The 1,141,087-nt window shown below is 32.3% G+C and overlaps 35 protein-coding genes, 3 long non-coding RNA genes and 2 pseudogenes across 107 annotated transcripts; 22 read left to right on the forward strand and 18 right to left on the reverse strand.

Moving 5' to 3' along the window:
* Positions 1 to 404: 404 nt before the first annotated feature.
* Positions 405 to 33,087, forward strand: LOC148614017 (uncharacterized). Its single transcript, XM_088587759.1, has 5 exons — positions 405 to 543; positions 27,735 to 27,835; positions 30,798 to 31,208; positions 31,705 to 32,309; positions 32,712 to 33,087. Exons 2-5 carry the CDS (start codon positions 27,751 to 27,753, stop codon positions 32,736 to 32,738), a joined length of 1,128 nt encoding a protein of 375 aa, XP_088443885.1. The 5' UTR covers positions 405 to 543; positions 27,735 to 27,750; the 3' UTR covers positions 32,739 to 33,087.
* A 17,261-nt stretch (positions 33,088 to 50,348) lies between these two features.
* On the reverse strand, positions 50,349 to 75,635 carry LOC148614018 (malonyl-CoA decarboxylase, mitochondrial-like). Of its 4 annotated transcripts, none has more exons than XM_088587761.1 (10): positions 75,249 to 75,333; positions 72,054 to 72,209; positions 60,882 to 61,025; positions 58,338 to 58,478; positions 56,438 to 56,590; positions 55,566 to 55,730; positions 54,048 to 54,186; positions 53,197 to 53,355; positions 52,503 to 52,736; positions 50,349 to 51,610 (listed from the first exon to the last, which is right to left on the reverse strand). In XM_088587761.1, exons 2-10 carry the CDS (start codon positions 72,189 to 72,191, stop codon positions 51,384 to 51,386), a joined length of 1,500 nt encoding a protein of 499 aa, XP_088443887.1. In that variant the 5' UTR covers positions 72,192 to 72,209; positions 75,249 to 75,333; the 3' UTR covers positions 50,349 to 51,383. The 4 variants fall into 4 exon arrangements, with proteins under 4 accessions (XP_088443887.1, XP_088443886.1, XP_088443889.1 ...); XM_088587760.1 differs by lacking the exon at positions 75,249 to 75,333 and adding an exon at positions 75,508 to 75,635 and having other exon boundaries at positions 50,903 to 51,610; XM_088587763.1 differs by lacking the exons at positions 60,882 to 61,025; positions 75,249 to 75,333 and adding an exon at positions 75,508 to 75,629 and having other exon boundaries at positions 50,903 to 51,610.
* A 5,977-nt stretch (positions 75,636 to 81,612) lies between these two features.
* On the forward strand, positions 81,613 to 89,253 carry LOC148614019 (all trans-polyprenyl-diphosphate synthase PDSS2-like). Its single transcript, XM_088587764.1, has 6 exons — positions 81,613 to 82,027; positions 82,906 to 83,016; positions 84,024 to 84,225; positions 85,468 to 85,698; positions 86,503 to 86,652; positions 87,933 to 89,253. The coding sequence occupies exons 1-6, from the start codon at positions 81,699 to 81,701 to the stop codon at positions 88,086 to 88,088; spliced, it is 1,179 nt and encodes a 392-aa protein (XP_088443890.1). The 5' UTR covers positions 81,613 to 81,698; the 3' UTR covers positions 88,089 to 89,253.
* A 22,541-nt stretch (positions 89,254 to 111,794) lies between these two features.
* LOC148614020 (uncharacterized) lies at positions 111,795 to 128,214 on the forward strand. Its single transcript, XR_015923544.1, has 3 exons — positions 111,795 to 112,021; positions 116,963 to 116,991; positions 127,610 to 128,214. It is a non-coding gene; the product is annotated as an uncharacterized LOC148614020 (long non-coding RNA).
* A 21,547-nt stretch (positions 128,215 to 149,761) lies between these two features.
* Positions 149,762 to 152,470, forward strand: LOC148614021 (uncharacterized). Its single transcript, XM_088587765.1, has one exon. It carries the CDS (start codon positions 150,583 to 150,585, stop codon positions 152,350 to 152,352), a length of 1,770 nt encoding a protein of 589 aa, XP_088443891.1. The 5' UTR covers positions 149,762 to 150,582; the 3' UTR covers positions 152,353 to 152,470.
* A 17,632-nt stretch (positions 152,471 to 170,102) lies between these two features.
* On the reverse strand, positions 170,103 to 172,328 carry LOC148614022 (uncharacterized). Its single transcript, XM_088586163.1, has 3 exons — positions 172,096 to 172,328; positions 171,324 to 171,485; positions 170,103 to 170,816 (listed from the first exon to the last, which is right to left on the reverse strand). Exons 1-3 carry the CDS (start codon positions 172,265 to 172,267, stop codon positions 170,590 to 170,592), a joined length of 561 nt encoding a protein of 186 aa, XP_088442289.1. The 5' UTR covers positions 172,268 to 172,328; the 3' UTR covers positions 170,103 to 170,589.
* A 12,160-nt stretch (positions 172,329 to 184,488) lies between these two features.
* Positions 184,489 to 211,203, reverse strand: LOC148614023 (ciliary microtubule associated protein 1A-like). Of its 2 annotated transcripts, none has more exons than XM_088587766.1 (4): positions 210,686 to 211,203; positions 189,828 to 189,932; positions 186,351 to 186,461; positions 184,489 to 185,888 (listed from the first exon to the last, which is right to left on the reverse strand). In XM_088587766.1, the coding sequence occupies exons 1-4, from the start codon at positions 210,747 to 210,749 to the stop codon at positions 185,404 to 185,406; spliced, it is 765 nt and encodes a 254-aa protein (XP_088443892.1). In that variant the 5' UTR covers positions 210,750 to 211,203; the 3' UTR covers positions 184,489 to 185,403. The 2 variants fall into 2 exon arrangements, with proteins under 2 accessions (XP_088443892.1, XP_088443893.1); XM_088587767.1 differs by lacking the exon at positions 210,686 to 211,203 and adding an exon at positions 195,695 to 195,873.
* A 10,352-nt stretch (positions 211,204 to 221,555) lies between these two features.
* On the reverse strand, positions 221,556 to 252,825 carry LOC148614024 (EF-hand calcium-binding domain-containing protein 6-like). 8 transcript variants are annotated; one of them, XM_088587771.1, is made up of 23 exons: positions 252,275 to 252,825; positions 248,117 to 248,179; positions 247,207 to 247,286; positions 243,052 to 243,149; positions 242,414 to 242,488; positions 240,488 to 240,554; positions 240,011 to 240,174; positions 239,163 to 239,297; positions 237,817 to 238,210; positions 237,380 to 237,528; positions 236,442 to 236,978; positions 233,750 to 233,863; positions 232,410 to 232,586; positions 230,280 to 230,460; positions 229,595 to 229,648; positions 229,116 to 229,186; positions 228,423 to 228,574; positions 227,808 to 228,013; positions 227,376 to 227,462; positions 226,943 to 227,028; positions 226,483 to 226,588; positions 224,420 to 224,476; positions 221,556 to 222,117 (listed from the first exon to the last, which is right to left on the reverse strand). In XM_088587771.1, the coding sequence occupies exons 1-23, from the start codon at positions 252,591 to 252,593 to the stop codon at positions 221,896 to 221,898; spliced, it is 3,594 nt and encodes a 1,197-aa protein (XP_088443897.1). In that variant the 5' UTR covers positions 252,594 to 252,825; the 3' UTR covers positions 221,556 to 221,895. The 8 variants fall into 8 exon arrangements, with proteins under 8 accessions (XP_088443897.1, XP_088443894.1, XP_088443895.1 ...); XM_088587768.1 differs by lacking the exon at positions 248,117 to 248,179 and adding an exon at positions 248,318 to 248,533; XM_088587769.1 differs by lacking the exons at positions 224,420 to 224,476; positions 248,117 to 248,179 and adding exons at positions 225,794 to 225,808; positions 248,318 to 248,533.
* Positions 252,826 to 264,001: 11,176 nt separating this feature from the next.
* LOC148614025 (single-strand DNA endonuclease ASTE1-like) lies at positions 264,002 to 267,741 on the forward strand (annotated as a pseudogene). The gene is made up of 2 exons (XR_015923547.1): positions 264,002 to 264,076; positions 265,217 to 267,741. The product of XR_015923547.1 is annotated as a single-strand DNA endonuclease ASTE1-like (transcript).
* A 2,643-nt stretch (positions 267,742 to 270,384) lies between these two features.
* LOC148614026 (chondroitin sulfate synthase 1-like) lies at positions 270,385 to 273,653 on the reverse strand. Its single transcript, XM_088590408.1, has 2 exons — positions 273,060 to 273,653; positions 270,385 to 271,896 (listed from the first exon to the last, which is right to left on the reverse strand). The coding sequence occupies exons 1-2, from the start codon at positions 273,651 to 273,653 to the stop codon at positions 270,385 to 270,387; spliced, it is 2,106 nt and encodes a 701-aa protein (XP_088446534.1).
* Positions 273,654 to 283,795: 10,142 nt separating this feature from the next.
* On the reverse strand, positions 283,796 to 376,774 carry LOC148614027 (uncharacterized). Of its 14 annotated transcripts, none has more exons than XM_088587778.1 (28): positions 368,307 to 368,446; positions 366,000 to 366,145; positions 364,622 to 364,724; positions 363,487 to 363,542; positions 363,013 to 363,114; positions 358,265 to 358,378; positions 357,212 to 357,294; positions 355,714 to 355,797; positions 353,746 to 353,860; positions 346,541 to 346,633; positions 328,354 to 328,585; positions 319,093 to 319,143; positions 314,630 to 314,719; positions 310,660 to 311,421; positions 310,329 to 310,421; positions 305,344 to 305,488; positions 303,161 to 303,236; positions 301,946 to 302,149; positions 301,294 to 301,384; positions 300,327 to 300,419; positions 298,560 to 298,757; positions 298,076 to 298,172; positions 295,617 to 297,170; positions 294,809 to 295,064; positions 294,158 to 294,170; positions 292,489 to 292,548; positions 290,754 to 290,783; positions 283,796 to 288,574 (listed from the first exon to the last, which is right to left on the reverse strand). In XM_088587778.1, exons 1-28 carry the CDS (start codon positions 368,317 to 368,319, stop codon positions 288,549 to 288,551), a joined length of 4,980 nt encoding a protein of 1,659 aa, XP_088443904.1. In that variant the 5' UTR covers positions 368,320 to 368,446; the 3' UTR covers positions 283,796 to 288,548. The 14 variants fall into 14 exon arrangements, 12 of the variants coding, with proteins under 12 accessions (XP_088443904.1, XP_088443905.1, XP_088443911.1 ...); XR_015923549.1 differs by having other exon boundaries at positions 288,530 to 288,574; positions 294,154 to 294,170; positions 368,307 to 368,445; XM_088587779.1 differs by lacking the exon at positions 290,754 to 290,783 and having other exon boundaries at positions 368,307 to 368,445.
* Positions 376,775 to 377,005: 231 nt separating this feature from the next.
* Positions 377,006 to 391,519, forward strand: LOC148614028 (BTB/POZ domain-containing protein 10-like). Of its 2 annotated transcripts, none has more exons than XM_088587790.1 (10): positions 377,006 to 377,076; positions 379,439 to 379,619; positions 382,266 to 382,625; positions 383,014 to 383,116; positions 384,710 to 384,830; positions 385,836 to 385,933; positions 386,491 to 386,590; positions 387,559 to 387,669; positions 388,074 to 388,127; positions 388,671 to 391,519. In XM_088587790.1, exons 2-10 carry the CDS (start codon positions 379,495 to 379,497, stop codon positions 388,925 to 388,927), a joined length of 1,329 nt encoding a protein of 442 aa, XP_088443916.1. In that variant the 5' UTR covers positions 377,006 to 377,076; positions 379,439 to 379,494; the 3' UTR covers positions 388,928 to 391,519. The 2 variants fall into 2 exon arrangements, with proteins under 2 accessions (XP_088443916.1, XP_088443917.1); XM_088587791.1 differs by having other exon boundaries at positions 377,028 to 377,115.
* A 4,496-nt stretch (positions 391,520 to 396,015) lies between these two features.
* On the forward strand, positions 396,016 to 528,883 carry LOC148614029 (dorsal-ventral patterning tolloid-like protein 1). Of its 14 annotated transcripts, XM_088587806.1 has the most exons (20): positions 396,016 to 396,261; positions 399,558 to 399,597; positions 402,642 to 402,860; positions 431,167 to 431,262; positions 468,848 to 468,932; positions 484,067 to 484,247; positions 501,901 to 502,115; positions 503,711 to 503,912; positions 508,465 to 508,715; positions 509,391 to 509,438; positions 510,074 to 510,260; positions 512,997 to 513,184; positions 515,623 to 515,827; positions 516,487 to 516,689; positions 517,165 to 517,329; positions 518,076 to 518,220; positions 520,500 to 520,570; positions 521,430 to 521,546; positions 522,325 to 522,395; positions 524,580 to 524,718. In XM_088587806.1, exons 4-19 carry the CDS (start codon positions 431,215 to 431,217, stop codon positions 522,390 to 522,392), a joined length of 2,379 nt encoding a protein of 792 aa, XP_088443932.1. In that variant the 5' UTR covers positions 396,016 to 396,261; positions 399,558 to 399,597; positions 402,642 to 402,860; positions 431,167 to 431,214; the 3' UTR covers positions 522,393 to 522,395; positions 524,580 to 524,718. The 14 variants fall into 14 exon arrangements, with proteins under 14 accessions (XP_088443932.1, XP_088443925.1, XP_088443919.1 ...); XM_088587799.1 differs by lacking the exon at positions 522,325 to 522,395 and having other exon boundaries at positions 524,580 to 528,883; XM_088587793.1 differs by lacking the exons at positions 396,016 to 396,261; positions 399,558 to 399,597; positions 402,642 to 402,860; positions 522,325 to 522,395 and adding exons at positions 409,984 to 410,020; positions 414,228 to 414,325; positions 523,507 to 523,548 and having other exon boundaries at positions 524,580 to 528,883.
* Positions 528,884 to 531,015: 2,132 nt separating this feature from the next.
* LOC148614030 (mitochondrial carrier homolog 2-like) lies at positions 531,016 to 553,895 on the reverse strand. Of its 2 annotated transcripts, XM_088587808.1 has the most exons (13): positions 553,773 to 553,895; positions 551,562 to 551,652; positions 550,595 to 550,701; positions 549,866 to 549,952; positions 549,495 to 549,552; positions 548,799 to 548,850; positions 547,388 to 547,447; positions 546,724 to 546,817; positions 545,928 to 545,960; positions 544,806 to 544,850; positions 535,883 to 535,950; positions 534,900 to 534,975; positions 531,016 to 533,345 (listed from the first exon to the last, which is right to left on the reverse strand). In XM_088587808.1, exons 1-13 carry the CDS (start codon positions 553,848 to 553,850, stop codon positions 533,247 to 533,249), a joined length of 948 nt encoding a protein of 315 aa, XP_088443934.1. In that variant the 5' UTR covers positions 553,851 to 553,895; the 3' UTR covers positions 531,016 to 533,246. The 2 variants fall into 2 exon arrangements, with proteins under 2 accessions (XP_088443934.1, XP_088443935.1); XM_088587809.1 differs by lacking the exon at positions 544,806 to 544,850.
* On the forward strand, positions 538,444 to 540,368 carry LOC148614031 (uncharacterized). The gene is made up of 2 exons (XM_088587810.1): positions 538,444 to 538,771; positions 539,193 to 540,368. The coding sequence occupies exon 2, from the start codon at positions 539,451 to 539,453 to the stop codon at positions 540,366 to 540,368; it is 918 nt and encodes a 305-aa protein (XP_088443936.1). The 5' UTR covers positions 538,444 to 538,771; positions 539,193 to 539,450.
* A 2,718-nt stretch (positions 553,896 to 556,613) lies between the features above and the next one.
* On the forward strand, positions 556,614 to 609,412 carry LOC148614032 (cation-independent mannose-6-phosphate receptor-like). Of its 2 annotated transcripts, none has more exons than XM_088587811.1 (43): positions 556,614 to 556,763; positions 559,425 to 559,734; positions 561,990 to 562,224; positions 562,848 to 563,053; positions 563,368 to 563,530; positions 564,170 to 564,350; positions 565,729 to 565,835; positions 566,161 to 566,325; positions 566,904 to 567,035; positions 567,495 to 567,656; positions 568,172 to 568,309; positions 569,590 to 569,755; positions 570,151 to 570,435; positions 570,786 to 570,957; positions 571,941 to 572,120; positions 572,750 to 572,974; positions 573,887 to 574,070; positions 575,411 to 575,710; positions 576,467 to 576,660; positions 578,929 to 579,009; positions 579,991 to 580,213; positions 580,458 to 580,829; positions 581,706 to 581,772; positions 582,248 to 582,395; positions 583,396 to 583,519; positions 584,375 to 584,500; positions 585,870 to 586,132; positions 586,499 to 586,711; positions 587,442 to 587,591; positions 588,577 to 588,750; positions 589,461 to 589,668; positions 590,238 to 590,314; positions 590,986 to 591,143; positions 591,665 to 591,807; positions 592,613 to 592,757; positions 593,543 to 593,608; positions 594,764 to 594,847; positions 595,492 to 595,655; positions 596,418 to 596,518; positions 599,027 to 599,112; positions 600,387 to 600,551; positions 602,184 to 602,253; positions 604,537 to 609,412. In XM_088587811.1, exons 1-43 carry the CDS (start codon positions 556,666 to 556,668, stop codon positions 604,741 to 604,743), a joined length of 7,218 nt encoding a protein of 2,405 aa, XP_088443937.1. In that variant the 5' UTR covers positions 556,614 to 556,665; the 3' UTR covers positions 604,744 to 609,412. The 2 variants fall into 2 exon arrangements, with proteins under 2 accessions (XP_088443937.1, XP_088443939.1); XM_088587813.1 differs by lacking the exon at positions 556,614 to 556,763 and adding an exon at positions 556,911 to 557,052.
* A 960-nt stretch (positions 609,413 to 610,372) lies between these two features.
* On the reverse strand, positions 610,373 to 622,416 carry LOC148614033 (protein LTO1 homolog). Of its 2 annotated transcripts, none has more exons than XM_088587818.1 (6): positions 622,273 to 622,416; positions 620,806 to 620,911; positions 619,490 to 619,557; positions 618,575 to 618,689; positions 611,928 to 612,063; positions 610,373 to 610,521 (listed from the first exon to the last, which is right to left on the reverse strand). In XM_088587818.1, the coding sequence occupies exons 1-5, from the start codon at positions 622,326 to 622,328 to the stop codon at positions 611,995 to 611,997; spliced, it is 414 nt and encodes a 137-aa protein (XP_088443944.1). In that variant the 5' UTR covers positions 622,329 to 622,416; the 3' UTR covers positions 610,373 to 610,521; positions 611,928 to 611,994. The 2 variants fall into 2 exon arrangements, with proteins under 2 accessions (XP_088443944.1, XP_088443945.1); XM_088587819.1 differs by lacking the exon at positions 610,373 to 610,521 and adding an exon at positions 611,426 to 611,531 and having other exon boundaries at positions 622,273 to 622,409.
* On the forward strand, positions 614,355 to 616,224 carry LOC148614034 (uncharacterized). The gene is made up of 2 exons (XM_088586245.1): positions 614,355 to 614,625; positions 615,076 to 616,224. The coding sequence occupies exons 1-2, from the start codon at positions 614,452 to 614,454 to the stop codon at positions 616,105 to 616,107; spliced, it is 1,206 nt and encodes a 401-aa protein (XP_088442371.1). The 5' UTR covers positions 614,355 to 614,451; the 3' UTR covers positions 616,108 to 616,224.
* Positions 622,417 to 622,552: 136 nt separating the features above from the next.
* Positions 622,553 to 627,116, forward strand: LOC148614035 (small acidic protein-like). Its single transcript, XM_088587817.1, has 4 exons — positions 622,553 to 622,698; positions 624,777 to 624,863; positions 625,326 to 625,386; positions 626,701 to 627,116. The coding sequence occupies exons 1-4, from the start codon at positions 622,618 to 622,620 to the stop codon at positions 627,015 to 627,017; spliced, it is 546 nt and encodes a 181-aa protein (XP_088443943.1). The 5' UTR covers positions 622,553 to 622,617; the 3' UTR covers positions 627,018 to 627,116.
* A 5,198-nt stretch (positions 627,117 to 632,314) lies between these two features.
* On the reverse strand, positions 632,315 to 665,231 carry LOC148614036 (serine/threonine-protein kinase 33-like). 3 transcript variants are annotated; one of them, XM_088587816.1, is made up of 12 exons: positions 665,009 to 665,231; positions 653,808 to 654,028; positions 649,691 to 649,795; positions 646,486 to 646,624; positions 644,977 to 645,059; positions 639,430 to 639,517; positions 639,030 to 639,105; positions 637,412 to 637,527; positions 636,427 to 636,512; positions 635,704 to 635,841; positions 634,645 to 634,707; positions 632,315 to 634,343 (listed from the first exon to the last, which is right to left on the reverse strand). In XM_088587816.1, the coding sequence occupies exons 2-12, from the start codon at positions 654,003 to 654,005 to the stop codon at positions 634,167 to 634,169; spliced, it is 1,269 nt and encodes a 422-aa protein (XP_088443942.1). In that variant the 5' UTR covers positions 654,006 to 654,028; positions 665,009 to 665,231; the 3' UTR covers positions 632,315 to 634,166. The 3 variants fall into 3 exon arrangements, with proteins under 3 accessions (XP_088443942.1, XP_088443941.1, XP_088443940.1); XM_088587815.1 differs by lacking the exon at positions 665,009 to 665,231 and adding an exon at positions 657,159 to 657,286 and having other exon boundaries at positions 634,034 to 634,343; XM_088587814.1 differs by lacking the exon at positions 665,009 to 665,231 and adding an exon at positions 655,083 to 655,235 and having other exon boundaries at positions 634,034 to 634,343.
* Positions 665,232 to 668,363: 3,132 nt separating this feature from the next.
* LOC148614037 (DNA mismatch repair protein Msh2-like) lies at positions 668,364 to 696,310 on the reverse strand. 2 transcript variants are annotated; one of them, XM_088587823.1, is made up of 26 exons: positions 696,208 to 696,307; positions 690,594 to 690,643; positions 689,836 to 689,871; positions 688,399 to 688,486; positions 687,191 to 687,336; positions 686,581 to 686,691; positions 685,726 to 685,812; positions 684,889 to 685,012; positions 684,397 to 684,483; positions 683,486 to 683,544; positions 682,442 to 682,562; positions 682,020 to 682,133; positions 681,336 to 681,472; positions 680,883 to 680,999; positions 679,280 to 679,394; positions 678,707 to 678,762; positions 677,674 to 677,763; positions 676,963 to 677,134; positions 675,852 to 675,977; positions 674,718 to 674,813; positions 674,264 to 674,328; positions 672,576 to 672,743; positions 671,733 to 671,824; positions 670,890 to 671,044; positions 670,319 to 670,500; positions 668,364 to 668,767 (listed from the first exon to the last, which is right to left on the reverse strand). In XM_088587823.1, exons 1-26 carry the CDS (start codon positions 696,242 to 696,244, stop codon positions 668,606 to 668,608), a joined length of 2,793 nt encoding a protein of 930 aa, XP_088443949.1. In that variant the 5' UTR covers positions 696,245 to 696,307; the 3' UTR covers positions 668,364 to 668,605. The 2 variants fall into 2 exon arrangements, with proteins under 2 accessions (XP_088443949.1, XP_088443950.1); XM_088587824.1 differs by lacking the exon at positions 668,364 to 668,767 and having other exon boundaries at positions 670,364 to 670,500; positions 670,843 to 671,044; positions 696,208 to 696,310.
* Positions 691,862 to 694,309, forward strand: LOC148614038 (uncharacterized). The gene is made up of 3 exons (XR_015923550.1): positions 691,862 to 692,615; positions 693,737 to 693,775; positions 693,987 to 694,309. It is a non-coding gene; the product is annotated as an uncharacterized LOC148614038 (long non-coding RNA).
* On the forward strand, positions 696,302 to 736,173 carry LOC148614039 (uncharacterized). 2 transcript variants are annotated; one of them, XM_088587821.1, is made up of 31 exons: positions 696,302 to 696,420; positions 704,418 to 704,570; positions 704,910 to 704,964; positions 705,569 to 705,696; positions 707,182 to 707,247; positions 707,677 to 707,744; positions 708,094 to 708,167; positions 710,242 to 710,300; positions 710,810 to 710,879; positions 715,211 to 715,284; positions 716,042 to 716,150; positions 717,190 to 717,284; positions 718,066 to 718,250; positions 718,709 to 718,776; positions 719,491 to 719,552; positions 720,513 to 720,629; positions 720,948 to 721,052; positions 721,360 to 721,463; positions 722,047 to 722,164; positions 722,963 to 723,033; positions 723,339 to 723,420; positions 723,972 to 724,097; positions 724,830 to 725,018; positions 727,131 to 727,334; positions 729,356 to 729,433; positions 730,356 to 730,427; positions 731,097 to 731,306; positions 733,534 to 733,761; positions 734,034 to 734,228; positions 734,431 to 734,496; positions 735,790 to 736,173. In XM_088587821.1, the coding sequence occupies exons 2-31, from the start codon at positions 704,484 to 704,486 to the stop codon at positions 735,946 to 735,948; spliced, it is 3,324 nt and encodes a 1,107-aa protein (XP_088443947.1). In that variant the 5' UTR covers positions 696,302 to 696,420; positions 704,418 to 704,483; the 3' UTR covers positions 735,949 to 736,173. The 2 variants fall into 2 exon arrangements, with proteins under 2 accessions (XP_088443947.1, XP_088443948.1); XM_088587822.1 differs by lacking the exon at positions 729,356 to 729,433.
* A 26,658-nt stretch (positions 736,174 to 762,831) lies between these two features.
* On the forward strand, positions 762,832 to 772,906 carry LOC148614040 (nuclear receptor subfamily 2 group E member 1-like). The gene is made up of 8 exons (XM_088587825.1): positions 762,832 to 763,024; positions 766,991 to 767,072; positions 767,540 to 767,558; positions 768,517 to 768,652; positions 768,855 to 769,084; positions 769,603 to 769,837; positions 770,034 to 770,183; positions 770,384 to 772,906. The coding sequence occupies exons 1-8, from the start codon at positions 763,000 to 763,002 to the stop codon at positions 770,653 to 770,655; spliced, it is 1,149 nt and encodes a 382-aa protein (XP_088443951.1). The 5' UTR covers positions 762,832 to 762,999; the 3' UTR covers positions 770,656 to 772,906.
* Positions 772,907 to 818,355: 45,449 nt separating this feature from the next.
* On the forward strand, positions 818,356 to 822,383 carry LOC148614041 (uncharacterized). The gene is made up of 6 exons (XM_088587841.1): positions 818,356 to 818,479; positions 819,250 to 819,352; positions 819,708 to 819,760; positions 820,131 to 820,212; positions 820,861 to 820,920; positions 822,300 to 822,383. The coding sequence occupies exons 1-6, from the start codon at positions 818,420 to 818,422 to the stop codon at positions 822,305 to 822,307; spliced, it is 366 nt and encodes a 121-aa protein (XP_088443967.1). The 5' UTR covers positions 818,356 to 818,419; the 3' UTR covers positions 822,308 to 822,383.
* A 2,935-nt stretch (positions 822,384 to 825,318) lies between these two features.
* On the reverse strand, positions 825,319 to 892,643 carry LOC148614042 (putative N-acetylated-alpha-linked acidic dipeptidase). 7 transcript variants are annotated; one of them, XM_088587831.1, is made up of 22 exons: positions 892,564 to 892,643; positions 892,041 to 892,116; positions 885,905 to 885,954; positions 849,530 to 849,736; positions 847,322 to 847,387; positions 845,953 to 846,109; positions 845,191 to 845,319; positions 836,233 to 836,358; positions 835,239 to 835,416; positions 834,740 to 834,830; positions 834,068 to 834,157; positions 833,732 to 833,817; positions 832,716 to 832,835; positions 831,942 to 832,024; positions 831,511 to 831,642; positions 831,229 to 831,314; positions 830,882 to 830,975; positions 829,853 to 829,983; positions 829,124 to 829,248; positions 828,173 to 828,254; positions 826,697 to 826,789; positions 825,319 to 826,091 (listed from the first exon to the last, which is right to left on the reverse strand). In XM_088587831.1, exons 3-22 carry the CDS (start codon positions 885,928 to 885,930, stop codon positions 825,905 to 825,907), a joined length of 2,289 nt encoding a protein of 762 aa, XP_088443957.1. In that variant the 5' UTR covers positions 885,931 to 885,954; positions 892,041 to 892,116; positions 892,564 to 892,643; the 3' UTR covers positions 825,319 to 825,904. The 7 variants fall into 7 exon arrangements, with proteins under 7 accessions (XP_088443957.1, XP_088443956.1, XP_088443958.1 ...); XM_088587830.1 differs by lacking the exon at positions 885,905 to 885,954; XM_088587832.1 differs by lacking the exons at positions 885,905 to 885,954; positions 892,041 to 892,116; positions 892,564 to 892,643 and adding an exon at positions 884,224 to 884,360.
* On the forward strand, positions 877,271 to 928,915 carry LOC148614043 (WD repeat-containing protein 3-like). 3 transcript variants are annotated; one of them, XM_088587827.1, is made up of 26 exons: positions 895,051 to 895,128; positions 896,122 to 896,168; positions 901,478 to 901,678; positions 902,679 to 902,888; positions 903,547 to 903,665; positions 904,283 to 904,361; positions 904,982 to 905,080; positions 906,622 to 906,696; positions 907,021 to 907,122; positions 907,490 to 907,587; positions 908,646 to 908,772; positions 910,387 to 910,577; positions 912,505 to 912,598; positions 914,139 to 914,240; positions 914,709 to 914,794; positions 915,421 to 915,489; positions 918,455 to 918,527; positions 919,925 to 920,082; positions 920,868 to 920,979; positions 923,318 to 923,452; positions 924,041 to 924,157; positions 924,477 to 924,569; positions 925,545 to 925,639; positions 926,669 to 926,797; positions 927,578 to 927,671; positions 928,740 to 928,915. In XM_088587827.1, the coding sequence occupies exons 3-26, from the start codon at positions 901,508 to 901,510 to the stop codon at positions 928,890 to 928,892; spliced, it is 2,781 nt and encodes a 926-aa protein (XP_088443953.1). In that variant the 5' UTR covers positions 895,051 to 895,128; positions 896,122 to 896,168; positions 901,478 to 901,507; the 3' UTR covers positions 928,893 to 928,915. The 3 variants fall into 3 exon arrangements, with proteins under 3 accessions (XP_088443954.1, XP_088443952.1, XP_088443953.1); XM_088587828.1 differs by lacking the exons at positions 895,051 to 895,128; positions 896,122 to 896,168 and adding an exon at positions 877,271 to 877,375; XM_088587826.1 differs by lacking the exon at positions 896,122 to 896,168 and having other exon boundaries at positions 895,014 to 895,128.
* Positions 928,916 to 930,774: 1,859 nt separating this feature from the next.
* LOC148614044 (uncharacterized) lies at positions 930,775 to 941,572 on the reverse strand. The gene is made up of 5 exons (XM_088587838.1): positions 941,493 to 941,572; positions 937,725 to 937,905; positions 936,079 to 936,258; positions 934,948 to 935,051; positions 930,775 to 933,388 (listed from the first exon to the last, which is right to left on the reverse strand). Exons 1-5 carry the CDS (start codon positions 941,510 to 941,512, stop codon positions 933,220 to 933,222), a joined length of 654 nt encoding a protein of 217 aa, XP_088443964.1. The 5' UTR covers positions 941,513 to 941,572; the 3' UTR covers positions 930,775 to 933,219.
* Positions 941,573 to 941,640: 68 nt separating this feature from the next.
* LOC148614045 (uncharacterized) lies at positions 941,641 to 955,742 on the forward strand. The gene is made up of 5 exons (XM_088587837.1): positions 941,641 to 941,799; positions 949,465 to 949,502; positions 950,618 to 950,811; positions 951,906 to 952,019; positions 954,449 to 955,742. The coding sequence occupies exons 1-5, from the start codon at positions 941,765 to 941,767 to the stop codon at positions 955,313 to 955,315; spliced, it is 1,248 nt and encodes a 415-aa protein (XP_088443963.1). The 5' UTR covers positions 941,641 to 941,764; the 3' UTR covers positions 955,316 to 955,742.
* LOC148614046 (uncharacterized) lies at positions 941,888 to 944,751 on the forward strand. The gene is made up of 2 exons (XM_088586247.1): positions 941,888 to 942,742; positions 943,884 to 944,751. Exons 1-2 carry the CDS (start codon positions 942,423 to 942,425, stop codon positions 944,749 to 944,751), a joined length of 1,188 nt encoding a protein of 395 aa, XP_088442373.1. The 5' UTR covers positions 941,888 to 942,422.
* Positions 955,743 to 959,412: 3,670 nt separating the features above from the next.
* On the reverse strand, positions 959,413 to 966,304 carry LOC148614047 (small ribosomal subunit protein bS6m-like). The gene is made up of 3 exons (XM_088587840.1): positions 966,151 to 966,304; positions 963,249 to 963,388; positions 959,413 to 959,675 (listed from the first exon to the last, which is right to left on the reverse strand). The coding sequence occupies exons 1-3, from the start codon at positions 966,196 to 966,198 to the stop codon at positions 959,426 to 959,428; spliced, it is 438 nt and encodes a 145-aa protein (XP_088443966.1). The 5' UTR covers positions 966,199 to 966,304; the 3' UTR covers positions 959,413 to 959,425.
* Positions 966,305 to 966,483: 179 nt separating this feature from the next.
* On the forward strand, positions 966,484 to 977,574 carry LOC148614048 (ATP synthase subunit O, mitochondrial-like). Its single transcript, XM_088587842.1, has 8 exons — positions 966,484 to 966,533; positions 969,015 to 969,059; positions 972,006 to 972,116; positions 973,955 to 974,027; positions 974,476 to 974,535; positions 974,932 to 975,044; positions 975,657 to 975,743; positions 977,358 to 977,574. The coding sequence occupies exons 1-8, from the start codon at positions 966,507 to 966,509 to the stop codon at positions 977,469 to 977,471; spliced, it is 630 nt and encodes a 209-aa protein (XP_088443968.1). The 5' UTR covers positions 966,484 to 966,506; the 3' UTR covers positions 977,472 to 977,574.
* Positions 977,575 to 984,369: 6,795 nt separating this feature from the next.
* Positions 984,370 to 1,015,152, forward strand: LOC148614049 (EF-hand calcium-binding domain-containing protein 6-like). Of its 5 annotated transcripts, XM_088587843.1 has the most exons (30): positions 984,370 to 984,470; positions 985,118 to 985,251; positions 985,527 to 985,630; positions 986,763 to 986,882; positions 988,760 to 988,860; positions 989,581 to 989,650; positions 990,255 to 990,391; positions 990,747 to 990,865; positions 993,433 to 993,554; positions 993,880 to 994,028; positions 994,337 to 994,447; positions 995,307 to 995,427; positions 996,494 to 996,667; positions 997,065 to 997,139; positions 998,403 to 998,563; positions 998,834 to 999,001; positions 1,000,103 to 1,000,274; positions 1,000,584 to 1,000,838; positions 1,001,630 to 1,001,865; positions 1,003,258 to 1,003,354; positions 1,003,966 to 1,004,084; positions 1,004,527 to 1,004,763; positions 1,005,106 to 1,005,261; positions 1,006,582 to 1,006,774; positions 1,007,337 to 1,007,525; positions 1,007,941 to 1,008,168; positions 1,008,933 to 1,009,109; positions 1,009,811 to 1,010,006; positions 1,010,663 to 1,010,850; positions 1,011,620 to 1,015,152. In XM_088587843.1, the coding sequence occupies exons 2-30, from the start codon at positions 985,119 to 985,121 to the stop codon at positions 1,011,896 to 1,011,898; spliced, it is 4,587 nt and encodes a 1,528-aa protein (XP_088443969.1). In that variant the 5' UTR covers positions 984,370 to 984,470; position 985,118; the 3' UTR covers positions 1,011,899 to 1,015,152. The 5 variants fall into 5 exon arrangements, with proteins under 5 accessions (XP_088443969.1, XP_088443970.1, XP_088443971.1 ...); XM_088587844.1 differs by lacking the exon at positions 986,763 to 986,882; XM_088587845.1 differs by lacking the exon at positions 986,763 to 986,882 and having other exon boundaries at positions 985,527 to 985,600.
* A 2,007-nt stretch (positions 1,015,153 to 1,017,159) lies between these two features.
* LOC148614050 (acetyl-CoA acetyltransferase, cytosolic-like) lies at positions 1,017,160 to 1,033,292 on the reverse strand. Of its 5 annotated transcripts, none has more exons than XM_088587855.1 (10): positions 1,030,715 to 1,030,954; positions 1,029,490 to 1,029,606; positions 1,027,196 to 1,027,330; positions 1,024,446 to 1,024,627; positions 1,023,554 to 1,023,671; positions 1,022,252 to 1,022,395; positions 1,021,214 to 1,021,330; positions 1,019,412 to 1,019,570; positions 1,018,297 to 1,018,403; positions 1,017,160 to 1,017,389 (listed from the first exon to the last, which is right to left on the reverse strand). In XM_088587855.1, exons 2-10 carry the CDS (start codon positions 1,029,548 to 1,029,550, stop codon positions 1,017,219 to 1,017,221), a joined length of 1,194 nt encoding a protein of 397 aa, XP_088443981.1. In that variant the 5' UTR covers positions 1,029,551 to 1,029,606; positions 1,030,715 to 1,030,954; the 3' UTR covers positions 1,017,160 to 1,017,218. The 5 variants fall into 5 exon arrangements, with proteins under 5 accessions (XP_088443981.1, XP_088443979.1, XP_088443980.1 ...); XM_088587853.1 differs by having other exon boundaries at positions 1,018,297 to 1,018,407; positions 1,019,416 to 1,019,570; positions 1,030,715 to 1,030,945; XM_088587854.1 differs by lacking the exon at positions 1,030,715 to 1,030,954 and adding an exon at positions 1,030,083 to 1,030,686 and having other exon boundaries at positions 1,018,297 to 1,018,407; positions 1,019,416 to 1,019,570.
* LOC148614051 (uncharacterized) lies at positions 1,031,373 to 1,038,038 on the forward strand. Of its 5 annotated transcripts, none has more exons than XM_088587859.1 (5): positions 1,031,373 to 1,031,456; positions 1,034,971 to 1,035,082; positions 1,035,822 to 1,035,889; positions 1,037,038 to 1,037,154; positions 1,037,977 to 1,038,038. In XM_088587859.1, exons 1-5 carry the CDS (start codon positions 1,031,388 to 1,031,390, stop codon positions 1,037,995 to 1,037,997), a joined length of 387 nt encoding a protein of 128 aa, XP_088443985.1. In that variant the 5' UTR covers positions 1,031,373 to 1,031,387; the 3' UTR covers positions 1,037,998 to 1,038,038. The 5 variants fall into 5 exon arrangements, with proteins under 5 accessions (XP_088443985.1, XP_088443989.1, XP_088443987.1 ...); XM_088587863.1 differs by lacking the exon at positions 1,031,373 to 1,031,456 and adding an exon at positions 1,033,344 to 1,033,376; XM_088587861.1 differs by lacking the exon at positions 1,031,373 to 1,031,456 and adding an exon at positions 1,033,361 to 1,033,418.
* A 4,745-nt stretch (positions 1,038,039 to 1,042,783) lies between these two features.
* LOC148614052 (uncharacterized) lies at positions 1,042,784 to 1,047,836 on the reverse strand. 2 transcript variants are annotated; one of them, XM_088587850.1, is made up of 2 exons: positions 1,047,323 to 1,047,836; positions 1,042,784 to 1,044,615 (listed from the first exon to the last, which is right to left on the reverse strand). In XM_088587850.1, the coding sequence occupies exon 2, from the start codon at positions 1,044,596 to 1,044,598 to the stop codon at positions 1,042,922 to 1,042,924; it is 1,677 nt and encodes a 558-aa protein (XP_088443976.1). In that variant the 5' UTR covers positions 1,044,599 to 1,044,615; positions 1,047,323 to 1,047,836; the 3' UTR covers positions 1,042,784 to 1,042,921. The 2 variants fall into 2 exon arrangements, with proteins under 2 accessions (XP_088443976.1, XP_088443977.1); XM_088587851.1 differs by lacking the exon at positions 1,047,323 to 1,047,836 and adding an exon at positions 1,046,766 to 1,047,077.
* A 13,896-nt stretch (positions 1,047,837 to 1,061,732) lies between these two features.
* LOC148614053 (uncharacterized) lies at positions 1,061,733 to 1,063,433 on the reverse strand. The gene is made up of 2 exons (XR_015923224.1): positions 1,063,170 to 1,063,433; positions 1,061,733 to 1,061,835 (listed from the first exon to the last, which is right to left on the reverse strand). It is a non-coding gene; the product is annotated as an uncharacterized LOC148614053 (long non-coding RNA).
* A 5,498-nt stretch (positions 1,063,434 to 1,068,931) lies between these two features.
* On the reverse strand, positions 1,068,932 to 1,076,405 carry LOC148614054 (uncharacterized). The gene is made up of 2 exons (XM_088587858.1): positions 1,076,270 to 1,076,405; positions 1,068,932 to 1,075,749 (listed from the first exon to the last, which is right to left on the reverse strand). The coding sequence occupies exon 2, from the start codon at positions 1,074,733 to 1,074,735 to the stop codon at positions 1,073,884 to 1,073,886; it is 852 nt and encodes a 283-aa protein (XP_088443984.1). The 5' UTR covers positions 1,074,736 to 1,075,749; positions 1,076,270 to 1,076,405; the 3' UTR covers positions 1,068,932 to 1,073,883.
* A 129-nt stretch (positions 1,076,406 to 1,076,534) lies between these two features.
* On the forward strand, positions 1,076,535 to 1,112,172 carry LOC148614055 (circularly permutated Ras protein 1-like). Of its 2 annotated transcripts, none has more exons than XM_088587848.1 (17): positions 1,076,535 to 1,076,669; positions 1,078,818 to 1,078,932; positions 1,080,243 to 1,080,271; positions 1,084,575 to 1,084,640; positions 1,086,067 to 1,086,251; positions 1,086,807 to 1,087,001; positions 1,088,335 to 1,088,535; positions 1,090,967 to 1,091,118; positions 1,093,491 to 1,093,685; positions 1,094,063 to 1,094,147; positions 1,095,559 to 1,095,665; positions 1,096,439 to 1,096,590; positions 1,098,886 to 1,099,077; positions 1,099,749 to 1,099,875; positions 1,101,293 to 1,101,395; positions 1,106,435 to 1,106,554; positions 1,110,385 to 1,112,172. In XM_088587848.1, the coding sequence occupies exons 2-17, from the start codon at positions 1,078,841 to 1,078,843 to the stop codon at positions 1,110,772 to 1,110,774; spliced, it is 2,391 nt and encodes a 796-aa protein (XP_088443974.1). In that variant the 5' UTR covers positions 1,076,535 to 1,076,669; positions 1,078,818 to 1,078,840; the 3' UTR covers positions 1,110,775 to 1,112,172. The 2 variants fall into 2 exon arrangements, with proteins under 2 accessions (XP_088443974.1, XP_088443975.1); XM_088587849.1 differs by lacking the exon at positions 1,076,535 to 1,076,669 and adding an exon at positions 1,082,956 to 1,083,092 and having other exon boundaries at positions 1,078,820 to 1,078,932.
* Positions 1,112,173 to 1,118,734: 6,562 nt separating this feature from the next.
* On the reverse strand, positions 1,118,735 to 1,129,185 carry LOC148614056 (sentrin-specific protease 1-like; annotated as a pseudogene). Its single transcript, XR_015923551.1, has 11 exons — positions 1,128,307 to 1,129,185; positions 1,127,866 to 1,128,024; positions 1,127,452 to 1,127,565; positions 1,126,364 to 1,126,436; positions 1,124,870 to 1,124,968; positions 1,124,402 to 1,124,446; positions 1,124,039 to 1,124,193; positions 1,123,219 to 1,123,350; positions 1,122,645 to 1,122,793; positions 1,120,949 to 1,121,069; positions 1,118,735 to 1,120,412 (listed from the first exon to the last, which is right to left on the reverse strand). The product of XR_015923551.1 is annotated as a sentrin-specific protease 1-like (transcript).
* Between the last annotated feature and the right edge of the window lie 11,902 nt (positions 1,129,186 to 1,141,087).

The raw sequence follows: 1,141,087 nt of genomic DNA on the forward strand, positions 1-1,141,087 counted from the left end.
AGTCGCTTTTATCATCAAATTTTAAAATGTTAAATTTTCCATAATTAACAAAACTACGACCATTTTAAGTCATTTAGAGTGGCATTGTTTGATATCGGTCGGCCATGTTAAATCAATTAATGGCCATTTCAACTAATATTATTCCGAGCAGTCAATATCTATGAAATTCTATATAACATTAGATTATCCGCGTTGCTATTGATTTACACTTTTTTCCGATAATAACAGAAAACTACAAATGCCGAGAATCATGTACTTTTTATGGAGGTGATAATGGTGATCATAACGCTATCAAACAAAATAATATCAGATTCTAGCTCTGGAACCTATACCAGAACAAGGACTGTTGTCTAATTGTTGTGTTTATTTCCAAAGACTGTCAGCTGTATGAAATGTCTTTTATTTGACCTACGTCATTAATGTCCTTAGTGTCATGCGCGGACGTAGGTGTTGAGCGATCGATAGTGTAAATCACAGCTCTTTACAGAATCCTTTTGAGAACTACAGACATTGACAGAACTAAGACAATAACATCTGGAACTGGTGAGTCTCTTTTTCCTTAGTTTCCTTAACCAAAATTGTTTTATTCTCGTTTTTAGTCGTGATATCATGTAATAGTACATAAAGCACAACGTTGTAATAGTAAAAGGTGTTTAAATACAATATTGTTTGTTTCAACACCAATTTTCACATATGGATGGATTTTAGCTGTTTGCTGTATTTACAACTTAACTGCAGAAATTAAATTTTAGGTAGGAATTACTAATCAGATGAAAATATCTTTGGTTGATGAATCACCATGAAAACTGAATTATTCAACGGTTCATAGTTTTCCTTTCCTCGTTTGTCTACCCCGGACTTGACTTTTTATGAGCAACTCGGCGGGTGTTTCTAGAAAAGCAGAGGACGCTAACCCTACCGGTGCACCTACTCTATGCTCCCAGTTTTTAGTGGAGTCCGAGTTGCTCATTTACTTTTGTTACTTTGTATGTATGATTTTAAATACCTTATGTTTTTTGTTGTGTATGTCTGTTTTCCATGTCTGGTCTTTGTCCCTGGATTACATTCTTTCGATTACCGCTATAACCTTGGTTCCCTTGATTACTCTTTGAAGACGATATGAGCAGTAACATAAAAGAAAAAAAAACATTACTTTCAAACAATTGCCGTTTTGTTAACTGGCCTTGTGATACATTTATTAAGATATAGTGTATATAGTCATTAAACTTCTGTATTTCGTAATATGTTTCTGGTATTTATAAAGATCCGACAACTCGGGTATAGAAACAAACACATTTGGAGGAATGTTGAGTTATATTTAAAAGAAAACAAATGCAATCGTCACAGTGTATCATAATATCTTATTGTGAAATATTTTATCCCTATCATTTTAGGGCGATTTCCAATTACATCGCTGCAAAAAGATGATACTAGATTTAGTTATATCTTTTATCTGTACTTATGTTTGGCATTGTATATCATGCGCATTTATGTCACAGTATAAGGAGATAGACCTAAGGTAGGATACATAACACGTTGAATCATTGGTATGTTTGCATCATATTCAATTTCATCAAAGACTATCAAGCTTTCATTTGAATAGACGTTACTTTGATGCTTAGATGAAATTGATGTAAAATCTTTATACAAACGCCCCAATGATTTGTAAGAGTGATGTCCCTTACCCTAGGTCTACCTCCTTAAATAGTACATCAAGTCGTTGAGTAATTCCATGCGATAAACAACTAAAGACTTTGACATCGGAAGCCACCATTCTCCACCCTACAATTGACATGTTGGCTTTTTTTTCAGAATGTTTTCGATTTATGTGACATACCTACATACAGGCAGGTTGCCCCAAATTCAAATTATCTGTTATAAATATGAGACTAGAACTAAACAGAATTTTTCGGTTGATCTGAGTGTAACAATTAATAAATCAATCCTTTTGTCAGAGGTATTCATGTCTGTAAATTCTAAAATATATTTCATATTACATTTCCTACATTCACTGTTTTGTCTTAAAACCTTAAAGTTATAATTATCGCCATTTTGTTTTAAACAACTGGAAGACGTTACAGTGAAATATACAAATTAACTGATAAATGAAGTCACTTTTGATTATATAAAAGTAACGTGAAGAAATATATTTGTACAAATTCAACAAAATTACAGCATACACTATAACTGAATTACGTATGGCATATGTATTGAACTATTCATTTTATGTTCAAGTGTTGGAAAAACAAATTAGATATTTGTGAATCTCTGGTAAATAAAAATATAATTCAAGACTTCATAATAATACTATTTCATTGAAACTTTGCAATAATTATTTCCTAAAAGAAGTGATGTTTTTCCAATTAAGCAAAATATAAAACACCTTTATTAATGATGATAACATCAAACTATATCATACAAATATGAGAAGATTAGTGAAAATCAGTTCAACTCAGCTTGTCATAAAAAAGCAATGCAATGTTCAAAAGTTTTTCTACTATGGTTCTCATAATTACAAATAGAGTTTCAGTGTTACAACATATTGTCCCGGTTTACTTTGGAGATGTCCGTGTTCTTTTTGTCAATCAATCACCGGGAACAAAACTAGTTAGTTGTGATTATTAAATATTTAATTGGTTGTAAAACTCAATTTGTCTACTGCGAAACAACACAAAAATATGATGATCATGCAAATTATAGTATTCATTATGATATATGAACAGTTGTATTTAAAAAAAAACAATTTATATCATCTAAAATGTAACGTTTAAAGACTCGTTTAAGCGTTAACACTACATTGTGCCGACCATTTAATGGGTGCATGTGTATTATGTCTTTTAGTATCTTTTACGTACGGGTTCTTCATGTCTTCAAAGAATTATTTGTGAATGCTACAGCTGTTAGGTCTATCATTACAAGCTATGATCACTACTCAGTACGTAATATTTACTAGAAGTATCTCTTGAGTCTCTTCCAATTTCAATACATAGTTCCTTAGCGGAAATTTCTTAGATAGAGACCACATCGATTCTATTAAATCTACTAATTAAGTTGTTTGAAAGAACGGATATTCTTGGTTATGAAGTATGTATCATGACATTATATGCTCAATGTAGCGCTTACATCTTATCAATAATGAAGATAGTAGAAAGGATATTACGCCTTTGCAACTTTTACAAGGCGTCTTTGGTAAATTAAATTTCGAGTTAAATCATATCCTATCATATATTTTGAATAATTTAATGCGTTCCTATTATATGTTGTTAACATACGTTATTAATTGGTCTATGTTATCGCAAAGCATAGCATATTTCTTCATATCACACCGTAATGTGATTTCAATACTGATATCCCACATCAACGCCTCATTTCATTGATATTTCATTAGTTTTGTCTGTAATAAGAAGTGATTTAATGATATGCCATTAAAGAATGTAGAATTATTTAATCAATGTTACACATGGGAAATTATAAATTTAAATAGTCAATATTTCGTCAATGCAAACGCTTTATATAAATTTATCTTCTTGGTATTCACCATTAATGTTACACAGAGCGATTTGAAAATACCGGAAACGTAATATGATACTGCCTGACAGTGCAAAATAAAAACACTGACGTCTGAAAGTTTTGGAAGGAAATACCATCCTATTTGACTTGCTGTGATATTATAGCTCAAAGCTGTATCTATATATGTACTTTTACAAAACGTATGATCAATGAAGTAAACTGTTATTTGATCACAGAATTCCAACAAATGTAATCTACATAAGATACTATTGCCACCATGAGGTAAAGATTAGTAGTAATAATAGTGCATTATCTGTCAGTCTTAAAGTGTCAAAGTATTTTCCAAAAAGTTGCTAACTCCGAAACAAGTCTGGTAGCAACATAATCTTGTTCCAAACTGTAAACAATCGATCATGGTACAAGTCCACGTAATTACTACAACCTCTGACTGAACGTATGAGTTGTTATTTGATGCACTATAAATCCTGGTTTTACCCCAATGCCTACACAGTGTCAGGACCATTGTTTCGGTGGTTTCCACACTGATATTGCTTTTTGTGTTACGGACTTTCCTTTTGGCTTTTCCTTTTTGACTGTTGCCTGGAGTTAATAAGTTTGCGTAATTTTTTATCCTTTTTCGAGGAATGAAGTGTCTTCGTTAAACTGGGCCACTTTTTGCAAATAAATGAAATGGCAACTATTGCACTCACAGAATAGATGGGATTTGTACAAGACATTTTAGATTAACACGTCTTTTATTTGTATCTTACCTATTACAATGGACATATTGTTGCATAAAGGTCACATAAATAATATTGATTTTGATACAATATAAATACTGTAGATATCTTAAACAAAAATGACTCCATTTCATTTTTTTTTTTTTTTTCATATCTAAAATTTGAGAGATGGCTGTAAACCGTTGTATTAGCATTGTACTATAAATCTTGATTACGCCTCTACAGACTGTATAAAATATTTAATCATTTACACAATTATTGTAAAGGCAAGCTGATAAAAAGGGTCTCTATCACGACACTTGTTACTCACGTAGTTGTATTAATTCAATGTGGATCCTGACAAATTCGAGAGATCTTCTGGAAACCTTCAATTCAAGAGTATTATTAGAATACAATAGCATTAAAACCTAAGTTTTTTCAACACTTTATATTTCTGATCCCCATACTCAGTTAAAATCCCGACTCAAAAACTTTATAAATGAAAAAAAAGACCATACACCTAGATACAAATATGAAGTTCCTGGTAGAGATTCCTCATACTTAATGAAAAACATTTTTCATCTTCCAAATAGACCGAAGAGGATGTTTTCGAAATGCTGGAATTTTTTATCGACAACATATTTGTCCAGTGTTGTGGATGCGTTTTTCAACAAACGGCAGGCATTCCAATGGGAACAAATTGTACTATTCTACTTGCTTACCTATTCCTTTACTCTTATGAGGCTGCTTTTAAAGCCGATATGACCCAAAAGGAGCCAACCCGTTTAGCTAGATCCTTGAACTACACTTAGAGATCGATGGTAAAGGAACATTATTGACCAAACTATACTACAAACGCGATGATTTTTCATTCCGGATTGTCAACTTTTTCTTTCATCTGTGGCAGCATCCCTTCAGCACCTGCGTATGGAGTCTTCATATCACTCATATGTTATGCCAGAGCTTGCCGTAACTACGCTGAATGTTTTACATGCAATATGGTCCATGCTCCAAGTTTTTGTGGAAGCAGAGTTGCTCATTTATTTTTATTTTTTATTTTTTGTTTGTTATTTTGTATTTGTTTTTGTTGTTTATGGAGTACATTCTTTTGATTTCCACTAGAATCTTGGTTCCTTTGTTTATTCTTCCTATGCAGGTACCTTTGCTGTTTTAATAAAGAATTTTTGTATGCGCGTCCTATTTGACCCTGAGATAACTACCAGCAAAATAACCAGGTATGATTTCCTTTAGTACTTGAATGCTTGGGCTTTTTTTCGTTGAGTATTTAAATTCTTCAACTATTGTGTTCAAATGTAGTTTTATCAAATATTGAAATTATCGTCAACTTTTCATGAACATTATGTACATACACATATTTCATACCAGGCCACAAAATTTGGCATTAAGTACTTAACCCAACTGACGCAGATCAGACCAAAAAGTAAATATGTCAAATGGGTTTTGGATATTTTTTTTTTGTTGTTGCTCCAGTATCTGTTGGTTTCTGTATTTGTTTAATGTGTTTTAAGTCTTTTAAGTTTATCAATGTCACGCTAACTTTGCCAAACATTGTACTCTTACGAATGATAAGATAAATAAAAAAAAACAAAAGGAAGTTTAAACCAAACCATACGTTTTTGTTTGCATCAGTTTTCTGGTTATCTGTTTATTTGGTTAAACAAATAAGGACATAATAGCCTCGTTGTCAATTAACATTTATAAACTTTTGTTCCTGCGAAAATTGAAAAAAAAATTCTTATCTGAGAATGAAAAAATAATGTCGATTGTGTCGATTTTTAAATTCAATTGCTCCCAAAATTGTTCAATTTTGTATGTCATACACAAAATACGATCTTTTCCGCACGTAATCCAACGGTTTCCAACTCCTAAAAATAATTGTTTATCCCCGGAAAAGATATTGGATAACCCTACTAGCTCATTGATTTACAATCTGTCCGAACACACACTTGTAGTGTTATAATATTAGTCTTGTCTATATAAACACTACAACACAATTCTAGGGACCAAGTGTGCTTTCTTTCGCCAATATGCTTTGAGCTATTCAAAATATTTGGGCAAAACTTTCACAATATTATAAAGGTGTTGTCAGAATAGAAAATAAAAACAGGGATTTTCAATTTGTTCTAAAAACAGATGTTTATTTAGGAGAATCCCTTCATTTCCTCCTCCGCTTACTAAAGACGCTCTTTTCCCATTAGTACATGACAATTAATATGGGTTTTATGTCTTTCCATCATTCAAGTATACCCAAGGGCAAGACTCCCTTCTTCCCTTTCGTGTTAATGGATTTTTACCGCCTAAATCTATATATGATTTATAATCATACACATCAATGGGAATAGCATGACATGTTAGTCATATATATTGAAATTCCAGAAAATGACAGCGTCATTTGACATTGACAGTTAATTAGTAACCTATGAGTAAATAGACGGATGTGTGGGTCGTTATGTGTGGAGCATAGGTCTATTTGTGTGTTCAATACAAATCTCTTTATATATCATCTACAAGAACACTGAAACCTGTCTAAACCGAACTCTTTTTGGATTTCAAAATGTTTTTAGTTTAGACAGGTGTTATTCACGAAGGTTCGGTTTAAACGTCAAATTAGGACGCTTACCCTACCGGTGCACCTGGTCCATGCTCCCAGTTTTTAGTGGAGTCCGAGTTGCTCATTTGCTTTTGTTACTTTGTATGTATGATTTTAGTTACTTTCTGTTCTTTGTTGTGTATGTCTGTTTTCCATGTCTGGTCTTTGTCCCTGGATTACATTCTTTTGATTATCGCTATAACCTTGGTTCCCTTGATTACTCTTAAGTTAAGCGACTTGCACGAGTGTCTTATATGGACTGTTTTTACTGTATTTATGTTCAAGAGATGAAAAATGCCATTAAAAACTGTAAATCTTGCTGTTTTGAAACATTGTAATATATGTAAAAAAGCAAGAAATTTATAAAAAAAAAAATGTTAGGATAAATATATGAAAAGTTATTTACAAAGGAAGCAAAACTTCCCATGAATGAGGATTATGCGTATTGCTATGTACATGCATGAATCACTATATACACGAATCACGTATATTGCTACGTACAAATATAATACAATTAACACACGAATCACGTGTATTGCTACGTACAGATATAATACAATTAACACACGAATCACGTGTTTTGCTACGTACAAATATAATACAATTAACACACGAATCACGTGTGTTGCTACGTACAAATATAATACAATTAACTCACGAATCACGTGTAATACGATTATCATCTGTTTTTGTTTAAAACGAACTTTGCATCACTTACAGATAATAATCATTTGTTGTTTTGTTTTGTTTTTGTTTTTTGTTTTTGTTTTTTGTTTTTTGTTTATGTTTTGTTTTTTTGTTTTGTTTTGTTTTATTTGTTTTGTTTTGTTTTTTTTTTTTTCGTAAAATCATGTCTATCAATCAATTTATATTTTTTCCATTTCCCTTCAATCATATGATTCAATTGTAGTCAACATCACGCTATTTAGATAAGCAGAGAATGCTTCACGTGCTGGTACATCTAGTCCATGCTCCGAGGATTTTGGTTGAGTCCTTGTTGCTTATTTATTTTTTGTTTCTTTGTACGTATTATTTTGGTTATTTTGTTTTCTTCGTTGTGTGTGTCTCTTTTCGCTGTCTGATCTTTTACTTTGGATTATGTTATTTTGATTTCTGCTCGAATATTGGTGCTCTTGATTAAACATATGAATCTATTGTATATTTATCGTCGTATGTGGTGCATTTGGTTTTTCAAGACAACATGGTTCATTTACCACTTAACCCTGGTTCACCTTTTTCAGTTTGCGACATTACTCATTCGATGTACACATGAAGAATTGAACTTAATATTTAATATTTGGTAACTAGTGTAAGTGGAGAAACAGAAATAAAATAACAAACAATGCCTCGAAACATTGGTTTTTCATATTTAGCATAAGAAAAATCACTTTCCTTTATTTATTGAGAAAATCCTATAAACGCAATGCTATTACAAAAAGACTAAAACCATTTGGTTGCTGCAAGCTATTTCATACCTCCACCATCAATATACGTTTAAAGCAACTTGTATCACATAATTGGATGCAGCACTTCATTTTGAACAGACATTACTGCAGGCTGCACTACCAATATCGATTGACCGCTGCGTATGTCCATTGTCTTGTCTTCATCATTCATGGTCGAACTGAGAAACAAATTTACGAGCTTAGACTGTACTGTGGAACATGCCTTAACCGAACCATTTCTTTGGTCTTGAAAATTGATTTGGTGAAGGATTTACCTAGGTTCTAAATTGAATATAAAGGAAATTAAAATGTCTGGGTCTGGTTTAGACAGGTATTCAGATTATTCCCTGCTCGTTTTCTACACGTTTCACTTAACTAACACATATGGTTTAACACATTAGATATCTATGACATTGTTATATTGATGTATTGTGCTTTGCTGCTACTAATTACTTTCAGATACGTCAACTGAACGTCACTGTGGACAGACGATATGGATATTTCTTATCAGTGAACTAGTTGTTCATATCTATGCTAACCTTCCAATGAGTTTTAAATCTGAAGTGTCTTGTCTATTTACCTAAACCTTTTAAAATTTGAGTCAAGTTTAATCTGTAAGAGGGCAATTTTTTAAGCTTTGATGGCCAGATCGATGACGACCAAAGTTGTTCTAATACTTAGACTTTGGACGACTTTCCATATGTTCAGATACGAAAATATCTTACTCTATATTTAGATATTTTACACATTTAACTATTCGGTCATTGTGCTGGACTAAATCCAAAATTCTGAAAGGTTCGAGTTGATTTAACTTCCTGTCAGATTGAAATCAGGTTCTCAGTGCTTCTTATGTAAAACCTTAAATTTGTCCTCTAATATATTTTTTTATACTTAAAAAAATTATTAAACAACTTTTTTTATTTGAAACTTTATTCCATAGAAATCAGACCATTTAAGAGGCTTATATGGAATAAATAAAAGTTATATGAAGTGCATGGAAAGAAATGTATGCATAAATCTCCAGACATTTTGGTTTTTGTCCACATGGGATATCTACTAACTTTTGCTGAAATATACGTTTTTAGTGTTCTGCGTTCGAGTAAATATGTTGAAGAGTAATCAAGGGAACCAAGGTTATAGCGATGATCGAAAGAATGTAATCCAGGGACGAAGACCAGACATGGAAAACAGACACGCACAACAAAGAACATATAGTAACTAAAATCATACATACAAAGTAACAAAAGTAAATGAGCAAATCGGACTCCACTAAAAACTGGGAGCATGGACCAGGTGCACCGGTAGGGTAAGCGTCCTCTGTTTTTCTAGAAACACCCGCCAAGTTGCTCATAAAAAGTCCAGTCCGGGGTAGACAAACGAGGAAAGGCAAACTATAACCCGTTGAATAAATCAGTTTTCATGGTGCTGATGGATACATCATAACGATCCACGAGTTCATGATGACGGCCATAAAACTTCTGTAGTGATGACTTCAATCTTGTAGCAACATAACCCTGTTCCAGAAGCCTATTTGTTAGAGTTCTAGCGCGATACAAAAAGTCTACGTAGTTTCGGCAAGCTCTGGCATAGCGTATGAGTTGTGATATGAACACTCCATACACAGGAGCCGACGGGATGTTGCCATAGATGAAAGGTAAGTTGACAATTCTGAATGAAAAGTCATCACGTTTGTCGTAAAGTTTGGTCAATAGTTTTCCTTTACCATCGATTTCTAAGTGTAGGTCAAGATATGAGACTGACTTCACAGTATCTGTAGTATCCTTTATCTCAAGTTCTTTTGGGTAGATGCGATGTATCAAATTCCCGAAATTAGGATTGTTTAAAGATAATACGTCATCTATATAGCGGAAACTGAGATTGAAGGATCTAGCCAAACGAAATTCTTTCTTTCTGATCAAATCAGCTATAAAGTCAGCCTCATAAGAGTGAAGAAATAGGTCAGTGAGTAAAGAAGCACAATTTGTTCCCATTGGAATGCCGACCGTTTGTTGAAAAACACGTCCACCACACGGGACAAATATGTTGTCGATTAAAATTCCAGCATTTTGTAAACATCTTCCTCTGTATATTTGGAAGATGATTTGGAATTATTTCTTACAAAGTATGAGGAATCTCTACCAAGAACTATATATTTGTATCTAGGTGTACCATCTTTTTTGGAAAAACAACGATGTATAATGTTTTTAAGTCGGGATTTTAATTGAGTATGGGGAATAGAAGTATACAATGTTGAAAAATCATAGGTTTTAATGCTATTATATTCAGAAAATAGTCTTGAACTGATTGTCTCCAAAAGATCTTTCGAATTTTTCAGGATCCACATTGAATCAATACCACTACGGGAGTGTTGTGGTAGGAAAATGAAGAAAATGCTTGACTTTATTTTAAATTTTAAATACAATATTATAATCAAGTAGTGATGTTGTTAGGATGTGATATTAACGTTTAATAGGAAAGCTAAGAATAATATTCTGCAAACAATCTTTTTTTTTGTTCTTTCATCGTTATGTTCAGACGGTTATATTGGTGATCAGCATCTGTTAAAGCCCTTGGTGCTTTTTTATTGATTTTTGTTAATGTATTTGCATATGGAGTTTGTATTGTGTGTGGAGAGAGATAGCGAAGAAGCTTATAAAGGTTCGTCAAATCATTATATTTACACTTGCCAGGAAAAAATACATTTAGTATAAGTTGAGACGTCATCAATAGACCCTGGTCTGATTGTATTGAGAGGTCATTTCATATCCTTGATATTTAAGGCCTATTAAGGAATGACTGTAATATTTTTTTCAGTCTATGAAGAAATAACCTCAATCACGTGGTGTACACAAAAATGTAACAGTTATTTCTTGTAATTTAATTTAAGTATCAAATTTCAACTAGCATATCATTAAAAATGTTTGGTGACAATTTGGTCTATGAGATTATAAACGAAATATTTCATCCAATCAGAATCAGTGTTACTTCTGAAATTAAATTATTATTTTCAAAAGTGTACCACGGGCATTGAGGCTATTTAAAGAACGAAAAAAATGTAACAGTTATTTCTTATAATTTAATCTAAGTATCAAATTTCAACTAGCATATCATTAAAAATGTTTGGTGACAATTTGGTCTATGAGATTATAAACGAAATGGTTTATCCAATCAGAATCAGTGTTACTTCTGAAATTAAATTATTACCTGATAAGCCAGTCATATCTATCGTAACCAGCTATGGCTTCATGTAAGTTCCATTTGAAGTCAAACGGGACATTTTACTTTCAGTATGAACTTTAATTCAGAATTCGCATTTTAGCTTTTAACGTCTAACTTTATTTATCATCTTGTCTTGAAATGACACAAACATAAAAACGGTAGAAACTTAGGAATGGTCGATCAATGTATAACAAATGGCTAGGAGGCCTTTCATCGATTATTACACTTGAATGAACTTATTCTTTGAAAACAGTTGTTTGGCTTAGACGTTTCTCGGGGTCATAGTATTTTAATATGGAGAAAAAAGATTACAGCCTACAAACAATGATAAACTGGTTCATTAACACGTATTCCATTATGTGGACGAAACAATGTGTTTTAAGTGTAGGTTTTTGTAAGAATCAGGCAAAATGTGAAACAAATCAGACACATGAATGTCAAAAACCCACCGATTTGACCTTATCTGTCCTTGAAATGTTCATTTTCATTTATTATGAAATTTCCCAAAATAATATGGAAAATCTGTTCATTTTACATTGACTCTTGATGGTGTGAATAGTTAAAGAGTAATCACGGGAACCAAGGTTATAGCAGTAATCAAAAGAATGTAATCCAGGGACAAAGACCAGACATGGAAAACAGACATACACAACAAAGAACATAAAGTAACTAAAATTATACATACAAAGTAACAAAAGTAAATGAGCAACTCGGACTCCACTAAAAACTGGGAGCAAGGACCAGGTGCACCGGTAGGGTAGGCGTCCTCTTGAATAAACTTTCCAGATGGAAAGATTATTATACTATGTTTCCCACTGCCTGATTCTTACAGATACTTATCGTCGTGGCGATGCCGGTACAGCAATCATGGACGATAAAACCCGCTCAGTCAGACACTGACACTAAGTGTTTGATAGATATCATTTTTCAATCAATGGTATGGTTTTGATCGGTGTTGCAGCTTGAAAATGTCATCTCCAAAACACCGAAACATGTCTGATCAGTTGCGTTAAGACCATCCTAAATGCTGAAAATTAAAACCGTGCCGAATGTAGTATATTTCACATTGAACAAAAAACCATTAACTTCATTGACTTATGTACACTTTATTCGAAAGAGATTTATTTACATAATGATCATGCACAGAAGTATACTTTTGATAAAAAGAAAGTATACGGTACTTGTATGTTGATATAGCCAATCAATCCCAAATCATATGTATTAAATTCTTTGAATGCGTATTTAAAATTGTGGACAAAAAAGCTAAGACACGATATATTTAAGCACTTCAAAAACGAATATATTAAAGTCTCTTATTGCATATTTTTTTAGTGTATAGCACTATTTTGTGCAGGTAACTAAACGATGATCAAGTTTTACATATTGTCAATAAGTAAGAAATCAAAGTAAAGACGTAATGAATGTATTGGCTGCTCACAAAATTATTGTTTTCACTAGATTATTTGATTTTGTGTTAATTAAGCCAAATATTTGCACTGGGCTTAAGCAGTTTGTGCACTGATGAGCATTTACCAAACAAAGACGCTCCAAAAATATTTTGTATACGCCTTTGTCTAAAATGTTAGATCCGATAAAATAATCTGCCTTACGATATACTTTGTCATCTTTGGTTATATCTGTATTCACAAGGAGTCAATTGACAAAATTAAAAAACAAAGTATATAATTTGTACTAAATGATGATGAGAAAAGAAAGAAAACCTATGAGTAGTATCACTGAAAATTAGAAGTAAAGACCATAAGTGTCGGCAGAGTAAGCGCTATCCGCTTTAAAAAGAAATTACTGCTGAGTTATTTACGATATGTGCGTTGATTTGTACGAGTTTTTATTGTAATTTTCAGAATAAAATTCCTCCTTGGTACAAAACTTGAACTGCTTTATTTAGGTTTAGAACCAACTTCCCTGAAAATGTTGGAACGCTTTAAAATGAAAAATCATTAAAGTTAAACCTTCATTCAATCATCTTTATCTATTTCTGAATGTCAGATCTAAAGGTATCTACAATTTCAAAAGAATTGCTGAAGTCTTACATCAATTCTAAGAACAAATAAGGCATTTAAAGTCAATCTTGTTATAACAAACGTTAATTTGAGATACATTTCGTTCTAAGAGTAATCAAGGGAACCAAGGTTATAGCGGTAATCAAAAGACTGTAATCCAGGGACAAAGACCAGACATGGAAAACAGACACACACAACAAAGTAACTAAAATCATACATACAAAGTAACAAAAGTAAATGCGCAACTCGGACTCCACTTAAAACTGGGAGCATGGACCAGGTGCACCGGTAGGGTAAGCGTCCTCTGCTTTTCTAGCAACACCCGCCGAGTTGTTCATAAAAAGTTCGGGGTAGACAAACGAGGGAAGGAAAACTATGACCCGTTGAATAAATCAGTTTTCATGGTACCGATGGATACACCATAACGATTCACGAGTTCATGATAACGATCATAAAACTTTTGTAGTGATGACTTCAATCTTGTAGCAACAATCTTGTTATAACAAACGTTAATTTGAGATACATCTCGTTCTAAATGTAACGAACATTTGTGGTTTGCTGATTCAGTAAGTTTATTTTATGTCGTGTGTATCATATTTAGCTGGGATTATTGAAATATTATAATGGAACGTGTTTTTAGTAATGTCGATCCTCATCTTAAATGAAAACAATCTCTGAACATGAATGAAAAATTTAATTGAAAGATGTAAGTAATGATTGCAATATTGCTGTTATTTTGTTTTACATGAGTGATCTTTTATACTTGAAATAATTTGACGTATGTCGACTCATCCGTTTTATACATGACCATTAAACCTGACTCCTTGCTTTAAAAATTACGCTTGTTACTGACCATCGGATGAAAAAGGAGGAGACAACATTAAAATTTCCTTTTGGTGAAAGAGTAATTAAGGAAACCCAGATTCTAGCGAAAACCAAAAGAATATAATCCAGGGATGAAGACCAGACATGGAAAACAGACACGCAAAAAAAAAGATCATAAACTAACCAGAATAATGCATATCAAGTAACAAAAGTAAATGAGTAACTCTGACTCCACTAAAAACCTGGGTTCTTGGGCCTGGTGCACCGGTAGGGTAAGCGTCCTCTGCTGTTTATTCTTGATTAAAAAACCTAAAATTGAGATAATATCACTTTATTTTCTGTATGATTGAGGTTTTCTTGTAAAAATTATTTAAGTACTTCCAATAAAAGGCAGCAGAAATGAAAACGTTTGTGAATTTCAACAATTTAAGGCACAGTTTACAACATTTGAAACAAAACTATGCAATCTTTCAATTTATAGAAAACCCATGTGCATATATATGATTTTCTGCTGGACTGCTGCGTAATTTCTGAATATCAGTACATTGCTTTCCAAGGATATATTTACCTTGTAAAAATTCGACATTTTTATTGATAACTTGAAGTTTGCCATTCAGAATTTTACAACAATCTTTTGTCAATATCAATTTTCAAAAACAAATGTACGATTTGGCTTTCATTTGTACATTTTTTTCTTGAGGTCTTTGCTCACTCAAATGATACAATATATAAAGGAGTGAAAGATGAAACAGTCAATTTCCCAGCTCTTTACAATTATAGACCTAGGAGTACAAAGTCGAGCAAATAATTACAAGATAAAATTCCATTACGGTTGCAAAGTTCATTATAAAAGTGATGTTTCAATATCGATTTCAAGTAATGGAAAAGTACGTTTCACCCACACCACTTTCCCCTGCAACAAATCATATCTGATTTTACATAAAATAGTTGCAATTTTCATCCGTGTTTCCGTTGGCATTTTGATTTTTGTAAATGATCATCTGTTGATACCCGTAACTACCAAGGATGCATTTACATATGAAGTTTCCCGATTTTTTTTAAGGTTTAAGGCTTAACAAACAAAGTCTTGTTTTAGATAATATCGTTTTATCATTAAACCCAAACTTACAATGTATTCCTCATAGCTGGCTAGTTCTAATTTTACCATACCTCATTAACTGAATTTCATTTGCTATCCTACACAAAAAAGTTGATATATAGATAGGATATATGATTTTCATATGTTTATGACCAACATGAAAATCATATGACATTTCATAAATTTAGGACCAACACGAAAATTATATGAAATTTCATAAGTTTAGGAATAACGAAAAAATGTAAGTGAATAAAATTATTTTGTAATTATTTAGTTTTCCATGGGACTTCAGGAATGCAAAGAGAACGGCTTATGTATGATTTTGCAATTTAGGTGTTCATGTGTTTTAACACGATAACATATGTTGTGATTTCCCTGTGTAATTCTGAACATACTGTTCAGCTCAATACAAAATATACAATACCTGCATGTATTCATTAAAATAACACGCACTTTATGAAATTTGAAAAAAGTAATTCAATGTTTTATTGTTCAGGTGCATTACCACTCAAAACTTAAATCTAACCACTATCAATTCGAAAATAATGACCATTCTTCAATCTTATTGACTACGGCACGAAAGTTTTTCTTTGTCGAATTGCATGAATTTTCACAATTGCAATATATGTAGTTACTAGCTATACACCCACTCATTTTATATTGTCTAATTAACACTTATTTCTTTGAAGTTTTTAACTTCATGAATCAAAGTTGCCAGAAATACTTCTTTGTTTACAAGACAAACGTTCAAATTAATTAAATGTAATCAGATAATGTATTCTAGTCACGTAACATGTCTTTGGAGACTTGCTGTTTCTAAGGATCAAAGCTATTAATCTTATAAATGAAAGTTGTTTTTTTTCTGAAATGTTAATTCCTGTAGTCTTAGCTGTTTCTTAGAGATCTTTAGAAGGGATGGGTAAACAGATAACAGCTTTGAAGGCTTAGCCGTTTTTGGTTTCTAGTTGTTTGAAACTAGATGAAATAAATTGATTTTTTTGGGTTTTTTTTTATTTTTCTTTATTTTTCTTTTTTTTTTTTTTGTTTCTTTGTTTTTTTTTCTGTTTGTTTGTTTGTTTGTTTTTAAGGGAGAATCTTATCAAAGTCATTATATATACTTTGCAAATAAACTATGGTCTAGATTCCGCTGTATAAGTTTATTGGTTTCCGTGACATTTTTTATGTTTTCTTTTGCAAATTGTTGTTTTCAAAATCATGTTGGAATTTAAAAGTAATTGTGGTGTCTGTTTTCAAAATTTACGTTTGAATTTGTTTTCTTTTGTATGATTTGTTGTTTCTAACAGTGAATCATCTTGTGTACTAAGTGATGAAAATATGTTTTGGTACGTTGTATATTTGCTTTGCTTGCATTGAATGCATGATGAAAGAAATGTTAACTCTAGTTTAGTAATCACAATAAATACCATAATAACCTTTTATATTTATTGCACCGTCAAATAATGACGTATGAATACATGAAGTGCTGTTTCGCACTCTTAATTATAAAATTCATCACCGAAGCTTGTCGTAAATGTTATTTAAGTGTATGACAGATCTCTTAAATGGTTTTTTTTTCTATTTTTATTGGTTTTAGGCTACCTCTGTGTGATTCTGGTTTGCATTGTTTAAACTGCGATTAATACTATTTTGTTTTGTCTTTAGGCCTTAACTGTAAATGCATTTGTCTTTCTGTATTTGCAGAATAGTAATTGAATATTTTCAGACCCCTTCGCGCCTATATGATAACACTGGTTTTGTTAATGTTTATGATATGAAAATGGATATTGTAAGTAATTTTTTACTAAAATAAAATATTGATAATATATCAAAAATGAAATACCAAAAACGTTTATAATACAAAAGACAAGTTTATTTTAAGATTATATTTAAGGTATACTTTGCTTTTCAGAAATAACCATTATAATTAACAACATCTTACACTATTTATAATACATACAAGATTATTATTCGACGTGAAATCTTCCAAAAATTACACAAAATAAATAATATAAAGGCTTATATGAACTTGACAAGAATTGTTTTAGGTTAAAGGATTGATTTGACTGGTAATTGCTTCGTATTTCTTTCAACATACAAAGAACTGATAATTATAAAACAAACTTTTAAGAATTACAAAAAAATCAATTATACAAAGGCTTATATGAACTTTACAAAAAAAATGCTCTAGGTTGAAGAATTGATTTTCGAATTTCTGGCAATATACACAGACCTGATTACTATAAAACATATATTTTCAATTATGTTCATGCATTAACTATGACAATTGAAATAGCCGATACTGACAGTAATTGTAGGTGTCTTTTAAGTTAATATAAATTTATTGAAGTGATAGATAATTGGATTAAGGAGTTATATATCTTAAACCCCCCCTCCCACTATGGAATATCTATTTAATATAATTCGTGAAATGGAGTGATACCTGTTTCTGTACATCTCTACAAAACATAAATACGTCAACTGTCTGACAAAAATATTCTTCCTCTTTTTCCACATTTAACATTCAATGAGTAGTACGACGGTTCTCATTCATTAATCTACCTCCTTAAGTTTTACCCTTCAAGCACTACACTTATCTCATCCCATCGCTACAGGTGCTCAATTGCTATGGCAACATGCCACTTACTTAAAAAGCCAATATTTAATTTTGTCATGTAACAAAAATATGTTAAGCCTCTGATAGACAATATCATGTCAATAGTCACATCCATGGGGATCAAGTTCTATTTTTGCTTACAAACCTTTACAATTTTCTGATGGTGTTAAGTTAATGATATTACTTACAACAGGATTTCATAGATTTATTTGGGTTTTTTTCATATATATGAATATAAAGTTTATTCGTTGATTGTCAATCTTGAATATAGATGCTTAAACGTAACACATGATGCAAAAGATTACCATTATACTCTACTGTAAAGTATAATACCGACTGAGTAATGACCAAAACAAATCCTTTAAGTAAATGGATCCAGGTTTCAAAATCAAGGAAACATGTGCTTGTTTTCAAAGAACCTCTTTAAAATTATTCTGACTACAGGAAGTCCTCAACGTTGATGTGCTCAAACCGTTTCTAATAGCGACCGGGTGAATGCAATATAGATTACAAGAAAGAAGTTGGCCTCTTGAACAAATTCCTTTATACTGTTCATCAATCAATTTTAAAGCAGTTTCAATAATTTATTGACTTGGATTAACCTAAAAGAGGACAGCGAAAACTGATCAATACCTGTGCCATTTTATGTAAAAAGTCATACTGGCGTATTTTAGCGTCGTAACGCCCCTCTTCCTTTCTTATTCTATCAAGATGGATTCGAATAACGTGGTTTTCTGGTTGACGGGACCTTGGTCCCTACTACTCTACATCACAGTGATGCACTATGTGAGTGATAATGATAATAAACATGTCATATTCCATATATATTGAAGGATTTACCTCTTAGCTATTAGACCTGTCTGTATCATTTCCCGCAAAGAACTCTTTTTCTTGTAGTTTTTTTTTTTTTTTTCCTTTTTCATTTATGTTGGGGTCGCGAGATGATTAAGTCATTTAGCTTTCTATAATATGAAAGAGTAATCAGAGGAATCAAGGTTATAGCGGTAATCAAAAGAATGTAATCCAGGGATAAAGACCAGACATGGAAAAAAAGACATACACAACAAAGAACATAAAGTAACTAAAATCATACATACACAGTAACAAAAGCAGATAAGCAACTTGGACTCCACTAAAAACTGGGAGCAAGGACCAGGTGCACCGGTAGGGTAAGCGTCCTTTGCTTATACCGTAAATATGACAAATGAAATATTACAATGTTGAGTTAACTATTGAATAATATTTAACATTGATTTTGGAAGTAACAAAAGTGGTAACATCAAATCTTCAAACGGGGTAAAACAGTGTTGTGTGCGATACGGAGAAAGTTAATCATTTTCAAATAAAGCTTATAGACAAAAGGATTAATACATTCAAATCCTTTTTGCTTTACTCTATTTAATTGATCTTTGAGATTTGGCGTTTTGGTATCGTTCTGAAATTCTAAAATCGAATATATTCCATATTGAATGAAACGGGAAATGGAAAGCCAACGCAATAACCTATGTCTGGAAGCATTTCATCGTTAATTTTGGTTTTGAATAATGCGTTTGTGTCCGTTCTCTATTGTCATTTTAACGTAGGCGGTCGATGTTCATTTGCAATTCAGAAAGATAGCGAGCCTCAGTTTAAATGAAACTATTAAATTATCATGTATTCAATAATAGTTGACTTTTACATGTATTATTTAGAAAGAAGTTTTAGACACGCAAATTCAATGTTTATATTTTCCGACATATAAAATGCATTAATGCGTTTGAAAGGCTAAAGGTTTATTGCACACAAATAATCTAATTATCTGGTTGGGAAATTAAATTTTGATAACTTTCATTACTCAATTTGAAGCTTATCAATTTTCATTAGAGTTTTAAATATAGCCCTTATTACTAGCTTAGAATATGTTTTCTGTCAAATGAACACAATTTGATGAACAATTAGTACAGTGTTTCTATCACTGAGCACCGTTGTTGTTCTCGTTGATTCAAGAAAATTTTCAGTTCACGAATAAATCTCTTTTTTTAAACTGATATTTGTGTGTGTGTTTTTTTTTTTGTTTTTTTTTAGTTTTTTTTTTTTATTCTCTTTTTTCATATTCATATGAAAATAAATCCTGTATTTTATCCACAGTGACTGCTGTTACCTTTGGTCCTATCTTTCAATTAACTTAAAAGCGATAAGGAAATTGCTTAATCAATATGTCCGGCTTTTATATCTAATCTGGCATTGGATTTTCAAAAGTGACATTTCTTTTTCTCCCAAGGATTCACAGCAACAATATTAATACAAATAATTAACATCATTTCGTATGATATAGAACGTTCATTAACTCTCTGGCCAAATAACTTGTAAAACTAATAAATGCGGAACTGTAAAACAATAGCTCATCTATGTATGTAGATATACCAACTTGTGCACAATCAATTTCCCTATTCTGATACTGAATTACGGTACATAATCGAAAATTTCGAGGAAACGCAATCCTTACCCTATTTTCAACACTTGATATTGTGCATAAATATATTATCCACATTATTAAAGAATCTTGAAGTACTTCATACAAACAATAGACGATGTTTTACTAAATACATTATTGACTGTATTGTTTTATGTATCATTTTATCAGATGCATAGCCATTAGCAGGAACAATATAAGTGCCTGAAATAGGCGTTGATGAACCAAGTATATAACATTTAAAATCTCAGTTCAATACATATTACGTAATGTTATTTTGCAAACATTGATATGGAATTTAATGAAAAGTAGATAACCTTTGCTGAAAATTTTCATCGCTAAGCCATAATTTCATTTCGCAAAGTAGTAGTGGAAAATGAAATCGTTTCAAGACTTTTTTTAATGATATTATGTTGTTTTCGAGATTCGTGGTTCTAATGGGTTTAAAATATAACAGGTTTATTTTATGTTTTATCGTTTATAGAAATTGTCTGTGAAATGGCAGTGACTTCTTCTGCAATTTCTTTTTCAATTTGATTTCGTAAATGGAAAACCTAAAGCCTATAAAAATCACAGAGATTTTATTTTCTATACTTTCAATGATTATTGTATTTGTCACTACGATGATCTTTTTGTATTTAAGGTTTAAAGGTTTTCGCATTTCTACAAAGATATGTGTAACTTAAAATAATTCTTAGTCAATACAAATGTTAGTTTTTTTTGGTTGTGCATTCATAGCAACTTTTATCCGTTGTCTTGGGTAGAAAAGTGTTGCTGGTCGACTAAAGAAATATATATCATGATTAATAAAAGTGCATTTTGTCATGACTGTAGGCATCGACGAAAATTAAAATGTTATCATAACCAATACTATTGTTTCTTTAATTCCATGTGCATTGTCAAATTTTCATTATTCTTTTTATTATTTCTATCTCCATTCGTTTAGAACTATAAAGCCTGTATTATAAAGATCGATTATGTCTCGTTTCTAATATTTGATCCGTAGGTAATTGCAACAAGTAATAAAATGTTCTGTTACGCAATGAAATAAACGACAGTATTGTACTCTTAGTTGAACTTCCATAACCAATGTTGAAATAGAAAAATACAAATTAAACGCTTCTCTAGGGAACATAAGTAGCTTTATCGTCAAACCGTTTTGCACCTTGGTTCAGGAGCTTATAAATATCATCATAATTACAGCATTTTCGTATTCTGTTGTTATTGTATATGCTGTTAAAAACAAACTAGTCTCGGAAAACATTCGTTAGTTTTGATGCTAATATACAAATAGAATCATAGCTTTTTCCAAGATAGGATTGCCAGAAAAAACAACATTATGATGGCGCCCGACGAAAATTACGTTATCATTCTGACCCATAATTCCTCCGAATGCCGGACTATTCGGCCCAAAACATTTTTAGATAACGACAATTTAGGGAGTGTATGAGGACATGCCTGCAACCGTATATCAGGGCGATTTAACCCGTATTGGAAGGTGATTGGAATAATATAATAAAGCTGACAAAATAAAAGTTAATATGAATTTATATTTTTCTGGAGCATTTAAAGTTTCAACTATCTCGTATTATTGTTATTACCAATTTTAATATGGTGTAGTCGTGCTTAATGAGTAGGGTTTTTTAGTAGCATTACAATCAAATACTTAAGACGTTTGATATTCAAACATAAACGACAAAGAATCTAAAAGTAAAGATTGATGTGATGGAACAAAATATATTCCAAGATTCTTGGTCGCGACATAAACTGTTTCAAACACATGAACTTTCCTGTTTTTATTTTAGACTAGTCATTAACCGATTAACATTCTGATTGTTGATGATGTTGCGGTCTAATTTTCGATGATGTCAAATATTATTTTATTTCACTAAAGACAAGGACCTAATTTTGAGTTTAATATGAGTTATATTTACTCACCTCTGAAAACTTTTTAGTCGATATAAACACGAGTTAATACTTCTCTTCTCAAACAGAAAAATCCATACTTGTTTCAAGGCGAAAACTTATAAATTCACTAATTTAGTTTTATAAATCATGCCTCTTGAAGCTGGTTTCCCACTAATTGTGAGTTCATTAAGAAGTATTATTCAACCAATTATTTGCTTGATTCAATTTCAAAGCTAAAGACGGTTAAGAACTAATTTCCGTTATTTCATCGAGTGCAATTATGGAACTCAGATTAGACATTTTAACACTGCGTAAAAAGGAAGACTTATAAGAGTCTTTAAAGTGCTGAAGTAAGTGCTATTATTCTACACATAGAAATCTCCTGCAGTAATACATAGCTATTTTATAACTTTAACTTTTCACTATTGCTGAGGACTAATGTAGATGGCACATACTCACAATATGTAAGTTTCATGAGAATGGGTCCTCGTCTACCATTCAAATGCATGGAGATTTGTCATTAACATAACATTGGGTTCAGTATTAAAAGAAAAAATAGAAGATTTTGAATTGTGATGCTGAGTTTCGATTTCCCGGAAGTAAACAATAAAATACAGATCGGTCTTTGGATTTCTGTACGTTCTACATCAGAAATAATTTAGTTAATTTGTAAGGGAAATTTGAAAATACATTCTGAGTCATCGTTTATTTTTCATACAGGAAAAAAACCTGCTCTCACTGACATTATAATGTTTTTCGCATAACATAGGTACAAAACAAAACACCTGGTATAAGACGTGATGCTTTTATCACATGATCTGCATGGTTTCTAGAAGGGAAGTCTTAAACTAACAACATTTTTATACTTTAATATTGTTCAATAGAAAAGAGTTTTGAATTATTAAATGAATTTTCTAATATTGAGTGCTTCAAAGCTCTTTAGACCATAATTATGATAAAAAGTTGATAAACACATGACCAATATTTCGCGCAAATCATAGGCTGTGTCTATAAAAACAAATATGAATAATCGAAATAAATTACGGAAATTCCATTGTATCATCGTTTTACCATGGGCTGGCCATTTATGTCGTTATTAATCCCCTCAGTACTGCTTGGGGTAAAACAATGCGACATAAATGGCCAGCCCGCAGTAAAACAATGATAAAATTGTGTTTCCGTGATTTATTTCTTAAATACTCATTACTTGAGAAAATCCCAATCATGCCAGTAGAGCTGGTGATAGGAGTGGAGTTTATACACGGCGTAATAAAAGAGAAAACGGTCAGTGAGTCTGTTTTTGAACATTGACCAACTGTTTATTAATTTTATTCACATTATGTGTACGTCAAAATGCCAATAGTAACATTTTGTGTTCAAAGTTCATAATGAAGGACGTTAAATGAAATAGATTTCATGATGTCCGTGAAATAAAAACTCTTTTTTTATTCCCTGCATTTCAACAAAGGTTACATGGTAACATCAATATATTTCAGGTGAAATCTTAAATAGAAAAGGTACAGTTGTCTACTTTATTACAAAGTTATCTTTTTATTCAGATAAGAAATAGATATTCTCGAAATATGTGTATATTGTACGAGTTGAAATGTGGTTTTTTATCTATTGTTTCATATAAAAAGCACGATTCAATTCGATAGATTACTTGAGTCTTTTGCGAAAAATCAATTTCGTTACATTTTGCTGTAGTGTAAATAAAATTTTATGTTTAAACAATTCTAGCTAACAATTCGTTTTTATTATTACATTTTATTCTAAAACCATGTATGCATCAAATAATTTGTTGGTAACTATTAACCAAGGTTGATTTGTTTTATTTTGTAAATTAAAGAGTATACAAGTTAAAGGTTAAATTGAAAAAAATAGATCCTTGCTTCAAATTTTAATGATTCACTCATGTTATAACAAAAAGACATTTCCTGGTGCAAGATCTTAAAACCACCCCTTCCACCTACAATATCGAGTACAGTGCCATGTGCAACGTATCTGTAATCACGTAACCTTGCCTAACAGATTTGTTATCGTCTGCCAGACAAAGTATCAAATTATGAATACCAAAATATGAATTCTAGTCACGCGAAAGAAACTATATCTTACAGTAAAAGCTTTTCTTTTTTCATGAAGGTAAGGCATTTGTCCTGATTAATGTAGTGTCTCCAATATGTGAGCGGAAACAAATCAATTATATGCTCTTAAACATGTTTAAAGTATGATAGCTTTATAAAATAAAGGTGCTTAAAGATATTCCATCTAAATATACCTTTAATTTTTTTCTATTTCCTATCTCAATCAGTAGTTGTAGGCATAGTCTGTTAAACTATACTGGTACATATCTTAAATAAAATGTTGATAAATTTCCATCTTATATTTATCTATCTTTTCAGCCATTGAAATAGATTTTTGTTATCACAAGATTATGCTTTATTCAAAAAAGTAAACCGATAATTCAGCAACTCCTCGTATCTATTCAATTATTTGAACTTTTACAATTGAACACATGTGTTGTTAAATATAGTAATAATTAAATTTTCTATCACAAATAATTAAGTCCAAAAGTTTTGACAAGATGTGTTTGTACTCAGAGTTCATAGTTGGCAATTTCGAATACCAACGGTTAATCGAAACAAAAAAATAAAACTCTTTGAATATTGACTGGCCACTCCTGGTAAACAATGATTGAAACTCATTGATAATTAATTGGTACTCTGCTGCCTCATAACGGTTAACAACAAGTCAACTAAAAGCCATTAATCTGTGCTAATCACAACGTTTTGTTTTCGTTTTCTAAAATGTTTCAAAATATTTTCATTGTAGGGAATTGTTGATATTCTTTATTCATCTCAAACAGCCCCATACCTATCTAAATCTATCTAAACTTATCTAAATCGACCGAAAACTATTCGAATAGATTTTCAATATCTGAAATAATTTCATTTCAACGATATAGTATACGTACGCAAAGTACTTGAAAAGTCATCATTGTATTCAATTTGAGGTTTTCTCAATTTCTTTTGACATCGTTAACCATTCCATTGGGAATATGCGTAACCAAAGTAAATAATGTCCAATGATCCTTCGTGTAAAGTTTAAATAATTTGGCTAATAGGTTAGTTACAAAATAGCAGCTAAGGTATTATGATATTTGGAACAGTAATCAATGGAACCAAGATTCTAGCGGGAATCAAAGGAATGTGATCGAGGGACAAAGACCAGACAAACACAACAAAGAAAACAAAATAACAGAAATAATACAGCAGTAACAAAAGAAAATGAGCAACTCTGACTCCACTAAAAACTGGAAGCATAGACCAGGTGCACCGGTAGAGTAAGCGCCATCTGCTTTTCTAGAAAAACCGACGAGTTAAAAAGTCAAGTCCAGGGTAGACGAAAAAGGAAGGGAAAACCATGACACATGAACAAATTAGTTTTCATGATGCAGATGGATGTACCGTAACGATCCACGAGTTGACGACTATAAAACTTATGTAGTCCTGTTTCAAAAGCCTAACTGTAAGTTGTCTAGCGTGATACAAAATGTGAGCATAGTTAAGGCAAGCTCTGGCATAACGTATATGTTGTGATATGACAACTCCGTGAAGTAATAATGCTTGAATATTTTGCTAATGCTTTAGTTCTATAAAGCAATATAAGAACGTAAAATGAAACCACATTTTTTCCATTTAAAAAACGATTATCATTATCAATTCTTAATTAGTATGAATTAAAAGGTGAAACTAAGTGCTTGTTTTACAAATACTATTCAATTTCATTATTTCTGGATGAGAATTTACATAGCCTGTTGAATGACTCAAATTAATTCTGTTAAAAGCATGTTTCTTGAGCAATGTTTCAAAATTGCTATTGATTTTAATTCTTAATGTGAGTTTAATGATCTTTTGTATAAACTTGCAAATAGTGGAAAAAATCGGTAAAATTCATTTGATTTCACAGCCAATTGTTTCTTTTAAAATGCGCTCAAAATGTGCTCCTCTTGGTTATGGTACTTCAGGTCAGAACACTACTGTATATGGTTAAAGAGTATCCACAGTGACTGGCGTTCAAAACACTCTCAAGACACCTCAGACAGCTGTAACTTTGAACCCGTGTCATAATTTAGCTCAACAAGATTATCTCGAATAAATCTCCTGGTCAACAGGGGCGTCTCCTGTTTTTAATTGGCTGAGCGTATATAATGTTATTTGCTTCAATAAGATATAAAGATTCAATCAATAAATACATTTAGTATTTATATTTTTTCGAAGTCCTTGTACTACCTTTCGACACAAAAATTCAAAAATTGAGTTAGTTAAGAAAATTCCAATTCTCTGCTTAATTCAAGTATTATCCATAGCCATCGCTTGTGTCCTGGCTCTATATGTTAGCGATCCTAGGGACGCTTATAATAGAGGACAGGGACCCATATATTAGATAGCCTTCTCAGAAAATGGAAGAATCATGAAAAATCGGGACGAATCATGAAAGGTCTGGAAAATTAGAAAATTTCAAACTTAACGCGACATTATTCGATTGAATTATATCGGGAAATTTCGAGTGGGATATCTGCATCATTTATTACGGGAGGCGAACGTCTGTCGTTTGTGTAAACCTTGATTTGAAAGATACAAAATAGCTAGGTGCAAAATAAACTAATGTTACTCTTTTTATTGAGTGGTTTATATAGCTTGTTGTTTAATATATTAGCACATTTTTCTGCTATGCCAAATCTATCATAATCGATAAACTAAATTTACATTTTTAAGGGTATATGATTCAAAAGGGACGACTATAATCGTTATGTTAAGTCAGTCATCGACTTAAACAGACCTTCACATTTTGTACGTATTGTTCCTTAATGTTTTTTCTTGGAAGGTCTTGTTTTCCCAAGGTTGAAAAAGTATAATTACTAATTCACCTGACTTCAAAACCCATGACGTAATCACGTATAATGGGGCTTGGGTTTTGTGGTCATTGCGAGACATGAAAATAAGCTTCATTGGTCAAGACCATATTATTGGTAAGAAATAAAATCATCTTGAGGTCAGAGGTGGACTTCGGTTGAAGAAAATAAAACATACAACTGAAGAACTGTTCAGTATTATCATTTACATTGCCTTGTAGTAAATGTGGTTTAATATTATGTTGTTGCTGATAGTTGTTCAGTATGCCTTATTTTTTGATTATTCATAGGGGATTCAAAACTTTTAAAAAGGTCTTTGTATGTTTTGTTTTGCTTCCTTATTTTTATTTTTGTTTTTTTTTTACTTTCTATAAATTCATATTCCTCTCTTTGTAGAACTGGTCAAGAAGCCATGAAGGTACTTTTGATCGTGCCCCTAATAGGGCTGGTCTATTCAGCGCCTCTGGCCGAGGACAATATTGAAAAGAGCCCAATAGGTAAGTCATTTCAAAAACTTAAACCAAACAATTAAATAACGTTCGTTTGAATACATTCTTATATGTTGTTAAAGAAAATTGTTTTAATCTCAGTTTACTCACAAAAAGAAGATTTTATAAATACTAGATATAAACTATTATGAATGCATTAGACATTTGATGAACTCAAAATTCAGACCTGGAATAACAACCATTTTTATACCTCATACCGCCAGTTGGAAATTACTATTGGTCCGCTAGCCCGTCTCTAGTAAAATCAGCCACGGTCCAGCAAAATGCTTTAATGCACCGGTCCGGTGGTCGTGGCGAACTTTCTTAAATGTTCCCGGGATTAGTTATTTCTTAATTCCAGTCATTTAACGCTTAAGGTATTTGAGAGGCGTTCTTCAAACATTCTTCAATATTGGTCAATGTCAAAGTAAACCAAATCGGAAACTTTTCAGCCATTCTCGTAACACAAACATTAGTATTTGGAGTGCGGTGAATAACCAAGTAGTTCCGAATGAAAGTACACCAAGGTAAACATGTGACGGCACTTTGAAAGGGGATCGAAACCTATCACTCAAAGACGATCCTCCAATAAACTAAGGAAACAAAATAAGGTGAATGACTGGACGAAGAGGCGCCGAACATGTCAGAGCCGCTAGGTCAATGTCTATACATGGCTTCAATAACAAGTTAATCAATGAAAGTTTGCAGCCTTTCAAGTTTTAAGATCATATTTTCTGTGGTCTTCAAAATTCCCATTAGCTGGTATTATTTCCATTTATTTATTTAAAAATTATCTTCTGAAAATATCCAGACTTCATAGCAATAAAAAAATACAAAATTGAATGAGTTGTAACTTTTATCAAATACAAACACCTTGTGTTATTCAGATCAAGGTTCTATCAAAACTGTCTATGAAATCAGATCTAGTGTCTTGCTTGCGGGTCTAGGTAATGTTTTTGTATACTATACCGGTGGTCTGGACAAATATCTAATTTCAATCCCTGTACCATGTTACATACAAAGCATAAACAAAAGAAATACCAATGTCGTAAGCAAGTATAACGCTGCAATAATAGATGCATTTAGATCTTATATATAAGCATTTAAAATGACCCAAATAACAGTTCGCAATATACAGTAACATCCCAATATTACGCAATACACTTCACAACCATTAAAAAACAACTTTCATTAAAATTAAGGATTAGGTAAATAGTTGATATCGATTAATTACATGATATGAATTACGATAAAAAAAAAAACATGGCAAGCTTGAGTGTTAGACAGTGATTAAACAAGTTTTTTCCATTCTATGAATGTAAACAACGATATTAATCTGCTTACATAAATAGTGTTCGGTGTTATACAATTTGTGTTAGCAATAAACATTAGTGAGAGTATGATTGGCGATATCAAAATTTCTTTCCTTATGTTAAACCATAATTTTTGTAATTATTTAAGGGAAGTCATTAATTAATGTAATAAGCACGACAGGAGGCACTTTTTATACTTGGCTTTAGTCCTCCTAAGTGCATAAGTGTTTGAAGCGTGAATTTGTTTGTAATCAGTTCAATATCCTCTGCAGACCGATAACCGCATCCTAATTCACTAGGTATTACTCCGCTTACCTATAGGCTGTGCTATACATTATGTGAAACATATCACAAGGCATGAGCACTACTCATTATTAATTCGCGAAACAAATACCTCAAGAATGGGAAATACCGATCATATATTTATGTACGCTAATTTTCTTATTCATTTAAATATAGAGACGTATAAAGTTATTGATTTTTAATATCAAAACTCGACATTTAATTAGTCCTAGGAAGGTGACAACACGACAACATACTCAGGAAACCCAATAATGGTTTACTTGTGATAAGGTATCATTTGGTCGCAACTATATAACAACATAAATAGTTATGAAAAACTTTTCATACTTAACATCATTTTATTACAGTATTTATAACAGTAAAAATAGTATATATTCACAGCTAGACAATGAGTGAAGCGCTCACTTTTCTTTGTCGCTTTTTTGTCAGAGTATTCTCGATACTCCTTTATTTCAACTCACTGTTGTTTTTGACGTTCATCTAAACACGATCAATAGATGTGTGACGTAAATTTACACTTCAGACAAATCGAGAATATGTCATATTGGTAAAAATACATTCCGAAACATCGATAAAAAATTAAAATTAAAAAAACATCAAAATCAAATCATATTGACGAAACTTTATTACAGACGAAAGAGGCGATCTACATACATATATCCTGCAACTGAGCTTTCTATTATGTAGATAAATAGTGTCGAATAGCGCAAAGCCTTATTCCTCCACTGCATAGTATCATCTCCTAGTTACTTTATCAATTATGAGCAACGTCAAAAACCGGAAACTGGTAACAAGTTTAAAGGTGCCCTTGTCAACCGCTGCGCTTAAAGATTGCTGACGAAAATAAACTATTTTGGAAAAATTTTGCATGTTTTATTTAGAAAATGTGGTTGCAGGATAATAACAATAACGAACATTGCCGAAAATATCACTACATTAATTTGTACTCGCATCGAAACAGTCAGATTAGCATTGGGAACCCTCGCAATCTGACTGTGATTAAAGCCCGTCAAATTTGATATTTTTCCGGCAATATACATGTATTGTATATGTACATGATGTAGGAAACAGAATGAAATACAATAATATATAAAACATGAAGATAAAGAGAAATAAATAGCGTGAAAAAAAGTTATAGCACTTGTAAAACAAACTCCCAACAAAAAACCCTAAAGTGATATCAGGTGCTTCAAATTGGGTAAAACTAGAATAATATAACATTCTTTTACAGTACATACGTAGGAAAGTTAATTAGTATTTAGTATGCGCAACATCTAGCTCAAAAAAAAGATTGTTTACTTATTTCATGTTAGCCATGTCATCAAAATATGAACAGTTGATTTTTTTCATTTTAGTGAAACGCGCCATGGAGACAATAATGTTTGGAAACCAACAAAACTCAAACAAACAGGTCAAGAAAAGTGATCCTAGCGTACCATTGAGGGATATTCCGGATGTCAAAGGTCCAGTTTTAGCAGACAACGGTGGATCAGTGCATGCAGAAGCTGCAGAGGATCTTCCTGAAACAAAACCGGACAACTCCTTTGAAATTGAAAACGACAAAGAGACTGAGAATAAAGAAAAAGAATCAACTGAGAACCTCTCAACTGAAAATGAAGAAAAACCTGCATCCAGCAGTGAGGAGATCTCTCCTGAAAACCAGGCAGCCATTGACGAGTTAACAAAGAGTGCCAACGACAACAGTAAGGAGAGTTCTGAAGATCAACAGTCCAGCGAAGACAATCTTTCTGGTGGCGATAGCTATGGTAGGTTTAAAATTCACATCTACTTATTTGCGAACAAAATGCTGATCAAATACTTTCTTATGATGGATAATTAATGTTCAGTATATTGCTATTTGTGTCTTTGATTTATTGCAGTAAAGCATATGATAGGTATAACTGATTATTTTTTTATGAAACTTGGATGGTCTTTTATTTTCATTTGCACATAAACTAGATTTTTTCGATTAAATTCGAATTTGATATCTCCTAAGGGTTATTTGTTGTTCAGAAGACACCTTTTGTTCCGTATTCAGAGCTAGACTAATGCCTTGAGACCAGTCAACCAAAGGCGAGTATTATAAAGTTCTCTATAATTCAATTCTTGATCAAATGATTCCAACAAATGAAATTAAGGACAAAAGACAAAAAATGAGTGCTTTAATGCTCGAAAAAGAAATTGTAAAATTAACCACAATTGAATCATTGAAAAATAACTAGTTTGAATTAATTTGATAAGCATAAAAATTATTCTTTGCAGATAACTACGACCTGTTCGAACTATATAAAGAATACCAAAATATGCTCTCACAGCGTCCAAGGTACAATTACTACTATGACACATATCGACGACGTCGACGAAATGCCAAGAGGAAGCGTACATTTATGGGTAATCTTAGAGAATCTGTCATAAAAAGAGGCCACAGAACAAAAAGGGATCTAACATACCCTGATGAAGCTGACTTGTACGCTCCATACTATTATCCTGAAGTACCATACGCAGATTCTGACATTTATGGAAGATATGGACTACCGTATGAAACGGAGGAGGAGCCAACATTGGAAGATATCTTAGCAGAAAGCAATATGCCTTACCAGTTTGATGAGCCATCGGTGTATGAATATCGCCCTTTACGATACGAGGAGAACGAAGAACCATATGTACCAGTAAAAAGACAAGGCATGCTTAGCTTTGTGCCAGGAAATAGAAAGAGGTCATCGTATTTTTATCCCGTAAACGAGGAGCCTGAGACTCACTTTGGTGCTTTCATTCCAAACAAACGGGAATATTTCGATACCTACGGGAGTCTTGTCAGAGCCGCTCGGCTTTTAGCAGCTCGTGACGAGGAGCGCAATGCACTGCAGGTAAAGCGCTGTATAAGGATTTCCTTCAACGTATTTTTGATCATAGTATTTCAATACGATTACTTTAGTGTATTTGTCATGATTTGCTAATTGATACAAACAAAAAATGGTAAAAAATCGTGTTTTGTTGTTGATGTAGTCACAAAACTTTGTAAACTTAAATTCGATCTCCATGATGTTGCTACTAAAACATGTCAAAAATTTATCTTTCATGTAAAAAAAGACACAAGACTTTTCGGAATTTCAAACGCGACAATTCCTTCGTAATTTTATTTTTTATGTAGTTAACATTCCACAACGGACACATCATTAGCGTAAACATCAAAACACATATCTGTGATATTTCACACTTATTCAACGTATCTTAGTTTTGATATTGTATTTCATAACTTTTTATTGCAGGGTTATGACGATTGGTACAAGCGTTGATTATAGACTGTCATGGTTGCATCTTATCACTTTGAAACAGTCAACAACTTGTGATATAATGGTTTAACCGTATCAGTAAGAAATATGATATATAATGTAAACGATTAAAAGACATGGGAACATTTATTATTATTGCTTATTGTCAATACTGTTATTTGTGTTCCATTAGTTTTGTTGAATCTATTACCTCAACATAAGGCATGTCAAGTTGTATACGAATATAAAAGTATAAGTTGGTTAAAGTTTTTATTATTCTATTTTTGTCCAAAACTGTGAAATAAAGTATTGTTTTGTATAATTTTGTTCTACCTTACACAAGCTTAATGAAATAAAAGCAGAGTGAATAACAGTATTTTTACCAGCATGTTCAATGCTATCATTCGTGTTTTGTTATCGCTAGACTTACTCGACTCTATTTGTTTTACCAGCATGTTCAATGCTATCATTAGTGGCTTGTTATCGTTCAACTTACTCGACTCAATTTGATTATGAAATTGTTTAAGTGTGCTTTTAAAACTACGCAAATTTGCAAAAAAATGATCGCTTGATTAAACAAATTATCGTTATCATTACTCTGTGTTCAGTTGAGTGTACTTAGCTTTCCACTTACAGTTATTAGTGTTATACCTAAAGATACCACGGATCCAGATAAAAGCACAGTATGGTAAAATATCACTTTACGACTTAAATTGCTCAAAAAGGCTTACCATAAAAAGTACAATAATAAATGTATAGTTATGAGTATCTTTGTGAAGAACAATATGTCATTACGATTTTGCTGAACTTTGAAAATGTAAAAGGTTCTATATACAAGGCTTCATATTTGTCATTTGAAAAAAAAACAATGTCAAAGTCCTTTTAAAATCTACAGATAGAATAAACTTCCGTTTAATTGAAAATTGTGCAATTGTGGACGGTAATGGAAAGAGTAGGCTATTTTCCCCTAGAAGCGCTTGTACACATCCATATGTTTCAGTTTAAATATAAACAACAAGTTACCAAATGTTGTTCGCCATCACGGACCTTTATGAACAGATTAAATTGAACAAAATAAACATGTCAAATGTAACGGTAGGAGTTGAGTGTATAATCGGCGTTGCGTTTAAAATTATTGACTACTCAAATATTCTAGACATGAATTTAATTCATAATTTAACATATTTTTTTTAATTTTCGCTTGAACTGTTTTAACGAAACTTGATATAGCGTTAATTAAAAGCAACTGAAGACAGTAAAGACAAACCTTCGTACATGAGAAGTCTCGACACTTATATGATTAAATACAAGTTGAGAATTGAAATACAACATTGGACAAATTAGATTGTCAAATTTACATTTCATTGTCAGAGGTTCTAGACAATTAAATCGTCTGTATTCAGTTTGTATTAACACTTTTGGGAAATAAAAACAGCGAAAGTGAAAAAATAAACACAAAATAAGCAAATAAGTTCTTTAAATATTTCCGATGCATAACACTTTAGTGACAAGGTGAGAATATAATACATAAAAGTCATCAATTATTGGAAACTATTGACACGATCTGCTAATTTAAGATCAGTAGGTCAGTCTTCCGGCAAAAGTCTAGTACGCCATATACTCGAAACAAAAATATTGCATCACATTACACACATAAAAAGCGTCCATAAAAAGGACATCAAGACAACAAAATAAGAGAAATACAGGACCTTTATTGCATTGTTTCATACCACTTTGGTGCTGGTGAGATAACTCCTGCTGGATGCAAATTTGTTCGTAATGACATTATCTTTAAGACATAATAACAGTCCATTTATGTCTATCGAGTAACATATCAAAAAACAATAAGTGAAAGAAAACAAATTGATTGCCGTTCTATTGCACGTGGTAGAACTACTCAGTGATGGTTTTGGCTTTTTCGATACTTTTTACTTTGAGTACTTCCTGTTCGCAATTATATTTTTGGATTGAGATCTTCCTATAGAATTTTTTGTATATTTAAGTCGCACTCCAGCTATGAATCATGCAAAATGTGATTCATGGGTAAAAAGCCTACATATTTTTATTTTTGATATTTTGTTTGAATTGCCATAGTAAACAGAAATTAACATTCAGTTTTTCATATAACCCATGCTCTTAGGAGATAAAAAATGTATAGAATGCACTGTAGATTTCAAAATTAAGGGAGATAACTCTGTAACTGACGCTCAAATACAATAGAATCAACTGGATTTTCAATGTTGATTATATCCTAAGAGCATGCAGATTTGAATGAATAATTACACATTTCATAGTATAGACCCATAAAACAACTTAATTACAAATATAAAAATATGTAGCCTTTTTTAGGGTGTATCACATTTTTCAGATTTTGCATGATTCTTACAAAGACAGCTACTTAATGCTTCTGGTGAGAGATTTCTCCATGAAACACGTGTACAGCATATCGAAATTTGCAATATATATGATTAGTATTTTAGTATTTATCCTTGACAAGGATTTTAATACAACCTTCCGCTCTGTCTAGGAATAGAAAAATCATGCAGTGTTACAGTAAAAATATTTTTAAATGTATATAACATAAGTTAACAATTCAAACAAATGCTATTTTTGCACGAGTAAGTGCAAAGGTCATTCGAAATACTTTGTACTTAAATATTAAAAGAAGTTATGCATTATTTAATCTAATTAGTATATTAATAAAAAAGTGACATATATGATATAAAAACATAACAAAACAAAAATTATTTACAATGAAAATATCTTATCTTACTTTTTCCTCTACACAGTTGAACGTGCCAGATATGATCGTTAACATATGATAGTCAAATGATTATATAATGATTCATTAATTAAATATTAACTTGGTAACAAATAATTATCAATTGCTTGTTGAAAAAATGATAACCATATGTTTGTATGATAATCATATGTAAATTGAAACATACAGTGAATGTTACAAATAATCATATGATGCTCGATTCATAAATTTATTTTAAAGTATTTTCAATTCTACACAGGCAATATGATACCAACAATATCAAATAATTTAATATCTTTTTTATTAGAATGTATATGTAATTGTAAATTGAAATTTGGAAAATCCAGCCCGATTAAGCTTTATTTAAATATACATTGGGGTTTTACGGTATCAATATTTTTTTGGTAAGTAAGAAGATGCTATATTACAATTACCGACTAGATAAACTCTGGAAGGAGACAAAAGAGTAATCAAGGGAACTAAGATTTCAGCGGAATTCAAAAGAATGTAATCCAGGGACAAAGACCAGACATGGAAAACAGACATACACAACAAAGAAGATAGAGTAACTAAAATCATACATACAAAGTAACAAAACTTAATGAGCAACTCGAACTCCACTAAAAACTGGGTGCATGGACCAGGTCCACCGTTAGGTAAGTGTACTCTATTTTTCCACCGAGTTGCTCATAAAATGTCAAGTCCTGGGTAGACGAAAGAGGAAAGGAAAACTTTGACACTTTGAACAAATCAGTTTCCAATGGTGTAGATGGATACACCGTAACGATGTACGAGTTCATAAAACGATCATAAAACTTGTAGTGATGACTTCAATCTTGTAACAACATTACCTGTGCCAGAAGCCTAATTGTAATTCTCTGTGTAGGTCAGGATATGATGCTAACCTCTCAGTGTCTGCAGTACCCTTAATTTCATGTTCTATGGAATCCCCAAAACTAGATTTATATAACGATAAAACGTCATCTATGTATCGGAACCTGAGACTAAAGGATCTTGCTGATAGCCAAAAGGAAATTCCGTTTAACAAATGTCAATATCAGGGTAAAAAAAAGAAAGTTGGAAATATATTATTATAAACTGTTTTGATTTATTAGTTGTACCTTTGTTACAATGGCACTGGGAATAATAAATTCTATAATTCTAACTGTCAGTCACTGTAGGAGTCAGGCATTAGATGGAACACGGTATAAAAAACACACACACTATTTCGAATGTTATTTTACTATTTGTACCATCAAAATCAAGGATAAATTTCAGATTTGACTCATCATTTGAGTAAATTTAGTTATAATTTCATTGAAATGTACTGAAAATTATCATTTCAAGGGCAGATAACTTTGTCAAAAAAAACTCATTTTTCTAACACTCTATCGAAAAATTTCTGAGCAAATCCAGTGATGCAGAGATAAAATAATGGTCTTTTAAAATAGAGAAAGCATCCTTGGGTGAAAGTATATGATCAGATCAGTGGAGTTATGACATGCACGTTTCTGATTTTCCCCCTATTTTGCCTGATTCTTACAAAACTTACACTTCATGACATATAACACTCACTGTCTTGTCTGAAGAAATTTGAATAACGTAAAACAGTTAACTGACTAAACAAGACATCAAGTGATTTTCCCACTAATATATATAATATATCAAATATAATATAATGTATAAGATTAATGGACATAATTAATCTACATTCAAATGTCTGCAACATTATCAAAAAAATCATCGCGGAAAACTAATCACTGAACAAAACCGGTAAAAAATACGTTTCATATTCATGGATAAGTACCATTGAAACTAGATTACGACGACGGAGTAACATGAGGATATAAAAAAACATTTATCTGTTTGACTACCGTTAAGTATTTTTACGGGTGCCAAATGTCGCAGGTTTTTCTTTCAATGAAGGAGGAAACTAATATTAGTGGTATTATCAGTGGTTATTTTTCAGGTCTTGAACTTTAGTGAGTTGAGTGATTGTAAGGAAATATATTTTATGCCTTCGCAAATAAAGGTAAATTTTAAACACAAACATCATCTGATAAACGATATTAACCTTCAGATTGCATTATATTCGAATCTCACTACGTGTCAACTCTTCAAGCAGTTCGATTGCTTCGCATATGCTTTTTATTTGACCCTCAGGCGCTTTCCCACAGTTATCCTTCAAGTTGCCAGTTAGACCAATAAGAAAAAGTCGTAAACATTCCTAAAGTCAGTTAAAAAGCAACCTTGATATATCTTGCAATCAGTCCAGTACAGACATATGATGCTGTTAAAATTAAATTAACATATATCGAATCGATATTCCCGTTTCATGACAGTTCACATGCTTCGATTCTAATTACAATGTTGCGTTGATCTGCAAAATTAACCATAAAAATGTGGCAGGAGTGGCTGTATCAATGTTTAAAATTTGTATTAGTACGCCCTCAAACCTAAATTACATGTTTAAAGGCGACATAGAGACAGAAGAAGTCTAACGAACAATGGTAATTCTTTCAGAATATTATATCATTCAACCACACTTTTGATAATTCTGACCTCGCATTCTCTTTAGTCTATTTATATTTGATTCGGTACATTTATAAATGCTTTAAATAATTTACAATACCGAGAATGCTGACAAACTATATACAGACTTGAGATTTTTAGGTATGATCTATATACCGAAAAACTATAATTCATAATGATAGAACATACTCATCGGTACATTTTATCTCACTTGACAGAACAATGCATGTTATTCTAGTCTTTGAAGTCTAATATTTAACATTATTTAACATTTGCTTTCCTTACAGAATAACACTTGATCTCCACAAACGATCTTGAAATTAAGAGGGTGAACGGGGAAGATCCATGCAGTGGGTGGCACTCGTTTCCAAAGAAATTTCATCTATCAAATATCACAAAACTTGATTTTGTAAAAATTAAATATGTTTTCTCTGTAAAACGAAAATGAAATAAATTATATAGAAAGCACTTGAAACTTTAAAACAAAGGGAAATATCTGTTCATAAAAAGGTTCTTATCAAGGAAATTTTCAAAAATATATTTTGAGACATCCCCTTTTAAAACAGACAATCCCTATTCTCTCTGAAATCAGGATGCATTTAACATTACATAGGGAAAAAATGAGTGGGATGAAATCCACTCTGTAACGCTAATATCGCCTACTTCATAGTTAGAGCTTATACTAAACATACATGACAAAGAATGTTTGAAATCTCAACAAGTGGGATGATCCTGACTTGCTAACTGTAAAATTTCTTTCTTAGTAGCAATATGCCAACATCCCCAGTCTATGAAGTATACATTTCACAGAATACCCATTACTGTGATTTTCACACTAAGTACAGCGAGAATATGCTGTTATATATGGTTATGATTTTTGGTTCTGGTATTTCTAAATTGTTCTTCTGTGTGTATACTTCAGTATTTCTGCAGATGTTCATGACTGGTTTAATACATTTGATTTCTCTTCCTCAATGTATTTTATTATTGCCTGTAAGCTTAACCTACCGGTGCACCTGGTCCATGCTCCAACTTTTTTAATGGAGTCTGTGTTGCTCATTTACTTTTGTCTCTTTGTACGTGTTATCATTTTGTTATTTCATGTTCTTTGTTGTGTGTATCTATCTCCCTATTTTGTCCATTTTCTTGGAATTTATTCGTTTGATTGGTCCCCTTAATTACTCTGTATAATAATAGAGGCGTAGAAAATGTCTTTGATGAAAGTAGCAAATCCATGACCATTCTTTCTATTCTTTAATCAATAAACATAGACAATTCATACTGTATAATAAACATTAAACATTGAGACTTTGATACTGAACAATAAAAGCTGAGACTTTGATAATGTATAATAAACATTAAACATTGAGACTTTAATACAGAACAATAAAAGCTGAGACTTTGATAATGTATAATAAACATTAAACATTGAGACTTTGATACTGAACAATAAAATTTGAGACTTTGATACTGAACAATAAAAGTTGAGACTTTGATACTGAACAATAAAAGTTGAGACTTTGATAATGTAAAATAAACATTAAACATTGAGACTTTGATACTGAACAATACAAATTGAGACTTTGATAATGTATAATAAACATTGAAACTTTGATACTGTATAATAAACATTGAGACTTTAATACAGTACAATAAACATTGAAATATTGTATAGTTCATATTTCTGTTTCCCCACTTCCTTTGCTACATTTTCCATCCCATTGTACGTTAGTCCCAAGTCCCATGTCCCTTTCCTAATTCCACGCCTCATACGTAACTATCACGAAGTATATAGGGCAATGTTGCCGAATGTGATAAAATCTTATTTCATATGTGTATGCCCAGAATATTTACTACCTAAAACATTCTTTACCGTGCATATAATGTAATTTTGTAAATTATTTATTCCATGAACTCAAGAAATGATTTATACTGAATTGAATCATTTTACCAAATAAAATCTAAAAAGGACACTGATCTAGAATGCCCTTCCATGTCACCGATTGTTTGGATCGCATATTCTATTATTGTATTTAAAGTATGATCGACCACAAGTGTATAAAACAAAAAAAATTTTTTTTTTTCTTTTCTTCATATAAAAATTAAATTGGAAAAAAATAAAACTTTAAATCGCATCCGTCCTTACAATTAAAATAATTACATTTGCCATACTCTTATTGTAAGGTTATCATTTTAATTATATTCCTGTTAAAAGTACTTCTTGCAGTCGGAGGTTTGTACATGTGTACATTTGGGGAGTAAGTAAGTGCATTCATCTTAAATTATTACAATATTCTCCTTCTATATAAAGACATAACCCGTATAAAAATAAGTTTCGAATTCAGAAAAATATTTTTACTCGAAATTGGACTCGGCTTGTACCCATTACGTTATCGGAATTGACCTGCATCGGCCATTATTGTTAAAGATAAGATTAAGTCTACTTTTACTTTTTGTATACAATGTTCACTAAATTCCGATCACTTGTCCCTATTAACCAATTACCATTTACCTGCTGAAATGGGAAAATCTTTGCATCATTACTTCATTTTTGAATGTGTGTCGCAGACAAAATAAAAATAAGGACAAAAATTTATTTAAAAGAAATGAGATAATTGATATTTTGTTTTAGCACTCGAATTGAACTTAATTTACAGCTCATCTTATGACAAACAAAGCAATTTCTTATGATTTAATATATTTTCGATATTCCTTCAGTATGAGAAAATTAGTCTCAATAATTTATCAACACCGTCAGATGACTCCTACAAAATGACAAACCCGGTGTTTTATTAGGCAATTTGTACTTGCCAAATGGATCAAGGATGATATAAGTCATGTTAGTCTAGTTTTTTTCTGACATTATCAAACTCTAGTTTGTGATGCAGTAGTTCTTAAAAAGGACAATAATAAAACGATATAAATAGATGAAGAGCAAATGTACACAATTTGAACAAATATTAAAAAGACAAATCGTCTCGGCGTAAGTGATACAATTTTGCTAGTACTTGACCTTCACAGGAAAGCCTGCGGCAAAGCGTTTCCGTGTGTTTTAAAATCGCTCGAGAAACGTAAGTAGCCCATATATCTTCATACGTTCCGAACCACAAGGAAAAACATATGATTAGGACTAACGAGTTCATTTATGAAAAAATAACAAGTACGTAAAGTCAATTGCTAATGATGCAGGTGGTTCTTGTATGTATAGTATGGTTTAATGTAATATTTGAAAATTATGTAATTATGTTTTATATGCACAAAATCATATATTTTCTTATCAATCTTAATAATGCTTTCATTGTTTTAAACATATGAAAGAGTAATCAAGGAAATCAAGATTATAGCGGATATCAAAAGAATGTTATCCAGGGACAAAGACCTGACCTAGAAAACAGACATACACAACAAAGAAAAGAAAGTTTGATTAAAATAATACATACAAAGTAACAAAAGTAAATGAACAACCAAAAAATGGGTGCATGAACCAGATGCACCGGTAGGGTAAGCGTTCTTTGCTTTTCTAGAAACACCCGCCGAGCTGCTCATAAAAAGTCCAGGGTAGACGAAAGAGGATAGGAAAATTATGACAAGTTGAATAAATCAGCGTTCATGGTACAGATGGATACACCATAACGATCCACGAGTTCATGATGACGACCATAAAACTTCTGTAGTAATGACTTCAATCTTGTAGCAACATTACCCTGTTCCAGAAGCCTATTTGTTAGAGTTCTAGCGCGATACAAAAAGTCTGCGTAGTTTCGGCAAGCTCTGGCATAACGTATGAGTTGTGATATGAACAGTCCGTACGCAGGAGCCGAAAGGATGTTGCCACAGATGAAAGGAAAGTTGACAATTCTGAATGAAAAATCATCACTTTTGTCGTAATGTTTGGTCAACAGTTTTCCTTTACCATCGATTTTTTAGTGTAGGTCAAGATATGAGGCTGACTTCACAGTGTCTGTAGTATCCTTTATCTCAAGTTCTTTTGGGTAGATGCGATGTATCAAATCCCCGAAATTAGGATTGTTTAAAGATAATACGTCATCTATATAGCGGAAACTGCGATTGAAGGATCTAGCCAAACGATGTTCTTTCTTTCTGATCAGATCAGCTATAAAATTAGCCTCATGAGAGTGAAGGGAAAGGTCAACAAGTAAAGGAGCACAATTTGTTCCCATTGGAATGCCAACCGTTTGTTGAAAAAAACGTCCACCACACTGGACAAATATTTTGTCGATTAAAGATTCCAACATTTTGTAAACATCTTCTTCTGTATATTTAAAGCATGATTTGGAATTATTTCTTACAAAGTATGAGGTATATACCAAGAACTATATATTTGTATCTAGGTGTACCATCTTTTTGGGGAAAAAAAAAACAACGATGTATAATGTTTTTTAGTCGGGATTTTAACTGAGTATGGGAAATAGAAGTATACAGTGTTGAAAAATCATAGGTTTTAATGCTATAATATTCAGATATTAGTCTTGAACTGATTGTCTCCAAAAGATCTTTCGAATTTTTCAGGATTCACATTGAATTAATACCACTACGGGAGTAACAAGTGTTGTGGTAGCACTGCAGACCTTCTTTGACAGTTGTGGGTATAGAAGTTAAATGTTTTGAAAGAGGTTTGGTGGTACATTTTGCAGAGATCCAGCTATGAAACGTTGTTTGTATGGATTCTTGCGGAATCCAGTACATAGACGGTAAATCACAATCATCGTCCTCGGTAGAGAGACCAAAAGAGGATAGCACAGATTTATGGTTTTCCACAATCTCTTCTTTGGAGAGAGTGGTAGCAGTATAGGTCTTATCACTGCTATTATTTTCTACGTCTACCTCTGATAATAAACATTTGATGTAAAACGTTTTGCAGACAAAAACAATGTTGTGTTGGGCTTTGTCTGCTGGTACGACAACATATTTTTCATGTATAGTAGACAATGTTTTTGCTACATCGGGGTCTTTGAAAACTGATGTAGCCTTGGCACTCATTGACCTACTTAAAACTTTCATTCGTTTCAAAATTAAAGACCTCACGGCCTTTAACCACTCTGACAGAGAATCAATGTCGTCTTGTTCTCGTTTTATCCATTTTCTTGCATCATCGTGACTTCTTGTATGGAAGGTTTTGTTTGTAAGGGAACTGGAGAAGTAAGGGTCGGTTATAAGAATGTTGCATGTTTTGCAATTTTTAATACCACATTTTAATATGGTACAAAGTGGTTCGTCATCGTTGTAGTCAAATATAGCGTTTAAAGTGATGGAACATGGTTTGATAATACAAATTCCTATCATGAATGTCGTTTGTTTATATAGCAACAAGTGTGAACAAAGGGAAGCTACAACAGTGCTTAACTGAAAAGATAAAATATTTCCTTAATTCCATATTTGTTGTAGATATTCAAAGAATGTAAAAAAATAATGTGAAATTAGGTAAAATAAATAAACATCGGGTGTGGATAAAAGGTATTATGCTTTTTCATCTGACAATTTATACCAGATACAAATATTTTTTTTCTTGCAAACTTATAGTCTGTAAACTCGACTGTAAAAGTTCACTTATCACGACAAATATAAATAAAAAGTAAGAAGATTAATTTGATATTTACTAGTGTGATGACGATTAAGTGTTCTATGCAGTACATGATAAAGACTTATAAAGATTGACAAGTCAATCATATACACATTTCTTATTTGGAAATGTTTGCACCGTATTAATGCATAACATAAGTTGATAGTAAATATCCCCTCGATTAAAACAGGTCAAGGAACTAACATTTGCCTGCCTTTAGGTCATTGTTACATAAATAATTATACTAAGATGAGAGTGAATTGTATGTTTTGGATAAAAAATAAAAAATGATGAATCGTACGTTTTTTTTTTTTTTTTTTTTTTGGTAGCTATATTGTATCTAAAGAGTATAATAATCAGTGTCTAAGTCTCAACTCGTGTTCATTAAAGTAACCACCAGTGTACACCGTGTAATAAATGGTACCTGGAACAAAAGAATATAATCCAAGGATAACAATTAGACAGATACAAAAAATCGCACACAATAAGAACATGGTATTCAAGCAAAATGAATGTATAAAGAAACAAATATAAATGAACGACTCTGACTCAACTAAACACTGGGAGCGCGGACTAGGTGCACTGGTGGAGTGACCGTTCCCTGCTTATCTAGCAAGACCCACCGAATTGTTTATAGAATGTCCATTCCAGGTTAGACGAAAGAGGATAGGAACACTATGACAAGGTGAAAATGTTGGTTTTCTTGGTGCAGATGTATACACCTTAACCGATTCACGAGTGTTAGAATCACCTCCACACAATCAAGCGACCCTGCGACACCTGACTTTATCCTGCTTTCGTAAATTTAAATTGTTTTTCATCATCACTAGAAAAAAGTTCGGAAAATTAACTTTAATTTATTCCACTAATTCATTAACAGAATGAAAATGTATATAAATGAAAACATACTTTAGCAAATATAGTTCGATCAGAAACAATTTTTTAAAATATTTGGTTTGTTAAATGGAGGTATTCCTTTAAATTAAAATTTGACATATATATTTACTTTTTAAAAAGAAATAAACATCTAATAAATAACAAAATACCAATATCTATAGTAATTTTGTAAGACAGTTTGTATTAGAATAAAATGCTTCAACGGCAAGTAAATGTTTTCAACAATATAAGGCCCCTGCAGCGCAAAGAGAGGTTAAACATGTTTTTCACTCGTCTTGTTTATTTCCGGAAAATGGCTACTAATTAAAACTGTCTTCTTCTTCCTGCATTTACTTAGTGAAATGGCAATAAAAATAAATCAAACCCATAATAAAACAGAGCAGTTTAATGAATTTTTAAGTTTTTACGACTTTTCAATGCTTAAGTCGTGGGAGAATTCGTTATAGCTTATAACCATAAATAAATATCAGGTAGACAACTCCCACATAATTAGAAAACACATTTTTTCACCCATTCTGAACAATGTCTTGTCAAAGAGAATAATTACTGAATGGCTTTAAAAAAGCAATAGCGTCAAACATTACTAACATAGAAACACAAAATTGATATGGTATATACATGTATTTGCATTTATATGAACCATTGCGGATATAAGACACTTTCTTATTTACCACAAAGAAGGCGTTCAAATAAATTTTCTTTTTAATGTGTCTTTAATGACACGAAATCACATTCCAAGAAATGCATCATTCATTCTTAAAAAAAACATTTCTTTATTTCGACATCCTTGAGGAGTAATTTCTTTCGACAATTGCCTTGAAGTTCTGATATGCGTTATTTAATACCATTTTAATAAACATAGGACCATATTAATCGTTTTATAATCCTTCTATATATGTCAACGGGGATTTCAAAGTAAAACTTGGGTGACTGAATCTGTATACAATGTAGAAACCAGGACTTATCTAAATTGAATACTTAGTTCTTTGTTGAGTTTTTAGACATCTTATTTTAAAGGTGCAAATACATGTACATCTTTTTTAATGCAGTATTTACAATTTGTGAGTTCGTGTAACCAGTTCCTAGCTTTAATGTCAGGATGTGAGTTACAAAACAATATTGAGCCTTTGAGTAAAATTGGTTTTTTATGTAAAGGGCACAGAATATCACTGTCATTGACTGCTGCTCTTTTTAGACTACAATTATAGGATATCAGAATTTAATAGGTCAAATTATTAGAACTTACACATTTTGTTGTTTAAGAGTAAGTATTTGCAAGAATCAGGCAAAATGGGAAAAATCAGACACAAGCATGTCAAAACCCCGCCGATCTGACAATGTAATATCACTCAAGGGTAATTTCTCTATTTGAAAAAAAAAACATTATTTGATCTCTGCATCACTGGCTTTGTGAAGAAATTTTTCAATGGAATCTTAGAAAAATTAGTTTTTTGACAGATTTATCTGCCTTTGAAATGTTTATTTTCAGTACATTTCAATGAAATTGTAACTCAATGGTCCAGCATGAGATAGCAAATCTTGTCCGTTTTCCTTGATTCGGATGGTGCAAATAGTCAAATTACACTACAATGTTGTTTTTTTTTTCATACCATGTTTCACCTACTGCCTGATTCTTACAGGGACTGACACTTAAAAGTTTGTTTTAACTAAGAACAATTCATATAAAAGGCAATGGTAATTATTAACACTAATTTTCACTTTTTTCAAAATCATAACATGTTCATCATTAACATTTTCTTATATTAAATGGGTCAAAAAACATACTACAATTATGTTGAATTAAATTAAGTTAAGTTAAGCCATAAAAGTTGTTTTGTTGATATACAGAGGCAGAACAAATTGTGACTTTTATGGAAAATGACAAAATTAGCAAAAGTAACCAACGTTTTTTAATACAAATCCCATAGGAAATTTGAAAGTCTAATTTTGAAACTGTTCATTTTTCATGGATTTTGTTCCCTTAGAACCTGTTCTATGTACTGCAAGACAGATCAATGTATGCACTAACATGTAAAAGTCTTAAGTTGGATTACCTCTCTTTGTAGGCACAGGAGAATAATTGTTTTCCTTGATGCACATTTATATATGATGCCTTGTGATCGTTAAATGTTTTAACAAAACCATTGAAAAGTTATAAAGTTGCACTTGCAATATAAAAAAAAATGCATAGATTTTAATTTTTAACGAATTCTACCTCTAAATTTTCTTTAAAAATAAATGTTGATAATGTCTGAGATTATCAGAATTTGTTTTTAAAGAAAATTTACAGGTAGAATTTGTGAAAAAAATCAAAATCTGCTCAATGGAATGTGTAAAAAACATTTAATGGTAGCAAGGCATCATATATATAGATATGTATTAAGGAAAATAATTATTGTCGAGTGCCTACAAAGAGAGGTAATCCAACTTAAGACTTTTACATATTAGTGCATGCACTGATCTGTCTTGTTGTACATAAAACAGGTCCTAAGGGAAAAAAATCCATAAAAATTGAACCGTTTCAAAATTTTGATTTTTCACAAATTCTACCTCTAAATTTTCTTAAAAAATAAATTTTGATAATGTCGCAGCCATCGAACTTTAAACCCTGCATCTGATTCTAGGGACTAACGGGAAGACGGAAATGTCCGAGTGATTCCTAAAGATATACCCCTACAAACTTTATTCCTAGGGGTATTAAGATGTTTTTGAAAGTTTGAGAGGTTAGTACCATGACAAGGTGTTTCACTGGTGCTTTTCAGGAAACTGCATGTACAATGTACGTGTATATAGAACTAATATTCCATCATTGTTTTCCAACACCTCAGGCAGTTTCACAGCCAATTGTGCCATACATGATTATCATGTCATGCTTGATTCATAAGATAATCATATGATGCAAACCATTTGATTTTCATGTGTGATACCTTTGGCTGTCTAGAGAAGTAATTATGTGGAAGAAAAACAGAAATTGCTAGATAGGAAAGGTACATTGAAATTAGTTTCACAAGCATTTTTTTCATTTGTGTCAAGACTTAATCATATTTTCTTTGTGAATCAAACAGAATAAACAGAATGTCCTTCGATTTTTGTGAGTCATTTTTTTTCTGTTACATGTACTAAAGCAGTTTGGTGAGAATTGTCAGACATACCCACAGCTAATTTTCAGAAGCTTCCAAAATAGTGCATACAATACTATTACATGACACAATATGATTTCTTAAATTTTATACAAATAAATAAGCTTTTTAACCACAAGCAGGGTCAGACTACCTTGTTAAGCATGAGAAACATAATCAAGAAAGACACTCATAGACAATGTACCCCCTGTCCCCCCAAAAAAACAATGAAAATCTTTACAATCGCAGCTGATTACATACATATAGGTATATATTCATATATACACAAGATATGTGACAAGTCCATCAATAAATGAAAAACTGTGTATTGATGCTGTGGTATGAAAAACAAATGTTGAAGTCACCAATGATTATATTTATTGCAATTATTTTACAAAAGCAACATAATTTCAGTAACAACAAAGTACAAAATGTACATTTTAAATTGTAACATGTATTTCATACACAATTTATGTCATAATAGTCAATCAAAAATATTCACTTTAAGTGTAACTTACTGACTATTTAAAAATAATTCTATTTTTGGTAGGGAAGCACTCATTTTTATGCAATAAAACAATGCTGTCATTAAAAAAGGGCATAACTATGGTAAGCATAGGACATCAATTTTACAAAAAGTTGTAAATTATGTAGAAAAAAATTCATTGTGATCACTGGTGTCATAACTCATCATCATTTTTATATTAATGACTTCTGTGAAATTTACAGTAGTAAGCCTTGCAATTCCCTCATACTGACTCAGTGAACAAAAAACAGGATTTTATTTACTTATTTTCCTTATTTATATTTTTTTTTTCTTTTCTTTCTTCCTTTTTTTTATTTAATTTTTTAATTTTTTTATTTATTTTTATTTTATTTTATTTAATTTTATTAAACTTATCAATACTTTTACACAGCTTGCTTCAATTTTCTCTTTATATTGCCCATTATCACAAGAAACAAAGTAGGAAATTACTTGGATGTTTCAGAATGTGTCTCCAAACAAAATAAATAAAACATTTTAAATGCAAAGATTTAGATTACATTAATTCTATTTTAAGATGATTTACATGTACTTTAAGGCTTCAAATTAGGCATTTTTAAGCAAATAGTCATTTATCAAAGTTATTTAAAACTTGTTTATAAACACATCAACACAGGGGTTTACATGTCAAATAATACCATTAATAAAAATGGACAGAAAATGAACACTGATGAGATCAAATATCACTCATTTTAAGGCCAAGATAAAATATCTTAGATTTTCATCTCCTCCCTACCCAATTATGCCCCCTCAAAAAATTTATTCAGATTTTTTGTTCAATTTATGTAATTTTCTTTAAAATTGATATCTTTTTTTACAAAAATTGATAAATATATTTTTTTAAATTAGCCCACCTACCCAAATTCAGAACAAAATTGGATGAGAACCTAGGATTTTTTTAAAGGCAGCCTAAGTGCCTGTGAGCAGAAATATATTGTCAGACCTATGGGTTTTTTCTACATGCATGAATAAATTTCACCTCTTTTAATTTATCAGATTTACTGAGACTTTCACACTTCAGCATTCATTCTATTCACCCAGTAATCTCAAATTACTATATATAGTGCCACACAGCTTGACCTTGCTGTTTTAAATGAATCAAGTTTGAAAAAAATGAAAAATACAATAAAAGCTGCAATAAGATACTAGATAAATAATTTTAGAGTAAATTCTTAAGTAGGTGTGGCATGATGAATACGATGCTTCTCGATACACTAAGCTTGGTTGATGTTGATGTAGAAAACAAACAACTTTCTAGGCCTGATGAAAAGGTCGTCTCATTTATACAAAACCTGATCAACTTGTTTTTCTCCATAATTGTGGTAGTATTAGAGCGAATTTAATTATTTTTATTATAATTATTATAATTATTATTGCATTTCCAAGTATTTTTACCTCACAACCCCCAGAAATAATGATAAAAGTGTGTGTAAAGCCTGCCATCTGAAGACATCAATTCGTCAAGTTTAGTTTAACATGTTGAAATGCACTATGAAAAATGACAGGAAACTTTTCCAATACCTTTTTCCATGTAAAAGCAGACAAACATATGCAGGATAAATTTAAATAGCTTTTATTTTGTTTTCTAGATATACTGAATATGTTAAAAGCAATAATGACTAAATTAAGAGAAATTATATGCCATCCATCGCCTGATTCTTACACAGAATAGTACTTCACTACACAAAGCACTAAAGTGCAGCTTTGCCTTAAAACCAGGCAAAAGCTAATGATCAGTTATTCATGCATTTCTTAATCCAAAATTTTGTTAATGGAAATACTTTGATAAACTGTTTTCAACAATTAGAGTACAAATAAAAGTTGATCACTGTAGATATTAACCCTTAAAATTTCATTGCATTCTACGACAGAAAAGTTTGATTATCTTGACAATATGAATCAACCCCTGCCTTGTTTTTAAACAGACCCATACTTAAGTATCAATCTATATAAAATTCAGACATCACAAGGGATAGAGCAGTGTTCTAGGAATCCACTTTCCCGTCAGCTTGGAAAAATTACATTTCCCTGTTGGAATATTATTTAATACCATCCACCTTCCCAACTGGAAAATTTTAATTTCTGAAGGGATTTGTTAGTATGGAAACCAAACTTTAATTGTTAACATAGTAATTTCATTTAGAGTTTTTCAGTGATACCTTAGACAAATTTTTAAAATCCTAGAACACTGTAGAGGTGATTTAATGTGCTGAAATTCACCAAACAAAAGTTAATTTGTTTTGTTGTTTTTTTTTTCAGTTTTCATATTCTATATCTTTATGTAACTAAAATCCTTTCTGTACATTGTGATGTATTTTTTATAAATCGATAGACTCATTTCCCTAAAATCAACCTAATCAAGAATGATAACTCTTACAAAGTGCCAATTTCATAACAAATCTGCATAGTTCAACAACAGATACAAACTAGTTACATGTATGTGGCCTGTAACTGTTTCTGAATAAACAGTGAATTTGGTTGTTTTTTGCATGCATCACCTCATGTCTAAATTTTATAAAGATATCCACTTAATTGTGCACAATCACGCTTAATATCTATGTTATAATGGAAGACAATATAATAGCTGCCTTTAAATTATTGCTTTAAAAACCTCAGTTTGGATTAAATTATGACGAACATTAAAGGTTTACTTATTTATATACACAAGGCCATTTTTTTTCAACATAACAAAAAAGACAAAAAAATCACAGTATTTCTTTTCAACAGTCTTTTTTTCATATTCCCAACTCTAACTTTTTTTTTTTTTTTTAATTTTAAGCAAAAACAAGTAACCCCCAACCCTAGACTGGTTTACTGTCCAACTGGAAAAATGAACAATGGTAGACTTCATATTCAAATATTTGATTTATTGGAGCCATGGTAGATACTTAGATACTTTTAAAAAACTTACTTTAAATCATTTAGGTACTTACCTAAGTAAAAATAGTTAAAGTATCTAAGAAATATGTTTACTGTTCTTTCATTCCCCAATTTGGTGGGTAACGTCCCTTGCTAAAATGGCTTACATTCCATAAATATGTAAAATGGTCTACTGTCTATTGTTTGTCATCATTCAATCAAAACAAGATATCAACTAATAATCAAAGAAAAGTTAATTACTAAATTCCTCGAACAACAAATGCTATTGTGTATTCCCAACCTCTAAAATCTGCCCTAAAAATGCTTTACACAACAGATTTTAGTTTAACCTTGTGCAAATAAAAATAAAATTAGCTTAATTTTCAGCTTTTCTTGGATTTCTAAGAGCAGCTTGTTCTACAATTTCAGGAGAAGCTGTGATAATATTTTCTTCTAGATATCTCTTGCTATTTTCTGTTGTATTATCCAGGAAATATCTATAGTTCACCATCATGCCACATGATTGGTTAATCCCTCTCATTGACATATCACTCAACCAATTCACTCTCCATAAAGTAGCACCATTACTCAGGTGGAAGTTGGCTACAATGGAGAAAAAACTGCAATTTGCATCTGCTGTGAATTTAAGACTACTGAATACATTTTATTGAGATTTTGTCATTTTTTTTTACTACAGTATTGTTCTAGTTTTTATATACTAAAATCCATGAAGCGTTCAAATAAATAAGAGTCTGCAACATGGATTGGTCAATAAAGCATTTTCATTTGTCAACAAACAAAACTGAATGAGGGCATGCCCACCTCATTGAGCTTGATAACTTAGCCCACTATTCACTTTTTTATTGTAAATTTACAACTGCATGTCAAATATTCATTTCAAATTTATTTTAAAGTAATGACCTTGATATAAAAAAAATCATTGGTGTTCAAACTAAATACTAACTTAATTTTCATTTTGTAAATTTAATATAATCTTTTTTAAATTTCCAGGGCCAAATTTCACTTGTGTGGAATGACAAAAATGAGTATTCTAGAACTCTGCAAATTTGTCAAAGTGATATTTTTCTTACCACATGCATGTTTAAGATGTGGTTTTATATGGAGCCAACAAAAAAGGGGGAATTGCTTAAGTCAGAAGTAAACATACAATAAAAAAAGGAAAGTAACAGTAAATTCCTGATTTGAAAAAAAGAGGAATAAAATCAGGACTGATGTTTCTCACACTGCCTGATTCTTATGGAGTTTTGTATTTAACCATTTAAAATGTAGCTTGAAAAATACTGTAAACATACTTTTTTCGCAGTTGCTAATTTCCGCAGATTCTGTCAAGCAAAATTATTAGCAGGTATCAATTTTCACAGTTTCAAATAAAGGTTTGGCATTGTATTGTGTTTAAAATTTATTTTGCAGGTACTTTTATTGCTATTTTCTGCCACCATGAAAATTAGTACATTTACAGTAGCTCTCCACTTACTGACTGGGTTTAATGCATATCCTCGTCGTTTCTCAGCATACAAATATCGACAACATAGTCTGATGAGTATACTCTGCAATGCTCTACAAATATGTTCCTTAGAAACCCACTCATGATTTGCTAAAATTTTCTTGAATGCATTATACACATTGTTTGAGTCACAGTTAGTTACTTCACGAATAATCTTTAATTCACTATCTAATAACAATGGATTGTCTGTTGATTCGCACAGGTCTGTAAAAAAACAGAGTAATCAAGGAAACTAAGATTCTATCAGAAATCAAAAGAATGCAATCCTTGGACAAAGACAGACACATTTGTGCCAACTTTTGGCAATAATAAATTATAGCCCTCTCCATAAATTTCTAAATCTGGCCCTACAGTACAAAATTAAGTTTATTCAAATTATAGTGAACAAAATTGCTGCTTCAAGAGAACCTACCAAGAAAAGGATCTGTAAAAATTGAAATAAACATTTAAATAGTTTTTACCCTGAACCAAGCAATGCTTGATACTAAAATGATAGCATCTTAATATCATTTCCTCATTCTGTTTAATAATAAGAAAAATAATTCATAGAAATAAGTGGAGAAATCCTTTTTTTTTAATTCAAATATTTTAAACATTATTGTTAACAAGCCACATCCTGCAATTATGAACCATTACTTCTTTCCTGATAATATCAATTACTCACCCTCTACATGTAAAGTTTGGTTTATCTCGGCAAGGAGCCAGTCTTTAAATCCAGGAATTGGCGATAAACTAGAAAACTGATAAATTCCAGGAAATTCTGACTGTAATTCCTTCACCACTTTTTTTATTAAATAATTTCCCAAATCAATTCCATGAAGACCTAGAAAAAATACATTTTCAATTATTCAAACAAAAATTGTTTTTTCTACAAAAAAATTAATATTTTCTTAGAATGAGTAAAAAGCAATAAGATTTTCATGAAATATATCATACCAAACCAACATACACTATTCTTTCATATTTCTTATAAAAAAGCATCATGCTTTATATCTGGAAAAATACTTTCAACATCCTGCATTGTCAGTGCCTTGCTAAAAGTAGGCACTCTTCATACTTCAGAAGCATTTAATTCATACCTATTTTATTGTGTTTGAGCTGTAATGTTAATATATTTTGTGTCATCATAGCTTGTTCTTTGTAATCTTTTTCATTTTCTCTACTGTGTTTTATGCTACATTAATTAAACAATTATAAGTCGACAAAACCCATTTATAGCTTTTTATATAAGCCACAACCACAATTACCAGACTACTTTTATTGATCACTGTGTATTACATTTCTAAATATATCCCCTGAATATGATAATGTAATATGAAACCAAAAATTGAAAAACAATGAAAAGAGGAAGGTATGTTTCATGCACGAAAAGTGATGCATAACATGTGAATTGGTGACAGATGGACAGCACCAAAAGCTAAAATTAACCTGGTAAAATGTTGAAATTTCTAAAATTAAGAGAGAAGTATTTGCAATAAGTATGATCAAATTTTAAAAGATAACGTTTATACAAACCTTTCTGTGTTGAGGTTATTGAGTAAAAAATTGCAGTAGTAATTTTTGTTGCATCTTCTGTATCTGAACTGGCAGCTAAATCTTCTTCAACAATATTATCCTCTCTAATTGGTTTAAATTGACCCGTTTGTAATATGGACTGTAATATACATATAAGTTAATCAACATTCATTTGTTCTAAGTGTTACCCAGCTATTCATCATTATTTACTTACATTAGACATCATTTGTTATGTTCAATACAATAAACTCTATGTCAGATAAAAGCTTAATCATTCTTTTTTTACTTCAATTGGCCTTGGCCAAAAGATAGGGGTATAGACCTGGCTTACGACCCCCCCCCCCCCCCCAAAAAAAAAAAAAAAACACCTTTAAATTGAGCAAACATCCGTTTCTTGTGGCAAGAAATTTTAATTTTTCAAAAATTTCTATCCTCCATATTTTTCTTGCCTGGGCCTTTAAATACCCCATTCCAATCTAAAATCCTGGATCAACCCCTGAAAAAGTATGTCAGCTATGAACTGTTAAGTCTTTTGACTTCGGATTTTTTACCAAAGTTTAACAGCTTTTAGTCCCTATTACCAGTTCTGTAGAATTTTTTAAACAAGCACTGACATCATGATTGTTTGTTTGCACCTGACAGTTGTACAAGTACTACCAATGTTCTGTACTTTAGTTTACCAGGAACATCTGTGGAATCTAATACAATGTTTCTGTATGTATTAAATTACCATATACTAGGAATTTTTATATGTGTCTTAATTTCTGTACTTGTTATGTTTCCAAGAATTTGTGTGTTCATTTAACTTTTTTATCAAGGTTTATAACAAAGCAAACATTTCCCTGCTTGTGTAAATGAAGTCATTGAAGACAAAGGAGACGGCATATAAATGAGAAATTCAGGAAGTTTCAGGATACTTCCCTTCTAAATGACCTTTGTTGAAAAATTTTATAAATAGTATGCAATAAATGGACAAAAATATGACAAACAATAGCCTAAACTCCCCTTTTTTCTGGATCCCTTTCAAAATTTAGATTGGCACCTCCACAAATTTATCAGCTATCCAACAATATAACAGGAAACAAAAAAAAACCTTATAATATAGAGGACAATGACCTCATAACAGTTATCTTTACACCTTTAATCTATGGCCTTTGAATCACTGTGGGTCTGATTAGGCTTGACAGGAAGTGATTTGCTTCAAACCAAATGGCCTGACATGGCCACAGACAATTTGTCCCAAGTCTACTAGGACCTATGATGTCATTTAACTTATGGTAAGTGACATTTCTATCCATAAGGCATCTCTAGTTTCCCGTTAATATTTATTGGGTGCTAATTTTCACACATTTTAGCAGTCTGTCTTTAATAAATTTTCTGAGTAATGCCAAAATTTTTTAACTTCTATTTGCATCTAAATCACCAGATTCTACTATGGCAAAAATAACCTCCTTTAAGTCATCTTAAAGGTTACACTAGCCCTTGACAATTATTATAATATCATAAATAAAATCTCACATGTATACTTTTAGTAATATCATTAGTTAAAGCTGTATGTAATACAACTACTGGTTCCCTGGGCATACTGCTATGTGTAAATACAAAACAGCGACGGTATGGACCAACTCTTCGCTTCAGGTCAGTCCAGTTTCTAATGGGATGAACTGCTTCGTAATCTGATACCTGTTTAGAACAATTAAAATTTGTGTAAATTATCATTTATATTTTTCATCAACAAAATAAGCAAGGTTAAATCAACAACTTCAATTTCAGGAAAAGAAAGAAAACAAATTAATAGTGAAATACAGCCTCTGGCAAAAAGTAGATTTAAACAGTCTAACACACAATTTGCCTGGTATTTGAATATTTGCCTGATTATAAGAAAGTTAAATCTCCTTCTCAATATTCCAATTCACTACCACAAAGACAGACAATTACATGTAGGTAATGGTTATTCAATCTAGACCAAATCTAAACCATTACATTTACTATCTAACTTGCTGTAATGTATTACTGTGTAAGTATTTTTGCTTGTGTGGGGTACTAATTTTCATGATCTTCGTGGGTTTAGATAACAACGAAATTTGGTTCCCAACAAAAGGGAAATTTCCCATTTGTTTGTATGGTAGAGTTGGAAAATCAAAACGAATTCAAGAATCTTCTAACTCACTTTTTTTCCCTAAACCACCGAAATTGGTACCCACTAACAGTACTTTCACAGTATGTACACACCATTAGATTGACAGATTAAGTTGATACATGTACATAGATTTCTTTCTGAAAATTCCAATTGTACTTCCAAGTTTGCCAATTATTTGGATGCAAAAATTATCAAATTTATTAAACAAACAATTTTAGCAACAAAAATGTGAAACCCTGGGTAAAATTACCTTCTGGACCATATCACAAGGAGATTGCCATGTGACTCTCTGTAGATTGAGGAAACCGACTGTAAACCACAGCGTTAGGAGATCTCTGATAGAGTTAGTTACTAATCTTAAGTAAGCTGACTCTGTCTCATTGGTGACTGAAGGCAAGCTTGTCTGGAAATAAAATGTTTGTAACAGTATATATTATACAGAAGTGTCTTCTTAACAAATGAAACAAGAAATGTGAGCGATGGCTCAATAGTGATACCCCCACTTTCAATTAGGACTGAAAATAAATAAAGTCCTCACTAAACTGATAGTTTTTGATTTTTTCCGAAAATGAATCCCACTGTATGACATACCAAGAGGAAATTTGAGTTAAAATTTCAAGCCGCTGTGAAGAGTAGTTACTGAGAAAAATATGACAGAAAAAATTGTTACAGACAGAAACCCAGACAAGGGTAAAACAGTATATCCCCCTGTTCTTCGGAATGGGGATAGAAAAACTATCTCATGTCACATGACCATATACCTAATCTTCTAGTACTGCACAACCACAAGTTTGAAATTGGACACAATCTTCCTGGAACAGATTATTGACCATCCTAAACAATGATATGGATTTTATAATAGACGCTTGAAAAGCCTGTCATATAAACTGGTATGCCAGCAAACAACTATAAGTGTATGCCAATTACTTACTTGTACATGTACTTTCTAATGTAGCAGTATATATAAATACCTGCTGGTACAAGTCCAGTCTCTAATAATAAAATGTTAGTACCCTAATGAATGATCATTAGTGTGTGTACATTCACCCACCCTTGGATGAATATAATGGGTTTTTTTCAGTCAATAGGTGTTTCAACTTGTTCGGGAAATGAACAGTCCTAAGTTTCAGTGTACAGTATCATTTCTAAACGGAACTTTAAATATGCCAGAAACCTATCACAACCAGACCTTTTCAAAAGTCTCTTCAAGTTAGTATGTTTTCTCCCTGCAAATGAACAATTGCCTACTTTGAATTAAACTTTCACTCTGACAGATTCCAATATCAGGGGATGGCCATTTGATTCAAAAAGGGGGCCTGACAATTTTTGTAAATAAATATCTTGGCCCGAAAAAAATCAGAAATAAACATTCTGGCTTCTACTACCAGGAAAATAAAAAAATAATAATTTCTGACAACTAATGAACTATATTCACTGTACTGTATAATGAAAGTAAATATTTTAACATTTGAAAATAAATATTCTGATTTGCATTTTTTTTTAGAAAAGAATGTTCTGCCCAAACAAAAATGCTAGACCCCTCTCAGAATCAAATGACCATCTTCATCCCTTAAATTTTTTGAGAAATTGCCTTCTACATAGGACCAATCCATCACCAAATATTTCAATTTTAATCTTTAATCTTCTTTTAATCTTTTAACACAAAATGAATTAGAAAGATTATTTCATATTAATTGTATGGTAGTGGATGAGCATGTACAACAAATGCTTCCATAATGATCGAAACATCACTTGGCATTGCAGTGAAAAAAAGAGGAAAGAGAGAGTTACAAATGTAGGGCTTGTAACTGAACAAAAGAATTTTCCTTGCAGAAGTGTTGTCTTCAGCATGCACAAAAACTACACTGCAGTTAATACAAAATGGCATATTCTATCGTGACAACAAGGGAGGTTACAGGCAAAATTAAAAACTTACATGTTTCCCCTCTTCCCATTGAAAAGTATCTTTACCCAAAGTTTTTAATTTTTTTTATCTTGTAGATTAGTTCTCCCCATGGATCATAGACCATGTACTTTTGAAAAAAAAAACTTTGGAGCCTACCTACCTACCCTATTCTGTGATGTTAGGTTAGGAGAGGAGAAACAAATGTATTCTTAATTATGGCCATACAAAAAAAATATTCATTTACCAGTATATCAGCCCTCATGTCCACAAGGAACTTCACTCCATCTTCCTGTCTACTAACATTCCTAAATAACTGTTGATATTGAGGTATCAAAGCATGTCTTAACCGTTCTTCAGCCCTCAGGATAATAGCTTCACCACGCTCCTGCAAATACAACATACATTTAGGACTGTTGGTTACAGTAACCTGCCTTAGCAACCATCTGTATTCAGAAATTACCTGCCATGGCAACCATCTGTATTCAGAAATTACCTGTCTTAAAAGACTATGATTAAAATTTCCCTACGTAGTGCATTCTATGTCAAATTTACTGGTACAGAAAAACCACATGTCTTATGTGACTATGATCATCCTCTTGGATCTCTCCCTTGGAAGGTACCTTAAGATAGGTTTAAATGTACACGTAGATCTGTGCTGTGATCATAGCAACATTACTGGGTATAATGCACATAGACAAGAATTACCCACAATATTTTTTTCTTATTGTTTTAAGACAGAAACTAGGATTTCTTGAAATTTAAAACAAGTGTACATGTATCTAGTTCATGTAAATCATAAAAGAATCTACTTGAAGGTGAATAGTGCATACTGATTGATTCTTACATATAAAAGTATGTCAAGAAATTTTCCAGACATTTTTAGTACAATTTAATTAAAACAGGACTTGTTCACACCTGTATCCTGTTTGTTCAAGGACCAAAATTGTCTGCACAAAAACATGTATTATGAGCACAGGCCAACAGGATATTCAATCTCAGTATGAAACACATTGTTATCAATTTAGATCAAAGATCAGAATTGATATAGCAGTCACCAGAGCCTTTAGATTTGTAAAGCCTGATAGCATCTGTAATTTTCTTACACTACTGCAAGAAAATAGTCCCAATGACATACCCCATTAAGGTTCACATGCAGATAGTTAGGTCCACTTTGTAGGTATTTCTAATATGTTCATTTCAATGCTATGTTATTGACAACAATAAACAAACCCAATAAACAACTTTTACTGTGAACTTAATATGCTGATTAATTTAGTTTGTAATTAAAAAAATAGATGACCTTTTATCAGTACCTGTTTATTTTTATGCATTTACCCGAATAAACAAGTCGTTCAGTGTTGATATATCCAAGTTGCCTATTTATTTTTAAATGCTTAATAAAACATTTGATGTTTAGCTAGAAATAAAAACTCTGCAAGTATATAAATACTACTCTTCGATCATAGAATTGAAATATGAAGAGGAATGCTGAGTACCAATTGGAAGAACTGTCTTCAGATATCTCATGCAGGCCTTGACAGAAAAAAGGGGCAGTTGTTCCAATCAAGAAACTTGTATAAAGGAAGGGATTTCAGGCTATTATTTGCCACTCATCTTTTGGCCATTTTTGTTACAAAAGGGTAGCACAAACCCCGAAACCATCCTGATGTATCATTCACTGTATCTGTATTTTATTAAGGTAACCACCTCGTGACATCGGAAGCCCAGAGATGGCAAACACAAATGAAACTTTGCATAGACAATGTCATAGGAACTTTGATAATGCAATTCTCGGGGATTGTCATTTTGTTTTGGTCTGGTGTTATTGGTTTTTGCAATAATCATTCTATTTAGCTATTGACCGTGTGTAAGCTATTAAAATAGAGCTGTAGGTGCTCCAGGGCTTTAAAACTGCATGTCTAATGTTTTCTGCACCTGGCATGATTGGTGAAGTTATATCACAGGGGCTTGCTCCCACTATCATATATGCAACCCGTCTGTATATAATAAGAAGTATTTGGTGGTGATACTTGTGTTTATTCATTAGATTGGTTGCAGAGCAGTAAATAGTATTATGTTCGATTTTATTAATTAGAAATGAGTTGAAGCGAGTTAATCCCAAATCTGGGATCCCCCTTTTCGTGTTATATACTAGTCTGGCTGTATATTTGATATTGGGAGCAAGCCCCTGTGATTATATAGTTTATGTTAATGTACGTGTCTCTGGATAGGGTGCCCAGAAACTCAGCGCTTCTACATGACACATAGGTGTCTATGACTAGTAGCATTTGAGCTCTTTTATTGAAATGTAAAATAAAAGTATAAACTGATGTTTAAATCTATTTCAAAATTAAATATCTGTAAAATTGACGAAGAAAACGATAAAAACCGTAAATTACAGTGACCACTCTGTGGTCATGTGATGCAATCAACAATTTAATGGATCGGTTTGACGGATAGATGACTGACCAGAAACTGATCGGTGACCGATGACCAATCACAATTTTTGTTGCACGGATCAGTTCAGGTACTGTACCATTTTCATTGTGCCTTCAGAATTAACGGATAAAGTCATTTTCCAGATCATTTTTGTTAAAATAACTTATTCCATGTGCACTGAAAATGAACATTTCAGGGATAGACACCTTCACGTCAAATACCTTAGATTTCTAACATTCTCATGAAAACTTTTCCAATATCTTTAAAGTGATGAAATTTCAATGATTACCTAATTACGTCAGATAAAATGATCAGTTGATTATCACAGATTCAGTGATTATTTAATTACCTCAGATTCTATCACACCCCTGGCAGTTTGTTGCACAAAATCTTGATGTAATCCATATTGCCTGGCTAATGTTATAATAAATAGCATTTTCTCCTTCGAATTTTCAAGTTCTCTATAGAAATGCATGAAATCCTTACTTTTCATCTGCAATAAAATAAATACATGTACTTACAATAGTTTTAAAAGATGACTTTAAGGAACGACTGTTACATTTTCTCCGTCTATGAAGAAATAACCTCAATCAAGTGGTGCACACTAAATAAACAGCATAGCAGGTTATCTTCAAGTGTGCACCATGGGCATTAAGGTTATTTCAAATAGGTTGAAAAAATATAACAGTCATTTCTTATAATTTGATTTTAGCATAAAAATTTAACAACTAAATCATCAAAACAGGATAACAATGTCACAGAAACAAAATTTGGACTAAAAGATGACGAACATTTTTTTATCCAATCAAAAAGTGATTTACATCTGAAATTAAATTATTAACAAATCAAGGCTGGTGTACTATTAAATCTTCATTAATAAATGTAACTTGATAATAGCCAAATCAGAGGTGCAGCAACCACATCTCAATCAGTATGGCAGGAGAAAAACCTTAATTGCTAAAGAGTCTAGACGCATGGAGTAAAATACAAATGTACAAAAAAAAGTCCCTGTTTCTTTTTTGTTTTTTTTTACAAAAATTTTAGGTACAACATGCAGTTAAACCCCTGAAAATATACAAATGAATAAAGTCAACAAATTATTTCTCCACACAGTCAATATTGTTCACTAGTTTTTTTCACAAATTTTCAGGATGCCAATCCAATTTGCTGCTACTTGATTTCATAATTTAACATTCTTTCTAATATGTATTCAATAAGAACTGAGACTTATTTTTACATTTTTTCTTGCCCATGGAAGCAGCAAATATCATTGCTTGTGAATTACAGTAAACCACAATCTAAATCATGGAGGTTTCGCTTCATCCATGGTTTCTATATTCATGATATTCTCCATAAAGTAAAATAGCTCTCATCAGTCTCGTACCTTGTAGCCTTAACAACAGAGCGGGTGCAAAATGGTATACAACTTAAGTGTAAGTTTTTGTAATAATCGGGCATTATGGGAAAAATCAGAAACATGCATGTCAAAAACCCACCAGTCTGACCAGATAATTTTACTCAAGGAGGATTTCTCTGTTTGAAAAGACCATAATTTGATCACTGCATCAATGGACTTGCTCAGAAATTTTTCAATAGAATGCTAGAAAAATGAAGTTTTTGACCAAGTTATCAGCCCTTGAAATGTTCATTTTCAGTGCATTTCAATGAAATTATAACTCAATTTACCACAATGATATGAAAAATCTTGTCTTTTTTCCACAATTCTGATGGTGCAATTACTCAAAACAAACTTTCAAAATGGTGGATTTTTTCATATCAATTTTCACCCACTGCCAGATTCTTATAAAGACTGACACTTAACAGTGAAACTTGTCAAAACTGTATTTCTCCAGACTGCCATAGAGCATTAAAAAAGAGTCAATCAATCAATTCATTTACAAAGGTTCAATGCACATAAAATTGACTTCATGAAATTTCTACTTAAGGAGTTAGACCTAGGGTAAGGGACATAACTCTTTAAATCAGTGATATGTTTGTATCATATTCAATTTCACCAAAGCCTTTTAAGCTTTCCTTTGAAACAGAATGAAATCAGTTCAAGTTACTTTGATGCTTACATGAGATTGTAGTAAAATGGTAAATGCAAATGTTCCAGTGATTTGTAAGAGTTGTGTCCCATACCCTAGGTCTACCTCCTTAAGACAGGATTGTCTGAGGATTGTGTTAAGTATATCACATTCCTCTGTACATGTATTTTACACATTGACATGAACACATCTCAGCAATTATATACAATTTTTAAATCAATCTTAATTAACAAAAGCAATGAACAATAACATAATCATTGCACACTTTTTTGTAAAAAAAATATAGTAAATTAAAACCGTCTCAATTATGCATAACCTACTCTTAAAACATGCAAACCTTGACTCACTAAAGAAAAAATGTTCTCATGAATAAATGATTATTTACATAATTGTTACTGCCTGAAGAAGCACTGCATTTAGCATTCCTAGGATATAAATGCAGCATATTTAAATGCAGCTAATTACGATCCCTTTAAATGCAGCTAATTACAATCCCTTTAAATGCACATGTATCACAAATAGTAAGGTAAATGTTATTTTCATCAAGAAGACTTTATTTATTTCCCTTTTAAATGGATTTTCCCTAGGGCTAATTAAAACGCAAAATCTCAAGAAATTTAAAAATAGACAGAAAATTGAGATTATATAACACTACACCTATTCAACTGAATTCTAAGTACTTCATAGTTTGTGGAAATGGCAAGTATCTAAGTGATACTAGTTCAATAATGAGAATTCCTGGAATTGATATCAAGATACACAATAAAGTACATTGTAAATTACTTTCTGAGAACCATATCAATTATGATATATGAGAATTTACCTATATATTTGGCTTCAGCAGTTGCTATTATAGGGAATACCATTTGATTTTTATGAGGATGTGGAGCTAGGATGAAATTTGAAACAAAAAGGCAAGATAAACAATTTGCTGAAAAACAAAGGCAGGACAGGCTATAATGAAAAATAAAAAGGCAGGATCTCTAATTGTTCTTAAAGTTTGTTGTGTATACTTCTAAAAATAAAAATTAGGATAGAAAATTTCATTTTTGCCCCACTCCCCAAAAGGGCAAATATAACGTGAATAAAAATATATTACTTCATTATTTTTTTATGTATTATATCAAATGAACTTATCAATTGTTACTGTTTTGAAAAATTATAAGAATTTAATAGTGTAAAAATCAATTTAGAGTATACTATTTTTTTCGCTAATTTGACCATTGCTAAAACAACAAAAATAGGTATGACGCAAAATTTAGTAAGTGTAACAGGTTCCGGTATTTCCTATAGTTTACAAAGAGCTGTAAATTCAATTATTTTTTTAAATTCTAGTACAATTATAAACAGTACAATATACAAGTTACAGGTATATGTAATATCAACCTTCAATATAAAATCTGTCAGCTGAGCTACACTCATCCTATGTATTTAGACTCTTGCACTTTCCATAATATTTTCTTTCTAGTAAACCCTAATTTTGATGGAAATGAAAATATTGCTCTGTTTAACTAAGTGTTACATTTACACAGGTTCACAGGGATTCTGATATATAATTTTAGGTAAGGGCATTTAGGCTATAGTTTACTTATTTTTTTCACAAATTTTACATAAATATACAAAATTTTCCAGTGAAAAAGGGAGAGTTTAAACTCTCTGAAAATTCTCACTGAGTCTGCCATAAAACCTTATTTTAAATTGCATGGCTTCATAAATTCATCTGATTCTTGTCCAAAGTATAACTGTCAATAGTACCAATGAACTCTTACATGATTCTAAAAATAGAAGATTTTGTTTCAATATTCATGATTCTAGAAAAGCAGAGGACGGTTACCCTACCGGTGCACCTGGTCCATGCTCCTAGTTTTTAATGGAGTCAGAGTTGCTCGTTTACTTTTGTTGCTTTGTATGTATGGTTTTGGTTACTTTATGTTTTTTGTTGTGTATGTCTGTTTTCCATGTCTGGTCTTTGTCCCTGGATTACATTCTTTTAATTACCGCTATAACCTTGGTTCCCTTGATTACTCTTTCATGTTAACATTGAAAGCCTAATCAACCAACACTTGTTTTCAACTTAAATATCAAGCTCAAATCAATGTAAAGTATTCTAAAACCTAAAGTATACAAGACTTCAACATGCATTCAAATTATATATCTATGGTGGAAATATCAAGTTCAAACAACTGTAAAGTATTTTAAGGCCTGAAATTTACAAGACTTTAAACATGCATTCAAATTATATATCTATGATTGAAACAGGAAAAAAACATACTACATTCAACTCAAAGCGTTTCTTTTTTATATGTGTATACTGTTAAATCATGCATTCATTTACTCACAGATTTCTCTTCTTAAGTGTAAGTGTTTGTAAGAATCAGGCAAATCAGAAAAATCAGAAACATGCATGTCAAAAGCCCACCAATCTGACAATGTAATATCACTCAAGAATACTTTCTCTATTTGAAAAGACCATTGTTTGATCTATGCATCATTTGATTTGCTCAGAAATTTTTCAATAGAATCCTAGAAAAATGAGGTTTTTGACAGAGTTGTCTGCCCTTGAAATGTTCATTTTCTGTGCATTTCAAAGAAATTGTAACTCAGTGGTGCAGCATGATATGGCAAATCTTGTTTGTTTTCCTTGATTCTGATGATGCAAATAGTCAAATTACACTATCATCTACTGCCTGATTCTTACAGGGACTGACACTTAAGAATAATTATGAAAATTACTGGTACATGTAGATCATGATGTTATGAACTATCAATGTCAAGAACTATATATTTTTATAATTTGTAACTTGTACAGTACACTTTTTAAAGTGTCATTATAAGTTGAATGTATTATGAACCATCAGTCTGAACCAAACCAATTCTAACTAGAGACACCAACAAAGATGTTCCCCCAAGCATTCCTATTGTCACAGAAGTTCCCAAAATCAGTTCCTGCTGCTCTTTTCTTTTTATTTTAACATTTTTTAATTTATTTCATTTTCAACTGGCACCCATCTTGGAATGTCAGTCATTTTTTATTTTTCAACAGAAGCCTTTGTGGTGACCTATTTTTAAACCAAGTATCAAGTTCCTATGTTTTTGCCATTTTTCATGATTTTTTCATCTTAAACAGGAGGCAATATCTGAAAGTTCAGATAGCAATTGGTGTCCTATTATTGTGCCAAGTTTGGTTCAAATCTGTTTAGTCATTCTTGAGAAAATACATGGACAAAAGTATACAGGAAAGAAGAATTATAAAAGAACAAAAAAATATGTATTCCACCACTATGTCTGGAAAATATAACAGTAAAAAAATGGTTCAGTTTAGACAGGTTTTACTTTACCAAATCTATATACAGCAACGGTCTCAATCTACAAACAAATTATATAAGTCAAGTCCTTTTAAAAATGTCCTGTAAGGTTACAAAAATGTTTGCTGCTATTTAATAGTATTTATCTTGACAAAAATCAAGACTGAAATTTTGTTTGAATTGTTATGTTTTTATGGACTTATTTAAAATGCTTTTTTTTTTTAAAGGTGAATATACGTATTAAAAAAAACAGTACAATGACTAACTTGTTAAAGATAAAAAAGAGAAGAGAAAAAAAGGATTTAAACCACAATGCTCATTGTTCTATTTGGGTATATTTAGCAACAGATTTATGTCATGTACCAGGTTTATCGTGAAACATGATACTGATTAGAGTACCACCTGCATGCAAGTAAAAAACACTTACCTTACTAAACAATTTAAAAAAACTATTCAAAAAGTCACATTAATAGTTAGAAAAACCATAGGAGTTTTTATCTCAGGTTAAGATAGTAAGAAAAAATTCAAAACAGCTAATTAAGTTGAAGTATATTAAAAAAAAAATTATTCACACCAATAGCTAGATAACCAGGCAATTTTTGTCCTTAATTTCTAATCTCCTTCATTACTTTTAGTGGTTCTCAAATGATCACTAAAGGAACATTACTGGTCATATTATATATGTACTTATGTTATTAGTAAAGTTGACAAAAAAGTTTGCACATATACTTATCATTGTCTGGCTGATTTAATCTATACTTAAGTAACAGTCTCTGTAAAAATCATTCAAACAATGAAATCAGAGACACATCCAAAAAAAAGCTACACATTTTTATTTTTTACAAATTGCTTTATGGTCAAATATGATGAAATGTGTATTTATTTCAATCTGTCTCGTCTTAGAAGAAAAATCCAACAGTTCCTATTGTATTTTAGTGTCATTTACACAGTTATCCCCCTCAATCTTGAATTTTACAATACATTCTAAATTGATTCATATCTCCTAAGACCAGATCATATGAAAAACGCTTTAAAACAAATATCAAAAATAAAAATATGTAGGCTTTCCAACCATGTATCACATTTTGCATGATTTTTGGCAGGAGTGCTAGTAAAAAAGCCAACAAGATTATGAGAAAACATAAAAAAAAATATTTTTTCTGGACACAAGTTTTTGATCATTTCCACTACAATAACATGGCTAACTATAATGATATGTTGATACAAAGTCATGAAAAGTCCCAAATTAATTAATTCTGTTAAAAGAGTTAATTTGACTTCCTCATCAAAAACCCTGCCACTTCCTTCATGTCATGTGGAAAAAATAAAATACCCTGTAAAAGAGCCTTCTAATTACCATATATTTTTTTTTCTTTGAACTGTTGGTATAGCATCATGATGATAAGCATCTTCAGTAACCATGGTAACAATCCTTGACAATAAGGTGAAAACCCTACATATTTTAAGGATAACTGATCTATTACTAATTGAAAGGAAATTTTAGGACAAATAAATATTTTGAAGGATACTGTTCCTGGTCATTCTATTTATAAATTCAATTATTGGGTTGTCTCTTCTTTTTTATACTTCTGTTCACATTGAATTTAATAATAACACATTCTGTTTGTCTTAAATTACATTATTGACTAACGTTCGAAAATTAGCCTAAATATGATAAAAACACAAAATATAAAAGTGTGCCAATACATGATTTAGCTGTCCAATACAACTTTTACTGCTCCAATGCGTCATATTGGCTGATTAAGATCAATATTGGCTTAGGCCAATATGATGTATTGGACTAGTTAGTCAATAAAGGTATAATTGCATCAGGTTTTCCATATTGGCTGAGTTATAGGTCCTTTACCAGTCATACTGAACTTCGGCTTTACCTCAGTCCAATATGGCTAGCCTTCGACCAATAACTAAGCCAATATGGAAAACCTTACGTAACAATACTATCAGGTGATAGTCACTCAAGGAGGTAGACCTAGGGTAAGGGACACAACTCTTACAAATCATTGGAACGTTTGTATTCACCATTTTTACATCTATCTCATGTAAGCATCATAGTAACTTGGACTGATTTCATTCCATTTCAAATGAAAGCTTGATAGGCTTTGGTGAAATAGAATATGATACAAACATTTCCCTGATTTAAGAGTTATGTCCCTTACACTAGGTCTACCTCCTTAATCAAGAGAAGACTGAATCTGTAAGGACTTATTATTCTCTTCCTTTGACTGTCAGAGGGGAGTCACCTGCCTCTTAATTAGAACATCAAAAAAGTATATGCTGACAAATTGACCAAATTCATGTACAAAATTTTCTAAGTAAAATCTTAAAACATTGATCATATGCTATTTTCTGCTATGTGTATTTTTTAAGCCAGTAATTAAAAATGCAAGTGACGTTTAACCACCAATGGAAGATTAATTTACTGCAAGATTTTACATTTTAAATGTTTCCTACAGATTTCACGGTAGAAAAATATTCTTTTTCAGTCTATTCTTGATTAAATTTCTATGGTCATATTAAGTTCATACAGTGAGTTGAACATAACCTTAGTCGTATATAATGACCTTGTTTAAGCTTCATTGTAGATAAACTGGTATTTATCTTGGGCCATTTCACTTCAACTGGGTCAAAGGTCGCAGTCACTGTAATATGGTCACCATAGCTCAAAATATAAATTTGACTACCTCAAATTGAGAAATTTCATTAAATACTTCTCCCTCTAAGAATCGGGCAAATTGTACATGAATGAAAAAAATGCAGAGATTTTATTCCATTCACCAAATATTTATATCCGATAACCTCCAGAAATAGCCATCAAAATATTTGTCAAATTTTATGAGTTTTGTCCCTTACCCTGCGTCTACCTCCTTAGACAGGGACAAAATTTATGATAAAGTTCAGCTTAAACAGGTTTCCAGTATATATTTAGGGTTCAGTTTAGACTGATATCACTTAATATATTCTTCTACTAGTTTTTAATAAAAGTAGATATACAAATATATACAAATGTATACATGAGCAGAAGATTGGTTGGAGACCGGGGATTCCTGTTAAAATGTACATATATATGGAACCTAAACGGTAAAACCTGGACTGTTAGTCGTTACAGACACATTATTAATGAACAAATTTATACCTGAAAAATTAATCTAGTGACCTAGATATAAAGCAGTAGTCTGACAAACCTGGAAAGACTTAAATGGCCTATATACATATATACAATGTATAATATATATTTAATTGTATACATGTATATTTTAAATAGTCTAGTAATGATTGATGTACCTTGTACAAGTTGTATGCTACTTTTTAACTAATTACACCAGTAGAGAATTACAGTTTTGTAATGCAAACATAATCTGAGTGTGAATGGTCAATTTCACAAATCAAACAAGGTAACACTGAAATAAAACAATTTCAAAAAGTCTGAAGTTCACACAACGGTGATTATGATTTCCTTGTTCTTAAGGAGAGTTTTTTTTTAAATTGACAGGAAAGTGTAATAGAAAGTATGGTAATATTTCAAAATCCTTTAAGTCAGCATTATGTCCTTAGTTTCAATTTTAATACATTTGAAGACCTCGGGATTGTTCTAAAGGTTAACTCCCCCTCCTATAGAGGCTATGGTCTGATGTTCTGGACCCTCAAATTCTGACCAAGGACCATTAATTTTTCAGTTATCTGGGTCCTTGGCCTTTAACCCTTTTGACACTTTATTGTATTAAGGGCTTTGTTTTTTTCATAAGTTGACCATTGATTTTAAACTTGGAAATGTCTAGGACCTTGCTCTCTTGAATGCAAATTTGAACCCCTGCTACTAATGTTGGAAACTAATGTAAATTTAATGCATTACTAGAGCAAAAATTGCAAAATAATTGACTGGAATCACCATCCTTTTCAAAATTTCTGGATCTGCACTTGTTGCAATTGATTACACATTTTTAATGATAAAACATACAAACATGTAACATAAAAAATCATGTAGTGGTCTAAAAAACAAAGGCAGGTTAATGGGTGCATATTTAAATCAAGAAACGAGCTGATACATAACAAACCCTTACTTAGAAACAACTACTGAATAACATACTGTAATCTTTAATATGATGTCATATATCTGTTAAATAAGTAGTCCTTGATACAAATACAATAAAACAAGGCTAATTTTGAAATGTATCTGAGGATCTACATGTATTTGACGTATATCAATTTTAGAACTTGCAGTTATTTTAAAAGAATCTTTTTTTTATTACTCACATGTAACATATTGGAATTGATTCTTAGAACTGATTCTATGCAAATTATCAGAACGTTAAAAATACTTCAGATTTAATAAGTGACAAAAAATATCATTCATTTATGTCATATGATTTTTTTGCAGTGTATTTTAAACAAATTACTGTTTTAAAGTTTTTCCTTTCAAAGCCAGTATGATACTTGACGGTCATAAATAATATTTTATAACATACATGTAACAGAACAATACAAAATTTATTGGCAATTAATGGTTGACAAAGAGCTACAAATGAATGTTAAGAAGATTTTATAACAAATTTTACTAAAAAATCTTGTGATTGATTGATTGATTACATGTATTGTTGTATGTCCTATGTCTATGTTATGCATTTCATGCTTTTTGGGACAAAAATTATGATCAATTGAGCAGACACTGTATTGTGATAGTCTGACACACACTGGGATGGAGAAGCAACCGCATAAAAGATAGCAAGTCACCTCTATTAGACACATGATTACTCTGACTCTGATCTAAACAGCTGTCACAATCTTTATCTCCTACAAGTCAAATGCTGAAGGTTCAGCAAAATACCAATGTATTCAACGGGTCATAGTTTTCCTTTCCTCCTTTGTCTACCCGGACTTGACTTTTTATGAGCAACTCGGCAGGTGTTTCTAGAAAAGCAGAGGACGCTTACCCTACCGGTGCACCTGGTCCATGCTCCCAGTTTTTAGTGGAGTCCGAGTTGCTCATTTACTTTTGTTACTTTGTATGTATGATTTTAGTTACTTTATGTTCTTTGTTGTGAATGTCTGTTTTCCATGTCTGGTCTTTGTCCCTGGATTACATTCTTTTGATTACCGCTATAACCTTGGTTCCCTTGATTACTCTTTAAAAATCATTTGTATGACTGAAAGAAAAATCTATCCCCCTCCTTATTTTGGTAAGAGAACATACAATACAGTAAGGTCATTAAGACCAATAACTTTCCCAATAATGTTATTACATGAAGTTTAGTAAATGATAAAGCACTTTTAAAAGGAATCATTTTAATTAATCTACTCAATAAAAACAGTGTAAGCCCCTTTGATTTATGATGCAGTCAATCTGTTGGTTTGGCACAGTGTAAATGATAACAATTTATGTAAAACAGTAATTCAAAGCAAATTCTGAAATTTCAACTACATTGTATATCCATGCAGGGAATTTTCATATGTATATAACTGTATGATAAAGTCTCTGGTCCATGTTTGGCTGCATAGAAAAAATAAGTCAAAATTGACTTACAGATCATAAACTACAAATAAAATGCTGATAAGAAAAAAATTTTGGCAGACATTTCACTTAAGAGGAATACTTAGAAGCTTCATACCTTTGTACATAATTAATACAGGATATCAGTTCAAAAACACACAATACTATTTCATTTTGTAACACCTATTCAATAAAAAGATTTATAAAAAAAAATATATATTTGGGTATATTTTTGTTTTGTTTTTTTATTTCATAGGTGTGGCCATAAAAATAATAATACACTCTCAAAAGAAACAAGAGAGGGCCTGAAAATCAAGCAAATTTATTTGGTCTCACTACCTAGTTGCTTCTACTTAACACCATTTTTAGATGTTAAGGCCTAAAAATAATTATCTGTGTTTCTGATAACCCGACTGTTCACATTCTTCATGCCTACTCTGGTCTTTTATACCATTTGAAAAGCAAAATTAAAGTCTGAATGTGTCTCAAATAAACAAACCTGTCAAAAAATTTTGAATAAAATGAAAAGATTTGCTAGCATATATGTACCTAGTAACTACCCTAGTTTCTTTAGAACATGTTAGCAGAAACACAGATATTGTTTTCTTTGCCTTAGAAGATTTGTTTGTAATGCTGCAGATGTATATACATGTCAAACCAACCTCTGAAGATAAAATGCTGATGTCACTAGATGAAAATAATGCAGCTAAAAACTGTGACGCCTGGTCCATTGATAGCGGTCTTTTTCTGACATGGCTATCACCACTCGTCATTCTGATTTGAGTTCTCTTTATGGTCATCAAAACCCTCTTCCTGACCTACAAAGCCAAGTATAATTAAACAATACTATAACAATATTTATCACAAGTTCAACTTAAAACAATTAAGACCACTTATTCAAAGTTAAATTGGCCCTATCAATTGTTAGCGACCAATACTGAATGCACATAAATTGTTTGTACTTATTTAAAAGGGAAGGAGGAGAAAAAATGTTACATGTTACTTTTGTTTATATTATAATTTGTAAAAATAATAAAGAAAAAATACTCTAATCCTTTTACAATATAACTGAATACTGCTTGTAATCAAATCAGGATAGATTTGAAAAAAATGTACAAAGTCCCAGCTACATGTTGCTAGAAGGTCCAAGTGTCCCTCCATTACTTTGATTTCCCCTTCAGTCCATTCAAAACAAGAAAAAATACTAATCTGTCTTTCTTTAATAATTAGATGATGAGCCCAATTCTGGTTACACACAATGCTTTTTTTGTTATATAATATGTTTATACATACACAGTATATACACTGTGTATGGGCACACATTTGGGGGTATATGGATGAGTGGATATACCGGGGTACAAAATCGAGGCAGTACCGATAAATAACTGTTTTTAAAAATCAAAATTATACCGGTATCAACAGGAAATCGACTTTGTTTCGAGATCATTTTATTACCCCACCCCAATGGAGTTGCTTGTGGATATTGGTACCCTAACGTTAGCTTAAATGGATTTCAACCAAAGTTAGTACACTGAATATGCATAGGAAGATCTTGAGTCCTATTTTCAGAGACATGCATCAAAGGTCATGGTCGATATGGGACTCTTGATTTATTGTCGATATCGTTATAATGAATGTCATAGAATAAACATCCATCAACGAATTTTAACCAAACTTATTATGATGAATGACAATTGCACAAGGTTAAGCAAAAAAGGTCAAGCTTGTTACGATACTTATACTTTTTTAGATATGATCATTGTTATACAGGATAACCTAGCCATTTTCCTAGTGGTTTTAAAGCATTTCCAGCATTTAACACGCACTAACCCAATTCAGTTTAAAGATTCTATGAGATTCTAACAAATACTGCAAGTTTTAGCAGATTGCCTTTACATAGTTAAAACATAAAGTATGCATAGTCAGTCCACCATTCTCTACATGTACCAGAAACTTAATAGAGTGTCTATATTGGTTTGCAAAATATTTAGTGGCGAGGGGAAGCAAAGCTCCACGTTGCTATTGTTATTTCAGATTTGTTCTACTGGGGAGATTCTTTAAATCCACAGCAAAGAGAAGCATAAAACATTTTCATGGTCTTGAGCCATTGGCCCGAGTCTTCTGTTTTCATGGAATTTTGCAATTTTCAACGATTAGCAAAAACTATTGATTGGTCTTGTTTTATCATTTTATCCTTTAAAAAAACATACGAACATGCAGATGAGGGTATAACCCCTTTGAATACTCGGTACTTTGCCTGTTTGTAGGGACTACTTGGTACTCCAGACACTGAGTACCGTACACTGAAATTCAAATAAAAAAATAGTACTCTCAACTCCGAATATTTTGTACTTGGTACTCAATGCTTACATTTCAGAGGTAAAAATGCAAAACTAAAGGTGATAATTCAATAGTTTTACTGTTAATGTCGTAAGTTATTAGCATGTCTATTGTTTCGTTAAATTCTGATTGAGTTTGAATTTTTTCAACGTTATTTTGACGTGTTGAAACAACAACCAACGATGATTAATGACAAAAATGTACACTGAGATACAAAATTAAGGAACGAAATAAACCATCAAGCTAGGACACTGTACGGGTACTTGCTGGTTAACAAAAGCAAGGATATGGAACCAATCGTGAAAAGTTCAGATGGTTCATGGAAATAAATACTAGTAATATGTGACAAAGTATTTCTAGGTAGTAAGAGACCTCCCTAAAGTGTATGTACACCCCACCAACTGATCAGATATGCCGATTTTATAGTATTGAATTTCTTATAAAAGGCCGTATTTAAGGTACATGTATATTCCTTCTCAACTACCTTCACTGAGAATTGTACTCCCAGTCAACACATGAAATATTTGGATTTTTTGGATTTCCATGTATCAATATCCCCAAATGTGTGCCTATAAACAATGATATAGGTTTCCCTTTCTTAATCACTTTCCGTGATGAAATAGGTGTCTAATTCACTGTTCCAATACTGAATGTCTTTTTTTTGCATTTCAATACCTACATGTAATACAATGCAGTTTCTTGGAAATTTGTTATGACATATAATCAAGTAAATATTTGAAACAAAATGAAAATACTTCTTTATTATCTTACTGTACATGTACATTTTGTTTTTATGTTCATAATGGGAACATTTACATAACACTTCAACCTGGCCAGTATAAAACAAAAAATATGGAGGCTCACAGATTTCAACAAAAAAGAACACCTCTATAAGTGATGCTAATCTCCTAGATTTTGGTAAAATATCTGCTTATAGAATTTTCAAAGTTATTTTTTATTTTTTTAAATACAGTACTTATTTCCAGAAGCTTTCAAATATTTAAATATTTAAAAATAGACTATAGTACAGCAGGCAAATCTCCTACAAAGAATATAGCTGTGCATTTTATAACATGTGCATACATGTGTGTATTATATACCTAGAGCATAAAAATGCTTACTTTAAGATTTTAATCAAATATACTTAAAACATTTTTTTTTAAATGTGCGCCTCATTAACATGTTCAATACACATGTAAAAAATTGAAGAAAAGCTATATTTTGCACTTTTCATGTTACAATTTGTATGTTTTAAAATACAAATAACAGACAATACCAACAGACTTAAATCCTTTATAATGCACTAATCTTAAAAACATAAAAAAAATTATTTGTTTACAAAAAAGTTCTCAAAATCATGTTTCCCCTACTTGCAAAGGAATAGCTGTGAAATCGTAGCTATTGATCTTTTTTTTTTTTGATTTCGCGATCTAGAGGTTAAAAAATACAAAAAATAGAGCTACGTTTCACAGCTAGCAAAGCAAAAGGAAAGGATTTAAGTAGAAAACTATCCTTACCAGGTCATGGGATTTTCTTAAATTTCACATTGAATTTATCAGCTATTTGAAAAAATCCGCCAACAAAGCAATCTATTTATGAAGTGAGCAAACTAAAAGGGTCTTTTTCATTTAATATCTTGCGAGTTCGAGGAATTCAAAATCTATATTTAGACACTTTTTCTTGGAATTTCGGAAGAAAAATATATCTACAAATTCCAAGAATGAACCGATGACCTTCGACACTTAAATAAAATGACAAGTTTAACTCCGCCCTTACTTTTAAGAAATTCTGAAAAAATCTAAATTGTCTTCCTGCAGACATGACTTGCGAAGAGATTAGCATCGCCGATTGTCGAATCATTTCGTCAGTTTGTTTACACGTTCCACTTCACCGCCCACAAAACTGTCACCTACAACAATGAAAACAATAATTGTCTTAAACTTTCAAATCAGATATATTGTTTTATGACTTAATTTTATCATTGACTTCATAAAAAACACAAAAATGTGTTCGTCTACAAATTGATTGTATTTTTCGATTTTACTTTTTTGTCTAGATTATAAGCATATTTTTTGTCAGTCCTACTAATTAGCAACAAGAGATGCAAAGAAGAGAAAAGAAGCGATAATTAGAAAATGTATAGCAACGGCGAAACGTATGCAAAATGTAGAGACAAATTGAATAAAGTGACATGAAGAAAATAGCTGAAGAAGGTGTTTAAGTTCAAAGTTGGGCATGAAAAAAAATCATGAAAATGGAAATAATATAAATTGTTTCATAGTTTGAAACATTTACCAACAAAACTGTTCAAATATGTTGTCAATGAAAATTCAATATATTAACATAGTTATAACGGCATTATTTGTTTTTTTGCTGAATTAATTAAACTCGGAATTATTTTTCATGAAGCTAGTGCAAGGGCTATGATAAAGTCTACTAGCGTTTCTGTATATGAACAAAAATGTTGAATACTTTCAGTCTGTCTTTACGTTGCAGATGTGGGATGTCGACTGAAAAAGTGGAGAATGAAAAGTTCTATATATTGAGAAAGAAATTTTGATCTAAGATTCTCTGAAAATTCTTTAGAATTTATTACTATTCCACATATCTAATTAATTGTTTATTCTTTTTTTTTTTTTTTTTTTTTTTTTTTTTTTTCCATAACGCACTCTTTAATAATTAAGGAGGCTATTTTTCACAGTTGATAAGAATGGAAGTAAACTGCCAAGAGAAGGATATAATGATGCACTTTGTACACACAGCACTGATTTCAAACCTCTTTATATGGACTTTTTAAAAAGTTTTGGTATCTAGAACGCCACAAAAATAACACTGACTTGATGATCATCTTTGTTGTCTTCCGAAAGTATATCACATAGCGGGAGATATCTGTTTGTGCCAATATTTGCGTCCTTCTTTGTTCCACTTCCTTAAAAACGTGAATTCTTTATCAGTGGGTCATTTTTAATATTTATTTATACGATTAAGTCAGTTTGATCGAAACTGATACGAACAAAACTTTGTGAACTTTAAATACAATATTGACAGTAAATTTATATGGTATCTTGGCTTGAGACCGGCAGTTTTTACAGGTGAAGTTTAACTCATTATAAATAGTGTAATTTCTCATTTCAAGAGGGAAAAAGCTAGCAATTGAAAGTATTTTTATGATATATCATTCCAAAAGCAATACAAAAATGTAAGTAAAAAATACATTTTTTTTTTGTTTTGAAGGATGAAAAGTGTCACTTAGAAGTCAGTTTCTTAGAAAAGTAATGTTGTTTAGTTCTAAGATCCAGCATAAAAGCGTACAATAAGCGGTCTCCTTTGACTTTAACAAGACTTAAATCATTTCTGTATTTGGACATAGATATGCCAGGCGCCGCTGGAGAATTTGGACAATCTACGTATACAAGAGGCTCAGTGTCGGGTGAAGCAAGAACTCCTTAGCAATGGAAAAAAATGAAATGGAAGTCAAGTAATCACATCCTGAAACTATATTACAGCTGGAATCCCCTAAACTATCTGTTTAATCTATAAAAAAAATACAAAGAAAATTGATACTGAGAGAATCATTGTGGGTGTTTTATACGCGCATTGCAACTACAGAAGAAGAACTTTTATTACCCATATGAATGGGCCCGATATATTACATATAGTGAAATTATAACACCACATTACATTGAACTTACAATATATACATAACAAAGAACTATAATGACTGATTCACCACATACTACAATGTACAATATCGTATGAAAATGTTGGGTGTCAGGTACAACAAAGATGAGGCACAACCACAGCTAGCTATTTATATTCAGTTATTAAAATAATACAAATGAACATTGCCATTTTTGAGTTGCGAAGGGCTTCAAAGGTAAAAGTGTTATATCCTTGTGTCCAGAGCAGGAGGAGAAGCTTTTTGGATGATCTAAACACCGAGGACGATGCTTTATATAACAAATAGGTACTTTGATTAAAATTATGAGTTCGTTGGATGACCACTTTTGTGAAGTTTCTAGTTAAGGGCTCCAAGACCAGGAATGCCATCCTTGTGTCCTTTGCAGATTACTTAGCTATCAGGTAACCAGCCTGAAAAGGGCACCAAGGGACGATGCTCTATGGCAACTCCCAGACACAAAAAAATATTTATATATACATATTTGTTTTACATATAACAACACAGGGTAATACACATGATATTGAGTTATTTTACTGTTCGATTATATCTTGTTTTGTCTTATGAGGTTGCTAATATGGGTAAAACATATCATTCTTTTTATTGTCTAGTAGCCAAATTACATTTTCATTAGGATTTAACTAGTTGAAATTTGGACAGATAAGATTAATATACACGTACATTTTTTTCTGGTATCCTCAAGTGATTTGCAAGACAATAAAAAGTGTTTTTCATCATCTACCTCATCGGAGTTGTGCCTGAGGCATGCCTTGCACTGCCGAGGAGTACCCTTATAACGACCTTGATCAATACCAGGCAGATGTGCAGATATATGTAATCATGTGAAATTGTCCCTGTGCTCGGGGGACTGAAAAAGCATTATAAATGTTTCTGTCCCGAAATTACTTTTGAAAGTTACACAGGTGCATAATTTTCCATCCGCACTTTTTCTCGATGATTCTGCCTGCTTTTTGAATAATACTGTTATAAATATTTTTTATACAAAAAAAACATCTGTAAGAACATTTATTTTTCAGGTCCTTAAGTCATTTTATATTTTTAATGAAATTGATCCATACCAAGATGGAGATTCTGATTCGTATAATGATTTTGATTATACGTATGCATCTTTCAGGAGTGGAAATGATGTATCTATAAATTTTCGAGTTTATCCCAGTATTTTAACATTGATTTCAATTTGTAAAATTGCAAAGGAAAATGTTCCAATTCTGAGAGTGTAGCAATATTTGTTGCACTTTTACTAGGTCCAAATAGTGTAGCTCCTTAGAAGGTAATTTAGGAAAAGCTTGCTCGATGGTTGTGCTATCTTGCATCGAAATCTTTTTTAACGGATTAAAATATCCTGTAACTTCAGAGCCAAATGACAAGGTTGGTTTGTTTGCCCCGTGCAGGTCCGGGTATCAAAAGAACAGGCCTGCAGCAGCGCTAAGCTTGTCGTAAAAGGCGACTAAATAGTGCTCAGAAACCTAGTCGGGGGCTAGGCGCTCTGCCCACAGAGCAACTGGGATGCGTGCTCCAGGTGGTGGAATGGGGTACCCCTGGCGTGTTACATGCTGGGGTTGTCAGGCTATAATACGGAAACCTGACCGCAAACCATAGTGGTGCACCGTGTTGGGAAAGATGTCACGTTCCTCGCACGTTAAAGAACCCTGCTGTGGGATTCGATAGGAGTAAGAACCTTTGCGTTCCGCCACAGGAGGCTAAATTGCCCGATCCCACCCATCCCTCCTTTTTTTCTAGTGGCAATCAAAATCTGTCGACCCTATTATCTTGTGTCCCATCCCTCTTTTCATTTCTTCATCATTTCATGTTCATTTTATCATCCATTTCATGTTCATCGCCTGAATATAACTGAAATATTGCTGCTCGGGCGTTAAACCCCAACAATCAATCATTGATTGTATGATCATAAACATGCATACAATTTTAAATACAAAGATTTAGAGAAATAAAATATTTGCAAAATTTATAATATGCTTTAAAAGCTTTTTTTGAACGTCTCCTTGAAAACCAAAAATGACCCGGACGCACTGAATGAGATACCTAGATATTTACATTGCTGGACACACTCGATAAAAGACTTATTAATCCTAAATTCATTTTTGATATGTCTGCCTGCTTTGTTGAATATTAAAACTTTGGTCTTTATAGTGTTGATTTAAAGGCGCCGTTCATTACAATATACTCCCAGCTGGTCAAGTTTTTTTTGTAGCCCAGTTGCAGATGTAGAAAAAGAAGAATGTCATCGTCATAAAGTAGGCAATGAATAAGACGTGCATTAATTTGAACAGGATGATGTTAATTGAAGTTGGGAGATCATAAAAAAAAAATTGAACAAACAAAGGTCTCAAGTTGTCTCCTTGCTTAACTCCAACCTTGTTTGGGAAAAAAAATCAGTTATCCTATATTATTGCCTACTCGGATATAGTATTTACTCTGGTTATACATACTTTTGATAATATTATAAAATTGTGCCCAATTCCTTAATTCAGTGATATATGTTTTAATTAATGCCTTGATGAATAACAGTATCAAAGGCCTTTTGAAAATCAACACAGCAGGCATACAATCTACTTTCTTTTGTATGACAGTACTTATCAATTAAGATTTTGAGAGTTATCATGTGATCTGATGTTCTTGTTTTCGTTGTGAATCCAATTTGCCCGTCATTTATAATTCTATATGCTTCAAGAAATTTTCTGCAGTCGATTATTTAAAATTTTATTTAAAAGTTTACCTAATGTAGCTGTAATAGTGATACTACGATAGTCATTGGGAACCGATGCGTCCTTAGCACAATATACCAAGACTTTGGATAGATACCAGCTGTTAGACGTATATTGAATAATTTGTGAAGGCATGGCCATAATGCCTGTTGCCCAAACTTTAACATAGAATAAGTTGTGTTATCAAGTCCTGCAGCTTTATTCACTTTAATGGATGCTACAGCAGTAGAGATCCCAGCTTCTGTAATTTTCATATCAAGTTCATTGCAGCATTTTTTTCTACCAATGTCTTTAGGCCTTCACTGGATTCTAATTTTGGTTCATTTAAATATTGGAAGAAGACTGTATCATGGAGCTATCATTAGTAGTAGTCTTTTCTTGTAATTCGTTTTTTTTTTAAATTAAAAAATGCCTAAAATACGGGTTTTATTTATTTATTCACAGCATACCAATACAGTATTGGTATGCTGTGAATGAGAATTCTGTTTGATACTGAGACCAGTTTTCTAGGCGTAGGAGTAACATTTTAAACATCTTTTGAAAATTCTTTCTTGAAAAATAGTTTGTTTTGTTTTTAGTTAACAATCCATCGAACGATATCAAACTTGAGACTTTTTGCAATTTTTGATAAATTCTGACTACGAAAATCGCCACAGTTAAGTCACCAAAAGAACACCGGAAGTATTAATTGTGATAATACTAAACAGAAAATACCAAATAAGTCTTTTTTTACTGAAGCATAAAAACTCTAGGGATACTGACATTGAAAGATATGTCAATTAACGCTATTTTTCAATAGGATAGGGATACATTTTTTTCTCATTTTACCCCAAAACCCTACAAGTAAAGTGTTACCGCAATTTTCTTGGTATCGATATTAAGCTGGGACATTTGGCTACATGATGATGTTTATATATATCAATTTACTTCATGTTGTATAAAGTGGGAGTTCGAAGAATTAAAACATAAAAAATGAATTTTTGCCTCAACGAGGTATTAAAAGTAGCCAAAAAATTCAAAAATACATCAGTTCATTTCTTGGCGACAAAATGATTCGTAAATGGGAGGTATAAGGGTAGCTGAAAATCATATTTTGGTTGATGAGTGGGATGCGCGGGGCCTCAGTCCACGTACTACTGCTGTTTTGTCTATATTTCGTTTCTTTTGGTCTCTGCTTGACTCTAAATATCAGTTCCCGACGCTAATTAGTGATAATTTTTAGTTCACTAATAACCACTGAAATATTAATGCAAGCACGTTAGAAGAAAAAACAACGTACCAAAAAACGTGGGAAATAGAGCTTAAAAATTAGATTTATTGTAACAAAAATTTTGTGAGAAATAATAACTGCGTAAAGATGACAATAAGGTATCAAACTATTTTTTTCTTATCAAAATGGAACAAGTATTTAACAGTCGAATGTTAAAATCGGTTCATAGATGTAGCAGAACACATATTTCAATGACGTATTTCACATACGGCCTTTCTCTTTCGACCTCAGTAGAGTTAAATAATATGCAACTATTTTGAAATCAATTGAAATGAAGATTCATGGGGTGCTCAATTATTGCAGAACATTTAACTGTGTACAAAACAAGAGTTTGAATTATGTGAGGAAAATAGGAAGGGTTCTGTTTACCGAAAAATACAAAAGCAATGCTGCAGTTTTCATTTTCAGTCGCCAGATTAGTCTTTGGAGTTCAAAGAAAACGACTGAGTGGAATAAAGCAGTTTCTGATGCTGAAAAACTTGTTGGCTACCCAACATCATTGATGGGACTAAGGTGCTTTCTTAGTGATGAAATTTCCAATGTTGCCAGACAAATGAGAAAGCTAGTTGGGTCAAAACACCCTTTGTTAGAAACTACAAGGTAAAAGCTAATCATATCATCAAACCGGGATGTTATACATTGTAGTGTGCATACATGTACTTGTCGCAACTGTTCAGAATATTATCTCCACAGTCATACAGGGGTTGAGAAGTCAAGAGTCATGTGTCATTTGCTCATTCCTACAGAAAGTGGCCCCTTCAGGACTCACACTAAAGAAATTTATGTTTTTTTTAACAAATACCCCTTCAAATTTTAGATATCTGAAAATTTTGCTTTATCCAAATTTCCTTCCCAACCACTGAGTTATCACAAGTACATTGTTGAATGCTAACAGTGCTAATGACTAGATTGATTATACTGTATACATGTACATTGTTCATATTTTATAGTCATGATAGTGGTGACTTGATTAGGGGTGAGTATGGCATCACTACCATTACATAAAGAAAATAGAGGATGTGTCAAAGAGAAGACACTACCAAACAACAATAGCCCAAGGAAGTCTTAATATATATACGTGTACATGTTTTTGCCTTCAATTATAACAAATTCTTCCTTCAAATATCACTGAAATGAAGGAAGTTTAAAAAATTGGTATTCTATCTAAATTCAAAATCAGACAACATTAAGAATGGCTCTTTGAGAGTATGAAGTCTGCATGCACAAGAAAATAAAATATTTATTACATGTACCTATTACATACAATATAAATCAAATGAAGTATACAAACACAGAATACATAATACACATCTTACAAATGTATGAAAACTACATGTACCTGGTACACATTCATGTACATTAGTATGTAGTAAATAATTTAAGTCTTACTGGTTTGTATGTTTGTTTGTTGTTTGTTATTGTTTTTTTTTAATTTTTTAGTTTTTTTTTCTTTGCCTTCAGATACATTTCTTTTGTAGAGGACTTGTTTACAATGATAATCAGACATTGCAGACAAGAGGCTTAATTGTATTACTGGTTTGCAAGTCAGCAGGACCACATACAGAAGCAGAAAAAGACATTGATAATCGGTGTGGTTCAACTAAAATATACATTTTTTTTATGTATTTATGTAACTTTGATTTCTCATATGAAGTACTGCTAACAATTTTAATAAATTATAGTAATGTTCTAGTTATTGTAGGGTCACATTACATGTAGGTCTACTGCTCACTACAGAATCCAAAGGAAATCCCCTTGGTTCCCACATATTTCACATTTTATATCCTATAGGTTAATAGTGAATTGTCTACTGCCATTTTTTACTTTATCATTTTCATTGAATTAACTACTTGAAATTTGTCACAAAATTTTCAGTATGATATATCAAATACACCATTCTAAAAAGTTCAACAAAATGGTTAACTACATAGTATATTCCTGTAATAATAATTAATAAAAAATTTCTTTTTTTCTTTTTGAATAAAAAAAAAATAGGTGCTTGACACCATGCATACTCCTACAACATAAGAGGTTGGAATTCCGTTCCTCCATAGCCCAACCAAGTCAGAAAGTAGCTTACCAGACAATCTCTAGCACTGCTGGAGTACACCATACAATGACAATTTAGAAAAGTAAACAGTTGAAATGTTTATAAGACTTTAAAACTGAAGCACACAGTAAAAAACTGTAAGCTACATCTAGATGTAATGTGTATTGTGTGATAAAAACATACAAATTCAATTTAAAAATGTAATTGTAATATAAAAATTGCAATCCTTTTTTAGGAAATAAACACAGTCGTGTACATGAAATAGGAATCCAATAAGTGTTCCTTTATGAACTGATGAAAATCAATCTGATAATCAAATACATGTACTTATGGAACAGTCTTGTACATTCTGATCTCAAACACATGTACTTGTGGAACAGTCTTGTACATTCTGATCATCAGACACAGGTACTTGTGGAACAGTCTTGTACATTCTGATCATCAAACACATGTACTTGTGGAACAGTCTTATACATTCTGATCATCAAACACATGTACTTGTGGAACAGTCTTGTACATTTTGTCATGTTTTGTTGCTATTTTTAGACAAAGGACGTTAGCTGAGATAACTGAAATGATTCACACAGCCTGTTTGATACATAAGGGAGTTGTTGATTTAGCGAATTACAACAACCAGTCAGATGACATTATTGAAGACATGCAGTCAGGAAATAAAATGGCGACACTGACAGGAGATTTTCTATTATCAAATGCTAGTACTGAACTTGCTAGCTTAGAAAATACACATGTAAGTTTAGTGTACCCCAAGCTTAGAAAATACACAGGTAAGTTTAGTATACCCCAAGCTTAGAAAATACACAGGTAAGTTTAGTATACCCCAAGCTTAGAAAACACACATGTAAGCTTAGAAAATACACATGTAAGTTTAGTATACCCCAAGCTTAGAAAATACACATGTAAGTTAAGTATACCCCAAGCTTAGAAAATACACATGTAAGTTTAGTATACCCCAAGCTTAGAAAATACACTTGTAAGTTTAGTATACCCCAAGCTTAGAAAATACACATGTAAGTTTAGTATACCCCAAGCTTAGAAAATACACAGGTAAGTTTAGTACACCCCAAGCTTAGAAAATACACAGGTAAGTTTAGTATACCCCAAGCTTGCAATTGGATGGAGTATGTAGTGATAGCTTTCATTGTACAAAAACATTATTAGTGATTAGCGATGGAAATTATTTTTTTTAGATAAAAGTTGTTCAATATACATGTGTAGAGTACTTATCAAAATTTTCAATCTAATCTATAAAACTGAATTTCCATTATCTTACCTTTCTGAAGAATAAATTTCTATATGCATTTACTGTAATGATAGTGTTCAAGTGCTTGTCATGAGGAGATGCACATTTTAGCATCTTGTTGTCAAAACAACTATATGTACATGTACAAGTTAATGATGCTTGATTGTAAGAGAACAATCTCTCATTTTAAGCACTATTGAATTGTTTTTTACAAAATGTTGAAATATACAACTCAGGATGACAAAGAATCATTTATTTTGCCTTGAAAACAGGAATTACATATATATTTTTGTCTGTTTTAAAAAGAAAGAGGTAGTGTCCTGTTCTATCAGTATAAGATTTCATTGTAAAGCATTCTTGACAATGTTGGAGTATTACCGGTAATAATGAATCATGCACAGAAAAAAACAAAAGTATTTGACAATGTGGGCACATTTTTTTATAGTCTATTGAAATTGTTTGTCATAGAAGTATCAGAGGGTGCAGATAGAAGACTTACATTAGAATGATAGGGAAAAGTAACTTATCTCCCTTTGACAATGATATTGCCATACATTTCATACAATTATGCCTCAAATTTAAAAAAGAAATGAATGCCATTTCTGCATTTCAGATACATCATGGAAAGACTTGTTTGTGTTTCTTTTTTTCAACCATGATTAATCCACTGCCTGATTCTTACAGAGAATAGCATTTAATATTTTCTAATAGGCCAAACATTTATTGTAGGTTGTTGAAAATATATCCCGTGCAATTGGAAACTGTATGGAGGCAGAATTTACAAAGTTAAGAAGTTCTCCTTTAAATGTAACTTTCAAAGACTGGTTGGACCAGACTTATTTATCATATGGCAGTTTACTTGCCCACAGTTGCCAGTCTGCTTTATTATTGGTTGGACACAAACAGTCATATCAAGATGCAGCATTTGAATTTGGTAAAAATCTAGCAGTAACGAGACAGGTAAAATGTTTAAACACCATTATAAAGTATGGGGACTTTGGAAATAAAAGTGTAATTAATAGGTGATTAAGGCCAAACACAGAAAGGAATATGGTCAAATTCAAATATTTTCACAAAAAGCGAAGATTTACTGAAAATATTAATTTCTATGTACAGTGTACTAATTATCACTATTTTTTGCAGTCTAATTATCACAGTGACTATTTTTTGCAGTGAACAAATAAGCTTAAATAATTGCAGCTCCCCAATAGAGTTTTAACACAATGATCAACTTGTCAATTTCAACACCCTGGAAGTAAATATTGGCAAATACATGTTTATTTAACAGAATCCGTGAAAATTCCAACCTCAAATTTCATTCAACATATACATGATGTATGTTTACAGTAGTGGTAGTTGATAAATCAAGACAGAAAATACCATTGATTAGTAGTACCTGTACCTTACATTAAAAACCCCTATGGACCGCCTTCTTTAAAAAAAAAAAATAGAAATACCCTTCAAATGAAATGAAAATTCTGCCTAAAAACTGAGAACATTAGAACATGCATTAATATGGTGAGTGGTGTCAGGTTTTACATGAACTCATACAAATTTATATACCTACCAAAATATTGATAGTGGAAAAAGGAAAGCTATGACAAGGATAGCAAATCTGCATTTTTTTTACTATGTGACTACGCTTTTGTTCTGTCTTGGAAGGTCACTCAGGGCAGTTTTAATTGCATTTTATTTAGTATGCTGTGCAAGGATCCACAATTACTTTTCTTGTAAAAATCTCTTTACTTACTTCTTTTTCTCCAGCTTTATGAAGATCTAAACAAGTTTTTGACTCCAGAATCAGAGGAAACAGAATCTTCTATATTTTCTACCGCCCCAGCTGTACTTTATTTAGGAAATAATTCATCATCATTATCTGAGGAATCATTACGGGATCCTGAAGAACAGAAAAAAGTAAGCTGCTCACCATGGATAAATGGTTTTAACTTGAAAATTTAAGCATGTTTACAGTGTTATTTTAAGTAAAAGTCTTTATGTATATCAGGCCAGGCAGGAGGTGATTCATGTTTGTCAAAAATCCACGAGTCATTTCAGTCTTCAAAATTTGGACCAGCCCACCAGCCAAAGGTGGTAAAAGTAGTGGCTGGCTTGCAGAAACTTTGCTTCCAAGCCAGTGTATCCTATATTAAATTCTTTTCAGATTAAAAATAGGGGCTTGCTGTGTTAAATTTAGACGGTAAAGACTGTCATTTTATTTGGTTGATTTATGGAGGTTGACCTAGGGAAAGGGATATTACTCTTACAAATCATTGGAATGTTTATTTAAAGCATTTTACACCAATCTCATCTAAGCATCAAAGTAACTTGGATTTATTTCATTCTATTTCAAATGAAAGCTTGATAGGCTTTGATGAGATTGAATATGATGCAAACGTATCACTGATTTCAAGATTGTCCCTCACCCCAGGTGTGTCTCTAAGTAGGAGAATAATGGTTGTTATTCTCAAAATTACAGATCTGTTTAGAAAAAGGGCTAGTGTTATGTAAAAATACAGATCTGTTTACAAAAAATAATAGTGTTATGTAAAAATACAGATCTGTTTACAAAAAGGGCTAGTGTTATGTGAAAAAGGCATATGCTAATTAAAAACTCATTGTTTGTTTGGTGGGTTCTTCTACTCCATGATTACCTCTACTATAGGCAGTGTCTGAATTGTATGTGGATTGGTACTTAATGTTTGGAAAATACTATCTAAAGTTTGCAATATGTCATTGCAAGTACATAGAGCAGGTTTTATATTATTTTTCTATATATTCCAACAGCTACATCTGTTTGAATGCAGTGACACATAGTTTTTTTTTACTTTGTTACCTTTTATAAGACCATATAAACTTTTTAGTCAAATAAATGATGGGATGTTGTCAGTGTAATTGTTCTCAGATTTCCAAACAATAATTTGAGTACAAATAAATAAGTAGGTTCCTTACCACAAACGCAGTTGACTATTGGGATTGATTTGTGGTCTTAACTGTTCAGAAATGTGGGGTCCTAAACAAGCATTTTCCAGTTTCCAGGCAAAAACTGGTTAAATACAAGGTTCTTCATTGTATAGAAAACCAATGAACTGGGCATTTTTTAAGCAAGTCAGCAGGTCCTCCTTTTTGAAATTTCTTAAACCTTCACCAGTTTCTCTTTCTGTTGTCATATATCTATTCAAACTTTTTTTCTTCAGATATTCAAGTCTATCCAAAATAGTGAAGAATTGCTTCAGTGTAAGGACTGCTGTAGACAATATGGAGATAAGGCAAAACAGTCACTACAAATATTTGAAAATTCAGCGTCTAGGGATGCTTTGTTTAGAATAATTAATGCTACCACAGTATTGTGACCAATAAAATATTTTAGTATAAATTCACAAGTTATTACATGTATTAATTGTGATTTGCACGTCAATTTAGAAAAAAAGTGCAACAAAGAATTATATAAATCACTATTGTATTCATATTTTGTGATGTACATTTACATGTATTTATGGAAGTGATAAAAGAGAAGTATCATTTCTCCCCTTTTCTCATAGTCTTATACAGAAATGATAATGTCAGTTGTACAGTTTCAAACTCAAACATTGCCTTCATACCTAAACTGTGATCGAACATCCTGGTACATGAAAGATTTCAGGCTATTTCTTGCACATTTTGACAAAATTTACCAGTAAGAAGGGGTTTTCCCACCCATTTACTGGCCTTTTCTTCCCAGGATCCCCTACTTGAAATCAGAGATTATCTACCTAATTTTAACACCTTTAAATCCAAACTTTTTTCTCAGTTTATGAACTGAATAAAGTGGTATAAAGAGACTTCAGCAGGTGCCTTGTCAAAATAAGTTAGTGGTTTATTCAATGGTTTGTTTTATTGGTTTCACAGTACTATTCTGAATAGAATTTTTTTAGGACTTACCATGCTTATGTGTACCTAACTTATTGAGAAATTGGGTAAAAAATTTTACATGGAAGGTTTCAGGCTATTGATACTGTTGATCCTGAACCCTTTCAAAACGAGTTTCGTAAATTTAGGTTTCATGCAATATGCAAAAAAGCTTAAAGTACTAACCTTCATTTATTTAGAGTTTTGCTCATACTTTATGGTGTCATTCCTTATTTTGTGATGTACATGTATGTATACAGGTCTGTTGTAGACGCTTGATTCTGTCCATCAGTCATGCTTAGGTTTACCTAACTTTGGTGTACTGAAATTATTGAGAAATTTGGTCAAATATATCTTGATACTGAAAAAGAATCCGAGAATATTCTTTGATTACAAACTGATTCGGTAATGGGAGGTATAAAGGTACCTAAAAATCACCATAAAGTTGATGAGGGGGGTGCACAGCCCATGGACTAATTCGGTTTATTTACAGTTTGGCTTAGGTAGGTGTGTAAGTTTCATTGTACTTTCAACTTTACAATATCCTTAAATTAATAGTGATTAGTTGATAGAGTTTTTACTGTATTTCCAATAGCAAAGCTTGTTGAATAAATTAAATTGAAGATTTTATTAGTCTGATAAAAACACTCATATTTGAATGAAACAAGTGCCTTTAAACACTATCAATTTGAATTAATAAAATAAATGCATTTGTGCATGAGACGGTGCATCAAAGTGTTTTATCTAGTAGTCATCTCCATCAACTTAATATCAAAATTGCTAGATAACAGTGTTATATCAAATTATTTCAGCATCGTCAGATGAGTCACATATCAATTCCGGTATTTAAATATGCGATAGTTGTTATAAATTCGAAATAAAACTTCAAATTGGCATTAAAAGTTGTTGGCATGCATAGATTTGGAAAAATATAAAAGACTGATGCTTGTTTTTTAATCAATACCTATTGCGTCATTTCTTCCTAACAATCAATCTTGACCATGTTTTACGACGACAGCATGCAAGGTCATAGATGGGGCGAATATTTTATTTATAAGACGGAACTCCGGAAGACAATATGGATAGAATGAACTGTTTTAGGTTGAAAAGCAGGAAAGAAAGATACTGCAAGTACGCTTGTTTTAAAATTATATACGAGGTTGGAGTTGCAAAAACAACAGCAGTGAAAAGCCTGATTTTTGATCAAGAAAAGCAAAAAAATATATCATTTGCTGACAGGCGCGTAGCAGCCGTTAGGCAAAAAAGCTTTTGCCTGCACTTAATTTTGCCTTTTTTTTTGGAGATAAAATACATCCAGGAGAGGCATTAATGATGTTCTAAAACGCCATCTCCGCGGAGCTTCGGCCCCCCCTACCAGGGCTCCACCCTGGACCTGCTGGGGGCCTTAAGCGGCCCCAGGCCCCTTGCCGTAATTTTGCCTATACTTCAATTTGGCCTCAGCTACGCGCCTGGCTGAAGACCTCCTTCCATTGCTTAACATTGGTTAAGTTATAGCTAAGGTTTATACCAAAATGTGTTTTCCATTCGAATTCAAAGACGATTTAAGACCAGTAAAAGTGGCTACACCAAATGGGTCGTTTGTAGATGGCAGTAAGGTCAACAATCCTTCATCTTTGCCAGACATTAGACTCCACGGTTTTAGAAGAATAATTTTTTTAAAAATCGGTCGGCCATTTAGCAGTACGAGAAGCATCTGGGTGCTCTTTTGTTTGATTAAGCGGAATCACAAGTGAATTTTTACATGTATGTCTCACTTTTTCAGCTTAAAGGAAATGTTAAGTTAAACAAATTTCAGTTTTTCTGATAAACACATTTACCACACCTTTCAAAGTATTCCAGATCTGAAATACAGCTAAACTGTCAATAATTCAAAAGAAAGATTGTTATGTATATCTGCATGTATAAAAAATGTAATTAAGTATAAATGAATATGCATTTTTCAAATTTGTTTAAATTATTCAAGAAGTCTACTTATTTTCAAGGTTGTTCTAATACTCAGCCTATAAAATGTCGCTTCTCACTCGTTATGATTCTTTCTACGCACGATTGTTTTCGATGCCCCATGACCTTCAATATATAAACCTTAGAGCTAGTTGTAAAATAATGCAAAGTGCGATATTGCGTTCTAGAAGATTGTTTTCCATAAATTTACTTAAGTATATAGTTCCAGTTTTTCAACCATCACTCTGTTAAAGTGGTCATGGGAGATATTAAACCAAATATTGATGCTGCCATGACGAATAAATCAATGAAAAAAGTAAACGAGTATTGATTTGTGTAGATATCCAATTAAATTCTTCAGCTATTTTTGTTTTACCGGTGGCAGACATAAACATAACTTTTTTCAGTTGTTCCGAAATTGCATTACAATTTTTTGGTCGAATTATCAATAGAATATTCTATTTGAAATACACTAATCATTAGTGCACGAAGACTTTTCGTTCTTCCAAATTTTATTCCATACACAGGTTTCCAAATCTACCAGCGTTCTCCCACAAGTGATTATAAATTTCATTATCATCAAGAGATTAAATATGTAAATATCACTGATTGATACTCCTATTTATTACATCAGATAATTTTTATCTTTACCTGCTTTATATTATTATCACACTTTTTTCATTATCTATCTTAATTAAACTGTTTTTGTCTTGTAAAGTGTATATTAATTTAGTTTTTACAGACAAAATGCGAAACTTTAGCACACTATGAAACTTTGATAAATCACATACAACAATTAAATAAATGTTTTCCACCACGCCTATCCTTTAACGATGTTATATCAGTCGCGTAGCTGCCGTTAGGCAAAAAAGCTTTTGCCTGCACCTAATTTGCCATTTTTTTTTAGATGAAATACAACCAGGAGAGGCATAAATGATGCTCTAAAACGCTATCTCCGCGGAGCTTCGGGGGGGGGGGGGGGAGGGCTTCGCCCCTTGGACCCCCTGCCGTAATTTTGCCTTCACTTCAATTTGGCCTCATATCTTCCATCAACTAAGAGTTCCGCTATTCATAAATCATGGATTACGTTTTAGCTATTATAAAGTCTGTCAATCTGAGTCCATGACACACTTGATCATAACCAGACAATATTTGGGTATTAAAGGAGACACAAAAATTACTTTTTAAAATATATATCACTAAAACGCCCCTTGTACTCACTTACGTCGTTTAATGCAGATAAATTGATTCAAAATTGACGATGATCCAAGCCATACGAATTTTAATTAGCCATGTGAGCACGTGACTGTGCTACGTCATTGGTTCTCAATTCATAGATCGAGTGGTTGAATGCTTGGGCTTTTGCACTTTTTATATGATTTCTACAACTGAGAGTGAAAATATTGAAATTTTTGGTTTGTAAGCGAATATATACTTACAGTTGTATCAATTTTAACAACAAGAGTAATCAAGGGAACCAAGGTTATAGCGGTAATCAAAAGAATGTTATCCAGGGACAAAGACCAGACATGGAAAACAGACATACACAACAAAGAACATACAGTAACTAAAATCATACATACAAATTAACAAAAGTAATGAGCAACTCTGACTCCACTAAAAACTGGGAGCATGGACCAGGTGCACCGGTAGGGTAAGCGTCCTCTGCTTTTCTAGAAACACCCGCCGAGTTACTCATAAAAAGTCCAGTCCGGGGTAGACAAACGAGGAAAGGAAAACTATGACCCGTTGAATAAACCAGTTTTCATGGTGCTGATGGATACACCATAACGATCCACGAGTTCATGATGACGACCATAAAACTTCTGTAGTGATGACTTCAATTTTGTAGCAACATAACCCTGTTCCAGAAGCTTATTTGTTAGAGTTCTAACGCAATAAAAAAAAGTCTGTGTAGTTTCGGCAAGCTCTGGCATAACGTATGAGTTGTGGTATGAACACTCCATACGCAGAAGCCGAAGGGATGTTGCCACAGATGAAAGGAAAGTTGACAATTCTGAATGAAAAGTCATCATGTTTGTCGTAAAGTTTGTCAATAGTTTTCCTCTACCATCGATTTCTAAGTGTAGGTCAATATATGAGGCTGACTTCACAGTGTCTGTAGTATCCTTTAACTCAAGTTCTTCTGGGTAGATGCGATGTATCAAATCCCCGAAATTGGGATTGTTTAAAGATAATACGTCATCTATATAGCGGAAACTGAGATTGAAGGATCTAGCCAAATGATATCCTTTCTTGCTGATCAGATCAGCTATAGGGTCAGCCTCATAAGAGTGAAGGAATAGGTCAGCAAGTAAAGGAGCACAATTTGTTCCCATTGGAATGCCGACCGTTTGTTGAAAAACACGTCCATCACACTGGACAAATATGTTGTCGATTAAAAATTCCAACATCTTCCTCTGTATATTTAGAAGATGATTTGGAATTATTTCTTACAAAGTATGAGGAATCTCTACCAAGAACTATATATTTGTATCTAGGTGTACCATCTTTTTTGGAAAAACAACGATGTATAATGCTTTTAAGTCGGGATTTTAACTGAGTATGGGGAATAGAAGTATACAGTGTTGAAAAAGCATAGGTTTTAATGCTATTATATTCAGATAATAGTCTTGAACTGATTGTCTCCAAAAGATCTTTCGAATTTTTCAGGATCCACATTGAATTAATACCACTACGGGAGTAACAAGTGTTGTGGTAGGACTGCAGACCCTCTTTGACAGTTGTGAGTATAGAAGTTAAAAGTTTTGAAAGAGGTTTGGTGGTACATTTTGCAGATCCAGCTATGAAACTTGTTTGTATGGATTCTTGTGAAGTTTAGGAATCCAGTACATAGACGGTAAATCACAATCATCGTCCTTGGTAGAGAGACCAAAAGAGGATAGCACATATTTATGGTTTTCCACATTCTCTTCTTTGGAGAGAGTGGTAGTAGTATAGGTCTTATCACTGCTATTATTTTCTACGTCTACCTCTGATAATAAACATTGGATATAAAACGTTTTGCAGACAAAAACAATGTTGTTTTGGGCTTTGTCTGCTGGTACGACAACATATTTGCCATGTATAGTAGACAATGTTTTTGCTACATCGGGGTCTTTGAAAACCGATGCAGCCTTGGCACTCATTTACCGACTTAAAACTTTCATTCGTTTTATAATTAAAGACCTCACGGCCTTTAACCATTCTGACAGAGCATCAATGTCTTTTTGTTCTCGTTTTATCCATTTTCTTGCATAGTCCTCGACAGCATCCATAAGACCTTTAAAGTTATAATTCCAATTTATGGAGCGTGGTTCACGGTACTTAGGACCTTTAGAAAGGATATTACGCAGAGAATCGTTTTCGATAATGGTTAAATCTCCCGTAACCACGTGACCAGAAGGACCATATTTGAATGGAGAGGTTTTGCAAGAACAGTCAGGTGGTTTAGCCTTGAAGTTCTCAATCTCGAGGTTCTGCAATAGCCTTTTACAATTGAAAATTTTGGATGTAATGGGTGAAGTATAGGAATATGAAATAATTGGTATGAGAAGAAAATGATAAATAATGACAGAAATAGTTAACTATTACATGTATGAAGACTAGAATCCGCGGAGAGACGACACTTCTTTTTTTCGAAAATTACATAGAAATATTTCATTATGTTCTGTCATGTTCGATTGTACTTTTTACATAAAGTAAATTAAATTCATATTTTAAGATTTAAACACTTCCGATTTCGATCTTCAATGAAAATATTAATTTCACCCCTTTTTATGGAACGTTACATGTACTCCTGATAAGTGTGCCAGTACCTTGCTAATACAGCTATAGGATAATACGAACATGGTTATTTTTTGTTGGTTTTTGATAATTTTATTTGAGAACCCATAAAGGTTTCGTGCTGAAGCTTCCTGGAGTTCCAAATCTTTTTTGCTAAAATTTAAGATTTTAACTGACCTAGAAAAAATATTGTTCGTAGCGGAAAAGCTACCTTAAACTCACCTAGGATCGCCTGCTACTATAAATTGTGTATTGAGTCAAATTCTCCATGTAAATTGTTTTATTTCAAAATTCGTAAAACAAAAGAAATGCAATTATATTTCAATTATCGAATTCATACACCTGCGTCGACACCTGTATCACTAGGCGCCGAACCATGTAAAGATAAAAGAAGCCGCACACGCTTCCTCTTGGCCATAATTAAATCTAACTGATATAACCCAGCGGCAAGGAGAGAATGATATACAGAGTGTCACTATTTATTTGCACCCTCCTATTCAAGTCCTAAAAATAGTGTGCGAAGTAGTTGTGCTTTCGCCACGCAGGGATGTATGCCAAACAAAAATGAAAAGCTGATAGAAAACGAGAAGTAGTTCAATCTTCTTACTTTCTAAACACGATTATCGCACTCATACACAGATCATTTGACCACTCTGCATTATATATACAAGCTATTTTTGAAGATCTATTATTTTTTTTCGGGCACGTGTATACATTTTCAATGCACCCAAATGGAGATTGAGAACCAATGACGCAGCACTTCCATATATGGTAAGTGGGTGTTACTTCCGGTTTTCATTTAGGTATATTAATCAGGTCGTCGTGATAACACAGATAAATCATTCTAACTTTATTTAGCGTTAACCTGATAAGAAAACGTTTGTTATACTCATATCTAAACATACTATATTTTTTATAAATATAAACGTTTAAAAAATGATATTTTTGCGTCATGTTTCATTTAAAAAGGAGTGAAGTGTTGTAACCCGTCATTGTGGCGGTAGCTTACCAGAAGGATAGGTCTTAATTTGTCTTAACTGCGGTTTAGTCTTGTGTACAATAAAATGGAAAAAAAATCAATCAAGCGAAACATTGCACTTCAATTAACATTCAGAACAAGCTATTAACAAAAAGACATTAACTTTTAATAATTCAAAGGAATATGTGTTTAGTATACCTAAGTTGATTAGTACAATTACATTTTTAATAAAAAGGTGTCAATTTTCAGTAATACGAAGCCTTTCAATATTATTTTCAAAATGTTTTTTGAGTTTAGCAATTAACCGTATTATAAAATAACATGTGTTTACAAACTGTGAACGGAAGAAAAGTCACTGGAAAAAAAGTCACAAGAAAAAGACTTACAAGAAAAAAAGTCACAAAAATTGGTGCAATGCATTTTTACTGAATATTAATGAGGAAATGTAACATAATTTTTTAATTTCACTATTACTATTCAGCAAGAGTGATATTGTTAATTAAATAATCTAAAAATATAATTTTTTTCTGACAATCTTATAAAAATATGTATTTAAAACTTTAATATTTTTACTTTCTAAAATGTATTTATGATTAAAAACAACACATAATATAATAAAATCAACTACAGTGTAGATTGCAATTACAAAAATTCTGTTTGTTTTACCGTAAAGAACATGTCAAGTAACTATTTAATTATTTCAAGTTATGCTTTAATCATTTTGTTAATAAAAACAAATTACTCTCGAAAGGAATTTTGTGCTTTTTGAACAGTTGATAATGAGCTAACTAGAAATTTGATTTAAAATATACTTTATGCCAAGATAAGAAATGGCATTAAATGAAACACACACTTTGAGTGAAAATATGTCTTCATTTCACTTTTTACATAAAAAGCGAACGTCTGATGTCTTTAATCATTATACCAAAGTAGGTCATCAGAAGCAACACAGGGCGTGTCAAAATCTGCTACCAGGGGAACATGTATATAAAGCATGCTTACAGAAAGACACTGCAGTTGTAGAAGTGAGTGAGGAGATCCAACACTGGCTCAAAAGATCCATCAGTGCATCCTTAGAGAATGACAACCCAAGTGAAGGCCAGCCCCATAACCATGATCTCATAATACCAGTATACAGTACGCAAAAGCCAGACTGATCATGACACAGCAGGCCGATAACACCAGAGACAAACCAAGCCATATCTTTGCCTAAGTTGTAACCAACTGTACAAATGATGTTCAAGTCATGCCGACCAAAGAGAAATATTTAAAAGATTCACGAGGCACTAGAGACCAACACCTTCAGTACCACAGTCTTTGCCTGATGTCACACTGACAGAAGAGTTTACAGAGATCACACCACCAGCCATTTCTACTGTATGATTATGAACCAGATGCTACCAGCAGAAGGTTGGTCTTCTGTACTGATGCCAGTTTGCAACACCTAGCTGATGTCAATACCTTCTACATGGACGGTACTTTTGCTGTTGCACCGCACCCATTCAAGCAGCTCTACAAGGTCAGAGTTCCGTTTCAAGACGTCACCATCAAATCTGTCTACACCGTACTACCAAGTAAGGACCAAGACACCTACACAGAGTTATTCCAGGCTCTCGTTGACCGTTGCAAAGCTAGAAAGCTCCAGATGGCAGTACAGACCGTAGTAACTGACTTTAGAGACAGTGTACTTAGAGCGGTAAGACCAGTGTTTGGCAGACACATTGACCACCAAGGATGCTTCTACCACTTGAATCAAGTCACATGACAGAAGATCCAGCACCTTGGTTTGGTTCCGTTGTACCGATAGAATTGCGACTTCAAGCTTTTCTGAGGTATGATTGAGGGTCTTGCATTCCTGCCTATAGACGCTCTACAGAATGGCATGCACTTGCTTAGAACTATTTGTCCAACTAACCCACCCGAAGTAGCTAAGCTATTAAACTACTTTGACAATACATATGTCAGTGGAAGCCACCGGCGCACCATTGTTCTATGACATGGTCTCCGCATGGTGATGCATGTCATTCCACCTAACTTTCCACCAGCAGTCGTCAGTGTTCATCGAGCAACTGTACGAGGTAACCCAAGAACAAACTACGTCTGTGAGGGGTGGAACAACAAGTTCTTCATTTTGGTTGGGTTCGCACATCCGTTAATTTGGAGAATGGTCGAATGATATCAGAAAGAAGAAGCAACAGTGCGCATCCTGATTTAGCAAGATACTACTGGAAACCCACCTGTAAAACGTACCCGACAACGCCATGTTAGGATGCAGGAAAGACTCAGCAACCTATATAGAGACTGGTCATCTAGTAATAAGAACATCGCACAGTTCCTCCGTGATGTTGGTTTGAATATTCGATATCGTACATTAACTTATTAAATTTACCATATTACTGTGTTTTTTTATGAACAGTCCTTAACTTGTAGTGTTCTGTATACTTTTATTGTAAAATGATGATTGTTATAGAATTTAATGTACAATATTATATGATTATATATTTTCATTTATTATACAATTGTTTTATTGTTTTTTTGCCATTATTAAACAACAAATTAACTTGGCATTGATTAGTTATATTATATACTTCATGGACACTTGTCTCATTAACATAAAACCCATACATTATAAAGATATAAGATAGACTAATCAAGGGAACCAAGATTATAGCAACATTAGAATCAAAGATACAGGGAGAAATAAACCAAAGAGGTTCCCATTAGAAGTAGAGGTTATCTCGCGGGGTTGATAAAAGATTTAATCAAGGGAACCAAGGTCATAGCGGTAATCAAAAGAATGTAATCCAGGGACAAAGACTAGACAAAAATAGAGATTGTTTCTCTTACAGTGGCTTAAAACATTGAAATTTGTTATCAACAACCTAATTATCAAACACTGCATTTTGATTTAATGCAACTAGCAGAGGGCAAAATAATTACTCAATTTGATATAAACATAAACAATGAATGAAATAAATATTTGCCTTGTTAAAAACTTCTCATTGTAAACATTGTGACTTTTTTCCTTTGAGTTTTTTCTTACAATCCTTTAACAGGATTGGTGTGATTGGTGAAGGAACGCTATCATGCCCCATTTAAACTATATATATAGTGTTTTGTTTGTTTGTTTGTTTGTTTTGTTGTGTTTTGTTTTGTTTTGTTTTGTGTTTTTTTTTTTTTTGGTTGTTTTGTTTTATTTTTTTCATTCTAGTCTTTTCATTCAGCAACATCATTCTTCGGTGAACCTGCATACTTAAACCTTAAATGAATTCGGTCATGTCATATTTAAATCATATTTGTTTTGTCTGTAATTTTAGTCTTTGAACTTTCATTTAAAATTTGCATTATAGCAATTTATTTGAATGCTGCAATTGCATGTAATCGGATACTACAGTAATGGATTACTTTGTTAGGGCCAATTTATCAATACAAGAGATGTTGAATTTGATACACTTGTTAAAAGTGACAGATCTATTAAAAGGGAGAGCTGCTAAGCTACATGAAATTATTTGACCCAATATGTTGTGACAACCTAAGAAAACAAGTAGATATCGATTAACGAATTTCCGTCTGCATTTTTATCATGTTTTATATTCTTCAAATTTGTCTTCAGTCAAAACTAGCTGTAAATCATATTTCGACCTTATCTTAATATTTTACGGAGTGCGGTGTTTTTATAACGTAATAGCTTTAATAACACTATAACAATTACCTGCTTTAAAGGTATCAACTCAACAAAACTATTAACTTTACTGATGACAAATTGCATAAAATGTTTTCTTATGATATGTTGGACTTTCCTACCGGTGCGCCTGGTCCATGCTTCCAGTTTTTAATGGAGTCCGAGTTGCTCGTTTACTTTTGTTACTTTGTATGTATTATTTTAGTTACTTATGTTCTTTTTTGTGTTTGTCTGTTGTCCATGTCTGGTCTTTGTCCCTGGATTATATTCTTTTGATTTCCGCTAGAATCTTGGTTCCTTTGATTACTCTGGTTCCAATATCATAACTACTTTATTTTCTAAAATCATCATAAATGACTTTTCATGTACTTGTTAAAGACAAAACAAACTTTTTCACGTTAAGGTCAAACAGAACAAATTCATTGATTTTATTGTTGTTAATATGCCAGTTTGTTAAGAAATGTAAATTATAATTAAAAATTGCTCTATATGTTTTAAGAAGAGAAACTTAGAAAACAATTAATCCAATATTTCTTATATGTTCCATCAAATTGCCCTACATTTCCTATTTTATTTACCCAGATAAAAAAAGATGCTTCACATCATAATTTTTTTAAAGTACATATAAATTTACATACATAAGTATTGTCCATTGGTACAAAGCAATTACTTGAAACATTATGACAATAAGTAATTTAATGAAAAAAACTCAAACTGAACCAATATTTACATAAAAATTGAAAATCCTAATGGCATAAAGATATGAGTGGATGTAATTTTCAAAATGAAATAAGGAAGAGTAACAGCTACAAATCTCAATCTGGAAACGATGGCATATTGAGGAAATCAGAGATAAAAAAAATAACAAAGCATCAAAATGACAAACATAGAAACAAACAATAAATCAATTTAGTAATCTGACCATAGGACATATGATTTGACGCTTACCCTTCCGGTGCACATGGTCCACGCTCCCAGTTTTTAGTGGAGTCCGAGTTTCTCATTTACTTTCATTACTTTATATGTATTATTTCGGTTATTGGAGGTTCTTTTTTGCGTATTTATATTTCCTAAGTCTGGTCTTTGTGTCTTTGTATTACATTCTTTTGATTTCCGCTAGAATATCGGTTCTCTTGATTACTCTTTTTAGTAACTCATTTCATCGCCGGCTGGCGCCAATTCATGTTACCTTAGAAATAGAGAGTTCTATTACTCCTATATAGTTTCATTTCCTATAAAGAAAATTTGGCACAATGGCTATTTATGTAATTATTTAACATCTTAATAGAATTTGTCTATTTCGGATAATTTTTTACCATTTCCGCATTATTTACCGTAATTATATCATGGTACTTTGTTGAAGTGTCCGATATCACCCTAGTCGTAGTGTGACTTTACGAGACCCATTTATGACTAGTGTTGAGGGGGGCTGGGCTGCATAATTTTTGCTAGACTATTACCGGATTATGCTTACTTGCAATAATGATGAGTGCCGACAGGGGAACAGGACATGCAATTCCCAATTAGATACCACTGCCAGACATGTGAATTCACCAAGTCAATGGAAAAGATTTTAACAGAGCCTAAATATATTTTAGACAGGATGTCCGTTTATCAATCATGTAATCCATATTTTTTAGTTGGGCACGACAGAAATGAATCACCGTTTGATTTCTTCATGATCAAATTACGCTTACAATGTAGGTACACATATACATGCATAACATTTAGTCCTGTCTATGTATACAAAGCAATCCTTGTGAAAATTTACTGATTGTACGAAAAAACCTAATAGAATATTTAGTATTTGAAGCATTCTTAATCAGACAACTATTCAATTTAAAAATGAAAAAAAACATATACATGTAGTGGGTAATATTCGTGGGTGCCAAATTTTGCTTTATAAATAGGGGTATTGAATTTTCGAGACTTCAGATTTAATGATATGGAAATCATATATAAAGCATCTGGAATTAATTTTTATGGGGTTTTGTTGTATATTTTCGCGACGGTTAATAACGCGCGAAATATATATATATATACAACGTCTCAGAATGTGACGACTCTATTCGCTACACTGCTCCATCGGATCAAATTGATACAGTGAAGATAACGTAAACTTATAGAAGGGTCTGAAAAATTCCCAACGATGTTAGAACTGTCAAATTTGCGATGCAAATTTTTGGTCGTTCCCTTCGCGAGACTCGAACTCGTACCGCTGTGACATCTATGGCAACACCGCCTGCACTAAATCCAGCGCCCTAGACCACTCGGCCAGCTAGGCTATATAAAAATATAGCTTTCGCTATATAACGAAATAGATTTTTACACTACGAAGCGATAACCAATGAATTTAAAAAAATAATACCTGCCAATATGTTCATTTGCAAGAACTAACCGAATTTGACCTATTTTACCGAATAAATATGACAAATATGTTTTCATGTTTAAAAAGACTTTGTTGGAACATTAGTGAGTTATGTCAAAGTGACGGGTTTCTATGTTGTTGGGTTTAAGCTGCGTTACTCACCGTTTGATTTTTGCGACAATGAATCAATTATCAACATCCGTTTTCTTTCAAAGCGAAATTGATATTTAAAATATATCTTGTGAACTGATGATAAATAAATAAGACAATAACTATATCACAGCATGTCTTAAATATCGATTCATTCACGATATGATACTTTTGAAAAGATTCCAAGCTTGTGACTTTATAACCACAGGTTTAGTGCGAAAATTATTTATTCAAGTTTTTTTACAGATTAAATGGGAGGAAACGATTCTTGCTATAGTTGATCAAAACCATTTCCAGGGTAAAATTCAGATTAATTTACATGTCCGCTAAAGTTCGTACGTTCTAAAGCTTACTTTTACTATCTTTGATGAGAGAAAAATCTAAACAAATCATTTCAGAAAGAGAATCTATACATAAATATGCAACGGAAAGAGCATCGGATTTTTTTTCAAGCCGGTCATTTAGATGGATAAGATACATATATATGCAGCCGGCTTGGTCGTTTGAATTTAGTTTCATATGATTTATGTATATTATTTTTTTTAATGATTCACGATTAATATTATTATCCTCGTTCTAATCGTGGGTTTCCTTTTCTTTCTTTCCATTGCTGCGAGCCTTTTACCGTAGTTATCCCAAAAATTTGGAAATTAGCAATTATAAATTCACCGTCATACTAGGGCAACTGCTGTTGAGTGTTAAATGTACAAATAGTGGAATATGTGCTACCTTTGAATCTCATGGTCTTTTTAAGCGTTGGTAAAAGTAAATACCGATATATAATTTTCAAATTTTTTTTTTTGCATTGTCCTTTCCAATTTTCGAATATTAATCAAACGTCCTGGCCGCTGTATCAGTATCTAACCTAGTTGTCGATCATAAAGTGTTAAAAATAAGAAAAAAATCGTAGCATTTCATTGTTAGTAGTTAGATAATATACAATACATGAATATATATTGCAATTTTTAAAACATTTTTGATACAAATCCTCAATTTGGAAGATTTTTTAATTTGATACGATTGTCGTGTATGACACATCCATTAATAGTAAAATATAATGTCAATAAAATTACAATAAACTTTATCTAATATGTTTGCATTTGATATTTTTTGCAAGTTTTAGTACATTATCACCCAATTTAAACGATATCATCAAAATCCTTAATTTGCGTTTGACACGGGTGTATCGATTTAAACAAGAAAACTAAAGTAATTATCTTTTCCGTATTGACATACTTTCAACACTGGATATTGCGTATGTCAAAAAAATTAGAACTACATTATAAACTAACATGTTTTAATGAAACGGATTTTAAGATCCCCACTCAACAATTGGTTGGTATTTTGAAATCACCTTGTCAGTCCATCTGCCATTCCGTCAATCATTTAATCCGTAACTCCGTCCCTCATTCTTTCCGTCAGAATTTTGTCGCAACTAATTTGGCTCCTTGTAGATGGACTGATTTTACTACAGAAGTTTTATGGTCGTCATCATGAACTCGTAGATCGTTATGGTGTATCCATCAGCACCATGAAAACTGGTTTATTCAACGGGTCATAGTTTTCCTTTCCTCGTTTGTCTACCCCGGACTTGACTTTTTATGAGCAACTCGGCGGGTGTTTCTAGAAAAGCAGAGGACGTTTACCCTACGGGTGCACCTGGTTCATGCTCCCAGATTTTAGTGGAGTTGCTTATTTACTTTTGTTACTTTGTATGTATGATTTTAGTTACTTTATGTTCTTTGTTGTGTATGTCTGTTTTCCATGTCTGGTCTTTGTCCCTGGATTACCGCTGTTACCTTGGTTTCCTTGATTACTCTTTCAGATTGGTATGTGGACTTATAAACATTGGTCATAAGTTGTTGTTAGCGATTGTTTGGGTGCTCTCTAAAATCCATTTCATGTATTTGTAAGGGCACACCAATTCATGTTTTTTAAATAGCAGTTTTATAAAAATCAGACAAGATGTGAGTAATACATGTCAAAAACCCATCAAAGTCACGAATATTACTAATTCAACAACAATTATTTACCACATAAACAGTCTTTGTTTGTCATTTGGTTGTTGCACTTTCGAGATATAGAGTGTGTATGAAGTTGGCACATTGCAAGGTTTATCGTTCTATATTTAATTTGATTCTGTTGATTTAAGTGTGAAATGAGCGAATTTTTTTCCAAAAGTACAGATGTATATATAGAAATAACTATAATAACGTAAAAATATTGCATATATAGACGGAAAAAGCATTGTTTGTTCAGATGCTCATCAATAACGATGGCAAAAAGTATGATGACTAAAAAGTTAATTATCTTTCTGATGCATTACAATGTCCTTATTACCCAAAATGTTTCTTAACCCACAAAATTCTTAAAATTTACTTGAAGCAATGGTAATTTAATATCAGTTTATTCATTTTACTCCAAAAGATGTTTTAACGACAGTTTTTTTTCAAATACAATCAGTTTAAAATAATATACATAAAATAGAAGATTCACGAAAATCAATCCGTCATAAGTAAGAGAAATTAAGAGAACCAAGAATCTAGCGGAAATCAAAAGGATGTTTTTTTCGAGGGACAAAGACCAGACATGGAAAACAGACACACATAACAAAGAACATAAAATTACCAAAATAATGCATACAAAGTAACAAAAGTAAATCAGCACCTCGGATTACACTAAAAACTGGAAGCATAGACCGGGTGCACGGTAGGGTAAGCGTCCTCTTAAGTAAATATCATGTGTATGATAGTACCAAAATAATAAGGATTCTAATTACAGTTAACCAGTCTTCGAAACAAATGGCTGATAATCGAAGTTCATATTTATGAAGGGTTAGGAAGAGAAAACGGATACGGAAAGAAGTTATTTCGAAACAAGGTTTAATGAAAAACACAAATATTTTGGTTAATGTGCATCTCAAACAATGACATCGTGTGGCAAAGATTATGGCTAGTATGAAATGGAGAAAAGTCACGATGCATTTTCTAGGAGATGGAACACCAAATTAGTCTACATTAGATGACTCTTAAAGCTGCTGACACTGCTTAAATTCACTCTTTAAATTTACTGAAAAAAAGTTCTATAACTAGTTGTATAAACGTTTTTGTTTCTATTCTTTTAATGATCTACCCTGGTGAATAATAAGTGTTTCAATGGACATCCAGTCCTTTTCGTGATATACAAATGACGTCAATATCTTATGACTCAATAATTTTTCACTGAACTATGAGGACAGTATTTGTTCAATGATGTTATATAGCACCCATTATGTAATAAAGAATATCTCACTACTGTTCCATTGTTCGGAGTCACAGTTTATGTGGTACGATGTACTATAATATGACAAAATCGATAAGTGGAAATGATGTACCGGTAGTATTTGTTTTCAAGTGTTTTTTCCTTTTTCCTCATCGTCAAGAGGAAGCGTAAAATTACGTTAGCTTCGTTTAACAGTTGTATGCCGTACGGAAAAAAAGTGTAGTTATCCGTCGGTCTTTCCTTTAAATATACTTTTATGGCAGAAACAACATCGTGTTATGATGACACTTGGTACCTATGTATAACTTTAATGAAAGTGTACAGTAGTCATAGAATAGCTTCATGTTTACATCAGTGTCACATTATATTTGTTCAAGTAATAATTTTTAACAGGAGTGATTGAAAAACGTTTAAGAAGTTGTGAATAAATTTTGTAATATCATGGTGGAATATATTAAAAATTGTCACTGTTTTCATTCCGGCAACGCTGAATTTTATAATAAAATACCTGACTATAGTTCACAATGTCGCAACAAAGGTATGTCCCCATTATGCTTATGAATGTAGACCTAGGTTAACGGGCAAAACACTTAAAAATAATTGATTCGTTTGTGTAACTTATTTTACAAGAACATGTAAGCATTTAAGCAACTTAGATTGATGAAACTTGGGCTTTGATGATATTGAATATGATACAAACAAATCAAGATTTCAAGAGTTAAGTTTCTAAGCCTAGCTCTATCTCGCGACGATATTCAGTGGCAGTCTTGTATTATCGTTTAAAATATTAGAAGGCCTTTGAATTTGTGTTTGTTTACAGCTACGAGTTTTTTTCTACTGATACCTTGGTATTAATTAGTTAAACGACAAATTTTTGCCATGGAAGAGTTTTGTTGATCTAAATTGCCTAAGTACTCCAAGATGCCTACAGAAATAGTCGCTAATAACTAATAATGACGGAGGGCAGTTTAAACAATTTTTATCAGATTATTTATTGGTCAAGTACTCATGGCGAATGCCATATTTAGTTTTCTACCATTTATTTTTGCATTGTTTTCGTTAATAACAACAATTCAATTGACTATACTGGCTGGGTTAATTACAGTAATGTATATATTGCTTCCTGCGGTACGAAAGGCCATTTTGTTCCTGTTTTTTATCGCCTGATTTCTCTTTGATCACAAAATTCTAAAGTACACCAATACGGGATTTAGCCTCCAGTACCTTCAAATGATTATATTCAAAATAGCAATGAAAAAAGATGGCGCACGCACTGCGGCGCTAAGGCAACGAAACCCCCACCTAATGCATGATATAGTACATGTCATCATGCAAAAGCAATATATCAAATATCTAAGTATATGAGCGAGGAACTTTAAAAGAGAAGACGAAGTTCAAGACATCATGCATGAGCAACACATCAAATATCTTATCATTCCCTATCACAGAAGCTGAGAAATCTGTTACGAAAATTTCTAATATTTTCAAACTAAAAAAATAATAGTCGATCGGAAAACAGGAAGTAGATGAGCGAGATATCCTGAGAAAGGGAGTCACAGTACAAGTCATCATGCAAAAGCAATTAACCAAATATCTGAATACCGCTTCTCATAGAAGCTGAGAATTCTGTTACAAAATGTGGAACAGATTAACCGGCTGACGGACGGACATGATGGAAAATATTGTCTTTTATCCTTGATTTTGATGGTGCAAATAGCCAAATTACACTAACAAAATGGTCAGGCTTTTCATACCATGTTTAACCCATGGCCTGATTCTTACAGAAACTGACACTTAAAAGTTGTCAAGTCTACAATTATGGAAAAAAATAATTCATAATTCATTTTACAGCAAATTATAGTGTGTTATATCATTGATTTAGGCAAATCATTGACAAGTTGAGGATGTGCATTGTGAATCATTATCTGAATCAATAATCCATGTTTTATCAAAAGTACTTTTGATTGTGAAGTATAAAAGGAGCGTGTACTTTTAAGCATTGGTTTATAACCACCCGTAGTGTAAATCGATTCAATTATTCCTATAGCATCTGAATCTCACAAGAACTTTACAAATATTATGTTGTTCGTTAAAACAAGACGCATTTTGTATTATAGAAAGTATTATACTCATGTTGAATTAATATTTTACCAAATTGCGACTCTCAGGTAGATTAACGGCTTGATATGCCTTAATGCAGTTATATATTATTTATAAAATTTCAAATGCAAACATCATCAAATACAACAAATACACAAATAAAATTTGTGTGTAATATATGTAGTCAGTGAAACCTTTCTAAACCAAACCTCGAAAAAAACCCGAAAGGCTGCCTAAATCACTCATTTTTATCTCAGTTTAAATATATTTTGAACCTTTGTATACCAAACCCTGTTCAAACCAAACCAAATTTTAAAGCTCAAAAGAAGTTGATAACCGACTAAAAACAAGAAATCATCATTCTACCGACCGAGAAACAGTTCATACCAGTAGTTCATGTAGAAAAATCAACGAAAAAACTTACTACCTACAAAAATACGCATAACACTCAAACATAATTGAGCAACCTGTTCATCTCTAAAAATTTGAGTACGCACATGAAATGAGATTCCTCTCCTTATTTAGAGAAACCAACCGAGTAGCTTAAATGATGACAAATCCTAGCTTAAATGATATAGGGAAACTGCGATATCGTAAACAAATCTAAAATTAAGTTTGAGATGGCTTCATCGTTACGGTCATATCTTAAATTTAAATGTCAGATTTAGGAAACCAAGATTGAGCAAAATCAAAACCAATAAATTTGATATAAATACTGTAATCTGATTGGTTAAAATAATATTGTTATATCTCAATGGATAAAAAAGTTGGCACTGCCCTATTCAGTTAAATTCATAGCTACTTTTCTCATGTTTAAAGATAAAAATATGTTTTAAAATTAATTTATAAGAATAGGCTATGATAAAAATTTTGTCTTTTGAAAAATAACATAAATTTTCCATGTGCATATTTTGTTTATTGCACTTCGCACAATAAACAAAATATGCACATGAAAAATTTGTTATTTTTCAATAGACAACATTTTTATTATAACAAATTCTTAAGAAGAAAACACATAACAGTATAAAAAAAAACAAGACTCTCAAAATCTAAGATAAACACCCAACAATGTTCGAGGACAAAACTATAAAAAAAAAATATGATAAATGACGAATCCGTAGAATTGTTAAAGTGATGAATCAATATTTCAGAAAAAAAATCTTCTGCCTTAAAAGCATTAAAACATGTTTTAACGAATCAAACATACAGAAGAGTGGATGGTATGTAACCTCGGATAAAATAAAATTAAAGTTGGAAAACTAATGTTCAATCAACAACTCTTACGGAAAGAATGAATGAGTACTTATCTCAGGGTACAGACAATACCTACATTTTATTAAATTTTTCATTAATATTTATCTATGACAAACAAATCAGCTTCATATGTACACCCTATAAAAAAGAAAAAAGCATCGAACTTTTTCCAAACAGTTTGTGGAACCTTAATGATAATTAAATATAACAAAATGTAGATGTGGAACAAATAATTCAAAATGAGAATTGATCACAAATTAAAATTTTAATTGTATTCAAACAATTCACCCTCGTATTATATGTTTTAGCAACTTTAAACATTGATCCTGCAAATCTTCTCAGTATATGAAATAGACAATTTTATTGTCAACCGTATACTTTATAATTGGAATGAAAAAAGAGTTCTTCTTTTGTCTTGTTTTTCACACAATGACCTGCATTTTCTCTATTATCTGTTAAGACTCATCACGTCTAGCACAAGCTTCCCTTTAGATATACACGAAATAAATCTGATTGTTTGTTTGTTTGTTTGTTTGTTGGGGTTTAACGTCCGAGCAGCAATATTTCAGCTATATTCAGACGATGAACATAAAATTGATGATAAAATGAACATGAAATGAAAAAGGGATGGAACACAAGGACAATGGGATCGACAAATTTTAATTGCCACTGGAAATAGGGAGAGGTGGGTAGGGTCGGGCAATTTAGCCTCCTGTGCCGGAGCCCTATGGTTCCTACTCCAGGAGAATACCACAGTAGGGTTCTTTAACGTGCGAGGAACGTGGCATCTTTCCCAACACGGTGCACCGCTACGGTATGCGGTCAGGTTTTCCGTATTATAGCCTGACAATCCCAGCATGTAACACGCCAGGGGTACCCCATTCAACCACCTGGGGCACACATCCCAGCGAAACAAATCTGAATAGACTAACACTAGGTAACAAGATCGCGTGTGTTTTTAACTGAAAAATTCTCGGATCTTTTTCTTATGGATCTCCATTTAATAAAATCGCATTCAATTAGCGGGATTTATTTCATATGGTCGAATAATTTCAATTATATTCAAATAGCATTCGCAGCTCACGACATGATATAAAACCCCTAAAAACTCTCTGAAACACACACGTTTAATCACTCCTCGATTTTCATTTTAAAAAATCTAGAAAGAAAACATATTTGTGAGTGTAACCTAAAAGGAGTCGCATGTCAAAAATTCCGGAGCGTAATTTAAAATTTCAAAAACGCAAAAACTACATTGCATTTTCTGCAAAATTGTAATAATTAATGAACACAAAACTTTTTTTAACTTATGCTGTTGCAATTCAATAACCCAACCTTACCTGATAAATTAAAACAACACTAGTAAATGTATTACAGTTGAAAGCTTTAACCTATGAAACAGTAGTACTTAATGAAATTACATATACTTTAATGCTGTCATTTTTATTAATGAAGTCTCCCAGGGCCTGCTTTATCTAAGAACACATTTACTTAGTACAATTATTGAATTTTCATTGATTCTCTTCTAATGCGCCCAATAGTACTACAAACTTTTCTTCTGGAATTAGCCTTTCTTTTCTTACATATAACAACTGGGTCAACTGAGTGAGACGTTGAGCTGTCGTTTATGCAGTCGCTTGCTCGGTGGAGACCGAGACCCATATATACATTGTACATTTCTACAAGTTCAATTATTGAATTGCCATTAATCTCTTCTAATGCGCCCAATAGTACTACATACTTTTCTTCTGGAATTAACCTTGCTTTTCTTACATATAACAACTGGGTCAACTGAGTGAGACATTGTGCTATCGTCAATGCAGTCGCTTGCTAGGTGGAATCTGAGACCAATATTTAAATCTAAATTATTAATCACTTCTGTAAGGTTGCTCTATGCTTTTTTACAGGTGTTTATATTTCCCGCTTTTTCTTTTTACTTTGTTACTTTGTATATATTATTTTAGTTACTTTATGTTTTTGTTTGTTTTCCATGTCTAGTCCTTATATTCTTTGATTTCCACTAGAATCTTGGTTCCCTTCATTTCTCTTTAATCATAGTTTTGATTTATTTACTTCATGTATCACGCCATATTCGCGATTGAGAATCATGTTATAATACAGTTACATTTAAACTTAGTAATTTCTTAAGGTATTGAGAGCTTAAGGTGAGTTCTTGTTTTCTTTTTTAGTGCTGAAAGTCATGCTGTAAATCTGATGTGTTGGAATTGCTACTATAAAAGAGTAATCAAGGGAACCAAGGTTATAGCGGTAATCAAAAGAGTGCAATCCAGGGACAAAGACCAGACATAAAAAAAACAACAGATATACACAACAAAGAACATAAAGTAACTAAAACCATACATACAAAGTAACAAATGTAAATGAGCAACACGGACTCCACTAAAAACTGGGAGCAAGGACCAGGTGCACCGGTAGGGTAAGCGTCCTCTGCTTTTCTAGAACCACCCTAAAAATTAGAATTTGAAGGTTGGATTAAATAGTTGATTTCAATATACACCATGCTACACATAAAATAGGCATAAGAGCATTGCAATCAATCACAATAAACGAAGGCATATCAAGAATACAAATACAACATATACAAAAACAAACACACCTATAGTGGTTGAATAGCCTTAAGTCGTATGAAAATAAGTTCGTAAACGTTACTTTGAAAGTAAATAAAGCATCATGGTTTTCACTTATGACTTTCGTAAATACGAAGGCGGACTTTTCATTAAGTAAATGTTTTTCTTGAATCTAGGAAAAAAAACCATGAAACAGAAACAGAGGTAGACAAAACGTATTCATTAAAATTATATGTATTCACATTATGCGATAATTATGTGGTAATTATATGACAATCATGTTGTAATTAAATGACAATTATATGGATATCATATAACAGTCATACGGTAATCATGTAAAAATCATATGATATTCATATGACAATCATAAGGTAATAATAAAACAATCATATGGTAATCATGTGACAATAATATGATAATTTACATATAATAGTCATATGATTATTATATAATTCTCATATGTTAATTTTGGAATAGAAGTATATGATGTTCATGCAATAATCATACAATCGTTTCATATAATTACTGTATGTTCCAAACCATATGATTCTCATGTATGACGATTAGGCTGAATATACAACACAATAGACATAACTATATTTTTTACAGGATATAAGATTATTTTTTGCGATATGGATTCTCCTAGAAAAAATGCATTTTCAAAAGTATTGAATTTTGTTCATTTTTACTTCATGAATTTTATCCCATCATATTCTAAACCAATTTCAGACTACTGGATACCTCAATAGCTATTACACGAGATTACTTTATAATTAGATTTATTTTATTAGAAGATTCACGATGTATCAAATAATACGATTTGTATATCGTTTATGAATTGCTATGATAACATGAATTACAAAAAAAATCATTGAAATTTGTAATTAGCTGTTTTAAAATTTTGTTAATAACTATTTGCCTCCAGCATTCAAAATAATGGTTTGCAAATACAGTTTTGTATTTCCGATGCTTATGTCATCAAAATAATGAACAGTAGAATATTTACATGTTAATAGTAGCAACAAGAATCAATACTCACCTTGAAATCAATAGCAGGTGGAATTAAGCAATCGTCTGTCAGGACAGCTAATAGCACGTGAGATCCGGAATAGAGAACTATCTTCTGCCCGGAGTGAGTCTTCGAAATAGACATGGATAAATGAATTTTCAATAGGATGAAGGAATATTATAAATCAAAAGAAAAATGAAGAAGTTTCGATATATTTTATTCTTATTTGTTTTTATACTAGAGTCATGTTTTAATTTAGGTAAGTTTTTTGTACTTTTGAAAAGTTAATTTATTGACATTTTGTAGATTTAGTCATTTTAAATGTATATATAATTAGTTGATTTTAATATGCTCTACTGTTTCCTGGCCGTTATTTTTAACCTCGAAATGATTTTTTGTAAATTTTCGGGTTTTTTTTATATTCAGAAGTAGAAAGTATACGATGTAATGAAAGTATGACCGTAACTTCTAAATTGGAGTCGACGGTGTTGTTTAATTATTGGCATATCCGAATAAAACCTACATTTGTTAATGTTATTCTTTTAAAAATCAAAATTATTAAAAAAAAAAAAAAAAAAAATACTAGTGTCGGATAAATATATTAATTTAAAGGTTTTGTATTATTTTTTATTATAATGTTCTTGGTTTGAGATATATATTATAATGATCTCTTTTAATTAATACGTTCAACTTAGAAAAATAAGGGCATAGTTTTCATAGACGTCGTAAGCGCATTAGACTGTCCTGGGAAGTTGTCATATAGACCTTTATGTTCGAAACATTACTCCCTCTGTCAATCTATAGCAGGCGTCAAAAGGTTAATTTAAAAACTATGTTCAACAACAATGTAAATTAGCTGATATTTGAAAAAAATGAAAATCTATACCTACGGGAAACTTTATCATTTGTTCATTCTACTCTACAAAGCAAGATTCCTATCGATTTTTTAGCTTTCCCAGTGTTGTAAAATTTCAATGTACTATTACATTAAGGCTTTTCCTGGGTTGTTGGAATGCACTTAGTTTAATTTAGGTAGATAACATGATCTATAGTAATTAAAGCATATAAAATTTATTTCGAAGGTTCTTGCATAATACTTAAAGTAAGTTCATATGATATTGAGGAAGGGCGCTACATGGAAGAGAATTAAATTTGGTAAAAGCTAAGTACATTACATAATGTAGGCCCCATAAATAATTTGTAATAGGACGGAAAGCGATTCCGGTTAGTAATTTCGTGACAAACCGGACCAACTCCTGATCTTATAATGGTTAGTCCATACTGTTTTGAAACTATAGTACCATTGGGAGCGTTCCATGTGTCTTTTATTGAGTACAGATGCGATTTTGTTTAAAATGAGAAGAGCAGTTGAAAACTTTTTATAAAATATTTGAATGTACATTAAGGTTTATAACAAAGTAAACGTCCTATAAAATGTCAGAACTGTATAGAAATAGACGAAAAGAAAAGTCTGTACAACAAATAGCAATATCAAGACAAAAACCGGAAAGTTGAAAACAACTGCATTGGTCCTTATTTTGTACAGGCATTTCCTGAGTATGTCATTTGTGTATTGAAAGAAATTGTTGAACTCTAAATAAAACTATCTAAGTATTGTCAAATCAAGTATGTCGTTTGCAGCACAGGAAGCGATGATACCTAATTTCAATTTCAATGTAAGTGGCATTATCTCGTTCTCGTCATTTATTTCTCGAAAACATTCCATCTATACATGTATGTTGTTGTCATAGTTTTGTTACCAGGACGTTATTTGCAGAAGTAAGGAGTTTCAGATAATGTTGTTCGGTGTAAACAAACCGTTGCATTCTTGAACTTTGGACCGAGAGATTTTTTGTATTCATTTTCAAATTTATTAAGGTACAACCTACTTGCAGGAGACGAAGATATTTTAATGGAATATGATGAATTGCTTCATTAGCATTGTAACGTTGAAATAAAAATATCTTTATTTGTTATATAATAAAAACTAACTTTTGTATGAGACAAATTGCCGATACATTTATACTTACACGTATACGGATTCTACCGACTATGACCGGTGGCAGTTTTATCCACCCCCACCCCCCCCCCACTTTATCGGAAATGCCTGTACCAAAATTAGGATCATTGTGGTGGTTTACAACTTCCGGTTTTATACTGCGATTTGTTATACGGACTATCCATTTGGTTATTTTTGTTGGCTATTGTCTAGAGTTTGTCAATACGGTAATTTTGTTATCCATCATGAAGGCTCAAAAGTAAAATTTAGATTGTTAATAAGATCAGTATTCCTGTAAAATCACTGAAAATTCATAAAATTAAAGGTTGAAATATAACCGACTTTATACGTAATGATACTTGAAAATAAATCCTACGCCAATAAAGCAAAATGACCATTAAACATATCGAAATATACGACAAGTATAATTATATAACTAGGGACTCTACCTTTTTTTTGACTGATTTTTAAGGTATGTTTATTTGGTTATTATTTTTCCACAGTGGTCAAGGGGGGTGACGCCAAAGTACTTTAACCCGCCCCATTTTTTAAGCCCGTCCCAAGAAAGACATTTCTTGCTCTTGTATGTTTTGTTTTGTTTTCACTTTAAGTTAACATTATTTTGATGGAGTAACTTTAATAACAGTCCGAAAAATAAATCTTTTTTATATTAAACTGAAAAAAAGGCATTATCATTTTTAGAAATATAAATATTTTCAGCTTCGTCCTCTTACAGGTTCAACCTACCTCTTATCATTAAATAATTTTAAACCTGACTTGAGCAAACCAGTTGCAATATATTTGATATATAATGTAACAAATACCGACATTCTTCATTTTCTTAGAAAATACAAATCTTTAAAGATTAAAGTTAAGTATACAATAAGAAAATGCCGTGTTACTTCGGTGAAAAGGCAAGAATGAAAGGATTTTAAAAAAAAAATAATTAAAACTTTAGAAATAAGAAACCTGTTTGAAAAGTTGTTGAACTTGTCGATCAGTGTAAAAAAAAGTACAAAGATACTTTTTATTACTGGTAAATACTGACTATGTTGAGTATTTTACGTTATTATCTCAACATCTTAAACTGTCGACGAATTTTAAAATTTAAATATTTTAATGTACATCGAAAGTCCTGTGAACACTTCACCTTGCTATCATTTCCACAAAAATTATATGTGCGTTGTGACGTCAGACAAGGAGTGGAACGTCTTTAATTTTACAAAATCTTTTTTTTTTCAAATATATACTTTTGAAACATTATTAACACAAGTGTATAAATGGCGAGGTGAAGAGGTAGTTTGGACTAGTGTTTTTAGGAAGAAAACATTTACGGGAAACAGAGGTATTTGCCAAGACCGAAGAAATTCTTACTAGTGAAAAATAATAATGAACCCAACAACAAATATGCAATTCGAAGTCTATAAACGAGCAGTATAGTTTTTTTCTTCTTATTTTACCCTACCGGTGCACCTGATCCATGCTCCCAGTTTTTAGTGGAGTCCGAGGTGCTCATTTGCTTTTGTTACTTTGTATGTATGATTTTAGTTACTGTATGTTCTTTGTTGAGTATGTCTGTTTTCCATGTCTGGTCTTTGTACCTGGATTACATTCTTTTGATTAACGCTATAACCTTGGTTCCCTTGATTACTCTTGGACTTTTTAACTGAAAACACATTTGTACAGTTTGGTAGATTAGTTTGTCTCAACACAACAAGTAGTGGGAATCTCGATGGGCACCGATTGTGCGCCTCCACTTGAGGATCTATACCTACACTCCTACTAGACAGACTTCATAAAAAATAACTCTAACAAAACAAAATTGGCAGAATCCTTTGACTTGCATCAATGTTGCTATCTCTCTAAATAAATCATTGATCTCAAATATTACTCTGCTAAGAAGCGCTGTTGAAAGAAATACTGACAACAAGAGATTTTAGAATATGTCTGAGAGTTTAACATTAATTCTAATATTCAATAAATTGAATACATGTTCGGACACCCCTCAGAGATAATTTTTTTTTATCACAATGCATGTTCCTTTTTTAACAATAAATAAGGTATTTGATTTAGAAAAATTAAAGCCAATGAATATAATGACATCGTCTGTCTCACATCAGTAGTTGGTCATCTGGTCCTCAGTCTGGTTTTTCGTCACCATTAGATTATTACCCCTGATTTTACCTATCAGGAAAAGTAAAGTGTATTCCTTATTTTTAAATTCATTAGATGATTTTTATTATTCTCATCATATTTCAAAACATCTTAGTATCAATTCAATTCAAATTCCAAACAAACAACGTTTTCAAAGTTTAATTAAGTACATACTGGTATTCCAAAGACAATAGATGAATAAGTGATTGGTATTGAACCATGACCCGTAAGAAAGTTCATAGCATTGCTTTCATGAATAATTGAATATACAATCTAGAAATGCCTAAATACTTAAGGATGATTGATATTTCAATTAACTCTGTTATTTATGTGCATTTCGAAGTATGGGTTGATAAAAGTCCAACAACGCTCCAATGACACCTGCATAAATGACCCTTAGTGTAAACGACCACTTGTGTAAACGACCACCTGGTAAACGACCAATGCAATCAGCAATAACCTAACTTAAAAGACTATGATATAAATATCATTGAAAAATGAATACTATGTACAAAAATGTAAAATTAAACTATTTAAAAAACTGGTTGTCCTATATTGCTCTCCATTGCAGGTCATTTAAGACAGGTTTGAAAGTATCAAACCTTTTTGGTTTTGCGGTGGTTTCCAACTTTTCGATCTTTACCCTGATATTGTCATTTCTTTTACAGACTTTTCTTCTGACTATTCCCCATGAACATTGCTTACATTTTCTAGTTCGATAATTTTGATATTATCCTTCATTTTAAAGACGACACCAACATTTTTCTATTATTTATTAGTATTTATTATTTTTGTCAAAACTGGAAAAAAGAAGATTCGTCTGTAATTGCTATTTTGGTCACTTAAATTGTGTATGGCGTGTGCAACACCATGGATTTTTGTTTTAGTTTATTTCAGAAAAGTACGAGTGTATTGATGTTACTACACATGTCCTTAAATAAAGGATGCAAGGATGATAACGATTGTGGAATTTTTACTAAGTAACTGCAAATTACACCCTGTCCCATAGCTTTACATATTGATTGAGAAGTTTCTGTTTTATTATAGGGCGATGTTCAAGTACAGATGCACCACAGGTGAGAGGATAAAATTGTTTCAAATGCATGTTTATCTGTATTTCTTCTTCTTTTTCAGTTTTTTATATGCTTTTTCTTGCTATTTGTTGTTGTTTTATTATTTGTTTGCTAAATGTTATTATTATTATTATTATTATTATTATTTATTTATTTTGTTTTTATTGATTGGTAAAATATAATATGAGTTTGCAAGCTCTTTTTAAAAGTATGGTCATCTGTTTGTTGAAGACGTTAGTTCACGTATTCAAATAATGATCATGCATTCCAAGTGTGATAATGAAAGTAAGAAATTAAACTGGGAAATTTAAAATCAATATTATTTTTCTTTGACGATTACATAATTATTTGCTGAGTGATACTACCAGAACATTTAAAAAGTTAAAAGTAAGAAGTGTAGTCGCTATTGTATTCAGTGTATTTTTATTTGTCTTCAATAATATCGTTTTATGTTTTTTTGAATTATGAAAAGCCAATATAATTAACAATAACTAAGGAATAATAGCACCTTTATAAAATATCGAATTCTCGAATACAAAGTCGCGTTGAAAAATGCATGAGACGATTGCAATAAAAAATAGATTATAAAACAACACTAATGATGTGTCGCATTTAAGACTGAAAACTACAGCATATTTGTCCAGAGGTAGTACCTTAAATCAAAAGTATGACAATAGGCTATAAGGAGTGTTTTTTTTTCAGAGTCTGCTTAAGCACTTCCAAAATCTGAAATACAGATTTAAAATACCACAAAAACTAGTGCTAATGTCCTTGTTTTGTATGAAAGATCTCATTACCTAAAGTAGTTTGTTAATTTCAACAATCGTTGATTTTAACTTGAACACACAAGTAGTCAATTCCATTTCCGATTAAGACGGCAATTCATGCTACTTCTTCAGTTACGTATTGATTATACCATCAATGTGACTTATTCTTTTGTAATTTATTTGATTGAGAGGGATTTTACAAGGTATGTTTGTGTAACGCTAAGGAAATGGCAAAAGCAACCAATGTTAGTTATCGCAATTCAGAATCTTGCACGAACAATAAAAAGCTCGAATCGATCACAAAGTATAGTATTAACAAAACCTGTAATTGAAGACAATTTATACGAACTACACTTGTATCTATTTTCATGAAACCTTTGGCAATTATAGGCAAAACTAAATAAGTGGAAGTCAATACGAACTCATTTATGCCAAATTATAGCCTTTGTTTAAGGATATTTTTAACCTATATATTTGTCAGTGTAGACAGGTCAAACCTGCACTGTCAACTATGTCACAAGTCAATTTTTTTCAACTGTATATCAAGACAATCATGTTTTCATGTGTGATACTGAAACATCAAATTGTTTAAAATGAATCACAATTTATCGGCAACTTTATCGTTTTTTTTTCTATTGTTTTTACCGCCTGATACTTTCTATCGCTTTACCAAAATGTATCGGCAAATTCCAATAACAACATTATGTCAAAGCAAGTGACGTCACCAATAAACATAATAAAGCCAGTTTTGAATGTATCTATAAAACGTCATATCTATCCCTATCGGCCTCACTGTGATATTTTCTGTCTTGACTTTCGTCTTTATTCTGTATCATGAATGAATCCAGTAAAATTGGTAAAATGTGTTCGACACTGTATTCTGTACAAGTAGCCAAGGTCCTAGAACTTGTAACTGGTCCTATTTATTTTTGTCATAGTTGATTTTCATTTCATGTTTTTCTTTTTTTCTTTCATTTTTCTTTTTTTTTTGGGGGGGGGTGTTTGGTTTTGTTTGTTTCTTTGTATAAGCCTTATGAAAATTAGGTTTTTACAGACTGTACCTAAAGACGATGCATTTCTTTCATTAATGTTTATTTGGTGCAATAATTCGCCTTAAAGTATTTTTGTTTAACTTGTTACTAGTCGTTATATTTTTCTTGTTACATTACCATTTTACAGTTAGGTTATTGTGGTCAATGAATTTACAATTTTTGTTCAAATTTTCCCTAACACCCTATACCTGTTTGGATTAATAAGTTTTCATTCAGGCTTCATTCCTATCGGACATAAATGATAAATTGGAAACTGACTGCTTTGTTTCGTCATGTTTCGAATCAGTGTTCATTTGTAAATAACGTTCTCCATGAACTCGTGGATCGTTATGGTCATTTACTTTTGTTACTTTGTATGTATGATTTTAGTTACTTTATGTTCTTTGTTGTGTATGTCTGTTTTTCATGTCTGGTCTTTGTCCCTGGATTACATTCTTTTAATTACCGCTATAACCTTGGTTCACTTGAGTACTCTCTCATCCTAAAACGCATGAAATATTTGTCAAAAGACACTTAATAAGAAATTATATGGCTTTTAAAGGAGAATGATCTCAAAGGCTAAATCACAAAAGTAACGTCCTTGAAGCAATCGACAAAGTATTGATGCCTCTAACATAGGGCATTTAAAAGTACCCTAGCAAATAATTTAACCCACCAGAAGCATAACAAATATATTGCTATACTCAAATATACACCTTGGGATTAGTTTATGGATTATCATATATATATATCGCTGACTCATAAAATGTTCTTAATCAAAACATCCTCAATTATTTATGAAAATTCGGACTTTTTAATAAATCTCTAATTGATTATGTGCCATGAACGGTTCAGTAGAAATCCTTAGAAGCGATCAGATGGCACATATTTTTACAAATGAATGAGCAAAGGCAGTAATGTGAACTGTGTTGCCGATTTCTGTATAATAACAGGCCATTCATAATTAACAATTGTTAGGTAACTAAGGTAAATAGACATTGTTAATCCACAAAATTTAGAATCGGCTTCAACTGAAAATTGCGTTTCTTTCATTTAAATATAATTAATCAGTTTATGTAATTACAAAAATATTACTCATATTGATATTGTCAATTTCGGTATGCTGCACACGTGTATCGAGGAATACACTATCATCAGCTGGATTAGATTCAAACAAAATTAGATTTAGATCTTTAGGAAGATCTAAATTCAAAAATAAATCGTACACAAGCAGTACTAAAAACAAAAACAATTGGAAGCCACGATACAGCACCTTGACGTTTTACCAATTGCAAAACAAGATTTTATAATAATGCGTTAAAATCTGTGTAATCTATTTCATATCCCATCTGAAAACGAATCAAAGCACCTAACAACGTCAAGAATAGATGTATATTTACAAAACTGAAATATAAGTCATCAAGTAATTAACACTTCATAAACGTTATTTGATCTAGATCTATCTTTTAAGTAGCAATCCAGCTAAGAATCATGCAAAAATGTGATTCATGGTTGGAAAGCCTACATCTTTTTATTTTTTACATTTTGTTTGAAATATTATGGTAAACAGAAACTAACATGTGGCTTTTCATCTAACCTTTGTTCACAGGAGACAAAAATTATATAGAATATACTACCGAATTCAAAATTAAGGGAGATAACTCTGTAAATGACACAAAGATACAATAGAAACTGTTGGATTTTTTTGTGTAGATTATCTACTAAGAGCAGACAGATAGGAATGAATAACAATACATTTCATTATATAGACTTTTAAAACAACTTAATACCAAAAATAAAAATATGTAGGCTTTTTTAGGTGTACTACATTTTACAGAATTTGCCTGATTCTTACAAAGACTGCTACTTAAGCTTTTCATCAATGGTGCCACAGAAATGAAATACACGGTCGAGATCTAACCCCTTGAACAGAGTGCTAGCGCATTTCAACTTATTCTGCTTTAAAAGTGGTCTATATTTTTCGTTCATTCCGTATTAAACCCGCCTTTGTCATTCCCAGATTCCCCCATATCGCTATTCCTTTTAATATCCCTATCGCATAATCAATTATTGGTTTATTCCATAATCAATTAAAACTAATATTTTGAATAATTTAACATGCAAACTTTTCTTTAAATTAAATCAAATATGATTTTGAAATAGATGAAAACCTGTAACTCCATTCTCCCGTTCAAAATCCCAATATCTATATACAAAATCTCCATCCCCGTCCCCCCAATGTTCGATTACCTATTTAATATCGAATAGATAGGATTAATCAAGTAAAGTTCCGTATTGAAGAATTCGTAGAATCCGTCTTCTATTTGTTTATTTAGCTATCCAAGTACTATCCAAATTACTAACTCACTTTTGTTTGTTGGCTTGTATTTTCGGGGGGGGGTGTTGTGTGTTTGTATTTGTTTGGTTTTCTTTTTGTTCTTTCTTCATTTTTTTTTGTTTTGGCTTTTTGGTTTTCTTATTGTTTTGTTTTGGGTTTTTTTTATACTGGTTGGTTTTTGTTTTGTTCTTTATAATATATAATAAAATAAACGAAGTTCCAAAGCAAAAAAAGCAGATCAGATTCACGGGCCATCTACCAACTTGAAATGTTTAAGAAAGCATATTTAGAAACAAAATATAAAATCAACATTATTACGAAGTAATCTGCAAGCAAATAGGTCATAAATGCCGATCACATACTTATTGTTAAATCTAATGTCAATAATAATCTTGTTGCTGTTTGTAAAGACCACAACTGTAAAACGTCGTTATGTCAGTTTAAGTGTGATCGTATTTGCCTTTATTCTCGAAATACTGTCAATCACCGAATAAGGCAAAGATAGTCCTTTAATATACAAATGATTCCGAAATAAACAAAACTGAAAGAGCTAGAAAATTTAGAAAATCTGTAGTAAATCAATAGTCGATTAGGGTTTCACTACATGAAAAAGAAAATATTAGAAATCATCTTGTAGTAAATGTGACGTTCTGTGTTGTTAGAGTCTTAATCCTTAAACATCATTGCTTAAATGTATGACAACAGATCACTTAAGAGTGATCAAGAGAACCAAGGTTTTAGCGGTAATCAAAATAATGTAATCCAGGGACAAAGACCAGACATGGAAAACAGACATACACAACAAAGAACATAAAGTAACTAAAATCATACATACAAAGTAACAAAAGCAAATGAGCAACTGACTCCACTAAAAACTGGGAGCATGGACCAGGTGCACCGGTAGGGTAAGCGTCCTCTGCTTTTCTAGAAACACCCGCCGAGTTGCTCATAAAAAGTCAAGTCCGGGAAGGCAAACGAGGATAGGAAAACTATAACCAGTTGAAAAAATCAGTTTTCATGGTGCAGATGGATACACTATAACGATCCACGAGTTCATGATGACGACCATAAAACTTCTGTAGTGATGACTTCAATCTTGTAGCAACATAACCCTGTTCCAGAAGCCTATTTGTTAGAGTTCTAGCGCGATACAAAAATTCTGCGTAGTTTCGGCAAGTTCTGGCATAACGTATGAGTTGTGATATGAACACTCCATACGCAGGTGCCGAAGGGATGTTGCCACAGATGAAAGGAAAGTTGACAATTCTGAATGAAAAGTCATCACGTTTGTCGTAAAATTTTGTCAATAGTTTTCCTCTACCATCGATTTCTAAGTGTAGGTCAAGATATGAGGCTGACTTCACATTGTCTGTAGTATCCTTTATCTCAGGTTCTTTTGGGTAGATGCGATGTATCAAATCCCCGAAATTAGGATTGTTTAAAGATAATATGTCATCTATATAGTGGAAACTGAGATTGAAGGATCTAGCCAAACGATATTCTTTCTTTCTGATCTCATCAGCTATAAAGTCAGCCTCATAAGAGTGAAGGAATAGGTCAGCAAGTAAAGGAGCACAATTTGTTCCCATTGGAATGCCGACTGTTTGTTGAAAAACACGTCCACCACACTGGACAAATATGTTGTCGATTAAAAATTCCAGCATTTTGTAAACATCTTCCTCTGTATGTTTGGAAGATGATTTGGAATTATTTGTTACAAAGTATGAGGAATCTCTACCAAGAACTATATATATGTATCTAGGTGTACCATCTGTTTTGGAAAACAACGAAGTATAATGTTTGTAAGTCTGGAGTTTAACTGAGTATGGGGAATAGAAGTATACAGTGTTGAAAAATCATAGGTTTTAATGTTATTATGTTCGGATAATAGTCTTGAACTGATTGTCTCCAAAAGATCTTTCGAATTTTTCAGGATCCACATTGAATTAATACCACTACGGGAATAACAAGTGTTGTGGTAGGACTGCCGACCCTCTTTGACAGTTGTGAATATAGAAGTTAAAAGTTTTGAAAGAGGTTTGGTGGTACATTTTGCAGATCCAGCTATGACACGTTGTTTGTATGGATTCTTGTGGAGTTTAGGAATCCAGTACATAGACGGTAAATCATTTAAACAATGCAATTATAATATACTTAAATTAACCTTTTTAGTAAATATTGTATCTGATGATCATATACAAAAAACTAGTGACTCAAACGGCTGCATATTCATTGCGTAATATTTTAATCGAAACACTTCTTCGACGTAAGTGTTAATAGTCAGTTTCTGTAAGAACCAGGCAGAGGATTAAACATGGTATGAACCAATCTGACAGTGTACTTTTACTATACGCACCATCGTTTTAGTAAATTGAATTATTGCATTACAGGGGCCCATAACTCTGTCAAAAATCTAAATTTCCTAACTTTTTATTGAAAAATTGCTGAAAAAATAGGGTGAGATATATCCATTCTTCAAATGGAGGTCATCCTTGAGTAAAGTTATATTGTCAGATCGGTGGGCCGTGACATGCATGTTCTTTTTCCCACTTTGCCTGATTCTTACAAAAACTTACACTTAAGTTTTAGGTAATACCTCCTGAATCATGTACGCTGTGTTATGGTTTTATCGAAAAACCACATCAGGGAGCTTCTTGTAAAACTTTAGTGACTTCCTCGTACAATTTTTCGAAAGATGCATCATACAATTCAGTGCTCTTTTATGAAGGTAAAAAACAAGAAATAATTATTAGCTTTTCGTGTTAACTCGTCATTGTAATTCACCGAACATTGAAAGGCGATTCAATAATGACTAAGAAATTCCTGTTGATAAACAAGCCACATCCAGCTCACGCTAGAAAGCACTAATCTCATAATTAACATGTTTTCAATAACGGAAGTTAAATTGATCTAGTCAGGTGATATGAGTATAAATTTTAGCACCTCTAATTTCCTATTTATGATATGTTCATAGAGTCATGACAGATATCCTGTTCGGAAGCAAAGTAGTAGTAATAGTGCTCTTTGGGGGCTGAAAGTTAATAGTATAGCACCAAGTATAGGAAAAATAAACTATTAATATCTGTATTTTTTAAATAAAACAAACACCAAATAGACCATAGTATAAATTTTAAAACGAACATAAGTTTATTTCATATGTAAAGTTATGTCTTTGATAACATTACTTTAATACAAGTATAAACATGCAATTTAACAATTATACGAGGTAAAACAGATTTGTTTTAACTTAGTAGGGACGGAGCGTCAGCGACGTCCTACATACATACATACATACATGCATATCCTTCTGTCGGAAATGACGTATTTCGGAAGTGACGTATGCAGTTAGGATCAAAATTGTGCAAACTTTTAACGTAGGCGCACACCACGTGTTTTAGGAAGTATAGCATATTCCAATACATCAGCGATATCACAACAAATCAGTACATTATTTCAGTACAAAAAGCTCCGTCCTTCATAGGCAAAGCCTAAAGTCATAAAAAATCATAATAGGTTACTATCACACAAAAACATGTTGTATTAATTAACACCATAATATTGAATACAGGAAACTTCTCGACTTCAGCTTGCAGCATTTTGATAATAGTACAGTAGGGTAAATTTAAATGCAAATGAAAGACGTCATTTACAAAAAAATTGAACCAAAATCTTGAATATTAGGCTTTGCTTTACACCATAAGGGTTATTGTAGGTATATTGGGGAATTTTCCCAGAATATCATTTCACAATGTATGAGCAGAACTTATTGTGTAAAAAATAAAAATGTTGTGGAATAGTCTTTTAAGAATAAATAAGCCTAGCATGATAATTATTCAAATATTAATTGCAAACATGTGGTCCTCCCGGTCACGTTGCTACGGGAGATTTTACTATCATCAAAAATAAATCTCTTCATAGGTCATTCCTAAAGGTCCCAAGTACCGTGAACCACGCCCCATAAATTGGAACTATAACTTTAAAGTTCCTATGGATGCCATGGAGGACTACGCAAAAATGAATAGAACAAGAAAATATTGATTCTCTGTCAGAGTGCGTAAAACCTGTGAGGTATTCAGTTTTGAAACGTATGAAAGTTTTAAGTAGGGCAATGAGTTTCAATACTACATCAGTTTTCAGAGTCCCCGATGTAGAAAAAACACTGTCTTTTGTACATGCCAAATATGTTACCGTTCCAGTAGACAAAGCCAAAGTCTGCAAAACGCATCACATCCAATGTTTATTATCAGAGGTAGACGCAGAACAAAATAGCAGTAATAAGACATATACTGCTATCACACTCTCTAAAGAAGTGATAGTGGGAAAACACCAATCTATGCTATCTTCTTTGGTTTCTTTATGATTGTGATCTACCGTCTATGTTCCGGATTCCTAAACTCCACAAGAATCCATACAAACAACTTCACTCTTATGAGGTTGATTTTAAAGCTGATCTGATCCAAAAGAAGGAACATCGTTAAGCTAAATCCTTTAATCTCAGTTTGACCAAACTACACGACAAACGCGATAATTTTTCATTCCGTATTGTCAACTTTCCTTTTATCTGTGGAAACATCCCTTCAGCACCTATATGCGAAGTTTTCATATCACAACTCATACGTTATGCCAGAGTTTGCTGTAAATACGCAGACTTTTTGTATCGGGCTAGATTTCTGATAATAAAGCTTCTGGGACAGGTTTATGTTGCTTCAAGACTGTAGTCATCACTGCAGAAGTTTTATGATCGTCATAGTGAACTCGTGGATTGTAACGGTGTATATATTTGCACCATGAAAACAGATTTGTTATAGTTTTTTTTTCTCTTTCGTCTACTCTAGACTTGACTTTTTGTGAGCAACTCGGCGGATGTTTCTAGAAAAGCTGAGGACGATTACCCAACCGGTGCACCTGGTCCATGCTCCCAGTCTTTTGTAGAGTCCGGTTGCCATTTTACGTGAGTTGCTGTGTATGTATTATTTTGGTCATTTTCTGTACTTTTTTGTGTGTGTCTGTTTCCATATCTGGTCTTTGTCTCTGAATTACATTTTCTTGATTTTCTTGAACCATAAGCCGAAGAAGGATTTTCGGGGACGAACCGCTGATAATTAAGTACCCACATCAGCAAGATTTCTAAAACTTGAGTCAGATGTTTGACTAAAAAGGGAATTTCTGGGGAATTGTTCACTTCAAATTAAAACAGGTCCTTTGGCTTTAATGGACATTGTAGGTAGTCAGTATTGAGTTCAGATACACTATTCACAACATAATACAAACGTTTCTAATTGTCATGCGAGCTTAGTGATATGGTGACAAGCGACGACGATTATTACAGTAATATGTTCCTTTTATTTCATCTATGAATGTTTGTTTATGCATTTGTAGCTTGTAATTCATTAATGTTAATCAAGCTCGGTAGTTTTGACATCTAACGTAAAACAGAAGTTTTTTAATGCTAACTATCAGTGTCAGCTCGTCACCTTCAGGAACATATAGAAATGTTCCTTAATTAAATTCACAATGGTTTAACCTTTTTATCTTTCTCTTCGTAATACCAATGAAACTCGCAGATATCCATCCATGATATCTACATATAATATTAACTGTTGTTCAAGGACATTTGGTCTGGGTATTTGGCATTGTCTTATTCAGAGAGTTACTAATACCAAGAACCGATCATGCTTTGTTATTGCCTCATGCGATGACTATTCACTATTAAAGGAAATACCTGAAAGAGATGACGCCTAGCATTTAATACTTTGTTGTCGATCAAGATTGTGATTTACCTTATTTTGATTACTACAACATTCATATAAAGAGTTTAACTTGAAAATTTTCAATAGTTTTTTTTTTCAATTCTTTTCTTCACCTGCTAGCAACTTACCTCTAGTTCAACCTTGATTGATTATCGTTCTTTATCTGATATCTTTCCCGCGGAAGAGATTTATGCAAACGAAGAAAATGAACGATTAACTTATTCGTCTAATACTATTCTTGTATAAAGCTTGTTAAAATGGAAGGGAAATCATACTGCCTTATTTTGATAAATTTTGCATTGTTAAGACATTTGCTAACATTTGCCCCAAGCAGCATTTGGCCAAACAAATAAAAGTCTTGTTTCCTAGCCCAAGCAAGTAAAATACGGGTAGGTAGGTAGAGAAATTATTATATTTTTTTTCAAAAACGTGTTTACATTGACTTAATGTGGAAACATTCGTGACATTAACTGTGGCTAATCAAAATGGTTATAAAATGTTTAGGGTATGCACACAAGATAGGGTAGGTAGGATAGCACGAAATAGACATACTTTTTTGCCATTGTGATTCTTGAAAATACAAGCATTTAAAGGAGTTATATTGTTATGGTATGTGAGTACTAGTATTATAATTTGGATGATATCGCCGTTAAAAATTCATTTCGCCAACATGGGAATAAATTGTAGACGTTGACGTGACGGTAAATATTGATACACAATACTTATTTATTGCAGGAAGAAGAGGATTTTGTGAAGTCTGAAAAATTCGTTGGATTGATGATAGGCCTGGGATCCTTTGCAGGATTGTTAGTCTTATGCTGCATCTTTTGGAAATGCTGCTGTGGAGGCAAACCAGAATAATACGAATGATATCAAATAGAACATAAATAAAACTCCAGTATTCAGTGCATCTTTGTGAAATGTGACATAATATTGCACGGCTTCCTAACCTATTTCATTTAACCCTTCGTTGTTACTGTCTACTGTCAATATTTTTATCTCTAGTTTTTCATCGATTCAACTATCATCTATGATGTCTGCTAGTTTTAGATGAAGTTTAACTTGAATACAATTTAGAAAGCCTTAACTTGTATGTGTCGCTTACGTGTTGAACGATATTTAATGCAAGAGAGGGTAAATGTTTGGATTCTTTTTGAATGGAAGAGATGGCTTATTTGTCTTCAATTTTGTTGCGTATCTTGACATTTCATTTAGTTTCAGACACTGAATGTTTAAGCTTTGTGGCTTTGTACATACTTGTAAAACCATTGAATTTTCCGTCCACAAACATGTTTTCTTTCCTCCTTGATGATGTCCTATAATATAGATTGTTTAATTCACTTTTTTCTTGTGTTTGATTTTTTTCAACCTTGACCAGATAGGCAAGCACTATACGCGGCAATATTTATATTTGTGAAATGAAAATAAATACTCAAAACCAATAAACAAATTGAAATGAAAAAAAAACATTCACAGCAAATATCAAATAAAAAAGCTCAAAACCACAGTAATCAGAGTAACAACTTACAGAAGAATGAACAAACTAACCCGGACTTGGTTTTTTTATGAGCAGCTCGGCGGGTGTTACTAGAAAAACAGAGGATGATCACCCTACCGGTGAACCTGGTCCATGCTCCCAGTTTTTAGTGGAGTCCGAGTTGCTTATTTACTTTTGTTACTTTGTGTGTATTTTTTAGTTACTTTATGTTCTTTATTGCGCTTGTTTGTTTTCCATGTCAGGTCTTTGTCCCTGGATTACAATCTTTTGATTATCGCGCTAGAATCTTGGTTTCCTTGATTACTCTTTCGTTATTGTGATGATCAGGAGGTTGTTCAATCAAAACAACTTGGAGACGAGGTATTTCTCAGCTATATTACGGAAATTTCAATGCTAACCGATCATTTTATCTTTACATGCAAACTTCCCGCTCTCATACTAGTAAAATTAGTACACGTAGAGCACATGTGCATGGTATTTAAGAGGTATATTTGTATCTCGAATGACTGTTCTATGGCACCTTTTTGCTACATTAGGTGGTTTAGTAGTATAATATGCAAATCATATACGAATGTACAGTACTGAAATCACGAGTGCAAGAAGTCACTTACACTATTAGCGACTCTAAAAATATACAAGTGCTGACAATATGAAAGGTGACATGAATTTATACTTTTTCGGAAGCGTTTCATGTACTGTAAACCTACTTTTGTTCGCGGTGTACTAATTTTCGCTATTTACGCGAAATTGATTTTTAACACTATATAACGCTTATCATTTTTTGAAACCGCGAAAATTGATACCGGCGAATATGTTCGCTTGACAGAATTCGCGAAAATTAGCAACTGCGAAAATAAATACGTTTACAGTATTTAAAAATAAATACATTTCATTCGATTATGCTACATGTAACATATAGCTTCATTGGCCAAATCCACGTGATTTGAAATACAAACGCTAATGATTATGTGATTATTTTTGTGGTTGCTTTTTAAGTGGTGTCTTTAAGGTGGTAGACCTAGGGTAATTGGTTTTTGTGAATGGCTAGGTATCTGAAAAGTATTTCAGTATTTCAGAATGTTAAATATCATTTTCTCGAGTACAATTGTGTGTATATTGTGAAAATAAATACGTATACAGTAGTATAAAATTTGTTTTAAATTTACATATGCGATTTCAAATAAGAAACAAAAGGTCAACGTAATTATCAATTCAGTTTTACGCCTCAAACTGATATATATGTGAATAAATATATTTCTGTATATTTTATTAAAACGGAGAAATATATTTCTGTCCAAAAGAGAACGGGTATTATTTTTTTAATCTAATACCATCATTTAATATCTACCGCTGGTATGATGCAACTGCTGATGGACCGAAGATGCAAGAGGTAATCCACCAGTCTTGAGGTCAGACCTGCATGATATGATAGATTGCTAACTGAACTTTGCAGTGTCACAAAATTCAAAACCCCTGAAATATTAAGGCTTATTCCTTGTATTGTACAAGGTAGAACTTGACAGTTTTGGATTTTGGCTTCCTATTTCGTTTTGGTTTTGAGAACCATCTGTATACAATTTATTGTTTTGATTAAGGACTTCCTATATATTTAGTTCGCTTTGGTCATTTAAAGACCAATCAAAAACCTCATTGTTCCTGTCGTTGTATTAACAGCCACTATTGTCTCAGGGTAGCCTGCTCGCCGACCGAGTCACACCAAAGTCTTTAAAATTAATTTTCAGTGCTTCTGTGCCAAGCATGCGGTATTTAAGGAAAAAGAGTGAAGTCTAGTAGGCTCAGAGTCAGAATAATGTGCCCGTGTGGGGTGACATACCTACTTGCATGCTTCAGCTTCTGTGAGCTAGCAAGCAGGTAGATTCGGTTCAGCGTGTCGGCCCAGTACAAAGCAGGGTCTGTTCGATTAGTTGGTCGTTCTCGTCCTGAAATGCATGAAATATCCGCCATAGATTTAAATCAATCAAACTGTCATTTATTCATTTGTTGGTTGATTATTATGTAAAAATAATTCGTGACATCAAGCGATTGGTATGAAATGTTGATAATGACCATATTTTCGTATAGATATTTTATAAGTGAGTACCTTTAAAAATCATGCAGACCATGTAAAAGTATAATACAAATAGTTTTTTAGGAAAAGAAATCCTATAATCAATTGTTTTCATACTTTTTGCATGCCAACGGAAAGGGAGAAATATCAAAATTTGTATCGATGATAAAAGCGTTACTGTTGTCAAACATGTAGCATATGACTCATTGAGAACTGATATCATAATGTTGACGCAATGCTTAGGTCGTATAGGTTCAAAATAGATAAAAAAAAATCTTTGCTTCAATAATTCAATCAGGCAAGATGTTATAATGCATTACACCTTTTCATTTCAAGGTCGACTGTACTAATTAATACTGAAATTGAAGGAAACGTGACGTACAGGTAAACACTTTCTAAACTTGATATCAAAATCAAGAATACGTAGCTTATATCTATTAACACCTCCCAGCAAAAGACAATAGTCGAAAAGCATACATATGCAAGTCAATTTCAGTGATCAGGTATCCACCAAAACGCCCCTTAAATTATTTTGTTTATGTTGCATCTGACCGTATAAGAAGGAGAAAATACACATAGTTATGCACTTTTTGACTTTTCGAGTGTATCATCCGAGACCGACTGACCGATATTGTTTTGACCATTGTCTTGGTCCATGCTCCCAGTTTTTAGTGGAGTTCGAGTTGCTGATATACTTTTCTCACTTTGAATGTATTATTTTAGTTGCTTAATGTTCTTTGTTGTGTTTGTCTGTTTTCCGTGTCTGATCTTTGCCCCTTGAGTTCATTCTTTGGATTACCGCTATAACCTTGGTTCCCTTGATTACTCTTTCTTAACAGTAGAGAATGAATTTTCTTACATAATCGAACTTAAAATAATGGTTTATAATGTTTTATCAGTTTACAAATCTGATGTGACATCTAGCAAACGATATATTCTTTCAAGCTCGGTGGATGGGTGATCTAAAATCTTTTGGGCCGATCAAATTATAATGGCGATCATCCCTTTTTATTGATAATTTTTCAAACGCAATTCATGCATGTTTGTACTCTAAAATGAAAATAGAAATAACCATACATTTTGATTGTTGACATAGACATAGATAAATGAAATTAGTGCAGAAGTAATACCAAGTGTCAATCTCCTTTCAACCTACATGCTTTTTTTTAATTAGTTTACAATTAAACATTAATATGGCATTGCTCTGCTGAATACACGTGATAAATACATGGCTAAACTTTTTTTCTAGTACAACTTATATACAATGTTAAGTTACTCTGTTTTTGTATCAAGATGAAACATGCATCGACAAACGATACGATTAATAATGAATATTTTGCACATGTATTTCTGTGTTACTTGCGCGGGTGGCTAATTACTTGATAAAGACTGTTTTGTTATTAACATGTTACACTTATTTTGCCTACCTGAAATAAACAGAAACAAAACCCATTAAGTGTAAAACTGCCAAAAAGCAGCAAAACGTTACAACAGAATCAGAGCTAGTTCGTAAATAACAAAATTAAAATATAACGCGCACAAACGAAGACCATAATATTTATACAGCAACAAAGATAAATCGTTCAAATCACTTGAAATTATTGAAAATGTCATGATGACAGTCATTTGCTGACAAAAATCAATTTAATGAGGTGTTGTCTTAAGGAGTCATCATACGCTTAAAGTGTTATATGAAACCTTACCATATGGCAAAACACTTGACAGTCTTATTGATAAACGGATAGTACTATTCTCTATCTTAAATGTGAGACTCTATTGACATTTTTGGTAAGCAAATTAAACATATATCATACAGAATTATCATGACTTACAATCCATTAGTAAACATTAAGGAACACATTCATAAGTGATTAGTCTCTGTCAGAATAATGCGGTCAGTGAAACATGGCATGAAATACCACTTTGTCAGTGTAATTTTACTATTCTTCCTTATATTAAGAAGAATAAAGACAGTACTTAACTTATCAATTTGGTACAATAACTTATAAATTAACGTTCCCATGATTTCTATCTCATTGGAATGCACTGCAAAGAACAGTTCAGTGATAGATACTCGGTCATAAACATCAATTCTTTGAAACTAATGGAAAATGTCTGTACATCTCCGGTGATTAAATAGCAGTCATTTCAAATAAAGTAGATTCATTTGAGTGAAAGTATACTGTCTTAACTGTTGGTTTTTGACATGCATGTTTCCCATTTTGCCATATACATTACTAGTTTCTTGTGATTTTAATTTTGTTTCTTTAAGGATTTGATTTTACTATATATATTTGTTTCTCTGGTTGAATATGTGTAATTGATATTTAAATTGTAGGTATCACTTGATCGAGAGAATGCCATAGTTATAAAAATTACTTTAACCGGAAATGACATTTTGATTTTGAATGTTTTTTTCAGTAGGTTTGATGGATAAATGTTGATGACTTTTTTCTGGAACAATTATATACATGAATCAATTAATAATGGTAAGTATAAAGTATAATGGAGCAGATACTACCCAAAATATAGCAAAATAGAGCATATTTGGGTACAATGATACAATTTGAGACCAAAGTTGCATTTGATCTAAAACTTTCCATTTCACAATTTTGAAGATCGTGATATTCCAACCCTTTCTACACTCCTTGAGACGTTTAAGTTTCCCGCACGCACGATACCTAAATGCACGGTAGACGAATGACAAAAAAATAATAATATTGACATATAATGAAGACACAAAAAAATTTAAAAAATAAAATTAATGAAATTACATAAATTAATAATAGCAAAAAAAATATAAAAATAACAGTTAAATCATTGAAATAATCAAAGTAAAAAATTAAACGAACGCGTTTATCGTGCGTTTAAACGAACGCTCCTGTCGTGCGTTTAAACGAATGCTTCTTTCGTGCATATATCGTGCGTTTAAACGAACGCTTCTATCGTGCGTTTATCGTGCGTTTAAACGAACGCAAAATGATGTGTAAACGCATGATGAACGATGCACGAATGCTAAAATGGGAAACGTGAACGTCTCAAGGAGTGTAACTAAGTATTAACAATTAATTAAAACGTTACTAGTAGCGGTCATGTGACAGTCGGCAAATTAATACCAAAAAAGACTAGGGTATACCAGTATTTATCGACATAAAATCAAAGCAGAAAATCAATTCAGATGCATTGGTCTCAAATCAATAGACGGTCCACATACACAAAGTTAAAATAGTTAAATTAGATTACACATAAAATTTTAAAATACGAAAATCAAGACAACACATCAAGATGTCATCAGGTGCACGTCCTTATTATTCAGTTACATGCATGTTATCACTGAACCTGAACACTTTATTCTGCTCATCGAGTTTTGTTGTCAAAAACATTTTAAAGTTACGAATATAATATGGCTGAAATAATTGTAAGGATAGGTCAATCTGTCCTTTCTTGCTGCACAACATCAAATTAAATCAACTTACATTAGTTGGTAACGTTAAAAAGTCGATTTTAAAACTGAAACCAAATGGTTTAATGAAACTGTGATTAATTACCATTTCCACAAAATCGTGATTCTAACTTGTTTTATATGTTTAAAGGACTCTAAACCGGAATCAGGAATTGCAAATAGGAACATAAAAACTAATTTCACAAACGTTGTCACGATTTTTGTTCTCAGTAACCAATTATATAATATTTTCTTAGAGATGACAAAATATGTGGTACTTTAATAATGAGTTTCGAAGACTTCTTGTCACGAATTTAATATGTGATACCAAATACTATAACTTTATATCACGAATTAAATTTATTTTTGGCTTTGGACAGTCCTAAAAAGGCTTACGCCCAAAATTATTTTACTATCGAAATTTGTTTACACCTACCCTAACGTCATTTAAGAATTCTATCCTGACAAGTGCTATTCTCTGTGTGAATCAAGCATTGGATGAATCATAGTGGAAAAACACACAAGTATTTCCATACCATCTTATTCAAAATGTTGTCTGAAAAGCAAAAATAACATACATTTTTTTTATATTAGTAACTCGAGGTGTGGTGTATGAAATGCATTGAAATCATGTCATCGAAGAGGGTTCCCTCCTTTTTCTTCCTTTAATCTATTGTTGATTTTAAAGTAAAGATTCAGTAAGTGAATGCCGCATAGCGGTATCTATGTAACGTCATTGAAGAAAAACGGCGCTAAATTGATGCAGCACTGTTTCCTACATTCGTACGTTGATTTGGCATTAGATGGATGAGTATTTCATTGGCAATTACACCACATTTCCTGTTTTATATGTTAAATTTTCACATTCCACATGCATACTGTAAGCAAATCGTGTCTAGTTCAATTTGGCACATTTGCACATATCTCATTATTTCGGGACATCATCGGACATTGACAGATTGTTTGATTAATTGCAGTAGTTTTTTATCAATTTAGATCGAAGATCAGAGTTGATTTTGCCTCGCCAGATTCTATAGTTTTGTAAAGCCTGAAAGCATATACAACTATCTCTTCCACTGCCGCAGGAAAATAGTTCCATTGGCATACACCGTTGAGATTTGATTTAAACACTAACCTATACCGTTACTTCTAAAATATCAGGATCAATTTCTTGTTATTTACGCAAATAAACAAAAGCAATACACAACTCTAACTCCGAACTAAATATGCTGATTAATTTTTTGAATTAACAACGCGATCCAATTAAAAACAGTTGACCTCTAACCTCTTATCAGTACCTATTGCTCATTGTCAAATTTGTGGGTTTTTTTTCTGAGTATGATTCACTATTTCAATTTTTATCTGATTCTAACAGATTCAAGCACTTAATTTCAGTTAGAATGCACATTAGTCAAAACTATGGCGTCTAAATTGTATCCGTTTATGTGGTTCACTACATTAGACAATGTTTTATATTTCAATTGCTTAATTATTTAGTAAATTCAAGATAGAGAAAACTATTGTGGTTGTAAAAAAGTTAAAATACCGAATCGTTAAAACTAGATATATACCTATCTGATAATATAAAGCGCTCAAACAATGATAAATACAGACATATCCCTGTTTGTTCTTGGTTATATTTTCTACTTTTTATTGGTTACTTAACAGTGATGCGTTGGAGATCGTCACAATCATTTTTTTAAAGCTTCAATAAAAACGTTTAGGTACTATTAGAGGCATAACATAGGTGAACATTGTTTTTTTCTTTGAAACTTCATTGTTTTGGGCGGGTGTTTCTAGGGAAGTAGGGGACGCTTACTCTACCGGTGCACCAGGTCCATACTCCTAGTTCTAATGGAGTCCGAGTTGCTCAACTGCTTTTATTATTTTTCATGTATGATTTTAGTTACTTTATGTTCTTTGTTGTATATGTCTGTTTTCCATGTCTGGTCATTGTCCCTGTATTACATTTTTTTGATTACTACTATAACCTTGGTTTCCTTGATTACTCTTTCAATAAACGACATTACCAATTTAAAAAAGGATTGATAAACTCATGTGCACGTACATCAAATGCTGTGAGAATAGGTGTTGCCCTTTAAAATTCAAGTGATACAAAGAATTTCAAATATTATTAAACGCTTTACTTAATATTCCAACTAATATATAACATCGATCGAGTAACCTTGCGAATTAGAAACTAAATACTTTGTAATAGGGTACGTAAGTCTCGTTCTAGTTTCATTTTCTTTACCGGAATTTCCGATGTAGAACGTATTGAAAACCGAAGACCGATTTGTATTTTATTGTTTACTTCCTGATACTCGAAACTCTGTATAACAATGCAAAATCTTTAAGTTTATTTTATTTTTTTTTTTTTTTTTTTTTTTTTTTTTTTTTTTTTTTTTGTTAATAGATTTATTATGTAAAAATATTTATTTGTCATTTTTATCGGGATTTTTACACAGAAAGATTTTTGCCCTTAACACTGAATTCAAAGCTCTCTAAATGACAAATCTCCATGCTTTTGAATGGTAGACTAGGACCCATTCTTGTGAAATCACGGGATCACATGATGAGACTTACATACCCTATGGCTCATTACTTTAAAAAAAAAAAACTTATATGCGATCTGACATAATTAAGCAAATTGTTATATACTGATATCATTTAAACTAAAATTTGGAATAAATTTATTTAGATTATAATAATAGTTTAAAACACGGCGAAGGGAGGTAAGTCTGTTTAACTCAATTGATTTATTTACAAAATACAAAGCAGTTATACTTCTTTCAATGAAAGCCTCTTTCTAATAGGATTAAAATTCTTTAATTGAGATCGTATCGTTTCTCCATCTACAGAAATATAACTTATTCGTATGTGAAAGGTACAATATTTAGAGCGAGTTAAATTATTTTGCCAAGTCCTAGAATTATCTCACCTTCAGCTATAATATGAATTACGCCTTTTTAATAATATAATTGGTAATTTTTGTATCTATTTCACCAATCACTTTCATTGCATCTATTAGATCTTGCAAATTTCGATGTACTGTATATGTATTTCAAAGAATAACATCTCATCAGAAGCAATCAAATCAAATATAAAGGAATATCCAAATCCCAAAATGACTAGTACACAAGAGGATCTCAAATCCAAAAGTATCAGAATAACAAGCCAAATCTACAAGAAGTTTTGCAATCAGTAATATAAGGAATGAAGCCTTGGTATTTTAAAAATTGTAAAAAGTTTGTTATTCTGCAAATTTCAATAAATAATACGTTTTTTTTGTTTTTTTTTTTTTGTTTTTTTTTTCTTTTTTGGTTTTTTTTTTTTTTTTTGCTATGATGTATTCAAGAACCGTATCAGCAGCCTTTTTTCACAAAAAATCGTAAGAGTAAAATTAGTCGTAAGTATGGCTATATAGGTAATCAGATATATCATTTACAACTTTACAACATTCAAACATTCAAACAAGAGTTGAAAAATATGAGTTGCAATTTTTTTCTTTTTGAGGCCATTTTTCGGCGGAGTGCTACGGGACGTCACTTATGTTGTCCAGCTATACGATCATTTTCACTCGACTGGTGTGAGGTTAAAAATTATCGTATAGCAAGATCCAAGGGATTTTAAACAAAATAGCGATAAGGAAAAATATAGATTCTTCTTCAGTCTCGAGGGGATTACAAATTTTTCAACTCAAAATAGTTAGATTTCAGATTTCAACCCACGCTTCAGAATTTGGTATTGAAAATGGAAAAAAATCTTGTAATCCTCGCGAGTATTGGAGGAGAATCTGTTTCACCTATGAAATCTGTAGAAAATTCGGAAATTAAATGGCAAGAAAACTCTTGCAGAAATTTTAAAAAGTCTCGTGCATTTTAATCGCCGGCCTAGAATGGGAGAAAAGAGAATGCACAATGAGCTAAGAAATATGTGCTTATTTGTTTTTTTTTTACAAAATTACATTCCACGTAATATAGACATGCAATTCGGATTAAGATAAACATAATAAAATATTCGAATTCAAAGAGACACAACCCCTCAAAACCTTATGAGTCGTTATATTTTAAATTGTACTTTGACACTCCTATTACACAAAATGATATTTCTATCATTTACGCAACAAATAAGTTGAAACATACACAGGAAAAATTATGTCACATGATTTTCACCTGAGTTAGCAAATAAATTAAGTGACATAGTTCACGTGAAATTCACACGACATGTTCACACGAAATTCGAATGTTTAGTGAATTTCACATGAAAATCATGTTAATTTCATGTGAATTTCACATGAATTTCACGTGAAAAATATTTGCCTGTGTAACTTCATTGATGACATTAGTAACCATCATGTTCTTTTTCTATTGATACCCAAAAGAAAATGACGGCCGGTGAATGATAATTTAAGAACAAAAATCGCCACATTGTATGGCTAAGTTATTCATTTAAAACATGATTCCTTAAAATAATTGCAATCATAAAAGTCATTATAACAGTCTACTCAGCACGATTGGTGTGAGGTATATTTAATTACCCGTGTTGTGGAATATTTCCAGCTTAATACTCTATGGATTGCCAAATGATGCATTGATTGTATTATTTCCAATATGATTCCAGACCTTTTGTCCATTTTATGACAAAGTAATCACTCCAATTATTCAATAATTGTGAGATATTAAAGTCAAGTCATCGGATCATTTATCATTATGATCATTTTTCAAGGTTTTACATTTCAATATGAATTGGTATATATCATTGTGTATAATTTGCCGAAAGAACCTAATCTATCTGCAAGTGGCATCCCTTCGTTTTCCTAAATGGAACGAATGTAACTTTCCAGTTGGGTGTCTAGTAAATATTTTGTTAACGACATATATATGACCGAACATGATATTAAAGACTTTTACCAGTTTTATCTTCATGTTTGTTTGTTTGTTTACTTTTTTTTTTTTTTTTTTTTTTTTTTTTTAAATCAATTTCAAGGCAAAAAGGATTGGGCCGAAATTAAAATCAAGAAAGGAAAGACCAGTGCATAATCAAGCCAAAATAATAGAAACTTCACCTTACATTAGGCAAATACTCAGAGTTGCATTTAAAATGGTTGTATCAATTTCACATCTGTTAGTAAATGTATTGAACCTAAAATACAACAATTTGTCGTCGGTCACCTGACCTGATAATCAAAATTTAATTAAAATGATCAAAGAAATGTCATGTAAGAAACTCAATCCAAACGGAAAGTAAGTAAATCATTCGTGAATGACATTTAAAAAAATATATTTCTATTATCATTTGATTTTAATCACTTTTAGTGTCATGGTGGTTTGATCATTTTGATATAAGATAATTAAAACGATATTACAATTTAATATCCTTTGTGTGTGTGTTGACATCCGGCTTGGCATCAATATGATTAATTTTATCTCTCAAGGTTCAACAAAACATGTTAAAGTTCTTGTGTTTTAAGTTTACGGTAATAACATTTTTTGTCTGAAAGAGTAATCAAGGAAACCATGATTCTAGCGGAAATCAAAATATAATCCATTGACAAAGATATGGAAAACAGAAAAATGCAACAAAGAACATAAAGTAACTAAAATAATACATACAAAGTAAAAAAAAGTAAACGAGCAACTCGGACTCGACTGATAAACTAGAAACATGGACCAGGTGCATCGGTAGGCTAAGCAAGATACAAGTAAATTTGCATTTTTGTAAGTGCAAATCGATATAACTGTTATACAAATCAAACAGTTATACAATTATCTCATTATTGAATTCATTTTTGGGGGATTTTGATACACCTCATTGCTTTCTTTCGAACATGTGAATAGCATAAAAAAATATGCATATTCTATGTTCCTTCCACATGAGAGTGCGTCGGTTTTCATGTAACTTGCATATTTCCTTGGTAAGCTTTAGTATATTTTTTTCAGATATGCTCGATTCAATCAAATTGTATTTTGGTTGCTACTGGTATAGGTAGCTTACTTCTACTTTAGAACTCGATATAAAAACCGCTTATAAGCTCTTGAAATTGAATCTTCTGGTTGAATGGAGTCACTAACTATGGATCCCTAAGCTTTGTAATATATGATCATTTTTTTTCCTAAATAAAGTGAGTCTTTCAATTAAGACACTAACTTATGCAAAATTATAAATGGATTAATGAAGTTAATGAGAACATCTTTTTGTAACACGCAGTTCTTTCAATTGAGTTGAACATCGATATTACAGTAGAATAGAAAGAAAGATTTTAGCAGAATGCTGCTTAGACTGATATGGAGCAAATGCTAATGAAACAATATACGATACACATAAAATTCGATTTTTAACCATAAACATGTACGACGAAATTTCAACCATAAATACAGATTTTCCCGCGCCATTATAAGGTTAAAATATCGGCAACAATATCGACTTATCAAAACAGCAGGACAGTTCAGAGGCATCAAAATTCAACTCTTTTGGGCAAAACGTGAAAATATCAAACAAAGTCTATCAACATTCACAAAGTAAGCTACATAATAAAATACATAATTACATATCAAACCTGAAAGAGAATAATACAAAAAGCTAAAACAGATGCAATATGAGCTCCAAATAAAACCGAAGTGATATCAGGTGCTCCGGAAGAGTAAACACATGCTGTTCCACCTATGACACTTGTCACATTAAAAATCAGTACTATCTTAATAACATGCACGACAGCAACGATCACTGTGAGGTGTTTGTAAATTTTCACTTAGTTTTATAGGAGGAAATAGTAAGTCTTTAATAAAAAGGTCAAAATCGTAAAAAGCGTACCTAGTTATTTTGTTAGGATTTCAAACGACCAGTATCATCCATGCGTAGGTTAATGACTCGGTGTATAGCAGGAGATATTGTACCAGTTCTTTATTACATTTCAATTCCATATGGATAGATCAAATATCTTAGTAAAATGTATACCTTGATATTAGGAACAGTCAGAAACATCCCCATAACAGAAACCGGAATTGAAGGACTTTGTTAGTCTCTTCTCTTAGCTATGTATAAACATTAAAACAGATCGGCGATTGGGGTACATAATTCGCTCTCCCCAGAATTGTCTGTTGAAAGACCTCTTTTTGATTTGTATGGTAGCCTATGCTTCCCTTTCTTTGATATATTGATACAGAGCTTATACTTCGAGTTACTAGCACTCAAATTTAAATTTAAGCTGCAGATTTACACATTCCATTCTATTAATCATTTTAATTATAAACACGCGGACAACAAAATGGGAAGAATCACTTTTGTTTTAGTAATGAGAAGGGTGTTACTCTAGTCATTAACAATCATTGAGTATAATACATTTGCCAGTGTGACGACAAACGAAGACAATTCTCATGCAAATTAGTAATTGTTAAAATAGGGTACGCGGATCGAGTTTTTATAAGGTTTTGTCTTTATTCATTGAAATATTTTTGTTGTATCTGATGGTATACGAGATAATAATTATACCTATAAACTTGAAAGAGTAAAATATGTAAAAATGTCTATTTCGATCTCCAGTTTCATAATAGTGGCAAAAATTGAATCTAAAGAAATCCATTTCAAGAGGTTATGATACTGTATTATTAGTGACGTGACGACAAGATGAATATCACAGAAACTTGTTTAAAATTAAAAAGAATTCAATCCTATTTTGAATGTAATATGCATGCAGATCAATATATTTTTAATGTTGATTTTGATCATGTTTGCTTTGTAAATGTAACGATGTAACTCAATAACGCAATATGTCTAGTGACGTGGAAACGAACTTTTTTTTTCGAAGTTCATAGAGTGTAATAACTTCCGATGCAGTTGATTAAATGCGAATTATGTCTGTCGAATGTTCATATAAAGAATTAATAATTCTAGAGATTCTTCGCAACAAGATCTTACATGTACTAAATCATTCTAACGATAAAAAATAGCTTTCGTATTATAACACAAAAAAATACACAATTATGCAAACTGAAAGAGTAATAAAGGGAACCAAGGTTATAGCGGTAACCAAAAGAATGTAATCCAGGGACAAAGACCAGACATGGAAAACAGACTTACACAACAAAGAACATATAGTAACTAAAATCATTCATACAAAGTAACAAAAGCAAATGAGCAACTCGGACTCCACTATAAACTGGGAGCATGGACCAGGTGCACCAGTAGGGTAAACACCCACCGAGTTGCTCATAAAGTAGGGTAGGGTAAGCGTCCTGAAGTTAACCAATTATGACAAGAGTGTTTTCTTTAAACATACCTCTCGAAACACAAAAAAATGAAGAACAGATCTAATTATTCTAGTCTTGCTATTTAAAACTCAGTCAATGAAGGGCTTGACTGTATATATTAAGATATAAGATATTATATAAAATAAAAATGACTGAATTTAAATGAATTTTAAAATAGATTTACACGGGTATGTTAGTAAAAACAAATTCGTCGCTGGATTACATTTCCTTTGAGCATCTATATTTATCGATTATTTCCTTGGCTGTCCTTTTAAAAATGACAAAACCCGAAAATGTTCCTACACTTAAGTTAATAAAACCCAGATTACAAACGCATTTTCAAATAAAAAAATGGCATTACAGGACTTCGAGAGTGAGAACTAAGGCTAAATCACCAGACTGTTCTTGAAAAAAACGATCCATTCAAATATGGTCCTTCTTGTCGCGTCATAACGGGCGATTCAAACATAGAAAACGAATCTCTCCGTAAGGTCCTTTCTAAAGGTCCCAAGTACCGTGAGCCACACTCCATTAATTGGAATAATAACTTTATTATTCTTATGAATAATGTGGAGTACTATGCAAGAAAATGGATTAAACGAACGCAAGAAGACATGGTTCACGGTCAGAGTGGATAAAGGCTGTGAGTTTTTTAGTTTTGAATCGTATGAAAGTTTTAAGTAGGTCAATGAGTGTCAATGCTACATCACTTTTCAAAGACCCAAATTTACCTAAAGCTTTGTCTACTATACACGATTAATATGTTTTCGTACCAGCATACAATGCCCGAATCAACAAAGTCTTCAAGACGCATTACATCCAATGTTTATCATCGGATATAGAGGTAGAAAATAATAGCAGTAATAAGACCTGTACTGCTACCACACTCTCCAAAGAAGAGACAGTGGAAAACAATAAATCTGTATTATCCTCTTTTTGCCTCTCTACTAAAGACGATGCTTGTGGACTACCATCTATGTACTGGATCCAAAGCTCCACATACAAACAACACTTCATACCTGGATCTGCAAAATGTACGACCAACCTTCTTTCAAAAATTTCAACTTCCATACTCTGCTCTCAAAGAGGATCTCCAGTCTTAATACGACACTTGTTACTACCGTGATGGTTTAATTCCATTCAATTCAATTACAAATCTTGAAATCATCAATTCAAGATTATCATCAGAATGCAACAGCACAAAAACCTATATTTTTTCAACTGTTTGTACTAATATTCCCCATACTGACTTAAAATCCCATCTCAAATTATCTTCCAAGTATACGGGAGATGTTTTCAACATACTGGAACTTTTTATCGACAACATATTTGTCCAGTGGTGGACGCGTTTTTTAACAAACGGTGGCATTCCAATGGGAACAAATTGTGCTCTTCTACTCGCTGACCTATTCCTTTACTCATATGAGGATGGCGTTTTAGTTTAATAGATGATATGATCCAAAGAATAAAGATCGTTTTGCCAGCTCCTTTCTTTTCAGTTTCCGTTATATAGATGACGTATTATCGTTAATCTTAGTTTCGAGGATTTTATACACAACCCGAAAGAACTTGAGATAAAGGATACTGCAGACACTGTGAAGTCAATCTCAAATCTTGATCTACACTAAGAGATCGGTGGAAAAAGATTACCATTGAACAAACCATACAACAAAAGCAATGACTTTTCATTCTGTATTGACAAAGTTCCTTTCATCCCTTCATTACCTTCGTATGGCGTTTTCATATCATTCGTCATGCCATAGATTGCCGTAACTTCGCAGACCTTTTGTATCGCGCTGAACTTCTTAAAATTAGGTTTCATGAACAGGGTTATGTTTCTACAAGATCATCTAAAGTCATCACAACAGATATTTTATGACGTGGTGGATCGTTACCGTGTATCCATCTGCATCATGGAATTTGTCCACTGTGTCATAGTTTTCCTTTCTTCATTCGTTTTCCCCGGACTTTTTATAAACAATGGTTCCTAGAAAAGCAGGGGACGCCTACCCTACCAGTGCACCTGGTCCATGCTCCAAGTTTTTGGAGGCGTCTGAGTTTATCATTTACTCTTTTTTTTTTACTTCTTTGTACGTGTTATCTTTGTTGTTTAATGTAATTGTGTGTGTGTGTCTGTTTTCCTTGTCCGGTCTTTATCCCTGGATTACGTTCTTTTGATTTCCGCTTGAATTTTGGTTCCCTTAGTTTTCACTATTTTTGTATTAGTAGTTTAAACCATCTACGGTCGCAATCAACTAAGTGGTATGATGACTCTTTCCCTGTCACGCAATTGTGTTATTGTCATATGGAAAAAAATTAAACCAAATGATGGTAATACATTTTTATAAGTTTCCGATATTCGTCTTTTAAAAAATGAATGACAGATTGAAAGCAAAATGATACTCTTTTTCTTTGTGGATATGTGTCACAAAAACTGCTGTAAAAATAATCTGACATTTCCTCTGTGATGTAGTTGAAACCTACAAAAAAAAATTATATGACAAAATAACTTGCATATTTTTCAAAAAAAACAACATCTGAGCAGTGTTCGACCCTAAGTTCCATGTTAAGTCATTTGGATGTCTGAAATTAAGATAAAAATTCTTCGTAATTAGTTGGATTTGTTGTTCTTCAGCGCGAAGTATAATACAACTAAAAGTGGTTCATGAAAAGTGTCAATGACCTTGTGATAGTCTTGATAAATAATTAAAATGAGATCTTCTATGTAAAGAGAAGACGTAGCAATGTTAAGTGTCCTCCGAGGTCAATGTCTTGGACAACAGCACGCCGGAAAAACCAGAAATGTACTCCGATGTCAATACCATGGACAACATCACACCGGGAACACCAGAAATGTACTCCGAGGTCAATACCTTGAATAAAACAACGTCGGGAACACCAAAACTATGGGATCCTTTTACAGCACCACGCTGAAGTGAATCCAGTGAACTCAGGCTTGATGCACGTTGAGATAACGAAATTTTGCAATTGCAGCGGCCATTGCCTAATAGATACGTGGAAGTTTTTGTTTCATTTTTTCAAAATAATAGTAGGATAGCAAAGATTCACGTTTGAGTCAGTAGTTAGTTATCGTCTATTAAAACAACTTTTTTACAAATTCCGGTTACAGGAATTAAAGGACAAGAGCGTTGAAAAAGAATTTTGCATGTGCAAATGAATAACAGTCAATCTAGAGTCTCTTTATCGTCATGTTGAAGATTCCGGAATGACTACTATTGTCAAGGCGAAGTCCACTTTCTGACGATAGCATATCAAAACAATTTATGATAATTTTACTCTTGAACGACTCTGCATAAAGACAAAGCTACTCGTGATGATTTCTGACAAAAATTGTTATAACCTCTTTCAGGGACTGTTCTAACACTGACTGACAATTATTGAATCATCGGCGCTGACGACATTGGAAATGATTGGTCAGATCCTATCTGTTTGGACCGTGAATCTATATTATTTTTTCATCGGGTGTATAGATTAATTGAGCTGCCTGACAGGCATTTCCTTGACCTCACGTTTATCTATATGTATTTGTGTGTATAATTTCAATCACCGGTCACAGAGTTAAAGATAGTCTAGCATATTATTTGTTGTATCGAGGTCGTATGTCTTGTACGCTTCCGGCATTTGTTTTTTTTTTTTTTCCAAATTTGGTTTAAAAGTTGTCCTGATTAAATTTCGTCTACTTTGTAAGTTCTTGTTTTTAACCTTTATTTTGTATACATATATCATTGTAATTTGTATTATCCTTTCTCATATATTCTTAACTCGTTTTGACCTTTCTCCTTGTGTTTTCTTCATTGCTCGCTTTCATTTTTTTATTTCTCGAATTGTTTGTAAGTTAAAGATCAATCCGAGTTATATTTCTATAGTAAACGCTGATCTAACAATGTGCTCTAAGCCTTCGCATCGGCTTCATTTCTGTGTTGTTTGGATTTTTTATTCTACTCGTACCATAATCTGATAGTACAAAGTATTTTGTTTTATTACATGGGAATATTTTATCATCTGTCCTACTTCTCCCTTTCCTATCACATCTGCATTTTCGAAATTTTTGTTATTTCTATGGTTGCACTATTCTAAACATGGAAATTTTCACGCCGTCTTAATGAAATGTCCCATAAACGTTTCCCTCATTTGTTTTTGGCTATTCAATCTTGTATTTACTGTGCTAATGAAAAAAAATATAAACTAATAATTCATAAAAAAGTTTCGAATCAAGAGATCTTAGTTTGTTGTCATCGTCACGTGGTCGGCGCTGTAATACACATGTAAACAGTTTGTGAATAATTAATTGAACAAATGTGTTCTTAAAGCATTATTTTGTACTTCTAATTTTGTGGCTATCCAATAAACACCATTTACAATAAGGAAAATTCTAACCTTTCTTGAGAACTGTCATACATCGTCAGGATTGTTAATCCGGAAATTCAAAACACTTTAGGCTAAAAACCACTAATTCCACTTCCCATAGGCTTCTATGCTAATTTCACAATATTCAATGGCTTCTCTGGACTTTACCTTAACTTTAACCTGCAGAGGACTATATATCAGCATGATTCTACATATGTCAGCTCACAATCCTCAGAATGGCATGTGGGGTTAGCAGACTTGCAGTGCAGTACTGGTCACCGGAAGTGAAGGGTCTATAAATAGCATGGGAAATCCCAGTGTTTTCACAAGATAGGGGTATATTTAAAAATCATTATGGAGATTAGACTTCACATCACAAGAAGCAAAATGCACCTATAAAATGTACAGAAATGTTTTTCCTTTCAGAAACTGTTTAAATTTTTTAAATAAGATGAGAACTTTTTTCACAGCACTATGAGGAACAAGGGTAATTTCTGCGTAGGACTATTTTTGCGTACGTTCCAAATGCTTATTGGTTGAATTGGTGGTCTGTAACCTTTATTTGGAATTTTGCGAGGTTTTATCACCAAAAGGAACAGAGTCTTATTTACAGTGTCTAAAATTCACATCATGAAGTATTTTTGATGCATGTCCCCAGTTGTACTTTATCTACTTGGCAAAAATTATTATTTCAAGACTAAATTGTATTTATTCTATAAATACTCGCAATGAGTTAAATTTCAAGTTATCAAAGCATCAAATGAAATCTAATGTTTGTCTTCAATGACACTGTGACCATCCTGACCTTAAAATTGAAAAAGATGTATAAAAACACTTTCAATTAGTTAAAATAGAAAATCATGGAAACGAGAGATAGTGATGAAGAGGTCGCCGAGTAAAATATCCTGTCGATGCACCTAATTTCGTTTGTATGAACTTAAAGACTCTTTCATGACTGACAAATTCTGTATAAATTAACTTGTTCATTCCCTAAGTTGTTGAACTTATGAATAAAAGTAAAATTGGACTTGAAAAGGTATCACAAATTAAAGACAGCTTTTGTGGGGATTAAGAATCTGATAAGAGCGTCGTTTTGTTGCAGAGCATCAGATCATAAAAGCAATTAACTGCATTTGTACTCAAATGTGACGTAGGTTGGAACACAGTTATATGTGCCAATGTCGGTCAATGGACTGATTTAGAAACTGTGTAGCATTCTCGGATAGCTAGTGTTCACAAAGTTCCTGATTGGCCGAGACGTATTTTACGAGTATGTTGCGACTACGCAACGTACGTTGTTAAAAAAGACGGAAGTTGAATTTCTGAATTGGTCCATTAATCAGATATAGATGAAGTTCGGTGACCTTTTATATTCCATATCAATAATGTTTTGATACGATTTCTTTCCTGGTACATGTGTTCTAGTTGATATATGACTTATCAGACAGAAGTCAATATTCGTGAATTTGATTCCAATTGGGAAGGGATGTGGTTTCCAAGTACTACAATATTCTTTTTTTTATTGAGTTCAAATTCAATCTTCGACTTTCTATATGAAAAAGCAGTATAAGAGCTGATTTTTGCTTGCATTCATATGATTTAGGCAAGTATGTGTACGTTATGAGAAAATAATCAAGGGAACCAAGGTTATAATAGCGGTATTCAAAATAATGTAATCCAGGGACAAAGACCAGACAAGGAAAACAGACATACACAGCAAAGAACATATAGTAACTAAAATCATACATACAAAGTAACACAAGCAAATGAGCAACTCTGACTCCACTAAAAACTGGGAGCATGGACCAGGTGCACCAGTAGGGTAAGCGTCCTCTGCTTTCCCAGAAACACCCACCGAGTTGCTCATAAAAAAAGTCCGGGGAAGACGAAAGAGGAAAGGAAAACTATGACACGAAAAGTTTAAACTGGTATGAAGGCCTTTAGGAACAAAGATGATTTAGACAGATGCCCGATTCATATTATTTCAGATTTTGACAGGAGTCTGGCTTCAAAGAAATCGTTAAGACCGACACTCGTTAGATGTGTTCAGTTAGTGAACTATTCAGTGAAGAAATGTGTGCAGCTCTTTTGATATTTTTTTATAAGAGGTGCCCATCTAATAAACTAGTCCATTATGTAATGTACCCGACTCCTTTGATATTTGTATTTGAGGTGTCTACCCCATGAACTATTCGGTGAAGAAATGTGTTAGTCTCCTTTAATACTCGTGTTTGAGGTGTCTACCCCATGAACTATACGGTGATGAAATGTGTCCGGCTCCTTGAATATTCTTATTAGAGGTGTCTACCCTTTGAAATATTCGAAGAAGAAATATGTCCATCTCCTTTAATATTCGTCCTATAGAGGTGTCAATGAATCATTCAGTAACAACAGGCGTCCAGCCTCTTTCTGATTCGGATAAGATTCAGATTTCTGACTCATAGACATTTCTAGTTGGACAGGTGATCGATTCATAAATTACTGGACTAGGACATGTGCTCGCTTAATGTTCGTACAGGGTTTGGTTTCGACTTGTATATTTGTCCTGTCCATAAACAATTTGGTCTAGACAAATGCCATGAATATACACGGCTTGTCCGATTTGTTGGGTATCGATCACGGATTTTCCGTAGTGGAATCATGCCGTTTAAGAAGAAGAAACTTGCTTGAAAAAAATATTTAATTTATTCTAACGATCGTCATTGTTTGACTTCTCAATACAGTTTACATACTTGTACATGTATTATACCGAACCTATGTTTTCATTTGCTTAAATTAAAACCACAAACTTCCTTACAAATAGTACGAAATACGTTTATTATTACAACCTATAGAAAAAGCGAAATAAAAGTATAATGTGCGTTATATACCTTCATTTAATACATTCCATGGATATATTATTTCATTCATGTATACACTGAAATAGATGACATCCTTTTGACTTTCTATGGGTCGTCCTCGATCTGTACATAGGATTAGCTCTCCCCTTGACTTTTAAAACAACAATAAATCGGAGTATTGAAAAATAGGTGCTTCAAAGTCTTATCGATCGAAAATTGTTTAAATTCATATATATCTTCAAACATAAATATGTGTCAGACTGCTAGTGTTTGAAGTTTACTTAAGTTTAAAACGCATCAATTTATCTATTTAATCTCAATTTTGATTTTGTGATCAGTTAAATACCCGTTCAATTATATTTCCCGTAATTATATACTCGTATGAATATTGAAATAGGGTTGCGGTATGTCTTAAGTGACCATAAATCGGTGAGATATACGCCTGAGATTGTGTTGATTCATTGGCTGAGTTTTAATACGTTTCAAAAACAATCTGCACATGACAACTGTAAAACGTAGGTTGAGGCGAAGCGCTGCGAAAATCAATTGGTATAAGATTGATTAGAACGAATTGTCTGTAAACTGGCAACGACAATACCTTTAAATCTATATCGCCTTTTGACAGAATATAAGGGTACAAAAAATATAATACAATTAATATTCACGCCAGTGAAGCGAGCAGTATTTTATATTTGTTAGAATCTTAAGGATATTCAATACTCTATATGTGACTAAATGGAAACGAAATAAAAGGAGAAATTTGAATGGTTACCAACATGGATTGACGATTGTGTACATGTAATCGCAGATAGTTCCGTGAAAAAAATTAAATGTACAATAATCTACTCAACAGTGTTCTTTACAACGTGTGAATTGTATGTGTTAGGATGTTAGTACTATTTACATATGAAATTGGATTTAGAAAAAGAATTATCAACATACAAACCTGATTTTTATGAAAACATTCTCCGTGAAATATCAACAATAAAGATTTAATATTGAAAAACACCAACGTAGTGGAAACGAGGTTGACAAAAGGATTTTTAAGCATAATTACTCTCAGTTTAGCAGTATTTACCGAGGAATTTATTCTCTGTAGTAAGTAAATGAATCTAAACGTCTTGTCTGGAATTATTTTATAATTTCATGGATAAATTGCAATTCAATACTTTGATAACCATCTGTTTTCGAAATGGAATAGTTAAATAGTTCTTGGTGTTTTAAAGTTTCATTTTTCTAAGTCATGTCGGCTAGTTCGTATTCGTCTATTTCGACGACCCATGGGGCCTGTAGAACAGAGTTCAAGCGACAGAAGACCTACTTATCAATGGAAAAACAGTATATATTTGACAATGAATCTGCAGACCCTATACCGATTGTTGAGTTAAAACCGTTTGTTAAAAAAGTATGGAGAAGGGAGAAGAGCCTTCCGGCATTTTACGACATGCTACCGCCGTCAAAGCCATTATCAAATAGGAGAAAACGGGAAAAGACTGAGGTTTACAATTCTCCTGAACCAGCTCCGGAAAAAATTGACTTAGTCGTAGGAAACAGTCCCAGTGAACCAAAGCAAGAGAGATCTAAACATAACAGTGGACACTTGTCACCGAGATGTAAATCTAAAAACCATATTCATCCTCAAGCTGAAACTATAACCGTTAAACAAATAGAACATTCTCAAAGTCTGGTTCCTGGATTTATAACTCGAGATGAGAGAAGTAAAACAACTCTTATGGAAATCCAGCATTCTGATAGTCCAACAAAGCAACACACTGCTTTGCAGTCCTGTCTGGAGCGGAAGGAGATAGAAGAACCGGGGATGTATATTAATCTTAGAGGAGATAGCTTCAAGCCGAACGGATCAGTACGACGTCCTCTCAGTTATTTTGTTCCTTACAGAAATTCAATGAAGAAGAATGGCATGTGGCAGCAGCTACAGAGCATGGAAAGCCTACCGAATTATATTTCTCGTCATGTAATGACACAAAGCCCCCAGTCAGATTTAACTACTCGCTCTTCATCGCCGTATTACGATTCCTTTGACAAAAAGGGAACTTTGCCTTCAATTAAAATTTCTTATTCCAACTTGGCTAAAAGAAATAACAAACAAAGAGTTGCCTTTGAGGATTTAGAGGGTATGAATGAATCGTATTCTCCATATCATCAAATCAGCAAAATCAACAATGCTCTTCATCATTTAAGTAAGTTCGGTGTAGCATCAAAAGTTGAACACCAGCTAACATACCAGCTAAAGATCGATTTACAAAAGTTCAAGAGGTCTAGAGACTACTTTCCGTTTGATATATCACCCAGTGAATTAGCCAAATATTATCCACCGCCGTCTATCAATCTAACGAATGGCGAACTGCAAATTAGGAAAGCTCAGCAAATGAATACACCGAAAAAGAGACGCAAAACAAGAGAAAAATCTCAGGTATCTTTTCAATCAACCCCAGAAAAGTTGGAGATGCAAGACTGGGGTCCGAGTAGGTCTGAGGACGACAGATTCATAGATACTAGAAATACAAGAAACTTAGAAAGTGCATTAGAAAATATTGCCGAGAGTGAATCCGAAGAGGAACTGAAAATCAAAAGTAACGATATCACAGTGCCAAGTCAGTTTGACAATGCTACTAATACGCAAGAAAGTGAAGGGGTAACCCCAGCAGTTAACGACTCAAGCACAGGATTTACGCAAAAGAAACCGACGACAACAATCGACATCGGTCTAGAGTCGACATTTCAATCAAATGTGGCCGAGCCGTCGTCACAGGAACCGGAAATGGATAGCGTTGAGGAAAAACGAAGTGCTAAATCTCCTAGAACCTCAGATATTATTTCGGGCGTTAGGGATGCTAACATTTCATACTTGAACGCAAGCGATATTCAAAAGGAGAGTGAAATTAGAGAATCTACGAAAGAAAATATTGATAAATTAGAACGGGATAGTACTTTTCTTACGTCTGATCTTAACACTGAGTATGGAAATCCGGATTTATCTGTCGGGAGTTGATATTGGATTAAACATTAACCATGAGGTTTAACCTTTAATCTCATTAATCCCAGTTCTAAACTATGCATTACCTTTGAAGTAATAAGCTCAACTGTGATAAAGAAAATGTGCAAACGTATTTTGTTTCTTTTGTTCATTAATAAGTAAGACGAAAAGCTTGTGTTCATTCCCCCAAAACAGCAGTTCAAGTCTAGTTCAATATTCGAGCTCACTTGTAACTTTCAAGGTTTCTGTAAATCTTTACGGTAACTTTGTGGTCTAAAGTAGTTAAATTGCTCATTTGAAAATCTATACTGATGCATGTACATTGTGGTAAAAATTCGTTTCGTAAAGCAGAGATTAATGTACCTGTCAACAGAAACAGTATTTTTATATCCATTTTAACCAATAGCAAATTCAACAATTAAATTATCAAATGTACATGTACACTAAGCTGTCTCAATAATCAATTGATAGACAGAGTTTTTTTTTAGCAAATACCAACCACATTGGGATTTCTTTAATAATCACATACCGTAAAATGAACTAAGAGATATTACTGAGGCGAACTGTCGTTTATAAAATTGATCAACTGTTTAGCAGAAGTACAATGTAGTCATGCTGGCAGTGAGTTCAAACGGGTTTCTTTAATTTAAGTTCCGCCTTTGAGTTTGAATGTTCCCTTAAACATTATTTTATCTTTGTATATAATATGTTCATGTACGTAAAATCACGTTGAGTCCTTGAATTAAGGTCACGCTTTGAATTTATTCAATTCTTAATTTATTTGTTTTATCTTAATGACAGTGATGGATCCAGGAGTTTTCGAAAAAATTTGAAAATTTTATTAATATCCTGCAAAATTTTGACCAAAAATGAGCAAATTATAGGCTGGAACCTTCTTTTCAGAATCTTTGGACCTATGCCTGTACATATATCTATGGCTGACACTTTAGGATAGGAAATAATTGTAAAATTTAAATTGCTTTTATCACTGCACGTATTTGTATTACTTTATTCGTTGTCGGGGCAGGAAGGAATGATTTTATCAAGCCAGTGTATATATCATAGTATCGTACAATAGCTACACTCAAAATTGCCAGGTTTTCAAAGAAAAAAATGTACTTGAAGACTTCATAGCGGTTGTTGGCTAAAGGTCATTTTCCGAAGTCATAAAACAAATGACAATATTGATCCTTCTGAACATTTTAAAGTTCGAATCAATACAAAACGTTATCATTTAAATATTTTGTTATTTATTTTATAGGATTATTTGGAAATGTTTAATGTTTAAAGTATCTGAAAGTCTATAAATATGCCAGTCTCACTTATCAAGAACAAAGCTTTTAATGTATGATCGAATAATCCACCTAAATTTACATAAAACGTAACAAATCGGTTGGCTCCTGTTTGAATACAGAATCAAACACATATTTAAATTATATAACGTCAGTTGCTTTTTTATTAAATGGCAGCTTGATATTTTCATTATATATATGTCCTGCATATTTTGGTGCCACGATTTAAAAACAAAATTAATCTCTGTCCACATTGCGGTTTCTGTTTAAGTCCAGCAAAATCTTTCCAGTAAACCAACTTGCATGCATTCTAATGCGATTTATTTATGAATTTTTCTATTTCGCGGCGACTTAGTTCTGCTAATTTCGCGAGAAGGGGAAATTGGAAAATAATTCGCCGCGAATAAGTCTCTTCATTAGTAAATATATGTTTCACAAGTTCATTTATTGCTGCAGAATTGAATTGAAATGCATTACAGCGAAAATAAGTCTATTTGCATTGGTCTTTATTGTCTCTTCTTTAAAATGATAACACCATTTGTTAATGGCAGTAATTATGATAATATGTAAACAAAAAAAAAAGGGATTCTTAATAACTTCTCTCATGGTTTCTATTCTTATTCGATGAGTGTATATTTTAAATAGTGGCTGCATTATCACCTCTGGGGGGACTCCGAAAAACAAACAAAGATGCTTAAATGTCAGTCCCTATAAGAATCAGGCAGTAAGTGAAACATGGTATGAAAAAAATCATTATTTTGATAATGTAATTTGATTATTTGTACCATCAGAATCAAGGAAATCATACAAGATTTTCCATATCATGCTGGACCACTGAGTTACAATTTCATTTAAATGCACTGAAAATGAACAATTCAATGGCAGAAAACTCTGTCAAAAACCTCATTTTTCTAACATTTTATTGAAAATTTCTGAGCAAAGCCAGTGATGCAGAGATCAAATAATGGTCTTTTCAAATAGGGAAAGTATCCTTAAGTGATATTACATTGTTAGATCGGTGGGTTTAGACATGCATGTTTCTGATTTTTCCCGTTTTGCCTGATTCTTACAAACACTTACGCTTAATTTGATAATCCTGTGCAAACGTATACTTCTGTAATCCTCGGTATATTACAGTTGCCTTATTATGCATATTACACATTTTTCTTAATAACTAGTCATCTTCTCGTGTGAAAAAAAACAATTATTTCTTGGATACACACAATTCGAAACTACTCGGCCTTTCTCATTACACAAAATACACGTCGAGTAGAGGAAATTGTCGAGTAGTTCTGATTGGGATGCACATGAGCTGTTCGGTTGGGCAGAGAGGATTACATTTTCGCCAAATCAAATCTGAAAAAAAACGTAACTGATTGATATATTTTAAATGAAAATGTCAGACAAGGTTGAAATTGTGTAATTTTTATAGCAATTTTTGTGAGCAAGCAAACCTAAGAGGTATGCTCAGCTAGTGATTCGTTTTAAGCTCAAACCTGTGTTACAATTTAGGCTCACCCAAACTACTGATTCGGACAACGGCTTAGTATTGAAAAGAACATTATTTCAGATGAGAAGCGATTTTTTGTCGTCTCTGAAAAAAAGCTGAAATTTATTTACTAATCCAGCATGACAAAATTGACACATGACAATACCACTGTTCATTTTATATTAGTGTATTCGACTAGGACGATTCACTCTGTAGATTAAACCTCTCCAACTAAAATGAGCCTCAAGTTTCCGAAGCTCCACGCAGCGGTAGACGTTCGTTTCCTCTCTTACTAGAGTGAATTCGAAACATCAGGCGCTGTTCGATGCATGCAAGTTTCTAGTTCTATCTTGATTGCTTTGAATTCCTGTTTCATTGGTGTCTATTCGGTGGTATAAGCTATTAACTATGTGTGCCCTTGCATCTACAAATCTAATATCGTTTTATGTATTTTTTTTTCTCAATATATTCAAAATAGATTTCGACCAAGGCTCTCCAAAATGTAATATCTGACAGAACTGGTTTCAGGTATGGAAAGTTCTATCTAAAATTACATTAATTGACAGATTGTAGACCTAAGATTTAATGCAAAGTGTTAACTTAAGTGTCAAGTAAACTTTTAGAATTTAAAAATCTTTTAATTGCAAAATAAAGAAATATTAACATACAGATAAATCTCTATTCATGACAGGACAAAAAAAATTGAATGCCAAAAACGATTTATACGTTTCCAAATCAAACAAAAGAAAATTTCGTTTAATGAGGAGATCATTTTTCAGCCATGCCAACAAATTAAACTTCGAATATCTTTAGGTTAAACGATCTTGTCTCAGATTTATCTACAGTCTGGCAAAGTGGTATTATTTCAGAGCCGGTAAGACCGTTGACAACAAAAGGTAGCTCAATTTACGTATGAAGTTTCGATGCGAGTTATATATATATATAACGATTTCTCCACTCGAGATAGTTTAATTTTTTATTTCAACCCACGAGCTTCAGCGACTGGATTACTATCGAGAATGGAGAAATTTTGTAATCGCCGAGAGCACTGGATAAGAATCTGTTTTTCCCATAAAATCTGTAGAAAATTCTGAAATGTAAAATGGCAGACAAACTCTCGCCCGGTAGTAAAAAAGGCACGTGCATTTTTTTTTTTTTTTAGGAGGGTGTCTCCTCTTATTTTGTTGTGTATTAATTTGTTTCCTTTATGTCTTTCCGTTGGGGAGGATTTTTTCCAAAACAGTTTTAAATCGACAAGCTCCACCTGGTGGTAACTAACACAGACGCTAGGCTATAGATTACCATTGATTGTGGATTATATAGTTCGGACTGCTATTCAGTGTCATACCACGGTCGATGGTATTGTAAACGCGCGGTCTGAGAAATGTAAATTTTCATTTAAAAAGCCATACCCGATAATGATATATCTGTAGTGTATAGTATGTTTATGTCAACAAGGCATATGAATTACTTTTTGAAATAGTTCGTTTGCATTAAAGTTAGCATTAACGTACGATAATGAGAAAATTATTATAACCAACTTTCTCAATAACAGTTTCCCAAAGGGTAAATACATTCTCTTTCCATGTGAGACAATTATGACGGAAGATGACATTGTGCTTTTGGTGTGTTGATTCTGTGTCAGAAGTCGTGATTTTATTGTCGTCTATGTTTTATTTAAATCCATTCTATAGAATCGATGCTAAATGATAAAGCAATTGCACAAACTTACGGATATGACAGTCTTTATTTCTCTTGACAGAAAATTAAGTTCATAAAATATGTAGAGATGTTTGCTTCGTGGCCTGTGTGAAATGCATAGCATGAAATAATGAAAAGATATATACGCGTCAAACCGTGTTGAAAAAAAATGTACATGTATTACAAGCTTCTCCGTAGTGTTAAAATACAAGTACAGTTTCATCTTTTATCACAACCCTTCTTGTTTTATTACAAATCTAACACCACCATACTGTAGTAAGAATCTGATTTCTTTTATGCGATTAAAGAGGTAGACCTAGGGTAAGGGACATAACTCATTAAATAAGTGATAAGTTTGTATTACATGTATATTCAATTTCACCAAAGCCTCTCAAGCTTTTGTTTGAAGCAGCATAAAATTAATCCATGTTAATTAGATGCTTACATAGGATTGATGTAAAATGTTGAATACAAACGTTTGAATGATTTTTAAGAGTTGTGTCTCTTACCCTAGGTCTACCTCCTTAAATTAGGTTGCCAGTGTTGTAGTGTCTGTTGATTTACCAGAATACCGGTATAATGTGTTAACCTAGCTTTATTCAAGACTTTGCAACCTACTTTCGCGGCCATTATAGTACTAGACATAATGAGGGTACTAGATCATTGTAAATTTTATTGGACTGAAGTTTCTGTCTTTATAAAGATATCAACACTTTCGGGTATCATCAAGGATTATGGAAAGATGTATTCTATCTCGTTCTTTGTTTAAACAGCTTAAAACTCACTTTACAAATTAATAAAGCAACTAATTTGAACACTGAAACTTGATAATGATAATAAAATGATTACTTTATCAATCTTAACATTCCTTTATATCTTAGTTTTCCATTTAAATTTATTGAATTAAAAATTACCTACATGCAGTTGCCAAACAACGGCCGTGTTTTACTAAGTAGTAATACTAGACTTATCCATATCAACGTAAAGATTATTATTCATTCTAAATATCTGCACATATGTTTTATTTCATTTTTACTTGCAACTCATATATTTTATGTAATTCGTGAGAAATGCAGTGTCATGGTTCGTTACATATCAATATTTGTTAATGCTACTTACATGTATGCATATCTGATAGCAGAATATTATTTGATAGGTTCAAGTGCATCAAAACTCTTGAGTGTGTTTTTTTTTAAATCGTATAATAGAAGTATAATCGTTTGTATGAAATTTACACAAAACACGCTATCAATAAAGGTCTAAAACTGGTATTTTGTTACTGGTAGGTCTCAAGTTTTCTTTTATTCAGCACAATATTTAGAGCAGATTGCATATGTTTTTTTGGGGTTTTTTTGTGCTTTAAACTTACTTTGTTGTTTCTCATTTACATTTGTCATAATTCGTGTAGTTTACATTCGGTGATCTTTTGGTGAATGTGTTGTCTGTTACGCGATGTCTGTGTCTAACATTGCTGTCCATCAGTTATACATGTTGTCCGTCTCTAACATTTCTGTCCCTCGGTCATACATGGTGTCCATCTATTACGTAATTGTTACATACGGCGTTTTTTTTTAGATGTGCTGTCCAATTGTTACACATGATATACAGTAATTATATGATAAGCGTTATCTACAAGTAACATGTGTTTGCAATATGTTACACATGATATTATATTGTATATGTACATGATGTACAGATAGTACATGTGCCGTCCGTTCGTAAGATGTGGTGGTCGTACGTTACATATGTTGTATACACACATGATGTACAGATAGTACATGTGCTGTCCGTTCGTTAGGTGTGGTGGTTGTAGTTACATATGTTGTATATGCAAATGATGTACAGTTACATGTAGTACTTCTGTTGTCCGTCCGTTAGACGTGGTGGTCTTACGTGCGCCTATAAGGAAGTCTGTAATTTATTCTACAATCATAATTGCCCGAAGCCGAATGTAGTGCCTTGACTGGTTTTGTTCAAGCGTGTTCATGTCTTTTAAAGAGGGATTGACATCAGTTCTATGCTACGGAATAGATCGCGAGGAATGCCTTATAAAACACAACTGAGATATAAACATTTAATGCACATCAAAGTATTCGAGGAGGTCCTTTAAAGAATATTAATTTATTGAAAAAAAAAAAGAAAAGTCGTCATTCTTTGAGCTATGCTTCAATAAATTGCATTAACTTCAATCAAATAAAATCGAACCTATTACAAATTAAATTTCATGCACGGTTTTAATCATACACTTTAATATATATAAGTACTTATATTCATGATAAGACAGGCAGAACTCGTTTTTTGACAAATTGTTTTGTTGAACTTTTTAATTAATGTAAGAAAAAAAGAAATTCTATTATCTTTCACAAAGAGGTTGCATAAGATCTCGGGTCCTTTTTGGTGTCTGTTATTAAATTGCTATCTTGGCGAGGGTGCAAGGCCGAGTATATCAACAAATATTTGTTGTGTTGACAGCCGATGAATACGATTTTAAATGAGGGGCTTATTTCTTATGAATAACTAATTGAGTTTAACAAGACGGTCTTTAAGCTTTGTTATGTTATGTGAAGTACTGCAGCATTATAATAACTTGAGCAGCTTGCTGCAAATTCAAATTAAGGAGTTAATCCGGAGCTTTTAAAAAGTATCGAATGTCTGTTTGACAGAAAGTTTTAATTCGGTAATCGTTAAAGGTAGAGATTGGGTTAAATGTGTGAAACTTGACCTTCAGGAGTTCTCACAGGGAGACATTTTCATGGTTTTAAGTTTACAAAGGAAAATATGGAACCGTATATGTGTCATGTCTTTGACTAGCGAGATCAAACAATTATGTGTCATTGCGTCTCATCCTTTACTCATGAAATTTCAAAATTTAAAATTTGATTCATGTATTTCCATTTCGTCTGACGAGTCTAACCTTGGCGAGGTATCACGGATATTTTTTCTGTGCTTAACTTAAACCTTGCAAATAAAATTTTTAAGATTGTAATATCACTGTAATAACTTTAGTAATTGCTATTATGAAGCCCTTTTCGACCGATATGACGTGTCTATTGCTCTCTTCATAGGGGACTTTGTTCCTGTATATAACTGCAGAATACATAGGCATTTAACCGATGGTGATTATAGTCATACAAAGAACACAAACCCTACCCCGGTGCATTAGGTCCATATGATTTTAAACTTTGGTGGGATCAGGGTACTCACTTTTATTCAGTTCTCTGTGTCCTCTACGGTAACAGTACAAAAGACAATGCAACTGAATGTACACGCGTAAAAATGAGCACGTCGAACCCCATTAAAACCCAGAGGTAAACTCAGACTCTTCGGAGGGATGATCAATACATGCTTCTTTCAAGACACATGTCCTGCTGCTCGTTGAAAGTTAGATCTTGTGAAAGCGGTGAAATTCTATGACAGATGGGGTTGTTTATCATACCCGTCCGGAAATTAATACTTCTTCTGGTAAATCAGGTCATGGTGACGACAGCAGACTTTTATATCGAAATTCTTCACACTTGATACAGCCAGTTTATATCTTTGGCGTTTTTTTAAACGGTTTTTCTTCAGAAGACTGGCCCAAGCGCCACAAAACTTTAAACAATTTTTAAAAGTCTAAGAAAATTCTTAACTTGCATGACAAATTTAATCAAACCCTTTGAACTTAACTTGATGACGTCTCAAACAGTAACGGATTTCTCTAGCTTAAGCAATATTTTTAAGTTTTGTATCAGTGGGGCCTTGTCACTCACTTTTGCATCTACAAAAATGTATATACATCTGGAAATTGGTACCAACATAACTGTTTTAGACATACCCGGGCTGCTTTTTTTTCTTGGTGGTTAAACAACCGTGTTTTCTTGGTTCGTTAATTGTGTTGTTTCATTGGTTCGTTGATTGCGTAGCGTTTTTAAGGGTCGTTGAATGCGTTGCGTTTCATTGGTTCGTTGATTGTGTAGCGTTTCTAAGGGCCATTGAATGCGTTGCTTTTCTTTTGTTAATTGAGAAGAAGTCAGATCCGAGTCAGCTCTTTTCATTACCCAATAGTCGATGTCGGTAAGTAGAATAGAGCCTTTGTTGTTTCACGTGAATGTTCGTATGTAAAACCACTGAAAATGGAATTCGAAAACAAAACAAAAGTTTGAAGCTCTAAACGTCAATTGAAAAAGGCTTGAAAGGTTCAAGTAAAGAAAACAGGTAAAAGAGCGATTTCGTGTTGTATTTCTCAAGAGTCTTGAAATCACAAATATTGTCTAAACACTTCAAGTTTACAAAAATTTAAGTTAAAATACTTAAAGGGCCAAAATCTATTTCCATTTTCTTAAAATATCGATACGCTTTTAAATTTAAACAACAATTAAGAAGAACTGCTTCCATTAAATATTTTTAATTCGGAGACATAATCGCGTGTCAGCCCATTGTATGAATCGTCCAAATTGGTCCAAAAGAGGGTTTTAATGACCAATTATGTCTTTATATCAGTTTTTCTGAAATCATGATGAAAGTTTGTGCCGACCGGGATCGGCGATCAATTAGCTTTCTAGTGAACATCAAAAAGTAATTAAAGAAAATGACAAAATCAATTTATATTTATAATCTGAACAGCATCCAAATTGTTATGTCATTATACTGTTTTTCTACATGGTTCTTACTTCATGGAAAGGCGTTATGTCACGTCGTGTTTTACACAAGGAAGAGCTGAGTTTTATGTGCATTTATGCGGAGATCAAAGATCTGCAAGACGGATACAAATTTGAAGTTTGTGGAGGCATGCAAGATTTCATTTTTTTGGGAGGGTAGTGTTTTACGGGTTACTCGTTTTTATTTAGTTTTCTGTCTCTATGTCTTATCCTTTGTGTATTATATGATGTATTTCAGTGTTTGTATTCATGATTCCTTTTTCTTTCGATATTTCGATATTTTACATTACTCTTATCATGGTTAACCATTTTTTTCGTCTGTGCACACAACGAACTAACGGATGCTGCACATACTGGGTACTTAGTGTGCAAATAAATGGCGTTTTAAAAACAAATGTTCGTTCGTATGAAGCTATACAGATCGTATAAGAATATCAATATAAAAATACTTGAAACAAGTCTAAAATAAACAGTGTATATGTTTTCATAGACCCTGAAATATACAAATGTACAAAGTTGATAGATCTATGCTAAAGTGTTTACTGTATAAAAAAATATCTCTATCTAGCAAACAATAATAAACCAATAATCAGCGGATAACGGGTCATTTTAATATGTTTTAGTTTCATAGCCACTAATGATTTTTAAATGTATTAAAAATTGAACTGCATCTTCTATATTAAACGGAAACTGTAGTAAAAGTTGTTCTATTCCATGTTTGGCTTTCCTACACGTTTAACTTATTTTATCAAATATCGTATTGTATTTGATGGTCTTTTATCACGACATTGGTTGGAAAAAATAATTGGAATAATGGATACACCTTAAAGAGAAGTAATGTTATGAAAAGTCCGTTATCAAACAGAATATAAATAAATATTGTAAACTCTCATTATTTTAGCAAAATTGGAAGCAAACCTTTAGAAGGTTCAAGATCTGGAAATTAATTGTATTCATTACCAAGAAGTATTAAAAACAAAAAATATCGAAAACTTAAGCTTTAAAGATGTCAAAATCCCAGCACCGACAAGTGTTTCCATATGTAATACAAGGCATGAAGCCTCGGTGTAAAAGTGAACGAGGGACATCGTCTTCCCTTCAAAACATAATAGGATGCGCTAAGTAGTAAGTTCCTCCAACGAAATCTACAAAACTTATTTAAAAAACACTGAATTATTTGGTTAACAATGCGCAAGTACTATCACCACAGAACAAGTCACGTGACACATAAACATGCAGGGCACGACAAAAGCAAAACATTTACATGTACAGGTTGATAAGTCTCATTACACCGAATTACCTATCAGCATTTCTTGCTTAAACGATTGAACAAATTAAAACCTATATTTTTCCTGTGGATGATAACTTGAACTAGTAATTTCGATAGAACTATTTTCCGCGGGGTGTTTACAGGTTTTACCAATCTCTCGGCTTGGGAGACAGCTCTTTCGATTCCGATTTTCGATCTTAAAAACATAAGCATGACTGTAATAACACTGTTCCTGGTGAGATAATGTTTGGAGATATACAGTTAATTCAGCGGGATAGTAAACAGGATCTACCCCCTTCTGTGTACAATCAGATATTAAAGAAACATTAAAGCAAAAACGTTATTTGAATGCGCGCGCATTCGATTTATATTAAAGAATAGTGAAAAACTAACAACGAGACAAGAGACCTATTTTTTATCAATCATGGTTAAATCACAACTTTGTCACTAAGCAAGACGCACACTATGTGTTGAATAAAACATAAATGACAAAAAATAAAAACTGTCCTGACCAATGCAAAATACATTTGTAAAGACAAAATGAGGACAAGACTAAGTGTACATGTACGTCTAAGCTGACTCCTGGCTTGAAGTAAGGAATGCGCAATGAATGCTTATCTATACTACTAAAGAAAGAGACTGATTTCTTTGAGCATTATCTCCTCTGAAACCATACAAGGTCGAATATATTTGTGATATGAAGTATAAATTTAGCGTTGTGTACTTCCTAAATTTGTCTTTGAAACAATCTTTTTTCTATGGAAAACGTGATTTGTTTGGGAAAATATCAAAATTCGAAGACCGTCATATGTCCGTGTGTTTTAATACACTTTCGCGTATGCTCAATTAAACTACATCCACCATTTTTCTGGGGTGCAAAACTGTCCAGGCATGGGAAGTCGTAGAAAGTGTCGAAACAAATCTTCTCCTTCTATGTGTAAACATGCATGTGCGCCCGAAGTCCGGACTCCTTTTTAAGTGTAAACTGGCATGACTGGTAATCCCCCCTACCCATTGTTTGAGTAATTTATGAATTTATTATCCACATTTTAACTGGGTGGAGCTGAACTTTCAGAAAATTAATAGATGTTCAACCCAGCCCCCTTTCCCTCCCACTCCACCCAGTGGTAGAGTCAAAAAGAAAACCAAGTCCCCCTGAAAGGTTAATGCTCAACTCCTCTTTAACCACTAAAGCAATTTGATCATTTGAACATCTTTAACGTATTGTAGATAATTGTAGATCTTTTACAACGATTACTCATTTGCTTCATCCTCTATTATTGTCTAAACTTTTGCAATGAAATCAGAATACTAAAATTAGGAAATGTTACATGGTACATATATCTCTGCTGTAACCAGAGTCAACTTTACGGATTTTGTGCAGTTCCGTTGTCTTTTATGTGACCAGAGTCAAATGGACTGGCCTTCCTTGTCTCTTTAAGACGATTGTTTAACTTTAAATGATCAACATAACTAGTAAGAATATATGTTCTTAATACTGATAACAACGAGTAATTCATTAAGACAATATACTGCCCTTTTGGTCACTGGGTTTAATTGTAAAATTACAATGAACGAGATTCTATCTTAATGACAAGTTGAAGTATTTTATCAGATTTTCGCCAATTGTAATTTTCGTGTTATTAAGAAAAGATTTAACCCTAGCGATCTTACAACATTGCAGTGGTTTTGTTTCGTAATTTAAATCGGTGCTCTAAACTTGTAGCAGGTTGTTGTAGGTTAATGGCAAATCAAACCTCATCTTTGAACGGTGACGATTTTTGATTATGCATAATTGCTTCTAAGCTATTTTTGGACACATTATGCATGTAAATGGATTTTTAAAACCAAACAGATTTTTTTTCTATCATTTATTGCCATTAGAGTACATTGTATTAAAATAGGTGATTTTTAATTTCAGACCTAATTTGAAATAGATGTTATCTAAACTATCGAATAATCAAATCCCATTATAAAGCAATAAATGATTTGTAAATGTATTCCGAAATAACAGACTGTTGTGATGCACAGCCTCTTACAACAACACTTCTCGCAAAATGAGCGATTTCTACACGTAAGCATAATTCCACGAAACATTTTTTTTTCTTTTTTTCAAAAATGGAACAATCGTGCAAAAATTAATTTAAATGGTGGGTCGTGAATTTGGAGTTACAGGTCATAGGTCGCTATTCATGCCACATAAACCTTTTTAATGCGGATGTTCATATTGTCATGTTTTGTTAACTACGTGTGTTACCCAAATCGATGTGCATTGATCCCCCCTTTCTTTACCAAAGTCATCCAACGCTTTGCCAATTTCTGTAAAGGCGCACGGCGATAAGACTCACATACATTTATTTGATACTCAAAACACAATATTCAGTGTTAGTTGTCCCGTATTTACCGTAAATATACGTAGGACAACACTGCGTTTTGGAAGAGCTAGTCATTTCCTTACATGACAGACTTACCTTTTTTTACCTTCAGGTTTTATGGAAGGCATATGGCAGTTCTCAAACCTAAACAACTCAAATCGCCTCACTGTGTTCGCTCGTGCGGTAGGCTTTTTATGAGGTGTTGTTCATGCGTGACTGTATCTACACATCAAGTCGTGAAATGCCTAAACGCATTTGAAAATTCGTTCATTAAGTCATTTTTGGTCATTCTGTTTAGTTGATATTTATAAAGGTGTTCACGCGAAAAAGAAATGCTTTTTGCAGGACCAATGTCAATTCATTTATGAATACAAGTCTTGCTTTTTGTCCATCGGTTTGAATTTTTAGAAATGAATTAAGAAGGATAACATTGACATTTTCAAGACGTACTCAAATTGAAGAATCTTTTTGGGTTAATTGATTGGCTCTTATAAGAGCCGTTGTGTAACAGAAATGGGTACAGCTGTGCATTAATCTATTCTTCGCCATCAGAGTAATCCGATTCCGATTCGGCGTCTGAGCTGTCCGTATCCGAATCTCCTCCATACAGCTTCTTTCTCAGGTCGTTGATATGAAGCTGCTTGGCTCGGGTATATTCATAATAAAGGTTGATAAATCCTTCAACCGTGACGATTCTCATACGGAGAGGGTACCTCATTGACCTCCGATTGGCTTTAATGGCACCATGGTACCTCTTCTTTAGCCCCTCAAGTCTATCGTAAAGGAGAATCATCTGATCACAGGCAAGGCGGATGGATTTTTCGGCGGCTTTCAAGTCGCCATACAATACATGTTCTTCTACCGTCTTCATGGTGACAAGGATTGAACATACAGTATCACGCGAGTATGAATTATGTACAGAAACAAGACAACACTTGATTTCGGTAAACTTTTGTTAATGGATATGGCTTTTGCTTGTCCGGTTTTCGGAGCAAACATTTGTGATTTGATTAATTCTATCAATGTCTATATATACTAATGTCAGATGATCAATGTTCATTGATTAAAATCAGAAATATTTAAAAAATAATTTTTCAATATGTTTTATTGTTTGCAGTTAACCTGCAGCAGAAGATGGCAACTTGATATCCGGTCATGCATTGTCCTCAGGGGGAAGTAATACTTAACTCGGGGATTTCATTCAATAATGATTTATAACATTTAAAAAATAATTGACATTATTCTCATTTTAGCCCCGAGTCTTGAGCAAACATACAAAAGAAATACAAAATTTTGGGGGATGTTTGATTTTATATGCTATAAATATTATATGTTCCATTTTGTACCATGTCAATTTCATTTGAAGTTAATATAATAGATTGAAAGTGTCAGTACATTAATTTTACGTTTTATATTGCTACTTGTACTTGTAAAATAAATGACAAAATTAGGACTTTTAAAATTAATACATGTTGAACACTAATTACAGTTAATGTACCTATACTTATTTATTTAATAATTACAGATTTTGATTTGATTTTATATCTAAATCTAAATCTTAGGTATAAGGTTTGAATTTTTGGTGGCATGGTACATTTTTATGTTAGTCTGGCCAAAGAAAGATAACTCTTAATTTATCAAAACATTTCATTTCCTTCACATGATTTTAAAAAGACTAATATTGTTCCTTTAATTGATTGCAATACTGAGTCAGATTTTAATTTTGATAATTAATTCTTAAAATTTTGATATTTTCAAATTTTATATTTCATTATGTATCGATTTCAAGGTTTTTTGCTCATATAATTCAATGAGACTAAGTGGTTTAATTCCGAATTAAATGTTAATTAATTGATAAAAACACATTTACAGAGTTACTGTTATTCAATCTAATTGGTCATGTTTTGTTTTTTTTTATCATTGATTTAATTAAATTTCGCGGATTAATTATCGCCCTTGTGTAAACAACCAAGTTTTGGCCGGCAGTGACATGTTTTATCTTGTTCATCAGAAACCATGTAAGTAAAATAAATTGACATTCAGTGTAATAAACAAGGTAAAGAATGATTGAGTAACACACTGACAGGTCGCAAAAAAAAAAGAACAAGAAGGAAAGGTATGGACGATACTTTAACTGAAGACACGACAGCCTTACAGAGACGACAGATAAGTCAAGAAATACAGAATGCACAAAAAAAATTCGAACGCGCCTCAAAACAGATTCACCACATCAAAAGGGTATTGAAAGAAACAAAGACACGATACAAGATGGCGGACAAACGAGATGACGAAAGACTGCGAAGCAACATCAGAATCCGGATCATGGTGATGAAGGGGATGCTGTATGTTTACCATCAGTACGCATGCATAAAGGGAGATGAGGTGTTAGAGAAACGTTTAAAACTTTGCAGTTTTAACAACGCTGACCAAGGGTCTTAAAGTAGGGAAACACTTTCATGAGTATGTGTTCCCAGGTTCTTTTAAGAACCACCCAAATTTATTCAAAAAGATTCTTAAATTGATATTTCCACCTATGTAGTATAAGGGTCTCCTCGTCATTCAATGACGACCCCACGGGTGACCTTGTGCTGGCATTTTTCATCCGGTGGGGTTGTCTCTCTCAGTTATCTCTGACATGTTTACCATGTCTCGTTATACAAATGTACCCATAAACATATCAATTAAAAATGATTGTTTTAGATATTGTAAGTTGAAAAGTTTTATCGACAGTCAGGAGGCTAAGTGGGTCTCCTGAGAACCCTGCCCCAACTTGTCCATTCAAATTTTGATTCTGTATTACAATTTACCTCTTATTGAGAAACCAAATGTGATGACACTTACAGTATATACCTTATATGTTAGTATGCCATTTGGTAAAAGAAAGTTTATTTGTATATATGTAAGTCGACTTGTCCACCGTCTAATTCCGGGGCTAGCGGAGATAACCCTGATCAGTAGCAATAACAAGAATTTGCTTACACAGCATTCAACAAAATGCTATTTTTATACTTAGTTTTTAAAAATGTTGGCATAGGTTCAATGGACCGATCAGTTTAGGCTTTGATCCAGATTTTCAGCTCTATGTAAACCAGCGGAGATGTGGTAAAATTGTGGTTTTGATGATAAATTTAGCAAAAATATTTTATTTCCATTCCCAACCAAACACAGCTATATTCCCATTATTTGGATTCATCTCAGTTTGGTAAAAAATCTTCTTTAATTACATGCAAGTTCTAACATGAAATTTAAATGTTGTTAATTGATATTTGTTACTCTTCATCTGTATCTAACCAAATGAACGCATGTAGCAGAAACTACCCGACTTTTTCCCGCGGTTTCCCGCGCGCACGCTATCAGAACACACGATACAGGAACGCTTGTGTCGTGCCTTTAAACGCACGAAAAACGATAACCAGGTGGCTCGGTAATACTTTCGTCCTTTTAGCGATCCTAGGGTACCTTATGATATTGACCATGGAACCAGATTAGATAAACGAACGCTCTTAGCGTGCATTGAAAGCACGATAGAGGAACGATGAAAAAAAAATAATATTAACAAATTATGAAGAAAGAAAAAAGGAACAAAAAAATCAATGAAAATACAAAAAAAAATAATAATTGCAAAAAATAGAAAAAAAATGAATAAAATAAAAATAATAAAAAAAAAAAAAAAACAGTTGAAAAAAGGAAATAATGAATGTACAAACCTTAACATACGCTTCTATCGAACTTTTAAAGGATCGGAAAACGATGTGTAAATGCACGCTTCTATCGTGCGTTTATTGTGCGTTTAAACAAGCAAAATGATGCGATTCTTTCAAGGAGTATTGCGTGCACTGCACTGTTTTGTAAAAAAAAATGATTGAAAGCGAGCGTCGTGTTTTGAGAAATTTTGAGGATAAAGCCCAAAACCAGCGAATATATCTGTCTTTTTTATGTCTCCATTAAAATATAGAACGACATGATACATCCAAATGTATACCGAATTACGCAGGGGCGGTTGTAGAGAGGATGTCCCTATCCGGTGCTTCCAATTTATTCTCGAGGTAAATGTGGAAAGAACATTCATCATTTTCATTCATTATTACATGATAAATAACTTGACTTTGCGTATGTTGTTGGTGTCACATTCGATCGAATCGGGGCTGGTTACGAAAACCGAAATATTGCTATTAGAATGTGGAGTTATCGAAGGCTATTTAGATATTAAAATGATCGAAAATGGTTGTTGTCTAGGATTACAATCATAAATCTTTGAAAGATGTCGTTAATTGTGGAGGGAAAACATATTCGCCATGACATTATACGACCGCAAGTTTTTTTCGTCGTATAATAAAAACGGGAGATTTTGCTCTCAAATTTTCTCAAAGAGGGAGATTTGCCAAGGTTTTGTTTTCTCGAAATGTTTAGCAATGTTTTATGTTTAGCAACAGACCTTATAAAATTCCGAAACGAGTACATTTATTCGGAAATATCAACATACATCTACATTTGAGATATAAAATAAATTAGGAAAGATTCACTTTATATTCTTTCACAATATGATTTCCGGGGGGGGGGAGTGCTACTGACTTTTTTGCTTGTAGGTTTGTTGACTTCCTGTTTTAGTGAGGGTGTTTTGCTTTTTATTAGCGCATCACGAAATTTGTTTTCATAATTCCTAACATTTTTCTCATTGGGTAAAATTTCCTTCAAATCATTTTTAAATGGTTGATGCCAAACTATTTACCGTATCAGGATGTACTCTGATCATTTCAATTGACCAAAACGTACGAAAAATTAATATCGAATCGGGAAATTAAATAATAAAACTTGTCGTGTGTGTTATTACATGTAAAAGTTAAATAAGCACAGTCCTTTTTACATGTAACAATTATAGAACGATGTATGTCGCAATACAAAAAAGACGTCAAATTTTGCCGATTTCGACGTTACCAAAAATGACACCAACACCGTATGCTACGTCCTTCAAATTTAACAAGCGATTTTTTTTTTTAAAATAAGAACTAAATCGCTTTCTGATTTTTTTATCGATTAAGCAAAAATATGAATACATAACTCACAGAAATTTAAATTTGATAAAAGAGCCGGGCAATCAATCATCCCCTGGACCCACCTATTGTACACTGAACGGGCAACCATTTTCATAGAAATATTAGAACAAATTTAAGACAAAAATAAGCGGGTTTAAAGTGATGACGAAAAGAGATTTGTCCAAAGCTGTTTACAATGTATATATATATATATATATATATATATATATATATATAGAGAGAGAGAGAGAGAGAGAGAGAGAGAGAGAGAGAGAGAGAGAGAGAGAGAGAGAGAGAGCTAACCCCAAACCATCCCAGGCGCGGATTTACAGATGGTAGACCCGGCGTAGGCTCCGCCCCAAAATCAGCAAATTATAAGTTTGCATAAAACTTGTCTATTTTACAAATCTGCCCCCCCCCCCCATTATATATCAAATGGTTCCTCATGATTATGATTACAACACTCCTCCTGATACCCCGCTCCCTACTGTGCCCAATCCTCCGCCTACACTTCCCGCTCCCGTCGATCCTCTGAACAGTCTCTTTAGGTGCTGAGTTATAAGCCACATTATGGCACATATAAGACACAGAATTGCCGCGGAAAGAGAAAACCAAAACCCGACTCCTATCTTGTCTGGGTCTTTTGAGCCATAAACAATTGTTCCCATCATGATCAAGCCAACTGAAAGAGAAAAAATACATGTTTAGAGTATGAGTAAATTGGAATGAGAAACGGCCTCTTCTTATGGTATTAAATTCTTTTGGATGATTTAGTGGATTATTGATTGATTATATTTGATTGATTGATATAGCGTTTTGTGGCAGACATTTTATGAATTTTAGGATGATAACGACTGGCCAATCGGAAAGAGTCTGCTTTTTAATATTGCGCTAGCTTACGGAAGCAACACCCCGGAGATAGGCCAGTCACTCACTCGGGTACAGTATTTAAACCCCATGCCATCGAGAACTCTGAACTGAGCAACTCTTTGAAACTGAGCGCTTTAACGTTATTACACCGCTCACTGGCAGATCTTGATGGAGGGTACCGGAGTTTGGAATACCCCTTTTTGTTGAACTGGTTTTTTTTTGTGCATTTGCACAAAATTTGGCAAAAACTGTATGAATAAAACATGAAACCCCTTTTTAAATAAATTTCTACATGTACAAGCTATATGAATTCACTCACATGCGGCAAACTGCAACGACACGTTCATGTGATAGCATTCACAATGACAGCATCCCTGGGTATAATACATCATACAGAGATTTACTCCATCCCATATTATTAAGAACAGGGCCATGCCAGTGGCTACCACAAATAAACCGTACGCAGCTTTCAGAGAACATACTATAATAGAAAACAGTAAACGGAATTCTACACAAGGTTAAGCATAAATATGTGATGGACAGTTTTGATCTTACGCAGCTTTATACTTAAGTCCACATCATTCACAGAACTGATGTTGTATGTTTTCAACTTTACACCTATGAAGGTAAACCTAGGGTAAGGGACACTACTCTTTAAAATCATAGGAACGTTTGTATTCAGCATTTTATATCAATCTTATGTAAGCATCAAAGTAACTTGGATTGATTTAATTCTGTTTCAGATCAAAGCTTGATAGGCTTTGGTGAATTGAATATGCTACAAACATATCACTGATTTCAAGAGTTGTGTCCCTTGCCCTAGGTCTACCTCCTTATTTCCACGTCGTAACAGACGTTACACTTAATTCCACTCCGTTTGTCAACATTGTACTTTAAATAAAACTGTTTTCCCACTTAATTTTCATGAATACTATTTGTTCATGTGAATTTTGATAAGTGGGATATTAAATTACTTTGAGAGCCAATGATTGATTTTATAAAGTTTCAGTTTATATGGTGTTTTTTTTTTTTAATTATTTTTCCACTTTCCAAAATTAAGTATGTCAAACATGCAGTTCTTGAAGTCTTACCTGCATCATTTGTCAGCAGATTCCCGTACTGTATACCGATGTTAATAATAGCTGTCAGCATCGCAATGAAAATAAAACTAGTTAAAATGAGACTAGTTATTCCTCGACACAGGATGAATTTTTTCATTGCAGGATCCATTTGTTTGCCTGCTGTTGCAGTTTGGCCTAACATTTTTGTATTAAAGACGGGATGATAAGGCAAGAAACGAGAATTTTAAACGAACGCGTACAATTAAAATTGTTATTAAATAGATACAACTTCTGGGGGTTTCCTTTCAGGAAATAAATGTTATTCATTTGTTTTTGTTTCCCTCCAAGTCGGAAGTTGTTGCCACCGATGTTTCTTGTTTGTCCCAATAACCACATTATCTTATATCTGTTTTTCTTGATCGTAACCGCATTGTGATGGTCGGAATTGTCGGAAATGTGACATGGGACATGTACACTCATACGGCCTTGAATACGAAAAAAATATATATTGATAATGATAATATTGTATATATATTAACAGAATAAACTAGAAATACCGTGAGCAAGCTCACAAAGAGAATACCCTCGCTTCAAATGAGCTTAAATGAAAAACGCTTGTTGGATAATCTCCTTTTATCACCCAACAGTAATTAATTTCCTTCATGTATATCTTCATAATAATGATACCAAATCATCCTATAGAACTTAAACAAAATCCCTTGAGAAGTTATGAGGAATTGATTTTCAATTTTACTCCTCTCAGCTATCTGTCCTCGTGGATAGAATGACGTATCATAATGATTGCAATTTACCATGGCGAGTAAGGTTTATTTCCCTTTGGAGTCACCCTACAGTAATTATATTCCTTTATGCACATCTACATACTCAACCTTCCTATAAAGTTTCATCAAAATCCCTTGTGTGGTTTAAGAGGAATTGTACTTACAAAAACGTGGACAGACAGACAGATAGACGAACGGTATAACGGACGGACGGACGGATGGAAAGGGTGATTCCTATATGCTCAGCAAACTTTGTGGGGGTATAAGAAATTGGAAAAGCGTGAATTATCAAAATATGAACATAAGTGCCCTCTTTTTCCCCAGGTTTATTGAGTGTGCAGAAATTGTTCCGCGCATGAGTAAAATCTTTGAGAGTTCTTGGGACGAGTAAGTATATTTTGGTTATTTGAGATGAGCAATTAATTGTCCTATTAATTATATACATTTTTCCTATTTTTTAATAGCTATTTTCAATATAACTTAAAAAAAATTGTCATAGGCGGATTAATATTTGTGTTTTGACGTTTTGGTGGGAGAAAGTCCTACAGTGAAATTACTGAATTTATTTATTGTGTGAATTATCGAAATTTGTTATTCAGGGAAAATTCTCTTAATCACTGCTATCTGTGTAATAAAAATAAAATAAAATAAAATGTTCGCCCTGGTTTTAGATAAATTTCTCTCAGCATGCATGTACACGGCCTTGCACTAATATAGTAATAAATGATAAACTAATTACATTGTATACAAGTTTAATTTCAATCTCGCTCACAAGGGCATCCGTCTAACGTCTGTTTGATCACGAAGATTTTCCATTTTATTTCTCTCTGCTGTCTGTCCTCATGAATAGAATGACGTATCGTAATGATTACAATTCACCATCGTGATATAAAAAATTCTTAACATTTCAAGAAGCCCGGTAAATTAATTATACTTACTGTTAAGATCCGTCGCCTCATAGTGGCACTCTGGTGTAGTCATTTGTAGTATCTATATGTTAAGGTGTAATTTTGACGTGATATATTGTAATATGTCTAGAGTTTGTCAACCAAATACCTGCAAAACTTTATGTTAGATTGATGATACAAGATTGTAAAAGTTATGGTATCCTCATCGGGACATCCTGTGCACCTTTTTTTCGAACACCTGTTTATAAAGTACGTATGACCTGATAGAACCACCAGTCTCTCAACCTTTGTCGTTAAGTAGCAGTTAAATAAATTGTCTGCACTTCCTGGTAACCAGTTGTTTTGATTGAGGTTAATGAGAAACATTCGGGTCAGAGTAATCATATCAAAGAAACCAATATTCTAGCGGAAGTCACCCGCTTTAAGAGCATATTACAATCGTGCCATTTTGGATGTTGAAATCAAGCCGTAATTAGTCGCATAGAATATTTGATGATTAGCGACTTTGAAGACTTCAGTCTTTGATTTCTTTTTGTTGGTTTGGTTTTGTAGGCCGTTTTCGCCGCTTCGACTCGACAAAGTTTATAGGGGTTATGGGACTTTTTCACTTCAACTTTTTTTTTGCGGCGGCGGCATGGGGAGGGATATTTGGGTACGAGTTGCTGTTATACTATAAAAACGACTTCTTAACACAAAATTGAATGTATTTTTGCAATAAGACCAAAATTCCTATCACATTGTGTAATTTGAAATGAACCCCTACCCCCAACCCCCTCATGTTCAAGATATACAATATACCACAGTAAATAATTTTTTTTTTGTAATTTACATACAACATGATAATAAAAGATATACCATGCACATTTTGATGGATGAAAAGTAATTAGACTTTGCATATCTGAATACGGTGTCATTCTTGTTTTGAAAATTCAGATAGTCTTGAGAAATTACACGTTCAGTTTTGTAAAAACATTTTAAAGGTTAGGAATAGCACCCCAAAATTACATGGTCTATGGTGAACTAGGCAGATTTCCTATGGAAATAATATTTAAAAAAGACGTATTTCATATTGGAACAGTTTACTGACTGCCAATACTAAATTAATATCTATCACGTATAAGGTAATGTTTGCTCTGCATCCCAGAAATCCGAATAATTTTAAGTGGATATCATTTGCTAAGTCCGTCCTAAATGAGGTAGGACTTACTTTTATTTGGAATGATCAAAAACTTATGAATAGAAATGTATTGAAAACCCTTGTTAAACGACAGTTAAGAGATCAATTCAGTCAATCATGGATCTGAAATGCTAATAACTCTTCAAGAGGCGAATTTTATTTTGAATTCAATAAAAGACTTTAAGTTGGAATCATACTTGTTTTTAAAACTCAAAGTAGGTGAAATGCACCAAATCGCCAAACTGAGATATTCCAATTTAAAATACCGTTTGAAACAGGTAGATGGTCTAAGATGCCAAAAGATCAATGAATATGTCATCTTCGTGGGCAGGGAATCGGAAATGAATTCCATTATTTCTTTTTGTGTCCACATGAAAGTATAAAAAAAAAATCGAAATAAATATTTACCAAAATATTGTACTACAAATCCACAAATGTATATATTAAAAAAGCTTCTTGAATTTTGTCATAGAATTGCACATTAATTTGGCATCATTTATTAGAAATCTTGTTGAATTGCTATGAAAACCAACCTTTCATCCGTTAGATACTTTATATCTTGATACTGTGTTGTGCATTATTTTTATGTTTTGAAAAAAATATTGTATGTATTGTTGTGTAATTTGTATGTTATGATTATGTCCTCTCGTTTAATCATTGTATCTGGGGTTATCCATAAAGTTGTCTTGTCTTGTCTTGTCAACTAAACATAGGGGGGTGGGTTTTAACAATTAAAGTCTGTTTCTGTAATGTGGGTATAATTTTGGTGTGTTCACGTTTCTCCAACATTTGATAATAAGACTAAGGTTAGGGATTATGAGGCTCTCAAAAGGGATGGATATTAAGAATATACATGTACTTTTAAAATTACCTTTACCTTTTCCAATACATAATGTCGGATGAATGTTTTAAAAAATATTTTAAATTAAGGAAACCAAAAATTTCTCTTTTTTAATTTTTTAATTACATATTTTTTTCTCTGTATATGCAATTAAAATTTTATAACAATATAAAAACAATAAAAATACAATAGTGTTTTAGAAATTGTAACTGATTACTGTTAATTGGAAGGTTTTTTTGTTTCATTATAAGGCCATGATAAAAAAAAATGTATCATAGATTCTCATCCGATTTGTTCACCCTCCCCGAAAATTCATTTTGATTTTTGACCCAATTGATGTAAATTTATTTTAAATTGACAGCTTTTCTTTTTACTTAAACTAATAAAAAAAAATATATAATTCGATGACCCGCCCTAATTTTGAAAGATATGTTTGTTAAGAAGTTAGGATTTTTATGATTGTTTCAAAGCTTTAAGGTTTATGTCATTATTTTCTTTATTGTCTTTCTAATACCAATAACAACCAAGAAATGTAGCCAATTGAAGCTAAATTGTAGCTTGCATTGTTCGTAGATCGCATGACAAATTAGGCTGATCTCACTGATGTCGTATAAAACAGTGTCTGTCAGCTAAGTGTCATTTAATGATTGAACAGCAATGGCAAATGTAATGCTTGCAGTGAATTTTGTAGCAAATAAGTTCAGCAGATTCAGACTTGGGTTTCATGAATATCAATATATGATTAAGACCAGAAAAGGCGACAGAAGATATTGTAAATATATTGTTCCATTTTGTTCGGCAACATCAAATATACTCATCTACACCCAGATACACCGAACATAGATAGAGTAAAGACCGAGGCAGTGATCAATTCAATAAAACATAGATGCACCAAGAAAGCCATACCAATATCTATTCAATACGAAAAAGAATTCAGAGCTTAACTACGTTCAACAGAGGACATTGACATCAACCCCTACCACGAACACATAACAGCCGAACTACCTCCATTCTACAAATCCTATACATGTATGTCAGATAAATAAATACGGCAAATGGACACAGACACTTGCAAATGTAGTTGGCATCCCACAGAAAATACTTTTACTTTTTACCACACAGCATCTCGCCAAATTTGTTTCTGCAGACATCATTTATGGAGACAGAACTTTCGTCACTTCACCAAACCAGTTTCCCCAATTAAACATGCTACAGTCCACGACGTGACGTACCCTTTTGTATTCTCCCTTCTTCCACGAAAGAGCGACTCTTCATCCTACTCGAGACTGCAATTCAGCAACGAGGAATACCGACATCTACAGATGACAGTCAAAAAAGCATCATTTTGTATTCTTATATGGAAATTAGGCAGTGATAATTTGTTCTAAATTGAACTGTCTTTGTCTTGTACTTATTTCTGAAAATGCTTCATATTTTTTTGTTAATATTGTATTGTTTTTATATGCAATAACTGCGATATTTTTGTAATGGAATGTAAAACATAAAGTAAGAAAATATTTCATAAAGTTAAAAAAACATACTACTAGTAATAAGAGGAACAGATATCATTTGTATATAGTTCCTCTTTAAAGATATATAAATAGAACATTTATACACTATTAACGTAAAAAGTACAAACAAAAAGAAGATGAAGGTATTCTTTAAAACAGCTTGGTAAAACTTTGTCATAAAATACCCTGAACCACCCCTTTAATGGGCCCCTTAGTCCCCTGTCTTGATTGATTGTTGTTTTTGTCAGGGATGTGAAAAAATTAAACGCGAGTAAACCGGAATTTTTACCCGTATTTGTCATAAATTCTATGATTAATTACTGAATTAAGTTGGATATACAATAGACAATTACAAAACTCGTTAATTCTTATATATAAAAGAAAAAAACGACAAAACCAAGGAGTTTTAATACTAAAAAAGTTTAGTCAAATAAAATTAATGTTTCCAACTAATTTTCCGGTATTTCGTTGAAACAAATTTTCGAAAAAATGAAATTCAGCTAAATGCACAAAACTTAAGAGATAAAATGGAATTAATTGTTTTATCTAGAAATTTCTTTATTTGTAAATGTATTTAACCAACTATCTAATTAGATTTTGTTCAAATTCATCTTATTTCAACATTTAACTAATTAACCACTTTAATATGCATAATTTATTCATGCTTCATAAAATTAATTATACTTTCCTGTTTGTTTGGTATTGGTAATGTTTATTCAATAAATACATGTAGTTTAACATTGTTATATGTATATTTTATTTATGCTATATTGTGCTAAGTAAGCTAAAAAATAATTTTGTATGCGCTATGTTTGTTTGGTATACTTGAAAGTTACATTTTACTTTCAGTGTTTATACATGTACATGTATAAATACTATTGTTCCAATAAATTGTAAAATTCCTACATGAAGTAAGAATAAAGAAATATTAAGATATCTGCGTTTTCCTTTCGAGGGTATCATCCCCCTTTTGGTCTTGGAATTTTTGTAATTTTTAGAGTGTACTTTAGACTTAGGCACACAAGTCCATGGACTTAATATTTCAAAACTCTATTTTGTACTTCAAATTTCATGGAATTTGGACTTTACCAAAAATTAAAATTGTACTTGGGACTTCACCCAAAACATGTAGTGTACTTTTGACTTGAAAGGGGGTGATACCCCCCTTTTTTCTACGTGTTAATATAGTAAAAGGAACAATCGAGTAAAAGCAAATATTCCATATACACTTACATGTACGACACCTATAAATCAGAAACAGACTATACAAATTTATGGCCAGTGACTGATTGATAATTCGGGCAATTAAAACCGGACAAACCAGGATTAAATCCTGAATACAAGTTGGCACATGAACATTTTAAGGAAAAAACTTATATGAAAGGCTATGGGGTTTTATGAGGGAAATTATATTCAAGTTGAACATTGAAAATTCGTCATGCTAGACAGAAATGCTGGTCTCGGAATAAAAGCAGATCTGACGAATTTATTCAACACAGTAGATGTTGTTGTTGCACAACCTGATACGTATAATCACAAAGTTTCCCTAATCTACACTAGACTAGATGAACTGAATAAACATTACGAAGAGGAAGAAGTTGATATGACTTCCGCCTTTTTCTCAAGGCAAAAATCGAAATGATAGAGAGATCTATCGATTTATACGATAACTAACGTAATTCGGCATGCCAGATACTGAACATTTGTTGATGTAGAGGATCATTTAAACTCGTTGAAAGGTAAACTTCATACGACAGTGGAGTTTGTTGATGATTGTTTCAAGAAAATTGCTGAATTGGAAGCCAAAATGGTGCAAATGGTAATAATACAGAACGCCACTAACGATAACCAATTATAATCTATCATGGCTTCCACCTGATCCCGAACAGCTTGGTATTCATAATAACGGCTCTTTTCAGAGCCACACATATTTCTCAAAAAGATTCTTAGGTTGATGCTGTAATATATATTTATAAAGCGGATCTCCTGTACTTGGCATTCGCAATACTGGTATACCAGTATTGTGCACAATACTGTAAAAAAATTTGTTCCAGTGTGGTCTTCGTGCAGGCGGTGTTGCCATAGATGACACACATGTGTGAGCTCCAGTCCTGCGGAGGGAACGACCAGAAATTTGCTTCACAGTTTCGACAGTTCTAACATCCTTTGGAATATTTCAAACCCCTCTATTCAGGTACTATAGGATCCAGATATTTCAAAAAGGGTTTCTAACTATAATTTTCTCATTTTTGTAATTAAGTAATAAAATTTTCCAACAAAGGGATGGACATCTAAGACTAAGAAAGCTATATAGAATAGAATGTTTCATTGAACGACTTTAAAGTGGTAACATTACACACAAAAAAAGGACACAAACAAACAAATAATTTAAAAATAGGAGATGTGGTATAATTGCCAATGAGACATCCACCAAATGCCAAATACATAACGAACAGATAAATTATTATTCAATTTCTACAGGTCACCACGTGGTATTCAATGATAGGCAAAATCCATACCATTAAGAAAGCGTTAGCCTTTTAACGTTTCCTGAGGAGTCATAAATATATAATTTGTCGAAAAGTTACAGTACCTTAGTTTTTTAGATTGACTTGCAATTGCCACTCCACCCCACAATTACGAAACAAACTATTATAACCAGTTGATTTATAGTCACGACAACACCAATAGATTGTAAATCGTATTAAGCTTAGTTTTGTACATGCAATAGATGATATATGTACATTGTAACGTATAGTACCCGTACATGTTCAATACTGAGACGGCGGATAGGGTAACGGGAGATTGGAAGAGAAGAGAAAGGAGAAAAGGGTGGGGAAGGAGAAAGGTACATCTTGTCCGCTCCTCAACATTGTCCCAAAAATTTTAAATTAAGATAAATTGGTGGCATTATTTCTGATCACTTTTACAACTTTCTGCTCTTACTGCCGTTGTTATGACTTGCTTAAATCTACTTCATTAAAGATTGTCATGAGGACAGTGTAGCTTGAGCACCCGGTGGCACAGGTAACTAACTGTAAACAAGATTTAATGAAAACTCTTGATGCTACTCCTTCTTATTTTACCTGAGTGATTTACCTTTCTGTCTATAAGCTTACCAGAAAACCCGTTCATATGGATAGAATAATCGCGTTTTGAATACTTTAATCACAGAGAAAGGGAAATAAAATTGATAATTATGATGCACAGCACAAAAAGGGCGATGGTATCAAGAGTCTACATAGGTCAAATAATCTTGTATTCTTGCAAGTACTTGTGCTGACAGTACCGGAATTAGCTTATCGCAGGCACATGACCTAAGGATTACCTCCCGTTTCACGATGGCACTAATGAAGTCGATTGGTAAGTCAGAGGTGGAGTAGTCAATACAAATAATCGTCGTGTTGTTGTTGTTGTTGTTTTGCTTTGTTTTATGTATTTAATTATCCTACATGATAGTATATTCGGAAGAATAACATGTGCGAAAGAACAATATGCAATGCTATACGTGTCTTGAATACAGAACAAACTGCAACGAGATATGAATTGAAAAAAAAAGCCTTTAAGTGGTTTGGTCTACCGGTACACCTATTTTTTTAGTCACAGTATTAGATTGAGTCTGAGTTACTCATTTATTTTAGTTTAATTTTTGTTTTCTTACTGTGTAAGTGTGTAATTTGTTGTTTCCGGCTTACTATTCAGTGCATTGTTTTCGAATTTTAAATATAACAGTGAAAAATACTGTATTTAGTTGTCATTGAATAAATACGAAAACAATCTATTTTCAAAATTATCTGTAATAGCATTTGCTTTTGAAAATAGATGTTCATTAGTTGCATCGTATGAACTAAAACATGCAAAAAACATTGACGGGAAGGTGTAACATAACCAAAAAGTGTCAATTAAAATGTACACAAAGAACTAATGATACCACATGTTTGGGGACTTAGTTACGAATGTACCATATATGGTCAGAGTTTTTGGACAATGGCAGAATTTTCAAGTATTAATTTTCATAATTCCTTATGTTCTGTGAGAACAGCAGTACCTATTTTTTCTAAGGACAGTAAGATATTTACATACTCTCAGTAGAGTTCCCTTGTTTCAATCCCGTGACTGACGTATACGCTGGCAGACAGGTTCTTTCTCAATCTAGGAACTCAAGCTGACTTGCTCTGGCAGGAATAAATTTTTATTTCATTGGCTGTCGTGAGTGCTTCCTAAGGACAAACAACCTACTTTCTATTTATTTTAATGAAAATGTCTCTATATATTTGACTGCTTTAGCCATGTTGCATTTTTTTTTGTCATTGGCGGATCTAGGTTGACCCGGAGGTATAAAAACACCTTGTCCGTGCATTTTCGGGTAAAAAATTATAAAAATATAACAACTGGAGACCAAACTTTTTTCTCGACGCCCTTTATTGATGTTCCTTTGTGTGGTCGATATAATATTGTCGGTCCTTAATTGATACATGTACGTGTATATCAATCCTATCACAAACAAATATCCGAGTATGGTCATACATGTACTATACAACTTTAAAGGTCATTTGAGTTGACACTTAAAACACAACTACAATGCATATCAGCATTGGGCTTGGACCCCTTCCTGTGATATACATCGGGCCTGGACCCCTTCTTGTGATAAACATTGGGCTTGGACCACTTCCGGTAATATAATACATTGTTCTGGCTTCCATTGTATGACGTAATCATACACTGAAATACATGTATACAAAATGTAGAGCCCTGTCAATGGTGATTTAGAGGGTTTGAGTCATGAACATGAGTTACTGTAGCAGATCAAGGGGTCTGGGGATCAAACCCCATTTTGCAAATCAGCAAAAAACAGCCACGAACCCCCTTTTTCTTGATGCCCCTAGGTAACCTCTTTTTCAAAATTTCTGGATCCATCCCTGATCATACACATAAAAGTACGTTAATAGAAAACCTCGAGTCTTCGAAAAAAGCTTTTGCATTTTTTAATCATTTATTTTCTTGCCAGAAGACACTTGGTATTAATTAACTGTCATAAAAAATGTCAAATTTTACTATTATGTTTGGATTACACCTGTAAGTTATTTTGTTCATTTTTTTTTTCGCTTTCCTTTCGTTATTTTTTTTAACTAGTTGTGATAACGAAAACGGATGTGAAAATATGCAACAATTTGTCAGGTAAACTGTCATACTTCATTTATTGTAAACAGAAAATAAAGAATTCCTTAATTACATTATAAATAGATTAATAGCACCGACACCTTACGAAAGAAAAACAGCAGGTGTCGCCAAAGCACAGGTAAAAACAATAATTATTTATTAATTATTTTATGAATGGCGATTATTAGACCAGACATGATGTGACGAAAAACATGTATGTTCATAGCACATCATTATACAAGCTGGCACATGAAAATTTCAGGAAAAATATTAATATAAATATTAGATATCCGCACGCTGAAAAATTAATTAGAGTTCGTATTTCACGAAAACGTCACAGAGAAATACCTATAAATCATTATGGAAATTTTGAATATGTACACCGAATTACAGAACACCGAAAGTCGACTAAGAAAAGCTTGTAGTCAGATAATACTACTGAATGCAAGACTAGAAGAAACCAAAGGGCGTTATGACAAGGCCATCAAAGACAATTTACGTTCTAACCGCTGCTTGCTTCGAACCAGAATCGTCACGCTTGAAGGGATGATCAACATGTATTATGAATATATTCTAAAGAAACAAGACGATGCTATTCAGCTGAGACAGAAACTGTTTGGTCCGGACACAGATACATTGGTGCTGACAGGAAATGACGTCACTGGCGATGATTTGCTACTGTCTCCATGATAGAGCAAGCTTATGCCCAGTATACACCGAAAGGCTCTTTACAGAGCCACACATATCATTCAAAAAGATTCTTAAGTTGATGGGGAAAAAAACCTTACACCATTCAACAACTTCTTAAAATATGTTTTTTTTTCTATTTTTTTCGCATGTTCAGGAATGTTGTAATTACTCTGTTTTTGGTTTTTTGTTTGTTTCTTTGTTTTTTACTTGAGTTTTTGAGTTTTTTGGGGGGGTGGGTGGGGAGGGGGGTTATTTCCAACACAAAAAATGCACTGATCAAAGTGTAGCTTTCTCCAAACAAATTGAAAAAAAATCTTTCTCGGATGTTTTTGCCGATTTTGAAGATGCTTTTATTAAAATGGCAAAGACACATATCATTATATAAAGATACAGCGTTGCTGTGTTGGATGACGAGAACTGCATTGTGAAAAGTACAAGCCGTTATACAAAACAATTTGTAGAAATTAAAGCTCTTTAGGGATAAACAATTTCGGTTATATTAACAATGATATGAATGGGACCCACCCAAAAAATCCAGTTACTAAGAATCCAGTTTGCGTTGTTTACCTTTGTTCGCTTTTTATAATGATTTGTAATCTCCCGTATTGAATGGATTGTTATACTGATATAATGTTTAGGTTTTAATTTAAAGAAACCAACTGTTACTACAGGATAATCTCTGGTGCCATCTGCACTCGGTTTTTTTCTAAATGATCCTTGCAAAGTAGATTTGCATATACATGTATAAGACACTTATTTTGCCAGAGAACTACAGTGAACTTTCAAAAACAAAATTACGGAGTGTTTACACCCTGAAAAATATATCCATTGACCAGGTTCTATTGGATATCACCTACAATGCACATGCAAATGTCTTAAGTACAATTGGTATCATTTCAACCAAATGTACACGTAAGATGTCCTTGTCCATCTTCAAATGGTCTTTTGGTGGGGGGATTTCCTTTACATATTTTCAATTAATGGCAGCTAAATAATGTAAGTGAATTTTTTCAAAGTGGGAGTTTTTATCCTCCAACGCAGGATACACACTCTTTGTGGGATACAGAGCTCAAACATGGGAGTTTCCCTCAAAATTTAGAAGGGTTAACAGGCATGCACGTCATCTTCGAGAGGTGTTCAGCAAAGTGCTACATGAATATCAACGGTCGTTGAAGGACAAAAAAAAGGTTATCAGTGGCATTTCTAAACTTTGTTTTGATGTTTCGTTGATGTTGAAGCGGTAACGTATTCTCTAGATGTTGATAGTAATTATATTCTATTGGTATTGTTGATATTGTTGTTGTATTGTTGTTTGTGTTTTGTTCCTACTTACTCTGATAAATTACAACACAAATAACCAAAAATAAACATTTATTGTGCTTAAGGTATGAATTTGAAATTTTCCTGCAAAAAATATATTAAACAGAAAGACGTTTGTAATTTGTAGTGAGATCGCAAATGATCACAAACATTTAAAACTGAAAGAATTTAAGTACTTCTCCGTCTAAGAATCAGGCACAATGTGTGTAAGGTGTGGCACGTGAAGAAAAATACACAGAGATTTTATTGCATTATCCAAGCATTTATACCTCATAACCCCAAGAAATTATTATCAAAGTGTTTGTAAAGTTTGCCTTTTAAAAATATTGATAGGTCAAATTAAGTTGAAATGCACTATGGAAAAATGGTGGGAAAATTTTTCCGCACTTTTTCCTTATATAAGCAGTCAAAAAATATCTATGTCACAGATGCTTCAGGATGAATTTAAATAGCTGTTCAGTTGTTTTCTAGATGTATTGAATATATTTAAGGCAAAAAAGACCGAACAGAAAATTATGATGTGCCGCCCATTGCCTGATTCTTACACAGAATGGTACTTAAGACACAAAACAAATAACGAAACATATTAATTTACAGCAACCTCATTTAAAATCACTAGAATAGAGTTGACCGTCTTCACGGGTTTCATAGGTACAGGTTTGTCCGTATCCTAAGCATGCATGTATTTCCAAACTAAACGATGTTATTAATTAAATGCCGAAAATCACGAATCGGTGATCCGAAAGTGGAGATGAGGTACCTGTAGGAAATGCTTTCAAAATTAGCGAATTGTAATCCGCAACAAACGAGTAAACAAATTTAATACTGTTCGAAATATCAATAATGAAAGAACAATGAACGAAGAAATGGACGGCATCATCTTAGTGATATATGTACAATAAATATCACATACATAAATACTGATCAGCGTCTATATTGCATCGTTCCATTAGTCAGAAACATTAGCCATGGGCATCACTGGCATCTGGAACTGTGAGTGACGAACACCAATAGGGTACCTAGGACTGCTCTTATTCGTAACTACAACGTTTTCAGGTGAGTAGGCCCCAGGGCCGGGTACATGGTTATCGTATTTCTCTGCCTTCGCTTTACCGGCTATAGAAAATGATGGTGCATTCTTTTTTGTGCCGTTGGGTTGTTGTGGGAAATATGATGCCGGTCCAGGAGATCTTGCCAAGTCTGAATTAAAACTGAGATATGTATTTTTGCCTTGTATAGAGGAGGCGTAACCGCCCTTTTGACCGGGAACATTTGGACCTATCGTTGACGGTAAGCTATAAGAATTTGGGCCAGGTGTTACATCGACCTTTCGTAATGTTGTTCTTGGGCTGAGAGAGTATGCTGGAGCGTTGATTTCTCTTATTGGTTTCTTGTCTGTATCGTAGGCTCCGGGCCCTGGACTTACCCATCGTTCTGAAAATAAATATACAAATGGTAATCAGGAGTAAATCAAAAGTCCTGGATGAGGTCGATGATGCAAAACTACGGTTATTGTTGTTGTTTCAATTTCGGTTTTCTGGTTGTTGTGTTTTGTTTTTGGTTGTTTGTTTGTTTGTTTGTTTTTGTTTTTTTTATCCACTTAATGATTGATCAGATTTGTTTTCCTATTTGTCATTTATTTCCATGTTTTCGCCAATTAAATCGTTTAAACGTTTTCTTTTTTATTAAAGTATACTACTTCTAATACTTCTAAGCCGACATTAATAATTACATAAATGCAAGTGGTTTTTTTTACGATATGTACTCTACATTTTCAGTTGGGTTGGTCACTTCTTTTTTTTAACCTGTGCAGTATAACCTAAATTAGTATTTTCACCCTTCTTGTACCGTGACAAATCTACATGTAAAAGCATCGCTAGAAAACATTTAACTTACTAGGTGTTCGAACACGGCCACCAAAACTATAACTGGGGGCACCTGCTCTGCCTCTCGATGTAAATGCGCTTTCAATACTATAGGCTGGTCCTGGACTAAAACTTTTATCCACTGTAAAATATGATCAAACAGTTAAAATGACAAATTATTGATCTATGATACTAACACATATTTCGTAGGTGTAATTACTGCTTTTTCAGTGGTTTGTTAGCAATTATGACTTCCATGCTTGCACTTCTGTTGTTTCTTTAGGAATAAATGTACTACACTATAAATTCTTTGCACGAAACCGCGACATTTTATTCTATTTTTAGTATATCCCGTATCATCATAGATATTGATATGCGTATTAATTGTGTCCACAGTTTCAAACCCTGTCTTTCAAAAGTGCCTATTCATATCCTTAAATTAAGAATTGAAATTCACACGCAGCTGTAAGATATAAAATGTAGCCCATGCATGGAGACATGCGAGAGAATATTTATCGGATTAAGAGGCATATTTAACATGGTGGCTGGTTACCTTATTTCACGGGGGTGATTTTTAACACTCATCGTGCTCTCTCATTCCCGAGACTGGGATCAACACAGTCAAAACTATTTTATTTTTCAATTTCTAATTTACGATTGTCTTTTCAATAATCCATTAAAATACGTACTAAGTGTTTAACAAAACCAAATTTTAGTGTACTAGCTTCTAAGCAAACATAATCACTCTATAGACCCTTTTGTCTTAACAGCAGGGTAGTCTTTGTGCATGCCAATTATATGTATTGTACTTCCGCAAGGAAATTTCTTTTGTTCTTCCATTAGCCCTACCTTGCGGAAGAACATGTCACACATGCTCATCAATTACACTACAGTTAGGGCGAGAGGGTCTATTCAAAAATACTACTTGTAATCAAACAAATGGTGAACACTCAAATCCGGGAGTTATGGAAGCGCGTTGCTTTATTTGTAAGTTGCATTTGTAGTGAATGGAAATAATTGTAATGAAGATTGAAGGGATATATTGAAGCTATTAAAAATCTTTCACTAATCAGGAACAACTGCGAATGTTATGATCAATTTACTTGTTTCGTTGACGAGAAATCATCTTGACTATCTTGTTGACTTGTTCATTTTCATTATGCCGTTATGACGACTTAAAAACAAGACAACAAATAGACACTAACGGGCTTCTATATATAGAAAACAATTTCACACCCTATATAAAATGGTATAAAAAAATAAAACACTACCTATTCCTAAAAATACTATTTTGACGTCATAGAATTCTTAGAACTAGTCTGGAACTGGCATTACTTCTGTTTTCAGGGAACCCAGATCTTTCTGAGTGGATTTTTAGGTGTGTGTAATTGTGTTTTATAATAATTATTCCACAGTGGCCAAAACTTAAAGGGGATGGCTGTGATCACGCCAAAGTACTTTAACCCCACCGCATTTGTAGCGACTGTCCAAAGTCAGCTGCAGCCTGCCTTCTGGTATGAGAGTTTCCTCTTCGTTCATTGAAGACCAATTGGTGATATTGAGGAGACAAATTTCATCCCGTTGGGATTGTTGACTTTTTGACGTATTCACTTGAATACTTGAAGGACACTGTAGGATGTTTGCAACCATTTAGAATTTGCTAAATACTGAAGCCGACTTCTTCGTATTAAATTATGTCATCATTTTGATATTGAACTCGGAACCACCCAGCCTTTCTGGTTACACAAAAAATAATTTTTAGTGTTACAGTATCGAAAATGGCCGAGTAGTTCCGATTGTTTGATATGGCGCCTGTGTATGTACTTTGAAACTGGATAAAAGAAAACGTATTCCGATAAATATACAGTGCCATCTTCAACATTTAGAAAAACGAGATATTCATCTAGCCTTAGATCATACATGTAACTGTTTAATATTCACTAAGTTTTGAGCAATTTGTTATACGTTCATACCCAAGAAAAACAACAAAACAAAACAAAACAAAAACGAAAATCAGGCGTCCTAGCACGAACTACAGTACTATACAATCGTTCATCTTACCCATATGTTTAAACTCTTTAGCTGAAATTATTGATGACCATAGTGCATTGAAAAAAAAGTGAGTTCATTATAAGTTTAATAGACAGTGACCAAGTAAAATGGGTCATAAACTTACCGATAACTTGTTATTAGGACTTTGTCAATTCAAGTGTTAGCTTTTTTACTTTAAAGCTTCAAGGCCTAATTTTATTACTTGACAGAAAGCTAAGTTTGTTTGTTTGTTTGTTGGGGTTTAACGTCCGAGCAGCAATATTTCAGCTATATTCAGACAACACAGACAAGACAGAAAGCTAAGAAGTCCACGCCCAGTTAAAAAGATAACCCAAATAAAATGATAAGTTTGAATAAGTTGGAAATACAGCTGAAAATGAAGATTAGAAAAGGGGTCAAAATAGCATTTTTATTGGACATTGTGTATACAAATCATGAAATCGTTTAGCTACATGTAAGTTGTTTATGTATAATACAAGTATTATTCTCGATCTACACGGATACATGTATGCTTTTTGCCAACACAAATCAATCGTTAAAGGAGAGGGTCTACCATAAATATGAATACATGTAATAGGTTGTGGTCATTAAGAACTTAGATACATAAGAGACCCATAACGCCGGCCCTCCCCATCCAATTTTTCTTTTTAAATAATTGTATAGCCTTAAGTAGTAGCAAAAAAAAACAAGACGTTACCAAATTCAGTACAATAGACACCCTATTTTTATCCCAAATTTTAAAATTACTGCATCCGCTCCTGCTAGTCGGGTATACTGTCTAACTAACATAGTAAACGATTAGTTTATATACATGCATCATGTATCTATTTTACATATAAGTTCAGAAAGTGGACCAGCGAAGTATAATTTGAATAGCTCTACATATAAGGATATATAAACAGAACTGAAAGTCCAGAAATTGAGAAAAAAGTAATTATTAGATTTCAAATGTAGAAAAGACAAATATATTTTGAAATATATAAAACGAAATTTCTAACTATACAAACCAAATGCTAAAATTAAAACAAACACAGTTATATTGAAATTGAAAGCCACATTTTAACCCAATATGTACTTCACTGAAACGGGATTTTATTCCTTAATGTTTTTAACAAATATCAAATCTTTTAATGCCATTTTAGACGCCGTTGCCATGCAAGTGAAGACACAAGTTAAAAGTTCATACGTAAATTGTATGATAAACAGTTAGCCCATTGTTCATATGATGTACGTTTTTATGCACTAAAACTTTCCATTCTGCAAATCTGAAATCTCCGCGTGTACTTAAACTTTCTCTGAATATTTAAAAAAAAAAAGAGTGGAATGGATATATACAGAAGCGTAAACTCATGCATTATGCAAACAATAGGATTCAAAAGCGCTCCAAGCGGCGAACGGAAAATTCACATTTTGATTTTTCAAACACAACCTGAGTTTCTAGCTGACCTGTACTTACAAAAATGTCTCGATCCGAATGAAAATGATGGCGAACCTCGTTTTGTTACGTCAACTTGTTTTGTTCCAACCGTGTTTGGTAATTTATACTTTGCTGGGCCTGGGCCTGAAGGTAAAAAAATATCAAATTATGCTCTCATACCTAAATTTTTAATATGGCTTACCCTGTCAACTACACTGAATAAAACATTTGTATTATGTACACAATACATGCACATGTAACTGGTATTTGAAGCTTCTTTATAAGTTTGACTTGGTGCCATTTTAAATTTGATGGAGTAATAGAACTGAATACATCTTCTAGAAAGAGTCATGTAGCAATTTTATACAGAAATATGCATCATATCTTTAAAGACAAGTTTGAAATAATAAAAAAAGCTCAAATACACAAATGATACAGGCAGATGTAGATATAAACACAATTTCAGTGAAATAATTTAGCTTGTAATTGGCTTCATGGATCTATCAGGAATAGCAGAATCCCAAAACTATAGGTACTTTTATCTTTTTCCATTTTTTTCCTTTTGCATGGTTCTTAAACGGACCGGTCCTTAATTGTCATTATAGAAACTATTTGCATTAAAAATTAGCCTGCATACGTCATTCATGCGTTATCAAAGTAAAAAAAACAATCTGAATTTGAAACAAAGAAGAGCAACTTATATTACTTATTCAAATCGAGGTTTTCATCTCAATCGATTTCATCATAAGTAACACTTTTTCAAATGAGAAAAATTCAATCTCAACATTAAACCGCTCCTTCATTGCTAATTCAGAAGCAACAAATTAAATAAACTTCAATAAATATCTAAAATACCAAAGGCTCTGAGAAAAAATTCATTAAAACAAAAGAAAAAATGCATTTAAGACACTATTTAAATAGTAAATGAAGTTAGCTAACGAAGTATGAACGTACTGTTAGGTGTATGTACATGTAGTACGAAGAAATAAAAATGCTTGAAAGTATCATTCAAGACCGAGAAGTTTAAATTCGACAAAACTGGTGTTTAAATTCGAAAAGAACACTCAGCCCGTATTAAATAATAAAAAAACTTTCAAAGTTATTTTATTTATTTTATCTATTACAATTCGCGACTTTACCATACATTTATGTACATTGTCGCGACTTTACTATATATATATATGTATGTACACTGTCGCGACTTTACCATACATGTATGTACACTGTATCATCTTTTTTTTCTTTTGTCGATATGTTGCAGTAGAGACTATGAACTCGACAAAAGTCAGAAGAGCACAAGCTGGGAGTCAGACTCAAGACCCCTGGCACTGCAAGCCGACGCTGTATTAACTGGTCTAAAGAATTACTCCACTGTGAGAGGAAGTAATCGATACAGAAGGCAGGATAAAAGGAAAGGTAAACGAAAAAAAAAGTCACTGGAAAAAAAGTTACTATTTTGATAGGAAAAAAGTTAATGGAAAAAAGTCTCATAATTTGCTAGGAAAAAGTCACAGGAAAAATATTGTTGCATGCATGTTAGAAAGCTTGAAATAGCACATAATCCTCAAAAATATCCTACATCCTAGTAGGTATGGTTTCATGCATATGTCAGTTGTAGCCATGTTTTCATTGCAGTGTGTATATATCATTCACTAGTAAAACGAACGAATTCGCTTTTCAGATCAGGCCCTGGGTATTGTCTCCTTTGCTCTGGTAGATGTGGCCTCCCCATAATTTTTTTAAATTGTTTTGTTTTCATATTACATGATTTTTCTTTAAAATAATTATTTTTTTTAATAAAAAAAGTAACTTTCACATTTTCAGACATCAATATGCCGAAATATAAAATTGTTTGATTTCAGTATTAAATGATATAAAATGAATGATAAAATATAACTTTTTATCATTTACAGTTGATATTTTCCGTAAAAAATCAACATAATTATGTCTAAACTGTGACATTATTTCCTATGACTCTTTTTCCCGAGACTGTTTTTTATCTTTTGACTCTTTTCGTACATTCGACAGAAAATGAGGGGGTCTGCAGATATATCCCCAAGTTGTGGGAACCAGGGCGAAATTCTTGAGAAGCTCAACTGATTTTTTTCTTTTGGTATTTTTTGTTGTTGTTGTTAATAATTTCATTAAAACATATATAATGAACATATTTAAGGTATATTTTTGCAGAAACAAAATCTTTTGATAAGAGTCACAGTTATAATACAGTACAGCAAGTAAGACAAAACCTTGAATATTTCTGTTGTAAAAATGTTTCGTTCCTCTTAAGGCCTAAACTGTCCAACTACACGATTTTATACGTTTCCGACCGCATGTTGTAGATAGCCGATTGGCATACTGTTTCAAGTGATTCAGTAACGAAACAGCAATATACCTGGCAGCTCTATTATATTTCCTTTACTTGCTGGTGAAAACAGAAAGCATTGCTTCAAATTACCATCTTTTTTTTTGCTTTTTTTTTGTTTTTTGTCTTCAGCCGATTGTGCAGACATTTTTTTCTTCTAAAACCGCAGGAACAGTTTCAAAATCTAATTGTGTTCGTAATAATTTGTAATTACGATAAAGTCACAGTTTTTGAATATGATCGATCAATCACCACACACGTGGTCATGGAATCTGTATTTTCGGTTTTTGAGTAACTGCTTGATTGAAACGCGTGGTCGGTTAATCTTATAAGTTACTTTTGCTTAATCGCCAAGAGCAGGCCTTGCCTCCATTGAGCTTTCACATGTTTCTTAAATCAGAAGTACTCGGACATTTCCTTTGCACCAATTGGAAAGGACATGCCGGGTAATATTAATCTACCGCTTTGTTTCTACTTATTTTTCTTTCTACATTTGATGGGCTGTATATGCAGGTAAGTGCATGCTCGTGACATGTGAAATAAGTTCCGAATCGGCGATTTTGTTATACCATTTTTGGCTTTTCTGTTTACATTTCTCTTTTTATGTGTATTTGTAAGAATGAGGCAAAATGGAAAAAAAATCAGAAACATGAATGTCAATACCCAACCGATCTGACAATAAAATATCACTCAAGGATGCTTTCTCTATTTGGAAAGACCATTATTTGATCTCTGCATAATTGGATTTGCTCGGTAATTTTTCAACAGAATCTTAGAAAAATGAGGGGTTTTTGACAGAGTTATCTGCCCTTGAAATTTTAATTTTTATGGTCCAGCGTGATGTGAAAAATTCTGTCTATTTTCCCTGAATCTTACGGTGCAACTACTCAAATTACACTGTCTAAAAGATGTTTTTTTTCATACCATGTTTCACCAACTGCCTGATTCTTACAGGGACTGATATTTAAACACTTTGACTGTGATCTCTCGACTTGCGCTCTTGAGATCGAGACAGATGTCAGACTTCTATTCATCATACTCGAACTGATGTAGTTACTATTCATTTTCCATAACAAAACTGTGATTAGAGGTCGCCCACCAAGTAAGTTTTAGTACTTCAAAAGACTTATAAATGTAGTAAGTAAATAGACTAATCCTTGAAAAAATATTTAAACTTCGGATGAAAAAAATAATGTCATCCAAACTTCTTTAAAAGAAAAGGGAAAGGGCAGTCCATATCACTATGTACAAGTAGTCAAGTAAACTAAGGTAAACCATAAATTTGTTCATGACCATATCAATCATGGTTAATTGCAAGTACATAATGTACCATCTAATTCTCATAGAAAAAAGCACTTTCCTGAATTAACTTATCGATTACTATTTTGACACTTCCGGAACAGGCAATTTAACTATGTCATCGCTCAAATAACTACCTTAAATCAATTTATATCTTTTAAAATCAATAAATAGAACAATACGGTATCTTGGTTCAACATTTTCAGTCCAATTACCGCCCAAAGTAATGAACTTAATATCAATGCTCTGTTAGTTGTGTAACAGCTGATCGAGGTCAGACTTCACGGCCCATGGAAGAAACGACACCTTTAAAGATAATGAGTTTAGTCTTTTATCATATATACCTGTTTGTAGAAGATTGGGGCCTTGCCATTCTACAACTTAACTTGAACATGAATATTTGGGCTCAGTCGGAACTGAAGTAGCTTGCAAAAAAATACTTGGTCGAGGTGGCTAAAAGTATGAATTAGTATTGAATGAGCAACTCTTATGTTACGTTCAATATTGAAACAGTTACCTTGTACAATAATATAGTGGTAGTTTTTGTGACCATGGACCATGAGCAAGCCCATTTTGAAGCCAAAAACATCATACATCAATTGACAATTAAACAATTGTCTTGGAATGTTTATTTAACTTATTCCGTTTCTGTGTTGTTGTTGTCGTTTGTTTGTTTGTTTGTTTGTTATTTATTTTGCTTTAACATAACTCATGATAAAAAGGAGATAGAAAAATAAACACCGTATGCATGATTCCTGCTTTGTCTAAATACCCACTATGCGATAGTAAATGGAATACAGGTCCGAAAATAAATTAAAAAAACTGTATAAATGAAAGTGTTAAAACGGTGTACAATTTGTTTCGAATAAAATTATCAAATCATGTACTTTATCTAAAATGCTTTATAAAACAAGGTGTTTAGTTAAGATATTTAATGGTCTTTTTAAAGGTACTAAATAAATACAATTCGATTTTAAATATCAAAATACCATCGGATTACCTTTATATTTAGTTCATTGTTTTGTTAAAAGGTGATCTGATCACAAAATGACCAATTAATCTTGTTCAGTGAAACATTTAACTAAAACTCTTTGTATATTTTTGAATGTGTCTAGATGAATGGGTTTTAAATTCATCAAAGAACGGAATTGGCTCTCTAACAGAGAAAGAAGAATTATAAGAGGTCAAAGATGGTCTCCAATTCAAATATATGTATAGAACGATACCCCCTATTTCGCTTTACTCCTAAAGGGGTTCTTTAATATGTGTATGACGGTCGCAGGTTCGGTCATCCTTTATTATCACAAAATAAAACAATATCACAGCAGTATTACATTTGTAGCTCCAGGAGGTTCCGGGGTTCGGAACCCCCTCAGTTTGGAAAATTTTGTTATATAATAATTTCGTGTAAAATCTAAAATAAAATGGCCTGGAACCATCTTTTTCTGGATTTTCCTTTTCGAAATTTGTTTATCAGGGTCTTCATTGTTAGGTTTAATTTCGAGCATGCATTTTTCACCAATAAGGACAAACCCATCTATCTATTCACTGTCATCAAGGAGTTGTGTGTACATTTCTACTGTCGACTGTTGCTCCTTTAAACTTTTCGCGGAGGATGCATTTTGCAAAGTTCAGTATTTCAATAGAAATTAAATATTGGCAAATCAGAAAGATAATATATTTTTTCTCCAAATAAATGATGAACAGAAAATGGCATAGTTACACTGAAGTGGTAGCTATATTTTTCAGTCAAAAATTTTAGTATGAAAAGTAGGATTTGACCATTCGACACTTTACAACAATGGAAGAAGATCCGTGCCTGACTTGTAATTCAGGTCTTTAGAGGAATACAGCATCGACTTGTTGGCTAAGAGTCAGAATAATGCGTCAGAGTGAGGTGACATGTCTACTTGCAGGTCATTGCTCATATAAATTAACACAATAAAGATCCGGCTCAATGTGTCTCACTAGTACAAAGCAGGGTCTGTTCGATTGAGCAGTAGCACAAAGCTGGGTCAACTCGATTGATCAATAGTTCTCGTCCTGAAATACGTGAAATACAAACTGTATCTCCCACAGGACGTTAAACCAGAATCAATCATTTAATCCATCAATTGCCAGTAAAAATTGAAATTTACGACATTACTCCGTGATGACAGTGGAAATATAGGATTTTTATTAGAAAAAAATTCCGGCTGAATACAACCAACCAAATAGGGAAATTAAAGGAAGTCATAGTACTCACGTCTTACGTCTCTCTCTGCCCTTTGAACCAGAGGTTCCATTCTATAGAACCTTTGACGAGGCATGATGAAACGAAAGTATGGTTTATATTCCAAACACCTAGTATTATAACTTCTGTCACAAATTCTCCATCTTTCAAGGTGTAAATTTTGAGGCGCTCCGAAACCATTATTCAATGAGCATTTATCTTCAGAATTTCTGGCAGGAGGTCAAAGTAGGGTCTTCATATATAATTTCAGACCAAACCAAGGTATGGTCTATTGTTCATAAATCCGAGGGTAAGATTTGGAAAGCAGAAAAATCAGAATTGTACAAAGGAAATGCAATATTTATCAATACTAGGTAGAAAATACTATCAAAAGTTTAATCCACCTTTATCGAACCCGTTGAAATATTAATTTTTGGGTCCTGTCCACAATTTTGTTAGTTACCCGATAAGTTGTTGAATAGTCTGATAGAATTGAACTGAGAGACAAACAATGAAAACTCCCGAACGGAATCAAATTGATAACCTAATCCGGGTACCTACGATTGTAATTGTCGCCCCTTTAAACCGACCACAAGCGTGATGACTTTATCAAGTGTATCTATTGATACATGATAATAATTGTATTATAATTTGTATGTAAGTACTTTAAACATCATTTGTACATGCTATACACAATGTTATCGCAGTTTGAAAATAACAAAAACTTGAGGATGAATTTACCAATGATAATTCTTGTGCATCTGATCTCTTTCTGTTTTTTTTTTTAAACAACGTGATGTACAGCAGTGATTGAAACTCATTCGCCTAATTATAGTTACTCCAAAGAAATACGATAATTTATTTGCTAAAATAAACATATGATCATTAAGTTTATTTTTTTCGATTATTTAACGAGTACACGTATCTTGTGTTCATACATGGATTAGTCTCTTTCCACTTTGCGGGTTAAGTCAGAATTAGAAATAGTAGTCTGCTCGCCAGTCCGAGACTGGCTTTTTTTTTTTTTTTTTTTTTTTTTTTTTTGGCAGGACTGGCTAATTATAGCAAAAATTTATATAGCCATATAGTAAATATATTGAGAAATTATACTCAGGACTGGCTAGAATTTGAGTGAGTTTCCTACCCTGGTTAAGTGCAGTCATTATTATATTTACATTGTATAAATACCCATCTTGAAGCATTATTGAGTTTGGCACGGCAAAATTTCTTTACTTTTCAAATTCCGGTTTCACCCATGTGTTGCTTATGTAAAATATTACTTTGAATTTGTCTCTTCATTTTTATGTGTTTTTATTATTTACTATTTTTTTTTGTAATTTCCTTGCGAGAACCACATATTCCTTAATACCCCTTACAATCAAGTTACATGTATTAACATAATTATTCCTATACAAATGAGTTCATACCACCTAGTCTAGACATACATGTTCCAGCGACAATACGTTAAGACATAAATCGTGGTCAAAATAAACGTCCACCTCCTCATCGCCTTGCCTTTATTGCGTTTGATATTATCATAAAAACTCGACATAACATGCATCAAAAGTACACGCTTTATACGGACAGACTATATGTATGGGTATGTCTTATTATATATTAACATGTATATCACTGTACGAGTTCTATATGTGCATTGGGTCATAAAAATTTCCAACGATTCCTTTCTCTTGGCTAAACCATTTAGTCGAGTCCTTTGAAATAGGTTGACTATGCGTTATAATGGGATGAATTATATAAATGGGGATAATATGTTAAACGCCGAGGTACGAATATAATGTCAAAATAAGTAACGAGCATGTTTTTAAGTTAGGATTTGGTGATTTAAATTTCACAGCTATTACAGCGCAGTTTCTCAAGGTGTTGGTCAATTGTAAAGACACCACGCGACCGGACTTTGATCAGATCTACAAGTAAAATAAAAAATGGACAGTCCGTTACATCAAATGTCTGTGTTCTCCGCTGGCATATAAGGATGTGACAATCTCCACACTAAAAAAAACCCTTGATAAACACGTTTTAATGTACGCATTTACACGAAAATTGAGAAGGGGGCCCGTCCCTATCCCCCTTGGATCCGCCTATCATGTTGCTTACATATTTTATTACTTTCAATATTTTGTAAAATATGTTGATAAAAGCTATAATGAAATATGATCATAAACATCCGCTTTGGAATATTTTATAGTAGAACCTCTGCACAAATGAAATACTTAGCAGGATCGACATCCATGTATAAATATTGGGCCCCATTAGTTCGATATGCTCAAATACGTTAAAGAATAATCAAATCAGACAATTGGATACGTTATGATACAACAAGAATTAAATTAGAACTTTATGCCATTGTGTTAAATGATATACATGTACTTCGCTGTGACCACCAATGCTTTGACCGGGCTCAACTGCAATATTTTAAACACTTTGTAGAGTTCGGACGACCTAATAATCATACAAATTGATCTGGAAGACGTTAGTATTCTTGAACTTGAAGAAAAAATAAGTTAAAGAGTGACTATACACGTGCTTTTTTGTGTTTTATTCCCCCCCCACTAGTGGACACATGAGCCATGACATTACACATACACTTGTACATGTACATGTTCCTAAAATCCAAACTTCCACACCGACCATAGACCTTTATCGCATACCCTATATCACGCTCATAGACCTATATCGCATACCCTATATCATACCCCTAGACCTGTATCACATACTGTATATCACTCCTAGACATATCTCATACTGTATATCACACCCTAGACCTATATTGCATTCTATATCACACTCCTAGAACTTTATTGTCTTCTGTATATCATACCCATAGACTTATATCGCACACCCCTAGACCTATATCGCATACCATACATCACACCCCTAAATCCATTTCAAGTACCCTATATATCACACTCACGGACATATATTGCATATCTTATATCATATGCCTAGACCTATATCGCATTCTCTAAATCACACCCATAGACCTATATGGCATACCCTATATCACACCCCTAAATCAATTTCAAGTACCCAAAGACATATATTGCATACTCTATATCACCCCTAAATCCATTTCAAGTACCCGAAGACATATATTGCATACCTTATATCACACACTTTGACTTATGTCGCATACTGTATATCACACCCATGGACCTATATTGCATTCTCTATATCACACCCCTAGACATATATTGCATATCATATATCACACCTTGCACAGAACACAATTGAAGTACATTTTGTATAGATAAAATAGAAGAAAGAATGAACATGACATGCAAAAATCTGTTTGATATGCAGTATCAACCCTCGACCTATATTACCCTGCGGGCCAGTGGCCCTTGAGTTGATATAGGAGTCTCCTGTTGATACTGCACGTGATACAGATTTTGGCATGTACTATTCAGTGTGGAATTTAAAGAAATAATAATACAATGTACATGTGTATTATATCCATGTAAGTCATAACTGATTATCAATATTGTTCTTTTTTAGTACATGTCAAGATATACCAGATACATTTATTTAGAATGCAGATCATTAAGTAAGAAACAAGATTTTCATGACACAAGAAAGACACAGTTATGTTAGAAATTCTGTGGACATGAAAGTGCATCGAAAATGTGTTGGATATCAAGGCTACCAAAAACTAGACCTTTTCTAAGAGCTGATTTTCATGGACATTCTTAAATGAACAATGTACTAGGTAAGCGTCGACGGTATACATTATTTATTCCTATACGTTGTACACAGTTATTTAAAATTTTCCAAACTGGTGATAGGTTATACTGTTTGCAATTTATATTTGTATGTCTGTGAACAAGAAATTTACACTGAAAACTACAAAAATACATGTGCATGTACTCTAACTATGGTTACTGACATATGCAGCACAGTATCAATTAAAGATTTCATACATGAAATTATGATATTTGTAATATAGTTATACATGTATCTAATTTGTTTTCTACTTTACAATGTGACATTAATTGCTCATCGATAAATCAACAATCAGACATTGATCCAGAAATTTTGAAATGGGGTCTATTCATCATTGTAAATCAGCAGGTAGCTAAAATCATACATGGAAGAAGCCTTAAAGCATTATCCATTTTCTGTATTTAGAAGTTTTTTTGTCTGATAAATGAAACGACTTTTCAACTCATCACTTTAAACTGCTTTTTATGATCTATCTGGTTATGAGGGGATGTTGTTTTAACAATGACAGATGAAAAGTAACCTGTTCTACTATTACTTACTTGTATGTTACCTGTCATTAATAGTTATTGAAACAAAGATGTGCTCATGAAATACGCTGTACATTTTTGTAAAGTTGGTTATGTTATTTCAGATAAATTTGAATTATTTTAGAGAAAGAAATGTTTTTTTTTCTTAATTAATACAGCTGATAGAGATATTAAAAGAATAAAACCTAAGAACACTGAAATATAATAGATATATACTATATTAACATTTTTAATGTAGGACAAAAAGTATGAATAATGACAGAAATATTGTTTGCATATTTTCAATCAACCAGTATTGATCACTGTGGGAATATTGACCTGGTGGTTTAAAAACCACTAAAAACGTGGTACTGTTATAACCACTCAACCTTTATTTTTGCCAGAATTTATGAACGATTTGCACGAAATTACATGTACATGTAACAATATTTCTGAATAAGAGGATGTATCTCCATATGATATGGTTAAAATGCATATCTATTTTCATGAATTTACATAGTAACATTTTGCATATACCAGACACTGTTATGATTTTTTTCCTTGATTTCTTTTTAGTGGTTATCACTTAGAAGTTTCACTGGATGAAGTGAGAAGAAAGCAAAAGTACGACAGTCCATTTCTGTGCTGAGACATTATTTAAAGATAAAACAAAGTTCATGATTCTCGAGTGCTGGTACATGTACGTGTAGCATGAAGCAGCTTTAAATGTATATGTCAACATCTCCATAAAAAAAACTATAAAAACATGAAGACTGATTTCTTAGCACTTATATATTTGCAAAACATAAGAGTTACTTGAATTGTAATCTTATACATATTTGTGAAACAATCCTGCAGAAAAAAAATGAAAGAAATGCACATACATTATTGAAGGCAGACAGGCATAAAACACTCAGCAAATAGTGACTCATCATCAAAAAGTGGTACTCATGGGGTATGGGTTCACTAGTAACTTTTTTTGTTTTGGAGAGAAAAAAAGATAGATTCATACTCAAAGTGCATGTGTGATTAAGACATCATATTCCCTGTATTCACCATACACCACTGCCCTTCCAACTTAATTGGAATCTTAAATTGCTCAAATCTATGAGCTACAAAGTTTTTTTTAGTTTAATGATCTTTAAACTGCACAGTAATTTTTACAACAAGAGTTTTTATCCTTGTTTGAAATGTTAAAAATCCTAGAGAAAGGTAATTATTTATTGTACATACCATAGCCTAATCTAGGCAACAATGACAAGGAAAAATTTTAGTTTTAATTTATTACAAAGAAAATTCTACATCAAAGTGAGCACAAGCAAGGAAGAGTTTTTGCTCATTTCTCCCTTGAGGTTGGGCCTTTGTTCAACTTCCTCCAGACTGCAGGATTCATTTCTACTTCATGCATCTCCAAACCGAAATTTCAAGGTGTGGGTCCATTCTTACTTTGAAAATTCATCGAATATTGATAGTCAGTGATTCTCAGTGGAATTCATATTTTGTAAGAAATGCTGATTTAAGTATTAGGAAATTTGAGGACATCAACGTACGTGTACAGCCAGGAATACCAAAAGCAATAATACAAAAGAAGATCCAAAAATATATATTGATAAACGGACTGTATAAATATACACTGCGTTAAAACAAATGGTTATTGTTTAAAAGGACTAAGTTTTGATCGGTTTATTTAGCTACAATTTGGTTACATGAATATTTTTGAATGCATTGAGGTCTTCCTTGAGTCGGTGCCTCAGCACTTTGATTTATTTACGTGTATTAAGTCTTAGTTGATTTTTTTTACAAATCATAAAAATAAATATGGACATACTGACAACTAACGTGGGAGTAGGGTGTTCTGGTATTTCCCATGTTATAAAAGACAATAAAAGTGACATCCATGCAAAATGAACCCAAAAATAGATACAATAAATGCTTAATCATTGAACTTTATTTTCATGTTCTCATATTAAAAAAAACGTTGATATTACAAAAATAAAACTAAAGCAGTAAACTGATGCGAATCAATCTACGTTGTGATTGAGCTATAAAATGTTTATGATCATATTTCTTTATAGTCTTTGTCATCATATTTTACAAAATATTGAGCGTAATAAAATATGTAAGCAACGTGATAATTACTATTTAATGACTTTTAATAGTTAAAACGTCTCCGATCAAAAATACCAATCGGACATGCCCTAATGATTGATATAGAAATAGGAGCTATTAAAACTAAAACTGTGTTTAGTCAGATATGTTTAAATAATTTATTATGATTTACTTTTTTCCTAGCGAGTTTAAAATTGTACAACAGTGTTTTATTTGACCTTAAGCTAAAACTTTCAACTCCAACAGGTATTAGTATAAATATACCAATTCCCTAACCCAACTCTCACTTTTGGCACTACGTAAACCCAAAGAACTATAGAAAGACTAAATGTGCAGGGTACTATAGTATTAATCCCCCCTACAGACATACATGTATAACCGCATGTTGATTTTTAGGTACATCGATCCGCTAAAGCATAGGCTCTGGTATACAGGATGTGGAAAAAATCAAGGCATAATGTGCTAAATGTTAAGTAGCAAAATTCTGTAAAATGTGATACACCTACTATTACTGTTTTTTTTTTTTTTTTTGTTATTAAGTTGCTTTATAGGTCTATATGATGTAATATTTATTCCAATCTGTCTGCTATTAGGAGATAATCAACATGGAAAATCCAATAGATTGTATTTTAGTGTCATTTGCACAGTTATCTCCCTTGAATTTTAATTCTACAGTACATTTTATATAATTTTATCTTCTATGAACACGGGTTATATGAAAAAGCCACAAGTTACTTTCTGCTGACATTTTCAACAAAATACCAAAAATAAAAAAAAAACGTAGGCTTTCCAACCATGAATCACATTTTGCATGATTCTTATGTTGAGTGCTACTTAATTGTAATAAAGAGGTGGAGTTTAGTATCTAGTATGGAATAGTTTAAGAGCTTTTATAAATCCAACAAAAGTTCCGATCCCATCCGAATACCTTTAACCACTTCCTGATAAACTATATGCACAATGTATGAGGATAACCAATATAACCAACCCCCCTTTCCGTACGCGGTATTCTATATGTTTTTAAACCGTACACAGTACTCCCACATGCGAGGACCGAGATTTCTTAAATTGAACTCAAACGCACAGTTGGAAAAAAATTGGAGGCCGTACACTGGACTCGCCGTCATTTCCAGAGCGTACGCTGGCATCAAGGGGGAGGAGTGACACCCCATTGCATAACTCCGCTAGCTCTACAGGACGTGAAAACCTTCACAAAATATGCACACTTCTCATTACAAATAATAAAAAAATACTTTTTACTTTGGTACTGTAATAATTTGCTAGAATTAAGTTCTGAATGTAACAGGCATGTAAAAATCCTTGAATTAACAAATGTATCCTCTGTGAAGAGGTCAAAAGGAAATTCGTGCTGTCTGCAAAGGAAGTTGCTATAGTACAGTTATCTTTTCTGAAGGCTCACAATTATGGTAGATGGCTGTACTAAGGAAAAACGTTTATAAAATTATGAAACCCGATCTACAAATAAAAAATGGTATTGTCATAGCCGTTGGATATAATTTTTAGCATTTCAAAGCTTACATGTAGCATTATTGTTTAGGAAAATCATATCACTTGACATGCATATACAAAAACGTAATAATCTCTCACTCCTTGGAGAAGAATGTCGTTTTAAAGGATTAAGGAAAAGTGGATTAATTTGTAAAAAAAATGCGTATAATAAGATAATCTGTTGCATTACGATTAATAGAATACGTGTAGGTAACTGAATGTAAATAAAATCAACTTCTAATTAGATATACAATGTAATTATGTGTTTTTGACGGGAGGTACATGTAAATGGTAGAAATATCCAAATAATTTATGGTAAAGTAAAAATTAGGTCTGGCATGTCAGGTCATAAATAATTGAAAGTGTAGGCACCAAGCGACAAAGGGTTTGGGGACCGTAGAGGTCCTTCAGCCCCCCTCCCCCACCCCCGAAAACGAATTTAGGCATTCTGAAATGCCGTAAGATGACTATTTTATCATCATACTGATTCAGACTTGAGGGAACGCTACTATTGGCCCCAAAATATTCTGCAAAAGGTTTACGAATGTGAATTTGTGACAAGTCGGACTACAGGCTAAACGTACCATGAACAATCCCAATCGAGTCAAAACTATTGTTAAAGGAATGACGTGTCTTATATTATTTTGTGTATTCCTACATTTGTGCATTTGTAATTTAGTGTGCAGTCAACACTTAAAGAATGGCAAAAGTAAAACGTTCCAGAGATAAAATCCCCGTGCACATATATGTAATATATTTTATCTAATACATGTACGACATGAAGATGTCTGGGGAACTTCGTGCTGGTACAAACGGATTAAGATTTATATCGAAGGACGTGCTTATATTCAAAACATATGTACACTCTACCTTCCACAATTTGTTAAAGATTGAAAAATCTTCAATTTATTGTATTTAATTAGCTTGACAAGTTAGAAGTTCACTTTTGGCCATGAGATTTAAAACCCTATAGTAGACACATGTATGGTTATCTATTGACGGATATTCTCTATTGAAAATCTGTTTGTCGTTGCATAATATAAATCCCTCTATGGATAAGTTTTCTCTGAGACTTAAATCTCAGTGATAATGCATACTCACATGTATATTTGAAAACATGCTAAAACGACACAAATAAAGCAAATATTTTCTTTTGTTCTTGTTCTCAATATTTTTTCTCATCAAGCTTGACAAGGCTCGCATGGTTGGCAAGGATTGCTTGATAAGAATAAGACCTCATGTGGGTGTAACAACTCCATCCTTTGTAACCTTGTCAGCTTAAACAATGGCGTTTCTCGAATTCCGGGGTCCTTGAAATATATTAATGAAATGCTTTATTTGATAATGATATCCTCAGTATTGGGTCTCAATCTGAAATTATTTGGCAAACAAACGCATTAAACTGTAAAATGATGTGTCATTGTCGGTAAATTACCCCATACACTGAAACCCTGGTACAAAATATCTAGATTTATTTTGTTAAATGTTCAAAAAAGTCATTTTATTTTGTTAATCATTTAAGTCACATGCTTCATGTTAGACATTAATTAAACAATCTAAACAATAGAAATTAACCCTGCGTTGACATCAAATGAAGGAGAATTATTCATTGTAGACATCAACATGTTGAGTGATAATTAAAGTGTCTACTAAACGAAATTGCTTTGTAGCATCTAATAATCTTCACACCTCTCAGTTATTCATTCAAGAGAAAGGACGAAGAATGCTGGTGGAAATGTAATTGATTGTCTATAATTCACATATCACAATTAGAGCGGTATGAACTTAATATTTAGATATGGGACATCTTTGAATTCGGTCAGCAAAGCAATGCGAAAAATCGTTGTCAGAATTCTTCACTTTGCAAAGTTTGGTTTCATTTAAACTTGAATCTTGAAACAAATATAGGCCGTAGGGGAAGGGTACATAATTAGAGACAGGCGGATACAGAATATTAACATTCTGAGACACCCGGACACAAAAAGTTAACGTTCTGTATCTGACCGGACACTGGATTATGACAGACACACAATTATGCGACGCCGGTTTAATTTGACCAGTTGGAAACTCGGTCATTTCCGCTACACTAAAAAAATAACTTCTGTGTTAGAAAAAAGCTAGAGTAGTTCCGATATTTGTGACGTAATAGATACATATTTCGTACCTCGGCCAGGTGTCGATAGAAGTTATATACATGTACTAGAAGTAGCCATTCAAAGTAATTGAAAAAATTATGGGAAAACATTTAATTAATGATATTTTAAATGTTTAAATTGTTGCTATTCAAATGGGTCCACCATGTTATATAGACTGACATGATTTAAAAGATATTTTCAAAAGAAATGTTCCATTAACTTCGGTCAACCACTAAAATCAGTACTCTTTATTATGTTTACGATACGACTTTTTGACTTTGAGCTTTGTACAAGAATTTAAGAAAAAGTTACCTTGAGAGAGAGCACACTTGATGGCATGTTAATTATGAAATTTATGAACCATACAACTTTGTATATACCAGTACTATGTATAAAGTGAAAAGTAACCAACTTTTTCAGACTTAGTACAGTCATGGACATGTAAAGTGCTGGGCGCAAAGATGGACATAAAGACATTAATATCTAGTGCAGTATGGCATAGAAATTTTTGAATTAAAAAAGTATAAAGACCAGACATGGAAAACAGACATACACAACAAAGAACATAAAGTAACTAAAATCATACATACAAAGTAACAAAAGCAAATGAGCAACTCCACTAAAAACTCGGAGCATGAACCAGGTGCACCGGTAGGGTAAGCGTCCTCTGCTGTTCTAGAAACACCCGCCGAGTTGCTCATAAAAAGTCAAGTCCGTGGTAGACGAAAGAGGAAAGGAAAACTATGACACGTTGAACAAATTAGTTTTCATGGCGCAGATGGATACACCAATCCACGAGTTCATGATGACGACCATAAAACTTCTGTAGTGATGACTTCAATCTTGTAGCAACAAAACCCTGTATTAGAAGCCCATTTGTTAGAATTCTGGCGCAATACAAAAAGTCTGCGTAGTTTCGGCAAGCTCTGGCATAACGTATGAGTTGTGGTATAAAACGTATGAGTTGTGATATGAACACTTCATACGCAGGTGCTGAAGGGATGTTGCCACAAATGAAAGGAAAGTTGACAATTCTGAAAGAAAAGTCATCATGTTTGTCGTAAAGTTTGGTCTATAGTTTTCCTATACCATAGATTTCTAAGTGTAGGTCAAGGATATAAGGCTGACATCACAGTGTCTGTAGTATCCTTCATCTCAAGTTCTTAAAAAATAAGATAGACGACGTCTTTTCTCGCTTTGTCAGTCTATTATAATCAATTTAGATCGAAGATCAGAATTTATATAACAGTCGCCAGAACCTTTAGATTTGTAAAGACTGTTAGCATCTGCAATTATTAAAATACCAAATACGATTTAGATTTTATTTGGTAAACTTTGTGTTTTGTATTTGAAATAAGTTTACAATAATGAAAACAATGTATGAAACGTAAAAAACTGTTTTTGAGTGAAAGTATTCCGGACACAAGGATAAAAAAACTACGAGTGGTTGTGAACAGACTGATCTAGCAGTTTGGTGTAGACCGCTTTGAAAGTGATTAAGTACGATTGAAGTCAGATACTTCAATCATTAACATTGAAAAGCTATATGTGTCCTTCTCTTAGTGAATTTGACTCTTCGCAAGTATGTACGAATTTGTTAAACAAACAAGCAGGAACTTTTATAAGCTAAAATAGGCATTGCACATACAACCATACTTGAGTTTAATTTAATACCTATTCCAAACTATACCTAAGAAACACGTTGTAGTACCTTAGTCCAGTGAAGAATAAAACAGAGATCGTGTCTCACAGTGAGTGTAAATTAAGGCTTTAAAGTTCATTTAATCTACCCATACCGCATTGTCATCATTATCTAAGGAGAGAATAAGTCATTACAATGAACTCAGTATGACTTGTCTGAATCAAGCTCTAATACGATAGCGGCCTCCGTAGGATTACATGCAAGTAATGTTTTATGCAGATAATTATTCCTGATAATTAACGATTCCAAGGCAATGAGAAAGTCGTAAAAACAAGTCTTGCGATACCATCACCTCCCAAACCGATTTGTGGGATTGTCTTAGAATCATCCAGTAATGACTCGTCCGACTTGAACGTTGACTTTCGTTGACCGAATCATTCAAGTTTTATTACGATGTTTTACAAAATAGAGACATTTGATGATTTTTTTTTGTGTGTGAGCCTTTAACCGTGATTTAAAAGATAATTAATTTGTTGTTGACTACTTTCTCCATTGTTTTACCCCGAGCTGTTCCAATATCCAATGGCAACAGAAGAAAGTAATGATTTTCGAAAAGTTAACCTGAACTCTGTCAGGTTGTATTAATCGATAGTAAGACGATCATGTTAATAGCTTATAAACCCGCAATGATTTTAAAACATCGAGTTATGACTTCCTTAGGGACCTCGTTTTGAATAATGGATGATTTTTAGGACATTGTTCATGTAAACATGCCAAGCAGTTAGTGCATTATATCTTTAAGGACCCAATGAACAATACTTATTTATCATAGCAATGAATGTAAAAAACATATCAGAAATGATATGATTGATGAAATAAGATCGCTTTATGAGATCCTTTTGTTAAATAGGATGAATGGAATATAATTGTATTCTGTGTTTTAATTTTAATATCAAAGGATGCGTATCTATCCGGACATAATACGATCAAAACTATAGAAAGTCTTTCGAGAAAAAATATCTCTATATTATCATTATCACTATGTGGGTCTTTCATACGTACGACACCGTTTATTTGAGAATCTTACTGTGTAAAGCATTGATTGCTAAAGGAAGAGTGATAAATGACTAGAATCTCGTGTAAATTGAATTCAAAATAAACAGGTTTAGTTTTAAGGGAAGAAGGCTCACACATGGCCCGGTAAAATGTTGTCATATATTTAGTGTACCGGGCTCACATATGGCCAGATGGAATATTGACATACATTTAGGGTACCAGACTCACACATGGCCAAATAGAATATTGCCATTCATTTAGGGTACCAGGCTCACACATTGTCAAATGGAATATTGCAATACATTTAGGGTACCAGGCTCACATATGGCCAGATCGAATATTGCCATGCATATAGGGAACCAGGCTCACACATGGTCAGGAATAGGGTAGATTCGAAAGAAAACCCAGCCAGATGTCTTAACCTGTGACTATTTGTCCTTCGACCTGACTTTTTATTAAGACCTATCAACTGTTAAAAACACCAATGGTTTATCTCAAACATTATCAAATGACATTTATATTGTTTGTGACGGTTTAAACATTTTCTAAGCATATTCCACAAACTTTGTTGTTTTTCAATAAGGAAGTCAATTCTTTTCGTACTCGGTTTCAATCAGATATTAAAACAAACCCGAGCACCATCGTAAAGTTCAAGTTCTGTAACTTCATTCAAAATATTTCCTTTGTAATAAACATTTGTGAGAGTAATTATGGCAAAGATAATTTGTTTAAACCAACAATTTACATTTTTACAAAGACAATAAAACAAGCTGTTAGTTAGCAATAAAAGTGCTTTAGTATATAATGTTTAAATGACATTCTATCTGAAATAAAAACTGAGCAATTAGAGAGATTGAGAAAAGGGAAGGTACATGTACATGTCATTGACCAGGGAAGAAAAAAAAGGGGGTAATACATATTTGTTGGTAAATTGAAAATTAAAGCGTTTTTTTGTTTGTTTGTTTGTTTTTTTTTTTGTTCTTTGTTTTTTGTTTTTTTGTCTTTTTTAGGGAGTAATGTTAATTTGCTTAAATATATGTGTAACCCAGTGTAACATACTTTAAGGAAGCACATCAAATTTGACGAGCATCATGTCTGTTGTACTCCCTAGGGTCAAACAAACAAATTAATTATAATATCAACAAAATGTTGTCAAGAGATGTTAAACATTGAAAATCGTTTTGATACGGGTATTTAAAGTGTTCAAATATTTTTCTTTTTAATTTATTTAATGTATTTGGAATCCTTAGTAAATTTTTGTACTGATAGCAAATTGAAAACTGAATACCTTCAATCTTATCAGATCATTACTGTGTTGGAACACAATAGATATTCAATTTCATGCTGGTGAAATGCGTCAAGGAAAAGTATATGCAAATAAAAGGAAAAACAAAGCGAGACTATAACTACAAATAGGTGGGATTGAAATTAAAAGAACGCTCATAATGTATCACAGCTAAAGTTTATTTTGTATAGCCCGTCATTTCCGAAAGAACAAATGATGCCAGTTTAATAATTAATATGTAAGAGCATACAACTAAAAATTCCAATAGGTTAAATTTCTGCATGAATGAAGTTTCTTTTTTTTTTTTTGAATAACTGCTTGACGACCTACGCATGTTGGACAGAGGCGTGAAACATATCTCCGTATTACTGATGTTTCTAATTCATTTCGTTCGTTAGATTTGTTGATGATTGAGTTGACAACACTTGTATAAGAAATACTAAAAATCATACAAATTACTTAGAAAAAAGAAAAAAAATAGCACGATAAGTTATAAGATTTTACGCTTCTAGGTTACCCTAATTCAATTCTAATCCTGATGAGTTATATGAACCCTGATGTCAAAGCTACATGCCAATTGTTAAACCATCATTGTTCAGGAATGCTGGGAACGTAGGGCCAAAATTATTATTAATGTCGAAAAAATCTTTAGGGTGAGTGAGGACTTACACGAAATATTAATAAGTGATACGATTTGGTGGTATTAAAGTCAACTCCTTGATAAAGTCGTTTTTTATATATATGTATATTTCGTAACATCTGACTCTCTTTCCGTACGTACACTTCTAAACATTCGTGTATAGTTTTAAATATTTTTATTTGAATCATATCGGGCTACAGTAACTTCGGTTCATACAAGCGCAGACCCAAAGATTTTGGAAAAAGGAGTTTATCAAAAAGATGGCTTCTTGGCAATTATTGGCCAGTTTGCGCCCAATAAACAAACTTAAAATAGTGACAATAGGTTCCAGTCGACAGAACCCACTTTATTTACTATTAAACTTTTCAACTATTAATCATTAAAATACAACATAGTATTACCTGTGTATTCTGCTCCTATCATTATCTTTTTCCGATGCCCATTTTCATCTGCTCCTGGTGCCATGGCGAAAACAATATAATATTCTTCTATATAATCCAGTAATCAGTTTCCTAGACTAAGTATGTAACTTTCTGTAATTTTGTGCAAAACACTGACTTACAAAAAAATAGTCTATCAAAAATTCATAACCAATATTAACTATGTAAGTTGCGATAAATTGAATTTGTAGCAGGGCGCGAATCTGTCTTCAGACTCCAACCTCTTGTATCTAAGGTCGCTACACAGAATACATCATTTATTTAAACCGGTGTCATAAAAACACAATTCGTAAACACGGCACTATCACTGTACCGTAATATACAAATGTAAGTATTGTCATGCCTCGAAAGTCTATCGAAAACTTTAAAGTTGTAGTTAATGCAACCGATATTTAAATAAGAATTTAGCAGTTAAAGTTGGCAAACGGCAAATATCGACACTTGTTTTAACGATCCAGGCTTAACCATTGATCGCATAAGAAAATCCAATTATTTCTATTTTGAATTTTAAAACTTAACCTCTTTAACTTTCAATACATATATGAAAAGTATTTTATTTTCTTTTGGTCTTTAGTTTAAAATGTCACATAAGAATTTATTTGAGGAATCAAATAGACTATTAGGTTATGTAGATGTGGTTATAATTCTTTCAATACTGTTTTCAATTTCTATTATTGATTTCCCCCCGCAGTTTCTCAATGTCATTACAGCCTTTTATTAACACAAATTAAGTAACAAATCTGATGAACTTTCAATCTCAATATTATTCAATTTTACTTTCGGATTAGTGTGTTGCTTTAAACATGTTGTTATCGAATTCGAGATCAACAACCCTTCTGTATGGTTCGTATTTACATGTATATAACCAATGTCAGATTGTAACTGTTACAGTTATTAAAAAGAAAATTAAATGTCGTGATTTCTTGGGCTCAATATGCCGCTCCTAAAACATTTTCTTGGAAAAGTTGTTAAAAAACTTAAAAAATAAAGTACAAGTAATTGAAAAAAAGGCTTGTCGTGGAAAATAATTTCGATAACATATTTCCCATACTACAGCGATTACATGTTGTTAATGGGTGTACACAACAGCCGGGTGATCTTTGCAATTTTCACCTATGACGGAGCGGCGAATTGTGCTCATCGGTTACACGCCTAGTGAGTGAACTTATTACTAGCAGCTATTTATTTCATGTACCAGCTTATTAACTAAATGATGCTTCTAAAATCCTAGTGAACATTAGAAGATCAAAAAGGGAGTTGCCCTTTTATGAAACAATTGTCAATAATTTACTCTAACTACTTACAGATAAGACAATATACGACCATACGTCTACATAGTATGTCATATTTTGAAAATATTTTATAGCAAAAATCTGTAAAGTTCATACCCTAATTGTGGCAAAATGTGTAAAGTTCATACCCTAATTGTGGCAAAATGTGTAAAGTTCATACTCTGATTCTGGCAAAATGCCATGTAATATGTTAGTTTATCAAATTTTTTTTCAACACATCATGTTTATATTCATCGGTAAAATACAAAAACAAAAAATAAGACCAAATTTTAAACAGTTCTACATTCTAAAACTACGGACTATATATGGAGACAAAATTATTAATGTCTTGAGTGATAGAAACTGTTTACCCTATTTTGTCGATAGATGATGAAAGAGAAGTTATGTTCAAAGGGAAACTAGGAAATGCACAGTGTGTCAATCTCAGGACTTTGGAGATGAATATCACTATTTACTTTGAGTCCTGATTAAAAATGCATGTGACTTTTAACCACTAAACGGTAATTAAATTTCTGCGAAAGTCTCCCGCCATTCATTTTTTTCAAAGTTTTCTACCGATTTCCGGTGAGAAACTGATTCCCCGGCTGCATGTTCTTCATTTGAAGTATTTCTCAAATCTTTATGGTCAAAATTAAGATTTTGGCATTCAGATTTGAAGAATAGTCGTAATCCACAAGATTTCATTTATCTTTTCAAATTTCTACGTGATATTAATAAAAAAATTATGTCTGCTGCAGAATATATCTATATAAAAGGGTCTGAAAAATTTCCAACAATTTTTAGAACTTTCCCTGTATCCATTTGATCGGATGGAGCAGTGTAGCGAATAGAGTCGTCACATTCTGAGACGTATATATATATATATATATATATACAACGTCTCAGAATGTGACGACTTTATTCACTACAATGCTCCATCGGATCAAATTGATACAGGGAAGATAACGTAAACTTATAGAAGGGTCTGAAAAATTCCCAACGATGTTAGAACTGTCAAATTTGCGAAGCGAATTTTTGTCGCTCCCTCCGCGGGACTCGAACTCGTACCGCTGTGACATCTATGGCAACACCGCCTGCACTAAGTCCAGCGCCCTAGACCACTCGGCCAACTAGACTATAAAATATAGCTTTCGCTGGCCGGGTGATTCCTCCTCGTAGGATTAATCTAGGGCTGTAACTTAGTACACGATGTATGGTAGTACAGGACAGTTCATCTTTGTGTTATTATGTGGGATAGAGGATCAAATTAATGATGCATGTCACAACAAATCAATATTATACAACGTGTCAGAATGTGACGACTCTATTCACTACAATGCTCCATCGGATCAAATTGATACAGGGAAGATAACGTAAACTTATAGAAGGGTCTGAAAAATTCCCAACGATGTTAGAACTGTCAAATTTGCGAAGCAAATTTTTGTCGTTCCCTCCGCGGGACTCGAAAAACTCGTACCGCTGTGACATCTATGGCAACACCGCCTGCACTAAGTCCAGCGCCCTAGACCACTCGGCCAGCTAGGCTATAAAATAAAGCTTTCGCTGGCCGGGTGATTCCTCCTCGACTAATCCTACGAGCAGGAATCACCCGGCCAGCAAAAGCTATATTTTATAGCCTTGCTGGCCGAGTGGTCTAGGGCGCTGGACTTAGTGCAGGCGGTGTTGCCATAGATGTTACAGCGGTAAGAGTTCGAGTCCCGCGGAGGGAACGACAAAAATTTGCTTCGCAAATTTGACAGTTCTAACATCGTTGGGAATTTTTCAGACCCTTCTATATATATATATATATATATATATATATGTATATGTATTATATTTTTTTGTACTTGCAATAAAAATGCAGTACCTGCCAATGAAAATGTCTGTTGACATTCACAAAGTGCAGACTTAAAATATTCGTCATTTCAACTGTTTCATAGACGACTCTAAAGCTTTTCGATGACAAATTTATGACAAATTATCTGAGAGATTATAAAAATCTTAATTTGTTTTCAGTAGAGGTCTGAAGGGAAACTAATTCTAATGATTACATTTAATGCAAATGCAGCAGAAGTCAATATATATTTTTCTCGTTAATCGACCAAATATTATCACCGACATTTTTTACATGTAGTCGTGTAAATTGTATTACATAATGAAAAAGACGAATGGGTACAGTTATAATCATCTCCTGCTATGCCACAATCACATCTCATGCTGTTCGAAACTATAATTGATAAAAGAAAACGAAAAAAGGAATTGAGAGAGTAGTCGATAGCGCAAAGGTCTAAGTATACGAGTACAAAAATGTATATTTACCTGTTTCTAAAATAGTTGTTTTACGGGATATGTATCATACGTCACAAATCTAAGTTTTTTTGTATTATTTTTGGATGATAAAAGATCCTAAACATATAGGAGAGTTCACCATTCTCAATAGAGATGTCACATTCACTAATTTGCATATAAATAAGGTGTGTTCCCATTTCGCCTTAGCTGTGAATTACAGGTGATAAAAGGTAAAAAAAGTATTAAGGCGAAATGGGAATTTATATATTTTTCTGTTGTAAAAACAAAGTGAGGTGTTGTTACAATGATTAAGACAAAACAATTCAATCAACTTTTATCTTTTTTTCTCATTCTTAAGCTATAAATTTAAAGTTTTTGAATACTTTTCAATATAAAAAAAAGACTTTTGAAATATATGCAATTTTATTTTTCGTGTATGAGTACATACAATTCAGGGACCAATAAAGAAAAAAAAACAAAACAAAAATTTAGTTCAAAAATGAAATATGATATTTTAAGAATAAATTTAATGAATGAATATGCACATAGGATTAAACTAATGAAGATATTATCAAAGTACTTATTACGAACATGTTATCTTCACATTATTTATTCGCAAATTCAATAACAATAAATTGACATTATTTATTGGGGAGCATAAATAATTGTTAATTAAACGAAATAAGCTAACCATCATTTAACTAAAGGTTAATTTGCTTATACTTAAAGCTTTGTAACTTGTTGCAATTTTGTCCTTAAAAATTCTATAACAATTCTAACCATTGAAGTACATGTATGCTAGTGTCGCAACCAGATATTGTCGCCATCTCGAGTCTTACATATGTACTACTGCAGAGAGAAGAACTGCATCTACTTTGGAGATGCAACCTCGCCATCTTGAAGCTTCATCGAATATTATATATGGTCTATGATCCTTCACAACTGTGCTGCTGTGCTCAGTCTGAAACTGTCTTCCGCTGTTGTTTTTAATTTTGTTCTGCTGGAATCATGATTTATAACGATTTTTCTCAATTTTGTTGTATGTTAATAAAGATTTTAATTTGCCTCTTTATTTCTGTGTATTAAAAAAATAGGACGTGTCAAGCTATTATGAAAGTGCTCATTCATATCATATTTTCATATTTAATTTGAATTTTGTTATTCACACTTATTATTGATAGAATCTACCAAATAAAAAAGAGGGGGTAAAGTCCATTCTTAAAAAAAAATGACAAAAAAACCCAACAAATTCCACTTAATAATTCACAGAATAAATAATAAATGAAATAACCAAAAAAAAAATACCATCAAACAATATAAAGATCTACATATCCGTTCTTGTAATATGTGTATATAAAGTTTAATTGCTACAAAAACACAAAGTAGCACTTAATTACATGTTTACATATGTTCCCATTTCGCCTTAGTTTACTCCAAATTTTACTAAGGCGAAATGCGAAAAAAAATATCTACCAAATTTGACAGCTAAGGCGAAATGGGAACAAACCATCAATAAAGCTCAAATCGGTTGGCAAATAAACAACTAAATAAACAATTGACAATTTCATGATTAGAATCCCAATTTTCAACGCTTTATATATCTATTTCTATATCCAATTCTGATTCTGTAAAATGTTTCATTTTGATAAAATATTTCATATTTAGTTTGTAAATTTATAACTATTTTACTTCAAAATTAAATGTGTAGTGATATTTACATATAAACCTTTATTTTCATTAAAAGTAAATTGTTATTAAAATGTTATGGTTATATATTTAATTACTGAACATCTATCATAAAAAAACATGGATAAAACGAGTTTTATTTGCAGTTTATGGAACGAAAACAATTTTTCAATTATCTTAAAAAAAATGAAAAGTTATGCTGATTTAAAGTTGATACCCGATGTCCTTAATGGAATTTTTGCCAACCAAGTAAGTGATGACTAATAGGATAATTAATTGGAAGGAGTGAATAACCAAAATATGATCACGAGTGACGATGAACGCATAGATTTAACGAGTTAAATCTTACTGCGCTCTTCGCGTGAGTGATCATATTTTGCTTATTTACGATAACCAATTGATTATCCTATTTATTTTATAGATTTTCTTGATTATTCGTTGCTAGTGAACAGCGGATTGATATCAAAGTTGTGACGTTTTGGCGGGAGAAAGTCAGAAAGTGATATTACCGACTCAGTGAGAATTATCGATTTTTTTCACACTGGGAACATTCGATAAAACACTGCTATCTATATGATAAATGACGAAAAACTCTACTATTTGACGATCGATTTCTTAATCACTAAAACATGTATCGGTAAAACTGATTCAATTGTGTTCAGTGATTTATAAATAACAATGGCTACCTCATCACTTCAAAATTCGATTCATTCATTGCCCGAATTGCAGTTGAAAACTTTCTAAAATCACGTGACTTGTGAAGTACGTCGTAGGTCCTGAATTAAAATGATATTCAAACCACGAAAGTCAAGAACGATAATGTTATAATCTAATCACATGTTTGAACTATTTATTCTTTTTTCGTTGTAGTAATGTTTCATTGTATCAAGTCACAAAGGTTAGTTAGAGTTATCTCTCTTTGAAGGAATGACTCTCAAAAACAAAATCAAGAATCAAAACAAATCAATATATTTACAAATTACGCATAGAGAAGGGCACACATGACTCACGTCAGGCGCGTAGCTGCCGTTAGGCAAAAAAGCTTTTGCCTGCACTTAATTTTGCCAATTTTTTTTCTTAAGCGGCCCCAGACCCCTGCCGTAATTTTGCCTACACTTCAAATTGGCCTCAGCTACGCGCCTGCACGTGTCTATCAAATTGTTTGTTTTATACAATAGATACATCTTTAATGCAATGCAAGACATCACCATAGACCAAACCAACGAAAGTTCTTGCATGATGTTATGATTTACGGTACTCAATATATAAAATAAAACTTCACTGCCATCAAGTTTAAAATGTCAACTGAAGTTTGGACTGGGAGAATATCAACGATTTCATAGAATTGTTCAGCCCCTACAGTCAGTAAAGCTTGATACGAAATTGCTAGGTGCAGTAGTATATTGTAAATACTTCATCGCAAAATAAATAACAGGTTGTTTTTTTCCGACTCAGTCGGTATAGTTTCGCTTTTTACCCTTTGACCTTAAGGACGCTCTTCTATGGAAACGCAAATCACCTGATTTGCAATTATGTTTCCCGATTGGCCAAATACTGCTAACTTAGTGGCGTTCGAAAAAACAATCGAAAATTTGAAATTGCGTGCCATGTGTTATTTTCTTGAAAGAAGTATAGAAACTTAAAAAAGAGCAAAATTTCACCACGTCGGATATCTTATTTTTAATAAAAGATAGTACTTGTTTGTCAAAGAGCTCAGTTTAACGAGTACGGATAGTCCACATTTAAGGTTGAGATAGACAAGCGCCTCTAGCGAATCAGTTTATGCTCACTAAGAGTACAGTGAATCTTTAAAAAAAAACCGCAAATTTACTTCTTTAAACATTTGTATGGCATCTACAAACATGTCAAAATGTCCTTGAATAGGAAAGAATCATTACAAGTGACACAAGGCAATGATAGGAAGAAGAAAGGCCATGGAGAAATGATACTGTCTGATTTTAACGACATGAATTAAAAGATATGTACATCAAGGGAGGCGAGGATGTAAAATAAAATAAAGGAAGACAAGAGACGATTCATTAAGTAACAGACACAAAGAACAGAACAAGAAGCAAACACCATATTGAACGATCGACCAACACTAAGATATCAGCCCGATCGTAAAATCAAAGGTCGGAACGCTGGAACCAAGGAAGGACGAACAAATAACATTTTAAGGATGTTTTAAACAGAGAGCCATTTTAGTTCTATATTTATCTGAAGATGACTCTATTTCACCCCAATCATTAATATTGATGAAATAATAGGTCTGCAAATAACAAATGCAATTAAAATGCTGAAAAACAACAAAGTTGTAGGTACTGATCAAAGTTATACCACTGAAACATCGAAACCCGGCATCGATCATAGTTTACATACACTTAAACATTGTTAATGTATAATCACAGAGGAAAGTAAAATAATAAAACAAAGGAGATAAAAGTCAGTATACCAAAAAGTGATCAGCATCAGCTTGTAATATATTAATATTTTATATGTTCCTGGCAAGATCTTAAATGAATAAGAGTAAAATATCACTGGACCTCTTGAAAGGCATGTAGAGAAATACATATTCATATTACGGACAATACTTGGAATAATGGATAGTTATTATTTTATGTCAACGTTTAAGAGGTTCAAAAGACATTCACCGATATACGTTATAATTGTAAATACGCCATCAGTATGAAATGCACCGAAAAATGTTGAAATCGTACAGAAAATGAACAATGAATTAAAATGCTGTTAAGGCTTGTGCAGAGCTAACTGAAAATGCGGACGAGCCAATGGTGTATTTTGTTCACTTTTACTATTTTTATTGCGATTAATTTCTTATTAAAGGGAGTTAAAGAATATTCAAGAGGTATGCAGCTGTTCATATAGATATAAAGAGACATGGATGTGCCTGTGACATTAGGCTATACTCTCATGGACGTGCCTATGACATTAGGCTATACTCTCATGGACATGGATGTGCCTATGACATTAGCCTATACTCTCATGGACATGGACGTGCCTATGACATTACGCTATACTCTCATGGACATGGACGTGCCTATGACATTAGGCTATACTCTCATGGACATGGATGTGCCTATGACATTAGGCTATACTCTCATGGACATGGACGTGCCTATGACATTAGGCTATACTCTCATGGACGTGCCTATGACATTAGGCTATACTCTCATGGACATGGATGTGCCTATGACATTAGGCTATACTCTCATGGACATGGACATGGACGTGCCTATGGCATTAGGCTATACTCTCATGGACATGGACATGGTCGTGGACGTGCCTATGACATTAAGCTATACTCTCATGGATGTGCCTATGACATTAGGCTATACTCTCATGGGCATGGATGTGCCTATGACATTAGACTATACTCTCATGGGCATGGATGTGCCTATGACATTAGGCTATACTCTCATGGACATGGACGTGCCTATGACATTAGGCTATACTCTCACATAAAGCTGAAGGCATAAACACCAGATTGTGTAATACTCAAAGGGTGGAGAAAATTGGCGCAAAAGTTTTGATAACTAGGCAGTACCATAAGCAATCATAAGTGTCAAAAGAAATTAATATTAGACTAGACAAACCTTCGTCAGCATTCAACAAATTCAAAACAAAATTGAAAGACCAATTAAATCTGAGGTAGAAATGTATAAGAGCAATGTGAGATCAGTATTATTTGTTTTTGACATAAACCTAGAAGAGGCCCGACAACAAAAGTAATAAAATACACGGTAACAGAACGACACGATGACACTCCTTCAACATAAAGTCAAATAACGACACGAAGACACATTAATGACATACATTGACATAAGGACGAAATCAGTCATTTCTAACCAAGAATCATATTACGAATGAAATATAGAAAAGATGAAGAGGTACTAAAAGACGAATGTTAAGACAGATAATGAAGATCATGTGAACAGATGGAGTACATAAAATTGCGGAGCAGGACACGAATTAGCAACATCAAGGAGGAAATAATACGAGGAGATGGAAGTAGATAGGACGCTTGGTTGGAGTAGAACAATCAATAAATATAAAAGAGCATGTAGATGGACACCAGCTTGCAAGTGAAAGCAACAGATACCAAAAACACACATTTGAGGCAATTTCTTTTTTAAATCACGATGCAGCAGTGCTAAAATTGAGAGAATGGTAAAACAGAACAGTATTCCCAATGTATGTCTTATGTGCAAGATAGCACGATGATACCATGACTTCGGTAAAAATATATACCAGATACGCGATTCTTACAATGTAAACGATTTGTATTTTTGTATTTGAACAAGTGCCTGAAAAATCTTAATCTACTTTTGCATCATTTAAATGGACATCTGAGGGAAAACTGATTAAAAATAATCATATTTAAGGCAAATGCAAATATAGACATTAATTTGCTTTTCATCTATCGACCAAATATCATGGACATTTTATATATAATTGCCATGACTGATATGGCATACTAGTAATATCATCTCTTGTTGTTCGAAACTGTAATTGATTTGCGTAAACGAAAAAAAAAATCAACAACTGTTTTCCCTGTTTAGTTTTTCAACCGTTAAAGATTAACAAAGCTCCTGTGCAAGTGTAGACAACTCGTTGAACAACTCCCCGTTACCAAAACGTAAATACAGGTAGTGTCTTAATGGGAGGGGGCAGTCCGGAAATTTTTTCGTAGATCTCTTGGCATGTTTCGACTTTTAGGCACTGCAGAATAGCCATATTGCATTGATATTTTTTGGTTAAAAATCCGATGCCAGGTACGACCTTTAAATTTTTAATACAACTTTGTATAGCTAGCTTTGTTTTAATGTCTTCAGTCATCTTGGTCAGATAAGAGTTATCTTTCTTTGAATGTATTCAGAATAGTATGCTTTGTACTGTTTTCTTATATTGATTGTATCACATAATAGGTTCATTTTGGGTCTTCTTGTCTATGAAAAGGTTTCTCTTATATCGAAATTCGTAATAATGATGTTTATATGCACTTTAAATAATGCACATGTGACAGTTACAGCCCATTTTAAGTACGACATGCCACTGTCTTATGTCAGGATGGAAAGTAACCTAATCAAAGATCTGTGAAATATTCAAGACTGCACACACTTTTCAATATAACTTTAATGAGGCTATGTCTACCGTTTATCAGGGTAAATCCACTCGTACCTTATTGCATTTCTTCTTGAACTACTAACAGATATATTGGCCAAACAATTGGGATTACAACCAACATTCAATTTATCACGCCCTTCTTACGATTTAAAATGGTTACTTTCTGGGTTACTTCGAAGTAAGAAATGATTACTCGTTATCCTTGGATTACGTTATTTTAAAGTTTATCACCCTGGTTCCCTTGATTTCCCTTACAAACTTCAGATCTGTTTTTTTTCCAGTTTTTACCAGTATCGTTAGTTTGTTCATTAGTTGAGTTTTATATTTTCTATTTATGTCGTCTAATCGTCAAAAATTGAGGGTTCTTTTTCAATCCTGTTTTATTTTGCTACAACATAAACATATTTAAGCAACAACTGAAATTAAATATGAACGACAGAGAAAAGAGTCACAGAATTTAATATTGCTAGACAATATTGAATGTAACAGAATGCAGAAATTGTTCATCTATAATAAATTGTATCCTAAATAAACTTTAACAATACTCATTGGTTAGTACAAATAAATACTCATCATCACTATATCACAGATAGAGTAAACTTAACTATACTTCGAAAATATACACAAAAAAATAACAATATACAAAGAAAAAAAAATAAATATCTGGCTCTACATGTATCTATATTGAGACTTCTGAAGATTCTAAGAATTTATTCAAAGAAGAAAATATGTATAAGCTCTGCTGTTGTGTGTGTAGGAAATGTCATTTACAAAATATCTACCTTAGTTACTAGCATTCATGAAAGTAGTTAAAAAATTCTGATATGAAATTTTTCCTGTCATATCACGATCAAATTCTGAAAGCAAATGGTAAAAGTCCTCATTACTGAAGTTGACCTTGCATGAGGTTAGAGCCTTCTTGAAGTCCAAGACACTCAGGAACCCTTTGTTTTGACGATCCAACTTTTTAAATGCTCTTCTTAAATTGCGATGCTCTGACATCAACTGAAAAAAAGACATCACCTTTTTTTTAAACATAAGTATATTGGTGCAGAGTTTGCATACAAAAATGTCATTGGAGATTCGCGCATCAAACAATACTGATTACATATACAAAATATGGTTTGATGAATTTCAACCTAAGTCAAAGTAACGCGTTATAGGTAAGAAAATATTTTATGTTTTAAATTTATTTTCTTAAATATACACAAATCTAAAACTTCCGTGTTCATGCAAAGAAGTATAAATATTTACATGCAGGAAAAAAAAACTGCATTTATGTCTTTGGTAGTGAAGATTTAACGTAACTGAAGTCCCCTTTGGATTGATGGTTTTATTCCAAATACTAACTGGTTAGATCAGATCGAAATATAAACTGTTCTGGTAAAAGCCATTCCGTGATTTAAACTAGAACAATTATCTTTATTATTTAACTTATTTTGAGATAGTATGAAATGCAGTAATTATTTATACAAACGAAGAAAATTCTAATTTGTATAAAATGCTATCTAAAGTAAAATATAAAACAAACCTCTCTTCCGTTTAAATAAATTTTGCGTTTGTTTCTTATTTCAATTTTGGTGACATAAAATATCATATATTATAACAGAAATGCATTTGTATCTTAAATGAAATGGAAGTACTCAAGGTTTTTTTTTTAAATATTGATTTTGCTTACCTCGAGGCTAGAGCCTTCGAGGCATTATCAAAGGCGTATACTGTTACTATTAAGGTTCAAGTGGCTTAAGTATTTCTCCGTCTAAAAACCGGACAATATCCAAATATGAGGTGACACATGAAGACAAAAAAACGCAAAGATTTAATCGCATTTCCAAAGTATTTATGCCTGATTATCTCCAGAAATAATCATCAAATTGTTTGTAAAATTTGCCTTTTTAAGATATGGAATGGTCAAATCTAATGAAATGCACTATGGAAAAACGGCTGGAAAATTTTCCCGCACTTTTTTCCTTAAATAAACAGTCAAAAAATATCCACGTAAAAAGTGCTTCTGGATAAATGTAAATAGCTTTTCGTTTGTTTTCTAGACGTATGGAATATATTTGCGGCAGAAAAAATTCAAATTGAGAATAATGATGTGTCACCCATTGCCTGATCCTTACACAGAATTATACTCAACTCATAGACAGAATGTTAGATTTATAGAATTGCATTCGATTTTAACACTACGTACATTTATGGTGTAACATACAAAATGTTTTGTTATCACTAGCTTGTTTCGTTTACTGAACCATACAGAGCTTAATTGATCCTCATCCAAAATAAATACTTTTGCATACAACAAACTAAAAGTGCTACATATCGTATGATAATCATAAGGGAACAATATAATCTAGTACTGGCTTAATAAAATATTAACATTAATACGCTAGTGAAAAACACGTTTACCATTTCAGCATTAACGTAATATGTAAAGTAACACTTAACAATCTCATATTAATATAAAAAATCTTAAGTTGGTACACCTGATAAAAACTCGGACACGGCAAATTCACGTTGGTCTCATGACTAGAATTGGACTTGGCTCATTTCGTTTGATACATACATACATGTAGTTCAAAAGTATGTTAACTAAAACAGCGCCTTTCATGTATTAAAAATTATGTTCCACTTCTTACGATTCTTATGCGTGGCACTCAGATTGTGCGTTTTCTGAATATTCTTTCTCAATGTGATAAAAAAGGACTAGTGTAAGGATTCATATGAATGAAAAAAAATGATGAGATGAAGTGCGACAAGTATCTACGAGTTTAATAAATCTTGTACTTTTTGGAGTGAGTAGCAGAAACAATGTGACAAAGCGTACAAAATTTTTCCATCTATATGTTTTACATATCAGAAAAAAAATGTTCTTACTAGTTTTGTCAAGTGCATGCATTTACTTATAACAATGAACATAACCTACGATTTGTTTCTCGTTAATAACTGAGTTTAGAAAAGCATTATTAGTATATCTCTTATTGCATCTTTTGTGAAAACTAACTCTGGATCATATATTACATATGTGTTTGTCTACTGTATCCTGTGAAAATAAGTTTACTCGTGGAGTTCGTGGGGTTCGTAAGTCAACAAAACCATTATTTCTTTTTTATCCGGGAAAAACCCATTTGCAGGAGAAAAAAAAATCACAAAAACGCGAAAATTAATTCCTACGAATAAGAATATTTTCACAGTTAATGATAGCAAATGCATTTGAAATCTATATGCGCAGTATTTGAGGGCATGCAGTACATGTAAATACAATATTGTGCAGCTATGCTATAAATAGAATACAACATGCAGTCACCTTTTTCCTCATGTTATTAATAACTTGTGCTACCGTAGCAGATCCTATATCCCGTTGCTGAAGATACGTTACAATATTAAATAATGAAACAACAAAATCATGGGAACACAATTGTCATTGGTTAAACAAAATAACAACAAAAACACGGGAGCACATTTGTCATTGGTTAAACGAAAAACGACAAAACAAGATAGCACGACTGTCATTGGTTAAACAAAAAACGACAAAACAAGAGAGCACGACTGTCACTGGTTAAACAAAAACAAAAAACAAAACAAGAAAGCACGACTGTCATCGGTTAAACAAACAAAAAAAAAACAAAAACAAAAAACAAAGCAAGAGAGCACGACTGTCATCGGCTAAACAAACAAAAAACAAAAAAAACAAAAAAAGAGAGTACGACTGTCATTCAATCTGGTTAATGAAATCAACAACAAATGATGGGATTGGTTAATTGAATCATAAACAAATCATGGAAGTACACTCGTCATGGGTTATTGAATAAACAAAAATAGGGAGAACAACTCTCATTGGCCAATTATATCATACGGGTTTTACGTTAACATGATTGCACAAAATTTCGAGATTTAGAAAGTTATGGGGACGTCATTGACGATAATTCCTCTAATAAAATACGGTTATCGGCACATTAAGCAACTTTCAAATAATTACTGAAAATAACTATTAAAAGTCTTTTAAATTAACTCGGCGCGTGCGTAAAAATCTCAGTCAATCGGGGAATAGACGCAATGAAATTTAAGTTGGCAACATTACAAGGATTGTTGAATAAGAAAAAATATTTTCAGCTTAAATTCCTATGTGTTCCCTTCCGTCTGCGAAATTTCCTCTTCAAGTTTTACGATTTAGTGTATCTTCTGTTTCAGTTTTTTAAGGGGCTTTATACAGTATCTTCCACACGTCAGATCAATATATACACCATTAATGAATTGATGCAACTTGCATTTTAATATTTAGAGTATATAAGTAGATCGAGATATGCTGACAAAAAAAGGTTTCGTTAAAAGTGTTTTAATATAAAATTAGCATATGAGAAATGACACCACAGTGTTTCCTGATTGAATGTTCAAAGTATGTACGTTTCAGTAAAATGGTGTTTTTAGCTGAGACCTAAAAGGGTTGACAACGGAATTAATACGCAAAAATACAAACACTTAAAAGGTCAGAATCCCCTTTCTCTTTTTAATCATAAACCGAACTGACAGGTACAAACATGTATGAATAAGGAAATTGTCATCGTTGATACTATGTCTGCTTTTGTACAAATATATATATAGATATATATATATATAAACGTGATATATATGCAATATGCAGAATAATACTTCACAATATTTATGACAGTGTATTTTCTACCTTTATCCCTGCAACCTATTGCATGGAAAACAAAGACCTTTTACAATGAAGCGATTTTCGTGCTTTAGGATAACGCCAGTGTTATATATGGGTTTCACACACGTGTTGAAATCACATCAAAGCTTGAATCTATCAGTGTTTTTCAAAGCCTCTGTTCAGACTTAGTACTTACAGTGTGTTCTAAATGTTATAACTTATGATGCTACCTAAAATGCCATGTTTTTTCTGTATTCTTTGTGCTCATTATCATATTCATTAATGGCAAAGCAAGCTTATTGATATCTTATGCATGACAAAAAAGCAAATTTCATAATTCTTTATTAAAAGGTTGTGCTGTTAATTTCTTCCATTCATGATAACAAATTGCTATTTGTTACACCTAATTCTTTGACAATATGGTACATTTTAGTAAAAATTTGATCGACAGCGTTGGGCTGAATTAAATCATATAGAGTATTACTACATATTATGTACCAAGCTTAAGATGACGTCAAATACATTATATCAATCCAAACGTTTACACAACGAGACTGTTTATTAAAAGTTACTACACAAGAAATAACTTAAGTTCACACTCTTTCATAAAATCAAACATTTAATTGTGTTTTGAAACAATGGGGACCTTGTAGCATTTGTGATCAAATAAAAGGGTCGATTTGCATATGATACGATTTTGATATAAAACTTACCCTTTGCTCGAGTTTGTGTGCATGCTTGCTATAGACAAGAGTCTTATAGCGTGGCGTAGGTGCTGGTCTGTGTGCAAAGCATTTCATGAACTCTAAGTAGTGAAATCTGAAGAAAAATAAACATATGCATGTATAAAATGTGTGTATCTCTTTTATAGCTAAATGTTATCAAAAGACCTATATAATTAAATAAACTATTTCAAATTTAGTAGCAACTGATATTTGGAGATTCGACAAATTCATAGCTTCTGGTTGCATTATCGTTGGCTTCTGAAAAGTGATTATTAAACACCTAAGAAAAGGCAAATTGCCTTGCCTTGAGTTAAAAATTAAAAGGAGTTTTAATCCAAAATCTAAAATATGTTCACTCCCAAATTATTTCAACTAAAAGTTTAACTTTGGGATTTATATTGAAATCTACAACTATTTTTATAGTTTAAAGTTTATAATGTATTATTACCTTCCATTTTTCTGTAAATCAAATTTTTGTATAAGTTCTTTCTGTTCATCAGCTGTGAGATTGAATTTCATAGAATTCATGACCTCCTACAAGGAAAAAAAGAATGTTCTAGTCAACAGTTTTAATTACCTAACAAGTAATATTCAATTTACTATATACAATACAGGCTTTTTTTGTGTTTTTTTTATGAAAATTGATGCAATAAATTAAAAGCTTTTTCACCCTAGCAAGAGGGTTACATTGAAATTAAAATATGATAATGGCCATAACTCCTTAACGATATAAACGATAATTTGGACTTCTTGAACTTGATTTGCCTTGATTCCTTTTGAATAAAATACCAGTATACGAAATACTCTTAACGTTAAATGTAATATGTTCTTTTATCAATTCAAGAAAACGTAGTAATCCATTTTCCCCTAAAATTACTTACAGTAATCTCGTTGTAGTTAATAGTAGCACAACCATCTTTGTCAATGTACTTCAGAACTGACTTCAATCCTTCCCAATTGCTAACCACCTACAAATATTTCAATATTAAATATATATTCCAAGGGCAAAATAAGATTACTTTCTTCCATTACCAGTTGCTGTCATGTTTTGTCCACCAAGTGTATTTCATAACAATAGGATCAACTTATATTTTCATTCTTAAATTAAGCGAAAAACACATGACAATGTAACAGCTGGAAAGAAACGATGCTTGAATATCAACCCAATTTTCAAACTTTCTTCTAAAATAAATATAATTTCCCTCTAAAAATCCTAAACGTATGCCTCATTCGAAATTTGTGTTTATTTTAGCCTTATTAAATGTCTCTTTTAATATCAACAATTATGGTCTCATAACTTCACGATTTCTTACATCTGGTTTCAATTTAATCAAAAGATCTTTTGTGCGTTGGCTCTTAACTGATGCAGCAGAAGGAGGGGGTGTCTTTGTTTGTCCTGCTTCGTCTTTCTTGTCCTGCTGTGCTGCTGTCTCTTGGATTGCTTGGGATTCCTGTAGTTTTGTTTCTCTGCGTTCTCTCTGAACTTTCTTTGCTCTCTCAACAGCTTCTGTTGTATCTTCTACAAATAAAATGATTTCTGTGATTTGCAATTACTTTCAACAATGCAGGTTCTCGATACCCATCTTGACCTTGAAGATCTCCACGAGATACAACTTACAACACAACAAATTTGAGTATATATTTTTTTAAACGGCATAGCTTGGTAGGATACAGTCTGTAAAAGTAAAACCAACTTAGTGCAGATTTTAATTTCTTACTGTGACTTGACATTTATGGTGATCATAATCCAGTGTGTGTAGGATTATATTCATTGTTCTATTCTGACAGTGTTGTATTACTATTTTAAGTCTTCAAAATTGGCAACCGTGTAAACTGTTTCGTTGGAGTGGTAAAAATGGAAGGATGTTGCTAATGATTGCTTATGTTTCAAAATTTATATAATCTTATGCATACTAGTATTTACATACCCATAACAGCGACAGTTCTTTCCTTTTGGTTTCTTGGCTTAAACTGTATAAAATGTCTGATCAAGGCACTGTAACTATACATTCCATCATTAGCAACACTGAGGGTGGCCCAGACTTTGTCAAGCTCTTGTTGGTTCATTGCTAACCCACATCTGTAATCATCAATACTAATAGTTAATACTGTACAAATTAGACCTTATATACTTCAGATTATTGTAAATTGGCATACTAAACCAACCACAATTTAATTCAACAAATTTTGAAGGATTTTTATTTATACTTTTAAATATTTCTCATTACTAAATAAACCTTCTAGACACATATCATATGAAACCGCTGGGCATACTGCTTCCATATTTGGTTGGATGTATTGTAATGAAGTGTCAATCTACATACTGCATTACTATTTTGGTTCAACAATTGTTGTAGAAGGAATGAGACTTAAACATACTACCGTCTCATAAGAAGCGGAAACATACAACGCGTGAGGTAATCTGGTCTTGTAAAATTGTCTTAATTGTTCGCAGGTTTAGCATGAATAAAAAATTAAATATCATCTAACTGTGAATATTTGAGCTAAATTATTAAATGAAGATTAGAAAGAAAAACAAGTACACTGTAAATACATTCACATAAACAACCAAACACAAAAATTATTTTACAAAAACGAAACTTGCAGCTAAAATTGCTTACAATTTAACCAAAGCCCCAAACTGCCATTTACTCATTCTGCCCATCATTTTTCGATCCATTTGCTTGAAATGCTGAAATACATTTTGAAAATAGCGCCTGTTAGATAACCAACAACAAACAAAACTAATGTTTTAAGTATCTTTATTAATGCTCTATAAAATATATTGAAATCTACTGAGAGTTATTCATTTGCGTAAATTAGTTTTAAAAAGCATCCTATGGGCTTTATGAAGTCATACAGGAAGCTAAAATCATTTCTTGATGATTCTTTCTTATCACGTATTTGCAAGAGCTCATTTCATTGATATTTGCTTGGTTTTATGTGTAATCTTGTTTATGAACATATTAGTTCCAACATTAAATATGTTATATATATTTTACTTGACTCTTATAATAGTATTCTAAAATATAATAGTCTGGAAAAAGAGTAAGCACATAAAATACACATAATACAGAACTGTTTAAGCTGAGATACGGACCTTGTCAAAAGTATGGAATTTATTCTTGAACAACTCCTCTAACAGTCGTTTCAACTGCAAAATAACAAAAATGGTTAAGGATATTACAACATGATCAAAACTCTTGAATTTGACTTGCTACAATCAATGTAAAACCACGCAAGGGATCTATGAATAATAGGAGGGATACCCAAACTATCGCAATAAGAACACTCAGCACAACATTCACCGGTTAACAGTTCAAGCTTGCAATTTCATAACATCATAACAGGTATCATACTCTACAATAATTATTATTCAAACAATACATCAGAAATCAATATGTCACACATACAACGACAAAGGACAGTAAACAAAATAACAGCAAGTCTGGGGACACTTTCAAAACACAAAAAGAAATGTTATTCAAGTCTACTCTCCACTCAAAAGTTTAAGTCAACAAAATTCAGCCTAAAAAAAAAAAACATCATTAAACAACCAAAGCCAAATCCCATAATATTTCAACAGATAAACTGTAAAAAAAAACTTCTTTATTTTAACTGTGGGTAGTCTTTGTGCATTTTCAATATTAACTTGCCTTCTGCGAACAAAATGCATTTGTTCCATACTTATCCCTACATCGCTAAAGTAATATCATGCATGCTCATTCAATATACTTAGTCAAGACAAATTGGTCGATTCTGATGTGAACTAGAAATTATATTACCTCTACGATGGTCCTGTTACCGGAACCGTCCAGTTTGTTGGTCTCCACTGTTCTCGGAGTAAGTGTCGTCTTAGCCCTCTCTTTCAACTGGAATACCTCTGCTGGAGGTGCAGGCATGTCGGCTTTAACAACCTTAACTACGTCCACTCCTCCTTCGTTTTGTTTATTCCATGACCCTGGCCTGTTAAAAGACCCATTTTGTTAAGTTGAACAAACTGATTCCAATCATATTTTCAATATAGGTACCCTTTGAATCGGTTGAGATAAAAGGTTCCCATTTAAATTTCAATTTTAATTAGATAAGTTTATTTAGATGCATATATTTCAAAATAGATTAGTGTTAAAGTTTATTTCGACATTTCATCATTTTCACATTGTTTTTGTTTGAGGCATCGTAACAGTTCTGTATATTAAATGCATTGACCATATGTAATCAAATGAATGCAATAACTGCCTGATACTTGGTTTATTTTTTTTCGTATCAGAATGATTGAGGTGTTAAATTATATAAGAAACCTAACATTACACAATTAGGAATCTCACAAAATTTTGAAATTGTAACCAAAATTTGAGATTTTGCCTAATATAAAACATTAATGAAACTATATGTAGAATTTTGAAGACCAGGTTCATTTCAATTCAATTTAACCAATCAGTTTTGACATTTAGAATGTATTCAAACTATATTTGAATTATTTCTGTCATCATTTTTTTCAACCTTAATTGCTACTTTCAATTTTTTCATTATGTATATAAATAACAAAGCAAAAGGTGGTTTTTCATATATATTCTTAACATTGCATAATAATTATGCTTTTTTAACATGTTATTTAGGATACCCTTTTACAAGAATAAGTTAGATGAGGCTATATCCCAATGCCATATCGTGTTAAAACTTTACACATTGTAATATCACCTAACCAACACGCAGTGAGCAACAGGAATATATTTGTTATATGTTACCGAAAAGTGTTATGGCATAAATCTGCAAACAAAAGTTTATACCATTCGAAAAATATACTACTAGAGGCCTTTCTCCTCTTTTACTCAATTTTTTATTATATATTTGTTAAGAATAGATTGCTTGTTTACTATCAAATTAAGTAAATCATGATGAAAGGACAGTAAAGCAAAATTGTCTGTAAGTTTGGAAAGAGAGAATAACTGCCTTTAAAAAATTAGTAAACACGTGATTTTATCCACTAGTAGATTTACACCACCGTGAAAATACCATAACCACTTAAGCTTTTTAAAATATTTAGCATGCAAAATTATACACAAACAAATGTATTGTGAATTCGCAAATAAAATGACTGCAGTTGAAACATTAACGTCAAATTTATGTTGAAAACGTTCATTCATGTAAGGGGTCCTCCTGTTTGCATAATAATAAATGCCACTTTTAAAACTGTTATCAAGAATTAATTTAGTATATATGTCCGCAATAATTTCTGAACATTCAACAGAAATCGTGTTTATTTGCATCACATTAGAACTCCTTATAACCACTTATATATATATACATTATATACCTTACTGCCTTTCTAAATTATATAATATGTTTTTGTTGATATTTATAGTTTTCAACAATAAAGAAAAAGACAATTTGTAACAATAAATGAGCATGTCCAATCACAAATTAAGTACAAAAGGTCATCGATCATTTTCGAACATATTTTGGGACGGATAAAGCTATGAGCTAATCAGTTTACGTAACAAAAAGTTTGCTTATTCATTCCTTTTTCTCATTTTTTTAGATCACGATGCATTTACCCATTTTCAATTACTAGATACATAAATATTTTATTCATGTCTATAGTTTCTCTTGCCGGAAACAATAAACTAAATGAATAACCTTTGGCCTCATAAGATTTAAGAATATTTGTAAAAAATAAGTTACTTTCAACTTTTGAAGTCTTTTCACTTTTTTACCATCCTTCATTAAAACTGGAAATTGACGAAAATGTACATGTATATCATACCATACTTATTTATATGTTTTTTTTTCCAATCCGTGTCAAACTAACACTAGCTTCCCTTCTGGGCTTGGGTATAAAAACTGAATTTGTCAAAACCTTAATTAAATATACATGTGCATAGCAATGTTATACGATTAACATCTATACATACATAACATCGAAAAGTTGGAGGAATTTGTTGTAAGGTATAAGGCCATCCTTGTCCTGTCCGACGTCTGTCTTCAGTTGTTCCCATTGTTTCTCGGACATAGTATAACCAAGTCTTTTTTCCAACGCACTTTTAAATTCGTGTGGAGTAATTACTCCAAGTCCATATTTATCACATGATCTGAAAATAGTTTGCTTAAAATACTCGTATTTTGTAAGAATACAATTGCAGGATTTCACTGTTAGTAATACGACGAATGCAATCAGGATTTCCAAGCTTGAAGGTTGCAATTTTTTTAATCTAAAAATACCAATTATATAAATATTGCATATTTTGGTATGCCGTACACGTGTTTCAATGAGTAACCCCTCCTTGGCTGCATTAAAACAAAGAGAGTAAATTCTTCCATTGCAGATATTTCCACGCATTGCAAAAATGGAGATTAAAGAAAAATACAGAATTGTGATTTTATCTTTCCATCTTTTTTATCTCTCTTCGCTATCGAAACAGCTCTGAAATGATATGTGTAATGTTTCCTTATGATTCAGTTCAGTTCAGTTTCCAAATTAAAAAGTACTTGTATGTTGTATCAAATTTATATATATATATGCAATGTATATAAAGCTTATATCGAAAACTATTTTGCTTCAAACTATAAATAAAGATAATTCAAAATAGATAGGTTCTGAGAACAAGTCATAAAAATTAAGTCTCTCTATTTTTCCATGAAATTTAAGACACATGAAGACAATATGCGTCTGTATCCGATGTAAATACAAGTTATTGTTAGAGTTGGGCATAGGAAAATAAAAAAAAAAAACATTTCACAATGACACCACACCATAAGTACATTTACCGTCATAATACATTGTAGTTCCCTGTAATTATAGTGTTATTGTCTTGATTTGAACTCAATCTGTCTGAAATTTTTTTTAAATAAAATTGTGGAGCATTTTGCATTTGGATTGACTTACCTTCCCTTCAATCGTTCACTTATAATGCATTACAAGGAATAATGTCTCATTTTACCAAAATGGAATTTTCAAAGAGAAATCAAGGGAACAAAGATTCTAGCAGAAATCAACAGAATGTAATCCACGGACAAAGACTAGACAGAGAAAGCAGACACACAAAACAAAGAATATAAAACAACCAAAATAATGCGTACAAACAATAAAAGTAAATGAGCAACTCGGACTCCACTAAAAACTGGGAGTATGTAGCAGGTGAACCGGTAGCGTAAGCGTCAAATTTAGACTCTATATAAACATTCGTTCTGATGATACACATGGCAACATTTTACACGTTTTTGTTTGTGTGAATCAAAGAATTGGAATACTTACTTAAGAAAGCTAATAAGTTTTAAGAAATCTCCATGGAAGTAATCCACCAACTTGGCTTCCATTTCGTCGACAGATAAGTTGCTATTGGGAAGTGGTTGAGAATCATGCTGAAATCTAAAGAACCCAATAACATTTGTTTATATCCTAATGTACATAAATATTTAATTTAGTACAATATGTGCAATTTGAAATGCCAATAAAATCTCACTTTGAAAAGCTTATCATCTAAAATTTCTACTTTCATTTTGTCTACTCGTAATATACATTATTTTAACGTAAGAAGATATCAAACATAACGCGCTTTGGTGAAAAAGAATTAAAGCCGATGGCAGAAAATGAACTCTTAGAAAATAAGATGATTGGAATCGAACAAAATATCTAAGCAACCACATGTGTAATGTTCATAGGCTTTAAATACATTTGATAGAATATTTCAATTTCAATTCCTGAAAAAAATATTTATACAATAAAACATGGTAAGGAGTCTACATGATCATACCTTATATTGACATTGATGTTAATTGTTGCAGTCTTACAAATTGTTATTTTCCTTTCACATTTTCTGATCGATTTTCCAATAACACAAAAATCTTTCGGGTTTAAAATTGATATTGCCATTTGTATATCTTTTTACATGGGTATAGAAAAATGAATACAAAATACAATATAACGTGGTTGGAATAAACACACAGGCAATGTGCACTACTAAGCTAATCCAACATGAACGAATCCTATTAAGACATAAGTTGCATCATTTGAACGTTCAATGCTTAAACAATCCTTATTTAGAATAATAAAACAATGCATTCCATGTCCGTTGATATTGAAAAATATGGTGTTATTCCGATTAGAACAGATATTAGCAAATTAGTCGAGATGATAAGCTCAAAATCTAGCTAAATGCTCAGAATTTTTATAAACTGATTCTTATTGCAATCAATCGATTGTGTGGTATCCATTACAACATTCAGAGTATTATGACAACATCAAAAGCTGGAAGGAAAATCTACCTGAATACAAGGTATTAATGAGCAAATCATGGTAAAAGGATAAACGCAAAAAAACAGCGTACTCAGAGTACAATGTAAATTCTAGCTTTGCTAAAGAATATGACCATTTATCATGATGCTACTCTGATGAAATTTTATTAATTCTGAATAGTAATTAAATGTATAGAAATTGCAAATGTTCATCTTTTAATCGAATAGATAAGTTTCATACACATTAATTAAAGCTTCAAGACTAAAAGATAGGTTTTGAAGAGAAAAAAAACTGACGACCATAAGCACGTTTAGAATTGCACTAATAACTACATGTAATTACTAGAAATTGAAAGATAACTATACATGTAATATGAAATCTAAGCTAGCTAATTTCTAAGAATTTGCAGCTCCTACAATACTTAAAAATGCTTAGTTTATAATAGAAAGAGGAAAATTCTTAAATTTTCGCCAATCGCTGTACAAAAAGTCTCAAAGCAATTCAGCCAGGAAAATGAAATTTCGATTCAAGCATTTATCTGGCGCAAAGCTCTAATTCTTCATAAATCAGTTTCACAAAGCCAATTAAAAGCAAGCTTTCCATTCACATCTAAAGGCAAAATAGTAAAACGATCGCTAAGTAAAAAAAAATCTTTAATGACAGCAACACTCAAATGAAAATTTGGATTAGTCGACTACATTGAAATATAGTAACTCAGAACAAAAGTTAAAACAAGGGAGAAAACTCGTGTTACTTACACGTGGGACTGGTTTGTGACAATTCTGTTTGTTATACTGTTATCTGACTTGCTCTGATACTTGTACAAGAAATCTTTATAGTTGAGCTGACCCCTTATAGATCTAATACTGGCCCTACAGAAGCACAGAAAGTCATAATTAACAGGGTTATTAGAAATTGTTATATAATGTGGGCATTTGCACTCTGAAGGTGTGGTAAAAATCTTAATAAATAAATTGGACCGAGCTAAAAAAAAAAGGGGGGGTCCCGTGTTCAGCAATGGTGCCAATTTTATAAGTAAAGCAAATAAATTCTTCAGTGCTATGGGTTTGGGTTTTGACAGTGCTCTGTGCACTTTGGTTGGAAAGAAAAAAACGTCAAGTACATAATATAAAAAATATCATTATACTTGTATAGTTTTAAGGAATCTCAAAAGTTGTATACCACACCAACATAATGCAGATTTTGAAGAAGTCAGAGATACTTTGTTTTGTTTAAATTGTAGTAGAAGCAATAATCATTGGTGTGCTGTACTGCATGCAGGCACAAAATAAAATATCTCTGAATGCTTCCAGTTTATACCTCTAGGTTGCCCAAAGAATGCATCAAGGTCGGATGTGAACAAGTTTGTATTAATTTTCACCTGATAACAAAGTGCACCAAGAAACATTCAATATCAGTACTGTTTTCGTAAATTTACTGAAGGCGTAATCTTACCAATCTGTTTATGAATTGTTTTGATGTTCTTGATCAGAGATACCATAAGCACCAAGAGCAAGACAGTTTTTTTTATAATTGCATATATGCATTTAAAGAATTAAAACCAAGAAATATTTGTTTTTGATTAATTCCCTTCTGTGTACAATCCTGAAAAGTCATGCCAATAAATGACAGTTTCTTGGAGAACTTTGCTTAAAGGAGAGAGACATTGATAATTATTCTAGAATACTACATTGGTCTGTGTTGCGTATACCTAATGTCCACCGAACTGACTGACTTTTGAGTAGTTTTTGTTTCAATAGTAATACTTGTGTTTCCTACACTCACACAACGCTTGTCATGATCGACTGTCTTTTCGACTACTTCTTCGGAAACACGACTAAAACACCTGTTCCCCACTATTGCACTTGTAGATTTCTGATTTTCTCTTTTCTCTCGTATTGTCTTTGCCATCTTATTGAAACTTGAATTTCCAAACTGTGCAGTTCTCCGCCTATCGGTGATTTTACTCTCGGAATGACTCGATGATTGTCTGTTCATAGTAGAATTATCCGTATTGACTGTTGATTGCTTTTCATTACTTTCTGCCCATGCAGTTTTTATGGTTCTGGCTCCAGCTCCGACTGATTTTCCGAACGTCACTATGTTTTCCTTGTCCGACATTGATTTCTCAGACACTCTGTCTCTGGTGTGGGTTGCAAATTTATTTGCTTGTAGTCGATTCCCAAATATACTTTTAAATGTTTTGGTGACGCTTTTGTCCCCGAGTTTCTTAGACAGTTTTTCAACACTACAGATTTTGAATAAAATGACAAACCAAGCTGATTACAAATCATAAAAAAATAATATTGATGTAAAATTAAGAGAAAAAAAACGTTATGATGTAATTGTCTCCCTTGTTACAATAGTTTGGACAACAAGCTAATTGAAAATACGGATAGAGGAGGCGTTAAAATGTGTTTCAAGTGAACAAATCCTATCAAATATCTAATTAAGTGGTCCTAATTATTAACAAAAATCAATATTTATAAGAAAATAAGTGGCAAGATTAAAAGGGTCATATTGTAGCACGTGACAATGCTACGGTATCTGGCAGTAACAACAAGCAACACCGTATACATGTATTGAAAAAAAAATAAAGAGCACTTAATCCTGGTAAACAAAAATCCTATTCCAATGCACTTCACTCACCTAGATAGGAAATGGTCTAAATCTGTAATAGATATATTGAAACCAAACTCTTGTAGTACACGGCGGAAGTCAACACGGGATATATACCCATCATTCATGTAGTCAAATAATTCAAATGCAGTCAGCATCGCATTATAAGCTTCTTCAAACTGAAAACAAAAAAAAAACTTTTTTTTTAATTTATGTACTATAATGTAACAGTATCTGATACATGTATAGACATTAACACACAATTATTATGAAGTTTCGGGTAACAGTTTAAAGCATTTGCAGATTAGATTTTAAATATTTTTGGCCCTTGAAAGTTATTAAAAACTTCATAAAAATCCCAAGACTCAATAAATCGTCTGCGAAAACATGTGTTCTTTTATTTATAATACCATGGTAAATTTGAAATATTGAGTATCAAATGGTCTCCATGAAAAAATGTTGTATACCCTATAATGCAGACAGTCGATAATATTGTCCAGTTTTGGTTTCCCCTTCTTCAGTGTTGGTTTGATGGGTTTAGTGTTTGTCGTTTCACTCTCTGTAACTGTTTTGTTCTCTTTCTCAACAGTTGTCTCATTTTTGTTTTTGGTATGAACTTCCGTGTTTCCTTGTACTTCTTTTGTCTTTTCTTCTACAACAGAGGTCTCCACGTCATGTTGTACTTTTTCAGTGATATCCTGAGATTTATAGACGACATTGTCAGACTTAGGTCTCTGAGGTTGCTGGACTGGTACCTGGGTATGTGATCGATGAAATGTTTTGGGTCGTGAATTAACATCACAGCCCAGTTTACGTAGAAAAGGGATAGTGCGTATACCACCGCATCCTTCTGTGTCATATCTGGTGAATAAAAAACATAAAGCTGTCAAGCTCAATCAAGCATACATAATATATACAATAGTACACATAATTACATGTAAATATCATTGATATTTTTAAGGCTAAATACTGGAATACCTGTATTGAGTCAATTAAAAAATAGCGATACAATGTACTTGAATATACATTTAATTTATCCAACATATACCATTAAGAAGCAGTCGTTATAAAATTCAGACAGTATGTGATTAATGCATGTCAAAAACCCACTGGATTCACTTTTATTTCCAATTCTGAAACAGTAATAGACCATATAATCAGTCTAAGTTGATCATTTGGTTGTTGCACCCTTGAGATAAAAATTATATAGATTGTGTATGAAATATGCACATCGGAAGAGTTATCGTTCTTGAATTGTTTAGATTTGCTAGATTTTACTGGAGATGAATGTATGGTTTTCTCAAAAATGCAGACCTAAATGCAGAAAGGACTATCGTTACAAAAAATATAGTACGTGCAGACCGGAAAAAAAACATCGTTTGTTTGGTGGGTATTTCTATACCACAAATCACCTCTACCATCGGCAGTGTCTAAATTTCATATAGACTGGTTCTTAAAACTATATCTTATACTGATTTATCTTTTGTTAATCAAGTAAGTGTATAAACTAGATGTGCACTTGTTTTAAATGTTGGATGTTAAAATTGTAAGCATATGATGTACATCAACATTTACATAATATCAATCATCTTTCATCAAATGTTTCATCAACACAAGACTTTTTACATTTAAAACAAGGATGTGTTTGAACATTATTCTACAAACAATACTGAAATCAACATCAGTTTATAATAGGAAGCAAGTCCTTTTTTTTCAACACAAAAATAGGTGAGCAGATGGTTCTTGAACCTGAAACCTTTTTAAATCTTGAAAACCTGCACGTTTGTAATCAAGGTAGCATTATGTGACAAACCTTTCCCAAAGAACTTGGAAATCTGTGTCATGTAAATAAATGCCGATCTGTGCATACGCTTCTCTGAGTTGGGGTGGTACAATCATACCGTCGGGTTCAAAACAAACTGCAGGTAATACTTTTTTGGCATCATCGCTAAAATGAACACAAAATAAAGGGTTGAAATTTATAGAAAGAAAAAAAGGTTTATATAACGTATGTTGTCCACAAATAATTCAGTATGGAACTTCCATTACAGCCCTGTAGTTGGAATCAAGTATCATTTGGGAAAGTAAGGCAATTTTAGACGGCGGTCTCCAAAATGCAGTACATGTTTATAATACTCGTCATTGTATATTATATTAAAAGCACATGTATACAGTAAAATAGTTTAATTTATACTGTTTGAGTTTTTACACGTGTAGTTGCAAAATATATATGATTGGTATTTTTTATTTTCAAACCACTGACTCGATGCCACTGTTTGTTGACCAAATCCACCAGTCAAGTAGTCAGTCTTGTCTGAGTCTAATTATTATATCCATATTTACCGAAATTTGCAGTTTTTCGAAATTGAATACCCCATTAAACACTGAGGCTTTAATCATGGTATGGTAGGAATTCTGGGTCATATTGTGCTGTGTTCCATTTTGAGTACATCTTGTATACAGTTTATTTAATTTCCATTGTATTTGGTTCTAATGCTTCTGATGATAGGTTACTCTTTATATACAGTATTTATATAATTAAAGAGTGGTATTTTTTGAATTTAAGAATTTAATGCCCATATCAAAATAAAGATTTTATTGGTCTGTAAAGGAAAGGGGAAAATATTGCACAGGATAACACTTTTCTTTACAAATACGTACAGAGTTTTCATTTTGCTCTTGAAAATGGTGTCTGAAAATGGTGCTGAAGTGTATGGGTCGTATTTCATGAGATTCAGTTTCAATTTTTCCTCGGGATGACGCCGTTTTAGAGCATCTTCTAATGCTGATCTTTGTACAGGGCTCACCCACTGCTTCTGGACGGTCTAAAATGACAAACATTAAGTAAAAATCCCATGCTTACTGTATATAATGAATTGGTATATTTAATTGATTTAGGTGGTAGAACAAAGGCCCATCACTGGTATATTTCATTTTCATCTATGTAACCTGTAAACAAATGTAGAAATTCAATCATAAAGTTAGAACCGATCAAATTGATTAATTAGCAGTCCAGTCAACCCTACATAATTTTTTTGTACATCGATTTATTTTAAAAGCACACATAAAATGATAAAAACGCTCGATTTATCAAGACATCCGGGTTATTTGTAATTTGCTTGAGTTATATCAATTTACCTCATTCTCTTTGAAACAGCTGACAAATTGATCAAAACCAATGGTTTCTTTGCCCTCCAAACCAAGACTGGAAAATAAACAGCAAATAAATCGATTCTACTTACTCTAAATAAAGGACATTGTTTTGTTGTATCAATTTGTTAATGTGTTTCATACTTTTTGAAGTTATTCAATTTAGGTTATAAGTACAAAGTCAATTGCTATAATAGCATCATCTTTACTTTTAGAATACAGTCTTCCTTTGTTTGATAGCAACCGTTTTCCTGAAAATTAAGAGCTAAACGAAAAACATGTTTGCTTTTAATGATTGGATCTAAAATTCAATAGGCATGCGTATCTTTTAGAAATAAGGAACAATTCTTTACATATAATAACCGTGCACCTCTCTTTATATATTTTAATTATATGTAAAAAAAATAGTTAAATTGTCGTTTCACTGAAATAGATGACAGTGATCCCAAAACAAAACAAGTTTGGCTAGTGACTACCAAACAAAGATAAACATACTCCTTTCTTGTTTATTCAAAGATATATTCAGTTTTCTATTGAGCAGAATTTGTATGAATTACAAGATAAATTTAAATAGACACTCGTTGAAATTGAATGTTAAATATTTCTACCTAACCTTGTATTATAGAAACTGCAGGGTAATTTCAAAAATGTAGTTAAAACAGCTTAGTCATTAATACATGTTTATTATATGAACTTCATATAGAGAGAATTTTGAAAGGAAGGATTAATATACTCAAACAGTTTCAATACTTTACAAAAAGGTTGTACACCCTTTTAACATTACATATCGTGCTTTACAAAAAATCTGACAATTGAGTATTGAAAATTAGATAATGAAGTCTTAACCTCGACTTTTAAACCACAACTCAAGCAAAGAATATCAATATACAAATAAATATTAATAAGACAAGGTTTCGGCAATCAGAATCATATGTAACAAACATACCAGGCAGACAAAACATGCTGGGTAATTATATATTTGAATGCATGAAACTACGCAGGCTTTTTGTATCGCGCTAGAACCCTAACAAATAGGCTTCTGGAACAGGGTTATGTTGCTACAAGATTGAAGTCATCACTACAGAAGTTATATGGTCGTCATCATGAACTCGTGGATCGTTATGGTGTATCATCTGCACCATGAAAACTGATTTATTTAACGGGTCATAGTTTTCTTTTCCTCGTTTGTCTATCCCGGACTTGACTTTTTATGAGCAACTCGGCGGGTGTTTCTAGAAAAGCAGAGGACGCTCACCCTACCGGTGCACCAGGTCCATGCTCCCAGTTTTTAATGGAGTCCGAGTTGCTCATTTACTCTTGTTACTTAGTATGTATGATTTTAGTTATTTTATGTTCTTTGTTGTGTATGTCTGTTTTCCATGTCTGGTCTTTGTCCCTGGATTACATTCTTTTGATTACCATTATAACCTTGGTTCCCTTGAGTACTCTTTCTACAAGTATCACACGAACGATACCAAAGTAACTAAAGCCGAACTGAAAGTTGTAATAATTCGGTGGTTGCCTTCTCCTCACCGACCTTGGCGACTGTAAAGCATGTATGATCAAGGTCCATAAACATATAGTTTCTGATCATTGCATCCGATAAATCTCGTACTCTTAGATGCTCTAAAGTGGGCTTATACATGTATCATCCGAAGCTTTGACTCCTAAAATAATGATGTTAGAACCGCAGACTTCTAAACGTTTGTAAAAGTACTACAGATTATAGAAAGTCAGACTTCTTGAAGTTTGTAAAAAAGTACTCACGATTTTAGAATCTCAGACTTGTAGAAGTTTGTTAAGTACGTGCGATTGTAGTAACGCAATCTTCTATACTTACGATTTTAGAATCTCAGACTTCTGGAAGTTAGTTACAGTAAGTACGATTGTAGTAACTCAATCTTCTATACTTACGATTTTAGAAACTTTGAGTAGTGATCTCTTGTTATGAAGCCACACAAGGAGTACAGTATTCTGAGTAAGGCTTCTCTGTAAAGGGTAAAGCGGTTTCATTGAAAAACTAAATATATATGTAGACAGTCAGCCCAATATATTTTAAGGGTCTATATTTTATGTGAACAAAGTTGCACAAATGTAACCTAGAAGTGTGCTTGCAACGTACACATACTGACGTACATTATGTTTTTACACCTGGCGTCTTATCTAGAGAGGTCGGCATTTTTCCTCTGTGCTTAAAGCTCTAAAACTTGATGTAACCTGTACTAATTACCCGTGATAGGTACTGTCGGGTATCGGGCGAATTTCAGGTTAGGGAGATGTAATTAGAATTAAATGCCCACCGAATCGAGGCAAGAACATTTTGAGCGGTAAAATTTGTAAAAATAATCAAGATTTCAAGCAAAAGAAATGGTTTCTCCAATCTTAGAATTGTAAGGAAAGCGCACGCCAGTTGCGCTCCCCCCTTGAATCCTAGCCTTGATACTAAATATTGTTTTCTACGAGCTTGCTTCAAATCAATTTTTAATCAGTTGGTTATAATGATTTTTGTTAAATCCGTCTAAGCAGAGCTTTTATCATAGGAATATTCATACCTGGAGACATTTCCATTGCCGTTTGGATCGTTGGCTCTGAACAGATGACGTAGGCCATAGTAACCAGTCGTCAGTTTCTCCCTGACAACGTCTGTCAGCTGTAAACGGAAAAATGCATGTGTTTGTATTTCGGATAAACTAAAATAATAATGATTTCCAGATTGTGCTTGATGTCTCATTTATATGTTCAAAACTAAAAAGCTTCTTGTCTTAACCAAGATTCTGTCATATGTTAGTAAACATAAAAAGCAGGTCCTTTGTTATGTTTTTTTTTTTTGCTGTTGGCAGTATCAAAATCTACCTCACACTTTTGTGTGGGCAATACAGTGTTAAAATTCATTTTGTCAGGAAAGGTTACATTTGAACTTTGAGACATGTTAAACTTTCGTCTGGATAGTAAGAAAGAAATAATTGAAAAACTAATTAAAACCTGTCCTCTACTATATTAATACGTAAGCGCTGTAGTAATTTATATACAAACCGAGCTACTTCATGACCTAAATCTTCATAATAACAAACCGCATAAATATACATATTTTTAAACATGCAAGTAATCCTTATAACGAGCCAAGTTATAGGATTTAACGTATATATTGTGGATTAAAGATAAGCCAGTAACTTGACCGAAACAATATAAAATAGACCAGCAATCAACAGCTTGTCAAATTAAGCATGATCAGAATGATTTAAATTGGCCTCCGGTTAACATATAGTACTTGTAACTCTTTATGCTATTATCAAGGTTGGCGTGACTCCTATGCTGAACCACATATAGTGCTGTGGATGGATAAGGACTTTAATGGGCCTACAGGTTATACGTCTATATCATATGTCAATAGAAAGATAAATCAATGTAGTTTTTGAATATCGTTCTTTTATACCTGAAAAGAGGTAAATTTTTCTTCTATTTTGCATTAATTAGAGCAGTGGTCAAAGATCAATCGACCCCAACACACTTTCATAAGTAATTTAAGTGAAATCGTTTATTGTAGATATCGGAAAACAAGTAACATGTAAAGATCATATGTATAGAATATCAAAAATGTAAAAAAGATTTTTTTCTGACAGAAGTTGACTATTTAATCACAGAACAAAAATGTCCCTAAAATTAATTGCATTTCAATGCATTTTCAATGATTAAGATATACTAAGACAACGTAGAATATTACAATGCATATCTAAGTATTCTTTACTGAATAACAAATAAAAAAACACAAAGTTCTCGATTCGATCTGCAACATGGGCTTTAAAAAATGAGTTTGAAGTTGCACATTTTCACATATTTAAACCACTAATCGTACTAAAATTGTATAACACGGAATCGTTTCCGGACAATTTGTCTATTTTTCGGACCGTTTTATGAACAGAGGCACATATAATATCGAGTCTACATGTACCTTACGTTTTGATGAAAAGACTTAAGGTTTTGAGATTTATTTTTATACATACAAAAATCTTACATATTTTTTTGCATTTGTCTTTATATGCTTGGACTTCAAATAAAACGTTAAAGATTTATCCATGAATCAGGGATTCTCAAACAAAACATGCGACTCGGGGGTTCATGATAAAGCTGGATTTCATAATATATTTGACAATACTTAAAGTGCGAATTTTGCATGTAAGCATGTGCAAACATGTTCATGCATATGTCACAATATTTATGTCTTATGATATTTAAATGTGCGCAAAGCTGATGCTTGTAATGCAATTTATTCTCTGCAGTGGCGAATCTACGATGTGAAAAGGAGGGGTACCAGCCCCATGCTCCCCCTCTGGATCTGCCGCTGCTCTGAACAAACAAACCAGACTCCTTGTAAAAATTCTGACGCAAAAAAAAGAAGAAAGAAGTTCAGACGCAATAAAAACTTCTAAGATGTTTTACCTCTCAAAAGAGTAATCAAGGGAACCAAAGTTATAGCGGTAATCAATTTAAAGAATGTGATCCAGGGAAAAGAGACCAGACATGGAAAACAGACATACACAACGAAGAACATAAAGTAACTAAAATCATACATACTAAGTAACAAAAGCAATTGAGCAACTCGGACTCCACTAAAAACTAAAAAAGACTCCTGTTTTAGTAGCCGTATGAATAGGACACAATGGTAACATTGTTGTTATAGAATATTAGTTCAAAGGAAACATCATTGTCCAGGCTAGGGGTGGATCAAGACTATTTAAAAAAGAGAGGGGCTCTGATCAAGACGTTTATAACCAGGGGATACAATCTATCGTTTGCTATATTTACTGTCTATAAGTTGTTATAAACTTATTTTTTTTGCGGCGTAAACATACATGCACAGATCAGTTGAAGTAAGTAGTTTGTGCATTGAATTGTGCGTTACTTCTGTTGTCATATTTTGACAAGGTAGAAGAGTTGTTTTGAACATTTCAATGTCATGATTTTAATTTTCGGGCAGCAAATCACGTCTGTCTGCTTCACGCAATGAATGAATAAGTAAGCCACTTTATGGTTCACTTCTCGAATTCTAAATTGTTACAATATAAATACCAAGAACAATTAAAGTGAATATGGGATCACTACTGTAAAAGTATCTTCGATAGCCAAGGGATATGGTTTTGCCCCCTCCCTTCATGCAATGGGAGGGGCAGGACCGTAATCCTTGCCTAGCGAAGATCCTGTAAAATCAAGGAATCGGAAATAAGCCACTCATAACTTGGAAACTTCTCATGAGTCTATATGAAAGTAAAGGCCGATTTTATTTGAAATAATCTATTTACAAACTAGATGACTTTAAAGCAATGCCAGAGTTTCCCTCCTTCGTTTAAATCCGGAATGACATCATTTATATTAGAACAGATCGACGGGCGCTTAAGGAAAAACAGAGAAAAGGCGTTAAAATTAGTATCCTGCCAATGAACCTGGTCCAAACCCCCAGTTTTTTTTTATCATGCCTGGCTTGCTAATTGATTCTTTAAATTTATACATGTTATTCTTATCACTATGTTTGTAATTTTTGTGCTTTGTCTTGACTATGGTGCCCTGTACTTCATTCCAATTTCCTCGAACATTGTTGGAATTACAAAAAAATATGTCAAACTTTTATCAATCTGCTTTACTAGTACTTAAACTATTGATCATGTCAAAAAATAATTTACTTTGAATAATATTCGTGTTTTTCTGTTGTACCAACAGTTCGGAAACAGAACAGTTTGTCCAGGAAATGATTTCGTATTTTACACTTTTGGTATAATTAGTAGTTAAATATGTGAAAATTTGCAACTTCAAACACATTGTATAAAGCTCATGCTGTATATCGCATCGAGAACGTTGTGTTTATTTTATTTGTTATTCAGCAAAGAATATTTAGATAAACATTGTAATATTCTCCCGTGTCTTATTATCTCTTAATCATTGAACATGCACTAAAATGCAACCATTTTTAGGGGCAACTTTGTTCTGTGATTAAATAGTCAACTTTTGTCGAAAAAAGTTCTTTTTCACATTTTTGAAATTCTATACATGTGATCTTTAAATGTTACTTGTTTCCCAATATCTACAATAACGATTTCACTTAAATTACTTATGAAAGTGTGTTGGAGTTGATTGATCTTTGACCCCTCTTCCAATTACTGCAAAATAACAGAAAACTTTACCATTTTTCAGTTATTAAAGAACGATATTCAAAAATTACATTGATGTATCTTTCCATATACATATACATAGTCGTATACGCTCTAGGCCCATTAAACTCGAAAACTAAAGCACTTTTTGATACCTGTCCGCAGCACTAATATTATTTAATTTTATTAATCCTATAACTGCAAAAAAAAAAACAATTTTGCTTTCATGTAGCCTGAATAACTCAGACTCAATATATTGCGCATACTACAGCAATGCAACGATGATATTTATGGGATAAAGCTGGTCTTCCTTTAGTTTCATTACAATTATGATGAACTTCCTCGGGTTAGTTGACACGATAATTGAGAGGGAGGCATTATCTTTCTATCAGACTTTATTTAACTTTGTTAAACAGGAATTAAAAATCCCCTCCTCTTTTACCCAGTGAACTACCTGATGCAATCCATCAGGTGATTGTCACCTAATCAAAGGAACATGAATATCATCATTATATGTGCTGTAATCGTATGGATGATCCAAACTTTATCAATTGTTCTTTTTAATACCTCTTGAACTTTCTCTTTGTAACCAGAGAACTGTATATCCTCATATTTTACTGCTGTAGCTTTTGGTCCCACCAAGTATTCTGAAATAAGATACAATTACATGTATGTGTAACTTGTGTCGGATAACGGGTTTATGTACGCGTTTAACTATCAATTTTCCTGGTTACATCATTTTAAATAGAAACAAAGTAAAAAAAACCTTTTAAATGACAGTAAGTTTAAAAATCTACAGGTAAATCCTATTGAAGTACATGTTGAAATGAAGATCATGCCACATGGCTAGTAAACAAAACAAAATCAAACCCGCCACCATGAAAACAATCGTCAAACAATCACTCAGCACTCACGTGTGTCATATATTCGACTCTTTGAAAACCTTTCGATGTGATAGTTTCAGCGCTTCCAATAATATCAAAACATTTTATAGGTATGCGTAGGTATGCATTTTGAAATAAAGGGGTCGATAACACATATATTTAGTTTTTATACTGAAGAGTACCTTAACGTTGTGTCTAGTTGCGTTATTTGATACAGTATTGGGGTGGCTGCCAAAAAAAAACGCCAAGCGTCGATTTTGCTATATTTTTGTAAAAGCAAAACAATGTATATATATATACATTGTTTTGCTTTTACAAAAATATATATATATATATATATATATATATATATATATATATATATATATATATATATATATATATATATATATATCATTGATTATAAAGGCTATGCAACAAGTTTTATGATTGAATCACATACCAAATTTTAAATATTTCCCCTCACTAGCCAAAACCAAAAAAAAACATAATGCCATTTCCACACACAGAAAGGTGCACATTGTGTCTGGAAAATTCCACTCTGCAAACCAAAAAAAAAACGAGAAATGCTGTTCTCCTTGTGTTCGACTTACTTAATCGTAATAATTTGAATCGCCACAAACATAAAGGCATGGTCAGGCTTCTCCTTAGCAAGTCTACGATAAAACGATTCGAAGCAGATTAAAACAAAAAGACATGTTAGAGTAAACATACTGGTTCCTAAAATCAAACAGGTGTATGGTTAGGTTTGCTCCAAAATAGCCAGTTAAGAAAACCAGACACACGTTTGTAACCTCTTTGCTCCTCTAATTTTTCCAAGACTTTTTCAATCGATGGTAATTTTAAAATTTCCTTTCTTTTTCCGCCAATCGTTTTTTCAATAACTTCTATGTCTAACTTCGTTGTTACCATCTGACGTGATTTCGATTCCTCTTTTTCGTCTATTTTTGGCAGGAATCCACGTGGCATGGTGGATTTCCGGTAAGAGTAGGGAGGTTCATAATTGCACACTTGAAAACAAATGGACAAAGTTTTCACAAGAAATTCATGACAAACAAATTTCTAGATATTCCATATTAGACGAACATGAACACGTACACGTAAACATTCCAATACAATACTACACTAAACAGCACACATATGACACTATCCTTGCCTCAGAAAACACAAAACATTTAAAAAACGCGGAAACTATAATGTATCTCTCTTTCACTCTGAATACTTTCTAGCGAAACAACAGTACATAAGAAGCGTAGCGCTTAGATTTTGCCTATAATAACTGTATAACAACAAAACCCAAAATTAGATATCATTTTCCTTAAAAATTAACAAAGGTGAACTTTAAAAAAAATGTAGCTTCAGAGTTGGCCAATTAACCATAACTTGCTTAACAGTGTGGTCGAGTCTGTCTACTAGTTTTTGTGGAAATCAAAATTTACTTTGCATGTAATTCTGGGGTCTCCTTAACAAGCCAACCGAAATGCAGGAATACGATCGCATCTAGCATTCATTACAGCATAAAAATTAAATTTTACCACTTTCAGAAACTAAAAGGAGACATAAGTTTAATAGAGAACATGTAACGCAAACACAATTTTTTTTCTTTTTGAGCAGAAACACTAACATTACGTAAAAACGAAAAATCTAATGCCACTCATATTACATAAGACAAGACACAAGATTTTGGCATATGGTTGAAGTTTTTTTGACTGAATCATGCAATACACATCGTTAAAAAAACGTATGGAGATATTGTAACGATTGATGTACATAATTACATGATAAGTTTGTGGAGGACAGAAAAAAGAAACTCAGTACACTTCCTTGTCACACACACTGTGTGTCTTTATATATGGATATTCTCTAAAAATTTTTATACAGTAGAACGAACTATTTAAATGATCCTATATGATCTAAAATCGATGTGATCATCAATATCATGTCATTGATTAAACTTGGTAAGTTTTGATTTAAATCCAGATTACGTGATCTTTCCCTTACATTCATATCAAGTTCGACAAAAATGTACCATGTAACGTCCGGTTACCTGTTGCCATGAGACTTACATTTCTTCACATAAAAAGTTTGTAATTTATGTAAATATGTTTGTAGATAGGTACCTTTACACATTTGTATAAACTTAATTGAATACGGTCGTTGAAATAATGAACACACTACTGCTCAAACTTGATATGTATTTACGTCAGGATTTTATGACTATATTATAGGTTATACTAACCAAGGATTTCATCTCGGGGCATTTCAGAGATCATACAACCCTTAAAGCATTTACTACTAAAACTCAATGTTCACCTTTTTTCGTGGAGACCACAAGTTTTTTTTATGGTGGACTCCCAAAGAAAATTACTATATATTTTTTTGCACGATTACCACCTTTCGCTTACCTAAATAAAAGACTCTTTAATTAAAAAGTCTGGTTGACCCATGCATAAACACACACACCCCTTTTTCCCTCTAAAAGAGATCAGAAGATTAGAATATATGTCTATAATACCACTAAAAGCGTTTCACGAATGTACATATATTACAGATATATGAAACCATTTACGCGTATTATACAATACAAAGCAAAGTAAAATCCTCTGAAAAATGTAATATAAGAATTTGATGTTCAATCTTTTAATAAAACGGTTCGTTACGTCAGAATATCAAAATCGATGAAATCCGAACAGAAACTGATCCGTTGAAATGAACCTAATCTGATAGTAAGATGTTCATGATAGTATTGTCAATCTACAGAACAGAAAATAGGGCGTGGGAGCTTTTAACCTGTGATTCAATTCGTCTGTCAACTGCTCATTCACTAAAAGACCTCGTCCAGAGGTTGAAACTTCAATGTGATTATAGACCTTAAATGATTACCGATTGAGAATATAAGCACTGATTTCGACTTGTGTTACATAGAATTCGTGTAAAGACAGATTTGGTGTAGTTGCCTAAATCAATATTTAATACAGAAGGAGCAGACCAAAAAAGGACATAAATTTATGATTTACAAATTGTAGAAAATGCATACAATTGCGATTGTGTATTTGATTTAGTACCTTAAACTTTTGTATTGTGTGGTCTAGAATCACATTTATCCGTTATTCATTGTCAATACCATAACTAAATCAATACAAGTGTAAACAAGATTGCTACGCACAGACACAAAAAGATGAAGTGCAAAAGTCCCATAACTCCTGTAAAATTTGTAGAATTAAAATCGCATTGCAATATGATCTACTATATATACAGAGACTAACACCCCTAAAATAATTGAACAAAATCCGTTCAGCGGTTTCCAATGTCCCCTTCTGCATTGCAGCGGAGGGACAGTAAAATAACAGCAGTTATGAAGTCTATAAGCAACTTCGTTGAGCGGTTTCCAATGTCCCCTTCTGCATTGCAGAGGAGGGACAGTAAAATAACAGCAGTTATGAAGTCTATAAGCAACTTCGTTGAGCGGTTTCCAATGTCCCCTTCTGCATTGCAGCGGAGGGACAGTAAAATAACAGCAGTTATGAAGTCTATAAGCGACTTCGTTGAGCGGTTTCCAATGTCCCCTTCTGCATTGCAGCGGAGGGACAGTAAAATAACAGCAGTTATGAAGTCTATAAGCAACTTCGTTGAGCAGTTTCCAATGTCCCCTTCTGCATTGCAGCGGAGGGACAGTAAAATAACAGCAGTTATGAATTCTATAAACAACTTCATATTTTTAACATGAAATTTCCTGCTGTGAATAAGCTATGCACAACACCTTTCTCAAAAATACAATGAAAACAGTATTATAACACCATTATTTCGACTGAAAATTTGATAAAGCGCATCGCTAATTAGCAGTCGAAAAATCCATGTATATGTATAACAAGTATCTTACAATACATGCATTCAATTTCCCATGCATTGTGTATAGTAAATTCACTTCTACAGATTATCATTTTTTTTTCGAGGGATGACCAGTGGCATAATGGTTTGCATACTGGACATCGAGTGGCGAGGTGGATGGTGCAATAGAGGAGGGAATGAATTCATATCTCAAAAAGTGATTTTATATTTAGAAGTAAACAGTTACGCAAATCAAAGCTTGCATTGACAATACCTGTATCTGTACGTTTTTCGTATGCTTAAAGTAAAATTTTGATTTCATTAACGTGGTTGCTCATCCAAATTTGACATACATAGAATCAGCAAGTTAAGAGTAACAACATGATTAAAGGCTCTATTAATAGCTAAAATGAACAAGTTAACTATAAGCCAGTTTTACCAAAGTGTTATAATCCTATTACAAGTGCGTTAGAATATGCTAAAATATGGCATCAGATCCGATGTTAATCCCTAGTCATATTTAACGAGTTCATAATTCTTTGATAATAGACATGACACTTAATGCATACATAAATAAAATGTTACTGTTATATTAATTTTGTTTACATACCAATAAATATGGAATAGAGTGACCATAACTGAAGGGCCTTTTCTTTTGTAGCTGTTTACTTTTAATTACCTCTATTTGTACGAAGTACAATGCCCATATACAGTGCAACGGACTACAAGTACTATGGGACGGGTAATTCACATTAAAACCTACCCCCCTTTGAAAAAAAAATCAATAATGAAATAGAAATTTTTGGAGAAGGGGGGGGGGCTGGGGAAGTAAAATTTCACCTGTCCCCTAGTAGATATGTATATATATCCGCGAAAACGAAGTTTATCTATTCCTGATATTTATGAAGCTATAGTCAATATACCTGGTGGCCACTGGATAATCCTGTCCGGACAACTTTTTCTTCCGATATTTGTCCCATCATTATCTTTAGTTCCACAAGATGAAGTTGAAGTGTTAGATCGTTTCAAATCTACACCAAAGTTCTTCCTTAAATGATCGGCCGAGAGATTTGACCTCTGTCGCATTCCGAGACTAGAAGTTCCACGTATAGTCAGGTCAGACTTGTCACCTAGATTTGCCATAGGATGGATCACTATAGGGATGTTCCTCCCCAAGCCAGATCCGCTCACTCCAGACCCAGCGGTTCGGGAGGAACGGGGTACTGCCATGCTGCTTGCCATATTGAGAAAGTTAATATAAACTTTCGTAGAGTTTAATGAACCAAAATCATTATCCTATAATACACACATTGCACTAAAACTTGAATAAAGTCACTTTAAGACTCCATTCTGTTTTATGATGATGTTTTAAATCATTGGTATTGTTAAACAATTCGGAAATGTTTATTGAACCCGGTGTAAATGACCCATGCAATACACATCCGCCATCTTAAGTGTACATAATTGCCAAGGGTAACAAGGTAGTTTTGGTTTAAATCACATGACATACGTCTTCCCACTTTTCAAACAAATTTTCATAAGTTATTGGGTGATTTAAAACGAAACGTCAATATTTGTTGAAAGAGAAGTGTACAGTCCTTACAATTTGCTTACCGTCAACTTAAATTTTCTCCAATTCTTTCTTTTAATTTTTTAAATACATGTCTAACTGACATTTTAAATTTAATTGGTCAGAAATAACTTCTTATTCGTTGGTTTTTTTTACGTTATTAAAACAAAATGAAGTCTTTTAATTAATAAGTGGAAATGCAAATATAATACATCAAGTGAAAATATCAAACTCAATCTATCAATGGGACGCATTAAAAAATATCCCGAAAACCGAGGATACAGCAAAATTTGGAAACACATACGGACAATTTTCCAACATTTTCTTTACAATCAATATCGCGTGTGTGTGTGGGTGTGTCTGTTAGGGTTTACCCCTGTGACTAAGACATAATAAAATGACATCGTATTCTTATTGCCGATACATTTTATCCATTCATTTCTCATTACAAACAACAAAATCCACTATATCGTTCCTTTAAGCGTAAATCAGACTTTGTTATCAAAGAAATTTTATTGATTTCCATTTATGCACAAAAAAGTTTTGTAAAATGAGATTTAAATTTGACCCAGCAATATTTTGAACAATTATGACAATTAAACTCTCTCTAATGTGTACAACTAATCAATTCTATCTACAAATAATTACTCTAGCTTAGATCGTTCGATTGTCATTTCGTATTAAACAACAAAAATGAGAGTTCTATAGATTTTTTTCAGCTCATGGCCACAATTTAATCACTGGACAATTTTTTATTCGCTGTGAATGGTATCGGTGGTTAAGAAGTGTCGTTTCTTTGGTGACCAAACTTATTAAAGAAGGAAAAAAGGCTCCATAAAGTCATTTCGATTCATTGGCAAGTTGAAGTGTGAAAAGAGCACATTAAAGGGTAACGACGCTCAAAAAGTAACCCTTATCCTTACGTTCGAAAATGGCAAAAATCCAACAAATTTTACTTTTACTCCCGCATTAAAGAAACAGACTATGAAGTTAAGTTCAAAATATATTTCATTGCAAAGTTAGCAGACAGATAAGAATAAAAGACTAGAGGCTCAAGAAAGCCTGAACTGTTCACCTGCCTCACCATTTGCTTATTTGAAAAACTTGAGGAATGAGACAGGCTAAGTTAAAATCAACTCAATTGTCAAATGCATGAAATGCTTTTAATAACATTTTTATGACCTGAACCAGAATTTTGCTAAAGGCAACAATTTTTGAACTATTTTCAAAAACCTGTCATCCGACTCCTAAGTTCATTTTTTAGTATAGGCAGTCATATATATTACTGATTAAAAATCACAACAGTCATTTTGAGCACAATACACTAAAGAACTAGTATGCTTATTTTCATTTAATGATCTTAAACGGTTTTAGAGAAGAAGATTTTCAAAGTTGTATATGTGAAAAAAAAACAAACAAAAAAATAACAAATCTGTTTCAGGGGCCGCAACCCCTACATCAGTCAATGAATGGTTTAGAGAATTTCGGCATAGGTTCATCTCATTATGCTTAACAATTTTATTCAAGCCACAAATTTGCTAAAGGCAACGGCTTTTGAGTTATTTGCAAAACAATGCTTTCTGACCCCTATGTTCTATTTTTAGTAACGACGGCAATGTTTTTTCGTCAATTAAAAATCCCAACGGTCATTTTGTGTGGGATACCCTAAGAAACATATATGCTAACTTTCATTGAATTCTGTGAAGAAAATTTTCAAAGTTGCACGTGCGAAAATGCAAAAAAAAACTGTTTCAGGGGCCGTAACTCCTACATCAGTTGACAAATTGTTTTGAAAATTTCGGTATAGGTCCGTCTAATGATGCTGAACAATTTGACCCTGCCGGGAATTTGCTAAAGGCAACCGTTATAATTGAGTTATTTACAAAAAACTGCCATCTGACCCCAATGTTCTATTTTTAGTAACGATGGCCATGTTTTTTCATGGATCAAAAATCCCAACGGTCATTTTGTGCAGAACACCCTAGGAAACAATCATTTCAAGTTTAAAACCTGGCAGTCTGGTAGTTTCAGAGGAGAAGATTTTTGAAAATTTGTCCACGACGACGACGACGGACGCCAAGTAATGGCATAAGCTCACTTGGCCTTTGGCCAGGTGAGCTAATATTTACAACCAAAGTAAACGTTACCTTCTCTAAAATGAACATAACAAGTATAACATACATACCAACAAACAAACAAACAAACGAACATGCATCAACGAAACATATGTACATCTATTGAGTTAAATATCCATACATTGTACTTGTAGTAGTGCAAGAATGCAAGAATATGCTTGAATGATAATTGTTTCTTCTCTACAAGTTTTGAGGAAGTCCTAGCCATTCTATAAAAACGTATATACTATTATAAGTTTAAGGGGAAAGTTCACAGTTAAGACTCTCTGCATCTTCTGGTTAATTCTTAGGTTTTTTTATTTATTGATACAACAAAAAGACATCGGTCATTACAAGCATGTTAATAATCTAACTAAAGAAAACAAAGTCTTAGGTATGTAACAATAGCTTGATTGAAATTGAAAAATTGAAGAAAACCAGCAGCTCACCATGTAAAGAGAGATAATGATGTTTAAACTTACATTTTCAGAAAATTGAAAAATCAACAATAAATGATATAACCGTAAACAGATAAAATGTGTTTTGTTTCGTTTTTTGTTTTACGTTTTTTTTTTGTATTTTTTGGGAGAGGGGGTTCAAGGTCAAAGAGCAAAGGTCACTTTCACCAATTTTCTCTTCCTTTGTATATAGCTTATCATATTTCATTTGAAACTGAAAACTAAATCAGAGTACTTATGTGCCGAGTCAATTAATATCGAATGAGAAACTAAAATTTACAACTAGCAGCATTCGTACAATGGATAGTTGAATATGTCATACTGTCGTCGTTTGCTCTCTAGACATTTAGTTTATTTTTTTACTTCTCTATCGCAGTGGGTATATTTAATAAATAAATCACGGAAACTCCATTTTATCATTGTTTTACCACGGGCTGGCTATTTATGTCGCATTGTTTTACCCCGAACGATAGCTAGGAGTAAAATAACGACATAAATGGCCTGCCCGCGATGTAAAACAATGATAAAATGGAATTTCTGCGATTTATTTGGATTTTAAAAGGACTAGTTTCTTCATATTTGTTTATAGCCACAGTATGGAACGCCGCAACTGTCTTTTGTTGATGGTTTTCTATATATGCAGTACATTTCTCGTTATACACAGTACATTTTATGGTATACATAGTGTATTTCACATTATACGTGGTCGTGGACTCATTATACGCGGTGCATATAACTTTATGTGCAGTATAACTGTCATTTTACGTGGTGCGCATTTCATTATATGCAGTACAAAACTGGGTAATATACGCAGTACTTTTTACATTATACGTGGTACATATATCGTTATATGCAGTGCATTTTTGCAATATACGCTGTACATTTCATGTTATACGCAGTACATTTTCTAATTTGAGCAGTAGATTTCACAGTATGAGGAAAGACCTTATGCGCGGTATTTTACGCCTTATTTGCAGTAGTTTCAAATTTATACATAGTACTTTGTTTTATATATGCAGTGGAAAATTCACTGGATATACGCAGTGCATTTGTCATTATACGTGGTTCTTTCGACATTATACGCGGTAGATATTTCGTTATGATGATGATCATTTATTCTCGTTACTTTCCGTAAATATACAACTACAAACGAAGTGAATCCAAAAAAGCGTTTTTTTTTTTACTTAGGCGAAATTCATACGCAATAACAATTCATAACAAATGGACTCCAACATGCAGACGAACGTCTCTGTAACTTCTATTTTAAACAAACTGTGTATAACGAGAAATGTACTGCGTATATAGAAAACCATGAATAAAAGACAGTTGCCGCGTTCCATACACAGCCTATGTGTTGCACGAAATGTTGGTCATGTGTTTATCACTTTTTATCAAAATACCTTTTTTCACCGGTTTATGCCTGGAACTTCCCTATTGTTTCTGAACACTACACAAAAATATAGTCCAAATGTAATTCCTTTTATATCATTCAATACATCTTTTATAACCTGTTAAATATGTTTCTTGCAATTATTCATCTCAATAATACTCTATTATTTCTGCAAATAAAATTAGTTTAAACATATTTATCTAATGAATGTATTCAATTTCTAATTAGGTTATAGCGTATAAACTAATCAGAAATTGAATACATTCGTTATATTTTAATTAAAAATAAATGATATTATCACTGAGTAGACAGCAACTTTAATTTTCCCGCCTTGTAGTAATTCTAGTAAACAAATTAGCCGCCATTTTAAAATCAGCGGCAAGACGCTGTCATTTCATCCCTGGGAAATGTTCAGTTATTTTCCGAAATTGAAGACACAGTTATTAAAGCAGGAATTTGACATAAAACCGGCGGACATAAAGTTAGCAGAAGTGAGTTCAAAATTACCATATCCAATCGGATCCCCAGTTACGTGTGTCTGATCACCATGGTTTACGTTTTGTGTAACACGTGTGTCATTCTTGAGAGGAAGAGGTACCAAACTTTTGATCATTTGATGATGATGTGGTTGGTGTAACAAGTTCAGCAATTGTATCGCTCATTGTTTTTTTCTGCATAGTTGAGCAATCGCGATTGTAACTACGGACGGATGCCTCGTTTTTGTGACAACTCATGTGCATTATATGGCGAATCTCAAAGCCAGCATCATTCATGCTCTGAATTGTTGTTGCACGTAAGCAGTGTGCAGTGTATGTGTTTGTACATTTTGCATTCTTTTCTCGTTTGTCTACCCCCGACTTGACCTTTTATGAGCAACTCGGCGGGTGTTTCTAGAAAAGCAGAGGACGCTTATCCTACCGGTGAACCTAGTCCATGCTCACAGTTTTTAGTGGAGTCCGAGTTGCTCATTTACTTTTGTTACTTTGTATGTATGATTTTAGTTACTTTATGTTCTTTGTTGTGTATGTCTGTTTTCCATGTCTGGTCTTTGTCCCTGGATTACATTCTTTTGATTACCGCTATAACCTTGGTTCCCTTGATTACTCTTTGAAATGTCAGCCATATACCTTGAGAACTGATACCTTTTTGTTGGAATATTAGTATACCGTATATCTTGTGACGACGGATTTGCAAGTGCAATTTTCGAACAGTGATTAAATAGACTTGTTGCATCAGGATTTGTTTTTGAAATAAACAACAATTTCACAGGAAACGAATCACCTGCACCTGGAACGGCGTACATCCTTTTTTCCTTAGGATCATCTTAAACATCAATTCCACATTGCCAGTTTTGTTTGTTTTGTTTCATGTGTGAGGCACATATATTCATTGCCATTTTCATCATTTTTGCTTATAAATGAATTGAATTTAAGTTGTTCGTGGAATTCTGATCCCTGGAACAAATATGAACAGCAATTAAAAACCAGACGCGAAATCTTAAAACTATTGGATTCATTTCTCCATACAGGTAAGTGGAAATTTGTTAAAAGTCATTTGGAGATATGATATCTTTGTGTTTTGTTGGACAGGCCAAACCTTCTTGCAAGTTTTTTTTAGTTTACCATCTAAGATATTACTGCTTGTTCTGAATTCCCTTCCTCGTACAATATCTAAATCTATCCTCCCTAAATCCTAGAGATGTCGGTTTATTGCTGAACGAATTGATTTGTATGTATTTTTGGTATATTCTGCAGCCTGCTCTGTTGTCATTTGTTTCTAATTTCTGTGTTTTTAGGTGTGGCTTCAGCATAAAATTTCCCTAATTTATCGTCGAGTTGTGTAGCTGTTATATTTGAGAAGTCTCTAAATTCTCCCAAAGACTCCAAACTCCACTCTGAAGAAAAAGGAGGAGAGCTTTGTGTTAAAAAATTATTTCATTTGTAAACATTTGATAGTTTTGACTTTAAGGCTTTGAATAATTTTCTTTTCATGTACTTATCAGCTTATCAATTTATTTTAACAAGACCTAGATAGCTCAATGAAGAGCAATAATTCCATGATAGGTCCAGGTTCAAATCCTGGTCTAGGTAAATATTTTGATGACTTGATAAGTTTGGAAAAAAGATACAAATTTATAAAAACCTAAATAAAAGTATAAACTCACACCTTAGAAAAGTCTGACACCCCATTTAGTGCTCTTTTTTGTTGATTTTGCTTGTTTTTTTTCTCTTTAAGTTCTTGAAGATCCGTCTCAGGATTTGGAACATTGAAATTTTGAAATCTGTCATCAGAAAAAGCCTTTTCTAAATCAGCATTTGTCTCACAAGAGGATGTGGAAGCGAAAATCTCTGTCTCTGTTGTTATTTCCTCAAATGAGTTTTTAGGGTTAAAAAGGAAACTCAAGACGTCTAAATTCCCCTTTTCAACATCAAAGGATGCAATTTTGTCAAAGGTAAACAAGCAGACGACGCACGAAAAAACATTACAGGAAAAAAAAAACAACACATATTTTTTATTTATTTGATATCACAACATAAATTCATTAATTTCAGGTTTAATGTGCATTTTATACATAAACAATAATTTATTGTTGCAAAAACGTTTCAATGTGAGTGAAAACGTTGTTTCGGATGTGGCCTAAATAGCAAGTTAGTTTATACAATTGAAACAATGTTGATTTTTGTCAACAAACCAATCAAATGGCAGGATTCTCATCAAATTAAAATATTCAAGTATATAAGCACAAGCAAATACGGTATACACATTTACATACAAACTCATGGTAGGATTCGGAAAGAAGCTAGATAGCTTATACAAAGTTCCGTGTCTTTAAGAGTAAACTTGCAAGAATATTCTTATAAATAAGATGCATGTGGAATAATTTTCATAATTTACTAGTAAATGAGACACGAATTGAAAAACGAAAATGGAATTACAACATAAGTGTAGAGATGCAGTATATGGAAGTCAAGTATTTATTAACCTTTTACTTTTGACAATAAACTTCTGAACTTGAAGAAAACTTTTAAATTTTGTTCATCATTTAGAATATTTGAGCCATACAATACATTTACAATAATAGGTACATCAAGTGCCATAGAAAATATGATTTCATTTCATAATAAAGTATATTTAGGACAAAAGAGCAAAAAATGGGAAGTTGATTCGACATGACCACAGGTGCAATTAGGGGAATTAAGAAGGTTACGACTGAACAGATGTTCGTTGAGTGAAGCACTGTTCATGTATGGCATGTAATACTTGCCCTAGTCGTATACCAATAAAGTAGAGATTCGGGCATTTTATTAAATGTTCCTGAGTCTTATTTCTGAAAATGTTAGTGGAACCAGAACTCCTGGTATTCTGAGGAAGTTTGTTCCACAGTTTAACTGTTGCTGGCAGAAAGTATTCTGAACAGAAGTTAGTTCTCGTGCGAATTTCTAAAATATTTTGTGATTGTCTAGTATAATGTCCATGCAAGGAATCAACCGAGTTTGGAATTAACGATTGCAAATACTCTGGAGTTTCTTTGTTGATAATCTTATATAATAATATGAGTCTATGTTTTTCCCTTCTGTCCGAAAGTTTTTCCCGTCCCGTTTCCTCATAAAGTTTATTGATAGATGTTAATTTGGTCCCTCCCGTCACAACTCGCATAGCTTCTATCTGAACATTTTCTAGCTCGTTAACTTGTTAACAAACAAAATTAAGATCTAATTTTCAAATAAACTGAAAATACATGTATGAAGGACTACTTTCTGGATGTTTAGTAATAAATTAGCATTTAGGGAATGAAGTTCTTGCAGTAATGTGCCAACAAGCATTAAATATGCTTAGCATTTTCTATTTAATATAATTATCAGTCAAAATCTCCATCCTATCATCAATATTTCATGATTAATACACAGAAAGTGAAAAGCAGTGATTTTAACTAAGTATAATTGGCGGGAAAATTAAAATTTATAAAAAGTGTCTAGTTTTGAAAATCCTAATATATTGATCAGGGAAATTAATTTCTCAAGCTGAAATCGGTTCCATTTGAGTATAATTACAGTGTAATATTCTATTGAAATACTTTTGAATGTGATTACAAATTAACTCTTGGACAGGTTTAAAAATTGGGAAAAGGATTAAACAGAAAAAAAATGTAAATGTGGATGTTGAATACTGTTTAAATATCAATTACAGTTTTCACTTCAGTATTGATGGGCATTCAGTTAATACATGGTAGGAAAGGCAGTTTAAAATAATATGGGAAATGCAAACGAATGATTATATTTTTATTTGTCATCATGTAATCTTTTAAATTTTGTTTAAGCTACAATTTTCGCAAGAATCAAAAACCCACAGTGCTCACAGCATTTCGATTTAGCATGAATGTGGTCTACAGAGCTTTGAAACATTAGTATATTAAAATCGCTATTTCAAAGCTTTACACCTGTCATACTCATTGCAAAACCACACCTTTTAATGCAAGCTTTGCAGATTTGTAACGAGTAGTGTTCATACCCTGTGTAGCAGAGTCTATAAACTGGTTTGGTTATCAATACGTAGGAAATCAGGAAGCGTTTATAGTTTTCTGCGAAGTAGATTGTTCCGTTTATGATGTCGTCATTATATAAATATTATCTGCAGTTGAGGATGATACGACGGAGTAATACACGAAATAGATATGTCATCCGAGACGTAGTGGAGAGTGATATTTTTTCTGAGTGCGTCACCCTCTGCTGCAGGAAATATGTGTTATATTATAATGAATATCCGTTTTAATACATCGCACTTTGATGCACATGTGCATTATTTTTTATAAACTCGTATAATTGTTGCAATACCTCCGATATAGTGAATGTTAAACTGAAATGAAATTAACAAGCATTTTGACATTAAAATAAATCAACAATAGCAAAATAACACAGAAACAAACATTTTCTGGTTAAAGCCATCTTAAGGAGGTAGACCTAGGGTAAGGGACATCTCTCTTAAAATTCATTGGAACGTTTGTATTCAGCATTTTACATCAATGTCATATAAACAAAAAAGTAACTTAGACTGATTTCATTCTGTGTCATATGAAAGCTAGATATGCTATGGTGAAATTGAATATGATACAAACATATCACTGACTTCATGAATTATGTCCCTTAACCTAGGCCTACCTCCTTAAATGAAAGTGAAAAAGATGCGCATATTGACAAGAAAAGGCATTTCCAGTCAAGACGGAGATATATTGTGATGAGGGTGATATACCGTTGTAATATATCGTAACTCATTTTAGGGGGCGGAGCTAGAAAGGGATAAACCAAAATAGTACATAATGCTTATCCAATAGAAATTCAAAAATAGTCTTTTAGTATTCATTCATAACTTTATTTCCTCTTACAAGAGATATAATGACAGTACAAACAATTATATAAACATATCATGCAGACAAACAGAAAATATAAGTAGAAGTAATTAAAACATATAAATACTTAAACAAGATCAATACACAAAAGAAGACGTCAGCGATATTATTCTTCTAGTCTAATTCTTGAAGTTATTCTTGCATTAGCGTATTTACATTCCGGCCCTCAAGAGTTTATTTTAGTGACGTAGGTATTGAACGATATGTAAGTGGAAAAGTGTCATAAAGTCACAAGGGTCAACGTAATCAAATACTACATTTTTTCCAAGTAGTGTTGGGAACAGATGATCTTTGTCACATTCATATAATTCGGTAAATACAAATAGTGGACATTTTTTAAGTAGTAGGTTCCAAAATATATCTTGAATTGGAAGCGTTGCTGAACAATTGCATATCGCATGAACATATACGTCATTGAGCATACAGTTACATAGTACACATAAGCCTGCTGTAATATTTGGTGGGTCTGTAAGAAGTTTAATCACAAAATAACAGTTCCTAATATCATACTTTGTTTTAGCTAAATTCCAAAAGGGGGCTAATTCATCATAGTCTATTACGCGTTTAAATCTTCGAAAGTCATTATCGGCATTTGTTCGGTGGTTCCATTTGTCATCTTGTACATTGGAGATCGAACTGTTCACATTTTTTTCCATTCAGTTTTGGCTTGGAATACACCAGTAAGTAGATAGTCCTTTAGGTAACAATGAAAATTGAATAATATATCACATTTATCCGTTACAAAATCATATTTTAATATTAGAAAATGCTAATTTTTGTCCACTTTGGCTTGCCATACAGAAGGCTAGTGGACGTCTTAAAACAGACAATTTTACATTTATATCGACACTACAAAAAGTATAGTAAAACATCTTACGTTTTCGCTATGAGAACTACAGCCTTACAACTATATCAAAAGCTTATTTCTGAAATAAATATGAGAAACCATGCCTAAAGCTATATAGTGAGTTGTTAAAATGAAGTCGTCTTAATTGATCTACATGTATCTACATTTATATCGGTCGCCGGTAAAGATATGGAAGTCTTTCCAAGAATTCATTACTCTGATTAAAACAAACTTCCAAAAGATGTTTACCGATATGGACAACTCGTTCAATCCCAGTGATAAAGCAAATGATTATCGTTTCTCCTCAATCATCTCTTTGTTTTGGTCGTTTTTTTTTCTTTTTTATCCCAGTTTCTTTACATTGTTTGCTGTTTCATTTTTCGTTGTTTTGTAAGTGTTCCTAGACATTTTTAGCTTTTTATATCATTTTAAAGGAATAACTATAGAGGATAAGGGTAAGTTTTAAATAAAAAAAAAAACAATAAGACCAGACCATTGGTGAACAAATCGGACACGAGCAATCAAAAATAAAAAGTATAATTTATCATCACCAGTTTCATCATCATGATCTTCTTTTTCTTCTTCTTCATTTACAACATCATGATTCTATTTGTTTTTACCTAAATGGATAAACTGGGGATCAGTAGAGAAAGGTGTCAATATTATTCTTTATCGTATAGAACCGACAACATTTTTCCCTACAGACCCTCACAGTCCACTGAAGTTACTTTTACCTTTCTCTAATAATTATAGATATTTTGATTTCGGTCCATGTCCTAAAATAATTGTCATAATTAAACAGCTAAGTGCTTTTTAGTTTCTGTTACTTGAAATTTTCAGAAATCAGCAACCTCTTTTTGGTTCTGAGTCATTAATGGTAATATAAATAGTCACATGCAGTGCATAGTGTTATTTACTATGCAGCTTACATAATTTCAAGAGGTAGGGAGTATTTTACTTGAACTTGCCCTAAAGTACTTGAAGGTAATCCTTTATTCTATTTATAATTTCAAAATACCCTCATCATTTTTTTAAATTGTAAGTACGTAAGACAAAGTATAATTAAACATGATTTTATCAGTATATTTTTAAAGATATTAATTTTCATAGTTAAACATAAATTTCATCCTTCAAATGCTACATGTATGTGTACTGTACTTTAAAAAAAGATAAAGATTATTAATCGACATTTTTTACATGAATTACATGCAAAGTGAATATAATATTTTGCGTAGCAATAAAATAATAACCTAGATCATTAAACATTATTTTCACATTTCATGTAATTCATGTAAAAAATACCCTAAATGTATGTTTGTGTGACTATTTACTCCCGAGAACACACCGCAAATGAAGTTATCCTATTTTTATTTTTTCTTTAATTTTATATAAGGAGCTAAGTGGCTTCTACAATTTTTTTTTCTATTTGAAATAAGAACATGGGTAAAATCGAATTTATGATTAAAAGAAGGGACTCGGAATCGCTGGGAAAAAAACATGTGCAGACATGAGCTTAAATTTTTTGCTAAAATAATCGCATAGCATTTAACTAAAAGAGTTTAAGATTTGAAAATTAAATAGCAATAAACGATATCTGTAGCGTTGATAAGGTACGTCGGTAAAATGTGCGTTCTCAATTCTACAGAATTCCTTGTCTTATTTTACTATTTCTCGACTTGATTTCATAAAAAAATTTCAAATTGAGTTTCCTCAAATCATTGAGTTTTTTTCTATAAAGAGGTCGTTTTGTGATGACCCAATAGATTTATCAGTTCTATAAATAGTCAACGGTAAAACCAAACATTTACCGAAAATCGCAAGCTGCTTTCACTTTCTATAAACCTGAAATTATCAATATTAAACAGATGTAGATATTTTAAGGAAACCCTACATTATTATGTTAATCTTAAAATTTATTTGTTTTTACATTTTGACTTTGTTCTAAAAATTTTCGTTCTCCTCATCGTTTTTTCGCTTATACTTAAGAATTATTTTCTTAAAGTCCAAAATTCATATTTAACTTTGGAATTCATTGAAAATTTCGAATGAAATTAATTATCTTGAAGTATTGTTTCTGTTTAGGTAATGGGTATAAAAGGTTTCCTCAAATTTGTCGAACGAAACAACATACTGAAGCCATACACTCTGAGCAATACAAAAGTCGTCATCGATGGGAACAACATTTGTCATCAACTGACTTATAGTGGAGATACCAGACAGTATGGAGGGATTATAATTTAATAAGGGCAAACGCCTCTCAGTTCTTCAGTGGTCTTTTAAGGTCCAACGTCCAACCATTTGTTGTTTTTGATGGAGCACACGATGACGATGATAAAAAATTGTCTGCTATTATAAAGAAATGCGAGTCACGGATGCATGAAAGTGAAGAAAAGCCACCCACCCACCTTGACTGTTTCCCTATACTAGCGTATGAGACATTTAATGATGTTTTAAACAGCCTCAACATTGCCCACGTGGTGTGTGACGGTGAAGCAGACAACCAGATAGCGGTATTAGCGAAGCAGTGGGGATGTCCCGTAATTTCTAACGATGGTGATATGTATATATTCGATTTGCCGGGCGGTTTCGTCAATTTCTCTGACATTGATTATAATGGCTGTAAACAAAATGGAATCGAGACTAAATTGTACTCGGCAGATAACTTTCAACAAGAAACAGGTTTTCCAAAGTGTCTCCTTCCCTTTGCAGCTACAATTCTTGGTAATATTTATGCAGATATTGATTTTTCTGTTGCAAATGAATTCTTCCGTAGATTGGGCTCAAAAACAAATTTTTCGAATATTTCTCGAAACCTGAAAAATGCATTTGACCTTCTGGCAAAATTGCAAACTGTGGATAATGCAGTGAGATTGTTGCAACAATGTGTGGACGACAAATTAAAGAATCCGGAAGCGAATGATTTGAAAGTGAAAATTAATTCAGCCTTGACTGTTTATTCTGATATCAATGAGTTTAGCTGCTATGACCTTGCTATGTACTTCGATGGTGAAATTACACCACGACATCGAAGACCACTTCCGGATTGTGTCATGGATAAAATTCGGACGGGAATCCTGTCAGGACTGGCCATTGATGTAACACTGCGTCGTGTGATACTTAAACCGACGCTGGAAGACCTTGATCTACCCCCAGTACAGGAGATAACTCGCCCCCTCCGACAGATTGTCTACGGTCTGGTGTGTAAATCGTGTCCTGATCTTCAGATCCATTCAGTGATAGAAATAATCCGAAACAAAAGAAACATGAGCAGAGTTTTAGTAAAACCAGTCTTCCACTTGGAAGGTTTTGGCTTTCTGCCAACGTTGGAAGAGATAGAAAATCAAGGAAGAGACTATAAAATAAAATTTCTTAGCGACATGTTCAGTTCACAGTCTGGAACATTGAGTAGAACAAGTGACGGTTCTACACTATTTGTGCTTTCATTGAGATATTTTATCAAGAATGCTATTTTTCCAGACAAACTTTCAAAGCTTAAGATCTTTGTGTTTTGTCACGTGGTTCTTGTAGGTCGGAAGTTCATGCCGAGGCTGCAGACCATTTATGAAGGGTTTGTCAATTCAACTTCAAGTCGTTACCTATCCACTTTCCATATATTTCTTCAGTGTTTTCATGAATGTCTCAATATGGCGTATACCATGAACGCCTTGGTAGGAATGCCTCTACAACAGCCTGACCCAGCTACGGTTTTCGATGGGAAATTCATGTATAATCTTTTCAAGTACATGGACGATGAAGGCGAAGTAGAAAGGCTGGTGAGCGATTCATTGATAGATGAAGAATCGCTTCAGTTTTACCAACATATTTTGCAAACAGTAGGGACATCTTTATAGACCTTTTTGCGTTTGAAGAAACATTTTAACCCATTTTGCATGGCAAACGTAAAAAAAAAACAATGTCCATGACTTAATTCAGAGTTGCTTGTTTTTTCTATTTTCTGTAAAAAATTATCTGTTCTACTAGAAGTTAATAGTGGGAGAATATCTCTGTGATCGCGATGTCAGATAATACATTCGTCTAAACTTGTTCCTCTGTATAAAGCGAACATAATTGAGGAAATCGGAGGGGATTTCTAGAAAAGGGCATCACAATCAGCCAATGCTCACATTTGTGTTAAATCAGTTGGTCTCTGTTTTGTTTTTGTTTATTTTGTTGCTGTCTTTACACTTCAGAATTTGTATCGAAGTATAATATTTTCTATCGGCAAATAGTAACGGATTGCCAATATGTCCCTGAAAGAGTTCAAATACGCATTTGCAAAGCTCTGATATTATTATAATTTACTGTACCATTTAAAGCTTCGTTCAACTATAACAGTATTTTGCGAATAGCGGATAAAATGAAGGAAAATCTAAAATTCTGAAACTTTCTCTTTTTACAATTATTATAATATCATGAATATAATAGAAAAAAATGTTAGATACGTCGTTAATTTCTAATTTCCATTTACAAGTTTTTCAGCGTTGGTGGGGTAGAGATAGTATTTTGAATTTTCCACGAAAACTGTTAAATGAAAATGTGTTTTATTTTCTGGATTTCATGATGTAGGAAATGAAATAATCTATTGATTAAAAAAAAAATTACTATTATTTCGATTTCTGTGATTTTCATGTGGGGTAGAGGTACAACATAAAAATAGGAGAAGTGGTATAATTTCTAATGAGATAGTAACCACCAAATGTCAAGAAACGAACAATTAAACGTCTACAGGTTACCACACTGTCTTAAATGATGGACAAAACCTATACAATCAATCAATCAATCAATCAATCAATCAATCTTTAATTCCTCTCTTACAGAGATGGGTTATCGTAGTAACTAACATATACAAATTTTTATAAAAGTACAATAATGAGATGATAAGTGTCAGCAACAAGTTTTTTTTCTGTTTGAAAAGCTTATTAGCCATTGACTTGCCAATGGAACACTTTCTTAAATAAGTACTATCTTTAAAAAAAGATACCCGACGCAGTAATTTTTTTCTTTTTATTTCTAAGTTTATACACTTCTTTTAAGGAAATAACACGTGGCACGCCATTACAAATTTTCGATACATTTTTTTTTGAACGCCACTAAGTTATCAGTATTAATCGGGAAACAGAATTGCTATCAAGTGACTTGCGTTTCCATAAAAGTGCGTCCTTAAGGTCAAAGGGTAAAAAGCGAAAATATAACGACTGCGTCGGAAAAACATAACTGTTACTAATAGTACCCATATGTCTAAAGAATAGGTTCTTAACAGAGTTAAGCTGTTGTAAATTAAAAGTGAGTGAAAGTATGAATATTCTGTCAGATAAACACCTATCCTTCACATAGACATGTTATGAATAAAAAAAAATTGTGACAAGATACTGGGATAACTTTTGATTTGAAGCCGGTCAGGTTATGAGAATATCTTGGCAGAAAAGTGGGGATATTTCATTTTCATTGCACCGGCCTCTTGGCGGTATAGCATTGACGGTAGTAGTAGTATTTTGTAACCTTGTGGGTTGTTTAAAGTTTTCCGTTTCAAATGAACTAAAACAATCTAGGAGACTTCATGGATGCTTGGGTGTTTGTGAAGACATCCAAAGCGGCGTAAGTAATATAGATATGAATACTTGTTGCGTGGGTTTGAGTTAACACAATAAAAATGAGTATTTAAATGTTGTAAATCGAACTCCTAGTTAGTTTGGCTCTACATATTCAGTTCAAGATGTTCCCTTAGAGTCTAATGGTAAAGCCAAATGCCGTTTGCTACACGTACCAATATTACGATTTCAGGTCTGAAAATCATTAGTATGGTTCTTGATTGCTTTGTAAAGCGTATATTCGCAGAATTATATCACGATCGATTACTGCGTGCACAAGTGGTAGAGAATTTTTGAATAGCCAAGACTCGTTGTTTCCTTGTTAATAGGTTTTATAATGAGATCAGATTCGGCATTATGGCATATTATGCAGTTAAAATTGCAAATAAAAATGTGCAGTACATGATATCACTTTAGCCCTAATTTAAATATATATGAAGTCATTGTTCTTCATGAGTTACAAACAAAACGTGTGTTAGCGACAGGAGGGTTCCCCGGAGAAACAATAAAAAGAGTATCACAACATCAATTTTCTTCTTATACCACCGACACAGCACCACAATGAATCAATGAGATATTCCGTCAATATTTTCTGCATGACAATTTTCCATTCAAAATTGCAGCTTCATGTAATCCTAAATGCTTGCTTTGAAAGACACTTAGATCTTTAACAATTTTTTTTCGTGTTTTCAAAATCAAAAGTGACTTTTTAACTGCCTGTATTTGTTGAGGAAAACAGGGTGCCCTAACAAAACGCATTTTTTTTACAAATTGTAACCACAACACGTTTGTACGTCAACTCTAATTTGAAAGTAGAATGATTTTCTTAAAAATTGACACCAAATATAGCCGTATTATAATTCGGAGCATTAAACTCCGTTATTTAAAGACTTTTTAAAAACTCTGTTATCCTACAATTAAGCTACTTCTAATTGAAAGCTCGAAAACCCTATTTCCGGTTTTCATAAATTATGACTGACAAGCGCTATATAAGAACCCAAAAAGCATTGAACTTAATAGAAAATATCAAATGAAGCGTAATTTTAGGACTTATATCTATAAATTTATCATTATTTCGATCTCTGTGATTTTTATGTAGGGTAGAGATACAATATAAAAAATAGGAGAAGTGGTATATGATTTCCAATAAGACAGTCATACACCAAATGTCAAGGAACGAACAATTAAACTTCTATTGGTTACCACACTGTCTTCAAAAGCCATACAATAAAGCAAGCTGTAAAAGGCCAGAAAATGAATTGTAACTATTAAAAGAAGAAGAAAATCTACTTTATCAACATAAAGGGACTCTACAGCGTTTCTTGTTTGAAGTTTTTCGGATTTTTCAGAGTTCGATTTAAACAAGTATCCTAGTACAATAGAAGATACCTTTGGTGACCTGGAAATAACCATGTTTGTTGTTTCACTTTGTTTTTTTTTAAAGTACAAGTTTGTAGATTCGAACAACAAATATTTTGGATTATTTGAGATATGAAAAGTGTAAAAAAATAAAATGCTTCAGTTTCTTCTCGTATGGGAGGTATAATTCAATGTTGATCAGTAGTGGAATGCACAGTCCAAAGTACATGGTACATGTAATATTATCGGATGATATTAGTGTTTCAACCTATAAGGTAATTCATTAAATAATCTAAATACATTTTAAGGGTTTAATATTACATCTGGAAAACGTCGCACAAGATTTGTTAAATGTTGTTGAGATGCAAGAGATCGTAATTTAGATGATCGGCACGCGGTGTACTTATGAAACTTTTTTAACAGTTCATCACAAGTCTTGGGCACATATGGATGAACTAAACCCGTATCTACTGAACGATGGATTTTCAATCCTCTCCGGAATACTTTGTCGGCAAGGTCCACATCTTCTTGTCCCCAGCCTTTGACCATTGTGTTAAATCCATGAGCTGAAATAAAGTCACTCTTATACAGACTAACCATTCCGTATCCAAAATCTTGCCAGAATCCAATATTTGAGGAATAGTTCGACCTCATTATCTGAAATTCATGTTTTTCTTTGTCAAGGTAGGCAAACATTGGGTGATATTGCCTGAAAACAATAGGGTAATATACCTGTTTGCCTTTTACAGTGTTCATACGAACTCTATACAGTAAACTGTCGTCAAAATGTAGATCAACATCTATGAAGAAAAGTAGAGCATCATTACTCATTCCCGACAGTCCAATACTTAAAGCCTCAGCTCTGGCAAACGGTTTGTCAGTATATGACATATTTACGTATTTCTGTCCATATTTGACTTGATACTGTTTAATAGTGTCTAGAAGTACAGATGACTTATTAAATACGTCGTTCATTATACTAACATGAAGTCTCGTGGCTTGACGAGACTGTAAACACACTTTCTCATAGATCTGCATAAACGATCTAAAATTATCTACCATTCCACTGAGTGGTAATACGAAATGAATAACAATATTTTTTAGATCTGTGTTGCTATGGGGGTGAACCATTTGCTTTTCCATTGACAATAAAGGTGACAGAGTAAAATCCATAGGAATTTCAAAAAATTCCACAGCTTCAAAGGTGTGTTTGATATATTCACGATGCCATTTAGCAACTGTAGTTGTATTCAGATCGATGCGTTTTCCTCCGGAAAGAGGAATATCAACGATGTATTCAACATGAAACCGTGGATTCAGTCTTTTATAAACATACAGCTGATTCGGACCTTTGCAGACGTTTGATAGTTTTCGGTAACAATATTTCCGAATGTGGTTTATGATTTCAGTGTTTCCGGTGTTGGTTATATCTTTCAAATGTTTACTATATTTCAAGTAGCGACAAATATATAGTAAATCTCTGATTTTCAACTCTGGTATGAAATTCCACTGTCCTATGTGTTCCTTTGGAGTTTGAAAATTGTTCATTAAGTGTAGTAACTGAATATTTGTAAGCTTTTTCCCATTACGGAACATACGATCTTCCAAAATTTCACCCATTTCTGTTATTCTTTTATGTAAATCTTGTTCTTTTTCTAGATTTTCTTTAATGTTGGATCGGTAGAAATTTTCTTGCAATTCGTATTGCAGCCTGAAATCTTTGACAGGGTGCAGTGTGATTGTCTTTCGGAAGACCTTTGTTCCAATCACCGACAATTTTATCGGATACTTGAAAAGGTGAAAATAACTTGCTACCTAAAAACAAAAACAAAAACCCTTACATGAGAATCGTGGATTCTAATAGTAAGTGTCCTTTAAGCATATTTTTGGTAAGGATTGCGGCCATTTTTACAGCCGATGGGATATGTGCATGCCTCAACCCCCTTAGCCGTGGTATTTGCCAAAATGTATAACGGGTTTATGCCTTTTTTCACACTTGCGTGAATTCATTCGGACGTTCTATTGTCTCATCGCTCAAAGTAATGTTAATTGATACTCGATTTAATGAGATATGTATGTCATGACCGGGGTGGGGGAGGGGGGTGGGGCAGCAAAAATACCAGTACCGAGAATCAAATATCCCTCGACTGGTATTTTTTTGGCAAAAAAATCCCTCCCTGTCATGACATAATGTACTATTTAATAGCGTTAATAAATTAGAATATTTACAATTTCATGGCCCCGTGTTAAAATATGCGTAGGTCATGCCTTCGGTATAAAATTCGAAGATAAATCAGATGATAATTAGAGACATTTAGCAAAGATGTCAATCACAAAGAAACAAACCTTGCACTTGTAGGTAGCGGGATCCAAGTCGGTATGTGTATTGAACAGTGGTATGGAAAACGATTTGAAACGACCGGAATTGCGTATTTTACAACAAAATTATTTCTTTTTAAAATACAATTAATTTTTCATTAAATGAAAATTAACAGTAGGATTAAAAGTTCCTATCATTTCAAATATTTTGATCAAATTGTAAATCTGATGGAAAAATATCCATTGTCAATTGTCCAGCATCAGGGTATAGTTAAAAATTATGTTTTTGTAAAGAACAGCGTCTAGGAATATGAATCCGGAATCGAACAAGGTAGGTCTGGCAAGCATGATTTTGACCTGATAGTCGTTAAAAGCGAAGTGCAGTACTCCGCGATACCGTTACATGTACAAATCCATTTTTTTCGTTCTGACCCCAACCCGACATATCAATATCCAAATGAAATAGATGAGGGATGCAGGGTCAGAGGAAATTAGAACTATACATATTCAGAAAGTGTCAGTTTGGTTAGCTTGTTAGTGTTTTTTATGCCAGTTTTCAGTTGGTGTGCTTTTTCTGTTGAAAATCTCTAAGAAAGGTAGAAAACTCAACCGTTTGTTCCATTCCCGTTGGACACAAAAATTTGAAATCTTAATCTTACCTCGTAAGATCGTGAGCACAGCAGGCCTGCAAATCTTCGAACGCACCTTGATACCTCAATATCTTCGTGAGTTGAGAATAAGTGACGCATACAATATTCAATGTGAGGAGCAAACATTCTTAAAGCTGCATTACTGAAAACCATCCCCGCTCCTCCGCAGCAATAAAAACCACCTTTACCAAGTTGAAGTTTGCTTCTTTCATATTTTCGTCCTTGACATGCATGACCAATGAAATGGGGTCGAGTGCTATCAAAGGAACTTAAAAATCGTTCCAATTTATCTGTTTGGAGGTAAATATCATCATCCACTCTCACGAACCATTCAAATTGATCGATGTAGTGGTCATACATATACTTCAACATTCGAAAAGACTTGTTTTGTGGAGGATAGTGATCGTCAATACCCGGAAGTCTGACAAGGGGAGTAACGTCCTGTGATACAGAGTAAATACTGGAGAAAAAAACGACTTGACATCCCCAGTTCTTGTCGCATGCCTTCTGCCATGTATCAAAAATCGCCCTTGCCCTGGTAGAAAGATATTTTTCAGCTGTCATTACTCCAATTAACAAAACCTGTTTTCTTTCTCCTTTCATGTTTAATGGTTCAGTAAGACTTGTAAAATTACATTCTGTTCTTATCAGTTTTTTGTTCAAAAAACAAAGAACTGTTCCAAGAAAAATACCAAACGCGAATTTAAGAAAGGACGGACTATTTGAATATCTGCTCGTGTGCATCGTACAGCCCAGAAATCAAGTATTTGAATCTTTCCTTTAAATAAACAATAAACCTAGAATAAAAACAAGTACTATCTTTTAAAAAATAGCCGACGAATTTTCTCGCTTAATTTATTGTCCATTTCTCATATTTTGTTCTGAAGAGGTAGAGTTGCTTCCCTTTACTTTGATTTTCATATCGCTTTAAAATTAAAGAACAATTGTAGTATTGTCACATGGAAGCTTATTGCAAGTCAAACAAATTTAAGATCGATATATTATATAACGCAAAGGCAAGTTCTGGAACATTTCAGTTAAAGTTCCGGTAAGAACTTCATGGGTCATCTGATTTGGTATGAGAATAAACTGTCTTTAAACTTTTTTGTAAGCACGTGCTTACAGTGTTACAACGTTGATACGCCATTGCAGAATCCATCGTTAAATTGGCAACTACAAAATTGTGTGTCGTGAATATTATGATATAAAAAGATAATAAAGATTAGATAAGGGCACTATGATATTGAGCATTACAAACCTGCAACGTCGTTGATTGAATAACGTTTTGAGGGGAGTTTGATTTGTAATCTTTTGGGTGTGCTCGAATTTTTCTTAATATAGTAGAAAAAAGAATATAGTTACATTTGTACACATACTACATAGATTCATCTTTACAACGAGATAACACCACGCCCGACGCTTGATTTTGGACATATTTACGCTGAAAAACACAAAATTGTTGCAAGATCGAAAATAGATTGCAAAATAACGTTTAAGTTAGGCAGATCCTATAGTAGCAATGATTCATGTACATACAACTAGTTGCGAAAAGTCCGCCGAGAACCACCCTAGAACCTATAATTGCTGAAATGATCCTTATTGTAAGTCCTTCCTAAGTCTTCTTGCGTCAAAATTGTTGGACGTCTCCTTGTTAAATTTATTACCCTTGAAAGACAAGTTTTAACCAGGTGAGAAATTCAGGCTCCTGGTAGCCTCTTGTTTTGAAGTTCTTTTCTTATTGTATTGTCTTATTGTTATTTTTTATGCTATATATCAACATTTAATATTACCGCATCAAGATAAAATGTTGTCTTGAAATGCCTAAAGTGTTCTGAAATTGACCTCTGCAAATCCTTTTTATGAGTCCGAAAAAAAAATGGTGGTCATATATGCTGTTATCATTGTTTATAGACACTTCATGTCCGGACAATAACTTGAGTATGAGGGTATATGTTTATGAAAGTATACTACAAGGTGACATACCTTTAAGGAAGTCTGGGATTGATGTTTGGAGTGTGCCTTGAACTGTTTAGGATAGATGTACCTGAAACGAGCATTTTCATGATTTTCGGACAAAAACTTGAGTAAATATGAATGAATTTCTTTGAAATTGTACCACAAGGTGTCATACCACAAAAGGAAGGCTAGGTTTGAATTGGGGTTGTGCTTATTGACGAATAAGGTTGCCACTGTGATTCTGGTCAAATTGGTTTCCTGTATCAAATATTGAATCGCAATCAAAATTCAGAACTGTATCTAGCTTGAATTGTGTGTTAATATTTAGCCCAATTTTCAGGGTTCGACCTCTGTTGTTGTATCAAGCTGCGCTCAGTAGAGCACATTTTTGCTACGAGTTCTGACAGGTTTTCAGTTTACTTCCATATGGGGACGGTTGTTACGTGTTCAGGGCACAGCTGTTTATATTTCCATGTATTAATGTATAATATTTCCCTTCTTTTATATATTATAGGAAAAAAAACTAAATGTATTGTAAGTTGTTGGTGTTTAATATATAGTAAATAAACGGTTAAACATGATATTGATTATTCATATTTATACGTTAAAAATTGATGCTTTTTGAAATAAAAAAAAATAAAAAAGTCGTTCATTTAAATGTGTCATTCCTGTACTGAATAAAAAATAATTATAGAAAACAATCAAGAATTTTTGCATAACACATTCTGCTTGTAGTTTTATATGTACATGTACCAAGTTTCATTATGATGTGTTCATATTCGAACAACTTACACAATTTAAAATGCATTTAACCAGAAATTACATGTAAAATCGATATAACAATGGAAGGAAACCAGAACAAAATATCTCCAAAATGAACCTTAAAAAGATGTTTGGAGTTTGGGCCGCATAAAATTGTAAATTGGTGTAGGACAAAAAACTTTAAAAGAAGAAGACAACAATACACATATTCAATGAAAGCATACTCATGAGAGGTGAAAAAAAATCAGTAAATATTGTTTCCTTTGAAATGAAAAATTACTAAGAAACGACAGAAAACCACAGTATTGAAAAATGACTGAAATTTACAGTACTGAAAAATGACTGACATTTTCAGTACTGAAAAATGGCTGGAATTTACAGTACTGCAAAATAAATAAAATTCAAAGTACTGTAAAATGACAAAAAAAGGTAAGTACTGAAATTACCGGAAGAAATTCCTTACTGAAATGTTATTCGAAAGAAAAGTACTGATTTTATAAAGTACATGAAATCTGTAGTTAAATTATTGGTAGTGTATAAATTAAAACAAGTTTCTTTTAAAATCGACAAGATCGACACAGTTACAAAGAACGCACTAACATCTAACCATTGATTTTTCACCGAAGATCGAGGGTTTGGTATAATAACAGGACGGGTATTTTCCGATATATTTTTGGCTATAACTTTTGTTTTATTTAAGGGCATTCAAAAGTTTGAAATGATTTCTAAAGAAGAATAAAAGTGCTTTTTGGTATTTTAAATTGATTTAGAGTTAAATCCAAAATCTTGACAGGACTAAATCTCCATTTATCGACATAATTAGGCTTAGAACTTAAATATATATAGTTTATGGAAATTAATGTAGATAAAATAGAAGTTGGAGGTTTTTTTCTACATAGAATTTTAATCAGTTTCACAACAGTAGTTTTATGATCAGAAATCTTGTCAGGCCGAACTATATATAAATGTTCTTCGTAATCTACCTAAATTGGATTAACGATCTCTTAGACTAATCATCATTAACTGGTTCGTAAAACTTTCACACCTTGTAACTCTAATTCATAATTAATCATGCAGGTAAATGGGTTTTGGACCAATTTGATGGACTCTATAATCCATACTATGGTATAACAAAAACATTATCAGAGAGCTATAATACTGTCTTGAAGCCGTTTGTTGGGGGTTTAACGTCCGAGCAGCAATATTTCAGCTATATTCAGACGATGGACATGAAATTGATGATAAAATGAATATGAAATGATGATGAAATGAAAAAGGGATGGGACGCAAGGACAATGGGATCGACAAATTTTGATTGCCACTGGAAATAGGGAGAGGTGGATAGGGTCGGGCAATTTAGCCTCCTGTGGCGGAGCCCTATGGTTCCTACTCCGGGAGAATACCACAGTAGTGTTCTTTAACGTACAGGAACGTGGCATCTTTCCCAACACGGTGCACCACTATGGTTTGCGGTCAGGTTTTCCGTATTATAGCCTGACAACCCCAGCATGTAACACGCCAGGGGTACCCCATTCAACCACCTGGGGCACACATCCCAGTTGTTCTGTGGGCAAAGCGCCCTAGCCCCGGCTAGGGTTCTGAACACTATTTAGTCGCCTTTTACGACAAGCTTAGCGCTGCTGCAGGCCTATTCTTTTAACACCTGGACCTGCACGGGGCTTGTCTTGAAGCAAGAGAATGAATGGCAGGAACTGCCTGTTAACATGCTTATTCTCGGTTACCACTTTTTACAAAACTTTGAAAACTATGAGATTCTTAAAGGCTTGTCTTGCACAGGTAACTACATGTATGACATAAAACGAGTTTTCTAGAGCAGCTATTTCGAGTGACGAATTAGTTATTCTTATAAGACTTATTGCACCTTCGACATAATAGAATACATAAAAAAAGAGCCTCGAATCTATGAATGGTCTTCCTTAAATCAAGCGGAGCATGAGTTGAGGGACGAAAAATGGTATGTAAAGCTGAGGAAAAATTAGCAGACACATCGCACGTACAGGAAAAGTTGTCTCCCCTACCAGAATCATCATTCCTTCCAGCAGTAAGTAGTCAACCTGAACATGCAAGGTATGTAATAGACAACCTAATCACTCAGGGCGCCTTAATTGTTCAAGGTAGAAGTGGTGAGCATTGTGTCACAACAGTTCCCATGCTCCCATATCCGAACCCCAAAACTCCGCAGAGGGTATGAACCTGTTGAAAAAATAACCGTTGTCAGTCTTCACCTACTAGCAAATACGGTAGAAAGAGAACAAGTAAATTTTCTCCGGTATCAAGAAAAAAAGTTACAATTTAATTTAGAGACAATCCAGGAAGATGACACTCTGAATGAAACACGTACATGTATAGATGTCTGTCCAGCATTACTACATGCTTAACTTAACCTACATATGAAAAAGAGGAAACTCGATTACAATGAAAAACATATCCAGGCAGACATTTTAACACAAAGCATACCTTGGGTAGGAACTTTAAGACATGCATTCAATTTTAAGAAAACAGTTTCCACAGAAATCGGGTTTTTAAGACACTTGCCAGGCACTAATATTTGCCTTGAAAAACAAGAGTGGTCATCGCACAAAAAATCTGAAAAAGGGTCAAGCAAATCAGCACAAATGCATCATACAGGTAAGCACCATTAGGTAACATCACTCCAAACAGATAACAAGCAAAACTGGTTTATGTTTTAGATAGGTTATTTGATAAATTGACAGTTTCTCAGGAAATCCAGGTAGAAAAAGAAATTGGCTTCTCGTCAAAATCTCAGTAATTCATAAACGATCTAATTCAGTTGACTGTGGTTTATTTGCGATTACAAACACGGTTGAATTCTGTATAGGTGGTTTTACTGGAGTCTTCATATTCAGCACGAAGGAGAATATATGAGAGACCATTTGATTTCATGTTTGGAAAAGGGAGCGTTCAGGATGTTTCCTAAATCACTAATGGGTCAAGTAGGTATGGTGAAATCAAAACCGCAACTGTAGAAATCAATTGTAATTGTGGTAAGGCCGATGATATTTAGCACATGGTAGGTTGTGTCTATAAAAATGGAGTTAAGGGCTGTAGTGTTTGGGGACATAAATCTCAAATACAATTTGCATAGATACATAATATGCATAAGAAGTTGGTTAGTGTACATGTATTGGAAGAAATAGTATTAAGTCACATTCATGATGAATTTCTATATACATAAATTTAGAGAACTACCCTTGAGACAACATCTTTGTAATTTGTCGCAAAGGTTTACATAAATTGCTGAGAACAGAAGGTGATGAGATATTCACCAAAGCTTTAAATTTAATAATATTTGGTCTTTTAACAATTTTTTTTCTGCGAGAAGGATTTTTTCTGTCACTATCAAACGATGTAAACAAATAATGGAACTCATCCCCAAATATCTCCGAATTACATAAATGACATTTTCTATTTTCTCTATTTACTAATATTTTGCCAACGCCCACTTTCAATGAGAAGGACCTTAATCTACAAGTAGTAATAATATTTTTTGTCATCTAAAATTCTGAAATATTTTTCAATTCCAAAATCTTCTTTGTACAATCTTTAATTCAGAGAGTTTTTTTACTTTTGTGCTCCTCGACTGTTGAAATTGGTCTTAAAGGCTTTGCTTAAATGCCGTCGGCAAATAATACAATAAAAAGATTTTTTAAAATGAGAGAGTTCAGTTTCAATTTCTTCTGTTAAAAGATTCAGTCCATGAATGTTACGATTCTTGAAAAAGTCTTCTAAATCATTGACATATTTTGAAAAGAGTATAGGTGACAAATATTCTGCTTGTCTGACACCTGTGTTACTAGGAAAGAAATCGGAGTATTCTTTCCTATTAATCAAATACTCTAGACTTTATATTATTGATGCTAAACCTGCAAAAAAAAACAAAAAAAAAAAAACGCGGTATAGCACTTAAGACAGCCTTAGTTAAGTAGCAGTTCGCCTAAAAATCATGCAGTGGGTGATTTATCAATGTCAGATATTTTATCCAAATTGACTTTAAGTCATTGGATATATTGGAAAAACAATAAATAAAATGAGAAATATTTTAACTGTTACCATAGCAACCACCAATTAAGGACCTAATTATCACAAAAACATCACAATTTGAATGTTATTTTATGTATCTAATGGAGGAAATTTGTCAAGCTACATAATTATATTAATGAAGTGTGTCTTAAAGAAAACAATTTACAATAAAGTACAATGCAATCTGATTGGTTTAGATCTGGTTACCATAGCAACCAAAATTCTTAATTTTTGACATTTTGAAATATACGAAAATAGGCTTTGTTCAGACCCATTTGCCAGCACTAGAAAGGATATATTATCCAAATGTATACATGGATGTGTAGCACGACCTCTCCACTGAAACATATCAAAAATAAAAATATATAACCTATCTTTGTTTTTTGCTCATCTGGACCCGAAATCACCACCCATAAAGACTTTTCTTCTTCTCAACGCTTTTCATACTAACATTGTCCAGACCATAACTTTTTTCTCTTTTGATCTAGACTTCCAATATTTGGTATGTTGGTATATCCTTTCAGGGCAGAGTGTTGCGTACCAGAGTAGGTGACCTTTGACCTGGACCTTTAACTTCAAGGTCAAACCACATACAAATTTTGGCATGATACGATACATAATTTTCTCTGTGCCAATACTTTTTTGTCGTTTTACTTTGATATCTGATCTTTGGCATTTAAGTATATCACACCAAGGCAGAGAGTAATGTTTTAGGTAGATAACATTTGACCTTGACATCTGACCCAAAGGTCAAATAACAAATAACATAAAAATTATGGCAAAATACCATACAAAAGTTTGTCTTGGCCATAACGTTTTTGTTTTTTTTTGTCTTATTACCCAGATATATGATATTTAATATTTAAGTAAATTACATTAAGGTAGAGTGTAATGTTCTAGATAGGAAGGCCTTTGACCTTGACCTCTGACTCCATGGTCAAATGACATACAAAAGTTTGGCCAAATACCATTAAATATTTTGTCTGTGCCATAATTATTTTGTGTTTTTACTTAGACATCTGATATTTGGTATGGGGCTATATTTCATTAAGGCGGGGCGTCACGTACTAGAGTGGTTGACATTTGAACTTGACCTTTGACCTCATGGACAAATAATATACCAAATTTTGACTAAGTGATACGATTTTTTTTTTATTAATTCCTGTATGTTGAGAGAATTCAATTACACCCCAGAATAATATTTCTTGTTTTTGTTGATACCTCTTTTGACATGATATCCCATTTCTATTTTTTGAGCAAATGTTTTACTGAAATGCACATCTTATCAAATTGTCCCAGGATTACGTTCTTTTGATGTCCGCTAGAATCTTGGTTCCCTTGATTCCTGTTAAAAAATTAACATGTAGATTCTCTTTTATAGAACATTTCAAAATGTTTTATATTTGTGTTGTTTAAACATATTGTCACAATACTTGGACTTACTCAACATGGCATTTGGTGGAGAAATTTAGATAAGAAAAATTGGAAAATCAATATTTATAAATATATTATAGAAATATTGTAAATGGATAACTAGAGGCCCAAGAGAGCCTGAATCGCTCACCTGGTATCCATTTGCTTATTAGAAAATATTGACAACGAGACAGACTAAGTTAAAATGAACTGAACAGTTAAATGCAGGAAATGCTTTTAGTAGCATTTTATGATCTGAATCAGAATTTTGGTGAAGGCAACAGTTGTTTAATTATTTTCAGAAAACTGTCTTCCGACCCCTATGTTCCGTTTCTTTTTAGTATAAGCAGCCATAAATATTAAGGAGGATTAATATTCACAAGTCATTTTGATCACAAATACACTAAAGAACTAATATGCTTCATTTCCATTAAATGATCTTAAATGGTTTTAGAGAAGAAGATTTTCAAAGGTGTATATGTACATGTGAAAAAACATGAATTGTTTCATGAACCATAATTCTTATATTAGTGTACGAATCATTTCGAAAATTTCGGTATTGGTCTGTCTTATGATGCTGAACAATATAACCCCTACAAATTTTAAGTTATTTGCAAAAACTGCCTTTCTGATTCCCATGTTCTATTTTTAGTAACGGCGGCCATTTTTTTTTCACGGATTAAAAGTACCAACGTAGCAAATCACTAAATTGCAATGTTGTCAATAACTCCCACTTTGTATACGTTATGGTGAAGTCTGAAAATCTCGTTAGGTAAAGGAACTTAATGAAGGGTCTTTTCCTGCTTTTTTTTCTCGTGACGCTCTATTTCTACGTCGTGTTTAGCGATTTCTACCTCTAAATCTTGCCTTTTTTGCAGATTTTTTTTTATATTTGACCGGTAAAAATCTATTTGCGGTTCGTACTGCAGTGTAAAATCTCTGACAGAGTGTACATGCTGTTTTTATTTTTTTACTTTTATGAAGTTTCTCATCTATACGTCAAGCTGAAATACAAAGATCCTCAGTCTTAAAACAACTTGTATTTTTTTAAGCATTTTATCAACTGTCGCACATTTAAGATGTGGTACCGGTAGAAGGAATGCTTGTTTAAAAATATACTAATATCTTCTCCTGATTCCAACATCTAAAACGGAACGCAAACCATAGATGTAATGAGAAGGTTGATAAAAACATCATAACACTTAGTACGAGTTTCTGACGCTTTCTGGAATTTTTTTTATCACAAACTTTATACTATTTTTTAAGCACGGATTTTTTTAGTCAAGTTTTCAAACTATTTGTCTAAATACGTTATAATTGTGTATGTATTATCATGAGCAGCGAAGATGTACTCAAAGCTTTTCGAGAATTTCGAACGCTTTTGCCCGTGTTATTATTAAAACAGTATCAGCTGCATTTTGATTTATACAGAATTTTGTATTATATTTGTACATTTTTATTCATATATTTATGTGTTTCTGGCGTTAATCAGGTTCGGAATAACATCTAAAATTATGGTTAACCCTAATCTTGGGGTACAACCACATATACGGTGTTTTTTTTTATCAATTTAGATCGAAGATAAAGATTGATATAGCAGTCGCCTTGTAAAGAGTGTTAGCACCCGCAACTATCTCTTACACCGCCGAAGGAAAATAGTCCCACTGGAGTACTTCTTTAATGTGAAAATACAAACACTTAGGCCCCCTTTAAGGTTATTTCTCAAATGTCAAGCTTAATTCTATGTTCTTTACGCCAATAAACTACTTTTACTCCGAACTATAAATGCTTAATTTGCTTAAAATTAACAACGATCAAATTGAAAATAGTTGACCTTTAGCATCTGATCATTAAATGTTGTTCAATTTTTTAACATTTACCCGGAGTAACCACCCGTTTACTTCGATATTCAAGTTGTTAGACTCGTAAGCCTTTTGATGTTTAGCTAATAAAGAAAACGCTATGAGATTATAAATTAGTCAGGCATCAATCCCCTTGATTACTCTTGGAAACTTTATAGGGATGTTGACCTCAATGCTCTTTACAGATGATCCATTTTTTGTGTTGCTCAAATGGCTCAGCGGGTAGCAGGAATGCTATGAGTTAAGTGCCTCTTTAATTGGTAAACTTTTTGTTTTAAATTATTTCAATTTTCCAGATAAAGTGATTCAGGCTGTGTAGAGTAATAAAGCCCATAACTCTAAAAGTAAAAATCAAACTTCCCCAAATAAGTATACTAACAATTAGACTACTATAACAATGTGTAAAGATCTTAGTACATGTATATTGAAGAAAGCTTCAGACAGACATTTATAGTATACAATGATATGTCCTGTCTTTGACCAATTGATGGGCATATAAAAACAAGAAAGCTTCCTGCCTTTATGGCAAACAATGCACCAAATAAGTTGTTAAAATCTATCAAAAAATTTTTCAGACAGATGGCATTTTACTTTACACCTGTCGTAAAATTGATCCCTAAAATAGTAGTGTGGTTTAAGAACCACTTACTGTCATTTTCCTAAGGTTTCTAGGCAAAAAACTACACATCATTATGATAATACCTTGGTTTTTATTTTTTCTTCCATCATAATATAATCATTATAAGAATAACTATAATGTTTCTTCATTCCTATCAACAGTTCATTACAAAACAAATTTTTGTAAAATATTTGTTTAAATAAAGTAACAAAAATTGTATGTAAAGACAGTTTTGCTGAACAAAAAGAAGTAGATTGTTGGTAGTACAGTATTTGAGTGCAAGCATCAGTATGAATCAAGCAGTGGGTGAAACATAGTCAGAAATACAATTTTTTGCAAGTGGCTCTTTAAAAATTCCCATTTTCTGTCATCAAAGTCCATTGAAATTTATTCCAAGAAATGTTTCATTTTCAAATTTTACTGGTTGATTTCTGCTATTAAAATGAGTACATGCCAAGCTAAACATTCCTATAGAAATAAATGTATAAAATGTTTAAGTACTGAGAGATCTAAAAATGTACAATTCTTTTGCAGATAACTTTTTTTTTTTAAAAAAGCACAGTTTCTAACATTTTATTACACATTTTTCAAACAAAAATGCTAGAGTTATCAAATCTTAAAAAAAATATTTTTTTAGTCCAGTTTGTTGGTGTTGGACTAGCATGTTTCAAATATTTAAAAAATTGCCTGATTCTTACAAATACTAGCATTTAAAAATGGTTTTGGATGTTATGCAGAATTTTCTTACTGGTAAATCATGTACTGGGCAGTGGATATTATGTCAATGGAAAGATATCTCTTACAAAAACGCTCCCATATTTTACAGCAAATAAAATGATTAACTTCAAGAAATATGATTGATCTTGCTTTGATTGAATAACGATAACCCAATAAATTGTCTTAGAAAGTTTAAATTTTCATGGCAATTTGCTAGCTAACTACCCAAGTTTACAGGTAATGGTCATTCTATCCAGGGAAGATCTCTCTCCTGAGACCTCTATCCCCTAAAGATAACTATTTTAATGGCTGTAAGATTTCAAAATAAATGCAATTTGGCCTACATATTATCAAGTGGTGTATGAAATTGTTAAACTCTGACTACTTAGTAACCTAAAATAAATACAATTAAAAAAAATAAAGTCAGACTTTTCATTAATAAACAACTTAACAACAATTAATTTATAAATGTACAAATAAAACTTGTACATTCTCAGTATAGTTTTGATCAAGATGGCTAAAATATGGATTATTGAACAATACACATGAATAACATGAATACATGTACCTGAACTCTGAAAGTAATAAATAATGAATTGAAAGTTTCAAGCTTTGAATTAACAGTAAAACCTGCCTATTCAGTCTGGCCTCACTGTATTTACCATGATTTGTTTTCACATATTGTAGTGACAGTTCATCCTGTGTAATCTGACACCTAATTATTAGAAACACTGTATGAAATAATATATAGCTTTTCAACTTGTATATTCTAAACAAAGTTCTATCTAAGGTATGCACTAGGAGAATCTGTACACTATGCTAGCCTCTTTCTAAAGGATGCACATATCAATGTTTAAATAAATAAACCAAATATATGTCGTTGCAACTTAGGCATAGTTCCCCTTTGAAGAAAATGAATTTTTTATGCAAATTTCTAACATATAATGCCCTAATTTACAAGGAAAAAGAAATGAAATTTCAAACTTGTTGGTTACCTTGCCACTTCATAAAATGGGAATGTAAGAACAAAATGATTTACAATATGTATCTTCTTTGAAAGTTCATGGACTGTTTCCATGAAAAGACAACTAAGTTCAAAGTACATGGACGGTTTTCAAGGAAAGACAACAACAAAGTCAATATCACAGAATCAAATTAAGGCCACATCATGTTAATTCTAAGATTCTCATCAACTTTCAATTTGGGAATTTACTGCTCTCATGCCTCTTCCCCATTCTCAAACTACAAGATTATCTGGCATGTGTCCGTTACAGTGAAATATACCCAAACCAATCCCCGAAATATTCAGAAACTTGCCACATCCAGACATACTTTAAAGTCCATTAACATCAATTGACATGTTTTTTTAAAATCTTAATAAACCAAACACCTTTCTAAACAAAACCATTTTAAAATCCAAAAGAAGTTTGGTTTAGACAGACTCAATAGTACTTGGAGCCATATGTTTTCATCCTCAGGCTATTTTGGAGGCTAAAAACTTCCAAATTTTATCTTATATAAAAAACTTAAAAAAAAAGAAGAAAGAAATGCAGTATGTTATCATCAAGAATTTATTATAGGGTTATAGATAAAGTTTCACTAAAATTTAATAACTATTTTCAGAGGAGTTGAATCCACAATATATGTGTGACAGAAAGACAGATTAACAAATAATTAATCCGTTCCTAAATATATCAAGACAGATAAGATGAGAATCTAGTTATAAAAACAATATGTGGCTTAATCACAAAGCTTGCTGATTAAACTATAAACAAAACTCTTTAACAAATAAAAAACAGAGCACTCATACAACAACAGATAACAGAACAATACCTGACATTCTGAAGAACTGAATTTAAGGAGGCAGACCTAGGGTAAGGAACACAATTCTCAGATATCACTGGAATCTTTGTATTCAGCATTTAACATTAACCTCTTATAAGCATCAAAATAACTTGGACTGATTTCATTCTCTTTCAAATGAAAGCTTGATAGGCTTTGGTGAAATTAAATATGATACAAACATATCACTGATTTCAAGAGTTATTTCCCTTACCCTAGGTCTACATTCTAAACACTGTAAACCAAGTAGGTTTTGGAACAGTAAAAAAAAACCCATTAAAACAAGCCTTTTACCAATCTACAATTGGTAACACCAAAAATAAGTTTACCTAGAACTTTTAAATAATAACATTGCAAAGAAATAACAAACAAAAAATAAGACCATAGTCTTTTGCTGATAAATGCATTTGGTCATTATGAGGTTTCTGTAAGACAGTATACATCAACTAAGGCATTTTTAAACAAACGATTCTTAATTTTCTGACTTCATTTCCTACAATTGGCTAATGATAATAAATGCAAGAGCAGAACTAGAAGCCAGACATGTTCAAGTGTGGTCAATCACAAAATGGCCAGGTATTATGCAATACCCTATGAAAAGCTGTGTGTCCGTCTGTCTGTCCATCCCCCAAGGTTTCTAAATAACTTGAAAACGGATCAATGATTTTTTGTTTGAAACATTGCACAATTCTTTAGAACCATAAAATACAGGTTTAATTAAACTTTTAGTAAAATCTAAAATGTAGTTCTTGATATAAGCCATTTTGAACATTTTGCTTTCCCCTTTTTTTATCACAACATGGTAGGGTATCACTTAATGTTCCACTAAAGCCCCTTTTTTTTTCTTTCAACCATAACTTATACTTTATAGCCTTTGAAATGAACTGAAAAAAAAACATGTTGTCAAAAATTCTATTTTGTCCAACAAGTTTATAAAGAAACTATATGGTTTAAAAGAATCATAAAAATCATTTTAAAGAAGAAACAAATAAATATTCACCAACTTTAGACTCTGACTTGAAGGAGATGTTATCAGTAACAGATTTTGTTTAAGCTCATTTTCCCACTTTTTTCTAAGAAAAAACTCAGTGATAAGCACACTTTTAACTACTTGCAGTAAATCAACTAAAAAGCCTTTATATCACAGTTTACAAATAAAAAAAAAAAATATGAGAGATAGCATTCAAGTTCTCATATATAAAATGATTTATACAAAATATGAGCATGAATTTACTTGCCTTAAAAACATAGAAAATTTACATGTTTTTTTATGAACATATAAAAAAATCAATTTTAGTGTACAGTGCAAGTTAACATGTGGAATTGAGGCTGTTCTGACTTGGGATATATTTATTTCTTGTAATTCAAGCTTTCAGTTTTTTCCAATTGCAAAAGCTATCTTTCATTGAAATTTTTATCTTTTAAACAGTTGGAGACCACTAGTTTTTGTTCTGGTTATCTCCCTTTATGAAATTAAAAGGCCTGTCACAGAACTTGAAACATTGAGCATGATGTTGCATTCAACATTTTATTCCCTTTTCTTACCATGCAAATTTTTCTGCCTTGGATTAAAGAAAATCTTGAACTGAGATTCTCCTCAAATTTTGAGTTGTGGAAGGATTAGAGGTAAATTCGAGATTTTCATGTACCCCACTCCTGACCTGATGAACGGAAGGGCCAATAATTACTATAGATGAAAAAAAATATAATAACAATCTAATGATCCAAGTAAAACTTTCAAAACACAGGTACATAGGATATGAAGCAAAGAAATTCTACCAGAACTGACACTTTTTTGCAGAAAAAAGGAAGCCTGTCAGAAATTTTTAAGACACCAGCATAAAAGAGAAGATAACTCAGTAAATGGGAAAAATCTTGTGTACCTGATAAAATGATTTAGACAAATTCAAAAGTAGAATTTAAGATTTGGGAAAAAGCATAAAAAAAATACAATGATCTTTTTTTCAATTTTCATCACAAAATTATCAATGATTATAACATTGGCACAGTTTTTTGTTACAATATGTCTTTATACAGGATATGATTTTCATGAATACATCTAATGAACTTGATGAAGCTATGAAAGACCTGTAAGCATTTTCTAATGGTATGTACAATGTTTACAACTAATCACATGGCATTAGCTAACAGAATGGCATATGCTAGGATGGTGGCTGTTTTTGTGACCTCTGTAACTGGGCACCAGATAAAATAGGAATATGATGAAGACTAGAATTTCCCGCCATTCCTTGACGCTGTTTCCTACTATACATCCCCATCATGTCCTGAAACTAGAACATAAAAATGCACATTAATTACAGTCAAACTCTACTTTTAAATTTGTCTATCAGCTATATTATTATATAGGTTTCTTGTATTACCATCAAATTTGACAAGTAAAATATCAATGTGTAAATTTACATTTCCTTTAAATACCTGAATGTTTTGCCATCATTTAATTTCAAAAACTTATTGTTTTCATCACAAAAACAAAAAATTTAAAAAATCATATGAATTACTATATAAATATCAATGAGTAACATTTGAGTAGGATAGAAAAGAAAGCATAAAATCTTTTAAGAAATTCTACAATAATTCAACATTCCTTACTCAGTTACAAATAAAAAAAAAAGTTTTTCTTTCTTGCCCCCATCTCACAATGACATCAGTCTTTAATAAGGCACCCCAAAAAGTTTTTCTTCTAAATTTTTTTCCTTTTGTACTAATCACTAAATCTAGTTATATATTGGACAGAGAAATCTGTCTATTCTGCAATTACTATCACACAGCTGAAAGTGTCCTCAATCACTACCTTTGTTGTGAATGAGAAGCATCTAGAGGAGAGCACTACTGGTACAGAAATTAATTCTTTATTCATCTCTGCATTTAAACAAAAGGATATCTGGCGATACAAAACTTTTCTAGATTCATATATCCCAATCTTTATAGAAAACAAATTAATCCTGAGGTAAGAAGGAAGAAATGGGTCCATGGGTTTCATAGTCAGTTTATCTACACTACCCACCCCCATCCCTAATCCCCAACAAAACCCAAAATGTTGAGACCTATATACCAATATAAAAATTCAGGTAAATTATAATAAGCTGATGACATATCAAAACTTTTCTACTGGATTATAAATATACTGAGATGTAAAAGAAAATGGGTAGATAACTCAGTACTTTCCTTAACATTTTCTTCCACAACAAGAGATATGATTGGGGACATTACCAGCAGTGTGCCTACATCTCATCAAAGCAGAGTCTAATTCATGATTATAGCTTACTAACTTCTTACAACTAAACTAAAGATTTTTTTATTGCTTTTTCATAATCTGACCAAAGACAACAAAGTTCGAAAATACTTCTAGGCAACAAACACATTACAGTAAATACAATGATTATGTTCAGGGGATAAAGTTAACTCAATCACCCAATGAACTGCCCCAGGTCATTAACTGGACAATTACTAAAATCAAAGTAAAGTTAGAAAAAATTATTCAAAATTGGCATAGAGTATAAACAGTTTAACATTTGTACATTTAAAAACCTTTTGAATGATAAAACAAGTTAATATCTCCTTGTCCACTTAAATACCTATAGCAGATCATTAGGTGCTTATCATTTAATCAAAGGAAACCCAATTCTACTCCATGAACATAACCATTGTCTGTGCTGTAAGATTAGGCTGATGGACCTTTGCCAAAATACTGGTTTTGTTTTGAAACACAAAATGATTTAACAATACATAAGAAACCTGAAAGAATAAAATCAAGTAAAATGTATCATTCATCGTTAGAAAATCCCAAAATAAGGTTGTTATCTTTTTAAGTGAAAAAAAAAACTCATGAATCATTTATTATTGTTTGTGACAACACTACAAAGATTCGTGTATAAGAGTCAAGTGAATATTGTAAACACACGATGTAAATCAACACATCATGCACTCTCTGTAAGCATAAAATATCAAATATAAGCATATTTCACTAAAAACAGAACACGATAGTGGCAAATCAGATGATCTTTAAAAAGGGGGACCGGCATGATGAAAATGGCTCACAAATTAATATTGCCAAGTAAGAAATTTGTTTCAAAGAAATGATATCAAAACTTTTACAGCAGCTCTCAAGCACATGATACACCCACCGCCTATTTTACATTTAAAGTCCATAACTCTGATAAGAAAAATTGGAAAAAATGAAAGGGAGCTCTCATTTATGAGCACTAACATTGTACAAAAAATTTATCAAAGTCCATCAAAGTAATTCAGAGCTACCCTAAAACATAGGGATGAAAAGGTGAAAAAATACCATAAATCTTTTGTCTTAAGAAAAAAAAGGGGGACTGATATTATATGTTTAATTTATTTAAAGAACTTGAAAAAGATTTGCCATCATCTTGTCAAACAACTAACAGTAAACTTGTGTAGTAGCTTAAAAGGAAAAAAAAAAGAGCTTCAATGTGATAATACCTTTGTGTGAACTGTGTGTCTGACTTATTCCTAAAGGAAATATATACCCTCGTGTAAACAAAATATTTCAATAATGAAATGTACACCTCTTGTAAAAATCTAATGATTTAATATTGATCTTGAAAACAAAATGATTTATATGTGCATCACATTAAAATTTTATCATGTAATTTAAAAAAAAATTGTATCAATCCTTTTTATTTGTTTCGAAACTGAGGGTTTAGTTCCAAAATATTGAGATAGGAATGGTGTTATTGAAGATATAACTTAGTCCACAGTGAAATTGACACAAAAATTGACTAATCTAAAAAGTCAACATAAGCATGCCCACTAGTTTTTTTGTATCTAGGGGTTCATGCACCCAATGACCATTGAACTTCTGGGTACAGAGGATTTTTAAGGATACAAATCATCCAAAACTCAGACTAACATTTCACTTATGATGTAATCAAGTATTATTCTCTAATACCGACACATTTTGATAATGAATTTTCTGTTCCAGAAAACCAAACTTACAGAAAATCAGGAATTCAAAGATTAAAATAAAAATAGAATACTGTACAAGCATGAATGTTTTGAATTGTGAAATTGTACATGATTTTTTGTATGTGAAAAACATACTGCAGTATGCGAATGGGCATCCTGGTCAACACTGTATCCAAAATATTACAGTAATTATTTATTCATAGAATTGTAATTATAAGTAATTCTGTAAGTAATTCAAATACAGTTCCTGAACCAATCCACGCAACTATTTGACGGATTGATGAAAATAATATAGAATGCACTGTAGATTTCCAAATTAAGGGAGATAACTCTGTAAATGGCGCTCAAATACAATATAATCTACTGTATTTTCAATGTCGATTATCTCCTAAGTGCAGGCAGATTTGAATGAATAATTACACATTTCATAGTATAGACCAATAAAACAACTTAATTACAAAAATAAAAGTAGCCTTTTTTTGGGGTGCATCACATTTTTTCAGATTTTGCATGATTCTTACAAAGACAGCTACTTAAGTCCACATATTGTATATTGTTCAAAATAAAACAAATGTAAAATAAAAGAAATTAATTGATGTTTAAATCTATTGCATTAAGTAGATATGTGTAAAAATTGACAAATGAAACAACAAAATCCGTAAAATATATTGACCGCTCTGTGGTCACATGATACGATCACAGGTTTAATGGATTAGTCTGATGGATCAATGACTGATTGGAAACTGATCGGTGATCAATAACAGATCACAATTTTAGTTGCACAGATCAGTTGAGATACTGCAAATATCATAAATAACTTTGATAAGTAGGAAAAAAGGCAGAAAATATTAATTTTTAAAAAAGACATATAAAAAAACTTTCCCTATGTATGTCATGTTTGTGGTTGTACAAAAATTTTTTTTTTACTTCGTTTGTGGGGGATACAATAAATCGTATCCTCCCCCCCCACCCCCCCCCCAAAAAAAAAAAAAAAAATTTCAATAGAAACTTAGATGTGAAAGCACTTAATTTAATGAAAAAACAAAAGGAAGTTCAATCACACTTTTGATGTGAAAGCATGTTATCTTAAGTAAAAATCTAAACCTGTTTTACAAGAATATGTATTGGTAACAAATATTATATACCATAAGTGAATGAACAGAAATACAAGATTACATCAGACAACATTGAAAGCATATTTAAATACATTGCATATATCATATTTAGCAATATATATATATATACTAACCGGTACTTGTTGGAAGTGGGGGTCGGCCTGCGCTACATTTGACTTGTCGTTTATGTTCTCCTGAAAAGAAAAAAAAGGTTACAATTTATTTCTTTTGCAGCTGTGCAAATAGAAATAAAGGAATGGCTGAATGACTCTTAATTTGTTTATTTTTCTATAGAAAATTGTATAAAGCTTAAGAAGAACAACAAAAAGCGTAATGCAAGGATATTACTTTTTGTGTGTTTTGTCAAATGGACATATATCCAGGTATTATTTTTTTTCAGATTAAGCATTTACTTACAAGTTTATAATTTTTACAAATCAATTTTATGGTGCTACTTTTTGAGCTTATTTTAGACAGGGATAAAGGTAAAAATTTGTTCATCATGAAAAAAGAATTATGTTTACAATAATAAAAACCAGTTTAAAATATTATGGACCAATGTTTCTTAAGGAGGTTGATCTAGGGTAAGAGACACAACTCTTACAAATCATTGGAATGTTTGTATTCAGCATATTACATCAACTAAATGTAAGCATCAAAGTAACTTGAACTGATTTCATTCTTTTTCAAATGAAAGCTTGATAGGCTATGGTGAATATGATACAAATATATTTGATAGGCTATGGTGAATATGATACAAATATATCACTGATTTTCAGAGTTATGTCCCTCACCCTAGGTCTACCTCCTTAAACTGAAATGAAATTGTAAAGTGTTTAAAATCTCAATTATATTTCATGAAAATTACAAAAATAAAGAACCCCATCACTTGATTGATGACCAAGGTTGCTTGGCAACATAAGGACGTACTTCAAATATACTTCCGTAGAGAATATTGAAAATAATGCTTTAAATGTCAGCATCACTACCTTTGATGATATATATGTAAAAGTTTTAAATTAGTAGAAAAAATACCAGCATGTTTATGAATGCAATTAGATTTTGAATGAAGCAAGTAAACTTCACACAAAAGAATATTGCCTACATTTATTTTCACACAAGAAAAATGATAAGAAAAGGTTGGATTATATGTGAAGCTGTAGATACCCCCAATAAACAGGACACTTAAGACTCCAGTAGATCTAAAATTGGGAAATCATAAAACTTGTCCCTTTGAAGTGTTGCTATTCTATAACAGAGTGCTTAATGGCATTGGACCATAATTTCACTCATTTTTATCAATTTTAGAACATCTTGATTTGTGTGTGTGAAAAAGAATTCTTGTCTCTAGATAGATTCAAGTTCTCAGGCCCTATTTGGCCAAAATAGAAAGAGGCAATTGGTTGTTGTCTTATTGTACATGTATCATTGTCTAAAAAAATCTCTTTGGTCGGAAGCGACTTGACACTTCTAATGTTATTCCCCCGTAGCAACTGTTGATGTCACGGACAGACATAGCTAGAATTTCTGTCATGACACACATGCTGAATGAGTCTTCCCTCACTTATACTGAATATAAAATTTCAAGTAGCAGTGTTAGTCATTGATGAAACCAATTTTATAGAAATATTTTTTTCAGATGGACAATGGTAGCAGGACTAGAATAATGAAATGAGATGTACAGGTACTTAAGGTTCAACAATGAAAAATTTGAGCAATGATGAAGGTGACTAACTAAAAAAGAGAAGTTTATGGAGTTAGAAATGTTCAACAGTCAGCATTTGTTATACAAAATTTACCTGCCTGTGTGCTTAATCTAAAACCATAGAAATAGGTAGATTTAAAGTGGTGCAACAGTTTCAATTATTTGATAAAAGGATAAATAAGGAGAGATTTGGAAAAAAAACTCATGTTTACTTTGATGTAAGAACATCTGTAGGAGTTTGCTATGTCTAAAAGCTCAAGTTGTTAAGCATGTGCAAAACACTAAAGTCAGTTTTCAAAAGGAGGTTCCTAGGAGTTGAATACAGTTGTAAGATCTTCCCAAAACCCACAATCCAAAAGTAGTTGCCAACATCCTGAGCTTACCGTCATAGTTTACCATACTTTAAAAAAGGGAACAGATATGGTGAAGCTCAACAAATGCACCATCATATAACCCCTATAAAAATAGTAAATACAGAGATCACCAGAAGGTCTTTAGTGTGAATAAGTGTAAACACACCTTCAAGTAAGTTCTGAAAGGCCCTGACAACAGAAGTAATAAGATACACTGTAACAGAACGATAACTCTCCTTCATGTACATTTGTATTATTGATATGTATTATGTACATGTCAAAACAGACTAGTTTCAACACAATAACAAATATTTTGAGATTCAGTTTCTACAGGATGCTAATGTCAAACTTATCGTAATAACCCAAGACAATAACTACATTGGTAAACAGTAATACCTCGGATCCACTTCTCCTTGGTGCCATATCTGGTTGTTTTGGCTGTACCACTCCATGAAATGATGCAGTTCTCTTTACAGCAGGCTGTGGCACAGAGACGCAGGAATCGGGCTGATACTGGATGGGTTGGGAGTACTGAACACATTGGTCAGACATCTGTTGACTAGACGAGTCCACTGCCCATTGGGGCTCTGTGTATTTCTGTAGAGTCTGTTTGGTAGGTGTTGTTGTAGTGACCCTCTGGTCAGATCGTGACCTAATAAAGAAAAAAATCAACCTGTATATCTATCGAGATAATGACATACTGGAAATATTTTATTAACCAGGACCAGCATGCTAGTCTGTGCAAGTTTCATTCAAAATTGTCTTCTTTCATACTTATTTGCCAAATATATTTTATTTTATAAATTCTAAGGTTTAACAAGGCTTTAATTAGATTATTATTCTTCCAGATCTTGATTCATTCAAAGTTATCCTTATTTAGATAATTTTGTGCAATTAACAAGTATAGTAAAAGATCTTCTCACTTTTATGATATTATCAAATATTTTGAAAACATAAGCTATTAACTCCAATCTGACCCCACAACCCTAAAAAAAAAAGAGAAAAAAAAAAAAAAAAAAAAAACAACCAACAAACAAACAAAAAACATCTTTTTCCAAACAAAATGTATTTTTAACCAAGATAAAAAGTTTCTTGAAGCATTCTGGAGTAGTCTTGTATGTCTTGTAGAACTGACAGACAGACAACAATATATGAAAATATCATATGTGTTTAAAAAGGATGTATAAAACCTTTTTTCTCCTACCTTCTATGGGTCTGGTAAGGTTTCTTGGCAGTCTGTGGGTCATCAGATTGGGTACCAGATGAACTATCACTTTGTGGTACACCTTTAGAATCTTGGCTAACATCTTGGTCACTACCACTTGTTCTTCTCGGTCGTCTCCCTTCTTCTGGGTTCAATCCATGAGATTCAGGTTTTTTCTTTATTTTGTGCCTTCTTTCTAAAGTCTCCTCCTGACTTTTTGAAAATGTTTGTAGTTTTTGTAACAGTTTTGAAACTATTCCACTATTTGTTTTATCACCACCATTTTTCTTTTCTAAATCTAGCTGCCTTGCAGCAGATGATGACTGAATTTCACTTAAGTCTGGGTCAGAGCTATTAGAATGTGCTCTGCGTCTGTCAGGGTAAGTGGGTGATGCATTCTTTGAAGGTGATCTCCTTACATCTCCTGATATATCCTCATTGGATCTTCTATGACGGGGAGGCAATGCAGCTGGATCTCCCCCTTCCATACTACCAGCAGATGGACTTCTTTCTGTGGTAGATTTCAAGCTTTTATGTTCTAAAAATTCTGCAACAGTTTTTCGCTTATCTGGTAGAGACTTTTCTGATGATACATCTGAAGGTGCTGGGCTACTTGGACGACTGCCAGAATTGTGTCTCTTTCGACTAGCATCAAGAACAGGGACACCATGACCTTCATTTTTCTTTGCATGGTTACTTGTATCAATGTCTTTCCTCCATTCATAATCCTTGCTACTTGTGCGTCTATGCCCCTTTTCACTTCTTGAACTATCGTCTGAAACTCTACCCCCAGAACTATCCCGTCTTTTAGGTTTGGGTGAAGAAGTAGATGTGTTCTCTACATTTTCTGAACTGCCATAATGGGATATGTCTTTGCTTCTTGTTCTTCTATGGGATTTAGAAGATCTCTCTTTTTCATGGGACTCATGTACTTGACTATAAGCAGCATTTATCGCTTGCATCAATGATGCTTGTGTCTCAACTGTAAAGGTTTCTGACATTTTGGACCCCAAAATTGATGAAGTATCTCTGTGCTGTTGACTACCAGCTGGTGGAGAATGCTTACTACTGGAAGGCTGCATTATTTTAGGCTGACCTTTCTTGAACACCTCTGATTGATCAGTGAACATGGACTCAGGTGACTGACCTTGGGAATCTCTACTTTTGTTACGCTTATGGGTATGTAACTTAGGCTGAACAAAGATGCCGTCTGCTGCTGACCCTGACCTTGAGCTAGGTCGTGATGACTTTGATGTCTGCTCAGTTTCCTTTACTGGATCCTGATCACTAGCACTAGACTCCTTTCTCTGATTTTGACGTCTGTCCTGTCGTGGGGACTTAATTCTTTTCTGACGTCTCTGTCTTTCCATTCTGTATCGTGTAACATCCGAACTTTCAGTTGAGTCTAAATCAGCCTCTTTTTCACTATCACTATTATTGTCACTATCACTACTGTAGATATGAATGTTATTATTGGTACTGGTGGACAGAGCAGCCATGATCACATTAGACATGTTGGATTCACCGAGAGCTGATACAGCTTTCACATACAATCTGAAAAAAAAAATAGACAAATGATATATTTTCTAATATACAGTACTGCTAGTGCTTAATCTTTAAGGTTGTATGACACCCTATTTTTTGTTGTATCAGTACTCTCAATTTTGGTTATTTGTATACCCATTTGCCTGAGAATTATACACAATATACTATGTAATGAAACAGAGAGTACTGATTTGTTGGGAAAATATTTCATGGGTATTTCCGATATAATTATTTTATAGTTTGTGTTTTACAGTAGACATGCATCTACAGCTCTATATTCACCATTAAAACATAGCTATTCTACATACAGAAACCCCTTTACACTGTATTCTTATGATTTGTTCATCAATATCAGAATTACAACTTTAATCATTTTAATTGATTATGCAGAGTTGAAAATGTACGATTTACGATTAAATAGAATTGCTCTAAATATTGTAAATTTGTTCAATGCTTATGAGAGGATTAGTAAATCCATTATCCAAAAGTACCAACTATTATCTGAGGCAACACCAAAAGTAACAGTTGGTATTGCAGGATTATAAATTAATTTTTTCCTGAATGAACAGTCAACAGACAAATAATATAAGTTCAAATTATTGCAAAAACCATTAACTTGCACTTTTTTTCAATCATAAAAACATAACAAAAATTTCAGAATTTCCAGTATTAACTAAAAAATCTGTATAGCTAACTAAAGGGAAAACCCCAACTCTTCATTCCAGTCACCATATGGTCAAAATACAGTGATCAAACAGAAAATCAATGTTGTTTCTGGCCGTAAAACAATTCCACAAAATGGCATACCAAAATAAAGTTTCTGTCAACAGTAAAGTCGTGGACGGATGAATGAAAGGACACACATCATGATCACCATATACTTCATACAAAGCAGTGGTATATAGATAACTCACTTGTAAGTGTGTGTAGGATCCATACCATGGAGTAATGCCTTCTGCATGTTGGCAGGTATCATTGAAACAGCTACTTCATCTACAAACACTCTATAACCTGCAATGATTAATACAGATATAAATCAGCTGACATGGTGGTCAGTTATTTATAAAGGAGGTTTTTTTTAAAGGCAAATAATTTTAACCTCATCTAAAAGGAGGTATCAAATGATTAAAATCGAACATTTTTTTTGCAAAATGATCAAAAGACATATTGCATGTGATAATTGACTGCTTGTAAAGAATAATTCTGTTTCTCAAATAGCTTTTGTTTTAAATTCTCAATTTTAGCAATAACTCTGCGCAGAATGTCATCAGTTTAGTGTGCTAATTTTACGTTAAATATTCTTTTGAAATTAGAATTGACTTGTTTTACAAATCCACTAAGATCAAATTTCTCTTTTACCTTTAAACAATTCCTAGAACATGATAACATTATACCAACCTAATATAGTTTTATTCATTTCCTTATTCTGACTGTCTAATATTTTAGAATGAGTCCATGATAGCACTACAGAGTTAGCTCCCTTGTGTTCCAATTTAACATTTCTAGGTGGAGTTGGAAATCCAGGTTGGGGAACACTCATGAAATAGATCTCTTCTTCCTCTGATGGGAAAGGGGACAAGGAATGTGGCACTGTTCCTGTAAAAAGTTTAAAAAGTAAAAAATATATATAATAGCTACTAAATAACAGTAAATATAGCAATTGGTATAAGATTAGATTTTAAACAGCACCATAATAGAGAGCAAAATTGCTAGATAGCACTAGTGCTCATTTACCCAAGTTTTATGGAAGTCTCGAATCAGATTGTTGTTCTTAATATCCAAACAGGTCATTAATTAAATGTTTTAAAAATCTTTTAGTCCTACATGCTATGACATGATATTGTTCATCTCATAAGAGGTATACAAGTGCATTATACTTGATTTTCTTCAGCTTTTTTAGTCTGGATTTTACCATACCCCTATAATGTAAGTGGTTGGAATTTTGTTCCTCCATACCCCAACCTCTTAAGTTACTGCCGAGCGCCAAACTGCTCATTCCAACAGTCTTTAAAATTGGAAGGGAATTTTAGTTTAATATTTACCATTTAAAACATTTGATACAGTTTCTTTACCCTAACATGGGGGAAGGTGACTAAACAAAGTAGAAAAACAAATAATCTACCTGATTACTAAAAAAACATTCTAATCAGAACATTAAGCTCTGTCATCAAGGGTCATTATGTAATAGCATCATTATTTGGAACACAGACAGACAGACAGACAGACAGACAATGAAGAATCAATTGTGTTGACCTATCATTTAACAGTAAGGGAAGCAAATAAAAAATTCAACTGTCTTCATTTAATTTAAAAAGTCATGTACCTACACTGTCATTCATGTAAAAAAAATTCTGATCAAAATACAGTTAATGAGATTTTTGCAAAGATTACATAACTTATTTATCACACAAACATAAAATGGTGCGGCTCTCAATGAAAAAGAAATCAGCTTATGACACTGCACCTCATTACTGAAAGAACTTGTGCATGACAGTTTTCTAACGGTATTAATATTGAATAATTCATCTTCCTATCAGCTTAGTGCATAAAACCATAAGAAAACATAACCAATCTAGATTGATGAGATATATTGTGCCTGATGTATGAATTGCATGACAATGGAATTGGTATTGAACAGAAATATAGGTTAATGCTATAGAAAAATATTGCTTCACTTGTGCATTTTCAAGTTAAATTATCACAATCTCCTTCCATCATTTCTTGATAAATTAATACCACAAAACTGTTTGTCATAGAATCTCCTTGTTTCTATGTCGTCTGTAAAGGTTCTTTCATTCCCTATAAACCGTAAGTACATTTGCACTCTTCCCAATTTAACTCCTGAATGAACAAATGATGAAATAATGCTACTCCCCCCTCCCAAAATTTTTTTTTAGCTAAAACAGTATTATTTTTCTTCAAATCTTCATCATTAGCCATTGAAGAGAAAGTATTATTTCTAAGGAGATTATTCATTTTGTTTGGTAATTAATTAGGGGTAAAAAGTACAACAAAAATCTCGAAACTTTGTATTCCACAAATAGTACTTCTAAAGTATAAGGTAGATTAAAATGTTTTAAATCTACATTGCTTCAGTACAAACATTTTCAAAGTGAAGTATTTTTTTTTTGCATTGAAACAAACACATTTTTAAAAATTACTTACCCCATCTAGCCTCAGTTTCTGTGTTTTCATCACAGCTAGATGTATCATCATCATCATCATAACCTGTTACCATGATAGTACCCTCCAAGGATGCTACAAATTTATAAACAACAAACAATAAGCAGGAAATAGAAAGACAAGACCTGAAAACATATCATCCCATTAGGGACTGATGTCTAGCGGCTGTGATATACACAGACCTGATTTCACAAAGTTGACAAAAAAGCAGATATTGGCAAATTCTGAATTTGCAAATTTCATTTGAAATTTGATTTTTTTGGGGAAAATTTGAATTCCTTGCTATCAAACAAACAATAGTTCTTTAATAAACTGTTAATAAAATTTAGAAGTATTTCATGGAAGAATGGTGTCATACTAAATTTTATGCATGGGATGGCTCTTTATATTCCATTATTTTACACAGAGCATCATATAAATATAAAGGCTAATCCATGTGTAAATGAATACAAAACCATACTGAACAGGAATCATTTCTATACACATATGACTTTTTATGCAATACCTTTTTTGTTACTCAATCTCACATCTATCATTTAACGTTTATATGACATGGTATTAGAATTGACAATTATTTGGTTAATTATAAAATACTCCTAAATAGTTAATGAGTAATTAAGGGAACCAAGGTTATAGCGGTAATCAAAAGAATATCATCCAGGGACAAAGACCAGACATGGAAAACAGACGTACACAACAAAGAACATAGAATAACTAAAATCTTACATACAAAATAACAAAAGGAAATGAGCAACTCGGACTCCACTAAAAATTGGGAGCATGGACCAGGTGCACCGGTAGGGTAAGCATCCTCTGCTTCTCTAGAAACACCTGCCGAGTTGCTCATAAAAAATCAAGTCCGGGATAGACGAACGAGGAAAGAAAAACTATGACCCATTGAATAAATCAGTTAATTAATACTGTACAACAATGTACCTGAAATACTTACATTGATTACAAGTATCTGTGGTAGAATTCAAGTACCCACTCTGGAAAACAACACTGGACACAGACTGTAAAGCCTGAGAAAGCTGCGCCACCTATAAGGTTATTAAGATACAATTGTACGACAAAACCAAAAAATTTGAAAGATGCCTTATTTCTAATGTTAAAGCCTCTTTACTCTGCCAAGAAATCTCAGAAATCCAAGGGTAAGATTACAAGGTTCTATAGCAATAAAAGACAATGTTCACTTCAGTTAAAGAATGCTGAAACTTTATCCAAAGCTGTATGATATTTCCAATTCTTTAGTTTTCTACCAGTGTTTGATTATTTTTCGTACTTTTCATTCAATTTTGTCATTAGTATGGTAATTCAGAATGTATGTTTGCAGTTATTTACAAGAAGTTGTAAATAATGGGGGAGATAAGGAACTGTTGCATGGCTAAAAGTTGGAATATCTTTGTTTGAAAAGTGAGAATTCACCTTCTTAAACTGTTTACAAATGCAAGTTTTCATAATAAAATATCATGAACTTTTTTTTTTGTATGTATGATCAGGATGAACCAATACACTGATTAAATTGAGATGAAATCTTTTAAATATCTGAAAGAAATGAAACTTAGAAGAGGGTGTAAAGGTCACAACAGACCAATAGATACCTGATTCTGAAGACTGGCACAAGCTTTCTCTAACTCTACATGACGGTCCATGTCTACTGTGTTAACATGACGACCTGACCTCCCAGTATCCATGGCCTGTAATGTGTTCTGTATCTCTTCGCTATAACTGTCGTCATGTCGGTTTGTCTGTTTGAATGATTGTGAATTTAGCACCTCATTTTTCCAACTCTGCAATGACTGAACCTATGAATAAAACATTTGAATTATATACAGCTGTTCTATGCTTTATATACATATACTACATATGGATGGAATCTCCTTCAGTAATAGGTGGTTTAAATTATTTCTCCACTTAAAGATAATAAAATTAAAATTTTCAACATGCGAGCTTTAGTGAGAATGTTAAGAATCTTAATTTAACCATAGAGAGTGGAGAAATAATAAAAATATAAAGTGGCGGGAAAACTCTCACAAAAATTTAATAACTGTCTGGTGGTTAAAAAGTCACGTGTAATTTTCATCACTGGCTTAGAATGAGAGAAAAGGTTTTTTTTATAAGGAAAAATGTGTTTGTTCAATTATGTTTTTTTTAATCTCCCTTAATTTAACTTCTCAGGAGTCTAGGATTACTAATTCAGTAACTGAAGTCCAGAACACACATTAGGCTTTGATGAATACATTTTTTTTGTGTTATACAACAATTTAACCTGCAGATATATATACAGTTAACTGTAAGCAGTTCTTTTCATTGACTTGTCAATAAATAGACATATAAGAATGGTGGCATAAGGAGGTATACAGTTAGAGTTACAGTACAACCAGTCTCAAATGTATAAACTTCAGAAATGAATGATTTGGTTGGTTTCAAAAGGTGTTTGATTTTCAAAGGTTCAAAACACATTGAAATTGATATAACCTGACCTCAAAAGATGTATGGTTTAAACACTTTTTTATATTTATTTAGGGTTCAGTTTAGACATGTTTCACTGTCTAACTAAGCAATAAATAGTATGGTTGGTTTTACAGGGGCATAGCCTGGTATGGCAGGTTCTGCTGCAGCAGTACCAATAATTTTTGTAGGTATGTCATTCAGTGCCTAAAATTCTTGTCAAAAAATTTATAAAACTGGGTATTTTACTCAGTAACTAATTAAAACAAGTTCAAACATATGTATTCATTAACCCTGCAGTGTCAATCATGATTTAGGTGCTACGCCTCTGTTTTAGAACATTTCTTATAGCACAAATTTAGTACCTCTTTCCAGAGATATCGTAATGCCTCAAGTTGCAACACTCTTTGGTGTTTTTCCTCTTCATATAATTTTCTTTGTCTGAAAAAGAAAGATTATGATCATTAATTTTTTCTCCAGAAAAATTTTGTCTGCAATTAATATTCAAAATGGCTGAAATACTGCCAATATAGAAATTAGGGCATATTCAAACACATAAATGGAAATATAACATGTTATGAATCCAAATTGTGATCAAGCATTAAGTGCACAGAATTAATATTGCCAGCATTTACAACTTAAATTTACACTTATAGATTTTTGATTCACAGATATTTGATAACATGCACTTTAATGCACATTCTGCGTCATTCCACAAGAAAGTCAAGTGCACTCGATCAAAGAACAACAATAGAGTAAACATACAAACATCTATTACCATAAAAAAACATTTATTGATGACATCATTGTCCTATTTCGCTTCTATTAAAATGTAGTTCAATATGCACAGATTTAATCCAGTTACATGGAGTATATAGTGCATTAATGGGGACCACATTTATAGATTTCTTTTGCACTTTAACACTTCGTTTATCAGCAAATCTTAACAGACATTAAAAAAAAATATATGTGTAAAATAAAAAGCATTCTATATTAATGCCTATACATGCACATTATCTATTGATCTCATATAACCCGCATACATTTTTTTTCTTAATAAAAAAGGGACACACTCCTGGAATAACAGATAGGACTGATTCTTTCAACAGGAACATAAAAATAAAGGGACACAACTCCTGGAAAAACAAATAGGACTGATTCCCCCAACACAAATATAAAAATAAAGGAACACAACTCCTGGAAAAACAAATAGGATTGATTCTTCCAACAGGAATATAAAAATAAAGGGACACAACTTCTGGAAAAACAAATAAGACTGATTCTTCCAACAGGAAAAAAAAATAAAGGGACACAATTTCTGGAAAAACAAATAGGACTGATTCTTCCAACAGGAATATAAAAATATTATTCATTTACAGGAACTTTGTGCAGAAACATGGATTGTTGTGGTGTTAAAATTTCATGTTTTTTTTATCATGGCATATCACAAGAAAATGCCCTAGTTTTCTGTTCATGTAGATGTGGGCAGATTAAGTACATCATATTGATAACTTTTGACCAATCTGGTTTAATGTATATATTTTGGCCTTGGGCACCTTAGAAATGTCATACTGATATAGAATCCAATTCTTATAATGTAAAGCATGGATATACTTTGAAATCTCATTTTGCCAATCATAAACTCTTTGTAAACTAATTGCATTTAATGAAGGCACAAATTACGGCTTTTATCAAATATTAGAATGGTTCTGGTTTAATATTACTTCATCATATATCACAAGATAGTTTTCACATGACATGTTCCAAAGCTCAATACTCAGATTTTTAATGCAGCACAAAGTCAAATGCTGTTATTATCTAGAATTTAATATCAATGTAATGTTATATCTCTAAGGAAAATATCAAATTAAAATGAATAAGGTAATATTCACCAAATTTCAAAAGGATAATTTAACCTTAATTAGTAAATACAGGAAGTTTATTATCAATGTATATATATTTTGTTAATCAATGGCCACTGATTAAATACTTGATTAGAATATTACAAACATTTGTTAGAAAAGTTAAAATACTGAAACTGAATACAGACAGAAAATTATGATAAACACATTACATGTGAATATTACCCTTACAACTGATTTAAATCTCTCGATACTTTTGATTCTGATTATCCATAAACTTGTTGACAGACAGACAGACAGACAGTAGTATACTGGAATATGTCAGCAAAAAATAATTGAATTTGTCATGAAGTCCACTCTGTAACATGAACACTATGTAAGTTTTGTACATGCAATTTTATTTTGGATTATGATATTGAGTTTCTACTTAATTACATAACTCCACAGCTAAAAATAAATAGGGCATGTTTTCAGGACTATGATACCTTGTTCCGCAAAACTGTCTGACTTTAACACTCCAAAAAGGGTTTGTTTTGAGGATTTTTGTACCCTGTCTCACCAACTTGTCTGACCAACACTCCAAAAAGGGCATATTTAGAGGATTATTTTGCAATATACCACCTGCCTGTCTATCCCCAACACTTCCCCAAAAAGGGCATGTTTTGATGGTACCCTGCACTACTTACTTATCTAATTCTGCCCTGAGAATAATGATATGATCCTCGGCTCTCTTCGCCCTCATTTCTTTTCTGACCGACACAGCCTCAGGATGGTGTTGTCGTGTCCAGTGTCCTCTCCACCTCTTCTGAATAACTATTGCTGCTTTGTGTTCTGAAATTACATGAACAGGATTAAATGAAAAGTTAATCAATGTACAAGTTCTGCCATATCAACAAAGAGGATGAGGTTTTGGATTGATTAATTGACTGTCCATTGGCAGATATTTGAAGGATATGACAATGAGAGCATTTGAGAATCAAAAAGAGCCTGCATTATACAAGACCAACAAGCTGATATTTGTTTGTTCACAAAAAGGAATGGCAAGTATGAAAGCATGTTATCCATTCAAACACACAATTCTGACTCTTGGCCTTCCAACTGAGTCAGGCAAGAGGGCAATGACGGAAACAACATGTTTCATGCGTTCTACAGCAACTGACTTTGCCTACAATGTATGACCAATTAACATTAAGCCATACACTAAATTTGAAATAAATCCACCCATGGTAGCTGAGATAATTGCAATGAAAAGTAGATGAATGGATGGAATGATAAACAGACAAAGTAATTCCAATATGCATGTACCACCCAATCCTTATGTAGGGGTTTACATAATATACATGTACATGTATTGCAACTGGAACCAAAAAAAAAACCAACCAAACAAACAAACAAAAAACAAAAAACCCCCCAAAAAAACAAAAAAACAATTAAAGCAAGTCACTTGGACTGCATAAAAAATGAAGCATTGAAAGCATGCACTGAATTGCAGATTTTCCTGTGTAGTAAAATATCAGGAAAAATCCGGCCAACCAGAACAAAGTTTTAAATATACATAATGTATAAGCTGCTGTATGGTCTGTGACAATGACTTCAGTTGAACACACATACATGTACATATACAAATGTATATACTTGTATTTGTACAACTACGTGCATCCAGTTCATTGAAAAATCAATACATGTATTTTGTAAGTTTTTTTTTTTTTTCAAAATGCTAAAGTCGACCCTTTATACACTTGCTACCATTCACTAAAACAATATTGATATAATGTCGGTCTTTTTACAACCTTAAAAAGGTTGTACCATAGCCCAAATATACTGTAAATATGTTCAATAACAATCTGTCGATGAATAATTTATCAAATTTTACAAGCAAAACATTCAACTTGATTTCAAAGCAGACAAGTTACCTTTGTGTCTCATGATTTTGAATCCAATTACGAGGTACAAGTTGAAATTTACATCTCAATGCGAAATAGATTTCCCATGCTTGAAATTTACATTTCAAAATGGTGTAGATTCCTAGTGCCTATCAACTCGAGGTTGTTAGTAAACAATCTTGTTACACCTATAGAGTGGGGATTTAGTGATTTAACCCTGTAGGATGGCTATATAAACTAGCTCATTAAATACCAAATAAGATTATGGCCATATGACCATAACCTACATGCATATTTTAATGGTTTAAATTTCCATTTTAATTGATTTTGGACAAGACTCAACTTTGAAGTGTGATAATATACATTTGTGCATGTACTTGTACAATGAACCTCTAAATTCTGACAGTTTGAATTGCACTGACATTGAATATTGAAGGTGTTTCAAATGCATAATCCCACCATTTTGGAACAGATCTATTTTCATCCCTTCAACAAAATTTCCTTTTTGTCACAAATAGCTGAAGAAGTTGTAAAAAATGTTGTTAAATTAAATTTTTTTTTTTGCAGTACATAGAATATATTTCTTTTCAGTTTTCGTCTTTTTTTTTTTTTTACAAAATAACATACAAAATTATGAGACTTGTTTTTCTATTGTAGATAAATACATGAAGTAGTTTTTAATTTAAAAAAAAATGTTCATATTTGAAACACTTTTTTCAGACTTCTTACTTTTCAATCAACATGGGCAAGTGAAATTTCCCCCAGGAAAGTTGGTTACTTAGTTACACTTTCCAATGAACAAGTAAAAACTTAATTAGCAGTAATTGCATTTTTATGCAGAGTTTCAATATTTTTTTAATCCTAGTGTAATTGTAACAGGTACAAGGTATTTTCAATTTTGACATTTTGGCATTGGAGTCAAAAATACAAAAACCCTACCCACAATTTGTACTAAATATACACAACATACATTTTGTATAAATTTGTATGATCAGGTGACTTTCAATTATCAAAAGTGAAAACACAACATGTATGAATTATTTACAACCATGACATGTGTCTTTGTCTTCCTTCAAAACCTGAACGATCATTTAGTGCGCAATCTTAAAATAGCCATTTAAATATTGACTGATATGATTTATAACATTCAGGAGTGCTTTTAATATGACAGGTTGTGGCCTTTGTCAGTTTATGGTCATTAAGAGAAAACAGTTAAACTAGTGGCAGATTTCTTGAAGAGGGGTAGCAAGCTTTGTTGCATAGCATTCTACAATCAGTTACAAAAATTACATACATGTTCTTGAGCTATCCTACATGTATATACATGTACATGTATAAGCTATATTAATGTACTTAGCGTTCCCTAAAGATGGTTTTGGGAGGACACCCTTCCCTTTTGGATGGATTTGATATTAGCCCCACCCTTTTCAATCAATGTACATGTGTGTGTAGGTGTACACGTACATTGTACCTCCAATAAAAGAGGCATTCACAAATCAAAACCCTATCAACTACATGTACATGTACCAAAGCCATACAAAATATCACTCTCATGTTTTTACAATTCTTATAACATGTACACAATATAGACAAACATTTTTTTAGTAAATTTATGCAAGGAAAATATATAAATAGATCAACTTCTTGTATCAAAAATACATGCACATGTAGTCTTTGTCATATAAATTTCTGACAACCAGCCAGAGCTACAAAATTTTAAATGAACTTATACAGTAATCATTGGCATATCTGCAAGCCTGACAGTATTTTTATAAGCCGAGATACTGTGACTCGACTCAAAATATCTCCACTGAGAAGAGTGGAGAAATTAAAATTTGTGTTGATAGTAGTGTACATGACATGGTAGTTCTAAGTTAATCTTAAACAAGTCTAAACCAGTTAATGAATTCAATACAGGGTGTACATGTAAGTTTACTGTGATAAACAAAACTTAATACTCCAAATAATTCTTATTGCTATAACTACATGTATCACCTGGTGTATTAAGTCGCCTTCTTGTATAAAACTACCCAAGGATCACCTTACAAACACAACACCCTATTTACTGAAACAACTTAATCAGATTTACAGGTCCAAATACATAAATGTATTAATTTTTGCAGATTCTGTCATTTGAACATATTTGGGGGTATCAATTTTTGCTGTTTTAAAAAAGTCAGCTGTTCAAAGAGTTGCAAATGAATTTCACAGATACTATTTTTCATGATTATCTTTCCACTGTGTAAATAGAGAAAATAAGGACATGGCAAAAATTACTACATTTACAGTACTTTGAAATAGGTAAATATTAAGTGTAACAGAAATACTGTAAATTGTGATATTTCCATATTAAGACACCTGGCATGGAAGGTAATCTGCCATGTATCTTTCCTGTGAACATTATAATACAATTTAGTATAGAATGCAAATTTAAAAATTACAAAATTAAATTGATCACAAAAACTGTGGAAAAAAAAGACAGCAAGAACATTTTTTTCAGTTTACATGATCAATATCTTTGAATAGTTTGATCTCCATCTTTTTAAAAATTGTATTCTGGTATTTCCAATAGCTAACACACTTATGACATCATGAATTAATTATGGCAATGTTTAAGCACTAAAACCTAAAACCTCAAAAACACATACAAAATTAAAATGCCCCCCCTACTTAGCTACATAATAAGTTTACATGCACTATAATGATTCAGAGTGGAACCATTATCACCTGATTAAAAGGCCCATATGATAATCATTTAAATGCTGTAGACTTGGTAAACAAACACATTCATTGTTAATGTAAACAACAAGGTCAAAAGCTAGAACAAACCCATGGCCTACATATGCAGTAAATTTAAGGAATAGCAGTCAAAAAGGTCATGATTATGTTCATGAAAGTCTTAAACTGAAAAAAAAGAGAAACTTGCAGGAAACTACCCTATAAGATTGTAGGTGAAGGAATAAATTGACAAAATTTTTCAACAATCAGATTAATATGCATATTAGAATGTTTTTGTCATACATACAATGTACATGTACATGCACAATGGAAAAAGTTCTAGACCATTAAGCATGACAAAGATTGTTAGGATAATAATTGCAAAAAATAAAAGATCTTGGGTTTTTACAATACAGAATGTCATGATATGCCGTAAGGGTGACTTATTTTACTACAACTATCTGGGTAGTAGGTCATATGTAGTACAAATTAACATTCTACAACATAGTAACAATAAGGTGAATATAATGCGGTCTTAAAAATATATATTTTTCATTTCAGTCTTCTATGTGTAATTTTTCATATACTACATATAGTTTTTAAAGGGCATTGATCGTCAGACAAGACTTAAATGTCTTGGACAGGGGAAAGTATACATGTATCATATTATCTCTTTTTTCAATGTTCCAACATAAACATTATTGATATTCCCTGTCTGATCAAATTTCATAATTGTAAGTAAACTATTCAAGATTTAGATTGAAACCAGGGGTATCCTGTGTTCAGAACAACTTAAAAACTCCAAAACAACATTATTAATTTCTTATTGAAATACCCCAAATCTCAAATTCAGATCCATGTATTTTATGATTTGTTATTTTGAACCCCTGGACCCCCCCCCCCCCCCTTGACTTGCCAATATTAGTACATACAGTAGTACATAACACCACTGAGGTAAAGTAAAAATAAAAACTAAATACAATGTACAATTTTACAACCAAGCCCCAAAACACCTTCTAAGAAAAATATGGAAAGTTTTTAAGTCCTAACCCCTGTAGAAGGTTTCTCACCCTTCTTCTTTTGCTTATATCTCTTCTTTTTTTGTGACTTGATGAACTCTTCATACTGAACAGCATTCAAATTTGTCCTTCCACCTTTAAGAACTGAACATAAAAATTCAAAACAAATCTAACTATTTGTAATTACCCACTTGGATTGATAAAAACTACAATTGTCTGACTTATTCATGACATTCATTTCATTCAATTGTGGTTAAAAAAAATAGAAGTCTAAGAACTAATAAGAGAAAATTCCTAATGTAAAAATCTTTTTTTTTTCTATTGGAATCAAGATATGTTCTTGGATGCAGTTAAAGCAATTATTCAGTACCATTTCTATTACCTTCTGGTGTGTATTCCTCTAGAGCATCACTAACTGGCCGAGACAAGAATCCAGAATCACGAACACTATTTCTTGTTTCTCTTGTTCTAGATTTTGACTTATCACTTTTGTCTACAGAATCACCACTTTTTCTAGAATTGTGTGCATATCTCCCTGGAATATAATCAGACTGTGTACGACATAAATTTGTACTCCGTGAAACAGGTATTGCACTATTTTTAGAACCAGATGAATCGGGGGTTTTAACAGACGAGGTTCTTTTCGAAGATGATTGTGGTCTTGATTTTTCTTTTGAGGAAGTTCGTTTCAATGACCCTGAACCTGTCCTATTTCTCCTTTGAACTTTGTCTTTTATATTAGCTAATTCCTCCTCAGGAACAACATCCTCTGGAAGAGGGGGTGCAATAATATCCTCTATTTGCGATACTTCCTGACTTGTATCATAATCTTGTGCTTGTGCGATTGGGGGAGTGGAACGTTTTGTCATTAACGCTGGCTCATTTCCTGATTGTAGTGGTGGTGACACTTGAAAATTTGGCTTTGTTTTGAAATCCTGATTTAATGGTTTGACCACTCTCCTATCATATGCCTCATAGCGATTGTCAGCACTAGTGGCTGGACGAGGGTCGCGTTTGAGAACTTGCTGAAAATTTGAGATGGGTGAAGAGTTTGATACGGCAGGTGCTGTCATTGGTCTGGTGTCGACAGGTAAGTATACAGACTCTGATTCCAATAAACTAGTCTGGCTTCTTGTTTCATACTCTACAAATACAAATAACAACATTGTGATGTAAAATTCATAACAGGAACAATTGTGACACCTAAGTCCCATACAAGGATGATATTCAGTGTTTGGGGGTTAAATGACAATCACCTGATGAACTGCCTTAGGTGTGAGAGGTTCCGTAGATTAAACTCTCTATCTCTCTTTATATAATATCTCCTTCTCAATTGTCCAGTAAAGTACATGAGGCAGTTAATCGGGTAATTGTAATTTAATTAACAGAAGACAATCTCTATTCTCCAAACACCATCATGCGCTATAAAGAATTCCAATGAAGTAGCGGTAAGAAACACTGTCAGTAAACAATGTATAACTATACAACTACAAACTTATATTTGAAAGAATGCACATTGTCTTTTTATTTTACTAAGACTGAAAAATCTTGAAAGTAGAAAAACATATTTTTTTTGACAAATTAACACCTATTTACACAAATATCACTGTCTCCTAATCTCAGCTAAGTTTGAATCATTAAGCCAAACCAAACGATGAGAATCAAGATGTACCTACTGATCTAAACACTTGAATATTTCTACCTCCTGGATTTTGAAAAAAAAAAATGTTACCAACCCACATACCTGCAGTTAATGTTCTAAAACATTTTACTGACACCTACATGTACAATTTCATGTATCTCTTCATATTTAATTTAAAATTCTCACTGATACTTGTAAGTGAAATAAACTTTTTCATGTTTCCCAAGGTCTTTTCAATTGAATAAAAAATTATCTAATTTACGACTATTGTGTAACACCAAAGAATAACTTTTCTAGTAAGAGACAGAAAAAATCTTGGTACAAATGATGTGATAGAAATTAATAATCGTGACTAAACACGACAAAACAAGAAGTGTTATATGTTACATGACATCAGTTTCACTTAAACAAGTGTGTAAAAGTCACCATAATTTTCTAGAAAACCATTACTTAGATATTACTTTTTTTTGAAATTGTCGAAATGAAGTTTATAACAGTATCTTGTTCCTTTTGCCCCCTGTAGATTTAAAGAGTAACAAATCAATGCAGAGATCCTAATTTATGACCTCAAAATATCAACAAACTTTACTACTTATGTGCATGAAATGCAAATACAAGTCCAGAAATATCAACAGAGTAATTTTGGTGACCTTTAAAGTAAATAGAACTTTAACTACTACATGTATATAAACCATGAGGAAGTGAAATAATTGGCCACAATAAGGAAGATGAACTTTACAATGTTTACATTCATCTTAGCCCTTCCCTCCCCCTCCCAATAAAAAAAAAAGTTATTCAAATTAAATTCCATTTCCAACAGTAAAGATGCAGTAATAAGCCACAATTAGGAAGACCAAACAGCAATTATAAGCCACAATAAGGAAGAACAAACAATTATGGGTGCGTTATCTGAAATTATTTCATGTAAGCTTGAACCTGTCATCACCTCCTTTTTTGTAACACTGTTTCAAACTAAATAAACCATCATTGTGTTCCAAGAAGAAGCCAAACAAATGGTATATTGGCCACAATAAAGGAAGGAAAACAAATACGGGGATATCATCCTAGTTTAAACATTTATCTATGTCTGATCCCATCTTACCCCTCTTATTAATAGTATTTTTCAATTCAAAAATGAACATATCTGCAATTGTTAAGAAGTGGCCAACAAAATGGAAACTTGCAAGAAATATTTACCCTTATGTTATACCTCTGCAGGCATGACATTGCCCTTTCCTAATATAGTGCACCCTTCTTAATGAAAATTGGTATTTTGTATTTATATTACAAGAAATAAATCTAGTCACATGTCTAAATTGCAAAAAAAAAAAAATTAACACATAGAATGGGGGAAAAAATCTCAATTCTCATCTCTCACTACTATGCAGACTTTTTGTATCGCGCTAGAACTCTAACAAATAGGCTTCTGGAACTAGGTTATGTCAATACAAGATTGAAGTCATCACTACCGAAATTTTATGGTCGTCATCATGAACTCGTGGATCGTTATGGTGTATCCATCTGCACCATGAAAACTGATTTATTCAACGGGTCATGGTTTTTCTTTCGTTTGTCTTCCCCGAACTTGACTTTTTATGAGCAGCTCAGCGGGTGTTTCTAGAAAAGCAGAGGACGATTACCCTACCAGTGCACCTGGTCCATGCTCCCAGTTTTTAGTGGAGTCCGAGTTGCTCATTTGCTTTTGTTACTTTGTATGTATGATTTTAGTTACTTTATGTTCTTTGTTGTGTATGTCTGTTTTCCATGTCTGGTCTTTGTCCCTGGATTGCATTCTTTTGATTACCGCTATAACCTTGGTTCCCTTAATTACTCTCTCAAGTAAAATTCTAAATGATTAAAGACTTGGTCAATTGCTTTTTACTGTATTCCTCTACATGTATATGAAACTACACTGTAGCTTGTGAGTACCGATTCTAAAAAAATGGATAAAGCCTTACTGAGGATCAAATGGTCACAGCCATTTGTCTTGTGCTACATTTTGAGACTGATTAGTGACTGTTGAAATATCTACTAGCATGATTTAAGGAGGTAGACCTAGGGTAAGGGACACTACTCTTATAAATCAATGGACCATTTGTATTCAGCAATTTACATCAAACTTATGTAGGCATCAGTGGACTGATTTCATTCTGTTTCAAATGAAAGCTTGAAAGGCTTTGGTGAAATTAAATATGATACAAACATATCACCGATTTCAAGAGTTATGTCCCTTACCTTAGGTCTACCTCCTTAAAGCTTTCCCAATGAGAGACAGGTGCTACTTGAACTGAAATAACAACCTAGTTGATGCCACCACATTGTTACATTTGTATGGACCAACAGAACTATGAATGACTTCCAAGACTCCTTAAACATTTAGGATGTCACAGACACTCCTTTCATATTATTTGCAAGAACAGTAAGACTTATTGTACTAGTAACAATCTGTGTGGCATTGACTAAGTGCAATTGATCAACATAAGTTCATTGTTCCATTATTACTCTTGTTTTTGAGTTAAGTGTCCTCTTCCCCATAACGGCTCCATCTGATCATGTCTCACATTTATTCTCTATATGGACAGGAAAATGTCATCTCCTCAACACTTACCCACATCCGTTCATTGAATGGTCCTACTTTGTGATAAAATTAAGACAATAACAAGTCTCCCCGTGGTATGTTGCACCCCATAATAAGCAATAAAGTCTTTACCTTCCTGAATCACATCCTGCACAGTTAGATCGTTGCATTGTGTCGCACGAATCTCGCTCCCAGTGCTATTAAACTCAGACGATCCACTTCCTGTAAAAAATGAAATTTTGAACACGAATTGTGCAGTATCAAAGTAAATAATAGGTCATAAAATTAATGGTTGATCATGTGAAATGGCTTTCACTAAAATTAGAACCAAATAAATCATTTAGTTTTATAGATAAATATTAGCAAATATTGCTATAATTTAAGGAAATGCATGCTTTGTTATTCCTATACATCTTGCTTTATAAAAATCAATGGTTAAAAGTCGGTCAAAATTTATCTTATTCAAGCCTTGGAGACAGTATATAAAATCACGTTAAATCCTTTCAAATGGACAAATTGAACTAAAGCATGAAGATAAAGTGCACTTCAGTTTTCCAATACATTTTAACTGCCACACCTAATGGCAAAAAGTCAAAAACTATTTTTTCACTACCTCAAAGACAGAACGGTCTACATAATAAAAAGTTCTTTTCAATGAACAGGTATTGAGCTAAAGCATGAAGCAAATGTGTATTTTAGTATTTCAATACATTTTAATTTCCACATCTAATGGCATTGAGTCAAAATCTCTTTTTCCCTACCTCATAATTAACAGTCTACAACATAAAAAGTTCAGTCCTCCCCAATGAACATATTGATCTATTCCAATACATTTTACATTCTATATCGAATAACTATGATTCAAAATCTATTTTTTTCCCTACCTCAAAGACATTACTGTCTACAAAAATAAAAAAATTAGAAAAAGCCATTGTACTAAAGTGGAAAACTATTGATTATTTACAAAAACAAATTATTCCTTTTTCCACCTGGAACATAAAATGTGTGATAATCCAATTAGCAATTTACAATAGATTCATGACCACATTACATGTATAACTATACATATTAATGACAAAATTAAATTACACTTACCTGACAATGTCATGAACTGTTATAGACACTTCAGATATAGATAACACAAGCTATTTTTTAACCCATTATTTTGTCCATATTTCTGTACATGTAGAATTTTAAACACCCATTGGTATATATTACCAAAAATCAAATATCAACCAGATTTTATCTTCTTAAAGGACAAACTCTCCTTTTAAAAAGACTTAGGAATTATTATGCAATAACACTTTGCAACATTTATCCCTGTGGACTGATTGATTGATTGTAATTTTACATCCTTTGGTAGATATTTCTCATGCTTTTTAGCGAAATAATGAACAGCATTAAATTTTACCTACAAATTACCATTGTCTGTTAATTCTGATGTAAAGCAAACTTCCTGTTTAAAATTCCTAGTTTCTGTTAGTTTTGAAAAATGGCAATACACAAATCTATTCCAAGAGAACTAATGATAAACACTACCAAATTTTACTTAAGAGATTACCAATATCCAATTCCTCAAATATTTCTTTTTTTTAACAAAAAAAGTCCATGGTCAAAATATCGCCTCCTGTTTACAAGTATTACACAATAGAAATATAAATTCAGTCCTCGGAAAATAATGAATACTTCTCTATTTTTGTCCAGAGAGCGCAATATCAAATTTCTCTGACATGAAATTATCTCTGTAGGTACAAAATCCTGTTTTTTAGCAGTATTATGAAAAAGCAATATTCCCGGAAGACTGATCATTTTACAAAAACAAAAACAAAACAAAAAATTAAAATATAAAATAAAAAAAAAAACAATACAAAAACACACACATACAAAAAAACAATAGACAACCAATGTGCTATCAAATCTTCAAGTAATGGTCCCCTTTTATTCAGTCATATTACCTATTAGAAATAAGTATTATGTTCTTGAGCACTGTTAAATATCCTATATATCTGGAGTAAAAATTTTCTGTTACTAGATCCTGGTTTTCTGTAGTATTATGAAATAGCAATGTACTTGTATAATACATCATAAAGTCTATGACATCAGAGACCAAATTAAAGCTCTTTAAAACATATGGCCATATTCCATGACGTGTGTCAATAAAAATTTCTAGCACTGAGATACTGGGACCAAAATATTATAATTCTTTATCATGAGTTTAAAAAACAACATTGGCATACTTCCAACTTCTACAGATAAAGACACTTAAATCGATATAATATCAATAAGTAAATAAACACAGTCTACCGAACAAAAAACTTTAAAAAAACAAAACATGGCTCAGCATTTAAGAACATCAGCAGCAGGTCTCCACAAGCTGGTGGAGTTTAGTCACATCAGACAATGGGTATTGATTACAACAATGACTTTATGTAAAAAGAGATCCTGATTTAGATGTAGATTTTAAGAGGTTTTTATAGCAGGGCTTGTTATCTAGAAGAAAAGATATATTACTGAAAGGATTTTTTATGCGGCATGAAACACTATCGACATGATTTAAATTGGGAATTCCAAGGTTCTTATGAATAGTGCTGAGATTCTGATGTATTATTCCATGTATGAAAATTATACTTAGTCTTAAAGGTCAAAAGTCAACCATCAAAATGACTATTTAATATTATATTTAGTTCAAAGGCAATCCTCAAACATGAAAATGACAATGCATTTAATTTTTGTTACATCATAACCTACAAGTTGTATCAGTTTTAAACTTTGCAACAAGGTGGTTGGTTTAGACAACTTTAAGTAACTGCTCATTACAGGGCCTAATCTAGACATTGATGACAAGGAGAAGATTTTGTAAATTCTGTTTGAAAAATAACAATACTGACATTATTGTTTATGTAATCTATTACAAACACTTCTCCCAATAAAAAAACAAATGGTGCAGTGAGCAGAAACAAAGAATTTTTTTACATGTCAATGCAAAAATCAGGCAGGTGGTGATACACTTCAATTTTTGGCTGAAATGTATCCAACACACCTAGAAATATTCAACACAAATACTTGTGACGACAGCCTGCTGAGTGAAACAATATTGGAAGTTAAAATGGTGGTAAATTTTGTAGTGCACATGGACCAATTTTTAAAAATTAGTCATTTATTTGCCATAAAAACATTGAGAATATTGAATACACTAAATTTCCACATTTTTCCCCTGGGAATAACTATCTCTATAGGACCTGCCTGTTTCTTAAATTGACCTGTATTTTACTAAAGCTTTGCTCATTTAACAAACTTAAAATTTGTTTAGCACTTTTGTCAGAAAATTTTGTTCACATAACCCTTCTCAAAACCCTGCCAAAAACAATTTTGGCTACAGCCTTGTCACAACATATATTCATCCTGTACAAGTATTACATGTCGCAAAATTTAATAAGACTACAATTTATACAGTGTTTTAGACAGCTAACACACTAATCTATTTACAAATTTTGAAAAATTGTTTGTGGGGGGGTACAAAAATTATTTTATATCTCCAAGCTATCCTAATTAATATTATATGAAATGCAGGTTGTCAAGAAAAATATTTTGAAATGCGTCATATTTAGTTTCTTTATGAACCATACCAAAAGTCAAAAGTATAAACCTCCTTATTTCAATTCAACTAATAGTTGATAAATGCTGTTGACAATGAGTTAATTTCAAAATTTCTTATTTGATAAATTAACATTTATCTTACTACACTTAACTTTATTAAAATCGGTCGTCAATTTCAGTTACGCAAGATTTGCAATTTCATTATTATTTGTACTGCTACTTCTTTGTGAAATTTAATATGATCCGTAAAATTTAATAATGCTCAGTCAGATATAAATATGAATTTAATTACAAGTACAATGTCTTTAAGGGCTCGTTGAAATGAGAAAATCACTTCAAAAGAACTGACATAAAATTCAATAGTAACAACAAAAAACTTTTTGTGAATATTCTTGAAATGAGGGCTTATGTTAGATATTGATAGCAAACAAATCGTAATTAAAAAAACATTTATTTTATAATGAGTCCAATCCTGATCACTATGTCCTACTTTAAGTATCAAACAAAGTAGAAGTTTTGTTGAAGTTTCAATTAGGAATCTTGAGATCTTGGTTAAATTTTATCTGGTCAAATATTGTATTATCTACTATTTATTGGCAAATTTTAAATTTCAATAAAAAGGACCTACAAAAGTCGGTCATTTTTTATAATCCCATTAAATGATCTTTTTGACAGCCAAAAAGAAAAAAACACAACAAAAATTTGACAGCTCCAGCATGAGTGCTATGATACTATTTAAAATTTCAAAAGTCAGAGAACATCATGTCATTACAGCAAATACAATGATGATGTTCATAGAATTAGATGTTCTTTAAAGATCGTATGGTAGTAAACTGGATATTGGCAAAAAATACTTTTAAAATAATTTACATATTTCAACATAAAAAAAAAATTGTGGCAATTAACTTGAACTTGAAAACAGGGAACAAAATTGAATTGTAAGTCCCATTATTTAGAGAAATATTCTAGTTCTCTGTGCCATGAAGATAATAACTTACTGTGAATCCATCCAGCTACTTGAGCTGAGGGCAGTGGAGCTCTTGACGATTCTGAAAAATAACCACATTAAATTTATTTTACTTATAAAAAGAACAGTTAAGGAAACTGCATTGCTTTCAACATTCTGGTCAAAATATCACAACACTTGACAATAGGGTATGTAAGTCTCGTTCTATTTTCATTTTCTTTACCGGAATTTACAACGTAGAACTATTGAAAACCGAAGACCGATCTGCATTTTATTGTTTACTTCCGGGTACTCGAAACGCTGTATAACAATGTAAAATCTTCTGTTTTATGTTTTTTCTTAATACCTTTATCATGTAGAAATAGATATTTGTTATTTTTTATCGGTATTTTTTAACACAAAAAGATATTTTGCCCTCAACACTGAACTCAACGTTCTCTAAATAAAAAGTCTCCATGATTTTGAATAGTAGACTAGGACCCAATCTCGTGAAATCACGGGGTCACACGACGAGACTTACATACCCTATATTTATGTTTGACAATATCTGTTTGACCCTATGCAAATTTACTCTCTAGTGTGTATTATTACCAGACAGGATTTTACGGAGCAAATAAAAAACTAGAAATTGGTAAATATATGGTAAAAAAGAAACATGAAACAGTAAAATCCAAATCTGAAAAAAAAGCCAAAAAAAACAAAACAACAAACAAAATTCCTGTAAAAAGTGGAAAAAATCAGGTCGGTATAACATTCTTGCTCTAAACAATTGAGAAGAAAGCATAGATTCAATTGCATATGGAATAACAGAAAGTGTAAATCTTCTTGTCAATTGTCCACTTAGCAGTTCATCAGGTAACTGTCATTCAATCCAAAGAAAACAAACTCTATTCTCTGAAGAATTAAAACCTGTTTTATTTGATGTAACTTACGGCTCAAATAAATTTGTATTTACAAGACATCACTAAACATTTCATTGTGATGTCACAAACAAAAGGTGTTATACCTCACCTTTGGTTAAGATAAGGAAATATCACATGGCTAAAAATATAAATATCCTTGTTTAAAAAGTGAGAAATTGGACCATTAACGTTCGGAGCTTGATATATGACTAGTGGGCGGCTTTTCCTTGCCGATTCTGTAATGGTAGGAATACCAAAGGGAAAACATTACTTGAAGTTGTATTTCTACATAATCCTAAAAGCAATTACAAAATAGTACATGATTTCCAGTATCCATCATTGTTTGTTGTCCCTATAACATCAGGACGGTAATGAAATAACTGATGTACAGGACGGTAATGATATAACTGATTTACGCAAGCATTAAGTTAAATGCATGAGAGTTCAATGGGAAGTTAATGAATTATTCACTGAATGGACTCATCAGAAACAATATAAAACAACCAGTGACCCTAACATATACATTATTAATAAACTATTCAACAATAATGGACCACGCTTTGCGAGAAATTTTCACTATATTTGCGAGATTTGGGGAATCACAAAAATAAAAGTTTACCAAATCAAAGTCCAGATATTTTACTCATAATTATCATTCCATTCAATTTAATGACACTTAAAAAAAATAAAGACAGTGAAAATTTAATACCCCTATCCTTTGAGCAAACTGAAATTTGGCATGTGTGATTATTACCTGCTATCCAGTATATTTCATATACTTCAATCTACAATTTAGTTATACAAGTAGTTCACATTATGGCTCCAAGGAAAGGAATGAAAGGTGCATACATTCCTACCTAAAATCCAAGGAAAGGCCTGTTAAATGAAACCCTTCCCATAAATTTGGAAAAAAATAATAAATTTCATTGCATGTAATTTCATAAATTTTACCCATAAATGTTTAAAACTCAATTTGTTGCTTTTAATGCTATCAACATCACTCATTGCATGATATCCAGAATAATCCTTGATAAGTTACTAAATATATACACTACAGGGGCTTCATTATTTTTTTACAATGCAGGTATCTTTGGTTTTGTAGGAGGTACTTTTCATTATTTTCTTCTATAAACATGAATAAAATTTTAAACTCAGGAGGTACCTCTCAGCAGCTTAGAAAGGTAAAAGTACCTGGTACCGCCTCTTAATGAAAGGCCTGTACATGTAGGACTAAACAGAACTTTGTTAACTTCACTTTGGCCAGATTAAAACAGCTCTAGGTCTTTTACAAGTAGTTCTCATTAAACAGAATTGTGTCAACCTCACTTTGGCTGGATTTACACAGAGGTCTTAAACAAGTGGTTTTATCTACATGGTTGTGGACATTTATTCTACTTCAAAATTATGCTACAGAAGTGACAAAAAACATGTTATTCCATTTAATTAACAACAGCTTCATGGCTTTTTTTCTATACCACAATTACAATAATATTGAGGATTTGCAAATAGGTTTAATCTTGCTGATTAGGTATACTTTTAATGTGTCTAGTATAAAGACCACAATATAATCATTGCCGAGTTTTAGACCAGTTAATAACCATTATCGAAATCAAGATTAAGCAGTAAGTATGTTTTTTTCCTGACTAGCCTGTATTTTGGACAGTGGTGATAATGATGATAAAACAATCTGTTTGAATGGACTTGAAGCCTGTTAAAAACATGGCTTTTAAATTTCTTTATTTCTAATAAAGATCAGGAGTCCAAATTTATTTTGATCAGTGGTTTTTCATGTTTCAAGTCAATGGTCTAATGAGAAAAGTCATCAATAAAGTATCAATGAACAGACCCTTTTGTGGTAAGTTTATGAGCATGCCCAATATACACTTCCGCAAGGTAGGGCTTGGGTTGGACAAAAGAATTTTCCTCACGGAAGTGTAAATTGAGCAGGCTTCATGCATGCCCATTGACACTCCAACAGTTAGCACAAAAGGGTCTGTAGAGAATAACTGAGATGAAGTTGAACTTAAGTAAATTAAATTGGAAAGGTCATAGGTCAAAAATTAAGTGTTCCCAGACCTGGGACTACCAAGAACTGATACTGATATAAAGGGATAAGGTTGCAATTCCAATTCTAGCACATTTCGAGCTTAGTTTCATTTAATAAACATGAAAATTTTATACAACAATATGTAAACCACATCTATGATAATGATATTTGGTTGAATGGTTAAATTGATGACAGTTTGTTGTTAGTTTTACTGTCTTTAGGAATAACATCAAGGTTTTATGGCACAGAGTCAAATATGTGGGTAAATAGATAAAATCTAAAAAATTGGAGTAGTCAGCATGTGGGCTTCTTAAAGGTTTAAGTCAGTCATGTGGGATCAAAATAAAATTGAATGATATAAATTTCTAACCCATTTACTTGCTATTTGTGATGAATTTTTAAATGATGTACAGATACATCTATAATCTTAGATTCAGCCATGCATCTTTACGTTTTTCAGGGGAAAAAACATGTTAGTTTCTTTGAAAAAGTAAAAGTTTTCACAAAATATGTCAAGAGGGAAAAAAAACCAAAAAAAACCAAGCTTTTATTTGAAAAAAAGATGGACAATGAAGTCGGGCACATTTTTATTAAATTCTATTAATAACCTTCAATTCTAATCAACCTAAAATCAGACACACAAAACCATCTCCATACAATTATCTAAAAGTACAAATAGGACCAGATGCAGAATACACTGAATACCAGTTTAGCAACAACAGGAAAGAAATTCAAGACAACCTAATAAATAAAAGTACATTGTATTTAATACAGGAATTCCATAGAGGTGATTATGACTAGATTCCTACTAAAAGAACACTGGATTAAAACAGACAATAGTCTCTAATAACAGAAAGAATCTCTGATCCAAAGTTATACAATAGATAATAATAAATCTATCTAGTTACTACTTATTTGTATCATAGGCCTACACATTCTGTTTACACTGACAATAATTAGCCTAAATCTGAGCCATATAAGATCAAAATTTTTTTATAAGAAAATATACATTGTATAATATAATTGACCAAAATACTATACTAATCTATAAACACACTAGGGATGGATGTCACATTATTGACTGATATTACTAATACTCAGTATATGAGAAAAATAAATTCTAAAAGAAAGATTTAGGGATTGTTACAATTTGATTGATCAAAATATTTAAAGATCTTTTCCTGGGAAAATAAGAATCTGTTAAAAAAACTCCAATTGGGATTTCTTTCATTTCCCTCCTCCTATCAAATTTTGAGCAGTTAAATTGCTTGAAAATGAAGATTTGAAGAGATCGATTTTTCTAGAAAAGCAGAGGACGCTTACCCAACCGGTGCACCTGGTCCATGCTCCAAGTTTTTAGTGGAGTTGCTCATTTGCTTTTGTTACTTTGTATATATGATTTTAGTTACTCTATGTTCTTTGTTGTGTATGTCTGTTTTCCATGTCTGGTCTTCGTCCCTGGATTATTCTTTTGATAACCACTATAACTTTGGTTTCCTTGATTACTCTTATGAAATTGGGTACTGAAGATTTATAGAAGTTCCTATTCAAAATGATAGGAGGTAAACAAAATTACTATCAGCTTTAGATTAAATGGAATAAAATTTGTAAAATGTAGAAAGTGTAATTTCATACAACTAATAAAACAAACCTTTCATCACTGTATGACATTAAAATGGTGGCAAAAATAACTTAATGAAATGTTATATTACAACTATACTATCTATACCATTTGTAGATTTAGAAGAAGGAAAATGAAGGTCAAGAAAACTGCACTAGGCTGTCAAAACAAAGGGAAAAGATATGAATTACATGTATAAAACAAGATACATGTACTAAGCTATAACTATAGACAATTTAAATCATAAAAAAATCCAAAATTGTTTTGTATATATACAAATACATGTATAATAAAATAATAAAAAAAAAAAAAAAAAAAAAAAAAAAATAGAGAATATTTGTTTTCTTCAATATAATAAAATCATTAATAAATTCCAAACAAAACAGAGAAATTTCTCTTATCTTTAATATAATAAAATTATAAAAAAAAAATTAAAAAACGTATAGAAAAAAATGGTTATTTTCAATGCATTCATTAGCTGACTTATGTGAGCACAAAAACATATCCAAGATAACGATGAAATAAAATGGAGGCAATGCCCTCGTTAAAACTTAGCACTTAAGTAATTAGCAGTCTACTATATGATACATGACATTAAAACTGTATGACTGTTTGGTACCAGGCTGGCTATGTATGGTTACATTAGGTGTGAAAAATACTGGAAACTATATAAACATAAGTAAATAAACTTCTTGGTGGTCAGTTTCTATGGTTTAGGCTTGACAAAAGGTTACGAGGACAATGTATAATGGCAAATGAGCAAACACAAAGATGAACGACGGGAAACAACAGAAGAAAACAGAACTGTTTCACATAACCATACATCCACAACTTTAATTAAACTTGAAGTTGTCTATGTCCCATCACTCCTGTTAAATTGTCAAATAAAAATAGTAGTGAGAGATCAATAAACTTACAAAATTTGAGTAAAATCTGATTTTTGGTTCCTGAGAAGTAAACACAACTAAAGGACAAATGGACAGACAAAGAACACAACTTAGTCCAAAAAATGCCTTATTGGACTTGACAGCAGAGTACAAAGACAATGTATTATTGGACATAAACAGACACAAAGATGGACAGACAGGAAACTATATAAACAGATGTAATCAGATACTTTGGTGTTCAGGAAAAGAAACATGGATGAGAGTAAAGTTCCCTTGGTAGAGTCAGTTGGATGAGAGTTCCCTTGGTAGAGTGAGTGCCATATGTGGTGTTTTTATGACAAATCCTGATTTTTTTTTTTTCAAAATGTAGAACCATTTCTTACAAGGTACATTTATCTCAATAATTCAAATAAAAATCTTTAAAAAACAATATGATTATTACAATTATTTCTAATGACAAATTATGACATCAAAATGCCTTAAAATAAGTTCTTGATACTTTAAAGGTATCGATTGACGATAGCAAGAAAGTTATAAATACGGGACATTTGAAAGAGCTATCATAACCAAATACACAATAGCACAGAACCTACATTTGCACTAGACCTTCAAGGGTACCTAATAATCATATGTAGGTCTAACCCTCTTTACTATCATTCCTTATTCTTGTCAAGATGAGCAGGAAGCAATTCTGGATTCCATTTACGAAATGTCAGATCGCCTACTCTTGAAGCACCAGTATTGCATAAGTTCTTTAAAAAACATGACATGTATACATGGTCCAAGTTCAAAAGGTTGACACAAACCATGGCAAGAATAATAAACAGCAAAGTTATCTTAAATTATCCGTGACCATCCACAATCATCCAATAAGGATGACTAACTCATAGATACAAAAACAATCAGATAAAATAGTAAGATCAAAATCACACGATTGTTGCTAATAACACCTTACCAAAACATGTTTAATGTAATCTAGACATTGAAAAATCTTTTATAAAAATACATTATAGAATTGCAGACTTATAACCTATTGATTATTAATCACAGTATATAGGGATATTTCTTGACTCTGATTAAATGTATAATTTATTGTAGTTATTTCTGTATATCATTATAACGATTATTTTAATTTTCCAATCACAGAGTCCTTCAAATGCGTTATGAAAACACCACAATGGTAGCTAGAAGGTTTATAAAAGGATGATGTCACAATCGCTTACTTCAGTAGAGAATATAGATTTGACGTCATCCACATGCTATAAAGGTTATATTGGTTAATGAGTTCAAGTTTTTCTACTTTTTAATTTTAAATATAAATTTTCTTAAAGAAGAAGTATTACGATAGGTACAAACACGAGTAAATCCTTAATAAAACATATTTTATTTCCAATACAAAACAAATAGCAAAATGGATTGGACACAAATAGATTAAAGTTTGTTTTTGCCTACACAAAAAGTATGTCTCTCCCCACCTTTTCAATAATTCAAAGGGGTACAACTCCCACTAAATTCAATGGACCATAAATTCCTTGTAATGTGCACAACTACATATCATGTCCTAACTACCTACAAAGTTTCATGACATTTGGTTCAGCGGTTTCCAAGGTGTTGCACCATCAAAAGTAACTGACAGACTGAGACGAGACAAACAGGACAAAATGATACAATGTATGTCTACCCACCAAAGTGGAGGGAGACATAAGTGTGACAGACAAGACAAACAGGACAAAAACAATACAACGTTTATCTACCAACCAAAGTGCAGGGAGACATAAGTGTGACAGACAGACAAACAGGACAAAACAATACAATGTATGTCTACCCATCAAAGTGGACGGAGACATAAGTGTGACAGACAAGACAAACAGGACAAAAAACAATACAATGTTTATCTACCAACCAAAGTGGAGGGAGACATAAATCTGACAGACAGACAGACAGACAGACAGGACAAAAACATAATGTTTTCTACCCTTCATAGTAGAGGGAGACATAATTTATATTTATTAAGTGTGACAGACATACAGACAGGACAAAATAAATATGTCTACTACCCATCAAAGTGAGGGGGGACAAATTTCCTGAAATTTTATGAGGTCTACCAAGCGGAAATGGGTGAAATTGGAAGTAAATATACAGTAAAAAAAGAATTGTAATGGTAAAATCCAGATTTAAAATAGTAGAATTCCACTAAAAAATGGAACAAAATCATCCCTGTAATTTATACTTACTAAGTCCCCTCTCCTCAATACAAATCCTCTTTGAACAAGATAAAAAAGAGAAAATTAACTTAACACACTAAGAACAAAAGAACAAAAAATACACACAAATAAACAAACCCCACTGAAAATTAGTAGTGAACTCAGGTGCTCCTGATGGGTGATTAAGTTGATAAAATCCACATTTAAAGCCAGGAATCACAAACCATTATCAACTTATACTGGTTTCCAACAAAACATAGTTTAAAGTAATATACTGATAAATGATATTGATTTTACTACAAATGCCAGTAAATGCAAATCAAAAAAAGAAAAACAACAGTAATATTTATTATAAAAACTTTATAGTCAAGAGAAAAAGGTCTATCAATACATCAAGTCTTGGAAAAGGACAAAAAGCAATGTGTATGAAAGAAATTAGTGATTATCCTGTAAATGTAACTCAATAACTGCCTTAATGAATATTGACTAATTGTATGGACCTGATTTGACATGACAAACCAATAAAAGCAGAAATTTGGAAAAGCAGAATATAACATACAGTGAAAGGAATTGCCAGGAAAACTGGATTTGAAAAAGCATAATTTCCCTTTTAAAGCAGACAAATTTTAATTCTATATTTACAAAAACTCTTGAAGACCTACAGGCCCATGTTATACTTAAAAAAGAGTAATTTCCCTTTAAAGGAGACTAAACTCAAGTCTGTATTTACAAGAACTCTAGAAGAACCATGGGCCTATAACATATTTGAAAAAAAGAGTAATTTCCCTTTAAGCACACTAAACTTTAGCCTGTTTTTATCAAAACTTTGATAGACCCATCTAATTATTTAAGTTAAATACTATTCCAATTTTTTCCTATTCCCATTAGGATTTAGGTCATCCCTATTAAATCACATAGAAACAATATAATCACAGCCATTCATGTACAGTTGCACAATTTAATCAGTTTAAGATATTATCAGTATCTGCAAATAGGATACCATTCTACCATAAATATTTCATGGGTCTGTAAATGGATTTCAAATAATGACTTGGCAAAAAATTAAATTGCTGATATTATAATTTTTTTTATGTTCCTGTGGTGATATTTAGAACAATGTTTGTTTGCTCATCTGGTACAATCAGACTGAGACAAATGAAGTTAACAGCTGATTTTTACAGAATCAACATTTTAGTATTAACATAAATCGTAATGAAAATGTCAAAAACAAGGTAAAACTTGGCCTTTTATGGGTTTTTATCATGTTGAATTTTTTCAGCATGTATACTTAAATAATAGTTACATAATTAATTACAAGTTATTGTATAATAATGTATATATTGGCATAATTATCTATCCAAGTCTAAGTCCTACCGACTGTGGATAGAAAGTCCAGTATCAACAAATAGGCCAAAATAAAATTTAAGCCCATCCATGTACAAGTCACCAAAAAGTTGGGCAACTATACGTAGAATTCATCTCTTTTTTAAATTTCTAGTTATTTTTAAACGTGGAAAATATGTTTTCAGCTTTGGATAACTCTTTTGGCATTTACCAGTATTCAGTCATTGTTTCATTCAATATCTTTTATTAAGTATAAATTCAATTATAGTTTTACTTCTGGTCCCTACCTGAAAGTTGCTCAGAACTAGCAAAGGAGTTGGCTGACAAGTTGTTAAGGCTATTTTCTGGTCTAGCTGATGACTGTAAGTGACTGTTCTGTTGTCTGCCTGACTGACTGGATTGTTGTCTTGATGACTGTTGTTGACTGTATTGCTGTTGTCTTGGTGACTGTAATTGTGACTGATGTAGTTTCTGTTTATATAGAATCTGACTTAGTTTGGCATCTTCCTGGCTTTCTAACTATAAAAAAAGAAATACCATCTTTAAAATAATCATATTCCAAAAAATAAGGTCAGTGCTGAAATCTGTGTTTTTAAACAATGCCAAAAACTCTATTTCTTAAAACTGAATAAAGAAAAGTAGACAATTTCATTTTTCTTGGAGTGGGCCCCAACAAAAAACACACATAAACTTTATTCTTAATAAGTGTACACAAGTTAATTTTATCAAGGTATATAATAATGATAGAAATATTAAGTATATAAAAATAATGTACCAACTTCATAAAAGACAGACAGAAATAAAAAAAAAGTTGTCCTCCCTGGAAAAAGGAGAAACTTGATGACAGACACTATGCACATACAAAATCTATGCCTGTTCGAACAGTTAATTTTTGAAAGTTCCATGATTTACTGAAATCTAATACCAAGGCAATCCAGTCTTAAACAAAAGGGTAAACCATTTAGATTTAGCCTAATTCCAAGGTCAATGGGCCATATATATGTATATTTATACTGATATCAAGATGTCAGATTTTAAAATGCTTTCACTCAAATATGGAAGAAAAATGTCCTTGAAGTTCCTTGGTATACCCTGAAAGGTACTTAAATGACCAAAACCACTTATAATGTCTATAAAAACAAACAACATTCATAAGTTCAATGCTTGATAACTTGAAAAGGTGAAGAATATACAGCATGTTAGTACATCTGACTTTTGTTATAATACAGTATTGTTTTGATATGGAATTATTTTCGGTTTGACCAGAATGTAAATAAGTACAAATTGGTATTTCTTTCCAATCAGAGGTGGATCCAGGAATGGAGTCTATTTTTTGTTGAAAAAAAATTTGTTTAATTCTGGGTATATTTTGCTATATGTCGACCAACTCTCTGAATCAACCATTCTCCATACTAAATGCAATCAATTTTTTGGGACACAAGGATAATGCGGGCCTATTTTTTTTACACCAGCACAAGGCGTTAAAATTTGAAAATAATTCCTCTTCATAACTAGAATTACTGTGTGCATAGCTGAAAAATGAATACCCCACACCACTATGACATATTATACCTAAATTTTAATTTAGTTATCCAAACCTTTTGGAAGTCAAAAGTTTAAAATGGGTACAAGTACATTAATATTCACCAGATACATACAGAATGGATACCTCCTCTGGACCTTATCAAAGGTCAAGAAAAACTAAAAAAAAATCCATATTTCATTCATATCAAAAATTAAAATGGCATTTCCTAATAACTATTCCCTAAAGTTTCATAAAAATCAATCAATTAGTTAGAATACATAAAGTGAAACAGACAATCAGAAGTATGGATGGATTTGAGTATGTTAATCTTATTTATGGTCATAATCGTGGTCAGTTCTAACAGAAAAATTTAGATTTCCAGTACTGGGTAAGTGAGACTTGGCTGAAAAAAAATTGAATTTTCCCATGGAGAGGAAGAAACTCACTTTGATTGGCAGGAATTTCACACCTACAAAAAAATCTTATCTGCCCAAAGCAAGATAAATTCTGCAAAGAAAAATCAATACTCTATCCATCTGTTTTAACAGTAAAATTTGCTACATAAGTACTCCTATGGTACGTAAGTGAAATTGTACCTGGAAAATCCCACAATGGAAATTCCCAACACAAACAAAGATTCAATAAATGAAAGATGCATAAAACAAAGCCATTCAATACTTTATTCACCTACTAACAGGATTTGTGTAGTGATAGCCTATTTCCCAATAAGATTAAAAACAAATGAATCTTTATCAACCATGCTTTTTTCTTATTAATAAATGAACTTTCTTTGAATTAGTCAATTTTTTTTAAAGGCATAATTATTTTAATCTGCTTTCTTTAATCAAGTATCTCATCAAGTCAGACATTGAAACACCATCAGTCTTCATTTCAAGCAATCTGATTGGTCCATACCTAGATTGAGTAAGGATATAGAAAAAAAAGAAACAGTACCAGTAGACAATTTTAAATGAAAAAAAAAAAACATCCACAGTCTCAATATGTTTTGAAAGCTGCTCATTTACAACAAGGGTCAGCTTCATTTATCATTCACACTAGAGGCCAGTTTCATTTATCATTCACACTAGAGACCAGCTTCATATATCCTTTACAACAAGGGCCAGCTTAATATATCATTTACTCATCTGAATATGCTGAAATATTGCTGCTTGGACGTTAAATCCCAACAAACAAACAAACAAACAATATATCATTTTGACTATTAATTATTTGAAGTGAGCAAGGATTCAAACATATTTGTGAACCAAGACTAAGATATAGTATCCATTACTATCTGAAAGAGTAAGTTGATTGCAAATGTTGCTTAATTAATGACCCTAAACTTGTTACACAAGTACCAAAAATATTGAAAAAGCAGACAAATTTCCAAACAGTATATGCCATGATGTATACATGTAAAAAGACATTTTAAGCTTTGAGAGTAAAAGATAAGATTAGGACTGAACTTAAGACCACAATTATAAACAAAATATCACTGACTATTCCTGGCAAGCAGAGACATTAAAAAGGATAATAAATGTGAAAGTAAACATAACACACAAAAAATGAAAGCAGACCATTTTCATTCAATAATTTAATTTTAGTTACAGTGACCTTGACCTTTGATCTTGAAAACTAAGTAATGATAGGGGTGTGATTGTCACATTTTTGTAAGTTTTTATTAAGAAATCTGTCCAAGGAAACTAAAGTATGGTAGAAAAAACCAATCTGGAATAAAAAAGGACCTAAAGCTAATTCCATAGCACACTCTTTTGCATACAGTTAGAGACAAAAAAACTTGGATTAAAAACAGTAATAAAGTAAACATTCACCATTAACTGATTGATTGATTGATTGTTGGAGTTTAACGTCCGAGCAGCAATATTTCAGCTATATTCAGACGAAACATTTATTGAAAGGGCACTATTTCAATGTATGTATAAAAAATATGGGACGTATCAATAAGTTTCACTTCAAATGCAGCCCGAGCCTCCTTTTCATCAATACCAAAGGCTATTGACCTACTTACTTTGCTTTCTAAATGGACCTCCTTTAATTTTAGAGTACATGCATACTAAGTGCACAAATCCCAACTTTAAAGGCTTATCAGGAAAATATAATCTGCTCAAGGATCAATAGCCATAAATATAATTTATCTATCAACAATCTAGCTATTCATCACATTTATTTACTAATATAACTTTTAATCATGGACCATGACTCCAGTTTTTTAACAGAAGGACTAAGAGATACATGTTATGTTTTCCCAGGCTTTATGAAGTTACATATTTAATCCCTAGAGTCTCACTTAATGTAACTATTTTATAACTTTCAGAATATAAAAGAGAATTAAATGACGTTATTAAACATATTTAGAAAACTGCAGTAAAAATGTATTATTGATTACTCAATATATTTATGCAGACAGAATGGAATATGAGCTATACTAAATGACCTCCAATACTGTACATGTACATGTATTTCTAGAAAAGCTATGAAAGTGTGACCAACAACTCAAGGCATGTGCCCTTAAGTGTCAGTATCTCTTAGAATCAGGCAGAGAGATATTTTCTGTTCTGTCTCTTCTTAATTAGGCAGTGAACCAATCTGTCTACTGGCAGTTGGTGAAACATGGTATGAAAAAAAAACACTATTTTGATAGTTTAATTGGACTATTTTCACCATCGGAATCAAGGAAAACAGACAAGATTTTCCATATCGTGCTGGACCATTGAGTTACAATTTCACTGAAATGCACTGAAAATCAATATTTCAAGGGTAGATAACTCTGTCAAAAACCTATTTTTTCTAAGGTTCCATTGAAACAGTTTCTGAGTAATCCAATGATGCAGAGATCAAATAATGGTCTTTCCAAATACAGAAAGCATCCTTGAGTGATGTTTTTCTCGTCCAACTGGTGGGGTTTTGACATGCATGTTTCTGATTTATTCCATTTGCCTGATTCTTACAAAAATTTACACTTCAGTATCATGGTTTCAGAGTTGATCTATATATTTTTCAATGATAGGAAAGTTGCTTTTCCAATTCCATTTGTTCCCTGACAATTGCCAAGGATAATAAGTTACAAAAGAAAGTAATAAAAAACAATAAATATTACAACATCTGATATCAATGTGAAACAAAAATTACTAGGAGTTTACTTTGATATTTTTTAAGTCATGAAAAATCTGTAAAAATATCCCCATATAAATCAGAATTTATTAGTTGTAAAAGATAAATAAAAATTGCATAGAAAAACCCATGAAGAGGTTAACCATTTAATACTGAGAAAAAATTCCCTTGCTTAACAAATCCCCTCAACCTAGCACATCAACAAGGCACAGTTGTTAAGTGGGTTAGAAGTATAAATAAAAAGTACCACTACTTCAGCACTCCCCACTATGAACTAAATCACTCTTATAAGGTCAGTTACTGAGCTAACATTTAATACAAAGGGAAATAACTCAAAAGACAGACTGGTTGACTGCCTATGCAGAAAAGGAAGAACAGGCAACTTAGAACCCCAAACCATGGTAAATACTGTAAGCAAAGCTCACTAAAGAATATTCCCACTCCCTGCATTTAAAGTAGGGCGTATAAAAACACTAAAGAAGTAATTACTAATTTTCAAGTTCTTTCAGTAAGAGAGATATTTTCTGTTCTGTCTCTTCTTAATTAGGCAGTGAACCAGTCTGTCTACTGAGTGGGTTATTTCTCTTTGCATAAAATCTACACAAACCACTAACTTGAATACAAAGTAATAAAACACTCATCAGCTACTAACTTTTACACACTCTACTCATATATCACTAAAATACTACCAACAAATATTTGTACAAATATAGATCTTATCTGATCACTGTCATAATAATTGACTAAGAAAAAACATTCATTCAAGATCAAAGATTTGTAAGTCTGTGAACCAGCATGCAATAATTGCAAGGATTAAAGACCCAAAGATTAAGGCCCAAATTATGAACTACTCTGAATTATTCATGTCATATTTTGACTTGAACAAAGGCGTTGTTTGAAAGACCATATGTAGCTATCTTAGAAGTTTAATATCATTCCTTGAAGACTGTCAGTTGCCCAGATGACAGCAGGACACATCATGACAGGGGCTTGACAAATGGTGACTGTCCTTTATCAAAGCTTATATTTGTACAAGAGCCTTCAGTTTTTCTCAACTTTTCAAACCATTCTAGTTGTTCTAATATAACAAACAGAATGACATAAGGTGAGCACAGCTAACAATTGAATGATTGGACAACAATGCCCTTATTCAGAACTTTTTTTCTTTTAAAAATACTGTTTCAACTACCAGGGCCATATCACAATAAGGAGATCAGGTTGAAGAAGTCATGAAGCAACTATGATTCCAGCTTAACAACTTCAATGTGGAGGAAAACAGTCTTTTTCCTACTTACAATTTATTTCCATATTTAGATTAATATAATGTCTGCTATATTTGGTCTCTAATGCTGTTCCACACTGAACAACAAAGCACACTATTGTCAATATTATTAAAATTTGTTTGCTAATTACCATAAATGGAGCAGGAAGTTCTAAATTTAGGAAGAATCAATTTAGAATCCATGCCAAATACCCCAATGGCAAGTCAGTCCTAAATAGACTGAACTAATTCTTTGGTATTAAAGTACCATACTAAAGTCATGATCCAGCCAATCTAAGCTATCTATATGATAAAAGAATTTAAAAAATAAAAAAAAAAACAAACATGCTGCTTAGATTGAATTTACATTTACAGTCAGACCTGTCTTCACAACCACCTGTATTCTTAAGAGACATGAAAGCATTCTATGTAAAATTAATCTATATACATTGTTTAAGCACCTGTATAATGTGACCATGATTTCTTTGGAAGGTCATTCAAGACAGGGTTGACTGTATTCTACTTCCCACTCAAAGCCTCTATACTCTTATCGACTTCAGAACATACTTCCAACTCAAAGCTTCTACACTCTTCTCCACCTCAGAACATACTTCCCACTCAAAGCCTCTATACTCCTCTTGACCTCTCACAGCCTCTATACTCTACTTGACCTCAGAACAAAGCACATATAACATGACCAGCAACACAAAATATCTACAAGAACAGCTCATCGAGATGATGGAAAGGTCCACACTTAAAAACTCCTATTCATTGACAAAATTTAAGCTACAAGGTTCTTTTCCAATGTTTACATTTTACAACAAAAAATTAAAACAATCAATTTGATACACTTCATTAGATAATGCACACAAGTAGCATATTTTTTTAAATGGCTTTGTAAGCATGAAGTATAGTAACCAAATCTTACCAGCATATCTCGGTGAAATACGAAGCAAATCGGTTGCATGTGCGTCTGATTTTAGTTCAAAGACGCTATATACATTATCTTTTACCTGCTTTATATACATATTGATTTTGTAAGCAATTGTAACTCTGTGAAGGACTTTTAATAACATTTATAGAAAACAGGTACAAGACTGTTTAAATTTTGGTTTACATAAAGTTTTAACAGACAACAAAGATATTTTCATGAGACTCATTGGATTTTGCAATTTTTAAAAAATTATTCCCAACAGCACAGTCAAAGGGTTATCATTATCATAAAATCACAGAAGTAAATTTACCTTTGCAATATTAAATCCATTTTTGCAACAACTTTTATCTCAGATCAATAGCCCATGGAAAGAATATGTATTAAATCCTTTATCTAAACTAAGACACAATCCAATACACATCCAAGGTTAACAAAGAAAGGGAATACACATTATGCATTTTTAATGTATTCTATGACCATTTTATCTAATTTGAAAACAATTAACAAGAGCTTATCCCTGATTGAGTCTATCTTACCTCTAATGTTATTTTATCCCCTGTGTTAAGAAGAATTAAAGGAACCGTCTAGGCTTTTAAAGGCCATGTTGTGTGTATATCTTTATGTATTATTGAATAAGCTTTAATCCTAGCCTCGATCACATGATTGTCATACCCCATAGGAAATCTAATTTTATGAAGAGTTCATTATAGTATGACATTTACCCTCCCTTAGCAACAAGATGTAAACAAAATCAAAACGCACAGGTGAATCAGAAATATTTATATATGAAATAATATCTGTGTCAATTTGTCAACATTATAAATACTAAAATATCATATAATTTCATTTTGCTAGTGGAGTTCTGGCACGTCAATTGTCATAAAATTATGAAGAGTTCCACTGATACAAATGGATTTATCACTTATCACTTATATCTATGTAAATATGTAAATAAAGGTACTTTGATTAAAAGTAAGTTATAAAAAATCAGTCACTTGATACATCTGTAGGGAAGAAATAATAAAATGGATTTCATGTTGATTCAAATTATATATAAAATTTAAAGGGGCATATTAATTCTTGTTTCACATGAAAATGGGTGACTTAAAACAAGGTCAAGGTTAATTTTACAACTGTGTAGGTTCATTGTGTTAAAAAAATTATTTGCATTGGCGTCTTTTTTTTTTAAAAAAAGATGAAATAGTAAATTTTACCAAGATCAATTAAAACACATAATTAAGTCCTACTACTAAAACTTCCATTGCTTTAAAAATATCAAAACACAAACAGCTGTATTAAGTTGATGCAAAGTACTTTTAAACACAAAGAAAATCATCTAATTCACAAGCACAAACATGTTTCATTATAATAGGAGTACTTTTTTCTCATCTTTAACTGACATTAACATTTTTATCATATTTTTAACATTCTTTACATTAGTACCATATATATATATATATACTGATATCATGTATTTTTATTACAATTTTAGTATGCTTTGTAAGTTATGGACAATGTTAGCACTTTCATGAACTTTTAAACTTTTTCTGTCACAATTTCTTACAAAAATCAGATTATTATTTTCTATTAAGATGAACTATAATGATTAAAAGCTTTTTTATAATAGAACCGTTCTCCAAGGAACAAGATGAAAGATGTTGATGCTGAGATGGCAAATTAATAAACAGTATATAATGGAATTTTGCATGCAAGTCCAACCATGACTTAATTAGCAATAAATTTAGTCGTCACTCTTCCTTCCATTGATAAAAAGTCAGATGTTTTAGGCCAGAAAAACTGAATTTCTATCTTCATATTTCCGCACTCCGTCATTATGCTGACTATTATGTACCGTTTAATTTTAGCAACATTGGGTTGACAAACTTAAAACATGTTCTTTGGGAGGTCCGCACACTGTTTAATGGAATTTTTTATAGTACTTGTAGTACAATGTTGAAAATTAGCAAATTTGGAAACTTGTTTCCTTATTAGTAGACCAGATTAGTTTATTTTCTCCTTTGCCATGAAACAGGCCTTAAACACTCAATCAAGTCTTTAGATGGGTGCCTTCAAAATATTTTTATTATGTAGATAACATTTCAAACAAACGGTTTGGACTTAATGCAAATAATTTGAGGGAAAATATCTCAATTTAAGACTATTTATTATGGTACTGAAACATAACTAAAATGTGAAGTGCAAATGTAAACTGTAGATGAAGCATGCATAAGCATGTAATGTTTTTTGTTATGCTTGAACAATAATTCAAAAAGGAAAAAAAATGAAAAAGAAGCTTAGTCAAAGGCATTGTAAAATAAAGTAAATTTACACAAAAATGATCAAAACCTTTTAAGTAGCACTCCACATAATAATCATGCAAAATGTGATTCATGGTTGGAAAGCCTACATATTTTTATTTTTGATATTTTTTTTAAATGTCATAGTAAACAGAAAGTAACATGCAGTTTTTCATACAGCCCATGTTCATAGGAGATAAAAATTATACAGAATGCACTGTAGATTTCAAAAGTATGGGATATAACTCTGTAAATGACCCTCAAATACAATAGAATCTATTGGATTTTCATTGTTGAATATCTCCTAAGAGCAGGCAGATATGAATGAATAATAACACAATTCACAATATAGACCCATAAGACAACTCAATTACAAAAATAAAAATATGTAGTCTTTTTTGGGGTGTATCACATTTTTCAGATTTTGCATGATTCTTACAAAGACTGCTACTTAAATACTTTACACCTCTAGTATAAACAAAATCAAACAATAAATAGGTGAAAGTAAAAATACCTTCTAATAACAATGGGCCAAGCCATCAATATTTAACAATCTCTGACCAATACAAGTAAAAAACCTTCAAAATAAAAAAAAAATTAAAAAGGCCTAACACAAAGCGTCATAAAATAAAGTCAAAAATTTTTAAATCATTTTTAAGGAATAAGCAACTTGTAGCCCTCTGCCATAAAAAAAAGTTAAAGTGCAAAATTCCTATTACTCCTGTTAAATTTGTTGAATCAAAATGGTGATGCAATATGACTATAAATGGCGACTAACAATCTTACAAAATCTGAACATTCGTCCTGCGATATCTGAGGAGTTGGGTCCACAAGTGTGACCGAACAGACGGATGAACTGACAGACACTGGTATTTCAGTGTGCCCTTCCACATAGTGGTGAAGGACATAAAATAAGATATGGGTCTTACACAAGGCACAGCAGAGTAAACACCAAAGAAAAAACTAATATACCTTTAAACAAATGTTTTACACTTCTGACTGGAAAAAAGAATAAAATATATATAACACTGTTTAACTGTTTATAAAACAATGACCCTGTCCACAATCAGAATACATCAATCTCTTTATTTGACCAGTACAAGTAGGGAACCATTTAATGGTAATCCCTATAGATATATAAACTGAGATTGATCTCCTCAGTAAAGTATCCATTATAACTAATAGCAAACCAATACCAGGTGTAAAACCATAAAACTGATCCATCCACAAACAAGATCAGACCGTTTCCTTTGTTATAGGAAGTATTTAACACTCAGGAAATAACCATGATACCAATTCTATTGATTTCTAGATATAGTTCCACAATTTTAAAACATTTTACAGTGATAGCCATCTTAAATTATTACTAAAACATTGCTGCAGCCTGTGTTTTGTAGAACGAAAAAATTTGCTTTGGTATCATTTTGATGAAAATTAAAAATTATAAGCTTGTGGAAACCTAAGTTTCTGACCATATCCATATCTCCATATAATAGTTACTGTAAATATAAACGTATAAAGTTTCATGTGAATCCAGCAAGTATCTTTTAGAAAAACAAACTGAGCAAAGCTCACTAGGTGATACTTCAAAAACTACTCTCCCAGAAACAATATAGGAAACCCTATGAGCAACTGAAATGGAAAAACAAAATATGAGGTGCACAATGGCATCATACAAAAGAAAATCGTGAAAGTTTCATTGAGTTCCACTCAGTGGATTCAGAGGAGTTGTAGATTGATATTAGAGATGGAAGGACAGACAAACAGGCAGAAAGACAGCATTATCATGATAAACCTCCCACTTCAAGAAAATGTGGACAGACGGACAGACTAAAACCTATGTACTCTTGGATGGCTAAAAAAACCTAGGGATGATAAGGATGTGATATGCTATTGAAGTTATACAAGTTATAAGTTTCAAACTTTGAAAACTGAGTTTATTCCTAAATTGTTGACACTACAGTACTGTCTAATCAAAGTGCTTGTTATTTAGAATTACCTTATATTAAACATTAATGTTTAAATTTTCTGAATTTCACAAGAACTGTGTTAATATATCTCAGTATGGTCAATTATGTTACTTTCTAAAAACACATGGCTCACAGTAAAAACAACAAAACAGATCTTATGTTCAGAGTGTCAACTCAATTACTGGTGTTTAAGATCAACAAAAAAAAATTGATGGTCAAATTTTGGTAATTCGTATAAATATTTGGCTGAAAGTTTTACATAAAGGGCTTAATATAACTGGTTTATTGTATACAATTATTGGGGGATGTTTTGTGCATTTCAATTTGGGACATTTTATCAGATGGGGAGACCATGCTTGTACTTAAACTCTCACATACAAAAAAATTTTTTAGTATTTTTGTTCACTTGGATTGAGCATGTAAATATTTAACACTTCCAAAATTTAGGTATTCTACTTGATAGTGAAATATATAGTAACCGTGCATGGGTGTTAAAAAAAAACAAAAAAAAAACATTATACCCGTCAACTTTATACTTGAAGAAGTCTTTCAGTAGGTTCGTCAAGTACAGACAGACAGACAGAATGACAAAGGGCATATTATATTCATTTTTTTTTTTAAATTAAAGTTTTAATAGTTTTAAATAATATCAGTTTCTATTCAACCAGCTATCATTTTTAGTCTTTAATTTTCTTATATTCTTCCTGTAATTCCCATAAATTGAGACAAAAAATTCCAACACTTTCAATAATAATAACTTATCTCATTACCTTATTTTAAATGCAACTAATAAAGATATATATTTTTGTCTATGAGCAAGAGTGCATACACACTACAAAAAATTAATACAGTACAAAGGAATGTATTTCAGCATTCAATATAAAGCAAACTAACATATTATCAGTAACTTCACAAGCAATAAAAAATCGTGAAAATTAATAGCCACCAATAAGTCGCTTCATCATAGAATAAATGTTGAGCAGAGAATTGGCAGAGCAAACAAAAATTGTAGTGAAATTAAGTTGATACCCTGAAGTGGGTAAAAATAATTATTCACAAAAATAAATAGGTTTAAAGTACCTTTTCTTCAATGTACTTTCATATTTTTACTTGTATATTTTTCTTACCTTGATATGCATAGTGTCAGCAACTTTCACCTTAGAATAATCCACCCATATACATAACACTACCTAACTTCAGTAATGAGTTTACTACAATGGTTTAAAACACTGTGTATTAACATCTAATTCTCCAATAACTGTATCAGATACTCAAGCCCAGCTGGGAAGTCTATTGTACCTATGATAATTATACCTACGTGGGGGAGCTTTTGCCAGGTATCACAGGTATATGTTCACCTGTAATCAACTAGTCTAATGACCAATCAATAGATGGAGAGTGATCAATACAAATGAAAATAAAATTGCCTTGATTTCATAAATTGGTTATCAGATGACCAAATCTACAGATTCAATCACTTTCTAAATTTGCTTCACAATTTAGCATGAGCATGCATAAACTATAATATTTTGAACAAAAATTGGTTGCTTTGGATAGTATTTGTTATATCAAGTGTCCATTGATTTCTGATAAAAGTCTAGATTCAGGTAATTCCAAAGAATTACCTTTCATTTTGGCATAAAGACGAGAGAAAAACCAATTGAGAGATGTTTATATTGATTTGCTTTCTTATTCAACAAGTAAAATTCCCAGATTAAAGAAAAAAAAACAATTCTTAATAGCATGTTATGAATCAATGATTCCAAATTACATGTATTTTCCATTTTGGAGCATGGTCATGAAAATAAACTACTGGGCAAAGCTGTAGAGCAATTGACAGATTGGTCTTTCACTAATATTTAGAGAAAAGAAATGCAACATTGATCTGGTCCAAGTGTAATGTATTGAAAAGAAACTCATGCTGTTATGACATGTATGGCATTCAAAAACTTCAAGTTTGAAATGTTATGGCTTAAAAGAGTTGGCCTTGCCTGCAATGGGGCATTTTTTTTTCTGTACAAATTACAGAAGATTTTACAACCCTTGTAGCTCTACAGTTAAATCAAGTTTAAAATCAAAAATCCAATAAAAAATAACCATTTGAAGTTAAAATGCATGTACTTACCCTGAATAATTATGGCAACATAGTTTGGTAGCTTGTTGCATGTTGACGTTTGTAGCCATAAAGTCAAGTGATTTCTTTTGTAAGCCATTCATAAAATCGTGACGATGCCATAAACTACCATGAATAGCCATGTTTATATTTTAATGCAGATACATAATGTTAAGTATCTAAATGTCATACACTGAGTATAGAAACAGTTTATCAACAAGACAAAGGAAGGAGAAAGGATTGTAAAATTTTTAACTCTATATGGGGTAAAATTTAATATAAGAGTAGTTTTAGAAAAAAATTGACAATGAAAACTATTAAATGCATTGTAAATAATCCTTATATCAATCAAGTTCAATTGAAAAAAAAGATATGACACCAAATAATTTATTGCATATTTTTTTTAGTTGGTTAAGGCCTTATAAAATTTAATCATACCCCACAACAAAATTCACGTGCCTGTCCACAGTCTGGAAATGGTGGTCATTATTTGTCATTATATTACTTTTTAATTTGATTTTGAAGAATTGTCATCATTCTGTTACCCTGGATTTCATTACTTCACTTAAAGGTGTGTTTACATATTTTGATGACCTTTTGCTGATCTTTTCTATTTTGTGTTTAGACTTTATGCTAGTGCATTTGTTACATTTCACCATATCCATTTTTTTCTAATGTTAAAGCTGTAAACTAGAAACTGTACAGAGAAATCTATTTCAACAGAATTTGGAATAATTTTGATACCTGTTCAAACAGAACTTCAAATGAACGAGATATCTGTCTAATCAGATCCCTGATTCAACTAGAGACCTGTCTCATCAGAACCCTGATTTAACTAGAGACCTGTCTTATCAGAACCCTGATTTAACTAAAGACCTGTCTAATCACAACTCTGATTTAACTAGAGACCTGTCTTATCAGAACCCTGATTTAACTAAAGACCTGTCTAATCACAACTCTGATTTATCTAGAGACCTGTCTAATCAGAAATATGATTTATCTGTAGACATGTCTAATCATAACCCTGATTTAACTAAAGACCTGTCTAATCACAACTCTGATTTAACTAGAGACCTGTCTAATCAGAACTATGATTTATCTGTAGACATGTCTAATCATAACCCTGATTTAACTAGAGACCTGTATATTGAGAACCCTGATTTTACAAGAGACCTGTCTAATCAGAACTATGATTTATCTTAAGACATGTCTAATCTGAACTATGATTTATCTTAAGACATGTCTAATCAGAACCCCAATTTAACTAGAGACCTGTCTCTTAAGAACTATGATTTAACTAGAGACCTTCCTAATCATAACTATGATTTAACTAGACACCTATCTAATCAGAACCCTGATATAACTAGAGACCTGTCTAAACTAAACATTGTATGTACACAACAGTTTGTTTCAATGCATTTAAAAAAAAATACCTGTCGTAACAGAATTTTAAATCCTTCAGTCAGTTTAGATTTTAGAAAGGTTTCATGGTTAAAGAGTGGAAATTTGTTTTTGTCTTCAACAATATATGTCTCCCCTTGTCAAAGTTCAAAGGAGTACAACACAAGATTCAGTGGATCAAAAATTTGTATAAATGACTACATAACTGGTCCTCGCTGTAACCTACAAAGTTTCATGAAATTTGGTGCAGTAGTAACTGAGGAGATGTGCTTACAAAAGTATGATGGACAGACAAACAGAAAAAAAACAAAATGTCTCCCTACCAAAGTGTGTGTGTGTGTGTGGGGGGGATAATTACGAATATGGTTTAGACAAGTGTCCAATAGATTAGAAACTACTTTACTATGAAGGTTCCAATAACACAAGAAAAACATCTATTTCTAGAAGTTATCAACTGCATGGGAACAGATCCAAATTCTTCCATCACTAAATATGTGAAGTTTTATGGGCTAAGATGTCTTACTCACATCCTTATTGCCCAATATAAATTATACTAAACAATAAACTAGTCTAGCCATTGTTACCACCTGAGAACATTTATTCCAATAATAACTTAATTTTCTTATATACGACATGTGTCAGGGCTATAAAATCACTTACTTCAAATTACTTCCACTATTTTTCCTGATGTAGAACCAATTTATCATTGAAAACAACTGACTTGATTAAAACTGGACTGACATAAAAAGTGCTTAAATATTTCTTGACAATAGCAGCCGAAAACTTGGCAATGAAAGGATGACAATACCTTAAGCACCTGTACCTCTCTCATTCGCATAGTTCGTCATAAATTCAGATTAACAAAGATATAAATCTATCTGTACCTTTCTCCTAAATCCTATAAGAAAAGTATTTGTAAGTAATATGGTACAAAAAGATAAACCTAATGTGGGAGCCCAGAACTCATTACTCTCTCCAACTAAATACATGGAATGATGGTCCAGTTCTTTACGTACCTGTTATTTTCTCTAAAATGTACCGTTATGTGTCTGGACTTTTTTCAAGGGCTCAGATCAGTGTCAAGTTTAAATGGTTTAAAATAAATTGTTGAAAGTCCTAATGTCACACTTCCTGCTACATTTCAAATTCTTAATGGATCAACTTTAACCATGATCTAAATCTGGTGTAAAAGTTGAAACATTTAAAATGACTAGAGTCAAAAACAACATAAGTCATGCATTTTCCCCTCTCAGAAGAATACCTTTAAATTTTTGAAACTAAAAACCTTCAGAGACATGAAGTACATCATAAATAAAAAAAACTTATTTAATAAAAAAAAATAAGACATTTCAGGTAACTGAGTTACCTTGGCTCTATGTTAGACAAACTTCACAAGGAACAGGAGAAGCTACTAATCTGTACTCTATATGACTATGCCTAATCCATAGCTGATTCAATTTTGATTGAATAGGTACTAGAACAATAGAACAATGTACCTCTATCTAAGGCAATCATGAGAGGATTTGCTCCTGTGTGGGAGGCAGGAATTAAATTGTTACCCCACTACCAATATGATAATCCCACTCTTTGCAGATGATAATTACATCTATAGACATGTAAGGTATTCATGTAGTAATACTCAATTTCTAAACAGTTCATAGGTCACATGTAAAAGTCACTTAAAAAAAGAAATAACTCTATTGTAAATTGACAATTATGTGCTAAGGAAATTAACCTAGATAACCCATTTTTTAAAAACCAATTTCCTCAGTAAAGTCCTAAAACTGTATGTAGAACTTGATTTTAAATAAAATTCAGGGACGAAAGGACATTTAAACATAGGACAATGGTATAAAGACCTATTGAAGATTTCTATTACGTCACTAAGCATAGCAATATCAATGTAGGAGAGTTTTTTACGTGTCTTTTTCGAGCAATAGATCACGTTTGAAGTTTAACTATTGTGACACACTTATCAGGAAGGAGACTTTGCATTACTTAGAGGGTTTAACCACCAAAGGACGGTAGTTAGAATCAAAATGAACCATTGTTATGTATAATGGGTGTTTGACCTCCTGTAAACCAATCAATAACATACTATAACTATGATTGTATTTAGATCCCTAAAGGAATGTGAATTTTATCAGTGTTTACTTTGTCTAGTCAAGGTTCTAATACATCTTCTCATTAATAAAATCAGTTTCTGTAAATAAATGAAAATGTATAAGCTGTGGATTAAAAAAAAAATTTAAAAATTGAGTACAAATTTATAATACATTGGTTCTTTCAAACATAGGAAAAGTACTTATTGGTCTGTGTCATGAGCGAATGACAAATACTATTTAAATTAAAAATGTTTCCAATTAAAAAATATCAAAAAATAGAAATACTCTGAGGAAGCTGACAAAAAAAAAATACCCCCTGCTTCAAATGGACTTCAATGTAAAAAAAACTTGTTGGGTTATCTCCCTTTGTTGTCATCCAACTGTAATTTTATTTCATCATGCAAATCTACGTATGATACAAAACATTCATATAAAATTTTATCAACATCCCATCAGCATTTATGGAGGAGTTGCACTTACAAGGTTTACCATGTAAAAACCCTTAATTGGGATTATCTCCCTTAGGAATCCTCTGTTAGTAGTCATATTCCTTCATGCACACATACAAGTTTCATCAAAATTCCTTGAGTAGTGTAGGAGGAGTTGCACTTACGAGGTCTTAACATATGAAACCCTAAATTTGGATTATCTCCCTTTGACATCCTCTGACAGTAATCAGATTCCTTCATGCATATGTACACTGTTAATATTTAATTAACTGTTAATTTTTCACATGGGAATGATTTTTGCCTGAATAAAATTATCATAGACAATGGTTTCAATAAAAAATAAGGGCGCTTGTAAGACGGAATGATGGAAAGAACATTCAACCTACCATGTGATTTCGTTTTTTTAAATTATAAACAAGATTTCATTCGATGGTCTTTTGAGATTGAAGGCATTTTCGTCCATTAACTAGTATTGTTAATAAAAAAGAATATCATTGCTATAAGTATGCATATAAGTATGCATAAGGTTGTATCAGAAAGATATATATGACACCTACCTTTTATCGAAACCAGGTCCAAAAAAATCTAAACTGGGCTCATTAAGGACAGTGATATACATATGATACCCAACCTTCCTGTTAAATTTCCTCAAAATCCCTTGAGTTGTATAGGTGGAGTTGTGCTTACAAGAAATGAGGACAGATGGACAGACAGAAAGACGGGGTGATTTCTATATACCCCCAAACTTTGTATGAAGTATAAAAAACAACTTTAAAATTCAAACTGTAAACAAACATCTTTACTTTATATTTAACAAAAATAAGTTTGTTAACTACAAGTTTAGTTTCTAGTTTAAAATAGATATAATTTTCAGTCAAGAATATATAAAACACATGAGTTCATTTCAGTCATCAGTGAGCACTGTGTGAGAAAAATGACTTGTTAGTATCAATTTTTGTAGTTCTGGTGGTTTATATAAACCATGAATTCAAATACCAGGCAAAATGTGAAAATTCTACCAGAAATCCATAAAAAAAACATCTGTTAAAATTTGACAAATCACAAAAACTGATACTCAGGATATTTCAGTTGTATACATTGTAGATGTACTGTTAGAAGAAGCTGAGTTTTGTCAAGAAGTATGAAGTAAGAAAAAAGGCTAACATTCCCAAAAACAAAAGATATGAAGAAGAAGAAAGTCATGCTAAACAGAGACTTTGAATAAGATCCCTTGGTTTTTAGGAACTATCCATATATATTATTTCCACACCATTAAGGTTGCCTTACTTGTGTTGTGCTCGATAAAGACCGTGAGCGAGACAACTGGGAAAACGATCGAGACTTAGTCAAAAATGACCTCCGTGGAATCATCTGCTTTAGCTAAAAATAGACAATATGTATTTTAAGTTTCATTGTTTACCAATACATTTAACCTTGTAGATAGTGTGTTAGTCTGGCAGTCAGAGATACTACAGACGATTTGGCAATTAGAATGGAGGCTTATCATGCCTGCTGTTCTTAAGAATGTGTCCTTTTTCGGAAACACCCATTAACTTCATACCCTGATTTGAAATACCCAGTGGCTCTATGCCATGTTTCTGAAGCATCTGGTGACTTCACGATATGTTTCTGAAATACCCAGTGGCTCCATTCCATTTTAAAAAAAATCTAGGAAATCTATACCATTTTTGTCATTGATTTAACAGACAAAGATCATTCGCATTACTGATAAATTCCAAGTATTGTATTTTTTTTACTGGTATATGTTATAAATTTCATGAAGATTTGTTCTTAGTCTCATGACAATGTTATCTACTAAAAAGAGTTTCTTATACAAATTTATAAGCAATAAGTATAATGACAGAGTCATACAAGCTGCACATAAATTGTTTCTGATTCCAGTCTTCTTGATGGTTATGCTTTGAGGTATATATATGAACCAATAAAAAGTTGCTAACTGCTCTCCATCACTTACATTAGATTAGACACTTATTTAATCAAGAAAGTTTGTCTGCCAAGAAGAGGACAGACAAATTTGTTTAAGTTTTCGCATGAGTCTCACGATTTTCAATGCTGCTTACAAGAAATAAGTACTGAGTTTTTAAAAATTTATTATTCAAGACACTCATTATGTAAACTTGAAGGGACACACTAAAGTACACAGGATAATTACCAGAACATATATTATGTATGAAAATCTCTCATAGTCTGTTTAACTTTGTACATAATAGAGAAGATCTGATGCTGTGCCAGAATTTCCAACAAACCACTTTTACGCACGACGTCATAAATATAAACATAGAAAAATCTTATGTTTCTTAAAATGTCATATCAGAGACAAAGAGGGACCCTTGTACCATGACACGACCGGACAAGGACCTAATTATGTAATTTAGTACCAGCACCATACTGGCCATCCCATCAAAGAAACCAATTATCTAGTTATGATATGACAATAATTCACAAATGAGATAATTATAAGATGTATCAATAATCTATTATGGCCGAGTCATATGGTAACAAAAACTTCAGATTGATTTTATTGTAATCAAACTAGAAACTCATACCAAAAGTAAAGTAATGCCATTTACACATCCTGAAATTCAAGATTTTTCTGTCAATAAATCCCACAACCATTCAGAAAAGATTGCTATCTGATAGAACACAATAGTTTTATAGCAATTCCAGAAAAAATCAGACTTGCAATTTACATGTTTGGTGATAAATATAAAAATTACATCTTCTAAAACGGTAATATAATTGGCTTGTAATTTCTTAACTGATATTATACCTTGCTTTAGAAAAAAGGACAATTTATTCCATTGATATAAATTATTCCAAGGACCAAACGATTTAATAAGTTCATTCAGATGTACAGAAAATATGGCTTTAATTTAGTTATTGAAAGTTTTAAAAGATTTTGCCTTACAAAGTCTAACTGTAATTTTGCATACAAAAATTGTGTTGTAACAAAACTTCTTATTTTCCCATCAAAAAATCAGTATGCATATCTTCATATGTTGATACATATATAAAACTTCAGAACAGCATGATCTGCACTATGTATTAGAACAGCATGGTCAGAAATATGTATCAGAACAGCATGATCAGCACTATGTATTAGAACAGCATGATCAGCACTATGTATCAGAACAGCATGATCAGCACTCTGTATCAGAACAGCATGATCAGCACTATGTATTAGAACAGCATGATCAGCACTCTGTATCAGAACAGCATGATCAGCACTATGTATCAGAACAGCATGATCAGCACTATGTATCATTTTTTTTAAATTTAGCACACACAATAATTGTAGATGGACAAAACATCAACTTCCATGCATAGTTGTGCTTGGCTTACCCCCACTCAGACAGGAATTTGAAATAGGACAGCACCAAAAACATTTACAATGTATGCCCAATCTATATAAAGCCACAAACCAAACTTGAAATCAACCCATCCATAAAGAACCAATATAACTGCGCAGAAATTCAGAGGTTCACTACAATGACAGCAATTCTTCAGAACAGAAAATAATTTTTGAACTTCTGAGAAATTTACCTTCGCTCTGCACATGAATGGAGTCAACGGGCATGCAGCACTTTCATGGGTTTTTTTACATGTCCATACACAAAAAATAAAACAGTAATATCAACAGATTCTGATTACAAACATGTCATTAGCAGACTAATTAGGGTATTTGAATGCATAGCATCAGCTACATAAATATTGGCCTTTCTTCACTAATTTCAAATTAACTAATTTTGTTTCCCCTATTAGGAGTCAAAGGTACTCTACCATTGTCCTTCAGATTCAGGTCAAGGATGTTCAATTAGTTTGTACTTTGATCAACCAGCTTCTGTTGTAATGAAGGTGTCAACATGGAAAAATATCAGAAATTGACAAGTACAATCAGGCAAATAAAGAAAAAGTGTTAGATTAAGTCATTGTTCACTTTTCAATAAACAAACAATCATAAAAATAGTCAATGATTTTTTTTTTGTGTGGGGATACCACAAGTTGAATCTTATGTACAGACATTTGTCAAAACACTTAAGTGAATTCTATAGAAAAATATTCCCCAAAATTTCATTTTTTTTCACTACAGAAAACAATGTAACCAATATATGCATTGGTACATGTATGCATATCAGTATTTTCTCCACTTTTAATCACTCTGAGTGGTTCTTAATTCACTAAAGAGACCTACTGGGTGTACTCACAAGTTGTTAAAAAAGTTGCCACAAAATATGGTTTATCACACTCTGCATGACTCTTATGAGAACCTGTACAAATGAGTAAATATACAGTGGAACCTAAATGTATCTGAGAACTTTGTTCTGTTCACCCAAGTTTTAAGTAAACACGTAGGATATGGCAGTTGGCAGTTTTTAAGGCAAGAAAACAAAGTAATGTAATGCTGTATATTGGTGAAGTGCTGTAACTGTGGTTTAATTATCTGTGACAATAAAAGATATCCAAGGATTTCATCAGAAGTCAGTTTCACAAATTCATTAGTGCAAAAATCTATCCAAGTTTTGATGTCACCATACATTCTCCAATTGTTCTATCAGCACTTACAATCAAATCAACACTTACGATTATTGAAATTGAAAATATTAACATAAGACTAAAATTACCAGCAGCAACTGAAGGAAAAATTTTCAATATGCAAATAAATAAGGGTTAAAAAAAAAGAATAATATATAACAGATAAATGTGATATGAGAGTATGCTTGGCTGATCTAAGATAAGCAAAACACAAATGTGGTTTTAGGCAAACAAACCTGAAGTTACTGGTATGTAAAAGACACTTACAATATAATTTGGTCATGTAAATGAAGTTGACAAAAATCTCCAGATATAATTCATATATTTGGAGTATATTTTGTAGTAGAATAAACAGATAAGAGATCAGTGTAGTCTGTACATTTATTGGTCTAAACATCAAGAATGACTTAAGGAGGTAGATCTAGGGTAAGGGACATAACTCATGAAATCAGTGATATGTTTGTATTATATTAAATTTCACCAAAGCCTCTCAAGCTTTTGTTTGAAACAGAATAAAATGAATCCAAGTTCATCAGATGCTTATATATGATTGATGTAAAATGCTGAATACAAACGTTTGAATGCTTTTTAAGAGTTGTGTCCCTTATCCTAGGTCTACCTCCTTAAGACAAATCATGCAAACTTTCTTGTGGTCCATCAGTATTATCTGGGATACTTTTATCAGTGGAAAAAAATAATAAAAACTCTTAAATAGGAAGGTTGATATAATTTTCTACCAGCTCATACAAAGAATCTTTAAAAATGTAATCAATGATCAATTACAAAAAAATCAACCTTGATCGAGAGAAAACCATGCTGAATAAAAGCTAAATATACTGACAGGGTGATATTTACCTCAGCATATATTGATTGATGGAGGAAAAATTGAAAAATTCTAACAATAACTTACAAGATTTCATTAAAAATTGACTAAATGAAGACTCAATGATTCATCAAATTACTCAGAAATTACAAAAAAAAAAAAAAAAAAAAGAAAAAAAAAATCCTAGCAAACATTACAAAGTACGGTACTTCAATATTTAAGTGATTAAGTAATAATATAGATTGATCATGAGTCAATACTCAAAGATGACTAAATGTAAAATAAATTGATTCCATAGCCAGTGCAAAAGCACTTTCATTATCCTCACAGAAGAAGAAAAAAATTCTATATTGTTATTATTTAGTCATAACTTTGAATTCAGCCCATCTTTAAAAAAAAAAGTAATAAAGAGTCTCTGTAAGAATCAGGCAGTGGGTGAAACATGATATGTAATAACCCACCACTCTGACACTGTTATCTGACTATATGTACCATCAGATACAAGGAATAAAGGCAAAATTTTCCATATCATTAAAAAATGAGGTATTATTTCATTAAAATGCACTGCAACTTAACATTTCAGGAGCAGAAAGCTCTATCAAAATTATAAATTTTCTAATGAAGCATTCTAATGAAAATTTTTAAACATATATACATTGATGCAGATATAAAATAATGGTAATTTAAAATAAAGGAGACTTCCTTAAGTGAAGGTATATATTCAGATCAGTGGGTTTTTGATATGCAAGTTTCAGATTATTTCCATTTTGCCTTATTATTACAAAGACTTGTATGTAATTGTTTTTTTTTACTGCATTATAATGATGAAATCTAACTACAGATACACAGCATGATCGCAATTTGTAGTGCCATGTCAATTACAAGTACCATAAATCTACCTCCCCGAACTTCCTATCAGAGAAATTTCTCTGAAACAATTTCCCCATCTAATTATATACCTCACATATAAATTTTTAAGAATCAAGGTTAAAGAAAAGCAAGCCATGTAAACATGAATGTTTTTCCTGTTTTTATTTTATGTTTATTTACCAAATATACCTGTACATATTTGTGATGTTATGAAATAGGATTTGAACATATAACAGTCCTTCCAAACAACCAAACAACTGAATAAAGAGCTGCACCAAAGCATATAAAATCCCATGCTTTTTTGTGTCACATAACTTGCATAACAAAAATTATATACCAAAGAGAAAAAAAAGATGCTCCCTTCCATGATTACACATATTGTACCAAAAATATTAAAAGAATATTTAATATAAAGTACTACCTGTGGAACAGAAAGATGGACAGTGGTATAGAATAATTTAGGCATCAAAAGAGGGTGTATAAAACTTGATACTGTAAATTGCCAGTGATTTTGTTAGCCTTAATTAACCTCCTAATTTTGGCTGTTACCCCAAGAGATAGTTCCCAATTTTGTGTATTTATTTAACAAAATTATAAAAATTCCCAATTCCCAATTAAGTACATAAAACAGGTAAAAATTTGATTTTTTAATTTTGAAAAACCTCCGCTTTGATGTCAGGCGTTGTGGATCGTGTTACATGCAAATACATTTTATTTGTATCTACATGCCTGTTATTTGTTTTGGCACTGTCGTCGGTGTCTGCATATTTTTCTCCCAATTTGGTGTAAATTTTCCCAATTAAAATGGAGGAGGATGCTTTGAAAAAAGTAACAAAATCACTGATTGCAAAATTTTTGCTGCAGAGACCAGCAATGCCATACTCACAATGTAGTTAATATTTTCTTCAAAGAACATAATAATACAATATGAGGAATGATTGCGAATTTAAAACTGCACAGAAGCAGACTGATTGCAGAAACTGCAAATAAAAGACGCTATGAAAATTTCCAAGTAGTAGCTAAATACATTTGTGGCCTTCAGCAATGATCTCCCATCAAAGACTTTCCACATTGCTACAACTGAACCATTGATGAAGACAGAATATAAGGCACTGACACAATGTTAATGTAAATGAGCTGAATTATGCTATCCAGTTCTAAATTAAATATGTGACAAAGGAGAAATGGACAACTACAAACTTTTTAACCTTTCAACTTTAACTAATGATACATCATACAGACATGATACTATAACAGTTACACCTCCGAGTCTTTTACAGTGAGTTGATCAATAATTTACCTGATTAAAGAGGTGTTTATAGTTACTGTTACCATAAATTAGTTCAAAAGGCATTGAACACAATAAGGGGAGACAATTAATTTTTTAACAATTGGGTTTTTTTTTTTACTAAATTTGCCAGACAATATTTAAAATTTATGCATTGCTGACTTTTCTGTTCATGTGGTAAAAGAGGATGTATTTATTTGAAGAAGTAAGACCTGAAAACACCTGACACTTTTTATGTCCCTTCATATCAGTGTTACTATATTTAGAAACTGGACAAACTGAACACATATCCTACAAAGGGGGTCATTTAAGGAGGTAGACCTAGGGTAAGGGACATAACTCATGAAATCAGTGATATGTTTGTATCACATTAAATTTCACTAATGTCTTTCAAGCTTTCATTTGAAACAGAAGGAAATCAGTTCAAGTTACTTTGATGCTTACATGAGATTGATGTAAAATGGTAAATGCAAATGTTCCAATAATTTGTAAGAGTTATGTGCCTTACCATAGATCTACCTCCTTAAGCACCAGTCCACATAAAATTCAGACACTGCCAATGGTAAAGTGATTTATGGTGTAGAAAAACCCACCGAACAAATAATGGTTATTCATTCTACGTATGCTATATTTTTAAATAACAATAATCATTCTATATTCAGATCTGCACTTTTGAGAAAGTCATACATTCATCCCCCATAAAATCAAGCAAATCAAACCAAATCAAGAACAATAACTCTTGCAAAGTGCAAATTTCATGTACAGTCTATATAATTTTTTCCTCAAAAGTGCAACACCTAAATGAAAAACCAAGACTGGTTATGTGACTTGTAACTGATTCTGAATAAGAAATAAAAGTGAGTTCCGTGTTTTTTTTTTACATGCATGAATAGCCTCCTGTCTGATTTTTATAAAGACTGATACTAAAGACAAGTTTCACTGTACATAAAAACTAACCTCAGCACTAGCTGTAAGAGGACACGTTGTAGATAGGTACTGACATAACTCAGCATGTTGTCCAGGCTTATAATGTCTCCCTTTACCTTGACTGTACAACCATTCAGACTTCAACCTGAAATGAATTTAATTCAAAAATTAGTCCTGTTTCTAATTTTTGAAGTTTTTTGTGTTCATCACTTTAATTTTTCAGATTAACAGTGACGTTTTAAAGCAAACAAACTCCAAATTTACAACATGTAGGCTCTTAAAGTATAATTTTGAATTAAATCATGAAAAAATTTGTTTTAATAAAAACGTATGATTTGAATCAGAACATGATTTTATTCAATACCTCCATCATAAAGACATGTAATTGCAGGTATTGTCATGCTAAGTATACCCTCACTCATATAGAAAGTTAATATTGGAAAGTAACATGACAGGGAACAATATATACCCCATCCATATAAAGCAACACACAAAATTAGAAATCAATCTATACATTGAAACCCCAGATAATTGATATGGATTTTGGACAGAATGATGGACAAGATGGTCTAATATATCATATATTTAGATTAAAATATAAATTACTTGAATATGCATTATAAGTGTTTGTTTAAACCCTGCATTGTTTACCCTATACCGCATACCCTATATCACACCTCTAGACCTATATCGCATACCCTATATCACACCCCTAGACCTATATCGCATACCCTATATCACACCCCTAGACCTATATCACATACCCTATATCAAACCCCTAGACCTATATTGCATACCCTATATCACACCTCTAGACCTATATCACATACCCTATATCACACCCCTAGACCTATATCACATCCCTAGACCTATATCACATACCCTATATCACACCCCTAGTCCTATATCGCATACCCTATATCACACCCCTAGACCTATATCACATACCCTATATCACACCCCTAGGCCTATATCGCATACCCTATATCAAGCCCCGTGCAGGTCCGGGTGTTAAAAGAATAGGCCTGCAGCAGCGCTAAGTTTGTCGAATAAGGCGACTAAATAGTGCTCAGAAACCTAGCCGGGGGCTAGGCGCTCTGCCCACAGAGCAACTGGGATGTGTGCCCCAGGTGGTGGAATGGGGTACCCCTGGCGTGTTACATGCTGGGGTTGTCAGGCTATAATACGGAAAACCTGACCGCAAACCATAGTGGTGCACTGTGTTGGGAAAGATGCCACGTTCCTCGCACGTTAAAGAACCCTGCTGTGGTATTCGATAGGAGTAGGAACCTTTGCGCTCCGCCACAGGAGGCTAAATTGCCCGACCTTACCCATCCCCCTTTTTCCAGTGGCAATCAAAAATTGTCGACCCTATTATCCTTGTGACCCATCCTTCTTTTTCATTTCACGTTCATTTTATCATCCATTTCATATTCATTGTCTGAATATAGCTGAAATATTGCTGCTCCGACGTTAAACCCCAACAAACAAACAAACAAATATACCCTATATCACACCCCTAGACCTATATCGCCTACCTTATATCTCATCCCTTCACAGACCAAATTTGAAGTTTGGTTAAAATATATGATATAATGAACATGACGTTAAAATTTGTATCACATGCTGTATCAACCCTTGACCTACATCACCCCGTAGGGCCAGTATAGGAGTCTCGGGTCAATACAGCATGTGATACAAATTTTGACATGTAATATTCAATATATCAGTACATACCATCCATTGAATGAGGGTACAAATAAGTAAAAAAATCAATTACAGTTATAAGTGCATGCTCTCTATCTAACAACCATAATCCTTTTCTAATGTTAATCACATCCATCTGTTTGTTCATCTTTCTTTCCATCTATGTCTATTTGATTTATCATTTATAATTTTCTAGTTTTTCTCATTCAAAGAGAATTTATCATGACCAATGGATTTATAGATGTTTTGCTCCAAGGTGAACATCTACCAGTAATTTGCTATATATTTTACCTTTCTTTCTCAGTCACTCTGTAACCATCCAATACTTGAAGTTTTAAACACCAATTCACAATATACGGTCTACTGTCAAATCCAGTAAAGTTCATTAAGGAAAGTTTATTACATTATGATATTTTTTAAAATCTAAATTCTTTAGTGATACATGTAAAGACTATACTGTGGCTTGCTTTAATAAAAAGAAAGAGGGGCAATGTTAGTTTTAAAATTACAGTGAAACCTACCTAAACCAAACCTCTTTTGGACTTCAAAATTGGTTTGGTATAGACAGGTGTTCGGTTTACCAAGATTTAAAATACATTTAAATACTACTCTACATACAATTCAGACACTGCCAATGGTTAAGTGATTCATGGTGAAGAAAAACCCACAAAACATATGATGCTTTTTCATTCTACATATGGTACACATTCACATAACAATTATCATTTCTGCATTCAGATCAACATTTTTCAGAAAATCATACATTTATCTCCCACTAAAGTCAACCAAATCAAGAACAATAACTCTTGCAAAGTGCAAATTTCATGTACAATCTATATAATTTTTTATCTCAAAAGTGCAACAACCAAATGAAAAACTAAGACTGGTTATGTGAACAGCAACTGTTTCTGAACAAGAAATAAGATAGAATTAGGTGGGTTTTTGATATACATGAATCACCTCCTGTCTAATTTTTATAAAGACTGATACTTAAATTGATATAAACTTTAAAAGGTGTCTGGTTAAGACAGGCTTTCATATTTTTCAGGGTACATTTTAGACAGGTTTAACATTTGACTGTATTATCATTTTTTCTATTTTACAAAATATGTAGTTGAAGTGTTATTGTTATTTTCAAACCTCAAATTTTATAATTTTTACTATTCTTAAAGTAGAGCTTTTCTCAATATTGCAAAAGTTAGAATTTCATAGCCATCAAATTCATAAAAATTTACTAATAGTAGTTTTATGTCCTAGAGATATATTTTAGAATCATTAAGTACTTCTCCATCTAAGAATCAGGCGCAACATGTATTAAGTGTGGCACATGAAGAAAAAATACACATTATCCAAGTATTTATACTTCATAACCACAAGAAATTACTTTCAAAATGTTTGTAAAGTTTGCCTTTTTAAGATATTGAGTGGTCAAATTTAGGTGAAATGCGCTGTAGAAAAATGGCGGGAAAATTTTTCCAGAACTGTTTCCCTCTATATGCAGTCAAAAAATATCTCCGTCACCAATTCTTCAGGAGAAATTTAAATAGCTTTATAGTTGTTTTCTAGATGTATTGAGTATACTTGTGGAAAAAGAGACCAAACTGAGAAAAATGATGTGTCGCTCATTGTCTGGTTCTTACACAGAATGGTACATAAATACATAAATTTACAGCAAAATTAAGAAACACTTCTTTTAAGAAGTGCTGTATGTGTTCAAGGCTAACAACTAACACATTTAGCCATACTTCAAAATTTTGTGAGACTCCAAAATTTATAAAGGCAAGGATATGGTGTTGAAGCTGTCATCAACACACATGGGTTATTCATCAAAGACAACTGTTCTAGGTTTGGTAAACAGGACAGGTATGCTACCTGAAATAACAAATAGGACACATATATAAATAGAATTACTGATTCCATCGACATACTATAGTGAAATTGGAATAGGACTATTATTTTCAGATTTATATTACTCCTATATTCATTTATTTTTTACCTAAAAACTTTTTGTACAAAAAATTAAAAAAATGAGCGAAGGCTCACTAGTGATACCCCTGCTTTCGACAATAATATAAGGAAAACAAACAGAAAGTTGTTGTCCATTTTTTTTAAATGAATCTCAACATATAGCATAACTACAGGAAAATTGTGTTAAAATTTCAAGCCACTGTGATGAGTAGTTGCTGAGAAAAGTGTGAGAGAAATTGTTATGGATGGATCACAAACAATGGTAAAACAGTATACCCCTCTCTTACAGAGACTGAGTATGGGTATAATAAAAAAACTGATTTTGTAAAATCGTATCTCGTTATAGGAACTCATCTCACATAGTTGTTTCTTTTTTATACAATTCTTTTGTTTCAACTATGAGGTGTTTACTCAACCAAGAACATCTAAGTTGTTCTTTAGTTGTATAAAGTTATGAAGCTTTCAAAATACAGACTCATTCTTTGTAAATATCACTGTTCTAAGATTCCTATTTCCCGTTACCCGGGGCAAGTGAAATTTGGGTCAGGGAAAGTTTGGTACTTAGTTATACTTTCCCGTGGCAAGTTGAAAACTTCATATGCTGTAAGGATTTGTTTTGTTAGGAAAGCAGTCATTGACTGTGGAAAGTTGATTTTATATGGATTTTCCCGAGGAAACCTCAATTTCTGAAAAATCCTAGAACATTGCATATAGTTAAAAACCATTCCAGACTCAAGATGCATAACCCTATTTTTTTTAGCATAATTTCACATAAAATTAATCTTCAGCTATGATGCCACAGTGCTATTTTCTATCGTGAAAATGTAATTTATGGTCAACATTTCAACCTTTTTTTGATACATATGGTACAAACCTCATTAAGATCTAAAACTTCATTCTCTGCTAAAGAAAATATGCATAAAGTTTTAGGTAGGTAAGATGGTATTAGCTTCAATGAGGTAAGAATGTTCCCATGGAGTAAAAATGTCTGAAAATAAAACAACATGTTAATGTATTTTTTCATACATTCAGACATGATTTTACTCAGAAGAAAAAAAAATGTAATCCACAATCAAAAGTATTGAATACAATATAAACAGAGTTGTAAAAACCCACACAGCTGAATTCCATTTTAAAATAATAAAAAAATCATGTCTGTACTTTATCAAAAACAGTTATAAAATTTTACAAAAAAAAAATCCCAAAAAACAAAACAAAAAAAACCAAAAAATTGTTTGAATAAAATTGAATTGAAATTGATAAGTCAGATACAGTTTTGTACAATGATGCTATTATTGTGATATATTGGTAATGGGCTATCTTAAAGTAAATTATAAACTTGAAACATTAAATGGAAGCCCAAAACTATCAAAATGCACCATGATAGTAGGCATTGTTATTTTTTATTGTATAAGCCCTGATGCTCATGATATGTACATATCTGAATGTTTTAGTGAAGACTACTGGAGTGGACAGGAATACTGTACAAGTCTGTATGTTTTAGTGAAGACTACTGGAGTGGACATGCTGTACAGATCTGTATGTTTTAGTGTAGGTCTGAAAGCTACTGGAATGAACATGGATACTGTACATATCTGTATGTTTTAGTGAAGACTACTGGAGTGGACACAGATACTGTACATATCTGTATGTTTAAGTGTAGGTCTGAAAGCTACTGGAGTGGACATGAATACTGTACATATCTGTATGTTTTAGTGTAGGTCTGAAAGCTACCGGAGTGGACATGAATACTGTACATATCTGTATGTTTTAGTGTAGGTCTGAAGACTACTAGAGTGGACATGGATACTGTACATATCTGTATGTTTTAGTGTAGGCTACTGGAGTGGACATGGATACTGTACATATCTGTATGTTTTAGTGAAGCCTACTGGAGTGGACATGGATACTGTACATATCTGTATGTTTTGGTCTCAGTATCGTATTAATTTTCCCATAGACTTCTATAGTGAAGTGCATATTTTTAGGATTTTTAAAAAAAAATATGTAAATTGATTCAATAAAACTTTCACTTATGTAGCATTTCTAAGGATATGTGAAAAAATAATTTCCCGCAAAGAAAATAGGGTGAGTCCACGAAGATTGGACAGAAAAGTAGTCTTGAACTATAAATAGCCATTTTCCCTACTTTCACTTTCGTTTTGCAATCTCCAAACCAACCTTTTCAGTGGAACATTTTTATGATATTATGTTAGATTTTCTTTTAAAAAAGTTCTTCATCTTACAGTGTGATGTTTGCTCTATTTTTTAAGTCATTGTTCATGTCTTTTGACAAAACATTAGTTTGTAGAGAGGCAAAAAGAAAATGCACTATATTTTTATGGCATCCATGTTTTGACGTACACCCGCTCAGGGATATGCAATACGATACTGGTACCTATTACTAATAAACATTTCAATATAATCCTAAAAGTTGTTGTTTTTCTGCTAGAGTATTCATTTCCATACTGAAAATTCAGAATATCATTGCCCTGCTACAAACATGAGTTTTCTATTAAAATTCTTATATAGGTACCCTATTCCAGGCATAAGACTAATATCTCAATGTTAGCCAGAAAATATTACTTTTGATAAAAAGCTGCTGCATTAATCAAACTAAGCAACTTTGTGGTTTATTCTGACATGGTAGATACATGAGCTGTACTATGAGTTCCAAATCATTATTTAATCCCCACTTGTGAGTTCCATATATGGAAATATTAATATCCGAACCTCCTTTTTTGTCTTTAACTCAAGGGAGCCTCTTGTTTAAAGTAAAGTATAATGACCGGTACAACCAACTGTTTTAAACTATAGATATGGTCATTTCAATTATAATAAATCCAGAAAAAATTATACCAATATCATAGTTTCAAAAAAATATAGCTTTTCATATGCAGAAAATACAGATTTTAAGCCATCTTGGTACCCCAGGCAGATACAAATAGACCTCAATGTGACAGGGAAAAGACTTTTTCTTTAAAACAGATAGCTATGATGCAAGAAATATAGTTTACTGGTATAAATATTATAATAACAATTGTCTGCTTTAGATACTTTTTGAAAAAATTCAGTTTTTATATGAAAAAACACCATTATTTTTCTTGCCGCACTAGAATCTGTCCATTTGAACCACTAAAAAAAGTCCACTAAAAAATTGGCTGATGACTTTTGTGACATTTCTGTGTTTAAATCAACCACACAGTTATATGGCAACTCATTTTAGCTATTTATTTGAAAGAAAAACAAAAAATAAAAAAAATATTCATTTTTTCATATATAAGAGGCAATGTATGGAAAATGACTATTTTCAAGTCCTAACCACATACTTAAAATGTGTTGTAACTTGAAAACTATCCTTTATGCAGGAGTATTACTTGCTTTAGGTTACCTGAATATAGATATGCTCATCATAAATAGTCAAGATAATAATTTTATTGAACTGATATCCTACAAATTCATGAAAACAAAATGCATTTCCAAATTTGGTAAAGATTAACCATAAATGCAAAAAACCTGAGCTACCATAAAAAATCAGGTTCAAAAGTTGGCTAATTCATCTTAAAAGTGTTACCTGCATTGGGGTACTACTTTTTCAGCTGGTAAAGACCACTTGCTGAATATCCAACTTTACTTGAAAAACTGGCTTACTAGGTCTCAGTATCGTATTAATTTTCCCATAGACTTCTATAGTGAAGTGCATATTTTTAGGATTTTTTTAAAAAATATGTAAATTGATTCAATAAAACTTTCACTTATGTAGCATTTCTAAGGACATGTGAAAAAATAATTTCCCGCAAAGAAAATAGGGTGAGTCCACGAAGATTGGACAGAAAAGTAGTCTTGAACTATAAATAGCCATTTTCCCTACTTTCACTTTCGTTTTGCACTCACCAAACCAACCTTTTCAGTGGAACATTTTTATGATATTATGTTAGATTTTCTTTTAAAAAAGTTCTTCATCTTACAGTGTGATGTTTGCTCTATTTTTTAAGTCATTGTTCATGTCTTTTGACAAAACATTAGTTTGTAGAGAGGCAAAAAGAAAATGCACTATATTTTTATAGCATCCATGTTTTGACGTACACCCGCTCAGGGATATGCAATACGATACTGATACCTTTTAGTGAAGGCTACTGGAGTGGACATGAATACTGTACATATCTGTATGTTTTAGTGAAGGCTACTGGAGTGGACATGGATACTGTACATATCTGTATGTTTTAGTGTAGGTCTGAAAGCTACTTGAATGAACATGGATACTGTACATATCTGTATGTTTTAGTGAAGACTACTGGAGTGGACATGGATACTGTACATATCTGTATGATTTAGTGTAGGTCTGAAAGCTACTTGAATGAACATGGATACTGTACATATTTGTATGTTTTAGTGAAAACTACTGGAGTGGACATGGATACTGTACATATCTGTATGTTTTAGTGTAGGTCTGAAAGCTACTTGAATGAACATGGATACTGTACATATCTGTATGTTTTAGTGAAGACTAAGGGGAGTGGACATGGATACTGTACATATCTGTATTTTTTAGTGTAGGTCTGAAAGCTACTTGAATGAACATGGATACTGTACATATCTGTATGTTTTAGTGAAGACTACTGGAGTGGACATGGATACTGTACATATCTGTATGTTTTAGTGTAGGTCTGAAGACTACTAGAGTGGACATGGATACTGTACATATCTGTATGTATTAATGAAGGCTACTGGAGTGGACATGAATACTGTACATATCTGTATGTTTTAGTGAAGGCTACTGGAGTGGACATGGATACTGTACATATCTGAATGTTTTAGTGAAGACTACTGGAGTGGACATGAATACTGTACATATCTGTATGTTTTAGTGAAGGCTACTGGAGTGGACATGAATACTGTACATATCTGTATGTTTTAGTGAAGGCTACTGGAGTGGACATGGATACTGTACATATCTGAATGTTTTAGTGAAGACTACTGGAGTGGACATGGATACTGTACATATCTGAATGTTTTAGTGAAGACTACTGGAGTGGACATGGATACTGTACATATCTGTATGATTTAGTGTAGGTCTGAAGACTACTGGAGTGGACATGGATACTGTACATATCTGTATGCTTTAGTGTAGGTCTGAAAGCTACTGAAGTGGACATGGATACTGTACATATCTGTATGTTTTAGTGAAGACTACTGGAGTGGACATGGATACTGTACATATATGTATGTTTTAGTGTACATCTGAAGACTACTGGAGTGGACATGGATACTGTACATATCTGTATGTTTTAGTGTAGGTCTGAAGACTACTGGAGTGGACATGGATACTGTAAATTAATAATTTGTTTGGAAAGTTTATATTAACGTGAAAATGTGACTGACATTAAATGTAATAATTACAACTCACATTTTAGAATTTTTGATGTGTGATTTTTCTAAAAATTGGAAAAATTCAAATAAAATTTCTGCCTTAATTGACAATAATTAATGCATACAATAATTTCTGAATCTACAGCACAATGTACATAAAAAACAAAAGGATAAAAAAGCAACAAAAAACTTCTGCTTTATACATAAAAAACTGAAAAATGAATGAACAACTAAGATTCCATACAAACATACCCTTAGATTCTGTAGGTAAGATATATTAGTTAGAGTAGATACACTGTTGTCAGACAGATCTAGATGTCTCAGGTTTACATTGGTTTCAAGGTTCTCTATTGCCTGAAATAACAAAACTTTTATCATATTTCATAGTTACAAATGTATTCAAATCTATCTAAGTATGATATCAAGTTTAAATCTCTTTCTCCGTTGTCCCGTCACTACCGAAGGCATGTCATCATGTGATTGTCATTCAATCAAGGGAAGACTTATTTTATCCCATAAACCACATCATTGAATGTGCTGTAATGCCATATTGTTTTGATAGCAACAGAATTTATCACAATATAAACTTTTTTTTTCAAAATTGCTTCATTTGTCCAATCAGAATATAAAAAAAAACCCAAAAAACAAAAAAAAAACCAATTATGTTAATGTGATTGGAATCATGTACATATTACCTATAAAAAAAGATACCAATGAACCAAATACCTTGATACTGTTTCCAGATAAATTCAACCAGGTCAAAGCTGTCAAGTCTTTCAATCCTGTAATAGAAAACCATCTTTTTAATCAAAGTTTGAGGAAAATTTAGTTTGACATTTAAATAGTGCAGGTCACTGGTTGGTTCAGAAAAGTTAGAGACTCAGTAAAAGATTGGAGTCTGGATTAAGGCTAATGATTTTGAGCTGGACTGGTCTCATGTAGACTACTTTTTTCTGATTTTTAGCATTTATACATGAAACATACAGTAAATCGTGTGCACTGCCAATTGCCATCTATCAAAACATGTATTACTATCATGAAACATCATATAGAAACATTTGTTTCAGAATAAATTGTATTTATAATTGTCCATCTTTCACTATGTCAGTGATCAGTCATAGTATGTCTCTTTCTATACAGCACATTAATCTGAGAATGTTTTAAAGGTTTTCATGCATGCACTGTATTAAAGAGGAGTCTTTGTGAAAGTTCCAATCTTTTGACAGACATTCGCATGACTAAACCAAGACTGGCTGGACAATAGAACAAAGCAAAAGCTAGATTCCTGAACTGCATGCCATACACCTAATACCAATGAATATCTACTGAAATGTTTGCGTTTGTGTGACGTCAAAGCTAGATTCCTGAACTGGACAATAGAACAAAGCAAAAGCTAGATTCCTGAACTGCATGCCATACACCTAATACCAATGAATATCTACTGAAATGTTTGCGTTTGTGTGACGTCAAAGCTAGATTCCTGAACTGCATGCCATACACCTAATACCAATGAATATCTACTGGATCAACCTAAAATTTTCTGTCATTGTTTTTGGTCTGGCATACTTCGGGAAATTTTACTTCAGTTAAATGTGATAATTTTTGTGTTTTCTTGCCTTTAATAAGAATTATGAAGGGACTCGGGAAGATTTGAAGTGAAAAAAAACTTTTTTGTTTGAAATGTTTGCGTTTGTGTGACGTCAAAGCTAGATTCCTGAACTGCATGCCATACACCTAATACCAATGAATATCTACTGGATCAACCTAAAATTTTCTGTCATTGTTTTTGGTCTGGCATACTTCGGGAAACTGTAAGGATTATACTGTCATGGTATTTTTATATACAATGTAACTATTTTACCTTCTATAGACACAATACTGTTACTAGGCAGATTGAGGACAGTTAAATTCCTCAATGTAGCAACACCATTCATCCGTACTAGTCTGTTCCCTGCTACTGAGAGCTGAAAATTATTCATAATTCAAACATTTTTAACTAATTTAAATTACATTAGAAATATTATTTCTCTAATTTTGCTTCAATTTTCTTACCGCTTGACCAGTGTGGAAAAAAATGTTCTTATCATTAGTGACTTTTTTGTTCTCAGAGTTTGATTGGCTTATAAATCGATCGTCTTGGACTCCATCTTGAATCGCCTTGATTGCCATTGTAGGTATATTTCAGTTAAATGTGATAATTTTTGTGTTTTCTTGCCTTTAATAAGAATTATGAAGGGACTCGGGAAGATTTGAAGTGAAAAAAAACTTTTTTGTTTGAAATGTTTGCGTTTGTGTGACGTCAACATGTTTCCTATGAATCGTAATCACAACGTTTTGCACGCTTTTCATTTTTGGGCATTTTTGACGTTTTTAGGGCATTAGAGAAACATAATCTACACTCAAAGCTTGTTGATTATGAATTTCTCACATCTCGTGAAATAAATTTTATAGTTTGAATAGCTCTGCAAGACTCGTGATCAAAACTATAAAATTTATTTCACTCAATGTGAGAAATTCCATAATCAACTCGTTATCGTTGTAGATTCTACATGTCTTGAACAGTCTCATGTCATCTTACAGTGTTTCAATATTAACTTTAGAAATGCATGTTCAATTGTAGTCCTCTGTGTAACAGTATCTATTTTGTTCAAACTACATGTACTTCGAATGTAATAATATTAATTTTCTGAATTGCTATTTTACCTGGATTTCACAGAACAGACATTCATGCACTTAGTATTTACAGCTTGCCGATAGAATTTTGGAAATATCAAGATGTTTAAGATATTTACAAATGTATTTTCCCCTACTATGTCTAAGAAAAATAAAAAATAAACAAGGCACAATTAAAAATACTTTTCAATACAGAAATATGAGTAAGTTCCTAAAATTAAGAGCATGAAGAAATTCCACAGGCAGTGTTTTCTCCACAAAAATTGATCCAAAGGAGTAATGAACAGCTTTGCTTTTTCATATGTATATGGGAATTACACATTATAAGAAAGGCATATGTATTATACTAGGATCCCCCTTTGAATAAAACACACGTTTCAAACTGAAAGGATGGACCAGAAAGAATATATTTTATTTTCACATGTCTGAATGAGTAGTGATGACAACATACCTCTTTTAGATGTTTACATTATTGTAGATTTTCTATCTTAGAGATATTATTTTTGTTTAATATGATGGTGGTAGGGCCGTCATTCAGAGACAACAGAGCAGTGATGACAATATACCTGTTTTAGATTTTGACATTTCTGTAGATTCTCTATCTTAGAGATATTATTTTTATCTAGTATGATGGTGGTAGGGTTGACATTCAATGAAACCTGTATTCTGTTCAGATTCTGACTAGATAGGTTCAACACATCGGTCTCCACTTCTGGAAAAGATGAAAGAACAAAATTAATGACTCTACTACACAAAATAGTAATTATATTTTCATTTGATCAGCTGTGAGAAATATCTATAGATTAAACATCTTCAAAGTTGCTAACGGTACAAATTCATCAGAATATGTTAAACTTCTTTGTCTATAATGAATTAAAGAACCTTAGTGAGCACGCTCACATACCCCATTCATCCCTATGTTGGATGCTCAAGTAAATTTTTTGTAAGAGAAATACATGTATAAGGACCCTGATCAAAAAGGAATAAGAGTGTTTTTTAGCCTTTAGACCTTTATCTTTAAACTAAATTCTGTTACTCAGAATGGTAGTTTCAAACTCCAGACTGTGATTCTTTGAGTTTTAGTTAATCAAAAGTAAATATCATCATAGCGGAAAAAAATGTACACTTGACCTGTAACTCATCATGGTGAACTTATATACCAAAAATCATGTTATAATCTGCAAGCGTTTAGAAAAAAAAAGTCCGAAAAAAACAGTTATTTCTGTGAATTTAACTAACTTCAAGGCCCGTAATTTTGGTAAAAATCATCCAGCGGAACCAACTACAAACTTTTCTTGTAACTTATCATGGTGAATTTCTGTACTAAAAATCATGTCAATGTCTGCAAACGTTAAGAAAAAAAGTCCGGAAAATTGTTATTTCTGTGAATTTCGCTAAGTTTAAGGCCTGGAACTTCGGTAAAAATCATCAGAGCGGAACAAAACATAAACCTGACCTGTAACTTATCATGGTGAATTTATAAACCAAAAATCATTTCAATATCTGCAAGCGTTTAGAAAAAAAGTCTAGAAAACTGTTATTTTTGTGAATTTTGCTAAGTTCAAGGCCTGTAATTTTGGGACAAATCATCGGAGTGGAATGAAAGTTAAACTAGACCTGTAACTTATCATGGTAAACTTATATTCCGAAAATCATGTCAATATCTGCAAGTGCTCAGAAAAAAAGTCTGGAAAACTGATGATGGACTGACGGACTGACAGATGGGTCAAAAAAATTATACCCTTAATGGCCTTATTAACTTTGTTGCATGGGGTATAACAAGGGAAATGTCCCTGGTTGTTAGTGCAAATGTCTGGCAAATTCAAAGTGTTACATGTACATGTACAATGTAGATTATACATGAATGACTCAGAGTGGACTACTCCAAACAATTTTTTGTGTTATACTACTGCTTATGTAGAAACATAATAATCATATGGTCAGTAAGATTTTTTGACAATTCTGTTCTCTATTTACTGTGAAAGTACTATTGTTCGTGGGGTACTACTTTTTGTGGTTTTCATGGGTAGGCCAGGCCACGAAATTTGGTTCCTAATGCACTTTCTCAATCAAAGGAGAAAAATAAAAGAACACCTGTTGGATTTTTCCCCTCAGCTTGATAAAGAACACCAAGTGCACTTAACTGAATAAAAGAGAAAAAAAACTTACAGTTTGAAGAATTCCTTTATTTATTGGGAAGTCCCATTGTAAAAGCTTTAAGTCATTATCATAGATAAAGGGATGATTTTACAAGGTCAACAAAATTAGCAGAAATTGACAAAATTAGAAATAAATAAACAGCACAAGAAGGAATCGTAACAGTAAAATCCAGATCTGAAACAGCGGAATTCTGCCAAAAAGATGAAAAAATCATCCCTGTTAAGATCAGATGATAGTTTACTTGTGGACTTAAATGCTTATGCAGTGTTCCCTCTACAAAAGTAGGTTGATTTAACACAGATTTGGAGAACTATAACTTCTAGCAGTGTGCTATCTCAAATTAATTTTAGTTAAAATGCACTATTAAAATTATGGTGAGAACTCATTGATACTCTAATCTCACATAAGTGAATTTGTGAAGGGGTACATGTACATTATATATTGGAATTTTCTGGTAGTTTAAAGACAGTTCTTAAACAGGCTGGCCTGTTACATAAATATTTTGCTAATAACTTACACAAGACCGGCATGATAATATAAAATGACAAACCTTTAGGACATAGAAGTGTTTTAAACACTATTTACTAATATTTAACATATACAAAAGTGTTAAAACAGATATATACATCATGGAATTTGTAATTTAATGGAACAAGAATGCATACCTTGTAAATAATAATAATTAATTCTATATAAAACAAAAATTCACTTACTTTTATGCTTCATTTTCACATACAAGGAATTTATCCCACTTACAGGTTCATTTATATCCAAATTTAAATGAAATTGAAAACTGTTCTTATTTCAGAACCATAATATAATCTTATAAACTTTTGTATCAATATATGATTCATATCTTAGTATTATTCTTCCATCATAAGTTTGTACAATTCATTAGAATCAATGCTACACAAAGACAATTTGGCAAGGGTCAACTTTACATGTATGTTTTGGAAAATTTGAAAAGAAAATGAGCCTATAATACAAATATTGTGACAAACAATTCCTCAATTACAGGTTTTAAGTATAAGTGTTTGTAAGAATAAGGCAAAATTGGAAAAAATCAGAAACATGCATGTCAAATCCCACCAATCTGACAGTTATAACCACTCAAGGATGATTTCTCTATTTGAAAAGACCGTTATCTGGTCTCTGCATCATTGAATTTGCTCACAAATTTTTCAATAGAATGTTAGAAAAATGAGGTTTTTGACAGAGATATTATAACTATTTACCAACATACCATGTTTCACCCACTGCCCAATTGTTACAATGACTGACACTTAAATCTTTGTATGAAACTTTATGAATAAAGATCATTGTCATAGATGAATAGCTATTTTACATTGTGGTTTCTTTGGACTAGCTTACAATTATGTTTCTCTGTCAAAATGTAAATTAAAAACAATATTTGTTTTAATTTTCCATAATACCCTTTGTGTAGAGTATAAACCCTACAGTAATTAGATGGACCACAAAGCAGTGGTCACGAAACCCACTGAACAATGGTCATTATCTACAAAAGTCTACTTTAAAGGTTTGATTTCTCATTTATTTAAATGTCAGAAACAATAAAATGTTCAAAGTTCTAAATAACAGACACTGTCAAGGTACATGTATAATAATGGTAGAATGAAAAAAAATCATAGCGGATATAATAGTAAACTTCAAGGGATAGAGTTCGTCTTCCTATAATTAAATGACCATTACAGAGATCACCCTGGAAAGGGCAAATATAAGGAGCCATAGGCCAAAGGTTTGGGGGCCACCTAGGCCAAAAATGAACTTGAGGATTTTGGAACCCCTTTGGAGCCCCAAGAAATGATACAAAATTTGACATTTCATCATTTTATCCCTTTTAAAATAAACATATATGAAAATATGCATGTACATGTACTTGCATTAGACTAGAGGTTTGGAGCCTGTCCAATAATTCACGGCATTTTCATACCTTTTACAACCATACTTTGAGTCTGTCAACCAAATCAGAGTAAATGAATATTTGTCTAATTCATTTTTTTATAACTATGAAACATTTTCATTAAATTAATGTCCCTTTTCATTGCCACATCAGTAAAATAAGAACAAAAATGTACCTCCCTTAATGACATTCTGGAATCAATAAAAATAAATAATAAATGCCCCTTCCTTTTTGGATTCCATGATAAATGGCCTGATAAACTATGACATTAAGTTTATTTGGCCTTAAATACTGGTAGTTTTATATAATCCTTAAAAGTAACACTCCCATGAGGAAAGACATTACTATTTGCTTTAGATAAGATTTTGCAGTACAACTGATTATTGATATGAAATGAATACTTTTGCTCGCATTTACATATTATCGAACTTGTTTACAGATAAGTTAAATGTAAACCTTGTGCATTTAGAAGAATTTTGGGCATTAATTCAATATACACACATATATGTACATACAAAATGTTCAGTTGAATATACAAGTAGATGTACATTTGTATGAGTCGGAATTGTAACATGAATATTTATTTTTCTTGTTAACAATGAAAACAAACTTAAAAATTTGGTATTTAAGTAGCACTCCAGGTAAGGATCATGCAAAATGTGATTCATGGGTTAAAAAGCCTACATATTTTTATTTTTGAAATTTTGTTTGAAATGCCATAGTAAACAGAAATTAACGTGGTTTTTCATATAACCCGTGCTCTTAGGAGACAAAAATTGTATAGAATGCACTGCTGATTTCAAAATTAAAGGAGATAACTCTGTAAATGACGCTCAAATACAATAGAATGTACTGGATTTTCAATGCTGATTATCTCCTAAGAGCAGGCAGATTTAAATGAACTTTATTACAAAAATAAAAATATGTAGCCTTTTTTAGGGTGTATCACATTTTTCAGATTTTGCATGATTCTTACAAAGACAGATACTTAATATTAGCAGTTGTACAATATTATACCCACCATGTCTTAAGTTCTTGAATGAAGTGCTAATAGACAGAAATATATTTAGTTAAAATATGCAAGTTTAATGTCACATGCGAAATGCATGTACATGTACATATACAATAAAAACAGGTGTGCATAAGTCCAAAGCACACCTATTTAGTGTTAAACGACAAATCTTTTACCAATATTTAAAATCCCACAACTTAATGAAAAACAAAGCAGAGTTTCATTCCAAGGTAAAAAAAATAAAAATTGAACAAAAATTTTTTAAATCAGGATTTTTGAGTTACATTTGTATTGTATTACATATAATAATCATTTTAATACTTCTCTTAAGGCCAAAGTACAAGTAGTAGAAAATGTACTTTGTATTTGATATTTTTTTATTCTAAATATTAAAATACATGTACATGTACATTGCAAGTTACAAAGGCAGTTGCACTACCGGAAAAGAGTTGCTGAAGAATGCATTTAATGAAATGAATATCATGTAATAAAAAAGCTCAAAAGGATTTGTAGAATATTGTGATCTGGAATGATTTCATTGTTGATGAACATTTCGTGGGTAAGATTTTCTTCCATGGTTGAATTGAGCCCTGATGACTTCTTCTAATCCTTGTAATAATAGAAATGTACATGTACATGTAACTGAACAAACATATTTTTATACTTTAATACATTAATATTTCTACCAATACTGGAAATCTGGTACTATTGAGTCCAGCATTTAACACCAGAACATAAATAGTAGAAATCATGCCTTTTTGTTTTCTGAATACTAATCCTAATAAGATTTTTTTCAATGGTTGAATTTTCATCTATGGAGAACCATGACGACCTCCTCTAATCCTTGTAATGATGTACATTTACATATAAAGTTCTATGAACAGACATATTTTTTAGTCTAGCACATTAGTTTTTCTACCATTACTGGAAATTTGGTAATCTTGTGTCCACCATATATATGTAGCACCAGAACATAAATGGTAAAAATCCTGCCTTTCTGTTTTCTGAATACATGTACATGTACATGTACATATCTTAATAAAATCATCAACATCCAGTTTTTATCAACCACTTTGCCCTCGCCCTTAAAAGGCACATACATCTAAGGAAACCAAAACTATATGAATGGTAAATGGATAACTATATTTCTACCTGAAGTCCCTGATCCCTAAGCAAAGCAATTTTTCATATACTGATTATAGATTAAAGAATAAAGAGAAAAAAAACTTATGATCAAAAGAATACATGTACATGTATGTCAGCAAATCAGCTTCAAAATGTGCGAGTCTCACACAAAATGAGTGACAGTTGGTACTAGTTATCAGATTGAATAGTTTAAAGCGTGTCAAACTAGTCTATATTGTTTATCTCCGCGTAAACAATGACCAAACACATCATGCTAAATTTGTCTATCCCGGACTTGTTTATGAGCAACTCGGCGGGTGTTTCTAGAAAAGCAGACGACGCTTACCCTACCAGTGCACCAGGTCCATGCTCCCAGTTTTTAGTGGAGTCCGAGTTGCTCATTTACTTTTGTTACTTTGTATTTATGATTTTAGTTACTTTATGTTCTTTGTTGTGTATGCCTGTTTTCCATGTCTGGTCTTTGTCCCTGGATTACATTCTTTTGATTACCGCTATAACCTTGTTTCCCTTCATTGCTCTTTAACCTATTTTGATTCAATGTGATGCTATATGAACTGTTTTTTCCATAAATAAAATGCTATAATTAATGCTCATACAGTCTGTTTACTGAATATTTATTTAAAAATTTTAATGGATAAAAAGAATTTTATTTGTAGTTTAGGGAACCAAAAGAATTATTAAATTATCTTAAAAATGAAAAAGTTATGATGATTTAAAGTTGATGTCTCATGCCACTCAATGTGTTTTTTGCCAACCGAAACTAAATCACAGGTGTGTGATGACATCACGAAGAACTCTCCTATAATATGAATTAGAATAAAACAACATAAAATAAAATATATGACATCTTTAGAAGTGTTTCATAGTTTATAGAAACAAAAATGTTCACCGATGCTAGAAAATTTGATCAAAAGACATTTCAAACCATAACAATTCGTAGCAAGTATTAGGACATCAGGATGACTTGTATTAGTAGTTATTAGAAGAGTAAACCAGCCAAGAATTACAAATTGAAAGGATGAATTAATGTTTCGTATGCAGTGTTTCAGGTTTCAACTGTCTCCTATTAAAACAAGACTTACAAAATGAAACGTGGCATAAAGTTATGTTTCTTTGGGAGTGCTTCTGGTTTTACTTGTCTAATACTTAATACACTACAGCTAACAACTATTTTGACGATGCCATTCGCCCATGGTGGACAAATCAAGTTGTCCATGCTTTGCCCACCCTTAATGCCCATGGTGGACAGACGTCCACGTGCCCACCGTGTCAGGTGGACAGTATAGTGTCCATGCCCATGGTAACTGGTGGATGCGTGATAACCTGTTGATTGGAATTAATCCATGATCTGCAATTTTATTACAATGTTCAAACGGTTGACAAATAAAAGAATAATGTGTCAATCATTACCTTGACCGTGAGAATCAATTTTCTTTCACGTATAATTGGCCTCCAGCCAAAATTGTGACACCACCATTGTAAATTAAAATGTTCAAGAAAATCAAGTACTTGCGAAGTACTCATTTTACTGATGGGTTTCTTATGTAATAATTACAAAGTATTTTAAACCAATAACTATAAAAATGCTTTGAGTGTGTCAATTTCTTATGCAAATTTGATAAACGCCTTCGTAATATCGTCGACGAATCAATGTGTTTCACGTTTTATCAAAAGGTGTGTCCATGTGTTTTGAGCATTGTATGAGGTAAATTGACATTTCGTTGACACGGCAACAATTATCGATTGACGAACAATGTGCCTTATTTGCATAGATAATAAGAAGAGTGATAATACATGAAAGAATTTAAAATTCGACACCTTCATTCAAAAACTATGCAACCTTACGAGACATATAGAAATATAAAATTATGTTTTCTTAAGTTTTTCATAACCGTTGACGTTAAATCATAACTTTTCATTTTACGAGTCAGACTTTTTACTTAAAATATATTTACATGTAATTCCCGAAAATCTTCACATATTAAGTTATTAATCAAAATGCACTTCGAAAATGGATTTCTTTTAAAGTGTTTTATTTTGAAATCTCGTCACTTTTTAGAATCTTCTGAAACTTTATTCCAGAAACATTATTACTTTCATTTTCAAAATATCCCTTGTTAGTTTATGAATATACAAATAGTTGAATGACACAAGGGCAATCAAATTTTTATTTCAATAATTAAATGTTCATTGTTCCTGTAAAATCATGCTCAATACAAGTATTTTTTTCTAGTTACTAAACATAATAATCTTATAAAGTATTTGTGATTCTCATATCATAGCCACCTAGAAATAAAATTAATCAATGTGTTTACAACGTTAATTTAATTAGTCAAATCAGTATAATCCGTGTAATGTCACTACTTAATACCCGAGTGTGTCACACTCAGCCAATATACAGGAAGTGGTCGATTAACTGCTAATTAACGAGAAGGAATTGTTTGGTAATATTTAGATTAAAGAATAAAAAGAAACCTAATTTAATGTTTTATGATTACAGAAGTGTATTAGGGACATCCAAAGTTTTATTTTCAAATCAAAATTTCCACATTTAAAATCCCTCATAAAATATAAAATAGATAGAATCTGATAAAAAAAAATTTCTTCTAGAATAAATTTTACGACTAACTATATACATGTATAGAAGTAATTAAACTCATTGGTATCTTTATTTACACTGGTGTACCGACTTAGTAGGCCTTTTTCTGAAAATCTCCAATATATTTCAATACTAAAACGGGACAAAAATAAGATTGAAAATTATGTATATTTGCGTTATTTTGCCTTTCACTTGTAGTTGTTGAAATGGATACATATTGAATTATTATAGTTGAGAGTATTATTCAAATTTTAGCATATTTAAAATTTGTAACACCAGCCCACAATGGTTTTGATTTTATTTTCGAATTTCATGAAGGTTGCACTTATCGTACATCTAGTTTATTTTTTTTATGGTTGTTGACAGAAAAAAGCAATTTATTACTCCTCAATCTTAGTACACAGGTGCATGAAGGTCTAATCATGATTAAATCACCTACATGAATACGTCTTCTAAGGTACATGTAAGTATCGTTTGCTAATACCTGCCGCTTAACTGTCCAGTTTTAGTTCACAATACTTGAAACCAAACCCTAAATATTCCTATAATTTACTACCTGTCAATCAACGTTACTGCATCTTTATTTAAAACCACATCCTTGACATTTTATTTAATTGATCACCTGTCAATCAAAGGTCGGAGATAGAACACCTGCATCTTTAGCCACCATGAGAAATTCATAGCAACATAATGCAGTGCCGTAAAAGGGGATGCAGTTGTAAATAGTTTCATCTTTCAAAGGGACTGCACATCCAATCTTAACTGATTTTCTCTAAGAATTTTAAATATTACATGTATAAGCAAAAGGAGGGTGCACTTTTTCCATCACATGGCCGTTAAAGAGATCAAATGGCACCTATCAAAGGTTACCATGATTTCCTGTATTTATTCCATTTGTTGGCAAATGCTCATGCTTCTCTGCTTTAATCCCGCCCACAGGTAATTGATGACTGTCAATAATAAAGAAGCTCTATTGACACCTGTGAAATATTGTTACTGATAGTTCATACAATTAGATACGCTTCTTATAATACAACAGGACCGTAAATGTAAGAATGAGTTTTAACTCTGAGTCCTGGTAAAACGAAACAAGATTTAAAAGTGACCACCAGAATGCGTGGGCAATGTGGACACAGACCAACCACGTGTCCACCGCGGGCCAGTGGGAATGTGTCCAAGGGTGGGCACAAATTGTCCACCATTGCCCATGCAAATGCGGGTCAAGTCGCCCAATCAAAATATAAATAAATTTTATGTAACAATAAGTAATTTAAACTTATTATTTTCACATGATTTGGATAAAATGAATTATTGTGTCCTTATTTTCCAAATGTTTCCTTGAATGAGAATGTTGATAAATAGTTAATTTTTGTTTTGTTTATGTATATCAATATGTTGATTAATAGTTAAATTGTTTGACAAAAATTGTATATTCTGACAGACTTTTTCACTTGACGTGAACATACCACGCCTGTTTGGCACTTTCGATTTTGCACTTTTGGTAGTTACCACTGATTAATTCATTAATTGAATTTAATAAATAAATTAAACCCACTATGTTAATGAGGTAATTAAGCTTGATTTACAGGTATTGGCTTGGCAAACATGTCATTTTTTAATTAGCTTGGATAATTTAAAATGATTAAGAAGGATACAAGGTGAGTTTTGTTTGGTAGATCAGCTTTGGATATTCACTGGAACAGTGTCACAGCCCAAAGTCCAAAGCCCATTAAATAATATATCTCCTGAATAAAATGTATTTAAACTTGAATACGAATTTCTTTTCATTTTGCCTTATCACGAACAGATTACAGATATGACATTATAACACGATACAATCTAGGACAATTTCATAAAATAACCACAAAATGATGTGAAAAATTAGAGATCTATAGACTTGTAAATTACGTTTTCAGATGCGTAAATATTCCTTCATTTCATATTTTGAGTAAACTTTTTAAACCAACAAGATAACATAACTTGAAGATAGTGGGTGAGTTGTCTTGAGAGTGGGCGACTTGTCTTGGGGGGCAACTTGACTTGTTACCGCTCACGCTCACCGTGGGAAGAGGGAATTAGCCGTTGTGTAACTTGACATCAAGTTTTGTTAAATGACAACATTCATGCATGCTTTTGGCTTAAAAAATTACAAGTCAACAAAACATGACTTAAGTTTCTCATATTCACAACAAATGGGGCCAAATGTATTTTATGTAAAATATATTGCACAAAGATTGTCAATATCAACTTCTCTTGGGTTTTTGTTTACATTGGTGACTAACCGATTGACTTATCATTTACTTAAAATCTGTAGAAAACAATTTAATACGTGATGCCATATCGAACGTTATAGACTGAACATGGACTTGAAGTAATTTTAGGATAAAAAGACAAAACATTCAGAAGAATTTGACAAAATGTTGCAGATCATGTTTACCTCCCTCCATCTTTAAATTCCCGCTGGTCGAGTGTTATTTGTTAGGTGGCTACTGATTGGGTTAGACCATACGAATGAAAAACATAAAAGCTGTCCTACAGTTTTCGTCTTTATATTTTTTTTCTGTTCTGACTTCCTTCAATTTACTTACTCCGTACTGCACTTTTATTAAATTTAGGCATTGCTATGTAAGTATTGGTTGAAACAAGAAATGTGACTTCTTTCCGAGGTCATCTTTTAAAATTTTCTATATGTCCGTTATTATCTTTTTTAACGATTTTGATCTTTTGGTTTTCGGTCGAATTTCCTTCACCAATCCCACAATTCATCATTTTCGCTTGGAAAAAGAATTGGTTGTGTTTTTAATGGTAATTATTAACTGCGAAGAAAGAAATCTGGTTTTCTGCGTAAGCCGAAATTATTTTCACAGGTTTAAAGAGCTGGTTTTTCTTTTGATTCATTTAAAAGCTGCAAAATTCCATGGCTAATTTCCGTAAGACCGAAATGTTTACCAGTCTGTTGTGCATGTCATGTCACATGTGTAAACATTTCCAAAATGCACGTTCTAAATCTTGTTCTTTATTTCTCCATTGGTTTTAGGAACATTTAAAGTTTATTCTTTCATTCTTTATTCTTATTTGACGCATAACAAAAAATTAGATTTCTGATTTACAGTATTCACACTAGTGAGTAGTGTCGGTCATTATAATAAAATAAAAGGGATGTTGCCATTGTGGGTGACAGTAGTGGATCTGATACATTAATAAAAGGTTCTGTCAGAAATTCATGATCAATGTAATTATTTGCCTTTAACCATCTCAGAATATTTTTTTTCATATAAGAGGGGTGAACAACAGAAAATAAGGATTTTTATGGTAGACTACATATGAAGATCTGAAAATACTGAAATATCATACATCAGATGCAAATGCCATCTTAAAAGATCACTTTTACACTTTGTAAATGTCCACACTTTCCCCATGCAAAAGTGACTAATGCTTTCATATTCCTTGGAAAAAATTGCTGACTGGCAATTAAAACTTATGAAAATAAATTGATTGTGGTCACTCTGTTTTTAGCTCTGACACATGTCCAAAGCTTTGTGAGATATTGGCATTACTATGTGTTCGTCTCAGTTGTCATCTGTAAACTTTTTCGACATCTTCTCTTCTGAAACTATTACAGATTGTAACGAAACTTCGTATGAATGTTCCTAAGGGTATTTTAACAATCCTTCGGTGGGGATTTTTGATCTTGTGAAAAGCGTGGCTGCTTTTACTAAAATAGACCATAGAGGTCAAATAGAGGTAATTTGGAAATAACTCAAAAACAGACTTTGGTTTAAGCTAAGTTCTTGCTAAGTTAAATTGTTCATTTCCAATTTTAAAAATCTTTTCCCCCAGAAACTACTGGATAGATTGAAACAAACTGTAGCAAAATGTTATCTAGAATATCTTTAAATAGTTTACTATGTATGTGTGGAGATTTTTTATCTGACAAAAAAAACATGACAGCCATTTCTAAACATAGACCATAGGGGTCAAATTGCAGCTTTTTGCACATAATTCAAAAACAGTTGGGTTTACCTAAATCTGACAAGAGGGAAGATGTTAAGCATAATGGGATGTACCTGTGCAAAATTTTTCAGAAAGATCATTTAATGAATGAATGAGTTATAGGGCCTGAAATTTTATTTTTCCAAAATTTTACACTTCCAACTTCAAAAATCTCCTCTTAAACTACTAAATGAATTGAAACCAAATTTAACATTAATGTTATTTAGAACATTTTTAACAATCTGTGCTTGGGGATTTTTTATCTTGCAAAAAAAAAAAATGGCAACTGTACTAAAAATTGACACATAACTCAGAAGGAGTTGGGTTTATCTAAAATCTGGTAGGGAAAAATTGTTCAGCTTGATTGGATTGACCCATACTGAAATTTTCAGAAAGAATCCTGGACAGATGAATGAGTTATCGGTACTGAAATGGATTTTTTTCCCAAATTGTATTTCCAACTTTGAAAATCTTCTCCTGAACTACTAGATGGATTGTAACCAAACTTGGCATGAATGTACCTTACAATATCTTTAACAATTGTTGTGTGGGGATTTGTGATCGGGCAAAAATCATAGCCTATGATTCTAAAAATAGACCATAGGGGGTCAAATTGAAGATTTTTAAAATCAACTTGTAAACAAATGGGTTGGGCTAAATTCTGAGAGTGTAAAATTGAACAGCATTGTGATACAGACCTATGCCAAAATTTTCATAATGATCTGTGGACCAAGCCAAATTTTATTGCTCTTGAAGAGTGAAAAAATGACTAAAAATTTGTTTTATATGAAAACCTGGTCTCTTTTGATTAAATGATTTTTGTGACAATAGTACAGTAAAGTCCAGAGTTTTAGAAAGTTAAAGACTATTTTTGACCAGGTGAGCGATTCGGGCTCCCCAGAGATATTAGTTAAGTACAACTTTCATCAAATTTGGATGGATGCACACTCAGACCTCCACATACTGGTAATCTGCATGAAAGAACTTTTTGTAATCACATTTTAAAAAAAAAAACAAATATAAAATATACCTGAATGATAAATTTATTTTAGTGTAAAGATACAAGTTCTTGAATGTCAAGTTAATCCTTGTGATATCAGATGATCAAATAGTGAAAATTGAAATCAAAACATTAGAACTAATATATTTTTTTTATTAAAATTTTGTTTTGTAGTAAAAATCATCATCATCACTGACCAAGTAAATCGATAGTCATCCCACTTTGTGGGGATGGCTTATCGCCGCCATAGAAACCACAATCCTAATCATAGATCCTACGACACTGATAGTGAATGTGACACAGATTACTATTCCGAGACGGAGGAGACTAAGAAAGCCTGTATAAAACATACCAGGTACAAGAAAATGTCTAAAAATACTTAATTTAAAACTGTTTAAATTGTCTAATTGAACAGGTTGAATAATTGAATAATTACAGTTGAACCTCAATGTGTCGAATTCAGATTAGTCGAAATCTGGGATTACTCGAACTAAATACATAGTCCCAGCAAAACTCCCTTACTCCAATACAATTTTACCTCGGATGACTCAAACTCGGACGAATTGAAACCTTGGATTACTCGAGGTACTCAATCAGTCCCTTCAATAGGACTTGGAGGTTAATTAACCCTGATGTCTCAAAGTCTACTATTTAGTCGGAAAACTGATTGCTTTATTACATACCATGATTGAAGTGTGTTTAAATTATGATTAGGGTGGCTTTTAAAATTAATTTGTTGACACTCTTTATGGATTGATTTGTGTATTTAATTAATTTAAAATTGTGTGTGTAGTTAAACGAATTTTATCATTTACACGTTGGTATTCACACTAACAGTGTAATTAGGTATTTTGATAATTCAAAAATACAGATGAATTGCAGTCACACAGTTGATAGTAAGTATTTCAACGACTACATTGGCTTCGCTAGTGAATTTGAAATTTTATTGTAATATGTTGAGCACATGGATTGACGATACTCCTGATTGCGAGTCAAACAAAGTAACTTGTTTTGAACTATGAAGTTTTCGATGTAGAAAAACAAGAAGAAATTTTCACTAAAACACTCAGTATTTCATGATATACAAAGCACAAAAAATATCTTCTGATATGAAACTCAAGACATTACAAAGTACCGTGTTAAGTGAAGTACATGCACATGTACAAGCTCAACAAATGATGTAAAAGCAGAAACAATCATTGACCAAATTACTAGTATTTCCGGTTTATCCTCGATCTCAGATTACTCGAACCTCAGATAACACGAACATTTTTGCATGGTCCCTTCGACTTCGACTTAACAAGGTTTGACTGTAATTGAAAAACTGCTTGGTGTAAAAATTGATGATACTCTAAGCTTAATGTCATGTTGATCATATATGCTCTAATGTTTTATCTAGCTCGTATCTCTTATCAAAGATTAAGAAATATCTGAATATGGAAACTAGATATAATGGTTACATTCTCCACTTATTGACTACTATTGTACTGTATGGAGTGGCTTTAGCTCTGAAGGATTTGACAAAATTCTTAAACTCCAAAAATGGGCTATCTGCCTCATTCTAGATGCTGAACCTTGTTCTCCATCAGAAACATTATTCAAATAATTAGGAATCATGAAAGTAGAAATAAGGATTAAATATCATAAATACCTATTAATCTATAAATCTCTCTATGTGGAAGCACCAAGTTGAATATCAGAAAACAAACCTTATTCACTAAGAAATGCTGAACAAGGAAACTTGTTAATCCCAAAAATTAAAACTGAAAATTGCAGAGATTCATTCATATATTCTGGGTTTGTCTTGTGGAATAAGTTACCCAAACATGTTCATAATCAAGCCACTGATAACTCATTTAAAATCAGTATAAAGAAGTACCTTAAGACTTCTGAATATAGTATCATAAAAGAGAAAGTATTGGCTGTTCACACTGTATTAATGTTCTATATTGTATTACCTTAAAGTGCTTTTTTTAGTAGTTTTGTTTGGGAGGGCCTCAGGGAAGATTTGCTTGTAAACTAACTGTGTAACCCTCTTGAAATAAATATTTTGTTATTATTATTAGGTTATGGAAATAAAAAAATAAAGTACTAATCTCATGTTAAATATGCTTATTCAAATAACAGTACAAACAATTTTTTTTTAAGTATAAATGAAGACATTTATCAGATGTTTACTATAAAATACTTCAATTTGTAGACAGCCAAATGTCACATCATCTCAGTTATGAAACACACTCTTACTTGTAATACTAGGAGTATGGGTTATAAAGGCATCAATTGAAATTAATGACTTGTATGTCATACAAAAAAAATTCCATGTTAATGTTCTGAAAATGATGTTTACTACTATAACTGTTATGTTTACAAATGAATTTTCATTTGTTTTGAATACAGTTGCAAAAAAAAAATTATGATTCTTTTTTTGTAACTACTCATGTACATGTTATTGATGATTGTTGCCTGTGTTTGAGCTCCCTTGGAGCCCCCTATATCAAAACCTTGCTTGGTGAATAAATTTATGTGTTGATGATTTGCCCTTTTGTTTTAGCTCCCCTAGACCCCCTAGATCAAATCCATGCCTGATGAATATATGATATTGATGATTTGCCCATATGTTCTAGCTCCCTTGGAGCCCTTAGAACAAAGCTTTGACTAGTGAATACATTATATTGATGATTTGCCCTTTTGTTCTAGCTCCCTTAGAGCCTTTAGAACAACGCTTTGCCTAGTGAATACATTTACATATTACTGAGGATTTGTCCTTTTGTTTTAGCTCCCTTGGAGCCCCTAGATCAAATCCTTGCCTAGTGAATACATTATAGTGATGATTTGCCCATATGTTCTAGTTCCCTTGGAGCCCTTAGAACAAAGCTTTGCCTAGTGAATACATTTACATATTATTGATGCTTTGTCCTTTTGTTTTAGCTCCTTTAGACCCCCTAGATCAAATCTTTGCCTCATGAATACATGATATTGATGATTTGCCCTTATGTTCTAGCTCCCTTGGAGCCCCTAGATCAAAGCCTTGCCTGGTTAATAGAAGCAGAACATTGAGTTTAGACAGTAGCAACGAAGACTGTGACAATGTAACCAGATCACAGGAAACGTTAACTGTTCAGCCAGCCATTCAGCCAGCCAGAAACATGCGTAGGATGCAATCTGCTGATGGCCAGAACAGAAATCTAGGGGCCGACTCAGTTTATTTCCCATTCAATGGGGAGTTACAGGGAGCATGTGGTGTTTCCAAGGGAAACAATAGCCCACGGCCAGCTGAAAGAATAACATTGGTTGTTGATGAAACCAGATTTGTTGTTGATGCTGATTTGTTCAGAGCTCATCCAAATACTATGTTAGGAAGGTAAATAATTAGTGACTCTCAAGGTCTATTGGTCCAAAGGCAGTGCACTGTCTTTTAAAATTTAATTTAATGCATACATAATTTTTAAAATTTTTTTAAAAATTTTGACATCTAGTTAAAAGTCCAGTAATAATATAATAAAAACTCAGAATCACTGAAATTTGACGAAATAAAAATTTCTTAAAAAGGTGTAAAAAAAGTTATTTACTGGATAAATATTTTTATGTGATTACTTGCAGCAGCATTTGATTTTTGTATTTTTTGGCAGTTTAGTAGTCTTTCTTTTATTATAAATGAAAATATAAATTCAGTTTCTCTTTTTTTTCCGTACAATGTTTGAATATTACAATATTACATTATAATTAATATAATAACATTACCTTTGTAGGATGTTTACTTCATCTCTAGAAAACAATTTTACTCGACCCAATGAAAGAGGGGAGTACGAAGTTGCTGAGGGGCTATCTTCAACTGTATTCAGATCCATATTGGTAAGTTTATCTTCATGAATATAATCAATTTTTGAACTTTCACCTTTCTTTTGTCTTGTATAATGCCCATAGAACTTACATATGAAGTCAGTGTTAGGTCATCCAACTAAGGCTTTCTATAACTATGTCTTAATTTTGACATTTAAAGAGGTAGACCTAGGGTAAGGAACACAGCTCTTACAAATCATTGGAATGTTTGTATTTACCATTTTACATCAATCTCATGCAAGCATCTAAGTGATTTGGATTGATTTCATTCTGTTTCAAAGGAAAGCTTGAAAGGCTATGGTGATATTGAATATGATACAAACATAACACTGGCTTCAAGGGTTATTTCCCTTACCCTAAGTCTACCTCCTTAAGTTACCGCTGAATTATTTTTGCTACCACTTGAATTTTGCCGTTTGTTAGGATTGAAAATGTGATAATGAATTGTTGTTTATGGTAAATTTGGACACTCAGACACCTGTTAAGTAGTAAATCGTTTCAATCAAGTCATTATTTCTTTATACTCTGACAACTACAGTAAAAGTATCCATAAAAATACTGTATAATGAGAATTTTTTGTGACATTCAAATGTATTCGCTAGATTGGGAATGATAAAAATTATAAGCACATGAAATTTATGACTAGATACTTTACAGTCATCTCACATGGATCATATCCATGGATGCCAAAAATATAGACCAGTAGAATTAAATAAGTTATACATAAAAATATAGACCAGTAGAATTAAATAAGTTATACATACCCGTGTTCATAGTTCAATTTGCGAAATTTAGCACCCGCTAATATTACCAACTACACGGAAGGATGATTTGCTATAATTCTATAAATTGTAGTAGAATTGAGGGTTGTATGATTTGTACAATTTGTCTTGAATATAGTTTTATTGCATATTGTCTTTTGAGTCATACTATATGTTAATAAATATGTAATTTCATATTGGCCTTGTTATAGGTTTTTGGTCTGTCATATTGGTCGAGGTGGTCATATTGATCCCAAGGCATCGCCGAGGGCGAATTTGGCTATTGAGGCCAGTATGATTGACCGAAACCTATGACTGACCGAAACCTATAACAGGGACAATATGAAATTACATTTTTATTGACAATTTTATTAACCAACTCAACTAGATGATTTGTAGAATGGTTGTCTTTGTGATTTACCAAGAACATGTAGGTTTATTTGCATTAACCAGTCTTAAATATCCTTTTTGTATAAAATGGAAGATTTTTTTGTGTTTTTGCAGCTTTTAGTCCTGGTGATCAAAGTTCATGTAATACAATTCTCACTCAAAATGGTGATGTCAAACGACCGGAAGTTATGATGCCGTATTGGCCCTGGTTTGATCCATATTGGCCCTCTGTTTTTCATATAGACCCCATATAGATGCCCGGTTTGAATTCATATCAATTTGTCAGTTTTTGACATATTTCAACATATTTTGGGTAGTTGATTAATAAAGAATAAGATAAAACACTAGAGAATAAAGTTCTATGGTATTAAAAAAGCCATACAAAACTTGCCAAAAATATAGATATGTCATTTTTAAGTTTGACCATGTTATCACTATGTGCTTTGTGTTTTAGGATTTCTACAGAACTGGAAGAGTCCGATGTCCACCTAGTGTCAGTGTTCATGAACTGAGGGAGGCTTGTGACTATCTCCTCATACCATTTGATGCTGAAACAATCAAATGTCAAAATTTGAGTATGTAATTTTACTTAGATAAAAATAACAAACAATTCTTTTTATGCCAACAATTATAACATTCATGTATCACAGTGTTTATCTAATCCTGTAATAAACAAGCCTTCACTAAATTTAAGCAGCTGTCTTTGTAAGAATCATGCAAAATCTGAAGAATGTGATACACCCCAAAAAAAGGCTACATATTTTTATTTTTGTAATTAAGTTGTTTTATGGGTCTATATTGTGAGATGTGTAATTATTCATTCATATCCGCCTGCTCTTAGGAGATAATCAACATTGAAAATCCAATAGATTCTATTGTATTTGAGTGTCGTTTACAGAGTTATCTCCCTTAATTTTGAAATCTACAGTGCATTCTATATAATTTTTATCTCCTATGAACATGGGTTATATGAAAAACCACATGTTACACTTTCTGTCAACTATGGCATTTTAAACAAAATATCAAAAATAAAAATATATAGGCTTTCCGGCCATGAATCACATTTTGCATGATTCTTATGTGGAGTGCTACTTAAAAAGCTTATGCTGTAGGATTGTGGCTGCCTTGGAGACTATTTACAATCTTAAATGCTGTTTGTTTCCTGATATTTTTATGCTGAAAATAATTACTTCTTTGTTGTGAAATGTTCTTTTAGATCTAACATGAATATATTTATTTATTTTTGTTCTTAGAATAACATATATAAATCATACATGGACTTTCTAAAATTTTATTTTAATAGAAAGATATCAGAATTATTGATGTGTAGCTAGTATTGATGTAAATGCTCTGAAACGTGAATGGCTCAAAATCATTCTGTTGGAAGTGATTGTTTGAACTTTTAATGCAGGCGCATGATGTACGATTATAGAAATTCTCCTATATTGTTGTCGTAAACAATTAACAACCCATCAATGCATTATTAATGTTATCGAAACCGTCGAATTTTATATGAGAACAAATAGTCCCTCATTGGCAAAGCGTAAACTCATATTTGTTAAATTTTATTTCAATTACAGGAGGGTTGTTACATGAACTATCCAATGAAGGTGCCAGACAACAGTTTGAATTGTTCCTTGAAGATATGATTTTGCCTCAGATGGTTCAGGCTGCCCAGGTAAGTAACAACTTCATGTTCCATTGGACTAGTGACCTTATTAAACTGATCATTCATCTATGTGACTTAACTTGGCAATGAAATTACTCAGTATGGAATTTGTTTTCTGTATTCAATAGCAATTGACATATTTACTGATGTAATTGCTATGGATACCAAACATAAATTTTACAACAAAACTGTCAATAGTTTGAGCTACTTCTATTCAATTAAGTCAGAAGTGCAATGCAGTAATAAGAATGTGATACTGAAAAAAAAATTGTATTCTGTTTCTGATTAAAAAAATTAAAAGAATTAGGATAGTATTTGCCATTTAGTGATACAGTGTTGCAGATGTTATGAAATGAAAGTATTTATTAATAAACAGACATTTAATTCTCAGATATGAAAAAAGAAATCTTGCTTTTTTAATGTTATAAATTCCAGAATACAAGTTATATTTTTTGCCATGAAAAACAGTCCTATTTTGCTTTGTGAATTAAAAGAAAACAGTAATTTCTATATTTATTAACAATAAATAACAAATTATAAGGATGGTGAAACTGTCTTTATTGCAGAGAGGTGATAGAGAGTGCCATATTGTTATACTAGCTGATGAGGACGTAGTTGACTGGGATGAGGAGTATCCTCCACAGACGGGAGAAGAGGAGGCACATAGTAAGATATAACCTCCTCATATCGGTTTGAAGGAGTTTTTGTCTGGTACACGTGAATTTTCACATTCATCCATCTATGTTCTTAGTTAGCTAAACTCCTCTAAAATCTTTTAAGGGATTTTAATGAAACTTCATGCAGTTGGGATGTTAATGAAAATACACTTGAAGGAAAATAAACTGAGCCAGTTGGAGAAAAATACACACTAGTTATGAATACCAACTAGACATAAATTATCACTGAGGAGCTATACTTGCAAATAAAATTCATGTATCAACACTTATTTAGGCTATTATTGTTTTTATCATATATGTTGGCCAAGAGAGATAATTTAGGTGCGATTTTCTGTTTATATTATAAATCTGTTTAAAGTCAGTTACTGTTTCTTGATTGAAATTTAATTAGTTTGGACTAATAAAACTTGTTAACAAAGACCTATCTTTAAAGTTGGGTGGTATGAATTGATCATTTTATTTGTTTTTAACGAAATTTTCTTGTACCATATTTACGGGACTATAAGTCAATATTTTTTTTCAGCTTCGACTTATCGTCCAAGTGGACTTATCTAAGGATTTTTCAAGAAATATGTTCATCAAAAATGCATTTCATTAGATTGGTTTAGTGTACTTTTTGTTTTATTATTTTAAAAGTTTTGGTAAACTGCAATTTAATGAAAGCCGTCACTCAAACAGTCAAACCGGCGATGGAATAATATGCTGTTGAAAACAAAACCGCTCAACTCGAATCTTCGCTGACATGTACGATATAAATGACCCTAGATTTATCTGCTGAATTTGACTTATCTATGTTTTTTCGTCGATTTTGGTCAAGGTTAGGCAATTCGACTTATACTCCACATCGACTTACAGTTCGGAAAATATGGTACCAGAAGTCATTGTCATGTATTGATTTTTTTCATTGCAATAAGTGCATGTGAATTTTATTTATTGTAATATTTAATTGTTTTCTAGTTATAAACAGTAGTCACATGTACAGATTTTTCAAGTATATTGAAAATAGAGATGTTGCTAAACAGGTGCTAAAAGAGAGAGGACTGAAGAAAATCAGACTTGGTATTGAAGGTATGATATCAGTATATGGAATATTAAAACATTTAAAAACAAGAGAAAATTCATGAAAGTGTGTAACCCCCATCACTAGAAGTGCTTCTTGATATTGTGGAAAATACAGCTACATTTTTTGGTCCAGCTTGACAGGAACAGCTGAAATGAAGCAATGATGCATATGAAATAACGTTTAATATGTTTTACATTCAAAATTGTAGTTCGGTGAAAAATGAAACTTAATTGTACTTTAAAGGATATTTTTGTAGTAATATTAAATTTCATGGGGAAATACATTACAACTAGATGTAAAAGTTAAATGTACCTTAAAACATTATTGGGCTTAGTAGATAATGAAAAATATCTTGCTACCACTCAAAGTTCCCATGTTCACATCATAGTGTCAAAGTCAATAATTTTAGGTTATCCCACATACAAGGAGAAGGTGCGGAAACGACCTGGTGGCAGACCTGAAGGTATAAAGCAATATTATATTGAGTGTCAGTCCCTGTAAGAATCAGGGAGTGGGTGAATCATGGTATTAAAAAAAACCCATCATTTTGATAGTGTAATTTGATATTACATTGTCAGATCAGTGGGTTTTGACATGCATGATTCTTATTATTCTCATTTTGCCTGATTCATAAAAAGACTTACACTTAAGAAGGATATTTTTGTTAGAAATTTGTAGCACACCAAGTCAAGATTGTTGAATAGATATTCATAAATAGAATTTTAACAATTTATAATGTAAAGCTTTGCCAGAACCCTAAAGTACACCAGACAGCCAGACCTGTTTGTCAAGACATTTTCTTGTGGAAAATCAAATTGTTATCACATTAAACCAAGAACTTTGGTTTTTTATAGTTAATAAATGAGACATTTTTCAACTGTTTTATTTTTACATTAAGAAATGTTGGTATACACAATATTGTGAAAGTACTTTTATTCATGGATAGCAATTTTTGTGGATAAGAGAAGAAACACAAGTTCTGTCATGCTATAAATTCTCTTTTCAGTAATCTATAACTATGTTCAGAGGCCATTCTTACGCATGTCGTGGGAGAAAGAAGAAGCTAGAAGTCGCCATGTTGATTTCCAGTGTGTAAAGAGTAAATCCATTACAAATTTAGCTGCAGCTGCTGCTGATACACCACAAGACCAAGGACTCGTTCAGCAGGAACAGGATGGGACCTTGAATGTTATACCCCCTCAGCCTTCACCCTCGGAGCCTTATCCAGGAGTACAGATACCACCTGAAGGAGATGCTGAGTGACCAGAAATTGAACAGATCAAAATAAAACAGTTTAATATCTGTTAAGCTACAACCAAATGTTACATCCTCATGTCTAAGCAATTTTTTCCAAATTTTAGAAGAAAAAAAAAATTCTTTTAGATATTTACTTATAATATTTATATGTTTACATTTTCTTTTGGATATAAAGGGTTTTTGGTAATTTCTTACTTTTCCAAAACAAAACAGTAGAGTATAATTAAATTATAGCTGGATGTTGACACAGATATTGCTGTGGCTGTGTGCTTTGTTCAAAAGTAGCCTTCATAAATAGTGCTTGCATTTTGATAGAAATCCTGTGTTTTTCTTTCATCTTTATATTTAAAGTTGAAATTACATTTTTAGTCGAGTCTTTTTAAAATCTTTTAGTTTTGTAAATTAAAAATTTTAATCAGTAATTGGTATTTACTAAGTTATATTATGTTTAAAATAAATCAATAAGTTCTGACTTACAGTACTATGTACCAGTATCAGTACCAGTACTCACGATCTGAAACTGCTTACAATATGAATATAAAAATATTGTGCTTAGTGCCTAGGTATGCAAACCCATGTGGTGATATTATTTATGTGGCGACATTACCCATATGGTGATATTATTCACATGGTGATATTACGCACATGGATACATTAACCATGTGGTAATATTATTCATGTGTTGACATTACTCATATCATGATTGTTGTTGTCTATTCTAAGAAGAGATGTATGTAATGAAGGTGTAAATAAGTTTACATGTTATTGTTGTCAGCAAGAAGCTGTAATTGTACAGTTGTATGTTTTAGATTATGTAGGTCATTGTAGAGGTTCTACATGTTTGAAATTTCTTTCATTGTTTAAGGAGGTAGAGTTAGGGTAAGGGACGTAACTCTTGAAATCAGTGATATGTGTGTATCGTATTCAGTATCACCAAAGTCTTTCAAGCTTTCCTTTGAAACAGAATGAAATCAGTTAAGTTACTTTGATGCTTACATGAGATTGATTTAAAATGGTGAAAACGAATGTTCTGAGGGTTTGTAAGAGTTGTGTCTTTTACCCTAGGTCTACCTCCTTAAGTTATGCATACAGAACGAACTTTTTATTTATTTTAAAAGGGTACTTTTCTCTTCCCCGATGGGGCTCATTGATATTTAATGACAAAAGTTTTTGCTTACAACTAGCTTATTGTTCCCTACCCTATAACTTACCATTTCCTTCAACTTTTGTCTCCATACAATTGATATTTTTAGAAATCTCTATTTGTGAAACCTGTTTAAATCAGGGATTTCTTTCAACTTCTAAACTGATTTCAGCCTGTTCAAATCTGGATTTTACAGTTACATTTTTTTTGTATATTAACTTCTAATATTGCAAATTTCTGCTAGTGTTTAAACCTTTTAAATCATCCCTGCTAAATGGAACCTCCTTGCCTGCAGGAGATATTTGTAGAGTTAAGACAGATGTGCAGTTAAAACAGATTCAAAATGCCTTGTAATTGCTATGATGGGTCATCAGGAGGCATTTTGGAAAAATTTACAGTTCATTCAAGGTTTGGTTTTAGACAGGTTTCACTAAATAGTAATCTTCATATATTTAATGCTTTGTCCTAGCAGCTGATAAGTTTTTTTATTATCCAATTCATCCTGCCGTGGATTAGATTGACACTCTATTTATCTTGCCATAAACTAGCTTATTTCAGTCCTGAATTATATACATATTGCTTATTGGTTTGACTATGTATTATCATGCTTAAAGTATTTGGGAAACTATTTACATACTTAAACAAGCATCTTATGTCTTTTCATTCCTGCTGTGACCTAAAGTCTGCCTCATCATTATATTATTTGTAAGCATTTGATGTATGTAGAACAGTAGCATATTGTGCAAGTATATTTACATGGCAGCACTTACTCACTTTATTTATTTATTCATTTACATTAACTTCATTTTTGTTTCGAACAAGTGTACTCTTGTGTTTGAATTGGTCATACAGACCAGTGGAGTAGTCTATTAATGTTCCAATATTGACATCTTTCCTTTGAGTGTAAATTTGGATTTCAGAATTGTGTATAAAAGTTGGTATTTCTATACATTTTCTTCCTTTAATCTCAAGATTGAGCCCAAATATTTTAAAAGATGAGTTTGATCTCAACTTAACTCAATTCTGTTAGTTTTATATCCTATTGGCCTTTGATATTGGAACATTACTAGGATCTGTTTAGCAGCAGTTCTTTGTTCTCATTTTTGAACTGATCTGTGAAGTGAAAATGCTGAAGATAAAAACTGGTATCTTATTCAAAATGTTCTTCCATTACTCTTCACTGGTACTCAAAGATGGAACTAGAATATGCCCATAACAGTATAGGTTATGCTCAGTAATAGAACAGTTTGGTCAATACCGGTTTTATTAGTTTGTATTACAGCGCGTACAATGGTGATGTTCAGGGATAAAGTAGGTTTTCACATTATTAATTTACAATCACCTGATGAACTTCTTCTAGTACTGGAATAATCCTTCTTCTTTATAACATTGGTACAAATGTATTTAAATCTCTGTCTGATTTAAAGTTGAAATCTCCTCAGTTGTCTTAAAAAGTTCACCAATTGATTTTCATTTAATCAAGGTAAGACAAGCTGTATTTCTTGAACATCACTATTGAATTCGCTATTATTTCTTAGTATGGTAACCTTCCGTCATCATGTCAACATATGTACTAACCAATTGCTGGTGCTATGTAGATTGTTTTTGGAAACAAATGTTACATGTACTAAATAACTGTTCAAAATGTTGTTTGAATTATTGTCTTTACCTCAATACTAAAAAAATGTATAAATTTTCTGTGCAGCTATTGGTAGAAATAAGGAAATGTCTATGTACATATTTTCTGTGGTTATACATGCATGTTCTGATGAGGAAACTGCTATATCTGTTGTCTACAAAATGTCTACACTTAAGGAGGTAGACTTAGGGTAAGGGGCACAACTCTTAAAAATCATTGGAACATTTGTATTCAGCATTTAACATCAGTCTTATGTAAGCATCTAATTAACTTGGATTCATTTTGTTCTGCTTCAAATGAAACTTGAGAGGCTTAAGTGAAATTGAATGTGGTACAAACGTATCACTGATGTCAAGAGTTGTTTCCCTTACCCTAGGTCTACCTCCTTAACATGAATCTTTTTGTATTATTTATTGTTAAAATATAGAAAAAAGTGGTTTGTCCTGTATACATATGTACAGTTATTACCATTTGGTGTACTTTAAAACGCAGTTTTTTTTTAAATTTCCATGTTCTGCAATGTTCATGGACTTAATATTTTTACAGCTATATTTATTCAACTCGTACAGTTATCAATTTAATTAAAACTAGCTCTTGTATTTTGATAACTGCCTTCTCACATTCAACATAGTGATAAAATACAAAAGCTAGTTTAAATTAGATTGACAGATATCCGTGTCTCGATAATAACTCTATCTAAGCAATGCAATGAGGGTTAGATTTACATATTCTAATATACAAGTAATACCTATACAATAAGCAAGGTTGTTATTAATTTATGGTACATGTATATCACAATATATATTTCCATCTAGGCTATCACTTTGTGACTGCTTTGGTGTAATAGTATTTACTGTTGCTTAATGTAGTAAACCTGTGGTAAGGGACATAACTCTGAGATATGTTTGTATCAAATTCAATTTCAACAAAACCTATCAAGCTTTCATTTGAAACAGAATAAAATCAGTCCAAGTTACCTTGATGCTTATATTAGATTGAAGTAAAATGCAGAATACAAATGTTAGAATGATTTTAAGAGTTGTGTCCCCTACCCTAGGTCTATCTCCTTAAATTATGCAAAGTGTGCAATTTGGCTGTAAGTAGTTACAAACCAATGTTGTATTGTTAATTCTTCACCAACAAATAGAAAAAATTGCGAAAATTCTAGGTTAGGATATTGCCAATTTTAAGAAAATGTGGAGAGGTATGACTTTGCAAGGCTGGAATTTTTTATTTTATAAAGGGTTTAATTTACAGTCATTTGTAAAGAAGAGAGAAAAAATGAAAGATTCAGTTATAATTCTTAAATGAAAAATGAATTTGTATTTTAGCACTACATTATTAAAAGTGTTCATATTTCTAATATTATTTTTCTTTCATTTGATCTTTGTAAACTTTATGATAGCAACTTTAGATTAACTTTTAAGTTCTTGATTTAAGGTACTACATTGTACAAATGTTAGATGTATCTTTTAAGATTTTCTGTTTATATCTCCTGGATACTAGGGGTTTGATATTGTTGATTTATAGTTATGTTATTTGAATGGTTATATGCCTGGGTAGCATATATTGACTAGCAAAAGAGATCTTTTGTGATTTTAATGCTGATAATCTGATTCAGTAAATGATTTATCAAAGCTTATTTTTGTTGTATTCATTATTTATTAACTTTGTTTGTCCATAGATTCTTGAGATTGTTGAAATTGTTTATAACAACATAATCTCCAGTGATTGGGATTAAAGTTTTAAGAGTATTTTTAATGATCTTCAGAATTTCTTTGTAAAAAAATTTGATTTTAATGGGTTGTTTTCTGCAGGAATGTGATAAAAGGTGCAGGACCCCATCAGTGGTCTTTGTTGGCTTAAATTTAGTATTGGAGAATATTTATTTTCAGAGGAGATAATTCACAGTTTCAAACACATTCAACAAGATAATAAAGCTGTCAAACACAAATACATGGAACACAAACATATCTGTGGATATTATCTATGCAGAGTAATGGAAAGCTGATGGTAAAATCATGACACACACCACAAGGAATAATAATTACTAGCGGTAGTCTGTGATCATACAATGTAATCCTACAATTCAATTCAGCTGAGTTGTTTTCAGTTCTTACTTGAAAAGTTAGTTTTTCATACTCTCGTATTATATAGATAGCAGTGATTTACTGAATGATAATAGTGAAATAAATTTGGTAATTTCACTCTTGGACTTTCTCCAGCCAAAATGTCACTACACAATTGTCGACACACCATTCACAAAATTTAAAATTTATGTTGAAAATAGCAACAAATAATGGATAAAATTTGTATAGCACATGCATAATTAGTTGGTTAATCGTAAATAACCAAAATATAATTACTTGTACCAAGAACGCTTTAAGATTGAACTTGTGCACAGAACACACATTAAATCTAGACGTTCTTTGGCACTCATGAGCATATTTTGGATATTCACTCTTTTCTGTTAATTTTCTTTGAAATTTTAACACTTACTTCCTGTAGGTATGACGTGTGGTGGGAATATTGTTGGGGAAATTCAACAACAGCTTCCTGTTTACCAAAAACTTTTGTTTATTTTCCTTGTACTGTTATTGAAAGCGGGGGTGTCACTAGTGAGCAATCACTAACAGCTTTCTTGTTGGACATTCAATCAATCATTAAATAAAGTAACTTATTAATATCATTGGTGAAAATGTGCAAGTAAGTGGGTCAATTGTTTGTTATTACTTGAAATAATTTATTCATATTGTAAAGAATACAAGGATACAACATCCAAGATCCAGACAAAGTTCTATCATTGTATCATTTATATAGGATCAAACACCAATACATGATTAATTAGTATTGGATTATATTTATATTACTTATTGATATGTGCATCTTCTTCTGTTTGTGAATAAAACACAGATAGTTTTTTAAACATGTCCTTAGAATGATGAGATGTCAGGACTTTGGAGGCAAAAGATTGATTTTTATGGGTAATGACTAGGATCAAAATATGTCATGAAGTTAAAGAAGTATATAGATAATTGTTTTTTTCCTGAAATTTTCTGACTAGTTCATTTACTTGCATAGAAGAGTGTAACAACAGCATGAAACAAATACAAGATAGTGCAGACCAGATGCCAGACTCAATTGTTTTTGTTTTCAAAATAAGTTGTATGGTAAACAAGAAGTAAATAATCAAGGAACTTGGAAAGGGGAAGTCACGGTAAAATTAGAATACAATGGCAATATACGAAATATCTAAACATTCCCTCCTATAGAAGCTGAGAAATCTGTTACGAAAATTCTCCAGTATGCATCACCTAAAATATCGCTGTCATATGGTAAACAGGAAGTAGATGTGCCAGGAACATGAAGGGGAAGGCATGGTATAAGCCATAATACAAAAATAGCATATCAATTATCTAAGCATTCCTTCCAATAGATGGTGAGAAAAATCATCATAATTGACAAGTAAAAATAATTTTAAAATCTTTTGTGTTGGAAATTTCAAACACTTGTACATGTAACCACAGATTTACTACTACTTATAAACACTGACTTATGGCAAGCCAAAGTGAACAAAATTCAATATTTTGTAATATTAGAAAATAGTTTTTTAATATTACAAAATCTTTTTTAAATATTACAAAATATTTTTTTTAATATTAGAAAATATTTTATTTTAATATTAGAAAATATTTTTTAATATTAGAAATCCATTTTGTAATATTAAAAATTCATTTTCTAATATTACAAATTCCTGATTTAGTAAGATTACAAATTATCACACATTTAGAAATATTATAAATTGAATTTGTAATATTATAAAATGGATTTGTAATATTAGAAAATAAATTTGTAATATTACAAAATGAATTTCTAATATTAAAAAATCACTTTGTAATATTGCAAAGTCAGTCACATTTTTTAATTTTACAAAATGATTTTCTAATATTAAAAACTTGTAATTGAATACAACAAATCCATTTTCTAATATTAGAAAATCAATTTCTAATATTAAAAAAAAAATAATTTTTTGATATTAGAAAACACTCTTTTTTATCCACTTTGCCTTTGGCTTGCCATACTGACTGGTGTAATTGGAATATTAAAGGCATGCACAAATTAAAAAAATGTTTTAGAAAAAGTGCACCTAAGTAGGTGCATCTCAAAAATTATTTTTATAATTTCCTTTCAAAATACATGTTGTCATTTATTTGTAAAACTTTAAAATAGGAATTATGAGGGGAAAAAAACGCTATGTCAAAGTGTCAAATTCTAGTCGTTTCTTTCCCCTGTCTGAATCCTTTCCCTAATAAATAATAAGCGATAGAGTCAGTTTCCGAACCTTCTGTGTTGCAGCAGATCCAGACATTTTGAAAAAGAGGGTGCCAGCCGGTTCCTCAGAAAAATGGGGGTGTTATGACATTATTTATCATATTTTGTCAATTTTACACATGAATTTGAAAATGACAAATTTTCCAATGAAAAGGAGGGGTGCTAACCCCTTATAACCTCCCACAGGATCTGCCACTGTACAGAGAGGTGAAAGCAACACAATAGGTAATGCTAGCATCAGTGCTAACTTATGCTATCAATGGGGATTTGATTTTTAGGGGGGGGCTGGAGCTAGGATCAAATTTGATTGAAATTTTCCATGAAATAAAAAGCCAGGACAGGCCATAAGAAAAAATTAAAAGGCAAGGATATATTGTTGCCCTAATATTTTTTCCCTGTATTAAAACAAAATTGGGCTTTTAGAAAAAAAAAAGGCAAGACTGTATGAGTCAATGGCATTATTCATTAAAAGAGACCATCGAATAATGCTAATTTGCATTATTTATATAGAGCATAATGTACTTCATTTGTATAATTCTGTCAAATTTACAACTGGTACCATTTGATAGTTATAGTCCCTATAGATAGCAAACAGTAAATCAGGTTTTAAAATATGTTGAAAAACAATTCATGTCTGAATTTAGATCATGTAGATAATCCATTGATAGCAACTTAAGATTTCATTAGGAGTCTTTTCAATTAGTTAAATCTTGTGGCCACTGAGGCATCTGCTCGATAGTAAACAGTTTGATGGTCCAACAGTTCGATAGTTTGACGAATCGATGGTCCTACAGGTCGATATTACAACATTTGCCAAATATCAGTGTCTCAGTATTACATGGAAAAAAACAAAAAACACCAAACATGAGATAACCTGACATAAAACCAAGAGTGAGCTATACATATTGTCATAATTTTGCATTGTCGTTCATCCTTCAAATCCAATTCTATTCATATTGCATAGTAGTATGTCCTTCAAATCCTTGTAAATTTGGTAAATAATTCATCTTTACCTTATTTATGGAAATTATCAGTGAATATGGTAGCTTGTCAAAAATACATGGACATGAATAAAGGATGTAGATGATTAGCAGGCCTTTCATTAAGAGGCGGTACCAGGTACTTTTACCCTTCTAAACTACTGAAAGGTACCTCCAGAAATTTAAAATTTCATACATTTTTATTAAACAAAATGATGAAAAGTACCTCCTACAAAACCAAAGGTTCCTACCTGCATTGCTAAAAAATAATGAAACCCCTGGATTAGAATAAAAAAATAAATCAAAATGCAGCCATTATAAATGGTGTCCTGACTATACAATAAGGGTAACAACGAAATTACGGAACACTAATCTGATCCATAATCAAGTCAAGTCCAAAATAAATCTGGCAAAATCAATATTACACCACTGAAGCAGCTGGTACTGCAATGGTCCTTACTTGATACAGGCACTTCAAACGAAATGATAGGGTGAAAACAGGACTTGGAATCCAATTAGGAGTGTATCTTTGAAAACTGTTCTTAGAACCTAGTACTTAAAATTAACCTTAAAGTCCTTTCAAGCACTTGGTTCTTTTCTCGTTATTTTTTTTTTTCTTTAAAGGTGAAAAATTGATTTTGACAGATAACAGCCTACAGAGAGTGCTGGGATCACCCAGTCCATATCTGTGACTGTTGACTGCTTTCTGGTATTATTAAATTGGGTTCAGTAGTTTTCATTGGATATTCTCTTTTAAGATGTGAACCAGACAACCAATTAGGACAAAATAAGTCTCACCACCGGGGAAACATACCCTTAACACAACAACGTTCATTACTATTGTTATATATCCGGTGGACAGAGATATACAGACTGTAGAACTGTTGGACCTATTGGACTATAGTACTGTTGGACCACCAACCTGTTGGACTATAGAACTGTTGGGCTATCAACCTGTTGGACTATAGGACTGTTGCACCTGTTGGACTATAATACTGTTGGACCATCAACCTGTTGGACTATAGTACTGTTGGACCATCAAACAGTTGGACTATAGAACTGTTGGGCCATCAACCTATTGGACTATAGAACTGTTGCACCTATTGGACTATAATACTGAGCAACACTTCAGAAGTCGTGGCTATATTGATGGTTCCTCAGTTTGATAGTCCAACAGGTTGATGGTCCAACAGTTCTATAGTCCAATAGTTCTAATAAATCACATCAAAATGGAAAAAGAAGCAATGCATGTATATCTCTGTCCACTGGATATATAACAATAGTAATGAATAGCCACAACTTTTGAAGTGTCAAACTGAATTTGTGTGAGACTTGTACATTTACAAGCTCATCTGGTGGCATTGTCCTTTGATCTTTTTTTTATCTTCCAAATATTCTAAATCACTTTACATTTGCCTTTTTTAAATACTTGACAGTCCACCTTTGAAATATTTTTAAAAATTATTTAGAGATATGTATTTCTATTTTATTTTTAAATATTTTTATGTGATAATAATGTGAACATAAACAAATTCTTGACACAATTTCATTTATTTGTCCATTTGATTTATTATATAATATGTTTTGTCATGTTCAAGATCAAATGTTCCAGCATTTTTACATTAATAGTTGACATTGCCTCATGTTTTATGGTGATTTCTGATTATCTTAAATTCATTTGTCTATTTTTGATAGTTTTTCACCATATCTGCATTATTTACTTTATTTACATGGGACCTCCATTTTTGTGCCTTGTGTCCGATAGCTACATTATTGTTATTAGACTATTACCCGATCGTACTGACTTTCAAAATGATGGGTGCTGTTGGCAGAGTAGGACATGCTTACCCTTCCAGAAAACCTGATGTCATTCCTGTTTTTTTTTGGTTTTTTTTGTGAGAGTTCATATTTCTTGTGGTTTAGTTTTTTGTCATATTTTCCTTATCTTCAGGTTTTATATGTAATTTTTGTTTTTATTCATTCGTATTTTATACATTCGTTTGTGTCTTCTGATTTCAAAATTTTTGAGATTTTAAGATTTATAATCAGTACACTGCTATTTATTTCATTGCAAGTGATTTTAGTTTTAACATTTAAATGATTTGGGGCAACCATTTGTGTTATAGTCATTGTGTTTCCAATACAAATGAAAATTTTCATGTTGTACGTGACATGAATTCTGAAATAAACAGATATCTTACATGCATTTATTTTCCCTGCTAAGTTACATTGATAGAAGAGTTGAATAATTTCTTTTGTCATTTCAAAATGGTTGCTCTTCACTTTAATTACATAATGGACACTTTAGAAGGCAATTAGGCAATTCTAGTGAAAATAATTGATCTAAATGGGTAATAGATTAAATGAAATTGAAATAGTATTTTACCAAATGCACTATTTAAAAAATGTATCAGTGAAAAAATATTGGATATGTTACAATTTTCCTCAGAAACAATTTGTAATGTATTTTAGCTGGTTATAATTGATTGGATAACATATTTAATGGTAATATTATATCATTAATTATTTAATTTTTCTTAGATTTGGAATTCCCTATGGTAGGCATAGAGGATGGAAGATGGTAAGTGTAGTGACAATTTTATGACGTCAAAACACGTAGGAATGTTTACAGAAAAATAATTACACAAGGAATGTTTAATGCTTAGAAAAAAATCCTCTTTTGATTCACCCACTTAAAGAGGTAGACGTAGGGTAAGAGAAATAACTCTTGAAATCAGTGATATGTTTGTATCATATTCAATTTCACTAAAGCCTTTCAATCTTTTCTTTGAAACAGAATTGAACAGTCCAAGTTACTTTGATGCTTACATGAGATTGATGTCAAATGCCGAATACAAACATTCCAATGATTTGTAAGAGTTGTGTCCTTTACTTTAGGTCTACCACCTTAACATAACATTTGTAGCCTTGCCGAACATCTAGGAAACAGCAACCAGTTTACTGGGTATCACTTTCCTCAGTATCTAACATGAAGGTGTGTTGGGCAAACTAGCTGAGCATGCCCACTAATGTTCTTCTATTGTTTTAACATAATTATGGATCCTCTTCATGGTAAAAATTACCACTTGGTCTGAACATTTACTCTTCAGGCATCAATTTCACAAAAAATCGTAAGTGTAAAGTTGATCGTAAATAATGACGTCACAACCAAAAATAGAACTATGGCATCATAATTTATTATCAATTTCATACTTACAACTTTTTGTGAAATTGACACCAGGTGTACATCTAAATAGACTTTTTTTATATAAAGCACCAACATATCAAACTGTTTAACCTGAATTTTTTTACCCCTTTTTGAAAATTGAGAGGTATATAGTAATAATGCTGTCCTTCTGTCATCAGTTTCCATCCAAAACTTCAAAACTGCTGAAGACAACTCCACAAAACTTTTGCAAAATATGGACTTAGTCATGTGTCAACCAAGAGGGGATCCCCCCAAATTTTGCAAATATTGTTTATCACATGATGCCAATGTGCACCTTCCCTTGGAACAGCTTTAAGGATTTTCTGATGCAAAACATGGACTTTGCCATTAAATGACAAAAAAATGAGGGGGGGGGGCATTTCCCCACCAGCAACTCCACTAAAACTGCTGTATAGATTTGGATGAAACTTGTACAAAGTTCTTCATCATATACCACTAGATATTTTGACAGGATTTTTTTATAGGGATGCATTGAATTCAGTATCAAAATAGAGCATCATCAAACTTCCTAGTGGATAACTTAGTTTAATTTTGACCAAGTGATCTCTGGTCATCAATGAATGCATTGCATTTTAAGAAAAGTAAAATTTGAAATGCTAAAAAAACAACAAAATTTAAAATGCTAAAAAAAACAACAAAATTTAAAATGCTAAAAAAATACAGGTTTATGTGATACACGTAAGTGAGTTTTTTAGTACCTGATTAATTGACTTTAACAGCTGTCTTTTAATTTAAACAAAGAAAAACACTTTAGAAATTATTGATCAACACTTTGTAGCATTAGATTCCTATTGTTTTTACTTCCTTCATTTTGTTTTTTCCTTGTAAGTCTTTTAAGGCTCGTCGTAGAGTTTCTTTGATGCTAATATCATAAATTGGAGTGATTATTATGGTTATTACAATGCAAATGGAAACTCATGAATACTTTGTGACCATCTCGATTGATATTGTAAACATGCTTTGTCATAAAATATAGAAATGCATGAGTTTGTCATAATTTCTCCGAACTTGACCATAAGATTGCAGAAACTTGAGATGATAAATGTCTGTAAAAGGAACCCTGGGTGTTTTAGTGCATTTTTATTGTTTTTGTCTTATTTCTATTCATAAAAACTCAGTTCCAATAAATGAGTGATCAATTTGTTTGCAGTGTGCCTTTATCACTATCGATTTACTTAGAACATTTCTGTTTTTTACGAGTTTCTTCATTCATCCAATTAAGATTAATTGCTACCAGGACACTTGTCCAATGTCATTCTCAGGACTTATCTCATTTGTGAGACAAAATTTATGTTGACAGATTCTATTCTGATTTAAGATATATAGAAATGAAACCGTATACCTCCATAGGCTAATGTGCCTATTGTACAGTCATTATATAGAGGACAATAAGAAGATTGGCAAGTGTTGAGAATCATGGAGACTTAAGTTCAGAGAGGTACAACAAATCAAATTTGAAGTGTCAGTCCCTGTAAGAATCAGGCAGTCGGTGAAACATGGTATGAAAATACCCATCATTTTGATAGTATAATTTGTCTATTTGCACCATCAGAATCAAGGAAAACAGACAAGATTTTGCATATCATGCTGGACCACTGAGTTACAATTTTATTAAAATGCACTGAAAATGAACATTTCAAGGGCATATAACTCTTCAAAAGCCTAATTTTTCTAACATTCTATTGAAAAATATCTGAGCAAATCCAGTGATGCAGAGATCGATTAATGGTCTTTTCAAATAGAGAAAGCATCTTTGAACAAAGTTATATTGTCAGATTGGTGGGGTTTTGACATGCATGTTTCTTATTTTTGCCATCTTGCCTGATTCTTGCAAATGTCACAAGACCAAATAAATTGTGAACATTTTGAATAAATGATTTAATAAAAGGAATAAATGTCAATTTACTGAGTGCAAGTACTGATTTTTTTCCTGTAGTGAAATTATTAAATAACTTTGTGAATACACAGAATCAGTAAAATCAAATCCAGTGGTGGATTCAGGGATAGTGTTGCAGGATCCTTTTTTTAATCTGGAAAACTTTGTCCATTTCGTATAAAATTAAGTCATAATTAGCAAATGGTAGCCTGGAAACCCTTTCTTTTATGAATTTCTGGATTGCCCCCACATTCACCTAACATTTTAAAAGTCACAATGAGCAAATGGTAGCCTGGAAACCTCCTCTTTCATAAATTTCTGGACTGCCCCCCCCCTCCCCCCAATTCATCCAACATTAAGTGCACATATACCTATCTTGAATAGGGAAGAATGTAATTTCTGTTTAAGATACAAAACCATGTTTGCAGTCATGTGCATACTATTGTCTGATTAAAAAAACTCCATCATATCTTAAAAATAGATTGGTGGCATTGATCATTTTGTGTTGTGTATTTTGCAGAAAAAATGTCAAGACTGCAGTATGGTAATTCTGTTTGTTTATGTGGCTGGGACAGTTGCTATGGTCATTTGCCAGATCCTGGGTTGCCATGCAGAAATAAAAAGCTGATCAATGACAAAAAATTACCATGTGACCAATCAACCAGAATATGGAAATGATAATCATTACACATGCAACACATGTATCATACTAGCGCAATTCTTCTTGGAAGCAATTATCGTATGTATTTCTGTATTATGCCCTACTCAATGTGTGGATGGTGTTCTGGAATCACCTTGTCTGTCTTTCATTCTGTCCATGATTTTGTCAGCCAAATTTTATTGCAATTATCTTGACTCCTGATGGATGGATTGATTTCAACTTTGGTATGTTGCTTTATATAGATTGGGCACATGTTGTAAACAATTTTGGTTGCTGTATGATATTAACTTCCTCAATGACTTGGTGTATACTTAGCATGGAAACGTGTACAATTTCGTGTGAATTCTGTTTATTGTTTATTTGGAATGGTATGATTTAAAGTCTGATAGCTGTTTTAAGTCTAAAACATGAATTAAAGTCTGTGACACTGAATAATGGTATCATCATAAGGCTTGCCTATAGAAGCATATAATTTGTAAGTTGTTCAAACTTTATCCTGTACTTACTAAAACAAGATCCTGTAGGACTTTAAAACAGTCATATTATTCATGGTTTTAATAGAAATTGGATTAAGTTCCAAAAATTAAGAAAGATAAATTACTGATTAACAGAAAATATCATGAAACAAAAATTAAACATGCATGTATGTATTATCTGCTTGATGGCAGTACCCTGAAATTGTTTTTTTTTTTTTTTTTTGTGGGTATATAGTGCTCTTTTAATTCTTCAAAATTTATCACACTAAAATGGTAGAATTTGGCCATAGTTGGAACCTCAATTTAGATCATCTGAATCATTAAGATAGATAAGTAAAAAATCCAGATTTCAAAAGAAATCTTCCCCCAATCACTCCACCATTCAAAAAATCTTATTTAAACCTAAACCTGTATCATTGACTTAGCATTAATCTTTCTTTCCATCAAAACTGGTCAATACTAGAAGTAGACAGGAATAGATAATTTCCGGAGTTAACAGAGATGATTTAGTTTCTAGCTAGTCAAGTTAACTGTATTACTGCCTGAAGAAGATATATCTGACTCTGTCTGGTAGATGTAAATGTGGAGATTTATCACCTCTTTGACAACACTTATCAATGGCAGACCCAGTAATTCTGAAAAGGTGGCTACTCCAGTAATTAGGAATGATTTTCTATATAATCTAGCTCCCCTTGAATCTAGCACATAGGGCCTGATCCCTCTAGCCCCTTGAATTTAGCACATAGGGCCTAGGCCCTCTAGCCCCTTTGAATCTAGCACATAGGGTCTGAGCCCTCTAGCCCCCTTGATTCCACTGATACTAATCTTTGATTTTATGTTTCACTGTAAAATTAGGTAAGCTTGACCAGTGGCCAGGGAAGGTTTGATTTTGGGTTGTTAATATATTTTTTTATCAACTAATATTGTTAATGATTGATATTTCAGATTTAATCTGTATTTGTATGAGAAAATTTGTATTAGATAGTGGCCATTTATTGTCTTGTAACCTGTAGAGGAAAATTTCATGTTATAATTACATATTAGATTTTAAGTGTCAGTATCTGTAAGACTCAGGCAGTGGGTGAAACATTGTACGGGAAAAAACCCACAAGTTTGATTTTACACAAACAGAATCAAAGAAAAAAGACAAGATTTTTGGGAAATTGAGATATAATTTTATTGAAATGCAATGTAAATGAATGTTTCAAGGGCAGATAACTCTGTAAAAAACCTATTTTTTCTAGAATTTGTGAGCAAATCCAGTGATGCAAAAATAAAATAATGGACTTTTCAAATAAAAAAAGCATCCTTTAGTGATATTACATTGTCAGATTGGTGGGGTTTTGACATGCATGTGTCTGATTTTTCCCTTTTTGCCTAATTCTTACAAATACTTACACTCAAATCAAAGAAACTAACCTGAAGCAAAGAAAAACCGAGTCAGGAACAACAAGTAATGTAGAGAAAACAAATACAATCACATAAAACTAAATGAGCAAAAAAAAAAAAAATACTCAAAACTGGCAGACATTTAGCAGGACAGGATGCTCCCACGAAATAATACTTTCATAGTAAGTAAATATTGACTGGCACACCTTTACAAAAATGTTTACTGGAGCTGTGGTCACTGATATACTTCCTTATGCTTCATGTGTTCCAACAGTCTGATTGTCTGTCTAGCACTTCATAATAATGATAAATTTAAATTCATTGTACCCTTTTTGCACTAGACTGGCACTATTAAACATATCTTAACATGGTTCTTTAATCTTAGAAAAGCTATGTTTAATTCTGTGTCAACGTGAAAGATATGAGTACATTTGATAGACAATGTGTCACATATACCAGGCAGATTATTTGCTCAGAGGTGATTGTCTAGATCACAAATATTAGTGCCATTCCTGTTTTTTTTTAATAATCACACTTAAAATGATCTTTATATCAATAGTCTGACACCAAATAAACAGGGAATGTAATATCATTATGATGTATTGTCACAAGTCCGTAGGAGCATCCTGTCCTAAGGCTAATTATTATGTGCCTCAGTTTTGGGTAAGTTCTGGTATTCACCAGTTCTATTCTTTTATAGATCAACCTACATGAAATAATTTTTGTCTAATATTATTCGCATTGAAAGCATTGAAACACAACTACAAATAAATATAGAAGTCACCATTTTATACCTCTTTACTTGCATAAGCTCTCTTCCGATCTTGGCTATTATTTCTTCATAAAAATCATTTATGTACTTTAGTAAGCAAAACATTTTTATATAATTATCACAGTAGCAACTTTGTATTAATATGGATGAAATGTACCCCCCACTACAACTTCAACGGTACCCACTCTCTCTATGTCATAGGAGTTCAAAGTATGTAGTATATAATCTAAGCACAAAAACAGCAATTACACCAAGTATATGAACAGCCAGCTGATTGTCAGCGTCACCCATATCATGGATTTGATTGGTTAACACTGTGTTACGAAAGATTTTTGGGGATTTTTGTGGTTTATATCCCAAAGACAGTCCAATTGTATCCTCAAATCTACGTTGTCTTAGCTTTATAATGAACGGAATGAAGGGTGTAACGGATATAGGAAAAGTGCTATCTTTTTCAACTTAATTGTTATAGTGTTATTTAATGAGACATGTTTTACCTTTAAGAGACAAGTATATAAGCTGAAGATTCCTTATTGATAAATATATTGATTTTTGGCCTTTAAGCTTAGATCAAAGTGTATGTTACTTATCATAGTATGGGTGGTGCAGAGTTCGCGAAAACTTTTTTTCTGCTGTCAGACATAGGACTGACAAAGGCAAATGTTTTGTCAGTCCCACTGAAAATTTGCTGGTCCCATGTAATCAGACTTCACAAAATCTTTTTAACTGCTGTCTGTCATGGGACCATCACAAGAGGTTGAAATGCTGGTCCTACCCAAATTTTGCCTGTCAGGACTGGCACGATTTTCACTGGCGATTTTCACAATTTCTGGTGGTATCCTAGTTAGTGAACTTGTGACTTGTCTTTTGGGCTTAATTATTTCTTATATAAATTCAAATAAACATAGAATATAATGAATGTTGTGATGAATGCGAGCATCCTGTCTTAAGGCTAATTATTCTGCATGTTGGTTTTGTTTTTTTTTTTTTATCTTATCCATATCATGAAGCTATTTGTGAGTCCACTTGTTATGCTTATCCACTTGTTATGCTTACGGCGGCAGTGGCAGGTCCAGAGATTTAGAGATTTCTTACCTCCCCCCTCAATACATTGCTTGATGAGTTTTATTCAATGTTTTAACATTAATGGTATTTAATTTTTTGTTTCTTAGAGAGTGCCCAGGCCACTTAGTCACCCCCTTAAATCCACTTATGAGGGGTACCTAATATTTGAATCTCTCTTATGATCTGGCATGTATAAAACTTGGTGCGGCGAAATCAATTATGTTAAAGATCTTTATTTCCATAAAAAGTTCCTTATCAGTTTTTATTTGACACTTTTTGGTTAATGTATACTTTGTTTGCATCATTTAACACTAAGCTAGGACAATGGCATTTCACCTTGTGACTGAACAGATATTTGAAATAATGTACAGTACATCTAGAGACTCAATTTGATTAGTTTTGAATATAATGTGGGATGTTAGCCAGAGAGATTTCCATTGCAGTTCTTTTAGAAACTACTTTATTTTGAACTTTATAAAGTGTACTGTATTGGTTTGCACCAACTTCATTTTCTTGATCAATAGTTCCCAATATGTTAGGAGTATTAGAACATGAATTTGCAGTAATTTTTACTTGTATACATGTATTTGCTTTGTTGTGAATTATGAAAATAGATATATTTATTATGGTTAGGACCATTATTTGGTGTACAATGTAAACATGTGATCTGTATCATTTCTAATATGAAAGGGTCTTCACTTGCAATTTAATTAAAAGTAGAAAGAATTTGACAAAGAAGAGTAAATTCAAGTATGATGTTCCACTCCAGCAGTGCTTTCCATTTGTTATGATATGCCATTACACTTAAGTTAAATATGCTTGAAATTTAATCATGATTCCATCAATTGCAATAAAAACACTTTCCAATGTTGAAACTTAAGAATTTTTTGTCTATAGGAGTCAAACTGATGTCAACAACATCTCAATATCCAATATAAAATAAAGAAATACAATACCACATGCATCAGGTCATATTATCAAAGTTTCTTTTTTTTCAAAGGTCTGCTTCTTTAGATAAAATGTCTGAATTACTTGTTTTCAGTAAGTTTACTCAGTTTAGTGCTTTAGTGCCTGAGTCAACCCATACAACTATAATTGCAATCCATCATCTTTGATCAGTTTCCGATCAGTCACTGATCTGTTAAACTGGTAATGGTTTTTTTTTTTAAAACACATGACCACTGATGGATTAATAAATTATTATGAATTGGTTTGTTTTGGTTTTCCATGCTATACTTGTTTACTAAATGATAGAAATTTAGACATGAATTTACTTAAAATTTTATTTTTACAAGTTTTTTTTAAAGGAAATAAAAAATGTGGAATTAATATTTTAGACTCTGAGAAAAATTTAATATGGTATTACCAAATTAAAATTCTAAAATCATCTGTCATTTTACAAAACAAAACCGCAATCAGATCAGCCACCAGTCACCAGTCACCAGTCATCAGTTCAAGGACTGTAGTACATTGAAAACCTTTGTTAACCAAACCCTAGATAAACATATAACCTGAGTTAATCAAACTCAGGATATACATGTGACATGAGTTAATCAAACCCTGGATATACATGTAACCTGAGTTAATCAAAACCTGGATATACATGTAACCTGAGTTAATCAAACCCAGAATGAATATGTAACCTAAGTTAACCAACCCCTGGATAAACATGTAACAAGAGTTAACCAGACCCTAAATAAACATTCAGCCTGTATTAACCAAACCCTGGATAAGCATGTAACCCGAGTTAATTAAACCCTAGATAAACATGTAACCAGAGTTAACCAAACCCTAGATAAACATGTGACCTGAGTTAACCAAACCCTAGATAAAAATGTAACCTGAATTAACCAAACCCTGGATAACCAGAGTTAACCAAACCCTGGATAACCAGAGTTAATCAAACCCAGGATAAACATGTAACCAGAGTTAACCAAACCCTAGATAAACATGTAACTAGAGTTAACCAAACCCTAGATAAACATGTAACCTGAGTTAACCAAAGCCTGGATAAACATTGAACCTGAGTTAACCAAACTCTGGATAAACATATAACCTGTGTTAACCAAACCCTAGATAAACATGTAATCAGAGTTAACCAAACTCTGGATACACATTCAACCTGTGTTAACCCAACCCTGGATAAACATGTGACCTGAGTTAAGTAAACCCTAGTTAAACATTCAACTTGAGTTAACCAAACCCTAGATAAACATCTAACCAGAGTTAACCAAACCATGGATAAACATGTAATCAGAGTTAACCAAACCCTTGTTAAACATGCAGCTTTAGTTAACCAAACCCTGGTTAAACATTCTACTTGAGTTAACCAAAGCCTGGATAAACAGGTAACCTGTGTTAACCAAACCCTGGATAAACATGTAACCAGTGTTAACCAAACTCTGGTTAAACATTCAACCTGAGTTAACCAAACCCTGGATAAACATGTAACCTTAGTTAACCAAGCCATGATTAAATATTCAATCTGAGTTAACCAAACTCCGGATAAACATGTAACCTGAATTAACCAAAACCTGGATAAACAAACAACCTCTGGAGTCCTTTTATTGCCATTTTCAAAACGTTTTGAACCTGTATTAACCAAACACCTGCTCTAACCAAACAAGTCTCTCAGTTTTAAATGGTGTTCAGTTTAGGAAGGTATCATTGTATGTTTCTTCTTTTTAAAAGAACATACACAGTTCCTGTTAAAAATAAAACTCCATTGTATGTTTTAATGTATAAGATTGTATGGGCTACTTCTATAAGGTCATTTTTTCTGAAAAAAATGTCTAATTGAAGAAAATGTCAAAACACCTTTCTAAAAGTGTATGTAGTCAGTAAGATTAAGCATGTACCATCAATTTTAAATTTGTATAAAGTTATATGCATCATTTGCTTAATTAAAGTTCAAGTTCTTTCACCACAAACTTGATTTTTTTTTAGAAAAAATAAATTGACAAAAATATGTTATTCTATTCTTAAATGCAGTACATGTTTTAGCTTGTGCCATCATGTAAAAATTATATCACATTTGTTAACTTGATTTTTAAGGGATAAAACAGGTCATTGACAAAACAATTTCCTTTCTAAAAGCACATTCTATGTTTTACCATATACCATTTATTTGTAATGTGTTACACAGGTCAACTACTAATTAGATTAAAATTCAATTTAAAAAATGACAAAAAACAATATAAATACCATTCTAAAGTACAGTCAAAGTTTTACCATATACCATCTATTTTGAATAAACAGCTATGTGCAACATGTGTTTCACAGAAGGTCAACTCCCTTCACCACAAATTAGCATATTCTTCAATCACATCAGATAAAGATGATCAACAGAGAAGAAAGGATGCCGATAGTAATTAACATACACTTCAACAAATACATTTAGTATCACCATGATAAAAAATATAGACACACAAACACGAGAGATATATTTAGAGTAGATTCTATCTTTAAGAATAAGGTTATTATCTGTTTTCTTAATTGATGATGCTCTTCTCTTGAGAACATCTCTAGACTCTGAAGTAGGAATCATACTAATATTCTTTTTGATTAATGTTATAATTTTTGTTTTCGTACCATTGTTTTTTGAATATCTGTTTGTCTTGTGGAATTTGCATGGCTTGGAGCTATATTGTGACATGATAATATTTTTTGTGCACCATTAGTCTAATTCAAATTTTTGGAATTGAGTTGCTTTGGGCAGAATAAGGCGATTACGATAAGAGAGTCAATTATTGGTATTGATCTTGGGATGCTGCATGTCTACAAGACGTTTCTCACTATTTATGCAGTTTCTTGTATTGGAGAATCTTTCGTGAGTGTCATCGTTTAATTTCGAGGTTACAGTAGTGTGTAGTCCCATCTGCCATCACTCTGATTTGAAGGACAGTTGACTAAACAACAGATATATTGACGGCATTAGTCTAAGATCGTTACTTTTTCAGTTAATAATTGTCAGTGATTGTAACAGGTTTTGATTACTTGGGACCTCAAAGATTTGGAAAATTGTTACTCAATTGATTCAATGAAATTTTGAAGGTAAGCAAATTGCACTTAGTCTGATCTGAAATATATAAATAGTATTTGTGTATTGAAAAAAACAAGCGAAGCAGTGTCATAGAGAATGTTTCAGTCAATTTTAGTGCAGAAAAATAGGATTATGTCCCTGAAAATGACTTAAGTAGCAGTCTTAGTAAGAATCATGCAAATTCTGTGATAAACCTTAAAAAAAAGGCTACATGTTTTTATTTTTGTTATTAAGTTGCTTTATAGGTCTATATGATGATAAAATATATAATTACTCATTCCAATCTGTCTGCTGTTAAGAGATAATCCTCATGAAAAATGAAATAGTTTCTATTATGTCATTAACAGATTTATCTCCCTTAATTTTGAATTCTACAGTACATTCTATATAATTTTTATCTTCTATGATCTAGGGTTATATGAATAGCAACATGTTTCTTTCTGTTTACTATAACATTTTAAACAAAATATCAAAAATAAAAATATGTAGGCTTTCCAACCATGTGATTCTTATCTGGAATGCTACTTAAGTATGTTTTCGAATATACATACCAGTATTTTGTATGAAAGGAAAGTGTTTGCAGGAACGAAAAGAAAGAGTTGACTATGATAGCATCTTCTGAGTAAATTTAGGTTTGTATTTTAGTGCAGAAATAGTTGAAGTACCCAATGTTTAGACTAAATCCTTATCAAATTACAAGATAATTTTGGATGTGCCTACTCGTTCTGCACTATTAGTGTGTTGGATTAGTTAATTGGTTTCATAAAAAAGCTAAATGTGCTAATTTTCATTGAAATAATCTATTTTAGATAGTGTTAAAAACAATTTGGATATCATTGGGTCTGAAATAGACCTTAATGAGACTTCCCCTTTTTTCATCTCTACGAAAGTCAGATTAACCACTTGAAAGGGAGATAACTCATTTTTAATCTATGGCTTTTTTCTTTTTGTACTTTTTAATCAGTATACATTATGAAGGGATCAACCATTTGATTGTTATGGAAAACTGTAAGGGTCATATTAATGATGAAATGTAGCACAAGACTAAGATTGGTGAGGGATCCTTCAAAAGACTAATTTATCTTGACAAACAATTTTATTATAGCACCCATGAAAATAAAAAAAATAATTGCAACATTACTGGGCATTGCTGCTTTGTTTTTAGTCCTCTAAGCTCTTCTTTGATGAGTGCTTAGAGTCGGATCTTTTTCCTGATATCTGAGTTTTGCATTTTACTTCCTTAATCTCATGATTTTTATCCAATACAGTACGTTATCATAAGCATTTCTTCATATTCACATGAAGATTTGTCCCTATTTATAAATTGGTAAACATGCATGATGAAAAGGATCCCAAACTAATACATATAGTAGAAAAAAAAAAAAAAAACTCCAAATTGTGCATTATTCATAATATCATTGGATTGAACTGAAGACATTAAATTCAAATTAAAACCTTCTTAGATCTTTAAATATTTGTTGATATAAGCCTAGCAATCAATACAGAGTTCATCCCTCTTGTCAAGTTTCATTGTAATGGATACTTATTAGAAGAAAGCTTAGACAGTTGTTTGAGAGGATTTAAAGACATCACAAACAACTATTAATTCGATTGGATTCTTGTTCAGTTTAAAGTGGAACAGAGTTTCAATGGATAGAATTTGAATTTTAATGGTTAGAATTTGCTATTGACTTCTAATAAAAAACACTTGTGGTTGCGTAATTCTGTTTTTTTTGTTTTTGTCAAATGAGGTGTATTAATGGTGAATTTTATTGAAGAAAAATTTAATTCTGTTATATAATACTTGGTAACATTATTTGATTCCTTTTATAGAAATGGACTTAAATGGGATGTTATAGATACTACAATATATTTTGAATTAGAAATATGTAGAGAGTGGTGGATCCAGAGGGGGTGCTTGGGGTTTGCACCCTCCTTTTCATTGGAAAGTTAGTCATTTTCATATGTAAAATTGATAAAAAAGTGAAATAATGCCCTAGCACCCCCCCTTTTCCTGAGGAACCTCAGCTGGCACCCCTCCTTTTCAAAGTGTCTGGATCTTCCCCTGTGTAGATGGGCTAAGTAGAAAGGTTCTTGAATAAGATGTTGAAGTGTATAGAAAGAATAGCAATGAATATCATTGCTTAAAAAAGCAGAAAATGAGTAGAAAATTCAAAATAAATTAAACAATGAAACAAGTTTTTGTGAATATTACAATTGATACTCAGATTTTCAACATGCTTGCTCCTAACATGGTTTTCTGGTCCAAAGGTGTGTTTGACTGGTAAGTTATACCTGTCTTGTCCAACATCAACATGGTTTTCTGGTCCAAAGATGTGTTTGATTGGCTAGTTCTATCTGTCTAATTCAACATAGTTTTTTGTTGCAAAAGTGTATATGACTGTTTGTTCAACCTGTCTTACCCAACATGGTTTCTGGTCCAAAGGTGTGTTTGATTGGCTAAATCTATCTATCTTATCCAACATAGTTTTTTTATCGAAAGGTGTGTTAGTGGCTAGTTAAACCTGTCTTACCAAACATGGTTTTCTGATTTAAAGGTGTATTTGATGGAATGTTCTATCTATATTATCCAACATTGTTTTTTTTAACCGAAGGTGTGTTAGTGGCTAGTTCAACCTGTCTTACCCAACATGGTTTTCTGGTCCCAAGGTGTGTTTTATTGGCTAGTTCAACCTGTCTTACCCACCATGGTTTTCTGGTCCAAAGGTGTGTTTCATTGGCTAATCCTACCTGTCTTATACAACATATTTTGCTGGTTCACAGCGTGTTTGACTGGTTAGCTAAATATTTCTTGTAAACCAAAGTTTTGTTTGACCAAAGGTGTGTTTATTTGGCAAAATCACCAATAAATTTTCCTTAATGAGTTATAAATAGAAAAAGTGAACAACTTTAATAATGGAGGAAATTTACTATCCACTCCTTGTTCATAAAACTGTCATAATTCTGTTTATTATTTTGGTTAAGTGAGATTAATATAACCTGACATACAATTGCTTCTTTAATTTACAGTAAAGACATTGATGTGCTGTACAGAGTTCATGGTTTTCATGTTGTCTATAATTCCTTTGGGATTATCTGTCATGTTTTCAGGTCTGTGATGCTTCACACTGAGGACACACAGGGTTTTTAAGGTCAACTTGATAGAAAATTCCATTATCTTCTGTACTTTACTTGACTTTTTTTTTGGTAGTGAATCTTTTATGGCATATGGCTGGATTGGCTCCTTGTGTCTGACCATGATTATTTTAAGGTTATGTTCTGATAAAGCTTAATTACTGATGCATTTCAGTTAAATTTTTGATAGAATTAAAAAAAATTGACAAAAAGGTGGATTACCGCTAGCTATTTTGATGCATTTAATATCTTCTATGTTACGTTAATGCAGTGTTTGGTTAATATTATTAGTCTGCAATGTGTACATATTGCCTAAAGTCAGTTACTTTTGTAGTTTTTAAATATATTTTTGCAACTAGGTATAAAGTGCAGATATTAGGCTATGCATTTTTTAATTAAAAAAACCTTCGGTGCCAAATACTAATTAGCAACCATGATAACCATAATCATTTGTGACCCTTGATGTATAATCCTTTTATTTTCCTTCAGGCTGAATCAATTTTGAGCCAACTGCAGCAAAAAATTTCACATTAAAAGTGAAACACTTCCTTGATTTATGTTTCTAGTGGCAAAGATTGATGGCAGATTGGTTGAATGGAGCATAATCTTTGACATACCATTTCCTACTACAATGCTGATGCTAGAAAAGTTCTTCTGAAAAAAGGTTAGAAATGCCATAACAAATTAATGCATATATCTATCAAAACAAGGTCTGTATTAGAATATTGAGGATGACTGCATGTATTCATTGCACATGTATAATAATTGAAATTGCTGCATTTGAAATTCATGGTCAGCTGTATGGGATATTGCCACTTGAATACAACCTGCTTGATTACAATTTGACCTTGCTGATGGAATTACTCCCCCTTATTTTTATTAAAATAAACACCAACATGTTGTGAATACATCTTATTTAAAGTCATTAATTCTTACATGCATAGTTTTAAGGATTGATTTTATTAAGTAGTGATGGATAGAGTATTCTAGAGAAATTATAGAATGTCACTGGATAACTGACTCCACAGTTGGACTGGTTTATGGCTATGAGTAGCTAGTTTAACCTGGTGCCATATATAGTTAGAAGTTTAATTAAAAACTGGAGAGTGCTGAAAGTTGAATATGATATTGGTCTGCTGGCCGAATGTCTCCTCATCTCCTTTTATGGAGACAGAAATTTGGATAGGTTTAGTGTCTTACCATGTGCTAATAGGGTTTCTCCCTTAACAAGTAGCTGTTAATGTATTTATAGTGACAAATTGGACGAGTGGAAACCAGATGAATTAATATTATTATTAATACCATAAAATTAGAATCATATAAAATTGAAGAATGGCAATAATAAGTGCACAACTTTTATGTAAAATTTACAGTATATAATTCTTTTTGTTTGACAGTGACAAAGAACACTAAATAGCATTACTATGAATAAACTTAAGATCACAAAATGTTGTTTCTGACCTATCAAGCCTCACAAAATTTGCATGAGACTCACTCACTTTGAAACTGATCTTGTGGCATTTTCCATTGATCTTTTATTTTTTCTCTTTGATCTGTCTAAATGTTGCCAAATCTCACACATTTGCCTCTTGAAAGCTTGACAGCCCAGTTATTTTATTTTCTCTTTTGTCCTCAATGACACACTTCCATTATTCATAGAACTCTACAAACCTCTTTGCACTTATTTTACTTTGAAAAACTTACCGATGAAGATATGAGAACAATGTCAATAGCATGATTCAAAAGATGCCTGCCAGAGCCTTAGACTAAATTTGCTTAGAAATGAGGACAGAAGATTATTCTGTTCTATGAACCAGGAATGTAATTATTGAAGGTTTAGATAGATAGGAAAAACATGAATGTCTTCTGGCACATTGGATCTGCTATTTCAATCAGTTGATGCACAATAATCTTACGGAATATTATTCTTCTATCTCGTACTTGAAGATATTGAAAGCAATTCTTCTTTAGATTCTTGACATTTTTCTTTGTGTTTCTATAAAAGCCATGGGTACACAAGATTACTGTTAACATGCATACACTACACATAGGGTGGACTTTATCCTTTCCACTTTTATGGTGGATGTGTGCATAATGAACCAACATTTTAATGGCCCTAGTGACCCGTCATTGTTAATTTAAAGTACTGTTTTACCTTTTTATCAGTTAAATGGCAATTGTACATCACAAAATTTTGAAATGTAAGTGTACTTTGAAAAGTGAAAAATACAATTGTACAACATCACAAAACTTTGAAATTGAAAAGTGACAAATGTAAAAATCAGATGAACTGTTGTGTAATTTTATTGTTACTTTATTCCTTTCTTTTTTTTCTGCATTCATTAGTTTCTGTGCTATATTTGTCTCTCATTTAATTCACAATATTGTTTGCATAGTTTCTCTGCCTTTCTTAGCAAAATTAATTGTGAAACAATAAGTTATTAATGATACTGAATTAAGATTATGGTCTATTTTTTTTTTTTTGGGGGGGGGGGAGATTTTGATGAATAAAATCACTTACTACATGAAAGTGCATTGTGATTTGCTGACTTTAATAATGGTACTAATGATTTAATGAAGTCATTGAACAATTAAATGATTTTGTGTGCTACATTTTTTTGTTGACTTGGAGTTCAGTATGATTGGAACTATTTTGCCATTTCCGCTACACTTAAAACAACCTTTGATGTAGAAAAAAGAAGTTCTTAAATTATTCAACAAGTTAATAGTGATCTGCAGATAAAAGTAGTTCCATTTATCTGGTTGTGCAAAATCTTTTAGTTGTTACTCATTGAAATAAAAAAAACAGTACTCTTCCAATATTATTGGCATGAAGCATGAAAATAGGAGATAAGAAAAAAGTAATAGAAAAAAAAATCCCCCAGTTCAACGATCATTTTAAAATCAGAGATAGATTGTTCTGCCTAGTGCTTATATGAATTTTTTTTCTTCTGAGTAAAGACTGAGTAAGATTAGATTTAAGTACTAGTGCAGGTCAGAGGTCAAGGTCATTTGAAAAGAAAAAGAGTAGAGCCATAAAGCCAGCTGATTTATGCCATTTTCATTTTTGTGGTTGAGCTTATATACTGGTTTTTTCTTCATTGATATTAATGTAAACTTAGATTGGTGTCACATATAGATCTTACATTAAATCTTCAGGCAAGCTGTTGCTTATATTACACTTCTACAAGAATGCACAACGACAAGTACATGTATTGCCTGATTAGTGTTCTTAACAATTTTTTTTTTTCAAAATAAGATGTTTGAATTTTTTATGAAGTAAGTTACATATACATAACTTAAATACACTATAAAATATAATGTTTGTAGTAGAAAATGGGTAATGTGAGATGGCCTGGCAGTTCATACATATATATAGGGACAACTGATATAAGAAATTTCTTGTCTGTCTGTCTGCTTATTGTTAAGCTGCTTTGAAATTATTGGTAACTGTATTTATTTTTTTACTGTATTTGTTGAGTTTAAGTGATCTCCTTTGACTATATTATGAAAATTTGAAAAAAGTGCAGATTTTTCTTTTTAAATGCAGATATTCCCTAAGATACTCTCCCTTTTTCATCAGAGTTGACCTTAGAGGGCAAAATGACAGATGTCTAGATAGAAGCTGGAACTGTCCACCTTTCTAAAGCACCTGACTTTTGCTCTTTAGGTTTTTGGTGGGATTTATGCTGCTATTTTTTTTCTCTGTGAACTTTTAGCACTTATTTGTTGTTCATTTCGTTCTTTGTTTGATGTCCTTTAGGTGTTTTCTGAGTTCTTTGTTTTTGCTATATCTTACAAAATAGTTCAGAGGTTGAGAGGTGAAAAGAGGAGAGGGTGGGGGGAGGGGGTACTCCTACAATGTAAGAGGTTGTAATTCTCTTTCTCCATACTCCAATGGCACCAAGACAGAAAATGACATGCAATTTCTAGTATTTCAGGAGTAGATAGAATAGAGGAAAGGTGTCATTGTTGTAAATTACACACATTGTTTTTGTTAAGATTTTAAACTTCTATTCAGTTCAATATGCCAATATATGTCCTTAACTTAATTTTTTTTTTTTACTTAATAGTGTTTATAGCAGCAATATCTTAAAAAAGAATGTGCCATTTTGAATGGTTTCATTTCATAACATAAACCATTAGTAAAGTAATTTGTAATTTAATTGTTCATTGCATCAATCCTGGGTTAAAAGTAAATTTGGAAGCAATACTGACTTTGAATGATTCTTTAATGCTGGAAACATTCATGAATTCAATATCTCTGATACCAGATTTTGAAATATGTCTAATTGCAGCCATAATTCTATTTATTACATAATGGTTCAAAATGAAGCATGAAAAATTTCCATGTATGGCCCAAAATAATTAATCTATTTCATTATCTCCGGTCCCATGACAGATCATGATATAAGTTTATTTTTGTCTAATGTAGATTTTATAGTCAATGGTCAAGCTTAATCAGGGATGGGAATGAATAAAGGAAAGCATACAATTCTAATTGTAGATTGGGATGAATAAAAGGAAGCATATTGGATAGTTTTACTCTAAGTCTGGATGATAAATGGATTGAAGACTGTGGCGCTATGTGTATTGGATATACAGATTGATATCATGAAATTCAATTTGTAGAATAAGTAATTTGTCCTGGTTGTTTAAAGTTCAAGTCGAAAGGTTGTCTGTTTTGTCCAGACGTACATTTGTATTCTAAATTAAAAAGGATTTCAAGTATTCTTCAGGTTAAAGGGGTTTTATTTCCAATTTGTAAGAATTCATTTATATATATTTTCTATAAAGGCTAGTTCATGTGTACTCCTGATGAATATTGATTTACAATTTTCACCAGGTACTTGCAGCATTCTTGCAATTTGCTTGTTATGTCCTCATACTAAAAATATGATTTTACATTAAGATCCTGTGGTCAGTTTCATTGAAAATTGTTAGTGTATAATTAGATGTAAGTTATGTCAAATTTAAGTACTATTCTGTGTAAGAATCAGGCAATTGGTGTCGCATCATATTTCTCAATTTGATCTATTTTACCTCAAATATATTCAATACATTTAGAAAACACCTGAAAAAACTGTGAAAAAGCTATTTAAATTTATCCTGAAGCATCTGTGACGTAGATATTTTTTTACTGCTTATATAAGGAAAAAGTGTGGAAAAAAATTCCCACCAATTTTCTATGGTGCATTTCAACTAAATTTGACCTATCAATATCTTAAAAAGACAAATTTTATGAACACTTTGATGGTTATTTCTGGAGGTTATAGCATATGAATACTTGGTTAATGCAATAAAACCTCTGTGTATTTTTCCTTAATGTGCCACACTTTATACATATTTTGCCTGATTCTTAGACGGAGAAGTACTTAAACAATTTCACACTTGCATCATTTTGTGAAATTGACCACAGTTAATAAAAAAGTGTAAACATCCATTGTTTAACAATAAATCAAATCATACAATGTAATAAGGGGTTTGAATAAGTGGTTGCCTGAGGTCTGGGACCCTTAATTTCCATCTTGAAATTTTATTGTCATTTGTCCTGAATCTTCAACATTCTGATATGTTTTAAGTTCCCCTTTAATTGAAACTTGTAGAAGTCTAGAACCATCCACTCTTGAGAGTAAATTTGACCCCTAGATATTCTTACGTTTATGAAAGTAAGGTAATAAATGTTCAAAATTAAATTTTTAGATTTTTAAAAGAGTAATCAAGGAAACCAAGATTCTAGCAGAAACCAAAAGAATGCAATCCAGGGACAAAGACCAGACATGGAAAATAGATGCACACAACAAAGAACTTAAAACAATACATACAAAGTAACAAAAATAAATGAGCAATTCCAACTCCACAAAAGTGATGCATTGCAATGGAAAGGCAATGCAGTTGACATTTTAATATAGCATTAGGAAAACAAAGATCAATATAAGAATCTTGATATGTGGGTGTTAAACCTTGGTGTCATGATTTAAAAAAAACTTACATCGAAATTCTATGATAATTGTCAGACAGACGCTATGCTGAACAAATCAGGCAAATGTAACAAGTAATTTAAAATATAGCTGTGATGTTTTAAGTCTTATCCTTCTCAAAAAAATAAAACGTTCATGTTTGAATGAATAAGAAAGTGGCATATTTCACCCATTGAAGTAGAACTGGAATCACTATCTGCTGGCTTAAATGGATATTCCTTGTTATAACATTCACCTCTTTCATGATTCATCACATTCTTATCTTAGCTGATGTACGTAATGTCAAAAAAAAGTCGTCCTTCCTGAAAATATCTATTTTTTTTCCTTACCGTATTTAACGGTCATTGAACAGTCGTGTCTGTGAACATGATGAATAGAAATGGTCCTGGACTATGAAATAGATCCTTTTTCTCGTTGTTTTATCTAAAAATAGATTTCCTCCAGACGTGGCTGATTAGCGGAAATCAAACAACTGATTTTTGTCCAATGAATTAATTTATAATCCTTCTTAATCACATGAAGCTTTCAGTACAGAAATGCTATCAATTATTTTTGTTGAGATCAGAAAGTTGTTTTTTTACCATGACAAAAAAGATGAAACATAGAGAATTTTTGTCTTTGTCACTATCGTTTCTTTTTATCACATTTTTATTATTCGAAGGTTTGATTTTGAGGTTCTTTGTATGAATGAGGTCACACAGGGTTCAAATATTTACTTTCAGGAGTGAACAGTCTTGAACCTTCCCTAGTTTCAAATTAATGGTCCATCTGAGGAAAATCACTAGTCCTCAATATTGTGTCATTGAAAAGGGTTGAAGGTCCAGGACCTACATGTAGGTAAATTAAATTTCAAAGGTCATAGGTCAGAAATTGAGGATTTAGGACCTTAGACCACCACTAAGTTGCATCCCTGGGTCACAAATGAGACCTGATTCTTAAAATGATTGATACATAATTCTGTTTCACTACTGTCCCTGTTTTTCCAAATTAAAATTCCACAGTTGTAAATTCAAAAAGTCATCTGAAAATATTTCCTCAAAAATTCAATGTATTCATTCAAAATATGTCGATATTTAAAAGTAATTCCCATGTTCAACAATAGAAATGTGTCTTCAAAAACTTAAAAGAGAAAAGATGGAAAAAAGCATTTGTTTATTTTTACTGGAAGGCTTTAAGTATTTCCTGTCTAAACCTGTAAGAAAATCATTGGTCTTCAGATTAATTCTTTTAGTGAAATTCTAAAGCTTCTTGCGGGAGTAGCACATCTTTTTGTTCACTGTTTTAATTAGTTTTAAAAATCATTATTGCCCTTCCTTTTAAGTAATCTTAAGTATGATTAGGTCTTGTTGGCTTTGTCTCAGTAGTTTTAGGGGACTTGAATTAGATTATATTTTGAATGTAATGATCGTGATGAGTTCTTTCATTCCTGTAATACTTGTTCAAACTTCAAGTCACTGACAGATATTTCAAGCATTTCAATAAAGAGTGATATAACTTGCTTTACATGTTGTATAACTACAAAAGAGCAATTATTCATACCACAGATGTAGAAATTACTACCATTTTCCAAAGGGAAAATTCTTCCAAAGGGAGATAATTCAATTTAAGGTTTTACCGTTTAAGTCCTTTTGAAGAACCCAATACACATAAAGTGTTGGAACCCAATACAAATTACCAAGTTGTATTGAAAATTTGTCTTCTGTTAGAATCCTTATTGATTCTTTCAGTAAATGATCTTTAATCTGTGGGTAATATTCTTTTGACGAATGTTTTCTTTGAAACAGATATATCTTACATTTCTGGTTTGCTGCAATAAGTTGTAATTAATACTGTTGAAACCAATTAATGGAGAGAAACAATTGAAATTGCATCTATACTTCCAATCTGCAGCTGTTTGCTTAAAGTATGATATGAAAGACACAATTTTTATAGTGTTATTTGGTTCATCTCGAATAAACAGATTGATGATGTCCTATTTTTGTGTTTCTTGGTCAAGATTTAATGGTCCTCGTCTCAATGGCATTTTCAAGAGTGGATATGTTGAATATCAGTGGTGGATCGGTGGGGGAGGGGGGGGGGAGCAGACCCCCTTTAGAAAATTGCAATTTTTTAAAAATTGTTAAGGATACCCTCAGAATGCTGGATTTTAGGTTTAATATTTCAAAACTTTCTTGGGGCCCACACCCCCCTTGCAAATTTGGACCAATTCATGATTCTCATCAGTGATCCTGTCAAGAAATTTTTTTTGGGGCCCCTTACCCAAAACTTTGGATCCACCACTGAATATGTCAAATTGACAACAAACCCACAATGTCAGTTCAAGGCCATTAATTGGTCTTTAATGCATGAATAGGGTACCCGCACACCACAGAGCAAACTGCTGCTGGCCTAAAAAAAAACATTATACACATGTACAGCAAAATAGTTGCCCTTATAGACTTCAGCAAGCTGAAAGTGAAAACGAAACAAGACATACAGAGACCAAAAATTCCTGACTTGGGACAGTGTGGCAGTGTGAAATTCCATTGGTGTGATCACAACTCTTCCCTCTTTTGCTACTCAGGCAGAAAATTTTAACACAATTAAACACACCTTAAAATAAGTTCAAAAGGATCTGAGTAGCTTGTTAAACAGAAAAACTGAACTGAACCCCTTAAGTATTGAGTGTTTGATTTCTTGAAGTGTTTAAGGAGGTAGACCTAGGGTAAGGGACATAACTCTTGAAATTTGTGGTATGTTTGCATCATATTCAATTTCATCAAAGCCTATCAAGCTTTCATTTGAAGCAGAATGAAATAAATCCAAGTTACTTTGATGCTTAGATTTTTTTGATGTAAAATCTTTACACAAACGTTCCAATGATTTGTAAGCTTTATGTTCCTTACTAGTACAAATTACATTCAGACAGATGTGAAACCAGGGAACTTAAAAAGTGTCTGGTTAAGACAGGTTTCCAATTAAATTCCACTCAGATTATGCAGGTTTAGCTGTACAATAGTATTTTCTGTCAACTCTCTAATTTTGATTTCATTCTTACTCCTTAGTAAATATAGTATTTTTTATGAAATTTTTTTCCCCATGCTTAACAAATACGGTCTTTAGATCAATTTAACCTTTACAATTTTGGAACCGTATATACCAGTATATGGTCCGTGGCTGTTTTCAGATTTTTGAGTTCCAGCAATGTTGTTTTTGATTAGGAAACCACAATTTAATCTTATTTGCAAGCAGAGTGAATGTGCTTTCAAATGAGACAATCTTGTATAGAGATTTATCAAAAATAGGGACTTATGACCAGAAGAAGTAATGAAATAGGGTGGCCTGAAAAAGTTTTTTTTAAGGGATCAGGCTAATTTCTCAGCCTCTAACCACAGCAGAATCAATCCATAGTACCATATTTCACCAGGATTCTATATAATAATGATGTCTCTCATCACTCCCATGATGTCAGCCCAATATACTCACCACTTTCGATTTTAGGCCAATCTGTAGCCAAAAATCGCAAAAAATCTCATTTTTTCCTGTGAGTAACCCTTCTGGGGACCCTTGACCTTCCACTTACCACTGTAATGAACTTTATTTGGGTTAAATGACCATCAAAGGGTACAAGCTTTGGGAAAATTGCACTTTGGACCCTGTCTTACCACTGGTGAGCCCCATATCTGGCGAAAATGACAAAAATCACCAAAAAATGACAATTTTCAGTTATCAGACCCATTTTCCTGCACATGCCCACCGAGTCTCCCACCACCTCCTCATGCCATCCACTCCAACCTGTGATCACCTACCTTTAACTTATGTATAGCAGTCAACATTATCACCATGATGTAACTAATTTGCACATAATTTGCATGAATTTGCTTAATATTGAAATGTAGACATTTTTTTTTTAAATTCAGCATGGCAAGAGTTAAATGTATTTTGAACCTTGGTTAACCTGTCTAAACCAATTTAAATTTGAAGTCCAAGAGGTTGTGTCACTGATATATTAACTGTGTTAAACTTCGTAAAACAGGAATTACAAAGACATATATGTAGCTCTCAACTCAAAAATGTAATGTATACTCGGCTAATACATGTAATATTTATGTGACGTTACAAAAAGTACATAATTACGGCGCTTTGGAACGTTACAAAAATGAGTATGATTTACTTTAGTTACTGCCAGGTTGAGACAGGTTTCATTGAATCTTGTAGTACTTGTAGCATCATTTTCATACAATGTAACATCCACAATATCTTCACAACTGCAAAAAAAATATTCTGATGAATTAATTTGTTTGACAGAATCTGCAAAAATTAATATGTCAACTGTATGCATTTGTGTTATTGCTGATTTTTACAAACTGCAGGAACAAAATCAACAGAATATTGTTTCATTTATCTTAATTTAGAACTGTAGTAATGGAAAAAAAGACAGGGTTATCAGATTTTCTTCTTGGTTGCTCCAAGCTCATTTTTCATATGCTATTGTAATGTGATTTTGAATGTTTTTAATCATAAAAGTTCCGAAATTCATTTTATCTAACATCCTTTTGGGCAATGTTCCATGAAAAATTCAATATTTTAGTATGGCCTTTATTTATTTTGTAATTTTTTCCATAATTCTTTTTGCCAAGGCTTTATAGAGGCTTTGAAGAGTATATAAAGAAATATGGCTGCAAGTCTCAGTGTAAATTATTTTTATTCATTTTCTTATTGTTTGCAGACTTTGCTATTTTTAAGATGTTATTTTTATTCCACCACACAAACTTAGGAACTAAAATTTCATTACTATTTTACAAGTAGCTTATTATAGTTTTTTTTTTTGTTTTGTGTTCTTAAACTTGTTTTTTAATAGATTTTCCCAATTTTACTTTTAAATGGAGCTTAATGTCACTCTCGTTTATCATCCCTTGTGTCAAATCCATTTGGCCCTAGTGTAATTAATCTTCTCCCATGATCTAACTGGCCATGATTCTTTAATTTAGAATGTCCAGTTAATTAAATAGAAACCAGTATCGAACCAAGCTTCCACTTCTTCAAGGCTTAAAATATTGGATTATTGAGGACTTCTTCTCTACTGTCAGATGTATTTTTTGTGGTCAATTTTATCCAAGTATTAATTGTAATAATGTCGTGTTTGTCTTTCAGATTTGACGTTTGTCAAGTATATAATTTCCTTGGACTTCATTATTTTATCAAGTATGCAGTTTCTTAGTCTAGGACGATAAAAATTGTCGATTTGTATTATGTTAGACATAGATTTGATAGTAAAAAGTAATTTGGTGTGGTCATTAGGTAAAGAACAAGTGGGCGATGTTAACCAATTAAATTTGTTCTTTCATCCTTGTAAAATAGTTTGGGCAATTGACCTTGGAGCACTGTGATATTGTCTGTGTTAGCTGAGTTTTTGTGATCTAGCTTTTATTATTATTGTGAATTTATGACAGAAATCATGTTTGTATTTTTTACGTTCATCAGGAGAATGAAATGTCTCATTTCAAATTAGTCTTATGTGCAACAAGAAAATGTCTCATTGGCAGTCATACTACATGTCCTATTTTTATATCAGTTGAAGGCTCCTTGGTGTCTCAAGCAGTAGGACAAAAGAAATAAGACTTAGAAAAGAACAATGAACAGATGTGGTAAAACGCCAAAAAAATGCACCAGCATATAATTGCAATACATACAAGTCAATTCTTTCAAAGATCACCAAAATGTCTTCCGCAATTGTAAACACATCTTTAAGGAGGTAGATCTAGGGTAAGGTACACAACTCTTACAAATCATTCGAACATTTGTATTCACCATTTTACATTAATTTCATGTAAGCATCAAAATAATTTTGATTTCATTTTGTTTCAAACAAAAGCTTGAAAGGCTTTGATGAAATTGAATATGATACAAACATATCACTGATTTCAAGAGTTATGTCCCTTACCCTAGGTCTACCCCCCTTAAGTAAGCACTGAAAAGCCCTCAGCCCTGACAACAAAAGTAATAAAATACACAGTAACAGAATGATCAGTTGTCCAGTTAACTACACAAAGCAGTTCATCATTCAATCAAGGGAAGACCATCTCTCTCCCCTGAAGTTAACTGTTTCACTTCCTATAATATTTAAGAAAGAGTTATACCTAATTTATGTATCAACCACTGCTTTATGAGCATTGGTTTTTTTTCAGAACTTTTTTTCCACTCAGTATATTTAAGTGCATGCTCCTATCAGTAATGTATAACAATAATTTTTGCACCAATATCAATTAAATATAATTACAAGGTATGTTTTCATTTAAAAAGCGTAATGCTTCACCAATACATTTTCATTATTAGTTATTAAGTAGTACTCCAGATAAGAATCATGCAGAATGTGATTCATGGTTGGAAAGCCTACATGTTTATATTTTTGATATTTTGTTTGAAATATCATAGTAAACAGAAAGTAACATATGGCTTTTCATATAACCCTTGTTCATAGGAGATAAAAAGTATATAGAATATATGTAGGATTCAAAATTAAGGGAGATAACTGGTTGCGGAAGGTTGTCAAAGCCAAGGGGTGGTATTGGGAATGGGCTCTCAATTTCTTTCTAAATGCTCCTTCCGGCGTGCGTCTCAAACAACCTCTGACAACTAAAGTCCAACTCCAACCATCACATTTACCAACTGGTGGACCTGGTCCGGCTGTTTCGACTGACTGGAGAAGGGGCGAAGGTGAATCACTGGTGCATTAAAACCAGATAGCCTCGGGTAGATGGGGCTCGTGAACCTTGGAGGGTAGCCCATCTAGGAGAAGGAAAACTCTGATCTAAAACCTCCGCTGCCTTGCAGCTACACCCTTCAAGAGGGAATAGCTTCAGGAGACAACTTCAAGGAAAATCCAGAACCAGGAATCTGTAACTTCCTTCCTGTACTTCCAGGATCAGAACTTTTGTTCAGAAGCTAAGGGTGAGGTAACCCTGACAGAAAACCTAGAGTGCTGAAGACGGAGGTGTTGGGTGATACAGCGCACTCGAACAGACCACAACACCACCCACAAACAACCAGCGAACGACAAGAAGAAGAAGGGAGATAACCAAAATACCATAAAAACTATTGGACTTGCCATGTTAATTATCTCCTTAGAGCAGACAGAATGGAATTATACATTCATCATATAGACCTTTTTTTTAGGTGTATCACATTTTACAGAATTTGCATGATTCTTACAAAGACTACTACTGAAATAGAAAAAACTACAAAAATAGCACGTTTTGATAATTATCTACTTACTAACATCAGGAGAATGAAATCTGTCATTTCAAATTAGTTTTATGTGCGACAAGAAAATGTCTTTCAATTTTCGATTCTCAATCAATTAATATATAATCTTTGAAAGATCTATTAAGAAAAAAAATTAATAACTACAAACGAAAACCATATATGAAGAGTAAGTGGTGCTATTCATTTCATGGATGGAGTTTTGGCTTGGAGTCATAGAGTGGATCCAGACCTATTAATAGATTTTTTTTCAGTGATGTCAATGAAGTCAATCTGGCATTCAAATGTTCTTCTGTAAAGTTTTACTCCAACACTACACAGGCAAATGTGTCACACATGACAATCATATGGTTTGCATCATATGATTATCATATAAATGGAGCACCATATGATAATCATATGTGGCATATTTGGCTGTGTACTCAATGACTCTAGTCTAATTCTCCATTGTAAGATTCCACTCTGTAAAGTACATGGTACCAGAATACTAATGTAACCATTTTTTTTTATTCTGAAGAGCCATAACTTCAAGTTCCCCAAACAGTTCCATTTTTCTGCTTGTGGATCCATTAATTATGAATGTTATTGAGTTATTGATATTGAAGTCTACCATTTATTGAAAACTTAGATTAGAAGGTGTTATGATGATTATATATTGTAAAAACAGCTGCAGGAATCACATGATTTAGTAAAATTCTTCTAGAGTGAGATGTTTGATTTCAGAATATTTGATTTTTTGAGTAGTCATAAGTGTCATTAATACATATGTAATCTTGATTACTATTGAATGGATAGAAACATATGCATCAGGCAGATGATATAATTTCTGTTCTGTGTAAGGCCACTTCAAGTTATTTTTTAGATTCTCATTCCTTCTGCACTTTAAGATATCTGTTTGTTTTTATTTATCTTTGAGACTGACTTTCATGTTGTTTTATTTTTGTTTTTATTTAAATGTGAGGCTGACTTTTATAAGTTGTTTTTTTTTGGTAAAGATGTAGAGAAATATCTTTCTGTGTACCTTATTATTTCTAAAAAAGATAACGAGAAAACAAATGATTTTCTTCCTTTCTGGTCCCTATGTGAGAGGTTAATGGGAAAATAAAAATTATTTGAAATAACTTTAGGCTAAATTAAAAAGATGTGTGTTTCCTATTACCCTAATCAATCTATTTTTTTTTAACTAAAAATAGTGTTTCCTAAGTTGCTTTTGGTCATTTTTCAACAACCACTGTTAAAGCCAGAACATAGACTCCATGTAAAAGTAAAAATAGTTAAATAAAGAAACCCTGCCTACCCTTTTTTCAAAGGTGTAATAGGAAACACACATATTCTGTTTTGGCCTTGTATTCAAACATTGTCCATTTGCAGGTTAGGAAAACAGCAACATTGGTAAATTGACATTTTAAGAAGTTTTTTTATGCAATTATGCCATTAAATTTTCACTATGTACAACCAAAATGCCATGATATGGGGTAAAATAACTTTAAAAGAAGTTTTAAATAACTAAAAATATGTGTTTTTCATAGCTTTATAGCTGATCTGATGAGAAAGAAAGAATATTGTTTGGCTAGATCCTTCAATCTCAGTTTCCGCTATATATATGACGTATTATCTTTGAACAATCCTTATTTTGGGGATTTGATATATCGTATCTACCCAAAAGAACTTGAGATAAAGGATACTACAGACACTGTGCAGTCAGCTTCATATCTTGACATATACTCAGAAATCGATGGTAGAGGAAAACTTTTGTCAAAACTTTATGACAAACGTGTTGACTTTTCATTCAGAATTGTCAACTTTCCTTTCATCTGTGGCAACATCCCTTCGGCTCCTGTGTATGGAGTGTTTATATCACAACTCATACGTTATGCCAGAGCTTGCCGAATCTACGCAGACTTTTTGTATCGCGCTAGAACTCTAACAAATAGACTTCTGGAACAGGGTTATGTGCAACAAGATTGAAGTCATCACTACAGAAATTTTATGGTCGTCATCATGAACTCATGGATCGTTATGGTGTATCCATCAGCACCATGAAAACTGATTTATTCAATGGGTGATAGTTTTCCTTTCCTCGTTTCTCTACCCCGGAGTTGACTTTTTATGAGCAACTCGGCAGGTGTTTCTAGAGAAGCAGAGGATGCTTACCCTACTGGTGCACCTGATCCATGCTCCCAGTTTTTAGTGGAGTCCGAGTTGCTCATTTACTTTTGTTACTTTGTATATATGATTTTAGTTACTTTATGTTCTTTGTTGTGTATGTCTGTTTTCCATGTCTGGTCTTTGTCCCTGGATTACATTCTATAACCTTGGTTCCCTTGATTACTCTTTCACTAATGTAATTTCATCTCAGATGCCAGATAGGTTTTCATATTGCACTGTAAGAGTTCATAATTTTTTTGACATGTTGCTTTCAACCATGTTGAATTTATTGTTGTTATTTCTGGCTGGTCAGTTCATTATTCCACCTCATTGGAATATAGTTATAATTATCTTGTTAGCTTTAACAATTGACATAGCCTAATGAATGATAATGAAAGCAATGATTCCGGAAAAACAACAGAAATTAATATGTTCTGGACAGAGTGTAGGAGATCATTCACTATACTATGTCACCTGATTACAATGATTTAGCTGTGTCTTGTCTTGTCTCAGTTTTATTTTGCCTTGCGTCTGGTCTTGTCTTGAGCTTTTTTAGCATCATGTCTTGTCTTGTCTTGTTTTAGCTTTATTTAGCTTTGTGTCTTGTCTTGTATTGTATTGTCTTATTTTTATTGGCCTTGTGTCTTATTTTATTCAGTCTTGTGCTGTATCTTAGGCTTTGTCATGATAACACTGGTAATATTTGAAGATTGGAACAGATTTTTTCAACCAAAATTTTGTTGATGAAAATGTTAGGAGCTAAGAAGTTATTCATCTTTGCTAGTCTTGGGTATTAAGGAGCAATTTAGATTTAAGCCATCAGAATTTCAAAAGACAAGGGTAAAAGATATGAAGAGTTATAATGAACAAACAATGAACAGGGAGTGAAAGAAAACTATGCACAAAAAAAAACTTCTGTAAATGAAAATTTACAACCTTGGCATGGCTAAAGATTGGTAGAATTTAAAGAATCACTTTATAGCAGGTGTTAAATTTGGCAGTGATGAGGCAAAAATTTTTGGGCAGGCTAAGTGGTGCACTAAGTGGTGTAGCTGAGAAAAAAAATGCAGAATTTAATTTGGTGTCTTTAGACTGCTTATATACACCAAAATTTTCAACCTGTAAAAAATTATCTGCTGAATAGTATAAGATTTATATGTAGCCTTAAAGTATATTATATCCTAAATATTTTTTTCATTTATGTTCATTTACTTAAGTTGTATATTTGTTGATAAAAATGAGATATTTCCAAATGATATTGCCATTAATTACAATAAATGGCTACTTTTTTCTGATGACTGAATGTTGGTCTTAGTTGAAAATATGATGTCTTACAATTATAACATAACATTTTCAATAACAAAAAATTCATCACTTTACAAATACATCCACCACATGAGGAAATGTAAATCTGTCTTGATAACCATTTTCATGTAAGAATAAATGAGGACTTCTTTGCCAGCATTTGAGACTTTTTCATTGCTGTACTTTTTTTACAAGACAAATAGTGACCCTGACCATCTTTGTCCCATGAGCTCTTGGTTCGTTAATTGGTTAGCAGAGGTGGAAAACTGTAATTTTTGTAAATCAATAATCCACAATTTCTTGTATGGTAGTACAAATTGAATGCTCTCTTGTTTGTCTGTGGCTTTGTAAATACGGAAATTTTCATTAATTACTAAACTTTCAACAAACGATCATTTTTACGCTCAATATTTAACTGGTATTGTCTGCTGTGTTTGTTAATTACAAATATTTGGATTGTACTTTTGTAAACAAACTTTACAAAGAGGAATCCTAATAAAAAAACATGATATAATATATGTCAAGTGATATTGCAATACACAACAGCTGCTTGCTGTTGAAATTTTACAGCTATGTGAAGAAAGTTTTCTATTTCTTTATGTATATTGATCCAGAATAAAATATATTTGTATCGCCTGGTGTGAGTCCCTCAATCAACTTGATATACAATACACATTTGTCTATATAGTTTACATTATTTTCCACAATGACTGATTTTTTACTATTTATCTTGAAATTCAGTGCTTTAATTTCACAGAGTAAAAGCGATAAGTTTTAATGAAGGAAGTGATAGAATTCGTAAAACATTTGATTACAATTTGTGTTTTAGAATCTGATCCAAGTGATATGTGACTGAGTCTTCTCCAGATAGTTACGGATGTTGGACAGACGATGGGAGATATTCAACCACTTTTCGATCATTCATGTAAGTGTCTCATTATGTTTTATTGTCATTCTGAAATTATATGATAGTCTTTATTGTCTTTAAGATTATTAAATAATGATGTAATCACAGAAAGAAAATCAGATACACAGCGAGGGGACAATAAAGATACAGTGTACATTAATCGTATGTCTGGTGATCTTTTCTACAAGATTGTATCTTATCCTATAGCGTTAATTTTGGCTTTCTATAGTGCTTGTACATAAAAAAAAAACCACTGACATAGATCTGCCATAAGATTTTTTCTCAAGCTTGAATAAAAATTGATAAAATAAATCAACCAAAATTTTTCACCAGGAGCTTTAAAAGAAAAAGTGTTAAACTAAAATTATCATAGCTTTCCAAATAAACTGAAATTTTACACTCGTATGGTACCATATGGTATTTTTAACTGCCCTTCTATCAGATGCATCGAGTAAAAGTATTGTATTGCAGTCATAATGGTCCGTCTGCAATGCAATATGGAAAAAGTGTACATGAGTGCAAATACAACCAACACTCTAAACAAGTAAATCAAGCATATGCTTGTTGGATTTAGTTCCTGATCTATTTCATGTCAGTTGGTATATGATCTTGAACTTTTTAAAGATAAACTATTCATTTTAATTTTTGTAAAAAGGCATGAAATTATGTCATAAAACTGTATAAATAGGTCTGGTATTGGATCAATCACATAACAAATTTAACATTGCACTGGTTGCCTATACTTTCTTCTGGAACTCTTCTGGATAATGAATATACTGCTTCCTGTGTCTGGCTCAAATATTTCACCACCTCTCGTTAACCTGCAATATAGGCTTATTTTGTGTGATGTAACCTGAAAACTTTAAAAACAATTTAATAAACTTTTATTGCCCTACAATTGATGCATTTATCTACATGGTTTCACTATGGGGACCAATTCAGTCTTAACTTAAAATGATTATGAACAATAAATGCAGGTTGGTTATAGGATTAGAACCAATAATTTATGCCTTTCTAGACAGATAATCTGTATTTTGATCTTAAACTCTGTCATAATTTGGATTGGGCATAAAATGCAGTCACCTTCAATTTTGCTTCAGGGAATGTTGATGCATGTGAAATCTTTGAACATTTATCAAGGTGATGTATTGATTCTTCTTTACATAAGGCAAAAAAAATTATCGACTTGTTTCCATCTACCAGCAAGAAAAAAATAGGTAGGTAGGTAGGTAGGTAGGTAGGTTTTTCAAACATTTTATATTAAGTAAATGGGGCAACATTCTAGACTCAAACAGTGCTTGAGCCAAAATGACTATAAAATGTTTAGGGCAGGTAGGGTAATATGAAACAGATATATTATTTTTTTTGGCCCAAGAAGTTATTATAGGAGTAAAAACAGTTTTTGAGTGTATTTGTGTATGGGCATGGCTTAATAACTTCTAGTAAATAAATCCTAAAAGGCTTTCATTTCCTCTCTTACTTACCGCTGCAGACAGGCCTTTCAAAGTTCTCTGACATTATTTAAATCAGATGTTGTTTGACAATTGGATAACATCTTGTAAAATCATTCACATTTTTCCAGCTTTGCTAGATTCTTGTATTTTCTGAGACGACTGGCTGCAGCATCTAGAGTGAATTTCGAATGTCAGACACTGCTTTGGAACTTGAAAAGGCTTGATATAAAGTTAATTGTTAGAGAGTTGGCAAGTTATTATGCCAACAAACTCTTCTAAAACAGGTTTTATTCCTTACAATTCCACACTGTAAATTATTTTCAGCTTTGAAGCACTTTATTTCATTTGAAAGGGACTATTTCATTGTCTCAAATTAATACACAACAACCTTTCATAAAAAATTAAAGTAACCAATCAAAATCAATCTACCAATCAATACTGGAATGTTATAATTTGATATAAGATTTTAAATTTTTGTTTTTTGTTCAAAGAAAGTTTACCATTTCATAGCTTATTTTGAGTTATCTCCACTTGTCAGAGCATAACATTGAAGTACATGTATCCACAAGCATTACTCTTACTCTTGCATAAATCCATGTACTTTTTTTCAAGTTTCAAAGAGTAAGTTGAGTTCCTGAGCTCAAAGACTTGGCCCCTGTTGTCTTTCACCATGTGGCAGTGACATTAATTGAATGACCCAATTTCAAGTTTTTAAGAGAATTTGTAAAAGTCTTTAGAAAATCATTAAATGCTGATTTGGACTGCTGTGTATTGTATCTTAAGGGTGAATTGTTTTAAAAAATGATAATTAAATTTACAATTTATTAGCCATCAATGAAATTACACTGTTTATGAACTGCTCAAGAAACATTATACAGATCATTTCAATTAACTGAGGGTAATTGATGAGTGTGCACAGCACTTATTTTAGGAGGTATGGTTTGGGGACCAAAATATTTTTTTTGCAATATATTTGACATACCCCCTAGCAGAATAAAATTAAGGAGGTAGACCTAGGGTAAGGGAAATAACTCTTGAAATCAGTGATATGTTTGTATGATATTCAGTTTCAGCAAAGCCTTTCAAGGTTTCCTTTGAAATAGAATGAAATAAGTCTGAGTTACTCTGATGCTTACATGAGATTGATGTAAAATGGTAAATACAAACGATCCAATGATTTGTAAGAGTTGTGTCCCTTACCATAGGTCTACCTCCTTAAAAGGTTCTTTTATGAGGATGATAGATATGAGATTAAGGAAGTTTTTAATTTAAAAGAAGATAGTATGATTTTAACAAATAAACATCATTGAAGGTTATATTAAACCCACATCTAAATGTATTAATCTTTCAAATACAATAAATCATTATTTTTTGATAATTATTATAAAATGTATATTATTTTTCAATACTTTATTTAAGTATTAGCTGATATCCTTGAAGTAAGAAATAGTCATTTTTAAATGATTTATATGCAATAATCTGTGTATCCTTTGAAATGACAGTTTATACATTGATTATCCTATATTGATATCTCTGTCTGCCTACAGTTTGCCCTGAGCCCAAATACAGCCGATGAAAAAAATATATGAACTCATCTTAATAATTTGAAGCATGAAAGATTCATATGTAAATGAGACGAATAGTTGTACTGGAGGCTAGATATAAAGTGAATCACTGGCTTGTCATTTATAATTACAAAAGGTATATAGAGACCAAGGCCACAGCAAAACATTTGTTCTTGTTGACCAAGGCTATTGGAGTACATTTATTCCTGCTGACTAAAGCTGTTGGAGTGCATTTGTCCCTGCTTACCAAGGCTATTTGAGTACATTTGTTTCTGCTGACCGAGGCTTTTTGAGTACATTTGTTTCTGCTTACCAACGCTATTTGAGTACATTTGTTTCTGCTGACCGAGGCTTTTTGAGTACATTTGTTTTTGCTGACCAAGGCTATTTGAGTAGATTTGTTCCTGCTGACCAAGACTATCGAAGTACATGTGTACTGTCTTACCAAGGCTTGGCAGCAACCATTTGATATTTTGGGGGAGGCTATGGATTTTTTTTTGAATAAAATGCTTGATCCAAAATTTTTTTGAAAAAAAATTAATTGGTCTTCAAAAATGTGAAAATTATATTGTTTGTTCAACTCTCAGCTTTTAAGCTTTATATTGGAGTACATATGTTGGCTATTTAAGTACATATGTTTCCAATGACTAAGGCTTTTGGAGTGTGTTAATATCTCCTTACCAACAATGTTTCCAGTGGTCATCAGTTGGATTACATGTGTATGTTTTTCCCTTTTTACCATCAATTAAAGAGTAATCAAGGGAACCAAGATTCTAGTGGAAATAAAAAGAATGTAATCCAGGGACAAAGACCAGACATGGAAAACACACACACACACAACAAAGAAACAACCAAAATATGAAATAACCAAAATAATACATACAGAATAACAAAAGGAAATGAGCAACTTGGACTCCACTTAAAACTGGAAGCATGGACTAGGTGCACCAAGCAAGTTTGTTCCTTCTGACCATCAGTTAAAATGAATTTGTTCCTTTTATCATCAGTTAAAGTGCATTTATTCTCTCTGACCATGAATTGGACTGCATTTATTCCCTCTGTAGTCTATTGAATTTTACCTTGACTGCTTTTACTTTAGAAATAAGAAAAGTATAATCAAGCTTTTTGTATAGTGTAATTATTTCTAAGCCGCTTACTTGTATATTTGAATGGATGTAAATTTTCTCTTTAAGAACCGAAGAGACACGCGACAAATTCATCTTCTTGACACAACCCATAGAAAAACGCAGAATGGAAGATGGAATCCTTATTCAATTCTCAACATGTCAAATTTAATTCCTTCAGACTTAGCACGGATTAATCTCACCAAGACGGGAATCGTTGACTATGTCAACAACCGGGAATGACAAATCCCCGATTTATAAACATATTTGATTGGTTCACATCATTGATTTCAATTGAAGTGACATTGCAGTAATTGGTGATTATATCTTGGAGGAGTCTCTGAGAGATAAGAAAATATTGCTGACATTAAAATCTCAGTCAACTAAAATATACAGTGGATTTAACTGAATTGAAAAATCTTGGAAATCAGATTTTATTGACAGAATATTTTTCTGATCTGTTATTGTTTGTTTGTTAGTATGTTTGTTTGTTTTGATTTTATTTTGTTAAGTTGTATCAGAAGATTGCTTGTAGGATAAATATATGACATGCCAACAGTGCTGTTAGAAAATTAAAACAGAATTTAATTGTTTTTTTTTTGTCTTATTTGCAAGATTAGTATTGAATGCTTAAGTTTGAAATCTTATAAACCATCTTTTTTTCGCATCTCATGATATCATGTCAAGTTTGCTGATTTTTGTTTTTGCAAGGAACACTCTGTCAAATATCTTATCAATTATTAAGGGCCCTATTTACAACAGTTTTTTTTGTGAATTTATCTTGCTTCTGAAATTAGCAAAATAAATCGCTTGCAAAAATTAAATGTTTAACAGTAACCAGAAAACTAAATTATATACACATGACTCCTAAACAAAGTATGAGTAATATATGAAGCTGTTGCTTCATTATAATATTAAAACACCAACTACATGTTTGTTACATGTATTCAGGTCTTGATTCAGATTATGGATGTTTTATTGTTATCAATATACAGTTTGGTTGATCTTTGAATAGATCTGCCTGTTTCATAAAAAAACTTTGTATTGAGTTTTCCTCAAATTTCACTAAATCAGCCAATCAGGGCTTTTTGATTTGAAGATTAGAGGTAAATTTTTTTATTTGAATGAATGGAAAGGATCAGGTACACTGTGACTGATTTTGGCCCAATTTTGTTAAATTACACTAATTACAAAAATGGTCATAGAAAAATGTCATTGTAGTGATCATTTCTTTTTTCCAGCAGGTACACTGCCAAAAGTGCCACATATGATTCTCATATGTAACTATTTGATTATCATATGTTTGTGAAACTATAATCATATGATACTCATATGTAAACTGAAACATATGTTAATCATGTCATGCTTGATTCAATATTATGCTATTGGTATGTTAAGTTCATTTGAATTTCAGGTGTGTCACTTTTGGCTGTGTAGAAGTTTGCGTGGAATTACATACCAATTTGCAAGAAAATTAGGGGCAGAATTGATTAATTGAAGTACCTCAGCCTATTGAAATAACAGTATTAAAGCTGAGTAAACAAACAGGTGATCAGTTCCAAAAGGAATAAAATTGATCCATGGTTCTCATTAAATGTTATGCTATAGTATAGAACTCAATCTGATGGAATGATTGGTATGGGGAAAGATAAGATGTTGAAATCATGAATTTTTTCCAGGCATGTTGAGTTTATTCGACTTTATTACATTTTTGTGCATGGAATGAATTAATTTGAAATCACTGCTCAGTTTATATGGACAAATAAGTGAATTATTCTGTATTTGTGGGTTATACTGAATTGTAACAAGAATGACTAAGGAAGAGGATTTGTCTTTGAGTTTTAATAGCACTGGGTGATGATTATAAATCTATTTCTCTGGAAGAGTTTAATAAGTTAAAGTAAACTTTCATGTAAAATTAATGATCAGTGTCTGTTTTTAGTCACAGATTTGTCTCAGAATGTTTGCCTGAGGTATGAGTACAGGTTGACTTTAGAATCGTGCATAATGTTATATGGCAATAAGTCATTTTCAAATAAACTAAAATCTTTCAGAAAGTCACATTTATGACTAGATAAAGTGATGCCCCTGCATTTATCCTTCATACAGCTATATCATAACTCATAATTGTAAAAGCACTTTGTCAGATGTGTTATTGTGTCTGTGAAACACAAATGATGCCCCTGCATGTGGTTTTGAGTAAAACTCAGCATAGCTGAACAACACTTAAACTCAATCTGTAACTAATCGTGACAGACTCACATACCAAAAATCAGTCAAATATCTTCAAGCATTTACAAAAAAAAAGCCAAAAACTATTATTTCAATACAATTTTTAAAGTGCAGGGCCCATTATTTTGGTAAAACTCAGCATGGAAGAATGAAACTTATACTCGATTTGTAACTAATCATTACAGACTCACATACCAAAAAGCAGTTCAATATCTTTAAGGGTTTACAAAAAAGTGCAGAAAACTGTTATTTCCATGAAATTTTTAAAGTCCAGGGCCCATATTTTTAGTAAAACTCAGCGTAGCGGCATGAAACTTTAACTTTTTCTGTAACTAATCATGACAGACTCACATACAAAAAATCAGTTCAATATCTTCAAGGATTTTCCAAAAAAGTGCGGAAAACTTATTGGACAGACAGAATTACAGACGGATGGAATTACGGACGGATGGACAGGGGTAAAACAATATGCCCCCAACTTATCGTTGCAGGGGCATAATAAAAAAAACAAATACAATATAAGTTGTTTCTAAGGTTGGGAAAGTATAAAAAGTACTCTTATAGTTTATTTGAATTCTATTGAAAAATATTTCCTGCCATTATTTTCACTACATATACAACATCTAGTCATTACTATGCATTCACACTTTTATCAAAGAAGGTTGATAGAATATATGGCTGTATCCATGATGCTCTGCATGATTCTTACGGTAACCTGTAGTTGAAATCATGAAAAATACATTCACACTGAGCAAGGATATGTATCATTAATTTATCATGTTCTTTATGTGAGTGCATGGTGCATGTATCGTGGTAATATCACTATATTATGTCTGTTATCAAAGTACAGACGTCTTTGTACTGTAATAAAAGCCATGCATTGTCTCCATTAAAAGAAATTAACACCAAATTAAGAAAAACTTGTGGTCCACATATAAGTGAACAACATGTAATGTGACCTATAAAGATGGTATAATATACCTGTTCTGCTGACAGGGAGTGAACAGCATGTAAAGTGACCTATAAATATGGTCTAATATACCTGTTCTGCTGACAGGGAGTGAACAACATGTAATGTGACCTGTAAAGATGGTATAATATACCTGTACTGCTGACAGGGAGTGAACAGCATGTAAAGTGACCTATAAAGATGGTCTAATATACCTGTACTGCTGACAGGGAGTGAAATAGTTCACTTGGTCTTCATTTGATTAAATGACCTTTGCCCGATAGACTGTTTTAAGCAGTTAACTGTTTATTGTGAACAGAGCAAGTTAAGGATCATAAACACAATTTCGTTCTTTTTTTTTTTCGATAATTTCAGCAAAACTCAACTTGTAAAAATAAATCAAATATAGAAAATGTGATGGAATGATTATCTCTCAATTGTCCAGTCACTCTGTCTGCTTAACAATAAAATAAGATAATCCCTAAAACCTTGATTGTATTGAGTAGCTGTCTTTGTAAGAATTATGCAAAATCTGAAAAATGTGATACACCCCAAAAAAGGCTACATATTTTTATTTTTGTAATTAAGTTGTTTTATGGGTCTATATTATGAAATGTGTAATTATTCATTCAAATCTGCCTGCTTGTAGGAGATAATCAACATTGAAAATCCAATAGATTCTATTGTATTTGAGTGTCATTTACAGAGTTATTTCCCTTACTTTCGAATTCTACAGTGCATTCTAAACAATTTTTATCTCCTAAGAGCATGGGTTATATGAAAAACTACATGTTAATTTCTGTTTACTATGACATTTCAAACAAAATATCAAAAAAAAAAATATGTACGCTTTTTACCCATGTATCACATTTTGCATGATTCTTAACTGGAGTGCTACTTAATGGGTATTTGGTGTAATGTTTGCCTTGTTTAAGATTATTGTCCTTTTATTTTCATCACATTCCTTGTTTTCTCTTTAAGAGGCTGTCCATTTAAAGATCAGGCAGATTCTATGATATGAGTGGCACATGGTAAATTTTATCCAACTGAATCTTTTGTTCTAATTTAATGTATATACCATATGTATATCAAAAAGTATCAAGTTTGTTTTGAATTGACAATGGATAGCTCAGTAAATGATTTTTAAAGGTTTCTAAAAAAGCAACAAGATTTTGCTCAATTTAAAATAGTTATCTCCCTTTTTTCAATGAATTTAAATGCCTGCTACATAATTTATTTCTCTTCAATCATTGCAGTTTATCAAAAACCAACATTCAACTTTGGAAAAGGGTGCATATGTATTATGAAGTAGGTGAAAATGTCTTGAAAACAAAATTTGTCATGTGCCACCCACTGCCTGTTTTTTTGTTTGGACACTCTTTCAAACACTGAAAAAATGAGTGTATCATATCCTTTTTGCACTGCCTTAAAATGTTCATAAGTCTTGTAATGTGAAAATTAACTGTCACAAATTTTGTCTGCAAAAAAATATTTTAGTAGATTTTTATGAATATTGTTAATTAATAACTACATAAAATAGGTTGATTGTAAAAACTGAACACACAAGGTAGCACATTCCTGGTTTCAGTTTTTTCAATCCCAAGAACCATTATTTCTAGAAACAAATAAACAAGACCTTCTTGCAAGGCTACTGTGATGGAAAATTGATATACTCCTGCATTATTTTGATACTAGCCGGAGGAAAGATCTTAATGAAATTATTACCAATAGTCACCTCTCAGACTACAATTAAGGATACGTCAAGGTGACATAATTTAGTAAGAAAGGGAACTTGGTTAATATGTTTATTGAAACAGTCGTTGTTGCTTAAAGAAACATACTTCTGTGCTGCTTCACAAAAAAATAATTTCCTTCAAATTGATAATGAGTTACTGGTTTTTTAGGAATTCAATATTTCCTGATTGATAATGCATTTTTTTGTGCTTGCTTAAGGGAAATCTTTTAATGAAATTATCACTGACATTCTCTGACTGACTTTGCCTATGATAAAGAACTTGACCGAAATAAATTTTATAAGACCATACTAAAAAAATTCCTAGATTTTTTACCACCGACATTCTTTAGCTGACTTTGTCTAGGATGCAGAATTTGACTGAAATGAATTCTGTAAGGCCATACTAAAAAGATTCATAAGTTTACTGATTTTATATATCAAACATTTAAATGGTCGGGACAAAGTTCTTTTTTTTTTTTAAATAGCCAGCCTAGTCGAGTTATTTCTAACTATAGATCACTTAATTACTGAAGTGGCTGTGTAGGAATACTAGTGTTCTTGGGGGATTATTTTAGGGTTAAATAAGTACATATATATTTATTCATTTTGATGAGTAAATTTTTGCAGATTAAATAGCTACGATATTGGAATGATATAAAATTTATAGTATAACTGAATTTGTATCAAGTGCTTTATTCTCACCAATGTTATTCATACCTATTAACACCGTTACATTAGGGGAGAGACTCCGGAAAAAATCAACGAGAAGTACAGATTCTCCCACATAAACAAGTAAGATTTGTGGGAGATTTTAGGTAAAATTACTGTATTTCTGTGAAAAATACTAAACAATTGTATTTTTACATAAAAAAAATTGCTTGTACATAAAAATCTCCTACATGAGATCGTGCCAATGGGGAAGAATCTCCCACATGAAAAGTTCAAAGGTCAACAAGTATGTTATTTATTATTTTCAAAAACATTTTCACCACAAATCAACACAGTTTGCTTTTTCTAGTGTCTAGAGAAAATCTTTAAGTTGGCAGGCATATGACACCTTCCATTTTTTTCATATTTCAAAACCACCCATGGGATAACTGTAGACTTTTGATTAAACTGTCTCCTGATTTGTTTCCTATTAAATGCATATTTTAGTGGTATCATTTATCAGAATAGTTAATGGCTTGACAAGAAATCTTGGTTGTATTGAAATATGTCTGAATCAATGAAGATTAAGACCTTTCTTTATTTTCATTTTTTTGTGGGGGGGGGGATATTGTTTTTGCTTTTGTTTATTTGTTTATTTTTTTCATCGCTTTTTAAAATTTTTTTCTGTCTTTTTTAAAAGAAATTTCAATTTTACCATTTCTTTCAATGTATTGTCTACATTTACTTTTGTTACTTTGTATGTATTATTTTAGTTACTTTATGTTCTTTGTTGTGTTTGTCTGTTTTTCATGTCTGGTCTTTGTCCATGAATTACATTCTTTTGATTTCTGCTAGAATCTTGCTTCCTTTGATTACTCTTTTAAATGCTGAATAGTTGTAGACTTTGGTTATTAAGTTGACATGATGAAGATCATAAAAATAAAGATTTCACAGTTTCCTTTAATTAATTTTTTTTGTATCTAGAGGCAAAGTTTTCTATTACATAACTTTATATTTGCCATATCCAGCAATGAATCTGTTATGATAGATACAAAATAATGGCAGTTTTTAAAGTCCAGACAGAAAAGTATTCCAGTGAGCCTGATAGGGCAAGAAATACAAAAATACCAATCTTACGCTAGAAGTGATGTTCTGGCAAGACATTTAAGGAGGTAGACCTAGGGTAAGGGACATATAACTCTTACAAATCAACAAAACGATTGTGTAATGTAGTTTACATCAATGTCATCTAAGCATCAAAAGAACATGGATTGATTTCATTCTATTTCAAATGAAAGCTTGATAGGATTGGGTGAAATTGAATATGATGCAAACATATCACTGATTTCAAGAATTATGTTCCTTACCCCAGGTCTACCTCCTTGAATGTGGTGTTATTGTGTTTATTATTGCCATCACTGTTTTTATCTTGACTTAACATTATCATTGGACTTTGGTGATACTATAGTATTATTGTGTAAGGTTTTCCATATTGGTCCGAGGCTACCGATAATGGTACGCCTAAGTCCAATATCTGAAGAGGGCATTGTCGTGTAGTAATGCGCTCCTGACATTATGAACTACACAAATCAAATACCACGTGACCATGTAAAAGCCAAAATAATAGCTTATTTTTCTTTGATATCAAATAATACAAATTACAATGATAAAAGACACTTCAAAGTATTAAAAATCAATAATGATTTCATATGATTTTTTTTTTCTTTAAATAAACACCATTATGTATGTGGTATATAGGAAATATAGCGAGAACAGGTTGGCTCAGAGTCAATTTAATATGGCTGAGTTACTAGAAGGGGTCATGTGCAATATAATTGTCCATTTGCTACCTTCGTTAAGAAATAAAAAATATGTGACCTTCATTTGAATAAATCATTTTACTCTAATTTTGCACAATTATTAAGTGGGCTGCTTCTTTGAAAAAAAAAAATTACAGTAATTTCCTATTTTCAGTTTCTGGTCTTCTTCAGTGTTGAAATACATGCCATGGAAACCTATCTTACTGGAAAAACCACTTTATAGAGATGTGAGTGTATGATTGTCATTCATAATGTGAACTTTTCTCCTCAAGACCAATTTATCATGGTGTGTAGGGTAATTTGTTCTGTTGGATAAAAAATGAGAAAACAGTTTGATTATTTCTGTAACATTCTAAATGTTTGGTCAGGAAGATTATACATACACTAACTTGACAGAAACCTAATAGAATCAACAGTGTTATGTGTTGAAAATATAGATATTTTTATTGGGTGTTATAGCACATACAATGATGATATTCGTGTGATAGAGTTGATCTACCTTTTACGGTTTAATCCTGGTTTGCCCACATTTAATTATACTAATTAGTTAAATAAACAAAACAGACAAAGGGTTTACTCACCATAAAATTTTATAGTCTGTTCTAAATAGAAAGGTGTTGTATATGTATGTTTCTTTGTACATGTATATTGAGGATTTCTTGTTTAACTGTATAGTTTATTTTTAATGTATAAATATCAAAAAAAAGATGAATAACATATCTTTATATACTTTAATATTTAATTCATTTGAAGTCAATTACAATTAATTTTAACGATTGATTTTGACTGCAACAACATTGAAAGTAATCTTTACTAGTATATTGCATATCAGACATATAATAGCACATATAATGCATATTTATATTATGGAAACAAAATTAAAGATACATATGTTAAAAACAAAATATATGAAGCACTACAATATGTATAGATCATAATAAAACAAGAATTTACAAACTATGCACATTATGTTTCAGAATATATTAAAAGCACTGTTAATATATACAAGTTACAAGACACACAATATTTACAATGTCAATTATAAATCACAGTCTTTTAATCCAAGTGGAGGAGATGGGATGCTGCGTCGGCGTAGTCTACCACGTTGATGAGTCCTTGTTGGTACCTCGCTTTGAGTTGCTGAAGTCTGGTGTCGATGACTCTGTATCTGCGTCTCTTTGGTGGACGAACTCCTCCTGCTGCATACTGGATGATGGTACATTCTGTTACTGCCTCTGTCTTCTGTAGTAACTCTATGATCTGGTAGATATTTGGGTGGGCATGCTGGACTTTCTTCTTGATCTTGTTGTGCCATCCTTCAAGGTGGTTGGTGGTACGGGGTCCTTCGGTCTGGTAGTGGTTCCATAGGAAGCGTTGTCCTACAACTGAAAACTCAGTCACATAGTCGGTGAATGATGTTGTGTCGGGTACGTTGTAAGCTTCTCCAATGTCTTCGAGTGCGTTGAGCCATACATCTTCAACTAGGTGCTGTGGAACCAGTGGTAGAACTGCTGCAGCTGTAGCTGGTGTTGTTGAGCAATGTGTCGGATCTGGCTGAAGAAGCGTGTGTAGATGACATCATCTTTTCCTGGAAGTAAGGCGAATACAAGTGGGAACATTGTATGCATTACTTTCATCACCTCGATCTTAGGTTGGTTGGCTGGGTGGTTGTGTGATGGACCAAATTTGACCGGTTACCCTTGTGTGTGTTGACTGTTGCTGGACAGACTGGAATAGTACATCTCCAGTAAACTCTGTGCGTCTATTCTTCACTCTGAAACGGTGACGTCATAAGACCAAACTATCTCTGCCAAACTTGTTCTGGACGTACTGAAGTGGTTGAAGTTGCGCGTTTGTCATACTTGCTTTGAATGATGCAAAACTAAAATTACTTCCTATTTATAATGCTGATAATTTGTAAGAAGAGTTCAAATTAAATACAGTTAACAGCTTGGATAAGTTGACAAGGCCTGCTTCAAAAGCATAGCTTTGGTGGTTCAGACATGAAACTCCTAGCTTGGATTCAGAATAGTATTCACATTATGTCAACTATTAAGCTTGGATACTGAACAGTTTCAATTTTCAAATTGATTAATAAATTGAATTTATTATATTATTTTATTTTAAAATGAAATGAAATAATATAATTACACAGTTAAACAATAAAGAAAGTGCAAAATATTAAAATAATTTCTAAATTGTATCATTAATTTTATTTTTTTTAACAAGTATCATGCATTTAACTGTATTATTTGTCATAATCAATTTTAAAAATGCATATTTTGTTGAACATATTCAAAAATATTTCATCAAAATCATACTTACTTTAGGATTTTTAAGGTATTTCATCAAATTTGTATAAAGTTTACAAATTAAAATTGAGCATATTTCTAAAGAGTCTGCAAAAGATTTATTATTAAAATGTTTATATTTCACTTCATTCAATAGTAAATTATAGGATTTTTTACAAGATTTTACAGGAAAAATGCAGGTAAATATATACTACAATTCAGAAACAGACTTTAATTGTTAAAACAACATAACCCCTTATGTTTATTTATCCAAGTAATTAAAAGTGGGCAAACCAGGATGACATCACCTTTTACTAAATGATGCTCACCTAATGAACTGCCTTAGGTAGCTTTTTCTATCAGACTCAGATTATAATAGAAAGTATAAATTTTCTTTTCAATTGTCCAGTTAACTACCTGAAGAAGTTCATCAAGTGATTGTTAGTTAATCAATGGAAGACCAACTCTATCACGTGGACATCATTATTTAATGTGCTGTAATTGTCATGTTTTTGTTGAGTATTGAATGTAGTGATGTAATTCATTGTTGAGTTGAAAAGTCTGCTGTTGATATAACATTTAAGTTGAATACTGTAAACTCAAAAACCATTGCATACAAATGTTTATTGCAATTTTGAAATTTTTGACATGAATGCAACTAAATTTTTTGCGATATCAAGAAAAAATATCAGCACTAATAGTTTTAATTATTACAAGTCGACAAGTTTGTACCTCTATTTATGAGTCTTATGTTAAAAAAAAATGATGAAATTTTTTTTGAACCAGAGGAAAAACACAGGATAGGAGCATTCGTTTAAATGCATGATAGAAGCTTTTGTTTATCGTGTGTTTGGGTATCGTGCATGCGGGAAACCTTAACATCTCAAGGAGTGTAACCCCATACAGGCTGTTTACAGAAGTTTGTAGTGCTTATAAAAAAAAAGATGCAAGTCTTCTAATGACAATAAATGGTCTATGTTATAGCAATATTTTATCCATGTGTCCCTTACAAATTCCCTGTAGTGTATTGTATGGCATTAAAAAGGGTACTGCAAGAACTTATTTAACAAAACATGATCTGCAAAAGGCTTGGCACTCAGAGATATGGGTAATTTTTTTTCTACAGTAATGGTTAGAAAAACATGTAAATGTCAACACTTTACAATTTTCATAGGGAGTACATCCTAGACCTTCTGAGTCCCATTTGTTTTATCCTACCAAGTGAAAGGAAATGAAGGAGAACTAGTCCAAGCAATTAAAAAAAACAATTTGTTCTTTAAACAACTGTATATCACATCAATTATAACATGGGCTTAATTTTGGTAATTGCAACAAATCTTGATTCGCCTATGCAACAATATAAAAAAACTGATATCAACTTGCATAATGAAAATTATCATATTGAAATTTAATAAAAATAAAATTTCATTTTGAATTATAACATCGGCATTGATATGGAGTATGAATTGATGGGAGAAAGTTGGTTAATTATTGCAAGTTAACATCAATCAGTATCAACAGTAATATGTTCTGGAATTCTCATAAAATCATTATTGCACACCATCTAATTTAAAAGTTGGAAGGTCAAACTTCTACAATTACTATCATGAAAGTAAAAATTAATTCTATTTGCCTATATCGTAATTAAAACAATCTGGCGAGTCCTTTAGTAATATTATGTGTTCTATTTACATGAGGGGCAAGACTTTCAGTCTGATAGGTCTGTTTATTCATTCAGTACAGCAAGGACAGTGGTTTTCACAGTAAAAACATATCTTTTGTAATTTAAGTGGCAATTTCATGGTTTTTGCTGATTTTCTTTTTGTGTTAAACAAATTACCTCCTTTTATCCCATCTTAAGCTCTCATTTGATATGAAACCAGCTGACTTTGTTAATGGAATAGTATCGAGAATAGTATCGAGATTCATCAAATTGAGTTTTTTGGCTCTTTCAAGCAATTTATCTGAAGAATTTGATCGTTTTGGATAAATGTGTGCGATTGGAAAATTGTGTTACTAATCAAACCATTTGAATTTTGACGTGGAAAGTGTGTGTGTTTTTCCTTGGTGTTTAATTTATGTCATTTGGATAATTTCTAGTGACAAGATAAACTAGCTGTTTAGAAGTAAGGCTCTTTCTGTTTTCTAGGCAATGTATTATCAAATTAGAGAAGTCACTGAGGAAAATGATAGTTGAAGCAGTTGGATTGAGGCTTTAGGTAACTACAGTTATTAGTAATTGATTTTAATTTGATGAATTTAATTTACATTAGAAGGAATATTTTTAGCGTATCTCTCTGAAGAGTTTGTCTTCTGGATTTAAGTACTTCTTTGTCTAAGAATTAGGCAAAATGTATATTAAGTGTGGCACATTAAGAAAAAAATGAGAGAGAGATTTTATTGCATTAACCAATTAATTATACTTGATAACCACCAGAAATAACCATCAAAGCATTTGCAAAATTTGCTTTTTTAAGATATTGAATGAAATGCACTATGGTAAAATGGCTGGAAAATTTTCTCGCACTTTTTCCTTATACATGTATAATCAGTCAAAAAAATATCTACGTCACATATGCTTCAGGATAAACTTTAAGAGAATTTTGGTTGTTTTCTAGATGTATTGAATGTATTTTAAGCAAAAATGACTACATTGGGAAAAATGACTTGCCACCCATTGCCTGATTCTTACACAGGATGGTACTTAAAAATTTAGAAATGCTATACTCTGAAAGTACTTTAACTGGTGGATACCAGTTTTTGTGGATTAGGGAAGAAACACAAGTTTGTGGATTCTTGAATTTGGGGTTTTGATGTTTTCAGTATACACATCAAAGGAATTCTCCTTTATGTTGGGAACAAAATTTTATGGTTTGGCCTTCCAACTAAAACCATGAAAATTGGTACCCCACGAACAATAGTACTATCACAGTAAATCACAAAGGCAAGAATAGCATGTTTATACTGCCTGTTATTACAGTAAAATCTGTGTAAACTGAACCTAATTGAAATTATTATAATTGTTTGATTTAGACAGGTGTTCAGTTTATACAGGTTCAAAATTGATTGATAATGTGAAAGTAATATTGTTCATGGGGGTACCAAAATTTTCATGGTTTCCATGGGTAGACCTAACCATTAAATTTGGTTCCAACAAATAAAAGATTCCTTTTGATGTGTATACTGAAAACATTAAAACCACAAATTCAAGAATCCATGAACTTTTGTTACTTCCCTGATCCACGAAAGTAATTTCACAGTAATCATTTATAGGAGTTTCTGATGTCTGGTTTAGTGTTTGGTTAATTTAGAGTTTGGTTTGAGCAGATTTCATTGTATATATATATTTGTTAGCAAATTAGTAAATATTGTTTCCCATGTTGACAAATGATTAAAAGGGGGAGGGTTGTGATCATGCAAAAGTTTTGGGCATCTTGTCAAATGATTTAAAAGAGGGAGAGTTGTAATCATTCCTAAGTATGTCTATTGTAAAGGAAAATTATCCACCAAACTATAGGACAAACGCAATGACTTTTCATTCTGTATTGTCAACTTTCCTTGCATCTGTGGCAACATCCCTTTAGCACCTTTTATGGAGTTTTCATATCACAACTCATACGTTATGCCAGAGCTTGCTGTAACTACGCAGACTTTTTGTACCGCTCTAGACTTCTAACAATTAGACTTCTGGAACAGGGTTATGTTGCTGCCGCATTTTTTGCATTGTCCCAAGTCAGGAATTTCTGGCCTTTGTATGTATTGATTCATTTTCATTTTCAATTTGCTTTTAAGTTGCTGGAGTATACTTGGCCATCTATTTCACTGTACCTTTGAATGTTGTTTTTGGGACCACCTGCAGTCTGTCCTGTGGTATGAGGGTTTCCTCATCTTTTATTAAATACTCATGGGTGGCTTTGAGCTGAAATTTTTCATCCCAGTAGTATCTCATCAATGGACATTCCTGCTAACTCTAACATTTTAAGATATTTTTTTTTCTTTATAATGAGGTTATGCTTGGTTTCGTATTAATATCATTTTATAGCAATATAAATATGAAAAACAACTTTGTTTTAGCATCCAAAATAACTTTTTCTTTAATATTTAACTTCATGGGATATTTTTTTTCATGCAAAAGATCTTATATTTATCTCCAAGCAATATTGTCTTTACTTTACTGTCTTTATAATACAGCTTGATAACTACAAAATCTTTACAATTCACAATTATTAGCCTACAATATATGCAGCAATTTTGGTTCATTAATTAGTATTCATTTGTCTTCATGTTAGCAACTAGATTTCTTTGTAACCCAGTAGGTATAAACCACATTAAAAACACATTATAGAATTTCTGGTATCTCATTTCCAAGTGCTGTAAGAATCTTCAGAGTGAAATCGGTAGGATTCAGCAAGGTTTTGCACTGGTTTTCATAGGAGCATTTATCAACATGGTGTTTAAAGGGATATATAACAAGTATTACTATTTCTGATGTAAATATTTTATCAATTCATGCAATCTTTCTCATTAGTCGATTATTAATTTACATTCTTAAAACAGCTGGTAAAAAGTAACTGGTTAGGCCAAGCAAAGTATATATTGATGAAGCTGTTTAGGCCAAGCTAACTATATATTTGTGTAATGTTTAATTAGTTTATTTACTCTTTTATGTGGAATAAAAACAATGTAAATAAGTAAATGTAGTCCTGTACAAATAGAAAAACAACAAATTTAAGTATCAGATTAATATTGGACCATATGCTCCAAACATTAGAGTTGGAGCTATATTGCAATTACCTTGTATGTCCATCCGTCTGTTCGTTACCCTGTTCTGAAACAAATTTCTCAGCTTCTATTAAAGAGAATGCTTAAATATTAGATTTATAACTTTAATGACTTGTACTGTGTCTCCCTTTTCCTTGTTACTCACTTTTCTACTTCCTGTTTACCATACAACTTATTAAAATATAAATCTGTGATTTCATAACAGATTTGTCTGCTTCTTTTGGAGGGAATACTAATATATATAGTGTGTTGCTGTACCATGATGACTTGTCTCCCCTGCACAGCTTTGACAGAAATGGTTGAGTGGGGTTATTAATCATATGCTTTCAATTTTCTCATTTAAAAATGCCAGTTTTCATCCTTAAACTTAAAGAAGGGACTGCTTTTGTAAAATGATTATCAAAACCATTGTAATCAACTTTGAATATTTTTGAGAAACCAAAAAATCTAATATTCATGGCCTTTAAGGCGTGCTGAAAGATATAAAAAAATAGTACAAAAAAGTTCTCTTTCCATTGAAACAGAAGTTGTATATTTCTGCCTTCACTGGTAGATTTTGGCATGTTGATATATCTTGTAATCTTCTCATTGAAGCAGATAGCGGAATATCTCTTGTCTTAGATGCATATGAATTTTGACAGGTCGATTTTGATGTAATGCAAACATAATCATTTTCATGGAAGCAAACAAGTGAAATGTCCTCATTGTATTTGTAATACCTTGGAATTGTGATGATAATGTGCTGCTATCATTAATATTTTGTTTTTGTTCATATTTTTACACCCTCCATGATTTGACAGATAATTTGCAATTAGCACTGATCTACATATGTACACATATAAGAAACTGAATTGCTGAAGTACAAGAAAGAAATATGTGTATACATTTACACAAAACTCACATATAAAAAAGGTCTTCTACTGGTGGAATATAAATATAGATTCTCCTTAAGTAATGAATCAATTAAAATATTTCTACACTTAATATGCTAAATTTAGACTTTAATATGCAATCTTTAGTGAGCATGTTAAAATCTAAATTTTACCATAGAGAGTGGAGAAATAATTTAAATCAAGAGTAAGCTGAAGGAAAATCTGTTTCTCCCTGAAGAAAACTTAGGATTGTAAATTTGAAAATTCATAGAAATTTTATTCAGTACCTTCCAAACTACTCATAAAAAAATATTTGGCTACAGGCCTGATTTACAAAAAGAGAAAGCCTTATCATAAGTATTAGCAATGGTTTGGCATTGAAATACAATCAGGTATAGATAGATGTTTACTGTGAAGAGATAAGACATTTCATTAATTACACTAGTTACTTCTAATATGTTGTTAGTAATATATATATATTGATATATTTCATAATGAGTGATTTATGAATAGTTATTAATGATTTTATTCATCCATGGAAGAGGTTATTGTCCTGAGTGTGAAGTTTGGAATAATGAAACATGCTTGAAATACCCCATAAGATAAGAAAGCTGGCTATATTTTGTGTATTTTTACATCTTAAACTTTACTGTGTGTCTGCAGTTGGTTGTCATTACACAATCAGTATACTGATTGTATTCAAAAGTTTTCAATACATGGTCAAGTGCAGAAAGTTTTATTTTGGGCAAGAAGACTAGGACCTTCTTGTTTCAAACTAAACCCAACTACTTTATGTTCTCTAGTAATTGATAGAATGCACACGCGTCCAGCGCACTCACATGTCCTTTGGCTGTTTGAATAAAAGTTTACAGGAGCCAAAATACTATGCACCATCCAAATTTATATTTCACTGATTTGTAGCATTTTGATTCCTCAACTTGAAAAAAGCTTCATCCTAGATAAAGCCGACTTTTCTTATAGCACATACAGTGACAATATTCAGGGGATAAGGTTGGTCTTTCCAAAATGACAACCACCTGATGAACTTCTATTTTGTAGCTGTTATAACTGAAGATTTAGATTTGTTATCATATTTTATTTAAACCAATGTCTAATACAAAGTTTAAATCTCTTTCTCAGTGGTCCTTTCATTTAATCAAGGTAAGACCTCTTTTTCTCCTGCACATAATTTTTGTATCAGCTATAAAACATTTTTCCTATTTCAAATCAAAATAAAGACACAGAGTAATTTAAATTAAAACAGGATCAAAGATATGTAGATGCTGTATATTTTATTAATTAAAGACGTCTATATAGGTTATTCTAGATTTTTTAAATACAATAATAACTTGACTTACGGGATTTCTTTGTTTATTTCATAATTTACAGGACTTCTTTCAAAGACCTGAAGCAAATTTAAAAGTAATTTTGTTATTTGTTTCAGTCTAGGTTTTTGATGTGAAATTTAATGATTTGTCCTTTATCTTGGTGTAATTATAAGGTTTTGTTATAACATTGTAAATTTTTAATAGGAAGTAGCTGTCTTTGTAAGAATCATGCAAATTGTGTAATATGTGATACACCTAAAAAAGGTTACACATTTTAATTTTTGTTATTAAGTTGTTTTCAGGGTCAATATAGTGAAATTTGTAATTATTCATTCCAATCTGTCTGATCTTAGGAGATAATTCACATTGAAAATTCAACAGTTTCTATTAGAGTTATCTTCTTTAATTTTGAAGTCTACAGTACATTCTTTATAATTAATATCTCCTATAAACAAGGGTTATTTGAAAAGCCACATGTTAATTTCTGTGTACTAGAACATTGTAAGCAAAATATCAGAAATAAAAATAAGTTAGCTTTCCAACCATGAATCACATTTTGCCTGATTCTTAGACCTAATACTATTTAAGTAGTTGTTAATATAACTCTGGTAAATTTTTCTTTTAAATTTGATTTTTTAAAGAAATGAGCAATTTTCAGTGAGTCGTTTTATCCAAGTTTTTATTTATTCATTACTACGAAGGTAAAAGTACCTTAAATATTCATATATACCAATGTTCTAGGTTCAGTAACTTATAAAAGTTCTTTGAATTCTTGACTAATAGAGTCTTTTTCTATTTTTATTTTGGAATAAAAAAAAATGAAAATAAATATTTTATGTACATTGCATGTAATGTGGTTACAACATTTTTTATTACTTAAAATGAAGGCTTTCTACAGGCCTATTTTTTATTATTTGTGGGATATAAATGGACCCAAGTCTTTTCACAGCTTTTCTTTAGAAGTGTTTTTAGTTGAAACTGACTGTAAAATGAAAAAAATAATATCTAGAGAGGACTTGTACCAAGACTGCTTAAATTTATTCTTAGTTTTTTCCATACTTGTTAACCTTTTGGAACTATTTACACTATCTCGTGTGGGAGATTTTTATGAAAAGCAAATTTTTTATGTGAAAATTAAATTACCAGTATTATGTATTTTTCACAGAAAATAAAGTATTTTTGACTAAAATAACCCACAAATCTTACATATTTATGTGACAGATTCTTAATTTTTTCATTGATTGTGGGAGTCTCTCCTGTTATGTGGGAGGGTTAACAGGTATATTTTTTCCCCATGCAAGAACCATGTCTCTACATTAGACAATAGTAACAAGATAACTTTCAATGAAATGTTATTTTAGTAATTCATTATAGAAAACTGTTAACTGCATGATTCGAATCAGATTTACCTCCAGAGCCTGTGTCAATTGTAACATTTGTTAGCATTTAAATTTTAGTGATATTTAAACACATTTTATGTGGAAGTCAATTGTCCAGTCGTACCATAGCAAAGCCTCCAGAGCCTGTGTGTCAAATGTTGACAGTGGCAAACTGCATTATCATTTAAATGCTTAGGATGATTTTTAAAGATCATTAACATTTAAATACTAAATGTACTGATTTTTTTAGGCTAAAACACATTTTCTCCACTTGTATTATAGCAAAACTCATAATAATGTTCTGTGACAAATGCTTGTAGGATTTCGAACCACTCTTCTATTATCAGCATATATGTGCTTAATTGGCAAGTTTTTGTAGTGCCATGACTTTCTTATTGTCATAGCCCATTGTCCATTTGTACCATAGCGAACTTTTTATGTTCAGGTTGTGCATCAAATGTTTGTAGTGTTATCAACATTCGCCTAACTATTAATCAACATTTATATGTTGAATGGGCAAATTTTGTAGTGCCCTGACCTGACATGACACTTTCACTGCTTAAGTCAATTGTCTATTTTGTACTGCTGCAAACCTCTTTATATAAAGCCTTACTATCATATGTTTGCAAGTCTGCATACATTTCCTGCTTCCATTTATCGGTATTTATATGCTGAATTGACCAATTAGGCAGAGCCATGACACTTTTACTGTCTTGGTCTATCGTGCGTTTTGCCGCTGTAGAACCATTGATAACATGGCCATTCATCCCCAGATTAGCCATAACAATATCATTTTGAATATTATTCTGTTGTTTAATACTTGGTAGGCAGTTAATTAACGAAATAAACTGTTGTAGGAATTCATAATTAGGTTTGGAGTTATAGGCATCGGTGACTCGGTCTGAATACTAAAGACGTACAACCCTGTTACTATGTTTGGTAAAAAGAGTTCACCGAAATTGATTCTTGGGAGACAGATTCTGTCTAATGATAAAAAAGCATTTTTTCATAGTTGGAAGACAAAAAGTACATTTTCATTCTCTTTCCAATTGTTTTATTATGATATGGGGAAAAGTAGCTGACTGAATCAATTTTAGAAGACAGAAAACAGACAATACAACTAGTGGTAAAGTTCTTTGTCGAAACATAGACTTTTATTTAAAGAGATCAGTAAAACATTGAAATCCCATTTTATCTCATGGACTGAGACAGGATCTTACTAAAAACAAGGTTTGTAATGAAGGGTGTTTAGATTTGAAGATAACTGTGAGGGGATTATTGGTGACATAGATACTGTATGGAGGAAGTAAAATTTGGGGATAATGAGGCTAAAAGGTTTACAAAAAATTTTTGCATTTCTAATTTCGACAGTTGCTTAGTGATGCACTAAGTTTTTTGGCCATGAGTAAATATTTTGCGAATTTATTTTGGCGTTTTTAGTCAGACCTCTACATTACATAAAAATTATTGTAGCACCCCACATAAATATCTGAACTTTGTTTAATCTATTTGTACACATGTTCAAAAGACTATCAAAAAGTTTAAAATGATGAAAATACTCAATGCAAGTATCAGGCAATCTTGGTACTTCCCAAACCATGTTACAGGATTTCAAAATCAATTGAATGGTTAACATTACTGTTGCTCATCACTTTTATCTTACGCGTCCACCATACAAATGTGTTGTCAAAAACTGTTTTGGGTTTTTTCTCCATTGCTCATTAAATTTCCAAAGTAGATAAGCGGATTGAAATTTAAATGATCCATTGTCAAATTGCTTAGTAAACTATTAAAAATTTCTTCCTTTTAATGTAAAAAGTATGTTGTTTTTCCAAGTTGTATTATTGGGCATGCCTTATTTGCAGTAAGAAGGGATTATTTATTTAATAAAAGTTTTCTATCATCCACAACTTGTGTGGTGACAAATACTGAAATTTTTGTTTCAGTCGAAATTTGAATCAATTTACCATTTTTAAATTCAAAAGACAAATCTGGTTGTCCTTTTTGTCATTTATATATATCAGTTAAGCTGTTGAGAATTTCAAATTAATTTACACTTACAAACTTTGATCCAACACATGATGTTTTGTAACTGATATAAGATATATTGTACTTTTAATTTCTTTAAAAAATTTGACCTTTTTTTCTCATCAAATTATTGAAAAATGATGTACAAACTGGCTATATTATCTCCCTTATAGGTCTCCCATGGAACACTTGATAGACATTTAATTGGTTTAAAAAGCATATTGTTTTATAAGTTAATATTGAATCTGACATGGTGCTGTTTATTACTTAAAGATTTTCTTTGATGTGAGTTTTTCTCCATCAAGCAGATGATAATGGCTAAAAAAACAACATTAGCTTGCCTGGTTTGATGCATTAAAGCTCATCTCGCTAGCTGATCAAATTGGTGATATTTATTGGGCATAAATTATGAGTTAGATACAGAACTAGGAAATATAATTTTCAGTCTTTGAAAGGATTATGGTTGTTAATGATATATATATATTTTATATTGTTGGTTAATTGAATTCCTTTTGTACTAATGTTATACATTAGGATGGAATCAAAAACAAGTCAGACAAATGATATTTATTGTATCCTTCAAGGTTATGGGTAAGAAAAAATTGTTCAGATAGCATTTTATACTCATCAGGGGTCTGTTATTCAACTTGTCATTAAAATTATTGTGTAATTAATTTTAATGAGTCATTTAAACTTATTTGAGTGATTAGTAAATCATATGATTAAATTTTGTTGTTCAACTTAATTTAATCATTGCATTTGTTAATCATTGTATTAAATTTTGATTGCATGATTAAAATGCAAGTGCATCCCTTAATTTCACTACAGATTCAACTAAGAATCGTGCAAGCAAAGAAAAATAGACGGTCAGTCATAAATTTTATTAACTTTATTAACAGTGGAAAAGCTTTAAGGAAGTAACATTTATAATAAAAAAATAACAGCTATGGTTAAAAAAGCAATGAAATTGATCAAAGAAGTTGAATTCCATTGAATGAATGATATAATATTTTAACCCCGAGGTCAATTTTTCACATCACTTTTTGCATATATAGGAGAACCTTATAACTTAAGTGTTTTAATATGCCCATATTATTTCATTGCTCACTTGAAATCAGTGGTAACCACAGTAGATATTGGCCTTCAAGGGTCAAAAGGGAGAAGGGCAAAGCATGAAGAAGAGACAGAAAAAGTAACAGAAACCATATGATACATGTAACACCATAGGCAGATACAGAGATTCAAGATAGAGGGGGCCTGAAAAAGTAATCCACATACAGAATGAGTTTTTTTTGGGGTTTTTTTTGGGGGGGGGAGGGGACCAGATTATGGTCTGAGCAGTCTTATCTGGTGTCAAACACTGCTAAAAATGTCAGTACAAGAATATGTACCTATCACATTTTGGTAGTCTGCAGGCTAACTTTTTATGTTAGTTATATTGTATTGTGAAGTATGTACTTTTACTTGTAATAGTTTTTAATACCTGAATTTAACAAGAAAAATTTTCCCAATAACTGCTTAAAATTTTCATTCCAAAATAATTTAAGTGTGGCCAAATTCATGTATTTTATCAAATATTAGGTTTACAAAAAAATAAATAAATAAATAAAAAACATCATATGAATTTTTAACAAAGAAATATTCCTAAATGTTTTTAGCTTGGTCTAAATTAAATGTATTCAATTTCATTTGCTCACCATTCAGTTCTTGAAATTCTCCATTCATTGCCAGGAAATGATATAAGGAAGTAAACCGAAGATGAACATCTCCTTCGTCACATATCTTTGCAGCCTAATACACGATGACAAACATCTTCCTCATAGACAGGATGCTTTTTATTGCCTGCAATTGTCTTCCCACCCACCTGCTTTGTAGGTCTATAGTTCATTTCTCCATACAGTTGTCATCCCACCCAACCACTTTGAGGTTCTATAGTACATTTCTCCATAAAGTTGTACAGCATACCTTTTTTTTTCCTTACCCACCCACTCTATATTTTATTTCTGAAAGAAGTTTGTGTGAGTTGGTCAATTCCAAGAAAGCTGTACCGTATTGTTTACAGACTTCTGGACAGTAAGGTTGTATATGCCCCACGTATGACACATTTCATGATACACTAATGAATATTCTCCATTTTTTTTTTATCACACATCGTAAGTCATGATTGATCTTAGGGATTTTGATATTTTTGTGTTAACTGTTTCTCATGACTGAAGAACACTACCTATTATTTTTATCCATTGTCTGAGTAGCTTCCTTGGACCAAACATACGAGTAAGCTGCTTCCATCACTTTGAGTGTGTGGTCTGTAAACTTTATACATTTTACTCAACTGCATGAAATCCATCTTACTAGCTTAAATTAAAACTTGCAGCAATGATTACCACAAGAGTTACCTTAAATGATCCACTTTGGCTTCCAAGATTAATTGCTCTTATGAAACCATATGTACCCATAGTTTACAAATTTTATGGAGATGTTAGATGTACCTTGATGATCTCTACAAACAATTTAATTTTGTGCAGCTCAGGGGTGCAGGGAGTGGGCACCCCTACTTTTTATTGCATAATTTGTCATTTTCATGTGTATAATTGACAAAAAAATGGTAAATAATGTTATAGCACCCCTTTTTTGAGGAACCCCTGCTGACACCCCTCCTTTTCAAAGTATACGGGTCTGCTCCTGCTACTGGTTGGTAAAAAAGTAATGTGAAGACTGTGGAAGAAAGACTTCAAATGTGGGGACAGATTATCATGTGTGATGGACAAACATGCAGTTAGGGCAAGCCATTAGGGATAATTACTCTTATTTTCAAAGTTTTGTTGTATTATACTATGCTAAGTCCTCTAGATCCTTGAATAACTGATCCATCATATCCATGTACTAGATGATGTGGGCAGACTCTGCCAGTAGACAATATTACATGTTGCATTATATATCTTTTCCCACTATAAAATATGGAAACAATTACATCCTCAATTGTTGTATATGACTTCCATTTCCAGAAATGCCCACTGATTCTGTTTTGATATTCTTGCTTAGACAACAAATCTCAACCCAGATATAAAATCCCTTTAAAGCCTCTTTTGCTATCTAGTGTAATGCATTTTTAAAACCAACAATAGATTTTCAATACCAATTGTGGAATTAGTTTTATTTCTTTGTTGATACAGTACGATTAAGGCCTTTTTCTAGCGCAGTCTAATTGATAGTGTACTTCCGATTTTCTTTAAGCCACTCTATATGTTCATAGAATTGATTTCTTGTCAATTTCTGCCGTTTTTCATGTAAATATTAGTATGACAGTTCTAAACAAGGATTGTATTACAATCATTGGTTCAAAAGCCGTCAAATAATCGCTGTGCTAATTGCCTCTTATGTTCATCCTCTGTAATAGGCTCCTTGCTGTACTTATGAATATTTTTACGGGGATATATTCTCTTTTGATAATTATGTCTATTGATTAACCTTAGGCAGATGTTGAATCACAAATCTGTACGACAAATGGAAATGGATCGCTTGTTTTATTGAAAGTTATCCTTGATTTGGTCTTTTGTATTATCTTGTCTTATACTCACAGTTTCATCTTGAGTTTTGCTTTTACTGATTGTGTTTTAAATTCCATGGAATAGCTATTTAAGGATTTAAAGGGATTTTAAGTATACAGTGTTTTTATTGTTGAAGGTATGTACTTGATTTCTTGTATAAATGTTTTCTGTGCAATATTTTTATTCATAAACCATTAATTGAGAAAATTGCAATTATTTAAGTTCTTAAGAGAAAACCAATTGTTGCCATGCATGATGTAGAAATTAAAGTTATTTGTTTTGTGGTATCGTAAATTGTATTTTCTTGATTTAATTATAAATCCACTATTTAATTTCAGGACATTTTTTTAAAAATAATTTTTGAAATTTTCTAAAACGTTGAACAACTATATAGAATTGCCTTTTAGGGAAAAAGTTAAAAAAAAATTAATTCAACATCATATCCCAGACAGCTGCAATTTATTGAGCAAATGACTTAAGCAGGTATCAAACAGTTAAGCTCAGCTGGATAAATAGAAAAAAATTCTAGTCATGATTTGTGTAAAGGTGACATATTGTTTCAATCAATGGTCAAAGTAAAATGACACATGGAAACAAACAAGAGTGGTTTATGTTGTAACATGTGGTCTACCTTATCCTTGACGGAAGATTCTAAATCCATTAATATGAATCGACAAGCTAAGTACAGTGGAAGCTGTCTTAACTTTACTCCTTTTGAACTTTAAAATTGGTTTGGTAAAGACAGGTGTTAGGTTTACCAAAGCTAAAAATATGTTCAAATTGATATGAAGAAACTGTAAAATGTGTCTAGTTTAGACAGGTTTTGGGATTATTCAGGGTTTGGTTTAGACAGGTTGCATTGTATTGGGTTTCCTAGGTAAACATGTTCTTAAAGTTATAGTTTTGTTTTGATTAAATTGGGATAATCTTTTTCATGAGTTTTTCTCTACTTCTCTGTTTCAACATGGATAAAATTAGGATATTTACTTGTAAGTCCTATGTTTGTGATTATTGGCGAAAGATTTTATAGTCTAGCCAGGACAAAATATTTTGAAATCATAATGTACACACCATGGTGAAAAGTTTCTTTTTGATGAATGTACCATTGAAGGTCAGTTAAATTTGTTAAATAAATTGTACCTATTTTTTTTTTATAAGTTTATTTTTATTTGTTTTGATTGTAAAAACATGTAGACCCTTCTTTTGCTTCATGCATTCATGTTTCCATTATAAAAGATGGCTTATAGACTTGTAAACAAGTCTATAAGATATTTTTTCTATTTCAGTTCAGTGCAAATCAAAGAGTTTGAAAAGAAAGGTTCAGAAAAAGGGGGTTTCAAATAATGCTAAAAATTCCAACATAAATTATAACAAACGGTTGTTCCAATACTCCCAAAGAATCACAAATACCACATTTATTTCAGACCTGAACATTTTCAGATCTAAACTGATTTAGTCTAGTACTTTAGAAATGTCACACTTCTTCAATTGGATATTTTGAAAGTTAATAGGATGACTTGGACAAGATATTTCAGTTTTTCAATTTAGTTTCTTTTTTTAAAATCATATCTTCATTAAAAAAATGTAAACTGGAAATGTGTAAAATTGCTTTTTTAGAATAATATCTTTGTTTATTGAAATGATTTTGTTTGATGTTTCAACAATCAAGGCATGAAATCAGCAGGTAAAAATTGATGCAGAACATGATGTTCTGTTGTATTTCTTTAAGATTACAATATCAAATAGCCGAAGTATTCTTTAAATAACAGTACAACAAAAAGTCTGTAACATCTGTGAATCAAGTAGCTTAGGATCAATTAAGATGTCATTTGAAATGCAAATTGAAAATGTTATTTTGAATAATCTTGTACTGTTACTGGTGTTTTGTCAATATTGTTATAACATTGAAAGCATATGGTTCATAATATTATTTTTAGTTTTGTCCATTTTGGAGACATTTTGGTTTCCCCTGCTTTTTTTCTTTTGAGTACCAGTATCTGAAAAAATAAGGACGTAATTGCAACATTATTACAACACATACATCAGGAAATTCATCAGATGATTGTCATCTAATCATGGGAAGATAAACAATATCCCCTGAACATCATCATTTTATATGCTATAAAATACTACCAATTGTGCAGGCTGATATGAATACTAGTATTATCCAAAATTAGGAGATGAGACAAAATTTACTCTATATATTGGACAAAATAATCATGACTTCATTTGTACTGATAATGAAGAATTAAGAGTGGAGTTACTGTCCAAAGGTATATTTTTCTTTTGCAAATTTTTTGGAAAATTTTCCCAAGTTCTGCAAAAACAGAAATCAAATACAACATCAGTTATCTTAAAAATTTGAATGATTGGAATTCTCAGTCACATTTTTCTCAATAATAAAATCATTACAATATATTCTGGATTTACAGAATTGACTGGAATAGATATTGTTAATTTTCCTGATTTTTTTTCCAGACTACGTAAGCATGCAAGGTTGATTACAATTATTGAATTGTCCTGTTTCTGACATGTGTCACATGCATACATTAACAGAACTAATAGTTGTATCATCTGTCAGCAGGAACTAACATTGTCATGTAGCATATACCAAAAGTTGTTGTCAAGAGGCAAATATAAATATATTCTGAACAGTGTCAGCTGAGACAAATCTAAAGAATTTTTGAAAGGTGCAAATTAGTAATGAAAAAACTGGTGAATTAAGCTTGAAAATATTAAGAAAGCATACTTAATAGCTTTTATGGGGTCCACTTGTTCTGCCTGTTGCCAGGTGCAAATCACTATGGTATGTCTATATATTAAGGGGATTATAATACTTAAATGTGCTAGCCATAACTTAAGTTCGAAGTCTAAAGTCATCATTTCAATAGTTTTATGGTTGTCACTATGACCTTTGTCCTTTCAAGTATGACCATTGACCTATATTTGTTTTAGATATTCTTCGTTTTAAAAGCAACTGACTTAACCTACAACAAGCAGCATGGCAGTTGTCTTGCAAGAAGCAGAAAATGGTCACCCTTCCAGAGCACTTGATTTCATTTCAGTTTTTAGTGGGCTTCATTCTGTTCATTTCTCTGTGTAAACTTTTTTCAGTTCTTTCATGTCATATGATTTTCATACCTTCCGCAAACAAAGTTTGGTGGATATATTGGTTTGACCTTGTGAGTCTGTCCATCTGTTTGTCTGTCTGTATGCAGCTACTTTCTAAGTAGCTTGCAGCTTTGTTATGAAACTTTGTTTGAGGAAATATAACCACATGAAGATGTGCATACTGTCATGATTTTTTTCTTTGTTGACCTTTTGGTGTTCCAGACATTGTTCTGTCCAAGGAGTCCCCTACTTGCTTTTGCTGTTCCAGACTTCGTTCTATCCAAGGAGTCCCCCTCTTTGCTTTTGGTGTTCCAGACATTGTCCTGTCCAAGGAGTCCCCTCTTGCTTTTGGTGTTCCAGTCTTTGTTCTGTCCAAGGAGTCCCCCTCTTTGCTTTTAGTGTTCCAGACATTGATCTGTCCAAGGAGCCCCCTCTTGCTTTTAGTAATCTAGACATTGTACTGTTCAAGGAGTCCCCCCTGCTTTTGGTGTTCCAGACAGTGTTCTGTCCAAGGAGCTCCCCCTTGCTTTTGGTGTTATAGACATTGTTCTGTCCAATGAGTCCCCCCTCTTGCTTTTGGTGTTGGCCAAGAAGTGCCCCCTAGTTCACACCCTCTGTATTTCTGCTTTCCTTTTAACAAAAATAAAATTGAGTTTCAAGCAGCATTAGCAATACATCAGAAATATACATTAGACATTTAAAAGTTTTAAAAAATCATATATCTTTATCAATCTTCTTAAAAATTCAAATCTTCCACAATCTCCTTAACTTAGTAATAAGCCACTCTATCCCTTGTTTAACAAACAATTATAGCATCATTTGATACCATTGTAAAACATTTAAATAAAGATATTCAGATAGATTTATCAATAAAAATCTGCTTTTATTTATCAAATACCTTTATATAGAATTATTTAAAGTTGAAGTTAACAATTAAATGTGAAGTATTGACAGAAACTTAGATTTTAAGAAGTTTATTCTTTTTTCATCTTTGATATAGACCTACAGAATATATTTGCTTTTCTTACTCAAATATAGACAGAGAATTTTTCCCACAGATTATTGCTAAATGACAAAAGATTTTGAGAGTTGTAACCATCTCTTGTCACAGATCAGCAGATCATGATGTTTACAGTGCCGGGTTCTGTACCTACCCCTTGATCAATGGATGTATTTTTGTGGTAGTAGGCTGTATTGTAGTGTATTGGTCTGTTTATTTAACGTAATTATACAATTACTCTGGAATTCTTTGATTTGCTGATAGAACTATGAGGTAATGGATACTGCCTGCATCATAATCGAGGTTAAATCTAGATAAAATTCAGGTAATTTATTTTTTTGTATTGTACCAATTTTTGTGGTTTGGTCAAACCATAAATTCTAAATTTTTGTAGGCCACCATTTGTTTTTTTTTTGTTGTTTTTTTTTTGTGGTTTGACCAAACAATTTTTTTTTTAATTTTGAAGTTTACCAATTTTACTGGTTTTTCATGGTTTGGTCAAACCGAAATATTCAATTTTTTTGTAGGGTACCAATTTTAAAGGTTCTTGTGCTTCATTCAAACCAAAAATTCAAATTCCCAATTAGACGTATAATTTCAATAGAATTTCCGTAAACATTTTTAATGCAATATGACCCATTAAGCAATAAAATTAATTTTGAAAAACTGTGAAATTTGCGAAACTTGATACCTCTGAATAAAAGTTCTATAAAAGTAAGTTTGATAATTTTTTAGACAAAGTTTTAAAAATATTTCTAGGGAGTCGCTGAAGCTTTTCCCCGTTGAAGATAATCAAATAGCGAAAAAAAAATCATACAATACAGATTTTCTTTTCTGAACAGGAAAGAGTTAGTCTGATAACATGATATAATTTCAAGCTAACACTTTGTCAGGCTACAAAATATTTTTGTTTGCTGTTCTCCTATAAACTTTATTGGCTTTATAAAACAAATTTTTATTCTATTTCCTTCCCTCGATCAGTAGTGTTTGTGATTAGCAAATTTTGGGTGTCTATCTATCAAAATTGATTTTAGTCTTACCTACCCACCTACCAACCAATGTCATTAGCTCTTAGTAGAGGAACATCAAAAAACATATTGTTATTTTGTTTGGCCTCAAGTTCTATCCAGTTGTACAAAAGGGAGATAATCAGCACAAAACTTGTGGAACAGCAACATTAATCTGTAAAAACTCGACTGTGTCTTGCTTTAAACTTATCATCAGATATACTTCCTTTACTTTTCTCCGAAACATTAAACCAAAATATAGAGATAAACAGTTCCTTTGGGCTAATAAGTTAATATTGTCTATACCGTTTACAACCATTTAAGAATAAAAAATTGTTGCAAATAATTGTCTTTGACTTAATTTGAATGTAGTTTCTCAATCTTTAGGCAATGATAATGATCATAACATTCATCACATGACTGGATATTTTAATTCTATCACTGTTCAAGCATCATTTTGAAGAAAATGAGGAGTGCAAGCTGATAATAGGGACTTGTGGGTGTTTTAAGTAACCACTTCAATTATTATGCTGTGATAATGTTGTCCAGATGTAGTTTTTAGCTTATTTGTTGTGGTATTTTATGAGATTATTTGTATTGATTTTCTTCAAAGCATCAGTGGTTAGATTTTGTCAAATGTCACTGTACTGACCACCAGTGTTATGTATTAGCCAAAAAAATGTTGAGTTCTGACTGATAATTTGTTCTGTGGTTGAGTGGCATGAAAGCTGTTAATCTTTAACAGTTCGACAGTCAGGACATAATCATATAGACTGGAACATCTTGTAATATATAACTTGTGTGGTCTGATGGCCAATTGTCATCAGAAGGCCTTATTACCAGTATTGGATTCTTTTATAATCTTGATTTAGGGGTCATGGTTTGGTACTTTGAGACATCTTGAATAAGATTACTATTGCATAATATTGCCTGTACAGCAAGTGTTTGGTCAGAAGCCAAAATTTCAAGCTAGAATTACATTGACTGAGTTCTCAATACCCATCTGTATTTTTATTTCCTAACCCATGTTACTTGATATCTAAAATTCTGATCAAACCAATATCTCCTACACTACCAAAGCTCATCATGTAATATTTCACAGAAATCTGATAAGCTAGTGAAAGTAGACTTACAAGAAAGTGTCGAAGCTTGAAAAGATTCTAGATTATTTTCATTGAAGTAGATTTAAGTACTTAAAAGTGATAGAATATGTGGGCAAATTTCATATGTAAATGTTGAAAGTAACCAAATTAATTGCAAAATATGGATATGTAATCTGTCAGGCTTTTCCAAAAACATTCTTATATCTAAATGATAATATGTTGAATTGACTGTTTCTAAGTAATACATGTACAAATCTACATTGTAAACAAGTCACTGCTGATCTGTTGAGACTATATTCCTATATTCATGCTGTATTGATGCTGTATTTCAGATGGAAAGTGATAGAGATTTTCATAGTAATGATCTAAAGTTGAAAAAAAAATATTACAGATGGAAAATTTTTTTTATAATATAAGCCACTTTTTTCCATCAATGTTAAGTTTATATCTTCCTCTCTGACTAAACTAATTGACTCACTTCAGAAAAAAATTACTCAACATTTTGATAAATTAGTTCAATATGTGTATCCACACCTGCTCCTTTAACAGGTTTAACTTTTAATATTGAATGTTAAATGGCAATACTACATACTGTCAACAATAATTTTAATTTCTCTACTCTCTACAGTGGAGATGATTAGATTGGGGTCACAGTGTCTCCACCTAACACAGTGGAGATGATTAGATTGGGGTCACAGTGTCTCCACCTAACACAGTGGAGATGATTAGATTGGGGTCACAGTGTCTCCACCTAACACAGTGGAGATGATTAGAGTGGGGTCACAGCGTCTCCACTTAACACAGTGGAGATGATTAGAGTGGGGTCACAGCGTCTCCACTTAACACATTGGAGATGATTAGAGTGGGGTCACAGTGTCTCCACCTAACACAGTGGAGATGATTAGAGTGGGGTCACAGTGTCTCCACCTAACACAGTGGAGATGATTAGAGTGGGGTCACAGTATCTCCACCTAACACAGTCAATGTTTCAACATGTGTATGTAGCTTACTTCTCATGTCTATGAACAATGATAAATTTAATGATTTTTACAGTTAAAAAAATAATTGGAAAGTATTGAAATGAAGCAATATTACCTCCCTTTTACTGTAGTGCAGACATTGTGGGGGTCACAGTGGAGACTCCACTGTGGAGAGTGGAGAATTTAAAATTCAGGTTGATGATAGTGTTTAAGTGCACAAAAAGATTTAAATAGCCTCTTACAATTATAGACATATGAAATAAGATACAAAATAATGTAAATTGATCAATTACACCTACAGCTACATTTCAGTCCATACCTGTCAAAGGTACAAAGTTTCAATGAAATCTGATAAACAAAAATCAAATGTGATGTCATTTTCTGTGACAAGTTAAGGAGAGTTTTAATCATTATTGATTGGATGGATTGTGTATACCCTTTCTAATTAGGAAACATGATACAACTAATCACCAGCTAAATAAGGGGAGATAATTGTTGTGTCAATAACATAACATGACATAATAGCCTTGGTGTTACAAATGCGATGGCCACTATGATAGTATTCGATTATGCTGAAATTATGTCCCATAATATAATTATTATTTCTCAATCTGTTGTGACATGAGCTTTTGGTGTTGTCTCTAACATCCTTTTACTAAATTTCTCTTTTAAGAGGCTGTCCATGTAAAAATCAGGCAGCTCATATGATATAGGTGGCATGGGATAATCTTCATCCCACTGAATTTTTGTTTTCAATGTAATATACAATAATGTATATATATATTTAAGCCTAAAGGATTGCACAATGATACCGTTAAAGATGTTAATACACTATAATAAAACATATAATGAGCAAAATTTTTTGTCGACTAATGACCTTCTTCAGTGCCTTAAATAAAGTGTATATATATTGTTTTAAATGGATAATGGATGGCTCAGAAATTGACATTATTATTCCCTAACAATGCAACCAAATTTTTCTCAAATTAATGAGTTATCTCCCCTTTTTCAATGAGTTTCAATGCTTTCTACGTAATTGATTTCTCTTCAAACATAAAGTCAAAAACCAACAAAATTTGTCATGTGCCACCCACTCTCTGGTTTTTGCATGGACTCCCTCTTGAAGATTTTGTTGACAAGTTTACATTACTTACTATTTAGTTGATAAGTAGTGTGACAATGTATTTTTCCAGTAGCAACAGAATTGTCTTTCCTTTACAATCAAATGTAATAATGATGATTTTATAAAGGTTTAAGAGTTGCAGCCCCTGAAGTGGATCTAAATGGTGTTATTGGTTACATATAGATAGTTTATTTGTTATAATTAGTCTTTCTTTCTATTTAATTTCTTTTATATTTAAAAATACATTTTCATGATTGAGTGAAGTAATTTTAATTTTTGACCTCATAATTATAAAGTGAATTATTCATTCTATTGAGATTTAATGCTTTCGTCTCTACTTAAATGCCTCTTAGTTGACAATATTACTGTTTAGTATGATATCATTAATTATATTGACCGATATATTACGATAAGCAATAACAAATACTTTTCATTATGATTGATAATAAAATAACACAATTATATTTTCAACCTCAATATTTATATTTCATTAATAAATCTCTTTTCCTTGTCATTATGGGAAATACAGCATACAAATTTTCAATGAAGTGAGACCAGTAATAATATAAGAAATATATTGGCACAATAGCTGAAATTAAAAACTTGCTATTGATAAAAGCCTACATTTTTTCGTCTATTGAAATAAAGTGCAAATTAGGATGCCGATTTATTTGTCAGATGGCATTTAAAATGAATTTAAATATTTTAGAAGGAACAAAGGAACCGCTTATGAAAATAACACAGGTTTTCACCTGAATATTTGTAGAACGACATTGCTTTTGTAAAGTAATTTTATAGTTTATGTACTTGAGTAAGAACTGTTTGGTGAGAAAATGTGATTTGAGATGTTTAACATTAGTTCAAGGTAGGAAATGCCTCTGTTTTTAATCAAGAGTATATAAAAAGTAAAAGGCATATTAACTAAGGGCAATAACTCTTATAAATCAAGACTTTATATCTAATTTATATCTTGTATGTTTTGATTTTCAATTTTGTTTATGGGTGAAAGGCAAGTCATGTAGATTATTTTAATAGCACTTATGTGAAATCTTTCCATTTAAATTTTTAAATTGCATGCAATGATTGAATCATATTCACTGCATGATATATTCTTGAGTTTTTTATTTCTTACATATCGTTTCACTTTCGTTTTGCAAAATTGCTGTCTTCATCTGCCAAAAACACTGATCTTCAGGACACCTTGTTTCCAGATGCTAAATATCATATAGAACTAATTTAAGACCCCCTGTCCCTGGTCGATTAATTTTGATATGCAACTAATGCCATTTTTAATGACTCGTCAAGTACATATCAATGAAATGGATTAAAAACCATAAGTGATAAATGGGCATTCCTGCTCAGAATGAGATGTTTGTTTTATATGTATAATCACCCTACACTGCATGATACATAAACATACCTTAATATTAAAGTTTTGTTACATTAGCAGTTAGTAAAATAAGACATTTCAGTGTTCAGTTGGTAGAATTCATTTGAAGAGTAAGTTTATTACCTCTTTTGCAGGAGAGGATGTTACCAAGGGAGACATGTTGGTTGCTATGGATGTTGTACCTGACAACAACCTACTTATCACACACTGGAGGTCAAGGTTAGTATAATATGGTATCAGTTTTCCTGTCTGTATGTCTGTTTTCTGTCACTAAAAAATGGAATCATTACCCTCCTACACAAAATAATTTTACAAAACATATAGCTTGATTCTCCCTCTATTTTCCAGGCGCGGATCCAAGGATGGGCGTGTTGGACGTACGCCCCACCTAGAATTGAACAAATTTTTTTTTGCATAAAATCTGGATTTTTCACAAATTTTACCCACAAAATTTTCTTTAATTCCCCCTCACCCCCCACCTAACCTTAGATCCTGTATCCGCCCCTGGTTTCATTACTTTTATTGTTATCAAATGGCTTGGGACAAACTAATGATAGACTTACATCATTGAGAAAATTTACAAAATTATAGGCCTATCATATTCTACATAATTCTTAGATTTACCTGTATTGAAACAATAGCTAAGTCATCTGCTATATTTTTTATACATCATTTTAATATGTGCATGCTTTTTTTATTGCAGTATTTTCTATTGTTGAAAATACTGCAATAATTTATTTTTGCAATATTGAGGAATTATTGCAACTCCTTCACATTTTTGTGTGTAATTTATCAAGTTTACAATGTCCATATCAGTCTCTATCAAACACAATGGATGTAGATGTACTTATATATTTTGCTACAGGAAACAGACAAATGCTATTTACATTCTTACACTTGTTTTCAGTTTGTTTCCACTGAGTAAAATCATAAATAGTGTTACATTCCAGTGATCATTAATCACGTTGTGTAAAAAGACAGGAAAAATCCTAATTCAATTGGAAGCGCTTCGTTAAGTTTTAAGAAATCCTATCGATTCAAAATCCAATTTAGGCGTTAATTTTAAAGGAAATTTTGAAAACTGATGCCATAAGCTTTAAAGCATATTTGTTCTTGACGAAATTATTCTTCAAAATTAGCACCCTTGCATCATGTTACATCATTTCTGAGTTGTAACACTAGCAGTTAATTCATCACAAATACTATTATAGTGTCACTGTTCTCAAGGAAATGGTTGTCATGATGTGAAAATTTTAAAATTTCTTTTAATTTTGACATAACTACTGTTAAGTTAAGCAGAAATTTCCGTGGCATATACACTTGATGTCCTTAGTTTCTTGGATAATGTTTTTTTTTTTCACAGGCACAGACAATATAAAATGAAAATAACCTGAACCCTTACAAATTGTCCTTCTCCGCCAGATAATCGGTGTAGTTTTGATGAGCTTATTTGCAGAGAAGCCGAAGATCAATTCTACTTTTCCCCTTTTGACTTGTTTTAACTGTACTTTTGGGGATTGAAAGCAATCTAACTTGGCATTTAATGTTTTAAATCAGAATTGGATGTGATTTTAGTGGCCTTTAATGGTAGATCTAAAATAACAGTAAGCAGTCTGTGAAATAAACTTTATACTACTGTGTACATTTTGTTTAAATTTACAGAAAGTAAAATAGTAATGTCCAGTTAACTTCCTAAGACAGTTTATTGGGTGATGGTCACTTAAAAAAGGGAAGACCAACTCTCTTTTCTGAACAAACCAGAAACCTGACTTAACCAGATATCTTCTTAGGTCCTTTGTAAACCTCACACATGTCTCAACTGGACAAAAGAGTAATCAAGGAGCCAAGATTGAAGCGGAAATTAAAAAGAATATAATCCATGTATAAAAACCAGACTGGGAAAACAGACACACTAATCAAAGAACATGAAATGACCCAAATACCACATAATAAAAAAACAAAAGCAAATGAGCAACATGGACTCCACCAAAAACTAGGAGCATGGACCAGCTGCACTGGTAAGGGAGTATCCTCTGCTTTTCTAGAAACACACCACAAGTTACTCATAAAATGTCAAGTCTCCTGTGTAGACAAAAGAGCAAAGGAAAACTATGAAACAGGGATTAAATTTGTTCTTATGGTGCACTACACTGTAACAATTAAGAAATAGTTCGTGGAGGGGTAGATTTGTACTCATTTTAACATGGGTACGACATTTATATTCTCATTTAACACCTTGCTATTGCTCAGTGTTAAATAATCGAATAGAAATGTTAAAATGACTACAAATCTACCTACTCCATGAGTTATTTCTTTTCTTATATGACAAATACAGTAATTTTTGTGACAAAAATTTCCTTAGGCATAGCTTACATAACAGGTATCCCGTTTAACCTCCCCCATATGGAAGTTGGATTTAATTTGTATATTTATTTCATCGTATGTGTTAAATGTGTGTATTTGTATAATTGATCTCAATTAGATAACCTCTCAGCCGTTAAATCATCGTGTAAACATTTATAAATGAGTGGTTTGTCTCGAAGCCAAAGCGAAAGAAAGAGTGACAGTGTGCAGGTGCTAAAGGTGGGGTTATACTGATTTATACTATTTGTTGATATGAAGACATCATAGTAGAATATACCGTAACGATTAGGTAAAATCTTTGTTCCTAATGATGTTCTGTTGAGACAGCTAGGGCTCACTGTAATGTGAAAGTACTTATATCCTAGGATACAGATTTTCATGGTTTTAAATAATTTCTTTGCTTCATTGGGTTTTAAATTGAAAGCACTTAGCTCTTTAAGTTAACAATTAAAGATACAAGTACCTTACATTTTGTTTGGAATTGGATTTGTTGTTTCACAGAATATCATCACTGTTTGCACTACAACTCTGCCCCCCCCCCCCCCCACACACACACACACACAAAAACACACCTCTAACATGATATGGTATAGAATAACAAATCATAGTTATTGAATGATATTTCCTGCACTGTTGTTCTGGTTAGTTTGCCAATGTTCATTTTATGATGTTTTAAAGTTCAGTTGATTTATCTAATATCCTTTTATTAATTATTTAATATAACTGTTTCACATTTTCATTGATATTTTCAGACCATTAAACGGAATCAAAACAATAATTATTTCATTTAATCTTACACAGTAGCAACTATAGCAATGAATAATTCAACTTGAACTGTGCTCATCTTGTGGGCAAAAAGCAACTTGAATCCCTGATGAATAGCATGCTAGTCTCCAATATTAGCAGAAGTCTTGAATTCCTAACACAGTTTCTGTGCCTTGTTAATTTCTAGTAACACCTTCGTGCAGGTGAAAGTAACATCACTGATGTGTTTGCAGGTTAATTACAGCATATACAATGATAATGTTCAGGGAACAGAGTAGGTCTTTGGTAGTTAATTAGACATTTATACCTTCTTTTAAAGGCATTTGAATGTATATCTGATAGACATTCAAATGTCAACTTGACTATCCAAGGTAGAACATTAGAAAACCAACCTTTTCCTCTGAACATTATCAATGCATGTGCTGTAAACTAGGATGGTCACATCTGATTTTATTTTTATGACACCATATCTTTATGAAATATGAATGTGTGAATGTTGTAAAAGGATCCTGTGAGAGATTTTCTACTATGATAGTAGCAAAAATCTATTAGTATTTATACTGAATGACATGTGTACATGAGAGTGTGAAAACAATTCTTCATGACATGAGGATGGAAAGCAGATCTGTGCATGTATTTTTAATGGTTAACCAGGTGTACATATCCCTAAAATCAGAAAGAAAGTGTTTGCCAACAAATCTTGATACTCTATAAACATACACATATGAATTAAGATATTTGTCATAGGTACTTATTATTTTTTTTCAAGATTATTTTATTGAGTTTCTTTGCCAGGGAGGAAGTAATAGAACTAAGCTTTAAATGGAAACACTGCTTTAAATGTCATCAGACAATTAATTAGTTGTTGACACAGTTTTACAGCTCAATTGTTAAATGTCTTGTTTTGATTTGGGAACATAGGGTATGCTGATAGGTACATTTAAAAAAAATTGTGTGAATGTTTGTCAATTTCAGAGTCACAATGTGCCACTCAGTAATATCACAATTCCAGTCCACTTGGCTAATCTATGTTTTACATGATGTAATACTGACAAAATTACACATGACCATCCACTAATTTACACAGTGCTTGATAGACCAATGTAAACGAGCCATTAGCATTTATACTATCACAAACATTTCTATCCATGACAACTATCATTTTACATTACCATTGAAGAAAGAGGAAATTGAAAAGGAATTGCTGTCGTAGCATCAGACGGCTTCATACCTTACTTAGAATGGTTTTTAAGTTAATACCGTTGTCAATTTACTCTCTTGCTTTAATCAATGTTTTGGGAATTGTAAAAAAAAAACAGTCTCTGCCAGTCTGGATAGGTCATAGTCTGATCTGACATTGTCAAAGATTTCTAGAAAGATTTTGTAATTGAGAAGTTTTGTATTTGGCCGTAGGGTCATGGCGTGGATTTTATACTTGGAATAGCGGAGTGTTATACTGACAACTTAACCACAGTCAAATGCAGATTCTGAGATTTTGGAAAGGGCATAGGTTCCAAGCTTATAATTGTTCAATTGATGCCCTGAAAATGTGTAAATGTAACAGATCTGTGAAAAATTATGGGTTTTAACTATTTGAACACTCTACTACCTCCCCCACCCTTGTTCTGAAATGCATAAAATATTTGCCATAGATGTTAAAACACAATTAATCAATTTAATTTGTAGCAGGATATCAGTATGTCTACCCTTTGTCTTAGCTTGCTTCAAGTTTGAATTTATCTGATGTGATTGAGATAACCCATAGACTCCAGGGTTTAGCCTGCTAGACTAGAATTAAATAATAGAAATTATATTATTTCTAAAAAAATAACTACAGAAAATTAAGAATGGTATTTGATAAGAAAACTACAATTTTAATTAATTTAAGCAAAGATAGTGGAGCCTCATATTCAATTTAATTACCATTTTGGACTTGCAAATAATAAAAAAAAAAAAGGGAAACAAAACCAGGGAATTTTTAGTTTTTGTTATCAGCTTGATTTTCCAGTATTTTCTTTAGTGCCTCTGGATACTTGAGCAATTCATGTGAAACTTTACTTTTAACTGTTTTATCATCATTAGGTCTACCAAATATTAAATACCATTCTGTGTAAGAATCAGGCAAAGAGTAATCAAAGGAACCAAGGTTATAGCAGTAATCAAAAGAAAGTAATCCAGAGACAAAGACCAGACATGGAAAACAGACATACACAACAAAGAACATAAAGTAACTAAAATCATACATACAAAGTAACAAAAGTAAATGAGCAACTTAGACTCTACTAAAAACTGGGAGCATGGACCAGGTGCACCGGTAGGGTAAGCGTCCTCTGCTTTTCTAGAAACACCCGCCGAGTTGCTCATAAAAAGTCCAGTCCGGGGTAGACAAACGAGGAAAGGAAAACTATGACCCGTTGAATAAATCAGTTTTCATGGTGCTGATGGATACACCATAATGATCCACAAGTTCATGATGACGACCATAAAACTTCTGTAGTGATGACTTCAATCTTGTAGCAACATAACCCTGTTCCAGAAGCCTATTTGTTAGAGTTCTAGCATGATACAAAAAGTCTGCAAAGGGTGGTACATAATTTTCCCTGTAATTTTTTGCCTCTAATATATTCAATACATCTAGAAAACAACCAAAAAGCTATTTAAATTTATCATGGAGTATATTTGAAGTAGATATATTTTGACTGCTTTTACAGGAAAAAAGTGGGAATATTTTCTGTCCATTTTTCCATAGTGCAAACTAAATTTGACCTAAAACAATATCTTAAAAAGGCAACCCTTACATTCTCTTTTATGGTTATTTGTGAGGGTTATGAGGTATAAATAATTGGATAATGCAATAAAATCTCTGCATGTTTTTCTTCATGTGTCATACCTTATACACATTTTGCCTGATTCTTAGTCAGAGAAGTAGTTAAGTCAACTGCCCTCTTTGTACCATTGATGTCCATTAAGCTTTCAGCTCATGTTCAATTCTACTGAAAACCTTTAAGTTTACCAGTAATATGATTTAAAGGCTCTTATGTAGTAATGAAGTTTATATGTGCCCATTGCAGTCAGTGCTGCTCTATAAGCAGAAGAAAAACTTCCTAACTTTAAATGCCGCTTGGTGAATGGATCTACTTTTATCCCCGTTTTATTACTATTCTGTCAAATATTTTCAAGAAGAAATTCTCCTTTCTACATTCGAGGTTATATTTTTGCATTACAGAAATGATCAAGTTTAGTTCAGATTGGTGCCCATTATTGACAGAGGTATTCTGTTGTATGTATTCTTATGCAAGACTAGATCTCAGAACCAGAAAACTGGAAAAATTCTTAAGTCTGTGAATATTCTTAACTTCCATGGTAACTTCATTCAAAGTCTTTGGATTGAATGACATCACAAAGAGTTAAGAGCATTCTTAAGTCAGGGGTCAGACCTCAACAATGTTTAAAGGGATTTTAAGCTCACCTGGCCAAAGGCCATGTCAGCCATTGTCATCACATGGCCTCCTAGGTCCGACATCGTTGTGGTCGTCCATCATCATTAACAATTTTTCAAAACTCTTCTCCTCTGACACTACTTGATCAATTTGTACCAAACTTGGTATGAATGTTCCTCAGGGAATTCTGAATAGAAATTATGTGGGGATTTTTTATCGGTGGAAAAACATGACTGTTGTTACTAAAAATAGAATATAAGGGGCTGACGGAAGTTTGTCAAATATATATCTCAAAAACTGTTAGGTTTAGCCACAGTCTGACATTGGGAAAAGTGTTAAGCATAATGAGATCTATCTGTGGTCAAGTTTTCGTGTTGATCTGTTATGCCTTTGAGTTATTGCCCTTTTTGGAATTTTTTTTCGCTATTTTCAATGTTATTTCTTTCAAAAGTTCTTCTCCTCTGACACTACTTGACCAAGTAGAACTAAACTTGGTATGAATGTTCCTTAGGGTATTATACATCGAATTGATGTGGGGATTTTTGATCCAATGAAAAATATAGCCCTATTACTAAAAATAGAGCATAGGGGTCATACAGTTTTTTTATAAGATATCTTCAAAACCTTTAGGTTTAGCAAAGTTCTGATGAGATCAATCCGTGGTGAAATTTTTGTGTTAATCTGTTCAGCCATGTTTGAGTTGTTGTCCTTTATTGATGTTTTTTTTTCTCTTTTAATTGTTATGTCCTTCAGTAATCTTCTCCTTAGACACTACTGGACAATGATATGATTGTTCCTTAGGTTTGAGCTTTAGAAATTTTTATTCAAGAAAAAATATAGCTACTTTTACAAAAATAGAATGTTGCTGATAAACCAGGTGAGCGATTCAGGCTCTTTAAGGCCTCTACTTACTGTTCTTTGCCATTTGTCAGAGGAGCTGCTGTTAAGTTGGTCTTCTGCTCAGTACATCTGTTGATCCATAATTTAAAAAAATCTCACAATCTCTAAGTGTATACAGAATCACATGCTCCCAGTTTACGGTGGAGTACAGGTTTCCCATTTACTTTCGTTTCTGTGTTTGCCTTATTTGGGTTATTTCTTGTACTTTGTTGTGTATGTCTGTTTTCATTGTCTGGTTTTTATCCTTGGAGTATATTCTTTTGATTTTCGCTTGCATCTTGGTTCCATTTGATTACTCTTTTATTGTTTTTAGGATTCAGCTAGATGTATACGCAGTCAGTTTTATCTCGTTGATTGTTAATTGTTTTCGAGTCACATTGTTTGGTCTTTAGAGATTTGTGCCATCACACTTGATATTGTATACATGAGCTGGTCTATTTTTTTTTTATCAGGATGTTTAAATATATCGCTGAGCTGATGTGTCTTTATGGTTCATAGTAGTGGTGTCCATCTAACAGTCATGTTTTTAGTCACTTAATTTGCCTATATCAGCAGATTTTTATTGTTTTTCTATTGGCCTTTTGCCCTGATATTTTTATTGCTGTGAGACTAAAAATATCAGCAATTTTCAAGGACAATGTTGTGGAGTCCAAGAATTACAGAATAACATCTCCACAGAATATTACATGTCTTCCTATCAGGTTTTTTGTCTTGACTGAAGGACTGCTGTTATTCAGTATTTGCAGATTAAGTACAGTCACACTAAAAAATTACATCCATGCTTGGTCTATTTTTTATCAGAAACTCTAGATTAATTGTCAACTTAATGTCCTCCTGATATGTTTTATTGGTATCCCTCTAACTCCTGCCGATTAAGCGTGCCAGAGATTTCCTAGGTAGATCTACATCTACTAATTAAGTTGCCTGTCTGTAGATGATAAGATTAATTTTCCCGTCATTTTCATTGCTAATTAGTATTAAATAAAGTGGGTTTAGCTAGGCAATGTTTGAAGAACACCATTAGTAAGGTTGACACAGTATCTATTAATTGTCTAGGAATTGCTTTCAATGGTTTTTATGTGGTACTTTGTATCTGCAAAGCGGGGGTTTCCTCTTAGTTCATACACAAATTTTTAATTGGTGGGAGCCAAAAAATGTTTCCATTTATTCGTTAATTTCTAATTCTTTACATTGTCATCTTATTCAGCGTAATGTTCCAAGGTCTGGACCTTCCGACCTAGTATGCCCTTTGAAGTTTCTTTTTCCTAGGTCCTTTTTATTGAAACTTTCAAGAAGACTTTTGGTTTTCTCAAGTGATCCATTAACCTTAAACTTAGGAAAGTCTAGGACTTTTCAACTCTTGAAAGTATTACAAACCCCTTGTTAGTTTTGTTATGATAATCTGTGAAACTATACATAATGTGTGAATCTCATATTTTTTAGCAAATAAAAACATGCCATTATCCTATCCATGATAAGCTAATGATAAAGGATTGCATGAAACCTAAGTTATCCAAGTGGGGATCCAGAAATTCTGAAGATTGGGGAACTGGTGACTAGCCTAAGAGGAGGCCCAATCCAGGGATTTCTAGAGATTTACCCCCAATTAACCAGCATTAAGGGCCCCTTTTGGGTCTATGTACCACATGTTGACTAGTTTATTTTTATTTTTTTCTGTGATTTACTTGAATATTTTCTGTCCAGGTGTTCCAGCTCACAGTCAAATAATTCACACTCAAAAAGCTTACATTCATTTTTTTTATATTGCTTTTAGTCACATACTTCTCAGTCAAGTACCTAATAGTCAAATAGCCCTTAAATAGTGTCAAAGAGCTCCCAATAATTCTAGTATTAGTTAAATCTATTATTTTTATGCCTGAAATTGCCATTTATATATAAAGCACCTGGTTTGACCTTCCCAAGTGTAAAAAAAAATTCCCCTTTCCATATCGACAACAATCTGCATCTTATACAGTGCATACAATGATGATGTTCATGGAAATGGTCTCAGTATCGTATTAATTTTCCCATAGACTTCTATAGTGAAGTGCAAAGAAAATAGGGTGAGTCCACGAAGATCGGACAGAAAAGTAGTCTCGAACTATAAATAGCCATTTTCCCTACTTTCACTTTCGTTTTGCACTCACCAAACCAACCTTTTCAGTGGAACATTTTTATGATATTATGTTAGATTTTCTTTTAAAAAAGTTCTTCATCTCACAGAGTGTTGTTTGCTATATTTTATAAGTCATTGTTCATATCTTTTGACAAAATATTAGTTTGTAGAGAGGCAAAAAGAAAATCCACTATATTTTTATAGCATCCATGTTTTGACATACACCTGCTCAGGGATATGCAATACGATACTGGTACCAAATAGTTGGTCTTTCCTTGACAAATGACAATCACTTGATGAATTTTTTTGAATTGAACATTTTATGAAGATTCTATCATAAATTGAGGTATTAAAATTTGTGTCTGATAGGTAGATTAAATTTTCTTTCCCAGTTGCCCAGTTTAACTAACTAAGACAGTTCATCAGGTGAATTTTAAATCTCTATATCCTGAACATAATCATTGTTTGTGCTTTGAATTAAAGGATATGAGATACTAGAGAATATTGAAAACATAGGTTCTATGTTAGGTTACCACTCTGTTTCCGACAAGTCATTTACGCAGTGGCATTTAGATTTGTAATTGTCATTGGATAAATGGACTGTTGACAGTCCTGTCAAAGCAATTCTTGTCGGTGAAATCAGTTACCATGAAAAAATTGTAAGATCTTAATTGCTGTAAAAGTAAATGAAAAACCTTCTCGGAGAATATGGGAAGACTTTCATTATATGAAAAAACAACATTGCAATCTTTTCCTATTTTGGAAAAGGGGGATTCTATATTTTGATCAATTTTACCCCTAAAAGAGTATTGCAAAATGTGTCTTGCTTCTGAATGACCCCTGCTGAAAAGGGGGTGGGGCCATTTTAAACTTTTTGGAGCTCAATTTGTTACTGCATTATTCTTTTGATAGGTCAAAAGGTCATGTAAAATATGTTATGCTTCTAATTTGCCTCTGCAGAAATAGGGCAATTGGCTGTATTGATTTTGTATGTCATTTGGTTTGTTATACCGTCTGCTACTATCTGTTAAATTTTTGAATACTTCAGCAATTAAATACATGGCCAAATTGTCTTTTATGTTTTATGACATTGATCGTAATAAAATGTAGAAAAGTCAAAATAAAACTTTTATTTATGGCCTTGATCTCTTTTGAGAATAATAATATTTTTGTTTTTCTTATCAAAATTCTGTAATTATTATGCTGACTATATTAGTCAAGCCGCCATCTTGGCATGAAACGACTTTTTATTTCAATAGAATTTTTTTCTGAAATTCAAAGCAGTAATGTATTTTTAATTGTTCAAGTTTTATGATAATATGATATTTAAACAAAACAAAACACTATTAGCAATATAAATGTGTTTTAAATTATATATTTTTTTCTTAATTCTATGTTAAAACCTATTTACCAAAATTAGTATTCACATATACCACTATCTCACCACAGATCTTTTCTTTCTTTCTGAAAATGGATGGAATATGATCTGAATCTGACAATATTGTGTTAAAAGTCATTTAACAGTAGGAAAAATTACCAACAAGCTGTTGAACAGTTCAGTAACCCTGTAAGCAATTAAACAGAAAAAAATGATTGTGATTTTAACATATATAGCTTTCAATACTTATATTTACCCACTACTTTGGTTGGAAGACACATTGTCTGTCATCCCGTGCAGGTACGGATGTCAAAAAAATAAACCTGCAGTAGTACTAAGCTTGTTATAAAAGGCCACTAAATAGTGATTAGAACCCTGCTTACAGAGCTACTGGGCTGTGTGCCCCAGGTGGTGGAATGGAATACTCCTGGCATGCTATATGCTGGGGTCATCAGGCCATAATATAGAAAGCCTTACCACAAACCGTAGTGGTGCAACATGTTTGAAAAGATTCTATGTTCTTCATACAAAAAAGAATCCTGCTGTGGAATTGGATAGGAGTAGGAACCTTTGCACTCTGCCACAGGAGGCTATATTGCCTGACCCTTCCCTTTCTCCCAATTTCCAGTGGCAATCAAAATTTGTTGACCTTATTATCCTTGTGTCCCATTCCATTTTTCATTTGATCATCATTTCATGTCCATTTTATCATCTTTTCATTTTCATCGCCTGGATATAGCTGAAATTATGCTGCTTTGGATGTTAAAAACCAACATATTGTCTGTTTGTCTGTCTGTCACATTTTTGTAAGCCCAACGCCTCCTTTACTGAAAAATTTCAGGAAACTTTGTAGGTAGTGAGAACATGATGTGTAGTTGTGCATGTAACCAGGAATTTGTATATGCTGATTTTTTTTGGGAGTTTGAACTTTAAAATAGGAAGGAAACATTCATTTTTGAAGGCAAAACAAACTTTAATTTATTAGTGCTATGCTTCTAAATAGAATGGCATTGGAGTGTACCAGATTGAGCACTTTGCATTTAATCACTTATAACCCAGACTTGTTAATTTGGTATATATAAAGTTAATATATTTTAAAAGGTCTTTTTTAATTACTGCCGCCAAGTTATAGGCAATTGCTGTCGCCCTTTCATCAATATATACTATTTTTATATTAAGTATTTCCTTAAGAAGCATAAATCCAATATTTTGTGATTAATCAAGCTTGAAAGAAAAATATCTTCTAGATAGATGGGTTTTAGAGCAATTTGGTCTAAAAATGAATTCATCAGTTTTAGTATTTTCTGCAAATATTACAAAATGTGTGGGTGTGGGTTACATGATTACCCTTTTTTCTGATTTATTGTAACAATGGGAGAACCACACACATATTTATGTCTCTAAAATGTTAAGAATTGTCATTAAAACTCTTATTTCATTGTTCTGGTTAAAGTTAGCAACTTAGGGAAAAGTTAGTGGTATTAATTTGTATAACAAGAGTCAGAGGCCACGCTTACTTTATGTCAAATATACTGGAACCTGTCATAAGTGACCTTCTAAAGGAATTCAAAATCTTGGTCACATTAGGCAGGTGGTCCATATATACAGATTAATTTTACATGGAATGCACAACATGTGGATATTTCAGATTAAAGTTGGTCACTAAGGCAAGTTTGACTGTATTGCAAAATGAAAACGAAAGATAAAATTGTGAGTCTGACTAAAGACTGAAGCATCAGTGCTCAAAATGGTATTTTAATATAGTTGTCTATTAAGAGGCTATCAATGAATGGGCACCGTCTTAAAGTCTTGATTTCACCTTGTGTGAATTTCCAAGATGCTGAAAATAATGTGAAACTTGTAACCCACATTGAAAGCCAGAGACAAAAGTTTATTTGAATAAAGATATCTTGACTAATGGTCTTAATTTGCCATCCATTGGTTGGTAACCATGTGGCCATGAATAAATTGACTGAATTTTTGTTTTTTTTTTCTTAGTAGTGTATATATCAATGCAGTCTTGGTTTAACTTGGCTAAAACTGAAGTCTAGATTTTGAAGGTATTGATTTCCACAGATAGTGGGTCATGAATGAATCTCCGGAGAAAATGTTGAACAGAGGTCAACTTCCTATTGTACCGTTATTAATAAATATTAATTGTGATGAAGTTAAATTTTTTTTTTCTGTTGGGTTTGTTTTCATCTTCCTGTTTTAATAGCCAGATTCTCTCAGATGTTTCCAATATATATATTTCAATTAACTCTTAGAACTTTTGTGGTAATATGCCAACTTGATCATAAACTATTGGAGCCTTACTGTCGCTTGAAGATATTTCCTGACTATTCATCAATACTAGAAAATCATATTGATGAAGATTTGATGAAAATTATCAATTTGTGCGTCTGCCGAGAATAAAAATAAAATGATTTTTGTCATATTTTGTTCACTTTGTCTGGTCTGAAGAGAGTTAAACTAGAATTGAATTTTCCGGTATTTGTTCATTCTGTTATAAAGTATTTGTCTCTGTCAACCAGCATTAAATGTCGTATTGTAATTCCATGTTTCAAGAAAGTGAATTAACGAGAAACCAAATCTATAACAGCTTTTCAAGTTTTAATGATCTGGACCAGTCTTAATGACCCAGTACTGCTCATCAAAAGTTTGAGATTTCATTGGTTGAATTTCTGGATTGGTTTGACCAATAACTTTTTATGGTTGCCTTATTTCTAACAGTGTTGTATTCTGTACTGGTAAATTTTTGCTTTTTTGATCCTTCAGGATCAAAATACCTTATGTCACCGGCCTATCACTTGAACTTCCTTACTATTTCTGAACACTTTCTTTTGTAACCAGTAAATATGTTTCTTGCAATTATTCAGCTCAATAATATTCTGTTATTTCTGCAAATGGAATTGAGACCTAGTCTCCATATCAACTGAAAATTTGAGGGACTCCTTTTTGGCCTTGACAAGATATTTTGTAATAAATTTGCATTTAGGAAATTTAAGTTCTTTCAGTAATGTATCAAGAAGTATCAAATGTGTTAAGCATGTTCCGTTTGACACACTTATGAGTCAAATTCTCTATCCTTTTAATAATAGTTTACCATTAAGAAACAGGAAGTGTCAAGTTTTGGGAAATCTTATGTTAATCAAGGAAATTATTTTCTGAGGCTGAAATTGGTTTTATTTGAGTATAATAAATAACCTGTTACTATAGTTTTTGAATTTTAAAGCAAATTAAGTTTTGGACAGTTTTGAAAATTTAGGTGAATTGGAACAAAATTATATTTTTGTGAGATAATGGATCAGAAGTATGGATTGACATTCAGTTTATACATATTAGGGAAAAATAGTTCTTGATATTAAATATGAAAAATGTAAATGTATAATTACAATTTTCTTTTACATCATGTAATCTCGAAAATTTTTTCATGTTACAATTTTCACAAGTATCAAAACCCCCCCAGTGCTGACAGCACTTTGATTTAGTAATGGGGCATAGTGAAGTCTATTACTATTCCATACTTTAATTGAGAAACATGTTGTTTTTGTTGTGTCTGTCTGTCAATCTGTCTGTTTGTCACAAAGTTTGGCAGCGTGATTCCTCTGTAACAGAATTTCATTAAACTTGATAGGTAGTAAGAACCTGATTTATGTTCCTTTGGACACAGATTTAGCTTATGCAGAAATAAAAAAGTGTTTTGCCCTGAAATACATGATGTTCAGTCAGTGGATTATCAACTTCAACTAACCAATCAATCAACCATTCTGATAGCTTTATATAGGTACAATATCATTAAAAGACTGAAACAAATAATAAGCAATAATGAAATAACACATCTCAGACTTCTGAATGTTTAGGGATATCACCCTTACAACCTCAGGCTTCTAAAGTGGTAGGGTTAGTATCCTTACACAATCTGGGCCTTGTTTCATAAAGAATTTTCCTCAATGCTTCCTCAACACAAATTTCAACCAATCAAATAACTTCAAATCCTGAGTTTTTCTGCAAATCTTTAATTTCAAGTGATCTGATTGGTCGAATTTTTAGTTGAGAAAGGATTTGAGAGAAGTCTTAATTTGAGATTTTAGATTTTTTTATGAAACCAGGCACTGTAATTGTAGCACAACTAAGGCTTCTGAAATGGTATAGCTATCTTCCATAGTTCATAATTACTGTCTTTTTTCTAGATGGTAAATATGCTAGTTGATTCCATTTATGAATGAATAGGTTGAGTTTTATTCAGGTTATTAAGAATTGTTGAAGGTGATTTAAAAAGAATTTCTCCAAAAAATTGTTTTGCTGTAATTGTTGTACATGTATTGAATTTTTAAATATTGAAATATAACATCATAAATTTCAAATGATTTTTTTTTAATCTTTTCAGATTGTAATTTTACCTACAACAACTCAAATCTACCACCAGCAAGTCACAGAATATTCATGACTCCAAACTATCCACACAAGTACCCAGTGGGCAAGCGCTGTCTCTATATCTTTATTGGCAAACCCGGCGAACGTGTTCAAATGACCTTCAAAACATTCAACGTGCAGGGAGTAGCGCCATTGTAAGTATTATTGTGAAATGATTAGATGTGGGACAACAGAGGATGTTCCTAAAAATGATTATATGATATTTTAGACACTCAAAGCAGCAAAAGATAAGAATGTATTACAGGATGTATGAAAGGTTGATTTTTTTTTACTTATTTTTGCTTTTTTTAGAATATTTTTATGGTAATATTACCTGCTAAATTTCCTGCACGAAATCACTTAGTTGTAATACTTTATTTGCCTGAAATAACTGAGTATTTGTATTGATTCGACATTATAATTTTATAAATTTTAATTATAGCTAGTAGGCCAAAAAAAAATAATTCCTTGGTTCTTAAGCCTTACCTTATCTCTGGAGGGTGCCTCATTACCCATTTTATCACAATACTAAAAATAATTAAATAGATAAAAATGCACCACCCTCATCAATTTGTCTGTCTATGATCAATGGAATAGCACTTTCATCATTTATTTTTGTGGGGGGTGGAAGGGGGGCAATAAAAGTCAAAATAAATGTTTCCATATCTCATTGGTTTCTTGAAAAATTGCCTGAGAACCACGAAATTAATATGATATGTCCTCATGTGGATGTAATTCTTGTTAAATTCTTGGTTGCAAAACAAATGTTCACTCTAGCCTAACTCTCTAGTTTCTGATCGGAACAACCATTTGATTTTGGTGAGAGAGTGCTAGGAAATTAAATGAAATAAAAAGGTATATAAAGATTTATAGTAAAAATATATCCAAGTTCAACATGTAGTTCTATACAAAAACTTTACAGGACATGTAATGATAATGTTCTAGGGATATATTTGGTCTTGCCTTGATTATATGATAATTACCTGATGAATTTCCTCTTTAGATGAGTTAACTAGATAATCAATTCATTCCATAGATATGTCTGTTAAAAAATTTAAATCTCCATAGCATTGTATGTGGTATCAATGAAAGTAAATAAAAAAAAAAAACAGATTGATTGATTGAATACTTGTATTTTCACATCCTATTGCAGACAATTTATATGTTTTAGGACCAAAATAGTTTACCAATCAAACAGACCCTCTTTGTATTAGTCCAGCACACTGTGGTAGATTTTTAATTGAAGGCATAAGTATAAAGAGTTACTAAGCCCACATTAAAATCTAGGCCCTTGTTAGAAGGTTTTATGTTATTAGGGCTGTATTTCTCAAAATTTTCTAAAGATGTTTAGATAATTCAGAGGTTGCCACACTGACAAAAAATAAAAACCATTACCAAAAAATCAAATTACTGGCCAATACATATTTTAATCTTGGCATATACATGTTTTTAATGAAATGCAAATAAGAATACCCCAAGAACTCATAAGTCACGTTACTGGAGTCTAATTGTACAAGAAGAAATCGTATAGAATGGTTTAATTACACTTGGCCATTACATTGGGGGGCTATTATGCATGTAAATTTGTCTAGCTTTTCATATCCCATAGGAGAGAATTCATTAGAAAATAACATATAAAGTTAACAATATTTCACCAACAAATATCCATTTCTATTTTGCTTTGTATCTGCAAGTTTCCCTGTGGAATTTCTCGGTAATGGGTGTTGAATCTTTGGTCCTGTGGCTGATGCAAAGCACATGTCCTCTTAAATAATTTGATTAAAATGAGAAAAGCTGAATCTTTTCTGGGGTAATTTATTGTTTAATCTATTATTTTTCTTGTCATTTTTCAAACATCAAAAGCTCCAAAGAACCCTATCTGATTGTGCCTTGTCAGTTTTATTACTCTTTAGTAGTTTTCAAAATTGTCAAGATTTTGCATTTTTTACATTGATTGTCAGCCAATTTGTTAGAGTAAATCGCCAAATATGAATCGTCAGTGGAGTTTGTGTTTGATAACACTAATGGAATCCCTGTGTTAGTGACTTTAACCCTTAATAAAGACAGAAAAATTAGCTTTCTAGATTAGAAACAAAGAGAAAATGAAAACAGTTATTGTATTATGATACAAAGAGATTGTACATAAAAGCTATTCAGTGTTTGAAGTAGCGTTATCAACAACAGGAAATAGCAGTTTTAGACATCGTTGTCAATTTTTGCACATTAATGTTGTGAATCGCTTCAGTAAATTATTGCCGTTAAAAGCAAGCTAATCTAATGTTACGGTGCATCAAAAACAATACAATGACAAATTACCCTCGGTATTACTTTAAATAAATCTACTAACATGTACTTGTTTGGTTCGAAATAGTGATGCTAAACAAAACATTTCTAACATTATTTTTGTACAATGGTGCCTGCATAATTATAATTATTTCTCACATAGGAACAACACTTTTACATTAAGGAAATGATAAATGGCATTGTACTACTCATTGTTCGGGCTGAGTTAATATTGCTAAATAGCAATGACTGGTTGGAAAAATATATGCCTAATTTGTTAATCTGATAAAGTCTTTTTTTTAACATATAAATATTTAAACTAATTAACTTGTGTAATCTGTTACCTATTTTACTTGAGTTATCATAAGGTACAAGTAACCTTTTGCCTGACTTTTAACATTGCCTGTCTATCAGGTTATTTTGCAATTACCCTTTATGGAGTACTTGCTGTCAATATCATCACTGAAAATATCAAATATATTGCTGTGTACACTTGTTGCCCATTTCATATATTATACCATAATGTACTCCTAAGCAGTCATAAATTACTTGTTAAATTTTCACCTGTGATATGAAGTACTATGAAGGTACTAATGTTCGTGAGGTACCAATTTTGGTGGTTTTCGTGATTAGGCCAAAACACTAAAGTTGGTTCCCAATGAAAAGGAGATTTCCATTGATGTGTATATTGAAAATCTCAAACACTATGAATTCAAGAATCCATGAACTTGTGTGTCCTCCCTAATCCACGAAAATTGGTATTCACAAATTAAGTAGCAGTCTTTCTAAAAATCAGACAGAAAGTGATTCATGTATGTCAAAAACCCACCAAATTCAATTTTATTTCTTGTTCATAAACATTAACTGATCACATAACCAGTCTTAGTTTTTCATTTGGTTGTTGCACTTTTGAAATAAAAATTATATAGATTGTACATGAAATTTGCACTTTGCAAGAGTTATTGTTCTTGATTTGGCTTCATTTGGTTGCTTTTAGTGGGAGATAAATGTATGATTTTCTCAAAAGTGCAAATCTGAATGCAGAACAGGTTGTTGTTATGTGAAAGTGTAGCATATATAGACTAAAAAAGCATTGTTTGTTTGGTGGGTTTTTCTTGACCATGAATCTATTTACCATTGGCAGTGTCTGAATGTTATTTGTCTTTAAAGTACTTTAACAGTACCTGTTTCCAGTTTTACCTGTGCTAACACGAAGCACTTGTTGCATCTCTTTGTATGTAGAAAAAAAATTACTTGCCTGATAAATGATGAGGTACTTGTCTATTTTTTGTGGGAAAATGAGGAACTTCTTGTTAGTTTCATTTGTGCAAAGATGAAGTACTTGTTTTCAATTGCTTTTTTGTGCAAAGATGAGGAACTTGCTGCCAATTTTATTTATGAAAAATGAGGAACTTGTGGTCAATTTCATTTGTGCAAAAATGAGATATATGTTGCCCATTCCATTTCTGCAAAAATGAGATACATATTGCCCATTTCACTTGTTGCCTGTATATTTTTACAATGAAATAATCCATTTTCTGATGGACTTTCACCAAGCTTGGTATAGATATTTGGCATTTGGAATTTTTTGTAGCCGTACACAATCCTGGTTTTCATTGAATTATAAAGTAATAAATATTGATTAATTTCAAAAATAAATCTGATAACATGTGTCTGATTTTAATGATTCAAAAATCTCATTTCTGTAAGAGAAGGAAGAATTTTTGTTTTTATTATTTTATTTTCAGTGGTAATTGATAAAAATATACCTTTCTAATATTTTAATGGAAAATGGATACAATATGCTTTAAAACTATATTTTTAGGAGATATCTTGGAATGAAGCAGACAGAACCATACCTCTAGTAGGCATCTTTTCAGTAAATGACATTTCTCACATATTTTTTTTTCAATTTTACTTTAATATAAATTGAATTTTTCCATTAATATAAATTGAATTTTTCCATTATTCCATATTCTTTTTATGGTTAAATTACTTATAGTAATAACAAGACCACTCATTTAATATACAAATGTGGCTCTGTCTGCAATATTCTTTTAATTAAAAATACATATATATTCTCATTCACTGATATTTCTCAGCTTGAGATTTAGTAAAATCAAGGCCATTAGGTTTTTGATCAGTGCATTTCACTGTGAATGTTACCTTAACTGCTTTGTAAGCTCTCTTATATACATCCACTGAGGAGTTATCTCCCTTTGAAGTTCATAATTTAATATAAGATATGTTTTTACCTCCACTCAACATGTTGGGTGGTATATTGGAATCACCCTGTAATGTCTTACCCCTGTCTATAATTTCTTGTGTCAAAACTTTCATCTCATGAATCTCAGTTGATTTGAAATCTGGAATGTGGCTGTATATAAATGGGGTATATGTTGCTGTCCAATATCAACTTCTTGTTTTGTATGTTGCTGTCCTATATCGACTTCCTGTTTTGTGGAACTCTACAAATTGATTTTGTATGTGGTATGAGACTTTATATAGTTGGAGCATATGTTGCAAAAAACTTTGGTTGCTGTAAGATTGCCTTACAAGTGGGGGTTTTCCACCCTTCACAACATGTGCATCTTCATGTTATTTTTGTACAATCCCTGCCAGTTTACTTGTACGTTTTTACCATATTTATTATAAATTATGACTGCAATGTATGCTCTATGGATTGTGAATCTCTCCATAGTATACATGTGTTAAAATCACACAAAGTTCTTGATCTACCGATCATTTTCATAAAATACAGCAAAAAATATGGATCGTCATCAATCAGGGGTTGAAATTAATGTTTACTTCTTAGAAGGGTAGAAATTAACTGATGAGGAGAGGCTGGAGAGAAATAAGATATCTGCAGGACCAGTAGATTTTCTGTAGGGCCAATAGATTTTTTAGCCTATTGGTCCTCCTGGCTAGTTGAAATCTTAGGTTAATTTCTACCCCTGCCATCAACTAACATAAACAGATCTGTCCATACAGAATGTGAATAGTTAATACTAATAGTTGACAGACTATATTTATGTACAAAGCTTATAAATGGTAGATATATAGAGAGACTTGTACAAAGCATATTAATGGTAGATATATAGAGAGACTTGTACAAAGCTTATTAATGGTAGATATATAGAGAGACTTGTACAAAGCATATGAATGGTAGATAGATAGACTTGTACAAAGCTTATTAATTGCAGATATATAAACTTGTACAAAGCTTATTAATTACAGATATATAAACTTGTACAAAGCTTATTAATTGTAGATATATAGAGAGACTTGTACAAAGCATATGAATGGTAGATAGATAGACTTGTACAAAGCTTATTAATTGCAGATATATAAACTTGTACAAAGCTTATTAATTGTAGATATATAGAGAGACTTGTACAAAGCATATGAATGGTAGATAGATAGACTTGTACAAAGCTTATTAATTGCAGATATATAAACTTGTACAAAGCTTATTAATTGCAGATATATAGAGAAACTTGTACAGAGCATATGAATGGTAGATATATAGACTTGTACAAAGCTTATTAATTGCAGATATATAGAGAGTCTTGTACAAAGCTTATTAATGGCAAATATATATAGAGACTTGTACAAAGCATATGAATGGTAGATATATAGACTTGTACAAAGCTTATAAATGGTAGATATATAGAGAGACTTGTACAAAGCTTATTAATGGCAGATATATAGAGAGACTTGTACAAAGCTTATTAATGGCAGATATATAGAGAGACTTGTACAAAGCATATGAATGGTAGATATATAGACTTGTACAAAGCTTATAAATGGTAGATATATAGAGAGACTTGTACAAAGCTTTTTAATGGCAGATATATAGAGAGACTTGTACAAAACTTATTAATTGTAGATAGATTTGTAGCAAGTTTAAATATCCATGAATATATCAAAGGTTACATTACTGTGAAAACCTGCTTTTACAATATCAAGTATCATGACCAAGAATCATTTCAGAAGCAATATTATTGAATTTCCAAGACAATAAAATTGTGTTGATGTATCTAATGGTGTCAAGGATACCAGTAATGTCTCACAAATGAGCAGTGACATAGTGGATTTTAAATCTCTTTAATTGTACCTTAGGGATGCAAAAAAACTTACAATTGTCTGATTTATAGTGTGAAACTTAAACACCATGTTTGGGTGAAATTGGTTTAAATGCATTTTCATTCTAAACCCCAAATAACCCAAAATTAAATGTCAAAAATCAATTTTTCTATTACTTTTTTTGCCCTGACAAACTTGTCTGGTAAAAGGATCTCAAACGCATCAGGTTTTTATTGCTTGATAGTATGAAAAGAGAGCTCACAAAGGCTCCCATTAAACTGTTGAAAATCTTGACTATGGAGGAATTGATATGATGAGAGTTATGGAATCCTTTGTAACTTCATATTTTTAATGAAGTTTTTATTGCATCCTGGAGATTAAGGAAATAGAACTTATAGAATAAAATATAAAGATTTATTGAAATTCTGTTCCTTCTGAATTTGCAGTGCATGAAGTTTTAGTATAATATTTATTTGAATGGCTTTTTATGGTAGGAATGATGCTTTTTCTGAATGAAGAATAGAATCACTTGTAATGTCAGTCTTTGGATCAGAAATGTAGTCTATATAGGAAGTTATTCATCATTCAACTTTTTAATAATAAGTTGCAGCTCAATCTAAAGTACCATTCTGTGTAAGAATCCAGCAATTGATATCACATCATTTTTCTCACTTTGGTCTTTTTTGCCTCAAATATATTCAAAACATCTAGAAAACAACCACAAACTTTTTTTAATTTATCCTTAAGATTCTGTGAGATAGATATTTTTTTACATCTATAAAGGATGAAAGGCAGGATATTTTTTCTACTATTTTTCAATAAAATTTGACCTATCAATATCTGAAAAAAAAACTTTACAAACACTTAAATGGTTATTTTTGGAGGTTATGAGGTAAATATACTTGGATAATGTAATAAAATTATTTTTATGCCCCTACAACGTTCAGTTGGGGGCATATTGTTTAAACCCCTGTCTGTCTGTCTGTCTGTCCATCCTGTTCAGGGTATATAGTTATTCTGCTTAACTCCTCCTACAGTATTTAAGGTACGAAGTTCATACCTTGTAGAATGATTATATATGGATTGTAAGATGTGCTTTTATCAGGGTTTTCATTTCTATCAATATTTGACATTTTTATGGATATGTAGACTTAGTCATTTTGTCACCATTTTAAGTGAATAGGGTGCATGTCTATTCCAGATAATTCCTCCTACAGTATTTAGATTAAGAATTTCATACTTTGCAGAATTACTATATATGGATTGAAGATGTGCATATTATCAGGGTTTTGGTTACTTTAAATATTTGACATTTTCATGGATAGTTGGACTTAGTCATTTTGTCACCATTTTGAGGAAATAGGGTACATGTCTATTCCAGGTATCTCCTTCTACAGTATTTAAGATAGGTAGTAAATATTTTGAATAATCGTGAAGGTTATAAACAATTAATGGAAGATCCTACAGCCAAGATTGGATCAACATTAGATTTAGTGTTTGTTCCTGTAGACCAATGTTATCAAATCAGGACATTTTCAACTTCTTTCTCTGATAATAAAATTGTCGCCATTCTAAAAAATTAAGGCTTGTAAGTATAAATTTACTTCTATATATGTCATAAAATTCATGCGGGGGGCATTAAATGTGTCTCGCAGACACATCAATCTTCTCTTAAATCTATTTTGACAACCACACATTATGGATAGCTGTGTTAAATTGGAGTGCAGGGGCATCCCTTTGTCTAGTTTTCTTCATGTACCACACTTAATAAAAATTACATTTTGATTCTTTAACATAGAGGGACTGGTGCTCATTGCTCTAATTAAGAATAACAAAGATTGTGAAATCTTTTAAGATCTTTCATGCTAGTACAAAATAAGAAGAAAAAATAGATGGGTCAGTGTGTATTTTCTATATATAAGGTGATAGGACGTGCCGCTGGAATAGGTACCATTTTCCAGCTTGCTAATATGTGAATGGGTGGGGAAAACAAACATGATTACATGTATATGATATGTCAATACATTTTACCATATGAATCATATGGATAGTCAAATTAGATGTACTAATTTTGGCATTTTTTGCCCTTTTACAGATACAGATAGTGTTGAAACTGGGCTAAAATATTTTTTCTCAAGGTCATTCTTGTATCTATTAAGCATATAAGAACAATTTACAAGTACTTTTTACAATACTTATTCCTACTTATACCATAAAATTTCACAACCATTAAAATAAAACATTCTCTGTAGGATGAAACAAAAACAAACTTCTGTTATTCACATGAATCATGGAATTCTTTAAAAATCTGGTTTCTGAATGATGGATAAGTATGGCTTTATACAATAACATTAAAATGCCATGCTAAAACCTGGGCTTATTGTTTTATTGAAAACCATTTGAACCAACAGACTGTATCTTGACTTGTTATACAATTCTAGAAATAGTCTTGCATGTTTTTTATTGTTTGACAGATTTAAGTATTCTGTTGTTTGTGATTCATGAGAAAAAGATGTATAATGGCATTGGACCATTTCTGAAAGTATCAGTACATCTCTTTGTGAATATCTGGCAAAAGCACAATCTTGTATGACATTTACTATATTATTGCAAATGGTTCACAACTTCTGGAAACAATTTTTTGTTCAGTTATTAAAAAATTCATTGTTCTATTGGTAAATTCACTGAGCAAAACTGACAAATACCTTAAATTACACTTTGTAATAAATGTCAGAATTTTTTGGTAATTCACAATAACTGCACATATTTTTTGAAGTTACACCCCACATTATCTTCAACATAATTATGTTAGATTTGTGGGAGAGTTTGGGTTAAAAATACTTTTATTTTCATTGAAAATATTAAATAAGTGAGTTTTTACATCAAATATTTGCTTTTAAGTAAGAATCTTCCACATGAAACTGTCCCAATTGGGAAGAACCAGTCCCACATGGACTGTTCCAATGGGGGAGAATCAGTCCCACATGGGCTGTTCCAAAGGTTAACAGGTATGGTGAAGTGCGACCTCTATTTTGTCCATGACCAGTTGTATTAGGTCATGGATAATCAATAAAAGACAGAGTGTGCACAATAAGGTTAAACTCAGGCCATGTACAACTTTCTCAGAAATACTGGTCTAGAATTGGAATGACATTTGTTCTGAACACTTGTTAATGTATGTATGTTGTGAATATCAGTCCCTTTGATCCTCATTTACCGTAATCAGATCATATGTTTAATATAAGGATATGAAGCAAGTAGAAACGTTGACACTTAGACGGACTGGTACTTTTAAAAATGTTAGAAACAGGAATGCATGTTCTTTTATTCCTAAGAATCAATTAAAGATACATTGTTTGCTTAAGATGTTTAAAGAGGAAGGAGATTTAGAAAAAAAAAAGGTAGACCATCTTAGCTAAGCATCTTGGAAATAATAATAGACTTAAAACATCAACTTAAAAATACAATCCATCAAATTGTCGGATTGCTAAAATGTTAAATGGCAATTTTCTGATGTACTTCTATAGACTGAAATGCTCCATCTATTGTGTGTCAGCTATCTTTGTAAAAAGAATGGAGAAAAAAATTTACATTTTAATGTACTGATTTATAGTAAGCCATCCATTATTTAAGTGGAACTCTTCAGTCTGGAGAGACACGATTTGTCTTCATCATTTGTATACAGTGTCATGGTGATTTCTTGGTGTTTTCATGAAAAAAATTATCATCATTGAATTTTTCCTGTGCTTTTCTTTAAGATTAATAATATTTCAGATATTTATAATGTTTGTTTTGACACATAAAATATCTGTAATTTGGAAGTTATGACAAAAAATGATATTGTTCTAGACTTTCCTTATGAGAGACAGAGCTATTCTTACTCAAATAAGGACCTTGTTGATGATGCACCACCATGTTGATATGGATGATCCCTCAACCAACAGAAATCAGTGCAAAATTACAATGTATTTCAAGAAGCAAGGCATGCTTGCAATAGTAACCAACTAAAATAAACCCTTCCCCTTTTTTTGTACTTTCAAGGTTTCCATATTGATTTAGCCCTGGCTATGTCACTGGGAATATGTGATTCTTCATAGATCACATGCTCAGTGCCTGTATTAAAAGTTTAAACAATCACTTCTGAACCTTGCTCATCATTTGCAAGAGACTGTTTTGAGCAGTTCATGTGTCAGATCCCCTACATATGTAGAACGTTCCTGATGTTTTGTTCTTATTACATCAGATTGAGTAGGTTGAGATGTCATGCGATGATATTTGTTGAGACATTCAAAACTACCAATACTCAGTATATTGGTTTTCGCATTCAAAGTTGTCATAAATTGCAGATATTTTTAATATCACATTTGACAGAAGCCCAAGATTCAAAATATCAGGTAGTCAGAATAATATAAAGTTGCAGATAAATACAGTTTTCATAGCATCATGGAGATCACAGTCAAACACTAGGGGTTCCAGGGGTCATGCCCACCCCACCCCTTTCGTTGGATTTTCTTTTAAAGGTTGTGAAAAATTTGGGCAAATACAAGCCAATAATAGCTTGGAACTCCCTTTTTCTGGAAACCCTCCTTTTAAAATTTTCTGGATCTACCCCTGCCCAGGTATTTATTTTGGAGTAAAATTTCCAGTTTGTACAATAAACTTCTGCTGTAGACTTGGTAATTTTCTTGTTAAAGGATCAAGTTTTTTCTGATGTATTGCAAATGTCAAATATTGATTGCTCTTTGTCCATTTGTCAGTCTGTCAGTCGGTAATTGCATTGAAGAGAGTGACAGAACTATTTTAGAAAACATCATTGAAGGAAATTTTGAAGAGAATTTAAGTTCATGCTATTTTAGCATTTTGTAATATTAAAGAAATAATGAGTTTTACCAAATGTTTGTTTGACATAGATATACAAATAGAACTCTGATGAAATTGTTAAATTTGATCAACTTGTTTAATTCTAATGCTACTTCAATAAATCACATTATTTATATTTGAAAAAAAAACTACCAGTATAGCTCAGTATGTCATAGCTATTTTATCAGTGAAAGAGAAAAGTCATAAGGTTGGAATATCCTTGGGGCATTCGGTCAGTTGAAACTTCTGCTTTTGGATGAAAATTTTATCTGTTTCAGGCGTTAGTTGGGTAAAAATGACCAATTATATCCCTTCTTCTTGCCCCACCCTTTTTCATAACCCTGTAGTGAATGTTATATTCATGAATACGGTGATTCTTACACATTTACAGAAACCAGAAATTACACTTGAGTTATTTGCACTCCATGTTATTTTGTCCCATGGAGTACTATTTTTCAAACAATGGTAATTTAAGACTTAAGGACATTATTTTTGCAGACAAAATTTATAGGCTTCATTTGAATGATAATAACACATGTATTTATCGGAGATTAAAATGGAACATCTTTGTTCCTATGATAAATTAGAAAATTTATGGCATCTGAGACTATAATTGTATGAACATTAATACCATCAATGTGTTCATTCTAGCATAAATCTCAGCAGTTAATTCCAAAACATTTCCAATTACTATCATGCGCTTAACTTTCTAATAATTTTTTATGCCTGCAACTAAATTTTTACAGAAATTCTCTGCCTTTTGCCATCAGCATAGAAGATTTTTAATATATGGTGTTTTTTATCATAGAAATGAGTCATTTATTGGTCTTTTGCTCCCAGGGCAATTTAGTCCTGAAATTGTCTGTATCATAACCTGTCTCTTGTAATTTACATTTTTTGTGACCTTGGTAGCTTAATACTGATTAGGAAACTGATAAATATCTTTCCTTCGGACTTTACCAGCTGAACAGGATCAATTACCATTTTGTGTAAGAATCGGACCATGGGTGGTACATAATTTTCTCAAATTGGTCTTTTTTGCCTCAAATATATTCAGTACATCTAGAAAACATTGGAAAAACTATTTCAATTTATCATGAAGCATCTGTGATATATTTTGACTACTTGTATAGGGAAAAAGTGCAGGAAAATTTTCAAGCCATTTTTCCATAGTGCATTTCAACTTAATTTCACCTTTCAATGTCTTAAAAAAGGCAAACCTTATGAACACATTAATGGTTATTTCTGGAGGTTATGAGGTGTAAATACTTGGATAATGCAATAAAATCTCCATATATTTTTCTTCATGTCCCACATTTTATAAACATTTTGCTTGATTTTTAGTCAGAGAAGTACTTAAATTCTTCTCATCCAAAATATGTACATGGGAATCAATTTCCTCCACAGACATATAACTACTTCCTGATTCACTAGGTATCACTATGCTAGCTTATAAGCTCTGCTACACAGGAAGTGAAAAGAAAATCAGTGGGCATGAGCACTACTCATTACAAATCTGTGAAGCTGTTTCAGATGTACTATACTAATTTGCATATATGAATGGGGTTTAACACTGAGTATGGCAGAGGTGTAAAGCTTTGAAAAAAAGCCACGGTAAAAAATTCAACCAGTTTAATATAATTTTTGAATTGGATTGGTCAAATTCAAGACAGATCCATCCGCCTAGTGCCTTCAAGGTTTTTCTGAGGCTGAGGTGTACTGATTGATCCTAAATGAAACCTGAAAGTAAATTTTTTTGTCCTCTCCCAGGGAGAAATTTACTGTTACTTTCATCAGATTTTCTTGATAATGATTTTTGTAGGATTATTGAGATACATTTTACATGTTTGTTTTACTCTTTATCATCATACTAAAATTTTATGCCCATGTTGTTTTTAATAGTATTCAATCTAATGCTGCTGGTGCTGTAACATTCAGTAAAAAATAACCATGGTAGAAATGATAAGTTCAAATATTAGGGTATATGATAGAAGGAGTTATTTCCCCTTAACACAAAAGACCTGTAAGGAATGATTGTTATGTCTTTTCTGTTTATCAGTTACATGGTATACACTAACTGGTGAAGCACATGTTAAGAAGTTGTTTCAAATAGAAAAAAAAATAACAGCCATTCCATATCATTTAATTTAAGTAACAAAATTTAACAAGTAAGTCATCAAAAGGTCACAGTCACATAAGAAAACTTAGTCTATGAGATGACACATTTTTATCCAATGAGAAAGTCTTACCTCTGAAAATATACTAAAAGGGATATACCAGTACCAGTAGTATTTGTGCTATCTATCCCCTACACTCTTTCGAAGGCTTATTTTAACAGGTTTTGATCAATTTTTGTACATATTTAGCCTTTTGAGTGTCTAAAGCTCTATTGATTCTCAAAGTAAAAGGAAGGAGACTTTGATTAGAACTAGAAATAGAATATCCATGACCCAAGCAAGAAAATACCATTAATGACATAAATTAATTGAAAGATTACACATTGAAACTAAAGAATGAATAAGAAACTTGGAGTATATGGACCAGGTGCACTGGTAGGGTTAACAGTCAAAGTTAAAGGTCACAAGGTCAAATTTTTATGTTGCCCTTGTTTCTTCCTTTTTTTTCAGTGAACACTGGCTTTAATTTGATAAATATGAGTATGAAATAGTAATTTTAGACACAGCAGGTCCTAGACATTGTTTACACAGTGTAATAATGGTCATTGGCCTGACTAAATATGATATCGTTAATGTACTTATAATTGCCAAACTGTAGACAGAACTTTGTAATTTAAGATTTCTTTTCTGCTGAAATGGATTGAAATTTAATCTTCATGGTATAGCCTTTAGAAGACCAAGGGAGACAATAATTTGATCAGTAATTGGACTTCTCCTTGAATACTTGGCATTCCTCTAGGTTTATAGTATCAACAGTCCCATAGCCAGATATATATATATATGAAGGGAGGGGTGGTTTAAAGGGAGGTTATTCCCAACAAAGTGTCTTGACATAAATACTTTAAGGTAATTAATTTGTGAGGAAGACATTTGGTGAATATATATCTGTACTTGTCTATTACATCTTGTTTATGTTTTTCTTGGTTGATTTTCAAACAATATACAACATTTATTCCCACATATCTAAATTTTACTGAAGTGCCAAAGTTTCATTGAAAAAAGTTGTAAGATGACTATAATTTTTTCATGAATTGGCAATAATTATACAGAAATACTCAGACATCAGATTTTGCTGAGTAATCAGAAAGGATAAAGTAGGTCATTTTTCACCACTATATCTTAAGTCAGATATTCTGTGCAAATCACCAATGGCTTTGATAAACCCTGAAATGACATCTAAGTTTGTTTTTTTATTGTATTTGTTCTGGACATAGGACAAATAACAGTAATATTGGAAATGATAGGATTTTATCATCATTTTTCTGAATGGTCTATCTATGTTATAATCTGACTGGAGCACAGCATTGGTTTTCTTTTCTAAACAATTTCATTTGATTAAGTTTTATTCTACTAGACACTCTGACTGCATCAACTGCATTTGTTTGGGGGGAAACTATTTCATGACAAACTAGCTAACAAATTAGATGTTTTATTTACTTTTGGTCATGTACCATACCAATTTATTCTCCCACTAGTTTCATCGTAATTTTATTTCATTAGTTTTATTTGGTAGAAATCTGAAGTGCAGTTTGGTAAACAATGATTACATCACTTCTGCCCATTTCAATACAAACACCAGTGCAAAGATATTCTGTAAGAATTGATCATATTTGTTTTCTCAAAGCTGAGGCAATTATGTTTTTACAGAATTTTAATTTCAGATAACATTCATCAAATGTCGATCCAAATTTTCCCAAGCTGTAATTTGAGGTTTGGGTCCCACTTATCCTTGATACTGCTGTAATTCAGCTATACTATTCAGAACTATTTTCTAAGGAAATTAGAAGCATTACATTTGAAGAGTCCTTGCAGGTTTTGATTAAGTTAAATTGCAATTAAGGAAGCCATTTTGTTTAAGTAGGAGACATCTTCTAAAGCATCTGAATAAGACACAGATTTAGTGCGACATAATTAAGTTAAAATTTCTGTTTTCATGTAATTCTGATAGTGGTATTTCACTAATAACATATTTTAACAAGTATTACCCTACTTAATGCAAACTTAATTTGATTTTCGTTTAAACATTATCCCCCCTAATTCTGCTTGAGACTTGCTTTGCTGTAGAGTTTAAGATATATATAATAGACATGGGATTAAAACACTTAAATTGCCAGGATAAAGTTAACGTTTATACCATGTCTTGTAACTCTCAGTGGTGCGTGGTCCCATTTTTTTTTATCTAAATCCATTTTCAGCTGTGTTACGCAAGTACTAGGTAAAGCTACATCTTTTTTTATTGCTTTATTCTAAAGTGCAACATTGTGCTAAAAGTCAAAATGAAAACTAATCTTATCTGTAAAGTAAAGGTTAACCTATTGGAAGACATTTTAACAAAAAACAAATTTTTTATTTAAAAACTCAATTATTTAGTAATTTTTACAGAAAATGAAGTAATTCTGATCAAAAACCTCCCACAAATCTTACATTTTAATGTGGGAGATTCTAATTTTTTATTGGTTTTGTGGGACTCTCCCACCCCCTTAATTTGAGAGGGTTAACAGGTATGGATAAATCTGTAACAATTTATTTTATAGTCTTTTTCAACACAAAGAAGTTATTTTTTATTTATGAAACTTTTGATATGAGGAAAAAGTTTTTATAGCACATACAAAAATAATGTTTACTGGATGGAGTTGTCCTTGAACTGCCTCAGGTTGTTAACTGGACAGTTGCTGTTAAAAATGCACTCTCTACTTGACACATGTTTAGATACCTACCCTATGGAATCAAAGGAAGATCAACTCTATCCCTTGAACATCATCATTTCATGTGCTGTAAAATACCTACCCTATGGAATCAAAGGAAGATCAACTCTAGCCCCTGAACATCATCATTTCATGTGCTGTAAAATACCTACCCTATGGAATCAAAGGAAGATCACTCTATCCCCTGAACATCATCATTTCATGTACTGTAAAATACCTACCCTATATTCAAAGGAAGATTAACTCTATCCCCTGAACATCACAATTTCATGTGCTGTAAAAGAAACTTAATCCATGTTAATTATACTTGTATTACTAGAAGTATAGAAGTTACGAGTAATGATTACTTGGATGAGAGAATGATAATTAAGCTTTTTTTTCAATATGTCTATTTTTCATGTATCTGATACATGACAACCATATATTAACATGTAAATGTTTAACAGAAAAACACCCATATTCAATGTGAGCTGCACTTTATGTCTTCTCATTTTTTGGCATGCCGGTGGGATCTCTTATTTATTTATATAGATAAAGTAACAAGCTGCATTGGTGCTAGGATTACGAGTAGAAAATTTTCCAGACTTTTTGTTATGTAGCTGACTGACTTTTTATCATTCTTCATATAAACAGTGCATACCAATGACCAGAATTTATACTTTCTATAAGGCAAGAATGAGAACCTTTTTAACCGAACCTCTCTTGTTCATGGGCAGATCCAGGATTTCAGGTTTGGGTGGGATCCATAGAATTAAAACCAGAGCAAAGCTTGTCAAAATAATTTTGTTTTTAGGGGATGTTCACTTGGCACACCTTTCCTTGGTTCCATGCCTGTTATTGGACACCACAAGATTTCATTTGGGAACAATTTACTTCTGTCTATAGATAACAAAAAAATTTCATCTCTTTGATTGATTTGACTGATATACTATTACTTTTAAGCATTTCAGAACAAGAACATTTGATCGACGAAGCTTGTGGTCTGTTCTGTGTCCACATTCTTTATCCAAAGTATATTGTTTTTTTGAAATATAGTATTGATTCACCTCCACAAGTTGAAGAGTAACTATTTTTAGTACCAGAGTTTCACTTTGAACGAGGGTTTAATTGATTTCTGTCAAAATTAGTGACTATTCTCTTAAAATATAAATTTTATGACTTCTATATTTCTGTTTGATATATAGACATTATAAGTACATAGAAGGCAACAGCTTCTTATTGACACCATCCTTTGAAAATATACAAATGTGTGTATATACATATATAAGTCTAAAGGATTGTACAACGATACCGATAAAGATGTTAACACACTATAATAAAGTATATGATGGGCAAAATTTTCAGTCAACAAATGACCTATATATACTACAAATGGTCAAACTAATTACCAAAAGTAAATGCATACACTATAGGACTGGTTTTTCCCCCTATGAAATTTGATTATCCTAAACAAATGAATGTTTGCTATTCCCATTTTAGCCTAAATCACAATTGCTTTTGAATGTCTTTTCATTTATTAGGTGTTTGAGTTATATGTTTTGTTTCCCCAAAGGGGTGATTTGAAGCATACAACCAGAACAGAAAGAATTCTTCAGGGAGATAGGACAATATAAACCTTAGTTCTAATTACCCTGTAAAAAGTCAGATGTTTTCTAAACATAATTGAATAATACTAAATTTAATCTTTTTTTTTTCAGATGCCGATTTGATTACTTGGACATCTATGCTGAAGTGAAAGATGTGTCGGAACCCCTAATTGACACGCCTCTCCTGGGACGATTTTGTGGCGATGGTATCAAGAGACTTCCCAACCTTATCGTGTCCATGTCTAACATTATTATTTTGGATTTTTACTCCGACCACGACAAACCTGACAAGGGTTTCCAGGGAGAATACCAATTCTTTGATAGCTGTAAGTTGTTGGAATAATTGGTTATAGTGAAACCTTCATTGCAGTGATCTTTTCGGAAATATAATACTTTATTTGTTTTTTTTATTTCATGTCATTTTTTTGTATTGGTTAACCATGTAAGGCTGTCCATCCCAGTAGGACAGATTTCAGTAGTATAGAATAGTCACTCTTCTAGAAATAGTTAGGAATGTGCAGTTGGATTTTTATTAATAGTTACAAATGTGGTTGGATTTTTATTTTGGGGTGGTTTGGATGAAATTTAAAAATTAAAGGCAGGTTTTTGTAAAAAAAAAAAAAAGCCAGGATATGCAGAAGGGCAAAAAAGGCAGGATGAGCAACAGGAAAGAAACGCAGTATTGATGACAGGGCAAAAATAAACAGGATGAGCAACAGGGCAATAAGTACAAAATAAGTAACAGGGCAAATCGTTTAGCAGAATGAGCAATAGACCAAACATGGCAGATGCAATGATTACATTTCATTTCCATTTTCAGCGTACATTTATTAAGCCAAAGAAGATATGATGTTGTGTATATTGATTTGAATACTGATTTGCTGTACATGAAGGAATACCAATATTATACAAAATGCCTTTACCCTCAATAAAACTTCAAATAGATGCAGATAACAATTGTATAGATATATACATCCAAATTATGATAGAGTGTTATATAAGATGGGTTACCAAGCTCATAAAACAAGATTCTACAAATGAATAAAATAACACTACAGTTGCAAAAATTATCCCTTCACATTATATAATTCATTGTAATAAAGCAACATACCAAATTTCAATTCATTCCCTCCAGAATCAAGCAGAGAATTTGAGAATGAATGTTTTATGGTTAGAGATCCAAAGAAACAAAACACTAACCTAAAAGCCCTCAAGTGCTGTCTATTAATCTGATAATTATTAGAAACAACTGGGAATTAAAAGCAGAAAGTTAAGTAGTTCTACATCAATGAATTATGTAATAGAGATCTCAATATAGACCAAAATTGAAGTCTTTGATTGCATCATCACTATAACTAGACACATCAACTATATGGCACATCTACCAAGTTGTGAGGTCTGTTTATTTATCTTGTGGAAAATTCTACTAATTTGTTGTCACAGAAGTATATCTTGTATCAATCAAAACTGTTACATTCCATTCTGCATCATCAAAGTGTTGGCTTCTTTCCACTAAGTAGGTTTATAATCTAAGCTTACTCCACATTGAATGAGCAATGTTATGTAATTCTTAAATTTCCAGATGACAAGGGGCCAGGTTCTCTAAGGAGTGTTGTGTAACTGACAAGTGTTGAGAAATGTTGTTTCTCATTAGTTACTGTGTTAGATTCTGTTTCTCAAATGAGATTATTGCAACTCTTTGAGTAGACAGTCTTCACTATTAGAGTATACACTTCTGCGAATTTGAAGTTTGGACTGACTAAATTAATTCATCTAAAATTATGGGGGAAATGAAATAACTCATCATTCAGAAATCATTGTTACTATAGCTGATTGGTCAATAGATAAATACACATATCACTTGTTTATTCAGGTTAAAGACCTTCAATTTATGTACAAATGTATCAAAATTTTATTTTAGCTGTGTATGATTTTGGACGTAGAAAATCAGTTTGTGACTACACCATCAACAGTATGGATCGTGTATCAGGTTACATTGTATCACCTACCTACCCTGGAATGTACCCTGACAATCTACACTGTACCTACATACTGGAGGGCAAAATAGGACAGAGAATTAAAATAACATTTTGGAGCTTCTCACTATTTCATGGTGGTGATTAGTAAGTATGAAGGCTATCATTGGCAATTTTTTTTACAGGGAGTAAAATAGTTAACTTCAGAGATAAGGTTGGTCCTACCTTGATTGCATAACTATTACTCATTGTAACATGACATCCCTAAAAGGCTTTGAGACCTAAACTATGGTTAATTTTCGTTTGTTATATGAGCAGTATGTGACTTATTGGTCGTGGCTTGTGTGAATATAAATTACTGCCCACCTTAAATTATGTAAACAAACACACATGTAACATTATGATTTGTATCAGCTGTTTTCATTCATTTCATTGGCGTGAATGAACATCAAATTAATATTTAATAAAAATATTAAACGTTAAATATTAAAAAAAATATGTTATATTCCATCAAAATCCTTTACACATGTACACAGTAGTACTCCCCATGTGGTCCATCAAAAAAAAACAAACAATAACAATTGTCAATGAATGAAATATTGTACCTGTTCATGTGTGAACACTTTAATGCAAACAACTATTGCCATATCTAACATCGTTCTACTTAATTCGCCCATTCCTTCATTATAAATAATACAAAGAACTAAGTTTCACTAGTGATCATTAAAACTGACATAGCATAAAGGGTACAGCCAAATATGGACAAATATGGCAGGTCTAAGGTTACCTTGATAGGTCAAGAAAATGTAAAAAAAAGTATCATAATTGTCCTGTTAGAATCAAAATAAACATGGAAACTCCAGTGTATCATTGTTTTACCACAAGCTGACCTTTTATGCCGATATTTTACCCCTTGCTATCACTTTTGAGTAAAATAATGCCACATAAATGGTCAGCCTGTGGTTAAACAATGTTAAACTGGAATTTCCAAGATTTATTTCTTAAATGAACATCCTTAGGTAGTGAAAGGAGATTTAAAATTTCTATTCTTCCTTTGGTATTTGAATCTTTGTCTATTAATGGAAAGTTTAAATCCTCCCTGTCAGTTGTCAAGTTCAGTACTACCATTAATTTAAGGAAAGACCAACTCTACCCACTGAAAATCATCATTGTATTGGCTGTAAATACAGACACTGGTCAGTTTCTACTCTTCAAAATTTTAATATTGGAAAAATGTTGTTTCTCTGGGATTTTTTAATGTTTTGTTTTTCTTATGAATGCTGTGTCGATGTAAAACATGTCTCAATGTTAAATGGCTTGTTTGAGTTGGTTATAGGTTCAAACTTTAGATGACTCCAAATAAGGATGTATGAATTTGTTTGGTTCATATAAGTCAAACTCAAATATTTAGGGGAAATACTGGTATTAATTCTGTCAAATGATTATGCTACTGGTCTTGTTGTTTAAGGAACCGTTTATTTTTAATGAGGACTAAAGGTAGCTAATTGCAATCTGTTAGGGTTTTAAGTATACAACACCTTTGTGCACTGATTTTATGAGACAAATCTCATAGACAATAGACAATAGAAAATTTTATTTGCACAAATACATATACAGTAAATGATTATGGCATGAATAAAAACAGTACAATGTAATGTATATGTTAAATTAAATTAAATTGACCTTCGATTCCAACATTCATTCATGAATTTGATAGTTATATTTAGTATTTCTATAGAGCTACTGTTTAATATGTATGCTATATCTCTTCGTGTGAAGTGCGGTTTTGATGAAGAAATTAAATTATGATTGTCCAGTTTCATTCTGTATTGATTTCTTTGTGGTGTGTAGTGGGTGCACACCAAAAAGAAATGATATTCATCCTCTATGTTCCCACTATCACATGATTTACAAATACGTTTTTTCTCTCTATATTTTTGTACAGACCCCTTTCTATTTCTATTGCATGTGCACTCAAACGAAATTTACTGATCATAGATCTTTCAATATTAGAATAACATAAATCAATATATGGGGGTCTTTTAGACAGAATAAATATTTTAAGAAAAAAATGACAGTTTTTCACTCATAGCTAGTGAGCCTACTAAATTTTGCTTAAACTGATCTTGTAGTCTTTGTTCAATTCTTTTGATATAAAATTGAAGGTTATTAAGTTGTAAGTTAAGATGACAGAACCCAAATTTATTTAGTATATTTTTTTTACATGGGACATCAACCAGTTGTTGTTTTTAACTTCTCTGAACATTTCGTAAACTAGTGTATCAGAGGGCCCCGTGCAGGTCCGGGTGTTAAAAGAATAGGCCTGCAGCAGTGCTAAGCTTGTCGTATAAGGCGATTAAATAGTGCTCAGAAACCTAGCCGGGGGCTAGGCGCTCTGCCCACAGAGCAACTGGGATGTGTGCCCCAGGTGGTGGAATGGGGTACCCCTGGCGTGTTACATGCTGGGGTTGTCAGGCTATAATACGGAAAACCTGACCGCAAACCATAGTGGTGCACCGTGTTGAGAAAGATGCCACGTTCCTCGCACGTTAAAGAACCCTGCTGTGGTATTCTCCCGGAGTAGGAACCTTTGCGCTCCGCCACAGGAGGCTAAATTGCCCGACCTTACCCATCCCCCCTTTTTCAAGTGGCAATCAAAATTTGTCGACCCTATTAACCTTGTGTCCCATCCTTTTTTTTTCATTTCATTTTCATTTTATTATCCATTTCATGTTCATCGGCTGAATATAGCTGAAATATTATAGCTGACGTTAAACCCCAACAAACAAGTGTATCATGGGAGTTAAGGATATGGTTTAAAAATTTAATTATATTCAATTGAACTTTTAGATGTAAAGATGTTCTGTTCAGTTCTGCTAAGCATGCAATGTTTGTAGTTTTACTATTTACTCCAAGGATTTCTTTTATGAACTTTAAATGTAAGTGTTCATATGGGTCAGAGTCATTGAAAGTTTTTCCAACTCCCCACACCTCACTTCCATAAAGAATGACAGGTATTACCAAAGTGTCAAAGAACTTTTCAAGTAAATTACAAGGAGCATCTATAGATATGACTTTCTTTATTTTAAACCAGGCCTTTCATCCCTTCTCCATTAGGTTATTTTTTTATAGATTCAAATTACCATTGTAGTTAAATGTAATACCCAGGTAGCAGTAAGAACAATGCTTGAAAACAGACATAATTATTTCGTATATCAATCAGTTTATTTCTACAAGTTATTTATGATTTGATATACAATCTATTAAATAGGAAAGTTATTGAACTTAAAAGAAATAAATTTATGTCTCATTTAAAGCAAACTATAGAAAATCAATAAGGCCAAAAAGGACAATTAAAAAATATATATCATTATAACTAGGCATGTTTAATGATTAAAATACTTTTAATCTGAAATTTTCTGAATTTTAATGCTTTTCTCATGCTAGAAAAGGATATTGCAGAAAATAGCTCCGTAAATGAAAAATGATGTTTTTTCTTCTAAATTGAACAATGGTATTTCTCTATGTGATGTTGCATGTGTTAAGCTAGTTAGATTGTCACTTAGGTTGTCACAAGTCTTTTAACTTTTACTTTAATTACCAGTTTATTGTTCTGTGCTCTACATGCAATACTGGATTTAGTCATTTAAAACTTTTCTTCAGTAACTGCCTGAAACAGATTTGTGGCATGCTGTAAAGTATGACATGGTGTTGTTGATTGGTAGATAAGAATTGCTTTGAAGTACTGGTATTTAGGCAGAAATGGATCTCTAACGGCTCTGAATAAGTTGTACTGATATCTTCATTCTTTTTATCCTAAGTTAAATTCAGCATTACAACAGAAGGAATTGCCTTTTGTCTATGAACTTGTTTATTTACTACAAGTAGGCAAGTCATTTCTCATAGGCAGTTACAGATAACTGATGTCAATGACAATAAAATAGTTTAGTTTGTTGAATCCATTCCATTGTTCTTGTCAGCATTTTTCAATATGCCATGGTTTCTTTCTTGAGTAATGTCTCTTGTAAAATGATATTATATTCTGTGTATGTATGATGTCATTAGCAAAAGATAATGAAGTTAGAGGAAAAAAACAGGTTTTAAGTCAGAACCTAATATGAGAATTATTGCATCATTAGTAGTGTCCATGCTTCAATGATTCCTTTTTGATGGTTCTGTTTTCTGATCTTGATATCTTTGAAGTTGTCAGGCATTTGTTGTAATCTCAACTTTATATAGGTGATTTGGCCCACTAACTCCCTGTATTATTCTATTATACCTGCTAATTCTCCTTTTGTTAATTCCATCAAATGTCATTGTATACATGTTTTAGCTTTAAAATAGTATCAGAAAATGGATTTAACACCTTCATCGTACATGGTCGAGAAAGATAAAATCTAATTCATCTTTTTCTTAAGTAGCTTTATTGTTAGAATTGATTTTCATACTTCTGCAGTTACAAGGTCTTAAAATTCTATTATGTCTGTCTGTCTGTCTGTCTGTCTGTCTGTCTGTCTGTCTGTGTCTTACAAGTGGTGTTGGACTCTCATTGGCCAATAGTGATAGCAATAAATGTAAAAAAAAAACAAAAAAAAAGCAACAAAGTTTTATCTTTTTCCTAATATAACATTCAAAGGCATAAAAGGAGAAGGAGAATATATTCATTTTTGCACATTGTAACTTTATTTTTCTGTTTCAGTTGTCCAGTTGACTATGTTTCTGTGTTGGATGGTATAGCCCCAAATGCTGCAGAAATTGGAAGGTTTTGTGGAAATTATAAGAATGTGGTGATATATTCAACAAAACAATATTTAAAAATTGTGTTCAAAACTTTGAGTGGAAGGATAGATGCCCTGCATGCCGATAATTTAGAAGGAGATGCAGATTTTCTTTACAACAGGAAAGGATTCAATATAACTTATGAGTTTAGTGATCAATATGTAAAGCCATGTAAGTATCCTTAATTTCTAGGTTTACTATTTTTTTTCAATTTAGATTTATCTCCCTTTAGGCTATCTTTTTTACATGTGTATTTAGTATACCTATCACATTTACATTGAATTACAGAATTATAGATGATTTTTCAAGGGTGTAATTTATTTCAAACTCTGAAATTTGGATGAAGTTGTTTACATGTTCAAATATTTTTTTTGCAGTTTCAATAAAAATCTTCTACTAAATGCAAATATAATCCTATCACATTAACTTAATAGTATGTGTTTTAAGTATGGTTCTGCCTAAAAACCAGGGAGGGGGTGATTTGTCCTATCTCAAGATAATCAATGAAACTATTCAAATACATTCGTAAGGTCCTAAAAACAACTCTTCCTCTGTTCATTTCCTTGGATCTACTATTTGACTGATTATAGTGTAAAAATTTTGGCAGGAAATTTTCATGTACTTTTCTGTAGTAGAATGTTACCAAAATGTAAATGGTAATATCACCAGTTGGCAACTTTCATTTGCAATTTTTTTTTCAAATACAGTTTCTATGAGACTTACTGAAGGATTTCCAATAAAAACATATTTGGGATTAAAAAAAGCATGAATCACTAATCACAAGGTTCTGCCTGGATTTAAGGTAAGCTGCATGTAAAGAATATAACAATTTGTTTTCATTTGCAGCTTTCTCAACAAGAAGTGATGTTCAGGCCCAACACATTAGAGGCACTGGTAAGTTATTTCCTACTTCTACTTATTGCATGTACAGTACAGAAAGAGACATACCATGACTGTTCACTGACATTGTAGTGTACCACTGTAAGAGTGGAAGTAAATAGCATCTTAGTCTTTGAAGATACTTTTATGATTTTTCTGCATTTAAAGTGGTAGAGATTTCCACTCACAATACAAAAAAAAATAACAAAAATTCTCTAGTAGTACACCATTATGTTGGTGTACTACCACAGCATTTTATATTTGCTTATTTTTCATCTGTTGATTACTTTTCAATGAAAGCTCTGCATTTTAATATCACAAATTAAAGTAAACAAAATTTGATGATATTGACCCCTACAGTTAATCAGTGTGAAGGAATTGAAAGTGAGTACTTGAAAATGATTTGGTTATCCAAAATTTTTAGTTTAAATTTAAGAGATATGATACACCCAAAGCATTGCAAAATTGTGTGACTACCGGTATTTTGTTTCTGTACAATTGCAATCACATGATTTTTCTTCTTTAATTTAAGCATTCATTACTGCTGCATAGAAAAATGTGGCAAAGCTAAACAGTGATTATCTCCTATGAAATAATTTTTACATTATGTTTAAATAGTCATGTACTCTCTCTCTCTCTTATTCTTTTAGCATGTGATGTTAGGATTAGCAGTGGGGTAAAAAAGACTGGTACTTTGTCATCACCTGGGTACCCAGACTATCCTTTACCTGCAAATGTTACCTGTAATTATTACCTGGATGGAATGAAAAACAATGAAGTTTTGGAGAAAGTAGAAATTTATTTTAAGGATTTTGATATACCTGGCAGAATGCCATAGTAAGTATTATTGGGTTGATATATATGTGTATTTCTTTGAGAGTTTAAACAAAAAAATGATGTCAATTTTTTTTACTTGCTTCTCAAAGCTTTTGATGCATTTTTTTTTACTATGATATGACCAAAAAATGTAAATTTGTCTAGAAAACCACTAATATTAATATTTATACCCCTGCTCTGAAGGAAAGAAGGTATACCGTTTTACCCTTGTCCATGTTTTCATCTGTAACAATTATTTCTGTTGCACTTTTCTCAGCATCTAAACTTCACAGAGGCATGTAATTTATAACACATTCTTCCTGTAGAAATGTCATTTGGTGGGATTCATTTTTTGAAAAATTCTACGAAAACTTCCTGTTTACTGAGGACTTTGTTTAATTTCCTTATATCATGATTGAAAGTGAGTGTATGTATCTATAGTGAGCTATCACTCACAGATTTCTTGTTAGTCTGTCAATAAAACAAGCAGTAAAAAAAATCAAAAACCTCAGTACTAGAAGTGCTGAAGCTGTTCTATTTGAAACAATTACATTATCATTTACATCAATGGCCTTACATTATGGAACTTTTTATTTTAACACAAATATTGAGTCAAAAGAGACATTTTCTCTGATATCCCATTAATGTTAATTAATGTCAAAGCATTTTAACTTTACAGTAATTGAAATTGGACACCATTCAAAGCAATATGATAAGTAGTTGCAAAGAATAACTGCAAATGCAACACCTACAGTCAAATTTCCACTTATGATAAAAAGCTCAGGGAATAAGCAACAACATTGTTTAAAGTTTGACAATATTAAAAGCCATTTTGATGGGACTAGTGTATGTTTTGACTAAATGCTAGATTCCTTAGGGTGTATAAACCATAAGATTGTAATCGGCTATGTCAATTTGAAAAATGTACATGTCTGAGCATAGTGTTTAAATCATCATTTCTTCACTGCAAAAATTCTACTAATCAAATAAACAAGTAAAACAATGTCTGTTATGCAAAAAACCTCAGACGTAATTTCTTTTCTTTTTTTTTTGTTTTTTTGACAAATTACAAGTAAGGATCTATCGAGGCAAAGACAGGATTTACACTAAAAAAGAAGCCCAGATCAGCAGCTATGCAAAAAGTACTTTGTCCTCATTAGCATCGATCGGTCCACCGTTCCCAATTCTAATAATTCCAAACGAATAAGGCTTTGATGAAAGGACAAATCTTAATGTTGACTTTAATTGTTTAGAAATTAAATTGTAAGAATTGTTTTTCATTTTTTACCAAGTTATGCCGGTACAACAAACTTTAGGCAGTTTACACTTGTTTGTTAAATGTTTGGCAGTACATTAAGCTTAAACGGCCCTAGAGTTGGTTATTTTGTATAACCTGATCAAAAATTATTAGTGATTAAGTGATTGTTAAGGCAGATAATCCACCATAGGAGTCTCAAGTACTTATCTGTCTAAGAATCAGGCAAAATGTTTATAAGATGTGGCACATGATGAAAAAAAAATGCAGAGATTTTATTGCAAAATATTTATACCTGATTACCTCCAGAAATAACCATCAAAGTGTTTGTGAAATTTACCTTTTTCAGATATTGATAGGTCATGAAATGCACTATGAAAAAATGGCTGGAAAATTTTCCCACATTATTTCCTTACATAAGCAGTCAAAAAACATCTATGTCACTGATGCTTCAGAATAAATTTAGATAGCTTTTAAGTTGTTCTCTAGATGTATTGAATTTATTTGAGGAAAAAAAGACTGAACTGGGAAGTGTGATATGCCATCCATTGCCTGATTCTTATACAGAATGGTACTTAAATGGATGTCATTGCATGCACGAAAGCTTTTGACTCCTCCTGAACTGTTCTATCAATGTTAACGGAATTTAAAATGGAAGATGGTGTATTTTTATCATTTAAACTGTTTGATAGAAATTTTGAATCTCCTTCATTATCCAGTTCACTACCTATGGAAGTTCATCTGGTAATTGTCATGCAATTAAGAGAAAACCTCACTCTATCCCCTAAAGATCATCATCGAATCCACTGTAATTTGAAATGGACCTATATATGTATTTATTTCATCGTCAGACCATATAGAAGTATATTTTATAATCTTATGAGCCATGGCCTTGTGGAAATATATTTTGAAACCTTTTATCTTGATAAAAATGATTGATTAGGAAATACTGAAATTATGAATTGATTGATAAGAGGAATTTGACAAAGTTGATCTGAAATGACAATAATATGATCAACTTCTATAAGAATTATTAGACCAGATAAATATGATGAAATATATCTTAACAAGATTGAATATGGCCAGACATAAGAATTGGTGATGGATGGGTAGAATATGATGGAAGATCATAATTCTGATCAGGAATTTGTCACTTTTAATTACACTGCTTGAACTTCCACAGAAGAGGGGGTGATATTGTAAGATGTTTTTTTTCTCCATGGAGTGGACATGGGTATTTTTAAACCATGGCTATGTTATAAGTATTGTCATGTTTTCATGTTGAAATGTATCCTTTATTGCTAAGTTATTCCATAGGTTATTTCAACTAAGATCCGCCCAACAGGAAGTAGAAATGTGAAATGACATTATATAACATTTACATAATAATTCATAATGAATGAAAAATCTGGGCATGACTAAGAACGAAAAAAAGTATAAGCATGATATCTTGGCTTCTTTCCAACTGTACTTATAGATCAATTTATTGTCCTCTTTTGGAGCTGTAATTCAGGTTTCCTAGGTGTGAATCTCATTGGCAGTGATGGGTTAGGAGCTTTCCATGAGAAGTATTGTGGAATTTTACTCCCGCCAAATCTAACCAGTGAAGATTTTAGGATGATAATGACGTTGGATACATATGGAGTGAAGAATAGTCGTGGTTTTTCTTCAGAGTACCAGTTTATTACAGGTAATCATTGAGTAATCATTGAGTTTTTGGATGTGTTGTGCATGTCTTCAGGATGGAGAATAGTCGGGGTTTCTTTTATGATAAACTGTTTATTGCAGGTAATCCTTGAGTTTGTATATGATTGCAAATAATTTGCAGTCATATAATGGTATGATGCTGTCGTTTTCATCTTCATCTGCATTATTTCATCCATGTGGATGTCAATTGGTTTTTGTGCAATAACTTCGATATAAATTTGTTGCTCATTATAAAGTTCTGTAACACTTAGGTTCAAAACCACTGAAGGGAAGCTGGTATTAGTTTTGGGGGTTATGGCCCAGCATGTTCTAGAATTAGGGACCAGAAACAGGCATTTATAGAATTTAGCATTTTTTATTTATTTTTGGTCTGCTGTGGGTGTATCATGCTGTGTTTTGTGAAGTACTTTATTCTAGAATGTATGTCTTACCAGTATTTAGGTCAAGTCAGGGTTATTGGTAATCAATGTATTGATACATTCGTCTCCTGTGTTAGATAATTGTCAGATTATGTCCCCTTCATTGTTTTGTTTTCCTCTTATTTTACCATAATATTATGGAGTATACAATTTATAGTACTTACTTTGACTCAAAGCATCAATTACAAGTTCATGCTTTGTGTACACAATACATTTCAGGAAATATGCAACATACTGCTAGCAAGACTGTCATTCAAAAAGGGAAGTTGTGTCCTATGTTGTCAAATTTGAATGTTTTTCAGAAATATTCAGTGAATTTTAAAAAATAATTATATTTTCAAGGAACTTTCTTATATTTAAATTTGAATAACTTATAAAAACCAGTTTTATGAAATATATATACAAAAAAAAAACACCTTGAAAAATATTGTATGTATTTTAAGACTTTCAAACAGACAAGGTTGTATTTATTTGTTCATATATTGAAGGCACTCTTGACTCACTGCATATTTCTTGAATGTATATTTTAAGTTAATGCTATATTCACTCATCTGCAATACAGGAATTTTCCTATTGAACATTTTTATAGTTGAAGCATGTAACTAGGATAGTTTATATGAGCATGACCATTTGTAACTGTAAGAATGGCTGAATATACATTTTGTTTGCTGCATTGTATTTAAGCTATGCAGCTTTCATATCTTCCAAGTTGAAAGGAACTGTTTAATGGCAACTTATACACAATGTAAAGCAAGAACTATCAGTTAAAAAATAGCTGACATGTTTTTTTTCACTTTGTCAATATCAAATCCCAATCCTATGTAGATTTTATATCTTTGGTGAACTGTGTGCTATGTTTCATATTATTGGTTCGACAAGTAAAATATAAATACATTCATTTAATATATCAAAGTCAAAGACTGTTTTTGATTTTTAATATTCCAGATACACAAAAGCACCCAGTGGTGCCTTGAATGTCATGGTTGCCATCACTTTTGTCCAATGAAATGCAAGGTTGTCAGCTCCATCAGTTACATTGCCATATTTGAGCATTGTGGGTGTCACATAATGTCAAAGCAAACACTATACCGATTGTGTTAGAAAAATCTTAACTCCCAATGCTACAAGTAGTCATTAATATGGAAGAAACAGATTCTTCCATTATAGGAGTAGATAAATTTATTGTTAGGTCCTTGTAAGATTTATGTCCTTGTTTTCTGCTTTTCTGTTGGCACCATTCATAAGGATGGTCTTGAGAAATTGCGGCAGTCTCACAGAAATGATTATTGATGTTAGTGTTAGGGGGACCACATTCACATTTATCATCTTCTTGTATAGTTTTCTAAAGAAAAGGTTTTTGATATTCTTCTAGTATCAGTGGTTGATTTGTCCAAAATTCGTAAATGTAAAATTGACCAACAACAGGACAAATTAATGTGACATAAAATCTTTTGATGGAATTTTACACTTTAAACATTTTTGGTAAACTGACTGTAATCTTGCAACCTTCAAAAAACAATGTGCTTGTGTTTCAACAAATGAGTTTGTTTTTGCCTCTTCAAGTAAATATGATTCTTGTCCATACAAATATTCACATCAGTCTTCTAGTTTTTGTAAACAAAACCTTGATATGCTTCGTTAGACCAAAATATTCTGTAAGACGATGGGGAAGGGTTTTCCTGCACATCAATTACTTCAAGTCTTGTGAATTCACGATGTCACAACAAAACAAGTGAAACGTCAGACAAAGATTTGATCTTACCAAGCAGCTCCGAGAATAATAAGGGATATAAGCATATATTTCATCAGGAGCATTTCATCTTACATCTGTCTCATATTTACCAATAATAAGGTTTGAAAATTATTGCAGATTTATTATGATAGGTTTTAAATCAGTCTTTTTTAAGTTCTGCAATTAATGAGGCATTCATGTCCTAAGGTCAAAGTTCTTAAAAAAATTCTTTGGCCCTGTTAAAAATAACATTTATGTTTTTAATTACAGATTTTGGTATACCAGGCGTCAGTCCAGTCAGTGGGAAGTGTATATTTCTGTATGACCATGTTAATACTAAAGACGGAGCATTTAATTCTCCGTACTATCCAGCTAACTATCCTGATGCCACAAGATGTGAATATATTTTCCGTCCAGGATCTTCTGACAGACTCCTCATATCATTCTATACCTTTAATTTGGGAGTTGCTCAGTCGTAAGTTGTGTTCTGATCAGTTTGGATAAAATGTGTTCACAAAATATGTTTCTGAAAAACAATTGTCCTTTATTTGATAGCTTGATGTCTGTAATAAGGTGTTTACTGTTGAAATTGTGACAAAAACATTTTGTACATGATATGATGAAACTTAATCTGTTGAAAAGGAAATTTGCTGGAGAGAACTACTTTTACTTTTGGCCACTGGATGTATTACTAAAGGGAAAAAAACTGACTTTCGCCAAATGAGAGATTAGGTTAGCACTCCATCCACCTGTCCATCAGTTTTGTAAATCAGTTTTCCACACTTTTTCGTCATGTTTAAAGTTATTCATTTGATATTTGGTTCATTGCTTTGCCATAATAAAATATAAATCAGCTTAGAATCTTGTTCCAATCTGTTTATGTTTTGTGGAGTAATTTCTCTTTGACTAATAAAATTCATGCTGTAACTCAGTTTTCCTCACTTTTTTGGTAACACTTGCAGATAATTGATATTTGGTACATTACTTAACCATGCATCAACAAATTTTTCTTCCTGTAATGGACTTTGTATTACCACACAGTAGAGAAATAGCCTATTAAAAATAAAAAAAAAAAATATTTTGATTCAATATTTTAGTCATTAAACAAGTTTTTATGATAATTTTTTTTCATAGGTGTGTAAGCGCTGACAACATAATTATAGACCAAAATTACAAAGGACAGTTATCTAGAATGAACACATACTGTGGTAATAACTATCCAGGACCCATAGTTGGAGCAATTGGACAGGAAATGAAGATAGTCTTCAATAGCAGGGTGAATAGCAGGAAAGAGGGCTTTCATGCTAGATTTGAATTTCTAAATGGAAGGTTAAGGAGTAAGTTACATGCTATTTTTGTCCTTCAAAGAAAATTTAAGATTTTTAAAAGGGACGGAAAACTGTGTATTCCAAAATTATTGTGATGTTGTTAATGACAGACTTAAAATATATTTGATGTCATGACTATTTAACATTACTGTTGCAGGGTATTTAAAATCACATTTTGGGCATGAATTACAAAATGGCAATTATAAATGTATGCAATATTTTCTTAATTTGCAGTATTAAGAAAATTAAATGATATATCATGCTAGACCACCATTTTCAGTACGAAGAAAGCAAACAATTGAGAATGTTCAGATTTTGTTTAAGTTGTAATGAAGCTTATTATTACATGTAATCTAGATAAGATGTTACATTATGAGGTCAAAGTTTAATTTTCCTTAAATTTTGCAGCCATACGTACAAATATAAAATTGGTATCTTTACTGGCCGTTGATTTTGAAGTTAAAATCTACTTTCCTGTTTGCAGAGTGTGGATCTAGTATAACATCATTTGGAGGAGGAGGGTTAATAAAAAGTCCTGATTATCCAGATAAATACAAGAGTTATTCTTACTGTCACTGGGTCATCAAAGCCAGTAAAAAACAAAACAAAATATTAGTTGTGTTTGACTATTTTCATATTGAGGGCAAAGGTAACTATACTTTATGTTTTTACCCTTTTCATGTGCCACATTCCAGGTCAGTGACCCTTGACATTGGCCATTGCCCTGAGGACAATTTTTTTCTTCTGGATATAACTTAATTGTAACGTGTCCAGACTTTAACTGATAGGATTTTGGAATTTTGCATTTGATCAAGTTACTACTAATTTTTTTTATAGGGGACCACAAAGGTGAATATCTAATTTTAAAAAAAATATCATTTAAAGTACACCATATTTGCAAACCTTCACCAGCTTTTGAACTTTGTTCTAAACTTTTTCTTACAAGCAGTACATATGTTTGTTGAAGCAGGCAATTCCTTGTGGCTAACCTTCCATAGATATTGCAGCAGGCAATTCCTTGTGGCTAACCTTCCATAGATTTTGAAGCAGGCAATTCCTTGTGGCTAACCTTCCATAGATTTTGAAGCAGGCAATTCCTTGTGGCTAACCTTCCATAGATTTTGAAGCAGGCAATTCCTTGTGGCTAACCTTCCATAGATTTTGCAGCAGGCAATTCCGTGTGGCTACCTTCCATAGATTTTATTACTATTGTTGTATGGGCCATTTAGAGCTTACTTAAAGGTGTGTCTACACTTGTTGAAGACCTTTTGTGATCTTGAAGTATTTAGTATTTTTAAAAAGATTATACCATGGTGTATTTTTGGGGTTTCTCCATATATACTGCTTTTTCTGTGTTTTAATGTACCATGAAATTTTCAATTTATTCCATTTCAGAGAGCAAAAATACTGATGAGGGAGGTGGTGGATGTAAGAATGCTGTGATGAGAGTATATGCTGATCTAAATCAACCAGGTAAAGAATTGTGTGGACAGCAGCATGGGCAAGTCTTCCTTTCTACTGGAGAGTATATGCAGTTAGAGTAAGTTAAATATTATTATTCCCTGTCTTTTTTTGAAGTGGTTGGTTTTTGAATTCAACTTCTGATTTGTCCTTTGTTCACAATTGGTTTTGGCCATATAACTTTAGTTTGGTTTGATAGATTCTAGTGAAACTTGCATAGATGGAAGCTTTTTTGAAAAGAAAGACATTTTTAAATTTTGGGATTAGTGTGTCATATCTTATATTTATGTTTTTAAAAAATTATCTGCTGTCTCAAAGTTATTTGATGTTTTTTTTTTATTCTATTTACTAGGATTTAGATTTTTATAATTTTTTTTCTCCAAAAGCCTAATGTGTTTGAAAACTTATAAGGGAGATAACTATAGCAAATGCCCAACTATGAGTATATTTCTTTGTTCAGAACTCAGAATACAATCATTCCTTAATTAATGTAATTGTAAAGTACTACTCCGTCTAAGAATCAGGAAAAAAGGTGTGGTATATGAAAAAAAAAAAAAACACAGACATTTTTTTGCATTATCCAAGTACTTATACCTAATAACCTTCAGAAAGTGTTTGTAAATGTTGCCTTTTAAGATATTGATAGGTCAGATTTAGTTGGTTTGCACTATGGAAAAATGGCAGGAAAATTTTCCTACACCTTTTCCCTATATAACCAGTAAAAATCTAACTTGTGAATGCTTCAGAATAAATTATAATTGCTTTTCTTTTGTTAACTAGATGTATTGAATATATTTGAGGCAAAAATGACCAAATTGAGAAAAATGAATGATGTGCCACCCATTGCCTGATTCTTACACAGAATGGTACTTAAACATTAAGGAATGTTGAATGCCCTATCATATATCAACAGATAGTTGATTTTTTAAAGATTTTTTTCAGTGAAAAGTTTTGGTGCATGTACTTGTATAATATTTAATGTCTCCCTTAACAAACCTTTATAAATTTGACCTTTTAACGCCTGACCAAATTTCTGAAAATGAGATGTGTAACCTAAATACTGTATAGCTAGTATTTTCGGAAGTTGCCAATTTTGGCATATTTTTGCAGTCTGTTTTAAAAAGCCAAAATAATTCCTCTAAATATTTACTCTGGGCATAAGTACTTTATGCACCACTATGCATCTGCCAAAATAAGAAAGAACAAATTTAACCATATACCTCAATGCCTAAAAATCACCAAATTTGTAATACCTGTCAAAATAACCTGCAATGCAGTATTTAAAATGAATTTAATAAAATGCAACATATCTACAAAAATAAATATCTTTAGACTTTGCCTCAAGTACTTGTTTCCCCTTTATTGTGCTAATGTGGATTTATATATATACCCCTGTAATAAGAATTAAACTGCTGTTTCCCCTATAATGTGTTAATGTGGATTTATATATACCCCTGTAATAAGAATGAAAATGTTCTTTTCCCTATAATATGTTAATGTGGATTTATATATACCCCTGTAATAAAAATTAAACTGCTCTTTCCCCTATAATGTGTTAATGTGGATTTATATATACCCTTGTAATAAGAATTAAACTGCTCTTTTCCATATAATGTGTTAATGTGGATTTATATATATCCCTGTAATAAGAATGAAAATGTTCTTTTCCCTATAATGTGTTAATGTGGATTTATATATACCCCTGTAATAAAAATTAAACTGCTCTTTCCCCTATAATGTGTTAATGTGGATTTATATATACCCCTGTAATAAGAATTAAACTGCTCTTTTCCCTATAATGTGTTAATGTGGATTTATATATACCTCTGTAATAAGAATTAAACTGTTCTTTTCCCTATAATGTGTTAATGTGGATTTATTTATATCCCTGTAATAAGAATTAAACTGCTCTTTTCCCTATAATGTGTTAATGTGGATTTATATATATCCCTGTAATAAGAATTAAACTGTTCTTTTCCCTATAATGTGTTAATGTGGATTTATATATATCCCTGTAATAAGAATTAAACTGTTCTTTTCCCTATAATGTGTTAATGTGGATTTATATGTATACCTCTGTAATAAGAATTAAACTGTTCTTTTCCCTATAATGTGTTAATGTGGATTTATTTATATCCCTGTAATAAGAATTAAACTGCTCTTTTCCCTATAATGTGTTAATGTGGATTTATATATATCCCTGTAATAAGAATTAAACTGTTCTTTTCCCTATAATGTGTTAATGTGGATTTATATATATCCCTGTAATAAGAATTAAACTGTTCTTTTCCCTATAATGTGTTAATGTGGATTTATATATATACCTGTAATAAGAATTAAACTGTTCTTTTATTTTAGATTCATTACTTCCAGTGGGGCTTTAGGTGCTAAAGGTTTTAAGATAACTTGGACAGAGATTCATGAAACAGGTACTGTCATAGTATAGGAGATACACCATAATTTAATGTAGTTAAAAAATCTTACAAATGATACTCATGAGGACAGACATACAAATTTTTTCCTGAAAGGCCAAAGAAGGTGTCATAATCTTTTTAACAAGAAGTAAATGAATGATTTATTAGATAATTCACAGTATTTCTTGGAAGATAAATGATATGTTCAAAAACTGCAAAAAATTAATACAGTTGACAAATGTACAAAATATATTGGATATTTTAAAAGGGACTTAATTATCATGATAACACTTTTCAGCAAGAATATTTTTCTGTCTTTATTTATAATATGAGACTGGTGCTACCAGAAACACTATTTAAGAAACAAAATTTTCAGAAACAGTTTGGACTTTTTGTGGTATAATTAGCCTTTGGTACAGCTTGTTACACACTTGCAGATGTTTGTTTATAACAAAAACTGTTATGGCAGTCTTCCCCCTTCTGCAGCACCTGCTCATTAGCAAAGTGAAGAAATTTAATGTGAAAAAAGGGTTTCTAGTCACAGGCACTGAAAAAAATCAACCCTTATACCTAGAGGTCTGTTTTTTCCTGAAACAAGTGCCTATAGTTTGAACCATCTTGCGGATTGTTTTTGACCATTGTGTATGAGATCCTTAACTTTCATTTTACCATTTTGGACTTTCCACCATTTGGCTCCCTTTTGAAGCATACAATTGATGAATCGCACCTACTCAGACTAGCATGTATACAGGACAAGATGGTTCCTTGAAATACTTGCAAACTGCAAACCACCCTCCTTGCACTACCTCCCTCTTCCTCAAAAAAACTTTCATAATTGTGATGTACTGGTAAACATTCTGCATTGCATTTTCAGTTGGACCATGTCCAGGGTTTGTATGTGAGACATCTAAGTACTGTATAGATAACTCACTGAAGTGTAATGGTTACCCTAACTGTGGCAGTACGGACCATTCTGATGAGGCTCAAGGATGTAAGTCTATAATCACAGAGAAGTTTACTTTCATGGATTCTCCATAATTTCTACAAATTTTCTACTGCAAATTATGCTTTACAGGTTGTGAATATCTCATGCATGTTAAAAATCTCAAAACTCAGTTTTTTTACAGATCATTTTAATGAAGTATTGTAAATTGATCTGTTAAAAGGTACTGTAAGTGGTTACAACAAAGGTTCTGTTGTTGAAGTTGTACTTGAGACTTACAGTGAAATGAAATTGAGAAATCATAGTATATTTTAACAGTGTTAAGTGCAAATTATCAGTTCAACAACAGATCTCATGTTGGATGTAACAAGTAGGTCTTATTTAAAGCTTCATATTGCTGTTTTATGAGCCATTATTTGATAAACAAGATTATATTCTGCTATGATGCTTTTTATGAGTTCGGTAATTTCGTTCTTACTTTTATATCCATTTTTTTCAGTTTTAATTTTATCAACTTAAAATGCATATTTCCTTGCAGTAAGGGGTTTGAACATGGCTTTGTTGGACACGAAATCTTGTTCCAGTATTTTTAAAGAATAATTTGCATGTGTTTTTCTATAGTGATAGGGGCTTTGTAATGTGATTTAAAATCCCTTTAGGAAGGTCATTGTTGTTAAAATGCATCTTGGACATAGAGAGTTTTTATAATAAGATATTTTAGAAGAATTCTTCAGAGTCTGAATTTGAGCATTTCTGTTAAGTTTTCTATACAAAGTTCCTTGCCACATTTATGCCTCCATACATATATTTATGTACATTTATTTAGGTGGTTCAGAGAGAGTTTTGGGCTCTTTCATCCTCACTTTAATTCTTCTGATAAGTACTTGGTTATGACAGGTAAGATGGAATGATCCAAGATGCATGGAAGTAATAAGTGTTATGCATCTTCATTATTATGGTAACTCTGCATACTTTCTTGACAAATCAATATTTTAAATATGCTGGCCAATTTTCACATCTCCTTACTGACTTGCAAAGAACTGTTCAATTCTCAAAATGTCTTTTTTTTTATTCTTGGCTAATGATTGGTATGAATTCCATTGCAATTTCATCAAAACAAATTGAAGTTATGCACAAAAGGCATTTAAAATGTTACCTAAGAAGATTAAAAGAAAGAATCTTTCATCGCATTTAGTGTCAAAAAACATTTCCACACACAAATTTAGTTTAATTTTACAATTTTAAAATGCTAGTCCTAACTGGCACTTTAAATTCGAAAATTTTAATGTTTTAAATGTAGTAACTCTTTTTGCACACTGCAGTGTAAGATTATGTATTTCTCTATACTTTGGAAGTTTTATCTACTTTTTGGACAGGTAGATATTTGTGATATCACACCATGGAAGATGTGACACAAACATTTGTTATGACAATTTTGTGGTTGGAGTTGGTTATTTGGTTGTGTCATATTATCTTTTAAACCTTGTTGGTTCAAAGTGATGTTGTGATGTGGCTTACATTGATTTCTCAAAACAACTGGTGACATCATGACAGCTAAATGCCAAGTGTGAAGTGGCCAAGTATTTCAAAGATTATAATAGAGAAAAGATTTTATAACTCATGAAAGTTGAATACATGTATTACTAAATATTAACTCTCTTTATTTAATGTCAACATTATAACATACTCACCAAGGCTCGTTTGTTATGATGTTGAAAGTAAATAACTGAGGTGATATTTTGTGATATTCAACTTTTACTCATTATGAAACCTATATATAAACTTCTGTTCTGTGAGAAAAAAAAATATAGTATTATTTTAAGCTATGCCCATGAGGGAAATTATCAAAATATTTTTGGGAAATCTGAAAGTGCTCTTTCTTCTAAAAGTTAAATAAATAGTTAAATATAATTCTTGGTATTCAGAAAGTTTGCAGATAACCATTTAAAAGCATGACCCTTAAACCAATTCATTTCCTTGATTTATGTTTGAATAACTTGCTATATAGGTCCAAATACCACCATAGCTCCTGTTGTAACAAGAAATTTAGGTATGTATTGGAAAACTAATCCACTAACATTGTATGATGCAGAACTCTACTAACCTTAGTGATACGACTAATTACCATTCATGGTCATTTTGTAGTAGCTGGGTAGTGTCTACAGTTATTTCAAGCACCTTTCTATTACAGCGAATAAAATAGTTAACTTCAGGGCATTGAGTTAATCTTCCCTTGATTGAATGGGTATTATCTAATGAACTTCCTTAGGTAGTTAACTGGACAATTGGCAAGGTATTTCTATCCATGTCTGATATCCTTGTTGACCAGTCAACTGCCAAAGGAATCCAGCAGTTGATTATCATTTAAACAAAGGAAGACCAACTTTATCCCATGAACTTTGTCATTGTATATGCTATAATTTTATGCACCATTCTATTAAAACTGAGGGAGGGAGCTTACAAGAAAAATAGCTAAAAGGACATAACTACTTCGCACACATATTCAAGCATCTAAAGAAGATTGAGCAATGGTAATAAATTTGTATGAATTTGTGAAGCTGCACAATAGCTATTTCAAGTTTATACCTGGTCGGTTAATTTTTACTAACATATTCACTCTTTAACTTTGTAGCTTTAGTATGAAATATACTGGTCACCAATGTAACATTCAACAGTTAATATTAATCATATTAGAAATATTTTTAAACAAACATTAAAATATTTTCAGTTTTTTTTTTCTATTGTACCTTGTTAATCATTTCAAAAGTAAAACTGCTAATCATTAATCATTAATATGCATCAGATTGGTCCATCCCTATTTTGACCACAACCGTAAGTAGTGAAACACGGATCCTAATGAGCACTATCATATGTTGTAGAAATCAATATGAAATTGGAACATAACTTCAATCCTATACAAAGGTTGTGATGATGTATGATGCATTTTTGTCAGCGTTAATTCTAGAAGTATCATAACTTATGACATGATTGAGTCATTGTGCCACCCACTGCCTGTTTATTTGCCTGAACTCTTAGATGCTAAAACCTTGTACAATAAAAAACTTCAATTTTCTATTGTAGGTCCACAGCCAGGGAAATTTGAAGTTTTACATATAGCAGTTGGAGCATCAATATCGTCATTTTTCTGTGTTATATTAGTGATCTGTGGTTTTTATCATCGAAAAAGATTCCGAAACAATCCAAAACCACCTGACGACCATGTGGAAGTGCGCTACGTAGCAGCCTCTTCATCAAATAATACAGCTGATAGACTGTTAGCCATTGATCATACAGATTTAAATGGCTCCCATAAGGGTTCACATATCTTATTACAAAATGCTACACCAAAGTTACCCAATCGGACACCAAATCAGGTGCATAAACAAGTGACAAATCCATCGATAGAAAAAATCAGCCAGTGTTCATCGCATTCATCATCATCATTACAGCCTTCATTGACATCTAACCAATCACCTAAGATAGCATCAATTCAGCGTAGTCATAGTCGGACGCCTAGAATACAGAAAGTTTCTATAGTATAGTTCACAGTTTATTTTATTGTAGATTTTAAGCCTCTTTATGTAGAGGGATGCATCAGTTGAACAATAAATAAGCAAACTTCTTCATTTTTGCCAAAAAAAAACAAATACCTACTACCGGTACTTTACTGTAAAGTTGCTCGCCTGAATATAGCTAAAATATTGTTGCTCGGGTGTTAAAACCCCAACAATCAATCATGCTGTAAAGTTGTAAAATACACCAAGGTTGGTAAACGGGAGGTAGAAGTGCTACAGAACAGATTATCACATCCCATGATAAGGCATTACATACTGAAGTTACATACCAAATATCTAGTAGCTTTAACTGAGGAAAATGTTATGAAAATATTTAAGGTGCCCTGTTGAAATTCACCATTCTATAAGTCAAATTGCATGAGTGCAACATGGCCAAAAATGGTTTTCTTTGGAAACACGTTATAATTATAGCTTACAGTGACATGAGTGATGAAACTGATGCAAAAATACAATTAATGTTTGTCTTTTTTAACACCCAGGCAAAAATATCTTTTTTTTTTTGTTTGGATAACAAAGGTCAGTTCTAGTAATGTTTCCCATTCAGCTACTAGTATTTACCGATCGAAGCAGTCCCTATACAAACAAAGTGTATGGCATGTTATATGAAAAAGTTATACATGATGGATGTCTTATGGTGTTCAATTGTCTGTCCTTCTTTCCACATCATGGAGGATAAGTCAAAAATACTGAGGAGGATCTTGTTAATAATTTTTTGAAGAATGTTTGTCTTGATGGAAGGAAGCTTCTTTTCATTGAAATTCCCCTCTTAACTATGGGGTAGTTGATAGCATGCATTTCCTTCAAGGAGGAAGAACTTAGCCTATATCAAAAGAATTTTCCTTGCATAAGTATATATTGGGCATGCAGCTATCCCCATAGCTAAGGCAGAAAGGTCTATATAATTGTTTTCTAATTTTTCATTTCAAGTTATGGGACTTTAAGCCACCAAAAAAGGGGGAACAGTCTATATCATGTGCTGTGGAATATTTGTTATCAAATGAATATTTTGAGCACAAGGCTGGCACATGGGGAATTGTTTTTGTTTGCCTCCTTTTCACTGATGATTTTTTAAAGATGCAATAGTCATTATTTTCACAGAAAGTTATGCCTTCTATGTTTAGTGGTCATGTGATCATGATGGAATTCTTATCATTATTTTGCATGCATCCCTGTACATAAATGACAGAATTAAATTATAAATTGTTAATTGTATGAATGTATTCATGAGTGCTAATAACATATCAAAATGTGCAAGCAATTTGAGAAAATTTGAGGGAAATCTGTGAAGTTGTCAAAAGCCTCTGTAAGAAACTGAGTTATTCATATTCCATGTATGAATAAAGATTATTGGTGCAATCATCATTATAATGGTGACAGGGTATATTTGTGCAGAATCTTATGGTTTATTGGGCCAAGTAAAAAAATCTTGGTTCTCAAACCCTCCTTTTGAGGTGTTGGGCTCATATAGTGACTATTTTAATTGTCATATCAATCAAATAAAAACAAAAAAGCAAGTTTCTCATCATTCTTTCTTGCTGTGAATAGAGTAAATACGACCTGGTCACTTGTTTAGGGCAATAAAAAGGTAAAAAGAAATGCTGTTTTCATTCAAATTACTCTGAGATTCAAGAAATTAACTTTGAATGGCCTTGGTTGTTATTGTATATAATGTACGTGCACTCACGGCTGTATGGATGTGTTTGTGTGACTGGAATAAAGTTAAATGTGTATGAAAGTGACATGCAACACACCACAGGGTGTATAAACTAGTGATGTAGACACAATGTGTGCTTAATGGGTTATTAAATATGAATGTAAGTTATTTAGTGTATGGTTTTTTTATATAGACACTGCTTGTTGCAAAAAAGTTTGGACTTTCTCCAGGACTATCAGCGCATTTTTTTTTTCATTTTTAAGGTTTTCATTTTTTTACTTTACGAAAAATATTATTAGTTTCATTGGTTGTTTTTATACATTTTAAGATTGTTTTATATGATGTACATAAATCATTCATCTTTGAAATTGTAAACAGCCCTTTACTCATAAGCAAATGCAAAATTCCTTTAAAGGAGGGCAAAAATAAAAGGGAGAGCACCATTTCTTTACCAAGGTCTCACTAACCACTTCCAGGTCAAATGGCCACCCCCCTATGTAGTACCAAAAACACACTGAACCTCGACATATGCATTGTAAGTGCATTATTTGTGTGTATTATGATTAAAAGTAGTCAAAATAAAGCCGAGAATGTGTACTTTAAAATCATATATGTAATTAACTACAAAATTGTATGAATATTGTTTACATGTGTGAGTAATTTGCCTCCATGCTGTCACTTAGCAGAACAGGTAAAAATGTGAATTTTCAGTATTATTTATTCAAGTAAATTTTGTGAAGAATTTCTACAATCATCGTACCATTAGAATAATGATTTTGGAAGCCTTATTTTCCAAGCTTTGCAACAGTATGCAACTTTAAGATGTCATTTGTCCTGGGAATTCACAGTGAAACTTTGAAAATTACTTTTTTAACATGTAAAGTAATGGAAACGTTAGAAGTGGTTAGTGAGACCCAATGTGAAATTTGGCATTTTTTTTTTTTTTGTCATTTTCAGGTACATAAACAAAATTCTTGGTTCTCACACCATCCCTGTTCTTTTCAAAGCTTCTCATAACCCATGTATGTTGTCATATCAAAATAAAAAAAAAGTACCTGCCACATCAATTTGTGGATGGGAGCAGTATAAAAAGCCCACCCACGTCACTCTGTTGGACAATAAAAGTGTGCCTCCCTTCCTGAATGTTTTTCATTACAAATGGTCTGAGAACCAAGAAATTGTTTGAATGGCCTTTTTATGACTTCAGGTAAAGGGTCATTATTTTATGTATCACATTAATGTTTTAGCAATGTTCAGTATAATTTAAGTGTGAATATTATAGTATGAACGTGCAATATTTTCATATATTTTATACAATAGATTTTCTATACTTGTTTACAATGTAAATGAGATGATATTTTAATTCAGGGTTTCACACCTTCACATTTCACACATTGTGAGTTATAGCACATACAATGATGATGTTCACAGGACAGAGTTGGTCTTCCTTTGATCAAACAATAATTGCCTAATGAAGTACAGGTAGTTAAATGGGCAGTTGAAGAGGAGATATCAATATTCTTTCAGACATAGATTCAAGAAAAAAAAAGATATCTCCACCTCATTCATCCTGTTAACTATGTAACCAGGTGATTGGCATTCAATCAAGGGAAGCCTAACACTATTCCCTGAACATCATCATTGTATAAGCTACAAAATACATGTAGTGCTATAAACTTTTATTCAAAATTTCCCCAGTGGACATGTTCCAAGTGTTTGACTTAAAGAGAGCTTAAGTTGCCATTTAAATTTTGGCTAGCAATTATTTTAAGTATTGAACACCTATCTTAATATTGCCATACTTAAGCCTTATACATGAGTGAGATATACTATATACAATGTCCAAGTCTGGGTTTGAAGTAAAGCTCAACGTCCATTTACTTGGCAACATTTGGTGTCATTCACTGTAGTACCGTATCATTGTAAAAACTTGACATTATATGCAATACTAAAAACAACTTTGATTGATCATAATCTACAACAGTAATTTTCCATTTAAAAAATCATTTTACTTTAAAAAAAGAAAAAAACAATGGCATTTACATTTCTTAAGTCTATATGTTATGCTGTTGATTGTGAGTGCATGATTTAATCAATTTTACAAATGCCGTGCATAGATTGTTAAAAACAATGAGATTAAAAATTGTTTTTTAGAATTTTGCTTTGTCTTTTGTCAGTGTTTGTCCTTTCTGTTCAACAACTTACTCTTTGTAAAATAGAACTGTGAAATAACTCAAAACAGATACTCCCCCTTGCTATATAAAAAGGTCTAAGTTTGATTATCTCCCTTTGCCTATTTGCATGTTTACACTAAGTCATACTTTAAGTTATTGATTGTTTGTTGTATTACATCCAGTTGCAGATACTTCATTTATTTTATGGCAAGTGTATTTGATCATTTATACAGTCCAACACACTTGGCCAGATTACGCAACAGCCCACATGCACTCAAGCACATTACTCTGCCTCTGAGTCAACCATTCAACACTCTATCTCTTACATGCTGTGTTCTTGGCAAGAACCAGTGACTGCTAATTTTTAAGTCATTGATATGACTTAGTTGTGGATCAAACTCGCAACCTCCAACAGTTGAAGTGAGCATGCTACCACAAAACCACCAAGGTGGTTCTTGAGGAGGTAGACCTAGGGTAAGGGACATAACACATGAAATCAGTGATATGTTTGTATCATACTCAATTTCACCAAAGCCTCTCAAGCTTTTGTTTGAAGCAGAATAAAATGAATCCAAGTTAATTAGATGCTTACATAAGATTGATGTAAAATGCCGAATACAAATGTTCCAATGATTCTTAAGGGTTGTGTCCCTTACCCTAGGTATACCTCAATTAAATATTGCATAGAATCCATTGAACAATATACCATATAGCCGGAATTTTCTAGATTGCCAAATTTTGCTCTTTGCTCTATGATTAGGAATATCAATTTTTTCTGTCTTTACATTTTGCTTCTTCAGGCTTAATGAAGTGAAAATTATATGCAAATGTCTGGACTTAACTTTGGTGAGTTTTTATTTTCACATTTTCCTGAACCTCACCAAAATTTTCTTCTATACAGCATGAGGAATTAGGACTTACAAGGAATATAGGCTGATAACATTATTGAAAATTAAGTATTATAAAGGTTTACGGCAATACAATAGATATATAGTTAGACAATCCTGTCTCACTTAAATTATTTCACACAATTCGAAACCCAGATAACTATGTGTTAAGTATGAAACATACTAGAAAGTTGTTTTAACCATTAAATCAGTGATGGAAACATGAACTTTCCTATAGTTAATATTGTAACTGGACTTTGAAGTTGGTTAGTTTGGTCTAGACAGGTGTTGGTTTACCAAGGGTCAAATACATTTAAAATAGTATAAAGGAACTAAAGCATGTCTGGTTTGGACAGGCTTTCTATCATTCAGGGTTCAGTTTAGACAAGTCTTATTGTACATGTATCCTACTTATTTCCAAGGAATCTAAAATAGTTGAACCTGTATGAAGATACAAGACATGATTGATTGTTAGGGTTTAACGTCCGAGCAGCAATATTTCAGCTATATTCAAGTGATGAACATGAATGGATGATAAAATGAACATGAAATGATGATAAAATGACAAAATGGGATGGTACAAAAAGATAATGGGGTCGACAAATTTGGATTGCCACTGAAAATAGGGAAAGGTGATTAAGGTCGGGCAATTTAGCCTCCTGTGGCGGAGCCCAATGGTTCCTTCTCCAATAGAATACCACAGAAGGGTTCTTTAACATGTAAGGAATGTGGCATCTTTCCCAACACTTTGCACTATGGTTTGCGATAAGGTTTCCCGTATTATGGCATGACAACTCCAGCATGTAACATGCCTGGGGTTACCCCATTCCACCACCTGAGGCACATAACCCAGTTGCTCTGTGGGCAGACCTACTTAGCCCCGGCCAGGGTTTTGGGCACTATTTAGTCGCCTTTTACAACACGCTTAGCACTGCTGCAGGTCTATTCTTTTGACATCCGGACTTGCACAGGATGACAGACCCCCACTCATACAGGAAGTTGATATCTTACAACCACCAAGAATGTCCCATCTATAAAAACCAACATACTAATTATGAAATAAATCCATTCAGATAACTGTGGAAGGAAAGACAGACAGAAAAGATGTTTCAAATATATACCACCAACTGAGTTGGAGTATAAAGTTTTGTTTATTAAATTCAATATCAAAATATGGTTGAGCAGCACGCAACAATCAATTAAATGACAGTTATTTAAAAACACACAAATATTTAATGTTTTTATTTTTCTATAAAACACCAATTACACTCCATATCTGTTATATCATATTTAATAATTACAGCAATTTAAACAGTTACTTTCAGGAATAGAGTTGGCCTTCCCTTGATTCAATGACCATTCCCTGATGAGGTAGTTAACAGAACATTTGGCAAGATTTTTGAAGTAGCAGTCTTCATAAAAATCAGACAGGAGGTGTTTCATGCATGTCATAAACCCACCAAATTAACTTTTATTTCTTATTCAGAATAAGTAACAGGCCACATAACCAGTCAGTTTTTTTCATTTGGGTGTTGCCCTTTTGAAATAAAATTCATACAGGATGTACATGAAAGTAGCACTTTGCAAGAGTTATTGTTCTTGATTTTGGCCGATTTTGTTGATTTTAGTGGAAGATAAATGTATGATTTTTTCAAAAGTACAATCTGAATATGGAAAGGACAACTGTTACGTAAAAATATATCATATGTAGATTCAAAAAACATTGTTTGTTCAGTGTGTTTTTCTTCATCATGAATCACTTTACTGTGGACAGTGTCCGAATTTTATATGGATTGGTACTTAAACTTTGTATTATTAACCAACTACCCAAAATATGTTAAAATGTGTCAAAAACTGACCGATTGATATGAATTCAAACCAGGCATCTATATGGGCCCTACATGAAAAACAGGGCCAATACGGTATAACTTCCGGTCGTTTGACTCTGCCATTTTGATTTAGAATTGGATTTTATGAACTTTGATCATTAGAACTAAAAGCTGCAGAAACACAAAAAAATCTTCCATTTTATACAAAAAGGATATTTAAGACTGGTTAATGCAAATAAACCTAATGTTCTTGGTAAAACACAAAGACAACCATTCTACAAATCATCTAGTTGAGTTGGTTAATAAAATTGTCAATAAATATGTAATTTCATATTGGCACTGTTATAGGTTTTGGTCAATCACCTCAACAGCCGTATTGGCCCTCGGCAATGCCTCAGAATCAATACGACCGCTTTGACCAATAAGACAGACCTCAAACCTAGAGCAGGGCCAATATGAAATTACATATTTATTAACATATATTATTGCATAGGTACATTTGTGTTTATGTAAAATCACGTTTTGATTTGTCTACTTAACTACAGTTCATCAGGTAATAGGGCATTCAATCAAGGAAAGTTTAACTCTATTTCCTGAAGTTAACTGTTATACACAATGTAAATTTTTTCACATACATACATTCCTAAAATGATTCAGCAGGTTATAAAATCCTTCCCAATATGGTTTACATAGTTTCATAAAAAAACAAACAGCTGTTGATAATTCATAAAACAAAAAAGGAAAAAGGAAACTTCTTACTATTAAGTAATGTTAATTTATCATTAGTAAGCCTATCTTACAAATCTGACTACTATCTATTGAATAAACAAAAGTCACATCAAAAATGTACTGCCTATATAAATAATTTTTAAACTTTAATTAAATAAAATCAGAAGAATATGAAACAGAAGCCATGCAGTTTGCCCCCTGCCCAATATGATGATGTATTATCCTAATGCTTACAATTTTAAATGGTAAACATTCACAACATGTAGTACACGTATCTAATCTATCAAAACAACTCTTAAACATAAACTGTTCATGGCCACATATTTGAGAATACCTCAAGTTTGTCTTTTTGTGAGTGGTTGTCTTAATTTTTTTTTACTCACTATATTTAAAAGAGTGAAATAACTCAAGACTGATACTATTGTGTTCCAATTTGCAATATATATACCAGTAGTCAGGAGTTGGATTATCTCCCTTTGCAAAAAAAATACGCAAGTTCTTGTTTCAGAACTTGGAAGAGAAATGGTCAAATATATTTTACAGTTACATTACTACCTTGCAAAAGTTTGCAATTACAGAATATTTGCAGTTTCATGAAGCGTAAATTTTGGAGAGTTGTAAGAGGAGGATCGTGAATTGACATCCTTCACCAAAAATAAAATTTACTTAAAAATGAGCATAAATAAATGTGCTATATTGAGATGAAGGTATAACACTGTTAATGGGTTAAGGTTCTCTATGTACTGATCTTGGCATTCTCCCTGCCGTTAGTGTTGAAATGCTTCAAACTAAAGTGATATAAACAGCAAACTTGTGAATCAGAAGAGATTCTAATTGTTATGTAATGAATATGATAAATCCAGATGCACCAAGAGGTTTGTTTTTATGTCTTTAATGGCTTCAGTACCTCCTGCTTCCAGCCATGTATACTGTAGGAGATATACCAACATTTCCTTTAACGTATCGGAAGAATATTGAGCTGCCTCTAGATAATTGATCCTGAAAATATATAAAATATGCTAATTAAACTTAAAAACTGCATACAAAGAGAATGGATTTAAAGTGTAATTATTAATTTATCGATTGAATCAATTTAACACAGAAGTCAACAGACCATTTAAATCAATATACAAAATTTTTTTTTCACTCGGAAGTTTTAGGCTGTTTGCCTATGCGATGAAAAAGTCCGAGAGATACGATGTTTTGTTTACATATTAGAAGGTTTCAGTATTGTCTTAATTTTCCCATAGACTTCTATAGTGAATTGCATATTTTAATGATTTTAAAAAAAAATATTGATTCAATAAAACTTTCACTTATGTAGCATTTCTAAGGACATGTGAAAAAGTAATTTCCCGCAAAGAAAATAGGGTGAGTCCACGAAGATCCAACAGAGTAGTAATTGAACTATAAAAGCCATTTTCTCTACTTTCACTTTCGTTTTGTACTCATCAAACCAATCTTTTCAGTGGAACATTTTCATGTTATTATGTTAAGATTTTCTTTTAAAAAACTTTGTCATCTTATAGTGTGATGTTAGCTCTATTTTGTAAGTCATTGCTCATATCTTTTGACAAAACATTAGTTTGTACAGAGGCAAAAAGAAAATGCACTATATTTATATAGCATCCATGTTCTGACATACACCTACTCAGGGATATGCAATGCGATACTGGTACCAGAATGTCCACAAGTGGTCAAAACCAAACTCATTCACTCGCTCGGATATTTTGTAAAAGACAAGACAAAGTATGTGCAATATTTATCTTAAAATAACTAGATTAAAAGGTTTTTTTTTCAAGTTTATTAACTATCTGAGCATGTAAAAGCCTGACACAAACACCTGCTGAAGTTTGATGAAATGTCCAGGATGGGCTGTCAAAATTTCTGGACCCTTGGTTTTATCAATGTGTAAAAGCATTGACTGTTGTACGTTTTCTATTCATCTATTTCATCTTAAAATCTGATTTCATACGTTTCTCTTATTTCATATTAAGATGTACATAGAAAATAAGCAGTACACAATGATCAATAAAAGTAATCTACATAATTGCAGTGTTAACCTATATAAGAGGACATGTTTCATCAACTCTAAAGCCGATTATCCAATGAAATTTGTGTGTTTTAATGATATGCGAAGTCAATGTGATAACAGGTATTACTTGAATGAAATAATGATTTCACATCATTTAATTAGTCAGTTTTCTTGCATGTTATACTTATATTACCACAATCATTGTTATTTGCAACACATTCAATAGCTATGAGGGGGAAAGATTTTCTTAAACACATAATGATTATTTCAACTTTAAAACACAATGAGATTGAAAATAAGGAAGTATACATTAAACAAGCATCACTCTTGTAATTCATGAAATTGATGCATAGTTTGCTATCTGGTACTTTCACAACTTACTACATACATGTACTTGTATAATTTTACTCCAGTGATGTAAACCATTTTAAAGCATGCATTGAAGTGTCCCACTACCTCTATATAAAAAGTTGAACAGGCTTGTGACACTTAATCAAATAAAAGATAAGTTTTCTTACTTTTGATTTAAGGCCACCCCAGCAAGCCCACCATGAAGAGTAAGTATCCATGTAGGGATATCTACTCACAACCAATCTGTAAGGTAAAAACACATCATAAACATAACAATAAACTGAACATGTGAAAGGGAGGGGCACAAAAAAACATTTTTTTTCCCTGCTGATACATCTACAGAAAATATTTGCCAATGAAGTAAGTCATGATTGTAAAGATTTGTACACAAGTTAATAGGTCTCATTTCAGTGCCATCTGAAGGTGTCTTATGATATATGTGTACAAATGTTTATATAAAGTCTGTGTATGGGGGTTAATTTCACATTCTATGGTATATGTGTACAAATGGGAATTTTGCCACATACATGGACTGTATGTACGCATTTGTACACATATATCATAGAATATACATGAAAGTTTAACCAAATCAAGGACTGTAAATATGCAATCTATAGTATATGTGTACAAATGCATACATACTTTAACCATTCATCTTCCAATTATCACAACCAAGTCACTTTAAGGGTGCAATGATTAATTATTAAGTTCGATTTTTGTTAATTTTTAAATTCTATTTGTAAAAAGCCTTCTGATCAATAGTTTCTCTGTAGACAAACACGTCGTCTCATGGTGATACACACATAAGCTGAATATGGAATGCTATGGAATGCTTATGTCAAATAACATAGAAGTTATAGCTTGAACATGAATCTGCACACACAGACAAACAAAGTTTTTTCCTAAATACATGTACCTCCCTGAACTTTGTTCACAGGAAGTATAACGTTTTGATTTTTTTTTTATACAGGTGTTACAAAATAACCTGGATAGGGACAGTTTACAATTTTTATAAACTGCTTCCTTTTTAAGAGTATAAATCAGTTACTTTTCTAGGGAACAAAGTTGTTTTCTTGAGGAGGGGGGAACATTTCCACACAGTGGATATGGGCCTGTCCATGGAAGCCTGACTATGACAAACCTGACTTACCCAGAATTATTTACAGCCATCACGTTACTAACCAGTTGGAAGGGATACGTGAATTGTCCTATTAACAACTGAAATGGAAAACACTATGGTTAAATATCAATTTAATCAGTTTTGCTTCCAAAAATATTGTTCCTTACTGAATACTGGTAAATCACTTAATTATTTAATTTTTCATCAAGACCACAAAAACATACACTAAAAGCTGTCAGAACCAGACATTACACTGATTCTCTTTATATCAGTTTCAATCTGATTAAGTAGCACTCCACATAAGAATCATGCAAAATGTAATTCATGATAAGAAAGCCTGGATATTTTTTTTTATATTTTGTTTAAAATGTCATAGTAAACAGAAAATTACATGTGGCTTTTAAAATAACCCTTGTTGATAGGAGATAAAACTATATATTCCCTACTTGCGAAGCTCAGGATACAGCCATATTTTATCCTGTTTTTGCAGAGTTACCTCCCGTAAGAGCAGGTACAATTTCAAAGTCTCTCTAATCGATGTTCGGATTCGGGTGCAGAAAAACGAGGTAACTCGAATGAAAATGGAATCCCCAGCAGACAAACACAACGGTGTTTCTAAAATTTACAGTGTGTTTCATTTTGTTGGTAGGTTACATAAGGATGATTTCCATTTGTATACCGGGTAAAGAAAATTTATGGCAGGGTCAGTAGAACGAGAAATTCCCTTTGACTTTCGAGATTTTCTAAAGTATCGTCGATATCAGATGGACAACCTTATGTGTTTCAAATAGATATCTGCTCCAAAGGGAGATAAATGCTGAAAAAATGTTGGTCCGCAAGTCGGGAATAGAATGTTCTGTAGAATTCAAAATTAAGGGAGATAACTCTGTAAATGACATAAAAATACAATAGAAACAATTGGATTTTCAATATGAATTATCTCCTAAAAGCAGACAGATCGGAATGAATAATTATACATTTCATCATATAGACCTGTAAAGCAACTTTTAAAAATAACAAAAATAAAAATATGTAGCCTTTTTTCAGGTGTATCATATTTTACAGAATTTGCATGATACTTAACAAACAGATCATAGGCCAAACAGGTTCAGTTAATACTTATTTCACTGCATAGAAAAGTTGCATCTGATACCAGTATAAAACTTGAAGAAAACAGACAAACAAACGGATGTACAAAATGCTTTCTGTAAATCCCAGAATTGGTTTCTGGGAGTATGATAAATAAAAAAAAATCAAAAGCCTAGCTGTAGATCAGAAGAAATAAATCACAGTGACATGGCATTTGGTAGAAGTGTCTTTTAGTTAAAAGTCCAAAAGCAGGAAATTGTTCCATATATGTATGAAATCAATCTCATAACTAAAAAATGTAAAATCCAAAATATAAAAATAATCAAAAGGGAGCTTACACAGATAGAAATAAACCTATAAAAATAATCAAAAGGGAGCTTACACTGATAGAAATAAACCTATAAAAATAATCAAAAGAGAGCTTACACTGATAAAAATAAACTTTAAAAAATCAAAAGGGAGCTTACACTGATTGAAATAAACCTATAAAAAAAATCAAAAAGGAGCTTACACTAATAGAAATAAACTATAAAAAAAATCAAAAGAGAGCTTACGCTGATAGAAATAAACTTTAAAAAAATCAAAAGGGAGCTCACACTGACAGAATTAAACTATTTAACAAAGTTTCATGAATGTTCAGGTCATTGTGCGAATTCATGTATCCCTGCTTTTTTCGTAAAAAAATTTCCTTTAACTCAAACATGAAAAATCAGAAATTTATAAAAATCAAAAGGAGCTGACATCATTGAAAAGAAACAGTTCACCAAAATTCTGTGAAAATAGGTAAAACTACTATTGAGTTGTGAAATTCCTCCCTTTTGTATGAATAAAGTTCTGTAACTCTAACTCATGAAATCAAAAATTTTCTAAAATTGAAAGGGAGCTTTCTATAGCACAAATAAACAAATTCCTGCAGGTTTTTTTTTTAACTATAGTCTAAAAACACCAAAAATGAAAAATTGAAAGAGCTCACATCAATCGAAAGGAACAATTCAACAGCTCCACAAATATAGGTGGAAGTATTTTTTAGTTATTGTGTGAAGTTTGATGGACAGACGAATGTACAGACACTAATATACCAAAATATGTCCTGTCTAAAAAGACAAGTATATAAAAACAAATATCTTCAAATTATCACCACTTTGAAGCTGATATGAATATAACTGTACATAATTCAAGTTTAAGTATGAATGCTTAACATACTTCTGTACAAAGATATCAATGAAAACTGACATGCGTTTATAACATTGTATATACATTGTATTAGAGCATATATAATGATGATGTTCAGGAAATAGAGTTGGTCATTCTTTGATTGAATGACAATCACATGATACCCTCCTTTAGGTAGTTAACTGGACAACTGAAATGGATATTTAAACCTTCTATCATTCCAAAGGTACTAAAATGTATGTCTGATAGGATGCTAAAATCCCTTTCTTCCAGTCTACTTAATTACAAAAGCAGAATATTAGGTGATTGTCACTTAATCAAGGTGTGGACAAGCTGATTTTTACTTATCAAAATAATTATTGTTTTCCATTTATTGACTTATATTTCTTTCGAAATTTTGATCTGTTCTCTACAGTGGTCTGAGTTACTCTACGCTTCGTTGCATTTTGCATTTTCTTCGCATTGTGCTGAAAATCTGCTCACTGGTTGTTATTGGATTTAATATATTTAGAGGTTGGATGTTCTAGTTTTTCCACTTGTGAGTAGTACTATATTTTGGTATAAATACTCAGAACTTTTTATAGTATTTCAATGTGGAACTGGGAGGCCAAGATGAATGTCCGCTTTTAATTGTTAGAAGTATAGCCAGCAGATAAGGTATTTATGATGTTACTTTTTCATGTTCTTACTTTTCATTTTTCGTACTGGCACTTTGCATTTAAAGCATTTTTGTATTTCAATGTTTTATTTCAATTTGTTTTATTGATTTTGCAGATCATTGAATCAGTTTAATTGATTTAATGTTATACCTTGTTATAGTGAGTACTTATAAAGGACTTTAAATGGTCAGTTGTGTACAGTTATAGTTAACTGTGGGTATTACATTTAAATATTCAATTGATGATTTGTGTTCTTTTCGTGTGTTCGTTAAGTTGAATTGTTTTGAACATGCAAATGAATTTGATTTATGCAAGTTGTTTGAATATTTGCAATGATTTTCTATGCTTTGCATGTATTTGACAATAATTGGTCTATTTTGTATATTTATTCATTATTCCTTTTGTTCTCTATTTTGTAGATCTTTCAATGCCTTCTATGTGTTAATAAAAGTAGTTCCACATTCGTGTTATATTTGGGCCAGCATTTACCATCACGCCCCACTTGGTCACAGAATGGCGTCGTCGACAATTCAATTATGTAGAAGGCATTGACTGCTGGCAAGGCGGGAAAGCAAGGTTAAAGGCATTAAGCAGACGATATTTTGATAGGATTCCGGAAGATGTCGAACATTACCAAGTGAACTACACGGAGTTTGCCGAGTAACATAACTGTAAGGATGTCTCGCCCTACATGTAAGTCGCTTCAAAGACAAGTTCTTGAACTACAGCATCAACTTAACCAGATGAAAACAACTGATGATAATGAAGACGTGGAGAATGATGAACAACTATACGACCAGAAACGTTCTGTTATATATGTTCAGCGTGACAGAAGGGTACCAAAGTTTTCCGGATATAACATGAACGTAGAGGATTGGCTTGAAGATGTTGAGTCTTGCACACGTGAAATGTCTCGTCAGGAGCGTGCTGATTTCATTTATTCGTTTTTGGAAGGTGCAGCCAAGGAAGAAATTAAATATAGATCGAACGGTATTAGACAGAATCCTAGTCGAATTGTGAAAGTTCTGCAGGATGCATTTGGTGGGAAGGACAACATCACAAAGCTGCAGAAAAATTTTCTCGACAGAGTGCAACGACAGGGCGAATCCTTACGTGAGTATTCTTATGCTCTAATGGATTTAATCCGGAAAGTAATTAGAAAAGATGATTCATTGATTCCGAACAAGGACAAATCACTATGTGATCAGTTTTCCCAAAATGTACAGGATGTCATGCTTAGGAAGCACCTGAAGCGTTTAGTTAGATCTGATCCAGACATTACGTTTCTCGGTCTCCGCGAAGAAGCGATTATGTGGTCAGAAGAGGAGGAGATAAATGATCCCGTACCTAAAGTGAAAGTTCAGGTAGATTCAAATGTACTGAAAGATCAGCATTCTAATGATGATAAAATGAATCAGCTTTTCGCGATAGTAAGGAAACAAAGTGAACAGATCGATGCTTTAACAAAAACAGTCAATTCCAAGCCATCTGGTCAGAATAGATCCTACAATGAACAACGTTCTTCTAATTTATGCTTTGGGTGTAAAAGGCCGGGTCATAAAGTTGCTGATTGTCCGAATAAGCAGGGAAACTAGCGCCATCTTTCGTGTCGAGTCCCATGTTAGATGGAGGATATATGGACTCTGTTGATTGTGATTATTTGATAGGAAAGTGTCCGGTGGTTACCGTTGCCATAGCAGGCACAGAGGCTAAATGTTTAGTGGATACGGGATCTACTATTTCTTCGGTTACAGAGTCGTTCTATGATAAATTTCTGCGGGATTGTACTCTATTACGTACTGACGTAGCTTTGCAGCTTCGGGCTGCAAATGGACTTTCTATTCCATATATTGGTTATGTGGAAGTTGATATGGTAGTGATGGGACAAACGTTGAAAAGCTGTGGTGTATTGATTGTGAAAGATTCCACTGATCCAGTCACAAGAAGAAGGAAGGCATTGGTTCCAGGGCTATTAGGTATGAATATCATTAGGAGCTGTAAAAACATTTTAGAATTTGATTTTGGCAGGAACTTTTGCGAAGAAGTATCCACTATTGCGGAAAATTCAAAACTTAAAGAGCAATTTAAAGCTTGCATTAAAGATGAACATTTGAACACTATTGGTTATGCTAAAGTTTGCGCTAGTTCTCCTGTACGCATACCTGCTTCGTCTGTTGTTACTTTAAATGGCACAGGACCAAATCTTCCTAGAATATATGATGCCGTAATAGAACCATTAAAATCAAGCGGACATTTGCCAAGTTCACTAGTCGTAGTACACACTTTTGTAACCGTCAAACGTGGTCATTTTTCATTTCGAGTCGCAAACCTAGGCAGTGATGACATTTATATTGCACCAAAAACAAGAGTTGGCATTCTTATGAAAGGAGAAGTCGAGCAAAACAATCGGTCACGTATTGAGTTCATTCGAACTGATTCTGTTGAAGAAATAATTTTCCACAGTAATTTACCATTTTCTGATGTTCCGAATTCTAAAGTTGATGATGATTATAAACAATTTGAAATGCCGGTTGATATAAGCCATCTATCTGTTAACAAAATTGAGTTAAACGCTGTTCAAAAGTTGTTTTATAGATACAAAGATGTTTTCTCAAAAGATGATAATGATGTTGGTTTCACTTCTACCGTTAAGCATACCATTCGGCTGCAAGATGATAAACCGATCGTACAACCATACAGGCGTATACCGCCAACACAATATGAGGAAGTTAAGAATCAGATCAAAAAGTTGCTAGAAAATAAGATCATTCGTGAAAGCACCAGCCCTTATGCTTCGCCGATCGTTTTGGTCAGAAAGAAAGATAACTCTCTGAGGCTCTGTGTTGACTTCCGTTTACTTAACTCGAAAACCAACAAAGACGCATTTCCGCTTCCGCGAGTTGAAGAATCTTTTGATGCTCTCAGTGGCGCTAAACTATTTTCTACGATGGACTTGACTTCTGGTTACAACCAAATTGCAATGAATGATGATGATATTGAGAAAACTGCATTTACTACTCCTATGGGTTTGTACGAGTATTTACGCATGCCTTTCGGACTCTGCAATGCGCCGGCTACATTTCAACGGTTAATGCAGCATTGTTTTCGAAATGAACTGTTTCAAATTTTGCTTGTATTTCTTGATGACATTATCACATTTTCTAGTACATTTGATGATCATTTAAAACGTCTTGAAGTAGTTTTTCAGCGTTTAAGACAGCATGGACTGAAACTGAAGCCTTCAAAATGCCATTTTTTCAAGCGTGAAGTAAGATATCTTGGTCACGTGGTGTCTGCTGATGGTATACACACAGATCCTGACAAGGTTAGTGCTATAGAAAATTTTGAAGTTCCGTCAAATGTAAAGAAATTGAAATCATTTTTGGGATTAGCTGGTTACTATCGACGTTATATTAGAGACTTTAGCAAAATTGCTTCTCCTTTGAATCAATTGGCTCAGCAGTATACACCACATCCACGTAAACTTTTTGGAAAAGATTGGAACACCGATTGTCAAAAAGCGTTCGATACGTTGAAAGAACACTTAGTTTCTGCACCGATATTGACATATGCAAACTTTAATAAACCATTCGTTTTGGAAACCGATGCAAGTATGCAAGGCTTAGGTGCTGTGTTATCTCAATATGTGGAAGGAAAATTACGAGTTGTTGCTTATGCGAGTAGAGCATTAAGACCGAACGAGCGAAATATGAACAATTATAGTTCTAGAAAGTTAGAACTATTGGCAGTAGCTTGGGCGATAACTGAGAAATTTAGAGACTATTTATTATGTTCTAAGTTTACTGTTTATACCGATAATAATCCATTATGTTATTTGCAGACGTCAAAACTTTCAGCACAGGAACAGAGGTGGCTGTCCCGATTAGCAGTGTTTGATTTTGATGTCAGGTATAGACAACAAAAGCATAATTTAAATGCTGACGCTTTGTCTAGAACACATAATAAGGTAGAACTTGCAAAGTCCGAAGATATAAAAACATTGCTACAGAAGTTTGCTACCGGTACAGCAGTTCCAGGTGATGTAGTTCAGAATGTTAGGTCTGAAGACTGTCAAACTGTTTTTGTTGAAGAAGCTCATACAACTTTACCAACTTTTGACAAAGGTGAAATTCGAAATTTACAAAATTCTGATTCAGTAATAAGTAAATTTATTGCAATTTGGAACACTAAGGTTAAACCTTCACGGTCAGAAATACACAAGTTAGATAGAAATTTAGTTACTCTTTTACGTCAATGGGACAGAATGATTGTTGTAAATGGTATATTTTATAGAAGGATACGTGATCCGATAAATGGTGAGATAAACCAGTTGATTTTGCCAGTTGTTCTGAGGGACAAAGTATTGAGAAAGTGCCATGACGATTTAGGACATCAAGGGATTGAACGTACGTTTACCACCATACGGACCAGATGCTATTGGCCAGGTATGTTTAACACAATTAAAGATTATTGTAAGAATTGTAGACGTTGTGTGATTTCAAAAATGCCGCAACCTAGTATTCGACCAGCTATGGGGCACCTCATTGCCAACAAACCGTTACAAATTTTAGCAATTGACTTTACCATACTTGAACCAGCACATGGCAAAGAGAATGTTTTGGTAATGACTGATATTTTTACAAAATTTACTAGGGCAATTCCCACGAAGGATCAAAAAGCAGACACCATTGCAAACGTTTTATTGACCGAGTGGTTTTGCATTTATGGGGTACCTGAGCGCTTACACTCCGATCAAGGTCGGAATTTCGAATCTGACGTTATTCGCCAGCTTTGTAAACTGTACAACATTAATCGCACTCGTACAACACCGTATCACCCGGAAGGAAATGCTCAATGTGAACGATTTAACAGAACTCTACACAATCTTTTAAAATCGTTACCTGTTGACAAAAAGAAAAATTGGCCGAAATATTTACCAGAACTTGTATTTTCGTACAATGTACCAATGAATTCATCAACTGGTTACAGTCCGTATTATCTATTGTTCGGACGGCATCCAAAATTAGCTGTTGATTTTTTGTTGTGCAATAATGAATCTAATGACTCTGAAGTTCTTTTAGATGAATGGATTGTTGAACATCAGAATCGTCTACGATATGCTCACGAAAAAGCTGGGGAGCAGATGAAAGACCGTGCATCGTACAGGAAGGAACAGCACGACAAGAGACATTTTAATCCTGAAATCCGTGAGGGAGATTCGGTTTACATCAGGAATCGTGGCGTACATGGGCGTAACAAGATTCAAGACACTTGGGACTCCGCCGTTTACCGAGTGGTAAGATCATCCGAAAATACCGTTGTCGTTGAACCTAGTGATGGAGCTGGTATATCCAGGACGCTGAATCGTCAACATGTGTTGAAGTGTCGGCCGGATTGTGATGAACTTACTCCGTACGATTCGAGCGACGGTGATGATGATGATACTCTGATGGTACCGAGACGAAGTACGAGGATAAATGCTGGTAAACATTCTAATCCGAATAGACTACCATGTGCTGTTTATTGTAGTTAGTATTTATTAGCAAAGTAAACTGCTTACAAAAGTTAGTAATTTTAATACAATGTGATTTGTAGTGCTGTTGACTCTTCAATTTATCATTTTGATTATGGTAAATGTATGTTGTCATTTTACTATTGTTCCTATTATTTGGGAGTATGTGGAGTTAATTTTTGGTATTGTTTATCGAGACGATAACATTTCAGCTGGGGAGTATGTGGACAAGCTGATTTTTACTTATCAAAATAATTATTGTTTTCCATTTATTGACTTATATTTCTTTCGAAATTTTGATCTGTTCTCTACAGTGGTCTGAGTTACTCTACGCTTCGTTGCATTTTGCATTTTCTTCGCATTGTGCTGAAAATCTGCTTACTGGTTGTTATTGGATTTAAGATACTTTATTCCCTGAACATAATCATTGTATATGCTATAACCTCTACAAACAGAACTAAAGAATCCAGTTCATTGACAAAAACATAACCTTCAAAGAAACAAAAACATTTTTCTATACCTGAGTACTAACAGTTGTGAACTCCAATAGGTTCTGTTTTGCACGCTTTTAAATTGTAAGTTTTAGAATGTTTTAGAAAATTGATTACTTCAGTATTTTCCATTACTATGTAATATGATTTTAGTCTTTGCCTATGAGGGACAGGTATATATGTACTCAAATTATGACTTAGTTGATAATGTATCGTCAATGTGGTAATGACGATGTGTAAACCAAGAGGAATATGTAAGACTTCCTAGGAAGTAATATGATTTCAGTAATAAGTTTTGCCTGCATTAAAAGTTCAATCACTTCCAAAATTTAGTTTTTTTCACTTCTGACAGAATGATTTTGATCCATTCACATTTCAGAGCCCCTACAGATATGAGACCTTGCTGATACTCCATCCCTAAGAGTTACAGTATCATTAATTAATAGAGAGATTAATCCAAAAATATGATCAAAGAGCCAAACAAAGCAAGCATTTAATGAGTGTGCCAAACTTGTCCTATGTACAAATTACAATATTCTCACTGTCTTGGCACAAGTGATCTGATCATATTTTTATCACTCCAGATTACAATTGATTATCCATTTTATTATCCAAGTATCATCAACAATATGTTATATTATGCAATTATCTCCTTACCTACAACATACAATTGAATTTCCCAAACCATCAGCTATGTCTTATAATATATGTCGCAATATAAAGTATTGAAACATTTTGGCATTATAAAGTTCCAAAGTGAAACCAAAAATTTTATTCAGCATGTGAAATATTAGACAGGGAAGGTTGTATCAATTCTAGAAATTTGTATATAATAATTAATTATAATAGCTTGTAGGGAACCAATTTGTCTGACAACAAACTTAAGACATAAATTGTGAAATTTCCATTGGAAATCTTATACATTATCCTCTCTATATACAATTCTGTATGTTATTCTAAGTTATACATTGTATTTGAGATACATTGTCGGTATTCCTATGGATTTGCTTTATTTTGTTTTTGCCATAAAATAGACACTTGCATTTTAGATATTTAAGTACAATTTGAACCTTCTTAAAGTTTGTAAATAGATATTTGCTTTCACCCTATGTTAACCTATGTGTTAACAACTTCAAAAATCAATTACTAACCCCAAAACCAGCTATACAGTAAGTCTGTAATTCCTGTAACAGAATAAAAAGATAAGAATAAAAAAACAATTCAAAAGGATTATGTACATTTGAAATAAATGATACAAAACCATAACTAGATTTTGCAATAAAGAGATAGGCAAAACTAGGAACTATGTACTATGTACAGAGTGTATCAGTAAGTCGTAAGACAGATGAATATTGCAGGACATGATAAAACTCTGAGTGTTACATGACAACAAAGCAAACCTACCCTAATACATATTAGAAATTCTTGACAGTCTACAATAAAATTCAGACCATGCCAAATAGTAAACAAAACACACACAAAAACTCTGTCAGACTATTAAGAGTACAGGAGTGATATTTAGTAACACAAGTGTGAAGGTTCCCTTCTACGCAAAAATATATTCTTACATGTATTAACAGGGAAAGTCCAAAATTGTGTGTGTATTATGTTTTTACAGACTTTTTCGGAATATGTAACATCACTGTAACTTGACGTCTTCCTATGCATTTTGGAATATACGCATTGAAATGAAATGCTCTTTTCTACTAACTTTAACCCAAAAATGCCATTATATGGTAGGAACATTAATCTTCCACTTACTGACCAAAACTCATTATACAGATTACATCAATTCAAATCCATCTTGGTGAACTAAAGTCATGTCGTAATATCAAATAAATACATATGCTAAGACAGTAAGCTGAAATGTAAAGCCCTTGTACATACAAATCATTCTCTATTATAATAGAAAATAGGTTCCAAAGGAAAATTTTCATAGATACTAACCTTATCTGCTACAAAGTATTTGTTAAATAGTTGAGCTACAAAGTTGGACACAAAAATCAATACTGCCTCTCCAATCACTCTAGGGATCATTCCACTGAAAAAAATACAGCAAAATATTCAAAATATTTCATATCACAACTAAAAAAAATAAAGTAAAATATTCAAAATATTCATTGACTCTATCTTTAAATTAACTATTCTCCATCGGCTATGCAGAAACGTCTTTGCAAACATTAATCTGTCTGACATATTTCTTCTCTTTGCTTGAAAGTTTTAATACATGTACCTTAAATTATTTATTATTCAATCATCAAAGAATAGAAGTTTTAAAAATAGACTTGCTTTTTTGATATTATAGATTTTTGTATAATAAAACTGGGATCAAACACTTTTCTCTCGCTGAAATCAAACAAGAAAACAATGCCCTTAACTGATAGCCTTTGGGGTGACAGGGACTGGTTTCATGAAAAATCACAATTTTCATTTTCCCTCAAACCTTTGATTTCAAACAATTTGATTGGAAGAAAGTTGAGACAAGGAATGATTTTCAGAGTTTCCACAATGGCCAAGAGTTATTAAATGATCAATATTTTTTTCTCAAAAGTTCACATCACAATAATTGAAGCATTGTCAATCAAGTTCTTCAATGGAAATCTATACTCACGCAAAAAAACCTAAAATACCATCATTTCTGTATATTTCTCCTATTGATGAAAACACAGAACTGAAATAAAATAAAAATAATATCTAAAAAAATTGTCCCACTTCAATAAAATTCTCATTTACTTCGTGTAAACAAGTCTTGATATTAAAGTATTAAGGTTAGCATGTAAAATGATTGACAGTAATGGACATTAGTGAACATCATATGAAATTTTTTTTATTACATTTAAAGAGGTACTTTGAATTGTAGTTTTATTTAGTGCTCTGCTTGAAACAACTATAATTAACTAGAAATACTGTGAGCAATATCACAATACCAAAAAAAGGGATAACTCCACAAGAACCCTGAACAAAAAGCCTTTAATGTAATTATCCCCCTTTGCAAAAAAAACTTCCACTACACTACATGTCTAAGCTTTTTTTAAAAAGCTATTGTGTCAACAAGCTTTAAATTAACAAAATCTTTAAACAAGATCAAGATCTTCCCTTTCAAGCATCTAAGAATATTCTTCTTGCTACATGCATACACACTTTTACATACAATGTATAATGCCCTGGTGTAATGTCTCACTTTTGAAGAAGGGTTGCATGTAGAATGCAGAGGCCAGACAAATAAATAATGTTATTTCTATACACCCTATCCTGAAAACCATATTAAGGAGGTAGACCTAGGGTAAGGGGCATAACTCTTGAAATCAGTGATATGTTAGTATCATATTCAATTTCACAAAAGCCTCTCAAGCTTTTGTTTGACGCAGAATAAAATCAATCCAAGTTAATTTGATGTTTGCATAAGATGGATGTAAAATGCTGCATACAAACATTCCAATGATTTTTAAGAGTTGTGTCCCTTATCCTAGGTCTACCTCCTTAAATCACACTAAGGAATAATAATATCTATGGTAACGAATAATAATATCTATGGTCTAAGCCCCTCATTTGTCATTGTAGGTGTCTCATTACCATTCAACTATTGTTATTAATTCTGCTTATTATCAAAGTTTTAAGCACCCTCATTATTGTTTTTGGGGAAACCAAAAAGGTAAAAAGAAATACAACCTTCTGACATTAGTTTTCATACAAGAAAAACTGTGAGCAATGCTCACTAACTTGATACCCCCACTCCCTAATTTTATAACATGCACATTTTGACCCAAATATTAATTTGGATCAAATTCTAAAATAGGAGGTGCACAATGGGACCAAGTAATATAGATTATGTGAAAGTTTAATTAAATTCCATTCTGTGGTTTAGGAGGAGTAACAAATAAGAGATGGGTCCCTCCAACATGTGAAACGGACAGACAGACACTCCTATCATTATAAACCCTAAAAAAAAGCTTGATAACGAAGAAACTGACTTTGAATGGCCTTGTAAACTAACAATTAAAATAGATAACACTATACATTACTTATACTCTGTTTCCCCACCAACAAACTGTGCCATCTGTCTAATCATAATTACTGAAAAAGAACGGGAAAAAAACATAACTCAATATACATAAACAATGGACAAATAAATTCTATTTAGAAGGTATAAATTAGGGGGATAACAATCCACCCATGCTTCTGTGAATCCCTATCTTTTTAGTTGAGATCCTGAAAATGATATACCACTTTTGTGGTTCTTATTCAATTCTTCAAAATGACCTATCACCTATCTGTAAAGATTGCAATTGGAATCAGATCATCAACCAAGAAAATTGTGTATTGGATTGTGATGGAAAGGAATCATTTCATCCTTAGCATAAATTGTTTCACTATTAGGTCAATTTGTTGAGAAAAAAGAAATGTGATAAAGATGATGATGGTATCGGCATTTTAGGTTAAACTATCAAAGTTAAAAAAAAAGAAGACAACTGCATAAAAGGTAAGTAAATATAAGCATATAGACAGTCACACTTTAATATTTAACATGTAAATAAACATTAAAACCATTGCATGAGCCCTGAAAAATATCAAATACAAAAATTGTGACCATTTATATTAGCAGAGCATACTGCTACTAAAATAATATTTTCTATAAAAAAAAGGTAGAAAATAAAGGCATTTTCAATGTGGATTGTGTGCCAGAAAAGCAATACAACTTCATAAAACTTTGGTCTTACCATGGAAAGGCTGGCTTGCTAAAATTCCACAACACTTAGCTAATGATTCTTTTGAAGACTGAAAAAAAAAGAGAAATTTATTCATGCCAAGACTATATTACTAAACTTACGATCTTAATATGTGTTTACAGAAATAGTTATCTCTAATTTCTAGAAAATTCAATCATCTATGGATCCACTGTGTAAATATTGATAATTTCACAGGTGAGTTTTTTTTAAACTTGTTCTAAACAAGTGATTGGAATGAATTCTATTTTAACATTGTAACATCATCAAAACAGTTGTTTTGCTTTCTTTTTCTGTCAAATTCAGAAAAGTCAAGAAATTCTAGAGCACTGCCATAGTGTAAAATTACAAGATTAATATCAAACCTGTTTAACGTAAGCCTTGAACCATTCTAAAAGTTCATCTGAATCTTCCTTAGGTTCTGAAGCCTGAATAGGTTCTACATTTATTGCCTATAAGATACAAATACAGCTGAAATATGGTAGAATAAAATGCTTTATAAGTGCAGCTTGATACAACTGTGAACTCCTATATGGTTTAAGTCACAATTCATTTATTAATCTCAAACTTAGTTTGGTTGTATGGAACCTCTTGGTTCAGTTCCAAAATGGTCAATATACTAATACTCAAGTGAATGTCTAGAAATCAATTGTTTACATAGACAACGAGGACAGAGCAACACCATGTATATATGATCTAAATTTTTATGTGGTTGTATTAAAACTCAAAGGGGCTGTTTCAATGTTTTAGAAAAACTAGAGTTCTGAGATTTTCAGACTTTTAAAGTTCAACTGTTCAAGAAATTAAAGGGCATTTCCATTGACAATGAGTATTCAAGACAATAATGAAACTTCAAATTTGCTGGAGAAATGCTGAATATTCAAATTCTTTTGTTCAAGAGGGCAATTTAAGGGAAATCAGTAAAAAGATAATAATATGATGTTTTTTTCTAAGAATCTTTGTATAATTTATAATTGTTAAGAAAAAAATGCAATGAATAAATGTGTTATACATTATACAGACAAATGCAAATGCAGCAGTCTTTAATTTAGAATTTTATAAATCACTATACAAAATCAATTTAAGACCAGTACCTTTTGAACAAACTTGTCAACATAGCTACCAGCTAATCCTCCAGCTATCCTTGATCCAAGTCCTCGGTACAGGCCAAAAAATCCATCAGTTCGGTATATGTGACCAACTAAAAATTTTTTAAAAATGTTAAAATTATTACAGTTCTATTTTTCATTTCACAAAGACGTGGGTACTGTCAAGGTAAAATTGCACTGTGTCCAAAATGATTTCTAATTTTCTTCCATGAAAATTTTCTGAAATGCCATAATTTCAGAAATTATTACACACATTTATTATTGTGGTACTGCAAAATGGGACAAAAATGATATTCTAAACTTCTGATAAATTTTCATCAAAATCAACTGTTCTATCTTGGAAGGAGTTGAACTTTTAAGATGTGAACATGTAAAAGCTTAAGTTTGATTATCTTCCTTCCATGAATCTGACAACATGTACAGCTATATATTATGCCTGGCCTTCAATTAATTTTTAACAAAATCCATCCATCACTTTAGGAATAGTTATGTTTACAAGATGTGTGGACAAATAGTCTAATGAACGAACAAAAAGGTTAATTCCCACATACCTTGCAGGGGATATAAACATGGATTTCCTTCGTAGAATTAAGTTTGTTCGAGGCTCTTAAGAGCAGTCAAGGACGTTAAAAAAGCGCTTAACACATGTAGTAGGTTTAAGTCTCTATCAGAATGCATTGTAATCTGGCCCTGTGCAACACATAATTTGCATTTGGTAAAAGAAATAACCATACTTAATGTAACTGTATCAGCTTAAATCAATTTTAATCAAATTGCAGCATACAGAATACTGTGGTCTTATAGAGAAGAAAGAGGAAATGAGGAAAGTATCAAAAAGACTACCACTCTACCCGACTGCAAAAAAATAAAAAAAAAAACAGAAGGCATTCTAGTCTTACCATACTTTACTAAGTCTGCAAAAAAAAAAAATCAGAAGGCATTCTAGTCTCACCATATTTTAGTAAGTTCGGATAACAAAACTTTTCCCTTCCAAATCCAAACCATGTTTTTGTTACTATGGGGTCAAGTGGTTCATGTCCAAGCTAAAATGGAAGAAAATATATTGTAAAATTGAAAGTATCTGATTGATATATAATTTAAAGTAACTGACTCTTTTAGTTACTGTAGCCATAAAGCCCATACTGAATATGGACAGTTTTTTTATGGAAGTGGAAATTACAGGAAGACCTCTTCATGTTTTTACACAAGTGCTCTGTTTCCATTATGTTTTCTCATATTATTTTAAGCATTTTCACTTCCACTATAAAAATTCGCAGCCTTTCCAATATTAACCTTAATACTCCTGCCAACCTTAATCTAATGGGAACAGAAACTGTTCTAATTCAAATATATAGCAAAAAGTAAAAATAAATCTGACTTGCAGCATCCTAAAAAAAAGCAGTTAAAAAATTATTTAAAAAATTTACATTGAAAAGGGGAGACACTGGAAAAAGATATTAAAACAATTTGTTTCTTCCGTTTTTTAGCTATTTGTTCCATATTGAATATCCCACATATACGTATTCTGCTGCCCATGGTATGTACCACATTTGAAGTAAAATGGATATATTTACTTTTTTGAGTCATCATAACAACCATGTAAAGGTCTTTTCAGAGTAAAGGAGATTTTTCAACACATTATATTAAACCAAAGTAGTTCTCCTACCACTTATGATTTACTACTTTTCATACTACAACTGTTCTTTTTGAGCAATATTAATACAAAGTCTGTATTTGTATACACACATACATGATTGATTGATTGTTGGGGTTTAACGCCCGAGCAGCAATATTTCTGTTATATTCAGGCAAAACATATACATGCGATATGCTGTTATTTACTTTAGATCAATTATTAAATCAACAGCTGGATTCTTTCTCTTAGTACTTTTACTCCGTACAAAGCAGTAGAACAGAAAATTTGGGCCTCATTTTCGGTATTTTATTTTGCTTTATTTGTAGGAAGTTCCTATTTACCTTTTAAATGTGGCTTTGTCACTTTTTTATTATTCCTAGATTGACAATTAATTTGCAACAGTTGAAAGATTCATTTTTTTTTCAAATGTCAATGTATATTTAACTACAGCACAATTGAAATAACACATGCACTGAAAAAGCATGACAACCCATTTCGATGTTGAGCATTTACAAACACATATATTTTGTATAAATGCAAGCAGCTGTCAAAAAATAGTTGAATTTTGTCAATTTCTGGAATGACCTACAGTATTCATACTGGCTATAGTCCAAGATTACTCTGACGTCCAATGGCTGATTTGCCACAAAAGCTGGGGCAGTGGGACGAAAGAGCTTGTCCCATAGAAAAACCAAAGAACTTTGCTCAAGTTATTAGTAAAAATTTGGTTAAATAAAAAAAAATTAGGTATTTGTTGTTGCATAAACATAAATGAATACTATAGACATGTTTTTTTCCCTCTATATGAACTTTGCACAAAGGTATGTTTTACAAAATTTAACTCTGTGATCTTAATCTTCATGCAGTGTTCTAGAATTTTTCAGAAATTGAGGTTTCCTCAAGAAAAATCCATATAAAATCAACTTTCCCACAGGAATAGGAATCCTTAAACATAGTTCAAGATCATGATATCTTGCAATTCTTTTTAAAATTCCTTTCTCAAGAAACTAATTATTGCTGAAGCATATACAAAATATTGTTATTAATATAATATAAACTTTCATAACAACCTAGTTTTAACTTTTCAAGAGCAAAAAAGTAGTAATTTTAGTCTCAAAGAGCGTACCAAAATTGGTGAGTAAAATCCTGTGTTTTTGATATGGGACAAGCTCTGATGTCCCACCGTCCCAGCTTGTCTGGCAATTAGCTATTTGAGGTCAGAGTAATCTGGACTAACTGGCTATTTTGTGCATTGATATGATAACAAAATAACTGCGTCTAAGAAATGAATATCACTAAGTTATGTTGTGATTTGCCAGGAAAACATACATGTGTATTCATATACTCTTTTGGAGATATAATGAACAAAGTGAAAGTAGCTAGCAACTGCACGTTTCCCTTCTCTGACTGTTACCCCTTTGCTTTAAAAACTGGCCGGTGACGGATCAAAATGAGTATATGCAGTGGGGAACAACAGTGCCTGGGAACTTATACCAATGTTTCAAATCAAAAAGCTTATAAGGCTACCTGAATCAATACTTTGGCGTAACCAATAGGGTGAAAAGCAGTTGTGACCCCGGCAGACGCAAAGTACTGAACAGCCATTTTCTCTCTATATATTTTTAGTTATGGATAAGTCCGAGGTCTTCCGAACATTGAATGACCGATTATCTCCCGCAAAAAAAACGACCATTTCTCAAAACAGTTTTTAAACGTTATTCTATTGAAAATACAGAATCTCATCGCGTCTTTTTCTTGAACACACGAGTAATTCAAAACAGATTAGCCAAATTTCAGTTTCCCTTATATCTCTGAATAATCCTGAAATCAATTAAAATAATGATTACTTGCGAAATGAACTTGAAATCAATTAGTCTGCCACAAAGCTAGATTAACATGCACTACAGGGCGCTTGAAAATGAAATTTTATGACAAACGTCATGTTTTTTTGTTTTTCTTTATTTACTTTCGTAAATTTCACCTTTATTTACAATATATGCTTGCTTGACTTTTTATGAGCAACTCAGCTGGTGTGTTTCTAGAAAATCAGAGGACACTTACTCTACCAGTGCATTTGGTCCATGCTCCCAGTTTTTAGCGGAGTCCGAGGTGCCTCATTTACTTTCGTTATTTTGTATGTATTGTTAAGGTTATTTTGTGTTCTTTGTTGAGTTTTTTCTGTTTTCCATGTTTGATCTTTGTCCTTGGATAACATTCTTTTGATTTCCGCTGGAGTCTTGGTTCCCTTGATTACTCTTTTGTATCTCCAGCCTTTTATGTTCATACATTTTACAGTTGTTCTTGTACACGAGCTTTCTTAGAAGAGAGAGGATTATTGTTAAATAATTATAATATATAAGCTTGCAAGACAGGGAAGTATAGTCAGCCTTTAATACCTGCGTGACTGTCATGTAGCCGATCGAGTCCGCCCATCTGTCATGCTTAGTGGTTACCTTCTTTGTGTAATCTATAACTCAGAAAGTATCAATATTGTTCAGACTTTTCATAATATTTGTTTACATATTGAAGATATGCATCTCGCGATCCTATTAAGAAAATTTTCATTCATTTTTTCCTAAATTTTTAGCATGTTGAACTTGATATGTCGTTTTTACATTGAAATTTAGCTTTATATCACAACTTAAGATATGTACTAAACTTCAACAGAAGATCCATCATTTAAGAACATAAATATTTTTTCATATTTATCGGTTTTCATCCTTGCTTTACATTCATGCATTGTGCACAGAAAATACTATAAATATGCATCAATCATAGAAATGAAAAAAAGGAATGCTGAAGTTGTCATCAGATATTTCAATCAGGCCCTGGCGGATCCAAATAATTACAAAAAGGGAATGTGGATCCGATCAAGAAACTTATATAGATAAAGAGGTTTAATGCTATCGTTTGCCACTCATTTTTTGGGCAAATTTTATACAAAAGGGTAGCATAAATCTCGATATATCACTCACTGACACTGTATCTAGTATTTCTATTACGAGTACCGCCAAGTGACATCGAAGGCCCGGAGAAAACAAATAAAAACGAAACTTTGCATAGACGATAGCATAGGAATTTTGATAATGAATTTCTCGGGATGGCGTCATTCGGAGGTCTGCTGATATTGCTTTTTTGTAATCATCATTCTATTTGGGTTATTTTGGGCATGTGTGAAGATATTAGAGCTGCGGGTTGCTCCAGGTGCTCCAAGGCCTTAAAAGTGCATGGCTAGTATCTTCACCAGACATAATTGTTAAAATCATATTCTAAGACTTTGACGTTTATATAAAAAAAAACGTGTGTCTGGAACAAGGTGCCTAAGAAATTAAGCACTTTAAAGGATGCATAGGTGTCTATGCGACAACTTAAAGCACTTGAGCTATAAAGCTTATAAACTATGAGGAATGTAGCTAGTTGAGAGGGACATGCATCTAAGGAGATGATAAATTTCAACGATTGTTGCGGATGAAGTTTGAATTATTTGACAGACATTTTCGACCCGATGGTCGATAAATTGAATTTTTATTTGGAAATTTAGAAACCGGGAAAGGCTAACTAGTAGTTTCTTTTTCAATTACCCAGTATGTCGGATAGTTTTGTGTTCATTCATCTACGCGTTCCATGTAAACCGACGTCGGACCTGAATATTACGCAAAGAGTGGCACACTGCTACAATGCATCATGAATTTGGTGTGTGTTTTTGGTAATGACTTTCGTAAACAACAATAAACTTATGTTTAGATATGTTTGAATTTGGTCCTGGTATTTTCCTTTTATCCGGTCAAATTTTTGCCATTTGACGAATATTTGCGGCGTAAAAACTCAAACGATTGATATAAATTGACTCAGTACATGATTACTTTGATTTTTATTATTTAGTGGTATTAGGAGATATTGTTTCTCGAGAAAAAAGGGGCTGGTCGAAACCATCCGTGCGTAAGTGCCTGTATGATAAAGCTGACAAATTTTAAAATGTGCAATAGCAGATGCCATTCATACTTAAAAAATAACAAAGAACAAGAATTAAAAAATTCCGTAATCATATATAATTTCTTATCATGCTACTGATACAACGTAAGAGGTTGGAATTCCATTCCTCCATACCCCAACCTCTTACTTCCGAGCGCCATATTGCATAACGCTCGTTCCGACGTTCTTTGAATTCGGCAGAATTATAGTTAAATATTTTCCATTTAAAACGTTTTACACAGTTTCTTTACCATTTACATTCATTTAGTCATTGTTTTATATCATCATTCATAACCCCTTCATTTGATCATCATAAAAAACTTTTATTGGATTTGAAGGTCCATAATAAAATTACTTTGAGATGTGCCACTAAAGTCAGATGACCTGTCATGTGACTTTAACAGTGACATGAAAGTAGTTCCGAATGTAACAGAAGGATAACACAGCAATGTTTTCATTTTTATTAACAATATTCATTTTCCACGTTCTACTTACATTCTCTTCTGCATGCATTGTGAACAACGACAACTTCACTAATATAGAACAGTAAGTCATGCATTATTTAACAGTTGGGTCGCTAGGTTCATGGGTTATGCCACTATTTTTTCAACTCCAGGTATACACATCGTCACATGTGTATCTGTATGCTGTCATTTCTTTGGTTCGTTTTGTTATTTTCAAAATGAACGTTTATGTCATAAATGTAGTACTAAAGTCCAACTGAGGGATTTGTTCAGACACATTGAAGATGTTGGAATGTCAAATTCATCTTATTCATCAAAAGACATCTTATACCAAACTTCCTTGTCAATTCCATTGCAGATACATGTAGCAGGTACATAAGTAGTTTTAAATGCCTGTAGCTAGCAATGTTGATGGCTTACCCTTGTCAAAACAAACAAAAATATGTCACCAATGCATTAAAGTTTTGAAATCTACATGTACCATGTCTGTTTTAGAAGTTTAAGAATTTTGTACATTTCTTACGTAAATGTCCTAGGAGGGTAAAATCTTCTGTTTGCAGAGTTTTTTCCCATCCAGGTGTTCACATTTGATATTACATGGACCTACATTTTGTAGGTAAATTAGCTTACTTTCAGGCTAGTTAAGGAGTTTTTATGACCTAAACACTACATGGATAACCAACTATATGTACAAGTATTACAGACACACTCAAAATAGAATATTTTTATCAGATTGTTAATAGTGTGACTAAAATATAAACCAATTTTAAATTCTGCTGTCCTAAGGTCTATACTCTAGAGTAAAGTTTCAAAATCTGCTGTTCTGAATTTCAAGGTTTATCACATGTATGTGATCTTTCCACTTTGAGTTTTCAATGCTTTGTTTCTTTGGATTTTTATTAGTTTGATACTACATGAACACATGTATATTTAGTTGGGTGTAAAGCTGAATGCTCGTGTATTGAATGATTTACCTTCTTAGAGTTTTTATTAATTTTTACTCTAGCAATGAATTCTCTAAACATGTACAATGTACAAATGTATGACTGTATTTTAAATAAGGATGAAACTAATAATCGTAATATTGATGTATCACGTTACTTTTGGTCACAATACGATGCAAAACATTTGACTGAGTTTCGATACGATATGATACAGGTCAAAATACAACTTTTTTTCAACAATTGATGAAGTTACTATGCAAATAGTAAAGTAGGACCTGTCTTGTGTGTAAAAAAATCATTAATCTTTGTTAGATCAAAGTTTTACTCTAAGAATGAAACCGGGCTTCAACAAAATTCATCATTTTTAAATCTGTTGAATATTTTTTATTCCAAACTGAGGAAATATATATATTGTAGAACAATTGCTGTTGTGTAATGTATCATATTGTTACAGCCCTAATTTTTAATGTTTTATTTTTTTTTTACATCTTGTACACTGTACAAACAGTTTCAATGTCTCCCTGTCTTATTGTCCTTCAGAAGGACATAAAAAAGGTGTAACATCATAACTGTTGTAATTGTTATAAACCTGTTGTATGTACTGGTAATTCTTTTTACATTAGAATGATTTCTTCAACTCAGGAAAAGTGAAAAATACAAGAAAACCTGTATTAACCAAACCCTGAATAAACTGACACCTGTTGATACTGAACTACTTCTGAAATTGTTTTATATCAGTTCCAATGTACTAGTACAAATGTACTTAAAATTTTTGTGTAACAAACACCTGCCTAATTAAATAAGATGTGTGTTTTTATTACCCTGCCCACCCTATTTTTTCAAGCTAAATATAGTGTACCCTAAAGCTTTTTTATCACTTTTCAATAAGCCTTGTTAAAGTCGGAACATTTCTCATAAAGATGCAATGTAAAAAAGTATATAAAATATTCCTACCTACTTACCCAATTTAATAGGAAACACTTATTTTTTTTGGCCTAAACAAAACAAAAGGAGTTAAATTGCAGTTTCAATTTTTGATAAAAATGACAAAATTGCTATAATCAATGTCAATCCCAACCCTGACAATGTAAGTGATATTTGCTACATAGTTGTGCATGTATATATATGTCATCTATAGTGTTGAAAGAGCATACTTTTGGTCTAGGAGAAAAAAAGTGAGAAAATATAACAAGAATAGGTATGGTGAATATATCAAAGAGACAACAACCCCCTGGATGAAAATGTCAGCCTAAGGTGACCCATGGGTCTTCAGTGAATGATAAGGAAACTGTCACACCTCAAGGCAGACAGCAACTGGTCTGAAAACATCATTATACACAGGTACACCCTCACACCTCAAGGCAGGCTGCAGCTGGCCTGAAAACATCATTATACACAGGTACACCCTCACACCTCAAGGCAGGCTGCAGCTGGCCTGAAAACATCATTATACACAGGTGCAGCAAAAGAGTTGCCCCTATATACTCAAGTAACATAAAAATAACTTATAGGCAAAAACGAAACGAGACATACATGTACATGTACAGAGGAAAGAAATTCTTGACTTGGAACAGGCCCAAAAAATGTGGTGGGGTTAAAGTACTTTGGCGTGATCACAACTGAAGACCTTTGTGACAACGGAAATAAAGAAAATGAATATAAATTATTATATGTAAATGTAAGTATGAATTTGTGGTTTCCTCATTGTCAGAGTGATAAATAGCATTTATGCAAATTGAAAAGAAAAAAATAAATAAGTTTTTTCAATCTCTTGTTTGGGTGCATACTTTTCTTTTTAGATTCAGTCCATGGAAAGCTGTATCAGATGACAGAAACACAACTTATATGATAAGACTATGTGATAGTTTATCTACAAATGATGGCACCCATAGTTGCCATAGCAACACAAGAATTTGTATGACTAGGAAAAATGATCCGAAATTTGCAAAACCACTATCGACGGGCAATAAAACTGATAATGGGAAGCCAGCTAATGCAAAGCACAATGTGACTGGAGAAGTATGGTTCGTAGCTGCCGGAGATCCGTGCCCAGAAGATCCATCTGAAAACCTTACATCTATTATAAACTTTAAATGTGGAAAGACGATGGTATGCACTGATGTGAATGTTTTAAAATATCCTTTTAGTCAGATCGCTATCAATAATTCATAAAACTGCAGTATGGAAATTGTAGTGTCAAACAATTGATTAGTTTACGTTTTATATCCTGTTACAGTAAATTTTAAAATATGTAAAAAAAATAGCTTTAAATAGAAAATTTCCTGTTTTACTAAAAACATCCTATCTTATAAAAAAAGATATATTGTAAATCAACGATTTAAAACTGTACTGTACTAATGGTAAAAAAACCCCCCTAAAATGAGACATTAAAAACAATGTTTATGTACTCAGTATTGAATTTCTCTACTAATGTAACAGATTATTGATCTATTGTAGTTATTTTCTGCAGATTAATTCTCAGTGTTAAAGTGTGGTGTTCGAAGAAGGTGACATTTGTCAAATCCTATAACATGATTATTTCTTTCTAGTTTTTTAACTTATGCATTTACTCTATGTATCAAGTTATTGTTTACTAGTAGTAGTTCTTGTACATGTAGTTACAGTGTAAATGTAAGAGATTTAGGAAAAAAACTTCTGCAGATAATTGGTGAAGTCAATTTAATTGATTATAGATATTCAATGTTACTTACTTAGTTCTTTGTTCTTGTAGGGTGCATAGGTCATTGACAAACTATCTCAGTATAACTGTTTTGGTGGCAAGTTATTGTGTCGAGCTCTTGTTGTGTCGCTGCTCTTTGTGTTTTGCTTCCGTATCTCTTTGACATGTGTTTCTTAGTTGTTCTGTTTTTTTTTTTGTATTGGGGGTTTGTCTTGTGATGTTGCTTGCCCATAGTTGCCCTAAGAAAATCTAACAATGTTCTATATAGGATTGTGTCAGGGTTTCACAGGGAATACATATGAACATCCTCAAACTAAAGTAAAAGCTAGGGGACCATGGTAAGAATGCGGATCAGCTTAGCCATTATCTGGGGACAAAATTTTAATTAATTAATTACTGAAAGAATACACGCAGACCAAATAATGAATGAGCAACATGCAATGCTAGACTCCTATAAAAATTTGGGAGTATGTACGAGGTGCTCTGTTTGGGTAAGTGTCCTTTGCTTTTTTTAGAACCTCCCACCGACAGTGTACAACAGTCTGCAGTGTGAATTGATTGATTGATTGTTGGGGTTTAATGCCCAAGCAGCAATATTTCAGCTATATTCAGGTGATGAACATGAAGTGGATGATAAAATTAACATGAAATGATGGTGAAATGAAAAATGGAATGGGACACATGGATAATGGGGTCGACAAATTTTGATTGCCACTGGAAATAGGGAGAGGTGGGTAGGGTGGGGCAATTTAGCCTCCTGTGGCAGAGTCCTATGGTTCCCACTCTAGGAGAATACCACAGTAGGGGAATGTGGCATCTTTCTCAACAAGGTGCGCCACTATGGTTTGCGGTCAGGTTTTCTGTATTATGGCCTGACAACCCCAGCATGTAACACACCAGGGGTACCCCATTTGCACCTGGGGCACACAACCCAGTTGCTCTGTGGGCAGAGTGCTTTGCCCGACCAGGGTTCTGAGCACTATTTAGTTGCCTTTTACGACTAGCTTAGTGCTGCTACAGGCCTATTCTTTTGACACCTGGACCTGCAAAGGGCGTCTGGAGTGTGAAAAAAAAAATCAGCTACAAGCCTGAATTATTATTTATATTTGAACAACTTTCTTTTATCAGCTATCAAATTTCCATTGAATTTCCACTTGACAGAATAATTTTTTACCAGACTCAAGGAGAGCTAGCTTGTGGTTGTAGGCATAGGCTGGCTTATAATATGTAAATTTTGGCAGTCATGCACAGACTTCTTTGGACATTTATGTCATTTAAATGTATTCCTTCAACATGTAGATTAATTTGCTGTTTTCACTGTTTTATCAACTGGATCACCAACAGTGAAAGCAGGTATAGTAGCTGTTTGACTTGGTTGATCTGTCTCTCCATCTGTTTGTCTGACCGTCTCTTTGTCACGCTCCGGGGTACCTCATGTACTTTGTGTAATCTGTAACTCAAAAATATTGAACTAATATTATTCAAACATTGCACAGTGTTTATATACATATTGAAGATGTGGACCTCCTATTATGGTTTTCGTACATTTTTTTAGCATGTTGAACTTAACCACTTTTTGTCACTTTATGTTATTGTTGGTACCCTCTGTCTGTAACTGAAAAAGTATCGAATCTGTATTATTTTAATTTTGTGAAGTGTTCATATACACATTGTTATTTTATAGGGATCACCAGAGTTTATTGAATATTCAGGATGTACCAGTTTCTTTGAATGGCAGACTATATCTCTATGTAAACCAGTATTACAGACCGCTGTTAAAGAAGTACCATGTTATGTTTATGATGACAAAAATGAGAAATTTGATTTGTCACAGTTGATAAAATCAACAGGAGGATACCTAGTAGATTCTACAGAAGGATGGGATTTCTATATCAATGTTTGCAGAGATATTACTGCTGGTATTTAGACATTTCAAAGATTACCCCTCTTTTTCTTATTTTTGTGATTATTTAATTTTCGCTTTTCTCATGGTACACATGAGGATGTAAAATATTAAACATGTGTATAATAACTCCCAAAAATTTAGAGTTACACTACTGTCAACCAAAATTTTAATTTCTCCACTCTGCAGTGGAGTCACTCATGCCCTCCACTGTGACTCCTCTACATGTGACTCCACCAAAGTAAAAACCAGGAAAAAATTGCTCAATTTCAATAGTTTTTAATATTTTTTCTGTCCTTTACTGAAATGTTATTAAGCTGCTGGAACCATTAAATATACCTTTGCATTAAGACTGGAGAAGTTAATTACAGACAATTTTTGAAATGGTGACTCCAATGTGGAGAGTGGAGACACTGACTCCACTCAAAATATCTCCACTGTGAAGAGTGGAGAAATTAAAATTTGTGTTGATAATAGTGTATTCCTCCTTTTGTAATGTTAGGTTTATTCCTAGATCACCAAAACTACAATAGTGAAAAATAAAATCAAGTTTTACCACAAAAATGTGAAATTTTGACACCTCCTAAAATACCACTTATTACATGTATGTACTTATGTACTTACTTTCTTCCATTGTAGGCGATAAGACATCAAAATGTCCAAATGGAGCAGCAGCCTGTCGTATCCATGGTGATAATGTTTATGATGTAGGTCAACCTGAGGACAAGCTAAAAAGAAATGTAAATGGTAATCTGGAATTGCGGTATACCAGTAAGAAGAATGTAACAGGTTGTACAGTTACACCAGCTACTACTATTGAGTTCAGATGTCCTAAGCAGGGAGGGGTAAGTTTTTCACTGGTTGATGTAAAGATTTTATTCAAGAAAATTATAAGCAGTGTATTACTTTCCTAGCAGGAACTGGTCTTGAAATTTGAAATAGATCTAGTGCATGAAATTCTTGATGGTGCTTAAACACATGACTCTCAAAATTTGTATCAATCTTAATATTAGTACATTTTTGTACATACATGTAGTCCAGAACTTCAGCTTTTACCATTAATATATTTAAGGATATCATAAGTTCATTTTTCTATTAAATACACTAGGTTTGATGGCTAATTAATCAGTTCAATTGGTTTTAATTAATACATTTTAAGAGCAAGGATCCAGTACTGACCCATGATTTCAACTGTCAATACAATATTCTATGGTACACAGAACATGCCTGTGGAGAGTCAGTCATTACCAGTAATACCTGTAGGATCACTCAAGAGGACAGAAATATTGATATCAACCTTTCACCTTTGACCCAAGACCCAGGTAGGTAGACTTATGTTTATATTGTAATCCATCTGACTTTTGACATATGACCAAATTGACCAACATATGTTTATGATGATATCATCATCCAAATGACCCATGACCAAGGTAGGTATAGTTATTTTGATATTGTGTTATCAATCTTTCACCTTTGACCCATCATAAAATTAGACCAACAAGTTTATATTGATATTTTCCTCTTACCTTAAACCCATGACCCCGACTGGTGTTAATATTCAAAGTGTTTTTGTACAACTGTCAGACAGAAATGACTACCAATACAATGTATTCATTTTCACACAACTGCATTGGTGGTCTCAGGGTAGCATGCTGGCCTCCAGTGCATAAAGTCGTAGGTTAAGGAGGTAGACCTTGGGTAAGGGACATAACTCTTGCAATCAGTGATATGTTTGTATCATATTCAATTTCACCAAAGCCTTTCAAACTTTCATTTGAAACTGAATAAAATCAGTCCAAGTTACTTGGATGCTTACATGAGATTGAGGTAAAATACTGAATACAAATGTTGCAATGATTTGTATGAGTTTTGTCCCTTATCCTAGGTCTACCTCCTTAAATACCAATGAAATAATTAGGAAATTCGGTTACTGGTGAAAGAGCTTTAATTTCTTTAAACAGCCAATAATCATCCATATGAGGCAACGGCTCTTCCTAAAAACCAGTATTGGATCAATGTATGTGGTGACGTAGGGATCCAGTGTCCTGACGAGGACCATGTAAAGGATGTAGCAGGATGTCAGACTGTTTTTGGATCTACTGAGGCTCATGTCATTGGTAAAACTGATAAACAGCTGTTGAGGTTTGTTATCAATTTACATGTACGATAAACCAACTTATTTTCGCATTTCAGAATATCATTTCAAATTTGCTACTATATTTCTTCTGTGAATATAACTCAGATTTGGTTTGTCAAAATTTTAGTACAATGTAAGTTGTTTTGTTTCAGATTTATGGGTTTCGCAAGCTCAATTAACTGAGTATTTTTTTCTTTTTTATAGACCACAAAAAAATTTGTGTTGGTATGGTGCTGTCGTTGTCATCGTCAGTGTTGCCGTCGTAGTCTATGTTGTCGTTGTCCATAGACACTTGGTTTTCATGTGACATAAGTATTAGTCTATTGATCTTTATAAAATTTTATATCAAGGTTACAAACCACAAAGTGAAGGTTGGTATTGATTTTTGGGGTTACAGTTCCATTTGATTTATAATAAAGGGCCCAAAAGTTGCATAATAAGCATTTCATAGAATTCAACTATTTTAGTACAGTAGAAACATAGGGACATCAATGATATTGTTCCACAATATTCCATATCACAATGTTCAGACTTGGATTGATTTTTGGGGTAAAGACTTGAACTTAAGAAATTAGGGGCCAAAAATGGGGGGCCAGAAACATGCATTTTCATGATGTCCAGACAATAAATTAATTTTTGTTATTGTCTGTTTTTGATTTTTTTTATTGGATACCTTATGAAAATCTGTGCCTGCATTTTCCAATCAGATTTTCAGATACCTCTTATGTTTTTTTAGGTATATGTTTAAGTGGTCAAAAGGGCTATACCCAAAAAAACTAACTTTTTTATTTTTGGTTCAATTCCAAATATAAAAAATTTTTTCTACCTTATGAATTTCCTTGCCTGCATTGTATGATAAGATTTTAGATATATCTTACAGTTTTTGAATTATATTGGTTTATAGGGGTCATTCTTAAAAAAATCAACATTTAATATTCAGTCTGATTTTGAAAATTTTTAATCGAATTTGAAGTTTTGTGCTATATTGTGTCCATACCAGTTGTTGTGTCCTTAATGAAATGTAAGTCCCCCGCTAAGTGTGTCAAAAACTAATATTGTGTTCACACCTGCCCCAACTGTTCATGGTTTGACATTATATTGGGTTATAGGGGTCATACTTCAAAAAATCAACTTTTTTTATCGAATTTTGAGTTTTGTGCTATGTTGTGTCCATACCAGTTGTCGTGTCCATAATGGAATTATATTAATATTGTGTTCACACCTGCCCCAACTGTTCATGGTTTGACACTGTGGTTGTATCATGCTGCACTCAGTGAAGCTTATTATTTAGGAATTCATTAGACCAAATCACATTACCTATTTATAATTTACATTTATATACCCTCTAATCATACTAACTGTTTAATTTTTGTCCTTCCTCAGGTATGCTGATGGAGAATTAACCTTGACCTATAGAGGTGGTGAAGTGTGTCATCATTCTAAATTTCACAGAACCACGGTTATCAACTTTGTCTGTAATGAGACAGCAGGTATATTTTCTACAGAGTTAAACAGAGTTAATTCAACTAGTTCACTACTTTCTTAAAGTAAAAAAAAAACTGCTGTGGAAATTTCCTGGTTTACAATAGATAATGTGTGCAATAAGTTATATTTTTGATAGAAATAAATTATAGAAAAAGATTACAATACTTTAATTGACAAACAATTACTTATTTAAGACTAAGGGAATTTTAGAAGATTTACAAGAATGATTAGGGGATGAGATGGCACATGACATTTTTTTTTAATTCCATTTTACTGACATATAAACACACCATACCTATTCTCTTTATACTGTTTTTTTTTACACTTCAGACCACAATGGTAAAGGATGGCCACTGTTTGATTATGAGAATGAATGTACTTATTACTTTAAATGGCAGACCAAGTATGCTTGTCTGAATCATCCAGTTGACTCTGAATGTCGTGTCAATTTCAATGGTAAAAGATTTGATCTTTCACCCTTAGTTAAACATAAAGGTTTGTATACCTGTTTTTTCTGTCTCGTATTACCAGTAGATGTGGTTTTTTTTTGTGGGGGCAATATTTTGAAGGAGGTTAATGCATGTAGATTTAATTGGTATTTAAGTCAGTTTTTGCAAATCCTGTTGAGTTTTATAAAAAGAAAGATCAGTAAAATGAGACAGTTGTTTAGTGACTTGGCTAAAATCTTTACAAAAGAGCTCATGCTTTAACAGAAACTATCAAAAATTTTACCTTCTTCTTTTTCCTAAATTGAATTTTTCAGTGTAGTTCTAGCTAAATGTATTTGGTATGTTTCTCCTATAGAACCGTCTAAAATTTTTAGCTCCACCCTTTTTCTAAAGTGTTGTTTTGTGCATCAATTTGGTCCTAGCTACAACACTGAATATATTTGACATGCATTTCTAAAAAAACTTCTAACTGAAGTTGAACCCGACCCCTTTTTTCCATGATGGTATGATTCCATATCAGATTGTTTGTAATCATGCCATTGTATATATTTGGCATGTGAATATTTTCATGAACATCATTTATGAGTGTAAAATCCATTCAGTAAGAATGTATCTACATTTCAGGCAAGAACTGGGAGGTGTTAGATGTTGACCAACACAACAAAAAGAGCCGGTATTTCGTCAACATGTGTAATGACCTACTCTTAGCTGGTGATGCTGCCAAATGTCACCCTGATGCTTCTGTTTGTCTGATTGGTTAGTGCATTGTCATGGTTACTGATGACAATAGAGGATCTTTGCAGGCTTCTTTTTGAAATTTTTAATTTTCTTTAAATTCTTCCAGTACACATAAAAATGAAATCATAAAGTTTACAAAGTTTTGTACCCCACAATAATTTCTATCAAAATTTGAATTGATATGCCTGTTTGAAGGCACAGGATGACACATGCTAATGGAAAAATCTATAAATGCAAAAAGCTGCCTTTCTTGTTGTTTGTATATTTTTGAATTCCGAACATTAACTTGAGTATAACTGAATGGATCTCTATGAATTTGTACTACAATTTTCTATACCACTAAAGATCTAATGAAATGTTTAAGGTTGGGTGGGAAACATTTAAATATCAATTTATCCTCATTTATTTTGACATTGACACAAATTGCAGCATAAATACTTTTTTATCCATGACCTTTGACTATTGACCGTTTTGCAGATGACCAAGGCAACACCCATAACTTAGGAACATATACATCTAACCCAGTGTATAATAATGCTTCCGGTATTGACCTACTCCAGATTACATATTCTCATGGTGATTCTTGTAAAGATGGAACAGACAAGAAAAAATCTATTGTTACTTTCATTTGTAAACCTGGTTAGTATGGATATGTTTTTGTGAGAAAAAGAATATTTCAAATAAATTGGTTTTACCAGATTTAAAATTTAAAGAATAAAATAGCATGCTTAAATCATACTTAAAGAAGTAATTATGTAAATAAAAACATTGATTAGATCTTGTTTCTCTCTTACCAGAAAGGATATGCTCATAAAGGGAGATAATTGGTAGGGAAATAAAGGGAGATAAATGGTAGTGAAATAAAAAATGTATTATGAAAACCAAGGACCTGATATAGGATAGACCGCATAATTTTCTGCAAGATGGCAAAATAGGTCTTTTCTGCACATGAATTTTCTTAGCTTAAGTTCAATTTTTTCTCAATATTACAAAACATTACTTCACAGTTTTGCTTAAATAACAATCACAATACATATAATTAATGCACATTATTTCAGTACATCATATTATGAATTTTCATGGTAACCTAAAGTTTTTAATGTAAACAAACTGTTACAATAGACAGTCAGTAACAGTGCTTGATGTATTTGTAGGTGACTTAGAAAGTGGACCAGTATTTGTACGGAACACCCTAGATGGATGTACCTATGAGTTTGAGTGGTATACGGCAGCAGCCTGTATACTGGGCCATACTACAGGAGACAACTGTAGAGTTTATGATGAACAAGCAGGTGGGTCATGGATTATAATGATAGAGGACGAAGTCATCATAACGGTATTTAATGCAAAATAAAGTCAAAGCTTGGAAACACTACGAGCCTTATTTCAGTCTGACAGGAAGTCACACCACTGTAGAGTTAATGATGAACAAGCAAGTGGGTCATATATCATAATTATACATGTACTTTTTATAGCATAATTGTGCCATCTGCAAAAAAAACCTTGCAAGTGGAACTGCTCCTAAACCTCTCGATGGATTTTGATGAAACTTGTATAAATGTTAATTTGCATTAAGAAAGATTTCTTTGAAAGAGATTATTCCAATTTTTGGGTTTTACATGTTGAAAACTTGTAAGCTTGACTCTTCTAAAAACACTCAATGAGTTTTAATGAAATTTTATAGGAATATTAAGTATCATATGTAGATGTGCACAAATAACTAATGTCACTAATAGCATTTATTTCTCTGAATATGAAAAAAAAGTAATATAATTGCTTAATTTTGAAGTTATTTAGCTATTTTAGGTAATGTGATGCAATTTTATATGTTTAATACAGCAAAATATTGAATTTTTTATATGAAAAATGTCCGTCACAGTGTTTTTTGTAATTTGCAAAAACATTTTCATTGGCATGTGTATACTTTACGTTAAGAAATGTAAAAACATTATTTTAAACTGAAAATTACACTTTGAGTTCTGCCTTATTTATTTGGAAATATTAAATTTAATCTGAGAAAAATGATTTTGAATAGATATGGGAGTATAAATTTTCATAGGACAAACAAACAACGTATAGTTCATGAAACTAATGTCCCATACCATTTCAGAGGGCCATATAAAAGTTTTGCAGTATTCCATTACATTAACAATAGACAAATGTCTGAAACCTATTATTTTCATTATATATTAATTCCTAATAACCTATTTTCATTTCAATATGAAAGTAACACTGATTTTTGCATTGAAAATGAAATTACAGTGGTATTCTGTAAAATTGATTTAACCATAGGAATTATTTTGATCATCCAATCAGATGACAGAAGTGTTACGAGTGTTCCAGGCTGCAAGTTACACAATTCCACAAAACACACACACGAAGCACACGGCACATGCACATGAAGCACACAAAACTTGCTAAACTGGGAATGTTACACGTTTCAGGAGGTGTATAAGTTGTATACATTTTGCTAAATCAGCAGTTTGTTTTTGTGAGGATATTTTGATTAAATCATATTGCCTTTCATATTATAGTACACTGTTTGCAAATTTTAAATTTTGTACACTTTTAGGCATCAACTTTGACCTGAGTAAACTGACCAAGCCTGAGGGACAGTTCTACAATATATCATTTGGTGAATACTTCTATCTGATGAATGTGTGTGATAAAGTCAAACACACACCATGTGGAACACACTCTAACCCTGGTGTGTGCCAAATCAGTACTAAACTGAATGGGTAAGTACTGATGGTTATAAAGAATTAAAACGGAAATGTTCATATTGTGGTAATTGGGTAAAACATCCATGATAAAACTTTATCATTTTATGTGGTATATTGTCACAAAAATTAACCCAGTGAGAAATGTTTGACCTAGCAAATTTTGAAAATAACACCCAGTGAAAATGTGTATGTTTACAGTATAAAAATACTTTAAAGGTATTGATTTCATAGCATATCATGGTTGATAATTTTGATGGAATCTTCTTAACAAATTATTAGCAACTAGCTTTTGAAATATACCTCAAGTAGACGTTGAAAAACTTAATATGGTATTAGCTTTTATTTAATGTATGTTTTGTATACATGTGTATGTACGGAAATGTACAGATTGAAAAGTTGCTTATTTCCAGGCAATCCTACAATACAGGACAAGCCTCATCCAAACTCCACTATTATGATGGTATGATAAATCTAACTTACGCCGGTGGTGATCCTTATAATTCCATTCCACCACAAAATCGTACCTCACAGATAGCATTCCTTTGTGACCGTGATGCTGGTGCTGGCCACCCAGAGTTTGTAAAGGAGGATCATGGGTATAATTTTAATTGGATGACATCCTACGCTTGTCCTAATCCTCCTGTAGAATGCACTGTGACAGATCCAAAGACAAACCAGCAGTATGACTTGTCTAGGTATTAATCAAATTCAAAGTACTGTAAATTCTGGAATTATTGCATGCATTAACTATAGTGATTTAATCAACAATACAATTTTAATTTTTTGCGATTTTGAAAAAAAATCCACATTGATGTTGAAAATTCCACAATGCAAATTTTGTTTGTTGCAATTTGAAGTCATTTCAAAATACTTTCAAATAGAACGATTATCTTGATTAATAGTATACAGCAAGAAAATTAAGTTTGAATATTTTTGTTTTACTTATTGCATATGATTGAGTGTCTTTCTCTTGAAAATTAAGTCGAATAGTTTTGCTATTTATTGCATCAGTTTAATGTTCTTTGGTCTTCCTCTTTGAATTTAGCCTTTCTAAAACTGCTGAACAAGGAAACTGGGTGGTATTAGATGATCATAATCCTGACCATAAAACCAGATATTACATCAATGTCTGTCGGCCTGTAAACCAAGTGGGTATTGGCAAAGGTTGTGCCACATTTGCTGCTGTTTGTCAATCCAAATTTGACAAGAATGGTCAAGTAAGTATTTAGTTGTTATTCATGCATTTGTACATGCAATTTTAACATATGAATAAGTATAAGAAATTTCTATTAAAGAACTTATTTACTGAGAGTTGAAGGGCTGGATTGATAATTTGATTATGATAACTATCAGTTTTAGTATTTTACATTTTAAGTTGATCATTTCAATCTTTGACAATTCCAAACTAACTAAGCATCTCTGAAAAGAGTAATTTACACCTGAAGTAAGTTTTACAGTAGAAAAAGCTATTTCTTCTTTATTTATGCTGTTCTACCAGGTTTTTGTCAATAACAGAACAATTTGTTCTGCTTGAAAGAGAAAGTATGCTTAAGAGCATATACTTAATCATTACTCCACAATTTTATACAGTGAAACCTCCATAAACTGAACCCCTTTTTGACTGAAGGACTTATTCAGTTTAGGCAGGTGTTTGGTTTACACAGGTTGAAAATGAAATAATATTAAGGATTGGTTTACACATGTTTACAGTTTATCCAGGTTTTGTTTAAGGAGGTAGACCTAGGGTAAGGGACACAACTCTTATTAATCATTGGAACATTTGTATTCAGCATTTTACATCAATCTCATGTAGGCATCAAAGTAACTTGGACTGATTTCATACTGTTACAAATTAAAGCTTGATAGGCTGTGGTGAAATTGAATTTGATGCAAACATATCACTAATTTCAAGAGTTATGTCCCCTAACATAGGTTGGTGTCATAGTATTCCTATCTTTTGAAGTACTAGTATTGTGGTATACTCCTCTCCATTCTTTTAAAAGTAGTACAATAATTTGATAAAAAATATTCAGAGTGATTTTAGAATTTTTTGGACACAACATATATCTCCATGGAAGCAAGTCATCTTTTGGTTTTTTTTTCAGCATTTTACAATTTTCATTGACAAGTTTTTACGCAAAAAAAGGGGAAACAGGCATTATATTTGCTGAAGCACTATATTTTATTTATCTCTTTCCAGGAGACCATAGAAAATGCCTATGCTAACCGTGGAGAAGTTCAATCAGGACCACAGATTGATGTTGGAAATCATAGACTGTATCTACAGTACAGAACTACGTCTAAGCTGTGTACAGATGACACTGGGAAAAAAGTGCCATTCCAGACCAATGTTTACTTTGTCTGCACTAAAGGTGCCCTGGTATGTACACTCTTTAAGGTTTATTCATACAATAAAAGAGAGAAATTTATTTAGATATTTATACCCCCTGTTTGAAAAGCAGGAGGTATTAAGTGATCATGGTGTCCATTTACTCATTCATTTTTTTGTTCATATGTCCTCAGTTCTAATCTGCAACTCCTCATAAAATGCTGAATGGGATTTGATGAAACTATCACAGATTATTACATAATACCATTGGGCACCTTCTATTTTGTTTTTCCATCTGAATGCCTTAAATCACTTATGGGATTTCCTATATGGGTTTTTGGGGAGATGAGCAGGGGTATTACCAAGTGAGCTTTTGCACTTGGTAATACCCCCACTCACCTCCCCAAAGCTCACATTTTTTCAAGTTTTGTTTTTTTCTTTTATCTAGAGAAAATATGATGGATATAGTTTTATTATGAATACAACAAATAACAATATTGCCATTTTTCTCAAATTTTTTGAGGCTGTCAATGCACTTTGCACATCCATAAAATGCAAACAGTAAATTTTGCTAAGATTGCTATTCCAAGATCAAAATTATGACCTTGACCAGAAACTGAAACTAAAATAACGTAAAAAATTGATAGATTACCTTTAATTATTTTTTGTTATATCTCCAGAACAAAGGTCCTGGGAGACCCAACCCTGTTAGTAACTGTGAGACCACTATTATATGGGAGACAGAAGCTGCTTGTCCACTGGCCATTGCTGAGAGCAGTTCCTGTAGTGTGCAGGATCCGAACTCCAACTTCACCTTTGACCTCAGTCTCCTGAAGAAGAAAGGTGACATAGATTACTACAGTGTGGCAGCTGTTATTGGTGGAACTACTACTAAAAAGTTTAGGGTATGTCAATCAAGGCTTTAAAGTATGGTCAGATCTTCCATGGGCTCTGAGCAAATATACTGCCTGTACATGTATGACAATGGTTTTATGCACAAGTTCATAATACTCTACATAGAGATTTCTGAATAGTAGTCTTTCAGTGATTTTATTACCCTTTTATTGCAGCTGAATATCGGCTGTTTCCCCTAGAGGCTTTTCCTAAAATGTTTTTTCCAAAGGGAGGAAAATTCCAAATTGTTGGGCATAATTTTTTATAACCAGGTAAAGAAGCCAGTGAAATGTTCCTCGAGACATGATTTCTCGGCCCGGTACTTTGTTCACTTCTGGGGAATGTTTTTTTTTCGGCAAGTCATAACCTAATGAATATTGGAAGTACATGTTTGTCAGTTCAGCATTGGTTTTCAGTTAAGGATTGGCACATGACGCATTTCTGTCCCCCATAAATTTATTTCCCAATATGTTGAAAACATGGCAAAAATTTCCCACAAATAAAGAGTTGGGCTGCTTTTAAAACAAGGAACAAAATCACTGTCTTTGTGAGAAATAGTTGTTATGTTCACATGATGGCTAAGGCAGGTTAGACTTGATCATGTAAATTGGGATACATGTAGATTGTGGTATAGTAGATTAGGGTACATGTAGATAATCACAGAAATAAGCAACTCTGGAAATTATATATTAGGGTTTTATTTTTGATAACTGATTACCTACCAGTTTTTATTTTAGCGTATTTTTTTCTATCATTGAAGACTTTGAATGACAATTGCTTGAATTAAAACAAATCTTACTATATTTAATTAATACAACTCCATTAGTTATTGATTCCTATAGCGAAAATTTAAGCTTGTCAATAGCTATCAGACTTATCTTTAGAAATGACAGATTTAAAATGAAGACTCGATTGTTTTTCAGCTTAATGTTTGTGGTCCAATATCTACTAAGAACTGTGACAAGACTTCTAATTTCCCATCCACAATGTGTGAAGAGATGGGAGGAAGCAAGCCAGGTCTGGCGAGTGTCAAAAACTATAAACTGTACTTCTCCGATGATGGTCAGCTGACTTTGAATTATTATGGAGATAGAAACAATATAACAGGTACAAGATTTGAGCAAATTTGCATATTGAAAAGAATGATGAACATCACATAATATGAATGTAACAATACATATAAATAATGTCGATAGGTGCATTTCCAAGGACCATAGGCCCCTCTTTAAATTGGGATTTTTTTGAATTTCCTGAAAAACCTGAAATCCTTGATCTACCACGAGTTGATGTCCTCCTGTATCACTTGATTTTTTACAAATTCTAGTCGGTAAATTTTCTTGCCTCAGCATTTAACTCTTTTGTCTCCTCTTAACCTGAAATCCTTGATCTGCCCTTAGTTCATGTCTTTCTGTATCACTATATATTCTCAACAAGATGTATATTCCTAAGGTCAAGTTCAATAGTTGTTTCACAGTCAATTATGTACAATTAGTTGAAAGTTATGATGCATGATACAAGAAAATCTTTGGATGTCATTACTTCAATGAAAATTACACTTTCCCCATTTTTTTTAAATAATCGACAACACAAAACATGAAAAAAAAAAGTATTGATACAAATAGTTTTGACCAAAGCTCCGTAAATGGTAAAAAATGCCTGTCAATTTTAGCCGATGTGCAGCCACCTGTGACTGTGATTTACCTGTAAATGATTAGTTGATTGCATAATTAAATTAACAGTACATGTGCTGCATCATTCCGTATACAGATGACTTGAAGTGTCTCAGCAAATTTTTATTCATTTATCACTTGATTTATAAAATTCATAAAAAAATTTACAAAAATTTTATGCACTCCATCATTTTTCTGTCAATCTTTCAGTGGTAATGAAAGCATGTGGTGCTGAAACTACAAATCAGAGTTTGTATTTATAAATTTATCAATTGAATCTTTTTAACACAGAAGTCAACAACTCATTTAATTAATGTACAAAATGTATTCATGATTTTCTTTTATTTTTCATCACTCTGAACTTCTCTGCTGTTTGCCAATGTGATGAAAAAGTCTGAGAGATACGATGTTTTGTTTACTTGTTAGAACATCCACATGTGGTTGAAACTGACCCCTTTCATTCATTTTAATATTTTGTAACAGACATACTATGTGATGAAATAACACAAATTCCAATATTTATCTTTAAATAACTACAAAAAAGGTTTTTTTTGTCTCGATCTGAGCACGTAAAGGACAGACACAAAATTTCGTTGGCTGAAGTTTGATAAAATGACCAACATGTGCTGTCAAAATTTCCGGAGCATTGGCATATACTCTGACTTATGTAATTTTTCAAAAGAGTCTTGGTGATACCATCTTTACTGTTGCTACTTTTTTTTCCATTATAAAATTCCAAGAAAGTCTCCCTGTATATTATTATACTTCATTCTCTAGGCAAAGTTACAGAGGTCATTATTTTGTTTCAATGTAATGAGAAAATTGAATATGGTGTTCCAATATTTGAGAGAAAAGATGAGGAAAAATATTACTTCAAGTTTGAAACAGCCTTAGCATGCCGTCCTAAGATGGTTGACTGTGTAGCAGAAGATAGCTCAGGGAACCAGTATGACTTGACTAATTTAGCTAGAATCCATGGTGTGAAGGTACCAGATCCTAGACCTGAACATTCTGATCTGACATACTACATCAATGTGTGTAGACCTGTGAATGCTATCCCGGGAACAACCTGTCCAGGTAAGGGAAATATGGTTGTTGTCCTAGGTGGGAGCATGTTTTAGAGAGGGACTGCTAGAAAATACATTATGATTAATCCATACTTGGGCAATTTAAAATGAGTTTTATATTTAGGTTCTATCAGTCTGGGCATTGTTTCCCAAAGCACTCATAAGACTTTAATTCACATAAATATTTAACATACCAATGGGACTTACATGCACTTGAATCTTACATAAGCTTTGTGAAGCGTTGGCCTGGTCATCTATTATTCTGCAGTATTCAAAAGTCCCGATCTTTTTACATGAGTGGTAAGAGATAATGAAGTGTCATTTCATATCTAGATGAGTTCATAGTAAATTTCAAATTGCAGTTCAAGCAGATACGTTTATATTTTTGTTTCTAATCATACAAAATAAAAATAATACAAACATGTGCTGTTTATAATTATTTATACTCATATATATATATGTTGTTTTATATATGGATGGAAAATTATATATGATGGATTTGTACTCCGACAAAAAGTATTTTATTTTTGAGACTTGAATATACAAAGTTACTGTATAACTGGTCATTTTAGTATTTAGTAAAATAAAATGTAACATGAGTTTAGTTAAAATTATCCCTCTCAATGCAATCCCCATTTCACTAAGATTTAGCAAAGTTATGTGCTTTAGTGAAGTCAGTCAAATTCTTTTGACTAAGGGATCTTTTTTTAGTCTATGTAATAGTCATTATATTATTTCTGGTTGTTAAATGCACATTGAATTTCAGGAGGCCCAGTTGGTGGTTGCCAAGCAACTAAGAATGGGAAAGCTTTTAACATGGGATACATCCAGTCCAAACCTGCTGTAATTGGTGATGGAACAATTGTGTTACGATATAGAAATGGAGACATCTGTTCCAAAGGAAAACCACAACAGTCTCATATGAGTACCAAAATAACGTTTATGTGCTCTGAAGTAGAGGTGGGTAATGTTCTTTGTAGTTTCACAAGTGATTTGTGATTAAGTAGGTAGACCTAGGGTAAGGAACACAACTCTTAAAAATCATCGGAATCTTTGTATTCAACATTTTACATCAATCTTATGTAAGCATCAAATTAACTTGGATTAATTTTATTCTGCTTCAAACAAAAGCTTGGGGGCTTAGGTGAAATTGAATATACATTTTAATACAAACATATCACTGATTTCATGAGTTATGTTCCTTACCCTAGGTCTACCTCCTTAAAAAGCAGTCTTTATAAAAATCAGATAAGAAGTATTTCATGCAGGTCAAAAACCCATGGAATTTAATTTCGCGATAAAAATTATGAAGATTTAGTATGATTTGGCACTTTGCAAGAGTTATCTTTCTTGATTTAGTTTCATTTGGTTGATTTTAGTTGGAGATGAATGTATGGTTTTCTCAAATACAGAAAGAACTAATGTTATTAAGTAAAAATTTAGTATATTTAGATCAAACAAGCATTGTTTGTTTTTTTTTCTACACCATGAATTTCCTCTACAAAAGTAGAAGGGGCGATAAAGGGTCTTATTGTCCTAAAATTTAACTCAAAATTAATCATGAAGTGCTGAATGATTCCGTTGTGAATTTGGAGACTTGAATCCATTGCAAATGAGAAAACATTAAGACTTTTGATAGTTCTTGCATTGAAAGGACAGACAAATACCTTGAAGTTTACCAATATTCAGGTATTCTGTCAAATTTTGTACTTTCTGGTCACATTTTGGTCATATTTTTGGAAAGGAAATGGTATCCACACCCAAGAGACAACTTCATATTCAGTGAATACATTCATTATTACATAGTTCCATCATATGTAAAGATATAAAGTTGTTTCTTGGGTGTAGACATGGTTTTCTTGATGTAAATATGTACGAAAAAACAACAAATTTTACAATTCTCACCAGTTTTTATATGTGCAACTAAGACAGGATGTATTATGGTATACCATTGTCCGTCTGTCATCAACACTTAGGACAATAACTCAAAAACTCTTTCACCAACTTTTATGAAACTTTGTTGAATTGTTGATATCTATTGACGTAAGCTCCCTTTTGGTTTTTATAAATTTCAGGTTTATCGTTTCCGTGTTAAGTTTTACCCTTTGAAAAAAGGCGGAAATGGCCAAGGACATTATTTGTTGAAAAATTGTTGAAAACATACCATTTGTTATGATAATTGACTAATAAATATATAAGGTACTTGGTTACCCTGTCAGAAAAGTGTGTTTTGAACAAGATAAAAATGTATGGGTGAAAAATCAAGACAACAAACTTAGTTAAACTTGAGGTAGCCTTGATAGTGCCAAATTTGTTGTGCATTTTTTATTTATTTAATTTTTTTTTTTTTGGGAGGGGGGAGGTATTTGACAGGTCTCACAGTATTTCTAGTTGATCATATGAATTCATTAAAAGCATAAGGACAAGTTAAAAGGGCAGTGGGCGTATCATGCGCTTGAAGCACTTTATTGCTAAATGAAGTAAAATTTTGGCACCATTATGATGCCATTACAATGAACTAATGCCACAAAATATTATTTTTCTTATATTTATATATTCTACTATGTTATGAACAGCTTTCATGTTATTGAAACAAAGTTGATATTTTTAGGCAATATTTATAGTTTAATGTCCCTATCCCTATGTGTACTGGGCACTCAAGTAATTAATAGACTTTGTAATGTTTCAGACTTATGGTTTTTTTTCACTTTGACAATGTTTGAATGTGGGTGTATATGTGATCACCTGATTAACTTACTCTTAACTTTTTAAAAATTTAATTGATGAATTAATTATTGTGGTTAAACTTCTGGTGTCGATTTCACAAAAATTTTCAGTTGTGAAATTGATCATAAGTTATGATGTCACAATACTATTTTAGGTTGTGACGTCATTACTTACGATCAACTTTACACTTACGACTTTTTGTGAAATTGATGCCTGAGGAATACAAAAGATACAGTACTAAATAGAACAAATGAACTGTGAAATTCTTGTTATACCCCCAATCGTATTTTGGAACCACCTTTTCTGTCTGTCCATCAGTGTGTGCAACTTCATAATTAATTCTTGTCTACATTATCAAAGTAGAAAACCAAAGATACAAATTAACTTTTAATAAAAGACTATGTACAATGGTCTGGATTGTTTTAGCAGTAAAAGTGTTTGCAGATTTACAAGTAGATGTGTATACAGTGTAATTGTATCATGTTCATTATATTTTTTCAGCACGATCCAGTTTTTGAAGGTGAAACAGAATTCTGTGAATATATCTTTTACTGGAGAACTCCTAGGGCATGTGCTCAACAGGTAGGGAAGCTGTACTGCTAGTTCTTTGATTTGAAATTATTATTGCCTCAGCTTGTATATAGGAATTGCCACATCCATCTATCCATAAAAATTGTAATGCCATTTAATGAATCTTAATGATATTTTGTATCAAATTAAGATTGGGTATCATCTGTAGATATGCAAGAAAGTAGGTAATTGTTGTCAGATATTGGGAAATGGAAGCTTTTTAAACGTTCTTTGAGCCCAAGTGGAAGACTTGGTATGCGTTTGTGAGTCTTCTCACTGTTCAAGTTTTTTTTTGTAATTGTGGGAATAAAACAATTAACTTAAACATATATATATAATCTGTCTATAATCTGTCTATAATCTGTTTATCCTTTGAATAAACCTGGCCTGTGTTTCATAAAAAAAATCTCAAGTTGAGAATTTCCTCAAGTCCTGTGTTTTTCCTAAAATCTTCAATTTCTACTGATCAGATTGGTCGAAATTTGAGTTGAGGAAGGATTTGAGGCAAATCTCAGTTTGAGATGTTTTATGAAACCAGACCCTGTTAGCACCAAACATACTCTATAGTCTAAAAACTGCAACATTTAAGTTTCCACGGTCCTTTAGAATGAACTTGAACACCTCCCTGAACTGAACAGATCATAGACATAGTTTCATTTCATCATCTGGCTCTAAAGGGTATAGTTATATAAAGGTAATTATATCCCTGTTTCAGGTAGATGATACAGAGAAACCTGTCAAAAACAGACCACTTTTAACCTTTAACCTTGGTTCTGTTGGGACAGGTTTTCTGTTTACACAGGTTCAAAAGACACTTACACTTTGTTCTGAGATTTTATATAATGTCTGGTACAGACAGGTTTTGGTTTATTTAGGGTTTGGTTCAGACGCGTTTTACTTTATATAGGTTTAACCCTGTGGTAAGGTATCTGTCTATTTCTGTAACAAACTTCATATAATCTATATTCATAAACACTCTCCTACTGATTTTAGCCATTATTAGTTGGAAAAGATTGCAAGGTAGCTGACAAACTGTATGGTTATGAGTTTGACCTTAATGTACTGAAGAAGAATACAGACTACACAGTGACTACTACAAACTACACTTATTACCTGAATCTCTGTCAGGGTTTGAAATCTACAACAACAGGATGTGGCTCAGGTGTGGCTGTCTGTCAGACCAAACCTACAGTTAAAAACTTCCATAAAGATGCTGGTATGTTTAGTTTCATGTTGAAACATAACCAAATTAGTAATGTCATTGTATTAAATTCCCTTCATTCACCCAATTTAAACCTGAATTCCCTCGTTATCAAAATGTTTTAGCATATGAAGGTAAACAAATGATTTTTTCAGAATACAAATGAGATCTTAATGAAAAAATGACAATAAATCTAGAATAAAGCACTTTTTGTACTTATAAAAACAGCAAAGAACATATCATAATTACTTATTTTTAGGCCATGTGAATGCCAGTTTAGTTTATGATGAAGGGGAGATCACTCTTACATACAGTGGTGGTGAACCTTGCCACAATGCGAAGTATAAACGTAAGACAATCATTACCTTCTCCTGTGACCAGTCTGTTAGTGGTACCTCTGGACCGAGGTTTATTGAAGAGACAGCAGAATGTATTTATCAGTTTGTTTGGCCAACTAAATATGTGTGTCCACCATTTATGACTGGTGACTGCAGAGCCAAAGATTCAGCAACGGGGAAACAGTTTGACCTGTCTTCACTGGCGATGACTGACAATAATTACGAATACACTGACCATGTCAGTAAGAAAAAGTACATCTTTAATGTATGCAGATCATTGGTTCACAAGAAAGGTAAATTTCATCTCTCCTTTCCATGGACATTTTGCTTTTGTCCTGTCTGTCTGTCTGTCCGTCTCCCTGTTTGTTTGTGAAGACTAATTAAGATTTTAGCTAAAAGTTTTTACAAACAAAGTTTTTAAAAGTTTTTACAAACTTGAAATATGATTAGAGATATACTTTTTTTATATTCTATATCTGTGCCTTAAGTTAAAAGTACATAAAAAAAAATAGTCAAACATACAAAACCAAAAAAAATTTGATATGAGCTAAAAAAATACATCTACATATTAGTTCTGTATGTATAACCATGATGAAAGAACATTGTGAAATCACATCATCAAAATAGTAAAAGATGCAAAAAAAGGAAGAAAAATTGTTATATATATTCAAAAGAAGCAGAAATATACTGAGTAAAAAGCTGCCAAAGGAATTGAGCACCTACCTGGTGCACAAGCCTTAACAATTATATTTATGAATCAATTATTTGACTAAAACAGAAAAAGCATTCAGACTGGTATATGTACAAAAATGCCATTCTTGCATTAACCTGGCTCAGTCAGAACAAAGTCTTTTATATTTGCTGTCACTACTTCTCCACCAAGCACAAGATGAGTGATGACAGGTTGACAGTTGGAATATTTTTCCAAGTGTGGTGACTTGCCTATCTGCAGACTGTTGCTTCTATTAGCTAGCACATTAAAATCAGGCATAGCCTGCCAGACTATTACAACACAGGATGTGTTTGATTGATCCTGAAATGCATGAAAAATCTGTCCTAGGATGTAAAACCTCCTATCAATCAATCAATCAATTTTAGTGGCAGTAGACATTGATCTAAGGGCCTTGTTTTATTCTGTCTTGAAAAGGACAAGTCATTTTGTTTTACAGGTCAGATTTGTCCATTTAACTCAGCAGCTTGTCAGATTAGTCTGGAAACAGCCAATCACACTAACAAGTAAGTCTTAACTGTTGATAGAAACACTTTTACATGCGTAGGAAAAAATACTATGAATGAACTACCATATTTGTTGATTTCGACACAAACGGGTATATATAAAAATTTTAGCTGTTCATATTTTGGCTGATGCTAAGTGGTGCACTAAATTCTTAAGCCATGAGAGAATATTTTGTGTAACTTATTTTGGCATATGCCAAAATCAGCACCCTGCATTTCTAACCTGTTATAAGATATCATTTCTAAGATACCAGTTTTTGTGGTTTTTCCACAATTTTTTTTTTTAAAGTCTGAAAAGAATTTAAAATTTACATTAAAAACTTAAATTAAAAATTTCCTTGAATTAGTATGATTGTGAAAAACTAAAAAACTGATATCTATGAATTAAAAAACCACACAGTACAACAGATTTTAAAACGAACTTTCACACCTGGTTTGACAGTTAACTGTTTAAAATATTTTTATTTTTCTACAGATACCACAATCTTGGGGAGGTAAATGCTGCACAAGTCCAGGTTGACAGCGGTAAGGTAGAACTCTACTACACCAATGGAGAGATGTGTGAGGATGGGAAATCTAAAGTGTCTACTAGAATTATATTGTATTGTAGTCAGTCTGTCAAGGTAACCTGTCTGTGATATATCACCAGGGGGTGAATCTATTGGCTTTTTTAGGTGGGCTGCCAAAGGGAAGTAGGGAAGATCTGAACTACAACAATGGGGAAATGTGTGAGGATGGAAAATCTAAATTAGCTTCTAGAATTTATTCAACTGTAGTCAGTTTGTAAAGTTAAGCTGTGAGTCGATACATCACTGCGGGGCAAAATCATGGGTTGTTCTTATTTGAGGAGAATGGTAATAGATGCCCAATTTAATGCATCAACTAAAATTATAACCAACTGTAGATCATTTAAAAATTTTAGAATTAGGCAAAATTTTATGTTGCAGTGTACATTAAAAAGAAAAAAGTTATAATTGGGCCAAATTAAGTTAATTGGCTGGTAGATTCTCATCCCCTCCCACCTCTAAAAAATTGACAAAAGTAAGAAAAATTGGGGCAGGAAGTTCAAAATAGAGATTTTGTTTTGTGTCAGTTTCTAGGATTGAGATACTATAACATATAAATCTTTCATTTCTTGAAGACTAAATAGACGTTTCTTCTGTGAAACTGATGTTGCTATGGATTGTAGCATATCTATACTTCAAAAAGCTAAAATTAGGCTAGAAAATATCTGGGAAGAAATCAAAAATAAAAAACAAAATCCTCCCACCTGCCCCTTATTTTTTGTGAAGGTTTGACGATAATTTAATATTTAAGTTTACTTGGCCTTATTTCATGTACCCAAATTAAGATGTATGTATGCTGGTATTATGTTACCTATTCATTCATGCTTTCACATGTTTGATGACAACAAAAATCAAATTTTGAGCTTTTAATAAGTTTTTATAGAACTTGATTTTTTCTTGATAGCAGGAAATTCCTTTTTGGGAAATTCCTTTTTGTTTTTCAGTGTTTTTCTGTTTTTGTCTCAGAATTAACAAAAATTTCAAATACCCCAAAAATCTATTTATCAAATGGAATCAATCAATCTGTTATGTGAAATGATATCGTAATTAATTTTAGGATTCCCACCCTGCAGGCCATTTCCGTGTTGGTTGTGAGCATCATTTTGTTTGGTCAACTGAAGCAGGTTGTGCCATTACAGAGACTGTTGGGAATAACTGTAGTGTAACCAACCCTGTTACAGGTACATCAAGAATGTTTCAACCTACATTTTTTTATGTTCTTTGAATCTTATCTATTCCCCCAGCCCCTTCCACTTGCGAAGGGTTGTATGTCCTTCCATCTGTACTTCCTTCATTCCATTGCACTAAAGGTTACCCATTTGTTGTCCTTTACTTCTCCTTATCCACTGAATGAAATTCAATGAAACTTTTTGGAATCTTTATTTTATTTACATATTCCTATTGTACACCTCTTATTTTAGGTTTTGTTCCAAATTAAAACATGGCCCTGGTAATTTTTTTTAAAATGGGGACATGAGTTTACCCATCTCTTATCCTCTAAAACCACTGAATAGAATTTAATGAAATTTTGTGAAAAATTCTTCATTAAATTTTTCGTTTGTTCTCTTCTTATATTACATTTTGATGCAAATCAATTTTGATTTTTCACATAGCAATACATGGACTTTGTCATTATGGAAATGGGGACACAAGGGTACCAATTTCTTACTTAGCTTGAAAAGCAGGAGGTATACAATGGTCATGTTGTTTGTCCATCTTTACCCAGTGTTAATCTGCAACTCCTCTCAAACTGCAGAAAGGAGTTCAATGAATCTTTCACACATTCTATAAGACGTCAATCTGAATGCCTTTGGAGGCCCCCAAGTGGCAAAATCGGTCAACTTATTAATTAAATGTGTAGTCAAATTTTAAAATAATGTTATTTTCCTTCCCATTTGTAGATCTAGGTCAATACATTTAATTGTGAATTGTAACTTAAATGTAATTCTACAACATACATTTTATTGTACCACCGGTAATATGAAAATTTTAAAACAGTATTCATAAAAAAAAATATTTGTTCTTTTTTTACACAGGTCATGTTTTTGATTTCAAGGGTTTGTCGAAAAAGACGTTTTCTGTAGATGACAAGAGAGGTCACTCATTCAGTGTCTCCATCTGTAAACCTTTAGCCCCCAATGTTTGTAGTCTTAGTACGTCAGGTTAGTATATTCTGTTATAGCGCATGTAATAATGATATTCAGGGAAAAAAGTTAAAAGTACCTTAAATAAATGACAATCACTTGGTGAAATGCCTAGGTAGTTACTGGACTTCAAACTTTCTCTCATCAGGTAATGGTCAGTTAATTAAGGCATACCAGCTCTATCGCATGAACATCATCATTGTATGTGCTGTAAAGTTCTTTTGACTGTGTGGATTACTTCAGATATTGTAAACATATTAATTTTCACAGTGTTCTTAATTTTGCTGTTTTTGCACCAGATGGAAAAGCATGAAAAACGGTTTCTGCCTAAACCATATAAAGCATATCCTTATTTGAAACCACAAAATTTGATACTGTCGAATATGTTCACAATCCACATATTTAATACATTTTCAGTAGTTAAACAAAATTTTCTTGGGTTGTTAAATTTGTGCATTTAAATTGAGCATTTTCAGTTTTATATAGACTTTATTTTTCATTAATAATTTGAATTTTGATTCATATGGATCTTGAAATCCCTGACAATTGATGCATGCACAAACAATATGGAGAGTTTGTTTATTTTACCTGTATCTGTTTCAAAATTGTGCAAAGACAACTTACACATACATGTTCCCTAGGTAAAGTTAGAAAGGCCCTATCATAAATGCATGCTAAGGAATTTTTAATCTAAAATGAACTGCTATTGATGACAGCATCCTGTTGCTGAGCTATGCAGGGGAATCAAATGTCATCATAACAGGTTTCAGAGAAATGCAGTCATTGAATTTATATAAACATTGGCACACAATCTTTCTGAATTTACTTATTAAGAACAAAACTTTGTTTACACCAAGCTCATACCTGTTAACCTTTTGAATGCTTGAAGAAAGAGATCTCCCTCTTTTCACCTTCTCTAAGAGGGAGATTTAGTGTGTCAACTTCTTTCACAGCAAAAAAGGATAATTTTGCTATATATCTAAGTACCATGATCAGACTAAGATTTAACATCTAGGATAATCTCGTTAATCTACTTAGGGTTTCTAATCAAAGTTTTAGTATTTTTTAAATACAACAAAAGGATTAATTATTTGTAGATTGTTTCTCAATGATTATTATGTTACATAGATATTGTATTTATATCTATTTGATAAGCCATTTGGACCATAATTTGTGCAATATTTCTGCTAAGAGGGAGATTTTGGGGGATGAAATTTGTGAAAGAGGGAGATTTGTGTCTCCCATGTGGCAGACTTTCTCAAAGAGGGAGATTGACCCAAAAAGAGGGTGTCTCTTTCCTGTAGAAGGAGGGTTAACAGGTATGTAAGCTTTTAATTGCTGCACATTTGATGTCAGAACAGGTAAAATATAAATATATTGTTTGCAGGTGCTTGCCAGATAGAAACTGGAGGACAAAAAAGAAGTTGGAATGCAGGTAATGCTAATAGTATGTTGAACTTTGACGAAGGTGTCCTAATGTTGAACTATACAGGTGGAACCAAATGTCATCATAACAAGTTCCAGAGAAATACAGTCATTAATTTCATCTGTTCTAAGAATGCAGGGGAGGGAACTCCTGAGTTTATTGATGAGTCAGATGATTGTACATACATCATGTACTGGAAGACAGAATTAGCTTGTGAAGAACAGGTTAGTATTAACAATTTGTATGGTAGCAACGATGAGAAACATTTGGGATTAGTCAGCTACAAATGCACTTGTGTATAACCTAAATCTGAAATAGTAAATACTTCCATAGATCACCAAAAGGTCTTCAGCAAGTGTAAACACATCCTTTAATAAACAATGGAAGGCTATGACAACAAAAGATAAATATGAATGATAATACTATCTAAACTACAGGCATTGGAAATAATTGGTCACTACAATTTGATTTGTTTAGGGATTATGTATTGTTAATCAGTTTCTAAAAATTTTTATAACTTTCAAACAAGTAATACTACACCAAAAAAAGTATAGATAATGAGCCTTAAAGTGAATTGTTTTATTTTCAAGGTTTTATGTACAGCTGATGTTGGAAATGGCAAGGAGATGGATTTGTCTCCCTTGATTAAATCCTCAGGACATCACCTTGTTCTTCCCTCCTCATCAGAGGCATTGGGAGAGACTTTTTACATAAATGTTTGTGAACCTCTCAACCCTATCTATGGTGTATTATGTCCACCTGGTGCCAGTGCTTGCTCAGTTAAGCAGGGTAGACAGCCTGTGGTATGTAAAATGAAGTATACATTTTGTTTGTTTTTTGTTTTTTTTTAGATATTTTTACATGCTATAAATATGCTGTTTAAAAAAGTATATACATACCAGTGAAACTATTTTTTAGTCTTAATTTCATGATCATTTGTCAATTATTGATAGCATATCCATCCTGTGTGTGTATCAAATGATTGTCAGTTTACAGGTATAGTTCTAATGTGTAAAATTATAGAAGAAGCTGTGTCTGCACTTGCTTTTATTTTGAACAGTAGCCCACCAGTGTAAGAGACCCCTTTCAACCTTGACTCTGGTTATTTTTTAGCATCTATCATCTGATTTATTGTGATGCATTTCAGATTTAGTTGTAGATGAATCAGTTGCTTGAAACATGTTAGAAATAATTTTCAGATCTTGTTAATATTTTACCAAAACAGACCTTGGGTATAGGTTTGTTTTTATTGTCTGCCTTTTTTCTGTCTTGTGAGTGAGTAGTCTCCCTTTTCACTATCTTATCATGGTTATATTTTTAGACTTTTCTTGCTTTGATAGATCCAGGGATGCATTCAGGGGATTGGACCCTCCTTTTTATAAATTTGTGGATCTGCCCCTGCCTTTCATGACAGGTCTTATCATGAAAATTGAAAAGATAAAACCTCTAGAGCAAGTTCTCAGTTTACGATGAGTTTCTTTTGTAATGTTAGGAGATAATACACGTCTTATTAGAAAATTTATATTGTTGTAGAGCTTGGGAAAGTTGAAATCCAGACCATATAAGGATAAAACAACGGGTAAAATTACCCTGGCGTACGAACATGGCAGTGTGTGTCCCTCCAATAGTCAGAGAAATACCTCTAGTAAGATTGTGTTCAACTGTAAACCTGGTCCTGAACAGGTAAATATTATACTGTAAATTCAAAAATTATTTTGATGTTTTCATTACTGTGAATAGTGAGACTGTGACTTAAAATTACAATAATTAAAACTTGCATTATATGGATTTTTAACATATCATTTTTTTTTTTTTTTCAAAATCGCAAAAATTAAAATCATATTTTTTACTCAAATGACATTGCAATAATTTGTGTGCACTGTAATTAATGAATTTACAGTAAACAATAAATTTTACCTTCAAGTTCCACTCCATCCAAGTCACTCTAAGTTTTTTACATCTTTTATATACTTGCATTCATTGAATGAGTGGTATACTGCTAATACATAAAAAATTATTAAAAATTGGAATTAAATTATTAAATTTTGAGTGGACAATGCTTGTTATAAGCCAACATGATAGTTTGTTATCATACTATTTACCAACTTATTTTTTTAGCAAACTATCTTTTGCTATATTTTACAAATTGTGCTAATTTCGCAAGCTGAAAAAAATCATGAACATAAATCACAGTGTTAGCATCTCTTTGTTATGGAATTGATGTTTGTTGTAGTGTAAGTTACAAAATGAAAAGCAGCAAAATTGATTTGATATCCTGAAACTGGATAAAAGGTATCTACAAAAATAAGTGGTTCGAAAGTAATCTTGCAGTAATATTGTAAAATGTCATATCAGTCCCTTTTTTTTATTTTTAGGGAAAGCCAGTACAAGAATCTGTGTCAGCTGATTGTGTATACATATCAGTCACTCTGATTTTTTTATTTTTAGGGAGAGCCTGTACTGGAATCTGTGTCAGCTGATTGTGTATACGTATCAGTCACTTTGATTTTTTTTATTTTTAAGGAGAGCCTGTACTAGAATCTGTGTCAGCTGATTGTGTATGCATATCAGTCACTTTGATTTTTTTTATTTTTAAGGAGAGCCTGTACTAGAATCTGTATCAGCTGATTGTGCATACATATTAGACACTTTGATTTTTTATTTTTAGGGAGAGCCAGTACTAGAATCTGTATCAGCTGATTGTGTATACAACTTTGTATGGGACACCAATGTTGTATGTGAGGAGAGTGACTTTGAGGTGTCATTGAAGGACTGTTTGTATACAGATAAATCTGGTGTAAATATTGATCTTAGCCCTCTCAAAAGTAATGAACCAACTTCGGTATGTATCAAAGTACTTTTATTTTTTTATATGTTACTTATAGAAAATATGTAATTAACTTTCATCTGTGGTGAAGCAAATGAATTTCTGATCCAGGAAAATACATTTATGAGCATATGAGGCAGAAAATTGAGTTTTTGAAGTTAAGAGTTGCATTTTAAAGAAGAAGGGATCACATCATATAAAACTTGTGTGATGGTTGAACTGACAATAGGATTGACTTACAGATGAACAGAAATAACAATCCCTTAATGCCTCTGTCACTGACTATTTGAGCAGGGTTTTGAAGGATAGGTGCTTAAATACATACATGTATATACATATGTAGACTTGCTAGATGTTAGAACTGTCATATTTGCGAAGCAAATTTTTGTCGTTCCCTCCGTGGGACTCGAACTCGTACCGCTGTGACATCTATGGCAACACCACCTGCACTAAGTCCATCGCCCTAGACCACTCGGCCAGCTAGGCTATATAAAAATATAGCTTTTGCTGGCCGGGTGATTCCTCCTCGTAGGATTAATCTAGGGCTGTAACTTGGTACATGATGTATGGTACTGTCCCGTACTACCATATATATATATATATGTAATAAAGAGGGACTTGTAGCAAGTCTGATAAATATGTTGTTAAATGATTTTCATATAAATGTGCCCATAGGGGCATTTTAATATCCTATTCACAAATTTCTTCCATATTTTTTTTTTCAGATTGAAAACACTGTGAATGGGAAGTCAGTAAAGTATCTGATAAGTATCTGTGATAAGGTTAAAACAACAACGCCTGGATGTGAGGGTACCAGTATATGTAAGGTGGATGGTAATAAAGGCTTCCGTTATGGTAGTGTGGCCAAAGGAATGCTGACAAAGACAGATGGTAACCTTGAAATGTCCTTCCCTGAAGGTGATTCATGTAAAGGTAGGTAACTCCTAAAACAGAATGATAATGTGACTGTCATTGGCTGTTGATGTTTTTGATATGAGGAAAAAACCTTCTCAATATATGTTTATAGTGTTTGGCTAATATAGTAGATAAACATTTACATAGTTTAGATTTCAAAAATATCAGCGGCTTGAGTAAAAAACTTTAACTTAATACAGACTCTATAACTTGTGGTATTGCTTAACTAACAATTTGCATATTCGTGTGTAAAAAATAGTTTTACAAAAATATGTGAAAGAGTAGACAAAAAAGGGAATAATTATTTCTAAGACTGTGACTAACCTAAAAAAAAAACCATTGCAGCTCAAACACAGAATGATTTTGTCAAAATTATCATTATTGATCTTATTGAGTTGTCTCCCTTAGATACTTGATTTTCGTGTGACAACTTATGTTCTACTTAGCTGATTTGTATAAATGTTGAAGGCATCTGTTCACAGAGGTAATTGTATTTATTGATGAGGTTGTTTTCCCTACATTTGAGGAATAAGGGGTAGAATATGATGGTGAATGAGTATTTATAAACTAATTGATCTTTGCTGTAGGTTCAACCAAGAGTACAGGATTAATACTGTTTACATGTGATCCTGATGTTCCTATTGGAGAGCCAGTAATATCATTTGTAAGTTAATGCAGCAGCTATTGTTTTTGTTTTTTGTTTTTTTGTTTTTTTTTGTTGTTGAATTTTTGTTGTTTTTTTTTTTTTGTTGTTTTTTTTTTGGGGGGGAGGGGTGTTGGTGTACTAATTTGACATAAAAATGCAGGATCAGACCAGAGGTAAAAAATGTTCTCAATGTTAGGGATTAAAATCTAGAAATCAGGTCTGAAATTACAATGAAAATAAACCCTGGACAAGAAATGGGATCCCAACCAACATCCAAAAATCTGTTAGTTGCTTCTTATAGTCAAGAATAGCAGCATAAACATGAAAAGATACTCTGTTTTTAACAGATGAGAAGTTAGTTATGTAAAATTACAGTTCTCAAACCTTTCAAAATCATACCCTACCTGTTATTTAGATTTTCTTAAAATTCCACATTTCCTTGGATATTTTTGGTATCAGAAATCTACCAAATACTTTCCCTAGGGAAAATGGAAATGAGAATCCTAGAGCTCCATTACTGAATGGACACTGTATTGATAAAAGAATTAGTCATGATGAAGTATCCATAAGTACTGAATTTACAACAGGTTTTAGTGAACTTGATATATTTTACTTTGAATGTGGCTATATAGGGGCTACATAGTATAGACCTATACCATCTCTTACAGTGACTGTTTTTTTTATTGTAGACTGATCCATGTGCAGTATCATTTGTCTGGAGAACTAGGCTAGTATGTCCTAAGGTTGCTGACACATGTTCCCTGACATATGGTGGCCATATATATGACCTGAGTATCCTGTCTAGTAAGACCAGTTCTTGGCAGATGAAAGACTCAAGTGGTAACAGGTAACCTAATTTGTAGTGACTTCCAGGATATCAGAATTGAGGAAGAATGATTAAAATTATATTTTTTCTATATTCTTTAATGTATAAAAGTTACCATGTAAATCGCAACTTATTTTCTGCTTTTTATTAGGTTGTCAAATCCCCCCAAAAAATGTTTATTTTATTTTGATGATAGATTTGACAACAAATATAATACATGTATACTCGATTTCAGCTCAGCCTGTTTGCAGTTGTTTTAGATTAATTTTTTTATTACTAAAAAGTTCCTTTAAAAAACTTGCCATTTTATTTATGTCGTTCTGTACTACAATACTCATACAATTATTTCTTGTTCTTACCTCCGAGGTTTTTTATACATTAATTATTAAAAGTATTACAAGCATACATGTAAATTAAAAAGTCAGGGACCCTACTGGTAGTTACTACACACATCTATTATATCACATCTGTGTCACATATATATCTATGCCATATATCACAAACATGCTTTGCCATTCTACAGTGTTGCCATTTTATCTTAGGTATTGGTTGAATATATGTGAGGGTGTACACAGTGACTTACAGCCAGAGATGTGTCCTGACACTGCAGCAGCTTGTAGGAAGACATCATCAGGCACCATTGATACGCTAGGACTTATATCTACTCAGAATCTTAGGATGGACAGTAAGAATTTCTATCAACATAGACCCGTAGCAAGAAAATTTTTAGAGGGGGGTTCTGCTTGGAGAGAGAGGGTATATGGACCAAATTTTCCTTACTTTAATTTTAAATCTTGTATTGAATAGTATTGAACATTTTTTAATCTAATGGTGTGTTATAACAACCCCTTAGGTAATAGTTGGTACCTTACGGTAATAAATTCGCTGTTTCCCTCATGACCATTCAACAAATAGATCTATATATTGTTTAATCAGAAGTATCCTATTTAAACAAGGCTTTAAAGTAAAAGTTAAAAATTTCAAAGGTAATTTCTTGGTTTTGAAATTATTTTTTGTGAAAAAAAAACAATGTAGGAAAGAGGCGTTTCTTTTTTGTTACTTTTTATTTGCAGAAAAAGTGATGAAGATACTTTTTACAATGTTCATATCTTATATAAAAAATATACCTAAATGAGAATGGTGCTTTTCAAAATATTTTAATGATATGGCAACACAAATGGGTAATGAGGGCACACTGTAAAGAGATAAGAGAGGATCTGAGAACAAAACTTAAAATTTTTGTTTTTCTTATTTTAGCATATGCTTAGTGCTGCACAAAGTACTTAAGGCCAGTGTGAATATTATGCGAAATTTATCACTAAAATAGGCCAAAATCTGCACCCTATGAAAATTACCTGCTACATGTATATTGTATCCGTAATCAGTTCATGCGAGACTCTAAAGGATATTAAAAAACGTTACAAACCCCATCAGTATTTATCTATAGTTGGCAATGCATGTAAACTGACTAAGTTTCAATCCTATTGTAGGTGATGGTAAAACAATTATATTGGAGTATTCCCATGGAAACTCTGCATGTTCTCACACAAAGAGGAGAAGTAATAACCAGAATGCTAAAATTGTGATCAAATTTGAATGTGGACAGACTGTAGGAGGACCAGTTTTTGTACAAGGGTAAATTTTTAGCGCATATATAATGATGATGTTCAGGTGACAGAATTGGTCAACCCTTATTAAATGACAGTGAACTTATTTAGTTAACTGGTCAATTGAGGTGGAGATTTAAACTTTTTATTCTTACATAGATCTGATAGAGTTTAAACATACTGCAACAATGTACAATATAAGGAAATACACTTTGAATTTTTTATAACTATTTTTATACCTTGAAAAATTAAGTTTATGAGATGAATAGTCCTTTTTTCATGTTTACGGAATGCAAACCATTTAAGCAAGTTTTTCAAAGAAATGAAACACACCAACACATGACAACCTGGTTGGCAGACTTATTGGGGAAAGCCAGAACAGTAAACCTTGTCCTTTAAAAGCTCTCTAAAATGAGATATTTAAAAGTATCCAAGTACTTACTGGTGCTCCAATAAATTGAAATATTTTAATTTGAAGTCTACTTCTGTCCATTGCTCCAATCGAACTGTAAACCAGTCTGTTGGGTTAGAGATTTACTCCCCTTAGTTTAAAATCTTAATTTTGGATTATGAAAAAGTGCTGTTATTGCTGTCTGTCTGCCAGTGTATCTTGTAACTGCAACTCCTTGTAAATTGTTCAATGCATTGATTTTGACAAATCTTAGCATGATATAATATATTGTAACAATAGATGTGCATGGAGAAAGAGTTTTTTATTGTTCAATGATGGCAAGAGGAATCAATCCAACTGTTTGACTTTGATTGTAATTGAAGAGTATCTTAATTCAGCTATTAATTCTATATTTTTTTCAGAAGTCAAAGTGATAGCTGTGTATTTGAATTCAAATGGACATCAAGTATTGCCTGCAAGTTGGAAAGGTGAGTTAATAAACAATTTTAATATTAGTTGGTTGTGTAAAATTTTTTTTCATGGGTTGAAAATTACATATTTTTTATGTAAAGTTGATGATTTTATTTATACCAAAGATAGAAGCAAAAGTTGAAATAACTTTTAATTTGTTTGGTGTAATATTCATGGGTTTTAGTTATACCATCCCAAGGTCTGTAGGAGAGATGAGCTGTACAAGCTTCACCAAGCTTGTTGCCAACTCCTATTGATCTTTTCATATGTTGTATATTGTATTTTCAAAACGTGTGTTTTTTTTTAAATATGTTTATACTAAGCTCTGTCGCAATTAAAGTGAAAATTTAATCATCATAAAAAAAAACTAAAAAAAAACACAAAAAAAACAAAACAGTTAAGTTACTGTAACGCTCTAGACTTAAAGTACCTCTCCTTCTAAGAATCAGGCAAAATGTGTATAAAGTGTGGTACATGAAGGAAAAAAAAACACAGAGATTTTATTGCATTAACCAAGAATATATCAGACAACCTCGAGAAATAACCACCAAAGTGTTTGAAAAATTTGCATTTTAAGATATTGTTAGGTCATATTAAGTTAATATGCACTATGGAAAATGGCTGGAAAATTTTCCCACACTTTTTCTTCATATAAGCAATCAAAAAATATCTATGTTGCAGATGCTTCAGGATAAATTTAAATAGATTTTCAGTTGTTGTCTAGCTGCATTGAATATATTTAAGGCAAAATAAGACCTAATTGAAAATTATGATGTGCCACCCATTGCCTGATTCTACATAGAATGGTGCTTAAAATTGGTTCTATTTAGACAAGTGTTTGGTAAACAGAGGTTCAAAATATATTTAAACTGATACAAGAGTGTCTGGTTTAGACAGAGGCCTTTGGTTGATCAGGGTACAGTCTAGACAGATTTCATTGTAACAATAAAAATTTTCATAGATGTTCATAGAGACAACCTTTCTCTTAGGATGCACACTTATACTTTTGAAAATTAATACATAGTTTCTCCCCATGAAGAGAAATATTGTTTTAATTGAGCTTTAAACTGCATTTCATCTTGTTGTGTCAAATTTTTCTTAAAAGTGGTAAGATATTTCTAATGCACATTTTGCTTCTGTTGCGAGAGTTGAATATTTACGTTATTTTATAGACAAGAAGTCAAAGTGAGAAATAATAACACCATAACGGATCCCAGATCTGGAGCACTGATTAACCTGAATAAATTGGACATTAAGTAAGTTATAAATGCTTTAATTATGTTGATTTTATAGTTTAGACAAAGTTCCTAGGAAAGTTCATGCTAAATTCATGATGGAAGTTAAGTACTATAATATTGGTTCAAATAGTGGCATGTTCACAACCAAACATCCCATGTGTATGTATTGTTGGTTCCACGTCAGAAGAGGCTTGTGTATTTCATATGGTAGTAGGCACCTCCTGCCATGGAACTCTCAATATATAATCATATTTTACCAGTGGTAATCACATGATAATTTATGTATGATAGCCATATGATCATTATCATATATTAATATGGCTTAGTAAAAATATCTGATTATCACATGATAACCATGTGGTAATAAGTGAGAATCATATATTGAATGAAACTTGTTAATCATATCATGCTTGATTCATATGATAATTGTATGTCAACTGAAACATATGTTAATCATACCATGCTTGATTCATATGATAATTGTATGTCAACTGAAACATGTTAATTATTTCATGCTTGATGCATATGATTTTCATATGTAAACTGAAACATATGTTAATCATATCATGCTTTGTTCATACGATTATAATGTTGCACACCATATGATTCTCATGTGTAGCACTTTTGGCTGTGTATATTCACTGTATTAAATTTCCTTCTAGGTCATATACATTGCAAACCAAGAAATTCTCATTCTATATTGACACCAGAGGGCGTGCTACCGGTCATAACTGTATGAATGCAGTGGTGTGTAAATATCGACCAGTAGGAAGTGATCCAGGTCAGAATGTAGGGCATGTCAGCAAAAGGAAATTCTATATTGAAGGTAAAGAAATAATACCAATTAAATACTGGTACTATATTTAGGGTGAAAGAATCTGTATGTTCAATTTTTTTTTTAGAAAAAACAATCCTCTTTACAAAAGTAAATTTTTAATTACAAAGCTTTTACATCTGCCATATTCAGAACTAATTCCTACCACTTAACATAAATCAGCAGTGGTGGGTTACGAAATTTTTATTTTGTTATAAAAATTTTATTAAATTTTGACATAAATGATCAAATGAAAGCCTGGACCCCTTATCAATTTTTTTGCATCAATCCCTGAACAGTAGAGTACTTTAGAAGGAACAGATATTTCATGAGTGGTTTCATGCCTTTTTAAAATTTCCACATCATGTATTGCACAGCTTATAAGCTAGCGATTTGATATATAATAAATAATTAAGGCATTAGTGGAATGGGTGGTGGGGGATAAGAACCTCCCCTCTTTTTTTAGAAATTTTTTTATTAAATACATGCAAAATTTTGACAGAAGTAAGGCTACATACAGCCTGAAACAAATTCTTAGTGATTCAAATGTTAAAGGTTAGAGGTTAAAGTTCAATTTTTATTTTATTCATTAATCATATGAGGACTTCATCTTTTACTTATTTTACTGTCCAGCATTCCCAGAAAAATGGATCACAATCCACTGAATATTAATGAAATCAAAACAACAAATAAACAATGGAAATCTATTTCATCTTTAAAACTTTTATTTACTGGATAGGGAAACTTTTTTTTTCATGTTCTTTATTGTTATAGATGATGTTCTACAAGTAGAGTATGGATCTGATACAGAGTGTAAATATGATGGAACTAAGACAGCAAAGAGTGTCATACAGTTCCATTGTAATACTAAAGAGGTAAGGTCTGCTGAATCATTCATCAACTGAAGAGGTAGGTGGCAGGTGTTGTTACACTGTCAAGGTCTGCTGAATCATTCATCAACTGAAGAGATAGATGGCAGGTGTTGTTACACTGTCAAGGTCTGCTGAATCATTCATCAACTGAAGAGATAGGTGGCAGGTGTTGTTACACTGTCAAGGTCTGCTGAATCATTCATCAACTGAAGAGGTAGGTGCAGGTGTTGTTACACTGTCAAGGTCTGCTGAATCATTCATCAACTGAAGAGATAGGTGGCAGGTGTTGTTACACTGTCAAGGTCTGCTGAATCATTCGTCAACTGAAGAGATAGGTGGCAGGCGTTGTTACACTGTCAAGGTCTGCTGAATCATTCGTCAACTGAAGAGGTAGGTGGCAGGTGTTGTTACACTGCCATGGTCTGCTGAATCATTCGTCAACTGAAGAGGTAGGTGGCAGGTGTTGTTACACTGTCAAGGTCTGCTGAATCATTCGTCAACTGAAGAGATAGGTGGCAGGTGTTGTTACACTGTCAAGGTCTGCTGAATCATTCGTCAACTGAAGAGATAGGTGGCAGGTGTTGTTACACTGTCAAGGTCTGCTGAATCATTCATCAACTGAAGAGGTAGGTGGCAGGCGTTGTTACACTGTCAAGGTCTGCTGAATCATTCATCAACTGAAGAGATAGGTGGCAGGCGTTGTTACACTGTCAAGGTCTGATGAATCATTCATCAACTGAAGAGGTAGGTGGCAGGTGTTGTTACACTGTCAAGGTCTGATGAATCATTCATCAACTGAAGAGGTAGGTGGCAGGTGTTGTTACACTGTCAAGGTCTGCTGAATCATTCATCAACTGAAGAGATAGGTGGCAGGCGTTGTTACACTGTCAAGATCTGCTGAATCATTCATCAACTGAAGAGATAGGTGGCAGGTGTTGTTACACTGCCAAGGTCTGCTGAATCATTCATCAACTGAAGAGATAGGTGGCAGGTGTTGTTACACTGCCAAGGTCTGCTGAATCATTCATCAACTGAAGAGATAGGTGGCAGGTGTTGTTACACTGTCAAGGTCTGCTGAATCATTCATCAACTGAAGAGATAGGTGGCAGGTGTTGTTACACTGTCAAGGTCTGCTGAATCATTCATCAACTGAAGAGATAGGTGGCAGGTGTTGTTACACTGTCAAGGTCTGCTGAATCATTCATCAACTGAAGAGATAGGTGGCAGGTGTTGTTACACTGCCATGGTCTGCTGAATCATTCATCAACTGAAGAGATAGGTGGCAGGTGTTGTTACACTGCCATGGTCTGCTGAATCATTCATCAACTGAAGAGATAGGTGACAGGTGTTGTTACACTGTCAAGGTCTGGTGAATTATTCATCAACTAAAGAGGTAGGATGGCTTTGACTAAATATAGGTAATGTTATACTGTTAAGGTCTGGTGAATCATTCATCAACTAAAGAGGTAGGATGGCTTTGACTAAATGTAAGTATTGTTACACTACTAAGGTCTGGTGAATCATTCAACAACTAAAGAGGTAGGATGGCTTTGACTAAATATAGGTAATGTTATACTGTTAAGGTCTGGTGAATCATTCATCAACTAAAGAGGTAGGATGGCTTTGACTAAATATATGTATTGTTACACTGCTAAGGTCTGGTGAATCATTCATCAACTGAAGAGGTAGGATGGCTTTGACTAGATATAGGTATTGTTACACCACTAAGGTCTGGTGAATCATTCATCTACTGAAGAGGTAGGATGGCTTTGACTAAATGTAAGTATTGTTACACTACTAAGGTCTGGTGAATCATTCATCAACCGAAGAGGTAGGATGGCTTTGACTAAATATATGTATTGTTACAGTGCTAAGGTCTGGTGAATCATTCATCAACTGAAGAGATAGGTGGCAGGTGTTGTTACACTGTCATGGTCTGGTGAATCATTCATCAACTGAAGAGATAGGTGACAGGTGTTGTTACACTGTCAAGGTCTGGTGAATCATTCATCAACTGAAGAGATAGGTGGCAGGTGTTGTTACACTGTCAAGGTCTGCTGAATCATTCATCAACTGAAGAGGTAGGATGGCTTTGACTGAGTATAGATGTTTTTACACATATAATGTCTGGTGAATCATTCAACAGGTATAGGCCAATGGTCAATTATACATTATATTAAAATGTTAAATTAATTGAATGTTTTGAAGTCATCAGATAACTTTTATTGTGATATCTTATTTTAATTATAAACTTATTAAAGTAACTATGGGATTTCAAAAGGGTTTAGTCTTTTAGATAACAGATATTTAAAAAAAAATTCTGGCCACTCATACTCTCATGCACAGGATTTCACAACCATTTTATCATTTTTCTTATGGAAATTGTACTTTTTATTTGGAATTTCATTTCATGGCTGGGCCTAACTACAAAAACCATGAAATTTGTAAGAATCAGTATCCCAATAAATAGTTTTTCCACTGTCTTACATTAACTTTCTTTTAATCTTTCAGTCACAACCCATGTTTTTGTCAGAATCCAGAGACTGTACCTATCTGTTTATATGGGAGAATCCATATACATGTCTGTCGCCTAAAGTGTAAGTTGTATTTTATGATACAGGAATATCATTTCAGATTCATAGGGTCTACTTAGCAGTTTAAGCAGCTGCAATACCAAAAATTTACATTTAAGTGAAAAAAAAAAAAAAAAAAAGGTTTCAGCACAACATGCAAACTGAAGACCCTTCTGCCTTTTAGCAAATTGTCTGGCTCATCACATTGGATGCTACATCTCTGTGTTCCAGTCTGATAATGCTATGCTTGTGCTGAAACTTTTTTCAATATTAGACATATCTAATACGGATGGAGTTAACAATGTCCTACATATGTAGATCCTCTGTCAAAACATGAGCAGCTCAAATTCTTTTTGTAAGGAGTGATGTATTCCGTTAGGATGTGATTGTTTGAACTTTTGAGTACCATTCTGTGTAAGAATCAGGCAATGGGTAGCACATCATTTTCCCCAATTTAGTCATTTTTGCTTAAAATATATTCAGTACATCTAGAAAACAACCAAAAAGCTATTTAAGTTTATTCTGAAGCATCTATGATGTAGATATTTTTTGACTGCTTATATAGGGAAAGAGTGCGGGAAAATTTTCCACCAATTTTTCATAGTGCATTTTAACTGAATTTCACCTATCAGTATCTTAAAAAGGCAAATTTTACAAACACTTTCATGGTTATTTCTGGTGGTTATCAGGTATAATTAATTGGTTAAGTCAATAAAATCTCTGCATTTTTTCCTTCATGTGGTACACCTTATCTATATATTTTGCCCGATTCTTTGATGGAGAAGTACTTAACACAGATGCATATCATACATTATAGGAAGTATTGCATATTTCTAATGGTCGAGACATCAGTGATATAACAACATAACAGTGCATTTACAATAAAGTTAAATTTAATTTGAATACAAATAGCTCCGTCCCTCAAAGACAAAGCCTAAAATCATGTTACTGTCATGTTGCATGTTACTTATTGGGGTGGGTGTGCTAGTTATTGAAATTTCCATTAATTTCTAAGTAGATGAACATTTGTAGGTGCTTTCTTCCTGAATGCAATATAATTCTTTTGATATTTGAATGAAGGTTAATGTATATTTAATTGTATGTAATTTTTCATGTTTCTAATTTGCCCGTCAGAACATTGTGTCCTGAAAAAAGGTTATGCAATGTGCATTTTATACCAATCATTATATACATGCTAAATGGTTGTATGCTTTAGTAAAACTTATATAATTATGTAGCCATAAACTTGATTCTCATTATTTAACCAAAATATAAAATCGACTAATAATATTTTGCAGTGTAATACCACAGCCATCGCCTAGTCCTTCAGAAACCGATAACAATGCTGCCCAGGCAGGCAATAAATCAAAAGGTTCCAGTAAAGTGGGCATCATTGTGGCAGTTTTCTCTGTTGCCATAATTGCCTGTATTCTTCTGATCATATTCCACAAAGCTGAAAGAAGGTGAGTGTATGATGAATATGCTAGTTCAGAGAACTGGTCTTAATCAAACTCTGTTTATATCTAATTAAATTTGTCTTGTTTAGACAGGTTTGAAATGCTGATGTAGAGAAATGTTCGATACTGTTTTGTTTATTTAGGTTTCAGTTTGTTCTGGGTTTTGTTTGGACAGGCTTCCCTTTAAAAAAAAAAACAAAAAAAACGAAGCAGTTCTGACCAAAAAATCATAGTAATTTGCCATAGGTTAGATGACTTGGATTAACTGAGTAACTTATATAATAGTATTGTTCAAATAAAGTTTGGAAGTTGTCCACTGTATCATCTTTAAATACTTGTTTCTCACTGTCTGATTCTTGTTCAGTCCTCTAGCCTAAAATTGTCAGAATTGTTCCAGTAGTGTCATTTTTATTAAGTACCGCTCAATATAAAATTCAGACACTGCCAATGGTAGAGGCCATTCATGGTGTAGATAAACCCAATGAACAAATGATGCTTTTGGTTTACATATGCTATATTTTTATGTAATGATTGTTGAGCAGCAACTCTTGCTAAGTGCCAATTTCATATAGAATCTTGCTAATTTTTATCTCGAAAATGTGCAAAACTCAAATGAAAAATTATGATTGTTTATGTGGTCTATATCTGTTTCTCAGTAAGATATAAATATAAATTCTGTAGATTTTTGACATGCATTAATCACTTCCTGTCTGATTTTTAGCTCACCTGGCCAAAGGCCATGTAAGCTATAGCCATCACTTGGCGTCCGTCGTCATTGTCATGCTTCGTCGTCGTTAACAATTATACAAAACTCTTCTTCTCTGAAACTACTTGACTAATTAGAACCAAACTTGGTATGAATGTTCCTTGGGGTATCCTGCATAGAACTGACATGGGGATTTTTGATTTGTCAAATAACATGGCCACCGTTACTAAAAATAGAATATAGGGGTCAGACAGTAGTTTTTTGCATATATCTCCTAAACTGTTAGGTTTAGCTGAATTTTGACGTGGTTAAAAGTGTTCAGCATGATGAGATCTATCTGTGGTCAAATTTTGATTGTAATCCGTTAAGCCATGTTGGACTTATTGCCCTTTTTGAACGATTTTTGCTATTTTTAATGTTATTTCTTTCCAAAATCTTCTCCTCTGACACTACTTGACCAATTGAAACCAAACTGCTTAGAACTGATGTGAGGATTTTTGATTCGTCAAAAAACATGGCCGCCATTAGTAAAAATAGAACATAAAGGTCAGACAGTAGTTTTTCACATATATCTCCTAAACCATTAGGTTTATCCATATTCTTTCAATAGCTGAAATGTTCCATATTATTAGGACTACAAAAGTCTTCAGACTCCTTGTAAGAGTTATTGCCCTTGAAGGGGGAAAATGACTTTTTTTTTTATAGTTTTCAGTCAATATCTTGAAAACTATAATAGATTTAAAGAAACTTTCAATTGTTGAAAAGATCTTGTGATAGTCCTACCAAAGACTACCTAGTCAAAATTGTTGGACAACTTCTTGTTAAATTTATTGCCTTTGAAAGGCAAAATTCAAGAAGGTGAGCGATTCAGGCTCCTGGGAGCCTCTTGTTATAAAGACTGCTACTTAATCAAATTACTTTCCCTTTTTCAGGTCAGCATTCCGAGCCAGAATTTTTGAAATTTTTAACAGAGATGGAAGGGAAAGGTCTATATATACTGCTGTAAGTCATTAAGTTCAAGATTGTATTTTTTACTGGACCTTTTACAATTCGAGTATAAGTTGATCCGCCTTTATATAGGGAAATTACACGATTTTTAAAATTTTTTGTACTTTTGCTAAGCTTTCAGATGAAAAAAAGAAATAAAAACCTTGCAGAATGTACTTGTATTAATTGCTCTTGTATTTTTTTTTCGTTTTAATTGGTATAGTTTATTGTTATGGCTTTCCTTATATATTGTATATAGAATTGTGAAAAATCATCGGATGGAATTTAGAATATTTATATTATTCCATTCCTAGATGGTTATAAAAAGGGTATGTTATTGTCCCATAGGTGTTCTAGAGGTCTCATTCCATTCCCCTTTCACGGCACTTAATAAGTGACACACTTTAATTACAATTAGACGTATCAATTCATCCATTCAGTCACTGCATGTAGGATATAACAACACTTCATTCTACTTTCCTGTTCTGATGACCTTTCCGATCAGCCAATCAGATTTCATCTTTTATGATATTGAAAGCATTATTAAAAGGAAAAAAAACTGAGCATTCTGAAAAGGTCATCTGAACAGAAAGTAGAATGGCATGTTGTTAGATCCTACATGCAATGACTGAATGGAACAATTGATAGTTCTAATTTTAATTAGATTGCAAATGTCAAACTCTCTTTTTAGTAGGGCTGTTTTTTTTAAGCATACATTGAGTTTAAAGTAAAAACTTAATAATTATGGAATTCATTTGAAAGATTATAAAATTATGTATGATTTATAAGAATGGACAAAATACATTATCACAACTTTTATAAAAGCCACAAATGTTACCATGATTTTTAAAGATATCCTAAAGAAATTGCATTGTTTGTACCATAGACTGTTGCATTGAAAACTCAGATGCAAATATACTGTTGAAATACTATTTTCCATGGTATACCAATTTCAAGGTCTTCAAGGTTCAGTCAAACTGAAGATTCGAAATCCTTATGTAATGTGAAATATAAATTGAAAACTCAGATGTTCTATGAAAACAATGAACTCTTGAGATTCAGTGAAGAATTATGGTATTTATGCCCAGAAATATTAGTACCTTCACAGTATATCAATTAGTTCTCATCATTTATGTTTAAATAGAATAGCCCTATTGTATTTCCCTGATCACCCATCCCATGTCAGCAGCATTAAAGATAAATTGCACTTAAATGAGATTGCTTAAAGTGGTTATCACAGTAATTAAAAGATATTTATCACTACTTCTTCCCTTTGATCTTGTTGACAGACATTTTTCTATCTCTTGTATATGACAAAGTATTCAAAAATATCTGTCAAAAAATTGGTAGTGATTGTGATGTCATTGGGTCTTCTACAGATTTATGATTGAAAATGATGTAATGCACCAACAGTGTGTAGTCACACTATTGCATTTTCAGTCTAAAAACTAAACGTAGTTTTCAGTGACTAAAAATGCAGTAATAGGATTACCAATAAACAGAATAATTTTTACTTTCGAATTTGATACTGAAAATATCATGTAAAATATCTTGACTCTTGTTTCACGTGATATTGTCAGTACCAAAATTGAAACTTACTATTATTCTATATCTATCTACAGAATGAATTACGTTAAAAAATAAAGGTGGACATTTTTTTAATTCAATTACAGCAAATTGCATAGTTAACTGTAGGAAATTCAATTAGTTTTCATTTGATTGAATGCCCATTACCTGGTGAACTGCTTTAGGTAGATAACTGGACAATAAAAAAGGACATTTAAACTTTTTATCATGCACAGATTTAAATACCTGTGGATTGATAGAAAATTAGAATCTCCTTGGTAATGACCAGGTAATGGTCATTTAAATAAGGGATGACCATCTGTATTCTTTGAAGTTAGCTATGCTACTCAGTATAATGTTTTGAAAGACCAGGAATTCAACAATTTACTTCAGCTATTTACCTATTCTGTCTTTATACAGTACATGTAAATAAGAATTCGATTGTCAAAATTGATGAGAAAGACAACCAGAAATCCTGCTGAGTACCAGTACAAACAAAAGCTAACGAAATAAAAATCCAAAAAATTGATAAACATGAATGTTGTCCTTATATACTGTATCTAAGTGTAGTTTTAATGTAGAAATTTATTGTGTGCATTCATAGTTGCCATTTCTAAAATTTCAGGCTAACATGAAATTACTCCTTATATAATTGAGTAAGTTACTATTGCACTTACAACCCAATGACTTATACTGTTGAAAGTATTTGATATCAAATTTTCATTTTTCTAGTTGCCTAGTTCAGAAAATGCTGATGAAAATGAAGATGATGATGAGGTAGTGTTGTTAGCCAATGAGGAACAATTAACTTTTACATCAGATTCAGCAATGGGGCAAAGTAACATAGAATCTGCTGATACAGATGTGAAAATTTTAAATCCTTTTGAAGATGCAGAGGGAGGTTACCATGACGATAGTGATGAAGATCTGTTGGCGTGATCTCAGAATGTTTGTTTTTTATGAATTGTTTTTGGTGTTTTTCATAAGGTTTTATCATTTCAATTATTGATCTGGGGCCAGTTACCACCGTGATCTGATAATCACATATACTGCTGATATACATTGTACACACACACACAAAAATGAAACATGTTTTCATATGTTTTAAAACAAATGGATACATATGCTTAGGACAAGTATAGTAAAAATATGTTTTTTTGTGCTTTAAAAAATACATAAAATCAAATGAAAACCATACTCTTTTCATACATGAAATCCTATTGAAAACATATAAATACCATATGATTTCTATGCCATACCTTTTTTTTCATTAGTTATTTCCTAAGTCAGAAACATGTGTTTTTCATATGTTATTATGGTGGTCCTTAACATATGAAAAACATGTTTTAATTTTTGCTGTGTACCTGTACCTATTAACTTTTTGAAAGCTTTTAACTGGGAGACTTCATACTTTCAACTTTTCTAAGAGTGAGTTGTAGCATAGTCTTAACTTCTTAAGGCAACCATTTCACAATTATTTTAAGTAGCACTCCAGCTAAGAATCATGCAAAATGTGATACATGGTTGGAAAGCCTACATATTTTTATTTTTGATATCTTGTTTAAAATGCTTTAGTAAACAGAAATTAACATTTGGTTTTTCATATAACCCGTGCTTATAGGAGATAAAAATTATATAGAATGCACTGTAGAATTCAAAAGTAAGGGAGATAACTCTGTAAATGTCACTCAAAGACTGCTACTTAATGATATAAGTTAAACATTCATAACATATTTAACAAATAGTTTGTTAAGTATATGAGGCTACCTTCAATGTCTAATTAATCCAAATAAGACAGATATTACTCCAAAATGAGGAAGTCACCCTGCAAACACAGCGGAGTAAACATATAATTATAGAAGGTGGCATATCATTTGGTTTACATTTGCCAAAGTCTTGAAGTCCTATTAGTTAAGTTCAGACGAAATTTTGTGTTTAATTGAATCCAACATTTGCATATTTCTAGGGTCATGAAAATTAATTGATGGTCTTTTATTCTCAATAATTATTCAGATGCAACATTTGCTGTTATTTCAATCTTGCTTTGATACCAGTAATACATGTATCATCTCAAAAGTTGAAATTGCATTTTTGACTAAAATAGCAAGATTGCAGTAATCAGTACATATTATGATTTTTTTTACAGTAATTGACCAATATTAAAGAAAATGTATGTACTCGTACTGGTGTCCATTAAAGCTGCCCCTCCTATATTGTTATGATATTTTTGTTATTTATTATGAGGAACACATTCATAATGATACTACTGTGATATGAAGAATATAATGATGACATAATCTTATTTTTGTGGTGACATAACTGCCTGTGAGCTTACATGGAACAATTTGGATTTTTCTGTCTCTGTTTGACTGACCTGTTGATATCTCTGTGTTCTGTGTTGACTGTTTATTTGGGACTACCTGCCATGTTATTGAAATTGATGCCCAGACATAGGAGTTAATTAACCTTCAAAAAATCTTAAGTGGGAGAAATTCCTTTTAAAATTTTCTCTAAGGGGAAGATTTGCCGAGTTTTGTTCTTGCGACATGTTTTGGCCAGAATTGAAGTAAATTATTACAATTTAAGCTGAAAATTCAAATAAGGCAGGATACATTTCTGAATGTGGCTAAATCTCTTTGACATGGACAAGTATGTTTGTTGAATTTTTCGTTAAATATTTGGAGGCTCCCACTGAAAGCGGAACCATATTATGGTACATTTGATGGTGAAAGTTCTTACTTTTTGTAGATCTGAAACCATAAGAGACACAGAAATCCATGTTGATTTGTTTTGTGTGATTATTATAGCAATTTTAAAAGAACTGATACCACTTTCAATATAAGTCTATGAATTTGAAATGCTCTTTAGGAAGAAGTCTGCTCACTATTGTGACAGTATGTTCTACTTAATTACCACTAAACACCTGTGTGATCTTCTGAACACAAGACTTCAAATTAAAGAAAAAAAAAACTGTAAATTTAATCTTGAAAGTAGTACCAATTCAAATTCAATTCAAATTGTCGTGAAAATAATGTTTCCTATATTTTGAGTACTGGTAGAGGCTTTAAATATATCTTAGACTGTAAGTTTGATAAACATTTCGCCTGTGTAAGCTTAACGAAGGGGTGAGGTAAAAAAATAAATGCTTGTAAGGATGCATTGGAGTAATGTTTAAAAACATTAACCTGTTTTATCTGATACACTGGACCTGAAAATCAAGTTTGATAATACAGGATTCTGGTACACTTAGATGTCAATAAATGCAGGATTTTTAGAAAACTGAGTCATATGTCAGATAAGGCAAGTTCCACTGTATATAGGCAGGTATTTCTTATGCATATTGGTGATAATCTATCGCAACACAGACTTGGGCTGCTTTCCATCATTCCATTTGATACTCAAATTCATGCTCACAGTCTGCAATGATAAACAAGATTAACAGGATGTAGAATAGTGGAAGAAGGTTCTCTCTGGGTAATGGAAAGTAATCTAGCTTTAGGTATATTTACTTCGATCGTCATTTCATTATTTATCTGTTATATGCCTTGATAGTTCAGAAGGCTATTTTATACTTCATAAATTACATTTGTCATACCCCCTGCAAACAAACTGTGGGGGTATATAGGAGTATCCTGTCTACCTGTCTGTTCATTCATCTATCCACATTTCTTTTAAGTCCCTTAAAAGTTCTTTTAACAGCTACAATGATTTTGATGAAATTTCAAAGGAGGGTTGGACATCATATGTAGATTTGCATGAATGAAATAAAGATAAGGATTCCAAAGGGAGATAATTGAAGTAAAGGGTTTTACATTTAACTCCATTTGCCCAGGGGATATTCTTTTTGTGAGCTACTTTACAATATTTTTACTTATATTTTGGTTTTTGCATGTTAGTATTGGTGATAGATAAATGAGATTTAATTTGGAAAGTCTGTATTTGTTGTGAGCTGAAATATGAGTTAAACAGTGATTCTATGTGTTTGAAAGATGTTTGTGTGTAACAATTTATTATAAGTAAAATAGTTGATGTATTTTATCATTATAGTTATCTATTTGATTAAGGAAGTAGACCTAGGATAAGGGAAATAACTCTTTAAATCATTGATATGTTTGTATCATATACAATTTCTCCAAAGGCTTTCAAGCTTTCCTTTGAAACAGAATGAAATCAGTCAGAGTTACTTTGATGCTTACAAGAGATTGATTAAAATGCTAAATACAAACGTTTCAATGAGAAAGATAAAGAGTTGTGTCCCTTACCCTAGATCTATCTCCTTAAATGCTAAATATGGTCATGACTGTTTATATAAACAGAAAATTCTGTAGAAATTAAAAGATTTGTGCAATAGAAACGAATGTTAAAAGAGTTCAAGTTGAATTAAGGTGGTATTATTGATTTGTTAGCATTTGCTAGTATAGCAGGGTGAACAAAATTATCCATGCTAGTGTTCTTAGTCTTTCCAGAATGTTCACATTTTTGTTGTAATATTTATGTCAAATGCGATGATGATGTTCTCCTTCTCAATTTATCTATCAACTTCCCAAGAATGTTCTCATCAATTTGATTGTCACTTAATCAGGAGAAGTTTTATATCTAACCCCTGAACATAATCATTGTATGGGCTGTAAACAGTTTATTATTTATATCATTAATCTTATAGGATGTTGATAAGATGTAACTATTTTTATACTGTAAACATAATTATTTTTGTGATTTCTAATTTTCTCAGATTTTATCAAGTGAACATATTTGCAGATATGAATTTTCACTGTTTCAAAAAAAACCAAAAAAAAAACGATTATGTTATCTTTTGTTTTGAAACAATGCAATTGAATACCTGCAAAGGGGAATTATAATTCTATCATCTGTATTAAATTTCCATGCTTTGAAACCTTGGTCTTCAGTAGGTATCGATGAAATGTTTGAACTTTAATTAAGTGAGCATTTAGTATCACTCTTCCCATTAACTCTGGACATTTTATTACTTCTTGGTGTATTTAGTACCAAAAGGATATAATTTTAAGTTTTTACTTCATTGAGACAACTATGCATCCATGACATTGAAAATATTGCTAATGTAGCATGGATAATTTATTCAGATCTTCTCATCCTCATTACAGAATTAAAGTATTTGTCTTTCCAAGAATCATGCAGTCTAAAATTAACAATTTATTATTTTGAAATATACTTAGTATTTCTAAATATTTTGTATGTAAGGAATGATATGAAAATAAGTTTTCAGAAAAGTCTCATTTGTGTTTAATTGATAAATAACAATTCCTTTTGATAGTTTAACTGTACATTTTTGTACAATCATTATGTATCTCTCACAAGCAACACACCGGAAGGTTGCTGCTTTCTTTTGTTTTCCTTTCTTTTGTAAAGCGTGGCATTCTGAACAGATATTTTCAGTTATGTGTTATCAATTACTGCATGACTCCTAGAAAGAGTTGTATCTTGTGTCCATAATAAATGTATGTAATGTGAATGTTCATGTTAAAATGGTATACTGTTATCAATGCTACTAAATAGACTCATCCAATCATTGTACATTATTGATCAGGTGGCATACTGTTTTCATTTAAATAAATATTTTTTCCACATACGTTTTATGGTATATTTTTTTTGTTGTTTCACAAATAATGCTAGTTTTTAGTCTCTGGCAATAGGTAAGTATCTATGTGTAACATGTAGAAGATTTTCATGTGTAACATGTAGTAGATTTTCATGTGTAATATATAGAAAGATTTTCTTGTGCAACACATAGAAATTCCCATGTGCTCTAATTTCTGAAATCAAGTGAAAACACCAGTTGAACCAAAAAGCCAGTGGTATTAAATTGAGCATTCAAGCAAGCAGCAAGAAGAAGAAACATGTCCACGCATGCTTGCATTGAATGTGAAAAGCTAGTTGTACCTAAGGCTTTTAAATTAATAGTCTCTACTTCTCAGCTTGGCATATGGCATATACCAGTATATGGCTGGTTATCTTTAAGTCAAAATTATGAGTTGTGTGGCATGCCATCCAACCAGTGACAAGCTTCCCTGAGCCAGCATATTAAACATCTACCTCAGGGTCTAGTACAAATTAGCAAGAAGTTCTTTTGTGACCAAAAATTCTGAATGAAGAAATGAGTTGTGTGCCAAAGTCAAATACCTGTCAACCCTCCCACTACTAAACTGATGAAAATTTAGAATCTTTCACATAAAAATGTAATATTTTGTGGAAGTTTTTTTGGTTAAAATTACTTTATTTTCTGTGAAAAATACCAAAAAAATTGAAATTTTACATAAAAAATTTGCTTTTAAGTGAAAATTTTCCACAATAGACAGTGTCAATGGGAGAAAATCTCCCACTTGAAATGTTTTAAAGATTAACAGGTATGCTTCAATCTGTCAATTATAAATGTCTCAGCTTACCAAGAAATGATGGAACAATATCTCTGTTCTTTTTCGTGTAAATTGACCTTCTGACCATCAAATTAGAAGAAGATAATTGCCTAAAATATGTGAACTCCCTTGTTACTTTAACAGATATGTCTCCCTTAAACAAAAAATAGCTAAAATGCAACAGCACAATCTTTACATTAATCAAAATGTATTTAGAATGTTCTTTGTTCTTTCAAGTTTGGTTAAAGATGTTGAAGTGTCCCTGGTTGGTGTAGATAAAGCTTGACTGTTGAATTCTAACTTATCTCAGATCCTTTTATCATACCTGAAAGAGAAAAAAGATATAAATCTTATGTTGTTATTTTACATATAGATTCTCCTTCAGTAATGAGCAGTTTGAATTATTTCTCCACTGAAGATGGTAAAATTCAGATTTTTGACATGCGAGCATGTTAAAATCTTAGTTTTACCATAGAGAGTGGAATAGTTTAAATCAAGAATGCACCAAATCGGTTTTTCCCATCTGTAGAAAACTTGAACAATGTAAAATGGTGGGAAATCTCTGGCAGAAAATTAATCACCGCCTGGTGGTTTTAAAGTCAAGTGTGTCTTTCACCACTTGCTTGGAATGTGAGAATATCTAATTAGTGTTAGAATAATTTATCAAGCTTCAGGTCATATAAGATCCTACTTGTTCTGATCTGACTTTAAAGGACTGCTCACCAACACAATGTGGTGAAATTGTATGATCGATAAATGATAGAAATACACAGTACAACTGCTTGTGGTTAAAAATCTTATTTTAACACCACTAAATTTCTAAGAAACTACAAACCCAACGAATGGCACACTAGGAAAAATCTGATTACCATACAATTTTATCAAGCAGAACAAAAGTATATAATCTTACAGGCAAACTATACATCATTCCTGCAGTTTGATAAACCTTTAATTAAGTAATAGCAAAGCAGTATTACAAAATGTGTTTCCTCATAGCTTACCTTTGGTCCAGGAGATTTAAATAGCCTTCATTCCAAAACTGAAACTTATGCTTTTAACTATAGATTTTATCATGAACAGCAATGCCAAAGCATTATGCATTAAATCTTAAGTACAGTTTTATTCACAGACATTTAATCAGGAGGATTTCCACCATAGTAAGCTTTGCATATCTATCCTTGTTTTTACATCAATGAAAGTAATACTAGTACTTATGGTAATATTTTTTTCAGCAGAAACTAGAAGAACTGTGAGCAATGTTCACTAACTTGATACCCCCACTCCTGCATTTGATAACATGCATCTTTTAATCTCCATATTGATATGGATCAAAATCTAAAATAGAAGGTGCACAATATTACAACATGTAATAAAGATTCTGTGAAAGTTTCATTCAATTCTGTTCAGTGGTGTAAGATGAGTAAGTAAGGGATAAGAGACAGGTCCTACCATGTCCCATATTAACAAATGACGAAGTCCACGTTTTGTTATGTGAAACCCCAAAATTGATACAGACCAAAATCTTAAATAGGAGGTGCACAATAGGAGCATGTAATAAATATTGTGTGAAAGTTACATTGAATTCCATTCAGTATAGGTGGCATAATGGATGAGTTCCCCCTTTGTAACAGAAAGACGGATGGAACGACGGACACCACTTTCACAATATAGCCCCACTTGCAAAACTTACAAAAATAAAGCATAAACTTTTTGAGAGGTCATTCTATATACCTTGATCTGAAGCAGATTTTCTTCGAAACATTATTAGTTTTTCTTTAGGTCTGTCAACATCAGCACATCAGAACGACACCCCTTTTGTCTCCTGACCTGTATTAAAGTCTGCCTTCAAACCAAGCAAAGACATCACCTGAAAATAAAATGTTGGGAAGTCAGAAAAAATGAAAAAGTCATGTTTGCTTGTCTTTTTGCTCCTTGCTATTAATTTATTACAACTAGTAGAAAAAACATATTTGTACCTCAATTGTGAGTGCTTCTTCCTACACATACATTAGTGAATGATTAGTCATGAATATTGTGAAAAAGCATATTGTTAATTCCTAAGTATTATGGATTATTTGTAAATTAAAGCTTATGTTTGTATCAGTATATCAATATCTATATTAATAAGAGATAACAATTTGCTAATAAGAATAAAAGTTATCATTCACATTCAATTAATGAATGTCTATTTTTTTTTAATACAATACTATTATTAGCTCACTTGCCCAGAAGGGCTATTGCCATCACTCTGACACTACTGGACCAATTAAAACCATATCTGTGTCAAAAAACTTGGCAGCTATTTCAAAAATAGAACATAGGGGTACGATAGCAGTTTTTGGCATATATCTTCCAAACAATTAGGTTTAGTCTAATTCTGACATGGGGTACAGTGCTCAACATGATGAGATCAATCTGCAGTCATTTTTTTGTGAAAATCTGTTGACCTATGTTGGAATTTTTAAATGTTAATAATTCTTTCAAAACTCTTCTGCTCTGACACTACTGGACCAATTAGAACAAAACTTGGTATGAATGTTTCCAAGAGTATTTTGCCTAGAACTGATCTGGTGATTTTTTTATCTGTCAACAAACAAGGCCACGGTTACTAAAAATAAAACCTTTAGGGTGAGACAGCATTTTGTTCATATATCTCAAAAAACCTTAAGATTTAGCCAAATTCTGACAATGGGACAAAAGTGTTCTGAATGAAGAGATCTATTTAAGGTAAAATTTTTGTGAAAATATGTGAACTCATGTTAGATTTAATGCCTTTTTCAGGCTTTTTTTTTGTTATTTTGGATGTTAGTTGTGAGTACATGAATAACTTGGAATCCCTTAGAAATAAAGTAAATATATTTCTCTACTACAAACAGATTCGTTTTTTGCAATTTTGATGTGCACTTGTTCCAAAGTGCCATTACACAAGTGCACTGAAGATTTCAGTAAGACTATTTTTGTGTATGCTTGAGTTAGTGGCGTATAACGTAAATAGCTTGAATAAATAAAAAAAAAACAATCTTAAGCTGGTTAAAAGTTTGAGAAGGTAATAACAAATTTATTACTTTATACCCAATTCGATTTAATTTAATTTGTTCTAAAGGACAATATTTCATATTTATCTATTAGTAAATAGAATGTCTTTATATTCCTTGTAAGGGATGGCTTCCAAAGCGCTTTTTATGGCCCAAGAATACCTTAATGGGAGTTTCAATGATTAAATCAAATTAGCCAACTTTCATTTTTAACATCTGAAAGATTTAACACTGATTTTATTTTATTTATAACGAGCCTTCCGATTGGATAGTTCTCTTTGAGCAATCCAGGTTATTTTGAATAACCAAGTTTGGTATGTGAAATCCATGTTGTTGATTGGTCTGCAGTCCACAATTCAAATAATCCCAAACATAACTAGAAAAACAGTGAGCAATGCTCACTAACTAGATACCCCTCACTTGACCTTGTGACCTCCAAACTGATTCTGATCTAATTCTAAAACAGGATGTGGGAATATGTAATACAGATTTGGTGAAAGTTTCATTCAAATCCATTCAGTGGTATAGGAGGAATAATGGATAAGAGATAGGTCCGCCATGTCCCAAAATTCCATGTTTCACTATGTGAAACCCCTATATTACTTAGAGTTATAGATTAGAGATGGGCATTCCTCTCCCAAAATTGAAGGAAAGAAGAAAGTATGGATTGAAGGAGAAACACCCACGTAAGAACACTTATATAACAAATCAATTTGTAATACATGCACTAGTCGAGCTAGAAACCAGTATAAATTGAATTAAATTAAACTACACAAGTAATATTTCTAATTTCTAAATGAGTTATACCAAATGAACAGTTCAAAATTGAAAAGCATTCCTATTATATCGACGTAACTTTAAGATATTTCAGACAGCAATTTGGAAAGATTTCCTTAACATGTTTCCTTATACCAGTACCTCAAGAAATTATTGGCACCAAGCTTTAGATTTTTTTGTTGGTAAAAACAAAGAGGCATAAAGGGATCCTTAACCCACCTTTTCATTATATCAGATGATTGTTGTAGGTAAATACAGTCAGATATATGACTTTTAAAGTTTCAAAATTACACTGAACATATATAGTGTAATATAAAACTTTAAAAGTTAAACAGGTGAAACAGAATAAAATTATAATACATATAGTTGGAAGAGAAACTACAACCAACCATGAAACACATTATGAAAATAGTTGGGGAACATATATAATTAGCAGAATCTGAATGGCACAAAAGATAACTTCATGCGAAATATGTACTCAGTCAACAGAGGACAAATGGAAGTGCATTAATTGCAACAAATTTATGTGTAGTTTGTGTATACAGAATATTCACTTTAAATTTCATCCACCAGGGGAACACAATGTCATTAACATAACAGCATGCGGAAGTCTTAAATAAGCAGATGAGCATAGGAAAGTGAAGATAAAAAATCTGCAATGTGAAAAACACCTAGATATTAAATGTATTACAATGTACATGCTGTCTAGATTGTGATCAACCAGTTTGTGATGAATGCTTAGCAATGCCAAGTCAAAGAGGTCACACACTCAACACCTTAATGAATATCTATGAAACAAAGTTAAATACAATAAACAATCTGGACATTAAATTACAAAGAAGCAATGAACATTTAGACAATAATGAGAAACAACTGAAATCTGTCTTCAAAATGAAAGAAATGGAATATCAAAACAATAGACAACAAATTCTCAATAGGCAAAAAGGAATAATTACATCTATAATAACATACAGTGACAGGCTACTGGCTGAATTAGATAAAAAAATGGGAAGATGAAAGACCCATCTTGAGACAAGCTGCTGAAACTACCAAATTGAAAAAAAAAGGAAGCAGCTGGTTGGCAGACACTTATTGGTGCAGCCCTTACATCAAATAAGGTTCATGACCTTTTCAATGCTGCAAAATCCATCGAAAGTTGTCAAACCATACCCAATATACTTAAAGTTGCAAATCTGCCACAAACTTTAAAATATAACTTTGTTCCGGGAGTTACACCAGAGGCAGTTTTTGAAATCTTCTTTGGAGTCATACACATAATGCCAGAAATTGACCTACTTAAGAGCTATGAAACAAATTTGAAAGTTATCACTAGTCTCAAATGTTCAGGCACAAATCAATGTATCTATATCAGCAATGTTGGAATTGATTCCTTGCAAATCATAACACTAGAAAATAGTGAAATAATAGATATTGAAAACATTTCAGTAGGAATTTATGCTCCAAATGGTGGTCTAATAATATCCACAGGTGAGCAGGAAATCCTGTCATGTTGTGGCCAATCAATTAAACCCTTCCAATTTTTTGATTCCGTATACACATTAGGCATTCATGTAAATGAGAAGGAAGAAATATTTGTAGGACTATCAGATTCACCACTGAATAATTTTGATTGGACTGTCAAAAGTGAAATTAGGAGTTTGGACAAAAATGGCAAATATTTGCTGAAATATGAAGGTACAAAAGATGGCAAAAATCTGTTTAACATGCCAGCTGGAATTAAGACTCAAAATGACATGATACTTTTAGTGGACATCTTTGATAAAAGCCAAAAAGGGCAAATTTCTATGCTGTCTCCAAGCAGAGAAATCAAGTGGAGATATATTGGAAGAGACAATTTCAAACCTAAAGACATTGAAATAAGTCCAAACCAACAAATTGTGGTGTCTGACTTTCTGGGTCATTCTATTGACATACTAAATGTAAAGGGAGAATTTATAGGAAGTATACAACTTGACCTATTGAAAATGAAGTTCCCTTATAGCCTGAGCTTTGGTCCTGATTCAACTCTATGGATTGGATGCAGTTCTAGTGATGATGAGGTCGATGAAGCTAAATTCCATGCTGTGAAATTCATTTAACTTTGTATACAGATATTTATAAGGCCAGCAAAAATTGATATTTGTTCCTCTGAAATTTACAATTTTTGGTGTAGGCAAGCCAAATTGTGTAATTTATGTGTGATAACAGAAACAATTCCATTCTCATGGTTTTTTTTTTATTCAAAATTTTAAAATTTTCAAACTGTTATAATAGAATTTTTGTATTATTAAAACTAAGTTATTAGATATCATCATTATTGGAAGTTTAATCCTGATGATCAAATATTAGGAGGTAAAAACAAAAATAATTCACAGTGACCCTATAGTAATTGGGCATCGTCCTTTTGCACCTATTGAATAAACAGATGTAGTTATAGGATGTTCACTGCTCTGTTAAAGGACTTCAAAGATCAGGTCTTTCATGATAGAACAATATAAGAAGAAAAAATTGATGGCACATTGTGCTCAATTTTTCGATATAAGCATTTGAAATTTTGGCAGGGAAAGGATTTCTCTTGATTTTTCATAGGTTTTGTCATTGTAGGTTTGATCTATTAAAAACACTGAAGAAATAACAAGGATTTCATAAAAAAAACCTTTTCAAAAAACATTTAAAGAAGTGCTTACTAAAGTTATTAAAAGAAAAGTGGGGTCATTGAGCAAAACATTATTATGCTATGACGTTAAGACTAGAAGAGTCTGAAAATCCGACAAAAATGGCTGTACATAAGTAGCAAACATCCTTAATTGATTTATATAAAAATTTCAGCATATGTCCATCTCACCAAGCAGATCAATTCTATCCAGTGAAAATTTGGCTAAATCCATTGGTTTTCCAATTATTTCTACAAATCCTCAGTTTTGAGTAATGGTGGTCATGTTTTTTAACAGATCAAAACTCTCCACTGCAGATTGTTAAGGATATCCTAAAAATCAATCATGCAATGTTTTGTTTCAATCCATCCTACTATTTGTCTCAGAGGAGAAGATTTTCGAAGTTGGAAATGTAATATTCAGGAAAAAATCCCTTTCCGGACCCATGACTCATTCATTCCTCAACAGACCTTTCTAAAAACTTTGGCTTTGGACTATTCCATTCTGCTGAACAATTTTATTCAGCCAGATTTTAGTTAAACTCAACTGATTTTGAGTTATTTGGATAATTCTGCAATTTAACCCCTATCATCTAATTTCAGTAACCGAAGCCATATTTTTGACAGATGAAAATCACCACACAAGTAATGTTAAAAATGCCCTAATGAACATTCATGCAAAGTTTAGTTACAATCTGTCAAATAGATTTTTGAGAAAGTTAGCGAACAATGATGAACAGATAGTGATGGCAATAGCTCACATGGCCCTTTAATTTGAAAACGGTCCAAAACGCATGAAATCTCCTGATACTTTTGAATTTAATAAAGAACACAATAAAAAAGGAATAATAAAAATCAGAAGACAAACAAACATTCTACATGGGTTTTAATAAAACACCTAATTTTACACTTTTTGGCCCTTATTCTAAAACAGTAGGGGTCACAATCTCCAAATTGTATAAGAATCTTCCTTTAGAGGTTCATAGAATCATGCCAAAAGTTCATAACAATTGGTCTACCACAACTAAAATTATTGCATGGAAACGAGGTATCCACAGAAGACAACAATGACGCTGACACATACAGTGACTGCACCATAACATTATACAAAAGCAAAATATTTTGTTCAAATCCAGCAAGATACAAGTTCTACTCAGTGGTTTAGTCTTATGTTCACATTTTATTAATTCACACTTACTTAATCAATTATCATATATATGTGCAAATAAAAATAGTACAATAAAAATAAAACACAAAGAAGCAAACACTGCTGTGCTTGGTATCATTCACAAATATCTTATGACACGTCCTCATCCCTGTGAAACTACACACTAAATTTGAAATTGATATGAAGAGTCGTAGCTGAGATAGTTAAGAAGGAAGCAAGGAATAATTTTTAAGGATGGAAGACTACTTAATTCTCACTTTTGGAGAGGGGGTTTAAATAAACTATAAGCCCAGAGTAATCATAAAAAAGTAGGAAAAGATAGCACTTTCAGTTAAATTTAAGTGCTGGAATCTGTATAAATTAGGACAAATTGAAAAATAATGAGGATGCTCATAAAAAAACCACACAAACTTGACAATGTGGGTACATAGTTATAGTTTAGAACTATTGAAGAAAGATTTACACTTCATTCTTCTTAGAAGTGTCAGAGGATGCAGAAAAGTGAGCTCAAAGTTACAATAGAATAATGGGGGAAAAGAGTTTTCTCCCTTTGATGATGAAATTGCAATGCATTTCAAATAATTTATACCTCATATTACTCAAACATAAAAAAGAAATGAATGCCATTCCTGCATTTCAGAAAACATTTTGAATAGGATTTCATGGAAAGACTTGTGTATTTTTTTTTTTCACAATGATTCACCCACTGCCTGATTCTTAAAGAGAATAGCACTTAAAACAATACCTGCTTAAATTTTGCCCTGATACTCTCTATTTTGTCAAATAGCTCTGGCTTTGTAGGATCATCAAAGGAGACTTCATTTATCAACTTTAAAATTGACTCAGTGACCTTGAATGCCCTACAACAAATAACAAGGTTATTTAAAAAAAGAAAAAGACAAGTTTACATAACTCAGATAAAATAAACAGTTTTATAGCAAAATGCACTTGATGCCTCCATCCCCTTTTATGGCTGCTTTCAATGTTCTTTAACTTAAAGATTGGTAACAATAAACAAAACAAAGAGCTTTTTTTCACCATAATAATTCCTTCATTTACATAATTTGACAGGAGCATGAAAAGCAAAAAAAAACATATCATTAAACTTTAAGAATAAAATTCTTTGCCAGCTCATACGACCACAAATGTCAAACCCTGAACAGTTCAGGCCAGTATGGACACACAATTCCAGTTTGATACAGTTTTAAATGGGACACAGGATACAATTTGAACTAGAATCAAAGTGGCCCCTCTTTGGCTCACTTATCTGTTTATGGTTCATGTTACAACAACCAAAATCAATCCAAGCCTTCCTTAGGGGATACATCACTTTGTGGCACAGATTCTGAGAGATCCATTTTTTGCAGTCATATAAAAATGCTACATATGAAAACATTTGTTTCAACCTATTCTAAGATAAAGAATTTAATGAATTACCAAAATTTGTATAGATTTAAAATTTTCATAAATCTCCATGGTCTATATTGAATTAATTTGTATCTTTAATGAAATAGAATACTCTCCACTGATAAAAATTAGTTTTCAAACTCAATTTTCTAAAGACCACATTGACAAATCCATAATTAATCTGCTCCATTTCAACTTAAATAATTAAACCTAACAATTGGAAAAATTTCAATAAACAGATTATTATCCCTACCTCTTTTTACTTTCATCACTTTGAATTCTACTGTTCAACTCATAGATGAAACCATTATAAAAACCAATCTATAAAAAAGAAAATACATGTAAAATACTAATAAATACTACACAAAACTAGAAAGAAAAACTGTGAAGACAGCTCATTAAAATATACTTTTATCTCAGTAACCATATGTTAGAATATGAACAAAGTTATAAAACAGGAAGTTGATCTCACTCAAGTCTAAAATCTAACAACTGATAGATCATTTTTGTATGTCGCCTCTGTAAAAATATATAGTGGCTGTGATAAATAGGTGCAGAGAAAACTGACGAAAAGGTGTGGACAGACGTACAGACAAATGGAAAAACTGATGAAACTATGATCACTATGTACCTCCTGTATTCAAAGTACATGAAATATGAGTATACCGGTAAAATATATAATAATAATAAATTAATACTAACTTAGTCAAATAAATGCTTAATGTAAAGTACCAGCTGGTAATTAAGTAAATACATAATAAATAAATAAAAAGTAGCCATATCTAAAAGGTAAAAAATGGAACTAAATCAGATAAAATACAAATAAAATACAAATAAAATACAAATGAAACATAGTATTATATAGATAGCAATGTTTTATCAAATGTTCCCAATGTAATAAATTTCACACTGTGAAATAAATTCAGTAATTTTACTCTCGCTTTTTCTCCTGCCAAAACGTCACAACTTTGATATCAATCCACCAATCCCAGAATTTAAAAATTGGGGTTGGGATTTCCTTGCATTACATCCTTAACTGCTTGTCAAGCATGCAATTGGAACGATGGCTGAATGGTAAGAAAACTGCATGCTGTCAATTTCTCAAAAAAAGTTATCAAATTATGTTTTGTTGTCACAATGCATTCTCCCCTAGTTCTGTCTGAACGTATATTATATGCTTACAACTCCTTGTAAAAGCAATCATTGTTTTTTAAACCAAATAGTAAACACAATTCAAGAACTGTTAATTCAGAAATCATTGTAAAATGTGACAGGGCTGTAAAATGCAGTCTTTAAAACTTGTGTGTACACTTACGTGGTATCAATACAAGTACAGTGGATTTTTTCAATACATATATCACAAAAATTCAATTCACAATTTGGTCTTGAAATGAAAAAAAAATACCAAACTGATTAAATACAACAATTTCTTAATTTTGGAAAACATGCTTGTATATTTTAGTTGTCTTAATGGAATCTTCCTGTTGTCTTTTTTGTATTTGTTGTTTTTATTCACATTGTTTACCCCTACAATAAAATTATGTCATTGTGATAGTTTTACCAGCTGACCTCAGAAGCAAGAGAAGCTCCTTTCTCCCATCCTAACCTGTATCCTTCTTCATATCCACTCTGAGTACCAGCTTGGAATCCAGCCTCATATCCTACTGACTGACACCTTGATTTGAAAAATTGAAAAATATATGTATGATAACCATTATAGAATGGTACTTTACAAAAAAAAATTATTTGAATTTGGTTTTTACTTTTATCATTAATTAATTTTAGACAGTGCCTCAATACACGCAATAGAAAAATTAAATCTTTAACACATTTAGGCCATACTAGCTACTATAAAAGAGTTCCCTTGATATATTTTGTTCTGCTGGAGCTACAAATGGTTTCATTACTAGCAATTGAACATTCTTGGTTGTGACTCACTCCCAGGCAATTCTACAGATTTAAAAGATTTTCAGGATGCTTAAAAAAGTTTGGAAATGATAGGATTACATTTGAAATAAACAAAATAAAAATCTAAGATCAAAAATCTCATTGAAAGCTAATTTTTTTGGCAATTCAACCTCTGATTACTTAACTTGTTCCTATAACTTGATAAATATATACTAATAAAAAATGTAAACACCATACATGTACCCTTACTGTTGATAGTTCTATATTAAATTTTTGTCCTGCTTAAAAAACCCTTATCTAACACAGTAATTATAGTACAATGGACCAATTCAGAAATTCAACTTCCATCCTCATACACAACATTGCACCATCACATCATACTCATAAAATATGTCATGACCAATCAGGATCATCATGAACAATAGCAATCCCAGAATTCCATACAGTTTATGAACCAGTCTGCAATGGGAAAGTATGATTTGCCTAACAAAATTACACCTCCTCCATCGAGGATCGAACCCTAGACCACTCTTTGACAAGCCAGCAGCAAATTGATTTGGCTAAGAATTAATCCTTTGGCCAAGTCAGTTAACTGGCTATTTAAATCTACTGCCTCCTACAATACAGGTAGGCCACCCTGCCACACTTTCCCTACCTCAAGAGTTGAACGATTAAACTAGCTCACTATAGCTATCTTTTTCCCATGGAATTTTTTTGTTGGGCTCCAAATGTAATGGGAGGATGATTTATACTCCGCCACCGAAGACCAACCCTAGACCTCTTGATGACAAGCCAGTGACAACCTGATTAAGCTTAAGAATTAATCCCTTAGCCAAGTCAATTTAAACTGGCTATTTAACACTCACTACCTACTACAACACATGTATATAGGCCATCCTGTCAGTGTCACAGGCAACAGGTCCATTAAAAAAAAAAAAAAATAGCCACAGAGAAAAATGGTATGATTTATCCTGAGTCATTGGATCTCTTTGTCGCTCTACCAGGACAAAATATGTCACAGTTATAATGCAGAAGCTACTGCCACAAAATGACACATACACATACTGTGACATAGCTAAATTAATATAAAAACTAACCATTAACATAGTAAACAAGAAAATTAAGTACCTTTGTTCACCCATAACTACATCATGAAAAATATCATCATCGTTAATTTGTATCATTTTAGCAGTTGTAACAGGGGTTTTAATGCTGAGATTTAAATAGAAAAAGGCACTATAAGTATAAGTGAAAGTAGGATTAAATCCCTTGATGCTTATATCAACGAAAATAATATGAATTCTAGATGAAAACTCATTCAAATGTAGTTTTAAAAGCAAATCAAAGCGACGTTTATTCGAATTAGATTAAGAGATTTCGGTTAAGTGAAACAAATAGACAACGAGAAAAGTTAAAGATCTGAAGTAATTATATTTTCGTTGACAGAAGGGATCGTCAACTCTGAAATGCAAAATGAGTTCTGAGGAATCTAGGACAGAAAAATCTGATCCAAAGGAGGAATGCGGAAAGGAAGACGATATTGAACCCGACAAGGTTTAAGAATTATTGCCCTATACTTTGATAAAATATTTGTGTCATCTTACAACTTCTCAGGTAAAGAGTGGTCCATGTTTTGGGCTGTTGAGAAGTCCCATGTAATTTACATTGTAAATTGTCATGGACAGGCATGTGGGAGGTTGTCAGAATTTTAAAAGAATTTGTGGCAGTACAGCTTACCTGCATTGAAACTCTCCTGTTACATGTTTGGTTAGCTAGTGAGCTAATGTTAAGAGTTCTTTATTGAATATGAAGAGTTGAGGTAGAAGAAGTGTGGCAGGACAGTCGTAACTTGTGTTGTACTAGGGTGCTAGGTCAGGACTCATGCTATTGAATGATTTGGGTGAAAGAGCCACCCTAGTGTTGCTCACTTTGCCCTCAGACCACACCGAAAGTGAAAAAGAAGAGGGGTCACCCACTAGAGGTATAGTAACCCAATCAGATGTATATATAATACAGTCAATCATTCAGACAGCATGCTGATTGGATTTTTTCCAAAACATTTAGCAACTTACAATATTTATCTCAATAAAAGAACTTAAATATCGTGTATACACGTTGTATGCAACATCATATATAAAATAATTAATGAGTAAAAATGGTTGTCAATGATGCATTATAAACTTCTGATCACTCCTCCATGTTTTTCTCAAGTACATGTAGCTTGAGCTCTGAGTAGGTAGTGAGATTTTGAAAATAGCCATTTAATTGACTTGGCTTAAGGATTAATCAGTTTGTTGCTGGCTTGATGCTGAGAGGCCTAGGGCTTGGTCCTTGGCGGGGGTATAATTTTGTAAATCAAATCATGCCTCCTTGTTCCACATGTAAGAGGACGGAGTTATAAGCTAGAGGTACTGGTACAGTATTGAAATTTATCTTTAGTTTGATGTTCTAGCACACCTGGGATGACTTGTCTGCGGGCTGAAGTATTTTGGCAGTATTGGAACTACTAGGTTATTTTCTATAAACTTTTGAGTAACAGAAAGGCTGAGTAGTTTTGAAGAGTACTGGATAGGCAGATCAACTCCTGTCAGATCAAAATCAGACCCTCAGTGGTTTTAAGGTCAAAGGTTAAAATCTTACAGATTTACAAATTTGAGGATGAAAAATCAACCCAAGCTGCAAAAGAAAGTTTATCATTCTTGGATCAGGTGTATGTACCAAATTCTGTCATTCAGATAGAGATGAAGAAAAGGTTATGGCAATGGCCACAATAAATGTAGCAAACAAATCTTCTTTCACCTACCTGTACATTTTTGTATTTGTTTACTTTTACCTTTAAAAATAAAAGTACCATAGGATTCTAATTCAAATGTTTGAGTTCTACGTAAAACCTTTGTTAAACTGAACTAACACCAAAACATACATTTAGTCATATATTGGTTAAGATAAATTTGTACAAGTTGAGAAAAACATGGAGAAGTAATATGGAGACAGTGCTGGTGAGTGGGGAGTTTTCTACATGTATTTGCATCATTTAATGGTTTTTATAAGGTATGTGAAAAAATGAGACAAGTACATGTAAAAACAAACTTCATTTTGTGAATCTTCATTTTCTTATTTTCTACATGTTTTTATTTTAGCTGACTAGCATTGGTATTTTTGACAAATGTAACAAGAGAAGATACATGTAGATACTAACTGATTGACAGTATATAGTCACAAAATAGGTTTTGATGTTTTTGATGAAAGATTTTGTAGAGTTACTGGCAATGCTTGTCTTAATTTGGAAGGTTATGAATTTAATCTCAGTTTTCAAATTCCAAAAACTTGTCACAGCTTTTCCATCAAAACTGGAGCATTTACAATGATCATGTGTATACAACTTGGTTTGGAGTCAAAATGGGCTTTTGCGTGTTGTTTTCTAAAGTTGCATTTGATAGTTTCAGACCAGTTCAAAGCAGATGTTCACATATACATGTAATATAATGAAAAAATGGTTTGATTTCAAAGTAATATCATTGTATGAACTTAGATTTTGTTAAGAAAACATATACAATGTAGCTCATATTGAAAACATATTGTTATAAAAAGTTATTGAACTGAAGTTGTCTAATTTATCTTGTTCATTTTAGGTTCATTCTGCAAACAAATGGGAGAAAGTAGACCTAGGTGATGATGATAGAAAAAAGAAGTTTTTACGTCTCATGGGTGCAGCAAAGGTACAGATGACTTAAGAGAGTAGTCTTAGGGTTCAAAAATGATTATGTTAGTAAAAAATGAAAGCTTTGCTACTTGTAGGTTCGTTCTCTAAGATGACTTTAGAGAGCAGTTTTGGTTCAAAAATGATTATCTGGTATGTTAGTAAAATGAAAGCTTTGCTATATGCAGGTTTGCTCTCTCATGTACTACATGTCATGTACATTTTGTACTTGGCTATCAGACATAAATTTGAGTACATGTACTTTTAGAAAGTTAAAATCTGCTCCTCGATTGACCAATTAACTTGATCAGTTTATTGTCATTTAATCTAGCAAAGACCAACTCTACATCCTGGACATAATAATTGTATTTGCTGTTAAAAGATAGTCACAATTTTAACATGATGAATGAATAGAATGTAATTTTGTGCACTAACAGAGGTCATGTTCTTTTGATTTCCAGTATTATGCTTTTTTTTTCAGAAGGAGCACCATGGAAGATTCGTAATAGGAGAAGAACATATGCAGCCTCATGATAGGGACAGTAAGTAAAAGTACAAATTACCTTATATTTTTTTTTTTTTTTTTTATACAAAGAAAGGTCCAAAATAAAGTCATGTTAATCATGTACATAAAAGGGGCTCTGTAGTATGAATTCTTTAACCTGTTAAGCAATTTCAATGAAACGTTGGTGAATTGTTTCTTTATGTTGATGAAAGCTTCCATTTAATTTTAAAAGATTTGTGATTTTTACAATTTAGAGTTATGGGACTTAATTCACAAAAAGGAGGAATTTCTCAGTTTTAAGTATATAACTCGATAGTGGTAACTGTACACCTATTTTCTTGAAATTTTAGTGAATTGTTTCCTTTGATTAATGAGAGTCCCTTTTTGATTATGATAAACTTCTGATTTTTCATTTTTGAGTTAAGGGACTTTTTCCATAAAAGAAAGGCAGGAGATTTACTGTACTTGTACAATAACCTGAAAATGCTTCAAGCAGTTTTCTTGAAACTTATCAGTTAATGGACTTAATTCATATTGATTTGGGGCAATTTCCAGTTTACTTAAACTCAATTTTTTTTGCCAATTTCCTTCAAACATTGGTGAATGGTTATTAGCAATAAAAAAAAGGAAATCGATTGATGTTTACAGTAATGGGTCAAGAGGGACCACCTTTTTGGGTGGGGGAATAGGGGAAAAATTAATAATAGGCTTTTCGTCTGGATAGTGCCTCCATTAATGACAGATTTCCTCCACTCTTTCATAAATGATCAGTAGTATAAGCTCTTTGATGTGATTGATTTTCACAGAAATCAGACAGGAGGGACCACTTTTTTCTGTATTAGAGCTGAACTTTTTTTCTAAAGGTGCAACTTTGGGCATGTGGGTAATTGTGAGTACAATCACTAAGATTCTTTCATTTTACAAAGCAACCAAAATCACATTCAAATTGGTCTTTGGCCATTGATCCATCAGTAATCAGCCAGTAATGAATCTTCCACTCTTTAAATAGTTCTGTGGATAAATTAAGGAGGTAGACCTAGGGTAAGGGACACAACTCTTACCAATCATAAGAACGTTTGTATTCAGCATTTAACATCAGTCTCATGTAAGCATCAAAGTAACTTGGAATGGTTCCATTCTGTTTCAAATGAAAGCTTGATAGGCTTTGGTGAAATTGAATATGATACAAACATATCACAGATTGCATTAGTTATGTCCCTTACCATAGGTCTACCTTCTTAAGGTACAACAAATTCTTGAGAGTAAGGTAGATGATTTTGTGTTAAATTATGAAATTTAATGATATACATGTATGTAAAACTGCATTGCATTACATTATATATTTTTGTAGGTCCTGAAAAGGAAATAGAGGCCAAATTAGAAGACCAATTCAAACAAGGATTAGAACATAAACTAATTGCAGGTCCTAAGGCACATATAGGTCTAGGTTTCCATGACGACCCAAAGAAAAATGATGGTGATGCAGAAGGTGACAAGGCAACGAAAAAAGATTCTGATGGAAACGAAAATGGTGAGCAAAACAGCAAAGAGAAAAACAAAACTGAAGAGAAAACAGGAGAAAAACACAAACTGGAAGATAAACTTGAATCTGAAATGCCATTGAAGAAGAAATTTATGTCAAATTTTGTGAAAGCAAGTGATTCATGATTTTACCATAAAGTGTTCATTTCATCTTTTAGTACATGAATGAGAGAGAGGAGCTGAATGTTGTAGATTGTTTTAATAATAAATGTAGATCATATATTATTTTTTATGTTGAAGTATTTTATGTTCATTTAAAATTGTTGTTTATCAAGTTGATATAGATTTACCTGCACTGAAGTACCGGTACAAAGAAAATTTGCATAAGGGATTTTTAAAATTCTATTTGTTTTTGCAGTAGTTCAGTTGTGAATTATATTTTGAATGTTAAAACTTTTTAAAATGCAAGAATTCATGCAGTGTAATAACTTGGTATGCTTCCACTCTTGTCAGCTCTGAGAAGAATTTGCAGGAAAAATTCCTCAATTTCATTGCTCACTTTTTTTTTAATTATTTTTTCACAAAATATTTGCAGTCTATAAGTATAATGTTATGGTGCTGTCCTCTGTAGACACTTGGTTTTGTGCAAGAACTTGAACATTAGTTGGTTGTTTTATAAAATTTTATAACAAGGTTCCAAACTGCATAAGGATGGTTGGTATAGATTTTGGGGGTTATGACTCCAACCATTTTAGAATTAGGGACCAAAAATAAGCATTTCATAGAATTTTATTATGTAACTCCAGTAAAAGCATAGGAATGTATATGACTTTTATACCACGATTGTCAAGCTGGTATTGACTTTTGGGGTTAAGACTTGAGCATTTTAGAAATAAAAGACCAGAAACAAGCATTTCCTTTATGTCCATACAATAACTTTGACTATTAGTGAATGTATCTCTTTGAAATTGTACTACAAGGTGCTATACCACCAAAGGAGGGTTGGGAGGGGTTAAAACTTGGAATCTTGTAGGGATTAGGGACAAAAAACTTTTTAAAGGTGTCAGAAACAATCATTTTTTTTCATGTCTGGACTATAATTGAGTAAAAATGATTGTTCTCTTTGAAATTATATTACAAGGGGCCATATCACAAAAGGAAGATTGGGATTGATTTGGGGGTTTTTGATTAGAGTCAAGTAATAATAAGTGGCCACAAAGGGGTCAGAAACAAGTATTTTTTGCTGATTTCTTGAGTTAAAGGGAATGGATTGATTTGAAATTGTATCACAAGGTATCATACCTCCAAAGGAAGGTTTGGATTAATTTTGGAGGTTTTGACTGGAACCATTTAGGAACAAGGAACCAAAAGTGACCACCTAGATTCTGGTCAAATTCTTATCCTGTGTCAAATATCTAATTGTAATCAAAATTCAATTTGTTTGAATGGTGTACATACTAGCCCCAGTTGTTTAGGGAACATCTGCAGTCATATCAAACTGTACCCTGTGCAGTAATTTGTTGGTTTTTTTAATCCTGACTGATCATGAAAGAAAGTAATTTAGTACTAAATTCCTAAATGCATGTTGTGTGAACAAGGCTATGACAATGACATCAGTACCATCTTCTGTATATTAACACACATGTAGTTTCTGGACAAGAAGTTTGAGTATTAGAGAATGGATTTCTATGAAATTTCACTGCCCCACAAAGAACATTTTAATGTATGGCCATTTGAAGGAGGCAAGTGAGTGACCAAAATCAAATATATGTATATATTGGGGAACATACAGATTACTCAGTAAAGGGTGTTGAATATGATATTAATGTAACTACGGAGTTCAAAATCAAAATATTTATTAGATAACTTGGAATGCATCTCATTCTAGCTGCAACAAGATGAAGTATTTCCATTTTCACATGAATAATAACAATCACACTCAAAAAAGAGAACAAAATGAAAAATTATCCTGAGATAATCTGCCAGTGAAAAGTAGTACACTTTGTACATGTATTTATAACTCCTAGCAAAACTTTAGACCAGGAAAGAAAATTATCCTTTGCTACTCTTTGGGACAACCATTTCATTTTTAGGGGTGTAGGATTAAATTTAAGAAAATATATCATTGTGACTGAGCGATTGCTCTCATTACAAATGGTTTTTAATGGAAAATAATGAGTCTAGACTGAAATTACTACCCCACCCCCAAAAAAATCTGTAAAAATATTTCTTCAAGCTCCCCCTCTAAAAGTCAAATGATTGCTCCCTTATGATAATAAAAATACAGACTGGAGACATTACAAAGCCAATTTTCTATAATAAGCAGTACTTGTAACTAATTGCATACATGATTTTATTCCATAAAAAGGTCATGAAAAATATCAGAGTTGTGCTTTGGAGAACTCTTTAAAAAAAAAAAAACTAGACTTCAGAATACTCCTGAGGTCTCATGAGAGAAGTTATTTGTTAGGTATATGTACAGCTCATAATAACTATCAAAAGAAAATTTTCAAGATGTTGATGGTGTCAAAACATGTAGTTGCTAAAATAACCAATATACATGTATTCAGCATATACAATAAATTAATAAAGTAACAAGTAATAACATTTATCAACTGTGAATGTATAGTTAATTGAAATTAATCATTTCCAGACAAAACTGGGTAAGAAATTTCAGAACATGAGATGGTAGCTCTTGTTACTATCAGCACTTATTCTTATTCTCCATACAATGTTCCAATACAAATCTGTTTTTTATAGCCAAACAAAAAAGACGTCCCAAATCCAACTAGAAGTAAGAAGATTTTACAGTAACTGATTACAGAAAGCAAAATTCTGCCTTAAAATAGAAGAAATGAAGTCTGTCTGACACTTCACAACAATACCATTAGTATAATACAGTGAAACCTGTCTAATTAGACAGGTGTAAGGTTTACAAAGGTTCAGTATACAATTAATATAAAGGGATGTTCAAAAGTGTCTGGTTTTAGACAGATTTCACTTAACATCTTCTCACTGGCTTAACAGATTTTAAAATAAAAATAAACTATTCATAAATAAAACCTCAACTTTCATGGTCTGTCTACATGGTAACAATATTATATGTACAAGGGCATTATATGCACACAGGGACATGACACTATCACAAGGTTTACTATATTGGCACCTAAATATATATATATATATACATATACATATAATTACGCATGAACTGAACACCCTGGTGAATCGGTAATGTTATTTTACCACAAATGTACTATTGTTATATGGTAGTGGTAGTTTTTATAGTTTTGAAGGGTCAATGGAAAAGGATTCTTGTCATATTTTTACGAAGTCATTTGTTATGATTTTCTCCGGTTTTCCTAAGAAAAAGAAAAGATTTGGCCTTCAGATGGTCCCATTTTAAACCTAAAGATCCACATATAAGGTTAATAAAAACCTTGAAACTTTTTAACAAATTATTAATTTAGACTATGAAAATTTCATTGTTTATTAAACCCCATGACTTTTTGAAAATTGAAAAGCAATGAAGTAAGATTTTTTTTCTTCTTTAGTCTAAATGGCAAAGGACTGTCAGTCTTAACATACAGTTATTAAGGCAATACACAGTCCGGGTAACAGATTAATAGATTTATATCAATAACTAATAGCATTCAAAACATCAAAGATGGAATGAAAAAATGACAATAGTTTCCAAAGCACAAGTAGAAATTACAAAAATATTTTCGTAATTGATGAAGTAGTGAGCAATTTCACAATCCTCAGCTTAGGAACTTAGTGTACCACTTTCATCCGCCAAAATTAGAAACTACAAAATTTTTGTACACTTTTTTGCTTCAAAATTGCTAAATTTTTCACCCACCATACCGTATACAAATAATGAAACCTTAAGGTGAAGATGTTTCAATATATGAAACAAAATTATTCAAAGATACCATTCTTAATATGTCCAGAACAACTGTTTTTATTTCATGAATTTTTAAACAAAATATTTAGCTTCATGCATCTACATGATGACAAAATACAATAAATTAATTCGAGATAAATACTGTAATCTGATTGGTTAAAATAATTTTGTTATACCTCAATGGATAAAAAAATATTGACACACCTTTATTCAGTTAAATTCAGAGCTACTTTTCTCATGTTTAAAGATAAAAATATGTTTTCAAATTAATTTATATGAATTCCTGCAATAAACAACATGCACATGGAAAATTTATGTTATTTTTCAAGACAAAATTTTTATCATAGCCAATTCTTAAATAATTTGATATATCATATGTTCTAAGTTTAATGAAACATGATAAAATTTAATATGGACAAAAACTAAATACACACAAAGGAATAATTGGGAACTAAATTGCAAATGCATAGATGAAGTTTCCTGATTTTCCTGTGTTTATACTGGCTTTTTTAAACAACTGTGTACATTCAAGAATTACACAGTAAGTTCTATATAACTTCTGTCCTTAATTCATTAAAGTTTAATTGGAAATGGGGTTGACAAGAAAAAAGAGCTTGAGTACATGATGTGCCTGACTCTTTAAATGTTAATAGTAAAAGAAAAATTAGAAAACAATGTATAAATGAATGGTTGGTCCCTTTGGTGAGGATAAAAATTTTACAAAATAAATTATGTATATCAATCACAGCATTTTACTGTAATCACATCACAAGTGGACGGACAGACAGACAACAGTATGCCAGAAGGCTGTATAAAAAAGGAAACAATATTCTTAAATTTTACTATCACCTTTTACTTGGGATAATGACTGGTAAATGATTAACTTAAGGCTCAGAGGATTAAGATAATAAATCACAAAAAAAAATTTACTGAGCAACTGCAATATACTGTATAGTGGGTAATTGTTGCAGGGTGCTAATTTTGGCGTATTACAGCGGTCTTTCTAAAAATGCCAAAATAAAATCTGCCAAATATGGACTCTGGTCTTAAGTACCAAGTGCATCACATATCATCCACCAAAATCATAAATGCCAAAATTTTTTCTATACTTTTTTGCTTCAAAATTGACAAATTTTACACCCACCAAAATAACATGCTATACAGTATTTAATCTGAAACAAGTCACTGGTGTAAGTTTTAAACAAACGACTTCTTTTCTATATTGGCAAAATTATCAATACATATTTAGAGGCAAGACAGAATTTTATCTACTGACAAGAAATAAAAATAATAAAATGCCACTAACTTATTGCATGAAAAAACTTAAGTAAAACTGTACTATGCTTTTTTTTTACTGTAAACAGCAAAAAGGAAAGTTTAGTTGTAATCAAGTATTGCAGGCAAAAATTATAGAATTATTTTTTTGGACGGATTATATATATATTCGTATACATGTGTGTATTACTAAGAGGACAGACATAAAATCACCAAAATTCCATAATTATCATGAATATAATTAATTGGTAAATCTTGCATGTGTTTATGTTGAGATAAGATCTGTATTTTTACAATGGAATAGATTTTTTTTTTTATTTTCAGCTGTCCATGATAAAAAGCTTTACAAAAATAAAATAAGCTAAAAAAGTTGCAATTGAATTAGTTTTTTTCACTTGCCCTGGGTAGCAGAAAATTGGAATTCTAAAGCACTGTTATACTACTTGTAAATGTAAATGAAAAGTTTTACACAGATAAGAACATACAACTTCATAGCACTAATACTTTTCGAAAAAAGTATTTTTTATACTTCATTTACTGAAAATACATGTAGTACAGGTATAAAATTGTACAAATATTTGAAAACCATGTAGCACTAAAATAAAACCAAGGTTGCAGGCACAAAAAAAGACAATTTAACACTTAAAATACAGTACATTATTATCAAAATTTATAAATTGTCAGCAGTACTCTGCAATAATTGGAAAATCAACCACACTTTAAGAAAAAAAATATCAGCAGTCAAAATTTAATACATAATTATCTTAGGCTAAACCTTAATTTATTGAAACACTGACTTAAACTTTCAAGTATTATGCCTTTGTGACAATCCAGTAAATAATATGATGAATGTAGTCAACAGATTTCAGTAGATTTTTGCCCAAAATCTGATAAAATTTGACAGCATATAGCAGAAAATTTTTGTGTTGTTAATGAAAATGCAATTATACTTGCAATTTTTTGTAAAATGTCTACCATAAAATACATTGTTATTACAAAGTCACCGCCAAAAATTAAAAATAATCATTTTTGGGAGTTCTCATGAAAATTATCCACTTGAGAGTAAATCACTGTTAAACAGAAGGCCATAAAAAGAAAGTAAATGGGAAATCTTGTCAAATGAATAATTGTACATGTAAATCAAGAATATCACTACCATTGAGGAAACAGACAAAAGGCACAACACCTTTGAAAGAGAGACAACCAAACAATAAGACACTAACAACTCAAAAAAACAAACATCTTTAGAATGGCAAACACAAATATCACAACCATTTTCAGCAGTAGAACAAGATAAATCAACAGTATTTCATTATATAATACACTGAGTAATAGGATTATAGAAAGACAGAATGCCTCCTCTGACAAATCAAGATCAGTAAATTGTAGTTTGGCATCAACTTATTTTGGAAGAGTCTGTCAAAAGAACTATAAGTTGTGGGCAGGAATTATTTTGGTCCTTAGAGTTCAATTGATAAGTTTCATGGTATGTTCAATCATGTATATAGTTAAATAGTAAGTGTTCGCAAAGAAAAGTATAAAGAAGACATTGCAGCCAAAACTTCAATTCTTAGTTACGAGAAAATGATGAAACAGAAGACCTGCAAACACACAAAAAAAATGTTGAAAATTAAGCTGTCAAAAGTTGTCCATCTCAATAGAAAAACAGGTATTAACCAGTGGTAATATACAATTACTTGATTCAAACAAAATTATTTAATACAGGAATAAAACGAGATAGGACAGATCTTCTATAAGAACAATGAAAAAAAATTCCAAAGGCTTGCATAATTAGGAAATACAGTTCATTAAATCCACCATCTAATGGTGCAAAATAACAAATTGGTGGGAATTCAAGTATGATGCAATAGTAACTAACTGACTTTCTACAAGCAGGGGTGTGTCAACTCAGAACAATATGAAACTGAATCCATTTCACAAATAATTTACGCATACATAATTGATTAATCCTACAAGTGAAGCTTCCTTTCTTTTAATGATTTTACCCATCTATCCTTGGAATATAGATTCATTTGATTTTCATAATGAAGAATACGGGCACAGAACAAAGGAACTCCCTTGTATACAGAATGAAGCCATATTTTGCACTAGGCCATCTCTTAGTTGTCCCTTGTACTATCCCAGCATACTTGTCATGTCTTTTTGGCACCGGTTTTTATTTTGCTACTTGATGATATTGATGTCTGTCGCGTCGTTGAAGTAGCAGATATGTGTGAAGTTTTAGAATTGCTTGTTTTTTGAGGGGCAGGTGATTTACTGACAGTTCGTGGAGCTGTACTCAGCATCTTTGAATTTGTACTGGTTCTATTCTGCAAAGATGAAAAAATTAAAAGTTAGATTTGTTAGGAATACTGAGGTATCTACACAAAAAAACCAAATAAAATATATAGTATAATTGTGCTCTTATGAACCTTACTTAAAAAAAACCAATTTCACAGGGTTGAACTATTACAGCATTTAAAATAAATGAGGCTACTTCTTTACAATACAATGCCAGAATTTTTTATAAAATATTTTTTGATGGCAATAATATTTGGTAGAGACACTATAAAATGAAACGAGTTAGGATCTGAAAAACAAGAAATTATTTCTATTAGGCCTAATACTTACACTAGGCTTGCCTCCTGAGCCTGGTTTCTTTGTTTCTGCTGACCCTTTTCTTGGTGATCCAGTCTACAATTATAGCCATTAACTAAGCATAAAAAATATGTTTACTGTAAATAGGGAACAATCATGGTGTTATTAAATTTTCCAAAATGTGATCAACATTGACTTGCAATTTTCAAAATTTGCATTACAGATTTACCTGTGTAATGTGTTTCTTGATATTGCAAAAAAGTAAAATTATGTAAGCTTTATATTTAAATACCTCCATACAGAAAAAGATTTTTTAATTTTGAACAATAGCTTCTGGTTTTCGTCAAAACAGCCACCTAGACACAAATTCACACTTTGGGGGAAAAAAAACCTTAATTCATCATATATAAAACTAAGAACAATCAATACCCAAAGTGAAAGAATTCCTATTTAAAGTATTTTCATTATTTTGTTTTGTGTATTTACTGCTTAAGAAGTATAGTTTTGTACTTATCCTTCAGAAATGCTATGGGAAGTACAGTGTTTGAACATTTAGTTCAATATAAAACAAAGACTTTGTTCGATACAAAGATAAAATTTTTTTTAGTTCAGTTAAGAAATTAATTGCAAGAAATAAGGTATGGTTCTCAGATTTTCAGAGATTTAATATCAAATTTGTAAATTTTCAGTTTTTTTTTTTTTTTTACAAATTACCTTCTTTGTCAAAAGTATGATTAAAACACAACAAAGTCCTGTTAATCACACAGCCTATTTGTCAGAAAAAAATATGCAATTAACAGAAATTATCATTTCAAGGGAAAGTACTAAACCAATGGCAAGATTTATAGTGATAGCTCAGATAATTAACAGACCACTGGTAGGCATTCCATCCCGTCCTGACACATTTTTTTTAACTCGAAGCCATCAAGTCGCCTCTCAATCTCCTTGGTGTCCAATGCTGGGGGAGAAGCAGTAAATACCAGTCTTCGAAATGACTCAACTGGGGATAAAACCAATGAACTATAGCTCTTAAGGCAAGCATGAACATGAGTCGACTGAGGTGGTTCAACATAAATTATAGGGATTATGTACCTTAGTGTTTTCTTCTGACTGGCATTTATTATCTTCACCATTTTCTACAGGACCATTATTTATTGCACTTTTTTGTCCCTCTTCAAGTCTAAATAGTTTCATTAAATCTAAAACATTTACACTTTCTCTGTCTATTCCCTAAAAAGAAAAAAATCATAACATTCTAAAAGGTTAAACGAAAAAAAAAAAAATCTCTTTTTTCTCGAACTGGAACAATATACAATACTATAGATTAGGTAATTATTACATGCATTTCTTGTTTTTAACCAAAATCTAATTTCCATATAAATACCACCTCGATTCATGTAAAAAGAATTAAAATGTGAGTTAATTATGATATATACTTTGATACTACTCCAACACATTATTGGCAATAATATGTGAATTATAGTATTAAGCCATTTAATTATACAGTTAGGCTAAGCATATAATATATGTCAACCTGTGTAAGTAAAGTCTGACAACTCCAATACAAAATTCCATAAAGCATTCTTTTACCTAGATAAAGAAAATGAATGAGTGGTTTTCCATTAAGATGGATGTATTAAGTTTGATCTTCAGCAAAGGAAAAAAATTCTGTCTGAAATTAGTAAAATATTTTGACACTTTGAGCCACCATGCAGTTGAATATCAGTGACTAAGAGTCACCATGGCTACTTACATCAGTCATGACTGCTGGTATATGCCTAACAATAAAATTTTATACTCATTAGATGAACTTACTGTTAACCAGGCATGATGACAGACTTCACTGGCAGAAGCTCTGTGAGCAGGATCTGTCTTCAACATTAGTTCTATACATTTCTTTGCTGAAAAATAGTAAACAGTCCATTTTTTACAAACATTTGTAATACAGTATATATTATATTACCTATCATTTTATATCTAAAATAAAAACTATAAGCTAGGAAATTTTCCCTGCAGTCTTTTTTCTCTCTTAATTTGATTATTCAATCTTCTTTCCCACAGTCCACTCAAAATGGTCAATACAACTACAAAAGACAGTCAAGCAACTAACAATTAAACTTCTACAGGTCAGCACAGTTTTCAATGATGGGCATAAAGCAAGCTGTAAAAGATCCTAAAATAAATGAAGTCAAACTAATCATAAAAGATGAAAATAAAACAATGTTTCTTGATGAACATATAGAGCTTTTAAGTCTTGTCATCTGACCCTGTGAATTCAGAAGAATGGGTCCAAAATCCCATTCAAAGCCTATAAAGTGTTTGTTTATATAAACAAAACCCTATTATATGTAAATAATATGAAACAAATATGACATTAAACTATTTCTTCACTATAAGAAGTATGTTAATATCACAAAATGAAACATTCAGGTACAAAAAGTTTTAAACTACATGTAATTGCTCTTAGGTATTTGGTTTTTAATGCTGTCAATAGTAAAAATTTATGAAAAAAAATAAATCAAGAACAACACTTATAAGGAGGGATATTACAATATCAATTATCTTCCTTCCACTTCAACATTATCTTGTATTTGTTTTTGATATAAGAAAAATTCTTTTCATTGAGATGCAATCAAACATCCATTTCTCCATCACTTCAGGAAAGTGAGATTTTCAAGAAAGAAATTGGAAATGGAAATGGATAAAGCAAGATCATCCATCATTAGTAAGTTTCTAAATATTAGTTTTCAAAATCATGTCAACCATGGACAAGACCAAAAAAAATGGAGCATCAACTTACCAGGTTCTGTGACATCATTCCATACTGGATTTGAAGTAAAATCTATTTCACCTTTTTTGATAATTTCATAAAGTTCCTCTTCATTATTAGCTTTAAATGGAGGTAAGCCACATATTCTGTAAAATATCAAAATACTACATTTTTTAGTAGGACCACCAAAAGGCCTTTTAAAGATTTGATTTTACAAACACTACACAGACAATTAGATTCTACGATATAAAAAAAATTGCCAGCTCCTTGTCATTTTTTTCTTTTAAGGTAAAAGTGTGAGTATAATTACGGTTTCTGAATCGATCCAACTATAATTGTGATAGTTCATCGATTACCGATCAGTTTCCAATCATATATACATTCCAACAATAATTAATTTACTTGTCAATTAAATTTACTATTTTTAATGAAATACAAAATGTTGATTTATTATTTTTAGCTCTTAGTAAATTTAATATGGCACTTTATTTGATTCATTCCAATCAAAATTCTGAAATTTACATGAACCGATCATCCTTAATTTTACATAGGAAAACTGAGACAACATCAATTTTCAGCTTGCCAAAACTACGCAGACTTTTTGTATCGCACTAGAACTATAACAAATAGGTTTCTGGAACAGGGTTATGTTGCTACAAGATTGAAGTCATCACTACAAAAGTTTTATGGTCGTCACCGTGAATTCGTGGATCGTTATGGTGTATCCATCAGCACCATGAAAACTGATTTATTCAACGGGTCATAGTTTTCCTTTCCTCGTTTGTCTACCCCGGACTTGACTTTTTATGAGCAACTCGGCGGGTGTTTCTAGAAATATAGAGGACGCTTACCCTACCGGTGCACCTGGTCCATGCTCCCAGTTTTTAGTGGAGTCCGAGTTCCTCATTTACTTTTGTTACTTTGTATGTATGATTTTAGTTACTTTAATGTTCTTTGTTGTGTATGTCTGTTTTCCATGTCTGGTCTTTGTCCCTGGATTACATTTTTTTGATTACCGCTATAACCTTGGTTCTCTTGATTACTCTTTCAATCTGTCGGCAATCAATCAAATCATGGGTCATTGAACAGCCAATTGCTGCTCAGATCATTTACAGACTGTGTAACCATAACAACATATCTTTTTTTTTATTTTTGCATGGAAAAATGTTTCTATTTATACTTCATACTTCATTAATATTTTTACAAATAAATAACAGTCTTATTCAAATGAAATAGGACATTAATGGAACATATAATACTCCATCACTTTGTGTGGCAGGGTGTAAAAAGTATGTATATTTGGCAATACTATAATTTTTCTTGTATGTGCTACTGCAGCATGTTTGCCCTATTTATAACAAAACTAAATTTTTGGTAGAGACCTATTTTTTTTTACAAAGACACATCTTCATTTAGTGATCTAAAAGTGCATGAAGTTTCATGAGCAGTAATTGAAGACAATACAAAGCATACAAAGAAAGATAAAAGCATACAACATAGTGTCAGACACACAGATGGACTGACTGATTGAAACACAAAAACTATGTCAGAATAATAGTGGCTTTTTGAATATTAAATAATTCTCAGAAACCAAAAGATGTTACATTTTGTAATTTCACATGTACATGGTATAAGATATCAAACTTACAATGAATACATAATAACACCCATTGCCCATACATCACACTGCTGGCTGTAGGCTTTATTGTCTATAATTTCAGGAGCTGAAAATGTCAATGCAAATAAAGAAAACAAATATCATCATATAGGCAACAGATTTTAATCAAATTTATATCATATCTACAAGAAGAAATTTATTTGTAACCTTTGCTAGCAATTTACTGAAAATATCTCAATATTGGTAATTTTTCCGATATTAGTTATTTCAAAGATTCTTTAGTTTAAATATGTTTCACCCCATTATGAATTATTTTTCTAAAAAACTATAAAAATTAACTGTTTTTCTAGGTCTGCAATTTAGAATTTTAGTACTTGCATTGATCATTTTTAAAATGCAATAGAAAGAGTTTTGTCTCGATATAACTTACACATATAAATAGGTGTTCCACAGAAATCCTGCATCATATTATCATGACCAACTCCACCTTTGACTACTGACAAACCAAAATCTGTTACCTGTAAAAGTTATAAATACATGTACTCATTAAAGGATGATTCAAAGGCAGCCTATGATTCTTTTTATTTCTATGAATGTGAAATATCTTTTGGAAAGATTGGATGTAAATTTATGCAATGTCCACAACAATCAAGGATGGAAAAATGTACCCACAAGTTAAAATTGGAACTGTGAGTGGGGTCACTGAGTGTTGATCCCCTTGTCAACATAGATAATCTCCCTTTCAAAGCAACTGGCAACAATAAACTATGTTTAAATCTATATATCATGCCTGACTTTCATATCAAGTTTCAGGAAATCTTTCTGAATCGTGTAGATGGTATCATGCTAACAAGGTACATGGACAGACAAGACTAACAGATAGACAGACAAGGTTATTCATATAGTCACCATACTTTTGTAAACAACAAGATTTACCTACAGGCTCTGTATACAAGCCATTAAAGGATGTTAATTCCAATGAGAGTACTATGATTTTATTGAAAAATGGACAATATGATTTAAAAATATACCACTTGTAACTTGTTGCCACGGGAAGGGGATTGCAACCTAATTTTGAATGGATTTGAAAACACAAGCCTCCACCATCATATGCCAGTTTTAAAGAAAACATTTGCAGTCCTTTTTAACATGAGTTTATTTTTACTCCTAATCTGTTTCCAGGTGTTAAGATTTTTGCAAAGCAAACACCTGGTTAAACCATAAAACTGAACTAAAATTTTCACTCCAAATGAAGTTGAGTTTATAATACACTCACTGGTTGGACTGTATCAAAATATCACAATATCTTAAACAACACACACCTTCCCAGTAAGAAGATTCACCTTAAAACATTCCATGGACTATTTACTGGATTGGAAATCAATATTTTGTCAGGAAAAGTTTAATGATAGGTAAAATGTGAAATACAAATACAGAAGAATTGTGTAGAATTAAAGGGATTATCTCAAGGACTCCTAATAAACCACTTTTTTTCTTATTCTTAAAGTACACAATGCCACCAATGAGCTTAACTACTTAATATCATTATGCAAATTCATTTATGCATTTTTAAATTCCCTAGATTTAAAACCTATGTACAATATGGCTTTATAAAATTTAAATTTATCAAATGTCATTTTAAAAATTTTCAATGTAGAGACATCTTATACAACCACTTAAAGAAGTCTATATTGCAAGGTATAAACAACAACTATATACTGATTGCACCCAAGAATGTAAGGCCAAAAAAGAAATAAGGTGGATAAGGTGGATAGATAGGGAAATTATCTTATTTTTGCATTGAGTTAATGAGGAAACAATCTAGGCTTTATCAGTACCAAAATGGCTGTAAAATGTTTAGGGTAGGCACAAAAAAATAAGATAGATAGGGTAGCAGGAAACAGACAAACTATTAGTTTGGCCTAACAGATAGATATACAACTTTGATGTATTAATGTAATGGTATCATTTCAAATAGGAATTGTTACCCTTCTTTTCTTTTAATGTCAACTCCAAGTAAATGGAAAACATTTAAAAGAAATATTTTAATGCATAAATGTGTCATCATTGATTTTAAATTGAAGTGAATTCCATCCTATCATGCCCAATGAAAGTACTTTTACATCAGACATGAAAAACAGTCAAATGGAAAAAAGGGAACACAATGGAAAAGTTTCATCAATTTCCTAAGAAATTATAAGAACTGCCAGGAAAATTTAAGCTATTTACATCACATTCCCATAAGAAATACTTGGGTACATTTTTCCAGTCTATGTGAAGGAGACTTGTTTACAGTTCTCAAGTAAACAAATCAATGTCATCAACCTATTATACCTGGGAATTGGTTTCAGACTAGTTTTCATTCATAAAATCCATTAGAGCTCTCCCAGGGAAGCAAATAAAATAGTTTTTTTTAATTAATATCTTCCTTCCATAATTCAATGTCCATGGATTGGTTACAGGTCTATAATTCAGTTGCATTTATAACTATATTCGGTAAACTAATCAACTTTTGTCTAAAAGTTCTTTTCAATGAATGATACAAAGAATACAAAGGAAATTACACTATATATGTATTAATTATCAAATCAAACAAGAGGCTCCATAGGTTAACACTGCTCAACGCTACCCTAAAATCGACATGGTACTATTCAAGGTTGCTTGAATCTGTTGTATCATGGCAAAAATATACTGAAGCATCAAAACTGAAGGACAATTCAGAGACATCAGAACCCAAAGATACGGCCAAAAAGGTAAAAAAAAATAAATAAACAGAGACAATACATATCCACAGAGTAGACCACAGAATGAAATACAATTACATTTAAAAACTAAGATAAGAAAAACAAGACAGTACACAAAAAACTAAAGCATTTGCATTGCAAACTCCAACAAACACCAGGAGTGATATCAGGTGCTTCTAAAGGGTAAGCGTAGCATATCCTGCTCTGCCAGGGAAACATTGTCATTTATTCCCCAAATATAAAAGATATTTGAAGAATGTTTCTAATTTTTTAACGGGTTATACAAAGTAACTTGGCTTGCGGCAGTTTACACTTATAAAACCCTGAAGCGCTTTATAAAAAGTGTACACTGGCCCAACCAGATTACTGAGTATAACAAAAAATAGAAGCATTTCTTATAATTTAATTTCTAATGGGTGACAGTCCAAGTACTAATCAGAATGTTATTTTGCTTGGGATTACTTGAATCACAGCCTGCAAACCAACAGATATTAATAACATCATAGTACCAAGCCAGGTTTTACAACATAACTTTTGTTTGTTCAAAGAGAACTAACCAATTAGAAAGCCTGTTACATATCAAATTAAATTATATATGTATATTAATAAGAAGAATCAATCTTTGTTAGGTTTAAGTGATGTTTTATTTTTTCTACTGAACTTGTACATGCTGTTGTATGGCCCATCAATTGATCAAACTCAGAACAAATGTCCTCATGTCTAGTCCTAAGAATTTAAAATCTTACGTTAAAAGCATTGATGTTTCAAAAGTTCAAGTGGGTATTTGGTGCAGGTGAGCAGAGCCACAATTGTAACAAACATAAGACTTAGTTGAAAGAGATATCAATATGGCAGTGATGCAAGAAATAAAATGATATTTACTTTCAATGAAGACAATTAGTTGCTAACGTCACTGTATTCAAACTATTGATGTTTACAAACATTTATTCAAAACACTGTTTTTCAATTCATTATCAAGTAAAAAAAAATTTGTAACAGTTCAATAACTAGTCTGTTTCCCATGAACTATGGAGTCAGCAATATCAGCTGTAGTCTCTACCATGTCTACAAGGCCAGAAAAAAAATAATTTGTTTCCTATTACATTTGTACTCACAAGAAAAAAAATAGGGTTGGAAGACAAGGAAATTATTTTATTTTTCAAAACATTTAACACTGAGTTAAAGGGGACACAATCTAGACTTAATGGTGCTGGAGCAAAAATGGCTACAATTATTTAGTCTAAGCACAAAAAATAGAGTTAGGTAAGGAAGCACGGGCCCAATATGTTATTTTTTCTGGCCTTAGGAAATCTTTTAACATTTATATTCAATTTAGAGTTTGAAATGTTTTACAATAAACAGGAGGTTACATTGTCAAACAAGATTTTACTCAGCTGAAAGAAAAAAAAAACACACACACCAGAAATCCACTATCAGTAGTTTTGCACTCACTATGAATAACAGTTGTAGCAGTAAAATCTTCAATGTACAGAATTCTAGAAAATTAAGTCTAATTTCCCCAGTCACACTTAGTTACAGGTTATAGGGGCAGATACAAGAATTGAAGAATGGGATGGATTGCTGGCTGACCACAGAGGGCGTGTGCACCATCACACTTCTGTGGTTTATTTTCATTTCAACCATTTTTCTCAGGATTTGGCTTTAGGTTTCTCAGCTTCTACAGAACTATATACTAGTAGGTTTTTAATACTTTGTATCCAGCTCCAGTACACTGACTTGTACTGTGAGGACACTGTCCAAGTGTCCAGCAAATCTACTTGCTGTTTATTTCACCACTTACAACATGTTCATGTTTGTCATAGTAAAAGTTTTTGACACAGTTTCTCAGCCTGTACAGAACCAAATAAATTTATTTATGCATAGCAAGTTAAACAAAATCTACCCTTTTCAAATTTCTAGACATTACTTCATGTTTATTTCATCACTAACATTCCGTTCTTATGTTTGCCATGATAAAAACTTTTGACCAATTTCTCAGCTTCTATAGAATCAAATTGGTTTTTATTTTGGTATCTGAATTTTGCATGGAGCTTTGTTTGGTGTCTCCCTTTTTATAGGGTCTTAGAATTTTCAGGGTGACATATGCTAAGCACCTGAGAAACCTGTTACAGTGGATGAACAGATAGACAGATAATGGAATACCAAAAAGATAATTGTAGTACAGCCTACTGTACATATGATACACAGTAGAGATTTTTATAGAAAGAATAATAATAATTCATAAGTAATTGACTAAACAGTTTCCAGCAACTTCAGAGTAGATATATTCTATCAAAATTTCCCTCCAAACTAAAACCTATTTTTGGTAAATACTTAAAAAAAAACTTGAGACATCCAAACCTAGCCCTTTCACTTTCCCAACAGATAAGACAACAATGAAGCTAAACTTAAATCTAATTTCATTGCATGACAAGCCTGCTTTATCGCACATAATGACCTTTAAAGAGCCACAATTAGTAGTTTGGTCTAATTAATATGGAAGTCATACAAATTGCTTCACATGAATATGGAAGTTTTTATTATCCAGTAACTGGATCATTGAGCAATAAACGTCGACCAGGATAAAACAATCAATACCCATTTGTATCTATTTCCTATCAATTATTCATTATTTCTTAAATGTTCTACATTAACAAAGTGTAATAGCTATATATTTCTTAACACATTTTTGAATTATAATAGCAAGTCAATATTTTTTAACTCATTTTGTGTAGTTAATTTCCGAGATTTCAGTATTAAGATCCTCCTATATAGTGATTTTTGAGGGATGCTTGCCTTTTTTTTTTGCCTCAGACATTAATGCATGAAAATTAGTTTTCTCATTTAGTTATGCACTTGCCCCTAAAAACAGCAAAGAAAGTAGCCATGCATATCAGTATTAGTGAGAATCTCTGAAAAATATCTACTAAAACTGTGGTCTAGAATTTAATTTTCTGCTTTTTGTTAAATATTTGAATTAAAATTAATTTTGCAGCACAAAGAATTAACACTGCTAAATTGGGATGAATTTCATTTTTTTTTTCACAGCACTTACATGAAATTTTATTTTAAGCATACTTCTACTAGCTAATTTCCAAGGAGTCCATGAATTTTGTACATGTAGTATCAACTAAATGCAGCTTATAGTGCTCTGAGACAGATTCGAAGATTTACTTACTTCCTTGTGTAACTCAGATGTTCTGCAGAAAATCAAAATAAATAATTATTTTTACCTTAATGTGAAGATGATCATCAGGATTATCAGGATTTTGGCTAAGCAAGATGTTCTCTAACTTTAAATCTCGATGTACTATATCTGAAATTAGAAAAATACATCAATGTATCTCATGAAAACACTGTACATCAGATATCTGCAAATAATCTGAAACATTAAGTTGCATGCCCTTTCTTGTTGGATATACCCCTACTAATACAGGAAGTTGATGTGGGACAGCAACCACCATTGCTTATGATGTATGCCCTATCTATATAAAGCCCAACACAAATTTTGAAATCAATCCATCCATTGAAGCAGAGATAATTGTGGCTGAACGTGGATGGAAAAAAGGACAAGATGATTCCAATACGCCACCCACTCGCTGTGTTGGGATATAATTAATTCTGTTAGTTTCTTTTTTTTAAATTTCATTAATGCTAATTAATCTGTGAAAAATTCAAACAATGACAGTCTCTTGTATCAGTAATAGATAAGAATGCAAAAACTCTTGGGAAACCAAATATGTTCCAAAGTAATTTTATTATCATGATAGCAGCTATAGGTACATATTAAATAGAATCATATTTACAAACAATCCCTCACTCATATTTAATTCATATTCAGTTTACACTGTTAGTCTGGCCTAGTCATGTGATGATTTTTGTATCATTGAATACTTGGCTACCTTTTTCATGTACTTCTGATCAGACAAAAAACTTTTAAATGTAACATGCCTAAAAGTTACAACTGCCAACCCAAAGCCTAAAACACATATAATTGGTCATCCGAATGTGGATGGATCATACAGTACTCAGTATCATGATTAAGCTTCATACCAAATTTCAATTCATTTTAATGAACGATTCTTAAGATTTGGTAGACAGAAATTTATTTATTGTGTTAAAATTCCTCAGTGAATGTGAACTGCATATACAGAAAGTTACTGTGTAAGTACTTAAATTTGTAGACACCAATTTTCGTTGATCAAGGAATAAGCACAAGTTCGTGTATTCTTGACTATGTGGTTTTGGAGTTTTCAGTATACACATCAACAGGAATCTACTATTCGTTGGTATCCAAATTTTGTCGTTAGGCTTACCCATGAAAATTGGAACCCCACAAACACTAGTACTTTCACAGTATTTGATAGATGTACAAGGAGCAGGTGAACCATTTAATACTTAATGTCCACGCTGAGTTATGGTTGAGACATAAAAAAGTACAAAACAATGTATAACATGACGAGCACAAGAAATTTTATATGGTAGAGGCAACCATACATTCAATATACTCTGTAGACTAAAAACCACTTCCTGATTTAGTGTGTATCACTCTCTTAGTTTATAGTTTGCTACAGAGGAAAATTTCAAAAGGCATGAACAATACCCACTAACAATCAGTGAAGCTATTTCTAATGTTTGTACTAATTGGTATAAAAAGTGTAGTTAAGTACTGAGTATGGCAGCGGTGTTAAGCACTGAAATAGTGATTATACCCTCTGTTCATGAGATTGCACTAAACCCACCTCTTTTGTGTAAATATGATATAGCATCAGCTAACTTGGTCATGATAACTTTGGTATCATGTTCTGAGAATGCCTGTTTCTCCTTTAATGCATCTGCAAGTTCTCCACCTTCACACAGTTCCATTACTAAATACATTTTCTGAAAATACACAGAATAAAGATTCTATTATTATAAATGTAACTCAATGCTGCAATAACAATAGTGTGAAATGATGACTATGTTAATTCATTGTCCATACAGGCTGCAAGTAAAATACAGCAATATTCAATGGAAAACAAGTACCTACAGTCATCCCTAATGAAACTCTGTAAAATTGATCATAAGTTATGACATCTAAATGCTTTATTTTCTATTGTGATGTCATTATCAATGATTAGTTTTATGCCTATAACTTTTGTGAAATCAACGACTGGACTTTTTCAAATTTCAAATAAATGGGATCCATTTGAAGAAAATTGATAGTCCACAATAGAGTGTCAATTAAAAGGGTTGATGTCAAGGACAAAAGGTCGTATGTCAGAAATTAAATGTACTTGACCTAAGACCGCCACTAATTTGAAACCCTGAAGACAGCATTTCTCACATTCAATGGGTCCTCTGTAAGAACCTATTGGTCTTCGTCAAGAGAAAGAAAATAGTGAACTATATGTACCTAGTGTATACAAATGATGAAGTAATAGTTAAGCCTTACTGACAATATGTTTCAAAACTTGTATATACATGTGTTAATTAAATCTACAGCTAATTCATTAAATCAACCACTGCACTGTACTTTAATTTTAAGTGCAAACAATAGTAGAAAAGATTTACTGCTGGTTTTGTCATTGTACTGAATGGTTCCTGAAGTATAAAATTATCAAATGAGTCTCGTTCTTTGTGTCAATGAAGTTTAAAATCTGAACAAACAGCATGCTCTTTAAATTTAAATAAAATACGTTACATAAAAATCATTTTTGCAAAGAAATGAAATTATATCTGTCAAAATGTGAAATAAAATTTAAAACCACCTGTAGAGATTAGATTGACATAGGACATGGATCTAAAATTATCTTACAAGCTAAATCAAATGTTCAATCTGTTTCAAATTTCAAAAACATTTTACGAAAATGAATCAATTTTAATGCACAGCACTGTACTCAAAATCAGTTGTAATGGTATTGGTTTAATAAGAATAATATAGTGTAACCGTCAAGAATGTGAAACACATATTTTGACATCTTTAAAATAATTCTGAGGAATTTTAAACAGATTAAATTTACTAACGATAGGTGAATGCATTTTTTTAATTATTGTGCTAAAAGAAACAAGAAAATATGTGAAGACAATGCTGATACACTTACTGTTCCAATTAAAAAAAAACACGTAAGGTTCAAAACCATTAGACCTCACTGAAAAGATAGTTCAAATTCTATCTTTCAGCCCATACAAGTGAGGACACAAATGTATATATTGTCAGAGGGCTGCAATGGGACACAAATTAAATCTGCAAGTGAAGGAAAATGAATCCTTAAAAACCTGGATTTTTGTAGATGTCAGGAAATTACTTTATCCTCATACAAATCTCTTTACGATGCCGAACCTCCCTATAAAATTTCATTGAATTTCAGTTTAAGAGGAGTTGTGCTTACAAGATATGTGAACAATATGGACAGACAGACAGGATCATTCTTATTTGCCCTCAGACTTTTTTAAGGGTGGGAGTGGGTGGGTGTTAAATACATCACAAGCAATTTGGAAATGATGACGATATTGTCCTTGGCTATAGGTAGACAGCCAGAAAAACCAATGTCTTTAAGTGGGAGAAATCCCAGACCTTCAAGGTAGACTTGTGAAAGAATTTAACAATCTGTTGCTCTTACTGTGATATTTCCTTTTGCTGCATTCAAGTTGAAATGTCATTGAAAAACTTAACCTATATTATTTTGGATGAAATATTGAATGACCCCCTTCAATAAGTTTATACAACCAGGGTTTTGCAGTGCATGTCAATATATTAAACTGTTCACTTGAGCAATATAATCCATAAAACTCAAGATCAGAATGTTGATTGCTTTCAAGTCACAGAGAAAATCCCAAAATACTCCTGGAAAAAAACAAAACGCATGTTTTGCAGAGGTAAATTTTAACTTCTAACCATACAAACTGCAGAATAATTAAACAGTATTGCTGGCATCTAATTGAAATCAATTTCAATTCTTAAACTATACAAAAATATGTACATGTATAAACAGTACATATTTGCTAGAGATCTTTATTTAGACTGAAACCATATACTATAGTATTAACTGCAACGTTCAATTATACTAACAATTGTAAATCTTTAATACTGTAGCATATTTATTTAGAAACCTGTTGGACTTAACAATGAAAATGTTGAAAACAATTTCTAGATAAGTATCAACTTAATTTGCAAGGTGACAGACCATATAAATTCTTTGTTAAATTTCAATTGGACAAGACAATGAAATTTAAACTCATTGTCATAAATAAGTAATCAACTTTTGAGAGATTTATTGTTGGTTTTCACATGTTAATCCAAGCACAGTTATCTATACATATTAAATACAAACCTAAAAATTAAAAATCATTGCCTACAGCTTACTATGGGTAAATTTATGCAGAGGTAACATGGCATTTCTGTACTGATCAGTCTTTTAGCATGGGTAATTTAAAGAGGGGTAAACAATTTAAAACAGAGGTTCCATAGATAGAAAAGAGGGAAATGATATTTCCTCTCCCCTTTCTATCTTTCCAGAGAGAGGGAAGGTGAAGAGAAAGAAGTAGGGTGGGAAGAGAAATGGTGATGAAGTGAGAAGAGATCACATAAGATCTGTATGGTAACTGATAGTTGATATGTGATACCATATTATAGGGCTTGCTGTGTCCCATGTTATCACAAAATTCAAGTAACTTCAGCTAGGAGATTACTGAATTTAATCTTCAAATTATTCATTCAGACTCAATTCTGTATCTGTTTTATTACAATCAAATATATGAAAGTAAATTAAAGGGCAAACACAGTCAAGCCATATTCCAAATAGACTTCAGAGCAAAGGAAGCAAGAGACTGAAAATGAAAGCGAAGGATCTTCCTAAGATATAAATAATGGCCAAGAAACAAAAAATTATTTGAAGATGGCCTAACTGAAAAAAAAGCTTTATCAGAAAATTTTAAGTTCCCTCATTTCTTTGACTATTAACTAACCTTTGCAGTCTCAAACACTTCATTCAATTTGATAATGTTTTCATGGTCTACCATTTTCAGGATGGCAACTTCTCTTTCAAGTAATTTGATTGCAGAACCACCAGCCTGAAAAAAAAACATACATGAATGTTTAAATACTGGTACATACAAGTAAGTAAAATATTTTTGACAAAATGAAAACATCACTCACATCAAGTGCACTTGGACTATTCTATATACAAGTAACTAATTTATTCACAGACTTTAACAATTCAATATTTAAATTTCCAACATTTGCAAGTATGACCCTGAAATTCCTTTTTGCTACAGTATACCCTAAACTGTCTAAAATAAACAAACTTAATTGCATCATTCATATATTTGTAACAATGAGGTCTCATTCTAACCTAATAAATAAAGATTGGAGACATGGGGAGCACAAACTTTATGATGGACACACATGACAAAAACAAAAGGGCTCCTCTGGATAGGAAAGAAGGTGTAATTGTAAAGCAAATAACAGTGTTGGGGAACTTGAAAAAAAATGCAGTCAATCTGAGCTTTAGGCCCTGTCATATTTTGATAGTCTGTAGAAGTCTATCCATATCATATTGAAATAGTAAGAGAGCATGTAATGTTCTTAGTGAAGGTCATTTCACAAAATGTTTGTACCTACCAGAGATTGTTGAAAATTGGATAAAAATTGAAGTCACCTTCAACAATATTAACAAGATAAAACTTATAGCCATATGTACCCCACTGCACGTTAAATTTGAAGCACAAAAAACATTGAAGCCAAATAACTCCTGTGAAATTTGTCAATTCAAAATAGTGATGTGACATGACCAAGTAAACACGATGTTGAACAACTGCACAAAATTCCAATTCTAATAAAATTCAATGGTTGGTTTCAGAGAAGTTTCATCTACCTCAGACAGACAGACAGACAGACAGACAGACTGAAAACAAAGATATAGACCATTCACTTAGTCCTTTTGCTTTTGTCACATTGTGGCTGAAGACAAGAACCATACTTTTTAAGGTCAAATGTGATGATTTCTTTTAACATAAATAAGCTCAATTTTCAAACTTTATTTGTAATAAATCCATATCAGGATAAAATCTGCAGAACTGTCAACATCAGATATAAATATAATATATGAACAAGACATTGATCTCAGAAGCAAAATCCCTTTTCCCACAATTAAACATATCAATACCAAGATAAGATTATTATAATTTATTTATGACAAAAAACTCTTTTCCTTCACAGAATAGAAAGATGAAATAAATTTCTTGTTTAATCATAATCTGAGGTTCTTTCATCATGTTTCCAAAGTGACCCCACTGATGAACTATACAACTGGATGATTAAACAAAATGGAAAAGAATTGTTGTGTAAAAAATCTTAACTTTTAAGTAGATTAAAAAAGAAACAAATTTTGACATTTATTACCATTTAAAACATAACAACATCCCTGTTGAACTAGTCAAAGGGATGGCAGTACAAAGAGCTAGAAGGGTAATGGTAACTGTCAATGTCCCTATCCCTACAAATTTTATATCATTTTTATTAGCAGCTATTCAATTCTGAAGGATTAAGATCTGTACAATAACATTGTGGATCATTTAACAATCTTGAAATATCATATAAAAATCAATTTTGGGTGAAAGAAATGTTCACTATACCAAGGCACAACAAATCAACAGATATTCCTTACAATACCATTAAAGAAACAGAGTTGAGATCAAACACTCTTCTACCTTATATGTACCCAACACAAATATTTCAGTCAGTAACGTGACAATGTACACAGTGCTCTTGATCGTCTTTATATCGTAACCCTTGAAAGTGAACAATTGACATTAGTCGATACAATGCAGATTTATGTAGAGGGTTTTTCAAAGAAAAAAATTGTGGGCCTACTTAATACCAGCGAAACCCTGCACTGTTGTCTTAATACTATAAAACCTTAAAAGTAAACAATTTGTATTGACAGATTGGGTACAAATTAGGGCAATGAAGATAGGGTTTTTGAAAGAAAAATATGTTAGCCTACTCATATATTTCCCCATATTTAAATACTTGAATGACAGTTAAGGTATGAGTTACTTTGTCATACTCTTAAATCATATCTGTTTAACTTCAGGATATGACCTACTGTTTGGTGCACGACTTATAATGAACCCAGAGGTTGTTGGTCCCTGGTTAAACTCAACTCTAGGGATCATAAATTAATTTCAGGTATTATCAACAGTTTTTCAATCTTGGGGTAACATTTATGCAGTTAATACATGTACAAGGTTGTCACTGTGGCTGCATGTATGTCTGATTGTTACATGTAAATGTACATATGAAACAAGAAAAAATGAGGGCACAAATCCCCTTGCCTATCTGAATAAAATAGAAGTTCATGTGGGACAGACATACAATATACCAAAGCTGCAAACAATATTCTAGGGGTTTTTTTTTTTCAGGCTGTAACTGAACAAAAAATCTTGAAACATACAAACTGACAACAAAAAAACTAATATATTCTACACCTAAACAAGAAAGACTATAAAAACTAATTGCATTTTGGATTAATTGATAAAAGAAGTCCAATATTTCAGTGTAACTTTCAGATTTCCATTTCATTCTTCAAATCTGCAAAACTTTAACATCTACCTGGTAGCAAGAAATGCATATTGCATGTACAAGATTAATTTCCCAAAACTTTACATGAACTAATATTTAACATAAGCCTACATTACAAGTCTTTAAAAGACTCAGGTAAAAAAAAAAATTAAGATATGCATCATCATGTCAAAAAACCTACCAACATTTATATAGTACGATTGTCTCCCCTGACTTTCTCTTACTTTCTAAAGAAATTGGGAACTATTTAATTGGAATATTAAAAAATTCAGACAATCTTGACAATGCTATCTGTCCTGGTTCAATTGTAGCACATTTCAATAAAATTTCTTCTAAAATAATCAAAACAATATGGCAAAAAAAAAAGAATGCTTTTTTTTAATTCTGAAACGTAATAAATTTACATTGCGAAGAATTGTTATTTCTCAACCAAGTTTCATCCCAGTCAGACTCTTACACAGACAGGTACTTAATCCTTTAAAGATTATCTTTATATCTCACTTCAGAATATATTGGCCTGTACAAGGTAATATATCTGAAGATTTTGCACATGTCTCCATTTAAAAATAGTTTGTCATAATCAAATAAGTGGTTTGCAAATTTTATAAGGGTACTAGTAACTGTGATAACATATCCCTGATGAAATCTAGTTCCATATGTATTTTTTTGAAAAATGCACATAAGTGTCACCCCTTTTGATAGGAGCGCATTAATTAAAATTAATAAATGATCTTCTGAATTACTCATAATGAATAATAAGGGACCAAGATGGAATCAAATCTAATCCCACATGAAGACAAGCTTACTGCATTCTTAAACAATGAAAAGTTGCCTGGAAATGCTCAAGAAGTACTTCAGTTAAGTTAGTTTAACATTATGAAGATACCTCCCCTTACATTCACGGAATGTTGCTGGAGACAAACAAGTTGAGACTATACCCTCAGGTATGCCAAGAAATTGCTTAGTCTATTCAACTTTGACCTGACCTAGTCCAAGTCGACTTGAAATCATATTTCCCATGACAAATTGCTATTGAAATACAATAATTCAGGTAAGTTTGTACTTGACCTGTACAATTCATAGCCACGAAAAAGGTGCAGATTCAATTTTAACTTAATTTCTTTAATTTCCTATAAGCATATTTTGAAGTAAAAAATATTATTCAAATCAGAGCATACACAATTTTTTTGGGGTTCTTGTAGTCATAATGACATGACAAAACACTGCTTGTAGGTCGTTTTCAAAATATTGTATGAACATGAGAGGTTATGGGGTAGTTTTCAATCCAAAAATATAAAGGGCAAGCTTTGAACAACAACAAATCTAGCAGGAAGTTGTAACCATACAGAAGACAAAATTTTCAATTTTTTTTAAAGAACACTTTGGTTTTCAGACTAATTTTGATATTTACTTAACATACCCCTTTCAAGTTCAGCTTTCCAGATAATCAACTTTATCTAGTTTATGCTAGTAAGAATGTTAAAAAAAACTTAATATTACCTTTTCTTTGTTGATGACTTTCATGGCCCAATATGCCTCAGTTTCGATATGTTTCACTTTAAAAACTTTCCCAAACATCCCCTGTCCAATTTTTTCACCAATTTCATAATATTTTTCAATCCATGATTCATCATCAATCCTTGTATGTGGGATGGTAGTGTTTTCTGCACTACCCTTCCGCGGCACCCGGTTTGCCATGTTCAAGGTCTTGACTTGATAGTCTGAAAGACAAAGGAGAAAATTAAGAAATAAAATCAGTGACAGACAGAAGTCCAAAATAAAAAAACAACCCTGAATTCAAGACAGTGCAAGATAACTAAAATTTGAAAAAAAGTTGTAAAGATCCATGAATTTTCTGCTTCTGCCTCATTGTTGTGATATTAAGATTCCTTTACATATTCTGTGTGCATATACTTTAAAATAAACAGATTTTGAAAATACTGGAAATGCTTGAGTAACTAAAAAATAACCCTTCTAATGTAGATTTGTATTCAAATGACATCACATCTATTTTAGCAGAACCAAGCACAATAAAATGTTATTAAAGAACTGAATAAAAATACACATTTATGAGCATGTTGCATGTCACCAGAACTTTAACAAAAATATATTTTTATGGCTTCTTTGAAACCCCACACAGAATTTCCTGTACTTTTTAGTGACATCTTTAAATAACTAAAATTGGAAATCAACTGAAGCTTATAAATTACTGATCAATTTCTTAACACTTTTTTTTCAGCTTGAACTCCTAAAGGACATAATCTACCATTACTTTCCAAATTACTTCAAAATTAATTCATCAACTAAAATGTTTGGACTGCTCACTTGCTCACATGCAAGTCTAAATTGTTTGTCATTAATGAAATTAAGGAATAAATCATGAATGTACGTTTCAGATCTGTTTTAATCCCTGTTTAAAAAATGAATAGACAGCCAGAGAAATTCATAACTAGATCAAGATTAGCCTATGTGTAGATAATTTCCCTTTTTGAAGATAAAAGTGAATATGAAAAAAAAACACAAAAAAAAACACAAACTAATAACAACAGATCCATACTATTTTGATATAATTCTAATGTAAAACAGGTATAGTTACACAAGTTTAAGAGAATTGCTTATCTCAGTTAGTATAAATCAGCTAATTCTAACTTGTTGGAGTCAAGCATTAACATAAAAATGTAGTTCTGACAGTCCAAGGAAAAAAGAAAAAGAAATTTCACATTGCCATTAAGACACTTTATTGCTAATAAATTTAACATTAGACATTGATCTTACCATATGGCGATAGCAAATCAGTCTCCATCGATTCCAGAAAAAACAAATTTACATTCAAATAATAAATTCCAACAGAAAACTTCTTAATCACAGTTGTCACATTCAGAAAGCATTGTAAAGTTTGCCTTCTCTATCTTATTGAACGACTGATAATTCAGGGACATATCAGGTAAAAATATTAAGTCCATACAACTTTAAAGGGCAATAATAAATCCAATGAAGACATAAAACTACTTTCAGGACACGACTGCCACATAAAAACCTGTCAATCTTCTAGATGAAATGCAGACAATAAACTTCAAAAAGTACATGTAATGTATGAAAGCTTTGACTGTTCTGAAAAACTTCTCTGGACAATAATTCCAGGTGCCTATAGATCTGCACAAAACCTAAGTATTTAAATTGCAATAAAGTAAATGACCATTGTGTTTGCTATCGGGAGTTATGTAAAACTAAATAGTAATTTGTGGATTAAAACGCTAACACGATATAGTCCTAAGAACAAACCCATTGTGTATACCTTTAAATATTATGACCAAGCTAGGTAGTTACTCTGTTTGTGGAAATGTTTCAATGATTTCTTAATGCTAATTGCCTTCAAGAGGCCGTGAACTAAAGTTTTAATCTTCATGTTAATTTCAATGTTTTTTATTCAAAGTGTGTTGACACATGTAAGCCCACCATTGTATAAATTGGGTAGAGAAAACTCTAAACTGCTTTATTTGCTCTCCGTCAAATTACTGATAATTAATTCACCGTCATTTATTCATTGAATAGACTTTAAAACCGACCCAATTACAATAATCACACATTTAAACAGAACCGTTACTAATATTAAGTTTGATGAACACTATGATCACTACAACACAACTGTTTGAAATTATTTAATAACCTTCAGCTGTCTGTATATTCAGCAGCTTAGAGTGTAAACAATATTTAGTTTTTAACTGTAACAGAATTCATAAGTTCATGGTTCTTCAAGAAGGATCTTACTGCTAAAATATCCATTTCAAGAAGTGGGAATCTTAACTTAAACAAGATATAAAAGTATTTTCGATCACCACTGGCTAAATTGAAGCACAAAAGGACCATCAATTGTAAGTCCTTTACTCCAATAAAATCTGTACAATCAAGACGTTGATGTGGTATGATGGATTGCATATGGTGTTGAACCAACTTATAAGATCAGGCAATTCTGGCAGCCAGTCATGGAAGACTTGTGACCAACAGTACCTTCTGCAGACAGTGGCCATTTGTAGTAACATCCTATGGCAGGTATTCCATGCCTTTTGACCAACTGAACAGACCCTGCTTTTTTTCTAGTCAGACATGCTGAGCAGGATTCAAACAGAAGCAACTGCCTTTAGGAAGGTGAATTACCATTCACAGACACATTTATGCTTGGAGCAATCAAGTTGTCACTCCATATCATACATGAAAATGTCTTGTGCTTAGTGTAGAAGCAGTGACTACAAAAATTATATCTTAAGAACAACCCAGCTGGAGATCAAAACCATGACATCCCCACCCCTTGTGGGAAGCATGCTAATAAAGACCACAGAGATGTTACCTAGCAAAAGGAAGCATTATTTACCATAATCAACATAGCATAGAACCAATAGCAGTACTCCTTAGCCCAAAGAAGTCCTGGTGATTCTGAGACATTTCTTAAACTTCAATAATAAAGTAAATGGGTGATTCTTCCTTTTCTGAATCATCTATCAATACCGAGGTAACTTTAACACTGTACTTTCTATGCAAGCAAAGTTTCAAATACATTTAACAGTACAATTGTTTCATGTTTCTAAAGTTAAAAATGTTTAATCAAGCATTTTTTTTTCTTATCAAGCAAATTTCTATAAAGCAATACTGACAATGAAATGCTTTGAAAGTCTTTCATCTTTTCAAGACACCCTGGCCACTATAGTCCTCCTCTAAATCATTTCACTTTTCCACACATAGAACTCAAAATATTCCATGTAAAAGGAAAAACGTGAAATATCATATTTCATGCTTTTTAAAAAAAAAAAAAAAAAAAACGTAAAAAATTACATAATTACTTCAATGAAAACTCACCTGAATGTAACTTAGGTGACAACATTAGAACAAAACTGAAATTCCAAGTTATAGAGGTAAAAACAGTGCATTTAATCCTGCAAAAATTACATCACAGACAAAAACTACATATATACTGACTTAATGACATTTGTTCTTTACAATTCATTTAACATCCATACAAAAGAACAGAAGACTAACATACTTTAGGTAATACCGAAAAACATACATGTCCACCATGGAAATATACTATTTACACATTGTTCCGATACAAAAGTACCGCGGACTATCTGATGAAGGAATATAATGGCTTTTTGGGACACCATTTACACACTTGAGTAAAGTTGAATGTCCAATTGAAAGATCTGATAGGGCCAGTGGAGTATTAAATTGTCTTTTTTGATGATATGTTTTGGAAGAATATCAGGTAATTTGATGCAAGTTTTAATTAAAACTGAAAACTGCATTTCCGATGTTGGTTTTTTTAATTACCAGAAGATTTGAATGTCCCAGTTGAACTTGAATTAAACAACACATTTTGTAATTGTTCTGCAATAAATGTGATTTATTTGATTAAACAGGAGATAACAGACACTTGATGCACAACTGTGAGAACATTATTTCTCTCTTTTATCTGCAGTATGACGCAAGAATTATTTAACTCCCACTTGCTTGAATGTAAAAAGTTTCACGGTGAAATTTTTTTTGGCTGTCTTCAAAAATTGCTACGGTGAAAATCCATGCAGAAAAGAGCACCGCTCCAGATCTCATGTCTCACAGTAAAAATAGTATTTCTTAAAGTGCATGAGATCTTGTTCTAGTGACCCAAAAATCAATTAGTGTCTTCCTTGTCCCTACATGGTAATCTGGTATAAATCTCATAAAAAAAAATTTTAAAAACTTTCAGAAGTAATGTTTCGAAAACTAAATTACTATGAAAATTTTAATTTTCGAAATTGTATAATATTGCCTTGAACTCTGAACCACTGGCCTCAACATTGAAGGTGTCTTTTTTACTCTGAAGCAGATGGCTGATATAAGTTTGATGAAACAAAAAATTAAAAAGTGTTTAGAAGTTATGTTCAGGAAACCGTTTTTCGGATTAATGAATGGAAAGCCAGAATCTTAAAAGCCAAACGTTTTTACAAAAGCCAGAGGACAAAAAATAATTCTGAAGAAAATGGCTGAATAAAATAAATGTACTGGTACCTTTTTTTATTACAACCCAAGGGTAATAATACATGGAAAGTCCCAAAACTGTAAAAGTGAAATCATAAGATAATTTGAACACTTCCAACAAAAAGACATACAATATACACAAAAATAGTTGGACATATGTTTTCCATATGGTTAAGACCAACATGATAAGGACTGAAAGAAAATAATCAGGAGAAATGTGTATAAATATCATTTTGTAAAATATGTTTAGATTTTCACATTGAAGGCATTCACATTTGATATGAATAAGGAAAAATAAATTACAATTTGGTGATATATGCTAAAGATCACATCTCAAAATTTATCCTTAGTATAAGCTTTGATTTTTCTTGTGTACACATGTAATCTTAAAATTCTTTTTGCATTTAACCATTTTTTGAATGATTAACAAGTAGTACATGACCCTAGACCTTACTTACTCTTTATCATTTTTCTACAAATTCTATTATAATTGTAAATATTTACCATAAATTTGGATACAAAGAAAAAAGAGACCATAAACTTCAAAAGACAAGTGTTAAATTTGTATGGATTAATCCCTACTCTTTATATTTAAAGAAGACTGCTTCTGTTCATTATAAAAGGCCATTTCTAGGTAATATTTAGATAGGACAACAATGTGACCAGTAGGTTTTAAGGATAATTATTGCCAAATATTGACATATTTAATACGAAAATTCTTAGGTTGTATACATTAGAAAAGACCCCAAAGTTTAGATGAAATAGTTATGGCAAATAAAGATCTGAACTTAAGTGTCCAAGCTTATCTTTATAAATGATATAATCTTATTTTTGTAATGGAACCAAAATGTATTTATTTTCTATGCTTCACAAACTTAAGGCAAGGAAGACAAAGAAGATGCAGAAATTTAAAAAAAACTAGAGGCTCAAGAGAGCCTGAATCACTCACCTGGTTAACCATTTGCTATTTGAAAAACTTGAGGAATGAGACGGGTTAAGTTAAAATCAACTAAATTGTCAAATGCACGAAATGCTTTTAATAGCATTTTCATTACCTGAACCAGAATTTTGCTAAAGCAACATTTTTTTAATTATGTTTAAAAACCCGTCTTCCGACCCCTAAGTTCCATTTTTAGTATAGGCAGCCAAATCTATTCACAGATTAAAAATCGCTATAGTCATTTTGAGCACAATACACTAAAGAACTATTATGCTTATTTTCATTCAATAATCTTAAATGGTTTTAGAGAAGAAGATTTTCAAAGTTGTACATGTTTTTTCATGAATCAAAATTCCCAACGGTCATTTTGTGTGGGATACCCTAAGGAACATATATATGCCAACTTCCATTGAATTCTGTGCAATGGATTTTGAGAAGATTTTTAAAGTTGCACATGCAAAAAAAACTGTTTCGGGGCCCCTATGTACTGGTTTTGGTAACCGCGGCCATGTTTTTTCATGGTACATAAAGCCTAACGGTCATTTTGTGTGGGATACCCTAAGGAACATATATGCCAACTTCCAATGAATGCTGTGCAATGGATTTTTAAAGTTGCACATGCAAAAAAAAACTGTTTCAGGGGCCATAACTCCTAGATCAGTTGACGAATCGTTTTGAAAATTTCGGCATAGGTCCATCTCATGATGCTGAACAATATTACTCTGCCAGAAATTTGCTAAATGCAAGGGTTTTTGAGTTATTTGCAAAAAAAGCCATCTGACTCCTATGTTCTATTTTTAGAAACATCGGCCATGTTTTTTCATGGATCAAAAATCCCAGTGGTCATTTTGTGCACCCTAAGGAACAATCAGGCCAAGTTTAAAACCTGTCAGTCTAGTAGTTTCAGAGGAGAAGATTTTTTAAAATTTTTCCACGATGACACCATGTGATGGCATAAGCTCATCTGGAAGAAGGAAGGAGCCTCCTTTTTCCTACACTACACAAAACCACTATTTCTAGAGGGATGAGAGTCAAACCAAAAGTTAATGTTCCACCATAGAAACTGGATGGACCTCCTTATATTGATACAAGTGTAGCTAAAAATGGTAATAATGGAAATGGAACAAACTCAATACCAGGGATCAAATTGCAGAATTTTTTCCACTAGCTTAATTTAGCCAACATAGTAAAAATTTGCTTTTTTTACTTCTAAGTTTCTACATTTCTTTCAAGAAAATAACACATGGCACATATTTTTTAAGGTTCCGATCAAGTTTTTTTTTAACGCAATTCCAAATTTTCAATACAGATAATTCTAATGCCACCAAGTTATCAGTATTTGGCCAATCAGGAAAAAGAACTGTGGTTAGGTGACTTGTGTTTCCATAGAAGAGTGTCCTTAAGGTCAAAGGATAAAAAAGCTATACTGACTGCGTCGGAAAAATCAAGATGTTACACACTATATCATGCTAACATTTCCCCACTAGACAACTTCTGGCATTATAGTAGCATATTATTAAGTCATATGGTAAACATAAAGAAGATAGGTAAAGAAACTAGAAAGGGGAAACACTGAAAGAGATCTCATGGAAAAGAAACATAAAAAATATCTAATGCATTCCTTCTAAAAATATTAGAATCTGAGGAATCAGTAACAGAAAAATCTAACGCATAAATGGCTGGACAAGATGATTGCAATATATATCCCTACTCTTATGAAAATAAGGACATTATGCAAATTCTAAACTGTAGTGGAATTGCCCAGTTTTGCCATGAAATGAAAATAAAAGGTAAACAAATTCTGACATTATTGTGGACATTGGAACACCACTATATTCATACCAATACAAATGATTTATTTTGAAAGTTTTTGTAGTAAGTTTGATGTATTGAATTACCACCCTATTTTTACACATGATTAGTGCTAAAAGAGAAAGGCAAAGCTTGCCAAATGATCACCCAAAATTGATAAAACATTTAATGTCAAATGAAATGAATCAATCAACCAAAAAATAAAAATTACTTTAAATAATCCATAAAAAATATTTTTATTTCTCGTATTACAGTAACTAGTTACAACAGGGTCATGCTACTCACATAGTATTATTGTATTAAACCATTACTTCAAGACTTGACATTTTCCATGTATATAAATACATAACTCTAATTGTCGAGGTGGTCATAAACCACCAACAGCAGTTTGAAACTGCCGCAAAATTTGACCAGTCATGTATTCAACTTCACAAAAATTTTCTATGTACAAGTATAACAATTAAAAACTTCAAGTTTAATTAAGCCAAATTAATAAACAGTCTGGTTTGAACTTTTACCCGTAACTCTATAAGCATTGCCCTTTTCTGTGTTTACTGAAATAAGTACAAACCTTTATGCAACAATTTTTTTCAACTCACAAGCTATATAAATACATTTACCTTCTCTCTCACAATTCCCTGTTCACAAGCATAGTTACAACTAACCATGCAGCCATAGAACTCCTATCTTAATACACCGACAGTATGTTCACATGTACAAAAGATTAAAACACACAAAATAAAATGATTTCACAAATAGATTTCTTGAAACAACCTTAAATTCCTCATTACATGCATGACATATAACATTTTTGATGATTAATTTGTCCAGCTCAACAGAAGATAATTGATTTTCTAAATTAACTTTCTTTTTCAAACTTAAAATGAAGCATAATCATGAGCTAGTTTTCACTTTTAACATAAATTACCTTGCAAAATTCTGAAATAATATTTTCTACTTTTTTTTCACAAATTAATGTCTTACAACGCCACATTTTGGACAATATCACAAGCCTGGCCCTGATCTTAGCCTAGGCCATTTAGATTGTTGCTAAATTTAAGGACCATATTAACTTTAAATTGACCTTAAAATGTAAGTTTTATGTTCAAGTCAATAGTAGGTATTCAGACAACACCATTTTCAATACTTCACATTTTCTGATAAGAATCTTACTCTCTTATTCTTTGTCGAGAAATGTCATATCAATACAACTTAACGGCTATTGATTTTAGTCAAAATCAAAATAAATCCTTGAAACTAATTTGCAACTGGGTCAATTCACTATAAATGTGGTACATGAATGCCTGTAAGTGTTTAAATATTTTAACAGGTTATGATATTATGGAATGAAAATATTGATATAGGGAATATATGGACTGCCTATGAACAAATGTTCTGGTATTACAATGTCTTGTACTACACAAGCACTTAAAGTGTGCAAAACTGTGGAACAGTAACTAATACCCACAAAATACAAAACAGAAGCTTATAGATTATTAAAGATTAAAGGATATAAATAAACATGAGGTTTTTACTATAATTATGGATATAACTACGTGTATTTACATTAGATCAATCTTATAAAACATTTTCTCTCTTGTGACTCTACCTAGAAGTCTTTGGAAAGGCAGGTGAAAAAATATTTTCCTCTCAAAAACATTTGTATACAACTTTTAACAAATACACTAAAAACATGTTAATAGTCATTTAAAAAAATTGCTTTTATAGTAAATCAATTAAATGTTACATGTACAGTGTAAAATTATTAACAATTAAATTTTTTTCCTTGCAAGTACTTGTACCTTAAAATATCCCCAACTAGTATTTTCGGCTTATCCTAGTCTAAATTAGGTTGTTCATATTACATTTTATACATACATGTATCTACATTCAGTGGATTTTCTTTTTACTTTTTATTCAGTTTGTCTTCCTTCCACTTACCCAGACAGGGATTAAATAAGCTGAATTATTTCAACATTTCATCATATATAAACGATGCTGTAGCTTGTACAAGAGACAAACATGTATAATTTTCTTCTGTGAGGAGAGAGTGAGTTTTATAAGCACCTTGCCCTTTTCTGTCAATGTTCTTAGATAGTTGTTAATGCTTGCATGGTGTACCTTTCAAATTTGTCTCTAATGTGCCCTTTTCAAAAGATGCACATGGAACACCAGTATTACATATACGTGTATACTGTGGATATGGTTACAGCAAGCATGAAGACTCTTATGAAGTCTGACAAAATTGGTATTATTCACAGGGGTAAATATAATGTGCTAATGTTGGGACACCATAATAACTTTATGTTAAGCTGTATACATCCTACATGTACATGTATGTTGAAATCTGCTATGGAGCATTTTAAATATAAAATTGGGGTAGCCCCAATTTGAAATACTACCCTTAAAATTGTTGGTTTTACCAATTTTAAAATTATAAAGTTTAGAGAATTTTATTTTTCAATTGAAAGTGTACTTGCAGTGATTTTACTACTCTTTTTTTAAAAATACATCCTCCTGCTGGATTTGGAATAGAAAAGGCTGGGATAAACTGATATTTAGCATGAATTTTAAAGAATTTTGCTAAGGAAACACCCTATATTCAGGGGTATATACAGAGTAAAATCACCGATTTGAAACATGTTTCTGAAGAATTACTTTCGTACATGTATGTATAAAACAGTTGCTGACCTCAAACTAATGTGTGTTTCATGTTCATTATCAAATTAATTCATCGACTTTATAACAGTACATTTGTAGTTCACATTCTAAACATTTTTTATATGAATGAGGTGTTATAAAATCACAATATGAGGGGTATTGTCACAACCTGGTAATGGGAGTTCCTCTGATATATTAATCAATAGAGCTTGCAAGTCATGTCACTTAACTATGTAAATTTAGGAGAACAAGTCCCCCTATTTTCATTAAAAGGCACAAGATGCAGTTATCAACTGGGTCAACCATACTTATGTCTATAAAAAGTATCAATAATATGCAATTAGCATATTGCACCTTCATACAGGCGCCTAATAATACCAGAAGCATCATAGCAACTCAATCTTTTTTCATATACTTTTCAAAGCTATTGAGAACCAAGTGAGTTTCAAAAAACATCTGCTAGTTTCGACAACACAAATCCAATTGTAACTTTTTCCTTGATAGATATGCCCGAAAAGTCTATAGAGTGTTTATGAAAATGACATTATCAGTATTGCCCATGATTTGTTATGATTGCCAACATCTTTACCTAATATTACCAAGCAGCTGCAAAAACTAATAAGTGGGAAAAATTTGCAGTTCAGGTTTTATCTGCCTCATATTAGAGTAAGGACTACAAATTTATCAACAAAACCTTTTACATGTATATATGATGAAAAAATATGGTGGTTCTTCTGTTACACTATAAAAGTCATTTCTTAAATGTATAAAAACTTGCCTATAACTTCATTCCATACTGACATTTCAGTAACTTTTGTGACAACAAAACACTACATTGAATTCTATATTGAAGCTGAACCTGAAACTGTTTAACTGATAATTTTACAAATATTCGGAGTGTCCTTACTAAGCCAACTACCACTGTCACTGATGAAAATATCTTACACAAACTCAGCAAAAATGATAAATGACATGGTCTATTTCAGTTAAAAGAAAAACTTTATGCTTCCCATGCACAAAAGTCTAGATCGATCTAGGCCCTTCCTCATATTACCTTTAAGGATGCTCGTTGCCTACTTCATTTAGTTCATAACAACAAAAATGACTGAGCAAGTTATGAAGGAGCATGAACTCTGGCCAGTCTGATCTCTTTATAAAGCCACTCTTAAAGCTGAGGAACAATAACAAAAAAAACAAATCATTTTCAACATACTTAAATAAACTGTGTATCAAAATTACAATACAAAACAAGTAGGGCCCTGATAGAAAGTTGTCTCACCTTTTCACATGAAATTTATTTTTGACCTTCAATCGCTTTCACCGCTCAAGCGTCTAAAATAATTGAATCCCTGTCCTTCACAATATTTTAAGTCACCAACCATACTGTGTCTCAGCCAAATTATTGAGACTTCATGGTTTTCATTGAGCGTTCTGCCTTGAGTTGGGTCGTCATAGGCGCTGTTTTGCTTCCAAGATTTATGCGCAATCCTTCTACGCACACCGGAAACACATACTTTCTTTCGGAAGTTTTTGGATTTTACAAACAATGAAATTTTCGAATTTTCTATGCAGTTTTTTGGCGGGAAAATTAAAAGGTCAACGTTATTGACACGAAAAATCAAGGAAATACATTACAAATGATACTTGATGGCTAAAAAAATCTATGTTGATGATATTTTATAATCAATAGTATAATGAAACCTATGATTTCGAAATTTTATAGTGTTTATTCATTCATTTTGAAAATCCTTCGTGAGTGTATAATAATATATTAAACTGGGGTGGGGTGGTGGGGCATTTAGGAGAGTTCTAACCTGTGATTCGGTTTTGGTTGACGAAAAATCCATTGACTAGCATGGGGCAGCAATTTTAAATCATCATAACTTTTTCATTTTTAAGATAATTTGATAATTGTTTTGGTTCCCTAAACTGCAAATAAAATTCATTTTAACAACATGTAATGGAATTTTTAAATACATTCAGTAATTATATGTGCACAAGATTTTATTTATGATTTTAGACGAAAATTGACGTTTACATGAAAATATCACTACATTTTTTTTCAAGTAAAATGATTATAAATTCACAGAACCAACATTGGATATAAAATAATGAAGTTATAAAGTTATGAAAATTGGGATTCTAATCATGAAATTGTCCATTGTTTATTTAGTTGTTTATTTGCCAACCAATTTGACACTTTACGATATGCAAATTAGTGAATATGACATCCCTAATGAGAATGGTGAACTCTCCTATAAACAATAAATGAACAGTTCTGATGAAAACATGAAAGATAAACATAAAATGTGTGGTTTTATGTTATAGAACTATGTACTAACCATATTAAAAATATGTGTATAATTTATTTTATTCACTTCTAAAAAAGATGAATCTTTCTTTCAAGACTCATTTTGACACAGAAATAGCATGGGCAGCTTCTTATATATCTTTACAGGGTTTGGCGATCTCGGGTGTCAACTTGCAATTAAAGTGCAGTGCTGGGTCCTCAACTTTGATAGTAATTAAAATACACATTTCTTTTGTCTAATGAAATTAAACATGACACAATACACAAATGTGTTAAATTGAGTTCATATAGAAGCTTTCTGGAAACGACAATTTTTTTTTTGGTCAGTAAAAATTATAAGATTTTTAACATGAAGAACCTTCAGTGCATGACCTTTAGGAGTAGTCAAATAATATGAACAAAAACCAATGAAAAAACGAACAGGTTACGGATCAAACTCATGTACAAATCTAATATAACTGTATTTGTACCATAGACCTGTATTTCAATATAGGTCTAGCATTTTACTTTTACACTTGCAAGGAGTTAGGTTGGGTAAAAAAGGTTGTTCATATATTTTTTATTGAAGATTGAAATCTAAAGAGTTTAAAATCCTAGGATGTGAATACATGTTAGGAAAACAGTTCCATCTTACATGGCAGAATGCAACAAAATTTTTTTTATGGGTTAATCTTTCAGCAGAAGTTGGATCATCTAGTCTGAAGTTAATATTTCTGATGAAGTTTATCATTTTCCTCTTAAGGTGGTTTAAATTGAAAGGACTGAATTGTAAAAATTGGCAAACCAAAACTTTCAATATTTTCACTCTCAGGTGTATAATCATGCAACAAAAGCGAAAGCCCCATACATTTCAACCACCTGATCCATGAATTGAGAACCAACAATGTATCACAGTCGTGTGGCCTCGTGGCTAATTAAAATTTGTACACTGATTTTAAATCAATTTATTTATCTTAAATCAAACAACATAAGAAATTAAATGAGGGTGAATATAGCTGAAATACTGCTGCCCAGGCGTTAAACCCAAACAATAAATCAAACAAGGGGCGTTTTTAATATAAATTTTAGGTACAAGAAAGCAATTACGGTTAAAAAAAAACCATAATTTTTGTGTCATGCCTCCTTTTAATTCACTGACTGTTCCATTTACATGATATTTTTACAGTATATAGATTGTATGTCCATTACAACAATTTGTTTGGACACCACAAATGTTCCCTAAAATAAATTTGATGTGATGTGCTATTCACCTGATTTCAAATGAGTAAAATCATATTAAAAGGTTAATTTTATCAAAAAGTACGCAAACTATAGAGTAATGTTTTGAAGTAAAAATATATTTGCATGTAACATGTGAAAAACTACCTTTTTTATTTCTAAGTACAAATGTATAACTCTGCCTTGAAAACAAATTTAAGAAAAAGGTTTCACATGGCAAGTTTTGCATGCCCTTTTTTTAAATCGGCAAACGTGAAGTACACAAAGTCATGGGAACACACTAGTAAGATAGAAGGAAGGAAACAGTACAAGATGTCAAGCCATAGCCAAACAATATATATTACTATAAATAATAAACTGTTAACACAGAGATATATCTCTCCTGTCGCACATGGATGCTGTTATTCAAAACTTGATTGATGGAGACAGTTACTAATTTTTTTTTTATTATGGACATTATACAAAGTCAACAGACCATGACTGTGGAGGCAAATGCACGAAATGGATCTATTTGTGGTAGAGAGATGCTTATGCAACTGCATAGCAAATATAATTGACCTAGCATAAGTGGTTCCAATCAAACTGACCTAATCAGAAAACTTTACATGAAAATCTTACGCTTAAACATGGATGGCGGAAACACTGAATACCACCGACTTGCCTTTTGCGACATTCATTGCAGATGAGACAAATACAAAAACATGTGACAAGGTAAATGCAACATATCTCCATTCTACAGAGACAATATAATACCACACAACTTAGGCCACAAGATTGATTGACTGTTGCAGATCATGTCAAGATGAGAATGTTAGACCAAAAGATCAAACCCTGCTTCATAGTCCAGCAGAACTAGTACTGAGCCCGATTTTTTATGCACTACCTCACAGAAGTAACAGCCTGAAGGTAGGCATGTCAACCCACTCAGCTGCATTATTCTGACTACAAGCCAACCATATGAGTGATCACTCTATCTCCAATATTCAATATGCAATATATTGGAGATGCAGTGAGTGCCAATTTTAAGTGGGGGGATAGAACCAGGGTGGTTCAGACCACAAGACTACCTTTAGAAAAGTATGAATTGAATAATGCATTCTTGAAGTACAGTATAATGATGTATTTGAAAGACTAACAGATATTTGTGAAATACATGTATGTAATTCTGCATGTTTTCCAAACAATGTACAATAGTAGTTATTCTCTGAAAGTTTGTGAGAAAGAAACCAGATTTCTTTTTCTGACAATTTGGCAGTGCAAATCATTACACCCTAAGAGAATTCAAATACAACACTAATTTTTTTTTTACATGTAAATAAAATATCATTTTTTTTCCAATTTTATTTGTCACTGCCCTCTAGCTAATACATCATTCACATAAGCATTGTTCTTAGATTTAACACTGTCTTTCAGTTTATTTATTTCTTTTTGCATGTTCTCCTCTGACATTGAATCTATTGGTAAAGCTTTCACTTTTTGCAGAAAATCTTCTATGATTTCTTCTCCTTCCTGAAAAATAGATATTGTTACACAATAATGATCAACTTTGCAAGATATCATATAAAATAATAAACACTAATAAAGCACACCCTCTCAAGGCTTTGACTATTCCAGTTGACAAAGTGGTTAAGCATGCTTAGGCCCTTTGCAGATAATTTCTCACTAAAGGGACCAGAAAATTCCTATTTTTAGCTGTCCTTATCTCACCCACAGGTTAAAACAGAATGAATGCACTTTCCCTAAAAAATGACAGAGTTAATGAACGATCATATATTACCATTACCATATATACTGGAGTATAAGTCAGATTGCCCTCTTCAGCCCAAAATTTCTGGAACCTAGCCTTGACCCGCTTATAAGTTGTAATTTCTGACAACTGCAACGCTAACATTCCTTAATTACAATGAGTATACCTATTTGTTTTGATAACTTCAATAAATATTGAAATAAATAATTCCAAGCCAGAGTTGTTTTTATAGTAACAAGAAATTAAATTCTTGACAAGCCATGTGGATTGTTTTGAAACATTCATTCTAATTTTAGTACAACCAAAAACCCAAATTAAAATTATAAATATTGTGAACAACAAGGAATAAAACAGAAAGTTTATGAAACTCTATCAACTCATAATAAGATATTTCAGTAAGTTAAGAGGTTTTATCTTAAAGAAAAAGAAACTCGTGAAAGATTTGTCATCACCAACTAAAATATTTATTACTTTTGTCAAAAATTATGATATGTTATTGGGTCATGTTTCGATTACACCTTTGGGTTTTTGGCTATATAAGTGTACACAGGTAAAATTTAATACACAAAATAGATGAGTGGGAAATGTGAATAAAATCAGTATTGTGGCAAAATAAAGACTAAACAGTAAAAATTCTTTTACTGCATCATATTTTAGCTGTAAAAGGTAGAAGATGAAGCCAGTCTTCCTAAAACTGACATTTACAATTTAATACATTGGGATAAACAGCACCAATCTGGCTATTCAATGTTGGTGTCACGCTCATGTCAAAAAAAATTGTCAAGCTTTTGACATTTTAAAGCTGAAAATTTTAGTTCATGGTCGAGATCTCGTCTATAAGTTGAAACCATTCGCAGCAGTTAAAAAATTAGTTCCAAAAATCTGACTTAAAGGCAAGTATTAATTCTTTTAAAATAATAACCTGTGATTATAGTTTATTCAGCAACTGTTTTTAAGTAACCTATATTTTACACCTGACCGTCACTTGCCATACTGATACATCATGATCAGCTTACAATCTATGTCATTTAAACTCAAGCTTTTCTCATGCAAGAAATCTCAGACATACTTATACAATCCTGTACACTATTTTTACTTTTCTGTATAATTTCAGGATTACAGGAAGTAGATTGGCTTCAACCATTTTCACAACAATAATAAAATTTGTGAACAACTTCATGGTGTATAGTGAAAGTAAACATGAAGGACCTGGATCAAATATGAAATATTGTAAAGATTGAAAGATTCAGGAAATATTAAGGATATTGTGACATAATGCTCAAAGTATCAAACTATGATGTAGCTTCATATACCTGTTTGACCAATTTCCTTTTCTTGACAGCTGGTTCATCATCCCCTTCCAGACCAGTTCCAGACAAACTTATACTCTGAAAATCTTCCAATTCACTAGCTTTCCTCTTGGCAAAGTCTATTACCTTCTTGGGGAAATGTGCTAATTCTGCAACATGTATGCCAAAACTTTGATCACACACACCTGTAAAGTTAAATAAAAGTTATCATATTTTTTTAAACACATCTATATATGATGCACTATCTTCCTACAAAATTTCATCAACATCCCTTGAGTGGTTAAGGAGATGTTCTTATGAGATTTAAATGTAAAACCATTGTGTTGGATTATCTCCCTTTGGAATCCTCTAACAATAATTATTTTCCTTTATGCATATCTACATATGATGCCCAGCATTCCTATCAAAGTTCATCAAAATCCATTTGGCAGTTTAGGAGGTATTGGAATTATCACTAATATGAACAGACAAACATACAGGATGATTTGTATATCTCACTAAACTTTGTATGCAGGGGGAATAATAACCTTTGTTTTTTGCAGAACAACACAGACAGTTGATTTTGTTCACACACCTGGTTTAACTCTGTAAAGTAGTGTCAGTGTGTCATTAGTTGTCAAGGCTGTCACATGGAGATTGTTAACTGTTTGTACTTCATCAGATAAAGCTGTCAGCTCGTGGAAGTGGGTTGCAAATAAACAGAAGGCCTTAATCTTGGTAGCAATAAATCTGAATGTATAGATATAGTTAAATATGATAATATATTTTTACTTTACAACTTAATGCAAAAGTTTGTACTAACTCATAAATGATAAACCACTTATCAATGACATAAGTGAATAACAATTTGCTTTGAAGGTATTTTTATATAAGTATCAGTTTTTGTGGTTTGTCAAATTTGGTTAGTTCTGAGAACTAAAACTTCACCAATTTCATTGGAAAATTTATTAAAGTATTAAATGAAAATTAAACCATCATTAGCCACTTACATTCATGGTTTGACAGTGCCATTCAAGCAAGGAAAATCAATACCATACAAGCAATAGTTCTTCCACAGGATTTTAAAGTTGTGATTGTCAACAATTGTAACATAAAATGTCTTAACACAAAGTGCATGATGACATTTTCCTGATGTTGAAAAACAGTATATGAGAAAAAGGAACTATAGCAAAGTGACTTCACTAAGTAATTCCCACTTTTATTAGGACTCTTAAACATAGAAACTTTTAAGTGAACTACCACAAAAAAACATTCATTAATTATTGGCTTTCTTCATGCATATCGACATGTGATTTCTTACCGTCACATAAAGTTTTATCCAAATCAAGTTAGTGGTTACATCAAAGTACATGTCATGACAAATATATAGACAGAAAGATGGACATGGTGATTCTTACAGTTTGCAAAGGTAACTTACTCTGATATGGCCCAAGCTAAACCAAAACCATCATATGTAGAAGTACCTCGCCCTAACTCATCAATAATGATTAAAGAGCTTTCTGTCGCAGACTGAAAAACAATGAATGGCATGATAACTCTGAATCAGCGGTCAACTACTTCAAAGTAACTTAATACCAACGAAACTTTACGTGAAACAATAGATAAAAAAGGAAATTTCCTGATATGAATTTATTACCTTTCTTTTCTCCATTTTTTTTCTAATTTCCAAGAAATAAGTCCTCATAGTGGTACAAAATATAAGTTTTACCTTGGAATCACTGATTTCAGTCTGATTGGCAGTAAATAATACATCTATGGCTAATATGCAAAATAGGACCCATGTCACATAAGCAGATCACCTGATGCATAGTTATTAGTTAGAAAAATAAAAAGCTACTTACTAATGTTTGTACCATTGACAAGGGTACCACATGATTCAACCCTTACCAAAATTCTTGAGTTTTATTAGGTATTTTATCCACATCTAATCTATCACATCTAAATATATTTATTTAACCACCAGATAACTGACTTTCATGCAACATGAGATAACCTAAAGTTTAAATTTGTTTTTGCCCAAGACTCCCCCCTCCCCCATTGCAAAATTCAAAGAGGTACAACTCCTAAAAAATTCAATGAATAAGAAATTCATGAAAATATGCACACCAAATATCATGTCCTAATTACCTACTAAGTTTCATGAAATTTGGTGTAGTAGTTTCAGTGGAGTTGTGTTAACAAAGGTGTGACAGACAGACAGACAGGCAAAAAACAGTATGTATCCCTGCCAAAGTGGGGAAGACATTATCAATTTGTTTACCTTTAGTATTGAAGCAGTTTCCAACATTTCTGCCATGAATGTAGACACACCCTTCAGTTGACTGTCTCCAGCACCAACTCTAGCCAATATACTATCAACTATAGAGATTTCAGCCTCTGAACAAGGTACAAAACATCCTAACTGTGCCATCAATATAACCACTCCAATCTGTAGGAAAAATAATTGTCAACAAGAATGCTACGCGTAGCCATATGTCCCCCGCCAATGTAGAAAGAGTTGAATTACAAATGTTTGACACTTGTATAAATAGCAGATTCAAAACTTATGTGCTTTCATAAGTCCATGTGGCGATTGAAGGTTAATGTATCTTCATGAATCAAATTAAGTTAGGTTAAGAATTGAAGGAGGGACTGGGTGATGCAATGGAGACGAAATTCTGAAAATGTAATATTCACAGGCATAAATAAATTTATAATACAATTTGTTTTTTATTCATAAAAAATGATGAATCAAAACGGCAGTTGAGTATAATGAACTACGTATGGTGATAAACAATCCTACAAAATTTGGTCAAATTCTGTTCAGTGGTTTCTGAGGAGTTGCGTCCACAAGGTGTTCCTATTGCGAATAATGTGAAAATTGAACAAAGTCCCATAACTCCCATAAAAATTGTCTAATCAAAATAGCAGTTAAGTATGATCAACTACATATGGTGACAAACAATCGTACAAAATTTGGTCAAATTCCGTTCAGTGGATTCTGAGGAGTTGCGTCCACAAGGTGTTCCTATTGCGAATAATGTGAAAATTGAACAAAGTCCCATAACTCCCATAAAAATTATATAATCAAGATAGCATTTAAGTATGGTACACTACTTATGGTGACAAACAATCCTACAAAATTCAGTCAAATTCCGTTCAATGGTTTCTGAGGAGTTGCGTCCACAAGGTGTTCCTATTGCGAATAATGTGAAAAATGAACAAATTCCCATAACTCCCATAAAAATTGTCAAATCAAAATAGCGGTTAAGTGTGGTGAACTACATATGGTGACAAACAATCCTACAAAATGAGGTCAAATTCTGTTCAGCTGTTTCTGAGGAGTTGCGTCCACAAGCTTTGGACGCACGGACGGACGGACACCAGCATTTCTATGTCCCCGATCCACATTGTGGCAGGAGACAAAAATTAAGATAATACCATACTACTTAAAGTGGTGTAGTAAACCCTCCACTTTACAGCTTACTTTCCAACGGTCTCCAAATCACTTACCTGTTTTATAAGTTGTATATACTACTTGTGATTTTTATCTGACAATCATAAGAAAGCAAACATATAACTGTTTAAACTATTATTTTAGTTTACTGCTGTAAACACTTGATCTTGACATCAGTTCACAATGAAACATTGTACTGTGACTGCATTCACACAGTCTTCAATGTAAATTCAGTGCTAAACATGACTGCAGAAATAATATTTTGACCCCTTACTTGCATTGAACTTAACATTTATGACTTCCTGTGAATAGGACAACTAGACTTCAAAATGATTGGTTTGAGGATGTTGTTGTATTTGCGGTATGCTACTACAAGCATCCTTAACATCCTTAAAATAGTTTCTGCCTGATAATCTTAATCATATATGTATCCAAAGCGACATGAAGATCTAATGAATTGATGACAGATTATAAATTATATAAACCACTAGAATTGGGATTAATATACTCACTGATCTGATGTATGTTGATTTACCTCCCATATTAGGCCCTGTGATTATGTGAAACATTTCTTTGTCTACCAAACATAAGTGGTATTAAAACTAAGAGATACAAATTTTAACTACATTTTTTTGTATTTGAAACAACATTATAATTAGTGACTTTTGCATGATTTTAACTCGCATAAAAAATTTTAACACATGTCCAAAACTGTACAATGAGGTGTCAGGATATTTTTGAAGTTTTGTATTAGAATATCAGTTTTTTTTTTTATTTTGGTGTGTTGAATTTTTTGCCCTAGTATTAAATTAGGATGCTTTTGGTGGTGCTTTAAGTTGTATTGTCATAAACTGTATTTACATTTATCTCTGCAAATTAAAATATTCAACTAGACTAAGTTATCACATTAAGTTTTGTTTCATATTGCTTTGTATAGATAATAAATCTGGCCATGTAATAAGATACCTTTTTCAAATACAGCATCGTTAGGAATGTAAGCCACATCATCTTGCATTTCCAGACAAGGATGTCGAGCTTCCCGCAATTCAATTTTACCACTACCTAAAAATTGATGCATTGGTGAGAAAAACAAAATCTTTGTTGAGATACACTTCAAAATTTCCAGTCAGATAATGGTTTAATCAGTGTTCTAGGATTCCTCTTTCCCATTATCCGGGGCAAGTGAAATTTAGGTACTTAGTTACACTTTCCCGTGGCAAGTTGAAAACTTCATATGCTGTAAGGATTTGTTTTGTTAGGAAAGCAGTCATTGACAGTGGGAAAGTTGATTTTATATGGATTTTTCCAGAGGAAACCTCAATTTCTGAAAAATCCTGAAACACTGTTAATGGATAGGGCTTATCATATTATTATATTCCATGGTGATCATAGTAAGAAATTACAGTGAATGGTGTAAACAAAACCAAAATAACAGCCAAGATTATTATCCAGATGAAACATATGATTTGTTTATACATGTTCAATATGCACTGAAAATAGTATGGCAGGACTTACGATAATATAAGATTTAGACAAGTTTACTAGTAGAATGTTACCAATATTGACATTGATCTACAATATTACACTTTCTATTAACAATAATATTCACATTTAGCTACAATATTACATTTCCTATTAACAGTAATATTCACATTAATCTACAATATTATATTTTTCATTAACAGTTATGCTAATAACATTTTCTGGAAATGTAAAACTACTGTAAAAGAAGAAACCAATTCTCACATTCATTATAACTGATTACGGTAATGCAATAACCTAATAACCTTCCCTACAAAATGATCTATAGTTTGCACAATTATATTTTTTTTTTATTTCTTTACAGCTGCTTGAAATAGAATGATTCCAATTTCAATACAAATCTAGGTACACTACTGAGTAATTTAAATAGATAGACAGTGTCCAAAAGATCACACAGGTGTTCAGTGGTAATTAAGTAAGACACATTGCTATAATGAATGGCAGATTTCTACTGAGAGAACTATTTAAATTACACAGTAGCCTACCAAGATTTGGAAGCTGCTGTAAAATGGACACTATCAAATTATTTTTTTCACAGTGCAGTAAAGACTTACATACCTTTGGCCAAGAGACGTGGCCTTATATATGGTATAGGTGCTCCAGCAGAGACATGAGCAAAGCTGACCAATACATCTAACTGTGCTATAATATCATTGATCAGTAACATGGGCTCAACATAGCCAGCTAGAATAGATACATGTAGATATTGCTAAAGGTGAAAAACAACACATATGCCATATACAAGTCAGGGTTTGTCCATAAACTACAAGATACCCATATTCCAACACCCCTTCAGAGAAGAATATGGAGTCGCATATCTGAAATGTTTTTATTTTTCTATTTTAAAATGTTCTGATAGCCACTGGTATTAACTAAATTCTTTCTGGGATTTCAATACAAATGAGTTCAGTAAAATATATTGAAACCATAACTGAAAATTTTTTTTAAGCAAACTAATAGGAAGCAATAAAACCTAAATCTGTCCTTGGAGGGACCAATGACCCCTCCCAAACCCTGCTGCAGCATGTGTGCCAAACCTAAATCTGTCCTTGGAGGGACCAATGACCCCTCCCAAACCCTGCTGCAGCATGTGTGCCAAACCTAAATCTGTCCTTGGAGGGACCAATGACCCCTCCCAAACCCTGCTGCAGCATGTGTGCCAAACCTAAATCTGTCCTTGGAGGGACCAATGACCCCTCCCAAACCCTGCTGCAGCATGTGTGCCAAACCTAAATCTGTCCTTGGAGGGACCAATGACCCCTCCCAAACCCTGCTGCAGCATGTATGCCAAACTTCTCACTTAAGAATATAGACCTAGGGTAAGTGACATGACTTTTGCAATCAGTGGTATGTTTGTATTATATTTAATTTCCACAAAGCCTTTCAAGCTTTCCTTTGATGCAGAATGAAATCAGTCCAAGTTACTTTGATGCTTACATGAGATTGATGTAAAATGGTGAAGACCACATTCAAATGATTTCTAAGAATTGTGTCCCTTACCCTAAGCCTACCTCCTTAACCTACAATAAGCATATATCCATATGGTAATTTTACACTGCATAAAGTTTCATGATAACCCAGCGAGTAATAAAACTGGACAACCTTATGTCAGACAAACAGACAGATTGTGATAATTGTACTTTAAGATATCCCTGTATTAAAAACTCACATGCTATGGTAATAATTTCTGAAACGACACTTTTCTGCTGCTCATTGTAGTCCTCTTTACATTGAAGGTACTCTTCGTTCAGATTACGGAGTGCATTGTTATGGAATCTCACACCATTATTCTTTGTATCTATAACCATGTAGTTTTTATTATTCCTCAATGATTTCTCATCCTGAAAAAGTACAGACATAACTTTAATAGCAACAACTAACATTACTACAGTTAAAAAAGAACTGAACTTCATAGTCACAAGGTTTATATTCTACTTAAACAACATATTGAAAAAATGAATTAACAAGAAATCTGAAAGCAATAGCTCACTAGCGATACCCCTGCTTTCAATCACAATATGAAGAAAATAAATTAAGTCCTCAGTAAACAGGAAGTTGTTGTGGAATATTTCCAAAAATGAATTCCACCATATGGCATACCTACAGGAATAATGTGTTTAAATTTCAAGCCGCTGAGAAGAGTATTTGCTGAGAAAACTGTAACGGGTAAAAAGGTTACAAAGGGAAACTAGGACAAGGGTAAAACAGTATACCTGCTCTGTTAAATTTTGTGGTTCAGAAGTTTCAATAGCATACCAGTAACTGTTCCACCAATCAGAATTGTACTGAGCAAATATAGCCTATAATAGAATCATTCTAACAGGAAATACTTTTTCACTGGAAGTTATGGTACAGCCTTACCATTAGCTGATTTACTGACCTTTCTTGTTACTCTAAAGAAATAGCCTAGCTGTGCATTGCTTTCCAATTTCAATACTTTGTTTGGTTCAATTCCTAAATCTCTAGCAACCTGCAAGGAAAAGTAAGAAACTGTTTTAATCATGCTGTAATTTTAAATTCGTTATAGAAGAAATATTCATAACTTTACATAACTGAATCTAACAAATCCTTTTAGTTTGATATTAAAGCTCAGTAGAAAATAATATGGACAGCAATACCAACATCTTTTATTCTCCATAACATGAATGTTTCAAAGCTGTTCTGTTGTTAGTGACATATGTACTTAGGAAATTATTGTTTGAACTTTTAATGCAGATGCACTGCATGTGTTATAGGAGGGTTGCATATTCCAATTTGTCATGACATCAGTGATATAATGACATAGTTGTGCATTATCAACTTATTCAAATGTCAAATTTTGGAGTACAAATAGCTCATCCCTCAAAAGTAAAGCCTAAAATTATATTATTTACAAAGCACTTCACATTTCCATCATCCCCAAGAATTTGCAGAAGAAATGAAGAAAAATCCCGGGTAGATAATCATATATCAACACTGTTCAATTGAAATCAATTTTGTTTGATATTTAGCTAGTAGTACAATATGTCTTTAACAAAATGGGAAACTGGATAAAAAGATTATCTCTTACCTTGTGCTTTACATGCACATTTGTATATAGAATATCATGTTGATTTTTTTTCAGATCACATTAATAAGAGAGAGCTGGTTTGAAGGTTCATTTTAGTTTAGATAGTATTATGGTAAGCAAATACGGAAAATTTAAACATCAATCTGCATATTTCAAAACCTAGATGCATTTCCATGTGAATCATCTGACATACATGCGATTTATTTCAGGTATGTTACAGATTTTCCCAGGCTGCTGTAAACATAAGCCCATTGGGCAGTTACAGATGCATGGAGTTCAGCATAGAGCACATACACAGAATTAAAAAAAATTACTGAACACATAAAAAATACAGAAATGTCCAATTTTATCAAAATACATGTACCTTGTTCATTTGAGATTTGATGTCATCTTCAAGGCCATCTATCTTCTCTCTTAAAGCTGTAATGATTTTTAAGTGTAAATATTTGTAAGAATCAGGCATTTTTGAAAATGGGAAAAAAATCAGAAACATGCATGTCAAAAACCAACTGATCTGACAATATTGTTTCACTCAAGGATGCATTCTTGATTTGCAAAGACCAATATTTGATCTCTGCATCACTGGATTTGCTCAGAAAATATTCAATAGTGTTAGAAAAATGAGATTTTTGAAAGAGTTATCTGACCTTGAAATATTCATTTTCAGTGCATTTCAATTGAATTATAACTCAATGCACCAACATGATATGGAAAATATTGCATTTTTCTTCTTGTTTCTTATGATGCAAATAGTCAAATTGAACTTTCAAAATGGACTCATCAGCAGCTGTATCTTTTTGCAATTTTTCCTACCTTATAGACTTGTGACTCACAGTACTGTACATGAATTCCATAATTGATAGACTCATCAGCAGCTATTTCTTTTTGCAATTTTTCATACCTTATAGACTTATGACTCACAGCATTGAACTCTTACCTGCTAGCCCTTCATCAAAGTCTGCTTTAATCACAAAGTCATGGTTCTCTACTTGTGCTAAATCCATGGTGGTTTCTATCATTTCTTGAAACTTTGCAAAGTCCATTAACAATTCCTGAAAGAATAAAGGCACGTGAAGGAGAAGTAACTATAATACTATAGGGACACATGTAGTATAAAAATTGATCAATGCCTGTTTTACTGGTTATATTTTCCCTCTTATAACAAACCCACTTGGAAATACTAGTCTTTCCCTGTCGCACTATGCTAAAAAGAGAGAACAGGTATATTTTGTATTCCTTCTTTTTCTTATTGTTACCTAACCCAAATTTCGTTACACATGTCAGTAATGTTTCAATGTTTCTTTTCATCTCCAAGTTTGCATCATAAAGTCTATTACCATATTTTGGTGTGTATAGTGCCCATTTATGTATTGTGTGCAATGCAATTTTGAAGGTCTGAATGTGTGAAAAAAAGTTTTTTAGACTTAAGTTGCAGTAAAATTTTGTAATTTTGTTTTAATTTTGTAAAAAATCAATATTTTGCACATGATCGGTCAATTTATTTACCTTGGTGCAGTATTCCCTATGAAAATGTAAAGGAAAGAAACTTCTATGCAGACTAAAACATCATGTAAACATCAGTAGCTACATAAATTGGATAATTTTAATTTCAAAGCATGATAAAATTGACACAGGATGTATGAAATGGCTTATAAAAAAAAAATCGAAAGTCGGGAAAATCGGATATTTCCGGTTTGGTTGTAACTCAAATTTCACAATTATATCATTTAAAAACATACTTTCAAGAAAGAAAATTGTAAGAAACAATCAAAATAAGTATCAGAATAATCATTTTCAGCTGTAAAAAGCATTTGATAAGGAGGGTTTGACAAAAAGCGAATTAGTTACTTTTTGGTTTTTAGTTGTTTCATATTAATTTATAACCATGCTTTACAAGAAGGAAATATGTACAACTTTTGTTTGAAACATGTTATTAAGTCATTTGAACATGATTTGACGAAAATTCTCTAAAAATTTAATACTTCAAGATGTATTTGATAAGATAAAATTTCTTTCAGTAACATTTCACTTACGGTTTGTTAGTTTACATTACACAATTTCTTTTCACATACCAAATCTTTAATTTCATGGCCAATCCTTATGTATTGATGTATTATATACAACCCCATGTTCTGGAAATAATTTATGTAAAAATGTGTGCATAATACACACCAAAATATGGTATTTTTGTCAATGTAAATTTTGTATCAATTTATACATTCTGTTCCTTTAGCCATATCCCTGAATTGTACAGAACTTTAAAAAGTTAATGGAAATTCAGTGGAGTTATGCTTGATAATAAAGGAAATGTCTTGTTATGCTAGCTACACCTCACTCCTACAGAAAGTCAAGAAGTTGATATTATCAGTCAGCAACCAAAGTTACTTACAACAGAAGCTGCTTACAACCAATGTTTCGTCTATAAGAAACCACATACCAAATTTGAAATCTACCAATCATTTGAAATCAAAGATAATTTTGACAAAATTTAAACAAAGGGAAGGACATACAGACAGACAAACAGACAGACAAATACAAACCTTGGTAGGATTAGTGAACAGCTCCATTAGTAAAGATTTATGAGGACCATCATGGTTTTCTAATGTCTCCAGTAAGTATGGCATCTTCTCAATAGCTTGATAAATTCTATAACAATCCTGACATAAACAATTAAAAAAGAAATGTTAAAAACTTTAGAGGTAAATGTTTTTGAAAAGGACTCTGGTTGATTCTAGGTTTTCATCAAAAGGTAAACTCTTGCCATATGAAATTACTACGTACCAATCTTCTTGAAATTCTATTCAGCAGTTTGACAGGAGTTGTGATGACAAAAATACTAATGGAAATGTCAATAACATTATAACATAGCAACTTCTTTGCACGGCATATAATTACAGTCAAGGTATTTTTTCTTTGATATTAATACTGAATTATTGCATAAATTACTAAAGCAACAAATTTAAATCTAACAAGATATAGTTTACATACAATACCTGCAGTGAAGCTCTCTTTCTTTGAAATTTTTTGGCCAGTCTCTGAAAATCAGGAATTTTTCTCAACTGATCTTCTTGTAATGTTTGTCTTAATTCTGTATCCTCAACCATGGCTTCTACTACATTCAGCCTCTCCTCTACAGTCAAAAGTAAAGTTTGTCATTTATCGTTGCTTTAATTCATGAGTTTAAATAATGTTTCAACCTGTGTTTATATTTCCTTTGCTGCCAGCATATATTTTGCACTCTATTGAAATTTAAATGGTTTCCTTCAAGTTGTATCCCCCCATCCCACCATCAACAGCTTATCAACATGGGGAAATGGTAACACTTCATAAACAAATCTTCTCCGAAACTCCTCGACGAATTGCTTCCTTCTATGAGGAAGACGTATGGTCATAAAGTTTAGAGGTGCAAACCACAACACATTTTGGTTCAAAATTTTAATAAATTTAGGAGATGTGGGCTCTGGACTACTTTCAAAATTTCTTATCATATAAGATTTCACTAGTAGTAGAGTACAAAATAAAATCAAATGTTTTGTGAGTAAATTCTTCACATCTCTGAACAAATTTAAAGAAAACATTTTGGGTATTTTCATATATAACTATCAAATAAATCAGCTTTAATGTTTGCAACTGTCTTATAAATCTGGAGGGAAAAAATTTTGAAACGTAGGACATACCTATCTTGTTGAGGTCAACCAATGGTTGCTTGACCCACTGACCCAGTAACCTCTGACCCTGAGCTGTCCTACATCTGTTCAATAATCCAAGTATACATTGATTTCTGTTTCCACCTTAATACAGCAAATCATAAAATTTATTTTAACAGCATGACAGAGATGTATTGTTTAAATAATTATAAAATGCTACTTTTTCGAAGGCCTGGCTAAAGAATTTTTTTAAGAACATTATCTGTAGCAGCCACAAAATCATCAGTCATACATTTGTATCAATAAAATAATGACTACTTAAAATCTAAAATTACAGTTATGATCTGCAAATATATGCTTATTTGTAGAATTATATTTTTCTATAGTAGCAAAAATGGAGAACAACTTGACATTTAAGCATACAGATACTACTCTTTCATGAAAATCCATACCTTCCACTGTACTAGGAAGTAAATTCAGAGCTCGTACAGCTGCAGCATCAAGTCTCATGTACTGTCCCAGTTCAAATGATGATATCGAATATTGACCAAAGTTCCCTTCATCTGAGAGAAGCTGAAATTATGTAAAATATATGTAGGAAACTGAAAATGTAGTTGCTGAGATATTTTTTTCATTCAAAATCAAAATGAAAGTTGAAGTTCACAGAATTTAAGGAGGTAGACCTAAGGTAGGGACGTAACTCTTGAAATCAGTGATATGTTTGTATTATATTCAATTTCATCTAAGCCAATCAAGCTTTTATTTGAAACAGAATGAAATCAGTCCAAGTTACTTTGATGCTTACATGAGATTGATGTAAAATGCTGGAATACCAACGTTCAAATGACTTGTAAGAGTTGTGTCCCTTACCTTAGGTCTACCTCCTTAAATGTACAAATAAGCATCACATTAAGAGGGTTAATGAATCAGTTAACAAACAACAGTTTCCACTGACTTCATTATCATATTTACTATCTCAGACTACTGCCATAATACTAAAAATTAGCAACAATCAATGACAACATAATCTTTCCCAATTAACAGAATAACAACTATTAAGCTGATCTTTATATCTCATTATGATACTTGCTTTCTCAACTTCAAAACTGTATATTTTAACACTAACTATATTTTATGATGTCAATAGACAACCAGCATTGGCAAATATCAGAAGTAAACATGAAGTTTAGGCATACCCCACACACACAGGAAGTTGATATCTACCAGCTCCAAAAAATGCTTACAACATATGCATATCTATATAAAGCCACAAAGCATTTCTTAAATCAATCCATCTATGGGGAAATACCTGTTAACCCTTCCACATAAGGAGGAAACTCCCATATGATCAATAAAAAAATCTGAACCACCCACAGGAAAATCTAAGATTTGTGGGAGGCTTTCCGTTAAAATTACTAAATTTTCTATAAATAATACTAAATAATTGAATTTTTACAAAAAAAAATTGCTGTTTTTTTAACAGTGACTCAAATTACCTCTAAATATTTGATAACTGCTGCTAACGCTCCAATAGCATTTGTTTTCTCAGTTTCCGCTACAAAGAGATAAAATGGTTGATGGTTTCAAGAAATTCTAATAAAAGCAGCTTGAACAATGTACTAAAATACACTTTCGTATTTTCAACTTGAAGCTGATATTGGACAGCAACCAAAAATTGCTTACAACATTTCCACATAAAGCAACATACCAAATTTTAAAATCAATTCTTCCATTAGGAGCCAAGACTTTCGAAATGAAATTTTTCTCTATCATTCCATAAAGTGCAAATGGCAGAGTCCAATGATACAGGAAGTTGATATTAGATATCATCCAAAATTCATTATAACATATGCTTCATCTATATGATGCCTCACACTAAATTTGAAATCAATTCATTTATTGGGAGCTGAGATGATTGTGACAAAATTCTTGAGATGGAAAAACGAACACTTGTTGAGTAATATACAGTAAAGGTACTTAAGTGTATCAATTTTTTTTAGTTTGCCAAAGTTATGCTCATTCAAGGAATCATAAATTCTGTAAGTTTTTAAAACTTGTTGAAAGTATGAATTCATGGTTTAACAAAAACCTACAAAAACAACGAAAATTGGTATCTAACGAACAATAGTTCTGCAACAGCAAATAAATCTTATAGAACTATAACATGCTTAACTTGGCTTAATTTCAATTAACCAGCTCTCACTAGTTCCACTACTACTTCCTATGGTACATCATTTTCATGGACATATAATCAAACATGATGGTTCACTGGAATGAACAAAATAATGAAAAGCATCCTAGTTAGTATCTACGTGTGTATAACAAAACTGATTGTTGACAGTTAAACATTGTACATATTTGTGCACTGAGACCTGATACATGTCAAATAATTATAACTTAGTCTTACAAAGTGCTGCACTATTTTCTTGTTCCCCCTTCTTGAATTTCAAGAGTCTGTTCAAATCCTGAACTGTATCCTTAGTAGAGAAATCACCTTCAATTAAAACAAGTACCAGATTAATGTTACACAGCTTCAATATTATTAAAATTTGCATTTTAAAAGCACCATCTTTTATTGTTGAAAGATAGTGGGAAGGCATGTCTTTCACTGATTCTATCTTTTATAGAATCACAAAAATTTGGACATGGCTGTGAAAATCATGTGGAAGATAATAAGAAAGCACTGTTTTTCTGGTCATATAACACTTCAATGTACTGTCTTGAGTACATAAGAGAATAAACCTCAAACATGGTATCTGAAAAAAGTTAAAATGTGATGATATTATTAGTTTAGATGCGAGTTTAATACTTTGCTTACAAGACTTTACTTTCTTTTCACCATTATGCATTGTTACTTATTTAAAACAATTTCTTCTACATATACAGCTGTAATACAAACTTTTCTTCCTTTCAGTTACTAGTAATCCACTTCTGTCTAGAACCTGTTTCAGTTTGCCATTCTCTACAGCTGAATCCCCAGTGCCTAGTAGACATTCCTTGGGCCCAAGTTGAACTATCAAAGCCTACAACACACAGATACTTCTATGTTTTAAATTGTTGTGTTTTACTGTTCGATACGAACATATTTCATTCAATAATGAATAGGATTGGGCAGCAGCTAGCCTATTCCAACCCTCTCAATATTGTTTATTTATTAATAAGTCCCAGGTTTTGCTATTGTATGTTTGATATTTTAACGCAGCTTTTCTGTCTTTTCTTGAAATATTTTAAGCGTTATACAGTGTTGAAATAGATTATACACAGTTTTTCTTTTACAAGTTTATTCCATTTCTTACTGTATTTGCAAATGCTAATTAAGGGCTTCTTAAAAAATCTCAAACTGAGACATTCCTCAAATCTTCACCTTCAAGCAATAAAATTGGTCAAAAACTGTGATTCAGGTAGGATATAAGGAAAACACCAATTTGCCATTTCTATCAATTACTGTAATAGTATCATTGTTTGTGGGGTTTCAATTTTTATGTTGTTAAGTGGATTTTGTAAACCACGAAATTTGGTTCCCTACAAAAAGGAAATTTTCAATACATTTGTAAGATAGATTTGCCAATCTACGAATTCAAGAATCAACAGACTAGTATATTTTACCTAAACCATGAAAATTGGAACCCGGAAATAAAAGTAATTTCACAGTAGGGCCTTTATTACTTTTCCTTAATTGCTTAATACTTAAACAAATAATACAGACTATGTGAGAATATTAACTACAATATCCTACCTCTAGATTAGAGAACTGATCGTTGTCTGTGAATTCACTGACCAGGAACTTTCTAAGTGTAGCATCAGCATATCCCACTCCTACGACCTGTTGGGAAGTAACAACATTATGATCAATTTGATATTAAAATAAATAAAAAACAAAAAATCAGCAATGAGTTCCCTTTGGAGAATATTTGTTCACATTTATACGGAACATTATTAATACGACTAGAAGAAGAGACCATGTTAACTACAGAGATATTAAGAAACTAGTGCTCCTGAGAGTGAAAATGAATTCTTAGACACCCAAGGGTAGGATTTCAAGTTCTCTAATAAAGCCCTGCCAGGTCATAGAACATTAATATCTTACCCTAGGGTGTCTTAGATTTCCCAGTCTTGCAACTTCTAGCAGTGTATGATTTTTTTCTCACTTTAAAAATCCATTTTGTGATTAGTATGCTATTTAGAACACTCTGCTTATGGAAACTTTGTATTTATAAGATGTCATAAATGTTTTATTATGTAAGAAATTAAAAGTTTATTGTTTCAAGCTTATAGTTTCTATTCAATTATTTTTCCAGTATCAGATCCCAGTATAACTTCCCCTTTGTTCAATATCAGATCCCAGTAAACTTCCCCTTTGTCCAGTATCAGATCCAAGAATAAGTTACTCTTGTCCAGTATCAGATCCCAGTATTACTTGCCCTTTGCCCAGCTTCAGATCCAAGAATAACTTCCCCTTTGTCCAGTATCAGACCCCAGTATTACTTACCCTCTGTTTAGCATCAGATCCCAGTATTACTTACCCTATGTTCAGCATCAGATCCCAGTCTAACTCAGAATTTGTCCAGCATCAGATCCCAATATAACTTACCCTTTGTCCAGCATCAGATCCCAGTTTAACAGCAATAACACCAACAGATACAGACATATCATTGTTACCAAATAATATGTCTTCAAACTGTGTAAGGTTTCCAGGGGAGGCCTGAAATATCAACAAAAAATAAACATTTTAATAACTTTTATCTGATTCAAATTAAACAGTCACTCAATGAAAGGTCACTTAAATGACTCCTTGGGAACTTATTCCTCCCCAGTCAACCATTATCCAAGTTGCTCACTTAAATTTGTCTTCCTTTAATTTTGCTTTCAAAAGTTCTATGTCATCATTTTTCCTCTCTCTTGATCTTTCGAACTGACTACTTCATAGAGGCCAGATTGAGTTAATTCAAGTTTAAAGAATGAGGTTAAGGTTATACATTGGTGCTGGTGAAGAAAGTAAGCTTGTATAAGCTCACTTGTTGATACCCTTCACTCCTCTCCACAAAAAACACAAAGGAAGCACCAAAAGTCATTCAGATAGAAAACAAAATATAAGTGCGCTACGCTACACTACACTACCAAGTGATATATTGTGTGTAAATTCAGTATTGTTGCACAAAAAATTCTATAAAATAAAAGACCAAATAATGAAATTTATTTACCTTAAACCAAAGACTCCAATCATTATTCTTAGCTCCACCTTTATTCTTGAAGACTTCTACTCGGTACTGTCTAATGAGCAACAAATCTCTCACAAGTGACTCAAAATTAAGTTTACTCAACACCACTGACTCAACTTTCCGTTCTCCTATAATATAATTACCCAAAAAAATAACAACTTTAAACATAGAAAAGTTACTTTAAGCATGAAGATTTCGTTTAACATCCCTCATTTTTGCAATCTTTGGGCCTTAAAATAAACTTGAAAGTTTCATTTTTGTTGTTTAGTTGGCATTGTAAATGCATTGACTCAGCACATTTTCACAGACATGGATTTATAGGGCCAACCAAAAAGCAAAAATTGACGAAATTAGAGGAAAACATACACTAAAAAAGTATTTCAACAGTAAATTCCAAATTTGAAAAAGTGGAAGAGGATGAAAATCAGGCCTGTTTCCAATGAAGCGTTGTTAGCAATTCACGACGGAAATGTGGGACCTATCAGTGTTTTTACATGCCGATGAAACATTAAAAATGAAACATTAAACTCTTATAATTACATGTTCACTTCAACTGTTATTTCATTTTTATTTAATTTTAGATATACATAGAAAATAGGCAATGCACAATGACCAATAAAAGTAGTCCACTTAATTGTGGGTGTGGCCTATATAAATGGCTGGAAGATGTGTTTCATCAATTCATGAAACATCACAAGTAGAGTCTATTTTCTAATGAGATTAGCACATTTTACTGATTTACACAGTAAATATAATTATTACACTTTGAAACAGTGTAAAAAATATATAATGACTGAAACATATTAATGATCACAAGAAATCGAAATAGAAAATCTGTACAAGAACATTTTATACAGAGTTTGAAATTAGCAGGGGTTAACTCACCAATGGCCCCTATACAAAAAATATTACTCATTTCCAATGACATGATTATATCAAAATGACTGTGACATGGCCAATAAACATAATAACCCTAGATTTGAACTTCTCAACAGAACATCGCATCTTATCCAATGGGCTCACAGTGATATTCCAATCCCAACTTCAAAACTGTGGTTATTCTGTACATATTTCACACAGTTTTCCTTCCTATTTCCTATTGCTATGATTATTGTCAAGGTAAACAAAAGTTGTTGAATTTATATTGAAATCAGGAAACAGTACCAATTTATAATATCACGGTCTACTACCTGAACCAAGGTACTTGATAACACCAGTTGTTTTGAAAACTTCTTTTGCTACAAATACTGCATCTTCTCCATGAACTGTGTAGTAATCCTACAATTTAACATTACTGGATCATTTAAGTCTTGGAGTTAAAACTAACTACCTATATGTATTGAAAAAACAGCACATTTACAAGTACCCTGCATTTGCCACAGTGCAAATTTGTCTTCACACAAATGAGGTTGAAAAAGTTTTGCCATTCAAAAACAATCTCAATTAGCAATATCATAACACTTGCAAATATACTGATCACTACCAAAAAGATGACCAATTCTAACACTTCTTGGCTTGCTACTCTCCCATAAGAGACAACAAAAATATTATCTGACCAGGCCTTAAACAGGTCTACATCATTTGCTTGTCAGTCTGCTTCTTCTAGAAACAAAAATTTTACTTCCTGGTAGATGTATGTACAAGTACCATGCAAATAGGTTTTATTTTTTTATTGGAAGTTTTTTGGACTACTTGCCAAATATATTTAATGTTAACTTTTGACACTAATCACTGCTAAACGAGTTAGCCATGCTGTCACATCTAGTGAGTTTTTTTTTACTCTTTCTTTTGTTATCTAGTGTAACTACAATGTATTAGCCATGGCAGCTAATTTTTGTCTGGTAATAATAGTAGAAGTGATTTTTTTAATCATTTTTACACTCACTATCTGAAAATCCAAAAATAATTCAAATTCTAATAATTCTTATCATGAGATTCTTCATGCTTATAGCCATTTTTGATTGGCCGAGAACGTTGTTGCCAGGAAGTTCATACATGCATGAACGCCAGTGAACTTGAATCCAATATGGTGGTCGTGTAGTTCGAAAGAGTGTGGCAATGAACTGAACAGCATAATATAGCCATAAGAATAGTTTATTACATGCACATTGATTTTACTGGTCAAGTTTGTTTACAGAGTAATTTTAAGCTCGGGGAAAGAAACTTATAACACCTTGTTGTAATTAACCTTCTTTCTTGTTGTATTTCCTTTATAATTATATTCCTGTTGAATTGTTTACATCTCATATTTTTCAATGCTAACTAGCCGCCTTCACTGTCGTTGTGCAGCCAATTATGTGTAAATATTCGTCCGCGCTCCCATATGTGTGCAAAAGAATGTGTGTGTATTGAAGTGTAAACATAAACACAGTGTATCAATATAACCGACTGAGGCTCTCAGAAGGTAACTTTAATTGTCGGATAGAATTAAATAGCTATTTTCAGTCGTTCATGCATGTATGAACGAATCTCTTCACGCCCAAACATTACATGAATGGCCTTTGGCCGTTCATTGAGTGTGGGAGCTCCAAGATCAGTTCATACATGCACAAACGACCAAAAATAGCTGTTTAATCCTATAATAATAATAATATGCACAGAACAAACTAAATACTAAAATGACTTACTGTTCTATCAAACACTCTTAGTGTTGTACTGGATTTCTGAAATCAAAATCAAAAGTAACTTTTGTACAAAATTATTAAAACCTTTAATTGATGTATTTAAGAACTTCATTGGTTCAAATTCATACCAAAGAAATGAAGGTTTGAGATCATTTTGAAACTTACACAACCAAAATGTGCCACATATGATAATCATACAGTTATCATATGAGTCTCGTATGCTAATTTTGGCTTTGAAACTTATGATAAACATGTGGTAATCATACGTAAACTGAAATATTATGATGATCATATCATGCTTGATTCAAATGATAATCATTATTGCAAACCATAGGATTCTGATGTAAGGCTCTTTTAGCAATGTATCCAATAAATTGAAAGAAGTGTGTACAATGAACCAAAGACCTTTGTAGTAGACATATATCTCTAAACAAAATCTCAATTCCAATATCTGACAAAAATTAGAACTTAGTTGTAGAGACTGTTACTATAAATTCAAAGAAAATTTGAAATGCCCTTTTGTCAATTAGCTGGCAACTATATTGCAACTTATTGTCATTGAAAGACATAATTGTGCAGCTATTCAATAAATACATTTCTACGTAGAAATATTTTTTCTGTGGTAAGAAAGCAACAGAGATCTGTATCGAGATGATCTTTTTAAAGACATTTACATGTATGCCAAATGTTCATAGATTATGGATTAGGTCTCCTGTTGGTGTTTTAGTATAAAAAAATACATTTTAATAGTAATTGCAAACCTCAGGAAGACTTCTAAAGTAACTGAGGAATCCTTGTTCTTGGAAAGTATCTGAAAGAAAATAAAAAAACATGTACTCAGAACTCTATGAAATTACCCATGCAGCAAAACTGTCATATGAACATTGCACATTTACTAATACTGACACACGTGGACACAATGTACATTGTACAAAAAATTACAGAACTGCTCACTTCAAGCATTTCTTATGTCTTCTTGTTATGGATTCAAGCCTCCTAATTCACAATTAAATTTTTTAACATTTTTTTTTATTTGTATCTTAGGCCAATGAGAGCCTTCATCGCCCCCTCTCCTTTGATCATACCCCGCACCTGACCCCATAAAATCAGATGGTAGTTCCCTTAAGTGGAAATTCACTTAAAATTGGATGCAGTTGTTGGTTGACAAATGGCAGAGAAAGATAAATTAGACCTCAGAAGCGAAAAGAAAGACTTCCAAAGAGTGAGTGGAATTGATGCAGCTAATTCATGCAGCTGAAACATGTACAAGACTGCAATGTCATTCCCTAGTCAAGAATTTCCCCTTTTTCATTTGGATATTGAAATGATGAGTTGGGGTCAGAACAATGTGCCATACAAATAGTTGGAGCTTCAGTAGTACTGCAGAGTTCCACCCTTCAACCAATTGTTACGAATTTCAAGTTGAAATTGTGCGTGCCACATATACCTAGTTCAATTCAGGAATCATTTTTCTGTACGTGGAACCATATTTGCTACAAAAATTTCATTTTTCATTAAAGTTTACATCATTTTCCATGAGAGACCCTGTTTTGTTGACATTTTAAATTGTAATAGAGAATAGGCAGAGCTTGTTACTTCAGGCACGGAACGGAACAGAAACGATTTTAAAAACTGAATCTAACAGAATATTTCAAAATTCCACTGAAAGTCCACACCCTTCTGTTCCAAAAGTAACAAGCTACATGTACGCCTACTCTCTATTACGTTTCAAAATGTCAACAAAACAGGGTCTCTCATGGAAAATGATCAAACCTTCAATAGGTAAGTGTGGCATGCACAATTTCAACTTGAAATTAGTTACAAGCGGTTGAAGGGCAGTACTCCATGGTACCACTGAAAATAAAAAAAAGGGAGGGTTGCAGGGTCAGAGGAAATTCAGACTGTCACTCCCTTGCATAGGCACAGCAAGGACTTGACAAACTTGAACTGATGAACCACAGAACATGAATGCAAATTTGAGCACATACAACATCTAAGTCAAACAGTATTTGATCATACCATACACTAGGGAGGTCGGTAGTGCGTTTATCGATATTCTTGCGAGAGCAAAATTCTCAATTTTGAGTCAACTTTAACACGTTAGAAAATGGTTAAAAATCCATTGCATGACAATAAAAAATATATGTAATTGAAGATGAGACATTTCTCTTTCTAAATATACAACTTTCATTGTTATTGGAGTTGATGGTCATTTGGTACAAACGTTTGAAGTGACGATACTTTGAGAAAAATGGCCGCCTGAAAAACTATGTGTCAAAGATCATACCTATTTCAAAATTCATTCCGCAAGCTATTACTGGACCGATTTTCTTCATTTATGGCTTAAATTTTTGGAAATATCTTCAATTTTGAAAATCCGGTTGTCAGGCTAATTTTTTGGTTACAAAACATATTTTTTCCGTAATTTTAAGGAAAAACATGTTGAAAAAAAATAGTTTTTGCGTACCCGGAATGCACTGACAGTCGGATTCCGAAAATTTAATCCTTTCTGCGTCCATCCGTAACCCTGGTTTCAGAAGAAAAACAATAATAGCTTGCGGAATCGATTGGATATTAGGGTGGTCAGGGCGTGGTTTTCACAAAAATTAAAGCGGGACCGGTTATCGTTCTTGCTAACCGGATGTTACTGATCCGCCATAGCTTCTGTTAAGATTTTCGAACACTCGTGGATAAATGCCCTTTTACCGACTGTTTTCTGGACGGATTTTTGACTGGTGGTGCAGACAACGATGGACCTAGGCCATGGAGGCCAATCACTTACGGTAAGTACCTAAATTATGTCTAATATAAGCCTAATCGCCCTGTTTCCGTAAGGTCAAATTCTAGAATGACCTTTTATCATCTGCAAGCTTAAAAACTATATTCACCTTCTTGGAAGGTCTGATTTTCGTTTGATTCTGCATGAGCTGATTTAAAAAAGATTACTCTCATTTAGCATTAGTTGGAATATGTTTCCATAACATTTTTATTAAACGATGAATATGTAATGAGGTAAATTCTCCCAACGTTTGATTGCAATCCATTCAAAATCTTTCGGACTTTATCGACTTTCCTATATTATCGGAAGTCTCTGTATTTTACCTAGCTTTTTTTCTATTGGTTGGGAGAATTTGCACATATTGCATTTAATTTCCTTGATAATTCAATTTTAATTTATATGTAGTGCCCAATTTATATGAAACTCACATGTTTAAGCATAAACCTTCTTTATATTTATTTTAACTGTTTTATTTATTCAAAATTATCATATGTAGAAAAAAAAATCAACCTTAAATTGCTTCTTCAAATGATACACAACTTTTTTTTCTGGTTTTCATTTTATCAGTTAATATATATTAATTATGACTTTTATTAGAACAATTATCATGTAGCCCTGCTTGTACTTTACTTGATAAATAGAACTTATTTGATGAGATTTATATATGTGGCAATTGCATATTTTACATATGACCTGCATCTTCTTAAGTTTACTTTATATATTCATACTGTACAATTTTTAACAGCTAACTTACATATTCATTTTTTAGAGGATTGTAGATGCTCTACTTATTTAATATTCATATACATGTACAATTGCTTGGAAAAGGTTTAAAATCCTAGTAATATACATTATTTATCATTAAATTTTAATTAATTATTGTTTAATATTTTTTTGGCCTTTTTAGGATCACATTGATTGACTCATAATACCAATCTTTTGTTGTATGTATATGAAACATACTTGTACTATGTTTTCTCTTCTAATTATTGATTTATTTCAGAAGAAAGTATTAGTAAACAGGCTGCCTAAATATTTATTTTATTTTGTCATATAAAAAGTAAACACTGATGTAAATTTTATTATGATTTAGTTTTATTTTCTGTTTGTTTTTCATCATTTTAGTTTCATTTTGTTGAGTTCTGGAGATGTTTCGAATTCATGGTAAGTTAGTTTTTATACTTTGATTTAGTTTAGTAGCTTTATTTATTTTAATAATAAAACTTTTGAGTCTTTTAATTATGGTAACAAATAAGCATTTACATTTGAATCATATATTACTTACAAGAACTGTCGATTAGTTTTGTGTTTAGACTCTGCTTTAAAACTGCCTCACAGTACATATTCATTGAATTCCACTACTTGTTTATTTCAGATGGCCTGAGCAGCATAGTGGGCTATGCTATGAGACGAATATGGACCGAGTCTGAGGTAGGACCATGTGGGGTACAGTAAGTAGGGTAGTTCCAGACACACCTGAACCCGATAACCTGATTGGTAAGAGAGTTCAACACTTGATAGAAGAACCAGACGGATCACGCAGCGAAATTATTCATATTAAGTTATTTAACATAACATTAATATAACCTTATAAAACAATCTTCTTGTTTTGAAATGAAGATAATTATTCTGGAAAAGGAAGTTTGGTGTTTTTAACTCCTCGCCACATCTTTTGTCAACCGCTTTGTGAGCAACCAACATCAAGTAAAGTTTTACATTTTTTCAGATTGTTAGCAAACCAGATTATGATTTAATAGAAAGTAAACTAACTGTAAGTAAATTGATAAGGTAAATGATGTGAATAGGTGTAATGTCCTTATGTACATAATCTCTTTTGTAGATTTGGCAGACATAGTAGATCCTGGTGAAGAAACCCTTCTGGCCTGAAATGGAAACTTCGAAAAGTTCATTAAACTTAATCAAATGATGATATTTTGTTTATTATCATTTAATGTACATAATAGTACACATGAGGAAACAGCTAGGGCTTCAAAGTTCCATAGTGAAAGGATGCGCATTGGTTCAAGTCAATGTATTCATAAAAATTTTCTCAATTTCTTGGGAAAACAGCATTTGTTTTTGAAATTTTATTCAATTTTAACATAATAATGAGATTATTATTATGTTAAAAGACCCTATTTAAACAAGAAAACATTACAAGACTACATTAGGAATCTTAGAATTGACCAGACTTTGATATAATATTATTTTGCCACTTTTTGCGGCAAAAATGTATGTTTATTTTGATTATCGTCTGGCTTCATTTAAGGTATAGGCCTAACAAATTTTCATCCACATTAAACATTTTATAGCAAAATAAGATGAAAGTATCTTAATGTGATAGCTTAGATTCTAAGCTTTAAAATGGTACCACATAAGTATATGGTAGGTTGATATTTTGATAAATAAAAGCATAAATATGCGGTTTTTTTTTTAAATCTGAAATTTTCAAAAATGTTCGATTTACCCTCATTTTTCAACATTTGCTTGTTGGTTTTTAAATATAATTCAATTATTTCTTGATAAAAATGTGTTTTTACATATTTAATCACAATAACAATAACTGTCATGTGCTAAAAACTGCTTTTAAATTCAAAATGTCTTTTTTTGTCTGACCTTTCGCCATTTTTTCCACTGAAAATAGCTCTAAAATTTACCCTAAAATGTAAATTTTCGACCTCAAAAAATTTTTTTGAGCTGAAAAACATGATTTTTCAAGTCAAGCAACTTTATTGCCAGACAAAACAAGTGACAGAAAAAATTAAATATTTTTTTTGAATTCTTAGTAAGTAAAAATGTATTTTTTTGTTGAAAAAATGCATTTAAAAAAAAGGGGGTCTGCCGCAGTGTTTCTGATTCCAATGAAAAACAAATCAGAGGTTTTGACATAATATTTGTTTATTTATTTCTGTTTAATGGATTACTCTTGAAAGAACAGCAAAGTATCAGATTTCTACTACCTTCCAATTTCCAAATATGAATATCCAAAAATGGCACTTTAATTCACGATGCTGTTGACACATAGCAAAAAAAAACTAAGTCCAAAGTGTTTTTTTTGCCAATTTTAAAAAAGTTTAATTTTCTTTGTATCTAAGATACATGTTTCCTGAATGGCTTAAATCAAAGTATGAAATGGCTTTATTTAAATGATTAAGACACAATGTATGAATTTCTTTACCTGTTTGACTTATGTGGGCCACAGAAGTGCCCAAAATGTGACATTTTTGCCTTCGCAAGAAAAATGACCAAAATTTTGAACTTTAAATTGTAATAACTTTTGAACCCCTTGACCGATTTTAAAAATTTTTGCACCAGTAAGTTACATTTCTTGGGCTCTTTCAAACTAATATAAACTTGTACATTTTCTATATACTTCATATTTTGACTGACCTCCCTACATACACGTGCATGTAAAATGATTTGTTTACGTTTAGTGATTTATCATTTACATAAAATTTTGTGGAAGTGTAAATATAGACATTTTTTTCCCACAGTGTGTCATGTTTAAGTTTTGAAACACTTAATGTCAATTTCAAAATTTCAAGTGTTCTAAAGGAGGTTCTAAAGTATACAAAGTATACGAAGTTATCTTTTACCTAACTGCAAATCTTGTTTTGGTTGCACCTCGGCCATTTTCGCGGGAAATATAACATTACTTCCTGTTTACATTTGACACGCGCACTTGTTCCACAGTTGCAGACGACAACAGCTGTGAGGGGCAAGAATGACGAGAAACATTTTAAAGTTATCGTAATGTTCAAAAGAAAAATCTCACACAGAATAAGTAATGAAAATAAATACTGTAAGAGGTAACCGATGAAATTTTCATTTGATGTTCTTCCAATATTTCCTAAAATAAGCATTAGCGTTATATTTTATGAAATCATTGAATTTGAATACTCAGTTCCCACTCTATCGCGGTATAGCTAGAACTAATCCGTTTTGGGATTCGACGCTGGATATGTTTTTTTTTGTTTTGTTTTGACCACCATCGAAGTGGTGGTCAACACAAAAAATATCTTCAGCGCCGAATTCTAAAACTCAAAAGGGATTGAGCTAGAACATGAATATGGAACGATACATTTATTTACTAATTTAGTGTAGGAGAGTTCGCCAATCTCATTAGTGATGTCATATTCACTAATTTGGATATTATAAAGTGTCAAAGTGGTTGGCAAATAAACAACTAAATAAACAATTAACAATTTCGTGATTAGAAATAGAATCCGAATTTTCAAAACTTTATAGCTTTGTTAATTTACATCCAACTTTGGTTCTGTAAAATGTTTCATTTACATACAAGAATTCATATTTTATATGTGAATTTATAACTGTTTTACTTGAAGAATAAATTTGACACGATATTTATATGTAAACCTCTATTTTCATATAAAATTGTCTTTAAAATTTTATGCTCATTTAGTCTAATTACTGAATATTTCTTCAAAATTTCCATGGATAAAAAGAGTTTTAATGGCAGTTTAGGGAACCAAAAGAATTTTTCAATTATCTTAAAAAAGGAAAAAGTTATGATGATTTAAAGTTGATGCCCCATGCCACTCAATGGATTTTTTGCCAAACAAAACCAAATCACAGGTGGGTGATGACATCACAAAGAACTCTCCTATATGTTGTGTTTGAACTACACACTCAGTCTAGGGACCAAGTGTAAACCCTGGAACTACATACTTATCAAGTTTTCCTAAAGACAGGACAATTAAAGACAAACTTAAAATTTTGGCATGATTTTCGGCCATCTTCAAGTTTTTCTATGGTCATTTGGAAAATTGCTGTCAATTTAAATGTAGATGAAATTGGGATTAAATAGATATCATGATCCGATTCCATCGATAAGTTATTGAAGTATGTCCCTACTGCTATAAATTGTCATTAATGTCAATGCAAGATATAGAAGTGATTTTAGAGAATTTTCTTTTCGATACAGTGATACAATGGGAACATCTTTTAAAGCAGATAAATTTACCTTGCTTTTTTGCAAGCAATAACCAAGATTTAAATACCAGTCCATATAAAATTCAGAAACTGTCCATATTAAAGTGATTTAGATTTTTTTTTAGACAAATCAGTGTGGGAAACCACCGCTCGCCAAATACGAGTAGATGTGTAATTTGGTGAGTTCTCATTAGCTTACACTCGTCAATTTGGCAACCGTCATTTGAATGGCGAGTTCCAAGGAAAGATAACCAGCCAACCGGTTATTTAGTAAAACATCCGTTAACATTATTACATTAAAAATATGTTCCCTACATTTTAAGAAGTTTAGCTTGAATATGTTAAGTGAATTTTTGCATGATATGCACAATTTTATTGACTTGTAAAGCATTGTTTACGATCTGCCATTTTAATTTCCGGTAAACGGGATGTGCCAAAACCTACGCGACAGTTCTGATCTCAAATTTCAGTCAAACCTCGGTAGCTCAAACTCCAAGGGACCATTGAAAAGTGTTCGAGTTATCGGAAGTTCGAGAAATTGAAGTTCGTATATTTCTGGATTTCTTTCGTTGCTGGTCAGAGTTCAACTTTATCGTTAGAAATTGCTTACTTCCTCCGAAGTTGTGTTAGATCGCAGATCTTTTTCATTCGCTTTCGGAATATTATGTTGATTTGTAGACATTAAAAATGCTGTGTTTTCTTTTAAAAACGTCCAGAGTGTGGGTTCATTGGTCAATAATTTGTTTTCATCCAATTTTCTGTCATAGTTTCATCATACCAACTTAAGAACGTTCTCAAACTTCAATCAGTTTTGTGTTAAGATCAAAACAACCTAATTAGTGATGACGTAAATATTACCTGTAATTAACTAAAATGACACTGATTAATGATAGGGTTTCATTTTTTCACAGCCTTTATTACCCAAGCTGACAAAATGGCTGACGAGTTCAAGTTAGTGAGGGTTATTCTCTTAAGATTTATTAATGAACAGACTGACTTATCAGTTCGAGTTTTCGAGAAATCGAAGTTCAAGAAATCCAAAGTTATTAATATTGATTATATAGGAGAAAATTTGGGTACTTTGAATTGTGTTCGAGCCGTCCGAGTTCGAGCGAGTGAAGTTCGACTGTAGTATTCAAATGAAATTATCTTGGTAATTTAAGATAAGTTACCTTGCAAATTAGTTGTTTATTGTCAAAATGAAAATGAAAAAGAAGCATAAGATAAAACATTTTCTTGTTTCATAATGATGAATCTGTTGAAATATAATTTTATTTTTAAAAATATAAGTTCAGAAATAAGTACTTATTCTGTTACTGTAAAGTACATGAAAAACTTCAATGGGAGGGAATATTCAAAAGTGGGAAAGTTTTTGATGAATTTAAAAACAAATGAAAAGATAGTTGAAGAAAGAAAGGAAAGGCAGAATATTGTCAAATCCAAGAGAAAACAGATGGTACTACAGTCTACAGAAAAAAAAACCCAAAAATGTGAAGAGCATAGACATTTTTTGAATGAATGGAAATAATTTGGCTAGTAGAATTTATATTGTGCTAGCAAGGTTAATATTCCACTAGCCAGAATGGTAAGTTTGGAAAATAAATGGTTTCCCACACTGCAAATGACATTTTTTTTTTTTAATGGTTCATAAAGGTTGATTTGTCATTGAATGTTTGTGAAAACTATTGAAATGAAATTAATATCAAATGAAAGAGAAAAATCTGCTGAATGGTAATGGGTATTTTTATCAATTTAGATCGAAGATCAGAATTGATATAGCAGTCGCCAGAGCCTTTAGATTTGTAAAGCCTGATAGCATCTGCAATTATCTTACACTACTGCAGGAAAATAGTCCCATGGCATACTCCATTTAGGTTCAAATGCAGATAGTTAGGTTGACTTTATAAGTATTCCTGATATAGCAAATTGAATTCCATGTTATTTACGCCAATAAACAAACCCAATAAACAACTTGGTTAATTAGGATTGTAACAATAATCCAATCAAAAATATTTGACCTCTAATCTCCTAAATTACCTAATCTCTTATCAGTGCCTGTTTATTTCTAAGTAATCAGCTGTTCAGTGTCGATATATTCAAGTTGTCTATTCATTTTTAGCTGCATAATAGATAGAAATGAAAACCCTGCAAGGCTATAAATAGTCGGAATGCTGAAGCTGTCTTCTGATATTTCATGCAGACCCTGGCAGATCCAAATATTTACAAAAAGGGGGCAGTGGATCCGATCAAGAAACTTATATAAAGAAAGGGGTCCCATGCTGTCATTTGCCACTCATTTTTTTGCCAAATGTTTTATAAAAGAGTAGCATGACCATGTGGCCCCAAAACCATCCCGATGTATCACTCACTGTATCGTGTATTTTTCTAGCAGTTACCGCCTCATGACATCGGAAGCCCGGAGATGACAAATTGAAATAAAATTTTGCTTAGACAATGGTATAGGAATTTCGATAATGCATTTCTCAGGAATGGTGTCAGTCAGTGGTCTACTGATATTGCTTTTTTGCAATAATCATTCTATTGGGCTATTTTGGCCATATGTAAAGATAATAGAGCTGCATGTGCTCAAGGTGCTCCAGCGTTTTAAAGTGCATGGCTAGTGTTGTCTGCACCATACATAATTGTTGCAATTGTATTCAAAGACTGTGGCGTTTATGTAAATATACGTGTGTCTGGAAATAGATGCCAAAGATACCAAACACCTTAAATAACACATACGTGTCTATGCGATAACTGTGTACCACTGGAGCTATAAACTTATCAACTGAGGAATGTAGCTGGTTGAGAGGGACATGTATCTAAGGACATGATTTTTTTCAATAGTTGTGATGGCTCAAGTTTGAATGACTTGACAGTTTTGACCTGGAGATCGATAAATCGAATTTCGACTTGAAAATATTTCGAAATTGGGAAAGGCCAACCAGTTGTTTGTAGTTCAATTACGCAGTTTGTCAGAGAGTTGTGTGTTCATTCATCCAGGTGATCCATGTAAACTGACATTGAACCTAATTATTATGCAAACTTGTACACTGCTACGATGCATTATGATATTGGTGTGTGGTTTTGTAATGTCCTTCGTAATCAGAATGCAATTTGACGATTGTTTGAGGCGTAAAAGTTCAAACGATCGTTATGAATTGAAATTGATTCAGTACATGAGTACTTTGATTAATAAATGTACTTTGAATAACAATAAAATAATGATTAAATGAATGTACCTACGTCTTGAGAAAGAAATATAAAAATTTTCAATTGCAAAAACTATACTCCAGTAAGCTGTTAATCATTGTGTCTTTCTGCTTGTTTAACCCTATGAATTTACTACCAGTTAAAAGATTAAAGAAACCTCCTTAAAATGATATAACATTTATTGCATAATGATGAGTTTGAAATACTTAATTAACTGTTAAAAGTCAACCAATTTCATTAATTTTCTCTGGAGCAATTACTGATAACTAATAAGTAAATATTGATGTTTACAGGTAAATTTTGACATTTTTATTATATTTTAGTGTTTTCAGAACACACCCTTCCTCAGTATTTTCATCATAACTGTGTCATAATCAATTTGTTAATTCTATTACTTATATAACTAAAATCCTGAATAATTTCTCTTTCCCACAGTATGCATAAGACAAATATAAAACCATATAGGCTTTAAGTTTACTTAGTATAAAGACTGGGGATGCATGGTTATTTTTATACATTATATAGACTTTGTTGGGAGTGACCAATCCCTGTTATATGAAGTCCCTGGATCTATATAGTTTTTATCTGGCAAGTGCAACAACCAAATGACCAAGACTGAATATGTGGTTTGTATAACTTTTTGTTATTATCTCACCTGGACCAAACCAAAGGTCCTAGTGAGCTTATGCCATCACCAGGGATGAAGGTTTTCCACGGATCTGCGGATTTCCACTTTTTTGGGGCGATTTTGGTCGTTTTTGAAATCAGTGTAAATTTGTTGAGAAAATTTTAGGAGGGGAGTGAGGTCTGATTTTGACGATTTTTTGCCCAGTTAGCCCATTCAAAACACTTGGTTCACAGTGTCTCTGATTAAATAAAAATCATCCAGAAAATTTTGTCAGTAAAATCGACCCACTTTCTGGATGATTCTTGGCATATTTTATTCAAACGTTTCAGCTTTTGTAAACAGTGTAAACTGGTTCTGTAGCCAATACCCTTATCAGATTCTGTAATGACTGAACTGTGAACCAGTCCAGACTGGTTTAAAAATGGAAGTTGTTATCTCAATGGCGATAGGGTTATTCATAAAAATTGACATTGCTCCTCGTGGGTCAACAACCTTTCTGAAAGAAAAGTTACAAAGGAGCGAATATTCAAAATGAAAATATTAGAGAAAAAGGACAAACCTCAAGTGAAGGAGATTGATTTTTGTCTTGTTTCTTCAGTTTTCTTGATTTGACAATTATAAATTGTGTAGATGTTAAAAAAAATCAGTAGTTTGCATTTTTTCAAATAAATGCAAAAATTTTATACTGTAACTGTAAACCATACTCAGGTCATGCTAAAAATGGGTTAAAAAACCTGAAATCTCAGGATTTTCCGGGTCTTTACCCCCTTGGCCCTGTATTCAAGGGTATCCACTTTTGCTTTGCTTGATTAAACAAAATGGCCCCAGAGGCTATTAAGGCTTCTGGTTAACCAATTTTCATAGATCATCTCCTCTGAAACCACAGGTGCCAGTGGGGTTTAATGAACTTGATAGGTTTAATGATTTAGGTATATGGCACTCTCTAATTCTTTTGTTTGAATGACCAAATGATATGACCACAATTTCAAATTCTCCACTAGACCAGATGAGTGATTCAGGCTCTTTAGAGCCTTAAGTTTTATTATAGTATTGATATCACACTGTCAAGCAAGTGATCATGAGCAGGTTAATATTGCAGCTTGACCATGAACAGAGGATGTTAAGGATCATGTACAACAATTTTTGCTAATCTGCATCATTTCCAAACAAAGAAAGGATGTTTGTCAACATGATTACCATTTAAAAAGGAAATGGAGAAGTGCATCATTGATTTAATAAACCATTTTTCAAAACAAAAAAATAGCTAGGCATTAATGGAACATAACTGATAACCTGCCATGTAATGGTGAAAAAAGGGGGATGGCAAAATTTTCAAAAAAGCCCTACTCAAAAATTGCATTTTGGATTTTGATGAAAATTAAAACCAACCTGTATTTTACTGTTATTTATAACTGCTAAGTTTAAAAAAAAATCATTGATCCATTCTCAATAGATCTGGAAACCTTTAGGCACAGACAAACAGATGGACATGCAACAGTTTTTGAAATTGACCACTAGTCTGACAGCCTGGCTGGTAAAAATGCTGGTTGGCTTCCAGAATTTGGCTTAAATGCCAATGATTGCTATATAAGTTCGTTGAATTCTTTCAGCTCGGGCTGTTTGTCAGAAATTTATATGGCAAAGACTGACAATACCTTTCTCCTTTGTGTGGTAGGGTATAAAATTGCAAATTAGACAACATCTCCCCTTTATAATACAGCATGTTTTGTATAATAGACAGGATTTTCTCAATTTTTAGCTTATTAAAGATTCAGGATGTATTTTTGTTGACGTATGACTGAATATGTATTTTTCATTATTGATATAATATGTGTACTAAAATTTAAAAATGTATAGGGCGAAGTGTTGCCTTTTGCAGGTTAATTTTGCAATTATAAAAATAGCTGGTATTCTGAAATTTTACGAACCAATGAATTACCCATTAAGTGTCTGCACCAATGTAGATCCATGTGACGTTTTGATTTTCTTAAGTCCTTGAAAGACTAAAAATGTTGAATTTTGTGGTATTTAGGTTATAACTTGCAGGACTTTCATTATCTTTTCAGTGAATAGGCTTATTAGAGAAAATGGACAGTCTACAACTTCAAAATGTATCAAAGGGGGAATGGGGCTCATTGTGATTTTGAACCGTCCGTTTCCACTTTTTGGAATGTCTACATTTTGACAGTAGCGGGTTCTTAATGAAACCTCTGGTAACTTGAAAATTGAAATTGATAAAAAGAAACTTCAATTAGTAGAATGATTCTTACAAAAAGGCCTTCAAAAGTTATCTTATGGTAGAAGTTGAGTGACAACTCCTTAATATAGTAAGTACCATTGGAAGGTGAGGTTTTTTTTGTGGTTTTAAGAATATAACTTGAACACCATAATAGATATAAGAGACTTTCAATTGTTGAAATTATCCTTATTACAAGGTCAACGAGAGTCTTCAAACAGTGAGGCATTCTGTGGTGTTAAGCTTAAAATTTGAATACTAGTAGATAGCTTGTGACAAATCCTGGTTGATTGATCACTCTTTTTTTTTAGTTCTTTCCCTTGAAAGTACATGTACTATAATGATAAATTTTTGGAATTTAGCTTATAACTTGAAAACCATTAAAAAAAACCTCCAATTTGATAAAATAGTCCTTATAGCAAGGCCTACTAAAATCTCCGAGAGTATGTTCAGATTTCTGAATGACTTATGACCCCTTTAATCTCAACCACTGGTTTAACTTGAAAAGCATAAAAGAAACTTTCAGTTGATGAAAATATCCTTATACCAAGGCCAACTAAAGCCTCCAAGAGTTCAATTTTTAAGATGGTTCCTTATTAGAGTTACTACCCTGAAAAGTAGAAAAAGAAATTTTTACCAACTGTCAGAATACCAGGCTCTTTAGGGCTGTAATTAATATGGAGTGAAAGTGCTGTAGAGTAGTAGTTGAATAAAATTCTAGATACTCATCATAGTTGATATTTTGTTACATATAAATAATTGTCTTTTTTCAAATGCAGGTCTTGTTATTAAAAAATATTGTCATGTAAGAGAAAGAAAACTTGGATAGTCACAACACAACAAAAATGCAGACCAGAGAAAAACAGCCTTTCTTTAAACCACTTTCTAACATATCCACAGAGGAGATGACTAAACCTAGTAGTTTATATGAGGTTTGTTAAGAAAAAATGTCATTGATATTATTAAAGTTTATGTTAAAAATATCTTCATTAAAATTATTTCTAAGAGATAAATTATCTGTTCTGTCAACATTTTCTTGGTTTTATTGTGATTTGTTCTTTTACTGCTTAGGCTTTACTTCCTTGTAAGTGGCCACCATTTCTAGTATTACTTCAAAATTTGTTTTGTATGTGCAATCATGCCTACATTTTCCCAATTGATTTGGATAAAATTCATACCAAAGGTTATTGCAAACCAGTTGAAAGATATTATGTACATGCAGCCATCAATCACATGATTTAAATAAAAATTCAATTGATCTTCTTTTGCAGTCAACTATGAGGCAAAGAACAAACCAGACTACTTTCCACATCAACAGACAGAAGGGTACTTTTCAAATGTTGCTTGCATATATGTTTTTCTTATTAGTGTTCATAAACAAATGATAGAGGATTTTTTTCCTTTAATCATAAGCAAGCACATTCTATAGTAGTTCATTGGCATATTCATTACTACAATACATTCTATGGTTATAAATGGCTATTCTAATAACAGAAAATTAAGACTTACTTCAAGGATTAGAGTAAATCACTTCTGTATGAACTAGATCCATTGTGAAATTCAAAGTCATTTCTGTTGGTTGGTACAGTGTTGCAGGATTCTACTTTCCCTTTGGCTAGTAGAAAACTTTAATTTCTGAAAGGATTTGTTATGTATGGAAAGCAGACTTTAATTGTGGGCAAGTTAATTTTCATTTGAAGTCTTCCTATGGAAACCTTAAATTTTCAAAAATTCTAGAACACTGTGGTAGTTTAAGAAATGCATGCCTTCCTTGGATATACGATAACTTTAAATGGAACAGCCCTTATTCAGAGAGAACAAGTAGAGAGAAAAAATTGGGATGTGACAGTAACATATTTTCACAAAATATTTAACTAGCTTTTTGATAGGTTGGATTATTTCAAACCATTGTCCAACAATTTTGTTTCAGATAATGAGTCTGTGCAAGAACAACCAGCTGGATCTGAAAAATTATCATCATTGCATGCAAAGCTACATCAGGAAGCTGATCGAATTCGTAAATGGAAAGTTCAAACAGAAATTGAAATTAAACAGAAGGTAAATGAAAGTGGAAAAAGGATTAAAAGGGAAAAAGTACATAACAACTATATAAATATTGCAAAGTTTGGTATGCTGAACACATGTTTCAAGGTGTAACCATTAGAACCAAATTCTTAGGAATTTCAAGATTCATAAAGAAATTATATACAAGAAGTAACCAAAACCAATAATATCACTATAGGAAGCCAAAAAATCTTTTCAGTAGGTGAAAGTTATTCTGATCTCCTCTTTTTTAAATGCCCCTCAAAGGTCTGTTATGGTATACTAATGTCCATATGTCTGTCTAATAGATTGATTGAATTCAAATTCGGTGTGTTGCTTCATATAGATAGGGAAGTTGTTGTCATTTTGATTGCTGTCTGATTTCAACCTCCTGTATCAGTGGGGTATGTCTAGCACAACGACATGTGCAACTTTTTGTTTGATAAAGACTTATCAATAAGATTACATCAAATACAAGGGTGGAGTATATTTCAACCTTGAAATTTTTCTTATATATGGTAAGGATAATCTTTTTGAAATATATTGCATGTGATATTCCAGTGTTGTAGAGCAAACCTGATTTTACTTCCACTTTTACAATTTAAAATCCTGATTTTACCACTTTGAATTTTTAGCTCACCTGGCCAAGGGCTATGTGAGCTACTGCCATCACTTGGCTTTTGTCGTCCGTCATCGTCGTTATTAACAATTTTTCAAAACTCTTATCCTCTGACACTACTGGACTGATTGGAACCAAACTTGGTATGAGTGTTTCTGGGGGTATCTGCATAGAACTGATGTGGGAATTTTTTATCTGTCGAAAAACATGGTCACTGTTACTAAAATAAAACATAGGGGTCAGACAGTAGTTTTTTGTATATTGTATCTCCAAAGCCGTTAGGTTTAGCCAAATTCTTTCAATTGCTGAAATGATCCTTATTATAAGGCCTACAAAAGTCTTGAGGGATCAAAGTTGTTAGACAACACCTTGTAAGAATTATTGCCCTTGAAAGGTGAAAAACATTTTTTTTTTTGGGGGGGGGGTTACAGTTGGCAGGCAATATTTTGAAAACTATGATAGATAGAAAGAAACTTTCAATTGCTGAAACGATCCTTATGATAAATCCTACCAAAGTCTTCTTGAGTCCAAATTGTTGGACTGTTGGACTACTTATTGAATTTATTGCCCTTGAAAGGCAAAATTATACAAGGTGAGCGATTCAGGCTCCTGGGAGCCTCTTGTTTTTCCTGCATATTTACTTTTGATTTTTCCAAGTTTTGCTCTGTTCACCTCATAAAGTTAAGTCTGTTTAGAAAATAGAAAGCTTTTCTTCTTGAATTCAATTATTTAACTCAAAAATTTAAAAACACTTTAATATTTACCCCTTTCTAATATGAAAGAAAATATGACAATGAAACTTTGCTCTTGTATGTGATTTTGTTCTATAATGAATAATTTAATGAATTTGATTCAGCACATCCCATTGTTATTAATTTTAGGACTTGAAAATCCAAGAAGCTACACACACAGTGGAATCATTGAGAAAATCAGTTCTTGAACTCCAGGTAGTATTATTCCTGTTTATTTTTATTCATGCTTGCAGCTGTAAAGTTGATATTTTGTACATTGCTTTACCATGACAAGTTACAGTTCAAGTTCAAATTTTGTTCGGTTTGTTGTTCGCTGAGTTACAGCCCTTGGAGTTAGAAAATTCATATAATAACACTGGTTTTTATTTCATCATGACTGCCGATATACAATTGATATTTGGTACATTGCTTTAAACATGACAAGTTACAGTTGAATTCCTGCAGAGTTATGGCCCTTGGACTTGGAAAGTGGGTGCTAAAACTCAGTTTTTTGCAGATGTACTTTTGATATTTGGTACATTGACAAGTTTCCAATGTACTTTTGGATATATCTTCTTAGGAGGAATTATACAAATTTGTTCAAAGTATTATCAAGAGCTACCTTAATCAAGATGTATCTTTCAGCTTCAAAATGAAAGTTTAAGTTTAAAATTACAAGAAGAAATGGGTAGTAGAGAAGACATTCTTCAAAGGTGAGTGGCTTGTATATTTAGATGTAATGTCAACGAAATCTTACATTTTACTAGAGCTAATGAAAAATTAAAACCTGATACCTGACATGCCTATTTTGGTCAGGAATTAAATCCTGAATTTCCCTTGCACATTATACTAGTGTACAAAATGTTCAGTATGTATAGCACCAGTAAGGGCCTTGACCTGAAGTTTTCAAAATGACTTAAGTGTGATCATCCACTATGGAATTTCACATATGCTCATTTAAATGATAAAGTAAATAGAACAAAAATAAGTTTTGTCTTTTTGTATTATATGTACATGCAACAAGTTAACTATATTGTAGTTTACTATTGATTTTTTTATCAGAATAAATGCTACTAGAGATATGTGCAATCTTCTCAAAGAACACACAGCAAGAACTGAAGAAAGGCTGACAAGATGTAAGTATTGAAGTTACAGTCATCTTTTATTTGTACTTTCCTAATCATCTATTCACAATTTTTAGGTGTATTTTCATACTTCATAAATTTAGCAAGAGTATTTATAATATCATGTAGGATTGAATTATTTCTTACATATTCTTTTTAATTAGTTGTTTGTGATGTGAGTCGCATTTAGACTGATAGCTAATTTCTATGAGAAGTCTGTCTGGTATTAAAGTTTGTTGATGTTTATGAATTTAAATTTAAAGGGAAAGACCGCGTTTGCATTAAGTTAGGTTCTTATGATAAATCATACCCATGTAAACAAAAATAAATAACCTTTAATGCAAAATGTGCTTTTATAAAATGCTCAAGGCTATGCAAAGTTTGAAATCCTTAAAATATAAGTGGATAACCATCTTGCAGAACTCTCCTATCGAAAGGAAGATCATAGCCAGACTTTATTGATTTTTACTGATAGCTTCCGATTGGCTCGTGATGTCATTAAGTCGGTTTGGTACTGATACAAGTACTGCAAATAATATGTAAACAAAGAATATTCCATATTTCTACGATCCTTTTTATCTAATCACCAAAACATGATGACTTGTCAAGCTTACCATTGCACGAATGATAAAAGAGAAATGTTCTAAAAAAAATTTTTTACCAGCAACACGAACATTCTTCAGAAGTAGCCATAAGATTTTCCTTACAAATACTAGTCATCTGGCTGCAAATCACGTTGTTCGTCAATGATGTCTGACATTTGCTTACATGTTGTGCCTCAATATCCTCTTCTATTTATTTTGGGTTGAAATTATAGGTGAAAAGTCCCAAATTTGCGATTTCTTCAGACATCATAATCTATTACAGTCGACTCCACTTAATCGCATATCGCTTTATTGCATATTTCAGTTATTAGCATAATTTTCTCCTGCACAAAACCATTTCCCATTATTCTATTAGGGAAAAAATCGCTTATTTGCATAGGCCTTGCAGGTGCAAATTCTATTTTAAGCCTTCGGGTCATAAATATGTCAATCATATTTATTGTTGTAAAAACCAGATTATCATCAATCCGGAGATGTTAATAATGGATTAAAAACATAATGGACATAAAAGACAATTTAAATGATTTCTAATTACATTAAAATAAACAAGCACCTAGGTGAACAATGACTTCTGAGGACATGCCAAACATCACCTTATGATGCAGCTTGGGGTTTGGCTTGGGGTATTTTTTGTCCCTATTTAAATTCTTCCAACTACAAATGATTATCAATGTAAAATTAATTTTCTTTAATGAGCTGAACAGTTTTTAATGAGCTTGGGTTACTAGGCATAAATATCAACCGAAAATTAAGTCATCATTCATTCAGTACAATGTCTACTGAAATTCAACTACCCTAAGGTGCCCCATACTATCCACACTTAATAGGAATATATTGAGGTCAATCACACGTATAATACACAACTTTCAGTTAAAAGAACAATACAATGAGAATGTCTATAACAATTAAATACCAGATCAGAAATGTTGAACAGTGATATCCCTGGTTGATCCACAGTATGGTCGTCTTACCTGAACTCACACATCCGGTAAAATCGTAATTTCGGTCATAAGAATAGCCGGTTATTTGCATATTTTTTACTGGAAAATAGGCTATGCAATTAAGCGGAATACACTGTACCTATTTACTTTCACTTTACAAACCGACTTTGTAATGTCACAGTTCAACCGATCATGGTGGTGCCCATAGGCGCAGGAAATTCAAATTTCCTTATTGTAAATCTCGATTAATTAATTAAGAAAAGGAAATTATTTTGTTTCAATTTAATTTTCATGAATATTTAACAAATTAGTTTTGATATTCATGACTTGCACAATAACATGGTCTTCTCCTTTAAAATTTTCTTGGTTCTATTGAAGCTTAAATTATTTCACTTACACAATTGGACTAAAACTTATAATTCACAATATGAAGTTTTGTTTATTTTAAATATGACAATTCCTGCAGTTTATATATTATTTGCTTACCTTAGGAATTTCTGTTATTAAGGTCAAAATTGTGAAAATTTTATTTTTTTACAGGTGAAACAGAACGAACTGAACTGAAATATAAAGAAAAGGAACATTTTAAGCAATTTGAGGTAAAATGAGGTGTTATATTTGATTTTACACCCAGTGCTTTTGAATTTCCTTTTCTATTTACTCTCTCAAGATAAAATTTAGGTCCAGAAAAGTTTTTTTGGGGTGGAGTTCTGTTGGTTGTAAAGGTGATTTTTATTAAAAAAAACTTTCTATATATGTAGAGCACAGCACCTAGATAGAATAACTTTGTACATCGATGTATCCTTCCTAAAGAAAGGAAAACATATGGTACTCAACTTATTATTTGAATTGAAGATTTCCCTTGTATGACTTAATGATTAATGGAAAATATGAAAGTATGGTGAAACATGTCAGAATTGCACTTTATGTTTTGTTCAGTTTAAACAGGTTCAAAATATATTGAAATTTGCAGATAGAGAATTTAAAATGTCTGCTTTAGACAGGTTTTTGGTTTAAACAGGTTTGACTCAACTGACTATTTGATTTCTAGATCAAAGATTTAGTTCTTGTTCTGACAGTTGCCATTTTAGAAAACATTGTATTTTAGGAGCTCTCAAAAAAGTTTTCTGAATTGGAGATAACAGCAAGAGCAGATCATGATAAACTACAAAATATGTGTAGGTATATGATAAGGATTAAATTTTGGAATTGAGATACTGTAACACCGTGTACAATCACATTGCATCATTTCATTCCTTTAGTTTGATAGGGACCTCACTGGCTCACTTATCTGCTACTCTTGTGACAATTAAACTATTGTTTCAATTGGCCGTTTAATGAAATGATACACTGAGGTTGATATGTTATATTTAGAAATGTGTGTAAATTGTGGAAATCCCCTGTCTATGTGATTGATATAGTATGGATAAAATCTTTTATTATTCAGTGTCAGTTATCATGTAAGGATTGCTTTTGTTTCTGTCCAAATAGCATGCAATATGTCAAATTTTTCAAATGTATCACCATATTTATTTTTAGATACTTCAGATTTTTTTAAGTTGATCTGATAAATGTATTAATTTTCAATCAGAAAACGCAGCATAAATATTTCATATTTAGATGTGTAGTTCCCTGTGTTACTCACTCCTTGATAGGGTGTTTTATTTATCTGACAAGCATCTGTGCCACATGCACTGTACAGTAAGCTCAAAACGAGGCAAGATAAAAATACACTTGGATGTAAACAAACAAATAGGACAACCAACATGTTTTTCTTCAAGTTTTTGTACCATATTTTCTGGACTATAAGTAGATTTTTTTTTCCAGAAATGGCCAGCCTCAACTTATTGTCCACTTCAACTTATAGAGAAAAAATGTTCATCTACAATATATTTCATGAGATTTGTTTAGTTCATTTTTGATTGCTTTCATTCAAAATTTTTGGTAAACTGCAATCAACGAAAACTGTTACTCAAATAGTCAAACGAAGATTATTGATCAGTGCCGTTATCCTTTATGAATGAATATGAAGATGTTAATAAAAACATTAAACAAACTCCAGAATATACGTTAACAAAACACTTTTTTACTGGTAAAACATTATTGAGTGTTCCGGAGTTAGCGGTCCTTTAAAGTGCAAATTTATACCCATTTATGGTATGTCATTACACATTCGCACATAGCTCAAATTATAATCAGTAAAAGTGTCATCTAAATGGCTAATTGCAACCAAATTTAAGGGTAGCAATTTTTTTTTTTATTGTATTTCAAAATGCCGGGTAATATTGTTTATTAATTACCTCTCATAATTATGACCTATTCATCAAACTAATTTCCCGCTAATTTCATACCCTTGACATGTTTATGATTTTGTACACCTGATGATCTTAAAGGCTTCTAAGCAATTGTCATGCAATTCAATAAAAATAATTGCTGACAAAGTACACTTTAACAAAAATACAAATATTTATTTAAATTCAGAAATGCTATATAAAGTAACATTGCTGGAATAATATGCTGTGAAAAACAGACCACTCAGCTTGGATCTTCACTGACACCTATGATAATGCACACGTCTGATCCTCAACTTATCTGGCAAATTCAACTTACCTCTGTTTTTTGTCGTCAATTTTGGTCAGAATTTGAGAATTCGACTAATACTCCACATCAACTTGTAGGAAAATTTGGTATTTGAAATTTTTCAAAAATAAAAACCATGAATAGTATATTTTTGTTCAAATTTCTGCTTTGTTTGTACCAAGAATTTAAAAGCGTGATGTAAAAGTATTTAGTTCAATAAATCTGCATTATTTTTAGACTGTCGTCTGTAAAGTAGTTGATTGATTGATTGATTGTTGGGGTTAAACGCCCGAGCAGCAATATTTCAGCTATATTCAGGCAATGAACATGAAATGGATGATACAATGAACATGAATGATGATGAAATGAAACAAGGGATGGGACACAAGGATAATAGGGCTGACAAACTTTGATTGCCACTAGAAAAAGGGGAATGGGTAGGGTCGGGCAATTTAGCCTCCTGTGGCAGAGCGCAATGGTTCCTACTCCTATCGAGTACTGCAGCAGGGTTCTTTAATATGCGAGGAACGTGGCATCTTTCCCAACACGGTGCACCACTATGGTTTGCAGTTAGGTTTACTGTATTATAGCCTGAGAACCCCAGCATGTAACACGCCAGAGGTACCCCATTCCACAACCTGGGGCACACATCCCAGATGCTCTGTGGGCAGAGCACCTACCCCCCGGCTATGTTCCTGAACACTATTTAGTCGCATTTTACGACAAGCTTAGTGCTGCTGCAGGCCTATTCTTTTGACACCTGAACCTGCACTGTAAAGTAGTGTGTATAAAGTATTTAGAAAAGACTGCAAAAGAACAACTCAATGAAATTTAAGAATTGCTCTTAAAAGAGTAACAAAAGTTATACTTGATCATTATTAAGGAATTCAAAAAAATCTATTTTAATCTGTTATTGCTGATTGTCCATCGTAACATGATCATGTGACTAGATTATTTACATTAGAAACCAACAAGCAGAAAATCATATTTTTGGGGACATTTTAGTCATTTTTGCAGAAGAAAGCAATTTTGAGTTGGAGGGTTTCGATTTTGATGATATAAATGATAATGTTGAACCTGAGCAACATGAAATTATTTCAAGTAAACATCAGGCTGCTGGTGGGCAAGACCCACAAATTTTGAACTTTACTGGAACTCCTGGCTTGTCAAGAAATCTAATTGATGTCACATCTCCTCTTGATTGTTTCGATTTATTTATAAATGATGATGACTTGAGGGACATTGTCCATGAAACAGACTTGTGTGCTGCCCAACAAATTGAGGCAAAAAACTTAAAACAGAATTCCAGATTCACTAAATGGGTTGATACCATAGTAAATGAAAGGCATTTCATAGCTTTACTTTTTGCAATGACTCTTGTTGCACAGCTTGAAATCAGTGAGTACTGGACAACAGACCCTGTTACATCAACCTCATTCTTTGGTGACACTATTCCTGGTGACAGGTTTTATTGTCTCTCATTCTTCTGCTGGAACAACAATGAAAACCACATTCCATACGGACAAGAAGGTCATAACCCATTACATAAATTTGGTAGACTTTACTTTAACATATTCTTTTGATTTCAGAATTGCTGCTACCCTAACAAAAGTCTTAGTATTGATGAGTGCATGATTCTTTGGTGAGGAAATTTGTCCTTCAGGATTTACAATCCAGACAAACCAAATAAATATGGACTCAAGGCTTATATGCTCTGTTATTCAAATAATGGTTACTGTTTAAGTTTAAACTATATACAGGGAAATCAGTCATTCCAACATGTATACAACGTCATGATTGTTGTGTTGCTCTATGCATCACACAATGCTTTAAAACTATATCATAAGTGCCAGGAATATATTTTGGCATATAAGAGACTTAAAACAATCCAATGAAGCACAAGTGTTGAAGAAAATGCAAACATTGAGGAGTAAATTATGTGTTCACATATTGACTGTAGTTAATATAATTGTTGTTGATCTGATTGTTCCGTTTCCTTGTATTCACTTGGTTTTTCCTACATAAAGGAGCCATTCTGTATTTTCAAACTCGGCTTGCATTCCTTTGGCCTCGCTTTCATATGTAAAAAGAACCATTCTGTATTGGGCAACTCTGCTTGCTATCAGTTTTCTTTATGGATGACATTGATAATTCTAACTTTTATCATATAATATCTTGAGTAGCATACACAAGAGTATTTATATTGTTCCTCCTAAATATTTGGAGAGTCTCCTTACTACAAAAAAGGGATGGCATTAAAAATGGCCAAAGCCAACAAAGATACTGAATCAAAGTTGGCTCCACCATACCTGGAGTAGAGTGAGAAAAAAGGGAATAACTTGACCTTTTAATAAGAGGCACACTATATTTTGGTATATTTCTTAAAACAATTCAGAGAAATACATATGTTGAAACAATGCAGCATAACAAGGATAAAAGATGCCTGTTACATTCAGTTTTGAAGAAGAGGAATAACAAATCTGTGACATGAACCCTAATCAAGTTGCATAAGAAACAAATTCTAAAAATATTACATGAATGAGGTACGGTACCTAGTCTAGAGGGAAAATGAGCAAAAACTTCTCCTTGTTTGTGCTCACTTCTCCCATTTGTCTTTGACAGGGAGATTTTTTTGTAATAAATTACATAAACAAAAACGTTAATATTGTTATTTTTGGTCCGTTATTTTTCAAACAGAATTTACTATAAAAATACTTTGCCTTGTCATCATTGCCTAGATTTGGCACGGAGTAGAAAAAAAATGATATTTCAGAGATTTCATTCACATCAAGATAGACCAGAATAGTGTAATGAAACAATTTTATCGTCTGATAGTGCCATAATTGGGGAAAAGTCTGAAATAAAATTCCAAAATTATTGCTCACTTGATTGAATGTTAAAAAATGTTTTTGTTTTTCTGTTGTAATAGTGAATTCAGAACGGCTTGAGAAAGAGAAGGTGGAATTGGAATTCAAAGAATGTATAGAGGATGCAGAGCAAAAAGTATTTGCAACCTAAAAAAAAAAGCTGTAGAAGAGTATTATTAACATTGATAAAACACACAATTTTGCTTAAAATAACAGTCTTTACTAAGTCAATCTGCCTTATTGGAAAAACCCAACAATATTGCAATCGGAGAGGAAGAAACTTGTTTTCTGGTGGTCTGAAAGTCAGATATTGTCCTGGACCTTAATCAGTGAAAGAACTATCTCTTGTTAAAATCTACTGCCATGTTTGGACTGAAATGAGACAAAATAAATTTCTTGCGGTCCATCTTTTTTTTAATAAGTTTTTTTATTTTTAATTTTTTTTTATTTACTTTTTTTTTTTTTTGTAGATTAGGGTACATTGTAATTATGAAATTTTAATTACATCTGCATCATATGATCTTTTAGAAAGGACCAGAAAGTTCAAAAACGGAGCAGGCCATCGTGTTCAGATAAATCATATTCTGATTAGCTTGTTAGATAAAAAAATTCTGCTCCTATGATTTTAATGTTGATCTAAGTGAATTTCATCGCTGAATTTTCCAGAGATTGTGTCATTTCATTTTCTTTCATCTTGTTTTTTTTATATAATATTACAATGTAATAATAAGTCATGGAGAACTTGTTTTTGAACGTGTTTGACATATTTTGAAATTTTGTATCTTACATTAGTCAAAATATCTGGAAATTTTGGTGGACCAAAAGGGGTTTGTCTGAAATGTCACACAGTCCTACAAGTTACCCTATGACTAATAAAGTGAAAAATTTTTCAGTTAAAGAATCTTGAAAATCAATGTGAGGAGAAAGATTTGGAAATAAGAGATGTCAGAGCTGATTTGAGGAAAAATGAAGACAAGATGCATGAAGTTACATGTCATTTAGGTAAATACACTGAAACCTGTCTATAACAAACTCCTTATCAACAGTTTTCTGGTTTATTCAGGGTTTGATTTAGACAGGTATCACTGTAACTGTTTTCATTTCCATAGCTAAACTGTCTGATATCTTCAGAGCTATTCTAACCATTGCAGTGGTTTCCAACTTTCTGCTTTTAACCATGCTATTGCCATCTGTTATAGGGACTTTTCTTTTGACTTTTGCCTATATTTTATCAGTTCAGTAACTTATATCCCTTCATTAAAACATGCACAGTACCAAAGACTGCACTATCTTAATCACAGCATAACTGATAGAAGTGATTTTGCAGTTTACTTAAATTGTTTTGAGTGCATAATTTATGGAGTCAATAGACCATGAGATAGGAGTGACTTATTTTGCTTTCTTTGGGGCAGAGCTATGTTGTTTTCTATTTACTTTTTGCCAAGACATTACTTACCATGATCTCTATCATGTAGCTCCTTAGTTAGTCGTTATTGCAATACTTTTATATTTGGTTTCAATGTTACAGTCAGCCCTCCTAATTAGAATCAAGATCTGATTCATATTAGGATTCTTTGCTGATGATTGGATCTGATTCATATTGCAATCTTGACAGGTAATTTTGTTGTTAATCCTATTATTAAATTTTGATGAATTTAATTTTAACTCATTGTTCCATTTATAAGCAATAAAAAGCTTTTATCCCATACGGTTTCTGCTAATCTAAAGTGTTTTCACACTGCACTGATGGATGATGTCACCCCTAATCAAAATTCTATAATTTTTTTGCTAATATCTTGTTTACTTGTTACTTATTGCTATTGTTTCTTATCTTTCAAATTGTATTGATTACATTTACATTCCTGTGATAAGATTGGGGTTAAATTGAAGTGCATATCTTGTTTATTAAAACTATTCAATATTGTTTATGAATCAATCAATTACATACATGTACATCTGTATTCAGGTACTATTTTCAGTCTATGGTTGTCATTCATTTTACACTTTGATCACAATAACTTTAGTTTTACATTTGTAACAGATGACTGTAAAAAGCAGCTGCTGACATTGGAAAATGACTTCCATCAGAAAGAAACCTTACTCAGTGATTCAGATAGTGAACTTTTGAAAACAAAGGTCTGCTGTTTATAGTTATTTATTTATTTCATTATTATTCTTTTTCTTTTTTGGCTTCTATATCTGATGTATAATCATAGTTAGTCATAAGGGTCAGTTTACCTGTACGAGAACAAAGTTATTAGCTAAGAACTGCAACTTATCATAAGTTTGGTGATGTCCTAGTTCTTTGTAGACTTGGAACAAACTATTTAAATCATGTATTACTGTTCTTTTTTTTTGGTTTATTAGGAACTATTAAGCCATTTGGGCTACACTAAATTTAGAAATCTCGAAGAATTTAACATGATGTAACTTCCTGTCAGACTGAAATGCTTCTACAGCTATACCTTAAACTGGTATTAAATACCATTATGAGGACATCGTCCTCTATAAACAACTGAGGATTACTCATCACATTTATGACAAATGCAAGCATTATAAAACTTACTTTATATGATATACATTACAGTTTTACTTCATCAAACATTAGAAAACAGATGTTTAAATTTTTTATTAAATCCTTTAATATGATTTTTTTTTTTCATATACCAGTTATAAGATAGATGGATTGTGTATTAATGTACCACCATCAATATAAACTTGAAATACACATAGATTATAATACATTAAAAACATATATTAATGTCATTCTTAAAAGAATAATAAGAACTGAAAGGAATTTTTTTTTTTTTTTGAATAATTATCAAGTAACCAAAAGCCCTTTTAATTGATGCAATACTAGAATTTGAAAAGAGGATATGATCTTTTACTCACATTCAACTGTGCATTTTTCTTCTAGATTCAGTGTATCACTTTAGAAGACCAGATTGCTGCTCTATCCCAAAATATTGAAACTTTGAAAAAAGAAAAGGAAAGTTTAGAAATCCATTTTAAAGACTCAGAAAATGATCTCAATACACAAATAAATTGTTTAACTACAGAACTTGAAACTTGTGATCAACATCTTCAAGAAGAGAAAAAAAAGTATGTTTGATTTATTTACATAAGAATGCAATAGTCTGTTGTTCCCAGCTTCCAAATTTTAATCTGTTTCTATGATTAACATATCATGGTTTTCCTATCAATGAAACATTTGACTTTTTTCACTAAATGCTAGTTTAAGTACATGTCTGTAAAATGTGATTTTTTCTGTTGTAGAAAAAATGTAGACATAATATGACTACAATTTGGAGTTTTTGATTGTGAGAAACTAATGTATCAATGGTCTGGGATATTGGCACAAAGCAAAACACTTCTTTCACAATGTTGAATTACGGAGAAAAATAACTATCTATGACATTGTAAATTGGGCTAGTTGTCTTTGAAATTGGTTATGGTTAATTGTTCTACTAGTGGCAGTGGTCACAAAACCTTTGCACAATACCATATTTACTCAGATTAGTTGGTGCTAAATTTCCTCTAAAATAGGTTTTTTGTTGCAGAGTAGAAATGTTGTCTAGCCAACTGGACAAATCACTTACATCAATAGAAGACATCAAGAGTGCTAAAGGTATCTTGTTATATTGACGAATATTTTTTTTTTTTTTTTTTTTAATACAAAAGAGTGTTTCAACTTAAAAATGAAATTTTGTATTTAATAAGATATCAGGCTGCTTTCAAATGACCTAGAGGGCTCAGGTGACATTTAATTTTTTCGGGTGGTTATATTGTTATATTGTTTCAAAATATATTTTGTTCTGACAGGTTAAAAACTGATGTTGATTAGAAGTTTCAGTTAGCTTTTTTACTACACCCCAGCAAACAAGTTTGGCGGATATTTAGAAATCAGTCTGTTCCTCTGTCCCAATATCTTGTTAGGGCAACTCCTCCAGAACTGCAGAAATCTTATGGGAAGGCCTTGCATCATATGTAGATGCCTATTAAAGAATATGATTACTGTTGGATGCTTGCTAAAAAAAGTTTTACATGTTAAAACTTTATAAGTGCAACTCCCCTTATGTTTTTAATTTTTTTGTATGGCTAAAATGCATTCCAGCTCACCACCCCAACTTGCAGCATTTTGTATTTATAAAGCTGCCTTTAGAGTAAATTTCTCGAGCCCATTTGCACACCTATCCATGCTATAACAGAAGTACTTGCAGCCCTGGGTACAATATTTAATAATTTGTTTTATTAGATCATTTCTGTTAGTTTAGAACACTCATTAAATATGTTTTTCTTTTCTCATTGGGGAGTTAAAATTTAATGTTTTCTTTCTTTCTAGATATTGTGATCATGGAAAAAAGTGAAATAGAGTGTCAGTTAAATTCAGTTCTTGAGATGAAGGTACTGTAGAGATATTTGAACTAAAATTTATTATACCCCCACACAACAAGTGGGTCATATATTGGAATCCCCTTGTACATCTGTCTGTCATTTCGAATTTGGTCCCAATCATCTTGGGACTCCAATGGATGGACTGCTTTCAAATTTGGTGTGTGGCTTTATATAGATGGGACATATGTTAAATTGATTTTGGGTGCTCTCTGATATCAAATTCCTATTTCATGGGACATTGCTATGTGTCCCTATATGGAAAATAAAGATAACAACGATATAGTGAACACTAATCCATAATCAAGTCAAGTCCAAAATGAATCTTACAAAATAGATATTACATCACCGTAGTAGCTGGTACCACATTGGTCCTGACTTTGTACAAACATTTCAAGCAAAATTGTGGGTTAAACCTATGTTCAACCAATTTGCCAAACCTCCCTTTTCCATTGCAGAGTGAATATGTATTGATAGTGATTAAATAACATTTGTATGCTTTAGTGAATGATGGAGAAAACTTTCGTCACAAAAATCTCAGCTCCCAACGGATGGTTTCAATTTTGGTGCATGGTTTCTTATAGATAAGGCATATGTTGTAAATGATCCTACATCAACTTCCTGTTTGACTGGGGGGATGCCTAGCACAATAACTTGTACAACTTCATGTTTTATTAGAATTTGTTTTCAATTCAATTTGAACCAGTACTTCATTGAAAAAAGAATGATAAATATCTTTAGTCAATGTCTTTCAAAAAGTTGGTTAATAAGGAATAGAAGATGAGATTGGTAACAAGCCACTTTTTTATGTATTGCAAGGTTCTTTAAACCTCTTTTTTTTCTGGTGTTTTTTGTTGCAGTTGTTCTGTGTTCTTTTCATTTTCCTTTGTGTTTTTTTTTGGTTTTGTATTATAAGTATGTAAAAAATAAATGAAATAAAATTCCTATAGTTTACTAAATGATTTACAAAAGGATCAATTAGAGAATGAAAGAGAAGAAAATTTGAGGACTATCAGTGAAGTTAATTCTACACTTGAGGTATGCAGGAAGAACTTTAACCATCACAAAGAACTTCTTGAATCAGAAATGGTAAGTGCATCTAAACTGTTAGTTATCTTATTTATATGGGTAAATCATGTAGAAGAACTTTATTTTTGATATCAAATGCATTTTTATGCTTAAATATGTAAATTGTCGAAGGCCTAGACAAATATTATGAGTGCTTGCTCGGAAAAGCTTTCTTGATTGTTTGTGCAAAATATTTCAAAACAAAACAAACATTTTTGTACATTTCTTATTTTGTCCTATGGGGTAAATATTCTCTGGGTGTTAACATATGTAAAATGTGTTTATTTTTCCAAAATGTTCGGTATAAATATTTATTAATGTTTTACTAATTTGATATAGGGTACTTCAGATGATCTCAAAAACCAAGTTGAAGCTTTGAAAATGGAGAAGCAAAAGATGCAGGATGAAATAAACATTCTTTCTCAAGAAATTAGATTGAAGGATGTTAGTATCATGTGTACCAGTAATCAAAAACTGTTTCTAAAGTTTTTTGGTTTTTTTTTTAATATTCAAATGAAATTGTTATTATTGGTTTTATTAGTGAAAAAAGATTGAATTTCATATTAAATTGAGGTTCAAATTTTATCCATGTTAGTGTATGTTCCATTTGATGATAAAGTAACAAATGCATAAAAATATATATTGTACTCATCACTGAGTACTCAAATTCACATTTACCTAGCATGACACTAAAATTTAAGAAGAAATTGTACTCCTTGAATTTAAGGTATTTTTTGTTTCTTTGTTGCAGGAACAACTACAAAATCTTCAAGTAGATATCTCCCAACACAAATCTGGAGCCACATGTTTGAATGATGAAGTGACGAAACTTTCTCAGTTGTTGCAGCAAGAAAAGTAAGTTTTATTGCTTACTTTAAATTTGCCACTCAGCAATACCTTGGAAGTTTTAGGCACCTATAGTAATGTGCTATCTAGTCTTGAAAAAAATTATCAGAATCTATTTACAATAGTGTTTGGATTGTTTACATTGATAAGTTGTTGAAATATGAATAAATTTGGTGTTTGCTACCGGAAAACAACAGAAATACTTTTTTTAAAATTAAATATTTGTCCTTTTTTTTTTCTTAAAAAATTGTTACTTTCAACTCAAAATATTACTATGGTTGCTCTCTGACGATCAGGTCTTTTTGTCCTTTGCTACCAGGCAGTGGAGGGGAATTAAATCTATTTGTCAGCCCACAATCCTTAGTTGATGCATGTCTTCTGAAGCTGCATTGCAGATTGCTCCCATATTATTAGAATGCATTATTATGAAGTGGGATGTGTATACTGAGCAACCATTTTTGATTCTTCAGACATTATGTGAGACTGAGACTATCTTCAACAATTAAACAGTAGCAGGGGACATGTGACTGCTGGTTGCAATCCTTTACACCTAATTGAATTATTGATTAATGGCAATTGCCTTCTTTTAAAGGGAGAAACTAGATGAACTTTTACTACAGAAGAGAAACTTAAAAGATGAACTTCAATGTTATCAGCAAGAACTGTCAGAAAAAAACAAAGAACTTAGTACTAGACAAAAAGAGCTTGAGGTATCCATTGGTTGTTGAGCAGGCATATAAGTTCAATTCTCTCCTTTCAAAAATGTCTGTCCTATGTATACAGTCAAATAATCATAAAATGGTTGGTTAAATTGTTTGACTTTTGTGTATAGACTTTTTTGGTAACCAGGGTGGTAGCTGAGACTTTCTGATGTAAAACATTTTATAAAAACATTTGTTTTAGTTTTAAGGAGCATAAACCAACTTATTGTCGCGTTTCAGGATATCAGTTCAGTTTCACTACTGTTTATTTTCCTGTCTGACATCTGTTCCATAATGAAAGGACTTGTTCACTTAGATTATTTTTTATATAAAATGCTCCTGCTCAAGAAATTAATTGAAATTATTTTTTTTACAGGAAGTTAAAATTATTCATCAGTAAACATCATTCGAATCTATCAATTGTCACTCTAATGATTTTTGTAGGTTACTTACCTTATTTTATATTTTTTAGCTGCTAGATATGCAGATTTTTTCTTGACATAACACAAAAAAGAATGGTTTTAGATTAAATTATGAACAGTTCAAGGAAGCTAGGAGCTGGAAATTTAAAAACTCAGCCAAATTATTACCTTTAATGCTATTATACTTACTGTACTTGAAAACAGCATAAACAAATCATATAAAATCTGAAGCACATGTTACATTTAGACAATTTTATTATCTTTTAGTAATCACACCACCACTATGGTATTCCCTGTTATGGAAAGGGTTATCTGATATATGTGTAATGGTATGATAAGAAGTGATATATTGTCTAGGTTTGAAATATATTCTTTTTCATGGCAGAAATCAACCAAAGCTGTTAAGAAATTAGAAACAAAGGTAGAAGAGAGTAACAATATGGAAGATGGAATGAGGTATTTAAGTTCTTCTGTATTTAAAGTGATCATTTCTGTGTTAAAAGTGCTTACCAGGTACTCACTAGTATTAATCACATAACTTCATAACATAGTTAAGGTTTTTTTTTTTTACTTTGGTCTATTAATCAATTTTATAAAAATCTTGTCAGATATCAATTTGCTGTTTGTATTTTTGTTTTTTTCGTATATGAACTTAAACTTCATTTTTTCTTTTTTTTTCACTTTTTTGTGTATAAATTGAATACAGTATTCAAACAGTTTAAGGGCTGACATGATCTCAATTTCATTTCCTTTTATTTCAGAACCGAAATTCAAGAACTCAAGGCTGAATTGGAAACAAAGATATCAGAAATCGAAAGTTTGAAAGAAAACCGAGAAGAGCAGGTGCATTTTTTGCTTTCTTTTAAAGATTCATGTATTAATTTTAACTTGTAAACAGTTATTAATAATAGAGCATGTCATACATTCTTAAGTAGTCATTACAAACTGAAACTTAGAAGCTGTATTGATTTTGTCAACTTTTATTACAGTAAATTCTGTCTACAGGATCCTTTTTGTTTTGGCAGGTGTTAGGTTTACAAATGTTCAAAATGAACTGAAACTTAAATGAAGATTCTTCAATAGATATCTAGTTCAGACAGGAATTCACTATATTCAGAGTTCCCTATAGCAGCTTTCTTTGTATTTTTATTTCCTTTTATTCTTTGGTTAATTTTTTTTTCTAAAACTTTGTTTGCTTCTTTAACATTTTGTTTCTCTAAATTACCCTTATTCTTTACAAGCACAACATATTTATTATACAAAAAGTACAAAATCTTGCTTTGTGGTTCAAGTATAATTTGAAAACTTGAAATGTTTGCATAATGCACTAGAACATTTTAGATGCTGACTTGATTGTTGTATTTGTAATCAATGTACAATTTGCTTGTCTGTAGGATAAAATGCTAAATGGAGAGTTAGAAGAGAAGTCAAAAGAGGCCAGTGCCCTGGATAGTAAGGTCAAGAATTTGAAAGAGAATGTATCTTCTAAGACCAAACAAATTAAAGAGCTCGAAAAAGAGGTGATTTATATATTAAAAAAAGGTGTATGTGAAGAAAAATATCCTGAAAATAGCACAGTCAAGTTTACGTTCTTTCTAAATATGAATATTCTGGTATAAAAGCTTGATCTGCTCTGACTGACTGAAGCTATCACCCTTGTGTAATTTAGATCTTTCTATTGGTGATTTGAAAAGATGATTATGATGTATTACTTCAAACACCAAATAAGCCCATTTTGCTATGGGCTGCAAAGAGATAAATGTACCTTAAAAACACCAAAAAGTTTTGACTAAAAAAAATCAGTCAGTAAAATTTTACAATTTTGTTTATTTGATAGTATTTTCATTTTTCACAAGTTTGAATAAAGACTTCATTAGATTATGGATAGTTTTTAAGTAAAGAGCTAAAATTCCACAAAAATAGTGGTTTTTACTCAATTACTTCCTCATATTATATTAAAATGCAAAGATTGAAGAAATGAAATCAGATGATTTTGCACCAATAGTCTACTTAAAAACATTGATAAATCAATTCTATGAAGATAAGTATATTTTATGCTTTTTCCCAATTTGTTCTAGTCATTGGAGGTCACATGACTACTACCATGTTCCCCCCCTTAATGACTACCTACAAATTTCCAAATGTGCAACTTATTGTTTTTATAATCTTAGGGCAAGTACTATAGGTCACAAAACATGTTACTGATCTTGCAATTAAAATTATGTTAACATTCAAACTTATAATTCCTTTAGATACGAACAATTAAATCAAAGTTAACTTCACAAACAAAAGAAACAGACTCTAAGGATAAACAAATTGAAGAGCTCAATGAGGATTTTCAAAATTTGGCACAAGAAAAACAAGAACTTGAAAATCAGAACAGTGAGTTGAGAAACTTAGTAGATGAAGGAAAGAAGGCTGCAGATCTAGCTCGTAAAGAGGTTTGTAATATACAAGTACTGAATTTCAGCCATAATAGTTCAGTTTTTTAGCCCATATTTATATCATAAATGTAATTCCACAAAACTTGAAAAATGACTGAAAAATTCTGTTTACTTACTTATTTTCAGACTTAGGTATTTTTTTTTTCTACTTTTGTGGGACCAGGGTCAGATGAATGGATTCACAAGTTTTTTTTCACAACTACAGTGCAACCTCTGTAAACCGGCCATGACTGGGACTAACGAAATCGGCCGGTTTCCAGAGGTACCGGAAATTGACGTTGTTGCTCCGGAAACTGGTTCCGGAAGTATACAACTATGATTAATCTATGTCTGCAAAATACCCTCATTTCATTTTTAAAGCATGTTGACAGTTTGTGCAGTGCATTGTATCTTTTCAAATGTTTTTTTTTTGTAATACATGTATGTTTCATTAAATAAATATTTATATCCATGTTTTTATTTTACAAGTTTATTTATAGAATACCATAAATGCATTGATATCGGGGGTCACAGACTTTTATGATTTTAATTTATTAACGCTCAAAATTTATAGCCAAATGAAATGAAACCATAAATTTAATTTAATTTACTCATAAGACAAAAGAATCACCGCGGTCGGAAAAATTGTTTAAATCAAATGAAGTTTGCTTTTACAAAACCGTTTGATATTCATAGGTTTAAAAACAAATTAAAAATATACATGTGGTAAACCACGCCGATCATTGTGTGTGCAAGCTAAATTGCCTTTTAATCATTATCTTTACAAGCCGATTTGTTTTAATTAAGAGTGATAGGTAACACGGTTCACCGATTTCTTGTAAACAGATTTTGTGGGCCGGTTTTAAGAGGTCAATATTGTATGAAAGCATGTTTCGTACCAGAATGTACGGCCGGAATTCGGAATTTAGAGGGGCCGGTATTCAGAGGACTTTTTTACTTGAATATATAGGCGTTAATTCCGGCCCAAAAATAAATGTACGGTTTTCAGAGGAATCTGGTTCTCAAAGGGGCGGGTTTATGGGGGTTCCACTGTACTTTTATGCCACTGAAACATTTTATACCATTTTATATCAGTGCCTACATTTGTTGATTGAGTCAATGTCTATTGAATATTCTAAGGAAAACATCATCAGACATCACTATGGCCGTAAAACATTTTTTACAGAACATTACATGTGCAATGTATTTTATCTTGCATGCACATGTGTGTACAATATCATAATAAAATGAGCTCAGACAACCGCCATCAAAACAAAAAATGTCTCTAGTGCTGAATCCCATAAGAGATTTGCCCGTGGACTAAGTTTAAAATTATTACAATGTAGTTGTTTAGTCTTTGCATATTTGGTCTTCATTGTAGTCTGAGTTTGGTGTCATTATAATGACTTATTTCATTTCAAAAATTTGAAATAAATGTAAATCCCTACCTATCAACCCTACATAATTTCAGAATGGTGATCGGAAACATTACTTCTCATCAATTGACTGGCATGCACCAATAAGTTGACTTACCTATCTGTCTTACATGCACTTGAAACTGTTAATAATATCTAGAAAAGTATTTTGCTGGGTCAACAATTCAGCAAATGCTGTAGGCTGTACAATATAAGCGTGCAGGTCACAAATTGGATCACTAGGGGACTGTGTAAACGCTTCGATGCTTTACACCGGCCATGATAGACCCCAAATGATAGGCAAGGGCGTTAAAAACCCCCCAGTCCATCATGAAGTAAAAATACCACATATGACTGCAAACCGGGTCTAGCAGTATTGAGTATATATATTAGCATGAAAACAAAAATTTAAACCAAGTATACGAATAGTCAGCTGATGGTCAATGATCAGAGTCTCTCATATCGTGCAAATGATTGGCTAAAACTGTGTTACGAAAGATCTTTGTGAATTTTAGTGGTTTATATCTGCAAAGACAGTCGCATTATCATCTCAATTATCTGCTAGACACAACAATATCCTAGCTTTATAATGCACAAAATGAAGGGTGTAACGGATATAAGGAAAGTGCTATCATTTTCAACTTTATTGTTGTAGTGTTATTTAATAAGGCTGTTTATGAATGTGTACTTCCATGTTAAATTTTGTATAATTCAGGAAAAACAGATGAAAAAGCAATCTGAAAAGGCATTAAAGGAAAAAGAACAAGCTGTAAAGAAATGTGAGCACCAAATAGCAGAAATGATGGCAACATTGGAAAAATATCAACAAGAAAATGCTAAAATAGTTTCACAAAAAGACAAAGAACTGGATGAGATGAGGAGTTTTGTAGAACAAAATGAGAATAAAATAAAGATGGAGGTAAGGTTTACAATGTGTTAATGAAAATATGATTTTAAATGTCTATCAATTAATGTAAGGGTAAAGCTTGGCTTATAAACATATTTTAGTGCAAGCTATAATGGTCTTTATTGTAGAGTTGATTATGTATTTTAACGAAGACCAAGAAAAAATCATCACATAAATTTATGATCTTTTGTCCAATTATCCAACAATTTTTTACCCTTTTGTCTATCCATCTTCATCAGACCTCAGGTTTAGGTTTGTGTTGAACCTCTTATTTTATCTGATATATCTCCTCACACATTCAAACTTAAAGAAATTGAATTAAATCAACAAAGTTTACATTAATTGTTGTTTTATTTACTTTAAAAAATATATTGAATTATTCATTTCAATGCTTGGTAAATACTTAAATACCAGTCCACATAAAAACAGACACTGCCAATGATAAAGTGATTCATGGTGAAGAAAAACCCACCAAACAAACGAAACTTTTTCAGTCTACATATACTATACTTTCACATGACAATCTTTTCTGCATTCAGATCTGCATTTTTTAGAAAATCGTACATTCATCTCCCACTTAAATGGACCAAATGAAACAAAATCAAGAACAATAACTCTTGCAAAGTACAAATTTCATGTACAATCTCTCTAAAAAGCAAAACAACCAAATGAAACAATAAAACTGGTTATATGATCAGCAACTGTTTCTGAACAAGAAATAAAATTGAAATCAGTGGATTTTTGACAAGCAATAATCACTTTCTTTCTGATTTTTAGAAAGACTGCTACTTGAGAACTTGAATAAAAGAACTATTGCTCATTAATGTTTTCTTCCCTATTTAGCTCAACTGGCCAAAGGCTAAAGACTGCTACTTGAGAACTTCAATGAAAGAACTATTTCTTATTAATGTTTTCTTCCCTATTTAGCTCACCTGGCCAAAGGCTATGTGAGCTATTGCCATCACTTGGCGTCAGTCGTTGTCGTTAACAATTTTTCAAAACTCTTCTCCTCTGAAACTACTTGACCAATTGGAACCAAACGTAGTATGATTGTTCCTTGTAGTATCCTGCATAGAACTGATGTGGGGATTTTTAATCCTTCGAAAAACATGGCCGCCATTATTAAAAATAGAACATAGGGGTCAGACAGTAGTTTTTTCGCATTTATCTCCAAAAACCGTTAGGTTTAGCCAAATTCTGACATGGGGGTAAAAGTGTTCAGCATGATGAGATCTATCTGTGGTAAATATTTGGTGAAAATCTTGACCCATGTTGGAGTTATTGCCTTCTTGGATGTTTTTTGCTGTTTTTAATGTTATTATTTTGAAAAATCTTCTCCTCAGAAACTGCTCTACAGAGTTCAATGAAAGTTGGTATTTTTGTTTTAAAGGGTATCCTTAACTGACCGTTTGGATTTTTGATCTGTTATAAAGCATGGCCACTGTTACTAAAAATTGAACATGGGGGTCAGACAGCAGATTTTTGCATATATCTCCAAAACGGTTAGGTTTAATCTAAATCTGACATGGGTAAAAAAATTATTCAGCATGAAGAGATCTATCTGTGGTTAAATTTTGGTGATAATCTGTTGACCCATGTTGGAATTACTGCCCTTTTTGGACGTTTTTTGCTGTTTTTGATGTTATTACTTCAAAAAATCTGCTCCTCAGAAACTATTAAGCAAAATTCAATGAAAGTTGACATTTTTGTTTTATAGGGTATCCTTAATGAAATGAGTGATTTTTGATCGCTGAAAAAACATGGCTGCCATTTCTAAAAATAGAACAATGGGGTCAAACAGCAGATTTTTGCATACATCTCCAATTCTGTTAGGTTTAGCCAATAGCTTTCAATTGCTGATATGATCCTTATTATAAGGCTTACAAATGTGTCCAATGAATCAAATGGAGTCAAAATTGTCTGACTACTTCTTGTTAGAGTTAATGCCCTTAAAAGGCAAAAATTTAACCAAGGGAGCGATTCAGGCTCCTGGGAGCCTCTTGTTGTGAATTGTTATCTCTTATTTTTTTTAGACAAATGATGTAATAAATGAGTTAAATAAAAAATTAGAAGACATGACAAAACAGATGAATGATGCTGCAGGTGAAAAGGTTTGTGGAAATGCAACTCTCTTGTTCATAATGCTTTCCAACAAAACTTAGATTATATTGATTTGTACAATGTTAGTTTTATTGTTGAAATTTTAGAGTATTAGATGTACCAAGAATTAAATGAAGAACATATTTATTACCCCGCTCATTGGAATCACCTTGTCAACAACATGCAACAAAAATGCATGCAACTTTATGTTCATTCTAGGATTTTTACTATTCCTATTTTTTTTTATCTCACCTGGCCAAAGGCCATGTGAGCTATTGCCATCACTTGGCGTCCGTCGTTGTCAATTTTTCAAAACTCTTCTCCTCTGACACTACCTGACCAATATGAACCAAACTTAGTACGAATAATCCTGCATAGAACTGATGTGGGGATGTTTGATCCGTCGAAAAACATGGCTGTCGTTACTATAAATAGAACATAGGGGTCAGGCAGTAGTTTATCACATATATCTCCAAAACCGTTTAGCTGAATTCTGATTGGATAAAAGTGTTCAGCATGATGAGATCTATCTGCTGTCAAATTTTCGTTTTAATCTGTTAAGCCATGTTGGAGTTATTGCCCTTTTTTTTTTTTTTTTTTTACATTTTTTTGCTATTTTTTATGTTGTTACTTTCAAAAATCTTCTTCTCTGACACTACTGGACCAATTGAAACCAAATTTGGTACGAATGTTCCTAGTAGTATTGTGCATAGAACTGATGTGGGGATTATCGATCTGTCGGAAAACATGGCTGCCATTACTAAAAAAATATAACATAGGGGTTAGACAATAGTTTTTGTTGGACAACTTCTTGTAAAATTTATTGCCCGTGAAAGGCAAAACTCAAAGGTGAGTGATTCAGGCTCCATGGATCCTCTTGTTGATAAGTTAAGTTTCAGTTTATATGAAACATGTATTGCATCATTTCAATAGAGATCTGCTGACAGAACAGTAATTAAGTTAGAAAAGAAGATCAAGAAGTATGAAAATGATGTTGCTAAGATGGTAAGTTGTTTTTCTTTGTGTTTTGTTTTTTTTTTTCATTTTTTTAATTAATGGCAACTGTGGAACTGTCGAGGTAGTTACTCACATTTTTTAATCTCTTTGGAAATTTAGTAGTATTAACATCATTAATCTCACCCAGGGAGCAGTTAATAATATTTCTGAACTTTCAACAGTTAAACTGGCTGTGACAAGAAAAACATTTTTAAGATATAAAAATGTGATAATCAATTGCTTACTAATGATATTCTGTTTCTCTTATTTTGACTTCTTCATAGCTGAAACATGTTTTACCCTATATTGGCCTTGCATGATATTGTAGACTTAGTAAATGTTTTTTCTTTACTGACAAATATTCTTTTGTAGTCATAAAATTTAAATATCAATCCATAAATAGAACATGCAAATAAAACAGTTTGCCTACTTGACAATCAAATCAACCAATCAGCAATCTACACCAAGTGCACACTAATGAGTTGACATATTTTTCTGCCAATTTGTGTTAAAAATCAAAATAATGGAGCACAAACCAAAGCATTAAACTAGAAAAACAGTGAAAAGCTGCTGTCTATTTGACTCATTTCATAACATCATTTTGAGCACTCAGGAATCTTCAACAAGTTTTGACCTCACTTAGTCCAAATACAATTCGATCAGCTTCATTCTTTTAAGGAAACCAAGATTACAAGTCTGCAGGATATTGTGGATGTTATAAATGCAAAGAAAATGGAAACTGTTGGTATACAAGTAGACCTCCAGCCGCAGGAACATAGAAACATCAAAGGAACATCCCCATCCAGGAAAGTCAGTGATTACTCCAAGAAACAACCGGAAGTGAATAAATCCACGCCAAATATTAGGGTTGCCCCCAGAACACCCCAGGTATGTATTAGAAGATAATTTTCCTCTGCTGCAGAAATTGGAATGTTTTTGGTCTTTTTGCCCCCGTCTGAAAGCCCTGTATAAGGATATGGTAATGGCAGGCATCTGTCTGTCCATCCATTAGATTTTGTGAATGGAATTCCCGTGTAATGGTATGGTAGATTCCTTTGATATTTGGTGCAGTGTATTGTTATGATGTGTAGGTGTGCATTCTACATTGCCATTTTGATTCAGTAAATGTTTTAGAGACCTCCTCTAAATGCTTGAGAGATTCTTTTTATATTTGGTTTGGTATATTGTTATGAAGTGTAGATATACATACTACACTGTCATTTTAATTTTTTAGAATTATGGAACTTAGACTACTTTCAGCATGTTTCAACAATAGAATACCTTGGTAATGCAACTTCTCTGAAGCTGCTTAAGGTAGTAGACCTTGGGTATCCCCAAAATTTTCCCATAATTCAATTTTCTTTAATTTTGCAAATGATATTACACTAACTGTGGTGTATCATCTGTCAAATTTTTAAGAAAATTCACCATGCGGATTTTAAACAATAAGGACTAAAATATTGCTATTTTTAGAAATCTGAATCATTGGCCAAACTGAACCATATCTGGTATTTTAGGGTCATTTTGATAATATATTTAAATAAATAACTGAATATTATATCAAATATCAATTTAAAAGGATTAATATATCAGATTTAACATAAAATTTTATTCTGTCTATTTTGTTGAAGAGATACAAGGTTTTTAATTTACCAAAATAACAAAAAGGGGGGTAATTTTCAGCTATTTGCATATATAAAAACCTCTATTTGCAAAAAATCCATTATTTGATTTCTGTACAAAATTGATATTATATGGACTATTCGTATGCAAGTCAATATATAAATTTTTGGTTAAGTTCACTGTGTATCTTTTTTAAAAAGTGTTTTAATGATTGTAGGGTAAGGCATTGAAAAAATTTTTATAATTAACCATTATGATTAAAATCATGTTAATATTCAATAAGGTTACCAAATATCAAATTATGATGACTTGTATTGATGAAATAGCATTGCCAAACACAGCTTGAGTCAACTACTGTGCAAATTTTAATGAAACACAAATATTCATACTTCTGCATGAAGGGACAAACTTATATGCTAGACATAGTTCAATGCTGTATAGAGTTGTACAATTTATGCTAAAAAAAAGCAACAAAATGAAAACAGAAACCTTGAAGTCTTATAAGGAATTATGATAAAGAATATATTTTTAACTCTCAAAAGTTAAGGAGTTGTAAAACTGGCAAGGATATTGGTTTGCCATACTGTCTCATGTCATGACAGATTATTTTCATATTTCAGTTTGAATATTCTTGGTTTGCAATAGAAGGTAACATTTACCCATCTTATAAAAATAAAATCCTCAATATACCCATTTGAAACATTTAATGAATACTTCAAAAAAGCAGAGTTACTGGGGGCTGCTTTGACTTTGTTCTAGAAGTTGAACCCTTTCTTGGAGTTATTTTCCTTTAAAATCAGTATGAAGCTTGCATAATCAGGAGTCATTCAAATCCTCTAGTGACTAAAATCATTTCAATCTGAATTACCTCCCTTACCCCAGGTCTACTACTTAAATGGATTCTTTTCTTTTTTTTGTATGATTTCTTTTTCAAGTATAGATAGGCATATTTCACCACCTTTTTATTTCTTAAACTTTGTGGAAGTTATGCGACTTAGATTTTTTTCAGCATGTTTCAACAATTCAAGACGCTGTGGTTTCAACTCCTCTGAAAACCACCTCATGGATGTTTTTAGTATTTTGTTTGATTTAGCTTATGAAGTGAAAATGTGCATATTGACCTGCCATTTTGTTTTTGGCAATTTTTATGGAGTTATGGAACAAAGATATTGTGACAACACTTTGCAGAAATTTAGCTTATAATGTCTTTATCTAAACCATAGATCATTTATCCATTACTTCTGAATTTGAGTATTTTACACTTTCTTCTTTAGCAAGTGTCTCCAGTTATATTTCATTAACTCAATCTGCAGAGGCAAACTAGTTTAGGTAAATGTAGTTATATATAGATTTGCAATAAATCTGAAAGTCGTGAATTGCTACTAAATGTAAGGTTTTTTTTCCCTTTTAATAAAACTAAGAATGTAATTAATTTTTAAAAAAAATTCCTGATTACATGTTAATTTTACTTTTCCTACATTCTGCTCTACAGTTAAACCATAAAAAAATGGATGTGCAAACACCATCCGAAGTGGAATGTACTCCTGTATTGTTCAAGTCACCTACATCAAAAACACCCACATCAGCATTAAAGACACCACAGAGAAGTATTCTAAAGAGTTCTGTGAGAAATTCCGTAGTTAAAAAGAGAAGAGTAGCTTTTGAATCTGATGGTTCTGATTCTGATAATTCGTCATCCTCAGAATTGATGGAAGTCGAAGTAAATATTATTTTATGATAAGCTTTTTTCTACATACTTATTTCTATGATTGTAAACATTCCTATTCTTTATTGCAAGCGGCATAAGACAATTATGAAACAAAAAATACCTGTTTCAAATAGTAGTAATACTTGCTCAGATTAAAGTTTTTCCAATTTATAGATAGACAACTATATTGCCTAAACTGAGATATAAAGATACAATGGGGAAAACAAACTTTTCTGTGCAGTCATATGTGATTAAAACAGTAGTGATGTTACTTTCTTTTAAAGATAGGAGAAATAGATTGTCGATACAAAGGTGGGCAGACAAATCTTCCTTTACATGTCAGACCTTCACCTAAGATTAGGACACCAGATGCCAGAATTTGTAGTGATGATGAAGAGGAAGATCAGGTTAAAAAGAGTAAATTAAGCTTGCAGAGAAAACCTAGAGGACCTCCAGTTTTAAAAACACCAAAACAAGAGGTATTTAAGTTCAATAGATTTTGTCAAATGCAAGTTATGAACATTTTGTTTGTAGCGTAATAGGTTTTATTCACGAAGGAAAGGGTATTGAATGATGACAAGTTACGTGTTTTTTTAATTTTTTATATTTTAAATCTTCCGTATGTATAAAGCACTCTTAACATGAGCACCGGCAATTTGTCTTTTTCTCTTGTACTTGCAGTCCAGATTTCATGTTAGTCCTGGAAATAAAGAAAATATTAACATGAGGACAGATACATTTGACAAGGTAAGTATTTTCATCACTAATAAGTTTAAAAGTTATATTAACTCAATAGGTTGCAGACCATCTGTAAAACTGAGAAACTATTAACAACATTTTATCACATTAGTTAATCTTATTTTGGTATATCTTAAAATAAATTTAAATGTGTAAGGACGATTTTTTTCCTATTGTTTTGAATTTCTTGGAATTATACTTGTATTACAAAAATATCAGCTTTTATAAATGAGTATCTCTATTGTCAGAAGAGATTTCTAAATATCTTTATTTGGCTTTTTGTTAATTTTCATAAACATTCTTCACTTTTTTTTTTTACTTAAGAATTGGCAATAATAAAAATTTTGTTTATTGAAAAATAACATAAATTTTTGATGTGCATATTGTTTATTGCGTGAAGTGCAATAAACAAAATATGCACATGGAAAATTTATGTTATTTTTCAATAGACAAAATTTTTATCATGGCCAATTCTTATAAATTAATTTTAAAACATATTTTTATCTTTAAACATGAAAAGTAGCTCTGAATTCAATTGAATAGGGGCGTGTTAGTATTTTTTTTATCCATTGAGATATAACAAAATTATTTTAACTAATCAGATTACAATATTTATCTGAAATTGATTTATATAACTATAAGTGAAATAAATAAGGAACTTCAAAATTGGGTACATTTTATCTCTTAATAACTGTTATTATAGGATTAATTTTGTTACTTTCTTAGTTTTCTTGGGATTATGTTGCTACAAGATTGAAGTCATCACTACAGAAGTTTTATGCCGTCATTATGAACCCGTGGATCGTTATGGTGTATCCATCTGCACTATGAAAACTGATTTATTCAATGGGTCATGGTTTTCCTTTCCTCGTTTGTCTACCCAGGACTTGACTCTTTATGAGCAAGTCAGCGGGTGTTTCTAGAAAAGCAGAGGTCGCTTACCCTACCAGTGCACCTGGTCCATGCTCCCAGTTTTTAGTGGAGTCTGAGTTGCTCATTTGCTTTTGTTACTTTGTATGTATGATTTTAGTCACTTTGTGTTCTTTGTTGTGTATGTCTGTTTTCCATGTCTGGTCTTTGTCCCTGGATTACATTCTTTTGATTACCGCCATAGCCTTGGTTCCCTTGATTACTCATTGAAAAGACATGAATACTGTGTGTGAAACCTCCACTGGCCAACTTGCCAAAGGCAAGTAAAAATTGCATTTGGCTAGTGTACTAAATTATTACCTGTCCAGTACATAAATGACACTGGACAATACAGTTTTCATTTTTTTTTTTTACTTTCTCTTTGTTCAATAGAAGACTACTGTTCCAAGGACACCCAACATTCGCAAAACTCCTAGTAAACCTCCAGGAAAGTTCTTCAAATCCTCTCCAAAGGACAGATCATCTCACAAAGCTAAACAGAAAGAGGAAACATGGTTTGATATTGACTCAGTGTTTGGATTTGAAGACTAAAATCACTTTACATTATGTTGTTGATATATTTTATTGTAATTTTTTTACTTGATGAAATGATGTTACTATGCTCATCCAAGCTAACATGTGATATGTTTTCCTGTTAACTGCAGGCGGACCAATTTTGTTGTTGTTTGTTACTGATCATTTAAGAAGTCAAAATTTATGCTGTTAATTCTTTATACCATGCCATGCAGAAGGCTTCAAATACACATTTTATAGTAATTTGTTTGATTTTTTGGGAGATTGTTACCTTGACCTTGAAAATCAGAGAGTAAATTTTCCTATGTATTTACTCACTTCGGTCATGATCTATTGAATGTTCCAGGAAAATGTTTTTCCCAAGGATTCGTGGATTTCAGTTTGTGCAAATCCAGTTATGATTCTTTATGTTACTTTTAACTTTACCTTGTTAAAAGGTTTATGGAATGTACAAAGGAATCACCCTACTGTCTTCTGTTTGTCTGTTTTGCAAGTAGGAGTATAGTCATGGTGTATAATTGCTACCCTAGCATAACTTGAGAAGACATTTAAGTATAGGGTTATCATGCAATGCTAGGCTAGGTAAGATACTTCATTTTTTTTCTTTCTAAAATTAATGAATGAAGCATATACTGTATGATGTAGGAATGGAAAATGAAAAGGAAGGAGGGAGTGAAAAAGTATGTTAGGACATAACAATCAAGAGGTGCTCTAAATTGAAACTGTTAAAATTAGGGTAAACTACAGTTACTCTTCTTTGGCTAACACAGCATTAAATTCTAATGTATCATTAAATGCTTAGTAAAAGGCTTGAACTCTATATAATTTGGCATTTTGTTTTAATAATTTAAACAGTGGTTTGATCTTTCCACCCATTTGTGATTTCTGCTTCTACAAAGCCAGATTTCATGGTTACAACTGTTTGTTTTACTGTATATAAACTTCTGATTTGGCCTGCATCAGTAAATGCAATACAGATTCAAAGTACTAATGGGTACCTACAAGAACCATTATGCTGATTGGTGTGCTATTAAAACAACTTCAGTATACTTTAAAATAGTTAGATTTTAAATCCCACTGGAAACCTAATTATTATAAACATACAAGCACAAAAATTAAATTATCACTTTTGAGGTGTATTCTTCACCATCTTTGTAATAAGCACAGCTATTTTTTTATTAACAGCTTGTGGTTTGGTTTAACCTGAACATGAACCACAATATTGCTAAAAGTATTACTTTAAGTGGCAAAAATAATAATTAAGAGGTCAGTGATTTAGTTGAAATCATATGGTTTTTATTGACATCTCCTCCCATTATATATAAATCCCAAAACCCTGGGGCAAAGATTATAGTGAGATTTAGAGTTACCAAAGAAATGAACTTTTCTACATATAATTTATATAATGAAGCTGTTTATGTAAGGCAACTAAATTTCGTTTCATTTGTAGGCCAGTTTAGTTTCTTGCAGTGATTTTATGTTTTTGACAAGGGAATAAAATTCAGCACAAGTGAACAATTTACTTTTCTGATCCACAGAGAATTATTCATCCATTTAAAATAGATTGTTTGGGATATGAATAACATTTTTCTAGGTTTTTATTTTTGTAATTAAATGGCAACGTAAATTGTGTAATCCATTCACAATTTCAGCCTTTTACATTATGTATTGATTCATCACAAAAAAAATAAATCTGAACATTACGAAAAAGGCATTGAATTTAATGAATACCTATATTCCAATTACAAAGGGAATCTTTTCTCAATGACAAATTAGCTTTGACAACAATAGACAGAACAGAGTTTATATTTAAAAGTTTGGCTTTTCGATTTTTCTAATGCATAGTTTTCAATTAATAATCTGACTCCTCTATCAAAATTGAATTTTATAAATATTGCCAATTAACTAATGTCCCATAATACCCCTATTTCTTCATTGAAAAGAGGATATTAAATACATAGACATTGCTCTTTCTAGTGCTTTGTAACTTTAAAGCCTGGGTCCACTTAGTGGCGTCGATATGTTGTGCCTTTTCAATTCAGCCTGGGTGATAGAATATATCACATGTAATTGATCCCAGATATCATTTTGATTGTAGTTACACGTATAACAATGTCACTCATTGTAACTTCACCTACATTGACTAAAATTGTTAATTGTTGGCCTTGATGAAAAGGGACTTCGCTTTCTCTGACCAAATGACACAATTTGATATACAACCATGATTAAAAATCTATTGCACAAAATGAAAATTTGCTGATCTGTAAGAGGATACAAATTTGAAGAAAGATTTAATTTCTTGTTGGAGCACATTTTACCATTCGCGGTTGAGCTCATTCATGATATAAAAAGTTCACACGAACCTAAATACTGGAGTGAAGATTTTCTTAAAAGCCATATACACTTAATTCCGTTAAAACAAAACCATGTAAGAATTAGCAAGCAAACAACCTTGTCATTCGCATTTCACTGCCATGTTAGAACACAAAATAGGTATTTGGCTTCTCCTGATAGTAACTCGTAAATGAAGATCTCGTGAAACTTTGTAAATACCGCGTCACAAGTCAGAATAAAATGTTAGTAATTTGTTGCTATTGTCTGAGAATGAAAGAAAACAAACAAAAATATTTATTCAACAAATGAGCCCCATGAATCTATTGTTGCCAAAGACTGCAAACAGCTATAATACTAATCTTTTCAGGGAGGTTGTACGAGCATCCGTCTGATGTGTGGATGTCAGCGGGTTGATTTACATGATAAATTTCTTTAGTCATTCATTCATTCATATTGACGAATTCGACAGGACAGTATGAAGAAACGGACTTGCATTTATGGACGGAGTGTATTTAACGGGTATATGCTTTAGCGCTCTAAACTGACTACCTGAGCACCCGCATTGCACTGGTATTTAAATGAAATCGGGCAATATTCGTTGTCACCGTCCGTGCGAGATCCGACAGGATAGTCGAGGACTTTAAAACACCCCTTAGTAGTATTCGTTGTCAAGTAGTTAGTCACATGTAGGGCAGAGGAGTAACATCGTCTTTCAGAATAAAATTATAAATCCTTGGAGTTTTTAGCAGTTGCCATTCATATATATATATTGCTAGAACCAAAACCATAATTTTTCCACTGCGACACGGATATAGACGGCATTTTGTTAACCAATATAATAAAATATTAACATAAACTCCCCGTTGCGGTACATGCAGCACCCACTTTTCTTTATACATGTACTTATGTTTTCAATTTAATCATAAATTATATTGTTCAAACTGTAACATGACTACTAATGCTTAGTACTAAACAATTGTTGTAAGCGACTTTTGTTGCTGTCGGATATGAGCTCCCGGTTTTCTCGGACTGTCATTTTTTCAGTAGATCGAAAATTGGAGAAAATTTTCGTCACAATTATATCGGGCTGATGTCAAACTTTAGATGGGAAATATGATTTAAGCAATTTTGGTTGCTATCCGATATTAACTTTCTGTTTTGGGGTTAGTGCTGTATGAGTAGGGGTATATACCTAGCACGAAAATGAGCAACGTCATGCATTCAATGGGTAGCGGGATTTAAATAGATTTATGTTTTTAATTTAATGTGCCAATAATTTGAAAGTCTATTTGGGTTTCCAACTTTAAGACTTGTTGATAGTTGGAAATTTGTTAAGTTCTGATATAGATTTTTAATATCTAGAATTGTTCTTGTTCGTGCCCTTCTCTTGATTTTTATTAGTACGCTATGTGATCCGGCTTTCTGGCATCTTCTACTTTACCAAGTATTTATACAGCTACAGTTCCAAAGAAGGCAAACGATGTTTAGATTAACAGTTGATAACATAGATGATCTAATTTCCAATACAATATTTTCAGAATTACACACTTGCTATAGTGAGTAGGGTCTTTTATTGCATTCTGAAAGTTCCAACCACACAAAATGATAAAACATTTATATTTGCATGTAAATGAAAAAAATTTACCCTTTTAATTTCGTATCTCTTGTTTTGATTCATTTTGTGGTGTTTGCCATGTAAATATCTGCCACCAAACCATTGTGCCATTTTTACTTTTGGTTTTTCAAAATAAAATTAGATCAATTTAAAATTATTGACCAAAGTCTATCTATTTTTCAATATAAAAGAACTAAATTCTTATTTAATTCGTGTAGGAGAAAATTTAGCTTCGATCAACGTTGAGAAGCCTTATAAAGGGGCAGCTTTGAAATCAATTTTAGAAACGCGTACTCGTAATAATCTATACTGCACTGAAGGATTTGGTAGGTTCGTGTTTACACTGGGTGAAAGTCACGGTGTTAATGGGTTTAATTTCAAACACTGAGATGTTTACATGCACCAAACTTCTTTCAATCAAATTTCCTGTATACATTTCCAAAACATTTGCAAAATGTTCCCTTTTCAAAAGTCAATTTTACTCAAAAAGTTAATACCGATAAATCTTTTGGAACTAATTTCTCAAAGGTATGAGCTCTATAAATTCTATCTACTTAATGTTGTTTAAAATCAAGAGTTAGAAATATAAATCGGGTTTGTAAGTGAAATATTGTATTCTTACAAATCTAGCACTTGCTGACTTCAGATAGGGTTATTCAACCGATCTCACTGAAATTTGAGATCAATGTTTTTAATAGGTAATATTTGTGGGGGAGATTCGATTTCCTTGGACGTATTATAAGCATGACAAAGGCTTATGAATTTCTTAATGACTGAAGAAGGTACATAGTCATTGCAAAAGGGGGAAAACTTAGATACCGTCATTTAAAACACTTATCCCGACTTGTCACCGAAAAAAAGATTTAATTTGACATTAAATTAACATAGAATGTTTTAATATTATTTTGAATAAAAAATGAGTTGCTTTAAACCTTTTTTCTTCGAGTAAAAGTACATGGCATCATTGTTAATGTGTTGAGATAGAGCACATCTGTATTTTTGACGCACGAAGTCGGTATTTTGTAATATGTATCTCGAAGCTGCTTGCAAAAGTTGAGATTATGCACGAGTTTTTTTTTATTATAAACTTTTTAAATAGAGTTAACATTACTTCATATCTGGTTAGGTAGTTAGTACTGTATACAAGGTAATTATATACAATTTCTTGATAATGATTGATTTAAGTATCCTTTTTAAGCAGTAGAGTTACACAAGACATTTCACTGTACATGGCAATGTATATATAAAATATCGTCGGTTTAACAGAATAAGATGGTCCTGTAACTTATTGATATTTTTGTATTTTAACAATTTAATCTTGTCCTGTTTCAGGCAGCTGAAGTAACTGTCGTTGTACAAATTAGAGAGGTGATTCATGCATGTCAAGAATCCACCAAACTCACTCTTATTTCTCATTGAGTTTTTCCTAAAATCTTCAATTTCAAGCAGTTTTAAGTTTAAGGACCTGAGGAAAATATCTTTATGAAACAGGACCAAAACAACATTACCAGCCTTTTTCATTCGTTTGTTACACTCTTGAGAAAAAAATATAAATAGACCGTGTATGAAATTGACACTTTGCAGACTTATTGTTTTTCATCCGCTTGAAATGTTGGAGATGAATATATGGTTTTCTCAAAATGCAGAAAATACTTGTTTTTTTTTTTTCGATGTGCTTTTCTGCATCATGAAGGCAGTTAAATTTTATATGGATTGATACTTTACACCATAAGAATAATTCATGAAAATAAGCGTAAACTTAGGTATCTCAATGTATGTATTAAATTTTACAAATTACGGTTGTTATTAACTGTGCTATTTCACTATGTTTTTATTTATATATGATTTTCATAATTATACTCGACTTATTTCAGAAGTTTGAGCTTAACTTGTCATGATTTGTCATAATGTTTAGAAAACCACTTTAGTTCCTCTAAATTTTGCGTCTAATGGGCGTTAGTTAAACTATATGAAACACGAAAATGTCACTATTTTCAAGAGAGTTAGTACGGGTGTTGTACTTTATCTCGACTCATTTCTTCTGAATTAGAGATTACTAGAACACCCTACAATTACTTCAGAATCATACGTTAATTAACCCAATCGCCATTGTCAACAGAATTCCGAAGTATCTAATTTCAAAATCGTGCTCATATCTGCAGGGCAGAATATTATCTCGAGGCGTGGAATTGAAAATATCAAAAATTAAATCACAAGGTGTTTTACTAGTGTTTGCATGAAAAAGAATGACTTTACGGATAATTATTATCCATTTCAAGCGCGACGCTTTTCGGCATTGCAATTTGAAAGCGGTGTCCCATTAGTGGTCTCCACCATCACCGTTCCTTTAGGGTAGAGCGACGCCTTCTTATATGTTCATTTACATGAAACTGCTTTTTCATTGCAAAAAATCACTATAAACTTTTGACATTCTGACTTCAAGATAAAAATGAAAACATTCCAATTTTTTTCAGCGTACAATCAGAAAAAAATCACAGTACATTAACAGGAATACGAAAAAGGTTACGGACAAATCTCATTTCTCATTCAGAAATTTTATATCACATGATAACAGTATATCGCAGTCTTGCCAGGCCCAATTATACCTTTTCACTACCACGTCAGAATTTTGGACGGACAGTTAACTGAAGTTCAAAAATCAAACAAAGAGCAATTACTGAATAAACTGATATTTTATTCTTTGCTTTTGACACGAGGTGAAAGTTGGTAAAGTGTTCATCTAGTTAAGACAAACTCTTTACCGCTATTTTAGGGTAGGGGCGTACGCCCGGTAGGTCCGTCCTTAGATCCACGCCTGGGGAATATGTACAACATAATGACGACCCAAACCTTTCTTTAATTATTTAATTATTTTTTTTAAGAATCTTTAAAGCGTTATTTTTCAACTTGAAGAACAAATAAATGACTTTTAAGCGGTTTCTCTTTATTTATATATTGTTTCTTTTTACTTGTTATAATCTTTATAGGACATTGCAGTTAACAACGGTTGTATTTCAAAATCAATTTTATCATTTTGTTTTGAAAGTTAGCATATTTCTTCTCTTATTTGATATCCGTACATCAAAGTAACATAATGTGACTAATAGGCACCGCATATTCTCTTAAATAGCAATTACAAAATGAAATCAAGATTAGAAAATGTCACATGATAATACCCATAATTCCTAAGAAATCACATCAGTAGTCATGTAACTGTCATGTTCGACCCTTAAACAAACTGACCAATGTGGTTTAAAAGGAATAACTTTCTTTTGTAACGACGAACCACGCTCATCCTTTTGTAAACATATTATACATAAATTTATCAATTACAATGGTATCGTGGTGGGACAAAGCTGGAAAAAAATATGTCGCCTGTCAATCTCTACAGCTTTTTGTTGTTGGAGATGATCAAATCAAGTTTTCATTTGCGAATGTTTGCCTAAGTAGAAAATCATTTGTAATCAAAGTATGCGTCGTATATGTAATATGGACATAAAGGAATGTTTAAGGACTTAACTATTATTGTAGTATTCTTCTGAATCATTTCCCACCTGTCAGCACATGAAAATGTTGGAATAAACAGCCATAGACGCAAGAGCGGAGCGAAAAAACGAGGTCGTTCTCGAGCAGACTTGGAAAATCAAAAGAAAAATAATAAGGATAAATAACAGGAAAAAACAAAAATAACAAAGGAAAAAAACAACAACAAAAAAGAGGAACAATAAAATGGTATTATTTTCGTCGTTACATGTATCTATAAACTTATGCACAGCTGAAGCTCGAGCCATATTGTTAGCACTTAAATTGATTACTCAATCTAATCTGTCACAGTTTATTATTTGTTCTGACTCTTTGAGCTGTCTTTTGGCAATTAAGAATCACAGACTGAAAAACACTCTTATCTTACAAATTTTATATTTTATTCATCGACTTCGGGAATTCGATATAGAGATTGTTTTTCTCTGGGTACCCAGTCATGTTGGTATTCAGGGGAATTCAGTTGTAGACAGGGTTGCCAAGAAGGCATTAAATGAAATAATAAAGGACGTTAGTTTGCCATACATCGATTTTAAACCTTTAATAAAGAAATATATTTTAAAGATGTGGCAGGACCGATGGGACGGTCTTGAACACAACAAACTCAATTCCATAAAACCCGATCTAGGCGTTCATCAATCCGGGTCGGGCAATCGCAAAGAGCAAGTGGTCATGACTAGATGCCGCATTGGACATTCTAGATTTACACATGGCCATTTGCTTGTTGGTGATCCTCCACATGAGTGTATCCCATGTGATTGCCCTTTCTCTATCAAACATGTTCTTCTAGATTGTGTGGATTTTGCCAACATCAGGCAAAATTATTTTGACTGCGCCAATATGTTTGATTTGTTCAAGACCGTTTCATCTAAAAACATTATCGATTTCTTGCGGGACATCGGTTTATTTAATAAAATCTAAATTGGATACCTTCCTTGATTTTTCAATATTTTAAATGTTTTATCGAAGTTATGTTTCTATATGTATTTTATGTCTTAGGTTCACCTTTTATGTACCTTTTTATATGTAAATAGCTGTTTGTTTTAATTTCATTATTTTATGAAGATACTTTAATCTTGCTTTTAATGTTTTGCTTGCATTAAATGTTCTTGCCGTGATATAGCCCTGGTCGCCGAAACGGCAATAAACAACAACAATCAATCATATAAACTTATGATAGATACAACTTTTTTCGCCTTATATAATAATATGCATTTTTTGTATATGCATTATAAGCGTTAAAACCCTATATCGCATGCCTTATATCACACCTCTAGACCTATATCACACCCTTAGACCTAGATCGCATACCCTATACTCTTCACAGACCATACATGATGTATAGTTAAAATATATGATATAATGAACATGACATGTCAAAATCTGTATCACAATGGGTTTCAAACCTAAATATAAATCACTCCGCATGCCTGTAGCCCTTGGGGTGATATGGGAGTTTTGGGTTGATACCGCATGTGATACAGATTGTGACATGTAATATTCAGTATGTATTTTTTTCCTTGGAAACCCTTAATAAACGTCTCTTAAAGTTTTTTTCGGCCAATGAAATTATAAAGCAGAGTTCAGGTCGACCGCTATTTAAGATATTCCACCATTTCTTCAGATTATTACAATTTTATTTCATTTTGCATTGTTAATAGGGCTATCACATTTTAACTCAAACTTATAAAGAGTAATTGAAATTACTACAAGCTTGGTACAAGCATTCCTGGTAGAAATGATGGATATAACCAGATTTTGTAACATGCAAAACCTCCTGCTTCCAAACAGTATATTGAAAATATGAGCAGACAGCACAAAATGCCACCGGTCAAAGTTGCATGGTATAATCAGTAGCAAAAACAGTGCAGAAGATACACTGGTGATTTTATGAAAATCCATTTCTATAATATTTCTGTCAGAAGCAGAATATTTCTCAAGAACATCTGGATATAAAAAATAAACTATTTAACTATTGTAGAAGTTAAATCGTTTTTGATATGGCTACATAATTATGTCATGTTAACATTGATGGTTCATACACTTCTGTATGACATTCTATGACAACTTGTTCTTTTTAAAACAAGAGTATTATTTTAAAGACTTTTTGATGTCTTTTTAGCTACAAAAGTTCCTTAAACTTCTAACGAATATTTGAACTTTCATCAACAGAAAATCGATCCTCTTAAACCCTTCTGATATGTAAACTAAAATCAAATACTGGGAGTCAAGCTTTATAAACATACTTCAAAAATATTTTCTTTCGGGTTAATATTATTTGTGTAATGTTTAATGAATATTCATATAAAAGAATTTTCTTTGATGGATGCCAGATATTATGGAATGTTTCTTTACTACAAATGACAGCAATGCAGGTTAAGGTTGTTTAGAGTATTAGTCACTATCCTGATATGTTTTAAAATCTTTACAATAATTCTTAGGCATAGTATGCTATCAGATTTATAGCACTAGATTTAATTCATGCAAAATTAAAGTACAATTAGTCCTTTAGCGTGTAATTCTAAGTTTGATAGTAGTATAATACACGTTAGATCATACATAAACAATTCATCACACCAAGGGAAATCTTTGCACCGTTCTGTACCCTTAGAAGCTCATCAATCTCTTTATAAAGCATCATAGAGGATCTTAATTTCTTAAAACAAAAAAAACAAAATAAAAAAAACAAAACAAAACAAAACAAAAAACAAACAAAAAAAACTAAACTAAACTAAACAAAACTAACCAACTGACTAATTAATTAACAAAACAAAAATACATCTACAAATGACTTTAATAAGTAATAAAAACTAGAGGAAATGTGCTATGCTGACATTTTCATCCCGGTGGGGTAGATGTCTCATTTATACACCATTTATGAGCCACATCGGCTGGTATTTCTAGTAAAATAGAGGACGCTTACCTTACCGGTGCACCTGGTCCATGGTCCCAGTTTTTAGTGGAGTCTGAGTTGCTCATTTTCTTTCGGTACTTTGTAAGTATTATTTTGGTTATTTAATGTTCTTTGTTGTGTGTGTCTGTTTTCCATGTCTGGTCTTGGTCCCTGGACTACATTCTTTTGATTTCCGCTAGAATCTTGGTTCCCTTGATTACTCTTTTGTTATTCTGGAACACTAATGACCACCATTCCTAATATCTAAAGTGGATGTGGCACAGAGCTCTTACTGAATACGTTCGATTATACTGAAGTTCTTATTCGACGAACGCCAAAAAATAGCAACCGAAAAATTTAAAGATGGTGCAACAAGATAAAGCTGCATATGCACAATTTTAAATCATTGCAATAAAAAGATGGGAAGTCTTGTTTGAAAAATCAGGACTGACGTACAAAAGTAAGTTCGGTAAACACTGAACGTAATGCCTTAATCGAAAACTCAGAAGTTTTATTGAATTTTCTACTTCAAAATAAAAATAAAAAACAAAAACAAATGAAAATCTGATCGTGTCATTTCGTTTAGAAAATTTGAATACAATTTTAAGGCAGACAGGGGCGGATCCAGGATTTTAGATTAGGGGGGCGCACAGTTAAAATTTTGAGGCTAAATTTTTAAAATATTCTTATGTAGATGTGCAATGTAGATATCTATGTGGTAAAATTAGCGAGAAATTAAAGTTCCAACCTAAAACCGCCTATATCTACCCCCTGACAATCCATGCTTTGCAAATTTTAGGGGGCGTACGCCCGCAACGCCCCGCCTGAATCCGCCCCTGGCAGCTATATGACAATTTTTTTTTTTTTTTTGAGTTTTGTTTGATTTATTTTGGTTCTTTATAAATATTTAATAAATTATTTTGTGTATTGGAATCAATGATGACTATTTCGAGCTCTAAACTGTCATACTCCATTTCGCCTACCTTTTCTCCATTTAAATAACAAAATACCAATTAAATATAAACATCATGAATGTCGGTATGCTGTAAGCTTGTTTCAAGGAGTAACATTACCCATCATCAGCAGCATTATCAGTAAATGATCTAGATCTAATAATAACTTCTCTACAAGAAGTACTCATAACCAATCAAAGTCAAATCCAGAACCCTAAGAACTACTGCCAAGTGCGTACAAGGAATGAAAGTTTAAAATTTATAATACTGCAAATTTTGATAAAGAATTTATGTTCAGTCTTACAACTGGGTAGTATATACAATTGGGAACCTCTGGTTCACCAAGGTCAATTTTATCATTACAGCGTACCATTTTGTTATGTGCTAAAATGCCCCTTTTTACATTTAAAAATGATCTTGATTGATATTTTTTTGTAGATGAGAACAATTTTTAATGTAATGTGTAAATGTCTTATAACATATGATATAAAGATTACATTACATAGAAGTCTTCTATACATGTTATATATTGAAATAAAAACTGATATGAGAAGTATTCTTTTTGGCTTTATGACTGTGTAACATGATAAGACTAAATTAATTTTCAACTTGAAAAAAAAGTTTTTTTTATCAAATATGTTTAATTTTACTATTTAACAATTTCATACATAATGTTTCAATTACAATAAAAAAATATATAATGCACAACCGCAACCATCCACTTTATATTTCCAATGCATTAAGCCTGTGTTTGAAAGGCGTCGGGATATTTAACGTAATTAACAGGAAGTCGCCTATTTCAAACGACCCGAACCAGACGTCTTTGCAAATGGCGACAATATAAATCAAACATGTGCAAAATTTTGATCCCAAATTAACAACTTCATAAATACTTTAATACGAATTTTACACATTTGAGTTGACTTGAAGCATAATGAACGGTTTATGTTACAGAACTTTCAATAATGTCGGTCTACAGCCAAAGGGTTCAATATTGGCTCTTTAATTCGAGACTTTTTGTCCTCTAATCATTGCAAATTAAGTAATTCAATTAGTCGCATCATTGGATTTACAAATTGTAAGAACGATACTTTACCGCTTTTTTTTTGGGTATTTTTGTCTTTGTTTTGCGACCAATTGAACAATTGAAAAGTTTGTATATATAGCCGTATAACTAGGGTGTCATCCAACAAAAAACAAGCAAAACAGTGATCATTAAATAATCTTTGTTTTTTATTCTACCATCAAAATTAAAAATCAGTATAGAATTACTTTTTACGTCCAAAGTCATTTTTTAAAAATCTTTTATCGACTAATAATTGAATATAAACAAAATTATTCATTGCTAATTTATAGATACAGTATATTTCAGTTTTTATATTGCTCTTGTTTTTTATCTATTTGAACCTATACATCTCCTATCTATAGTTTATGGTTAAGATGAAACAATTTCAATATTGGCTAAAACCTTCAAAAATATTACAACTGCGTTTGACCATAAATGATCATCTCCTTTTCTTTTTAAGTTTTGAAATCCAACCTCATGATTTAGATGAAACAAATACACAATTGGCTGAAATGTATGAAATGTTACAATTCTGCTTTTTTGTTTAATTACCTGTACAAATGGCTTCAGGTTTGTATTGCTTTAGTCTAGACAAAATGTCCGTTTTCATAAATGAAACGTCCTTTTGCTTTTTTAAAATAGTCATAAAATTGCTTTGTAATGACATCTATTATCATACATGTAATTATGCCAGTACATTTCAAGTATTACCGAAAGTTAGTTTAATCATAAAACAACTAATTTAATTAGTCACAACACTGGCTGTACATATATATTAGGACAAAATTGGAGATGAGCGATGTTTAGGGAGAAAGAGCGGATGCAGGCCATATCAGTTCAACAGGTCCATTTTTCTAGTATTCGGGTGGAATCAGATTTCCTTATTCACTTTTAGTTTTTCTTTGTGTTTTCTTCTTTGTTTCTGCATGTTGTCTCTTCTCTTTCCTATTTCTTTGTTATGTGGTTCACGATGATTGACAAAAAATCAGTGCTTATTTCAATCTATTATAAAAAAGCATCTTTGTTCGAAAGGTAATATACATTTTTTTCCACATTTTTTGTTTCTTTTTTGGGGAGATAATACGCATACTTTTATTCAGTTACCCGATTCATCATATTTACTGAAACGTTATAAGTATTGTTGTTACATCTATTTCATTATTTCTAGTTCATTACTTAACTAACTTAAAAAACAATGTACTTCGTCTAGACAGGAGGTTCTTTTAAATTGTCCACTTTCAACAGTGCAAGTTCCGTTAACTAATATTTAAAAATCTTAAATGAAGCTGTACAAACGGTCAAGTTGTAGAATGAATATTACAAAGGCTTTGTTTTCACAACTACAATATCTGAACATTTGACAAAAACGCAACTGTTTCAAAGATATTGAATTTCACAATTGTTAAAAGGACGATTGCAGCTACATAAGTATATGACCGTACAATGTAGTTATTGTTCAATAAAAGACAAAATAATGTTACGTCTTATGCACAATAGGAAATATTAAAACCCAAGAGCCCTTTATTCCAACGATTTGACGTGAAACCGTGTTGTACCTAGCTATTAAACCTGCCACTTTCTTTACTTTCTCTTTTTGTTAAAATTGATAAATTTAAGTAAATATTTAAGCATAGATTTTGAAATAATCGCCCGATATATAATACAATACCTCAGACCTATTAAGACATTCATTTCCCATTGATATCCGATTCTGTTCTAAGAAATGAACAACAAATTGCTGGGAAATTTACATCTTTCTACCTTCTGTTTTAGCTTTTATCCACAATTTCATCAACTTTGTGTCAACCAATTCCACATTCCAATTAAAGGGCTAACAAGGCAGAAAACAAACTTGATTAATATTGCCTTTTTGTTCTTCTACAGCGTGATTGAGATCGGGTTCAGAATAGGTGTTTATTTTCATGGGCTTATTCTCAACTTTAATGAATGTTTACAGAAGAGAATTTTGTTCGATATCGTATGAATAATATAGATTAAATGTGATTATATTTACTTCTATTTTTGTCCTTTAAAATCATGATATCCAGAAAATTCACATATGACCTGCAGATATTTTAATCTGTTCTTAAATGATACGTACTTATATAACTTGCCATATTTCGTATATAGTGCTAGCTTATGCTTAAGAAACCTTTATATATGACAATTACGGAATCTTACGCAATATTTATAAACACCAATTGGCTGTACTCGATTTGTTGACTTACTAAAGACACCGATTCTAACGAATCAATTAATGAATCATTTATTTCCTAAGCATTAAAAGACGGATATAAGTTAACAAAGAATCTAGAACCTATGTAACCAGAATGGTTATATACTTAAAAAGTTGATAATGCTTAAACAACTATGGCGGTGAAATTAATCACAAATATATCGCTTCCTCGTCGGGACAAACCCATTATTAAATAGCAGAGGAATAGAAAATTAAAGAAAAACAAAAGTCAGCTGGACCTAATCCGAACAGAAAAATGCCTATGGCAAAAAGTGCCAAGTTAAAGCGAACAATTGAATATAAACCACTTAATTACGACAATTTTTCGATTGAACGACCACTTACCTTTTAACTGTTTCAGCACTTCCTTTTAGATTTATGAGGTGGGTTATATTACTTTTGTTGGCATAAGACAAGTGATGGTTACTGTTAACATGTAATTGACCTTATTTTTATTCTTGGAAGTACAGAAATGTATTTACAATTATAATTTTGATCAGTCTTTATTTAGGATAAACGTGTCAAATGTCACCACGGTTTTTGTTCAACACGTGTGATAACAATAAGAGAACTATGTACAGTGAAATCTGTCAAAATCAAACTTCAATGTAAATTTTTGTTCGGTAACGACAGGTTTTCGTTGTAGACAAGATACCATACAGTTTAAATTTATTAAAACGACTTTGAAAAGTTTCTGAATTAGACAGGTTTTCGATATTCACAACGATCAGTTTAAATATTTACTACATATCACAAAGATTTCAGGAATTATTTTTCAATCTAACTCTTAAATAAGAAGTACTTCAAAATTAAATAAGCTAAGAATTATTTTCTTGAAATAAACATCAAAACAAAAAAGTCCCATTATATTTTGATGAATTGAATGCTAAGCATTGTTTTAATGTCGATTTATCCCATTGTCCTTATAAGCACATTGTTCTGCCATTATAAATTTATGTTTCCATAACATTTATTTTTATGTAAAAAAAAAATGTTAGAATTTCAACTGATTTAAAAACTGGTCTATTTCATTGCTTATGTTGTTAGTTATAGGAATTGGTAGAATGGATGTCATACCAGAGCACCAATGTTACTTCTAACTTTATAGAGTCCGCACAAAAAATGCAGTCAATATAAACACAAAAACATTTTGTTCATCAGAATGCAGAAAATTACCTCCTACAACGCGAACATTACAACATTTCTTTTTTAAATTTATTTCTATTCACAAATGGTTTCATGACAACATATAGGTATATATAACACTAACGTTTTATTTTGAAGAAGTTCGTGCCGTTACTGCTCGTGGATCACGCAAAAGAGGATTGGTGATATAGTTAGGATTGTTTTTTATTGAATTCATGCTAAATTTCCCTTTTCAGGAATAGGAAATGCTAGTTTTTTTTGTATTTTTTTAAATTGTATATAAATTTCAGACTTTTATTAATCGTTAGTGCTTGTATTTGCCTACAACGTTATGTACATTTTTGTACCTTGCTTGATATAATGATTTCTGATTTCTTTAATTTTGGTAAACACAAACACATCTTGTCCAGTAACTGTTCAGAGATTGCATAAAAAATCAAATCATATTATTATATGCTAATAATGATATTCGTAAATGCAATAGATATGGTAACAAATGAGTCTAATACATTGTATATAAAGAGAGTATGTATGGTTTGTGGTGTATACCTTCTTCGCTAAAATGACCGTTGTTTTTATATCGAATGATAATCAATGTTCTACTGAGATTTCCTTTCTGCATTCAATGAGCGTGTTATGTATTTTATTGTAGATGTTGCACTAACAATTGACATCTTTTAGATTGTTTGTTACGTCACATGTATCGTACTTTGTTGTACTAGACGCTACGGATGCACTGAGTGATTTTTTGAACGCATTGACTTCTAGGCTGTATAAAAGTTAAGCGAGCTCTTTTCTTTTAACGCAATTCATATTTAGAAACCATAAACAATTTTATACGGTATTAAATGATAATTTGTTTGCTTAAACTTGCTTAACTCAAGAAGCTTTTTGTTGTCATTTCAAAAAATCCTTATTCTAAACAAAGGATCAAAAAGTCAGTTTATATCCAATTTAGTTAAAATGCATTTCTCAAACAGGAATCTCAATGAATTTTCAGAACTATACTGCTCAGGGCTCCGTCTATAACGAAATTGTCGATTGAATTTTTAAAAATATGAGAACATTTTAATCAATCTAAAGAGATTAAATACAGCATGATATAGAATTTATACCCTTTCTACAGTCAAAACATTGGCCTTTGATACGAAACAATCTCAATTTGCTCATTCATCTGCTGAGAGTGCTATATTAAAGATGTCGTATGGTAAATATAATGGTATTTGTTTTTCATAAGAGTTGGAAAGCATTTAACCAGTTTGGATCGTCCACATGTTTAAGTGCACCTCTTAACTGTTGCCCAATAAACTATACCGCAATAATTGTAAAAATTGTGGCTCTATATAGGTAGGACAAAGAAGTCGGTCAGTATATCCATTATCAGTGCCCTGTTTTGTGGGACTTTTTTCATTTGTCAATTTGCAAAATGATAGGATGAATTTTCGTCACCAAAATCACGGTTGCAACTGTACGGACTGATTTCAAGTATGGAATATGTCTTTATATAGATTACAGACGGTGTAAGCGATTTTTGTTTGCTGTATGTCGTACAATTTGGGATATACCTAACACGACAACGGGTGCAACTTTTTTTTGTTTTTTGTTTTGGTTTTTTTTGGGGTTTTTTGTTGTTTTTTTTTCTGTGTTGTGTTTTTTTGTTTTTTTTTGTTTTTTGTTTTTTTGTCTTTTAATGTGATTGTTTACACGAAATTCCATTTTCTTCTGAAAATAAATTAAAATAAAAACAAAAACAAAAACATGGATTATGGAACAGGTGCATTTATTATTTTGTATTTAGGTTATATGTTCGTGCATAATAATAACATTAAGCTGCATCCGTTGTCGTGTTTGGTATTTCCCAAATTGTACGGCATACAGCTACCAACAATCGCTTACACCGTCTGCCAATATATATAAAGACATACTTTACCCTACCAATATAAAGTCACATACCAAATTTGAAACAAATCCATCTATCGGAAATCTGAGTATTTTCGATGAAATTCGGAGGTTTGGATTATGTGCGATACACGACTCACTCGTTGAACGGAGTTATATTAAAACCTCTGGTGCGCTTTTACATTTTACAATAAAGTTTGCACCGAGGGATATAGATGAATAAAAAGAAATGTAACCCTACATTATATGAAAGGAACACCTCATTATAAAATATGAATTTTGCTTGTTTTGTAATAGATACACCAGAAGACAGCGGGAAAGCCATACGACTAATTTAAAGAGTTTTACCAAGTGTTTATATAGCAGAAATAAACTGCCAAATGTCAACTCTAATCGTGAGGTACTTTGGAAAAGTCAAACAAAATTTAACTTTACATGGCCAAATCTGGAGTGAATTTTATACAAAGCTGTGTCAAGATAAATATTGATCTTGAACATCTATTCATGATATTAGCTTTTACATATAGTATCAATCTATTTACTTTTCATTACTGGTGTAGAAGCGAAATACTTTTCAACTTTGTGTGGGGCAAAAAAAAAAGGAAATTGCATTATTGTTAAAAAGGCAAGCATTGTACTCTTTTTTCCTTTCATAATGTGTGATATTGCAATATCATAATGATGAAATGAGTGTTTGCTTTGTAGGTTTTTTTCTCTTAAATGTTTAATCACATAAGAGCAGCAGTTACCAAACATGCACATACGTATGATAAAGTTATCTTAAACATATTTAACACATAACATAAACATACGAGACATTTTAACTGAACATAAAATTAATATGACTTCATTCATAGAAACAATTAAGAGTGCATAACTATACGTTTTTAAATGCATTACAGAAATGTATAGTAACATTGAATGGAAATAAAGTGTTTTAAATAATACGAAAATACTACTCTAGTTTAAGTATTGTTAATGTCTGTTTAGTTTACAAGTAATTCTATACCATACCGGTCCACCTGGTATATGTTCCAAATTTTTAGTCGAGTCATTGTTCCTCATTCCCTTTAGTTTCGTAGTACTTGTTGTTTTGTCTTTGCATGTTGCGCGTGTATTTTCACTGTCTAGTCTTTATCGATGGAATATATTACTTGATTACCCCTGATAACTCTTTTCCACATAATTGCAAAAGTTGCTTCTCATTAGCTGCACATCAGAACCATATAGATATGGAAATTGAGATTAAGTAGTATGCAGTTGAAGAAGTAAAACCAAACCCGAACAAAAATCGAAATTAATACATTATAAAGTTTTACCATGTGTAATACAATGATTAAAACCCCTATGTTTTAAGGGTTTATGGGGGGTTTAATTTTGCGATACTGGAAATTTTGGTCAACAACCCATGCTTTAATTTTAAGTCGGACCACTACACTGGACTAATAAAAACCTTCGAGAATCTGTGCTGCACCAGCAGTAGCATCAATCCATTGGTTCAAAAATACGAAAATACTAACCTAATGGAAATGTTAATTTTGGTATACTATATTAGTTTTCGTCAGAAAAAGGCCTTAAAAGGGGGAAACAAAGCAAACAGCAAATGAAGCATTGTTTCTATCATAACCCTTTCTGTCTTTTTGGGTGAATAGTAAGAACGCTTTCCGTTCAATCACAGAAAAATTCTAACCTAACATTAACGTCTTTAATATCTTTAAACCAATTCATAGAATATCATAGTAAACAAACTATAAATGATCTAGAAAAAGGTAACAATAACCTAGATTAAAAGTACCAAATAGGTCGCGATAGTTAAATATTTTCTTATTATATACTAAAAGAATATCACAAAACAACTAGCGCCATTTTAAGATACCATGACATTCATTGTTTATCTCGCATTCCATTTGGGTTTTCGTTCCGGTGACATTAATCTCCGCTTGAAGACCTCTTTTAAGAATTGACTCTTGGTAACTTGCAAAGAATTATGATGAATTTAATAACATTTATATGAAGTTTAAATTTTCAAAGCAATTAATTACTGGATATTGCTGTACTATTCCAGTCATGTATTTAAAACGTCAGTGACCAATGTCTGGCATCTGATAAGAAGAAAAATCGGCTTAGAATCCCTAATAACCACCACGTAATACCCACTTACACAGGTGTTCATAATTATTAAATACATATTGAAACTTTTTATTGCCTTCGGATTGGATTTAACGAATGAACTCGACGTTGATATCTAGAAAATTGAAGAAAAAAATAAAAGAAAAATATGAGTAAAAGTATGAAATAAAGAATCTGTACTTTTTTTTAAAATTTCTTGTGCATTATTCAATGTAGGGGTTTTTAATGAATAAGCAAAACATATGGAATAGATTTTCTGTATAATCTAACAGTTCTAAAATACGGTATTATATACGCAGAGAATCAATGGTAAACACTACTTAATATACTATAGTCAGTTTTCTTTGTCGTACTTTCGGTCTTGCATTTTTTTCAAATTAGATGAACAGGTTGTAAAAAATATGAAATACTCCTTGGTTTTGTTGTCACAATTCTGATGCTGTAATTGTAATGAATATTCTTATAATTATCATATTGTTGTTACTTCCGCTGTAAATTTTACTTTAAAAGATATTTTGTTTACTTGAACATCTAGCAAAATCTATTACTGTAATCTTATGATATGATATATTATACTGTAACTTCTTTAGCATTTTAATCCCGCATGATGTGATAACATGATTAAACATTTAGAATGTAGCTGAGTTACGAGTTACGAAGTTTATTTCATTTAGTAATTACAGTTAGTTGTTCTCTTCGGCATTTGAATACAAAGCATTTAATATTGAAATATCAATTGTGCATACCTCATGAACACCTGTATAGAATCGAAAGTATTTCAATGTAAAGCCATTTGGTGTGGTGAATGTAAAAGACGGCATGTCAATTCAGAAAAAGAACATTCAAATCGAGTTAATGTTTTCTTGTGGATTAATACATCTTGGTCTTTTGTGAAGTCTATAAAAATGCTCCCCTGTACAGGAGAACAAAGAAGCTAAAATAAACATAACATTTTCTTCAAACTTTGCTTTTGTACTGCCAGTTAAGACAATCAGAAAGTGAATGCTTATGTATTTTAGAGATTTTAAATCTAAAAAAGAATGGGCTAAATACTTCTGTCCTTTTTACTCGTCAAAAAGCAATTACACAACGATTTGAACACAATATCCGCAAAAACATCAAGAAGCGTCAATAATGGATATTATACCAAGTATGTGGCCTAAACGTAAAAAAAACAACAAAAACAAAGACGATCTTTCTCCTCGAAAATGGATTAAATGATCGATTTCCACCGTACAAACATGTTTAGATTTCCCCAAATATCTGAAAAAACATCATTTGTCAAAACAAGCGCAAAAAAATAATTTTGACTACGGATGAAGATATTTTCTTCGGTTTAAAACCTCAAATTTGATGTATGGATGCCCTTTCGGGGCATAATTTGAAATTTAGTGATTATGACCTAAAAAAAAAATGCTTTTTTACACAAAGCGGTGAAATCAAAATAGAATTACATATAAAACATGAAGGAAGAGAATATTTTGAATAAAAAACTTAAGCACAAAGTCCCACAAACCTGGAATGACAATAGTCTATTCGGAAAGGTAAGCATTTCATGCATGCTCTGCCAGCGGCACATATCACTTTGCAAGTGAGTAAATACCGGTAAGAATTAAGCTACAGTAATGAAACTATTCCTTTATTTTGAAAAGTATGGTTTCTTAAATCAAATTATCAATTTTCAGCTGTAATCGTTGAAATACACAGAATTCAATGTAATCTAGTCTTACAATTGACTTAAATAATAATTAGACTTGACCGAAAACTGCAAAGAGAGGTCCAGAAAATACGTTTTAAGCACAAAGTTGATAAACTGATTAACTTATAATTTTTACTGATATAAAACAAAATAGTATATTAAATAATACAAGAAAAAAATATAATAAATTTTTATTTGGTATGCTTATTGCCGAGACAACTTCATGCACTATTCAAATTTCATCAGTTATGTATAAATTTATTTTTTAATTGCAAAGAATAAACAAATATTTATCACAAATAGGTATAAAATTCATATTTTGTACTCACCTGCAACGAGAAAAATAAAGTTAGTTTGGGCTTTACTTAATATCAACATTGACCTTTTTAATCGAGTAAGAAGCTAGATAAATTAGATCTTTAAATGGAGACAATAAAAAGATCAGATCATTTATTATCAAGACCAGTTACAATCATACTGAGAAACATTTTCCCAAGTGTATGACACTGTAGATCAAATATAGATAAATGGATTTTAAATATTGAAGCTAACGAGAAATTAATTGTATATCAAAGAGCTGGATACGAACCAAAGATAATTTAGAATACAAAACAATTTGAATAAAGCGACCTATTGATATAGGAAATTGACAAGCTCATGGTCGTGTCAATTTGATGTGATTATTATCACTAGAATTAGGATTAAATTGGAATTAGCTAATCATAACATGGTAATAGCCCCTGGCTCGATCCTAACCTAATAAGGCAGGTGACTTTTGTTTTTCTTATATCTGTCTCTGATATGCTGTTATTTTGACAAGGTCTGACCAGGGTTGATGTCCAAATAATTCGTGTGAAAATAAATTATTGACATCAGTTACAAAAACATCTGCAAGAAAACTAAAGATTTTTGCACAAACTTTTATGAGAGATACTTTATTGACTAACAAATGAAATGAGCAACGGAAAAAAACACATTCCTATTGAAACTTTATTAAAATATATATAGTAGTTTATACATAAATTATAAAAACCGGGGTATATATCTGTAAAGTAACCTTTTATACGAAGTGTACTTAATAATCAATACATAGATAACACTATCCCACCTAGAGTGTTAGTTTAAAAATAATGAAAAACTTAATATAATTGAACCATTGGTATGTTTATGGAATTGTTCATACAAGTTAAGTTTGATAGAACACATATGAGTAAAAGGGTTTTCGGCGGGTGTTTCTTGAAAAACAGAGGACGCTTACCCTACCGGTGCACCAGGTCCATGCTCCCAGTTTTTAGTGGAGTCCGAGTTGCTCATTTGCTTTTGTTACTTTGTATGTATGATTTTAGTTACTTTATGTACTTTGTTGTGTATGTCTGTTTTCCATGTTTGGTCTTTGTCCCTGGATTACATTCTTCTGATTACCGCTATAACCTTGGTTCCCTTGATTACTCTTTCAACAAGAAAAAATATGTTGAAAAACACAACCAGCAACAGCAAAAGAACAAACCACACATTAGGCATAAAATAATGAATTAATTTGATATAAATACTATAATCTGATTGGTTAAAATAATTTTGTTATATCTCAATGGATAAAAAAATATTGACACGCCCCTATTCAGTAAAATTTAGAGGTACTTTTCTTTTGTTTAAAGATAAAAATATGTTTTAAAATTAATTTATAAGAATTGGCAATTATAAAAATTTTGTCTATTGAAAAATACATAAATTCGCGCAATAAACAATATGCAGATGGAAAATTTATGTTATTTTTCAATAGACAACATTTTTATTATTGCCAATTCTTAAATGAAAACAATATATTAGATATGGCTTAAATTTTATTCAATTCCCCAATGGCATTCATTTGGTAAAATAACAAACAATAAAAAAAACATTCAAAAATGGAAAGAAATTGAAAAATACCCCCCCAATATATATATATATATATATATATATATATATATATAATAATAATAATAATAATAATAATGATAATAATAATAATAATAATTACCCACTTGCCTGATCAATGACCATACTGTTAAGTAAGTAAATTGGATCAAAACTAAGAACGTTAATCTTAACTATGGTTTTGAATTATTTAATAACATTAGAATTAGGATAAGAAACGACGTCTATAAACAATAACTTCTGGCTTAATGCATAACTTCTTATTCTACTCAGATATCATTCCTTCTACAAGTACGATAGAAACTGATACTTTATTAAATGGGGTAAAATTACTGTTAGAACGATCGATTATTACTTATTCCGGGTAATACTTCTTTTTTTACCAACCATATCTTAACCAGATGCATTTGCTGGTGTTATAGTGCTTAAATAAGATAAAAGAATAGCCTTGTTGCTCTGTAATGCTACATTATATCATAAATATTAACAATTGCTTGTGCAGTGCGGTTATTTAAGTGGATAAAATATTTTCTTGTTTTAAAAATATATTGTTATTTGCTGCTTATTGATTGGATTATGATATGTTCACTTCTGGTCAAAAACTGCCTGAAATTTATTTTGTTCACCACTCAAAAGGGTTTGGCTTTAGTTTTAATAGCTCTGGGTTATGTAGCGGTTAAGCTGGATCAAGACAGTAAGAATAAATCAGCAGTTAATTTATTTTTTTTATTAATATTCGATATTAATTATGGATACATTTTCAATACATATCGGACTTTGGCATAATAACTTTGTTTAAAAATACTGGTAGTAAAATCTTTTTTAAATAATCAAAATGGCGATGGGTTTTCAGAAGCTTGTTTTCACTGTAATTTATCTGCAATACTTTTAACTTAAATGACTATCGGTTGACTTATAACAGGGTTCGTCAAGCAATAATTGGAAATAGGATTTTTTGAAAATTGTAAATTATGAAGAAACAGGTTTTTTGGAAAAGTAACAGTATTCAAAGTTTCTTGACAATGAGATCATAACAACAATTATATAATTAATTATGGACATTCTCATAACTTGCATTATTATCCTTCATTACGTCGAGAAATATTGTCAATGGATGAATAGATCTTCTTATGTACACTGTTGGTATTTAATTTCTTAATCTCAAAATTATAAGTGAAAAAGCACTATACAATAATTCAAATTTCCGTAGTTACACTGTTTGCAATGAAAAGATGTTTTACCATGTTAGGTCGATATGTACTGTTTCTTCATTTTGGTTCTACAAATGAGAGCTATGAATTTCTTGCCAAGCGCTGACGGTTAGACAATGCCAATCTGTATTGTTTACTCAGTGTTCTGTTTTGTTCGTTTTGTGTTTTGTGTTTTACCAAACAATATATAAAACTAATTATAAATTTACCAAACAATAACATATATATTTTAAAATTAATATTTAAAACGATGAAAATTTCGTTAAAACAGGAAAATGTATGCATAAAACTGTTAAATTTCCACAGTAGCTGTATTTTTACTATTTTTTGTAGCATGACCTGTAAAGGTGCGAAATTAAACTGTCGCAATTTTTTTTTTTTTTTTGAAAGTCAAAATACGATTGGAGGCACGATCACGAACTACGCAAATGTATATTGGTGAAAAAAAAACGTGAAAAAAAAGAGACGCAAAATGTCTGTGTTTATCATAACGGTAATGGAAATGCATAAATATGCCAAAGTCTATCAACAATGGTAATAATTATGCATATATGATTTACAATTTTACCTAAAGCATTTTAACAAGTAACTAAACTACAAACAGACCAATTACAAAAAAAAGATATAGTCCTAGTTATTTGAAGATCTTAGATCAGGCACAGAGTAATACACTTCAGTTTACAGTGAAGTTTTGTCTGAGCCATCCTTTGAATTCGTCTTATCTTTTTTTTTCTCACACCTGTTGAAGGGGTACGTCAGAGCTACAAAAAGACAACATAACAAAAGAATTTAGGTTATAATAACTAATTTAAAGTTGAAACAACATAACTCATAAGAACATTTGCCAATTAGTTGCTAGTAGTCTTTGGGTTAAGTCGACTGAGTGGTATTAAATGATGTTATTATTGAGTCTAGCCAGAGTGATGTTCTTCTTGCTGTTATGTTCATTGTATATAAGCCGAGAGCTTATCTTATTACAGTGCAAATATATTTATCAAGGTATAATTGATATACTTCAGCGATGTAAAATTACAATAAGACGCTACCGTGTAGTCTTTTTTATCCCATCTCTAACATATTTTTAAGAAAAGAAAGTATCCAAGTTGTTGTATCTTCACAACTCTTAAATAGGTATCTGTGAACGCTCAATAAATCCTATATCTTCCATTAGCTAACTATTTGTTTCTAACATATGAAACAAAATACAATGAATCATTGTATCAAATGATGATTAAAGAATTTTACTTTTTTAAAGTTTTCACGAAGTTTTTTAAAAAAAAAGTTAGGTCCATGATTATGTAATATAATTTTTAAGAACAAATCACGGAAAACGAAAATTGCTTTCAATTAAAATTTAATTCATTATGATCACTGTATCAAACAACAATGCTAAAAAATTAATCTTTTTTTTTAATTTTGCCAATCTTACATATTTGTTTTTAATTCAAACGGTTAGGTCCGTAATCCTGTAATATAAATCCAAAGAAATCTCCTTTACCAAAAGTACAAATCACGAGAAAGCATAATAAGAAATAAAAAAATCATACAGCCAACAAAAGAAAAAAAAATCACCGATTTCATTTTATCAGAACTAATCTATTTCACTTTTTGTCTCTTTTATGCCTCACTTATTTATCATTAAAAAGGCAATGTTTTAATTTTTTATTTTTATTTTGTATAGATAAATGGACCGCTGGTTCATTTTTACAATATCTAAATTTTTTAAATGTCGATATACTGTTGGCAACATTCATTTGTGGGAAGTGCATCCATTGAAATTACCAAAATGTTTAAATCATTAATGTAGAAAGGCACAAAAAACGTGAATTAAAGATTCGGTAGTTTTATTATTTATCAGAGCACAAAAAATTATAAATTATTTGGCTAAAAATCGAATTCGTTTCTTTGATGTATTTTCATTATACAGTATATCGTAACTTTTTTGTATTTTTTATATGAAAAAATCGCTTTAATCATTATAAAACCTAACTAATACCTAAACGAAATGATGAAACTGAAAAGACTATTTTACCACAAATGTCTACAATTGATCTTCGCCTTATCAATATTTAGTTAAGGTAACAGGCGGGTAGATCAGCTACTATAATGTAAACTATTGACAAATCAAATACAAATAAAATTTCACCTGTCCTTAAAACGACTCGTTACAAAGCTTCTAACACGTAACACCTTTGTTGGAAAACGACCAATCGCTCGTCAATTTGACTCGGGTATTTAGAAGAGAATAATAAGACGGGTAGTCAATCAAATAATATTTTTAAAAAGTGTCAATAACAATACATTGGTCATTTTTATAAGGTTAGTCTGAGGACTCTGGACATTTAAATTTACTTTCTATGGGATTCTACTGAGTGGCCAAACCAGTGTTTTTGGTTGGACTGTTTTAAGTTAGACGACTATCTGGAAGCAAGAATGAATAAGCCAGCTGGAACTTCTAGTAAGTAAAGTAGAAATTTAAACATAATTTGAAGAGTTAAAAGATAGTTATTTGATGGGGTTCATTGTAAGATTTTTAAGTTTAGAATACACTTAGTGAGTGTTAGATTATGTTATCATAGTTCCATTTTGACGGTGCATATTTAAATCAATAAAAATATATCAAAATAAATATATTCACTTTTTCCATCATAAAGAGTAAGATGGATTGTTATCCTTGGTGATAAAACAATGTTCCAGTTGAGTATCTAATGATAATCTGCAATTATGGAATCATGATTACAATTAAAAAAAAATGATGTAACAGTACAGCAATTTAATTAGAATTTAATGTTAGATTTCTCTTAAATGTGTATTACACTTTACATTAAAGAAATGTATTAGTCCCATAAAAAAAATCTTCATTTTTTTAATACATGAATTATCATTTCTGTCTATACAAATATGTGGAATTGAAACAATGATATAGTGTGTATATTATGGTATATTTTACTTAAGTTGTATTTCCCCCATATTAACCGGTGTCTTAAATGTTTTAGATTCCAAAAGGTGTTTTATTAGTCTAACTTTTCACTCGTATGGCAAAAATAATGATACCTTCAACTGACTGAAAGGGTATGATATAATCTGTGAATTATAAAATGAACATTAATTTTAACTTTTACTTTCTTGAATTTCACATTATGCTAAATGATATGCATGACACATGCTTTTACTGGTGACATGCAATATAATATTCGTTTATTTTTATTTCATTCCATTATTATTATTTACTATATTTTCCTTTTTCAATCTTGTGTGATTAATAATTTATTGTAAAATTGTAATTATTTAGAGGAGAAACCGACAGTAAAAATATCTAAAATAATGATGATGTCGTATTCAAAACATCAATTAAACAGCAAACAATGCTCAAAGCATGGAAACGTAATATAGTGATTAATTTGTATCAGGGAGAAACGACACTAAAATATGTTATAAAGTTTCATAAAAGTCTTTAAAAAACATTACGGTATTAATCATTTAAAATCTCCTTCATCATAATACCGTATGCAATGTTGCAAAAATATGAATAAAGTATTAAAAAGTACATAAATAATTTTAAAAGAAAGGCAAGGAAATAATATAATACTAAATTAGCAATAAGCTTAATTGAAAATGTTACGAGACAACTGTTTGTTTGTTTGTTTGTTTGTTGGGGTTTAACGTCCGAGCAGCAATATTTCAGCTATATTCAGACGAACGAGACAACTGTGTAAGGTTTATTTTTGCATTATTAATACCTGCTTTCCTTGTTAGTGAGTTGTATAATTAAAACATCTTCCTAAGCAAATATATGACCAATACTTGTCAATAGATCTTTATTTAAAGAAGAAATCCTTATCTAATTATTAACCACTTAACATCTTTTTCTATCTAGAGGCACGTCCATCTAGTACGAAAAAGCAAAGTTTGCCAGAACCATTTAACAAAACATGCAAACTTAACTTTTTAACATAAAGGGATTCCTTTCATCTGGAAAGTGTTTATCTCGTCATAAAATTGGATAATAGAATTCGGAGACATATACGGAGACATCGACTCCGGAAAGTCACTCGAACTACAAAAGAAATTGGAGGAAGTCGAAAGGAAATTAACAAGATAATTGAAATAACAAATTGTTCTTAATTATCTTTGCACGCGAGCTAGTTATTTGCTGACGTGAAAAGGGCTGCTTCTTCTCAGCCATGCAGTCAAAACAAGAGGATTTACCAAGCACTTTCTCAAAATTCTGTTTTTGTGAAAACAAGGTGTTTAAAATCGAATAATGGTGCAAAATTTACATATTTTGCAACATCAAAGCTGAGACTCTATGACCTTTTGAAATCTGTGAATTTTTATTAGATGTAGGTACTCAACAAGTGCACAGAAATAAAGATTGTCACTTAGCAGTTTTAATGGTGACTCTTTTTGACTTTGGATATTACATAAAGAAATTTAAATTTCTAAAACTGCGATTCTTGTATTTGAGAGTACCAGTATCATATTAATTAGTTTTACTAGACGTGACCTGCTTTGATATTATGAAACCAAAAATGTCTAATCATGCTGAATATTTGCAAAACTCTGAACTCTGATGTTATCTTTTAGACTGTCTGAAAGCACAGAATTATTGCACTTTTTAGAATAGTTCAAAACATTCGTTATTAGGGGAAAAACTAATATTTATTCATTTTGTAATTTTTTCTTTCTATTGTCAAGTTTTAAAATAAATATTTTTGTAGACATGCAAAGAGGATCAGCGGCTTTTAACTAATTTTGCCTTTTTGACTAGGGATTGAAATAAATCCATTATTCAGAAAACGGTTTTAATATATTTCAGTGCAATCGTGCGCTCACTAAGCGGCTTTGAATCTACTGAACATTGAGGAGTCAACCTTAAGATCCCTTATGAAAGCACTATCTTAATACACTAAAAATTTATGCCAATATAAATGACCAATTTGCGGATTTGACACGTTCTCCCTTAATCAAATTGTCGACTTTTAACAAATTGTTTTACTTTACGTGACAATTGTGAATACATTGGATAACACACAAAAAACATGTGTCTAATTCAGGAATTTGAAATGAAATAAATTCCTTAAAAGATAAAATAATACTCGCACCTGCTCGCAAGAGTTGTAATTGACTCTTTACCATCATTGGTGATTCTATAAAAATATTGAAAGTGATTGTTTAATATATAACAATTACATTGTTATAGTTTCATCGCCATTTGTCATAAATGACACTGAATAAATGACTTTGTTTTAATGAAGAGCTTCATTCCTCAGTTAGTTACTACCGAATTATTTTACTCCTGTGGGTTTCTCATTTATAAAAATTATGTAAATATTGTATAAATCAATGTGGTTTTTTTTCTGAAAAGTGGCAGCACTTTGCTTACTCTGGTCAAGAATTGATTTTTTTTTAAATTTTAAGCCACATTAGAATTTTAGTGATTTAAAAGTTAATGCCTTACTACGCTTTATTTGTTTTTATTAGTATAAGGATTATTTTTATTTCTCTTAACATAATTATTTTATGATAAACCTCGCGTTAAACTAGTCTATAGAAGAAAATTTTAATGTCTTCTGAATTTATTGTCAAAGCTGAATTTAAAGGCTGAGGTTGTACCGATATCTTTTATACACACGGTGAAGTGTCACCGGTAGTTTCCTCAAGTACCGATCATTTTAAAATGTATCTTCTTCTCTTTGAAAACACACGTCAAAGGAAACAAAACATTGTTAAACACTGCAATAACTTACAAATTCACTTCGAATTTCTAACTTTCTAAGGTACTTTCTTTAAACTCCGGATTCGTCTTCTAAAACAGAAAAGATAATGTATGTACAGTCACTGTGTGTGTTTGACGAGGATTAACTTATGACCTGAAAAGAGATATATTAGTGGAGTTATCACACCATTAAGGGATGTTTACATAATTTATAGGAATACGCGCATAATTATATTGACGAAGATTAAATGCTTGAAATTTAAATTAAATAATAAATCTATTGGATATACATTAATATTCGCTTGGGTTTAGACCTCTTCTAGAAAACAGCTGCGTAATATTAGAACCATATTTTAGGATAAGAGCTCCCGCGCTCAAACATCGATGACTAGTAAAAAATCTGACACCGTGATCCCGTTTAGAAATTAATTGATATCCAATTTTCCACTTGGTGTTTTCTTCTTTAGTGACAAACAGTGCTAGCAAAACCGAGTTCAAATAGCAACAAATCAAGAAAAAAGTTCTGTTTGTCATATTGACAATAAAGCTGTGAAATATTTATAAATTGCTTTGATTTGAGCAATGATTAAATGCTAACTAAAGTGTATTGCCAGGAAGAATAGTTTAAATTATCAACACTTTATATGTAATGTTTAGCGTGTCAAGAACTGTATCAATTTGTTAAAATTTTCGTTACCTTTTTAGGTCGCATTCTGACAGACGTGCCTTGTAAAGTGTGCCAAGATCACTCCTCGGGCAAACATTACGGCATATATGCTTGTGATGGGTAAGTTTAGTAATAAATATAGGATTCAGTGTAAAGAAAGGTTTTCTTAATCTATACGATATGAAAAAAACAATGTTTAGATATATACATGTAAATTATTTCTATAAAGAGATTAGTGGGGTAAACTTTATATACGAATCGTTCTTTAAACTCTAGAAGAGTTGTATATTTAGGCATAAGATGTTTAAACATATTTCTGTTTACTGTGTTTATTGCTCGTTTTTTATATTTCTTTATAAACCATTCCCTTTACAGTTTCTACCGCCTTTATATTACATTAACTTTACATTTTCTGCTGCTGAAGTTTACACCAGATAATTCTATACTTCTGTAGATAGTGTACACGACAAACTTTTCTTTAAAGCTGACTTTGTTATCATATGGTCGCGTGTTTGTCACATTCATTGGTTGTTGGATATATCATATTAGTTGACTTGCTGATTTAACGTGACTTTAATCTTTTACAGGTGCGCTGGATTCTTTAAGGTGAGTTCTGTTACCTTGTTACTATTCCCCACTAGAATCAAAGTAGATGTCTATGTTTGTCAAGAGTTTAAAGTAACAAATTCAAATATTTGGTTGACCTAAGATACATACAGTCTTGTGCGTTGTTGACTTCTGTTTTAAAGGGAATTTTAGTGAAAAGATGTTGTTATTTCCTGCTAAATTTGCATATGAAGCCAGTGTAATTTGTTACGTTATGTATCATATATTGATTCTTTCTGGGCAATATGTCTTTTAGTCATTAAAAGAGGTGACTAAAAGGTAAATCGTTTCTAAATCTAACGCAGAAAAGCATTATACTTTCATTTCTCATGGTATCAAAGGTCCAGACCAATTTATAAGGATTATTCGAAAATTTATCTCACACATTTATTAATTTTCCGTCGTGAATATTAATCTCAGGGTATACAAAAGTGTCATTTATCATTCCTTTTGAGATGCACCCTTTACAAGGCGTCAAAATAAAAGTCAACCTAGGGATCATCATTCCGAGGGTTTAAAGGAGATTTCAAACTCTTCATTTATTATCTAATAAAATGCCTTTACTTATTTATTATATCCAAATCATAACTTGGGGTCCCATCAAAGGCTTAATTTTTATATCTCAGTCAACATTGGACCAATTTGTTACTCATTAAAGCTAAATAACCTCAAAACAGTTTCAAATACAATCGATATTGCAAAATATCGCGTCAGCAATAATCTTATAGTATTGAAACACTAATCCTACGTCCTTTTAAGTTAAAAGAGAATATTTGGTTATCTTAGTTTTTAGATAGCGTACTGCACCGTTACGGTTATTCTTGGTCATTCATAACATAGTTGCTATGGCAACGAATTTTCAGTAGAAAGTAAATTATTTTAAAATCGTACTTTCAACGTATGAGAAACTGTATAAATTTTGAAATACACATTAAGTATTTTTTTTTTATTTTTGCAGAGGTCTATTAGAAGAAATAGACAATATGTGTGTAAATCAAGGGGCCAAGGAGCATGTCCGGTTGATAAAACACACAGAAATCAATGTCGTGCATGTCGTTTAAAGAAATGTCTTGATGCTGGAATGAACAAAGATGGTAGGTTTTTGGATATGTAAATAAATGACTAAATGGAAAGAAGATTGAATCGAATAACGCACTTTAAATCAAATATATATTTGTATGATTGTGTAAAGCCTCCACAAAAATTTAAGAATTTCGGTTAATGAATTAAAATTTTGTTCTTAAAAAGCGTGGAAGAAAAATGTTCATATTAAAAATGTCATGTCATTTATTTCAGCTGTTCAACATGAGCGAGGACCTCGTAACTCTACAATCAGAAGACAAGTCGCAATGTATCTAAAAGAGTCAAGCGAATACAATGCAATGATGATGCATTCGGCGTACAGACCTCCCTATTTACCCGGATGTCTCGGTATAGAACCTATCCCAGAACACATTGTCGCTTATTCCCCCTCTGAACCCCCATCACCTGTTACTCCCGGATCCATCTGTCAACCAACACCAAAGGTGAATATGATTAAAACGTACTATTTTGTAATGAAAAGTTTATTTCGATAAATTGCAATATAGCTTTACATATATAGAAGTTAAATCGAAGTACTAGTAATTGCTAAAACTGATTTCTTCTCTATAATCATGGCCTATCTGTGGTTCTTCACACTATATACTCTGTAGAAAGAAAAATAGCTATAAAGGGATGGTATACGTTGAAACATTAATTAATTAAATTTTATTTAGACCAATGATTTGAGATGAAAATAACAACCATGCATATCTTTCTAACTTGGCAACTTTCACTTGTTTCTTCTTTCCTTAATACTCTTAATCAAATTTAATGCACGTATCGTTATGGACGGTAACTATACCCAACGTAATCTAGTCTTTGTCACCCGGATTGCGTATATTGTTTTTGCCATACCAGTATCATTCGGAAATTCAATGTCATGAAGACTACAATGTGACAATCAAACACTTTTTGTAACATCATTCATTTATTTTAATTCTATCATTTATTGTGTTTCCAGTACCCCCATGAGTTAATGCCAATGTATCCAATGACTAGTCCTGATGCAATATGTGAGGTTGCTGCCAGGTTACTTTTCATGAGTGTTAAATGGACGAAGAGTGTACCGGCCTTTGTTGGATTACCATACCGTGATCAAGTCTTATTACTAGAAGAAGGTTGGCGGGAACTGTTTGTTTTAGGAGCTGCACAATTTCAACTGCCTCTGGAACCTGCAACCATTCTTGCTAGCGCTGGTACGTTATGCTAGTATCTGTTTTACAATAAAATGATTAAAGAAATGGAAATAAAAACAAGTGATGCATAACTTAAATTTTATCTGTTAGAAAATCATTCGTGATGATTAAAATATTGTGTATTGTTCTTTTAGGTAAAAAAATACATGTTAAAAGACACGTATAATAATGTTGATATTTTTGTGTTTAAATGTAGGTATCACTGCGGAGGACAGTACATCAGAAAAAGTCGTCGCCATTATGACAGAGATTCGAGCTTTCCAGGAAATACTTGGCAAACTCAAAAGTCTTCAGGTCGACCCAACAGAATACGCATGTCTAAAAGGAATTGTTCTGTTTAAAACAGGTAGGCTTTAGGAGCGCGATCGTGAAAGTTATATGAATGCAAAGAGTCTTGAAATATTTAAGCAATTAATGAGTAAAAATAATGCAAAAAATCCTTCATCAAATATCATTTTTTTTAATAATATTTCCCGAAATAATAACTTTTAAACAATACGTATTTTCCTTTAGTATAGTAATTTACATAACTCGTTTTACTTGCAGCATTTCCAGAAACGAGTTCATCAGAACCAAAAGTAATAAGGGATTTCCACACAGTGGCAGGATTACAGGACCAAGCCCAATTAACACTTAGCAAATACATACAGACAACATACCCGTCACAACCATTCAGGTTTGGGAAGTTACTGTTGTCTATTCCAACACTAAAGACAGTATCCTCTGCCACTATAGCCGATCTCTTTTTCCGGAAAACAATCGGACGGATTCCAATTGAGAGACTACTTACAGATATGTTTAAATCTAGCGATTTCTGATTGAGATTGTCATGCTATTTATTATGTTGCTGGAAGAGATTCCCGAGCCGACCAAATATTGGTCGTAGCTGTTGAGGGAAATGAGCCGCATCAGGGTAATACGAAGTCGAAAGGTTCCTTATAGGTCTATAACGGCTATCAAGATCAGCCAACTCCAGAAGACTTTTAAGAGCATATTAATCAGGTTGTTTTTTGTCAGTAGATCTACAATGAAACCTGTCTAAACCGAACCTCGTTTGGTTTAGATAATTGTTCGGTTTCTCAAGATCAAGATACATTGAAACTCCAAAAAGTGGCTGGTTTAGAGAAGTTTTCAGTGTATTTTAATATGTTTCATTATATTTGGACAGTTTGGTGTGAATTATATACGGAGAAGAGATATTTTGTAGATTTGAGATTTCGAGAATCATTGTTCTAATGTAAGTGCTAAAGCACAATATATTTGTTTTCTTCTGACACAACTTAGTGCTTATGTTGTTTTTGATTTACGAATTATGGTGCAAGAGAGTAGGGCTAATCTTTGTTTGTGTTCATTTTAGCAGTGCTGTAGTTGCGTTTTGTATATTTATCAAAGGAGTAATACATTATAGCATAATCATATTTTATAATTTTATATTCTTTCTATCTTCATTTATCCAACAAATCATATAATCACGCGTATTTATGTATTTTGTATATATATGTATATACATATATTTCACAAACAGTTGCTATTTTTAATACGTGTATGGAAGTTAACGACGAAATTTAAAAAAAGTTCATACTAATTTCTTGGAGCCACAATGATTGATGCAAACATTTATCTGTTTTAATTACATGTATATGCATTTTAATAACTTCCCAAATTAGTGCTTAAAATGTTTTACAAAATAACTTTCATCAAACTTGAACTATTTTACAATTCATATACTAGTAGTGGAGTTTACTCGCAGTTTTGTGTAACAAGTTTGAAAAAAAAAAGAAAATATTTTTGTAAACGTATATATTTTATACTAGAATATCAGCGATAAGCCCGAGTTAATGTCTTTAACTTACGTACTCTAATATATCTGAATCATTGGTGCAAATTAAATAAAAAATAACAAGAAACCTGTCTAAACCAAACCACTTTTGAATATTATAATTGTTCTGTTTAGACAGGTGTTCAGTTTACCAAGGCTCAAAAGCATACAAAGATACTTTTAACAAGAAACCTGTCTCAACCAAACCACTTTTGAATATTATAATTGTTCTGTTTAGTCAGGTGTTCAGTTTATCAAGGCTCAAAAGTATACAAAAATACTTTTATATTCACAAAAAATCGAACGTGTAAAATTATTCGTAAATTATGATATCATAATATATCAAAGTGTTGTTACGTCATTACTCACGACTAATTCTACCCTTACGATGACTGCTGGTTTAGACAGATGTTCATGCTATTCGGGGTTCGGTTTAGACAGGTTTCACTGTAAAACGAATTCGCATAACAAAGGAAACGGCTACTTGGTGGTTCTAATTACATACGCATATATTTCTTACTTTGTTTTCACACTGTCTATGCAATATATTATCGAATTAGCTGTTACTGTCACATTTTTATATATATTTTATTCAGGTTCAATTCTTATACGATCTCAGTGTTCTAATTTCAATCAAATATCTTATATGAGTTGCTTGCCTATGGCCACATACTGTACTACCATAATGCAGCTTTTTGTTTTGATCATGCTTGAATTCTCTGAACTATTTTAGATACGTTTTTGGTGCATAAAACACTTAGAATAATAGTCCTACATGTATTAATGCTGTACTTGAACAAAATATATTTTTCTTGTTTTTTTAGCCTTGTTCATCTTTTCGGATCTTCATCGAAACAAAATTACGCTTTAAAAGATATGACTTGTTAACTTGTTAATATAGCATTTTGATCACCTAGAATTATACAAACACACTCACACACACTTACAAATCATCGTTAAAACGACTCAAGAAAAGGCTTGTTTTTAGTGAAACAATTGACCGATTCAGTACTCTGTGATGGCGCTACGTTGTTTACGAGGAGTTTTAATTTCTGAATTGTTCCCTTACAACCTAATTAAAGGCTAAAAAATCGAGAAATATTTATCCATGTCTGTTAGAAGTGAAGCACAATCATAATGGTGTTTTCGTGCAATAATGTTCTTCTCATTCAAATTTTATCGTCTCATTGATATGTGCTCAATTTTGTTACATGCATAATTAATTGTTGTTAATAAAAACTTAAATTTAATTGCTTTGATTATTATTTTATGACATTCTCTTTTGTAATGTGCTTCCTGTCACACATTCTTCCTACTGTCTTGCTTTCTTAGTATGACTCTGATATATGCATGTATTCATCAACAGGAAAAGACAAATTTCTGGTAATAACTCTTGTCTGTGAAGTCTGAGATGTTTTGTGTTGTTTTGGGATAGTTGTTTTCCCTGTAATTTAACTTTTTATGCTGTTATGTAAACACATTTTTCGTTCCAATTCACTCACGGGTGAAGATCGGCTTTCACCTTTTATTCGAATTTCTATTTCGAAATGGCTGTTTATTTACACCTCCAAAAAATTCCCCGCACAAGATTTTAACGAAACACCGAGGATTGTATCGTGTTTCCTATAAATACCCTTTGAAACAAGCAAACAGTTTGAACGATCGCAAAAATGAGGAGTGAACAAACGGATGGTTTTGAAGGAATAGAGTAATAGCAAAGATATTAACTTATCATTTGATTTAGCACATTATCTGAAATGCAGTAGATAAAAGTTCGTGCGAGACTAGCTTACATAACCCGGAAGTGAATAAAATCAATGCTTGTTTCTTATTATGCATTGATAATTGGTTTTCATTTTCACATTTTAAAAACACGTGAATCATTGAATTGAATCTCTACTACACCAATACTTACAATTATTTTTTCAATCATGAAAAAAAATATTCTTGAAAAAAAAACATAGTAATTCCGCTTTCTTTTTCTTAACGTTACACATCTTTAACTAGTAACGATATTTCTTTCTTAACAAAAAGGTAGTTTCCTCCGAATTAAAAAAAAACAACAACAAACAATTGGTAGCAACAAAAACCTTTTGAAAGATTTAAAATTCGAAAAAAAAAGCGGAAGAAGAGAGTCTTAGTCAAATCATAAATAATCGAATATCTCTTTGATGAGAGATTCACGTCTGATTTGAAAATGTTATACTACGATATCACCGAAGGAGTTTTACTCGGTTATTCAGAAGAAAGTGGTCGTAAACTTAAGAGGGTAGACCTAGGGTGAGAGACAAATCATTAGAACGCTTGAATTAAGCATTTTATATCAATCTCAAGTAAACTTCAAAGTAACTTGGATTGATTTCATTTTGTTTCAAATGAAAGCTTGATAGGCTTTGATAAAATTGAATATGACACAAGCATATCACTGATTTTAAGAGTTATGTCCCTTACCCTAGGCCTGCCTCCTTAAGTTAATATACTTTAAGATATTTTAGGAAGTTTCTACGCATGTAACGTCAACCAAAAAAACACAAAATGCACAAGACGGTCTGTGGCACACACTTCCATACATGAATATATACACTATACATTTCAAGAATTGTGGTAATAATAGGATGTTTGTGAATAACCAAAATGTGATCATGAGTGCCGAAGGACGCCTAGATTTAATGAGTGTGCGGTATTTGTTCCGCGCACGCATGCGTTAAATCTTAACGCCTTCTTATATTTTGGTTACTCACGATAACCAATTGATTATCTTATTCATTATATAGATTTCCCTAATAATTTATTCTAAATTCAACATTGATTTCAAATTTTGTGATTGGCGGATTGATATTCGTGTTATGACGCTTTAGTGGGAAAAAATACCGAATTTATTTCACAGTGTGAATTATCATTTTTTTTTTACTCGGGGGACATTCAATCAATCACTGCTGTCTATATAATTATATGGTCTTTATATGGCTCTGAGTTTAAGGTGTATAATGATGTTTTGGTACTAACTGGTATGAGGGTTTCTCCGGAGACGAATGACGTATTCATCACGATGGGGTTGTTGTCTCTATGACATACCGTACCTATTGGCTTTATATTACCAAACTCAGCAACATGCCTTTTACGTGCTTTTTAAGTCGCCAATATTGTTAGAGACTTCTTGCACTCGTAATTTCTGATTTATATTCCCATATAATTTGTATAATTATATATTTATACTCCACGTTATGCTGCAGATCTGTGCCACGTTTACCGCCGTAGCGTCATAGTTCTAGCATCATACGAGACAAAAATGTACCTCTTAAAGCTGCATTAGCTGCCAAATTTGTTCAGTTTTGATTCTACTGAATTTTGCTGATAAAATGAAACATGTTTGTAGTAATGCAGTTGAAGCAATAAATGTGAATTCATGCAAAATATTCTTAAAACTATATATATATGTATAAATTGTGAATGAATTTGATTTCTAAAATTATTCTTAAAAATGTTAAAATTGTCCAGATGAGGTTTTTGTTGATTGTTGTTATACATATATTTCAAACCAAATTCTTGAAAAGAAGATATTTTTTTGCAAATTAAATGAGTGCGAACACTTAAAATTACCTTAATGGTGTTATATGATTGTTTTAAAATGTTAAAATTGTCAAAATAAGCATCATATGTACGGCAGTGATACATTTATTTCAATCAAATTTCTCAAAAATGATATATTTCTGCAGATTGTAAGGGTACGAACAATTTTAATTTCAATAGTGGTCCAAAATTATTGTTAAAAATATTAAAAATGGTAATATTAGTATGTGGTTGGTAGTTGCGACACTCATATTTCGGTCAAAAATCTTCAAAATGACATATTTTTGCAAAGTGTATGTGATAACACTTTAAATATACCTATTTGTCTAAAATTATTGTAAAAAATGTTAAAATTGTCTATATCATTATTATGTTGATGACTGTGATACATATATTTCAGACCAAATTCTTGAAAATGAGATATTTTTGGCAAACTGAATGAGTGCGAACACTTTATGGTCTTATATTATTGTTTAAAACGTTAAAATTGTCAAAATAAGCATCATATGTTTGTCTGTGACATATTGATTTCAGTTCAATTACTCAAAAACGACATATTTCTGCAGATTGTAAGGATGAGAACAGTTTTAATTTCAATAATAGTCTAAAATTCTTGTATAAAATATTAAAAATGGCAATACATGTATTATTATCCTTTTCGAGGTTGCGACGAATGACACATTTCGGCCAATTGAAAGGGAATCAACATTTCATATATTTTTAAATGGTCTTGTTACTGTTGCTCAATTTGTCAATATTAAAATCATACGAGTGTCTCCCACACAAAATTATTTCAGTACAAATTTTCAAAAATGATTTATGTTTAGAAATCGTGTGAGTGCGAACATGTTCAAAATATTATGACCAGAAATTAAATATTGCACAAATGTACTTCCGGTTAATATTTAAAAGAAATGTTAATGATTAATGAACTGCGACACCTGTAATAATTAAAAATTACTCTAAAACAAGGTTGTTTAAATTTTTTTTAATTGCTGTCATAGAATTATGATAGGTACGTTGCTTGCGAAAAAGGCAGCACAATTTTGTATGATTGACCAATCATAATTATTCCCTCGCCCCATTTCCATTGCCCTAATTATTTACCCCATTTCCCATAAAATGGGAAGTTATACAGATACTGTGTCAGGACTATGAGCTTATGATAGATTCATACCTATTTATCATAAACTAACAGAGTACAAAGAACATTTTACAAATATTGTACATCAATGCTATTAAAAAAATTAAACAGGATTAATACAAAGATTTGACATGATGCTCGTCTGTTGAGATGCATGAGGGATGACGCGAAAGTATTGTACTAACGGGTTGACTGGCAGAAAAAAGATTCACTTTCCCTTCAATATTAAAATATACAAAACTTTGTCTCTTAAATACTATTTTCAGCTATTTTAAGTCTACATCAAAAAATTGTCAGGCAAATTAAAGAATATATTTAGATTTGTCATTATGCTCAACTGGAGAAATCCAAGATGGCGGGATGACGCGAGGGTACTAGCGGGGGCTACAGATATAGAAAAAAATATCCATTCTATCCCTCAAGATAATCAAAACTTGTTCGCAGATAGTATCTGTACTGAAAGAACTGTGTCTACATTAGGGCGTGCTTTCGTGCAGCAACCAACCTTATTTAATTAAACTATTTCCCGTTTGGCGTCCCCTTCAGTTTCAGAAACTTTTCTTTTAAGGTCACGTGAGATATTCATACGCATGAGATGGCCGACGACTGTGACAATTTTTAACCACGTGATCAACAGTCCGAAGAAACAAGTCATTTCTAAATAAAATGGAAGATGCGAAATTCCCTTGCATGCTATTTGATTAACTATCAATTTCATGGTTATTTTTTCTCCTTTCCATTTCCCGTTTCACTCTTTTCCATTCACAATGGTATTGATCGCGGATGCATGTGAGTGCTACCGCAAATTATGATATTTAGCAAGATTTTCATGTGATGTATAGGTCAATTTCAGCCACTGTTGTGCCTTCATTGACAAAAATGTGACTGAACAAATGGATATATTTTAGGAAAAAACGCACTGTTTTATTATCCTGCATAGAAAAATTAGAATTTTGTTTTAAATAATTGTATTTGAACCCAAAACATACAGTAAAGTTTATCAATTTCACTTTATTATTAATTTAATTTGATTGAAAGAAGCGACATTTTTTTATTCACCTTTATGCTGTATTTTTTTTTCAGATCAGATAGATATATTCATGGGAAAAATATTTTGTCTTCAGGCTTTTCTGTTATACTCCATTACTTTAATGCCGCTACATTTTCATTATTTCAAAGTTAATCGGGGCAGATAAGAGGTCGCTTGACATATAAACAAGGTCTCACACTGTTATTCCATTCTAAAGAAGTAAATTTTGAACTATACTTATGAGCCCAACGAGTCAAAAATTAATTAGAGCTAAGAAAATATTTAAATTGAAGGATTCTTAATTAAAGGCAAGCCGAAGTTTAAAAAGCAGTTGAAAAGTAACACACACTCTCAAGATACAATTCATTAAAATGTAGCGATTTATCTCTGACTCTTGAAATTTTCTGTGACTTTGATTTATAATTAATATTTTCAAATCTTAAGTTAATTGGGTGGTCGTTCAATGACGTTGAACCTATGGTAGCTTCACCCATGAAAAATAATGATAAGCTCTAAAGACATAGAAAGAAAAAGAATACTAAAACAAGGGAAGTCCATATGTGTTAGGTTTACCTAAAATTTTCAGTTTACTTAGGTTAAGCTAGACAAGTTTTACTGTATTCAAATTGCGAAAAAAATCTTATGGTGATTATTTTAATAGAGATTGGTGCATATGCCTTCGCATGTAATTCCCCTGAGGTGTTATATAAAGCACGTGTTGTACATAACAGTCTATTGCTCGAAACAACTTTCGTATAATAAACGACACATTCTCCCACATCAGGTTTTAGAATTTTAGTGAACTTGATTAAACCAGTGTCACAGACTTGAGAAAGATACCCGACGGATGAACTTTAAATATACTTTTGGATAACTTTAGCAAACACAAGCCATTTCTATCTACTTTCCGTTTAATTAAGAGTTTTATGTTTCACTGATTTAAATTGCAGTGTTTATTTTTAATCTGACTTGCAGGTGTTCGATGTAAAGTTAAGTAAAGAAAAGCCACACAACATCCATTCTCGATTATACATGTATTTAAATACCTTGCCAAATAAGAAACGTGCAGTAATAGCGGTGACCATGAAAAAAAATACCAACTGGTTTTTCGTTGGCATTGCTTCGCTTTCGTTCGTATTGCATTCGAATACGTAGCAACGAGCTATTCAAAAATAAAGATAAATGTTTGCATTATGCATGCGCAACGCAGTTTTGATTTGTACCAACCAAAAGAGGAGCATATTTCACTAGGTTGAAACCAGATTTTCTGTTCGAAGTCCGTTATCTCCATCATATTCATACATACTAACGTACTATCTCCTCCGCAGATCTGATTACCGTTTCCTGATTCCCTACGTATCACTGTGTCAAGCTATTTAACAAGGCACGAAAAATATTCATTAATATCCGAAAGCCTCTTTTCGGTGTGCTCTTTTTGATTACCACAGAGGTCGATTTTACTCCTTGCAATGTTAAAGCTTTGAAATGGATACATGTGATATAAATCTGTGCAAGAGGTTGGTAATTGGGACATTATGTTGAAGATGGCATGGTTCTCTCTTGCATTATTTTTGTATGGAAATAAGATTGCATGGTTCTCTCTTGCATTATTTTTGTATAGGAATAGGATTGCATGGTTCTCTCTGCATTATTTTTGTATGGAAATGAGGAATTTTATCACATTTCCATTTCACATTTGTAACTTTTTCTAATCTCCGCTTTGTGGGAGGTACATAGTGATCATGTTGTCAATTCGTCCCTTCTACCGTTCGTCCGTAACCTTTTCGATACATTTTTCTCTTCACCTACTTAGCACAGCCACTTAAAATTTTGTATATAGGAATGCAATATTTTGGGATTCGATTTCAGACTGACAAGACTTTAACTTCCAGTTACACAATTTTTGAACATTTAGTCGCTGGGATAGGGAGCAGGGTTTCATTTAGTGATTTTTCTAGCTGAACCTGCAATTGGAACATACTGTTGTAATTTGCACGAATTTTCATACGACCAATATTAAATTCGTTTCAATTAATCTTTAATTGATTAAAAACTACAGAGAAATGGATTACTCTCACAGTAACCTTACAGCGCTATCAATAATCCGATGGTCCTCTCAAATATCATATGAAATGATTTGATAGCAGATAAGTTAAAATTAAAGTGAAAATCTTTTCAATTAAAGCCAAAATTATTAATATGTTGCCAAAATATGTCATTAGATAAATCGTTTCATTAAGTACTTCTGACGTTTTAAATTTCAAATAAATTGGTGATTATTAAATATCATATTGGGTGGTAAAAAAAATGAACAAGACAGACGATGAATAAAGTCCATTGTGTAATTAGGTCAGCAAATGTGACACCCTTAAACGAATAACTTTTATTAGATATGTAATGATTTGTGGTTAATCTTTAAAATCTAATATGAAATATGTGCATGTAATATTATAACAATGGGAACATCCGTGAAAGGTACACAACAATGCACGAAATACTAGAAATTGCACTTATGATGCACAATTAAAAACTTGAAAGGACATATTCAACGATTTTTATCGTTTTTCAGTATTCAATTAATTTCTATGATCATTTTATTTAAAAAAAATCAACTGCAACATCAGATAACATAATGCCAATTGTAAATAGATCTATAGATAATCATTTATAACATTACATTCTTAGTACTGTTCCTATTTTTGGTAATGTTTTTTTACATCTTATTGGCCCAGGTCTTCTAAGCAATTATATGTACATTGGAATATGTAATAAATGGACTTTCCGTATTGGCACTGGTATAAGTGCACTACCAGTATCAGCCTCGTGTATAGTTCTCATGTTGATACCAGGGCCGATATTGAAAATGTCATGTACCAATCTTCAAGTATGTACTTTCTAACACATGGAGCTATGTACATTTGATAATAGCAGGAAGTGAAGAGCGCTTATCAGCCCACACTCAAAAGAATATCTTTCTATCTATCGATCTATCTATCGACAGAAAGACGATGATATTTATTTCAGCATGCAAGATGCCTAGACTTTAGAAAACTAGATTACAGAAATAGTGGCATTCCAAGCTTTTATTTGCATATTTTTGCCCAAATTTTGAATGAAATCAACAAATTTTTCAACAAAAAAGGAGATAGGATGTACACCTTGATTTGCCACTGATAGCCCAAAGACTTGATATTGAAATGTTGAAGTAGTTAAGGAGCATGCGCTTAAAACCGAATAGCTTTTAGGGAAAATTTCAATGTATAAGTATAAAAAATAAGAGATGTGGCATACATTGTAATTGCCAATGAAATAATCGTCCACCAAATGTCAAGCAACGAAAAATTAAACTCCTCCAGGTCACCACACAATGTTCAATGATAGACAAAACCTCTACCATTGCACATCTGTAAAAGGTCACAAAAGAGATGATGTGAAATTATTCATAAAAAACAAAAACCGATCTGATCCATAGAAAAAAAGCGTAAAACGAATAACAATGAACATAAAAAATCAACGATAACCACTGGACTACATGTTCCTGGCTTGGAAAAGGCTCGTATAGTATGTGACGGGGTTAAACACGATTGTGAGCGCCAAACCCTCCCCCTTATTTTGGATACAACAATACAACGAACTATAAGCTTTTATATTTGATAAAAGGATGTTATCAATAGTTTCGTAGTGTCTGAACTTAGCGATATCAGTTTATCTAATTTTTAGTGGTTTTAACCATGTGTTAGATTGACTAAGTGTAGGTTTTCATCAAGTGACAATGTAAAGCATTTCCCGAGTTAATAACTTTATGTTTATATAAGTAATGAAGTTAAAGATACAATTGAATTTGTCATGAGATGCCCAACAAATGTCACTCTTCACCAGGTGTTACACATTGACTAAGGGCCACCCACTACTCACAGCTTGTTAAGGCGAGTGCCAATATAAACATGTGACTTTCCAAATATCACTTTATTCTGCTTCTTGGTGAAACCTCAACTTTATATGCAATCGTTTTTTGTTTGTTTTTATAAAAGAAGATTTTGGTTTTCAATTTAATATTCAACCTCCATATTCTCTGTAAAAAGGGAGAATAAGAAAAGAAGATGGATTGCTCTGTACAAGAACTTTACCAATAGTATTTTGTTTGTCTAGACTATCAAATAATCTTGTCTTTCGTATTTTTTCAAATTAAATATCCAAAAATAAAGTCAAAACGTCTTCAGCAAACACTTTTACGAAACAGAGCATGATTGAGTGTCATCTTAAGCCCCATACATTGTCAAAATCATGCAATTTGATACTACCATTTTTGAGCCTCGCTGTGGGGTTTTGTTACTATTTACAGAAGTCGTTTTCCGTCATATGCTGAACAAATAGAACGGTGTTAGATTTATCAAGAGTCAAATATTTATACCTCAGAATCATATTTATAGTAATTGCCTTTTTAACAAATATCTTTTACATCTTATTTGACAAATATTTACCGAGGGACAGTGTTAATATTGATAACTGCTTTGCTGGAAAGGAAGTAATGTTTATTTTTCATTACTTTGTCCGTGAAGGGATTATTTAATACTTGTAACCATGGTGTGGGGCAAGTTTTCTTTAAAATGCCAAACTTTTCGAGTATTTGTTCGTATTCTCAGAGACAAAAAATATCTTAATTTACTTCGCGGTATATCCTACAAATATACTTAAGTAGTCCATGTGAGAAGATTCGACGTGTGCGACTTTGCAGGTATCTGCTTCTAATATCCTACATTATACCAAAGATAGCTTTTCACCGATATCCTAGAGAGACAAATTCGCTTTTACTATATAACATAAGGAATCCACTTAGTCTTACAACAAATATAAATCCAATTCCATTTAAAAAAAACAAAATCAAAACTTAACCAAAAGTAGCTCGCTGGTTGAACCATCTTTCTACGAGTTTAATATTTTGGCGCATCTCTCAAGTAACCTGCTTATAATTACAAGTTTGGTTTTTTTTTTTTTAGAAAACTCGGGCAATTATTGTATATATCCCGTTTTATCGGGACTGATATTTAAATAATTAATAGTCAGATGAATTGTTATTAAATTCAACCCATGTTTTATTTTATCAATTTCCGGTCAGGTACGATTCCACTACATCTTTGTCAGAAAGTTAATTTCTGAAATTGATTCGGAAATTAGAACGGATACGAAAATTCGATGTCGATCAAAAGTAGTGAAAACATGTATCAATATGAAAACTTACGGCGAAATACCACGCAAGATACATGTTAAACGGTAATTTGGCTAGAACAAATGCTTAAGATATTTCTTCAATAGGTGTTACGTTTAAAGTATCTTCATAATCCATAGATACAGTTGCATAATTGCTGTTGAGAAAAGTTGACGAGTTTTTTTGACAAATGAATACTGCAAAAGTCACGAGCATAGAATCGGGATGCACAATTTATAATTAAAATACTCCGATAATGCACGCCTTAGATGCATACATCAGCTTGATGACTTGAAGGAAACAAAAGCCAACAATTAATGACGATGAAGATGTACGATATAGGACTCATCTACCTTGGATATATTGGTATGACAGGGCCGAGACTGTTAAGTTTATGATGATGCAACTATCTACTTCTGGGTTATTTACTGTCCTAAATCTTTTGTTGCTTTTCCGTTAATCCCGTGGAGTAATTTCGTTACACCAATTGACTCTTCACAGGAAGTCGATTATCTGCAAGAGATTTCAGGTCACGTCATGCCGAGAGTTACACCACAGCCGTTTTCAGCTTTCTGACATGAAACGCCCATCTAAAAGATGATTTCGTAATTTTTTCTCTTCATAAATGTGTCAGTGGATAGATCTTCTTTAATTGGCGGGGTTTAAAGCTTCTACTCGATAATTATTTCCTTCCAACATTGCACAACAGTTTAAGATCGTAGGCTGATTTCGGAGTATGCGTTGTAAATATTGGAATGTGAATTAACAAATCTTTTGTTAGAATGTATAAAATATCTACGTTCGTGAAAATACGGTTGATATTGTGATGCAGAAGAGCAAGTAAGAGAGACAAATGTTTCCCGCCAATTTCGTTAATAGAACCATCCACGGTGTAAAAGTATTACACTTGCGCAATGAACCCTACTTATCCAGTATGTCTTAAAAAGGATAATTACTAGGGTCACATCATTGACCTTAATGTAATTGGTTTGGGGTTTTAATCAGCTTTGTGGTACTGGAGGGATTGACTAATTTATGGATTTTTGACGTAAGGCTTGTCGCTTAGTGGGTGTTATCCGAAGTATCTCGGGGTATCCAGCCGATTTTGTTTTTCAGCTTTTACAAGAATATTAAACTACCCACTTGCCAGACCTTCAAATTGTTCGAGTTTTTTTTTAAACATAGTTTAGTAAAAACAGGAAATGTTATATTTTTTGGGAAGTACAATAGGGATTATCCTATACGTGTGTCCTTCTCATGTAATCGGCCAAATTAAGCATTTTTATAAACCGGAAATCTGTTTAACTCAGTCATATTCAATTTTATTTTGCGCAATAAGGACCAACAAAAATAGTTGACCTATAAGGCAAATAATTAATGACGATACTCGCAAAACAAGTGGTTCAAAGTATAATTTTCTAAGCCGACATAGAAAGTAGCACAAGGATCTATAGAGATCAGTTTTACGAAGTCATCTCAAATAAGAATTTATGATCCGAAAGCTGACAATGCTGATAAAATACTACGGCTTAGGGAACAAATCTAACACAAAAGACTCATAAATGTGTGTTATAGATTTATGGCGTTTTGGCTAAAAAATAAGGCAATGGGAAATGACAGTATTACACATAAAAGCCATGTCTAAAAGCCAGAAAAGGGTCGAGAAAAAACCATGAGAACGGGAAAAGAACAAAACTAGTTTACATTTGTCCGTAATGTAAAAATAGGCACACCATATCATATATAGGAGTATAGTAAGCGACTTGTTGTTTAATGAGTAAACGGTAACCTACATGTACCAAATTTCTTACTTGAATTATCATTTTTGTGGTTCTATTTTCGGACGACATGTTTATTTAATTATTTTGACTCCCACGTTAAATATTAAAAAATCGAACTAATGAAGTTCACCTGCGGGTTACCTATCTTCGCTATGACAATTAGTTTTTTGTATACATGGAAAAGTCAAATTTAAATTCGAACTTCTTTAAACACTCAACAAACACCTGAACAAACGAGGTATAATAGTTAGAAATGATGACTAACTTATATAAAGGTATTTTCAAGATAGTCCTTATAATTTAGACTGTCTAAAAACCACAAATATTTGCCTCAAATATGCATCCTGAAAAGTTAATTAAAAATGAAATAAGTGAAATTAAGTAATATATAAACCATGTTTTAATCAAACCAAAGAATTGAACGTCAAGGGATCTTATTCCCGTATAATAGAAGGATTTCTTATTTTGAATAAAAAAAATATGTCGGAAAAAACTCATGAAAATGATTATTTCTGTCATTGAATTTCTCGAAACGCACCAGATATCAACAGAATTATCATTTCCGTATACTAAACGATTATGTCAAGAATCTTTATATTCACAAGTGCCTGTAGCACAAATGAGCGTACTTTAATTCATTAGAGCTATAGGTCAAACTTCCTTATTTTTTATCAGTTTTTAAATGATGTTTTGTGTTTGAATTTTATCCTTTTACCAAATATACCTTTATCAACCTGAAGTCAACATAAACAGAACATCTGCCTATGAACCGTTGACAGTATTGTAACAAATTAAAGTTTCTATTCTTGTGTGGCCTTTATATATAACAAACATGTGTGGCCCAAAAATTGGTAACAATTTGTGTAAATTGTCATCTACAAATGGCTGTCTTTACTAATTACAGCATTTTATCGACTTCTGTCGCCAATATGTTGACAAACTAGAGGCACTGTTGACTTTTGGTTGAAAAATAAATTGTTGCAACAATGTAAGAGTCAGACATACTGTTTACACAACGTGTCCGAGCCATTCGACCAATCGGAAACAGTGTTACAAATCGATTAATCGGCGTATAATTAGATACCGTTCTAGTTAATTGGAGGTATCTGTTCGTTTGATCAGTTTAATTGAAGTCTCGAGTCTACTCTTTCAGTAATAGCCGATATTGACACTTTTTTGTCGAATTGACGTTTTCATCTTTTGTATCCATCATGTCCGTGGGTATTGTAGACTTTAGTTGGTTTTGACTCTTTCGATTGAGTTGAGTAAAGAGCAACGCAATGAATATGAACTATATACATATTAAAAATTCGTCAATATGGCTTGAACAAAACAGTTTAAGATATCAAAAATTCGATATACTTCACGATTGTATAATTGTATTTCTATAACTTAATAAAGTGCAGTCGATTTTGTTTTATTTTATTATCACGTTTCTGTTTTCTGTGTTCGCGTTTTAGATTCGGATGTTTTTGAATTGTGCTTTTGTCTTTGCAAATACTATTTTTAGGGGCATGTGCTCCATTTTTTAAAATCATTTTTGCATAAGAGGAACAAAACCCGTGGCCATACACCAGGTGAACCGGTTGAGTAAGAACGGTGTAGAAAGTGCCAACAAAATTTTCGTTATAGAGTTTTTTTTAAGCGGACTACCCAGATGTTAAACCAGGGAATAACGCTTCGCAAGATTTCGTTTCAGAATGAGGCGATGAGAAAGAAATGTTTTCTAACGTAAATCACATATCCATAACAAGCTTTTAAAAGTTTCGGTTGTCCTCGAAGTTGCTGCATTAGTAGTTGCATCGCCAAGGGCCACTACGGCTGTCGAGGCCAATATGATCGACCGAAACCTATAACAGGGCCAATATGAAATTACATATTTATTGACAATTTTATTAACCAACTCAGTTATATGATTTGTAGAACAATTGTTTTCATGTTTTAGCAAGAAAATGTAGGTTAATTTGCATTAATCAGTCTTAAGTACCCTTTTGTATAAAATGGAAGATTTTTGCGCGTTTCTGCTGCTTTTTGGCCTGATCAAAGTTCCTGAAATAACACAATTCTGAAAGCACATTTTAAATATACAAATGTGCAATTGAAGATATATTATGCTCTTTTGTTTTAGACATTACAATAGGCTTGCCAGGTGTAATAAATTATTGGTTTGCATAATTATGTTGGATTCCTTTTTTTTAGTTTTCTATGTGCACATCCTTTGATTCTAGTTTGTCTCGTTTATGTTACTTAATTAATGCTTTCATATTTGGTCTGCAGCTCCTTAGAGCGTGTGATTGTATTTGAATGACATGCCAAATCTAAATAAAGGTTTCTTTACCTTATTCTAAGTTTCTTATTTATTTGGTAAATTATATATATGTTAAGGTACATATGCATTAATAATCCAGCAGGATGATGAAGTGAGAATATCTAATTCGAAATGGCGGTTTCAAACGACCGGAAGTTCTGATGCCGTATTGGCCCCGTATAGATGCTCGGTTTGAATTCATATCAATCGGTCAGTTTTTGACATATTTTAACGTATTTTTGGCAGTTGGTTAATAAGTAATGATATCAGAGTATAAGTCCGACTGTACAAATCGGTAGGTAAACCTGGTCAATTTTCGACTCAATTTTATTTTTTTTTCTCTCTGATATATACTCCACTTACTGGACAAAAATAAGTCAGACAAACTGACGAGACAAACATCAAAGGGCTAACCAAAGTCCGGACACAATTAAAATCCATTTACACAACAAATTAGTCGCTATATACTGTATTTATTTGACTTATTACCCCGTTCCGTGAAAGTTATTAGCACGTTTTAAACTTTAAAAGAGGAAAATTTCTATAATGTTTATCTAATTGTTTTCATAAGCCTTGTGAAGTCAAAATTATTACGAAAACAAGTTTAAAGAAGGGAAAAGTCATCGACAGGAAAACTTCATTTATTTCGCCTTTACTTTTGGACTTAATATAAATATGACCCTATGGAAAGTTCAAATTATTTTAATAAATTTATTTGCCTTTTATGTCTGAAATTACAAGTTCAATATTTATTACTTTGTTCAGTAGGCGCTACGTATGTATTAACTCCATGAGAGAAAACAAGACATTGAATTCTGGTGAATCATGGTATTTTTTTTTGTAATTTTACACAGTTATATTATTATTCTGAAGTTCCTGTTCCCAATATAATATTATAAACATATAAAGTACATACAAAGTTGGAAATAATCAGGTATTAAAGTATGCTTGAAAATTCTTACATTTGCTATACAGTAGCAAATTCTATGGGGTTCTACATTTCACTATTTTTAGAAATATAATGATACGCAAAAAAGACTTAAAGCTAACGGATGTAAATCGAATTTCTAAACAACTGTAAGACGCAATTCAAAACACCGCTTTATAACTGTTAGGGTTTGAGGATTTTTGATAATTTTTTAGGGTGGGGCACTGTTTGCGTTTTTATATAATATGACAAGAAATTGTTCTTTGCGTACGGGTTATTATCCCCATACATCGGTGACTGAAAACTCGATGCACATATTAGTAACCACAAAATGAAAAGTACACTGTACAAAGATTATTGATTGTTAAACATGCAGACCCCATAAAAACAAACAAACAAACAAACAAAAAACATAAACATAAAAATACATAAACAAAAATATTCATGTCTCGACCCTAAGATAACGTGGATGCAATATGGTCACTTTCGTATACAAGTATGGAGTATATTTGGAGTAGGGGTATCAAAGTTACCACAGTTATGTGTAATGAAGTATGCGATATCACCTATTAATAAAATTGCAATGATGCGAAAACGTTATTTCATACGATAATATATAAAATACATACTAGGATAAACTTTAATCTCTTTTAAGTTTTAGTCCTTGTTAGAATCGTGCAAATTCTGTTAAATTTGATACACCTCAAAAAGACTACACATTTTATTTTTTGTCATAAGGCTTCTTTATATGTCTATACGATGTATTGTATAATTATTCATTCTAATCCATCTGCTCTGACGAGATAATCCACATTGAAAATTCAACAGAGTTTCTATTGTATTTTAGTGTCATTTACAGAGTTATCTCCCTTAATTTTGATTTCTACAATGCATTCTATATTTTTTTTTATCTCATAAGAACAAAGGTTATATGAAAAGTCATATAAAAAAAAACCCTGTAAAATATAATGTAAAAAGGCACTAGAATACTAATAATTTAACTAAAAATGACGAATTATCACAATGTGATGTAACGTTCCCCAATAAACTATATGATTGGAAAGTGAAAGATAAAAAAAAACAAAACAAAAAACAAAAAACCAAAAAAAACCAAAAAAAAAAAACCAAAAAAAAAAAAACCAGTCACCTAGTATGATAAAACAATTTACTATGCAAATATAAGCAATAAGAAAATAACTTTGTACTACCAATAAGAAAAAATAAATACAATCACAGAATCAGATATCAAATGCCATAAATTTACAAACTAATACTAAAAAAATAACCGCTATAAAATTACACACATATATATATATATATATATAAAGCAAGTCTGAAAATATAGGTCTTAAGTTATTTTTTGAAAATATCTTTTGATTTAACCTGAAGGATACTCGATGGTAAACTTTTAGTACTAAAATCGAAGTATAACGCTAATAACGGATTATTTAAACCTTTTAATCAAAACTAAAATAATGAAGTTTCTCCTGATTCGCTTCCTATATTTTCCCCGTCGCTACATTTTTGTTGAATTTTTATTACTTACATGATTTTTTTTCTTACGATTCAAACGCATAACATAACTTTCATTACAATACGTGGAATATGGGCTGCCATGTCCGTTTTAAAAGTATTAAGCTTTAGAGTGATTACTCTTCCTTTCGTCTCTAATCTTAAGTAAAGTTTTATGCATTAATCTCATCATATAATCTGTTTTTATTAATGCATAACAAGTCAAATTACCGCCTATTTGATTTTGCATGCCTCAGGAGCGTATTGCGCAGGTGTCTCGTCTAAAATTATAATCTTAAGTAGAAAACAATGCTTGGAACGAAAACCACAACAACAAGAAAAATGTACTCTTTTCAGCACTTAATCACGATTTACAAACCCATACATATTTCTGCATGTCACCAATATCAGAAGTTAAGTCAGAAACACTACTTTATGTGGAATTGAATAGATTTCAAGAACTTCAATTTATTTTTTAAGGTAGTTTGTATGTAAACCAACCCCAAAACATTAGCAAAAAATTGATACAGAAAAAAATAATTTATTTAAATATTTGATACAAAACAATAGAAATTAAAGAAATACCTTTAAAACAATTTCTGCATTTGTTTAAACAACATAACCACAATTTTAAGAATTATTCAGTTTTATCGTTTTTGTCTTTTTTCCTGTTTCAAAGTTAATTATTTTTTTTATCATTTAATCAACTTTTGATTATAAAGTATAATAAAAAGAACATCCTGCACTTTCATTGCATATCGATAGGTTATATACTCTTTATTTGCAAACTTGCATTAGTTAATGCGATTTATCAACTCTGAGAAAGTCATGCATCAGTAATTAGTTGTAATTGTGTGTAAAAATCAGGCAAAATAGGAAAAATTAGAAACATGCATGTCAAAATCCTACCGATCTGATAATGTAATATCACTCACGGATACTTTCTCTGTCTGAAAATAACATTATTTAATCTCTACATCACTGGCTTTGCTCAGAAATTTTTCAATAGAATGTTAGAAAAATGGGGTTTTCGATAAAATTATCTGCCCTTGAGATGTTCATTTTCAGTGCATTTCAATGAAATTGTAATTCAATGGGCCATCATGATGTGGAAAATCTTTTCTGTTTTCTTTGATTCTGATGATGCAAATAGTCAGATTACACTATCGAAATGATGGTTTTTTTACATAACATGTTTTACCTACTGCCTGATTCTTAGAGAGACTGACACTTAAAACTTGAAAAAAAAATCAACAATGCGATTTTTTATTATTGTGATAGTAAGTCAAGTTCATTTGTCGCTATAACTTCTACATGTAGAGCAATGGAATTCTATTTACTACTTTCACCTTGTAAGTGAGGGCTTAACTGCAACCTGACAAAACATTGTCACTACTTAAGCCGTTTTTTTACAGGACTGTTTTAATATTCAATAAAAGAAAATAACACAATGTTGATCTATTGGTTTCCATTCTGTAGACTTCAAATGGCACGAAAATCATTCTTATCGATATAGAAATAAGTAATTTTATCACTGATTAAATCAGAAAATCAGTTCTTTAAACTTTTGACGTTTATCTTTTTAGCTTTTAAGCCACAAAGTTATGTTAACTCCTTATTTGCATTCAATCTGCAGACGCAAAATAACTTCAGGGTATTATGTTCGTATAAACCCTCTTAATTTTTAATTAAAATATTAACAAATTATTTTCTATTCGTGCCAATTGTGTAATGACCAGTCTTGACTGCTTTTAAATGTATCAAAGTCTTTTGAAGTACAAGTAAAAGTGCTTTGACTTGAAATGGATTAGTATTAATATATGTCGGAGAAAGCGGTTGTGAAAACAAAATTTTGGCATAGCAAGACTACTTTCTAAATTCATTTAGATTTCTTTTAGGGTGAAATGTAATAAGGACGTTCATATAAAAAAAACTAAAGTCCTAAAAATGAAAGACTTACACTGTTAACGAGTTCTACTGTATTTATGTTACCTGTGAATCATCTATTTTCCCGTTTTGTTTTTTGTTTTTGTTTTATTTTGGCGGGAGTTCATATTGCTAGAGCATTATAGTTTTGTTTTATGTGCGTCTTGTTTTCCTTATCTTCAGTTCTTATTTATAAAAATAGATGTATTTTAATTGTCCCATGCTGATGCTTCGGTATTTTTCGCCTACATTTAACAATATCAATTTTTTATGGTTTAAAATTATCAATTTTTCTCGCGTTAGTGTTAAATCGAGTATTTTACAGACAACGTAATAAGTATAACAATCATGATAATGATTCATCTGAAACAATATCATATGCATGTATTGTTTGGTTTTTATTTACAGTTTACTTTATACTGCTGGAGTATGTAGGGTCAACTATGTCTCTATTCCTGCGTTTAATATTGTTTTGGGGCCAGCTACAGTCTGCCCTGTGATGTGAGGGTTTCCTCTTCATTGAAGATGGGTGGCCCTTAGCTGATATTTTATATCCTGACGAGGTAGTTGTCTCTTTGACATATTCACCATTTTCATTCTCGTTATATTCTTATATAATTCACTTAATTCATTTAATGAAATGAATATTAAATATTTTATGGTAGCTATAATAATAATAATAATAATAATAACAATTAACTGTCATTTTGAATGAGCTAGTGCAAAAAAAGTGGATGATTGTAATCACATATATTTTATAAACATAATTGTTGGATTGCTTTCTTAAATGTACTGACAGATATGCACACAGATAATAGCTCGAACTGTTCATGTAAATTATTATTTCACTTTGATATACTATGGAGTAATAATACCATTTCTGATTATTCCTGTTTCAATTGTTCATTTTTTAGAGTTTTATCCATTTATACTCCTCTTGTGATAAAGCCTTGCGAGTGAGACTGCCTGACATTTAAACATTTTCCCAGTTCACAAATTTTTACGACACAGTCGTCCCAATTACGAAGCCAATCTCAAAACAGGACAAAAAAGATCATATTAAGAACTAACTGTTAGTTCAATATCACTTGAGAAAATTTGATTTTAGTGACTCTAAATTGGTAAATTGTTCCGCCTGTCAACACCTCTAACTAGTTAATGGGGCGCTAAATAACAGTAAGAAAAGTCTCCTTAAAAACTTAAAGAATCTCCGCAGGACTTTCTGTCACTAATATCTAACTCTAATTGACTTTTAAAAAGCGTCCATATCGGTTTTGATTGATTTTGTGAAGACTCCATGCCGATTTAAATTGAGTTAAGTGATATAATTTGGACAGATGGTTTAAAGGGTCTTGGGAAAGTTAAAAAGATGATAGTTGCCGCCTTGACTCCTCTTAACTTAATGCATAAATGATGTCATTGACACATCTAGTTATAAATATGAAATGATTCAAGGATTGTCATTTCCAAAAAAGAAAATATAGAAAAATATCATAGCATCATTTATTGTTCAAAAGAATCACAAGAAAAATATGCATTATTTCATATTTTGCCTGATAAATAGATAATAAATATGACAATATTGCATATAATGAATAAATGAGTCATACGAAAGTATTATTATCTTTTACCATAGATTGTTTACCGTAGTTTTCCGTAGAACATAATTTGAAATCTAAAACACTGAGGCTTCGTAGCTCATTAACTATTAAACATGGTAGTTACAACGGTGTAGATCTTTTGAATATTTTCAGTGGTTGAGCCATCAGTGCCGGATTTAGCTTCCTATTTTAAAACTTTTGGTTTTTTGAGTACTTTATTTTACGATCTTGATCATTCATAAAATTTGCTACAAATACTGATTTATATTTAGCAAAGACGTTCTTATTCAGTTCTTAGTCTTGTTAAATCATTCAAAGTAATTTCAGAAGATTTCATTAATATAGATAATAAATACACATTTTCTCATATCATATTACAGAACTACATTTTCTCTTTTTTTTTATTTCAGTTTTTAGATTTTACTTACTCATGTTACTAGAACTATTTTAATCTTTTAAAAAATCGTACACATGACGTAAACATTTTGATTAGTTGTATCTATTTTTCCGAATTAACATTTTTCAAGTGATAAATCACGAGATATTCAGTCTTTTGATCAAGTTTCATTAAACTACCGTAAGCACTCAATAGCCCCTTAAGTTAAGTCATACGGTTGCGACATCGAAGCAAAGACATTTCTATGGCGCAACTTTATGATAAAATGTATGCTCATGTTCATCCGACTTAGTCAGATTTTCATACTCCTCTGGTTTTATCCATTTCATTTCATTTTTTTACCCCAATTTCTCTTCTCATAATTTTATTAAATACATCTCAAATTTCATTTGACAAGTTTTTTATGGCATATTTGTTAATTCTAAGACCAAACCTATTGAAAATCAAAAGAAATTCTTTTCCCGCCAAAATATCGGACGCTTTTATTTCAAAAACGAGACTGACTCATCAATTTTTTTCGTACTTATATAGTTTTAGCATGACAAAATCTTTAAAAAAATCACAAATTTTACAACCCTTTGAAATCCCTATTAATCTAAAACAGAGCCGCGAACATCCTTGAGATGATCTTTAAACGTTTCCTGAAATAGGAAACTGCTGATCAGATCATCCCTGTTAAGCACCCAGTGTGTATAGTCTGTTAATTCATGTTAATTTATATACAAGCTGAGATTACCGATAATTTAGTAACACTCTAACTAAGAATCATGCAAAATGTGATACATTACTGGAAAGCCTACATAGTTTACATAAATTAACAGTGGCTTTTTAAAAAATTATGTAGAATGCACTATAGAATTCAAAATTAAGGGAAATAACTCTGTAAATGAAACTAAAATTCAATAGAAACTGTTGGTTTTTTCATGTGGATTATCTCCTAAATTGGAATATATGATTATACATGTCACCATTTAGATGTATAAAGCAACTTAATAACAAAAATAAAAATGTGCAGCCTTTTTTTTGTGGTGTATCACATATTGCAGAATTTGCATGATTCTTACTAAGACTGATACTTAAAAGTTTATTTTTATTTTCTCTTATACTATGCAATGTAGAAATCGAATGTTTTGCTGATATTTCGATTCATTGAAATAAAAAAAGTGCAAACCATTGCAAGTAAAACCTTCGTCCAACTGAAACGATAAAATAAAGTAAAATTGAACAAAACAAACAAATCAAAATAACAATTTAGTATTGACAGTGTCATTTAAGGTATATAATTTCAACTGTTTGATATTCAAGTCGTTAAGAGAAAGAATGACAAAATGCAATTCTATATTAACGTAAAACTGTAATTGCATTGTACAAAAATTTAATTTTAGAATTGTACATTTAGATCATATTTGTTTAAACTAATGTATATTGGTTTTACGTCATAATTAAAAAGATTTGTAAATAGTCAAATAGTCAAACAAATTTCATAAAGTTTTATTGTAAAAAATAATTCTTTAAAAAATGGTTTTAATAAATTGGATACATGTTGTCATGTTTCCGGTCGAGTCATCGAAATTAAATGCACTTCCGGTTGACAAATAAAAAAAATGCTTGCAACATCGTATCGACTTCATTTAGTTTTTATGGCTTTAAGTATAATTTTGCATGTCCTTGAAAATAGAATGACACAAAAATAAAAGTTCATAAGCACCAAATACATTAAATCGATGTAAAACCATCTAATGTAAATAAAGGACGGGTTACGTATTCTATTCTATTCGAGAAGATATAAGGTAACCTGAGATGCTTTTTACCGGAAAGGAAATTAAGGGAACAATAATTCGAATGTAATTTAAAAGAACATAAGCAAAGCAAGGGATAACAACTAGACAACGAAAATCGACATACAGAACAAAGAACATGAAATAACCAAAACAGTAAATAGAAACATGGGAGCATATAGACAAGGTGCACTGGTGTGGTAAATTTCCTCTACTTTTCTTAAAACACACAATGACCAGTAACAAAGGAATACAGTACCTAACTGTCCTTGAAACTTTCTTCAATCATTCTTTATCACCTTTCTGAATATTCAATCGTATTGTTATGGCTTTCGAATAAACATAGTAAAAATGTAATGCTTAGAAATGGTTTAAAGATAATTAATAATGATCAAATCAAGAAGTTCAATTATTTTTAGCCTGAAAGTGATGAAATGTAAGGTGTTAACATTAAGAAAACTATAAAGCAATTGTTCTCAATGGAATGAAATCACATTAAGCATGCATTACTTCAACGAAAAGTCTAAAAATATTGACGTATTTTTTTTGTAACTTTGAGTATCAAATAATTAGGAAAAAAATAACGAACTTTATGGGGCAAGGTTTGGTATAATACATTTTGTATTTTGTATCTTTTTGTGGTGATAAACGAGACATTTTAATAATGAAGTTTCAAATATTTTGTTTTCTCAAATTTGGCTGAAATTCGATCATGAAAAAGTCTCGTGCAGTTATTTTTCACATTTTGACAACATATAATTCCCAATTAACATGGAAGATGAGTAATAGGGGTATAGTGCAACATGCCTTTATACATATGACAAAAAGTCTGACAACCAAAAAGACAGCCTGTGGCTGTGAACCACACACGTAGAAAGCAGTAGGTGTTTCTGAAGTTTTCTGGCTTAACAAGTAACTTGACTGACGTTTAATTAATTCCATAAAACAACATTTAATCGACGTATGCGAAACTTTAATTAACTCTTCACGAGGCAAGGACACGACTATTCAATAACGTTGATAAAAAGCTGGTTCCGACTGATGTTTTGACAAAATGTCACAAACTGATAATATGATATTTAATTGATAAAAAAGTAGAAAACTGATGATTAAAGGTAGATTGAAATATTAGAAATGCTGTCATCTTGAATTTGTCACTTTTTCATTTATAAAGCTTTGAACTTCAGGTGTTTTTCAATTTTCATTGACTTCTCTTATTTAGGACCCATTTTACATAGTTAAGTTTTGTTGGTAATCCGAATTAAAAGCAATTAATCAATTTATTTGGTATTAATTCCGAATTAACCACACCTTTGACAACAAATGCTCTCTTATTCTTTGTTAAACAACCAGTTCAAAGAGGCATAAAAGCTATATTTCAAGCCACATGCTCACTATTGAGCTTTGTTGATTTTTAGCTCACAAAGCTAACTAAATATGATATTCCTATTACTTTCAATTTGGAGGATGAATTTAGTATGATAATGATCTTCGACTTTATAAGGACTTACCTTGAGCAGTTTTTGTGTTACAGAACTTTTCTTTTAGACAATTTGAAAAAAAACATCAATGGTGCAATTATAAAGAGATAGCAATTGAAAGACACATCGACGCCAGCTTCTAAACTTTGTTATTCATTCAGATTATTTTACTGACGTGCAAAAGCTTGAGTCTTACAGGCCGATGCAGTTTGACAAAATATTGTTTATCAGTTTGTTCATTGTGTATGTCTCTCTGTTCGCTAAGATAATTCTATATTATTACTATGACTTCTAGTCATTCGATCAATCAAATGTTCGTATGTGTGTTTCATGATGAATAGTTAAAAAAATGTCGATAATGAACAAATCGGTTATCATCGAAAAGTCTGCTTAGTTTCGTATGAGTTGTGATATGAAAACTCCATACGAAGGTGCTGAAAGGATGTTCGTACATATGGAAGGAAAGTTGACGTCATCTATACAGCGAAAATTGAAATAAAAGAATCGATGTTCCTTAATTCTTTTGGAGCAGATCAGCTATAAATTCAGCCTCATAGGAGTCAAGGAATAGATCAATGAGTAACGGAGCATATTGGAATACCGGTCGTCTGTTGAAAGAAATGTCCACTACACTGTACAAATATGTTGTCGATAAAAAAAATTCCAACATTTTGACAACATCTTTTTGGTTTATTTAGAAGAAGGTTTGGAATCGTTATTTACAAAATATGGAGTACAACATATTTGTATCTAGGCGTTCCGTTTTTCAAAGTAACAACGATGTATGATGCTTTTTTGTAATTTGTTTATTTTAAAAGCATGGGAAGTGCAGACACATATTTACTGAAAGTCACAATGTATATTTCAAACTACAAAACAAAAACAGAAAAAGAAACAGAAAAAAAAAAAAAACAAAACAAAACAAAAAACAGAAACACCTAAATGTAATTGTTTCACAAAGTAACTTTTCATCAATAACAAACCTTTTATTTGGATTTTCAAGATTCTCATTTGTATCATATTCGAACTCTGTTATAACCTCCAAAACAGTTTGTTTAACCATATCAACAAAAACTGGGTCACTCAATAGACTATTATCGAACTTGCAAGTACCCTGTCCACGCACTTGATCACTAAAATTGTGGGTAATATTTACAGGTGAATGGTCAGGCCGGTAGCTTATTCCTATGTTTAATGAAACAACCAATGACTCCAAGTCAGATAAAACAAAAAAATAAGTCTATCCTGCTTTTTGTTAGCACCCCCTCCATGTAAAACGCTTTCAGATCTACTAGAGTTAGTCTTTTCTCTTGAATAGTTACATCTAAAATAATGAAGCATAATGCTTTTGATTCGGGATAAAGTATGGGGAAAACTAGTGTAAAAGATTGAAAAATCATAGGTCTTGATGCTTTATTCTTAAATCCTAATCAGGGTGTGAGGTTTCCTGAATATCTTCCGAATTTTTCAGGATCCACAATGAATTGTGTAACAAGTGTCGTGGAAAGACTGAAGACCCTCTTTGACAGCTGCAAGTATGTAAGTTAATAGTTTCGAAAGAGGCTTAGTGGTACATTTTGCAGATTCAGCCAGAAATCAACATACAAACAGCAAGTACTACTCATAATTCAAAGAAGATGAATTTCATTTTATCTTCAAGTGCACAAAGGAAATGGCACATTGTGAAATATAACTGAACAAGGTCATATACTTTTAAATTGGTACAATCAATATCTTAAGTGGAGTCCGAGTTGCTTACCCTACCGGTGCACATGGTCCATGCTCCCAGTTTTTAGTGGACTCCGAGTTGCTCATTTGCTTTTGTTACTTTGTATGTATGATTTTAGTTACTTTAAGTTCTTTGTTGTGTATGTCTGTTTTCCATGTGTGGTCTTTGTCCCTGGATTACATTCTTTTGATTACCGCTATAACGTTGGTTCCCTTGATTACTCTTTAAAGAGAAGAAGACTCATCGGGAGGATGAGTAGATCCTGATTCTTTCAATGGCTCTGCTATGCTATTTCTTGGAGACCAATACCTTATCTATTTTTGTTCACCTTGTTAAAAGATCATAGGAGAGTCCGAAAATGCAAAAGTATAACAGATTGAATAAAGTTCAGTAGAAAATGATACATGCAATAACTGTACTTCAAGAACTTAGGAAATCTTACGCTATGTTTTGAAACTAACAATTAGTTTTTGGTATCAACCCTGTGATTATTTGATTCTGGTTGAAATTTAAAATTGGATGATTAAAATCTGCAAGATGCTATAGGTAAAAAAGTAAGTAGACGGGAACATTGTATCAAAATACCACCATGGTGGGGAACTAACAATTACTAACTCTCAAAATGTATTCTTAAAATAGATATGATTATAATTTATTTCATATCACGCATTAAAATTGACATTCATAGCAATAATCAAACACCTCATAAATGATAAGTCCCCTCGAGGCGGGACGAACACTGCACCCATTGTTAGGTGCTCCACTCAAGAAAATGTAACTTAATACACTGATTATGTATTCTGTATTAATAAGCTGAAAATTAACTTAGAAGCAACCATTTTTGTCAATTTTGATGGCTACGGGTAGAAAAAAAATCATTGATACTTTGACTATGAGCAACCATAATTGTTACGATCAAAGAAATTAGAGAATGGATACAAAAAAAGGAGATCGTACTTCAAAGTTAAATTCTCGAAATTTAAATATTTTATTGCAAGTAAAAAGATTTAAAATATATGAACTGGATGGTCCTGTCATATTATAAACTTACTATTTTTTTTACTAAGGGTCGTACTTACATTAGTAAGTCCATATGCTTATTGGTACAATTTGTTTCATTTGCCTTTTTTTCATCTGTAAGAAGGGGATATCCTTCGAAAGCATCTTTTTTCATTCTGCCGACTTTTGGCTGATTTCGGATTGCTCATTTTTTTAGTTTGAAGAATTTTTTAACTTTGTCTCTTCGTATATTGTTAGTAGTTTCGAACTCTTTCGTGTTCTTTATCCCTTGTTCATTGAGTTAAAACATATTATTTTACTTCGCTGTGCCTTCAGTCTCACGTTTTTTTTTGTCAAATTGATAGTTTTCGCTTTTTCTTTTTTTTTCTATTATTTTTTGTTTTTTGTTTTGTTTTGTTTTGTAATTTTTATAAAGTCTAACCATTTTGTTATTTAAGTTTAATTTGCACTTCCGTTTTAGATATTTGTTTATTAAGATGAAACGACCAAAATAATCTTGTTGTATCTCCTGAAAGAAATATGAACACGCTGTTTGAATAACTGGTATAAGTTGAATATATTTTAGAAATGAAGAGGACGCTTACCCTACCGGTATACCTGGTTCATGTTCCCAGTTTTTAGTGGAGTATGAGTTGCTCATTTGTTTTTGTTGCTTTGTATGTATTATTTTTGTTACTTAATGTTCTTTGTTGTGTGTGTCTGTTTTCCCTGGCTGGCGTTTGTCCCTTGATTACATTCTTTTAATTGCCACTAGAACCTTGGTTCCCTTGATTACTCTTTCATTATACAGAAAACAATTAATGTAATTAAACATTATTGACGTTGTGCAAAATATTTAATATTTAAAGTTTGTGACATTTAAAGGAAAATTCACTTCCTTCATCTGCATAATCTTATTTTCTACCTAAAAAATTAACAAATGTTTTGCTTAATGAAGCACAGAAAAAAAATTCAAATTATTTTTTTTCGTGGTTACCTTTAATTTCTCTATGAAAACATGAGGGGTCAGCCACCTTCTGACTAAATTTGGTTAACTCCACTCCTTTCTCCTTTGGTCTATGTTTTAAGACCACTTACATTGTGTTTTAATGTCCGAGTTATGTTATTAAAAAATTCAAATATTTGTGAAAGCATTTATAAAATTGAAGTGGTAATGAATAGTAAAAGCGTTACTTATTTACCCGATCACAATTTTTAAAAGACCGATCTAATGTGTCAAAAAGGCAAATGGACTTTTTGCAAATTGTGTTTTACTAAATCGCTATCTCAATATTTATTCTATATATCGAATAAATATTGACTCCCTTTGGCTTTTTGCTCAGAGTGTCTGACCACAGACTCATACGTTAAATTTGAATCATATTAAAACGTTAATTGTAATTCTTGATTATGGCGTTAGATTTGTTTGCATATCTAAATTAGTCTGAGAATATTGACCGGTCGTGTCAAAACAGTGAAGTTAATCCCGGTTCTGATCTGTCTAAAATTCCCAGCTTTCATTGCATTAAATATAGGTCGAAGTCAAGGAAGTGTCATTTTAGACAACGTGAAGGAAAAGACCGAGAGGTGTAATAAAAAAGAAAAAAAATGAAAAAATTAATGATATAATATTTTTTTTAAGACTAGACGTAACAAACATTGGTTGAAATGGAGAAACAACAAGGCTAAAATATCAGAATAGATAACAGTATTTCTACTTAAACGCACAAAAGAACGTCTGCGGGAAGATAACGACGTGAGTTATTAAATGAATTTATCTTAGTTATAGGCACCAAAGACTAGCTATGCATTTATCATTCGTCATGACAAATTTAGTACACCCCATCATAGTTTTGGTTAAGTAACTGTTAAAAGTAGAAATCGTAATGGAATGGAAACACTTTGTCACATTGAATTTAAACGGCAAGAAACAAAAATAGAAAAAAAACTTTAAAAAAAGAGCAATACTCTATATACCATGAAAAATAAACAATACTACTTGTGTTACTAACATTTAATAGTAAAAATGTATTTTCTTTCAAGTACTGCCAAATTTGACCTGAAATAAATATATATACTACATATTACAAAATAAGGCGATAATTTGTGACACTAACCGTCAAAATACGTATTAAACCATACTTAAGTCAAAAATATAACCACATTATAAGGTTTAATTTTTGCCTTTTTCTGACGAGCCGATACTTTATCAATATTTGTACATTTACTTATCTAAATATTTAACAAAACTTTTAAAAGCTGAGTACAATATTTGCAAAACTATTAATATTTGGTGAGAAAAAATACTATCAAAGTACTGCTAAATGTTAAAAAGTTCATTTTGTAACTGTAAGGTTTCGTCTGATTGTCTGGGAAAATAAAATTTTAATAGGAAACCTTTTGACAGACAAAATATGACCTTATTTTGACTTCATTATGACGTCGTACGCTCTATACGTATTATTGGTTCATGAATATGAAATTACATTACTTTTGTAAATAACATGACTTTGTTATTTTTTTTCTTTCCAGACCAGTTGATACAGGTTTAGGTTTTACTAATGAGTGCATATAAAGTGCTCTTGTATGTTTACAGCATACAATTATATATATATTTTGAACAAACATTCAAAATATTGAAGATCTTTTTAATGTAATTATAATAAAGTTTCTTATTTTATCTCTAAACTCTGAAACACTTAAATACCAATCATATCATTATTATCAATTATGACATGTGATACACGTGTTTCAATGAATAATATATCATCAGCAACATTAGAATCAAATATATAGGAAGATCTAAATCCGGAAGTTATTGCATACATGAACTCAAAACCAAAACTATCGAAATAGGAAGCCCAATTCTGATTTGCCGTACAGGTGTTTCAATGAATAATCTCTCATCAGCAGCATTAGAAGCAAATACATAGTAAGAATTAAATCAAAAAGTAATTGCATAAATGAAAAACTCAAAACTAACACTATCCAAATAAAAGGCCAAATTCATCAACAAGAGGTTCTACTATGTGCAATATAAGGAATAAAGAATCAATGTTTTAGGGATTTTGAAATTCCAACTGATTACTTCGCCCATATACAGAAACGTTTAACTTTACTTTTTAGCTACCCATTTTATCTTTGAGAACAGTTCGCGTTCGTAAAAATTCAATTCGCCTTTTGAAATTCTTAATTTACTGTGATAGATGGTAGGAGTGTTTTGTTTGGTATCCAAGGGTTCACCTTGAATAGAATGATGAATAAGAATAACATTCTTTTGGAACTATATATGCAGCTTAATAATGAAATCTTTATTCCCACTTCATTGGATATCGAATATGTTTTACTTTGTTCGTCAAGTTGACTATTATCAACATCAGTACCTCCGTGGTATGTGTCAAAACACTGTCTGAAATTTTCATTATTTATTCACCCGCGCAACAAAATAGAAGCTATTACAAAGTTAATGTTTCTTGAGAAATTGTTGTTTATTTTCGTGGTGAAAGGTAAATTGTCGATGAAATCATGGACAAGAATTATCTCGACCTATTTTTATGGTATCGTTGGTCATCAATAGACCACCCTAACGTATAGGATTTCCCTGGTTCGAAATGATTGTCTACCCATCCACAGGTGCTAGATTTCTGACACTTACATAAAGTCATATGTAAACAACATTGTTGTGGACAACTCTAGGACTTTTCAAAAGAAGACTTAGATGTTATATACATCCAATTAATAATCCGTAGAAAACGTTTCTTCTGTAATTCAAACATCTTAAGGTTCATTTTGAATTAGTTTCAAGTCACTTTAACTTTTAATTGAAATCCAACGAAATGTCAAAGGACATGTTACGACATTGTATATTTTTGATTTTCAGGCGACCTTGACATGACCACAAAAATTTGAAGATTCTATTGCACCTGTGAGTTCATTTTCATAATGACATTTATTATGAAAGTCAATATAAAGCCCCAAAAAATGTAAAATAGATTTTGTCTCAAATTGCAATCAGTAAAATAGATCATTTATGATTAAAAAAAAAACATAATTTATAAATCACATACAACATTGCATTTTTCATATTCGTGCATTAAAGGTTATACAAGAACCAAGATTCTAACGGAAATCAAAAGAATATACTCCAAGGACAATTCCTAGACTGGAAATATAGACACAAACAACAAGGAACATGAAACAACCAAAAATAACAAAGCACAAAGCACAAAGAAACAAAAGCAAATGGAAGTCCACTTAAAACTTTGAGCATGGACAAAGTGCACCGGTGGGGTAAACATCCTTTGCTTTACTTTAAAAAGTCGTTCATAAAATGTCGCGTACGAGGTAGACGAAAGAAAAAAAAGAAAACTATAGCACTGGAAACAAATCGGTTCTCATGGTGCAGATAGTTACATCGTAACGATCCACGAGTTCATGATGATAAACATTACACTTTTTTTGTAGTGATGACTTTACTGTTGTGGTAACTAACCCTGTCCTAGTAGCCTTATTGTAAGAAGTCTAGCAAGATACAGAAAGTCCGCGTAGTTTAGGTTATCTCTGGTATAGCGTATGAGTTATGATTCGTGAGTATGAATTGATATATATGAAACTTATATACATAAATGAGTTTATGGATAGAACTGCTTTGGTCTAATAAAATAGAAAAATGACGATATGTTTAATTTTTCTGGTTTAACAATTGATACAACTGTGCTCATCCGCGTGCTCATAAAAAAAAACTTTACAGTATGTTTTGCATGCTGATATTTTCCTTTGTTAAGCATATTAACACCTAGGTGACATGTTTATTATCCTTTAGATACTACTAAAGTAGGCAATTGGTGTATAAAGGCGGGCAATATTGTAATGCATACATCTTTGCTCCAAGCATAATGTATGTGCGTCATATAACATTTCCTTTCACTTGCTGTGTAACCTCACAAAACACCAAACTCATCACATTATAGTCCCAGAAAGCTAAGAAAGCTAAACCAGGAAGCGCTTTGCAACTGCCAATTTTATTTTAAAATCATTTTTGTGGGGATGAAACAAATTAACTTCTTCCATATCAAAAAGTAACATGTGTCATATTTATGTTTGCAAAATTGAAAGAATTCAATAAATTTACCTGACGACAACGAAAATGCGCTGACAAGGACTCGTGCGATTTGATACCAGTTTTATGTCACTAGAATGATATACACCGGGGAAAGCATGATAAAGGTTGATTTCTCCTTCAGACCTATAAGAACCTTATTGAATAGCAAGATAGAACATATGATATGTGTCAATTTTACCTGTTTGATATTAGATTTATAGTATTCGACAAACATGCTTTAGATAAGAAAAAAAACATATTATTAAAAGTTACAGAATCTTATAACGAATTATACTTAATATGTGGAATACGAATTTTATCAAGAGCAAGACTGCTTCTCTCTGTACCATATCTTCATGACTCAGAAATAATGCCACCTTATCCCATTTATCGCGAAAAAGCTTATAGTACAAACAATGAAACAAGAAATTAATCGGAATGCACATCCAAATAGATATAAAGATATCTTTTTCTTATGTGCCCATATCTCTTCGTTGAATTTACTTTGTACGGAATATGCCAAATTGAGGCGTAGGAATGATTGAATGAAAAACTGGGGTACCAATGATATAACGAGAAAAATCAGTCGATTTTATATCTGAAACAAGAGTTTTGTTGAGCATAGCATATACCAAATTGGCATGTCAAGTAAACTCTTGGGGATGAGACAGTTAAACTATTAACTGGTATGACATGCCCATACATTAACAATGCTGAAAGTTTTATTTCGTATCTTAAGATTACGATATCATTAAAATCAACAAATTAAGCCCATATTTTCTCTTTATTCACAGCATGAATGCAGACATCTTGAATCAAATTATCCGTAAACGAGAGACGTCAATTCACGAAATATAATTTCATAATACGAATGTCAGACTCTGAAAATACCATCTCATATATCAATAAAAACACAGACTTTGTTGACAAAAGATGGTTGACTGGGACTAGCTTTAGATTGGCGATATGATATCTCTATTTTCTTTCAGAAATGTTTCAACAAGGAAAAGATGCCCGGAGCAATTTGTCAAGCCGATAACCCGATAAACGTATATCAAGTTTTCAGAAAAGGAGGCGTTGTGAAATTAACATTTTTGATGATAGGGTTAAGAAATTATTTTTAACAGTCAACCTACATTTATTGGGAAAGTTGAGGTTTATAAGCATGAAAGAAAAATAACTATAAAATTTGAGAAGTACGAAATTAAAAAAAATGACATGACCATTTACTATTTTGATTCTTTTAATTTTATTTCTTAAATACTCCCTTGTGGTTTTATACACGTTTGATAAGGCTTCACTTCAACAAAGTTTGGTTGCTGAAGTGATTCCGGCATTGTAACAATATTCAGTAGCAAATGTTAATTTCAGAATGTCTTTTCTAAAAACAATTACGTACAATATTCTTTGTTAATGAAACAAACATTGCAACTCAATTGTTATCATCATAAAAAGAAAAAACAAAAAAAACAAAAAACAAAACAAAAAACGCATTGCTTTCCGAGTTGTGCCAATGGCACAAAAGAATTGCTGGTACTTCTGGATCACAGGTGTTCACCCCATTTTACAGGCTTTCGTGTTGTTCGATTTACTTCAGTATACTTTTAGGTTTGACACGATAATAAGATAAACCATAGAAAAACTCGAAAGTCAAAGGAAGAAAAAAAATAAATACAAAAGATGAGTAAAATACAATAAACAACATACATAAAAATATGGATACATAAAATACTAGAAGAATAGATTAATAAAACGAAATCTCTAAAAACATTGGGACATCAACAGTGTATCATTTAATAATATTTGAAGTTGCAACACCACTGTGGTAACTCGTAAAGAATGTTGAGAGACCGAGGCTTTATTCTGAAAAAATCATTTAAGATATACTGTGATTGTTTTTCATCGTTCGTTGCGGGTCCAAGACCTTCCTCCTGGGTAAGTAGTTCATAATTCAGACCGATAATTAAAAATATAATCCATACAAACATGCATTACATTTCAATGACCGATTATTAAAGTTATCAATATCCTCAAAGTAAGCTGATTTGAAGTTTAAAATCAGCAACAAAGACAGATAGTCATCTTGAACGTTACAACATAAAACTGTTACAATCTTCTTACTACTTTGTCTTTTGATCATCTCTGGTGACAAGATACCCGATTACTTAATCTGGAAACAAGTGTCTAGGCAGATGTTCAAGTACCTGTAAACCTTCCTAATTTGAGGTTATAATGTCTCGATGACAAGTATGGAAGATTCCTTCTGAATGGACAATTAAGCTGACCTATCAATATATATAGTAGAATTCTTTAGGAGATAAAGCAATAACAAATGAGAAGCATATATTGACAATAAAGCTACTTGTATTTGTAAACATAAGTTTGCTTTAAGGGAAACATCTGGTCTGAACCTGATACATAGTGTGAAGATTAAATGAAAACAAGATTTTTTGTTATTCGTGGAGTTAAGACATATTTTAAGGCATAGTGTATAGTAAAAAATAAAGTTTGCTTTATCGGCGGTTGCTCTTTTGCTATATTCAAATCCTTTCTCTTCTTTGTATAACGAATGTTATAATTGTTTGATTTCCTCTTCAACATACGTGTAAATCGTGACGTTTTACAAACTCTTGGTTGGGATGCTGGATGAATTAAACAGACTTCAACTTAAAAATATTAACAATAAATATAAAATGCAACAATAAAATTGGGAAATCTGAAAAATGACGACAATATGTCAAGACCGAGTTATCTCTTTATAGCTAGGACGCGACATATTTTTCTCAAGTTATACCCACTTTCCATTTGTTAAGTGTTAAGATCTGATAAATCGACGAAAACGGACAGATTATGGAGAACTTTTTATCATCAAAGCTTTTAACACGAAATTACGATTTCACAAGATGGTGCATGGGAAACCTTTAGGTGCAAAAAGTGTTAGAATTGATTTAGACGAAAGTAAAATTGCTTTGTCAGTATGGGGTATCAGTTCATGTTAATATGATACTTAGTTCATAACACTTGTAAGTTTCATAGACAATAAGCCCTAAGATTTCTATGTACTTATTGCAAAGTAATTTAATTTTTAAGTTACCAAGTATATTAAAAATGTATATCTTCCCTTTTTGATGTCTAAATCCACCAAATTGCAAAATTATAGCTATAATTTTTTTATTTCACTTTGGAGTCCATCACAAATATTATCCAACTGTTGATTTTTTCCTGAAATTACAACACAGACAACGATAAATAACTTTTCAACTTGGGGATCTAGTTTTTAGTATTTAATTTTCATACTATAATACTTGATATTTATCATAAATTTCCCTCCTTTTATCATAGAAGTTATGTTTTACGAGTTTCGGTAGGCATTTTTAACGTTTGTTTATCACTTTTATTAACAACCCATATTACTTTTTTCGCCCCGTTAGGTGGGATATTAATTCTTACAATTGTATATTTGACAGTGTCAACAAAATGAAATAAGTTAAATTTGACATTAAAAAGTAGTAGATATTATATTGAGTGGCATATTGATAATCGTTTCGCACAGAGAAAATTACTTAGTAGACAAGACATCTATGTGTCTTGTTAAATGTAAGATTGTTCTTGATAAATATATCAAGGGCACAAGCTTGGTTTCATTTTATGTATTTTGGGTTGAAAACTTGATAAACTCTCATTCCTTTTTTCAATGAGGCAGTGTTTTTAAGCTTAGATTTGTCCATTTAGCCATTTTCCTTATATATATATATGTGTGTGTGTGTGTGTGTGTGTGTGTGTGTGTGTGTGTGTGTGGATAAAGTCAAACCTTTGCAACCACCTGTATTCAGAGATAATCTATCTTTAAAAACTTTTAAACTTTCCATGTGAAGTGCCTTCGATGTAAAGTTAACCTATATATAAAGATCTCCCGTCTTATATGACCATGATTTTGCTCTCCAAAAAATCGTTTTAGACAGGTTTTACTGTATACATCATTTGTATATAAATTATCAATTGTTATTTCACCGTTTGAAGATTTATGTATGAGTTCATTAAAAAAATCAAACATCTTCCTCTAAGAATGAAAAAAATGATTGATAAAAAGTAGGTGCGTTTTCGATATATACTTCAAACTTATTTAACACTAGATTAAAATTGTTGATAAATGAATACTGTATGCGGATGAACGGTAATTTATGTTATTTAAATGATTGGGATTTTTTTCTCTACATAAAAACAGTGTGCTGTATCTTTATTGATGTATCATGTTTTTGATTACATTATATTTACCTCCTTATTCTTAGATTTAAGCAATATTTCAAAATTGATACAGGATCCTTAAAAAGCAACAATTTTAAAACTCGTCATTCTTTTCAAATATCACAAGAAAGCTTCTGACTCGAGAGCCATTTTACATGTTGAAGCGTTTTAAGTAAGTCTGCTATTTTCAAAAAGACTATAAGTCTCTTCTATCATACTGCGTATAATTATAATGAATACTGTGTAAAATTACATGAAATATCCCCATCCTTTTTCAGATGGTCAGTTAACCAGTGTCTGCAAGGCATTTTGGTAGAGGGCTTGACATCTGGTTCATTAGGCCTTCTTTACTACAAAACCATACAATTTTATATACAAAAATATGAATTGGTAAAATAATATGGGTGGGAAGATGACCAGATAATTATGACTTTACAAAAACTTATGAATTTATAGTCTAGATTTATAGTTCATCTAAGGGTTAGGTTTGGTCACTAAAATTGGGATGATGAGATTGTCTGCAAATGCTACCATTTTGTTTTGTTTGTACACTTTATCATATATTTATTCAATTTTTATTTGCAAGGTATAACATATGACATTCTGAAAGGATAACGTAACCACAGGCGGTTTATTTACGCTAATGTAGTGAAAACGAAATACCGCGTAGAAGTCCATTTATCATTGAATACATGTTAGAAAGAGTATAAATCTTGAAAAAATTGAAGTTGTATCACGAAATGAGTATTTGCGAAAATAATTGAGTTCTCATTGTTTTTTTTTTCTTTTTGTTGTTGCTAATGAGATGGAAGTTTTTTTTTATGTAATCCTTGTTTTAGAATGCCATTTGAGTGAAATTTTGAATAAATGACAAAAGTTTCAGTACTATTTATCTTTTGAAGAAGGGACTCTACCCTGGGTTATCCTAGTTCAAGATAAGTTCATTTCTACATTTTTCAATATGAAACTGCAAACAGTACCAATAAGCTCCACCATAGTATGTCAAAGGAGCTACAATATTGTAAACCCAGGAATGAAACCACAGTATTTAAGGGGTTTCGAATTTTTTAAACTATTATGTTATTATAATTCCTAGTCAGACTAGTCTTCCTAGTGGGTTTGTGAATATCCCAGGGTGCCTATGGTCTACCAGCGGTGGTTTCTAAATCCAGAAGTACCAATTATATCAATACTACAAATTTTGGTATGCTTTACAAGTGCTTCAGGGAGTATACTCTTATCAGCAGCATTAAAACGAAATTCTTAGGAAGTCGCATTTTTAATACCAAGAATGAATCATCAGTGTTAAAGGGTTTTATAATACTCTGCTTAGGCAAATTTTGGTAAATAATATATGAAATTTAGTTTGTAGTGAATGTCCAACAACAGGGTTTTTGAATAACTTCGTGCCATCGTCACACTAGTTTCTTAATTCAAATACCTATAATATTGAAAATTCACCATAAGATCATTCATGTCCTTAAAGGCTAGTTAACTTACTCTATATTCTATTTTGCAGTATAATGACACCACTATGGATGTTTATTACAATACAAAAAAAAGATCTACCTGCATAAATTTAATCATAAAATGTCACTCTAGCGGCCTGTTTAAGTCTAAAAATCAAAATTTGAAATGATCAAAGTCAATAGGCAAACACGACTACTTTTTCTCTAAAATTTGTTTCAACATTACTGATAATGATAAAAAAAATAGCTGTAGAAAACAACATTTTGTCGCACTACCTAAACAGTTTTCTAAACCGAACCGATTTTATATATCAAATTTTTATTTCTTAAAATAAATTTTAAGTGCAAGGCTAGATAACTCTAGTGAAACAAATGTATAGACATATTGCAACTGGGAATAACGTTTATTTAGTCATAATTCAAATAAAGAAATTACTAATATAACAACTATACACAGTAAAAGGCAGTTACATTAAGCACTTGATTGTTAATTGTCAGCTAGGTACAGATTCGTCTAAAAATCATGCAAATGAAGAGAAGGTCAAAACTTTTGCAAAATTGAAAAAAAGACCTACAATCTTTCCATTCAGAAACACATATGAACTGCACAAAAAAAACCAAACAACAACAACAACAAAATAAATAAAAATAAAAACAACAAAAAAATGAATTAAAATATACCGAATAGATAACTTTAAAAGCAGTCAATATTTGAATTTCTCAAGTTTCTTTATAACTTTATCGATTCCTAATTCACTTAAGGATGAAATATATGTATTTATGCAATGAGGACAATTATTTAAATATTACATGCCATACTGTGCATAATTATTTAATGCAACTGTGACTAAGAACATTGTCAATAGGATTTATGAGAGAACCAGTGTCGACATTTTCAAAGACTTCTTGTCTATATTTCCTTAAATTCATCACGTAACCTATATATTTAAAAGCTACTGATAATGATAATGGGTATTACTACTATACAACCAAAGAATAAGGCAATGCTATTAACTGGCTTTTGATATATCATTTCTTTGTCATTCATATGGTCCCGAAAACTTTTTTGCGAACCAAATATTAAGGTTCGGTATATTGATAGTTTACAGTTATAACAATAAATTCGAATATTTTTATACAAATTTTGGTGACAGGCCGAATGAAAAGATTGAAATCAATATCGAAAACAATTTTTTGTTGATATACAAGATTTATGTCTGATGATCACCGAATTTGTGTAAGTTTCTAAATCTTCTAATAATTAACTGAATTTTAATATTTGGTACTTTTTTGTATAAAGAAACCACTGACTCAATGCCACTTGCTGTACCGTAGTTCCCCGAGGGTATTCCCTTGACTATAGCTATTAATAAGACTCTCTTGATACGAACTATATCATGGATTGATTACCGAAATTTAAAATTTGAACATAATTCGCCCTCTTATAACACTGAAAGCTCGTTTCTTGTATTACCCATAATAGAACCTCTCGGTGCTGGCTTCCTATGTCGATGAATTTGGTTGAGAGTACTAGTTGTATACAATTAGCATTTGTATCAAGAACTTCTTAAATATTTGATTGTAATGCAGCTGATGAGAAATAACATGTACTCCTTGAAACACATGTACAGCATACCAAAATTTGTAATATTTAAATGAATAGTATTTCTTTTTTAATTTGGATTATTACAGTCCAGAAGACCTATATATCTCATGCGTACACACATACATGTAGTAAAAATTTGATCGATAATTAGTGTTGATTTTATGTTAATTATATAAATTATACATGTTTTTCCTTTATCTTAGGATAAGAAAATCATTAAAAAAAGTTTTCACCTACGTAAAATACTTGGAAAAGTATATTAATATATTCAGACAAGCTAGGGAAAATACATCTTGTTTGTCAGTAAAAAAATATCAAAACGTCTATGGAAAAGATTTTGTAAAAATCAGTCAATAAGCCTTTGGAAAACAAAGTCACTGATAATAAGTATATGAACAGCTGTTACATTTTGAAAAAAGCCGGATGAATATGTTGGAAAATCTGAACGTTAAATTTTCATTTCACAGTAACAAGATTGAGGCCCTTTCTCTACACAGCACTGTACTACATGTGGAGTTAAACTCAAAACATGCTCACAATAGATATTTCAATACGGAGAAACATCGCACACTTATCGACATCCAATTTTTAACACTTTAAAGTCACGGTATTATCTTTTAATAATTTTAACGACTTAACTGATAAAACAATGGTTTGTCTGATGTGTTCTAATTTAATCAAGCAGATTTTATCTATAACATTGGCAATTGTATTTTCATATTTTTGATGCTTTACTTTCAATTTTATTTTTACAGAGTAAGACCACACAAAAGTAAAAAGATGTTATGTTTCAAATATTTTGTTCCAATGAAACGCACATTGAAATAAACACTGTACACTGAATAAAGCAGAATGAAAATTTGTCTTCAATTCAAAATGTTAATTTAATACAGGTTCATCTACAAATTGTGCTAATAAAAAGAATTAAACGTTTTAAGCTATCTCGGATCTTAAAAAAAAGATTCATTCATGATTAAAAAAATAATAACAAAAATTCTTTTTTAGGTTGGGAAAAACATTCAGCAAAAATAAGTTGAATCAGTATTAACCGCATTTATTAGCATCATAACGCTGTAAGTATTAAGGAGGTAGACCTAGGGTAAGGGACATAACTTGAAATCAGTGATATGTATGTGTCATATTCAATTTCACCAAAGTCTTTCAAACTTTCATTTAAAAATGAATGCAATCAATCCAAGTTACTTTGCTGCTTACTGGCGATTGATATAAAGAGCCCAAATACAAACTTTCCAATGATTTGTAAGAGCTGTGTCTCTTACCTAAGATCTACCTCCTTAAGTATGGTTCTGCCTAAACACCAGGCAGAGGGTAATTCATCATATCTTAAGATTATCATTGAAGCTGTAAAATACATTTGTTAGGTCCTAAAACAACACTTCCTATGTTCATTTCTTTGGATCTGTCATTTATCTTGACTCAGTGGAACAATTGATAGGTCTATTTTAAAAAAAGATTGGATAGATAAAAACAAATATCTGATTACTTAGTAAACAACTTTATTTCAATGTGTGGGGACCTTGTGTTAGCTAACATTTAGAAAATAAATTCAAAACATAAAGTCAATAAACAACTGTCACTTTTTTAAATGTTTTACCTAGATTCCGATGGATGTGGTGGAAAATGTGAACGCCAAATTGTTTTTTTGCGACTGTCAAGCAGTGAAAACAATTTCATTTCGAGATCGTACGCTATATTACATTTTACAATATGTACAAGTAAAGTTCCAAGTTTAAACAAATGATTGGTATTTTTTTTTGTTTTTTGCCTTATTCCAGTTCTCGCTGATTTCGGTTTCTTTATTACTTTGATATACTTTTCCATGTAGTTTTAAGTTAAAAGGAAATAAGTTTTTGACTTTCTAATAGTTGATTGACTAGATATTTTATGTAAAAAATAAGGTGTTTGATACTGCACCACTGGTCAGCATAAATATAAAATAAAATTGTATCAAAGTTTGTATCTATAATTGAGTTGATTAGTATTTGTCTATGCCCTTTAGTTATTTTATCTTCTAACGTAACAATGGGGATGTCGAACAAAAAGAAAGAACGTAACTTACAAACATGAATCAGATTTTAAGGAAATCAACTGGTGTAATTTGATCAATATATTTATTCTATTTTTGTTGTTTGATGTATTTTGTATCGTTAAAAATCGAACTACAGAAAAAGCTTTGTGTAAATTATAAATAAACTGAAAAAAAAAAATACATTTTATACTGGAAACACGTGAACAGATTACCAAAAATAATTCATATAAAAAATCTAGGTCTAGAGCTACCATGTAAGCATCACCATAATAAACTTGGATTGTTTTTCTTTAACCGGTATGAGCCACTTTTTTCTTATTCTCTTTTCAGTTCGTGTGGTTCGTCGTCTGGTCTGAAACTCAACTATATGGTTAAAGTGGAACGTACCGCACCATGGAAAGCGCCCTCGGTGTTAATTGCAGTCCTTCATTGTACGTTGGTGCAGTTTGGAAAGTTAGGCACTTTATAGTGCTCAGTCATATCTACACCCACTATCTTTTTACTTCATTGAGTATAGAGTTTTAATAAATGAATGTTGTGTGTTTTTAAAACCTAAATCTTAGTTTCAAGTAATATATAAATCGTATGTAACAACGTGTGGTCGGTTACTTACTGTTTTCTTCTGTGTTTCATAATAATGGAAAAAAATAAAAATTGAATATGGCGGATTAAAAAGGCACGTGCATCAATTTTAATCACCGATATGGTGAATTTTTTAAAAATTTCCATCAGATTTTATCATGACTTCATTTGGACAAAAGACCAATGTATGATATGATGGCCAACATGAGGTGATGCCAAAAACTGTGTATAACCAGTTTATATTTTTTTATTATAAAATATTCAAGAACATAACAAATGTATGCCTTTTGATGTTTTCGCTCCAACAGGAACAAATCGATTTACAAATAAGTAGTTTGCTTTATTTGAAACTTAATGGATGAAAATTTGCATGCATTGCATATGTTTTTTTTATACCAGTATGACATTCCTTATGATATATAATAATTTTACACCTTCGTACATTGACAACATTTTGCTAAAAAGTCAGATTTGACATTTAATAATTTATCAACCACGAACCTTATTATATCAGTATAATTAAACGTATTACATACAACGAATAATAATTATTGTCGCAGCCGAAAAAATGGCAATATTTTCGAGGCAAAGTAAAATGATGGAAAGTATTCATACCGTTGTACCGTAACATTAATTTCACATGCACTTTTTTATGCCATTGAGTTAAAAAAACAATTGAATTAATATAAGTATAATGCAGCTAGAGTAGAAATGAAATTAAATGAATTATTTTATTAGTCTATGTTTGTTTAACAAAATGTCCAAAACAAATGTACTTCTATTGTTATCGTTACAAGGATCAATGCAAATATATTAGAGATTGTAAATACACAAATAACAATCATATTAATCTTGCAAATTTCGACATTGTGTACACGTGTGTCAAAGGGGTAAACTCTCGTCAGCAGCATTAGAATCAAATATATAGGAATATATAAATCCATAAAATGTATACAAGAAGTACTCCAACCCAAAAGTAACGAAAAAGGAATCCAATTCAATCACCGAGAGGTTTTACCATGTGCAATACACATGTACAAGGAGTGAATCCTCGGTGTTTCAGTTGTTTTGAAATTTGCAACACTGCAATTTTTTCATATATTTCGATGAAATCGAAGACCTCCAAGAAATGTTTCTACGAAGAATGTGGCTGAAATGGAAACAATATCAAGCCTCTAAAGAAAAGCCTTTTTTGATTCATACGATTGGTAATTATAAATAAATGTAGCAATGATAGTGTTTAACATGAAATGCAAATGCCACAATAGTCAATGCCATGATATTGTAATGTCAGAACAAATTACTCAATGACTGTATGTTACTGGAATTTTTATATGCATGATGGCATGTTGTCCCAGTAATTGTCTGCGTGCAATATGCCTTTCAAACTTATCTTACGGATGCAACAGCTCTGAAACCGGTGAAAAATCCATGTATTTTACAGTCCACCATTTTAAATCTTCAAAATTTACAGGAGTGAAGGGACTGTTTAGTGTTTTTACTTTAAGGAACAATTTGTGGACACAATGTCTTTTTATCAATTTCATGAAAATGCCTATTTACTTTAAAGTGATTGTAATCATAAATAATTCGTTCATTGATTTGCCCTCTCCTGTCTTTTTGGAGACATGCAAAACATTGTCGTACCAGCAGACAAAGCCCAAAAAACATTGTTTTTGTCTGCAAAATGTATAACATTCCATGTTTATTTCCAGAGGTTGACGTGGAAAATAGTAACAAGACCTGTACTGCTACCACACTCTCCAAAGAACAGATGGCCGAAACCAAAAACCTGTGCTTACCTCCTTTGGTCTCTCTATCAGTGACGATGATTGTGATCTATCGTATATGTACCAAACCAATTAAGTCCAGAATAATCCATACAAACAACCCTAAATAGCTGGATCTGCAAAATTTACTATCAAATTTCTTTCCAAAATTTTAACTTTTATAATCACAGCTATCAAAGAGGGACTCCAGTTCTACTACGACATTTGTTACTCCCGTAGAAGTATTAATTATATGTTGATCCTGAAAATTTAGAAAATTCTTCTGGAAACCCTCAATTCAAGATTATTATCAGAATACAAGTGTTAAAACTTATGATTTTTCAACTCTGTATACTTCTATTCCCCATACTCAGTACAAATCCCGACTCAAAAACAATATACAATTCCTCATACTTTGGAAAAACGATTCCAAATCATCTTCAAAATATATTGAAGAAGATTTTTTCAAAATTTTTTTTATGGACAACATATTTGTCTAGAGACAAACGGTCGACATCTCTCCAAACTTTTGACTTCTCAACTGTTTACACTACATTACCACATGATAAATTGAAATCTCGTTTGAAAGGACTTATTCGTAAATCTTTTGCCATGTATTTTTTATGCTAACAACGTATGGGAAATCCCCATGAACAAGTTCATACAAATCACGTGATTACATGAAAGAGTAATGATTACATGGAAAACAGACATACACAACAAAGAACATAAAGTAACTAAAATCATACATACAAAGTAACAAAAGCAAATGAGCAACTTGGACTCCACTAAAAAGTGGGAGCAGGTGCACCGGTAGTGTAAGCGTCCTCTGCTTTTCTTGAAACACCCGCCGAGTTGCTCATAAAAAGTCAAGTCCGGGGTAGACAAACGAGGAAAGAAAAACTATGACCCGTTGAATAAATCAGTTTTTATGGTGCAGATGGATACACCATAACTATCCACGAGTTCATGATGACGACCATAAAACTTCTGTAGTGATGACTTCAATCTTGTAGCAACATAACCCTGTTCCAGATCAATTTTTTACAGTTCTAGCGCGGTACAAAAAGTCTGCGTAGTTTCAATAATAAATTTGATCAAAAGTTTCTTAATTTCTTTATTTATTTTAGCCATAAATTGTGAATCGTTAACAATACAGAAACAGGTCCGTAAACAATTGGCACACAATTGCAATTCCAATAACTTAAAACAGTAAAAAGTATCGCCAAAACGAACGATTATGCTGTCTAACAGGAATTAGAGTGTCGTAAGTATATCAAAAGAGGTCCAATTAACTTTTTTATGATCTAAAAGATTTAGGTTATATATTCGAGAGGTAAGGCTTGTGGGTAAAACAAAAGAATTTACATTCCGGAAGTAAATATTGAGCATTCGCATCAACTATCTCGCAGTTAACATGAAAACGTCTATATTCTATCCATCGGCATTTAAGCAGAGGACGCTGACCCTACCGGTACACTTGGTCCATGCTCCCAGTTTTTAGTGGAGTCCGAGTTGCTCATTTGTTTTTGTTACTTTGTATGTATTATTTTAGTTACTTTATGTTCTTTGGTGTGTATGTCTCTTTTCCATGTCTGGTCTTGTCCCTGGATTGCATTCTTTTGATTACTGCAATAACCTAGGTTCCCTTGATTACTCCTTTAATTGGTTCAAAAATTACGTATGTTGAGCAAAAATTACATTATTCATAAATTATTTAAATCAGATGGGTATCAAAACAGAATTCAACAACATAAATTTGTTCACAACTAATAAATATTCGTTCTATATCTGAACGTTTACTAATGTGTGAAATTATGTATGCAAAAGTTTTTTCCAAACGGAAATTACCTACAAAAATTCAAAATATATGTCTTAAAATATCTTTCCAGTGACCATTAAAAAATATAACTCGAAATCGGAACAGCTGTTAAAGACATTTATTAGCTGAACATTTATTGATATGTGAAATAATGCATGCACAAGTTTTTTTTCCAAATGGAAATTATCTACAAAAATTATTATTTCGGATTTCTAAATATTGAGAGTTTTTTTTTATTCTTTCGCTCAGTTTAATTGTAAATTTGTTTTGAACGACATCAAAAAAATATTAATGTGTGTCCCCTTCTCGTCATTCTATACAAAAAAATGATAGACCGGTATTTGACATTTTTTGTACACAATATGCCAAAATATAATTAATATTTTTAACGAAATATTTCATGAGCAGATATATATTGAAATTTATTTTAGCTGCAATAGGAATTCAAACACTGCTAAACGATAAAGAATTACGTATAAAAAAAATCCCCCGGAATTTATATGCAACAAACTTAAAAAGCTTGTGTGATATAATCAATAAATATCTTTCAATTGGTGTTTATTCATATCGTTTAAAAATAAAACAGTAGGAAAAGGCAATATTAAATCTATAGAAAAATGAAAAGAATTATCAAAAACAACATTTTTACACAGAAAACACATGTACAGTTTTTCAAAGATAATTCGTATAAAAGACTCCTAGATTTAGATATACCATCATACAATCACTATGGTGGTTAAGTTGTTGATACTAACAGTCGTCTTTTGCACACTGGTGCATTATGGGAAGGTAGGCATTGCATTTGTTTTTGTTATCTTATTCTTTCGATTGGAGGGTTTGGCTTTATAAATGTTTGATTTAGAAACTGCTGCTGAGAAGTTACTCTTTGAACCACGTGTACAGCATATCGAAATTTGCAATATATATGATTGGTATTTTTGGGTTTCTTTTGTATATAAAAACTAATATTTTAAACCTAGTTAAATCGTATGTTCTTCCACATTTGAGATTTTCAATTTGAAAAACACGTATGGAATAAAGTTTAGCCACCGACCACGATATGTCGTCGGTCACATTTTTCATACGGATGTAGTTTTATTCCTCTGCCCCTGTTTACTAAGTATGATTTATTAAGAAAAGAATAAATAACTGAAATACGAGTATTTTGCAGTTGTCGACGAACGCCAAGATTTAATTAGTGCACGGAACTTGTTTCGTATACACGTTAAATCACAAATCGTTCTCGGAACGAGAAAATATTAATTTAGGTTATTCCATATAAATAGTTGATTATCTATCTATTATATTTTCTAAATAGTTTATTACTATTTCCAAATGAATTTTAAATTTTCTTGGGGTCGAATTCATATTCCAAATCAACAGTGACGTCAAATAAATTGTATTTTAACGCCATCAGAAGATAGTGTTGTGAAGTTTTGGCGTTATGAAATCCGAGAGTAAAAATACAAAACTCATTTCACGTGTGATTTATCAAAATAAAATACATAGGAATTTATTGATTATTCACTACTGTCTATATAATAAAATGTATTTCTCAGAGTACCGGGGTTTGCCCAAAGCCACCACCGTTTGATCCTGTATTATGTGCCAGAATTTTAATCAGTCCTGGATGTAAAACTGATAGGGACTGCAGGAGGAAAGGTAGGATTTGAATAAATTAAAGACGTGAAGTTACTTCCAAGCTGTATAGAATTATTAATAAAATAGGCAAAAATAAAGTTGACGAATTGCATGTGTAAGATGAGGCATAGCCATGAGTCTAACGGCAATATTTTTTGTACTTTGAAGAAATAAACAAAGCTTGGCACTCAAGGGTACAATACACCAAATCCTCGTGGCGCTGAAAGGGTTAATAAAAATTGTGATTTCGATATTTTACATGAACGGCAAAAAGTGACACCTGAAAAAGGTTCTAGAAATATTCAGGTTTTACATTTTTGATAATGGCGTGTATGAAAAGAAAAATGACCAATGTAAGATGTTTATCTATACACAGGAATGAAATGCTGCCCGGCAGGTAGATGTCATGTCAAAAAGTGCGTGAAACCGGTAAGTAGTTTATACTTTATTTATCGAAGATTTAAGTAGCACTCCAGCTAAGAGTCATGCAAAATGTGATTCATGGTTGAAAGGCCTCATATTTTTATTTTTGATATTTTGTTTGAATAGTCATAGTAAACAGAAATTAATTAATTTTTGCCCAAAATCACGTGAATTTTAACAAAATTTTGTAACAAAAATGTGTGTCCAACCCTCGGAACCATGCCGTTGGATTCACCACTGGCCAACTTTGGAAATATTTGCGGGATCAAAATACAATAGTTAAAAGTAGTCGTTGCACTATCTTTTCATCTCATTAATTTCAATGCATCTAAAGGGTTCATATGAAACTAATTATAAAAAACTTCATTATTCCTAGGTTCCGATGTGTCCAAAACAAATGTATTACTATTGTAAACGCTACAAAGATGAGTGCAAATTGGATAGAGATTGTAAAAGAGGTAACTATAGAACTGTAAACAAACTGTATCATCTACACCACGTGATCTACACACGTTTGATTTTCGCAAACGAGTATTACAGAAGGCAAATACGAGAAAAGCAATCGAGTGGATATGGCGTTTGACATTCTGTATACCAACTATTTGATTGTGACCACATTGGTCTTTACATCGCGTCGCTTGGTTCAAATGATAACCTACTGCGTTGGGAAAATCACTAGAGATAACCGTAATATTTTTTTTCTGAAAAGTCCAATAGCAAACACTATGTATAAGGCTTTGAGTGTGTATTTGTTTTGTACTAGTATCTATCTTGTAGGTTAACATGCCTAGTACTTGTTTAAACGAAGTAGATGAAATGGTTAACTTTGATTAACCACAACCATGTTTAAATAATATTGTTTAAAATTTATTTGTTCCTTGTACGAGGATGGGAGAAAATTCGTGGAAATACAATATCGGCCTGGTACCCTGAGAGGTATATAATACAGCCTAGTTGGTCGATTTGTTTAAAGGTCTGGACTAAGTGCAGGCAGTGTTGTCATATATATCACCATATCCATTCTCCTTGTATATACCTTAAAAATACGTTTTGCAGACAATATTTTTTATTTGTTTATTTGTTTTTGTTATTATTACATATCACAGGTGAAATGTGCTGCTACAGTCGAAAATGTGGAAGAATTTGTGTGAGAAGACCAAGAATAGGTGAATAGAAGTGATTTTAGTATACAACACCTTAACCTATGTCATTTGATGTTTAATTAGGGACACCTGGCTTCGGAATATTTGACCGCTTGAAAAATTGAACCTGTCATGGCAAATGTTCTATCGACCATCCGTCTGTAACTTCTCCAGTTGCTACGGCCAATTAGATTTCACACAGTAATCAACCACAATTTCTGTTGTTTTTTATAATTATTTTTTATATTACTTGCCCTTATCACATCGTTCTAATCTAGTTATGGCGATGTTGATCTCGTTATAGGTAATTTGAATTTCTCACGTTTTATTATAACTGGTGACCTCGTCTCGTTATGACAAGTTCGAATCTTGCATCTGTTTGTTGTCATAGTGATCTCTTTTGAAGGGATTTGAATCTTTCATCTTTAGTTAAATGGCTCACTTTTGACTTTGAGGAATGCAATTCAGATTTGGTCTTGTTTTCAAAACATTAAACAAGAATCCGAGAATAAATCATTTGATGTAGGCTAACTTTGAATATAGTTTTGACTTATAAAATATCGTAAGTGGTAGGAGTTTTATATCTGTAGAGTAGGCATAAGTATTATTTGTTCATAACAAATGAACCATGCTTTTCGGGTTCACTATAGATTTACAAATCTCAGTACAAAATGATGCAAAAAAAAATCAAACATCTTAAATGTATAATAATATATGTTCGTTATCACAAACATGTTTATTTCAACAATCATATGACCCTTTCGTTATTGGTTCTTTATAATATAGGTTAAACCTTTTCATAAGACTTGTAAAAAGGCGAAAGTTAAAAGGAAACAAATACAAATACAATACAAATACATGCATAAAATAAAAAGACCCAAATTTTCGGTGTTACGGTTGGTCAGGGGCAAAAAGTAATAAAGATGGAGACTGTCGATCCAGGATGTAGCGACAAGGTGACCTACAAAATTAATCTAATTAAACTTATTCATATTTGAAAATCTTGTCAGTGTTCTCAGTGTTCATGCGAAGTTCTTTGAATATAAGTATGTGGTTTATGGTCTTTGTATAATTTAGCCCCGTTCCAAAAAAAAAATCCAAAGCCCACTGAGATATGAAGGAAGTTTGATTATTATATGTACGTTGAAAAACCGTAATATAATTTGGTTACATTTTGTCAAGCCAATGATTATCATAAGTGATTACAAGTCGCTCAAGATAAATAAAATCAAAGAAAGCGTTTTCAAAAGAGTAATGCATTTAGCATTAAACAAAAAAAATCATGCATTTTTTTCTTGGTGTAAAATTAATTAATTCAGAATAAGAACCGAATAATAGGTTTGTATTTTTTACAGTGTAGGTTTAGTAGTTACCGTACTAATTTTTTTTGTATCCTATTTTAGGTCGCTGACTAAGAAAAGACTGACGTCACCAAAAGAATGGAAATCCTTCACGAATTAATTATGAATAAATTTGAATATTGTTGATTTGCATGTTTATTTCCATTACTTCATTTTTTAAGAAAAGGATATTTCGTCGTCATTTCTTGCGAATGTTTTTGGCGAAACACAATCTTGTAAAACACAAAAGTAATTTCAAAGGAAAATCTGATAAATATTTCGAAAATAATCAAGTAATTTTGCCCTTATTTTGGAAGTCCTATAACTCCGATAACGCAATGTATAGATAATACAAGCTAAATATGGTGGTTTTACATTCCCTTTGTTCGCTTTAGGCCAAGTTCCTTTTCAATTATGTATGCCACGGATCCAACTGAAAAGAGTACTCATCAACTTAACAAGTACTTTAAACTTACAAGATTTTCATCCATGTAATTCAAATACAAATAGCAATAACGCAAATTAAAAACAAGCTACATGTGAACGTGCTTGATATTTTGATGACAATAAGATGAAAGAGTTGTTGGCTTAGCAATTATACTCATTAAAAAGTACTTGTTAATATTTTTACAAATGATAAAGTAGCTTATAGTTATTAAGTCTATATATTAAGGATTAAGACAAGATAACAAAGCGGAAGTATACAACAAGATCAGCATGTGTAATTGTCCAGCCTAAACACAAGTAATTTTACTGCAATAATTTTACAACGTAATAGGTGTGTCTGGCGGAAAAAATCATAATGACCATACCCTTTCTGTCAAACAAAAAGGTGAAAGAAACGACGAATTAATCTCGTAATGAGTACTTACACACAAACCGTGATCCATACGGTCATTTGAAATTATATTGTTACGATGTTAACTACACACCTACATTTTTGTCGTCATAGTTCACATCAAATTTACACGATTGTTTTATTTAATATTTGTGGTGGTGTGTTCTGTTTGACACTACTCTACACAGCTGCTGTCTGTAAAATATAATTTGGTTAATATTGAAAAAAAACAAACACACAAGCAAACAAACAAAGGAAGATGATACCTGCAAACCTTTTATTTATGACATTTAAGATTTTTTTTAATTCATGGATTTGGTCGTCAGTTATTTAATAAGGAAGACATATGAAACGACTTCTTGGTTCATTTAGAGAAAATTCTAATGCAACAGCCGTTGGAAGCGTCGTATAATTCAAAGTATAAGCTTTTTACCGAAGTGTTAACATTTTTTTTATAATTTGTTAGCTTTTAACACAAATTTGGAACTGTCAAATATACGAATTATGTCTCCAAATTGTCAAATCAGGAAATATTAGCACACACAAAAAAAAAAAAAAAACACAAAAGAATGTTTCTCATTGCCATATGCCCCCTGCTGATTATAAGATGCTGCCTTAGTGCCATAACTTCTACAAAACTTAGTTCATCAAAGTGAATACACATAATTCCTTGTGTAAAACACAAAAGAATGTTTCTCATTGCCATATGTCCTCTGCTGATTATAAGATGCTGCCTTAGTGCCATAACTTCTACAAAACTTAGTTCATCAAAGTGAATACACATAATTCCTTGTGTAAAATATTGTAGAAAATTATCCAGAATGTGCTTATGTAATGACCTTCATACTTACTAACAATATGGCGGCAGCCGCCGGTAGAACAAGACATGCTTATCCTTCCGGAACACCTAATGTCACTCCCGTTTTTATGGGATTTTATATAGCTAGTGCTTTAGATGTTTTGTGTGACGTCTTGTTTCCCTTTTCTTTTGCTTTTCATGTGTATTTTTTTATTCGGTTTGTTACTTTGTGTATGTAGTGTACATGTTTCATGTGTTTACGTTTAGGTCATGTTTTTTGTTTATTTAGACGTATTTGAATGATCTGTCGCTTCGAAATCAATTTTGAAAACGGTTTAAGCGGAAAGATTCTGAACTCTTACAAAATTTGAAGAACCAGAGTTGCAGTATGGTATGTACTCACTACAGTGCACTACCAAATATGGAAGAAATAAAACCAAAGGTTTCAGATGACATGCAACCAGATGTATTGTTGACAAATGTTGAAAGCATCAAGTCCAATAACTCAATCAAAATTTGAAAAATGTAATTGGCGTGATAATAAACACATTTAATAATAATAAACCCTACAAGAAATAAAAGGAATACGGGTCTCATTAACCACTTCTAACGTCTCCATTACTTTACAAATTTTACATTAATTTTCAAAGTTTCACTGTGAATTCCCAGGACAAATGACATCTTAAAGTTGCATACCATTGCCAAGCTGGGGAAATAAGGCTTTCAAAATCATTATGCTAATGGTACGAGGATTGTACAAATTCTTCACAAAATTTACTTGAATAAATAATACTGAAACTCCACATTTTTACCTTTTCTGCTAACTGACAGCATGGAGGCAAATTACTCACAGATATAAACAATATTCATACACTTTTGTAGTAAATTACATGGTTTTAAAGTACACATTCTCAGCAGCTTTATTTTGACTACTTTTAATCAGAATACACACAAATAATGCACTTACAATGCATAGGTCTAGGTTCAGTGTGTTTTTGGTACTACATAGGGGGTGGCCATTTGACCCGTAAGTGGTTAGTGAGACAATGGGAGATGCTTCTTTATGACTTAACGTATGGACTGGCGGATTTGAAGATACCACTTTCATGCCCGTAGACTGCTTTGCGGTGGTAGATAAAAATATGGGCGAGTAAAGATTGATTGATCCAAACTTTTGGAACATAGAAATGACACAGGTTTAAGGTGAATGCCTTCTGTTGCAGATCTTCACAACAATAAAAATAATTTTTAAAAATATTTCATTTTACCTAATATTTAACTCTAATTGTATACATTAGTAAATAGGCACACCAATCTCCTCTGTCATTTCAGAATAAATTGCTTAATTGCCCTTATTAGGTATGAAGCATTCTTTATAAAGACGTATTTTCAGCCTTACTAAAATATCCTATACTCAATAACAATTCGCATAGATAAATACTAAACAATGTCTAAAAAATCTTTAATACATCAATAATTGAATTCTACATCTTACAGAATGCACACCACTTTTTAACCTCACTCATTCATTCCCTTACTTTTATCACTGTCTAATTCTATGTTTACATCGGTGGTGATTATTATGCGCATACATGAATAAATATGAAAACATAGTATGAGTAGTCAACTGCTAAATTAGAGACGAGATCAACACTTAAACAAACACATAAACATGAAAGGACAATTATATAAGGAACGATGGAAAAAGAATAAATATTTGGCCATTCATGTATTGTTTTAAGAACAATTATTTCAATTCGGTGTTAAAACATATCACAACTAAATCGGAACAAAATTGTGAACGTCTAATTAATAATTGAGTATTCAACAATTATTTTTTTACAGAAAAATTAACTTACATGAACTCAATTGCCCTTATATCACATTATGGTACTTACTTTATATCATATCTCCTTTCATGCAAAAAAAAACAAAAACACACATTTCATTTGTGACTAGACAACAAAACAGCCAATAACGCATTTTTACATAAATCCTGAGATTCATATCAACACGATTCTATTAGACTCATCATAGCCCTACATCTTCCAGCGTGTTAGCAGCTGACTGTATAAAGTATGTGGCAATAGACAATTGTTGTTTTAATTGTTCCCATTTATCTACACCATCTTTTTCTATTTCTGCCATAGTGTCTACAACACCTGGGAAGTCATTGTCGGAGTAAGCATCATATGCACTTGGAGCGAATATTACATGTCTAAAATTAAAGAAATAGCTCAAAAGTTTGTATATCATGTGTACTCTTCTGAACTGTATCTCTATCAGGTAGTTAAAACAGCATGCATTGCAGTGGTAGATTCATATTTACGAAAAAGGTCTATTCATTTGTTTTAATATAATGAATATGCTTGATTATTTACTGAACTTTGTTTCTTTCTGAGCGTTTTTTTTTTTCTTTTTTATACATAAACATTATCACATTTGAATAAGATCTATTTTATAAAGGGGACTATGCATTGCATATATAAACATAATACATATCATTATTTATCTTTTTTAAGTCCACTTTAAATCATCTGTTTTTATCTTATAGTTTTCCTGCGAATACGTTTTCATCACTTCATTTGCATTCTTTTTATTGAGTGTGAATTAAACAAAAACATTCCAGACAAAAACCATGAAACACACTTTTTTGTTGGGCTCCTCAATTAAATATAATACAATCACTATACGTTTTTCCTCATTAAAAATTATTTCAAAAAAATAATTGATAATGTTTTTTTTCGATATTAAAGTTCATTATTATCTTCAATTCTACAACACATTTTAAAGACATTTTATTTTAAATGTAACACAACTTACTTATATATCCTTCTATCTGGTAAACCTTCTGGGTCTATGAAAGCTCTTTCAAACTGTATCATCTTATCATTTATAATTCGGTAATCTAAGAGACTAGATCATAAAATAATATATTATTAGTCACGTTTGTTGTTCATATGATTTACTTGAAGAACAATGTTTCCTGTCGTGTAAGTTCGTAGTATAACAAACACCAACACAATTAGTCACCAATAAGTAGCTATTTGCTAAATAAAAAGCAAAAAAAAACAAAAACAAAAAAAGAAATAAAATGCTTCGAAGGGCGCAGCTAGATGCGCCCACAGAGGTTGAACCCTGAACACATGGGGCAAAATGGGCTCAAAATTCAATATTGATACAGCTCTGAATTTGAATTTGATTACATATTTGACAAAAATATTTATTTTAAAAAAACGTACATTAATAAAACAGTTCAACAAAGTCATGTAAATAAATTTGAAGGTTATTGTGCAATCACATAAAAATACCCCTCTTTATATGAATAAATTCCCAAAACTTGAAAACGAAAAATAAAAAATTCATGAAAAGTGAAGAGGGAGCTTACATCAATAGTAATATAATGACCTGTTTTCAAAAGTTTCATGAATATGGATGCAACCACTATTTATAGTCCGAAAACTGTGAACTCCTCCCTTTTATTAACAAAGTCTCATAACTCTGAATCGTAAAATAGGAAATTAAGAGGGTGCGTACATCAATTTAAATTCACAATAGTTTCACTGTCATTTCTGCATGGGTTTTTGAGGTATAGTCAAAAAACTTAAAATCACCCTATTTTGGCGATTTAAGTCCCTTATCTCAAAAACAAAATAGGCGAAATTGATGAAAATCAATAGGGAGCTCACATCAATAGAAAGAAACAATTCACTTCAGTTTCATAAAAATGGATGGCAGCATATGTGTGAGCGACGGACAGACACCAGTATTCGATAATACGCCTCGTCTAGACAGAAGGGCGTATCAAGTTAAAACGTGGAGGTATACTTTCACTCATATGGAAAGCTGATATCGGACAGAGGCAAAAACCGCTTACAACGTATGTACTTCAAGCCAAATAATTCACTCCTGTAAAGCTGAGAACTGTGTGACGAAAATCTTCTCCAAAGATCATTTCACATATTAGAAATATTGGATACTCTCCAGAAAACAGGATGTTGACAGCAAACAAAATTAATCAGATCACGTATACTCCATCTATTTAACGCTTCATACCGAATTTATGCAAGTCCGACACGATGAGCAAAATCTTTATTGTGCTAGCTCACAGACGCAAAAAAAACGTCATGTAGACATGTCATCCCACTCGGATACATTATTCTGACTCGGGAAACAAATAGTCGTCACTACATATCGTAAATGCCGCCTGATAAGCAGAGAAGCAGTGACTAACTATTTCATAACTTGGTCGGGGATCCCGTAATCCGAGGCAATCATGACTCATTCATATAAAAGTACCTTTTAAAGACTGTTGAGTGAACATGAGTATGAAACCTATTTGCACTGTCCGTTAGGTTCTTTGCGGCTGATTTCAAAGCATCTATAAAAAACAAACAAAAAATGATTTGCTTTAAGGAGACTTCAATGTATTGATTAACAAATACTAGCATCCATAAAATCCTACACATCAAGCTTACTCAAACTGTTATACTTATAAAACAATATAAACAAATTTGTGCACTATGTGTAATGTGCATAAACTACTATTACATCAACAAGAAACAGCAATATCAAAGGTATAAACGAAGGAAAATGCCAAGAAACATCGAAGGATAACATACGCAGAGCAACAGGAACGAATACACACATAAAACCCACTGAAAACGGGGGTGCTACAGGATGGAATGGTACAGTCTTAAAGTAGGTCCAGGGGGTACTACAGGATGGAATGGTACAGTTTAAATATTTGGTCCAGGGAGCTACAGGATGGAATGGTACAGCCTTAAAGTAGGTCCTGGTTGATACAAGGTGGAATGGTACACTTTTAAGTAGGTTCAGGTTGATACAGGATGAGGATGGAACGGTATAGAGTCTTAAATAGGTCCAGATTCTAACAAGACACCCATCGTGGTGTTTGTTGAGTGTCAAGTCCTGTGAAAGAGAACGAATATCTACAACAGGTGGACTTCGTTGTTCGTACATTTAAGTACTTTTTGTCGTATTGACGAACTTGGAACTTTTAATTAACGACGAACTTTCATCTAGGAGCAATATGTTCTTGACCTACTTTATGACTGATGGAGGTCATCGGAAACAGGCACAAAGCTTTAAGAGAATTAAAGATAAGAGTACAGAATATAATCGAGATTCGCTGACTCATTTAGGTTCACATCTGTAAATGAATCTTTACACCTAAAATATTCACATTCGACTAGATTTATATTTTTGCGTAAACTAATTCAAACCTACCAATTCTGACATTATGGGTCAACCATATCTTTGCAAACTTTTTCTCAAGTATTGACACAAAGTTTGAAATAGCAGTTGCGTATCTTCTGGTGTCAAAATTAAGTAAATCATCATTTGAAAGTTTCCTGTAAAAAAATACATCATACAGATAACTAAAACAGTGGAATATAATTGAAGATCTCTTATTTTCAAACTACTAGGAATTTTTTTTCCAAGAGATCACATTCGTATAGAAAAATGTAAGACATAGATGTCCACTTTCATTGGAAATAACTTTGAGTTCTTACCAGTGCACCTGGTCCATGCTCCCAGTTTTTAGTGGAATCCGAGTTGCTCATTTGCTTTTGTTACTTTGTATGTATGATTTTAGTTAATTTATGTTCTTTATTGTGTGGGTCTGTTTTCCGTGTCTGGTCTTTGTCCCTGGATTACATTCTTTTGATTACCGCTATAACCTTGGTTCCCTTGATTACTCTTTGATTACCGCTATAACCTTAGTTCCCTTGATTACTCTTTGATAGTCGCTATAACCTTAGTTCCCTTGATTACTCTTTGATTACCGCTATAACCTTGATTACTTTCTTACAAAGAATGTGTTGGACAGCCTAATAAACGTTTTTAAGTTAAAAAGTTAAAACAGGTTTAAAAATTGATACCATCTCTACTAATAAAGAACATTTCAAAAACTAATGACATAAAAAGTTGTTTCATTGCTTTTTAGTGACTTACCAAGCCATAGTTGACCACAACTGTGCCATGGCCAGGTTATATGCAAAATTAGGATCTATGTATTTCTCATACAAGAAGAATGACTCGTAGGCAGAATGGTAGACAGGATACGATAGAATTGGCCAGAGTTTCTAATAAATATAAAAATGTATGTAAATGTACTAGTTAAGATTCTTTTCGTGTTTAACATTAGCCAAAAACTTTATAAATGTTAATTCAGATAGATCATCTGTATTTGAATATAAACGATAAAATTAATTTTAAAACCAATTACGAATGTATCTATTTCTCCTTAATAAAACATTTCGAGATTTGTGATGTTCGCCTTTTGTTTCTGTTTGATTCTCCTCGGTGACCGAACGTTTTAAGTGTTCTTTACAAAATTCAGAAGTGCAAATATATGAATTACCATAGCACAGAAGTTTTTAAATCCCTAAAAGACCTCAAAAGGAGTTTAACGAGTAAAGTATGTAGTATTTCGACATCATAATGCTCGGGTAATTTTCTTGAGGCTCTTGGAGTTCGTGATTTACAATAGTTAATATTGTGTCGATATTTTAAGTGTCAGTCTCTGTAAGAATCAGGCAGTGGCAAAACATGGTATGTAAAAATTTTGAAAGTTCTAATTTGTCTATTTGCACCATCAGAATCAAAGAAAAAAAGACAAGATTTTCCATATCAATTTGGTAAATTGAGTTATATTAATTGAAAGCACTGAAAATAAACATTTCAAGGGCAAGTAACTCTGTCAAAAACCTCATTTTTCAAATTCTTTTGAAAATTTTCTGCCCAAATCCAGTGGTGTAGAGATCAAATAATGGTCTTTTCCAACAGAGAAAGTATCCTTGAGTGATATAATATTGTCAGATTGATGGGGTTAACATAAATGATACTGATTATTCCCATTTTGCCTGATATTTACAAAAACGTACAATTAATTTTACCTATATAATTATACTATGTAAACATTTTGTACCAAAAACAACAATTTTATAGCAATCAAGATAACAATATTTTTATCATACTAACATCATTATATGTGAACCACATATCTACACTTGGTACACCAGCTCGTTGATAAAATATGGCCATGTCACTACCTGATCCCAGCGAATAATACACACTGTAGAAAAGAAATAATACTTTTTAAACATGACTTTAAGAAAACCCACACCACAAGTATCCATGGTTAAACCAATCAAGATATAGCAAAGGAAATTAATACAGAAGCATGAGAAAAAACATACAGAAAACGAAACCTTATATGTTTAAAACAAAAAAATGCACATGAAAGACTGAAATTTAAAAACTGCTTTTATATAAACTTCGGTAAAATGGTTTTTTTTTTTTATAAAGAATTAAACCAATTACAATACCTTGGTTCTCCATTGTCACCAGGGGATCTGGCATTCCATACATCATACAGAGTCTTGTGTGGACTACTCGTATCTGGGTTTGCAACCTGAAGTAAAAATTTTAGGCTTAGTACATTGAAGTGCCATAGTCAGTTCTTATTTCATTTAACTGATATCTGAAAGTAAATTTAGCTAAACCATGATTGCAATTAAGTACTAAAAATGTAACATTGACTTCATTTATAATTGAAAAGCTAGGACAAAAACAATATATTAAATGTACATTTATTCATGTTTACTAACCAATTTTGTTGACTCGTATAGGGTATCTTGTAATAAGGGACTAGTTCCTGCTGTTAACACATAGGAGTAGTCACAACTGTAGTCCACATTCAGGTAAGCTATTGCTCTCTGGTACAAAACTTTCATATATTCCTAGAAACGAAAACAAAATAATCTAAATTTGAACGAAAATATCAATTTCATTGATTAGGCAAGCAATGGGTATTCAGTATGATGAAACAAAAACAAAAAATAAAGACTTTATCGTAACTGACAATGATCTTGTATGAGTTTACAGATAATTTTGACTTTGTCAAGAAAATGTTATTTTTTTTAAATTCTTGAGCTTCAATCATTTGTAAAACAGCCTACTGTCGCAGTAAAAATCATTACCACAAAACATTTAAAAGTGAAGAGAAATTAATCATTTATTTCAGAGTGATGTCTCTTACCTCAACCCATTCTGTTGATCCAAATAAACCATGTTCTTCAGCACCCCACGAACAAAACACTATGGTACGTTTTGGTCGTACACCTAAAGATGGATAAGAATAAAAGGTATCTTTATATATAGAATATAAAATATTCTATTCTTACATCTACCTAATAAAATGGTAGTAGTTTCTGATGAATGAAGTCTTATATCATCTTCATACGTAAAATTAAAAAAAAACGTTCTAGTATTATGAAACTTAAAATAAAAACATACACAGGATTTCTTCTTTAAATAGAAAAAAATGAATAATTTTTTTTCGACTACACTGATAACTCGCATGAATAAATGCTTACAAAAATATAATTTTTAAATTTACAGAACTTTGATGTGTATTTTGCTGTGTGTGGTCTTATGCTCTGTTTGTGATCAACAATGCACAAGGACGCTTACCCTACCGGTGCACCTGGTCCATGCTCCAAGTTTTTAGTGGAGTCCGAGTTGCTCATTTGCTTTTGTTACTTTGTATGTATTATGTTAGTTACTTTATGTTCTTTGGTGTGTATGTCTGTTTTCCATGTCAGGTCCCTGGATTACATTCTTTTGATTACCGCTATAACCTTGGTTCCCTTGATTACTCCTTGAAACATGTAGAAAAGAAAGCACCGTTATCTTGTGATATTGATGACATTTTTACTTATTAACAGGATAGTAAGCACAATCGGTATGTAGTTTAGGGACGAAATTCTCTTCATAAACTAATGTGCATTGAAATGTTTATGGCAGAGGATACCTTGTTTGAGGAGATCACCAAGTGAATGTATAATTTCTGTCAGAGCAGCAGCACCAGAGAGTGGATCAATAGATCCAAACACCCAGGCATCATGATGGTTACCAAGGAGGACATAACGATCTGTGGCATAAAGAAATGATTTGTAAATATAGTTTATAAAAAGTATGAAAATATCCAAAGAAATTTCAGTAAAAGATGGATAAAGACACGATTTAATTATCTCAAGTATAAATAGAAAATTGAAGTTTTCAACGTTATTAATTCAAGGATTTAAATACAAAAAGAAAGTTGAGTTCTTTGCAATTAACCAAGAACCAAAACTAACTACTTGCATCTTATTACTCTGAGGTAAAATGTAAAATTTATAGATCTTTTTCATTCGATAGTTTCAGTGGTTGGCTTAGTAGTTGATCATATCTTTTCCAATTAAAAGATATATCTTTCTTTTTGTACTGTATATGTGTCCTATTGCTGTCAGCATTGACAAATATTGGCTCCATCATAACACAGGCAGAGCGGGAAATTTTATCGTTGAACAATGTAGTGAACAGGATACAGTGATGTTGACACAATTAAACATTACTTGTTATTATAAAAGTTATGTTTTTAAGTATCAGTCCATACAAAATTCAGACACCGCCTATAGGTGTGGTTGTGATTCATGGTGTAGAAAAACCTACTGAAGAAACAATGTTTTTCCTTTTGTATTTATATGTGTTTTTTTTTAGAAAAACTATGCATTTGTCTCCACTAAAATCAACAAAAATCAAACCATTTCAAGAACGATAACTCTTGGAAATTTTGCCTATTTCATATACAATCTATATATTTTTTTTATCTCGAAAGTGCAATAACTGAATGACAAACTAAGACTGGTCAAGTGTTCTGTAACTATTTCTGAATTAGAAATAAAAATTGGATCGGCGGGTTTTTGACATGGATGGAATCACCTACTGTCTGATTTTTATAAAGACTGATACTTAAGTTGATAGGTTACATGAAAAACATCCTCCTACCTGGTTCTACAGACCCTTTGATGTATCCTATGACATTATAAATAGTTCTAACTTCCTCGTAATTGTTGACTATAAGTTTTGCTCGCCTGCAAGATAAGATATATGATAATGAATACCCATGCACCCCGTTTAATGCATAAGAAGAAAATAATTTAAATTTTGAGCAAGCATTTGATTATTTAAAAATTATACTCTCACCATGTAAATGCTCATCTACAATATGGGTTAGCTGGTATTTTGTAATAATGGTGGATTAAGTTGATTAAGATAACAAAGACAAATAATTAGCAATATTTTGTTTATATGTAAATAATCATGATTGAAGATAAAACTCACAAAGAACTGTTTGTGAATCCAGGGCCTACTCTGTAAGTGATATTAAGTTTCCCTCTCCAATCTGCTGGTACCTCATCTCCTTTCATTTCCCTAAATAAAAATTATTTTAATTCCAACAGTCTTTTAATAGAAAACTGGAAGTTGATACTTGTAAGACAGTACGTAACTTTCATGGTTGAAATAAACTAGATTCGTTCTTTGTTGATTAAATAAGACCCATTTTTGATGTCCCTTTTTAATTGTTTTGCTTACATACCGAAGTACGTCCAAACTCCGAATTTGTTTACTGTGTACACTATAAAACAAGTATACATTACACAATCATATGTGAATTTTAAACTTTATTTATTTATATTTTCATTTAACATATTCACGATCTTTCCATCATTCTTTACTTAAGAAATCTATTATCTTTGTCGATTTACATGGCTATAAATTAAAAAATAGAAATTTTCGAATTGACAATCACTAAAAAATCAGAGTGTTGCACATTTTGTCGGGACTAAATCATCCTATCAGGAAGAACTGTCCACTACAAGCGCGGGCTCCAGAAAGTGCCTTGTGGTGAGATATACATGTATACAAAATAAATCTCAATAAAACAAGTGGAGGTGTGTCTCACATAAATATCAAAATGTGTATTCAATGAAACATAACTATATGAATTCCTACCGTAGTATTTTTTCGGCATCTCCGTAGCTGATAGGTTGTGCAGGAATTCTGAAAGCTTTCACATCTTTCTGCTTTTGTCTGTACGCGTATTCTACAAGTACGTAACTAATACTTAAAGACGGTGTTTAACACAAATTTTATACTTTCTCCATTAATCTAAGCGTACCAGCATAAAAAATAATATATGTAATCGGAATTGATGTTTAAATAATACTCAACCTGAACTTGATATGAACCTTTTATAGGCTGAGAGCCTATTTTCAAATATTGAGAACTTAATTCGAACTAAGGGAAAGACAGAAAAAATATAGCAAGGGAGAAAAAGGGTCATATTTTCAAAAATCCATTTGGAATACACAAAATAAACAAAAAAAAAGACTGGAAACATTATATGTGTACTACAAATGTTTCACTTTTCTAGAAACACCCTAAGATATGTTTTATCACTTTTTTCTTATTTTATTTCTAGGTGACTAGGGTTTATAGTTATGGTGTATACCTTTAGCAGGATAGAATGGTGTGAGGAAATCGCCATCAGCACCCACAGTACCACGTTGTACGCCCGTGTCAGGAAGCCACCAGGAGTTTGGGTAGGTAGCGGATCCATCCATGTTAAAATCGGATGGATCTGTATACATAACTATACCTGATGCATTGTGCTTTTGTGCGTTTTCTACCTTAAATCATAATCGAGAACCAGTACATTATAATAATTTAAAGCATTAATTGGAAATGAATATGATTGATTTGATTGGTTGATTAAGGTTTAACATTCTATGAACGATATTAACGACGAGAATGTTTGATCAATCGAACAAAAAGTGCTTTGTAAATGTACTAGCCCAACACACTCGCAAAACCTTATATGAATATCATAGCCCACAGAAGCAATTGTCCGAAAGTAGGTAGGCACGTCATCCAACTTCATGGAAATGAATGTCTTATAACTACCTACACAGTGTCACAAAAAATAAATCATGGACATCTTCTCTGAAAGCATCTCAATCGTTACACAAATTACTTCACAACACTGTATTATTACAACCCATTATCTTTTTGCAAACTAGAAAATGGTAATTTAATAATAATTTACAATTTTGTAATTTTTTACATGTAGTTTGATTTGTTTTTGTTTCATTTCATTTTCATGAAAACACAATTCTTCTCAGAAACGATTGTAATGAACAGCTAAAACATGCTTCATGTTATGATAAAAATTGCATCTGTAAAGTTAAATTGACAGTAATTATTGCTTTTGTTTTTTTTTTAAATCAACGGCTAATAAATATATGACCTAAAACTTAAACTTAAAAGTTACTATCACAAATAAAGATCCACTTATGGTCAGAATATATGTACATTGTTTATTCAGTTGTTATCTAAAAAGCAACACATCCTGTGATACCAACTGCATGACACAAGATACTAGAATATAAATTTTACATCGTCATCTTAAGGATTTTTTTAATTGATAACCTGAGAAAAAAACTTACTTTTGAGCCTCTGAAGATCTTTCCATATCTAGCAATGAGTATTTTTCCCGTTAGATCCATACTAAGATTTCTTGTCAAGTACAAGAAATCTTCGATCCTGCCATAATTCACGTAAACGACTTCCCCCTGTAAAAGATGAAATAAAAGATATGTATAATTGAGTTAAATCTTTTTTTTTTCATTTGTCGTTTCTAATTAATTTGAAATTGCTTTGAACTGGAAGACTTGTAATTACGGGGAAACCTCCCATCACGATTTACAGCGCATGCAATGATGATGTTCACGAGATAGAGTTGGTCATCCCTTGATTTATTGATTTATTTACAGATCAACGGTCAACTTGACAATTGAAGAGGAGATTCAAATTTTCATCTGTTGATTGATTCCATAAGTATTCAAATCTACATCTGATGAAGTTTAAATTTCCTTCTCCATTTTTTGGTTTACATGAGGTTTATCGTCTCATCTAGGAAAAAAACCAATTCCATTGCCTAAATGTCATCAATGTATGAACTGTGAGACAGAAAACATGCTCTTCGCCGGAGTAGTCTTAACATCGAGTGACCATATACAGAATCATAAAAGGGTTTCAATGTGTGACTTACGGAGACAACACTGAAATGGTGTTCAAAAGTAGATTTATTTCGTCATAGACCTACAGCAAGTTTTCATTTCTGTTGAATGTATATAATATTACTGGAATTTAGTATATACCTGCATAATGTTTCATAGACAATGTCTATCAGCCTACCACTAATTTCAAACACTGGTGAATGTAACTGTTCCCGTCAGTCACTAATATTACTAGCTCAAAAAATAAGGTGGTCATTAAGAAGAAAAATTGTATTTTATATTTTAACGCTTTCATTTCCCGATCGCTATTTTATGTCAATGTATACAGATTTTACGAAATCTCGTTTAAACTTAAATTTCGCAAAGCTGCCCTGTAGGTCTTTTTAATTTATGATGGTGGCTTTTTAAAACTACAAATGCATTAATTTGTAATAAGATAAATAACACGGCACAACTAGATCAGTATTGTTTGTTTTGGGCACCAACAAAATACTCCCCTAGCAAGCCATTGCCAAGGGCCATTGTGTGTGTGTGTGTGTGTGTGTGTGTGTGCTTTTTATTTCTTTGTGTTAAAACACTTGTTCTTCATCCAGTGCATTTGATGTCCTCGGTATTGTTTTGTCCATATGCACCCCCACATAAGTTGTATTTCGATACTGCAACTTAATCCTTATAAAAACTGTCTGATTGACATTTAAAAAGATTTTGAGATTATATTCATACTATCACATTACCGTTATAAAATAATAATGTTACAACAATTTAAGTTGAAAAGTTCAAATAATTGTCCTTGTTCCGTGAATGTCCACCTCAATCAAATGTTGATACATCTAAATGGTTGTATTATGATGTATAATATTTGGGTTACTTTGAGACTTTAGGGCGTTGAAGTCAATAGGCGGACAGGCTGAAGAAATAGCGAAGGGTATATATTACGTCGAAAGATCATGACACTATACGAAAGCCTTGCATTATAGAAATGTAATTAACCATCGATAAAAACAAAACGTTTTACATAAGAATAGTTTACTCATATGTATGTGTATATGTATATATAACGGTATATATATACAACGTCTCAGAATGTGACGACTCTATTCGCTACACTGCTCCATCGGATCAAATTGATACAGGGAAGATAACGTAAACTTATAGAAGGGTCTGAAAAATCCCCAACGATGTTAGAACTGTCAAATTTGCGAAGCAAATTTTTGGTCGTTCCCTCCGCGGGACTCGAACTCATACCGCTGTGACATCTATGGCAACACCGCCTGCACTAAGTCCAGCGCCCTAGACCACTCGGCCAGCTAGGCTATATAAAAATATAGCTTTCGCTGGCCGGGTCATTCCTCCTCGTAGGATTAATCTAGGGCTGTAACTTAGTACACGATGTATGGTAGTACGGGACAGTTCATCTAGGTGTTAATATGTAGGATAGAGGATCAAATTAATGATGCATGTCACAACAAATCAATATTATACAAGGTCTCAGAATGTGACGACTCTATTCGCTACACTGCTCCATCGGATCAAATTGATACAGGGAAGATAACGTAAACTTATAGAAGGGTCTGAAAAATTCCAAACGATGTTAGAACTGTCAAATTTGCGAGAGTAAGAAGATTCTATTTCGCCACATTGGTATAATGGGGATGGATTAATGTTTTTGTCGAATAGGTCTTTATTTAGCTCGCTACACTGAAGACGAAGTCTGGCATGTAGGATTTGACCTTTGCGTGATCCGCAATAGTAATATATTGGGTTTTTTTTACTACCACATTTTCGAGATGAGTTTTGAAAATTTTTACTGATGGCGATGTCTTAATATCATTTGGTAATGTGTTCCATAATCGAATAGAGGACGGTAGAAAATAATTAGAATATTGGTATGTTCTACAATAAACTGATTGGATTAGGTCAGAATTACGAGTTGGGTAGTTATGGGTTTGGTTTACTCTGCTAGGAATCAAGAGTTTGAAGATAAGGCGGTGTCATATCGTTCAAAATCTTGTACATTAGTGTTAATTTGTGATTTTCTTGCCGAACACATAATTTCTGTCATCCAGTTTCTATATATAAATTGTAAATTGATGTTAATCTAGTACCCCCTGTAACTATTCTTGCTGCATCAATTTGAATCTTTTCAACTTTGAGTTTTAGAATAGCAGTGTTTGTATCCCATATTACATCCGCATATTCAAGAATCGGTCTAATAAAAGTTATGTAAAGTTTTTTAAAGGTCTGTCTATCCAAAATTACTTTAAATTTTCGTAATATATTTAAACGATTGTATGTTTTGGTTGTAATCATATCAATATGACTATTCCACCCACCATCATCAAATATTGTAACACCTGTGTGTTTATGGTGCTTAACGGGGCCTATTATGTCATTATTAAGGTATAATTCTGAGTGATAATGTTTGTTGGTCTTTCTAGCAACTGTCATGCTTTCTGTTTTTCGGGAATTGAATGTGACAAACCATCACTCAGACCACAAATGGATTTTGTTTAAGTCATCGTGAAGAGTAAGAGCAGCTGATTCAGGGTTGTCAACAATAAGATATAGACTAGTATCATCCGCAAATAATTTAATGGTAAGACTTGATTTCGGTAACGATATCATTTATCATATTACATTTGCCAGTTTCCAACTTGAAGGGAATCTACGAAGACGCAAGGACATGTTAAATAATTTGCTAAGGGGGTATTTCAAAACAGAAGATGATTCTTTTAGAATTCTTGGACTTATATTGTCAGGACCAACAGTTTTAGTTGTGTCTAAGCATTTAAGTATATCTTCAACTTCTCCGTCAGTGTTACTAATAGAGGGCAGGGAATATATAGTTTCTTGTTCTATTTGTTCTGGTAGGGTCTTATTCGAGTCGTCTACCCTACATTAATAATTGAAATATTCATTAAAAATTAACGTCTTTACTTTGGCATCGTCGATTAGATCGTCACCAATCTTTAAAGGGGGTATTTTACGTTTATTAGAATTTTCCAAGAGCGATTTTACTAATTTTTACCAGTTTTTTTTTTTTTTTTTGCGTCATTCTTATCATTTGTTACTTAGTTTGATATGTTGCTATAATAGTCAGATTTAGCATTTTTATTCCCCATACTCAATTAAAATCCCCACTTAAAAACATTATACATCGTTGTTTTTCCAAAAAAAGATGGTACACCTAGATACAAATATATAGTTCTTGGTAGAGATTACTCATACTTCGTAAGAAATAATTCCAAATCATCTTCCAAATTTACAAAGGAAGATGTTTACAAAATGCTGGAATTTTTAATCGACAACATATTTGTCCAGTGTAGTGGACGTGTTTTTCAACAAACGGTGGCATTCCAATGGGAACAAATTGTGCTCCTTTACTTGCTGACCTATTCCTTCACTCTTATGCGGCTGACTTTATATCTGATTTGATCAGAAAGAAAGAATACCGTTTGCCTAGATCCTTCAATCTCAGTTTTCGCTATATAGATGACGTATTATCTAACAGTCCTAATTTCGGGGATTTGATACATCGCATCTACCCAAAAGAACTTGAAATAAAGGATACTACAGACACTGTAGTCAGTCTCATATCTTAACCTACACTTAGAAATCGATGGTAAAGGAGAACTATTGACCAAACTTTACGACAAAGTGATGACTTTTCATTCAGAATTGTCAACTTTCCTTTCATCTGTGGCAACATCCCTTCGGCACCTGCGTATGGAGTGTTCATATCAAAACTCGTACATGTACGTTATGCCAGAGCTTGACGAAACTATGCAGACTTATTGTATCGCGCTAGAACTCTAACAAATAGGCTTCTGGAACAGGGTTGTGTTGCTACAAGATTGAAGTCATCACTACAGAAGTTTTATGGTCGTCATCATGAACTCGTGGATCGTTATGGTGTATCCATCTGCACCATGAAAACTGATTTATTCAACGGGTCATAGTTTTCCTTTCCTCGTTTGTCTACCCCGGACTTGACTTTTTATGAGCAACTCGGCGGGTGTTCCTAGAACAGCAGAGGACGCTTACCCTACCGGTGCACCTGGCCCATGCTCTCAGTTTTTAGTGGAGTCCGAGTTTTTCATTTGCTTTCGTTACTTTGTATGTATGATTTTAGTTACTTTATGTTCTTTGTTGTGTATGTCTGTTTTCCATGTCTGGTCTTTGTCCCTGGATTACATGCTTTTGATTACCGCTATAACCTTGGTTCCCTTGATTACTCTCTTTAATGGCTAGATTACACTTGTTTCTTATTTTTCTAAATTTTTCCCAACTATATGGACTATCATGCCTAGTTTTTTTGCCTAGTTATGACAGCGGTGTTTCTTCCTAATTATTTTTTTAGGCGAGAGTTAATCCAAGATGGGTCTTTCTTGTTTATACTAATGATGCGGTTTTGTATAACCTCGTCACAGACAGAAATAATTTTATCCGTAATATTTGAAGTAGACGAATCTTATTTGTTCATTTACAAATAAAGAGTCCCAGTCTACTTTAGCGAAACGATCTCTCAGTAGGTTATAATCTGCTTGTTCATATAGATAGATTTTTCTTTTAAAGGGTTTTTAGTGGGTTAGATTTTGGGAGATTTAATATTCCAAGAATGGGTAAATGGAAGAGAACTTGATCTAAGAGAGGCGGACCTACATCAGTGATCAGCAGGTTGATTGGATATTTACTATGATAAGGTCAATAAGGGATGATGAGTGTTCAGTAAAATGAGTAGGTTCACTGATTAACTGCTGATGGCCTAACATTTGAAGATCTTTAATTTTATTGTTTGGAGAATGAGATAATTGATTAATATTAAAATCACCTGTTACAATAATGTCTTTATCCGTATTCAGGGCTAATTCTAAAGACTCGAAGACTTCTTCCCATATATTATCGTTACTATTTGGTGGAACATAAAATGTACCGTATAACACGATTTTCTTTTTCAATCTTATTTCTAACTATAAGCATTCTAATTGACCAACGCAAAGGTCGGGACGCCAGATACAGTCGATGTTAGATCTTACATACACAACAACACCCCCACCAAAACGAACTAGTCTATCTTTGCGGAATAGTTGGTATCCTGTTATCCATATTTCATTATCAGGTACAGTCTGTTTTAACCAGCTTTCCGTAAAGGAGAGGATATCGGAGTCTTATATTCAAATGATATTTGCTCAAGTTTTGGTTTAATGCTTTGCACGTTCAAGTGAAGAAAAGATACAGAATTCTTCAGGATTTGCGAATAACTTAGGTTTAAGCTGGAGGAAGCGGTGGAGCTTGTATTTAATGGTTCTCTGCTAGAACTGGATGTAGACGAGGGCCCAGGATGAGGTTCAACGCCAGCAATTATCAATATCAATTGCTGCTGTTGAGTTACTTCTGGAAACAGTACTGTGTAAAAATTTGAAATATTTACATGAATGGTATTTTCGTATTCAATTCATTCAGATATATTCAACTTTTCGGTAGATGAGAAAAAGCTATACCAGTCAGTCAGAAGAAAAAAAATAACATTAGGTTCTGCCTAGTTCGCGAAAAAGTTCATACTGTTAAAACTGATTGACATGGGAAATGTTCACAGCATTTAGTTTTTGTTCCATACTAGCGTGAAATTTAAGCGCGTGACTCATTACTGCGTAGATGTTCAAATCACATATCTATCAACAAAAGAAGAACTTGTTTAGATGAGCAAACGACTTTCCCACGAACACAATTTATCTTTTAAGTACAAGAGCTTTAAATAACATTATTTAAGTATTAATAAATGTTACGCCTTTTTGTCTTGTGTTCATTTTCGCGATATTTAACATACATCTGAATCATACTTTCATTAAAAAAAATGATGAAAGATAATTTTGTGTGGGACTAAACAGTTTTGTCATAAGATAATGAACACCAATGACGTCATAAAACACCGTTTCAAAGAACGAATTGTTAAACGGACGATCCTTGAATAAATATATTTTGAATAAATTTCAACATGAAAGTGGGATCTTGGGGGAAAAACATCTCAATTTTTTTTATATAGAGAGCAAAATACATGAGGCGGAACACATACCATGAGGTTTAGTGTGCGGAAAAAAATATTAAATTGTGTTGGTAATAATTTTGCAAAAGAGGTAGTCCGAATAACGATGCGGTCTTGCAAAGCCAATTTTTGTTTTTGATAGGGCTCCTTCCTATATTAGTGAGGCATAAACGTCGTAATAAAAACATGCCTCAGCGAATGACTACAAAAAAGAGCAAAATACTAGCACAAATCCAATGACCGTGTGCGAGGGAAAAACACCTTGAAACAAGATCTGTCTGTGTACTAATATAGTTAGTTCATATTTCGAACTTTTTATGACATTTAATATCACACAATTGCATGTCAGTTTAACGCCTCTAGTTCAATCACGTACCATTAGAAATAGTTGACATTGAACAGCTTTATATAACAAGCAAACAAATAAAGCCCCGCATCATTTGAAATGGTTTTATGTAGGCATACCAGTTTTCATAATAAATGCTTAAGTAGCCCTCTTTAAAAATCAGACAGGAGGTGATTCGTGCATGAAAAAGAAACCACCAAAGTCACTTTTGTTTCTTGTTCAGGAACAGTTATAGACCACATAACCAGTCTTGTGTTTTTCATTTGGGTGTTGCGCTTTTCGAGATAAAATTTATATAGACTGTACACGAAATTAGAACTTTGCAAGAGTTATCGTTCTTGATTTGTTAGATTTGGTTGATTTAAGGAGGCAGACCTAGGGTAAGGAAAACAACTGTTACAAATCATTGTAACGTTTGTATCCACAACTTTACATCAATCTTATGAAAGCATCAAAGTAACTTGATTTCATTCAGTTTCAAAGGAAAGCTTGAAAGTCTTTGGTGAAATTGAATATGATACAAACATATCACTGGTTGAAAGAGTTATTTCCCTTACCCTAGGTCTACCTCCTTAAGCGCAATTTTCTGGACAGTACAGCTATAAATACAGAAAGGACTATTGTCACATAAAAATACAGTATATATAGACCAAAAAGCATCGTTTGTTTTCTACAACATGAATCACCATACCATAAGCAGTTTCTGAATTTTATATGGACTGGTACTTAAACTTTAGACCATTGTATAGTGATATCAACCCCTGTGTGGCTGTATAGTATAATGAATCACAGTGTGTAGTAGACAAGACCAAGAGTCTAATTTACGAAGTATTCAGGGTAACGCCTCGTCCTATAATTCAAGCTGAATTATGTAAAAATTATACAGTTATTAACATCTTAACAAAATTGTTTGATTTGTGTTTTAAATCTGGTAAAATTCCCAAAATTAGGAATAAAGGTACTATTACTCCTATTCCTAAATGTTCTAGCTCAGATCCAAGAGATCCATTGTCATATAGAGGTATTACTTTAGCACCACGTGCATACAAACGCCATTGCAGTGTATTGAATAATAGATTGGTAAGATGGTTAGAAGAAAGGGAAATAACCAATGATGAACAACATGGTTTTGTTAAAGGAAGGAGTACAATTGATCATGTGTCCACTTTATCATCAATTATAGAAACTAGAAAGAAATGTAGATTGTCCACTTTTGTTTCATAAATCATAAAACTATGATACTTTTTAAAAATCGTACCTTTTTGAACTGTATTTTAGATGTATATAATACTATGTTCTCAACAGTCTCTCATGTTTTATATGAATGTATGTGGTGAGACTTGAATAAACTATTGAACTACTTACACTTTAGACCATTGTATCGTGTTATCAACCCCTGTGTGGCTGTATAGTAATGAATATATAATGAATCAGAGTGTGTAGTAGACAAGACCGAGAGTCTAATTTATGAAGTATTCAGGGTAACGCCTGTTCTACAACTTCATTTACAAACTATGATACAGTAAACCATTATGTTAATTTCTTTCTAAAATGTATTTAATTTATATTACAAGAAAAGAAGATGCTGTGAGGGCGTTAGTTTCATTAGCAAGTAATAGAAATGACATTCAGGTACTATAAACCTTGACAGTAGGTGAATGGTAAAAAGACACAAGAATAATACAATGAGAATTGCAATATAGTTTAAATAGTTTCCCTTTTGAAAGAATAACTCAGTGGTTTTTACACACTTTCCAAAATATATAACAGCTGTGTTGAATTTCGTGGAAATCTGTTAAATAATACAATGTTATATATTACACTTGGACAAATTAAGGTCATCAGACAAACTGGCATACAAAAACATTTTTGTAGGCCCAAATACATTGTTTGGTGGTACTAATTAGTAATATTTTGTGCACAAGTTCAGACTATTACACTGGAAACTAATTTGGTAGTACACGGAGTATTCGATACCTATTTTACATATTCATACCTCTGCAATGCCAGCTGATGCAAAGGCATTAAAAGGTGGCACTATGTCTTTTTTGCTGCTTTCAGCGTCAAGAGGTTTTTCCGCTTCAGCTGACTGGAAGACTACGTTATTTCCATGTAAAAGCTGTATCTGTTAAAAAAATGAATCTTTTTTTATTGTTTGAAAAATCGAATTCAGTCTAGGCAGACATTTCTTTTTTAAGCACTGTCAGTAGGGTTACTAAAAACTTGTTGTGCGCATTACGCCGAGTAAACCTATTTCATAGAGTATGATAATAATATACTTAGGACATTGTGAGTCATATTAATAGTTTGTAATATTTATTGTTTTCAACTTTGCATCCGCAAAACTGATAACTAGCAACACTCGCTTGGTCATACCCCAATTTTCCCCTTACCCCCGCAAAACCACACTGAAAACCCCAAAAGTCATTCAGATGGAAAAACAAGGACGTTTCATTTAAATTCCATTCATTGGTTTAGAGCAGTTATGATTAGAAGATGGTTCCCACTAGCAAACCAATGAAAATGACAATACGTATCTTGCATAAAACAAAATCCAAAAGTCACTCAGACGGAAATACATAATAGGAGATGCACAATGGCACAATGTGATTAATGTGATAAAAAAAAACTGAAATTCATCAAATTCCATTCAGAGGACTCACGAATCATAACGAAACGGGCGAACGGACGGACAGCAGCACCACTATATACTTCCGGTTTTACAGAGGATATAAAAAGTAATAAGCGAATGTTTTACCTTGTTCGGGTTGGTTTCATTCGGATATGACATTAGAACATCATACGGAGTCAGTCTAACGTTGTCTATACCAGATTGATTCCAGCTGTTATACAACATTTGGACCAGTTCATCACCACCCGGTGTACCAGACATACGGGTATTACTTGTGTACGCTCTTAAATATAAAGTACACTTAAACAATTGAGAAATGTTAATTTTGTTTACGTCGTCCTGCTTGATGTTAAAGTAAAGTTCCAGCTTTAAAGTATTTATTTTCGCGCTGGTATTCCTAGGTATTGTTTTCTGTAGATATAATTTCGATAAAATGTGTATAGATGGTCAATTTGAAAATGTTTTGTCAACCATCAGCAAATACACTAGCACTTTTTTATTTTATTTTAAGCCATGGCTTGTTATCAATTAGAAGAGAAAATTATCACCCAAAGTTAGGTCAGATTTTGCAGTAGCAACTATTTCGTGCATGTTGGTTTTTTTTTCATGGTAATGTAAATTTATGGGCGGTCAAAGTCAGTACGCGAGAAAAGCGAAATACAAAACTCTAAATTCACATTCAGATAACTTAATCAAAATCACAAAAAAAAAATGACAGACAGATTCACTAAACTTGTAACTCCATCTGGCTCTACTATTTGTAGTACTTGGAGGCATAATGAGTCATAAATTATTGAGGCATTGCAACATCACTGTAAGTTATAAAATATTGCAATTTACATGAATATAATACTTCTCAGTCTAATAAAATATACAGGTGACACCCTGAGATGAATTAAATGTTAAAGGTATGCATTTAAATACGTGAATATGTGGAGTATTTTGAAAACTCATTACTTTAATGTTTGTTAAAATCTAGAAGTTGATATTGATACTAAAAGATCACACACCACAAGTCATGCAGAAATGTAAAAAAAAACAAAGATGGGGGGGGGGGGGGTTAATAAGATTTTTACATTATAAATGAAGAGAATTTTCACTTTGAATGTAGTTGTTAATAACATGGTGCTGTGTTTACCACAAGGAAGATTTTGTACTTTTTGCCATAGATTTAGTCTTTCATGGAAAACCATAGATAACATAACATGACTTCTTTCCCACTTACATAACCTATCCATGCATTCTATTACATGTATTTCAAGTTAAGAATTTACTGAGTATAATTGCGCTTTCTTGTTATTTCCTTGTTTCTTGTTACGCATATCTTTGCATGAGTGGATCCAGAGAGTTTGAAAGGGGAAGGGGTCTAGAGGGGTTCCATTATATGATTTTTTGTTTTTTTATCTTAAGACATGAAATTAAGCAGCGTGGTTTTTAGACGGATCTGTACTTAAAGCATGTCAGAATTAATTTCATCAATGCTGTAAGGTATTACCTTAAATTATCTTTGATCTTAGTTTTATCTAGTCTGTTTATGATCTTTTTTATTTCGTCTGTAATGCTGTAGGTTAAAGGAAAAAATAAAATAAATGTTAAAATTATCTAACATGTCTAACATAGATGAACTCATACACACCTTTTCTTAAAAGCTGCAGTACTTAAGCAACCGAATAGAAAAAAATAAGAAAAGGGAGATAATCAAAAACACTGTAAACAAATGAATATATTTTGCAGGTATCAATATTCGCGTTTTCAAAAAAATTGATACGTTATAAACTGTTAAAAAACTAATTTCACCGGTACTATTTTACGCTTTTCTGTCCACTGCAAAAAAAAGTAGTACAGCTCAAAAATTGATATGTTTACAGTATAAACAAAAGAAAAGAAAAAAAACTATTACATCACTTTAAGGAGAAATTAAATTACAAACAAAATATTTCATAACCTTGGTGAGATTTCTTCCACATTGACATTGCGATTCACAAAGACAATAGAGTAACATGTAATAACCCCTAAAAATTCAATAACAGATACCAATGGCCTCCTATTGAAAAGGGGGTAAAATTTATTAAAATGGTAAAGTAGAACACCAGCTAAGAATCATGCAAAATGTGATTCATGGGTGAAAAGTCTACATATTTTTATGTTTGATATTTTGTGTGAAATGCCAGTTTAAACAGAAATTATCAGTAGGTTTTTCATATAACCCGTGCTCTTAGGAAATAAAAATTATATAAATTCACTGTAGATTTCAAAATTAAGGGAGATAACTCTGTATGTAAATGACACTCAAATACAATATAATCCATTCGATTTTCAATGTTGATTATCTCCTAAGGGCAGGCAGATTTTTTGAATAAATAATTAAACATTTCATAATATAGACCCATAAATCAACTTAATATCAAAAATAAAAATATGTAGCCCTTTTTTTTAGGTATATCACATTTTACAGAATTTGCGTGATTCTTACAAAGACTACTACTTAAATGCATCAATTATTCTGATAAAGTAACAGTGGACCTATTGACTCTGTCGTTATTCTATGTCACAATATATTTGTAGAGCATTCAGGCAATAAAAATAACACTACTAATGAATAGTCTAACAAAATTTCATATCAGTTCAAAAATCACCACAATCACACTGTCATTGATCGTGAACAGATCGATAGTATCAACCCAGTATTACAGCTTGATCGCGAATACAGCAAGTTATGAATCATGGACAAAAAAATGCTACTTTTTTGACAATTTTAGCAATTGTAACTTTTATACAAACGAAAAGATGTCTGTCAAAATGCAATACTTTACTTATATTATCGATCTTTTCACGATCATGTCATTAAACCTATCAAAAATGGCTTCGTAAACGCAAATAAAACATGAAATAGGTAATTTCGCTACGAGCACCGAAAGCAGTGTAATAGGGTTCCTTTGCTTGGTGACTATCGTATAAGGTGCAAACAGCTAAAAAAAATATTCTGTAAAACTACTTTGTTCTATTGCTAACATCATTTTCAACAAAAGTAAAATTACGTGCAAAAAATGAACTAAGTAACAGTTTTCCTATACTCGGAAATCATATACACCCTTGTGTTTTTGAAATTCGAATGAAATTTATAAAATCTAAATGTTGCTTACAAATCAAAGCATCTCACTGAGTACATTGTCATTCAATTTTACTAAATACGGAGGTAAAAATAACATTTTGGGAGAAGACCACACAACTTGGAAAAATTCGGGCCCAATTTTTTTTATCATGCAAATAAAACATGTTTGAGCAACTCGGCGGGTGTTTCTAGTAAAGCAGAGGACGCTTACCCTACCGGTGCACCTGGTTCATGCTCCCAGTTTTTAGTTGGAGTCCGAGTTGCTCATTTGCTTATGTTACTTTGTATGTATTATTTTAGTTTCTTTATGTTCTTTGTTGTGTATGTCTGTTTTCCATGTCTGGTCTTCGTCCCTGTATTACATGCTTTTGATTACCACTATAACCTTGGTTCCTTGATTACTCTTTAACCTAAAGAACATAAAGGTTGTGACGAACTAACGAACAAACAAAATACGGTACAAGTTATATAAGCTCCCAGGTGACCGCCAATGATTATTTAGACAAGTCAGTAGAGGAAGGTGAGGCATTAGACCTGTTGACAGGTCTGTGGAAGGGATTCAATTTGACTTGTACAGTATTGTTTCTTTACCTGTTAGGTCCTCCAGTTTCCTTTTCTGTGTGCGGTAGCTTGTTTTCATCCTGTGGTTTTGAATTGTGTGACACAAAGTATCCAGCGACGAATCCTATCACCAGAAACGCCAGACATGCCACTACTAATGCGATCAGGTAACCACGGTTACAGCGAGATTTCTTTATTACCATACTTGGCGAGTCAGACATAGACAGATTAGAAAACCTAGAAAAGAAAACACAAGATTGTTTAATCTGGAAATATATCGAAGGAACATGAAAGGACAGTGAACGAGTAAATGGCCACAGACCCATAATTATTGATACCATAGGATACCATACATTTTAAATGACATATTTGGTTGTAGCTTGGACCATATCTGTCATCTGGATATAAAGAACCACTCAAATCGACCGGGATACACTAGGGACATTCCACTTGAAATATTCGGAGGGAAGGTGATCCAGTCCCAATTCCGAGGTAATGCTTTAAATGACTTCCGGAACACCAAAATAATCTTTGAAACTGGCACTTGGTTGGCTTCTATATAATAATTATTTTGAGTATATATTTTATTTTTGAAAGCATTCCAAAGATTTTAAAGTCTTCACTCTGAGTAATAAATGTATCTGATATTCTTGTATGACATCCAAGTTACCGGTTGGAATCCCGTATACTAATTTTTTGGTCTGACCTACAATTCATTACAAATACTGGGTCAAACCTAAAATCGTATCTTTCGAAATAGTTCGAACAAGCATATCGGGGACAATGAAGAAAAGGTCGGTGAATGCATGATAAAGTATAAATCTCAAGGAATGCCAAACTCCTGAAGCACACGAAGATTCAGGAGATGACTGCCAAAATGCAGAGCACACAGCATTCAGCAGATAATCAGTACTGCATGAAGGACGGACATTCTTCTATCTAAATGAAGATAAATTTAAGCTCTGGAACGTAACTTAAAAGTTGTTTAATTCCATTACATATACGATTGACTAAGTACGTGTGCTCATTTGAGAAAAAAAAACAACAGAAGAACGTGATGAACTACATGTGGACATTTAAGATGTGATTACCTCAGAAACGATTTTTGGCAAAAAATAACACAGCTATTGTTTTTAAACATTGTACGTCTTCAAAAAGATGCTCACAAGAAAAAGCATAAATAGAATGACTTGTCTATCGATTCAAACATTAAAAAACATTTTTTAAGTCCACATTCACTTTCTCTATCACACTATTTGTGATAGGTTAACTTCAATGAGAAAATGCTACCTTTAAGGAAAACATAACAACTATCAATACTCTGTCAAAAGCTCTAACACCCACGAAACTTTACACCATTGTTGAATGTTTAATTAATGCTTTTTAACCTTGTATTTCATTTATAGAGTATCTAAGAGGTTTCAAAAGAATCAATTAAAACACATTTAAGTGTCTTTACACTGGCAAAATTTGTAAATTCCTGAGATAAAACAAATATGCCGGTTTCATCGAAGTTCAATAATAATGCATATAAAATAAAATCAAAAGGATGATTTGACACAGATAAATCAAGACGATTTCCACGAACTGCTTCTGATAATATCGTAAAAAAATTGTCATTCAAATTCAAAGGAATTCTTTGACAAGTTATGTGCCCTATTCTTTGCTGTTTAATTATATTGTTTGTTTGTTTGTTGGGGTTTAAACGCCCGAGCAGCAATATTTCAGCTATATTCAGGCGAGCTGGTTAATTATAAAGCTAAGAATTCATTATATAACTCGACGCTCACAATGTGAACGCATTTCTACGAGATATGTCCTATTTATAAAAACCTATTGTTTAACGTGATTGCCAAAACGAACCAATTTTCAATGACCTTAGGTCAAAGGTTAGAAAATGTTCTAAATGCATCAACTATTATAAATTATATATGATCAGAAATTAAAACAAATTATCTTAATATAGCCATGAGAAACACATCGGAAAGTAACGATGACAAGGAAACGATTTGAACAAGTTATACAACATCATTACCTACCGATTATAAAATACAGTTACTGCTATATCCTTCTAACATTGATACATCATTAAAAAGTTTCATAATCCATTATGACAACAGTAATAAGTAAAATAATAATTGTAACACAAATTATGTCAGAATGAACAAAATGACTTACTTTCCTCGAGACGGCATTTTGGCAAACTATATTCTACATGTATCTAAATATACAATAATATTACACCTTGTACGCTTGAATCATGTGTTCATTCAACCTTGTTTTAATATCTTTTAGTTATCTTCGTATAATTGAAATGCATTAATGCGAGTCAATGGAGCATTTAATGATAGTGTAGCGGGACTTATGGAATTCTTGTTATTCAAGGGGCGTGGTCAAAATTCCATACGCATATTGCATGAAATCATAAGGAAGTGTTTATAATTTGAACCCTGGTGTAAGTTTTTAAATGATTAGATAATATACCTATTATAACAGTGATCTACAATCTATTGGACGAAATTTTGAAATATTTTAAATGGATAAAGGTAAATAATTATTAAATGTTTCGACTTAAATCTTCGGTGAGTTGGAAAACCTAATGACGTCTAACATCACATTAATCCTTTACATTGCATGTATTATACGATGTACACAGTTTCCGTAAATATGCGTTTAATATTTTATAAACAATATAAAACGATCGAGCTTATTCCTATATCTTTCATAATCCGGGTCGTCAGGCGCGTAGCTGAGGCCAAATTGAGGTGTAGGCAAAATTACGGCAGGGAGTCTGGGGGCCGCTTAAGACCCCCAGTAGGTCCAAGGGTGCGAAGCCCCCCCCCCCCCCCGAAGCTCCGCGGAGACAGCGAGCGTTTTAGGGCACCATTTATGCCTCTCCTGGATGTATTTTATCTCAAAAAAAAAAATTGGCAAAATTAAGTGCAGGCAAAAGTTTTTTTGCCTAACGGCAGCTACGCGCTTGGTCGTAACCTGCCATAAAAATATGTGCTAACATACAACGAAAAGAAATATGTCCCTCATAGAATAGGCTCTCATTTAAGTGTCAGTCTTTGTAATAATCAGGTAGAGGGGGAAACATGGTATGAAAAACAACCATTCAACTATTTGCACCATCGAAATAAAGGAAATTGGAGACGTTTTTCCAAATCATATTGGTAAATTGAGTTACAAATGTATAATTTCATTGAAATGCACTGAATATGAACATTTCAAGGACAGATGAGTCTGTCAAAAATTTCATTTTTTTAACATTCAATTTACAAGCAAATCCAATGATGCAGAGATCAAACTATGGCCTTTTCAAATAGAGAAAGCATCATTGAGTGAAATATTATCATATTAGTGGGTTTTTGATAGGCATGTTTCTGATTTTTCCAAATTTGCCTGATTCTTTCAAAAATGTATATTTAAAACCTTAGGTCAAAAACAAGCAACTGTTTTCGGCTGTGCAGTTGTTTAAAGATTCGGAGTGAAAAAATAAGTCCAATCAGATCAAATATACTCTTATTTTGAATGAGTATATAGAAAGCAAAACTTTGTAGTGTTTCCATTTCTTGTAAAAAACGATAAAAGTTCTTCAAAAGCCAGGTGACTCATCAGATGTCTTTAACATAATTCTAAATTATAACCTCCATTAATTTTAATTACGATCATCTTTCACATACTGGTTATACTGATGAAGTAAATTTGTATTGTATCATTGAAAAAATATTCATATTTATTCAAGTCTTATTATACTGCTCGAAGCAGGAAATGAAATGTGCATTTTAAATTAAATGCATGTTCAGCACATCAATGAAAATGCAAGCATGCGGCTAAATTGACGTAAATTATGTAACAACATCCGACAATTACACAATTATTCTATTTGTATCCAAGGGCATGTGTGGTGCAGACGGATAGGGCTATAAAACTATTAGATACATGACAGAATTCATCACCATCTCCATAAATACAAGTATATATATAATGTTTGATTTAGGTACTAACTAGTATTCTATTCATTGTAATGAATTGACAAGTGACGTAAAAACACAATACCCCCTTTTTCCAAAACTATCACCGTCCGTAGAAAGATAACAAACACGATTTAAGGGGGGGAACAAATTTCAGGACATGAGAGACTTGTTAGAGCTGTCAACTGAAGGACATAGAATGAGAGACTGACGGACAGTACCTAAAGCTGTTGTCTAAAATTGCTAGAATCCGACGGGAAATGTACATGTAGGTGATAGATCGGACTTATGGACGGACGCCCAGCATATTCAATTAAGTCCCAACTTTGGGTTGTGGAGGGATTAAACACAGCTTCATATTACTGGCAGCAGAATAATTAATTACATATGACAGGGACCTTCTCATGAATATTTAAGGAACTAACAAATCATCCTGGGTCAATGTTTACACGTTTAAAACTATATCTCTTCTCGTAATACAACTTAAAGTATAAACCTAAGTACAAATTGGGAGGAAAAAAAGATCATGATGTCAGGGGCGGATCCAGGATTGCAAAAAAAATTTTAGGTTAAATTTTTTAAATATTCTTCTAGAGTGGGTGCAATGTAGATATCTTTAGTGGTAAAATTAGCGAGATATTAAAGTATCAACCTAAAACCGTCTAAATCTACCCCTTACAACCCATGCTTTGCAGATTTTAGGGGGAGGGGCGCACGTCCGCCACGCCACCACCTGAATGCGCCCCTGGATGTACACACTGACATAAAACTGGACGTTTTAAATTTGTATAAGAATGTAAAGAAAATAAAAAGTTAAAAACAGAAAAGTTTTTACTCTTACTTTTTTGCACTTACTATGGATATGAAGAAATTCTTTAAATTCGTCACATGATATTTATCAACAAGAGAAATAGTACAAGGGCAGTGATAACTTCATGCACCCCACTCTCTCAAAAACTCCAAATATGATATTTGAGTGTCCTTATACCTTCCATTTACAATTCAAACTGTTACAAAAAAAGAATAAACAGAAACATTTTTTTTTTTTATTTTTGGCCACTTTTTAAACCTCGTTGACACAAATGTTTGTGCTTTTTCTTCTACATTCTACCGAACGAAGTATTTTAACATGTTTAGGTATGGTCTTAGCTTTCTAACGGTATCAAGAGTTTCGCAGCCACACTTACGGTGTTTGAGTTAAATGCAGAATATATACCCCCACCCATCCCAATGGTCGCTTAAATTGACATATTTGTCAGTGTCAAATTCTTAAGAGAATACTAATCCTAGGCGACAACTTAAATGATGTTACAACAAAATTCCATTACGGAAATTAATACATAGTATGTAAATCATGATTTATACAATGTAATCCACAAGCTTTATACTTTATTTGAGTGTAAGTAAATACAAAAGGTCAGTTGAAGCCTTTAAGTCAACATTTAATGTAAAAGTCAAAAGAAGTCTTATTTATAATGCGCTATAAAAACTATTTCAACTTTTTTGTTATACATTTATTTAACCCACGATCCTGTTGGTTTGTTATTTATCCAATGACCCTGTTATCTACACAGCCCCGCTGGCTTGTTATTCAACCAAACGACCTTGTTATATACACAGCCCTGTTGGTATATTTAAAAAACGACCCTGTTATCTGCATAGCCCAGGTGGCTTGTTATTTAACCAAACGACCCTGTTATTTACACATCCCGGTTGGCTTGTTATCTAACCAAACGACGTTTTTATCTTAACAGTCCGGTTGGTTTATTTACTTCGTAATTTCTGTGTTATTATGGTACCCAACTTTTAATTTCTTTGTTTTCATTTTTATCACAGGCACTTTGACTTATGGATATCGCTAAAAACGCAGTAAGCCTTAATCCATTTCGTAGACAAAGCAATACATAAAAATGAGGAATTTGTAGGTGGATTTGAGAATGATATGAAAAAGAACATGATAGCTTATAAGTCAGTAATACTTTAAGAACTAATTCTTACATGATTAATAAGAGTTAATTCAGACATTTCTTATCAAATTATTACATTTCTTTCAGAAGACGCGCATCGTCATAATATGACAGTCCCCTTCTTCCGTTTCCGGTTAATTTCTAAAGAATCCCGGTTTTTATCCTACCAAACGCAATGAATCAATGAAACATGAAACATTGGTTTCTGAGCTAAATTTGAAACATCATTTTAAATATGTACGTTAAGATGTGCATGGAAACCTATTTAAGTAGCAGTCTTTATAAATATTAGCCAGAGAGTGATTTATGTACATGTCAAAAACCAACAAAATTAAGTTTTATTCCTAATTCAGGAATAGTTACTGACCATTTCACCAGTCTTAATTTTTTATTCGGTAGTTGCACTTTTAAGATACAAATTACATAGATTGTACATGATATTGTCACTTTGCAAGAGTTGTCGTTCCTGAATTGGTTGATTTAAACGGGAGATGAATGTACGGTATTCTCAAAAATTTAGATCTGTATGCAGAAAGGACTGTAATAACGATGAGTATGCCTGACATATACTTCCGGGATGTAGGGTTTAAACTTTACTCCCGGAAGTGTATACTAAACATGCTCTAAATGCGAAAGCACCTAGCAATAACGTTTGGAAAGTTTTGTACATTTAATCACTCAAATAAACAATCTCAATATGATATGGAGGTCAACAAAAGAGCGATCAAGATAAACTGTAATTGTGTTTTTTATCCGCCGTTTGCATTTTCACTGCCCACATAATGTCTGAACAGCCTTCGATCCCCTGTTCTGATGAAAGACACAATTATGTCTTAACCGATATATTTTTACTAGATAAATGAATAAAACAAAAATTCCAGTAAGAGCTAGTGTAATGTGTAGAATGGGATGCCTTCCTCAACTGCAAGTATTCCATTCGTCATAATATAATAAATTCTTCAACCTTTTTAAGATACTGATTCCAAAACATTCGAAAATATAAAAAGAGGGGGCACATATTTTATGTTTGCATAAACATTTATCACCTGTTGAAAAATGGATAAAAGTGGAGTTTAACACTGATCATTTAAATAAATATACAAGCTAGACCAATCGATGTCTGGACCTTTGTTGCACTGCAGCTGTGATTTTAAGTTGCTAAGGAAAATGCCATGAAAGAAGTGTTAAGGGCGGATATACTGAACTACGGAACGTAATTTCCATAAAAATTAGAGCATCAAAATTTCCTGATAATATGCATATGCACAGCAACATATGGTGTTCATGCTACATACCAAGTTTTATGAAATTCAGTTAAGTATTTTACGAGAGGAGGTAATGACAAGCTAAGTTCAAGGGGGCATAACTCAAATAAAAATTAGATAATCAAAACTTCCTGATTATATGCATAACTACACATGATGTTCTTGCTACATAATAAGTTTAATGAAATTCTGTGGGGAAGTTACAGAGGAGTTGTGATGATAAGCTGATACATGATGATTTATGGTAAATTCCTATGTTCAGAGGGGCATAACTGTAATAAAAAATCGAGAATCAAAATTTCCTGATCAATAAACAACTACATATGGTGTTCTTGCTACATACCAAGTTTCGGGAACTTCTGTAGAGTAGTATCAGAGTAGTTTCGATGATAAGCTGAAATTTATGGACGGACGGAGTGACCCAATTCCTAGACCTGCTTCCGTCTTTGGCGACGCAGGTAATATCAGACCCTCTAGTGTATGTGCAATAATCTTCTGCGAAAGCGATATATTCGATCCTGCTTCTTAATGCAAATTAGTACAACGGACACATAATGAGTAGTGTTTGTCTTGTGAAATTTAAGCTGCATGCCATGGCGGAGTAATACGTGATAAATCAGAAAGAGGTTAAGGTTTTGCGGGAGGAACATGCGACAATATCCCGTAAACATTAGTTATCTACCGGAACACTGTACATTTTACGGGAAACTGGTGCACCATTCAGATGTACTGACTAGGTTTGCTAAACATAGACCATAACGGTCTATGAAAGAAGTACGCTTCATAACGATCCCCTTGTGCACATCCGCATGCAAAATGTCACAGGAAGACATGTCACCTCAAGGGTAACATTCGATTAAACAAAGCCACAATTAGTCGCCGCTGTTCGACCATTATGCATTAATTTGTGTTAGTCGAGTAGGAAAAGCAGTCATTGAAATTACACATTCGCGCCTAAAGCCGGCAAAACCCCACAAACTCGAGGCGATTGCTCTAAAATAAATAATAAAAGTCTGTTTTTCTGACAAAAAATACCCAAACCTAGCTTCACCTTGACAAAAGTGTTAAGAATTTGAAGTAAAGTAATTACAACTTAAAGTGAACTATATAGATTCTTCCCATTCAAAAACAGGAAAATGGTAAAAAATACACTACTTAACCTCTTCAAAAAAAGGAGGCATAATGTCAATATGGTTCCGCTTTTCTTCCTCTTAAGTTGCGTATAACCAAACTTATTTCCCTTTTTAAAAAATATAAGACCATTAAAAGCTCTTGATTAAATGTCAAAGCAGATAAAAAAAATTAAAAACCTATCCACTTAATCAGATTTTCAAGACTGATATATCTAAAGGTAAGTCAATCAAAGGTTTTACATGGTTTGGTTCATAATCATAAAGAAAACATGGTATTAAATTGATACAGCCACGACTGTCCAGTCTAGAGATTCAGTTATGAGGTTTATCGGCAAGCACCGCACAGCGGCAATTTTACCATACTTTGGAAAATCTATAAATTTCATTCACCCCATTAGTTCGTAATTTCGGCTGCAATGCCACATTTGTTGCACATGCGTTGTAAGTAGATGCATGGTAGTGTGACATTTTGACCCTATTATCATGATACCATTCAAAATTAAGACTGGGGGTCCAAATACGGTGCGTACTTCCGGGTTAACAATCAGAATGAGTAGGTCGTCCATGACATCAACGATAAGATTTAAAAATAAATGTACAATGTATTTTTGAAGCGGAAATATCTTTATGGGTTCTACTTAATGTCGTTTGCTTAATTAGTATTAATTTTCAATTAACTGATATAAATAGAATTGTCAAAATGTACAATACAACCTGTCAAAACGGTTAACTTCTTTGTTAAAAAATTATTCTTTTAATTTTTTGACACAGAATTTGTCATTGTCATTTTGGGGTAATCACTTTTTTTAATTTACACAATTGATAATTATTCCCGAATGATTCTTTTAAAGAATCGAAAAATGAGAAAAAAATATGAAATTTGCATTTTAAAAATCCATCCATTTGATATTTGAAAATTTTTCAAAATTGGTTTTGACAGTTATCTGCCCCCAAAAAAGTTCATTTGCATTTCATTAAAATTATAACTCAGTACTGAAAATCATGTCATCCTTCCTTGATTCTGATGGTACAAATATTAAAATAACAGTCAAATAAGTGAGTTATTCCATACCCATGATTCAACTGTCCGATTCTAAGAAACTGACACAAAACACTACTGCTATCTGATAAAGCCGGATCAACGAACCGGGTTACATTCCCATCTACTTCGAATTACATGTTGTTCACGTGTTCAATGTGTATTTTGTGTCGTTATGAATCGTGCAATTACAAGAAACAAAAAATGATCCTGTCGTGTTTTTCAAAGGAGAGTCATCCAATTCCGTGTCATTATACATGATGATTTCCTTCGTGAAATATTGAAACCGATACATTGTAACAGTCATCACAAAACTACATTACATATAACATGCTAGATATCAAAATATCCAGTTCCTTTCCTCCTCCTAAATACATTCTCTCGTAAAAACAGGAAAACGGCCAGTCTAATACTAGAACAACAATTATTCTACGTATTACATATCATTGTCCCCTAACAGCTGAATAAAAGAATGGATATTTCACTCTTCATACATCAAAAATTGAGCATTACAAAAAGGCCATAATTCAGCAAAAAAAAATCAATGGATGGATCGGATACTGATGACATTGTATTTGCGTTGATTTTAAGACCGATAGAATAAAAGAACGGATATTATGAAACGTAACAAATTCACCAGCGTATAACCTAAATACAAAATAGTAATACTTTTGGAGATTACCGAAAGTGTTAACACATTTGTGCTTTAAGTAAGCAATAGACAAATGAACCACCAGCGAACATACGCCTAGCCCTTTTCTCTTAAAAAAAGTATATCGCTTATTGGTGATTGAAAGCACTGCCAAATATTGCCAAGTCTCATCCGTATATCGGTTTTATGTAAAGTTAGTGCTGTACTTACCAATATAAAACAACAAACAACAAAAATCTGTCGCCACCAAATAAAACGATAATAGGTATGGTGTATATGTCAAAGAGACAATAACCTCACCGAGATGAAAATATCAACAACCCAAGGCCACTCAGTGGTCTTCAATGAAAGACGAGGTAACTCTCATACCACAGGGCAGCTGCAGCCGGCCCCAAATCATAATTAAACACATGTACATGTACAGCGAAAGAATTGCCCTTATATACTCAAGAAACAAAAAAATAAACTAAAGGTAAAAACGAAATAAGACACACGAAGGCCAGAAATACATGACTTGGGACGGGCGGGATTAAAATGCTTCACAACCCTCCCCCTATAAAATCTGGTCATTGTGGAATAAATATTACATAATTAAACGCACCTAAAAATCAGTTAAAAAAGGTCTGAGTCAATTGTTACAACAGAAATAAAGAAACTGTTGTGTGATTTTAAGGAGGTAGACCTAAGGTATGGGACACAACTCTTGAAAAAATCATTGGAACGTTTGTACTCAGCATTTTACATCAACCTTATGTAAGCATCTAATTAACTTGGATTCATTTTATTCTGCTTCAAACGAAAGCTTGAGAGGCTTTGGTAAAATTGAATATAATACAAACATATCACTGATTTCATGAGTTATGCCCCTTACCCTAAGTCTACCTCCTTAAAATTGAATAATAAATAACAACAATTTACAGTAACTCCTTATGAACATTTCCTTAAAATATAAAATAGCTTCATTTCACCGTGGCCTCCTCAATTACCAGTATGTTTAAAAAAGTCTTATCATAGCCTCTGGTTAATATAAATTAATAACGTTAATATGACTGCACTAAAGACAGGTGCTCCCGTTTACTGCCATGATTTCTTTTAATCTTATTTCTCACAGGAGTAACCTGGAGTAATCTAACGACCTCTGTCGTCTATATCAATCATGGGTTAGATCAAACTAGTAATTAATGTTTCCTGCAAGTCCTGACGTGCTGAATTAATTGATCATGATGCAAATAGGTTTTAATTGGAATAACGTGATAATTCTGATGTACTTTACAGCGAGTAAAATGGTTACTTTGAACTGCATTTGATTAAACTACCATTACCTGATGGACTTTCTTATGTTGTATTGGACAATTGAGAATAAAGCTTTCTATCATTCCATCTATAGGTATTTGAATCTGTCTGATTAAAAGTCGATCTCTTACTTATTAGTCCAGTTAACAAACCTGAGCATTTCATCTGGCCATGGTCATTGAATCAAGGAAAGATCAACTCTATCCCTGAAGTTAGGTGTCTACACGTTATAGATTATTATTTTCAGAAACACATTGAACTTGCATGTAATCGCCCTCATCTAAAACACTTTCAAGTGGCTAAAAAAAATTTAGTTTCATACCATAAGGATGATAATGAAGAGGATATTCTTCACCAAATGTTTTATTCTAGGAATTACAGTGTAAGTATTTTATCTGCCCATGAAGCCAAGCAGATTATTTTTCAATTGCACGCCACCGGCACTGAGGTTACATATTACAAATTGACAAAAATATTACCGTCATGCCTTTTAATGGAACTGTAGAATCATACTTTAATGAGTAAATTAAAAATAATCAGTTCTTAAATAAGTAGTACAAATATGTCCTCTTAAAACTATCGTGAATCAAGAACTAAAATACAACTATAAATAGAAAACTGAGAGCAAAGCTCACTTGTTGATACCCCCACCCCTCGCTAGAAAAAGCTCACTTGTTGATACCCCTGTACCCCTCTCTAGAAAAAGCTCACTTGTTGATACCCCTGTACCCCTCTCTAGAAAAAGCTCACTTGTTGATACCTCTGTACCCCTCTCTAGAAAAAGCTCACTTGTTGATACCTCTGTACCCCTCTCTAGAAACCATACAGGAAACCTAAAAAGTCATTCAAATGAAAAAAATACAAGGTGTACGCTATTACCGTTACTAAAGAATGCATGAGGCTGTCGTCAACTTCCGTTCAGCGTTTATAGAGCAGTTGCTGCTTAAAAGATTATTACCCCTTCATCGATGAGTAAGTTCATCTTTCACGATCCGTTAACCACAAAAGTCATTAAGATAAAGAAAAAACAAAATAAGAGGTACATAATGGCATCATGAGATTAATTTTGTTCAGCAGTTATAAAGGATTTCCAGATTAGAAGATTCCCTGGTCGATCAATGACCAATGTTTTGCCTCTGGAAAGCCCCAAACATCGTTCAGGTGGAGAAAAGTAAGATGACATCATGTGATAAAGAATTTGTGAAGTTTCATCAAATTCTGCTCAGCAGTTTTAAAGAGTAGCGGATGAGAACTGGGGAAAGATGAATGAACGTACGGACGAACGGTCAGACAGCATGATCACTTTGTACGTCCCGCTTTACAAGTGGGATGCCATAAATCATTGCTTGGATAACATGAAAATGCTTTCAATATGCATAGCAGTCTATTTTATAACATAAATTAATATCACATTAAAAAACAACTTGTATCCCAAAATTAACTGTGACCTACAACTGTTTCCTTAACGGATTAGATAAGTAGTTCCGACCCTATTAATTGTTTGAACATCCATTTCCTTCCTGAAATATGACTCTTTGTCCTTGATTTCTAACAATAAATAGAATTTAAATTCGTTTTTGTTTTCCTTTTAAAAATTCATAGAAAAGCGTTCGCAGTATGAGAAATAAAAGACTCAATCTGTTGTCCATCAATTTCCATAGACCGACCTTTCGAAATCCTCAGACTTAAGAATATTGAAAATGCTTTCAATTTCTGAGCGGTGGTCTGCAGCGTCTCGAATGTGTTTCGAACGTCAAACGCCGTTAGAAGCATGAATAACGGCATGCAGAAAGTAACTCGCACGAAACTTAAGTGTCAATATCTGTAAGAATCAGGCAGTGGGAGAAACATGGTATAAAAAAACCACCATTTTGATAGTTTAATTTGACTATTTTCACCATCACAATCAAGGAAAACAGACAAGATTTTCCATATCAAGCTGGCCCATTAAGTTACAATTTCACTGAACTGCACTAAAAATGAACATTTCAAGGGCAGATATCTCGGCCAAAAACCTCATTTTTCTAACATTCTATTGAAATTTTTTTTGACAAAGCCAGTGATGCAGAAATTAAATATTGGTCTTTTCAAATAGAGAAGGTAGCCCTGAGTGATATTTCATTGACAGACCGGTGGGCTTTTGAGATGCATGTTTCTGAATTTTCCCATTTAGCCTGATTCTTACGAACACTAACACTTAAGTAATTTACCTAAGCTCTACAAACAGACAATGTATAGGTCATCCCGCTTTGAATCTCAATATCGCCTCCATCTACTCTTTTAGATAGATAGATCATTAACAAAAACCATAGGATGTTCATTGAGGCTGGGATTGAATATTTTGTCCCGGAAATTTTGATTTGTAATTATTACTCCATTTTTCAATTTATCTGGTTCTGTATTTTTCATTATGGTTGTCCAATACCAAAATACGACTGACACCTTTTTCCTTTTGTCAATGTGCTCATTCCAGATGACCATTTGCTGAGGTCATTTTTTTGTTGACATTTCATTTTATCCCACGGTCATATAAATAAAATTGTTGTTTACTTATACAGTGAACTATCCGTTTAAGAAAGTGCCAGTGCAGTTGTCTTTTTACAAGACAGTGACGCAATATATCAAATTAATGCAGCATTAATGCAACATACACATTTTTTTTTAAATAGTATAAAGAAGTAAAGTCGACACAAAACACCAAACATAGCAATACAAAACAACAAAACAGCAGTAAACATACACTAACACTATTTACGTTTACCTATACAAGGTCCAAGCCCTACATTTGTTTTGAGCTATATAAAAGGGTCATTGGCTGTCAATTGGTCTCGATTTATTTACAAACAAGATCATTTTTTCTTCCGTTTTAGTTACTATCATACCACTTAACGAGGTTAAAATATTTTAGTGTTTTATAATTATTAATTTATATGTTTGTCCAGTCTGCTAATACCTAACAGCGAAATCTGACGTTTAAACACGTACAAAAAAAAGAAATTAGAAATAAAAAAAGTGCACACAAGTGCAATGGAGAAAAAAATCCGCAGACAAAAAATGCCTGGAACACTTGAAAGACAAAAATTTAAAATGAAGACCATTCACACAGGAACTGAAAAGTAAAGTCACACAGAAACAAACTGTCAACGCTAAAAATAAGCTAAATTGACATTATCATGTCATGAAATTTAATTTTAAATACTTCCTTATAAAGAAGAGTATAAACGGTTAGATGAATTAAACACAAATGTGCTTACCTTTAAAGTAGCAGGTTAAAACTGGCTATTGCCAAGAATAACAGAAATAATTTGAATGCGAGTTGATCGGAAGTTCGAATCATGTTTCGGGCTTAATTTTATGACCATTATATTGTACGCACAAGGCCAACATCTTAATTAACAGAAAAGGCCGGTGATATAAAACAGTTATCTCTAATTAAGAAATTTATGCTGTGCTGAGAGGTTTCATTACAACTTACCCCACCCAGTATCAGTGACTTCGTTAAGTAGAAGACAAAAACATGCCCACCGCCAAAACTCCTTGCAACCAGATCAAAATGTATTGCACATAGTAATTATGGTTCTAAAATCAATCTAGAGTTTATCAAGAAATATCCAACACTTTTCCGTTAAAATGTAGACGTACGAAAAGGTCATCTCACGACGCCAATCAATAGCATCATTGAAAGGGTTAGTATAAATGTTTCTTCCACAACGATTTTTCATTTTTAGTTTTTGTTAGTAGTGATGAAAGTAAAAGTTTTATCTACGCTGTATTATCCCATGCGCTGGAAGGGTCTCATTTATTTTCATCAGTTCATAAAATGTTCGTGTCTTTTTACGAATCAATCAGTCTCGGTCAACGGGAATACACGAGACATCCTATAATAAACGCTGTGCGTTTGCGTGAACATTTCAAACAATAATTACTCACATTTCTATAATTTCACCCCCAACAGAACGACTTTGAGCTATTCACGTTGTAGTGCATGTAACTATATAGGATGTTGGAAACGCTCCGTCTCTTTATTTAAATAGGATTTTCGAGTTTTCATTTACATGTTGAAAAGTTCAACTCTACAAGTAAAGCCTTGAGACATCACCATTGTAGCCTTCAAATGCTACTAATATTTCGTATCAAAGGTCACCCTACTATATCTTCCCTACAACGCAATAACACGTCATTGATAAATCGCCATCATAATACTGGTTGCAGTTTCACCTAATATGTATAAACTCAATGACATTGGGGAAACATCTATTTTTAACCTTCAATAAAACCTACAGTTATTCTTTTAAATATAAACATTAAGATGTTACGCTAGAAAACATAAATTTCAAGGCAATAAACCTTTTTTTTCAATAAAATGCTTGTTTTGTTCAAAATGCGTGAAGGGTCTTAGGATAAACAAAAAAGGGGGAGAAAAGAAAAAGGGAAGAACAGCCACAACAGTAGAAATGAAATCCACGATAACATTTTTGGTGACATCAATATACAGAAAATCGACTAGACATATGTTCATGAGACACTATATACTTATTCACTACATTCATAAATTTTGAAAGATCACATTCAGTAAGCGCCGATGTATAGCTGATATAAGGTCGAGACGAAAGTTCCACACATAGCACAACACGTCATGCCGAATCTCTATACCAAATTTCAGAAGTTCCGTAAGTTTAATTTTATAAGAGAAAAATTTATTCGACAGATGTACGTACATGGACAGCAGTAAATTTAAAGCTGACAAAAAAAAAATTTGAAAATAGATATTTACATTGAGTTGTTTTTATGGTCATGACCTCATTTCAAAATAGATCTAGAAAGATAAGAGAATTGAGACGTTGCTTAACAATGACAAGACATACAATAAATTTATACTCTTGGCTTTGTGTAAAAAACATTTTAAGTGGACCATATACTTTGATTCACATATTTGTTCGATATTAAGGCACGTAAAATGGCATTGATTGATTTTAAATGACTTTACAAATCGTAAAGTACACATGTATAGTCTCCCTTTGTTACTATTAACTCTCTCGTCTAATGGAATATGTTCTTAAATAATGTAGTAAAAAGTTCTTTAAAATTTCTTGACAAATAGTTGTTTTAATCAGTGAAGTTTAAAACAAATGAAGTATAACATCTTCACTGTAAAATCTGAGAGAGAGAGAGAGAGAGAGAGAGAGAGAGAGAGAGATAGGATGGGTTGCTAAGGCTTACACAATATCCAGAAAGTGAAGCTCCGCCTCTAATATAGAGAAACTAATGCAAGTTTTATTTGACGTCCAAAGATGATTTAGACGCTCGAACAATGGAATCTTGACTTTAAAATTCAGTGGACTAAAAAAAAGGCATATACTGTTAAAGAATCCGAAAACATTCTTTGGCGACAAATTGATTCCTATCTGGGAAGTTAAAAATGTACCTAAAAATTATCATGAAAATATTGAGTGGGTTATGGGTGCACGGTGGACCCTCCCACCCATAGACTATCTTCCTTACGACACGTACATTTGTATAAATAAAAAATTGGGTAGGTCTCATGATTCAATCACCTCGTGTTGGTTGGACACGAAATAAACAATAAACATCCGCGGTAGGTGACAGAGGTATTTACAAACAAAACATGTTCCTTCCGTTCTGAATGTTCACGCTCATCGTCAAAGCATCCGTTTTCAATAACAAAAGGTCAAAGTGAAGTAGTCATTGAACTGTAAGTATGTATTCAAAATCATTATCAAAACGGTCAGATCAAAGGCAGTCGTGACACAAACCGGCGACGTCAAGAAAAGGGATATAGATTCTTCCAATAACTTGTTTTTGACTGAAGGGAGTAAAATCACATGATCTAATCATCCCGATAGCAAACAAGTGGATTATTGATAGACTCCAACTACATGTTGTTTGATCTCTGTAATAATGCTAGCAGTATGAACTTCTTTCTTCATTTGTTGCCATTTCATGTTTCTAAACAAATAAGACAATTAAGGTAGTAGACCTGGGGCAAGGGACACAACTCTTTAAAATCATTGGAACGTTTGTATTCACCATTTTATATCCATCTCATGTAAGCATCAAAGTAACTTGGTCTGATTTCATTCTGTTTCAAAGAGAAGCTTGAAAGGCTGTCGTGAAATTGTATATGATACAAACATACATGTATCACTGATTAGAAGAGTTATGTCCCTTATACCAGGTCTACCTCCTTATGTACCAGTTCATATAAAATTCAGTTCAGACACTGCCTATGGTACAGGTGATTAAGGTGGTGTAGAAAAAAACACTGAAAAAATATAACGAGCATAGGTATGGTGTATATGTAAAAAAGACCAACAACCCCACCAGGATGATAATGTCAGCCCTAGGCCACCCACTGGTCTTCAATGAACGACGAGGTAACTCTCATATATGTCTCACGGACAGGCTGCAGCTGCCCAAAACGACATTATATACATGTACAACGAAAGAATTGCTCCTATATACATTTTTGTACTTAAGTTACATAAAAATTAACCATAGTAAAAGGTGAAAACAAAACAAGGCTTCCAGAGGCCAGAAATTCCTGACTTGGTACAGGCACAAAAAAAATGTGATCACAACTCTAATTCTTTAAAATCTGGCCACCGTGGAAAAAATATTACACAATTAAACACACCTAAAATTCAGCTCAAAAAGGTTTGAGTCCCTTGTTACAAAGGAAATAAAGAAACTGAATATAAATTACACAAACGTACAAATTAAAGACTACTTGCAATTAACTGACATGCCAGCCTCCAGACCAGTTTAAAAATACAAAAAGTTTTGTCCCCATCGTATGTAAAATCAACCCCAATTCTTCGCATGCAGGGTTGAGAATCACGGTACATCAGAAGTCATACAATAAGGACACAACCCATGTCTTGCCAAAAACTGCTTTTAAATATATTGTTTTATTTTCTATGAAAAGAAACAATATTTTCTCGGTCTTCATATGTTACATTTTTAGGTAACATTAGTCTTTTCTGTATTCAGTTCTGCACTAAAATCAACCAAATCATAGCAATTCAAGAACAATAACTCTTGTAAAGTGCTAATTTCATGTACAATATATATAAATTTTATCTCAAAAGCGTAGCACCCCAATGGAAAACCAAGACTAAGTATGTGGTATGGAACTTATTCTTAATATGAAATAAAAGTAAATTAGGGTTTATTTTAACCTCATGTCTTATTTTTATAGACTAAAATACCAATACTACTAACTTTTCGTTGATGTTTTACAATAGAGAGCATTCCCAAGCAGTTCTAAATCCTGGTGGATGCTCAGAATCAAACAGACATGTAAACAGACTTAAACTTATTTTTCAAAAGAAATTGTTTCTGTTTTTTTTCAGCTTGCAATTTGGTTATATGAATATTTATGAGGCCTTCCTTGACTCAGTGCCTCAGTACTTTGATTTTTTCTTTATACTAAACATTGTTTTATAACCTTGAGTTATAATCCATTTTAAAGAGAACCATCTGTTTTAATGAAATGCACATCAATACTGCTTGTTTATTAATGCATTTATGGATCTTCTTTTCCTTTATTGTTTTTGGTATTTCTGGCTGTGTACGTTTATGTCCTCAAATTTCTTGACACTTTACACCTAAACCAGCATTTTTTCAAAAATATTTTCTCCACTGTGATTCACTGACTATCAATATCATAAGGATTTTCAAAGTAAGAAAAAATCCCCACTTTGAAATTTCGCGTTGGAGATGCATGAAGTAGAAATGAATCCTGTGGACTACGAGAGCTAGGTTGACCAAGGGCCTAATCTAAAGGGAGAAATGAGCAAAAAACTTCTCCTTGTTTGTGCTCTCTTTGACAGTGATTTGTAATAGATTAAATGAACAAATATTTCAATATTGTTAGTTTTCAAACAGAATTTACTAAAGCTTGTCCTTATCATTGTTGTCTAGAGTAGGCCAGGAGTTGAAAATGTCAAAACAATACAATTTTTATTACAATAAATAATTACCTTTCTCTAGGATTTGTTCAATTCAAACAAGGATACAAACTCATGTTATCAAAACTACTGTGCAGTTTAAAAATCTTTAAACTAAAAAATCTTTGGTTGTACCTCATATATTTTAGCAATTCAAGATTCCTATCAAGATGGAAAGTCAAGGATAAAGAGATGTAGTGAATACAGGAAATATTGTGTCTTTATAACAAATGCACTATTAATATAAATCCATCTTTTCTACTTTCCAAAACAAAAAGGTTACTAGTGAACCCCATGAGTACCACTTTTTATGATGAATCATTACTGCGCTCAAGCAGAGTGTTTTATACCTGTCTGTCTTCAATAATGTATGTGCATTTCTTTCATTTTTTTCTGCATGATTGTTTCACCGATATGTATTATATTATAATACAAGAAACTCTTATGTTTTGCCAACAAGTAAGTGCTACGAAATCAGACTTCATATTTGTAGTTTTTATTAAGAGATGTTGACATGTACCAGCACTTGAGAATCATGAACTGTGTTTCATGCTTAAATAGTGATCCAGCACAAGAATAGTGCATTTTGCTTTTGCTTTCTTCTCGCTACATCTATTGAAACTTTAAAAGGGATTACCACTGAAAAGAAATCAAGGAAAAGATGATAACTGCCGTTGATAATTGAAAAATGTTACAATATGTAAATGCATGAAAATATATATGTATTTTAGCCACATCATATGGAAGTACAGACACCTTCTCTTGATAAGAAATATTCTTATATGTACAATAATAAAAAGTCATATAATTGTGTGCAAAATCAGGCAAAAATAGAGGCTGAGTGGTTATCATTGTCCCAGGTTTTTACTGGTTTTTAAGCCACCTAGTCAGTACTGCTTGACTGAAATTTTGCAAACAGTATTCCTGTAGCATTATAATTTCTGTCCTACATTATAAAAATTTAATATGATAAATATATATTATATTTTAGTGTTCTGAAATGTTATTCTTAAAACATCTCTATCATCTGTCTTAATTAAGAAAAAATAAACATTTCTTTCTCTAAAATAATTCAAATTTATCTTAAATAAAACATAACAAACTTTACAAAAATGTAGTACAGAATACTTCATGAGTACATCTTTGTTTCATTAACTGTTAATAACAGGTAACATAAGTAAGAGTAGAATAGGTTACTTTTCACCTGACTGACAGGTGGTCATTGTTATAACAACATACCCTCATAACCAGGAAGATCATTAAAGTGGTTTGAAGTGGTGAGTTTAAAACAATAAATTAAAGCCATTTCATGTACTAGACAAAACTTCTAAATACAGTAACTGGAAAGTTTACTAATGATATTGCTTTAGAGCTTCTCCCATGTATGGTTTCTAGTTACCTGATGATTTATAATGGTGTCTGGAACCCCCATTTCAAAATATCTGAATCCATCCCTGTATGTTGATTTATTTATGAGCAATTAATGTCACACTGTAAAGTAAATAACAAATTTGATACATGTATTATTAAATTACAAATATCATAATATCATGTATGAAATCTTTAATTAATACTGTACTGCATATGCCAGTAACCACAGAGTACATGCAGATGTATTTTTGATGTTTTCAGTATAAATTTCCTGTTCACAGACATACAAATGTAAACTGCTAAGACATATGACAACTGTTCTACACTAGCAATGTTTACAGTAGATCTATCACCAGTTCTGAAAATTTTAAAATCATTGTGTACATTGGAAGTATATGAACAAACTTATATATACCTTTGCTTACCTAATACATTGTACATGTATGAATGTTCCTAAAAATCAGCTCTTAGGAAAGGTCTACTTTTGGGTGCCTTGATATCCATCATATTTTCAATTCACTTTCATGGACATAGAATTTCTAACCTAACTGACTGTGTCCTTCATGTGCCATGAAAATCCTGTATCTAACTTTAAGATCTGCATTTTAAATGTATATCTTGACATTGCACTAAAAAGAACCATATTGATAATCAATTATGACTTACTTGTATATGGATAAAATACACATGTACATTCCATACTGAATATTACATGCCAAAATCTGTATCACATGCGGTATCAACACAAGACTCCTATGTCAACCCACTTAGGGCTATTGGTTGCTGGGTGATATAGGTCGAGGATTGATACCCCATCAAATACAGATTTTGGCATGTCATGTTCATCAAAATATATATTTTAATTATACTTCAAGTGTGTTCTGTGTAGGGTGTGATATAAGGAATGCAATGTAGGTCTAGGGGTGTGATATAGGGTATGCAATGTAGGTCTAGGGGTGTGATATAAGGTATGCAACATATATCTAGGGGTGTGATATAGGGTATGCAATGTAGGGCTAGAGGTGTGATATAGGGTATGCAATATAGGTCTAGGGGTGTGATATAGGGTATGCAATGTAGGTCTAAGGGTGTGATATAAGGTATGCAACATAGGTCTAGGGGTGTGATATAGGGTATGCAATGTAGGTTTAGGGGTGTAATATAAGGTATGCAATATAGGTCTAGGGGTGTGATATAGGGTATGCAATGTAGGGCTAGAGGTGTGATATAGGGTATGCAATATAGGTCTAGGGGTGTGATATAGGGTTTGCAATATAGTCTAGGGGTGTGATATATGGTATGCCATATACCCGGTAAGTCTAAGGGTGTGGTATATGGCATGCCATATAGGTCTAGGGGTGTGATATATGGTATGCCATATACCCGGTAGGTCTAAGGGTGTGGTATATTGTATGCCATATAGGTCTAGGGGTGTGATATAGGGTATGCAATGTAGGGCTAGACATGTGATATAGGGTTTGCAATATAGTCTAGGGGTGTGATATATGGTATGCCATATACCCGGTAGGTCTAAGGGTGTGGTATATGGTATGCCATATAGGTCTAGGGATGTGATATGGGGTATGCCATATATATGTAGGTCTAGGGGGGTGATATGTAGTATATGATGTGCATATTATGTATGACTAAAGGTGTGATATAGTCCAGCAGTGTGATATAGGGCATGCGATAAACATGTAGGTCTAAGGGTGTGACACACAGTTTGCCATTTAGGTGTAGGGGTGTGATATACATTTGTACAGTATGCAATATAGGTCTAGGGGTACACGAAATAGGTCTAGGCTTGTGATTTAGGGTATGCATATAAGTCTAGGGGTGTGAGATAGGGTATTTAAATCACAGGTCAGCCACAATGATAATGACTGAAAATTTGAGAATGGGGCAATTTCTAATGTAATAAAAATGTAATCAAATCGTTTTTAAGGTATTTAGGAAAATTTTCAGCAGTAATATCATAAACGGGGACTCTTTATGCTCTAAAAGTTTGTTTGGCTACATATAAATACCTAATTTTTACTAGATATCCCTCTTTTTGATAGATCAACAACTGAATGTAATAAATGTGCCACATGACTTCATTTCATACAAATCTAATTCAGATTAGACTTTAATTGCTCCCCCTTCTTCCTTTGTCGCATGACTTCATGTGACATAGAAAAAAGGGGGAGAAATTAAGATCTAATTTTAATTACATGTACATTGCCTTTCATTCTTACCTTTGAAACAGACATTGTTTATGTTTCTGCCTTGATATCATATTAATTTAACATTTCCATGATTCAAATGTTCATTTTCTAGTTTAAATACTTCATATTGTTTGCTAAATGTACATTTGTATGTTTATTCATGTACATGTACACATTGCTTGCATTTTAAATTCCTGTGATCAAATCAAACACACATGATACACATTTGTATATAGGATTTACATGTATTTAACAGTACAATGTGTATGAAATATAGAACAACTTGAAAACTCTTATGTAAAAATATTTTTTATCAAAATTATTCAAAAAATACCTGTAATTTACAAACACTACAACACTTTCTCAAACCTTCAGGACCCATCTGGCAGAGGCGGATCCACACTGAAAATGAGGGGTGGCAGCTTGGGTTCCTCAGAAAAAGGGGGTGCTAGGACATTATTTGCCATTTTTGTCAATTTTACACATGCAAATTATAATTCTCCCATAAAAAGGAGGGATGCACACACACCCTCACTGTAATCATAAACATTAAAACTATACTTACGTTTTTTGTACATCACAGCTCCAAAAATCCGTTATTAGAAGCTCCCGACATTCGCAATAGATTTTTTACAGTAATGATAGTAGTTAGCTGCGAAACGTAGCTCTAACTATGTTTTGTATTTTTTTAACGTTAGATCGCAAAATAAAAAAAAAAAAAAAGATCAAGTGCTACGATTTCGCAGCTAGATAGCAGTCTATGTTTAACTCCTTGGTAAGATTGACAAACAATTAACACTTTCAAACCTACAGGAGCAATCTTGTAATGGCAGGTAAAAAAACATCAGTCATAACTTTTTCATTTTCAATTATAAAGATAATTGGAAAATTCTTTTGGTTCCTAACATTGCAAATAAAATTCGTTTTATCCATGGAATTTTTAAATAAATATTCAGTAATTAGACTATATGCACATATGATTTTAATAATCATTTTATACAAAAATAGAGGTTTACATATAAATATCACTACAAATTTATTTTTTTCAAGTAAAACAGTTATAAATTCACATACATAATATGAATTGTTTTATCTAAATGAAACATTTTACAGAACCAAAATTGGATATAAAATAACAAAGTTATAAAGTTTTGAAAATTGGGATTCTAATCATGAAATTGTCAATTGTTTATATAGTTGTTTATTTGCCAACCATTTTGACACTTAATGATATGCAAATTAGTGAATATGACATCACTAATGAGATTGGCGAACTCTCCTATAACCAAAAACCTCGGTGTTAACCGAAAACCAGATTGAAAATCAGAAAACCTCAATAAAACACGTTTTTGGGTGGTATAATTACTCAATGTGTTATTTAAACACACTTGCAAACAAGTTTTTATATTAGTATTCCAGCACTTTCTAGATACCTAACGAAAGTCTGTAATAATCAATATGGCGTCAGTACTTGTCCTTCCGACGCCATATTGTTTTCGGTTATTGGGGTTACCGTGTTTGACCTGCCTCAGGTCAATTAGAAAAAAAATAATCCTGCTCGCCAAGACAAAATTCAAATAGTTTAAGAAAAGCACATAATCATAGAAATATTGCAATTCAACAAATATTACAAAAGCTTTGATGTCATAATACTTCTATCTCTTACGAAAAATACAGCATCACATATTGATCGGCGGCGGAGCAATATACTAACGTAAATTTGCAAAGTGGAAAAGGGGGAGGGTAAGGAGAACAGATCGCGGAATATTTAGGGAGTTCTATGTGGCAATATCCACTTTCGGTTGAATCCCACTTGCCGACGATCTCTAATTCAAGTTCAGGCTATAAATAGCCTTCCTTGACAAAAATGAACCTCGGTATTCTAAATCAAAAGTGTAATAATGAGGTTTTTAAAGGTTTCTAACCATAACTACAAATACGCGTACCTCTAATAAACATAACCACAGATACATGTACTTCTAATAAACAAAACTACAGTTTTATGAACCTCTAATAAACGTAACTACAGATACATGTACTTCTAACGAAAGTAAATTTTCAGTACTCACCTTCTCGCTATGAACAAAGATAGGGCACTGATAATAAAAACAACTGTAGTCAAACTTTATACAAAGATTGGAAGTAACGATTGCACCGCAAAGGTAATTATAATGAATGGCGAAGGTTGGTATTTTCAATTAGCAGTATCAACCATGCTAATCAAGGAATTTATGGAAACCCAAATGTAAAGGAAAATGGTAAGTGTGCAAACCCAAAACAACACAAACCAAACTAAATACAGATAAAAAATAACATACAACAAATTAGAAGAGTCCTACTAAAATAAAACAGACAAAATCAGTCAAAATTCAAACAAACCTATTTTATTGAATGATTAATTGTACGCCCTCTGACATATATTCATGCATTTTAGGATGCATCAATAGAACACACCCTGTTTTTACTAGTACAACGCGATGAGGCGTAATACTAGCATAAAGAAGCAACAACCTACAGGGAAGTATAACACCCCACTCAGGCATATTGCTTTGACTCCGAGCCAATCAAACATCAATCCATCTTCCACATGCGTTCATATGCTTAGTGAAGAAACAGTGACTTTTTGTATGACCCGTTCGTTGATCGAACCAACGACCTCCGCATGCATCTACCGGACCACCGAAGTTGTTCAAAACAATTACCATGGCTCTGTATACTCTGATTCTCTATATAGATACATCGAGTATAGCATATAAACCTTAGCAATAAAAAAACGGTGAAATCATTTACTCACTGTATTGACAATCTTGTTTCAATATGATTTCAAACTTTGCCTATGACGGACGTAGCTACTTGCACTCAAATAACGTATCTGACTTTGTTGATAATGCACCCTTATGTTGTTACATCACCAATGCATCGACCAACGGCAATATGCGAGATCTGTTTTAAAACATGATGCGTGTCTGCGTTAAAAGATTAAACAATCACATCCTGACCGCACATGTCAGTTCCGACAGAAAGATTTTGAGCCAATCATATTTCAGAGTAACAGTTACTACATATTTTGCTCCGTCCCTACAATAATTTTAGGATTTGACAATGAGTGAAGGAGCTATTTGCACTCAAACTACATTAAACTTTATTGATATAGTGCATCATTATGTTGTTAAATCGCTGATGTCTCTACCAAAATCAATATGTCAGACTTCCTATAACTTATGTTCGAACAATCACATCCTAACAGCATACGTCACTTCTGGCAGGAACATTTGAGCCATTCATTTTACGAAAAAAAAATATATATATATAGAAACGTTGCTGAGCTACGTTCCTGGTAGGATTTTATGCCTTGCCCATGATGGACGGAGATATTCTTTGACTTTGTTCATAATGCACAGCTATGTTGTTAAAACCCTGTCATGACCAGTGGGAATATACTAGACTTCATATCTGCGTTAAAAGTTAAAACAATCACGACCTAACTGCTTATGAGATTTCGGAAATTTGTCACTTCCGACAGAAAGATGACGTCAGTGACACTCCGTCCAAACGGGGCTTGCTCCCAATATATTAAATATGCATCCCGACTAGTAAATAAACAGGAAAAGGGTGATCCCAAATTAGTGGCTGCTCGCTTCAACTCATTTTTTTGGGGGATTAAATCGAATCTTTTACTATTTACTGCTCTGCAATCACTTGACAGATAATGAATTTAATATATAAACACAGGTATCACCATCAGATACTTCTAATAAATAAACCAAAACAAGGATTATACATTAATTCTACATATTTCGAAAATGGCTTGGACCGAAGGAAACTACCGCGTTCTTTGACATCGCTAGACAAACCGGATTTGCTCATCACTTATCGAGTTGTTAGCGATAACACTAGGAACACAAATTTTCCCACGCTTTCTAGTGTCCAAATATGAAAGGTTTGTCTGATCTTTTTTTATCTTAATTGGTACTTCGAAGATTCATAGTTTCGAGCTCCTCAAGGTTAAGTTTATTTAAAATTGATATTTAACAATTTCAGTTCTAGCGGTTTCTCGGTAATCACGAAATAACACAAAAATTAGATGGTTGCAAAAAATCCAATCACAAGTGGGTACACATCGGCCCAGGTAAAAATGAAACTGGTGAATTAAATAAACTTAATAGATAAACATTATCGTGCAAATAATCAATCGAACACGATAGTTCTTTAGGGTCAGGGGCGATTTCGGATACAACAAAAAACGTCACAATCGAAAGAAAATTAGGAAACTGAGCATCCAATTATTACAGCTGTCAGAAGATCAACAGAAAGTTTTTTTTTTTTTTCTGAAAACTCTTGATTGGATAATTTATACTTTTCTAGAAAAGCGCTAATTTTCTGAACTTAATCAAATAATGGGATTTCCAAAAACTTGGGTGCAAATGTGTAATTCAATATATTTATATAATTGTTAAAAGGTAGATGTTAATTTAAGATCAAGTTCAGTACGTAGTTATTATCAAAGTACATATACAACGAATAAGAAACGAAAAAAAATCGTTGGTTAACTCATTAAACACTTCGAAACGTCGTAGACAAGTTTGTGCTTTCTTAAGTAATTTCTGACGACTATAGCAGATATAGATTGATTGATTGATTAATTGATTATCTTTTGTGCTACCTTTTACGGTCTCTATGACATTTCTCGTCTTGTCTAAATACTTCCACAATAGACTACGAAACTAACGATCTATGACTTTCATTGAATAGATCAATGGCATATAAATATTTCAACATCTGGTTGCTACTGATTTTGTCAATCTATTTTAAGGGACTGACACGAAATTATAGGACATATTATGTTATACAGGCACGCAACGACGAGAAAAAAAAACAAATTACACGTTGCCAGTATTATATTTTACATAGTAATCATATCGTGAAGGATGTTAGAGAGCCAAAAATGTTTCAAGGCTTTAAAATTTTGCTTTCATGGATAAATAAAAACTTGAATCCATCGGTAAGTGACATGTACTTTCGATTCCACAAATAACCTTTTAAAGCAATCAAATAGCAAAGTTTATATAAAATGATTCGCAGGCACAGCTTTATGCATTCGCATATGTCGAACCCTGAATATTTGGGATAGATATAATATGAAAATACAATATTTCATACCCATTTTTGGCCTTAATGCATATATATATACTGTGACAGTCATGGTCATTTTAATCCACCTAATATTCCTCCTATGGTATGGAATTTATTTCATTTTATTAGTAGCGCTGCTCTTTTTATTATCCAAGTCATCACAAAAAATCAGAAATGTGTCGGTTTTTCGTTCATACTAGCTTCAAATTCCATTTTGGATACGGAAAACCAATTCCAGAGTTACTTAATTTGTAAGGAATCTACTGGTATAGAGATCCATATACTTATCTTCAATTTTATAGTTAAGTTTTAAAAATCCATGCGTTTGACTCCTTTTTAACCCCTACTCCTAATCAGTAGGGGCTATAACCTAAAAATCAACAAAAACTTCCTGTTGTGGCATTGAACTTAATGCTACGATATTGGGATATAATATTATTAAAGTCGATACACTTTTCCTCATGCTGTTGTATGTAATGAAATAGATTTCTTGTTTTTTAGCCTTTTGTCAGCTCCTACTTCCTAAATTGTATTGGTTGTAACCCTCCAAAATCAATCTATGTTTGACCTTTGTGATAAAGAACAATTTGCTACAATATTACTGAGATCCCTTTGACTATACAAATTAATTCATATCTTACTTTTCTCAATTCAGTTTTAAGCTATTATATCGAAAGTTATTTCTGATGACGGTCTATGTCCTGCCTTTGACCGCAAAAATGTTATATGGGCAGTGTATGCTCTTCTGGAGATTCAGCTTTGATTAATTATATTAATTGATTGAATAAATAACAACATTAACAATAACTCGTAAGAATTACCGAAGAGTGAACGATTGTTTTTGTTAAGGACGTCTATTTATAGACTGAACTTGATTTAGAGATCGTCGGCAACCAAATTATGTAACCAGGGTAGACATTTCAACATATAACTACAAAAATAACACTCCGCGGGTTATTCTCATTGCAAAGTTTGCATTAAGATATCGCTCCGCCGCCGATCATACTTCATGTCAAATATGTGATGTTTACTTTGCGTACGACATGGGCGTGTAACGATATTCAGGCTATATAATATGTGTAGAACTGCAAGATTTCAATGATTATTGGATATTAACTATTTAAATTTTGACGCAGAGAGCTAGACTATTTGGTCAAATTGACCCGAACATTCGCAGGAAGGAAAGCTCAATCGAGATTTGCCAATTTATTTCTCCCAGTCTGGCCCTTTTAATAAAGATGTCGGGAGCTTCTAAAGATGGATTTTCGAAGCTGCAATGTACACTTTTTGTGTAGTAAGTATAAATTACAGTGCCGGATCCAGGGGAGGGTGCATGGGGTTGGCACCCCTCCTTTTTATTGGAAAATTTCATGTGTGATTAATTTGATCCCAGGAATTTAACTTCTGTACATAAAATGCAAGCACTGTGTACATATATGTTAATTACTACATGTACATAAATAATATAAAATGGTAAACACACATGTACATACATAAATAATATAAAATGGTAAGCACACATGTACATACATGTAGCAAACAAAGAAGTATTTAAAATAGAAAATAAACAGAATTGTTAAATCATTATGATTTTGAAGCAGAGATAAACGATGTCTCTGTTTCCACGGTAAGGATGAAAGGAGGTCATGCGGCATATTCTTCACATTCAGTAGGTAATCTTGAACTATCAAAAGGAGGGGTATCCAGCAAAATAATGTAATGTCCTTGAGACGAAAGTGGACATATGCGCCATGACATTACACATAAACTAATACATGTACATGTTCCTAATATCCAAATTTCCACACCGACCATAGACCTTTATCGCATACCCTATACTACGCCCATAGACTTATATCGTATACCCTATATCATACCTCTAGACCTATAATGCATACCGTATATCACACCCCTAGACCTATATTGCATTCTATATTACACCCCTTGACCTATATTGCATTCCATATCACACCCCTAGACCTTTATTGCCTTCTGTATATCACACCCTAGCCTTATATCGGACATCCCTAGACCTATATCACATAGCGTACATATTACACTCCCTAAACCCATTTCAAGTACCCTATATATATATCACACCCACAGACATATATTGCATATCTTATATCATATGCCTAAACCTATATCGCATTCTCTAAATCATACCCATAGACCTATATGGAATACCCTACATCACACCCTAAACCCATTTCAAGTACCCACAGACATATTGCATACCTTATATCACACACCTATGTCGCATACTGTACATCACACCCATGGGCCTATATTGCATTCTATAAATCACACCCCTAGAGCTATATGGCATACCCTATATCACACCACTAGACATACATTGCATGCATATCATATATCACACCTTGCACAGAACACAATTGAAGTACATTTTGTATAGATAAAATATAAGAAAGAATGAACATTACATGCAAAAATCTGTTTGATATGCAGTATCAACCCTCGACCTATATCACCCTGCGGGCCAGTGGCCCTTAAGTTGATATAGGAGTCTCCTGTTGATACTGCATGTGATACAAATTTTGGCATGTACTACTCAGTATGGAATTTAAAGAAATAGTAATACAATGTACATGTGTATTATATCCATGTAAGTCATAACTGATTGTCAATATGGTTCTTTTTTAGTACATTGTCAGGATATACCAGATACATTTATTTAGAATGCAGATCATAAAGTAAGAAACAGGATTTTCATGACACAAGAAAGACATAGTTATATTAGAAATTCTGTGGACATGAAAGTGCATTGAAAATGTGTTGGATATCAAGGCTACCAAAACTAGACCTTTTCTAAGAGCTGATTTTCATGGACATTCTTACATGTACAATGTACAAGGTAAGCGTGGACGGTATACATTATTTATTCCTATACTTTGTATGTACACAGTTATTTAAAATTTTCAAAACTGGTGATAGGTATACTGTTTTTATTGCTAGTCCAGAACAGCGTAGTCATATTTCTTAGCAAAATTTGCAGTTTACATTGGTATGTCTGTGAACAAGAAAACTTTATAATGAAAACTACAAAAATACATGTGCATGTAACTATGGTTACTGGCATATGCAGTACAGTATCAATTAAGATTTCATACATGAAATTATGATATTTGTAATATAGTAATACATGTATCTAATGTATTTTCTACTTTACAATGTCACATTAATTGCTCATAGATAAATCAACATTCAGGTATTGATCCAGAAATTTTGAAGTGGACCTGGTTGTTGGGGATGTTGTTTTAACAATGACAGGTGAAAAGTAATCTGTTCTACTCTTACTTACATGTATGTTACCTGTTATTAATAGTTTTTGGAACAAAGATGTGCTAATGAAATACGCTGTACATATTTTTAAAGTTTGTTATGTTATTTCAGATAAATTTGAATTATTTTAGAGAAAGAAATGTTTATTTTTTTCTTAATTAATACAGCTGATAGAGATATTAAAAGAATAAAAACTAAGAACACTGAAATATAGTAGATATATACTATATTAACATTTTTAATGTAGGACAAAAACTATGAATAATGACAGAAATATTGTTTGCATATTTTCAATCAACCAGTATTGATCACTGTGGAAATATTGACCTGGTGGTTTAAAAACCACTAAAAACCTGGTACTGTTATAACCACCCAACCTTTATTTTTGCCAGAATTTATGAATGATTTGCACGAAATTATATGTACATGTAACAATATTTCCCAATAAGAGGATGTTCCTCCATATTATATGGTTAAAATGCATATCTATTTTCATGAATTTACATTGTAACATTTTGCATATACCAGACACTGTTATGATTTTTTTCCCTTGATTTCTTTTCAGTGGTTATTACTTAGAAGTTTCACTAAATGAAGTGAGAAGAAAGCAGAAGTACCACAGACCATTTCTGTGCTGGGACATTATTTAAGCATGAAACAAAGTTTATGATTCTCAAGTCTGGTACATGTATGTGTAGCATGAAGCAGCTGTAAATGTATATGTCAACATCTCTTAACAAAAAAAATACTATAAAAACATGAAGCCTGATTTCTTAGCACTTATATATTTGCAAAACATAAGAGTTACTTGAATTGTAATCTTATACATATTTGTGAAACAATCATGCAGAAAAAAATGGAAGAAATGCACATATATTATTGAAGGCAGACAGGTATAAAACACTCAGCAAATAGTGATTTATCATTAAAAAAAAAGTGGTACTCAGGAGGTATGGGTTCACTAGTAACTTTTTTTGTTTTGGAGAGAAAAAGAAAGATGGATTTATACTCAAAGTGCATGTATGATTAAGACATCATATTCCCTGTATTCACCACAAACCATTGACTTTCCAACTTAATTGGAATCTTGAATTGCTCAAATCTATGAGCTACAAAGTTGTTTTTAGTTTAATGATCTCTAAACTACATAGTAATTTTACAACAAGAGTTTTTATCCTTGTTTGAACTGAAAAATTCCTAGAGATAGATACATGTAATTATTTATTGTACATACCATAGCCTAATCTAGGCAACAATGACAAAGACAAATTTTAGTTTTAATTTATTACAAAAAAATCTACATCAAAGTGAGCAAGAAAGGACGTTTTTTGCTCACTTCTCCCTTGAGATTGGGCCTATGTTCAACTTCCTCCAGTCTGCAGGATTTATTTCTACTTCATGCATTTCCAAACAGAAATTTCAAGGTGTGGGTCCATTCTTACTTTGAAAATTCATTGAATATTGATAGTCAGTGATTCTCAGTGGAATTCATATTTTGTAAGAACTGCTGATTTAAGTATTAGGAAATTTGAGGACATCAACGTACGTGTACAACCAAGAATACCAAAAGCAATAATACAAAAGAAGATCCAAAAATATATATTGATAAACGGACTGCATAAGTATACACTGCGTTAAAACAAATGATTATTGTTTAAAAGGACTAAGTTTTGATTGGTTTATTTAGCTTACAATTTGGTTACATGAATATTTTTTAATGCATTGAGGTCTTCATAGACTCAGTGCCTCAGCACTTTGATTTATTATAGGAGTCGAACAGTAAACCCTTTAGTGCTAACTGTGGGATAGTCGATGAGCATGCATGGACATGCCCAAGATACACTTCCGCCAGGAAAATTCTTTTGTTCTACCCAAGCTCTATCTCCGGGAAGTGTAAATTGAGCATGCTCATCATCTTACAACAAAAGGGTCTATTCACTTACATTAGAACACAGCGAAGTGTGCGTTAGAAAATATCAATACATGAAACTATGATGCTTTATTTTGAACATTGCTAGTGTGTTTTAATCTAATTTATGCTATCGAGCGGATATTTTTCATTAAAGCTGGATTGAATTTAAGTACTAATCCATACAAATTTCAGACACTGCCTATGGTAGATGTGATTCATGGTGTAGAAAAACCTACCAAACCAAAAATGTTTTTTCAATCTGCATGTGCTCTATTTTTTGTCATGACAGCTCTTTTTGTATTAAGATCAACTGTATTTTTATCTCCCACTAAAATCAACCAAATAATACCAAATCAAGAAAGATTTTTTTCTTTCAAAGTGGCAATATCATACACAATCTCTTTCAAAGTGGCAATTTCATACACAATCTCTAAGTGGCAATTTCATACACAATCTCTTTCAAGGTGGCAATTTCATACACAATCTCTAAGTGGCAATTTCATACACAATCTCTTTCAAAGTGGCAATTTCATACACAATCTTTATAATTTTTTATCTCGAAAGTTCAACAACCGAATGACAAACTGAGGCTGGTAATGTGGTCTATAACTGTTTCTGATTTAGAAATATAAGGTAAATTTGGTGGATTTTTGACATGCATGAATCACATCCTGTCTGATTTTTATAAAAACTGATTTTTTTTAATAGTTTTGTATGGAGTTCTAAACGTAAATAAAGGATATGTAACTTCTTTCGGTAACAGAAAAAAAAAAAAATTTAAAAAAATGGCGCATTTATTTTCCCTCTAACGAATGCTCCACGATTACTACTAGTATATGCAATTAACAATCAGCGTGGTGTAATTCTATTCGTAATATTTAACAAATCATCCCAAAGATTGAAAAGTAAAATAATTGAAACCATCGACTTTTATATCTATATTGTAAATATTATGTAAAAATCACAGAAAATAGCAACAGAAAACAAAGCGTAAATAGAAAAGTCCTGGAATCGCTTTGATTTCATAGATATATCACCGTTATTGCACTAACACCTTTGAAGTAGGCATAGATAGCTAACGCCATCTTGATGAATTTCAGACTTAAACGTTACAGCGAGTAACACAGTTAACTTCTCCCTTTATTGAATTACTATTTCTTGATGAAATGTCTTAGGAAGTTCACTAGAGAGATTTGAACTTTCTATCATTTCATATGTGTTTTAACCTAAGTTTGATAGAAATCTGAAATCTCCTTGCCAATCAAGTGATTATTATTTAATCAAGGGAAGACCAAATCTATTCCCTGAAATCAACGATTTTACTCGTTGTAATAGTCTTGAGAAAAACGAATTTCCTGAGATGATATGGAATAATACAGGCTGTAGTCGAAAAAGTTACAATTCCGTCCCCGTCGCACTCAAAAGGAAAGATATGTCATAACAAAAATGGACGACAAAAACAGGATTTGTTTTATATCTTGAAGTGCGCGTCTGTCTCTTACCTGTCGTAATCCAAAGTGTTCGCCATTTACGTAGCGTCTACTACTGATAAAGGAACTATATGGGATGTCTACAAAACACTCTATACACTGTGTAACAGATATCTCAAATATGATAAATTGAAAATGACGTTTGATTTACAAATCAAATGAAAATTTCCACATGGTACTGATATCAAGTATTGAACTATGGAAGGATTAATGAATGATAGCTTTATTTCGAAAGCAATGGACTTCACAGCTGTTCAAGCTCTTGAATGATTGAAAAATATTGCCATTAATTACGATTTTGTAAAATAAATGCTAATTTTCACTAAAATACTAATCAGTTGAAAATATGGTCAAGTTTCTTTCTTAATGTAGTTTTGTTTGTATTTGCTTATGTCTCCGGACATATTAGAACTTCTGTTTCAAACTTCGATGATACCATTGAGAGAAAGACGTAATGCGTACTCAGTCTATTGTTTCATCAGATATAACGTAATAGCACTTCTCGTGGTAGTCAACTTTGGCACCGATATCCTACATCACATATAATGGCTGTTTTAAGGGATTGAAATCTAAAGTTCGACAATCTAACCAACATGCAATGGAATAAAATCTCCACAGGAGACTCAAGTTTTACGATGAAGAATTCAAACAGACCACATGTCAGACTGGAATAACTCAATGCAAAAAACTTTGCTCTCAACACTTGAAACCGCAATTAAAGCAAACTCGTAAAGTAGGCGATGAACTGATTAAAATGGTCAATGCTAATGAAACTTAATTTTACTAGCAAATTTAAATTATTGAAATTACTCTATAACCAAGTTATTTTACCATCAAACTTACTATACTTTATATACACAAGGCGAATGTGTTTCTAATAGGCTATAAAGAGAGTAGAGTGTCACGCTCAAGAGAAGAGTGTAATAGTATAATTTGCGAAAGCGGATGGTGAGTTTTAAGTACCACATACATCCCAAACCACTTCTCCTACCAATCAGCAGTTAGGATTATTGACGTTACACATCAGTCAGATTTCACATGAAATGACTTCTTGTTGATCTAAATAAGCTACGTTTTCACTCCGATGTGAATTAATGGAAGGGTTGACAGGAGGGAGAGGAATACAGGGGTTAAAGAGCGGGAATCGGTGGTTGACGGGGTTGGGAACGGTGGAGGTGGCGCGTAAAGAAAAGTACGGAAAGCGGGGATTGTTTGGGAACAATAACCGTAGGTAAAATTAAAGGGACAGGAAAGGGGTCAGAAAGCAGTGGTTAAAAGGGTGGGAGGCAGTGATCTAATGGGAAGCGGAAATAAAATACCCCCTATCTACCTCCTCATTAATTAGTTAAGAGATCGCAGCATTCGTTGCCTCCAATACCACAGGAGTCAAGAATCACATTGAATAACCAATGCAAACATGAGTACTTACTGCCACTGAATGTACAAAAATGTACTAAACGAACAACAATTTACAATTGAAACATTGCATTAAAATAAGAACACGGAAAAAAGACATTTTGTTCTTCTTTCTGATAAGCCCCAACATATTTTGATACATTTTACAGCATGTACAACAAGGTAAGTGTGACGGACGGGTGGACGGACAGACGTATGCACATCAATACAAGGTCGCTCCATAGCGTTGGTGCGGAAGGAGGGGAGGGGGCGGACAAAAAAGTAAAAAAAAACTTACCTTTTAAAATCGGCTGTTTGTTCCATGATCACTTCAGAGCTATAACCTCGCTTTTATCAAGAGTAAACACCGGATTACCATAAAATATATACTTAGTATAATAAATTCAAATTATCAGCAAGTACCTTTAACAACCAAAGTAAATTTGAACAGATACATCCAAATTGATACTTTATATCATACGACTAAAACAGCCTTGAGAAAGATTTCCATAGATCAATTTTATTACATAATAATTAGTAGACTATTCGCACAAAATTGGTACGAAATTCCATATCCATCATCAATTACCCCCGGAAAACGGAACGTGACAAAACATAATCTTGTTCTCAAAGCAAAACAGAAACGATGGGTTGGTAATTGGGTACACCAAATGACAAAGTATCTTCCACTCTACCAGTACAGGTTACGTGTTAAAACAAGCTTTATCCTCTGTAAACACACAGCATGGATAATAAAGAATGAAACTTCTATTGGTACTTCGAAACTGAACTTTATAACATAAAAATAAAATTTACGCTGATTAAATTTTCAGTGTCAACCGGAGCAATTCCAAATTCAATTGTCATTGGATGAGTATAAATGACGAGCTTAGAAACGTTGCGTGTGTTTCGTAATTCAATTGGCAGGATAAATCAAATGAAGGCAAGAACAAATTTCGTATCAAAGTTTATTTCGAAATCGTGCTGCAAGTTATCAGCAAACGTATATATAAGAGTTCCTTAATCAATAATACTCGGTATGTATTGCACTGGAACTGTCTTGTCGGGTAAGCGATTTAAAAAAAAAAACATTCGGTTCGCATAAATCAAAAACAATCCATGTGCAAGGGATAGTACTATAACAAAACAAACAAACAAAAAAGACCATAACAAACTATTATTTCAGAGATACGTCTCGCCTGTCGCAATAAATCGCTGCTATTGGAAATTTGATACTGACTGCGGGGCCTATATATGAATGTTATGGAATTGTGATGTAGTGGTGCCAATTACTACACCTGGATACCAAAATTGGTTGACTAGGGACAGAAAATTTAACATGAAAATCAACACAGAAATCGACGTCAATGCCAAGGAGGCAATCTTCCCGGATTTTGTCGCAGGCGAGACAAAAATGAGAAGAGAATACCAAAATGACCCTAAAAATCTATATTGCTGTGTTATTATGCGTCTTAAAACCATAATAAAAAACAGGGTTTACAAAAAAATTAATCAGCTGCGCTTAAGAACTTGATTTGCAAGTTTATCATTTTTTTTTTTTGTGGTTAAAGACCCATAATCGGAAAACATCGATTAACGAAAAGGGAGATTCCTTCAATTAGAACAAACATTGATCTTTAAAATGAACCAAAGCGGTTTTACAGGTCGGGCTTGATTTGCCAAATTAAAAAAAGCACACACACACGCAAATTTTATCTCAAGGTAAAGGCCACCCACCCTAAAATTTTACCAACATAACTAACGGAAAGATTATCTCTAAAGACAAAAAAAAAACGTTACAGCCTGAACACGATTAGTCATGGATGTATTTGCCACTAGTATGACGAGATCCTCAATAAGTTATAAAGTGAAAGGAGATGTGATCATAGAATTTTTAAAAATAAATCCTTAGCAAAGAGGAAATATTTGCAATTATTAGATAATTTAGTACTTTAAAAGTTTGTGTCAAGTTATATGAAGGATGGAACATGAATGGTAATTTCTATGAAATGAAAAACAAAAACAAAACTATAATTTCTTGTGTTTTGGTCATATAGCTAGTTGTCTGAATACAAATAACAATTAAAATTCACATAGTTTACTTTTGAGATTAAATTAGATTTCGTATTTTCCATAAAAGAATAATTAAAATAAGTTAAACCAAAGCAAAATTTTAGTTATATTCTAAATAACTATATATTCGTAGTTCCAAATAGCTATTCCAGAAAATTGGCAACTTCGTGGTCACAGAAAAAACATACAGACCTGTCTAAATCTTCTCTTTTAGAATAAAAAATTGTGATTCTGCAACAGATATCATTTTCAAACTTGGAACCAAATTAAAAAAAAAAACAATTTAATACAGAAATTAATCGTTTAGTGTTTTAGAAATACACCGGAAGTCTGTCCAATTAGCATGCGCAAAGTATATTATGCTAGGCTTAAACAGTTTACAAAGAAAACAAATGAATTATTCTGAGCTACAATGTAAAATTGGCTATCAAAGTCACGAACAAAAATGAGACGAATATATTCACACTGATCTTAATAAAGCTGAAAACCTGAACATAAAATGTAAATATCAATAAAATTAAATAACATTTACAAGAATAATCATAGTTTTGTGATAATTTTTTGAAAATTTTTACTGATAACAATGAAGTTGCCCTTCAAGAAAAGTCCCTAATAAATTCGTATTGTCAACATCGAATGCAAGTCACGAATTCAATTAGTTTCATTTGTTTAAAAAGACTTATTTGCTCAAGTGATTCTGATATCTTCAACAACAATGGAATGTAAATCGTTTGACGCCTTTTATCAGAGGCCATTATACATAGTAATGCTAGTTGATCCCAGTGTAAATGATATCAAGGCACTTTGAGAACAAGTCCCAAAATGTAGCATTATGAGTTTTTGTATTAGCCAATTAATGAAGCAATTGTAAAATCGAGAGTAAATTAAGTATGTCAAAGTATAATGACTTGAGTGTGCGTGTCAAGTGATTCTAAATGAGTTCAAACATCTGTTAATATGAAACAATTATGAGAAAGTTCCGCATCCTTGTGGATTTGTGTTTGGTTTGGATAGGGAACAAAGGTTGCCTGGTAAATTTTAGTCCGTTTCAAAGTCCAGTTTTTGTTATGAATGATTGTATAATTGTTTTTGTTTAGTCTTTTTTCTGTTTTTTGTATTATTTTTTTTCTGTTTAGCATGAAAATACAATTTTATCTTTTAACACGTACTCCCGTAAATGTAACAACCATACTCTGTGCCACTTGAATGTTCATATCAAGTCGTACATGTATAAAATTCCAATCAACGAAAAAACGCCGAATAGCACACGGAGTCTTAATGTGACTTTCACAGTTTTCTATTAACACAAACTTGGTCGTGACCAGATTTTCTGTCTCAAAAGCGTTTATTGTAAACAAGTTTCATTTATTTCCGACGCAGTCGGTTTAGTTTGTTTTTTACCCTTTGACCTTAAGGACGCTCTTCTATGGAAACGCAAGTCACCTGATCGCAATTCTGTTTCCCCGATTGGCCAAATAGTGATAACTTGATGGCGTTCGAAAAAACTATCGAAAATTGTAATTGCGTGCCATGTGAAATGTAGAAACTTATAAGTAAAAAGGGCAAACTTTTGCTGCGTCGGTTATCTTTTTTTAAAGATAGTACTTGTTTAAAACAAGTAAACTTCTTGGATACTGATTACTGAACTATTATCAGTGTACTTTGTATTTTAAAACAATCTTGAAGAGACAGATACGTTAAATAGTGACTAAAAGATGCTGGCTATTTTCAAGAATTTACATTTTACATTTCTGCGACTACCCAATTGAAAAGATCTCATTTGCGTCATTTTGTTTTAAGAATACATTTGTACGATATTTTTTCTTCGAGGAAACTAAAATTACAACTGCTATTTCCATGCCTTCATACCTCTGTCGCACTAACTCGACTCCGCCACGATTATGTCAATTAATATAGTACTACATATCGAACAGCTTCACAGATTTGTAATAGATGTGGTCACTATGGATTATACAGTATACAAGAAAACGGTTACAGGTTAGATTGCATCAAATTAAGTCAGTTTTATCCATGCACCACTTGTAAGGAAAGGCGCATTAAGTATGGAAAGTTACATATTAATTTATGCGCGTACGAGACCCCAGTACATCTATAAAGTCGTCAAGGTAAGATAACGGCCAGTGTATCTTCATCTCCGATTTGTTTCATTTCCAGAATTTTTATTTCATGCAGACATACATGTATGCATTGACGGGATCAATAAAACAGGAGCTCTAATATGACATGCTTCAGAGCTCTTTAGACTACAACCATGGTAAAAAGTGATAAACACATGACCAACATTTCCTGCAACACTTAGGCTGCGTCTATTAAAAAATATGTTAATTCTTTTGAGTTCGAACTCGCAAAAAATAATAATACTGAATGAAGTAACTTTTTGAAAAAGACATATTGAAATGTAAAACTGATATCTATTATTAAATTCATTTAATCGCTTTCGAAAAATGAAATATCAATACTACGACACACAAAAAATCTCCAACTCTGAAGATTGAATGTGGGTTGATTTTGGATAAGTCTCTGTACATTAATATTTACTTGGCAAAATGTATAAATCGACGGTGTACAGCTTTGAGACTATCTGCTCTATCACATATGGAATGTATATTTTAAAAATTATTTCATTGCATTATTTTTTAACTTGCATGGGGAGATCTCCCACTAAGTGGTTTAAAGTGGGTAACATATATGTTGCCATTCATATATACTTATAACTAATCATGTTATTTTCCCTTTTTAACAACAGTACATGCGCCATAAAGTATTAGTACCCTTGTATACATTAAATGTATCAGTACATGCACCATCAAGTATGACAACCCTTGTAATGTATCAGAATGGTGAAATAAATATTACACACAGGAGATAATCATTTATTGGGCGGCGTTGTCGAGTTGTTGGAGCATTTGATGGTACACTAAAAATTGTTATACGTAGGCATGGGCTATATTGGTTAAGTTATTTTCCTAACATTTTTTGGGTATATCCCAAAAGTATAGCACAAATTTGTGCTATACTTTTGGGATATACCAGTATACAATTGTGGTACCAGATAGCCGATTTTTTTCTTATTTATTACTTTGTGAATATTTTTAGAAGTCGTATCGAGAGAAGTTCCTGCATGTTTTGGTGGGGATTAAATATTTTTGCCAGGAACTAGTCACGATAATTGATGGTTTGGAGCACAGGGATGTATACCGGGTCGTATATACCACGAGACCCGACACCTGACACCCGTGTGTTAACTGTCAACATTTCATAAGATATATAGTAGCCCCGAGGATTTCGGTGAGACGCGAGTCCCCCCTCCTTAAATAATCTCCATCATGTGAGGTAAGTATACATTCAGAAATAAATCTTTTAAAAAATGACGTTGCAAATTAAGGTGTATTGGGATATTAGGCTATGAGAATGGCCCAAAAATATCAACTTTGTTATGATAATAGAAAAATGGTTCAAGACAGAGTAGTTCTGTGACTTTAATTAATGGCAATATGTGCCACAATAATACATCTTTTAACAAAAACTGCTAAAAGCTGTAAATTTTGTTGCTTTTTCGGACAAATTAACAGCCAGACTACGTCCACACTTTAGAGACAACATTGCATTATCATATATGACGAAGTACATGTTGACAGTATTCATTAGCGGACACCAAATATGATCGGAAAGTGACAAAAAAGTACAATATGAACAGCATATCGAAATTTCGGTAAGTTCAAGCAATTCTTCTGTGAATTTGAAGCAAGAACTTTCATTTTTTGTAATGATTTCAAGTCTCCAAATTCACAATAAACACAATTAACACCTGCTTAATTTTCAGTTGTATTTAAAGCCAAAAAAGAGCCCTCAAAGCATCTTCTCCTTTGTTTTCCCAGGCTGTACAAACACACGGTTCATGACTTCCCAGAGACATTGATACTTATTACTTGACAATGAATAATCCCATTGAAAATTTATTACAAAAAAAAACGTTTATTTATACCGAGAAAACAAAAGGACGCTTTATATAGGTGTTCTCACGGCATATGCTTTATCAATGGATGCTCGGAATCAATGAGATTGGCCGAGAAGTTGTGATTGATGCTTTACTATTCGAATATCATTTGCTGCTAATGTGGTACTTTAAAAAGACCGCTCAATAATTATACCTTACAACACCCCGCTATCCCATTCACATGCAGACATAACAATATTTCAAAAACTTCGGCTTTTTGTATTAATACGAAATTCTACGCGAATGCAAATCATATATTTAGTATGTTGTAAAACAAAACATAATGAACATGAACAAGGCTGAGACACTGAATTTACGCCACATTAAATGTCGTTTAACTTACAAGCTGTTCCAACTCCAATCTTCGTCTCTGTTACAACTGAGTAGGTTTTCGTATTCGTAATCGCCAACATCCTCTCCTAAATATATGCAAAATGGATAAATAAGTCGCAGTTTAAAAAAAATTAAACCGCTGTTTGTGTATTTGATTTAAATGTATAGTGATTCACTTAAAATTATTCTGAAGATGAAAGACTCCAAATACATCAGTGGGGTTTGTGTAATTTTTATAGATGGTAACTGTGTAACTGTCTTAATATCAGACTTCCGGGTAGCTGCGAAATCGTAGCTCTTGTAGTCTTGATCTTTTTTTTTTTTGATTTTGCGATCTAACGTTATGAAAATACAAATTACAGATAACAAAAATGATCATGTTATTAAAAAAATTCTATTATTGCATCTCTCGATATGAAATAACGGCATGACTTCTAGACGTCTCAAAGAAATAACAGAAATTTCTGAATATATGAAAAGCAAAAATGAATATGAGTTGTTTCCCTTGAGCCGATGCTTTAAAAAAGACTTACCAGGATTGCCATTAGTCCTTTTCCTTATATTTCGCGTGAACATTTTGAAGAGAACACACCAGAACTGTCGTCTTGAGACTGGAATAACATTTTTGTAGTAAAAACAGGTTTCTTTATTGATTACACAGAACAGGTTTCAACCAACAAAATCCAGATTAAACGTTTCATTGCAAATCTTGCTTAGAGAAACAGAGTTATCTCCTCGTACTAGAATTAGAGCGGTTTTTTCAAAATTATTAAGTAATTATCTTGACAGGCACTAAGGGCATGAATATTTCCTACTGAACATTTTTTTATTAGATTAACAAAAAACAAAAAGAAATATCGGTTGTCGAGTGAAAATGTGGGAAGGGGGAGTTGAAGGAGCCATTGCCTAGCCCTGTGCGATTTCATGATCATCTTATTATCCATTTTCCCTGTGAAAAAGTCGAATTATATTTTAGCTTCATACTTTTATCAAATTATTTTTTTGGGGCAATATTTGCCAAAAAATAATTCAACTATTTTATTTCTTTTTTCATATTTCAATTGCAAATTAAATTGTGACCTAAACCTAAGCTCCATGTCGTAAAAATGACAGATTTTTCTCAAGCATATGGTGAAAATCGGAGGAACAATTGTTCAAACACAAGTAAAATCCTGTGTCAATGACAATAAAACGTGTCAAATGGTGAGGTGACTGGTCAAATCCTGAACAACTGGGACAAGTATGGTCTCATCTTATAAACATCAAATCTTTCTTTTTTGTATGAAACCTTGTAGTACAATTTCATAGAGATCAATACACTATAACTTAAGTTAAATATATATTACCCGTAAATCAAGAAATGTAGGTTTATTTCTGTCCCATTTAGTCCCGAATTCCTTCATATGGCCATAACTAGCAAAAACAATTTCAGACTGATTTCGGTGGTATGAAACCTTGTGGTGCAATTTATAAAAGGTACGTACACTTATACACTGAGGTTATATAGATTATCTAATTTTATTGAATACTTGTTTTTTTCCCTTTATGGTCTCGAATATTATTTATATTATATGTGTGTCATTGTAACATAAATTAACACTATGATAATCGAAATCAGTAGAAAAAAAAACGTGTTTAAAAAAATATGGGGAGGACCGCGAGAAACTCGGTCCTGTCCCTCGTGTATAGTATGATTATTTGTATATATATGAATCCCCTCACCCTTCCTCCATCCCATACCATACCACATCACACCCACAACCCTCCCCCTTCTTTTTAAGTCGCTGATATTGTTAGCGACTTCTTGCACTCGTAATTTCAGTACTGTAGTTCCGATTGGCAAGCTGGATTTGGGTTTCAACTTTGAAAATACTGAACCTAACTTTCAAGTCATAAAGCCAGCAATGAACTGATATCTGTCGACCGAGGACCAGCAGGGGACTTTATTGTACAAAGCACTGATACAATTTCCGGCGATATTTTTTCTAGAAGAATTTCTCCTTTCTGCATCCGAGGTTATTTTTTAGTGTAGTGGAAATGGCCGAGTAGTTCCGATTGCATTAAAAGATGAAGTGATCTGTTACATTGAACTTTCTGTAATATAGCTGAGAAACACCAGGATTCCAATTCAACTAAGGTCATCACGATTACGAAGTCGCCCGATTTTAGAGCATGTTGCAACCTCGCTTAAGTTCGTACCATTTCGGACTAACTCGGAGTTTGACGGTCTTCGTTGTGTTACACTAAATTGTCAAGTATATTTTCGAAAAAGGAATATAATTATTTTGCTTGTAATGTGCAAATGTACGATGCCAAAAGATGTGAAATGGAAAAGAACATGAATATATATTATCAATCATCATTCTTGCATAATCTTCCATAAATCAGGGATTATATAATTGTAATATAAAGTCCCTGCTTAAATCGACCTAAAATCAGTGCCTATAAAATCCTCAAGTGTCAGCTCACTAAAAATTGTGATTTTTCAAATTCTGAACAAAGTCCAAACATAGAGCTAAGCCAGTGTTCATGGTGAAAATGAGAAAATCACTGATTGATTAGGTGTTAAGTTTAGTAGAGCTTTGAATTCGTCGGATGTTGTAAGAAAACCAAAATTAGTGGAATAGAATATATGTCGATTAGCGACTTCCAAGACTCCAGTCTTTGATTTTGAATATTTATATGTGCAAGCTTTGTTGATAAAAAATCCTCCATAATAGATTTCAAAGGATTAATAATTATGTGATGTTGAAGTTGAAAACGAATTTCATTTTACTATCAATTGCAAACCTTTAACTGCCTCTAGAAATGACTTTTTTAGTAGATTAGCTAAATCCTTTTCGGGCATAAGTTTATATATATATTTTTTTTTTCCCGCAAATGATTACTTGGATTTTATACCAATGAATATTTTAATTTAATAAAACGTTCTTCTTCATTCAGCACTGTCCAGTGAATGGTTTTTGGCTATAGTTCAAACTTTTTTTTAAACTGGGTTCAAGTCATTCGGGTACCAGACACCGGAAGTTTTCATTTTTCAAAACACGTGCCTTCGAAAGTGTGTGGCTTATGACATATGAAGAAAATCCCATTCAGTGGTATACATGAAATCACGAATTTAAAGATTATTTAAATACTTTAAGATAGCATTTCCCCATATACTTTAATTTGTTGATGTCATCCTCGAGGAAGAATTTGAATGCACTCAAGTCAAGTACCTGTAGACAGTGTACTGTAGTGTAATCCGAATTTCCTCTGACCCTGCAACTCTCCTCTTTTTTATTTGGATATTGATATGTAGGGTTCGGGTCAGAACGATGTGCCATACAAAAAGTTGGAGATTGAGTGGTACCGCGGAGTATCGCCCTTCAACCGCTTGTAGCGACTTACCAATACTATTACAAGTTGAAATTGTGCATGTCACATCTACCTGCATGTAGTTCGATTCTGAAATCATTTTCCTGTATGCTGATACCAAATTTGCTACAAAAATTACATTTATTATTGAAGTTTCGATAATCTTCCACAAGAGACCCTGTTTAGTTGAAATTTTGAACCATGATAAGAGTAGGCGGAGCTTATTACCTTTGGAATGGACCGGAGCAGAAACAAATTTTAAAACTGAAATCTAACAGAATATTTCAAAATTCCGCTGAAAAATTACGTGTCCACTACCCTTCCGTTCCAAAAGCAACAAGCTCTGCCCGAAAGTATCTACAACTATGTAATACTAGTTACTTCACTGACCCTGCTCCCAGCATCAATATAGTGCTTACTATGACTATGTACAAATGTACTTTTTGTTGTGTACACTGGACTGTACCTGGCATTGAGAAATCTGATGCTGTATATGTGTCTGCCTCTTTCCAGATATCTAGAATTGTTTCAAAATTAGGACTAGTTCTGTTTTTGTTTTTGAAAAATGGAATTATCGCTTAAGACATAACAATATTGATGCATTTTTTTCTTGTAGTAAATTTTATAATTGTTTTGTAATGAGTATTTGTTTTAAATGATAAATAAAAAGAAAAATATTTTTTGTTACTGTTGTATTTGTTTTTGTAAACTCAGATACATTTTTCTTTTATCAGTGTATTGGTTTGTCCTTATCTGACTGGTGGAATTGCTGTCCGAGCAGGTACCCCTGTAAAAGTACCACTTTGATAAACCTTTACATGGTATCAAGATCAGTTGCCTTTCTCTTCATACTGGCAATTTCAAAATTATGAAGAATGATAATTTCCAAACCATTTAGAGTTTGAAGTAATTAATACAGTATATTCGATCGCTTGTAGTGGGAAAAACTATTGTTTTGATGGCATTACCAACAAACATATTCATTGAATCAAAAGTGATAAAAGTTCACAAGCTGGATGGTTCTTAGGCTAATTATCCGAATGGCTTGGATGACTTAATTAGTAAAGGTTGTTTGATTGATATTTTACTGAGTAATAAAACAAAAATACAGGTAAGAATATTAGTCCATGGGTTAGGATGGTCTACAGTGCACCCCCACTCATCTACTTCATGGTGGTTTTCAGGTACCTCTCTATCCTATTACTGAATCAATTTGTCACCAAGGAATATTTTCGGATTCTTTTTCAATATAAGCATATATTTTTATCCCACTCAATTGTTTGAGGGTATAAGTCTCCCTGGGACAGCATGTGTGAAGAAACTAGGATACATATAGAAATCATCATGTAGCCCAATGTCTCAGCTTTATAATGGTACCAAGAAAGTTACAGTAACACTTAAACTTTTCGGAGTAAATTGAAAAAAATGTACCCCTACCCTACGTAGAAATAGCTTAAATTATCATATTTTTCAATGTCAAAACCCTAGAATATTAATGCTTCAGTAAAGAATGTCTTATTTGGTATTTTCTGTTTAGTATTATCACAATTAATACTTCTGGGGTTCTTTTGATGACTTGTGGAGATTTTCATAGTCAGAATTTGTCAAAAAATGCAAAAAATGAATTTTCGATTTTCTTGTTAAAAAAGTCTCATAAATTCGACTCTACAAATTCTTGCTCAACTAAAATGTATCAAATTTGGTATCATTCTATAGATTATCTTATTTGCTACATGAATAAACCATGAAAGACTACATGTAATTTTCAGAAAAAATTTTCAAAAAATGTTTAAATTATTACCCTTATCTGTAGAAAACTGAATTCTCATTCACAGCATACTGACACTGCAGAACTCAAATTTTAGTCATTCATGATTAAGATAATGATATACTCAACTCAGGATCTTAGAATTTTTTGGGGGTTACAATTACTATAAAATCATAAAAAGGAGAATTTTCAGAATATCTTCTACATCACCCTTTATTGTCATTTTTTAGCTCACCTGGCAAGAGGCCATCTGTGTTATTGCCATCACTTGGCATCCTTCGTCTTCAATTTTTCAAAACTCTTCTCCTCTGACACTACTTGACCAATTGGAACCAAACTTGTTGTGAATGTTTCTGGGGGCATCCTGCGTTGAACTGATGTGGGGATTTTTGATCAGTCGAAAAACATGGCCATTGTTACTAAAAATAGAACATAGAGGTCAGACAGTAGTTTTTCGCACATATATCCAAAACCATTAGGCTTAGCCAAATTCTGATGCGAATAAAAGTGTTTAGCATGATGAGAACTGTCGGTGGTGAAATTTTCATTTCAATCAGTGAAGCCATGTTGGAGTTATTGCCCTTTTTCAATGTGTTTTTGCTATTTTTAATGTGATTTCTTAAAAATCTTCTCTGACACTACTTGCCCAATTGGTACCAAACTTGGTATGAATGTTCCTTGTGGTATCCTGCATAGAACTGGTGTGGGTTTTTTTTTTTGATCTGTTGAAAAATATGGCTGCCTTTACTACAAATAGAACATAGGGGTCATTAAGTTGTTTTTTTACGCCCGTCTAAGACGGGACATATTATGGTATACTGTTGTCCATCCGTCCATAGTCTTTGGACAATAACTCAAAAACACTTTCGCTGACTTTTATAAAATTTGTCGACCCCATTGTCCTTGTGTCCCATCCCTTTTTCATTTCATCATCATGTCATGTTCATTTTATCATCAATTTCATGTTCATTGTCTGAATATAGCTGAAATATTGCTGCTCGGACGTTAAACCCCAACAAACAAACATATCTATTGACCTATGCTCCCTTCCGATTTTTATAAATTTCAGATTTTTCATTTCCATGTTGATGTTTTTATACTTGAAAAAAGAGGGATTTTCAGGTTTGCAAACAAGAACTCAAAAACACTTTCACCTTCTTTTATGAAACTTTGATTAATTGTCTATATCTGTTTACATAAGCTCACTTTTGATTTTTTATAAATTTCAGATTTTTCATTTCCGAGTAATGAATTTCAGATTGATTGTTTCCATGTTATGAATTTTTATACTTAAAAAAAGGTGATTTTCAAGTTTTCGCCCAATAAATCAAAAACACTTTCACTATTTTTTATGAAACTGTGGTGAATTGTTCATATCTATGGAAGATCCCTTCTGATTTGTATAATTGATCATATAAATTCATTAAAAGCACAAGGATAAGTTAGGGCAACGGCATATCATGCGCTTAAAGCACAGCATGTATCTTCAAAACCGTTAGGTTTAGCCAGATTATTTCAGTTGTTGAACTGATCTTTATTATAGGGCTTACAAAAGGCTTCTAGGATCAAAGTTGTCAGACGACTCTTTGTTGGAGTTATTGCCCTTGCAAGATAAAAAATGACGTTTTTTCTTCAGTTTTCAGCCAATATCTTGAAAACTATAATAGATAGAAAGTAACTTTCAGTTGCTGAAATGATCCTTATAAGCCCTTCCAGAGTTTTCTTGAGTCAAAATTGTTAGACAACTCCTTACTAAGTTTATTGCCGTTGAAAGACAAAATTTAACCAGGAGAGTGGTTCAGTGTACTTTAAAAAATCTTCACCTCAGAAACTACTTTTTGTACTATACAGAATTCATTGAAATTTAGTATGGTTGTTTCTTAGGGTATCCTGCATAAAATGACAATCTTTTTTTTTTATCTTTGAAAAAACATGGTGACTGTCACTAAAAGTAGAAAATAGGGGTAAAATTCAGTTTTTTTGCAAAAACTGTTGAAAGCCATGACTGGCAGTTTTGAATTTTATTTGGCGGCCATTTTCAAAATGACTGCCATTTTGCCACCATTTTTAACAGTAGCTCGGATTCCAGTGATTTTTGGTTTATTCGGGAAACTTTGTGTTCTAAGTTTAATGGTGATGATGAAAGTTTGTTCTGGGTGGCCATTTTCCTGCTAATTTTTATACTGGCTTTGATTTCAAGGAGACTTAGTTTATTTTGTAAACACAGTCTCCTGGGTTGAATTGTTATATGAAAATGTTGTATAGTCATGGTTTGACTTCATTTTTTGTTCATTTGTAGCAAAGGCCCGGTCGAATAACAGGGCATAGGGAGACACCTGCCCAAATTTTTATCCAGAGGTTCTAGATCACTTAGTAGGCATTTCCAACATTTTACAGTGCCTTAGGTACACTACATGTATACAAAGTATATGCCCTTTTTTCAGCAGTTTTTTGTCAAACATGGTAACAAAGCATTATACCATTACTTACTTAATAAATAGGGCATGGTTCTCCAGGTGAGCAATTCAGGCTCTTTAAAAGCCCCTTGTTATTTTTATGCTAGACAATATGATTGATATATGAAGATTTTCATAATGAATGCCAGATAAACCTTGTGTACAGTTCATGTATGCTAAAAACAATCATTTTCTTCATATTAGGGCATATTTTAATGGGTAGGGGTTACTATTTTTTTTGCCAAAATGGCCTGGAATATGTTTAATTATGCATTCCCATGGCTCATTAGAGAGCTAAGATGCTACATAAAGGTGTTTGAATATGCAAAACTTGTTTGAAGTATGGTACTTAAGAAAATTAAACATTGCAGGTTACATTGAAGAAAATATGAAATTCCGAAAATTGCCTATTCTTGTCACTATATGTCCATCATTGTCATCAATTAGCTTATTCCCCTCTGAAACTATTGAATACAATCTAAAAAAACTTTGCATGAATATTCCTTAGGGTATTTTTAACAATCCTTGTTAGGAGATTTTTGATCTAGCAAAAAACATGGCTGCAGTTACTAAAAATAGACCATAGGGGTCAAATTGCTGAATTTTGAAATAAGGCAATAAGAGTTGTGTTTAGCTAAAATCTGGCAGAGGGTAAAATTGTTCAATATGTTGGGATGGGCCTACACCAAAATTTTCAGAAGGATCCTTTGATGGATGTATGAGGTATGGGTCCTGAAATGGATTTTTTTCCCAAATTTTACATTTCCAATCTTCTCCTATGAAACTTCTGGATGGATGGGGGATTTTTGATCTTGCGAAAACATGACCAATGTTACTAAAAATATACCATAGGGATCAAATTGCAGAATTTTGGAAATAACTCAAAAGGAGTTAGGTTTATATAAAATCTTGAAGGGATAAAACTGTTCAGCATGATGGGATGAACCCATGCCGAAATTTTCAGAAATTGATGGATGAATGAGTTACAGATCCTGAAATGGATTTTTCCCCCAAATTATATATTTCCAACTTTGAAAATCTTCTACTCTGAAACAACTGGATGTATTGAAATAAAACTTAATATAAATGTTTAAAAGAAGATCTTTAACAATCTATGTGTGGCGTCATGGCGTTTTTTCTATCTTGCAAAAAAACATGGCTGCTGCTACTAAAAATAGACCATAGGAATCAAATTGCAGAATATCGCACATAACTCAAAAACAGTTGGGTTTATCTAAAATCTGGCAGGGAGTGAAATTGTTCAACTTGATGAGTTGCACCTATGCCAAAATTTTCATAAAGATCCATTGAGGGATGAATGAGTTATGGGTCTAGAAATGGATTTTTTCCAGAATTTTGTATTTCCAACTTTGAAAATCTACTGAACTACTGGATGGATTGTAACCAAACTTGGCATGAATGTACCTTACAATATCCTCAATAATCTGTAAGTGAGGATTTTTGATGTGGCAAAACCTTGGCCAGTGTTACTTAAAGTAGACCATAGGGGTCAAATTGATGACTTTTTTAAATAACTTGTAAACAAATTCTTTCAAAATGAAATTGATCAGCATTGTGAGACCCACCTTTGCCGAAATTTTCATAAAGTCCTGTTAACCAATGTCAGATTTATTGCCCTTGAAGAATTAAAAAATGACAATGAGAGATTTATTTTATGATATGAAAACCGAGTAGATGACTAAGATGCTCTCTTTTGATTTAATGATTCTTGTGACAATAATACAATAAGGTCAAGAGTCCTGCTTTAGATAGCTAAAAAGACTATTTTTGACCAGGTGAGTGATTCAGGCTCTCTAGAGCCTCTAGTTATTTCTTTATACACTGAAATACTTGTAATCTTTTCAGTTGAGGAAGACAAAAAAACAATGAAATAAAATGGGAGTGACAAAACAGTATTTACGTTATGTTCCTGGACAGTTATTTGGTGTGGTAGGCAGCCCAAAGGCTAACATTATATTTTTAGATGTGAGAGGCATCAAAGGCAAATATTGTGCTGTCAGTGCTTGTGAAGATGTGATAGTGTGGGATTTGCGTACAGGTGAAAAGGTATAGTGACACTTTTACTATGATCATTGAACTTTAGTCCTCTTATCCTTCATTTTTTATGAATAAAGCATAATGTTCAACTGGCTCCTTTTTTTGTTAATTCGGTTATGTTAAGTGTGTTTACCTAATGGAACAGGAGGAGGTGGTGAATTTCTAGAGTTATTTTACTGTCTTATTAGAATCAAATTAAATCATTGAAACTCTGCTTCATCATTGTTTTACCAGTGGCTTGCCATTTATGTTGATATATGCCCATTCACTATTGCTGGGGATCACATAAACCGGTGTAACGACCAGCCCATGGTAAAAGAATGATAAAAAGGGAATTTCTGTGATTTATTTCTTAAAAGAGTAATCAAGGGAACCAGGGTTATAGCGGTAATGAAAAGAATGTAATCCAGGGACAAAGACCAGACATGGAAAACAGACATACACAACAAAGAACATAAAGTAACTAAAATCATACATACAAAGTAACAAAACCAACTGAGCAACTCTGACTCCACTAAAAACTGGGAGCATTGACCAGGTGCACTGGTAGGGTAAGCATCCTCTGCTTATTTAGAAACACCCGCCGAGTTGCTCATAAAAAGTCAAGTCCATAATGGGAACACTAGCATTTGCATAAACAAGAGCTTTACCATTACAATTTTTTTGTACAATTTTTTTTTTAATTTCCTGCTCTAAATTTTGAAAAAAAACTTTGCCTTGATCTTTTTTAAATTTCTAGAGTGCTTAATGTGTATTCAAAGAGTAATCAAGGGAACCAAGGTTATAGCGTAATCAAAAGAATGCAATCCAGGGACGAAGACCAGACATGGAAAACAGACATACACAACAAAGTACATAAAGTAACTAAAATCATACATACAAAGTAACAAAAGCAAATGAGCGAAGGTAGTAACAGTGGAAAAAGTCCTGTAGGTAGAACTACCTTTTGTGATTCTAGAATATAAAGTGATTTTGTAAACAACACATGGATTTCTCTGTATATTTTCAGTTCATTACATTGAAGGGAGATAAACATGAAGTAACAGCATTAGCTAAGTCACCAGATAGGAAGCATGTTGCTGTTGGTTACAACGATGGTATGATCAAAGTATTTGACATTGCTAGCGGTGATTTGGAAGTTAACTTCAGTGGTCACAAGTCCACTGTTACTACTCTAACCTATGACCAACAGGGAATGCGGCTGGTTTCTGGAGGAAAAGTAAGTTGGTTTTCGTTCATGTTACAGCAGATGAAAAAACATATACAATAGAGAAGAAATTGAAGACAGGAATGTGTCACAGACAACAATCCTACCAAATAGCAATGGCAATTGACATAAATCACAGTAAAAACAGCCTGAGGAAGTTTATTGAGCTTTAGTGAAAGGTGAAAAAAAGTATTCTTTTACCTTGCGCCTAAAACAATTATACCTATAATTTTCCAGGTTTAGCTTATGTTTGCTGTCAACATTGACCAGTTTTGAACAAACACCTTAACTGATTTCTCTCTTCAAAGCATTACTGTAAATGTATTAATTTTCGTGTTGAACAAATATGCAAGCTTTTTTTTGGGGTGGACAGAAAATCACTAAAAATAGTTCCAGCAAAATGGATTTTTTAATACTGTTCAAAACTTACATTTTTTGGTATCATTTTTGTGGCTGCTAATATTGATACCTGTTCAGATTCCTAGAAAATTAGCAGCTGTGAAAATTAATACATTTAAATATCTGATTATTTTATTGAGTTCACAATTGCTATGAAATATTTAGAATACTTAAAATTTCAATCATACTTTGACTGACTTTTAGCTGTACAGGTTTTTAATTTTTAATCACTTTAAGAAATAATGGTCTAAAATTTACCTTCAATTCAAAGGATACAGATGTTATTGTATGGGACATTGTTAATGAAGCTGGTCTCTACAGACTTAAAGGTCACAAGGGTCAAATTACACAGGCTTCTTTCCTTAAAGAGAAAGATGTTCTCATTACAAGGTAGGATTATTAATGTGAATTTATCGGAATAATATTCAATTCAAACCAACACTGCTTACGTCTAAAAGAAGTATTGATCCTATGAATTGGATAGCTGATGGTATGCAGGGTTGTTTATTTATAAATACAATAGAATTTCAAGTTGACTTGTTTCAGCAGAAACATGCCGTCATCAGGACAAATACAACAGATTTCTAGGCATATGTTAAGCCTAATTATAGGTTCATATTAAAAATGTCATTATATACATTGGATACAAGGAACAACAAAGTAGTAATAAATCATTAGAAATAAAACATGTAAATTCTATTCCAATTATCAGAAATGTAAAAGAAATAGAAGTATGCATTTTGGGGGATTGTTATCAGAAATGACAGTTCTTGCAGTGTATTTACATGTATGTAGTAGTTCTTAACATGTGACTTTTTATGAAGTTGTACAACTTAAATTTTTTTTAAATGTAAGTTGAGTTGAAACATAAATTCACAAAATTGGGAATAAAATCTTTTTTTCATTTTATCACAACGATAGATTTTACTATGTATGACAGTTAATTATTGGTACTTTTATTTTACACAATGAAAATTTGTGTTGTTTGTTTTTTTTTTTTTGTTCAGCTCCAAGGATACATTTGTCAAATTTTGGGACTTAGAAACACAGCATTGTTTTAAGACATTAGTTGGACACAGAAGTGAGGTAATCCATTGTTATTGTACTTTATTCTATAATTGTATTTATTTTCATGGTTGTTTATTTTTGTAGACTTTGAACATTTTCACATGTGTGGATTACTTCATGGTTTTGAAAATTACTTAAGTTTAACAGTTTTTGCCATATTAATTTCTGACAACCCGCCCTAGCTCATGAAAATAATGATTTTATGTAGCAATCATTGGCATTTAAAATAAATTCTGCAAGCCCACCAGCATTTTTACCAGCTATGGCTGTCGGGCTGGTAAGCAATTTCGCAGACAGGGTTAAGAAAGTGTTAAAAATCGATTTCACAGCTACTGTTATTGCACTTTTTTGTTCACCATAGAAGTAGCTAATCTGTTAACAATATATTCAAACTGTGGTAAGCCTTGAGCTTGTGCCAATCCAGAGAGAAGGAAAAATGGAATTGTACATAATCATACAGTGGAATATGGTAATACTGAACTGTAAGGCCATTCAAAGTTGATATCTGAATTCTTAGGACATTTTTTCATGGAAATCAATGAAGCAGGGAGACATATTTTTTTATATCATTTTATTGCCTCAAAAAGTGATGAAGATGGGTTTTGAAGGTATTATTAATGTGGATGCCTTTTTTGCAGGTGTATGACTTTGTAGTAGTACGGAATGGTCAGAGACTTATCACAGGATCAGCTGACAGTGAACTCAGGGTCTGGGATATTAACTATCTTGATACAGAGGTATATACATGGGACGAAAATATACATTTGTTGAATGGTCATAAGTGGAAAAGTAAATTTTTTACCCCTAAGTACCAACTATTACCCAAGGCAACGCTTATGGTATTTGTTGGTATCAAGAGATAATAAATTTACTGTTTCCTTAAAATAACGCTTGACAGAAAATGTTTTTTGATATTGAATAAGGGGAAAACCATACACCTTATGTACCAAAATTGTGATGTTTTTTTTTTAGATTTGGTTCATGGTACATCATGGCCAATTACGATATTTATGAAACAATGCTATTTTTAAACAAATTTATTAGTGTTACTATTATGGCTAAAATTATTTTAATTATATACTAGTATCAAACCTCGGTAGCTCCAAGGGACCATTGAAATGTGTTTGAGTTATCGGCAGTTTGAGAAATTGAAGTTCGTATATATCCGGAATGTGTTCGTTGCCAGTTTGAGTTAAACTTTATCGTTAGAAATTGCTTACTTCCTATTAAGTTTTGTTAGTTCATGGATCTTTTTTATTCACTTTTGGAAGATAATGTTGACTTGTGGACATTAAAAATGCTGTGTTTGCCTTTAAAACGTTCAGAGTTCGAGTTCCTTGGTCAATAATTTGTTTTCATCTTATTTTCTTTGATGCCATATCATGCCAACTTTGTAACATTCACGAACTCTTAATCAGTACTATGTTAAGATAAAAACTATGTTATTAGTGATGACTTAAATATTACCTTTCATGAACTAAAATGACACTGATTAATGATAGGGTTTCAGTTTTTCACACCTTTTATTACCCAAGCTGACAAATTGGCTGACGTGTTCAAGTTAGTGATGGTTATTCTCTAAGATTTATTACCGAACGGATCGACTAGTCAGTTCGAGTGTTTGAGAAATCCAAAGTTATTTATATTGATTATATCAGAGAAAATTTTGGTACTTTGAATTTTGTTCGAGAAATCCTAGGTGTTCAAGCTATGTGAGTTCGAACAAGTGAAGTTCGACTGTATATTGGTTAAATGTTTTATTTCCTCTTGTCCATACGTGGCTTTGTCATACAACAAGCAAAAAGTATGAATATTTTGTTTTATTTGGCAATGGATGGCTCAGTAAATGACTTCGAAGTATTCTGACAAAGCAACCATATTTGCACTAAATAAGGAGTTATTTCCATTCAATGAATTTCAGTACATTCTATGAAATTAATTTCTCTTTAATCATTTCAGTTGATCAGAAACCAACATTCAATTTTGAGAAAGAATGCATTTATGATATGAAATGGATGAAAAAAATTTGAAAACAAAATTTGTCATGTGCTACCCACTGCTTCATTTTTGCATGGTCACCCTATTGTATACACTGGCTTACCTGTGAGAAGTCAAAGTTCAGTCCAAAGGTTGTAGTCATTTAGCTTTACTTTTTATACAAAACACAGCATGCAAGGGGTTCAAATATATCAAATTTAAGTTTGAAAAGAGACAAATTGAAATTAGATTTAATCAAGGTCTACAGTTTGTAGTTGAATTATGTATATCTATTTTTCAGGATGATGAACCAGAATCAAAGAGAGCAAAGGTGGAGACTCTGTCAGGAGAAGGAGAAGATATCCAAGAAGAAATGGTAATACTTTGTTATTTAGGAAAATCCACAAATATTTCAAAATTTCATGCAAATGGATATTACCTGCTTTGGTGAAGTAAGTTGAATTAATATTTACTCAATAATGTATAATTCATCATTTTCATTTAAAAACTATTCATATACCGATATAGGGAAGTTCTTTGTATTTTTTTATCATACATAGTAATAGCAAGATTTGAAATAGTCAAATTGTCAAGGCCTTGTTTCTTTTCGATTAAACAATCACTTGAATTGATAATGAAAGGATTTTTTTTTTATGTTGTCATTTTCATTATAGAAATCTTTTCTTTAATTTTTTTGTAGAATATTTTGAAATGCACTAAAGTTGGATCAGTCATGAGGAAAGGAAGGCAGAGAGTTGTTACCATGGCAACTGATGACACAGGAAGTGTTCTTGCATGTCATGTAAGTTTTTCAGAATCTTACAGTGTTTCAAGCTTTTTTGAAAAGGACAAAACAAGTTTTAGATTTTCAAACAAAGTCAGATTTTTATTTTGATTAAAGTGAAAGATCTAAGATTTTGAAAATTATTTATGTATTTAACTTGAATTTATGAATAACCAGATTTATGATTTAATAATTTATGAACCAGAATAAAAAAAATGGAGTTAGAGAAATTCTCCTCTTAACATACATGTAACAGTTTGTACATGCATTTGTTGATTGGAGCTGCTGGAGGTTGGATAAGAATTGATAACCTGCAATATACACTTTAAGTGGATATTCTTTAACATGCACATATATGTACATGTACAAATGAATTTCTTTATAGGGAACAGATAGTTCATTAGAAGTATTTAATTTACCCAGCAATGAAGAACTAAGAAAGCATTTGAATAAAAGGCAGAAGAAATTGAAGAAAAGACAAAAGTATGTATAAAAAAATGTTGACATTAAAACAGTTTTCAGAAAATCATTCACACAAATTACACGAAATAACTGAGATACACGTATTGTACAAATCATTTATTATACCCTCACTCAATGTGGTTGGTATACATTTAGTTGAAGCACTTGTTTGTTTTCTGTCATTTAGTCCTTCTGTGTGATACCAAACATATGTGGTACATGTGGGGATATAGCATGACAACAGGAGCAACTTCATGTCATGTATTAATGAAACTCATATTTGGAATTGTTTCAATAATTAAAAGGAATTAATTTTGACGTTATTTAAATCTAAAAGTTATATCAGTAATACATGTAAATGCACACAGTGAATATATGCAGAATAACGGAAATTTTGAAATCAAGACAGGAAATATCACAGTGAGACTGTAAGCGAGATGTGATGTTTCAATCAAGACATTCAAAACTGACATTACTCTGATTATCAGCAACGTCACAGTCAATTTGTCATAACATTGTCATTAGAAATTTCCAATATTTTTCAGTATCAGGCAGTAAAAACATTAGAAAAGCAATAAAGTTGACAACAATTATTGATAATTTCTTTGCATTTTCTTGATAGGCCCATCTATCAACACAAGACTTCCATATCAAGCCTGAGAGTTCTGCTCGAATGCTGATATTGGTTGAGGTTTGATGGAAGGGATGATATGGAACAATGCACTGTCATAATCTTTTTATCATATAATTGAATCATTACAAAAAAAAAATCTTTTTTCAAGCCATATTTGAATGTAATTTCTTCATTTATTTTACATTTTATTTGACTTGTAATTAGAACAATACTTTCTTGACTGATGATGTTACCATTGACAAAGGGCTGATATTGATGATGTTGTCTTTGACGATTGTCCAATAATCATTTATCAGCCTGGAGCTGATACGGGCTTGCAGCTTCCTGTATTATTAATGGGGCAAAAATGTCCAAGTATATGATAATTGAATTAAGTTAATTTTACTGTCTTACAGTCTGAAGTTTTTCTTTATCAATGTAATGTTCATTCCTGTTCATTTTGTAGAGGAGATGAATTAGACCCTGTAGCAGAATTAAAACTTGAAGATGAAATAAGTTATGTAAATAGTCTCAAGTTATCATCCAAGATTTCATCATTTGATTTGTTACTGGAAGGACCTACTCAGTCTAAGGTTTGAGTTTAAAAGGATGTTGATTCTTATTTAAAGCCATTTGTAATATTTTTTCATTCCAATTTTCAGTAGGTATGAAAACTTGCAATGTAAGGCCATTATAAAATGAGTTCTTGGTTCTAAGGCCATTCCATTAAAATATGAGGTTCTGGGACAAATTGAATGTAATATAATGACAGATTTAAATTGTTTCATTGGATTAGTCCCCTGGCAAAAAATGCCATCCCTCAGTACCTTCATAGATGCCAGCCTTTACAATTTGTCTGTGATTTTTACTAATTTTGGGTAGAATATATTGTCTGAATGTCAACAGTCTATTGATTAACAATTTCCAATCGTTTCCAGTCCAAGCTGTTCCTGGTTTAGAAAACATATTCTGATCATTTAAACCTTTTGCAGAGACTAAATATTAAAATGAGCACAATGGGGATTCATATTATGCAGTGAGTTCAGGCTTCACAAATGTTACTGATTTCTGTTAACATAAATTTATTGTCTTTAAATAGTGACAGAAACATGTTTTCATCCAAAGGGAATTTGAGATATCATATTCAATTTTTATGGTGATTACCGACTAAAGTGCCAAATTACATACAACTCAATTCATTTTAAATGATTGTATCAAAAAAGGGTTGGCATCAATTTACCATATAAGTTTTAATGGAACACCAATGAAGAGAGATTCATGTTTTGACTTTTCTACTGCCTAAAGTGATGAGTGCACTTAGTCGAGGGAGGTGCCTTTTGTTTTAATTTTATTGATATGGCAGTAAAAATGTGTAATAAAAAGTCACAATTGAGGGCCTCAGGAGCAAGAAATGACTATAGAAACTATGATTTTCATATTTGGTGTTAAAAATTTTGTGTTTTTGTGCTTTTTCTTTTTTTTATCTTAAACTGGTTAATTTATTGGAGTCAATTTTAATGGTTTTAAACATTAAGATATTATTATTAAATTGATGGTTGAATTTACGTTTGGGATCAAATTTCATTGATTATTGATATCACAATTTATTTGTATTGATATTCATACATTCATATTGATTACGCATTGAACCAAATTCAATCCCATTTTAAAAGTTCTGGCTTGAAAGTACAGTGAAACTTGATAAATTGAATTTACCTGTGTAAAGTAGATACCTGGCGTCGGCTTCACAAAAAGTCGTAAGAGTAAAGTTGATCGTAAGTAATGATGTCATAAACTAAAATAGCATTGTGACGTCATGATTTTCGATCAATTTCACCCTTACAACTTTTTGTGAAACCGACGCCTGAATCAAAGCTAAATGCCTGCCTAATTCGAATCAATTTTTAAGTCCAAAAGGGATTCATTTCAGACAGGTTTTAATGTATTCGATTTTGTCTGGTAACAGCCCCAGTCTTCTAACCAGTTATTATGCAAAAAAGTTGAAAATAGTAATTTAATGAAAGTACATATGTTATATTAATAAGTTCAGAATTGGTGATAACTTTCTTGTAGACATCCATTTTTATGGAAAGGACAATATTCAGATAGATTATGCCATTGACTGACTTCTTTTTTATGACTAACGCTGGTAAACATGATATAAAAACCTATTTGAAAAATTATTAGTTACATTTTTTTTTTTGTAGATGGTGGCCCTTCTTAACAATAACACTATAGAATGCTGTAGTGTAAACCCTAAGGAGAAGCAAGGGGAGGTAACTACAGGTAACACGTTAATGATGGCTGGTCACCGTACTGATGTTAGGACTATTTGTTGCAGTTCTGATAACACTGCTATCCTGTCTGGTAGTGCTGATACAGTTAAGATTTGGAACAGGTTAGTTTATTTATTTTTTTCTATACTCCTCCTTTGAAAGTCTTCTAGACAAGTATTTTTCACGGCCACTTTTTGCCTTATTTTGACATATATATATATAGGTGTGCCATATTGTGAGATAACGTGTTTTAGTAGATTCTGATTTATTGTAAATTAATTTGGGAGGAGGCTTTACAAGAAAAAATTTAGCAGATTTTTTAAGCCATTTTACTGTTTCAAATCTTAGAATTCCTTAATTTGTATAAGATTAATTAAAGTATGCTTCCGGTTCTCAGGCCCTCCATCTTTTCTTACAAGGTTGCCTTCTTACTCATTTTCATCACAATATCATTAGAATCAAATTAATAATAAAAATACCTCCCTTATCTTTTTTTTCTTATAAGATAAAAGAAGTGCATCCTTTTTTTCATTGGTTTTCATAAGAAATGGCCTACGAACCAAGAAATTAACTTTGAATGGCCGTATTTTGTTGTTATCTTTCTAGGGAAATAGGTAAATAAAGTTGAATGGTATTTAACTGTTCAATACTACAGTGTATCAAAACACTGAAATGTGATTACTTATTTTCCCGTCAATGCTACAGAGCATCAGAACAATGATGTGTGGTTACTTATTTCAGGTCAACACTACAGTGTATCAGAACGATGAAGTGTGAATACTTCAGACCCATCGAAACCTGCCGGACTGTCGGACCTGTCCGGTAAAATTGTCCCGGGTCCAGTAAATACACGTTGCATGTCGGCCCGGGTGTCCGATGTTTTTTTCTTACGTTAAAGAAGATTTTCTCAAAACTGAAGTGGTTTTTGTGAATAATAAAACTGGAACGTTTTAATAATTACGTGAATTAGTCTACAGTCTAGCGAGATAGTCAATCAATTTGATTGTAAACAATAATATGTAACTTCCAGTTCATTCGCTACACGTCATTTCGTCCTTTGATATATCGTCCCTTTCGTTGTCTCGCTACTCGTTTACATGTGAAACATGCGGTCATTATATTGTCAAAATAATAATGAAAAAAATAATAAAGTATATTTCTTTTACATCGAAATTGATAAAGTTTAATAATTGAACATCTGATAAAACAAATTTTCATTTGAAAGGGCCTGTGAATAATACCAATTTGGAAACTGTCAATTTTGAAACTGTCAATTTGGAAACTGTAAATGAAACCCAAAATCAATCCAAAGAGCCTGTTACTAATACCAATTTGGAAACTGAAAATGAAACACAAAATACTGTTGATGTTATAATGACTAATGATGCAGATGTTGAAATACTTGATGAGGAAAAGAATGATATTGATAATGTACAAGTTGAAGTTAACTCAACACTTAACATTGTGGAGAGCCTTTGTGACAAAGACAATGATGATGATTATGAAGACAGTGAATGTTTTGACTATCAAGATGAAATGTTGAATTTTGAAATGATTATGTTTTATGCCAGAGATTGAGAATAGATTTTATAATTTAATAACAATACTTTATTTCAAATTTAAAAAATCAACAATATATAATACAAAGAACTCAAAACAAAGTACACATGTTTCGTTTATGAAGACTCATCAGATACACTCTAGCCAAAATGAATAATGGTGACAAATTAACAAATTCAAGAGCCCATACCCAGTAGTTTTAAAATCAGCTTGATAATAAAATGTACTTGGAGATTCCCACCCCCCATCAAAAATGTTAGCGTGTCGATAAATTGTTCAGAGTTTTTTCGGTCAGACAAATTGTCGTTCGGTCAGACAAGTCATCACCTTGTGTCTGACCGAATGTCAGATGTGCTTAAAAAAATTTCGATGGGTCTGATACTTATTTCAGGTCAACACCACAGAGCATCAGAACAATGAAGTGTGAATACTTATTTCTGGTCAACATTACAGTGTGTCAGAGTAATTAAGTGTGATTATTTATTTCAGGTCAACACTACAGTGTATCAGAACGATGAAGTGTGATTATGCTTTATGTTCATTGTTTGCACCTGGTGATAGAATTGTTATTGTTGGTACAAAGGTTGGTAATTTACTTCTTACAGTCATGAATTTTTTTCTGTATTAAAATGGAGTTCTACTTTTTATTCCTCCACCAAAGTTTGTGGTGTAAATAGGAATCATCCTGTCTGTTTGTCTGTATGTGTACCCACATTTCTTGTTTTCATTCTGGATTTACTGCTGTGACTCTTGTTTTTATAGTGGTTTTTGTCGGCTTAGTAAAATCATGTCTGTTCTTTTAGGAGAGAACAACGAATGATAAATGATTGATTTATAAGTGTAATAATGAAATTTTATTTAAAATCATATTAATGAGAAGCTCTTACTTGTTTAATTCAAACCATCTGGGATATTTGGAGTGTTTCGACAACCAAATACTTTTTAAAAAAATGGAATTTTTGCACAGACGTTTTACAGATCAGAAGAATAGGTGTATCTCTTAAAGAATTAGTTTTTTTTTTATGAAGCTTTATGAAGAGATGAAATTTAATATGCTCTTTTGTTTTTATACACCATGTAAGACAGGACATATTATGGTATACTGTTGTCCGTCCATCCGTCCGTCATCCACACTTCGGACAATAACTCAAAAATGCTTTCACCCACTTTTATGAAACTTTGGGGCATTGTTCATATCTATTGATGGAAGTTCCGTTTCGATTTTTATAAATTTCAGATTTTTCGTTTCTGTGTTATGAATTTTTATACCTAAAAAAGGGGGATTTCAAGTTTTTAGACAATAACTCAAAAATACTTCCTCAACTTTTATGAAACTTTGGTGAATTGTTCATATCTATTGACGTAAGCTCCCTTTCGATTTTTATAAATTTCAGATTTTTCGTTTATGTGTTATGAATTTTTATGCTAAAAAAAGGGAGATTTTCAAGTTTCCGCACAGTTATTTAAAAACACTTTCACTAACTTTCATGAAACTTTTGTGAATTGTTCATATCAATTAAGGTAAGCTCCCCTCTGATTTGTATAAATGTCAAATTTTACGTTTCATTGTTATGAAGTTTTACTCTTTTAAAAAAAGCCAGAAACAGCCAAGGAATTTTTATTCATTGAAAAATTGTTTAAAACAGACCATTTGTTATGATGATCGACTAATAATTATAAAAAGATACTGGGTAATCTTGTCAGAAAAGTGTGTTTTAAACAAGATAGAAATGTATGGGTGAAAAATCAAGACAGCAAACTTAGTTAAACTTGAGGTAACCTTGATAGTGCAAAATTTTTTGTGCATTTTTTATTTACTTTTATTTGAGGGGGGAGGGTATTTGACAGGGCTCACAGTATTTCTTATTGATCATATAAATTCATTAAAGTTAAAAGGTCAATTGGCATATCATGCACTTAAAGGGCAGCTCTTTATTGCTGATACGTATTTCAAAAACTGGTATCTTAATATTATATTTCATAGTGTCAGTTGAAAAGGTTTTGAAATAAAAGAATGGTATTGGAGTTCTCAAGAAGAATGTCTGGATTGAGCTGTAGACATTTGAACCAATGCTTTTCTCTGTACTTCTCCCTAACTGATCATTTTATATTTTATTTCGCAGAGTGGTAAGATACAGATATATGATGTTGCCAGTGGACAGTTGTTAGAGACTATTGATGCCCATAATAGTGCTGTGTGGGGAATTAGCATGGCCCCTGATAAGGTATGTTTACAATGTCCTACTGTGTAACTTTAAAAACAGAGCTTGGATTGAAAAACTGGTGATTAATAAATTGCTTTATTTCATTTTTTTTATGTACTCAAAGGAGACATATGGTAGAGAACTCCCAAAATTGTACAATAACAATTATGGATCTGATATGGCCCCAAAAATATTACTGCATGATTGCAGAAAAGGGATTTTCAGCATCAGTGAAAGTTCTGAATTAGGGTTACAAACATATGAATTTATATATCATAGGGAATGTTGCAGCTTTCAACGTTCTCATATTACAGGTAATTGAAATCTTTCCCTTAGGTGTCATAGATTTCTCATCTAGCAATATCAGCTGTAGTAGATTCTATATTCTCTATAAACTTTTAAATGGAAAATGATCAATACCATGGAAAATGATGATATGTTATTATTTTCAACCTTATTGATATTCAATGTCAAATTTTGTTTTTTAAGAGAGGGTTAGTTACTGGTAGTGCTGATAAAACTGTTAAGTTCTGGAATTTTGAATTAGTATCTGATGAACAGTATTCAACTACAAGGTTTGTATATTGTAACTATATGAGTTACCTTGCCCGTACTTTAAATATCATTTACAAGAATATTAATTGCCATTTAAGTTCCTCCCCTTTTTTTACCTGAATCGCTAACAATGAAAGCAGATCTAATAGCCACTCAACTCTGTCCATCTGTCTGTCATGCTTAGGAGTATCTATTTGTGTAATTTGTAACTTGAAAAGCATTCAACATATATTATTCAAACTTTGTGGAGCAATTTGAGTAATTTTCTGCTGCATTTTAAGCATGTTGAACTTAGCCATTTTTTCAGTGGTATATATGTATGCTATCATTAGTAACCAATGCTAGAGTTTTTACCCCATCAAACGAAAAGGCAAGGTATTGTGCAATACCCTCCGAAAAGTTATATATCTGGCAGAGGTGTCCCCAGACAGTTGGAGATGATAACATGAGAAAGGATCAATGAATAATTTTGAAACTGATGTTTTTTTTATGTTCTTTATTGTGTGTGTCTGCATTGATAGGCTTAAGCATTGAAAGTAGTTTTAATACATTATTTAGGAATATTGCATCCCAAAATGAGTTGTCAGGCTTGTTTACATGACAAAACTTCTGCAATTGTTCTGTTAATAGTATTCTATGATTCCAGCAAAAGGCTAAGTTTAGAACATGTTAGAACACTACAGATGGATGAAGATGTACTTGGAGTCAAATACAGGTATGTCTGCTTTTAATTACTCTTACACATTTTTATGCCCCCGCAACAAACTGTTGGGGGCATATTAATTTACCCCTGTCGGTCCGTCCATCCATCCAGATTACACATGATAATGGCTTGTCCGGCTATCTCCTCGTACAGTTTTTGAACTAAAATATTTTACAGGATATTTCTACACATGATGAAGGTGTGCAGGCCCAAGGATTTTGATTTTTCGTGAAATATTACGGAAATTGGTGATAGTTAAACTTACTTATTTTCGTCAAAAATAGGGCTACCGGTATATGGCTTGTTTGGCTATCTCTTTCTGTAGTTTTTGAACTACATCTAAAATATTTTTTGTAGGATGTTTCTACACATAATGATGGTGTGCAAGGTCATAGGATCTTGATTTTTCATTTAATATTATGGAAATTGGTGAAAGTTAGACTTAGTCATTTTCATGAGGAATAGGGCTATATGGCTTGTATGGTTATCTCTTCATCTAAAATATTTTTTTGCAGGATGTTTCTACACATAATGATGGTGTGCAGGGTCATAGGATCTTGATTTTCGTGAAATATTAGGGAACTGGGTGATAGTTAGACTTTGTTATTTTTGTCAGAAATATATCCCAAGCAACAAAATTAGGGATTTGGTTTTTTTTTTAGGGGGGGGGTATTAACATTTTTTTATTTGTTCATTAATACGTCCATTGGTCCTCTTTTTCTCATCACAACTAGTCTGACACTACCAAACAGGATTTTATGACACTATGTGGCCAGGATACAATATGCAGGTATGCATATATTTAGGAATTTCTGATCCCCAAATTGATCCCCAGACCATGAGTAACACAAGTCTTGAAAGAATTTCTGGATCTCCAAACCATGTCTTCATACAAAAATAAACATATTCCTAATTTGGCAAATCTAGCAAGCGGGGGCATCATTAGTGTCTTACAGACACATGTGATTAACTAAAAAAAATCACTACCAACAAATGAGATGGGGTCTCCTGTGATAAACAGGTCTTCTAACCTTACTAATATTAAACCATCATATTTCAGTCTTGAATATGTTGGTAACTTTTTCCTGCAGCAGAAATAAATTTTTTTTATAGTAGATCATACCAAATATTTCTAGAATATAGATTTCCCTAGTTTTTGTCAAAGACATACTTTAGAATTTTAAGGTAAAAAACACATGTCATTGAAATTTGTTTTGATTTTGAGCTAATTTGCCTTAATAAAGGTAATTTTTGACAACATGTTATATTTTATCATGTTGGGAATTTTCACTTTCTCGCAAACTATTAAAAAAACTTATTAATACAATTTCTTATACAGTTATGTAAAGAGCACTGAACTGACATTCTTACATATTTCAAAAAGAAAATTTAGGGTCGCTGAACTCTTGTAAAATTAAATAATAAAATTCCCTTTACATTTCTATAGAACATATTCCCACTAATTACCTTCCCTTTGAAAGAATTCGCCCACCAATTATCACTCCGGAAAAGAGGTTTTTTACAATTAATGTTTTTTTAAATAATTTAAAAATATTTGATATTTATATCATTTGAACACTGCAAGTTAATTGAAAATATATTTGTCTGTATGATTTTGCAAGATTACAGAAAAGAATGCACTGTGTAATATGTATTATCTACTGCGAGTCAATTTACCACACCAGTTAGGTTGACTTTCAGGTAGATGAATTGACTATGGAAAGGTAATGAAAGCATGAACACCTTACATTATGACATGACTATTTGCTGTAATGAAATATAGTAGACAATAGACAATTTTATATGCATAAACCCATTTACAGTAAATGGTTATAGCATGAACAAAAACAGAACAATGTAATATACATTACATACAAACTAAATTTATGACCATGGTGCGACAATGGTGTAAATCTGATCAAAACAGATTAAATTGTAGTTTTAACATTATATATTAATATAATTTCAGTTAAATTAAACTGACCTTTGATTCCAACATTCATTCATGAATTTGATAGTGAATGTTGGAATCGAAGGTTATAGTTAAGCAGTTTTGAGAAGGCATAGGAATTGTTCTGCAAGGTTTAAGCCTTTTCTTCCCTCTTTAGTCCTTTCATCATGCAGTCTATAACTTTGGCCGTAAGTCTGATGTCCGAGTCTAGTAAATTTTGATCCAGACTAGTAATCTTCTTTTGCCCCTGGTCCAATTTTACTAGTAGAAAAAATACTTTATACTAATGATGTCTTATAGTTTGATGGACAGATTGTAATCAGAAATTTATTCTTGTAAACATACAGTTGTTGAATTTTTCACAAGATTTGTTTGTAAGAATAAATAAAATTATAAACCTCTCAAGTATTATTTTGTTTAGGACTAGCTAATCAGTTTACAGACTAGTGAAAAATTTTGTATGATAGTCCTTTTGACTAGTTGCTGAAAAAGTTTTTTTTGCAGACCACTAAACTTGATTCACATGACTGTATTTCATTTGTAAAATATGTTTAATATTACTGAAGGATTTTTGCTGGGAATGATATGCCATATTTGTCAGATTTTCTGACTACTCTTGTTTTATCCATTTCATAGCATTTATTTTCTTTGTCAAGTGATCCCCACTTTTCTTTTCATAATTTCACCAAACACACATTAAAATGTTATTTGGAAAGTTTTTTATGAAATTCTTGTTATTTTTTTTATAAAACCTACTAAGACTAAAACTATGGAAAATGTAGAGAATCCTTTTCCTGCCATAATTTCAAATGCTTATATCTGAAAAACAAGTATATTGACCCATCTATTTTTTCTTATATTGTTCAAGCATGAAAGATCTTCAAAGATTTTACAACAATTTGAAATCCTAGCTATTCTCGAATAGAGCAGCAAACATCTTCAAGGAATGACAAGCTGGACAATGTATTCTTCGGATGAAATTCAGATACAGTTGTATATACATTACTATTTTCTGTATTATTTCAGCCCTGATCAAAGATACATTGCTGTGGCTTTGTTAGATAACACAGTTAAAGTTTTCTTCACTGATACCTTAAAGGTTTGTATTTATTGTATTTCTATTTTCTAGATGAGTCATTCCAATTGTTTTTGCCTACATTATAGAACAAATTAAATATTGGTTTCATTCATTTGATTGTTGCTGGTCATAATATTATGCTCCTACTCAATGAGTGGGTTGTATAATGGAATACCCATGTCCGTCCATCCAAATTTATTGGCGATTATCTTGACTCCCAATGGATGGATTGATTTCAAATTTGGTGTGTTACTTCATATAGATGAGGCATACATTTTAAGTGATTTTTTTATTTTTCCAATATCATCTTTCTGTTTAGCATGACGATGTCTGCAACTTCATGTTTTTTATATGATGAAGGTCAGAACATGTCATCCATTACAATTTTTTCTTTATCATATTTGTGCCCCCTCTATGATGGAGGGGTATACTGTTTCATTCTTGTTTGTATATTGGTCAGTCTGTCACTCTTTTTAGCTCACCTGGCCGAAGATTTGGCGTCCGTCATCGTTGTCGTTGTCAGTTAACAATTTTTCAAAAATCTCCTCTGAAACTACTGAGAGGAATTATATGAAACTTTGCACAGGTGTTCTTTACGATATCTTGCACAAATTCTGACTTAGTAAAAGTGTTCAGCATGATGAGATCTATCTGTGGTCAAATTTTCATTTTAATCTGTCTACCATTTTTGCAGTTACTGCCCTTTTTCAACATTTTTTGGTTATTTTCAATGTTATTTCTTTCAAAAATCTTCTCCTCTGACCCTACTTGACCAATTGGAATCAAACTTAGTATAAATGTTTCTTAGGGTATCTTGCACAAAAATTTTATTTAGATTTTTGATCCGTCAAAAAAAACATGGCCACTGTTACTAAAAATAGAACATAGGGGTCAGACTGTAGTTTTTCGAATATATCTCCAAAACCGTTACGTTTCACCAAATTCTGACAGGGTAAAAGTGTTTAACATGATGAGATCTATCTGTGGTCAATTTTTCATTTTTATCTGTTAAGCCATGTATTGATCCATATGATAAGTCCTACCAAAGTCTTCTTGGATCAAAATTATTAGTAAACTTCTTTTTAAATTTGTTACCATTGAAAGACGAAAATTAAAAAGATGAGTGATTCAGGCTTCTGGGAGCCTCTTGTTTCATCAATTTTTTTCTACTCTAAACTTCAGTGACAATGACCTCCTGTTTTTGATAATTTAGTTTATACAACTGTATTCTATATTATAAAGTTTGTATGTTGGGTATCACTATTGGGCATTGGCCCAAAGATTTGTTGTTTTAAAATTCTTAATCCATGGAAATGAATGATAGACCAAAAAATAAAATCTTAGGAAATCGGCTCTAAAGCTTTGTTATTCATTGTATTGTGATGCATTATACAATGTAAATTGTTGTTTTTTTTTAGTTTTTCCTGTCAATGTATGGTCACAAGTTACCAGTCCTGTGTTTAGATATATCCTATGACAGTTCTTTGTTGATTACTGGATCAGCTGATCGTAATGTCAAAATTTGGGGCATGGACTTTGGTGACTGTCACAAATCTATATTTGCACATGATGATAGGTATGTATCAAGAAATGCTCCATTATACAATATCAAGAGTATGGTGGAAAGAAGAAATGAGTCATGGAAATTAAAATCTATTCAGTTCAAAAAATTAGATTACAATAATTAAGACACATTACATCACATGTCAACACAAAATGAAAAATTTTATAAAATTATTATTGTACAAGTTAAGTATTACAACTTTTTGTGAAAGTTAGACCATTATCTTGGCTTAATATAGTTAGAAAATGTTAGAAATTTTGTGTATTTTGTACACACCTTCTTTTCTAAACTTAAAATTTTGTATAAATTTTATGAGCTCTAGTGCATATTTTGTGCAATAGAAGACCAGATTTTTTTTCAATTTTAAACTAAGGTAGCAAAAAAATAACGTCATGATATTGTACATTCATATATTATACTCCTGCAAGCAAAGTCTAAGAGGTACATAAAAAACACTGTGTATGTCTGTCTGTTGGTCTGTCCATAGTTTGTACATCTTGTAAGCAAATCTCTTACTGAACCACTCTATGGGTTTTGATGAAATTTTGCAGTGTGCTTTTCATACCACTACTCAATAAGTGGGTGAAATATTGGAATCGCCAATGTTCAAAGTTTTGTCAAAGTTGTCTTGACTCCAGATGGATGGATTGATTTCAAATTTGGTTCGTGGCTTTATGTAGATTGGACATACATTGTAAACAATTAAATATCAAGTTCCTGTACATGTAGAAGCATACCTAGGATGATAACATATGTGACTTCATGTTGTGAACTTGAGTTTTCTATCAAAATTTCAGTATCATGTGCCTACAATTTGTAGCCAAGACACATCTATTCTTCACTGGAGGGAAGGATGGGAAAATTAAACAGTGGGATGCTGATAACTTTGAGCATATTATCACACTAAATGTAAGTAGTTAAAAAAAAAAGAAATTTACAGATAAATATTAACCGTTTTGAAATAAGTATGGCACAGTTTATTCTCTCTTAAACATTGCAAACCGACTTTCACTAACTATACCCCCACTCTATGGTATAGTGGACTTTCACTAATTATACCCCCACTCTATGGTATAGTGGACTTTCACTAACTATACCCCCACTCTATGGTATAGTGGACTTTCACTAACTATACCCCCACTCTATGGTATAGTGGACTTTCACTAACTATACCCCCACTCTATGGTATAGTGGACTTTCACTAATTATACCCCCACTCAGTGGTATAGTGGACTTTCACTAATTATACCCCCACTCTATGGTATAGTGGACTTTCACTAATTATACCCCCACTCTATGGTATAGTGGACTTTCACTAATTATACCCCCCTCAATGGTATAGTGGACTTTCACTAACTATACCCCCACTCTATGGTATAGTGGACTTTCACTAATTATACCCCCACTCAGTGGTATAGTGGACTTTCACTAATTATACCCCCACTCTATGGTATAGTGGACTTTCACTAATTATACCCCCACTCAGTGGTATAGTGGACTTTCACTAATTATACCCCCACTGAATGGTATAGTGGACTTTCACTAATTATACCCCCACTCAATGGTAAAGTGGACTTTCACTAATTATACCCCCACTCTATGGTATAGTGGACTTTCACTAACTATACCCCCACTCTATGGTACAGTGGACTTTCACTAATTATACCCCCACTCAGTGGTATAGTGGACTTTCACTAATTATACCCCCACTCAATGGTAAAGTGGACTTTCACTAATTATACCCCCACTCAGTGGTATAGTGGACTTTCACTAATTATACCCCCACTCAGTGGTATAGTGGACTTTCACTAACTATACCCCCACTCTATGGTACAGTGGACTTTCACTAACTATACCCCCACTCAATGGTATAGTGGACTTTCACTAATTATACCCCCACTCTATGGTACAGTGGACTTTCACTAATTATACCCCCACTCAGTGGTATAGTGGACTTTCACTAATTATACCCCCACTCAATGGTAAAGTGGACTTTCACTAATTATACCCCCACTCAGTGGTATAGTGGACTTTCACTAATTATACCCCCACTCAGTGGTATAGTGGACTTTCACTAACTATACCCCCACTCTATGGTACAGTTGACTTTCACTAACTATACCCCCACTCAATGGTACAGTGGACTTTCACTAATTATACCCCCACTCTATGGTATATTGAACGTTCACTAATTATACCCCCACTCTATGGTACAGTGGACTTTCACTAACTATACCCCCACTCAATGGTACAGTGGACTTTCACTAATTATACCCCCACTCTATGGTATATTGAACGTTCACTAATTATACCCCCACTCTATGGTATAGTGGACTTTCACTAATTATACCCCCACTCAGTGGTATAGTGGACTTTCACTAATTATACCCCCACTCAATGGTATAGTGGACTTTCACTAATTATACCCCACTCGATGGTATATTGGACTTTCACTAATTATACCCCCACTAGTGGATAGTGGAATCACCTTGTCCTTTCATCTGATAGATTTCATCACAATTATTAGACCTTATGGATGGACTGATTTCAAATTTTGTATGTGGCTTTTTATAATGTATAGATGAGGCATACATTATAAGTGCTTCTGATATAAGCCTACTGATTTGTGGGACTTTGTGCCATTTTTCAATATTTAGATTGAAAAGAGAAAATATTTTTACCTCCAGTTGGTGTGGTACATCATATGTAACAAACCACTTTGTAATGGACCTTTTTATGGAACACAAATCCATGGTCCAACTGGAAGGAAAGTGTCCCTAACATGTATATAGGCTAACAAGGACCTTAAATATTATCATGGGTAAATTGCCACAATTTTTCTGGATGATGAAAACATTTTTTTCCTTAATTCACTATGAAAATATTAGAAGGCATAATGCTATAAATAACTAAAATAAATAAATCAGTGTCATATACTGTACCTACTAATATTGTAGAAGGAAAAGTGAAAAATGAGCAAATCTCAGAGTTACATATAGAAGTATTGTAAATTCAGAAAATTGTGTAAACTCTATAATTTTGATAATCTAAATTTTATACCAAATTGTATTTTGATTTTCAATATTGAAAAAAAAAATGTATACAAACCTAACATGCTTTCTACAATAATAAACATATTGACATAATTTCCCCATTACTGGCACATGTATGTTTTATTTCATTAGATTTTTGTCACATGACTTACTATGTTATCACATGACTGTCTTGTGGTTATATTTTACGACAGGGTCACCATGCTGAAGTGTGGAGTATAGCTGTGTGTAGTACAGGGCATTTTATGGTGTCTGGGTCACATGATAAATCTCTCAGATTATGGGAGAGAACGAAAGAACCATTAGTTCTTGAGGAAGAGAGAGAAATGGTATGGTTTTTCAATAATTAACAATAATTTTAATTAACTTTCTTTATGCTATACATATTCTTTTTTAAAATACCATTTAGTAATTAGTAGGATTTGCCAAGTTTTTGTGAAAACTATATCTCCTGCAAACATGTTTGTACATATGTAGTATAGACATAATTGTTTTTTTTTTTTTTTTATTTGACTGTATATATTCCTCCAATTTTGTCGATTTCCAATTTTTTGTTGGTTTAGTAAAATCTTGTATGGTATTATTAGTAAAATCTTACATTCAACACAGTCAATAATCTTCTTTGATCTTTTACTCTTACGAGTATCTCTAACTTTTTCTGCTTTACTGATAAAAATGTGTATTCAAGGTCCTAGTATTTCAGACTAACTATAGCCAAACCTGTCTTAAGAACTACCTATATTTAGAAATAACCTGTCTTAAAAGACTGTGATTAAATTACTCCTATGTAGTGCTTTGTATGTAAAATCAACCTGTTTATTAAGAACACCTGTCTTATCTGATGACTTTGCTCTCCATTTGGAGGTCACTGGTGAAAGGTTAGTCCGTATGTCTTAAATAGAAGTATGATATTGTAGGAACGTGAAGAAGAATTTGAAGAGTCTGTGGCCCAGTCCGGGGAACCAGTAGTAGCAGGGGAAACCAACACAGAAGTTGGTCTTGCAGGGAAGAAGAGCATTGAAACAGTAAAAGGAGTAGGTTCTATTGATTTGTACAGTGTATTTGATTTTGCTTTATATAAGCAGTTTTTAATGCCCGGTAGTTTAAAGAATTGTGGTATATGGTGATGGGGATGTCCTTTTTACAGTCCATTTACTATTCCACACTTTTTTTTATTATAAACTAAGGTAATACCCTTATTAGAAACTATGTATCAAATCATTGAATCTGATAATTACCATGGCAACCAAGTGGTAATAACTGTATCGATACTTGTTATTCTAACACCAATTGTCAGATCAGATATTTTAGAAATTTACAGAACTAATCTTGTATTAAAAATGTTTATTACAGGCTGAAAAAATAATGGAATCTTTAGATCTGTACAAAGAAGAATCAGCCAAACTTGAGCAGCATGCCCAGGAGTGTAAGGCTAAAGGGAAAGAGGTTAGTTAGGCCATTTATAGTTAAATTTCTTGGCTCTCAGACCATTTTTGTGAATATCAATGAAAGAGGATGGCATTTCTTTTTTTTTCCTTTTTATTGCCATCATAAAAAAGTGATGAAGATACTTTTTACATTGTACATAGCCAGAAAAAATGAGAAAGGAGCTTTTTTTTATTTTATGGACATGGCAATAAAAATCGGTAATGAGGTACTGCCTGAAGGGACTAGGGTGGGTATTATAATCAAGAAATTATGAAGTTTTATATTTTGAGTTCTAAATAAAATGAAACTATTCTAAACTGAACCCCTGCCAGACTGAAAGATGTGTTCATTTTCAGGTATTCCCCAAGCATACCTGTTAACCCTCCCAATTTTTGGGTCAATCCTTCTCTTTAAGAAAGTCTCCCACATGGCATCACTGCAAAACAATCAAATTTGATGTACTTATTGCTCAAATTTTGATTAGAAATCGCGAGTGGATTAAAGAGATTATCAGAGATTTTATATCTGTGTCCAATCTTTGTACTTGGGATTTCTAGCAAAATGATCCTTTCTTTCTCCAAAAAAAAAAAAATGGTTATCACGCTAAATCTTCCTCTTAGAAAAGATGCAAAGAGGGAGATCTCCCTCCTTGAGCATTTAAAAGGTTAAAAGATATGCCCAAGTGTTCAGTTTACACAGATTGAAGACAAATTGGGACTCAAGAAGATGAGTTGTTTTAGACAGCATTAGGGTTAGACAATTTCCACTGTATTCATTTAAAGCAATAACTTTAATGTAGATAAATGGTTTCATAAAAAATGGATGGAATCTATCTATACTTTTACTGTTTAAACAGGTATAAACTTGCAAGATGCATATTCTATAGAAATAAAAAGTCATTATACATATATCATATTACAATAACAATGGCTATCTAAACTCACTGATTTCTAGCAAATTTTTCTACAATATACATATTTATAATTGTTTCAGTTGCCCCCACCAGCCCTCCATCCCATGTTGATAGCCTACAAGTGTTCAACACCTGCAAGATTTATGTTAGAAATGTTGAAAAAAGTCAGGTCAAGGTAAAGTTTATTGTCATTTTATTATTACTAATGTTTGCTGTTATTATATCCCACTCGTCAAGTGAGTTGTATATTGGAATAACCTTGTCCACTACTCCAATTATTTTGATTCAATGAATGGATATACTTCCAATTGGTATGTGGCTTTATATAGATAGGGTATATGTTGGTAGTAGTTTTACAGGGGCTGTTCCAGGATTTCAGGTTGGGGGGTGGGGGGGGGGTGGCACTAGTAGAATAAAAGGTATTGGAAGTAAAATTTTTGAGAAATCCACATTTCATGCACAAACATTTTTTTCCAATTTTAGGTGGGAGTGGTGGGAGGGGGACATGTGCTGGGTGTATTTTTGCTTAATAGTAGTCTTTTCCATGTTCAGATCTGTATTTTTGAGAAAACTATACATTCATCTCACGCCAAAAGCAATCAAATCAAAGCAAATCAAGAAGGATAACTCTTGCAAAGTGCTAATTTAATGAAGAAACTTCAAGTATATAATTTTAAGCACAAAAGTGGTACAACCGAATGAAAATCTAAGACTAGTTATGAAGTCTGAAACAGGTTTCTGAATAAGTGATTAAAATGAATTTAAGGTAGGTTTTTGATATACCTGAATCATCAGCTGTCTGATTTGTATAAAGGCAGGTATTTAAGCATTCACAATGCTGTTTTATTTACCTATACCTTCAAATGAATTTTATGGTAAGATTTATAAGTCTATATTAGAATAAGGGTCGCTTTTTTCTTTAAGTTTCATAGAATGTATTATATTTTGTTGGCAAAGCTATCAAGTAAGGTAGCGATGTCGAACTGGTATTCATGTTTTATGGAAAAAAATCTGTAATGTGATCTATCATATTGCTAGAAATCTCAGAAATTCTCATTGGTCACATGACAAAAAATGACAACACTGTGCATTTCAATCTTGACACAACAACACAGATTTCATTAAGAGATCTAAAAAAAGCATTCACTGGCATTAATATCATATTATGAAACACTGTACTAACTCGTTCGCATGCTCTTTTCAGTGAACTAGAAGAAGCCTTGCTGGTGCTACCTTTCTCATATGTAACAGATATGTTAAAGGTTTTGGAAGTTTTTATTGACTCCGGGTGGGAAATAGAGTTGTCCTGTAGATGTCTATTCTTCTTATTGAGGTGTGTTTGAATTAAAAGTTGACATACGTGTGAAAATAAAATGGTTGCACAACAGGCTAAATTGCTTCAAAGTTCATTTAACAGATTAGTATGTTTCAAACTCAGGACCATCCACATAAAAGTTGCTGAATTATTTGGCACAAAAAAATGATTAAGAAGTATTTACAGCAATTTCCAAGGTAAAAAAAACAATGTTAACTAATTAAAGTAATGTTACAAAGATCTGTTTTTAAAAGCATGTTTGAAGATGTTTTTAAACCACTGTATAAGGCTACTACTTTAAACAAGTTATTTACATTATACAGATATTTACAACTATTATGTGATTTGTTTTTTGTTTTTTTTAATTCATATTGATACACTGACATGTATTAATATCTGGTTTCACTATAGGCCATTCAAGGGTGGGGCTGTCCCATCCTTAAATTTGCTAGCCCCACCCTTAAATTTTAGAAAGTTGTTAATAAAATCATATTTATGACAAAATACAAGTAATTAACATGTATGAAGTGCAATTTTTTTTTTCTTTTGCAGCAAAGTATGAGCTAAGTCTATAAAAATCAGATTTATGGTCCTCCAAAATGTATGAAAAGCTTGATTACTATAAGTATGAACATGGGACATTTGTTGGTTTGCCCCTCCCTTAAACTTTGATATGTGTTGATTCCTGAATATTATTGTAACTACAATGTATGTCATTTCAGATTACATCATTGACATATATATATACATTTTTGTGACATTGTTACTTTACATGTACTTGTATTTGTGCCATTTTAGAGTACACCATGGACAGGTTACATCTAATCAAATATTGATGCCTGTCATAGATAGACTTAGAACCAAGACTGTTCATCAAGTCAATAAATTAAGGGTAAGGTTTATATAAAAAAACAAAACTACAAATTTTACAATGGAGCATCAAGTCTGTTAATTTTTAGAAGCTAAGCTTCAAATGTTATGTATCTTTGACATAATTAGTGATTAGTTTACACAATATTCCATTTCATGAACTGAGTAGACGAAGCCTTAGTTTTGATGTTTGTCTTGGAAAGTAAGTGTAACAAATGTCATAGTTACATAAGTTAGGAACAGTTTTTTTCTTTTTTTCCATACAAAATCTTTGGGTTTTACTTATTTTATTATACCCCCACTTACAAAGTGGGGGTATGTAGTTTAATGTTTGTCTGTCTGTACTTCCTTCCATTACACAAGGGGTCCCATCTCTTATCTGTTACTCCTTCTGTACCACTGAATGAAACTTTCACTAAATCTTTATTACATGTTCCCATTTTGCACCTCTTATTTTAGGTTTTGACCAAAATCCATTTGGGGGTTTCACTTATCAAAACATGGACATTGTTTTTTATGAATATAGGACCCATCTCTTATCCATTACTCCTCCTACTATACTGAATGGAATTGGAAGAAACTTTCACAGAAACATTATGGCATGTTCCCATTGAACACCTCCTATTTTAGATATTTAGAGATTAGAAATTAGAGGCAGGGTAAGAAACTAGCATTTTTCAGATATGAGACAAAACATTACTATAAGTGAGTGGCTCTCTGATATGTACTATAAGATGCCTTATCACTAAAGGAAGGCTGGTTAATACAAGTACTTGATACTTTAAAACAAGCTTGATATAGGTCACCATATTGTGCAGTTGGATTTCTAGCTTGGGCAACAACAACTTCTTGTTTTATAACTTTGGATGGGGAGGCATCACTACTGGGCATTGTCTCACAGTTTTCTTCTTTGCTACATAATGTATTTTGGGGGAGGGCAAAAAAAGAATCTGAGGAAGAGATTTTTCTTAAAATCCATGACTTCAAGTTACATTTAAACTGGAATTTTTTGATTGAAAAGTAGTGTACTTTTTTAGGACCTCTTATTTATATCATTAAATATCAGTTGATGTACATAATATTTTTGTAGGATGAGATAGGGTTTAACTTAGCTGGATTAAATTTTCTGAAGAGACATATAGAAGATTCAGAAGAAGTGCAATTCTTCATGGATGCTAGTGGACGATTCAAAGAGAAGAAAAAGAAGGAAAAGAAAAAGGCTATTTTGTCAATTAAAGTTTAATGTTATTGTTCTACATAATCTTATGTAGCTGTTTGCTGTTTCTACCATTTCTATCAACATCATATAGTGGTTATTCAAGCCTTTCAGTGATGTATGTATTTCTGTACTCTTCCACATGAATACTCCAATGTAATCTACATTGAAAAGTAAAATATAGCAAATGGTCATGATACTTAGGGTCAAATTGCAATACTAAATGGTTGCTAATTTTTTGCAGGGCTAATAATTTTAGTGCTTTGAAGAAATGATTCCCTTTATTCAGTGTTCAAAATCAATTTTATGGGTACTTTTTTTAGCAGTTTTCAGTTCACCACAAAAATAGCAAAAATTAGTACACAGTGAAAATATCTGGACCAAATGGTTGCCCCAAAAAGATTTAATGAACCTCAGCTATGCTACAGTCCAGAAAACATTTTTGGGCAAATTAACTGGTCCATATATTGCCATATGACCCTCATCATCATGAACAAGTTGATGACTAGATATCATAGAAACAGAAATCAATACATCTCTGTTTGTTTTACCTTATGTTTAAACTTGTGGATAACAGTTTGTAAGAACAGTCTGATTAATGTTGGACAAAATGCCAGCTATCAAAACCCTATAATGAAATGCCAAAAAATTACAGCCTTTGCATCTTTAAAATCAATGTCTTGATAGACTTTTGGTAGCATTCTTGCCTCAGGAGCAGGAGATCGTGTGTTAAGTCACACCAAAGACTTTAAAATTGGTAGTCAATGATTCTTCATCATGCATGCAGCATATGGGAGAAAGAGTTATGGCTTGTTTGCTTGGGGTCAAAATAATGTGTCAAAGGATGACATGCCTACCTGCCACCTGATGCTTCTGTTAACACAATAAATTTGGTGTAGTTTGCCAGACTTACAAACCATTGGCTGGTCAATTAGTCATTCTCAGCCAAAAATGAATGAAGTAACTGCCTTATGACTAAATAGCTTGCCGAAACTACTCAGACTTTTTGTATCGCTCTAGAATTTCAACAAATAGGCTTCTGGAACAGGGTTGTGTTGCTACAAGATTGAAGCTATCACTGCAGAAGTTTTATGGTCGTCGTCATGAACTCATGGATTGTTATGGTGTATCCATCTGCACCATGAAAACTGATTTATTCAGTGTGTCATAGTTTTCCTTTCCTCATTTGTCTACCCCGGACTTGACTTTTTATAAGCCACTTGGCGGGTGTTTCTAGAAAAACAGCAGAGGACACTTACCCTACCATTGCACCTGGTCAATGCTCCCAGCTTTTAGTGGAGTTCGAGTTGCTCATTTGCTTTTGTTACTTTGTATGTATGATTTTAGTTACTTTATGTTCTTTGTTGTGTATGTCTGTTTTCCATGTCTGGTCTTTGTCCCTAGATTACATTCTTTTGATTCCTGCTACAACCTTGGTTCCCTTGATTATTCTTTCAAATCTTAAGATAAAGGCCAAATGTCTACCAACCATTGTAGGTGACAATTCACCTTGAGGTGGTCAACCCAGACAACTTAATCAAACAAGAAAAAATGATACAAACAAAATACAGTAATCAAATGAAAACCAGCATAAGAATTAAAGTGAAAAAGCAATCTGGACTTCTACATAAATCTAGGAGTATGGACCAAGTGCACTGGTAGGGTAAGTACCCTGCTTTTTTAGGAACACCCAAGTTGAGTTTCTCATTATCCAGTATAATAGCAAAGAGGAATGGAATGAATGTCTTTATGGCCACACCCAATTGGTCAGCAAATTTGTGGTGAAATAGGTGCAACAAATTAGTCAACTAATCTAAGGGGTGCCTATAACAATGGAAGGGATTTTTTAATTTTGAATTTTCATATCACTGTTTGTACATATCCAAAGAAGGAAAAAACTGAGAGAATATAATTGCATGATAAAGTATTTATTTTCATCAGAAATGAACACAAAATGTAACAGTATAACAATGTCTCTAACACTACTTGACATTATATGTACAATGATTTAGAAATATTTCATTAAACTGTATGTTGATTGATGTAGTACACAATATCATGAAAAAAATGGGTCAAAGACATTAACAGGAAGTAAAAGTGCAACAGACCTTCAGTCATATCCCATGATAAAGTACCCCATACTGAAGTTGCACACAAAATATCGAGTGGCTGTGATTTATAGTTGTGAGAAATATGTTACAAAATCATTTTCCCAACCCAACCAATATTCACCACTCTAGAAGCTGATTTACCCAATTGCAACCCAGCCAAAATTGAATGCTTTGATATGAATTGGTCGAAAATTTGATAAATTCAAAGCATGCATGTTTACAATAGGGTATGTAAGTTTTGTTCTAGTTTCATTTTCTTTACCGTAATTTCCGATGTAGAACGTATTGAAAACTGAAGACCGATCTGTATTTTATTGTTTACATCTGGGTACTCGAAACGCTGCATAACAATGCAAAATCTTCTAGTTTATGTATTTTCTTACTACATTTATCATGTACAAATAGTTATTTTTCAGTTTTATCGGTATTTTTTACACAAATTTTTTCGCCCTTAATACTCTCTAAATGACAAATTTCAATGCTTTTGAATGGTAGACTAGGACCCATTCTTGTGAAATCACAGGGTCACATGACGAGACTTGCATAACCTATAGATATATATAGTGAAACTTGAATTTTATATGAATTTTATGCATAAGCCTTCCACATGGGCTCATGATACACTGACACTTATGGTAAAATAGTTTAATTTCTTTTCATGGTCTTAAGTTTGTAACTTGAATACAATGATGGTAAAATATATATATAATGGACATAAACAAAGACATGATTGTGCCGAACTGAACAATTGTGGAACAGTCATGTCATTGTAGACATCTTTGTCTGTTCATACCACTTATTTTTTTCTGTTGGACAATTCAATTACCTCATCACATCAAATGACTCTGATGGTAAATGCCATAAATTAACAAGCCGTGATAAAAAAAAATTTGGACCACCACAATGTAGAAGACTGTCCAACAAAATGATAGACAGACCCAAAGCCTGTCGGATCAAACACTGAGAGACCAAATGACTGAAAGAATTGTTCACAAGTTTCAGGTAATCTTTGGCTTGAAGGATTCAAAATACATACATTTGTATTAGAGTTTAAAGACTAAAATCTCTTCACCTTGTGAAATGATGTTCTGTAATTCACAATTAAATGCATTTTAAAACAGGAACAAAATTCTTCATGCTTCGTTTTTAGACTATAAAACAAATTACTGTCTCCATTATTGCAATTTTTAAGTAAATTTTGAGGTACTTACATAGCGGCACATAAATATTAACTATCCTTTTAAAGAAAAAATTCAAAAGGTAAAGGTCACAACTCCTAACCGGTCATAATTTCTAACCAGCCACAATAAATTAACTTCTGAAGTATAGTGTAACATATTAGACTAGGAAAATTGATACAGCAACAAAATTATGAATTCAAAGGTCATGGGCAAGATCCTCCTTCAATTTATATTTTCACAAATTAATAAATTCACATTTCATTGCTGACTAAATAAATACACACGAAGGATGATACATGTCTTAACTATATGTTTGTTTTAAACTTTACTAAGACCTAACAAAACAATACATAAAATAGATCTACAAAATAAATCCTTAAACCTTAATGTTTTATTAGCTTGATTAATATTGAATTCCTGTTAAAAATGTTCAGGGCCTAAAAAATCACATATTTGACCATGAAAACAGAAAAAAAATTATAGTTAATGAAGTCATTACACTGAAAAATTGAATCATCTCTGAAAAACTAGGTTGAAATTTTTAAATTTTGACCAAATACAATTTAATACAGTTGTTTATAAAAACCATGCAGGGGTGATTCATAATAAAATAACATAAATTTTAGAACAGTTTTGGATTGGACAAAAATAACAACCCTGATGGCATTGTTCTTTTTCAGATATCAATCTGAGCATTTGCTAATGCATTATGAAGGGAAAACAATTCTGAAAAAACACTGATATAAATATTCAGCTATATTGTATAAAGAGCCCACTTGTCCCAAATCATTTTCAAAGTGAGGGGTATAATTAAGCACATTTAAAATCTGGGATATTTTTTCCAGTGAATCTTTGTTATGAGACCTGCATGGTTTTTAAAAATAACCCATACTTAATTCATTACTTCAGTTGCTCTCTCTTTTTTACTTTCTCATTTTAGTGAAATATACAGAGAGTTCAAAAAACATAAATAAGATGAAATGATTTTTTTTAACTTGGGTCAATAACAATGTATTTTTAATAGCTGCTTTTAAAAAGACAATGGAACCAGATTAAACAAGACTACATAACCATTTGGTTAATGGCAGGATTTGTACATCGACAGTTGTGATTTTTAAGTTCTTCCAGAATCTGCTTGGCCACTTCAAGTCTCTCTTTTTCCACCTTAAGACGTTGAGTATCAATTTGTAGTCTTTCTTTCTCTATTTTTATTAGTATCTGACTAGGATCACTGAAGATAGAAAAATAGTATCAAAAATATGTAGTTAAAGATGATTTTCTAAAATGAATTTGTACTTTAACAGTTTCTAGGTTTTAGCTAAAAAGATCTGCACATTTGCAAAGCACACTAAAATCCAAACAGATAGCTAAAAACAGGAAGTGGGTGTGCAACCGTTAATCTCGAGAAGTATGGCATGTTAAATATCAATCATTCCCATATAGGTTAAGCAAACAAAAATTAAGGTTGTATACATAGACACAAACCTAAAGCATCTGAAGCACAAAAGGGGTTATAAAATCAAGATCCCCATCCCTGTACATGTATTTTTTAATAACACAGTTGTTCTCAAGATTAAGTAGGAAGTTAGTGCAATAAACTGGTTTACTTGTTTTTTAAACTGAAAATAGTGAAATTACTAGATTACAGATTGCAATCTAAATTTCAATCATTCCTACCGGTATCAAAGTTTGGTAAACGAAAAATTAAGTATGCACACACAGACACAGGTAAAACTAAAAGCACCTGATGCATAAGGGGGATAGGAAAAAAATCTGGATCCCATATTAGTATTTTTGAAATTTCCAGATTTTCTTCAGATGAGGTAGAAATATAACAAGAATGGATATGGTGAATTAGTCAAAGAGACAACAACCCCATCAGGATGAAAAATGTCAGTCCAAGGCCACCCATGGGTCTTCAATGAATGAAGAGGAAACCCTCACACCACAGAGCAGGCTGCAGCTGGCCATAAAACAATATACAAAGGTGCAGAGAAATAGGATAAAAAAATCTAGATCCCAACTTAGTATTTTTGAAATTTTCAGATTTTCTTCAGTTTAGGTAGAAATATAACAATAATGGATATGTTGAATATGTCAAAGAGGCAACAACGCCACCAGGATAAAAAATATCAAGGCCACTCATGGGTCTTCAATGAATGAAGAGGAAACCCTCACACCACAGGGCAGGCTGCAGCTGGCCCCAAAACAACATTATACACAGGTACAGCGAAATACAACAATGCAGTTGCCCTCATATGCTCCAGCAACATTAAATAAACTAAAGTGAAAACGAAACAATGCATACAGAGGCCAGAAAAGTTTGTTCAGCTTACAAGTAAAAATTGACAATCAATAATATGTGTATAAAATAATTTGGTTTCTGATTTTCACACAACAGAAATTGAAGTTTTTCATAGAAAACAAAAACAATGCTAAAGATGAAAACTAACTTTAATTATTTCTATCAAAGTTTAGCAAACAAAATTTTGGGATGATTAGATTTACACAGGCACCTAGTGGGCAATGCAAGGCTTGTTGCAAGGTCTGGTATTCAAAAACAATGAGCAAAATGACTGCAATCAATGGAAAAGGTGTTTGAAGAAGATCCATATTTTGTCATATTTCTCTACATATCCCATTAATGTGAATTTTATTCCCTGCAGTGGTATTTTCTGACCTTGAGAACAACTCTCAATGGAAAGTAACTACCAAATAAAGTTTTATTGAGTTAGTTTGGACTAAAATGAATTTTTTTTTTCAATAAGGTATCCATACTCCAATACATACTCCATCGTATCACCACCTCCCATGTCACTCATGTCCAGATCTGAGTCACCATTGTGCATCATCATTTCTTCAGCTTCTGCTTCGGCAGCTTCTAACATTGCTTTCTATAAAAATATATATAGATTGGTTCATTCTGGTTTAACCTCTAATGTACTAGACTGACACGCTGAACCTGCTCTTATTGTGCTTACAGTAGCAATAGCCCACAGGTAGATATGCCACTCAATTTGGACACATTATTCTGACTCTTAGGCAACCAATTATCACTCCGTTCCTTTAAATACAATGTGCTAAGTGTAGAACAGTGACTACAAATTTTATTTTTTTTAAAAAGTGTGAAACACTTTTTTCTGCTCGAGCACGATAATTATTACAGATTAATTTTTGTAGATTACCCCCTTACAAAAGTGAACCATTTTTCTCAACTACTGAAAAGAGAGTTACAGTGTTGGTCCAAATTATTCCTGGATAAAAAGAGTTTTTTCAGCAATCATACAAAAAAAGATTCAGATATACATGTATGACATTTTTCCAAATTGTTGAATCTTATATAGTTCCTATTCTGTAAGTCTTTGGGTGTCCTGGTAAATAAATTTATATGGGTTGTAGGGTCAAATTAAAAGTGCCTTTAAACACCCCTCCTCCACCTAGAATTTGTTTCTGGAATAGCTCTAAGTACTAAATGCATCATTATCTTTTTTCAGTTACACTGCACACAATTACAGTGTACTGGGAGTAGAGGTCTTCCTAAAATGTTTTTTAAGTGACAATCACCTAATGAACTTTTTCAGGTAGTTAACTGGACAAATGAGAATGAGATTTAATCATCCTATCAGACAATTTAGCTATTGAATTAATCTGTCTGATAGGAAATCTACAGTGCATTCTATATTATTTTTATCTCCTAAGAGCACAGGTTACATGAAAAAAATGAATGTTTATCTCTGTTTATCATGGCAATTCAAACAAAATATCAAAAATAAAAATAAGTAGGCTTTTTACTCATGAATCACATTTTGCATGATTCTTAGCTGAACTGCTACTTAATTTTTTGGCTGCTACTAAAGGAATGACAGTCAGAGTCTCATTTCAAAACTGTAAAAATCAGTATAAAATTCAGGCACTTAATACCTTCAATGCCCTCCGTTTCTTTGCTCTAGGTGTTGGTTCAACTTCTGGATCTGGTGGGTGTTCATGTGGGTACCTTCCAATGGTGAAGGTATCCCCAACCTGACTTACTGAGGCACCACAACGAAAGTTTTTAGTCCTCTTACTACACCTCCACCAAGCCTTGTCTGGAGGCTTCTCACACTATTTCAAAACAAAAATACAGATTACCGGAAGAAAAAATTGTAAGAGTAATCCACACAACAAACATCATGTAGCTCCTTATAAGAATATAGCTTTCCAAAATAAAACCCAAAAAAAACATACTTGAAAAAGATCCAACTCAAAACCTTTAACATGTACCTAGGAACGAACAAATATTAATAAAAAACAAGATGCTCCCAGGAGACTGAAATGCTCACCTGGTTGGATTTTTGCCCTTTAAGGGCAATAACTCTAACAAGGAGTTGTCAGACAATTTTGACTCCATTTGATTCATTGAACATATTTTTAAGCCTTATAATAAGAATCATTTCAGCAATTTAAAGCTATTGGCTAAACCTAACAGATTTGGAGATGTATTGCAAAAACCTGCTGTCTGACCCCACTGTTCAATTTTTAGAAACTGCAGCCATGTTTTTTCAGCAATCAAAAATCTGTTATTTCATTAAGGATACCCTATAAAACAAACATGTCAACTTGAACATTGAATTCTGTAAAGCAGTTTCTGAGATTTTTTAAAGTAATAACATCATAAACAGATAAAAACGTCCAAAAAGGGCAATAACTCCAACATAGGTCAACAAATTTTCACCCAAATTTGACCACAGATAGATCTCTTCATGCTGAATAATTTTACCCCTGTCAGATTTTGGTCAAACCTAACCATTTTGGAGATATATGCAAAAATCCACTGTCTGACCCTAATGTTCAATTTTTAGTAACAGCGGCCATGCTTTATAACAGAATCCAAACAATCAATTTGTTAAGGATGCCCTTTAAAACAAAAATACCAACTTTCATTGAATTCTGTAAAGTAGTTTCTGAGGAGAAAAGTTTTTAAAATAATAACATTAAAATCAGAAACAAAAATGTCCAAAAAGGGCAATAACTCCAACATGGGTCAACAGATTTTCACCAAATTTTGACCACAGATAGATCTCATCATGCTGAACACTTTTAACCCTGTATCAGAATTCGGCTAAACCTAATGGTTTTGGAGATAAATGCGAAAAACTACTGTCTGACCCCTATGTTCTATTTTTAGTAATGGCGGCCAAATATGAAGTAAAGTTAGCCCAAGGTCTGAAGATTTACTTTAAATTAATGGGTGGAAACAAAGGCAAGCTTGATCTGTAATCCATCAAGACTTACACACCAAAAATCATCACAAAATATGTAATTTCATAATTTCATTAAAAAAATTATTGAACGAGAACTAAATTAAAACTTCATAAGTAACTCATAAAGTATAGACAACATTCCTCATAATAATCCTAAATACCTATAATTTTCCTGAAGGTTTATTGTCATTAAATTTTGAAGAGGTCTAAAAAAAAACGTTGAAATCATCAAAATGAATCAAATGTAAATTTGATAGATGCTACTTATAAAAATATATACTCAAATCTTACATACATGTGTACTATCTTTAACATGTGATATTGTACCTTCAAAGTATAAGAGTAACCAAGACTGTCTTTTAGTTTGCACTTTCCTCTCAATGACCCACCAACTATTATCTGAAACGTTATATTATCCTCTGTTGGTTCTACTTTTGGAGTTTCCAATTCGTCAATATCAGATAAATTATCTTCTACATGTGATGATCCAGAAAGTGGGGATGTTGCTCTAAAATATACAATTGTCAGTAAGATAAGACTTTTAAGCAAGGATATGACAGGATTGGTGATTCACAAAAGAACACATTGAAGAAAATTCATGTATCACACACCTTATATGTAAAGTTCATATTAACTGTACATGTATATACTGGCACATGTACAACTTTACACTGGGTTAGTCCCTTATCACCAGTAAAAAGCTGAAATCATGTTTTTATTCAATGCCAACTTGGCAGTCTTCATTATGATAATATTCTGGTAAAAAAACATGGGTATGGTCAGCAAGAGCATTTAATCTATGGCTACTATAAATGGACATAAATGCAATAGAATAAATGATATATTCATTGGATCTCTATGGCAATATGACTATTTGATGCTAAAATGATTGTATATATTAGACCCCCCAGATGGGGATGACACTGATGACAACATTACCATACAGTTATACAATTGCAAATTTTTGGCAGTCATTTATACCGCCATCACACCATGGTCATATAATGTAGTTCATTATTTTTCGTGCCATAAACATTTATTGTAAATGTGTTAGCACAAATATTGTTAATTGACTATAAAAATAAGTGCTTACATACAGTATTCAGCTGATTTTCACTATTAATGATAATACATGTATGCCTTCAACTTTCTAAGAGACTTTGCAACAATAGAAATTTTTTTAATGCTACTTTCTTTTGTAAGCAGTTATTCCGATAGTTGGTTTAGTTAAACTCATTCTGATGATTTGAATATTAAGCCTCTGATAACAATTTACAACAACAATTGATAGACATGTTTTGTTTCTATACATGTAGCCTGAATGTTCTACAGTTAAATGTCAAAAAAATATTACATGTACATGTCTGATTATAAATGCTTGCCTACATGTACTTAAGGAATGGATGAAAGGCAAATGTCATTGGCCACCATTATTGTTCGTGTTTAACATGATTCAAGTGTAAAAGTAAATTTCTTGATCATGTGTGCATTTAATTATCACCTGATTCCCCTACATAGCAGACCATTAATCAGTTGTGTTTATTTTATTGTACATGTACATATAGGTTAAAAATCAATATATTAAAATATGAATCTACAGTAATTTTTAATGCATACACAAGATTTTTAGGGTGTACAGTAAATCACAATGTCAAATTTATAAAAAGAATAAAATACCATATATAGAATGTGGAGTTGATTTGAATAAGTTAGTAAATGCCCCTTGACCTGACCTTTATGATGTATGATCCACACATGCAGACCCCTGCTCTTCATTACAAAAAGAAACAAATTTGTGATTCTTCTTTACATAAAAATTTGTGACCACCATTTTTTTTCTTGAAACAAGTTCCTGTGGGTTTTCAGATATACTGGTCTGACAGTAGATCTTGCTGTTTTCAAGACAGAAGCAATACTCGCCAATCTGCTGACCAAAATTTTACTCCTAAATGAAAATCGTTGTATATGTAGCTCATATTTGAGAGAAATATCAGCAATCTCTCACGCATTTTTTCTTAAATTTTGGGCTTAAACTTGTTTCGCAGAAGGTAATATCGATTTGTGAGAATTACTTCTTTTTATGTACATTTGACTATCTGCCGCATAAAATTTTAATTTGTAAGTTATCAGCATATGGTTTCAACAAAAAGTCTACTGACATGTTACAATCATATTTGTCAGGGTGTAAGCAAAAAATGATTGGCTGTTGTGTCAGTAGCTGGGCAGAAATTCAAAAGGGGGTTCCACAAGGATCAATTTTGGGTCCTTTGCTGTTCAACGTGTGTATAAATGACATTTTCAATTTTATTCAAAAAGGAGATTTATACAACTATGCTGATGACAACACATTATCTTTTCATTTGCCAAATTTTAATGAAGTAATAGATGTACTACAATCAGAAAGTACTATTTTGGTAAACTGGTTTCACTTTAATTGCATGCAGGCAAATCCTGAAAAGTTTCAGGCCATACCTGTTGGCAGAAAGACTTTTGATAAAACACCCACTTTTGATATTGGATCTGCAAAAATAAGCTGTGATGAAACTGTAAAATTATTAGTAGACATAGACTAAATTTTAATTTCCATATACAGAATTTGTGTAAAAAGGCAGTGCAACAGTTAAATATTTTAAAAAGAATAGGTAAAAACTTAAGCAAATTAAATTGACTAACGATATTTCACACATTTATAAAGTCAAATTTTAACTTTTGCCCACTATCATGGCATTCTTGTTCAGAAGGTGATACTCAAAAAAGTGAAAAATACAGAAAAGGGCTCTCAGATTTGTTTAAGAAGACTATATTTCAACATATGAAGATCTTATAATCAAGGCAAAAATGCAAACTATGTATATAAAAAGAACAAGGACAATGGCAATAGAAATATTTAAAATATCTAATAATTTAGCACCTCCTGTCTTATCAAATCTTGTTGAAAAGAAAGACCATAAGTATAATTTTAGATACACAAATTTATTGCACATTCCAGGTGTGATAACTACTAGCTATGAGATCTTTCAGGTATGATGCACCTGCTCTTTGGAATTCATTTCCAGAATATTTCAGGCAAATTTCAAATCTTAATCAGTTCAAAAGTCAATTATCTTTCTGGAATGGTAAAGAATGTACTTGTATGCAAAAATTCAGACAAAAATTTTCTTACTGATGCAGCATACCAACCACACATACTAGACTTTTTATTTTGGTTCAGTTTTATTATTTTAGTTACTTTGCTTTAGTTGCATGATAGCTTTATTCCTTATCTGCTTATTATTTTATTCTTTAGCTAGTAGTACTAATATTTTTTTAGTGTTTGTATGCTTCAACTGCTTATATTCTGGTATCATAGTACTAATATGATTGTGTTTTTATGTTTGTCTAAATGTCTTCTGTGTGTATATTTTTGTCTAAATGTCTTCAGTGTGTATATGTATGTCATTTTACTTACCTGCATGATTATGTATGATTGTAAATATTATGTTTGTCGGTTCAAAAGCTCATAAGAGCTTATGTTTATTGTTTTATGTTTTGTCGACTCTAAATAAAGCTTGTCTCGGTCTCTCTTTTAGTACTTGCTGGTGAGAACAACTGCTTGACCAGTAAACACCTGGTTATCATATTTTCTATCTGTTTTTCTTTTCTTTTTTTTTTGTTAATAACGAGTTATTCGAGGTCGAGGTACCCCTTTGATTAGGATCACTTCATCAAAGGCATACTAACATGTGATACTAATAAAAAAAAATTTCTTTACACTTTTACACTTTTTAGGAATAATCACATTAAACCACTATTTAAAACATATATTATTACGTCATCAAATTTTACCTCAGTATTCCCTAAGAAGGAGTTGAAACCTTTGTTAAAAAAGGACTATACCGATTGTTTTCTGTCAAAGAAAGACAAATTCGCCCTGCTGAGTGGCGAGCAGCGTTTGTTTACGTGACGAAAGCGATTTATTGCCGCCATTTTCGCCATAATTAATACACAATTTTTGGCAAAACGAATGATACATATCCAAGTACAATTCATACAAAGCCGGGTTTCTTTGATGTAAAATTATAAAATTTTTCTTAGTAGTGCAACTTCGCCACAAACCTTTCGTCTTTTGTTGTCATAATTTCCGAAATCTGGGGCAAATTCTTGTTGTGTCGAATTCAAGTAAAATCCACCTGCACAAAGGGAGGTAAATGTCGGTGCATTTATTACCTTCTTTCTGATTAGTTTGTTATTTTTATTTAACCAATCAAATGCCGGTTGACAAATTACGTCCTGTCTGTCAAACTGTCTGGAAAGTCCCTTGGAGTTAAAAATGTGAAGAATCAGATGTATTCAGTTGAAATTAATATTCACTTTTTTCAAAGGCTTGCATGATGGTTGTGTTTACAATAACATTTGTGAGACAGTAAGTGAAATACATTTGCTCTTTCGGCTGTGTCTGAACAGTTTTCACTGAAACACTTTGGTCAACAAACGGTACTACGAATCACCGGAATGACCCGTAATCACCGAAATGCCCCTACAAATCACCGGAATGCCACCGAAATGCCCCTTATTTTGTTGTAAAACTATTAAAATTTTATAAATATTGATTCTATGAGATGTTATGAGGTATATCTACATAATAAAATTTTGATATTTTTACACGAAGATTTTTTATTGAAAGAAATAAATATTAGCATCAAAGAAAGATAACTCTCGCTTATTGAAACATGAATGTACTCTGCATAATAACCGATTACATACAGAAAACGATGCAAGTTTTTATCTGTTTAATAAATTATTTGCCAATCAGTTGTATAACAAATAATAATTTATTTATTTTTTGTAAAAAAGGACAATTGAAAAATTGCCCTTTTTTTAATCTTGCCGATAATAAGTTCTACCGCTCGTCGTTCAAGGGTCATTTACATAATTATACAAGCTAATTATAAATCAGATCTGAGAATTTAATAATTATCACCAAAATGCAATCTTAATTAGTTAATTTCTAATGAAGAGACAATAATTGTTGACACTAGTTTTTTTATGATCTTAAACTTGTATTTGATCTTCCGCTTCTCATCATTAAAAAATAAAAATGTATATAAGGTTAAATATATTTATGTTCTACAATCATACCACATTCTGATATTCAGTATGGCTGGGTTATACCCCTGCACTGAATGCAAAAATGAATGTGGTGAAGGCACCATACAATGTAATTTGTGCACCCGATGGTTGCATGTTCAATGTGTACCCATGTCCGATGTGCAGCTCAAGTCATGGTCGCAACCCATGCTGACCTTCCTCTGCCGCAAATGCTGCTTTGTGAATGGCGAGTTTGACCTGCAGAAATCCTTGCAAAGGTAAAATTTCATTTATATATTTTTTTTAAATCCGGGTTCATATATTTATTTATCAAGTCTATCATAATTAGTACCATACTGAATTTTTCCCCACGGAGAATTACACTGTACATAGCTTTAAAGCATAAAGTCTATTCAGTTTGTAAATTTAAAATGCTGAAGACATAAATGTAAAAAACGATTTATTTTAAATCTCAAGTTTAACATCACTGTTCATGTTATCAACTAGATAAAATATTGTGAGTATACAAGTTTATTTAGAAAGTAACTTTCCGCATTAAACATGTCCAAATCTTGTCGACAAAACCACTGTTCTAAAGTTGAAAAAAAGTTTTTTTTGTCCACTATCATTCAAATGCACACAATCTCTGATGTAGTCTTCTGGGTACTTTATTTTCTTCATAGATATCACTGAAGCATTGGCAAAGTTTTGCAGTTTCTTATTTATTTTCTTCTTTTGTGAATTGAATCGTTCAATCGTTAACTCCACCGAATACTTGAATTTTCCTCTAGGTAGTATTTCAGAAACGTAAATAAATTGAACAGAAGGAGGAATGGCAATGAAATCTTTTTTTTGGAATTTATATACAGATTCATAACTAATTGCTATGAGTAATATTCACTCAGAGTGTCTGATTTTAGATGAATAATTGATGAGTTATGTTCAGCTAAATGTCAAATTATTAGTTTAACGGTAATTACCCGGCTTAGATTGAGCAAGATGCAAAGCCGACTAATTATCAACAATCATTTTCTATGAGTAGAGTTCAGAAAATCACAAATTAGAATAACTGTACGATGCATATAATGTGATAAAAATTATTTTTAACTTTAAGAAAAAAAAAAAGCGATGTGTTCATAGACGTGTATTTAAATGTTTATTATTCCTGATTTTAAATTTTGAGAGATTAGGTTTTTTTTAATAAAAATTTTCAATACAAACACCGAATTAGTGATTCCTTAAAGATAATAGATGTCAACATTCTGTTTGCAGTGGGGTGTTAATACCTACCGTAAGGAGAACATTACGCAAAAGATGGCTTCATATAATTGAGCCATACGGTTAATATAATCATTACAAATTCGTTCAAAGTGATTTTTGAGATTATCTGTTTAATACATTTCAATCGTTTTATTTTAGGCTCTTGGCGGTTTTAGACAGCAAACCCAGTGTAGTGAAAGCGGCTGCGACATCTGAATCCTTGTTACTTGAGACTTACGGTGTGAAACTTCCTGAACCGACCGAAATAAATAAAGCTCATTTAACAATCGACTCTGTGTCTGTTGACATTTTAAGGATGTATCATCCTGTTCTGCTTTCTAGTGTGTTCCCAGCAAAGACTGTAGGTGATGGTAACTGTATGTACAGATCTGTGTCAAAAGCTCTAACTGGGACTGAGTCCTTCCATGTACTGTTAAGGTTACTTTCGTCCATTGAGATCCTGACCCATCCACAGTTCTACGATACCGCGCACCGAAAGCACATCGACCTTGTCAAAGACAACAGAATCGTGCCCGGTACATACAAAGACATTATAATTGACTCTCTCAAAATTAACGCATATTCTAGTATGATGCACATGTATGCATTAAGTGCTGCACTAGGCAAACCCATCAGGTCATACTACCCACCTCAGTTGTTAGCAGAGTTTGTGTCAGAACCTCATACGAGGAAAGTAGTTGGTAGGAGTGTAAATGTATCTGAACAACCGATTGTTACTCTCATGTGGACACAAATGATTTTTTCAGGTCATTCATTTTCTCCCAATCATTTTGTACCCCTGATTAGTTTGGTAACTGAGGAACCATGTTCTGTTGTCACACTTGATGAGTCGTATGCTAATTCAGAATTAGACAATGTAGATCAGTCACTTCCAAATGTTGCAGATCAAATTAGACTCCTCCTACAAAAAAAGGGTTTCATGGTTAAACGGCGAGAATTCAAACGATATTGCAGTAGTCGAGTATTTAGGCAATTTTCCTGGTTTGGCCCCACATGGAAATTCTAAAAGAAAAACAGAGTATGTCCGAACGCCCGCCTTTGTTATGAACGAAATGTCCGATTTACTTAAAAACGGCAAACCAACCGAGGTTTATAACAAACTCTCCATTAAATACGACGAATTAAGTGGGCCAACAAGCAAACGACAGGTTTATGACAAAAAATTAAACGACTCAAAGAAAGACAGACGGAATGAGGACGGACATGTGGTTAATAGGCATGGACTAACAATAATTCAGAATCTCTCAATCACATCTTAAAGCAAGCTATAAATTGGAAATCGAAACCCCTCTTAGACCTTGTCAACATCCTGACAACTCTCATAGAGGCCCAATTTAAAGACATTAGGAAGGCAATCGTTGGCACAGGACAGTTTAGGCTTGCAAAGACCTACGAACACTTTGGGGTGACAAGGACTGTTTGGGTATCAAAAACGACAGAGGAGCGTGACAGACACTACAAGCGTTTAAGACAATTTATTCCCAAAGACAAAATGACTGTTACTTCTACGGACGGTAAAATGACTGTAGTTCAGCCCAGGTCACTAGGCAAAAAGATTGGTCAGCACAAACGAAAAATTAACGAGAGGACAAAGACATTCAAAAAAACGAAAACAAAGTAAATGTTCAGCTAAGTGAATGTTCAGCTGTTTGATATTAACAGTGCGTACGCCGTATCTTGTTGTTGAGATGCCCAGAAATGGGTAGGACTCCACTGTTACTATTAAACCTCTTCGCATGGACATCTAAATTATTTTTTTCAGTTTATTGTTTGTTTGTATTATATTATATATTATATTATCGTCTTTATTATCAATCAGATGAATTTTAATCATGTTATGTGATTTAAAATAGTAGCTATATGTCATATGCCTGAGACGCTTCTTAAATAGTTGCTGAATGATTTTACATGCTTATTATCATTTATATTTTTATGATGTGTTAATCCTTACATTTTTTTAATAGTAGCTTCATATATTCTGTGTTTTGTAAGAATTTGCTATCTGCTTTGCTGACATATTATTGACTGTGTACCAATAAATAAATATTATGAACTAATTTCAGCATTTAGTTATCAATTAAAGTCTATGAAGTATAAATCATATTGAGTTTCCACCTGATTACTGGTAATTACTAGAGATTGCGCAACATAGTCTTTATCTCCAAGAGTTATCGCTCTTTGAACTAATTGACGCTTCGAGAAACAACACTTTAAAATTAAAATATTTAATTATGGTAGGAATTATGCATTTATGAAAATTTTAAGCATTAATCTTTATGAAATTCATCATGTAAAGTCATTTGAAGGGGCATTTCGGTGATTTCAATGGGCATTCCGGTGATTTGTAGGGGCATTTCGGTGATTACGGGGCATTCCGGTGATTCGTGTTACCCGTCAACAAACTAGTCTATACTCGGCGTCACATAAATAACATACTGTTAAAATTTGAATAAAAATATTTTCTACGACTTTATTGACACCTACCGTCGTTTAAATTGTCTTAAATGACTTGCTCATTCGTTTAGCCAAACGGCTTCTCCCTGAACAAGTCGCTTTTAGCTTAAATCATGCGTAACAAATCCTTACGGGAAAATCCCATACTAATATCCGCCATGTTGGTTTCTACGGGACGATTTGTTTACAAACGAAGTGCGTAAGTTCCCGTCGAACTCCGGTGACAATCGTCTGCTTGATTAACTTCTCGGTATTGTACGTTGTTCGCGTAAAATAAATCCGAGATATCCGAAATAACGCCGAAATGCATTCTGGGTTCTTCGGTTTTTGGACAAACCATTTAAACGTAAACAACATCTCCTAGCAACCCGATCACTGTAAACATGGCCGACTTTTTACAATGTAAATATTGGCACCTAGAATTAAAATCTGACCGGAATTTAACGATTCAGTGTTCAGGGAGAAGCCGTTTGGCTAAACGAATGAGCAAGTCATTTAAGACAATTTAAACGACGGTAGGTCTCAATAAAGTCGTAGAAAATATTTTCATTCAAATTTTAACAGTATGTTATTTATGTGACGCCGAGTATAGAACTTTTTAAATTATCAAGCCAGTCAAGATTCTGCAGTCTGCTATAAATAGATCTGCTACATTTCACCTCTGCATTGGCATACCCGTCTCTTGAAAATTTTATTGTGTGTAAATATACACGTAGACCCAAATACTCATTTGCCATTTAGTACATAAGTACCTCACATTTCAAGCCGAAAATTTGTACACATTTACAAAATGATGTTATTATTATTAATTACAGTATTTATATACATGTACCACATTATCTAATCACAATTACTCTAAGCATTTTACAATATAAAAATTAAATACTACATAATGTTAGAAAATATTAGGTATGGTCTAATATTGTAACCAGTACCAACTTTTCCCCATACCCAAATATTACTTTGCCAATTTCTTCATTATTACTTGATATTTCCAGCAGAAATTTGGTACACATTTACAAAATGACATGATGGTTAGGCTGGAATTAATGATTTTTAAAATGAATGTAAAGAAAAATAGATTTTATTCGATTTTCTGTATTCCAAAGTTCTAAAATGTGTAACGCGAAATTTCCGTACTGGTATTTTTTGTTATCTGTACTAATTTATTGCATATTTGACATTAAACAACATGATATTATCTAAATTTTCATTGACGATAAATTAAGATCACTTCAGACTCTGTTTATGAGATTTTGTTTTTCATTCTGGAAAATCATACCCATTCTTCGCAGGTATAGGGATTGACATTTGGTACGGTACGAAATTCAAACTCAATCACTTCTTTTTTTAAAACACTATCAAACCTTTCAAAACTTTATCTAAAGTCTAAAGGTGAAGTTTTAACCTCTTAATAATTTTAGATAAATGTAAAATTCAGACAGGAAATTGTGAAATAGTCAATAAATAGTTGAGTACAGTAACTTGCTGTTACACATTTTAGACCTTTTGACTTCAGAAAACCGATCAAACAAGAAATAGTAGAAAAATATACATCATTTTTTTATTAGAAATTAATTGAAATGGACTTTTCCACATCTCATGCAATTGTCAGTTATAAACATACCATAAGAATGTATATTTTAGCAAAACAATATTTGGGTACAGGGAAAAGTTGGTGCTGGTATGGGTATGGGTTGCACATTTTAGACGCTACCAAAATATTAACAACAAAATTTACTCTAAAAAAATTGAAAATAAAAAGAAAAGAAAGTGAACAACATCAATGTATAAAATTTAAAACAAAGGAAGCTCTACTAATTCTTACAATGAAATAAATTTTTGAATTAAGAAAAGTTGCTATACAGTGTGGGAAAACGCCATAGGACACAAAATGACCTAAAAAATAAAAATTGTTACATTTGAATAAAAATGATTGAAAACTATTGCTTCAGCTTAAAAGTACAAAATGTTATGTCATTTGTATAAAATTATTTCACTGATATGCTAGTAAAATTTTATGAAAACTCATGATTATAGAATTAATTACTGATATACTTTAAGGTTCATAAAAAGTCATGATAGGCCTGCCAAAATAAATAAGTTTTTAGCAGTGACTTAAAATTTTCTACAGTATCTAAAATCCTCAAATCATTTGGAAGATTGTTTCACAAGCTGGAAGCTGCCATGTCAAAATATACATGTATGTTTTAGCTTTTACTCTTGGGGTCTGAAGTCTAATAGTATTTTCAGATTGCAACAATCTAGATGGCTTATACATAGTCAACAGGTCTTGGAGGTACGCTGGAGCTATTCCATTGAGCAATTTAAACACATATACTAAAATTTTAAACTGACAGTGGAATTTAATTGGTAGCCAGCGTAGGTCAATTAAGACGGGGAGATATAGTCGTATTTCTTCTGACAAACTATTAAATGAGCAGCTGTAATCTGGAATCTTTTATGATGGTTAGGCTGGAATCAATGATTTTTTTAAAATGTTTTTCAAAATTTGATTTTCAGCTTTCAAAAGTATTTAAATGTATAACCCAAAATTAAAAGTCTGGTATTTTTGTTATCAGATGTACAAATTTATTGTGACAGTGGAATTGGTGAACAAGGAGCCTTTACAGGTGAAGCGTTCGCTCATCTGGTTTGCCTCAACAATATACAGTTTCCCGATGGAAACACCTGATTTGTTAAGGACATATTGTCAGACTTATCCGCAGCAATACGACTATTAAGAACGTCATGAACATTGTTCACATTTAATAAACTGAATAGTGTAAATCCTTGTTTTAATTTACATGTATTTTGTTATTTGATGGTGATACCTGTGTTTGTTAATTTCATCCTATGTTAAGTGATTGCAGAGCATTAAATATTTATACAGGGGCCCTTCTGGTTTTCCAAAATTATCTTCGATTTTATTTTTAAAAAATTGAGAAGAAGTAAGGCACCCCCAAAACTGGGTTCACCCTTTTTGTGTTCATACTAGTTGGACTGCAAATTTGATAGTGGGATCTATTCCCTGTGCTCAGGATAAATGATGAAAGTCTTACGTGTATGTTTCTATGCCTTATGGTTTACCAAATTTAAAAAAAAATGCTTGTTTTTCTCAGTATGAGTAATAGTTATTTTCTCTAGGAAAAATAAAAAATAAAATTTGTCCCCTGACCAAAATTTTCAGAAAAGTTAAATTAGAATCTAGGATTTTTTTTTAACTGTTTACATTTAATGTCAATGATTTATCATGTACTTTCAGTGGAGAGACTTTGTACAACAGACAGAAAATTATGCAAGGTATGTACATCTATGTGTTCTAAAAATGTTTACAGTACAAATGTATATGCAATGAAGTATTTGTTTTTAAATACAACAAGGACAATTCTAGCTTTTAAAGTTAGGATGTGGGTGAAAAAGACAAGCAGAGAGAAGTGAAAATGATTTGGGATAATTTGAAGATTTTTAAAATTGTTTTCTCTCAATTTTAACTGAGTTGTGTTGAGTGCACTAATAAAATCCACCACTGTGCCTGTTTTGCTACAGTACCGGTATATGAATTATCATGATCAATATACATGTACATGTAAGTTAAAGAGTTAATTTTATTTAATTTTAAAAAATAGATCTTAAATCCTTCCTCCATTGAATTTGGACCAATCAGACATTCAAAGTAGAAGATGCAATAGGAAATTCTGGGATTTGATGGAAATCAGTGGATTTTTGATTGATTGATTGTTGGGGTTTAACGTCCGAGCAGCCATATTTCAGCTCTATTCAGACGATGAACATAAAATGGATGATAAAAATGAACATGAAATGATGATGAACTGAAATGAAAAAAAGGGATAGGACACAAAGATAATAGGGTTGAAAAATTTTGATTGCCACTAGAAAAGAGAAGGGATGGGTAATATCGGGCAATTTAGCCTCCTGTGGCAGAGCACAAAGGTTCCTACTCCTATCGAATACCACAGCAGGGTTCTTTAACGTGTGAGGAACGTGGCATCTTTCCCAACACGGTGCACCACTATGGTTTGCGGTCAGGTTTTCGGTATTATAGCCTGACAACCCCAGCATGTAACACGCCAGGGGTACCCCATTCCACAACCTGGGGCACACATCCCAGTTGCTCTGTAGGCAGAGAGCCTAGTCCCGGCTAGGTTTCTGAGCACTATTTAGTCGCCTTTTATAACAAGCTTAGTGCTGCTGCAGGCCTATTCTTTTAACACCTGGACCTGCACGGGGCTCAGTGGATTTTTAGGTAGTATTGGAATTTGCTGAAAAGTTTAATCAACCCTGGACTACAGTTTTACAATTTTTTTTTCTTAACAGATATTTAGAATTTATCAATATTAGCTAGTCCTGACCCATAAGTTACTATTGACATACTTATGTTTAATGTTGTATTTTAGGTCAGGAGGACATACCTTTGTCTGATGTTGGTTTGAAGCAGGCAGAACTTGTTGGACAAAGACTTGAGAATGAATCATTTACCCATGTTTTCACCAGTGATCTGTCAAGGGCTAACCAAACAGCACAAGCTATTGTCAGTGTCAACAGATCAAAAACCACTGATATCACCAAAGACAAACGCCTAAGAGAAAGAGTATATACATGTTTACAGTCACTGTGAAACCTACCTAAACCTAACTATTTTTGGACTTTGGAGATGATTCAATATTGACAGGTTTTCAATTTACTATTTTTCAACATACATTTTAAGTGATATAAAGGGACTTTAAAAAGTATCTGTTTATGATATGTATTCAGATTATGTAAGGTTTGGTTTAGACAGGTTTCACTGTGTTTTTATTTTTTTCAATTTGAACAGTTTTACCCAATTATGACCAAAAACATGTACATGTATATTCAAGATGACCATGTATTTTTATTGTAAAGATGAACATGTATTTGTAAACTTTAGTACTTTTATATATGGTAAGATTATCAATGATTGACTAAGAATTAAAGCAAAAATAAAAATAATAAGCAATGGATGGTATTTGAATCAATTACAGCGAGCAGAACCATTAAGGCAAAAAATTGTCTGTTTCCTGCTAACTTACCTACCCTATTTTTATTGTGAGTACCCTAAACATTTTAGCACAAGCACAGTCAATGTGGATGTTTCTCCATTAACTCAATGTAAAATGTTTTTAAAAAATAAAATAATTTCCTTACCTACTCTACCTACCCTATTTTTGGTCAAGTTCACATTGTGAAAATCAGGTGATAGTATGGTGAATGTTGGTCGGTGGATGGGCAAATTTTTTTTGAACGCTTTTCTCAGCAACTACTAACTGCAGCCTCTTGATAATTGGTGTCTAGCATCAAGTACAAGTCACATGTCTTTGGATCCGATTTCAGGCCTGTCAAACATCTACTTCCTGTTTAACGAAATTCAGCCATTTCTGTCATTGACTCATTTTTTTCTTTGTTAGCAGGAAACAAAATTATTATATTTTTTTGCCTAACTTTATAGCTTGTTTTCCCTTGATTCAGTGACCATTACCTTATGAAGTTCCTTAGGTAGTTTAACATACAGTCGACAAGATTGATATTTAAATCTGTCTGATAGGAAGGCAACTTTCTTTGCAATAGAACATTTTTTTTGTGTGTGTGAAAATATTGAATAAAATGATTATGAATTAATAGGAAAATTTCCTGCTTGTTATGTGTTTAACTTTCTTTTTTTAATAGAAGTTAGGAATATATGAAGGAAAGAGTTGTAAGGTGTATATTGAAGCAGCCAGATCAGCAAAACAACAGCCTATACACAGTTACACCCCACCAGGTGGGGAAAGTTTAGAACAGGTATTTACAGCAAGCAGTATAAGTAACTTCAGGGAAATCATTAAATGAGTGTATTTCATAAATTTCCATTCTTTCACTTACACCAATTTCATTTTTAGCTCACCTTACCGAAAGCCATGTGAGCTATTGCCATCACTTGGCATCTGTCGTCGTTGTCGTTAACAATTTTTCAAAACTCTTCTCTTCTGACACTACTTGATTAATTGGAACCAAACTTAGTAAGAATGTTCCTTGGTGTATTTTGCATAGAACTGTAGTGGGAATTTTTGATTCATCAAAAAACATGGCCACCATTACTAAAAATAGAACATAGGGGTCAGACAGTAGTTTTTCACACATATCTCCAAAGCCGTTAGGGTTAGCTAAATCCTTTCAGTAGCTGAAAGGATACTTATTAGGACTACAAAAGTATTCAAGGATAAAAGTTGTCAGAAGACTCCTTGTAAGAGTTGTTGCCCTTGAAAGGGAAAAATAACAGTTTTTTTTTTCTTTGTTTTTTTTTACATTTTTCGGCCAATATCTTGATAATTGATAGAAACTTTCAATTGCTGAAATGATCCTTATTGTAAGTCCTATCAAAGTCTTCTTGAGTCAAAATTGTTGGACAACTTCTTGTTTAATTTATTGCCCTTGAAAGGCAAAATTCAACCAGGTGAGCGATTCAGGCTCCTGTGAGACTCTTGTTTAACTTCTGTTGATTTTGTTATTTTTCATTAGTACCGATTTACAGGTAAAAAAGGTTACATCTAGTATATCTAGAAGGTATACTCGATAAATCCTGAAATGAACTGTGTCTGTGGTGAGCAGGGGACGACAGTTATATACATGATTATGAAATATATGACATAGTATAAGATAAATAATACATGTGTATTATGATATATTATTTAAGAAAATAAAAATAATATGTACATAACTGGCAAACGGAAAATGTATGTACTTGTATTGATGAATAAAATAAAGAAAGAAAATATATTGAAAATTCACTTCATTCAACTGTAATTTGAAGGGGGGAAATTGGCACAAGTGTAATGCAAATCAGTGCAAATGCAAAATACTAGATTGAACGACATTCATTTGATGAACTTCCTAAGGTAATTGACTAGACAAGGACCGAGAGATTGCTACCTAACTTATAGATTAATATATTTATGAAATGATAGAAATAAAACTAAAATAAGAAATTGATATAATGAAAATTCAGGACAGTCTGTTGAAATTCTGATTGCTCTAAGAAAAAGCCAGTTCTCAAAATTTTAATCCAAATCCCTGGAAATCAATATGTATGAAGAATGGCCATTTTTCTGTTGGAATGGGCAAATGACTGTTGAGTAAAAATTAAAAGTTTATACCATTCAAGAACTGTATTTTATAGGATTGAACAGCTATTTTCGGTTGTTCATGCATGTATGAATAGATCTCGGAGCTCCCAAAAGCCGTTCATGTAATGTTTTGGAGTGGAGAAATCCCTTCATACATACATGAACGACTGAAAATAGCTGGTCAATCCTTATAATTCTATCTGACAGTCAAAGTTACCCTCTGAGTCTCAGTCGGTTATATTGATACACTGTGTTTATGTTTACGCTTCAATACACACACATTCCTTTGCACACATATGGGAGTTCAGTTGAATATTTACACATCGGCTGCACAAAGACAGTGAAGGCGGCATGGATAAAGTGATAGTTGGCATTGAAAAATATGAGATGTAAACAATTCAACAGGAATATAATTATTAAGGAAATACAAGGAAGAAGGAAAATTACAACAAGGTGTTTTCAAGGGTTCAGTCAGACTTCAGTTATAAGTTTCTTTCCCCGAGCTGAAAATTACTCTCTGTAAACAAACTTGCGCGGTAAAATCAATAAGCATGTAATAAACTATTCTTACGGCTATATTTTGCCGTTCAGTTGGTTGCCACACTCTTTCGAACTACAAGACTGCCATATTGGTTTCAAGTTGACTGGTATTCATGTTTGTATGAACGATCTGGTGAAGTTTATGCATGTTTGAACTTTCTGGCAACAACATTCTCGACCAATCAAAAACGGCTATAAGCATGAAGAATGTCATGATAAGAATTATAGGCAAATGAAGGGAACTTGTAATAAAAAAGAGTGTAGTCTAGGGATAACGACTAGACAAAAAAGACTCGAACAACAAAAACCAAACGACCAAATAACACACACCTAAAAACAAAGATAAATAAGCAATATGCACTACACTAAAAACTGTGAGCATGGACCAGCTGCTCTGGTATGGTAAGCTTCCTCAGTAAACTGATCCTGCCAGTATAATTAATCTAAGGGAAAGAGTCTGACTCTATACTCTAAACTGACTTTAAAGCCAATAATTCTTTTTTCTAATTGCAGATGAATACAGTTTAGTTTTGTGAAAACTTCTTGAGATAGTTTTTTTTTTTTTAGATAAAAGAAAGGGCCAAGTCATTTTTTGCTGATCTCTGCCAGCAACTTGTTGCCTTTGTGAAAGAGAAGGATGACATAGATTATACACCTGGATCAATTAAAAGGCGACATGGTGGAAGTCTAGGGAGACACGCTACACAGAAATATAGACAGCAAGTTTTTTCTCAAAGAAGTCAGTCTTTTTGTGGTGGTTGTGCAGTTGAGAATAATTACATTAGTACTAATTCTGTAAAGAACTTTGTGAGTGACGAAAAAAGACGAAGACATGAGGCTGATCGTTCTTCTCTTACAGATTCTAATAATAGCATCTTAAGTTCCACTGAATCAGTGGAAGCCAGTGTGAATTATAACAATGACTTTAAGCCCTTTCTTAGTTCAGACTCAAACAGCTCAGGGTATGGCAGCCAAACTGATAATAGCAATCAAGACCTTGAAAGTAACGGTATCCCAACTACTAATTTTATGTTCTCCTCTACTGGACATGAAACTGTGCCATATGGTTGCTGTCCAAATGTTTCAGTATCTCCATTAAAAAACCACAGGCTTCCAAGCATTTCTAGCATAAGCTCAGGTCGAAATAGTAGTTTTGATGATGTGGACAGTTTTCCACCCAGTTTGGCAGATGTCCTTGTTGTTAGCCATGGCGGGTTGATCAAAGAACTACTACTCCACCTGGTGGATGACCTAGATTGTAAAGTGCCAGGGGGAAGGAATTTAGTCACAAGGATAGGACCAAACTGTAGCATTTCTAAATTTACTGTGTACATACATGACGCCTCTGAAAAACCTGTGTTGACTTGTAATGTTCTTTATGCTAAGGATCATTTGTATGAAAATGAAACTTTTCAAACTGAATATACCATTTAAGAAAGTGTCACTATTTGGGCAAAGAAAAAACAATTAGTGTATCTGCTAACATGCTCTTAAAAAATAGAGTCAGTCTTTAGGCATAATTTTTTTTTTCAAGTTTTTTGACTGGTTTGTTTTGTAGACACATTCAGACTTCAATATTACTTAAAAAAAAAATGACCAAAAAAATTTTAAGGTACGCACAAAAAATTGGGGTAGATTGGATTAGCAGAAACACAGGTAATTTTTCAGGCTTCATCTTAAGTTGTATGTAGGTTAGGCTAGTACCTCTATTATTTTGTTTTAGTCTTGTATCCTCTGATAACAGGAATGCTTAAAAATAATTTTAGTATTGTTCTGATTTTTTTTTATGTTTTAAGACTTATAAATATGTGCCATTTGTAGACATACATATATACATAAATATAAAAATTATAGTTTCATGTTTTAGTAGTTCTAAGTTTATTTTATTACTGTGAATCACAAATGCCTACAGGGTGGATCCATAAATTTTGAAATCAGGGGTTTAAGGCTATTTTTTTCTCATTTTTGCCAAAATTTTGTATGAAATTGACAAGGGGGGGGGGGTTGACAATATTAATATACATTTGACAGATATGTTTTGAAATACTAGAACACATTGTCAGATTTCAACTTACACACATATTATACACCTACAACAATGATTTGGGCAAGTAAGGCTAATATATTTGACTGGTCTGAATTCATGCTGGCTTTATTTTTTAAATAATGCTTTTGAAAGGTAAGAGCATGTTAATCATACATGTATACAATCATTAAACCTTAGAAATCAATTATTTTGGGGATGATATAGCAGTTTCCACTTCCCTCACTAAATTGAAAAAAAAGATCCCTCATATTCTACCCATGAATTCCTTTTTCATAACCCCTAATTCCTGTCTCAATTTAAATCAAAGTGCTGTTAGCACTAAAGGTTTTTGATTCTTGTGACATTGTAGCATGAACAAAATTTCAAAAGATTACCTGATGTAAAATGAAACTGTGATCTTACATTTGCATTTTACATATTATTAAGAGTTGCTTTTTCCCCCTAATATGTATAAACTGAAGGTCAATCCATACTACTGATCCAACCTTACATTTACAAGTTTTGTTCTATTTCACTCTTTTCCCAAATTTTTAAACCTGTCCAAAAGTTAATGTACATTTACATTTAAAAACTATATTAACAGACTATTTATCCTATACTGTAATTATACTCCAATAAAACCAATTTCAGCTTAAGAAATTAATTTCTTTGATGAACAGAAGATTTCCAAAACTAGACACTTTTATCAATTTGAATTTTCCTACCAATTTTACTTGGTTAAAATCTCTGCTCTTCACTCCCTGTTTAATGATAGTAAAATATTAAAGATAGGACGGAGAATTTGACTAATAAGTGTGTTAGATGGAACATTCTTAACACATTTTATACTTCTTGCCACATTACTGCAAGGACTTAATTCCCTGAATACAAATTTATTACTAATTATCTTTCAAGGCCAAAAAGGAGTTACTCAAATAGTCAGTTGATATGAAGATTAAATCTTAATGTTATTTGCAGAAATAATAGAATATTATTGAGCTAAATAAGTGCAAGAAACATACTGGTTATAAAACAGGTATTGAATGATATAAAAGGAATTACATTTGGACTATATCTTCGCATAGTGTTCAGAAATAGCATGGAAGCTCCAGTGATGGACCGGCAACATAAGGTATTTTTATCCTTAAGGATCAAAAACCCCAAAAAGAATAATCCCTCACATTTTATCCCTGAATTCCTTTTCTTAATCCCTAATTCTTGCCTCTGTTCAACATCCAATTATTCTCTATACTCCCACTCAGCAAGTGGCTGGTATAAATTAGAATCACCTCATCCATCTGTTTGAATTTCATTGCAGTTATCTCCACTGCCACATGCATTTTTGCTCGAGACTTTTTTTGATTAAATGGGCAATGAATATTAAGTTATGCTTTTTATGTTATAAGATAATGGAGGTGAAAGTTGTAATTGGTATCGGTCTAGTACATGTATAACATATTCCTGAGTGGGTGTACGTCAAAACATGGAGGCTAAAAAATTTAGTGGGCTTCCTTTTTGCCTTTTCCTGTTTTTGTTTCTTGGCAAATGACTATCATTTTTCATCAAAAGTACAGGGTAAATATCAAGCTATGAAACAAATAACTTGTATTGGAGGGAAAACAGTATTTTTATGAAAAATAATGCTTCAGAAAAGGGGTCTATTTTATGAACTCAAAGTGAAAGTAGAAAAAAAGTATTTTTAGTTCGACCTGTCCTGGAGTACCAAAGTTTGTGCCTTTTTTTTTTTCTTAAATGGACCTAAAAATTATTTTTTACATTTCCTTAGTTGAAATTGGTCAAAAGTTAGATTGAAACTCCTGGTCTATTATTTTAAAAATCAGGAAAATTTAAGGTATACTATAGAAGCCTATGGGACAAAGAATACAAGACCAATAGAATGAGTTGGCAAAATCATAGATATCTCCCTTTAAAAATGTTATGTGGGGCATTGCATTGATTTTCTTCCATGCCACTTGAAGACAGAAACCTTATGTGAATTTCAATATCAGTATTTCAAAGCAATATACACAATTTAAAAAAAAGTACATGTACATGTATGATATTTCAACCCATAAATTACCCCATGCGTGTTGCTTTAACATATGTGTTATTTTTGTTTTTTAAATCAAATTTATTTTTAAAACGGTATTGGCTACTGGTAAATGAAAAACTATCCATACAACATCATATTTTGCAGAAGTTGAATACAATTACAAACTAAATAGATTTTACTCAATTTTAACAATAATTTAACTGACATTTTCCTTGTTACAATTTAAGTACATTAATATCATATTTCATTTATTTATCACATATTGAGTATACTTTGAGCATGCTTTTGACTAATGCAATCATACTTTGCAATTATAGTTGTTTAAAGTGTCAAATTCTTTTTTTTTTTTTTTTTTGTGCAGAGTAGATTTTTTTAATTGAATTCAAGTTTAATGATCAAAGTACAGACATATTTATGATTTTTTTTCTCTGAATACAAGTTATAAATAAAGCTACAGGTTTAACTGAAACATGCAGAGGGTGTTATCAAATATTTTTGTCAGGTCAGGTGATTGTAGTTATAAGAACATGAACATAGTTGTTTTGAATACAAGTATTAATCAGTACAGTAAAAATTATGCATCAATCCTATCCACTGAAGTTAATAAAGTCTTTGGAAGCTGTTTTAAAATTCTACACCCAATTTAAACTGAATGATTTCACCTTTGACAACATGTACATTTACATTAGGTTTACAATGTACTTGAAGATGAAGTTTAGAGTGAAATAAAGGACAGCCACTGCTCAAGCAATATCCTTGAAAATAAAAAGAATATAACACAATAAAATAAAATGCAGCACACAATTCGATACAACCAACGAAGTCAAACCCTGAACAGTTGGAGCAATTATGGACACGCGCATTATACAGTTTTGAAGTTAGATTGTGATAAGACATTTGATCAGGATCAAAGTGGCCCTTTTTGGCCCTTAATTCCTGAATGGTTCTAGTTACAACTTTCAAAATTAATCCAAATTTCTATGGGGAAATAGGACTTTCAAAAAGATCTGTTTCCTTTTACTCAAGTTATCATGTACATGTATATACAACTGGAAACTGCTGGCTTCTGGCCCATAAATCTTAATAAGTCATAACCCTACAACTAAATCCCAGCTCTGTTTATGGTATGACACCTGGTACAATTTTCATTTACAGTCAACTTATTGTCCCGGAAAAATAGATCTGAAATAGTAGATACTTTTTTTTAATCAATATTTGTCATGTGCCACCCACTGCCTGGTATTTGCATAGACACATTCTTGAAGGTTTGTACAGATTCCAAGGTAATTCAGGGCTTGGTTTAGACAGGTTTTGGTATATTTGGCTCTGCTAGATCAAGGCATCACAACAATTATCAACTTTACCATTGCATGAGTATGGAACTTGTAGTTCAGAATATCAGATACATCAGCACAAAATAATACAGGACAAACTTTCCTTAGACAATAGAAATGCTTTTGAAATTTTAATGAACATCTACATTAGGTTTGTTGTAATATTTAGCAAGTGTCTTTAATGTTCTCCTTCTATAGACTCGCTTCTCATGTAATGGATCAGGAATTTCACCGAACACACAAGGTCCATCTAAACATGGTCTTCTGAATTCTTCATTTTTTCTGTCTAAACTAGCTCTGATCACAGTATTGTCTCTTTTGAACTCTCTTTCCATATTTGGGAGAGATTCTACTGGTGTGTCAAAATGGATTAAAAAGTAGCTGAAATGAAATTGAATTAGTCCATTTAAGTAGAAATAGGTTCAAAATAATCAGAGATACTGTGGAGGTACTTTAATTTTGGGTTATTTTCATGATTTGTTAAAAGGCCATCTAGTTTGTGGATAGTTTTTAATGCAAATTTTATATTTCTTTGAGAATTATGTGCTTGATATAAAACCACGAAGACATGCAAATAATACCCTAAGTAAAATAGTCCTAATTTGAAGCTTTCACAGTAAAGGGTTTTTACACAGGTTTGAAATGTGTGTTTATTCTTTTCTAAAAGAAAAAACTTGAATTTACCAAAAATACCCAAATAGACTTAAATGTAAAGTACTTGTTGAATTATCTCCTTTTGGCATCATCAAACAGTTATTATAGTCCTTCATGCACATCTGTATATTAAACCCAACCTTCCCACATAATTTCATCAAAATCCCTTGAGCAGTTTAGAAGGAGTTGCACTTTATTATAAGGTTTTACCGTGTAAAACCCTGAATTTCGATTATCTCCCTTTGGAGTCATCTTATAGTAATTAAATTCTTCCATGCACATCTTCATATGATATCCAACCGTCCTATAAAATAACATCAAAATCTCTTGAAGGGTTTAGGAGAAGTTGCACTTTAATACAAGGTTTTACCATGAAAAACCCTTGATTGGATTATCTCCCTTTGGAGTCCTCCAACAGTCATTATATTTCTTCATGTACATCTACATATGATACCCAACCTTCCTGTAAAATAACATCAAAATGCCTTGAGCAGTTGAGGAGTTGCAGCTACAAGGTTTTACCATGAAAAACCCTTGAATGGATTTATTTAGAGTCCTCCGACAGTAATTATATATCTTCTTGCACATCTACATAAAACACCCAACTTTCCTATAAAACTTCATCAAAATCCCTTGAGCAGTTCAGGAGGAATTGCAAAAACCCTTAATTTGGATTACAAAGTATCTACCTTTGGGGTCCTCGACAGTAATTTTATTCCTTAATGCACATCTACATTTAATATCCAAACTTCCTATAAAAATTCATCAAAATCCCTTGAGTGGTTTAAGAGGAGTTGTGCTAATGAGGTTTTAACACATAAAACCCTTAATTTGGATTGTTTACCTTTGGAGTCCTCTGACAGTAATTAAATTTTTTCATGCAAGTTTACATGTATGTACATCAAACCATCCTATAAAATTTTATCAAAATTCCTAGAGTGATTGAGGAGGAATTGCGCTTAAAATTTTAATATGAAAAACCATAAAATTGCACCATCTCCATTTGAAGTCCTTGGACAGTAATTATATTCTTTCATGCACATCAACATGATATCCAACCTTCCTATAAAATGCCATCAAAATCCCTTCAGCGGTTGAGGAGGAGTTGTGCTTACAAGGTTGTAACATGTAAAACCCTTTAACGGTATTTGGATTATCCTCTTTCAGAATCCTCTGACAGTTTGTATGTTCCTTCCTTCACATCTACATATGATACCCAACTTTCCTATGAAATTTAAACAAAATCCCTTGAGCAGTTTAGAAGGAGTTGTGCTAACAATAAATGTGGACAGACAGACAGACGGGCAAATCCCTATATACCCACCCAAACTTTGTTAGTGGGGAGTTTAAAATTGGAGGATTGCAGGGCCAAAGGAAATTCAGATTGGAAAATTTTGCTTATCATTTAAATGCATCTTAGAAAAAAAAACTGAATACATTTCATTAAGCAGATCCAAATTACCAAAACATGTACACAATGGATGACAACTAGTTTCACACACTACCATTAAACCTAATTTTTTTCCAGGAAATTGAACAGTAGGAACTTAAGTACATGTCAACCTACAAATCAAGCATTGTTGTTTTATGGGTTGAAAGGTAACTAATTTTTATCTTTGGTTTAGAATGCATCATTACACTGAAATTCACCACAGACTCCATGCATGAGTTCTAAAAGTATTTCTTCTTGGTGGTGAGAATCTGAAATGCATATTTTTTTTTTAAGAGATCCCTACTAACAGTTTTGAAAGGTGCCCTGTCCTTCTCGATGGGTTTTATAGGCATCCTATTCTTTTCAGTAAATTGGCCTTAAACAGATATTAATGTTTACTTAAAAACATCATCGTTGTTTTTCCAAAAAAGATGGTACACCTAGATACAAATATATAGTTCTTCGTAGAGATTCCTCATACTTTGTATGGAATAATTCCAAATCATCTTCCAAATATACAGGGAAGATGTTTACAAAATGCTGGAATTTTTAATGGACAACATAGTTGTCCAATGTGGTGGACGTGTTTTTCAACAAACGGTTGGCATTCCAATGGGAACAAATTGTGCTCCTCTACTTGCTGACCTATTCCTTCACTCTTATGAGGCTGACTTTATAGCTGATCTGATCCGAAAGAAAGAATATTGTTTAGCTAGATCCTTTTATCTCAGCTTCCGCTATATAGATTATGTATTATCTTTAAATAATCCTAATTTTGGGGATTTGATACATCGCATCTACCCCAAAGAACTTGAGTTGAAGGATACTACAGACACTGTGAAGTCAGCCTCATATCTTGACCTTCACTTAGAAATCGATGGTAAAGGAGAACTATTGACCACTTTATGACAAATGTGATTACTTTTAATTCAGAATTGTCAACTTTCCTTTCATCTGTGGCAACATCCCTTCAGCACCTGCGTATGGAGTATTCATATCACAACTCATACATCATGCCAGAGCTTGCCAAATTTATGTAGAATTTTTGTAAAGTGCTAGAATTCTAACAAATAGGCTTCTGGAACAGGGTTATGTTGCTACAAGATTGAAGTCATCACTACAGAAGTTTTATGGTCGTCATCATAAACTCATGGATCATTATGGTGTCTCCATCTGCACCATGAAAACTGATTTATTCAAAGTGTCATAGTTTTCCTTTCCTCATTTGTCTTCCCTGGACTTGACTTTTTGTAAGCAACTCGGCGGGTGTTTCTAGAAAAGCACTTACCCTACCAGTGCAGCTGGTCCATGCTCCCAGTTTTTAGTGGAGTCCGAGTTGCTCATTTGCTTTTGTTACTTTGTATGTTTGACTTTAGTTACTTCTTGTTCTTTGTTGTGTATGTCTGTTTTCCATATCAGATTGTTTAGTCTTTGTCCCTGGATTACAATCTTTTGATTACCGCTATAACCTTGGTTCCCTTGTTTATTCTTGCATGATATGTCTTCAAATGTGCATCTAACATGCTGATGTGCCTTTTTTTATTGTATTATCCTGTTTTTTTTCAAAACTACAGTGACACTATATTTAAAGGGGGAGAAAACTTTAATTTTCCAGCACATTCCATTATTACTTTTACTTGATGTTTCTATTACTAGAAGGCTTCATGTGAAAAATCATTGGTCATTCCATCAATAAATGCTAGAAGCAAACTTATACCAAAAAAAAAAAATAAGTTACATAATCACTTTTATAAAATTTGTGATCCTGCATGATCTGTAAAAAAAATAACTATTTAATTGCATTGACTGGTCAAATCATTATAAACTGATCCACTGTAAGTCTAAGAAACAAACAGAATAATACTCACTTTCCTTCTTTATGGGTTGTTCCATGTGATCGCATATAATATGGTAATTCCCTGTGTCCTAAATTTTCAATTTTTCTTATAATAGAGCCACCACCCATCATATGCTGACAGTTTCTTTTCAAGGCTTGGGAAAGTTCTGGCTAAAAGTAGATGAGTACAAACGATCACTCTTTGAATTTATAGTTCTTAATAATGCAATAATATTTGCATAGACACATATACATTGTATAACAGAGAAATATACTGCATATGATTCAATTTCTTTCTTCTTGCAACTCATTATTCTTAAATTCTACATTTGATTTTCATAGATTCTTGTAGACAGAACCCCCTATAAGAGGCATTGTACAACCATTGTACTTATTTTAGAGTCCTGTGGGCACATGTTTTGAGATTTGCCTGTACCCTCCCTCACTATACAGTTCTATTCTGTCCATCGATCTTCTATGTGAGTACATTTGTATATGTACAAATGTATCAGTTACAATTTCAAAGATGTACGTATCACGTTTTGGTAAATCTTAGATATTTTTTTGTAAAAAGAACAATACATGTAAGTGATACCTCACCACGTAATGGTGAAAAAAGGGAAATGGCAAAATGTTCAAAATGGCATAACTTTTAACATAAGCGCAAAGCATATATTGTAAGAAATCTTGCATTCCCATTGGTGGAAACATCACCCATCACAACTGCACAGAGAGAAGACCTTGCTATTTTCAAGGCAGAATCCAATCAGCTCACCAAAATTTTATTCCTCAATACAAATTGTTGTATGATACATGGTTTGTAGCTCATTTTTTAGAGTTTGTTTGTTTGTTTGTTTGTTGGGGTTTAACGCCCGAGCAGCAATATTTCAGCCATACTCAGGAGATGAACATGAAAGGGATGATAAAATGAACATGAAACGATGAATGAAAACAGGGATGGGACATAAGGATAATGGGGTCGACAAATTTTGATTGCCACAAGATAAAAGGGGGGAATGGGTAGGGTTGGGCAATTTAGCCTCCAGTGGCAGAGCGCAAAGATTCCTACTCCTATCGAATACCACAGCAGGGTTCTTTAACATGCGAGGAACGTGACATCTTTCCCAACACGGTGCACCACTATGGTTTGCGGTCAGGCTTTCCGTATTATAGCCTGACAACCCCAGTATGTAACATGCCAGGGATACCCCATTCCACCACCTGGGGCACACATCACAGTTGCTCTGTGGGCAGAGCATCTACCCCCCGGCTAGGTTTCTGAGCACTATTTAGTCGCCTTTTACGACAAGCTTAGCGCTGCTGCAGGCCTATTCTTTTGACATCCGGACCTGCACTGGGCCATTTTTTAGAGAAAATATCAGCAATATGTTAAAGTTTTCCTTAAAATTTTGGGCATGACAGTGTTCATGGTACACTTTTTGATCCACAGGACCCAACCATATTTTGGAGAATTTTTTTACAGATATTACAGGCCAGTAAGTGGAAATTTTACAGGAAAACCAGCAATAATACCAGCCTCTGGATACAGACTACTGATTTATCATGAAGACTGGCATTAGTCTGTTTCACAGGAGAGGACGAAAAATTGGTTGGCGAGAATTACTTGCACATTAGCCTGTGATTACTCTGGCATCCAACAGATGATTTGCTAGACAAGCTGGGTCTGTAGGATGTAAGAGCTCATCCCATATCAAAAAGTCAGGATTTAGTGCACACTTCGAGACTAATAATTTACTGTAATTTTTTGGCTCTTGACTAGTTAAAACAAGGCTATAATAAAAGTTTATATTATTAACAATATTTTGTACATGCTTTTCAGCAGTAATTAGTTTTAAGAGAAAGGAAATTTTTAAAAATTGCAAAATATTGTGTCCTTGAATTGTATAAAGTTAAAGATCACAGAGTCAAATATTGTGAAATTGTGTTAAACTTCTAATAAAGAAGTGTGCAAATTTCATAAGGGTTGAAAAACCTTTCTATAGTGTTGTCTTGTGTACTACTGCATCATTGCTAGCAAGCTATTTTCTGACTTGGTGACATCCTAACCTCTAGCATCTGACACGTTGAAAGCCACCGCAAATGTGAATTAGCCTAACATTTGTTTCGGAACATTTTAAGTCTTTTATTCACATAAAGGAAGTTCAACCTACCGGAAACAGACTGATAAAAATCCTAAATATTTGCTAAATACCTAGAAAACATTTGTAATGAAGACAGTTGTCAAAATGACCAGCAATTTTGAATTACGTCACTAATTTTATGGAATACAATATATTTTTGACAAAATGAACTTAAAGTTGGTAACGGTAATTTCGTTGGTTAATTTGACATGTTCATTTCGCAAATCTTAAATTCGTAATTTTATCAACCGGAATTACACACTCAAAAAGTTAAAAACCAAACATGAAGTTCATTTTAACTGCACGTACAAATGATTTCCAAGATTTCTGGATTTTCTCATCAGGTAGGTCATTTGTTTTCTTCAGTTTAGTCACCTTCTACTGTATCATGGTAAAGAAACTGTACAAAATGTTTTAAATGGTGAATAGTTTACTTAAATTCTGCCGATTCCAAAGAACGGTGGAACGAGGGTTAAGCAATACGGCGCTTGGAAGTAAGAGGTTGGGGTATGGAGGAACAGAATTCAAACCTCTTACATTGCAGGAGTATCTTATGTACATGCAACAACAAATAACTACCTTCCTGTAAATTTACCAAATTTGGACTAATTGGCAAAATCCAGCGTTTTTGAAATGGGATGAGCTCAGCTTCTCTGGATCAGTCATTGGATGTCTGAGTAATCTGAGACTACTTGTTACTTAACTTGAACATTTACAAAAAGGGGCTTTATTTTTAATCTTGACTTGTTTTGCAAGTTAAAATTTCCTAATTTATCCATTGAGCAATTTTACCCTTTTCAGTGCTCCTCTAAGTATAAGTGCTAATTCATAGGAAGGCATTCTTCTTCAGCTTGTAAGATGTTCATGTAAAACAATCTTCAGTATGGTATGGTACACAGTTGAGTGTCCCCCTTTTTTTAATTGAATTTGCTAAATTAAAGAAATTATCCCGTAAACAGTTTTATACAAAATTAAATTGTACATTATTCTTTGTATTTACCAGACAACATGTATATTAAGCATATATGAACTGCTTTTGAGTATAATATTGTTTTTATCAAAATCATATCGAAATACTAATGTAAACATAAAAATTCATGTGTGTCGGGATCAGATTCTTTATATTATCACAATTACATTTGACCATCATGGCTGCCTCACGATTTAGCGGCTTGGTAAGCACAAAAAAGTCTTTTAACCAACATAAATGGGAACTTTTAAAGCCAATTTACTAGACAGAACATGTCTTGGTATCTATGATTTGTTTTACTTCGCTCATTTGTCAACCTTTGGTCTATTTGCTGCAAAATGCATGCTCATGTATTTGACCTCGAAAAGTCACTCATCACATATAATTTGTTCACTGTAACATACAGTCAGCTACTCTCTAACTCAGCGAGAGGTAAACCTTTGTTTGTATGGAGACAAGGAGGTTATCATTGACGATCTAGTCATTGTATCATTTTACTGTTCTGTTACTTCCATTGTTCCTAGCACACTCACTGACACTGAGATAAAACTTAGTAGTGACCACAAATACATGTATCCAAGGATTTTTGTAGTAGACAGGATTGGGATCTTGCACTTTCTCATTGTATCTCACATGACTAGATTTAATCGTACCTGTCATTTATACTTTTGAGTGCCTTGTAATAGTTGGTTAACCAACGTGATAAATAAGCATAAAGCACAGATGGTTTTCAGTAAAATTTCTTATTTATGGTACACCAATAAGGTCTCACTAACCACTTCCGGGTCAAATGGCCACCCCCCTATGTAGTACCAAAAACACACTGAACCTAGACATATGCATTGTAAGTGCATTATTTGTGTGTATTATGATTAAAAGTAGTCAAAATAAAGCTGAGAATGTGCACTTTAAAATCATATATGTAATTAACTACAAAAGTGTATGAATATTGTTTACATGTGTGAGTAATTTGCCTCCATGCTGTCAGCAGAACAGGTAAAAATATGGATTTTCTGTATTATTTATTCAAGTAAATTTTGTGAAGAATTTCTACTATCATCGTACCATGAGCATAATGATTTTGGAAGCCTTATTTTCCAAGCTTCGCAACAGTATGCAGCTTTAAGATGTCATTTGTCCTGGGAATTCACAGTGAGACTTTGAAAATTACTTTTTTAACATGTAAAGTAATGGAAACATTAGAAGTGGTTAGTGAGACCTAAATACTAAGGTATCAGAAAAATGTTAACTTCATGTCGATAGTTTGGACTATGAGGGAGGAATTTGAAATTCAAATTAGCATTGTAGCCTTCGCTTACAGGATGTAACCTGTCAGCATTGTGGCAATCCACTACAGTTCATTATTTTTCCACACCCAAAAAATACAAAACAATGGAACCAATAATAAAAATGATCTTGTACAGGTGTATATCACTTGCACTATTAATATCACAATCAGACTTTATACTGTATATTTAAGAGGTTAATGTGAACGTATATGGATTTCCAAATAGACCATTTCTTTTTCAGTTGAGACATGCCTCACCTTAATAGATACTGAAATGAAACCTTGATAAATCCAGTTTATCTGCATGGTTTTCAATGAAATTCCTTGTATACACCAATAAATACCGTACTATCTGAACAAAATCAGCTTCAAGTCAATATTCAGGACTATAAGGAAGGAGTTGGAATTTGAAATTAGTGTTTCAGCCTCCCATTTAATTGTTATAGGCAGCCTTAAAAGAGTAAACAGGGCAATCCCATTAACAGTAAATATTGAAGTAGGAATTTGATATGAATCATCCTGTAGTCTGTTTATACTAAGAACAGGTACATGTATATTCGAAAACTCTTTCCACAATTTACCTGTAACTATGACTTTATATATATGTACTTATTTTTGTTTTAAAAGCTGAAGCGATGAAAAATTGCTCCATTAAATCAACCCTCATGCATTATATATGAATTGCATTTATGATTATGGGCAATCTCACATGTTCTCCCCATGAAACATATTTACATACAATCCTAAAATTACACAAGATTCCAATCTTGTTTACTATAAAATTCTTGATGCCTCCAATGTGATAATCTAATGATGGGAATTAATCACTACATGTATCATAAATTCTGATGATTAATCAATGATCAGAATGGTCACAAAGCTAAAAACAAAAATACAACTTCAGAACAAAGTGGTTACAGGAAATGTGTCTAGGTAACAACCTAACAGTGCCAAAAAAACAACCAAAGTAGCATAAGAGCCTTCAGTGATCAATTGGTCAGTGAGTGAGAACTTTCCCAATGCCAAAGTCTGCCTTTGACTGACCCCAGAATTAACTTTTATTCCTTTTGTTTAGTTTAGCAAAATGTGCTAGTTTTCTGATCAGTTTAACTAAGGAAACATTTTTTGTGCTCAATAACAATGTTTGTATACACCTTGGACCTATGCAGTTTGAAAAAGTTCTTTAAAATTCTAAATTAATATAAGCACATTGTTACACGTTCGATATTGCTAACTCATTTACTTCATAAAGATTTTAAACTATTTTAAATTTTTATTATGAATTTTATTGAAATATGAACTTTGATTCATGGCCATAATAGCAGGTACATGTATATTATATTACTTCATAAGTTCAGTTATACCTGTGTTCTATTTATAACATTTGTATATTTTTAGGTTCGCCAGTTCAGTTCATCAGCAGTCAGGAAACAGCTTGTAACTGTAAGCAAAGCACAGATTCAATGCAAAGCGATAGAATTTAACAAGTCACATAAAATCCAGGACTCCTATACCCATACTGTCCCATAGTCATGATAGCATTCAGTTAAATTTTTCCTTGCCAATAAGTATACATTTTTTTTAATAATGTGGAGACTTTTTTTTTTCAAATCAACATGTTGCATCAATACATACATGTATGCACAGTACAGCTCGCAGCATATTCTGATAAATACCTGGCATACCTCATACCTGGCATCCAGTGCCAGGTATTTATTAACTAACTAAGGGGTTTTTTAACTCCTTGACTACCCTGTCTGGTCTCGCACAGACAACCCAATTTGGTGGGCTTTAAATAATTTTGCTATTTATTTAAAGGTATTTAATGCTTATTGGCCCTCAATTAACAAGACAGGAAATGACTAATTAACTGAACAGGTACATGTACCTACTGGTGGTTTTACATGTACAGTTAATTATCACACACAGGTGGCTCACCTCAGTATTTTAGAATTAGTATACATGTATAAGTAGATTAAGTTAAAAATAAATTGGTTTTTTTTGCATAATCGAAGGTTTGAAATTTTTAAGAATGTTGAACTAAAATTCCAAAAATGTTTAGTTCTTAGGGAATTTGTAGATGAATTAGTGTATTTACAATATTTTAATTAAACGTACAGACGCTAGCAGGTACCTTAACTCTTCTAAGCTACTGAAAGGTAAAATGTACATCCAGAATTTTAAAATTTCATATAGTTTTATTTTAAAAAATGATGAAAAGTACCTTCTACAAATAAAAGGTACCTGAATTGCAAAATGAATGAAACCCCTGAACATGCACGTATATGTAGAACTTTTTGTTTTGATAAGTTTTGGCATTTTGATATAAAACTTAATTGTATTATTACATGTACATTGTTTGTCACAATTTATGCATTTATTGTTTATCATTTTGAAATAATTTGAGAAATTAGTTTGAAAATCATAATTAGGAAACTATATATTTTTTTTTTTTTTTTTTTCAGTTGTATGAACACACATTTTTCTGATTTGTGATTTAATATCAGAATTTGAGATGTAGTTTAATTCAGATTTGTTTAATTACTGACACAGGAATATTTGTTTGCAAATTAAAGTAACAACAATAAAAAAAATTAAAAATGTAAAAATTGATTTATTACAGTCGAAATCTTCATATATAACAGCACATAAAGATTCCCATATTAAAAGCTACCAAAATGTTTTTATTTACATTTTTAGAGGTACATTTAACATTGAATATGCCATTTATGATAAAACACCTCTACAAAACTTTAAGTTGCTAAATGTGATTACAATTATATTTCATTTAAAATCAAACTTTTACTTTGAAATGATATGTGTTATAGAAAGTAAATATGGTTTTGTGTATTTGTTAAAAATCTGATATGTGACATTTTGATAAACAATTAATATATCATTTATTATTTATATAAATTTTTTTTTACTATAATAGGCATCTCTCTTTTTTTTCCTCAAAAAATATAAAATAGTCATGAGTGACTTTGATTTGCAATACAACAAAGTATGTGAAGTCAATCTACACTACTGATCACATGTACCGGCATTAACTTTCTATGTTCTGCCCTTCTACGTATTCTAAATATTTCCATGGACATTTGATTTTCATATTAACTGAAAAAAAAGTCACAACATTTGCTAAGAAAAAAGTCACATAAAAAAAATATTGATGTGTTACAATGCTTGAAATAATACATAATCCTCAAGAACATCCTATATCCTAGTAGGTATGGTTTAATGCACTGCCACATGTCAATTATAGTCAATGACCATTTGTTGTAAAGCAGTCAAATTCCTATTCAAGATTGGGTCCTGGATATTGTCATCTGGTAGATGTTGCCTCCCCTTTTTCAATACATGTAATAAGTGATTTAAATTAAATAGCTTCCTTGCCAATGTAAAAAAAAATTGTTATCATATTTCATTCCTTTTATTAATTTTTTTTTTTTTTTTGGATAAAAATTAAACTTTCAAATTTTCAAACATGTTATTTAATTTCAGTATGAACTGATATAAAATGTATGATAAAATGCAAATTTTTATCTTTTACAGTTAATATTTTCCATAAAAGCTACAAATACATTGTATATGTATAAACTTTAACTTTATAATATATCCTGCGACTTTTTCCCTATATTTGGTTTTTACTGACACACCTACATATAATCCTAATGAAAAAAGTAGTACTATTTATTAATTTTTTGGGGTCAACATAAATCAACTGAAATTCCCTTTTAAAATTAAAATTCAGTCTGATTTTTATTTCAAAAATTAATACAAATTTTGCTCTATTGCCATGATAAGATGAAACACCAGAAACTTTGCATTTTATGTATTCTTTTAACTTTGGAATAAATCATTTAAAAAAGTCCTTTTAACATAGAAATAGAAAATACATGTACACATGTATTTCAGTCTAACTGCTCATTTCATATCAATAACAAATTTTATTAATTTTTATATACATAATTATGTGTTTTCAAGCTCCAATTAAATGTCAGTTTTTACCTTACATGTAAATTACTTTTTCTACTAACATCTGTCCTGGTGGACACGTAAATTTTACTTGAGACACAAGTATATATTTATCAGTTAGTGAGTTGTTTATTACAAATAACAAAGTCAATTTCAAAGGATTCACACCTGGCATATCAGGCATTGGAGGTATGCCAGGTATTTATCAGACTATGCTGTGAGCTGTACTGTAATACTGTCAATCTTTTGGTGGAAATGTTGGAATTTGTTTTTAAAAAAAGAATGAATGAAAAAGCTAAATGAATAAGGATTATATATGAACTTAGAGCAAATTGATGATACAATATTTCTTTCATGAAATTACTAGAAATGATAGAATGATACAAGTGATTACTATCTTTTGTTCCTTTTCAGCCACCTATTCAGGTTTTTGGCATTGAAGGTAGATATGCTACAGCTCTGTACTCTGCTGCCTCAAAAGAAAAGAAACTTGATGCTGTTGAAACAGAAGTTAAATCATTACAGGTAGTAAATCCATCATATTGCATTATTTTGAGCAAGTAGTATATTTAACTTAAAGGGATCAAGTACAATGTAGGACTTCTCTTGATCAGTTGACAATCACCTGATGAAATGTTGGAGGTAGCTAACTGTATACTTGACAAAGAGGTTTAAACTTTTTATTTGACCGCAATTTTTTGTTTAAAATGAAAAATGTGTCATTCTGTCGTTTGCATGATCATCCAATGTCTGTAGACAAGAAGGTGTCCAGAAAATAACTTGATTCTAGGTAAGTGGATTTCTTTGTAATTGTACCACAAGGTGTCATACCACATAAGGAAGGCTGGAATTAAATTTTGGAGTTACTTTTGAACTGTAAAGGAATTAGGAGTCCGAAACAAGCATTTTAATGATACCCTGACTATAATTTTTCTGTGAATAGATATCTTGAAAATTGTATTACTAGATGCCATACTATAAAAACAAGAAAGGCTGGTATTGATTTGTTTATTTTTTTATTTGAACCATGTAGCAATTAAGGGCTAGAAACAAGCATTTTCATGATGTCTGGACAATATCTTGACAATACCTTTATAAAAGGGAAATAATCTCTGTACCACATAGTGCCATACCTCTGAAGGTAGGCTTGTATTGAATTTGGGAATTTTGACTGGAACCATTTATGAATAAGGAACCCAAAAGGGGTCTCTTTGGTTTTGGTCAAACTCTTATCCTGGATCAAAAATTTAATTGGCATCAAAATATTAGAGATGTATCATGCTTGATTGGTGTGTCCATAGTTGTCCCAACTGTTCTGGGTTCAACCTCGACATTCAGCTGGTACTAGGTATTTAATCAAAGAAGGACCAACAGAAATAATCAACATGTGTTATTAGTGGTAGAGACATTAAGAATCAAACATCTGTACAAGTGGATGATAGGGAAATCTCAATGAGGGTAAGATTTAATCCTTCTCTAACGAGGCTCTGCTGTGTTAGAGAACTATTATGTCTTACCCAAGGGTATCTTGAGATTTTCCAATCTTACATGAGAAAAGTGGGTGTTTGATTCTTTTTCTCACTTTTTCAATTAAAATTTTTAATCAAAATGACCTACATATAACAGCTGACCATGACGTATCAATGTTCCCAGTGATATGTCACGACCAGGTGCAAAATATGGGTCACTTCGAAACAGTCCATTGGAAATAAACAAACTGCAAGAAGTAACCTATCATCAGTTAGTCTTCAGAAAATTGTGATTAAAAATATTTCAAGCACATATTGGTAAGATATGATCATTTACTGACTCTTATTTAATTATGCCATTTTTTTTTCACGGGAAGATACACATCTCAACCCCCTAGATGAGATAGGGAAGTCTTGCACTGATAAAAATAGGAATTTTATGTTTTCTATAGTGAGACATTGTGGACTGAATTTCTAGTCAGTTATTCTAAGTGTCTATAGTCCTGATTTTTACTGGAATTCTTGATTGTTTTTGTTTTCTTTCTTTTTGTATTTTTGGACTTTTATTATTAAGATTCTTCTTACTTAATTTCTGCTTCCAGTTTTTGACAGTGAATGCAATTTAGGAAAAATAAGATATGTTTGCATAATTTGGTCTACTGGTATATACAAAGGCTTGGTGACCTTGATTTAATCTAACATAGACTAAAAGCAAACTTAACAAAATTTTTCATTTAAATAAATTGAGACATTCAAGTAGTTCTTGTGCCAAAATGCCAGAATTTGGGGTTTTTTTTAACATCGTGAGAATGTGCTTCCATGTTGTGGAAAGGGTTTTCACATCTAAATTGTGGTAATTAATTAATTTGTATATAAAATTTTCTGCAATTTCAGGAACTGATTAAGAAAGACAAACCATTTCAAGAATTTTTACTGAACCCTACAGTTGGAAGAAAGGAAAAAAAAGGTATTTATTATAGTACAGTGTGATACACTGTACATGTAACTTGTACCTGGAAAGGCATATAGATAAATTATAAAGTTAAGAGATTTTGATAATTTTGTCTTACAATCAATATTTATGGCCAAATTGGGTTTAGCTATCAGTGGTTTTCTAATTATCTGTATATTTAGGTGGTATGTTTTTGATTTTGAGGAAAAAAAATTTTTGTATGCTGTAGGAGAAAAGAATTATAAGGCACGTATTATTTTACCAATGTGGTCCATAAAGATGTGACTGAGTTATAAAAATTTCAATGGGTTATTTGAATTTGTTGAATAAGGCTTGAATTACAATAATGGTAGGTATTTATGTATTTATAGATAAGATTAGTATGCAGTTATAAAAATAAAAATTATCAATAAATTTTGTAAAAAAATAATGCCATTATTTATCATTTTTATTTTCCCTATAGATGCAGTTGCAACAGTATCACAGAAACAGAAGTTATCTCCCCTTACAACTAACCTCTTTGGTAAATTCATATTAGTGATGTAAAGACTAACATAGTTTAAGCTTCATTTACTTCTAAAATTATTTTTCTTCTGAAAAAAATGTTCCCAGAATTTCATTTTCTACATAACTTGAATGGTGAGCTAGAGAATGATATTCAGGTTGAAATGCAATATCAAGAGAAGCAATGAAAATACTGTAATTGAACACGTTTCCATGAATTTCACAATCAGGCACTGTCTGTGAAAATAAGTACATGTGAAAAAGAATTTCTACTATTAATCTTTATGCAAAAACTACAATTTCCCCATATCACGAATATGTTCATATACCAATAATCATGGAATTTAGTACCCATGAAAATTAGTACAATTACAGTAAAAGAAATTTAGAATTTGTGTTTTAATATATTTTGTAGGAGTCCTGGCAGAAAATGGCAGGCTAAACAAACTTGAGGGTGTATTGAATGCCTACAAAACAATTATGAGTGCTCATAGGGGAGAGGTACAATGTAAAGTCACTACAGCTAAGGTTAGTTTATCTTTATATGCTCAAAGTTCAAGGGATATATTAGGCCAAAATTATAATTGAGTTTGTTTCCCCTTACCCTACCTATCCACAAAAATCAGACCTATTATTACCATTCTCTGACAAGATTTTCAAAAAATTTTCAAAGCAACATTTTTCACTTCTTGATCATGGTTTTAACAGAATCATATGAACTTAGGGTAAAATATTTTCCCTACCTACCCAAAGCCAGGAGCTTGGGTGGGATCAGAGAAAATGAAAATTATTTTAAGTGTTGCCTTATGACATACCATTATCTGTATGCATATTTGTCAATGTTCAAAATAAAAACAGATGCTATGGAGTATTTTAATACTAATTTAGTAAAATGTGTTTTCCTTGAGTGAAAGACACTGCCATACAATTTTTAAATAATTATTCATTTCTTATAAATTGTATATTGCACTTTTGAGCTGTTTAACATTAACACAAAAAATGCAAGTTAGCTCGATGCAATTTCATTAAAAATTTATTATGTAATTCTAAAACTGAACTTGAGTTTTAAAAAGTATATCTTGTTTTTCCTTATACTGTCTGAAAGAAGATTGCAAAATGAATAATTATTATGTATTTCAGCCTCTTGATGCATCCAGTGAAAAAGAACTCCGAGCTGCTTTGCAGGGCTTCCTGAAAAAAGGAGAACAACTTTTCCTCACAATGGAGGTAAGATTTTGTTTGCAAAAACAGATAATCACCTCATCTGCAATGAACCAAATGGCTAGATGGTTCATTTGGTGTGATTCATGTTTTTGATTTGAGCCTTTTTGAAAAAAAAATTTAAAAAATTTTTAAGTCTAAAAAATGTCTGTAACTCTATTGCCCATTTTTATTGCAGTAACAAAAACAAACCAAACATCCAATTCCTGTTTTTCAAGCAGCCTTAAACAACATAAATAAGCATCTTTGTCTTTTTTTTTCTTTTTTTTTTTTTTTTTGGCTTCGGGGCAACAACAAAAAATCAACTTTATCTCATTGATTTAAGCTTTAAGAAAACTACATGAAAACTGAAAAATAAATTTGAATGGCAAATATTGGTCTGATGTCCAATTAAGTCAAATTAGTTCTGCTTTTGCAGGCTTTATTAACTTTTAAAGATGTAAGGCCAAAACAAATTATGTGTGCTGAAGAAAATAGGGTTCGTAGGTCAATTTTTTTTTGGGGGGGGGGGACTTGTGCATACAATTTCATTTTTACAGATAATTGAATATTTCTGTTGCAGATACCTTTGATTTTAGTAGCCGTTTTCTTGTTCAAACACCCAGTCCCGTAGGCCACCATGTTAATATATGTAATTGTCAAAAACAGTTGGGTACCTGGATGTACAATGTAATTTCCAGATTTTTTTCCCCTCTGATTCTGCCAATAGAAATGTTTAGGGTTGGGCGATACAATAGGGTCAGTACAGTAAATACACACATTTTTAGCTCACCTGGCCATGTGAGCTATTGCCATCACTTGGCATCCGTCATCGTCGTTTACAATTATACAAAACTCTTCTCCTCTGAAACTACTTGACTGATTAGAACCAATCGTGGTATAAATGTTCCTTGGGGTATCCTGCATAGAACTGGTGTGGGGATGTTTGATTTCGTCGAAAAACATGGCCGCGTTACTAAAAAATAGAACATAGGGGTCAGACAGTAGTTTTTCACATACATCTCCAAAACCATTAAGCCATGTTGGAGTTATTGCCCTTTTTGAACGATTTTTGCTATTTTCAATTTTTTCTTTCAAAAATCTTCTCCTCTGGCACTACTTGACCAATTGAAACCAAACTTGTTATGAATGTTCCTTGGGGTAGCCTGCATAGAACTGATGTGGGGATTTTTGATATGCAAAAAACATGGCCATTACTAAAAATAGAACATAGGGGTCAGATAGTAGTTTTTTGCATATATCTCCAAAAACGTTAGGTTTATGCAAATTCTTTCAATTTTGAAGTGATCCTTATTATTAGAACTACAAAAGTCTTCAGGAATAAAAGTTTTCAGATGACTCCTTAATAGAGTTATTGGCCTTGAAAGGGGAAAAATTACTTTTTTTAACAGTTTTCAGTCAGTATCTTGAAAACCTTGAAAAGAAACTTTCAGTTGTTGAAATGATCTTTATGGTAAACCCTACCAAAGACTTCTTGAGTCAAAATTGTTGGACTTGTTAAATTTATTGCCTTCGAAAGACAAAATTCAAACAGGTGGGTGATTCAGGCTCCTGGGAGCCTCTTGTTTTTTTTGGGTTTTTCTGCCTTAGTTTTAATTTTGTTATTGTATTTTTTTTCAGGTTGACTCAAGTATCATTGGTGGAATGGTTGTCAACATAGGAGACAAATATGTAGATATGTCCATGTCCTCAAAGATCAATACATACACCAACTTGATTAAACAAGCTGTATAATGCTATCAACATTAGACATTTGTGATAAACTTTTATTAGAGTGCTTGAAAGTTATTAAATTTGACCAACACAAATGTGTCTGTGTTATGGTTGCACAAAAGTACTAGACTTAGTTTTCACTAGAATCTTGGTTACCTGATTACTCTCTTACAACAAGTATATTTGTTAAAGTTACAAAAGGTACATAGCACGAGTTTTACCAAGTTATTAAGTCTTCTCCTGACAATAATATACAGTATTTGAATCAGAACATTAAGGGTGTGCATTAAATAATGATGAATTCTTGAGTTATGAGTGTCATACAAAAATAAATATCGGCAAAAAAATACTGAAGTGTCAGCAATTGGATGATTCAAGTATGTCAAAATCCAAAGACAGGGCCGAAATGTGAACACATTAAACAGACACTATTACAAACACAATGTAGTGAACCAAATAAAAAAGATAATGCACAAAAACTGAAGATAAGGGAAACAAGATGTCACACAAAAAATCTACAGCACTAGCAATATGAACACCCACAAAACAACAGGCTTGACATCGGGTGCTCCAGAAAGGTCAGCTGGTGCCACATTGCAAGTGAATATATTCTGGTAGTAATCTAGCAACAATAATGCAGACAATTAATACAGACTACTGGTAATTTTCTTCATATTTTTGTAAAATATTCTACAATATATCTAATTTTAGGAAATTGAAGTGACCCTTTTAAGTCATTTTGGTATTATGGTCTATTTTGGGGGGTTGTGACTTGAACCGTTACGAATTAGGAGCCAGAAACAAACATTTTCATGATGTCCAGATTTCTTGAGTAATTGTAAATGGATCTCTTAGAAATTTTACCATGGTATGGATTAATTTTGGGGGTTTGCAGTTGTGTCGCAGACCATTTAGGAATTCAGTGCCAAAAACAAGCTATTTCATGATGTCTAGATATCAACTTTAACAAGGCACTGACCATTTTTATTGTGGGGGTAGGGGCTGGGATTGTTTTGATAAAAATAGAATTATTCCAAATTTGAGCAAAACTTTTTTTCTCAGCCATGGACAGAAAAAAAAGGACTATGATTCAATATTTCCCCCATTACTTAACAATGTAGATTTTCAAAGGTGGCTGCTGAAAAAAAAAAATAGTGCAAAAAGCAATTTTTTAATACTAGGTGGCTAGCCTTGGACCAATAACTTGTCCAATATGGAAAACTAACGCATTTATTGACTTGCTAGTCCAATGCAAAATTGGCTTAGGTCAATATGGATAAAAGCCATATTGGATGGCTAGATCCTGTATTGGCACAGTTTGTATTTTGTATTGTATTTACAGTTTTTATCATATTTAGGCTAATATTGGAAAGTTAGTCAATAATTACTAATGAAAACTGTTTCACCATCAGACATCTAGCATATAAGAGATGAAGTAAAAGCTTGTTCGCTCTAAGTAAAATGTTTAAGTGAGTTGACATACCTTCCTACAGACTTACTTCAGTGGATTAGGATAGTATAAATTTGGCTCACCATGTCAATCTAGCACAAAGCAGAGTCTGCACTGCACAATTGATCAAATACTCTAATCCTAATTAAATCTATGCATGTTAAACAGGTTATATTAATCTATCAATCAAACAAACAAACAATACTTTTGACTCAAGAAACGCGTGAAGTTTGATAATGCTTTATTTTGCATTTACATTTCAGGATGTTTTTTTCACAGTAAATTTGAAAATAAATCCTAATAATATTGGCTGTATTTCTCTAAGGTTCTTGCATAAGTTAACACTATTTTTCTGCACAACAGATATGTAAGTTAACTGTTTTGTGTTAAGATTAAATAGAAAGTGTCTGATGGGTAGATATAAGTTGAAATGTTTATCTTGTACATAGTTAGGCAAAGAAAAAAATATATGTTTATGGTTACATAAGATGAAAAAATAGGGTAGATAAGTTTTTTAAATTATTTTGTATTGACACTAATGGGAGAATTTCTTGGCTTAAATAGTGCATAATAATTTAGCAGCATCTCATAAAAAAAGATACCAATAAAATTTGTTGGGGTAGATATGGTAATCTTAAAAGACAAGTTTTTTTTCTCTGGCCTAACAAAGCAGTTGTGCATGTAGTTTGTTTAGTAAGAGAAGCAATACAAACCCCAAATTAAAGCACAGCATAGTATTCAGCTTGAAATTAGATTAAACTGAGGTAGCTACTTAAAAACCAATCTCCTTTTCCAAGTAGTACATTCGCTCCTATGTAAAGTTTTGTCTATCCTTTGTTACAAACATTACGTACATTTGGACATTTGTTTGATATACGAGTCCAAAAATAGTAGTGTTGAAATAATTCTAATTTCTCATAAAGTTCTAGTAAAAACATGTATCATGAAATATCAGTACATCCATTATGATATTTGTCTGGTTTAATACCCCAGCAAACAAAGTTTTGGGTATATAGGAATCTCACCATTATGTCTGTCTGTTCATTTGGTCATATTTCTGGTAAGCGCAATTCCTAAATTTCCAAAGGAAGGTTGGGTATCATATGTATTGTTTCCGATATAACTAGTCGAGTGATAAATCACATTTTGAACACTAATCGATTAATTACCTACTCCAATAAAACACTTATCGATCAAACTCCTTACTAATCGATTGATAACTTTCTCGAATCGAGTCTCCTTGAAAAGGTTGATCGATAAGTGTTCGATTAGAGAAAGTAATCAATAGAAGGGTTACTTCTTAGGCTCACCTAAATCACCCAAAAGATTTCTACAAAATTTTATAGGGGGTCAGGCATCATATGTTGATTTGCATAGTTGAATATAATTATTGTTAAAGGATTTCAAATGAAAACACTCAGAATTCTGAATTCTAATTTAACACTTAATATTTAACTTCAATTGAAACGGAGCTAGAGATGAACCAGGCACTTTGAAAAGGATGTGTGCCATCCGGGGTTCCTCAGAAAAAAAGGGGTTGCTAGAATATTATTTGCCACTTTTTGTCAATTTTACACATGAAAATGAAAAACGCTTACCCTACAGGTGCACCAGGTCCATGCTCCCAGTTTTTAGTGGAGTCCGAGTTGCTCATTTACCTTTGTTACTTTGTATGTATGATTTTAGTTACTTTATGTTCTTTGTTGTGTGTGTCTGTTTTCCATGTCTGGTCTTTGTCCCTGGATTACATTCTTTTGATTACCGCTATAACCTTGGTTCCCTTGATTACTCTTCCAGTAAAAAGAGGGTACCACCCCCTACACCTTCGCTGGGTCCGCCTCATGGGGGAGTTCTACTTAAGAGCTTCCTCACAGTATTCTTAGTTTAAACTGTAAGTAAAACTAATTATACCTTCAAAGTGAATGCCTAACAGGATATTTTATCAATTTCCGTGCTCTTGCATTTGCATTAACGTTAATTAGTTAGAAAAGAGCAGCAACATTATTTTGGTCATAAATATTACAACTAACAGTAAACTCTGGTAGTTGTTTTAGGTGTACCAAGTGCAGTTATTGCATAAAAAATCAGTTTGAGGTTTTGATTTATAGAATGGTTTGTGTGTTGGTAGGGGTAATGTCGTCATCAGAAACTATGTTTACGCCAAATAATGTTGACTACGTTACTTACTCAATTTGTTTTGTTTTGTTTTTGGTTGGTAAAGACTTTAGGGTGTAATCTACATGTACATGTCAGGGGCGTAGCTAGGCCTGTTTTAGTTGTACGCAAAATTACGGCGAGGGGTCTTGGGGGACGGGGGGGGGGGTCGCTCAAGGCCCCCAGTGAGTCCGGCAAGGCAAAGCCCTGAGGGAAACTCCTGAATTTTAACGATTTTGGAGCCAGTTTTTCAGAGCCTATACTACGTTCATGGTATGCATATGTGATAAATAACCTTTATTTCATCTTTAAAATGTGTGTTTTTATTTTTGTTACTTTTTCCGGAAGTATTTGCGTATATGCAGCTACGCCCTTGCATGTAATTGACAGAATGCCGAAGAAGTGCTTTGAGGTCTTGACTTGCAACTTATAAGATCATTCGTAATTTAATTGGCAGCTACCACATAAGAAAGTCCCCCATAAACAACCAACACACACACACAAAAAAGAGAAAAGGTAAGATCAAGCTTAAACGTTGAATTAAGTTATGTGTAATTATCCATTGTATTATATTGTTAGCTATTGGTAGCTATCGTATTTTTAAATACATTTCGAAGAGTTTTATAATAATTACAATTAAGCAGAAAATGTACTTCGTCTTCTACAGTTTTTCTGGCCCAGGACTGTTAAGATGTATTCCTCTTTCAATTATCAATTGTGTGGACTAGTTCACATAATTTAAGTATTCTAGAGGAAATTTGCCAGCTCTATGTATTGATAAGTGTTATTGGCTATTTCAAATTTGTTGGGTTTGTTTTCACGTCTCTCGCTGGGCGAATTTGATTAATTCACAATTTTTTTAATTATTTTAATTAGAAGTCATTCCTGGGTAGCTGGTATTTGATGGTGTCAGTTATCATCTATGGCTTTAATTCAGATGGACTTTTTGCCATTTTTATTTCGTCGTCTTATAAAGCATTTTGTTTTTAAAGTCAAGCCATTTCATAGCATGAAACATAAAGTTCTATGTCAAAATGACCAACCAGCAGTTAGTAAAAAATCACAATTCGAAAGTAGAAAAAAAAAACTGATTTAATATTCGGTGTCGAAATCGAAGAAGCACACAGGTAAATCCCTTTGCTACCAATGCGGTGTTTCTCGCAAAAAGTGACGGGTGATAATAAACTAGTTGAAATATATGTAACCAAGGTAAGTAAACAAAACATTTTAAATAAACTTTAAAGAATACTGCTTCATCTCTCAGTTGAATTTCCAGTAGTGTAATTAAAATATATGTGTAAGTTGATAAGACGTATGTATAATGTGTCTTTGGACATTGCACGAGTTTTTGTTATTTTTTAAAAAGAAGATACAAATTAAAGCCATTTCATACTTTACATCAACCAATTGCAATTTACAATAAAAACAACCAATATTGTGAATTAGTGTGCGGATGAAAGAAATTTTAATTTTTAATTGAAAATGTCTTATAATGTACGGAAATATTTACGAATTAGATGAATTATTTCCAGACGTGGACACTTTTAACGTATGAAATGATGTACATTACGCCTCCCTGAATATATGTCACTATTTTTTCTTGTGATTGATTCATTTTCCTTAACTTGTTTATCAACTGTATTTGCGATAACCACCGCGTCTGCAGCAAGGGTGTTACCCGGGTGGGAAGCGATTCAGAAATTCATATTATACTGAAGATGCGCAATTCATCTGACAGACTGAATTTCCATCTAGCACAAAGGATCGAAACCGCGTGTGAAAATATTGTTGGAAATTAAATTGTAACGGGCGCGGGCAGCTGTCAGAACAATCATTCTCATCTCAGAGTGTTTATCCCTTTTGGTGATTTCTCAGTGTTCTTGAAAATTGCGAGATACAATTAAGATAAAGTTTACGTTTTCTTACACTCAAATTGACATAGGGAGATATCAATTGATTCTCATATATAAGAAAACTTCATATGGATAGAAAAGTGCAGTATTTGCTGTTAGAACACATGATTTCGTATTTGTTTCGTTTTAGCAAAAATTCCCAACTCCAAGTACTGTGGTAAACATTTCCAGCGAAGAATCATGCAAAATGTGATACATGCTTGGAAAACCTACATATTTTTATTTTTGATATTTTCTTTAAAATGTTTTAGTTAACAGTAATTAACATGTGCTTTTTCATATAAACCGTGATCTTAGAAGATAAAAATTATATAGAATGTATTGTAGAATTTAAAATTAAGGGAGATAACTCTGTAAATGATAATAAAATACAATAGAAACTGTTGGTTTTTCCATGTTGATTATCTCCTAAGAGCAGACAGATTGAAATGAATAATTATACATTTCACCATATAGTCATATTTAAGCAACTTAATAAAAGAATAAAAATATGTAGCCTTTTTTGGGGTGGATCACATTTTACAGAATTTGCAACATTCTTACAAAGACAAAATAATTTTTTTTAGTTATAAAAATAGGAAATGTGGTATTATTTATAATGAGACCAATTAAAGGTCTACAGATCACCAAAAGGTCTTCATCAATTATGGGCAAATCAAGACCATAAAGCAAGCTGTAAAAGGCCCCAAAATAATTGAAGTGAAACTATTCATTAAAGACAAAAATCAGTTTAATCTGTAGAAAAAACATAAAAAAAAAACTATTACAACCCCCGGAGTACAGATTCCTGGCTTGGGACAGGCACATAAAGTATGAGGCGGGGTTAATTATGTTTGTCAGTGCTCAATCCTCCCCTAACCTGGGACAATGGTGGGAAAATACAACAATAAAACGAACTTTTTTGTTGTTTATCTTACTAAAGTTTTTGTGATAAAATATATTGTCTTTACGCCTGAACATTTGTGCCATGTCTACCATCACCAATATATTGTTAATAATTATATTTATTAACATGTTATTAAATCTTGTTCCGGAAGAATTGTATGCCGGATGGTATCCAATATTATTGTCATCTCGGTACTAATTAAGCACTAATTAAGCGTGCCAAAATATCAAGTGTATTATTTTTATGCATTGTTTAGTTTCTTGGTTCTTTTTGCCTTTTTGGTTTAATCATCGTTATTTTCAAGAAAAGAGTTGACGGTACTTTAGGGCCGATTGATAGTCATATCCTTATATTTAACTAATAAACTGCTATTGTTCAAATGGAGAATTGCGGATATTTTCATCAACTTATATGTGCGTTAAATGAATAGAATTAGACAAATTGCAATGCTCGCGAAATTAACCGTTCCAGGTACGGAGACGATCCGTAATTTAGTATTACATCAATGTTGTTCATGACAACGGAAGTTCGCACAGTTGGCAACGATACTAGGGACCACATCAATTATGGTTTAAGTTTATTTAATTAGAATTGGACACATACGTTTTCCGTGTCAGGTATAAAAGCTCTTTGAATTATCACCATTTTTTTTCATTATCCACCGAGCACTCATTCTCTAAACATTACATAAAAATTCTGTCTGTATACATTACATAGCCAGACATGATAAGACGATGATGAAAAGTTAAAATTGTGTGTTACTGTGCATTAATTAATCACGCCAAATTAGTTATTAGGTGTATAAGTTCAATTTCCCCGTGTTTTTAAGTCTCTTATTTACTAAGGACCCATTGTCACAACAAATGTTACAAACTTCTTTGTGGAATAGCAACAGCATGAAAAACGAATGTATTACTATTTGTAGTCTCAATAATTACAAAATGATTATGCTGTCTTGAGGGAATATTTTATTTAGCTTGGTTGCACCATGTGAATGAGACATTTATTTCAGATGAAAACAAAATATCTATGTAAACATCATGACTATCTGAAATAAAAACTAACTGATTTCTTAAACTTCCTTGGATGTCACTCTTTTTTTTCAGAAGACTTACACTGTAATGTTTAAAAAAAAATTATTATAAAAATTCTATTAGTTGAATAGTAATTATTTTAAAGGATAAATGCAGCTGAATAGCAAATTTTGTGTATTAAAAAATCTTAATAGAGACGTAAAACTTGAAAACAATTCTCTTCATACTAGGATGTCATCGGCAGCAGTAATGCCGGCACTTTTACCTGACTCCCAAGGTGTACCAATGTCATCAAGACCACCATCGAAATGCACCAGTGGAAACGCAAAGCTAAGATCCAGCCGAAATGGTCCTCCTTCTCTCGGTAAATATATATGTTTATTTCATTAAAAAATTAGTTAAATGTAATGTTTAAAGCTGTATAAAACAAATGCAATTATGTCATGGAATTCTCTTAAAAGGAAATCAAATTAAATTCCAATTGCTATAAGTATCATAGAAAAAATAAAATTGACACATATTAATTTGATTTTCAGCTATACTTTTCTGATAATAAATCATATAAATACAATGCATTTTCACAAGTGGTCTCTTAAATATCTTACACTTTTTACATTATCTGTATGTTTATTTGAACAGGTTCAGCCAGTTCTATCCAGTCTCCAAATGCCAGTCTATCTAGTATTGAGATAGAGGCAATGATGAGAGAGAAGGTGAGGACCAAACACCAAGACATAATGCAGGTAGGATCTTTGAAATTATTTCTAGCAGTTCACAAAATAAACATACACATATCATTATTTATCTGAGATCTGAATTCCTACTACTTATGGCAACTTAAGTCTCTTCATTTTGAACTTTGATAATTTTTTAAGACGTAATAATTCTATTTTTAGTCAATATTGCCACTGCCTTTTCCTTTTAGAGCAATCAATTGATTTTTTTAACAATTGCTTTCCATGTTTTTTTTTTTTTTATGAAGAGCATGATTCCATTTTATTATTTCAATTTTGATCCTTGCATCCCTCTAGTTACCCTCATAAAAGAGCACAAATTCATTTAATGCACAACTTAATATTTTTTTGTTAAAACTCATTTCACAAGACCTATTTTGTAGTCAGAAGATAAAAAAGTGTGTTGTTTTTTTTTTTTAATTGGAAGATTAGTATAAATTTCATTCAAGATACCTTTCAAGATTGCATTGTTATTAGCTTTAGTGAAGCATCAAGATTTTACACACACACATGTGTAGCACAGATTGCCTCGTATGATACAAACATGTATTCTCTATACAAGGAGGGTCGAAACTTCACGATACAGCAGTTTGGATTTGGAGTACATGATTTGTAGTCTGAGCACCTCTGTTCCCTATGTATTCATATAACTTGTACCAGCAGCTAATTCTGCTAATCAAAAATTAATCTTTCATCTTGGAATTGTTGAATGACTTCATGCTCTAAAATCATGCTGTTCTTAGATTTAATATGCTTTCAGTTGACATAATTAAGTTTGCTTTCTATTAGAGTACCATTAATAAGTTGGCTAACAAATTTTTATTGAATGACCATTTACCTGAGAAACTTTCATGGGTAGTTAACTGGACATTTGAGAAGGAGATTTAAATTTCCTTTTATCCCATATGTATTTTACATTGCATCAGGTATTTGTCATTCAATCAAGGAAAGGCCAACTCTATTCCCTGAAATTAACAATGTTCCTTGCTGTAATTTTCAAATACAGTCTTTATAATGTGAAGTTTGTATACTGCTGTAACAAAATCTTCATTTTACCATAGAAACTAAACAGTTTATCTCTGCTCAACTAACAGTTAAAATCATAACTTCAAATTTTCTATCTTTTCTGTCTCTTTTTCAGGCCTTTATGACCTATGATATTGAAAACAATGGGGGTGTAACAAAAGGAGAATTTCGTCGAGTATTAGAATCCTTTTGTTTTCCCCTGACTACAGAACAGTTCGATGCCGTTGCGGCAAAGGTATCATACGTGGCCTGCAGTGTGTAGTGGTGTGATGGCTATTCACCTTCAGCACTTGGTGTACACTTCACAGTCTCTGGTTGTAGCTTATTTACATGTTATACTTATTTTACCTTATTTGCAATTTTTTTTATCATCTTCAACATGAAAGTTATTGCCCTTTATATCTTTCTTGCCATGGAATCAGATATAAGTTATATTCGCAATTTTTAACTAAATGAGTTGTCATATTTAATACAAATTGTTCAAAGGGGAATTAAATAATAAAAAATAGCAATTGAAAATCATTTAAACTAAATACGCATGTGTGTTTGATAAAAAAAATATTAGGATATGAAAATCCACTTTTTTTGTTTTGAAGACTCAGAACATAATATGAATCATGTAAAGTGTATGAAAATATTATAAACTGGTCAAATATTCTGGGAGATAACTTTTATTTTGCAGAACTGAAAAAAAAATGCAAATGAAATTTAAATGCATCCTTTTCATGTTTGTGATTACTTTTTCATTGCAATACCTTGTCAATTGATCCTTTATGTAATATTTTTATGTCTTCGGTTCTCAAAACATTTTAGATGCATTTAAGGTGACAATGTCATAGGTTTGTAATTTTTTCACAGTCTTTTTTTTATTCTCTGTTATACACATATTCTTACTTTTTTTCCAAATTTTTCATGATATATACAGCACACACTTCTTGTGGGCTTTCCTAATCAAAATATATTTGCTTCAAATTACATGAACTATCTTTCAAGCACTATTTATTTGTAAATTTGAATTTTATTATGGTTATCTGCTGACTTTTTTATTATTCATTGTATGATTTTTCTACTTAATTTTTTCATATACTTGTGTTTTTTTTTTCATTTGACACATTAATTGTTTCTTTTTTCTTTTCATTGTTTCATTCTAAATTCTGCACATACTACAATTTTAAGAGCTGCAATGACATAGCATTAATCATGTGCATGATTGAAGGTTTGAAGTTTTATGAGTGAAATCCAAAATTTTAAGAAACTTTTTCTTATAATCAACTAATTTCTAACGGCATGACATTTTATATAGTAATTTTAAACAATTTGGATTATGTGTGACTGAAATTATGTGCAAATTCCCTTAGCTTCTATCTTGTTTGCATTGTTTATTACATTATGGTCAAAACTTCTGACCTTTCACCTTTACCCTTAGCTAACTGACCCTTTGACCCTAGCTTTTTGGGCTAATAGAGTATTCCTAGGTTTAGAGTATTTTAGGTTTAGGCCAGTGGTTAGGCTACTAAAATAATGATACATCTACATTATTTTCCATAAGTTTGTTGCATTTTACTGACTGATTGATTGATTTAAGTATGCTTGTAATGAAGGTTAAGTTTTTAAACATAGGTTATCTATTGTTTTTGTATTTTTAAATTCCTATGAAAAATGGAATCAAGTTATCAACTGATAAAAAGATTATCAGTTTAAATGGTTAATCTTATGTTTTAAAGGCCGACTAAACATCTAAATCTTCACAGATACCTAGGAGAGATAATTGATTTAAAAATCTATAGTCGGATTTAGATATGATTAGAATCAATGAATAAAGTGTCTTTTTAATACATGACCAAATATTTGTGTATTTGATTGGCTGTAAAATATAATTCTTTATGATTTTTAAAGGGCTAAATTGTGCAATGCATTCTGTAATTTTCACCTTGAGTTAATACAATAAAATGGTATTTCTATATAGAACTGAAGTTTTATTTTTTTGATTGCATGATTAAATTCAGTGTTCACCTAGTTTTGACTTCCTCTTGATTTACCTTATATATGTACATGTATTGTTTGAATTAATTTTTTTTTCATAGCTCATATTTGTTTCCTTTTTCACCCTAGGTTGAAAAGAATCCCAACAACACAGTGAAGTATGCAGACTTCATGGAAAAGTTTTATGGACAAATTCCTAGATCATCAAGCAGGATAGGTGGATTCCAAAAGTAAGTTCACCAGCTGATTGAAGACGAAAATTGGGGAAGGATCTACACAAAAATCTTACACCACATATGTATATATATAAGCTATGTGTAAAGATTGCCTTAGCTTAGAATCATGATAATATTTATTATGATTCATATTCAGATGATGCTTACACGACCATTGCACATAACCCATACTTCTGTTTTTTTGTTGGTTTTTTTATGGCTTAGTTATATAATCTTCAGTTTCTGTTTTTGTTTTGTTCCATAAACTATAACTAAACTTTGACAAATTCCAAAGAGTTAAAGAACATTCACATTCAGTGTCACAAACCAAATTACAGAAAATCAACTGTACATACCTAAATTGGTACTAGTATTTATAACTTAAGTACCACTCTATATAAAATTCAGGCACTGCCTATGGTACAGGTGATTCATAGTGGAGAAAAAAACCATCAAATAAGCAATGTTTTTATCAGTTACCAAAAAGCGAATCAAGAACGATAACTCTTGCAGGGTGCTAATTTCATGTACACTCTATATAAATTTCATCTCAAAAGTGCAACAACCAAATGAAAAACTAAGATTTTTGTGGTCTGTAACTGTTTTTGAATGAGAGCAAAAGTGAATTTGGTGGTTTTTGACATGCATGAATCACCTCCTGTCTGACTTGTTTTATGAAGACTGCTGCTTAATAGTTTAATTTCATTTGTTACAAGCTCTATCGGTCTATTACAGAGTATTGTTGCCTCCTTCAACTGCCAGAGAACTGAATGTAGACATGATAGAGAAAATGCTGAAAGATAAGGTATAGTTATGGCACCTACTGGTTTTTTTGTGTTGCTTTGTTAGTTGATATGAGAGACTGACATAAATAATAGATTAATGTTGCTGAAGCTGCCTTGACTATACAATTGAAGATTTTGCATGGTCACCCATTTGAGGGATTCTGTTATTATTGGTGTAAGTAAAACAAACTTTCATTGTTTGGATATAAAGCATGTCCTACTAGTGGCTGGGCTGCTATTTGAATGCACATGCTTCTCCCAGAACCCACATTGGCGGATGCATTTACCAACTTATCGTTGTCAAAGAGACAACAATCCCTCCAGGATGAAAATGTCAGCTTGACCACCCATTGTTGTTCAATGAAAAACAAGGAAGCCTTCACACCACAGGACAGGCTGCAGCTGGCCCCAAAACATCAAGTATACAGATACAGGGATAGAGTTGCCCCTATATACTCAAGTAACATAAAAATAAACTAAAGGGTGAAAACGAAACAAGACATACAGAGGCCAGAAATTCCTGACTTGGGACAGTCACACAAAATGTGGCTGGGTTCAAGTACTTTGGCGTGATCAATATATGTATGGGAAGTAAATACAAATACATTTATGTTCTTTCTTAAGGTGAGCGGTAATTTGAAGGCAGTGGTAAAGGCTTTACAGTTATTTGACTACAACAGGGATGGGAAGATACAGAGACATGAACTCAGGAGAGTTATTGAGAACTATTGCTTTAAACTGAATGACCAGCAGTTTGACAAGTAAGCTTAATATGTGTGTGGAAAATCCTTACAGTTTTGAATATGCTGAGCAGAAATATATATTTATCAAAAAGGGAACTTTTCCTCCTGATCCATGTACTGTACATACTTTAAATTACAAAAATACTGATAATTGCAAATTAATAATATTTCAGAAGAATATGTTATAGTAATTTTTGCAATGTATTGGAATACTGCTGTAGAAATGCATATAAATACTCAAATTACACTAATAACCACTAGTAACATTTTTAGCATTTGTAAAAATTTCACAATTATTTTTGAACTTACATTGTGGAAATCAATGTCTTATCAGGGGAGATAATTTAGAAAATATCAATTTCATTATTTTCAGGTTATGGCAGAGATATGATTTCCATCACACAGGGATGGTGAACTACAAAGAATTCCTAGCCAGACTTGGTGTTGCTGTTGCTAGTCAGTTTAAACCTTTACCTGATAATGCTAAAGGAGGTATATATTCAGAAAAAATACAATTTATTTTTTATTTACAATTTCATTGTCTTGAATAAAATCAAAAGTTGACTCTTTTTTATTAAAAAAAAAGAGACATTTTCTTTTTAAATAGTATTTTTAGAAAGTGTAACACCCTGCTTTAGAAGAGTAACATTTTTTGGCCAAATTTCACGTGAAAATTGGGTTATAGTATGGTGAATGTTAGACAGGTGGGCAGTGGTCAGTGGACTGGGGGGAATTATTTTTAGTAATTTTTAGTAACTCTTTTCTCAGCAGCCTCTTGATATTTGGTATCCAGCAGCAGGTTTGGGTCCCATATCATGGGATCCAATTTCAGGCCTGTTGGGCATCTACTTCCTGTTGAACGAAATTCTGCCATTTCTGTCTTTGACCTATTTATCAGAGTCTCCATTATTAAAAAAATGTAAAAGCTAGAAAAGATTGTTCATCAGGCAGTCTGCTAATACAGTTGTGTACATATAAGTTTTAAAATTTATTTCATGATTTCTTATTTTTATGTTGCACAAAGCTTGTTTTTGAATTATATCGTATGAATATGTGTACAAAGCACAAGTTTGATAAATATGGCACGAATTTTGACCTTTTGAGTAACTATATCTTTTCAGTAATAAACAAGTCTTAAGATCAAGGTGAAGTGTACATTGCATGATTGTTCACACTTTTCTTATTGCATGATTTCAATGAAATATTACAAGTTGAATTGTTCTAGCTTCTAGCAATTCAGCATAAAAAATTCTTTGTTATTTCTCATCAAATTAAATTGTATTATTGCATGAACATAATTGTCTTTCCACAAAGTTCTTGTTGCATGGTAAAATCACTGTGCAATTCATTTGTGAATGTATTATGACAACAATAGTGCATGAACTTTTCAGTGGTTATCCTTGAAGTTGAGGGTAAGGGCTTAGGTGTTTTTGGTGGTATACAGATTTTTAGTTCTCAGCTTTATTCCTAACTAAAGGGCTTGTTTATCAACCAATGTAGGCTTCCATTGGTCAGTTCAGCTTTTTTAACATGTTCTGTTTATACAGAATAATCATAATTTCTTTCTTATAAAGCTAGCAAAAAAGTATACTGGGTATTTTTCTTTTTATTGGTAATTTCAATCCTACATACTGTGAAAGTACATTTATTCGTGGGTACCAATTTTTATGGTTTAGGGGAAAATGACCAGTTGGTAGATTCTTGATTTTGTGGATTTGAGAATTGTATCATACAAACGAATGGAAACTTTTGTTTTCATTGGGAACCAAATTTTGTGGTTTACCAAACACACGAAAACCACGAAAATTGGTACCCCACGAACAGTAATACTTTCACAGTACTTTAAAACTGTTATTCCACTGATTTTTTAATAAGAACATATTAGCACAAATTTCTAAGTATATTTGATTCTGAGTATCATAAAAAGTAGGCATAATAAACCTTCTACATACATGGGTAGACATATCTGGTATCAGAGTTTCTTGGTGGTGATATAGCTATCACAGAGTATTCGAGTAGACATCAACAGGACTTTGCTTAAAGTACATTTACAGTGAAACCCGGTCTAAACTGATCCCTTTTGGACTGCAGATTTTGTTCAGTTGAGACCGGTGTTTGGTTTACATAGATGAAAATAGTTTGAAACTGATATGATGGGACTTAAAAATTGTCATATAGATAGCAGTGTTTCATCAAATGTGCCCAGTATAATAAATTTCAATAATTCACACTATGAAATAAATTTGGTAGTTTCACTCTCAGACTTTCTCCTTCCAAGAAGTCACAACTTTGATATTAATCTGCCAATCACAGAATTTAAAATTCACGTTAAAAATATCAATAAATTATGAAGAAAATTTATATTACAAATAGGATAATCAATGGGTTATCATGAATAACCAAAATTTGATCACTCGTTTTAAGAACTCTTGAGGATTTAACTGCACACCTGTTAAATCTAAGCATTCTTCAGCACTGGTGATAATATTTTGGTTATTCACTCTGTCCAATTAATTATCCTATTATTATCAGGGACTTCCTTGAAGTGTTTTATCAATATCATCTTGTAAATTTGGTTACATCCAAGCCCTATAAAATTAGAAAAAAATGAACTATGGTTTTAAAACACTTTACATCAGTACAGGTAGTTTCTTAGCATTTTAGCTACTGTATAGTGCATTCACCCTACCAAAATACAAAAAATACCAATTATATGTAAATATTGCAAATTTAGGTATGCAGTGTTTCAAGAAATAACCTTTCATCAGCAGCATAAAAAAACCAAATAAATGATGAGCCCAACACAACATGAGTACATTGACATTATTTATTTGTACATGTATTATTATTATATATATATGTTATGTGTTGTTAATTATGCTTTTCAGTTCAACATGCAAACTTCTTTCCAGTTCTTACCTGTTTTGCTATGATACATAGGAAGATTCAAAAAACATATTTTCTAATAATATAAATGAAAAGAATGATTAGGGGTAATTATGAATTGATATAAAAAGTTGTTTATAACACTCTGTATTATGATTGTATCCATTTTACAGCGATGATATGGCAACAGCAGCAACAACAATCATCAAGTAAATACTTCAAACAGAGACGAGACGATGAAGCTGCTCTACAGAAAATGAACTTCAACCAGATTGAGTTGGAATTTAGAAATAGGGTAATTAGATACATGTATTTAGTTGTGTGTTTGACCAATATCACAAGTATAGGACATCTTAGAAAAAAATATTAGGTTTTACAAAATGAAATTGGGTTCTTTTTGCAATAGAAATTAAATTTTTTGTTGAATGAAATATTGTAACTTACCATAGTTCTGAATTTAATTGGAATTTCAAGATATATTTAAAGAAAGAAAAAGTATGAATGGATTAAAGAAATAAATTGTCAGTGTGCTAGGTTTATTTCTGCAAATTATATCCCCTTGCTTAATTTTTTTTTGTGTTACAAAACAAATTGAATCAATTTTGAATTTTATATTGTAGATGAGAGCTAATTACCTGAACCTGAAAAAGATATTTCTATCATTTGATAAACATTTGGATGGATTTATTAACTTAGATGATCTTAAATCAATATTGATACAGTTCACAATTCCTATGACTGACCAGCTGTTTACTCAACTAATGGAGAAGTAAGAATACTATAAATATGAATGACAGGAGACCTTCTTGTTTCCCAGTGTAGTTCAGTTATATAAAGTCTTTGAAAGAAAATTTCTAACATTTTAATTAGTCACTCAACAGGAAGAGAAACTCCAACAAATATTGACTAAATGTATTCAAAAAAAGAAACTCATCCAACTACTGCTTAGTAATAAAAAAAAGTATTGTTTTCACTTTTTGAAGTAGAGTGAAGATGGAAGTTAACAAAAATATAAATTGTTTCCTCTTTCATAAAGAAAAAAATCACTGTTTTACATGTTGAGTCATTTATTTGAAGATGTGGTGTTAGAGGAAGTACAAAGATATCATGGGAGTTGTTTTTAGACAAGTTTCAAGATCAGCAAGCTAGTGGAAATGGACAGACACTCCCCATTAAACCAGCTCACAAGTGAGTAATTCATAACTTATGAAATTAACTATTCTTAAGCTGCATCTATATTATATGAAATCATAGTTAGAGTAGGGAGACCAAATTGCTACAAAAGAATTGAAGACCATTGACAGTATCGATAATAGAACTGGCAAAAAGTATCAGATGATATAGGATTCAAGTATAAGATCAGACAGGTTTTAATAAATTTGCCTTTATTGTGATTCACTTATACAACATATGGTTGATACAAGCAGTCTTCCTTATTTTGGGATTGTTTTTAATTTTTGATCCAATTATGCAAAATAACTAACTTTAGGTCAGTTTACGCTTCATAAACAGCAAAACTGCCCCAAAGTTTGTTATGCGAGCATAACATGGTCAAAAATTAAAAACAATCCTTATGATTTAATTTCTAATCAATTAAAGTCAAAATTAGGATTTGTCCCTTCATCAAAACCTTATTTAGTTTGAAATCATTTGAATTGCAGACTACAGACCAATTTATGTTAATAACATCTAAGTACCAAGTCATAGTTTATGGATTATAACTTATCTTGCCCAGATGAGAAATAAACAATCTAGTTAAATTATTACATTAAAAAAAAATTAAGTTCTAATACCTTTTTTAGAAAGATTTATCATTTTTGTATTCAAGACAAAAAAAAGGGCTGGTAATTAAAGCAATGATTTTTACTGGTGCACAATTTGTGTAATTCAAAAAAAAAACTGTTAGTGAGCAATGAATAAAACTAAAGTTATGATTAATATTCTTAAAAATGTGAGCATTTTAGAGTTATGATTAATATTCTTAGAAATGTGTCCATATTACAGAGAAAGGGGGAAATTGTTAATGTTTTATTAAACTTTGTTGTAGGTTCAACCCAATCAGAGAGGGCCTTAAGACAGTACCTGTTGAGGATATATGGAACTTACTATACAAACATGTTCTGTCACATTATCCATCATTAAAACAAGCTTTCCTGGAAATAGATGCAGTAAGTTGGTAACATAATTTACCTTCATAATTTTGCAAATTTGAAGAATGTGACATACACTCTTACTCCTATTCCATAATGAAGAATCTTATTCACTGCAGTGTTTTAGGATTCCTATTTCCTGTTACCCGGGGCAAGTGAAATTTGGGTCAGGGAAAGTTAGGTACTTAATTACACTTTCCCATGGCAAGTTGAAAACTTCATATGCTGTAAGGATTTGTTTTGTTAGGAAAGCAGTCATTGACTGTGGGAAAGTTGGTAACATAATTTACCTTCTTAATTTTGCAAATTTGAAGAACGTGACATACACTCTTACTCCTATTCCATAATGAAGAATCTTATTCACTGCAACTTGTTTTCTTTATTTTCAAAATAGCAGAAATGGCTTCTGTTATTGTAAGCAATGAAAAATTGGCAATGATAAAAAATTTTCTATTGAAAAATAACATAAATTTTCCATGTGCATATTGTTTATTGCACGAAGTGCAGTAAACAAAATATGCACATGGAAAATTTATGTTATTTTTCAATAGGCAAAATTTTTATTATTGCTTATTTTCATAAATTAATTTTTAAACATATTTTTATCTTTAAACATGAGAAAAGTAGCTCTGAATTTAACTGAATAGGGTGTGTCAATATTTTTTTTATTTATTGAGATATAACAAAATTATTTTAACCAATCAGATTACAGTATTTATCTCAAATTAATTTATTGAGAAATGCAAAGAAGGAGACATACTCTTGCCATTAGTTTGTTTGCCTAAATATATACATGTACTGTGAATGTTTTAACTTTCACAATGTAATAATTTTTTTGCTATTTTTGCATTGAACCAATACAATAGGCACGGAAAATATTAGCCAGGACATTGATTTTAAACACTATGATATTAGTAATTTAAAAAAAAATACATGTACATTCATTTGACAGAATCTGTGAAAATTAGCAACCACATAAATTACATTTCATACCCCAGATTAGTTATAAAGTGCAAAAAAATAAAACTAGTAGTAACTTTTGTGTTGTACATATCAGTATATGTAAATATCTCCTTCCTTGTAGACTAGAAAGGGAAGAGTAACAAGGAAGGAATTGAGGAATGTGATAGAGAAATTTACATTTCGTCTTGATGAGGAACAGTTCAAACAGCTGATGATCAAGTTAGATCCTCACCATACAAACAATATATCATATCATCAGTTCTTGGAACTCTTCGAAGAGAAGGATGATTTGGTGGTAAGTAATATCAAAACATTTTCTATCAGACAAATTTTAATTACGTTATTATCCTCATCATTAGAGATACATAATACAATTGCATAAAATAGTTTTACCCATTTGAAATGCAAACCTAGCTAGGTTACTGAGGTGATTTAAATAGCTCTATATATGTCAAAATCTGTCTTACATTATACCAATATGTCTTTCTTTATTGCCAGATAGCCTCAGTGTAATTTTTTTGAAAACTTTGTATCATTTTTAGAAAAATAATTGTAGATTTAAAGAAAAATCTTAGAAAATGATGTGACGAAAAAATAATCACATTTTCAATAAAAGTCCAGTACTTCAGTTACTGAATGAAGTATAGGGAAAAAAAAGAAATTTAACATATTTAGTTGCCAACATTTTTCAGGAAGGACACAAATGGTTGAGGTCTACACATAAATTTAATGAGGTGTCCAAACCAGCGGTAATGGCATGGGAAACTGTAAGTACTGTGGTGATGTAAACTGCTTTGATGCTACTTTATTGAAGACAGGAAAAAATCCCACAGAAAAAACCTCCTTGTTAATACTTTCCTTGTATGGCTACTGACCTCCAATTATTGATTCCATAGGGTTCTACACATTCTTTCACTTACATTTTTCGGCTGTAGCTTGGACCATATCATTTCAATGTACTAATTTTGCTATTTTTGCGGTGGACAGAATACCATGAAAAATAGTACACATGAAATTGATTTTTAACACTATATAACGCATATCATTTTATTTTTTTAATCTGCGAAAAATCGATACCCGTAAATATACTCGGACAGAATCCGTGAAAATTAGCAACTCTGCAAAAATTAATACGTTTACAGTAATTCTTTTGAGTATATATTTTATTTTATCCATTTTTTTTGTGAAGGATTCCATAGGTTTTAAAATCTCTCATACACTTCACTCTGAGTAATAAATGTAACCGATATTCTTGCATTACATCTTAGTGTTGATTGGAATTTAGTGTCTGTCCAGTACTACTTTTTCGCCTGATTCAGGTCAAAGTTCATTAATTTTAGAGGTTTTTGGCCATTTGTTTGTCATTAACTATTTCACAGTTACTAATTGCAAAATAAATTATCACAAACTTGTTCCTTTCACATAAAGTGAACAAAAAATAATAAGGTTTATGGGTAGTTTTTAGTTATACATTGTGGTTTTAGTTTTAACAAGTAAATGTGTTATAATTAAAGACATATGAAAATATTGAGTATGTACTGCTTAAAAAACTTAAAGATTCATAGGAAATTTGAATGCACACAATAATTACAGTAATGTACGTAAAGAAGATGTATTTCTTGTTTTTTTTAACTGATCTTTTCTTTATGAGTCACTGTGTGCTACTCCTTTCCTTCACAATGGCTTTGTGATCCTGCCATTTGGACTAGAGTGAATGGCTTGTGGCCTTGAATCAGATCCAAATAAAGGGGTTAAGGGTTGCAGTGGATGTGAATGATTCCCTTATTCAAACAAAATGTACCCCTGTTCTGAGTTTCATAGATAAATTCAAATTGAGAATTTTCTCAACTTCTTGAGCTTTCTCTGCAAGTTTTCCCTTTCAAGCAATCAGATTGTTTAAAATTTGAGCTGAGGAAGGATTTGCCAGGAAAATCTCAAATTTAGATTTTTATTATGAAACTGGGCCTTGAAAAAAAATCTGGTGTATAAACCTGTAAATATGTAATGCAACTGTATTAATATGGCTACAGATTGAAGATATATTGAGAGAGAAGATTACTGAGAACTGGAAGAATGTAAGTGGTGCCATCATGGATCATGACCTTCAGAGAGAAGGCAGGATTCCAGCTTCTAAGATGAAGAAAGTCATTGATCTTTACGTGCTTCCTGTGTCTGACAGCCATTTTGAAAAGTAAGTGATTATAAAATATGGTACATGTTTTAGTAATACTATTTGGAATTTCTTTTTTTTTTACAAGTTTTGTACAAAATTGGATGATGGACTTTGCAGGGTAATTATATTAAATTCTTGAATTAAAATTCCATGATACAAATGTATAATAATTAAGGGTTGGGGCATCAGTATTGTAATTAGATCCACTTTGTTTTTTTTTTTAAGCTTAAAACATGTGAAGTCTTTTGGAATTAAACAGTTTTTGCAGCATATTGATTTTTATTTCAGCATGTTAAGTAGATGTAAGGATACAGTCAATGGTCGGGTTAATTACATAGAATTCCTTGAAAATTTGAAAGTAGATGTTCGACCAGGTGATCTTCTTGGACTCAGCCATCAGATTACACATGGCAGTGACCAGAGAGAAAATGATCGTCTTGGAGAACAAGTCATAAGGTAGTTCTTGTTACAGTGATAGGGGTGTCTGTCTGCCTGTCAGTCTGTCCTTCTGTCCTTCCTTGCTCATTTACTTTTGTTACTTTGTATGTATGATTTTAGTTACTTTATGTTCTTTGTTGTGTATGTCTGTTTTCCATGTCTGGTCTTTGTCCCTGGATTATATTCTTTTGATTACCGCTATAACCTTGGTTCCCTTGATTACTCTTCCTTTCTTCTGTACACAGAGGGACCCATCTCTTATCCATTACACCTCCAATATCACAGAATGGAATTGAATGAAACTTTTGTGGAATCTTTATTACATATTCCCTTTGTGCACCTCCTATTTTAAATCCAAATCAATATGGAGGTCAAAAAGTTATTATTAAGGGGGAGTGGGAAGTATCAAGTGAGTATTGCTACTTTTTTCGTATTTTAAAATGTTTTGTATTTGTAATCAAATGAAAATTTATAAATACAGTGAAATCTGCCTCAACAGAATCCCTTTTCAATCTGTAAGTTTTGTTTAGTTGAGTCAGGTTTTTAGGTTAGGCAGGTTCAAAAAATGTTGAAATTCACAGAAATGATGTTGTCTGATTTAGACAGGTACCTAGTTTGTTCAGGGTTGTGTTTAGGCAGGTTTCTTTGTATACAACTTTAGTTTAATGTAATTGACACCTTATATTTGTACATGAAAACAATGATTGTAGGATAAAAATCACTTTTGTTATTATAGTAGTGATTTACCGGAATGTCACAACATGAATAAAAATCCATGGTTCATAATATTTAGAATTTGTGTTGAAATAGCAACCAATAATAGAGTAATTCTAACTAATAAATAGGATAATCAATTAGTAATCATGAATAACACATTAAGATTGAACTTGTGCACAGAACATGTTTTGCACACTTGTTAATCTAGGCATTCTTTGGCACTTATGATCATTGGTTATGCACTTTTTCCAATTAAAGGCACTCTTTGGCATTAGTGATCATTGGTTATGCATTCTTTCCAATTAAAGGTGTTCTTTGGCACTGTTGATCATTGGTTATGTACTCTTTCCAATTAATTATTCTATTGTTATTTTTTATATTTTTATGCCTGAACAATTTCAGACAATATAAGAATGATAGAAGAACCAGGAGTAGGACTGGAATGATGACACCAGATGAAGTTATAATTAGACTGAAGGATCGTATGTCCCAACATCAAACCAAAATACGTCAATCATTCCTATCATTTGATAAAAGTGGGCGTGGCAGAGTGTTCAAACGTCATTTCAGAGAGGTAAGTTAAAATATTACATTTTTTCATTAAACCAATCATTCTTGAACATTTGATAAAAGTGGGCATGGAAGAGTGTTCAATTGTTATTTCATAGAGGTAAGTGACAAGTTAAAATGTACTGTTATCTGAAAACCAAATATATTAAAAACATGTTCCCTTTCTTGAATGTACAAATACATAATTTTATTAGGTAGTGTTTTGTTTTTAAAATGATAGAATTATTGGATACTCTTAATTTCAAACAGAGACAACTGAATATTTTTATCATGGAGTTTTTATTTGCTACAATATGCATCCTTATTTTTACAGGTTTTAGCTAGCTATGGAATGTCAATGTCAGATGAACACTTTCAAGAGCTCACAAAGAGGTTAGGGTTTGAAAATGGATCCTTGTCATATACAGACTTCATTCAGGCATTTGAAGACCCAAGAATCCAGGGTCCAGGTGAGGATATTGAGAGGAGTGGTAACCATCGTGTCAATCCAATCAGAGGTGATGAAGAGGGTATGACTGCTGAGATGGTTGAAAACAAGCTTCGACAGAAACTCAGAGAAAATTTCATGGTAATAATAATTTTTTATGTAAAGAGATCAGTTACATAGTGAACCCTCTCAAAACCAAACATGTTTTGAATTGTACAATTTGTTTGGTTCAGGTATGTGTTTGGTTTACACAAATTAAAACTACATTTAAACTGATATAAAGATAGTGCTAAAAGTTTCTGGTTTAGACAGGTTTTCAGTTTATTCAGGGTTTGGTCTTTTACTGTATTTTAAATGGGTTAAAAGCGTACTTAATTTTTTTTATTTTGAGAAGATTTTTCTATTATATTGAAAGTTACAATTTGTCTTCGCAATCCACCGATTTGGTATTATTTTTTTATACTTCTTGTGCATGTAAAAATGAAAATGTAAATAAAAACTAAGATTTTCTTCTTCGCATAAACTAAAAACTATTTTGCGTACTGGTATGCTAAAATCAGAAGTGGTAATTCAAATGTAACTGTACCAAAAAGAAGTCAATTATACTGTAATACACTTTACAGCAAATATGATGATGATGATGATCAGTGGATAGAGTTAATCATCCTTTTTTAATGATAATCACATGAACTGTTTTAGGTACTTCACTGAACAATTGGTTGGGAGATTAAAATTTCTTTCAAGCATATATTCAAATACCTATGGAATATTAGAAAGTTAAAATTAATCTCCTTGTCATTTTTCAAGTTAACTACCTAAGACATTTCATCAGACCAGGTCATTCTATCATGGGAAGAGCAACTCTATCCCATGAAGTTAACTGTTTTATTTGCTGTAATGCCTTTCAAAATGGATCTATTTTTATTTTACAGAATTTGAGATCAGCATTTTATAAGTTTGATGATGATCACAATGGACTTATTGATAAAGAAAACTTTAGAAGGATATTAGACTCATTCATGTGTATTATGTCAAACAGTGAATTTGATAAACTCTGTAAAAAATTAGGAATAAGCAAAAAGACTAAAATATCATATGATGAATTTTTGTCAAGGTTTGAAGTGCGAGACACAGCTGAAGGACATAAATGGCTGAATTCTGTTCACAGGTAAAATAAATATAATGATTATCAATGATAAAATCCTGCAAAGTAAATCTTAAATACTGCCACATTATTCAGACGCAGTCAGTATATTTTCTCTTTTTACCCTTTGACCTTAAAGATGCTCTTTCATGGAAATGCAAGTCACTTGATCGCAATTTTGTTTCTCCATTGGCCAAATACTGATAACTTTGTGGCGTTTAAAAAAAACTGTATCAAAATTGCATGCCATGTGTTATTTCGTGAATGAAATGTAGAAAATTATTAGTAGAAATCACCAAATTTTACCACATCAGATATCTTTTTTTTCAAAGATAGAACTTTTTATTTTTATCATGATTACCTGTATTTATTCATTGACCTCAATGAAATTATAAAAAAAAATTATCAGAAATTTACTTTAATCATAAGTGAAAGTGGGAAAAATGAAAAAATTCCAATAATTTTCAAAATGTCTGAAAATTTATATTTGATTGTATGCGTCTGGTTATTCAGTCTTGATCTGAATATCTCTAATAAAGCACTTTAAAGTCTTTATGTAGAAATAAAAGAAGTATTGGATTAAAAAAAAAAAAAGAACAAATACTACACTCTAGAGAAGAAATGTTATTTATACACATGCAAATTTCATCTGAATAGGGTATGTAAGTCTCTTTCTAGTTTCATTTTCTCTACTGGAATTTCCGGACGTATTGAAAACCGAAGACCGATCTGCATATTATTGTTTACTTCCGGGTACTTGAAACGCTGTATAACAATGCAAAATCTTCTCTTTTATGTTTTTTCTTAATGTCTTTATCAAGTAGAAATAAATATTTGTCATTTTTTATTGGTATTTTTTTACACAAGAAGATGTTTCGCCATTAACGCTAAACTCAAAGCTCTCTAAATGACAAATCCCCATGCTTTTGAATGGTAGACTAGGACCCATTCTTGTGAAATCGCAGGCGCACATGACGAGACTTTCATACCCTATTGAGAAAGAAAATTTCTGACAGAGTTCATGTGAATAACACAAGTTAATGTTATGTGAATTTCATGTAATAATCATGTTAAATTCATGTTAAGTTCACATGAATTTCATGTGCAGATGAGTTTCATGTCAGCACTATTTACTTGTGTGGGGTATCAGTTTTTGTTGTTTTTATGGATTGGTTAAATCAAATAAAAATATAATTTCCCATGAAAATCTAAAAGCTTAATAAAGTCCCAAAAATCTTAATTTCATGAACTTACTAATTTAAAAAAAAATACAAATCAAAAACCTAGAAGCATAATTTCATGAACTAACCAATTTTTTTAAAAATTCTGTAGTTTATTTTATTCAACCAATGATAAGGGAATAAAACTAACCACATGTACTTCACTAGAATGAACAAATATTATTTCTGTTCACAGATGGAATGATACTCTACCTACACCAGAATTTACTGCAGAAAATGCATTTGAAACATTACGGGAAAAAGTACATTTACAATGGAAGGATATAGCCAAGGTAATTACAGTGAAACCTGTCTATATAGAACGAAACAGATTCTATAGTCCAAAAGGGGTTCTATATTTTAGATAGATCTCACTGTATATAGTAACTATACATAGATAGTCATGTGGATAAACCTCAACTAATCATTGATTGTTGATAGTTAGAAATACAGTTTCTGCTGATCTACAGTAAAACCATGCATTAAAATTTTCAATGGAAGAAAAAATAATTAAGAAACTCAAATGAGACAATATAGAAGGTCTATTATATCTCAGGTGTACCTATTCTTTTATTTTTTAGATATTTGTGGTTCAGTTCAACCATGAGTTTAAATTGTCATCAAAATATTAAATATATCCATTCAAGAAGTTAATGCTCTAATAATATTATTAAATTCAAAAGTCATGGAACCAATGAAACTTGAAATGCTTTTTGATCTTGTGGTTACACAATGACCTATGGTACAGGAGGTCCTGGGTTCAATCCCAGGATGAGCCATATCAAAGATTTAAAGATTGGTAGTCACTGCTGATCTAAAGTTTGGGTGCAGCAGTAGTACCACTAGATTGGATTGACTGATAAACTTCTTATGATTTTACTATGTGTTATTTCCTTTTACCTAGGCCTTTGTGAATGTAGATTCTAGTGGTAAAGGGGTGATTACGAAGAGAGATCTCAGGGAAATGTTGTACAGATTTGTCGTTCCTATGAGTCCGGAGGAGTTCCAGAAATTATGGAAAATGTAAGTCTTCATTATGATTTCATGAAGAAATCAATTAAACATACAAAAATTGAAACATTAAAAATAAAGAATCATTACATGCACAATACATAATTGAGAGTTAGGTTGTTTAGATATCAATAGCTTAAATGCTATTAAATTCTTACTGAAATATTGATCATTTTACTGATATTTGATAGAAGTAGAGCTAGGTTCTCATATTTTAATGATCCACATGTTTCGCTACAACACAGGGTATCTTTAGGACACGTTAACAAATGACATTTTTATGCTTACGTAAAAAAAATGTGGTTCTGCAGTACTAAATAGTTTAGAACAATTAATAATGGCAATTATATGATGACATTCTAAGGTGAAAGTACAATCAAGTTTATTTTTTAAAGTGAAAATACAATCAAGTAATTTTTTTAATTCAACTTATTGATTGATTGATATTTGATAGGTATGATGATAATGGTCGGGGTTACATCAGTCACTCAGATTTCTTGGCTAAGATGGGAGCATCAACCAAGTTCACGCCTTCAGATGATGTAGGAACCAGTACAAAGATCATAGATGATAGCAAGAGAACATTGATAGATCATAATGAAACTCAACTGAAGAAACAAGAGAGGATAACTCTGCATCAGGCTCAGAGAACTGCATTTATGACTGCTGACCAAGTGGCTAGAACACTCAGGTATTTTATTTCAGTTGAATCATTTTAGTATTTATCATACAATTGATTGACATTATGTGTATTTATATGCTAACTTTATGATAGTAGCTAATGAAACAAGATCTTTTATATACAATCCAAAATGTTCAAAAACTTGAAAAAATTGATATCATAAGAGTTTGAAGAACAGTTTGAAAAACTTTTCAACACACAGCAACCTTTCTATGTGTGTACCAATTTCCACTTTTGTAAATCAATCGTTTGCTTCTTTTTTCACTTTACTTTAAAACATACTAAGGTATGTCACTATATGAGAACATATTGTGCCTCTTTCATAGCACTGAACTTTTCTCTTCATTTCAGAGATAAGATTCGGGACAGTTACAAGGACTTCTACTCTGCGTTTAGAAAATATGATACAAAGAACCGAGGATCAATATCAGTTAATGAGATACAGAAAGTTCTCAGTGAACAGAATATCTTTATGAATGACGAGGAATTCTTTAGATTAATGGATTCGTAAGTTTGAAATCACATAAAAACCAATTCGGTACAGTAAAACATGTCTTAACCATACTATAAAATGTAAATATAAAATTGAAACTGAATAAACATTACACATCCCTAAACAGAGCAAATCCTGTAGTAGGGGAGAGGTTTGGTCTCGACAAGTTTTATCAGTCTCCTACTGGCAACTTTTCATCCGTATATGCACCAGATCAGTTTTCTGCAATTTTTTTCAGAGTTGTGGCCCTTAGACTAAGAAAACTAATGCAGAACTCATGCTTGCATATATTCATTTATTTCTAGTACATTGCTTTACCATGGCAAGTTACAGATCAAGTTCAGCTTTTGTTCTGGTCTGCTGATTTTTATAGTTTTAGTCCTCGTGTTTTGAAAACTAATGCGGTCTTCAGTTTTCCGTACTTTTCTTGTTAACAAATAATACATGAAGTTTTCATTCCATTCTCTTTAACAGATTTTTCTTCCAGTAGGGGACTTTATATTCCTTGCAATACTCTCAAATTCTTGTAGTATTTTATTATGTCTCCCCATACTTTTAAAATAAGCTAACAACGTAAAACAAAATTCAAGGTCTACTCTTTATTGCTTTCAAAACCATTTTGACATGATTCCCAACTGTAAATTTATTATATCAATGAATAAAGATATATAGAAAAAAGATGTAACTTGTATGTACAAGGAAACCTGTTTAAACTGTACCCTGAATTATCTGAAAACCTGTCTAAACTGTACCATGAATAAACAGGAAACCTGTCTAAACTGTACCCAGAATTATCTGAAAATCTGTCTAAACTGTACCATGAATAAATAGGAAACCTGTCTAAACTGTACCCAGAATTATCTGAAAATCTGTCTAAACTGTACCATGAATAAATAGGAAACCTGTCTAAACTGTACCCAGAATTTTCTGAAAATCTGTCCTTTTATATCAAATTAAATGTACTTTAAATTCTGAAAACCTGTCTAAACTGTACCATGAATAATCTGAAAACCTGTCTAAACTAGACCTTTTATACACTCCCTTTATATCAAATTAAATGTATTTTGAATTTTGGTAAACTGAACATCTGTCTTAACCAAACCAAAAAGTCCAGATGGGGGTTGACTAGGCAGGTTTCTCTGTATTACACAATGTTTTTCTCATATTTTCAGTTTGCTATTATGTGACCATGATCTACGTAACTATATTAAAAAACAAAAAAATTAATCCACCAGTCATTTTTTTCAGAGAATTTTTTTGAAATCTTAAGTGGTCAGTAAAATATTACAAAAAGTTACTTAGTAAAAGTTATGATTATCATTCTATTTGTCCAGAATTGGTTTGAGAACAAACAAAAGCAGGCTAAACTATGAAGAATTCTTGCATGCTTTTGAGGATGGCAGGAAGTCTAGTTATGGCCGACGACCAACTAGAATAGACATTGTTGAGCATCATGGTCTCAGTCCACAAGAAGCTGAGACTAGGGTCAGAGATGCTGTGGCACAACAGACTGATGTGCTTGGAAGGGTGAGTTTTAAATTATATATCTAATATACGTTAATTATTTAAAAAATTCTCAAATTTAGTACAAAAAAGAGAATTTTTTTTTTTTTTTTTTTCATGAAATGAGAGTTCCACAGAAGTTGTATAATTTTTTAACTGAAAGTGAAACTAGGGTTCATAAAGTAAAAAGCACAACATTTTAACATACTACTGTCATTTATAAACACTACTGTCTTTCTGGAAACCAATTTTATATTTTCATGGTTTGTTGAAACCAATACAAAATTTTCCCTTGAAAACTGAATGGCTCTACTGGAGTCAGTGAATTTTAAACTCCACTAATAAACAAAACTTTGATTAACTACAAAACTTGATACCCTTGATTAAAAAATGAAAAACTGAGCTGTTCACAAAACAATCTGCATACTGTAAATTGGAAAATAACTGGATGTATTTGTCACTGCAATTTTATCAGTAAAAAGCTTAGTATGATTTTGTTTTTCTATTTTTGGTACAAATATTAAAAATGTGATTTTTTTATTTTCAGTATTCTATCCATATACTGATTCAATACTTATTTTTTCAGGCTTTTGCATCGTTTGATAAAATGGGATCTAATCTGATATCAGCTGATGACTTCAGAAGAGTCCTGGATATCTTCATCTTCAAAATGACAAACAAACAGTGGAAACATTTACTGTCCAAGTTACAGACGACTGACAATCAGATCAACTATGCTCTGTTCCTCGATCAGTACAATATGACTGAACAAGAGGTAGGCACTTTTTTTTTTTAAATAAATGAGTTTTCCATATTTAGTTGCAAGTTGTCTCCCTTTATATTTAGAAAGATGAAAGAATGTATAATAAAGATCATGTTTGACTAAGAATTATTCTCAGTTAATATACATGTATTGAAATGAATAAGGTTTTGTTTTACATTTAAATGAAATATTTATTTGGCTTATTTTCAAAAAAAGATGATTAAATAGTTTAAAGCAGTAAGACTGAAATGTTCTTTTTTTATTTCTATTTTTTTTTTATGAAATCAACATAGTCAGAGGGAATGATATACCCAAGACACCAAAGAATGATGAAAAGAAAGAAACATTGTAGCATCATTCAATAAAAATTTCTTGCTAAATCTTTCGTGATAATTTTAAATAAAGCTTGATTGTTACCTCTTTTTAGGATACAGAGAAATGGTTATCAGCTCTTCAGAAGTCTATGAGGGACCAGGCAACTGCTGTGCTGGCTACAGATGAAATTCAGGACCGTATCAGGGAAGCTGTACAGGGACATCTTTACCTTCTCACTACCGCATTCACTGATCTGGACTTTGCAGGAATTGGTGCCATCACAAAGGATGATTTTAAAGATGTCTTTGCAAAGAACATAATGAGGTGTACAGATGAACAGGTAATTACCAGTATTAAAAAAAAACTGTTGCATATGGAAACTTTTTTAATATGATGTCTGATTAATAAAAATTCCTTTATATGGTAATCTGACACTTTTTAAAATCCAAAAACTTGATATCTTGTTTATAAGAGGATAGGATTATTATAACTGTTTTACCTTTGTCCATCCTTCCATATGTTGGGCTGTCTTTATGTATTTTGACTGCAGTCTTTAAGATAACTACAGTTCACATCATTTGAAACTTGTTAGTCAGCTTTAGGGATCCCATTTATGTTAGAGCAGTTTTATTCTAAGTGAGCAGTAGCACATTTATAACCTTTTTTATCATGTATTTATCTGTGTTTTTCACCATTTTTTTCTCAAAAGGTGTGTTAGATTTGAAAATTTTTTTATCTTGTAAAATGATTAATGATTTACTATCATTTAATTTTGACTGATTTGTTAGCTCTAAATAATACTGTGAAAGTACTATTGTTTGTGGGGTACCAATTTTCGTGGTTTTTGTGGGTAGCCCAAATCACGAAATTTAGTTCCCAACAAAAAGATTTCCTTTGATTAGTACACTGGAAATCTTAAAACCACAAATTCATGAATCCACAAACTTGTGTTTCTTCCCTAATTTACGAAAATTGGTATCCACGAATTAAAGTACTTTCACAGTAGTTGGTAATTTAGGGCTGATTGAAGCAGACATGCTAGTGACATTTTTTTCAAACATAAAAAATGTGATGTTTTTTATACACAAATGTATTCTTTTGTAGTTTGAAAAACTATGGACAACCCTTCCAATAAATGACTTTGGCAACTTAGATTATAAAGAGTTTATTAGGCGTTACTCTGGAGAAAGGCAAAGACTAGACCATCCACCACCTAGGCCCTCGTCCACCATGCCTCTGGCAGTACCACCATCCAGGGCAATGAGTAGATCAATGACACAGGTATGTATAGGGCAGAAAAAAGGTACCAGATCAATAACACAGGTATATTTAGGATAAAAAAGGAACTAGATCAATTACCAGGAGGGAAAAGAGAAATCAGATTTAATTTCACAGACTATTGTGACTACAATTGCGCATTTCACTATCTAACTAGATAAAAGGTGAATATAAAAAATTAATGTTTCGATGCTAATGTTCAGGGGACAGAGTTGGTCTTCCCTAGATTAAATGACAATCACCTAATGAACTGCCATAAATTACTGAGCAATGGAGAATGGAGTTTGAACTCAAATAGACAATTTATTCACCTGTTGTTTAATAAAAATTCCAAAATTATTGAATCTGTTTCTGAAAGAAAATTTAAATTTCCTTATCAATTTCCAAGAGCAATTCATAAGGTAATTGTTCCATGCTTCCATTTTTTGGTGGAGTCTGAGTTGCTCATTTGCTTTTGTTACTTTGTATGTATGATTTTAGTTACTTTATGTTCTTTGTTGTGTATGTCTGTTTTCCATGTCTGGTCTTTGTCCCTGGATTACATTCTTTTGATTATCGCTATAACCTTGGTTCCCTTGATTACTCTTTCAACTGGTCAATAGATAGTTTAGCTTTTCAACTATTTATATTTTTTACTGACTTCAATACCAAAATATCAGATATGAATATATTTACTAATTGATCTCTTCAATTTTCCATTTCAGTTGGACTTTGGTAGAACTACCAGTAGAGTTGCATTATCAAGGGCTAGATCAAGGCTATCTACACCTTTAGTTAATGCGGAAACAGCTGAAAATATACTGAAAAATACTATATTTAAAAACTGGAAAAACATCCAGAGACAGTGTAGAAACCAAGATGCCCAGAATACAGGAACAATAAACGTTGAACAACTTCGAGGTAAAAAATCTGTCAGACTATACACAGAAATAATTAGTGTATACAATGATGCTGTTCGTGTTATTGAGATGGTCTTTCTGTGATAAAAATACAATCACTTGATGAGTTGCCTTATGTAATTTACTTGACAGGTGAAAACTACATTTAAACTGTCTATGAGACCTATAGAAATCATCTGATAGGAAGTATTTTTTTTTAAATCCTTCTTCTTTGCTCAGTTATCTACCTAAGGAATTTTATCAGATGATTGCATTTTATAAGGGAAGACTAACACTGTCCTGAATGTTAACATATTGTGCATTGTAAATGCTAGAATGTGCTTACATCCCTTGTATGTATTTAAAAAAATATGATGAAATAAAGTTTTTGAGAGTTAATAGGTTTCAGTCTGTCTGTGCGTCACTATGTCGAATATACAATAATCTTCAGTTTTACTTCAACTCCTTGGATTCTCTTGAAACTTTGTACTCCTTGGATTCTCTTGAAACTTTGTACTATGTTAGATCATTATATGCAGATATTCATCTTGTCAGAAATTAAGGGGTCATGAAAAATAGGGTTCACTTTCTGCAGCATGGGCATTAGTCCCTTCAATTACACTTCTAGTTAAATATTGTTTCAGCTTTATGATATATATATATTTTTTTTGGTTATAGACATATTAATTAACAATGGTGTTAATATGCCACCTGAAGAGTTTTATGATCTGATGACTAAGTATGATCTGAAGGAGAATGGAACCTTTTCCTATGTGGAGTTCTTACGGCACTTCATATTGTCCCTTAAACCTAAAGAAGAGACAAATCTACTGACCAGAAGGAAATTACCTCCTACTAGGGCTTCAGTGAGTAAAATTTATGAAACAAGTGTCCAGTTGTTTGATCTGGGTTTTTAAAATTCAATTTGTTTTTACTACATAAGTGGTGTACATGTTTTCAATTTGAATAAGATGACATTGTTGGACTGTATAGTATTAATTATACAGAAATACATTACAGGATTACAAAGTTAATCTTTGCTAAAGATAGAAATTCCCAGCTTTATATATAAATATCATTTTTATGAAGAAGAAAAATTCATGTGTTTCTTTACAATTTTGGATGTAAGAATTTAAGTAGCAGTCTTTTGAAAAATCAAAGTATTAAATTCATGCAAGTCGAGAACCCACCGAATTCAGTTTTATTTCTTGTTCAGAAACCGTTATAAATCACATGGCCAGTCTTAGTTTTACATTATAAATATAATTTATATAGATTATACTTAAAATTTACATTTTGCATGAGTTATCATTCTTGATTTGGTTTGATTTGGTTGATTTTAGTGGGAGATTGAAATGTAGTTTTCTCAAATACAGACCTAAATACAGAAAAGGCTATTGGTACATAAAAATATAGCATATTTAGACCAAATAAGCATTGTCTGATCCATGAGTTTTTCTACACCACGAATTACCATACCATAGACAGTGTCTGAATTTTATATGAACTGGTACTTAAGCATTGATAATAAGTTAATGTTCTATTGAAGACTTGAGCAACAACACTTTACTGGTTGGTTACAATATTAGAAATATATTTTACTTTAAAACCTAATTCACATTAACTTTTTTGCAGATGTCAGCCGGTCATACAAGTAACAATTTCTACGATGCAATGACACGAGTCAGAGACTGTGTATTGGAGAACTGGAAGGAAATGAGAAGAGTGTTCCGTAATGTAGATAATGTCAACGCTGGAGTTGTTGACTCGCTTCAGTTTAGACAAGTTTTAAGACAATTCAACATAAATTTATCTGAAGAAGAATTTTATCATTTATTATCGTATTATGACAAGAATTTGAATGGAGACATCAGTTATAATGACTTTATAAGAGCATATTTACAACACTCGTGAATAAGGGCTTGATATTGTAGAAATTTCAATCAATTTTTACTGTGATCATATCTGCACAAATTGTAACTACAATTTTTAATCCATGAAAAACTATTTCAGAGGAAAGTTTTATTTAAGTTTTTTGTTGTATTTGCATTAGAAATTCAATTTTAAACAGTTTTTAGTAGTCCATTAATCAGGAAAAAAAAACTACTACATTTACTAGTATTCTTGTTTACTTGTAGTGCTTCAAGTTTTATTAATGTTTTGCTATGCAATTGAAAACAAACTAATTTAAGGTGTGAATACATGGCTACAAAAATTGTGCTTATATATGCTACACATTCACAGTTCTACTAGCTTTTCTTCACATGTACTGCAATCAATTGATGTATATTGCAAGTTACAGCGAGAAATATAGCTAATTTCAGTGAACAGAGTTAAATCTCTCCTTGATTGAATGACTATTACCTGATGAAATGTCTTAGGTATTGAAGTGGACATTTGAGATGGACCTTTAAAATTTCTATGGTCTTTCATAGGTTTTTAATCTATGGTTTATAGAAAATTTAAATCTCTTTGTCATCTGTGCAGTTAAAATCTGGGTTTTTGTCATTTAAGTAAGGGAAGACCAACTCAATATCCTGAAGTTGACCATTTTACTTGCTGTAATAGATAAAAACATGTTGCTACATATGTAAAGCGACTTTTGTTATAAGTTTTTTAAGTGTTTTGTCTATGTGTGTTTTCTATAAAATAGATTATATTAGGATTTAAAATTATATATTTAAATAAAGTGTATTTTTTTGTGCACAATGCACTGTTGAATTAATCATGCTTAAAGTGCTTTACATGTGTATGTGTTGTATGTTGTAATGTATTTGTATATATGTATGAATCAACTAACCAAGATTTAGTAACTGCTGAAATTTCTATGAAAAAGAGGTTGAATTTAAACCTTAGATGCTTTATTTTTTACAATCAGGAAATAAAATGTTATTTTTGGAAGCTTTTTTTTTGTTTATCTATATGTATACCTATTTTGCATAGTTTGTCTTTACAATACAGTGTCTATTAATCATGAAGAATTTAAATCATATTTTATATGATATTTTTATAAGTATAGGGTATGTAAGTCTCGTTCTAGTTTCATTTTCTTTACCGGAATTTCCAATGTAGAACATATTGAAAACTGAAGACTGATATGTATTTTATTGTTTACTTCTGGGTACTCGAAATTCTATATAACAATGCAAAATCTTCTAGTTTATGTTTTTTTTTCTAACTACATTTATTATGTAGAAATATTTATTTGTCATTTTTATCAGAATTTTTTACTCAGAAAGATTTTTGCTCTTAACACTGAACTCAAAGCTCTTTAAATGACAAATCTCCATGCTTTTGAATGGTAGACTATGACCCATTCTCGTGAAATCACGGGGTCACATGACGAGACTTACATACCCTATTGTCTATTGAATTACAGTAAAACCTGTCTAAACCAAACTTTAAGTATATTGTTAACTTGTTTAAACTAAGCATTAAATAAAATGGAAGTTGCCTAAACCAAACTGTGAATAATATGGAAATTGCCTAAACCAAGCCAGGAAAAAAATGGAAATTGTATAAACCAAACATTGAATAAAATGGCAGTTGCCTAATCCAAACCTTGAATAGAATGGAATAGCTTGAGCCAAATCTTGAATAAAATGGAAATTGTCTAATGCAAACCTTGAATAAAATGAAAATTGCCTAAACCAAACCTTGAATAAAATGGAAGTTGCCTAAACCAAACCTTGAATAAAATGGAAGTTGCCTAAACACTATTAAAATAAAAGGAAAATCAAACCTTAAAAGTAGAAACCTGTTTAAAGGAAATCTTTAATAAACTGGAACTTGTCAAAACTTAAATAGATATGTAACTTGTCAACTAAAGTAATATTTTGGATTTTGAATCTTTGTAAACTGAATGACTGTCTAAGCCAAACAACTGCAGACTGCAAGAGGTTCTGTTAAGATAGATTTCACTGTATATGGAGATCATTGTTACTTGTATTGTTGTGTACAGTCAATGTTTCAATCACATGTTTTCTTGCACATTATATGTTATTTGTTTTATTTCTCATCTCTGCATCTGTGATATCAAAACTTCGTGTGATTTTGTACAATTTACAATTTTATTTATTATAAATATCACTTTCATTACAAATTTTGAGCTACTTACTAGTCTTAGGTAGTATTTAAGCAATATTTATACATTTTAGAGTGCTTGTAAAAAAACACTAGCTTTTTATTTAAAGCACATAACTTAATTATATATTCTACACAGGGTGACAAGGGTTTCAACATGTATATATATATAAATTTTGAGAATTTAGATTTTTTTTGTTTATTTGCCTTTTGGTTTAGTTGGAGATACATGAACATTTGAATTTTAATATTTATGAAAAGATGTTAAAAGCCTAATATCTTAAAATCAGTTTTACTGGTTGTTGAACATTTTATCTATATCTTCTCAAACAAAGCAATGGAAGTACTTCACTTCTATATTACTGCTATGCAGTAGATGCTTACAGTAAATACAACAATGATGTTCAGAGAATAAAATTGGTCACCCATTGATAAAATAATGATTACCTGATAAACTTCCCTAGGTAGTTGACTAACCAATTGAGAAGGGCAATTAAACTTATATCAGACAATTCAATGGTTACTTATAGAAAGTTTAAATCACATTCTCAATTGTCCAATCAACTACCAAGTGATTGTCATTTAATCAAAGGAAAACTATTTCCTGAACATGATCATTGTATGTGCTATAATAAATCTGGAACTGACTGAAACTGAAGTTTTCATTGGTTTTTATGTTGGAAATCTCAATACTTAGATATTTTATGATAACCAAAGAAGCAGGAAACTTGTCACCATACCTGATATTTTTTTTACAGATTGAATTGCATGTAATGGATTTTTTTTCATGAACACTTCACTGTCAGAGTTCAGTTTGCTATATCAGTGTAAACAAAGGGAGTTTTCATTAAAAAGTTGTCTCTCTGCATGTCATGTGGTTAGTTCTAACTTATGATATATATGTAATGTGTTTCTATCTCATCTCATGACTATATAACCTCGTAGACTATTTTTCTAAATACTGCCTTACATACTAATACACCTTCAGATTACAAGTATTACATGATACAGTTTTGTCAGTGTTTTATGCCTTTATAGTTTTGTCAGTATTATAAAAGTTGAAATTAAAATATTCTTATACTATATTTATTAGTGATGATTTTATTTAAGCCTTCTCTCAAAATAGATAGTCTATCTGCATTTAGAATTTCAAGTTAATAAGTCTCATAGGTGTTTAAGTCTTCTGCTTTCAGCAGGGGCCTCCCAATATTTCATTTGCATTTGGGAAAATTTCCCCCAACTTATTTGAAATTTCAGCTTAAAATCATAAAAAAATTTCCTTCAATGCTTTTCAAACATACTGCAAAAACAAGAACTTGGCAAATCACCCACCGAGAAATTTTGATGAGAAATCTACCACTTAAGAACCTTTGAAGGTTAACACCTATGAAGTCTTTTGGTTTTTTTTTAAATTAGGCTACTAGCACAAATATGAAATTAGACATTTGCAAGACTTAAGAAAACATACTGGTCTGTACTGAATTTTGATCACAGGGACAGTATAACCACTGCTTTCAAGTGCTGAAATCTGTATTAGAATCAGGCAAATTGAATAAAAATGAATCATGCTAAGAAAAACCATGATTTTGAAATTTTGGGCACATAGTTTATTGTCCTTTAAAGATGTATTGGGTTCATTCATCTTAGAAGTGTCACAGGATGAGAAAAGCAGCTTTAAAGTTAAATAAAATGATAAGGGAAAGTGAGTTACCTCCCTTTGATAATTAAATTGCAATGCATTTCATATATTTTTTACCAGGAATTACTGACGCTGTAAAAAGAAATGAATGCCATCTCTTCATTTCACCAATATTTTGAATAAGATATCATGGAGAGACTCATATTTTTCCAACACGACACACCGACACTGATTCTTTCAAACAGCTGCACTTAGCACTTAAATTGAACTGTCAAATGGTGTTGGCCTGACCATACACTATTTCTTTACTCCTAATTTCCTACAAAGATGTAGCTTCATCTATCCCTTCATTGTATACAACAAACAGAGCTATGAAAAATTACCTCCCTTTCACTATTAAATAAAACGAATTTTTAAAAGGACAACAGGAGTTTTGTGTGTGGTGTGTTGTGTATGATACCAAATTGAAAATTAAAGACTACAGATTCTCATTCCAAAAGCTGAAATATAAGAACATGAACTAATTTTTCCCAGCTTAATGTTAGAAAATGTACATGAAATTTTCAACTTCACTCATTTTATAGGAAGTCAAATTCTCATCAAATTTAAGATTTGGAATTGGGTAGAACTAACATTGGCTAATAAGAAACCCCAGAAAAAACATGAAGTTCCATGAGTTAAGCATATTCCTATTCATACAGGAAGTTGATATTGGACAGCAATCAAAATTACTTACAACATATGCCCCATCTATATAAAGCAACACACCAATTTTGAAATCAATCTTCCATATCTTTTCTCTATCATTCCATATTCTGAAAACATTAATTTTTCCCAATGTACTAATTTTTACTAGAAAAGTTTTTTAATTTGAGGATACCAATTTTTGTGGATTAGGGAAGAAACACAAGTTTGTGGATTCTTAAATTCGTGGTTTTGTGGTTGTCAGTATACACATCAATGGAAATCTCCTTTTCGTTGGGAACCAAATTTCGTGGTTTGGCCTACCCACAAAACCCACGAAAATTGGTACCCCACAAACAATAGTACTTTCACAGTATTTTCACAGTGGACAGAAAACATGAAAAATAGTACCTGTGAAATTGATTTTTAACACTATATAATGTTAATTATTTTTTGAAACCATGAAAACTGATAACCATGAATATATTCACATGACAGTATCCATGAAAACTAATACATTTACAGAAATGGAAAATGAAACAGTCCCTTGAAACAGGAAGTTGATTTTGGCTGCACTCAAAATTGCTTACAACGTATGCCTCATTTGTATTAATCTATAAACCAAATTTGAAATCAATCCACCCATTAGTAGCCAAGATAATTGCAGTGGCATTTGAACTGATGAGCAAAGTGATTCCAATATACCATCCTACTAAATTTGTTAAGTAGGGGACCAGGTAAAAGCTAAATGATCCTTCTCCTCAAAAAGCAAGTATAAAAATAGACTTTATTTGATAATTTGATTGTCTACACATAGTGGTGAATTGTTCAAAACATTTCAATGCACATTGCTATTCCCATCCCCCCACCCACACACAGGGCTGCCACACCCTTCTTTTTTCCAGTTCTTTCTAGAGCATAAATCAATGTCACTAAAACTCTTGCTCCAGAGGCTCCTATGGGGTGTCCAAGTGCTATGGCCCCTCCGTTTATGTTCACCTAAAATATAAATATCATAAGATTTTAGGACTTGTGTAACAATTTGCATATGCAAGTATGTTCTCACCAACTGGGTTTTGAATCTTCCATATTTGACAATGCATTAAGTACAGGCTCATCTAAGAATCATACTGAGGTTTAAATGACCATAACTTTTGTACCCCATATTTAATAAATCCAGAATTTTCTGGTGGTGATTTGAGAACCAACTGAAGGCTTCCAGGAGCCTGAATCGCTCACCTGGTTCATTTTTTTGCCTTTCAAGTCCAATAACTCTAACAAGGATTCACCCTATAAATTCCACCAATTGGAGACTTAAAAAAAAAATGATAACCAAAAATAATTAATAACTTTACCAATAAGCCCAATTCATTTTTACTTTTCTTTAAACAACTTTCTTATCGTAACTTTCCAGCACAATCCTCAATACTGTAAATATTGGATGATAACATCAAATTTAAATTAACCTGATACAACATACTTATCTCCATTATAATGCAGATTATGAGTACGTTCTATTTCACATAACTGTTATCCTTTGAAAAGTCATAAAAGAGAGATCGCTCCCTAAAAATCTTTCAAAGCAGAGAGATTCGACAAATTGACATTTCCACAACCTATTTCAGTTGCAAACTTTTTAAAATAAGACCACAATAAAATTTATAACAATTTACTTTCATCAGATTTTGAATTTTTTAAGCAAATTGTCATTTTGCACCAAAATTAAAACTCCAGTAGATTCTCCCACTGAAAGTGAGAGAGTTTAACACCTATGATTTTCATGACATAGTTTATAGAATCAGAATGGAATTTACCTTCAATACAATCCTGAAGTTGATAAAAAAATAAATAATATGCTTTTATCCAATCAAAATGTGAGAAGTTATACAGCCTTCCTTGTCATTACCTTATTTATATCACAGCCTAACTCTTTGACCACCACATAAGACTGGGCAGCAAATGCTTCATTGAACTCAAATAGATCAACATCTTCTATCTTCCAACCAGCTTTCTCTAACTGAAGGTCAAAAATTAAAACATTTCTATGATAATTATTTAATGGCTATTCTAGTAAAATTTCCCTGGAGGGGGTGGAATGTCACTTAAATATTTAAACCTTGGTTGGGGGTATTTCTGATATTTTACAATTCAATGCATTGCAAAAATGAAATTAATTCTCATGGTGCTACCCTTTATGCATTGTGGTATTCCATCCCTTCAGGGAAATTTTACTGGAATAGCCCTAAGGAGCATTTCTTATTTTTGAACATGTTATACGAAATAACATGATTTACAACCCAAACCATGTTATTTGTATAAAATGTTCAAAAATTATAAACATGTACTACAGGAAGCATAAAAACTAAAGACCAATTTGTGCTTAGTTTCTGACTTCCTGGTACATCAATATGTGGAAAAATTGTCAGAATTTTCTTTTTTTATTATTACAACACTTTAATCACATGGTGTACACCAAATAACCTGCATAGCAGGTTATTTTCAAATGTGCACCATGGACATTGAGGTTATTTCGAACAGACCGAAAAAATATAGCAGTCATTCCTAATAATTTAATTTCAGTATCAATGTTTAAGGAGTAAATCAACAAAAAGGGTTGATGACTTCACAGTCACATTACAAAATTTAGTCTATGAGAAGATGGACAAAATTTTTTATCCAATCAGAAAGCATGTTACATCTGAAATTAAATTCCTAAAAAAACATACTTGGGAAAAATCAATTTATAGTGAACCAAGTGCCAGTTTCAAAAATTACATTTTCTGTTGTGGAAGAAACAGCCCAAGCAACAGCTAAAAATGTCAGTGAAAAAATACATGAGGGCTTATGGAATCAACAAATACCCAGATAAGATAATTTTGTCATCTGACTGATCCTAAATCCTTAGAAAATGCATAATTGTAGAAAATCTAGTTTCTTACACAGCTTGTAGTCTACAAAATAAAGGGAAAAAATAAAGCATGGAATTGCCAGATATCAAACTGTTAGCATCAACACTTTAACTTACCGCTTTCCTGGTTGCAGAGATAGGGCCAGTTCCCATTATTTCTGGTTCTACACCAGTCTGGGCCCATGATACTATTCTACATTTAGGAGAGAGCCCCCTGGACTGTGCCTCTGTTGAACTCATCATTAACACTGCAGCAGCACCATCATTCAAGCCTATAATAAAGTGTTGGTAAAAACATTAAGACTTACATGTCATATGCAAGCTCAATCATGAAGTTGCACACTTCATGCTACATATACACTCACTCGTACAAGGAAATAATATTAGATGGCAACCAAAACTGCTTACAAAATATGCCCCATTTATATAAGGCAACATACTAGATTTGAAATCAGCAGATATTTTTGTGATGGAAAGCATTAAAGTGAAATATGAGAAAGTTCTGTGAAACAGGAATTTGATATTAACAAACAGCAGCAACAAAAATCGCTTATATTGTATGCCCCATCTATATAAAGCCACATGACTAATATGAAGTCAAGCAATTCAGTGGAAGCCAAGATTTTTGATAGTTGAATATATGGATGGACAAGGTGATATCAATATAAAACCCACTCATTAAATGGGGTACAATAACAAGGCATCAGAAATCAGGATATAATCTTAAATTTACAAGCATTTCACCATATAAAAGATACAAGATATTGGGATATATGATCAAGAAAATCTATGAGTGGTATCAATTCAGAAGCTGCACTTGGGCAGATAATATACCTATGCTAGTCCCTCCTTGAATGAGGAATATTAAGTCCATGTTTTTTTCCATGTTTTTTTTATTAAGAAACTAAAGTCATTCAAAGTTAAAAGCTCAAATAAAAAGAAAAAAATTAACACAGAAACTTTCAATAGTAACAAAGGTCTAAATACAAAAAGATTGCTATGTGTAGCTGTATGTCCTGTGCTGCTGCAAAATGCAAAGAAAGTTGAGTGCAACAGTCCTATAACTCCTGTAAAATTTGTTGAATCAAAATGTTGGTGCAATATGAGCAAATAAAATGGTGAGTAACAATCCAGCAAAATTTGAACAAAATCCATTGAGTGGTTTCCAAGGAGTTGCATCCATAACGGTGACAAATTGATGCACAGACACTGGTATTTCTATGCATGTGTCTGTGTTACAGTGGGGACAGAAATACCAATAATACATATGTATATATTATATTACTTGCAAATTTTTAAATGTTGTACATGGGGTTCGAGGGTCAACTCTCAACAACAGCATTAGAACCAAAATACGTAAGAAAATCAAAATCTAAAATAAATTATACACAAGAAGTAGAAAAGAGAGAAAGCTTACTCTATCAATGCACCTGGTCTATGTTCCCAATTTTTAGTGGAGTTAGAGTTGCTCATTTACTTTTGCTACCTTGTATGTATTATTTTAGTTCCTTTATGTTCTTTGTTGCGTTTGTCTGTTTTCCATGTCTGGTCTTTGTCCCTGGATTACATTATTTTGATTACTCATATATATCAAAACAAGTGGCTGAATCAAGCAACAACGAGTTCAAAATGTATCACTGAAAACATATTAATTATCACAGTTGCTAATTTTCGCTGATTCTGTCCAGTGAACATATTTGTGGGTATCAATTTTGCTGTTTCAAACAAAAGATTAGCAATACTTAGCAATAAAAAATCAATTTAAAGGTACTATTTCTTGTTAAATTCTGTCCATGGCAAAAAAAGCGAAAATTAGTAAACCATGAAAACTGATGTTTCCAGTATTTTAATCATTTATTTACATATTTTTATTTCTACACTTTGACTAGTTTCTATAAAAAGTATAATTACAAACCTGAAGCATTACCAGCAGTCACAGAACCAGACTTATCAAAAGCAGGCCTTAATTTACTCAATCCTTCCTGGGTACATCCTGGTCTTGGAAACTCATCTGTTTTGACCTCCTTACTGCCTAAAATTAACTCAAGAAGTTAACATAAGTTATATATACTGTCATTGCAAAAAAAAATTTAAAATTTAAAAAAGCTATTTTCTTTGCTATCAGTTTCAAAACACTGTAACTGCTGTTACGATAATCTAAAATAAAAGAGTGAGGGGGTACCTCATCATTTCTATAATGTTTTTATATAAAATATTCAAATTCCTTGGTTCCTAGAGACATTTTTCATGAGAACCAATGACGGAAGGACACATTTGTTTAAACTGTTATGTTCCCATGATTAAAGATGTCCCATTACTATTTTTTACATTAATTGCCCTATACATGTACATGTAGAAAAAAGTACAAAAATCACATCATATTTTCTACATGTATATGGCAATCAATGTAAAAAAAAGTAATGGGATATCTTTAAAACAGATAAGGGAGGCCCTATGTACATGTACCTAGAAATTATATTAATTCAGGTCTCATTAACCATTTCCAGGTCAAATGGCCACCCCCTATGTAGTACCAAAAACACACTGAACCTTGACTTATGCATTGTAAGTGCACTGTTTGTATGCATTCTGATTAAAAGTAATTAAAATAAAGCTGACAATGTGTACTTTAAAATCATATTTGTAATCTACTACAAAAATGTATGAATATTGTTTACATGTGTGAGTAATTTGCCTCCATACTGTCAGTTAGCAGAAAAGGTTAAAATGTGGATTTTTCAGTATTTTTTATTCAAGTAAATTTTGTGAACAATTTGTACCATTAGCATAATGATTTTGAAAGCCTTATTTTCCAAGCTTCGCAATGGTATGCAACTTAAAGATGTCATTTGTCCTGGGAATTCACAGTGAAACTTTGAAAATTACTTTTTTTTAATGTAAAGTAATGGAAATGTTAGAAGTGGTTAGTGAGACCTCAACATTGAAAAATTACCTCCCCTGATGCTGACAGACACTGGAATGATTTCATTATCAAAATATCCTTGCTTTTGAGATTCTTCACATTTCTGTTGTGATGCACAGGCAAATTCATCCTGAGTTTCTCTGCTAACGTTCCATTTTTTGGCAACATTCTCAGCTGAAATAATAGTATGTATGTACGAGAAATACATTTGAAGTTTTTTAATGTCCCAATGTCATGTAACATTTAACTGAACAAACAATACAGCATAACCTGTCTATACTGAACTCTTTAGTTTATCAAGGTTCAAAATATATTTCAGTAGCAGTCTTTGTAAGAATCATGCAAAATCTGAAAAATGTGATACACCCCTACATATTTTTATTTTTGTAATTCAGTTGTTTTATGGGTCAATACTATGAAATGTGTAATTATTCATTCAAATCTGCCTGCTCTTAGAAGATAATTGACATTGAAAATACAGTAGATTCTATTGTATTTGAGCACCATTTACAGAGTTATCTCCCTTAATTTTGAAATCTACAGTGCATTCTATATAATTTATATCTCCTAAGAGAACGGGTTATATGAAAAACCACATGTTTATTTCTGTTTACTATGACATTTCAAACAAAATATCAAAAATAAAAATATGTAGGCTTTTTACCCATGAATCACATTTTGCATGATCCTTAGCTGGAGTGCTACTTAAATTGATGTAATGAGAATATAAGTAGTGTCTAGCTTTGATAATTTTTTGGATTACTCAGGTTTCGTTTTATACAGAATTCATTGTACAAAGTAACATTCTCAGTTAAAGGTCACTTTAGCCTATATTTTGTTCAAACCATAAAAATGATTTTATTTAACACAATTATTCCTTAACACCATTTCCAATTATCTCCCATTAATGATCAGTCTTGTCACAATCCAGACTCAAATAAAAAGGTATGTAGATATGCCAATTGTTTACGGGGTATGCATAAAATGGGATACCTATTGCTGTCAAGACAAGATAACAAGAAAATGAAACATTACTTTTATAATTTGGGTAAAAAGAGCAGTTTACATTTAAGCTACTGTTATTAAAACAGTTTTATAGCAGGACAATTATTAACTGTCAAGTGTAAACATATTAATTTTCCCAGATTTTAGAGCAAACATACCAGTACGCGTGGGTATCAGTTTTCTTGGCTTTAAAAAATAATTTGCATTTGACAGTGTAAAAAACCAATTCTGTGAGAACTATTTTTGCAAAGACTAATGGACAAATGTATAGACAGACAGACAGACACCATGATTACTATATATCTCACAGAATTTAAAAATCTGAACCTGTAATTCCCATATGGTAGTTGTGGAATGCATCAACCAATCCATCCTTCAACATACAATCAATGTGTGTTACATCTCCGAACTTAGTCCCAGTTCTCAAGTTGCAACAATGAGGTGCCTGTCAAATAAGCAGTGATTTTGTTATTTTTTAAAACTACCCCTACTTATTACTTTTGAAAAATATGCATCATTAACTAGGAGTTGGAAAACTTTGAAGTAAATTAGACTTGCTCTGATAACATTTTTCGATTTTAGTACTAGTATTTTACAAAGTTTGGAAATAATTTATGCTATTTTTTACAAATTAGGCTTATCTTAACACAAGATACAACATATATTTTGAGAGCCCTGTGCAGGTCCGGGTGTTAAAATAATAGGCCTGCAGCAGCACTGAGATTGTCGTAAAAGGCGACTAAATAGTGCTCAGAACCCTGGCCGGGGGGCTGGGGCGCTCTGCCCACAGAGCAACTGGAATGTGTGCCTCAGGTGGTGGAATGGGGTACCCCTGGTGTGTTACATCCTGGGGTTGTCAGGCTATAATACGGAAAACCTGACCACAAACCATAGCGGTGCACCGTGTCGGGAAAGATGCCACGTTACTCGCACGTTAAAGAACCCTACTGTGGTATTCTCCCGGAGTAGGAACCATAGGGCTCCGCCACAGGAGGCTAAATTGCCCAACCCTACCCACCTCTCCCTATTTCCAGTGGCAATCAAAATTTGTCAACCCCATTGTCATTTTGTCCCATCCCTTTTTCATTTCATCATCATTTCATGATCATTTTCTCATCAATTTCATGTTCATCAGCTGAATATAGCTGAAATATTGCTGCTCAGACGTTAAACCCCAACAAACAAACAAACAATATATTTTGAGAAGAAAAATAAATACCATGCTCATGTTCTCTTGACCACCTGCTATAACTATTTTAGAATCTCCATTTTGAATAGACTGGTACCCTAATACAACAGCCCTCAGCCCAGACCCACACAACATATTGACTCCACAAGCCGGTACTGACACTGGTATTCCTGCCTTGACACTGGCTTGGCGTGCTGGATTCTGACCCTGGCCTACTCAATAAACATTAAATATATATATATAGTAGTATCATTTTACTAAATCCTAATTTAGGAAGTGTGTTTTGATTGATGTTCTATATAATAAAACATAACAATTCAAGCAGTACAATCAAGGTCTGAAGGTGGCTTATCAGTAACTGCACGTAGTCACGTGTTCATTATTAACTGTTTTATGCATGCTTTATTATGTTTCCTATTTTAATCCTTTTGAATCAAATTTTTTGTGTAATTTGTTGTCAACATTTGCTCAAGAAAGGGGTAAGTGTAGTATAAGAAAGGAGAGGGCAAGGGTCCAACAAACTACACTTTCCTAGGAGTACATCAGACACATTACCTACCATACAAACCTGTCCTAGGATTACTACAGACACATTACCTGCCATACAAACCAGTCCTAGGATTACATCAGACACATTACCTGCCATACAAACCTGTCCTAGGATTACATCAGACACATTACCTGCCATACAAACCTGTCCTAGGAGTACATCAGACACATTACACACATTACCTGCCATACAAACCTGTCCTAGGATTACATCAGACACATTACACACATTACCTACCATACAAACCTGTCCTAGGATTACATCAGACACATTACCTGCCATACAAACCTGTCCTAGGAGTACATCAGACACATTACACACATTACCTACCATACAAAACTGTCCTAGGATTACATCAGACACATTACCTGCCATACAAACCTGTCCTAGGATTACTTCAGACACATTACCTGCCATACATACCTGTCCTAGGATTACTTCAGACACATTACCTGCCATACAAACCTGTCCTAGGATTACTACAGACACATTACCTACCATACAAACCTGTCCTAGGATTACTTCTGACACATTACCTACCATACAAACCTATCCTAGGAGTACATCAGACACATTACACACATTACCTGCCATACAAACCTGTCCTAGGATTACATCAGACACATTACACACATTACCTACCATACAAACCTGTCCTAGGATTACATCAGACACATTACCTGCCATACAAACCTGTCCTAGGAGTACATCAGACACATTACACACATTACCTACCATACAAACCTGTCCTAGGATTACATCAGACACATTACCTGCCATACAAACCTGTCCTAGGATTACTTCAGACACATTACCTGCCATACAAACCTGTCCTAGGATTACTTCAGACACATTACCTGCCATACAAACCTGTCCTAGGATTACTACAGACACATTACCTACCATACAAACCTGTCCTAGGAGTACATCAGACACATTACACACATTACCTGCCATACAAACCTGTCCTAGGATTACATCAGACACATTACACACATTACCTACCATACAAACCTGTCCTAGGATTACATCAGACACATTACCTGCCATACAAACCTGTCCTAGGAGTACATCAGACACATTACACACATTACCTACCATACAAACCTGTCCTAGGATTACATCAGACACATTACCTGCCATACAAACCTGTCCTAGGATTACTTCAGACACATTACCTGCCATACAAACCTGTCCTAGGATTACTTCAGACACATTACCTGCCATACAAACCTATCCTAGGATTACTCCAGACACATTACACACATTACCTGCCATACAAACCTGCCCTAGGATTACTTCAGACACATTACACACATTACCTGCCATACATACCTGTCCTAGGATTATATCAGACACATTACACACATTACCTGCCATACAAACCTGTCCTAGGATTACTTCAGACACATTACCTGCCATACAAACCTGTCCTAGGATTACATCAGACACATTACCTGCCATACAAACCTGTCCTAGGATTACTCCTGACACATTACACACATTACCTGCCATACAAACCTGTCCTAGGATTACTCCAGACACATTACACACATTACCTGCCATACAAACCTGTCCTAGGATTACATCAGACACATTACACACATTACCTGCCATACATACCTGTCCTAGGATTACATCAGACACATTACACACATTACCTGCCATACAAACCTGTCCTAGGATTACATCAGACACATTACCTGCCATACAAACCTGTCCTAGGATTACTTCAGACACATTACCTGCAGTATAAACCTGTCCTAGGATTACATCAGACACATTACCTGCCATACAAACCTGTCCTAGGATTACTCCAGACACATTACACACATTACCTGCCATACAAACCTGTCCTAGGATTACTCCAGACACATTACACACATTACCTGCCATACAAACCTGTCCTAGGATTACATCAGACACATTACACACATTACCTGCCATACATACCTGTCCTAGGATTACATCAGACACATTACACACATTACCTGCCATATACACCTGTCCTAGAATTACTTCAGACACATTACCTGCAGTATAAACCTGTCCTAGGTTTACTTCAGATACATTACTTGCCATATAAACCTGTCCTAGGTTTACTTCAGATACATTATCTATTATATAAACATGTCCTAAGATTACTTCAGACACATACTCTGTCCTTGGATTACTTCAGACATATTACTTGCCATATAAACCTGTCCTAAGATTACTTCCGACACATTACCTGCCGTATAAACTTGTCCAAGGATTACTTCAGACACGTCCTGTGGTGGTACACTGCCTCTCTTTAGTACTTCTTTCATACATGTTGATCCAAGATCATGAGCAGGTACACTTGTAAAGGCACCTAGAAAACTACCTGCAAAATAAAGTTGACAAAAATACACATATTTGCTAAAAGTTTTAACATTAATAGTTAAATTCTTGATTTTAATGCCCAATCAGTTTCTTCATGTCTGCATGTACATTCACATGTAGATAAAATATATGCAATTCAGCACCAGTTAACTGGACTGGACTTCACATGAAAATGAATTTTCTTACCAGAATTCACAAAATTTGTTTGACCTGACTTGCAAAATTGTGACCAGTCTTGCTTCTTAACAATCAGAATGACCTAATGGAGATTTCTTTTACACTGCTGTCATACACAGGACTCTCAAAAATATATTTGGGTCAAAAGACCATCTCGTTTTTTCAGACCGTGTACTGACAGTGCTGGAAATATTTTTCCAAACTCTTTCTTACAGGTTTCACTTGTCTATTAAGGTGAGAGCACTAGACCTTTTAACATGTGACCTTGAAAATCAGCTATAATAGCACTTTTACGTCCTTGAAATCGTGGAAATATGATTTTAACTTGGCTGCATCATGAGAATACCTACAATGTATCAGACATTCTAAACAAACAGAAAATACAAAAACCATGATTTTTCTGGATAATCAAGTCAAGGAAATTGAGGAGTAGACAAAATTTCTGGAGTTTCTTTCTGTGAAGCCTTCCTTATAATACTGTAGTTTAGATCAGAAGGGCTTGTGTAGGATTTGGAGGGAAAAAATCAGTTGTGACTTTGAAGAAAAGGTCAATGTGCTGTTGGCATCAGGTTTGCTTTTTTTTCTGCTTTATTTTTTTTACCAGCAACCTTAATGTGTGCGTGAGACGAGCTCTTTAATGGATAGTAAATGTTAAAAGTCTCTAAATTTTGTTCAAATGGATAAATTGAAAAAGTTTCATCAGATTTGGTCAAAATCCGATTGATGTCTTAGCAATACTCTAAGAAGCACATGTAAAACAAAAAAATCTTGAAATCAAGTGTTAGAAGACTTAGATGAGGTAGAACTATACATGTATTCATAATTCAAATTGTGTCAGCAAGGACTACAAAAATCCTTGGTGTCAGGACTGTGAGACTATAAAATTCACATTCAGTGGTCACTCACTACCAAGTTAGAAGATCTAGACTTTGCGGATAACATGAGCTTACCATCCTACAACTTCCAGCATATGCAAAAGAAAACATCAGCTTTGCATGTAAAATTTCTTATTTGGTCCATTGAGAATTACACAATTGCACTTTCCCACCCTCATTAACTTTGATGGAGCACATTAAACTTGGCTCCAAAGTTTATTTTGAGTATCCTGACTTTTAGTGATATATACCAAGTGGTCTTATATCTTTACATTTAAGGCGTCATATATTTGATCAATACTAAAAATAATACTAAAAAAATAAGGAAGGTACAAAATCGAAAGATCGGACTGCTGTTGAAAAAGAAACTCTTGGTATAAGGTGAAAAGACTAAAGGGCAAGAACCAACCAGTCCAAGATATTGCAAACAGATCGAATAGAAATAAATATCTAAATGAAACTGTAGTTACTGCAGATTTTTTTCCATCATTGTGTTATTTTTATTCTTTTATTCTTTTATTTCCAACATTCGTAGACAGATGATTACAATTATTAAAATGAACAACACATCATTCAGTCTGCACCTAACAAAGATAGGAAATAATTTTTAAAGATAATACCAAAACTAATTCCCTCTACATTAACCCACCCTACATTGGATTTCATTATTTGTTTGTTTTTTGTGTCTGCTTAGACCAGATGAAAACCTAAGAACAGTCCACGTGGGCATTTATGTCTTTTCTTCCAGTATGGATGCCCATATGGTCTGTCAATGTGTCTTTGACCTTAAACACTTTTCTACAAAAATGAGTTGCTCATTTACTTTTGTTACTTTGTATGTATTATTTTGGTTATTTTATGTTCTTTGTTGTGTGTGTCTGTTTTCCATGTATGGTCTTAGTCCCTGGATTACATTCTTTGGATTTCTGCTAGAATATTGGTTCCCTTGATTACTCTTCTACGATCGTCAGATTTGAATTTCATGCTTTTTCATTTTTCTCTGTTGGCATGCCTCTGTAAACCATGTTGTGTTGAGAATGAAGAGCCACAAGTCACACAGATGAAATTCTTGTCACCAGAATGCCCTGTTTCTTATAGTTTGATTTACTAATGAACAGAAGGGAGCAGGATCCACATGTTTCTTTCCTGTCCTTTATGATGGCCCTCATGCTGTCTCAGGGAGGATACAAAAGAAAATGTTGTTCCGTAATGTTGGCATACATTTCTGAAAAGATTAGAAAAAACAGAGTTGAAACTGAAAGCCAAACTCCAGATTTTAATAAAAGGCTACAAAAGCTTCCAACACTGGTATAATTCTACAATATCCTTACTCAAAATGACAGCAATCCAATACAAAGAAAGGGAATTTAACCTAGCTAAATTCTATGAAAATTCATGAAAAGCTAAGTAGGTAATCACAGAATTTACATATTACATAAAACATGCTATATCAATTGAATCTTAATTGCATTTGTGCTTTATAAACCCCAGTGATTGAAATATGAATGTTAGTTTTGTCTACTGTCACGTGTGCCTGTTATAATGTCTAGGTAATTTGCCAGCTTAAGCTTATTTGCTGTAAAAGTGTGGGACTTTCAGAAATGCTTAACAATGCAGAAAGCTTTCGATCAATAGTGGTCCCCTTATGCAGACATTTATATTTTAATATGTTCATTTATTGAAATAACAGGGTAAACTTACCTTCAAGTGGTGTGTTTGACATCCAAAAGTGCAGCCGTTAAACCTTCTGGTCACATAGGTTGTAGTCATTGGGGATTGATTAAAGATGGCATAATTCACAGTCAATTGGAAGTAGTGTAGCAAAAATAACTTCAAATGGTCAAGTAGTTCCCATTGATTTCACGGTTTTTTTTTTGTTTTTTTTTTTTGATTCATAATGTTGTACTGAGTTATCAAAATTTCCCTACAAGCATTTTGATTTTTTTTTAAATCTGAGGTCAAATGTGGGCTTTTTTTAAAGACTCATTTCACACTATTTACCCTTATTGGCCTTATTGTTACTAAATTCCGGTTACATGTCTGAAAAAAAGTCTGTGGGACGAGATTTTAATTTTCTCTATTTACTTAGTTTATGCCAAATTTTCGTTTGGTGGTACTTTTTGTTCTTTGTTAACTTGAAAATAAGTCAATCTGGGAGTCTGTCGGGTAACAGAAAACAGAGGTACATAATAACATTTTATTTGGCCAACAGGATCCGATCTCTCTGAAACGATTTCGATCTAACGCACGAACGAAAAGGACATCAACAAAATTGATAATGAGCGGATTTTCGAAGCCTTTCCTCTGTCATCATACATTTTAGTATAAAGTACCTATTGCTGTTCTGCAAGCAGATACCAGTACAACATCCTGACGTTGCATAGCCATTGTATTTCCACTTTCTACTTTCGTTTTTCGGTCTCACTAATTACCGACAAAAGCGTCAAGAAGCGAGAAGAAATTGATTTAGCGATAAGAAGCGACAAGAAGTTTGAATTAGCGACAAAAAACTAAACAATACCGACAAGAGGAGAGAGACTATATTTATTTGCTGTTTGAATTATAAAAAGATGAAAAAATAGAAATAATTGTAAGAAGTTATAAATCCCTGGTTATATTTAAAAAAAATGTACATGCAAAGTTGATAAAAACAGAGACATTAATACACATTAATGTCTCAGGTAAAAATTTGCCATATATCGTTTAAAATTTCGAGAAACTAATATCAATCAAATATATCCTTTTAAATGACATTTTAAAATATAATAAAGAAATAAATTGATGAAATTGGTGAAAATTTGCAAAGATTTCAGTTTAAAAATGCTATATTTTTATCAAAAGATTAAAATATTTGTTATCTATTTCTTTGATGTCATATGCTATTTTTATTTTAACAAATATTCGAAATCATTCTTAAAGAATGCAGGTATGTCAGGATTCTAGATCATTCTAAATTCCGATAGATTTATATATTTACGCATATCAGCCAATCGGATTAATTAAGTTATGACATTCATCCACGGGCCAGTTAACAAGGCGTTAATCACTGACTGGCACGTTGGCTTTCCCCGGCATGTGAGTCTTTAACTTGTTAATTGAGGAAGTTATGATATTAATTACCTGAAAGAAGCCACTCACTCTTGATCTCACAATCAAGAGTTTTGGTAGCTGGAATTGTTATTGTAAACTTCAGAATCAAACACACTGATTATTTTGATGTAAAAATTAAAAATAATATTGGCCGTAATATGTTTTTTTACATCATAATTTATGAAGCCATAGACCAGAAAACTAAGTAAAGTAAAAACACTGCTGAAGATTCTAAGCGTGGTTGTTTTGTTAGTCATTTACGTTCAAAGGGTTACTAGTACAGAACTTGTTTTTCTACCAAACTGACTCAAGCAAAAACTTAACTCATCTTCTACATGCATTAAATACATCCAAGCTGAAGAAGCCACACTTTTTACTCATCTTCAACATAAATACCGGATCCAAAGCAGTCACTCTGGTTCTTGCAAAAGTACGACTCTGTGCGTTTGTAAGAATCTTTGCTACGTATTTGCATACGGTTTCGCTTTGTTACGCTGACATTAATACCATCGGTGTTAATAAATAGATACCCTCAGGAGCAGGGCTTCCCCCTTGGGCAAGGGGATAAAAACTTTGTGAGATTAATACCATCAGTGTTAGTCAAAACCCTTAGGAACAGGGTTCCCCTTGGGCAAGGGAGTGAATTTTGTATAATACCATCGGTATTACAAACCCTTTGGTACAGGATTTTCCCCTTGGGCAAGGGAATCAAAATGGCAAATTTTCCTTGTGGAGACTGTAGCAAAAATTGCACAAACCTTTGTGTTTACTGTGAATCATTTAAGTCATGGTTTCACAATAAGTGTCAACAAAATAAAGACTTAACTTATTCAGCTCAACCTGCTTTGGTGGAAGATAATGTATCTAAACAGATACTGAATAAGTCCAACATGTCTTCCATTGACAGAAAACCTATCAATGTCTCTAGCAATGACAATTGCTCTTTAATGCACTGTCGGTTGATATTAAGGGCAATGAAAACCTAACAAGTCGGCTCAGGGTTTTAATTTGCATTAAACTTGTAACCAATAAAGCAAAACATGGCACTCATAAATATGATCGTACAAGACTAGTATCTAATACATATGATCAGGCATGCAAAAGTGCTGTCACAAACAAAAGCTGGTCATCTGCCTCGGCCATCGTATTTTTGGCAATGCGTTACTGATGAGACATCAATAGTCGAAACACGTGCCTCAGAATTTTTAAACACGTTTACTTCATTTTTAACTAAACAAAAATAAATTAAAAAAAAAAACACAACAATCATTTTGGAACTTTGGTCAACTTTAAGTACGTGTATAACGCACAAACCACAATAAAATATAGCATCGGAAATTTTGATATAATACAGATACTTTACTATTTAAGTCACAAAATTTATCTAGCTCGAAGAATCATTTCCTCTTCATTCTTTTGTCACTAACTTATGTACTTTAAACCTTACATGGCAAATGTATCTCCTTGTCGGTATTTTTTTAGTGTCTTGTCGCTAATTCAAACTTCTTGTCGCTAATTCAAAGTTTCTTGTCGCTAATTAAAGTTTCTTGTCACTAAATCAATTTCTTTTGGCTTCTTGACGCTACTTGTCGCAATTTGTGAGACCCTTCGTTTTCATATTCATCGTCCCTCGTGCGCTTTTCAGTCGTAACGTCGTGAGCTAGTGTTATGAACGTTTTTTCCAATATGAACTATATGATATAAGTCCCTGTTTTCAACAGATTTCCTTTTTGAGTGAACTTTTTGTCTCTTATTTTAAAATATAGTTGCTAAGAAGTAAAAGATGAACATTTTAAAAGTACGATGTTTACAGACGAAATGAACACTTCATATCGAAATAAAGCACTTACGGGACCCTGATAACTACTTCCTTTCCAAAATAACAAAATGGTGAGATACTGCCCAGTAATGTTGGATAGAAAATCCATTTCAATCCTGTTAGACGAAGTTAATTTATCAAAATTAAACTAGTTAAAATGAACAAGTGATAAATATTTTCTTTCCATATCCTATAATATACCGTGTATTTGATTTGTTATGTTGGCTTTTATACATTTTTCATGAGTTGGCTCAGAAGCAGCAACTACATCTGTAATTTACTTGTTTCCTTGAAGTTGTGTTCATATCCTGCTTTTATTCTATAAAAATATTGTTTCAGCTAAATTTTCTTGCCGGTACCTTCAGTCGATGACTAAGACGTAATTACTGACTAAACTGTTGAAGACATTTGTTCAAGTCGTCAAAACTTGTAGCATGAAAATAACCTATTCAGGCAATTTCACTTCATATCTAACTCAAAAAATTTTTGCAGTTTCTGCCTTTAAAGACTTTATGTAAGCATACTAATACTTCTTAATATAGGATTACATGAAATCTGAAAAGGGTTTCTTTAATTTTGGGCTATTTTCAGTTCTACTAGAACTTGCTGTAAGTGCATTTATCCACTTTTTATGATGGCTTAACCAGTAAAATTTGAAAATCCATGTAATTGATGGTGGCTTAAAGCTGCATTAGCTGTCAAATTTGAATTTTTTTTTGCTGTTGAAATATACCATAACTTTGAATTATTTGTACTAATTTATACTTTTCCTGTATTAAATTTCATTTGATATCCACACAAATAATGCATTAAATATATGAAATAGGTGTCTATATATTTATTGCCTTGCAAGACAAAAAATTGACCTAGATAAGTTCGTATGCATGTGACTTCTGGTGACCTTAATATGTGCACGTGCTGTAAGGGTCGCTTCTAAAATAACAAATCTGATTGCAAAGCGAAAGTGGTTATTCAACAGCAAGGAAGACCGATGGACTCAAGCCATAAAAGAAAAAAGTTCAAATATAACACAAGGATCCTTTTGAAATTTACGAATTGTGATTTAAAGTGGCTCAAATATGGTCATTATTCGTTTGAAAACTTATCAAGAAACAGATGAAATGAAATGAAAACAAACACGTGCTTACCTGTGTAGCCGTTATTGTTATTTTTTTTCCCAAGGTTTTCCTAACCTACATGTATGTCCTGTCGGCAATCTTCGTAAGTAATGGCGAAAAATAATTTGATCATAGCTATCAATCTTCTCTGATTGAAAAAACGTTATTTTCACATTATTCTGTAGGTATTATCGACATTGAGAGCTCCAATTGCAATACTACAAACTTGTTTCATTGAATCGGCAAAATTCAGTCCAATCAAAACTGAACAAATTTGACAGCCAATGCAGCTTAAATGTATTCTATGACAATGATTTCTATGATAGACCAATCAATATTCCATATTTGGAAATCTGGAATTATTCCAGAATAATAAACTGTCATGTAACAAAATTTAAGTCTGAAATGTTGTTGGGCTTCCAAAAATATATGTAAATTCGGCTTTTGAAATTGATTATCCCTTGCTCTTAATTTAATAATCTTTACTAGAAATGGGAAAAAAGTATAAATAAATGAGTTTTTTCCAAATTTAGAATATCTGTGAATTTATTATTTTTTTCAGGTGAACGTACCCAAACAAAGGCGTACTTACTGTAGCAGTAAAGATTGCAGAAAGCACACCTTGCACAAAGTTACCCAGTACAAAACTGGCAAAGCCTCATTGTATGCACAAGGTAAGTTATTGAATAATGGAAGCAATGATATTTACTGAAACTACTTATGTTCATTTGTATTATAACAATAATTGGGAGACTACTCCGAGCTTAATATGTGGTGGACATGGAGCATGAAGAGTCCAGAGTAATCAAATACTTTCCACTTGACAGTGTTCTAGCATTCCTATTTCCTGTTACCTGGGGCAAGTGAAATTTGGGTCAGGGAAAGTTAGGTACTTAAGTTACACTTTCCCATGGCAAGTTGAAAACTTGATATGCTGTAAGGATTTGTTATGTTAGGAAAACAGTCATTGACTGTGGGAAAGTTGATTTGATATGGATTTTTCCTGAGGAAACCTCAATTTCTGGAAAATCCTAGATAACTGACTTAATGGAAGTATTTTGGATGAACCAAAAATTTTATTGTTGACTAGTCTGAAGTCACAGATTTGGCAATTGACATGTATGTCAAATTAAATGTGCGCTAAGAAGAAGTATATTTGCTTAATTTGACTTGTCTAAAGCTGGCAGTCTAGTGCGTTATGAAAAGATGGGTCTGGGAGTATAGATGTATTAGTGACATTTTTTTTTACAATAAATGTAAGTGAAAATTTCTGTAGCAACTTCTAAAATGCTCTTTGTCACATTTGGTTTCAAGTAGCATTGGGCCTTTTCTTAAAATATTTAATTATTATGCCGGTAGGAGAAATTTGTGTAAATGTTTTGTTTTTAGTGAAAAGTGTGATTTTGTTTTTAGGCAAAAGGAGATACGATAGAAAACAGAGTGGGTACGGAGGTCAAACCAAGCCAATTTTCCGCAAAAAGGTATGCTTGGTCCCATATTTTTGATTTCTATTGCACATATTTATATATTGTAGTTAATTGATTTCAAAAGGTTCCTTATGCTTGTCTCTTGAGAAGGCCATAACAAGTAAGGCTTGTTTCCTACTACCTACAATGTGCATTTTGTAGCAAGAAAAAATGGGTACATGTAGGTAGGAAGGGTAATTTTTTATAGAAACATTTTACATTGAGTTGATTTTAAAACAAACTAGACTTTAACAGAGCTTGGCCAAAATGCTAAGGGTTGTTAGAGTAGCAGGAAACAGACATTTTAATTTGTCTAATAAATCCAAGTAATATTCCATGGATATAGAAATATTTGGCATCCCAGGAGTAAGTTTGAGATGAAAATTTATGTTCCCACAACAGAAATCGGATTCTTAAACAATAATTTTTCGTTAACTTTGATAATAATTTTATACTTGGAGTGGGTATATTTTCAAGGAGGGGCAGTGCCCCCCCCCTCCAATGCTAAAAAGGGTCATTTAAAGCCCTATTGGCCTTAAATAGGGGTTAATTTCTGATAGCAGGAGGCAATCAACCCAACAAATTAGTTGACTACTCATTTGTACATTGTATATAAGTTACAGCATGCATTTTAAATGAATAAATATTCTAGTAGTAGATGTTTATTAATTATTTCTTTTATCGAAATGAATATTCCATTTTCCATATTTCTTAAAATTTTCTATGTTAGTGCTCTTTTCGTTTCTGTCACATAACTCTTTTTTGTTGTGTGCCATCAGGAGTTTGTGTCCTCTGTGTTCCTTTTGACACAAAAAAAGTCATCAGCGACTTCAGCTTGATCGATGTCAGTGCTATTGGTTTTTTTAAAAATTGAAAATGAATCCTGACACTCAAGAAAAAATGAAAAATCAGAGATCAACCAATGGAAAACCCTGTGCCTATGCCAAACTTCTTGTGCACCATATGTAAAAAAAAAGTCACAGTGTCAGAAATGAACACTATACCTAGCATGCATGCAACATCAATGTATTAATTTAATAAGAAATGGGAATTCTAGAGCCCTACCATTAATAAAATCGAGTGCTGCATTCATGTAATTTTACCTTTAGGTTATAAATATAGTACAGTGGGCTGTTCTGTGAAAATCAAAACTTCAATTTTAGGCTAAAACAACCAAAAAGATCACATTGAGAATGGAATGTACTGACTGTAAACACAGAAAACAGTTATCCATCAAAAGATGTAAACACTTCGAGTTGGGAGGTGAAAAGAAGAGAAAGGTAAACTACAAATGGCTGATGTGCAATAGTTTTGAACTGTTGTACTGTTTAATCATTTAGTGTCACTCCCTGTAAGAATCAGGCAGTTGGCGAAAAAAAACCTTTATTTTGATAGCGTAATTTGACAATTTGCACTGTCAGAATCAAGGGAAACCGACAAGAACGTCCATATCATGCTTGACCATTGAGTTAAAATTTCATTGAAATGCACTGAAAATAATGAACATTTCACGGCAGAAACTCGTGTGAAAAAACTCTTTTTTCTAAGATTCTATTGAGAATTTCTGAGCAAATCCTTTTTTTTATTTATTAATTTTTTTTTTTTTTTTTTCAAATAGAGAAAGAATCCTTGAGTGACATTACATTGCCCGATCAGTGGGGTTTTGACATGCATGTTTCAGATTTTTCCCATTTGTCTGTATCTTACAAACACTTACACTTAATGAGCACATGTCAACTCTGTTGTATTTTCTAATGATCCAAATATTTTTATAATTTGATGAAAGTGTAGCCAATTTTACAAATGTGGTCACCCGTTGTGGTTGTTTTTATGGGGGGTTTCTCTCCCTCCTCCAGTTGACATGTTGATGCTGAGTGATTAGAATACTTTTAATTAAGAATTGGTTGTTACATTGTCAGTGTAAAGGGTAACTTGTTATTTTAATCTCATTTTACTTTTTTTTTTTATTTAAAATTCATGCTTGAGGTGTTGTACACTGTTTGAGACTCATCTTCCAGGGGTAATTTTTATGTAAATTTTCAAGGAATGTCGGGCTTGTGTTCAACATTAAATATTAATATTGTCTTTTTCTTCTATTGCAGGGACAGATGATCATGTTCTAAAAAGGATTCTAGTGCATATAATAAAAATGAGGAAAATAGCAGTTCGTTTTATGTATAATATGATAAGGCTTTGCTCATGAAGGACATAGATATTAGTACTAAGTAACATTTGACCTTGTTAAGGAGGCCCAACAAAAAGTATATGTGGTTCTGGTCACCTTTTAGGAAAAAAACAGGGTCATAAGGTAGGGAATTTTTGGGGTTTTTTTTATCCTTCAGGATCAAAGTACCTTATGTTACTGGTTCATCTCTTGAACTTCCCTTTTTAGCTCACCTAGCCAAAGGCCATGTGAGCTATTGCCATCACTTGGCCTCTGTTGTCATCCGTCGTCATCGTTACCAACTATACAAAACTCTTCTCCTCTGAAACCACTGGACTGATTAGAATCAAACTTGGTAAAAATGTTCCTTGGGGTATCTTGCATAGAACTAATGTGGGGATTTTTGATTCGTTGAAAATCATGGCCACCGTTACTAAGGATAGAACATAGGGGTCAGACAGTAGTTTTCCACATATATCTCCATAACTTTTAGATTTAACTAAATTCTGACATGGGTATAAGTGTTCAGCATGATAAGATCTATATCTGGTAAAATTTTGGTTTTAATCTGTTATGCTATATAGGAGTTATTGCCCTCTTTCGACAACTTGTGCTATTTTTAATTTTGTCTTTCAAAAACCTCCTCTGACGCTGCGTGACCAATTGAAACCAAATTTGTTATGAATGTTCCTTGGGGTATCCTGCATAGAACTATTGTGGGGATTTTTGATTCATCGAAAAGCATGGCCGCCATTACTAAAAATAGAACATAGGGGTCAGACACCAGATTTTTGCATATATCTCCAAAACCATTAGGTTTAGCTAAATTCTGACACAGGTATAAGTGTTTAGCATGATGAGACCTATTTCTTGTAAAATTTTGGTTTTAATCCGTTAAGATCTCACTAACTACTTCAGGGTCAAATGGCCACCCCCTATGTAGTACCAAAAACACACTGAACCTAGACATGTGCATTATTTGTGTGTATTATGATTAAAAGTAGTCAAAATAAAGCTGAGAATGTGTACTTTAAAATCATATATGTAATTAACTACAAAAGTGTATGAATACTGTTTACATGTGTGAGTAATTTGCCTCCATGCTGTCAGTTAGCAGAACAGGTAAAAATTTGGACTTTAAGTATTATTTATTCAAGTAAATTTTATGAAGAATTTCTACAATCATTGTACCATTAGCATAATGATTTTGGAAGCCTTATTTTCCAAGCTTCGCAACGGTATGCAACTTTTAAGATGTCATTTGTCCTGGGAATTCACAGTGAGACTTTGAAAATTACTTTCTTAACACTAGAAGTGGTTAGTGAGACCTAAGCCATTTGGAGTTATTGCCCTTTTCAACAATATTTGCTATTTTTAATGTTATTTTTTCAAAAATCTTCTCTGATACTACTGAACCAATTGAAACCAAACTTTGTAGGAATGTTCCTTGGGGTATCCTGCACAGAACTTGTGTGGGGATTTTTGATTCGTCAAAAAAAACATGGTAGTCGTTACTAAAAATAGAACATCGGTCAGACATATCTCCAAAAAACGTTACGTTTAGCCGAATTCTTTCAATAGCTGAAATGATCCTTGTTATTAGGACTACAATAGTCTTCAGGGGTAAAAGTTGACAGACGACTTCTTGTAAGAGTTATTGCCCTTGAAAGGAGAAAAATGACTTTTATTTTAAAGTTTTCAGTAAATATCTTGAAAACTGATAGATTAAAAGAAACTTTCAATTTTTGAAATGATCCTTATAAGCCCTACCAATAACTTCTTGCGTCAAAATTGATGCACAACTTCTTGTTAAATTTATTGCCTTTGAAAGACAAAATTCAACCAGGTGGGGGGGTCAGGCTCCTGGGTGCCTCTTGTTCCTTAGCTCCACACTTTGCACCAAAATTTTTGGAAGAGTTCTTTATTTTTAGTGATATCCAACTAAAATTTTTAAGCGCCACCTGGTGGATAGAACTACTTTGATTCGCATATGACTACAATTCCGGCAATGTTTTTTCAAGATGAAATTCTCCTTTCTGCATCCGAGTATTAAATAATACTGAAACTCCACATTTTTACCTTTTCTGATAACTGACGGCATAGAGGCAAATCACTCACACATATAAACAATATTCATGCACTTTTGTAGTAGAGGTTAAAATTTGGGACTTGTCATGTTTACCTCATCTCCGGGTTATATGTACACGTATTAGGCTAAAAACCACCAATTCCACTTTCCATAGGCTTCTATGCTAATTTCACAATATTCAATGGCTTCTCTGGACTTTACCTTAACTTTAACCTGCAGAGGACTATATATCAGCATGATTCTACATATGTCAGCTCACAATCCTCAGAATGGCATGTGGGGTTAGCAGACTTGCAGTGCAGTACTGGTCACCAGAAGTGAAGGGTCTATAAATAGCATGGGAAATCCCAGTGTTTTCACAAGATAGGGGTATATTTAAAAATCATTATGGAGATTAGGCCTCACATCACAAGAAGCAAAATGCACCTATAAAATGTACAGAAATGTTTTTCCTTTCAGAAACTGTTTAAATTTTTTAAATAAGATGAGAACTTTTTTCACAGCACTATGAGGAACAGGGGTAATTTCTGCGTAGGACTATTTTTGCGTACGTTCCAAATGCTCATTGGTTGAATTGGTGGTCTGTAACCTAAAGAGTCACTTTTTGTCTTAGAAAAAATAAATAACTATACAGGTTTCTTCCTACACACATATTGAATGCATTTGCAAAGTTTCAGTGAAATGTGACAAGCACTTTTTTAAATATTTGATTTTTAAATATAGGGTAACCAAGTTGTGCGAGCAAAAAAGTGACAATATTCTACCATACTTAAATGCATTAAATATTTGCAAAGAACTTTTTCTGACTTTTCAAATAAAAAATATCAATCACAACTTGTTTTTTAACAATATTAATGAAGAAATAGTTTTAAAAGTAATCATTTTCTGAGAAATTGGTCTATTTTTAAAAATATATTTCTGACATGCCTCCCCCTTTTTCTTGATCACATGTCAAAAATCCTAAATCTTTAAATTTTCACAAAAGGTGATATATTTGGCTTTACATTTGTAAATACAGTGTTTTCACATTAAAACATGACCAGTAAAGGGCACCTAAAGCAAAAAAAGTTCTCAGTAATGGATTTTCCATGTTGCCATAGGGGAATGCTGATATGGCCTTAACCGCAGTAATGAAAGTGAGTTTTTCCTCATTTCTAACCTAATTTTTGCTCAAATCTACACAAAACTTGATTTCAAGTGCTTATTACCACCATATTTAGGTAAATATAGCCCTCAAAGTTTAATATTTGATATTTTTACTAAATTTTCTACACTTTTTACAAGATAGGACATGAAAATAAGCCAAAAAGACCAATTTTCCATAATTTGGACCTATAACTTAAAAAAATGCATATTTTGAAGGATTTTTGTAGTGTATTCCTCTCATGGCAAAGTTAACAAGATCTTCAAGTAGTTTAAAGCTATTTCAAGAAACTTTTCATTTTGCCATGGCTTCAACTTAAGGCTAAAAACCACCAATTCCACTTTCCATAGGCTTCTATGCTAATTTCACAATATTCAATGGCTTCTCTGGACTTTACCTTAACTTTAACCTGCAGAGGACTATATATCAGCATGATTCTACATATGTCAGCTCACAATCCTCAGAATGGCATGTGGGGTTAGCAGACTTGCAGTGCAGTACTGGTCACCAGAAGTGAAGGGTCTATAAATAGCATGGGAAATCCCAGTGTTTTCACAAGATAGGGGTATATTTAAAAATCATTATGGAGATTAGGCCTCACATCACAAGAAGCAAAATGCACCTATAAAATGTACAGAAATGTTTTTCCTTTCAGAAACTGTTTAAATTTTTTAAATAAGATGAGAACTTTTTTCACAGCACTATGAGGAACAGGGGTAATTTCTGCGTAGGACTATTTTTGCGTACGTTCCAAATGCTCATTGGTTGAATTGGTGGTCTGTAACCTATTAATTTCAGAAAATGATCGTAAAATTTTCTACAATTTATGTATAAAAATCCTGTTTGTACATATCTTTAGGCCAGAGAATTTTTATTCAGTTTGCGCCGGTGGTATTTTTTTAATCTGCTCAAATGTGTCTATTGAAATGCACTTGAAAATTAATTGTGGTCTTGTGCCTACACAAGGTGGAGGGTGGCCATTTAACCGGAAATGGTTAGTGAGACTACACATATAATATGGAGTAAAAGAAAGTTTCAATCTTTATCCCCATAGTCCAGATACTGTGAGATGACCATGGTAGTTTTTGTCTGGCTACCATTCATTTTAAATCAATATGGTTTGCAGTTAGACGAGATTGGCCCTTGGCTGTGGCGTAAATACTTAGAAAGAGCGGTCATACCCACGCATCTGCGCAGGGGATAGTATTACTGTATATGGTAGAGGTGTAAAAGCGTTAAATTTGATGATGGTTTGTAAAAAAATTCTATGGAGTTGATGTCTTAGTAACTTTTAGTTCAGATCGACCCTTTCATGTTAAGTCAATGAATGTGTGTGAAATATTCTTTCTCGAGAAATTTCCTCGCTGGTGTATATTGAGCATGCTCCACGCATGTTCCTCGATTACTAGTATCCCACAGTTAACACAAAGGAGTCTATTGGTTCTGATCTATTTACATTAAAGATCGATAGTTATCGATTTTTAGGGCTGTATATTGAAAAAAAAATCGACATTTCTTGCAAAAATCCCTTTCAAAAATTTAATCTCCACGATTTACAAAACTGGTGCAATGACAGTCATGAACCACATAAAAATACAAATAACACCATCAAATGTTTACTCATTTTCCCTACGTTCAAGAAACCAGAACCTACATATGCAGTGTTAAATTTGGGCACAGTTTCAATGCATGAATTCCAAAAGTTCTTGAAATATTATTGCACAAATCTATATTCAGAAGCTTAATGTCTGGGCAAAATTTCAGTAGTTCGTCTATAGAGTTATCGTCAAGAAGAGAACACCTCTCGAATGTTATTCGCTTCAAATGACTGTGGTCTACCGTTCTCGTGTCATATATTTTACGGTTCCCTGATGATTTGTGAACTTTTGACAGTCTGCCTCGCTTCAAATGTTTACCCTTTTTCGATTTCAAGACTTCACCATTTGTTCCTATAGCGTCCACAGTAAGGTCAGGACGGCTTGTATCAGTCGTTTGCCGAAAACTGATGTTGTGCAAATTTTCAAAGCCTTCAAGAAGTATTTCTTGGATGTGTCTACGCTGAATTATTAATTCTTGGAAGCCAAAATTTGTAATACTTCGATAGAAAAAGCATCGGCTATCCTCTGTTGAGCGGAAAAAGATGTTCCTCAGGGAACGACATTTATACGCAACCGCAAGCATAGCAGCATCTGTAAGATTATATGCATTCAATAAGTCAACGACCTCAATGCATGGGCAGCCGTTAACAAGAGCTTCGATACCAGAGTCCGTAATTTCCTCGAAGAACCACAAGCATAAACTTCGGAGACATCTCCATTTTGATCCCATTCCGTATAAGATAACATCAGAAATATTTACATTCTCTACAAAGGAATTCTTCAGAGAAATCGCCTCAATGTCTTTATACTGTTCACAGATCACTTCAATTCCTCCGTGAGTAAGTTTGCTTAAGTCCCCACGGATTGTTAAATTTTGTATACAGGGGGCATAGCTGATTAATCTATGCGCAGAACGGTCACCAAACTGCACTCGACATAGTTTTATCGATTTCATTTTTTTGTTTTCTGGTGCATGTTCAAAACAATCGTCCGTTATAGTTTGGGAGTCTAAATCTAATGTAGATAGATTTCGCCCACGATTTAAAACGACCAGGAACGTGTCGTTCTCCAAGTTGTCTGTTCTCAACGATATTTCAGTTAGGGTTTGAAAATTAATAGATTCAAAGACCTTTAGCCAACGTTCTTCAGAACACCCAACGCATATAGTCGGTTTTGTTGATTCGGAATGATAAAACGGATCTGATGGTGCATGCTTGATCGAAAGGCTTCTTAACGCCGTCAAATGGATCAAAACGTCCGGTAGATCCAGTAGATGGCACATGCGGAATGAAAGGTGCAATGATGATATATTTTGCATTTTCTTTACAAGTTTTAACATGCCAAGAAGCCCTGACGAATTATATAAGTTTATGTCACGCATATGAAGATCCTTAACTTCTTTGAAGACGTTATCTCTTAGGTTTTTACGTATTTGGGGATCTGCAACGTTCTTAGAAATGTTTTCTTCAAGTCCTTGAAGGCATTTCTCTATGTTTATGGTCGCAAAATCAACTTTGAGTTTCCGGACATACCAAATTGCCCTTGACAAATTTCTGTTGCACCATAATATTCTATCTGAGTCTGAAGATATGTTCAGCTCTCTCCACAAAGACGGCGAGAAAGAAAGTTTTTGCCATTTACTACTCACTTTCATAAGTGTTCCTAAAATCTCATGTGGTGTGAAAAACCGAAATACTTCAAGTATTAGTTCGTCCGGTAATCTGTCCATTCAGCAATTAACCAAGTCTGCAAAAGTTAAACAGAATAAAAACTGTATGGCATTTCCTTTGAAATTACATGTATTATATCAACGATTTACAAGCATTATTTCTCATAAACTCTTCAAGGCAGAACAAACCTATTACAGATCTAGAGCAATCAAAATTATTGTATGTTCCAAATGTAAAGCAGAATATTGTAAGCGCTCTTTCATTATATCTGGTAGCTCTCTGTGGAATGAGTTGAGTGCTGATTTTAAAAAGTTACAACTGTAGAATATTTTAAAAAGTCATATTTAGAACTAGTACGTTGGTTAACTGAAGTGTGTCTCATTTATCATGTATTTTTTTTGTTTAATGTCAATTTTATAATTTGTGTTGTAAATATGTATAATTATATTGCAGGGCCATATTGTAAACTATAGTTATGTAACTAAATATGTCATCCTGTTTTAATAAAAGGATATTATCATTACACGGAGCATTCTTTTCTGTTATCTGGCAAAATCATACAGAAGTATGTATTTTCAATGAGCAGAGATGCAGAAAATGTCTTCAAATTATTAAAAAAAGATTTTGGGCATAAATCGATATATGAAAAAATGACAAACATTAATTTAATAAACACTCTGTCAAGAGGGGGAGGGAATAATTGGTGGGGAAATGTTCTATAGGAATATAATGGGTATTCTATTCTTTCTTAATATTACAAGAAGAAAAAATTCGGTAATTCCCAATTTTCTTTTTAATATATGAAATAGTGTCAGATAAGTATTTTTACACATATGTTAAAGACATTTTATCTGCCAGTTTTTAATTGGAAGCGAAATTGTGAAAATTCCCAACAGAATCTATACAAAATGTAAAAAGTCTGTTTTTAAGCTCAATTTTCTCGAAATTAAGTTCAGTGACCTATGATTTGTTTTCTTAAAAGTTTACAGTATATTCCTTCAGAGTCATCCTGGAAAAAATTAGGATAACCTATCTATTAAAAGTATGATGTATTATTATATAGATAGCAGTGATTTACAGATTGTTCCCAGTGTATTTTTTTTCGATAATTCACACTGTGAAATAAATTCGGTAATTTCACTCTCGCGCTTTCTGCCGCCAAAACGTCACAACACAAATATCAACCCGCCGTTCACAAAATTTAAATTTGTGTTGAAAATAACAAGTTCCGTACACTCGTAAAATCTAGACGTTCTTCGGCACTCGTGATCATATTTTGGTTATTCACTCTTTCCAATTAAGTATCCTATTATGATCTAAGTTCGGCCATTGTAGGAAAAATCTTCGTGTTTCTAAGGATATTATAATGGACCAATTCAGAAATTCAACTACCGTCGCAGTGTAACAGTAAAATGCGTCATAACAAATCAGAAGCCAACTTGAAGTGCAAACTTCTAGATGGCAACAATGTTTCTGAATCGGTCCATTTTTTTATGCAGGTTGCAAGTCCATAAGCCGTGTAGTAGTGAAAATAAAACTGAGAATGTGTACTTTAATTTCATATTTGTAATTTACTACAAACTTATATCGTGTGAGTAATTTGCCTCCATACTGTCATCAGTTCGCACAAAAGGTTAAAAAGTAGATTTTCAGTAAAATAATTATTTTTTCAAGTTAACTTTGTGATTTTTTTAAACAAATATCTTACCATTTCAAAGCCTTATTTTTTAAGGTTCGCATAGTAGGCTCCTTTAAGACACCAATTGTCCTGGGATTTCACAGTGAAAGGAGTATATTCGTTTATTCCATTTATTTAGTGAAAATTTTACCTTACCCACTAAAAAGACTTATTGCCATATTTTTGAGTTAAAAATGACTAAATCCAGATAAAACAAATTTAGGAGCTCTTATTACATTTGTTCGTATCAAAATAAGGGCACAAAGTATCAGTTTTTTTTTATCTCACTGTTTTCAGTAACTATTTAGGGAATTTTGAGGTTTGTAGATATTTTTTCGGTCTCGACATACTGGCCACACGGTTCAACAAATTTGTCGACGCATGTGGCTAATATTTCATGCAAAAAATGATATGAAATCAAGTGTTTTCCGAAATTTTGTCAGAATTGACTCCATTTTGCACTAAGGTTTAATATCCATGTTGATTTTCAAAGTTTATTTTCAAGGCTGAATTTAAAATAAACCTAACATAACCATTTTGAAAATTACCTTTTAAACATACAAATGTTAGAAGTGGTTTATGAGCCCAAAATGTTTTCAACAAAGGGCGTCCAACCCCTAACCCTCCATATGGTCCGCCACTGAAAACATGAAGTAATCATGCAAACAAACAACGCCAATCACCAATCCCAGTGAACTCTCCTCTTTAAATAAAACATTTAGGAAAATATATCTCAGTTTTTAAAAGTATCCCTATAGTTCGATACATCAAACTTATTACGTGACACGTACTAATTGAAGATGAAAATGATAAACTTTCACTTTCCATTCGATTTTGCTATAAATATATATGTATGTCACCAGTGCGTTGCTGATCCAGAATTTTCGAAAGAGGGGGCGCTGATTGGCTTAAATGGGACACTCAAGTGATTTTTCAATTTTTACTCTATAATCAACCAACTTGTAATAGCATAAAGGGGGATGGCTACCAAAAACCCGCCATTGATCACTGGGATTATAAGAAACAAAGTACATACTATACATATGAATTGAAGGGCATCAATATGAACAACAGAGTGTAGGTCTGATAATATAAGTAAACTTACAATTTGTTTAAATAGTACCAACAATCATGAATAAATGGACGCACGTCTATCCTTGTTCTGTAAAACTTCTGTGACGTAAAAATTCTCCAAAATTGCACTGCTCTATTAATAGTTGGTCTATAAATAATTTAAGCAGATGGTCGTTTATTCTTCCTCTTGGGTTATCCACCGATCGACCCATTCAAGCCCTTTAATACTCACAGGATAACGGATAGTCCGATATTCCTCTCAACCTGCGGGGCTTGCTCTTGCTATCAAGTATACAACATCGCTAGTATGTATAACCTACAAAAGGGTGATCCCAGATTTGGGGATGCCTCGCTTCAACTCATATCGAATATATCACTATTTACTGCCCAGCAATCACTTGACAAATGATGAATCTAATGAATAAACACAGGTATCACCATTAAACACTTCTAATTAAATCAACACATTGATTTGAACATTCGAACTCCTCATTTCCACAACCGCTTGAACCGAAAGCGAAATTACTGCGACCTTGACATCGCTGGATCGCAGGAAACTATGGCAAACCAAAGTGGACAGAAATCAATATTTTGTAATATTAGAAAATGAATTTGTAATATTACAAAATCATTTTTTTTAATGTTAGAAAAGATTTTTCAATATTAGAAATTCATTTTGTAATATTTAAAATTCATTTTCTAATATTCCCAATTCCCGATTTAGTAATATTATAAAACATTATAAAAAAATCGTTTTTTAATATTAGAAATTCAATCGATTTTTTTATATTAAAAAAGAGTTTTGTGATATTAGAAATCTAACTTGTAATATTAGAAAATGAATTTGTAATATTGAGAAATCATTTTTTAACATTAGAAAATACTTATTTTTGTCCACTTTGGCTTGCCATATAAACTGTTTTTGTTTCTAGTGAGATTTTATTGCATTATCAAAGTATTAATACCTCATAACTTCCAGAAATAACCATCAAAGTATTTGACAATTACGTTTGCCTTTGTAAGATATTGATAGCCAAGTTGAATTTTAGTTGAAATGCACCGTGGAAAAATGGTAGGAAGGTTTTCTCACACTTTTTCCCTATAGACAAAAAATCTAAGTCACTGACGTTTCATGGCGTCAGGCATGTTAAAGGGTTAAGGTTTCAGTCTTGTATTCTTTGCACCATAGGCTTCTATATTATACTTTAAATTTTCATGATTTAAAAAAAAATAGACAGAGTTTCGATCTAACTTTTGACCATGTTTTTCCATTAACAAAAGGTCAAAAATAATTTTTAGCTTCATTTTAGAAATAAGGCGCGTACTTTGGTACACCAGGACAGGTCAAACTAAAAATAGACTTTTTCTTTTTTTCACTTTTATTTTAACTTCATAGAATAGACCCTTTTCTGAAGCATTATTTTTCATGAAAATACTGTTTTTTTTCCTCAAAACAAGTTTATTTTGTCTTAGCCTGATATTTACCCTGTACTTTTGGTGAAAAAATAATAGTCATTTGCCAAGAAACAAAAACAGGAAAAGGCAAAAAGAAAGCGCACTATATTTTTTAGCCTCCATGTTTTGACGTACACCCGCTCAGGAATATGTAATACAAGACTGATACCTCAAGTCGAATTCCGGTTTTGATCTGTTCCCTGGCAAAAATAATTTAAAGCAAGGGACGTGAAAGAATTTGTAAACCAGTAATCAAACTGGTACTGATCTAATAAAAATATGGAAAACCAGTTCAAAGTTCACAGAATCCTATGACGACACACGCATGAGTAAGACATAGGCAAATTATTTTTGTATCACCCGATCATGTGACCGAACTAAGGATGAATCGGCACCACCGGCTTACGAGCGGAAAGTATCTTTAAAAAAACCACGGACGCCATCTCGCTCTAGCCTGTTTTAATAGTTCGGTTCCTACGGGCCATCCAGGTTCAATCGACTTCCAAAAAGTGTTCTGTCGGCTCAAAACCGGCGCGCCGGTAACAGGAAAAGAATATGGGCAAGTCCTATGACGTTTCGATAAAAGCATATGTATACACATTTTTTGCCTGTCTGTGTGTCTGTCACAAAGTTTGTCAGCGCAACTCCTCTGAAAACAACTGGGCACAATTTTACGAAACTTGGTATGTGAGATATCGTCATCACTTTGCGTCCGCCGCAAACTTCTAGTTAGTATTTCAAAAGCAAACTTTAATTCATTAGGGTTTTAAGTAGCACTCCACATAAGAATCATGCAAAATGTAGTTTATGGTTGGAAAGCCTACATGTTTTTATTTTTTATGTTTTGTTTAAAATGTCACAATAAACTGAAAGTAACATGCGGTTTTTCATATAACCCTTGTTCATGAGAGATAAATATTATATAAAATGTACTGTACAATTCAAAATTGAGGGAGACAACTCTGTAAATGACTCCAAAATACACTAGAAACTATTGTATTTTTCATATGGATTGTCTCCTAAGAGCAGATAGATTGGAATGAATGATTATGCATTTCATCAGCAACTTGATAACAAAAATAGAAATATGTAGCCTTTTTTTTAAGTGTATCACATTTTCTAGAACTTGCATGATTCTACAAAAGACTGACACTGAAGTATATCAGTTCTTACAAACAAACAAAAATACCACAGTATTTTTTTTTAATATCAAGTTACACCTAAGCATGTACTGTTATGTTGAAAAACTGGGATTGTATAACCCATTTTTCATGCTTGATTGACTGGTAATTTTTGCAATCGTATCGATGTTAGGTAACTTTTTTTATGTCTTACCTGGTTTCTCAGATTGTAGGTATACTAATATCATATTAAATTGATGAGTCTGTCAACATCCCACCTAAAAAAGGTCAAATGACCTACATCACAGAATCAAGCTTAGGATTAGGCAACTTGTTTGCATTGAGAAGTAATTAACTACCAAATCAACCTTACTTTGAATAATTCCTCTCAAAATAGCATCAATCATACTTGTAGACCAGATATGAGCAATAACTAATTATTTTACAGAATTATTAAGGCCCCGCCACAAAAAGTGGTAGTAGCCCTATAGTTATCGCTCTGTCCGCCCGAACGTTACAAAATCTTGTCCTGATAGTAACTCTTTTGTCTTTTGAGATAGGCTTTTGATATGTAGCATGTGGATAGATCACCTCATGACGAAGTGTCACGCACCATCGATAATAACCTTCAACCTTGAGGTTAAATTACTGATTTTAAATGGTAATTTCTTGTCCGGCCGGTAACTTTTTCGTCTTATGAGATAGGCTTTTGTTATTTTGCATGTGGGTAGATTATCTTAGAAGAAGTGGCGCGTACCATTGATGATGACCTTTGAACTTGATGTTAAATTTTTGATTTTTTACATAGTAATTTCTTGTCCGGGCTGTAACTTCTTGTCTAATGAGATAGGATTTTGATATTGTGCATGTGGCTATCTTAAAACGAAGTGCCATGCACCATTGATGAAGACATTCGGCCTTACTGATTTTTACGTGATAATTTCTTGTCCGGTCCGTAACTTTTTTGTCTCATGAGATAGTCTTTTTATATTTGGCATGTGGATACATCACTCTAATGAGGCTGACTTTATAGCTGATCTGATCCGAAAGAAAGAATATCGTTTGGCTAGATCCTTTAATCTCAGTTTCTATATAGATGACGTATTATTTTTAAACAATCCTAATTTCGGGGATTTGATATATTGCATCTACCCGAAAGAACTTGGGATAAAAGATACTACAGACGCTGTGAAGTCAGCCTCATATCTTGACCTACATTTAGAAATCGATGGTAAAGGAAAACTATTGACCAAACTTTACGACAAACGTGATGACTTTTCATTCAGAATTGTCAACTTTCCTTTCATCTGTGGCAACAGTCCTTCAGCACCTGCGTATGGAGTGTTCATATCACAACTCATACGTTATGCCAGAGCTTGCCGAAACTACGCAGACTTTTCGTATCACGCTAGAACTCTAACAAATAGGCTTCTGGAACAGGGTTGTGTTGCTACAAGATTGAAGTCATCACTACAGAAGTTTTATGGTCGTCATCATGAACTCGTGGATCGTTATGGTGTATCCATCTGCACCATGAAAACTGATTTTTTTTTTCAGCGAGTCACAGTTTTCCTTTCCTCGTTTGTCTATCCCGGACTTGACTTTTTATGAGCAGCTCGGTGGGTGTTTCTAGAAAAGTAGAGGACGCTTACCCTGCCGGTGCACCTGGTCCATGCTCCCAGTTTTTAGTGGAGTCCGAGTTGCTCATTTGCATTTGTTACTTTGTATGTATGATTTTAGTTACTTTATGTTCTTTGTTGTGTATGTCTGTTTTCCATGTCTGGTCTTTGTCCCTGGATTACATTCTTTTGATTACAGCCATAACCTTGGTTCCCTTGATTACTCTGTCAAAACAGTGTCTCCTACCTTTGATGATGTCCTTTGACCTTTAGGTTGAATTATTGATTTTTACATGGTAATTTCTTGTCCCGGTTGTAACTTGTTTGTCATATGTGATAGGCTTTTGATATTTTGCATGTGGATAGAACACGTACCTCCAGATGAAGTGTCGCATACTATAGCTGATTACCCTGAGCTTTGAACTTTGACATCATTGTAAAATTATTTTATTTTCCATCTCTTTATTTATTATTAAAACATTTCCTCTCTCACTATCTACAGTGGTATGCATGTGACAAATATGTAGTGTCTATCCACTATGTTGTGCATAGCGATGTCAAGGTCGCAATAATTCACTTTCGGTCAAAGCTATTGTAGAAATATAGAGTTTGAATGTTCGCATCATTGTTTTGATTTAATTAGAAGTATTTGATAATGATAACTGTGTTTATTCATTTCCTGGCAAGTGATTGCTGAGCAGTAAATAGTGATATATTCTATTTTATTTTTTGAAAAATGAGTTGAAGCGAGGCACCCCCAAACCTGGGATCACCCTTTTGTATATAGGTTATATACACTAGTGAGGCTACATATTTGATAGTGGGAGCAAGCCCCTGTGCACCCTGCAACCCTCCTAATTGATATATCAGATTTGGGGTCAGAATGAAGTCGAACCCTGAACAGATCATGACGTTCGCCGATGTATTTTTGTTTAATATGACCTCACCTCTATGACTCATTGGAGTCAACCAAGCAAAATAAAAATTAGCCTCCCATGACGGCATAATTATTTGGACCAGAAAAGAAAGGGCAAATATTGACACAAAATTCAAGCTTGGTACAGCACTGAATGTATAATGCAGGATAAAACCAGAATAGAAGCGGCCAAGTAACTTAAATATTTGCAATACAACTTCAAAAAGATAACAATTACATGAACAAACTAAGTTCGTCCTATGTAATTCCCAGAATATTGTTTCCCCACCCGTAGGATGTGATAAAAAAGATCAAAAGCCTAGATCAATAGATATGTCATGGCATTTAGTGGAAGCATTCAAAAAACGGGAAATGTACAATATCTGTATGAGTTAAGTTAGGATAAAATTCAAAATATATAAGAATCACTAAGAAGTAGCTTACACTAATAGAACTAAACAATTAAGCAATGTTTCAATAAAACTGCTTGAAGCATTTTCAGGTTAATGCGCAAATATGTCAATTCTTACATATTAAAATAAAATAAATTAAAAATGAATAATTATTAAAGGGATCATATTAACCAAAGTTTCATGAAAATAGGTGCGCCACTATTCTTAAAACTGCGAATCCCAACTTTGCATGAAAACTGAAAGGCGCTTTAATCAGTATAGATAAACAACTCACCAAAGTTGAGTAGGAAACGCCCATTAGATTCTTAAGAGGATGGCAGTTTTTTTCAGGTCAGAAATTTTATTTCCAGCCTAGTTCAAGTAAAATTATCTATTTTCATCATAACCTTGGCTAGATTTATTGTCCATACTCATACAAGAGTTTTTTTTCCTATGAAAATTTTAATGTGCATATCCGTATACCAAAGTATGTGGTTTGGGTTCTATATCAAAATATATGTTGGCCGATCAACAGTATATTTCATAAATATGTATTTTACCGTTATGTATATCTGATGTGTGACACTCGAATAAAATATTTTATTATCGTTATTTTATTATTCATTAAATGTTATCAAAGTTGGGATCCATCAACAAATGGTCATGAGAAAAGTCCGTGCATACAACATTAATCGTGTTTCCATTAATGATTTACTGACCAAAAATTAATCCAATAACATTTAAACATGAGACCTTTAGTAAACTGAAATCTGAAGGGGATAATTATCTCCCTTGAAATAAGTGCGCAGCATTTTAATTTGTTCTTTTGTTTTTCTTTTAAAGCACAGAAAGCGTAAATCATTTATACAAATGTTTATTTTTATCTTTCAATAACAGCCAATGAGATTTTAAAGTACTGAAATTTTTATTTGTGAGTATTTATTAATAAAAACACCTATGTACTATGGAATGTCAAACATCTTATAGGAAACCCCCTACAAGTACAGGGTTGAACACCGAATTTAACGCGTAAATTATCAAATTTTAAATCGAATATTTGTCTTCACTTGAAACAAGTGGATAATGAGACGGTTGGGCTTCTGTGCAATTTGGGAATAGACAAACGTTCCAGGGTGAGACCTTGTCTGAAGATTGCCAATAAATGCTACAGGCAGGTATTAAAAAGTGCTTCAGTTTTCGAGATCAATTGGCCTAGGGGTGTATGGTAATATCAAGATAGTTTTTGAATATCGTACTTATCTAAGTGAAAAACGGTAGTTTTTCTGCTATTTTGCATTAATTGGAGGAGGGGTCAAAGAGTGTCATCTGGCTATTCCAACATTTTAAAATTTCATATTCTGGCTATAAAGTGTTGTTATAAAAAAAATAAACCCATAATTAGATTTACAGGTGACGGTGAAAAAATATTTCAACTTTATGTTGGAATTAAAAGTAGATTTCTGACTATATTGAAGATGTCAATCATAATGGCGATAATTTTACCTGATTTTTAGAAGATATAAACAATTTTTGTGAAATGTTTCGTTATTAGTTAATGTATTTAAATTTGTGTATTTATAATTCTTTTTTGCTTTTTAAAGGTTGAAATTCTTTTAAAAACAGATAACCGATATTTTCCCCAAACAACTTTGATTACTATTGTATTAATATCAAACTCACCAACTTTATTCTCCTCCTCCACTTCATCATTTGATAACATGCACCTTTCGACATCCATATTGATTTGGAAGAGGATGTACAAAAGGAACATCATACATGCAATAAAGATTGTGAGGTAGTTGAATCCAATCTTATTCTGTTAGGAGTGATAAAAAGTCTGTGAAAGTTTCATTCAATTCCATTCTGTGTTGTAGGAGGAGTAAGGGTTAAGAGGTACGACCCCTTGCTTAGGATCTAGAATAGTAGACTGACTACGATCAAGAGAAAGAATCAGTGGTTTAACTGATCAGTGTAGTAGCGTATGCAGATGAAACTTCATCTAGAACATGCTAAATATTAAGTAGGACTCCAGCTAAGAATCATGCAAAATGTGGTTCATGGGTAAAAACCCTACATATTTTTATTTTTGATATTTTGTTTGAAATGTCGTAGTAAACAGATGTTAACATGTGGTTTTTCATATAACCCGTGCTCTTAGGAGATAAAAATTATATAGAATGCACTGTAGATTTCAAAATTAAGGGAGATAACTCCGTAAATGGCACTCAAATACAATAGAATCTACGGGATTTTCAATGCGGATTATCTCGTAAGAGCAGGCAGATTTGAATGAATAATTACACATTTCATAGTATAGACCCATAAAACAACTTAATTACAAAAATAAAAATATGTCAGATTTTGCATGATTCTTACAGACTGCTACTTAATATGATGATGATATTGTACTTTTCTGTTTTAAATTTCAACATATTACTTTTTTGAATGAAGTGCATTCTGTGATGCTTCACAATTTTGTTTGTGTTCTATTGATAGAAACGCATGTATTAATAAAGTATACTTTTAAAACTATTGTGATTTTTTCTTCAAATTTAAGCTAAAAACGATCAAAACTTAGTCCTTTAAAAAAAATAACCACATGTTTTAACGCAGTGCATATTTATACAGTCCGTTTCTCAATATATTTTTGGATCTTCTTTTGTACTATTGCTTTTTGTATTCCTGGCTGTGTACGTCTATGTCCTCAAATTTCCTAACCCTTAACTCTTAAATCTGCATTTCTTACAAAATATGAATTCCACTGAGAATCACTGACTATCAATATTCGATGAATTTTCAAAATAAGAATGGATCTACACCTTGAAATTTCGGTTTGGAAATGCATGTTGTAGAAATGAATCCTGCAGACTGGGGGAAGTTGAACATAGGCCTAATCTCAAGGGAAAAATGAGCAAAAACTTTTCCCTGTTTGTGCTCACTTTGATGTAGATTTTTTTGTAATAAATTTAAACTAAAATTTGTCCTTTTCATTGTTGTGTAGATTAGGCTATGGGTTTAACTCGTCGAAACTTTGCACGTATTTACAATAAATGATTACCTTTCTCTAGGAATTTTTCAGTTCAAAGAAGTATAAAAACTCTTGTTGTAAAAATTACTATGCAGTTTAAATATCATTTGAACTAAAATCAACTTTGTAGCTCATAGATTTGAGCTATTTAATATTCCAATTAAGTTGGAAAATCAATGGTATAGAGATGTGGTGAATACAGGGAATATGATGCACTTTGAGTATAAATCCATCTTTATTTCTCTCCAAAACAAAAAGAGTTACTAGTGAACCCATACCCCATGCGTACCACTTTTTTTTATGACGAATCATTATTGCTGTTTTATACCTGTTTGCCTTCAATAATGCATGTGCATTTCTTTCACTTTTTTCTGCATGATTGTTTCACAAATATGTATAAGATTATAATACAAGTGATTCTTATGTTTTGCAAATATGTAAGTGCTAAGAAATCAGGGTTCATGTTTTTATATTTTTTTTTATTAAGAAATGTTGACGTATACTTTTACAGCTGCTTCATGCTACACGTACATGTACCAGCACTTGAGAATCATGAACTTTGTTTCATGCTTAAATAGTGTCCTAGCACAGAAATGGTCTGTTTAATTTTGCTTTCTTCTCACTTAATCTAGTGAAACTTATAAGTGATAACCACTGAAAAGGAATCAAGGAAAAAATCATAACAGTGTCTGATATATGCAAAATGTTACCATGTAAATTCATGAAAATATACATGTATTTTAACCACATGATATTGAGAAACCTCCTCCAGTTGAGAAATATTGTTATATGTGCATATAAATTTGTGCAAATCAGGCAAAAATAGAGGTTGGGTGTAAACAGTCCCAGGTTTTTATTGGTTTTTAAACCACCAGGTCAATATTCCCACAGTGATCAATACTGGTCAATTGAAAATTTGCAAGCCTTATTTCTGTCATTATTCATAGTTTTTGTCCTACATAAAAAAAAACTTTAATACAGTATATATCTACTATATTTCAGTGTTCTTAGATTTTATTCATTGAATATATAAGCTGGATTACTTAAGGAAAAAATAAACATTTCTTACTATAAAATAATTCAAATTTATCTGAAATAACAACAAACTTGACAAAAATGTACAGCGTATTTCATGAACACATCTTTGTTTCAATAACTATTAATAACTGGTAACATACATGTAAGTAAGAGTAGAACAGGTTACTTTTCACCTGTCATTATTAAGATCCCCTCATAACCAGATAGATAAAAAAAAAAGTGGTTTGAAGTGATGAGTTTAAAACAATAAATTAAAGTCATTTCATTTACCAGACAAAAACCTTCTAAAATACAGAAAATGGAAAGCTTGCGAATGATATTGCTTTAGGGCTCCTTCCCTGTAGCTACCTGCTGATTTATAATGATGTTTGGACCCCATTTCAAAATCTCAGGATCAATCCTTGAATGTTGATTTATCTATGAGCAATTAATGTCACATTGTAAAGTAGAAAACAAATTAGATACATGTGTTACTATATTACAAATATCACAATTTCATGTGTGAAATATTAAACTGTACTGCATATGCCAGTAACCATAGTTAAAGTACATGCACATGTATTTTTGTAGTTGTCAGTGTAAATTGCTTGTTCCCAGACATACAAATGTAAACTGCAAATTTTGCTGAGAAATATGACTACACTGTTCTACACTAGCAATAAAAAGAGTATACCTATCACCAGTTTTGAAAATTTTAAATGACTATGTACATACAAAGTATTTGAATAAATAATGTATACCTTCAACCCTTACCTAGTACATTATACATGTAAGAATGTCCCTGAAAATCAGATCGTAGAAAAGGCCTGCTTTTGGTAGCCTTGATGCACTTTCATGTCCACAGAATTTCTAACATAACTGTGTCTTTCTTGTGTCATGAGAATCTTGTTTCTTACTTTATGATATGCATTCTAAATAAATGTGTCTGGTATATCTTGACAATGTAATAAAAAAGAACCATATTTTTAATCAGTTATAACTTACAAGGATATAATACACATGTAAATTGTATTACTATTTCTTTAAATTCCGTACTGAATAGTACATGCCAAAATCCGTATCAAATGTAGTATCAACAGAAGACTCCTATATCAACTCAAGGGCCACTGGCCCGCGGGGTGATATAGGTCGAGGGTTGATACTGCATATCAAACAGATTTTAGCATGTCATGTTCATTCTTTCTTATATTTAAGCTATACAAAATGTACTTCAATTGTGTTTTGTGCAAGGTGTGATGTATGATATCCAATAAATGTCTATGGGTGTGACATAGAGTATGCTATATAGGTCTATTGGTGTGATTTAGAGAATGCGATATAGGTCCTATTCAGTGTGCGATATAGGTCCTATTCAGTGTGCGATATAGGTTTAGGCGTGTGATATAAGGTATGCAATATTATGTCTGTTTGTGTGATATAGAGGGTGCTTGAAATGGGTTTAGGGGTGTGATATAGGGTATGCCATATAGGTCTATGGGTGTAATTTAGAGAATGCGATGTAGGTCCATTGGTGTGATATAAAGTATACGATATAGGTCTTGGCGTGTGATAAAAGGTTGGCAATATTTGTCTGTGGGTGTGATATAGAGGGTACTTGAAATGGGTTTAGGAGTGTGATAGAGGGTACTGTGAAAGTAGTATTGTTCGTGGGGTACCAATTTTCGTGGTTTTCGTGGGGAGACCAAACCACGAAATTTGGTTCCCAACGAATAAGATTCCCATTGATGTGTACACTGAAAACATTCAAACCACGAATTCAAGAATCCACGAACTTGTGTTTCTTCCCTGATCCACGAAAATTTGTATCCACGAATTGAAGTATTTTCACAGTATGATATACGGTATGTGATACAACCCCATGCACCCTTCGCTGGTTTCGCCATTGCAATCTTTACTTACTACACAAAAAGTGTGCATTGCAGCTCCGAAATTCCGTCATTAGAAGATCCCGACATCTTCATTAAAAGGGTCAGATCGAGAGAAATAAATTGGCAAATCTCGATTGAGCTTTCCTCCCTGCGAATGTTCGGGTCAGTTTTGAGTCCAGTTCGCTGCGTCAAAATTTAAATAGTTAATATCCAATAATCATCGAAATCTTGCAGCTCTACACATATTAAATGGCCTTAATATCGTTGCACGCCCATGTCATACGTAAACATCACATATTTGACATGGAGTATGATCGGCGGCGGAGCGATATTTTAATGCAAACTTTGCAAGGAGAATAACCCGCGGAGTGTTATTTTGGTAGTTATATGTTGAAATGTCTACCATGGTTACGTAATTTGGTTGCCGACTTCCTTGACAAAAATCATGTCAATATCTGCAAGCGTTCAAAAAAGTCCGGAAAACTGAAGATGGACTGACGGACGGCACGACGGACGGGTCAAAACATTATACCCTTCGCAACTTCGTTGCGTGGGGTATAAATATGGACTAATCATCTTCCGCTAGCCCCTTTTAGTAGAATAACCCCTTAAATGGTCAACATTTACCTTTATGGTGCTTAAATTTATAGCAAAACAAGTTTTGTTTAAAGCTTAGCCACTCAACTGGGTTCATTTTTTGGTCGACGATCCAGAGAACGTATCGAAACCCACATTCACCTCAAATGCTGGAAGGCTTTTCTATTTTCTTTATTTTAAATATCATCAGTTTGGTATTGGAGTGACGGTCACTTTTATATTTGGTTGGTTTTTTAATTAATTTTGATTGAAGATCGGACTTAATAAAGCAAACGCCGGAGTCTATAGTTTTAAAACCTGTAAACACCCGCAATTATCTTTCGCCACAGGAAAGGAGTTCTGAAAGCATATCAGTAAGGTTCGAATACAAATACTAATATCCTCTTAACATGTAATTTGAATTATCAAGGTTAGTTCCATGTTGCTTACGCTAATAATCAAACTCAATTAACCACTTTTCCGTCGAACTAAATATGCTGATAATTTTGGTTTGAATTTAACCTCTTATCAGTACCTGTTGCCCATTTCAATGCATTTACACGAATAAAACCGTCGTTAATATTGATGTTCATGATGTCTACAAATGCTAAGACGATTACTAAGCTAGAACGTTTAGCTAGGAATCAAAATCCTTAAGAGTCCCAGCTTATAGGTGCATTTTGCTTCTTGTGATATGAAGCCTAATCTCCATAATGATTTTAAAATATACCCCTATCTTGTGAAAACACTGGGATTTCCCATGCTATTTATAGACCCTTCACTTCCGGTGACCAGTACTGCACTGCAAGTCTGCTAACCCCAGATGCCATTCTGAGGATTGTGAGCTGACATATGTAGAATCATGCTGACATATAGTCCTCTGCAGGTTAAAGTTAAGGTAAAGTCCAGAGAAGCCATTGAATATTGTGAAATTAGCATAGAAGCCTATGGGAAGTGGAATTAGTGGTTTTTAGCCTGAAGTTATGTATCTGTGAAACCTCACACCCAAATAAAATGTCTTTAAATGAAACTATAAAGTGTATACAAGACTGAGGTTAACTTATTTGATGGTTGAATCTTTCCTGTTATGTAAAAATGACCCCATATAATACTGCCATATTTGCCCCCTTCATTCTGAGAATGACCCCCTGTTTTACTGTCAAGGGGGCCACTGGCCACCTTTTGGAATTTTCTGGAAGGAACACTGTATATTGAATTAAGTCATTACCCACAAAAATAATCCCAGCCTTCTGTTGGTGGTATGGCAACTTGGACTTCAATTTGAAAATACATTTACTTAAAAGACAAGTTATGGTCCAGCTTTAGGAAAATGCATGTTTGTGGTCCACTTTTAACCCCTAATTCCTTAATGGATCAAGTAATCAACCCTAGACAACTGACCTTTGTAGTATAGAATATTCAGGAACAATATTTAAGAGATCTATATAGTTTTTACTTGACTTTATAGTTCAATTCACAGAGACTGTCTTTGGTTCTGTTATGGCCCTTAATTCCAAAAAGGGTCTTTGGTCCCATTACCGGTATGGCCCATAATTCCAAAATGGTTGGGGCAAAATCCCAAGAAATCAATATCAACCTTCCTTGTGTCATTTGTAAGGTACCTTGTTCTTAATCTTTTTTTAAAGATAAATCAAATAATATTTAAGCTAGCTGTCACACAAAAAAGCAAGGGTCAATGGAAGACTATGACCACTGACAACAAGGACAATGAGACAAAATAAAATTATACCTCAGTTTCCTGTGACCCGACCAGCTCATGCCTTGTCTCCTGACTGACTTATTTTTAAGTTAACAAGCAACAAATGCAACCACCATACGACCTGACATTTTACAGATGGTAGTCAAATTTTCATTTTCACAAAGCTGTTTAAGTTGTTTTCTACAAAATTTGGGAAAAAATAAGTAAATAAGATCAAATAAAATCCTGACCTTCCAACCAATTTTTTTTCTGACAAGTAACAGGAAACAGAGGTATAATTTTATTTGGCCTGACAGCTCCATACCATTATACAATTTTTTTTGTGATAAAGGTTGAAGTGTTTTGAAAAGAGTGATGCTGAAATTTGCTTGAACATTATGAAAGGTAAATTTGGCACAAAATCTGGTTATCATTTCTTGCAATTTTAAAAATTCATTCTTTATCATGTAAATAAATGCAAGATTACCAGAATTTTTTAACATCGATTATTAGTATTCATTGTGAACTCCAGGTAGGTTATCTCCCCTTAACAAAAACAGTGACTCATTAATATTCACTGGTACATTTTGTTCTGATTAACACTGATTTTATAATGTTGTATTGATTTAATGAATTGATTCCTCATTAGGTTAATAAATATTCTACTTCCAGATACTAACAATGAGATACGAAAAGAATCACTATGCATGATATATTACTGATTGAGTATTAAATGAGAAAACACAAAATTATGGAAGAGTAACTGTACAAAAGCAGACAAAACAGACACAGAAAAAACTTACCACTGTCACTTCCACATCTGGAATAATCACTAAAAAACAAAAGAAATCTCAAATGAAACAATGCCAACACATGTCTGGCCCTGCATCACCATCATACATTTGTAAACACCTTTGAGTAACTTCAAATAATAGGAGGTAGATACCTGACACTGTGCGAGGTTTATATAATATTGATTTAATATTTTGAGTTACAGATTATACAAGTTAGGTACATGTACCCTTAAGGTAGTACAATACGGTAGGTCATTTCTAAAAATTTGATCTCATTTTATTGAAATAAAGATGTTTTGAGGCAGTCTGCACAGAAATTTCAAGTGTTTTCAATTTGTCACAAAAAAGTGCATATTTTTTAAATCCTTGGTGTGTGGAGGTTCAAGCCATTTATAAGTAATTTAGTGATTATTGTTATAAAATCCAGTAGCCATGGTAACATACTGAAAAAAATATTACTGAATTTCAGTGCAAATCAAGGGTGCCTTTCCAAAACTAACAGCCAAATACTATGTTTATAAAATATCAGGCACTTAGACACTACCACAGGATGAAAGCATGCATGGAGTCGGTGGAAAAAGGGTAAAAATAATACGACCCTTTTTGATTCATTCCCTCACAACTTTAGTTCCAAAAGTTTGTGTGAAATAAGGTATTTTGAACATCTGCCATCTGATGCTGAGGAGAGAACCTAATACAGCAGGGAACTGAAACGTTCCAGATACCATTCTTCATTTAAATTACACCTGTTTACCATTACATATATAACATCTGTCTATGTATAAATGCTTAACTACATTTAAACAACATATCCACCAAATTTCAACTTTTAAGTTTGAGTTTTACAAAATTTGACGGGGGTAACTTGGTGTGCGAAACAGTGCACCTTAATGTAACTGTATAGTACACCCTATGGGTGATGAATGGAGGACAGAGTCCATCATCTACTAGATCTGCTTTTACTGTTGGTAACACTGGTAAAAATGGTAAAATTTGTACATACTGTTATACAAAACTTAATTTGAGGTCAAAAAGCAAAATTCTGGAAAATTTACTTGAACCACTCAGGTAGTTTTAAAATATCAAGTTAGTAAATGTTTACTGACATATAAAATGCAAAATTATGTCTGATGTTTTATAATTTTTTTTCAAATCCTCAAAAAAGCTACAAAAAAGTCAAGTTGATAATTGCAAGGCATTTTGAAAAAAAATAAGTAATGATTGATCATAAAAGAAAGTTTTAAACGTGTACAAAGTATACCTAGTACACTGTAATGGACAGTATTCCTCAATATCCAATTATTAATGAGGTTTAACAGTTAATTCCAATCCAAAAGTCTTATGGTTCTTAAAAGATAGCAATGCTTCCTACCTGAGTTGCATGCCTTCTTCATACTCCTCATCAGAAATGACCTCATACTCTGGTTCATCATGCCAGTACAGGTAGGAAGACCCAAAATTCATCACTGCGTCCAAAATTGTAATTTCTACAACAATGTAAAGGTCCACACATGTGAAATAGTGAAAAATATCAAATGTCCCTAGTAATGGGAATATCTAAGTATACATTTTAATTTGAATTTAAAGGAATATAAAATATGATGATATGATATCATGAAGTCATTATGCTAGTTTTAGCTCACATGGCCAGTCATGTGAGCTATTGTCATCACTTGGCGTCCGTCGTCAAAACTCTTCTACTCTGAAACTACTTTACCAATTAAAACCAAACTTAGTATGAATGTTCCTTGCGGTATCCTGCATAGAAATGATGTGGGAATTTGTCAAAAAACATGACCGCCTTTACTTAAAATAGATCATAGGGGTCAGACAGTAGTTTTTCATAAAAGTGTTCAACTTGATGAGATCTATCTCTGGTCAAATTTTGGTTTTAATCCGTTAAGCCATGTTGGAGTTATTGCCCTTTTTCAATGATTTTTGCTATTTTTAATGTTATTTCTTTCCAAAATCTTCTCCTCTGACACTACTTGACCAATTGAAACCAATCTTAATATGAATGTTCCTTGGGGTATCCTGCATAGAATTAATTTGGGGATTTTTGATTTGTCAAAAAACATGGCCGCGTTACAAAAAATAGAACATAGGGGTCAGACAGTAGTTTTTCGCATATATCTCCTAAACTGTTAGGTTTAGCTGAATTCTGACATGAATAAAACTGTTCAGCATGATGAGATCAATCTCTGGTCAAATTTTGGTTTTAATCCGTTAAGCCATGTTGGAGTTATTGCCCTTTTTAAATGATTTTAGCTATTTTTAATGTTATTTCTTTCCAAAATCTTCTCCTCTGACACTACTTGATGAATTGACACCAAACTTAATAGGAATGTTCCTTGGGGTATACTGCATAGAACTGAAGTGAGGATTTTTGATTCATCGAAAAACATGGCTGCCGTTATTAAAAATAGAACATAGGGGTCAGACAGTAGTTTTTCGCATATATCTCCTAAACTGTCAGGTTTAGCTTAATTCTGACATGGATAAAACTGTTCAGCATGATGAGATCTATCTCTGGTCAAATTTTGGTTTTAATCCGTTAAGCCATGTTGGAGTTATTGCCCTTTTTCAACGATTTTTTTATATTTTTAATGTTATTCTTTTCCAAAATATTCTCCTCTGACACTACTTGAGCAATTGAAACCAAACTTAATATGAATTTTCCTTGGGGTATACTGCATAGAACTGAATTGGGGATTTTTGATTCATCGAAAAACATGGCTACCGTTATTTAAAATAGAACTTAGGGGTCAGACAGTAGTTTTTCGCATGTATCTCCTAAACCGTTATGTTTAGCTGAATTCTGACGTACATTCAAGTGTTCAGCATGATGAGATCTATCTCTGGTCAAATTTTGGTTTTAATCCATTAAGCCATATTGTAGTTATTGCCCTTTTTCAACGATTTTTGCTATTTTTAACGTTATTTCTTTCCAAAATCTTCTCCTCTGACACTACTTGACCAATTGAAACCAAACTTAATATGAAAGTTCCTTGGGGTATACTGCATAGAAATTATGTGGGAATTTTTGATTCGTCAAAAAACATGGCCGCCGTTACTAAAAATAGACCATAGGGGTCAGACAGTATTTTTTCACATATATCTCCTAAACCATAAGGTTTATCCAAATTCTTTCACGAACTGAAATGATCCATATTATTAGTACTACAAAAGTCTTCAGACTCCTTGTAAGAGGTATTGCCGTTGAAAGGGGGAAAAATGACTTTTTTTAATACTTTTCATTCAATATCTTGAAAACTATGATAGATTGAAAGAAACTTTCAATTGTTGAAAAGATCTTGTGATAGTCCTACCAAAGACTTCTTTAGTCAAAATTGTTGGACAACTTCTTGTTTATTGATTTTGAAAGGCACAATTCAAGAAGTTGAGCGATTCAGGCTCCTATGAGCCTCTTGTTTATATTCTGATGTCAATTTTCATGACTTTTTTAAGGAGGTAGTCTGAGGGTAAGGGATATAACTCTTAAAATCATTGATATGTTTGTATCATTTTCAACTTCACCAGAGCCTATCAAACTTTCATTTGAAACAGAATGAAGTCAGTCCAAGTTACTTTGATGATTACATGGGACTGATGTAAAATGGTGAATAAGAGTTGTGTCTCTTACCCTAGGTCTACCTCCTCAACACAAATTCAAGACTTTTTTTGACATCGTCCACTGTTCATTTTTGTTTCGAAAACTATCATGTAATAATCTAATGACACTTTGCACATATGCATTCATAACCATCATATGTAGTGTTACAGATTTTAAATTTCAATAGAACTTATCTATAAATTGACATAGTACTGGTATCTTATAAAATTCTTTGAAGGGCACAGCTTGATTTGACCACAGATGTCTAACACAGGATATGAATTTGTTCCAGTCACATTTTACAAAATCAATCCCAACCTTCTGTTTAATGACTGACACATCTTGGTACAATTTTAAAGAGTTCCATTTCCTTTTACTCAAGTTATGATCCAGACATGAGGAAATGTTTGTTTCTATTATAAAATTGAAACGGTTTGCTATAGATGATGGACAATGAATTGATGTCATAATGCACTAACCATTTTATTATCAAGGCCATGGCCAGAGTCTTTTTTGGAAAAAACTTCAAATTTTTTGGGGAATTTTTTTTTACTCGTTCAACAATTGAATTTTTTTTCTTTATTCCCCTTTACTTAACAAGGGTGGTTTTCAAGATATACCATGCTCTGCTCATCAGAATAACTTATTTAAAAAGAAAACTGAACTATTTCCTTATTCAAGTAAACTTTAATTCAAACAGGAAACACAAACTGTTCAGTGTAAAACATCCATTAGAGTGGCGATCTCTGTACGTTCCTGGTTTTTTTATAACCAAAGGAGAGCGTCATATGTAAATTTAGAAATAAATCAAATCGAAAGTAGGATTGCACAAGCGGACCCATACTAAATTTTGGCCCAAAACACGGTAACTATCACATTTCCGTTATTTTTTTAAACAAAAAAATGTTATAAAATAGTGCAACGACAAATATAAAATAATAATAATAATAATAATAATAGTGAATAAAAACACACAATCATATGAAAAAACCACACATACAACAAGCAAACAATTGCAATTCATAAAAAGAAGTATATATTTGCATTTATAGAAGTAAAAAATACAGAGAAAGAGATGAAAATAACATTATGCTTTACTCTTTTTATTACAAAAGAAAACTAATAAGTCTTGTATGTACAAACATCTGTATACAACGGTATTCGCAAGAGAAACACCATTTTTTTTCTCAATTTGGTCTTTTTTGTCTAAAATATATTTAATACATCTAGAAAGCAACCAAAGATTTACTTGAATTTATCGTGTGATGTATATTTCTACTGATTATAAAAGGAAAATTTTTCCACCATTTTTCCACAGAGAATTTCAACTAAGTTTGACCTGTCAGTGTCTTAAAAAGGCAAACTTTACAAACACTTTGATTGTTATTTCTGCTGATTATCAGGTATAAATATTTGAGTTATGCATTAAAATCAGGTTTTTTTTGTTTATGTGCCGCACCTTGCATGGTTCTTATAGACATAAAAGTACTTATCAAACTGTATGTATTTAACATATCTGCTCATTTCAGGTGCGTATTTGTCAGTTTCAATGAGACAATAAAGAGGTTTTTTCTAAGTCTCCCTGCACTCCATCTGGATCCGCCACTTGGTTTTGGTGTTATCTAGTATACCTAACTGCATATTTTATATTCTTCTGGTTAGACTTAAAATCTTCAATGTTTTAAAAAAAAATTAAACACAATCCGATTGATGAGATGTATCAAGTTTGAATGTTGTGCCCATTTTAATATATATTTCTAGTCGAAAACCACCCTTGTTAAGTAAAGGGGAATAAAGAAAAAAAATTCAATTGTTGAACGAGTAAAAAATAAATCCCAAAAAAATTTGAACATTTTTTTTCAAAAAGATACAGATCATGGCCCTGATAATAAAATGGTTGGTGCATTATGACATTAATCCACTGTCCATCATCTATAGCAAGCCGTTTCAATTTTATTCCGCATTTAAGATATCTCATATAATATATCAGTTATCTTATAATATTCGTCCCAACTGTTCAAGGTAACCTTACCAATGCCATGCTTGTGATGCAATTTGTTTTACTTGAGCAATTCATGCCTTTAATATGCTCCCGAATGTTAGACAAGTAAACACGCAGTGTAAAACCTAACCATTCTATTCAAGTTAAGTGGAACATGGGTTACCATACACACATAAAACCGTTAACCTGTACTTCTCATTGGGGCCTGGGATTTTTTGTTGAGTGAGTATTTTTTGACTTCATTAAAATTTATTTACAATTCAATTTTTCCTTCTTATGACTGAATTAAAAAGATTTTTTTCAAAGTTGTTGAATGATTGAGGGTCTCTTGTATCTTGCATTCATAATGTGAAAAGTATCAATAATATTCTAATCTAAATAGAGAGAGGTTTTAAGTTTGATAAGTACTTTTATGTCTATAAGAACCATAGAACCATGCAAGGTGCGGCACATGAAGAAAAAAACCTGATTTTATTGCATTACTCAAATATTTATACCTGATAACCTCCAGAAATAACAATCAAAGTGTTTGTAAAGTTTTCCTTTTTAAGATACTGATAGGTGAAACTTAGTTGAAATTCTCTGCGGAAAAATGTAGGGAAAATGGTGGAAAATTTTCCTTTTATAACCAGTAAAAATATGTACATCACAAAATAAATTCAAGTAAATCTTTGGTTGCTTTCTAGATGTATTAAATATATTTTATGCAAAAAGACCAAATTGAGAAAAAATGGTGTTTCTCTTGCAAATACCGTTGTATACAGATGTTTGTACATACAAGACTAATTAGTTTTCTTTTTTAATAAAAAGAGTAAAGCATAATGTTATTTTCATTTCTTTCTCTGTATTTTTTACTTCTTTAAATGCAAATATATACTTCTTTTTATGAATTTCACTTGTTTGTTTGTTGTTTGTGTTTTTTTTTTATATGATTGTGTGTTTTTATTCACTATTATTATTTTATATTTGTTGTTGCTATTCTGCCACAGTGCAGTTTGTTTGTTTGTTGGAGTTTAACGTCCGAGCAGCAATATTTCAGCTATATTCAGACGATGAACATGAAATGGATGATAAAATGAACATGAAATGAAAAAAAGGATGAGACACAAGGATAATATGGTCGACAAATTTTGATTGCCACTGGAAAAAGGGGGTATGAATAGGTCGGGCAATTTAGCCTCCTGTGGCGGAGCGCAAAGGTTCCTACTCCTATCGAATACCACAGCAGTGTTCTTTAACGTGCGAGGAACGTGGCATCTTTCCCAACACGGTGCACCACTATGGTTTGCGTTCAGGTTTTCCGTATTATAGCCTGACAACCCCAGCATGCAACACGCCAGAGGGACCCCATTCCACCACCTGGGGCACACATCTCAGTTGCTCTGTGGGCAGAGCGCCTAGCCCCCGGCTAGGTTTCTGAGCACTATGTAGTCGTCTTATATGACAAGCTTAGCGCTGCTGCAGGCCTATTCTTTTAACACCCGGACCTGCACGGGGCGATGGCATAACCAACATCGTCTCATAGAACATCTTTATTCAACAATGATAGCGGTAAAAAGCTACAAAAGAAAAAGGAACACATTCTAAATTCACTATTCTAACTAAAATGAAAAGAAAAATACAATAAACACAAAAACAAGAAAAACATATGATTAAACATCAGATCTATCAAGTAGATATCCCTCAAATATAGCATAGAGACACGTGTTTCGACAAATATTCGACAATACATAAAGTAGTAAAAATTACCAAGGTGACATTTTTGGCTTTCCGTACATTTTTTAAACGAAAATAAGGAGGAGAGGTGTAAAACCAAAAATTTCAAAATAAATCTCCGTTAAGAGGTAATTAAGGTTGCAAAAATCATATAATTAGGTTTGAGTAAGTGAAATATGGAATAATAACGCAAAAATATAATTCATAATCAAAAACCATAAATAGTACCACAAGGCGCTCCATACATTTTACATAAACACATCTCTTAAATTGACCTTCTTGGGCGTATCCTATATAAAAAAATAGGCTTATAACAATGCTTAATACATAAATATTGTAACTAATAATAAAATTTAACTTACATCGTGAGCTATCATAGATTTAAACGAATTGTTGATTGTTTATGTCCACGTGGTTTGTTAACATGAGGGAACTTATTATCGGGGAATGAAACATCTATAATAGAAATCTTACAGGCCTCAAATAATTATCGCTAAAAATTGAAAATGTTTAGAATTGAAAAATAAATTGTTACCCTTTAACAGAACACTCCCCGTCTGATATTAAAGCATTAATGTCACAAATGAACCAAAATAATTACAAAATAACACCTATTGAATGTTATAATTCTCTGACAATTGTCCGTGTCACACGATTAATCTACCAACAAAACCATTTCACTAATTGGTCTTGTGCAAGTCACATTTTTGCCGTCCCTGTGACGGACACTAGCTTTTCTCACTTTACCATCATCGCTCTCGATGGCTTCAACAATGATTCCAACAGGCCATTAACCTCTATAAAGTGTCTTGTCTCGTAATAGAACTACATCACCAGATTTCAAGTTTTCATTGTCATTGTGCCACTTCCGTCGCTTCTGCAGAGAATGTAAATAGTCCGACCTCCACTGCTTCCAAAAGATATCTGACAGCATCTTGACGTGTTTCCATTCGGCTCTGTAAATGTCTTTCATGTTCAAAGAGTCCACTAAGACAGGTAAGTAATCTTGTTTTCCGGTAAGAAGCGTCGATGGAATTAAAGGCATGTCAGGATCCGATCATATATCAGCAATAGGTCTACAGTTAATGATTGCTACAACTTCTGATTAATTTGTCAATGTTTTGCTCGAAGATGTTAAGATAACTGAGTCTAATATTCTCCTTGTCACACCAATTAACTTTTTCCACACTCCTCCCATGTGTGAGGAGTGGGGAGGATTAAATTTCCAAACGGATCCGTTTTCACAAAGATAGATCTTGACGGCTTTATCCTCCACATGAATAGCTTCTATGTCTAGATTGTCAGTTGCACCTATGAAATTTGATCCACGGTCAGAACGAAAAACTTTGACCGGTCCTCTAATTGAATGAAATCTTCGGAGAGCGTTTATGAACGATGAACCGCTCATAGACTCGATAAGCTCAATATGTACTGCCCGGGTTGTCATGCACGTAAAAAGAATAGCCCATCGCTTACTATTCGATGATCCTTGTCTAGTCTTGCGGGTCAATACGTTCCAGGATCCGAAGGTGTCTAGACCGACATACGTAAAAGGTGGACCCGGTGTAAGTCTGTCCTCTGGTAAATCAGACATTTTCTGTTCTTGGAATTTTCCTCTAAGCTTTCGACATACTACACATTTCTGAATGAACGAAGATATCAATCTCTTTGAACTGATCATCCAGAAACCAGCTCTCCTCAAGGCACCCTCCGAAAAATGTCTAACCTGATGTTTCACCACATTGTGGTAGTGATCTATGAGTAATTTTGCGACATGTGAATTTTTCGGAATTATGATCGGGTTGATTTCTCCTGTCGGAAGACATCCTGTAGCTTTACTTAATCGTCCACCGACACGAAGTATTCCTGATAAGTCAAGAAATGGGGAAAGCGCACTGATCGATGATCTCGATGAAACGTTTTGTCCTTGTGTAAGTAAGTCTATCTCCTGTGCAAATACCGATTTCTGAACTTCCTTTATAACATATTGAACAGCTTCTTTAATTGCATGAACTGATATGTAATGTTCGCAAACATGCCATCCTTTACATGACTGACTGTCTGATCGATAGTTCCTAGCGATATGTTTCAACAGCGCTATTACTTTGACAAGCTTTTTCCAACTTGAAATGTTCTCGAAACGATCGACGATTGATCCAGAAGTATCAAGACTAGTTATGTTTACGTTGCATTCCGGCCTCACTTCCTTATCCAGATTCGGAGTTACAAGCGGAAAAGAAGGTAAGAGTCCACTACTACTACCACACATTTTAAAAAATGGTGTACCATTTAGCCAAGTGTTATAATCGTCGCTTTACAGATTAGATAAATATCTAGTTCCACTATCGGCTGGATTCTGATGCGTTGGTACGAAATTCCACTGTGACGAGTCTGACATTCTGAGTATACGATCAACTCGATTTGACACGTAAGTATGAAAACGTCTCGTCTTGTTCCCGATATAACCTAATACGACTTTGCTGTCACAGAAATACTTGATTGCTCCAAGAGGAATATCCAAGTTGTCAGATACAATACTAGCAATTTCCGTAGCCATGACTGCACCACAAAGTTCAAGTCGGGGTATCGTATTCCCACTTGCTGGGCTAAGCTTCGATTTACCCATGAGAAATCCTATATGAAGCTGTCCTTCATCGTCGACACCTCGTAAATACGCAGAAACAGAAATAGCCTTCTCAGAGGCATCGGAAAATACTAAGACTTCAAGATTGTTCATCTCACTGAAGGAGCAAGGAAAATACATGCGTGGAATACGAAAGTTTTTCAATGTCACAATTGAATTTCTCCATGCAATCCACTTATCTTGATGAAAGTCCGATGATAAAGGCTCATCCCAGTCAGTTCCAGATGGCGATGCTTCTCGTAACAAAATTTTACCACTTATCGTAATCGGTGACAAAAATCCAATCGGATCGAAAAGTCTGTTCAAGGATGAGAGAATACCTCTGCGAGTGAAAGGTTTGTCGTCTTCCAATGGACTAAATAAGAAATTGTCGGTATTCAAGTCCCATTCTAATCCCAAACTTTGATGAATCGGAAAAATATCTTCACCAAGATTCAGGTCTTTTATCTCTTTTCCCAAATCTTCGACCGCAAATGCTTTCATAACATCGGCACTATTTGACGTAATTTTTGTGCAGTCTGACGTTTCCGTCCGTTCTTAGTACTTGTTGCGCTCGTTTAATTAGATTTACGACTTTATTACTATCCGGCATCGAAATTAATCCATCATCCACATAGAAGTCTCTACCGATGAACAACTTGACGTCCGATCCATACAACCGATCACAATTCTCAACTGTGCGTCTTAGTCCATAAGTAGCCACAGCGGGAGAGGGAGAGTTTCCAAATACATGAACACAAATGCGAAATTCAATAAGAAGGTTGTCGGGATTATTGTCTCTATACCAGAAGAAACGCAAAAAATCTCTATCATTTTCATTCACGAAAAACTGATAAAACATTTGTTCGATGTCGACTGTTGCAGCTATCTTTCCTAAAACGTAGAAGAATACCTAAGAGACTATTTGTTAAATCCGGACCGGTCATCATAATGCTATTTAGAAACACACTTTTGAAAGTTGCCGATGAGTCAAATACGCCTCTTATTTGGTGTGGTTTGTTGGGATGGTAAACTCCAAAAAGGGGGGGGGGTAAATACCAGGATTCTTTATCATCACTAATAGGTGGAGCTACTTCAGCTGCTTTGTTGTCGATAATTTTACGCATAAATTCAACAAAGCAGCATTAGTAGCTCCACCTATTAGTGATGATAAAGAATGCTGGTATTTACCCCTTTTTGGAGTCTACCATCCCAACAAACTTCCTTCTTGACACATTCTTTCACGAATAGAGTGTTCGCACAAGGTTCGAATATCGTTCCTCTACCGTTGGTCATCACATGAGTTCTATTTACGTTTATAGTCTTGGGTTTGTAAACTTGTCCTAAGCAAATGTCACCCACAATCACCCATCCTAACATTAGTTTCTGAGCAAATGGAGTCCCTTTAGGACCTGTAATCTGTTTCAAAACGTGATGTGCTTCTGGAACATCAAGTCCGATCAACAGTTGTATCTGAGCTTCGCTGTTTAGTATTGGTATGTATTCACTTATTTCCTTCAGATGCGAAAAGGATGGCGCAACATCTGGTGTAGCGATTTCTGAACGTTCGTTAGGAATATTAGCACATTCTATAATTGAAGGTAAATTCAAACTACTGTCACCAGTAATAGGTTCGACGACGAGGTTACTAGCACATCTTCCTGACATTACTGTTCGACAGGCGCATGTCGACATTGTATATTGAAGCTTATCAGTGTCAATACCAAGTTGATCGAAAAGTTCTGGTTTAGCAAGAGTTTTATTGCTCTGATCATCTAAGATCGCATAGACGTTCATCACTTTTTCCGGAATATTCCTCGGATACAGACGAACCAGTACGGTTTTACCACACGACTTGCCACTGAAATCACTTAGAGACGTACGCTTAGATGAAATGTTTTCGAACGAAGTTTGAGGATATGAGCGCTCCCCGCCATCAGGATTTTCGGCTTTCTCGGGACGATGCATTACCGTTACATGATGTTTACTGTCACAATGATTACATTTGATCGTTGCTGTGCAGTTCCGCGAAATGTGTTTTGACGACTGACAACACTTAAAGCAAATTCTATGGTCTTTCAAAATTTGTCTCTTCTCATCGTAACTTTTGGCCTTGAACGCCCTACAAGTTGCTAAACTATGCTTTGATTTGATTTTTCCTTCTCTCCGACATTCACATTAGTTCTACGATTGAATACCGTAGTTGCACTATGATCATTTCGACGATTTAATGTTTGTTTCTTGGAATACACATTGTCTGTATTATGAAAGTTAAATGCTGGGTCGTTTTTGATTGTACATGTACAAATTTCTCTGATGAAATTCACGAAGAACGAGAACGGCGGAAATGGAACATGATAGTCAGTTTTGTATCTAAATGCTCGAGATGTCCATTTCTCCTGGATGTTGTAAGGCAACTTTTCAACAATCGGATTAATCCCTGACGATGTATCGAAATAAGACAATAAATTAGCATATTCAGGATTTGCTTTTGAAGATTCTACCTGAACGAGAATGTCCAAAAGTTCGCAATAACGTGATGTGTCCTTGCTTCCAATTTTAGCGAATTTCTGAAGTTTGCCTTTAATAACTGATTCGATCATCTCTGGTCTCCCGAACCTTTCGTCGAGCCTCTCCCAGATACAAACAAGTCCAATCGATGGATTATTTACGTTTAACGATCTTATACTTTGTGAAAACCTTGACAAATCTGGACCGAGCCATTTCACTAATAAGTCGATTTCCTCGAAAGCAGTCACTGATAATTCTTCTGCTATACTCTTGAAACTAGCTTCCCATGCTGAGTAATTTTCAGGACGATCATCAAATTGTTGGAATCTAGAGAGTAGTAAATCTTTCTTTAGTAGAAATTTTGTAAAGTCCGTCACAATAGCAGGATCGTTATTTGATTGACGAGGTTGTGAAAATGTTCTGAAATTGTTGTTAAAATCACCGGCTTTAATTGACGGACATGGTCTATTCATACCGTTAGGATTTAAGTTTCCTGGAGTTGACTTAAGTCCAACATTTAACCTCGAATCTGCTGCGTCGTGAGTATGTACACTTTCAGCTTGAGCGATATTCCGGTGATATTGTTCATTCACATATTGTTCCGTTAGGTCATCTTTAATGCAACTTAATGGCACAAAAGGTTCCGCGTTAGCATTAAATATCGGCTCCTGAATTTCACCACTTCGATTTTCACCTTCAGCTTCCTCGAGTACTTTAATTTCCGCAATCGCTATTGCAGCTTCACTTTGTGCTTTGAGTAGACTTAAATCAGCATCAACCTCTGCTCTTCTCCTTTCACTGATTGCTTTTGACTGAGTTTCAAGTTCGTTTAATCTCGCCTTCTGTTTCGTTAATTCTGCCTCATATTGTGCAAATTGTACCTTTGTCTTTTGTATTTCAGCTGTTGCGCGTTTCTTAACTAACGCTGAACTACCGACAGATCATTCCCTGCTACTAACACTCGCACACCGTGACATCGTCTCGGCTACCTGCAGCTTCTCTGATTTTATTCGTAAGAGTGTCTGTTGTATAATGTCTGAGCATTTATTAAATTCCGCACTAAACATTAACAAGATACTACCACTTTCGTCGGTATTTTTCCTTTACAAGAATTCTATATATTCTTTAGAAATTACTTTATATTTCTCCTCACTTTGAAGTATCGATTTCTCCAACGTACGTGAACTTTTGAGGTCCTTGGCAGACTCATCAAGTCCTTCAAGTATTGTTTCGAATTTTTCCCATGCTTAATAGATTTCACGTTTATATTCATCGTCTTGTGATAGAAATAATTGTTTCCCCGGTTCAGTCATTGCCCTTGCTCGGACAGTATCTTCTGGTTTCACGTCTGTTGCATCCATGATCAACGTATCTTCATTTACATCTGAAACTGTACGATCTTTTTTACTATTCAGTCGCAGTGCAGATAGCATAACCAACATCGTCTCATAGAACATCTTTATTCAACAATGATAGCGGTACAAAAGCTACAAAAGAAAAAGGAACACATTCTAAGTTCACTATTCTAACTAAAATGAAAAGAAAAATACAATAAACACAAAAACAAGAAAAACATATGCTTAAACATCAGATCTATCAAGTAAATATCACTCAAACATAGAATAGAGACACGTGTTTCGACAAATGTTCGACAATAAATAACGTAGAAAAAATTACCAAGGTGACACTTTTGGCTTTCCGTACATTTTTTAAACGAAAAAAAGCGAGGAGAGGTGTAAAACCAAAAATTTCAAAATAAATCTCCGTTAAGAGGTAATTAAGGTTGCAAGAATCATATAATTAGGTTTGGGTATGTGAAATATGGAATAATAACGCAAAAAATATAATTCATAATCAAAAACCATAAATAGTACCACAAGGCGCTCCATACATTTTACATAAACACATCTCTTAAATTGACCTTCTTGGGCGTATCCTATATACAAAATAGGCTCATAACAATGCTTATTACATAAATATTGTAACTAATAATAAAATTTAACTTACATCGTGAGCTTTCATAGATTTAAACGAATTGTTGATTGTTTATGTCCACGTGGTTTGTTAACATGAGGAAACTTATTGTCGCGGAATGAAACATCTATAATAGAAATCTAACAGGCCTCACATAATTATCGCTAAAAATAGAAAATGTTTAGAATTGAAAAATAAATTATTACCCTTTAACAGAACAGTTGCACTGTATTTTATAACATTTTTTTTTGTTAAAAAAAAACGGAAATGTATTAGTTACCGTGTTTGGGACAAAATTTAGTATTGGTCCGCTTGTGCAATCCTACTTTCGATTTGATTTATTTCTTAATTTACATATGACGCTCTCCTTTGGTTAAAAAAGACCAGGAACGTACAGAGGTCGTCATTCTAATGGATGTTTTACACTGAACAGGTTGTATTTTCTGTTTGAATTAAAGTTTGCTTGGATAAGGAAATAATTCAGTTTTTTTAAATAAGTTATTCTGATGAGCATGGCATACATGTATCTTGAATTATTTCAAATGAGTAAGATAACACTCTTATTGCCATGATTGTTTCTTCATAGCACTGTCGCATGTTTCCATTCATTGGACTGAAAGTATATTGCCGTAATTTTGTAGTATTTTAAGTCATTTTAAGAGTGTAATTTTTAATTATTATTATTTTTTTGCATTTAAGTACCATTCTGTGAAATAATCAGGCAATCGGTGGCATATCATATTCCCCAATTTAGTCATATTTGCCTAGGATATATTCAGTACATCTAGAAAACAACCAGAAATCTATTTAGGTTTATCCTGAAACATCTGTGAAGTAGATATTTTTGGACTGCTTATATAGGGAAAGAATGTGGGCAAATGTTCTTGACATTTTTCCTTAGTGCATTTCAACAAAATTTGACCTATCAATATCCTAAAAAGGCAAATTTTACAAACACTTTGATGGTTATTTCTGGTGGTTATCAGGTATAATGAATTGGTTCATGCAATCTCCACGTTTTTCTCCTTTATGTGCCACACCTTAATACATTTTGTCTGATTCTTAGACGAAGAAGTATGTAACATTAATTGATTGCACATAATAAAGCCTAGAAATGTGCATAAGTAACAAGTCAACAAATTTGAAAAAGGTGCATGAGTAACAAATAAACAAACTTAAAAAATGTGCTTTAGTAACAAGTAAACAATTAAAAAAGTATCCCCATTTGTAAATTGATATTAACAAATTGATGTCTTTTGATATAAATTCAGTGTAAGACTGCACTTCAAACCCTGACACTGTTAACAGTTTCAAACATTGTATGTTTTAATTATTGCAAAAATGCAACTGACTTGATATTACAACAAATAAAACTTGTAATTTGGAATTTGAAAAAAAATTGGGTCTTATAATATGGTATGGTGCTGTCATCCGTGTTGTCATTTTCATCTGAAGACACTTGGTGATGCATGTGATAGCTTGAATATTAGTTGGATGATCTTAATGAACTTTATAACAAGGTTTTAATCTACAAAAGGAAGGTAAACAATGATTTTGGAGGTTATGACCAAAATTGTTTTGGAATCTGGGGCAAAATTGGGACCAAAAAACCTGGCATTTTTAGAGAATGTAATTACTAATTTGTGACTTAAGTAAAAGCATATGGATGTCTATAATATTGTTCCACAACAGGTCAGAGTAGGGTTGATTTTTTGTGGTTGTGACTTAATTGATCCAATTTGGAATTAAGGGTAGAAAACGGACAGGAAACAAACATTTCCTCATGTCTGGATCATAACTTGAGTAAAAGGGAATGGAACTCTTTAAAATTGTACCAAGATGTACCAATCATTAAACAGAAGTTGGGATTGATTTTGTAAAATGTGACTGGAACAATGTAGGGGCAAAAAAAGGGCCACTTCAAATTCATATCCTGTGTTAGATATCTGTGGTCAAATCAAGCTGTGCCTTGCAACGAATTTTATAAGAATTTTATAAGATACCAGTACTATGTCAATTTATAGATAAGTTCTATTGAAATTTAAATTTAAATCTTAACACTACATATGATGGTTATTAATGCATATGTGCAAAGATACCAGTGTCATTAGATTATTACATGATAGTTTTCGAAACAAAAATGAACAGTGGACGATGTCACAAAAATTCTTGAATTTGTGTTGAGGAGGTAGACCTAGGGTAAGAGACACAACCTTATTCACCATTTTACATCAGTCTCATGTAATCATCAAAGTAACTTGGACTGATTTCATTCTGTTTCAAATGAAAGTTTGATCGGCTCTAGTGAAATTGAAAATGATGCAAACATATCAATGATTTTAAGAGTTATATCCCTTAAAAAATGGCATTATGACTTGCAATTAATTTTTCAATTACCATTTTCTATGAAAAAAGACTTCTTTATTTTACTTGACACAGAAAATATATTTTAGACATATCATATCATAATATTTTATATTTCTTTAAATTCAAATTAAAATGTATACTTAGATATTCCCATTACTAGGGACATTTGATATTTTTTACCATTTCATATGTGTGGACCTTTACATTGTTGTAGGAATTACAATTTTGGACGCAGTGATGAATTTTGGGTCTTCCTACGTGTACTGGCATGATGAACCAGAGTATGAGGTCATTTCTGATGAGGAGTATGAAGAAGGCATGCAACTCAGGTAGGAAGCATTGCTATCTTTTAAGAACCATAAGGCTTTTGGATTCGAATTATCTGTTAAACCTCATTAATAATTGGATATTGAGGAATTCTATCCATTACAGTGTACTAGGTATACTTTGTACACATGTTTCAAACTTACTTTTATGGTCAATCAGTACTTATTTTTTCAAAATGCCTTGCAATTATAAACTTGACTTTTTTGTAGCTTTTTTGAGGATTTGAAAAAAAATTATAAAACACCAGACTTACTATTGCATTTTATGCAATTAAATTCAGTTATTCTTGCTTTATATGTCAGTAAACATTTACTAACTTGATATTTTAAAACTACCTGAGTGGTTCAGGTAAATTTTCCAGAATTTTGTTGTGTAAGTTGTGTATAACAGTATATACAAATTTTACCATGATGGACTCTGTCCTCCATTCATCACCCTTAGGGTGTACTATACCTTTACATTAAGGCACACTGTGTCGCACACCAAGTTCCCCTGTCAAATTTTGTAAAACTTAAAATTAAAAGTTGAAATTTGGTGGATATGTTGTTTAAATGTAGTTAAGCATTTATACATAGACAGATGTTATATATGTAATGGTAAACAGGTGTAATTTAAATGAAGAATGGTATCAGGAATGTTTCAGTCCCCTGCTGTATTAGGTTCTCTCCTCAGCATCAGGTGGCTGATGTTCAAGATACCTTATTTCACACGAACTTTTGGAACTAAAGTTGTGAGAGAATGAACGAAAAGGGTCTTATTATTTTTACCCTTTTTCCACTTACTCCATGCATGCTTTCATCCTGTGGTAGTGTCTAAGTGCCGGATATTTTATAAAACATAGTATTTGGCTGTTAGTTTTGGAAAGGCACCCTTGATTTGTAGTAGAATTCAGAAATATTTTTTTGAGTATGTTACTAGCTACTAGATTTTATAACAATAGTCACTAAATTACTTATAAATGACTTGAACCTCCACACACCAAGGATTTCAAAAATATGCACTTCTTGTGACAAATTGAAAACACTTGAAATTTCTGTGCAGACTGCCTCAAAACAGCTTTATTTCAACAAAAGGAGACCGAATTTTCAGAAATGACCTAACCCTATTGTACCACCTTAAGGGTACATGTATCTAACTTGTATAATCGGTAACTCATAAAATATTAAATCAATATTATATAAACCTCGCACAGTGTAAGATATGTACCTCCTATTATTTGAAGTTACTCAAAGGTGTTGACAAATGTATGATGGTGATGCAGGGCCAGACATGTATTGGCATTGTTTCATTTGAGATTTCTTTCATTATTTAGTGATGATTCGAGATCTGGATCTGACAGTGGTAAGTCTTTTCTGTGTCTGTTTTGTCTGTTTTTGTAGTTTATATCTTACTCTTCCATAATTTTGTGTTTTCTCATTTAATACTCAATCAGTAATATATCATGCATAGTGATTCTATTCGTAACTTATTGTTAGTGTCTGGAAGTAGAATATTTATTAACCTAATGAGGAATCAATTCATTAAATCAATACAACATTATAAAATCAGTGTTAATTAGAACAAAATGTACCAGTGAACATTAATGAGTCACTGTTGTTGTTGAGGGGAGATAACCTACCTGGAGTTCACAATGAATACTAATAATTAATGCTAAAAAATTCTGGTAATCTTGCTTTTATTTACATGATAAAGAATGAATTTTGAAAATTGCATAAAATGATGACCAGATTTTGTGCCAAATTTACCCTTCATAATACTCAAGCAAACTTCAGCATCACTTTTTTCAAAATACTTTCAACCTTTATCACAATAATTGTATAATGGTATGGAGTGTCAGGCCAAATAAAATTATACCTCTGTTTCCTGTTTCTTGTTAGAAAAAAAATTGGTTGGTAGGTCAGGATTTTATTTGATCTTATTTACTTATTTTTTCCCAAATTTTGTAGAAAACAACTTAAACAGCTTTGTGAAAATGAAAATTTGACTACCATCTGTAAAATGTCAGGTCGTATGGTGGTTGCGTTTGTTGTTTGTTAACTTAAAAATAAGTCAGTCAGGAGACAAGGCATGAGCTGGTCGGGTAACAGGAAACTGAGGTATAATTTTATTTTGTCTCATTGTCCTTGTTGTCAATGGTCATAGTCTTCCATTGACCCTTGCTTTTTTGTGTGACAGCTAGCTAGCTTAAATATTTGATTTGTCTTTAAAAAAAGATTAAGAACAAGGTACCTTACAAATGACACAAGAAAGGTTGATATTGATTTCTTGGGATTTTACCCCAACCATTTTGGAATTATGGGCCATACCGGTAATGGGACCAAAGACCCTTTTTGGAATTAAGGGCCATAACAGAACCAAAGACAGTCTCTGTGAATTGAACTATAAACTCAAGGAAAAACTATATAGATGTCTGAAATATTGTTCCTCAATATTCTATACTACATAGGTCAGTTGTCTAGGGTTGATTACTTGATCCATTAAGGAATTAGGGTCTAAAAGTGGACCACAAACATGCATTTTCCTAAAGCTGGACCATTACTTGTCTTTAAAGTAAATATATTTTCAAATTGAAGTTCAAGTTGCCATACCACCAAAAGAAGGCTGGGATAATTTTTGTGGGTAATGACTTGATTCAATATACAGTGTTCATTCCAGAAAATTGCAAAAGGGGGCCAATGGCCCCCTTGACAGCAAAACAGGGGGTCATTCTCAGAATTAAGGGGGCCAATATGGCAGTATTAGATGGGGCCATTTTTACATAACAAAAAAGATTTAACCAACAAATAAGTTAACCTCAGTCTTGTATATACTTTATAGTTTCGTTTTATTTAGGTGTGAGGTTTCAGAGGTACATAACTCCAAATGAATAAAAAAAAATGCTAGTAATAGTATATGTTGTTTTTTTTTATCATGGTATTGTATTGATTCAAATTGTAATACAATATGATGTTGCAGCTCCACATGAATCTCTCATGTCTGTTCTTATTGGGATCATATCCAACCTGGCTCAGGCCCACAGACAATGAAATTTACGTCTTCACTTGAAATTGCCGACTCAAGGTTCGGCGCCATGAAGCATTTGTTTTCAGTCAGTTGGCTGATCTGAAATTTACTGGGTTCTGTCAATAGGGTCATGTTTACCCCATCTCCGAGTTATATGTATTAATTTCAGAAAATGATGGTAAAATTTTCTACAATTTATATTCAGTTTTATTCAGTTTGCGCCAGTGGAATTTTTTTAATCTGCTCAAATGTGTATATTGACATGCTCTTGAAAATTAATTGTGGTCTCGTGCCTACTACGAAATGGTCAAGGCCATTGGCACTTTTAAAGAACGGATACATGTCCGGACACGGAACCAAAAAAAATCCGAAAAAAATTGACCTACGGAATACTATGCCCCAGCTAGGCCCACATGCCGCACTTTTTGTGCGCCATGCATAAAATATTTGCCCCAGTGGCACAAGGGCGTGTTTTGGAATGAACACTGAATATAAGAAATTAAGGCCTGAAAAGGGACCAGAAACAAGTATTTTCTGATATCCTGATGAACTCAAGTAAAAGGGAATGGATCTCTACAAGGTGTCATTCTTCCAGAGGAAGGCTTATATTGTTTTTTTTTTTCTGAAAATGTGACTAGAACCATTTAGGAATTAGTGGCCAAAAAAAGGCTTCTTTGATTCTGGTTAAATTTTTATACTGTTCCAAATGTCTAATCGCAATCAGTATTCAAAGCTGTATCAAACTTGAATTGCCCCAACTGTTCAGTGTTTGACATCTGCAGTCATATCAATCCACACCCTGTGAAGTATTTAATTTTAAGTGTTGAACAATTCACAGGTTTAATTGCAATTTAAAAAAAAACAGTATTCTTGGATACCTTTATATTTGTTGCCATTTGAGAACAAATTTTAACTTAAATACCCATAGTCCCATACTGTACCAATGCATGCCTAGTACTGGAGAAAATGTATATAAACCACATGGTATTATAGTAATAATAGTTATATGATTGTTCTTTAAGTGTGGTGTATTCTATTCTGGTCCAAATTGGTTTACGAAGACTGGGTCCTTTGGATATTTTAGTCTCATCATACTCTCACACTAGTAGATTTGCACTATAAGTTCTGGAAACTCACTTTTATTAGTACGTCTTTCAAGGTAAGTTGTATTTTAGATACATGTTGGATTACACAAGGCCATACATAATTTTTTTCTGTTTAAATATTGTATAACTGAAATAATTGTGACATGATCCAAAGAGTCATTTCTGTGTAGCTTTAGGTTACTGTACTAAACATACATTTACTAATGTTGCAGATTCTGTTAATTGAAAATATTTGTGAGTGTTAATTTTTGCAGTTTTGAAAAAAAATGGTTAGCAATTATAAATTTATAAAAATCAGTTTGGTGGGTACATATACTATTTTTTACCCAAATTGTTTACCGCAAGGCTAGGGAAAAGTAATACACAGCAATAATTGATGCATTTATAGTACTAGCTGTTACCTGAATGGTCTTAATGACCAAAACACACTACTTATATACAAGTTTGACATATTCAGTGGCCAACTAAGTACTAGATTTTCATAACCAATAAGTCCATTTAAGTCTGTTTGAACAATAGATACACACAAGCTAATATACTTGCATTTGAGGTTCTTGTCAAGAAAAATTTGGAATGCACAAACAGACACATGAGAATGTCAATATATTCCTTATTTCAATACATTTTAAACTGAAAAGTTCTGGAAAGTTGTTATTCTTTACATACTTCATAATGTGTTTCTTTATTTTCTCAAAAAATGTGTGAAATGTTTTTTTTTTTTTTTTTACAGTAGTGTTTGAATTTTTTTGAAGTTACACTTAGCAAGGGAAATATTGTGTCCCAAAAAAAAGTAATAATGTTTTTTTGAAATCTTTTGGAGTTCCTTCCAACCTCTGTTTTATAGGAGAATACATTTTAAGTTGAATAAATATTTGTGCAGGGAGTGCATGTCATTGACCCTGAAAAACATAGAAAAATTGTAATATTTTCTCCAGTTTGTGGAAAGTAATGTTCAAGAGATAGACATTGTTAGAGTATGTAAGTCTTGTTCTACTATCCTCACCAGAATTTCCTATGTAGAACAACTGTTGAAATCTGAAGACTGAACAGCTTTTTATTATTTACTTCAGGGATCTTGAACCCTGCATTCATCGAAAAATCTTCTATTTATTACTTTCTAAACATTTGTATTATGTAGAAAAAGAAATTTGTTTTTTTTTATTGGTAATTCTACACAGAAATATGTTTGGGTTTTAATACTGATCTCAATGCTTTGTAAGTTAAAAATATCCATGCATTTGAATGGTAGACCCATTATCATGAAACCATTGAGACACATGATGAAACTTACATACCCTATTAAAAGTACTAAAATAATAAGATGGGGCTATACTTTGTCATTTGTTCTTAACATTGTCTAATATCATTTATATGCCACTGATTGAATTTTCTTCATTACAAAGAATATCATTTACTGGGCCAGTACTTGCATTACATACAAGTAAATGTTCATGCATTTTTGGTATATATTTTAAGGTTGGCGTCCCTATCTTGAGGTGTTAATAATTCCTTAATTTATTTGCTTCCAAATTTAGATGACAGCAGTGAATACTACACGTCTAAGAGACACAGTTGGAGGAAAGTCAGATCAAGAAATTTATGTAAGTACATAAAACAAACTCCAATATCAAATCAAAGCGCTGACGGCGTTGAACCATGGAAGTCATAAGATATTTATAGGTATTTTAAAAACTTTATAATCTGCTGATGGTAATTTGTTCTTTCTGTATTTCCAAAAAGATTTATTATTTACAACGGGATCAGCACTTTCATCACTAGAACTACATATCCACACAATACTGATTATTCAAAATATCAATTTAAATTTAGTTTTCTTTTGTTTTTTTTATTTCTTTTCATTTTGTTTTTTATTTTGTTTCTCAATGTGTTATCTTGACAACCTATTTTTAGTTTGTAACGTAGCCAATCACGTGGAATCCATCTATGGATATCAAAGGCAATAATAAAATATATTTTAAACTTCTATATATGGATTTGAATTTTTCTTTGACAATCAATTATGTAAAATAGAATTTCAATCGTATACTGTAAAACGTGCAGTGTATTTATACGAAATAATCAATTTGATACAATTTAATATTCATCCGTCAGATCTCTTTCGCTGTGGAAGTACTTTAGGGCGGTTATCAACCGGAAGTCGTTTTGGTTGATATCAGATGGTTTAAAGACTCAGAAGTCACATGACTTCCGAGTAAAAATAATAATACATATTAGTCTTCAGATTAGTGTTGGTATATGTTATTTCTATCATTAAATTAGATGGATAGATTCACCAAAACCATTTTAAATCCAATTATTTTGTTAAAAATTAATATTCTTTTTGATAGATATTATTTTCACATTTTAAAGTTAAAATGGTAATTGAATCCTGAATTTATCTCTGTATTCACTAACCACTTCTGGGGTCAAATGGCCACCTCCCTATGTAGTACCAAAAACACACTGAACCTAGACATATGCATTGTAAGTGCATTATTTGTGTGTATTATGATTAAAAGTAGTCAAAATAAAACTGAGAATGTGTACTTTAAAAGCACATTAACTACAATAGTGTATGAATATTGTTTACATGTGTGAGTAATTTGCCTCCATGCTGTCAGTTAGCAGAACAGGTAAAAATGTGGATTTACAGTATTATTTATTCAAGTAAATTTTGTGAATAATTTCTACAATCATTGTACCATTAGCATAATGATTTTAGAAGCCTTATTTTCCAAGCTTTGCAACGGTATGCAACTTTAAGATGTCATTTGTCCTGGAAATTCACAGTGAAACTTTGAAATTACCTTTTTAACATGTAAAGTAATGGAAACGTTAGAAGTGGTTAGTAAGACCTCTTTTCAGTAAAACTGAGTTGTCTCCCACTTTCAAGAGTTATCTTTTTCTACAGCAAATTGTTATCAATTTCTAGTGTGAATTTTTTGGTCAAGTATAATAATTAAAAATAAAAATAAATAACAGTTAAAATAAAGCACACTAAAACCATTACTCTATCTTTGTTTTCAGATGACAATAAACCCCAAGCTGCATCAGGCCGGACTGTGAAACAAGCAGACACAAATGTTGTTTCCATTGACTTCAAACAACTGGTGACACCAGGTCACATGTTCACAGGAGATCCTGTTTACTGTACTGGTTGCAAGGCATTGTTGTCTCATATCAGTAAAATTAACAAAATTGGGAACCAGCAGGTGGGTTTAAATAGTGAGCATGCTCAGTGAATGTACAAATTTGGGCACTGACCTTTTTATAAGTTAGGGGAGCTTAGGATTTTTTTATTACCAAGAATTTTTTTTGTGCGATTGTGCAAATAATAATGTTGTTCTCAGCATCATGTGAGTTATTTTTTTACTTTATTATCAATTTTGTTTATTAATGAAGGACACCCAAAAATTTGTTGTTGCATAATGGTATGGCACTGTTGTTGTCTGTGTCACCATCATATGTAGGCACTTAGTTTGTCATGAAATAACTCATTTATTACTTGGTTGATTTTTGTGAAATTTTATAACAAGGATCATATGGAGATTGGAATGAATAATTATACATTTCATCATATAGATCCATAAAGCAACTTAAAACAAAATAAAGATGTGTAGCCTTTTTTAGGGTGTAACACATTACAGAATTTGCATGATTCTTACAAAGACTGCTACTTAAACCATCCAAAAATATGATGAAGTTGACATACAGCTGGAGTGTGATAAATAGTGCATGACCCTCTAATTGTAATTGTGGTCTTTTAGGTGTGGGCATGTGAATTTTGTGGTACAACAAACAATGTCCATGTATTGGATGGAGAAATCCCTGATGATTCTGATATCATGTTTATGTTGGAGCCAGCACCCTCCAAAGCTGCCATTGCTGAACCGTCAGAAGGAGACAACTCTGTTGTGATATTTTGTGTGGATGTTTCTTCCAGTATGAATGATACTACTGAGGTAAATTTTTATTTAGATTCTTACAGTTGACAGATAAATTTTCTGTAACATCATTGAATACCCCAAAATATATGCAGTACCCTTGCAGAAGTATCCATGTCATTTGCTAACTTTTTGTCATATATCCACGAAAAAGTTGTGGTCATTTAATTGAATCATACTGTTGTTGGTAGCTTCACCATCTTGTATAGATGTTTCATGTGCAGACGGAAACTTGAGCTAAAGTGTATAGATCTCAATGAGGTGCCTCCCACAAAAGTAAGGCTGAGATTGATTTTAGTAGTTGTGACTTAAATTGTTTAGATATTAGAGGCCAAATAGGGGCTAGAAGCGAGTATTTTCATTATGTCTGGATAATTACTTGAAAAGAAGTAGATAGGTAGTTTTGAAATTATAACACAATGTGCCATACCAAAAAAAAGGGAGGCTTGGATTGATTCTGGGAGCTGTGGTTATGACTTGAACTGTTTAGGAATTAGTGACTGAAAAAGGGCCACTTTAATTCTAGTTAAATTATATGCAGTGTCAAATATTCAATGGCATTCAAAATTATGAGATGTATCAAGTTTGAATGTTGTGTCCATACTTGCACCAACTGTTCTGGGTTGGACCTGTGCAATTGTATCAAGCTGCATCTTGCAGAGCATTGTATTCCCTTTGAATATTGCTCTCACAATCAGAATTGGCTAGTTGTAAAGGTCAACTGACCAAAAAGTAGAATGGAGTATTGTAAAAAGTTTTTAAATCTCCTTGTCAGTTGTCTGGTCTACTATACTGAAGGCAGGTATTCAGGTATTTGTAATTTAATCCAGGAAAGGTCAACTTGATAACCTGAACTTCATGTTCCCTTTCTTGGCTCCTTAATACTTGAATGCTCTGGTGTGCAATTAGACTGATTCCATTTTATAAAACTTTACTATATTTCATTGAATTTCAAGCCTTTGAAAGATTTTGACAAAAGGTGAAAAATTCAGAACATGTGTGTCAAAAACCTATCAGACTGACAATATGGTGTCACTCAAGAAAGTCTTCTCTGTCTAAGGTGACCAATATTTGATGTCTGTATCACTTGTCATATGGAAATGTTTTATTTGAATGCTTGATAATTGAGGTATTTGACAAAGTTATCTGCCCATGATATGTTCATTTGCATTGCATTAACATAATTTACCAAAATGATACGGACAGTCTTGATTTTTTTTCCTTGATTCTAATGGTACAAAAGGCAAAATTACACCATTAAAGTGATAAATTATTTCATACCTTGTTTCACCTACTGCCCGAATCTTTTGGTGAATAACACTTAATTGACTTATGTACCATATCCTTGTAGATTCCAGGCAAAATAGAATGGGTTAATGCCCTTTCTGTAAACAGGAGTAGTAGCTGGAGATCTACAGGATATGATAGTTACCGCAACACAACCTCCATATCCCGACTGATGGGGGTACAGGCTGCAGTTCTACATCAATTAGAGGACATGATTAAGAACCATCCAAACAGACGAGTGACTCTGATCACATTTGGTAATGAGGTATGTATTGGAGTTATCAGATTGGCAATAATCCAGTCCAAAGAGTCCAGGCTGCAGTGTTCTAGAATTATTTAATATTTTAGGTTTCCCAATTGCAAATTAGCTTTCCCACAATTTAAGTCTGTTTCATGAATTTTACAAATCCTTCTTGAACTACAAGTTTTTTTCTCCTTGCCAAAGGGAAAGTGAATCTGGATAAAACGACTTTATTACACCAAAATTGTACTTGCCGCTGGTGACCAGAAAGTGGAATTCTAGAACACTGTAGTCTAAAACATATGAATTTGTCATAGTAGGAGTATTATGATGGGGGTTCAATATTTGAAGCCATTCAGCTTGCAGAGCATTTTTTCTAAAGAGTCAAAACTGTATGAAAGAGCTTAACAATACATTTTATACTAGCTTGTACTCAGGAAGGCTGAGATAAATATATTCAAATGAGTGATTCAAGAAAATGTATGTACCGTAATGAGATATTCACTGTTTGAAGAATAGAATAACTGTTCAATGTCTTTTTATATGACCACAAAAAATGTGTATGGAGCTATCTTTTTTCGTAGACACTTGGCTTTTGTGCCATAAATTGAGTATTAGTTGGTTGATATTTATTAAAATTTTTTAACAAGGTTCTACACTACAAAAGGAAGGTTAGTATCAGTTTTGGGGGATAATAGCCCTGACTGTTGTAGAATTATGGGACAAAAAGGGGCCTATAACAACCATGTCATAGAATTCAACAACTATATAACTCCAGTAAAAGCATAGGAATGCCTATGATATTGTTCTACAATTTTCTTTACCCCAATGGTCAGACTTGGATTGATTTTTGAGGTAAAGACTTGAACTTTTCAGAATTTAGGGGCCAAAAGAGGGCAGAAACATGCATTTTGCTGTTGTCCAGACCACAACTTTACTATTATTTATTTTTGGTCCAAATTCGAAATTTGTTTTGAAAATCTGTCTGTAAACGCCCCCCTCTGGATCTGCCATTTTCAAGGTATTATTACTGTTATCATACTTATACTTATAGCTTTCAACTTAACATGAACTTAATTATACTGAATCAAAGACTGAAGTCTTCAAAGTCACTTATCGTCAAATATTTTGTGCCACTGATTTTGGCTTGCTTTTACAACGTCCAAAATGGCACAAGTGCGATATGCTTTAAAATCAGGTGACTGCGGCTAGAATCTAGATTCCCTTGATATGATTACTCTTTTGTAACCATCATGACCTGATTTTTTCAATCAAAGCAACTGGTTACCAGGAAGTGCAGGTAATGTTTTTGTTGTCCCCCACCGCAACACGGAGCAGGGACATAGAAATGCTGGTGTCCGTCCTCCTCAGAAATGGCTGAACGGAATTTGACCAAATTTTTTAGGATTGTTTGTCACCATATGTAGTTCACCATACTTAACCGCTATTTTGATTTGACAATTTTTGTGGGAGTCATGGGACTTTGTTCATTTTATTTTTCACATTATTCGCAATAGGAACACCTTGTGGACGCAAATCCTCAGAACCCGCAGGACAGAATTTGACCAAATTTTGTAGGATTGTTTGTCACCATATGAAGTTGATCATACTTAACCACCATTTTGATTTGACAATTTTTATGGGAGTTATGGGACTTTGTTCATTTTTCACGTTCTTTTTTTGTGGATTTTTGTTGTTGTATGAAGAGTTCTTAGCCTAACTTAATTTGATTCATTAAGATACATTAACCTTGAATCGCCACATTGACATATGAAAGCACATAAGTTTTAAATCTGCTATTTATACAAGTGTCAAACATTTGTAATTCAACTCTTTCTACAGCGGTGGGGGACATATGGCTACACATAGCATTCTTGTTCCATAAGTTTCTCTCAAATTTTTAGTGATCTTTATATTTTGCTTATGATATTGATCAGGAAACCAGATTAAACAACTGGCAATGACTATATCTATATATATGTATATATTGGGGCCCTGATTATGTATATGACCTATAATAGTCAATTGTGACAAGCCCCAGTTTGTCAATCAGGAACTTGGTAATGTTCAATGATAACTGATCATTTCATCTTTTAATGTGAACTTCCTGTTCTCATACAAGCACAAAAAATGCCCGTAGAACATGTGTGTATGATATGTAAGTTGTACATTTTAATCTTGTATGAAGCTGGAACTACAAAGCTATGGCGGTAAACATGGCACCAATCAGCAGCATAATGTGGTGTAGTGATCTATAATTATGCATGTCATATGTGAATGTAAAGTACTGAAATTACGAGTGCAAGAAGTCGCCAATAATATTAGAGACTTAAAAAGTAAATTTACACTATTTTAGTCAACTGCCAAATTTATTGTCTGGTTTTGTTTGAATAGATTTTACAATGGAACTGCTTCAAAGTTTTTTAAGATTTTTCACCTTATTTTCATTATTTAGGTTTCAATTATGGAAGTTGGACGGAGCAAACCAAAAATAGTGACAGGAGAGACTTTATACAAGAAAAACAAATTAATGGATATTGGAAAAGAGCTAAAATTGGCAAAAGCTGTGAAAGATACTGGAAAAGAACTTAAGGAGAAAGTTCAAAGGTAGGATTTTTTGTCACGTACTGGGCATATAATGATGATGTTCACATGATGAGATTTGAATGTCTATGATATTGCTCCACAATACTTTATACCACATTGGTCAGACTTCGATTGATTTTTGGGGTAAAGACTTAAGCATTTTAGAAATTAGAGGCCAATAAGGGTGCCCAGAAACATGTATTTTCCTGATGTCCAGACAATAACTTGACTAGAAATGAAGTGATCGCTTTAAAATTGTAAAGAAGACTAGGAATAACATTTGGGGGTTGTGATTTGAGCCAAGTAAGAATAAGGATCCACAAAAAGGCCAGAAACTACTAGTTGCCATACTCCCCTTCCCTAAAGAAGGTTGGGGTTGATTTGAGGTTTTAACTGGACTCAATTAGGAATAAAGTATATAAGGTGACCACTTTGATTCTGGTCAAATTCTTATCCTGTGTCAAATATCTAATCATAATCAAAATTCAAAATCAAAAGCTGTAACAAGTGTGAATGGTGTGGCCATAGTTGCCCCTACTGCTCAAGGGATTTTGATGTAATTTTATAGGAAGGATGGGTATCATATGTAGATGCACATGAATTATTATAATTAATAGTAGAGGTAGAAGATTTACTTCTAATTCAATTTTGACTATTTTTTTTTGGATAAATTTGTTCCTTATTCAATTCTGTTTTAAGGGTAATTAACAGATTTTAAATAGTATTTGGCATTTTCAGTCCGTTGGGGCCAAAGTGGGGCCACACCTTAAAAATTAAACTTTTTTTATTTTTGGTCTGTTTTTTAAATATATTTTTTATTAGATTCCTCATGAAAATCCCCGCCAGCATTTTAATACCCCCCGCAAATGAAGTTTTATGGGTTATTTAGATTTCACCCTGTTTGTCTGTTTTTCTGTCTGTCTGTCTGCTTGTCTATCTGTCTTCTGTCTGAATTATTTTCTAAGCAGATAGGAACATTATTATGAAACTTTGTTGGATGTAATATAACCACATGGATATGTGCATACCTGCAGGAATTTTTCTTTGCACAAAAAGTTGTGAAAATGATGGCTGTTGAACTTAGGAGTTTTTTCAGCAAGACTTGGTCTGATGCCTAGTCCGCAGCTCCTCCTCAACAACTTGCATGATTGTTATGAAACTTAATGGGTTTTAAGATTACCATATTGGGTTGTGCATATTGGGATGTGCATATTGTCAGGAATTAGTCATATTCTGTTAATGTGTTGTCAACACAAAATAGTACTGATTTGAAGTTGGATGTTTTAGAAATGGGAGCAAATTGTGTGTCAAAACTGTGTAGTCTATCCACCATAAAAATTATGTCCAATATGAATCATATGTCCGCATTAGTATTTGGGAATAGGTCTTGTTAGGGGCAATGTTTAGTTCAATCAGATTATGGTTTCCAGTTATAAGGTGCAATGTGGGCCGTGCCCAAAAAAATTGTCACTTTTATTTTTGGTGCAGTTTTGAAATTTTACTTGTTAATTAGATTCCTGATGAAAATCCTTGCCTATATTCAGGAGCTTTAAGAAGAATTTTTAGCAAAATTACTTTATCATTGGCTGTTTTTGAGATAATGGGGTACAAAGTGATACATGAATGACCCTGAAGCAGAACTTTGTGCAAAATATTGTGCAATATTGTATCCAAATGAGTTGTTGTGTTCATAATGAACTGTAAGTCCTGTCCCTATGTAAAGTGTTAAAAACTAATTTTGTGTCAGGGATCGACACTAACAGTAGTCCGGTAGTCCTGTGCCACCCTAACTTTGGAGAGGATTACTTGAAAAATTATCATGTTAGTCCAATGGGCTATCTAAATTTTGCCTTATTTTTCATAAGATCTTAAAACAGAACCATCATTACCATCTAGGGACTACCTGTTTTACCTCTGAAGTAGTCCTGTTGACCACCAAACAAATGAAGTTAGTGTTAAACATTGTGTGCCCACACTTGCCCCAACTGAACAGAGTTCAACTGGCTGTGATCGTATTATGCTGCACTCAGCTGAGCTTTTTATTTTCATATGGATATGGGGTCAATTAAAGGAAATGTTTAAATGGAAATTTTAAAGTTATTTAAACTGTTTTATTCTGTGTCAAATATTTAATCACAATCTGTATTAAGCTTGAATATTGTGTCCATATTTGCCCTTACTGTTCTTGGTTTAACTAATGCGGTCGTGTCAAGCTGCACCGTGCAGAAGCTTTTTTTTTAAGTCTTAACTGCAGTTTTGAAATTTTAAATTGGTGATCTTTGTCAAACAAATGTATCACACTCCAAATAATATTGCCAATGCCTTCACATTTTTATGCTTTAATCAGAACAGTATTCACTTGGGGTCATAGTTTAATTATGTTTTGCTTTCAGTCTTTATGCAGCAGGTTGTACTGCACTTGGTCCAGCTTTGTTAATTAGTGTTTCCATGGCTGCAAAATGTCCAGGGTCAAAGGTCATTCTATGTACTGATGGATGGGCAAATGAGGGTGTTGGAAAAGTGGATATTCACAGTGATGAAGGAGAAAGATTTTATGAAGAGGTTGGAACTGAAGCTGCTAAACAAGGGTAAGTCTAAGAATGGATTGTTTTCTTCCCTTACCTTTATTTTTGTCCCCCACTGCTATGTGTAAGGAGACAGAAATAGTGATGTCGGTCCATGTGTCTCTTCATCCTGTCACAATTGTGGAAGCAACTCCTCAGAAACCGCTTGAGGAATCTTGTTAAAATTTTGTAGAATTGTTATTCACCATTTGTAGTTGATCATATTGCACCCTTATTGTGATATGGCAAATTATACAGGAGTGATGGGACTTTCGTAGTACATATGACATATGACTAAGAAATGCATGCAATATCTGCCATAGGATGTAAAAGCATAATCAATCAATCAATCAATCAAAACAATTCAGCAAGTTTATGAAGTTTCATTGATTATTTTTTAGAACCAGCATATCAGTGATCAGCTTCAAAGGGACAGATTGTAAAATGATGCATCTTGGGAAGATGGCTGACCAAACTGAAGGGCAGGTAGGTCTGATATAGTGCTGACTAAGTTCCTTTTAAAAAGCTATTCAAACACTATATCTTTTTTTGTATGTGAGTGGGTTCTTATATTCATTTTCATCATGTTATAAACATTGAAAATTTATTTCTTGAACAGATAATTTGCAAGGCTTTGGTATTTTTGCTTTGATTAAATTTAGTATTTTCTAAGTATGCCATTTTTATTTCACCCTTTTCATATGATAGGTAGTCATGTAAACTTAGGATTAGGATTAATTTCAGAACATTTTCCCACCTATTATAAAGCTGTAATATCAAACTATTTCTGTAGTATTAGCCTTTCCTATTTTCCATGTTCGGAGTTCTTACATGTCTGAGGAAAGTTAGCGTACAATATGGATTATAATGTACATGCATCTTAAGTGAAAAAAACAAACACCAGTTGAAGCTGAAAATATCTTTATTTTTTAATTTACAATTCCAGTATATATAATGGTGACTGAGTCTGTCTTCATTAAATGACAATCACCTGATAAACTTCCTTAGGTATCATAATACTAGAGACTGAAAATCTTTGTCTTAATTGCTTTCCTTATTATACCCTATGCAACAAAGTTGCAGAGGGTAAAATATTCTTGACATGCCCATCATATAGTCTGTCCGTTAGTTCTCTTTTTGTCAATGCAACTCCTCTCTCAAACTACTGCACAGAAATTTTACGAAATTGTTATGAAGTAGGAACATAATTTGTTATTGTGCATAATACCAGATAATTTTTATCATCTAAATTTTGTTGGGATTATAAGTCAATTTTCTGAGGTACATTTCTGAAGCAGATTTTTTTCCATACATAATCATTGTATATTCTGTAAAATAGGACTTCAATTCCACATAACTGTATTCTATTGGACGAACATTGAGTGTTGTTGGTTTATATTTTATATTTATTCCCCTGCTCTGTACCTGTGTCCGTCATTTGCGACATAATTTTTTCGTAACAAATATCTCAGCTTTTATTGGAGGGAATGCTTAGATATTTTGGTATATTGCTTTGCATGATAACTTGTACTGTGTCTCCCCGTTTTCAGGTTCCTCACTCATTTACCTGCTGTTTACCAATTAACTTAGTATTTTTTTAAGTGGTGCATAATGGTAATTTCGGTAACAGATTTCTCAGCTTCAGTTGGAAAGAATGCTGAAATATTTGTATTCATAAAACATCTACTTTCTGTTTGTATCACTGGTGGGCCATTGCTCACAGATATTTTTTGGTTCGTTTACTGTTGCATGATTAAAATTTCATTCTCATTCTGGTTACAGGTTATTGTTGATCTTACTGTAACATGATAAAAAGTACATTCTCATTCTGGTTACAGATTAACATTGTTGATCCTAATGTAAGATGATAAAAAGTACATTCTCATTCTGGTTACAGATTAACATTGTTGATCCTATGAAGTTGACAGAGGAATTTTCAAGTATCCTTGCAGGTCAGATCACAGCTACCAATGCTGAAGCAACTATTATACTGCATAAACAGTTGTAAGTATAAAATGAACTTGTATAAATACCCTTTTTAAAAAGTCCTGAATTATCATTACCTTTTTGTTTGGTCATCAAGGAGCAAATGTCAGATTTAACAAGTACTTTCAATAAAAAAAGATAGCAGGCGCATATTCTTAATTTGTCAGTCTAATTATTCAAATACTGAATCAGATTTGATTTCTTTAACTGTGTGCTGTTTTGTATTGCAATTTTGTATTTGCAATTACTAGTATTTAATGTATGAAAGTGATAGAAAATATTGTGTACACAAATGGTCCCAAATTTTATGGTTACCATCAATTTTGTCCAGTGGAATGCAAGGTTATGAGCTCTATTGATTACATTGCCATAGTTAAGCATCATGGAGGTCATGTGATGTTGAAGCATACTTAGTACTGACTGTGCTGAAGAAATGCCTCAGCAAAAGTCGTATTAACTTGACTACTGATCTAAGTTTCAAGATTTATCACATGTATGTATAAAGTAGTTATAAACAAAGTTTGTTTTAAAGTTACTTTGAATTGAAAATACTTAATTCATGATTAAAAGCAAATATAAAAATGTAATTAAATTTTCATATATTTGTGCCAAACAAAAAAAAGAAACAAATCATTCATGAATTCCATGAATTGGAAATATACAAAGCATGCAGTTGCAAGTTAATCTGATCTGTTTGATGGATAACCCTTTGACGCCCACTGCACCCACCCAATTTGACAGAATCCTGGAGCATTAATTTTATACATGTTTTTTTTTTATTTCACTTGTAGGTATGTATGTAATGAAGATATGAAAGAAAGCAGGATACAAAAACAGATTGGCAATGTCACAGATGCTACAGTTCTTACTTTTGAGTATGGTATCAGAGCATCTCAGAAGATTGAAGACAACCAAGTTACTATGAAAATAGGCAGAAAAAAAAGTTAGAGAGCTACTATTTTAAAGTTTTATGGGGCACTGGACTGTAGAATTTGTTTTATTGGAATTTTATACTTAAAACCAAGAATTACTCTTTTTATATGACCACAAAGAAAACAAATTTGGTTACGTAATGGTATCACTCTGTCATCGTTGTTAGAGTACATTAACTTTAGTTTATTTACAATAACTTGAGTGAAACTTTTCAATTTTTTTTGTAATTTTAACACATTGTTCCTAAGGACATGGTGGAGAGTCCTATAGTTTTTTAGGGCTTTTGCCTCACCTCTTTTGAAATAGGGGGCTTATAGTGGAAAATGAGTGTTATCATTAGAATTGAATGGGAAAGCTTTTTGTTGATCCAAATTTTATGATTCATTTGTCAATCTGTTCATATTGAAACTGTTTTAAAATTTGTTTAAAGGGTAGGCTTATCATTTACAGTTGTGGAGTTAATGGGGTACAAAATTGGGCCATGCCAATAGAAATCAACTTATTTATACCATGCACCCCAAATTTTTAAAGGGGGTATATAGGTTTCACCCTGTCTGTCCTTCTGTCTGCCAGAACTATTTTCTTAGCAGCTTGCAACATTGTTTTGAAACTTTGTGGGATGTAATACATGTATAATCACATGAAGATGTGCAAACTGTCAGGTCAGGAATTTATGTTTGGACAAAAACAGAAGGGGTGGCTGTTGAACTTAAACATTTTTTTTAGCAAAACTTGGTTTCATGAATGGTTTGTTAACTACTCCTCAACAACATGCAGGATTGTTATGAAACTTTAATGGGGTGTTAGAATACCATATTGGGATGTGCTTTTGTCAGAAATTTATGTTAAAAGTAAATTTGCTAATTGTGTTGTCCAAAAAAAAAATTGTACGGATTGTAATGTGGGATTGGGTGTTTTGTGTCCAATATGAAACATAGGTCCACATTGGTCCACAAATGTACAAAGTTCAACAAGCAGTAGGGGTTATAAGTCCTGTTAGGGGCAATGTCTAGTTATTTTTGGTCCAATTTCAAATTTTATTTTATTGGACTTGATATTATTATTAGTTATGTAATCATGTCCACGCATGTAACATGCACATATTTATATGAACTGAAATGTAGCCATTTGAATTTTTATTTTGTAAAAAAGGGGGTCCTGGTAATAGTTGAAAAGTACCTATCAGTTCAAGTTGGTGAGAAAAAAAAAATTCCAAGCTCTTTGCCTAAAATATTCTATATTAGCTCACCTGGCCGAAGGCCATGTGAGCTGTTGCCATCACTTGGTGTCCGTTGTCATTGTCATCCATCTTCGTTGTTAACAATTTTTCAAAACTCTTCTCCTCTGAAACTACTTGACCAATTGGAACCAAATTGATATGAATGTTCCTTGTGGTATCCTGCATAGAACTGATGAGGGGATTTTTGATCCATTTAAAAACATGGCCGCCTTTACTAAAAATAGAACATAGGGGTCAGACAGTAGTTTTTTGCAAGCGTTAGGTTTAGCCAAATTCTTTCAATAGCTGCAATGACCCTTATTTTTAGGACTACAAAAGTCTTCAGGCATAAAATTGGTCAGATGCCTTCTTAGAAGAGTTACTGGTGTTGACAGGGGAAAATGACAGGTTTTTTTTTACAGTTTTCAGCCAATGTCTTGAAAACTTTGATAGATTTAGACTTTCATTTACTGAAATGATCCTTATGATAAGTCCTATCAAAGTTTTCTTGAGTAAAAATTGTTGGACAACTTCTTGTTTAATTTATTACCCTTGAAAGGCAAAATTCAACCAGGTGAGCAATGCAGGCTCCTGATAGCCTCTTGTTAACAAAAACCAAGCAGAAGTGGAGAGGTTTTATAGATTTAACTCAAGTTAAAAAGAAAGGAAAAAAATATTTTACACATCAAAAAGCGAAAACATGTTTATGTTTGGTTGATTAAATTTTATGTATAAAAAATAATTGCTGATACATACAAATTCTTTAAAATGATTGGTCAATTAATTTTTTTTTAATCATTATACTCCAACTCAATGATTGGGTGGTTTATTAGAATCACCTTGTTTGTGTGTCTAACAATCTATCCATCTGCCTGTGCCTCAGAGTTTTGTTGTAATTGTTTCAGCTCCCAATTGATGGATTGATTTCAAATTTGGTATGTGGCTTTACATAGATATGGCGTTTGTTACAAGCCATATTGGGTTCTGTCTGTTGTCAACTTCCTGTTAAAGTGGGGGTAGGGCTAGCATGACAAGCATGCAACTTCATGTTTTTAACTACTCATAAAAGAAAGACTTTTTTTGCAGCCAATAAAATGGAAGAAGAGACATCTAAAACAACAGCTGAAATATCTGATGATTTCAAAACAAAGCCAGAAATACCTGCTGAGTTGCCATTTCAGTTACAAATGAAATACACCAACAAAGAAGGTGAAACTCTTCTGCGTGTTTTCACTCACTTTAAACCGTCTACTAAGGATAGAATGGAAGCAGAAAAAAGTAAGTGCATGTACATTTGTAATTTGAAAACATCAGTCTTTATGATAAACCAGTAGTCTGAAGCCTAAATGCTAATTGGCTTGTAAAAAATCCACTAAAAGACAAGTGATATCTATGAAAACAATCTCCAAAATATTGGTTTGGGCCTGTTATCAAAACATTTACAATGTTTACTGAAATACCATTAAATGAAGATCACTTAATTGCTGTTTACTGCTGACTTTCTCTCAATTTTAAATGATTTAATGTCAGAAATAACACGCTTTCTCATTGGATAAAAAATTTTGTCCATCATCTCATTGACCAAATTTTGTGTATGACTGTGACATCATCAAACTTTTTCAATGGTTTACTAGATTTAGATACTAAAATTATAAGGAATGACTGTTATATTTTTATTGTGTATTTATGTAGCTTTAATTGTATCATATCAATCAATTTGCACAGATTCTGTCAAGTGAACATATTAATGGGAATCAATTTTCCCAGTTTCAAAAAATAAGTGTTCTATAGTGTTAAAACTCAATTCTGTGGGTACTATTTTTTACGCTTTTCTGTTCACTGCAAAAATAGCAAAAATTAATACTTTAACAAACTTGAGGATATTTATATATTGAAGGGTAACCTATCATATGTGATCATAGAACTTTAAGTTTGGGACATTTTTTCAGGTACAGACATTGATGTTATTGGGGCATATGTACAGAAACAGGTAGCCTCAATGGTTCTAGATGGTTCATACACTGATGCGAGAGTCAAGGCCTTAACTGGACAAAGATTGGTCTGGAGATATAAGCAGTATGTACTCTTAAATCATGGATTATTTTGTACATTTGCCATTGTTTTTTATTATTATTAAAAGGCAATTTGATTTTAGCTTTAATCACTAATTGGGTGGTATATATTTAATCACCTCATCTATCTGTCCATCGGTCTGAATTTTATAACAATGACCTGGACTCTTAATGGATGGATTGATTTCAAATTTGGTGTGTGGTGTGTGGACATACATTGAAAGCAATTAGATTGCTGTCTGATAATTACTTGAAAAGTATGCCATACAGATGAGGGTATACCTTGCTACAGAACATGCAATTTTATGGGGTTTTTTTAAGAATAAGCCTGACTTCTACTTAATTGTTGTGATGTTTAGAACATTAAACTATAGTGATAATTGTACAAATTTGGTTGGGAAATCTCTTTGAACAAAATTGTCTGCAATTTTTGTCTTGATAATTTCACAGGCAGCAACTTAACATTTCGTGACTTTCCAAACTTATGATGACATCAAAATGATGTGTTTTTTGAAGAAAGAAAATGAGTTTAACCAGGAATGTTTGACTGACATTTTGAATATAATGATTAGGCCAACAAAAATTAATTTTTTGGTTGTCAAGCCCTCCCTCATCATTTTGAGGGTGCCTCATTAGCAAATGGTATTGCCTTATCAAAAAACAAAGTTCAAGAAATAAGCAACTCCCTCGTGAATTTTTATGGATACAAACAATTAAAAACTACTCTCATCTCTTATTAGGTCAAAAGAAATCCCTCCCTCTTTTATTTGTTTTCATTGAATTGGACTGAGAACCAAGGAAATCAACTTTAAATGACTGTAGGCCTGACAAATGTTGAAGAAGTGTAAAGAATCCAAAGACTTTTTTTATATTATGACTATAAATATATGGTTCTTTAAGATATAAATCATGGAAACTCCATTTTATCATTGTTTTACCATGTGCTGGCCATTTGTGTCACATTATTTTATTCCATGCATTAGAAAGTGATTAAATTATAACAAAAATGGCCAGCCCATGGTAAAACAATGATACAATGGAGTTTTCAGGATTTATTTTGTTTGTGATGAACCAGCTTCTTCATATTTCTTAAAAATCCACTGAAAGCCTTTGTGATGCACGAAATGGCAACCGTTATGGAGCAAAACTTTATTTGTGGCATTTGTAAAATTGGGTTAAATTTATCTATTACAGTCATACGTCTATGACATTGGTCATATGTTTATCACTTTTTACCTTAGCTGTGGTATAAAGAGCTTTGAAGCATGGTATGTTAGAAACAGTATTTAATACATTTTGCACCGTAAAAATAACTGGCCATTGCATTGACCCATCAATGTTAATCATATTAACAAGTCTTAGGATTGATTACAGTCACCATTACTATGGTTGAATTATATATATTTTTTTTCATTTTGTAGGATAGCTGCGAACAAGAGAGACAGAAAAGAAAGGAAGAAAAAGTACAAGAAAATTTTCAAAAATATCTCAAAACTAGAACACAGGATTAAGCATGAACAAAAGGTAAGTAATTGACAGATTAATTTCAATTAAATGACATTTTATTTATATGTGGCCCTTTTAAGAATAAGAGTTTTTATACTAGTATAGGTCCATCTTTTAAGATAGGATGTATTATAGTACATGTATACTCTTCTCCATCCTTCTTTCACACTTCTCACAATAATAAAAATGCTGCCAATGATTTTAATGAAACTTTGATGAATTTATATATATCTAGGGCTGTAACTTGGTACACGATGTATGGTAGTACGGGACAGTCCATTTTAGATGTATTACCATACATCGTGTACCAAGTTACAGGCCTAGATTAATCCTACGAGGAGGAATGACCCGGCCAGCGAAAGCTATATTTTTATATAGCCTAGCTGGCCGAGTGGTCTAGGGCGCTGGACTTAGTGCAGGCGGTGTTGCCATAGATGTCACAGCGGTACAAGTTCGAGTCCCGCGGAGGGAACGACCAAAAATTTGCTTCGCAAATTTGACAGTTCTAACATCGTTGGGAATTCAGACCTATCTATATATATATATAGACACACACACCTGCAAACAAAGTTTATGGGAATTTCTAGGTTTCACCAGGTCTGTCTGTCCATGCATCTGTCCATCCGCAGCTATTTTCTAAACAGCTTGCAGCATTGTAATGAAACTTTGTGGGTTGTAATGGGAGATGTGCATACTTTTAAGAATATTTATTTGGACGAAAATTGTAGAAATGACTGCTGTTGGCCTTAAACATTTTTCTGTAAATCTTTGGTTGATGCATTACCCACAATGCATTGTTTTTTATATATACTTCTAAATATGTTTAACATCACCAGAAGATGGTAAAATCTAAATTGAATATTTCGGATAACTGATGTCCTTCTTCAGCATTAAACTCATAAAACTTTATGATATATATATGTCTGTGCATTCGTCTGTCCATCCTCAGCTATTTTCTAAGCAGCTTGCAGCATGGTAATGAAACTTTATGGGTTGTAATATAACCTCATGGAGATGTGCATACTTTTAAGAATATATATTTTGAGGAAAATTGTAGAAATGACCACAATTCCTCCTCAATCACTTGTAGGATTGTTATGAAAATTGGTGGCATGTGAAATTACCATATTGGAATGTGCATATTGTCAGGATTTTGTGTTTGGGATGATGGATATTAGACTTCAGTGTTTTTCAGCAAATCTTAGGTTATGTGTTGTCTGCAACTCCTCCTTAACAACTTGGAGGATTGTAATGAATCTTAGTGGAGTGTTAGATTACCTTATAGATGTGTGCATATTGTCTGAAATTTATGTTTCAAGTAAATTTGCAGTCATATTCTGTTATTGTGTTGTCAGTAACAAAAAAAAAAACAGTAATGATCTCTGTTAGGAGTTGGGTGTTTCAGAATGGCAGCAAAATTGTGTCAAAAATGCTTAGTCTATACCCCATAAAAAATGTTTCCAATATGAATCATATGTCCACACTGGTCCCCAAATGTACAGGGTTTAAAAGACCCAGGGAGTTGTAATTAATCCAGTTTGCATCAGTGTCTAGCTTTATTATGTGAGCTGTCTTTTGATTTGAGTAGATTTTTACAATTTTTCATTTTTGAGTTAGAGACTTGATTCATAAAAAGGGGGAAGAATAGTTTATTTCTATTAGTGTAAGTTCCCTTTTGATTTTTATTACATAACTGCTAATTTGTTTTCTTTCATGTAATGGTATGACCCTGTTGTCCTTGTCATTAGAATCCATAAACTTTCATTTATTAGCTCACCTGTCCAAAGGCTATTGCCATCACTTGGCGTCCGTCGTCATTTAACAATTATACAAAACTCTTCTCCTCTGACACTACTTGGCCAATTGAAACTAAACTTGGTATGAATGTTCCTTGGTGTATTCTGCATAGAATTGGTGTGGGGATTTTTGATTCTTTGAAAGACATGGCCGCTGTTACTAAAAATAAAACATAGGGGTCAGACAGTTTTACATATATCTTCAAAACCATTAGGTTAAGCTAAAATCTGACATGGATAAAAGTGTTCAGCATGATGAGATCTATCTCTGGTCAAATTTTGGTTTTGATGTGTTCAGCCATGTTGGAGTTGCTGCCATTTTTCAATGATTTTGCTGTTTTTTAATGTTGTTTCTTTCAAAAATCTTCTCCTTTGAAATTATTTGATCAATTAGAACCAAACTTGGTATAAATGTTCCTTGGTGGATCCTGCATGAAACTGATGTGAGGATTTTTGTTTCATCGAAAAACATGGTCGCTGTTACTAAAAAAAGAACATAGTGGTCAGACAATAGTTTTTTGCATATATTTCCAAAACTGTTAGGTTTAGCTAAATTCTTTCAAAGGCTGAAGTGATCCTTGTTATTAGGACTACAATAGTCTTCAGGAATAAAAGTTGTCAGACAACTCCTTGTAAGAGTTATTGCCCTTGAAAGATGAAAAATGACCTTTATTTTTTTATTTACAGTTTTCATTTAATATCTTGAAAACTATGATAGATTAAAAGAAACTTTCAGTTATTGAAATGATCTTTATGATATAAGTCCTACCAAAGACTTCTTGAGTCAAAACTGTTGGACAACTTCTTGTTAAATTTATTGCTGTTGAAAGGCAAAGTTCAATCAGGTGAGCGATTCAGGCTTCTGGAAGCCTCTTGTTTATTATAACTTAATTATCCAATCTTTATGAAATTTTAACACATTGTTCTTTGGTATATGACAGAGGGCCCTATAGTTTTTGGAGGTTTTGGCCATACCTCTTTTGAAAGTAAGGGGCTAAAAGTGGGGAAGTGAGTGTTATCGTAAGAATTGACAGGAAGCTTATCTTTATCTCATTTTTATATGACTGCAAAGAATTTGCAGTCATATGTTGGTATGGCACTGTCATGGTCGTTGTCCATAAACACTTGGTTTTCATGCGATAACTTGAGTACTAGTCAGTTGAACTTTATAAAATTTTATAACAGGGTTACACATTACAAAAGGAAGGTTGTTTTTGAATTTGGGGGCTGTAGTGTCATCCATTTTAGAATTAGGGGCCGAAATAATAATAATTCTACTATATAACTCTAGTAAAAGCATAGGAATGTCTATGATATTGTTCACAATATTTTATACCACAATAATCAGACTTGATTGGATTTAGGAGGTAAATACTTGAAATTTTCATAATTGGGGGCCATTTCATCTTTTAAATGTCTTATTTTAAGTATTTATTTTTTTTTACCACATCCATTCTATGTAAAATATTATCCTGTCATACATTTAATCTAATATCAAAATTCAGAACTGCATCAAGCTTGAGTTTTGTGCCCATATTTGCCCTATCTATTCTAGGATTGACCTCTGCAGGTGTATCTAGCTGTACTATGTAAAGCATTTTAATAAAGTTGTACCAGTCCATATAAAATTCAGACACTGTATATTTATAGTACAGTAAAACTCACTCAAAAACAATGCTTTATGTTCTACATGTGCTATATTTCGAACAAAATCAAGAACAAAACATTCTTGCAAAGTGCCAATTGTATTTTATTAGCAATCTATGTCATTTCTATATTGAGAGTGCAAAAACCAAATGGCAAACTATGACTGATAATGTGGTCTGTATCTGTCTCAGAATTAAAAATAAAAGTGAATTCTGTGGGTTTTTAATATGCATGATTCACCTCTCGTCTGATTTTCTAAGATCTTTTACTTAGGCACCAACCATTTTTATACTGAGGGGACCTGCAATTTATTTTTTTTTAAATAATGTTATTCCAAATTTGAGCAAAAAACAAATTTTTTACTCAACCATGAGCAGAAAAAAATATTATGATTCAATATTTCTCCCATTACTTAACAGTGTAGAAAAAAATTGTTAATATTATTCATCTATGGTGCACAGGTTTTACAACTAAGGGTAACAAATATTTGTTCTGATTACACATGTATGTTCAGTGTGTCTGTACATGTACCTTGTAAGATGTACTTGAGTAGTACTCAAGCTAAATATCATGCAAAATGTGATTCATGGTTGGAAAGCTTACATATTTTTTATATTTTGATATTTTGTTTAAAATGTAATAGTAAACAGATATTAACATGTGGCTTTTCATATAACACCTGTTCATAAAAGCTATTTATTATAAAGACTGTACTATAGAATTCAAAACTAAGGGAAATAACTCTATAATGACATCGAAACACAACAGGAACTATTGAATATTCAATGTGAATTATCTCCTAAGAGCAGACAGATTTGATCATGTAGACCCACAAAACAACTTTAATAACAAAAATACAAATGTATAGCTGTTTTGTTGAAGTATCACATATTACAGGATTTGAATAATTTTTACAAAGACTGCTACTTAAAGTAATATGAAAATTGAAGGATGATTTGAAAGGGAGATCATCCAACTAAAGTTTTTATTGTGGTAAGGTCTCACTAACCACTTCTAACATTTCCATTACTTTACATGTTAAACAAGTAATTTTCAATGTTTCACTGTGAATTCCCAGGACAGATGACACCTTAACTTTGCATACCGTTGGAAAGTAAGGCTTTCAAAATCATTATTCTAATGGTACGATGTCCGTAGAAATTCTTCACAAAATTTACTTGAATAAAAATACTGAAAATCAACATGTTTACCTTTTCTGCTAATTGACAGCATGGAGGCAAATTACTCATACTTGTAAACAATATTCATACACTTTTGTAGTAAATTACATATATGATTTTAAAGTACACATTCTCAGCTTTATTTTGACTACTTTTAATCATAATACACACAAATAATGCACTTACAATGCATAGGTCTAGGTTCAGTGTGTTTTTGGTACTACATAGGGGGATGGCCATTTGACCCGGAAGTGGTTAGTGAGACCTAATTGGGAGATATCATTCATTGAGCTCACTCAATAAAGAAACGATAGGCATTAGATAAAGATTTACTACAATCCAATGGTAGTATATTATAATGTAGACAATTCTTAAAATATATTCATTGAAAAAATTGTGCCTGCCTAATTGACTAATTGTCCTATTTTATAAGAGAGAAATAGAAAAGATTGGAAGAAATCTCAGTGAATCAGAGGGATCAGATGATGAAAATGACGGCAGCTCACGATATCGGGGTAGATCACGTAGCAGAGAAAGATTACAGAAAAAGAAGGTAAGATTCATGTTATTCCTCTACCTGTTAGTTTGTTTTTATAGTTTCTCTAGAAAACAAAGAATAAAAGAGTAGTCAAGGGAACCAAGATTGTAGCAAAAATCAAAAGAATGTAATCCAGGGACAACGACCAGACATGGAAAACAGACAGACACAAAAAAGGAACATAAAATAACCAAAATAATAAACACAAAGCAACAAAAACAAACGAGCAACTCTGGACTCCACTAAAACCTGGGAGCATGGACCAAATGCATCAGTAGGGTCAGCGTTCTTTGCTTTTCTTCAAAGTATCTAATGGCATAACAATTAATAGATAAAAAATACTGATTATCAATGTTTATTTTCAAGAAATTGACACATGTATGGACTAGTGAATATTCACGTGCAATATATATATATATATATACACACGTCTCAGAATGTGACGACTCTATTTGCTGTCCCGTACCACCATACAAAGTGTACTGAGTTACAGCCCTAGATTAATCCTACAAGGAGGAATGACCCGGCCAGCGAAAGCTATATTTTTATATAGCCTAGCTGGCCGAGTGGTCTAGGGCGCTGGACTTTGTGCAGGCGGTGTTGCCATAGATGTCACAGCAGTACAAGTTCGAGTCCCGTGGAGGGAACGACCAAATATTTGCATCGCTAATTTGACAGTTCTAACTACGTTGGGAATTTTTCAGACCTTTACATGCAAAAATCTTAAACAGAGGACATGATAATATCTGTTAGTTACAGTGCCTTGTCTATGTTATGCAGAAGATAATAGTAACTGATGATAACTTTTTACTGATTGTGTGAACAATGACTCACATGTCAGTATCCATAGACCCTTCTATTATCCATTCAATAATTTGAATATAACGGTATAGATCTTCATACAATTATACCACAAGGTGCCATACCACATAAAGAAGTCTGGAATTGATTTCGGGTATTGTGACTTGAACCATTTAGAAATTAGGGGACCAGAAACAGGCATTTTCATAATGTATGTTCAGTTACTTGAGTATTAGTGTATAGATATATATGAAATTATACCATGAGGTGCAGTACTATAAGAGGAAGCCTGGGATTGATTTTTGGGACTGTGACTTGAACTGTTTAGGAATTGGAGGACAAAAAGGGGCCAGACACAGGCTTTAACATGAAACGGGGACATTAACAAGAGTAAATGTAAATAGTACTCTTTGAAATTATACAAGGTATCACACTACCATGGGAGGGGTTAGCTAGATTTATGGGGTTTTGACATGAACTATTTCTATGAGGGACCAAGAAGGGGCCAGAAGAATGCATTTATTGCTCGCATGGCTGAAAGGGCAATTAGAGCTTTTGCCAACACTTGGCTTTCATCATTGTCATCTGTTAACAATATTTTTTAAATTTTCTCCTCTAGAACTACTGAGCAGTATTATATGAAACTTTGCGCTGATGTTCCTTAGGGTATCTTGCACAAAAGATATGTTTAGAATTTTGATCTGTCCAAAAACATGGCTACCCTTGCTATTTTTAGACCACATGGATCAAGTCTTGAATCTAACAACCTGAGAGATATTTAAAATAAATATAACTTTCTTTCTTCACATTGAAGAGTTCATTAAAATCTCTATTGGGTCAAAGTTGTCGCATAACTTCTGGTCAGAGTTATTGCCTTTGCAGTTTTCAGCTGATGTCTTGAAAACTAAAATAGATAGTAAAAAACTTACAGTTGATAAAAATTGTCCTTATGGTTAGGCCTAAATTAGTTTGAAGTTGTCGGAGGACTCCTTGTTTGAGTTATTGCCCTTTAAAAGATGAAAAATAAGGGTTTTAATAGATAGAAAAAAACTTTCAATTGATGAAATGAACTCAAAATTGTCTGATGACTTCTAGTTGCACTTAAAGCCCTTGAAACATGAAAAATAACTCAAAGAAGGCCATGATTATTTTTGGGTGTTATATCTTTAACCATTTCAGAATGAGTATCCCAAAAAGGGGTAAGGAACAAATATTTTTCTGATAATTATGTGAGATCTCCTTGAAATATTATCATAAGGTGCCATACAGTTAGAGAAAGTCAAGGGTTGATTTTGGTATATGTTGCTTAGACTGATTAGGAGTTAGGGCCAAAAACTGGCCTTATCATTTCTGTGCAAATTCATATCCTGTGTCAGCCATTTAATGTCAATCCTAATTCAGAATTATACCAATAAAGCTTGAATGTTGTGTCTATACTTGTTGGGTTCAAATCTGTATCAGTAGAGTGTGTTAACTATATTATAATATTTGTCTATGAGATAGCAATACCTGGTTAGAATGCACAACATAATATTGTTGTTTTGGTCTTATTCGATATTGTTGTATATTAATGGTTTATTGATTTGAGATATGCTCAACTTTTGAGGTGTAGTGAGTAAACATATTGGAACATGTTCAATAGGGTTAATTCAATTGAACATAGTGTATTATACATATATATTTATTGTATACTATATGGTGAGAAATATAATGATTTTTCAATTTCTACAACCAGCTGAGTAACTAACAAATTTATATGAATAAGGAAGGTTAAATGTAATAATTTTGGGAACTTACATTTATAATTCTCCTTTTATTATTAGGTATATTTTCATAGGTTGATTTAGGGGAACAGGAAGTAGGCACTAGCCAACTTCTTATGAAATTGAAAATTAATCAAGGTGTTGTATTTTTATGTCAAATCCTGAAAAATACTCAGAAAGGAAATGTTAAGTTCAATAAATTTGTCTATTTAATTGTAATTTTAACACCTAACTTCACTGATCTGATCATAATATCAAAGATTTATCCCATGTGGTCTTACATAAATGAAACTATTGGTATTCTTTTTGTTGTTTACGATTTTTATATCTGTCTGTCCATCTATTACACATTTCATAACAGGTTTCTTAGCATTCATTGGAGGTAATGCTTAGATATTTGGTATATTTGTTTTTCATTTAGGCTTTTACCGTTCTCCTCTTATTAGGTTCCTCACTAGTTTACTTCCTGTTTATTGATCAACTTCATCATTTTTCAGGCGGTACGTAATGGAGATTTTCGTAACAGATTTCAGATTATGAGGGAATGCTTAGATATTTGGTACCATGGTTCCCCTTGTCTGTTTCCTTTAAAATACTCATCTATCTCTACTGTTTGCTCAGTGTCTCCATTTCCAGGTTGAGTTTGGGTATTCTTCAAGCACAACCTAGCATGCAACCTCTTGTTTAATTTTTAGTGATGAATATCAGATCTAAGTAAGGAAATGTTAATTGGAAATTTCAAAGTTCTTTGAACAATTTCTTTCTGTATTAGAATCTTATTCTATGTCAAACATTCAATCACAATCCAAATTCTTAACTGTTTTAAGCTTGAATGTTTTGTTCATATTTGCCCAAACTGTTGACCACTGCAGTTGTATCCAGCTGCACCCTTCAAGCATTTATTTCCTATTAGACAAGGATGAACACATACACAAAGCAATATCTTGTCTATAGTAGTTATAACCAAACTATAATTGCAAATAATGTTAGTTGGCTTCAATGTGTTGAACATATAATAATTGGCTAAAAATGTTGCCTCGAAAACTGTGAAGTGAGAAGTTTACACATTCAAACTGAAATTTGGGGTTTAAAAAGTCACTAATACAGTTGCTTGTGATGTAAGAAAGATCAAGAGCATACATGCCCTTTGTAAAATATTTATCAAATTCTTTTTAAATTAAGTTTTGACTGGCCTGGCAAGTCTCATGGAGTTAGCATCAGACTTGTACAAAATATCTGAACAGATTGCTTTATAATGATTAATTTTTTCAAATTGTACAGCAAATGAGGCACAAGGTCATGTCAGATGGATTCTCTCATGCTGTGTATAGAAGTAGGCAAGCCCGGTCACTTAGTAGATCTAGGTCAAGGTCCAGAAGTAGGTCACCACCACAAAGAGGTCAAAGGAGGAGGTTAAGAAGGTCATTGAGTAGATCTCTTTCAAGGTCCAGAAGTAGGTCACCACCAAGGAGACGTCGAATGAGGCGCTTTAGAAGGTCATTGAGTAGATCCAGAGAAAGATCACAGTCCAGTCAATCTTCTAGTAGTGTTTCAAGTTTTGATCCAAGCTCTCCATTAAATCCAACTTATTCAAAATATTGTCATTCTCCTTCATATTCACCTACATATGATAGTGATTCTTCAGTTTCATCTGAACTATCTGTCTCATAATGGCTTCAAATGATTGACCATCCTATCTTCTACTTATATCAAAAAAGAAGTCATTAAGACAAACAGACTAGAATTAATTGTATGACTGTATGTGTTGTCAGAGTGTTGCAAAAAAAATATTTGTATTGATTTTGGGAGTTATGGTCAAAGCTTTTTTAAAATTAGGGCCAAAACGGGGCCAAAACAAGCATTTCATACAATTTAACTATATAACTGTCTGTCAGTCCATCTATTCAGATTTTGTTGCAAATATCTCGATGTCCAATTGATGGATTGATATCAAATTTGGTATGTGGATTTATGCATTGTAAGTGAGTAATTTGGTATCTGTTCAACACCACTTTCTGTACGTGTGTATACCTAGCAAGACAATGCATGTTACTCTATGATTTATTTTCCATTCATATAAATATTAAAAAATGTATTCATGTTGTACTATTTTATATGTGATACAGTGGAAGAACTATTTTTCATGAGGTACCGATTTTCATGGTTTTCATGGTTTGATCAGACCATCAATTTAATTTAAAATGTAAAATTCCAGACGATATATTCCTATACATCAATTTAACACTCAATAGACTAACAAAATTTGACAAACCAAATCAATATTTACCCATGAAAATAAGTAATTTCACAATTTTTATTTCTGTTCTTGGACAATTTTTTTAAGTTATCAAAATTAGACCTACTGATTGTGCCATTCAGTCCTGGATTTAAGGATCTAACCATTCTCTACTCAAGTTGAAGTTCAGATGACCTTTTTATCAGCCAATCAGATTTCAGCTTTCATGATTAAGAAAGCATTACTGAAAGGGAAAATTGTAATATTGGAGTATAGTCAGTAATTTCAATATACTTATTTCAACTTGAGTAGAGAATGGTTAAATCAATCTAATCAAAATTAGACCTTCCAATCATATAGCTACTGACTATACTCCAATATTACAATTTTCCCTTTCAGTAATGCTTTCTTAATCATGAAAGCTGAAATCTGATTGGCTGATAAAAAGGTCATCTGAACTTCAACTTTGATAAAAAGGTCATCTGAACTTCAACTTGAGTAGAGAATGTAGTAATTTTACTATTACTAGATTTTATTCTAACATGTTAAATACTTTAGTTGTACTTATTTTCGCAAAATTCAGTTTTTGTGCAAAAAATAATGCTAAAAATTCTCCTTCGTGCGTACTTATTTTCATGAGTAGTGCAAGACTGCCATATTTGTGAAAATAAGTATCACAAAAATAAGTACAGTTACAGTATAATTGTTTATTTTATGTGATATATTTTGAAATTAAATGTGATATTATTAAAATATAGTTTAACACTAAATTAGTCGTTTTGTTTAAGTTGTTCAAGTTTTTGTTTTCTGTATAATAAAATATTGCAAGTATTGATTTGCCTTATATTGGAGAGGATGGAAAATAATGGCTGCATGGACACTAGTAGTAAACTAATTCGGTGACTCGTTTAAAGTACCAAAGTAACACAAACTGGCCAAAAATATCAACGAAATTAACAATTCATCTAATATGATGCTAATATAGCATGTGGGCTCTACATAGATTTTATACAACTGCTAACGATTTACGGTTCTCTATTTAGATTCAATAAATGGCTTTCAAATGCAGGAATACATTGACAATACTTTTATTTATAAAATTAATGATGAAAGGATAGGCATTTCAAGGAATTTACCGGAATCCCTTCATCGCAATGTGGCCTTCTGGTGAATTTTTCTCGCTTCCCAGTGCGCGTTTTACAAGGAAACAATTTTTTTTTCGTCATCTACCTTGTCAAGAAAGGTGTGTGCGCAATACACGGAAGAATACGGCAGACTGCAGTTGGTTGAAAGATCTTAGTTGTCAGTGTTTGGTGTCTTCCACATACGCTTATGAGATAACTTAAGTAACACTCCAGCTAAGAATCATGCAAAATGGGATTCATGGTTAAAAAGCCTACATATTTTTATTTTTTATATTTTGTTTGAATCGCCATAGTAAACAGAAATTAACATTCAGTTTTTCATATAACCCGTGTTCTTAGGAGATAAAAATTATATAGAATGCACTGTAGATTTCAAAATTAAGGGAGATAACTCTGTAAATGACACCCAAATACAATAGAATCTATTGGATTTTCAATGTTGATTATCTCCTAAGAGCAGGCTGATTTGAATGAATAATTCCACATTTCATAGTATAGACCTATAAAACAACTTAATTACAAAAAAATAAATATGTAGCTTTTTTGGGGGGTATCACATTTTTCAGATTTTGCATGATTCTTACAAAGACAGTTACTTAAATATTGATCTTGATTCCATAAAAGCAGGGACTTCAGTAATAATTAAATCCCTGATAAAGGAAGGTTGGCATTGTTCATTGGGGTTGAGGTCACAACTGTGTTGGAATTATTGGCTAAAAGGAAGCATTTCATAAAGTTTTACTATATACCCTAAGAATATGTATAAGTATTTAATATCTAGGAATTTGTTCTACAATATTCTAAACTGCAAAATATCTAATAAAAAATAAAATATATGTACCAAAGTGTCTACAGTGATATAATTCAAATACGTCAATACTCCGTCAACGTAAAAGGTTGGAATTCCGTTCCTACATTCCCCAACAAGTCAGAAAATAGCTTGTCAGACAACCTCTAGCACTGTTGGAGTAATGCGTCAAAGACCAAAAACATGGCCTGATACAAAGACGACCTACACGCACAATATGTAGCATCCAATGAATATATTACACGTATAGATTAAGAGAGCGTCCACGCAAAAACCAGGCACTGTGTGGCACATGAAATTTTTTTTTCATATAACAAATGCATCCGTTCTCAAAGTTGAATATTAGTTTTTGATTAACTGAAACAGTAAAAGGGGAAAAACATAGAAAGCACTAACATTCATTGAAAATGGGAGATAACTCTTTCATTTTGTGCAAAATTTTGCTTTCGTAAGGAACTTGAACAATTATTTTCTGAGCCATCTATTGTCGATTAATAAAATCTTTGTACTATTGGACACACATATGATATAAACATTATACTAAGGGAAAAAGCAGTGTGATCAAGCTTACTATGTGCCATCCATAAAGAAACTGCCTGGTTTCTAAATGGACAGTTTCTTGAAACTGAAGATAAGAAAAAGAAAACGTCGCGGAAAAAACTAAAGCAATAAAGCATATGAACTCCCACAAAAGAAGTGACATCAGATGTTCCAGAAGGCTAAGCACCAGTGACACCCGTCATATTGTAAGCGAGTATAATTCGGTAATAGTCTAGTAACAGTAATGCAGCTCCTTGACACGAGCCCAAAAGGGGTCTCATCAAAAACAATTCACAATGACGATACTTTTATCAATTTAAAAAAGTATCTAGCTGATGTAAATAAAGTAAACTAGAAGTACTGTAGGCAAGTTCACTAACACCCTGCTTCAAATGGACTTAAGTATAACAAGCTTGTTGGATTATCTCCCTTTTTTTTGTCATCCAACAGAAGTCATATTTCTTCATGCACATCTATAATACCCAACCTTCCTATAAAATATCTTCAAAATCCATTGAGCAGCTTAGGAGTTGCACTTACAAAGTTTTACCATGTAGAACACTTAATTTGGACTATCCCCATTTGAAGACCTCCGGCAGTAATCCGAGTTCTTCATGCATATCAACATATGATACCCAACCTTCCTTTAAAATTACATTTACATCGAAATCCCATTGAACGGTTAAGAGTAGTTGAGCTTGCAAGGTTTTAACATGTAAAACTCTAAATTTGCATTATCTCCCTTTGGAGTCATCCAACGGTTATTATATTCCCTTATGTACATCTACATATAATACCCAACATTCCCATAAAATTTCATCAAAATCCATTGAATGGTTTAGGAGATAATACGCCTGCAAGAAATGTTGACGGACAGACAGACAGTCGGTGTGATTCCAATATACCCCTAATCTTTGTTTGCGGGTTGTATGATAATGCGGAAATGGTACAAAAGTAAGACAAGGATTGATATTGGGGCTTTGACCTTTCCCTCTCAGTAATAAGGGTCCTAGCTGCGAAATCGTAGGTCTTGATCTTTCTTTTTTTTGATTTTGCGATCTAACGTTAAGAAAATACAAAAAAAAAAATAGTTAGAGCTACGTTTCGCAGCTATAAGGGTCCAAAATAGCCAAAACATGTATTTCTTGTTAAAAGAAAAAACTCCTATTACTTCCAATGCGTACCCATGTTTTAAGTTAAGCCCCTAGTGAACAAACCTTTAAAATTAAGTAATATTCTTCAAGGTTCAAAAGCTAAGTTATCGTTTACAGCTTTCACAACATTCAACTTGTTGAACTTCAGTGTGACTTGAATTGTTGTGTGAAGTAAGCTGCACAGCCGTGGAAACTATCATCGCACCTTACGATGTAATGGAATCATCACAACTAATTACAATCAAAGTACACAATCGATTAACTGCGAATGCCAGGAATTTACTTATTTGTTAGACTCCACTGGGTAAAGCGGATGACCGTGACGACTCAATCGGAACTACTTGGCCATTTCCGAAACACTAAAAGATAACCTCAGACGCAGAAAAGAGAATTTTTTCTCGAAATATTTCCGGAATTGCAGTCACACGCGACTCAAAGTAGTTCTATCCACCAGGTAGAGGTAAAAAATGTTTATATATCACTAGAAATAAAGGACAATAACTCTGCCAAGAAGTTCGGCGCGAAGGAAGGAGCTTGGAAAAAAAGTAATGGTAAAAATTTCAATCAGTAAAATTATAATTTTCGAATCGGATCGGTCAAATTCTGTTACGGTTATCCCAAGATAGAGGTTACAGACCACCAATTCAACCAATGAGCATTTGGAACGTACGCAAAAATAGTCCTACGCAGAAATTACCCCTGTTCCTCATAGTGCTGTGAAAAAAGTTCTCATCTTATTTAAAAAATTGAAACAGTTTCTGAAAGGAAAAACATTTCTGTACATTTTATAGGTGCATTTTGCTTCTTGTGATGTGAAGCCTAATCTCCATAATGATTTTTAAATATACCCCTATCTTGTGAAAACACTGGGATTTCCCATGCTATTTATAGACCCTTCACTTCCGGTGACCAGTACTGCACTGCAAGTCTGCTAACCCCACATGCCATTCTGAGGATTGTGAGCTGACATATGTAGAATCATGCTGATATATAGTCCTCTGCAGGTTAAAGTTAAGGTAAAGTCCAGAGAAGCCATTGAATATTGTGAAATTAGCATAGAAGCCTATGGAAAGTGGAATTAGTGGTTTTTAGCCTAGAGGATGGAAATCCGGGGAAGAATATTTATCTTTAATAAAGTTGTCTATTCAAGTTATTCAAAAAATTAATCTGACAAGTAGTCAGTCATTCATGAATGCTTGATATTTGAAGCGGGAAGCATATGGGTAAACTATGTATATAATTAATGAGAAATTACGAGGTAAAATATCGACGGGATGACCGTAACGAAGAATGTGAGATGACTGTAACAGAACAAGAGAGTGACAAACCGTAATAGGTTTATTTAATACGAAATACGAGATATTGACCAAAATATTGTAAAAGATATTGATATGTGTAAAATAGTTACTGAATGATATATACGTTTAGGTGTTTATCCACAATTAAAAAATGACTGGGAAACAGAAGAAGCTATGTCATTCTTATACTTGTTGAAGTTAATATTTGAGAGTTTTTGTGTGTTAAAACTTTTATTCAAAAAAATTCTTCCCTTTTTCTCTTGATCCCTATATATATGTTTATCTCAGTATCAATTTAAGTGGAGTATTAAATGTGCATATTTTAATTTTGTAATAATTAAAATTTATGATCAATAGGTATTTTTCTGTTTTAAGGCCAAGAAAAAACACGTCTGTTAAAGGTTTCACAGGATGGAAAAAAATATGGTAGGTAAGTAAAATCATTTTTAAAAAAAATCATTTTATATTGACACTTTTGGGAGGGCTTATCTAAAACTTTGATAGTGCTCAACTAAGAAAATTTAATGATAGTTTAGCGGTATTTTATCAAAAACACCATAATAAAAGTGCCAGGGTAGGCAAAACGATATTGGGTCGGTAATGTAACCTTTTTCAAACATTTTTTCTTGGCTGAACATAAGATGCCTTCAAAGTAAATGAAAGTTTGCAATATGCATTGTATAATGTCAGTCCAAATTTGGTAGAAGGTAAGAAATTTTAACGCTTTAGTATATTTTATAACATGCATTCTGACACCATTACATACAACAACACTAGCTTGAACCAATAGGTTTTACCACAAGAATCCGTTGAATCACCAAAAACTCTACCACTTAATATTCTCATAATTTTGCTCAAAGATAACCAACCAATAAAAAAACTTGTTGCAAATCAAACTTAATTATAATAAATGACAAAACGAAGATTTTTATGCAAGTGGGGATGGTCTCAATGAATTTTGTTTAAGAAAATCTCAGATACGTTTGCTTTCGTTCTTATCGAGCATCTGAACATTAGAAGCAATTTATTTCTGGATATTTCTTGAATTTATTTATTTGTACATGCCCCCACTGGCACAAGATCTCCATGGAAAGAAAACCCTCAAATAAATATATAATGCTTAAATATTAGTTCGAAATTTCATAAGATACACGGTATTTTAATGATACCATCGTTAGTTTACAAATAACATTAGTTTTTCCGATTTTTTTTTATTGAAATCCTACCTCGTCTTGAGGTAGATTCATCGGAGTAAGGATTTTGTTAGGATTCCAGGATAAATATTTCAATCCTGAAATATTTTCTATTACAGATTTAAAACAAAATCATAAAGGTCGATAATCAGTTTGTGTTTAAAGATTATATTTGTTGATATCATTGCATACAACTATATATAGGAGTGTATGTAAACATTGTAACCATAAACACTTGCATATTTTGAACGTCATATATGGTGTGATAAAAGATACACATTCATGAAGAAAAGTTATTTGTGTGCTAGTTTTTACGGATTTTAGCAGGGGATATCTATGATTTTAGTTGGTCTACCGGAAGTTGAAATTCTGTATAAACGGGAACGTCTTTTTTTAGATTATTTTTATAATATTTGTTCGTTAGGGAAATAACGTACAAAAATGAGAAATGATATGGAGAAAAGGGTCATGTCATAATTCACACTGGCATATATATTTTTTTTAAATGTACAAAATGTACGAAAACTGTACTTTTTGTCAAACATGTTTTATCTTTTAGAATTTATATTTATTAATAATTTAATCTTGTTTATGAAACTAATATCAACATTTAACAGACACCTGAGAATATTGGCAAACACATGTCTTTAATTTTTTATAGTTAACTTTTGACTTTTGAGTAGCAACATACCAGCAAAACCAGCCTATGGAGTATGTGTCTCAACTGATGCATTACTTAAGAGTTTAAGTTCTAAGAACACTGATTTTGTTGAGAGAGAAATTATGCTTTGTTAAAAGTTGCTTAGACAGGGCTATGAATCAGTCAAATTAAAGTCAGCATTCGAGAAATGTCATATTGCCATCATGACTAAAGCATTTCAGAAATTGTATCTGATATTCTTCCTAGCTCAGCCTTTAGTAACTTTTCACCCTTACTGGACAGAGCAAAGACACTGCCATTACCTTTCTGATTTCACTCCTTTTATTTAGTGGCATTTGTGCTGTATCTTTTTGTGTTAGTTTCAACTGCTGTAAAAGTCTTGATTTTATGAGTCCTTGTTTCGCTTGGTTTTGATTGGTACTGCCTTCTAGTATTAACTTTTCTATGAAGAACTTTTGATTGACCTTTGTTTTTATGTCCATGGTGCTAGGCAAAGGAGCATAATGTTGTACTCATGTCTATCCCAAATTTTCATGCTATGCGAATATAAAAAGAACAGAAATACTGTGTACTAATACTAATTTTATTCACTCTTCATTGGTTTTTATTTTGGTACAAATGAGTAACGAACAGGAAAATATGAATATATATATGCATTTTATTCATAAAAAAATTCATTACTTACAATAAGATAACAATTGGCCTGAATGAAACTTTGTGTTATTATCTTTTGAATCATTTTCCTGCATATCTTTGAATATTGTACAATCAATTTCTAACATTGTTAAATTGTAGAAAAGACTAATTCTAACAAATGGTACGATAACTGATGACCTTAAGGAACTAAATAATACAATTCAATAAACATAAATGTGATTCTTACAGAAGAAAGATACTAAATATGATAACATCACTTTAAAAGGGCAAAGTTTGATCAATGAACACAGGGATTAAATTTGTGAAATTAGTATTTCATAAAATTTAAAACCATGGGGCAACCAAAAAACTATTATAACTTTAAATACTGAAACCCTTTTTTATTAATTATAAAGCTCGACTATAGCTAATTGTAAATAATGTTCAAAATAAATTAGCGCAAAAATCTCATCAATGCCATTTTTTTTATCAAAAAAACAAAATGTATTGGTTTATATTATGCTAGTATGCTGATAAGCAACATTAAAAATAACAAAACGTGCGATAAATTTTCAGTGCTTTCAAATACAAGACAAAGGTTGAATAAAAAAAGATAACGCCAATAAAAAAATTTAAAATGGTTTTCAACAAAACATCAATTTAACACACCAAGCAATCACAATTATGAAAATGACTAAAACATATTTCAAGATGCATATACACTGAAGTGTATTTAGAAGTAAAATCATGTCAAAATAAAGTATTAAGCATAGAATTTTTTATAAATTGACAAATAAAAAATACATTTTATACATTCTATATGTGAAAGAAACTGACATTAAAAAATTGTTGCTACTAATGCATAGAGACAAACAAAACCCTATAGTTTAGGAGATATTAGCTTTCAGTTCAAATCCATGTTGAAATACTTATAACACAGTCTGTTGACCTGTTTGTTAACAATCACTATTCATGTAGAAACTCATAATCTCATGGACTCATATTGAAAATCTGTAAATGCATGTTTTTGATAACAGCTTTAAATAAGTACAATTCATAAACAATGGGAATGGGGAATGTGTCTAAAAGGCAACAACCCAATCAGAACCTTAGATACCTCCCTCTCAATACCCCACAACACTTGCACTTTTTTGAAAATGCAAGCCTGACCCTCTCAAAAAGTGACAAGATAAATGGAAAGTAAATTATATCCAGCTGTTACAGTTAACTAATCATTCAACAAAGTTTGAAGAAAAAACATTCAGCAAAAGAAGGCACTCTCCAGGCAACAACACACTATTACACACTTAAGGATGGACAGGCTCAAACTAAATACCCCTGCAACTTCTATGCATGGGGTATAACTATCTATATTGTGATTCACAAACAATACACACATAATCATTTCTTGGCATTTTGTTCAGTCCAATGCATTTGAAGTGCAGCCATCGGCCACACACTTTGCACTGCACTCACGCATTTTTAATTGGCTTTTGACAATCAAGCATGTCACAAATTGTCGTCTTTTGGTTTTCTAGATGTTTTTATGATTTTCTTTGTGACATTGTCTCTCATTACCAGAGCAGCCTTTTGGGTCAATTGCATTGGTTGAATTCCCTTGGTTAAAGATAGTGCATTCTGAAACATAAATTGTACAATTAATATAGCAAGACTTTCTCTTCGGATTAATTCAGGTCTGAAGCTGTCAGCGGTTGCGTTTAGTACTGTGTTCATTGTTAATTGTTTTTATGCTTAATTTGTTATATTCCATACTTATACATTTGACTCAGTCTTCTTCTGAATTGATTGATAGTCAGATGGATGACTGGTTGCTTAATGTTCAGTGACGGGTCAGATGCATATTAAGGACAAGATCATAAACATAATAAATGAATACTAACCAACACACTGAGCCAGTTCTTAATGGGAAGGGCACAATTAAAAAATCAATATGGTGAAGAATGTTAATAGTTATGTACATTATTATGTCCTCTGTCCTTAACCTAAAATTTAACAGGACTAAACATCTAAGTCAATATATCAAACCTATTGTACACAGAATTTTGTTGGGGAATTCTTTGTTTCATTGTTCCATACTCTATACAAAACACTAATAAACTGGCACCCAACAAGAATTTATCTGCATGTGTAAATCATATCATGGTTATATTAACCATAAGTATAAACAGTCCACAGCTATACTCATCTTTTTGTTGACTAGATTTTAAATTTCCACTCTTCCAATTAGCATCAATATCATCTTTTATTTTCTCACTTCTTATTTTCATGTAGTTCCTGCAAAATGTTCTTGTTAGTTATAATACAAATGCAAGTACATGAAAATGAACAAAATGAATTAAATGTCTCAGTACAAATGACACCTTTAACGTTTGTCGTGCTGAAAATTGGTCTGTCACTCGAAAATGGTCATTTTTGTCCATCTCTGGTCATTATTTGCTACCTGTGTGGTTCAACTGGAACAAATCAGGAACCAAAGCACATTCATCCTACAGCCTGTAGAGTTGGGGATCATGAACCGGTAGTAGTCAATACAAGGGGTTGACATCCAAATTGTGGCGACAAAAATCACTCTTATTTAGGCAAAATAGACTACTACAGATCAATTCTGCTCTGGCAAGGGTCCAAGAAATGAACCCTACCACTAACAAAATCTCATTTTTTTTGACAGTGGAAACTCGTGACCTCCTCTTTTAGCTTTCAAGTCTTTATTTATTAACAAACTATATATCAGATAGCCTCATTTTAAATCACAGTCACACTGCTTGCAGATGGACACAAAATGCACTTTCCTAAACTAAGATTTACATTGCCAGAACCAATAAAGCGGAACCAGGTCAAATTCCGAATAGATCCAGGCATAGCATGACAAGGGTTAAGTTGCATACCACTGCAAAGCTTGGGAAAAGGGCTTTCAAAATCAGTATACTAAAGGTAGGATGATCACCAAAATTTTTTTCTCAGATATCTAGCTTGAAAAAATAATACTGAAAATCCACATTTTTACATTGCCTGCTATCTGAAGCATGGAGACAAATTAATCACACAATATTCATACACTTTTGTACTAAATTACAAATACACATTCTCAGCTTTATTGTGATTAATGTGATCAACATACAAACATCATATGCACTTACATTATACAATGCATAGAACAAGTCTCATGTGTTCTTGATACTACAATGAAGGGGGAGGAGGGATGTGGCTGTTGACCCAAAAGTGTTAAGTGGGAACCAACTAAGACTGTCATTCATATGGTATATATCTGTGCTACAGTAGATGTGATATGCCTGATGACATGGACATATTTTTACAAAACTTATAGAGACCAAAATTCATGAAAATTTGTATGTCTTTAATGTGTATAATATTCAATTCACCATAGTTTCAAGAAAATTGGTGTCATTTTTTACAAGGGTCTAATGGGCAACAGTATTGTATAATCAGTCCTGTATCAGATGCATGCTTGTTAAAAAGTAAGTATCCTTCAAACAGTTGGTAGAACATGAAATAAAACAAATATAATAGTATATTACATATTTTAAAGATAAAATTTATGATATCCTTATTCAAAATCCATTAAGAGATACCTTCTATATCTAAATAAAACACTTTACATAATGAAAATTAATTATGTTTTAGTTCAGAACAGGTATCAGTTGCATTACAGATGATTTAAATTTTCACATGTTCTTCATTTTTTTCAATGTATAATTCATTATTTCCCTTATTTTTTTGGTTCATAATTCATGGAAAAATGTACTTATATGAGGGTGTTGTGTTAAAGGAAATTCATAATAAAGATTTATTTGGTTTTCATTCATTTTCACTGATAATTAATTGAATTACCTCCAATGTTGTACATATTTGTCATTGTTCCCATTCATGGAATCCAGTATTTATACTGATTTACATGGAATATTTGCTGCCAGTAATATCCAGTGGTTTTGACACTTTTTGATTGGCATGAAAATCCAAGTGTATGTTGAGAATTTTACCTTCAAGAACCAAATATATTTCAGCATGTGTGTTATAAATGCAAAACAACATGAAACTTTAACATTGAATTTTCAACAGACCATGACTGCGGGGTTTATTCCTAAAATTGGCATGAATTTGTGATGAAATGATGGTAATGCATCTGCACACCAAATATCATTGACCGAGCATAAGGGGTTCAGGTTGAAATTAACTTATCAGATTACATAAGTGAAGTTTGTAGGTGCTGTCATCGCTGCCATCACTGGAATAGAAAACCTAAGTCTTGCCTTCCGTGACTTCCGTTGCACTTAACCAGTAACTGTTACATACAAAATATTTTTCTTTGTTTCATTTGGTAACTGGCAGTTAATATATCTGCATAACTCGTAGTCATTATCTTAAAATTTTAAAATAATACATGTTGTACAAATGAAATACTTACATTACTGTAAAACCAAGTATCAAACCGTTTTTGCTCCCAAAGGACTGCCATATATGATGGCAGAGCGAAAATATGACCCTCTTGTTCTAAATTGTTTTCACTTTTTAAGATTCCCATATATGCGTTTATCACCTGAAATGAATTATTGTAACTTAAATTCTGAAACTACATTTACTGGAGGAAACTTGTAATAATATAGCTTTGACTTGGCCAAGAAATACATACCAATATGTCGTAAAGTTTCTATATGAATTACTTGTGGACATAATCCAATTTCTAAATTTTTAATTCAGTATTCATGTTATCTACTTTGCACTCTGGAACCATGCATTCAAGCACACATTTGAAATGTTTATTTTTCCTGCAGCCAAAAAGAATTGAAAACCATTAAACAAGTACTATCTTTAAAAAAAGATAGCCGACGCGGTAAAATTTTGATCTTTCTCCTCATTATTAATTTTCTACATTTCATTCAGAAAATAACACATGACACACAATTTCGCTACAGTTTTTTTCGAAAGCCACTAAGTTATCAGTATTTGGCCAATGGGGAAACAGAATTGCGATCAGGTAACTTGCGTTTCCATGGAAGAGCGTCTTTAAGGTCAAAGGGTAAAAATTGAAAATATAACGACTGCGTCAGAAAGAAATGATTCCGCATAAACACATAACCTTTTCAGTCAGAAGTATAAAGATTTATATCAAAGCTGCAGAGACTAAGTCCTACTTCTACATATCACTGCACTCCTTTCAGAAAGATTTCCTCTGCTGAATATATATTACAAATGTAACACTACTCTGCAAGGGAATATACATTTACCTTATCATTAAGCCAACTGGAGCCTTGTAATGTGCTAAGATCTTTCCCCTCTAAAGTTTCCCCACCAACATCATACCTAACTGATCTGTTTTTGTACAACATGTATGGGGAGGTTTTTAGAAGTCCATCACATTTCAAGTCTTTTATGAAATTCCCTAAAACCAAATCAGGATAACTATAAATGAAGGATATAAGTGAAATTAATGGTTCAAATTTACATTGAAGATTATTTGTTAATTTTTCTGAAACGAATCTTAATGCAAATAAAACAACAAAGTATAGGAGTACTGCTTATAAATGACATACATCACCCCTTTTAGATCTAGATAATAAACAGTTGTCACAAAATTACACATATCTTACATTCTACATCTTCAAGATTACATTCCTGGTGTGTATCATTGATGTCTAGAAAGGAAATAAATCATTATCAATATCATGTAACCGGTTACTTATTCATCATACATATATCATTTTGCAGTATATGAACAGGACAGTGACATTCTAATAAAAAAATTACAACAAATGATCAAAATTACTTTTCACTGTTGAGTTAAAACATAAACAGCCACTGAACAGATGAAAACATAACCCATTTCACAAATTTAAGGAGTCAAGAATCCAAGATATCCTATAAAATATTGATATTCTTAACCCGTATCTTTCTTCACTTATGCTTTTCAACAACATGTCTACCGCAATATTTTATGCAATATTATATTAATGTCATATGACAAAAATGTGATACCAAATTCACTCCAAACAATTGCTGAAATACCTTTTAAAGATAAATTTGGTAATAAAAAAAATTAGAAGTTTTATAGTTCTCACCTTGATTTGTAAGACACTTCATAAGATCCTCAAAAGCATTTATAGCAAGTTCATCTGTTCTTTTTGGGTCTACTTCAAGTTGAAAAAATCCCTCATCCACTGAAATATAAATCACACATCTTTAGATAGATAATACATTTTTGTCACAGTATTACAGATTACATACCTTCTACTTCTTCAGGTTCACATGTAAGTAGTAGTCAGATTTTTAGTTATTTTTAGTATGAAAACATTCGTACAAACCAAGCCTCAGCTTTTTACTAGACAGACTGTGCTGGACTAGCTCAAAGAAGCAATAACCCAAAGAAAGGCAAGTTACCACACTCAGAAACAATTTTTTACTCCAATCAGTCATCACTTCACCTCACAAAGCTGCATGCTTAGTGGAGATGCTGAACCTACCAAAAGTCTTTGGTGTGATGAGGTCTGTTATCAAACCCACGATCTCCACATTTAAGGCATTGCCTATCACTTCACCAATGATTTTCCAGGGTAGGCTACTACCAATAAACAGAGTGCATCCTCATATGATATCAAGTTGATTGAAATTAAAAAGTAACTCTCGTCTATTTGAACAAATATTTTTAGTTAATACATTGCTTGTTTATAATTATGATAACTTTATAGACATTTAAAATTAAAAATCTTATACTGATGATATACATGTAGTGGTACTGAAAAAAAATATGCATAAAGTGATAAAATACCTAAAACAAGAAAAAATACACACTGTATATAAGAATTGAGTACTAATTATATGCACTACTGTTTGATCACAAAATCTTTGTATCAGTTTATGCATAAAGGATAAATATTGTCTTCCCATCTTGGAAAGAATATAAAAAAAGAACATCTACTTGACACTGTGGTGTAAATGGCACAGGACTAATTCTTTTTACTACATGTAACAACTTGGTTGGATTATCCAAAAAAAAAAATTGGTTATTGGTAATATTCTGGTAATATTCTGGTAATGAATATCAAAATACAAACATGCATAACAGTTAGTGATCAAGTATTCATTATGGAACCCGTTGCAGATTGCAAAGAATTCTAAATAGTGGGTCAGCACAAGTGCTGAAAAATTTGAAGATGGTGAAAACTAGATGTGTCAAAAACAACAAATGGCCTCGTTTAAAAAAGTCCAAAGGCTGCCATTTTGAAAAAAAATCAGGTAAGCGGAGCGAAAGGTAAACCTGATCTGTAACTCATCATGGTGAACTCACATATCAAAAAATCAGCCCTGTATCTAAAGGCGTTTAGAAAAAAGTCTATGTAATGATTTGTTGAGGAATGACAGAATGATGGACAAGGATAAAATTATATGGCCTTGACCACTTTGTGGCAGGGCCATAAAAATCATGATTACAATAATACACCATTATCAACTGTTAGCATAATTTCAATATCACTTAATATGGCAAGCTATTGGTAAACATAGGTAGATTCTGCCAGAATGAAGGCAATAGATTCAATCAAACATAACACACTAACCTGTTAATTTAGGCAATATCTTCATCATCTGCTTATGTTACATTCTTTGCAATCCCTTCTTTCACATCATTAGCTGTAACAAATTACCAAATATTTTAGTGGCAATCATAACCTTTTGACAAATATGAGTTAATAAACACAACAAATTGTATTGTGAGTACAGACAAACCTGTGCGCCTGAGAAAATTAAAGCATGGCTAGACCAAGATAAATATAAAATTTAATTTCTGTTTCAGAATATTAAAAAATACTTTTTTAATAAATTCTGTATAGAGTGCTAAAATAAACGAAGTTGAGAAAAGTTTGAAAAGTGCCCCCAGTCAGATGATGAATACTTAATATCACAATCTAAGAGTTGTGTATTGACATTTTACAACATGTAGATTGTGATATAACAATCCCAAGATGATGAATACTTATAACCACAATATAAGTGTTGTGTATTGACATTTTACAACATGTAGATTGTGATATAACAATCTAAAGATGATGAATACTTATAATCACATTCTAAGTGTTGTGTATTGACATTTTACAACTTGTAGATTGTGATATAACAATCTAAATATGATGAATACTTATAACCACAATGTAAGTGTTGTGTATTGACATTTTACTACTTGTAGATTGTGATATAATGAACTAAAGATGATGCATTCTTAAAGTCACAATCTAAGTGTTGTGTACAGACATTTTACAACATGTAGATTGTGATATAACTATCTAAAGATGATGAATACTTATAACCACAATCTAAGTGTTGTGTATAGACATTTTACATGTAGTTTGAGATATAAAACCTAAAGATGATGTGTTCTTATAATTACAATCTAAGTGTTGTGTATTGACATTTTACAACATGTAGATAGTGATATAACAATCCCAAGATGATGAATACTTATAATTACAATCTAAGTGTTGTGTTTAGTCATTTTACAACATGTAGATAGTGATATAACAATCTAAGATGATGAATACTTATAATTACAATCTAAGTGTTGTGTTTAGTCATTTTACAACAGGTTGGCCAGGTGAACTGATGATATGTAAAGTTTAATGATTTAAATAACCACTAATATTTTCTTTACCCTATATTCTGAAAAAAACTCCCTCAAGTATAGTGCTGCACTGCAGCCCAGCGTTTTTGTCCCTGTGTTTCTTTTATTATATGCAGCTTAAGAGTGAAGATGGTCATCCTGATTCTCCTAAAAAAATCTCACAACTAAAACATAATTTTTTTTAAATAAAAAAAACTCAATTAAATGGTTGATATTTGAATATTACTGAAAATAAGAATCCTTTTGCACAACATATTTACAAATTATAAAAATCTTACAAAATTGTTTTAGCTTTGTTTGTTCAATCAATATGCATGGCCATTCTTCATGTACAATTATTTCACTGTCCCAAGAATTTGGATGAAAACAAAACTCAAATGTTACACCACGATTTTCAATTGTTACATCATAATTTCTATTAGAATCATTGATCTTAGGTATTACCTTTTCATTCTTTTTTTTGTCTGTAATTTGGCCCTTGATGACATTCCATCAAACGGTGACCAACGATGAAGAAAGGGGTATCCTGTACAGGAATGTGTGAGCCTTGGGTGACAGCACCATCATCTTCCCAGCACACAAAATTCTGCACTAAGCATTGTTCTGAAATAAAATTAAACAATGAGAGAATTACAAATAAACATATGTATTTGGATTTAAGTATCATCTCAGATATGTTTTCAAAAATGCTACATGTATATCTTTTCGACCTTTCTATTTCCCTCCCTTCCACCTTCAACCATCAAAAAGAGATTAGTCAGAACAATTAACACCAATGTTCATTTACAAAATAAATCACAGCAATAGATCTTGTGACCAAAATAAATTGCACATTGAGAAGAAAATATGGAAAAGGATATTTCTTTACAAAAGAATATGCCTCACCATCAAGGGAAAATTTTCCCAAACCTTTGGTAGTTCTTGGTACTGCATAAGTTGTGGAGGTAGCTAAAGAAAATTCCTCCACAACCGAATTAGCCGTCTCCAGATCTTTCACCCATCCATAGTAAGTGCTTGTGTGTTGAATGAACAAGTCACACCATGGAATGTCCTCATCAATGGTATCACCAGTGGCAGTACTGGACATACCCTTTAAAAAAAACTTTAAATGTATGTACAAGTGTTGTTAAACGAAGAGTTGAATCTATACATGAATCAACAACAAAAAAATAAATAAATAAAAAATTAACAAAAAAATCCAGAAAAGAAATAAAATCTTAATGCTATGTTTATACATAAGTCTAATTTAAAATACTGTGGAAAGTTAAATGTTTGTTTTTTTTTCTAAAACAAATGTGGTGGTCACGTTTCCGACACACGATGGAACAAACAACTTTCTTTACTTGTCGAAGTACATGTACACGATAAGCGAAATAAGCTATCTTTTTACCTTCCACAATAATCAGAATATATACTTGCAAATATTTTCGTTCCTTCTTTGTCAAAATAAATAAACATTGAACTGTAAAAATTTACAAAAGTAAAAGAAATTAAATAACTTTAGTGAGCGCGCTCGCATACCCCACGCGTCCCAATCTTGGATAGTCAAGTAAATTTGTTCGTAAGAGAAATATATGTAGAAGGATCCCAATAAAAAAGGAATATGAGCGTTTTTCAGGCTTTAGACTGTGATTTCTTGGAGTTTTAGTTAATCTAAAGTAAATATCATCGTAGCGGAACGAAACATATACTTGACCTGTAACTTATCATGGTTAACTTATATGCAAAAAATCATCTCAATATCTGCAAGCGTTTAGAAAAAATGTCTGGAAAACGTTTTTTTTCTGTGAATTTTGCTAAGTTCAAGGCCCGTAATTTCAGTAAAAATCATCAGAGCGGAACAAATCGTAAACTTGACCTGTAACTTATCATGGTGAACTTGTATACCAAAAAATCATGTCAGTATCTGTAAGTGTTAAAAAAGGTGCGGAAAACTGAAGATGGACTGACCGACGGGTCAAAAACATTATACCCTTCGCAACTTCGTTGCGTGGCGTATAAATATGGACTAATATTCCTTCGCTAGCCTCTTTTAGTAGAATAACCTCTTAAATGGTCAACATTTACCTTTATGGTCATTTAGTTTACAGCAAAAACAAGTTCTTTTTAAAGCTTAGCCACTCAGCTGGGTAAATTTTTTGGTCGACGACCCAGAGAACGTGTCGAAGTCCACATTCACCTCAAATGCTGGAAGGCTTTTCTAATATTTTTTTATATTAAATGTCATTTGTTTGGTATTGGAGTGACGGTCACTTTGATATTTGTTTTTTTATATTAATTCAGATCGAAGATCGGCAAGTGCCGGAGTCTATAGTATTAAAACCCGTGAACACCTGCAATTATCTTCCGCCACAGGAAAGGTGTACTGAAAGCATATCGTTAAGGTTCGAATACAAATACTAAGATCCCTTAACATGTAATTATCAAGGTTAATTCCATGTTGCTTACGCTAATAATCAAACCAAATCAACCACTTTTCCGTCTATCTAAATATGCCGATAATTTGGTTTGAATTTAATCTCTTATCAGTACATGTTGCCCCTTTCAATACATTTACACGAATAAAGCCGTCGTCAACATTGATGTTCATGATGTCTACAAATGCTAGGACGATCAATAGACTAGATCGTATATCGTCTCTTAACATCGGAAGGAGATCACAAAACAAAATAAAATTGGCTAAGACAATGGCAAAATAATTTTTACAATGCCTTTTTCCCAGGAATGGTGTACTTACATGTATGTGGTCTACTGTTACTGCTATTTCTTATAGTCTCCTTTTTGGCTATTTGTACGTCCACCTGTTAAGAAACTACTAGTATATGTTATTTCAAATACAGTTGTATCAAGGATTTTAAGTGATAAAAGAGCTGTAGGTGCTCCAGGAACTGAAAGTGCATGACTTGTGTTATTGAAACCTCATTGTTGAAATTGGTATTCCAAGACTTCGGCGTTGATGTTAATATGCATGTCTCTAGATCTGGAACTACATTTAGGTGTCAAGAAAGCCTTTACCAGACACATAGTTGTCTTAGCGAGAATTTGTGCTACAGAAACTATATCTTATCAACAGATAAATAGTTATGGGTAGTTGAAAGGTACATGTATCTAAGACCAGCATTGATTTATACGATTGTAGCTTGAGTTTGGGTGATCTGCTTGACAGTTTCGAACTAAAGGTCGATAAATTGAATTTCGATTTGAAAATTAAAAAAGCTGGAAAATTCTATCAAGTATGAGTTTTAAATTACAGTTATGTCGGACAGTTTTGTGTTTCTTTATCTTGCTGTACCATGTAAACCGACAACGAACCTAAATATTACAAATAAATGTTAATTAAAAATCGGTAATCTGAATTGTAAGTTTAAATCAGAGAGTTAAATACATATAATTTACAACAAGTTTATGTTAAGATACGATTTCCTTTCTTTCTTTTCATTCAAGTTATATTATTACACCAAATTACCAATGAAAATACCTGAATATAGTCTCCAATTTTTAAGCGGATCCGTTATGTTATGACGTATTCACACCTAATTAAGTATAGGTATTAGCATTGTCAATGATTGGCACCTCAAGCTTTATGCGATGTATTGAAAAAAAGGTTGGGTGTTATCAGCGAATACTTTGGGGTGTTGTGTATGTCTGTTTTTCATGTATGGTCTTTGTCCCTGGATTACATTCTTTTGATTACTGCTATAACCTTGGTTCCCTTGATTACTCTTTAAACATAGATAAAAAAAAATTTATTAAAAAGGAACATTTGATTCAACGGTTAAAGTGCATTACCATAAGTCAGCATGCAAGGAGGAAGGTTACAACGATTTACTATCTTCCATTTATTACAACGTTTAAAGTCCTCGCGCGTTTCCTTCGGCCAGTAAATTGTATGAAGTTGTGAATGCTAATGGAAAAAAAGTTGGATATCACAAAATTCGACGATGGTTAAATGCACAAGATAATTATTCTTTGCAAAAAAATACCTCGTCGTTCCTTCAAAAGATTACGCGTGTATACCATGGACATAGGAAAGTCCTAATATTTCCAGTTCAGATTCGGGGTACAAGTTTATACTTGTATGTGTTGACGTTTTCAGTCGACACCTTTGGATGGAAGCTGCAAAATCAAAGTCGGCAGTAGATGTAGAAAAGGCTTTCCGAAATATCCTACAAAGGGCACAAACACCAACCGAAAAAAACTTCGCACGGATAAAGACCGGTATTTACCGTCGAAATTGCTACAGCGATTGTCTCGGGAATACAGTGTACGCCACTTTGTCACGCTGAACGAGAAGAAAGCAAATTAAATTACGCTGAACGCGTAATTCAGACCATTCGAGATAAACTTTTCCGATACTTCACAAGGAAAAGAACGCATCGATATTTGGATATTTTACAAATAATAATAATAATAATAATAATAATAATAATAAAAAGTTACATCACACGCCACAGATCTCGAAGTAATTTAGCACCTAACGACGTGAATGAACACAGAGAGGCTGACGTGTTGGCTCAGCAGTACTTGAACGGTCCCTATTAAGAAAGAGAAAAAAACGAGTCGTACAGAATCCCAAGTCAAGTAAGAGGTGCGGAAAAGGAAAGCAAAGAGACGAAAACGACAATACAATTTTTAAAATTGGTTCGCTGGTTCGAATTTCACACACCGAACACATTTTCAATCGCAGTTACAGTCAAAAGTGGACAGAGGAAATTTTTAAGTGGTGCACCGGTTCAAGCGTCAAAACATTAACTAGTACACGTTAACCGATTTTCATGGAGATGAATCGATTAAGGATACATTTTATGAGAGCGAAATGCAACTAGTAGACAAAGATGGAAACAGTCTATGGATAGTGGAAAAAATAAAAATGTAAATTAAATATTCATTGGTGTCTTCCTCTTTTTTCTGTGAAACATCATCCATTTCGATACCTTCGAGCTGGCAAGACATGTCAGTATATATGTAACGTTTTGTTTTCATTTATAAAGTACATGTATATAAATGTATATATTGATGATATTTCAATTGGTGCTCTCTTGTTGTATTGTTCCCTATTTTGTGTTTAAAGTCTAAACTGTTTATCTTTATCTTCAGGGAAAGAACATGATTTTGTGTGAATTCATGGCCACACTCTAGTTTCACATATCATATCTCAATCTGTTAAAGGTTTCTAAAAGAATTCTGTGATTTCATGTTTGTTGACAGTGATGGACGTTATTTTATAGAAGTGCAATGTATGTTACTGATGAACCAATCTTTTTTGTTGATGATTTCCAATCAAGTTTTTTTAAAGACGAAACATGCAACTACCTCTCTGCAGATTTTTTATCTGTTACTTAGTTAAGTTCCTTGTTTTTTTTATAAACATAAACAATGAATAATAAAAACGAGTTGGGGTGGCAATTTTTCACCTAACTTGATTTACAAAAATTAAAATGTTTATTACTTGGGCTCATTTGGAAGCTAAGATACTAAATTAATGTACCGTATCACACAAAAACTTGATTAAACTGCGGTATTTTGAAAAAAGTGAAATAGCGGGTGATATAGAAGAAATTCTGAAATTTTGAAAATTCCCTTTTTTACGATATTATAGTAATTGTTACCCCAAAAAGAAAATTTAAGCGCCTTAATTAGTCAGATGTATTGGGAACATCATTATCTGAATTATGAATGCCTAAAATATGAGTTTTACAGTGTCGATATGCTGCGATATTTTTAACATTTTTTTAAATCCTTTTTTGAGAGTTAGTTTTACATGTTTTATTAACGTAGAAAATTAAATTATCTATCGAGTGATACCAAATTTGAGACGTTTTGGTAGAATAATAACTTGTAGAGTTGAATTTATGTGACTAGACCAAAAATCGCCAAAATTCATCAAAAGAACCTCAGAAGTATAAACTATGATAATAATAAACAGAAAATACCAAAAAAGTCATCTTTTACTGAAGCATTAATACTCTAGGGGTTTTAACGTTGAAAAATATGTCGATTTGAGCGATTTTTCGGCGGGATAGGGGTACATTTTTTTTCATTTTTAGTTAATGAGTGCGGATGCACGGGAGTGGGGGTATGTCTCAGTCCACGTACTATTTGATATGCAGTATCAAACCCCGACCGATATCATCCAGCGGGCCAGTGGCCCTTGAGTTAATATAGTAGTCTCATGTAAATACTGATAACTTAGTGGCGTTCAAAAAACGGTATAGGAAATTTGAAATTGCGTTCGAAAAAACTGTATAAAAAATTGAAATTGCGTGCAATTTGTTACTTTCTTGAAATAAATGTAGAAACTTAGAAGTAAAATTTTACTGCGTCGGGTATCTTTTTTAAGATAGTACTTGTTTACACTGGGAACATTCGGTACACTGCTATCCATATGATAAATAGAAATACAATTTAAATGTGTATTATATACATGTAAGTCATAACTGATTATCAATATTAGGTTCTTTTTAGTACATTGTCAAAATATATCAGGATGAGGTACATTCATTTAGAATGCATATCATAAAGTAAGAAACAGGACTTTCATGACACAATAAAGACACAGTCAATTGTTTTAGAAATTATATGTCCAGGAAAGTGATTGAAATTGTGTTGGATATCAAAGCTACCAAAAGTCGACATTTCATAAGAGCTAATTTTCATGGACATTCCTACATGTACAATGTACTAGGCGAGCGTTGAAGGTATACATTATTTATTCATATACTTTGTACACGGATTTATATATATCTATATATCTATATTTAACTCCTTGCTTTGTATGTACACAGTTATTTAAAATTTTCAAGACTGGTGATAGGTATACTGTTTTGTCATATCTCTTAGCACAATTTGCACTTTACATTTGTTTGTCTATGTACAAGAAGTTTACACCGAAAACTACAAAAACACATGTGCATGTGCTCTAACTATGGTTACTGGCATATGCAATACAGTATCAATTGAAGATTGCATAAATGAAATTATGATAGTTGTAATATGGTAATACAAGTATCTAATTGGTTTCAAATTTATAATGTGACATTAATTGCTCATAGATAAATCAACATTCAAGGATCGATCTAGGGATTTTGAAGTGGCTGTCCAAACATCATTGTAAATCAGCAGGTAGCTAAAATTATACATAAAAGAAGCCCTAAAGCAATATCCTTCGCAAGCTTTCCATTTTCTGTATTCTGTGTTTTTGTCCGGTAAATGAAATGACTAATTTATTGTTTTTAACTCAACACTTCAAACCACTTTTTATGATCTGTCTGGTTATTATAACAATGACAACAGCGGCGAATTTAGGCGGGGCGTGGCGTGCGCCACCCCCTAAAATTTGCAAAGCATGGGTTGTCAGGGGTGGATTTAGGCGGTTTTAGGTTGAAACTTTAAAATTCTCGCCAGTTTTACCACAAAAGATATCTATATTGTACCCACTCTGAAGAAAATTTAACTTAAAAAATTGTGTCGAAATTGTACTGTGCGCCTCCCCTAATCTAAAATCCTGGATCCTCCCCAGGACAGGTGAAAAGTTATCTGTTCAGCTCTGACTTATGTTACCTATTGATAGTTATTTAAGATAAATTTGAATTATTTTATTGAAAGAAATGTTTTTTTTCTTAATTGATACAGCTGATAGAGATATTAAATGAATAAAACCTAAAAACACTGTAATAAAGTAGATATTCACTATATTAACATTTTTTAATGTAGGACAAAAATTATGAATAATGACAGAAATGTTGTTTGCAAAATTTCAATCCATCAGTATTGATCACTGTGGGAATATTGACCAAGTGGTTTAAAATCCAGTGAAAACCTGGACTGTTATAACCACCCAACCTTTATTTTTGCCTGATTTGCACGAAATTATTTGTACATGTAATAATATTTCCCAACAAGAGGAGGTTTCTCCATATCATATGGTTAAAATACATGTATATTTTAATGAATTTACATTATAACATTTTGTATATATCAGACACTGTAATGGTTTTTTTCCTTGATTTCTTTCGTGTGGTTGTCACTTAGATGTTTTACTTGATGAAGTGAGAAGACAGCAAAAGTAAACAGACCATTTCTGTGCTGGGGCGCTATTTAAGCATGAAAGAAAGTTCATGATTCTCAATTCAAGTGCTGGTACATGTATGTGTAGCATGAAGCAGTTGTAAGTGTATATGTCAACACTTAATAAAAAACTATAAAAACACGAAGCCTAATTTCATAGCACTTATATATTTACAAAACATAAGAGTTACTTGCATTGTAATCTTCTACATATATGTGAAACAATCATGCAGAAAAAAATGAAAGACATGCACATACATTATTGAAGGCAAAAAGGTACATATGTAAAACTCAGCTTTAGCGCAATAGTAATTCATTATTAAACAAGTACTATCTTTAAAAAGAATACATAGCCGACGCAGTAAAATTTGTTCTTTTTACTTATAATTTTCACCAGGAAATAACGCATGACACGCAATTTCAATTTCCTTTTTCGAACCCCATTAAATTATTAGTATTTGGCCTATCTGGAAACAGAATTTTGACTTGCGTTACCACGGAAGAACGTATTTAAGGTCAAAGGGAAAAGCAAAACTATACGACTGCATCGGAAAAAAGTGGTACTCATGGGATATGGGTTCACTAGTAACTTTTTTTTTGTTTTGGAGAGAAAAAAAAAAGATGATTTATACTCAAAGTACGTTTGTGATAAAGATATCATATTCCCTGTATTCACCACATCTCTATATCATTGACTTAATTGGAATCTTAAATTGCTCTAATCTATGAGCTACAATGTTGTTTTTAGTTAAATGATCTTTTTAAAACTGCGTAGTAGTTTTTTACAACATAATTTTGTATCCTTGTTTGAATATAAAAAAAAACCTAGAGAAAGGTAATCATTTATTGTAAATACTTGCAGAGTTTCGTCTGGTCTTTGTCCCTGGATTACATTCTTTTGATTACCGCTATAACCTTGGTTCCCTTGATTACTTCTTCGATGAGTTTAACCCAGAGCCTAATCTAGACAACAATGAGATGGACAAATTTTAGTTTTAATTTAGTACCAAAAAATTCCACATCAAATTGAGCACAAACAAAGGAAGTTTTTTTGCTCATTTTCCCCCTTGAGATTAGGCCTTTGTTCAACTTCCTCCAGTCTACGGGATTCATTTCTACTGAATGCATCTATAAACCGACAATTCAAAGTGTGGATCCATTCTTATTTTGAAAATTCATCATATTAATATTTAGCATGTTCTAGATGAAGCTTCATCTGCATACTCTACTACACTGATCAGTAAAACCACTGATCTGGTGGTTCTTTCTCTTAATGGTGGTCAGTCTAGTATTCTAGATCCTAAACAAGGGGTCCTATCTCTTAACCCTTACTCCTCCTACAACACAGAATGGAATTGAATGAAACTTTCACAGACTCTTTATTACTCCTATATAACTGAATGAGATTGGATTCAAATATCTCATAATCTTTATTGCATGTATGATGTTCCTTTTGTACATTCCCTTCCAAATCAATATTGATGTCGAAAGGTGCCTGTTATCAAATGATGAAGTGGGGAGAGGTATCAAGTTGGTGAGTTTGATAATCAAAATTGTTTGGGGAAATTAGTGGTTATCTGTTTTTAAACGAATTTCAACCTTTAAAACGCAAAAAAAGAATTGTAAATACACAAATTTAAATACATTAACTAATAACGAAACATTTCACAAAAATTGTTTATATCTTCTAAAAATCAGGTAAAATTATCGCCATTATGATTAACATCTTCAATATAATCAGAAATCTACTTTTAATACCAACATAAAGTAGGAATATTTTTTTCACCGTCACCTGTAAATCTAATTATGTCGCCCCAGACGAATTTCTGGGCGACATGTTGTTATTGTGCTGTTTATTATTATTATTATTATTATTAAGTCGCCAACCACGAAGTGGCGGTGACTTATTGTTTTATTGTGTTTCTTATTATTATTAAATCGCCGACCACGAAGCGGCGGTGACTTGTTGTTTTTACTGTGTTTCTTCTTCTTATTATTATTTTAATACTTCTGTCATAAAAATTGTTGAAAGTGACCGTCCTTTTTCTCAAAAGTGGCTGGTCCGATTGAGATGAAACTTCTCAAAAAGTTAGAACTACTCTTCGAAGGATGCAGAACATTAAACAAAAATTTCCAGCTGCCGCCATTTTTTTCAAAATGGCCGCCTGACTAAAGGTACCCATTTTTTTACACCGGAAATTGGAACATCAAATATCTCAAATACTGATGATTAGAATTTGACCAAACTTGGTATATATATTAAGCTCAATGGTACAAACAAAATCCCGGAAGAAAATCGCGTGCGTCTCGACCGCCATTTTCAAAATTGCCGCCAACGCGGTCGAAAATTAAAATTTGTCAGATTTTGATGAAAATTGATATCTAGGTTCTTTGAGTCGTCATGATCAATAATCTGCCACTAAATTGGCAGTTTGAGCTACGTGTCAGCCGCCATTTTCAAAATGGCCGCCACTTCGCGCGAAAATTCAGATTTGTCCGATTTTGATTAAAATTGATATCTAGGTTCTTTAAGACGTCCCGATTGAAAATCTACGGCTCAATCGGCCATTTGAGCTACGTATCGGCTGCCATTTTTCGAAAATTTTAATTTGTCCGATTTTGATGAAAATTGATATCTAGGTTCTTTAAGACGTCCCACCGAAGAAAATTCAAAGTTGTCCGATTTTGATGAAAATTGATTGCTCGGTTTTAAAGACACCACCATTAAGAATCTGCGGCTCAATCGATAATTTGAACTACGTATCGACCGCAACTTTTATATTGACCGCCACCGCGATAAAAATTCAAAGTTGTTCGATTTCGATGAAATTTTATATCCAGTTTTTTTTACGTTGCCTCGAATAATTAAAAGCAGTTCCAATGACGATATGTTTCTATAAAGATTGAACAAGAAACGGGAGGGGACTTCTACACGTTTCTTGGAAACGTAAATTTTAATTATTATTATTATTATTATTTCAATTCTCCTGTCATAAAAATTGTTGAAAGTGTCCGCCCTTTTTCTCAAAAGTGGCTGGTCCGATTGAGGTGAAACTTCTCAGGAAATTAGAACTTCTCTTCGAAGGATGCAGAACTTCAAAAAAAAAAAATTTCCAGCTGCCGCCATTTTTTCAAAATGGCTACCGGACTGGACGTACCCATTTTTACACCGGAAATTGGAACATCATATTTCTCGAAAATTGGTGATCAGAATTTGACCAAACTTGGTGTATATTTTAAGCTCATTAGTCTAAACAAAATCATTTTCAGAATGGTCGCAAACGCGGTCAAAAATTTTAATTGAAAAAAATGAAAATTGATATCTAGGTTCTCGGATCCGTCCCGAGTAAAAATTTGCGGCTCAATTTGCAATTGGAGCTACGTGTCGGCCGCCATTTTTAAAATGGCCGCCACCGCGGTCGAAAATTCAAAGTTGTCCGATTTTGATGAAAATTGATATCTAGGTTTTTTAAGACGCCACGATTAAGAATCTGCGGCTCAATCGATAATTTGAACTACGTATCGACCGCCATTTTCAAAATGGCCGCCACCGTGGTCGAAAATTTTAATTTGTCCAATTTTGATGAAAATTAATATCTAAGTTCTTGAAGTCGCCCCGATTGAGAATCTGCAGCTCAATCGATAATTTTAACTACAATTCAATATTGTACAACATTACCCTGTTCCAGATGCCTAATTGTAGGAAGTCAAGCGCGGTACAAAAAGTCTGGCAAGCTCTGACATAACGTATGAGTTGTGATATGAAAACTCCATACGTAGGTGCCGAAGGGATGTTGCTACTGATGAAAGTAAAGTTGACAATACTGGATGAAAAATCATCACGTTTGTCGTATAGTTTGGTCAATGGCTTTCCTTTACCATCGACCTCTAAGTGTAGGTCAAGATATGAAGCTGACTTCACAGAGTCTGTAGTATCATTTATCTCATGTTCTTTGTGAGTAAATGCGATGTATCAAATCCCCGAAACTAGGATCGTTAAGGTTACAGACCACCAATTCAACCAATGAGCATTTGGAACGTACGCAAAAATAGTCCTACGCAGAAATTACCCCTGTTCCTCATAGTGCTGTGAAAAAAGTTCTTATCTTATTTAAAAAATTTAAACAGTTTCTGAAAGGAAAAACATTTCTGTACATTTTATAGGTGCATTTTGCTTCTTGTGATGTGAAGCCTAATCTCCATAATGATTTTTAAATATACCCCTATCTTGTGAAAACACTGGGATTTCCCATGCTATTTATAGACCCTTCACTTCCGGTGACCAGTACTGTACTGCAAGTCTGCTAACCCCACATGCCATTCTGAGGATTGTGAGCTGACATATGTAGAATCATGCTGATATATAGTCCTCTGCAGGTTAAAGTTAAGGTAAAGTCCAGAGAAGCCATTGAATATTGTGAAATTAGCATAGAAGCCTATGGGAAGTGGAATTAGTGGTTTTTAGCCTTAAACGATAATACGTCATCTGTATAGCGGAAACTGAATTTAAAGGACCTAGCCAAAAAACGATGTTCTTTCTTTCGGATCAGATCCGGTAAAAATCAGCCTCGTAAGAGTGAAGAAGTATGTCAGCAAGTAGAGGAGCACAAAGGCGTCCACCACACTGGACAGATATGCTCTTGATAAAAAAATTTCAGCATTCTGAAAACATATTCTTCGGTATATTTGAAAGATGATTTGGAACTATTTTTTTCTAAGTATGAGGAATCTACCAGCTTTTGATTATTTACCACATGATCGTTTACTTCAAAATTGTCTCAGGATGCACTCAAACGCATAAGGGACCGGTCATTATTTATCTTCAGGGGTGGGCCAGCAAATTGAAAAATGATCCGGAAAAAAAAAAAAAATAACTGACTCCCCCTTTTCCAAACACAGAAATATACTCACCCCCCTCTCTCAAGTACCAAAAAATGTCACCTCCCCTGCATTTTTTTAAAATGAAATTTCAATTAATGTATTGATTTATTAATATATATGTACATGGATGCACAAATGGCTTCTTTCACTGTTTATGTGTACTTTGGTTTTTTTTTGGTACACTATTATGATTATGAAATCCATTATTTACCAGTTTGGTCAGTATTTTAAGTTAGTACATTTCTGAATACTTTTGTATTTGTGGTTTTTCATTTTTTATTTATTTATTTTGTTTTATTTTGTACATTTAATTTAGATGTTGTGAACTTTTACTACTTTTTGGTAGATTTTCTATTTTTGTTTTTGTTGTTGTCTATTATTCTAGTATTTAATTTACAAGATCGATGAGTATTTTAAATTGCTATTTATAATTTATGTTTTATTTACATGCTTATTACATTTGTTATTGTTGTTTGAAATTTAGAATTCTAGTTGTTCAAATACATGTTTGATATATTATTATTAAAGTTTATTCAAAATTTTACAATTGTCTGTAAAAGAGTTGTAAACTGTTGTTACCATTTTGTGAGCTTTTCATATTTATTACTTTTCACACAAAAACACTATTTATTCATTTAAAATAATATTTGTTGTGTGTTTTCCTATGTGCACATACACCTCATGCAATTGAAAAAGGACAGATATGGTATAATGCAAC

This window comes from Perna viridis, chromosome 6 (genome assembly GCF_037379345.1).
Source record: "Perna viridis isolate PV_CMFRI_1.1 ecotype Kerala chromosome 6, ASM3737934v1, whole genome shotgun sequence".
NCBI classification, from domain to species: domain Eukaryota; kingdom Metazoa; phylum Mollusca; class Bivalvia; order Mytilida; family Mytilidae; genus Perna; species Perna viridis.

What these genes read in the sequence shown, in the direction of transcription:
- LOC148614028 (XM_088587790.1), top strand. Translation starts at nt 379,495, where the DNA reads ATGGCTTATCGCCGCCATAGAAACCACAATCCTAATCATAGATCCTAC. An exon ending in AATCAAATGTCAAAATTTGA is followed by an intron (nt 384,831 to 385,835) that starts GTATGTAATTTT and finishes TTTCAATTACAG; the next exon opens with GAGGGTTGTTACATGAACTA. An exon ending in AATCAGACTTGGTATTGAAG is followed by an intron (nt 387,670 to 388,073) that starts GTATGATATCAG and finishes CAATAATTTTAG; the next exon opens with GTTATCCCACATACAAGGAG.
- LOC148614042 (XM_088587830.1), bottom strand. Translation starts at nt 892,606, where the DNA reads ATGTTCACGCGAAATATAAGGAAAAGGACTAATGGCAATCCTG. An exon ending in CATCAGCTGGCATTGCAGAG is followed by an intron (nt 836,359 to 845,190) that starts GTATGAATATGT and finishes CATCTTTTACAG; the next exon opens with GGGGAAGTCGTTTACGTGAA. An exon ending in TATACGAGTCAACAAAATTG is followed by an intron (nt 831,315 to 831,510) that starts GTTAGTAAACAT and finishes TTTTTACTTCAG; the next exon opens with GTTGCAAACCCAGATACGAG.
- LOC148614030 (XM_088587808.1), bottom strand. Translation starts at nt 553,850, where the DNA reads ATGGCTGTTCAGTACTTTGCGTCTGCCGGGGTCACAACTGCTTTTCAC. An exon ending in TCACAACTGTTAGTACTCAG is followed by an intron (nt 535,951 to 544,805) that starts GTATAGAAAAAT and finishes TTTCCATTTCAG; the next exon opens with TTGTTAATAGGACAATTCAC. An exon ending in ATGGCTGTAAATAATTCTGG is followed by an intron (nt 534,976 to 535,882) that starts GTAAGTCAGGTT and finishes TTTACCTTACAG; the next exon opens with ATTGGTTGTGAGTAGATATC.
- LOC148614048 (XM_088587842.1), top strand. Translation starts at nt 966,507, where the DNA reads ATGGCTGCCTCACGATTTAGCGGCTTG. An exon ending in CAGAAGTTAAATCATTACAG is followed by an intron (nt 972,117 to 973,954) that starts GTAGTAAATCCA and finishes CTGCAATTTCAG; the next exon opens with GAACTGATTAAGAAAGACAA. An exon ending in AACTTTTCCTCACAATGGAG is followed by an intron (nt 975,744 to 977,357) that starts GTAAGATTTTGT and finishes ATTTTTTTTCAG; the next exon opens with GTTGACTCAAGTATCATTGG.
- LOC148614031 (XM_088587810.1), top strand. Translation starts at nt 539,451, where the DNA reads ATGTCTCGCCCTACATGTAAGTCGCTTCAAAGACAAGTTCTTGAACTA.
- LOC148614037 (XM_088587823.1), bottom strand. Translation starts at nt 696,244, where the DNA reads ATGGCCGAGGTGCAACCAAAACAAGATTTGCAGTTAG. An exon ending in ACTTTAGAAGTCTTCCTGAG is followed by an intron (nt 689,872 to 690,593) that starts GTTTGCAATTAC and finishes TTTTGATTTCAG; the next exon opens with AAATCCAGTACAACACTAAG. An exon ending in GATCTGATGCTGGACAAAGG is followed by an intron (nt 685,813 to 686,580) that starts GTAAGTTATATT and finishes ACTTCCCAACAG; the next exon opens with GTCGTAGGAGTGGGATATGC.
- LOC148614023 (XM_088587766.1), bottom strand. Translation starts at nt 210,749, where the DNA reads ATGGCACCAGGAGCAGATGAAAATGGGCATCGGAAAAAGATAATGATA. An exon ending in GATAGGAGCAGAATACACAG is followed by an intron (nt 189,933 to 210,685) that starts GTAATACTATGT and finishes TTTTACCTTCAG; the next exon opens with GCCCAGGCCCAGCAAAGTAT. An exon ending in TGGCCGTGTTCGAACACCTA is followed by an intron (nt 185,889 to 186,350) that starts GTAAGTTAAATG and finishes ATTTATTTTCAG; the next exon opens with AACGATGGGTAAGTCCAGGG.
- LOC148614046 (XM_088586247.1), top strand. Translation starts at nt 942,423, where the DNA reads ATGATCTTAAACTTGTATTTGATCTTCCGCTTCTCATCATTAAAAAAT. An exon ending in CTGCAGAAATCCTTGCAAAG is followed by an intron (nt 942,743 to 943,883) that starts GTAAAATTTCAT and finishes GTTTTATTTTAG; the next exon opens with GCTCTTGGCGGTTTTAGACA.
- LOC148614027 (XM_088587776.1), bottom strand. An exon ending in AGAGGAATACACACCAGAAG is followed by an intron (nt 310,422 to 310,659) that starts GTAATAGAAATG and finishes TTTTATGTTCAG; the next exon opens with TTCTTAAAGGTGGAAGGACA. An exon ending in CTCAGGGCAGAATTAGATAA is followed by an intron (nt 303,237 to 305,343) that starts GTAAGTAGTGCA and finishes TTTCTTTTTCAG; the next exon opens with ACAAAGAAAATTATATGAAG.
- LOC148614041 (XM_088587841.1), top strand. Translation starts at nt 818,420, where the DNA reads ATGGTGGTTAAGTTGTTGATACTAACAGTCGTCTTTTGCACACTGGTG. An exon ending in TAGGGACTGCAGGAGGAAAG is followed by an intron (nt 819,353 to 819,707) that starts GTAGGATTTGAA and finishes ATCTATACACAG; the next exon opens with GAATGAAATGCTGCCCGGCA. An exon ending in GGATAGAGATTGTAAAAGAG is followed by an intron (nt 820,213 to 820,860) that starts GTAACTATAGAA and finishes TACATATCACAG; the next exon opens with GTGAAATGTGCTGCTACAGT.
- LOC148614050 (XM_088587855.1), bottom strand. Translation starts at nt 1,029,550, where the DNA reads ATGAGGGCCATCATAAAGGACAGGAAAGAAACATGTGGATCCTGCTCC. An exon ending in CTGCTCCCTTCTGTTCATTA is followed by an intron (nt 1,027,331 to 1,029,489) that starts GTAAATCAAACT and finishes TTTATTTTGCAG; the next exon opens with GTAGTTTTCTAGGTGCCTTT. An exon ending in CTACCATATGGGAATTACAG is followed by an intron (nt 1,022,396 to 1,023,553) that starts GTTCAGATTTTT and finishes CTATTATTTCAG; the next exon opens with CTGAGAATGTTGCCAAAAAA.
- LOC148614045 (XM_088587837.1), top strand. Translation starts at nt 941,765, where the DNA reads ATGATGGTTGTGTTTACAATAACATTTGTGAGACA. An exon ending in ACAATAACATTTGTGAGACA is followed by an intron (nt 941,800 to 949,464) that starts GTAAGTGAAATA and finishes ATGTACTTTCAG; the next exon opens with TGGAGAGACTTTGTACAACA. An exon ending in GTGGGGAAAGTTTAGAACAG is followed by an intron (nt 952,020 to 954,448) that starts GTATTTACAGCA and finishes TTTTTTTTTTAG; the next exon opens with ATAAAAGAAAGGGCCAAGTC.
- LOC148614040 (XM_088587825.1), top strand. Translation starts at nt 763,000, where the DNA reads ATGAATAAGCCAGCTGGAACTTCTA. An exon ending in TAAGCCAGCTGGAACTTCTA is followed by an intron (nt 763,025 to 766,990) that starts GTAAGTAAAGTA and finishes TTACCTTTTTAG; the next exon opens with GTCGCATTCTGACAGACGTG. An exon ending in AACCATTCTTGCTAGCGCTG is followed by an intron (nt 769,838 to 770,033) that starts GTACGTTATGCT and finishes GTTTAAATGTAG; the next exon opens with GTATCACTGCGGAGGACAGT.
- LOC148614051 (XM_088587859.1), top strand. Translation starts at nt 1,031,388, where the DNA reads ATGACATTCATCCACGGGCCAGTTAACAAGGCGTTAATCACTGACTGG. An exon ending in AGCCAATTTTCCGCAAAAAG is followed by an intron (nt 1,035,890 to 1,037,037) that starts GTATGCTTGGTC and finishes CTTCAATTTTAG; the next exon opens with GCTAAAACAACCAAAAAGAT. An exon ending in GAGGTGAAAAGAAGAGAAAG is followed by an intron (nt 1,037,155 to 1,037,976) that starts GTAAACTACAAA and finishes CTTCTATTGCAG; the next exon opens with GGACAGATGATCATGTTCTA.
- LOC148614022 (XM_088586163.1), bottom strand. Translation starts at nt 172,267, where the DNA reads ATGTTAGGCCAAACTGCAACAGCAGGCAAACAAATGGATCCTGCAATG. An exon ending in TCTGCTGACAAATGATGCAG is followed by an intron (nt 171,486 to 172,095) that starts GTAAGACTTCAA and finishes TTTCTATTATAG; the next exon opens with TATGTTCTCTGAAAGCTGCG. An exon ending in GTCGTTGCAGTTTGCCGCAT is followed by an intron (nt 170,817 to 171,323) that starts GTGAGTGAATTC and finishes TTTCTCTTTCAG; the next exon opens with TTGGCTTGATCATGATGGGA.
- LOC148614055 (XM_088587848.1), top strand. Translation starts at nt 1,078,841, where the DNA reads ATGAATTTTGGGTCTTCCTACGTGTACTGGCATGATGAACCAGAGTAT. An exon ending in GAAGAAGGCATGCAACTCAG is followed by an intron (nt 1,078,933 to 1,080,242) that starts GTAGGAAGCATT and finishes TTCATTATTTAG; the next exon opens with TGATGATTCGAGATCTGGAT. An exon ending in CTTAAGGAGAAAGTTCAAAG is followed by an intron (nt 1,091,119 to 1,093,490) that starts GTAGGATTTTTT and finishes TTTTGCTTTCAG; the next exon opens with TCTTTATGCAGCAGGTTGTA.
- LOC148614043 (XM_088587828.1), top strand. Translation starts at nt 901,508, where the DNA reads ATGGGAGTGACAAAACAGTATTTACGTTATGTTCCTGGACAGTTATTT. An exon ending in TAGTTGGACACAGAAGTGAG is followed by an intron (nt 904,362 to 904,981) that starts GTAATCCATTGT and finishes CCTTTTTTGCAG; the next exon opens with GTGTATGACTTTGTAGTAGT. An exon ending in TTAGCATGGCCCCTGATAAG is followed by an intron (nt 914,241 to 914,708) that starts GTATGTTTACAA and finishes TTGTTTTTTAAG; the next exon opens with AGAGGGTTAGTTACTGGTAG.
- LOC148614036 (XM_088587814.1), bottom strand. Translation starts at nt 655,110, where the DNA reads ATGGAGACTGATTTGCTATCGCCATATG. An exon ending in AGTCAGAAGAAAACACTAAG is followed by an intron (nt 634,708 to 635,703) that starts GTACATAATCCC and finishes CTATAATTGTAG; the next exon opens with ACTGGATCACCAAGAAAAGG. An exon ending in GCTCAGGAGGCAAGCCTAGT is followed by an intron (nt 634,344 to 634,644) that starts GTAAGTATTAGG and finishes TCATCTTTGCAG; the next exon opens with AATAGAACCAGTACAAATTC.
- LOC148614035 (XM_088587817.1), top strand. Translation starts at nt 622,618, where the DNA reads ATGAGTTCTGAGGAATCTAGGACAGAAAAATCTGATCCAAAGGAGGAA. An exon ending in ACGATATTGAACCCGACAAG is followed by an intron (nt 622,699 to 624,776) that starts GTTTAAGAATTA and finishes TGTTCATTTTAG; the next exon opens with GTTCATTCTGCAAACAAATG. An exon ending in GTCTCATGGGTGCAGCAAAG is followed by an intron (nt 624,864 to 625,325) that starts GTACAGATGACT and finishes TTTTTTTTTCAG; the next exon opens with AAGGAGCACCATGGAAGATT.
- LOC148614052 (XM_088587850.1), bottom strand. Translation starts at nt 1,044,598, where the DNA reads ATGGACAGATTACCGGACGAACTAATACTTGAAGTATTTCGGTTTTTC.
- LOC148614017 (XM_088587759.1), top strand. Translation starts at nt 27,751, where the DNA reads ATGAAGGTACTTTTGATCGTGCCCCTAATAGGGCTGGTCTATTCAGCG. An exon ending in TATTGAAAAGAGCCCAATAG is followed by an intron (nt 27,836 to 30,797) that starts GTAAGTCATTTC and finishes TTTTCATTTTAG; the next exon opens with TGAAACGCGCCATGGAGACA. An exon ending in TTCTGGTGGCGATAGCTATG is followed by an intron (nt 31,209 to 31,704) that starts GTAGGTTTAAAA and finishes TATTCTTTGCAG; the next exon opens with ATAACTACGACCTGTTCGAA.
- LOC148614024 (XM_088587768.1), bottom strand. Translation starts at nt 252,593, where the DNA reads ATGGCAAGCAGCATGGCAGTACCCCGTTCCTCCCGAACCGCTGGGTCT. An exon ending in TACTCAAAGTTTCTAAAATC is followed by an intron (nt 240,555 to 242,413) that starts GTAAGTATAGAA and finishes TTTATTTTCCAG; the next exon opens with TCTTGGTTTGGAGGGCAAAG. An exon ending in TTAACTACAACGAGATTACT is followed by an intron (nt 227,029 to 227,375) that starts GTAAGTAATTTT and finishes TTTTCCTTGTAG; the next exon opens with GAGGTCATGAATTCTATGAA.
- LOC148614019 (XM_088587764.1), top strand. Translation starts at nt 81,699, where the DNA reads ATGAAGATTCATGGGGTGCTCAATTATTGCAGAACATTTAACTGTGTA. An exon ending in CCTTTGTTAGAAACTACAAG is followed by an intron (nt 82,028 to 82,905) that starts GTAAAAGCTAAT and finishes TTTCTTTTGTAG; the next exon opens with AGGACTTGTTTACAATGATA. An exon ending in ATCCTGAAGAACAGAAAAAA is followed by an intron (nt 86,653 to 87,932) that starts GTAAGCTGCTCA and finishes TTTTTTCTTCAG; the next exon opens with ATATTCAAGTCTATCCAAAA.
- LOC148614029 (XM_088587793.1), top strand. Translation starts at nt 431,215, where the DNA reads ATGTTGGACAGACGATGGGAGATATTCAACCACTTTTCGATCATTCAT. An exon ending in GTGCAGGGAGTAGCGCCATT is followed by an intron (nt 484,248 to 501,900) that starts GTAAGTATTATT and finishes TTTTTTTTTCAG; the next exon opens with ATGCCGATTTGATTACTTGG. An exon ending in ATACCAATTCTTTGATAGCT is followed by an intron (nt 502,116 to 503,710) that starts GTAAGTTGTTGG and finishes ATTTTATTTTAG; the next exon opens with CTGTGTATGATTTTGGACGT.
- LOC148614049 (XM_088587843.1), top strand. Translation starts at nt 985,119, where the DNA reads ATGTCATCGGCAGCAGTAATGCCGGCACTTTTACCTGACTCCCAAGGT. An exon ending in TCGATGCCGTTGCGGCAAAG is followed by an intron (nt 986,883 to 988,759) that starts GTATCATACGTG and finishes TTTTCACCCTAG; the next exon opens with GTTGAAAAGAATCCCAACAA. An exon ending in AACTCAGAGAAAATTTCATG is followed by an intron (nt 1,000,839 to 1,001,629) that starts GTAATAATAATT and finishes TTTATTTTACAG; the next exon opens with AATTTGAGATCAGCATTTTA.
- LOC148614039 (XM_088587821.1), top strand. Translation starts at nt 704,484, where the DNA reads ATGCAGACCAGAGAAAAACAGCCTTTCTTTAAACCACTTTCTAACATA. An exon ending in TGATAAACTACAAAATATGT is followed by an intron (nt 710,880 to 715,210) that starts GTAGGTATATGA and finishes CTGTTGTAATAG; the next exon opens with TGAATTCAGAACGGCTTGAG. An exon ending in AGAATAAAATAAAGATGGAG is followed by an intron (nt 727,335 to 729,355) that starts GTAAGGTTTACA and finishes TATTTTTTTTAG; the next exon opens with ACAAATGATGTAATAAATGA.
- LOC148614021 (XM_088587765.1), top strand. Translation starts at nt 150,583, where the DNA reads ATGTCGGCTAGTTCGTATTCGTCTATTTCGACGACCCATGGGGCCTGT.
- LOC148614032 (XM_088587811.1), top strand. Translation starts at nt 556,666, where the DNA reads ATGTTTTCATTTTTATTAACAATATTCATTTTCCACGTTCTACTTACA. An exon ending in AGTTTATGATGAACAAGCAG is followed by an intron (nt 568,310 to 569,589) that starts GTGGGTCATGGA and finishes GTACACTTTTAG; the next exon opens with GCATCAACTTTGACCTGAGT. An exon ending in CTAGGGCATGTGCTCAACAG is followed by an intron (nt 579,010 to 579,990) that starts GTAGGGAAGCTG and finishes TACTGATTTTAG; the next exon opens with CCATTATTAGTTGGAAAAGA.
- LOC148614047 (XM_088587840.1), bottom strand. Translation starts at nt 966,198, where the DNA reads ATGCCTTCCTATGAATTAGCACTTATACTTAGAGGAGCACTGAAAAGG. An exon ending in TTAGAGGAGCACTGAAAAGG is followed by an intron (nt 963,389 to 966,150) that starts GTAAAATTGCTC and finishes ATCTACTTTTAG; the next exon opens with CCAGAACTTTCCCAAGCCTT. An exon ending in ACAACCCATAAAGAAGGAAA is followed by an intron (nt 959,676 to 963,248) that starts GTGAGTATTATT and finishes ATTTCATTTCAG; the next exon opens with CTACTTTTTAATCCATTTTG.
- LOC148614033 (XM_088587818.1), bottom strand. Translation starts at nt 622,328, where the DNA reads ATGATACAAATTAACGATGATGATATTTTTCATGATGTAGTTATGGGT. An exon ending in GTAGTTATGGGTGAACAAAG is followed by an intron (nt 620,912 to 622,272) that starts GTACTTAATTTT and finishes TTTCAAATCAAG; the next exon opens with GTGTCAGTCAGTAGGATATG. An exon ending in TCAGGGCAAAATTTAAGCAG is followed by an intron (nt 612,064 to 618,574) that starts GTATTGTTTTAA and finishes TTTTATTTTCAG; the next exon opens with GTGATGTCTTTGCTTGGTTT.
- LOC148614044 (XM_088587838.1), bottom strand. Translation starts at nt 941,512, where the DNA reads ATGACAACAAAAGACGAAAG. An exon ending in ATGACAACAAAAGACGAAAG is followed by an intron (nt 937,906 to 941,492) that starts GTTTGTGGCGAA and finishes TGTATATTTTAG; the next exon opens with AGCAACATCCCCACTTTCTG. An exon ending in GTTACTCTTATACTTTGAAG is followed by an intron (nt 936,259 to 937,724) that starts GTACAATATCAC and finishes GTTTTGAAATAG; the next exon opens with TGTGAGAAGCCTCCAGACAA.
- LOC148614018 (XM_088587760.1), bottom strand. Translation starts at nt 75,591, where the DNA reads ATGATTCGACAATCGGCGATGCTAATCTCTTCGCAAGTCATGTCTGCA. An exon ending in TCAGCATTTTATCTTCAGAG is followed by an intron (nt 61,026 to 72,053) that starts GTTGGTTTGACA and finishes ATTTTATTGCAG; the next exon opens with ATGAAAAGTAAGGATTTCAT. An exon ending in ACATGAGGGCTGATATACTG is followed by an intron (nt 56,591 to 58,337) that starts GTAAATGAATAT and finishes TTTTATTTCCAG; the next exon opens with ACAAGCTTGCCTTCAGTCAC.
- LOC148614034 (XM_088586245.1), top strand. Translation starts at nt 614,452, where the DNA reads ATGGCACAAAAGATAACTTCATGCGAAATATGTACTCAGTCAACAGAG. An exon ending in CAGCATGCGGAAGTCTTAAA is followed by an intron (nt 614,626 to 615,075) that starts TAAGCAGATGAG and finishes TGAAAAAAAAAG; the next exon opens with GAAGCAGCTGGTTGGCAGAC.
- LOC148614054 (XM_088587858.1), bottom strand. Translation starts at nt 1,074,735, where the DNA reads ATGAATAGACCATGTCCGTCAATTAAAGCCGGTGATTTTAACAACAAT.
- LOC148614026 (XM_088590408.1), bottom strand. Translation starts at nt 273,653, where the DNA reads ATGAAAGGAGAAAGAAAACAGGTTTTGTTAATTGGAGTAATGACAGCT. An exon ending in TGTGCTCACGATCTTACGAG is followed by an intron (nt 271,897 to 273,059) that starts GTAAGATTAAGA and finishes TTTTGTTTTTAG; the next exon opens with GTAGCAAGTTATTTTCACCT.